A 1,153,433-nucleotide genomic window follows, 5' to 3' on the forward strand; every position below is an offset into this window, starting at 1 on the left:
ATCCAAATTCACAACAGAGCTCTGGGGATGTGGTAACTGGACTAACCGCAAACCTGATCCTAACCGCACACACTATAGGCAGCCGTGGAACGTTTCCTGAAATCCTAGACATCTCTTCACGGCCTGAGAAACTGACTACCCCTAAAGAGAAAGTAAAGACCTCACTTGCCTCAGAGAAATTCCCCAGAGATATAGATGCCCCCCACAAATAATAACGGTGAGTTAAGAGGAAAAGACAAACACAGAGATGAAACAGGTTAAGCAAATGAGGCCCGCTAACGCTAGATAGCAGAAAATAGCAAGGGATCTGTGCGGTCAGTAAAAAACCCTATGCAAAAATATCCACGCAGAGAATGCGAGAACCCCCACACCAACTAACGATGTGGGGGGAGCAACTCAGCACCCCAGAGCACCAGCAAGCAGGGAAATCATATATTAGCAAGCTGGACAAAAACTCATCATATACTAGGAAACATCTTGAACACAGATGAGCAAAAATAAGCAAACAGAACTTAGCTTCTCTTGGAGAGACTGACAACGGATGTAGACAGGAGCAATCAGAATAGCACCGAATACAACGGCAACAGGCAAGGAATGAAGGACCAGGTGGATTAAATAGGAAACCTAACTAGCAGATGACGAGACAGCTGATCCTGCCAGAAACCTGCAAAATAACAAAAAGAGCCACCATTAGGAGCCCAAAGAGAGAACTCACACAGTACCACTCATGACCACAGGAGGGAGCCCGGAAACAGAGTTCACAACAGACCGGGCCAATTTTTACATTTCTGACCACTGTCCCTTTATGAGGTTATAACTCTGGGATGCTTCAACGGATCCCGGTGATTCTGACGTTGTTTTATCGAGACATAATGTACTTCATGATAGTGGTAAAATTTCTTTGTTATTACATGCGTTTATTTGTGAAAAAACAGAAATTTGGCAAAAATTTTGCAATTTTCCAACTTTGAATTTTTCTGCCCTTAAATCACAGAGATATGTCACACAAAATACTTAATAAGTAACATTTTCCACATGTCTACTTTACATCAGCACAATTTTGGAAACAAAATTTTTTTTTTTAGGGAGTTATAAGGGTTAAAAGTTGACCAGCAATTTCTCATTTTTACAACACCATGTTTTTTAGGGACCACATCACATTCGAAGTCATTTTGAGGGGTCTATATGATAGAAAATAATCAAGTGTGACACCATTCTAAAAACTGCACCCCTCAAGGTGCTCAAAACCACATTCAAAAAGTTTATTAACCCTTCTGGTGCTTCACAGTAATTTTTGGAATGTTTAAAAGAAAAAATGAACATTTAATTTTTTTTTCACAAAAAATTTACTTCAGCTCCAATTTATTTTATTTTACCAAGGGTAACAGGAGAAAATGGACCCCAAAAGTTGTTGCACAATTTGTCCTGAGTACCCCGATACCACATATGTGGGGGTAAACCATTGTTTGGGCGCATGGCAGAGCTCGGAAGGGAAGGAGCGCCATTTGACTTTTCAATGCAAAATTGGCTGGAATTGAGATGGGACGCCATGTTGCTTTTGGAGAGCCACTAATGTGCATAAACATTGAAACCCCCCACAAGTGACACCATTTTGGAAAGTAGACCCGCTAAGGAACTTATCTAGATGTGTGGTGAGCACTTTGACCCAAAAAATGCTTCACAGAAGTTTATAATGTAGAGCCGTAAAAATAACAAATAATATTTTTTCACGAAAATGAACTTTTTACCCCCCACAAGTGACACCATTTTGGAAAGTAGACCCCCTAAGAATCTTATCTAGATGTGTTGTGAGAGCTTTGAACCCCCAAGTGTTTCACTACAGTTTATGAGGCAGAGCCGTGAAAATAAAAATTATTTTTATTTTCCACAAAAATTAATTTTTAGCCCCCAGTTTTGTATTTTCCCAAGGATAACAAGAGAAATTGGACCCCAAAAGTTGTTGTCCAATTTGTCCTGAGTACGCTGATACACCATATGTGGGGGGAACCACCGTTTAGGCGCATGGCAGAGCTCGGAAGGGAAGGAGCGCCATTTGGAATGCAGACTTAGATGGATTGGTCTGCAGGCGTCACGTTGCATTTGCAGAGCCCCTGATGTACCTAAACAGTAGAAACCCCCCACAAGTGACCCCATATTGGAACCTAGACCCCCCAAGGAACTTATCTAGATGTGTTATGAGAACTTTGAACCCCCAAGTATTTCACTACAGAGCCGTGAAAATAAAAAATCATTTTTTTCCTACAAAAATGGTTTTTAGCCCCCCCATTTTTTCCCCAAGGTTATCAAGAGAAATTGGACCCCAGAAGTTGTTGTCCAATTTGTCCTGAGTACGCTGATACCCCATATGTTGGGGTTAACCCCTGTTTGGGCACATCGGAGAGCTCGGAAGGGAAGGAGCACTGTTTTACTTTTTCAATGCAGAATTGGCTGGAATTGAGATCGGACGCCATGTCGCGTTTGAAGTGCCCTGATGTGTCTAAACAGTGGAAACCCCCAATTCTAACTGAAACCCTAACCCAAACACACCCCTAACCCTAATCCCAACCACACCCCAAACCCCAACTCCAACACACCCCTAACCCTAATCCTAGCCATAACCCTAACCACACCCCTAACCCTAATCCCAACCGTAAATGTAATCCAAACCCTAGCCCTAACCGTAGCCCTAACCATAACCCTAACCCTAGCCCTAACCCTAGCCCTAACCCTAACCCTAACCCTAACTCTAACTCTAGCCCTAACCCTAACCCTAGCCCTAACCCTAATGGGAAAATGAAAATAAATACATTTTTTTATTTTTTTTATTTCTCCCTAACTAAGGGGGTAATGAAGGGGGATTTGATTTAGTTTTATAGCGTGTTATTTAGCAGATTTTTTTGATTGGCAGCCGTCACACACTAAAAGACGCTTTTTATTGCAAAAAAATATTTTTTGGCGTTACCACATTTTGAGAGTTATAATTTTTCCATATTTTGGTCCACAGAATTAAGTGAGGTCTTGTTTTTTGCGGGACGAGTTGACGTTTTTATTGGTAACATTTTCGGGCGCATGACATTTTTTGATCGCTTTTTATTCCGATTTTTGTGAGGCAGTATGACCAAAAAACAGCTATTCATTAATTTCTTTTTTTTTGGGGGGGGGCGTTTATACCGTTTTGCGTTTGGTAAAATGGATAAAGGAGTTTTATTCTTCGGGTCAGTACGATTACAGTGATACCTCATTTATATAATTTTTTATGTTTTGGCGCTTTTATACGATAAAAACTATTCTATAGTAAAAACAATTATTTTTGCATCGCTTTATTCTGAGGACTATAACTTTCTTATTTTTTCGCTGATGATGCTGTATGGCAGCTCGTTTTTTGCGGGTCAAGATGACGTTTTCAGTGGTACTATGTTTATTTTTATCCGTCTTTTTGATTGCATGCTTTTCCACTTTTTGTTCGGCAGTATGATAATAAAGTGTTGTTTTTTGCCTCGGTTTTTTTTTATTTTTTTTACGGTGTTCACTGAAGGGGTAAACTAGTGGGACAGTTTTATAGGTTGGGTCGTTACAGATGCGGCGATACTAAATATGTGTACTTTTATTGTTTTTTTTTCATTTAGATAAAGGAATGTATTTATGGGGCAGCATGGTGGCGCAGTGGATAGCACAGCAGCCTTGCAGCGCTGGAGTCCTGGGTTCAAGCCCCACTAAGGACAACATCTGCAAAGAGTTTGTATGTTCTCTCCTAGTTTGCGTGGGTTTCCTCCAGGTACTCCCGTTTCCTCCCACATTCCAAAGACATACTGATAGGGAATTTAGATTGTGAGCCCCAACGGGGTCAGTGACAATAATGTGTGTGCAACCTGTAAAGCGCTGCAGAATATGTTAGCGCTATATAAAAATAAAGATTATTATTAGAACAATATTTATTTTTATTATTATTTATTTGTGATTTTTTTTTTTTTTACACATGTAAATATAGTTTTATTTACTTTTTTACTTTGCCCCACGGGGGACATCACAGTAAAGTGACAGATCACTGATCTGACACTTTGCTGTGCACTGTGTCAGATCAGCGAACTGACATGCACAGCAGGGAGGCTTCCCGGCACCCACTCTGAGCAGGCGCTGGTAAGCCACCTCCCTGCAGGACCCAGATGCAGCCCCATGGCCATTTTGGATCCGGGACCTGCAGGGAGCAGAAGGTAGGAGACCCTCGGAGCAACGCGATCACATCGCGTTGCTCCGAGGGTCTCAGGGAAGCCCGCAGGGAGCCCCCTCCCTGCGCGATGCTTCTCTATGCCGCCGGAACACTGCGATCATGTTTGATCGCAGTGTGCCGGGGGTTAATGTGCCGGGGGCAGTCCGTGACCGCTCTTGGCACATAGTGCCGGATGTCAGCTGCGATAGTCAGCTGACACCCGGCCGCGATCGTCCGCCCTCCCCCGTGAGTGCAGCTGATCGCACTGGACGTACTATCCCGTCACTGGGAATTAAGTCCCAGGTCACCTTGACGGGATAGTACGTCCAATGGGATTAAGGGGTTACGTAATGAGTCACTCATTACAACATCATACGGCAGAGAGTTCCATAGTCTCACTGCTCTTACAGTAAAGAATCCGCGTCTGTTATTATGCTTACCTTCTTTCCTACAGACGTAGAGGATGCCCCCTTGTCCCTGTCTCAGGTCTAAGGTTAAAAAGATCATCAGAAAGGTCTTTGTACTGTCCCCTCATATATTTATACATTAACATAAGATCACCGGTTAGCCTTCGTTTTTCCAAACTAAATAGTCCCAAGTGTAATAACCTGTCTCGGTATTGCAGACCCCCCAGTCCTCTAATAACCTTGGTCGCTCTTCTCTGCACCCGCTCTTGTTCAGCTATGTCTTTCTTATACACCGGAGACCAGAACTGTACACAGTATTCTAAGTGTGGTCGAACTAGTGACTTGTATAGAGGTAAAATTATGTTCTCCTCATGAGCATCTATGCCTCTTTTAATGCATCCCATTATTTTATTTGCCTTTGTAGCAGCTGCCTGACACTGGCCACTAAATGTGTCATCCACCCATACTCCCAGGTCTTTTTCATTGACGGTTTTGCCCAGAGTTTTAGAATTAAGCACATAGTTATACATCTTATTACTTCTACCCAAGTGCATGACCTTACATTTATCCCCATTAAAGCTCATTTGCCATTTATCAGCCCAAGCTTCTAGTTTACATAAATCATCCTGTAATATAAAATTGTCCTCCTCTGTATTGATTACCCTGCAGAGTTTAGTGTCATCTGCAAATATTGAAATTCCACTCTGTATGCCCCCTACAAGATCATTAATAAATATGTTAAAAAGAAGAGGGCCCAATACTGACCCCTGTGGTACCCCACTGCTAACCGCGACCTAGTCCGAGTGTGCTCCATTAATAACCACACTTTGTTTCCTATCCCTGAGCCAGCTCTTAATCCACTTACACATATTTTCCCCTATCCCCATTATTCTCATTTTATGTATCAACCTTTTGTGTGGCACCATATCAAAAGCTTTTGAAAAGTCTATATAAACTACGTCCACTGGGTTCCATTGGTCCAGTCCAGAACTTACCTCCTCATAGAAATTGATCAGATTAGTCTGACAGGAACGGTCCCTAGTAAACCCATGTTGATATTGGGTCATGAGGTTATTCCTCTTCAGATATTCCAGCATAGCATCCTTTAGAATGCCCTCCAGGATTTTACCCACAGTAGAGGAAACCTAATCTCTGAAGGACATAGCATGGTTAAATTCCTGCAAAGATCTGCCACGCTCCTCCCTAAGGCCAAATGGAAACAATATGCAGATGCAGCAGTGCTGAGGCATTGTGCAAGCAGCAAACTCAGATGACTTCACACGAGGAGAAGCCTACGACTACAGTAAGTAGGGTGACGCTGAGGAAGCATGCGAGTTACCACTATGACATTTAGTATACAAACGACACCAAAACAGTATCAACCTTGAATTATATCAACTGGTCTACTCTATTGCTTGTGAAGGTAAGGAAAAAATGTTGAAAGGGGAAGACGTCCTAATATTGGTAGAGCAACAGAAAGCCAGACCTCTTCTACTATTAGGTCTGGCATAAAGAGCTTCCAGCATAATTAGTGTCAGGAGGCAGGCATCTAACAGCAGGTCCCTTTTTTTGAGAAAAAAATATACCTGGCTGCAATCTTTGGTTCATGCTGTGCACTGTTTGGGCAGCATGGATCAGGTAACAGGTTCCCTTTAAATGCGTGAGCATACGTGGACTTATTGCCTAGTTTAGCAATAGTTAAGGTACCGTTACACTAAACGATTTACCAACGATCACGACCAGCGATACGACCTGGCCGTGATCGTTGGTAAGTCGTTGTGTGGTCGCTGGAGAGCTGTCACACAGACAGCTCTCCAGCGACCAACGATGCCGAAGTCCCCGGGTAACCAGGGTAAACATTGGATTAATAAGCGCAGGGCCGCGCTTATTAACCCGATGTTTACCCTGGTTACCATTGTAAATGTAAAAAAAAACAAAACACTACATACTTACATTCCGGTGTCTGTCACGTCCCTCGCCGTCAGCTTCCTGCCGTAAAGCACAGCACAGCGGTGACGTCACCGCTGTGCTCTGCTTTTACTTTACGGCCGGCGCTCACAGTCAGTGCGGGAAGCTGACGGCGAGGGACGTGACAGACACCGGAATGTAAGTATGTACTGTTTTTTTTTTTTACATTTACAATGGTAACCAGGGTATACATCGGGTTACTAAGCGTGGCCCTGCGCTTAGTAACCCGATATTTACCCTGGTTACAAGCGAACACATCACTGGATCGGTGTCACACACGCCGATCCAGCGATGACAGCGGGTGATCCAGCGACAAAATAAAGTTCTGGACTTCTAGCTCCGACCAGCGATGTCACAGCAGGATCCTGATCGCTGCTGCGTGTCAAACACAACGAGATCGCTATCCAGGACGCTGCAACGTCACGGATCGCTGTCGTTCTCGTTCAAAAGTTGCTCAGTGTGACGGTATCCTTATAAATATGGCCATGTTTGCAAGTACCCTTAACGTAGGAGTCCAGGAGTTCCCAATTTGCAAAAGCACTCTATATTAAAGATAAAGCTGCAATAAAGTAGAAATGGTCTCCACCCTATTAAAGTTCCTCATTCAGACCACAACTGACTTCATTTTTCCTTGAAATGCACTAACCTAAAAGGAAGGATGTGGTTTAAGGTTAGCACAAGTTGTCGGAATACATGTTTTAAACAAGGTACTGCTGTATTAAAAATGACTGCTGTGAGAAAAGTTATAACTACTATCCTACTTTACTTATTGACTTCTCAAGAAAAGGGTAAGTTCCATGGAAAAACAGCTTTATCGGGAATACAGTCTTAGGTTAAGGCTATAGTTCAGACTCTGTGCACTGATGTATAAGCTCCGGCTGGTGCTGTATCTATAAGGATATTCACCCCTAGAAACATTGCATTGTAATACCTCTGCATATACGCTATGTAATAGAACATGACATCCATTTTTTTCTTTTGTATTTGCATTAATTCTGTATAAAATTCCAGGCATTTGTAAGTACTGAAAAGGGCTTATGCACCTCTGTGATAACTTATATAAGGCCACGTGCACACGTTGAATATTTTGTGAGTTTTTTTACCTTGGTATTTGTAAGCCAAAACCAGGATTAGGTAAAAATGCAGAAGTGGTGCGTATGTTTCTATTGTACTTTCTTGGATCGTTGCACTCCTGGTTTTGACTTACAAATATGGAGGAAATGAAAAAAAATGTCCCTAAAGTGTCGGATATTATAAATAAAATTTCACTTCATAAAACTTCTTAATATTCCCATGCCTTAGCAAATAATACTCTTGAAAAATTTTTTTTTTTTTTTTTAAAAGGGAATTATAGGACAATTCCTATTCATAGTCTGATTCGTTATAATTATATTCTATATGAAATGGAACCATTAATATTAAGTTAAATAATCTTAGGAAAGTAAATAATTTCTGTTTGTTCTTATTGGTTATTTTTGCTATATACAGTATACATAAACCTGTGTTTGCTAATTAAAGTGTATTACGCATTTTATTGTAACATGTAAGGAAGAGCTACGCGTTTAAAGTCTCCCTTTGCTTCATTATCCGTTCCTTTGCTACTATCCCAATTACTCTCTATTAAAGAATTATTTAAATCTATCTTTTCTCCCTCTCTTTTTCCATTTCTATTATATTTCTGTTAATATTGAAAAATTTTATAAAAATTATTGAAACACAAATACCGAGGTATAAAACTTACCAATCACTCAATGTGTGCATTACGGTTCTGTGGAGAGTTCTAATAAGACTGTGAATGCTAAATTATCATGTTGATGTATGCACAGTTACATTATCTCCTATGGTATGTGGCTTTCTGAATTCTAAGATATGTTACTGTAAGCATATAGAAATATTGATCAGTTACTGAGACTTTGTCCACATTTGCCTATATGCCTCCATTAATGTTTAAGCTTCATGAGAGTGGGCTATAAGCTGTATTTTGTATTTTTGTGATTGACAACCCTAAAATATGTATCAAGTATTGACTTGTATAACAGTATTTTTGCTAGAAATATGAAGCTGTCTTATGAAGCTCCAAAAACGGAATCTTTCCAAAACTAAACTTTTTGGGTTTCCGCCCTCTACTAGACTACCTATAACTAACCTTGCAATTGCCTCAGGTGGTTCAACCATAACTCCCAAGCGGGTTATGGTTATTTGACACAGAACTTTCCTCTTTTCGCTGTATCCAGTCACTCACTATCTCATCTTAACTGAATCTTAACAACATCTACAGAATCCAACCTTTTCTCAAATTTCAAACTGCAAAAACAGTTACTGTCGCTCTTACTCATTTTCAACAATTTACTGATCTGTCTTCCTCTAACCAATCTCTCTCCTCTTCAGTCCGTCATGAATGAGACAGACAGGTTGTATTTCTGTCCAGCCGCTTGACCAATGCCTCCACCTTGTGCCAGTCATTGCACTGGATGCCCATTCACTGCAGAATACAATAAATGCAAACTTTTCTTTCTCACCCACAAAGCTCTCCACAGTTCTGCACCACCCTATATCCCATCCCTCATTTCTGTCCATCACCATCACCCTACCCTTTCCCACTGTTCTGCAAGTGATCTAAGACTAATATCCTTCATAATCCAAAGGGAAAATAAACTCCAAGCAAATGTGGCGCTAAGCACCTACGGATTTTTTGAATGCATCCACTTCCAGTGAAAAATGTTAATAAAAATTCATTTATTTTCTCAAAACAAAAAAAATAAAATATATTTTTTAAATATTTTTAAAATACAGTACAACGCGTTTCGGCTGCTATTTTTACAGTGCAGCCTTCATCAGGTAGCAAAAAAAAAACAACAAAAAAACAGACATGTTACAACCTCCAAGTTTTCTTATTTATGAAGGTTCCTAGAAGGGATTAGCATGGCGGGATCGGGGATCAGGTTCTCCTTTCCTAACGAATATCTACATGGTAGCGTCTAAAGAGACTCACTTTTCTTATATATATATAAAAGAGCAATTTAGTACTTCTATTCTATCCAAAATGAGCTTTTAAATACATGGTGTTACATTGTTACGAACAAACATAACATTATAAGTATAGGTATAGGTATACACATAATTATAAATATGATTCACTCTAAGGCCGGCGTCACACTAGGTGTATGAAAATACGGTCCGTTTTTTACGGCCGTAATACGCAGTAGTTGTCCCAAAACACTGTTCCATATTCAATGCGAGGATGCAATTTTTACTCACAAATTTATTCTTATGGCATCCGTATGTCTTCCGTACGGCGATTTTTTTCTCGCAGGCTTGCAAAATGGACATATCGTGGATCCATCGGCTCAAGTATTCTTAAAAACATATATACAGTATATATATATATATATATATATATATATATATATATATATATAAATATATATATGTCAGTGAGACACATATATATATTTATATTTAATTCAGCGCTAGATAGCAGAAAAGCCGGTAATTCAATTGCCGGCTTTTCCCATCTCCTTCACAAACCCAACAGGATATGAGACATGGTTTACATACAGTAAACCATCTCATATCCCTTCTTTTATTACATATTCCTCTTTACTAATGTAAGAAGTGTCTCTGTGTAAAATTTGGGGGCTCTAGCTTAAATTAAAGGGTTAAATCCCGGAAAAAATTGGCGTGGGCTCCCGCGCAATTTTCTCCGCCAGAGTGGGAAAGCCAGTGACTGAGGGCAGATATTAATAGCCTAGAGAGGGATCATGGTTATAGGACCCCCCCTGACTAAAAACATCTGCCCCCAGCCACCCCAGAAAAGGCACATCTGTATGATGCGCCTATTCTGGCACTTAGCCTCTCTCTTCCCACTCCCGTGTAGCTGTGGGATATGGGTTAATGAAGGGTTAATGTCACCTTGCTATTTACTGTATGTAAACCATGTCTCATATCCTGTCGGGTTTGTGAAGGAGATAGGAAAAGCCGGCAATTGAATTACCGGCTTTTCTGCTATCTAGCGCTGAATTAAATATAAATATATATATATACTAGATGGTGGCCCGATTCTAACGCATCGGGTATTCTAGAATATGCATGTCCACGTAGTATATTGCACAACCCACGTAGTATATTGCCCAGCCACGTAGTATATTGCCCAGCCACGTAGTATATTGCGCAGTTACATAGTATATTGTCCAGTGACGTAGTATATTGCACAGTGACGTGGTATATTGCCCAGCCACGTAGTATATTGCACAGCAACGTAGTATACAGCACAGAGCCACGTAGTATATTGCACAGCGACGTAGTATACAGCACAGAGCGACGTAGTATATTGCACAGCCCACGTAGTATATTGGCCAGCCACATAGTATATTGCCCAGTGACGTAGTATACAGCACAGAGCCATGTAGTATATTGCACAGCAACGTAGTATACAGCACAGAACCACGTAGTATATTGCACAGTGACGTAGTATACAGCACAGAGCCACGAAGTATATTGGCCAGTCATGTAGTATATTGCCCAGCTACGTAGTATATTGCCCAGCCACATATGTCACAGGTTAAAAAATAAAAAATAAACATATACTCACCTTCCGAAGGGCCCCTTGTAGTTCTGTCGCCTGTGTGCGGTGCAGGCAGCAGCTTCCGGTGCCAGGGCGCCAGGCACTGACTGCAGGGGAGTAGGGAGGGACTATTCGGACTGTGGCCGTCGCTGATTGGTCGCGGCAGCCATGACAGTCAGCTGGCGAGACCAATCAGCGACTTGGATTCCATGACAGACAGAGGCTGCGACCAATGAATATCCGTGACAGACAGACAGACAGAAGGACAGACGGAAGTGACCCTTAGACAATTATATATATAGATACATATATATGTGTCTCACTGATATATATATATATATATATATATATATATGACTGTATATATGTTTCTAAGAATATTTGAGCCGATGGATCCATGATATGTCCATTTTGCAAGCCTGCAAGAAAAAATCATACCATACCATACGGATGACACACATAAATTTGTGCGTAAAAATCGCATCCTTGCATAGAATACAGAACAGTGTTTTGGGACAATTACTGCGTATTACGGCCGTAAAAAACGGACCGTATTTACTTACGCCTAGTGTGACGCTGGCCTTAGATCTGGCTAATTGGATCCTAAATAAATCGGAGCATGCTCAGTTAAAAAAAAATGGAATCCGTAGCCGGATTCCATCATTTAACAGATCCAGCACCCATAGGCTTCCATTCAAGCAAACGACAGATCCGTCGATGTCTGATTTTGCAACGTGCACAAAAAACCTTACTTTGTCCATTGTCTTCGGCCGCCGGACAAACGATTTTCGACGGATCCAACGAACAACAGATGAACGTGAGGCCATCCGTCGCTAATACAAGTCTATGAGAAAAAAACGGATCCTGCGGCATCAGTCACCAGATTCGTTTTTTTTTCGAAATTCGACCAGTTGCGACTGATAGCAAAAAACTGAGATGTGAAGGGAACCTTAGGGGCACATATCAGCTGTTCAAAACAGCTGACATGCATTGGGAAAGATGTGGGCTCAGCGCTGGAGCCCACATCAAAGGGAGAGACAGGTATTGAGGAGGGAGACTCGCTCGAGTTTCTCTCATTGCAGTTGCAAGTAGGACACCGACCTTAAACCAATGTCTGCTAGACTATGATACTCCAGATTCATTAAGAGGTATTTGCTTCTTAATAAACTTAAAACATGTTTTGGCTACCAGTGTAGGAAAATCATGGACTATAAGACATTTCTGCTATAATTTACACCAAAATTATAGTAAAGCTATGAGGCTATGTTAGCTACCTCTCCCCACGCTTGGCACAGCTATGGCAAAAACTGTGTTGTGCTAAATTTTTCTGCTTTTTAATGATAGCAATTGTTATAAAAATGGATTAACGCTTGAATTGACCCATTAGTTCTGAAACTACAAATTAGTTCTGATAATTCCAAGCCATCTTTATCTTTTTTTTCTTCTTTTTTTTATATAGCGCTAACATATTCCACAGCGCTTTACAGTTTGTACACATTATCATTAGTGTTGAGCGATACCTTCCGATATCGGAAAGTATCGGTATCGGAAAGTATCGGCCGATACCGTCAAAGTATCGGATCTAATCCGATACCGATACCCGATCCCAATGCAAGTCAATGGGACGAAAATATCGGAATTAAAATAAACCCTTTCTTTCCTTGTAGGTTCATTCTACATGAAGGAAAACAACTAAGAATAATGTAGGATGTATTGGGGGAGGTGGCGGAGACATTAAAGGCACAGAGGTTTACCTCAAACAAATAGAATAGCAGGTTTTTTTGGGTTTTTTTTATGACGGTCGGCGTTAGAAAGATTTTGACTATTTTTTTTTTTTATTTTGTCAGATATTGATGTTTCACTACTTCCACGTCCTTCACCTTCTTTTTTACTTCTCCCACACTTTCTTCTTCATTATCCTCATCATCAGCTTCTTTGACATCAACTATCTTCACCTTATTCATCTTCTTCTACCTCTAATTTTTTTTTTTTTACATTGTTCATATTCTTTTTATTTAACTATTATCTTTTTCATATGCAACTTCTTCATCACATTCTTATTTGTGACAGGCATTCCCGTAGTTGTTATCTATAAAAGTTTGAAGATTACACCTTCCGTTCTGCCTGTCACAAAAGAGGTACATTTGTCCGCGTTCAGTTTGGCCTGCAGCATCAGGCTTTATCCAGGGGCACCACGAGGAGGAACGGACTCACCCCCATACACTGCTTAGTCTTCTTCTGCTTATAATTTAGATAATATCTTTTGCTCTGATATTTAGTCTTATGCTTAATGTTCTTCTGCTCTTTGTTCTGCAGCCTCTTGTTCTTCTGCTTCTCGGTCTCCCATGTCGTCGTCGTCTCCAGGGTCGTCGTCTCCGGGGTCGTCGTCATCGGGGTCGTCGTCATCGGGGTCGTCTTCAGGGTCATCGTCTCCAGGGTCGTCGTCATCTCGGTGGTTGTCGTCTCTGGTGTCATCATCATCTTAGGGGTGGTCTTCCGGGTCATCGTCTTTAGGGTCTTGAACTTGGAAATGTAGCAGAAGGTTCAAGAAGGCTGAGAAAATGCCGAGAAACAGCTGATGGAACTGGAACTCGGATGGCTACCCGAAGGTCCAAGAGCCAATGGAACTACCGTGGACCAGCTGACGTTACTGGAACCCGGTTACTAAGCAGGAGGTACCCGTGCCTGAAAGCACTACCAAGGACCACCTGACGTTGGTGGAACTCGGATACCCAGAGGGAGGCACCTAAGCCAAAGGCTCTGCCCGGAACCAGCTGACGGTACTGGAACCAGGATGGGGAGCAGAAGGTACAAGAGCAAAAGACACTGCCGAGAACCAGCTGACGGTACTGGAACCCGGATGGGTAGCCGAAGGTCCAAGAGCCAATGGAACTACCGAGGACCAGCTGACGTTACTGGAACTCAGTTACTAAGCAGGAGGTACCCGTGCCTGAAAGCACTACCAAGGACCACCTGACGTTGGTGGAACTCGGATACCCAGAGGGAGGCACCTAAGCCAAAGGCTCTGCCGGGAACCAGCTGACGGTACTGGAACCAGGATGGGGAGCAGAAGGTACAAGAGCAAAAGACACTGCCGAGAACCAGCTGAAGGTACTGGAACCCGGATGGGTAGCCGAAGGTCCAAGAGCCAATGGAACTACCAAGGACCAGCTGACGTTACTGGAACCCGGTTACTAAGCAGGAGGTACCCGTGCCTGAAAGCACTACCAAGGACCACCTGACGTTGGTGGAACTCGGATACCCAGAGGGAGGCACCTAAGCCAAAGGCTCTGCCCGGAACCAGCTGACGGTACTGGAACCAGGATGGGGACCTATTCAAGCTTGTCTTCCTAGAGCCCCAACTGGCAGTGTTAGAGCCCAGGGTCAGCAGAAGGAGGAGCAGGGGGAGGGGAGTGTAGGCCGAAGCCTGCACTGGTGGCAGCTTTGGGTCTGTTGTGCCTGCGTGGCGGTCGCAGGACACGTTGCCGGCTACACAGCAGGGGAACAGCTGGCGGTGCTGAACCCCACTGACACATTGGCGAGGTGTTTGGCTCTGTGCAGCCAGCTCTTCCGGACAGCAACTAGCGGTGTTGGAGCCCGGGCTCTGCAGGTGGAGCAGAGTGTAGGCCGAAGCCTAATTGAACCGATTTTAAAAGTAACCTTTAACCCCCCCTCAGGGGTTACAAACTAGAAGAGCCACAGCTTATGCAGCAGTAGTGCTACACAAGTCAAAGGTTGCTCTTTTCATTTTTCTCCTTGCACACGCTGAAAGGGACACGAATAAGATTTAGGCCCTTACACAGTCAAACTGTGTTGGAGGCGAGAGTTCCCTTCGTAATGAGACGCAGCACAGATGTGAAGAATCCCACCTTGGTGCTGGGCGCAGTCTCCTGAGCGTTGTTATTTGCTGTACAGGAGTCTGCGCTGTCGTGTTATCCCTTGGCCTTGCGCTGTTAGCGCTGCCCATCTTCTGACATCATTTCATGTCGGCTGTTGCGGTTTGCGATGACCATGAATCCGAGCCACGCAGTGTCTTTACATAGTTATTACACTGCGGGGCTGGGATTCATGGCCTGGCGCAGTACATATGTTCGCCTCTCGCTTGGGTTCTTACACCTGCTTCAGACTATGCGGCATCAGCTGATCCCTTATCGCATGCCACGGCCATGAAGCCGCACAGTCTGAAGAAGGCGGAAGGAGATGAGGGACAGGCGAACATAAGCACTGCTCATGCCCGTCAATCACACCCTCGCAGTCCAAATAAATAAGACACCGAGGGGCGTTGTGTGGGTCAGGGCGGCCGCAGAGGCGCAGGCAGCCATACAATGATGCCAGAAGACGGGCAGCGCTACCAAGGGGGTTGCAGCGTGTCATTACAAAGGAAAGTCACACCACCGGGACGGTTAAATGGTCACACAGAGGACACATTTTAGACGTGTTTTCAGTTCCACATGTGCGAGGAGAATACGTTTATGAGCCACCTTGCACACATGCAGCATTACCGCTGTACGAGGTGGCTGTAAAACGTACAAACGCCTGGGGGAGGGGGGACAGGTTCCCTTCAATTTCAGTTCTTGTGTCTGCGTGGCTGTCGCAGGACACGTTGCCGGCTACACAGCAGGGGAACAGCTGGTGGTGCTGGACCCCACTGACACATTGGCTGGTGTTTTTCTCTGTGCAGCTAGCACATCTGGGCCCCAACTGGCGGTGTTAGAGCCCAGGGTCAGCAGGAGGAGGAGGAGCAGGAGGAGGAGCAGGGGGAGGGGAGTGTAGGCCGAAGCCTGCACTGGCGGCAGCTTTGGGTCTGTTGTGTCTGCGTGGCGGTCGCAGGACACGTTGCCGGCTACACAGCAGGGGAACAGCTGGCGGTGCTGAACCCCACTGACACATTGGCGAGGTGTTTGGCTCTGTGCAGCCAGCTCTTCCGGACAGCAACTAGCGGTGTTGGAGCCCGGGCTCTGCCGGTGGAGCAGAGTGTAGGCCGAAGCCTAATTGAACCGATTTCAAAGGTAACCTTTAACCCCCCCTCAAGGGTTACAAACTACAAGAGCCACAGCTTATGCAGTAGTAGTGCCGCACAAGACAAAGGTTGCTCTTTTAATTTTTCTCCTTGCACATGCCGAATGAAACACGTATAATTTTAGCCCTTTATACAGTCAAACTGTGTTGGAGGCGCGAGTTCCCTTCGTAATGAAACGCAGCACAGATGTCAAGAATCCCACCTTGGTGCTGGGTGCAGCCTCCTGAGCGTTGTTATTTGCTGTACAGGAGTCTGCGATGTCGTGTTATCCCTTGGCCTAGCGCTGTTAGCGCTGCCCATCTTCTGACATCATTTCATGTCGGCCGGTGCGGTTCGCGATGACCATGAATCCCAGCCCCGCAGTGTCTTAACATTGTTAAAACACTGCGGGGCTGGGATCCATGGCCTGGCGCAGTACATATGTTCGCCTCTCGCACTCGGGTCCTTACACCCGCTTCAGACTGTGCGGCGTCAGCTGATCCCTTATCGCATGCCACGGCCATGAAGCCGCACAGTCCGAAGAAGGCGGAAGGAGATGAGTGACAACAGGCGAAGATATGCACTGCTCATGCCCATTAATCACACCCTCGCAGTCCAAATAAATAAGACACCGAGGGGCGTTGTGTGGGTCAGGGCGGCCGCAGAGGCGCAGGCAGCCAAACAATGATGCCAGAAGACGGGCAGCGCTACCAAGGGGGTTGCAGCGTGTCATTACAAAGGAAAGTCACACCACCGGGACGGTTAAATGGTCACACAGAGGACACATTTTAGACGTGTTTTCAGTTCCACATGTGCAAGGAGAATACGTTTATGAGCCACCTTGCACACATGCAGCATTACCGCTGTACGAGGTGGCTGTAAAACGTACAAACGCCTGGGGGAGGGGGGACAGGTTCCCTTCAATTTCAGTTCTTGTGTCTGCGTGGCTGTCGCAGGACACGTTGCCGGCTACACAGCAGGGGAACAGCTGGCGGTGCTGGACCCCACTGACACATTGGCTGGTGTTTTTCTCTGTGCAGCTAGCACATCTGGGCCCCAACTGGCGGTGTTAGAGCCCAGGGTCAGCAGGAGGAGGAGGAGCAGGGGGAGGGGAGTGTAGGCCGAAGCCTGCACTGGCGGCAGCTTTGGGTCTGTTGTGTCTGCGTGGCGGTCACAGGACACGTTGCCGGCTACACAGCAGGGGAACAGCTGGCGGTGCTGAACCCCACTGACACATTGGCGAGGTGTTTGGCTCTGTGCAGCCAGCTCTTCCGGACAGCAACTAGCGGTGTTGGAGCCCGGGCTCTGCCGGTGGAGCAGAGTGTAGGCCGAAGCCTAATTGAACCGATTTTAAAAGTAACCTTTAACCACCCCTCAGGGGTTACAAACTAGAAGAGCCACAGCTTATGCAGCAGTAGTGCTGCACAAGTCAAAGGTTGCTCTTTTCACTTTTCTCCTTGCACACGCTGAATGAAACACGTATAACATTTAGCCCTTTATACAGTCAAACTGTGTTGGAGGCGTGAGTTCCCTTCAAAATGAGATGCAGCACAGCTGACAAAAATGCCACCTTGGTGCTTTGCGCGTCCTCCTGAGCTTCGTTATTTGTTGCACAGGAGTCTGCGCTGTCGTGTTATCCCTTGGCCTTGCGCTGTTAGCGCTGCCCGTCCTCTGACAACATTTGATGTCGGCCAGTGCGGTTCGCGATGACCATGAATCCCAGCCCCGCAGTGTCTTAACATTGTTAAAACACTGCGGGGCTGGGATTCATGGCCTGGCGCAGTACATATGTTCGCCTCTCGCTTGGGTTCTTACACCTGCTTCAGACTATGCAGCGTCAGCTGATCCCTTATCGCATGCCACGGCCATGAAGCCGCACAGTCCGAAGAAGGTGGAAGGAGATGAGGGATAGGCGAAGAAATGCACCGTTCATGCCCGTCAATCACACCCTCGCAGTCCAAATAAATAAGACACCGAGGGGCGTTGTGTGGGGCAAGGCGGCGGCAGAGGCGCAGCCAGCAAAACAATGAGGCCAGAAGACGGGCAGCGCTACCAAGGAGCTTGTTGCGTGTCAATACAAAGGCAAATCACACCTGAGGGACGTTTTAATGGTCTCAGAGGACTCATTTTAGACGTGTTCAGTTCCCCATGGGCAAGGAGAATAAGTTTCCGAGCCACCTTGCACACATGCAGCATTACTGCTGTACAAGGTGGCTGTAAAACATAGAAACACCTGGGGGAGGGGGGACAGGTTCCCTTCAAATTCAGTTCTTGTGTCTGCGTGGCTGTCGCAGGACACGTTGCCGGCTACACAGCAGGGGAACAGCTGGCGGTGCTGGACCCCACTGACACATTGGCTGGTGTTTTTCTCTGTGCAGCTAGCACATCTGGGCCCCAACTGGCGGTGTTAGAGCCCAGGGTCAGCAGGAGGAGGAGGAGCAGGAGGAGGAGCAGGGGGAGGGGAGTGTAGGCCGAAGCCTGCACTGGCGGCAGCTTTGGGTCTGTTGTGTCTGCGTGGCGGTCGCAGGACACGTTGCCGGCTACACAGCAGGGGAACAGCTGGCGGTGCTGAACCCCACTGACACATTGGCTGGTGTTTGGCTCTGTGCAGCTAGCACATCTGGGCCCCAACTGGCGGTGTTAGAGACCAGGGTCAGCAGGAGGAGGAGAGGGAGCAGAGTGTAGGCCGAAGCCTGCACTGGAGCAAGTTGAAAGGGAAACTTTAACCCCCCCCCCCAGGCGTTTGTAGCTGAAAGAGCCATCGTGTACAGCTCTAATGCTGGAAAAGGTAAACTTAGCTCTTTTAATTATGGTCCTTGCACATGCTGAACCTAACACTTATGAAAAGTGTCCCGTCCTACCGTGATACCGTCCGGTAGGTGGAACTTTCCTTTGTGATGTGACGCAGCACAGCCGTCATTCTTACCCCCTTGGCGCCGTGCGCCGCCTCCTCAGCGTTGTTTGAATCAGTCCCGGAGCCTGCGCTGTTAGGTTAGCCCTTGGCCAGGCACACATTTTGCGCTGCCCGTCTTCTGACATCATTTGGTGTCAGGCTGGCTGCGCCTGTGCGGCCGCGCTGGCCGAGATCCCGCCTCGTACTGTCTTCTGATTTAATCCCACTGGGGGCCTGAGATCCGTGGCCATGCGCAGTGCATATTCTCGCCTCTCACTCCCCTCCCTACGGCTTCTTCAGACTGTGCGGTGTCACGGCCGTGGCATGCTATTAGGGACCAGCTGACACCGCACAGTTTGAAGAAGCCGTAGGGAGATGAGTGAGAGGTGGAGGTTCAGATATGCACTGCGCATGTCCATGGATCTCAGGCACCCAGTGGGATGAAATCAGAAGACACTATGAGGCGGGACCTCAGCCAGCGCGGCCGCACAGGCGCAGCCAGCCTGACACCAAATGATATCAGAAGACGGGCAGCGCAAAATGTGTGCCTGGCCAAGGGCTAACCTAACAGCGCTGGCTCCGGGACTGATTCAAACAACGCTGAGGAGGCGGCGCACGGCGCCAAGGGGGTAAGAATGACGGCTGTGCTGCGTCACATCACAAAGGAAAGTTCCACCAACCGGACGGTATCACGGTAGGAGGGGACACTTTTCATAAGTGTTAGGTTCAGCATGTGCAAGGAGCACCACGAAAAGAGGCACTTTTTCCCTTTGCATCATTACTGCTGCACAAGGTGGCTCCTTCAGTAACAAACGCCTGGGGGGGGGGACAGGTTCCCTTAAATTTAACTTGTTGTGCCTGCGTGGCGGTCGCAGTACACGTTGCCGTATACACAGCAGGGGAACAGCTGACGTTACTGAACCCCACTAACACATTGTCGAGGTGTTTGGCTCTGTGCGGACAGCACTTCTGGACGGCAACTAGCGGTGTTGGAGCCCAGGGACAGGTGGAGGAGGAGGAGGTGGAGGAGGTAGGAGGAGGTAGGAGGGATTGCCACACACACAGCAGGGGAACAGCTGACGTTACTGAACCCCAATAACAGAGGAGGGACTGTTGACTGTGCGTACAGCACTACCAGGCAACAACTAGCGGTGTTGGAGCCCAGGGACAGGAGGAGGAGGAGGTGTAGGAGATAGGAGGGATTGCCACACACACAGCAGGGGAACAGCTGACGTTACTGAACCCCAATAACAGAGGAGGGACTGTTGACTGTGCGTACAGCACTACCAGGCAACAACTAGCGGTGTTGGAGCCCAGGGACAGGAGGAGGAGGTGGAGGAGATAGGAGGGATTGCCACACACACAGCAGGGGAACAGCTGACGTTACTGAACCCCAATAACAGAGGAGGGACTGTCGGGACTGTGCGTACAGCACTACCAGGCAACAACTAGCGGTGTTGGAGCCCAGGGACAGGTGGAGGAGGAGGAGGTAGGAGGAGGTAGGAGGGATTGCCACACACACAGCAGGGGAACAACTGACGTTACTGAACCCCAATAACAGAGGAGGGACTGTTGACTGTGCGTACAGCACTACCAGGCAACAACTAGCGGTGTTGGAGCCCAGGGACAGGAGGAGGAGGAGGTGGAGGAGATAGGAGGGATTGCCACACACACAGCAGGGGAACAGCTGACGTTACTGAACCCCAATAACAGAGGAGGGACTGTCGGGACTGTGCGTACAGCACTACCAGGCAACAACTAGCGGTGTTGGAGCCCAGGGACAGGAGGAGGAGGAGGTGGAGGAGATAGGAGGGATTGCCACACACACAGCAGGGGAACAGCTGACGTTACTGAACCCCAATAACAGAGGAGGGACTGTCGGGACTGTGCGTACAGCACTACCAGGCAACAACTAGCGGTGTTGGAGCCCAGGGACAGGAGGAGGAGGAGGTGGAGGAGATAGGAGGGATTGCCACACACACAGCAGGGGAACAGCTGACGTTACTGAACCCCAATAACAGAGGAGGGACTGTTGACTGTGCGTACAGCACTACCAGGCAACAACTAGCGGTGTTGGAGCCCAGGGACAGGAGGAGAAGCAGAGGAACACAATGTAGGCCGAAGCCTGATTGGAGAAAGTAGAAAGGGAACCTTTAACCCCCCCCCAAGGTGTTTGTAGCTGAAAGAGCCAGCTTGTGCAGCAAAAAAGATGCAAAAGGAAAAGGTGGCTCTTTTCATGATGCTCCTTGCAAACACAGAACTTAACACTTATAAAATGTGTCCCCTGATACCGTGTGACCGTCCCGGAGGTGGGACTTTCCTTCGTAATATGACGCAGCACAGCCGTCATTCCTACCTCCTTGGCGCCGTTCCCCGGCTCCTCAGCGTTGTTTGATTCCGTCCCGGAGCCTGCGCTGTTATGTTATCCCTTGGCCAGGCACACTTAGCGCTGCCCATCTTCTGACATCATTTGGTGTCAGGCTGGCTGCGCCTGTGCGGCCGCGCTGGCCGAGAGCCCGCCTCGCAGTGTCGTCTAATGTAATCCCACCGCGGGCCTGGGATCCGTGGCCATGCGCAGTGCATATCCTCGCCTCTCACTCCCCTCCCTACGTCTTCTTAAGACTGTGCGGTGTGACGGCCGTGGCATGCTATTAGGGACCAGCTGACACCGCACAGTCAGAAGAAGCCGTAGGGAGATGAGTGAGAGGTGTAGGTTCAGATATGCACTGCGCATGTCCATGGATCTCAGGCCCCCAGTGGGATGAAATCAGAAGACACTGCGAGGCGGGCTCTCGGCCAGCGCGGCCGCACAGGCGCAGCCAGCCTGACACCAAATGATGTCAGAAGACGGGCAGCGCTAAGTGTGCCTGGCCAAGGGATAACATAACAGCGCAGGCTCCGGGACGGAATCAAACAACGCTGAGGAGCCGGGGCACGGCGCCAAGGGGGTAGGAATGACGGCTGTGCTGCGTCATATTACGAAGGAAAGTCCCACCTCCGGGACGGTCACACGGTATCAGGGGACACATTTTATAAGTGTTAAGTTCTGCGTGTGCAAGGAGCTAAACAAAAATAGCTACCTTTTCCTTGTGCAGCATTACTGCTGTACAAGGTGGCTCTTTCAGTAACAAACGCCTTGGGGGGGGGGGGGGGACAGGTTCCCTTACATTTCAGTTGTTGTGTCAGCGTGGCGGTCGCAGGACACATTGCCGGCTACACAGCTGGGGATCAGCTGACGTTACTGAAACCCAATAACACTGGGTCGTATGTTTTGACTGTGCAGACGGCACTTCTGAGCCTCAACTGGCGGTGTTGGAGCCCAGGAATTTAAGTTCAGGTGGTAGAAAGATGAACACAACAGGAGACCTGGATACTGTAGACAGTCACCTAATTATTTAATCAGGAAGAGGAGTGGCAAATTCCTGCGAGATCCAGGCCTTGTTCATTTTCAGGAAAGTAAGCGGTCAACGTTATCGGAGGATAGTCGCATGCGACGGTCAGTTAGTACACCACCTGCAGCACTAAAGACACGTTCCGATAATACACTGGCCGCAGGGCAAGACAGCACCTCCAATGCATACTGGCTTAGCTCTGGCCATGTATCCAGCTTTGAGACCCAAAACTTGAAAGGGGAAGAGCCGTCTGTGAGTACAGCAAGAGGGCAAGACATGTAGTCTGTCACCATCTGACGGAACCGTAGCCTCCTGCTGACTGGAGCCGTCTGTGATGGTGTAGACTTTTGTGGCGGGCACAGAAAACTGTGCCACAGTTGGGCCATACTGGTCTTGCCTTGGGCAGAGGCACTGCTTCTGCTCCCTCTTTGTGCAGAGCCTCCACCACTGCCTGGACGCACTGAGCTGCTTTGGAATGCACTAGCAGCACTTCTCTCACTTGGAATGGAGAAGATGATGGAATTCACCAGTGTGTCTTGGTACTCCCGCATTTTTCGCTCCCGGTTCAACGGTGTGATGACTGGCTTTCTACGTTGTCCCGGTAGCGAGGATCGAGGAGGGTGAACACCCAATATTCAGACATGTTGAGAATGTGGGCGATGCGGCGGTCGTTTCTCAGGCACTGCAGCATGTAATCCACCATGTGCTGCAGACTGCCAACTGCCCAAGAAACGCTGTCCCCTGCTGGAGGCGTGATCTCTGCCCGCTCGTCATCACCCCACCCTCGCTGTACACACTGACTACTGGACAATTGTGTAACTCCCTCCTCTGGACGGATGTCTTCCTCCTCCATTGACTCCTCCTCATCCTCCTCACAAACTGTCCCCTGCCTACGCGTTTGTGAGGAACCACGTGGCGCTGACTGTCCAGAAGATGATGGAAATGCTGAATCCTCATCCTCCACCTCTTCCACAACATCATCCCTTAGCGCTTGCAGTGATTTTTCAAGCAGGCAGATAAGGGGGACAGTCATGCTGACTAGTGCATCATCTGCACTCGCCATCCGCGTGGAATAATCGAAGGGACGCAAAACCTGGCAGACGTCATTCATAGTGGCCCACTCTGTGGTTGTGAAGTCTGTACGGCGCTGACTGCGACTTCTTTGCGCCTGAAGCAGCTGGTACTCCATTACAGCTTGCTGCTGCTCACACAACCGCTCCAAAATATGTAACGTGGAATTCCACCTGGTAGGTAGGTCACATATGATGCGATGTTCCGGCAGGCGGTGTCGGCGCTGCAGAGCCGCAATGCGCGCTTTTGCCATGCTGGAACGCCGCAAGTGAGCACACTCTAGGTGGACCTTGTGCAGCAGTGCATCAAGATCCGGATAGTCCCTCAGAAAACTCTGCACGACCAAATTGAGCACATGTGCCAGACATGGGATGTGAGTGAGGTTGCCGAGGCCCAGAGCTGCCACCAGATTTCGGCCATTATCACACACTACCATGCCTGGCTGGAGATTCGCTGGCACAAACCACACATCGCTCTCCTGCTTGATGGCATTCCAGAGCTCCTGCGCTGTGTGGCTTCGATTCCCCAAATAAATTAATTTCAAGACGGCCTGTTGACGTTTGGCCACGGCTGTGCTCATGTCAGTCGTAACAGGTACACGTTCATCACGGGTCCATGTGGAGGTGGACTGTGACGGCTCCTGCAGCGATGATTCTGAGGAACTGGTGTAGGAGGAGGAGTCAATGCGTACAGAATGGATTCCTGCAATCCTTGGAGTGGGCAGGACACGTCCTGCGCCACTCGCACGGTCTGTACCCGGCTCAACGACATTAACCCAATGGGCAGTGAGGGAAAGGTATCGCCCCTGTCCATGTTGACTGGTCCACGCATCGGTGGTGAGGTGGACCTTGCTACTGACGGCGTTCAGTAGCGCGTGTTTTATGTGTCCCTCCACATGCTTGTGCAGGGCAGGGACGGCTTGCCTGCTGAAGTAAAAGCGGCTGGGCACATTGTACTGTGGGACTGCCAATGACATCAAGTCACGGAAGCTGTCAGTCTCCACCAGCCTGAATGACAGCATTTCCAGTGACAGAAGTTTGGCAATGCCTGCAGTCAGAGCCTGTGCTCGTGGGTGGTTTGACGAGAAAGGCCGCCTTTTCTCCCATGCCTGTACTACCGATGGCTGTAGACTGGGCTGGGAGTGTGTGGATGACTGGGAAAGTGGTGCTGCGGGTGGAATTACAGCGGGTCTCTGGACAACAGGGCCAGAGGTTCTTCCACGGCGATCCTGGGAGGAAGCCGAACCAGCTGCGTGTGAGCTGGAGGAAGAGGCAACACGAGCTGAAGAGGTGGTAGCTGCCGCTGTTGGTTGGCCTAGCTCTTCAGTGTGTTTTTCTAACTCCGCCGGGTGCCTGGTGCGCACATGTTTCCACATGTTGGAGGTATTGAGGTTGCTGACATTTCGACCTCTTTTGACTTTGTGATGACACACCTTGCATTTGACATAGCAAATGTCAGCTGCAACTGTGTCAAAAAAGGACCAGGCACTGCAAGTCTTGGGAGCGCCCTTTTTGGCTTTTGGAAGAGACATGCTCCTAACGGCTGCCAAAGCGGAGGCTGCAGGATCCGCAGTCTTCCCCCTCCCTCTCCCCTTCGGGGAATCTCTTCCTCAGAGCTGCTCCCACCACCTTCCTGTCCCTCACGCCAAGATGGGTCAAGGACCTCATCATCTACACTACCCTCTGCCCCCAACTGCTCCTCCTGGGTAGTCTCAGCAGCAGAGCACGCACCAGTAAGTGGCACCTGAGTGTCATCATCAGCTGATGCGGCCTGCGATGTGGTGACCGGAGCCACTGGCCCACCCGCCTCTTCAGAGGAAGAGAGAAAAAGCTGTTGGGCATCACTGCACCCTGCCTCTTCTTCCATTTCTCCAATGCTGCTTGGCTGGCCCCCTGTTTCCAAGCCAAGAGATTCAGAGAACAGAAGTAGAGACGGCTCCTGTCCTGGGCTCTCTGTCTGCCTGGGCAATTTGGCAGGTGGTGAAGAGACAGATGGCTGCTCTCCAGTGCTCTGTGTCTGAGAGGATGTGGCACTAGTTGATGCATTAGCTGCCATTCATCCGACAATGGCTTCAATTTGTTCTTCACGCAGCAGCGGTGTACGGCGCTCTGCGACAAAGCTGCGCATGAATGACTGTTCCCTTGTGAAAGTGGGTGCTGATGAGTCACCGGTGCCCGCAGCGGGCACAGAATCCCCACGTCCCCTCCCTGCTCCGCGCCCACGCCCACGCCCACGTGCCTTACTCACTGCCTTCTTCATCTTGGGTGACTGATAAAGATAAGCAGAAAAGTACTAACGGCTTTGTGTGCTTATTCCTGAACAACTCCTCCTAACAGGTATAAGAAACACTAATTTTCTAAAGTGTGGACTAGACTTTAATATGAGCTAATGTGGCCTACAGAAATGTAAAGTGGTGTCACTGGTGTGTTTGGTGAACTTTATTATTTATTTATTTTTTGGGGGCTGAACTGACAACAGATAGAGCTGCAGTCACACGGAGACCGTGCAGACAGCCGTAAACGGCGCTGCAAGGCCCAAAAACCCTCCTCTACGATATCCTATGTAGTGTTTTTCCACAAATTAGCTGGAGACGGGTGGAAAGACACTAATAGGAATTTTTTGAAAAAATGTGCAGCAGCCTGCACTACTTAAAACAAAATGAAAATTGATTTGGCGGTATGACGCAGTGAACAACCCTGAGCTGGAGACAACCAGGCTACGGCTGCTCACAGACTACAGGGCGAGCTGCAGTCACACGGAGACCGTGCAGACAGCCGTAAACGGCGCTGCAAGGCCAAAAAACCCTCCTCTACGTTATCCTATGTAGTGTTTTTCCTCAAATTAGCTGGAGACAGGTGGAAAGACACTAATAGGATTTTTTGTTAAAAATTAGCAGCAGACTACACTACTTGGAAAAAAAAAAAAAAAAAAGAACAGTATGAGGCAATGAACCACCCTCCCTGAACTGAATACAACCAGCTATGGATGGCCTATGTGGCTGCACTCAGACTAGAGAGTGGGCTGCACTCACACACACACACACACACACAGACCTTGCAGATCGCTGTGAAAACAGCGCTACAAGGCAAAAGCAAGGTGAATAGTAGGTGAACACAGCGGTTGCTAAATTAGCCTTTGGAAAGCACAAAGAAGCAAATCGCTATCTCTAAACTGGCCCTCAGTCAGCAAACAGCGTCCTGTCACTAACTGAATTCACAGCAGAGTGATCGCAAAATGGCGCCAGCGACTTTTAAACTGCATCATGACATCATTTCAGCAGCCAATCACAGCCATGCCAGTAGTTTCATGCCCTCCATGCTGAACAGGATGTGCCCACACTTGAAATCATTCTCATTGGCTGAATTTGTGCATTTTGAATCTGGGAACTTCCGATACCGGTATCCGATACGCGGCAAGTATCGGAATCCCGGTATCGGAACTCCGATACCGCAAGTATCGGCCGATACCCGATACTTGCGGTATCGGAATGCTCAACACTAATTATCATTGCTGTCCCCGATGGGGCTCACAATCTAAACTCCCTATCAGTATGTCTTTGGAATGTGGGAGGAAACCGGAGTGCCCGGAGGAAACCCACGCAAACACGGAGAGAACATACAAACTCTTTGCAGATGTTGTCCAAGGTGGGATTAGAACCCAGGACTTTGCTAACCACTGCGCCACCGTGCTGCCATAACTAGTCAGATGAGTACTGGGTAACACAAATTCAACATTTGATAGCATTATATTGTCATCTCTGGTATTATTAGAAATTCAAGGAGTCACACATTTCAAAAAAAGTAAATCGAGAAATACCTGAGAATAATAGCTCTCATCTTTTAAGATGAAATTTAATCTTGTATATAAAGGTAAATATAATTGAGAGACAGTGGAAGAGTGAAATGAGCGGCACCTCCACAGGTGAGATAAAAGCACTATTTTATTTTCTTTAAACTGTAAAACTTGAAATACAAAGATAAATAACTGACGCATTTCTGGCATCCCAGACGCCCTAAGGCTATGTGTACACGATGCGTTTTTGATGCATTTTTGCATCGTTTTTTTCTAAGCGGAAATGGTCCAAAAACGCTATGGAATCCTTATGCAAGCTAATTCAATGACAATCCTGAAGTGTTGTACACATGATCAGTAAATTTCCTTGAGTATTTGCAGTGCGTTTTTTTCTGCAGCATGTCCATTCTTTTCGCATTTTTGCAGCGTTTCTGCACCCATTGATTTCAATTGAGTCAGTCAAATCTGAAGCAAAAATGCAAAAATATGTTTGCGAATTTGCTGAGTTTTTGCTTTGCGTTTTATTGGCTTCCTATGGTGTTTCTCACACTGTCATCTGTGTGACAACGTGGGAAACACCAACGCGGTAAGACCGTTGGTAAGAGCGCTTTGGGGTAACGCTGTCAACGTGACCCCGCAGCTGTTACTGTCACCCGCTGTAATGTTACCACTGGTACTGTCAGTCAGAGCGCTGCAGGGTCATGCAGTCAGATATCAGCGTGAGACCACAGCTGTGACCCGCAGGCGTGGGCTGATGAGACTACTGCTCCCATCAGACTATGTCTGCTGTCACTGATAACAGTGACAGCAGGTGCCCCTGATGAGAGAAGTAGTCTCATCTACTGGCACCTGTGCTCACAGTAAAAAAAAAAATAGTTACATACATATTCAAATAAAAATTAAAACCCATTATACTCACCTAACACCAAATCCCTGATGCCCTCGTCTCCTAGAAATAATGTAAAATAATAAACCACCATATGCTCACCTGCCCGCAGTAGTCCAGGTAATCCAGAGGGTCCTGTTGTGAACTGTATTTCTTGGCTCCCTCTTGTGATCACTAGCGGTATGACACTTGGATTGTCTTTCTCCAGGTTGGTACCCACCTGGTTCGTTAGGCCTTGGGTGTTCCTATTTAGACTTCCTGGAAACTCAGTCTAGTGCCTGGAATCGATGTAGTCAGTCTATGTCTGTTTGCTCCTGACTCCTGGTCTCCTGCTTTTTGCAAGATAAGCTAAGTCCTGCTTTCTTATTTTTGTTTATTCGCATTGCTGCTATTTTGTCCCAGCCTGTTACAATGTGATTCCCGATTTTTGCTGGAAGCTCTAGGGGGCTGATATTCTCCCCCCACACCGTTAGTCGGTGCGGGGGTTCTTGGATATTCAGCGTGGATATTTTTGTAGGGTTTTTGCTGACCGCATAAGTTCTCTTCCTATTTTCTGCTATTAATTAGTGGGCCTCTCTTTGCTAAATCTAGTTCATACTTACGTTTGTCTTTTCTTCTTACCTCACCGTTATTATTTGTGGGGGGCTTGTATCATAACTTTGGGGGTCTTTCTCTTGAGGCAAGCGAGGTCTTATTTTCTCTGAAAGGGTTAGTTAGTTCTCCGGCTGGTGCGAGACGTCTAGAATCAACGTAGGTACGTTCCCTGGCTACTTATAGTTGTTGCGCTAGGATCAGATATACGGTCAGCCAAGTTACCACCTCCCTATGAGCTGGTTTTTGTGTTTGTGGACTTAGCTGGAACTTCTGAGATCCTCTACCACTAGGATCATAACAGGGTCCCACAGCAATCTCACGTGTAGAACAGTCACATCGGGAGATGTGACCGCTCTATCAAGCCGCCGGCAATACACTGTGGGAGCGATTACCTCCTGTTAGTGTATCACTGAGCTGCCATGATAGAGTTCACCGGAGTTCATCAGCTCCGGTGCTATCACTTACGACGGCAACGCTGCATGAGAACTTGCTCACGGCAGCTCAGTGCTATACACTGCTTGAGCGATTACCTCCTGTCAGTGTATCGCTGGCTGTCTTTGAGAGCTGTCACATCAGTGACTGCTCTCAAAGTGATCAGGATCATCATGGGACATTATGGATTATCTTCTCAGTGGACAGGTGAGGAATATTGTGGTTTGAAAAACAAAACAAACTCACTGGCGCTCCTCCAATTGGGAGTGAAAAAGTGGTGAGAAGGGGGAAAAGAGGAGAGCTGCTGGTGATATGACAGGGTCTGTGTACCACCCTGTCCAAGAATATGGAAATAGATTGCATAAGAAGTTATCACCACGCTTAGAGAAATAAAGGGCTGGATATTTAGGCACTGTATTTGCTGTTATTGTGACTAGTCCAATGCATCAACATGACCATACAAGCATATAAGGTATATATATCCTTAAAACAGCTATGTCCAGCTATTGCCCAACATAAATGCTCCCATTCACTTCCAAACTCTTGGAGCAGCATGTCCACGCTGAACTTTCCTCCCACCTCTCATCTAACTTGCTCTTTGATAATCTACAATCTTGTTTCCACACCCTCACTCAACTGAGACTGCCCTGACCATAATCACTAACGACCTTCTTACAGCTAAAGCTAACGGACAATACTCTGTACTCCTCCTCCTAGACCTGTCCTCTGCTTTCGACACAGTTGACCACTGCCTCCTACTACAGATCCTCTCCTCCTTTGGCACCAAAGACCTCACCCTATCCTGGATCTCCTCATACCTTTCCAACCGCACATTCAGCGTCTCCCACTCCCACACTACCTCCTCATCCCACCCTCTCTCTGTTGGAGTCCCCCAAGGCTCTGTTCTAGGACCCCTACTCTTCTCAATCTATACAGTCAGCCTGGGACAACTCAAAGTCCCATGGATTCCAGTACCATCTTTATGCTGATGACACTCAGATCTACCTTTCTGGCCCAGACATCACCTCCCTGCTGTCCAGAATCCCGGAGTGTCTATCAGCCATATCCTCCTTCATCTCCTCTCGCTTCCTCAAACTCAATGTGGACAAATCTGAACTCATCATCTTTCCTCCATCTCATAGATCTTCCTTACCTGACCTATCACAGTAAAGGACATCACACTTTTCCCCATACCGGAAGTCCGCTGCCTCGGAGTAACCCTTGACTCTGCCCTGTCCTTCAAACCGCACATCCAAGCTCTTTCCACCTCCTGTTGCCTTCAGCTCAAAAATATCTCCAGAATCCGTCCTTTCCTCAACCGTCAATCTACTAAAATTCTTGTGCATGCCCTCATCATCTCCCGCCTTGACTACTGCAACATTCTTTTTTGTGGCCTCCCTGCTAACACCCTTGCACCTCTCCAGTCCATCCTTAATTCTGCTGCCTGACTAATTCATCTCTCTCCTCGCTACTCCTCCGCTTCCCCCTCTGCAAATCTCTTCACTGGCTCCCATTCCCTCAGCGTATCCAGTTCAAATTACTAATACTGACCTACAAAGCCATCCATAACCTGTCTCCTCCATATATCTCTGAACTAATCTCCCGATATCTTCCCTCACGTAATCTCCGGTCCTCCCAAGACCTCCTTCTCTCCTCCACACTAATTCTCTCCTCACCCAACTGCCTCCAAAACTTCTCCCAAATATCCCCATCCTCTGGAATTCTTTGCCCCAGCACGTCCAACTATCAACCACATTCAGATCCTTCAGACGGAACCTGAAAACCCACCTCTTCAGGAAAGCCTACAGCCTGCACTGACCCTGCTGCCTCCTCACCACTACCAAAGCTACTGCCTCATCAACACCGGAGCTCCTCCAACCCTCAACCTATTGTCTCCATCCCCACCATCCTGTAGAATGTAAGCCCGCAAGGGCAGGGTCCTCGCCCCTCTGTATCAGTCTGTAATTGTTAATTTGCTTACTGTAAGTGATATCTGTAATTTGTATGTAACCCCTTCTCATGTAGTGCACCATGGAATCAATGGTGCTTCATAAATAAATAATAATAATAATAGTGTACCACAACCTCAAAACCTGCAGCTGGGCAGGGGTTGTACTATAAGATCCTTAACTTCTTTGTAGATAGAGTGAAAGGGATAAAGCTATGACCACCAATCCATGACACGCCGCTTTTTCCCCTTACTTGTATAATGGGTTTCTACAGGATATTATAGATGGATACCCTCTTCTATTCTTTATCACAACTTCCCCTGATGAGTATTTAAAATGAAAGCTTTTGGAAGAAGAAATTTTGGGGTGACGGTATGGATCTTGACTGGTGACTCAGTTTGGGGTAATGTAAGGTTACAATAAGTGGTACATCCCGCATAATACAGTATATGACATCAGTTATAAGGATCTCCGTTTCTTTTATTGGAGGAACAAAAGAATATGAGGTGAGATCGTTCCTTTTACTCATAACATGGTGTGTTACTTTTTGTCCACAAGTGGTCGGTCAAGTGTTATTGCTTCTATACATTAGTATCGTTGGAAACATGTGCCTCTTTGATAACTATACTCTTGGCACTCTCTGTATCACATTTATTGTGGATTAATCTACTTAGTTGCATTACTACACAGGTTTTATGTAACTTCTGTAACAACATCGTAGATTTACCCTATTAGTAATGTTAGCATGTAGTTTAGTGTTTATTAGTGTTTTCAAATTTTGGTTTATCATTATCAGGTGTTTTTCAACACCATGTTTAAACATTATTATTAAAAGTTAAATTTTAACTATTGGTCCCACCCTACTTGTCATACATAGAGTGAAAGGGGAGGAAAGATGTCAATGTTAATAAACTTACTTGTCTAGTCAGTGGTGATATAGCGTATTGTAGTGGCAGAAGCAATGCCTGTCTCAAGAGGTGTCAGCACTGCTCAGGGCTGTAATGTGTAGCGGAACCTCCAGTACAGGATGATGCAGGATGCAGTTGGGGTCAGAAGGTGATGTAGGAGCGTCCTCCCCTCAAGATGATCCTCCTGGCTGGCCACAGAGAACCGCCAGCTTCTGGCATGCCCTGGCCGGAAGCAACGCCGAGGCTGTGGCAGGGTGCGAGAGGGGCGTGGCAAAAATCGTGACGTCACTGGGCTGATGGACAAGTGCGCGAGGGGGCGCCAAAACTGCCCAACGCATTTCGAAGAAGGAACGCATCCTTCCCCATCATTGTCCTTTCCATCGCCATCATCATTGTCTTCTCCCCCACCATCCCAATCATTAGCCATTCCATGACCTCCATCATTTCCTCCTCCCATGCCACCCCCATCATTGCCCTTTCCACCACCACCATCATTGACTTTTCCCCACCACCCCATCATTACCCATTCCACCACCTCCATCATTGCCTCCTCCCCACCATCCCATCATTGTCCTTTCCACTGCCATCATCATTGTCTTCTCCCCACCAACTCCATCATTACCCATTCCATGACCTCCATCATTTCCTCCTCCCCCACCAACCCCATCATTGTCCTTTCCACCACCACCATCATTGTCTTTCCCCACCACCCCATCATTGCCCATTCAACCGCCTTCATCATTTCCTCCTCCCAAACCACCCCATCATTGCTTTCTCCCCCACCACCCCTATCATTTTCCTCTCCATAAACCCAATCATTGCCTTCTGCCCCATCACCCCCATCATTGCCCTCTCCTCCACCTACACACCCACAGACACACACAGCACCATTCACCTCTCTGCATACACACACACATACACACACCACCTCTGCATATCCTGAAGTCGTACCATCACTGGCAGCGTCCTGTCTCGCACAGCCGCTGTGCTGAATGATGATGTCATTCAGCCGCTGCTGTGTAATACAGGAAGCGCGGGCAGGAAGCCGGATGGATCCATTCCATTCCCTGCCCGCCGCACATGAGGGCAATCTGGCCAGGGGCCCCCTGGAGCCTCCGGGCTGGATAAGCTGGCCAGATTGCCCTTATTATTAGCTACCCTGCAGGGGCCCCCCATTGCCTCCAGGCGGTATGTCCGCCCATGCACCTCGTCATTGGGACTGCTCCCCCCACCATATGCAGTGACTGCAGTTTGCTGCGCACCTATAAGACGACACCCATCATATAAGGCAACCCCCGACTTTTGAGAAGATTTTATATTTTAACTGGAAAAGTTGGGGGTCATCTTATACGTCGTCTTATATGTTGGAAAATATGGTATATATCTTGAAAACAAATCCCCTTCTGCAGGCAGGCGCCAGCAGTGGCGCCTGCTCTGAAGCATGATCGCATATATAATGTGTATGTAACTCATTTCTTTTATGTTATCCTTAAATTCCTAAAAAAAAAGGAAAAAATCTGTTTGAAAATGGCACCGGCCAAGCCTGCGCAGTAACAGCTTTCGGCGATCGCTGATAGATGCTACTGCGCAGGCGCTGGTGGCGCCATCTTGGAGGAGGAATTTTTTTTACTTTAGGAAGATGGCGCCGCCTGCACAGTAACAGCTATCAGTGATCACCAATAGCTTCTATTGCGCAGGCACTGGTGACTCTTATTAGAGAAAAAAATTCCTCCCCCAAGATGGTGCTGCCGGCGTCTGTGCATTATTCCTGAGGAAAACCAGCTGCCAATAATTCTGCGCACCTTGATAAAGGGCATTGACATCCTTAGTCCTCACCTCCATCATAACACAAATACACATCACCTGATCTGCTTTATCCAATAAGCATTCAAGTTTATATCTTGAAGGCCGGCGTCACACTGGCGTTTTAAATGGCCGAGTGCAATGCGATAAAAAATCGCATTGCACTCGGACCAATGTTCAGCTATGGGGCAGCTCCCACCAGCCGACTTTTAGTCGGCCGTTTTCCTCGGTCCGAGGAAAACTCTCGGCTCACTCGCACCCATATAAGCCTATGGGTGCGAGTGAGACAGCGCACATCACTTGGATATCATCCGAATGATGTGCGTTATAAGCGGACCCCAGCAATGGAGGAGATGGAGAAATTCATTTCTCCGCCTCCTCCGCATCTGTGCTCCGATCCTCCCTGTGCGAGAGAATCGGAGCACAGACGCATTACACTCGGCTCCTGCTCTGCTGCGAGCAGGAGCCGAGTGTCATTAGCATATCGCATGCGATGATCTCGCATCGGATGCAATACGCTAGTGTGATGCCGGCCGAAGTTGGAAAATCTGCATAAAAACTAACAGCCAGCTTTGTATATTTTGCAGCATATTCAGATGTTCTACTTAAAGAGAACAGTGGGGATCTCACCTGCAATGAGTCAGGAGAAGAAATGTACAAATATGATGGATATTTCTTTGAACCTACTCACAAAGGGTATGAGGTCACATCTGATGGTGGAATATTTACTTGTGACGAACATAAAACTAATCCTACAACGCCAGGAAATGTGAGTTGTAAATCCCACACAATATCAATTTTCCTGCCAATTTTAGGTAAGTGACATATTTTATATGAACATAGAAGATGATAAACATAAAAGGCATTCTTTATTTGTTATTTGTTAATTTTTAATTATTTTTTGTTCTTGCAGAAGTTGTAAAGCCGACAGTCATGAAAAGAAAGGTTGGGAAAAATGTCAGCTTCCCAAATCAGTTTACTGATACTGGATCATTCACTTTATTGTGGATATTTAAGAGTGAAAATCTCTCAAAGTGCATATTTTCAGCTGCGGTAATAAAAACAGTTGAGTACTTTGGCTCTGAAGTGAATAAACTGTGCTGTTCTACTGATGATGACATAAAAGACAACGAAAAAGTTTTGTTTCGAAATCAAACATCATTGAGTGAGTCCAATCAGAATTTTCATCTGGAACTTGTTAATCTTACAATCTTGGACAGTGGAGAATATACATGTATCAAGAATTTCCATGATAAAAATAAACAGAAATGGGAGATCCTAAATAAATATTCACTTGAAGTAACAGGAGATGAAGATCCATTAATTACACCAGGTATGTTCAGCTCCGCAGGGCTACTAGCCCATCCTTTAGCCATTGGTTTATTATAGCTTAGTGCAGTACTGTCTGTCACCATGTTATGATATTGATCTATGGTATCTTCTTCTCCATGAGATTATAATCGATATGTACAAATATGACATTTTAGCAGCTCTTTTCAATTTCCTGTCTTTTGAAGCTTGCACGTTTGCATTTTTTAAGGGGCATATTGGAAAATAATGTAATTGTACATACACATTCACCTATGACTAGGCATACACAGTCATTTTTTACCCCTATACTTGCAGCATACAATGCATTAATCTATACAGTATGCTTCATATGGTCTTAAAGAGCAAATGGATGCATTGGGGTTAGGAGCGTTGTTTTTGGCACAGGTCTTCCTTGTTTACTAAGCTTTACAATTTGGCTTAATTAAAATTATTCTGTGGCCTAAATGTACCCCACAGCAATGTAAAGATGATTCAGATAAGCAGATATGGCAAATACATTTCCCCTATTGTAATGCACTACAGTTCTCTGCATTAGAAGTGTGTAACAATGATTTAGTTCTTTAGTATGTTTCTTTATAAAGTAGTTCAGTAATTATTGTAGACGTAATGCCCCTCCATGCTGTGACATCGTTGTGGGACCCATCCATAGTTTCCCGCATAGTTTCTGACTTAAGGATTTTCCATGCACATTATCCAGCCCAATGAAAAATTACATTTTTTTGCTGCTGCTTTTCATATTCAGCAGCCACATTAATTGCCTTCAGATTGGTGGTTGTCCAGATACTGAGATCTCCACCAATCACTCAGTAGACCCCAAAGAGCATGTAGCTAAGCAGACAAGAGCACACCGCTCCACTCTGAACGCTCATACAGCGCTAAGAACCCTGTACTTTCTATTGAATCTGTACTCCACTCTGTGTGAGCTCAGACAAGAGCTGTGCCCATAGATCGAAGCAGCCATTTATACAGCTCTGGCAAAAATTTAAGAGACCACTGCAAAATTTTCATTTTGTCTTATTTTTCTTTTTATAGGTATATTTTTGAGTAAAATGTAAATTGTTCTTTTATTCTATAAACTACTGACAACAGGTCTCCGAAGTTCCAAGCAATACATTTTGTATTTATTTTCTGAAAACGAGAAATGGTCAAAATAACAAAAAAATGCATAGCTTGCAGACCTCAAAAAATGCAAATAAAAAAGTTAATAATCATTTAGAAACAATACTAATGGTTTAAACTCAGGAAGACTTCAGAAATCAATATTTTGTGGAATCACCATGATTTTTAGTCACAGCTTTCATGTGTCTTGGCATGCTTTCCCCCAGTCTTTCACACTGCTTTTGGGTGACCTTATGCCACTCCTGGTACAAAAATTTAAGCAGTTCTTCTTTCTTTGATGGCTTGTGACTATCCATCTTCCTTTTGATTACATTCCAGAGGTTTTCAATGGGGTTCAAGTCTGGAGATTGGGCTGGCCATGACAGGGATTTGATGTGGTGGTCCTTCATCCACACCTTGATTGACCTAGCTGTGTGGCATGGCACATTGTCCTGCTGGAAAAAACAGTCTTCAGAGTTGGGGAACATTGCCTGAGCAGAAGGAATCAACTGTTTTCCAGGATAACCTTATATGCGGCTTGATTCAAACGTCCTTCGCAAAGATTAACCTGCCCAATTCCAGCCTTGCTGTAGCATCCCCAGATCAACACCTGGTCGTCTTATGGTTAGACGGAGACCTGGAGAGGCGTAGAAGCCACAGTGTCTTGCATCCACTGTGAAATTTGGTGGAGTATCGGTGATAATCTGGGGAAGTTTTAGCAAGGCTGGAATTGGGCAGGTTAATCTTTGCGAAGGGCGTATGAATCAAGCCGCATACAAGGTTATACTGGAAAAACAGTTGATTCCTTCTGCTCAGGCAATGTTCCCCAACTCTGAGGACTGGCTTTTCCAGCAGGACAACGTGCCGTGCCACACAGCTAGGTCAATCCAGGTGTGGATGAAGGACCACCACATCAAATCCCTGTCATGGCCAGCCCAATCTCCAGACCTGAACCCCATTGAAAACCTCTGGAATGTAATCAAGAGGAAGATGGATAGTCACAAGCCATCAAAGAAAGAAGAACTGCTTACATTTTTGTACCAGGAGTGGCATAAGGTCACCCAAAAGCAGTATGAAAGACTGGTGGAAAGCATGCCAAGACACATCTAAGCCGTGGTTAAAAATCATGGTTATTCCACAGAATATTGATTTCTGAACTCATCCTGAGTTAAAACATAAGTATTGTTGCTTCTAAATGATTATTAACTTGTTTTTTTTTTTTGCATTATTTGAGGTCTGCAAGCAATGCATTTTTTTGTTATTTTGACCATTTCTCATTCTCAGAAAATAAATAGAAAATTTATTGCTTGGAACTTCAGAGACATGTTGTCAGTAGTTTACAGAATAAAACAACAATTTACATTTTACTCAAAAATATATCTATAAAGAGAAAAATCAGACAAACTGAAAATTTTGCAGTGGTCTCTAAATTTTTGGCAGAGCTGTTTATTAAGAAAAATGTGAATTTATCTGGAATAACACATCGAATCGCAGATATTAAAGGGTTTGTCCAGTTTTTTTATTACTTGCATGCAATTGTCGTTCACACCATGTTCACACGTTCAGTATGTGGTCGGAATTTTACTTCAGTGTCAGTAAGCCCAAACCAGGATTTTGTGTCACTTACTATTATGTAAATATGACAGGTTCTCTTCCTGACAAGATAGAGGATTTTGTGGATGTAGTCCGCTCTGCCGATCCTCTATCTTGTCAAATCTGATACGGTCTTTGGCGGACCTGTGAATCTGCTGCATCTGGAATCCTCATTGAGATCTATATGCTTTACCAATAGATCTATCATGTTAGTGCGATTTGATTCGAATAAAATTTGTGTCCATCGGATAAGATCCTATTGCGCTGATCTCTCCTACAGTTTATTCCAGGTTCCCTTCTTGCTCTTGTTAGTGCTGAATTCATCACACTCTGACCAGTTCTGCTGTTTCTTTTCTATTGGAGGAGCTGATGGACAGGTCTGGTCACATGTTTCTCCACCAGCGGCCATTGTATGGACAGGAGAGCTGTGCAGTCTGTGAGGATACTGCACTAACAAGAGCAGAAGGAGGCCCTGTCATATCTACATAATAGTAAGTGCCATAAAGTCATGTTCTCAACACATCTGGTGAAATAAAGATAATGTGGCCAACCCCGTTATCTCATTCTGTTGCCAGGAATATACAGTAATACAGAAGTTATAAAAGACAAACAGTGCAAATCTTATTATTGAAACCCAACTGCAAAAATGATTTTTAGCCTCAATTGCATGCATTTAAATAAGAAAGCAAATTGTCCTCTAAGGTGGACAATGCCTTTAAGGTATTAGTTTATTCAGCGCCCTATAACCTGCATGCCCATATACAATAGACTGCTTAGGAGGGCTTATCCTACAGACAGATTCCCTTTAACCCCCTTAGTGACCAAGACAATTTTTACCATTTTCACCACTGTCACTTTATAAGGTTATAGCTCTGGAACGCTTCAACGGATTCCAATGATTCCAAGATTGTTCTTTTTCATGAATTATTGTACTTCATGTTAGTGGTAAAATTTCATCGATTTGACTTGTGTTTATTTACAAAAAAAAGCAAAGTTTGGAAAAAATTTGGAAAATTTTGCAAGCAATTTTCAGTTTTAATTTTTGTGCCATTAAATCAGTGAGTTGTGTCACATAAAATAGTTAATAAACAACATTTCCCACATGTCAACTATATATTAGCGCAATTTTGGAAACATAATTTTTTTGTTAGGACGTTATAAGGGTTAAAAGTTGACCAGCGATTTCTAATTTTTCCAACAAAATTTACAAAATCATTTTTTTAGGGACCACATCACATTTGAAGTGAGTTTGAGGGGTTAATATGCCAGAAAATAGCCAAAAGTGACACCATTCTAAAAACTGCACCCCTCAAGGTGCGCAAAACCACATTCAAGAAGTTTATTAACCCTTCAGGTGCTTCACGAGAACTAAATCAATGTGGAAGGAAATAAAATAACATTTAACTTTTTCACAAAAAAATTACTTTAGACCTAAACTTTTTATTTTCAAAAGGGTATCAGGAGAAAATGGATCAAAAAATTTGTTGTGCTATTTCTCCTGAGTATACCGATACCCCGTATATGTGGGAAAGCCACTGTTTGGGCACATGGCAAAGCTCAGAAGGGAGGGAGCACCGTTTGATATGTCTGGAATCAATGGCTGGCACAATGTCGCGTTTAGAGAGCCCCTGATGTTCCTAAACAGTGGAAACTGTTGTGAATTTGGATTCTGGGCTCCCCCGGTGGCTACTGGTGGAATTGAACTTGTGACATCATCTTCCCTGTTCACCTGTTCTGATTAGATCTGGGTGTCGCTATATAACCTGGCTTCTCTGTTAGATGCTTGCCGGTCAACAATGTTATCAGAAGCCTCTCTGTGCTTGTTCCTGCTCCCAGACATCTACTAGATAAGTTGGACATTCGTCCATGTTTTGTTTTTGTATTTTGGTTCCAGTTCACAGCTGCAGTTTCGTTACTGTGTCTGGAAAGCTCTTGTTGATCAGGAATTGCCACTCTGGTATTATGAGTTAATGTCAGAGTCCTAAAGTAATTTCTGGATGTGTTTTGTTAGGGTTTTCTACTGACCATGAAAGTATGCTTTCTGTCTTCTGCTATCTAGCAAGTGGACCTCAAATTTGCTAAAACTATTTTCCTGCTGCGTTTGTTGTTTCATCTCATTTCACCGCCAATATATGTGGGGGGCTTCTGTCTCCTTTTGGGGCATCTCTCTAGAGGTGAGTCAGGTCTTATATTTCCCTCTGCTAGCATTATTTAGTTCTCCGGCCGGCGCTGGGCATATAGGGATAAAAAGTAGGACATGCTACCTGGCTACTTCTAGATGATGCGGTAGTTTTAGTTCATGGTCAGTACAGTTACATCTTCCAAGAGCTTGTTCCTATAAAGGCTTATGCTAGTTCTCTGGCCATGGAGATCATGACAGTTTGACCGGCCACCTAAAGGGTTAAAATCCTTGGCTGAGAAAGGAGAGAAATAAGAAGTCTGCTGAGAGTTTTTTTTTTTTTTTTTTTCTTCTCTGTGCTCTTAATTGGATCACTTGCCAGTCTGTCTATGCTGCAGTCTTTCTTTTTTTTCTCTCTCCTTATAATCTTTGAATGGCTTTGTGTTCACCTGTTAATAATGGATCTTCAGAGTGTAACTGCTGGTTTGAATAATCTCACCACGAAAGTACAAAATTTGCAAGATTTTATTATTCATGCTCCGGTATCTGAGCCGAGAATTCCTTTGCCGGAATTCTTCTCAGGGAATAGATCTAGCTTTCAGAATTTTAGAAATAATTGTAAGCTATTTTTGTCCCTGAAATCTCGTTCTGCTGGAGACCCTGCACAGCAGGTTGGGATTGTGATTTCCTTGCTCCGCGGCGACCCTCAAGACTGGGCTTTTGCATTGGCACCAGGGGATCCTGCGTTGCGCAATGTGGATGCGTTTTTTCTGGCCTTAGGCTTGCTTTATGAGGAACCTCATTTGGAACTTCAGGCAGAAAAAACTTTGATGTCCCTATCGCAGGGGCAAGATGAAGCTGAAATTTACTGCCAAAAATTCCGTAAATGGTCTGTGCTTACTCAGTGGAATGAGTGTGCCTTGGCGGCTACTTTCAGAGAGGGTCTTTCTGATGCCATTAAGGATGTTATGGTGGGGTTCCCTGTGCCTGCAGGTCTGAATGAGTCCATGACAATGGCCATTCAGATCGATAGGCGTCTGCGGGAGCGCAAACCAGTGCATCATCTGGCGGTGTCCACTGAGAAGACGCCAGAAAACATGCAGTGTGATAGAATTCTGTCCAGAAGCGAGCGGCAGAATTTTAGACGGAAAAATGGGTTGTGTTTCTATTGTGGGGATTCTACTCATGTTATATCAGCATGCTCTAAGCGTACTAAAAAGCTTGATAAATCCGTTTCCATTGGCACTTTACAGTCTAAATTTATTTTGTCTGTGACCCTGATTTGCTCTTTGTCATCTATTACTACGGACGCCTATATCGACTCTGGCGCCGCTTTGAGTCTTATGGATTGGTCCTTTGCCAATCGTTGTGGGTATGATTTAGAGCCTTTGGAGACTCTTATTCCTCTGAGGGGGATTGACTCCACCCCATTGGCTAATAATAAACCACAATACTGGACACAAGTAACTATGCGTATTAATCCGGATCACCAGGAGACTATTCGTTTTCTGGTGCTGTATAATCTACATGATGATTTGGTGCTGGGATTGCCATGGCTGCAGTCTCACAACCCAGTCCTTGACTGGAGAGCTATGTCTGTGTTGAGCTGGGGATGTAAGGGGACTCATGGGGACGTACCTTTGGTGTCCATTTCATCATCTATCCCCTCTGAAATCCCTGAGTTCCTGTCTGATTATCGTGACGTCTTTGAAGAACCCAAGCTGGGTTCACTACCTCCGCACCGTGAGTGCGATTGTGCTATAGATTTGGTTCCGGGTAGTAAATACCCAAAGGGTCGTTTATTTAATCTGTCTGTGCCTGAACATACTGCTATGCGAGAATATATAAAGGAGTCCTTGGAAAAGGGACATATTCGTCCATCGTCATCTCCCTTAGGAGCCGGTTTTTTCTTTGTGTCAAAAAAAGACGGCTCTTTGAGACCATGTATTGATTATCGGCTTTTGAATAAAATCACGGTTAAATATCAATACCCATTGCCGTTGCTGACTGATTTGTTTGCTCGCATAAAGGGGGCCAAGTGGTTCTCTAAGATTGATCTCCGTGGGGCGTATAATTTGGTGCGGATCAGGCAGGGGGATGAGTGGAAAACCGCATTTAATACGCCCGAGGGCCACTTTGAGTATTTGGTGATGCCTTTTGGTCTTTCTAATGCCCCTTCAGTCTTCCAGTCCTTTATGCATGATATTTTCCGCGATTTTTTGGATAAATTTATGATAGTGTATCTGGATGATATTCTGATTTTTTCGGATGATTGGGACTCTCATGTCCGGCAAGTTAAGAGGGTTTTTCAGGTTTTGCGGTCTAATTCTCTGTGTGTCAAGGGTTCTAAGTGCGTTTTTGGGGTTCAGAGAATTTCCTTTTTGGGATATATTTTTTCTCCCTCTTCCATTGAGATGGATCCTGTCAAGGTTCAAGCTATTTGTGATTGGACGCAGCCCTCTTCTCTTAAAAGTCTTCAGAAATTTTTGGGCTTTGCCAACTTTTACCGTCGATTTATTTCTGGTTTTTCGGATGTCGTTAAGCCATTGACCGATTTGACTAGACAGGGTGCTGATGTTGCTAATTGGTCCCCTGATGCTGTGGAGGCCTTTCAGGAGCTTAAGCGCCGTTTTTCTTCTGCCCCTGTGTTGCGTCAGCCTGATGTGACTCTTCCTTTTCAGGTTGAGGTCGACGCGTCTGAGATCGGGGCTGGGGCAGTGTTGTCGCAGAAAAGTTCTGACTGCGCCGTGATGAGGCCTTGTGCCTTCTTTTCCCGTAAATTTTCGCCCGCTGAGCGGAATTATGATGTTGGGAATCGGGAGCTTTTGGCCATGAAGTGGGCGTTTGAGGAGTGGCGCCATTGGCTCGAGGGGGCCAGACATCAGGTGGTGGTATTGACTGACCACAAAAATTTGATCTATCTTGAGACCGCCAGGCGCCTGAATCCTAGACAGGCGCGCTGGTCATTATTTTTCTCTCGGTTTAATTTTGTGGTATCGTACCTACCGGGTTCTAAGAATGTTAAGGCGGATGCCCTTTCTAGGAGTTTTGAGCCTGATTCACCCGGCAACTCTGACCCCACAGGTATTCTTAAGGAGGGAGTTATCTTGTCAGCCATTTCTCCAGACCTGCGGCGGGCCTTGCAGGAGTTTCAGGCGGATAGACCGGATCGTTGTCCGCCTGATAGGTTGTTTGTTCCTGATGATTGGACCAGTAGAGTCATCTCTGAGGTACATTCTTCTGCATTGGCAGGTCATCCTGGAATTTTTGGTACCAGGGATTTGGTGGCAAGATCCTTCTGGTGGCCTTCCCTGTCACGGGATGTGCGAGGCTTTGTGCAGTCTTGTGACGTTTGTGCTCGGGCCAAGCCTTGTTGTTCTCGGGCTAGTGGATTATTGTTGCCCTTGCCTATTCCTAAGAGGCCTTGGACACACATCTCGATGGATTTTATTTCGGATCTGCCTGTTTCTCAGAAGATGTCTGTCATCTGGGTGGTGTGTGACCGTTTTTCTAAGATGGTCCATTTGGTTCCCCTGCCCAAATTGCCTTCTTCTTCCGAGTTGGTGCCCCTGTTTTTTCAAAATGTTGTTCGTTTGCATGGTATTCCTGAGAATATCGTTTCTGACAGAGGAACCCAATTCGCGTCTAGATTTTGGCGGGCATTCTGTGCTAGGATGGGCATAGATTTGTCTTTTTCGTCTGCTTTTCACCCTCAGACTAATGGCCAGACCGAGCGGACTAATCAGACCCTGGAGTCATATCTGAGGTGTTTTGTGTCTGCTGACCAGGATGATTGGGTTGCTTTTTTGCCATTGGCGGAGTTCGCCCTCAATAATCGGGCCAGCTCTGCCACTTTGGTGTCCCCGTTTTTCTGTAATTCGGGGTTCCACCCTCGATTTTCCTCCGGTCAGATGGAATCCTCGGATTGTCCTGGAGTGGATGCGGTGGTGGAGAGATTGCATCATATCTGGGGGCAGGTGATGGACAATTTAAAGTTGTCCCAGGAGAAGACTCAGCTTTTTGCCAACCGTCACCGTCGTGTTGGTCCTCGGCTTTGTGTTGGAGATTTGGTGTGGTTGTCTTCTCGTTTTGTCCCTATGAAGGTCTCATCTCCTAAGTTTAAGCCTCGGTTCATCGGTCCGTATAAAATATTGGAGATTCTTAACCCTGTTTCCTTCCGTTTGGACCTCCCTGCATCCTTTTCTATTCATAACGTTTTTCATCGGTCGTTATTGCGCAGGTATGAGGCACCGGTTGTGCCTTCCGTTGAGCCTCCTGCTCCGGTGTTGGTTGAGGGTGAGTTGGAGTACGTTGTGGAAAAAATCCTAGACTCCCGTGTTTCCAGACGGAGACTCCAATATCTGGTCAAGTGGAAGGGATACGGCCAGGAGGATAATTCTTGGGTCACTGCATCTGATGTTCATGCCTCTGATCTGGTTCGTGCCTTTCATAGGGCCCATCCTGATCGCCCTGGTGGTTCTGGTGAGGGTTCGGTGCCCCCTCCTTGAGGGGGGGGTACTGTTGTGAATTTGGATTCTGGGCTCCCCCGGTGGCTACTGGTGGAATTGAACTTGTGACATCATCTTCCCTGTTCACCTGTTCTGATTAGATCTGGGTGTCGCTATATAACCTGGCTTCTCTGTTAGATGCTTGCCGGTCAACAATGTTATCAGAAGCCTCTCTGTGCTTGTTCCTGCTCCCAGACATCTACTAGATAAGTTGGACATTCGTCCATGTTTTGTTTTTGTATTTTGGTTCCAGTTCACAGCTGCAGTTTCGTTACTGTGTCTGGAAAGCTCTTGTTGATCAGGAATTGCCACTCTGGTATTATGAGTTAATGTCAGAGTCCTAAAGTAATTTCTGGATGTGTTTTGTTAGGGTTTTCTACTGACCATGAAAGTATGCTTTCTGTCTTCTGCTATCTAGCAAGTGGACCTCAAATTTGCTAAAACTATTTTCCTGCTGCGTTTGTTGTTTCATCTCATTTCACCGCCAATATATGTGGGGGGCTTCTGTCTCCTTTTGGGGCATCTCTCTAGAGGTGAGTCAGGTCTTATATTTCCCTCTGCTAGCATTATTTAGTTCTCCGGCCGGCGCTGGGCATATAGGGATAAAAAGTAGGACATGCTACCTGGCTACTTCTAGATGATGCGGTAGTTTTAGTTCATGGTCAGTACAGTTACATCTTCCAAGAGCTTGTTCCTATAAAGGCTTATGCTAGTTCTCTGGCCATGGAGATCATGACAGGAAACCCCTCAATTCTAAATCCAACTCTAACACAGCCCTAACCCCAACACACCCCTAACCCTAATCTCAACCCTAACCATAACCACAACCCTAACCCCAACACACTCCTAACCCTAATCTCAACCCTAACCATAACCACAACCCTAACCCCAACACCACCATAACCCCAACCCTAACCCTAACCCCAATCCTTACCTTAACCCAACCCCAAACCTAACCCTAACTCTAAACCTAGCCCCAAACCGAATCCTTACCCTAACTGCAAATAAAGGAAAAAAATCACAATCTTTTAATTTTATTATTTTTTATCTAACTAAGGGGGTGACAAAGGGGGCTTTGATTTACTATTTTTTTAATTTTGATCACTGTGATAGAGTTTATCACAGTGCTTAAATTGAACCAATAGGAAAAATCTCCTATTGTTGCCAGGTACCGCTCCGTCATTTTCTTCCGTGAAGATGATGCGGAGGGCCATGGGACAGAGCAGGAGGGCCCGGGGATGGATGAGGTACCGGGGTGGTTCGGGGGACCCTATTTCTCTCTCCTCTGATATGCTAGATCATATCAGAGGAGAGAGAAATGAATGGAAAAATCGGTGAATAACGGCGATCACGTGACTGGGGATGCTAAAAACCTACCCGAATCATATTCTCCTGGGTCTCAGCTACCCCCGGTAGCCGAGACCCTGGAAATTTTCCAACGCTGGGGGGGTGCTATACATTTATTTCTCAGTGCCATTAACCCCTTAAGCCCCAAGGGTGGTTTGCACGTTAATGACCGGGCCAATTTTTACAATTCTGACCACTGTCTCTTTATGAGGTTATAACTCTGGAATGCTTCAACGGATCTTGGCGATTCTGACGCTGTTTTCTCGTGACATATTGTACTTCATGATAGTCATAACATTTATTCGATATAACTTGCGTTTATTTGTGAAAAAAATGGAAATTTGGCGAAAATTTTTAAAATTTCGCAATTTTCCAACTCTGAATTTTTATGCCCTTAAATCACAGAAATATGTCACACAAAATACTTAATAAGTAACATTTCCCACATGTCTAATTTACATCAGCACAATTTTGGAACCAAAATTTTTTTTTGTTAGGGAGTTATAAGGGTTAAAAGTTGACCAGCAATTTCTCATTTTTACAACACCATTTTTTTTAGGGACCACATCTCATTTGAAGTCATTTTGAGGGGTCTATATGATAGAAAATACCAAAGTGTGACACCATTCTAAAAACTGCACCCCTCAAGGTGCTCAAAACCACATTCAAGAAGTTTATTAACCCTTCTGGTGTTTCACAGGAATTTTTGTAATGTTTAAATAAAAATGAACATTTAACTTTTTTTCACACAAAATTTATTTCAGATCCAATTTGTTTTATTTTACCAAGGGTAACAGGAGAAAATGGACCCCAAAAGTTGTTGTACAATTTGTTCTGAGTATGCTGATACCCCATATTTGGGGGTAAACCACTGTTTGGGCGCATGGCAGAGCTCGGAAGGAATGGAGCGCCATTTTACTTTTCAATGCAAAATTGACTGGAATTGAGATGGGACACCATGTCGCGTTTGGAGAGCCCCTGATGTGCCTAAACATTAAAACCCCCCACAAGTGACACCATTTTGGAAAGTAGACCCCCTAAGGAACTTATCTAGATGTGTTTTGAGAGCTTTGAACCCCCAAGTGTTTCACTACAGTTTATAATGCAGAGCCGTGAAAATAAAAATTCTTTTTTTTTCACAAAAATGATTAGCCCCCAGTTTTGTATTTTCCCAAGGGTAACAGGAGAAATTGGGCCCCAAAAGTTGTTGTCCAATTTGTCCTGAGTACGCTGATACCCCGTATGGTGGGGGGAACCACTGTTTGAGCGCATGGCAGAGCTCGGAAGGGAAGGAGTGCCATTTGGAATGCAGACTTAGATGGATTGGTCTGCAGGTGTCACGTTGCATTTGCAGAGCCCCTGATGTACCCAAACAGTAGAAACCCCCAAGAAGTGACCCCATATTGGAAACTAGACCTCCCAAGGAACTTATCTAGATGTGTTGTGAGAACTTTGAACCCCCAAGTGTTTCACTACAGTTTACAAAGCAGAGCCGTGAAAATAAAAAATCCTTTTTTTCCCACAAAAATGATTTTTAGCCCCCCAAATTTTTATTTTCCCAAGGATAACAAGAGAACTTGGACCGCAAAAGTTGTTGTCCAATTTGTCCCGAGTAGGCTGATTCCCCATATGTTGGGGAAAACCCCTGTTTGGGCACACAGGAGAGCTCGGAAGGGAAGGAGCACTGTTTTACTTTTTCAATGCAGAATTGGCTGGAATTGAGATCGGACGCCATGTCGCGTTTGGAGAGCCCCTGATGTGCCTGAACAGTGGAAACTCCCCAATTCTACCTGAAACCCTAATCCAAACACACCCCTAACCCTAATCCCAACGGTAACCCTAACCACACCCCTAACCCTGACACACCCCTAACCCTAATCACAACCGTAAATGTAATTCAAACCCTAACCCTAACTTTAGCCCCAACCCTAACCCTAACTTTAGCCCCAACCCTAACCCTAGCTTTATCTCCAACCCTAGCCCCAACCCTAACCCTAGCCCTAACCCTAGCCCTAACCCTAGCCCTAACCCTAGCCCTAGCCCTAACCCTAGCCCTAACCCTAACCCTAATCCTAATGGAAAAATGGAAATAAATACATTTTATTAATTTTATTATTTTTCCCTAACTAAGGGGGTGATGAAGCGGGGTTTGATTTACTTTTATAGTGTTTTTTTATATCAGATTTTTATGATTGGCAGCTGTCACACACTAAAAGACGCTTTTTATAGCAAAAAAGTTTTTGCGTCTCCACATTTTGAGACCTATAATTTTTCCATATTTTGGTCCACAGAGTCATGTGGGGTCTTGTTTTTTGCGGGACGAGTTGACATTTTTATTGGTAACATTTTCGGGCACTTGACATTTTTTGATCGCTTTTATTCCGATATTTGTGAGGCAGAATGACCAAAAACCAGTTATTCATGAATTTCTTTTGGGGGAGGCGTTTATACCGTTCCACGTTTGGTAAAATTGATAAAGCAGTTTTATTCGTCGGGTCAGTACGATTACAGTGATATCTCATTTATATCATTTTTTTATGTTTTGGTGCTTTTATACGATAAAAGCTATTTGATAGAAAAAAATAATTATTTTGGCATCGCTTTATTCTGAGAACTATAACTTTTTTATTTTTTGCTTATGATGCTGTATGGTGGCTTGGTTTTTGCGGGACAAGATGACGTTTTCAGAGGTACCCTGGTTATTTATTTCCACTTTTTGTTCAGCGGTATGATAATAAAGCTGTTTTTTGGCTCATTTTTTTTTTTACTTACTGTGTTCACTGAAGGGGTTAACTAGTGGGACAGTTTTATAGGTTGGGTCGTTACGGACGCGGCGATACTAAATATGTGTACTTTTATTGCTTTTTTTTAATTTAGATAAATGTATTTATGGGAATAATATTTTTTTTTCTTTATTTAGGATTTTTTTTTTTTTTTTTTTACACATGTGGAATTTTTTTTTTTAACTTTTTTACTTTGTCCCGGGGGGGGACATCACAGATCGCTGATCTGACAGTTTGCACAGCACTCTGTCAGATCAGCGATCAGACTTACGGCGCTGCAGGCTTACCAGCGCCTGCACTGGACCCGGAGGTAATCCCTGTAGGACCCGGATGCAGCCCCGTGGCCATTTTGGATCCGGGGCCTGCAGGGATAGGAGGTAAGAGACCCTCAGAGCAACGCGATCACATCGCGTTGCTCCGGGGGTCTCAGGGAAGCCCGCAGGGATCCCCCTCCCTGCGCGATGCTTCCCTATACCGCCGGAACACTGCGATCATGTTTGATCGCAGTGTGCCGGGGGTTAATGTGCCGGGGGCGGTCCGTGACCACTCCTGGCACATAGTGCCGGATGTCAGCTGCGATAGTCAGCTGACACCCGGCCGCGATTGGCCGCGCTCCCCCCGTGAGCGTGGCCGATCGCATATGACGTACTATCCCGTTGGTGGGAATTAAGGCCCACCCCACCTCGACGGGATAGTACGTCATATGGGATTAAGGGGTTAAAATGCGGTGCTGCGGAATAAAGTCTCGTAACTGCCGCCGTTAAAAGGCATATCGGCGGTCGCTAAGGTTGAAGTGAAATTAAAAACAAGTGCAAAGTTTAGTTACTGTATAAAAGGAATCCATGCTATGTTTGAGAAATCGAGAATTTTTTACCATTTGCCTCTGTTTAAAATGGCACATTTTCAAAGTTAATGAAATCATTTGTCTAAATATTATAATTTATACACATGGCAGCATTCATTCACAATGAAGCAACCACTAACCTTTGCTGTGACGTTCCAACCGAAAGAAATGACAAGGAAAAAAGGCAGACAGGTAACGGAGTGTGAATATCTGTGGCTTGTGAACTGTATGCTGGAGGAATGGTGAGGTTCTCTGATCCGCTCTGGTGCATAGGTGAAGCATGATGCAGTTTACAGTTGTGGATGTGATAATTAGGAGTTGTTGGTTATGGACCCTTACAAGGACAGGGAAGATAAAGAACGGATGAAATAAACAATTTTCTTTTGATACCGGAGATCATTTTAGCACTAAGGACCCCAGAAATGTTATAGTTTTTGCAAAGCTGCATTCAGAGAGCCCCACATTTTTGAAGTTATAGATTTCAGGTACAGATTCTGAGATAGACATAACTTATGGATTAACTTTTATTTAATTCTAATTCTGTTTTTCTTTTTTGAGGGAAGAGAGGGAAAAATAGACCCCCCAGCAAATTCATTGTATCATTATATATTTTTTTTCAGTTGTCAGTTTACGCCTTTCACTGTGATAAAATTAACAAGTCACCTTAGTTCTTTCTGTCATTATGAATATGGAGATGCAATATAGGTGTACTTTTTTCATGTATTACTTCTTTTGCACATTAATGGGAACCTGTCATGAGGATTTTTCACCTAGAACTAATAGCATATATGTACAAGTGCTTTGTTTCTAATTAAATCTATATCCTGACTGTAAAAAACAGTCTTGTATCTAATGAGAAATCCAATATTGAAATAATATGCAAATGAGCTGCATGTGCTTCCAGTTGAGACAATGAACATGCAACTTTCCTGCCATCTCTTCCTATCCCCATCCTGCCTTCTGTGTCTGATTGATAGGTTGGGGAAAGCAGGTAATTGAACCAGGAATGACCCGTTACCCAGACACAGGTAGGAGGCAGCAGGTGAGAAATAGAGAGTAATGGTAGGAGAGCTGCAAGTGCAATGTCCCATTCAGAGTCACTTGCCTCGTAATTTGCATATGATTTCGGTACTGAAATTCTCAGAAATTGCAAAACTGATTTCTAAAATCAAGGTATTGATTTAATCAGCATGAAAGTGCCTATACATACTGTACATGCTACAGCTTAAGATGTAAAATCCTTATGACAGGCTGTCTTTAAGCCATAGTTCAGATGACTGTATTTTTAGTTAGTGTGTTACCTATGTGCACAACATAACTCATGGAGCACACTGTCCAATAAAATTCTATGGACCCTATTCATTAAAATTAACATTTTGCATGTGTCACGATATTGTATGAAATAATATAAGTTAGTTTTCTTGCTAGCATGCTGTGGGCTAAAGCCCCCCTTCTTGGGGTGGTTCTGCAACAGCTTTTATGGCTTTTAGCTGCAAATTCCTGACTTTCAGCTCCCAAATCCCTCATGCCCCTTCCAAAATAATTTTTACGATCGCTTGGGTAAGCTCAAACTCTCCTCCAGCTAGAGCTGGATTAGAAGTCTCTAGAATCCATGAGGGTCTTTGTTCTAATATAATAAGATATTGGGCCCACGGTTTTTTCTAGGAAAATGATGGGTCCAGTTTGTGAAAGTCCATCGGCGCATCTATCCATCACTGTAAGCAGGAGCTTCTAACTCCATCAGGTAAAAAGTAGGGATTTCTCTGTAATTATGCATCACAAATAGGACATATTTGATCTCATTAGAATGCCAACGTTAATACGAGATGAATGCTGGGTTTGTTATGACTATGACATGTTCGGTAGCGGAGATACAGGCATTAGACAAACTTGTGCTAAATTTACTAAGACTGAAGAGATAGGAGGGACTGTGAAAGCCAGCCCTGCTGGTGAGGTCACAGGCTGCGGTTTATAAGTTTCTGCCACTGCCAGGCCCCCAGGAGAGTGAATTTTGACCTGAGAAGCCTGACTGCCATCCTAATACATTGGGACATATGGGAACTCCACCCACTAGCCTGGTTGCCTGAAATGAACTGAGAACATGTGAGTTTTACCTTTTCTCATTTAATCCCTTTATGTTATAATTACCTTGTACATATTTGCAATTGTCTCATTGTAACATCTTTATATATCTGTTTATAAACACTGCCTTAAACCTTTTATGGAGTATAATATTTAATACTAGTTCGTTCTTCCTGTTCTAAAACGTACCTTAAGCCTTCTGAAGGGAATTACGCTACTGTTTTGGGTTAGCTTCGGACCCGTTTAATCGAAGCTGGTGGCAGCAATACCGTGCACTGTGCCTTTGGAGTCGTTGTAGCGACGGCGACATTGATAATTATTGTTCCTGCCTGAGCGGGAGTAGTTAAATCGCCTCGCTGCAGCGTACCCAATAGCCAGTACATAGCAGGCAGCCTTTCTGGCGACTAATTATCCTAGGTGCAGTACCTAATCTGACCTGAGAGTAAAGGGGGCGCCAGAGAGCTGCAGGTTTCAAGTGGAACTGTAAGCGGGATATACATAAATCCCTGCAGTTCGTGGTATATTGAAGAGCAGTGGGATAACTAAAATAAGCCCCTGCTGTAAACTAAGAGGTCAATAGCCTTGTGTGTGTTTTTCCATCACATTGTAGCAGTGGAGGGATAACTAAGATAAGCCCCCCCTGCACATGTGATAGCCGTCTGTTGGCCTAAAGTCACCCCGATCCGTGATGTAGGGGTGACGGTCACAGTTTGAATCCGTGACATATTGGTGGCAGAGGTGCGGGTTCGTGACAGCATGCAAGTCTAAATAAAATTTGATGTGCCTAATTCATTAACAGAGATAAACAAACTTGTTCTTAAAACGTTCGCCAATCTCATATTCGGCACAAATGTAGCTCATCTGGATTCGTGTTCAGATTCCCAAGCATTTTTCCTCAAAGTCTGCAAAATTCAGGCACAGTTCAATAAATGATCACATTTCCACTAATGCTTTGTTAGGACTTTGGCTAGGATAGTGGTGCTGTATGATGAGCAGGGGGGCCTGTTTTATGAGGGGAGGGGCGGTGAATAAGTCAAAGGAGTGACAGACTGTATTTTAATTTTTTTTTAATTAACTTAATGCATGTACATTCTGGCAGCCAATCAGGGCACTGAAACCATTCACAATGTCAAGACACAAGAGCTTCTTGATCTTGACTGCAACATTTGCTAATCAAAATTGCTTGGTATAATATTGGGGTGCAGGCAGGAGGCCCCATTTCCTAATCAAAATTGTTAAGGCTAATATTGGTGTGCAGGCACCAGGCCCCATTTCCTAATCAAAATCGCTAGGGCCAATATTGGGGTGCAGGCAGGAGGCCCCATTTCTTAATAAAAATCATTAAGGCTAATTTTGGTGTTCGTTCAAATGTACTAAAATGCATATAAAAAACTATAGATAATTGGTATTTTCACATTTGCATAGACCCAACAAATATAATTGCTGCAAAAATTAGTATATTCATTGGTCTTTACAGAAGTGGCACATTTTCTGGGGATACCAGCAGCTGGGGGATTCCACAATTTATTCCCACTCACCCAGTGGGCACTAGTGGTGAGCGCCAGTGATATTTGTATATCTATTTTTATTAGATCTCTTAGACTTGACAATTCTGGTGTATTTACTTTGAAAATCCATGTCAGAATGGTTGTGTAATCTGGATATTAGGATGAGCATTTTATAAGTCCATCAATAGAATAAAATAATTCATGAGTCCCAAGAGATTTGTACCCACCCAGCTTGACTGACAGCTGCAACTTGTACTAAACAGTGTGAGATCACCGCAGCAAGAGGGAAACTGATGACCTGTCAATCAGGATAGGTGGGCAATAGATGTGTATTTGTCATCAGACAGGGTTTTGGGAAGGCTGTATTTTATGGTATGTGTTTTTTTAAGTTTTCTAAGTTTGCAGTTTTTTTATATTAGTGGTAGGACTCGCAAGTATGGGGACCCTTGACGTGGGTTGCAAGCTTATCTATTTTGGCCAAAATATTAACCAATACCACATTAATGTATTTATCATATGCATACATTTTTTGCACTTTTTATCATATCACTTTTTGCAGGATGTAGCTAGGCATTGTTTTGTTGGCTTGGTCTATTAGGGCGTCTGTCACTGTGTGTTGCATATTATAGTGCTGGGCAGCCCATCTGTTAATACAAGGGTGTAATTAATAGGCTGCAAGCCAGACACTTTGCATCACACTTACCTGTATGACTGGCGTCCTATGCAAGCTATATCAATGTGCATTTTTTTCTACTAGGCGGCCAATCACTTCATAATCTGATAGGTGTGGGGGTGGCTGTTTTTATCAGTAGTTTTCACCTGTGCTGCCCCTTGCCTTTATCAGTGGAGGCCTGCTGCATCCTGCTAGATGTGCTGCCTTATACTACAGGGTCTGCCTGTGGGGGTGCTGCCTTATACTACAGGGTCTGCCTGTGGGTTGGGAGGGGCTGCCCTATACTACAGGGTCTGCCTTTGGGGGGCTGCCTTATACTACAGAATCTGCCTGTGGAGAGGGTGCTGCCTTATACTACAGTGTCTACCTGTGGGGGTGGGTGCAGCCTTATACTGCAGTGTCTGCCTGTGGGGGGTGCTGCCTTATACTACAGGGTCTGCCTGTGGGGGGTGCTGCTTTATACTACAGAGTCTGCCTGTGGGGGGTGCTGCCTTCTACTACAGTGTCTGCCTGTGGGGGGGTGCTGCCTTATACTACAGAGTCCGCCTGTGGGGGTGCTGCCTTATACTAGAGTCTGCCTGTGGGGGGTGCTGCTTTATACTAGAGTCTGCCTGTGGGGGGTGCTGCCTTATACTACAGAGTCTGCCTGGGGGGTGCTGCCTTATACTGCAGAGTCTGCCTGTGGGGGGTGCTGCCTTATACTAGAGTCTGCCTGTGGGGGTGCTGCCTTATACTACAGAGTCTGCCTGTGGGGGGTGTTGCCTTATACTACAGAGTCTGCCTGTGGGGGGTGCTGCCTTATACTGCAGAGTCTGCCTGTGGGGGAGCTGCCTTATACTACAGGGTCTGCCTATGGGGTGTTGTCTTAGGGTAAGTTCACACAGGGCATTTTGTTCTGCAGCAAAACCTGATGTTCTTGGCAAGAAAGAAGCTGCGTCAAAAACACAGGTTTATGTGCATTTTGGGTGTGTTTTTTGTTGTGTATTTGGTGCGTTTTTTCTTTCTCTTTGTTCATGCTAATATCCTTGAATTTTCAGCAGCAACAAAGCAGCAAATAATGATACCTGTGTTTTTGCTGCATTTTTTTCAACACCCATTCAAGTTAATGAGTGAAAAATGCTGAAAGAACGCAGCAAAAACGCTGAAAGAAGTGACATGCGCTATGTCCAAAAAACGCAGCAAAGCACAAAATACTGATCACACAAAAAACCAATGTGTGTGCATGAGATTTCTGAAATCTCAGGCTTTGCAGGTACTGTAAAAAGCAGCTGAAAATTAGCATATAAAAATGCAGCAAAAATGCCCTGTGTGAACTTAACCTTTTATTACAGGGCCTGCCTATGGGGTGCTGTCTTATACTACAGGGTCTGCCTATGGGGTGCTGTCTTATACTACAGGGTCTGCCTATGGGGTGCTGCCTTATACTACAGGGTCTGCATATATAAAATACATCAGCTGAGCAATCCAGCCACTTTCTACTGAATATATATAGAAAAAACATCAGCGCCGCAAGCCAGTGACTTTTTACTGCACATGACAGACTGGGGGTGCAGGATGGGAGCAGCACATGACAGAATGGAGGCGCAGAATAGTTGCAGCATATGACAGAATGGGGCGCAGGATGGCAGCAGCACATTACAGAATGGGGCACAGGATGGGAGCAGCACATGGCAGAATGGGGGTGCAGGATGGGGGCAGCACGTGACAAGATGGGGGTGCAGGATGGGAGCAGCACTGTTGTGATTTCCGTTCTGGAGCTCCCTCCTGTGGTTGCTAATGGTATTTTTGTGAGTTCTGCCCTTGGGCTCCCTCTGGTGGTTTCGAGTGGAACTGCTGCTCTTTTAGGTAGCTGTAGCAGCTGCCATCACTGATCGCCTTGCCTGGGTTTGTTATTTAAACCTGCTCTGGGCTTTAGTTCATGCCAGCTGTCAATGTCTTAGGTTGGATTTGGTTCTCTCCTTGGATTTCTCATATGGCCTGTCCTTGTTAGCAAAAGATAAGTTTCTGCTAGTTCTTGTTTGTCCATTTGCTTTGGACTCTATTGCTTTGCAAATATTTATCTTTTTGTCCAGCTTGTCACTATGTCATATTCAGGCTAGCTGGAAGCTCTGGGAAGCAGATTTGCCCCTCCACACCGTGAGTCGGTGTGGAGTTCATTTTTGTAAACTCTGCGTGGATTTTTGTAGTTTTTAATACTGACCGCACAGTATCCTTTTCTCTCTGTCTATCAAGTTTAGTATTGGCCTCCTTTGCTGAAAACTGATTTCATTTCTGTGTATGTCATTTCCCTCTCCACTCACAGTCAATATTTGTGGGGGCTATCTTTCCTTTTGGGGTTTTTCTCTGAGGCAAGATAGCTTTCTATTTCCTTCTTTAGGGGTAGTTAATTCTTAGCCTGTGAAGAGGTGTCTAGGGAGAGTCAGGAACATCCCACGGCTATTACTAGTGTTGTTGTTAGGATTAGGGACTGCGGTCAGTAGAGATACCACCTCCTCAGAGCTCGTCCCATGTTGCGTTTTAGCCACCAGGTCATATCAGTGTGGCCTCTTAACCACCAGGTCATAACAGTACAGCTGGCCCACAATGTGTTAAATGCATCTCAAAAGAGGGAAAAGAAAGTTCTGAGTCATTTTTTTTTCCTTTGTAGCTTGTTTTGTCTTTTTTTCCCCTTAATCTCTGGGTGGTTCAGGATTTTGGTGCTGATATAGAGGTTCAGGGTCTGTCCTTGCGCGTGGATCAACTCGCTGCAAGGGTACAGAGTATCCAAGATTATGTTGTCCAGACTCCGGTATTAGAGCCTAGAATTCCTATTCCTGATTTATTTTCTGGGGATAGATCTAAATTTCTGAACTTTAAAAATAATTGCAGATTGTTTTTTGCTCTGAGACCCCGTTCCTCTGGTGACCCCATTCAGCAGGTGAAGATTGTTATTTCTTTGCTGCGTGGCGACCCGCAGGACTGGGCATTCTCCCTTGAGCCAGGAAATCCTGCATTGCTCAATATTGACGCATTTTTTCAAGCGCTCGGATTGCTGTATGACGAGCCTAATTCTGTGGATCAGGCAGAAAAAACTTTGCTGGCTCTGTGTCAGGGTCAGGAAGCAGCAGAAGTATACTGCCAGAAATTTAGAAAGTGGTCTGTGCTCACAAAATGGAATGAGTATGCCCTGGCAGCAATTTTCAGAAAGGGTCTTTCTGAAGCCCTTAAAGATGTTATGGTGGGGTTTCCCACGCCTGCTGGTCTGAATGAGTCAATGTCTTTGGCCATTCAGATTGATCGGCGCCTGCGCGAGCGCAAGGTTGTGCACTATATGGCAGTGTCCTCTGAGCAGAGTCCTGAGCCTATGCAATGTGATAGGATTTTGACTAGAGCAGAAAGGCAGAAATTCAGACGTCAGAATGGCCTGTGTTTTTACTGTGGTGATTTTGCTCATGCTATTTCTGATTTCCCTAAGCATACTGTTATGATCCTGGTGGTTAGAACACATGAACTGACCTGATAAGTAAACCCAAAAATAAGGACAAGCTCTGGGAATGTGGGAACTATACTGACCGCTATTCTGATCCTATCAAACCACACTATAGGCAGCCGTGGAGCGTTCCTAACTCGGCCTAGACGCCTCGTTCACAGCCTGAGAAACTAGCTACCCCTAGAGAGAAACAAAGCCTCACTTGCCTCAGAGAAATTTTCCCCAAAGTGTAAGCAGCCCCCCACAAATAATAACGGTGAGTTTAAGGGGAAAACACAAACATAGAAATGAAAATAGGTTTTAGCAAATGAGAACACAAACGAAAAACAAAAAGCCAGCTCACCAGACAGCCATTGGTAGGTGCACGGAACCTCCACGCCGATCCACGTGGTAACATATAATGGTAGACAAAAAGGTTGATTCCAGCTCCAAAAAGATGTCTTGAATAAAATTAAATCCTTTATTGGTGCATATTTAAAAAGACACAGGCTGTAATACTCTCCATAATAAAGACGGGAAACGAGCTACGCGTTTCGATCTATTACAGATCTTTGTAATAGATCGAAACGCGTAGCTCGTTTCCCGTCTTTATTATGGAGAGTATTACAGCCTGTGTCTTTTTAAATATGCACCAATAAAGGATTTAATTTTATTCAAGACATCTTTTTGGAGCTGGAATCAACCTTTTTGTCTACCTTTAGCAAATGAGGCCCGCTAATAACTAAATAGTCAGAAGATAGCAAGGAATCTGTGCGGTCAGTATAAAATACTACAAAAGTATCCACGCAGAGAATACAAAAAGACCCCCACACCGACTCACGATGTGAGGGGCGCAACTCCGCACCCCAGAGCTTCCAGCTAGCAATCAAATAGCATATAAGCAAGCTGGACTGAACTCATAACATACTGAGAAACATTTTCAAATAGAAATGAGCAAAAATGGACTAGCATGAACTTAGCTTCTCCACGAGGAGACAGGTCACAAGGGAAGTCCCAGAGAGATCTGAACCAGTACTGAATACAACGACAGCAGGCAACAAGTAAAGGTCCAGATGGAGTTAAATAGGCAGCAGGCCTAGCAGGAAACGAGGCAGCTGGAGTCCAGCTACAGACCAGCCGTAACACTAAAAGCCACCAGAGGGAGCCCATGAACGGAATTCACAACAGCGTACTAAGAGGGTCCCTAGGTCTGTTACCATTAGTACTGTACAGCCTAAATTTCTTTTGTCTGTTACCCTGATTTGCTCATTGTCGTCCTTTTCTGTTATGGCATTTGTGGATTCTGGCGCTGCCCTGAACTTAATGGACTTAGAATTTGCCAAGCGCTGTGGTTTTTCATTGGAGCCTTTGCGGAGCCCTATTCCCTTAGGGGGGATTGATGCTACGCAATTGGCCAAGAATAAACCCCAGTACTGGACACAGTTGACCATGTACATGGCTCCAGCACATCAGGAAAATATTCGCTTTTTGGTGTTGCATAATTTGCATGATGTTGTTGTGCTGGGTTTTCCATGGTTACAGGTACATAATCCAGTGCTGGATTGGAGATCTATGTCTGTAACTGGTTGGGGTTGTCAGGGGATACATAGTGATATTCCTTTGATGTCCATTTCCTCGTCCCCTTCTTCTGAAGTTCCTGAGTTTTTGTTGGATTTCAAGGATATATTTGATGAGCCCAAGTCCAGTTCCCTGCCTCCTCATAGGGACTGCGATTGTGCCATTAATTTGATTCCTGGCTGTAAGTTCCCTAAGGGCCGACTTTTCAATCTGTCTGTGCCAGAGCATGGCGCTATGCGGAGTTATGTAAAGGAGTCCTTGGAGAAGGGGCATATTCGCCCGTCTTCGTCACCGTTGGGAGCGGGATTTTTTTTTGTTGCCAAGAAGGATGGTTCCTTGAGACCCTGTATAGATTATCGCCTTCTCAATAAGATCACGGTCAAATTCCAGTACCCTTTACCTTTGCTTTCTGATTTGTTTGCTCGGATTTAGGGTGCCAGTTGGTTTACTAAAATCGACCTTCGAGGGGCGTATAATCTCGTGCGTATTAAACAAGGTGATGAATGGAAAACAGCATTTAATACGCCCGAAGGCCATTTTGAATATCTTGTGATGCCATTCGGGCTCTCTAATGCTCCATCGGTATTTCAGTCCTTTATGCATGATATCTTCCGGAATTATCTGGATAAATTCATGATTGTGTATTTGGATGATATTTTGTTTTTTTCCGATGATTGGGAGTCTCATGTGAAGCAGGTTAGGATGGTATTTCAGGTCCTTCGTGCTAATGCATTGTTTGTGAAAGGGTCTAAGTGCCTCTTTGGAGTTCAGAAAGTTTCTTTTTTGGGTTTCATTTTTTGTCCCTCGGCTATTGAAATGGACCCTGTTAAAGTCCAGGCCATTCATGATTGGACTCAACCCACATCTGTAAAGAGCCTTCAAAAATTTTTGGGCTTTGCTAATTTTATTGCCACGCCACTTTATTGCTAATTTTTCTAGTGTGGTGAAGCCTCTGACCGATTTGACGAAGAAAGGCGCTGATGTGATGAATTGGTCCTCTGCGGCTGTTGAGGCCTTTCAGGAGCTTAAACGTCGTTTTACTTCTGCCCCTGTGTTGCATCAGCCAGATGTTTCTCTCCCTTTTCAGGTTGAGGTTGATGCTTCTGAGATTGGGGCAGGGGCCATTTTGTCTCAGAGAAATTCTGATGGCTCTTTGATGAAACCATGTGCTTTCTTCTCCAGAAAGTTTTCGCCAAATGAGCGTAATTATGATGTCGGCAATCGGGAGTTGTTGGCTATGAAGTGGGCATTTGAGGAGTGGCGACATTGGCTTGAGGGAGCCAAGCATCGTGTGGTGGTCTTGAGTGATCATAAAAATTTGATTTACCTCGAGTCTGCTAAGCGGTTGAATCCTAGACAAGCTCGGTGGTCTCTGTTTTTCTCCCGTTTTGATTTTGTGGTCTCGTATATTCCGGGATCTAAGACTGTGAAGGCTGATGCCCTTTCTAGGAGTTTTTTGCCTGATTCTCCGGGAGTTCTTGAGCCGGCTGGGATTCTCAAGGAGGGGGTGATTCTTTCTGCCATCTCCCCTGATTTGCGGCGGGTACTTCAGGAGTTTCAGGCTGATAAACCTGACTGCTGTCCAGTGGGGAAACTGTTTGTTCCTGATAGATGGACTAGCAGGGTAATTTCTGAGGTTCATTGTTCGGTGTTGGCTGGTCACCCTGGGATTTTCGGTACCAGAGATTTGGTGGCTAGGTCCTTTTGGTGGCCTTCCTTGTCACGGGATGTGCGTTCGTTTGTGCAGTCCTGTGGGACCTGTGCTCGGGCTAAGCCTTGCTGTTCCCGTGCCAGTGGGTTGCTTTTGCCTTTGCCTATTCCTGAGAGGCCCTGGACGCATATTTCCATGGATTTTATTTCTGATCTTCCTGTTTCTCAGAAGATGTCTGTCATCTGGGTGGTTTGTGACCGGTTTTCTAAGATGGTCCATTTGGTACCGTTGCCTAAGTTGCCTTCCTCCTCTGATTTGGTTCCATTATTTTTTCAGCATGTGGTTCGTTTGCATGGTATTCCGGAGAATATTGTGTCTGACAGAGGTTCCCAGTTCGTTTCTAGGTTTTGGCGGTCCTTTTGTGCTAGAATGGGCATTGATTTGTCTTTTTCTTCAGCATTCCATCCTCAGACAAATGGCCAAACGGAGCGAACCAATCAGACCTTGGAAACCTATTTGAGATGCTTCGTGTCTGCTGATCAGGATGATTGGGTGACCTTTTTGCCGTTGGCCGAGTTTGCCCTTAATAATCGGGCTAGTTCTGCTACCTTGGTTTCGCCTTTCTTTTGTAACTTTGGTTTTCATCCTCGTTTTTCTTCAAGGCAGCTTGAGCCTTCTGACTGTCCTGGTGTGGATTCTGTGGTGGACAGGTTGCAGCAAATTTGGACTCATGTGGTGGACAATTTGACGTTGTCTCAGGAAAAGGCTCAACGTTTTGCTAACCGTCGTCGGTGTGTTGGTCCCCGGCTTCGTGTGGGGGATTTGGTCTGGTTGTCTTCTCGTCATGTTCCTATGAAGGTTTCTTCCCCTAAGTTCAAGCCTCGCTTTATTGGGCCTTATAAGATTTCTGAAATTATCAATCCGGTGTCTTTTCGTTTGGCCCTTCCAGGTTCTTTTTCCATTCATAATGTGTTCCATAGATCCTTGTTGCGGAGATATGTGGTACCTATGGTTCCCTCCGTTGATCCTCCTGCTCCGATGTTGGTTGAGGGGGAATTGGAATATGTGGTGGAAAAGATTTTGGATTCTCATTTTTCGAGACAGAAGCTTCAGTATCTGGTCAAGTGGAAGGGTTATGGCCAGGAGGATAATTCTTGGGTTGTTGCCTCCGATGTTCATGCTGCCGATTTGGTTTGTGCTTTCCATTTGGCTAGTCCTGATCGGCCTGGGAGCTCTGGTGAGGGTTCGGTGACCCCTCCTCAAGGGGGGGGGTACTGTTGTGAATTCCGTTCTGGAGCTCCCTCCTGTGGTTGCTAATGGTATTTTTGTGAGTTCTGCCCTTGGGCTCCCTCTGGTGGTTTCGAGTGGAACTGCTGCTCCTTTAGGTAGCTGTAGCAGCTGCCATCACTGATCGCCTTGCCTGGGTTTGTTATTTAAACCTGCTCTGGGCTTTAGTTCATGCCAGCTGTCAATGTCTTAGGTTGGATTTGGTTCTCTCTTTGGTTCTCTCCTTGGATTTCTCATATGGCCTGTCCTTGTCAGCAAAAGATAAGTTGTTGCTAGTTCTTGTTTGTCCATTTGCTTTGGACTCTATTGCTTTGCAAATATTTCTCTTTTTGTCCAGCTTGTCACTATGTCATATTCAGGCTAGCTGGAAGCTCTGGGAAGCAGATTTGCCCCTCCACACCGTGAGTCGGTGTGGAGTTAATTTTTGTAAACTCTGCGTGGATTTTTGTAGTTTTTATTACTGACCGCACAGTATCCTTTTCTCTCTGTCTATCAAGTTTAGTATTGGCCTCCTTTGCTGAAAACTGATTTCATTTCTGTGTATGTCATTTCCCTCTCCACTCACAGTCAATATTTGTGGGGGCTATCTTTCCTTTTGGGGTTTTTCTCTGAGGCAAGATAGCTTTCTATTTCCTTCTTTAGGGGTAGTTAATTCTTAGGCTGTGAAGAGGTGTCTAGGGAGAGTCAGGAACATCCCACGGCTATTACTAGTGTTGTTGTTAGGATTAGGGACTGCGGTCAGTAGAGATACCACCTCCTCAGAGCTCGTCCCATGTTGCGTTTTAGCCACCAGGTCATATCAGTGTGGCCTCTTAACCACCAGGTCATAACACAGCACATGACAGGATGTGAGCACCACATGACAGGATGGGGACGCAGGATGAGAACACCACATGGCAGGATGGGGAAGCAGGATGAGAGCACCACATGACAGCATGGGGGCGCAGGATGGGAGTAGCACATGACAGAATGGGAGTGCAGGATGGGAGCAGCACATGACAAGATGGGGATGCAGGATGAGAGCACCACATGACAGGATGGGGATGCAGGAAGAGAGCACCACATAACAGGATGGGGGCGCAGAATTGGAGTAGCACATACCAGGATGGGGGCAGCACATGCCAGAATGGGGGTGCAGGAGGGAAGCAGCACATGACAGCATGGGGTTGCAGGATGGGAGCACCACATGACAGGATTGGGTCACAGGATGGGATCACTTAACAGGATGAGAGCACAGGAAGAGAGTAATACATGACAAGATGGAGGCGTACAAAACAGGACGAGGGCACAGAATGGGGCTGCACATGACAGGAAGGGGGTGCAGGATAGGAGCAGCATATGAAAGGATGGGGCGCAAAATGGTAGCAGCACATGACAAGATTAGGGCGCAGGATGGAAGCAGCACATACCAGGATGGAGACCATATACCAATATAAATGCTCGCCACCCGGGAGTAGAACGGGTTCAATAGCTAGTACATATATATGAATATAGGGCTAGTGGTATGGAGACTAGAAAGACAAATGGAAGAAGAGGGTAGAAAAAAAAATGAGGAAGAAAGAAGTGGGTAGATCAGAGAAGGAGGATAGAGAGAGAGAAAAATGAGTACTGTACATTGTAAACTGCTCTAAGTACACCTGGCTAATGAGACGGGTAGTGTGATAGGAACTGTCTGTAAATAATGTAACCATAGAGAGCTTTCATAGCATAACGGTATGATCAGTTTAAGAGGAATGTCAGGTGTTCCATTAAAACCAGGTGGAATTGTTTTTATAATTTTCCTCTGAAGTCTGAATAACCAGGTCCCTTTTATATTGAATTTGGCAATCTCATTGGACCAGTTGTTCAAGGTTGGACAGTTTATGAACTTCCTGTGCCATTCATTTTGGAAGCTTGAAGCTTGAAGGAGATGTTATACTAAGGATACATTTTTGACCATGAAGAAAAGGACAGGTGAAGGATCTATAAGGAGTGAAACATCTGTCACTTTTAGGATACCTTGAAAAGCAGCATGCGCAAAGCTTCATACAGATGGAAAGCTCCACCAGATGTGACATTGTTTCACCCACTCCTCCACAACGCCAACAGTTATCCGAAACTGAAAGATACCACTTTTGTTAAAAAGTAGACATTCGGTGCCATCTTGTTTGGATTTTAGAACTGGTTTCCTGTGCTTTAGTGGCTTTAACCAGCCTATTGGATAGACAAACTCATTTAGACCACTGGTCTGATGTGAACCATTCATTCAGTTCAATTTCCTAAGCTCAACAGAAAGTAGGAAGTTGCTTCATGTGTGGAGAGAACAATAGTTTGTAAATAGCTGATATTGTATTTGTGAGGTTGAAGGATGTAGAGTAGTAGAAAAGTTGAAAGTTAGCGTATTCACATGTGGAGAATATATGTAAAGTTCCCCATACACATTAGATTACTGTCAGCTGAACAATGGTTTGGCCAATTGTTCATCAGGCAGCCATCTCAACCATCTCTCCCATATAAAGGGGCACTCCTGTGCCCTCTATGAGCAAGCCACTGCCAGACATGTTTGTCAGCAGCTTATCTCTGGGAAAACAGAAGGATCCACAGTATGAAATTCTACATGCCGGATCATTGACTCTCCAAATAATGAATTGATCAGGGACCCCAGACACATTAGACTGTCAGCTGAACCCATCGTTATCTGCAGGTTTGGCCAAGATTAATCAAATGTATATGGGGAGCTTAGGTCTTAGTTATACAAGGATATTGTAAAAACTATTGAATATGCAAAACAAAATGGCAGCTTGGGAGTGATATTTGACATTGAAGATGTCTAATTTCATGATCTACACTCACCGGCCACTTTATTAGGTACACCATGCTAGTAACGGGTTGGACCCCCTTTTGCCTTCAGAACTGCCTCAATTCTTCGTGGCATAGATTCAACAAGGTGCTGGAAGCATTCCTCAGAGATTTTGGTCCATATTGACATGATGGCATCACACAGTTGCCGCAGATTTGTCGGCTGCACATCCCAAAGATGCTCCATACAAGGCAGGATGGATCCATGCTTTCATGTTGTTTACGCCAAATTCTGACCCTACCATCCGAATGTCGCAGCAGAAATCGAGACTCATCAGACCAAGCAACGTTTTTCCAATCTTCTACTGTCCAATTTCGATGAGCTTGTACAAATTGTAGCCTCAGTTTCCTGTTCTTAGCTGAAAGGAGTGGTACCCGGTGTGGTCTTCTGCTGCTGTAGCCCATCTGCCTCAAAGTTCGACGCACTGTGCATTCAAAGATGCTCTTAGGCCTACCTTGGTTGTAACGGGTGGCGATTTGAGTCACTGTTGCCTTTCTATCAGCTCGAACCAGTCTGCCCATTCTCCTCTGACCTCTGGCATCAACAAGGCATTTCCGCCCACAGAACTGCCGCTCACTGGATTTTTTTTCTTTTTCGGACCATTCTCTGTAAACCCTAGAGATGGTTGTGCGTGAAAATCCCAGTAGATCAGCAGTTTCTGAAATACTCAGACCAGCCCTTCTGGCACCAACAACCATGCCACGTTCAAAGGCACTCAAATCACCTTTCTTCCCCATACTGATGCTCGGTTTGAACTGCAGGAGATTGTCTTGACCATGTCTACATGCCTAAGGCTGGGTTCACATTGCGTTAATGGGTGATCGCTAACGGACAGCGTTGCACGGCGAAAATGTCACAATTAACGCCGTGCAACGGGTCCGTTAGCGCACCCATTGACAGCAATGTTAATTTCGCCAGCAGCGCATCACTAGCGCGTGCCTTTTTCGGCTCGCGCTAGTGATGTGCCGTTCTTCTGTGACGCGCCTCGGACGCTGCTTGCAGCGTCCGCGGCGCGCCCGAGGTCCGTTCCCCGCTCTCGCAGATCGGGGATCTGCGAGAGCGGGGACGTTAACGCGACCCCCAAACGCGATCCATAAAAATACATTGCGTTAGCGCAATCCGCTAGCGCTAAACGGATTGCCCTAACGCAATGTGAACCTAGCCTTAATGCACTGAGTTGCCGCCATGTGATTGGCTGATTAGAAATTAAGTGTTAACAAGAAGTTGGACAGGTGTACCTAATAAAGTGGCCAGTGAGTGTAAATCAGGGGTTATTCATCAGTGGTTTACAAAATTATATATAAATGTTGCTTGAAGTCTCATGCAGATGGCTGTATTACGGTTCCCAATAATATGTGGTCTATGCATCTGGCTTTGCCATTTGTATACAGCCTCACAAAGTTTGTTTCTATGATAAAGCTAGTTTTATGATTTCCTCTATCATTTGTGAAAATTTTTATTTTGCTTATGTCATTTAATTGATGTCTAGTTCATATAAAAATGTAATGTACATTTGAAATCATCATCAAATGTTGATAATGTTTTGCAGACACTTCTTCCTATATTATTGCTGGATCTGTACGAGGATTTTTTGTAGTTCTTGCCATTTTCTTGCTTGCTATATTTTGCATCAAAAATAAAGGTAAGATTATAAATTAAAGGAGTTGTTCAGTCTTAGAAGCAAATTTTACAGTTACTTTATGTAACTGCAATCTGCCAGATCATGACACATTAGCATGAGTTGACAGTCAGAGTGACTAAGACATTGCTTTTCATGCCAGACAACTGCTTTAAGATGTTTGCTAGATATATACTGTAAGTACGTAGGCTGGATGATAGACTGAAAGAGAGATGGATGATTAATGAATGGATATACAGTATATTATGCCTTAGAAACAACACAAATATATAAAATGTCAAAATTTGTATGTATGTAGCCATACATTTTCATGAATTTTAATAAAGGAAGTCAGTCAGTAGAAAACGACTGTTCAAACCAACTACAGCAAATTGTCAGGAACATAACCATAATAAACAACATACCTTTAGTATCCAAATCTGTTGATGCATTTGTCAGAAGTTGTCATCTATTCAGATGTGCTACTGACATTCTTGGTGCAACCAGAACATGGCCGAGCAGTTCAATGCACTTTCCCAGCCACATGTTTTCCAGCATTACACAAGTACTATTTTTGTTAGGACTATGTTCATGATAAGTTGCGGTGCTTAGTTTGTACAGTCAAATAGTGTTGCCACTATATCATTAAGGACCCCATTTGTCAGTCATGAACTGCGCTGTTACTTACCTCTTTCCCGCTGACCTGATTGCAGGATTCCCTTTGATCCTGGTGGCCTGCACAAATCTACTAACTGTACTGCACTGTATATATGGCTCTATTGCTCTGCGTGCAATTTAGCCTCACCTTCTTCTGGAACACCTGAAGAGCCGTAGGTGTCAAACTGGTCACATTTAGCCCAGGTCTGCGATAGAACATCACAATATCAGATTTTTTGTTTTTTAAAAACTGGTCATATCACATCACTTATCTTGGGATATGTAGAGTTAAGAGTAAAGGTATGGAAGGACACCTCTCTAATAATGTACAGAAAGTATCAGTGAACACCATGGTTTTTTTGTCTGCAGATTTCCTCTCCGATACTATTCACTGACAAAGATTACATCAAAGGCTTAAAGGCTCTATGTGATTGGAGACTTGTGACTCATCCCAGTGCACGCACTGCTCGCTGAAAGGATTGTCGGGTGTCAGTGCCAGGAACGGTGTTCTCGTGCCCCAAGTATGCAATGTGCATGCTTCTGGCCAGAACCTGACTAGACAGTTATGGCCTCGATTAATACACTTGCATTGAGTGCGCTGGAAAAAGTATTTTTTGGTTCTGGCCGGGAGTATGTCTATTGCATACTTGCGGTCACTTGACTGCCATTCCTGGTGCTGACATGGGAGAAACCTCACAGATTCATAAGTCTGTAGCCACATAGAGTGACTGCAGAGTTGCCAGTTTAGACCAGACAACTCCTTTAACTTGCAACATTTGTTACGGACTCCTCACTTTCCGTGGGCCAACTGCTGCCTCTGCATCACTTATACCTATGACTCCTTTCACTTTGCGTTCTTGCCCACATTCGTTAGTCCAGTCAGGACTTGCATCCAGACCCCCAGGCAAAATGGGAGTCTACTATGTTTGAGTGTCCACCTCCTGTAGGCGTATACACCCAAAAATCATGCATGTCAGTGCACTGGTTGACTATGTCAGCATCATTACAGTCTATGGCCCCAACGGCGCATTCACCCAAATCCTGTCTTGCGGGGTTTCGGATGCAAGCCCAGATGGGACCAGTGATCATGGACAAGAACGCAGTGTGGAAAGAGCCTATGCCACTGTAGGTAATGCATAACATTCATTCTCACCTCTACCCCAAAAATGCACATTGACCTATATTCTTTTATCTTAAAATTCTAAAAATCCAGGTGACATATAACCTACTTATAGACAAATTGAAGAACTTGGGTTGCTAATAACTTCTACTTTTTATTGGTAGGCAAACAGGCAAAGATGAATAGAAGGTGATGTATTATTTCATTATATAACATCTAAACCAACACTAAGGACTAAGGTGCTAATTGTTTTTTAGGTTTCCTTCACATGCCAGTGACTCCGGTATGTGTGGTGACAGTTTTCACATGTCAGTGTGTTTCCATGGACTGCGTTTCCTTGGGCATAAAACGCTGACATGTCCGTTTTTGATCAGCAGCATAGGCTGCAAAATGTCCTGCACATGTGCACACTGATGACATACGGATGACATTTGTGTGTCATCAGTGTGACACGTACCGGCACCTGGGGAAAAAGCGGTACAGTTCGCATTGTTTCCAAGAGCAAGGTGCTGAAGACAGTTTGGATCAATGTCACCTGGTCTCCCTGAGCTCAGTGAGACCTGGCACCAATGATAGGCATTGTATTCAGCACCCCCTGTGTATATCGTGTGTAAAATAAATAAATTAAAAAAATGGTATGGGCTCCAGCATAATTTTTAAAACCAGCAGAAAGCTGGGCTGATGTTAATAATCTGCAAAAGGGATCAATATCCCCAAAAGTTCCCAGGCTGTTAATAACCACTCACAGCTGTTTGCTTAGCGTTTACAGGTCAGCTTACAGAGACCCCAGAAAAAAATGACAGAGAGTCCACCTATAAATTGTAACCAGAAAAATGCTAAACAGACAGCTATGGGCTGATATTAAAAACATGGGAAGGGGTGAAAAAGTCAGCTGTATAATGGGTACGAAAATTTTTCACTATTTTTTTCACTGCAGCCATTTGGTAAATTCAAAAAAGCTCATTTTTTTCACATGAATGTACACTCTGCACCTCATCCTGACAGAAAAAAAAAAACAGAAATGTTGAATTTTTTGCAAATTTAATAAAAAGAAAAACTAAAATATCACATGGTCTGTTGTGATCCTAATGGCAGAGGATCGCAGGGTCACAGCAAAGTCTGCAAACATAAAAACTAGCTCTTAGGGAGGTGGTAACTGAGCTGACCACATACCTGATCCTAGCCCACAAATAATAGCAGCCGGGGAACGTGCCTACGTTGGTTCTAGACGTCTCGCGCCAGCCGGAGATCTAACTAACCCTTTCAGAGAAAATACAGACCTCACTTGCCTCCAGAGAAAGATACCCCAAAGTAGATACAGGCCCCCAACAAATAATAACGGTGAGGTAAGAGGAAAGGACAAACGTAAGTATGAACTAGATTCAGCAAAGAGAGGCCCACTAAATAATAGCAGAAGTATAGAAAGCGGACTTATGTGGTCAGTGAAAAACCCTACCAAAATATCCACGCTGAGTATCCAAGAACCCCCGTACCGACTAACGGTATGGGGGGAGAATATCAGCGCCCTAAGAGCTTCCAGCAAAATCAGGAATCACATTATGAACAAGCTGGACAAAAACAGAATAATACAAATAAACAAAAAACAAGAAAGCAGGACTTAGCTTATGTTGCAAAAATCAGGACCAGTAGACAAGAGCAACCAGACAAGGACTGATTACATGGATGCCAGGCAATGGACTAAGACTCCAGGAAGTTTAAATAGAAACACCCAGAGTCTTAACGAAGCAGGTGATTACCAACCTGGGGAAAGAGATCCAAGAGCCATACCGCGAGTGACCACAAGAGGGAGCCCCAAAAGTATAGTTCATAACAGTACCCCCTCTTTAAGGAGGGGTCACCGAACCCTCACCACGACCACCAGGGCGATCAGGATGGGCAGCGTGAAAGGCACGAACCAAATCGGCCGCATGAACATCAGAGGCGACCACCCAGGAATTATCCTCCTGACCATAGCCCTTCCATTTGACCAGATACTGAAGCCTCCGTCTAGAGAGACGAGAATCTAAGATCTTCTCCACCACATACTCCAACTCGCCCTCAACCAAGACCGGAGCAGGAGGGTCAACAGCAGGAACCACAGGCACAATGTACCGCCGCAACAAAGACCTATGGAACACATTGTGAATGGCAAACGAGGCAGGAAGATCCAAACGAAAAGACACCGGATTAAGGACCTCCAAAATTCTATAAGGACCAATAAAGCGAGGCTTAAACTTAGGAGAGGAAACCTTCAGAGGGACAAACCGAGAAGATAACCAAACCAAATCCCCAACACGAAGTCGGGGACCCACACCGCGGCGGCGGTTGGCAAAACGCTGAGCCTTCTCCTGAGACAACTTCAAGTTGTCCACCACATGATTCCAAGTCCGCTGCAACCTATCAACCACAGAATCCACCCCAGGACAGTCAGAAGGCTCAACATGACCCGAGGAGAAACGAGGATGAAAACCAGAGTTGCAGAAAAATGGCGAAACCAAAGTAGCGGAACTAGCCCGATTATTGAGGGCAAACTCAGCCAATGGCAAGAAGGTCACCCAATCATCCTGATCCGCAGAAACAAAACATCTCAAATAAGCCTCCAGCGTCTGATTAGTTCGCTCCGTTTGGCCATTAGTCTGAGGATGAAAGGCAGACGAGAACGACAGATCAATGCCCATCTTAGCACAAAAAGATCGCCAGAATCTGGACACAAACTGGGATCCTCTGTCAGACACGATATTCTCAGGAATGCCGTGCAAACGAACCACATTCTGAAAAAACAAAGGAACCAGATCGGAAGAGGAAGGCAACTTAGGCAAGGGCACCAAATGGACCATCTTGGAAAAACGATCACACACCACCCAGATGACAGACATTCCCTGAGACACCGGAAGATCTGAAATGAAATCCATGGAAATGTGTGTCCAAGGCCTCTTCGGGACGGGCAAGGGCAAAAGCAACCCGCTGGCACGAGAACAGCAAGGCTTAGCCCGAGCACAAGTCCCACAGGACTGCACAAAAGCACGCACATCCCGTGACAAGGAAGGCCACCGAAAGGACCTAGCCACCAAATCTCTGGTACCAAAAATCCCAGGATGCCATGCCAACACTGAGGAATGAACCTCGGAAATAACTCTGCTGGTCCATTTATCAGGAACAAACAGTCTATCAGGTGGGCAAGAGTCAGGTCTACCAGCCTGAAATCTCTGCAACACACGTCGCAAATCAGGAGAAATGGCCGACAAAATCACTCCCTCTTTAAGAATACCAGCTGGCGCTGAGACTCCAGGAGAATCAGGCACAAAGCTCCTAGAGAGAGCATCAGCCTTCACATTTTTCGAACCAGGCAGGTATGAGACCACAAAGTCAAAACGGGAGAAAAACAATGACCAACGAGCCTGTCTAGGATTCAGGCGTTTAGCAGACTCGAGATACATCAGGTTCTTGTGATCAGTCAAGACCACCACACGATGCTTAGCTCCCTCGAGCCAATGATGCCACTCCTCAAATGCCCACTTCATGGCCAACAACTCCCGATTACCAACATCATAGTTCCGCTCAGCCGGCGAAAACTTCCTGGAAAAGAAAGCACATGGTTTCATCATAGAGGAACCAGAGCCTCTCTGCGACAAAACAGCTCCTGCACCAATCTCAGAAGCATCCACTTCAACCTGAAAGGGAAGTGAGACATCAGGCTGGCACAAAACAGGCGCCGAAGTAAACCGGCGCTTCAGCTCCCGGAAGGCCTCAATGGCCGCAGGAGCCCAATTAGCGACATCAGAACCTTTCTTGGTCATATCCGTCAGAGGTTTAACAACGCTAGAAAAGTTAGCAATAAAACGACGGTAGAAATTAGCAAAACCCAAAAACTTCTGAAGACTCTTAACAGACGTAGGTTGAGTCCAATCATGAATAGCTCGGACCTTGACTGGGTCCATCTCCACAGCAGAAGGGGAAAAGATAAAACCCAAAAAGGAAACCTTCTGCACTCCAAAGAGACACTTTGAGCCCTTCACAAACAAAGCATTATCACGCAAAACCTGAAACACCATCCTGACCTGCTTTACATGAGAATCCCAATCATCAGAAAAAACTAAAATGTCATCCAGATAAACAATCACAAATTTATCTAGATACTTCCGGAAGATGTCATGCATAAAGGATTGAAACACTGAAGGGGCATTAGAGAGCCCAAAAGGCATCACCAAGTACTCAAAATGACCTTCGGGCGTATTAAATGCAGTTTTCCATTCATCTCCCTGCCTAATGCGCACAAGGTTGTACGCACCACGAAGATCTATCTTGGTGAACCAACAGGCACCCTTAATCCGAGCAAACAAGTCCGACAATAGTGGCAGAGGGTACTGAAATTTAACCGTGATTTTATTCAGAAGCCGATAGTCTATACAAGGTCTCAAAGATCCGTCTTTCTTGGCCACAAAAAAGAATCCCGCACCAAGAGGGGAAGAGGATGGACGAATATGTCCTTTCTCCAAAGACTCCTTAATATAAGAACGCATCGCAGCATGATCAGGTACCGACAGATTAAATAATCGTCCCTTAGGAAACTTGCTACCAGGAATCAAATCTATAGCGCAGTCACAGTCCCTATGAGGAGGAAGAGCACTGGACCTGGACTCACTGAACACATCCTGATAGTCAAGCAAAAACTCAGGAACTTCTGAAGGAGTGGAGGAAGCAATAGACACCGACGGGGAATCGCAATGAATTCCCTGACAACCCCAACTTGACACAGACATAGCCCTCCAATCCAGAACAGGATTATGAGCCTGTAACCATGGCAGACCCAAAACGACCAAATCATGCATTTTATGCAGAACAAGAAAACGAATCACCTCCCGATGTTCAGGAGTCATGCACATGGTCACTTGTGTCCAATACTGCGGTTTATTCTCTGCCAATGGCGTAGCATCAATTCCTCTAAGAGGAATAGGATTTTCTAAAGGCTCCAGGACAAAACCACAGCGCCTGGCAAACAACAAGTCCATAAGACTCAGGGCAGCGCCTGAATCCACAAATGCCATAACAGGGTAGGAAGACAATGAGCAAATTAAAGTCACAGACAAAATAAATTTAGGCTGCAAGTTACCAACGGCGACAGGACTAACAAACTTTGTTAGGCGTTTAGAGCATGCTGATATAACATGTGTAGAATCACCACAGTAAAAACACAACCCATTCTGATGTCTATGATTTTGCCGTTCAGTTCTAGTCTGAATTCTATCACATTGCATTAAATCAGGCGTCTGTTCAGACAACACCGCCAAAGGTTTAGCGGATTTGCGCTCCCGCAAACGCCGATCAATCTGAATGGCCAGCGTCATAGAATCATTCAGACTTGTAGGAATGGGAAAGTCCACCATCACATTCTTAATGGTTTCAGAAAGGCCATTTCTGAAATTTGCGGCCTGAGCACACTCATTCCACTGAGTAAGCACGGACCATTTCCGAAATTTTTGGCAATACACTTCGGCTTCATCCTGGCCCTGAGAAATAGCCAGCAAAGCCTTCTCTGCCTGAATTTCAAGATTGGGCTCCTCATAAAGCAATCCGAGCGCCAGAAAAAACGCATAAATATTCGCCAATGCCGGATCTCCTGGCGCCAATGAGAAAGCCCAATCCTGAGGGTCGCCCCGCAAGAAGGAAATAACAATTTTAACTTGCTGAGCTGAGTCTCCAGACGAACGAGGTCTCAAAGATAGAAACAATTTACAATTATTCCTAAAATTCCTAAATTTAAATCGATCTCCAGAGAACAGCTCAGGAATAGGAATCTTAGGCTCTGACATAGGACTGCCAATTACAAAATCCTGAATGTCCTGCACACGAGCAGCAAGCTGATCCACACTAGTAATCAGAGTTTGCACATTCATGTCTGCAGCAGAGTTTCAAGCCATTCAGAGGTAAAGGGGAAGGAAGAAAAAAAAACAAAAACTCAGAACTTCTTTCTTTTCTTTTAATCCCACTTCTGCAATGCATTAACTATTCAGTGGCCTGGCATACTGTTGTGATCCTAATGGCAGAGGATCGCAGGGTCACAGCAAAGTCTGCAAACATAAAAACTAGCTCTTAGGGAGGTGGTAACTGAGCTGACCACATACCTGATCCTAGCCCACAAATAATAGCAGCCGGGGAACGTGCCTACGTTGGTTCTAGACGTCTCGCGCCAGCCGGAGATCTAACTAACCCTTTCAGAGAAAATACAGACCTCACTTGCCTCCAGAGAAAGATACCCCAAAGTAGATACAGGCCCCCAACAAATAATAACGGTGAGGTAAGAGGAAAGGACAAACGTAAGTATGAACTAGATTCAGCAAAGAGAGGCCCACTAAATAATAGCAGAAGTATAGAAAGTGGACTTATGTGGTCAGCGAAAAACCCTACCAAAATATCCACGCTGAATATCCAAGAACCCCCGTACCGACTAACGGTATGGGGGGAGAATATCAGCGCCCTAAGAGCTTCCAGCAAAATCAGGAATCACATTATGAACAAGCTGGACAAAAACAGAATAATACAAATAAACAAAAAACAAGAAAGCAGGACTTAGCTTATGTTGCAAAAATCAGGACCAGTAGACAAGAGCAACCAGACAAGGACTGATTACATGGATGCCAGGCAATGGACTAAGACTCCAGGAAGTTTAAATAGAAACACCCAGAGTCTTAACGAAGCAGGTGACTACCAACCTGGGGAAAGAGATCCAAGAGCCATACCGCGAGTGACCACAAGAGGGAGCCCCAAAAGTATAGTTCATAACAATGGTCATAATTATTCAGACCCTTTGCTCAGACACTCATATTTAAGTCACATGCTGTCCATTTCCTTGCGATCCTCCTTGAACTGGTTCTACTCCTTCAATGGAGTCAAGCTATGTTTAACCCCTTCATGACCCAGCCTATTTTGGCCTTAATGACCTTGCCGTTTTTTGCAATTCTGACCAGTGTCCCTTTTTGAGGTAATAACTCAGGAACGCTTCAACGGATCCTAGCGATTCTGAGATTGTTTTTTCGTGACATATTGGGCTTCATGTAAGTGGTAAATTTAGGTCGATAATTTCTGAATTTATTTGTGAAAAAAATGGAAATTTGGCGAAAATTTTGAAAATTTTGTAATTTTCACATTTTTAATTTTTATTCTGTTAAACCAGAGAGTTATGTGACACAAAATAGTTAATAAATAACATTTCCCACATGTCTACTTTACATCAGCACAATTTTGGAAACAATTTTTTTTTTGCTAGGAAGTTATAAGGGTTAAAATTTGACCAGTGATTTCTCATTTTTACAACAAAATTTACAAAACCATTTTTTTTAGGGACCACCTCACATTTGAAGTCAGTTTGAGGGTTCTATATGGCTGAAAATACCCAAAAGTGACACCATTCTAAAAACTGCACCCCTCAAGGTGCTCAAAACCACATTCAAGAAGTTTATTAACCCTTCAGGTGTTTCACAGCAGCAGAAGCAACATGGAAGTAAAAAATGAACATTTAACTTTTTAGTCACAAAAATGATCTTTTAGCAACAAATTTTTTATTTTCCCAATGGTAAAAGGAGAAACTGGACCATGATCTTTGTTGTCAAATTGGTCCTGAGTACGCTGATACCTCATATGTGGGGGTAAACCACTGTTTGGGCGCACGGCAGGGCTCGGAAGGGAAGGAGCGCCATTTGACTTTTTCAATGAAAAATTGGCTCCAATCTTTGGCGGACACCATGTCGCGTTTGGAGAGCCCCCGTGTGCTTAAACATTGGAGCTCCCCCACAAGTGACCCCATTTTGGAAACTAGACCCCCCAAGGAACTTATCTAGAAGCATAGTGAGCACTTTAAACCCCTAGGTGCTTCACAAATTGATCCGTAAATATGAAACAGCACTTTTTTTTCACAAAAAAATTATTTTAGCCTCAATTTTTTCATTTTTGCATGGGCAACAGGATAAAATGGATCCTAAAATTTGTTGGACAATTTCTCCTGAGTACACCGATACCTCACATGTGGGGGTAAACCACTGTTTGGGCACATGGTAAGGCTCGGAAGGGAAGGAACGCCATTTGACTTTTTGAATGAAAAATTATCTCCATCGCTAGCGGACACCATGTCACGTTTGGAGAGCCCCTGTGTGCCTAAACATTGGAGCTCCCCCACAAGTGACCCCATTTTGGAAACTAGACCCCCCAAGGAACTTATCTAGAAGCATAGTGAGCACTTTAAACCCTCAGGTGCTTCACAAATTGATCCGTAAAAATGAAAAAGTACTTTTTTTTCACACAAAATTTCTTTTAGCCTCAATTTTTTCATTTTCACATAGGCAACAGGATAAAATGGATCCTAAAATTTGTTGGGCAATTTCTCCTAAGTACGCCGATACCTCATATGTGGGGGTAAACCACTGTTTGGGTGCACGGCAAGGCTCGGAAGGGGAGGCGTGCCATTTGACTTTTTGAATGGAAAATTAGCTCCAATCGTTAGCGGACACCATGTCGCGTTTGGAGAGCCCCTGTGTGCCTAAACATTGGAGCTCCCCTACAAGTGACCCCATTTTGGAAACTAGACCCCCCAAGGAACTTATCTAGATGCATAGTGAGCACTTATAACCCACAGGTGCTTCACAGAAGTTTATAACGCAGAGCCGTGAAAATAAAAAATAATTTTTCTTTCCTCAAAAATGATTTTTAGCCCAGAATTTTTTATTTTCCCAAGGGTAATAGGAGAAATTGGACCCCAAATGTTGTTGTCCAGTTTGTCCTGAGTACGATGATACCCCACATGTGGGGGTAAACCACTGTTTGGGCGCACGGCAGGGCTCGGAAGGGAAGGCATGCCATTTGGCTTTTTGAATGGAAAATTAGCTCCAATCATTAGCGGACACCATGTCGCGTTTGGAGAGCCCCTGTGTGCCTAAACATTAGAGCTCCTGCACAAGTGACCCCATTTTGGAAACTAGACCTCCCAAGGAACTAATCTAGATGTGTGGTGAGCACTTTGAACTCCTAAGTGCTTCACAGAAGTTTATAACGCAGAGCCATGAAAATAAAAAAATAATTTTTCTTTTCTCAAAAATGATTTTTTAGCCCACAATTTTTTATTTTCCCAAGGGTAACAGGAGAAATTGGACCACAAAAGTTGTTTTCCAGTTTCTCCTGAGTACGCTGATACCCCATATGTGGGGGTAAACCACTGTTTTGGCACACGTCAGGGTTCGGAAGGGAAGTAGTGACGTTTTGAAATGCAGACTTTGATGGAATGCTCTGCGGGCGTCAGGTTGCGTTTGCAGAGCCCCTGATGTGGCTAAACAGTAGGAACTCTGTTATGAACTATACTTTTGGGGCTCCCTCTTGTGGTCACTCGCGGTATGGCTCTTGGATCTCTTTCCCCAGGTTGGTAGTCACCTGCTTCGTTAAGACTCTGGGTGTTTCTATTTAAACTTCCTGGAGTCTTAGTCCATTGCCTGGCACCCATGTAATCAGTCCTGGTCTGGTTGCTCTTGTCTACTGGTCCTGATTTTTGCAACATAAGCTAAGTCCTGCTTTCTTTTTTTTTTTGTTTATTTGTATTATTCTGTTTTTGTCCAGCTTGTTCATAATGTGATTCCTGATTTTGCTGGAAGCTCTTAGGGCGCTGATATTCTCCCCCCATACCGTTAGTCGGTACGGGGGTTCTTGGATATTCAGCATGGATATTTTGGTAGGGTTTTTCGCTGACCACATAAGTCCGCTTTCTATACTTCTGCTATTATTTAGTGGGCCTCTCTTTGCTGAATCTAGTTCATACTTACGTTTGTCCTTTCCTCTTACCTCACCGTTATTATTTGTTGGGGGCCTGTATCTACTTTGGGGTATCTTTCTCTGGAGGCAAGTGAGGTCTGTATTTTCTCTGAAAGGGTTAGTTAGATCTCCGGCTGGCGCGAGACGTCTAGAACCAACGTAGGCACGTTCCCCGGCTGCTATTATTTGTGGGCTAGGATCAGGTATGTGGTCAGCTCAGTTACCACCTCCCTAAGAGCTAGTTTTTATGTTTGCAGACTTTGCTGAAGACCCTGCGATCCTCTGCCATTAGGATCACAACAGTATGCCAGGCCACTGAATAGTTAATGCATTGCAGAAGTGGGATTAAAAGAAAAGAAAGAAGTTTTGAGTTTTTTTTTTTTTTTCTTCCTTCCCCTTTACCTCTGAATGGCTTGAAACTCTGCTGCAGACATGAATGTGCAAACTCTGATTACTAGTGTGGATCAGCTTGCTGCTCGTGTGCAGGACATTCAGGATTTTGTAATTGGCAGTCCTATGTCAGAGCCTAAGATTCCTATTCCTGAGCTGTTCTCTGGAGATCGATTTAAATTTAGGAATTTTAGGAATAATTGTAAATTGTTTCTATCTTTGAGACCTCGTTCGTCTGGAGATTCAGCTCAGCAAGTTAAAATTGTTATCTCCTTCTTGCGCGGCGACCCTCAGGATTGGACTTTCTCATTGGCGCCAGGAGATCCGGCATTGGCGAATATTGATGCGTTTTTTCTGGCGCTCGGATTGCTTTATGAGGAGCCCAATCTTGAAATTCAGGCAGAGAAGGCTTTGCTGGCTATTTCTCAGGGCCAGGATGAAGCCGAAGTGTATTGCCAAAAATTTCGGAAATGGTCCGTGCTTACTCAGTGGAATGAGTGTGCTCTGGCCGCAAATTTCAGAAATGGCCTTTCTGAAACCATTTAGAATGTGATGGTGGGCTTTCCCATTCCTACAAGTCTGAATGATTCTATGACGCTGGCCATTCAGATTGATCGGCGTTTGCGGGAGCGCAAATCCGCTAAATCTTTGGCGGTGTTGTCTGAACAGACGCCTGATTTAATGCAATGTGATAGAATTCAGACTAGAACTGAACGGCAAAATCATAGACGTCAGAATGGGTTGTGTTTTTACTGTGGTGATTCTACACATGTTATATCAGCATGCTCTAAACGCCTAACAAAGTTTGTTAGTCCTGTCGCCGTTGGTAACTTGCAGCCTAAATTTATTTTGTCTGTGACTTTAATTTACTCATTGTCTTCCTACCCTGTTATGGTGTTTGTGGATTCAGGCGCTGCCCTGAGTTTTTGCTTGACTATCAGGATGTGTTCAGTGAGTCCAGGTCCAGTGCTCTTCCTCCTCATAGGGACTGTGACTGCGCTATAGATTTGATTCCTGGTAGCAAGTTTCCTAAGGGACGATTATTTAATCTGTCGGTACCTGAGCATGCTGCGATGCACTCTTATATAAAGGAGTCTTTGGAGAAAGGACATATTCGTCCATCCTCTTCCCCTCTTGGTGCGGGATTCTTTTTTGTGGCCAAGAAAGACGGATCTTTGAGACCTTGTATAGACTATCGGCTTCTGAATAAAATCACGGTTAAATTTCAGTACCCTCTGCCACTATTGTCGGACTTGTTTGCTCGGATTAAGGGTGCCTGTTGGTTCACCAAGATAGATCTTCGTGGTGCGTACAACCTTGTGCGCATTAGGCAGGGAGATGAATGGAAAACTGCATTTAATACGCCCGAAGGTCATTTTGAGTACTTGGTGATGCCTTTTGGGCTCTCTAATGCCCCTTCAGTGTTTCAATCCTTTATGCATGACATCTTCCGGAAGTATCTAGATAAATTTGTGATTATTTATCTGGATGACATTTTAGTTTTTTCTGATGATAGGGATTCTCATGTAAAGCAGGTCAGGATGGTGTTTCAGGTTTTGCGTGATAATGCTTTGTTTGTGAAGGGCTCAAAGTGTCTCTTTGGAGTGCAGAAGGTTTCCTTTTTGGGTTTTATCTTTTCCCCTTCTGCTGTGGAGATGGACCCAGTCAAGGTCCGAGCTATTCATGATTGGACTCAACCCACGTCTGTTAAGAGTCTTCAGAAGTTTTTGGGTTTTGCTAATTTCTACCGTCGTTTTATTGCTAACTTTTCTAGCGTTGTTAAACCTCTGACGGATATGACCAAGAAAGGTTCTGATGTCGCTAATTGGGTTCCTGCGGCCATTGAGGCCTTCCGGGAGCTGAAGCGCCGGTTTACTTCGGCGCCTGTTTTGTGCCAGCCTGATGTCTCACTTCCCTTTCAGGTTGAAGTGGATGCTTCTGAGATTGGTGCAGGAGCTGTTTTGTCGCAGAGAGGCTCTGGTTCCTCTATGATGAAACCATGTGCTTTCTTTTCCAGGAAGTTTTCGCCGGCTGAGCGGAACTATGATGTTGGTAATCGGGAGTTGTTGGCCATGAAGTGGGCATTTGAGGAGTGGCGTCATTGGCTCGAGGGAGCTAAGCATCGTGTGGTGGTCTTGACTGATCACAAGAACCTGATGTATCTCGAGTCTGCTAAACGCCTGAATCCTAGACAGGCTCGTTGGTCATTGTTTTTCTCCCGTTTTGACTTTGTGGTCTCATACCTGCCTGGTTCGAAAAATGTGAAGGCTGATGCTCTCTCTAGGAGCTTTGTGCCTGATTCTCCTGGAGTCTCAGCGCCGGCTGGTATTCTTAAAGAGGGAGTGATTTTGTCGGCCATTTCTCCTGATTTGCGACGTGTGTTGCAGAGATTTCAGGCTGGTAGACCTGACTCTTGCCCACCTGATAGACTGTTTGTTCCTGATAAATGGACCAGCAGAGTTATTTCCGAGGTTCATTCCTCAGTGTTGGCAGGGCATCCTGGGATTTTTGGTACCAGAGATTTGGTGGCTAGGTCCTTTTGGTGGCCTTCCTTGTCACGGGATGTGCGTGCTTTTGTGCAGTCCTGTGGGACTTGTGCTCGGGCCAAGCCTTGCTGTTCTCATGCCAGCGGGTTGCTTTTGCCCTTGCCCGTCCCGAAGAGGCCTTGGACACACATTTCCATGGATTTCATTTCAGATCTTCCGGTGTCTCAGGGAATGTCTGTCATCTGGGTGGTGTGTGATCGTTTTTCCAAGATGGTCCATTTGGTGCCCTTGCCTAAGTTGCCTTCCTCTTCCGATCTGGTTCCTTTGTTTTTTCAGAATGTGGTTCGTTTGCACGGCATTCCTGAGAATATCGTGTCTGACAGAGGATCCCAGTTTGTGTCCAGATTCTGGCGATCTTTTTGTGCTAAGATGGGCATTGATCTGTCGTTCTCGTCTGCCTTTCATCCTCAGACTAATGGCCAAACGGAGCGAACTAATCAGACGCTGGAGGCTTATTTGAGATGTTTTGTTTCTGCGGATCAGGATGATTGGGTGACCTTCTTGCCATTGGCTGAGTTTGCCCTCAATAATCGGGCTAGTTCCGCTACTTTGGTTTCGCCATTTTTCTGCAACTCTGGTTTTCATCCTCGTTTCTCCTCGGGTCATGTTGAGCCTTCTGACTGTCCTGGGGTGGATTCTGTGGTTGATAGGTTGCAGCAGACTTGGAATCATGTGGTGGACAACTTGAAGTTGTCACAGGAGAAGGCTCAGCGTTTTGCCAACCGCCGCCGCGGTGTGGGTCCCCGACTTCGTGTTGGGGATTTGGTTTGGTTATCTTCTCGGTTTGTCCCTCTGAAGGTTTCCTCTCCTAAGTTTAAGCCTCGCTTTATTGGTCCTTATAGAATTTTGGAGGTCCTTAATCCGGTGTCTTTTCGTTTGGATCTTCCTGCGTCGTTTGCCATTCACAATGTGTTTCATAGGTCTTTGTTGCGGCGGTACATTGTGCCTGTGGTTCCTGCTGTGGACCCTCCTGCTCCGGTCTTGGTTGAGGGCGAGTTGGAGTATGTGGTGGAGAAGATCTTAGATTCTCGTCTTTCTAGACGGAGGCTTCAGTATCTGGTCAAATGGAAGGGCTATGGTCAGGAGGATAGTTCCTGGGTGGTCGCCTCTGATGTTCATGCGGCCGATTTGGTTCGTGCCTTTCACGCTGCCCATCCTGATCGCCCTGGTGGTCGTGGTGAGGGTTCGGTGACCCCTCCTTAAAGGGGGGGTACTGTTATGAACTATACTTTTGGGGCTCCCTCTTGTGGTCACTCGCGGTATGGCTCTTGGATCTCTTTCCCCAGGTTGGTAGTCACCTGCTTCGTTAAGACTCTGGGTGTTTCTATTTAAACTTCCTGGAGTCTTAGTCCATTGCCTGGCATCCATGTAATCAGTCCTTGTCTGGTTGCTCTTGTCTACTGGTCCTGATTTTTGCAACATAAGCTAAGTCCTGCTTTCTTGTTTTTTTTGTTTATTTGTATTATTCTGTTTTTGTCCAGCTTGTTCATAATGTGATTCCTGATTTTGCTGGAAGCTCTTAGGGCGCTGATATTCTCCCCCCATACCGTTAGTCGGTATGGGGGTTCTTGGATATTCAGCGTGGATATTTTGGTAGGGTTTTTCGCTGACCACATAAGTCCGCTTTCTATACTTCTGCTATTATTTAGTGGGCCTCTCTTTGCTGAATCTAGTTCATACTTACGTTTGTCCTTTCCTCTTACCTCACCGTTATTATTTGTTGGGGGCCTGTATCTACTTTGGGGTATCTTTCTCTGGAGGCAAGTGAGGTCTGTATTTTCTCTGAAAGGGTTAGTTAGATCTCTGGCTGGCGCGAGACGTCTAGAACCAACGTAGGCACGTTCCCCGGCTGCTATTATTTGTGGGCTAGGATCAGGTATGTGGTCAGCTCAGTTACCACCTCCCTAAGAGCTAGTTTTTATGTTTGCAGAGTTTGCTGAAGACCCTGCGATCCTCTGCCATTAGGATCACAACAGAACTCCCCACAAATGACTCCATTTTGGAATCTAGACCCCCAAGGGAACTTATCTAGATGTGTGGTGAGCACTTTGAACCCCCAAGTACTTCACAGAAGTTTATAACGCAGAGCCGTGAAAATAATAAATGTGTTTCCTTTCCTCAAAAATATTTTTTTAGCCCAGAATTTTTTATTTTTGCAAGGGTAACAGGAGAAATTTGACCCCAAAAGTTGTTGTCCAGTTTCTCCTGAGTACACTGATACCCCATATGTGGGGGTAAACCACTGTTTGGGCACATGCCGGGGCTCGGAAGGGAAGTAGTGACTTTTGGAATGCAGACTTTGATGGAATGGTCTGCGGGCATCATGTTACGTTTGCAGAGCCCCTGATATGCCTAAACAGTAGAAACCCACCACAAGTGACCCCATTTTGGAAACTAAACCCCCCCAAGGAACTTATCTAGATGTGTGATGAGCACGTTCAACCCCCAAGTGCTTCACAGAAGTTTACAACACAGAGCCGTGAAAATAAAAAATCATTTTTCTTTCCTCAAAAAAGATGTTTTAGCAAGCAATTTTTTATTTTCACAAGGGTAACAGGAGAAATTGGGCCCCAATATTTGTTGCCCAGTTTGTTGTGAGTATGCTGGTACCCCATATGTGGGTGTAAACCACTGTTTGGGCGCACGTCAGGGCTCGGAAGGGAATTAGTGACTTTTGGAATGCAGACTTTGATGGAATGGTCTGCGGGCATCACGTTGCATTTGCAGAGCCCCTGGTGTGCCTAAACAGTAGAAACCCCCCACAAGTAACCCCATTTTGGAAACTAGACCCCCCAAGAAACTTATCTAGATGTGTGGTGAGCACTTTCAACCCCCAAGTGCTTCACAGAAGTTTATAACGCAGAGCCGTGAAAATAAAAAATAATTGTTCTTTCCTCAAAAATTATGTTTTAGCAAGTAATTTTTTATTTTTGCAAGAGTAACAGGAGAAATTGGAACACAACAGTTGTTGCCCAGTTTGTGGGGGAGGGAGCACCATTTGACTTTTTGAACGCAAGATTGGCTGGAATCAATGGTGGCGCCATGTTGCGTTTGGAGACCCCTGATGTGCATAAACAATGGAAACCCCTCATTTCTAACTTCAACACTAACCCCAACACACCCCTAATCCTAATCCCAACTGTAGCCATAACCCTAATCACAACCCTAACCCCAACACACCCCTAACCACAACCCTAACCCCAACACACCCGTAACCCTAATTCCAACCCTAATCCTAACCCTAATCCCAACCCTAACCACAACTGTAACCCCAACACACCCCTAACCCTATCCGTAACCCTAACCACAAGTGGCCCTGCGCTTAGTAACCCGATGTTTACCCTGGTTACTGTTATGGTTACCCCAATGACCATGGGAAAAAAATACAAAACGGACTAGCTCTCGGGTGATGGAAACTAAGGTCGACCGTGACCTGAACCTGACCCAACACTTACAGTAGCCGGGGGATGTACCTACGATGCCCTAGACACCACGCGCCAGCCGGAGATCTAACTACCCCTATAAGAGGAATATACAGGCCTGCCTTACCACCAGTGAGGAACCCCAAAAGATGATAGTAGGCCCCCACAGATATTGACGGTGAGTTCAGAGGAAATGACATACGTAGGATGAACAGCAGATTTAGCACAGTGAGGTCCGCTTACTAGATAGCAGAAGGACAGGAAAGAGTTACTTCACGGTCGACCTAAAAATCACTATTCAAAAACACCATCCAGAAATTACTTTAAACTCCAGTGACAACTCATGCCACTGGAGTAGTAATTTTCTGTCCACAAGAGCTTCCAGCACTGAAGAGTCACATTGCAGATAGCTGGACAAAAATAGCAAAACAAGAAACAAAATTCAACTTAGCTGAACTGGAACTTGAGGCAGGTGAATGCAACAGAATGCTACTAGCACATTGGTGGCCGGCATATGACTAACAGCCAAGCAGCCTTAAATAGGAAACTCCCCAAGAGGGTGGCGACAGGTAATCAGAGATGGAGGAAGGCACATAAGAGACACTACCATAACAGACCACCGGGGGAGCCCACAAACCGAATTCACAACAGTACCCCCCCCTTAAGGAGGGGGCACCGAACCCTCACCAGAACCACCAGGGCGACCTGGATGAGCACTATGAAATGCACGAACCAAATCGGGAGCATGAACATCGGATGCTGTCACCCAAGAATTATCCTCCTGGCCATAACCTTTCCACTTAACCAGATACTGAAGTTTCCGTCTGGAAACACGGGAGTCCAAGATCTTTTCCACCACATACTCCAATTCACCCTCAACCAACACAGGAGCAGGTGGATCAGCAGAAGGAACAACCGGTACCTCATACCTCCGCAATAATGACCGATGGAAAACATTATGGATATTAAAAGATGCTGGGAGGTCCAAACGAAAGGACACAGGATTAAGAACCTCCAGAATCCTATAAGGGCCGATAAACCGAGGCTTAAACTTAGGAGACGAGACCTTCATAGGAACAAATCGAGAAGACAGCCACACCAGGTCCCCAACACAAAGACGAGGACCAATACGCCGATGACGATTAGTGAACTGTTGAGTCTTCTCCTGGGACAACTTCAGATTGTCCACAACCTGTCCCCAAATCTGATGCATCCTATCAACCACAGCATCCACTCCAGGACAATCCGAAGACTCCAATTGACCGGACGAAAACCGAGGGTGAAACCCTGAATTACAAAAAAATGGAGAAACCAAAGTGGCAGAACTAGCCCGATTGTTAAGGGCAAACTCTGCCAATGGCAAAAAGTCAAGCCAATCATCCTGATCAGCGGACACAAAACACCTCAAGTAAGTCTCCAAGGTCTGATTAGTACGCTCAGTCTGGCCATTAGTCTGAGGATGGAATGCAGACGAAAAAGACAAATCGATACCCATCCTGGCACAGAACGTCCGCCAAAATCTAGACACAAACTGAGTACCCCTGTCAGACACTATATTCTCAGGAATACCATGCAAACGCACCACATTCTGAAAAAATAGAGGAACCAACTCAGAGGAGGAGGGCAATTTGGGTAAAGGTACCAAATGAACCATCTTGGAAAAACGGTCACAAATCACCCAGATGACAGACATCCTACGAGAAACCGGAAGGTCAGAAATAAAGTCCATAGAGATGTGCGTCCAAGGCCTCTTAGGAATAGGCAAGGGCAACAACAACCCACTGGCCCTAGAACAGCAGGGCTTGGCCCGAGCACAAACATCACAAGACTGCACAAACATGCGCACATCTCGAGACAAAGAAGGCCACCAGAAGGACCTAGACACCAAATCCCTGGTGCCAAAAATTCCAGGATGACCTGTCAACGCGGAAGAATGAACCTCCGAGATAACTCTACTGGTCCAATCATCAGGGACAAACAGTCTACCAGGCGGACAGCGATCAGGCCTATCCACCTGAAACTCCTGCAAAGAACGCCGCAGGTCTGGGGAGACAGCTGACAATATCACCCCATCCTTCAGGATGCCGGTAGGTTCGGAATCACCAGGCGAGTCAGGCTCAAAACTCCTAGAGAGGGCATCCGCCTTCACATTCTTGGACCCAGGCAGATATGACACCACAAAGTTAAATCGGGAGAAAAACAACGACCAGCGCGCCTGTCTAGGATTCAGACGCCTGGCCGACTCAAGATAAATTAGATTCTTGTGGTCAGTGAGGACCACCACCTGGTGTCTAGCACCCTCAAGCCAATGACGCCACTCCTCAAACGCCCACTTCATGGCCAGAAGTTCCTGATTTCCCACATCATAATTTCGCTCAGCGGGCGAAAACTTTCGGGAGAAAAACGCACATGGTCTCATTACTGAGCAGTCAGGATCTTTCTGCGACAAAACTGCACCTGCTCCGATCTCCGAAGCATCCACCTCAACCTGGAACGGAAGTAACACATCAGGTTGGCGCAACACAGGAGCGGAAGAAAAGCGGCGCTTAAGCTCTTGAAAGGCCTCCACAGCCGCAGAGGACCAATTAGCAACATCAGCACCCTTTTTGGTCAAATCAGTCAAAGGTTTAGCAATGGCAGAAAAACCCGCTATAAATCGGCGATAGAAATTAGCAAAACCCAAGAACTTTTGCAGACTCTTCAAAGAAGTAGGTTGCATCCAATCACAAATAGCCTGGACCTTGACAGGGTCCATCTCCATAGATGAAGGGGAAAAAATATATCCCAAAAAGGAAATTCTCTGAACTCCAAAACTACACTTTGAGCCCTTTACAAAAAGAGAATTAGCTCGCAAAACCTGAAAAACTCTCCTGACCTGTTGAACGTGAGATTCCCAGTCCTCCGAAAAAACAAGAATATCATCCAAATACACAATCATAAACTTATCCAGATATTCACGGAAAATATCGTGCATAAAGGACTGAAAAACGGAAGGGGCATTTGCGAGACCGAAAGGCATTACCAAATACTCAAAATGGCCTTCAGGCGTATTAAATGCGGTCTTCCACTCATCCCCCTGCTTAATCCGCACCAAATTATACGCACCACGTAGATCGATCTTAGTGAACCACTTAGCCCCCTTTATACGAGCAAACAGATCAGTCAGTAAAGGTAACGGGTACTGGTATTTAACTGTAATCTTATTCAAAAGTCGATAGTCGATACAAGGTCTCAATGAACCATCCTTTTTACCTACAAAGAAAAATCCTGCCCCTAGTGGAGACAACGAGGGGCGAATATGACCCTTTTCCAAGGATTCTCTGATATACTCCCGCATAGCAGTATGTTCAGGTACAGACAAATTAAACAAGCGACCCTTAGGAAACTTACTACCGGGGATCAATTCAATAGCGCAGTCACACTCTCTGTGGGGAGGGAGAGAATCAACTTTAGGCTCTTGAAAGACATCATAAAAATCTGACAGAAATGCTGGGATCTCAGAGGGAGTAGATGAAGAAATAGGAACCAAAGGTGCATCCCCATGAATACCCCGACATCCCCAGCTCAACACAGACATAGATTTCCAGTCCAAGACGGGATTATGAATCTGTAACCATGGTAATCCAAGCACTAAGACATCATGTAGGTTATATAATACAAGGAAACGAATAATCTCCTGATGGTCTGGGGTGAGACGCATAGTCACTTGTGTCCAATATTGTGGTTTATTGCTAGCCAAAGGTGTAGAATCAATACCCTTCAGGGGAATAGAAACTTCCAACGGCTCCAAATCAAACCCACAACGCTTGGCAAAGGACCAATCCATGAGACTCAGAGCGGCGCCAGAATCCACATAAGCATTCACAGTCACAGATGATAAGGTACAAATCAATGTCACGGACAAAAGAAATTTTGACTGCAAGGTACCTGTAGAAAAAGATTTATCAACCTTTTTATCAACCTTATTTATACGTTTAGAGCATGCTGATATAACATGAGCTGGATCTCCACAGTAGAAGCACAATCCATTTTTGCGCCTGTAATTTTGACGTTCGCCTCTAGACAAAACACGATCGCATTGCATATGCTCCAATGCCTTTTCAGAGGTCACCGCCAAATGGTGCACAGGTCTTTGCTCAGAAGACACCGCCATATGGTGCACAGGTTTTTGCTCAGAAGATACCGCCATATGGTGCACAGATTCCTCCTCAGAAGACCCCGCCATATGGTGCACAGATTTGCGCTCCCGCAAACGCCGATCAATCTGGATAGCCAATTTCATGGCATCATTCAGACCTGTAGGCACAGGGAACCCCACCATGACATCCTTCACGGCATCAGAGAGACCTTCTCTGAAATTAGCTGCTAAAGCGCACTCATTCCATTTAGTAAGCACCGACCATTTACGGAATTTCTGGCAGTATATCTCAGCTTCATCTTGCCCTTGGGAAAGAGCTATCAAGGCTTTCTCAGCCAAAATCTCCAAATTAGGTTCTTCATAAAGCAACCCCAAAGCCTGAAAAAACGCATCTACATTTAACAACGCAGGATCCCCTGGCGATAATGCAAATGCCCAACTTTGTGGGTCGCCGCGCAGTAGAGAGATAACAATTTTAACTTGTTGAGTCTGATCACCAGCAGAGTGAGATCTCAGAGACAAAAACAATTTGCAATTTTCTCTGAAACTCAAAAACCGGGATCTGTCTCCGGTAAAGTATTCAGGCAGAGGAATCTTAGGTTCAGACATTGGAGCACGTATAACAAAATCTTGTAGGTTCTGTACTTTTGTCGCAAGGTTATTCAAACCCGCAACTAAACTCTGTGGATCCATGTTTCAAATGGGTGTAACCCAAGCATTCAGAGGTTAAGAGGAGAGGAGAAAAAAAAGGCTGAAGACTGCAGTTTAAGCAAGGAATACAAATGATCAAACTACGGTGCACTTTCAAACACAGAAAAAAAAAAAAAAACCTTTTCTTCTCCTTCCTACTTTAGTGCATATTTTAACACATAGATTTTTTATAGGCCGGCCAAACTGTTATGGTTACCCCAATGACCATGGGAAAAAAATACAAAACGGACTAGCTCTCGGGTGATGGAAACTAAGGTCGACCGTGACCTGAACCTGACCCAACACTTACAGTAGCCGGGGGATGTACCTACGATGCCCTAGACACCACGCGCCAGCCGGAGATCTAACTACCCCTATAAGAGGAATATACAGGCCTGCCTTACCTCCAGTGAGGAACCCCAAAAGATGATAGTAGGCCCCCACAGATATTGACGGTGAGTTCAGAGGAAATGACATACGTAGGATGAACAGCAGATTTAGCACAGTGAGGTCCGCTTACTAGATAGCAGAAGGACAGGAAAGAGTTACTTCACGGTCGACCTAAAAATCACTATTCAAAAACACCATCCAGAAATTACTTTAAACTCCAGTGACAACTCATGCCACTGGAGTAGTAATTTTCTGTCCACAAGAGCTTCCAGCACTGAAGAGTCACATTGCAGATAGCTGGACAAAAATAGCAAAACAAGAAACAAAATTCAACTTAGCTGAACTGGAACTTGAGGCAGGTGAATGCAACAGAATGCTACTAGCACATTGGTGGCCGGCATATGACTAACAGCCAAGCAGCCTTAAATAGGAAACTCCCCAAGAGGGTGGCGACAGGTAATCAGAGATGGAGGAAGGCACATAAGAGACACTACCATAACAGACCACCGGGGGAGCCCACAAACCGAATTCACAACAGGTTACCCGGGGACCTCGGCATCGTTGGTCGCTGGAGAGCTGTCTGTGTGACAGCTCTCCAGCGACCAAACAGCGACGCTGCAGCGATCGGGATTGTTGTCTGGATCGCTGCAGCGTCGCTAAATGTGACGGTACCTTTAAGGAAGGAAAAATTCCTAGTACATTGAAGTTGCAAATTAAGTGCAATTCTACAATTTTTTTTATTTTTTTTTCATTTACATTGTTTACTATACAGTAAAACTGACCTTGCAATATTATGCAGTTTTTGAGGTGTCTCTTATAGAATAGAACTTTACTCCTAACTGGGCCTCTATAAGGTATTTAAATATGCGCATATATTCAGATGTAAGATAGTACCGGTACGTCCTGGAACTGAAGTAGAAGGGTCCTTGCTGGGCTGAGCTTTTAGTAATTCGAAACACTATCTTGAAGCTCTTATGGAATACTGATCTCTCCAATCCAGGGATTTCCTAAGTCCTTAGATATGACACCTAACATGTATTTGGTTGTCCTCACCGAATTGACTCAAGTCGAGTCGAACAACGTGTTCCTGAGTCACCTACAACAGATCCAGAGTCGCACTGCCAAATCCAGACTTTCTCCAATGATCCGCAGCTTCACTTCCACCCATAATCCTTTGACTCCTCCTGACTGCCCACCAACTGCCAAAAACTACTTCGCTCCAACTCCAGACTCTTGCCATTGCCCTCTACTGGCCAGTTCATAGATTACATCACAAATTTCCAACAATGCAGTAAACTGTGATTAACTGTCACGATCCACGTTTGGATTCATGGCAGCTCTGGTTTCACTTTGTTTTAAATATAGCTTTTTCCTTTCAGGACAAGGGGGGGTTAATATCAGTTTTTCCCTGCTGGCATTGAGCTGTAACAGCAATGTGGCTAGGTCAGCTGATGTAGGTGGTAACCACTCCCACCATCCTTTAAAAGTTACCTGATGCATGAGCTGACTGTCGGTGATAGCGCAGTTTACAGTGACCAAGCCTGGAGGAAGGAGCTCGCTGGCTACTGTGGTGTATCGGCTGGTTTTGTGAGCTCGTGATCCTGGTGCCTTTATTCTGCTGGTGCGCTGCAGCAGAGGAAGTTGAAGATAAGTTTTGTTTATACCTTGTCCCCTCGTGTTTGTCACTGTCCCGTGTGGTATTATCTGCAGTAGCAAGGTTAGCGCCCCTTGCCGGCCAGTGCACTAGCCAGGGCAGTATTAGGTGACAGCAAGGGATGAGATTCCTGATGGCAGTGGGGGGAATGACCCACTTAAGGCATTAGAGGAGTGCAAGGACAGGCTCAGGTTTGAGCTCAGGTGATGACCATCCCCCATTTCTCTATGAGTAAGGCCTTCCTCTCCACATTTCTATCCCGTTGTTAGTGTGTTACGCCGTCTGCTGCCCTAACCCCCATTGGGTCATGTTACATCGTGACATTAACCCTTACCAACATCATTTTACATCTCTGCAAAAACAGCACCAACCAATATTTGGCCCTACTCAAACTTGTTTTGGAGGTAGCTTTGTGGAGGGATTCCCGCTGTTTGATTCTCTAACCTAATCGAGCAGGGTCCAATGACTCTAAAGGGCCTTCATCTTCTGTCTCCCTCTATATTTGCAGCTCTAGTTCGGGTTCCAAATCTGTCCCAAAGCTCGGCAAGACCAGTACAGTTCACCATTTGTAGTCACTGTTTTCTTCCACTAGAGGTCTGTTGTTCCTGCTGAACTCAGACCGAGGTTGTCTCAGGGGGGGTTGATGAAATGACATGGGCGAAGCATGTTCCAATGTAGTCACCTGACCAAATCCGTCTTCTCGCTTCACTTCGTATACTGGTCCATTCGGAATTACCTGCCTTAATATCTTGTAGGACTCCGATTCCCAGTCAATATCCAACTTTCATGTTCAGTTTGGACTGAACCACAGTCTTGGGGTAACTGTTTCTGTTGCTTGTCTTCTACCAACTGGTGAATATTTTTCAGTCTGACTCGATGCTCCTGCACCCATGAGTCTGGAGTGTGCTGTTTCTCTTCGGTTGGAGCACTCAAGTTAAGTTCAGACACTTCTCTTCCCGACTGTCCGAATAGTAACATGAAGGGAGTGTAACCATTAGTGCTTTGTACTCCGTTATTGTAGGCCCAGACTAGTTCAGGCAAATAAGCTGGCCACATCAATATCTTGTCTCCCTCCAAGGTTAGGAGCATCTGCAGCAGTATTTCATTAAAACGCTCACAGGTGCCATTTTCCTTTGGGTGATACAGTGTTGTTCAGGACCTATGAATTCCATTTCTCTCATAGAGCTTTTCCATGACTTTTCCTTGAAAACATGGTTTTTGGTCATAGTGAATCATCTTCGTGTATCTGAATGAAGTGACTACACACAACCCTAGCTGCTGTCTCTGCAGTTTGGTCTCAGGTCAGTACGGCCACCACAAACTTTGAAAAGGGATCCATCATAGCTAGACAGTACTGTAGCCCTCCTGCTTCAGGCCTGGCCAGTAGTTTATCAATCATCAAGATCTCCAGGGGTGCAGTTGACCGGGTGACTTGAGTCGGCGCCCTCTGCTCTGATATCTTCGCAAGCTCTGCATTGCTGGCAGACTTCTCTGATGATCTGCTCCAGATGGTGACAGTAAACTAATTGTTGAATTCATTTGTAAGTTTTCTCTTGACCAAAATGGGCAGTTTTCTCATGGCCCTCCTTAGCCACACTTTGAGCTAGGCTGCTAGTAATCACGACTTGACATTTCTTTGCTCTCTGTTATGGCAAATTCACTTTCAGTGCATTACACCATCTTTCCCACTAATGCAGAATCTTCCAGCCATCTGAGAATAATTTGCCAGAGTCATCACTCAAGGCCATTCCCCTTCTAGTAGCCAGCCCTTGACCATCTAGATTACAGGTTTGTCATCTTGGGTCTGTGCCCATTTTGCCGGTGTCCTGCTGTTAGGGCTAGTGGAACACACCAAATAATTAGAAGGATAGATGTTATGGACTGGTGATTTAGGAGCGACATGCGACTAGCTCTGAGCAGGTGGTAACTGTACAGACCGCAGTTCCTGATCTTAACACAACACTAGCAGTAGCCGTGGGATGTTCCTGTCACTCCCTGGACACCTCATCACAGCCGGAGAACTAGCTACCCCTAAAGGTAGAAACAGGAAAGCTATCTTGCCTCAGAGAAAATCCCCAAAGGATAGACAGCCCCCCACAAATAATGACTGTGAGAGGAGAAGGAAATGACATACGTAGAAAGAAACAAGATTTAGCAAAGGAGGCTACTTCTAGCTAGATAGATAGTACAGGATAGAACACTGTGCGGTCAGTAATAAAAACTAGAAAAAGTCCACCGCAGAGAAATGCAAAAATCTCCACACCTGACTAAAGGTGTGGAGGGCAAAATCTGCTGCCCAGAGCTTCCAGCTTAGCTGAATAGATCCATACTGATAAGCTGGACAAATGAGCAAAACATAGAATGTGCTGAACAATAAAGTCCACAACTAGTGGACTGCAAAAGGACAAGCAAGGACTTATCTTTGCTGAACTGGTCAGAGTGTCAGGGAAATCCAAAAGAGCCGTGACTCCAAGCAGGAACAATTGACAACTGGCACAGACTAAAATAGCCGAGCCAGAAAGACGATGAGTGGAAGCAGCTGCTGATGCTAAATCTGTCATGATCTCAATGGCAAGAGATCATAGCATAAGCATATATAGGAACTAGCTCTTGGAAGATGGGAACTGAGCTGACCATGAACTAAACCTAACACACAACTAGCAGTGGCCGGGTAGCATGCCTACGTTGATTCTAGATGCCCAGCACCAGCCGGAGGACTAAATAATGCTAGCAGAGGAAAATATTAGTCCTAGCTCACCTCTAGAGAAATACCCCAAAAGGAGACAGAGGCCCCCCACATGTATTGGCGGTGAATTAAGATGAAATAACAAACGTAGTATGAAAATAGGTTTAGCAAATTTGAGGTCCACTTACTACATAGCAGAAGACAGAAAGGACACTTTCATGGTCAGCTGAAAACCCTAATCAAAAACACCATCCAGAAATTACTTTAAAACTCTGGCATTAACTCATAACACCAGAGTGGCAATTCCTGTTCACAAGAGCTTTCCAGACACAGTAACAAAACTACAGCTGTGAACTGGAACCAAAATGCAAAAACAAACATGGACAAGAGTCCAACTTATCTAGTAGTTGTCTAGGAGCAGGAACAAGCACAGAGAGGCTTCTGATAACATTGTTGACCGGCAAGCAACTAACAGAGCAGCAAGGTTATATAGCGACTCCCACATCTTGATGGGAACAGGTGAACAGAGAAGATGAAGACACCAGTTCAATTCCACCAGTAGCCACCGGGGGAGCCCAGAATCCAAATTCACAACAGTACCCCCCCCTCAAGGAGGGGGCACCGAACCCTCACCAGAACCACCAGGGCGATCAGGATGGGCCCTATGAAAGGCATGAACCAGATCAGAGGCATGAACATCAGATGCATTCACCCAAGAATTATCCTCCTGGCCGTATCCCTTCCACTTGACCAGATACTGGAGTCTCCGTCTGGAAACACGAGAGTCTAAGATTTTCTCCACAACGTACTCCAACTCACCCTCAACCAACACCGGAGCAGGAGGCTCAACGGAAGGCACAACCGGTACCTCATACCTGCGCAATAATGACCGATGAAAAACGTTATGAATAGAAAAGGATGCAGGGAGGTCCAAACGGAAGGAAACAGGGTTAAGAATCTCCAATATCTTATACGGACCAATGAACCGAGGCTTAAACTTAGGAGAAGAGACCCTCATAGGGACAAAACGAGAAGACAACCACACCAAATCCCCAACACAAAGCCGAGGACCAACACGACGGTGGCGGTTGGCAAAAAGCTGAGTCTTCTCCTGGGACAACCTCAAATTGTCCACCACCTGCCCCCAGATCTGATGCAATCTCTCCACCACAGCATCCACTCCAGGACAATCCGAAGATTCCACCTGACCAGAGGAAAATCGAGGATGAAACCCCGAATTACAGAAAAACGGGGACACCAAAGTGGCAGAGCTGGCCCGATTATTGAGAGCGAACTCCGCCAATGGCAAAAAAGCAACCCAATCATCCTGGTCAGCAGACACAAAACACCTCAGATATGTCTCCAGGGTCTGATTAATCCGCTCGGTCTGGCCATTCGTCTGAGGATGGAAAGCGGACGAAAAAGATAAATCTATGCCCATCCTAGCACAGAATGCCCGCCAAAATCTAGACACGAATTGGGTCCCTCTGTCAGAAACGATATTCTCAGGAATACCATGCAAACGAACAACATTTTGAAAAAACAGAGGAACCAACTCGGAAGAAGAAGGCAACTTGGGCAGAGGAACCAAATGGACCATCTTAGAGAAACGGTCACACACCACCCAGATGACAGACATCTTCTGAGAAACAGGCAGATCTGAAATAAAATCCATCGAGATGTGCGTCCAAGGCCTCTTAGGAATAGGCAAGGGCAACAACAATCCACTAGCCCGAGAACAACAAGGCTTGGCCCGAGCACAAACGTCACAAGACTGCACAAAGCCTCGCACATCTCGTGACAGGGAAGGCCACCAGAAGGACCTTGCCACCAAATCCCTGGTACCAAAAATGCCAGGATGACCTGCCAACGCAGAAGAATGAACCTCAGAGATGACTCTACTGGTCCAATCATCAGGAACAAACAGTTTATCAGGTGGGCAACGATCAGGTCTATCCGCCTGAAACTCCTGCAAGGCCCGCCGCAGGTCTGGAGAAACGGCTGACAATACCACTCCATCCTTAAGGATACCTGTGGGCTCAGAGTTACCAGGTGAGTCAGGCTCAAAACTCCTAGAAAGGGCATCCGCCTTAACATTCTTAGAACCCGGTAGGTATGACACCACAAAATTAAACCGAGAGAAAAATAATGACCAGCGCGCCTGTCTAGGATTCAGGCGCCTGGCGGTCTCAAGATAAATCAAATTTTTGTGGTCAGTCAATACCACCACCTGATGTCTGGCCCCCTCAAGCCAATGGCGCCACTCCTCAAAAGCCCACTTCATGGCCAAAAGCTCCCGATTCCCAACATCATAATTCCGCTCAGCGGGCGAAAATTTACGGGAAAAGAAGGCACAAGGCCTCATAACGGAGCAGTCAGAACTTTTCTGCGACAACACTGCCCCAGCTCCGATCTCAGAAGCGTCGACCTCAACCTGAAAAGGTAGAGCAACATCAGGCTGACGCAACACAGGGGCAGAGGAAAAACGGCGCTTAAGCTCCCGAAAGGCCTCCACAGCATCAGGGGACCAATCAGCAACATCAGCACCCTTCTTAGTCAAATCGGTCAATGGCTTAGCAATATCCGAAAAACCAGCAATAAATCGACGATAAAAGTTAGCAAAGCCCAAAAATTTCTGAAGACTCTTAAGAGAAGAGGGCTGCGTCCAATCACAAATAGCTTGAACCTTGACAGGATCCATTTCAATGGAAGAGGGGGAAAAAATATATCCCAAAAAGGAAATCCTCTGTACCCCAAAAACACACTTAGAACCCTTCACACACAAAGAATTAGACCGCAAAACCTGAAAAACCCTCCTGACTTGTTGGACATGAGAGTCCCAGTCATCCGAAAAAATCAGAATATCATCCAGATACACAATCATAAATTTATCCAAATAATCGCGGAAAATGTCATGCATAAAGGACTGGAAGACTGAAGGGGCATTTGAAAGACCAAAAGGCATCACTAAATACTCAAAGTGGCCCTCGGGCGTATTAAATGCGGTTTTCCACTCATCCCCCTGCCTGATTCGCACCAAATTATACGCCCCACGAAGGTCAATCTTAGAGAACCACTTGGCCCCCTTTATGCGAGCAAACAAATCAGTCAGCAACGGCAATGGGTATTGATATTTAACAGTGATTTTATTCAAAAGCCGATAATCAATACATGGTCTCAAAGAGCCGTCTTTTTTTTACACAAAGAAAAAACCGGCTCCTAAGGGAGATGACGATGGACGAATATGTCCCTTTTCCAAGGACTCCTTTATATATTCTCGCATAGCAGCATGTTCAGGCACAGACAGATTAAATAAACGACCCTTTGGGTATTTACTACCCGGGATTAAATCTATGGCACAATCGCACTCTCGGTGCGGAGGTAACGAACCAAGCTTGGATTCTTCAAAGACGTCACGATAGTCAGACAGGAACTCAGGAATTTCAGAGGGAATAGATGATGAAATGGAAACCACAGGTACATCCCCATGAGCCCCCTTACATCCCCAGCTCAACACAGACATAGCTCTCCAGTCGAGGACTGGGTTGTGAGATTGCAGCCAAGGCAATCCTAGCACCAAATCATCATGTAGATTATACAGCACCAGAAAGCGAATAATCTCCTGGTGACCCGGATTAATACGCATAGTTACTTGTGTCCAGTATTGTGGTTTATTATTAGCCAATGGGGTGGAGTCAATCCCCTTCAGAGGAATAGGAGTCTCCAAAGGCTCTAAATCATACCCACAGCGTTTGGCAAAGGACCAATCCATAAGACTCAAAGCGGCGCCAGAGTCGACATAGGCGTCCGTGGTAATAGATGACAAAGAGCAAATCAGGGTCACAGATAGAATAAACTTAGACGGTAAGGTGCAAATGGAAACAGATTTACCAAGTTTTTTAGTGCGCTTAGAGCATGCTGATATAACATGAGTAGAATCACCACAATAGAAACACAACCCATTTTTCCGTCTAAAATTCTGCCGCTCGCTTCGGGACAGAATTCTATCACACTGCATACTCTCTGGCGATTTCTCAGTGGACACCGCCAGATGGTGCACTGGTTTGCGCTCCCGCAAACGCCTATCGATCTGAATAGCCATTGTCATGGACTCATTCAGACCCGCAGGCACAGGGAACCCCACCATAACATCCTTAATGGCATCAGAGAGACCCTCTCTGAAAGTCGCCGCCAGGGCGCACTCATTCCACTGAGTAAGCACAGACCATTTACGGAATCTTTGGCAGTAAATTTCCGCTTCATCTTGCCCCTGAGATAGGGACATCAAAGTTTTTTCTGCCTGAAGCTCCAAATGAGGTTCGTCATAAAGCAACCCCAAGGCCAGAAAAAACGCATCCACATTGAGCAACGCAGGATCCCCTGGTGTCAATGAAAAAGCCCAGTCTTGAGGGTCGCCCCGGAGCAAGGAAATCACAATCCTGACCTGCTGTGCAGGGTCTCCGGCAGAGCGAGATTTCAGGGACAAAAATAATTTGCAATTATTTCGAAAATTCTGAAACCCAGATCTATTCCCCGAGAAAAATTCCGGCAAAGGAATTCTCGGCTCAGATACAGGTGCATGACAAACAAAATCTTGCAAATTTTGTACCTTCGTGGCGAGATTATTCAAACCTGCAGTTACACTCTGAAGATCCATTACAAACAGGTGGACACAGAGCCATTCAAAGGAGAGAAAAAAAAAAATAAAAAAATTTCAGCAGACTACTATTTTCTCTCCTTTCTCAGCCAAGGATTTTAACCCTTTAGTGGGCCGGTCAAACTGTCATGATCTCAATGGCAAGAGATCATAGCATAAGCATATATAGGAACTAGCTCTTGGAAGATGGGAACTGAGCTGACCATGAACTAAACCTAACACACAACTAGCAGTGGCCGGGTAGCATGCCTACGTTGATTCTAGATGCCCAGCACCAGCCGGAGGACTAAATAATGCTAGCAGAGGAAAATATTAGTCCTAGCTGACCTCTAGAGAAATACCCCAAAAGGAGACAGAGGCCCCCCACATGTATTGGCGGTGAATTAAGATGAAATAACAAACGTAGTATGAAAATAGGTTTAGCAAATTTGAGGTCCACTTACTACATAGCAGAAGACAGAAAGGACACTTTCATGGTCAGCTGAAAACCCTAATCAAAAACACCATCCAGAAATTACTTTAAAACTCTGGCATTAACTCATAACACCAGAGTGGCAATTCCTGTTCACAAGAGCTTTCCAGACACAGTAACGAAACTACAGCTGTGAACTGGAACCAAAATGCAAAAACAAACATGGACAAGAGTCCAACTTATCTAGTAGTTGTCTAGGAGCAGGAACAAGCACAGAGAGGCTTCTGATAACATTGTTGACCGGCAAGCAACTAACAGAGCAGCAAGGTTATATAGCGACTCCCACATCTTGATGGGAACAGGTGAACAGAGAAGATGAAGACACCAGTTCAATTCCACCAGTAGCCACCGGGGGAGCCCAGAATCCAAATTCACAACATAAATCCAAGAAGCAGCCATACCACTCAAAACCACCGGAGGGAGCCCAAGAGCAGAACTCACAAAAGTGCTATTTACAACCACCGGTGGGAGCCCAAGAGCGGAATTCACAACAGTACCCCCCCTTGAGGAGAGGTCACCGAACCCTCACCAGAGCCCCCAGGCCGATCAGGACGAGCCAAGTGAAAAGCACGAACCAAATCGGCGGCATGGACATCGGAGGCAACCACCCAAGAATTATCCTCCTGGCCATAACCCTTCCACTTGACAAGATACTGAAGCCTCCGCCTCGAAAGACGAGAATCCAAAATTTTCTCAACCACATATTCCAACTCCCCCTCAACCAACACCGGGGCAGGAGGATCAACAGAGGGAACAATGGGTACCACATATCTCCGCAACAAAGATCTATGGAAAACATTGTGGATGGCAAAAGAGGCTGGAAGGGCCAAACGAAAAGACACTGGATTGATAATCTCAGAAATCTTATAAGGACCAATAAACCGAGGCTTGAACTTAGGGGAAGAAACCTTCATAGGAACATGACGAGAAGATAACCAGACTAAATCCCCCACCCGAAGCCGAGGACCAACACACCGACGGCGGTTAGCAAAACGCTGAGCCTTTTCCTGACACATCGTCAAATTGTCTACCACATGGGTCCAAATCTGCTGTAACCTGTCCATCACTGAGTCTACACCAGGACAATCAGAAGGCTCAACCTGCCCTGAAGAAAAACGGGGATGGAAACCAAAATTACAAAAAAAAGGCGAAAACAAAGTAGCCGAACTAGCCCGATTATTAAGGGCAAACTCGGCCAACGGCAAGAAAGCCACCCAATCATCCTGATCAGCAGACACAAAGCATCTCAAATAGGTTTCCAAGGTTTGATTAGTTCGCTCAGTTTGGCCATTTGTCTGAGGATGGAACACCGAAGAAAAAGACAAATTAATGCCCATCCTAGCACAAAAGGCCCGCCAAAACCTGGAAACAAACTGGGAACCTCTGTCAGACACAATATTATCCGGAATGCCATGCAAACGAACCACATGTTGAAAAAACAATGGAACCAAATCAGAGGAGGAAGGCAACTTAGGCAAAGGTACCAAATGGACCATTTGAGAGAACCGGTCACAAACCACCCAGATAACAGACATCCTCTGGGACACAGGAAGATCCGAAATAAAATCCATGGAAATATGCGTCCAGGGCCTCTCAGGGACAGGCAAAGGCAAAAGCAACCCACTGGCACGGGAACAGCAAGGCTTAGTCTGGGCATAAGTCCCACAGGACTGCACAAAAGAACGCACATCCCGCGACAAGGAAGGCCACCAAAAGGCCCTAGCAACCAAATCTCTGGTACCAAAAATCCCAGTATGACCGGCCAACACCGAACAATGGACCTCAGAAATGACCTTACTTGTCCATCTATCAGGAACAAACAGCTTCCCCATAGGACAGCGGTCAGGTTTATCAGCCTGAAATTCCTGAAGCACCCGCCGTAAATCAGGGGAGATGGCAGAAAGAATCCCTTCCCTAAGAATGCCAACCGGCTCAAGAACTCCAGGAGAATCAGGCAAAAAACTCCTAGAGAGGGCATCCGCTATAACATTCTTAGATCCCGGAAGATACGAGACCACAAAATCGAAACGGGAGAAAAACAGGGACCATCGAGCCTGTCTAGGGTTCAGTCGCTTGGCCGACTCGAGGTAAATCAGATTTTTATGATCGGTCAAGACCACAACGCGGTGCTTGGCTCCCTCAAGCCAATGTCGCCACTCCTCAAATGCCCACTTCATAGCCAACAACTCCCGATTGCCGACATCATAATTGCGTTCCGCAGGCGAAAACGTTCGGGAAAAGAAGGCACATGGTTTCATCAAGGAACCATCAGAATTCCTCTGTGACAAAACGGCCCCTGCCCCAATCTCAGAAGCGTCAACCTTAACCTGAAAAGGAAGAGAAACATCCGGCTGATGCAAGACTGGGGCAGAAGTAAATCGGCGTTTAAGCTCCTGAAAGGCCTCAACAGCCGCAGAGGACCAATTCGTCACATCAGCGCCTTTCTTCGTCAAATCGGTTAGGGGTTTAACCACACTGGAGAAGTTGGCAATGAAACGGCGATAAAAATTAGCAAAGCCCAAAAATTTCTGAAGGCTCTTCACAGATGTGGGTTGAATCCAGTCATGAATGGCTTGGACCTTAACAGGATCCATTTCTATAGACGAAGGAGAAAAAATAAACCCCAAAAAAGAGACCTTCTGAACTCCAAATAGGCACTTAGACCCCTTCACAAATAGGGCATTATCACGAAGGATCTGGAATACCATCCTGACCTGCTTCACATGAGACTCCCAATCATCGGAAAAAATCAAAATATCATCCAAATACACAATCAAGAATTTATCAAGATAATTGCGGAAAATATCATGCATGAAGGACTGAAATACAGAAGGAGCATTAGAAAGCCCGAAAGGAATCACAAGGTATTCAAAATGGCCTTTGGGCGTGTTAAATGCAGTTTTCCATTCGTCACCCTGTTTAATACGAACAAGATTATATGCCCCTCGAAGGTCAATCTTGGTAAACCAACTAGCCCCCTTAATCCGAGCAAACAAATCAGAAAGCAAAGGTAAAGGGTATTGGAATTTGACCGTGATCTTATTAAGAAGGCGATAATCAATACAGGGTCTCAAGGAGCGATCCTTCTTGGCAACAAAAAAGAATCCCGCTCCCAATGGTGACGAAGACGGCCGAATATGCCCCTTCTCCAATGACTCCTTAACATACCTCCGCATGGCGGCATGCTCTGGCACAGACAGATTGAAAAGTCGGCCCTTAGGGAACTTACAGCCAGGAATCAAGTCAATAGCACAATCACAGTCCCTATGTGGAGGAAGGGAACTGGACTTGGGCTCATCGAATACATCCTGGAAATCTGACAAAAATTCAGGAACATCAGAAGAGGGGGAAGAGGAAATTGACATCAAAGGAACGTCACTATGTACCCCTTGACAACCCCAACTAGTCACAGACATATATTTCCAATCCAGCACAGGATTGTGTACTTGTAACCATGGAAAACCCAGTGCAACAACATCATGTAAATTATGCAACACCAGAAAACGGCAATCTTCCTGATGTGCTGGAGCCATGCACATAGTCAGCTGAGTCCAATACTGAGGTTTATTCTTGGCCAACGGTGTGGCATCAATACCCCTCAAAGGAATAGGGCTATGCAAAGGTTGCAAAGAAAAACCACAGCGCCTGGCGAATTCTAAGTCCATTAAGTTCAGGGCAGCGCCTGAATCCACAAATGCCATGACAGAAAAGGATGACAATGAGCAATTCAGGGTCACAGACAGGAGAAATTTAGGCTGCACAGTACTGATGGTAACAGATCTAGCGACCCTCTTAATACGCTTAGGGCAATCAGAAATAGCATGAGCAGAATCACCACAGTAAAAACACAGCCCATTCTGACATCTGTATCCCCTCTGTTCTGCTCTAGTCAAAATCCTATCACATTGCATAGGCTCAGGACTCCGTTCAGAGGACGCTGCCATATGGTGCACCACTTTGCGCTCGCACAGGCGCCGATGAATCTGAATGGCTAGAGACATAGATTCGCTCAAACCAACAGGCGTGGGGAACCCCACCATAACATCTTTAAGGGCTTCAGAAAGACCCTTTCTGAAAATTGCTGCCAGAGCGTCCTCATTCCATTTAGTGAGCACAGACCATTTTCTAAATTTCTGGCAGTATAATTCTGCCGCTTCCTGACCCTGACACAGGGCCAACAAGGTTTTTTCCGCATGATCCACAGAGTTAGGTTCGTCATACAATAATCCGAGCGATTGAAAAAATGCATCTACATTAAGCAATGCCGGATCCCCTGACTCAAGGGAAAATGCCCAGTCCTGAGGGTCACCACGCAGCAGAGAAATAACTATTTTAACTTGCTGAATGGGATCACCAGAGGAACGGGGTTTCAGAGCAAAAAACAATTTGCAGTTATTCTTAAAGTTCAAAAACTTGGATCTATCCCCATAAAACAAATCTGGAGTAGGAATTCTAGGCTCTAAAGCCGGAGTCTGAACAAAATAATCTTGGATACTCTGTACTCTTGCAGCAAGCTGATCCACACGAGAAAACAAACCCTGAACATCCATGCCCGCGCCCAAATCCTGAACCACCCAGAGATTAAGAGGAAGGAAAAAGACAAAACAGACTAAAGAAAAAAAAAATGGCTCAGAACTCTTTTTCTTTTCCTTCTTCTGAGATGCATTCAACTCATTTTTGGCCAGTTGTACTGTTATGGACTGGTGATTTAGGAGCGACATGCGACTAGCTCTGAGCAGGTGGTAACTATACAGACCGCAGTTCCTGATCTTAACACAACACTAGCAGTAGCCGTGGGATGTTCCTGTCACTCCCTGGACACCTCGTCACAGCCAGAGAACTAGCTACCCCTAAAGGTAGAAACAGGAAAGCTATCTTGCCTCAGAGAAAATCCCCAAAGGATAGACAGCCCCCCACAAATAATGACTGTGAGAGGAGAAGGAAATGACATACGTACAAAGAAACAAGATTTAGCAAAGGAGGCCACTTCTAGCTAGCTAGATAGTACAGGATAGAACACTGTGCGGTCAGTAATAAAAACTAGAAAAAGTCCACCGCAGAGAAATGCAAAAATCTCCACACCTGACTAAAGGTGTGGAGGGCAAAATCTGCTGCCCAGAGCTTCCAGCTTAGCTGAATAGATCCATACTGATAAGCTGGACAAATGAGCAAAACATAGAATGTGCTGAACAATAAAGTCCACAACTAGTGGACTGCAAAAGGACAAGCAAGGACTTATCTTTGCTGAACTGGTCAGAGTGTCAGGCAAATCCAAAAGAGCCGTGACTCCGAGCAGGAACAATTGACAACTGGCATTGATTGAGGGATAAGGCCAGACTAAAATAGCCGAGCCAGAAAGACGATGAGTGGAAGCAGCTGCCGATGCTAAATCCAAGAAGCAGCCATACCACTCAAAACCACCGGAGGGAGCCCAAGAGCAGAACTCACAAAAGTGCTATTTACAACCACCGGAGGGAGCCCAAGAGCGGAATTCACAACAGATAGAGTAAGGTGCGTTCGCAGCCCGGGGTCCACCGTGCAGAGATGGTACCTGCTGCTAAGTAATGACGGACTATATGGCGGTACAATGTGGATACACACACGGGTTAACTTCACCCTGTGTGAAGGAAGCAAACCCTGTTGCGTCACAGGGCCACGGTACCGCACCAAGAATGCAAGCAAGGAGTCTCAGAACTCAATACCAAGACACAGGATTTGAGTTCAAATAGTCCTCTTGCGCTCGACACCGCAACTGGGGTGTCAGAGTGAAAGAAATAATATTAATACAGATGTATGAGAGTGCGTGCAGTGCCACACTGGTGGACACCACTAACCACCCAGGCTTGGGTCAGGAAAGCGCTGTGAAAGCGCACAGCGCCGCACTGGCGGTCACACCAATAGACGCTGTTTTATGTGTTACGTGCTGATGGCTAAGTCGGGCGCTAGATAGCAATCATCCACCTTACACGAGCAGTCATACAATAGGGATGGGATTTTTAAGGACGACTTGCACTCATCAACAAATACAAATGTACACTAGCGCATGGCCGTGCGGTCATGCGAACCTTTTATAGCTGCAGCATGTACAGGACCTTCCCAGAAGGACCAATGGGAGGCTGCCACAGAAGTTAAGCACCTTCAGGACCTTCCTGGAGGACCAATGGGATCTGCTGCAGTATCTGAGCATGTGACCCTCGATCTCCAATGGAAGATCTTGCCCTGGGCATGCTCAGAAGGGGAAAAGCAGGACTTAGTCCCAAAAGCGTCTGCTCGCTGCTGCCCAGCACTGGCTTCAATGGCAGAAGCTGGAAAAGCAGCAGTAACCCTATGCACAGAGTAAGACTGAGCAAGACGCTGGGACCAACGTCTCCGCTGAGCAGACTCCACTGCGGCTGGAGAAGAATGGGAGACCACAGCAGAGATGGTTCGAGATTCCCCCTGTGCAGAGGTGGGAACTCAACACCCAACACCTGCCGAGCAACACCATCTGGCCTGCTGTTACTTCATTAGTCTTGGTTACGGAGGCCACGGTTTTCACTCGACCTAAGTCTGGTATATTCTTCTTCTTCATCCACCTCTCTGGAAGAAACGGTAAGGGTGACTCCAGACAAAGCATTAGCATTCTCTTTGCCAGAACAGTACTTGAAAGAGTAATTAGACCCACCTCTGTTCCAAGCCCTCCAGCTTCACACTTTTGCAGATGAGTCAATGAATTATTGTCAATCTGGACCAAGAACTGTAGTCCATTGAGGTATTCGGCAAACATCTCGGTCATGGCCCCGATGAGCGCAAACAACTCCAGCTTAGGCTACTTTCACACTAGCGTTTTTGGCTGCACGTCGCAATGCGTCGTTTAGGAGAAAAAACGCATCCTGCAAAGTTGTCTGCAGGATGCGTTTTTTTCCCCATAGACTAACATTACCGATGCATTGCGACGTATTGCCACACGTCGCAATCATCGTGTGACAGTTGCGTCGTGTTTTTATGCGGACCGCCGCCACAAAAAAACATTCTTAATCACTTTATATAGCAGTTGCATTTACTCAAATGTGAGGAGTCAGGGAGAGGTGAAGTAATACATTTTTTATGAATGCATACAGAAGGACTCATTAGCATGTGCCCGGTGAATGATGCTCAGGGTTATCAAGCAAATTATAAATTTTAGGCTGTTTTGTCATAATAATTCTGTGAATATATTAAAAGTTGATCATCTCGGAGACCATCAGATTTCTCTTTTGAAATACCTCTACACTTTGTTCCTCATTTAAAAAAAGGAAAAAACATTTCTTGCATCATTAAAAAGGATACACTGACGGAACAGATGATCTATCGGTCTGCGTTTATATCAAAATACAAAATTTATTAATAAAATTACAACAAGAAAACAAAGGTAGTGAGGGATTGATCACAAGGGAATATAACACAAAATGGTGCAAAAAATAGGCCGCACAGGGACCAAGGCTGCAATTAACAAGATATAAATAGTTCACAAAGTATCAGCTATATTATACTCAAGGAATGCCCCAAATATTATATCCAAAGTATAAATATGGTTATAAAACCTATAAACATCAAATATGGGGTATAGCTGTAATATATAGCAACATCAATTTGCCCACACTGGCCACAGGATGACCTTTAATCACCTTCCAACAAAGGTGCCATAGACCTGTGCATAAGTAGCAACATACGGTACAGAGAGACAATATTACCGGTAATGGCAGGGCAAAACGAGTGCAGCCAGGTCCGTGCGCGTTCGCCCCAACGCACGTTTCGGACCTTCCTTCTTCGGGGGGCCTGCATACTACCAAAGTGTATTCCATTTTATACCATCCCGAAACCTACCGGCATTACCGCGTGACCGGAAGTGACGTTCTCAGCTGGCAATGACGCGCCCATCTCCAAGCCAACCACGACGCCAGGCGGCGTCGGCGTCACATGACCGCAGGTCCTGAGGACACTGCAAACCATGGTAAGACACCGAAAGCTGCCGGGGGCAGCAGGGGCACTGAAGGCTGGCGCGTACACACCGAGAAGGTACACATAGTGAATACCATACCACAGAACCATAATTTAACATAGATAATTAATGAATTATATTAGAAATACTAAATACAATTAACATGGGCGATCATTTAATAATGCAGCACACATCACATAATAGCAAAGACCATAATTTCAAAGTCAGCAAAGTAGTATGGTGGATTCACATGAAGTCGTCTTTCCAATTTGCCGCCTCAGTAATTTATGAAGGACTTGATCTGTCAGAAGAATCGTGTAGCATAAATCAATAGGATGTTGATAAACGAAGTCACGTGAGTGTAGGATGGCATAAATTCAAAGCACAATAAAGACAAATGCTGTTAATATAAAACAAATAAAAACAGTTACAACCAAGGCACACATAATGGCAACATTCCAATACATAGTGTCACGCCAGAAAAGGTTGGCATGAAAGCATAGAAATAGATCATAAGAATGGGGCAAAAGACAAGTTCTCATTCAATCCAGATGGATGGACTGTGTGAAGAGTCCAGATCCATCTGGATTCCATTTGGGCAAGTCTCTTTGAGATACTACCGCCACGAATACCAGCCTCTAATTTATCTTTATATTTATGTGGCTTGAAATTAGTATTTAGGCAAATAGCTTCTACGTATAATTAAGCGTGGGCAGAGCTGGTGTAGCTATACACGCAGCATCACGGACACGTAGGGGTATTCAATTCTACTAAGTACGCCCTCCTTGTTCTAAGGGGACGCATCGAGAAAAGTTTTCAGAAAAGTGCCCACGGTCGAGTTCATATGAATTCATCCAACAGAGGGCGCATCACCGTGACTTGAGGTAACTACAGTACATTCCCCTGCATTCCATTCATTCACCAAGTTTTACAGTCAGGAGCACAGCTACATTAGCAGAGCTCCTGGGTGTAAAATTATTTAACCCTTTCAGATGTATTTACAGCGTGGGACATGACTGATCGACGGAAGGTATGGAATATTGTTGTTCATTTTGTTTAACTTTATTTCAGATGACAAGGGTCTTCAGGTGGATTGAGAGTATAATAAAATATTAAAACACCCTGTGTCTTTATTTCATTAAAATACTTTTTAATAATGTGTGTGTGTGTTTTATTAACCATTTCATACTATTGGATTAATAATGAATAGGTGTCATAATTGATGCCTCTCTATTATTAACCTGGCTTAATGTCACCTTACAATAGCAAGGTGACATTAACCCTTCATTACCCCATATCCCACCGCTACACGGGAGTGGGAAGAGAGAGGATAAGTGCCAGAATAGGCGCATCTTACAGATGTGCCTTTTCTGGGGTGGCTGGGGGCAGATGTTTTTAGCCAGGGGGGTTCTATAACCATGGTACCTCCCTAGGCTATTAATATCTGCCCTCAGTCACTGGCTTTCCCACTCTGGCGGAGAAAATTGCGCGGGAGCCCACGCCATTTTTTTCCGGGATTTAACCCTTTAATTTAATAGCTAGAGCTTCAAAATTTTACACACAGACACTTGTTACATTAGTAAAGAGGAATATGTAATAAAAAAAGGGATATGAGATGGTTTACTGTATGTAAACCATGTCTCATATCCTGTCGGGTTTGTGAAGGAGAGAGCAAAAGCCGGCAATTGAATTACCGGCTTTTATGCTATCTTGCGCTGAATTAAATATAAATATATATATATATGTGTCTCACTGACATATATATATATATATATATATATATATATATATATATATATATATTAAACAAACAATTTTCAAGGTACGTGAACGGCACCAAGCTGTAATGTGCAATTTTTACTGGAAACACTGGATCCTATATGGGCTCATAGAGCAAGCATTTCTGCTACAATCAACGGTGGTGCTCAACATGGAAAAAATGAGCAATGTCCAAGAAAAATAAAAAGAAAATGTGGCACTCACCCAAGCAGAAAGTTCAATTAGTTTCCTTTATTCGTCATACGGTAAAAAAACACATACCGATTGGAGAGGCGGCTGGGAACGGGCAAAGGTGCGGGGGGTGAAGGAGAGGACGACGGCCGTCGTCCTCTCCTTCACCCCCCGCACCTTTGCCCGTTCCCAGCCGCCTCTCCAATCGGTATGTGTTTTTTTACCGTATGACGAATAAAGGAAACTAATTGAACTTTCTGCTTGGGTGAGTGCCACATTTTCTTTTTATTTTTCTCATATATATATATATATATATATATATATATATATATATATATATATATATATATATATATACCTATTCTATGTGTACACATTTATTCTACCTATTCTGTCAGTGTGATTTTACTGTACACCGCAAAGAATTACCGGCTTTTCTAGAGAACACCGCTGCGTATTTCTCGCAAGTCACATGCATGGTCTGTGAGTAATCCGTAATTTTCTCGCCCCCATAGACTTTCATTGGCGAATTTTTTGCGCAATACGCTGACAAACGCAGCATGCTGCGATTTTCTACGGCCGTACAAGATCGTATAATACGGATCAGTAAAATACGGCAGATAGGAGCTGGGCCATAGAGAATCATTGTACCGTATGCACTCCGTATTTTCTGCGCCTCTCATACGTCCGTAAAACATGCCAGTGTGACGTCGGCCTTAGACACATGCATATGTAATATAGCCAGCATCTACCACATATAGAAGAAGTTCTGCTCCTCAACCTCCTCCTTACTTACTGACCACTGCCCAGGACATTTATTCATGTCATAATGAAGGAAGTAGTTAAGATAGGTCATCAATATCAGATTAGGGGGTGTCTGACACCAGGTACCCCCACCGATCAGGTGGCAGCCAGATGTAAACACATTGAACAGAGCTGCGATGCGCATCTTCATTCATCATTAAGCTGTTCTGTAGTACCTGCCAACAGCCACTACACATTGTATGGGGTGCGCAGAGCACTACACAAATATAAAAAGTTTATTTCTATAATTTCATGCACTGGTCAGGCTCATGTGAATATTCATAACTTATCTGGCATCATAAAATCTAATATGTATTTTTCTTTTCTTTGCCAGTTCTTCTGTTGGTCCTTCAGATGAATATGAATGTAAGTAATATTATTTTAGAATTTATAAATATGAAGAATAAATCAATAAACAATTTAAAAAATTGTAGTAGGGCAATAATGAAGTCTATTGTTATGCCTAAAGGAGTTGTCGATAGAAAACAAATAAATTTAAGACATGAATGCGCTTAAAATATAAAAGAAGTCTTATGATCACCTTCTAGCACCTCAACCAAGGAAGCACAGGTTGATGGCCTGCTCTTCTAGTCACTTGACCTCTGCAGCCAAGAACAGACTGCAGTGGTGCTCTGATTTCTGAATGGAGCAGGCATTACTGCCGGAGCCACTGTAGACCTCCAGGGTGGCCCATGTTGGATTTATTGGAGCTCTATCCATCGGGGGTGTATCCATGGCCTATTATTTTTAGAACATCGGAAAATCCCTTTATTCCAATATTGGCTAGGCAAAATGTTTGATATTGGAAGGGGGTGACAAAACTTCCAAGAGACTGCTGAGAGGAGCTGCCAGGAATGAAGAGGTAAGCAGGGGCTTGTTGCTAATAGTATGAGTTAGGCCACGTTCACATCCAGCATAGCCTGCACTCGCTGTCATCAATTTAATACAACTATCAACACCTCCCTTGCTAGAGCTGATCGCAGCGCAAGCGGGAGAATGATGAGAGCTGTATCGCTGATTCCCAGGCACTAATACATGTCACACTGATGACACACAGATGCTATCCGTGTGTCATCGATGTAAATGTGTGTGTGATGCTTTGTGGCCTGTGCTGCTGTTAACAAATACACTGTAAACACACTGATATGTGCACATACCTATTCACTTGCATAGGTCTACTGTATGTGTGTAAGTGTCTCTGGTACGTGTGAAAACGGTCACCACACTTACCGGACACACCGACGTGTGAAAGAGGCCTAAAGCTGCGTATATGTGTTTGTTGTGTAGTATCAGTGCGATAAATTGAACCTGTCATGTTTAATAGTGCTATTAAGGTTAATCTGCAGGTTAATAGAGTTTCTGACACCATGCGTCTCCGGCACTGAGAGATTTTGGTGCACCAGCATTATTTATTCATTTATTTATTTATTTTTTTAGTGTAAGAACAAAGATACCTTAAAGCCTGAAACAAAATATACAGTCTACAGATGCAGGATTTTTGTTTGGGGTTTTTGTGGTTTACATTTAATAGATATGCAGTATGTTCTAGTATGTTCTAGTTATCGTTCTTTTCTCTATCGATTTCCCTATGTGACTTCAAAACCGACAGGGAAAGGTTCTTTATAAAATGCAACAAAATAAAAAATGGTACATAAAAACTACCATTCAAATAAACACAAATGGGCCCTGATTCATCATTGCCATTGCACCTTTTTGTCTAGTTTTGTGCCTTTTTTTGTTTGAACCAAATTCATTATTTTATTTGTGCCTTTTTAAAAGTCTATCTTATGTTTTATTTTTGTTTTTTGCTTTGCGGGTGGAGTCTAGCAATTCCAGATGTTTTTCCCTGATTCATCAATTTTTAAAAGTTGCAATTCAGCACTTTTTTGTCGTTAAAAGTTGCAAAAGTGGTTCAAGAAAAACGCTGACTTTTTTACTTAGCACCAAATCCATGAATTGCGTGCGTCATTTTGATGAATTTGGCTTTAAAACCAGAAACTAATACCACAAGACAAATAAGGAAAGTGACTTAAACCTCCCCCACAGATGATGAATTGGGGCTACCGTACATACTTGTGTATAAGCCAAGTTTTTCAACACATGTTTTTGGCTGAAAACACTCCTCTCGGCTCATACACGAGTCATTGTTGCAGAAAGACGGCGGAGAGGGGGAGTGTCAGAGCAGCGGGTCACAGAGGCAGGAGCCGGTGGCTGCGGCTGTAACTGCGCCCGCTGCTGAAGAGAAATGAATATTCACTGCGCTGGCAGTGAATATTCATTTCTCTTATAGCGCGTACAGTAGTTACATCCGCAACTGCCGGATTCCAGCACACATCCTACTAACCTTCCCTGCGTGCCCTCGCTGCATCTCCTGCTTGTGTCAGTCTTCTGGCCGAGCAATCACGTGTCCCCCTCTCATTAAGGTAATGAATATTCACCCCTCTCCACTCCCATAGGCATAAATATTCATTACTTTAATGAGTGGGGACACGTTATCGCTCAGCCAGAAGAGCTGCTGGCGCCGGAACGAGATGTAGCGTGGGCACGCAGGGAAAATAAGTAGGATGTGTTTTGTTTTTTTAGGAACCATGTGTAACGGAGGCCAGAGGGGTAGTCATGGCTGAGAATGGCAGTACACCCTGGTCCTCCATCACATAAACATATTGTCCCTTCTGTAGTGCCCTTGGTAAATCACTTACTCGCACATCAGAGTCCTTTCCGGTCTGCTAGGGCCTTCTTCCTTTAAATACCTCGCAATGACAGTCAGAGTCCATATCCAGTTCCAACAAAACAACTTTACTTGGTTCTTTACACAGCACGTCCAGTTTCGTCACAAACACAGCACAAGATTCTCCACAGAGTATAACTTTTCCTTTCCCTGTGCTGTCCCTCACTCCTCCAGGAATATCGCAGGGTCGGTACCACAGCGTTGTGACTGGCCAGACCAACCCGCTTCAGGAAACCCCTGTCCATTTTGCCCCAGACATTTGGGATTGTTCCCCCGTAGATAGCTGCTACCATCTTGATGTTGCCTGTATTTCGCAACTACAATGAGACAATCAGCCCATAGGCCCTGGATAGCTGGGCTCCTTGCTTAAATGTTACGGGACTCGACTGACTTGTCCAGGCTCCCAGCCCCAACTGACTAACTCAGGAAGCTCTCTCACTTACACTCAGTTGGCCCCTCCTAATAAGCTAAATCCTATTGGTTTATCCAATTCCTAACTTACTCTATTCTATTGTGCCCCCTCTTGTGGGCTAATCCAAATCCTACAGTCTCCCTACATTTATTCAATGCAAGCAATATATGTATATATTGGTAATACTTTACACAGAGTCATATTATAGTACACACAACATATACACAATTTAGCAGCATTATAGAACATATCAACAACACCAGTTTCTCAGAGACGTAAAGACACGGGTATATGGAAGTGGGGTGCAAACCAGTCCTTGTACACCCCTTACACATGTGTGGCACCCCAGGAGTTCGGGTACCACAGTGGTGCTGCCTTCCTCTCGGGGAGGGTAATGCCATGCCTGGAGACAGGGGGGATCCCTTTGGCAGGTAATCTTACATTCAACACATTCTGACTTCAGGCTAGAAGGAGGAGCTCAAAACACAATTTAAGGGGAGCTTCCCTGATATATACATCCTGGTCTGGAGAAAGAGTTAGACAGTTGATAGCAGACAGTGAAGGAGCACAGAGAAACTTAGGAGCTAGAGCAGGGCTGCGACTGGGCCCCTATAAGCAGAGCACAGAAACCGGGCACCGGGAGCCCGAGGTTGTGGGCTTTCCCCTTTTACTTGAGTGCCCAGGGCCACGGACGCTGCCACCGTGACCACCCTTTAATTGCGACCAGACCTGGTACCAAGTATCCCCACTGCTCTGGCGGGCGACTCACATGCATGCAAGGTAAGGGTATAAGGAGCCATGCATTCAAGGGCGGGGATAAGGAGCTATGCATACAGAGATGGGGAGCCATGCATACAAGGATGGGGACGGGGAGCCATGCATACAAGGACAGGGATGGGGAGCCATGCATACAAGGATTGGGATGGGGAGCCATGCATACGGGGACGGGGAGCCATGCATGCCAGGATGGGGATGGGGAGCCATGCATACGGGGACGGGGAGCCATGCATACCAGGATGGGGATGGGGAGCCATGCATACAAGGACAGGGATGGGGAGCCATGCATACCAGGATAGGGATGAGGGGACAATACATGGCCGGCTTATAGTCGAGTCAATAAGTTTTCCCAGTTTTTCATGGCAAAATGTGGTGCTTCAGCTTATACTTGGGTCGACTTATACTCGAGTATATACGGTATATTGTTTTCATTTTTTTGATCTTTAAAGGCAGATAAAAAATTGTAAGAAGCAAAATAAATTCAAATTCCCACCATTTTAGTGTTGATTTCCTTTACACAAATTATATACAAAGAATTATATAATTTCCTTTACATGCTTGTGTTAAATTGAACTGCATTTTATTACAGGTACGCCATACGCAGTTAGTGAAAGAAAGGAAGATATGCTCACCAATATTTACTCACTGGCAGAAGACCCAGGGACAACACAAGATTCTGAATATTCTCTAATTCAGCTCACAAATACGACTTCATCTGGGGATCATTGTTCTAAATCTGATGTAAAAGCAAATATTGCAGATGGAGAGTATGCTGAAGTCAAAACAGAAAAAAAATATAAGGACGAGGGAGATAATACATGCACTGCCTACTCTGTCGTGTGCATAAATACCATTTAACTAGGACTACAAGTAACTTTCTGTTTTTTCTTCTAAAATAGAGAACTTTCACAATTAGATTAGATTCTGATAAAAAAATATAATGTAACAATGTTGCAGCTATACCAAGACCACATATTACCACTATACATACATTTACATTGCTCAAAAAAATAAACGGAACACTAAAATACCACATCCTAGATATCACTGAATTAAATATTTCATTTTTTTCATTACATAGTGGAATGTGTTGAGAACAATAAAACATAAAAATGATCATTGTAAATCAAAATGAATATCCCATGGAGGTCTGGATTTGGAATGATACTCAAAATCAAAGTGGAAAATCAAATTACAGGCTGATCCAACTTCAGTGGAAATGCCTCAAGACAAGGAAATGATGTTCATGTTCAGTTGTGTGTGTGTTGCCTCCACGTGCCTGTATGACCTCCCTACACCTGGGCATGCTCCTGATGAGGCGGCGGATGGTCTCCTGGGGGTTCACCTCCCAGACCTGGACTGAATCATCCGCCAACTCCTGGAAAGTCTGTGGTGCAACGTGACGTTGGTGGATGGTGCGAGACATGATGTCCCAGATGTGTTCAATCGGATTCAGGTCTGGGGAATGGGCGGGCCAGTCCATAGCTTCAATGCCTTCATCTTGCAGGAACTGCTGACACACTCCAGCCACATGAGGTCTGGCATTGCCTTGCATTAGGAGGAACCCAGGGCCAACCACACCAGCATATGGTCTCACAAGGGGTCTGGGGATCTCATCTCGGTACCAAATGGCATTCAGGCTACCTCTGGCGAGTACATGGAGGGCTGTGCGGCCCTCCAAAGAAATGCCACCCCACACCATTACTGACCCACTGCCAGACTGGTCATGCTGAAGGATGTTGCATGCAGCAGATCGCTCTCCACGGTGTCTCCAGACTCTGTCACGTCTGTCACATGTGCTCAGTGTGAACCTGCTTTCATCTGTGAAGAGCACAGGGTGCCAGTGGCGAATTTGCCAATCGTGGTGTTCTGTGGCAAATGCCAATCGTCCTGCACGGTGTTGGGCTGTGAGCACAACCCCCATCTGTGGACGTCGGGCACTCAGACCATCCTCATGGAGTCGGTTTCTAACCGTTTGTGCAGATAAATGCACATTTGTGGCCTGCTGGAGGTCATTTTGCAGGGCTCTGGCAGTACTCCTCCTGTTCCTCCTTGCACAAAGGCTAAGGTAGTGGTCCTGCTGCTGGGTTGTTGCCCTCCTATGGCCCCCTCCATGTTTTCTGGTGCACTGGCCTGTCTCCTCATAGTGCCTCCAGCCTCTGGACACTACGCTGACAGACACAGCAAACCTTGCCACAGCTCGCATTCCTGTGCCATCCTGGATGAGCTGCACTACTTGAGCCACTTGTGTGGGTTGTAGAGTCCGTCTCATGCTACCACGAATGTGAAAGCACAACCAACATTCAAAAGTGACCAAAACATCAGCCAGAAAGCATTGGTACTGAGATGTGGTCTGTGGTCCCCACCTGCAGAACCACTCCTTTTTTGAGTGTGTCTTGATAATTGCCACAGGAAAGATGTATATCTTAGTAACGTGTTAGCCAGTAGATAGAAACATATTTAGAACTGAGAGTCCTCAGTGGTTGATACCTTTTAATGGCTAACTGAAAAGATGGTAACAAATTGCAAGCTTTCGAGACTACTCAGGTCTCTTCATCAGGCATAGACTAAAAATTTAGTCTAGCCTGATGAAGAGACCTGAGGACCTGAGGTATCAACCACTGAGGACTCTCAATTCTAAATATTTTTCATTGATAATTGCCAATAATTTCCATTTGTTGTCTATTCCATTTGCACAACAGCATGTGAAATTGATTGTCAAACAGTGTTTCTTCCTAAGTGAACAGTTTGATTTCACAGAGGGGTGGAGCCGCATATTCATCCCTGTAATGAGCGGCACCACGTGACCGCTCACACAGGACAAGCTGCCGGCGCTGAAAGGAAGCATCGCGGGAGCTGGGTGAGTATTTTAATGCAAGCGGGCGGGCGCATGGAGTGGGAGGTGGGAGGTGACCACAAACTTTATTTTAAACACAAAAACCCCCAAAAACCTTGATTTGTCATTCCTTCTCTCCAGCGAACGCTGCTGGGGAGAAGGAATGAATGCCGGCTTCAGCAGCACACGCAGGGGGATAGCACTTAACTCTAGCGCTGTCTCCTGCACGGTCCGTGTGGTCCTCAGTCAGCACACGGGCGGCACACGGACAGCATCCGTGTGCGGTACGTGTTGACACGGACCTATTGACTTTAATGGGTCCGTGTGATCCGTGTGCTTCCACGAACACTGACATGTCTCCGCGTTTTGCAAACGGACACACGGTCCGTGAAAACACGCTTACATGTGCAGAGACACATTTATTTTGATGTGTCTATGTGAGTCAGTGTCTCCGGTACGTGAGGAAACTGTCACCACACGTACCGGAGCCACTGACGTGTGAAACCGGCCTAACACATCCACTGCTACTGTCACCTTTTAATTTAGCACATTATTATGATACAAGTGTAAAACTTAATTAATTTCCAAAACTATGTTACCACACTAAGCCAACCTAGCAGTAAAATGAAATCAACTGCTTGCTATACAAGGTTCAATAATTTGAATAGTCACAAACACTTCATGTTGCACAAAAATGTTGTGACTTTTGTCATTTTTACACCACTTTGAAGCAGCTTCCCTAAAATGGTGGAACTGGGGAGGAGATGGGGTGGAATGTGGAGTCCTGCCTATCAAATTTAACAAAACTGATAATATTCCTAGTGTTTTTTTAGGACAGAAATGTTACTGCAGGGAAATGTTACTACAGTCCCTGCTTGGAGTAACATTTCTGGTGAGGTGAACAGAGGCACACACCATTGATAAGATGTGCCAAATTATTTAAATGCAGTGCGCCTCTTAATAAATTTGGCACATTTTTATTCCTGAACACCCCTCATACATGTAGGGTCGGTGTTTTTCATAGGCAGACCAGGCAGACGCCTGGGGCCCCCACCTACAAAGGGGGCCCCCTGCATCTGCAACCCTTGTATGAAGTGCCCAGAGGGTGTACAGCAGTGAAGCAGCAGTCCCAGAGCATCTCTCCCAAACCCCCCTTGAGACCCCCTCAGTGTAGTGATTTACTCATGTGGTCCTGGAGCTCTGTGCTGTTTGCTGTAGGATCAGGTTTCACAGTCACATACAGCAGGGATCAGCATGGGCTCTGACCACAGTCACTGCTTGTAATCTGACATGGCGACCTCCTGTCTCTACTGTCTGGATGACACAAGACAGGAATATAGTCTGCTGAATCAGGGCATTTATTATATAGAAATAAATGAATTCCCACATGAAACAATAAGGGTAAACTATACACATATAGTACACGTGTGCATAGGAATCGGCGTTTTTGGTGCATTTTTTGCAGCCAAAGCCTGTTCTCTTGGCAGTAAAAATACTGCTTTCAAAACACCCATTTTTTAGGGTATGTGCAGAGGATCCAGAAATGGCAGCCCTTTGGATGCAGGGGACATGTGCTGCATCCAAAGTGCTGTCATCTTTTGAACACAGGTGATTCCGCGTGTGTTCATTGATCTGTGTGGAATCCCTGCATCCTATACATTGCAGGGGTGAGATTTCTCTTCTGGAGACTCGCGTCTGCGCCATATAAATTGGCATGCTACAGCCTGGACAGACGTGCCCCATGTCCGTCTCTGCGGGTGAGGTGCAGGTGATAGTGCACGCATAGTAGAGATGGAATTTCTTGAAATCCCATCCAGTATACTGTAACATCTGGCCGCTGCGGGTTGGACGTTGCACAAGTACACAGCAGCCGACCCGCAGGAAGCTCATGTGCGGTACTTCCGGACTCCGTACAGGAGGCGGCGATCACGAAGCTGGACAGGAGCTTCCTGTCAAACACTGCCCCAATGAACGGCAGGATTCACCATATTTAAACCGGCTTACCCCCTGCCCTGACACGCCTCCAGAAGAAGCTAACGCGAAACGCGCGATGGGGTAGAGGGACGCCGAGGCACTCACACTAGGCTGGCAATAAGGTAATATGTTGCGTTGTTACACCATTCCATATGCACTTAGCATTGTGGGAGTCTTAGTTTATGGATACAGCATAGTTATATGCTTCTCTCATTAAGGGATATTGGCACTTACATTTGCCACATTATATGGTTTTCTGAGAGTGAAAATATCAACCATATTCATTACACTTTCATATATGCAGGCTTTTTCACTATGGTCTAGCTGCTCATGTGTCTACAAATGTCTAGCCATTTTTTTGTGTGTTTACATTTGGCAAAATAGTCCCTCTTTTGAGGATTTGCACCTTCTTAACATGTAGTAACTCATTTTTATATGTTTTTTATTATCATGTTTAATAAAATTGATAGTTTTACCACAGTACCATAGTGGAGATCTTATTACTTCTAGATCGCACTTATTGTGATGGATTTCAGAACTGTAGCGCTTTTTAAATCTGTAGTGTGTCACTTCTTTCAGTGCGTTTTCACTTTAGAAAGCAATGAAAGAATAAAAAAGCTGCAGGTATTGCAACGGCATTTTTCACTGCAATTTTTTAAGTGGTTTTGGTGAATTAAACTATTAGGTCTCGTTCACATGTTCAGTATTTCACATCAGTATTTGTAATGCAGAAACAGCAGTGGAACAATGAGGCTATGTGCACACGTTGCGGAAAATGCCACAGATTTTTCCACGCAGATTCCTAAAAATCTGCAGGTAAGACGCCCTGCGTTTTACCTGCAGATTTACGGCGGAATTACCGCGGTTTTTGTGCGGTTTTCAACAGTGTTTTTACACCTGCAGATTCCTATTATTGAGCCGTAAATCATGCAGCTGCGGCAAAGAAAACTAAATCTCCGAGCACTAACAAATACTCGGAGACCACCCGAGTGTGCTCAGGAAAACAAAGAGTATACTGGCTCATCACTAGTTATTACGGTTGTGTAATATCTATAGATTCTCATTTTGCAATGTTTATTCAATGATGACTTTTTTATATTTTTTTATTATTGGGAAAGGGAACTTTTTGATTTTTTTTTATTGAAAAACAGAGGTGTCAAACTGCATTCCTCGAGGGCCGCCAACAGGTCATGTTTTCAGAATATCCTTAGCATTCCACAAGGTGCTGGAATCATTCTGTGCAAGTGATTAAATTATCACCTGTGCAATACAAGGAAATCCTGAAAACATGACCTGTTGGCGGCCCTCGAGGAATGCAGTTTGACACCTCTGTTGAAAAACATCTGTGAGGCATATTATATTCTTTCTTAAAGGGACTGTCCACTACTAGGATTTCTTGATCTAAATGCTTGGCTCCGATAAAATAAAAAAGCTTATCCTCGCTTCCCTTGCCGGTGCCGTTCCAGAGGTGTCGGCACTTGCTCTCCCGAGAGTTCTCGTGCGGTTGTTATGACATGTCAGCCTGGCGCCCAATCAGCATGGCATCCCTGTCCTTGCCTGTGCACAAATTGAACATCTAGAGGAAATCAGAGATCAGCCGGTTGGATTGTCAGTAAAAAAATACTTTGCTTTAACAATTTGTCTTGTTTCCTCATCATGGGGATAAAGGGGTTTGGTGCTGCGCAAAGTGTGGCAGAGCTGTACCTGAAGGTGTCCACAGCAACATCATCACGCACACACACGCAGGGACCATATTTTACTCTAGCGTGCCGGGGTGTGCAAGATAAGTACCTTGCCCACGGCAACCGCCCTGTGCCACGTTAGACATTGCTGCAAACTCGGGATTCACACCGCCAGAAGACAGTGCATGGTCTTTAAGGAGTTCATTTTTTTCTCTCGTTCTAACTGCACTAAAAACTGCATTTACACTTTGGTTGGATTCATACAGAAATTTTTGCAACTGTAAGTCAGTTCCATGTATGCAGCAAGCACATGGATTTCTGAAAGTCCAATTCCAATAAATGGTGCAGTCACAGTTAATTTGCAAAAAAATGACTGCATGTGCTTACAACCCTCAGGGTACGGCCTGACAATGTGGTGAAGGTGTAGTAGCAGTGTGAGTGAAGCTTCACCCACCCTCGTCTGGCTGTACCTTGGTAAGTAAAATATCATGGCATGTTGTGGTTACGGTGTTATTTTTTACATGTTTTATTTTCAAACCACATTCATTACAAATATAACATAAACATTATTATTATTATTATCATTACAAATAAACACTGTGGTAAATTATTGCCTGTTCATAACAAAAGCCAGTGAGATGGGGAAGAGGGGGGTATGTGGTTTACTTGTACTACTCTTCCTTTCAGTCTTAAATCCATTTGCACTGAACTAATGTACATGCCTTCTAATAAATTTGATGCATTTTTGGCTGTCCGTAAGTCAGAAATGTAAACTACAAGTTGGAGCAATTGGTGGTTGAAAATCCCACCACCTAACCTCAGCTTTTCTTGTCACTTTTGAAAGTGTGAAAGCAAAGTAACAGGTGGTAGATTTTAGTGCAAATATGTTATTATAAGCAAAAATGTGAGAATCCAGAGATTGACCGCAGTGGTCACATTCTATTGTGGTGACACCATCACAGCGATGTGAAAAACTACCATGGGCAATATCAGAGAGGGAGCACAGGAGTGGCAGGATATAGCTAATGCTCATTTAATTATTATTTTTTTTAGAAGAGAAAGTCTATGGAAAAAAATGAGAGTTGAAAACCCATTTAATAAAACCATCCTATTGTGTTTTTGAACTTACCCTGGAAGCAGGCCCAAAAGGCAAGGGAGCCTGCTTCCAAATCCACAGCATGGACTGCAAAGGGCCCATATACTGTTCTTGAACAGGGGCCCTCTTCTGTCTGTGTGCGCCCCTGCTATATTTGGTTTTATTTGCCTTTAATATTATTTGTATTGGTTTCAAATGTTACATAATAAATGATTATCTATATATATAATTGTCTAAGGGTTTTTCCATCTGTCTGTCTGTCTGTCTGTCTGTCTTTCTGTCTGTCTTTCTGTCTGTCTGTCTGTCTGTCCTGGAAATCCCGCGTCTCTGATTGGTCGGGGCCGCCAGGCCTCGACCAATCAGCGACGGGCACAGCATGGCGACGATGATGTCATAATGGAAATCCCGCCTCTCTGATTGGTCGAGGCCTCCAGGCCTCGACCAATCAGCGACGGGCACAGTATCGATGTAGATGTCATAATGGTTGCCATGGCGACGATGATGTCATAAAGGTTGCCTCGACCAATCAGCGACGGGCACAGTCTGCTGCGAATTCTGGAATCATCATTGTCTATATACTACGGGGACATCCATATTACATACAGGGTATATTATATATATATATATATATACTAGATTATGCATATTCTAGAATACCCGATGCGTTAGAATCGGGCCACAATCTAGTATATCATATTTATGGTATTGTATATTGCAATAATACATACAAATTATGCACAAGACATGTCTATATACTGTAACTCTAGCAATCATAGACCTTTATTTTCTTACCACCTATTAAAGATGCAGCATTAAATTACATGCAAAATGTAAGTATTGCTTTTACTTTCAGATTAATCTCTCATCCTTTTTATACTATAAGTGAATGTGTATATAGCCATATGCAAAAAAATGTCTCTTGCATACATTGTCATTTTTTGGGTCAGAAAAAAAAGTTTAAGGTTATATGCAGTTTTGCAACCATTTATTGTTATTTCTGTAATGTATCTAAAAGATATTTTGCAAATAGAACATTTTTTATTATTAGCTCTGTGTAACTAAACTTTAAATGTTATTCTAAAGTTCCTTGGATGTACTGTAGTCATCTCAATGTCGGTTTTGTAATGCAGAATACATGTAATACATAGAAGTCAAATCCTATAGCCAAATACTCTGTTTGTCCTTCTATGAAGGAGAGAAGGGCACATATGACTTTTGAGCTTTTGGTCCCTATAATTGGCCTACAGAGAAGCGGCCTATCCACATTACAGGACTGCACTGCCCATAGGGTGGGACTCGGGAGGGGGTTTATCTGAACAGGGACCTTATTTACATTGCATCTGTAATAGGGCATTTATGGAAATTCATGAAACCATACATTTATTTCTCCAGAATCAAAAATGGGATATGTGAAAACAACAATCTGTCATGTGCCATTGAATGCAATGTTATTGAGGTATTCTCCAAATAGAAGCAGCATGATACCACATGGAGGCACTAGGCAACGACACATTGGCCTTGACTCATCATTGTCTTTGCACTTGTTTTTTGCCTAGTTTTTTGTGTTTTGTGCCCAATTCATTATTCTATTTGTGCCATTTCTGAAATGTATTTTATGTGCTTGTCTTTTTTCTGATTTGTGGACAGAGTCTAACAATTCCATATGTTGTTACCTGATTCATCAATTGCGATTCTTTAAAAAAATAAAAAATTTGGTGCAATTTCATTCCAGTTTCCCCCTGGTTTATTTTTGAGTATGTGAAGATTTTGGCTCAATTTTTGCGACTATTGACACCAACGTGCATCTTTTGGTGCCAAACATTTGAAAACCATTTCAAGACATGAAGAAAGCCATTTTAATGAATTTGAAGCCAAAAATGGCAACTAATACCACAAGACAAAGGAAGGTGACTTTAAAAAAACCTGCATAAAATCTGCTTCTGTGAAGGTCTGTACTTGTTTCACCTTGTCTTTTTACACTGCCAGTTCTCACAGATATTGATTAATTCAGTGCACTTTTTCTTTATACAGGGTGGGCCATTTATATGGATACACCTAAATAAAATGGGAATGGTTGGTGATATCAATTTCCTGTTTGTGGCACATTAGTATATGGGAGGAGGAAAACTTTTCAAGATGGGTGGCGATCATGGCGGACATTTTGAAGTCGGCCATTTTGGATCCAACTTTATTTTTTCCAATGGGAAAAGGGTCATGTGACACATCAAACTTTTTGAGAATTTCACAAGAAAACAATGGTGTGCTTGGTTTTCACATAATTTTATTCTTTCATGAGTTATTTACATGTTTATGACCACTTATAAAATGTGTTCAAAGTGCTGCCCATTGTGTTGGATTGTCAATGCATCCCTGTTCTCCCACTCTTGACACACTGATAGCAACACCGCAGAAGAAATGCTAGCACAGGCTTCCAGTATCCGTTATTTCAGATGCTGCACATCTCGTATCTTCACAGCATAGACAATTGCCTTCAGATGACCCCAAAGGTAAAAGTTCATACATGAACAGTTTCCTGGAAAGTGGATTAGTCATCGTGGGCCAGTTGAATGGCCACCAAGGTCTTCTGATCTGACCCCCTTAGACTTTTATCTTTGGGGTCATCTGAAGCCCTCGTCTCCTGTAATAAAACAAAAATAAAAAACATCCATATCCCTCACCTGTCTATTGTTTTGTCCCATGCTGTTATCCATGTCTGGGGATAAACAGTTTTCAACCTGTTTCAAGATGCAATGCGAGAGAAAACAATAGTTTGCATCTACTGTATAAAAATTCACTGATAAAACACTTATGAAAACTGGATCAAAAACACTGATGAAAATAGGTTTTTTTGCTCACCAAAAAGTACATTTTGTCACAGTGAAACCTAACATGAATTTACAAAGTAAGTAGACCAGGATTAAGTGATCTAATTAATAATGTATGATCTTAGTTTTGTGAAATCTGATGTCAGACACATTTAAAATGGAATCTATCACCAGTTTTTTTGCTAGCCCATTTCAGAATTGCATTATGTGGAGACAGTGAACTTCATTCTGTGCTGTATTATTTACTGGGCTTCTTGAGATCACTTTTTTTCTGCTAAAGATCTACCAGTTCTCAGTGTTGATTAATAATTTTTTGTATACACTATTTACAAGCAGAAAGCTTCCAATCGGTGGTGGGGGGCAGGATTATACAGAACTTGTGAATCTGGAGGACTAAATAGCAGCAGGTTTACTAGTCCTCTAGTGATAACCTCCTGCTGATAAAACAATGATGTTATCAAAACTACAGGAACTAGCCTACACACCACTGGAATCAGTGTCTCTGTCCCTACATTATGCTGCACTTGATGTAGCAAAAAACTTGGTGACAGATTACCTTTAAAGATGTTGTCTTATGAAGAACACCCCTTTTCTAAACATTTTGACACACAATTGGAACCTTTAATTCCTGATAATAGGCTTTTGTTGCCAGAGGACGCTGAGTATGTACACTGCAGGAAAACTGTAGCATTTCATGCCACTAATAGGACATATGAACAGGAGTTGTCTCTGTCTCGTTGAAACATTCATATCTAAGTAATCTTTTAGAGGTTAACCTGCTTACGTAATGTAATTTGTACAAAAAATTATTCCTTGAACAGTCACAGAATTTTTGATTTTACACAATTCGAAATTACATAGTTGAAAGATTTAACACTTGTCACAGGGGCGGACCTACCGCCGGTTCAACCGGTGCACCCGCACCGGGGCCCGGAGGTGGAGGGGGGCCCTTGCAGGCAGGGGCATACAGGGGCCCGGCTTTCTGCTGCTGCAGTAGATCGGTGCACGGGTGTACAAGTGCCGGCCGGCATCCCCCTATTGCAGACACAGCAGGAGCCTGTGTGTCTGCTGATCTGACGTCACCTGCGCGCCGGAGAGGAGAGATGAAGTTAGTAGAAAGCCATGGGGTCCCGGGCAGGAGGTATGTGACGGGCTTCATCTCACTCCTGCTTTCTTATCTGCTTTCTGTAGAGGATCTCTCTGTACTGTGAGATTTATTGCACCACCTTAAGTTTACATACAGATAAGGTCCCGGCTCCAGCGTCACCCGATCTGCATGTAAGCTGAAGCTGCAGCAATAAGTCACAGTGATCCTCACCCTGCACTGTGTGACCCTGAGCCCGGCTCCAGGACATCCCACATTATATATCAGATATATATTTGTACTATGTGCACATATATAGTGTTATATGCACTGAGCACTGACCAGGCTGCAGGAACTCACATTATAATATAGTATATTATAATGTGAGTTCCTGCAGCCTAGACAGTGCTCAGTGCACATAACACTATATATGTGCACATAGTACAGTGCACAGTATATACAGTATGGAGCATCATGTGCGGTCATTATACAGTATGGAGCATTATCTGCGGTCATTATACAGTATGGAGCCTCATGTGCGGTCATTATACAGTATGGAGCACTGTGTGGCCATTATACAGTATGGAGCATCATGTGCGGTCATTATACAGTATGGAGCATCATGTGCAGTCATTATACAGTATGGAGCATCATGTGCAGTCATTATACAGTATGGAGCATCATGTGTGGCCATTATACAGTATGGAGCATCATGTGCGGTCATTATACAGTATGGAGCATCATGTGTGGCCATTATACAGTATGGAGCATCATGTGCGGCCATTATACAGTATGGAGCATCATGTGCGGTCATTATACAGTATGGAGCATCATGTGCGGTCATTATACAGTATGGAGCATCATGTGCGGTCATTATACAGTATGGAGCGTCATGTGCGGTCATTATACAGTATGGAGCATTATATGCAGTCATTATACAGTATGGAGCATCATGTGCGGTCATTATACAGTATGGAGCATCATGTGTGGCCATTATACAGTATGGAGCATCATGTGCGGCCATTATACAGTATGGAGCATCATGTGCGGTCATTATACAGTATGGAGCATCATGTGCGGTCATTATACAGTATGGAGCATCATGTGCGGTCATTATACAGTATGGAGCATCATGTGCGGTCATTATACAGTATGGAGCATTATATGCAGTCATTATACAGTATGGAGCATTATCTGCGGTCATTATACAGTATGGAGCATCATGTGCGGTCATTATACAGTATGGAGCATTATATGCGGTCATTATACAGTATGGAGCATTATCTGCGGTCATTATACAGTATGGAGCATCATGTGTGGCCATTATACAGTATGGAGCATCATGTGCGGTCATTATACAGTATGGAGCGTCATGTGCGGTCATTATACAGTATGGAGCATTATATGCGGTCATTATACAGTATGGAGCATTATCTGCGGTCATTATACAGTATGGAGCATTATCTGCGGTCATTATACAGTATGGAGCATCATGTGCGGTCATTATACAGTATGGAGCATCATGTGCGGTCATTATACAGTATGGAGCATCATGTGCGGTCATTATACAGTATGGAGCATCATGAGGGGTCATTATACAGTATGGAGCATCATGTGCGGTCATTATACAGTATGGAGCATCATGTGCAGTCATTATACAGTATGGAGCATCATGTGCGGTCATTATACAGTATGGAGCATCATGTGCGGTCATTATAATAATAATAATAATAATTTTTATTTATATAGCGCCAACATATTCCGCAGCGCTTTACAACTTATAGAGGGGACTTGTACAGACAATAGACATTACAGCATAACAGAAATCACAGTTCGAAATAGATACCAGGAGGAATGAGGGCCCTGCTCGCAAGCTTACAAACTATGAGGAAAAGGGGAGACACGAGAGGTGGATGCTAACAATTGCTTTAGTTATTTGGACCAGCCATAGTGTAAGGCTCGGGTGTTCATGTAAAGCTGCATGAACCAGTTAACTGCCTAAGTATGTAGCAGTACAGACACAGAGTGCTATTTACTGCATAAAGTGTATGAGAACACGATGCAAGGAACCTGATTATGTGTTTTGTTTTTTTTCTATTTTTAATAGGCCACAAAGGGATAGTTAGGTTAATGCGTTGAGGCGGTAGGCCAGTCTGAACAAATGCGTTTTTAGGGCACGCTTAAAGCTGTGGGGATTGGGGATTAATCGTATTAACCTAGGTAGTGCATTCCAAAGAATCGGCGCAGCGCGTGTAAAGTCTTGGAGACGGGAGTGGGAGGTTCTGATTATTGAGGATGCTAACCTGAGGTCATTAGCGGAGCGGAGGGCACGGGTAGGGTGGTAGACTGAGACCAGAGAGGAGATGTAGGGTGGTGCTGAGCCATGGAGTGCTTTGTGGATGAGGGTAGTAGTTTTGTACTGGATTCTGGAGTGGATGGGTAGCCAGTGTAATGACTGGCAGAAGGTAGAGGCATCGGTGTAACGGTTGGTGAGGAATATGATCCTGGCAGCAGCATTCAGGACAGATTGGAGCGGGGAGAGTTTGGTAAGAGGGAGGCCGATTAGTAGAGAGTTACAATAGTCCAGACGGGAATGAATAAGAGAAACAGTAAGAGTTTTTGCAGAGTCGAAAGTAAGAAAAGGGCGAATTCTAGAAATGTTTTTGAGATGCAAATAAGAAGAGCGAGCCAGTGATCGGATGTGGGGGGTGAATGAAAGCTCGGAATCAAGGATAACCCCAAGGCAGCGGGCATGTTGCTTTGGAGTAATGGTGGAACCACACACGGAGATGGCAATGTCAGGCAAAGGTAGGTTAGTAGAGGGAGAGAACACGAGGAGTTCAGTTTTTGACAGGTTCAGTTTCAGATAGAGGGAGGACATGATGTTAGAGACAGCGGTAAGACAGTATGGAGCATCATATGCGGTCATTATACAGTATGGAGCATCATGTGCGGTCATTGTACAGTATGCAGCATCATGTGCGGTCATTATACAGTATGGAGCATCATGTGTGGCCATTATACAGTATGGAGCATCATGTGCGGTCATTATACAGTATGGAGCATCATGTGCGGTCATTATACAGTATGGAGCATCATGTGCGGTCATTATACAGTATGGAGCGTCATGTGCGGTCATTATACAGTATGGAGCATTATATGCAGTCATTATACAGTATGGAGCATTATCTGCGGTCATTATACAGTATGGAGCATCATGTGCGGTCATTATACAGTATGGAGCATTATATGCGGTCATTATACAGTATGGAGCATTATCTGCGGTCATTATACAGTATGGAGCATCATGTGTGGCCATTATACAGTATGGAGCATCATGTGCGGTCATTATACAGTATGGAGCGTCATGTGCGGTCATTATACAGTATGGAGCATTATATGCGGTCATTATACAGTATGGAGCATTATCTGCGGTCATTATACAGTATGGAGCATCATGTGCGGTCATTATACAGTATGGAGCATCATGTGCGGTCATTATACAGTATGGAGCATCATGTGCGGTCATTATACAGTATGGAGCATCATGAGGGGTCATTATACAGTATGGAGCATCATGTGCGGTCATTATACAGTATGGAGCATCATGTGCAGTCATTATACAGTATGGAGCATCATGTGCGGTCATTATACAGTATGGAGCATCATGTGCGGTCATTATAATAATAATAATAATAATTTTTATTTATATAGCGCCAACATATTCCGCAGCGCTTTACAACTTATAGAGGGGACTTGTACAGACAATAGACATTACAGCATAACAGAAATCACAGTTCGAAATAGATACCAGGAGGAATGAGGGCCCTGCTCGCAAGCTTACAAACTATGAGGAAAAGGGGAGACACGAGAGGTGGATGCTAACAATTGCTTTAGTTATTTGGACCAGCCATAGTGTAAGGCTCGGGTGTTCATGTAAAGCTGCATGAACCAGTTAACTGCCTAAGTATGTAGCAGTACAGACACAGAGTGCTATTTACTGCATAAAGTGTATGAGAACACGATGCAAGGAACCTGATTATGTGTTTTGTTTTTTTTCTATTTTTAATAGGCCACACAGGGATAGTTAGGTTAATGCGTTGAGGCGGTAGGCCAGTCTGAACAAATGCGTTTTTAGGGCACGCTTAAAGCTGTGGGGATTGGGGATTAATCGTATTAACCTAGGTAGTGCATTCCAAAGAATCGGCGCAGCGCGTGTAAAGTCTTGGAGACGGGAGTGGGAGGTTCTGATTATTGAGGATGCTAACCTGAGGTCATTAGCGGAGCGGAGGGCACGGGTAGGGTGGTAGACTGAGACCAGAGAGGAGATGTAGGGTGGTGCTGAGCCATGGAGTGCTTTGTGGATGAGGGTAGTAGTTTTGTACTGGATTCTGGAGTGGATGGGTAGCCAGTGTAATGACTGGCAGAAGGTAGAGGCATCGGTGTAACGGTTGGTGAGGAATATGATCCTGGCAGCAGCATTCAGGACAGATTGGAGCGGGGAGAGTTTGGTAAGAGGGAGGCCGATTAGTAGAGAGTTACAATAGTCCAGACGGGAATGAATAAGAGAAACAGTAAGAGTTTTTGCAGAGTCGAAAGTAAGAAAAGGGCGAATTCTAGAAATGTTTTTGAGATGCAAATAAGAAGAGCGAGCCAGTGATCGGATGTGGGGGGTGAATGAAAGCTCGGAATCAAGGATAACCCCAAGGCAGCGGGCATGTTGCTTTGGAGTAATGGTGGAACCACACACGGAGATGGCAATGTCAGGCAAAGGTAGGTTAGTAGAGGGAGAGAACACGAGGAGTTCAGTTTTTGACAGGTTCAGTTTCAGATAGAGGGAGGACATGATGTTAGAGACAGCGGTAAGACAGTATGGAGCATCATGTGCGGTCATTATACAGTATGGAGCATCATGTGCGGTCATTGTACAGTATGCAGCATCATGTGCGGTCATTATACAGTATGGAGCATCATGTGTGGCCATTATACAGTATGGAGCATCATGTGCGGTCATTATACAGTATGGAGCATCATGTGCGGTCATTATACAGTATGGAGCGTCATGTGCGGTCATTATACAGTATGGAGCGTTATGTGCGGTCATTATACAGTATGGAGCATCATGTGTGGTCATTATACAGTATGGAGCATCATGTGCGGTCATTATACAGTATGGAGCATCATGTGCGGTCATTATACAGTATGGAGCATCATGTGCGGTCATTATACAGTATGGAGCATCATGTGCGGTCATTATACAGTATGGAGCGTCATGTGCGGTCATTATACAGTATGGAGCATTATATGCGGTCATTATACAGTATGGAGCATTATCTGCGGTCATTATACAGTATGGAGCATCATGTGCGGTCATTATACAGTATGGAGCATCATGTGTGGTCATTATACAGTATGCAGCATCATGTGTGGTCATTATACAGTATGGAGCATCATGTGCGGTCATTATACAGTATGGAGCGTCATGTGCGGTCATTATACAGTATAGAGCATTATCTGCGGTCATTATACAGTATGGAGCATTATCTGCGGTCATTATACAGTATGGAGCATCATGTGCGGTCATTATACAGTATGGAGCATCATGTGCGGTCATTATACAATATGGAGCATCATGTGTGGCCATTATACAGTATGGAGCATCATGTGCGGTCATTATACAGTATGGAGCATCATGTGCGGTCATTATACAGTATGGAGCATCATGTGCGGTCATTATACAGTATGGAGCGTCATGTGCGGTCATTATACAGTATGGAGCATTATATGCGGTCATTATACAGTATGGAGCATTATCTGCGGTCATTATACAGTATGGAGCATCATGTGCGGTCATTATACAGTATGGAGCATCATGTGTGGTCATTATACAGTATGCAGCATCATGTGTGGTCATTATACAGTATGGAGCATCATGTGCGGTCATTATACAGTATGGAGCGTCATGTGCGGTCATTATACAGTATGGAGCATTATATGCGGTCATTATACAGTATGGAGCATTATCTGCGGTCATTATACAGTATGGAGCATCATGTGTGGTCATTATACAGTATGGAGCATCATGTGCAGTTATTATACAGTATGGAGCATCATGTGCGGTCATTATACAGTATGGAGCATCATGTGCGGTCATTATACAGTATGGAGCATCATGTGCGGTCATTATACAGTATGGAGCCTCATGTGCGGTCATTATACAGTATGGAGCACTGTGTGGCCATTATACAGTATGGAGCATCATGTGCGGTCATTATACAGTATGGAGCATCATGTGCGGTTATTATACAGTATGAAGCATCATGTGCGGTCATTATACAGTATGGAGCATCATGTGCGGTCATTATACAGTATGGAGCATCATGTGCGGTCATTATACAGTATGGAGCATCATGTGCAGTTATTATACAGTATGGAGCATCATGTGCGGTCATTATACAGTATGGAGCATCATGTGCGGTCATTATACAGTATAGAGCATCATGTGGGGTCATTATACAGTATGGAACATTATCTGCGGTCATTATACAGTATGGAGCATCATGTGTGGTCATTATACAGTATTGACCATCATATGGGGCCATTATACAGTATGGAGCACTGTGTGGCCATATTTTTTTGTTTATAATTATTCTTTATGAAAGTGTGATCAGCAGTGCTAAATGGGTGTGGTTGGGACGTGCATATGGGTGTGACTAGTTATGAATGGGTGTGGCCAGAGGCGTGGCCTAAAATTTGCCGTGCCGCGCGTTGCGCGACGCAAGCTTTACCCCTCTTTCCCATCTTCAAAATTTGGGAGGTATGATGCTGGGCAGGGAGGGGGGCAGAGACACATTTCTTGCACAGGGGCCCAAAGCTGTCAGTGTCCGCCACTGACTTGTCATTAGAGATTTCATAAATTTCACACATGTTCTTCCATGGCACTTAATCTTGATACTGTTAATCTATTTGATATAATAAGATTGATGGAGCATGATGCAGTGCACCTTTTATATTACTAGTAGAAATGTTTTCAGGGATAAAAGCAATGTAGATTTTCATTGTTAAAAAAGGTTGCTGGATTGTCTTTTTAGACCAGAGTAAGTTCACGATGCCAAAATGTAAGTTTAATTTACAGATCACTATGCAGCCGTTACAGTATATACACAGTGTCTTGTGAAAGTGTTCACCCCCTTGGTGTTTTGTCATTTTTTTGTTGAATTACCCAGAAGTTAAATCTGAGATGATGTAACGGACTGGGCAAATTATTAGACACTGTTACACTGAAATGGAAAACAAAATAAAATACATAAAAATAATTAAATAAGTATCTTGCTCTTGGTCAAAGCAATTAACTTCAGAAGTCACATAATTAGTTCAAAGGGTTCCCCTTGTGTGACTTGATCTGTCACATGATGTCACTATAAATATGTAACGTAGTGCGGGGCGGTAGCCATGGGCAAGATACTAGTTTGTTGCTCTGGTTCATTACATGAAGGTGGGAGTCCTGGCTAGGTGTGTGAACTTGTGCTGTTAGGGCGCTACACCCATGCAGGCCACATGTAACCAGTGACATTGATTTGGCAGGACCAGATGTTTCACCGTTCAATGAGGGAGACCACCAGTCTTTTTACTAAACATTAACTTGGGGAGGCTTATATACAGTAGATAGCGGGTACATATCTTCTCAAACGTTCCCTTGATAATAAATAACATTTTCCTCACACAAATTCAATGCTTTTCTCTTCTCTCGTTTTACTTTTCCTCTGTCTTCACTATTTCTCACTACTTCACCACAACCCAGCTTGACCCCACACTTCAGCTAGCAGGAAGGAGTCCTTTACTCAACCCACAGTTCCACGTCTTCTTTTCCCTCTAGGAAAGCTATGGTCCCAGTATGGTCAGTACTTATTTTCTCTTCTACTGATGCTCTGGAACTCCCATCTGGAGTACTTTTTTGACTCATGTACTCCATCTGGTCTAGGCCTGTTACCTTTAGCAGTTATATATGTTGGGACGTACTATTAGGCATCCTCTTCTAGGACCAATCTCTGATCGATCACTTTGTCTCTCAGTCACTTTTCCTCATTTCTGCTCCGGATCATGATGTCTCTTTCTCCCAGACACCTCTCACAACTAGGGACACTCAAGATTGCGGCACTGCTCAAAGTGGAATTTAGATCCTTTCTCTATGCACTCCAGACCATTTCTGATGTCTCAACAGGAGACTGTCTCTTTCCCTTCAGCTTAGAGCCTTCCACTCTAGTCAAGTGCCAAACATTAACTCCTGCTATCTGGCAATTCATAACACTAACATCACTAATGCACATCACAGTTTACATTACACAACATAACATAATACTCATTCTTCAAGGGGGAACGTGGACAACATATCCATCTCCTTACAGATACACAAGTTCTCACAAATTCTGAGTCTGCACCACTCAAAACCAAACAACATGGAGACCAAAGAGATCTCCAAACAGCTCAACGGAAAAGAACCTGACTCATCAAGACTGGTATTATTCACGCTGCTCTTGATGTGGAAGTTTGCTGGAGTCAGACCCTTCTGTTTTATTAAGAGACCTTTTAATGAATCTGGCACATTTGAAAAGAGGCGTGCACCTTCATGTGCACCTCACCACAACTTTTACTCCAATCAGAGACTGGAGTAAGATTTGTGCCATAAGGAATGCTGCCGCTCCTCTTGGGGGCTTCCCAAGCTCCCATCCCACGCCAGCTTCATCCACTTTTCAGGGCATGGTGAAAATGGCGCAAGAGAGTCAAAGGACACAAAGTTTTGTCACAGCTTTGAGTTTCACAAAAATGTTGCTATTTTTCAAAATGTTTTACTCTAAAATTCTGGCATAAAAGCTTTGATGAATCCGGGCCAAAGTTGTGGAGACATAAGGATCATGATTGGATTATTGAAAACCTCTAATTTTTGAGGACACGACAAAGCACCATTAAATTAATTGTAACAAAATGCAAAGAATATTGCACAACTACAAACCTGAGAATGTTGTTCATCATTGCTAGCAGGCAAGACACGGACGGCATTAATTTGAGCTTCAACAAAGGTAGAGTCGAATATTTTGTAAGTGGGGCCAGAAGATTTTTAACCGCCATTACCATTTTTGCATAGCACTGGTGATTGCCCTGGCAGATAACCTAAGGAACTCTGTCTCCAAAGCGAGCCTATCATACCATGCAGTACTTCACTGACTCTTCCCTGGGGTTCACACCAATGGAGCCATCCAGGAGTCATGACGCCTTATTAACTGTTTTAGGTATGCTATTTGGGTTGCCAGGAACAGGCTCATCTTGAGGAGGGAGAGCATGTCCATCCGGGACTGCATAGACTGATCTACAGCCTGCCCAGAGACTATTCCATCATGGAAGGTTCGGATGACGAGTACTAATCCCCTTTTACCCCCCCTGGTTGCTAGGGAATCCCCACATATACTTATGCTGGCTAACAGATGTAAATCATTCAGCTGCGGCAAGAAAAACTAAATCTCCGAGCACTAAAAAATACTCGGAGGACACCCGAGCGTGCTCGAGAAATCTCGAGTAACGAGTATATTCGCTCATCACTAATGTTAATCTAATTGAGAATCTGTGGCATGATTTGAAGATACAAAGGCAATCTATTGAACTTAAGTTGGAGCGATTTTGCTTAGAAGAAGGGTCATAAATTCTAGTGTCTAAATGTGCTTCAATAATGGAGACAAGCACCCACAAGATTTGGGTCTGTGATTGCAGAAAAATGTGGCTCTGCAAAGTATTGACTTTCAGGGAATGTAAAAACAATGGCAAAAATCCAATGCAAAGCATTTTATATATATAGAAGACAGAAGTTGTATCTAAATACCTACCTAACTGTATAGTCGGAATTTGTGTTTAGAAGACTAAACAGTTCCTTGTTTCCTCCCCACATGCTTCAATCACAACAACACTGACCCAGAAAGTTTTGTGCTGATTACTATTTTTCATTGTATAATTTCAGCATACACTATGCATATCATTAAGACCCTGGTCCCACTGCTTTTTGCAGTGTGTCCAGCGTTTTCTTCAAAATAGCAGAAAAAAGACATTAAAAAGGAACCTCCAAAAGAGCCATAAACTGCTGCAGTGGAGTTCAGTTGGACTTTGTTATTTTTCTGATGTTGTTTGACTTTTCTAATGTTGTCTAAAAAGACTGACACTGCCGCAAAAAAAAGTGTATGGTTCCATCAGAGGCTGCATTTGGGGGATGTAGATGGAAGCATTGTGCAAATGCAGTGTGAACAGGACCTAAAGCAGCAATTCAAGCAGTAGAGACGGGGGCAGGAGTAGGGCGCAGCTAGACGGAGGTCCCCCATGACTGCATTTGGCCGGGAGGTTTTTGAATAATGCCATGGGGTTGTGATAGGAGGATTGCAGCGGGGGAGGAGCTATAAGGAGGGGGGATTTGGGAGGAAAAGTGCGGGAAAACCGCCATTCCATCACATATTCCAGAGTGAAGCAGACGTACCTGATGGAGTCAGCGGAATCACTGATGTCACAGCTGCAGGAGGTCTTAACCAATTTAACATTAGCTAGTGCGGCTGGTTTTGGGGCCTATTGCAAGGGACGGTCGTGTGCGGGACGTTGACCGGACCATTGGAGGGAGTTGGGCCTTACGAGAAACCTGGCTTTGTTAGAATTGTTTCCTATTGTTGTGGCAGTTTCCATTTGGGGGGAATGTTTGCTAACAGGAGGGTTCGTTTTCATTGCGACAATATGAGCGTCGTGTCGGTGATTAACAGTTTATCGGCCTCGTCCCCCCCTGTGATTAAGTTGGTGAGGGAGCTGGGTTTCAGGTGCTTGGAGCTGAATGCTTGTATTTCGGCGGTTCATGTGCCAGGTGTCCAGAATTCAATTGCGGATGCGTTGTCTCGTTTTCAGTGGGAGCGAATTCTGGAATTGGCGCCGAACGCGGAGATCTCGGCAGAGGAATGCCCTTTGCATCTATGGAACGTGATTATGGACGAGCGGGACTGTTGATTCAGGAGTCTGTTACAAGCCAAACCTGGTCATCGTACGAAGCCTCGTGGCGGGTATGGCAAAGTTGGGTGTCTTGTTGGGGCAATTTGGTGTCCGAAGAAGATACGATGTTGGCGGTTTTATTTTTAATTGGCAAGGCGGCCGAGGTAGGTTGGTCGATTTCTAAATTGAATAAATTCGTTGCTGGACTGGCTTTTGCTTTTAAGTTGCAGGGGTTGGCGGACGCTACAAAACATTTTTTGGTTAGACAGGCACTAAGGGGTTTTAGGAGAGGTAATCAGACGCTTGATCGGCGCCGTCCCATTTCTTTCAGCCTTTTGGAACGGTTGGGCGGAGTTTTGGAGACTATTTGTTGTTCTAATTTTGAGTCGGCGTTGTGCCGACTTGCTTTTTCTTTAGCATTTTTTGGGGCAATGCGTGTTGGTGAGCTTGTGTCAAGCTCCAGGGACAGGGCAGGGGGTTTGTTGGCAGAGGATTTGGATTTTTGCACAGGGGGTATCGTTTTTTTGGATTCGGCGTTCAAAGACTGACCAGTTTGGGAGAGGACAACGCGTGGTGTTGGGGAGGGTTAACGGGTCATTGATGTGCCCTAGAGGATGTCTGGAAGCGTGTTGGCAATTGTGGTCAGGCACAGCAGGCCCTTTGTTGTGTCACGCGGAGGGGTCATTTCTGTCTCATTTTCAGTTTATTGCGGTATTGAAAAGGGGTTTGCAGGAGTTGGGCCTTTCCCCGGATTTGTTCGGGTTGCATTTGGGTGCACTTTACCAAGACTCCCCTTCTTGTGTACCTTCCCTGGCCATCTCTTTGCGCTGGCTTCACCCTCCTGCCCTGTGCCTCACACACATTGTCCCAAGCCAGCAGCCTCAGGTCCTGTTGGGCGATGTCCTTTTGGTCCCCTTGACCCTATGTGGCTGCCTTTTCAGCAAATATGTGTGGATGTGGCTGTGGCACTTAAAGATACCACAACCTCCGGTTTGCTAGCTGAGTCTTGCAGCTCTCCACTAGTCTGGGGGCCGGTCCCCCACTACGACCTGGTGCTTCCACCCAACTACGGTCGGCGTGGATTCGGGTGCCACAGGTGGATTCCTCACTTCCCTGGCCCCTAGGACCCCTTCTCTAAGGAGCTCCTTCCCTCACGTCTCCTCTCATCCACCCTTCCTCACCAAACTCCCTACTGACTGACTAACTCCTCTCTCTCGTTTCCATGACCACTCACAACTGTCACTCTCTCCACCTACACCCTCTACCTAGTTCCCCCTCCAGCCTGAGATGGGGCCCTCCCTCAATAGGGTCCACCCAGATCCCATGGCCTAGAGTGGAGTGGTGTTGGATGCTAGTGTGGGTCTCGTGTAGTGCCCCCTCCTTACCCGAGAGCGGAGTACCACACCTCTGGCTGAGGTGCAGTACCTCTGTGGCGACTGGACCCTCAGGGGCACCACACAATCACACACTGTAAAACCTTGCTTGTAAATTTGATGTATTACCATGCAGGATTCTGGAAGCATTTTTTGTGTATTTTGCATATTATAGGTATGTCTACTTGTGTCAGATTTGTTGAAAAAATGTAACTGTTCCATTTAACTGATTGGAATGTGCAAAAATGTATGCACATGATGCTTAAACAACCTTCTAGGCCAAATCCTGACCGATGGCAACCCATTTTTGCCGAATAAGAGTTTTTATTTACCTGCTGTTTGGGGAGTGACCACAGGTTCTCAGTGGGATTGGAGCATTCCAGTCATGGACATAAAAATTAAAATGTTTTGTTCAAGGAGCCATTTAGTTCTCAATTTTGCCTTGTGACATGGTGTGCCATCATTCTAAAAAGAGCATAGTCCATGACCATATTGCTCCTGAATCGTTAAGAGAAGTTACTCTTAGAGGATATTTACATTTCAATCCTTATTCATGGCAGTGTTCTTAGGCAAAATGGTGCCAGACTCAGGATGCCTTACTGTTGGCATGGCACAGGACTCATGTAAGAGCTCAAATTTTATTTTCTCTGGACACATACTCTGCCAGATATCACAGTCTGAAGGTTAGACTTCAGAGGACTAGGGTGAAGTTATTTTTTCTTACCTTTGACTATGACATCTGGAAGGATGACTGCCCCACAACCCCAAAAAAATGAGTCCTGTATCATGCCAACAGTAAAGTATCCTGAGACCGTTCATGTGTGGGGTTTCTTTTTAGCCAATGAAGTGTGCTCACCCGCAATTTTGAGAACACTGAACAATGCCATGGATATAGAATGGTATTTAAGCAACTTGGAGTATTTACACCACTAAAATGTGGGCAGGTAGTAAAATAAATACATAAAAAGCCATACAGCATATAGTTAATCACATAAACAAAGTTCCAGTGCAATATCACAAGAGCTGATTGTGTCAAAAAGGAAAATGTACATATTAATGTCACAAAGTATTCAAGACAGTGGGCTCGACTAACCATTTGCAATTTATTGAAGTCCCATTTATTTTTTTGTCTTGTGGTGTTCGCTGACGTTTTCCATACAAAGTCTTCCAAATTGTGCAAGAAGTTCATGAACTTGGTCTAAAATAAAAAATGCTCTTTTATGTCTTTAACCAGTGGTTTGCCAATTTTTAGAAGCCAAGTTTGCAAATCCTGGTGCAAATGGTGTAAAATGTATAGGGAATAAGACGCAAATGTTAAAGTCACTAAGAAAGGATCAAATTACTCCAGAAAACTGTAGAAACAACAATGATATATCAGGGCCAATAAGCAGTGTAAACCGGGTCAAAGACAACAAATATTCTTTCCTGGATGGCGCCATGAATTACATCCTTATGGAATATTTGGATAATGGGTATTAGAATCTTTATTATCCCTGTTTATTATTATTATTATTATTATTATTATTATTGTTTATTATTCCATATACTAACAAAACAGAATAGTAATATAAAGCTATGTGCGCACATTGAATATTTGCTTGCAGAAATTTCTACAAGGTTTCTGCGTCTCTTGGCAGGAAAAAAGCTGCGGAAAAATTGTGCATTTTTGGTGCATTTTTTGTGCATTTTTGCTGCGTTTTTGCACAGCAATTGTTGCTTTTTTGAGCTAAATAAAGATATTAAAAAAAAAGTTTTTTGATGTAATTTCTTGGTTCAATACCACCTTTTTCATGCTGATGCAGTAGTAGTGTCACGGGGGTACTGGGTAGACTACAGCTGATTACCCGTGCCCCTGCAATATCCCTCAGACTAGGGAAAACCCTGTCTGCTCCTCTCCCAGAATTTACACTGATGGTGTGCTTGTCTGGGCCGCCAGGCCTGACCCTGACTCCTGTTTCAGCCCTATGCTGAAACCTCCACCCGCCACCCAGTGATTAGACCACACACCAACCTCCACAGAAAGAACAGACAGGGAAAACTAAAAAGCGCACCACGCCGCAGACACACAGGAAAACACTATAATGTGCACAGGGCAAAACAAACACAAATATAGGAAGGAGAAATATGACAAAGGATAATACACCACCAGATACGATATTTCTTCTCCTAGACCACCACTCCAGACCGAGATCACCAGGCACAAGACACAAGCTATAATCGGCGACGCCCAAAGTCCAGAATGACTATTTAAAGGCCACGGGCGTGACCCAGCCTCCAACCAGATTACCAGCTAGATTAACCCCGGACAACCTGGATAAAATCTAGCCGGCGCCACTGAGCGTATAGTGGACGAATGTGGAATTACCGCTGTCTGTCGGACGCCCAAGTGTGAATAGCGTCCGACATGACAAGTAGGGCTTGATGTCAGCAGCTGTCATTGACACCTAGATCTAGGCTTAGTAATGAAAGGGTGTCAGCTCGACACCCTCATTACTAAGCCGATAAGTAAATGCAAAGACACAAACACAAACATACACATTGTCACCAGCCTATGGAGCGTTAACAGAATGAACTTACATAGGCTGTAACCAGACAGCAACTGTTAATTTAAAAAAAAAAACATAAAAAAAAAATTGTGTGGGTTCCCGCATTATTTTAATAACCAGCAGAGGTAAAGCCGATGGCTGAGGGCTGATGTTAATATTCTGGAAGGAGCCTATGGCCATAAAGGTTTCCAGGCTACTAATATCAGCTCACAGCTGTTTGCTTATACTTTACTGGCTAGTCTACAAGGGAACCCGATAAAAAATTGACATAGGGTCCCCCTATAAAATCTAACCAGCAAAGGCTAGGAAGACATCTGCAACCTGATATTAATAGCCTAGGAGGGGACATAAATATTAGCCCCTCCCAGACTAAAAACATCAGCTCTCAGCCGCCCCAGAAAAGGAGCATCTATAAGATGCACCAAATCTGCTGCTTAGCCTTGCTCTTCCCACTTGCCCTGTAGTGGTGGCAAGGGGGTTTCATATTTGTGGGGTTGATGTCACCTTTGTATTGTCAGGTGACATCAAGTTCACAGGTTAGTAATGGAGAGGCATCCATAAGACACCTATCCATTCCTAACCCCTTAGTGATAGTGTATAAAAACACACACATAGAATAAAGTCCTTTATTTGAAATGATGGCACATACTCCTTTAATAATCTTAATTAAACCATACTTACCAAACACCTAATCTACCTATGACAATGTCTTCTGCAACAAAACTAAAATAATAAAGCACAATATTCCACACCTGTCCGCAGAGAAGGTAATCCATAATGTCCCATGACGATCCTGATCACTTTAAGAGCAGTCACATCAGTGATGTGACTGCTCTCAAAGACAGCCAGCGAGACACTGACAGAAGGTAATCACTCCTGCAGTATATCACTGAGCTGCGGTGAGAGAGGTCACTGGAATTCATCAGCTGATCAGCTTCAGTGATCTCCCTTATGGCACCACTGCTGCGTGGGAAAGTTCTCACACACTGGTGCCATAAGTGAGAGCACTGGAGCTTATGAACTCTCACAGCAGCTTAGTGATATACTGTGGGAGCAATTACCTCATGTCAGTGTATCGCCAGTGGCCAGAACAGTCTGCGGTCATGGTTTCAACAAGTATATTATGCCACACACTAAACCAAGCAAAGCTTTAAGGGCAAATAACAAGGAAGAAACCATTGCTGAAGAAAAGACATAAAAAGGAATGATTCATCTTTGCCAAAGAGTATCTTGCCAAACCACAATCCTTCTGAGAAAATGTTCTGTGGACAGATGAAACGAAAATAGAGCTTTTTGGCAATACAAAGCAACAGTTTGTTTACAGATGGCACAATGAAGCTTATAAGGATTAGAAAACCATACCAACAGTTAAGCATGGAGGATCCATAATGCTGTGGGGTTGCTTTGCTGCACCTGGTACTGGATGGCTTGACTATATCACAGGTATCATGAAATCAGAGGACTATCAAGAGATTTTATAGCAAAATGTCCTACCCAGCCAGTGTAGGAAAACCTGGTTTGAGTTGAAGATCATGGGTCCTCCAGCAAGACAATGAACCAAAGCACACGTCCAAAAGTAAACAGGAATGGTTTAAAAAGAAAAATATTGACTGTTTTAAAATTGCCCTCAATGGGTCCTGACATCAATCTCATTGAAAATCTTTGGGGTGAGCTGAAATCTGCCATTGGGAAAATGAAGCATGAAAACATTTAAGAGCTTGACCAAACCGCAAAGGAAGTGTGGGAGAAAATACCAGCTGAGAAGTGCAAGAAGCTTATAGATGGCTACAAGAAATGTTTGGAGGCTGTCATCAATGCCAAAGGGTGTGCAACCATGTATTAATTAGGGGTACCTTTATTGCTGCACATGCTGTTCATTCTGTTTCTTCTTTGAAATTGCAACATGCAAGTTGAAAAGTAGATAAAGTAGAGTCATCTTGTAGCACAATCGAACTAAAAACAAGTTTGTTTGAATGACTTGCATGTCTTACCTGTCCCCTTGCCGAACTGTTATGTTTAACTGCCTGGCACTTTGAAAAAATATGGCACTTTTAAAAAAATTTGCACAGGTGCCCCCTGCATAAGTGCCTTCCCCTTGGCTTATTCTATATTTATAGGGCGATTTTGCTTAGAACTTGCGCCAATTTAGCCCATTTAACAATTAATCAACCATCTTAAGACAGGAAGAAGCAGTGAGATATAAATACAGACAAGCACGCAGGCCAATATTGGCCATAAAGCCTTTGAGGGAAGTGAGATGACCTTACAGCATTTGGTAACTAACTCCGCAAAATGAAATGAACATGAACCATAAATTAATACTTGCAAAGATGGAAGTGAAATCAGGTTTAAGTAAGGTTAACACAGCAGATGAAATGAACATGTACCTGTATAGAGAGAAGAGAGGTGAGTGTTAGATTCATGTCATGGCACTTTGAAGAATACAGCAGTCAGCAGATTTGCATTTTGAGTACAGTTATAGAGCAATCTATTACAGTAGACAATCAGAGTAGAAAAAAATAAAAATAAATATTTCATCATATCATCAATTTAATCCCATATGCTACACTTGTTAGAATTTGCTGTCAAATCTGGTTCTTTCTTTTAGCTGTTACCACATATGCCCAGAAATTCTTAACATGGGCACAAGATGTCAGTGTTTGGCTTCGCAAGCACCGCATCCATTCATAGATGGTAGAACAAAGCAGAAATTCACTTTTTTGCAAGAAAAAACATGTATCTGCGGCCTAATCTTAATATGATGATGAATAATTTTTCAAATATTGTACATTGTAGGTAAATAGAGAATCTGCATGCTTCAACTGGCATTTAATTATAGAAAGCAGTACTCTTACTAGAAAGTAATATTATTTTTTGATTAGTTTCTGCACTTTCTCAGCTCATTCCTGGAGGGAGATCAAGATGGCTGCTAAAAAGTGCAGGTGCCGCAGGTCAGCAGGAAGTGATACAGTCACACTGGTATTAATTTAAGTAACCGTCAATTTGTACACAGGGATAAAGCTGTAATTACTGGGAGAACAAAGTGGGAAAAGAACATATTTAATGAATTGCTCTGACTTACTGTCTGGAAAACTAATAAAAAAGAGAGAGTTTACAGTGGTTTTATTTCATGTACTCCATTTGGAAAATAATGATATACAGCTATGTGTGTTAAAAATTAAAGGGAAAGTGTCATGCTCTACATGCAGTGTGATCTGTGGACACCATGATACTGAAAAGGGGAAACTGAGCAGAATGATATGTGGGTTTGTAGGTAAATATTCAGTATGTTTTGTTTTATATTCATTGAAATCCCTGGCTTTTGTATACACAGGAGTCCAGTGGGAGGTCCTACGCAATGATTGACAGCTATCTCTGCATACACAGTGATACAGGAAAGATTTACAGTCACAGAGTAGGACCACCCACTTGACTCATACATATAAACACCAGGGATTTCAATGAATAAAATGCAAGATTTACTGAAACTTTCCCCCCCATAAAAATGTATATCAATCTGACCAGCTGCTCCTGCTCTATAACATCCTGCCTGCACATCAATTATTTTCAACTTGAAAGATTCCCTTTAATGTCTTACACAATTATCCTTTCAGACTCTACCAACAAAACTAAGCCATACGTCAAATGGGTTTTCTCATGATGTCCAACGGCATATATATTAGACATCTTAGAGTGGGATCATCTCTTCTGACGCCTTTCTATGAGCCAAAATGGGGATGCGTCCTAGAGTAGTGCCTACCATTCTGAAGGACTTGAAGGACTCACGTACATAGGGTACAGGGCTTCTTATTAAAATAGTCCGTATTTTATGAGATGACCACTGTAAGGGACAGGGGGGTTTGTTTGGAGCTCACCATGCTGTAGTGTAGAACTGTCAAGATAGGTGTTTCAATTATGGGTGCCGATTAGTGATGAGCGAGGGTGCTCGTTACTGGAGATTTCCGAGCATGCTTGGGTGGTCTCCGAGTATTTTGGGCTTGCTCGTAGATTATGTTTGAGTCCCCGCAGCTGCATGATTTGCTGCTGTTAGACAACTTGAATACATGCAGGAACTGTCTGTTTGTTAGGGAATTCCCACATGTGTTCAGGCTGTCTAGCAGCTGCAAATCATGCAGCTGCGGGGACACAAACATAATCTACGAGCACGCCCAAAATACTCGGAGAACACCCGAGCATGCTCGGAAATCTCCAGTAACGAGCACACTCGCTCATCACTAGTGCCGATCCTGCTGGTGAGTGCAGCTAAAGTAGAGAAAATAAGAATTTTTTTCAACACGACCATCGAGATAAAACAAAACATTTATTAAACAACCATTAAATAACATTAATAAATAGACACCCTTAATCATATCCTTATTTTTTCTACTTTCACTGTAAGGGACAATCATTGGAGAGTTCCCAAATTTCTCCCTTATTTAAGGGGCTGTTCTAACATAAGAATGGGGCTCAAAAATCCCCAGTCAGCATGCTGCACACTACTGCCTTCTTTTCTTTCCATAGGACTGCTGGACAGGGCCAGACTGGCCATCAGGCCCTTCTGGCAAATGCCAGAAGGGTCGGTGTCAGGAGTGGGCCGCTGCCGCTATCAGAGGCGCCAGGGCCGACTCCTCCCGCTGGTACAGTTGAATGCAATGATGGAGGAGAGAGCGTCACTCCCTCTCGCATCATTCCCCACTCTGCCTCACGCTGACACTGCGGGTGCGCGATGATGTCATAACATTGCGCACCTGCTGTGTAGCCGGGCAGACTGCAGCTGCTGAGACCGGAGCCGGGAGCAGCGTGGGGCACGAGGAGAGGTGTGGAGAGTGTTTTTTTAGTGTTTTTTTTTTTTTTATATATCAGTGTGTGGGGCAATTGGGGGGGGGCTGTATTACATTCTATGGGGGCTGTGCTGTATTACATTCTATGGGGCTGTGCTGTATTACATTCTATGGGTTGGGGCTTTATTACATTCTATTGGGGCTGGCTGCATTACATTCTATGGGGCTGGCTGCATTACATTCTATGGGGGCTGGCTGCATTACATTCTATGGGGTTGGCTGCATTACATTCTATTGGGGGGGGCGTTATTATATTCTATGGGGGCTGGCTGCATTACATTCTATGGGGGCTGGCTGCATTACATTCTATGGGGGGACTGTATTGCATTCTATGGGGGCTGTGCTGTATTACATTGTATGGGGAAGGGCTGTATTACATTCTATGGGGGGCTTTATTACATTAAATGGGGGCTGTGCTGTATTACATTCTGTGGGGGCTGTGCTGTATTACATTCTATGGGGGCTGTGCTGTATTATATTCAATGGGGGCTGGGCTGTATTACATTCTATGGGGGGCTGTATTACATTCTATGGGGGCTACATTATATTCCCATGGGGGGTTGTATTATATTCTGTGGGGAGGTGGGCTGTATTACATTCTATGGGGTGCTGTATTATATTCTATGGGGGGCTGTATTATAGTCTATGGGGGGCTGTATTACATTTTATGGGGGACTGTATTACATTCTCTTGGGGCTACATTATATTCTATGGGGGGCTGTATTATATTCTATGAGGGGTGATTGCGTCATACTCTATGAGGGGGCTACATTATATTCTATGGGGAGCTGCATTATACTATATGAGGAGGGCTACATTGTATTCTATGGAGGGGCAACATTATATTCTATGGGGGGCTGCATTATGCTCCATGAGGGGGCTACCATATATATGCAGGGGCTGCATTATACTATATGAGGGGGCTGCATTATATTCTCTGGGGGGGTTACATTATACTCAGGGGGCTACAATATATTCTGTAGGGTGGCTGCATTATACCCTGGAGTTGGCATGATTATACTATGTGTGGGCTGCATTATACTGTATCGAGGACTATGGGGAATACATTATACTATAAGAAGAACTATGGGGTGCATTATACTATGGGAAGTGAATTGTACTACATGGATGACAATGGTGGTGCATTATACTATAAGGAAGGAGGCATAAAGTTTGCGGCGCGCATAGTGCGCCGCGGCAAATTTTAGGCCACGCCTCTGACCACACCCATTTTACAACTAGTCACTCCCATATCCACGTCCCAACCACAGCCATTTAGCACTGCTGATCACACTGTTTTATATACAATAATTATAAACAAACAAAAATATGGCCACACAGTACTGTATAATGGCCACACATGATGCTCAATACTGTATAACGGCCACCACACATGATGCTCCATACTGTATAATGGCCACACACAGTTCTCCATACTGTATAATGGCCACACATGATGCTCAATACTGTATAATGGCCACACATAGTGCTCCATACTGTATAACGCCACACACAGTTCTCCATACTGTATAATGATCCCACATAATGCTCAATACTGTATAATGGCCACAAATGATGCTCCATACTGTATAATGGCCACACATGATGCTCCATACTGTATAATGTCCATTGGCCACACATGATGCTCAATACTGTATAATGGCCACACACAGTTCTCCATACTGTCTAATGATCCCACATGATGCTCAATACTGTGTAATGACCCCCCTCCTGTATGCATGGCTCATCTCCCTCCCAACCCATATGCATGGCTCATATCCCCCCCCTCCTGTATGCATGGCTCATATCCCCCCCCCTCCTGTATGCATGGCTCATATCCCCCCTGTATGCATGGCTCATATCCCTCCCCCTGTATGCATGGCTCATATTCCCCCCTCCTGTATGCATGGCTCATACCCCCTGTATGCATGGCTCATATTCCCCCTCCTGTATGCATGGCTCATATCCCCCCCTGTATGCATGTCTCATATTCCCCCTCCTGTATGCATGGCTCATATTCCCCCTCCTGTATGCATGGCTCATATTCCCCCTCCTGTATGCATGGCTCATGTTCCCCCCTGTATGCATGGCTCATATTCCCCCTCCTTTATGCATGGCTCATATTCCCCCTCCTGTATGCATGGCTCATATCCCCCCCCGTATGCATGGCTCATATTCCCCCCTGTATGCATGGCTCATATTCCCCCTCCTGTATGCATGGCTCATATTCCCCCCCTGTATGCATGGCTCATATTCCCCCCCCGTGTGTGCATGGCTCATATCCCCCCTCCTGCATGCATGGCTCATATTCCCCCTCCTGTATGCATGGCTCATATTTCCCCCTCTGTATGCATGGCTCATATCCCCCCTGTATGCATGGCTCATATCCCCCCCCTGCTGTATGCATGGCTCATATTTCCCTCTGTATGCATGGCTCATATCCCCCCGTATGCACGGCTTATCTCTCCACCCCCCCGCTCCCGCTCCCATCTTGCATGGCGCGCCGGCTGTCCTCCTTCATCCCCCCGTCCCTCATACTCACCTGTCCCACACTGCACGGCCGTGCCGACATCCCTCTGGCTCTGTCCCGACTCCCGGCGCAGCACCTTCTTCCTGCGTGAGCGGTTATGTGATACCGCTCATTAAGGTCATGAATATGCGCATATTCATGACCTTAATGAGCGGTACCACGTGACCGCTCAGTCAGGACGAGCTGCAGACGCCGAGACCATCGCTGGAGCAGGGTGAGTATCATCTTCAAGGAGGGTGGGTGGGAGGCAGGCGGGTGGCCGGGGGGGGGGCCCCTGGAGCAGTGGGGGCCCTAGGCAGCTGCTGGCCAGTAGGCCAGCAGGTGTCAGTGCCTGGGCCCACCGGAGAATCCTCCGGTTCTCCGGTGGGCCAGTCCGAGCCTGAGTGTATTATATTATATGGAGGACTGAGGAGTGTATTATACTATATGGAGAACTGAGGAGTGTATTATACTATATGGAGCACTGAGGAGTGTATTATACTATATGGAGGACTGAGGTGCACATTATAATATATGGAGGACTATGGGGTGTATTATACTAAACAAGCAAAATGCTGCCTATTCATCGAGTGATTGGATTGTTTATGTGGGAACAGAAATCTTTGTTCTCAGCAGCACATCACCGATGTAAACTGTAGTTGTGCTGCTGATAATATGATACTGTATGGGGACAGATTGATCTAATTGTGATTGTTCTGTTCCCTTCATTCTTTCTCAGTTGGTGTAAAGAGGCCAGGAAACGACTTCACTATTGTCGATCACACTCTTTTAGTGGCCTGAGATCAGCGCATGTAAATACAACAGAAATGCTTCGCAGGGAGACCAGGCAAGGATGATGACAGTTGTAGTTAGCACCCGGCGCCTGGGAATAGCGCTAACTCTACTGCTTTTCCCAGCCGCCAAAGCATTAAATTCTGGTATGTGTAATGATTTTTAGGGTTGATGTCAGCTGCGTAATGTCAGCTGCTATCAATCCCTGGTGTAAGTAATGGAGAGGTGTCTATCAGACACCCCCCACTACTAGCCCAGACCTGGCGAGACCCAGCGACTCTGAAGAGCGGTGACGGTAGTAACAATACCGCTGTTCACAGTCGCCGAGTTCAGCGCAAGACCCGGAATATCTGAAGAGCTGTGACATTACTGATGTCACCGCTCTTCAGAGTCACCGAATCTCGTGCTGCGCAGCGGAACCAAAAGTCGCTGTAGGCAAAGATTATGGAGCATCAGAATGAGGTTCCACAATCCCTTCATTATCTGCGAGATCCAATTATGTAGGTAAAGTAGCGGCTTTTCTTGGTACTGCAACTAAGAGCAATAAATAGGACTGAGCTGTAATGCTGGATACAGCTGTGATTATATGTTATATAGTCGTGTTACACTCCCCTCACTTCTTGTAACCTACAAGTGTACAAAGATATTATACAGTCACCATGTGACAAGTGGGCCTGTGTAACTTCAAATGCCAGGGCTGAATTTTAGTCCCAGTCCGGCCCTGCTGCTGGAGATAGTCGAGCTCTGTACTTGGCCAACTCTGGCAGTCCAATAGTTAATGAAATAGTGCTTACCTTCATATTTTCTTCTTAAATCTGGGATGAGATCCAAAATAATATTAAGAAACTACAATTTTAAGCCTTTGTTTCCATTTGGATACAAGGCAGCATCTGGCATTGGCTCTGTAAGAAGCTAGCTGAACATTGGTTTTCAGTCCACAGGCATTGGTACAATAAATGACCACCACATAGAAAGAAGTAAAAATATATTTCATATTTCCATTCAAGCAAGAGCAATCCAAAAGGCTTTAGTGGAGGGATTGCTGTATATATATATACCTAACTGACTGATCGGTCTTTTATGCTCCTTTATGCTCTATTGTCATCTAAACACAAAGAACAACATATTTCTCTGAATACATCTGATTCAAAAGGGCAATTGTATAAGTCTCACTAGGACAGAGGGAAAAATACAGTATGTATGGGGTTCAATGTGATGTGCTCGATTCATTAATATCAAATTTTCTTAACCTCTTCAAGGCTTTTGTTGACCCTTAAACACAAGACTAAAGGGGAGTTGTAATCCTATTTCACCAGGAATTGTGGTTTTGTTAAAGAAACAGATATTCTAGAGCATGTGGGCTACAAAGATACAGAGTAATTTTCCATGTATAAAGTATAAAAAATACAAAAAAGTCCAAAAATTATTATTTATTACGAACATTTTATAACACAATGTTAGCTCCCTTTACCGCATGGACAGTATCACGAAAAGGCTATAAAATTGGTGGGAAGCTAAGGAGAAAATATTTCTATAAGGTACAACATATTAGGTTAGAGAGAGGAGAAAGTTCAAGAGTAGGTCAGTAGATTTGGGTGCCATCTGCATACATGTGGATGAGGCCAAAGGAAGAGCATCATTTTCCACATCCAGTTGTGTAACGAGAGAAGGGAAGTGGCCAAGATCTAACACGTGGATACATCAGCACAAAGCAGAGTGAAGGGGAAAATGGTATAATTCTGAAAAGTAACAGAAAAATTAGAATTGTAGACAAAAGGTTCAAGAGAAAAATAAAGGTCAATGTGGTGAAGCAGGAAAAAGTAACCAGATTAAAGAAGACATAAAATCCTGGAGTAGATAGCGACTTACAGTTTAGCCAGATGTGGCCAAAGATGGAGCTGAGTTATCTGCAGAAGAAAGGTAAATGGAGGCTAAAGCAGAGGATGAAGCAGAAAAATGGTCAAAAGAAACTTCCAGAATTGCAGGTAAAAGAGTAGTAAAATTACCCTGAAGTCTGCAAAAAGTATTCAGACCAATACGGGAAAAGTTCAGATGCTGGATAAGGTAACTGTTATGGGGTTACCACAACAGAGAGGAGCCAGAAGATCGCAGCATCTGATTGGTCCTGCTGTTGTACTGAAAAGAAGCACTTTTCATTTTTTTTTAAATGGTGTTTATTTCTTTTGGCAGAACAGGGTTAATCAGCCATGTTGGGAGCTCTGGGAGTATGAGCAATCAGCCAAGCTCGGTTAGCCAATCCCATCTTCTTTATAATCTGGGTCCTGATTCACACCCATGTCAGAGCTAGCTTATGCTGCATGGCTTGGAGTCTGGAGGAGTTATCTGTGACTGTTGTGTGAGTTTACAAGTGTGGTAATTCCCTTCCCTCTTCATACTTCTTTTTTTTTTCTCCATCCCCTCCACTCCCCGGTGCATTCCTCTGTTATATGTGAGTGAATATTTGTATGCCTGGTATTTTCAGTTGCCCTTGTTCGTGTTGCCTTGCTCATCAAGTTGGTGTACTGTGGTGCACAGCAGCTCCCTTCTCCCTGGGTGGGGGAAGGGAACAGTTGGAGGGCGGATTCAGAAGATAAGGCAAGGGTGGCAGCCCAGCATTTTCACCTTCAGAAGTATCCCGGGAATAGGGCAAGCTAGGGCGCCACCTAGTGTTAGGGAGGGGAAAGGAGCCCCTGGTCCCAGGTCGCCCAACATCTGAACCACACAAGATATCACAGAAAAAAATCACTTCTACCCTGTGTGGAGATGGGCAAAAAAAATCATCAGGCCCCTTTCATTGATGACACTTTGCCACCTCACGCTATCCTTGGGGAGCAACATATATTGTGTGTCAAGATGGAATTGGGAAGTAGGGACAGGTAGGAGATCCAAGCTGCGTCCTAACAGGAGATTGGTGAGGGAGTTTAGTTTCTTTTATTTTTTGCAACTATTCTCAGTTCTTTTCCAAAATTATTACGTGCTGGAAAATCTCTTTAGCTTGCCAATTCTCTGGAAGATTTCTGCAAGACTGTTTCTTTCAGAAGTTTACAAAGAATCCTGCAGAATGGAACACAACATAAGTATATCTGCCGTTTGCTTTTAGCATTAATTTCAAGTGTTTCTTTAAGTGAATTTCTTTAATAATATATGTAATAGCTTACTAGGCCTTATATGGCAGTTAATAGTAACGTCCTTAGAATACCATTAATGATAGAACATGTATATCAGACGGGTTCGGTGTTTCTTCAGAATATTATTAGGTGAATAATGTGCTTTCCATTGATTAAATGTCCCAATTAGAATTATTTTGTTGAGTTCTTGGAACATAAAAACTGGATGGCAGGGAAGTTGCCAATTCCTGTTTCAATCTAGATTACAAATTCTAGAATGTAATTTGTGGCAGATTCATGACATGTGCACTGAAATCTATGCCAATAATATATAAAACATGCCGATGCCACCATTCTTTGAACCAGGTAATTGGAACTGGAATCTGAAGTTAATGCCACTGTCAGCAGATTTCTCTTCATTTACAAACCCATTCTATAATTTATTGTAGAAGCCCCCACCGGAGGAGTATACTAAGCACTGGTAAGGAAATTATAGCAAAAATAGAAATATGTCTCCTCCATTCCCATGTTACTATGCCCCGCCTACTGAAGAATGTGGTCTTGTTGCCTGTTGGCACAAGTGAGTGGCATTGAACTAAGTACATGCCTCTTTGGCTTTTTTCACTTCAGTGATCTCTGTATGTGAATTACACTTCCATATATTAAATAGTGCATACTCTTCTTACATCTTCTGTACGTTTCTCTTTACTACCGAGCTTATACTTTTTCTTAAATTTAAGTTTACACAATATATTTTATTACATGCAATTTGTTTTCATATAAAAATGCAAATACAATATGTGCCAAATGTTACTTAGAAACATATCATTTGAAATAATGATTCCAAAAGTGAATACCTTTTCTTAATGTCTAATTTGTATGGCTATAAAAACTACTTTGGTCATTTTTCTAAGCTCTTGAAAAGTTTCTCTCTAAAGGTATCACTGCATTTTGTCATGTGGTGACTCTATGTTAATCAGAGAAAGAAAAATCTTACTTAAAGGGAATCTGTCAGCAGACTTTTGCTAGATAATCTGAGGACAGCATGAGGTAGGGGTTGAGGCACTGATTTCAGGGATGTGCCACTTATTAGGCTGTGTGCTGTTCTTTCAGTACAATGAGCGTTTTAATCAGCAGGAGATTATCACCACCCAGACTACAGTTCTCCTGAGTCCTGGTCAAACTCCACCCCCAGCACTGATAAGCAGGTTACTGTTAGGCTATGTGCACACGTAGGAAGGGTCCTCTGCGGGTTCTCCCGCAGCCGATTTGATAAATCTGCAGGGCAAAACCGTTGCGGTTATCCCTGCAGATTTATCGCGGTTTCTCTTGCAGTTTCTGCTGCGGGTTTACTCCTGAACTTGTTTTACTATTGATGCTGCATATGCAGCATCAATAGTACTGTTAAAAATAATTAAAAAATGGCGTCCCGATCTCCTCGGCGCTGCACGTGGCGGTCCGATTCCAAAGATGCTATGCGAGCAGGACCTTCGTGACGTCATGGTCATGTGACCGCGACGTCACCGCAGGTCCTGCTCGCATAGCAACCCTGCGACCGGACGCCACGTGCAGCGCTGAGAGGTGAGTATATCATTATTTTTTATTTTAATTCTTTTTTTTACACAAATATGGTTCCCAGGGCCTGGAGGAGAGTCTCCTCTCCTCCACCCTGGGTACCATCCGCACATGATCCGCTTACTTCCCGCATGGTGGGCATAGCCCCATGCGTGAAGTAAGTGGATCAATGCATTCCTATGTGTGCAGAATCGCCGCGATTCCGCACAAAGAAGTGACATGCTGCGGATTGTAAACCGCTGCGTTCCCGCACATTTTTCCGCAGCATGTGCACAGCGGATTGTGGTTTCCCATAGGTTTACATTGAATTGTAAACTCATGGGAAACTGCTGCGGACCCGCAGCTGCAGAAACGCTGCGGATCCGCTAGCAAAATCCGCAACGTGTGCACATACCCTTAATATACAATGTACACAGAACGCTCTAGTGTGGGATTACTGTGTTCAGTAATCATCCATTAGAATGGAGCAATCAGTTATCTTAGGCTATGTTCATATGCTCAGCAATCATCTGTTCATACGGATTCAGCTGCAGTCTGTTGACAAAAACATTTGTGCAGTCACAACTTTTATGTCTGCATGATAAAATCCTTTTCACGTGGGAGAAAGACGGATGGCTATTTAACAAATCCATTTTCCATAGGCGTCAATGTTAAAAAAGACGGATTCAGTTGAAAGGCGGACAAAAAAGTTGTTTCTGCACAATTGTTTTGTTATCGGATTGCTGCTAGATCCGTTCTATTAATATTGTCATGGTACCTGACAAGAAAAATCTCTGCAGTCTATTAGATAGACATTTCATAGCGTAAACTGTAGCAAAAAGTACATCACCTTGGTAGTTAAAAGGGTAATGGAGACCAGATATAAAAGGGATTCAGTCACACTTCCCCGACTACTATGCCGTTTCGTATAACACTTCTTCTGGGGGTCTTTACTCTAGAAAATGTCTATATACTATGTAAAATACATGCCATTGTGTCCATTATAGAAGCATTGATTCACAGGCAGATTTACTATTTAGCATTTGCGCTGTTCTTTTTATACTGCTTGTGATCTACTGCTGTGTCATGCCAAGGCTTCATATGCTGTCCTGCAGAGATTTTTCTTGTCAGGTACCATGACAATATTATTTACTACAGCACTTAGCAATTTATACTAGGGCATTGGTATTTTTTGTGAGTTCATACACTATAAAATTGTGAATACTTTCTATGACGCATACAGGATTTATTCCTTTATCATATATGGAGTTGATATATACAGCTTATTTGCAGTTCCCCGTAGGAGTTTTATCTCACCCTATTAAATATATGGATTGATTTTATAGATTTACTTTAATAAAAATATTAAGCATTTTTATATTTGCTAGAAACCTTTCTTTTGCTGGGAGGATTTACTATTTATCTGCTATCAATTTGGTCAATTTGAAGTGTAGCTTGGTAGCAGAGCCTGAGTTTTCTGGGAAGACAGGAAATAGTTAATTGACAGTACTATCATAAATATTGTAATGCATATCATGTAAGGGCTTTAAAAAGAGGCAGTAGGACTGATTCATGACAAATTAAAAAGTTTGGGTGGAATGTGAAGTTGCGCTAAATTTTGGCGTCTTTTGGCGAACTCAAGTCATTTCACCCAGCTCCGACAAAGTGGGTGGAGCTTGGGCAGGGTGGGATGTGACAACCCCCTTTAATCAAATTCATGATGAGCAGTTTGATTCACTACTCCACAAATCTTACTCCAGTGCCTGACTAGAGTAAGATTTGTGGTGAGGTGTATGGAGGCACCCGCCACTTTTTAGATGCTGCTGATTTATTAGTGAATCAGGAGCATCTGACTCTAAGACCCCTTTCACACATCAGTTTTTTGCCGTCAGTCACAATCCGTTGGCTCGACGGATCCGTCACAGATTGTGAAAAATTGATGAGACGGATTCGTTTTATCGACGGATCCGACTAGCGGGTGTGGCTAATTGGATCCTAAATAAATTGGAGCATGCTCAGTTAAGAAAACAGAATCCTCTGCCAGATTCCGTCATTTGACGGATCCGGCGCTATAGGCTTCCATTCGAGCAAATGATGGATGGTGATGGATCCATCGCTGTCCGATTTTTCGACGTACACAAAAAACGTTACTTTGTCCGTCGTCTCCGGCCGCTGGAGAAACAATTTTCGATGGATCTGGTGAATGACGGATGACACGTGAGGCCATCCGTCGCAATCTGTCGCTAATACAAGTCTATGAGAAAAAACGGATCCGGCGGCATCAGTCGCCTGATCCATTTTTTTCAAAATACTACAAATTGCGACTGATAACAAAAAACTGATATGTGAAAGGGGCCTAACACACCCTCTCATGAAGTCTGGCGTTGAAACCAGTCTTGATGAATCGGGGCCATTGTTTGCGAGAGGGAACTTCATCATAAATGTAGCCTTTTTCATTGTAACTGCACTCACAAAACAGCTGGCAGCATCAAAGCAAAAAAAATAAATGACGTCCGAGCTATGGTGTCATCATATTGACACACATACTGTAGATAATTTTCTATATTTCCTTTGCAAGAAAAAATTCTTAAACATGAGAAAGAATCTCTGAATTAATGCATGGCATACTAATACAGTGGGAAATAACACTGGTGTCCTGGATTACATTAGGAAACTCGACCTTTTCACAGCTACTCAAACAGCATTTGATGTGCAATATGTATATAGAACATGATTTCAAAAGCAATTTACAAGAAAAGTATAGCCGTGCAATTCTGTAAGTAGTATAAAATTAATTATTATTACGTTTTGCCTCATTTCTTCATTAAAGAGTGCAATTAGTCTGACACCATGTAAATTACTGTAATTACTCAGACAGATTTGATTTCTGCTTTGTGCTTTGTATTTTTCTATATGTTCTCTATTGCTTTTTTTTTTTTCATTTATAGACATTTTATTTCTTTTTGCTTGCTGGATGTGCGAACACTGTTAGTCTTTTATCCATTCACGCTCGATGTGCTCTTTTCAACAATGCGGTCCGTGTGCTTTATGACTTTACTATTTTATTATTTCTGTTATCTTTTTGTGTTGTTCACAGTTCACCCCACGCTGATGATGAGTGGGGTCGACTGTGACCAGCACCAAAAGATAAATGTCCTGATACTTTTTAAAGGCTGTAATGAAATTGCTCGTATCTCACTCGTATAGGAAAATTACAAAGTGCTGCTGAGATCAAAGCCACTGAGCCTTCATTATTTTTAAGCAATTCCAAAGTAAAGAAATCATATTTGCTACCAGTTATAGCTTTATGCATACATGCACACATGTATTTATTAGACATATGAACTTGTAATATTCACACTTTTTTCTGTAGGCATGTAAGTTATTAGGTTAATTTGTTACATATATGCAACAAGATGTGTCCTGGCACCATCCACACCTACTCAATTTAATGCATGTGATAAGCAGGGAACCAGACATTGCAGGAACACGGATACATATAAAACAGCATTCACAACATAGCAAGGAAAAGCAGAGGAAAAAACACACTCACCCTCCTTTAAAACGTTTTTTTCTTTATTGGAAAATGAAAACAGGGTTTGCAGAGGTGAATAGAATACTTGCAGGACGACAGTCATTTCTCACCAACTGGTGCTTCATACAAGGACCTATCGAAGCACCAATTGATGAGAAATGGCTGTCGTCCCCTGCAAGCATTCCATTCATCCCTGCAATCCCTATGTTTTAATTTTACAATAAAGAAGAAATGTTTTAACCCCTTAACCCCCAAGGGTAGTTTGCACGTTAATGACTGGGCCAATATTTACAGTTCTGACCACTGTCCCTTTATGAGGTTATAACTCCGGAACGCTTCAATGGATCCTGATGATTCTGACACTGTTTTCTTGTGACATATTGTACTTCATGATAGTGGTAAAATTTCTTTGATATTACCTGAGCTTATTTGTCAAAAAATTGGAAATTGTGCAAAAATTTTGAAAATTTCGCAATTTTCCAACTTTTAATTTTTATGCCCTTAAATCACAGAGATATGTCACACAAAATACTTAATAAGTAACATTTTCCACATGTCTACTTTACATAAGCACAATATTGGAACCAAATTTTTTTTTGTTAGGGAGTTATAAGGGTTAAAAGTTGACCAGCAATTTCTCATTTTTACAACACCATTTTTTTTAGGGACCACATCACATTTGAAGTCACTTTGAGGGGTCTATATGATAGAAAATACCCAAGTGTGACACAATTCTAAAAGCTTCACATCTCAAGGTGCTCAAAACCACATTCAAGAAGTTTATTAACCCTTCAGGTGTTTCACAGGAATTTTTGGAATGTCTAAAAAAAATGAACATATAACTTTTTTTCACAAAAAAATTTGTTTTATTTTACCAAGGGTAAATTGGACCCTAAAATTTGTCCTGAGTACGCTGATACCCCATATGTGGGGATAAACCACTGTTTGGGCACATGGCAGAGCTCGGAAGGCAAGGAGCGCCATTTGACTTTTCAATGCAAAATTGACTGGAATTGAGATGGGACGCCATGTCGTGTTTGGAGAGCTCCGGATGTGCCTAAACATTGAAACCCCCCACAAGTGACACCATTTTGGAAAGTAGACTCCCTATGGAACTTATCTCGATGTGTGGTGCATTTTGACCCACCAAGTGCTTCACAGAAGTTTATAATGTAGAGCCGTAAAAATAAAAAATATTTTTTCACAAAAATGATCTTTTTGCCCCCAATTTTTTATTTTCCCAAGGGTAACAAAAGAAATTGGACCCCAAAAGATGTTGTAACATTTGTCCTGAGTACGCTGATACCCCTTATGTGGGGGTAAACCACTGTTTGTGCGCATGGCAGAGCTCGAAAGGGAAGGAGCGCCGTTTGACTTTTCAATGCAAAATTGACTGGAATTGAAATAGGACACCATGTCGCGTTTGGAGAGCCCCTGATGTGCCTAAACATTGAAACCCCCCACAAGTGACACCATTTTGGAAAGATGACCCCCTAAGGAACTTATCTAGATGTGTTGTGAGAACTTTGAACCTCCAAGTGCTTAACTACAGTTTATAACGCAGAGCCGTGGAAATAAAAATTCTTTTTTTTTCCACAAAAATTATTTTTTAGCCACCAGTTTTGTATTTTCCCAAGGGTCAAAGGAGAAGTTGGACCACAAAAGTTGTTGTCCAATTTGTCCTGAGTACGCTGATACCCCATATGTGGAACAGTTGGAACCACTGTTTGGGCACATGGCAGAGCTCGGAAGAAAAGGAACGCCGCTTGGAATGCAGACTTAGATGGATTGGTCTGCAGGCGTCATGTTGCATTTGCAGAGCCCCTGATGTACCTAAACAGTAGAAACCCCCCACAAGTGACCCCATATTGGAAACTAGACCCCCCTAAGGAACTTATCTAGATGTGTTGTGAGATCTTTGAACCCCCAAGTGTTTCACTACAGTTTATAACGCAGAGCCGTGAAAATAAAAAATCATCTTTTTTCCACAAAAATTATTTTTTAGCCCCCGGTTTTGTATTTTCCCAAGGGTAACAGGAGAAATTGGCCCCCAAAAGTTGCTGTCTAATTTGTCCTGAGTACGCTGATACCCCATATGTTGGGGTAAACCCCTCTTTGGGCACATGGGAGAGCTCGGAAGGGAAGGAACACTGTTTTACTTTTTCAGCGCATAATTGGCTGGAATTGAGATCGGACGCTATGTCGCATTTGGAGAGCCCCTGATATGCCTAAACAGTGGAAACTCCCAATTCTAACTGAAACCCTAACCCAAACACACCCTTAACCCTAATCCCAACCATAACCCTAACCACACCCCAACCCTAATCCCGACCCTAATCCCAACCGTAAATGTAATCCAAACCCTAACTTTAGCCCCAACCGTAACTTTAACCCCAACCCTAACCCAAACTTTATCCCCAACCCTAACCCTAACTTTAGCCCCAACCCTAACCCTAACTTTAGCCCCAACCCTAACCATAACTTTAGCCCCAACCATCACCCTAACTTTAGCCCCAACCCTAACCCTAACTTTAGCCCCAACCCTAACCCTAACTTTGGCCCCAACCATAACTTGAGCCCAAACCCTAACCCTAACCCCAACCCTAACTGTAGCCCTAACCCTAACTTTAGCCCCAACTCTAACCCTAACTTTAGCCCCAACCCTAACCCTAACTTTAGCCCCAACCCTAACCCTAATGGGAAAATGGAAATAAATACATTTTTTAAAATGTTATTATTTTTTCCTAACTAAGGGGGTGATGAAGGGGGGTTTGATTTACTTTTATAGTGGTTTTTTAGTGGATTTTTATGATTGGCAGCCGTCACACACTAAAAGACGCTTTTTATTGCAAAAAATAGTTTCCACATTTTGAGAGCTATAATTTTTCCATATTTTGGTCCACAGAGTCATGTGAGGTCTTGTTTTTTGCAGGACCAGTTGATATTTTTATTGGCACCATCTTTGGGCACGTGACATTTTTTGATCGCTTTTTATTCCGATTTTTGTGAGGTAGAATTACCAAAAACCAGCTATTCATGAATTTCTCTTGGGGGGGCGCTTATACCGTTCCACGTTTGATAATATTGGTAAAGCAGTTTTATTCTTCGGGTCAGTACGATTACAGCGATACCTCATTGATATCATTTTATTATGTTTTGGCGCTTTTATACGATAAAAACTATTTTATATAAAAAATATAATTATTTTTGCATCGCTTTATTCTGAGGATTATAACTTTTTTATTTTTTCGTTGATGACGCTGTATGGTGGCTCAATTTTTGCGGGACAAGATGATGTTTTCAGCGGTACCATGGTTATTTATATGCGTCTTTTTGATCGCATGTTATTCCACTTTTTGTTTGGTGGTGTGACAATAAAGCGTCATTTTTTGCCTCATTTTAACTAGTTAACTCAGGTTAACTAGTGGGACAGTTTTATGGGTGGGGTCGTTACGGACACGGCGATACTAAATATGTGTACTTTTATTGTTTTTTTTCAATTTAGATAAAGAAATGTATTTATTAGAACAATATATTTTTTTTTTTCTTACACATGTAAATATTTTTTTTTTAACTTTTTTATATTGCCCCAGGTTGGGACATGACTGTATATTATCAGATCGCTGATCTGACACTTTGCAATGCACAGCGTCTACTCTGAGAAGGCGCTTGAAAGCCACCTCCCTGCAGGACCCGGAAGGCCCCCCCGCGGCCATTTTGGATCCGGGCCTGCAGGAAGGAGGAGGTAGGAGACCCTCGGAGCAACGCGATTACATCGCACTGCTCCAAGGGTCTCAGGGAAGCATGCAGGAAGCCCCCTCCCTGCGCGATGCTTCCCTATGCTGCCGGAACCCTGCGATCATCTTTAATCGCAGTGTTCCGGGGGTTAATGTGCCAGGAGCATACTCATCTTACTAATTTTGGAAAAAATTGGCCATTCAGACAGGCATAAAATCTTCTTAGGCCAGTAATAAGCAGAGATGCTCATGGACCATACATTTGCAACACTTTTATTGTCACTTTTGAAACTTGATAAGTTGTATTTTATGATAAAAACAATAACTAAATAAAAGGAAAAAGTTATTTTAACATTTTGCCTTCCAGTTTTCAAACAAATTTCTCCTGCTAAGTACATTTCATTCTCTTTGCTATTACATTTTGACCTCTGTGACCTTGTATGTCCTTTTATCATAACTATATTTATAAAGCATACCAAAAATGCAAAGAAAAGTTAAAAGGAACAAGCAACAACTCATTTTAGCACATTCTCCCTGCTGCATATTTTTGATGATATATGACTCATTTTGTAACTAAAGATTTCAGGTATTAATCTAAATATGCTCCTCAAGGAGAGCAGACAATGCAGTTATTGCTCACAATGAAGAAGCCATTCGGAATTTTGAGTCTGGTTATCTCAAAGCCTGCTGATATGAATAAAGATTACCCACTAACAATATTGTATGGCTTCTTGAGTAGGTGTCCTTAGAAACTTTCTCCGCTGGGTTGTTGTCATCATAAGATAAGAATACATGCTCACAAAGCTGAAAAAATCTAATATTACATAGAAAGTTCTGTGCCTGATTTGTGGTACTAAGGGCAAAGGAGAAAAGCAGGAGAAAAAGGCACTTATGGGGTAAGTGCATAAGTATGTTTAGACAGTTCTTATAATAAAAAAGATAAAATTAGTGTGTTCATTTTTTTGGAGTTGTGTAACACTGGGCAAAACTATTATTAATAAATTTAACTGGATATAACTGCTGCCAACGTCCTTTTCTTTTTGCTAGCAGTTTTTACCCAAGAGAAGATATTTCCTTGGTTGACGAGGGCGCATCTGTACTCCCATATAATGATGAACATATAAAAAAACTGTTGCATACAATTGAAATCACTCACATGATTAGTGATGAACGAGTGTGCTCGTTACTCAAGTTTTCCGAGCATGCTTGGGTGTTCTCCGAGTATCTTGGGCGTGCTCGTATATTATGTTTGTGTCCCCGCAGCTGCATGATTTGCAGCTGTTAGACAACCTGAACACATGCAGGGGTTGCCTGTTTGTTAGGGAATCCCCACATGTATTCATGCTGTCTAGCATGCAGCTGCGGAGACAAAAAACTTGAGTAACTATCACACTCGCTCATCACTACATGGGATATTTAGCAAAGAACTGAATTTATTCAAAAATTCTCAGGGTGCAACACTTTTGCAAAATGGTCTCTGGCCCATTTCAAGCAAGCATTGCAAGCAATAAAGTATATTTGGACAGAATGGATGGTAAATGGTTATGTGGTTTGTGACACTGAAATAAAGATCCTTTAGAAAAAGATAAAGTAACAGTTTTTATTACACCAATAAATATGAATTTTAAGAGAACCTGCCATTAGGATCAGTCATTATAAACTAAATGTATAGGCATAAATGTGCTGTGCTAATGGTATAATAGGTACCTTCACTGTAGAAATCTGCAGCTTGGATGTTCTTTATCTTTAGAAGTTTGTGTACAATAAGCTGTTCGGGCATCGGAGTGGGACTGTAGGGTGGGACTGTGGGTAGGATCTTCATCTCTGCTCCTCAGCTGCCCCTGGTGTCTATATCTTGTTATTGCTTTAAATTTCGCGCCAATGCCACAGGAGTCACTTCTGCACATTGACCTCACAGTGGACTTTAGGAAAGTGATGCTGGTTTTGGCGCATGCCCAGTTTTGCTTAGGATTTAGCTATGGAAAAGATTCAACACCAATGTAGAGCTTGCTCAAAAATGAAAGCAGGCAGGAGTCAGTGCATCTATTCTGCATGAACAGTAAGGATAAGGCTTTTGGAGGTTGGCTTGGTTTCAGGAAAAGCAGCAAAGAAGCATTTTCTCTCCAAGGAGAACATCAAGGACAGATTGACATTTTGAAGAAAGTACAGGGATTGGACTGCACAGAGCTGGGGTAAAGTTATTTTCTCTAATGAAATCCCCTTCAAACTGTTTGGGACATTTGGAAGAATTTTTGTCTGGAGAAGAAAAGGTGAGGGCTATTATGAGTTCTGTGTCATGTCAAGAGTAAAGCATCCAGAGACCATTCATTTGTGGGGTTGCTATTCATCTAAGGGAGAGGGCTCACTCACAATTTTGCCACAGAACACCACCATCAATAAAGAATGGTATCCAAACATCCTCCAAGAGCAACTTCTCCCAATGACCAAGGTGAAATTTGATGATAAACAATGCTATCCCAGCAGGATGGAGCAACATGTCACAAAGCAAAAGTGATAACTAAATGGCTTGGTTTTATGGTCCATAGCCAGGAAACTCTCCAGCTCTCAATCTTATTGAGAACCTCTGATCAATCATGAAAAAGCAGGTCAACAAAAACCCCCACAGAAATTGTGATAAACTCCAAGAACTGATTAGGCAAGAATGGGTTGTGGTCAGTCGGGATATGGCACAGAAGCTGATATCCAACATGTCAGGGCAAATTGCAGAAATGTTTACCGTATATACTCGAGTATATATCACCCACCAGGTGGATGCGCTTCCACACAACTCCACCAGAGCTGCCCTATGGGAACTCGGCTCTTTCTCCTTTCCTCTACCTCTTCGGCATAAGTGAGGTTTTGATAAAGACCCGCTGGGGTCGAAACGTTACCCGAATTGAATAGTCCGCCACCCAGTTACCTCCTAAAAAAGCACCTGGTGATGTTTATTGTATACGTTATTAAAGAAACTACACAGTTTGCTGAACTTTCAACCATTTGAGTGCGGCTGATTCTTTCCTATACTTGGACTATTTTGTTCATGCCTGCACCAACCCAGTGACAGTGTGCACATCTTGTTCCTGGATATACTCGAGTATAAGCCGACCCGAGTATAAGCCGACCCCCCTAATTTTGCCACAAAAAACTGGGAAAACTTATTGACTCGAGTATAAGCCTAGGGTGGGAAATGCAGCAGGTACCGGTGAATTTCAAAATTAAAAATAGATACTCCATACCGTTCATTATGGCCCCATAGATGCTCCACATAAAGCTGTGCCACATATAATGCTCTGCACCGTTAATTATGGCCCCATAGATGCTCCACATAAAGCTGTGCCATATATACAATGCTCTGCACCGTTGCCCCATAGCTGTGCCATATATATAATGCTCTGCACCGTTGCCCCATAGCTGTGCCATATATATAATGCTCTGCACCGTTGCCCCATAGCTGTGCCATATAGTGCTTTGCACCGTTGCCCCATAGCTGTGCCATATATATAATGCTCTGCACCGTTGCCCCATAGCTGTGCCATATAGTGCTCTGCACCATTGCCCCATAGCTGTGCCATATAGTGCTCTGCACCATTGCCCCATAGCTGTGCCATATAGTGCTCTGCACCATTGCCCCATAGCTGTGCCATATAGTGCTCTGCACCGTTCATTATTGCCCCATAGCTTTGCCATATAGTGCTCTGCACCATTGCCCCATAGCTGTGCCATATAGTGCTCTGCACCATTGCCCCATAGCTGTGCCATATAGTGCTCTGCACCATTGCCCCATAGCTGCCATATAGTGCTCTGCACCATTGCCCCATAGCTGTGCCATATAGTGCTCTGCACCATTGCCCCATAGCTGTGCCATATAGTGCTCTGCACCATTGCCCCATAGCTGTGCCATATAGTGCTCTGCACCGTCCATTATTGCCCCATAGCTGTGCCATATAGTGCTCTGCACCATTGCCCCATAGCTGTGCCATATAGTGCTCTGCACCATTGCCCCATAGCTGTGCCATATAGTGCTCTGCACCGTTGCCCCATAGCTGTGCCATATAGTGCTCTGCACCGTCCATTATTGCCCCATAGCTGTTGCTGCTGCTGCAATAAAAAAAAAACAAACATACTCACCTGTCTTGCTTGCAGCTCCTCGGCGCCATCTTCCCGGCGTCTCTCCGCACTGACTGATCAGGCAGAGGGCGGCGCGCACACTATATGCGTCATCGCGCCCTCTGCCTGAACAGTCAGTGCGGAGAGACGCCGGGAAGATGGCGCGACGCCCGGCGTGTGGAACGAGGACAGGTGAATATGCGATACTTACCTGCTCCCGGCGTCCCGCTCCTTCCCCCGGACAGCTGGTCTTCGGTGCCGCAGCCTCTTTCTCTATCAGCGGTCACCGGCACCGCTTCATTAGAGAAATGAATAGGCGGCTCCGCCCCTATGGGAGGTGGAGCCGCCTATTCATTTCTCTAATGAGCGGTCCCACGTGACCGCTCAGGGGAAGAGGCTGCGGCACCGAAGACAGTGTGACAGGCAGGGAGAGCGCCAGGATCGCCGGGACTAGGTAAGTATATGACAGTGCTCACCCGCCGACCCCACCACCGATCATGACTCGAGTATAAGCCGAGAGGGGCACTTTCAGCCCCAAAATTTGGGCTCAAAATCTCGGCTTATACTCGAGTATATACGGTAAATATAATGGTCAACACTGTAAATTTCAAGTCTTTACATAAAGCTTGTATGTCAATAAAAGTTTAATAAGTTCTGAAAAAAAGGTATAAAATCCTTATAATTGTACTTCAGTAACCATATCAAAATCTGACTAAAAAAACTGAAGATGCAAACCAAAATAGGTGTCAGTCTCAAATCTTTTGGCCACAAATGTACAAGCAATCAAGTGATAGCAGATTCAAATCCTTTAATAGGATTTAACATACAGCACATAAAATAAGTATTTAGCTTGTCATTAATTTTCTAAGTAAATATATTTCGGTGCTATTGGCATGAGATTCTCACCAGGTGTCAGTAATAACAAATCCACACAGGCAAAAAATCAAACCATAGATGTCCATAAATTAAGTTATGTGTACTAATGAGAAATGACACAGGGAAAAAGTATTGAACACGCTTACTGAAATTTATTTAATACTTCATACAAAAGACTTTGTTGGTGATGACAACTTCAAGATGCTCCTTTATGGAGAAACTAGTCGAATGCATTGCTTAGATGTGAATTTGGCCATTTAGACAAGCTTGTGAAATACTGGGAGAATATAGTCTGGTCAGGTGAGACCAAAACCAAAGTCTTTGAATGTCATAATACATACCATGTTTGGAGGTTAAAAGGCACTCCATATCATGCCAAAAATACCATACCAACTGTGAAGTTGGAGGTGGGAACATCATGGTGTTAGGCTGTTTTTTAGCATACAGCATGTAATTGAAGGAATAATAAATGGACAAATGTATGGAGACATTCTTGATTACAATCTGCTGCCATCTACCAGGATGATGAAGATGAAGCAAAGATGGACATTCCAGCAAGATAATGATCTAAAACACACAGGCAAGGAAACTCTCCATTGGCTTCAGAGAAGGAAAGTAAAGCTGCTACAATGGCCCAGCCAAATTTATGGAAGGAGTAAAATCTCAGAACTCATAGAATGATTCCACAAAACAGTCAGTATTAGAAGTGTTTGTGTGGAAGAATGGGCCAAAATCACACCTGAGCAATGCATGCGACTATTTTCTCCATACAGGAGGCATATAGAAAAATAATCTATCATCCAAATGGAAAACGTAATATGATAGTATACTAATTTATCACGAGTCTGACTAATTGTCTGTAAGTAGTCAAAAAGGGGAATAACAGTGGATACTCCTTTTAGATATATTATCTGAATATAAACTGTATATATATATATATATATATATATATATATGTATACAGTTGGTACGGAAATTATACAGACCCCTTTAAATTTGTCACTCTTTGTTTCATTGCAGCTATTTCATTTGGTAAATTCAAACACGTTCATTTTTTTTTCTCACTAATGTATACTCTGAACCCCATTCTGACTGAAAAAATCCTGAAATGTAAAAATGTTTGCAAATGTATTAAAAAAGAAATACTGAAATATCACATGATCATAAGTATTCAGACCCTTTGCTCAGACACTCATATTTAGGTCACATGCTGTCCATTTCCTTGTGATCCTCCTTGAGCTGGTTCTACTCCTTCGTTGGAGTCTAGTTGTGTTTAATTAAACTGATAGAACTTGATTTGCAAAGGCACAAACCTGTCCCATATAAGACCTGACAGCTCACAGTGCATGTCAGACCAAATGAGAATCATGAGGTCAAAGGAACTGGCCAAGGAGCTCAAAGACTGAATTGTGGCAAGACACACATCTGGCCAAGGTTGCAAAAAAAATTCTGCAATACTCAAGGTTCCCAAGAGCACGGTGGCCTCCATAATCCTTAAATGGAAAAAGTTTGGGATCACCAGAAGTCTTCCTAGACCTGGCCGTCTAACCAAACTGAGTAATCGTGGGAGAAGAGACTTAGTGAGAAAGGTACAGAAGAACCCAAAGATCACTGTGGCTGAGTTCCAGAAATGCAGTAGGAAGTTCCACAAAGTCAACTATCACTGCAGCCCTCCACCAGTCGGGCCTTTATGGCAGAGTGGCCTAACGGAAGCCTCTTCTCAGTGCAAGACATATGAAAGCCTGCATAGAGTTTGCTAAAAAACACATGAAGGACTCCCAGACTATAAGAAATATGATTCTTTGGTTTGATGATATGAAGATAGAACTTTTTGGTGATAATTCTAAGCGGTATGTGTGGAGAAAACCAGGCATTATCATCACTTGCCCAATATAATCCCAACATGACACATGGTGGTGGCAGCATCATGCTATGGGGGTGTTTTTCACCTGCAGGGACAGGACAACTGATTATAATTGAAGGAAACATGAATGCGGCCAAGTACAGAGATATCCTGGATGAAAACCTCTTCCAAAGTGCTCTGGACCTCAGACTTGGCCGAATGTTCACCTTTCAACAAGACAATGACCCTAAGCACACAGCTAAAATAACAAAGGAGTGGCTTCATAACAACTATGTGACCATTATTGACTGGCCCAGCAAGAGACCTGACCTAAATCCAATTGAGCATCTCTGGAGAGACCTGAAAATGGCTGTCCACCAACGTTCACCATCCAACCTGATGGAACTGGAGAGGATTTGCAAGGAAGAAAGGCAGAGGATCCCCAAATCCAGGTGTGAAAAGTAGGGTTGAGCGACTTTTACTTTTTTGCGGTCGAGTCGGGTTTTGCGAAACCCGACTATCTCAAAAGTCGAGTCGAGTGCAATCGGCCGATTATCGCGAAAAGTCGGGGATCGACCGAAACACGAAACCCAATGCAAGTCAATGGGGAAGCATAGTCGGCAGTGAGTGGGGGCCAGGAAAACACCTACAGTGCCCATTTTAATGGCAAAAACATCCATTCTTGTTTCTGAAGCTTGTCAATCTTAATTAACTTAATAATAATAGTTGGGCATTGGAAATTGGGGGTCATTTGGCTAAAGTTGTGGGGGTAGGGCTGGTTCAAGTTTTTAGTGGGCCCAGGAAACGTGGACTACGTCACGGCGGTGGAGCAGTGAGAGGTAAGTATTTCAAGTTTGCAAGTGCTGTGATCCTGAGCAAGCAGGGGGCGCCCACTCGTTCGCATTGGCACTGGCACAGGGCCCCTCAAAGTACGGTGGTGTGTTTGCACGGCGGGGGCGCCTCCCATCGGCAGCGACACTTCTGCGTACTCTGATGGGCCCTGTGCCTGTGACGTTGCCAATGAGTATGCCCCCCACCTGATGAAGGAACCTGCACTTTCATCTGCACCTTCCTCTTTGTCCCTATGTAAGGTGGTATAGTATGCGGGAAGGGGAACCTGACTTTCAGCAGGGTCAGATTGTGGCTGTGTAGCGTGCAAGGGGAATGTAGTGGTCTGGGTCGAAGTACCACAAGACTCATCTAGCACTGGCTGGGCAATGGGCAGGATGAGGATGAAACACAGATATAGGCCCAAAGGATAAAGTGGGCTAAATGCAGTTCAAAATTGGTAACAGGACTAACCAGGTGGCATTGGTTCGTTCAGTGGAGTAGAAAACCCAGGAGCGGCAGACACCATTTTAAGGGCCCAACCACAGCAGTAGGCCCAATGCAGTTTAGTATTACAAATGAAGGCCGAAAGCCTGAAGATTGAAGCTCGGGAAAACAAAACAGGAGAAAATCCAGGAGCCGCAGACACTGTTTTAAGGGACCAACCACACTAGTAGGCCCAATGCAGTTTAATATTACAAATGTAGCCTGAAAGCCTGAAGATTGAAGCTCTGGAAAATAACACAGGACAACACCATGGTGCGGCAGACACCGTTACTAGGCCCAACCAAAATAGTAGGCCAACTGCCGTGTTATATAAACAACAACTTAATGAGAGCCTGGAGATTGAACCTCAGCTCTGTTCAGTGGAGAACAGAAAGCAGCGGCAGACACCGTTAGTAGGCCTCAACCACACTAGTGGGCCAACTGCAGTGTTATATTAACAACAACTACTTAATGAGAGCCTGAAGATTGAAGCTCAAGAAAACCAAACAGGAGAAAACCCAGGAGCGGCAGACACCGTTAATAGGCCCCAACCACACATATTAACAACAACTACTTAATGAGAGCCTGAAGATTGAAGCTCAGCTTTGTACAGTGGAGGACAACACCAGGAAGTGGCAAACACCGTTAGTAGGCCCCAACCACACATATTAACAACAACTACTTAATGAGAGCCTGAAGATTGAAGCTCAGGCAAGTAAACCTGGAGAACACCTTTGAGGGCCAGACACCGTTAGTAGGCCTCAACCACACTAGTAGGCCAACTGCAGTGTTATATTAACAACAACTACTTAATGAGAGCCTGAAGATTGAAGCTCAAGAAAACCAAACAGGAGAAAACCCAGGAGCGGCAGACACCGTTAATAGGCCCCAACCACACATATTAACAACAACTACTTAATGAGAGTCTGAAGATTGAAGCTCAGCTTTGTACAGTGGAGGACAACACCAGGGAGCAGCAGACACTGTTAGTAGGCCCCAACCACACATATTAACAACAACTACTTAAAGAGAGCCTGAAGATTGAAGCTCAGCTTTGTACAGTGGAGGACAACACCAGGGAGCGGCAGACACCGTTAGTAGGCCCCAACCACACAAATTAACAACAACTACTTAAAGAGAGCCTGAAGATTGAAGCTCAGCTTTGTACAGTGGAGGACAACACCAGGGAGCGGCAGACACCGTTAGTAGGCCCCAACCACACATATTAACAACAACTACTTAATGAGAGCCTGAAGATTGAAGCTCAGGCAAGTAAACCTGGAGAACACCTTGGAGGGCCAGACACCGTTAGTAGGCCCCAAACACACATATTAACAACAACTACTTAATGAGAGCCTGTAGATTGAAGCTCAGCTTTGTGCAGTGGAGGACAACTGTAATGGGAGACAGACACAATAAGTAGGCCTAAATAAGTAATTAGGCAAAATGCTGTTCAAAATTGGTAAGTGGAGTACAATGCAGCATCATAGCGTGGTTCAGCGGAGGAGGGCATGTGTAATTAGTGGCTCTGAAACACGAAGTAGGCCTAAAATAAAAATGAAGGCTATATTAAGTTCAAAATAGGTAAAAGGAGTACATATGTGGCATAGCTAGGTTCTGTGGTGTAGGACAACTGTTATGACAGGCTTACACAGTTACTAGGCACAAATAAGTAAGTAGGATAAATGCAGTTCACAATTGGTAACAGGAGTACACAGGCGGCATAGCTTTGTTCAGTGGAGGACAACAGCAAGGAGTGGACTGGCCGAGACAGACACATGTAGTAGGCCTACAACTGTTTGAGCTGGGGGGGACACTCTCTCGTGGCCGGCGGTACAGGCCCAGGGCCCCTCATGTTACAACGGTGTGTCTGACGTTGGGTGCGCGCCACCACCGCCAGAGACACTTCATTGTACTATGAGGGACCCATTGGCAGTGCCGTCGACCAAAAGTGGGCACACCCACCTCTTCAGACAAACGGCACTCTGACAGGTGCTTGCGCCAAGTGGCGAGACCACGGCCCCTTGGGGGGAGTTAGGCCATTTAAGGAGGTGTAAACATGTCGTATGCTGTACAAACAGCAGCTGCAAATTAAGAGATTGGAACAGTCAGTAACACCAGTCCCAAAGCAAGACCTTTTTTCAGGAAAGCTAGGTGTCAGCCGGGAAAGGTGGGGCAAAATAATTCGAAATCCATGAGTGGTTCATTTTAATGAAGGTTAGATCATCAACATTTTGGGTTTCCACACGAGTCCTTTGTTCAGTCAGCATTGAACCAGCAGCACTGAATACTCTTTCTGATAGCACACTAGCTGCTGGGCAAGCAAGCTCCTGCAATGCATATTCAGCCAATTCAGGCCAGGTGTCTATTTTGGATGCCCAGTAATCAAAGGGGAATGACGGTTGAGGGAGAACATCGATAACGGAGGAAAAATAGTTAGTAACCATACTGGACAAATGTTGTCTCCTGTCACTTTGAATTGATGCTGCAGTACCTGTCGTGTCTGCGGTCATTGCGAAATCACTCCACAACCTGGTCAGAAAACCCCTTTGTCCAACGCCACTTCTGATTTGTGCACCTCTAACACCTCTGCCCTGTTGCCCCCTGCAGCTCGTGTGAGAACCATCACCGGCGCTGTGTGCTGGGAATGCCTGAATCAAACGGTCTACAAGAGTAGCTTGTTTGGTTGCCAATATTTGTTCGAGGTTCTCATGTGGCATGATATTTTGCAATTTGCCTTTATAACGAGGATCAAGGAGGCAAGCCAACCAGTAATCGTCATCGGTCATCATTTTTATAATGCGTGGGTCCCTTTTGAGGATACGCAAGGCATAATCCGCCATGTGTGCCAATGTTCCAGTTGTCAAATCTGTGCATGTGCTGGGTTGAGGAGCCAATTCGGGCAAATCAACGTCACTTGTCTCCCTCAAAAAACCAGAACCCGGCCTTGCAACGCCAGCAGTTTCTGTTGCCCCCTGAGAAGCTTCCTCATCCAAAAAAAAACTCATCCCCATCATCCTCCTCATCCTCCTCCTCTTTGCCCGCCACCTCGTCCTGTAGACTTCCCTGAGCAGACAATGGCTGACTGTCATCTAGGCTTCCCTCGTGCTCAGCTGCAGACGCCTGCTCCTTTATGTGCGTCAAACTTTGCAACAGCAGACTCATTAGGGGAATGCTCATGCTTATTATGGCGTTGTCTGCACTAACCAGCCGTGTGCCCTCAAAACACTGAAGGACTTGACACAGGTCTTGTAGCTTCGACCACTGCACATGTAGCGCCCCCACTGCCGCAGGGCCGAGGAGTACCCGGTACCGGGCCTCTGAGTCTCTGCTCTGGGGTTGTCACGGTGGCTAGGCCCGGTCCGTGACCCTGCCGAGGGGCGTACAGTGATAGATATGACGGATGATGGCAGTGGTAGTGGGGCTGTATAATAATAATAATAATAATAATTTTATTTATATAGCGCCAACATATTCCGCTGTAGTGCGATGCAGTAAATAACGAGGACACCAGGTTGCAGTCTCTTTACCTCTTTACTGAAGATCTCTGGGTCCTCAGTCCGGAATCCGGATAACCAGGCTGCGCAAGTCCGGCCGGTCCAATGGCACCTCCAGAGTTCTCTTAGCAGGAGGAAATCTGTGCCTTCCTTCTAGCGCTATGTGTTGCGGTCCTTCCCTGCTGTGCTTACAGAAAGTCCCCACAACTGTTGTGTCTGTTTCTTAAGTTCCCTCACAACTCGATTAGATGATGTTCTGCTAATCCTCCGTCCCTCCCTGGTGTTCTGGTTGGGACGGCACCCGTATGATGGGTAGGCTCGGAGCTCTTCCGGGACCCTAGAGTCGCCCCTCTCCACAAGTTCCCCCCAAGACTGCATAGGTGATTTAAGTTAGACAGCCCGCCTTAGACTGACTGCCCTGCCGCTGTTTAGGGTATTGCTTGAAGCTGGATGTTGAGATACCCTCTCGGCGTTCCGGCCACCGGTAGTGCGCCTCAGTAGGGTGTTGCTTCGGTCTTACAGCACGACCCCTACTGGTATTCTCCTATTGCTTGATCTCGTTTCTCACTCAGCACAATCTATCTCGCTTCTGGTCCTTCCTTGGGCACCACCGCTATCCTGAGCAGGCACGGTCCCGTTACGTTCGTTCAAGTTGCCAAGCCTCTGTCAGGATCCCACCCCTGACAGAGACCCTACTGTATCTTCCCCACAACACCCTCTGCCACAAGGTGTTGCCTGGTTCCAACCCAGTCAGCTTTCTGATCTAACTTCCTGCCTGTCCCCCAGTTTACCCACTATGGTGGGGAGTGGCCTAGTGAATAGAACCCTTAGCTCCCCCCGGAGGCCCGACTGTGAAATGTCTTGGTGTCTGTGATACCTGATCAGATGAACTCCTTCAGTGCCATCAGACGCACCATAGCTCCCCTTAGTGGCGGAGCCACAGTACTGCAACGACCAGGACTTTGGGGCGCTGCACTCCCCCCTGGTTAAACACAGTACTCCGGGACTGAGAAGAAAACAACAATACAAGTTAGCAAAAAGACATACAGTTTTGTTGAGTGCAATAACAATAAGTATACTTGAACAGAGCTTCCCTTTATGGGAGGTGAGGACACTTGAACGTTACAAACATAGTTAAATGTCATAGCAACATGCTATAAATAACTTGCTTTTACCCAACCGGGTATTCTACTAAGTGCAAAATTGTTGAACAATAATTTAACATTGCCTTTAAGGACATACACTCTGAATCCACTAAAGACCTTCTTATAATCACATTATACGGCAATTTAACTTTTTCATTCTCCTACTTTAAATCTGCAGGACCGCCTGTCCTAACGGCACCAGACCTTCTGCCTCTCCTTTCTGTTACAGGACCGCCCCGTTCAACCCGGGCCTACTGCCTTTTTAACTACTAAACACAGTATAGAGCATAACATTACTTTCAGTTTAAGAGCACTGAGCCATTTCTATATGGCTCCTAGGAGGACTCAGGGTTCACCTTCTATCCTCATTGTCTATCAACATTATCAGCATTTCTTTACAATTAACTAGTTGGATACATATAACTTTCTCATGTAAACATTATCATCACTTTCTTTCATCAAACATTATTGCCACCTGTCTTAAAGCAATATCACCATTTAAGTGCAACAAATAAACATCCCCTTTAAGAGGGGACCAAGTCTCTATGAGGTAGCATATCTTCTCAAGCTACCAGTCCATACTCGGCAAAGGTTCCAGTGTGGTATCTTCACAAAGAGTCCTTTTTGAAGTAAAACCAGTAGGGAGCACCTTTAATAAGGTGCAAACTATTTACAAAAAGTTTGTATCATGCACTGTTCATGATTGCGGCAGTTCTGGAAACTTGTGCAAAACTTAGAAAAAACAAACAAAACAATAGGGATCCCGGGTCAACAAAAGGAATCCCTTTAAAAGTTAACCCTGGACGGGTTTTAGCAGCAAAATAATAGAACAGCAACTATTTACATATTCAGAATACGGAGACATTTACTCAAACCACCCAGGAGGCAGCACCGGCGGAGGTAACCCCTTTGGGTATTGCGAGCCGCCTGGTACTGCATAAGGGGGTCTGTCGTCCCATCTGGGGGTCTGTGTACCCACAGTCTTCAGCTCCGCAGCAGCACGGGCACCACCCTCCGAGAGAGGTGCCTCCTTGGCCACGAGGGTGGTGGAGGTGACAATGCTGCATGTCGTGGTCTTGACCATAGTGCACGTGGGGGTGTCTTCGGTGGTCCTGGCCACGACCACGGGCTGACCGCAGGGGGACACCTTTGCTACAGGGGTCACCTTTACTGGCACCCTAATCGGAGGCATCGCAGGGGTTGGTTCCTTGTGGACATTCAGGGCAAGCCACCCTTTTTCCCCAAAGTGCCTGGTGTATGAGACTTCATCCCCCGGATAGAGATCCCGGCCTGGGTGGCCCTCCCTGAGGTGCGACTCAACATCCCTCCGGTTCACAAACACCTCCGCATACAGACCCGGTTCTTTGATAAAGCCCCAGCCCCCATGGAGCTTGAAGGTGGTGATGATGCCCTGCCTGCGCAGGGCCTGGTGAGCAGTGGGGTCCTTGCGGGCCTGGTCCTTGACCGCCAAGTCTTTCCGATGGTAGGCCTCCAGCCCGGCCTGGTATTTTTGTTCTTTTTCCTTCCACTGCTGCTCTAGCTGAACCTGATATTCTCCCCAGCTTAGGGCCTGCACCATCTCTCCCTCCTGGGTCTCCACCCCGGGGAACCCCATAAGATTGGATCCGGGGTTCACCCAGCGGCACACTGTGCGCTCCGCGTGGACCTCACACAGCAGGGGAGTGGGGGCGATTGGGGCTCGCATACGGTGTTCCATGCCCGTGGCTTCCTCCCATGGTAGCAGGCGTTGGAGTCTATGGGCTCCCGGGAGAGGTGGTGCTGCTACGGGACCCACCAGCAAACCCTCGGCTAGCGGGACGGGGTCGGCGGACTCACCAGCCGATGCAGGTTCCTCCTCCGCGGCGGGTTCCTCCGACAGTGTCAGCGAGGATCTCAGCGGCTGCTCCAGTAACGGTGCAGGATCCGGCGCCTGAGGACCTTCTTCCGGCGCTGCCTGGTGCGGAGCCTGGGCCTTCATGTTCAGCTGACGGAGCTGGTCAAGCAAGCTCTCCATCTCGACTCGCAGGAGTTCGGTGCTGTCCACGGAGAACGGGCTGCTGTGCTCATCCGGGTAGTTGGGGGAAACTTCCACTTCAACCCCACTGTCGGGTTCGGAGCTGCTGGCCATGGCGTCCTCCACGTGGGTCACTTCCTGGTCTTTTTCCTGCTCTCTCCTTCGTGGGCGGTGTCGTTTTCTCGATCTCCGCCCCCCATTGAGGATCAGGTGGCGGATCTCCGCTGCTGACGGACACGTCCTCACAGTGCAGAAATATTTAGATTGGGCGGCCATTGTTGTTCGCGCTCTCCAGCTTGCCTACGCCCACTCCACGCCCCTCTTCTTCTCCTGCGCTCTCCTCAGCGCTATAATGGCGGCGGATTTTGGCGGTAAATGGCACAGCACAGTCTTTGCAATAAAGTACAGTCCAAGCACAATAAATCACAGTTCCAAGGCACACATGACCTGATTCTTCAGGCTTAAGTAGATCCTGTTCGTGACGCCAAGTTGTAGCGCCCCCACTGCCGCAGGGCCGAGGAGTACCCGGTACCGGGCCTCTGAGTCTCTGCTCTGGGGTTGTCACGGTGGCTAGGCCCGGTCCGTGACCCTGCCGAGGGGCGTACAGTGATAGATATGACGGATGATGGCAGTGGTAGTGGGGCTGTAGTGCGATGCAGTAAATAACGAGGACACCAGGTTGCAGTCTCTTTACCTCTTTACTGAAGATCTCTGGGTCCTCAGTCCGGAATCCGGATAACCAGGCTGCGCAAGTCCGGCCGGTCCAATGGCACCTCCAGAGTTCTCTTAGCAGGTGGAAATCTGTGCCTTCCTTCTAGCGCTATGTGTTGCGGTCCTTCCCTGCTGTGCTTACAGAAAGTCCCCACAACTGTTGTGTCTGTTTCTTAAGTTCCCTCACAACTCGATTAGATGATGTTCTGCTAATCCTCCGTCCCTCCCTGGTGTTCTGGTTGGGACGGCACCCGTATGACGGGTAGGCTCGGAGCTCTTCTGGGACCCTAGAGTCACCCCTCTCCACAAGTTGCCCCCCAAGACTGCATAGGTGATTTAAGTTAGACAGCCCGCCTTAGACTGACTGCCCTGCCGCTGCTTAGGGTATTGCTTGAAGCTGGATGTTGAGATACCCTCTCGGCGTTCCGGCCACCGGTAGTGCGCCTCAGTAGGGTGTTGCTTCGGTCTTACAGCACGACCCCTACTGGTATTCTCCTATTGCTTGATCTCGTTTCTCACTCAGCACAATCTATCTCGCTTCTGGTCCTTCCTTGGGCACCGCCGCTATCCTGAGCAGGCACGGTCCCGTTACGTTCGTTCAAGTTGCCAAGCCTCTGTCAGGATCCCACCCCTGACAGAGACCCTACTGTATCTTCCCCACAACACCCTCTGCCACAAGGTGTTGCCTGGTTCCAACCCAGTCAGCTTTCTGATCTAACTTCCTGCCTGACCCCCAGTTTACCCACTATGGTGGGGAGTGGCCTAGTGAATAGAACCCTTAGCTCCCCCCCGGAGTCCCGACTGTGAAATGTCTTGGTGTCTGTGATACCTGATCAGATGAACTCCTTCAGTGCCATCAGATGCACCATAGCTCCCCTTAGTGGCGGAGCCACAGTACTGCAACGACCAGGACTCTGGGGCGCTGCACACACCTGACAACTCCATGTCTGCGATCCAACTGCCTACCCGTGTATGTGTATCCTCCCACAAATACATAACAGCATGCCTCTGTTCGCACAGTCTCTGAAGCATGTGCAGTGTGGAGTTCCACCTTGTTGCAACGTCGATGATTAGGCGATGCTGGGGAAGTTTCAAAGACTGCTGATGGTTCTGCATTCGGCTGGAGTGTACGGGCGAACGGCGGATGTGCGAGCAAAGTCTGCGCACTTTCAGGAGCAGGTCGGGTAACCCCAGATAACTTTTCAGAAAGCACTGCACCACCAGGTTTAAGGTGTGAGCCAGGCAAGGAATGTGTTTCAGTTGTGAAAGGGCTATGGCAGCCATAAAGTTCCTTCCGTTATCACTCACTACCTTGCCTGCCTCAAGATGTACAGTGCCCAGCCATGACTGAGTTTCTTGCTGCAAGAACTCGGACAGAACTTCCGCGGTGTGTCTGTTGTCGCCCAAACACTTCATTGCCAATACAGCCTGCTGACGCTTGCCACTAGCTGTTCCATAATGGGACACCTCGTGTGCAACAGTGGCAGCTGCGGATGGAGTGGTCGTGTGACTGCAGTCTGTGGACGAGCTCTCGCTTCTGCTGGAGGACGAGGAGGAGGAGGGGGGACGAACGCCTACAGCCAACTGTTTCCTAGACCGTGGGCTAGGAAGAACTGTCCCAATATTGCTGTCCCCTGTGGACCCTGCATCCACCATATTAACCCAGTGTGCCGTGATGGAGACGTAATGCCCCTGGCCATGCCTACTGGTCCATGCATCTGTTGTCAGGTGCACCTTTCTACTCACAGATTGCCTGAGTGCATGGACAATGCGGTCTTTTACACGCTGGTGGAGGGCTGGGATGGCTTTTCTCGAAAAGAAGTGTCAACTGGGTTGCTCGTAGCATGGTACAGCGTAGTCCATCAGGGCTTTGAAAGCTTCGGTTTCAACTAACTGGTAGGGCATCATCTCTAACGAGATTAGTCTAGCAATGTAGGCGTTCAAACCCTGTGTACGCGGATGCGAGGATGAGTACTTCCTTTTCCTAACGAGAGTCTCATGTAGGGTGAGCTGGACTGGACAGCTGCATAGGGTGGAACTAGTGGGGGTGCCGGTGGACATGGGTGACTGAGAGAGTGTTGGTGATGGTATTCGTGCTGTTGCCCTACATACAGTGTTTCCTACCATGAACCTGGTGATTCCCTGACAGCTTTGGCCTTGCGACGAAACCGCCACATTTACTGCAGGTGGTGTGGTAAACGGTGGGCTTACAGTGAGGGAAGGGATGTAGCGTTGCTGACTAGCTTCATTGTGAGAGGGTACTACAACATTAAGGGACGTTTGGTAGTTTGTCCAGGCTTGCAAGTGCATGGTGGTTAAATGTCTACGCATGCAGCTTGTATTTAGATTTTTAACATTCTGACCTCTGCTGAAGGTCCTTGAGCATTTCTTATAGATGACTTTGCACTGATCATTTGGATCTTGGTTAAAAAAATACCAGACTGCACTCTTCCTACTATTGGATACCTTTTCAGGCATTGCACACTGAGCTACTTTAACCGGATGGCCACGCTGTCCTACAACTGGTTTTGGTTTTGCCACACGTTTTTGACCAGATACGGGCCTGCCAGATGGAACCTGTTGCGATGTTGATGCCTGCTGCGGCTCCTCCTCCTCCGCTTCAGAGCTACTACCGCCTGCACCCTGTTCCCCCAATGGCTGCCAATCGGGGTCAACAACTGTGTCATCTATGACCTCCTCTTCTATGTCCTGGGCACCTTCCTCTGGGTCACCGTGTAAGCCGGTGCTATAGCGTTCGTGACGGGGCTTAATAGTGTCATCAGGGTCAGATTCTGGATCAGTACACTGCGAGGGCAATGTTCTGATCTGAGTCAAAGTAACAGCATAATAATCTGGCTGTGGCTGTGCATCTGTGCACTCCATGTCCGATTCATCTTGTAATGGGCATGGCCTGTTAACAATTTCCCTTTCTAACCCAGGAACGGTATGTGTAAATAGCTCCATGGAGTAACCTGTTGTGTTGCCTGACGCATCCTTCTCTGTTGTTCTGGGTGAAGAACACAAGGAAGCGACTTGTCCCTGACCGGGAACATCCACTGACGACGCACTGCTCTTACATTTGGCACTTTCCGAGGAGGAGGCGAAAGAGCTAGAGGCAGAGTCAACAATGAAAGCCAAAACTTGCTCCTGCTGCTCCAGCTTTAAAAGCGGTTTTCCTGCACCCAGAAAAGGGAGCCTTCGAGGCCTTGTGTAGCCAGATGATGACGCTGGCTCAACAACTTGAGACTTAGGTGCTATTTTGCTTTTCCCACTACCACCAGATGCTCCACCACCACCACCATCATTACCAGCTGGCAATGACTGCCCACGACCACGATCTCTTCCACCAGACTTCCTCATTCTTGGAAAAATTAAACCAAACTAACAACCGTTATGTGGTCCTGTACAAGCAGGTAGAAGGTGTACGTAAACTTGTTGTGAATTAAAATCTCCCTTTTTTATGTGTGGGAGAATGCTGGAAAAAATGAGGCCCACTGTATTACACTACACAGTTTGATTGGCAGAAAGAGGCTGGCAGATATGCCACGAACAGGACTGACGCACGCAGATGCACACACTGGCAATAGAAATTTCCCTCTTTATGTGTGGGAGAATGCAGGATTTAATCAGGCCCACTATATCACAATATATTTTCTGTGGCAAAAAATGAATGACAGATACCACAGACAGCACTGGCACAGATGCACAGATTTGGCAAGATTATTCTCCCTTTATTCTAATTTTTTTTATATGGGAGACAAGTGATTTAATCAGGCCCACTATATCACAGTATATTTCCTGTGGCACAAAATGAATGACAGATACCACAGACAGCACTGGCACAGATGCACAGATTTGCCAAGATTATTCTCCCTTTATTTAATTTTTTTTTTTATATGGGAGACAAGTGAATAAATCAGGCCCACTATATCACAGTATATTTTCTGTGGCAAAAACTGAATAACAGATACCACAGACAGCACTGGTAAAGATGCACAGATTTGGCAAGAATATTCTCCCTTTATTTCAATTTTTTTTTTTGATATGGGAGACAAGTAAATAAATCAGGCCCACTATATCACAGTATATTTTCTGTGGCAAAAAATGAATGACAGATACCACAGACAGCACTGGCACAGATGCACAGATTTGGCAAGATTATTCTCCCTTTATTTTAATGTTTTTTTTATATGGGAGACAAGTGATTTAATCAGGCCCACTATATCACAGTATATTTTCTGTGGCAAAAAATGAATGACAGATACCACAGACAGCACTGGCACAGATGCACAGATTTGGCAAGATTATTCTCCCTTTATTTTAATTTTTTTTTATATGGGAGACAAGTGATTTAATCAGGCCTACTATATCACAGTATAATTATATTTTCTGTGGCAAAAAATGAATGACAGATACCACAGACAGCACTGGCACAGATGCACAGATTTGGCAAGATTATTCTCCCTTTATTTTAATTTTTTTTTTATATGGGAGACAAGTGATTTAATCAGGCCCACTATATCACAGTATATTATCTGTGGCAAAAAATGAATGACAGATACCACAGACAGCACTGGCACAGATGCACAGATTTGGCAAGATTATTCTCCCTTTATTTTAATTTTTTTTTATATGGGAGACAAGTGATTTAATCAGGCCCACTATATCACAGTATATTTTCTGTGGCAAAAAATGAATGACAGATACCACAGACAGCACTGGCACAGATGCACAGATTTGGCAAGATTATTCTCCCTTTATTTTATTTTTTTTTTATATGGGAGACAAGTGATTTAATCAGGCCTACTATATCACAGTATAATTATATTTTCTGTGGCAAAAAATGAATGACAGATACCACAGACAGCACTGGCACAGATGCACAGATTTGGCAAGATTATTCTCCCTTTATTTTATTTTATTTTTTTTTTATATGGGAGACAAGTGAATAAATCAGGCCCACTATATCACAGTATATTTTCTGTGGCAAAAAATGAATGACAGATACCACAGACAGCACTGGCACAGATTTGGCAATATTATTCTCCCTTTATTTAATTTTTTTTTTTGTGATATGGGAGACAAGTGATTTAATCAGGCCCACTATATCACAGTATAGTTTCTGTGGCACAAAATGAATGACAGATACCACAGACAGCACTGGCACAGATGCACTGATTGGCAATATAAATCTCCCTTCTTAGGTGTGGGACAGTGCAGAAAAATACAGGCCCACTGTTTTACACTACACAGTTTCAGGGGCTGGAAGATATTAAAAAAAAAAAAAAAAAAAGGGACTGTACTACAATTACTATCTCCCTACAATAATCTCTGAAAAGTATGGCAGGCAGCAATAAAAAGGACTGCTGTACACAAAAAATGAGGACAAAAAAACAAAATAGCTGTGCCGAAAGGAAGGAGCAACAGGATTTTTGCTTTTAAAAAAGCAGTTGGTTTGCACAGCGGCGTACACACAGCAATGCAGTGATCAGGGAGCCTTATAAGCTACAGAGCTGTTGCACAGAAATCTTGCCTCCACTGTCCCTGCAAAGAAAAGGTGGTGTTGGACAGTGGAAATCGCTACAGCACAAGCGGTTTGGGGGTTTATATACCCTGCCTAATGCTATCCCTGCTTCTGACGAAGCGGCAGCAATCTCTCCCTATGCTCAGATCAGCAGCAGTAACTTGGTGGTTTCACGGGGACGCCCCTTTATAGCCCGTGTGACGCCGCAGAAAGCAAGCCAATCACTGCCATGCCCTTCTCTAAGATGGGGGGGGACCAGGACCTATGTCATCACGCTGCCCACACTCTGCATGCACCTTCATTGGCTGAGAAATGGCGCTTTAAGCGTCATATGAAACGCAACTTTGGCGCGAAGATCGTGTACCACATGGCTGATCCCACAGTCGGCGACTTATGAAAATGACCGATCCGTTTCGCTCAACCCTAGTGAAAAGCTTGTTGCATTCCCAAGTAAACTCATGGCTGTACTAGCTCAAAAGGTGCTTCTACTCAATACTGAGCAAAGGGTCTGAATACTTATGACCATGTGATATTTCAGTTTTTCTTTTTTAATAAATTTGCAAAAATGTCTACATGTCTACAAGTCAAGATGGGGTGCAGAGTGTACATTAATGAAAAAAAAAAAAACTTTATATATAGATATATATGTTATATACAGTATATACATATATATTAAATAAAAAATATATTTGCTATGTCCACATGTGTGAATAATAGTAAAAACAACAAACATAAAAGATACGTGTGTAGCTTGAAGCAGCCATGTATGCCGTAGACTTTTTTCATGCATCAGTATTTTTGCTCAGTATTTGATCTGTATTTGTACATTAAAACCAGGATTGTCTACAAAATACAGAACAAGCGCCAATCTTTCAATTATATTTTTTCTCTATAAATTCCACTACTGGTTTTGGCATACAAATACTGAGGCAAAATCCGGACCAAATACTGATGTGTGAATAAGCTCTTACTCTGATTTGTTGCTGTGTTTCAGAGAAAACATACTTTGTGAAACCACCTGAGGACCATGCGTTCAGGAGACCAGTCTGAGGCTGGTAGTCAGCAGCTTTTTCCCACCTCGGTCACCGTATGTGTTTATGTGGAAAGAGAGACCTGTCAGTCTAGGAAAAAAAAGCGGAAAGAAGCTGCCAGGTACGTGCGTCCGACCAATCATCCAAGATGTATAGTCACTGGTCACAACGTGGTTTGGGCAGCATGAACAAGCTGATAGATTCTCTTTAAGGGGAACCTGTCAGCTCTTACGCTGCCCTTGCTACAGTTAGGAGTCAAAATATATACAGACATCCTGGAGGCTGGAGAAGCCTGAATATGATTATATCATTGCACTTCCTGACGTGTGTTGCACAATTAACATATACGATTTCCCCAAAATACTTCACATTAACCATGATTTGAATGAACACTGAAATCCAGTACTTTTACTACACCGAGGGACATGACAGATACCTTTTAAGAGCTGATAAATCTCAGATTATCTAATAATTCTGGATTATTTAATGTATGATTGTTATAATTTTATGTTTTTCTTGCCTTTTTGTATTGTAACCTGTTAATTAATTTAAGAGGCGACTTTTAATTATTTCAGACTCATGCAACTGGACCTTGTACAGGTGTTAATTTATTACTGGAATTTATTAGAGGCTTGGAGCCGTCATTACAAGAGACACTTAGCATAAAACAAATTCCCAGATCTGACTGGAGAAATGCTCCCAGTTTTGCTGAGTCAGATATGAGAGGAAGAGAGGCCAGAAAACAAATAGACGCAGGTAATGTGTTTGTTAATTAAGTCATCCTTGCTCTCTCTGCTGCCTCACTATGTAAATTGAATATCACAAATGACTGTGAGGGTAAATTTGAGCTGGATAATTAATTTTAAGAAATATTCCCACACTGGAGACATATCTATTACAATTTGTTTAATAAAATTACTTTATAGTGAAATATCATGTATGTTGCCTTTGGCAAGTTGTATAGCCGTCATATATATATATAAAGCTGGCCATTCAAAGGAGATTGTGTATCGACCGAAACCCTGTTCTGCAGACATCTATCTCTCCTGACTCACCATACCATGGCTCAGCTGAGCGTTCATATGTTTTACTTCTGACAGTGGCTTATCTTACCCATCATCAAAAGGATCAGATATTGAAATTCCAACTACTTGATCCTTCTCTGGGAGAAAGTTGGGAGGCTTCCATACACATTAGATGGTTGGACGTCTGTCCAACCATCATCATCGTCATATTTAGTTGACTTTTGTCTAATGAGTGTGAGGTCTTAAAGGGAATCTGTCATGAGGTTTTTGGTACTGCATCTGAGAGTGGCATAATGTAGGGACATACACTCTGATTCCACAGATGTATCACTTAGTTTACTGGGTGCTAGAGTTCTGACACAAAGTTTTAGCTGTAGCATAGCTCAACACGCTAACCAGCCCACACCTCAACTCTATGTACATTATCTATTGACATTGAGCTGCTTATCAAAGGAGGGGTTATGGTCAGACCAGTGTTCACACAAGCATCAGTCCAGGCAGTGATTATCTCCTGGTGTTAAGACCTTCATTTTATGGAAACAACAGCACACAGCCTAAAAAGTGACACATCCTTGAAATCTGGGCTGCTACTACATTGTGTCCTCAGATAAAGTAGCAAAAACCTGCTGACAGATTCCCTTTAAAGAGTTGTATTCTTTAAGTTAAAAGAGTTTTCCCACATACAAAGTAAATACTAATTAATAAATCTTTGAATAATAATATGTTGCACAATTGAATGTGTTTTAAAAAAATGTTCCTGTGCTGAGATGATCTTATAAATGGGTCCCTGCTGTGTTCTGTGTAATGGCTGTGACTTAAGGTACCGTCACACTAAACGATATCGCTAGCGATCCGTGACGTTGCAGCGTCCTCGCTAGCGATATCGTTTAGTTTGACACGCAGCAGCGATCAGGATCCTGCTGTGATGTCGCTGGTCGCTGAATAAAGTCCAGAACTTTATTTGGTCGTCCGATCGCCGTGTATCGTTGTGTTTGACACCAAAAGCAACGATACCAGCGATGTTTTACACTGGTAACCAGGGTAAACATCGGGTTACTAAGCGCAGGGCCGCGCTTAGTAACCCGATGTTTACCCTGGTTACCAGCGTAAAAGTAAAAAAAACAAACAGTACATACTCACCTGCGCGTCTCCCAGCGTCTGCTTCCTGCTCTGACTGAGATCCGGCCCTAAAGAGAAAGTGAAAGCACAGCGGTGACGTCACCGCTGTGCTGTTAGGGCCGGAGCTCAGTCAGTGTCAGGAAGTAGACGCTGGGAGACGCGCAGGTGAGTATGTACTGTTTGTTTTTTTTACTTTTAAGCTGGTAACCAGGGTAAACATCGGGTTACTAAGCGCGGCCCTGCGCTTAGCAACCCGATGTTTACCCTGGTTACCCGGGGACCTCGGCATCGTTGGTCGCTGGAGAGCGGTCTGTGTGACAGCTCTCCAGCGATCAAACAGCGACGCTGCAGCGATCGACATCGTTGTCGCTATCGCTGCAGCGTCGCTTAATGTGACGGTACCTTTACCGTACAGGAACATGGTCTGATCATACGAGAGGTCCTGGGCAGGGGAGGACACAAAATAGTATATGTAGGGGGTCACAGAGACTCCCTTGACCCCAAACACGTCCAGGTTAAGTGATTACTTTATTGATCTCTAAATATTGTCATGTATATCTTATTTGTCTGAATAAGTTCATTTTGCCCTGTTTGCTCCATTCCCTTTCCTCATGTTGATATTACCTTGTTCGTATAATTGTATATATAATTACATGATGCTGCTTTATATGTTGTATATATAGGAAGAGTGCAGTACCAAGTTAGCCCAAGAGCGGCACATTAGGATTAAATAGTAGAAGAACAGGAATAGAAGTTTAATAGTAAATAGTTAACGTAGGAGGGGCCAGCTGTGATTAAGACAGGAAGATTTCCTGATTTGAGTTCCGAAGGGCTATGGAGCCCGTGCAAGGCATCGGGACTTTGTAACGTTTAAGGAAAATAGCCCAGCCATCCAGGGGCCTGTAGTGGCCAGCAGCAGAGACAGCAGCAGTGACAGCAGATAGCAGCGGTGACAGCAGTGGTGAGAGCAGAGTCTACTGCTTGAGTCCCAGCATGATAGTAACGCAGGTCACTCCGAAAATGTGGCAGCTTACTTCTTGGGCAGATGCCCTCATGTCTGGTGTGAAGCAGACAAGGGATTCCTAAAGGTAGTCAAGCCGGACAGGGAGGATGCTGCGATACCTTGCGGGACGGAACGTCCTGAGAACACACTGCAGGGAAAAGCACAGGGAAAGTGAAGGATACATCCTGAGTGGAACCTAAGGTTGATGCTGTAACTGAAATGGACGTGCTGCATATGAAAACAAGTAAAGTTCTATGTTTAAAGTTGGAACCGGACTCTGTCTTTTTATGTACTAAATCAGACAAAGAAGTTTTCCTGCAACTCAGGGAGGACCCTGAGAACCAGGCAAGTGAGTCAGTGGGACTGTATATATGTGATGCGGATGGGCAGGGCGCGCTTAAGCAGACACCTGTGAGGGTCATGACTACGACCCTGGCTGACCCTCACACTTAGCGTAGTTGGCAGGATCTTGCAGTCTTGCAATGCGGGGATGCCATGAAGAAAGAAGATGCTGTTATTCCAGAAGTGACTAATGTATTGGATGTAACTGAAACTTTGTATGTGACCGACCCTGTGCTTGTGACTAAGATAGCGGCCTTAAAGATGGTAGATAATGGTGCCAAAGAGGAGAATGACCACTGTGATGTAAGCCTTCGTGGGCATGCTGAATCAGAGATGGCACAAAAATCAGTCAGGCGACATCCCCCGGGCTTCCCATGGTTGGCGCACCAGTGAAGGAAAAAGACCCACCCTTTACCACCTGATGCCGAGAAATATGTGGAGCGGCTGGAAGTGACCCCACCCTGGAATGGGTGGGACCCAGAAGAAAACCAGTTGCTCACATCATCACGTACCAGAGGATGAAAATTTTGGACAGACCGATTCTCTGTACTTGCCGCTGATAAGTGGATGCCATTTAAAAAATATTACTCCTTTGCAAAAGTTGTGTCTGTTGCACTAGATCAAAGAAAAAGAAAAAACTGGACTGTTCCGCATCCCTGTGGGCAAAGGAGCCCTGAAGCACTAAAGTCGGGTGCAGTGTATCCGGTACGGGCCATGGTTGTGCGTTGTTTTTTCCCCCCATTGAACTGTCTATTTCTCCTGCTGGATGGCAGGACTTTGCCTTTGCGGAGTAATGGGCCCTTGAACTGAGGGACAGACCACGTGCAGTTGTGGCAAAAGACTGCTTCAGTAACAGGCAGCGCACAAATGGTAGAAGGGTAGTGCTCTGCACAAAGGAAGGGGTGGGAAACCTCAAAAGACTGAGGACCTAACGGACAGGTCCAGTTAACACGCTATGGACTGCGTGGAAGTTAGTAATGGACAGCTTCTATGCTCAGGTCCTATGGACAGATGGGATTGGGGTCTAATGTACTGCAGGTGTTACCTGGGGGACTGTGAACTAGGCACCTGTTACCTATTTCAAGAGAAAGAACTCTTATGTGACATTGAAAGGACTGCTCACATTGAGCTAGTAAATCTGCCTCGTCCATATGTTTTTTTCTCCCTCCATGGAGTACTGTAATGTAAATATATTAATGTTTTGAAGTGTTTTATGGTCGGGGACGACCATCCTTTAAGGAAGGTGGAATGTAGGGGGTCACAGAGACTCCCTTGACCCCAAACATATCCCGGTTAAGTGATTACTTTATTGATCTGTAAATATTGTCCTGTATACCTGAAGTTAACATAGGAGAGGCCAGCTGTGGCTAAGATAGGAAGATTTCCTGATTTGAGTTCAAAATGGCCAGGGAGCCCGTGCAGGGTGGCTGGACTCTGTAACCTTTAAGGAAAATAGCCTAGCCATTCAGGGGCCTATAGTGGCCAGCAGCAGAGACAGAATCAATGACAACAGATAGCAGTGGTGACAGCAGTGGTGAGAGCAGAGGCTACTGCAGGAGTCTCAGCAGGACAGTAACGCAGGCTGCTCCAAAAATGTGGCAGCTTACTACTTGGGCAGATGCCCCCATGTCTGGTGCGAAACGGACAAGGGATTCCTAAAGGTATTCAAGCCGGACAGGGAGGATGCTGCGATACAGTGTGGGACAGAACGTCCTGGAAACACACCAAAGGATGCAGGGAAAAGCACAGGGAAAGTGAAGGATACATGCTGTATGGAACCAAAGGTTGATGCTGAAACTGAAATGGATGTGCTGCATGTGAAAACAAGTAAAGTTCTATGTTTAAAGTTGGAACCGGACTCTGTCTGATTCAGTACATAAAAAGCCAAAGAAGTTTTCTTGCAACTCAAAGAGGACCCTGAGAACCTGGCAAGTGAGTCAGTGGGATTGTATATATGTGATGCGGGTGGTCACGGCGCACATAAGCAGACACCTGTGCGGGCCATGACTACGGCCCTGGCTGAAACTCACATATAATCATTTTTCGGAGGCAAAACATTTCACTTCTTTTTTTTAAATCATGTTTTACCTCAAAGAAAAAATCAGCTGTGAACCCATGCGCTGCAATCGCTATACTCTCTTTTCCTTCCCCCTGCATAAGATATGCAGTATTATCAGAACATGTTTCTGTAGGGTCAGACACAGCCATTACACAGTACACAGCAGGGGCACATTTATAAGGTTATCTCAGCACAGGAACATTGCTTTAAAGCACACCCAATTGTGGAAATTATTATAATTCAAAGATCTATTGATTAAAATATTGATTAGGATTAACTTGTTTGTGGGAAAACCCCTTTCATGTTCATCTCTGTTGCTATAAGAAAAACAAACTGCACCATACTCACTTTCTTCTAGTCCACCGGCATGTCTCTGCCGCTGCTTCTGGGGACTGGCATTTGCTGCAGCACTGATGTCATGTCGATAGCATGCCAGCAAATCAGTAAGCTCAACGGCTATGCCAGTGTAGACAGATCGTGCCACTTATAGCCACTAGCAAATTATTTTTTAGATTAGTATGTTTTTATGTTGTGCTTGAGCTTTCTTTTATTTATTTATTTATTTTTACCATTTATGCCATGCTTTCCAAAATTCAACATACTGTGATGTTTTTTCTCCAACATTTTTTCTCCTCTATTGCACTTGAATATAGAAGGAAAATCACCTGGTTAAACAGTAACAAAATAAAAAAAATGGCAATAGAAATACTTGTACATATTTTTTGCAAGCATACAAAAATGTATAATGTATTTATACAGGAATACTTTAAAAATAAAAACCAAGATTCCAGAAAGAGTAAGGAGGGTGTATTCATGCTTTAATTCTGCATTGAATGTACCTATGTTCTAGGAACTCTGCTCCTGCTCCATAAACTACCAGATAGAAGAAATATAGTGTTAACCCCTATGATTATTGCAAAATGAAAAGGATTGTGATATTGTAGAGTGCGGGTAAGTACCTAAGGGAAATCTGCTCGTAAATAAAAAAAACTATAGCATTAGTCACTTACATGATAGATAATTGGGACTGACAGATTGATGGTTAGATCAGATATACTGGAGACAGTTCAGAACAAAGCAATGTAATGTACAGTATATGTGTAAGAAGTCCACAGACATTAGATATTTCATCATGATCTACTGAACACTATAATTTCTAAGGGACTTTTTGACCTTTTGAGAGAATGAAATGGAAATGTTGGTGCCTTTTCCTTAGAGTGTGTGTGGCAGCTGCTCTTCTCAGATAATTTCAGTATTCTAAAGATTTGCTTCAAGGTACGCTAATAAAATCTATATGTTATTTGATTCAGATCTTTCCTTCACTCCCCACATCCGATCACTCACCCGCTCATGTCACCAATACCTCAAAAAACACCTCTAGAATTAGACCTTTTCTTACCTTTGACTCGGCAAAAGCTCTTACTGTAGCTTTTATTCATTCTCATCTGGACTACTTCAATCCTTTACTAATTGTTCTTCCTCTTGCTAAATTATCCCCCTCTCCAGTCCATCCCGAATGCAGCAGCCAGGATCATATTCCTTGCCAACCACTACACCGATGCCTCTACCCTATGCAAGTCATTGTACTGGTTGCCCATCCAATACAGACTTCAGTATAAATGTGACAAGTAGAATCTGTATTGATCATTTAAAATAATCCAGCAACTAGAAGGGTTAAAGTGGTTACAGGAGTCAGGAAGTGGTTAGCACAGCCCCAGGTGATTCTTTTAAGGTTGTAGTGCCCAGGGATCTGTAGGAAGAAGCAATGTCAGAGAAAGTCTTCTGTTAGACTGATCTAAGATAAGCTGGGAAGACCAGTACTTTCAGGAAAGTATCTGCCAGGACAGCCAGGAGCCATTGTTCCGTCTAGATAAGAGTGTGAGAGAGGCAACACCAGACTCATCCCCCCTTCACCTCACTACATGGTGAAAGTACACTGCTACTCTGTGTAAAGACACTGTGAGTAAAGAGAAATTGTCTCTGAAGAGACTTTCATATATGTTTGCTGGAAGCATTGTACCAAGAGAAATGATATTGTGTGATGGAAAGAAGCATGATTAAAACCTTGTAACCAACCTCTGCCAGGAAGCTGTTACTTCACATGACTATGGAAGATTATTGTTCATGGAGTAAAATCTCTTCAAGATTCCAAAGAACTCATGATCCTTTGTCCTGCTTCCATATACTGAGTGGCGGACATACAACATAAACTTATCACTCTCCCACAAAGCGCTCCATGGTTCAGCACCTCCCTACATCTTCTCCATTGTCTCAGTCTACTACCCTATCCATGCCCTCCATTCTGCTAATGAGTTAAAATTAAAATCCTCAAATAATCTGAACCTCCCATTTCCATCTCCAAGACTTTTTGCGTGCTGCGCCAGTTCTTTGGAATGCACTACAGAGAACAATTCAATTAATTCTAATACCCATAGATGTAAGCGTGGCCTAAAAACACATATCGTTAGACTGGCCTATCGCCCCACCTTACTTATCTAACTATCCACATTGGGTCCATACAACATTTTTTTCAAAATGATGACCCCAGTAGCATCTGTTCACACCCTCTATGCACTCAATTGCACTCTGTGTCTGTACTGTACTCATACTGACTGGCGACTAGTTCATGCAGTGTTAAGTGTATACCCCATTTAGTATCTTACGGCTATTTCCTCATAGATTGTAAGCTTGCGAGCAGGACCCTCCCTCACTCCATTTAATATCTGAGTTATGCTTATTCTGTAATGTCTTTATTGTCTGTACAAGTCATGTCTAAAATTGTAAAGTGCTGCGGAATATTTTGGTGTGAAGTAATTATACCTCTCTACTCCCCCTTGGTCAGGCCTCATCCAGAATATTGTGCTCAGTTCTGGGCACCACATTTTAAATAAGATATTGAAAAACTGGAGCAAGTTCAGAGAAGAGCTACCAGGATGATGAGCGGACTGCAAAGTATGTCCTACGAGGAACGGTTAAAGGATCTGGGGATGTTTAGCTTGCAAAAAAGAAAGCTAAGAGGAGACTTAATAGCTGTCTACAAATATCTGAAGGGCTGTCACAGTGTAAAGGGATCATACTTATTCTCATTTGCACAAGGAAAGACTAGAAGCATTGGGATGAAACTGAAAGGGAGAAGATACAGATTAGATATTAGAAAAAAACTTTTTGACAGAGTGATCAATGAATGGAACAGGCTGCAGGAGAGGTGGTGAGTTTTCCATCCATGGAAGTCTTCAAAGGGAGGCTGGACAGACATCTGTCTGAGGTGGTTTAGTGAATCCTGCATTGAGCAGGGGGTTGGACATCATGACCGTGGAGGTCCCTTCCAACTCTAACATTCTGTGGTTCTATGTTGGTGCTATAAAAAATGAAAATTATTATTATATTATTATTAGTATTATATGATATGTCAACTAATGTCATATGGAGAGATCATTGGTCATCATAGCTAAACTCAGAACATTGTCAAAAATGACTATTGCTTTATTCACTTTAATGTACAGCAGTATTTCATAGTATATTCTTTATAAGGGTTGGATCTGTATGTTGCACACAATAGGGCTAAATCCTTTGCTTTCTTTCACACCGTCATAGAGAATAAATAAATTCTGTCTGCGTGGAGCTGGCACTAGGGGAGTTAACTGCGTATAGATTGATATCACTAGTATTGAACTCAGAGAAATCAGAGTTGTAATGCTGTTCTGCGCTTGGAGCCCCCTCACCATGGGACCAGTGTGGTCAGCTTCTGAAGAAGATAAACCACTTACCGTATGTATTTTCCTTGTCTGGTAATCCAAGTAGACACAAAAGGAGATTGATTGTGGAGGTAGCCTACAAAATACTGACAGATAATTATATGATATCTGTATTTACTTGCTTGTTAGTTTCCACTAAAACAGATAGCGAAAAGAAGAAAAGATTCGGTCCGCTATGCAAACTAAAAACTATGTATATGAGGTTCTTAGTTCACATTTTTATGTTGCTGCAGGTCGTTGCATTGCACTGGTAGCTGGCACTGTTTAGTCCTGCACCAAAGCTTAGTTTAGGGACTAGGTTGCTGTAAAGTAGCAAGAAAACTTCTACAGTTTCATCACAATGTATACTAAAAATCTTATCTTTATTTTTGAAACATGTAATATATAGTTTACTTAGTAGCAATAGACCTATTACTTCTCCTGGATCCAGAGTGCCAACAGAAAATTCAGGTAGTTGGCGTTTGTCACCACTCCAGCCAGTGACCACTTTGCTTATTTTGTGTCTTCTAGCACATTCAGCTCTGCAATGCTGCCACAGTGTACCTCCTGACATACACAACTATATTGCTGGACTTTGCTACATTGCTGGACTCTTCTTCAAAGCCATTGTGTCTTCTGACATACCCAGCTGTGCTACATCGGTAGACTATGCTTTATTGACAATGTGTGTCTCCTGACATATCCAGTTCTGCAACATTGCTGGGTTCAGCTATGTTGTTACAAAACTCTATACCTCCAGACTTACCCAGCTATGCCATATTGCCTTATTCTGCACCACAGCCTGTGAGTGTGTAAGGAGTTAAAAGCACAGGAAGAGTCTGGGGGCTGTTACCTTCTCGGCTCTGTGCCCGGAACCTTTGAGCTGTGCCGCAGGTTCCCTAGGGGAGAGACTTGTAGGCTGGGACAGGAGGGAAGCAGCCAGAGAGCGGGAAAGGGACGCATGCAGGAGAGAGAGCAGCTTGCAGAGCAGCGTGCAGAGCTGGGTGCAGCTGCGCTCCAGAAGAGAGAGAGAAAGACTGCATCTTGTAGAGACTGCCCAGAAAGACTGCACCTTGTAGAGACTGCCCAGAAAGACTGCATCCAGTGAGTACTTAAAGCGGACTCTGCTGTGACTTTAGGGGGGCGCTTTGAGACCCGTTGAGAGACTACTACACCCTGGCCCCTGACTCCTGGTACAGAGACTTAACAGTGCAGAGCCCCTGTTTTCCTGGTACAGAGACTTAACAGTGCAGAGCCCCTTGTTTTCCTGGTACAGAGACAACCGTGCGGAGCCCTGATTTTCTGGCTGTGCTATAAAAGTTAAAGACTCAGAGCCTGTGCATACCACATTAACTCCCGAACCCCCAGGCAGCAGGCTCTCAGAGACTACTCTGCTCACGGACCACAGAGGGACGACAAGTGCCGCTGATTCTCGGCACCTACGTTGGAGAAGACGACCCTCCAAGCAAGTCCTCATGAGACTGATAAGTGTTCTTTTCTCAAGAAATCCTGCTTAATTCTGTTTTATTGTTTAACTCCCGTATTTTTGCATTGTTTTATTGCTAGTTATTTTCCATTGCTTCCTCCCTGCGAGGAGAACTTAATTCCTGTTATTAAACCCCTCAACTGTTGGTCTGCCTGTTCCGTGGTGACATACTCAGTACCTGCACGTTATTACATTTGGCGTAGTCGGCAGGATGTCACACGGTAGTGCGGATAGGGCAGACCAAGCAGCTGGGGAAGTTCCCAGGTCTAGCATTTCCCTGGGAGCCATGTTGAATAATTTGCCAAGGTTCACTGGGAACAATGTAATGTTGTGGAGTTGGACAGAGCGTATCCGGGGAATGATGCGGATGCACCCCATGACACCAGCCCTGGAGGCAGAAATTGCATTGATGGCTCTGGAGGGGGAGGCGCGGGATTCTGTCATGCATAGGTCCCCCCGGGAGAGAGATACCCTGGACAAAGTGCTGCGCATACTTGAGGAAACGCATGGGGACCCCACTGACGTAGGGGAACTTCGCATGCGACTGTTTCACCGGGTACAACGGGAGGGGGAGACCGTGACCCAATTCATGAACGCCCTACAAGAGCTTCACACTGCTATCAGACGAAAGGACGGTGTAGGGGTAGGGTCAGTTGATGTGGTGCTCAGAGATCAGCTAGTGACAGGACTGCGTGACGCAATGATGAAACAGGCACTGCGAGAGCGCATGCGAGTAAAGCCAGACATGACTTTCTCTGAGGTTGGCAGTGAGGCGCGTGTGCGAGAACAAGAACAGGGAGTGACGGGGCTGGTAGGAAGGGTGCAGAGCGGGGAGGTAACCACAACCGCAGGCAATATTCCCCAGTGGGTGGAGGACCTGAGAATGGAGATTAGACAGGTCCGTGAAGAAATGGCGGCCTCCAGAAGAACTCTGGCAGAGGGGCCCGGCCCTCTGGTGCGAGACAGAGAAGCTGCCCCCCGAAGGGAGGGTGAAACTACCAGGAGGAGAAGCCCTCTTACATGCTACACTTGTGGACAGTCCGGCCACATTGCTCGATGGTGTCCCCGGCGGAGCCGACCATCCCCGCATCCTCCTTTAAACTAGGTGGCTCTGGGTTTGAGGGGCGCCGCTCAGAGCGTGAAGAACAGAGCAGGAGGAGTAAAAGTCCCCACAGCCTTGTTTCCACGTGCCCTCTGGTCTGGGCAGAAATCAATGGAAGAGCAGTGCGATGCTTGATAGACACCGGCTCACAAGTGACCACCATGCCTGAGAGATATTTTCGCCATCACTTCACAGAGGCGCTACGGCCCGAATGGGGTCCTGTGATCAAACTTATGGCGGCCAATCACTTGCCCATCCCGGTCGCAGGGGTGGTATGGATGAACATAGAGGTCTGCGGAAAAGACCTCGGGAGGAGAGGAGTGGTATTGGTGGATGGAGAGGTAGCTAAAGACCATACCGTGATCCTGGGCATGAATGTGTTAAAAGACCTCGGAAGCCTCGTTTTCAACAAGTCCCCGGAACAGTTCCTACAACAATGGAGCGACCAAACTCCCCAGAGAAGGGTCTTCCAACAACTGATACGGACCGCCCAGGTCCGGGAAGCATACAGCGACGGAAAGGAACTCGGCAAAGTCGTCGTCCCCGCCTCAGTCAATCGAGTGTTGCCCCCTGGGCAGACAGTGCTTCCCCTGCCTGTACGAGCTGGCATCCCGCTGGAGGGAGTCGAAGTCCAAATTGAGCCCAGCAGAGCCGACCAGCTGCCGTCAGGAATATTGGTCGCACGGTCCCTGGCTACCGTGCGGGATGGAACTGTCCTTGTGCGCTGCATCAATTTGGGGGAGACAGATATAACTTTACCCCCTAGAAGCAAAGTCGCTCAAGTCCTGGGCCTTCCAGACGAATTGGTCCCCACTGAGGCGGTACAGCTGACAGCAAGGCCAGAAGATCCGTGGCTGGTGACCGTCAAGGCGGAGGCAGCTCCGGACCCCAGGTTAATGCAAGAAGGGCGCCAGATACTGGAACGCATGAGGGCGGAGCTCTCGGAACTTACTCCGCAGCAGGTACCTCAGGTAGAAGCTGTATTGGGGAAATTTCAGGATGCGTTCGCCAAAGATGAAGATGACTTTGGACGTACCACGACCATTACCCACGAGATACCCACCGGGGATGCGGCGCCAATCTGGGAACGGTACCACCAAATACCTCCACAGATGTACCAGCAGGTGAAGGGAATGCTGTCACACATGCTGAAGAAGGGAGTTATACGTGAGAGTCAGAGCCCGTGGGCTGCCCCTATCGTCTTGGTGAGAAAGAAAGACGTGTCCCTGCGGTTCTGTGTGGACTATCGGCGGCTCAATGCTTGCACAGTGCGGGACTCGCACCCACTGCCCAGGATAGAGGAGTCCCTGATGGCACTAGGGAATGCCAGATATTTCTCCACGTTAGACTTGGCCAGCGGCTACTGGCAGGTGCCCATGTCTGAGCAAGACCGAGCCAAGACGGCCTTCATCCTTCCGATGGGACTGTATGAGTTTGACCGGATGCCCTTCGGCCTAGCAAACGCCCCAGGAACATTTCAGCGACTCATGGAGAGATGTCTGGGAGACCTGAACTTTGAAGCCACTTTGATCTACTTGGATGATATCATCGTCTTTGCCCCCACCTTTGAGGAGTATCTGCAGAGATTAGAGCAAGTTCTGAGTCGGCTACAGAAGTATGGCTTGAAAGTGAAACCCCAGAAATGTCACCTCTTCCGTACCGAGATTGAATACTGGGGACATGTTGTCTCCGCTGAAGGGGTGAGGCCTTCCCAGGAGAAGATCACTGCGGTACAAGAGTGGCCAACTCCAAAAACGGTGAAAGATGTGCGTGCATTCCTGGGACTCACGGGATACTTCAGACGCTTTGTAAAAGACTTTACCCGCCTTGCTAATCCACTCCAGGAGTTGTTGAGGGGAGTGCCCTCTTGCGCCAAAAACAGGAACATACAGTGGGGGAAGCATCAGGAGGAGGCATTCTTGGCTTTGAAGAAGGCATTGACGGAGGCCCCCGTGCTGGCCTACGCTGACTTCACACAACCGTTCATCTTGCACACTGACGGGAGCCTGCAGGGCCTCGGGGCTGTACTGTCGCAGATGCAGGACGGGAAAGAGCGCGTCATCGCATACGCCAGTCAGTCTCTGCATGACTCAGAAAGGAATCCAGAAAATTACAGTTCATTCAAGCTGGAGTTGTTGGCGCTGGTGTGGGCAATGACTGAGAAGTTCGCGGAATATCTGGCTGGCTCAGAAGTTCATGTACGCACCGATAACAATCCGTTGGCCCATCTCGAGAATGCCAAGTTAGGCGCCCTAGAACAACGTTGGGTAGCCCGAATGGCCAAGTTCCGATACAGAATTTCGTATAAAAGAGGAGCTGAGAATGTACATGCGGATGCCCTCTCTCGAGTAAACTATCACAAACCAGCACCCAACCAGGATGAAGAACTGGAAGATGTAGAGGTTCCAGGTTTTGGAAAGACTGCCAGGACGGTGGCAGCAGCGCGTGAAATTGAACAGGAAGAGGCCTGTGTGAATTTGCTGGAGCAGCCCCGCGATGAGTGGGTCCGAGTACAACAGGAGGTTCCGGAGCTAGCTCAGTTGAGAAGGTGGGTCGTGTCTGAACAAATGCCCAATCGATGTGAGAGGAGGTCCATGTCACCTGAAGTACTGAAGATGCTACGCCAGTGGGAGAGGCTCGAGTTGCGGGATGGTATCCTGTACTGGAAGGTATTCCTGCAAACAGAACTCAGTCTTGTATGGCAGACAGTGATTCCCTCGTCCATGATAGACCAGGTGGCTAAGGAAGCACATGAGAAAGGAGCACACTTTGGGCCAGAAAAGACTTTCCAGTGGTTACAGCGCCTATTTTATCACCCCCACTTAAGGAACACTGTGGATAAAGTATGTCGGCAATGCAGAAGTTGTGAGCTGGTCAAACCACCAGAACAAAGAGCTCCCACAGAGACGGTGAGGTCTTCTGGCCCCATGGACCTACTGGCAATAGATTACTTGACAATTGGACCAGCACATCAAGGTTATGAGCATTGTTTAGTGATGATAGACCACTTTACTAAATTTGCCGTAGTGACGCCCACGCGGGACCAAACTGCCGAGTCTGCGGCTCACGCAATCTGCAAACACTTCATTCAGGTGTACGGGTGTCCCAAGCGCATCCATTCTGATCAAGGGGCCTGCTTCCTCGGAAGAGTGATGGAGGAGCTGCACCAGCTGTACAAAATAGATAAGTCCCGGACCACCCCTTATCATCCACAGAGGAATGGGGCTTGTGAAAGATTTAACCGCACTCTGATTCAAATGCTGAGGACTCTGGAGGAGGACCAGAAGGCGAAGTGGACTGAGTCCGTCCCTGAATTGGTGTGGGCATATAACAATCGTAAACACAGCACTACCGGATTCTCCCCCTACTCTCTGTTCTTTGGCCGACCCGGGAAGGGACTGGCAGAGCTGGCGCTGGAACCCGAGGAGGACTACCCACGGACGGGGGTGTACTCCTGGGTTCAAGAACATCGTCGTCGGCTGCGGACAATTCAACGTCTACTGCAGGACCGGCTACAAGAATTGGAGCATCCCCAGGTAGCTCCTAAAAAGGGGACAGCCCTGTGGCCTGGAGACCGAGTCTTAGTGAGGGAAAAGCGCCCACACAACAAACTGGAGTACCGATGGGAGAAAAGGCCGTACCGAATGAAGCGGCGGCTCGGCAACGGGGGGTCCCGTTTATGAGGTCCACCCGCACGCTGCACAGGAATATGTTGCGTCCATGTTTGTCTCGAGATCCTGAATCAGTCCAATTGGCTCCAGCACCCCCACCGGCTGCGCCAGTGATCAATGTAGATGTGGAAGATGAGGAAGACTTCGAATCTCCTCCAGTGAACCCAGGAACAGGGCTGGTGCCAGATTCTACCAACGTATCGGAGGAAGCCTCGACTCCTCCCACAGCAGCTGACACCACCGCCCCTGCTGGTTTTAGACGCTCTGAACGTTCAACGGCTGGTGTACCCCCTGTTCGCTACAATCAGGATGAGTTCATCTGGCAGCAGATTGTGCAAGGACTAGAAGATTGCCAACAGGAGCTCCTGAAGATCTCGCCCGTGGAATGGCGAGCAGAAAGAGGGGGGGAATGTAAGGAGTTAAAAGCACAGGAAGAGTCTGGGGGCGGTTACCTTCTCGGCTCTGTGCCCGGAACCTTTGAGCTGTGCCGCAGGTTCCCTAGGGGAGAGACTTGTAGGCTGGGACAGGAGGGAAGCAGCCAGAGAGCGGGAAAGGGACGCATGCAGGAGAGAAAGCAGCTTGCAGAGCAGCGTGCAGAGCCGGGTGCAGCTGCGCTCCAGAAGAGAGAGAGAAAGAGACTGCCCAGAAAGACTGCATCTTGTAGAGACTGCCCAGAAAGACTGCATCTTGTAGAGACTGCCAAGAAAGACTGCATCCAGTGAGTACTTAAAGCGGACTCTGCTGTGACTTTAGGGGGGCGCTTTGAGACCCGTTGAGAGACTACTACACCCTGGCCCCTGACTCCTGGTACAGAGACTTAACAGTGCAGAGCCCCTGTTTTCCTGGTACAGAGACTTAACAGTGCAGAGCCCCTTGTTTTCCTGGTACAGAGACAACCGTGCGGAGCCCTGATTTTCTGGCTGTGCTATAAAAGTTAAAGACTCAGATCCTGGGCATACCACATTAACTCCCGAAACCCCAGGCAGCAGGCTCTCAGAGACTACTCTGCTCACGGACCACAGAGGGACGACAAGTGCCGCTGATTCTCGGCGCCTACGTTGGAGAAGATGACCCTCCAAGCAAGTCCTCATGAGACTGATAAGTGTTCTTTTCTCAAGAAATCCTGCTTAATTCTGTTTTATTGTTTAACTCCCGTATTTTTGCATTGTTTTATTGCTAGTTATTTTCCATTGCTTCCTCCCTGTGAGGAGAACCTAATTCCTGTTATTAAACCCCTCAACTGTTGGTCTGCCTGTTCCGTGGTGACATACTCAGTACCTGCACGTTATTACAAGTGCCTCATGACATGCCCAGCACTGCTACTTCAGAGGACACTGCTGTTTGCTACATTGTGACTGTGTGCCTCCTGTGTGCAGGGTCCTGCTACAGATCCACTGTTTGCTTCTTGACATTCTCAACTCTGCTACTTCACTGGACTCTGATTCATCACATTACAGAGTCTCCTGATCTCTTCAGTTCCATGATTGCTCTATTTCTCCAGTTGCCATCCAGTCTCTATAGCCTCTGTAACTCCACCCTGCTGCACCCACATCATCAGTCTGTGCTATATTCCAACTGCTCTTCTGGACAGATGGCTTTGAAGATCCACCAAACCAGGTGAGACATAACAAAATCCCTATAAAGTATTGTATGTATCAACCTGCAGAACTACAGCTCTCACTTAGATGTAAAATATTATGTAGACTAGACAAAAATGAGCCTTTGTGAGAACATGAAATTTGTATTAGTTGGCCAGACTTTTTTCTATCATTTAACACAAATGTTTCTGTGAAAAAAATCTTTACAAAACAAAGGAACCAGGTTTTGTTTTTTTCAGCCGGTTTTAAGAACTGTGGTTACCTTAGGCCACGTTCACAAGTTCAGTATTTGGTCAGTACCTTACCTCAGTACTTGGTCAGTATTTTACATTTGTATATGTAAGTCAAAACCAGGAGTGGATGATAAATACAGAAGTGGTGCATATGTTTCTATTGTACTCTTTCTCTGATTGTTCCACTCCTGAGTCTGGCTTACAAATACGGAGGTAAAATACTGACCAAATATAGAACTTGTGAATGTGCCCTAAGGCTAAGTTCCCACCATGAGTATTTTTTTGCATTTTTTCAATGTATATTTTCACTGCACAAAAAAATATATTACCGTTCCAGAAAGTGGACAGATTTTTTCTTGAAAACCTACTGTGCTTTTTATTAGCAATGTGTAAATTGACATACAATTAACCACTTCACCATACATGTGTAGGTTCTTTTTTTATTTAAGTGGTGGAAAAAAATCCAAAGTTTAAAAAAAGATAAAACAAATAAAACTGGTGCCATTTTACGAGACCCATAGCGTCTCCATTTTTCTTGATCTGGGGCAGGGTGAGGGCTCATTTTTTGCTTGCCGAGGTGATGTTTTCATTGATACCATTTTGGGGTAGATACAATGTTTTGATCGCCTGTTATTCCATTTTATTGCAATATTGCGTTGATTAAAAACCCTGTAATTCTGGAGTTTAGTTTTTTTTTCATTATGCCGTTTACCGATCGGATTAATTTAGTTTATGCAGCAATGCCAAACATATATTTTTATTTTTAGTGTTTTATTGTCAATAGGGCAAAAAGGGGTTGATTTGAACTTTTAAATTTGTCAAAATGTTTTAAATATTTTCAAAGCTTTTTTTATACTTTTTACTGGTTTCAATATTCTCCTTAGGAGCCTTGAAGCTGCGATCATCTGATCACTTGTGCTATATAAAGCAATGCTTCAGCCATGCTATGTGTAGCAGAAATTATCATCTCCTATGATCGCTGGCCATGGAGATCTGCAATGACAGGCAAAGAAGTCTTCTGTAGACCTCTAGCTGTCATGCCAACCTATCGGTGCACTGTAATCATGTGACAGAGGCACCGATGGATGGGGATTGTGACGCACTTCTGGTAAGTGTGAGTTAAATGCTGCTGTCAGAGAACTGACAGCGGCATTTAATGTGTTATAAGTGCGATACCACTGGCGACTATTAGGGGCACATGACAGCTGATCAAATCAGCTGTCATGTGCCTGAAGCCTGAAAAGATGTGGGCTCATATTTGTTTTATTTGTGTATTTTCTGCATAGACTTGAATGAGATGTGGAAATTCACAAAAAATAAACCCATATGCAGTTCTTCAGTGGAAACACACTAAAAACTCTTTTAATTCGCCCATGACTTTATCAATGAAGTTTCATCAAAGCCAATAAAGCAGTTTTATGTGCCACTTTTTACCAAAATAAAAAATAACACTGAAAAAATGCAATAACATGTAAAAAAATACATGCACTCAAAAACACAATGAGAAAATGAACTAAGCAAATTTCTCTAATACGGTTGTTAATTAATACGGTTATTAATACGGCAAAAATTATGGAATCACCGGCCTTGGAGGATGTTCATTCAGTTGTTTAATTTTGTAGCAAAAAAGCAGATCACAGACATGGCACAAAACTAAAGTCATTTCAAATGGCAACTTTCTGGCTTTAAGAAACACTAAAAGAAATCAAGAACAAAAAATGTGGTAGTGAGTAATGGTTACTTTTTTAACCAGGCATAGGGGAAAAATTATGGACTCACTCAATTATGAGGGAAAAAATTATGGAATCACCCTGTAAATTTTCATTCCCAAGACTAACACCTGCATCAAATTAGATCTGATCGTTAGTCTGCATCTAAAAAGGAGTGATCACACTCACTGGAGAGCTGTTGCACCAAGTGGACTGACATGAATCATGGCTCCAACACAAGAGATGTCAATTGAAACAAAGTAGAGGATTATCAAACTCTTAAAAGAGGGTAAATCATCACACAATGTTGCAAAAGATGTTGGTTATTCAGTCAGCTGTGTCTAAAATCTGGACCAAATACAAACAACATGGGAAAGTTGTTAAAGGCAAACATACCGGTAGACAAAGGAAGACATCAAAGTGTCAAGACCGTAAACTTCAAGCAATATGTCTACAAAACAGGAAATGCACAACAAAACAAATGAGGAACGAATGGTTGGAAACTGGAGTCAATGTCTCTGACCGAACTGTAAGAAACCGCCTAAAGGAAATGGGATTTACATACAGAAAAGCTAAACGAAAACCATCATTAACACCTAAACAGAAAAAAATAAGGTTACAATGGGCTAAGGAAAAGCAATCGTGGACTGTGGATGACTGGATGAGAGTCATACTCAGTGATGAATCGTGAATCTGCATTGGGCAAATTGATGATGCTGGAACTTTTTTTTGGTGCCATTCCAATGAGATTTATAAAGATGACTGCCTGAAGAAAACATGCGAATTTCCACAGTCATTGATGATATGGGGCTGCATGTCAGGTAAAGGCACTGGGGAGATGGCTGTCATTACATCTTCAATAAATGTACAAGTTTATGTTGATATTTTAGACACTTTTCTTATCCCATCAAATGAAAGTATGTTTGGGGATGATGAAATCATTTTTCAGGATGATAATGCATCCTGCCATAGAGCAAAAACTGTGAAAATATTCCTTGAAAAAGACACATAAGGTCAATGTCATGGCCTGCACATAGTCCTGATCTCAATCCAACTGAAAACCTTTGGTGGAAGTTGAAGAAAATGGTCCATGACAAGGCTCCAACCTGCAAAGCTAATCTGACAACAGCAATCAGAGAAAGTTGGAGCAGATTGATGAAGAGTGCTGTTTGACACTCATTAAGTCCATGCCTCAGAGACTGCAAACTGTTATAAAAGCCAGAGGTGGTGCAACAAAATACTAGTGATGTGTTGGAGTGTTTTTTTGTTTTTTGTTTTTCATGATTCCATCATTTTTTGCCTCATAATTGAGTGACTCGATAATTTTTCCCCTATGTTGGTTACAAAAAGTAACCAATACTGCCTACCACATTTTTTGTTCTTGATTTCTTTTCGTGTTTCTTAAAGCTAGAAAGTTGCCATTTGAAATGACTTGAATGAACATCCTCCAAGGCCGGTGATTACATCATTTTTGCCAGGGGTTGTGGTGCAGAAATGAGAAGGTCTGCAGCATCAAAAGTGCACCAAATATTCATTGTAGGAATTTAGTCTTTTGCGTATTTTTGCATGCACTTTTAATATCTGCATTTTCTTTACCAGTTGTTAATATAGATGTGTAACATGATGACCTTCCTCATTGCCTAGACAGGAAAGTGTTACGTCTATATATATTATCAGCTCAAATACTCTGCCTAAAGATACAAGTGTAAAACACATACTGATAATGATGTATTTATTTCCATCTAATAGAAAGATATTATTACTCTAGTGCACAATTACATTAGGAGAATGTACTTGATAATGACTCATGCATGGCTAATTCAATACATTTTAAAACGCAGTATGTAGAATCTAGGCCATTTCAACATTATTGTGACATGTCTTCAAATTAATAAGCCAGAAGTGCCAAATTCTCTTGGACTCGATTCCTTAAAACCTTTTTAGTAATAATCCAGCAGATCAGCCTAAGACATCCCCAGGAATTTTTAAAGGATAATTAGTCCAGTAACATAACAAGCACATGGCGGATAAGACTTATGTCTCTCAGAGCAGACATTGTGGTGAGCAGTATATGCCCAAGGATGGAGGGAAAAAAATCTGACCTTTTATCGTGACTTGACTGCAATAGATATCAACACTTCCAATGTACAAGTTACCTAGTATTTTTTGTTGAATGCTCAACTGGAAGGATTATTTTGGGATGATTTTTTTTTAATTCTAAAGTTCTTTACAGTTTGTGGAATGTGCATGAACCGGGAGGTTAAGTATGAACAGTGAATTATAGTGGCTTGTGAAAGTATTCTCCCCTTTGGCATTTTTCCTGTTTTGGTACCTCACAACCTGAAATTTCACAGTTTTTTTTTACGGTTTGCATCTCTTCCTGTAAAGAACATGCCTACAACTGTGAATATTTGGTTTTCTTTTGGTTTTTCTTTTTTTTTGTGAAGCAAACAACTAATAGGACAAAATAACTAAAAACTTCAGTGTGCATAATTGTTTGCGCCCCCTACAGATAGTACTCTGTAGAGCAGACCTGGGCAAGATGCGGCCCACGGGCCACATCCGGCCCGCCTGATGATTTTAAATGGCCCGCCAGCTAGCTGTTACTTCTGACGGCCGCCCCCGGCACCGCTCGGCCAGCCGCCAGACGCTTCTGAGGAGGACCACTGGCGGCTGGAGTGAAGGCCCCGAGCTCTGTACGTCACGTGCAATGTGAGCAGCAGAGCCGGGTTGATCACCGGTTTATCGGTGGCGGTGGCCATCTTCCTGAGGCCACGCGTACACAGATGGAGTGCTCTGCTTCACGGGGCTTCAGGAAAATGGCCACGCGTGCGCAGATGGAGATCGCGGAGGCCATTTTCCTGAAGCCGAGTTTGCAGATTTAGATCTCGGCTTCAGGAAAATGGCCACCGCGATCTCCATTTTCCTGAAGCCCCGTGAAGCAGAGCACTCCATCTGCGCACACGCGGTGTCGGGAAGATGGCCGCCGCCACCGATATTCAACCCGGCTCTGCTGCTCACATTGCATTCCGGGCCGCTGCGTCACCTCACCGGTGGAAGGGACCCTGCGCACGCCATACCGCACCTCTGCCGTCGCCACACCACTGCTGCAACCCCCCATGGACACCAGGCCGTGGCATCGCCCACCTAAGCAGGAAGGGACCCTGCTCAGGTGCACGCCACACCTCAACACCCCACCTCTGCCGACACCATGCCTCCTGTGACCCTGCTCTGCCACCGCCAGCCCTCAGGTAAGATACTGTAAATTCGGACAATAAGACGGACCCCCATCTTATAAAAAATCTTTTTTTCTGCAATTTTCACCCCAAATTTGGTGTGCGCCTTATGGTCCGGTGCATCTTATAGTCCGAAAAATACAGTAATTATATTAGCCCAGCCCTCTAAAACCATCCCAATTTCTCATGCGGCCCCATGGCAAAATTAATTGCCCACCCCTGCTGTGCCTCCTTTTGTGGCAATTACAGCTGCAAGTCACTTTGGATAAGCCTCTTTGAGCTTTCCACATATGTCCACTGGGATTTTTGCCCAGTCTTCAAGGCAAAACTTATCCAGCTTCTTCTAGTTGGTTTTCTCTGGTGAACAGCAATATTTCAGTCTGACCACAGACTCTCAATTGGATTAAGGTTTGGACTTTGACTAGCCCACTCTAAAACATTTACACTTTTTCTATTAAACCACTCGAATGTTGCTTTAGCAGTATTGTGTAGGTCATTGTCTTGTTGGAAGGTGAACCTCCAGCTCAGTCTCAAATCCCTGTATTTCGCACCATCCATCTTCCCCCCAACTTGAACCATTTTGTCTGTCACTGCTGCTGAAAAACATCCCTACAACATAAAGTGGCCACTACCATGTTTCACTGTGGGTATGTTGTTCTTGGGGTGAAGAGCTGTGTTGGTGCCAGACATAGCGTTTACTTTGGTGACTAAATAGTTAAATTTTTGTCTCATCTAATGATAGCACCTTCCTCCATACATTTGGGGAGTCTCCCACATGTCTTTTTGCAAATTCAAAATGAGCCTTACAATTTTTGTGTGTAAGTAAAGGTTTTTTTCTGCCCACTCTTCCATAAGGGCCAGCTCTATGGACACCTCTATGGAGCGTATGGCTTATTGTGGTCATATGGACAGATACTCCTGTCTCTGCTTGGGAACTGTGCATCTCCTTTGGGGTTACCTTTGGTCTCTGTGCTGACTCTCTGATTAATGCTGTCCTTGCCTGGGCTGAAAGTTTTGGTGGGCAGCGCTCTCTTGGCAGGTTTATTGTGGTACCATGTCCTTTCCAATTGATGATAATGGATTTTATGGTGCTTTAAGGAATCATAAGAGATTGGTATTTTTTTTATATCCCAACCCTGACTTGTACTTCTCAACAACTTTGTCCCTGACTTCTTTGGAGATCTCCTTGGTCTTCCTGGTGTTGTTTGGTTAGTGGTGCCTCTTGGTTAATGGTGTTGCAGCCTCTGTGGCCTATACTGTATATACTGACAGACATGCGACACTTAGATTGCACACAGATGGACTGTGGTGGCTTCATCACAAGAAGGGTGAATACATATGCACATGCCAATTTTCAGTTATTTGATCCCATAAATTTATTTTTGCCTATATTTTTCTCACTTCACTTCACCATCTTTGCCTCTTTAGTGCTGATGCATCACACACAAATCGGATTACAAACATATTTAAGCACAGGTTGTAATGTAACAATATAGGTAAAAAGCCATGGAGGGTGAATACTTTCACAAGCCACTGTAAGATTCTTACAAATTTTGCAGTACAGTGGGCTGAGAAAGGTTAGAAAAATAGTAAGAAGGTTGTTAATGAAGCTTGTTAATACAACTTGATTAGCCTCTTGGGGCTCAATTAAAAGTCAACATTCTTAACTACTGTAAGATGAGATCCTGGCCCATCGAGCACATTTCTGCTACAATAATTTCATACAGTCACTCCAAAGTTTTTCTATGGAACCTGACATGGGTCAGTAGCTTCTAGAGGTCATCATATATTCTAATACCCCGTTTTGGGCACATCAGTGTTCATTATATTTACTGATGGAAATTTACTCTGGCAAATAAATATCTAAACTGGCAGATATAATTACATATGTCTAGTTGATTATGTGAAATACATCAGACAACCATTAGAGGCATTTACATGATTGTGCCTTTTAATGAAAAGTAGCAGGGAGAGCGCTCCGAATTTTTAGGTTGCAAGGATGTTTACAGTACAACATGTCATTAATAAGGGAGTCTTTCATGATAGCGAAGCAGAGGGAGATCTTCATCGCTTCTAGTCTTCTCCAAAGACTTAATACTGTTCCTATTGACTTAAAGGGAATTTGTCACCAGGTTTTTGCTACCTCATCTGAGAACAGCATCATGTAGGAAAAGAGACCCTGATACCAGCACTGTATCATTTAGTTTTATGGGTGCAGCAGTTGTCACCCAATCAGAGTTCTTAAATGTAGCATGTAGCAGAGCTGAGAAAGCTAACAGAGCCCTCACCAGGCTCTCTATGTACATTGTCTATTGACAGTGAGCTGCTTATCACAGGAGGGGGCAGAGACGGATGCCTTGGCATGGGTGGCAGCTAGTCACAACAATGATAATGTCTTAGTGGTAAAACGTTAATTGTAAGTAAATAACAGCACACAGCTTGATAAGGACACATCATTCAATTCAGTGTTTAACCTCTACCTCAGTCTATCCTCAGATTACCTAGGAAAAACCTGCTGACAAATTCCACTTGTGGTAACCAGTTCTACTACTGCTGAATGAAACAGTTGTCGTGTGGCAGTAGATTTGTTCCAGTGTGTCAGAATCAGCTTGGGCCCTGTGAGTTAGGAGATGTAATACATTGCATTGTATACCAACGATTCATAAATGTGCTTTGCTGCCATCTACTGGCCAATGTGTGTATATAAAAGTTAAAGGGCCACTGTCACCCCCCTCCAGCCGTTATAAACTAAAAGAGACACCTTGTGCAGCAGTAATGCTGCATTCTAACAAGGTGGCTCTTTTAGTTTTTGGTTCAAGTATTCCCAAAATAAAGCGTTTTGAAAGTTAGCCAAAATACCTGTCATTAGCCAGGGAGGCGGGTCCTCACTCCCCAGCTTGAACCGCTACTCTGCCGTCACTCCAATCTTCAGGGACTTTCGGCGCCATCCCCAGTATTCAGCTGATCGTGCCTCCTCATACAGTATACAGTACAGTATACAGTACAATACAGTATACAGACGCTGTAAGGCGGGGTGTTGTGAATTTACCTTTTGGCTCCCTCTAGTGGCTACTAGTGATTTGACTCTGGGTATGTCATTCATCCCTGGTATGCTCACCTGGGTCGTTAGGTCAGGGGTGTTGCTATATAAGCTCCCTGGACCTTCAGTTCAATGCCTGGCAACGTTGATATCAGAGCTAATCTGTAGTGCTCTTGTCCACTGATCCTGGTTCCTGTTTGATTAAGTTAAGTCTGCTTCCTTGCTTTTTTTGCTATTTGTTTTGGTTTGCATTTTTGTCCAGCTTGTATATTATCTGTTTCCTGACCTTGCTGGAAGCTCTAGGGTGGCTGGTGTTCTCCCCCCGGGCCGTTAGACGGTTCGGGGGTTCTTGAATCTCCAGCGTGGATTTTGATAGGGTTTTTGTTGACCATATAAGTTATCTTACTACATTCTGCTATTAGTAAGTGGGCCTCTCTATGCTAAAACCTAGTTCATCTCTGTGTTTGTCATTTCCTCTTACCTCACCGTTATTATTTGTGGGGGGCTACTATCCTACTTTTGGGGTCTATTCTCTGGAGGCAAGAGAGGTCTTTGTTTTCCTCTTCTAGGGGTAGTTAGTCCTCCGGCTGGCGCGAGACATCTAGCGACCAACGTAGGCATGTTCCCCGGCTACTGCTAGTGTTGGCGTTAGGAGTAGATATATGGTCAACCCAGTTACCACTGCCCTATGAGCTGGATTTTTGTACTTTGCAGACTTGCTGATATCTCTGAGACCCTCGCCATTGGGGTCATAACAGTTTGCCAGGCCAGTATTAAATGTTAAATGCATTGCAGAAGCGGGATTATAAGAAAGAAAGTTCTGAGTTTTTTTTTCTCTCTCTCATTTTTTTTTCTTTTCCCCTTTACCTCTGAGTGGCTTGTGCTTGCTGCAGACATGAATGTCCAGACCTTGATTACAAGTGTGGACCAGCTTGCTGCTCGTGTGCAGGGCATACAAGATTATGTGATCAGAAGTCCTATGTCAGAACCTAAGATACCGATTCCTGAACCGTTTTCCGGAGACCGATTTAAATTTAGAAATTTCAGGAATAATTGTAAATTGTTTTTGTCCCTGAAACCCTGTTCATCTGGAGACTCCGCTCAGCAAGTAAAAATTGTTATTTCTTTTTTACGGGGCGACCCTCAGGATTGGGCCTTCTCGCTGGCGCCAGGAGATCCGGCATTGGCTGACATTGATGCGTTTTTTCTGGCGCTCGGTTTGCTTTATGAGGAACCCAATCTTGAGATTCAGGCAGAAAAGGCCTTGCTGGCTATGTCTCAGGGCCAGGACGAGGCTGAAGTGTATTGCCAAAAATTTCGGAAATGGTCCGTGCTGACCCAGTGGAACGAGTGTGCATTGGCTGCTAATTTTAGAAATGGCCTTTCTGAAGCCATTAAGAATGTGATGGTGGGTTTTCCCATTCCCACAGGTCTGAATGATTCTATGGCCCTGGCTATTCAAATCGACCGGCGGTTGCGGGAGCGCAAAACCGCTAATTCCCTCATGGTGTTGTCTGAACAGACACCTGATTTAATGCAATGTGATAGAATCCTGACTAGAAATGACCGGAAAATTCATAGACGCCAGAATGGCTTGTGTTACTACTGTGGTGATTCTACACATGTTATCTCAGCATGCTCTAAACGTCTTACTAAGGTTGTTAGTCCGGTCGCCATTGGTAATTTGCAACCTAAATTTATTCTATCTGTAACTTTGATTTGCTCACTGTCATCGTATCCTGTCATGGCGTTTGTGGACTCGGGTGCTGCCCTGAGCCTTATGGATCTGTCATTTGCCAAGCGCTGCGGATTTGTTCTTGAGCCATTGGAAAATCCTATCCCTCTTAGGGGTATTGATTCTACGCCATTGGCAAAAAATAAACCGCAATTTTGGACACAGGTTACCATGTGCATGACTCCCGAACATCGGGAGGTAATACGTTTTCTTGTTCTGCATAAAATGCATGATTTGGTTGTTTTGGGTTTGCCATGGTTACAGACCCATAATCCAGTCTTGGACTGGAAGGCTATGTCAGTGTCAAGTTGGGGCTGCCATGGAATTCATGGAGATTCCCTGCCCTTGTCTATTGCTTCTTCTACGCCTTCGGAAGTTCCGGCGTATTTGTCTGATTATCAGGATGTCTTCAGCGAGTCTAAGTCCAGTGCACTGCCTCCTCATAGGGAATGTGACTGTGCAATAGATTTGATTCCTGGCAGTAAGTTTCCTAAGGGGAGACTGTTTAATCTGTCGGTACCTGAACATACCGCGATGCGTTCATATATCAAGGAGTCTCTTGAGAAGGGGCATATCCGTCCTTCTTCTTCCCCTCTTGGTGCGGGATTCTTTTTTGTGGCCAAAAAGGACGGATCTTTGAGGCCTTGTATTGACTATCGGCTTTTAAATAAGATCACTGTCAAATTTCAGTATCCTTTGCCGCTGTTGTCAGATTTGTTTGCCCGGATTAAAGGTGCCAAGTGGTTCACCAAGATAGACCTTCGTGGTGCGTACAACCTTGTGCGCATTAGGCAGGGCGATGAATGGAAAACCACATTCAATACGCCCGAAGGTCATTTTGAGTACTTGGTGATGCCATTCGGTCTCTCTAATGCACCTTCAGTTTTTCAGTCCTTCATGCATGACATTTTCCGGAAGTATCTGGATAAATTTTTGATTGTTTATCTGGATGATATTCTGGTTTTTTCTGATGATTGGGACTCGCATGTGGAGCAGGTCAGGATGGTTTTTGAGATTCTGCGTGAAAATTCTTTGTTTGTAAAAGGCTCAAAGTGTCTCTTTGGTGTACAGAAGGTTCCCTTTTTGGGGTTCATTTTTTCCCCTTCTGCTGTGGAGATGGATCCAGTCAAGGTCCGAGCTATTCATGATTGGACTCAACCCTCGTCAGTTAAGAGTCTTCAGAAGTTCTTGGGTTTTGCTAACTTCTACCGTCGTTTTATCGCAAATTTCTCTAGCGTTGTTAAACCGCTGACGGATATGACCAAGAAAGGCTCTGATGTAGCTAACTGGGCTCCTGCGGCCGTGGAGGCTTTCCAGGAGTTAAAATGCCGGTTTACTTCGGCGCCTGTTTTGTGCCAGCCTGACATCTCACTTCCCTTTCAGGTTGAGGTGGATGCTTCGGAGATTGGGGCAGGGGCCGTTTTGTCGCAGAGAGGCCCTGGTTGCTCTACTATGAGACCTTGTGCCTTTTTCTCTAGGAAGTTTTCGCCGGCAGAGCGAAATTATGATGTGGGCAATCGGGAGTTGTTGGCCATGAAGTGGGCATTTGAGGAGTGGCGTCATTGGCTCGAGGGTGCTAAGCATCATGTGGTGGTCTTGACTGATCACAAAAATCTGATGTATCTCGAGTCTGCTAAACGCCTGAATCCTAGACAGGCCCGCTGGTCATTGTTTTTCTCCCGTTTTGACTTTGTGGTCTCGTATTTACCAGGTTCTAAGAATGTGAAGGCCGATGCTCTGTCTAGGAGCTTTGTGCCTGATGCTCCTGGAGTCGCTGAACCTGTGGGTATTCTTAAGGAAGGAGTTATCGTGTCTTCTATTTCTCCAGATCTGCGACGTGTGTTGCAGAGATTTCAGGCTGGTAGGCCTGACTCTTGTCCACCTGACAGATTGTTAGTGCCTGCTAGATGGACCAGCAGAGTCATTTCCGAGGTTCATTCCTCGGTGTTGGCAGGGCACCCGGGAATTTTTGGCACCAGAGATCTGGTGGCCAGGTCCTTTTGGTGGCCTTCCTTGTCAAGGGATGTGCGGTCATTTGTACAGTCCTGTGGTACTTGTGCTCGAGCTAAGCCTTGCTGCTCTCGTGCCAGCGGGTTGCTCTTGCCCTTGCCTGTCCCGAAGAGACCTTGGACACACATCTCTATGGATTTCATTTCTGATCTTCCGGTGTCTCAGGGCATGTCTGTCATCTGGGTGATATGTGATCGTTTCTCCAAGATGGTCCATTTGGTTCCTTTGCCTAAGCTGCCCTCCTCTTCTGATCTGGTTCCTGTGTTCTTCCAGAACGTGGTTCGTTTGCACGGCATTCCTGAGAATATTGTGTCGGACAGAGGATCCCAGTTTGTTTCCAGGTTCTGGCGATCCTTTTGTGGTAGGATGGGCATTGAGTTGTCGTTTTCATCCGCTTTCCATCCCCAGACTAACGGACAAACGGAGCGAACTAATCAGACTCTGGAGGCTTATTTGAGGTGTTTTGTCTCTTCTGATCAGGATGATTGGGTGACCTTCTTGCCGTTGGCTGAATTTGCCCTTAATAATCGGGCTAGTTCCGCCACCTTGGTTTCGCCATTTTTCTGCAACTCTGGTTTCCATCCTCGTTTTTCCTCGGGACATGTGGAGCCTTCTGACTGTCCTGGGGTGGATTCCGTGGTGGATAGGTTGCAGCGGATCTGGGGGCATGTGGTGGACAACTTGAAGTTGTCACAGGAGAAGGCTCAGCGTTTTGCCAACCGCCGCCGCGGTGTGGGTCCCCGACTTCGCGTTGGGGATTTGGTATGGCTGTCTTCTCGATTTGTTCCTATGAAGGTCTCCTCTCCCAAATTTAAGCCTCGCTTCATTGGTCCTTACAAGATATTGGAAATCATTAATCCTGTATCCTTTCGCCTGGATCTTCCGGTGTCGTTTGCCATCCACAACGTATTTCATAGGTCCTTGTTGCGGCGGTACGTTGTGCCTGTGGTTCCTTCTGCTGAGCCTCCTGCTCCGGTGTTGGTTGAGGGCGAGTTGGAGTACGTGGTGGAGAAGATCTTAGATTCTCGTCTCTCCAGGCGGAGGCTTCAGTACCTGGTCAAGTGGAAGGGCTATGGTCAGGAGGATAATTCCTGGGTGGTCGCCTCTGATGTGCATGCGGCCGATTTAGTTCGTGCCTTTCACGCCGCTCATCCTGATCGCCCTGGTGGTCTTGGTGAAGGTTCGGTGACCCCTCACTAAGGGGGGGGGGTACTGTTGTGAATTTACCTTTTGGCTCCCTCTAGTGGCTACTAGTGATTTGACTCTGGGTATGTCATTCATCCCTGGTATGCTCACCTGGGTCGTTAGGTCAGGGGTGTTGCTATATAAGCTCCCTGGACCTTCAGTTCAATGCCTGGCAACGTTGATATCAGAGCTAATCTGTAGTGCTCTTGTCCACTGATCCTGGTTCCTGTTTGATTAAGTTAAGTCTGCTTCCTTGCTTTTTTTGCTATTTGTTTTGGTTTGCATTTTTGTCCAGCTTGTATATTATCTGTTTCCTGACCTTGCTGGAAGCTCTAGGGTGGCTGGTGTTCTCCCCCCGGGCCGTTAGACGGTTCGGGGGTTCTTGAATCTCCAGCGTGGATTTTGATAGGGTTTTTGTTGACCATATAAGTTATCTTACTACATTCTGCTATTAGTAAGTGGGCCTCTCTATGCTAAAACCTAGTTCATCTCTGTGTTTGTCATTTCCTCTTACCTCACCGTTATTATTTGTGGGGGGCTACTATCCTACTTTTGGGGTCTATTCTCTGGAGGCAAGAGAGGTCTTTGTTTTCCTCTTCTAGGGGTAGTTAGTCCTCCGGCTGGCGCGAGACATCTAGCGACCAACGTAGGCATGTTCCCCGGCTACTGCTAGTGTTGGCGTTAGGAGTAGATATATGGTCAACCCAGTTACCACTGCCCTATGAGCTGGATTTTTGTACTTTGCAGACTTGCTGATATCTCTGAGACCCTCGCCATTGGGGTCATAACAGCGGGGGACCTGGGTGACAGGCTGACACACGCAGTGCGTATGCCCAGGAATCCTAGCCCCGCACTGTGCATAATGCATAACACACTGCGGGGCTGGGATTCCCAAGGTGGGTGGCCGCAATGCCCGCACAGGCGCAGTCTGCAAGCCTGGCTGGGACGTCACGCGGCCAGAGCTTACACACAACGCAGGCGTCGGTTTTGAAGAGAAAAAAGCGCGGAGGGGGTGGCGCCGAAAGTCCCTGAAGATTGGAGTGACGGCAGAGTAGCGGTTCAAGCTGGGGAGTGAGGACCCGCCTCCCTGGCTAGCGACAGGTATTTTGGCTAATTTTCAAAACGCTTTATTTTGGGAATACTTGAACCAAAAACTAAAAGAGCCACCTTGTTAGAATGCAGCATTACTGCTGCACAAGGTGGCTCTTTTAGTTTATAACGGCTGGAGGGGGGTGACAGTGGCCCTTTAAGTGATTATTCTCACAATAGTCTGCCACAGAAACGTCCGGGACAAGCCTCCCAGCTCAGGGCTCACACACATCCTGAACACTGGTACAACCCACTTGGGGGAAGTTCAAGCAGCCTGAGGGAGGCAGGGTGAAGCAGACACTACTGCTTCAAGGATTTTTTTGTTTTTCATGCCAGTCCACGTTGAGGGGACATCTTTCTTCATATAATCTCCTCCACAAAGGAGTGAAGCCTCATCCAGTCAGGAGAGATAATGCTACACATACATGTGCTCTCCTGCATGCTTGTTATCCTGTTTGCTTGTACCCAGGACAAGATCCATGTGGCTGCCATGGACCGACTTTGTTTAACCTACCCCCGTTAAAAGGAATGGTAGGCTAAAAACTGTGAGTACTTCCACACTCTAGTGTGTTTCCATGGAGAGTCAATCGGTGAGGGTCCCTCCATCAGTGCAATATCTCTTGGACTGCGCATAACACTTCCTCTAATAGCAAGTGAAGAGAACTCTGCTCCAGCCACCCTGAGAGGCCACAACCTCGCTTGTCTCATGAGGAGACAATCATTACTTTCATATGCACAATGTACTGTGAACTTTGCCTTTAAGAGAGACTGTATCCCTTTACCTCTTTCAGTAAAATTGCTATTTTTACAAGTTCACCTGCGTGTCTGGCTACTGGAGATTGCACAAACACCATGGCTGCTCCAAAACCTGCACCGAGACATTCACCGCTACAGGAGTGTCCCCATCCACAAGTGCAAATCCCTGGTTAGACCGCACACGGAGTACTGTGTACAGTTTGGGGCTCAGGTGCTCAGGAAGGATATAATGGAACAAGAGCGAGTACAATCGAGGGCAACAAAATTAATAAAGGGGTTGGAGGAACTACAATGCCCAGAAAGATTAGGATTATTTAGCCTAGAAAAAAGACGACTGAGGGGCGATCTAATACCTTTTTCTAAGTATATAAGGGGACAATACAAATATCTCTCCAAGGATCTGTTTATACCAAGGAAGGTGACGGTCACAAGGGGGCATTCTCTGTGTCTGGAGGAGAGAAGGTTTTTCCACCAACATAGAAGAGGATTCTTTACTGTTAGGGCAGTGAGAATCTGGAATTCCTTGCCTGAGGAGGTGGTGATGGCGAACTCAGTCGAGGGGTTCAAGAGAGGCCTGGATGTCTTCCTGGAGCGTAATAATATTGTATCTTACAGTTATTAGGTTCTTTAGAAGGACGTAGATCTGGGGATTTATTCTGAAAGAATATAGGCTGAACTGGATGGACAAATGTCTTTTTTCAGCCTTGCTAACTATATTACTATGTTACTATGCCACCTCCCGCTATTGACGTTATTGACAATTGTTGTGGACACGAGGGAAGCGTTGAGGGGTCCATCGACCCACTTCAGCTACCGTGACACCATAATCTGCTGCCAGTGGGACTACATGCCCCAGCTGGCCCTTCTGCAACATCTGCCACCTTCCCAGTGGCCCACCACACCCTTAATGGGAGCCATATACATTTGTATGCAGCCAGTGGTGGCTTCTGCTTGTCACAATTTCATAAATGAAGGATGACATTAAGATGGCACTTGCCTTTTTTCATTTTTTTTGAGGAACACTTTTCCTGAAGAAACTCTGCTAATGATTATGATTTTAGGGCCCTTTGCCCCCAATGTTTATATGTGAAACCCTGTAGACAGAATCATGTATTTGGTCGTATTCAGACGGCCATACTAAAACTCATGACTGGCTTTGCGTGCAGCTATGCGTGCTCATCCACATATCGGACTAGTATTAGAGCAGTTTGTTATCTACATGCATTACTGGCCCATAAGAAAGACAATAATCTGTTTGGAAAATCAGCCATGTACACTGGCACATTGGCTATAATGCATCTATGTGCTCGTCTCAACAAGTCAGGGTGGATAAAAAAATAGAAGAGGTAGCACTCCAACATATCAAACAAGAATGCGTTAGTTCACCCATTTTCACAGGACCGATGCTTCAAATACATATATATACACTCACCGGCCACTTTATTAAGTACACCATGCTAGTAACGGGTTGGACCCCCTTTTGCCTTCAGAACTGCCTCAATTCTTCGTGGCATAGATTCAACAAGGTGCTGGAAGCATTCCTCAGAGATTTTGGTCCATATTGACATGATGGCATCACACAGTTGCCGCAGATTTGTCGGCTGCACATCCCAAAGTTGCTCCATACAAGGCAGGATGGATCCATGCTTTCATGTTGTTTACGCCAAATTCTGACCCTACCATCCGAATGTCGCAGCAGAAATCGAGACTCATCAGACCAAGCAACGTTTTTCCAATCTTCTACTGTCCAATTTCGATGAGCTTGTACAAATTGTAGCCTCAGTTTCCTGTTCTTAGCTGAAAGGAGTGGTACCTGGTGTGGTCTTCTGCTGCTGTAGCCCATCTGCCTCAAAGTTCGACGCATTGTGCGTTCAGAGATGCTCTTAGGCCTACCTTGGTTGTAACGGGTGGCGATTTGAGTCACTGTTGCCTTTCTATCAGCTCGAACCAGTCTGCCCATTCTCCTCTGACCTCTGGCATCAACAAGGCATTTCCGCCCACAGAACTGCCGCTCACTGGATTTTTTTTCTTTTTCGGACCATTCTCTGTAAACCCTAGAGATGGTTGTGCGTGAAAATCCCAGTAGATCAGCAGTTTCTGAAATACTCAGACCAGCCCTTCTGGCACCAACAACCATGCCACGTTCAAAGGCACTCAAATCACCTTTCTTCCCCATACTGATGCTCGGTTTGAACTGCAGGAGATTGTCTTGACCATGTCTACATGCCTAAATGCACTGAGTTGCCGCCATGTGATTGGCTGATTAGAAATTAAGTGTTAACAAGAAGTTGGACAGGTGTACCTAATAAAGTGGCCGGTGAGTGTATATTGTGCAAGTTCTCCCACCTAAAAAGATGAGAGGCCTGTAATTTACATCATGGGTAGACCACAAATAAAAGAGTCAAAATAAGAAAGAAAATCCAGAAAATCACCTTGTCTGATTTGGCAAGATTTATTTTGCAAAATATGGTGGAAAATAAGTATTTGGTCACCTAAAAACATGCAAGATTTCAGGCTCTCACAGACCTGTAACTTCTTCTTTAATAGGCTCCTCTGCCCTCCAGAGAAGAGTATATCAATTACACCAGCGCCTTTAGTGACAGAAGTAACTTAAAAAAACCATTTTAATTGGAATATAGGATATACTGCTGCTGGCAAAACTCAGGATCCTGTGTGTCAAATCCTATACATAAAATAATAAATACAAATGGTTTGCCGCGCTAATCCTTATAATGGTCACCTGATTTTCCCCAAAAAACTAAATTAACACACAATCAATAAAATATCTAAAACAATGGAGCTGAATACAACAGGTAGATATCCAATGTAGTGTTATACTGTGCACAATGGCAAACTTGATTTTCAGGTTCGAACAACTATTAGCCATATTTTGTTAGTAACATACAATGTGCTGCAAGCTGCTCTTATAGTTATCCTTCGACAATAAACAGTATACTTCAAATTATAATTATAAGTGATGAGCATTCACCTAATAAGAGATCCACATTAGCAGTACAGACAGACTTATTTATTGCAATAGATCTCAAACCAAATGACTACATTGGATATCTACCTGTTGTATTCAGCACCATTGTTTTAGTTATTTTATTGATTAGGTGTTATTTAATTTATTTACTTTTTTGGAAAATCAGGTGACCATTATAAGGATTAGCGCGGAAAACTATTTGTATTTATTATCCTCTATCCACCAGTCATTACCTGTAGTAATGGCACCTGTTTGAACTTGTTATCAGCTTAAAAGACACCTGTCCACAACCTCAAACAGTCACACTCCAAACTCCACTATGGTGAAGACCAAAGAGCTGTCGAAGGACACGAGAAACAAAACTGTAGTTAAGCACAAGGCTTGGAAGACTGAATCTGTAATAGGCAAGCAGCTTGGTGTGATTAAATCAACTGTGGGAGCAATAATAAGAAAATGGAAGACATACAAGACCACTGATAATCTCCCTCGATCTGAGGCTCAACGCATGATCTCACCCGGTGGGGTCAAAATCATCACAAGAACGGTGAGCAAAAATCCCAGAACCACAAGGGGGGAATCAGATCCTGCAGTACCAGACGTGTCCCCCTGCTTAAGCCAGTACATGTCCGGGCCCATCTGAAGTTTGCTAGAGAGCATTTGGATTATGCAGAAGAGTATTGGGAGAATGTCATATGGTCTCATGAAACCAAAGTAGAACTGTTTGGTAGAAACAAAACTCTTCGTGCTTGGAGGAGACAGAATGCTGAGTTGCATCCAAAGAACTCCATACCTACTGTGAAACATGGGGGTAGCAACATCATGCTTTGGGGTTGTTTCTCTGCAAAGGGACCAGGACGACTAATCCGTGTACATGAAAGAATGAATGGGGCCATGTATCGTGAGATTTTGAGTGCAAACCTCCTTCCATCAGCAAGGGCATTGAAGATGAAACTTGGATGGATCTTTCAGCATGATGATGATCCCAAGCACACCACCAGGGCGGGCAACGAAGGAGTGGCTTTATAAGAAGCATATGAAGGTCCTTGAGTGGCCTAGCCAATCTCCAGATCTCAACCCCATAGAAAACCTTTGAAGGGAGTTGAAAGTCTGTGTTGCCCAGTGACAGGCCAAAAACATCACTGCTCTAGAGGAGATCTGCATGGAGAAATGGGCCAACATACCACCAACAGTGTGTGCCAACCTTGTCAAGACTTACAGAACACGTTTGGCCTCTGTCATTGCCAACAAAGAATATATATAACAAAATATTGAGATGAACTTTTGTTAATGACCAAATACTTATTTTCCACAATAATTTGCAAAATAAATCTTCTCAAATCAGACAAGGTGATTTTTTGGATTTGTTTTCTCATTTTGGCTCTCATAGTTGTGCTCTACCTATGATGTCAATTACAGGCCTCTCTCACCTTTTTAAGTGGGAGAACTTGCACGATTGGTGGCTGACTACATAATTTTTCCCCACTGTACCTGATGCAAAATATATAAATATAATTAAAACCTTTACAGATATTTCATTCTATATTTTAATGATAAGTGGACAGGCCATCATCTTATCAGTAATTTAATAAAATGAAAATCCATAGGTTTTAGCAAAACAAGTAGCATTTGCCGAATTTCCAAGAGCTACACTATTTTAACCCCTTACTGCCATCGGATGGAATAGTACATCCAATGGCAGTATCCCCTGCTTTGATGTGGGCTCCGGCTGTGAGCCCGCATCAAAGCCAGGACATGTCAGCTGTTTTGAACAGCTGACATGTGCCCGCAATAGGCGCAGGTGGAATCACGATCCACCCACACCTATTAACTAGTTAAATGCCGCTGTCAAGCTCTGACAGCGGCATTTAACAAGCGCTTCGGGCCATCCGGCCCGAAATGCGCTCATCGGTGCATCGGCATGACAAACAGAGGTCTCCATGAGACTTCTATGGTTGTTGATGCTGGATTACTGAGTGCCACTCTGTGGTCAGCGCTCATAGCAAGTCTGTAATTCTGCTACATAAAGGCGATCTGAGCATCGCCTCTATGTAGCAGAGGCGATCAAGCAGCAGCTTCTAGTCTTCCATGGAGGCTACTGAAGCATGCCAAAAGTAAAAGAAAAATGTTTTTTAAAAATATGAAAAAAATAAAAAAATATATAAAATATATAAAAGTTCAAATCACCCCCCTTTCACCCATTCAAAATAAAACACACAAAAAATCAAACCTACACATATTTGGTGTCGCCAGGTTCAGAATCGCCCAATCTATCAATAAAAAACAGGATTAAACTGATCGCTAAACAGCGTAGTGATAAAAAAAGTCAAAACGCCAGAATAGTTTTTTTTGGTCGCCGCAACATTGCATTAAAATGCAATAACGAGCGATCAAAAGAACGTATCTGCACTAAACTCATATTGTTAAAAACGTCAGCTTGGCATGCAAAAAATAAACCCTCCGCCAACCCCAAATCACAACAAATGGAGACGCTACGGGTATCGGAATATTGCGCAAGTTTTTTAAATCAAAGTTTGGAATTTTTGTTCACCATTTAGATAAAAAGAACCTAGACATGTTTGGTGTCTATCAACTCGTATTGACCTGAAGAATCATAATGGTAGTTTAGTTTTAGCATTTAGTGAACCTAGAAAAAAAATACAAACAAAAAAACAGTGTGGGATTGCACTTTTTTGCAATTTCACCGCACTTGGAATTTTTTTCCTGTTTTCTAGTACACAACATGGTAAAACCATTGGTGTTATTCAAAAGTACAACTCGTCCCACAAAAATAAGCCCTCACAAGGCCATATTGATGGAAAAATAAAAAAGTTCTGACTCTGGGAGGAGGGGAGTGAAAAATGAAAACGCAAAACCAAAAAAAGCTCCAGGGGTTAAGGGGTTGAACTCTACAACTTCAGGAAGTTTCAGATTTCCCAAACTTTCCGTTTGGGGGCTGTCAGTGGAATACATGCTGTTTGTGACAGACTGCGTATTGTTGCTGCAATGCTTATACAGGATGGTGCAGTGTAAAATCAGCATCACAGATCATGATGGCCTCTGTCAGGAGATATTGATTGAAAAGAAATGAGATGCTATAAACTGCACATGAGCTGCATTGTGTTGGGAAATTTCAAAAGAATTGTCGTTAGTTTTTGCATTTTTAAAGAACATGAAAATAATATTACTTTATTCATATATATTAATGATTGCATTCACATTAGAAGAATATTATTTAGCAGTATTAACATCTGTTAACAGAGGTGTGTGAATATTTTCACATTTTAGTTTGCTCTATTAGGCAAATTTATCAAAAAATTTGGTTCACAGCAAATCAATTTGCCATGAATTGCAAGTGCTGCAAGGCTTCCAATTGCCCTAAATGCATGTGTAATATTCTCAGGTTTCTTAGGACTGTACTGAACAACACTTTTCAAGCTCTTTAACTCATACACAACCTTAACCCCTTCCCGACCCATGACGCCACATAGGCGTCATGAAAACCCGTGCCAATCCGACCCATGACGCCTATGTGGCGTCATGGAATGATCGCGTCCCTGCAGATCGGGTGAAGGGGTTAACTCCTATTTTACCCGATCTGCAGGGAGAGGGGGAGTGGTGCTTCAGCCCAGGGGGGGGTGGCTTCACCCCCCCCGTGGCTACGATCGCTCTGATTGGCTGTTGAAAGTGAAACTGCCAATCAGAGCGATTTGTAATATTTCACCTAAAAAACAGGTGAAATATTACAATCCAGCCATGGCCGATGCTGCAATATCATCGGCCATGGCTGGAAAACCTGAAGTGACCACCCCCCACCCCACCGATCGCCCCCCCACCGCTCCGTTATGGGGTCCGGTCCCCTCCGTCCTGTGCTCCGCTGCCCCGTGCTCCTGCCCGCTCCCCCGTCCTGCTGTCCGCTCCCCCCGTCCTCCGATCACCCCCCCTGTGCTCAGATCCACCCCCCCACCACCCCTTCATACTTACCGATCCTCCCGGTGTCCGGCCGTCTCCTCGCTGGGCGCCGCCATCTTCCAAAATGGCGGGCGCATGCTCAGTACGCCCGCCGGCCGGCAGATTCCTTACAGGTACATTTTGATCGCTGTGGTAGGTTCTACCACAGCGATCAAAATAAAAAAAATAATAAATAAACCCCCCCCTTTATCACCCCCATAGATAGGGACAATAATAAAATAAAGAAAATATATTTTTTTTTTTTTCCCACTGTGGTTAGGGTTAGAACTAGGGTTAGGGTTAGAACTAGGGTTAGGGTTACGGGTAGGGTTAGGGTTATGGCATGTGCGGATTTGGCCGCGGATCCGCAGCGGATCGGCCGCGGATCCGCAGCGGATCGGCCGCGGATCCGCAGCGGATTGGCCGCTGCGAATTCGTAGCAGTTTTCCATCAGGTTTACAGTACCGTGTACACCTATGGAAAACCAAATCCGCTGTGCCCATGGTGCGGAAAATTCCGTGCAGAAACGCTGCGTTGTATTTTCCACAGCATGTCAATTCTTTGTGCGGATTCCGCAGCGTTTTACACCTGTTCCTCAATAGGAATCCGCAGGTGAAATCCGCACAAAAAAACACTGGAAATCTGCTGTAAATCCGCAGGTAAAACGCAGTGCCTTTTACTTGCAGATTTTTCAAAAGTCGTGCGGAAAAATCTCACACGAATCCGCTACGTGGGCACATACCCTTAGGGTTAGGGTTGGAATTAGGGCTAGGGTTGGAATTAGGGTTACGGGTGTGTTGGGGTTAGGGTTGTGGTTAGGGGTGTGTTGGGGTTAGGGTTGGGATTAGGGTTATGGCTACAGTTGGGATTAGGATTAGGGGTGTGTTGGGGTTAGTGTTGAAGTTAGAAATGAGGGGTTTCCACTGTTAGGGCACATCAGGGGTCTCCAAACGCAACATGGCGCCACCATTGATTCCAGCCAATCTTGCATTCAAAAAGTCAAATGGTGCTCCCTCCCTTCCAAGCCCCGACGTGTGCCCAAACAGTGGTTTACCCCCACATTTGGGGTACCAGCGTACTCAGGACAAACTGGGCAACAACTGTTGGGGTCCAATTTCTCCTGTTACCCTTGCAAAAATAAAAAATTACTTGCTAAGACATAATTTTTGAGGAAAGAAGAATTATTTTTTATTTTCACGGCTCTGCGTTGTAAACTTCTGTGAAGCACTTGGAGGTTGAACGTGCTCATCACACATCTAGATAAGTTCCTTGGGGGGTCTAGTTTCCAAAATGGGGTCACTTGTGGGGTGTTTCTACTGTTTAGGCACATCAGGGGCTCTGCAAATGCAACGTGACGCCCGCAGACCATTCCATCAAAGTCTGCATTTCAAATGTCACTACTTCCCTTCCGAGCCCTGACGTGCGCCCAAACAGTGGTTTACCCCCACATATGGGGTATCACTGTACTCACAACAAACTGGGCAACAAACATTGGGGCCCAATTTCTCCTGTTACCCTTGTGAAAATAAAAAATTGCTTGCTAAAACATCTTTTTTGAGGAAAGAAAAATTATTTTTTATTTTCACGGCTCTGCGTTGTAAACTTCTGTGAAGCACTTGGGGGTTGAATGTGCTCATCACACATCTAGATAAGTTCCTTGGGGGGTCTAGTTTCCAAAATGGGGTCACTTGTGGGGTGTTTCTACTGTTTAGGCACATCAGGGGCTCTGCAAATGCAACGTGACGCCCGCAGAGCATTCCATCAAAGTCTGCATTCCAAAACGTCACTACTTCCCTTCCGAGCCCCGGCATGTGCCCAAACAGTGGTTTACCCCCACATATGGGGTATCACCGTACTCAGGAGAAACTGGACAACAACTTTTGGGGTCCAATTTCTCCTGTTACCCTTGCAAAAATAAAAAATTCTGGGCTAAAAAAATATTTTTGAGGAAAGGAAACACATTTATTATTTTCACGGCTCTGCGTTATAAACTTCTGCGAAGCACTTGGGGGTTCAAAGTGCTCACCACACATCTAGATTAGTTCCTTGGGAGGTCTAGTTTCCAAAATGGGGTCACTTGTTAGGGAGCTCCAATGTTTAGGCACACAGGGGCTCTCCAAACGTGACATGGTGTCCGCTAATGATTGGAGCTAATTTTCCATTCAAAAAGCCAAATGACGTGCCTTCCCTTCCGAGCCCTGCCGTGTGCCCAAACAGTGGTTTACCCCCACATATGGGGTATCATCATACTCAGGACAAACTGGACAACAACATTTGGGGTCCAATTTCTCCCATTACCCTTGGAAAATTAAAAAATCCTGGGCTAAAACTCATTTTTGAGGAAAGAAAAATTATTTTTTTATTTTCACGGCTCTGCGTTATAAACTTCTGTGAAGCACCTGGGGGTTATAAGTGCTCACTATGCATCTAGATAAGTTCCTTGGGGGGTCTAGTTTCCAAAATGGGGTCACGTGTAGGGGAGCTCCAATGTTTAGGCACACAGGGGCTCTCCAAACGCGACATGGTGTTCGCTAACGATTGGAGCTAATTTTCCATTCAAAAAGTCAAATGGCACGCCTCCCCTTCCGAGCCTTGCCGTGCACCCAAACAGTGGTTTACCCCCACATATGAGGTATCAACATACTCAGCAGAAATTGCCCAACAAATTTTAGGATCCATTTTATCCTGTTGCCCATGTGAAAATGAAAAAATTGAGGCTAAAAGAAATTTTGTGTGAAAAAAAAGTACTTTTTAATTTTTACGGATCAATTTGTGAAGCACCTGAGAGTTTAAAGTGCTCACTATGCTTCTAGATAAGTTCCTTGGGGGGTCTGCTTTCCAAAATGGGGTCACTTGTGGGAGCGCTCCAATGTTTAGGCACACGGGGGCTCTCCAAACGTGACATGGTCTCTGCTAGCGATGGAGATCATTTTTCATTCAAAAAGTCAAATGGCGCTCCTTCCCTTCCGAGCCTTACCATGTGCCCAAACAGTGGTTTACCCCCACATGTGAGGTATCAGTGTACTCAGGAGAAATTGTCCAACAAATTTTAGGATCCATTTTATCCTGTTGCCCATGTGAAAATGAAAAAATTGAGGCTAAAATAATTTTTTTGTGAAAAAAAAGTACTGTTTAATTTTTACGGATCAATTTGTGAAGCACCTGGGGGTTTAAAGTGCTCACTATGCTTCTAGATAAGTTCCTTGGGGGGTCTAGTTTCCAAAATGGGGTCACTTGTGGGGGAGCTCCAATGTTTAGGCACACGGGGGCTCTCCAAACGCGACATGGTGTCCGCTAAAGATTGGAGCCAATTTTTCATTCAAAAAGTCAAATGGCGCTCCTTTCCTTCCAAGCCCTGCCGTATGCCCAAACAGTGGTTTACCCCCACATATGAGGTATCAGCGTACTCAGGACAAATTGGACAACATCGTTCGTGGTCCAGTTTTTCCTTTTACCCTTGGGAAAATAAAAAAATTGTTGCTAAAAGATCATTTTTGTGACTAAAAAGTTAAATGTTCATTTTTTCCTTCCATGTTGCTTCTGCTGCTGTGAAACACCTGAAGAGTTAATAAACTTCTTGAATGTGGTTTTGAGCACCTTGAGGGGTGCAGTTTTTAGAATGGTGTCACTTTGGGGTATTTTCAGCCATATAGAACCCTCAAACTGACTTCAAATGTGAGGTGGTCCCTAAAAAAAATGGTTTTGTAAATTTTGTTGTAAAAATGAGAAATCACTGGTCAAATTTTAACCCTTATAACTTCCTAGCAAAAAAAAAATTTGTTTCCAAAATTGTGCTGATGTAAAGTAGACATGTGGGAAATGTTATTTATTAACTATTTTGTGTCACATAACTCTCTGGTTTAACAGAATAAAAATTCAAAATGTGAAAATTGCGAAATTTTCAAAATTTTCGCCAAATTTCCGTTTTTTTCACAAATAAACTCAGAAATTATCGACCTAAATTTACCACTAACATGAAGCCCAATATGTCACGAAAAAACAGTCTCAGAATCGCTAGGATCCGTTGAAGCGTTCCTGAGTTATTACCTCATAAAGGGACACTGGTCAGAATTGCAAAAAACGGCCAGGTCATTAAGGCCAAAATAGGCTGGGTCATGAAGGGGTTAATATTGTCAGTGACCTTTAATATATGGCTAAGGGTAAATGAATTGTAGCTTTTTTCACTGCTGTCCTGTTTCACACATTATATGTTATGTTTATTTGGTATTTCTGTAGCTAAGCTGTAATGTCCTCTTATTATACAATATCAATACAAATTGGTTGCATTCCCTGCCCTCAGCTTTTATACAGGCTATGATAATCCCTCTTGATTACCATCACCTTATGATGTGATGTGACAGACTGAGGTACTGTGAGCTTTTTCTTGTCCATTAAATTTTCTGACTTGTTTAAAATGTCAGTGAGCAATTTTTTGGATACTTTGCGCAAATTGAATTGAAGGTTGGTTGAAATCACCAGGTAAAATTTCTGAAATTGAATATGGATGCGATTTGCATTGAATTGATTTGCTCATCTCTATTTCTTAGTAATTTTGTTCAGTTCTGCTCTGCAAACATTACTGCTGTAAGTGAACATCATGGTGGTGCTGACATTACATCCAGTGACCATTGGTATGTCTCCATATGGCAATGGTTCACATCAGGGGTGGACATGTCATTGGTGCAACCAGCGTAGCCGCACAGGGGACAAAGAGGTAAGGGGGCCAATTTGTACCTCTAAAGTTAATGGAATTGTGCATTTTGATGAACCATTGGACTAGAAAGGGTCCATATTGAGTTCTTGCACAGGGCCTCTTCAGTCTGTGTCCGCCAGTGGTTCATATGCTGTATGTATGCTAGCCATTAGACACATAGGCAGCAGACTCTAACGTGTGAGTTTCCAGCTGTTGTAACACTACATCTCCCAGCATGTGCTCCAGGTGCAAATCTCTGCCACAAAGACTAAGCCATGCAATGTCACTTTGGCCGCCACTTCATTGCAGCTGTATTGGTTACACATGGCTCTGGAGGTTGCAGGATGGAGGATGTGGCACAATTGCTAATAGAAGTACGATAAATAATATTTAGATATGTACTAATAAAATTTTATACACCAGAGTAAGTCTCTAAAGACTTCCGCAGTCTCCTGGTTTATTCATTGTAAAAGGAGTAATAAAATTACATGGAAATGACAATCATGCAATTCTTCATTATAATAATCACATTGGCTCTGTAACTTAAGGCTACGTTCCCACAATGCGCTTTTGGTGAGTTTTTGATGTTGCAGATTTTCTTTAGCATTTCTGCACCTATTAAGAAGTTACTTGTGTTTTTTTTTTTTTAAATAGTCATCATAAAAACTCACCAACGACTCATCTTGGGGCGCACATCTTAATTGTAGCAGAAAAGCTAATACATTTCTCCTGGCATCTCCTTAGTGTATGTATTCACTAGCATCCTACCCACTGCATTGACATTCTAGTTACCATGCAGTGATTATCAAATCTATTTCACTACTTATGACGCCGCACTAAAAATACCATAACGGAGGGTGCAGATGTTTATACTCAGGTATACGCTGCAACTGGATGTGCTTTAGTGGCATGCTTAGCAGTGGATGGGTTAATACTCACGCCAGATCTGGGCTGCTGCTCTGCCTCCTCCTCGCCAGCTATAAAATACAATGCAATGAACAGAGCTCAGACTGAGACAGGATCACAAGTCACAAGCTTCACGTGGAGCCCATCTGAATGGAGCCATTGCTTTTCTGACAAGTGACAGCACTGAGCTCAGAGGGAGTGATCAGAGACAGCTGGGAACTACTGGGATCCCCCCAATAACATAGACGCAATGCATGCCTAAATATGAAGACAATCCCTGGCTTCCCATCATCAGTGAAGTCTCATACACAGGGACTGTGATACTTTAGTAGTCACCACCTCCATTGCCTGAGCCTGGATGCAGCCAGAGAGCTGATCTTCTACGTTCACCAGCATCCAGGACTCCGCTTATTGTCATCAAACCATAAACTTTTCCCCCTCTGCTGGGAATCTGAAGACCTCCTCTACTTGATCTCATAAAATGGGAGCTGGGGAGATCCAATTGTGGATGATTCTATCAATCTGCTTGATCCATGGTAAATTGATTTCACTCTTTCTCTGCATTCCACCCTATCCTATAACTCCCCAGTCTACAATGTATATCCAAGGCCATGCACATGATGATCCGATCTCTGTACAAGCCTCCCCCTCTCACTTTCTCTCCTTCTGTCTCTCATCTCTCCCTCTCTCACTTTCTCTCTTTCTGTCTCATCTCTCCCTCTCACTTTCTCCCTATACTGTGTATGTCAGTAGAATGTGTTGCTGTGCTGTCCATGGTACTGTTCATGGTACTGTCCATGGTACTATACATTGCCTCTCTGGATGATCCCTGACCATGCTCTTCTCTTGGTTTGAAGTGTCCCTGCAAGGAGAATACCAGAGAAAGCTCTACAGGGAATTACTGAAGAATTATAATCCTCTAGAGAGGCCAGTGGCTAATGACTCCCATCCACTCACTGTCTACTTTGGGATGAGTCTGATGCAGATCATGGATGTGGTAAGTGTTCCAGAATATATTGTGCCTGTGTATTCTTCTTAATGTGCTGTGATCTGATGGATGCAATGCTCATGTCTGGGGTCGGATGAGGACAACATAGCTAATAATGTTAGTGATTACCTAATACAACTCTTCTATACCATAGAACAATATGAAGTTCATAGATGTGCTCATCACTTCTTCAGGGCTATACTTTCTACTAACTTTGCATGAATTAGTTAAGATCTCCTTGGACTTCTATGTGGAATATAATAATTTTTTAGGCGTGAATTATACAGAAGTCTCACCACCACTACTTGAGTTCCTCTACACTTTTCTAATACCAAGTAGATACCTAACCCTACACATAGTATATACAAGCATATAATATACAGTAGGTTTCTATGGCTAGAAAAGAATTGTGTTAAGCCTTATGCAATGTAAATCTATTTATTTTGTGCTTTATTTTCCACTGGTTTATCACAGAGATAGATTTATTTCCAAAATAGTATATATAGTTACCCTAATGACACCAAAGGAGTGGGCATGATCCAAGGGCCATATGTTACACTGTGTTGTCTCTTTAGTATAGCAGTTTTCCTCTTGATTGGCTGGAATGGATTATTTCACAAGACCATCGCTCTTTTACCAAAAAGAGTTTGTTGGAGCCAATCTGCAAAAATATATATTAGGGGCATGAGAACAAGTTTAGTATTTGCAACAGATTTTTCTGCTACAGAAACCAGGGTATTGGCAGGAAAAACAGTGCATAAAATACGCGCTTTTTTCCCATCACAATTTTGATAATGCTTTTTTATGCATTTTTACTTGTTTCTGGGTGAAAAACGCTGCAAGAATGCTTAAAAAATTGACATGCTGCAGATCTGAAAAATAAAAAAAAAGCTTTGAAGGTTCAATTCTGCAAGGAATAATATAAGCAGTGTGTGAGATTTCAGAAATGTCATTCACTTTGCTGATATTGTAAAACATAGTTTTTTTCCTCCTGGAAAAACATGCGGAGAAACGCGGGAGAAGTGCAATGTGTGAATAAGCACTTGGGATACTTTGTTCAAGCCATGCAACCCACCTTGGGTCCAATGTAACAAGCAGTGGTCGATTGCATTAAGCATCAGAATCTTTCTTTGCCTACATGGTCATTACACAACAATTTAAAGATTCTGGTTTTTACATTTTCTCTAAACACAGAGTAAAGACTAGGTAGAGAGGTTTTTTTTACAAAGTTTCTCAGGATACAAACCTCATTGTCATAGCAACTTGTATCTTTGGTACAGAACATCATTGAAGAACATTTTTCTTAAGTTTTTCACAGGAGCCTTCTAATGTTATAAAGGGATGGCATATTGGAGAGGGTCTAGCGTCTGACACCCACAGATCCAAGAATGGCTCCTCCACATTCTCTTTGTACACTTCGCTCCATCCATCTGCTGTGCATTGGGAGCTGTCACTTCCTTTTCAAGAATAGTTCCATATGCAAACAGCAAATTTGTAGAGCCACCATGCGGAAAAAAGCAGGAAAGGGGCAACAGCACAAAGTTAGGTCTCCAGAGGTCGTACCCCACCAGTTATAAAGGAATTGCATATCACTTTACCACTCACATGCACAACTTCTTCAGTGATACTTCTTGGTACTGTTCTCCAAATTAACAAATAACTTGGTAAATGTGAAAGGGAAAGAAATCGGAATGGGCTTGTTTTTGCAACTTGTGTATGGGTTTCGGCATACCCCATTCAGATGAAGGGGACAGCTACATAAATTTCTGCACCCAATCTTGAACATAGCTTTAGTCTCTCGTTTTGTGAAAAGATAATTGGTGGATATTATAGATACACAAGATTGTGACGTGTCACAAGTAATTGTGTTAAATTCATTCATAAGTAATATTATTAGTAATACTGTTATTTGTATTCACTTCTGCTGGTTTATCTCCTTTGCACTATTAGTATTTTCTGAAAAAAAATCCCCAGGTGGCATTACTATAAGTTATGTTTTTTGCCCGAACAGTGCAGCATCGTGTGTTCCCCATTGTTTTAACTTGTTGAGAACAGCAAATTAAATCTGAATAATTTGCCGTGCTCAGTTTGTTGCTATGCTATTTTTAATGACGTACATCAATATGTTGATACGCACTGGCTACTTTATTGCTGGTTGTTTGGAAGTCTGTATGACAAGTCCGGCTCATTATATGTGGCAAGTAACTAGAAGATGATGTATATATAGTAAGTATTAGTGATGAGCGAGTATACTCATTGCTCGGGTGGTCTAAGAGTATTTGTAAGTGCTCAGAGATTTAGTTTTCGTTGCCTCAGCTGCATGATTTACAGCTGATAGACAGCTTGAATACATGTGGGGATTCCCTAGCAACCAGGCAACCCCCACATGTACTCAGGCTGGCTAGCAGCTGTAAATCATGCAGCTGCATCAACAAAAACAAAATCTTCGAGCAGTTACAAATACTCGGAGACCACCCGAGCAACGAGTATACTCGCTCATCACTAGTAAGTATGTGACTACTGTGTTTTTCTTAAGAAAGAAAGAAAATTGTTAGCATTCAGGGCCAGTAGAACAATTTAATGATTACTAATACAGAGAGTCTCTTGTTTCCAACATACTGACGTTCATTATTTACTTTGGCTGCTAATTATCAGATTTCATATATTTTCTCCCTGTTCTGGTGTAAAATTCTACTGTGCAAATTACATATGTTTGATTTTTAGTCATGGAAATGGAAATACAAAATAAATGTATATATGAAATGTTGACTTCTAAGTTAAAGATCTACTATTCTGCTATATCAATGGTAGTAGTGGGAGACTGTTGTTTCAATATTATCTACAAGTCAAAGAGTGCAACAGCACACACTGTCTGCCAAGATGTATGCAAGCATTGAATACGTGAATGATAATTGCATTTTTGCCCTCCAGAATATACTTATAAAAAGAAGAGACTTGCATTGATTGGTCAAATTGTGTGTGCCAACCAGCCACTACAAGGTGCCCTTTCCCTGGAGGGACCCTAAACATTTCTAGCAGATATACCTCTCGCTGGCCAAAAGCCTACACATTTAAAGTGGTTGACTCATGAAAAAAGTACATTTTAATCAATAGATCTTGAAATAATAATAAGTTCCACAATTGGGTGTGTTAAAAAATAATGTTCCTGTGCTGAGATAATCTTATAAATGTGCCCCTGCTGTGTACAGTGTAATGTCTGTGTCTGACCGTGCAGGAACATGGTCTGATCATACCACAGTTCCTGGGCAGGGGAGGAAGCAAGAGAGTATACAGACATTACAGCTGGGGATCGCATATGATTCTTTCTATGATGTAAAACATTGTTTAAAAACAGGCAGGGAAATGTTTTAATTCACAAAAAGAATTAGCCGCAATCCTGCGCTATAATGTCTGTATACTCCTTGCTTCCCCACCCTGGAGCTGTGGTGTGTTCAGACCATGCTCCAGCATGGTCAGCTAAAGCAGTTACGTAGAAAATAGTAGGGGCACATTTACAAGATTGTCTCAGCACAGGAACACTTTTTTTTAACACTTCCAATTATGGAACATTATTATTCCAAGATCTATTGATTCAAATGAGCTTTGTTCATGGGGAAACCCCTTTAAAGGGTAGGTAGGATCCAATGCTAATTAAAAATATCATACTGTATACGCTAAAGTATGCTCATGTATTGATTATGTCAAATTTAAGCAGCATTAGTGCTACATAGAATATACTGATAAAATGAAGGTACTTGGTGCACAAATTGGCCAATTAGTGTGTGCCCATCAGCCATGACAAGTTGATCTTTCTTTGATGAGAGTCTAACCATTTCAATCAAATATGACTGATGGGCTCATACTATTTAGCCATTTTATGTGCTAATTAGTTTCATTTTCTAAGTGTGTTCTATAAAGCAGTGATGCAATTTAAATTTCACATATTAAATGTTTGCATATATCGTGATGCACACAATATGTTGCTGTATTCTTTGGTTTCTACATAATACAGTCACAGCAGCTTGCACCTGTTCAAACTTCTTCACAGTTTTGGTTCTTTGTGGTCTAAATATTAAGAATGCATAGCTGGTAACTGTGAATGGAAGTTGGAAGTATGATCTAATATTTGATATTCCCAGATAATAGGATACAATCAGTTTAACCACTTATTTGTCTTTGAAGCAAACCATGAGGTTTATATAGGAAAAAATGAAAAATCTAATGTAATGATAGCTTTGAGACAGATACATGAGTGCAGCATTTGGTTATCTCCGGCAGTCCCATGAGAGTGAATGGAGGGCGGTTGGGCATGTGTTCTGCCACGCCGTTCAGACAGCAGTTATTAGTCCCCTGTTTTGGTTATTACGGGAGGTATCAATTGTCGGACCAATATCAGTCTAGAAGTTATCACCTCATCTCTCCTCCAGATAATATTCCATTAAACAGCTGTGTTTCTTTGCTGCAAACTAATACTAAATGTAATCTTGAGTCTATCATGTAAAGGTTTATTCATAAGTGTCAATTGTGGTGCAGAACAAAAACTTCAACAATAAAAATGATAAATTTGGCATACTCTGCGTACATTGATTTTTAAATGGATATTTTCTTACATTTAAAGTGAATCTGTTATATAAAATAAGGCTATTAACCTGTAGGTATAGGATTAGTTTGGAGGTTAATAGCGCTCTGACACAGTGTGGTGCCGGCACTGAGAGCCCTGCTGCCAGGAGGAAATTAACTTTATTTCCCCCCCCAACCCCTCAGTAGCGTTCAGCTTCCAATCTTAGAGGTGGCGCTGGTCCAGTCACCGCTCTGTGCATAGAGAGTGACGGCTGTAACACTGCCGCCCTCACCGCCAGGACACAGCTTGTGTCGGCGCTTCCCACTGGACCACCAATGCGGACTCCTTGACGTCTGATTGCGCTTCACACTGCGCCACCAATTGATATCCTAATAGGCATATCCACCCTACTCTGGTGGACTAACACGGCGTGGAATTCCCTGCCTCCACTACCAAGTTCTCCCCCGGTTTTTTCCAGTTCCCACAGGACTTTATGATGCAAGAAATTATTGAAGCCAGTCTAACATAGGACAGATGTCTTAAATCCATATATATATTGTCCCGGACAAATTGCAATTGAGAATTAAGGCCCTGCATCTACAGTTTGGGAGGAAAACGGGGCTTCTTCTATTCTTTGGATGTAATAATATACCCTAATAACACATGACGCTATACGAATAACCACTAAGGCACCATTTTGTGATCAAGGCCACCGTGTGGCCGAAACGTTAAAATTGTTGCCTTATTGTTTCGTCTTCATCTCCGCATCTTCAATAAAAATATTCACTTCAACAAAATTGACTTTAATTGGATGAGTGCAGTGATTTGATTTTTCTTCACGCTGCCCGACACTGACTGACTGCAGCTCAGCATTAGTTAATTTCCCGACAGTGGGGCTCTCAGCGGCGGTAGGTGTCAGAAAGATGTCTGATTAACCCCATATCTGCAGTTTATTAGCATTATTTTACATGACAGGTTCCCTTTAACAAGTGCTCTAACACTAAATCAGTTGAATCTACCGCGTGATGTAAGTGTAGATTATTTCCCCCTGTATTCTGATAGATATAACATTTCGGCTGTTCTATTGATGACAAGAAATCTGTGAGACTCTTCCAAATGTGTTGAGGCCTAGAATTACATTGTTCAACAATGTCTAGTAGATCTTAGGGAAAGGCTGCATCATGTAATTTGTACTTAGTTTTGATTATTCTAAAGGTATGTACACAAGGCTTTTTTATATCAGATTCCACATGAAACCCACAGAAGAAAAGTGTGAGAAAAGTTTAAAAGAATGAATACGTGAACAGCAATGTAAAAACGAGTTGTGCACATGTTTCCTCTTTTGTCACTTCCTTTAACTGCTTCAGGCTTCAAAAGCTGAGAAGCAACTAAAAGAAGTGATCAATGCGTTGTTCTGGTAGCGTCACTTCAGGGAGGGAGCATAGGCTGCGACAGTGACCGCAGCCTCTGTCCCACTGATGATGCTTCTTTTTAATATCCCAGCATGCACTAGGATAATCAAACGAATCATCATCAAACAGGAAGTAATGAAAAAAAATTACACTTTGTTTCTGGGAAGGGTCAGGGACTGTGACAGTGACCACGGCTTCTTCCCACTGCTCTGATGATGCTTCGTTTTAGTATCCGAGCATTCACTGGGACTCTCAAACGAATCATCATCACTCAGGAAGTAGAGAAAAAATACAATAGTGATAAGATAGTGTAGTGAGGGAATGGTAGGGAATTTTTGAAGCAGGTATACAAGAAAATAGCTTAGATCAGAGCGTCAAATAGATAGGGATTTAGGAGCAAAATGACTTTGCCTTCGGAGCACCCCTTTAAAAAACTACCATTGTAATTTTTCATTTTTTTTCACCTTTGCTTTGCTTTCTATGTGTGACAAAATGCTGCAAAAACTACGAAAGAATTGACATGCTGCAGAACATTGCAGTTCTCAAATGAATTCGGAAAAAACCGAGTGTGTATAAGATTTCTGAAATCTCATAGATTTTGCTGATCCTGTATAAAACAGCTTTTAATTTGTTAGCCAATATCAGGAGTCGACCAATCAGAGGAAAAGTATTATAGAAACACGTCACCACTCTGGCGGTTTTCACCCACTCCTGGTTTTGGCTTACAGATATTGAGGTAAATTACTGACCAAATACTGAATGTGAATGTGGCCTTACAGTGTTTTTCCGTGAGTCATTTTTAGCAGCAGCAAGAACTGTATGTTGAGGATAAAATTAGTTTTTTGCTGTGCTCTTCTCACAGGGAGTCACACATTTAACTTACATGTTTCACTTTCAGATACAATGAAAAATTGTTCCGCTAACAACAGAGGTTTGTAATAACAGTACATAAGGTTTTTGTCCTTTTTTCTCATTGCTGAAGAAGAGGACAAAATTGATTCATGTAAATGCACCGTTAGTTCTCATGCATTCTTTATTTTTTGGATGATTTCACAAATAATCTCTTAGTGAGGGATGTTGAGGCGCTCTTCTTCTATTTAGATGGCGTTTGAGTCCACAGACTAAAACCTTATCAACCATAAATTAGGAATATAGTGGTTTTTTTTGTTGGACTTTATAGGATCCAAATCAGAGCTGATTTTTGGGTCTCTATATTCCAACTTTTAAAAGTTTACCAGTTAGAAAGCAATAAAACTAAGATCTAATAAGGAAGTCAAAGCTTTGGAGTTGTCCTACCAAACTTTGTACAGTGCTGGTTAATATGTACCGTACATGAAGTCTAGTCTGCTGAAATCACAGCAGGCACAGTCTGTCATAAAACTGCCCATGTATACTAGGAGTGCAGTAATGGATGATTTAAACCAGTGATTCCCAAACTCCAGTCCTCAATGCCCCCCAACAGAACGCGTTTTCAGGATTCTTTTAAGATTCACAATTCCTGGTACCTTGATAGTAATTCTGTCACCTGTGAAATACGGGGAAATATTGAAAACACGATCTGTTGGTGGACGATGAGTGGAGATGAGCAGATCTTTAGGAATTCAAATTTGTCAACTTCACCAATTTGTCTCTCACATCAATACCAGGCACTGCTGCCGGCACTCGGCACCGAAGCGTTCACCTGCATAGAAATACATGCAGCCGCACACTCCAGGTATTCCCTGTGCCACTTTCTGCAACACAAACCCAAAGCATGATTGATTGATTCACCCCCCTGAATGGTGGGCAAGATGTTCTTTACCTGAAATTATTTGTCCTTTTTTTCTCCACACATACCTGATACGTGATCATTGTGTCCAAAGAGTTTTATTTTACCCTCATCGGTCCACAGGACTTGCTTCCAAAATATATCAGGCTTGTTTCATGAACGCTATATTTGTAATGGTGTCTCTGAACAGTAGAACACTGTACTACAACTCCTGTGTCTGCTAAATCTTTCTGAAGGTCTATTGCAGTCAAGTGGGGGTTCTGATTTCCCTCGCTAGCAATGCTATGAGCAGCTCTCACTAAAATTTTGCTTGATCTTCCAGACCTTATATTGACATCCACTTTTCCTGTTAACTGACATTTCTAATTTACATTTCGAACTGAGGAAAGGGCAACTTGAAAACGCTTTGCTATCTTCTCATAGCCTTCTCCTGCTTTTTGGGTCTCCAGCATTTTCAGAGTGCTAGGTAGCTTCTTAGATGAACCCATGGCTGCCATTCTTTTGTCACAAGGTTACATGAGGCTGAGCTTTTATAAAGCTGTGAAATTTGCATCCTCTGGCATTTGATAGTGAAGAAGCCATAATCCTAACAGGCTAATTAAGGTCTGAAACCATGGTAAAGGTTATCTAAGCACACAAATCTCCAAGGGTGCCCAAACATTTGCATTGGACCCTTTTCTAATTTTTAAAATGTAAACAATGATAAAATAGATACACTACGGTTCCAAAGTTTAGGGTCACCCAGACAATTTTGTGTTTTCCATGAAAACTCATACTTTTATTAATCAAATGAGTTGCCAAATGAATTTAAAATCTAGTCCAGACATTGACAAGGTTCGAAAAAAAGATTTTTATTTGAAATACGAATGCTCCCTTTGCAGCAATTACAGCATTGCAGACCTTTGGCATTCTAGCAGTTAATTTGCTGAGGTTATCTGGAGAAATTTCACCCCATGCTTCCAGAAGCCCCTCCCACAAGTTGGTTTGGCTTGATGGACACTTTTTGCGTAGCATACCGTCAAGCTGTTCCCGCAGCAGCTCAATGGGGTTGAGATCTGGTGACTGCACTGGCCACTACATTACAGATAGAATACCAGCTGCCTGCTTCTTCCCTATATATAGTTCTTGCATAATTTGGAGGTGTGCTTTGGGTCCTTGTCCTGTTGTAGGATGATATTGGTTCCAATCAAGCGCTGTCCACAGGGTATGGCATGGCATTGCAAAACGGAGTGATAGCCTTCCTTATTCAAAATCCCCTTTACCTTGTACAAATCTCCCACTTTACCAGCACCAAAGCAACCCCAGACTATCATAGTACCTCCACCATGCTTGACAGATGGCATCAGGCACTCTTCCAGCATCTTTTTCAGTTGTTCTGCATCTCACAAATGTTCTGTGTGATGCAAACACCACTTGGATTCGTCTGTCCATAACACATTTTTATAATCTTCCTCTGTACAATGTCTGTGTTCTTTTGCCCATATTAATCTTTTCCTTTTATTAGCCAGTCTCAGATATGGCTTTTTCCAGCATCCCGGGGTCGCCTCTTCACTGTAGACGTTGACACTGGCATTTTGCGTGTACTATTTAATGAAGCTGCCAGCTGAGGACCTGTGAGGCGTTGATTTCTCAAACTACAGACTCTAATGTACTTGTCTTGTTGCTCAGTTGTGCAGCGAGGCCTCCCACTTCTCTTTCTACTCTGGTTAGAGCCTGTTTGTGCTCTCCTCTTAAGGGAGTAGTACACACCGTTGTAGGAAATCTTCAGTTTCTTGGCAATTTCTCGCATGGAAAAGCCTTCATTTCTAAGAACAAGAATAGACTGTCAGGTTTCGCATGAAAGTTCTTTTTTTCTGGCCATATTGAGAGTTTAATGGAACCAACAAATGTAATGCTCCAGATTCTAGCTCAAAGGAAGGTCAGGTTAATAGGTTCTCTAATCAGCCAAACTGTTTTCAGCTGTGCTAACATACTTGCACAAGGGTTTTCAAGGGTATTCTAACCAATAGGCTTCTTGCACAGTTAGCAAACACAAAGTACAATAAGAACACTGGAGTGATAGTTGTTGGAAATGGGCCTCTATACACCTATGAAGATATTGCATTACAAACCAGATGTTTGCAGCTAGAATAGTCATTTACCACATTAACAATGTATAGAGTGTATTTCTGAATCATTTAATGTTAGCTTCATTGGAAAAAAACTGTGCTTTTCTTTAAAAAATAAGGAAGATTCTAAGTGACCCTAAACTTTGGAATAGTAGTGTATATATTTTCCTAAAATACAAAGGAAATGTGTCAGCTTTAACTTTAGCCGTTTTAGACATCATTTCAGTAATTTTGACCAGGGGTGCCCAAACTTTTACATGCCACTGTAATATGACAGCAGCAAGATAAAGGGGCAAATAACTTAATTCCGGTGATGTGTCACTTAGGCACTGAGTGCAGCAGTTGTAATAGAATCAGTTTTTACTGCTGCAGATCTAGCAGAGCTCAGAATGGGGAGCTGTGTACAACCCCACCCACATCATTGATTGACAGCTTTCTGTGTACATTGTATGTTGACGGAATGCTGGTAATCAGTGGGGCATGGCTGGATCAGGAGGCACAAAACCACAAAACACAGCTGAGTAAGTGACATTGCTGTATGGGACGCACATCCATATTTACCAAGGAACCCATTTGAAGTGTAGACAGCGTCCAATCCAGGGAGTTGAATATAAAAAGTTGAAGTTTATTTTGCCATAAAAAGCACAACGTTTCAACCCATAATGAAAAAGACCCATTATGGGTCGAAACATTGTGGCTTTTATGGCGAAATAAACTTAATCTTTATAAATTGAACCCTTGGATTGAAGGGTGTCTATACTTCTTTGGTTACCACTGGCATCAGGCTCTTTGCCTCATCATTATAGTGTTCTCAGATTACATAGCAAAAACCTGCTGACATTCTCTTTAACCCCTTTCCAACATCGGGCTTTTTTGTACGCCGATGTTAGATTCCTCCTGTTTGGTCCAGGCTTCGGCGCTGATCCACACTTTTCCGAACAATTGTCAGCTGATCTATACAGCTGACATGTGCCTGCAACAGCCGCGGGTGGAATCGCGATCCACCTGCGGCTGTTAACTAGTTAAATGCCGCTGTCAATCTGTGACATCGGCATTTAACTCGCGCTTTCTGGGAGAACATCACTAATCCCGCAATTTGGTGGCCTCTTCACATGATCGCGGGTCAGCGATGGGGCAGCATGACAACCAGAGGTCTCCAGCAGACCTCTATGGCTGTCATAGCAAGTGAGCTTTTCTGTGACACACATCTGATCATTGCCTGTGTGTAGCAGAGCAGAGCAGACAACTGCAGCTTCTAATCTCCCATGAAGACTATTGAAACATGCAAAAAGTAAAAAAAATAGTTTTTTAAAAATATTTAAAATTTTTTAAAAAATAAAAGTTCAAATCACCCCCCTTTCGCCACATTCAATATAAAACAAACAAAAACCCACCACATATTTGATGCCGCCGCTTTCATAATTGCCCGATCTATCAATATAAAAATAACTTATGGTAATCCGATCGCTAAGCGGCATAACAAGAAAAAAATTCAAAGCATCAGAATTATGGTTTTTGTTGCCCACTACATTGCCCACTAAATTGCAATAATGGGCGATCAAAAGATTGTATCTACACCAAAATAGAATCAATCAGAACATCAGCTTAGCATGCAAAAATTAAGCCCTCGCCCAGTTCAGGATCATGAAAAATGGAGAAGCTACGGGTCTCGGAAAATGGCGTTTTTTTTGTGTTTTTTTTACCAAACTTTGGATTTTTTTTCACCACTTTGATAAAAATGAACCTAGACATGTTTGTTGTCTTTAAACTCATAATGACCTGGAGAATCATAATGGCAGGTCAGTTTCAGCAGTTAGTGAAGATGGTCAAAGAAATTAAAACAACTGTGGAATTGCACTTTTTATTGCAATTTCACCGCACTTGGAAATTTTTTCATTTTCCAGTACATGATATGTTAAAACCAATGGTGCTGTTCAAAAAATAAGCCCTAACATGGTCATATTGACCAAAAAATAAAAAAGTTATGGCTCTGGGAAAAAGGGGAGCGAATACCGAAAACGCAAAAACGAAAATACCTTTGGTCATGAAGGGGTTAAGAACTGCATAAAAAATCTCAATTGGATACTGACATTGCAGCTTGATGTTTCAAAATTCTAAAAGTATTTGTTACGTCCAACGGTGGCACACTTGGATTTGTGGACCCACTCTGCCACAGGACTGGGCCTTCCTAGGAATGAGCATAGCTAAAGGGCTACCAAATGTTTACTGGAGCTCCTGATGATGGAGACAAACTGGGCTGCAAGAATCCACTAGGTACCACTCCTAGTCAGATCCAGGTACTGAATCTGCTGACCCCAAGGGCAAGGTTCACTGACACGGAATAGGGCTATGATCAGACACACCGGTCTAGGAAACTAGATGAGGAACTTGCCGCACACGGACCGGGGGGACAATGTGCAGGTAATGGCCGCACTGGGACCAGGGAACTTGTGGAATCCCTTGAGAAAGCAATCACATCGGAGGGCAAAACGCGCGTCGGGGTTTTTTGCTGTGGATCCTACCCAGTGTTCTCTGTCCTGGTGCCCTATTCTAGTAAGTGCTGCTACTTATAACTGCTAATTTTGTGTAGTGGGGTATTTCTCACTCACCTGTTGACTTGGTATACTGATTATTGGCAGCACTTTCACTTTGCAACTTTCATGTTGGCCGCATGGTCAGCTTACACCGGGATATACCCACTTGCTCTTATTCATCCTTATGCACTTTATTGGTGTTTGTACTGTATGCACTTTAAGCTTGTCAAAGATAATTTAATAAAATACTATTTTTTATGACCTATATCCTCCGCTTGTACTCCTTCTCAAAACTTGTGGAACAGGACTGGTGCACCGAGACCAAGGGACTTCGGATTCAGGACTCGCTGCACTGGGACCAGGGGACAATGTTCAGGCCCTGGCTGCAATGGGACTAGGGATTCAGGTTCAGGACATTGGCCACATCGGGACAAGGGATTCAGGTTCAGGACCCTGTCCTCATAGGGAACAGGTATTCGGGTTCAGGAGACTGGGTAGGAGCATGCTGGGGAATCACGCTGTGGCCGGTGCAGTGAGTATGCCGGTTTCCCTGCATGGGAGGAGTTAATCTACTTGATTACCTGACTTTTAACCATTATTTATTGACTGTAATTCAATATAACATGTGAGTTAAGATACATTCAATATATTTTGATTGCAATTTAGGCATTGATTATATTACAGTATAATGGACTTCATGCTGATTTATACAAATGTGTTTTTTTCTTTCTTAAGATAATTTTTATTGATATTGGCTGTATGTTTAGGGTCATTTTTCTTCTCCAGAATAAATTTGTTTCCGATCACAGGCTTCTCTAATGGTGCTGCATGATGGATAAGTATTTCTCAGCGAGAGAGACAATAAGAAATTTGCAATTTAACCACCCTTGGATTTTTTCTATCAATTTTTCAGTACTTTATATGGTGAAAAAAAACAAGCCCTCACATGGCCTTATTGACTAAAAAAATGTAAAAAAATTTTGGGCTCTGGGAAAAAGGGGAGCAAAAAACGAAAATGTCAAAACGGAAAATCACAAGGTTGTGACATAGTTAGTATTATTGTTATGGCAGGGTATTATAGCAAATAGACTTTCCAGAGCTGTTTCACCATCAGTTTTTATTATTTACTATACTGTACCTATTTAAGGAACTTATAAAATGTCTATTAAGATTCATTTTGTATATTAGTGTTATTGTTTTTTTGATTGTTCGTGCTATACCCAAACATCTAGACATAACAGGTTTTCCGAGAGTAGAAAGTTTCTTGGCTGAGCGTATGATCTAATTTTGCTCAGACAGGGAGTAGCGACTTCACTATGATCAAATTAATCTTTGCCCCCAGATTTTCCACAATGATCTCTGAGTGTAATTGATTCACTTGTGATAGTTTATATAATAGATAGAAGTCTCATTTTAAATCCTCTATTATATAGAAATCGTTGGTGACAGATTTATTTTTCAGAAGTTATTGCAGAAGTTATTGTAAAGCCAAATCCTTGGCTGTGCTGTTAGGATTTAACACTAAGATTGTTTCACCGACTAATACCACAAACCTACAGGTCATGTCCAATTTTGGATTGTGGTTCTGATTGTTTCATTATTCTCGTCTTTATACCCATTAGCCCTACCATAAATGCTTTATGCCAACTATGTTTGATGTCCAGACTTTAGTATGAGTAATATATAAGTAATTGTCTTCTATATGCCTCAGCTTTGTTTTTACTGTCTAAAGGGGAAACCACAGAAATATGTGAGAAGATCACATTGGAGAAATCTATGTTCTTGAGTCATCTCTATTTTCCAAGACTGTTAAAGCCCATTTGACAATCCTCATTGATTTCAGTTAGAAATTTGGCACGAACTGACAACTATAACAGTGTGCTTAAAATGCGTCACATTTTCAATAGCTGAAAACTCTGATCAGTGTCATAATGTATGACATATACAATATAAGTAAATAAGTACCTGAAGCCAGTAATATTTAGTTGACCAAAATACATGTTCTTCGTGTCATCTGGGATATAAAAAGGCTGTGTGTTGAATTATGTTTTAGTCTGTATTGTCTTAATTTTTTTGTACATGTCCCCTCAGAAAAGTAAAGTGTTGTGTAACATGATGGCGTTATAGAAATACAATTATTTATTATTAAAGAGCAAAAGTATTAAAATAACAACTACTTTTCTGTTCAGTAGCCTTCTGATCCACTATGGGTATGCCAGAAGTCTTGATTGTCCTTCCACAATGATGTCATGTACATCACTCACGTGACTTTTACAGCCGGTTAGTCGTAGAGGTGACACGTGCTATATTCAAACATCACTTCTGACACCAGAGACTGGCTGCAGTGGTCATTTAACGATGGATTTGACCTCATCAGTTTGGAGACTACCAAAGTGGAGTGACTGGTGTGGCTGTAAATTTTATGGGTAAGTGACTGTTATTTTATTATTTTAAGATAACACTCACTTAGCTTTTCTTTTAAATCATGTCCATGATTCCCATTCTCCATGTTTTGGAGTGTGGGGAAAAAAAACTAAAGAACCCACAGAAGAAGCCATGGGGAAAACCTAATTATTGCACAAACTGGCCTTGGTCAGATTTGAACTCAGGACCTCAGTGCATGGTTCATCTAAGCTCCACCAAATAATAATAATAATAATCTTTATTTATATAGCACCAACATATTCCGCAGCACTTTACAATTAAGCGGGGACATATACAGACAGATTCAATACAAGTTAAGACAATTTAAACAGTGACATTAGGAGTGAGGTCCCTGCTCGCAAGCTTACAATCTACAAGGAAATGGGGGGACACAATAGGTGAAAAGTGCTTGTTATTTCAGGTCTGGCAATTATAATAAATAGGGATTTTCATACAAAGCTGCATGATCCGGTCATCAGCCCATGTGTTTAAATACAATAGTCAAGTATCACGTGCAGTTAATCATGTGCATGGAGTGTGTGGAGACAGATGAATAGTAGGGTGCAGATTCCGAATAATATTTGGAAGGAGGGAACAGGGCAAAGTTAGTTTACTGAGTAGTTGATGTGGTAGGCTTGTTTGAAGAGATGGGTTTTTAGAGCGCGCTTGATTAGGTCGGGGCTAGGTATCAGTCTGATCGTCTGGGGAAGTGCATTCCAGAGAGCTGGCGCCGCACGAGAGAAGTCTTGGAGACGGAGGTGTGGAAGATATGTCCACATTTCCTTTGCATTTTAGGCAAATATATATATATATATATATATATATATATATATATATATATATATATATATATAGCAGTGCTTGAAAGATAAAGTGTAGGGACTCGAGATTAGGCCGTGTGAAACATTAGCCGTATAACAGGACTGAGTGATGAGGTCCCACTAGGGTAACTCCAGCAATTATGTGAAGTAGCACTAACACAAGTTCTGAGTATAAATACAGAATATGAAGTTGAGAGGGCCATAGTCTGGGTCCGCCCAGAAATAATGGAAAATAGAGAGACCCAGATCTTTAATTGTTAAATATCTCAATTATGCTAAAAATGTACCCCTTCAGGCATTTAATAAATCGAGAAGACCTGTCTATTACAAGGCTGCAAAGTGTTGCACTTTGGCGACTTCTCAGCAGAAGTGGCAAAGAAGGGAAGATCCTGCTCAGCAATATGTTCCATATTAGTCACGAAACAAATATATTTCTCCCTACAGTTCCCAGATATACTGAGAGTATATAAAAGTCATAGCACAAAGGAGACACTGGCATAACCAGAACAGGTGGAAAAGTACCTGACAGCACAGCAAAGAAGCTTACAAAGTAGTTCACCTCAAAGAGACAGTCAGGGACTTCAGATCTCCCAGCTATAAGCTAAGAGTATTAACTATGTGGTCTGGACATAATAAAACGTGCATCAGAATATGAAGAAAAGTAAGGGGTTATAGATGAACTAAAAGATGAAAGAGAAGTATTAACATTGCTACTTTGCCAGAAGCTATGGAGACTTCACTATAATATGTGAAAAAAAAGAAGTGAGTAAGATAAATTTCCTAAATTATAGTTATTCTTGAATATTTTACCTGTATATTTTCTATAGTTGAAAAGAAAGGTTTTTATGGGGGAGTGAAATTGTGAATTTCATTTTACTCCCCAAACAAATTATTGGCTGCCAGAGAGACTCACTTGCTATGCCTATAGTGCAATTGTACCTGAGAAATGTAGCTTATTTCTTGGAATATTTTTTTTTCAAGATAATCTGTGCTGTATTGTAATATACAACACTCGTATACATTTAGTTTTTTATTTTTACCTTTAGTTCCACCTGAATTTCACTTCACTTCCTGCACCCAGTTTTCTACATGCTGCTCCTGCAGACCAGGCAGCTTTCTAGGCTTTTTTTTCTAAGCTTACAGCCAGAGGTAGCCCCACTCCTGGCTTGAGTGTCCTGCCCTGCCCTCTGCCGCCCACTGCACTAAATGGCTGTTAGTATCTGCTCCAGCAGTAACCTCTGTCATTCATCCCAGCATTGGAAGTGTTAGAGGAGCGATCATGTGTCCTCATCTGTAGTGCAATAATCTGCCTCACATCACATCCTCAGTGGTGACAGAGCCATCACATATACCCTACATTAGCCCTGACATAGGAATATTGTGAAAAGTCTATAGTCATGTGTGTGCAAGAGTAAAATGTGTGTGTGTATTTATCTACTGTAAGATGGTGCCAGTCAGGTCCTTGAGGGGAGATATGTATCATCGAGGTTGGTAGCTTCGGTGATATTAGCCCGGGAAAGCAGGCTCCAGCACATATAGTGCTGAGTGAGTTATTAGGGCTTATCAAGGTCGGGTTTATGAGTAGTCAAAGAGATGGGTGGGACTGGCTGATCACATATCCCCACTCCGGGGGTGTGGTATGGCAAATAAAATAGAGACCAGTTGACTCATTCAGTGTCTGTGACTGTAGGTGTGTAGATCTCCAGTGTGTTGCTAATGACTCAAGAACTCCAGAACTGGACACTAATCCAAGCAGGCGAACGCGCAATACTGTTTAGTTTGTATTTTCACTTTGTAGTTGAAAAGGCTTTCTTTTGTTTAGTTTCCTGAGTGGTTTATTGATTCTTAATTAATCAGCCTGGACATTTTACTGAAACTGCTTTCTGTGCCAACCTTAAACGCAACCAAGTGAAATTGCCTCTGGAGCAGTGAGCAGAGGTCCTGATGACATATCTAACAGGGGAACCGCAGAAGGTCTACTATGACCTGGCCTTGCAGTATGCAAAGGAATATGCCAAGTTGAAGACTGAGATCTTGGCATGCTCAGGAGTGACTTTGACTGTCAGAGCACAATGGGTGTACCACTGGGCCTAATGCGGTTGCAAACCTCCCCAGTACGACCTCCTACACCAGATTCAAAAGTGATTGCAACCTGAATCTTCCTCCCCAGATGGTGGAGAGGGTCGTCATGGATGTTTTCATACATTCCCTTCAGAGGTCGGTGCAATCCGGGGTAGTCCAGGGAGATCCCCAGAATGCTGATGACCTGGTGGGTAGTGTTGAGCGATACCGTCCGATACTTGAAAGTATCGGTATCGGAAAGTATCGGCCGATACCGGCAAAATATCGGATCCAATCCGATACCGATACCCGATACCAATACAAGTCAATGGGACTCATGTATCGGACGGTATTCCTGATGGTTCCCAGGGTCTGAAGGAGAGGAAACTCTCCTTCAGGCCCTGGGAACCATATAAATGTGTAAAAGAAAGAATTAAAATAAAAAATATCGCTATACTCACCCTCCGACGCAGCCGGGACTTCAGCGAGGGAACCGGCAGCGTTGTTTGTTTAAAATTCGCGCTATTACTTGGTTACGTGAATTCCCGGCTTGTGATTGGTCAGGTCGGCAATGTTGCCGGGACGCGGACCAATCACAGCAAGCCGTGACGAAATTACGTCACGGCTTGCTGTGATTGGTCCGCGTCCCGGCAATATGGCCGCCCTGACCAATCACAAGCCGTGACGTCACGGGAGGCTGGACACGCGCTCATTTTAAAATGGGCGCGTGTCCAGCCTCCCGTGACGTCACGGCTTGTGATTGGTTGCGCCGCGGTCAACCAATCACAAGCCGGGAGGCTGGACGCGCTCATTTTAAAATGGGCGCGTGTCCAGCCTCCCGTGACGTCACGGCTTGTGATTGGTTGCGCCGCGGTCAACCAATCACAAGCCGGGAGGCTGGACGCGCTCATTTTAAAATGGGCTCGTGTCCAGCCTCCCGTGACGTCACGGCTTGTGATTGGTTGCGCCGCGGTCAACCAATCACAAGCCGGGAGGCTGGACGCGCTCATTTTAAAATGGGCGCGTGTCCAGCCTCCCGTGACGTCACGGCTTGTGATTGGTTGCGCCGCGGTCAACCAATCACAAGCCGGGAGGCTGGACGCGCTCATTTTAAAATGGGCGCGTGTCCAGCCTCCCGTGACGTCACGGCTTGTGATTGGTTGCGCCGCGGTCAACCAATCACAAGCCGGGAGGCTGGACGCGCTCATTTTAAAATGGGCGCGTGTCCAGCCTCCCGTGACGTCACGGCTTGTGATTGGTCAGGGCGGCCATATTGCCGGGACGCGGACCAATCACAGCAAGCCGTGACGTAATTTCGTCACGGCTTGCTGTGATTGGTCCGCGTCCCGGCAACGTGGCCGACCTGACCAATCACAAGCCGGGAATTCACGTAACCAAGTAATAGCGCGAATTTTAAACAAACAACGCTGCCGGTTCCCTCGCTGAAGTCCCGGCTGCGTCGGAGAGGTGAGTATAGCGATATTTTTTATTTTAATTCTCTCTTTTACACATTTTAACATTAATGTTGTTGCGATACCCGATACCCGATACCACAAGAGTATCGGAATCCCGGTATCGGAATTCCGATACAGCAAGTATCGGCCGATACCCGATACTTGCAGCATCGGAATGCTCAACACTACTGGTGGGTCTTTAGGAAAGGTACCAGGAGGCCAGGAATTCCTTAGGGAAGCAAGGAGTCTTAGCATCTCCGACTGGGGTACCCAAAGGGGGTTTGTTTTGTTTCCTGAGTGCTTTATAGAGTCTACATAAAACAGCCAGGACACTGAACTGAAACCGCTTCCTGGATCTACCTCAAATGCAACGAGTTGAAACCCTACACTAAATATATACCTCATATTACCTCACAATACAGACCTCAACTACTGCTGAACATCATAAATCACAACTCAGCTGCTGCAGAACATCATAATACACCTCAGCTGCTGCAGAACATCATAATATACATTTCAACTGCTGCAGAACAGCACAATACACACCTCAGCTGCCGTAGAACATCATAGTACTCATATCAGCTGCTGCAGAAGAGCATAATACACACCTCAGCTCCCGTAGAACCTCATAGTACTCATATCCAGGCTTGGACTGGCCCATAGGGGAGCAGGGGAATCCCTCGGTGGGCCCCTGTGCAGATCTGGTCCCCCAACCCCATTGTATGGACAGTACTTGGCATAATTCACTTGATTTACTTTGTACAGAAAAAAGAAGCATCTTAGCACTCATTAACAAAACTACCCAGTTTATTATCCTATAGAAATATCGGTAAATTTGGAATTGAGAGTAGTGTAATATTTGTTTGCATGTGAAAAGTGGGCCCCCACAAAGTTCAAGTAACTGGTGGGCTCTTGGCACCCCAGTCCAACACTGCTCATATCAGCTGCTGCAGAAGAGCATAATACATACCTCAGCTGCCATAGAACCTCATAGTACTCAAATCATCTGCTGCAAAAGAGCATAATAATCATCTCAGCTGCTGCAGAAGAGCATAATAGACACCTCAGCTGCTGCAGAACTTCAAAATATACACCTCAGATGCTACAGAACCTCACTACAGACATGACAGCTAATAGTCATCTCAGCTGCTCTAGAATTTTAGAATTCGCATGTGGGGTCTTGCACGTGTCTGCCTGCAGCAAAAGTATCACTGCAGTAAAAGTATCATGAAGCTGCAGTTATTTCAACGGCCGGGAATTAACATCCATCTCCTCTCTTCATACCAGTGCAATCTCTGCTTGCTGTCATCTGCTGCTTATCATCCTGCAACATTTCCTTTAATGGTACAATCTCTGCTTGCTGTCATCTGCTGCTTATAATGCTGCAACATTTCCTTTAACCTTTTTCTCTCTCGCAAGCTTGCCTTCCTCGGCCTCACAAAAACATGGCTAACACCCTTTGACACCACCTCCCCTGCTGCGCTGTGTTACGGCGGCCTCCATTTCACCCATACCCCTCGACCCGGCAACAGACATGGTGGAGGAGTGGGTCGTCTCCTTTCTTCTAACTGCACCTTTAACCCAATCCCACCTCTACCCTCCCTTATCCTCCCCTCTTTTGAAGTCCACTCTGTCCGCATCTACTCTCTCTCCAACCTACAAGTGGCCGTCATATACCGACCCCTGGGCTCGGCCACTGCCTTTATTGACCAATTCGCTACCTGGCTTCTTCACTTTCTTTCCATTGACATTCCCACCATCATCATGGGTGATTTAAACATCCCCACTGATAGCCTTCAGTCAATTGCCTCCAAACTCCTGTCCCTTACTTCATCTTTTGGACTTGCTCAGTGGTCCTCTTGAGCCACCCACACAGACAGACATACATTAAACCTGGTCTTCACCCGTCTCTGCTCTCTATCTAACTTCACCACTTCCCCTCTCCCTCTATCTGACCACCATCTACTCACTTTCTCATCCCTGTCCTTCTCACCTATAACCCATGTCCAGCAACATGCGCACCCCTGCAGAAACCTTGGACACCTAGACACCCACACGCTCTCTGACTCTATTCTACCACTGGCATCCATATCCTCACTCCATGACACAGACAGTGCTACTGCTCTCTACAATGCCACTCTCGCATCAGCTATTTACACGGTCGCCCCTCTCGTTCATGGCAGAGTGCGATGTATCAACAGACAACCCTGGCACAATAACACCACTGAAAAGCTCCGGCAAGTGTCCAGGGTTGCAGGGCGGTATTGGAAGAAAACAAATTCGCAAGACGACTTCACTGCATTCAAACAGGCAACACTCGCTTTCAACTCTGCCCTGACCTCTGCTAAACAGGCTTACTTCACAACCCTCATATCTTTCCTATCCTACAACTCCAAACAGTTATTCAAAACTTTTAACTCCTTCCTTCACCCACCACTGTCCCCTCCAACCTCCCTCATCTCTGCTGAGGACTTTGCCACACACTTTAAAAATAAGATCGACTAAACAAGGCAAGTCTTCATTGTTCAACCACCACAACCCCTTTGTATACCAGACCAATGCCCAAACCCCATAACCTCCCTATCCAACATCACTGAAGGGGAGCTTAATTGTCTCCTCTCCAAATCACACCTAACCACCTGTGCGCTCAACCCCATCCCATCCCATCTCCTCCCCATCCTCACCGCCACTCTTATTTGATCCCTAACCCATCCATTCAACCTATCACTAACTTCTGGTACCTTCCCTTCTGCTTTCAAACATGCCACAATCATGCCTATCCTTAAAAAGCCAACCCTCGATCCAACTGGTATGTCCAGCTATTGCCTAAACTCCTGGAGCAGCACGTCCATGCTGAACTTTCCTCCCACCTCTCATCTAACTTGCTCTTTGACAATCTACAATCTGGTTTCCGCCCCCATCAGTCAACTGGGACAGCCCTGGCCAAAATTACTGACAACCTACTTACAGCCAAATCTAACGGACAATACTCTATACTCCTAGACCTGTCCTCTGCTTTCGAGACAGTTGACCACTGCCTCCTACTACGGCTCCTCTCTTCCTCTGGCATCCAAGACCTCACCCTATCCTGGATCTCCCCATACCTTTCCAACTGCACATTCAGCATCTCCCACTCCCACACTACCTCCTCATCCCACCCTCTCTCTGTTGGAGTCCCCCAAGGCTCTGTTCTAGGACCCTTACTCTTCTCAATCTATACACTTGTCCTGGGGCAACTCATAAAGTCCCATAGATTCCAGTACCACCTTTATGCTGATGACACTCAGATCTACCTCTTTGGCCCAGACGTCACCTCTCTGCTGCCGAGAATCCCTGAGTGTCTATCAGCCATATCCTCCTTCTTCTCCTCTCGTTTCCTCAAACTCAATGTGGACAAATCAGAACTCATCATCTTTCCTCCATCTCATAGATCTTCCTTACCTGACCTATCTATCGCAATTAACGACATCACGCTTTCCCCCAGTACCAGAAGTCCGCTGCCTCGGAGTAACCCTTGACCCTGCCCTGTCCTTCAAACCGCACATCCAAGCTCTTTCCATCTCCTGTCACCTCCAGCTCAAAAATATCTCCAGAATACGTCCTTTCCTCAACCCTCAATCTCCTAAAATGCTTGTGCATGCCCTCATCATCTCCCGCTTCAACTACTGCAGCATCCTTTTCTGTGGCCTCCCTGCTAACACCCTTGCACCTCTCCAGTCCATCCTTAACTCTGCTGCCCGACTAATTCATCTCTCTCCTCGCTACTTCGCTTCTCCCCTCTGCAAATCTCTTCACTGGCTCCCATTCCCTCAGTGTATCCAGTTCAGATTACTAATACTGACCTACAAGGCCATCTATAACCTGTCTCCTCCATATGTCTCTGAACTAATCTCTCGGTATCTTCCCTCACATAATCTCCTGTCATCCCAAGACCTCCTTTTCTCCTCCACACTTATTTGCTCCTCACCCAACCGCCTCCAAGACTTATCCCGAATATTCCCCATCCTCTGGAATTCTTTGCCTCAACACGTCTGACTATCAGCCACATTCGGATCCTTCAGACGGAACCTGAAAACCCACCTCTTCAGGAAAGCTTACAGCCTGCACTAACCCCGCTGCCTCCTCACCACTACCGGATCTACTGCCTTACCAACACCGGAGCTGCTGCAACCCCCCAACCTACTATCTCCTTAGAATCAATGGTGCTATATAAATAAATAATAATAATTTTATAATACACGCCTCAGCTGCTGCAAAACTTCAGAATGCACATATCAACTGTTGCAGAGCCTCACAATTTACACCTCATGTGCTGCAGAACTTTATAATACACAGCTCAGTTGGTGCAGCACCTCATGCTATACTTATCTAAGGTTGCAGAACCTCACAATGCACACCTCAGTTGCTGCAGATCCTCATAATACATCATATCTGATATCAGTAAATTAAATTGATAGAAGGTTTTAGATAGCAGTATGTAAAGTATGACGCTGAGGCTTCCAGTGTTATTTTGCCACATAATAAGGAAACTGAGAGTTTATTCGTACTGCACAGCCCCAGGCAGCAGGAATCAGACATTGGAACAATTATTGCGGTCGTGTATCTTTTACACTGAAATCTGCCGCATTTCAGATAAAACATACATTTAATATCCATCCGGCAACTATGATGACTAGCTCAAGAGTCAGATCCCCTGTGGCTTCTTCCTGCTTTTCTCCCCTAAATTGACAGGTGTCCCCTGAGTTTGTAATGCTGCAAGTTGACACTGACATGCTGAGCCCTAAAGGTTGAAAATTAGAGCAAAAAGAGAAGCAGGAGAAGACGTCAGTCGTCACATGACCATGAGTCTAAAAGGCTGAGAATGCACTTATTATTCTCATTCACAAAATGCCTAGTAAAGGAATAGAAAAGGCAACCATCACTGTTCCTGGTGCAATCCTTTATTTAGTAGTGTGCATACATGGTGGTGGGAGACCGGTGAGTGGACAAATGCGGACTACAACCGTTTCGTGCTGCATGCACTTCTACAGGTTCAAAGGTGAGTTTGCGCACTTTTGGACCCGCAGAAATGCACACAGTGAGTGATGCCTTTTCTATTTGATGGACATTGCTGTTACTTCTTTTATTCTCAGCAAGAACCCGTGTATCCTTCTTTCCCCAGATTCAAATAACGCTGTTGTATCGGGCATTCACATACCAGCACTCTGGTTCTAGTGCCTGGACTCACCTCTTCTTGTTGCCTTGATATCTATTTTTGTCATACAGTTTGATGAAGAAACTAAAAGAAATTAAAATTGAAACCATGGTCATTTCTGGTCACTCACCAGTCATGAGGCAGCTCCTTCAGTATCAACGGTAGCTAGCGTACACTCAAAATAATAAAGAACACATACTCAGCCCATTGCTTTTTTGGGATGCTGGCAAAGCTGTTAGGTGAAAAATCGTAGCCTATGTAATGTAAAAAAAAATAAAAATTAAATCTAAACATTTACAGGCCTCTAGAGAAGAACAGCAGCGGTACACTGCCTTCGTCGCTGATCCCAACAAAACGAAAAAATTGGATACAGTCTAAAAGAACAGTGTAAGAGAATATAATTGTTCCATGGGGATCAGATATCTGCAACTTTTGTTTAGGCATGTTAACAAAGCAGGGACCCGCCTGGCTAATTTTACAAAGGGTAGATGACCTCAATAACAATTCCAGGGACTGTTAGGTGCAATAGGGACTTTACAAAAGCGCACAAAGAAAGTAAAAGAGGTATGAAAAGAATAATTTCACCAATTATATAAAAGGGATTCAGTGGATGTCAAGAAGGGTAAGGAAGTTTTAAAGGAAATTACATTGCCACAAATGGAAGAGGAAGTAGAAGAAAGCCAGACCACAATTAAATTATTTCATACAAAGCCTCAGGTCCCAATGGACTTTCAGCAAAGTTCTACAAAAGATTGGAAACTGAGATACCATTGATTCTGGTGACAGCTTTTAACCATATTCTTAAAGTAAATCAAATTCTCCCACTGAGTAACTCTGCTTTCATCAAGGTCTTGTATAATGCATGGAAGGACCTGCTGTATCTCGATTCTTATAGTCCAATCTCCCTGATAAAATCAAGATATAAGACTGCTCTTTGATTTACTAGTGGACAAGCTTGAAAATATTATGACAAAATTAATTTATACACATCAAGTAGGATTTATCAAGGATGTGGGCAGCTATTGCAGCCCATGACATGACTCCAGGACCAATCCCATTTTTACTTGTGTTAGATACAAAAAAGACCTTCAATGATGGTAACTGGGATTGGCTGGCCCTAATTTTGGATAAATTAGAAATAAGCAGGGAAAATAAAAGCTACATTAAGCTATTTACACTAAACTACAGTTTTCGCACTGAGATTCCTGTCCTCTATCTTTGTTATAGAACAAGGGGCACAACAGGAATGCTCCCTCCTTCTTGACTTAGCACTGGAGCCCCTCACTAGACACTTATGCCCAAATTCATGAAGGTGTTTACACCAATTTTCTGATGTAAAACACCTTCAAATGATGCCAAATTTTTGTACAACTCAGAAGGTGTGAAAAAGTTTGCGACTTTTTACTTTTTTCACTAGTCGCTGCCAGCTACTCTAATGCGGGCGGAGCTTGCGGGCGGAGCTTGCGTGGCACAGGGCATGGTTAAACTCACTTGTTAAATTCATGAAAAGTTTTGCAGCTTTAGTGTTGTAAATTATGCCAGAAACATACTCAAATCCCTGACTGGAGTACATCTCTGCTCGAGGTGCATGACATGTGTCTAATTCATTAAGTGATGTGCGCCTCTTAAAGAAATAGGCGCATCTTACACAAGTGGTTCCTTTCATTAAAACTGGCATGTACAACTCTGGTCTTAATGAATCGGGGCCTTATTGTCTTCTGATATCTACAAGGGAATAAATATTGGCATAAAAGAAGTTAACCCCATCCCTTTCGTGGATGAGATACTATTATTTTTAAATTTTCCATGACATTACCCGGCCACAACTCTAAATACTGTGACACAATATGGGTCTTTTTCAGGTTACAAAATAAATGTCTTTAAAGGGGTTATCCAGGACTATATTTTTTTTACTTTTTTGCTTAAGAACTAACAGGCAGATAGTTACTAACTCCCTGCATGTTGTGTCTAGCTCCAATCTCTGCCAGATGTATAGCTTGGATACCTGCTTGGTACTTGCAGGTTCTACTCCTCAGGGTAATTATTCTATACTGTACATAGCATGGAGGATCTCTTTAAAGTATAACTTTTAGTAATAGTAATAAAATCACATAAACCCAATCACACATGAATAGTCAAACATTAAGACCCATAGTGCGGTCCACTGAGTCTTTGATATGCAAAGTAAGAGATATCATATATAAAAGTGTCATTGTGCATAGAAGATAGAGAACAACATGTAGATCTCTTCCATTTGAGTTGCAGGAATGTCAAACTGCAAGGGGTTCCATCAGCAGGAGAGGAGTTGATCCAGTTTCTCTACCCTGTCGTGCCTCTTGGTTTGCTCCAGCCCAAAAAATGAATGAAGATCCCACAGTGGTGGGTATTCCTGCTAGAGGTGCAGAGTGCTGCCCCTCCCTGCACCTCCAGTAGGAATAACCACTGTCAGATCTTCATTCATTTATTGTTTATTATTCCTGGTATTTCCTTTTGGTCACTAGGCACTTTATGAACACTGAGAATCTTTTTGCTGTATGTTTGTTTGGAGCAATCTGGGCCTCATTTTGTTTATACCTTTCTCCGTTGACAAGTACTCTCCCTTGATGACTTCTTCTGCAAAGACATTACCCCCTTTTGGAAACCAGTGTTTGACTTTATTACAGAATTATCGGGGATGGAAATCCCTTTCATGGCAGCAGATTTAATTTTTCATTACATCCATAGAAAAGTATTAGAACCAGTAGAGGGTAAGTTGGCCACTAAGGGGATTCATTTATCTCTAAGTTTGAAAAGCATTTTGAGGCATTAACTAGAAAAGCAAACCCTGAGTCGTGGGGAAGTAATTGAAACTTTCAAAACTTTGGAATAAAATATTTGTATATGAATTAAATAACCTGCTTGATGGACCCCATTCAAGGACATGGTGCAGGGAGACCTTAACAAGATCTGAAGATTAGAATCAAAAGGGCATAAAATTGTATGGACTCGATTATAAAAGTTAGGTATGAGCAGTCACGTGGAAGGAAAAGGAATGGGGAGGTTATGATGTTACTAGTTAAATGGACAATGTGAGATTTTATTTGTGAAACAGATAATATTAATTTTAATAATAACAGATAGTTGTCCAATGTGATTAAACAAGAGGAACCAGAACCATGTTTTAGGAGAAGGCCACAACTACCGTATATTCCTCCTGTATAAAACAACCTTCTTTTTCTAGTGTAAGTCTACGTTCACATTAGCGTTCGGCGCTGCAGCGTCGGGCGCCGCAGCGTCGCCGCATGCGTCATGCGCCCCTATATTTAACATGGGGGCGCATGGACATGCGTTGTGCTGCGTTTTGCGACGCATGCGTTTTTTTGGCCGCAAGCGTTGGGCGCAGAGAACGCAACAAGTTGCATTTTTTTTGCGTCCAACTTTCGGCAAAAAAGGACGCATGCGTAGCAAAATGCAGCGTTTTAGCGTGCGTTTTGTTGCGTTTTTGTTTGCGTTGTGCGTTGCGTCGCCGACGCTGCGGCGCACAACGCAAATGTGAACATAGCCTAACACATGTAGCACAATAAAAACATGTTCATAATCCGTGTATCTTGTTATAAAAACAAAAATAAGAATGTTATGGAGAAAAATTAAAAATTACAAATACATGAAGAAAAGAAAATTCCTTTTGATTCCAAGAGAAAATTATTGAATTGTGAATGATATATTAATGGCCAATACAAATAAGAAGGTTACTACAGTTATTATTATTTATTAATAATAAGCTTAATTTAGACTTGTTAATTATTGTAAGAGAAATATCCAATAAATGTACTCAGGTTAAATATTATGATATTTGTAAATGCACCAGTGAAGAATTTGCTTCGTTGTGTCTCGGTTTACACTGTTTTATTATTTTAATAGAGTTTTGAATTGTAACCTTTGAATAAAAACTATAAAACTGTTGTGCCGTATTTCTGCTCAAACTTTACAGCTAAATTGCTGCATGCAATATTCACCGGTGCTTGAAATCCATCTTCAATTGACAGATTACCGTGAGAGTAGATGTATGTATGTCTTGCATCAGCAAATAAAAAAGTAAAACCATTAAAAGGTCACGCACAAAATTTATGCTACTTTGGGTGTATGCACATTTTTAAAGGCTTTGTCTTAAGTAACTTTTCCAGTTCCATTGACATGATATTTTATACTGATTGCAATGCCCTGTTCACATGTAAAAAAAAGTAGTTCTGCCCAGCTGGGGGGACCAACTGAGCTGCTGAATAATTCATGTCAAGCCCATTGGTATTTGTGCTTAATGTGATACTGATGTCATGGGCAAAGCTGCAGATGTGAGGGCCATACTTGACACAGGAGAACCTGAAATATGTAGAAGAAAATCTTGCAATAAATTTACAAAAATTGTGGGAATGGGCTACATTATTATATATTTTTTTGGTCTGCATGGTCATTGTGTGATGTCTGCTTATATGTGCATATTGTCACGTGTCACAGGACGCCATATGGCAGTGACCACTAGGTGGCACAGCAGCGCCTATCAGAGGAGTCAACGCAGCGAGGACCTGGCAGAGAGCAGGGTCGATGCTGCAGACCTGCAGGGTGACCCGGCTGGTGAGGAGAGCGCTGATGTCCAAGGCATGAACCCAACCGGTGAGGAGAGTGCAGATGCCTGAGGCGCGAACCCAGAACCAAGTCGCCTGACACCTGGGGAGGTGTGCGACTGCTGAGAGGAAGAGACAGAAGAGAGGTAAGTAACTAGCCAGAGGTCGGGAACCAGCCGGGAGCAGAGATGCAAGAGGATGAGGTGGAAAGCAACATCAGGAACGAGCAGAGGGTCAGAAGATAGAGAAGACAGTGAGGTACAAAATCAGAAGACGAGAGGACAAGTCAAAATACCGTGCCGGGTCATGCACGTGGAAGTCAAATATAAACAGAGACATAGTACAGGGGCACAGGGAAAGTGGGGCAGACAGCAAACAGAGAACAAAGGGGACAGGAGAATCACACGGATAAACCTAGGTCAGCTGCTCAAGCCAAGGGACAAGAACTATAACCGACACTGGACCCAGGCAGAAACAGCACTAAATAGCCACCCCAGAATCAAAGAGAGGCAGATAAAATTAACCTAGACCTGACCAGGACGGGAAGGAAGCAAAACCCTGTCCTTGATCATGACACATATTAGGTTATCAATTTTATGCAGTTTGGATTAGAGCGTTTTCAGCTTTTATTTAGTATGTATTTATCTTCTGCTATATGTTTTTTCTTTATTAAAACAAATTAAAATTTAATTAAACATATCTCTCTGTGTACCATGAAACTCTTAATAATGCTTCCTAGCATTATGATCATGTGAAATTTGCCGATACCAACTACTTGTTCCCTTCTTCAGAAATATGTTTTCCCTCATGCCCTCAAACCCAGCAGAATTCACCTATGTATGAGCAAATTGAGAGAAAGCAAGGTATAAAAAAAGCATTTATATTGTCTCCGTTTACTTTGCTAATGAGGGCTTTGACTAGTCGATGGGGCATTAGTTGCCCCACACTAGTCAGCCCTCTTTCCATGTTATCATGCCCTTGTGGGCATGATAAAATAATTAGCACAAACGACTTAATCACTGCTCATACAAATCTTGCTCATGCGCGCCGCTCATTCCAAAAGAATGCAGAATCTACAGTATCTTCTAAACTATTGGACATGTACACTGTGTGCCTCTGAAGCCGGAAAGTGTACACCTGTACACCTGTCTTCAGAGATGCAGTGACACTGCCAGAATGATGCTACCATACTAGTGATGACTTTGATCGTGCAAATTATGTTATCACGCCCACAAGGATGTGATAACATGGAAAGAGGGCTGACTAGTCTGGGGCAACTTAAACCCCATCGACAACTCAAAGTCCTCATTAACAAAGAAACCGGAGACATTATTTAAAGGGAATCTGTCCCCCTGGGACAAATATGGGCATACAGGTAATAGAAATCTTAAACTATTCCTACCTGTATGCCTCATATTAATGGTCTTGTTGCTGAGAAATGTTATATTCTGTCTTTATGCTAATGATTTCTTCCAGGCTTCGAGGCGTGCGGTGTCATGTTCTCAATGGCAAGAGAACATAGCATCAGCATATATAGGAACTAGCTCTTGGAAGATGGGAACTGAGCTGACCATGAACTAAACCTAACGCACAACTAGCAGTGGCCGGGTAGCATGCCTACGTTGATTCTAGATGCCCAGCACCAGCCGGAGGACTAAATAATGCTAGCAGAGGAAAATATTAGTCCTAGCTCACCTCTAGAGAAATACCCCGAAAGGAGACAGAGGCCCCCCACATGTATTGGCGGTGAATTAAGATGAAATAACAAACGTAGTATGAAAATAGGTTTAGCAAATTTGAGGTCCACTTACTACATAGCAGAAGACAGAAAGGACACTTTCATGGTCAGCTGAAAACCCTATCAAAACACCATCCAGAAATTACTTTAAAACTCTGGCATTAACTCATAACACCAGAGTGGCAATTCCTGTTCACAAGAGCTTTCCAGACACAGTAACGAAACTACAGCTGTGAACTGGAACAAAAATGCAAAAACAAACATGGACAAGAGTCCAACTTATCTAGTAGTTGTCTAGGAGCAGGAACAAGCACAGAGAGGCTTCTGATAACATTGTTGACCGGCAAGCAACTAACAGAGCAGCAAGGTTATATAGCGACTCCCACATCTTGATGGGAACAGGTGAACAGAGAAGATGAAAACACCAGTTCAATTCCACCAGTAGCCACCGGGGGAGCCCAGAATCCAAATTCACAACAGTGCGGTGCCTGGAAGAAATCCCTGCCTCCTCTCCTCATTACAACACTACCCCCCTCCCATGTACGTTAGTTCTGGGACTGGAATCCAGCACCTGCGCCCTGCATTCCCTCAGAAAAACATACCTCATCCTCCCTTCTATGGGTGCTGCATTCATCAATCATCTGTGTCAGCAACCTCCGCTCCAGTGACCTCCGGTGTGCACACCGTTAAAGTGCTCTCCCCACTTCCTCCCTGCATAGTCATCGCTATGTACACATGGTTCCTAGCGATGACTGTGCAAGGAGGAAGTTGGGAGATCACCTTATCTGTGTGCATGGCGGAGGTCACAGCAATTCCCTGGCACCTGCGCAGAAGATCCCTGAATGCAGTGCCCATAGAAGGGAGGTTGAGGAATGTATTTCTGAAGGAGTGTAGGGTGCAGGCACAGTATTCTGGGGCCGCAACTGACATTGATGGGAGTGGGTAAGTATTGTAATGAGGAGAGGAGGCAGGGATTTCTTCCAGGCACCGCACACCCCAGAACCTGGCAGAAATCATTAACATAAAGAAAGAATATTACATTTCTCAGTAACAGGACCATTAATATGAGGCATACAGGTAGGACTAGTGTAACATTTCTATTATCTGTATACCCATAATAATAGGTCATATACGCCCCGGGGGTGACAGATTCCCTTTAAAGGCTATTTTTTACACCTTGTCTTCACTCAATAACTCAGCTCCTGATATAACACTTTCCCTGTCCCAGTGGCGGACATTTAATTGGTGCAACATATGCAGCTGCACAGGGTCCCAACAGGTAAGGAGGTCCATTTCCACTTCCAAAACAGGTGGAATTTTGCATTATGATGAGTTATTGGGCTGCTAAGTCCCCCTGGTCTCCACATTCTGGTCCTGTCTTGACAAGCCAGAAATGGAAAGAAATGTCAGCTCAGCCAATCTCTGACTGAGGTGGTTCACTGTAGTGTGTCAAAATGGCACCAGAAAGTAGAGACAAGGTAAGCGTAGGAACCGGAACAGCGGGTAAGTATTACGTTCGTTTACTTTTTTAACCAGTCTAACCTCTTTTAAAAATTGTATTTATAACGTGGAACACTCCTTTAAAGATCACTGGGCTTGCATATTCAGTATGTACGACTCATTTCATATTACTAAACAAACCCCATAGTCAGTGTATTCTGCATTTGTGCAGTAACAAGTGAAAGAAATGCTTCTTCTGGCCTATTGATTCTGCAAAATATAATGCATTTGCACTTTTCGTGACTTTGAACATCCTCAAAGATCTTCCTGCAGAAAAGTTAAAAGAAAAAGCTTAGTCTGTAGGATCTTAATGCGGACTAATACAATTCTGCTTTTAGCAATATATTTGTCTTTGTAACCTCGCTGCTTTAATTATCTGCAATACATTATAATGTCCTTTAAAAAGTGCTTATTTAATCCTGTTCACCGACGTAATTTATTTATTGTGGATTATAAATACGTGGAAAAATGCTATTAATTGATTAACAAGACAGTTTATGCCTTTTTAAATTACACTTTAGCTTTCTGCCTGGGAATTGTCCTAGAGTACATTTGTAATTCTAATTAAAATGTTTTGTGAAGAGCTTTTCACAATATTCTGCCTACAACATATTGAAATAGAAGAAACTCAAGGCAGAAATGTGTTTTTCAAATGAATGGCTCTTAAATCCTGCTTACGTGAAGTCTGTATTATTCCAATCCAAACAGATGTAAGTGTTCATAATAATAGTTGGCAATAAAAATGTTTTCATCAATGATGTATTTGATTGTTCATGCAAAAAAATAAAAATATTTTCCATGTATTAATGGAGGTTAATGGTGCTACACTCATGATGTGTACACAAATGTCTTTATGAATGGATAATTATAGAAATCATTTTTGCATAGTAGATTTTATCCAATACATTGTGATAATGAGAAATATCCAATACATCTTAGCACTTGCTTTAGTAATAGGGAACCTGACAGCTGATTCTAGCTAATAGAACCAGAATTAGACATTTGCTGCATCATTGAAGCTATGTAAGTTTCATAGAAATGTCACAAGGGGATTATAGCCCCGATTCATCAACGTTTTTAGTCCAAAAAAGTGGCGGAAAATCATTGAAATGTAGCAAAACTTTGGTGCAACTTGAAGTTTTGTCAAAATCCCTCTCCTTTTAGCATTTTCACACCAGGTTCTCCCAGTTGTGCAGAAATGGGTGGAGCTGGAGAGGAAACGGGGCACAGTGAGGGCAAGAATTAAAAGGGCTGTGGTGTTCGGAACACCAGAAATCTCACTCCAGTCCCTGATGACCACTCGTGTCTTGAATGACTAGTCCAAGAGACTGGTCCTCAGAGGCTTCTCCCCACTCTTCCCCCCATGACTGACAGGTATCACCCCTATTCACACACATAAGGAGAGACCTGTCATTCTTGGGGAGACGCCAGCAGTAACCTGTCTCTTGGATTAGTAATCCTAGTCGCATTGTCCCCAGATGGCTCTGAAAAGTATATTGTCTCTGAACTGCCCCAACCAATAGCATAGCTACCAGGGGGCAGAGGGGGCAGTCACCCAGGGCCCCGTGCTCTTAGGGGGCCCACCCGGAGCTACGCTACTGTAACTGTATCGGCGTGCACATCGCGCCAATACAGTTACATTCTGTGGCAGAGCAAGGAGAATTGATCTCCCTGCTCTGCTGCCCGGCTGCTATTGGGCCCCTGAGCAGGCTAGGGGGCCCTGTGACAGCAGTGGGCCCCCCCGCCCATCATCGCAGGGTCAGCTGTATCGGCTGGATGCCGATACGGCTGACCGCATTGATGAGAGAAGGTGCTTTACGCTCCCTCTTCCATCATCCCCCTGTCAGAATCTCACATCACCGATGCCGACACTGACAGCGGGTGTGATGATGTCAGTACTTGGCGCCTGCAGTCGGAGATGAGTGGAAGCAGGGAGCAGCGCAGGAACCAGGAGGAAGAGAGGTGAGTGTTTAGTTTATGGGGCTGCATTACACTACAGAGGGTGGCTGGGGTGTGCATTACACTACAGAGGGTGGCTATGGGGATGCATTATACTACAGAGGGTGGCTATGGGGTGCATTATACTACAGAGGGTGGCTATGGGGGTGCATTACACTACATAGGGTGGCTATGGGGGTGCATTATACTACAGAGGGTGGCTATGGGGGTGCATTATACTACAGAGGGTGGCTATGGGGGTGCATTATACTACAGAGGGTGGCTATGGGGCTGCATTACACTACGGAGGCTGCCTATGGGGGTGCATTACATTATAGAGGATGCCTATGGGGTGCATTACACTACAGAGGCTACCTATGGGGGTGTATTACAGTAAATTATAGAAGCTGCCTATGGGGGGAGCATGTCTATAGGGGTGCATTACACCAAAGAGACTGTCAATAGACTGTCAATAGGGGTACAATACGCTATAGAGTCTGCCTATGGGGAGTTCAGTATACTATAGACTGCCTATTGGGAGTGCATTATACAGTATACAGTCTGCCTATGTGGAGTGCATTATACTATATGGAGACCTATGGGGGGTACATTATACTATATGGAGCCCTATGGGGCCTGTGTTATACTTTATATAGAGTCTGCCTATGTGTCAGGACCCTGAACATTTTGATTACCTTTTGTGCATTGCTGCCCTTTTCCAAGATGGCGTCTTTGGTCTCATGTGCACTGTGTCTTCCTGCTATATAACTCCACCCCAGCCTTTAGTCTGTGCTAGAGTATTCTGCCTTGCATCCAGCTCCTGACGACTCAATGGCTTTGCACCTGCACCTGCTCCTGTGAACTTGTGTGGAGATCCTGCTACTCAGCTCTGAGTTTCTGCTGCATACATCGGTTTCCAGTAATCCTCCATCTGGCTGCTTGTGTTTGTTTCCATCTGCATTTGCTGGACATGTAAGCTGTTGCTGCTCTGCTTAAACCTGAGACTTTTACCCAGGCCTCCCTGGTTGTAGTAAGATATAATTTGAACTGCCTTATAAGTATATCTATCTGTGTTTGCGCTACCAAGGACTTATTCGTGTCAAGTATCCTCAAGAATAATTGTGCTTCATTGACTTTCTGCGTGATTGCATTTTCCTCTGAAGTTCCCTATAGACTGCTAAGCTGCATTTAATATTTATACCAAGTGCTGTGGACTTGAGTTTCTCTCTGCACCTGTTTGAATCACCGTGTGATAATATAGACTTTACCACTTATAAAACTGTGTCCTGTAGTTGTCTTGTTCCATGCAAAGAGTCTCCTGAGTTATCCCTTATAATCTTTACACTATGGGGAGTGATTTATACATATTAGTCCAAAAAATTAAATCTCCATGGAACACATTCAACACAATAGTTCACAAAAGGACCCTCAATGTTATTAACCAGGCCACAGAATGTTCAGTTCAAACATATAAATTTATTAATAACAAAAAAAGAAGAATACATCCTTCAACATATACAATTTCCCAATAAACAGAATGCCTCCAATCCAGTAACTGGTTTGATGTAACAGTACAGATATCTAATTAAAAGCTTAATAAACTACAAAAGTGATTTGTTCATTCATTGTACTTGGGCCAATTTGTGGGTAATATGTCTAATGAATTGCCTGGGAGGAAAGTCCCCAATGTTAAAGTGCCAATGTGCATAAATAAATACCTACCTATCCAAGTTGCCGATGGGCTTTCACATTAACATATATTTAATTTAATTCAAACCACTATTTCTTACAAGGCACCTAATCATAAGACCATATTTACCTCTGCACGTGTACTCAAAACCAGTGGAAACCCCTACGCGCGTTTCGATAAGTTCTTCTTCCGGGGGCGTATGGAAGAACAGTGTCTGTTATGGTGGTATCCATCTTTTTAGGCATTCACAGAACTGTGGTCTTTCACACTTGTGCGCAAAAAAGATGCCTAAAATGATGGGACACGAGATGGAGTTCAAAGTGTCTCCATGTGTCTCATGGATGTGTGGTTCCTTCAAGGGTTTTGTCTGATTTGCAGTTTTGGGGATTTATACAGAAACCCCAAAGTAAGTGCTTAGCTGAGACCACAGGATAAATAGGACCTGAGCCATATGTCCATGTTTGGGAGGCAGAATAAACAAATAGACAGCAGTACAAGAGTATTCCTTTTTTTATTTTTGTGCTGTGCACCGTGCAGTATAAGTGATAAGACTACTATATTCTTCAGTTCGGTGTGATTACAGCAGTACCAGATTTATATAGGCTTTTAATGTTTTGCTAATATTGCGCAGTAAAAATGCTTTTTCATGAAAAATAATTTTTTCCATCGCCTTCTTCTGAGAGCTGTATAATGGCTTGCTTTTTGTGCGGCGACCTGGAGATTTTATTTGTACCATTTGGGGTACATAAAGTTTTTTGATGGCTTTTTTCAGATTTTTCAGATATAGAATGAACGAAAAACAGCAATTCAGTAGTTGTTTTTATTTTTGTTTTTTACTTTGCAACGTTCACACTGTGGTTAAATTAGTAAAACTGATTTGGTCATCAGGTCAGCATGATTAAAGCAATACAAGATTTATGTCTTTCTTTCATGCTTTGCTGCTTTTACAGACTAAAAAACTTTATTTTCTTTGCCGTCTGAGCCATATTAGGGCTTATTTTTTTTGCGGGATGATTTTGCAATTTTATTTGTACCAATTATTTTACCTACGGTATGTTTTTTTGATTGCTTTTATCTAATTTTTTGTCTGTCAGTATGATGAAAAAGCATTAGTTTTGGCATTTTTTTAAATTTGTTTTTACTGTGTTCACCATACAGAATAAATAACATGACGATACCAATTGTGTGTACTTTTTTATCTGTGTTTTGTTACAAAGGCTGCGTTTTTAATGGCGAAACAGCTTTTCATGGTTTTTGTGTTCTTTTTTGTGTTCTTTTCTACTTTATTGCAAGTTTTATTTTACTTTCTTCACTTTTTTACTAAGTACCACTGTGGGACATGTATAATTTTTTACTCAGATAGTTGGTCTCATGCATTGCAGTACTTGTGTACTGTAGTGCCTTAAGTTTGTCAGTGTCTCACTGAAAGTGACTGTGAGACCCAGCTAATAGCTAAATCTCACAGGCCACCATGCGATGGGATTATCAGATGAGATCAGGGTACCATCATGACAATGATTGCCAGCCCCAATTATGATCAGAGCAGGGGGGGATTTGATCCTGCCCTAGGGGGTCTTATTACCCCTTTTAACTGCTTAGAAACTGCTGGGTATTTAAGGGGTTGGTCTGCTCCGATCAGCTTCAAAATTAACCTGGGCCAATACCGCAGAGTGTCAGCTGTCATGTACAGCTGTCACCTGTGGGAATTTTGGCCATGAGGTTGCGCTATACACTCATTCCCAATTGTGAGGGAATAAGGCTCCTTTACCCCTTTACCCCAAAGGGTGGTTTGCACGTTAATGACCAGTCCAATTTTTACAATTCTGACCACTGTCCCTTTATGAGGTTATAACTCTGGAACGCTTCAACGGATCCCGGTGATTCTGACACTGTTTTTTCATGACATAATGTATTTCATGATAGTGGTAAAATTTCTTTGCTATTACCTGCATTTATTTGTGAAAAAAAACAAATTTGGCGAAAATTTTGAAAATTTCGCAATTTTTTAACTTTGAATTTTTATGCAATTAAATCTGATATGTCACACAAAATACTTAATAAGCAACATTTCCCACATGTCTACTTTACATCAGCACAATTTTGGAACCAAAATTTTGTTTTTGTTAGGGAGTTATAAGGGTTAAAAGTTGACCAGCAATTTCTCATTTTTACAACACCATATTTTTTAGGGACCACATCTCATTTGAAGTAATTTTGAGGGGTCTATATAATAGAAAAAAACCAAGTGTGACACCATTCTAAAAACTGCACCCCTCAAGGTGCTCAAAACCACATTCAAGAAGTTTATTAACCCTTCAGGTGTTTCACAGGAATTTTTGGAATGTTTAAATAAAAATGAACATTTAACTTTTTTTCACAAAAAATTTACTTCAGCTCAAATTTGTTTCTTTTTACCAAAGGTAACAGGAGAAATGGACCCCAAAAGTTGTTGTACAATTTGTCTTGAGTACTCCGATACCCCATATGTGGGGGTAAACCACTGTTTGGGGGCATGGCAGAGCTCGGAAGTGACGGAGCGCCATTTGACTTTTCAAGGCAAAATTGACTGGAATTGAGATGGGACGCCATGTTGCGTTTGGAGAGCCCCTGATGTGCCTAAACATTGAAATCCCCAACAAGTGACAACATTTTGGAATTTAGACCCCTAAGGAACTTATCTAGATGTGTGGTTTGCACTTTGACCCATTAAGTGATTCACACAAGTTTATAATGCAGAGCCGTAAAAATAAAAAATCATATTTTTTCACAAAAATGATCTTTTCGCCCCCAATTTTTTATTTTCCCAAGGGTAAGAGAAGAAATTGGACCCCAAAAGTTGTACAATTTGTCCTGAGTATGCTGATACCCCACATGGGGGGAACCACTGTTTGGGCGCATGGGAGAGCTCGGAAGGGATGGAGCGCCGTTTTTATCTTTTCAATGCAAAATTGACAGGAATTGAGATGGGACGCCATGTTGCGTTTGGAAACCCCTGATGTGCCTAAACAGTAGAAACTCCCCATAGTTGGCACCATTTTGCAAAGTAGACCCCCTAAGGAACTTACCTAGATGTGTCTTGAGCACTTTGACCCACCAAGTGCTTCACAGAAGTTTATAATGCAGAGCCCTGAAAATAAAAATTCTTTTTTTTCCCATAGAAATTATTTTTTAGCCCCCAGTTTTGTATTTTCCCAAGGATAACAGGAGAAATTGGACACAAAAGTTGTTGTCCAATTTGTCCTGAGTACGCTGATACCCCACATGTGGGGGGAACCACCGTTTGGGCGCATGGGAGAGCTCGGAAGGGAAGGAGCGCCATTTGGAATGCAGACTTAGATAAAATGGTCTGCAGGCGTCACATTGCGTTTGCAGAGCCCCTAATGTACATAAACAGTAGAAACCCCCCACAAGTGACCCCATATTGGAAAGTAGACCCCCCAAGGAACTTATCTAGATGTGTTGTGAGAACTTTTAACCCCCAAGTGTTTCACTACAGTTTATAACGCAGAGCCGTGAAAATAAAAAATATATTTTTTCCACAAAAATTATTTTTTAGCCCCCGGTTTTGTATTTTCCCAAGAGTAACAGGAGAAATTGGACCCCAAAAGTTGTTGTCCAATGTGTCCTGAGTACGCTGATACCTCATATGTTGGGGTAAACCCCTGTTTGGGCGCACGGGAGAGCTCGGAATGGAAGGACCACTGTTTTACTTTTTCAACGCAGAATTGGCTGGAATTGAGATCGGACGCCATGTCGCGTTTGGAGAGCCCCTGATATGCCTAAACAGTGGAAACCCCCCAATTATAACTGAAACCCTAATCCAAACACACCCCTAACCCTAATCCCAATGGTAACCCTAACCACACCCCTGACCCTGACACACCCCTAACCCTAATCCCAACCCTATTCCCAACCGTAAATGTAATCCAAACCCTAACCCTAACTTTAGCCCCAACCCTAACTGTAGCCTTAAACCTAGCCCCAACCCTAACCCTAGCCCTAGCTCTAACCCTAGCCTTAACCCTAGCCCTAACCCTAGCCCTAGCCCTAACCCTAACCCTAACCCAAGCCCTAACCTTAACCCTAGCCCTAACCCTAACCCTAGCCCTAACCCTAACCCTAGCCCTAACACTAACCCTAACCCTAACCTTAGCCTTAACCCTAATGGGAAAATGGAAATAAATAAATTTTTTAAATTCTTTAACTTTTCCCTAACTAAGGGGGTGATGAAGGGGGGTTTGATTTTCTTTTCTAGCGGGTTTTTTAGCGGATTTTTATGATTGGCAGTCGTCAAACACTAAAAGACGCTTTTTATTGCAAAAAATATTTTTTGCGTTACCACATTTTGAGAGCTATAATTTTTCCATGTTTTGGTCCACAGAGTCATGTGAGGCCTTGTTTTTTGCAGGACGAGTTGACATTTTTATTGGTAACATTTTTGGGCATGTGACATTTTTTGATTGCTTTTTATTCCAATTTTTGTGAGGCAGAATGACCAAAAACCAGTTATTCTTTTAGTTATTTCTTTTAGGGGTGCGTTTATACCGTTCCGCGTTTGGTAAAATGGATAAAGAAGTTTTATTCTTCGGGTCAGTATGATTACAGCGATACCTCATTTATATCTTTTTTTACGCTTTGGTGCTTTTATAAGATAAAAACTATTTTATTGAAAAAATAATTATTTTTGCATCGCTTTATTCTGAGGACTATAACTTTTTTATTTTTTCGCTGATGATGCTGAATAGTGGCTCGTTTTTTGCGGGACAAGATGACGTCTTCAGCAGTACCATGGTTATTTATATATGTCTTTTTGATCGCGTGTTATTCCACTTTTTGTTTGGCGGTATGATAATAAAGCGTTGTTTTTTGCCTCGTTTTTTTATGGTGTTCACTGAAGGGGTTTACTAGTGGGACAGTTTTATAGGTCGGGTCGTTATGGACGCTAAATATGTGTACTTTTATTGTTTTTTTATTTAGATAAAGAAATGTATTTATGGGAACAATATATATATATATTTAAAATTTTTCTTACACATCTAAATATTTTTTTTTCACTATAACATTGCCTCGGGGGGGCATCATATTATAGTGTAAGATCGCTGATCTGACACTTTGCTGTGCACTGTGTCAGATCAGTGATCTGACGTGCACTTCTGCAGGCTTACCAGCGCTTGCTCTGAGCAGGCGCTGGTAAGCCACCTCCCTGCAGGACCCGGATGCAGCCCCATGGCCATTTTGGATCCAGGGCCTGCAGGAAGGAGGAGGTAAGAGACCCTTGGAGGAACGCGATCACATCGCATTGCTCCGGGGGTCTCAGGGAAGAATGCAGGGAGCCCCCTCCTGCGCAATGCTTCCCTATTCCGCCGGAACACTGCGATCATGTTTGATCGCAGTGTGCCGGGGGTTAATGTGCCGGGGGCGGTCCGTGACTGCTCCTGGCACATAGTGCCGGATGTCAGCTGTGATAGTCAGCTTACACCCGGCCGCTATCAGCCACGCTCCCCCCTGAGCGCGGCCGATCGCTATGACGTACTATCCCATCGGTGGGCAAACGGGCCCACCCCACCTCGATGGGATAGTACGTCTAATGTCAGAAAGGGGTTAACGGATGCCTTTTTAATGCGTATCAGTGGTCGTTAAGGGGTTAAGAACGGGACCTTGTGACTTGTTTATTTCAGTGGAGAGGTGTTCAGAATTCCCCTACAAAATAGTAGGCATTGCAACCAGAACTCCACTGACAGCAGGTGCATCAGGAAATCTGTAACCACATTTGACCTATTTACACTATTAATATGGGCATACAGGTTATAGACTGCTGAATAAAGTCCTACCTGTGTGTCTCATATCAGATGCCTTGTTGAGAAATCATCTTTTATCACTTTATGTAAATTACCACTTTTAGGCTATGGGGATGAAGTTGCCTGGAAGATTACTTTGTCCCCAGAATTTATTTTACATGAAGGGGGAGTTACCAGTGTGAGACAAGTAACTAACACAGAATAGAAGAAATTAAATTTGTCTTCTGGCAAACACATTATTTTTCTTCTCTCTGAGCTCTGCTGCATTGAACAATATTGCAACCCTGTCTGTCTGTGAGATGGAAGCTGAAAGGAACCTGCAGAAATGTCAGTTATAATCACACACAGCTCTGCAGTGAGATCAGGAGAGCAGAGAGCTGCCATTACACATCACACTGGTAACTCCCCTTTCATGTAAAATAAGCTCTGGAAGCAGAGTTATCTTCCAAGCAACATCCTCCCCATAGCCTGGAAGAAGTCATTTACATAAAGTGATAAAAGAGGATTTATCCACAACAATGCATCTGATATGAGGCATACAGGACTTATTTCAGCAGTTTATAACCTGTATGCCCATAATTATAGTTTAGATAAGTCAAATGTGGTGACAGATTCCCTTTAACACTTCTTTTTTTGAATATATTGTTACTTTGCAGTATTTTTTCACACCTGTTTAAAACTTCTGTTCTGTACAATATATATGGCCATATGGGTGTTCTCGCATCCTGCATTTGCTGGTATATCATACATGGCAAACGGTTTAGACAGGCATAGAAAAGTTGAATACCAATTAGACAAACAATACACAGGGTTAATAGTTCCAAACCCTTGTGCCCATGCAGAAATAAATATAAATCGTCCCATGCAAACAATATATAAGCCTATAAATCACTTTTGCACAACAGAACTAGAATAATAAAAAATGTGAGTAGGGGCCGTGGCACCATCAGACCAGAGGTAATTATTATTATATTATATGTACCACTACTATGCCATCTCTTCATTAACCTGTGTGTGGCTTTCCTAAGGTTATTATGTCCTCTTATGGCATCAGGTATTAATTAGTCACAGGGTATATTTATACTTTGGTGGTATGGGTTACAATTTTTTATATAACTTTCCTCTGGTCTGTTTCATTTGGTACCATTCACCATCTGTTAATACTGTTTATGATTTTAATTGTTATTATTGATAACGTTTATACTTTTTTATTATTCTAGTTCTGTTGTGCAAAAGTTATTTATAGGCTTATATAGGTATAAAAAAGTTGTTGCAAAGTAAAAAATACTCTAGGTATAGTAATGTTAATATTTTATTTTTATCAATCAATAAAATGCAAAATTAATGATCAAAAGTTAAATACAAATCAAACCAATATTTGGTGTGACCACCCTTTGTTTTCAAAACTTCATCCTTTATTCAAGGTACTCTTGTACAATTACAGTTTTTGAATTAACTCATCAGGGAGGCTGTTCCAAAGATCTTGGAGAACTAGCTGGAAATCTTCTGTGGATGTATGCTTGTGCAAAATCCTTTTTTCTCTTTATGTAATTCCAGATAGACCAGATAATTTTGAGATCAGTGGGCGGGGGTGAGGGGGGTATATGATCAATTCTGGAACTTCTTGTTCTGCTTTACACTGAAGATAGTTCCTAATGATATTAGCTGTATGAGGTCGTCCTGCTGGAGAATATATTTTGGAGCTAATCAGATGCCTCCCTGAAAGTATTGAACAATGAATATGTATATGCCTGTATTTATTTTTCAGCATTAATAACACCATTAATTCTGACTAAATCTCAACTCCATTTGTTGAAATACAGCTCCAAACTTGCACTGAACTTCCACCATGCTTGACTGTTGCCTGCTCACACTTATTTTTGCATGGCTCTCCAGCCCTCCGGCAAACAAACTTCTGTTACAAACAAATATATAAAATTTGACTGGCAGGTTCCATTTTAAATCTCTGGTGGGTTTATGGCCTATATTATTTATTATTGCATTTTTTAGATTTTGCAATTTAACAAAAAGTATGATGGTTTGATAATATTCATATTCATGAAAATGATTTGAGCTGCACATTTAGCTCAGTACAAAGTCTGTTCCCCAAAAGCCTTAAATATCAGCAAAATTTGGGGAAACCCCCTTTAATTTTCAAATGTTTCATTTTCTTGAGTACAGAAAAATAAAACCTTTAATCTTAGAAGCTTTCTATAATATCTAAGAGCTTCTATACTTGTTGTCTGCTGTCACTGCACAGTTCAGAGATTGTTATGGTCCATTTTAATGGACTTCAAAAATCAAAGGAAATATTAAGGCATGGATATTTGCAGTCCTGACAACATACACAGGGTTAGAAAAATGGGTTTTTTTTTCATTTCAAGCTTCATTTATTCTGTATCATTGGCTGTATCCCTACAAAACTCAATTAGGTTTTTTTTTTTAAAATTCTTAAACAAAACAGCAAAAATCAACCACATAAATATTTTTTAAATATTCATTTAATTTTGTTTATATATATTGTAACAAAATGTACTCATTACATGTGGTATCTATTATTATTAAATGAGAAAGCCCTTATATGATTCATTATTTCAAGATAATGAATCTGGACTAAAATGGTGCAACATTAAATTTGAAATCATTCCTATTACATCTTCTCACTTAACCCCTGGCAGTTCTGAAAAAGCCATTAATAAAGCTCCTATTATTAGAGATTTCTGTTTTTTAGTTGCCTTAACTCTTTTCCAGCAATAGACAGAGAGAAAATATCTGCACGTATAAAGTCTGTTTGAAGTCTACATTAAAATTACAGTTCTTGAACATATATGCATTGATCCATTCCTCTATTTTCCATCTGTAATTCTATGAATAATTTGTGCAACTGCAACATGAACTTACTATTTATCCTGTTTAATAAACTTACCTGGTAGGTTCCTTCACTGGTTTTCTCTGTTGTCTAAGGTCTCTCACACACACACACACAACTGTAAAAATTGGACAAGTGCTATTCGTCATTGTGATGGAGAATACTTGTCCCAATGTTATTCTATGGGGCTGTGCACATGTCTGATTTTTTGTTACTCAAACTGACTTGAATGCTCAACTGCCTGCAACTGATTCTTGCATTGTCTGAGTACACTCTCTGCCTTCCTGAATTTGAACCTGGCTATTCCTTCACTAAGCATTTGTATTACATATTGGCACGGTGATTTTCTCTATGGCTCTGACTTGGTTTAAACCAGCAGCTACTCTGCACTTCACCCAGGGGCCCCTGCAGTGAGGGCCATATCCAGGGGTAGAAGGATAAATACCAGAGAGCTCCTGGTACCTGCTTGCACACAGTCTATCCATGGATACTTATTTTGAGCTGATGGATATCTTGAAGCCTTGCCAATATGATGTGTCCTTATACATTCTGATACTGTCAGTACACACATCCTGCTGACAAGGAGAGATGTAATATCTGGTTGTCAATTTATTCATACATTTCCTGTACAAAAATATGTTCCAGAATTGTTATTTTATGTAGAACTAACAGGTTCTATAAATCTTACATTGGATGAGATTATAAATACTACATGTCTGAGTACTGTACAGGTCCTGATATGTTTTGCTCAGCAAGTGTGTGATTGTAAATAAATGTCACAAAATTGTGTTAATCACATCCCTCTATTTCGTAAAAGCTAACCAAAATAATTGTCATCAGGAGCTAAAATAATTGTGTGTTAAGATTATAAGTACATACTGTATGTTGTGCTATTTTGTCTGCTATCCACGAGAGATATACAGTATATAAAAGTGTGAACGCAGTATTATTGCTTCTAGCAAATGTCATTGTGGAATAAATCCTATTGTGGTTGGTTATAATAGCTAGATTCAGTATTTAGTCCAGTGTTTTTTTATACACTGTATAGCTTAAATGTAATGACCGCTTAAATCAATATTGTTTCCTCTTAGTAAACAAGGAAGAATAGTAGAATAAGTATGAAAATGGAAAGATGAAAAGCTTCACGCAAGCTCACTTTAGCATGTTTATACAGCTCTGGAAGGCACTGTGATTTTGTAAAAAAATAATACTGTGGTTTTGTGGTTAGGGATGGGCAGTTCTGTGGATGTTCGGGTCAGTCAGATTCAGCTGAACTTCATAAAAAAGTTTGATTCAGCTACCAGAACAGTACCCGAACTTTACCCTGAACCCTAACTCCATTCAAGTGAATTGGGGCCAGAACATCCTGTGGTTTTCACGCTCTGCTCTCCATAACAGCGTGTGAAACACTGGCACCGACCGGCGGTAACCTTACTGAAGTGACCGCTGGTCACAATCACTGGGTATTGTGGACCGCTTCAGGTTCCCACGCTATCACACAGGGGACAGCATTTGAGCCAGTGGCTGTGAAAAGGTTACCGCCGGTCAGGTGTCGGCTAATGATAACTACTATTACATACCATTGGCATTTCTATTCATTTATTTCACTATCAATATTTCTGTGAACCATTTAGTATTGTTATCAGCGTTGCCTGTTCTCGCTGATATACAACACTCCCATTACTAAACCCGTAGTAAAAAAGCAATAAACACACACATAAAGAAAAGTCTTTTAAATGTAAAAAGCGCTCCCCAACTCCCTTTTACCCATTTATTACCTTTTAAAAAGAAAATAATCTAGAGGGGTCTGCCTTAAATCCTTCCCATGACGATCCCCGACTCTGTTAGGCTGGGTTCACATTGCGTCCTGGCAGTCCGTCTAACGGACTACGTTACACCGCGGCATAAACACGGTGTAACGTAGTCCATTACGGCTGCCATTGACTGCAATGTCGGACGCATCGCTAGCGCACGCCCACAATGGGCGTGCGCTAGGGATATGCCATCATTGAGTGACGGACCCTGAGATGCGGGCTGCAGCGTTTCTGGGTCCATCACTGCTAGCGCAGATAGAGCTAGCAGATGCTCTATTTGCGCTAGCGGGATGTAAACGTCGGCACTTGCATTACAGCAGCCCGTTAGCGTATGTGCTGAACGCACTGCTGCTAACGCAGTGTGAACTTAGCCTTACATTCGAATGCAGTACTGAGCAGTGACATCAGTTATGTGACCACTCAGCACATTCGCTGGAACAAGCTGACAGTAGTGTGTGAATCCAGCTGCAGTGACAAGCGCTGATGTTAGTAACGTTATCGCAGTTCAAAGACAATGAACTGCAGTAACCTTAATGATGTCATGGCTTGTAGCTTGAGAAATTTCTGACACTGCGAGCAGTGACGTCAGTAAGTTTGCCACAGCTCATCGGCTATGAATTTTGATAAGCTTAACGTCAGGGCTTATCGCAGCATCTAAAGGATGCGCCTTTTCTGGGGTGGCAGTGGGTTGCTATTTTTAGGCTGGAGAGGGCCAAATATCTATGGATCTTCCCAGCCTGAGAAAACCAGTCCCTGTCTCTCTGCTTTACCTTGTCTGGTTATCAAAAATAGAGGGGTCCCTGTTGTGAATTTGGATTCTGGGCTCCCCCGGTGGCTACTGGTGGAATTGAACTGGTGTTTTCATCTTCTCTGTTCACCTGTTCCCATCAAGATGTGGGAGTCGCTATATAACCTTGCTGCTCTGTTAGTTGCTTGCCGGTCAACAATGTTATCAGAAGCCTCTCTGTGCTTGTTCCTGCTCCTAGACAACTACTAGATAAGTTGGACTCTTGTCCATGTTTGTTTTTGCATTTTTGTTCCAGTTCACAGCTGTAGTTTCGTTACTGTGTCTGGAAAGCTCTTGTGAACAGGAATTGCCACTCTGGTGTTATGAGTTAATGCCAGAGTTTTAAAGTAATTTCTGGATGGTGTTTTGATAGGGTTTTCAGCTGACCATGAAAGTGTCCTTTCTGTCTTCTGCTATGTAGTAAGTGGACCTCAAATTTGCTAAACCTATTTTCATACTACGTTTGTTATTTCATCTTAATTCACCGCCAATACATGTGGGGGGCCTCTGTCTCCTTTCGGGGTATTTCTCTAGAGGTGAGCTAGGACTAATATTTTCCTCTGCTAGCATTATTTAGTCCTCCGGCTGGTGCTGGGCATCTAGAATCAACGTAGGCATGCTACCCGGCCACTGCTAGTTGTGCGTTAGGTTTAGTTCATGGTCAGCTCAGTTCCCATCTTCCAAGAGCTAGTTCCTATATATGCTGATGCTATGTTCTCTTGCCATTGAGATCATGACAGTTTGACCGGCCCACTAAAGGGTTAAAATCCTTGGCTGAGAAAGGAGAGAAATAAGAAGTCTGCTGAGAATTTTTTTTTTTTTTTTTCTCCTTCTAATCTTTGAATGGCTCTGTGTCCACCTGTTTGTAATGGATCTTCAGAGTGTAACTGCAGGTTTGAATAATCTCGCCACGAAGGTACAAAATTTGCAAGACTTTGTTTGTCATGCACCTGTATCTGAGCCGAGAATTCCTTTGCCGGAATTTTTCTCGGGGAATAGATCTGGGTTTCAGAATTTTCGAAATAATTGCAAATTATTTTTGTCCCTGAAATTTCGCTCTGCCGGAGACCCTGCACAGCAGGTCAGGATTGTGATTTCCTTGCTCCGGGGCGACCCTCAAGACTGGGCTTTTTCATTGACACCAGGGGATCCTGCGTTGCTCAATGTGGATGCGTTTTTTCTGGCCTTGGGGTTGCTTTATGACGAACCTCATTTGGAGCTTCAGGCAGAAAAAACTTTGATGTCCCTATCTCAGGGGCAAGATGAAGCGGAAATTTACTGTCAAAGATTCCGTAAATGGTCTGTGCTTACTCAGTGGAATGAGTGCGCCCTGGCGGCGACTTTCAGAGAGGGTCTCTCTGATGCCATTAAGGATGTTATGGTGGGGTTCCCTGTGCCTGCGGGTCTGAATGAGTCCATGACAATGGCTATTCAGATCGATAGGCGTTTGCGGGAGCGCAAACCAGTGCACCATCTGGCGGTGTCCACTGAGAAGTCGCCAGAGAGTATGCAGTGTGATAGAATTCTGTCCCGAAGCGAGCGGCAGAATTTTAGATGGAAAAATGGGTTGTGTTTCTATTGTGGTGATTCTACTCATGTTATATCAGCATGCTCTAAGCGCACTAAAAAGCTTGATAAATCTGTTTCCATTTGCACCTTACCGTCTAAGTTTATTCTATCTGTGACCCTGATTTGCTCTTTGTCATCTATTACCACGGACGCCTATGTCGACTCTGGCGCCGCTTTGAGTCTTATGGATTGGTCCTTTGCCAAACGCTGTGGGTATGATTTAGAGCCTTTGGAGACTCTTATTCCTCTGAAGGGGATTGACTCCACCCCATTGGCTAATAATAAACCACAATACTGGACACAAGTAACTATGCGTATTAATCCGGATCACCAGGAGATTATTCGCTTTCTGGTGCTGTATAATCTACATGATGATTTGGTGCTAGGATTGCCTTGGCTGCAATCTCACAACCCAGTCCTCGACTGGAGAGCTATGTCTGTGTTGAGCTGGGGATGTAAGGGGGCTCATGGGGATGTACCTGTGGTTTCCATTTCATCATCTATTCCCTCTGAAATTCCTGAGTTCCTGTCTGACTATCGTGACGTCTTTGAAGAATCCAAGCTTGGTTCATTACCTCCGCACCGAGAGTGCGATTGTGCCATAGATTTAATCCCGGGTAGTAAATACCCAAAGGGTCGTTTATTTAATCTGTCTGTGCCTGAACATGCTGCTATGCGAGAATATATAAAGGAGTCCTTGGAAAAGGGACATATTCGTCCATCGTCATCTCCCTTAGGAGCCGGTTTTTTCTTTGTGTCAAAAAAAGACGGCTCTTTGAGACCATGTATCGATTATCGGCTTTTGAATAAAATCACTGTAAAATATCAATACCCATTGCCGTTGCTGACTGATTTGTTTGCTCGCATAAAGGGGGCCAAGTGGTTCTCTAAGATTGACCTTCGTGGGGCGTATAATTTGGTGCGAATCAGGCAGGGGGATGAGTGGAAAACCGCATTTAATACGCCCGAGGGCCACTTTGAGTATTTAGTGATGCCTTTTGGTCTTTCAAATGCTCCGTCAGTTTTCCAGTCCTTTATGCATGATATTTTTCGCGATTATTTGGATAAATTTATGATTGTGTATCTGGATGATATTCTGATTTTTTCGGATGACTGGGACTCTCATGTCCAGCAAGTCAGGAGGGTTTTCCAGGTTTTGCGGTCTAATTCTTTGTGTGTGAAGGGTTCTAAGTGTGTTTTTGGGGTACAGAGGATTTCCTTTTTGGGATATATTTTTTCTCCCTCTTCCATTGAAATGGATCCTGTCAAGGTTCAAGCTATTTGTGATTGGACGCAGCCCTCTTCTCTTAAGAGTCTTCAGAAATTTTTGGGCTTTGCTAACTTTTATCGTCGATTTATTGCTGGTTTTTCGGATATTGCTAAGCCATTGACCGATTTGACTAAGAAGGGTGCTGATGTTGCTGATTGGTCCCCTGACGCTGTGGAGGCCTTTCGGGAGCTTAAGCGCCGTTTTTCCTCTGCCCCTGTGTTGCGTCAGCCTGATGTTGCTCTACCTTTTCAGGTTGAGGTCGACGCTTCTGAGATCGGAGCTGGGGCAGTGTTGTCGCAGAAAAGTTCTGACTGCTCCGTGATGAGGCCTTGTGCCTTCTTTTCCCGTAAATTTTCGCCCGCTGAGCGGAATTATGATGTTGGGAATCGGGAGCTTTTGGCCATGAAGTGGGCTTTTGAGGAGTGGCGCCATTGGCTTGAGGGGGCCAGACATCAGGTGGTGGTATTGACTGACCACAAAAACTTGATTTATCTTGAGACCGCCAGGCGCCTGAATCCTAGACAGGCGCGCTGGTCATTATTTTTCTCTCGGTTTAATTTTGTGGTGTCATACCTACCGGGTTCTAAGAATGTTAAGGCGGATGCCCTTTCTAGGAGTTTTGAGCCTGACTCGCCTGGTAACTCTGAGCCCACAGGTATCCTTAAGGATGGAGTGGTATTGTCAGCCGTTTCTCCAGACCTGCGGCGGGCCTTGCAGGAGTTTCAGGCGGATAGACCGGATCGTTGCCCACCTGATAAACTGTTTGTTCCTGATGATTGGACCAGTAGAGTCATCTCTGAGGTTCATTCTTCTGCGTTGGCAGGTCATCCTGGCATTTTTGGTACCAGGGATTTGGTGGCAAGGTCCTTCTGGTGGCCTTCCCTGTCACGAGATGTGCGAGGCTTTGTGCAGTCTTGTGACGTTTGTGCTCGGGCCAAGCCTTGTTGCTCTCGGGCTAGTGGATTATTGTTGCCCTTGCCTATTCCTAAGAGGCCTTGGATGCACATCTCGATGGATTTTATTTCAGATCTGCCTGTTTCTCAGAAGATGTCTGTCATCTGGGTGGTGTGTGACCGTTTCTCTAAGATGGTCCATTTGGTTCCTCTGCCCAAGTTGCCTTCTTCTTCCGAGTTGGTTCCTCTGTTTTTTCAAAATGTTGTTCGTTTGCATGGTATTCCTGAGAATATCATTTCTGACAGAGGGACCCAATTCGTGTCTAGATTTTGGCGGGCATTCTGTGCTAGGATGGGCATAGATTTATCTTTTTCGTCCGCTTTCCATCCTCAGACGAATGGCCAGACCGAGCGGACTAATCAGACCCTGGAGACATATCTGAGGTGTTTTGTGTCTGCTGACCAGGATGATTGGGTTGTTTTTTTGCCATTGGCAGAGTTCGCTCTCAATAATCGGGCCAGCTCTGCCACTTTGGTGTCCCCGTTTTTCTGTAATTCGGGGTTTCATCCTCGATTTTCCTCTGGTCAGGTGGAATCTTCGGATTGTCCTGGAGTGGATGCTGTGGTGGAGAGATTGCATCAGATCTGGGGGCAGGTGGTGGACAATTTGAGGTTGTCCCAGGAGAAGACTCAGCTTTTTGCCAACCGCCACCGTCGTGTTGGTCCTCGGCTTTGTGTTGGGGATTTGGTGTGGTTGTCTTCTCGTTTTGTCCCTATGAGGGTCTCTTCTCCTAAGTTTAAGCCTCGGTTCATCGGCCCGTATAAGATATTGGAGATTCTTAACCCTGTTTCCTTCCGTTTGGACCTCCCTGCATCCTTTTCTATTCATAACGTTTTTCATCGGTCATTATTGCGCAGGTATGAGGTACCGGTTGTGCCTTCCGTTGAGCCTCCTGCTCCGGTGTTGGTTGAGGGTGAGTTGGAGTACGTTGTGGAGAAAATCTTAGACTCTCGTGTTTCCAGACGGAGACTCCAGTATCTGGTCAAGTGGAAGGGATACGGCCAGGAGGATAATTCTTGGGTGAATGCATCTGATGTTCATGCCTCTGATCTGGTTCGTGCCTTTCATAGGGCCCATCCTGATCGCCCTGGTGGTTCTGGTGAGGGTTCGGTGCCCCCTCCTTGAGGGGGGGGTACTGTTGTGAATTTGGATTCTGGGCTCCCCCGGTGGCTACTGGTGGAATTGAACTGGTGTTTTCATCTTCTCTGTTCACCTGTTCCCATCAAGATGTGGGAGTCGCTATATAACCTTGCTGCTCTGTTAGTTGCTTGCCGGTCAACAATGTTATCAGAAGCCTCTCTGTGCTTGTTCCTGCTCCTAGACAACTACTAGATAAGTTGGACTCTTGTCCATGTTTGTTTTTGCATTTTTGTTCCAGTTCACAGCTGTAGTTTCGTTACTGTGTCTGGAAAGCTCTTGTGAACAGGAATTGCCACTCTGGTGTTATGAGTTAATGCCAGAGTTTTAAAGTAATTTCTGGATGGTGTTTTGATAGGGTTTTCAGCTGACCATGAAAGTGTCCTTTCTGTCTTCTGCTATGTAGTAAGTGGACCTCAAATTTGCTAAACCTATTTTCATACTACGTTTGTTATTTCATCTTAATTCACCGCCAATACATGTGGGGGGCCTCTGTCTCCTTTCGGGGTATTTCTCTAGAGGTGAGCTAGGACTAATATTTTCCTCTGCTAGCATTATTTAGTCCTCCGGCTGGTGCTGGGCATCTAGAATCAACGTAGGCATGCTACCCGGCCACTGCTAGTTGTGCGTTAGGTTTAGTTCATGGTCAGCTCAGTTCCCATCTTCCAAGAGCTAGTTCCTATATATGCTGATGCTATGTTCTCTTGCCATTGAGATCATGACAGGTCCCCATGCCATTTTTTAATTACTTAAATAATTAAAACAGCATGGGGCCCCCTCCATTTTTGCTAATCAACCAAGATAAAGGAGACAGCTGAAGGCTGCAGCCCACAGCTGTCTGCTTACCTGCGCTTGTTATCAAAAATAGAGGGGACCGATGTCTTTTTTTAATATGTATCTATTTTTTTAACATACGGCACCGACCAATCACAGGCATGCCAATGCTTGGCATGCCTGTGATGTTCTAGAAGTCCTCACACCGGAAAAGCTTGTTGATTCACTGCTGCCTTTCAGCACTCTAAATTTGGGCTGCCATACCCAAACATGGAACATGGACATCGGGGAGAAGTCCTTGCTCAAGGTCTGTGTACAGACTCTAGGTATTCGGTACTGACTCTGAACTTTATTGTTCGGGTTCGCCAATCACTAATTGTGGTATAACGTAAAAATCTCTTTCTCCTCGTGGATTGATCTTTCACTCTCACAATTCTTAATTCTTGGGTAAAATCAGTCTGCAGTGAATACAGATCTTCTCATCTACTATCTATCTATATAATTGTCTAAGGGTTTAATTGTCTGTCCTGGAAATCCCGCGTCTCTGATTGGTCGAGGCCACCAGGCCTTGACCAATCAGCGACGGGCACAGTCTCTGATTGGTCGAGGCCAGCTGGCCTCGACCAATCAGCGACGGTCATTGTCCTTCACTGCTGTCAAGTGCTGCCATTGTGTTGTCTAAGGGTCTAATTGTCTGTCTGTCTCGGAAATCCTGCCTTGCTGATTGGTCGAGGCCAGCCGGCCTCGACCAATCAGTGACGGGCACAGTCTGCCGCGAATTCTGGAATCATCATTGTCCTCCACTGCTGTCAAGTGCCGCCATTGTGTAGGGTGTGTGCCTGCGTCTCCCTGTATGGGCGGCATCTCCCTGTGTTTCTATCTTAGAATGGGTCGTAAACAAAAATACGCTAATGAGGATGACAGAAAAGCAGCAGCAGCAGCAGCAGCAAGAAAACAACAACATCGGGAACAGGAGACACCACAACAAACTGCCGCCAGACAAGCCCAGGATGTTGAATCTCACAGACAACGTCGCCAACAGGAGACACCACAACAAACTGCTGCTAGACAAGCCCAGGATGCGGAATCTCACAGACACCGTCGCCAACCGGAGACACCACAACAAACTGTTGTACAACAGGAACAATATGATCGCCAAATTCATAAAAAACGAATGCTCTACCAACTAAGGCATGACCAGGACAATATTCAACAACGTGCACATTATGTAACAGACAATGAAAGTACAATTCATGAACACTACTGTGGGAATATGAATGCAGTTTGCTCTAAATGCGACTCTCTGAATTTCATTGATGAAAAACCATCTGACAATCAGTTTACTCAATGCTGCCAAAAAGGAAAAGTTATGCTGCCAAGACCTCACTACTCAGATCTGTTTGAGCAGTTAATGGAAGGAATGCATCAACACAGTAGAAATTTCATGGAAAATATCAGAAGCATCAACAGTTCTCATGCGTTTGCTTCATTCGGTGCCAAGATTGCACCGCCCCCTGGATTCGGACCGTATTGTTTTAAAATTCACGGACAGATCTACCACCGCACTGGAACACTTCACCCAGAAATAGGACAACCACCAAAATTTGCACAATTATACATCATTGATACAAATGAGGCTACAGAACAAAGGATGAACCTAAAAGAAAGTGAAAAGTGTGATGCTGAACTGATGACCGTGGGCTGCACAATGTACTGCGTGGGCTGTGCAATGTACTACATGGGCTGTGCTGTAAACTGCGTGGGCTGCGCAATGTACTGCGTGGCTGCGCAATGTACTACGTGGGCTCTGCAATGTACTGCGTGGCTGTGCAATATACTGCGTGGGCTGTGCAATATACAAATATAAAGCCCAGGATGCGGAATCTTACAGACACCGTCACCAACCGGAGACACCACAACAAACTGTTGTACGACAGGAACAACATGATCGCCAAATTCATAAAAAACGAATGCTCTACCAACTAAGGCACGACCAGGACAATATTCAACAATTTGCACATTACGTAACAGACAATGAAAGTACAATTCATGAACACTGCTGTGGGAATATGAATGCAGTTTGCTCTAAATGCGACTCTCTGAATTTCATTGATGAAAAACCATCTGACAATCAGTTTACTCAATGCTGCCAAAAAGGAAAAGTTATGCTACTGAGACCTCACTACTCACATCTGTTTGAGCAGTTAATGAAAGGAATGCGTCATCACAAGTCCTGCGCGCCTGCGCGGAAAGGACCTGCCGTGACGTCACGGTCATGTGACCGCAACACGGTCATGTGACCGCGACGTCATCACAGGTCCTGCGCGACAAGGACCTGCCATGACGTCACGGACATGTGACCGTGACGTCACGTGACCGCGACGTCATCACACCCTGGGACCGGAAGCTGCCGCCTGCACGCCACACAGGCGACAGAGCTACAACGCGCCTGCGGAAGGTGAGTATATGTTTATTTTTAATTTTTTTAACCTGTGTCATACATGGCTGGGCAATATACTACGTAGCTGGGCAATATACTACGTGGCTCTGTGCTGTATACTACATCACTGGGCAATATACTACGTCACTGGGCAATATACTATGTAACTGGCCAATATACTACGTCACTGGGCAATATACTACGTGGCTGGGCAACATGCTACGTGGGCTGTGCAATATACTATGTGGCTCTGTGCTGTATACTACGTCACTGGGCAATATACTACGTCACTGGGCAATATACTATGTAACTGGCCAATATACTATGTAACTGGGCAATATACTATGTGGCTCTGTGCTGTATACTACGTCACTGGGCAATATACTACGTGGCTGGGCAATATACTACGTGGACATACATATTCTAGAATACCCGATGCGTTAGAATCGGGCCACCATACATATTTTCAGATCAAAACACATTCATCAACTTTCAGGGTGCACATGAATGATGGTGTGCTTACCTACTGGTGCCTGAAAGTACTAATAATAATAAAAGTAGTAGTAAAGGTTATTTAATTCTTCAATTATTTGTTTAACTTAAAAAATGAAAGTCATCTTATCTACTATATAATTGTCTAAGGGTCACTTCCGTCTTTCTGTCTGTCTGTCTTTCTGTCTGTCTGTCTGTCTTTCTGTCTGTCACGGAAATCCCAAGTCGCTGATTGGTCGCGGCAAAACGGACATGACCAATCAGCGATGGGCACAGTCCGGCAGCAAAATGGCCGCTCCTTACTCCCCGCAGTCAGTGCTCACAAAGGGTAAATGGCACCATTAACGGACCGCGTTATGCCGCGGTTTAACGCACTCCGTTAACTTTGCTATTAACCCTGTGTGACCAACTTTCTACCATTAATGCTGCCTATGCAGCATCAATAGTAAAAAGATCTAATGTTAAAAATAATAATAAAAAAAAAATCATTATATACTTACCCTCTGTTGGCCCCCCGCATCCAGCCGAGGCCTTTCCCGCTCCTTGTGACGCTCCAGTGACCTGTCCATGCATTGCGGTCTCGCGAGATGATGACGTAGCAGTCTCGCGAGACCGTTATATCATCTCGCGAGACCGCAATGCACTCTTGGGACCAGAGCGTTGTGAGGAGCATCGGTAAACGTCTCGGCTGGATCCGGGGGGTCGACGGAAGGTGAGTATATAACTATTTTTTATTTTAATTGTTTTTTTAACAGGGATATGGTGCCCACATTGCTATATACTACGTGGGCTGTGTTAGATATTGCATGGGATGTAGTATATACTACATCTCTGTGCTATATACTATGTGGGCTGTGCTATATACTACGTGGCTGTGGTATATTACGTGGCTGGGCAATATACTACATTGCTGTGCTCTATACTACATGGCCTGGGTTATATACTGCATGGGCAGTGTTATATACTACATCTCTGTGCTATATACTATGTGGCTGTGCTATATACTACGTGGCTGTGCAATATGCTACGTGGCTGTGCAATATATTACATGGCTCGGCAATATACTATGGTATACCTGGGTTATATGCTGCATGGGCAGTGTTATATACTACATCTCTGTGCTATATACTACGTGTCCGTGCTATATACTACATTGCTGTGCTATATGCTACGTGGCCTGTGTTATATACTGCATGGGCTGTGTTATATACTACGTTTCTGCTATATACTACGTGGCTGTGCTATATACTACGTGGCTGTGCAATATATTACATCGCTGTGCTATATACTACGTGACTGTGGTATATATTACATGGCTGGGCAGTATACTACATCGCTGTGCTATATACTATGTGGCCTGTGTTATATACTGCATGGGCAGTGTTATATACTACGTCTCTGTGCTATATACTATGTGGCTGTGCTATATACTACGTGGCTGTGCAATATATTACGTGGCTGTGCAATATATTATGTGGCTGGGCAATATACTACATGTCTGTGCTATATACTACGTGTCTGTGCTATGTACTATGTGGATGGGCAATATACTACATGGCTGGGCAATATACTACGTGGCAATTTGAACCACGCTTTGCTAATTAGTCGCAGCCGGCCGAATCCTGTGTGTAAATTGCATTATTCTGAAAACTTCATAAATAAACTACATACAGAATCTAGAATACCCGATGCGCTAGAATCGGGCCACCATCTAGTATAATTGTATAAGGGTCACTTCCGTTTGTCTGTCTGTCCGTCTTTCTGTCTGTCTGTCTGTCACGGAAATCCCAAGTCACTGATTGGTCGTGGCAAAACAGCCACGACCAATCAGCGACGGGCACAGTCCGGCAGCAAAATGGCAGCTCCTTCCTCCCCGCAGTCAGTGCCCGCTCCATAATCCTCCAGTCAGCGTTTACACAGGGTTAATGGCAGCGCTAACGGACCGCATTATGCTGCGGTGTAATGCACTCTGCTATTAACCCTGTGTGACCAACTTTTTACTATTGATGCTGCCTATGCAGCATCAATAGTAAAAAGATCTAATGTTAAAAATAAAAAAAAAATAAAAAATAGTTATATACTCACCGTCCGTCGGCCCCTCGGATCCAGAACAGGCCTTCCCCGCTCCTCGCGACGCTCAGGTGACCGCTCCATGCATTGCGATCTCGCGAGATGATGGCGTAGCGGTCTCGCAAGACCGCTACATCATCATCTCGCGAGACCGCAATGCACTCTTGAGACCAGAGCGTGCGAGGAGCACCGGTAACCTCTTCATCTGGATCCGGGAGCCAACGGAAGGTGAGTATATAACAATTTTTTATTTTAATTATTTTTTTAACAGGGATATGATGCCCACATTGCTATATACTACGTGGCTGGGCAATATACTACGTGGGCTGTGCAATATACTATGTGGGCTGTGCAATATACTACATGGGCTGTGCAACATACTACATGGGCTGTGCAATATACTGCGTGGGCTGTGCTATATACTGCATGGGCTGTGCGATATACTGCATGGGCTGTGCAATATACTGCGTGGGCTGTGCTATATACTGCGTGGGCTGTGCAATATACTGCGTGGGCTGCGCAATATACTGCATGGGCTGTGCTATATACTGTGTGGGCTGTGCAATATACTATGTGGGCTGTGCTATATACTACGTGGGCTGTGCAATATACTACGTGGGCTGTGCAATATACTACGTGAGCTGTGCAATATACTACGTGGGCTGTGCAATGTACTACGTGGGCTGTGCAATGTACTACGTGGGCTGTGCAATGTACTGCGTGGGCTGTGCAATATACTGTGTGGGCTGTGCAATATACTACGTGGGCTGTGCAATATACTGCGTGGGCTGTGCAATATACTACATGGCTGTGCTATATACTATGTGGGCTGTGTTATACACTACGTGGGCTGTGTTATACACTACGTGGGCTGTGTTATATACTATGTGGCCTGTGTTATACACTACGTGGCCTTTGTTATACACTGCATGCATGGGCTGTTATATACTACGTGGCTGTGTTATATGCTATGTGGGCTGTTATACACTCCATGGGCTGTGCTATATACTATGTGGCTGTGCTATATACTCCGTGAGCTGTGTTATATACTGTGTGGCTGTGCTATATACTCCATGGGCTGTGCTATATACTCCGTGGGCTGTGCTATATACTACGTGGCTGTGCTATATACTACGTGGCTGTGCAATATACTACGTGGCTGTGCTATTTTCTACGTGGGCTGTTATATACTACGTGGATGTGCTATATACTACGTGGCCGGCTGCGAACAATCAGCGACAGGTGCAGTCCGGCCGCGAATTGGCACGGGATTTGAACCACACTTCGCTAATTGGTCGCAGCCGGCCGAATCCTGTGTATTCAATGTATTATTCTAAAATCTTCATAATGCGTGGGTTTCCTCCAGGTACTCCGGTTTCCTCCCACATTCCAAAGACATACTGATAGGGAATTTAGATTGTGAGCCCCATTGGGGACAGCAATGATAATGTGTACAAACTGTAAAGCGCTGCGTAATATGTTAGCGCTATATAAAAATAAAGATTATTATTATTATTATAAATAAACTACATACATATTCTAGAATACCCGATGCATTAGAATCGGGCTACCATCTAGTTACTGATAAAGGAGATGGCGGTTGGTGTTCATAAAGGGGCTATTGAAAATTGTAGCTGTGATTTCATAAGAACTTGCAGCAGAATATCTGCCTGCCTCTAGCTCCTCCCTCCTCCATAGAAATTTAAAAGTACCAAATGTCATCTCCTATCTCACTAATGGGAAAATCTGTCTTAATTGAAAAAAAGATTTTAGCTATGAATTGAGATAGAAAACTCAATCCAGGATAAGAAAGAAGTAGATTTCTCTGATAAGAATTTTGTATATTTTTAAAGTGTACTATTGATTTATGAAATCAAAATTACAATGGCAGCTACTATTGAAGGAAGAAACATCCTGCAGATTTTGTAATTGAAAGTTCTGCAACTGTCCCCTTCATTTATAATAACCCTATTCAGATGAAGGGAATTGATTTTCAGTGGCAGGAATTTCTGCAACAAAATCTGCAATGTGGAAACGTATTCAACTAAACAAAAAAATAAGATAGCAAACATAAGCTGACCATCACAATGATTACATTAGAATGGTCTCTTTAATTTAATCATGCTGCATATCACAGTAGGTAGTTAGTGCTCAGCGCCTCTTGCTGTTTCCTTTCCATTGTGATATTTTTTCTGCATACTTTATATGTATTTCTCAGGAATAATTGATTTGTTTTCCCCCACACTTTTTTTTAATGTAAATGTATTTACGGTAAGCCTGGGTCTCCTTTTTACTTCCATTTATTGGAAGAGACAGACAGTTATGGCTGGATTGGGGAACTTCTTTTGAAAAGCCCTCATTAAAACTCTGAGTCTTGTATCAAGCACAAAAATAAAATCTTGTAGGAGAGATCGAAATGTGAAGACGGTGCATTTTTCAGAATTGTCTGGAGAAATTTTAGATCTAAACATGATTAACCTTTAAAACTGTGCAGCTGGTTCACCCATAACTGTCATAAGTAAATGTATGGAGTTATTTTCATGATGAGTTTGTATAGGTGAGGCTCTTCACTGTATATGACGGCAAATGTAGTTGTTAGGCTTAGGCTTTATTATATTTCAATGGGTAGTATTTGCACATAGACACATCCTACTTAACGTAGTTAGTATGATGAAATGCAATTTTGTAAAATGCAGTACAGAATTTGTAGGCGGGTGGATGTAAAAGTATGCAATATAGTATGTGTTCCACTTGACAAAATGGCCATAACTACCAAGGTAACAAGCTTAGCTGTTCTCTCTTACTGTTCCTATATTAGTGACAGTATTATACACCACAGGTGCAAACACAATTTCCCTGGCTAAAGATCTGAGCAGCTTATTCATCGTTCCTCAATAATATGAACATGCTGAGTATGTAGATTTGTGGTGGAGTTGGAAGACATGACTCTTGGAAGAGCACTATCTCATGGATGTGTCCGGCTGTGCTCCCACTGTGTGATCGGAGCTCATTTAATCAGAATGTGTCTGTAAATAAGCGTAATGACGTTTTCCATAAAACCCTGCAGACTTTGACTAAATATTACTTGTGTGCACTTGCCCTACATTATAATAAATTGAATACCATAGAACATAAAAGCTAGTGACCCGTTGTGGTGTTTTCTTGCATTGGATGATTTTGCATTGGAGTCCACGGCTGCATACTGGGCTTTCACAATGAGAAGGTTGAGCACTACTTAAAGGGAACCTGTTACCATGAAAATGCAGTCCAATCTGAAGGCATCTTGTTATGGAGCAGGGGGTGCGGAGCAGACTGATATATCATTTTATGAGAATAAATTCAGTACACTGTGTGTTTTAATCATTTAAACCTCTGCCCTTATTTAACCCTCTGCTCTTTCTGGGATTTTCAGTCCAGTGGGCGGTCTTATCAGTGATTGAAAGCTTTCTTACTATAAGTGTGCATACAGAGATGACTGATAAGACCGCCCACTGGGCTGAAAATGGAAGAAGGTAGAAGATTAAATGGTGAAAACACAGGGCATACTTAATCTTTTCTTACAAAACTATATATCAATCTGCTCAGATCCTCCTACTCTATAACATGATTCCTGCAGATGGGACTGCAATTTGATGGTGACAAGTACATTTTAATCCCTTGGTCGTCCCCACTGACAAATGGAAGAATATATAATAATAATAATAATAATTATAATAATAATTTTATTTATATAGCGCCAACATATTCCGCAGCGCTTTACAACTTATAGAGGGGACTTTGTTGTGAGGTTGGATTCTGGGCTCCCCCGGTGGCCACTTGTGGAATTGTACTTGTGTGCATCATCCCCTCTGTTCACCTGCTCCTATCAGGATGTGGGAGTCGCTATATAACCTTGCTCCTCTGTCAGTTTCATGCCGGTCAACAATGTAATCAGAAGCCTTTCTGTGCATGTTCCTGCTACTAGACTACTCCCAGCTAAGTTGGACTTTTGTCCTTGTGTGTTTTTGCATTTTGTTCCTGTTCACAGCTGCTGTTTCGTTACTGTGTCTGGAAAGCTCTTGTGAGCGGAAATTGCCACTCTGGTGTTATGAGTTAATGCTAGAGTCTTAAAGTAATTTCTGGATGGTGTTTTGATAGAGTTTTCTGCTGACCATGAAAGTGCCCTTTCTGTCTTCTTGCTATCTAGTAAGCGGACCTCGATTTTTGCTAAACCTATTTTCATACTACGTTTGTCATTTCATCTAAAATCACCGCCAATATATGTGGGGGCCTCTTTCTGCCTTTTGGGAAAATTTCTCTAGAGGTGAGCCAGGACTGTCTTTTCCTCTGCTAGGATTAGGTAGTTCTCCGGCTGGCGCTGGGCATCTAGGGATAAAAAAACGTAGGCATGCTACCCGGCCACTTCTAGTTGTGCGGCAGGTTTAGTTCATGGTCAGTATAGTTTCCATCTTCCAAGAGCTAGTTCTCATATATGCTGGGCTATGTTCTCTCGCCATTGAGAATCATGACAGTTTGACCGGCCCAAAAAAAAGGGTTAAATTACTGGCTGAGAAAGGAGAGAAAAAAGAAGTCTGCTACAATTTTTTTTTTTTTTTTCCTCTAGTTCTGAGTGTGCTCTTAATTGAATCACTTGCTAGTCTGCCTATACTGCAGCCTTCCTCTCTTTCTCTCCTTCTAATCCTTGAATGGCTCTGTGTTCACCTGTTTCAAATGGATCTTCAGAGTGTAGCTACAGGTTTGAATAATCTCGCCACAAAGGTACAAAATTTGCAAGATTTTGTTGTTCATGCACCTATGTCTGAGCCTAGAATTCCTTTGCCTGAATTCTTCTCGGGGAATAGATCTCACTTTCAAAATTTTAAAAATAATTGCAAATTGTTTTTGTCCCTGAAGTCTCGCTCTGCCGGAGACCCTGCACAGCAGGTCAGGATTGTAATTTCCTTGCTCCGGGGTGACCCTCAAGACTGGGCTTTTGCATTGGCGCCAGGGGATCCTGCGTTGCTCAATGTGGATGCGTTTTTTCTGGCCTTGGGGTTGCTTTATGAGGAACCTCATTTAGAGCTTCAGGCGGAAAAGGCCTTGATGTCCTTGTCTCAGGGGCAAGATGAAGCTGAAATATACTGCCAAAAATTCCGCAAATGGTCTGTGCTTACTCAGTGGAATGAGTGCGCCCTGGCGGCGATTTTCAGAGAAGGTCTCTCTGATGCCATTAAGGATGTTATGGTGGGGTTCCCTGTGCCTGCGAGTCTGAATGAGTCCATGACGATGGCTATTCAGATCGATAGGCGTCTGCGGGAGCGCAAACCTGTGCACCATTTGGCGGTGTCTACTGAGAAAACGCCAGAAAATATGCAATGTGATAGAATTCTGTCCAGAAGCGAGCGGCAGAATTTTAGACGAAAAAATGGGTTGTGCTTCTATTGTGGTGATTCAACTCATGTTATATCAGCATGCTTTAAGCGTACTAAGAAGCCTGACAAGTCTGTTTCAATTAGCACTTTACAGTCTAAGTTTATTCTATCTGTGACCCTGATTTGTTCTTTGTCATCTATTACCGCGGACGCCTATGTCGACTCTGGCGCTGCTTTGAGTCTTATGGATTGGTCCTTTGCCAAACGCTGTGGGTATGATTTGGAGCCATTGGAGGCTCCGATACCTCTGAAAGGGATTGACTCCACCCCATTGGCTAGTAATAAACCACAATACTGGACACAAGTGACTATGCGTGTTAATCCGGATCACCAGGAGGTTATTCGCTTTCTGGTGCTGTATAATCTACATGATGTTTTGGTGCTGGGATTGCCATGGCTGCAATCTCATAACCCAGTCCTCGACTGGAGAGCTATGTCTGTGTTAAGCTGGGGATGTAAAGGAACTCATGGGGACGTACCTTTGGTTTCCATTTCATCATCTATTCCCTCTGAGATTCCTGAATTCTTGTCTGACTTTCGTGACGTTTTTGAAGAACCCAAGGTTGGTTCACTACCTCCGCACCGGGAGTGCGATTGTGCCATAGACTTGATCCCGGGTAGTAAATACCCTAAGGGTCGTTTATTTAATCTGTCTGTGCCTGAACACGCTGCTATGCGAGAATATATAAAGGAGTCCTTGGAAAAGGGACATATTCGTCCTTCGTCATCTCCCTTAGGAGCCGGTTTTTTCTTTGTGTCTAAGAAAGACGGCTCTTTGAGGCCGTGTATTGATTATCGACTTTTGAATAAAATCACGGTTAAATATCAATATCCGTTACCACTGCTTACTGATTTGTTTGCTCGTATAAAGGGGGCCAAGTGGTTCTCTAAGATTGATCTCCGTGGGGCGTATAATTTGGTGCGAATCAAGCAGGGGGATGAGTGGAAAACCGCATTTAATACGCCCGAGGGCCATTTTGAGTATTTGGTGATGCCTTTTGGTCTTTCAAATGCCCCTTCAGTCTTCCAGTCCTTTATGCATGACATTTTCCGCGATTATTTGGATAAATTTATGATTGTGTATCTGGATGATATTCTGATTTTTTCGGATGACTGGGACTCTCATGTCCAGCAGGTCAGGAGGGTTTTTCAGGTTTTGCGGTCTAATTCCTTGTGTGTGAAGGGTTCTAAGTGTGTTTTTGGGGTTCAAAAGATTTCCTTCTTGGGATACATTTTTTCCCCCTCTTCCATCGAGATGGATCCTGTCAAGGTTCAGGCTATTGGTGATTGGACGCAACCCTCTTCTCTTAAGAGTCTTCAGAAATTTTTGGGCTTTGCTAACTTTTATCGTCGATTTATTGCTGGTTTTTCTGATGTTGTAAAACCATTGACTGATTTGACTAAGAAGGGTGCTGATGTTGCTGATTGGTCCCCTGATGCTGTGGAGGCCTTTCGGGAGCTCAAGCGCCGCTTTTCTTCCGCCCCAGTGTTGCGTCAGCCTGATGTTGCTCTTCCTTTTCAGGTTGAGGTCGACGCTTCTGAAATCGGAGCTGGGGCGGTGTTGTCGCAGAGAAGTTCCGACTGCTCCATGATGAGACCTTGTGCTTTTTTTTCCCGTAAATTTTCGCCCGCCGAGCGGAATTATGATATTGGGAATCGGGAGCTTTTGGCCATGAAGTGGGCTTTTGAGGAGTGGCGTCACTGGCTTGAGGGGGCCAGACATCAGGTGGTGGTATTGACTGACCACAAAAATTTAATTTACCTTGAGTCTGCCAGGCGCCTGAATCCTAGACAGGCGCGCTGGTCGTTGTTTTTCTCTCGGTTTAATTTTGTGGTGTCTTACCTACCGGGTTCTAAGAATGTTAAGGCGGATGCCCTTTCTAGGAGTTTTGAGCCTGACTCCCCTGGTAATTCTGAGCCCACAGGTATCCTTAAAGATGGAGTGATATTGTCTGCCGTTTCTCCAGACCTGCGGCGGGCCTTGCAGGAGTTTCAGGCGGATAGACCTGATCGTTGCCCACCTGGTAGACTGTTTGTTCCTGATGATTGGACCAGTAGAGTCATCTCTGAGGTTCATTCTTCTGCGTTGGCAGGTCATCCTGGAATCTTTGGTACCAGGGATTTGGTGGCAAGGTCCTTCTGGTGGCCTTCCCTGTCACGAGATGTGCGAGGCTTTGTGCAGTCTTGTGACGTTTGTGCTCGGGCCAAGCCTTGTTGTTCTCGGGCTAGTGGATTGTTGTTACCCTTGCCTATCCCGAAGAGGCCTTGGACGCACATCTCGATGGATTTTATTTCGGATCTGCCTGTTTCTCATAAGATGTCTGTCATCTGGGTGGTGTGTGACCGTTTCTCTAAGATGGTCCATCTGGTTCCCTTGCCTAAGTTGCCTTCTTCTTCCGAGTTGGTTCCTCTGTTTTTTCAAAATGTTGTTCGTTTGCATGGTATTCCGGAGAATATCGTTTCTGACAGAGGGACCCAATTCGTGTCTAGATTTTGGTGGGCATTCTGTGCTAGGATGGGCATAGATTTGTCTTTTTCGTCTGCTTTCCATCCTCAGACTAATGGCCAGACCGAGCGGACTAATCAGACCTTGGAGACATATTTGAGGTGTTTTGTGTCTGCGGATCAGGATGATTGGGTTGCTTTTTTGCCTTTGGCGGAGTTCGCCCTCAATAATCGGGCCAGCTCTGCCACCTTGGTGTCCCCGTTTTTCTGTAATTCGGGGTTTCATCCTCGATTTTCCTCCGGTCAAGTGGAATCTTCGGATTGTCCTGGAGTGGATGCTGTGGTGGAGAGGTTGCATCAGATTTGGGGGCAGGTGGTGGACAATTTGAAGTTGTCCCAGGAGAAGACTCAGCTTTTTGCCAACCGCCGTCGTCGTGTTGGTCCTCGGCTTTGTGTTGGGGACTTGGTGTGGTTGTCTTCTCGTTTTGTCCCTATGAGGGTTTCTTCTCCTAAGTTTAAGCCTCGGTTCATCGGCCCGTACAAGATATTGGAGATTCTTAACCCTGTGTCCTTCCGTTTGGACCTCCCTGCATCCTTTTCGATTCATAATGTTTTTCATCGGTCATTGTTGCGCAGGTATGAGGTACCGGCTGTGCCTTCCGTTGAGCCTCCTGCTCCGGTGTTGGTTGAGGGTGAGTTGGAGTACGTTGTGGAAAAGATCTTGGACTCTCGTGTTTCCAGACGGAAACTCCAGTATCTGGTCAAATGGAAGGGATACGGTCAGGAGGATAATTCTTGGGTCACTGCCTCTGATGTTCATGCCTCCGATCTTGTCCGTGCCTTTCATAGGGCTCATCCTGATCGCCCTGGTGGTTCTGGTGAGGGTTCGGTGCCCCCTCCTTGAGGGGGGGGTACTGTTGTGAGGTTGGATTCTGGGCTCCCCCGGTGGCCACTTGTGGAATTGTACTTGTGTGCATCATCCCCTCTGTTCACCTGCTCCTATCAGGATGTGGGAGTCGCTATATAACCTTGCTCCTCTGTCAGTTTCATGCCGGTCAACAATGTAATCAGAAGCCTTTCTGTGCATGTTCCTGCTACTAGACTACTCCCAGCTAAGTTGGACTTTTGTCCTTGTGTGTTTTTGCATTTTGTTCCTGTTCACAGCTGCTGTTTCGTTACTGTGTCTGGAAAGCTCTTGTGAGCGGAAATTGCCACTCTGGTGTTATGAGTTAATGCTAGAGTCTTAAAGTAATTTCTGGATGGTGTTTTGATAGAGTTTTCTGCTGACCATGAAAGTGCCCTTTCTGTCTTCTTGCTATCTAGTAAGCGGACCTCGATTTTTGCTAAACCTATTTTCATACTACGTTTGTCATTTCATCTAAAATCACCGCCAATATATGTGGGGGCCTCTGTCTGCCTTTTGGGAAAATTTCTCTAGAGGTGAGCCAGGACTGTCTTTTCCTCTGCTAGGATTAGGTAGTTCTCCGGCTGGCGCTGGGCATCTAGGGATAAAAAAACGTAGGCATGCTACCCGGCCACTTCTAGTTGTGCGGCAGGTTTAGTTCATGGTCAGTATAGTTTCCATCTTCCAAGAGCTAGTTCTCATATATGCTGGGCTATGTTCTCTCGCCATTGAGAATCATGACAGGACTTGTACAGACAATAGACATTACAGCATAACAGAAATCACAGTTCAAAATAGATACCAGGAGGAATGAGGGCCCTGCTCGCAAGCTTACAAACTATGAGGAAAAGGGGAGACACGAGAGGTGGATGGTAACAATTGCTTTAGGTATTTGGACCAGCCATAGTGTAAGGCTCGGGTGTTCATGTAAAGCTGCATGAACCAGTTGACAGCCTAAGTATGTAGCAGTACAGACACAGAGGCTATTAACTGCATAAAGTGTATGAGAACATGATACGAGGAACCTGATTATGTTTTTTTTTTTATTTTATTTATTTATTTTTTTTATTAGGCCACACAGGGATAGTTAGGTTAATGCGTTGAGGCGGTAGGCCAGTCTGAACAAATGCGTTTTTAGGGCACGCTTAAAACTGTGGGGATTGGGGATTAATCGTATTAACCTAGGTAGTGCATATAGACCTTTTTTTAATTATTTCTATTTATCCCATGTTCTATTAGTAAGAGATAGAATCAGAACCAGGATTGTAATTAAAAGCATGGCCAAAAAAAAATAGCTGGTATGATATAAAATGTCAAAACCAGCGTACAGAAGCACTATCTAGACAGCGTGACATTGTGCTAATAAAGTAGGATCACATAAATTCCCTCTGGTACGACATCAGGCAGAAGTTGGTCATAATAAAAAACCTTTATGTGAGAATTTATTTATTTGGTGCAAATTGTTACATAGGATTACGAATGCCATGTGATACGTAATAAACATGCTTGACAATTTTTCTCCAACTCATATTTATTGGGCATTAAATCCTAGTGCATGGCGATGATTAATTCAGAGCATTTGTAGACTCTCCAAACCCATGCTTTTCCTTCTAGACAGTTGGAAAAGTGAGGCTATGTGATGTCTATTCTTTCTGGTGCAAAGCAATAATAAATTTGTTTAAATTACTTTACGATTATTAAAAAGTAGAAAATTATATCAGATTTATAGAGCAACCACAGTAATGAATGTGGGACATTGTGTCATTTTTGTGGTACATTTTATTTGATAAATGTGCATAACAGAGTTAAAGATATTTTGCTTATCCATTTTACCCATACAGACCCATTACCAATGACCACCATAATAAAGAAATATTGTTTTAATGGTAATTAAAAATAATTGCATTTATCAGACTGGCTGCATTAGGCATTTCATTTTTCACTCTTCTCATTTTTTTTTCTAGAAGTCACATTGTTTCTCAGCCTTTTTAAGTATAATTTTTGATAATTTATGGTTTTCTCATTGCCAGGTCTACTTTTTCCATTTTGGACCCACGCTATTATTAAATTAGTATGTAAGATGAAGGTGAAGGCAGATAATAAATGTTTCACCACAGACAACTATGAATCACTTTGTGTCTGTATCTGATTACATCCAGCCCCATCAGCTCAGTAATCTAATTCTTTTTCCCTCGTCTGTTTTTTACAGTAAACCCTATTGTATTAAATAGATATATAAATATATATAGATATATAAATAGATATATTAATAATATATCTAAATATAAGTATATTAAATATGCGTATCCAGTTTAAACTACTAACATTGACCTATAAAGCCATCCATAACCTTTCTCCTCATATTTCCGAACGAATCTCCCAATATCTTCCCTCACATAATCTCTGGTCCTCCCAAGATCTCCTTCTCTCCTCCACACCTATTCGCTCCTCACCCAATCGCCTTCAAGACATCCCCACAATATCCCTCAACCTCTGGAATTCTGTGCCCGAACACGTCCGATTATCTACCACATTTGGATCCTTCATACAGAACCTAAAAATCCATCTCTTCAAAAAAGCTTACAACCTGCAATGACCACACTGCCACATCAACACCATCTGAGCTACTGCATCCCCCGACCTACTGTCATGTCGGACGCTGTTCACACTAGGGCGTCCGACAGACAGCGGTAATTCCTCATTCGTCCACTATATGCTCAGTGGCGCCGGCTAGATTGATCCAGATTGTCCGGGGTTAATCTGGCTGGTACTCGGGTTGGAGGCTTAGTCACGCCCATTGCCTTTAAATAGTTTTGCTGGGATTTGGGCGTCGCTTATTATAGCTTGTGTCTTGTGCCTGGTGATCTCGGTCTGGAGTGGTGGTCTAAGAGAGGAAATATCGTATCTGGTGGTGTATTATCCTTCGTTATATTTCTCCTTCCTATATTTGTATTGTTTTGCTCTGTGCACATTATAATGTTTTCCTGTGTGTCTGTGGCGTGGTGCGTTTTTTAGTTTTCCCTGTCTGTGCTTTCTGTAGGGGTTGGTGAGAGGTCTTATCACTGGGTGGCGGGTGGAGGTTTCAGCTTAGTACTGAAACAGGACTCAGGGTCAGGCCTGGCGGCCCAGACATGCACACCTTCAGTGTAAACTCTGGGAGAGGGACAGACAGGGTTTCCCTAGTTTGAGGGATATTGCAGGGGCCCGGGTAATCAGCTGTAGTCTACCCAGTACCCCCGTGACATTCTCATCTATTCATGTGACCGTGATACTCATTTAGAGCATGTTAGGCAGGTGTTACAGCTACTCAGAGAGAATAAGCTCTATGCTAAATTGGAGAAATGTGTATTTTCGGTTCAGGAGTTGCCTTTCTTGGGTTATATTGTGTCCGCTTCTGGGTTTAAAATGGACGCTGCTAAGGTGCAAGCGGTGCTGCGTTGGGAATGGCCTGATAACCTAAAAGCGCTCCAGCGGTTCCTTGGGTTTTCTAACTATTATAGAAAGTTTATCAAAAACTTTTCTACCATTGCTAAACTGCTCACTGACATGACAAAAAAAGGTACCGATTTCTCCGCCTGGTCTGAGCCTGCTGTGCGCGCATTCGAGTTTCTGAAGAACCATTTACCGTGGAAGTCGATGCGTCTGAGGTTGGAGTGGGGGCGGTGCTGTCTCAAGGCTCATCCTTGAGCGAGTTGCATCCAAGAAACTGTCGCCCGCCGAACGTAACTACGATATCGGCAACAGGGAGTTGTTAGCTATCAAGTTGGCTTTTGAGGAATGGCGACGCTTTTTGGAGGGGTCGGTTCACCAGATTACTGTTATTACCGACCATAAGAATTTGCTTTATTTGGAGTCAGCCAAGCGTCTGTCCCCCAGGCAGGCTCGCTGGGCATTGTTTTTCACGCGGTTCAACTTTTTTGTTACTTACCGACCTGGGTCTAAGAACACTAAGGCGGATGCTTTGTCCAGGTGTTTTCCGGGGGGAGAACCTTGGGAAGAACCGGTACCCATCCTCCAAAAAGGTGTAGTGGTCTCGGCTCTCACGACAGAGGTTGAGGCTGAGATTGCCGAGGCTCAGGAGGAAGTACCACCAGAACTTCCCATTAACAAATCGTTTGTACCGCTCCATCTTCGCCTAAAGATATTGACAGAGCATCATGATGCTGTCCTGGCTGGTCACCCAGGGCTTAGGGGTACTTTGGAGTTGGTGTCGCGTCGGTTTTGGTGGCCCAAAACCCGACAGGACATGGTGTCATACGTGTCAGCATGCACCACGTGCACTAGGGCTAAGACGCCCTGCTCCCGTCCTGCTGGCACACTACTTCCTCTTGAGGTACCCAGTATGCCATGGACAGAGATCTCCATGGATTTTATTCATGGACTTGCCCTCCTCAGCTGGGAACACGGTCATCTTGGTGATTGTTGATCAGTTCTCAAAAATGTTGCACTTTGTGTCTTTGCCTTCATTGCCTAACGCTAAGACTCTGGCTCAGGTATTTGTGCAGGAGGTGGTCAGACTTCACGGGGTCCCATCTGACATCATGTCTGATAGGGGTACTCAGTTTGTGGCAAAATTTTGGAAAGCATTTTGCTCACGGCTGGGGATCAAGTTGTCGCATTCTTCGGCATTTCATCCTCAGTCAAATGGTCAGACCGAGCGTATGAACCAAAATTTGGAGCAGTACTTACGCTGTTTTATTTCTGACAACCAGGAGGAGTTGTCGACGTTCTTTCCTTTGGCTGAGTTTGCCATAAATAATCACCGCCAGGAATCTTCTGGTGAGTCTCCGTTCTTTTGTGTTTACGGGCACCATCCTCAATTTTGTACTTTGAGTCAGGGGGGCTCTTCCGGCGTCCCGAAGGAGGACCTGTTAGGAGCACAACTGTCTTCCGTCTGGAGGAAAGTGAAAGAGCGCCTGTTGAGCGTGGGTGCAAGGTACAAACGTGTGGCTGACAGTAGACGTGTGCCAGGTCCGGACCTGAGTGTGGGTGACTGGGTGTGGTTGTCCACAAAAAACATAAGACTCAAAATACCATCCCTTAAATTGGGTCCTAGGTTTATTGGTCTGTTTAGGGTCGCCGCCATCATTAACCTAGTCGCCAACCGATTGGAGCTCCCTACGGTATATAAGATTCACAACGTGTTCCACAGATCGTTATTAAAAAAGGTGGTGGGTTCTATGGACGCTGCGCCGATGCCTCCTCCAGTCTTGGTGGATGGAAGTTTAGAGTTTGAAGTCTCCAAGGTGGTTGACTCTCGAGTGGTGCGCCGCACGTTACAGTACCTGGTACACTGGCGTGGTTATGGGCCGGAGGAGAGGTCTTGGGTACCAGCCTCGGATATACATGCGGACCGGCTGGTCAGTATGTTTCACCGCCACCATCTGGACAAGCCGGGTCCTATAAGTCGTGAGGGCCCTGGGGTCCCTCGTAGAAGGCGGGGTACTGTCATATCAGACGCTGTTCACACTAGGGCATCCGACAGACAGCGGTAATTCCTCATTCGTCCACTATATGCTCAGTGGCGCCGGCTAGATTGATCCAGATTGTCCGGGGTTAATCTGGCTGGTACTCGGGTTAGATGCTTAGTCACGCCCATTGCCTTTAAATAGTTTTGCTGGGCTTTGGGCGTCGCCGATTATAGCTTGTGTCTTGTGCCTGGTGATCTCGGTCTGGAGTGGTGGTCTAGGAGAGGAAATATCGTATCTGGTGGTGTATTATCCTTCGTTATATTTCTCCTTCCTATATTTGTATTGTTTTGCCCTGTGCACATTATAGTGTTTTCCTGTGTGTCTGTGGCGTGGTGCGTTTTTTAGTTTTCCCTGTCTGTGCTTTCTGTAGGGGTTGGTGAGAGGTCTTATCACTGGGTGGCGGGTTGAGATTTCAGCTTAGTACTGAAACAGGACTCAGGGTCAGGCCTGGCGGCCCAGACATGCACACCTTCAGTGTAAACTCTGGGAGAGGGACAGACAGGGTTTCCCTAGTTTGAGGGATATTTCAGGGGCCCGGGTAATCAGCTGTAGTCTACCCAGTACCCCCGTGACACCTACTGTCTCCTTCCCCATAATCCTGTAGAATATAAACCCGCAAGGGCAGGATCCTCTCTGTACCAGTCTATCATTGTTAGTTTGTTTACTGCAAGTGATTTTTGTATTTTGCTGTAACCCTTTCTCATCTACAGCACTATGGAATCAATTGTGCTATATAAATAAATAATAATAATATATTAATGCATAAATATTCCAAAAACATTGAACAGAACAAACTACAAACTCCATCATTGCTGTCCTGACTGTCAGTTAACTATCACTGCTCGAAAAATACTACAGTGGTGTAAACAAGGCCAAAATAACTAATAGGTTAAATAATAATAAATAAATAATAGGATATAAACTTAGTGACATTAGCTCCTAAAATTATGTTAAATTATGTTTAAAGTGAACCTGTCATTTCTCCAAAGCCTCTCAAAATGACACTAATAAGCTTTATAGCCCTATTTCTAATTTTATTTCCTTAAAGGGAACCTGCCAGGTCCCACATGCCCTCCAACCCAGCAGCATTCACCCATGTATGATTAACCACCCTGTCTAACCAGCCCTGTATAAGGTAATTCAGCTAAATAAATGCTTTGAAAAAGTATTTATACTGTCTCCTTCTCCTATGCTAATGAGGGCTTTGACTAGTCGATGGGGCATTAGTTATCCCAGACTATTCAGCCCTCTTTCCATGTTATGATGCTCCTGTGGGCGTGATAACGTAATTTGCACAAGCTGGCCTCATCGCCTACTAATGCAAATCTAGTACATGCGCGCTGTTCAATTCAACAGTGTCATTGTGTCTCTGAAGCTAGGTGTATGTTTCCCGGCTTCAGAGATGCACTGCGCATGACTGAAATTTCAGCAGATAGCTTAACGGTTATGTGCAGCGCGCTTCTGAAGCCAGGAAGCGTATACCTGGTGTCAGAGATGCATTGACGCTGCTGAAATGAGTGACGTGCATGCACTAAATTTACATAAGCTGGCTGTCACGGTTCCACCTCTCAGTGTGTCTGGGATGCAGATATAGACAGCTCAATAGTCCAATATGGTACAGGGGCATCCTGAAGCTATCAGTAATTTGACAGCTCAGTGGTCCAGTCTGGTGCAAGGGCGTGCTGAGCTATCAGTGTGTTGATTGACAGATCGGCTGTCCAATCTGAGACTGGGAAGCGCTGGCTGTCTCCAGGTGTTTATTATCCCAGGTGATTGCCAAGCTACTTAATCGGGCTGTTCCTCCCAGGCTACTTAACTGGGCTTTTACTACCAGACCACTGCTGGACATACATTCATGTTTTGAATTCCGTTCTCGAACTCCCTCCTGTGGTCATGAATGGTACTTCGGTGAGTTCTGTCCTTGGACTCCCTCTGGTGGCTGTGAGGGGAGCTGCTGGTTCTGAGATTCCTTCCCCAGCTGCCCTCGTTTAGGGCTAGGCTAGGATTCTCTATTTAACTCCACTCAGATCGTTACTCCATGCCAGCTTTCAATGTTCTAGTACTGGTTCAGATCTCTCCTGGATCTTTCTGAGGACCTGTCTACTCCAGCAAAAGCTAAGGTAAGTTCCAGCTTGTTCATTTGTTACTTATGGTTTTTCTTGCTAAGTTCTAGTCCAGCTTGCTATCATGAAACTGCCTGGCTAGCTGGAAGCTCTGGGGGTGCAGAGTGGCACCACCGCACCGTGAGTCGGTGCGGGGGTATTTTTTGCACACTCTGCGTGGTTTTTGTAGTTTGTTGTGTTGACCGCAAAGATCCCTTTTCTATCCTCAATCTGTTTAGTTAGACTGGCCTCTCTTTGCTAAAGCCTATTTCATCCTGTGTTTGTGATTTCCTCTTAACTCACAGTCAATACTCGTGGGGGGGCTGCTTTTACCTTTGGGGAAATTTCTCTGAGATAAGTGAGGCTTTGTTTCCTTTCTTTAGGGGTAGTTAGCTCTTAGGCTGTGAAGAGGCGTCTAGGCAGAGTCAGGCACGCTCCATGGCTATTTCTAGTTGTGTTGATAGGAGTAGGGTTTGCGGTCAGCAGAGTTCCCATTTCCCCAGAGCTCGTCCCGATTCCGTGTTTAACTATCAGGTCATTCCTGGTGCACCTAACCACCAGGTCCATAACACATTCAGTTGCTGTGTGGTTTGTCTCTCTGTGACTTGCATTCTGTTGGTAGGTCTTTCATTGCCTGATCTTGGCACGTGTTCTGACTATCCGTCTGTTTAACACCCTCTGCTCTCACCCCCTATCCTCCATCTTCTTGGTATTCTGACCTCGGAACATTAACTGACTATGCCTTTGCCTCATCCTTCTATTTATGATGTACAGTACAGTCCAAAAGTTTGGACACACCTTCTCATTTGAAGATTTAGAAGCACATTAAAGGGAACCTGTCACCCCCCCAGGCGTTTTTAACTAAAAGAGCCAACTTGTGCAGCAGTAATGCTGCATTCTGACAAGGTGGCTCTTTTAGTTGTGGGTGCTGTAACTGCCGAAATAATCAGTTTTGTAATTTGTCCTAAATACCTTTTCTTCAGTCAAGGAGGCAGGCCTTTCCCCCCTGCTGCAGACACCACACAGCCGTCACTCAAATCTACTTGGCGCCGGGCGCCGCCTCCTCACCGCTGTTTTGAAATGATCCGGTGTACGTCATACAGGGATGGCTAGGCAGGAAGTTTAATCATACGTAGGTGAATGCTGATGGGTTGGAGGCCTGAGCGACCTGACAGGTTCCCTTTAATGTCCCAGGCCATTAACTTATTGTTACAACAGTAACTTGCTGTTAGGAGTTGAGTTCCCACCGCTGCACAGGGGGAATCTCGAACCATGTCTGCTGCGGTCTCCCATTCTACATCAGCCGCAGTGGAGCCTGCTCAGCGGAGATGTCGCTCCCGGCGTCTCACTCACTCTGATACTGTGCAAAGGGTTACTGCTGCCTTTCCAGGCTCTGCTGTTGTAGCCTGCGCTGGTAAGCGGCAAGCAGGCTTTTCTGGGACTAAGTCCTGCTTTGCACACACTGAGCATACCCACGGGAGGACCTCTCATTGGAGGTCGGGGGTCACACGTTCAGGGCCTGTAGCAGCTCCCATTGGACCACTAGGAAGGTCCTTGTCTGCTGCAGCTATAAAAAGTTCGCAGGGCCGCACGGCCATGCGCTAGTATCAACCTGTGTTATGAGCTTTGCTACTTGGTGGTTATGTCTGCATGTGGTTAGGGTTGGCTGAAATAAGCCCCTAGAATACCGGCACCTCCGGTGAGGAGTCTTGTATGCTTGGATTTAGGGCCCGGCTGAAATAAGCTGCTAGAATACCGGCACCTCCGGTGAGGAGTTGTTTCTGTGCTGACTGCATGACCACTCTTTACTTTGCTCAGTTAGGTAGCTGTGATCCTCTGTGAGGTTAACAGGGTACAGCATTTTCATATCTTGGCGATTCTGTGAAGTTAACAGAGTTCGCTTATACCGCCGTATAGTGCCTCCAATTACTTTGCAGCAGATATCTCTGCACGGTGGACCCCGGGCTGCAAACGCACCTTGTTTCCTTTCTATACTCGGTGCGTTCCGCTAGCCCTAACACTTGCAGGCTTTCCCAGCACTACTCTGCTCACCATGTGGTTTTTCCTCATGTTTGGCTGTCCCACTGAGGCTGCTTCATGCAACACTGCTATACCAGCATATGGCTTCCATCTAGCCTTAGGGGGAAGTGGACAGTCTCTGCAGGAATTTAACCCTGCTGTGTCCTGCAGAGATTAGCTTCCCTGACTCATCCCGTGCTAGCAGAGTTTAAATTAGGCAGCTCCACATACTTTCCACTCCCTACCCAAATGTTGGTTCCTAGTTAGTTCATCTGCTAGTGTCCTGCTTGTGCGTTTGCTTGTTTTGCTTATTGACCCAGCTAGCCTACCCATCCTGTCTGACCTCTCCAATCCTGACCCAGGCTATTCCTACTGATCCTGTTCTATCTGCCCTGACCTCGGACCATCTGACTTCACTTAGTTTTTGACCACCTGTACCGAGCTTCTCACCCTTTGGTCAGCTGCTGCAGATCTGAGGACTGCCCTGGAGAGGTACGTGTCAACTACCTGTGGCCAATCCTACCCCCACCATCAGAAGCACTAGTAAACACCAGATTGTCGCTAAGTCATGCCCCTCCAGGGTAAGCCCAGCCCATGGCGCAGTGGGTACACATCCACCAGCATAAAATTTGCCCACCACCATAACACTAATATAGTGCATTTGCAAATTAGATCTAGTCCAGTTAAGCACCGCTTCACCCAGATGCTGTTATCATGCTGCCTGAACATCCTATCTATTGGCCACATCATCTTTGTAATTGGGTCACTATTAGTGTTGAGCGATACCGTCCGATACTTGAAAGTATCGGTATCGGAAAGTATCGGCCGATACCGGCAAAGTATCGGATCCAATCCGATACCGATACCCGATACCAATACAAGTCAATGGGACTCAAGTATCGGACGGTATCCCTGATGGTTCCCAGGGTCTGAAGGAGAGGAAACTCTCCTTCAGGCCCTGGGATCCATATTAATGTGTAAAAGAAAGAATTAAAATAAAAAATATTGCTATACTCACCTCACCGAGGGAACCGGCAGCGTTCTTTGCTTAAAATTCGCGCGTTTACTTCCTTCCGTGAAGTCCCGGCTTGTGATTGGTCGCGTGCCGCCCATGTGGCCGCGACGCGACCAATCACAGCAAGCCGTGACGTAATTTCAGGTCCTTCATGATTTTAAAATTACGTTCTGGCCTGTGATTGGTCGCGTCGCGGCCACATGGGCGACGCGACCAATCACAAGCCGTGACGTCATGGGAGGCAGGACACGCGCGCATTTTAAAATGCATTTTAAGCAAAGAACGCTGCCGGTTCCCTCCGTGAGGTCCAGGCTGCGTCGGAGAGGTGAGTATAGCAATATTTTTTATTTTAATTCTTTCTTTTACACATTATTACATTAATGTTGTTTTGATACCGATACCCGATACCACAAAAGTATCGGATCTCGGTATCGGAATTCCGATACCCGCAAGTATCGGCCGATACCCGATACTTGCGGTATCGGAATGCTCAACACTAGTCACTATGCTTTCCTTGGTGCACAGTGCACCAATGAAGTTGGGAAGAGTTCACCTGGCTTCGTTGTGCAAGCTCAGGAAGGCATAATGATACTATTCCTAAGATGGCTTGGCCTTTTGGAAGGGCTTGATCATTCCTGGAGGAAGAAGGGGTCTGAATTCAACATGTGAAGTAAGACAAGTTGACAAGACACTGAAGATGCATAAAATTTTTTCTACCATAAAGGACATTATTTGAAAGCAAGAATAGGACTCTAAAACTTAGTGGTGGTGGTGGACTGGGAGGTTTGCTGACTGGTTTCACTTTATGACCAACAATGTGAATACTCTCTTAGACTGATGTCTACATTTATATAGGAAGACAGGATCCTGCTGTAATTAAAAACACCTGAGGCTGAGAGTGAAGTGCTCAGTTAGAGAGCGAATGTATACAAATATCAAAAGCCTGATCATCACTTCCAAAGAGAAATCAGGTGTGAACAGGTGCTTACTTAAAGAAGCCATCTCCATATATAACCAACAAATAAAGCAGCACACTGCAGCGCTATAGCATGCAAACATGGAATATAAAATTTGTAAGCATTACTGCACTAGAAAATATGAAAAGTTGAGACTACTTAGCTCATAAATTGGTCAATTCATGTCTACCCAACAGCCACGATAAGGCGATTCTCATTGCTGGGAACCTATCTAATGTGAATCCTCTCTTAGACTGAAGACTACATTTATATGGGAAGGTAGGATCCTGCTGTAATTAAAAATGCCTGAGGCTGAGGGGTGGAGTTCTCAGTCAGAAAGCCAGTGTATACAAATATCAAAAGACTTACTGTCACTTCCAAACAGAAATCAGGTGTGAACAAGTGCATACTAAGAGTAGTCATCTCTACATATATCTAACAAATAAAGCAGCTCTCTGTAGTGCTATAGCATGCAAACATGAAATATAAAATTTTAACCCCTTCCCGACATTTGACGTACTATCCCGTCGAGGTGGGGTGGGCCCCTATGACCGCCGACGGGATAGTACGTCATCACCGATCAGCGGCGCTCACGGGGGGAGCACGGCCGATCGCGGCCGGGTGTCAGCTGCATATCGCAGCTGACATCCGGCACTATGTGCCAGGAGCGGTCACGGACCGCCCCCGGCACATTAACCCCCGGCACACCGCGATCAAACATGATCGCGGTGTACCGGCGGTATAGGGAAGCATCGCGCAGGGAGGGGGCTCCCTGCGGGCTTCCCTGAGACCCCCGGAGCAACGCGATGTGATCGCGTTGCTCTGAGGGTCTCCTACCTCCCTCCTCGCCGCAGGTCCCGGATCCAAGATGGCCGCGGCATCCGGGTCCTGCAGGGAGGGAGGTGGCTTACCGAGTGTCTGCTCAGAGCAGACACTTGGTAAGCCTGCAGCCCTGCACAGCAGATCGCAGATCTGGCAGAGTGCTGTGCACACTGCCAGATCAATGATCTGTGATGTCCCCCCCTGGGACAAAGTAAAAAAGTAAAAAAAAATTCCCCACATGTGTGTAAAAAAAAAAAAAAAAAATATCCTAAATAAAGAAAAAAAAATAAAATAATATTCCCATAAATACATTTCTTTAGCTAAATAAAATAAAAAAACAATAAAAGTACACATATTTAGTATCGCCGCGTCCGTAACGACCCAACCTATAAAACTGCCCCACTAGTTAACCCCTTCAGTAAACATCGTAAGAAAAAAAAAAAAAAACGAGGCAAAAAACAACGCTTTATTATCATACCGCCAAACAAAAAGTAGAATAACACGCGATCAAAAAGACTGATATAAATAACCATGGTACCGCTGAAAACGTCATCTTGTCCCGCAAAAAACGAGCTGCCATACGGCATCATCAGCAAAAAAATAAAAAAGTTATAGTCCTGAGAATAAAGCAATACCAAAATAATTATTTTTTCTATAAAATAGTTTTTATCGTATAAAAGCGCCAAAACATAAAAAAATGATATAAATGAGATATCGCTGTAATCGTACTGACCCGACGAATAAAACTGCTTTATCAATTTTACCAAACGCGGAACGGTATAAACGCCTCCCCCAAAAGAAATTCATGAATAGCTGGTTTTTGATCACTCTGCCTCACAAAAATCGGAATAAAAAGCGATCAAAAAATGTCACGTGTCCGAAAATGTTACCAGTAAAAACGTCAACTCGTCCCGCAAAAAACAAGATCTCACATGACTCTGTGGACTCAAATATGGAAAAATTACAGCTCTCAAAATGTGGTAACGCAAAAAATATTTTTTGCAATGAAAAGCGTCTTTCAGTGTGTGACAGCTGCCAATCATAAAAATCCACTAAATAACCCGCTATAAAAGTAAATCAAACCCCCCTTCATCACCCCCTTAGTTAGGGAAAAATAAAAAAATTAAAAAATGTATTTATTTCCATTTTCCCATTAGGGTTAGGGTTAGGGCTAGAGTTAGGACTAGAGTTAGGGCTAGGGTTAGGGTTAGGGCTAGGGTTGGGGCTACAGTTAGGGTTGGGGCTAAAGATAGGGTTAGGGTTTGGATTACATTTACGGTTGGGAATAGGGTTGGGTGTGTCTGGGTTAGAGGAGTGGTTAGGGTTACTGTTGGGATTAGGGTAATGGGTGTGTTTGGATTAGGGTTTCAGTTATAATTGGGGGGTTTCCACTGTTTAGGCACATCAGGGGCTCTCCAAACGGGACATGGCATCCGATCTGAATTCCAGCCAATTCTGCGTTGAAAAAGGAAAACAGTGCTCCTTCCCTTCAGAGCTCTCCCGTGTGCCCAAACAGGGGTTTACCCCAACATATGGGGTATCAGCGTACTCAGGACAAATTGGACATCATCTTTTGGGGTCCAATTTATCCTGCTACCCTTGGGAAAATACAAAACTGGGGGCCAAAAAATAAGTTTTGTGGGAAAAAAAAGGATTTTTTATTTTCACGGCTCTGCGTTGTAAACTGTAGTGAAACACTTGGGGGTTCAAAGTTCTCACAACACATCTAGATAAGTTCCTTGGGGGGTCTAGTTTCCAATATGGGGTCACTTGTGGGGGGTTTGTACTGTTTGGGTACATCAGGGGCTCTGCAAATGCAACGTGACGCCTGCAGACCAATCCATTTAAGTCTGCATTCCAAATGGCGCTCCTTCCCTTCCGAGCTCTGTCATGCACCCAAACAGTGATTCCCCCCCACATATGGGGTATCAGCGTACTCAGGACAAATTGAGCAACAATGTTTGGGGTCCAATTTATCCTGATACCCTTGTGAAAATACAAAACTGTGGGCTAAAAAATCATTTTTGTGAAGAAAAAAAAAAGAATTTTTATTTTCACGGCTCTGCGTTATAAACTGTAGTGAAACACTTGGGGGTTCAAAGTTCTCACAACACATCTAGATAAGTTCCTTGGGGGGTCTAGTTTCCAATATGGGGTCACTTGTGGGGGGTTTGTACTGTTTGGGTACATCAGGGGCTCTGCAAATGCAACGTGACGCCTGCAGACCAATCCATTTAAGTCTGCATTCCAAATGGCGCTCCTTCCCTTCCGAGCTCTGTCATGCGCCCAAACAGTGATTCCTCCCCACATATGGGGTATCAGCGTACTCAGGACAAATTGGACATCATCTTTTGGGGTCCAATTTATCCTGCTACCCTTGGGAAAATACAAAACTGGGGGCCAAAAAATAAGTTTTGTGGGAAAAAAAAGATTTTTTATTTTCACGGCTCTGCGTTGTAAACTGTAGTGAAACACTTGGGGGTTCAAAGTTCTCACAACACATCTAGATAAGTTCCTTGGGGGGTCTAGTTTCCAATATGGGGTCACTTGTGGGGGGTTTGTACTGTTTGGGTACATCAGGGGCTCTGCAAATGCAACGTGACGCCTGCAGACCAATCCATTTAAGTCTGCATTCCAAATGGCGCTCCTTCCCTTCCGAGCTCTGTCATGCGCCCAAACAGTGATTCCTCCCCACATATGGGGTATCAGCGTACTCAGGACAAATTGGACATCATCTTTTGGGGTCCAATTTATCCTGCTACCCTTGGGAAAATACAAAACTGGGGGCCAAAAAATAAGTTTTGTGGGAAAAAAAAGATTTTTTATTTTCACGGCTCTGCGTTGTAAACTGTAGTGAAACACTTGGGGGTTCAAAGTTCTCACAACACATCTAGATAAGTTCCTTGGGGGGTCTAGTTTCCAATATGGGGTCACTTGTGGGGGGTTTGTACTGTTTGGGTACATCAGGGGCTCTGCAAATGCAACGTGACGCCTGCAGACCAATCCATTTAAGTCTGCATTCCAAATGGCGCTCCTTCCCTTCCGAGCTCTGTCATGCGCCCAAACAGTGATTCCTCCCCACATATGGGGTATCAGCGTACTCAGGACAAATTGGACATCATCTTTTGGGGTCCAATTTATCCTGCTACCCTTGGGAAAATACAAAACTGGGGGCCAAAAAATAAGTTTTGTGGGAAAAAAAAGATTTTTTATTTTCACGGCTCTGCGTTGTAAACTGTAGTGAAACACTTGGGGGTTCAAAGTTCTCACAACACATCTAGATAAGTTCCTTGGGGGGTCTAGTTTCCAATATGGGGTCACTTGTGGGGGGTTTGTACTGTTTGGGTACATCAGGGGCTCTGCAAATGCAACGTGACACCTGCAGACCAATCCATTTAAGTCTGCATTCCAAATGGCGCTCCTTCCCTTCCGAGCTCTGTCATGCGCCCAAACAGTGGTTCCCCCCCACATATGGGGTATCAGCGTACTCAGGACAAATTGGACAACAATGTTTGGGGTCCAATTTATCCTGATACCCTTGTGAAAATACAAAACTGGGGGCTAAAAATCATTTTTGTGAAAAAAAAAAAGAATTTTTATTTTCACGGCTCTGCGTTATAAACTGTAGTGAAACACTTGGGGGTTCAAAGCTATCAAAACACATCTAGATAAGTTCCTTAGGGGGTCTACTTTCCAAAATGGTGTCACTTGTGGGGGGTTTTAATGTTTAGGCACATCAGGGGCTCTCCAAACGCAACATGGCATCCCATCTTAATTCCAGTCAATTTTGCATTGAAAAGTAAAATAGCGCTCCTTCCCTTCCGAGCTCTGCTATGCACCCAAACAGTGGTTTACCCCCACATATGGGGTATCGTCGTACTCAGGACAAATTGCACAACAACTTTTTTGGTCTAATTTCTTCTCTTACCCTTGGGGAAATAAAAAAATGGGGGCGAAAAGATCATTTTTGTGAAAAAATATGATTTTTTATTTTTATGGCTCTGCATTATAAACTTCTGTGAAGCACTTGTTGGGTCAAAGTGCTCAACACACATCTAGATAAGTTCCTTAAGGGGTCTACTTTCCAAAATGGTGTCACTTGTGGGGGGTTTCAATGTTTAGGCACATCAGGGGCTCTCCAAACGCAACATGGCGTCCCATCTCAATTCCAGTCAATTTTGCATTGAAAAGTCAAATGGCGCTCCTTCCCTTTCGAGCTCTGCCCTGCGCCCAAACAATGGTTTACACCCACATATGGGGTATCAGCGTACTCAGGACAAATTGCACAACAATTTTTGTGGTCCAATTTCTTCTCTTACCCTTGGGAAAATAAAAAATTGGGGGCGAAAAGATCATTTTTGTGAAAAAATATGATTTTTTATTTTTACGGCTCTGCATTATAAACTTCTGTGAAGCACTTGTTGGGTCAAAGTGCTCACCACCCATCTAGATAAGATCCTTAGGGGGTCTACTTTCCAAAATGGTGTCACTTGTGGGGGGTTTCAATGTTTAGGCACATCAGGGGCTCTCCAAATGCAACATGGCGTCCCATCTCAATTCCAGTCAATTTTGCATTGAAAAGTCAAATGGCGCTCCTTTCCTTCCGAGCTCTGCCATGCGCCCAAACAGTGGTTTACCCCCACATTTGGGGTATCAGCGTACTCAGGACAAATTGTACAACAAATTTTGGGGTCTATTTTCTCCTGTTACCCTTGGTAAAATAAAACAAATTGGAGCTGAAATAAATTTTGTGTGAAAAAAAGTTAAATGTTTATTTTTATTTAAACATTCCAAAAATTCCTGTGAAACACCTGAAGGGTTAATAAACTTCTTGAAAGTGGTTTTGAGTACCTTGAGGGGTGCAGTTTTTAGAATGGTGTCACACTTGGGTATTTTCTATCATATAGACCCCTCAAAATGACTTCAAATGAGATGTGGTCCCTAAAAAAAAATGGTGTTGTAGAAATGAGAAATTGCTGGTCAACTTTTAACCCTTATAACTCCGTCACAAAAAAAAATGTTGGTTCCAAAATTGTGCTGATGTAAAGTAGACATGTGGGAAATGTTACTTATTAAGTATTTTGTGTGACATATGTCTGTGATTTAAGGGCATAAAAATTCAAAGTTGGAAAATTGTGAAATTTTCAAAATTTTCGCCAAATATTCGTTTTTTTCACAAATAAATGCAAGTTATATCGAAGAAATTTACCACTATCATGAAGTACAATATGTCTCGAGAAAACATTGTCAGAATCGCCAAGATCCGTTGAAGCGTTCCAGAGTTATAACCTCATAAAGGGACAGTGGTCAGAATTGTAAAAATTGGCCCGGTCATTAACGTGCAAACCACCCTTGGGGGTGAAGGGGTTATTTGTATTACTGCATTAGAAAATATAAAGAATTGAGAATGCTTAGTGCATAAATTGGCCAAATCATGTGTACCTTGCAGCCATGATAAAACACTTCTCATTGCTGGGGACCTATCTAATGTGTATCCTCTCTTAGACTAAAGTGCATATATATATTTGAAGGTAGGATGCTGCTGTTATTAAAAAGGCTCGAGGCTGAGGGTGGAGTGCTCAGTCAGAGAGCCAGTGTATGCAAATATTAAAAGACTGACTGTCACTTCCAAACAGAAATCAGGTGTGTACAGGTGCATACTAAGAGTAGCCATATTCCTATATAACCAACAAGTAAAGCAGCACTCTGTAGTGCTATAGCATGCAAACATGAAATATGGGTTTCATTTTATGAATATCATTGTATATGAAAGTTATATAGAAATCAAAGTGCTCCCTGCTCCACTCCAATTGACTGATAGGTCTTTCCCTTTGTTTACACATAGGGAGACACCTGTCAGTCGAAAGGACTGGGGTGAGAGGAAGCCCTCTGAGGACCACATTTGTCTAGACAGCCATGACATATAGAATCCTGACAAAGTATATTTACTCTGAAACACAACAGGATTTCAGAGTAAGACATACCTTGTTGCCATTAATGCTATTTGTGTTTTGGGCAGTATCAATCTGATGATAGATTCCCTTAAAGGCATTTCTCACAATAGACTTATGACTTATCAACTAGAAGCAACATAACAGTATGATTGTGTAGGAGAGACTGTTGGGACAACAACTCTTTAAATTGTGGTCATAATGGCCACTTCATCAAATTGTTCGGAGATAATATGTAATGAATTTCCATTCTGTCTGTTCTGTCTAGTGAAAAACCTTTATGCAATATATAAAAGGATTTGATGGGCTATTTCTCAATGCTTCCCTACAGTGCGACCCTTAAATCAACATTGGTTACTTCTTATCATTAAATGTTTATATTGCATTTTACCATATACATTCTCTCTCTATAATCCTAGTTACTGCAACATGGCTTCTAATTTTCTAGTTCTGACTGGTAAGAAGTGTAGAACTGTTTATATATGGAATGGTAGAATTGTAGTACAGATAGTACCGACAAAAAATAAGCATACCGACAGGAACTCTGGATTAAAATGATGATTTATATGTCATTCATGTAATACAGAAGGAGGGGTCACAACCTCTGAAGCTTATATAAAAGAAGCCAGTAGGTTGTGACCTATGTAGATAGATTGCACATAAAAGCAGATTGCTACATTTAGTACAAGAGTTACATTTATTGCTACATTTTATACTGGAGGGTAACCTATGCCCTTCTCTAAGGTAAAGCATGAATAAGGTCACATTCTGAGCACATCTGTCTTAGGGTCACTCACATGAGCATACGAAGTGGCTGAGTGCTAGCTGATGTTTTGTTGGATAGGACCGGATAGCACCTGGACCAATGTAATGCTATGAGGCAGTGCAGATCTGTGATTTTTTTTCTACAGACAAAATTGGTGTGTGTAAAAAATTGCAGCATTTTGCCGGAATTCAAACATTGCAAACCCGTTCAAGTCTACGGGCGCGTATCATCCGAGTGCAGTCCAACATCCGCGGACTCAGACAATGGAGAAGATTTAGAAATTCAGTTCTCTTTTCTCCACACCTGTGATACGATTCTCACATGTGAGCGAATCGGATCACACTAAAATGACACTTGGCTCAAACTCTGATCAGAGTGTTATTTGCATAATTGGTCAGATTTTCTCGGAAGAGAGAGTCATCGCTTGTTTGGCCCCGGCAGGTAAAAGAGGTACCACCATTGACAAGACGTGATGGCAACAGCGTTTCTTCTCTCTGCCCATTGACCTATGCCCAGATCCCAGTGCATGCACAGTACACCAAACTCCCCTTAAGAGTAATTTCCAGACACCAGTTTCTTATAACCTGTGTGGCCACACATGCGCAGTGCTTCCAGCTCTTTTGTATTGAATTTGTAAGGAAAACTTTGAAGCTGACAGACATTGCAGGAGTGCACTGTTAGCGCATAATCACATCCAGCTTCAGTGCTATGCTTATGATTGAGACACCAGCTGTGGTCTGTTTCCTGGGCAATGAGCTGTAAACAAAAGAAAAGAGTGGACATCTCAAGAACGGCTGCAAAGTAATTAAAAACCCACAGTGAACTGCAAAAGTGAAAAATTCTATGAAGGTGGGAATAGCTTATTAAAGAGAACTTGTCAGCAGGATTGCAAATTGAGATACTGATTTGGCTTTTATCCTAAGTCATATTGCACTACTCGTTAAAGGGTTGATTGTGACTTGTAGGATCGCTACTTCCAACAGGTGGCACTATAGAGTTTAAGTCCTATTTTTCTCTGAAGAGGCAATTTGCACAGCAAGATTTAGCAATTTAAAGTAAAGACATGGCCATAATGGTGCTGGCATACTGATTATATTTATTCTTTTGGGAATCAATCTGCTGTGTGGTTCTTGTTTAATCATGATTTGAAGTTTTTGTATAATGATATTTCAGTGCACAGGGATGGGACTGAGAGTAGGGTCTTTTTCTCTGGTCCCACTGCCTGCCTATTGTGTTTTTTATGACAGGTAAATCATTCTCTAGATACCTGCCTCCTTTTTTAAATCTTGCCGCCGTCGTCACTGACATGGATGGACCATACCCTGTCTGATTGCACAACTTGTCTTTTGGCATTTTGATTGAGATCATGACTCAATGGTGTCTTCATTAAGCTGAGATCTCGATCTGCGCATTTGCCGACTTTGGTGATATTTTGTTGAAGACAAGAAGGCAGGCCGTAGAATCAAGCACTGCCAACACCAATGTCACCAGCAGCGCAACATTTCAAATAGGAGGCAGGCAACTGAGGAATCAGTGACCTGACATAGAAACACAGGAAGCAGTAAGAGAGGGGTCAGAGCAGAAGAAGAAGACCCTGCCCACAATCCCTCCCCTGTGCACTGAAATATCATTAGATGAAAACTTCAGATCCTAATTTTATAAGAATCACAGATCATATTGATTCACCAAAGGTTTCTCTTTCATCAGAATAACAGAACCATTATGGCTATGCCTTTACTTTATATTGCTAAATCCTGTTGACAGGTTCTCTTTAAGAACCCAAACTTCAGACTCCAGAAGAAATGAGTCCCAAAATAGCGTTACTACTTGTGTAGATTGCTAAGCCAGCATAAGGACTTATGGGCTATGCAATTTGGCATATTAAATATGAAAATATCCTCTTCAGAGAGAAAAGGGAATACAACTTTAGTGCTACCTATTGGTGGTATGTCTCCTAAAATGTAATGTTAACGCTTTAACAAGACTAACCACATAACTTAGGATAAATACATTTTCTAAGGTCTATAAAAACTGTATATTATTATTACAACACCGACTTCATCGAAATGCCGTCATGTGAAATAATAGCAGGGGTCATGCAAAGTTAATTTATTTATTTGCACACTGTGATGCCCATGCAGCAATAAACCATTCTAATGTGTATTAGAATCACACAGTCAGAATGTTAAATCAATGCAAGAGAATATTAAATAGAGAAAATGGATGAGTGATAAACAGACCTAACCCTTATTGAGCTATACTGATCTATGAAGCATGAATCTTACATAAAGATTGATTTTTTTTACTGTATATCTCAACTATGCCACTCAATGTATATAAAAACTATGAGATAACCTTGATCTACTGTAGTTTAATACTGGTGATAGACAGTGGATTGTTACAATGTGTGTATTTTTAGTGGTTGCACATTTAAACAGATTGCTAAGGCCCTGATTCATTAATTTGTCACTGGGATACTGCGACAGAGAGCAGACAGAAGTTTGCGGTGTCTTGTTTCACGAACTGCTGCACTGATGACTACTGCTTCACCATCTTATTAAATAGTGCAGGGTTTTTCCTTGACAGTACCCCCCTCCTAAGAGAGACCTCTGGAAAATCAGAACCAGGTTTATCTGGATGTGAAGCGTGATAATACCGAACCAACCTGATCGCATGTACAACCGACGCTAGTATCCACATTCTCTGCTCAGGAACATAACCCTTCCAATCTACCAAATATGGAAGGGTTATGTTCCTGAGCAGAGAATATGGAAGAGACCAGTGTACAAAACGAGAATCGATAATCTTTGCTATCTGGAATTTCAGATTCCCATCAACAATGACTGGGGAACGTGGTGGTGATGATGGTTCAAAGTAAGCAATATACTTCTTAAGCAGTGATCTGTGAAATACTTTATTAATCTTGAAAGTAAGTGGTTAACGACAGCAACTATGTTATAGGGGCCGATGAACCTGGGCCTAGTTTCCAGGAAAGAACCTTCAACTTAATGTTCTTCGAAGACAGCCACACAAAATCACCAACACTCAGGTCTGGATCCACCAAGAGTTTCCCATCAGCCATACTCTTATATTTGGATCCCATCCTCCTTAAATTATAAAGAACACCTTGCCACACTGATAATAATAATAATAATAATAATAATAATAATAATAATCAAAGAAAACCGTTCCTCCTCAGGTACTCCTGAAGAACGATTCCTACTAAAGAAGCATAATTAAGGATAAAAACCGTATACCCCAAAGAACGGGAACTTGCTAGTAAATTCATGAAAATGGTTATTCATGGCGAATTCAGCAAGAGGTAAAAATAAACCCAATCTTCCTGATTTTTGGACACAAAGCTCCTAAGATATTATTATTATTATTATTTATTATAGCATCATTTATTCCATGGCGCTGTACATGTGAGGAGGGGTATACATAATAAAAACAAGTACAATAATCTTAAACAATACAAGTCATGACTGGTAGAGGAGGAGAGAGGACCCTGCCCGTGAGGGCTCACCATCTACAAGGGATGGGTGAGGATGCAGTAGGTGACGGTAGAACTGGTCATGCAGCGGTTTGGTCGATCGGTGGTTTAGCCACATTGGGTTTTTACTATTTCTTGTCCTTTTATTCCCACAAGGTATAAACTGCTTACGGTGCCTATTTAGGATGTTCTTAAACATTTCCCATTTATTATCTGTATTCTTATTTCTGAGGACATTGTCCCAGTCAACCAGATTAAGGGCATCTCTAAGCTGGTCAAACTTTGCCTTCCTAAAGTTCAGTGTTTGTGACTCCCTGACAAGTCCCCCTAGAGAAAGACAAGTGAAACTGTGCAATATTGTGGTCGCTATTTCCTAGATGCCCGACAACCTGCAGATTTGTTATTCTTATTTGTTATTATTGTTATACGTACATGGACGCTACTTACATGGGGATGAGCCCTGCAACAATACAGCCGCAACCAGCACCTCTGATGTGTCTCTACAATGAAGAGTTGTGTGACATCAAGCTGTATAAGAATCACCACAGAAGCAAAGCATCTTTTTAAAGAACCCCACTATTTTCTGAGTCAGCCAAGGTAGTCCTAGAACCACTGGAGAGAGAAAGCCCTCTAACGCATAACATTTGACGGATTCAGTATGCATGGTCCCTACCTGAAGAAGTGTATCCCAACTGACCTGAATGAATTGCCTCTCAAAGTGTTTCTTAATTGTAATGAAGGTCATCAATTAGCAAAAACATAAAGAACCTTTAAAACTGTCAGTTTTATTAGATATATTTAAAAGCGAAAATCACTTAAAAGGTTCTTTATGTTTTTGTCAATTGCCCCTAACTCAAGGGTGCAGAATCTATTGTGGATATTGTAATGGGTCTTGATAACTCATGAGGAATAAGGAAAAACACAAAAATTGAGCATGGTTTAAGTTGGTATACATGCAGCACATAAACGCATGTTCACTTTGGCCATAAAGCATAAAAAACCTACAAGAAGCAAAATAAGCATAAACCTAGTTGTAACTAAATAAGTAAATAGCAAAAGTGCATCTAAATAACACAGGGTTCTTAGGTTATTTGATCAAAAATAGCATACAAGGCATCCCACCATCGGCAAGGTGACCCTGATCAGGATGGTCCTACGCTGTCTAATATTAAAAACCTTACCATGTGTCAGAGTTGAGTTGTGTGAATAAGGGCAGACAAAAGGACCGAGTGCCAACTGGTGGACACCAGTTTATCGAAGCTCTTAAATGTAGTTTCCAGCTCAAGGGAGGGAGGCCACACCCCGGCTTGCACAGAATGCAAAAAAAAAAAATACAAGGCTTGCACAGAATGCAAAAATACAAAGAAATAACATGAGGAATAAGACCCTCGATCTGGATATACTGAGCGTTAATCAGATTAAACCCATCTCACTGTCCACAAAAGCAGAAATAGATACCCTTTTCCCACCCACAATGATTTCAGCAGGAAGAAAGAATTGCAACCTACCAACAGAATAAATATGTAAACCTAGTTTGCTAACCTCCATGCATTCTGGGCTTCTTAGTTTATTGGTTGCCGTCTGTGGTAACGTATGATGGGCAGGTACCAACAAAATAATCCATCGTCTCACAAAAAACCACACACTCTCATTTTATGTCGAGCTGCTGGAGGACTGATGTAGGAGTTTCCTTCCCAACTGCATGGATTCCTCAGTGGATTCAAGCCTAGACACACGACTCCCTGAAAATTGAGGTATCACCTTTCTGAGTCGGCGGTCTACAGCAATTGCTAAAGACATGGCAACCTCCAGGGAAACCGGGTCTCATACAAGACAAAGGCATCTATTACGTTTTCAGACAGCCCCTGACAAACCTAACATCAGAGCGCAAAGTCTCTCCACCTTATGACCGTGGACCACTTACGGAATTCAGAGGAAAACTCCTCCACTGGCTGATCTACCTGCTGAATCAGACATAATTTAGACTCAAAGTCAAAAAGGCTTGATCAGGATCATCAAAGATATGACCTGGAGCCTCAACTGTGTGAAGTGATTCGGAATCAGATGGGAGAGAACATGCTCAGGCTTGAGGGTCACCCTGGAGCAGTGAGATTACAATCCCCGCTCATTGCTCTATGGATCCCAAGAAGTGAGGACATAACGTAAAATAAAGTTTTCAGGTCTCACTGCAAACCACAAACTTGTCCTGACCCCCCTGGCTGAGCAATCTTGGGCTCTGAGTTGCCTGGAGGTCTCAGGCCCAAAGCCTGGAGTCAATTGGTGCTGCAAAGCCGCAGAGTGTATGTCTGCTACCTCCATGCTGTGTTGTTGTAGCTGCTCTGCCAAAGCAGCCACATGATCCATCATGTCAATAGTGACTAGGGACTGTGGATGCTTATCCAATCCCTCAAACTAAGAGCACCCTTGTCTATTCCTATCCCCTGGATTACTCCTGAAGGTGGAGACACAGGGACTACCTTTTTGGAGATGCCGGGTCACATGCCTTGCTATGCTCCTTTAGTAACCCTTATCTGTTCACTCCCACCACCCAGGGAGATGTGAAGCCAAAGTGTATAGGCTAACACTAACCAGACAAACAAGGGAAGATGGACAGGGATAAATGAAAACTACAATAATAAAAAAATGCACCCCTGAAACAACAGAGTGGAACACAACACAAGTGCGGTATAGGAATGTGAAACCAAATAGGCAAGGATGAGGATGTACACACAAACTCTACCCAACAATCTTCTGAATAGCTCTCCAAATGTCCACTACAAACACGAACTTCACCTCCAACTCCTAAACAGGCAGTTAAAATTGTCACTGGCAACCTCCTGGAGCTTTCCAACCTGGATTGTCTCATCTGTTCAGTGTTGCTCGCTCCCCTCTGCTATATTTGCTCACCACCGGAGCTTGGGAATTGCCAGTGATAGTTCTTACTGCCTGGTTAGCAGTTGGAGGTGAAGTTCGTGTTTGGAGTAGGCATTTGGAGAGTTGTTAAGTGGGGATTGTTTATGTGTACCTCCTCATCCTCTCCTATTTGGTTTCACCTTCCTATACCTCCCCTGTGTAGTGTGTATTTTGTAACATTGTAGTTTTCATTTATCTCTGTTCATCTTCCCTTTTTTATCTTGTTAGTGTTATCCTATGCACTGTGCATCCTCACACCTTGCTGGGTGGGGGAGGGAACAGATAAGGGTTAATATGGGAACATAGCAAGGCATGTGACCCTGGCATCTCCACATTCAGGAATTATTCTGGGGATAGGGATAGACTAGGCTGCCCCTAGTACAAGGGACTGAGTAGGCACCCATTGTCCCTTGTACTGACGTGACAGCCAGAACACTGGTGTAAATAGCTTTGAAAGGGCACACAATTTTTGTACAACAATGAGTTTTTCAAGTCAGAGTTTTGTGACTTTTGTTATTACACACCAGTTTCTTAAATAGGATGGAGGAATCTGAAATCACAGCTTGTCTAATTCATAACGACTTGTCGCGAGTAAGATGTGTGGCATGGCTGATGGATTTGCACGCCACTAGTAAGACTCTCTCAATTCATTAAAGAGCAACTATCGTTTTCAATAGCACACATGAAAATAAGCAACTTTGCAATACATCTCATCAGAGAAATCTGCGTCTTTCTCTTTTCAGGGAAGTTTGCTTCTTTCTCTACCAGAATTGATCATCAATCATTTTCAAAATTCTAAATTTTGAGGTAAAATCTGTATTCAGTGAAGACAGGCTTTCCGATTACTGAGATAGGAGATGGCGTTTACTACGGATACTATTCTATGTAGACAGGAAGAGGAAGGAGCTAGAGGCGGAGCTCCTCCCTCCTCCTATCTATGTAGAATCTTAGCAGCAGCAGCTGCCATCTCCCCTCTCAGTAATGGGAAAGTCTGTCTTCACTGAATACAGATTTTACCTTAGGCTGCAATCACACTAGCAGTATTTGGTCAGTATTTTACATCAGTATTTGTAAGCCAAAACCAGGAGTGGAACAAATAGAGGAAAAGTATAATAGAAACATATGCACCACTTCTGCATTTATCACCCACTCCTGCTTTTGGCTTACAAATACTGATGTAAAATACTGACCAAATACTGCTAGTGTGACGGCAGCCTAATAGAGTTGAAAATTTTGATAATGATTGACCAGTTCTGGCAGAGTAAGAAGAACATTTCTCTGATAATGAAGAGAAGTAGATTTCTTTGATAAGATATATTACAAAGTTGCTTATTTTCATGTGTACTGTTGCTTTATGAAATTACAATTAAAGTAATGGCAATGCTTTAAGAGGTATGCACATCTTAATGAATCAGAAGCGTCTGACTCCAACACGCCTCCTCATCAAGACTGCATGAAGATCACCAGAATTGGAGAATCAAGCTTTAAATGCAAGATCTTAAATTAATTTATTCTTTATATATGCTCTGTCAGGTACAGTTATCATTTGTACCTAGTTTTCTTCTTGAGAATCACATACACAAAAGCAACATAGCCATCAACGTAGCTCAAAGTTCGAGAAATCTCTGAGCTGTTAACATAAGGTGCCTAGTCAAAGCCATAACTAGAATTTATTGGGTCTCTTAGCCTACCTCATTATATTTTGCCAATGTGCTACATGAATTACCTTACATGTTATTACATAGGCATTCAGAACTTTCAGCCGCATTCACACACCTGAGTTTCAAGTCTGTTTTGTGTGTGAGTAAAAAGCATACCCATTCTAGCCTATGAGCGTTTCTACATGTTCAATTGTTCTCAAAAAAAGTTAAACATTTATTTCTGGCTTTGATCTGATTTGTCTTTAAACCTCACCCATTAATATTGATATCTGATCTGTAGTACCCAGGATCAGACACTAATCAGTCTAACAAAGTAGTGGTATTCTGCTCTATACAGTGTTTACATCTGATTGCTGCTGAAGCTAATAACAAATCTGCACAATCTTAACTTGATGACCTATCCAAAAGATAGTTCATCTGTATTCTAGTAATGGAAAACCCCTTTAATAACAGCACACAATTTCATGAAACTGCATTTAGGGCCAATAGGATGCTGTCATGTATGTGGCCGCTGGACAATAGAGAGAGTGCAGCTCCTCTTTTGATTAGGTTACATCACATGTGCAATACTTCAGAATGAAAGTCAATGAGAAAAAATGCTCTGCAAACATCAACCTCACCCTCCTATTTCAGCTAAATAACCATATGTATTTAAAGCGTTTATCCACTACTAGAAAGCCTGTTATCAATCTGAATGTTTGCCTCCATTAAAATTAACCACTTTCCGACATTGGGCGTAATAGTACGCTCAGGTCGGAATCCTTCTCTTTGATGTGGGCTCCGGCACTGAGCCCACATCTTTCTCGGCACATGTCAGCTATTTTAAACAGCTGACGTGTGCCTCTCACAGCCACCAGTGGAACCCGCAGCTGTTAACCTGTTAAATGCCACTGTGAATCTCTGACAGCGGCATTAACTTGGGCTTTCAGGAAGCGCTCCGGAGATCCCACCCATCGTGACCCCATCACGTGATCGCGGGTCAACGATGGGTTGGCATGACAACCAGAGGACTCCAGCAGACATCTATGGTTGTCATAGCCGGATTGTTATGAGTGCCGCCTAGTGGTCGGTGCTCATAGCAAGTGAGCATTTCTGCTACACATACGCGATCTGATCATCGCCTGTGTGTAGCAGAGCCGATCAAAGTAGTGCAGATTCTAGCCTCATATAGAGACTATTGAAGCACGTAAAAAGTAAAAAAGTTTTTAAAAATATTAAAAAAATAAAAAAAATGCAAAAAGTTCAAACCACTCCCCTCTCACCCCATTCAGAATAAAACAATAAAAAAATCAAATATATACATATTTGGTATCGCCGCGATCAGAATCACCCGATCTATCAATATAAAAAAAAGTTAACCCGATTGCTAAATGGAGTAACTATAAAAAAATTTAAAAAGTCAGAATTACGTTTTTTTGGCCGCCGCTACATTGCAATAAAATGCAATATCGAGTGATCAAAAGATCATATCTACACCAAAGTGGTATAAATAAAAATATCAGCTCAGAGCGCAAAAAAGAAGCCCTCACCTAGCTCAAGATCATGAAACAGGTGCTTTTATTTTAAAGGGGGAAAATATTCAGATTGAAAAGGGGTTGTCATAGTAGTGGACAACCCCTATAAAGTTATTTTCTCCTCAAAAATAACTTGAGTCTGAGAATTAGAGCAAATTAGTTGTAAATCTAATTTTCATAGCTGCTTTTCTTTTTCATGGATACTCATCTCTCAATATTAAAATGTGGGTCCATTTCCTGTTTGATTAACTTGTACTTCTTATCTTTTCACACCCTTTTAAGGACCAGGTAATTTTTAGGTTTTGTGTATTTTTTCTCCCCTTCTGCCGAGGACCATAACTTTTTATTTTTAGGTTTGTCAAAATAGCCATACGAAGACTTTTTGTTGGACTAGTTGTAGAATTAATCCTGATTAGACACTAAATTGCTCCACCGATGACCTCGGCCAGTAAAGAGAAACATTCAAGGGTGATCTCGTGAGGATGAGCGAACACCTGTGAAATATAAATAAGAAATTCACTGGCCATTCACTATCTAATCAATATTTAAGTCACCATGGAGGTTCAATAAAAGGTACTATCATTACAGGCCTCAAAATAGTGAAAAAAGCTGGAGAAAGAGCAATTACATCCAACAAATGTCCCTTGAAGAAACTAGATTTGTGAACCCCTTTTCAATCTTTGAATTGGACACTCTGATACCCAAGGGCCTCAATAGTAAGATTGAATTGTTTGCTTTTAATACATGAAAGGTTGCCACATGATTACCAGAAACTATAAAAGATACTCAGAACCACGGCTGGACCATCCCTGAGGAAGGAATCCTTGAATTCTGAAACTCGTAGGATTATTGGTCCAACTTGCACTCTGTAGCCAGTCACGTGATTTATCACGTGACCATGACATCACGAATGGTCCTGGTACTCCAGTGTACCTAATCGGCTCATACAGCGGTACTCAGCTCCCGTTACACATGGGCTCTGGACACCAAGGAACGCCTGTCACCGGCCTGGACAGCGCCCCAGAACAATCGATCTCTTCACCGGAAACACTGTGAAAGGATTGGACTTCATGTGGACACCATAGATATCGGTCTCCAAGACGTATCTGCCGTGTACAAAGTAACATTGTCTAGAGCTTGTGTGGCTCTATTTATCAATTCATCTAAGCCTTGACTCACTGCCTGAAGCTATATTCACTTATTTTCAGCCAGGAGTGAATTATATGGATCCACGGTGACACGCTATCCTAAGATGCAGCAGCATGGCTCTATGGGAACCCACACTATTTATGAGATAACCCTTGAACTTTTCTCTTTACTGACTGAGGTCATTGGTGGAGCAATTTAGTTTCTGTCAGGATTAAGACTGTTTAGTTAGGGTACATTCCACAGCAAATAAAAGACCCTTTGCTTTAAATTGTATTTTGTTGGGACATAAGTGTGGTTTTGTCCTATTCTTTGCAGCGAGTGCCTTACTCACGCTAGCGCCATTTATTTTCTGTAATTTTTATAGTTGTAGAATTGAATAACACCATTTATTTTAAGATTTAATGTACTGGAAAATGGGAAAAAAAATTGAAATGCTGTGAAATTTGTAAAAAAAAATGGAATTCTGCTATGGTTTTCAGGGTTTTATTTTTACGTTTTCATTGTGCGGTAAAAATGACTCTCAAACATGATTCCCCAGGTCGGTATGGTTATGGTAACACCAATTTTGCTTTTAATTAAAAGTTGAAAAGAAATCCAGCAGTTTGTAAAAAAAAATCCATATTTTCCTCTAACATTTTTATGTTTCCATTCCTTGAGTTGTATAAGGGCTTGTTTTTTTGCTTTAAAGAAGAGTGGTAACCAAAAAAGCCACAATTCTGCAGTTTTTATTTTTTTTCTCATTACAGCTTTTACTGTATTGATTAATACATTTTACAATTTGTTAGACCAGACTTTTATGAATGCGGCAATGCAAAATATGATGTTTTTCAGTCTTTTTATTTTTAAAATGTAATAGTTTTGAACTATTCAGTCCCCTTAAAAGACTAGAACCTGTGATCTTCTGATCACATGGCATTGTAGTATAAACAATCATGTAAACGTTTGGGCACCCCTGTACAAGATTACTAAAAAGGCCTAAAGTTAAAGATAACACATTTCTTTTGTATTTTAGACAAACAAAAATATATATTTTTATATTTTACATTTTAAAAATTACATAAAGGAAAATAGGCCAATGCCAATGCAAAAGCTTTGGAACCCTGCATGGTCAGTGCATAGTAGCACCCCTTTTAAAAGTATGACAGTTTGTAAATCCTTTTTGTAGCTAGACAATCTTTCAATCTTTCAATTCTTGATTATGGGATTTTCATCCATTCTTCCTTGGAAAATGTTTACAGTTCTGTGAGATTTCTGGGTCGTCTTGCATGCACTGTTATTTTGAGGTCTAGCCACAGATTGTCAATGATGTTCAGATGAAGGGACTGTGAGGGCCATTGTAAAACCTTCAGCCTGCAACTTTTAAGGTAGTCTATTGTGTATTTTTACATGTATTTAGGATCATGATCCATTTGTAGAAGCCATCCTCTTTTCAACATCATCTTTTTTACAGATGGTGTTATGTTCAGATAGTACGTCCAGCGCGATCGGCGCCGCTCACGGGGGGAGCGCGGCCGATCGCGGCCGGGTGTCAGCTGCATATCGCAGCTGACATCCGGCACTATGTGCCAGGAGCGGTCACGGACCGCCCCCGGCACATTAACCCCCGGCACACCGCGATCAAACATGATCGCAATGTGCCGGCGGTGCAGGGAAGCATCGCGCAGGGAGGGGGATCCCTGCGGGCTTCCCTGAGCCCCCCGCAGCAACGCGATGTGATCGCGTTGCTGCGAGGGTCTTACCTCCCTCCCTGCCTGCTCCAGACCCGGATCCAAGATGGCCGCGGATCCGGGTCCTGCAGGGAGGGAGGTGGCTTCACAGAAGCCTGCTCAGAGCAGGCACTGTGAAGCAGCCTGCACTTCTCGCAGATCGGTGATCTGTCAGAGTGCTATGCAAACTGACAGATCACCGATCTGTATTGTCCCCCCCTGGGGCAAAGTAAAAAAGTTAAAAAAAAAATTTCCAAATGTGTAAAAAAAAAAAAAAAAATTCCAAAATAATGAAAAAAAAAAAATATTATTCCCATAAATACATTTCTTTATCTAAATAAAATAAAAAAAACCAAAAAAAAATACACATATTTAGTATCGCCGCGTCCGTAACGACCCGACCTATAAAACTGGCCCACTAGTTAACCCCTTCAGTAAACACCGTAAGAAGAAAAAAAAAAAAACGAGGCAAAAAACAACGCTTTATTATCATACCGCCGAACAAAAAGTGGAATAACACGCGACCAAAAAGACTGATATAAATAACCATGGTACCACTGAAAACGTCATCTTGTCCCGCAAAAAATGAGCCGCCATACAGCATCATCAGCAAAAAAATAAAAAAGTTATAGTCCTGAGAATAAAGCAATACCAAAATAATTATTTTTTCTATAAAATAGTTTTTATCGTATAAAAGCGCCAAAACATAAAAAAAATGATATAAATGAGATATCGCTGTAATCGTACTGACCCGACGAATAAAACTGCTTTATCAATTTTACCAAACGCGGAACGGTATAAACGCCTCCCCAAAAAGAAATTCATGAATAGCTGGTTTTTGATCACTCTGCCTCACAAAAATCGGAATAAAAAGCGATCAAAAAATGTCACTTGTCCGAAAATGTTACCAATAAAAACGTCAACGCATCCCGCAAAAAACAAGATCTCACATGACTCTGTGGACTCAAATATGGAAAAATTACAGCTCTCAAAATGTGGTAACGCAAAAAATATTTTTTGCAATGAAAAGCGTCTTTCAGTGTGTGACGGCTGCCAATCATAAAAATCCGCTAAAAAACCCGCTATAAAAGTAAATCAAACCCCCCTTCATCACCCCCTTAGTTAGGGAAAAATAAAAAAATAAAAAAATGTATTTATTTCCATTTTCCCATTAGGGTTAGGGTTAGGGCTAGAGTTAGGACTTGAGTTAGGGCTAGGGTTATTGCTAGGGTTAGGGCTAGGGTTGGGGCTAGGGTTGGGGCTACAGTTAGGGTTGGGGCTAAAGATAGGGTTAGGGTTTGGATTACATTTACGGTTGGGAATAGGGTTGGGTGTGTCTGGGTTAGAGGAGTGGTTAGGGTTACTGTTGGGATTAGGGTAAGGGGTGTGTTTGGATTAGGGTTTCAGTTATAATTGGGGGGTTTCCACTGTTCGGGCACATCAGGGGCTTTCCAAACGGGATATGGCATCCGATCTGAATTCCAGCCAATTCTGCGTTGAAAAAGGAAAACAGTGCTCCTTCCCTTCCGAGCTCTCCCGTGTGCCCAAACAGGGGTTTACCCCAACATATGGGGTATCAGCGTACTCAGGACAAATTGGACATCATCTTTTGGGGTCCAATTTCTCCTGCTACCCTTGTGAAAATACAAAACTGGGGGCCAAAAAATAAGTTTTGTGGGAAAAAAAAGATTTTTTATTTTCACGGCTCTGCGTTGTAAACTGTAGTGAAACACTTGGGGGTTCAAAGTTCTCACAACACATCTAGATAAGTTCCTTTGGGGGTCTAGTTTCCGATATGGGGTCACTTGTGGGGGGTTTGTACTGTTTGCGTACATCAGGGGCTCTGCAAATGCAACGTGACGCCTGCAGACCAATCCATTTAAGTCTGCATTCCAAATGGCGCTCCTTCCCTTCCGAGCTCTGTCATGCGCCCAAACAGTGGTTCCCCCCCACATATGGGGTATCAGCATACTCAGGACAAATTGGACAACAACTTTTTGGGTCCAATTTATCCTGATACCCTTGTGAAAATACAAAACTGGGGGCTAAAAAAATCATTTTTGTGAAAAAAAAGAATTTTTATTTTCACGGCTCTGCGTTATAAACTGTAGTGAAACACTTGGGGGTTCAAAGTTCTCACAACACATCTAGATAAGTTCCTTGGGGGGTCTAGTTTCCAACATGGGGTCACTTGTGGGGGGTTTGTACTGTTTGGGTACATCAGGGGCTCTGCAAATGCAACATGACGCCTGCAGACCAATCCATTTAAGTCTGCATTCCAAATGGCGCTCCTTCCCTTCCGAGCTCGCTCATGCGCCCAAACAGTGGTTCCCCCCCACATATCGGGTATCAGCATACTCAGGACAAATTGGACAACAAATTTTGGGGTCCAATTTATCCTGTTACCCTTGTGAAAATACAAAACTGGGGGCTAAAAAATCATTTTTGTGAAAAAAAAAAAGAATTTATTTTCACGGCTCTGCGTTATAAACTGTAGTGAAACACTTGGGGATTCAAAGTTCTCACAACACATCTAGATAAGTTCCTTGGGGGGTCTAGTTTCCAATATGGGGTCACTTGTGGGGGGTTTGTACTGTTTGGGTACATCAGGGGCTCTGCAAATGCAACGTGACGCCTGCAGACCAATCCATTTAAGTCTGCATTCCAAATGGCGCTCCTTCCCTTCCGAGCTCTGTCATGCGCCCAAACAGTGGTTCCCCCCCACATATGGGGTATCAGCATACTCAGGACAAATTGGACAACAACTTTTGAGGTCCAATTTATCCTGATACCCTTGTGAAAATACAAAACTGGGGGCTAAAAAATCATTTTTGTGAAAAAAAAAAGAATTTTTATTTTTACGGCTCTGCGTTATAAACTGTAGTGAAACACTTGGGGGTTCAAAGCTTTCAAAACACATCTAGATAAGTTCCTTAGGGGGTCTACTTTCCAAAATGGTGTCACTTGTGGGGGTTTTTAATGTTTAGGCACATCAGGGGCTCTGCAAACGCAACATGGCATCCCATCTTAATTCCAGTCAATTTTGCATTGAAAAGTAAAATAGCGCTCCTTCCCTTCCGAGCTCTGCTATGCGCCCAAACAGTGGTTTACCCCCACATATGGGGTATCGTCGTACTTAGGACAAATTGCACAACAACTTTTGTGCTCTAATTTCTTCTCTTACCCTTGGGGAAATAAAAAAATGGGGGCAAAAAGATCATTTTTGTGAAAAAATATGATTTTTTATTTTTACGGCTCTGCATTATAAACTTCTGTGAAGCACTTGTTGGGTCAAAGTGCTCACCACACATCTAGATAAGTTCCTTAGGGGGTCTACTTTCCAAAATGGTGTCACTTGTGGGGGGTTTCAATGTTTAGGCACATCAGGAGCTCTCCAAACGCAACATGACGTCCCATCTCAATTCCAGTCAATTTTGCATTGAAAAGTCAAATGGCGCTCCTTCCCTTCCGAGCTCTGCCCTGCGCCCAAACAATGGTTTACACCCACATATGGGGTATCAGCGTACTCAGGACAAATTGCACAACAATTTTTGTGGTCCAATTTCTTCTCTTACCCTTGGGAAAATAAAAAATTGGGGGCGAAAAGATCATTTTTGTGAAAAAATATGATTTTTTATTTTTACGGCTCTGCATTATAAACTTCTGTGAAGCACTTGTTGGGTCAAAGTGCTCACCACACATCTAGATAAGTTCCTTAGGGGGTCTACTTTCCAAAATGGTGTCACTTGTGGGGGGTTTCAATGTTTAGGCACATCAGGGGCTCTCCAAATGCAACATGGCGTCCCATCTCAATTCCAGTCAATTTTGCATTGAAAAGTCAAATGGCGCTCCTTCCCTTCCGAGCTCTGCCCTGCGCCCAAACAATGGTTTACACCCACATATGGGGTATCAGCGTACTCAGGACAAATTGCACAACAATTTTTGGGGTCCAATTTCTTCTCTTACCCTTGGGAAAATAAAAAATTGGGGGCGAAAAGATCATTTTTGTGAAAAAATATGATTTTTTATTTTTACCGCTCTGCATTATAAACTTCTGTGAAGCACTTGTTGGGTCAAAGTGCTCACCACACATCTAGATAAGTTCCTTAGGGGGTCTACTTTCCAAAATGGTGTCACTTGTGGGGGGTTTCAATGTTTAGGCACATCAGGGGCTCTCCAATTGCAACATGGCGTCCCATCTCAATTCCAGTCAATTTTGCATTGAAAAGTCAAATGGCGCTCCTTTCCTTCCGAGCTCTGCCATGCGCCCAAACAGTGGATTACCCCCACATATGGGGTATCAGCGTACTCAGGACAAATTGTACAACAAATTTTGGGGTCTATTTTCTCCTGTTACCCTTGGTAAAATAAAACAAATTGGATCTGAAATAAATTTTGTGTGAAAAAAAGTTAAATGTTCATTTTTATTTAAACATTCCAAAAATTCCTGTGAAACACCTGAAGGGTTAATAAACTTCTTGAAAGTGGTTTTGAGTACCTTGAGGGGTGCAGTTTTTAGAATGGTGTCACACTTGGGTATTTTCTATCATATAGACCCCTCAAAATGACTTCAAATGAGATGTGGTCCCTAAAAAAAAATGGTGTTGTAAAAATGAGAAATTGCTGGTCGACTTTTAACCCTTATAACTCCGTCACAAAAAAAAATTTTGGTTCCAAAATTGTGCTGATGTAAAGTAGACATGTGGGAAATGTTACTTATTAAGTATTTTGCGTGACATATGTCTGTGATTTAAGGGCATAAAAATTAAAAGTTGGAAAATTGCGAAATTTTCAAAATTTTCGCCAAATATTCGTTTTTTTCACAAATAAACGCAACTTATATCAAAGAAATTTTACCACTATCATGAAGTACAATATGTCATGAGAAAACAATGTCAGAATCATCAGGATCCGTTGAAGCGTTCCAGAGTTATAACCTCATAAAGGGACAGTGGTCAGAATTGTAAAAATTGGCCCGGTCATTAACGTGCAAACCACCCTTGGGGGTGAAGGGGTTAAGTATTCACAATAGCAGTAATTTTGACCACTGGTTCCAAAACTTTTATATGCCTTTGTAGTGAAGACGTTAGTATCCTATGAAGTTCAGCATGTGATTTGCAGTACCAAGATGACAGCAACTGGAGCCTCCAGCAGGCCACTAACTCCCATGGAAACCAATCGGTTCCAAGCAATTGCGATACAGAGGGTAGATAGGAACTAACACACAAATAATGTTTGCTCCATTTAAGAGCTGATGTCAGAGATTCATAGCAGCATTTGCATGGTTAACAGCAGCAGTAGGAGCTTAGCTATGTCACATAGCCAGCATCAGAAGTGAGTGGGAAGAGCTCAGCTGCATAACTCATCATAACTGCATTTGCATATATTTTTGTGATTTTGCGTTAATTGGCTAAATGGAGCAAATGGTTGGCCAGTATTTAAGCAATCTATATAATATTTGCCTTCATCAGATCATAAAACTGCTTGTTATTGCACAAGAAGATTTGTTGGCATATTCGAAAAATCTCATGGTGATTGTTTAAGCCATATTTTTCACTTAGGTTTGGGGGATTTATGTGCTGTCAGTGATGCCCAGCAAAAAGAGCTGTGTTGGTGGTATCTCACAGATACAATATATACAGTGAGGTGAGGAAAATAAGTATTTGATACACTGCTAATTTTGCAAGTTTTCCCACCTGCAAAGAATGGAGACTCAACTGTGAGAGACAGAATCTAAAAATGAAAACCAGAAAATCACATTGTATGATTTTCAAATAATTAAATTGCATTTTATTGCATGAAATAAGTAATTGATCACCTACCAACCAGCAAGAATTCTGGCTCTTATAGACCTGTTAGCTTTTCTTAAAGAAGCCCTCCTACTCTGCACTCATTATTATTAATTGCAACTGTTTGAACTTGTTACCTGTATAAAAGACACCTGTCTACACACTCAATCAATCAGACTCCAACCTTTCCACCATGGCCAAGACTAAAGAGCTGTCTAAGGACACCAGGGAGAAAATTGCAGACTTGCACAAGGCTGAGATGGCCTACAGGACAATAAGAAAACAACTTGGTGAGAAAGCAACAACTACACAATTATTTGAAAATGGAAGAAACACAAGTTGACTAAGAAATTTCCTCCATCTGGGGCTCCGTGCAAGATCTCGCCTTGTGGGATAAGGATGGGTGTGTGGACAGGTGTCTTTTCTACAGGTAATAAGTACAGAGTAGGAGGACTTCTTCAAGAAAAACTAACAGGTCTGTGAGAGCCAGAATGCTTGCTCGTTGGTAGGTGATCAAATAATTATTTCATGCAATGAAATGCAAGTTAATTATGTAAAAATCATACGATGTGATTTTCTGGATTTTTTTTAAGATTCTGTCTGTCACAGTTGACGTTTACAAAATCGGCAGTGTATCAAATACTTATTTTCCTCACTGTATATAGTGACTCCTTTATTATAAAGCTGCACATCATCTTCAGAGACTGGTCCCAGGTCTTCTATGTAACATCAAGTAGATAAAGCTGCTGCACAAGACTTGATTAATGTATTCATTCACATTCAGCATGGTGGATCAGTGGTTAGCACTGCAGCCTTGCAGCTGCTGGAGTCCTGGGTTCAAATCTCACTAAGGACAACATCTGCAAGGAGTTTGTACACTCTCCCTGTGTTTGCGTGGGTTTCCTCCAGGTACTCCGGTTTCCTCCCACATTCCAAAGACATACTGATAGGGAATCTAGATTGTGAGCCCCAACGGGGACAGCTATGATAATGTGTATAAAGCGCTGCGAAATATGTTAGCACTATATAAGAAATAAAGATTATTAATCTATTCTGTCAAATATTTGTTCTATTATCCTCATATTTGCTAGTTGCAGTCTTGACATTCTTTATAGGTTTATTGTTATAGCTTACTCATTTGACCGTAGACCATACTGGTTGGCGGAGATGTCTCATTGTGTATAATAGCCATCTTAAGAACTGATGAGCTAGGAAATTTTCCCTTATACTGCAATTCTGTGCATAATTTTGATTTACACTAAGCAGATAAGTTTTTTTCAAATCTTTTGCAAGTTCTCAGAAAACTACTCTTTGTAGTCTTTGTGTAAAGCAACTTTTGTCTTTGTTTCATAATTTATCTAGACATTTCTGTGACACAAACTATGTTAATAAAAATCACTTGTTCACTCATAATTTACAATATTTTAAGCCTGAGAAATTACAATACTGTCAAAATGATGGCCTGGTAATGCCATAGTCTCAGGTGTTCTTAAAGATCTACTTATGCAGCAGTGTTAATAATATTTCAGAACTTTTTAATAGTCAGTTCCAGAGAAGAAAAAAGAGCATGTTAAATAAATTCTGATTATGCCAGGTATGCTGGGATATAATAAGCCCTCAAGCTCTCCATTTAGATAGGGGGCCAGCATCTTCACCCACTGCGGCAGCTTTTCTCACTCTATCAGACTATCACCCTTTCAAAGACAGTCAAAAAAGCTTCTACATCATCACCCCAGGCATTTTTTGCCTTCTGGACATATGTGTCGTCACCTTGACTTGGGGAAGGGGTTACCGGTCTCCCACAAAGCGCTTCTCTCTGAAAGCAACTCAATCTGCTGCTGCTGTTGTAGGTAATAATAAGTCTTTTGTTATATATATATATATATATATATATATATATATATATATATATATATATATATATATATGTATAATATTGTGACAAAGTCATTGGCAAAGTGCTGGAGGGGAGATACGTTTCACTGAGGCTAATAGCTTCAGTGATTTGAAACCCTGAAGTTTTCACCAGCACACTGTGTGTTGATGTCATGATTCTGGATGGGCTAATTCTGTCTCCGTCTTGGTCAGGTCTGTGTTAAATTAGTCCGTCTCTCTTTGGTTCTGGGGCGGCTATTTAGTGTTGGTGGTTCTTGGGTTGTGAGTTGGTTATACTTCCATCTACTCAGTTTGAGATAGCTGACCCCAAGTTATTCGTCTGTAATCGTTGTGCCTCTGTGTGTGTGTGGCTTGCTGTGTATGACCCGGTGTGTTCCCTGACTACTGCCCCTGTTTTCTGCTTGGTACTTCTCTGTCTGTCCTGGCTTTCTGACCCCTTGGCTTGTCTCTGACTAATCTGCTGTTTTACCCCTTGGTACCTCACACCCCTCTGGCTCCCAACCCTCGGATTGTCCTTTGACTACGTCTCTGTCTTTGTACTGTGTGTCTTGCGTCTTTTGCAGACCCTCCATTCTTGCGTGGTATCTCCGCCCCCATCATCCCTGTAGTGATCACGTGACCAGCCTAGTTCAGGTCCTGTGTGCACTGCGTGCCTCATTCCTCCCTCTCCCTGCCGAGTGGTACTGTTCCGAGTATAGGCGGTGGGCACCAGAAGTGTCTTGGAATGACTCGGCGCTCAGAGGGCTACTCCGAAGGGGACTGTCCGAGCATTTAAAGGATGCGCTAGCTCTGCATCCACCACCTGATTCTCTGGAAGAAGCTATGACACAGGCCGTCCTTATGGACCGTAGGCGGTGAGAGCGGGGAGTGGTGCATCGTGAGGCTCCGTTGTTACCTATTAAACCTGAACCCCTATCATCATTTGAGCCCATGGAGGTGGGGTCTGTCTCCATGAATGAAAGGGAAAGGAGACGCCGAAGGGATAAAAATCTCTGTTTTTATTGTGGAGCGCCAGGTCATTGGAGAAGAGACTGCCCCTCCTGTATGCTGGTTTCCAAGGTCTCGTGAAATGCCTACATCTGGGTAGCTGCCGAGGAGGCTGCCCAGACTCCCAGGTACTGTCTTCCTCAATCTTCAAATTATTATTGAAAGTGGCACTTTGTGTGAACAATTGTTTTTACCCCTCTTCTGCTTTTGTGGATTGCGGGTCTACTGTAAATCTGATTGACTAAGGTGGTGGCCCATTATGAGATATGGACAGTCAGGTTGGGGAAACCCATGAAAGTTGTGGCTATTGACTCTACACCTTTCACTAAGGACGGGATCCTCTCCGTTACTAAGGAGTTCGTCCTTTAGGTGGGCCCTGTTCATATGGAGCATATAGCCTGTTTTGTTCTGGACAACCTCCCTGCCGGGTTGGTCTTGGGTTTCCCCTGGTTGCAATGTCATAATCCGGTCATTGACTGGGAGGCCTGGGAGATTGTTAAATGGGGGCCTAAATGTAAAAAACACTGTTTAATTTCTGTATCTGTGTCGTCCGTCAGTCAGGAGGGTATTCCGGAGTACTTGAAGGACTTCAAGGATGTGTTCTCTGAAAGTCAGGCTGAGGGGTTGCGACTGCAACACCCTTTTGATTGTGCCATCGATCTTATTCCTGGGGCTAAATTTCCTAAGGCCCGGTTGTTCAACTCTTCTGGTCCTGAGCAGTCCGCCATGAAGGAGTACATATCTGAAAGTCTCCGCAAGGGACATATCTGCCCTTCTGTGTCTCCTGTGGCCGCAGGATTCGTTTTTGTAAAAATAAAGACAGTGGCCTCCACCCATGCCTTGACTTTTGGGAACTTAATAAGATTACTGTGAGAAACACGAATCCCCTTCCACTCATTCCTGATTTGTGTAATCAATTGTCTGGGACTAGTGTTGAGCATTCCGATACTGCAAGTATCGGGTATCGGCCGATACTTGCTGTATCGGAATTCCGATACCGAGATCCGATACTTTTGTGGTATCGGGTATCGGGTATCGAAACAACATTAATGTAATAATGTGTAAAAGAGAGAATTAAAATAAAAAATATTGCTATACTCACCTCTCCGACGCAGCCCGGACCTCAGCGAGGGAACCGGCAGCGTTGTTTGTTTAAAATTCGCGCGTTTACTTGGTTACGTGAAGTCCCGGCTTGTGATTGGTCGCGGCGGCCATGTTGCCGGGACGCAGACCAATCACAGCAAGCCGTGACGTAATTTCAGGTCCTTGCAGGATTTTAAAATTACGTTCCGGCGTTGTGATTGGGCGCGTCGTGGTCACATGGGCGACGTAACCAATCACATGCCGGGACATCACGGGAGGCTGGACACGCGCACATTTTAAAATGCGCGCGTGTCCAGCCTCCCGTGACGTCCCGGCTTGTGATTGGTCACGGCGGCCATGTTGCCGGGACGCGGACCAATCACAACGCCGGAACGTAATTTTAAAATCCTGCAGGACCTGAAATTACGTCACGGCTTGCTGTGATTGGTCCGCGTCCCGGCAACATGGCCGCCGCGACCAATCACAAGCCGTGACGTCACGGGAGGCTGGACACGCACACATTTTAAAATGCGCGCGTCCAGCCTCCCGGCTTGTGATTGGTTGACCGCGATGCAACCAATCACAAGCCGGGACGTCACGGGAGGCTGGACAAGCGCGCATTTTAAAATGCGCGCGTCCAACCTCCCGGCTTGTGATTGGTTGACCGCGATGCAACCAATCACAAGCCGGGACGTCACGGGAGGCTGGACAAGCGCGCATTTTAAAATGCGCGCGTCCAGCCTCCCGGCTTGTGATTGGTTGACCGCGATGCAACCAATCACAAGCCGGGACGTCACGAGAGGCTGGACAAGCGCGCATTTTAAAATGCGCGCGTCCAGCCTCCCGGCTTGTGATTGGTTGACCGCGATGCAACCAATCACAAGCCGTGACGTCACGGGAGGCTGGACAAGCGCGCATTTTAAAATACGCGCGTGTCCAGCCTCCCGTGACGTAACGGCTTGTGATTGGTTGCATCGCCCATGTGACTGCAGCGCAACCAATCACAACGCCGGGACGTAATTTTAAAATCCTGCAGGACCTGAAATTACGTCACGGCTTGCTGTGATTGGTCCGCGTCCCGGCAACATGGCCGCCGCGACCAATCACAAGCCGGGACTTCACGTAACCAAGTAAACGCGCGAATTTTAAACAAAGAACGCTGCCGCTTCCCTCGGTAAGGTGCAGGCTGCGTCGGAGAGGTGAGTATAGCAATATTTTTTATTTTAATTCTTTCTTTTACACATTAATATGGTTCCCAGGGCCTGAAGGAGAGTTTCCTCTCCTTCAGACCCTGGGAACCATCAGGAATACCGTCCGATACTTGAGTCCCATTGACTTGTATTGGTATCGGGTATCGGTATCGGATTGGATCCGATACTTTGCCGGTATCGGCCGATACTTTCCGATACCGATACTTTCAAGTATCGGACGGTATCGCTCAACACTATCTGGGACCAAATGGTTTTCTAAGCTGGGTTTGTGGGGGGCATATAATCTGATTTGAGTATGGGAGGGGGATGAGTGGAAGACTTTCTGACTTCTGAAGGTTTATCAGAAAGTTTAGTTATGCCGTTTGGTTTGACCAATGCTCCTGCGGTCTCTTATTGGGCGGTTTGTGGTTATCTACTTAGATGACATTCTGGTTTATTCATCCGATAAGCAGGCCCATGTTGGTCATCTTTGAGAAGTTCTCCTGAGACTCAGGGAGAACCTGCTTTAAGTTGGAAAAATGTTAATTTTTTTTCCAGGAACTGTCTTTCTTGGGCTTAATTGTCTCCGGGGAGGTGTTTCACATGGATCCCAAGAAGGTTCAGGCCATTGTAGATTGGGTTCAGCCTCGTGACCTGAAAAAGGTCTGAAACGCTTCTTAGGATTCACCAATTACTACCAGAGGTTTATTAAGAGGTTCTCATAGGTAGTCAACCCCCTCACTGATTTGACACAGAAGGGGACTGAAATTAAGAACTGGCCTGCCTCAGCGGTAGCAGTTTTCATTGTTAAACAAATGTTTCATGACTGCCCCTTTTTTGGTACAGCCAGATCCATCTGAGCCCTTCATAGTAGAGGTTGATGCCACAGAGGTGGGGGTGGGGGCAGTGTTGTCCCAGAGGCCCATCACATTGACCAAACTGAGACCATGCACCTTCTTCTCCAAGAAGTTCTCCCCAGCAGAGGGAAATTATGACGTGGGCAATCTGGAACTTCTTGCGGTCAAGGTGGCTTTTGAGGAATGGGGGCATTTTTTGGAGGGGGCGGCTCATCCAATTACGGTGGTTACTGATCCCAAAAACCTGGCGTACATTTAATTGGCTAAGAGGTTGACCCCTAGGCAGGCTAGGTGGTCTCCGTTTTTCTCCCGGTTCCAGGTTTAGATTAGTTTTCATCCTGGATCCAAAAATGTGAGGGCTGATGCCTTGTCTCAGATCCTGGATCTGGTTTCCCCTCCCGAACCTCCATCCTCCATTCTTCAACCTGGGGTGGTGGTGGCTGATGTGTCATCTGGATTGGAAAGGGAGGCCCAATCTCATGCCCCTCCATCCAAATTGGTTGATAAGCTGTTTGTCCCAATTCAATTTTGTCTCAGGGTTCTTCAGGAGCTTCATGACTCGGTATTGGGTGGACAACCTGGGATCTCAGCTACTCATGGGGCCATCATGAGGGTGTTCTGGTGGTCCTCGCTTACGTCTGATATGAAGAAGTTTGTGTCTGCATATGAAGTTTGTGCCCGCGCTAAGAGCTCTCATAATCAGCCAGCTGGGTAATTGGTGCCTTTGCCAGTTCCTGATAGACCATGGACACACTTGTCCATGGATTTTATCACCAATCTTCCCTCTTCTAAAGGTAATACTGTCATATAGGTAGTGTTGGACAGGTTTTCTAAACAAGCACACTTTATACCTTTGGTGGCGTTACCTTCTGCAGAAACCCTATGTAGGTTGTTTATACAACATGTGGTTCGTTTGCATGGTGTGCCCTTGAGTGTAGTGTCTGATCGTGGAGTGCAGTTTCTGTCCAGGGTTTGGAGGGCAAAAAATTGGGTATTGTGTTGTCTTTTTTGTCTGCATACCATCTGGAGTCCAACAGTCAGATGGAACAGACCAATCAGCTGTTGGAACAAATTTTGCGCTGCCTTTCCACTTCCAGACAGTAGAATTGATGTGATGCCTTGCCGTTGGCAGAGTTCGCTTTTAATAACCATGTGAATCACTCCACAGGCATCTCCCCTTTCTTCTGCAATTACAGGTTCAATCCACACTTCGGGGAGTTCTCTCATTTGAACTCCGGGTGCCCTGGGGCTGATGTTGCTGTACAGCGGTTGAGGGATCTATGGTGGGAGGTCCACAGGAACAATAAGGAGGCTTAGAGTAAGTTTAAGGTTTTTGCAGACAGGAGATGGGCTGCGGGACCTTCTCTCCAGGTTGGGGATAAAGTGTGGTTGTCCACGAGGAACATTAGGCTTATGGTTCCTTTGGCGAAATTGGGATCTAAGTTTATTGGCCCGTATGAAATCATGGAAGTGGTCAACCCTGTGGCATTTCGTTTGCGCCTCCCACCGTCCTTTAAGATCTCCAATGTGTTCCATAGGTCCCTTCCTGCAAGGCTGGAATTGGGCAGGTTAATCTTTGTGAATGATATATGAATCAAGCCTAACCACACCCCTAACCCCAACACACCCCTAACCTCAACACACCCCTAACCCTAATCTCAACCCTAACCATAACCCTAACCACACCCCTGACCCTGACACACCCCTAACCCTAATCCCAACCCTAATCCCAACCGTAAACGTAATCCAAACCCTAACCACATCTCTAGCCCAAACCCTAACCCTAACTTAGCCCCAACCCTAACCCTACCTTTATCCCCAACCCTTAGCCTAACATTAGCCCCAACCCTAAACCTAACTTTAGCACCAACCCTAACCCTAACCCTAATGGGAAAATGGAAATAAATACATTTTTTATTTTATTATTTTTCCCTAACTAAGGGGGTGATAAAGGGGGAGTTGATTTACTATTCATAGTAGGTCTTTATTGTGGGCTTTTGTTTGGCAGCTGTCACACACTAAAAGATGCTTTTTATTGCAAAACATAGTTTTTGCATCACCACCTTTTGAGAGCTATCATTTTTCCATATTTTGACCCAGAGTCATATGAGGTCTTGTTTTTTGCGGGACGAGTTGCCATTTTTATTGGTACCATTTTCGGGCACATGACATTTTTTCATCGCTTTTTATTACGATTTTTGGGAGGCAGAATGAACAAAAAATAGCAATTTGTGAATTTTTTTTGGGTGGGGCCTTTATGCTCTTCCGCTTGTGGTAAAATTGATAAAGTAGTTATATTCTTCGAGTTAGGCCGGCTTCACACTCAGCGTATGAAAATACAGTCCGTTTTTTATGGCCGTAATACGCAGAAATGTTCCCAAAATAGTGATCTATATGTCATCCATAGGCAGGGTATGGCAGCGTATTTTGCGCATGGCATCCTCCGTATGTAATCCGTATGGCATCCGTACTGCGATATTTTCTCGCAGGCTTGCAAAACCAACATCTAATGGATTTATGTGCTCAAATGTTCGTTAAAACATATATACAGTCTATATATATATATATATATATATATATATATATATATATATATGTCAGTGAGACACATATATATATATATTTATATATATTTATATTTAATTCGGCGCTAGATAGCATAAAAGCTGGTAATTCAATTGCCGGCTTTTGCTATCTCCTTCCCAAACCAGACATGATATGAGACATGGTTTACATACAGTAAATCATCTCATATCCTTTTTTTTGCATATTCCACACTACTAATGTTAGTAGTGTGTATGTGCAAAATTTGGTCTCTCTAGCTATTAAATTAAAGGGTTAAATCGCGGAAAAAATTGGCTTGGGCTCCAGCGCAATTTTCTCCAACAGAGTGGTAAAGCCAGTGACTGAGAGCAGATATTAATAGCCTAGAGAGGGACCATGATTATAGGACCCCCCTGGCTAAAAACATCTGCCCCCAGCCACCCCAGAAAAGGCACATCTGGAAGATGCGCCTAACCTGGCAGTTGGCCAATCTCTTCCCACTCCCGTGTAGCAGTGGCATATATGGGGTAATGAAGGGTGAATGTCACCTTGCTATTGTAAGGTGACATTAAGCCAGATTAATAATGGAGAGGCATCAATTATGACACCTATCCATTATTAATAGAATAGTATGAAATGGTTAATAAAACACACACACATTATTACAAAGTACTTTAATTAAATAAAGACACAGGGTGTTTCAACATTTTATTAGACTCTTAATCCACCTGAAGACCCTCGTTCTGTAAAAAAGGAAAAATAAAAAAACAACAATATCCCATACCTTCCGTCGTTCAGGTCACGTCCCACGATGTAAATCCATCTGAAGGGGTTAAATCATTTTACACCCAGGAGCTCTGCTAATGCAGTGCTCGTGGCTGTAAAACCCCGGGGAATGATTGGAAAGCAGGGGAATGTCCTGTAGTTACCTTGAGTCGCGGTGATGCGCCCTCTGCTGGATGAACTCATATAAACTCGACCCTGGGAAAAATTCCCACGCTCGAGTTCATATGAGTGACATTTCCTGGCTGGATCCTACCCGGTGCACACTGTCCTCCGATAGTCCATTGGTAAGCGCCGCTTTTGATTATTATCTGAGGTTGTGGGTTACTCTTTACCCACGGACTGTTTTCTATTGTGTACTTATGGCTGTTTTACCGTTCTTATATAAAGCATGAGATATTGATATATGGCAGTTTGCACCGGAGGATACTCACTTTCTGTTTAACCATCCTTTTGTACTATGTACCTATTTATTATGCACTTTAAGCTTGTTAAATTAATAAAATATTAAGTCTTACACTACTTTTATGCTCCGTTGGTACTCCTTCTTTTCTAATATACTACTAACATTAGTAGTGTGGAATATGGAAAAAAAAAAGGGATATGAGATGGTTTACTGTATGTAAACCATGTCTCATATCATGTCGGGTTTGGGAAGGAGATAGCAAAAGCCGGCAATTGAATTACCGGCTTTTTTAATATCTAGCGCTGTATGAAATATAAAAATATATATGTATATATATATATGTGTCTCACTGACATATATATATATATATATATATATATATATATATATATATATATATATATATATATATATATCTATTCTATGTGTAGACATTTATTCTACCTATTCCATTCTATTCTGTCAGTGTGATTTTACTGTACATCGCACTGAATTACCGGCTTTTCTCTATAACACCGGTGCGTATTTCTCGCAAGTCACACGCATGGTCCGTGTGTAATCCGTATTTTCTCGCCCCCATAGACTTTCATTGGCGATTTTTTTGCACAATACGGTGACAAACGCAGCATGCTGCCATTTTCTACAGCCATACAAGACCGTATAATACGGATCAGTAAAATACGGCAGATAGGAGCAGGGCCATAGAGAATCATTGTACCATATGCAATCCATATTTTCTGCACCTCTCATACGTCCGTAAAACTCGCTAGTGTGACGCCGGCCTTAGAGCGATTACAGCGATGCCTCATCTATATCTTTTTTTATGTTTTGGCACTTTTATACAATAAAAACTTTTATATAAAAAATAATTATTTTTCTATCGCTTTATTCTGAGGGCTATAACTTTTTTATTTTTTTGCTGATGATGGTGTATTGTGGCTCGTTTTTTGTGGGACAAGATGATGTTTTTAGCAGTACCATGTTTAGTTATATCCGCCTTTTTGATCGCGTGTTATTCCACTTTTTGTTCAGCAGTATGATGATAAGGCATTGTTTTTTGCCTCGTTTTTAATTTTTTTTACGGTGTTCACTGAAGGGGTTAAGTAATGGGACAGATTTATAGGTCGGGTCATTATGGATGCGGCGATACTAAATATGTGTACTTTTATTTTTTTTATTTACATAAAGAAATGTGTTTATTGGAACAATATTTTATTTTCTTCATTTAGGAATTTTTAAAAACATTTTTTACACATGTTAGTTTTTTTTTACATTGTCCCATCACTGTATAAAGTCAGATCGCTGATCTGACCCTTTGCAGAGCACTGTGTCAGATCAGCAATCTGACAGGCAGTATAGGAGGCTTCTCAGCACCTGCTCTCAGCAGGCACTGACAAGCCACCACCCTGCAGGACCCTGCAGGACCCCATGGCCATCTTGGATCCTGGGCCTGCAGGGAGGAGACCCTCGGAACAACGCAATTACATCATGTTGTTCTGAGGGTCTCAGGGAAGCACGTAGGGAAGCACGTGACTGCTCATGGCACATAGTGCCGGGTGTCAGCTGTGATAATCAGCTGACATGCGGCCGCGATCGGCTGCGTTCCCCCCCTTGAGCGCGGCTAATCGCGTATGACGTACTATCACGTCGATGGTCAGACAGGCCCAGGTCACCTCATCAGGATGGTACGTCGGATGTCAGAAAGGTGTTAAATGCCTTTTTCCAAGTACTCGAAAAGGCAAGCAAAAAGGTTAAAGACTGATCACAATGAATAACGTTAAGAAAATAAAAATATTTTAATAATTCCCTGCACCTATAATTTTGGTCAAAATATGAAAATATGTGCACCTCTATATTAGTTTATTTTTTTCAGTATACAGCAGTGTAAAATATTTGAAAGTCCTGACAATAAAATATAATCTAATATTGTAATGTTTAATCTATTTAAAAGTCCACACATTGGTTATAACTAGTGATGAGTGAATACATTTGGCACTATTCGTTACTCGTGGAGTAACCTCGCCTCGGTATATTCGAATGGCCCACCCAGCATGTTTGATGCTTTATTTGCAGCCAGTGAACATTCTGGGCTTGCTTGTCAATCACAATAACGCCGGTGCCATCTTTGGTATGGCATTTCTGTGATTGGCTGGCCTTACAGCATAATAGGGGATATTTAATCCCTGCCAGCGCCATCTTGTGCACATTACAGCTGGAAACAAAGTAGTGTGAGCATAGGGAGATTGAAAGCAGCATACAGGAAGTGTTTTTGATGAAAAACTCTTTTACGAGCTACTGAAAGTAGTACTGGACTAATGTTCACTGTTAGGTGGAGATAGCGTAGGAAGAAATTTAATCAGAGGGAAAGGCAGGCATCAGGGTGTTATCATTGCAAGTAGATACTGCAGATCTCTGCTAATGTGCATCATGTTGCATAGTGTAGGAACAGACTGTCGGATTAGGGAGAGATAGGCAGGGTTTCATCCACTAACATAATATACAAAACAGCTCTTTTTAGAGTCAAATAATATTACTTAGTACCAGCATATACGAAACAATTTTTTTGGAGCTACATAATATTGCTGATACCAGCATATAAAAAAACTTTTTTTTACAGCTAAATAATATTCCTCAGAGCCAGCATATAGTAAAGATCTTTTTTTAAAGCTAATTGCTAAATAATATTCCTTGCCTTTTGCTGAAATTGCTAATATTTATCTAGCAGTTGCAAAAGTCACTATTTACCAGTAATTTCCCCCGAGTCTGCTGTTGGCATGTGTCATAAAGGTGATATAGAAAAACAAAAAAAATTATATTAGTTTAATAAACAGCGTATCTTTACCTAGCAGTTGTGCGACTGGCGCAAAGCCCACAGAGAAATGTAAACGTCACTATTTACCAGTGCCAATAAATTTCCTTACTCTGCTGTTGGCATCTGTCAGAAAGCAAATAAAAAAAATACTAATTTTCTATTGGTTAAATAAATAGGGTATCTTTAGCTAGCAGTTGTGCGACTGGTGCAAAGCCAGCTGAGATATGCAAACGTGACTATTTACCTGTAATTTTCATGAGTGTACTGTTGCTGCATGTAATAAAGGTGATATCTGAAAAAAATACCCACACATTTCTAGATACAGGGAATTTGTACATAACACCTCTGTGAGGGTACCTGTGAAAAATAAAGCAAGAATTTTTTTTTTTATAACACATTCAATATGGAAAAGGGTGATGTTAAGGAATGTGGACATGGACGTGGATGTGGTGGTGCCCTCCAAGGCCATGTGACAGATCAGAAGGTGACTGTATCTCCTTCTAGCTTCCGGTCAAAATTTAGTCAGTGCGCTACACCACTGTCGAACCCAGACAAGTGCAAGGATGTTGTGCATTGGATGGCATACAAAGACTTCCATGTGATGACAAGCTGCACCACAAAGTCTTCCGCATGGTCCAGTCTTAGTAGCCAATAGGCTAGGCCTCACAATCCTCAACCTGTTCCTTCTTCATCCCCCCATCAAGAGTCCCAAGGCACATATGACCCCAACACTGGCCATTTCGGGGAACTGTTTACATTCCCTTGTAATTATTCTGGTCTTGTTAGATGGCAGCATTTCGGGGGTCTGTAACTGCTCCTGGCACTTAGTGCCGGGTGTCAGCTGTCAGAATCAGCTGACACCTGGTGCCGGTCACCCACACAAAACCTGTGTGTGTAGGCGATAGCGCAGATGTAATAATCTGTCCCTGGTCATATCAGGCCCAGGGCATATGGATGGATTATTAAGTCTAATGACAGAAAGAGGTTAAAGCCCAGTTTGGCTCATCATGAATTATAACCCAAACTTTAGAAACTAATATCTCCACAATGGTAAAATGAAATAAAATAAAATACATTTTACTCTTGCTAGGCGGAACGCACCGAGTTAATTGAGAGATGTTATTTGGTGCGTTCGCAGCCCGGGGTCCACCGTGCAGGAGAGGACCTGCTGCTGGCAAATGGCGAACTCTGTTACCTCACAGAGACACTGTGCCAGGTCTCACTCTGACCCTCGGTGGCTTTTGAGCCCGCACCTGAGGACGCCCCGAGTCGGCAGCTGAGACTTTGGCAAATAAGAAACGCGGAACCCTGTTGACTTCACAGGAATATCCAGCAACTGCCGAGCTGATGGCAGTGTGTGGAAACACAAACATGCAATCTCCTCACCGGAGGAGCCGGTATTCTAGGGGCTTATTTCAGCCGGATCCCTAAATCCACGCACCCAATCTCCTTGCCGGAGGTGCCGGCATTCTAGGGGCTTATTTCAGCCGAGTCCCTGAACACACATAAATGTGACCACACTGGCGCATGCACATAACTGATTCAATACTAGCGCATGGCCATGCGGTCATGAGAGCCTTAAATAGCTGCAGCAAGTACAGGACCTTCCTAGAAGGACCAATGAGAGGCTGCCACAGAGCCCGAGCACCTTTAGGACCTTCAAAAAAGAAGCCCTCATCCAGCCCCAGGTCCCAAAAAATGGAGAGGCTACAAGTCTCGGAATATGACGCAATTTATTATTTTTTTTAAACAAACTTTGGATTTTTTTAACCACTTATACATGTTTGGTATCTGTAATAACCTGGAGAATCATAATGGCAGGTCAGTAAAAAAAATCCACAAAACAGTTGTGGAATTGAACTTTTTTGCAATTTCACCACAAATGGAATTTTTTTACCGTTTTTGAGTACACGACATGGTAAAACCAATGGTGTTGTTCAAAACTACAATTCGTCCCACATAAAACAAGCCCTCACATGGCCATATTGATGAAAAAAAAAGTTATGGCTCAGGGAAGAAGGGTAGCAAAAAACAGGAGCGCAAATATGATAAAGGGCTTCTGTGTGGAGGGGTTACATTTCAATGCCTAAACGACTGGCGATACGCCTTTTAACGGCTGCAGTTAAGGGTACTTATGCCTCAGTGGCGCTTTTTAATGGCGCTGACAAATAAGTGTATAGCGCCCCTCAGAGTTGGAATTTCTCCCGGGTCTCGGCTACCGGGGGTAGCTGAGACCCCAGAGAACATGATTTGGGTCAGTTTTTACAGACCCCAGTATTGTGATCCCCGTTATTAATGGAATAATGGCGACTGCAAAAGAAAAGAAAAAGAACGATTTCTCATTTAATTTCTCTCTCCTCTGATGTGATCTCACATCAGAGGAGAGAGAAATGGGATACCCCAATCCCCCCTGGTACCTCCGGTGTCCCTTCATCCCTCTGTGAAGTCCCTCAGCTGGTGGCGTCTTCTTCCAGGAAGTTCAAGGGAATGGAGCACACTCAGCAAATTAGGTGATACAGGCTGTGCTTGGGAAAAACCCAAAAAGTCCAATAAGCGAGAAAACAGCCGCACTCTCTCAGGGTATAACTTGCAAAAATGGTGTATTTATTTACATGTGTTTGACATTTAAGTATATATACACACACAGCAGGATAAGGGATAGAGTAACATTTTGACCCTATTCCGGGTCTTTCTCAAACTGAGTTACTGGTACTGAGTGAAAATTAGAAATTTTTGGTCCCAAAGAGGGCTCCTCGTGGCGTGGCGCTGGGGTATCCTGCTTCCTGAGAGTGTGTGTCACATCAGAGGAGAGAGAAATGGGATACCCCGATCCCCCCGGTACCTCCGGTGTCCCTTCATCCCTCCGTGAAGTCCCTCAGCTGGTGGCGTCTTCTTCCAGGAAGAAAATGGTAGACACATGCGCAGTGCGCCCGCCAAAATCTATCGGCCGGCACCCAGCAACAGTATAAATTTTTTCCTATTGGTTCATTTTGATCACTGTGATAGACCCTAATACAGTGATCAAAATAAAAAAACTAAATCAAACCCCTCTTTATCACCCATTTAGTTAGGTAAAAATAATAAAATAATTTTTTATTTATTTCCATTTTTCCATTAGGGTTACAGTTGGGCTAAAGTTAGGGCTGGGCTAGGGTTAGGGTTAGGCTAGGTTTAGGGTTGGGCTAGGGTTAGGGTTTGGTCTATGGTTAGGGTTGGGCTAAAGTTAGGTTTGAGCTGAAGTTAGGGTTGGGCTAGAGTTAGTGTTGGGTTAAAATTAGGGTTGGGCTAAAGTTAGGGTTGGACTAGGGTTAGGGTTGTGGTTATGGTTGGGATTATGGTTAGGATTGGGATTAGGGTTAGGGGTGTGTTGGGGTTAGGGTTGTGGTTAGGGTTATGGTTAGGGTTGGGAATAGGGTTAGAGATATGTTGGGATTAGGGTTGGAGATAGAATTGGGGGGTTCCACTGTTTAGGTACATTAGGGGGTCTCCAAATGCGACATGGAGCCACCATTGATTTCAGCCAATTTTGTGTTCAAAAAGTCAAACTTGCTTCCTCCCTTCTGAGCCCTGCCATTTCCACAAACAGTGGCTTTCCCCCACATACAGGGTATTGGCAGGAGAAATTGCACCACAAATTTTGTGGTCCATTTTCTCCTGATACCCTTGTGAAAATAAAAAAATTTGGTTCCAAAGTAAATTTTTTGTGAAAAAAAAGTAAATTGTTCATTTTTTCCTTCCACATTGCTTTAGTTCTCGAGAAGCACATAAAGGGTTAATAAGCTTCTTGGATGTGGTTTTGCGCACATTGAGGGGTGCGGTTTTTAGAATGGTATCACTTTGGGGCATTTTCTGTTATATTGACCCCCCAAACTCACTTCAAATGTCAGGTGGTTCCTAAAAAAAATGGTTTTGTAAATTTTGTTGGAAAAATGAGAAATCGCTGGTCAACTTTTAACCCTTATAAGGTCCTAACAAAAAAAAATTATGCTTCCAAAATTGTGGTGATGTAAAGTTGACATGTGGGAAATGTTATTTATTAACTATTTTGTATGACACCACTCTCTTATTTAAGGGTACAAAAATTAGGAGTCTGAAAATAGCAACGTTTTCTAAATTTTTTACAAATTTCCATTTTTTCATAAGTAAACACAAATTATATCGAAGAAATTTTACCACTAGCAAGAAGGACAATATGTCACAAACAAACAGTCTCAGAATCCGTGGGATACATTGAAGCGTTTTAGAGCTATAACCTCATAAAGTGACACTGGTCAGAATTGTAAAAATTGGCTTGGTCATTAAGTACCAAATTGGAACAAAAACATTTAAAAATGGCAACAAAACGGCAATAAATAAAGTTTGTGAATACAGCATTTTTTGCTTCTTGCGCTAGAAAGAGAAATAACTTGAGTAGTTTCTAATTTTACCTGTCATAATACATGCTGCTCTGCTATCTATAAAGTTTGGCAGCAGAAAGTCAAATTAATAATGGAGCTAACCATGAAAGAATCAATGTACATGACTTCTGCGTTACGCTCTTCTTTTAAAATGATTAAACGTGTTCAGCATCAATTATGCAATAGCCACTTACTTGCAGAAAGTTATTTCTTCTGAAGCCATCCAAAAGACTTAACGTTTCTGCTGTTTCACCGGGATGTGCTGTCACCGCTTAAATCTGACAGAGCTGTTAAAATACAGGAGTTCAGATGCAGAATCACACTCATGTCCTTTAGTGCCCCGAGGTGCTTATTTTGATTATCCGAGGAATAGTACAAAACTTTCCATCAATGCAAGACTCACAAATGTCACAAACATCAACAAAACTAGGGCGGAGTAAATCCATCACCCTGAGTTAGAAAATAAACAACCTTATAAAAACCTGCAGATATAAACATGAAGCTGACATATGTCGTACTGGCAGTGCTGAATGCAGGTCTTCAACACAATTTCTGAAAACTGTTTTAGGCTTGTTCTTTTAAAAAAATGTTTTGCATGTTATATTGTTTTTTATGTAGATACCCATATTATGTATTTCAATATTATTATTATTTATTATTATAGCGCCATTTATTCCATGGCGCTTTACATGTGAAAAGGGGTATACATAATACCAATATGTATCAATATGTATTTATATACTAATTTGTATTTGAATGCTGGTTATATTTGTATATGTATGGTATAAAATATATAAACTTTTAAAAAACTAAGGTAACACATAAAGGGATTGCATCGTCAGAGAATGACCTATTCTTTAAATCAGGGTTTTCTGCTACACACGTGGTCAAAATTGTTGGTAACCCTTGTTTAATGACAGAAAAACCCACAATGGTCACAGAAATTACTTGAATCTGTCTGCAGGTACACAGCAATCATCAAGAACGAGTGTAATCCTGTACCTCAGTTTCCTGCTGTTTGTAAATAATATCTTGCCCCATTACCTTCAGTAAAAAGACTTCTGTTTTAAATTTTTATGGCTACTTCATGACTGGGGCTCAAATGCACCAACTACTACCACCATCATCATCTTCTGCCTAGAGGCAGTTACTGTGCAAACATTGTATTGTGGAGTTTCCTGCATGTGTGTGTGTGTAATTTCCAAAGGAAAGACTCGTCTCCTGACATGAAGCTTGACCACAGGAAGATACATCATACTCTGTCAGGGGTACAACCCTCAGCCATACACCACATGAGAATGCCACATGTGTATCACACTCAACATGGACCAGTTTTCATAAATCTCAATTATGTCCAAATGGAAAATCAGTTGGAATGGCAATGAATCTCCCCAAAATGACTGTAACAATCCATCAATTAATCATTATGAAATTCACAAAATAACCTATACCAGGAAGTATCGCTCATATCAAGTTAATTCTGCATTCTCAATTCTCCCATTACAAAACTGCTGAGCACACATGGTATTCATAGCTACTTGGCAAAAAACACTTTGGAAAATGTTTTTAGGACTGATAAATTGGCTGTGGCGTTATGTCCGAGGGTTTTTCATTGGATCCCGGGCCGACTACTAAAGATGGGCGAATTTATTTGAGTGGAATTGAATTGTGCTTCAATTTTACAAAAATCTGAATTTTTGAGAATACAGTTTTTTGTAATTCGCTTAGCACTAATTCCGCAAAATGGCAGACAGCTGACATATTGAAGAAAAGTAAAGGGTTGGCAAAAGCTTAAAATGAAAAACACTCCTCCCTTCTCACTTTTCCATTGCCCCCTACTGCTCCCTCCCCCACTGTCTGCACCTCTATTGCACCACTTCTCCAACCTGATCTTCTCTCCAGGCCAGGAATATCAGCAGTGAGTAGGCCCCAGAGTTAACTGTGCATCCATATTTAAAGGTGTATTCCGATCTCCAAGATCCTATCCCAATATGTAGAAGTTGACATAATAATATTATTAGCAAATACCTCCGATTAGAAATGCAGTATAGTTTTTACAATTCGCTATGTCTCTTTTTTCATGTGCAGGCATTGCAGGATCTTAAGTATCCATGGTTATGGCCACTATAATGAGAGTTAGTTAGCTAGATGCTAGTGGTCATAACCATGGATACCTATGGTCCTGCAATGCCTGCACATGAGGAAAGAAAGATAGCGAATTAGAAAAACTATGCTACATTTCTGAAAGGAGGTATTTGCTAATAATATTATTATTGCACCTACTAAATATTGGGTAATTTGTAATTTGTATATTTTATGATATGTAACTTTGATGTCAGTAACTTTGTGCAAGTTCACTCCCTCTATAAAGGAAGTGACCTAGTTTTATCTCACATGGACCCGTGGAAGTGCTGATTGCGCGAAACGGCCGTCGTCCAGTTCACCCTCCTCGCACCCTCACAGCTTACAGCTTGCTGTTGTGTTTTATGGAATGCCTGTAATTGGATTCAAGACACATTAAAGGGCCACTGTCACCCCCTCCAGCCGTTCTAAACTAAAAGAGCCACCTTGTGCAGCAGTAATGCTGCAGTCTAACAAGGTGGCTCTTTTAGTTTTTGATTCAGTTATTACCTCAATAAAGCGTTTTAAAAATTGGCCACAAATACCAGATTTTGTACCTGGAGGCGGTCCGAATCGTCCTCTATGAATCTCCCAACTGCCATCACTCTTCTCTTCAGGGACGATGGTCGCCGCCCCCTGAGCGCTGTTTCTTCTTAAATCCGGCGCCTTCGCTGTGCGTGCCTGCCTGGGGCCTGCGCAGTCTTCATTGTCCGTCATAGCTCAGATGCAGGGTGCCTGACTGCGCCTGTGCGGGCAGTGCGGCCACCCTGTTGCTGAATCCCCACCCCGCACTGTGTTATTTATTATGCACAGTGCGGGGCTGGGGTTCCTGGGCATGCGCACTGCGCTGTTTAGACGCTCCCCAGCTCAGACGCTCCCCAGCTCAGACGCTCCCCAGCTCAGACGCTCCCCCAGCTCAGACGCTCCCCCAGCTCAGATGCTCCCCAGCTCAGACGCTCCCCCAGCTCCCCCGCCTTCCCAGGAACCCCAGCCCCGCACTGTGCATAATGAATAACACAGTGCGGGGCGGGGATTCAGCAACAGGGTGGCCGCACTGCCCGCACAGGCGTAGTCAGGCACCCGGCATCTGAGCTGTGACTGACAATGAACACTGCGCAGGCCCCAGGCAGGCACGCACAGCGCAGGCGCCGGATTTAAGAAGAAACAGCGCTCAGGGGGCGGCGACCATCGCCCCTGAAGAGAAGAGTGACGGCAGTTGGGAGATTCATAGAGGACGATTCGGACCGCCTCAAGGTACAAAATCTGGTATTTGTGGCCAATTTTTAAAACGCTTTATTGAGGTAATAACTGAATCAAAAACTAAAAGAGCCACCTTGTTAGACTGCAGCATTACTGCTGCACAAGGTGGCTCTTTTAGTTTAGAACGACTGGAGGGGGTGACAGTGGTCCTTTAAAAGAAATTCACTGCATCAACTTGGTGAGTGCCGCTTCATTCTGATACATTTTTTCAAATGACTGTTGTGCCTTTATGGTTTTTTGAGGCAGCGCACCACGTTGCAGTTTTGTATGATAACCGCATGCTGTGGGTCTAAAAGGGGCTTGATTCACCTAAATGCTCCATTATTGCATTTAGCATCCTGGTGCCATTCATTTCTAAAGTTTGTGAAGATTTAATGACTGCGGACGTTCAGGAATAGAGCACAGGAACACAAAGCTGGGAGCAGCAGTGTGACCACTGCTATGGATACAAATAGTGAAGATATCACTGACCTCGACCTTAATGCAGCTGTGGAGCCTGGTCTAATGGCAGGAAGAGAGGGTGCGGTGGAGTCTTTCGCCAACTACAACATAAGAGATGAATTGGAATTAATAAGCACTAAGACATTAGAAACAAAAATCGTCTTTTTGGCAGAAAAGAAAATCAGGCTCTTTGGACATTAAAATCCTTAAAGTCTTATGTGGACTGCAACCGTGTGCCCAGGGGACTGCGTGTGTATAAAGAGATCTCACAGTTTTAAGACGACCCTAAATTTCAACAAGCCTGGGAGCAAATTCATTTGCAATGTTCGCAGGGTCTCCTGCAGCTTGTCATTTCCCAAAATGAAAAGGAATACACCAATTTGTGTGATCAGCTGGAAAAATAAAAAAAGAGCTTTCTACAAGAACTACAGACCTCCAATTTAAAACCTTTATAAAAAAAAGTTGGAAAAGAAATTGATTGTGATTCAGATGGAAACAAAAGAAAAAGATAAAATTCCTGAGAGACAAGAATGACTTTGAAACAGGACAAATATTCACTTGGAATAAAAATAAGCAGAGACAATCGCATAAAAAACGCAACTTTAAGTATGGAAACAAAAAGAAGTTCTCTAAAGATGGATGGATTATGGATTCAGACTCCAGTGGGATGGAAGAATTCAATAAGGAAAACGCAATAGCCACCACATCAATGCAGCCAGTGGCCCCTTTAGGAATAAGACTCGACGTTGTGGGCGGAAGCGCAAAGAAAAAACGAAAACAAGTGTCCTGGAGGAAATAGCAACATCGGACAATTCTCTCCAGATCATAAATTTGCCGAAAAAAGAGATAACTACTGATCAAAAGAAAGTTCTAATACGTGGCCTTAATTTTTGCATACCAGAAGAGTTCAATTTAACAGAATTCAAAATAGACTTCTTCAAATGTGTAAGAAAATTACATCTAAAAAATTTTTTGGGTCATGTTGATAATAAAAGCATAAAAAGTTCTGCAGTAACAACAGACAGTCCTGCATCAATTGGTAATTTGGGGTTCATGGCGTATGCCCCTGCTGATATAAATGACATTGAAGATACGTTATTACTATTGAGTCTCAATGAAAATTTAGAAAGGGGTATTTATGATGACACTATCGTTATGGAATGTGAACCATTTAAAGGGGGGGTCCAATCAAATTTTATGCCGCCTACATCTTCGGGGAACGTCATCGACGCTTTCCATAATGCGGTGATAAAAGATATAGAAGCGTTAATATACCCCAAGTTTGATAATAATTTATCGGCAGGTGAGCAAAGGGCATTACGACAAATGCAGTCATGGGACGATGTTATAGTAATAAAAGCCAACAAAGGAGGGAATTTAGTTATTCTGGATAGAGGGTATTATATCAGTGAGGCTTTGTCACAATTGAACAATCAGGAAACTTATTTACCCCTTGAATCTAATCCAACAGGGAAATATAAGGAAAAACTTTAATTTAGTTTTTGTAATTTGTATATTTTATGATATGTAACTTTGATGTCAGTAACTTTGTGCAAGTTCACTCCCTCTATAAAGGAAGTGACTTAGTTTTATCTCACATGGACCCGTGGAAGCGCTGATTGCGCGAAACGGTCGTCGTCCAGTTCACCCTCCCCGCACCCTCACAGCTTACAGCTCGCTGTCGTGTTTTATGGAATGCCTGTAATTGGATTCAAGACACATTAAAAGAAATTCACTGCATCAACTTGGTGAGTGCCGCTTCATTCTGATACATTTTTTCAAATATTGGGATAGGATCTTGGAGATGGAAATGCCCCAGCCCAGAGTGAACCCTGGGCTTGAGATATGAGGTGATGGAGGCACAGATGACAGTACAGCAAGCAGGTGAGTATAAATACGTATTTCCTTTTTACATGTTATGTTTATTATGCTTTGGGTCTGGGGAAGCCCCCAAGCATAATAAGGGACATTGAATTCTCGGAGAACAACTTCTCTACAACATTAATTTCCTTGTAAAATCTGCACAAACAGGCAAATTTGAATTCTGTTAGATCCGCTCATCTCTGTTGACTACTTATACACTGCTCAAAAAAAAAAAGGGAACTCTAAAATAGTCCAGTTGTAGATCTTTATTTATTGCATAGTGGAGTGGGTTGAGAACAATAAAACCTAAAAATTATCAATGTAAATCACAACTAATATCCCACGGAGGTCTGAAGTTGGAATGATGCTCAAAATCAAAGTGGAAAGTGAAGTTACAGGCTGATCCAACTTCACTGGAAATGCCTCAAGACAAGGAAATGATGCTCAGTAGTGTTTGTGGCCTCCACGTGTGTGTATGATCTCCCTACAATGCCTTGGCATGCTCTTGATAAGGCGGCGGATGGTTTCCAAAGGTACTTCCTCCCAGACCTGGACAAAAGCATCTGCCAACTCCTGGACAGTCTGTGGTGCAGTGTGACATTGGTGGATGGTGTGAGACATGATGTCCCAGATGTGTTCAATTGGATTCAGGTCCGTGGAATGGGCAGGCCAGTTCATAGCTTCAATGCCTTCATCTTGCAGGAACTGCTGACACACTCCAGCCACATGAGGTCTGGCATTGTCCTGCATTGGGAGGAACCCAGGGCCAACCACACCAGCATATGGTCTCACAAGGGGTCTGAGAATATCATCTTGGTACCTAATGGCAGTCAGGCTACCTCTGGCAAGCACATGGAGGGCTGTGCGGCCCTTCAAAGAAATGCCACCCCACACCATTACTAACCCACTGCCAAACTGGTCATGCTGAAGGATGTTGTAGGCAGCAGATCACTCTCCATGGCGTCTCCAGACTCTGTCACATCTGTCACATGTGCTCAGTGTGAACCTGCTTTCATCTGTGATCAGCACAGGATGCCAGTGGCAAAGTTGGCAATCCTGATGTTCTGTGGCAAATGCCAAGCATCCTGCACAGGCTGTGAACACAACCCCCATCTGTTTACTTCGGGCACTCAGACCATCCTCATGGAGTCGGTTTGTGCAGGCACATGCACATTTGTGGCCTGCTGGAGGTTATTTTGTAGGGATCTTGCAGTGCTCCTCCTGTTCCTCCTTGCACAAAGGCAGAGGTAGCAGTCCTGCTGCTTGGTTGTTGCCATCCTATGGCCCCCTCCACATCTCCTGGTGTACTGGTCTGTCTCCTGGTAGTGCCTCCAGCCTCTGGACACTACGCTGACAGATACAGCAAACCTTCTTGCCACAGCTCGCATTGATGTGCCATCCTGGATCAGCTGCACTACCTGAGCCACTTGTGTGGGTTGTAGAGTCTGTCTCATGCTACCATGAGTGTGAAAGCACAACCAACATTCAAAAGTGACCAAAACATCAGCCAGAAAGCATTGGTACTGAGATGTGGTCTGTGGTCCCCACCTGCAGAACCACTCCTTTATTGAGTGTGTCTTGATAATTGCCAATAATTTCCATCTGTTGTCTATCCCATTTGCACAACAGCATGTGAAATCGATTATCAAATAGTGTTGCTTCCTAAGTGGACAGTTTGATTTTACAGAAGTTTGATTTACTTGGAGTTATATTCTGTTGTTTAAGTGTTCCCTTTATTGTTTTGAGCAGTGTATATGGCATGTGTACAGGTATCTGTGAGTTGATCCCCAGTTTGATTTCCTTTTTCACTTAGAAATCTGCTTTGAACACAGCATACAAGGTGTTAAACAATGGAGATGTGAGGTTTCACTTATATCTGTTGTTAGAGTTGGACTGCTGGTGTGTGTTACAGCCATGGTCCTGCTTGTTATCATGCAGGTACAGTGACAGTGCCTACGTGACCAGAGTGCCATTATAGCTCAGCACAGGTCCTTCGAGGACGCCTGCTCTCAATGAACTATTATGCTGCTGGACCTCAAGGGGTTGATCTATCACTTTTTGAATGTTGTTGGCTTTTTGGCTTAAAATATTTATATATTACATATCCCCTAGTCTAAGTATTGTAATCTTTGGCAATTCCTTTTGTATATGTGCAAACCGGATTTAAGAAATATAGTAAATGTTTTTGTAAAAGACAGATGAAATGTGGAAACAGAAAGTGCAGTTTTCTAGAGTAAACATTATCTGCTGTGGATTTTGTTTTAATGCTGATTGTGCTTGCTGATCTGTTAATACGCTTTTCTCCTGTTCTCCAAACTGTATTTATCTTCAGTTCATTCTGGGGAAGGCGATGATGAGTGTGGGCAGCGCACTTCTAACCTTTCTCCCCACGTTATGAAACGAGCTGTTTTTTCTCTAAGAGGAGGAATGATATTATTTACTCAGCATCCATTACACTGAAGAAGGTTTTTAAAGTCAAACTTCAAAATTTATTAAGGATGAAAATATCACTGATGCATTTCTGCCCTTTTTATGTTTAGAACATTTATCTTTTTAATGCAGGCCCATTAGGTGATAATGATAAGCACAAACATTGCCTGTTACATTGTGTGCGACCATTCACCGGCTTCCTATCTGTCGTTATCCATTTTACGTTCCTTTGTTAATGTTCGTTTGAAAGAATTTCTGTCTGGATCTTGTGAAGACCTTGATAACTTTGCCGTCCTTGGAGCTGTGAGGTATAACATGCATACAATATATACGTTCAAACCATCATCTTTTATTGAAGTATTTCAAAGGCCACTGATGAAAAAAGTAATAAGAATTCAAAGCAATAGTTGAGACAAGGAATGCTGCAGGGGGCACTTAACATTAACGAAGGTTGGACCATTGGGGCTGAAATTGATTAGGAGCTTACCTTGTCAGAATACCTATAAATTTTCTTGCATTACTGCTTTCCTTTTCATCCGTCTCGTTTTTCCAAGCCTTTTATATATATTTTTTAAGTAACATACTTATTCTAAAGGCAAAGGGATGGCATTGGTAACTGGGTCAATTAATTTCACATTATGGCATACAAGCAAATAAAAATCGATTTTGGATGCACCCCTAAATATTTTCTTAGCAATATGCAACTATTAATTGTACCAATTCAATTTTCTTTTTTTTCTGAGCCCTCCTCAACAGAATTCAGAAATGTGTCCCACCACATGGAGGACTGTAGCAGTCTATGCACCACTGAGCGCATCTGCAAAAAAACCAAAGCAGGGATATAGTAATATGATTGGATAGGACTTATAGAAGTATACCATCACGTTATAGAAACTCTATCAGCACTATCATCCAGATCAGCCAGGTGAAGAATATAATGGAGGAGAACTTGGCACTCTTCAAGTTGCAATTCAAGAAAATGTATTCATAAATGCAGTCCACGTTGATATCATGACTTTTCGGTCCATTCATAGACCTTCTTCAGATGCACTGTACATAGAATCAGACAGAGAACATAAAAGATAATATCTAAATATAGTGTAAACAGAATTTAAAGGAAGCAAAACAGATATATAACCGAAGTATAATGTGGATCATCATTGTGTAAAAACAATATATGAGCACATTCCTGAAACTAGAGACATTGAGCTAAGGAAAATGTCAAATAAGATCAGCTATGGAGGATAACCATTGTTAAAACGTAACTTTTAATCCTAGATGTAACTAAAATCATTGAAACCCAACAACAAACACATACAAAAAAACAAGACGTGCTCAAATACCCAGTGCTCAAAAAAATAAAAAATTGGAAAGATCTCACCAATAAGGACAGACGTATGGATATAATAGTTGTTTTCAGCCTAATAGGCTTTGGAGAGTCATGGTCCAGGGGAATTGGGATGGGATGGGGTATGTAAATGCTGTCTACCCTGTAATCCCTCTGTAGCTCCTGTCCTGACAAGGACAGGCTCCAAGTGGACCCTGCTATGGACAACCACCAAATCAATGAGTGTAGGTAACCAAAGTTCCTCTTCTCCCTACGCATTTCATCACCAGTGCAGGAGACTCATCAGGGGAGTTCAAATAAATATATGTACCAATAGGCACAGAAAGTCCAAGCAACAAAAGTCCGTATCTATATGCGGGTCCCACAGTGGCTGAGTACCCATGAAGTGGAGTGACTGTCTGTGTTTGCAGTCTAAAGTGAATCCTCACCCATATCACAAAGGTGTAGCCTTATATACCGGATATGGGTTACCTCCCCCTCAATAAACGTTATGGCGCTGGGTATACTGCTATTCCAATATATCATTGCCCCATGCGGCATGTGTACTTACCCCATGTGTACTTACAGTTCAATCCCAGCGTGTCGCACCATGTGTGCAGCGCACATACTGGAAGGACGGCCGCCATGTTATGTACGTCATATCCGCATATGCGCAGGGTGAGTGCGCTCCAAACAGTGGAGTGCACACAACCCCGAAATAGTGGCGCCATATTGTAGGCGTCACCCATCGTGCATCATAACGATTCCATGGTAACTGGACGTGGATCGTCATGACATGATTATCTGCCCATGTTCCGAACTCGTGATGCGCCCCAAGTACCAGAGTGCTTAAGATATAGTGTACAAGCACTCCAGGTTCAATGTGGAGAAGGGAACATGTCATAACTAAGCATGGTACTATATTATGAACATTACTTCCTATCCATATTCAAGGAGGGCACCATACTAACCACAAACCAAGTGATCGAGTACCAAACCTAGAAGTGTGTTCAGTGGAGAGGAAGGTGCAAAAAAAAAAAAGATCCTTTACGTTAGTGGTAATCATATACTCCACAACTGGGGCTAAGGGGAAGGGGGAGAGTATGCCCTCCTGATACTAAGACAGGCATAATAAATATATGATGAGACAGCGTAGATTTAGATAAAAATTAGATTCCAAAAATGGTGATGTTAAACCCCTATTCATGGTGCTGTAGCTTCCACATGGGAGACACAACACTACATGATCAGGTAAGGAGTGTCACCAAAGCGGGGAGAGAGCAGTGGCCAAATCCCTATAAGTCACTGTGGACATATTAACAATTCTGTTTTCTTTGACAGCTTCAATCACTAGAGCCCAGACATGGACTACATGAAGGTCTATATATAAAACTTGCTGCATCAGCCACGATCAGTGTTGGCACCATCCATATCTGTTTAACCACTTAGATGCTGCTGTCAATAGTGACTGTATCATATAAATTGGTAACAGGGTGTGAGGGCTTCCTCTTTATCCCCAGTGTCACCCTGAGATCACGAGCGTGTGATCCTGATGATTGCAATGGCAATTCACGATCAATTAGCGACCTTAGAGTCTGCTGGCCATAGCGGCCTGTTCAGAAGTTAATGACATTTAGGTGGTAAAATTACTTTTTCATTCCAGTCATGTCACTTTGCATTAATTCCTGAAAATCACCTGATGGGTTAATAAACTACCTAACAATATGTTGAGGGGTGCTGTTTTTAAAATGGTATAACTTTTGGGGATTTCCAATATATAGGACCCCCAAAATCACTTCAAACCTGGAAAGGTCCTTAAAAAATAATTTTGTAAATTTCCATGGAAAAAAGAAAAATGACTGCTACATTTTTAAACATCCTAAAATGTTAACAAAACAAAATAACATTTTACAAATGGTGCTGATTTAAAACAGACATGAGGGAAATGTTTTTTATTAATGTTTTACTGGTAAGACTATCTGCATTAAAGAGACAATCATTCAAAGTTTGAAAATTGCATCTTTGTTTTCATTTTTGTCAAATTTCTGATATTTTTTATAAATAAGCACAAAACATAGCGACCTAAATTTATCATTATCATACAGTACAATGTGTTATGGAAAACAAAATATCCAAATCAATGGGATATGTTGAAGAGTTCCAGAGTTATTACCCCATAAAATAACACTGGTCAGATTAAAAAAATTGGGCCATCACTAAGGGGTTATGATTGGACCAAAATGTTACGATTTAACTGTGGATTGCATTTATTAATTACATTTTACTGAATTGCAACTTGAAGAGCGTCAAGTTTTCCACCATTTTATTGCTACCAGTTGGTCTCCTACTTGTGCACCTCTACGCAGGAGTGCCGTGTCCTACTATTACATGTTAGGCGAAGAATATAGATCAGTACTGTATATACAAAGGCGTATTCTCTACTGTAGGATTTATACAAGCAGAGATGTAGGCGAAGGAAAGCATGAGAAGCATATTATTAATAGCTTCTGGAAAATAAGGTTACAAGGACTTATAGGGGCGAAAATGGCTGCCATTATTGGTTATCTTTATGAAATTCTGCAAGGTCTTGTACTAGTTTGGAAAATGAAATTTGATTTGAGCCCCTAAAATGTCTAAAAGCATACCTTTTTAAACTGTATGAAACGTACTGCCTTGACTACTGCTGTGAGATGAATCCTGTGACTTTGTAGATGAAATAGTGTACAAAACCCTGTTTACATAAATTCCAAATGTCTCTCGCTATTGCCATCTGAAATGGTACATACTTTGTAGTTGTGCGGCTCTAAAATGATTGCTAGGCATTGCTGCCAAGTATTTGCTTACAGCATAGACAGCCAGAAGCAGTGCTTTTCACACGTCAAACAAAAGTCATCAAAGGACACAACCATGTAATATTCACTTAGGAACTGAAACTACTGTGAAAAAGTAAGAAAAAAAGTATTGGAAAAGTTTTCTACTTTTTTAAGATATACAAAAGATACAGGATAGAAGGCCTCATATGATTAAAGGTTGGAAAAGTTGGGCTTGTTTAGCTTATAAAAAAGACGCCTCAGACGAGATCTCATTTACATGTATAAATATATATATGGTCAGTACGACGGACTTGCAGATGACTTATTCCTTCCAAAAACCTTACTTAGGACAAGGGAGCACTCATTATGGGTGGAGGAAAGGCAATTCTGACAGATAATAGGAAAGAGTTCTTTACAGTTAGAGCAGTCAGACTGTGGAATGCCCGACCAGAAAAGGTAGTCATGGCAGACACTCCAACAGCTTTTAAAAAACATTTGGAAGATTTCCTTAATACACATAACAATGCAGGGTATAGTTAATTTAGTGGCAAAATGTACAATTGGTGTAGAAAGGTTGAATTTGATGGACCTTTTATCAGCCTATATAACTATAGTATTTTATCAGTGTAGTAAAGTAAGGCAGTCAGTAAGTCTAGTCTGTTAAAAATGAAGATGAATAATTAATCTAGTGTGAATAATTTTTGGAAATACGTGCAGTGTGCAGACTATAAATGAATTTCTATGTGTTTACATAAATATTAAAAAGAGTTTGAAGTCCCAGCTGAAAACCCTGAAAAAGAGTGTTATACTGTGATGTAAGTAAAGTTGAAAATAGTTCAGTAGTTTAGTACTCTATGCCACTAATACTTTGGCTGTGGAAGGGATGAGGTATTTGTTTATTATGGTTATTTGTACAGTTTTATGTCACATCTGGTGAGGTGGATCTTTGCCCTTAGTTCATAAGAGCTGTTCTTCAGCAGAACGGTCAGGAGGCGCTGATGCAACTGGGCGATCAATTTTAGACAAAGATAATAGGAGTGGCAGTACTGGAACTAAGGTAGCATAATTTTTTGAGCAGGAGCAATTGCAACAGATATTGCAGAGTTGGAATCACGGCAACTAAGAGTAGCACAAATTGAATCCTCTAAAAAGCTGGCACAACTTTGTAATATACAGTCATGGCCGAAAGTTTTGACACCCTCGAAATTGTTCCAGAAAATGAAGTATTTCTCCCAAAAAATTATTGCAATTACACGTTTTGTTATGCACATACTTATTTCCTTTGTGTATTTTGGAAAAAAACATAAAAACATGGAACAAAAAGCAAATTGGACATAAAAACCTTAAAAATGGGCAAGACAATATTTTTGGCACCCTCAACTTAATATTTGGTTGCACAGCCTTTGGGATAAATAACTGCAATCAATCACTTCTCATAACCATCAACAAGTCTCTAATATTTATAGCGTACCTTCTCCCAACAGCAATTTTAAAATCTCTCCACAGGTGGTCAAGGATTTAGATCTGGACTCTTTGCTGGCCACTTTCGAACTCTGAAGAGCTTTGTTTCCTTCCATTTTTGGGTGCTTCTTGAAGTTTGGGGGGTATGTTTAGGGTCACTGTCCTACTGGAAGACCCATGACCTAAGATGCAAACACAGCTTTCTGACACTCGGCACTACATTGCAACCCAAAATCCAGATTTCATGATGCCTTGTACACAGTGAATACACCCAGTGCCAGAGGCAGCAAAACAAACTCAAAATATCTTTGAACCTTCACCATATTTGACTGTAGGTAACATAGTAACATAGTCATTAAGGTTGAAGGAAGACTTTAAGTCTATCTAGTTCAACCCATAGCCTAACCTAACATGCCCTAACATGTTGATCCAGAGGAAGGCAAAAAAAAACATGTGGCAAAGAGTAAGCTCCACACTGGGGAAAAAAATTCCTTCCAGACTCCAATATGGCAATCAGACTAGTTCTCTGGATCAACAACCTAACAAGGAATCTAGTATAAATACCCTGTAACATTATACTTTTCAAGAAAGGCATACAGTCCCCTCTTAAATTTAAGTAATGAATCACTCATTACAACATCATACGTGTTGTGAATTCCGTTCTCGGGCTCCCTCCTGTGGTCATGAGTGGTACTTTGTGAGTTCTGTTCATGGCTCCCTCTGGTGGCTTTGAGTGTTACGGCTGGTCTGTAGCTGGACCCCAGCTGCCTCGTTTCCTGCTAGGCTTGCTGCCTATTTAACTCCATCTGGACCTTTTCTTGTTGCCTGCTGTCGTTGTATTCAGTACTGGTTCAGATCTCTCTGGGACTTCCTTTTTGACCTGTCGCCTCGTGGAGAAGCTAAGTTCATGCTAGTCCATTTTTGCTCATTGCTTTCTGAAAATGTTTCTCAGTATATGATGAGTTCAGTCCAGCTTGCTTATATGCTATTTGATTGCTAGCTGGAAGCTCTGGGGTGCGGAGTTGCGCCCCTCACATCGTGAGTCGGTGTGGGGGTCTTTTTGTATTCTCTGCGTGGATAATTTTGGTAGTATTTTATACTGACCGCACAGATTCCTTGCTATCCTCTGACTATTTAGTTATTAGCGGGCCTCATTTGCTAAAACCTGTTTTCATTTCTATGTTTGTGTTTTCCCCTTATCTCACCGTTATTATTTGTGGGGGGCTGCTCTCACTTTGGGGAAAATTTCTCTGAGGCAAGTGAGGCTTTGTTTCTTTCTAGGGGTAGCTAGTTTCTCAGGCTGTGAAGAGGCATCTAGGCCGAGTTAGGTACGCTCCACGGCTGCCTATAGTGTGTGTTGATAGGATTAGGATTGCGGTCAGTAAAGTTCCCACATTCCCAGAGCTTGTCCTTATTTTTGGTTTACTTATTTGGTCAGTTCATGTGTTCCTAACCACCAGAACCATAACAGTACAGCAGGCCCATAAAGTGTTAATGCATCGCAAAAGAGGGATAAGAGAAGCTCTGAGGTTTTTTTTTTTCCTCTGCAGTGTGTTTAGCCTCTCTCCTCCCCTTAATCTCTGGGTGGTTCAGAACTCAGCTGCAGATATGGACATTCAAGGTCTGTCTTCTTGTGTGGATCAGCTTGCTACAAGGATACAAAGCATTCAGGATTATGTAGTTCACAGTCCTATGTCTGAACCTAAAATACCAATTCCTGAGCTGTTCTCTGGAGATAGATCTAGGTTTTTGAATTTCAAAAATAATTGCAAATTGTTTCTTTCTCTGAGACCTCGTTCCTCTGGTGACCCTGCTCAGCAAGTTAAAATTATTATTTCTTTGTTACGTGGTGACCCTCAAGATTGGGCATTCTCCCTGGCGCCAGGAGATCCTGCATTGCTAAATGTGGATGCGTTTTTTCTGGCTCTTGGATTGCTTTATGAGTAACCTAATCTAGTAGACCAGGCAGAAAAGATTTTGCTGGCTCTCTCTCAGGGTCAGGATGAAGCAGAGGTTTACTGTCAGAAGTTTAGGAAGTGGTCTGTGCTCACTCAATGGAATGAGTGTGCCCTGGCAGCGATTTTCAGAAAGGGTCTTTCTGAAGCCCTTAAGGATGTTATGGTGGGGTTCCCCACGCCTGCGGGTCTGAATGAGTCAATGTCTTTGGCCATTCAGATTGATCGGCGTTTGCGGGAGCACAAACCTGTGCACCATCTGGCGGTGTTTTCTGAACAGAAGCCTGAGTCTATGCAATGTGACAGGATTCTGACCAGAATTGAACGGCAAAATCACAGACGTCAGAATGGGTTGTGCTTTTACTGTGGTGACTCCACTCATGTTATCTCTGATTGTTCTAAGCGCACAAAGAGGTTCGCTAAGTCTGTCACCATTGGTACTGTACAGTCTAAATTCATTTTGTCTGTTACTTTGATTTGCTCTCTGTCATCCTACTCTGTTATGGCTTTTGTGGATTCAGGCGCTGCCCTGAATTTGATGGATTTGTCATTTGCCAGGCGCTGTGGTTTTATCTTGGAGCCATTGCAATTCCCTATTCCACTAAAGGGAATTGATGCTACGCCATTGGCCAAGAATAAGCCTCAGTACTGGACTCAAGTGACTATGTGCATGACTCCTGCACATCAGGAGGTTATTCGCTTTCTGGTGTTACATAATTTGCATGATGTTGTCGTGTTGGGTCTGCCATGGCTGCAGGTTCATAATCCAGTCCTGGATTGGAAAGCAATGTCTGTGTCAAGTTGGGGTTGTCAAGGGGTACATGGCGATGTTCCTTTGGTGTCAATTGCTTCTTCTACTCCTTCTGAAGTCCCTGAATTTTTGTCGGATTACCAGGATGTATTTGATGAGCCCATATCCAGTGTCCTACCTCCTCATAGGGATTGTGATTGTGCTATAAATTTGATTCCTGGTAGTAAGTTCCCTAAGGGTCGACTTTTTAATTTGTCTGTACCAGAACATACCGCTATGCGGACTTATATAAAGGAGTCTTTGGAGAAAGGGCATATTCGTCCGTCCTCGTCACCTTTGGGTGCAGGGTTCTTTTTTGTGGCCAAGAAGGATGGTTCTCTGAGACCCTGTATAGATTATCGCCTTCTAAATAAAATCACGGTCAAATTTCAGTACCCTTTGCCTCTGCTGTCCGATCTGTTTGCTCGGATTAGGGGGGCTAGTTGGTTCACCAAGATAGATCTTCGAGGAGCTTATAATCTTGTGCGTATAAAGCAGGGCGATGAATGGAAAACAGCATTTAATACGCCCGAAGGTCATTTTGAGTACTTGGTGATGCCTTTTGGGCTTTCTAATGCCCCTTCCGTGTTTCAGTCCTTCATGCACGACATCTTCCGAGAGTATCTGGATAGATTTATGATTGTGTACCTGGATGATATTTTGGTCTTTTCTGATGATTGGGATTCTCATGTGAAGCAGATCAGGATGGTGTTTCAGGTCCTACGTGCCAATGCCTTGTTTGTGAAGGGCTCTAAATGTCTCTTTGGAGTCCAGAAGGTTTCCTTTTTGGGCTTTATTTTTTCCCCTTCTACTATCGAGATGGATCCAGTTAAAGTCCAGGCCATTTATGACTGGACTCAACCTACATCGGTAAAGAGTCTTCAAAAGTTCTTGGGCTTTGCTAATTTTTACCGTCGCTTCATCACTAATTTTTCTAGTGTGGTTAAGCCTTTGACGGATTTGACTAGAAAGGGTGCTGATGTGACGAATTGGTCTTCTGCGGCCGTTGAGGCCTTTTAGGAGCTGAAACGTCGGTTTTCTTCGGCTCCTGTCTTGCGTCAGCCTGATGTCTCTCTTCCCTTTCAGGTCGAGGTTGATGCTTCTGAGATTGGAGCAGGGGCTGTCTTGTCTCAGAGAAGCTCTGATGGCTCGGTGATGAGACCATGTGCTTTCTTTTCTAGAAAGTTTTTGCCTGCCGAGCGGAATTATAATGTTGGTAATCGGGAGTTGTTGGCAATGAAGTGGGCATTCGAGGAGTGGCGACATTGGCTTGAGGGAGCCAAGCATCGCGTGGTGGTCTTGACAGATCACAAGAATTTGATTTATCTCGAGTCTGCCAAGCGGTAAATCCTAGACAAGCTCGATGGTCGCTGTTTTTCTCCCGTTTTGATTTCGTGGTTTCGTACCTTCCGGGCTCAAAGAATGTGAAGGCTGATGCCCTTTCTAGGAGTTTTGTGACTGACTCTCTGGGAGTTTCTGAACCGGCTGGTATCCTCAGAGAGGGGGTGATCTTGTCTGCCATCTCCCCTGATTTGCGGTGGGTGCTGCAGGAATTTCAGGCCGATAAACCTGACCGTTGTCCACCGGAGAGACTGTTTGTCCCGAATAGATGGACCAGTAGAGTTATTTCCGAGGTTCATTCTTCGTTGTTAGCGGGTCATCCTGGGATTTTTGGTACCAGGGATTTGGTGGCTAGGTCCTTTTGGTGGCCTTCTTTGTCGCGGGATGTGCGTTCCTTTGTGCAGTCCTGTGGGATTTGTGCTCGGGCCAAGCCTTGCTGTTCTCGTGCCAGTGGTCTGCTTTTGCCTTTGCCTGTCCCGAAGAGGCCTTGGACGCATATTTCCATGGATTTTATTTCGGATCTTCCAGTCTCTCAGAGGATGTCTGTCATCTGGGTGGTGATCGTTTTTCTAAAATGGTCCATTTGGTGCCCTTGCCGAAGTTACCTTCCTCCTCTGATTTGGTTCCGCTGTTTGTTCAGAATGTGGTTCGTTTACATGGTATTCCGGAGAACATTGTGTCTGACAGAGGGTCCCAGTTTGTGTCCAGATTTTGGCAGTCCTTTTGTGCTAAGATGGGCATTGATTTGTCTTTTTCTTCGGCCTTCCATCCTCAGACGAATGGCCAAACTGAACGAACTAATCAGACCTTGGAAACTTATCTGAGATGTTTTGTTTCTGCTGATCAGGATGATTGGGTGACTTTTTTGCCATTGGCTGAGTTCGCCCTCAATAATCGGGCTAGTTCTGCTACTTTGGTTTCACCTTTTTTTTTGTAATTCTGGTTTTCATCCTCGTTTTTCCTCAGGTCAGGTTGAGCCTTCTGACTGTCCTGGGGTGGATTCTGTGGTGGATAGGTTGTAGCAGATTTGGAACCACGTAGTGGACAATTTGACATTGTCACAGGAGAGGGCTCAGCGCTTTGCTAATCGCCGTCGCTGTGTGGGTCACCGACTTCGTGTGGGGGATTTGGTATGGTTGTCATCTCGTTATGTTCCTATGAAGGTTTCCTCTCCTAAGTTCAAACCTCGTTTCATCGGTCCTTATAAGATTTCAGAAATCCTCAATCCGGTATCATTTCGTTGGGACCTCCCAGCATCTTTTACCATTCATAATGTGTTCCATAGGTCATTGTTGCGGAGGTATGTGGTGCCTGTGGTTCCTTCTGTTGATCCTCCTGCTCCGGTGCTGGTCGAGGGAGAATTGGAGCATGTGGTGGAGAAGATCTTGGATTCTCGTATTTCGAGACGGAAGCTTCAGTACTTGGTTAAATGGAAGGGCTATGGTCAGGAGGATAATTCCTGGGTTGTTGCCTCTGATGTCCATGCTGCCGATTTGGTTCATGCCTTTCATTTGGCTTGTCCTGATCGGCCTGGGGGCTCTGGTGAGGGTTCGGTGACCCCTCCTCAAGGGGGGGTACTGTTGTGAATTCCGTTCTCGGGCTCCCTCCTGTGGTCATGAGTGGTACTTTGTGAGTTCGGTTCATGGCTCCCTCTGGTGGCTTTGAGTGTTACGGCTGGTCTGTAGCTGGACCCCAGCTGCCTCGTTTCCTGCTAGGCTTGCTGCCTATTTAACTCCATCTGGACCTTTATTTGTTGCCTGCTGTCGTTGTATTCAGTACTGGTTCAGATCTCTCTGGGACTTCCCTTTTGACCTGTCTCCTCGTGGAGAAGCTAAGTTCATGCTAGTCCATTTTTGCTCATTGCTTTCTGAAAATGTTTCTCAGTATATGATGAGTTCAGTCCAGCTTGCTTATATGCTATTTGATTGCTAGCTGGAAGCTCTGGGGTGCGGAGTTGCGCCCCTCACATCGTGAGTCGGTGTGAGGGTCTTTTTGTATTCTCTGCGTGGATAATTTTGGTAGTATTTTATGCTGACCGCACAGATTCCTTGCTATCCTCTGACTATTTAGTTATTAGCGGGCCTCATTTGCTAAATGTTTGTTCATTTCTATGTTTGTGTTTTCCCCTTATCTCACCGTTATTATTTGTGGGGGGCTGCTCTCACTTTGGGGAAAATTTCTCTGAGGCAAGTGAGGCTTTGTTTCTTTCTAGGGGTAGCTAGTTTCTCAGGCTGTGAAGAGGCGTCTAGGCCGAGTTAGGTTTGCTCCACGGCTGCCTATAGTGTGTGTTGATAGGATTAGGATTGCGGTCAGTAAAGTTCCCACATTCCCAGAGCTTGTCCTTATTTTTGGTTTACTTATTTGGTCAGTTCATGTAACCACCAGAACCATAACACATACGGCAGAGAGTTCCATAGCCTCACTGCTCTTACAGTAAATAATCTGCGTCTGTTATTATGCTTAAACCTTCTTTCCTCCAGACGTAGAGGATGCCCCCTTGTCGCTGTCTCAGGTCTATGATTAAAAAGATCATCAGAAAGGTCTTTGTACTGTCCCCTCATATATTTATATATTAACATAAGATCACTCCTTAGCCTTCGTTTTTCCAAACTAAATAGCCCCAAGTGTAATAACCTATCTTGGTATTGCAGACCCCCCAGTCCTCTAGTAACCTTGGTCGCTCTTCTTTGCACCCGCTCCAGTTCAGCTATGTCTTTCTTATACACCGGAGACCAGAACTGTACACAGTATTCTAAGTGTGGTTGAACTAGTGACTTATATAGAGGTAAAATGATGTTCTCCTCATGAGCATCTATGCCTCTTTTAATGCATCCCATTATTTTATTTGCCTTTGTAGCAGCTGCCTGACCCTGGCCACTAAATGTGAGTTTGTCATCCACCCATACTCCCAGGTCTTTTTCATTGATGGTTTTGCCCAGAGTTTTAGAATTAAGCACATAGTTATACATCTTATTACTTCTACCCAAGTGCATGACTGTTATGATCCCAGTGGTAGAGGATCTCTGATATTCTGGCAAGATAACCAAAAAACATAAATACTGCTCTAGGGAGGTGGAAACTGGGCTAACCGCGTACCTGATCCTAACACACAACTAGAAGCAGCCGGTGAACGTGCCTACGTTGGTTCTAGACGTCTCGAGCCAGCTGGAGAACTGACTACCCCTAGAGGGAAAATAAGACCTCACTTGCCTCCAGAGAAATTGAACCCCAAAGATATAGAAAGCCCCCAACAAATAATAACGGTGAGGCAAGAGGAAAACACAAACGTAGAGATGAACTAGATTCAGCAAAGTGAGGCCCACTAGTCTAGATAGGCAGAAAATAGATAGTGAACTTATGCGGTCAGCAGAAAACCCTGCAAAAACATCCACGCTGAATATTCAAGAACCCCCACACCGACTGACGGTGCGGAGGGAGAATATCAGCCCCCTAGAGCTTCCAGCGAGCCAGAAAATCACATATTAAGCAAGCTGGACAAAAACACTGAAAAATGCAAATGACCAAAGTACTCAAAACGGACTTAGCTTCTCTTGCATGAGACAGACTGAAAGGAATCCGGAGGAGACCATATAGGACTGGATACAACGATGCCAGGCAAGAGACTGAGTCCAGAGGAGACCTAAATAGGGAACACCCGCTGCTTAATGACACAGCTGGAGCTCAGGCCTGCAACAAGACATGCCTAAAACAATACCGTTAGTGACCACCAGAGGGAGCCCAGAAACACAGTTCACAACAGTACCCCCCCTTGAGGAGGGGTCACCGAACCCTCACCAAGACCCCCAGGGCGATCAGGATGAGCAGCGTGAAAGGCATGAACCAAATCAGCCGCATGAACATCAGAGGCAACAACCCAGGAATTATCCTCCTGACCATAGCCTTTCCACTTAACTAAATACTGAAGTCTCCGTCTAGAGATACGAAAATCCAAAATCTTCTTCACCACGTACTCCAACTCGCCCTCAACCAAAACCGGGGCAGGAGGCTCAACAGCAGGAACCATAGGCACCACGTACCGCCGCAACAAGGACCTATGGAACACATTATGAATAGCAAATGACGCTGGAAGGTCCAAGCGAAAAGACACCGGGTTAAGGATTTCCAAAATCTTATAAGGACCGATAAAGCGAGGCTTGAACTTAGGAGAGGAGACCTTCAAAGGAACATGCCGAGAAGACAACCAAACCAAATCCCCAACACGAAGTCGGGGACCTGTTGTGAATTAGACTTTTTGGCTCCCTCTTGTGGTTACTAGTGATATGACTCTGGGATTTTCTTCCCTCAGTTTGCACCCAGCTGGGTCGTTAGTTCAGGGGTGTTGCTATATAAACCTCCTGGAACCTTAGTCCAGTGCCTGGCATCGTTGTAATCAGACACATTCTGTTTGCTCCTATCTGCTGGTCCTGGTTCGTGCAAAATTAAGCTAAGTCCTGCTTCTTTGTTTTTTGGGTTATTTGCTTGCTCTCATTTTTGTCCAGCTTGTACTAAATGTGATTCCTGACCTTGCTGGAAGCTCTAGGGGGCTGGTGTTTTCCCCCCGGGCCGTTAGACGGTTCGGGGGTTCTTGAATTTCCAGTGTGGATATTTTTGATAGGGTTTTTTGCTGACCATATAAGTTATCTTTCTATATTCTGCTATTAGCTAGTGGGCCTCTCTTTGCTAAATACCTAGCTCATTCTTATGTTTGTCTTTTCCTCTTACCTCACCGTTATTATTTGTTGGGGGCTTCTATCCAACTTTTGGGGTATTTTCTCTGGAGGCAAGAAAGGTCTTTCTTTTCCCTTCTAGGGTTAGTTAGTTCTCCGGCTGGCGCGAGACATCTAGGATCAACGTAGGAACGTTCCCCGGCTGCTGGTATTTGTGTTGCTAGGATTAGATATATGGTCAGCCCAGTTACCACTGCCCTATGAGCTGGTTTTCTGTGTTTGCAGACTTAGCAATTATTCCTGAGACCCTCTGCCATTGGGGTCATAACAGTATGCCAGGCCAACATTGAATGTTTAATGCATTGCAGAAGTGGGATAATAAGAAAGGAAATTCTGAGTTTTTTTTTTTTTTCTTTCCTCTCTTCCTCCCCTTTACCTTTGAGTGGCTTGTGCTTGCTGCAGACATGAATGTCCAGACCTTGATTACAAGTGTAGACCAGCTGGCAGCTCGTGTGCAGGGCATACAAGATTTTGTTACCAGTAGTCCTATGTCTGAACCTAAAATACCTATTCCGGAATTGTTTTCTGGAGACCGATTTAGGTTTAGGAATTTCAAGAATAATTGTAAATTGTTTCTTTCTCTGAGACCCCGTTCATCTGGAGATTCAGCTCAGCAAGTTAAAATTGTTATTTCTTTTTTGCGGGGCGACCCTCAGGATTGGGCTTTCTCGCTAGCGCCAGGAGATCCGGCATTGGCAAATATTGATGCGTTTTTTCTGGCGCTCGGATTGCTTTACGAGGAACCCAATCTTGAAATTCAGGCAGAAAAAGCCTTGCTGGCTATTTCTCAGGGTCAGGATGAAGCTGAAGTGTATTGCCAAAAATTTCGGAAATGGTCCGTGCTTACTCAGTGGAATGAGTGTGCTCTGGCCGCAAATTTCAGAAATGGCCTTTCTGAAGCCATTAAGAATGTGATGGTGGGTTTCCCCATTCCTACAAGTCTGAATGATTCTATGGCGCATGCTATACAAATTGACCGGCATTTGCGGGAGCGCAAAACCGCTAATCCTCTGGTGGTGTTGTCTGAACAAACACCTGATTTAATGCAATGTGATAGAATTCAGACTAGAAATGAACGGAAAAATCATAGACGTCAGAATGGGTTGTGTTTTTACTGTGGTGATTCTACACATGTTATATCAGCATGCTCTAAACGCCTTACAAGGGTTGTTAGTCCTGTCGCCATTGGTAATTTGCAACCTAAATTTATTTTGTCTGTGACTTTGATTTGCTCTTTGTCTTCTTACCCTGTTATGGCGTTTGTGGATTCAGGTGCTGCCCTGAGTCTTATGGATCTGTCATTTGCCAAGCGCTGTGGTTTTGTTCTTGAACCGTTAGTAAATCCTATTCCTCTTAGAGGTATTGATGCTACGCCATTGGCGGAAAATAAACCGCAGTTTTGGACGCAGGTGACCATGTGCATGACTCCTGAACATCGGGAGGTGATTCGTTTTCTTGTTCTGCATAAAATGCATGATTTGGTCGTTTTGGGTCTGCCATGGTTACAGACCCACAATCCAGTCTTGGATTGGAAGGCAATGTCTGTGTCAAGTTGGGGCTGTCAGGGAATTCATGCTGATTCCCCGCCGGTGTCTATTGCTTCCTCTACTCCTTCGGAAGTTCCTGAGTATTTGTCTGATTATCAGGATGTATTCAGCGAGTCCAGATCCAGTGCTCTGCCTCCTCATAGGGACTGTGACTGCGCCATAGATTTGATCCCAGGTAGTAAATTTCCTAAGGGAAGATTATTTAATCTGTCTGTACCTGAGCATGCCGCAATGCGTTCGTATATCAAGGAGTCTCTGGAGAAGGGGCATATCCGTCCATCCTCTTCCCCTCTTGGTGCGGGATTCTTTTTTGTGGCCAAGAAGGACGGATCTTTGAGACCTTGTATTGACTATCGGCTTCTGAATAAAATCACTGTAAAATTTCAGTATCCTTTGCCTCTGTTGTCGGACTTGTTTGCCCGGATTAAAGGTGCCAAGTGGTTCACCAAGATAGATCTTCGTGGTGCGTACAACCTTGTGCGCATTAAGCAAGGTGATGAATGGAAGACTGCATTTAATACGTCCGAAGGTCATTTTGAGTACTTGGTGATGCCTTTTGGGCTCTCTAATGCTCCCTCAGTGTTTCAGTCCTTTATGCATGATATTTTCCGGAAGTATCTGGATAAATTTATGATTGTTTATCTGGATGATATTCTGGTTTTCTCTGAAGATTGGGACTCACATGTGGAGCAGGTCAGGATGGTGTTTCAGGTTTTGCGTGAGAATGCCTTGTTTGTTAAAGGCTCAAAGTGTCTCTTTGGAGTACAGAAGGTTCCCTTTTTGGGGTTTATTTTTTCCCCTTCTGCTGTGGAGATGGACCCAGTCAAGGTCCGAGCTATTCATGAGTGGACTCAACCCACGTCAGTTAAGAGTCTTCAGAAGTTCTTGGGTTTTGCTAACTTCTACCGTCGTTTTATCGCTAATTTTTCTAGCGTTGTTAAACCTTTGACGGATATGACCAAGAAAGGTTCTGATGTTGCTAACTGGGCTCCTGCAGCCGTGGAGGCGTTCCAGGAGTTGAAGCGCCGGTTTACTTCAGCGCCTGTTTTGTGCCAGCCTGATGTCTCACTTCCCTTTCAGGTCGAGGTGGATGCTTCTGAGATTGGGGCAGGGGCTGTTTTGTCACAGAGAGGCCCTGGTTGCTCGGTAATGAGACCATGTGCTTTCTTCTCTAGGAAGTTTTCGCCTGCTGAGCGGAATTATGATGTTGGCAATCGGGAGTTACTGGCCATGAAGTGGGCATTTGAGGAGTGGCGTCATTGGCTCGAGGGTGCTAAGCATCGTGTGGTGGTCTTGACTGATCACAAAAATTTGATGTATCTCGAGTCTGCTAAACGCCTGAATCCTAGACAGGCCCGCTGGTCATTGTTTTTCTCCCGTTTTGACTTTGTGGTCTCGTATTTACCAGGTTCAAAGAATGTGAAAGCTGATGCTCTTTCAAGGAGCTTTGTGCCTGACTCTCCTGGAGTCACAGAACCTGTTGGTATTCTTAAAGAGGGAGTTATCTTGTCAGCCATTTCTCCTGATTTGCGACGTGTGTTGCAGAGATTTCAGGCTGGTAGACCTGACTCTTGTCCACCTGACAGACTGTTTGTTCCTGATAAGTGGACCAGCAGAGTCATTTCCGAGGTTCATTCCTCGGTGTTGGCAGGTCATCTGGGAATTTTTGGCACCAGAGATCTGGTGGCTAGGTCATTTTGGTGGCCTTCCTTGTCACGGGATGTACGGTCATTTGTGCAGTCCTGTGGGACTTGTGCTCGAGCTAAGCCTTGCTGTTCTCGTGCCAGCGGGTTGCTCTTGCCCTTGCCTGTCCCGAAGAGGCCTTGGACACACATTTCCATGGATTTCATTTCTGATCTCCCGGTGTCTCAGGGTATGTCTGTCATCTGGGTGGTATGTGATCGCTTTTCAAAAATGGTCCATTTGGTGCCCTTGCCTAAGCTGCCTTCCTCTTCCGATCTGGTTCCTGTGTTCCTTCAGAATGTGGTTCGTTTACACGGCATTCCTGAGAGTATTGTGTCTGACAGAGGATCCCAGTTTGTTTCCAGGTTCTGGCGATCCTTTTGTGCTAGGATGGGCATTGATTTGTCGTTCTCGTCTGCCTTTCATCCTCAGACTAATGGACAAACTGAGCGAACTAATCAGACTCTGGAGGCTTACTTGAGGTGTTTTGTTTCGGCAGATCAGGATGATTGGGTGACCTTCTTGCCGTTGGCTGAGTTTGCCCTTAATAATCGGGCTAGTTCCGCTACTTTGGTTTCGCCATTTTTCTGCAACTCTGGTTTCCATCCTCGTTTTTCCTCGGGACATGTGGAGCCTTCTGACTGCCCTGGGGTGGATTCTGTGGTGGATAGGTTGCAGCTGATCTGGAATCATGTGGTGGACAACTTAAAATTGTCACAGGAGAAGGCTCAGCGTTTTGCCAACCGCCGCCGCGGTGTGGGTCCCTGACTTCGTGTTGGGGATTTGGTGTGGCTGTCTTCTCGATTTGTTCCTATGAAGGTCTCCTCTCCTAAATTTAAGCCTCGCTTCATCGGTCCTTACAAGATATTGGAAATCCTTAATCCAGTGTCCTTTCGCTTGGATCTTCCGGTTTCGTTTGCCATTCACAATGTGTTCCATAGGTTTTTGTGCCTGTGGTTCCTTCTGCTGAGCCTCCTGCTCCGGTGTTGGTTGAGGGCGAGTTGGAGTACGTAGTGGAGAAGATCTTGGATTCTCGTCTCTCCAGACAGAGGCTTCAGTATTTGGTCAAGTGGAAGGGCTATGGTCAGGAGGATAATTCCTGGGTGGTTGCCTCTGATGTGCATGTGGCCGATTTAGTTCGTGCCTTTCACGCTGCTCATCCTGATCGCCCTGGTGGTCTTGGTGAGGGTTCGGTGACCCCTCCTTAAGGGGGGGGGTACTGTTGTGAATTAGACTTTTTGGCTCCCTCTTGTGGTTACTAGTGATATGACTCTGGGATTTTCTTCCCTCAGTTTGCACCCAGCTGGGTCGTTAGTTCAGGGGTGTTGCTATATAAACCTCCTGGAACCTTAGTCCAGTGCCTGGCATCATTGTAATCAGACACATTCTGTTTGCTCCTATCTGCTGGTCCTGGTTCGTGCAAAATTAAGCTAAGTCCTGCTTCTTTGTTTTTTGGGTTATTTGCTTGCTCTCATTTTTGTCCAGCTTGTACTAAATGTGATTCCTGACCTTGCTGGAAGCTCTAGGGGGCTGGTGTTCTCCCCCCGGGCCGTTAGACGGTTCGGGGGTTCTTGAATTTCCAGTGTGGATATTTTTGATAGGGTTTTTTGCTGACCATATAAGTTATCTTTCTATATTCTGCTATTAGCTAGTGGGCCTCTCTTTGCTAAATACCTAGCTCATTCTTATGTTTGTCTTTTCCTCTTACCTCACCGTTATTATTTGTTGGGGGCTTCTATCCAACTTTTGGGGTATTTTCTCTGGATGCAAGAAAGGTCTTTCTTTTCCCTTCTAGGGTTAGTTAGTTCTCCGGCTGGCGCGAGACGTCTAGGATCAACGTAGGAACGTTCCCCGGCTGCTGGTATTTGTGTTGCTAGGATTAGATATATGGTCAGCCCAGTTACCACTGCCCTATGAGCTGGTTTTCTGTGTTTGCAGACTTAGCAATTATTCCTGAGACCCTCTGCCATTGGGGTCATAACAGGGACCCACACCGCGGCGGCGGTTGGCAAAACGCTGGGCCTTCTCTTGTGACAATTTCAAATTGTCCACAACATGGTTCCAAATCCGCTGCAACCTATCCACCACAGAATCAACCCCAGGACAGTCAGAAGGTTCAACCTGACCCGAGGAGAAACGAGGATGAAAACCAGAGTTGCAGAAAAAGGGTGAAACCAAAGTGGCAGAAATAGCCCGATTATTAAGGGCAAACTCGGCCAGTGGCAAAAAGGTAACCCAGTCTGTCATGATTCTCAATGGCGAGAGAACATAGCCCAGCATATATGAGAACTAGCTCTTGGAAGATGGAAACTATACTGACCATGAACTAAACCTGCCGCACAACTAGAAGTGGCCGGGTAGCATGCCTACGTTTTTTTATCCCTAGATGCCCAGCGCCAGCCGGAGAACTACCTAATCCTAGCAGAGGAAAAGACAGTCCTGGCTCACCTCTAGAGAAATTTTCCCAAAAGGCAGACAGAGGCCCCCACATATATTGGCGGTGATTTAAGATGAAATGACAAACGTAGTATGAAAATAGGTTTAGCAAAATCGAGGTCCGCTTACTAGATAGCATGAAGACAGAAAGGGCACTTTCATGGTCAGCAGAAAACCCTATCAAAACACCATCCAGAAATTACTTTAAGACTCTAGCATTAACTCATAACACCAGAGTGGCAATTTCCGCTCACAAGAGCTTTCCAGACACAGTAACGAAACAGCAGCTGTGAACAGGAACAAAATGCAAAAACACACAAGGACAAAAGTCCAACTTAGCTGGGAGTTGTCTAGTAGCAGGAACATGCACAGAAAGGCTACTGATTACATTGTTGACCGGCATGAAACTGACAGAGGAGCAAGGTTATATAGCGACTCCCACATCCTGATAGGAGCAGGTGAACAGAGGGGATGATGCACACAAGTTAAATTCCACAAGTGGCCACCGGGGGAGCCCAGAATCCAATTTCACAACAGTACCCCCCCTCAAGGAGGGGGCACTGAACCCTCACCAGAACCACCAGGGCGATCAGGATGAGCCCTATGAAAGGCACGGACAAGATCGGAGGCATGAACATCAGAGGCAGTGACCCAAGAATTATCCTCCTGACCGTATCCCTTCCATTTGACCAGATACTGGAGTTTCCGTCTGGAAACACGAGAGTCCAAGATCTTTTCCACAACGTACTCCAACTCACCCTCAACCAACACCGGAGCAGGAGGCTCAACGGAAGGCACAGCTGGTACCTCATACCTGCGCAACAATGACCGATGAAAAACATTATGAATCGAAAAGGATGCAGGGAGGTCCAAACGGAAGGACACAGGGTTAAGAATCTCCAATATCTTGTACGGGCCGATGAACCGAGGCTTAAACTTAGGAGAAGAAACCCTCATAGGGACAAAACGAGAAGACAACCACACCAAGTCCCCAACACAAAGCCGAGGACCAACACGACGACGGCGGTTGGCAAAAAGCTGAGTCTTCTCATGGGACAACTTCAAATTGTCCACCACCTGCCCCCAAATCTGATGCAACCTCTCCACCACAGCATCCACTCCAGGACAATCCGAAGATTCCACTTGACCGGAGGAAAATCGAGGATGAAACCCCGAATTACAGAAAAACGGGGACACCAAGGTGGCAGAGCTGGCCCGATTATTGAGGGCGAACTCCGCCAAAGGCAAAAAAGCAACCCAATCATCCTGATCCGCAGACACAAAACACCTCAAATATGTCTCCAAGGTCTGATTAGTCCGCTCGGTCTGGCCATTAGTCTGAGGATGGAAAGCAGACGAAAAAGACAAATCTATGCCCATCCTAGCACAGAATGCCCGCCAAAATCTAGACACGAATTGGGTCCCTCTGTCAGAAACGATATTCTCCGGAATACCATGCAAACGAACAACATTTTGAAAAAACAGAGGAACCAACTCGGAAGAAGAAGGCAACTTAGGCAAGGGAACCAGATGGACCATCTTAGAGAAACGGTCACACACCACCCAGATGACAGACATCTTCTGAGAAACAGGCAGATCCGAAATAAAATCCATCGAAATGTGCGTCCAAGGCCTCTTCGGGATAGGCAAGGGTAACAACAATCCACTAGCCCGAGAACAACAAGGCTTGGCCCGAGCACAAACGTCACAAGACTGCACAAAGCCTCGCACATCTCGTGACAGGGAAGGCCACCAGAAGGACCTTGCCACCAAATCCCTGGTACCAAAGATTCCAGGATGACCTGCCAACGCAGAAGAATGAACCTCAGAGATGACTCTACTGGTCCAATCATCAGGAACAAACAGTCTACCAGGTGGGCAACGATCAGGTCTATCCGCCTGAAACTCCTGCAAGGCCCGCCGCAGGTCTGGAGAAACGGCAGACAATATCACTCCATCTTTAAGGATACCTGTGGGCTCAGAATTACCAGGGGAGTCAGGCTCAAAACTCCTAGAAAGGGCATCCGCCTTAACATTCTTAGAACCCGGTAGGTAAGACACCACAAAATTAAACCGAGAGAAAAACAACGACCAGCGCGCTTGTCTAGGATTCAGGCGCCTGGCAGACTCAAGGTAAATTAAATTTTTGTGGTCAGTCAATACCACCACCTGATGTCTGGCCCCCTCAAGCCAGTGACGCCACTCCTCAAAAGCCCACTTCATGGCCAAAAGCTCCCGATTCCCAATATCATAATTCCGCTCGGCGGGCGAAAATTTACGGGAAAAAAAAGCACAAGGTCTCATCACGGAGCAGTCGGAACTTCTCTGCGACAACACCGCCCCAGCTCCGATTTCAGAAGCGTCGACCTCAACCTGAAAAGGAAGAGCAACATCAGGCTGACGCAACACTGGGGCGGAAGAAAAGCGGCGCTTGAGCTCCCGAAAGGCCTCCACAGCATCAGGGGACCAATCAGCAACATCAGCACCCTTCTTAGTCAAATCAGTCAATGGTTTTACAACATCAGAAAAACCAGCAATAAAACGACGATAAAAGTTAGCAAAGCCCAAAAATTTCTGAAGACTCTTAAGAGAAGAGGGTTGCGTCCAATCACCAATAGCCTGAACCTTGACAGGATCCATCTCGATGGAAGAGGGGGAAAAAATGTATCCCAAGAAGGAAATCTTCTGAACCCCAAAAACACACTTAGAACCCTTCACACACAAGGAATTAGACCGCAAAACCTGAAAAACCCTCCTGACCTGCTGGACATGAGAGTCCCAGTCATCCGAAAAAATCAGAATATCATCCAGATACACAATCATAAATTTATCCAAATAATCGCGGAAAATGTCATGCATAAAGGACTGGAAGACTGAAGGGGCATTTGAAAGACCAAAAGGCATCACCAAATACTCAAAATGGCCCTCGGGCGTATTAAATGCGGTTTTCCACTCATCCCCCTGCTTGATTCGCACCAAATTATACGCCCCACGGAGATCAATCTTAGAGAACCACTTGGCCCCCTTTATACGAGCAAACAAATCAGTAAGCAGTGGTAACGGATATTGATATTTAACCGTGATTTTATTCAAAAGTCGATAATCAATACACGGCCTCAAAGAGCCGTCTTTCTTAGACACAAAGAAAAAACCGGCTCCTAAGGGAGATGACGAAGGACGAATATGTCCCTTTTCCAAGGACTCCTTTATATATTCTCGCATAGCAGCGTGTTCAGGCACAGACAGATTAAATAAACGACCCTTAGGGTATTTACTACCCGGGATCAAGTCTATGGCACAATCGCACTCCCGGTGCGGAGGTAGTGAACCAACCTTGGGTTCTTCAAAAACGTCACGAAAGTCAGACAAGAATTCAGGAATCTCAGAGGGAATAGATGATGAAATGGAAACCAAAGGTACGTCCCCATGAGTACCTTTACATCCCCAGCTTAACACAGACATAGCTCTCCAGTCGAGGACTGGGTTATGAGATTGCAGCCATGGCAATCCCAGCACCAAAACATCATGTAGATTATACAGCACCAGAAAGCGAATAACCTCCTGGTGATCCGGATTAACACGCATAGTCACTTGTGTCCAGTATTGTGGTTTATTACTAGCCAATGGGGTGGAGTCAATCCCTTTCAGAGGTATTGGAGCCTCCAATGGCTCCAAATCATACCCACAGCGTTTGGCAAAGGACCAATCCATAAGACTCAAAGCAGCGCCAGAGTCGACATAGGCGTCCGCGGTAATAGATGACAAAGAACAAATCAGGGTCACAGATAGAATAAACTTAGACTGTAAAGTGCTAATTGAAACAGACTTGTCAGGCTTCTTAGTACGCTTAAAGCATGCTGATATAACATGAGTTGAATCACCACAATAGAAGCACAACCCATTTTTTCGTCTAAAATTCTGCCGCTCGCTTCTGGACAGAATTCTATCACATTGCATATTTTCTGGCGTTTTCTCAGTAGACACCGCCAAATGGTGCACAGGTTTGCGCTCCCGCAGACGCCTATCGATCTGAATAGCCATCGTCATGGACTCATTCAGACTCGCAGGCACAGGGAACCCCACCATAACATCCTTAATGGCATCAGAGAGACCCTCTCTGAAAATCGCCGCCAGGGCGCACTCATTCCACTGAGTAAGCACAGACCATTTACGGAATTTTTGGCAGTATATTTCAGCTTCATCTTGCCCCTGAGACAAGGACATCAAGGCCTTTTCCGCCTGAAGCTCTAAATGAGGTTCCTCATAAAGCAACCCCAAGGCCAGAAAAAACGCATCCACATTGAGCAACGCAGGATCCCCTGGTGCCAATGCAAAAGCCCAGTCTTGAGGGTCGCCCCGGAGCAAGGAAATTACAATCCTGACCTGCTGTGCAGGGTCTCCGGCAGAGCGAGACTTCAGGGACAAAAACAATTTGCAATTATTTTTAAAATTTTGAAAGTGAGATCTATTCCCCGAGAAGAATTCAGGCAAAGGAATTCTAGGCTCAGACATAGGTGCATGAACAACAAAATCTTGCAAATTTTGTACCTTTGTGGCGAGATTATTCAAACCTGTAGCTACACTCCGAAGATTCATTTGAAACAGGTGAACACAGAGCCATTCAAAGATTAGAAGGAGAGGAAGAGAGGAAGGCTGCAGTATAGGCAGACTAGCAAGTGATTCAATTAAGAGCACACTAAGAACTAGAGGGAAAAAAAAAAAAAAAAAAAAAAATTGTAGCAGACTTCTTTTTTCTCTCCTTTCTCAGCCAGTAATTTAACCCTTTTTTGGGCCGGTCAAACTGTCATGATTCTCAATGGCGAGAGAACATAGCCCAGCATATATGAGAACTAGCTCTTGGAAGATGGAAACTATACTGACCATGAACTAAACCTGCCGCACAACTAGAAGTGGCCGGGTAGCATGCCTACGTTTTTTTATCCCTAGATGCCCAGCGCCAGCCGGAGAACTACCTAATCCTAGCAGAGGAAAAGACAGTCCTGGCTCACCTCTAGAGAAATTTTCCCAAAAGGCAGACAGAGGCCCCCACATATATTGGCGGTGATTTAAGATGAAATGACAAACGTAGTATGAAAATAGGTTTAGCAAAATCGAGGTCCGCTTACTAGATAGCATGAAGACAGAAAGGGCACTTTCATGGTCAGCAGAAAACCCTATCAAAACACCATCCAGAAATTACTTTAAGACTCTAGCATTAACTCATAACACCAGAGTGGCAATTTCCGCTCACAAGAGCTTTCCAGACACAGTAACGAAACAGCAGCTGTGAACAGGAACAAAATGCAAAAACACACAAGGACAAAAGTCCAACTTAGCTGGGAGTTGTCTAGTAGCAGGAACATGCACAGAAAGGCTACTGATTACATTGTTGACCGGCATGAAACTGACAGAGGAGCAAGGTTATATAGCGACTCCCACATCCTGATAGGAGCAGGTGAACAGAGGGGATGATGCACACAAGTTAAATTCCACAAGTGGCCACCGGGGGAGCCCAGAATCCAATTTCACAACACCAGTCGTCCTGATCAGCAGAAACAAAACATCTTAAATAAGTTTCCAACGTCTGATTAGTTCGCTCGGTCTGGCCATTAGTCTGAGGATGAAAAGCCGACGAAAAAGACAAATCAATACCCATCTTAGCACAAAAGGATCGCCAGAATCTGGACACAAACTGGGATCCTCTGTCAGACACAATATTCTCAGGGATGCCGTGCAAACGAACCACATTCTGAAAGAACAAAGGAACTAAATCAGAGGAGGAAGGCAACTTAGGCAAGGGCACCAAATGGACCATTTTAGAAAAACGATCGCACACCACCCAGATGACAGACATCTTCCGAGATACCGGAAGATCCGAAATGAAATCCATGGAAATGTGCGTCCAAGGCCTCTTCGGGATAGGCAAGGGCAAAAGCAACCCGCTGGCACGAGAACAGCAAGGCTTAGCCCGAGCACAAATCCCACAGGACTGCACAAAAGAACGCACATCCCGCGACAAGGAAGGCCACCAAAAGGACCTAGCCACCAAATCTCTGGTACCGAAAATCCCAGGATGCCCCGCCAACACCGAAGAATGAACCTCAGAAATAACTCTGCTGGTCCATCTGTCAGGGACAAACAGTCTCTCTGGTGGGCAACGATCAGGCCTATCAGCCTGAAATTTCTGCAGCACTCGTTGCAAATCTGGGGAAATGGCAGACAAAATCACTCCCTCTCTGAGAATACCAGCCGGCTCCGAGGCTCCCGGAGAGTCAGGCACAAAACTCCTAGAAAGTGCATCAGCCTTCACGTTCTTCGAACCAGGCAGGTACGAGACCACAAAGTCAAAACGGGAGAAAAACAATGACCAACGAGCCTGTCTAGGATTCAGGCGCTTGGCAGACTCGAGATAAATCAGATTTTTATGATCAGTCAAGACCACCACACGATGTCTAGCTCCCTCAAGCCAATGTCGCCACTCCTCAAATGCCCACTTCATAGCCAATAACTCCTGATTACCAACATCATAGTTCTGCTCAGCAGGCAAAAATTTTCTTGAGAAGAAGGCGCATGGCTTCATCACGGAGCCATCAGAACTTTTTTGCGACAAAACGGCCCCTGCACCAATCTCAGAAGCATCAACTTCAACCTGGAAGGGAAGAGAGACATCCGGCTGGCACAAGACTGGCGCTGAAGTAAACCGGCGCTTCAGCTCCCGAAAGGCCTCCACGGCCGCAGGAGACCAATTAGCAACATCAGAACCCTTCTTGGTCATATCCGTCAAAGGTTTAACCACGCTAGAAAAATTAGCGATAAAACGACGGTAAAAATTAGCAAAGCCCAAGAACTTCTGCAGGCTCTTAACAGACGTGGGCTGAGTCCAGTCATGAATGGCACGGATCTTGACTGGGTCCATCTCCACAGTAGAAGGGGAAAAAATAAAACCCAAAAAAGAAACCTTCTGTACCCCAAAGATACATTTTGAGCCCTTCACAAATAGAGCATTCTCACGCAGAACCTGAAACACCATCCTGACCTGGTTCACATGGGACTCCCAATCATCAGAAAAAACCAAAATATCATCCAGATAAATAATCATAAATTTATCCAGATATTTCCGGAAGATGTCATGCATGAAGGACTGAAACACAGAAGGAGCATTAGAGAGTCCAAAAGGCATCACCAGGTACTCAAAATGACCCTCGGGCATATTAAATGCTGTTTTCCATTCATCTCCCTGCTTTATGCGCACAAGGTTATACGCACCACGAAGATCTATCTTGGTGAACCAACTGGCACCCTTAATCCGAGCAAACAAATCAGACAACAATGGCAAAGGATACTGAAATTTAACCGTGATCTTATTCAGAAGACGATAATCTATACAAGGTCTCAAAGACCCGTCTTTCTTGCCCACAAAAAAGAATCCTGCACCAAGAGGAGAAGAGGATGGGCGAATATGTCCCTTCTCCAAAGACTCCTTTATATAACTCCGCATCGCGGCATGCTCTGGCACAGATAAATTAAAGAGTCGTCCCCTAGGAAATTTACTACCAGGAATCAAATCTATAGCACAATCACAGTCCCTATGAGGAGGAAGGGCACTGGACCTGGGCTCATTAACTACATCCTGAAAGTCTGACAAAAACTCAGGGATCCCAGAAGGAGTAGAAGAAGCAATAGACACCAATGGAGAATCGCCATGAATCCCCTGACACCCCCAACTAGACACAGTCATAGCTTTCCAATCTAAAACTGGATTATGGGCCTGTAACCATGGCAGACCCAAAACGACAACATCATGCATTTTATGCAGTACCAGAAAACGAATCACCTCCTGATGTACAGGAGTCATGCACATGGTCACTTGCATCCAATACTGAGGTTTATTCTCTGCTAATGGCGTAGCATCAATTCCTCTAAGAGGAATAGGAATTTCCAAAGGCTCCAGGACAAAACCACAGCGCTTGGCAAACGACAAATCCATCAGACTTAAAGCAGCACCAGAATCCACAAAAGCCATAACTGAGTAAGAAGATAATGAACAAATTAAAGTCACAGACAAAATAAACTTAGGCTGAAAAGTACCAATGGCGACAGGATTAACAATTTTTTTTAAGCGTTTAGAGCATGCTGAGATAACATGTTGAATCACCACAGTAGAAACACAACCCATTTTGACGTCTATGATTTTGTCGCTCGGCTCTGGTCAGAATTCTGTCACATTGCATAGAATCAGGTGACCGTTCAGACAGCACCGCCAAAGGATTAACAGATTTGCGCTCCCGCAAACGTCGATCAATTTGAATGGCCAGAGCCATTTAATCATTCAGACCTGTAGGGATAGGAAACCCCACCATCACATCTTTAATGGCTTCAGAAAGACCATTTCTGAAATTTGCGGCCAGTGCACACTCATTCCATTGAGTAAGCACGGACCATTTCCGAAATTTTTGACAATACACCTCAGCTTCGTCCTGACCCTGAGAGATAGCCAGCAACATCTTTTCAGCCTGAGTTTCAAGATTAGGCTCCTCATAAAGCAAACCAAGTGCCAGAAGAAACGCATCAACATTCACCAATGCAGGATCTCCTGGCGCCAGAGAGAAGGCCCAATCTTGAGGGTCGCCGCGCAAGAAGGAAATAACAATCTTAACTTGCTGAGCGGAATCACCAGAGGAACGAGGTTTCAGAGACAGAAACAATTTGCAATTATTCCTAAAATTCAGGAACTTAGATCTATCTCCAAAAAACGGCTCAGGAATAGGTATTTTTGGTTTAGACATAGGGCTATGGATAACAAAATCCTGAATGCTTTGTACCCAAGCAGCAAGCTGATCCACACTAGAAGTCAGAGTCTGGACATTCATATCTGCAGCAGAGCTCCAGCCACTCAGAGTAAAAGGGGATGGAAGAAGCTAGGCAAACTGCAGCAACACAAAAAAAAACCAAAAAAAAACTCAGAACTTCTTTTTAATCCCACTTCTGCGATGCAATAAACATTTTCTTTTGGCCTGGCATACTGTTATGATCCCAGTGGTAGAGGATCTCTGATATTCCGGCAAGATAACCAAAAAACATAAATACTGCTCTAGGGAGGTGGAAACTGGGCTAACCGCATACCTGATCCTAACACACAACTAGAAGCAGCCGGTGAACGTGCCTACGTTGGTTCTAGACGTCTCGAGCCAGCCGGAGAACTGACTACCCCTAGAGGGAAAATAAGACCTCACTTGCCTCCAGAGAAATTGAACCCCAAAGATATAGAAAGCCCCCAACAAATAATAACGGTGAGGCAAGAGGAAAACACAAATGTAGAGATGAACTAGATTCAGCAAAGTGAGGCCCACTAGTCTAGATAGGCAGAAAATAGATAGTGAACTTATGCGGTCAGCAGAAAACCCTGCAAAAACATCCACGCTGAATATTCAAGAACCCCCACACCGACTGACGGTGCGGAGGGAGAATATCAGCCCCCTAGAGCTTCCAGCGAGCCAGAAAATCACATATTAAGCAAGCTGGACAAAAACACTGAAAAATGCAAATGATCCAAAGTACTCAAAACGGACTTAGCTTTTCTTGCATGAGACAGACTGAAAGGAATCCGGGGGAGACCATATAGGACTGGATACAACGATGCCAGGCAAGAGACTGAGTCCAGAGGAGACCTAAATAGGGAACACCCGCTGCTTAATGACACAGCTGGAGCTCAGGCCTGCAACAAGACATGCCTAACACAATACCGTTAGTGACCACCAGAGGGAGCCCAGAAACACAGTTCACAACACATGGCCTTACATTTATCCCCATTAAAGCTCATTTGCCTTTTATCAGCCCAAGCTTCTAGTTTACATAAATCATCCTGTAATATAAAATTGTTCTCCTCTGTATTGATTACCCTGCAGAGTTTAGTGTCATCTGCAAATATTGAAATTTCACTCTGTATGCCCCCTACAAGATCATTAATAAATATGTTAAAAAGAAGAGGGCCCAATACTGACCCCTGTGGTACCCCACTGCTAACATAGACCCAGTCCGAGTGTGCTCTATTAATAACCACCCTTTGTTTCCTATCCCTGGGCCAGCTCTTAATCCACTTACACATATTTTCTCCTATCCCCATTATTCTCATTTTATGTATCAACCTTTTGTGTGGCACCATATCAAAAGCTTTTGAAAAGTCCATATACACTATTTCCACTGGTTCCCTTAGTCCAGTCCAGAACATACCTCTTCATAGAAGCTGATCAAATTAGTCTGACATGAATGGTCCCTAGTAAACCCGTGCTGACACTGGGTCATGAGGTTATTCCTCTTCAGATACTCCAGTATAGCATCCCTTAGAATGCCCTCCAGGATTTTACCCACAGTAGAGGTTAAGCTTACTGGCCTATAAATTCCGAGTTCAGTTTTTGTTCCCTTTTTGAATATTGGCACCACATTTGCTATACGCCAGTCCTGTGGTACAGACCCTGTTATTATGGAGTCTTTAAAGATTAAAAATAATGGTCTATCAATGACTTTACTTAATTCCTGCAGTACTCGGGGGTGTATCCCATCTGGGCCCGGAGATTTGTCAATTTTAGTGATTTTTAGACGCCGACGTACTTCCTGCTGGGTTAAGCAGGTGACTCTTAATGGTGAATTTTTGTTATCACTGATCATATTGTCTGCCATGGAATTTTCTTGTGTAAATACTGATGAAAAAAAGTCATTTAGCATATTGGCTTTTTCCTCATCCTCATCCACCATTTCACCCAGACTATTTTTAAGGGGGCCAACACTATCATTTTTTAGTTTCTTACTATTTACGTAGCTAAAGAATATTTTGGGATTATTTTCACTCTCTCTGGCAATGAGTCTCTCTGTCTCAGTCTTAGCAGCCTTGATTTGCTTTTTAAAGAATTTATTTAATTTTCTGTATATATTTAACGCCTCATCACTACCTACTTCCTTTAATTCTCTAAATGCTTTCTTTTTGTCATTTATTGCGCCCCTTACAGCTCTATATAGCCATATTGGTTTCCTCCTATTTCTAGTATGTTTATTCCCATACGGTATATATTGTGCACAGGTCCTATCCAGGATGCTAATAAACGTCTCCCATTTTCTTTGTGTATTTTTATGCCTCAGGATATCGTCCCAGTTGATTGCACTAAGATCATCTCTCATCCGTTGGAAATTTGCCCTCCTGAAGTTTAGTGTTCTTGTCACCCCTCTACTACACATCTTATTAAAGGATACATGAAAACTTATTATTTTGTGATCACTATTCCGCAAGTGACCCACAACCCTTATTTTTGATATGCGGTCTGGCCTGTTGGTTAATATTAGGTCTAGCAGTGCCCCCCTTCTTGTTGGGTCCTGAACCAATGTGAAAGGTATTTGTCTCTCATAGTTGTCAAAAAACGATTACCTTTGCTGGAACTGCAGATTTCCATTCTCCAATCTATTTCAGGGTAGTTGAAGTCCCCCATAATAATGACTTCTCCTTGAGTCGCAGCTTCATCTATTTGCTTAATGAGGATATTCTCCATTGCTTCCATTATTTTTGGAGACTTATAACAAATCCCTATCAGTAATTTATTATTTTTTCCCCCTCCCCTTATCTCCACCCACAGGGACTCTACATTTTCATTTGATACACCTATATTATCACGCAGGATGGGTTTTAAGGATGACTTTACATATAGACACACCCTTCCCCCTTGCTTATCCTTTCGGTCATTTCTGAACAGACTATAACCCTGCAAGTTAACAGCCCAGTCATGGCTCTCATCCAGCCACATCTCAGATGTCCGCACCATGTCATAATTATGCTCCAACAACATTAATTCGAATTCGTCCATTTTGTTGGCGAGGCTTCTGGCATTAGTATACACAGGCAGGTACGGTGTTCTTTTTTTGTAGGCCTCATTGTGTTTTTGGTAAACAGTAGAATGATGTCCTTTGGCAAAAAGCTCTATCTTTATCTCATCTGTCCACAAGAGGATTTCCCACAAGGATTTTGGCTTACGGACATTTTGGCAAATTACAGTCTAGCTTTTTATGTCTCCTACCAAAGTGTTTTATTTCATTCAAATGTCAATGGATAGTTTGCACTGACATTGATGCACCCTGAGCCTGCAGGACTGCCTACATTTCTTTAGAACTTGATTGATGCTGCTTATCCAACATCCGAACTATCCTGCATTCCAACCTTTCATCAATTTTTCTCTGCCATCCACCTCCAGGGAGATTAGCTACAGTGCCATGGGTTGTAAACTTCTTGATTCTGTTGCGCGCTATGGACAAAAGAACATCAAGATTCCTGGAGATGGACGAGTAACATTGAGATTGTTGATATTTCTCAACAATTTTGATTCTCAACTTACTCCGACAGCTCTCTTCTCCTCTTTGTGTTCTCCATGCTTAGTGTGGCACACATGGACACATGTTGTGAACTCTGTTTCCGGGCTCCCTCCTGTGGTCATGAGTGGTACTGTGTGAGTTCTCTCTTTGGGCTCCTCCTGGTGGCTCTTTTTGTTATTTTGCAGGTTTCTGGCAGGATCAGCTGTCTCGTCATCTGCTAGTTAGGTTTCCTATTTAATCCACCTGGTCCTTCATTCCTTGCCTGTTGCCGTTGTATTCAGTGCTATTCTGATTGCTCCTGTCTACATCCGTTATCAGTCTCTCCAAGAGAAGCTAAGTTATGTTTGCTTATTTTTGCTCATCTGTGTTCAAGATGTTTCATAGTATATGATGAGTTTTTGTCCAGCTTGCTAATATATGATTTCCCTGCTTGCTGGTGCTCTGGGGTGCTGAGTTGCTCCCCCCACATCGTTAGTTGGTGTGGGGGTTCTCGCAATCTCTGCGTGGATATTTTTGCATAGGGTTTTTTACTGACCGCACAGATTCCTTGCTATTTTCTGCTATCTAGCGTTAGCGGGCCTCATTTGCTTAACCTGTTTCATCTCTGCGTTTGTCTTTTCCTCTTAACTCACCGTTATTATTTGTGGGAGGCTTCTACATCTCTGGGGGATTTCTCTGAGGCAAGTGAGGTCTTTACTTTCTCTTTAGGGGTAGTCAGTTTCTCAGGCCGTGAAGAGACGTCTAGGATTTCAGGAAACGTTCCACGGCTGCCTATAGTGTGTGCGGTTAGGATCAGGTTTGCGGTTAGTCCAGTTACCACATCCCCAGAGCTCGTCCTATTATTTTCTACTTAGCTGGTTAGATTTGTGATCCTAAGCCACTAGGATCATAACAGTGCAACAGGCCAAAAGTGTTAAATGCATCGCAAAAGTGGGATAAGAGAAATCCTGAGTTCAATTTTTTTTTCTGCTCTGCAGTCTGTCCTGCTTCTCTCCTCCCCTTAATCTCTGGGTGGCTTTGAGTTCTGCTGCAGACATGGATATTCAGAGTCTGACTTCTAGTGTGGATCATCTTGCTGCAAGGGTACAAAGCATTCAGGATTTTGTTGTTCACAGTCCTATGTCTGAGCCAAAAGTACCTATTCCTGAGTTTTTTTCTGGAGATAGATCTAGGTTTCTGAATTTTAAGAATAATTGTAAATTATTTCTTTCTTTGAGACCTCGTTCCTCTGGTGATTCCGCTCAGCAAGTTAGAATTGTTATCTCTCTGTTACGCGGCGACCCTCAAGATTGGGCCTTCTCCCTGGCGCCAGGAGATCCTGCATTGCTGAATGTGGATGCGTTTTTTCTGGCGCTTGGATTGCTTTATGAGGAACCTAATCTGGAGAACCAGGCAGAAAAGGCCTTGCTGGCTCTCTCTCAGGGTCAGGATGAAGCTGAGGTGTATTGTCAAAAATTTCAGAAATGGTCGGTGCTTACTCAATGGAATGAGTGTGCCCTGGCTGCAAATTTCAGAGAAGGTCTTTCTGAAGCCATTAAGAATGTTATGGTGGGGTTCCCCACGCCTGCGAGTCTGAATGAGTCAATGGCTTTGGCCATTCAGATTGATCGGCGTTTGCGGGAGCGCAAACCTGCGCACCATCTGGCGGTGTTTTCTGAACAGAAACCTGAGTCTATGCAATGTGATAGCATTCTGACCAGAATGGAACGGCAAAATCATAGATGTCAGAATGGGTTGTGCTTTTACTGTGGTGATTCAGCTCATGTTATCTCAGCATGCTCTAAGCGCACAAAAAACTTTGCTAGATCTGTCACCATTGGTACTGTACAGCCTAAATTCATTTTGTCTGTTACTTTGATTTGCTCTCTGTCATCCTACTCAGTTATGGCTTTTGTAGATTCAGGTGCCGCCCTGAATCTGATGGATTTGTCATTTGCCAAGCGCTGTGGTTTTATCCTTGAGCCATTACAGTTCCCTATTCCATTGAAGGGAATTGATGCTACACCATTGGCCAAGAATAAACCTCAATACTGGACTCAAGTGACCATGTGTATGACTGCTGCACATCAGGAGGTGATTCGCTTTCTTGTGTTATATAATTTGCATGACGTTGTCGTGTTGGGTCTGCCATGGTTGCAAGCTCATAATCCAGTCCTGGATTGGAAAGCTATGTCTGTGTTGAGTTGGGGTTGCCAGGGAATTCATGGCGATGCTCCCTTGGTATCAATTGCTTCCTCTACTCCTTCTGAAGTCCCTGAGTTTTTGTCGGACTACCAGGATGTGTTTGATGAGCCCAAATCCAGTGCCCTACCTCCTCATAGGGATTGTGATTGTGCTATAAATTTGATTCCTGGTAGTAAGTTCCCTAAGGGACGACTGTTTAATTTGTCTGTACCAGAGCATGCCGCTATGCGGAGCTATGTAAAGGAGTCTTTGGAGAAGGGACATATTCGCCCCTCCTCGTCCCCTCTTGGTGCGGGATTCTTTTTTGTGGCCAAGAAGGATGGTTCTTTGAGACCCTGTATAGATTATCGCCTTCTAAATAAAATCACGGTCAAATTCCAGTATCCCTTGCCATTGTTGTCTGATCTGTTTGCTCGGATTAGGGGGTCTAGTTGGTTCACCAAGATAGATCTTCGCGGTGCGTATAATCTTGTGCGTATAAAACAGGGCGATGAATGGAAAACAGCATTTAATACGCCCGAAGGCCATTTTGAGTACTTGGTGATGCCTTTTGGACTTTCTAATGCCCCTTCTGTGTTTCAGTCCTTCATGCACGATATCTTCCGAGAATATCTGGATAAATTTATGATTGTGTATCTGGATGATATTTTGGTCTTTTCAGATGATTGGGAATCCCATGTGAAGCAGGTCAGGATGGTATTTCAGGTCCTGCGTGCCAATGCCTTGTTTGTGAAGGGTTCCAAATGTCTCTTCAGAGTCCAGAAAGTTTCCTTTTTGGGCTTTATTTTTTCTCCTTCTTCTATTGAGATGGACCCAGTCAAGGTCCAGGCTATTCATGATTGGACTCAACCTACATCGGTTAAGAGTCTTCAGAAGTTCTTGGGTTTTGCTAATTTTTACCGTCGCTTCATTGCTAATTTTTCTGGTGTGGTTAAACCTTTGACGGATTTGACCAAGAAGGGTTCTGATGTGACTAACTGGTCTCCTGCGGCCGTTGAGGCCTTTCAGGAGCTGAAGCACCGGTTTTCTTCGGCTCCAGTTTTATGTCAGCCAGATGTCTCTCTTCCCTTCCAGGTCGAGGTTGATGCTTCTGAAATTGGAGCAGGGGCTGTTTTGTCACAGAGAAGCTCTGATTGCTCTGTGATGAAGCCATGTGCCTTCTTTTCAAGAAAATTTTCGCCGGCTGAACGAAATTATGATGTTGGTAATCGGGAGTTGTTGGCAATGAAGTGGGCATTTGAGGAGTGGCGACACTGGCTAGAGGGAGCTAAGCATCGTGTGGTGGTCTTGACTGATCATAAAAATTTGATTTATCTTGAGTCGGCCAAGCGGTTGAATCCTAGACAGGCTCGTTGGTCGTTGTTTTTCTCACGTTTCGATTTCGTGGTCTCGTACCTTCCTGGTTCGAAGAACATGAAGGCTGATGCTCTTTCTAGGAGTTTTGTGCCTGACTCCCCTGGAGTTTCTGAGCCGGTTGGTATCCTCAAAGAGGGGGTAATTTTGTCTGCCATTTCCCCAGATTTGCGACGGGTGTTACAGGAATTTCAGGCGGATAGACCTGACCGTTGTCTATCAGAGAGACTGTTTGTCCCAGATAGATGGACCAGCAGAGTTATTTCCGAGGTCCATTCTTCAGTGTTGGCGGGTCATCCTGGGATTTTTGGTACCAGAGATTTGGTGGCTAGATCCTTCTGGTGGCCTTCCTTGTTGCGGGATGTGCGTTCCTTTGTGCAGTCCTGTGGGATTTGTGCTCGGGCTAAGCCTTGCTGTTCTCGTGGCAGTGGTTTGCTTTTGCCTTTGCCGGTTCCTAAGAGGCCTTGGACGCATATTTCCATGGATTTTATTTTGGATCTTCCGGTCTCTCAGAGAATGTCTGTCATCTGGGTGGTTTGTGATCGTTTTTCTAAAATGGTCCATTTGGTGCCCTTGCCTAAGTTGCCTTCTTCCTCCGATTTGGTTCCGTTATTTTTTCAGAATGTGGTTCGTCTGCACGGCATCCCTGAAAACATTGTGTGCAGATTTGGAACCATGTGGTGGACAATTTGATGTTGTCACAAGAGAAGGCTCAGCGCTTTGCTAACCGTCGTCGCTGTGTGGGTCCCCGACTTCGCGTGGGGGATTTGGTGTGGTTGTCTTCTCGTTATGTTCCTATGAAGGTTTCTTCTCCTAAGTTTAAACCTCGTTTTATCTGTCCTTATAAAATTTTGGAAATCCTCAACCCTGTGTCATTTCGCTTGGACCTCCCGGCATCGTTTACCATCCATAATGTGTTCCATAGGTCTTTGTTGCGGAGGTATGTGGTGCCTGTGGTTCCTTCTGTTGAGCCTCCTGCTCCGGTGCTGGTTGAGGGAGAATTGGAGAAGATCTTGGATTCTCGTATTTCAAGACGGAGGCTTCAGTATTTGGTTAAGTGGAAGGGCTATGGTCAGGAGGATAATTCCTGGGTTGTCGCCTCTGATGTTCATGCGGCCGATTTGGTTCGTGCCTTCCATGTGGCTCACCCTGATCGCCCTGGGGGTTCTGGTGAGGGTTCGGTGACCCCTCCTCAAGGGGGGGGTACTGTTGTGAACTCTGTTTCCGGGCTCCCTCCTGTGGTCATGAGTGGTACTGTGTGAGTTCTCTCTTTGGGCTCCTCCTGGTGGCTCTTTTTGTTATTTTGCAGGTTTCTGGCAGGATCAGCTGTCTCGTCATCTGCTAGTTAGGTTTCCTATTTAATCCACCTGGTCCTTCATTCCTTGCCTGTTGCCGTTGTATTCAGTGCTATTCTGATTGCTCCTGTCTACATCCGTTATCAGTCTCTCCAAGAGAAGCTAAGTTATGTTTGCTTATTTTTGCTCATCTGTGTTCAAGATGTTTCATAGTATATGATGAGTTTTTGTCCAGCTTGCTAATATATGATTTCCCTGCTTGCTGGTGCTCTGGGGTGCTGAGTTGCTCCCCCCACATCGTTAGTTGGTGTGGGGGTTCTCGCAATCTCTGCGTGGATATTTTTGCATAGGGTTTTTTACTGACCGCACAGATTCCTTGCTATTTTCTGCTATCTAGCGTTAGCGGGCCTCATTTGCTTAACCTGTTTCATCTCTGCGTTTGTCTTTTCCTCTTAACTCGCCGTTATTATTTGTGGGGGGCTTCTATATCTCTGGGGGATTTCTCTGAGGCAAGTGAGGTCTTTACTTTCTCTTTAGGGGTAGTCAGTTTCTCAGGCCGTGAAGAGACGTCTAGGATTTCAGGAAACGTTCCACGGCTGCCTATAGTGTGTGCAGTTAGGATCAGGTTTGCGGTTAGTCCAGTTACCACATCCCCAGAGCTCGTCCTATTATTTTCTACTTAGCTGGTTAGATTTGTGATCCTAAGCCACTAGGATCATAACAGACACATAAGGCAAAGATTGAGTCAAATTCTTCCCTTTTTATCTGGTTTCAGATACGATTTTCCTATTGCCCACACCTGTTACTACCCACAGATAAGTTTGAAGAAGCATCACATGTTTGAAACAAATTTGTTTAACCACAATTTTACAAAGATGCCAACAATTTTGTCCCACCCATGTTGGGGGTTTTGTGGGAAATTATGTCCAATTTGCCTTTTTTTCTCACTTTTTTTGTGTTTTTCCAATACACACAAATGAAATAAACATGTATATAACAACATGTGTAATTTAAATAATTTTTGGGAGAAATACTTTTCTGTAACAATTTCAAGGAAGCTAACACTTTCGGGTATGACTGTATTAGACATAGCAGACCTGAGTTTGCAATGGTGCCGCAGGGTAGCAAAACTGGCACAACAATGCAGCACAGAGTTAACACAGTGATTTGGTACTAATGCAGGAGAGCTGAGTTTTTAATGGTGACACAGTATAGCAGAGCTGTCATAGCTAGTTGAGGTTTCATTGGAGGCTTAATCTAGCCTGATAGCTAGAGCATTCTGGAGCCAGTATAGTAGAGCAGAATTTGTAACAGAGTGCTAACTAGTAGCAGAATACTGAGCTCTTGGATAATTGCAATAATTATAATATAATAATTATATGATTATAGTCAGAGAGCATTCCACTGCCTAAACTGGGCTAAATGGGCCTGGAGTGTGACATTAAACTAACACATTGGCCCATCAGCAGGAAATGGAGGACGCAGTGCTTAGCACTGGGTAACAGGTAGCTTTATGACAGAATGTATACATAGAACTATCCCACATCCACAGCCACAGGAAATAATAGGAACCATTGAAAAATGAAAATTTGCAAAATTAGCAAAAAAGATTCAGTTTATATTGAACTAATAGGTAGCTGTGAGCTTGGCCTAATAATTGTCGGTATTCAGAATTGTATTGTTTTGCTCAAGAATTATGTATAACAAATAACAGGAACAGTTTATTTTATGACCACATAGCAGTAGAGCGTGTTACTTCATTGGTAGGTACGGCTCTGAGAGACACCCATACAGAATGTAAATGCACAAATAATTTTAACTTACATGTAGCTAAGGTCTTTGAGATCATAAACTGAACTATGGCAAGACTGAAACTCAGAAATTTAGAGCATGTTTGCTGCTTTGTAGTTTGAACTCCGTGTGTGAATTTACCTTTACAGCAGTTGAAAAAGTCACCAAATTTTGATGTTTTTTTTGGTGCTTTTTTGTACACTGAAACAGACCTGTCCTTTTAAAGCTGTTTAAAACTTCCATCCTAAGTCTGCTAACATTACTTGTTAAAAACATCCACAGTGAGGCCTGTCCCACACATCCAGATAATTCCGGTACCGGAAAAATCGGTACCGGAGTTATCCGTGTCCGTGTGTCCGTGAGCTCACGTGGCACATCAGTGTGGCACACGTGCGGCAGCCGTGTGCTGCCCGTGTGCCGACTGGGTACCACACAGACCGTGCAGGAGACAGCGCTACAGTAAGCGCTGTCCCCTGCTTTGGGTGCTGAAGCCGCCATTCATTTCTTCTCTCCAGCAGCGTTCGCTGGAGAGAAGAAATGAAAAATCATTGTATTTTGTTTTTTTTGTAGTAGAAATAAAGATCTTTGTTTCCCCCCCTCCCACCCACGTGGTGCCGCCCATTACAGTCATGAATATGCGGCCCCACCTCCGATAGGTGACCGCTCATACAGGAGAAGCTGCGGCGCGGAGAGGACGCTTCGAGGGAGCCGGGTGAGTATTTTCTTTCCAGCGGGGGGGGGGCGCACAGGGGGTGGGAGGGGAGGGGGAAACAAAGATCCTTATTTCTACCGCAAAAAAAACAAAATACAATGATTTTTCATTTCTTCTCTCCAGCGAACGCTGCTGGAGAGAAGAAATGAATGGGGGCTTCAGCACCACGCTGGGGGGACAGCGCTTACTATAGCGCTGTCTCCTGCATGGCACACGGACTGCACACGGACAGCATCCGTGTGCGGTACATGTTTTACACAGACCCATTGACTTTAATGGGTCCGTGTGATCCGTGCACTCCCACGAACACTGACATGTCTCCGTGTTTTGCACGCGGACACACGGTCCGCGAAAACACGCTGTCATGTGCAGAGACACATTGATTATAATGTGTCTACGTGTGTCAGTGTCTCCGGTACATGAGAAAACTGACACCTCACGTACCGGAATCACTGACGTGTGAAACCGGCCTGAGGAAAACTTTTTGTAAGTAGCAAAAACACAGCTCATTAATTCTTGTATGGTAAACTCGGAGGCATATACAACCTTGAAAACAGCAGTGACACATGAAAGGAGCATTACAGTATAATACATTGTAGAAGAAGATAATTTTAAGCTACATAAGGATTGTTTTAGATCTTGAAAATGTTACAGCAGGCAAATCAAATCCACTATGTAAAATCTGCAGAATTTGTATTGTTATTTTAAGAGGTATATTTTGTAACACACTATTTCTGGCATTTCTTCAAGTCTTCTAAAGAAGTATAGGAGAAACAATACCAGAAAAAAACACAATACTCAGAGCTTGCTGTGTTTTGAAAAGAAAAAAAAAAGCAAAACAAAACACTAAGATGCTAAAACACGGAAAAGAAATGTACATTAAACGCTTTGATACCCAAAGTAAAAGAGGAACAAATAAGTCTCTGATATTAATGTCAAACTCAGCTCATATATTATTGATATTATTGGCAAATTCAGCTAATGGCAGGTGTTCTAACCAGGAAGACTGGTGATCGAAGGCATAACACCGAAAATCTTGTTTGAGTGTTTGGTGGGCACATTCAGTCTGACCATTTATCTCTGGGTGATAAGCTTGATGAAAAGGACAATTCAGTATTAATCTTACTAAAGAATGCCTTTCAGAATCTGTAAACAAATTGAGTCATCTATGGGAAACAATATTTTATGGGCATCCCATGTAGACACATGTGTTTAAAGGGAATCTGTCACCCCCAAAATCGAAGGTGAGCTAAGCCCACTGGCATCAGGGGCTAATCTACAGCATTCTGTAATGCTGTAGATAAGCCCCCGATGTATCCTGAAAGATGAGAAAAATAGGTTAGATTATATTCACCCAGGGGCGGTCCCGCTGCGGTTCTGGTCCCATGGGCGTCGCAGTCCGGTCCTGGGCCTCCCATCTTCTTACAATGACGTCCTCTTCTTGTCTTCATGCTGCGGCTCCGGTGCAGGCGTACTTTGCCTGCCCTGTTGAGGGCAGAGCAAAGTACTGCAGTACGCAGGTGCCGGGAAAGGTCAGAGAGGCCCGGCGCCTGCGCACTTAAAGACAAGTAGAGGACGTCATCGTAAGAAGATGGGAGGCCCAGGAGCGGACCGCGACGCCCATCGGACCAGAACCGCAGTGGGACCGCCCCTGGGTGAGTATAATCTAACCTTTTTTCCTCATCTTTCAGGATACATCGGGGGCTTATCTACAGCATTACAGAATGCTGTAGATAAGCCCCTGATGCTGGTGGGCTTAGCTCACCTTTGATTTTGGGGGTGACAGGTTTCCTTTAATAAATAACATACTTCAGGAGAGTTAAGCAAGCCAGTCAAAGCAACAAAATGACTCTGTTTTCTAAATCTATGAGGGTGGGAGATCAGTAATGAAATCCACATACAGTGGTGGGTCCATGAATTTAAGATTGGGCGAGGACTGAAAGGGTCCACAGGATGTGTAGTAGATATTTTTGCTCAGGTGCAACATAGCCTCTACAATATTGAACAATGGTTGGCCACTAATATTCTGGGTTCTTAGTTGAATAGTATCACTAATCCCACGGTGACCACAAGGACAGAATCAAGAGACTCTTGGAGTAGTCATAGGTGAAAGTGGGGAGAAACAAATCATTGTTGGGAAGGAGTATTGTCATTGGGATAACTCTTGAGATTTGTGCATCTCCTCCACAAGATCTAGGAAAAGAGAAGACACAACCATACCCTCAACTAATATGGGAACCTATTCTGAATTCTTAGTTTAAGATTGGCAGAAACTTCAGCTTTCATGTTTATAGTACCAATGACAATAGAATTGTTTGCATTTGATTAACGTTTAGGACCTACTTGGGTTTAATGCGTTTGTTATGTTTTCATACATGTGATTTTACTAATGGAGGACTAGCGTTTTCAACTGGGACTGCCTCAATAAGAGTGAGGGAATACTACAAGCTCTATCCAGAGAGACAGAGTGGAAAGTTGCTACTGGCCAGAGCACTTTCCACTGAGTATCCTAGATGATATTAGATATTAATGATAGCCCTAAGTAAACAAGGGCTACCAACATCAGAACTTTTACAATCAGGTCGATGTAGTACTGAGATCTGGATGGTCTATATATATCATGTCAATTTCTATGCTTGTTATGTAGTTGATCACTATGTGGGGATATAATTGGAAATATATTTAGTTTTAAAATCCCCGATGGATTGGCATTAGGGTTGAGCGACTTTCATTTTTTTAAGATCGAGTAGGGTTTTGGGAAACCCGATTTTGTCCAGAGTCGAGTCGAGTGCAGTCGGCCGATTATCGCTAAAAGTCGGGGATCGACCGAAACACGAAACCCAATGCAAGTCAATGGGGAAGCATAGTCGGCAGTGAGTGGAGGCCAGGAAAACACCTACAGTGCCCATTTTAATGCCAAAAACATCCATTCTTGTTTCTGAAGCTTGCCAATCTTAATTAACTGTATAATAATAGTTGGGCATAGGGAATTGGGGGAAAGTTGTGGGGGGAGTAGGGCTGGCTCAAGTTTTTCGTGGGCCCAGGAAATGCGGACTACGTCACGGCGGTGTTGCAGGGAAAGGTAAGTATTTAAACGTTGCAAGTGCTGTGATCCTGAGCAAGCAGGGGGGGCCCACTCGTTCGCATTGCCACTGGCACAGGGCCCCTCAAAGTACGGCGGTGTGTTTGCATGGCGGGGGCGCCTCCCACCAGCAGCGACACTTTTGCGTACTCTGAGGGGCCCTGTGCCAGTGACGTCGCCAACGAGTATGCCCCCCCACCTGATGAAGGAACCTGCACTTTCATCTGCACCTTCCTCTTTGTCCCTGTGTAAGGTGGTATAACATGCGGGAAGGGGAACCTTACTTTCAGCAGGGTCAGATTCTGGCTGTGTAGAGTACAAGGGGAATGTAGTGGTCTAGGTCAATGTACCAGCAGACTCATTTAGCAGTGGCTGGGCAATGGGCAGGATGAGGAGGAAACAGATATAGGGCCAAAGAATAAAGTAGGCTACATGCAGTTCAAAATTGGTAACAGGACTAAACAGGCGGCATTGCTTTGTTCAGTGGAGTAGCAAACCCAAGAGCAGCAGACACTGTTTCAAGGGCCTAACCACACTAGTAGGCCAAATGCAGTTTAATATCTGATAGTATAGGGCGAAAGCCAGAATGTGGAAGCTCAGCTTTGTTCAGTTGAGGACAACACCAGGGAGGGGCAGACACCTTTAGTAGGCCGGAAAAGCCTATTGCATTTTTTAAAATGGTAATTTGGAGCAGAAGGTTGAAGCTCAGCTTTATTTAGTTGAGGACAACACCAGGCAGGGGCACACAGACAGACACCTTTAGTAGGCCGGAAAAGCCTATTGCATTTTTTAAAATGGTAATTTGGAGCAGAAGGTTGAAGCTCAGCTTTATTTAGTTGAGGACAACACCAGGGAGGGGCAGAAGCCGTTAGTAGGCCCTAACCACCATTTTTTTTTTTTAAAACCACTTAATGAGAGCCGGAAGGTTGAAGCTCAGCTTTATTTAGTTGAGGACAACACCAGGCAGGGGCACACAGACAGACACCTTTAGTAGGCCGGAAAAGCCTATTGCATTTTTTAAAATGGTAATTTGGAGCAGAAGGTTGAAGCTCAGCTTTATTTAGTTGAGGGCAACACCAGGGAGGGGCAGAAGCCGTTAGTAGGCCCTAACCACCATTTTTTTTTTTTAAAAACCACTTAATGAGAGCCGGAAGGTTGAAGCTCAGCTTTATTTAGTTGAGGACAACACCAGGCAGGGGCACACAGACAGACACCTTTAGTAGGCCGGAAAAGCCTATTGCATTTTTTAAAATGGTAATTTGGAGCAGAAGGTTGAAGCTCAGCTTTATTTAGTTGAGGACAACACCAGGGAGGGGCAGAAGCCGTTAGTAGGCCCTAACCACCATTTTTTTTTTTTAAAACCACTTAATGAGAGCCGGAAGGTTGAAGCTCAGCTTTATTTAGTTGAGGACAACACCAGGCAGGGGCACACAGACAGACACCTTTAGTAGGCCGGAAAAGCCTATTGCATTTTTTAAAATGGTAATTTGGAGCAGAAGGTTGAAGCTCAGCTTTATTTAGTTGAGGGCAACACCAGGGAGGGGCAGAAGCCGTTAGTAGGCCCTAACCACCATTTTTTTTTTTTAAAAACCACTTAATGAGAGCCGGAAGGTTGAAGCTCAGCTTTATTTAGTTGAGGACAACACCAGGCAGGGGCACACAGACAGACACCTTTAGTAGGCCGGAAAAGCCTATTGCATTTTTTAAAATGGTAATTTGGAGCAGAAGGTTGAAGCTCAGCTTTATTTAGTTGAGGACAACACCAGGCAGGGGCACACAGACAGACACCTTTAGTAGGCCGGAAAAGCCTATTGCATTTTTTAAAATGGTAATTTGGAGCAGAAGGTTGAAGCTCAGCTTTATTTAGTTGAGGACAACACCAGGGAGGGGCAGAAGCCGTTAGTAGGCCCTAACCACCATTTTTTTTTTTTAAAACCACTTAATGAGAGCCGGAAGGTTGAAGCTCAGCTTTATTTAGTTGAGGACAACACCAGGGAGGGGCAGAAGCCGTTAGTAGGCCCTAACCACCATTTTTTTTTTTTAAAACCACTTAATGAGAGCCGGAAGGTTGAAGCTCAGCTTTATTTAGTTGAGGACAACACCAGGCAGGGGCACACAGACAGACACCTTTAGTAGGCCGGAAAAGCCTATTGCATTTTTTAAAATGGTAATTTGGAGCAGAAGGTTGAAGCTCAGCTTTATTTAGTTGAGGACAACACCAGGCAGGGGCACACAGACAGACACCTTTAGTAGGCCGGAAAAGCCTATTGCATTTTTTAAAATGGTAATTTGGAGCAGAAGGTTGAAGCTCAGCTTTATTTAGTTGAGGACAACACCAGGGAGGGGCAGAAGCCGTTAGTAGGCCCTAACCACCATTTTTTTTTTTTAAAACCACTTAATGAGAGCCGGAAGGTTGAAGCTCAGCTTTATTTAGTTAAGGACAACACCAGGGAGGGGCAGAAGCCGTTAGTAGGCCCTAACCACCATTTTTTTTTTTTAAAACCACTTAATGAGAGCCGGAAGGTTGAAGCTCAGCTTTATTTAGTTGAGGACAACACCAGGCAGGGGCACACAGACAGACACCTTTAGTAGGCCGGAAAAGCCTATTGCATTTTTTAAAATGGTAATTTGGAGCAGAAGGTTGAAGCTCAGCTTTATTTAGTTGAGGACAACACCAGGGAGGGGCAGAAGCCGTTAGTAGGCCCTAACCACCATTTTTTTTTTTAAAACCACTTAATGAGAGCCGGAAGGTTGAAGCTCAGCTTTATTTAGTTGAGGACAACACCAGGGAGGGGCAGAAGCCGTTAGTAGGCCCTAACCACCATTTTTTTTTTAAAAAACCACTTAATGAGAGCCGGAAGGTTGAAGCTCAGCTTTATTTAGTTGAGGACAACACCAGGCAGGGGCACACAGACAGACACCTTTAGTAGGCCGGAAAAGCCTATTGCATTTTTTAAAATGGTAATTTGGAGCAGAAGGTTGAAGCTCAGCTTTATTTAGTTGAGGACAACACCAGGGAGGGGCAGAAGCCGTTAGTAGGCCCTAACCACCATTTTTTTTTTTTAAAACCACTTAATGAGAGCCGGAAGGTTGAAGCTCAGCTTTATTTAGTTGAGGACAACACCAGGCAGGGGCACACAGACAGACACCTTTAGTAGGCCGGAAAAGCCTATTGCATTTTTTAAAATGGTAATTTGGAGCAGAAGGTTGAAGCTCAGCTTTATTTAGTTGAGGACAACACCAGGGAGGGGCAGAAGCCGTTAGTAGGCCCTAACCAAAGTTCAAGGCCAAATGCAGTTTAATTTCTGATACTATAGGCCGAAAGCCAGAAGGTGGAAGCTCCGATTTAGACAGTGGAGGACAATTTGAATTAGGGACTGCAGACAGACTTAGTAGGCTGTCCCCTGTGGACCATGCATCCACCACATTAACCCATTGCGCCGTAATGGACACGTAATCTTCCGTGGCCATGCCTACAGGTCCATGCGTCTGTTGTCAGGTGCACCTTTGTACTCACAGATTGCCAGAGTGCATGGACAATGCGGTCTTCTACATGCTGGTGGAGGGTTGGGATGGCTTTTCTCGCAAAAGAAGTGTCGACTGGTTAGCTTGTAGCGTGGTACAGCGTAGTCCATCATGGCCTTATTAATAGTAAATAAAATATATAACTAGGCTCTATGAACTTTTAAATAGGTTCCAGGGGTACACGGGCAGCATTGGTGTGGTCAGTGGAGGAGTATTGCAAGTAGGGGCTGCAGACAGGCTATCAATGGCCTAAAATAACAAACAGTAGGCAGTCATGGCAGTTTTACATCGGTTACGTGGATACACAGGCAGGCACTCCAGGCAGCATTGTGGTCAGTGGAGGAGTATTGCAAGTAGGGGCCGCAGACAGGCTATCAAAGGCCTAAAATAACAAACAATAGGCTCATTGCAGTTTTACAGCGATTACATGGATAGACGGGCAGGCAGCTTGGTGGTGAGTGGAGGAGTATTTAAAGTAGGGACCGCAGACAGGCTATCAAAGGCCTAACATAACAAACAATAGGCTCATGGCAGTTTTACAGCGGTTACATGGATACACGGGCAGGCAGCTTGGTGGTCAGTGGAGGAGTATTTAAAGTAGGGACCGCAGACAGGCTTCAAAGGCCTAACATAAGAAAATGGGCTGGCTGTAGGCACTTTATAATTGGTTCCAGGGGTACACGGGCAGCAGTGGTCTGGCCAGTGGAGGACTAGTGGAAGGAGGGACCGCAGACAGGCTTCAAAGGCCTAACATAAAAAAATGGGCTGGCTGTAGGCACTTTATAATTGGTTCCAGGGGTACACGGGCAGCAGTGGTCTGGCCAGTGGAGGACTAGTGGAAGGAGGGACCGCAGACAGGCTTCAAAGGCCTAACATAAAAAAATGGGCTGGCTGTAGGCACTTTATAATTGGTTCCAGGGGTACACGGGCAGCAGTGGTCTGGCCAGTGGAGGACTAGTGGAAGGAGGGACCGCAGACAGGCTTCAAAGGCCTAACATAAAAAAATGGGCTGGCTGTAGGCACTTTATAATTGGTTCCAGGGGTACACGGGCAGCAGTGGTCTGGCCAGTGGAGGACTAGTGGAAGGAGGGACCGCAGACAGGCTTCAAAGGCCTAACATAAAAAAATGGGCTGGCTGTAGGCACTTTATAATTGGTTCCAGGGGTACACGGGCAGCAGTGGTCTGGCCAGTGGAGGACTAGTGGAAGGAGGGACCGCAGACAGGCTTCAAAGGCCTAACATAAAAAAATGGGCTGGCTGTAGGCACTTTATAATTGGTTCCAGGGGTACACGGGCAGCAGTGGTCTGGCCAGTGGAGGACTAGTGGAAGGAGGGACCGCAGACAGGCTTCAAAGGCCTAACATAAAAAAATGGGCTGGCTGTAGGCACTTTATAATTGGTTCCAGGGGTACACGGGCAGCAGTGGTCTGGCCAGTGGAGGACTAGTGGAAGGAGGGACCGCAGACAGGCTTCAAAGGCCTAACATAAAAAAATGGGCTGGCTGTAGGCACTTTATAATTGGTTCCAGGGGTACACGGGCAGCAGTGGTCTGGCCAGTGGAGGACTAGTGGAAGGAGGGACCGCAGACAGGCTTCAAAGGCCTAACATAAAAAATGGGCTGGCTGTAGGCACTTTATAATTGGTTCCAGGGGTACACGGGCAGCAGTGGTCTGGTCAGTGGAGGACTAGTGGAAGGAGGGACCGCAGACAGGCTTCAAAGGCCTAACATAAAAAAATGGGCTGGCTGTAGGCACTTTATAATTGGTTCCAGGGGTACATGGGCAGCAGTGGTCTGGTCAGTGGAGGACTAGTGGAAGGAGGGACCGCAGACAGGCTTCAAAGGCCTAACATAAAAAAATGGGCTGGCTGTAGGCACTTTATAATTGGTTCCAGGGGTACACGGGCAGCAGTGGTCTGGTCAGTGGAGGACTAGTGGAAGGAGGGACCGCAGACAGGCTTCAAAGGCCTAAAATAACAAACAATAGGCTCATGGCAGTTTTACAGCGGTTACATGGATACACGGGCAGCTTGGTGGTGAGTGGAGGAGTAGTGCAAGGAGTGTCTGTCCCAGTACTCCCAAAATATAAATAGATGTTAATGTCTCGCAAAACAACCAAAACAAAAAAAAAGGTGGCATACTTAGGTACAGGGGTGGGCTCATCTGCTGAGTTTCTGACATAGTAATTTGGCAGTAACTATTTAATGGTGCCAATATAGGACACAGACACAGACTACTTTAAGTTGCATCATAGATGTCTACAAATTTGTATTGTCAGTGCCAGACATTGAATGATGTCAGCGAATAGACTAAAGATTGGTGGAGCTGTGCGACATAATTTTGCATGTGGTAGAGCACATTTTGAGCTGGGGTACGGGGGGAACTCTCTAGAGGCCGGCGGGACCGCCCCAGGGCCCCTCATGTTACAACGGTGTGTCTGACGTTGGGTGCGCACCACCACCGCCAGAGACACTACATTGTACTATGAGGGACCCAGTATCAATGCCGTCAACCAAAAGCGAGCACACCCACCTCTTCAGACAAACAGCAGTCTCACGGGTGCTTGCGCCAAGTCGCGATACCACGGCCCCGTGTGGGGAGTTTGGCCATTTAGGGAGGTGTAAACATGTCGTATGCTGTACAATCAGCTGCAGCAAATTAGACATTAGAAAAGTAATTCACAGGCAAGAGCCTTTCATAGGAAAGCTAGGTGTCGGCCGGGCAAGGTGGGGCAAAAGATTTCGAAATCCAGTTGTGGTTCATTTTAATGAATGTTAGATCGTCAACATTTTGGGTAGCCAGACGAGTCCTTTTTTCGGTTAATATTGAACCTGCAGCACTGAATACTCTTTCTGATAGGACACTTGCTGCCGGGCAAGCAAGCTCCTGCAATGCATATTCTGCCAATTCTGGCCAGGTGTCTAATTTGGAGGCCCAGTAATCAAATGGGAATGACGGTTGAGGGAGAACATCGATAAGGGATGAAAAATAGTTAGTAACCATACTGGACAAATGTTGTCTCCTGTCACTTTCAATTGATGCAGCAGTACCTGTCCTGTCTGCGGTCATAGCAAAATCACTCCACAACCTGGTCAGAAAACCCCTCTGTCCAACGCCACTTCTGATGTGTGCACCCCTAACACTCCTAGTCTGCTGCCCCCTGGAGCTCGTGTGAGAACGATCACGTGCGCTGTGTGCTGGGAATGCCTGAAGCAAACGGTCAACAAGAGTTGATTGTTTGGTTGCTAATATTAGTTCCAAGTTCTCATGTGGCATAATATTTTGCAATTTGCCTTTATAGCGTGGATCAAGGAGGCAGGCCAACCAGTAATCGTCATCGTTCATCATTTTCGTAATGCGTGTGTCCCTTTTTAGGATACGTAAGGCATAATCCGCCATGTGGGCCAAAGTTCCAGTTGTCAAATCTCCGGTTGTGATTGGTTGAGGGGCAGTTGCAGGCAAATCTACGTCACTTGTGTCCCTCAAAAAACCAGAACCCGGCCGTGACACGCAACCAATTTCCTGTGCCCCCGGGAAAGGTTCGGCATTAAAAATATACTCATCCCCATCATCCTCCTCGTCCTCCACCTCCTCTTCGCCCGCTACCTCGTCCTGTACACTGCCCTGACCAGACAATGGCTGACTGTCATCAAGGCTTTCCTCTTCCTCTGGTGCAGACGCCTGCTCCTTTATGTGCGTCAAACTTTGCATCAGCAGACGCATTAGGGGGATGCTCATGCTTATTACGGCGTTGTCTGCACTAACCAGCCGTGTGCATTCCTCAAAACACTGAAGGACTTGACACATGTCTTGTATCTTAGACCACTGCACACCTGACAACTCCATGTCTGCCATCCTACTGCCTGCCCGTGTATCCTCCCACAAATAAATAACAGCACGCCTCTGTTCGCACAGTCTCTGAAGCATGTGCAGTGTTGAGTTCCACCTTGTTGCAACGTCTATGATTAGGCGATGCTGGGGAAGGTTCAAAGACCGCTGATAGGTCTGCATACGGCTGGCGTGTACAGGCGAACGTCGGATATGTGAGCAAAGTGCACGCACTTTGAGGAGCAGGTCGGAGAACCCAGGATAAGTTTTCAATAAGCACTGCACCACCAGGTTTAAGGTGTGAGCCAGGCAAGGAATGTGTTTCAGTTGGGAAAGGGAGATGGCAGCCATGAAATTCCTTCCGTTATCACTCACTACCTTGCCTGCCTCAAGATCTACTGTGCCCAGCCACGACTGCGTTTCTTGTTGCAAGAACTCGGACAGAACTTCCGCGGTGTGTCTGTTGTCGCCCAAGCACTTCATAGCCAATACAGCCTGCTGACGCTTGGCAGTAGCTGGCCCATAATGGGACAACTGGTGTGCAACAGTGTCATCTGCCGATGGAGTGGTTGGCAGACTGCGTTCTGTGGAAGAGCTGTAGCTTCTGCAGGAGGACGAGGAGGAGGAGGAGGAGGGGGTGCGAACGCCTACAGCCAACTGTTTCCTAGACCGTGGGCTAGGCACAACTGTCCCTAAATTGATGTCGCCTGTGGACCCTGCATCCACCACATTCACCCAGTGTGCCGTGATGGACACATAACGTCCCTGGCCATGCCTACTGGTCCATGCATCTGTAGTCAGGTGCACCTTTGTACTCACAGATTGCCTGAGTGCATGGACGATGCGCTGTTTAACATGCTGGTGCAGGGCTGGGATGGCTTTTCTGGAAAAAAAGTGTCGACTGGGTAGCTCGTATCGTGGTTCAGCGTACTCCATCAGGGCTTTGAAAGCTTCGCTTTCAACTAACCGGTAGGGCATCATCTCTAACGAGATTAGTCTAGCTATGTGGGCGTTAAAACACTGTGTACGCGGATGCGAGGATAAGTACTTCTTTTTTCTAACCAGAGTCTCATGTAGGGTGAGCTGGACTGGAGAGCTGGAGATCGTGGAACTTTCGGGTGTGCCGGTGTACATGGCAGACTGAGAGACGGTTGGAGACGGTATTGTTTCCGCCGGTGCCCTAGATGCAATATTTCCTCCTACAAAACTGGTGATTCCCTGACCCTGACTGCTTTTGGCTGGCAAAGAAACCTGCACAGATACTGCCGGTGGTGCGGAAAATGGTGGCCTTACAGTGACGGAAGGGATGTTGCGTTGCTGACTAGCTTCATTGGCCGAGGGTGCTACAAACTTGAGGGACGTTTGGTAGTTAGTCCAGGCTTGAAAATGCATGGTGGTTAAGTGTCTATGCATGCAACTAGTATTTAGACTTTTCAGATTCTGACCTCTGCTTAAGCTAGTTGAACATTTTTGACAGATGACTTTGCGCTGATCAGTTGGATGTTGTTTAAAAAAATGCCAGACTGCACTCTTCCTAGACTCGGATCCCTTTTCAGGGATTGCAGACTGAGCTTTAACCGGATGGCAACGCTGTGCTCCAACAGGTTTTGGCTTTGACACGCGTTTTGGGCCAGATACGGGCCCGGCAGATGGAACCTGTTGCGATGTTGATGCCTGCTGCGGCCCCTCCTCCACCTCCGCTTCTGAACTACTGCCGCCTGCACCCTGTTCCCCCAATGGCTGCCAATCGGGGTCAATAACTGGGTCATCTATTACCTCCTCTTCGAGCTCGTGTGCAACTTCGTCTGTGTCACTGTGTCGGTCGGTGGTATAGCGTTCGTGGCGGGGCAACATAGTCTCATCAGGGTCTGATTGTGGATCTGTACCCTGAGAGGGCAATGTGGTGGTCTGAGTCAAAGGAGCAGCATAGTACTCTGGCTGTGGCTGTGCATCAGTGCACTCCATGTCAGAATATACTTGTAATGGGCATGGCCTGTTAAATGTTTCACTTTCTAAGCCAGGGACGGTATGTGTAAAGAGCTCCATGGAGTGACCCGTTGTGTCGCCTGCTGCATCCTTCTCTCTTGTTGTAGTTTTTGCTGAGGAGGACAAGGAAGCGACTTGTCCCTGACCGTGAACATCCACAAGCGACGCGCTGCTTTTACATTTACCAGTTTCGGAAGAGGAGGCAAAAGAGCTAGAGGCTGAGTCTGCAATGTAAGCCAAAACTTGCTGTTGCTGCTCCGCCTTTAAAAGCGGTTTTCCTACTCCCAGAAAAGAGAGCGTTCGAGGCCTTGTGTAGCCTGACGACGAAACTGGCTCCACAGCTCCAGACTTAGGTGGAATATTTTTATCCCCACGACCACCTGATGCTCCACTACCACTACCATCATTACCAGCTGACAATGAACGCCCACGACGACCTCTTGCACCAGACTTCCTCATTGTTTTAAAATCTTAACCAAAGTAACTTTATTTGTTGCTGTCAAACAACTTACACGGTGAGCTATAACTTCAGTATGATTTCAATATCCCTTAACAGGTTGGTGAGACCACAAGGAAAATCAGGCACAATGTTACACACTCTGTTTTCTGTGGCACAAAATCACAGAGATGACACACACGCAGGACTGTCACTCAAGCACTAATGTCAATATTAATCTCCCACCTAATTTATTTATTTTTTTCTCAGGGAGACTTTAGAAACCAAATAATATTAAAAAAAAAAAAAAAAAAAGGCTTTCTATGGCCCACAATTAGAGAGAGAGAGGTGGCACACCCAGGAGTCAAGACTGGCGCACAAGCTGAAAGGGCAATATTACTCTCCCACTGTTTTTTTATGTATTTTTTGTTTTTTAAGGGAGACTTTAGAAACCCAATAATATTTAAAAAAAAAAAAAAATAGGCTTTCTATGGCCCACTGAATGAGAGGGAGAGAGGTGGCACACCCAGGAGTCAAGCCTGGCACACAAGCTGAAAGGGCAATATTACTCTCCCACTGTTTTTTTATGTATTTTTTGTTTTTTAAGGGAGACTTTAGAAACCCAATAATATTTAAAAAAAAAAATAAATAGGCTTTCTATGGCCCACTGAATGAGAGGGAGAGAGGTGGCACACCCAGGAGTCAAGACTGGCACACAAGCTGAAAGGGCAATATTACTCTCCCACTGTTTTTTTATGTTTTTTTTTTTTTTTCAGGGAGACTTTAGAAACCAAATAATATTAAAAAAAACCAAAAAAAAAATAGCCTTTCTATGGCCCACTGAATGAGAGAGAGAGGTGGCACACCCAGGAGTCAAGACTGGCACACAAGCTGAAAGGGCAATATTACTCTCCCACTGTTTTTTTATGTATTTTTTGTTTTTTAAGGGAGACTTTAGAAACCCAATAATATTTAAAAAAAAAAAAAAATAGGCTTTCTATGGCCCACTGAATGAGAGGGAGAGAGGTGGCACACCCAGGAGTCAAGCCTGGCACACAAGCTGAAAGGGCAATATTACTCTCCCACTGTTTTTTTATGTATTTTTTGTTTTTTAAGGGAGACTTTAGAAACCCAATAATATTTAAAAAAAAAAATAAATAGGCTTTCTATGGCCCACTGAATGAGAGGGAGAGAGGTGGCACACCCAGGAGTCAAGACTGGCACACAAGCTGAAAGGGCAATATTACTCTCCCACTGTTTTTTTATGGTTTTTTTTTTTTTTCAGGGAGACTTTAGAAACCAAATAATATTAAAAATCAAAAAAAAAAAATAGCCTTTCTATGGCCCACTGAATGAGAGAGAGAGGTGGCACACCCAGGAGTCAAGACTGGCACACAAGCTGAAAGGGCAATATTACTCTCCCACTGTTTTTTTATGTATTTTTTGTTTTTTAAGGGAGACTTTAGAAACCCAATAATATTTAAAAAAAAAAAAAATAGGCTTTCTATGGCCCACTGAATGAGAGGGAGAGAGGTGGCACACCCAGGAGTCAAGACTGGCACACAAGCTGAAAGGGCAATATTACTCTCCCACTGTTTTTTTTATGTATTTTTTGTTTTTTAAGGGAGACTTTAGAAACCCAATAATATTTAAAAAAAAAAAATAAATAGGCTTTCTATGGCCCACTGAATGAGAGGGAGAGAGGTGGCACACCCAGGAGTCAAGCCTGGCACACAAGCTGAAAGGGCAATATTACTCTCCCACTGTTTTTTTATGTATTTTTTGTTTTTTAAGGGAGACTTTAGAAACCCAATAATATTTAAAAAAAAAAATAAATAGGCTTTCTATGGCCCACTGAATGAGAGGGAGAGAGGTGGCACACCCAGGAGTCAAGCCTGGCACACAAGCTGAAAGGGCAATATTACTCTCCCACTGTTTTTTTATGTATTTTTTGTTTTTTAAGGGAGACTTTAGAAACCCAATAATATTTAAAAAAAAAATAAATAGGCTTTCTATGGCCCACTGAATGAGAGGGAGAGAGGTGGCACACCCAGGAGTCAAGACTGGCACACAAGCTGAAAGGGCAATATTACTCTCCCACTGTTTTTTTAGGTTTTTTTTTTTTTCAGGGAGACTTTAGAAACCAAATAATATTAAAAAAACCACAAAAAAAAATAGCCTTTCTATGGCCCACTGAATGAGAGAGAGAGGTGGCACACCCAGGAGTCAAGCCTGGCACACAAGCTGAAAGGGCAATATTACTCTCCCACTGTTTTTTTATGTATTTTTTGTTTTTTAAGGGAGACTTTAGAAACCCAATAATATTTAAAAAAAAAAATAAATAGGCTTTCTATGGCCCACTGAATGAGAGGGAGAGAGGTGGCACACCCAGGAGTCAAGACTGGCACACAAGCTGAAAGGGCAATATTACTCTCCCACTGTTTTTTTAGGTTTTTTTTTTTTTTTCAGGGAGACTTTAGAAACCAAATAATATTAAAAAAAAAAAAAAAAAAATAGGCTTTCTATAGCCCACTGAATGAGAGATAGCACACACAGCAGTGGCACACAAGCCCTGACTGAGGCCAATATTTTTCTCCCACTGATTGATGTAGTGTTTTTGTGTTGAGGTAGAATTTAGAACACAAATCACGGAAAAAATAAATAGGCTTTCTATGGCCCACTCAGTGAGAGATGGCACACACAGGGATGGCACTGTAGCAGAAATGCAAATCTTAATCTCCCACAAAAAAAAAAAAAAAAAAAACAGGGACTGTCCTACAATTACTATCTCCCTGCAGTAATCTAAGCCAGGTATGGCAGGCAGCAATAGGAGTGGACTGATGCACAAATTAAATAAAAAGTGTGGACAAACAAAAAAGATAGCTGTGCAGAAAGGAAGGAACAAGAGGATATGTGCTTTGAAAAAAGCAGTTGGTTTCCACAGTGGCGTACACACAGCAATACAGCTATCACGGAGCCTTCTAGGGCAGCCCAATGAGCTACAGCGCTGAGGGGAAAAAAAAAAAAAAATAGCTTCCACAGTCCCTGCACACCGAAGGTGGTGTTGGACAGTGGAAATCGCTGCAGCACAAGCGGTTTGGTGGTTAGTGGACCCTGCCTAACGCTCTCCCTGCTTCTGACGAAGCGGCAGCAACCTGTCCCTAAGCTCAGATCAGCAGCAGTAAGATGGCGGTCGGCGGGAACGCCCCTTTGTAGCCCCTGTGACGCCGCAGACAGCAAGCCAATCACTGCAATGCCCTTCTCTAAGATGGTGGGGACCAGGATCTATGTCATCACGCTGCCCACACTCTGCGTTCACCTTCATTGGCTGAGAAATGGCGCTTTTCGCGTCATTGAAACGCGACTTTGGCGCGAAAGTCGCGTACCGCATGGCCGACAAGCACAGGGGTCGGATCGGGTTTCATGAGACGCCGACTTAGCCAAAAGTCGGCGACTTTTGAAAATGATCGACCCGTTTCGCTCAACCCTAATTGGCATTACTTATCTGCTACAGGTTGACTATTAATTATGTTATTGATAGTAGTGCCAATTGTGGAAATATATTAATAGTATTCAAAGTGTGGCCTGCTTAGTAAATTGTGTAGAGGCCAAACCATGTTCTTATTATGAGCATCTATTCCTCTTTTAATGCATCCCATTATGTTATTTGTCTTGGTGGTAGCTGTCTGGCACTGGTCACTAAAGTTGCGTTTTTTATATTACCACTAGATGGTGGCCCGATTCTAATGCATCGGGTATTCTAGAATATGTATGTAGTTTATTTATGAAGTTTTCAGAATAATGCAATTTATAGAAGGGATTTGGCTGGCCGGGCGCTACCAATTAGCAAAGCGTGGTTCAACTTCCATGCCAATTCTCGGCCGGACTGTGCCTGTCGCTGATTGGTCACAGCCGGCCGGGTGTGACCAATCAGTGAAGCCAGGGCCGGCTCCAGGTTTTTGAGGGCCTCGGGCAAAAGAGTCTCAGTGGGCCCCCCTCTTTAACACATACCACGATTCATGATGCACAGATACAGCAGAGAAATATACCACAGCCAAGTAGCATATAACACAGTCCACGTAGCATATAACACAGCCCACGTAGCATATAGCACAGCCATGTAGCATATAGCACAGGCCACATAGTCTATAGCACAGGCCATGTAGTATATAACACAGCCCACGTAGCATATAATAGCACAACCCACGTAGCATATAGCACAGCACATAGCATATAACACAGCCACGTAGCATATAGCACAACCAAACATAGTATATAGCACAGCCCATGTAGTATATAGCACAGCCCATGCAGTATATACCACAGCCCACGCAGTGTATAACACAGCCCACGAGGTATATAGCACAGCCCAAGCAGTGTATAACACAGCCCATGTAGTTTATAGCACAGCCCACATAGTATATAACACAACCCATGCAGTGTATAACAGCCGACATAGTATATAGCACAGCCCACACAGTGTATAACACAGCCCATGCAGTATATAGCACAGCCCATGTAGTATATAACACAGCCCATGTAGTACATAACACAGGCCATGTAGTATATAACACAGCCCACGTAGTATATAACACAGGCCACGTAGTATATAGCACAGCCACGTAGTATATTGCCCAGCCATGTATATTGCACAGCAATGTAGTATATAGCACAGCTCATGCAGTTTATAACACAGCCACGTAGTATATTGCCCAGCCACATAATATATTGCACAGCTACGTAGTATATAGCTCAGCTCACGTAGTATATAGCACAGCTCATGTAGTATATAGCACAGCTCACGCAGTATATAACACAGCCACGTAGTATATTGCCCAGCCACGTAATATATTGCACAGCCCACGAAGTATATAGCACAGAGACGCAGTATATAACACAGCTCACGCAGTATATAACAGCCCACATAGTATATAGCACAGCGATGTAGTATATAGCACAGCCCATGTAGTATATAGCACAGAGATGTAGTATATAACACAGCCCATGCAGTATATAACACAGCCCTCATAGTATATAACACAGCCCACGTAGTATATAGCAATGTGGGCACCATATCCCTGTTAAAAAAAAAGAATTAAAATAAAAAATAGTTATATACTCACCTTCCGGCGGCCCCCGGATCCAGGCGAGGCGTTTAGCGATGCTCCTCGTGACACTCCTGTCCCAAGAATGCTTGCGGTCTCACGAGATGATGACGTAGTGGTCCCATGAGACCGCTACATCATCATCTCACGAGACCGCAATCCATGGCCCGGAGCGTCGCGAGGAGCGGGAAAGGCGCCAAAAGGTGAGAATATAATGATTTTTTATTTTTTTTATTATTTTTAATATTAGATCTTTTTACTATTGATGCTGCTTAGGCAGCATCAATAGTAAAAAGTTGGTCACACATGGTTAATAGCAGCGTTAATGGGCTGCATTACACCGCGGCATAACGCCGTGTAACGCAGCCATTAACACTGTGTGAGCACCGACTGGAGGGGAGTATGGAGGGGGCACTGACAGAGAAGTAGGAAGTAGGAAGGGGCAAATTCGTGGCCGGACTGTGCCCGTCGCTGATTGTTCGCTGCCGCAACCAATCAGCGACGTGGGATTTCAGTGACAGACAGACAAACAGACAGACAAACAGACGGAAGTGCCCCTTAGACGATTAAATATATAGATACACCCAAGTCTTTTTCAGTGACAGTTTTATCAAGTGTTCTATCATTTATTACATATTTGTACATTTTATTTCCGTGGCCCAAGTGCATGACCTTATATTGATCTAGACTAAACTTTATTGCCATTTCTCAGCCCAAGCCTCCAGTTTACATACATCCCTTTGTAATATTAAGTTATCATCTTCTGTTTTGATAACCTTACAGAGCTTAGTATCAACTGGAAATATTGAAATTTTGTACTATATGCCCTGTGCAAGGTCATTAATAAATATGTTTGGAAGAAGAGGGCCGAATACTGACCCAACTGTTAACTGTAAACCAGTCAGAGCATGTTCCATTTAAAGCCACCCTTTGTTTCTTATCACTTAGCCAATTGATAAGTCAATTTACACATATTTAACCATAGTCCCATTGCTTTCATTTAATGTACCAATCTATTATTACATGCTGTATCAAACAACTTTGAAGAGCACAGATGGACATGATCGATGGTGTTACCCTGGTTCAGTCTGGAACTTAACTTCTCATAGAAGAATATCAGATTAATCTAACTGGACCAATTACTCATAAACACATGTTGGTGCTGGGTTATGAGGTCATTCTTATTGAACTATTCCAGGATAGCATTTCTTAGAAAACCCTCCAAGATTTTGCCCACAGTACAGGTTAAATTTACATGTCTATAGTTTCTGGGCTTAGTTTTTGTCTCCTTTATGAATATAGGTTACACATTTTCTATGTACCTGTCCTGCGGTACAGACCCTGTTTGGAATAGTTGAATGTTAGAAATAGTTGTCTGTCATATGGTACTTAATTCCTGCAGTACTCGGGGGTGTATACCATCCCGGCTTTGTGATTTGTCTACTCTAGTGTTTTTTGAATTGGCGCTATACACTGTGGCCACTGGGTCCTAAACAGCAAATCCCGATAATCTATCATAATCGCAAAATGTGGAAAGCGTATTATTAAATATTTAGAAATGTATTATTTGTGACGGCATTACTGACGTAACACTAGAAAGATGTGATATATTATTGAATATTTCACTCTCCTTGTGCCTATGAGCCATCAGTGTCAGATGCAATGATATTTTCCCCTTCATATGCTTGTCTGATTATTTTTAGATGACTATGCAGCCGCTTGATTTAAACTGTTTTGGAGGTTAAGAAAAAAGTTTATAAATCACAGTGTGCAGATGAAGGTGCTGGGGCATCATTTCCAGCATGGCTGAACGCACAATATATTGCTAAATTTATCATGTTCACTGCACTTCATATTGATGCCATTCATTCAGACTGTATACATTTACAAGTGATTATATTTAACTCTTACAGCACTGATAACTGAAGTGGCTGCAAACGTGCATACAAATAACATATTTACCTGTTTTATTAATGGGTAAAGGCACAAACCTTTTTTTAAAAAAAGCCACTAGAATAGCACAGTTTTATATTTGACATAAAGCATTAAGAATAAGATAGAAATTCTATGAAGCTGGCTGCGTTTTGCTGACAATTTAATGTGTGTGGTCGAGGTGACTGTCCGCTGACATTTGGCATCAGCAGAAAACATGTATTGAGCCTATTAAATTTCAACACTGCAGTTATTTTATTCCACTGGGAAAGAATAACCATCAATAAGCAAGCATTCAGCTAACAGCTATTTTATGTGTATGGCCAACCTTACATGTATAAGTATTTAGCACTGTTCTACTATATTCTGGAGCTAACAAAAGTCATTGCTTTAACTTCTGAATTGCCTGTTTTTTTCAAAATTGGAGCATCCTTATTTGCTTGCAGTGCCAACAAAAGGTAGCATTCAATGTTCTATAGCTAAAAAAAATTGAGTGTTTCTGGATCGCCCCCACAGTAAGGGCAATGGGGTACTCGGCACCGGGTCCTTCAGTGTTCTGCGGGGATGTCATGGTGGCCTGACCCGGTACCGTGGCCCTTAGAGGGGCGTCCAATGAAAGGGAGAGTTTGCATAAAATTCGTGATGCCACCTGTGGTATTCGGTCAGGATAACCGACGCTGCTTAGGGGTCCGCTGGGGATGATGTGATGGCAGCTAGATGGTATAACTTCCCACAGGTGAAGTGTATCCCCAGGGCTTCCCAGAAGTGTAGATGGTGATGGTGGACGATGTAAGGCGCCGGGAATAGCGAGGACACAAGGTTGCAGTGTCTTTACCTTTTACTGAAGACTTCAGCATCCACAGTCCAGGGTACAGACCACAGGGTAGGCAGAGTCCGGCCGGTCCGAAGGCAAATCCAGAGTCCCCTTATCCAGGTGGAAATCAGTAGCCTTCCTACTAGCGCCTGTGTGTTGTAGTCCCTCACTGCTGAGCAACTCAGTAAGGTCCTCACAACTCTTGCAGATGTCTAGATGTTATTTCTTCCTCTCTGTCCCCCAGATGGTATGGATAGGACAAACCCATATGACTGATGGCCTGAGGCTTGTTTATAGGGACCCTAGAGACGCCCCGACCCCCACAAGTTGCCACTGTGTCTTCTTAGATATTAAGGTCGGGCAGCCAACTTGAAATTGACTGTCCTGCCGGTCTCTGAAGTAAAGCGTAGAGTCAATTACTCCCTCAGTGTTCCAGCCACTGGCTACGCGCCTCAGAAGGAGGCAGCCTATTTCAGGGCAGAACTCCTCCCGGTGTTTTCTCCTTGTGCTGTGAATTCGTTTCTCACTCTCTACAATACAATTCTCTTCATGTCCTTTCTTAGGATGCTGCCGCACATGGGGCAGGCGCAGCTCCGTAGCTTTCTGTCTCGCTAGGCCTCTGTCAGGATCCCACCCCTGACAGGGACCCTCTGTCTGCAGCCCAGATGTTCCTCCTTTCCCCCTGTCTGCCTGAAAGGTCTTGCCTGGGCAAAGCCCAGCCAGCGTCTCTCTAACTTTCTATCCAGCCCACCAGTTTTACCCTTCTCTGAGGAGTGCCCTAGTAGATAGGAGCAAGGCTCCCCCTGGTGGTCTGGAGTGTGAAGTGTAGTGTATGGTTTGTGATACCTGGTAGGAAGATCTCCTTTATTGCCATCAGATGTAATATCACTCCCCCTAGTGGAAGAATGACATTACTGCAACGACCAGGACTCTGGGGCGCTGCACTCCCCCCCGTTAAATCCAGTACTCCCGGACTGGGAAAAGAAAACAGTTACAGGTTAACAAAAGACATGCAAAATTTTTGGAATGCTATGAAACAAATTAATATAACAATGCTTCCCTTTATGGGAGGTGAGAACACTTGAACGTTGCAAAACAAGAACATATTTACATTGCCAGCTTACTTCTGTAGATTGACTAACTAACTATGAAATAATATTACCCATACAGGTATACTATCTATTAACTACTAAGTGCAAAACAATAAATTAACATTTCTTTTATTCAAGCATAAAACAGTAATTTTTTAAATTTTTTAGTGCAAAGTCTTTTAACTAACTTCCTGAGGCTCACTAGAGGACTCACTAACCCCTACGGGTTCACTTTATTGAAATGCAGAACAGGTTTCACTCCCCCTATGGGTTCACTGTATCTTTCTTCCAATTTCTTTGTCCTCAATTTTATTTAAAGTACATCATCTAACATTTCCTATTCTTAACTACATACTATTAGCTACGTATAACAATACTATCTAACTATCTAAGACAACATTATCACTTTTTGGCTAAGTGCAGCAAACTAACATTCCCTTTAAGAGGAACCCAAGTCTTTTCAGAGGTAGTGCAAAATAATCACATCATTAGTATTCAAGTACTTAAAGGCAACATGACGTGATAAGAAATGAGGGACCCGTTACGAACCCCGGAACATTGGTCTTGGGTCGGCTACAAGACGTGTAATGCTGACCCAGAATTCTGCCACACCAACGGGTTTTTCTTCAGGTCTGTAAGGCAAAGCAGTAATTTTTACAGCATAATTTAACAGCAGTTTCTGTTAAGAGGCAGTCTCTGTAAAAGCCTCCTATGTAAAACCAGTAGAGAGCACCTTTAAGAAGGTGCAAACTATTTACAAGCAGTTTGTGAACCATTCACCGTCCATGATTCGAATGTCCTTTGGTAAAAGTGGAAAACTTGTGCAAAAACATAGGATCCCTTTAAACAGGGGAACCCTTTAAAAGTTAACCCTAGACGGGTTCAAGCAGCAAAGGAGAACAAACAGTTTAACTATTTACATGCCGTGGTCTTGAGGTTTATTGGAATAACTCTGGAGGTAGTACCGGCGGGGGTAGTCCTCTTGGATACTGACGACTACCTGGTACTACATAGAGTGCGTCCGCACTCCTGATGGGAGTCTGTGAAGCTTGAGTATGGGCATTTGCTGCAGCAAAGGTAGCGGCTGCTGCCAGATCAGTCACTGGAATGGAGTCAGTAGCGGTGGCACTAGCAGTCGCTGGAGTAGTGTTGGTCATCAGGGCAGGGTCATTCTTCATACCTGCTTCAGATGCGGTCCCTCTGGTGCCGGTCTGCTCCGTCTCTGCTGGGGTCTTTAGCACTGGTTGCAGGGCCTTGCGCTGCGGCGTTGTCATCTCTGTTTGCAGCACCTCGCTTTCCGGCAGAGCTGTTGTGAATTCCATTCTCGGACTCCCTCCTGTGGTCATGAATGGTACTTTGGTTAGTTCTGCTCTTGGACTCCCTCTGGTGGCTTTGAGCGGAACTGCTGGTCACTGAGGTTGGCTTTATCAGCTGCTCTCGTTTATTGCTGTGCTGGCTTCCCTATTTAACTCCACTCAGATTGTTACTTCATGCCTGCTGTCAATGTTTCAGTATTGGTTCAGATCTCTCTTGGACTTCTCTGAGGACCTGTCTACTCCAGCAGAAGCTAAGTCTTTGCTAGTTCATTTGTTGTTACTGCTTCCTGAATATATTTCTTAGTACTGCTAATTTCTTGTCCAGCTTGCTATCATGATATTCCTTTGCTAGCTGGAAGCTCTGGGGGTGCAGAGTGGCACCTCCACACCGTGAGTCGGTGTGGGGAGTCTTTTTGCTTACTCTGCGTGGTTTTTTGTAGTCTTTTGTGCTGACCGCATAAGTTCCCTTTTCTATCCTCTGACTATTTAGTGAAATCTGGCCTCTTTTGCTAAAACCTGTTTCATTCCTGTGTTTGTGACTTTCCTCTTAACTCACAGTCAATATATGTGGGGGTCTGCCTTTACCTTTGGGGAATTTCTCTGAGGCAAGGTAAGGCTTCTATTTCTATCTTTAGGTGTAGTTAGCTCTTAGGCTGTGAAGAGGCGTCTAGGGAGAGTTAGGTACGCTCCACGGCTATTTCTAGTGTGTGTGATAGGAGTAGGGTTTGCGGTCAGCAGAGTTCCCACTTCCCCAGAGCTAGTCCCGATTTTGAGTTTACTCATCAGGTCATTCCGGGTGCTCCTAACCACCAGGTCCATAACACAGAGCCTTGCTTACTGGTTTGGAGCGCTGGAACTTCTTTCTTGCTCCGGACCAGACGAGGCTGCCGACAGATGTCTGGTGAGGCTCCCGATGAAGGCCTTCTTCCACCCGGCCTCAGTGCTCAGCTGCGTCCACAGGAGTTGGTCGCTGAGCTCTTCCATGCCGACCTGCAGGAAGTCAGGGCCAACGGGTGATGCCTGGCCGCGGTGTCTCTCCAGGTGGCTGGGGGAGTCCTCTGCTCCGACCCAACGCTCTGGTCCCGGGCGGCTGGCCATGGCGTCCTCCACGTGGCTGGCTTCTTCCTGGTCCTGTTCCTCCTTTCCCCCTGTCTGCCTGAAAGGTCTTGCCTGGGCAAAGCCCAGCCAGCGTCTCTCTAACTTTCTATCCAGCCCACCAGTTTTACCCTTCTCTGAGGAGTGCCCTAGTAGATAGGAGCAAGGCTCCCCCTGGTGGTCTGGAGTGTGAAGTGTAGTGTATGGTTTGTGATACCTGGTAGGAAGATCTCCTTTATTGCCATCAGATGTAATATCACTCCCCCTGGTGGAAGAATGACATTACTGCAACGACCAGGACTCTTAGGCACTGCATTTCTCTATAAAATAAAGTATATTTTGCATTACTATTAAAAAAGCACTGTCACTAACATTTTTATGCAGTAAATGTGTGAGAACATGCATGTCATGTAGTACGAGTGTAATAATATACTCGACTACTGCCACTTTCTCCGGTGTCCAGTCCCATTCTTCTAGGCTTCTCTGTTACATCACTGCAATTCTGAGCAGCGCTATGCATGAGCTGGACGTCTACTTTACAATGAAAGCTTATGGAGCCATGTTCTAACACTCCATAGGCTTTCATTGCTAAACATAATTCTGGGTTACCCAGAGGCTGACCTGGCCAGTCTGCAGAGCTATGATGTCACAGAGAAGCAGAGAAGAACGTCTCTGAACACTGGAGAGAACAGGCACAGGTGAGCATATTAATATACTCACACTGCATTGCATGCATGTACATACACATTTACTGCATAAAAAAGTTAGTGGGAGTTCTCCTTTAATGTTTATGACCACAAATAATATAATGCTCACACCTTATTTGGACTGTAATAGAAATTATATTAGTACAGTCAATTCATCTGCAAAAAAATCCTCTTTGTACTATTGGCTCATAGTCCTTTCTCAAGACTTGAGAAAAGCTCCATTAGGTAGAGCTGAAGGTGCGCCAGAGTAGAACTGCTATTCACCCCTGGTATTTTGAAAGCACACAGGCCAATGCTGCCAACGTCTCCCCCCCGCCCACATCAACCTGCCACACCCTGGAGGGGAGGTCTCTATTACTTATATTACCCTGCTTGGAGGAAATGAAGATTTATTACAAGACTAATATTGCTAATGATTCTAGCGTACAAAATTAAATAATACCACTATGCTATGACTATATAATATTACCACATACTGGGGAAATAGTGTCATTGTTGAAAAGAGCACTGGCAGGTGCAGCGGCTCTGGCAGACGTTGAGAAGGGCACTGGCAGGTGCAACAGGACCGGCAGACATTGTGATGAGCACTGGCAGGTGCAACAGGAGCGGCAGACATTGAGATGGCCACTGGCAGGTATTAAAGGACTGGGTGACGTTGAGATGAGCAATGTCAGGTACAACGTCAATCTGCACCACCCTGGATGGTGGTCTATTACCCTGCTTGGAGGAAATCAAGATTTATTACAAGACTAATGTTACTAATAATTCTAGTATACAAAATTAAATAATACCACTGTGCCATGACTATATAATAATATCACATACTGATGAAATAGTGCCATTGTTGAGATGAGCACTGGCAGGTGCAGCAGGACCGGCAGACATTGCGATGAGCACTGGCTGGTGCAATGGGACTGGCCGACATTGAGATGGGCACTGGTAGGTGCAACTACCAGTTGATGTTGAGATGAAATGCAGAAAAACTAATAACTATCCATTCTTTAATTCTTAAAATAAATGAATAATTTGACAATTATAAGAATATAAATATATTGTAATTCAATAAAATAATCTCACCTGATTCAGTGTTGCATGTTGGTCTTGAACCATTTATAGTAGCTGAAAATTCATTTCTGATTGAAGTGTTATCATTGCTTTGTTACAGTAATGTGCCTCTAATGTTAATCACAAGTAAAGCTGCTCAGTTTGATCCACTAATCATTTTGGACTCACACAATTCTTTTATTTTCGTCTTTCTACTTCATAAGAGTGAGTGGCATTATTAATTTAATCACATCACTTGACATTATGTAGGCTGTAAAGAAATCGTTATACCTTTTCTTTGTAAACATTTTCACAAACAAATAAATCTATTCATTAAAGTCTAAAAGTGTATGTTATGTTAAGAAATATTTTTTTTCCACTAAGAATGACCAACCCTCAATAAGAAACAATTGCTCAGGTCGCAAAGCACACAGCACAGTCCAGTATAAAATAGAAGCTATAATCAGAAAACAATGTATTGGAGGTTTTATTTAATTTATTTATGTAAAATATCAAACAAACTATTGTTTTATCTCACATTTGGTATGAATATGTGTGATATATAGTGTTGAGCGATACCTTCCGATACTTGAAAGTATCGGTATCGGATAGTATCGGCCGATACCCGAAAAATATCGGATATCGCCGATACCGATACCCGATACCAATACAAGTCAATGGGACTCAAGTATCGGAAGGTATCCTGGATGGTTCCCAGGGTCTGAAGGAGAGGAAACTCTCCTTCAGGCCCTGGGATCCATATTCATGTAAAAAATAAAGAATTAAAATAAAAAATATGGATATACTCACCCGTCCGGTGGCCCCTGGACCTTACCGATTGTAACCGGCAGCCTCCGTTCCTAAGAATGAGCAGTTTAGGACCTTCGATGACGTCGCGGCTTGTGATTGGTCGCGTGCCGCTCATGTGACCGCTCACGCGACCAATCACAGGCTGCGACATCATCGCAGGCCCTAAACTCCTCAATGAGGAACCATTCACTGGGAACTTCCGATTCCGATTTCCGATACCACAAAAGTATCGGAACTCGGTATCGGAATTCCGATACCGCAAGTATCGGCCGATACCCGATACTTGCGGTATCGGAATGCTCAACACTAGTGATATACATTTTCTATATACCTAAAATTTTTTAGTTTTATATTGCCCACAGAACCTCACCATTTTCTATCACTATTATCGACATCACTGTTAAGCTTCAACTGTGTACACAAGGTAAAAAACTGAGCATTAAAGGGAGTCTCAAGTTTGCAAGTTATCTGCTATTTATAGGATAGAGGATACTTTCAAGATTGCTGGAGGTTCAACCACTAGGATCCACACCAATCCAGAGAACTGAGATTTTGATTAATCCTGTGTGAATGGTGCCTTGGTCCATAACATGCACTAAAGCTCAATTCTTACTGGGACAGGCGGAGATAGCCAAACATTGCTCTCAACTGGTCTTCAGCACTCTCATAAGAATGAACGGAGCAGTGGTGCTTTGGTCAAACTTCACTCCTTTTACATAAAGCGTCTTCAGAGACCGAGTTCTATGGATCAGTAAGGTTTGCAAGATGCCTAAAAATCAGGAAGTTGTTTCCTGTCCCTTTGATGTGGGATAATTTTCAAGCTTGAGAGCACCCCTTTAATCTCATTGCCATCAGAGGGCAGGATTAAAATGGAACCGCATAACATATCTGTTACCTGTAGGTGGATAATACAGGATCACTTATTCGATGATATTAAGCAAATTATGAAAACAGTTTAGCTTCAACCATCTGTGCATAATGACCTCTGCACAAGTTACAGAGCATGCCCACATCATTCTTCCACAAATGTCAATTTTTTACCAAAATTTCCTATGTACACATACTGTAAATCAAATTTTTCAAACTGCTTTTCCTAGAATAATTTAGTTTTGAACAAAGCAGCAGCTGTGTAACGAAAATAATGATATATAGTATATACAAGTATATATCGAAAATAATTGAAGCTAAAAAATAGTATTTCATTCTAAATAGTTATTGTTCAACAAGAAAACTTAAGACATGGATTCTCTTTAAAGGGATTCTGTTATGAGATTCTGAATGTACTGTGGAGTTTCAGAGAAAACATAGTTTGTAAAGCCGACAGGAGACTAAAGGCCCCGTCACACATAGCGAGATCGCTAGCGAGATCGCTGCTGAGTCACAAGTTTTGTGACGCAACAGCGACCTCAGTAGCGATCTCGCTATGTGTGACACGTACCAGCGATCAGGCCCCTGCTGCGAGATCGCTGGTCGTGTCGGAATGGCCTGGACCGTTTTTTGGTCGTTGAGGTCCCGCTGACATCGCTGAATCGGTGTGTGTGACACCGATCCAGCGATGTCTTCACTGGTAACCAGGGTAAACATCGGGTTACTAAGCGCAGGGCCGCGCTTAGTAACCCGATGTTTACCCTGGTTACCAGCGTAAATGTAAAAAAAAAAAACAGTACATACTCACCATCTGATGTCCGTCAGGTCCCTCGCCGTCCGCTTCCTGCTCTGACTGAGATCCGGCCGTACAGTGAGAGCACAGCAGTGACGTCACCGCTGCGCTCTGCTCTCACTGTACGGCGGCTCAGTCAGAGCAGGAAGCAGACGGCAAGGGACCTGACGGACACCAGATGGTGAGTATGTACTGTTTGTTTTTTTTGGTAACCAGGGTAAACATCGAGTTACTAAGCGCGGCCCTGCGCTTAGTAACCCGATGTTTACCCTGGTTACCCGGGTGCTGCAGGGGGACTTCGGCATCGTTGAAGACAGTTTCAACGATGCCGAAGTCGTTCCCCTGATCGTTGGTCGCTGGAGAGAGCTGTCTGTGTGACAGCTCCCCAGCGACCACACAGCGACAAAACAGCGACGCTGCAGCGATCAGCATCGTTGTCTGTATCGCTGCAGCGTCGCTGTGTGTGACGGGGCCTTAAGTGCTCACACAGACTGATCGATCTCTCCCTATGTGTGTGTATAGGAAGAGACATGTCAGCTTAAGGGAGTGTGGTAGATATAAGCAGGCGTGAACCTGCCTTGGGCTAGTCATCCAAGATGTACTGTCCTCACCAGGACTTTTAAGTATGGTTTCTCTGAAACACTTCACCGTTTTATAGTAAAACACACACAGCTGCAATAATGCAGCCATTGCCTGATTCATGCTGTTCATGGTTTCTGGCTGCATGAATCTCATGAGAGGTTGTATTTAAAGGGAAAGAATATCCTAATGCAGCAACCTGGTGTGAGGCAGGGAGGGGGTGTCTATGTTCCTGGCAGTGTATAATCTGTGTCATGGTCTTAGACTTTCTCTCACGATCAACCTCTTTCCTCTCTCCAGTCACACATACACAAAGTGCCACAATAAAAATATATAAAAAGGTAACACTGGGAAAGAGTTTGCTGTGACACCAGGGGCGTATCGGACAGAGATAGGCCTCTGATGTGCGCAGATTTGTTATCAGCTCTGTGCTCAGAGAGGGTAATGTGACAAATGATGATTTACACAATAGTTGCCTCTTTAAAGGGTTTTTCCCATGAGCAAAGCTAATTTTAATCAACATTTGAATTAATAGATCTTTGAATAATAATAATTTCCACAATTGGATTTGTGTTAAATAAATGTCCCTGTGCTGAGATAATCTTATTAATGTGCCCCTGCTGTGTACTGTGTAATGGCCGTGTCTGACCGTTCAGGAACATGGTCTGGTCATACCACAGCTGCTGGGCAGGGGAGGAATCAAAAGAGAGTATTCAGACAGGACAGCAGGGGGGTCGTGTCTGATTCTTTCTATGAGGTAAAAAATTGCTTAAAAACAAGCAGGGAATGTTTTACCTCACAAAAAGAATAAGCTATGATCCCCTGGTGCCCTGTCTGTATGCTCTGTTGTCCCTCCCCCCCTGCCTAGGAGCTGTGGTATGATCAGACCATGTTCCTGTGTGGTCAGACACAGCCATTACACAGAACACATCAGGGGCACATTTATAAGATTATCTCAGCACAGGAACATTTTTATTTAACTCATCCAATTATGGAACTTATTTTTTTCCAAGATCTATTACTTAATATGTACTTTGTTAGTGGGAAAATCCCATTAAGTAGACAATGATGGTGATAGTGGTTGTTTGTGCAGCTAATCCCTAATCACAAAGAAGCAGTATTAACTTGGAAAGAACAGTGTCTTTGCTAACGACATTGTGGTGAATAACTAAATAACTATATACAAATAGTAGGCAATTGGTGGTCACATTTACACTCACAGTTGAAGGTTGACCCATACATATGGACAGGCAGATCTCTGTGCTATACTTGTCTTATCAATTCAATTCACTTGTTCTCAGTATGTCCCATCTGGTAATGCCCTCTCAATATTCTTTACTTAGGACTGAGCTGTGCTTCTCCTGTGCTACATTTTTTTCCTCTTGCAGGTGCAATATGGATTCTTCCAATCTAAAGGCTGACAGATCCCCTCCTTTTTCATCTGCCCCTTTCAGACCCAGCAGTCAGGGGGAAATCAACATCTCATTGCAGTCTGCCTTCCTCTACTGACTTCTCTCACGATTGGCTAACTATCAGGGACTCTTGCTCCAGCTATTTCCAGAAACATCTACATAACAAGCAGAGTTAAATCATGTAAACAAGCCCTTGAGAGGGATGATTAACCCTTTGATAGCTGCCTGTCAGCAAGTCTCACAGTATGTTACAGCATTCAGTTAACACAGATATCACAGTATGTGCATGAAACACACTATACATCTGGAGATGGCCACTTTGTGGGATCGCTCACTAACTTTTCTTGTCTTCTTTTCCACTCATAGGGAAAGACTCATACTATTTACCATTTACAAACAGCTTTGTCCTCTAGCTAATTAACCCTTTACAAGCACCTATGTCCTCCTCTGGTTAATGAACCCTTCGGTAGCTGTTCTGTCCTCTTGCGTTATATAGGCTGTATAATACACAGTGAGATACTATTACATGACTAATAAATAAAGGTATTCTATAGTGAATTACAGGATTCTGGCTTGAGGTGGCAAATTGTTCTACTCATATTTGCATTTTGCTAATTTGTTGCTTATTGGGATACATTAATAATTTCATCATGGTTGTACTTTGCCTTTGGTAATTTTTTGATAACAATAGATAAACGAGTCTTCCATTAACGTCTATTTACTAGTGACTCTAGTCCACCATAAAAACCTGCGAGATATGAGCACAAAACTCTGTCTAGCAATCAGATACTGTGTACAATCAGCTTTCTCTGGAGAGTTGGTACCTGCTAGACAGGAGAATTTCACTAGATTTTGCAGTTTGGTAAAATAAAAGTGCTCCCTGTAACACTGATAGAAATCATGTGATGTAGAGTTTGTTCAGATGAATCTATTTTCAGTCCATGTGCTATATTAGCTTAAATGCTAGAACACATGGTTTATTTTTCTAAATGGAACTCAGGTCTGTTTGAAAAAAACCACAGCATTCTTTATTTTGAACTGGGCAAATGAGGTGATTGCAATTTAATTAGTTGCTTGTTCTATATATTGCAATACTAGATTATTGCAGTATATATGAAAATTTCTGATTTCTTATGAAGCCAAGAGCTGAGGAGCACCAACATGGCAGCCATGAGAATTTTCAGCCATCCCCTGGCTACTAGAGCCACTCATCACCTCTTTGCAATCTTGTCAGTTGGGAGAGAGCAATGGGTGGCAGAATGATTGTGCCATAGAATGTAAGTCCCCAAGGACAGGGTTCTCTCCCCTCTGTACCCCTCTGTACCAGTCTGTCTGCCTCCTGGCTACCGCTGATGTCGAGTCTTTATATACTAATATTCGACACAGTGACGGACTACGTGCCGTCAAGTTCTTTTTGGACACATCCGACTACTCCCCCAACTTCAGGGCTTTAATTTTGGAGATATTAGAATTTACCCTTACTCATAATTTTTTTACTTTTAAGGGGTCCCTCTACCTTCAGCCCCAGGGCACTGCTATGGGGGCGGCCTTTGCCCCCTCGTATGCAAATCTGTTCCTGGGGCTGTGGGAGAGGGACCTCTTCCTGTCAGATGGTCGGTCGTCGTCGATGGACTGCGTCCTTCTTTGGGCGCAGTACATTGACGACGTCTTCCTTATCTGGCAGGGTACACCTTCAGCTTTGGATTGTTTCTTCAAGGCTATTAATGAGAATGACCAAAACATACGTCTTACGGTTAAACATCATCCGGACGAGGTCGAATTTCTGGATGTGACTCTCCGTAAGGATTTTGGTGGAAATATCACCACCACCATATTTCGAAAACCTACATCAATGAACATGCTACTACATGCCTCCTCCTCACACCCGAACCACATGATTAGTGCTGTTCCCGTGGGACAATTCTTGCGGCTTCGGCGCATCTGCTCCACTCAAGCACTTTTTGAGGTTGAGGCAGAAAAATTGAAACAACGGTTTATTGAGAGAGGATATAGCCATAGGGCCATTAAGTGGGCCTACCACAGAGCTAAATGGTCTGATAGGAATGTATTACTCTATCGGACCGGTAGTAGGACAAATGACCCTAGAATGACTAGGTTTGTCACCAATTTCAGTACTCAATCTGAATCAATACGTGCTGCCTTGACAAGAGCTTGGCCTATATTGATGACTGACACCACTATTGCTAAGATCCTCCCCACTAAACCTGCTATTACTTTTCGTCGTGCCAAGAACCTACGTGATCGTTTGATACGAAGTCATTATACCGGTGTCCCCTCCAGAACATTTCTTAATGATTTCCCTGTTAGGAGGGGTTGTAGGCCTTGTGGTCGCTGCATCGCCTGTATAAACATCGATTGTAGTGACTCATTTGTTGACTCATCTGGGCATAAGACCTTTAAAATCAATGGGTCAATTACCTGTGTCTCTAGTAACGTTATCTACTATGCCACGTGTCCGTGCTCCCTGATCTATGTTGGACTTACCACACGCCAACTTAAGGTGCGGGTCAGGGAGCACGTGCGTGGCATTCAGGCGGCCAGTGGCCAGGAGGATGCAGCCCTTCTTAAAACTATACCTAGGCACTTTAAGCTATACCATATGTGCAATAGCAAAGAGTTGCGTGTTTAGGGTATAGACATTATAGATCCGGGGATCCGTGGGGGTAACATTTCCCAACATTTGGCCCAGTTAGAGTCTCGTTGGATATGGACCCTAGACACAGTTCATCCACGGGGTCTCAACGAGACGCTTAACTTCTCATCCTTCTTGTGATCACCGCCCTCTGTTTACATCCTTGCGGTGCACCACTGCGGTTCTATCTACCTATTTTTTATTATGTTTTTAATTTTGTTTTTATCTGTGTTACTAATAGTTTATTTTTTGGGTTTCAGGCTAAGTCGTGTTGTTATTGCTTTTGGTGTCTCTTTCAAGTTCTATGGACAGTGATGTGGGTGCAAATTATTATTCCGTCGGCTGACTGCTTCTATTGGGGAGTTGGATGAGGCATTAATTCCTTCAACTATTGAAATCGGTGATATATCCTGGTGACGTCCGTGTGACTTTTTTGGAGACTGACGTATATCGGTGAATACTGGAAACTGACTATTAGGCTCCTTCTTATTACGCCTCATTCATGATCCAGCCATGGAATAATACGCAAATGGACATGTATTGGAAATTTTTATCTCTATGAACAATAAAATATTCCGTTGGCTGATAGCTTCCCTTTGGGAGCTGGATGAGGCATCAAGTCCATCAACCACTGTTAGTGGTAATACATCTTGGTGACGTCTGTTGGAACCTGATCCACATCGATTAATAGTGATGGTTAATCTTTATGCTCCTCCCCATTTCGTCTTACGTACGATCCAGCCATGGAACAATGTACAAATGGACATTGATATATATTTATATTTTTGTGTATAATATTATATCCATTGGCACCCATCTGTCCTAGTAGTATCGCTTTTCTGTATAGTTTTGCTGTATGTCTTTGGAGTGACACTTACCATGGTTTGGGCACTTTTTTTTTTTCCCCCCCCTTGTATAATGGCGGTTGTGGTTTTGTGGATGTTCTGCGCATGCGCAGCTTTACTTTTTACTCTTTGTTCCGGTTTGGGCTGGCACCGTTTGTGTATCCGCCGCTGGACTTCACAGGGCCCTGTGATTGTCTGGCGGTCGGCGCTCCGCGGTGTGTGCCCGATATCGTTACATCACCACTATACGATCTCCTTTTTCGCCATTTGGGGGAAGCGCAGAGTGGTCGCTATGGTTACCGCTAGTCACTTCCGGGTCCGTCCCGGTCACTTCCGGTTATATTAATATATAACATCGCACTTAGTCCTCTCTATCATGCCCAATGAGGAAGGTGTAAAAACCGAAATGTGCATCGGGGAGGGCGCACGGATCCTATGTGCATCCCTCCCAGCTTCTTACTAAAAGGTAAAAAAACGCTATATTTTTCCATTTCTGTGCCCGGAACAGGTACTTGAGACTGGATGTTTCTTTGACACTGTTGGTTGTACTTTGTGTGAGGTTCCATTATGGGTACTTACCTATTTATACGTAACATACATCCTTTTTTTCATGGTTGGCACATGCATTAACCTATATGGGTGAGTTTGTCCTTGGTTCCATGCGCCCTTAACATGTTTTTAAACATATGTGGTGCCTAGGCACTTTGCAGCACTACACCTCACTTGTTCTTTGTATTTATAGTATACATTGATGTATCATGTTACTTATGATGTAATAAAGGTTTGTACTTTTAATATATGACTTGGACTTATTGGTCGTTTTCTTCTGTGGGTCCCCGGTGACCCATATCCTCCCAGTCTGTCACTGTAAATGTGTTTACTGTAAACTATATCTGTAACTCTGTATGTAACCCCTTTCTCATGTACAGCACCATGGAATTAATGGTGCTATATAAATAAATAATAATAATAATATAATAAGAAGTAAGGAGTCCTTTTAATTAACTCTGGTTACTGCTGTTACAAATAGATGCCAGCTGCTTAACAAAACCTGCACTTACTGGGTATGGAGTGGGCTCATCTCCGAACAAGAACTTGACATACTACATACTCAGTAAGTCTTATGTTGTAAACAGGTTAAAGGATATAATGTGCCTTAGCACGAACAGGCAGGTAGTTGCGATCTACCTTCCTGTTGTGCCCAACAATGTTCTCCAAGGCACAAAGCAGTCACAAACCACTGCTGCCAGCGATTCAGCTGCTCTTTCTCAACAGAGCAGCACTTTGTCTTCTCGGCTGCTCTGTTGACAGGATGGGACTGCTGGCGTCATTCTGGCTTCCCCAGTTAGGCAGCGGGGCTCTGGATGTCAATCAGAATGACATCGACAGTTCTGTCCTCAGAGCAGAGCGGAAAAGAAACCGCTGCTCTGTCGACATGATCTTAGCAGAAGTCGCTGAATTGCTGGCAGGAGCGGTCAGTGACAACGGAGAGCAGTGATGAGCACAACAGGCAGATAGCTTTCAACTTAGGCACATTTTTTTGGGGTCAAAGTCCCAGATATCCCCTTTGAGTGTAATTTTGGCCTTTTCTGGAAACAGCCTTTAAGAGTAGTCAAACTCTGAAACACCATATTTTAAAAGTTAGTAATGGCAGCTATACTGACAGATATTGAAAGGTGCCATATACTTATGTAAGCATAAATAGCATTGAGAGTTATTATATTTCACTTTACAATTCCTAGGGGGCATGTACAGAGAAAATCAGACATTACAAAGTCATACATAATTCAACAATTTATGCAAGAGGAGTGAGGGTCCTGCTTACAAGCTTACAATATACAGTATGAAGAAATAGGGGAGGCACAAGATAAAAAAGTGCTTCTACTGTATGGAACAGCTATTTTTTACGAATAAATTATGGTTTACATGTGAAGCTGCATGAACCAGCCACCAGTCTGTGTACAGAATATGAAGTGCTTTTGAGTGGAAAGAGTGTGGGAAAATGCCTGAAAGAAGCTTTTTCCACACTCAATGGAAAGGAAGAAAGAGAGAAACTGAGAGAAGTTAGATCCGTGATGTAAAATTATGGGCATGAATAAAAATATGAGGTTCTAGGGCACTCTTAAAACTGTGGACAGTTAATAGGCCATACTTTCTATTGACTCCAGTTCTTGTGTGCTGTCAGGCAGAAGCTGTCTACTGCAGTCACCTGAGCTACGCACGTTTTTGTGCTTTTTTCCCTTTTTTTTGGACTAATTATGTGACCATGCACCACGGAGGGACCATGCACTCTCTGAGGACATTCTTTCCAGATGTATAAGAAGCTTATCGGCCCCATTGCAAAATTTCTAACAGGGCCCTCAACTATCACATGGCCTTTAATAGTAATAGTCTTTTCATATGGGGAAAAAAGGACCTTTTGGGAACCCCAAATCTCCGGAGGCTGTTGCAACTCTTCCACCTATTAAAGCTATGCCTCAAGTTCTTTTTTATTAGTAAGATGAGTCTGAGACTAAATAATTGGGTGAGGTTTTCTGCAATTATTTCCCTTTCCTTTTACCCATAAAGCTCCTTTATTTTGATGTCAAGACTATTGATGTGATTCAAATAGCCTCAGTAATAAAACTATTACAAATATTCAAGAGGCAATAATGGTCATGATAGAATTCAGTCAATAAAGCAGAAAAAAACTCTGGTCTCTAGCACAAATTTGGCCTTTACTAAAAGTGTTTGTAGCTGGCAGAGCAATAATTTAGTCTTTGACATCTTATTACTGATGTGTGCAGAAGAAATCGTGCATACAATTAAACTAACATGGTAATTTCGGTTTAAAAAAATGGATGTAACCTTTCCTACGTTCTAACTGCCTGGGAGACTTTGGCATTTATATGCAAGTCTTATAGAACATGAATTTCACTTATGAAAAGGGAAATAATGGCATGTTTAGTCTTAAAGATGCCTCATTTACACATCATTGCCGAAGATTTTTCACAGTTTAGGTTCTCTCTAGATTGTGGGAGTAATTGATTCACAAAACCGGTAGTTTGTTTTATTTGATATTTTTCTGGAAAAATGAGTCAGTTGATATTCATTAAAATGCCATTACATGGTACATAATATGCTCTAAATACGTGGTAGACACTAAGGACTTGAATTGAGAAGTATGTTTTTGATCACAATACTGTACATGTTTGTACCTGAGGCAGTTTGAAGTCTGTTGATTACAGTGTTTACTACGAGTATGCACAAAGATATAAATAGTAGAGTATTAACTGTATATGAAATAGTTCATTTAATTTTCACTATATTTATAGAAAAAAAGCAAAAAAATGTCTTTTGTATGTTATTAAAGGTAAGTTAGGGCAAAATCTGTCAAAGCTTCCATTCAAATATATCTATTTTAGAGATTACTTAATCCCAATTTTTTGTCATTAGTCTGAAAAATAGCAGTTGCCCAGAGGGCTGGGAAAGTAGTTTACAAAACTGATACTCCACGAAGCTCTTGTCCAGACCCTGTTATCCTTTGTAGGATGATATCCTCTTCAGGCATTTTCACTCTGTGCTGCGGCTTCCAGCCCTGAGTAGGCCTCTGAGACATGTGTTGACTTGACAACATCATAACATGCATCACCTAAAGCTACTGTAAGTCAGCACCTCAGGCAACTCATTTTGTAATAGCATGATATGAATCATGATGGCAGAGGTCTGCTCAGTGAAGGAAGCCTCAATAGAGAGTGAAAATGTCTGAAGTGGACTTTGCACATGTAAGGAATTGAAAAGGCCAAAAAAGAATTTTGAAGTGGACCAGAGAGAGGCCAAACCGAGTTTTGAGGTGGACCAGATGGGGGAAGTGCCACAGGTGAGTATTAATTTTTTTTTCTACAACTAACATTTATTATGCTCCGAAAGAATCCAGAATCATGGAGATTTGATATGCATCAAATAACTTCAAGGTAAACTGAAGTTCTGGACAAATTTGAATAAAATTCCAAATTTGAATTTTGTCAGATTAATTCTTCACTAGTCTATAAACTTTTGATCAGCAGTGCCAAACTGATTTTCATTGAAGCCACACCAGCATTATGGTAATATTTAAATAGCCATTTGTAATTATAAGATTGCATAAATGTAACCACTCCATAACATATTGTGAAATAACCTGAGACACCACATCACATACAATCATGAAAGTAAAAACTAAGACAAATTATGCAAGCACATCCATTCAAATATATTCAAATATATTGTTAAAATATTCAAGTATATTTCGTGGTTGAAATCCATTTTACTATATTTTTAATTCAGGTTTTTAAAAATGCTCACCTATTTTGTTATCTGGACAGATTTATGACACTGTTTTCCTAGCACAGTCTTGTGCTGTATGAATCCATAAAATAGTGTGGCTTGTTATTGGTGATGTGTGATCTGTGCTTAGTCTTGTTTAGATTCAATATTGATAACATCTGTCAGAGCTGTGTCTGGATAGGGCTCTCAGAGTTGTGCTTGAATAGGCCTCTCAGAGCTGTTCCCTTTGTAGGACTCTCAGAGCTGTGCTTGATTAGGGCTCTTAAAGCTGTGCTTGAATAGGGCTTTCAGAGCTGTGCAGTGGATAGGGCTCTTAGAACTGTGTTTGAATAGATCTCTCATAGCTGTGCTGTGGGTCTGGCTTTCAGAGATGTGGCGCTAAAATAGGCATGTTCCACTGACTTTCATCTAATCACTATGAGCACCTTGGAGAGTACCTGTCAGCAGGTCAGAAGTGGACAGTTTATGCCATTGTTTTATTCCCACTGATCCACTGAGTAATTTGTATGTTTTTTTTTTCTTTTAAATGTACCATACAGTTTCAAGGATATGGGTCTTTTTTAAAAGATAGTTTTTATGGTCTGTACCAAGAGGATGTGGTTCACAGAAGTATCTAGGTGGCACTATTACCCTCTGAGCAATACCCACTTGCTAAGGTCATACAAATTTGCACTTAATAAAAAGGTTCATAAGTTTGGAACCATATGGTGTATTTACGTAGAAAATGGAAGACTTGAGGAGGGGGTTAATGAAACAAAATAAGAGCAAAAACTGGCCACTTTTGATCTGGTGACAGGTTCTCTTTAAGCTCAATACTAATGATCTTGAAAGTGGTTTGTACAAGAATCTCATTGGAGTGTAGATGTGAGCAATAATGACGTAATTTGAACATATTTTTATCGTCTGCATTTCAAAATAGGCACCGACAACTGCTATGGGATTTCATGAGGACCATTCTCTATTATTGTAAAATAAGGAAATCATAACTTAACCTATACACTATGTCCACAATTATTAGGCAGCTTGTTTTTTTTTGATGATTAATTTAATTACTGGGGCAGCATGGTGGCTCAGTGGTTAGCACTGCAGCCTTGCAGAGCTAGAGTCCTGGGTTCTAATCCCACTTTGGACAACATCTGCAAGGAGTTTGTATGTTCTCCCCGTGTTGGCGTAGGTTTCCTCCAGTTTCCTCCCACATTCCAAAGACATACTGATAGGGAATTTAGATTGTGAGCCCCATCGGGGATAGTGATGATCATGTGTGCAAAATTATAAAGCGCTGCGGAATATGTTGGTGCTATATAAATAAGGAGATTATTATTTATTAATATTACTGATTATCTACTATCTACAGTAATGTCAGTTAAGCCAAAAAGCTCATAAACCTGAAACCTGAATATTTAAGAAAGTAAAAGTCAGGTTTTGTTTTCTTAGGAGAATATATGTGTGTACAGACTTGTTGGACAACTATAAGTGAGCAAATTATTATGCAACTAAAGGAAAAATGTAAATTTTCCAATCTCTTTGTTTATTTTCATCTTTTAAAGTGAGAATTATAAATAAACAACTTAAAATGCACAAAAATACATTTTTGACATTTAAAAAAAAAAAATATCAGTGACCAATATGGCCACCCTTCTTTTCAATAACAGTCATAAGTCTTCCATCCGTGGGGCTGCCAGTTTCTTAATCTGTTGACAACCAGCTTTTTGGGCAGCACCAACCACAGCCACTCAGCCACTGTTCAGAGAGGGTTACTGTATTCCTTCACCATAAATCTCCCATTTGAGAAAGGCCCACAAGTTCTCAATAGGGTTTAGGTCATGTGAGGAAGAGAGCCATGTTATTATTCTTTCATCTTAAAGGCCTTTACTGGCTAGCTAAGCGGTGGAGTATTTTGATGCATGCAATGGAGCATTGACCTGCATAAAAATTGATTTCTTGAAAGATGCAGACTTTTTCCTGTACTACTGCTTCAAGACAGTGTCTTCTAAAAACTAGCAATAGGTTTAGGAGTTGAACTTTCCTCTCTAAAAGGTCCACTTAGCTCATCTTTAATAGTACCAGCCCATAGAAGTACTCCATCTCCAACTTGCTGGCATTTGAGTCGAAGTGGAGGTCTGCTCTTGTTACCAATCCAGCCACAGGCCTATCCATCTGGTCTGAGTCACTCGTATCTAATGAGTTCATATAAACTTTGAAGAAGAATCTGTCTTCAGATATTTTTTTAATCTAGTCTTCACGCTTCAACTTCTGTGTCTTTTTCAGTGGAGGTCGTGTCCAGCATTCATTAACTTGGCCATGTCTCTGAGCACTGAACACTTTATACTTCTGGGTTCTCCAGAGAGGTTGCAGTTCTGGAGTATGACAGCAGTGGAGGATAACACGAGGTTCCTGGTCACTTCAAGTTTGATTCTTCTCAAATCTTTGGCACTGAGTCTGTTGACTATTTGCAACCAAACTTTTGCTAGTTCTGTGATGAATCTCCAAATATCTTAGCAATTCCAAGAGTGCTACATCCCTCTGTAAGACTTCTAACTAATTTTTTACTTTTTCAGAGTCAGTTATTTATTTTAACCCATTTTTTGCCTGAGGAATGCAAGCTGCATAATAATTCTGAACATCTTGATTAAGAATGTTGTATCATTAGGCCACATTCTCCCTCATTACAAAAATACACATAATTTGATCTGTTTTATCCAATAAGCATTTAATTATGTATGACTTTGAGTTAGAAAATCTGCATAAAAATGATGATATAGTTACATAGTTACATAGTTATTAAAGTTGAAGGAAGACTTTAAGTCCATCTAGTTCAACCCATAGCCTAACCTAACATGCCCTAACATGTTGATCCAGGGGAAGGCAAAAAAACCCCATGTGGTAAGAGTAAGCTCCACCATGGGGAAAAAAATTCCTTCCCGACCCCATATACGGCAATCAGACTAGTTCCCTGGATCAATGCCTTATCAAGGAATCTAATATATATACCCTGTAACATTATTCTTTTCCAGAAAGGTATCCAGTCCCCTCTTAAATTTAAGCAACGAATCACTCATTACAACATCATACGGCAGAGAGTTCCATAGTCTCACTGCTCTTACAGTAAAGAATCCGCATCTGTTATTATGCTTAAACCTTTTTTCCTCCAGACGTAGAGGATGCCCCCTTGTCCCTGTCCCTGGTCTATGATTAAAAAGATCATCAGAAAGGTCTTTGTACTGTCCCCTCATATATTTATACATTAACATAAGATCACCCCTTAGCCTTCGTTTTTCCAAACTAAATAGCCCCAAGTGTAATAACCTATCTTGGTATTGCAGACCCCTCAGTCCTCTAATAACCTTGGTCGCTCTTCTCTGCACCCGCTCCAGTTCATCTATGTCTTTCTTATACACCGGAGACCAGAACTGTGCACAGTATTCTAAGTGTGGTCGCACTAGTGACTTGTATAGAGCAGTGATTTTCAACCTTTTTTGAGCCGTGGCACGTTTTTTATACTTAAAAAATCCCGAGGCACACCACCAACCAAAATGGCACAAAATGGTGCGTCCAGGTTTGAGATGAAAGTCTGCAGTCATTCTATGTGACTGCAGGCTTTTGAATTCTCACAGCGCAAGCACTGCACACTTTCAGGATTCTCCCTTGCCGGTGGCCAGAGTGGACGGTCATGACAGCACAAGTATGTGATTTGGATACTTCTGGTCACATTCTAACTAGACGTGTCCGGCCTCAGTCAATTCATTTTCATTGAATGAGGCCACACATGTCTAGTCAGCACGTGACCGCATGTATGTAAATCACCAACATCAGAGAATTATGATAGCAGTGTGCACTGTGAGAATTCAGAAGTCTGCAGTCACATAGTATGACTGCAGACTCATCACAACCTTGGACATCCCCTTTAATGTTCCTAACAAATAAAAATGAGAATTAGTATCACAAAAAAAACACATTTACATCCAGGTACCTGATAGATGACGTTGTTTGTGGAGTCGCCTCTTTCTTTTCATCTTCACCTTGTCCAGATGCCATGATGACTCTTCTCATCCACCGGCAGAGCTCGTTTCTGCAGAATTCCATCTTCTCCTGTCTTCTGCAGCACATCCCGACACAACACCCTTAAAGATAGCAGTGTTATTATAATGCTCCGGAATAACAATATCTGCCCTAGGCTGAGCCTCTGAGTAAATAATTGCCCCTCACTTTATTCCCAGCACATAATATGACCCTCACTGTCCCTCTTATGGTACATGCCATCCACACTACCCTCTCTCTCTTTTCCATACTTCACACTGCCTTCTCATACGGTGTCCCTCATAGAGAGCCCAGTCTCTCTACTGTGCCCCTTCATTACACTCCTCCTACTTGGCATACTGTCTCCTCCTGGCTGTTACCCTCACACTACTCAGTATCTATTATGTGTCCACTCACACTTTCATCCCCCCATACTGTCTGCACACATTTCTAATAGCCTCCTCCTGTACATCCCCCCCCTGCTAACATACCCCTTTGCTCTCTCCATATTTCCTCCTCACATATTCCCCCCTCACACATTCCCCCGACTCCCCATACTGTCCTCACACATCCCATCACCGTTGCTCCCAGTACTGTCAGCACACATTTTTCCCCTCGCTACTGTGTCCACCCCCATCTCCCCACTCACCCCCACAGAATATATCCACTGCCCTTCCGATAGAATAAATCCATCCCCTTCCACAGAATAAATGCACCCTGCCCCACACATGCTAAATAAATTCCAGCCCCCCCCCACGTACACACTGAATAAATCCCCCACACACACTGAATAAATCCCCCCACACACTGAATAAATCCCCCCACACACTGAATAAATCCCCCACACACTGAATAAATCCCCCCACACACTTAATAAATCCCCCACATACTCCCCATAAACCCACCCCACGCTGAATCTTCGGTGTCTTCAGCTCCACAGCACAGGAGCACTTACCACCAAGTCTCTTCTTTCTCCTGCGCGCCGGATAGTGACGTCAGCAGCGTGATCACATGACTTGATCACGCTGCTGGCGTCGCTCTGACCCGGCAGTCAGAGCCTCAATTGTACTCGCAGCTGGTAGATGTCTGCGAGTACAATTGATCTCCGGGAGCCGGCGCGCTGCAGCTTCTCTGTGCCGGCTGTCAGCTTGACAGTCGGCACAGAGAACAGCTGACTCCCGTTCCCCGTGGCACACCCGACCATGTGTCGCGGCACACTAGTGTGCCGCGGCACACTGGTTGAAAAACACTGGTATAGAGGTAAAATTATGTTCTCCTCATGAGCATCTATGCCTCTTTTAATGCATCCCATTATTTTATTTGCCTTTGTAGCAGCTGCCTGACACTGGCCACTGAATATGAGTTTGTCATCCACCCATACACCCAAGTCTTTTTCATTGACGGTTTTGCCCAGAGTTTTAGAATTAAGCACATAGTTATACATCTTATTACTTCTACCCAAGTGCATGACCTTACATTTATCCCCATTAAAGCTCATTTGCCATTTATCAGCCCAAGCTTCTAGTTTACATAAATCATCCTGTAATATAAAATTGTCCTCCCCTGTATTGATCACCCTGCAGAGTTTAGTGTCATCTGCAAATATTGAAATTCTACTCTGAATGCCCCCTACAAGGTCATTAATAAATATGTTAAAAAGAAGAGGGCCCAATACTGACCCCTGTGGTACCCCACTGCTAACTGCGACCCAGTCCGAGTGTGCTCCATTAATAACCACCCTTTGTTTCCTATCCCTGAGCCAGCTCTCAACCCACTTGCACATATTTTCCCCTATCCCCATTATTCTCATTTTATGTATCAACCTTTTGTGTGGCACCGTATCAAAAGCTTTTGAAAAGTCCATATACACTACGTCCACTGCATTCCCTTGGTCCAGTCCGGAACTTACCTCTTCATAGAAGCTGATCAAATTAGTCTGACATGAACAGTCTCTAGTAAACCCGTGCTGATACTGGGTCATGAGGTTATTCCTCTTCAGATACTCCAGTATAGCATCTCCTAGAATACCCTCCAGGATTTTACCCACAGTAGAGGTTAAGCTTACTGGCCTATAATTTCCGAGTTCAGTTTTTGTCCCCTTTTTGAATATTGGCACCACATTTGCTATACGCCAGTCCTGTGGTACAGACCCTGTTATTATGGACTCTTTAAAGATTAAAAATAATGGTCTATCAATGACTGTACTTAGTTCCTGCAGTACTCGGGGGTGTATCCCATCCGGGCCCGGAGATTTGTCAATTTTAGTGATTTTTAGACGCCGCCATACTTCCTGCTGGGTTAAGCAGGTAACATTTAATTGGGAATTTTCATCACTAGTCATATTGTCTGCCATGGGATTTTCTTTTGTAAATACTGATGAAAAAAAGTCATTTAGCATATTGGCTTTTTCCTCATCCTCATCCGCCATTTCACCCAAACTATTTTTAAGGGGGCCAACACTATCATTTTTTAGCTTCTTACTATTTATGTAGTTAAAGAATATTTTGGGATTATTTTTACTCTCTCTGGCAATGAGTCTCTCTGTCTCAATCTTTGCTGCCTTGATTTGCTTTTTACAGAATGTATTTAATTTTCTGTATTTATTTAATGCCTCATCACTACCTACTTCCTTTAATTCTCTAAATGCTTTCTTTTTGTCACTTATTGCGCCCCTTACAGCTCTATTTAGCCATATTGGTTTCCTCCTATTTCTAGTATGTTTATTCCCATACGGTATATAGACAAAATACTCATAGTGCGCATATTGTAGACATTGCAGCATAGTCATAATTGTCACATGCTACACAAATAAATGTTGTATATTAGGCTTTGATGAGTAAGTATCAGACAGGGAAGTTATCCTGGTTTACATTCTAAAAAGATTTTCCATCTTTAATTTTTTGAACCTTATCAGCTTGTAGTTAAAGTAATCAGCAGAGCTCACCTTCTCCTTCTCCTGTCTGCCGCAGCTCCAGATAACTGTGTAAAAGCTACAGCAGTGCCTTAACAACTACAGGGCACGTGACTAGTTTCAGAGGCTCGTGCCATCAAAATTAGCATCACCATTGAGCCCAATGATTGGGTTCAACAGTCACGAACATTGTATTTATGCAACATGTAATCATGTAGTCACTGCAGCATGTAAGGATCCATTGCAAATAATCACTGAAAGCAGCGACATAGAGCCACTGCTGGAGAAGGGGAAGGTGGGTACGGCTGATTTGCTGAGTTTATTATTTTTAATTGCAGCCAATGGGATTAAACAAATTGCCGTATAAATGAAAAACCCCTTCAAGACCAATTGTCTTTGACATTGTACTATGCTCTTACATCAGCAGTTATATATAGGAATATCATGCTGGTTAAGTGCATATTGCTGCATCTGATTCCCTGTGATGTCAATATTCATTTCTGCAAGTTTTAGTCTTTAGGTATCTCAAACTTATGTTCTTTCGGCATCAAATACATAGAAATGTAAATTGCTAATATAAAAATAAAAGTATACACTACATTTTTATATAAAGTGGTGGCATAATGCAAAATAATTGCCATGATTATGCATTGCCTCAGTAATGCACAGAGCGGACAAGGAATTTCAGCACCATAAACACCAACGTAACCCCCAATGGAGATGGGTTAGGTAGGGTTTATATAAACAGGACCTTATCACTGAAGAAGACAAAGGACATATATATTGTGAAGAGTTGGGCATACGGGAACTCTCAACCAGTTCGCTAACTTCCTTGTACCTGACTCTTTACAATACAGATGTATTTGAAAAAGGCCATTTGTTGGTCAAAATGTTGAATGGTATCTGTTCTTCCTTTTCTGCTGGATCCAAATAAATATATTTGCAGCAAGAAATACTGCCATTGTCTTCTTTGGTTCTGAGGTCCTCTTCATATTGTTATAGGACTGTAATCCTTTCCTCAAGCATAACTACCTTTGGAGCAGTGTTGCCAGATTTCCTCCAATTTTGCATAGTGTTCAGCGATGACAGCAATGTGTAATTGCCTGGTTTGGAATTACACACGGGACACTTACAGAAAAATTTACATAGAGTAATAAAACTAATTTATAAATAAAACGATCATAAATATGAAGCTGTATTAAGCATCAAGCACAAATTACGGCACATCATTATCACATATGAGATAAAAGACAAGATGTTTGAGAGATTAAATAGAAGAGTGTAGGTCATTAAAACAGATGGAAGCTTAGAATCTTAAAACGGGGTCTACAATTTGTTTCTCTATGTCAACATGTAATTGACAAGGTATTCCCTTTAGGGTTTTTAAAAGTTTCCCCTCTGTTAGTGTGGAAGGTATAGTCAGTTGTTTTGTCCATTAAATGACATAGAACTTCATAATTCCTACAAAATGCACGTCTTTTTCTTCACTCTATCTCTAGATTCTTCAAATTTATCAAGCAATTAATCAATTGCATTTGGTTTGTTGCTATCTGCAAACTAGGCATGGAGGACTGCAGCCATTACTGTAAAAGTCAGCTTTTTTAGATATGGAGTGAAATATTCTAGCTTTACCCCCTCCTGCTTAGCTTCCACCGTTCAGCTGCTATTCTAACATAATGAACGGCCAACAATGGTATATTGTTCTTGCAGTTGTTTAGACAGAAAACTTTGACTCCCTTTGAGAGGGCATGTTAGCCTTCTTGACATCTTTTTCAGTTAAAGCTTGAACAGTATTTCCAATGAAACATCAAGTTTGGAGCATATTTTATTGAAAGTTTCCATTGTGCTATTATTTTGCTATTCCTCTTGGAAGTATTAGAATAAATTGTCAGCAAAGCTGAAATTACATGAAAATTTTAAACTATAGTTTATTCTGTGGCTCCCAAATGGGAAACCTATGAACCACCTCTGCCGTGCTGTTATTCCTAGCTGATCTTTTGATTTGCTAACCTGGTGCAATGTTTATTATTATTATTTATTATTATAGCGCCATTTATTCAATGGCGCTTTACATGTGAGGAGGGGTATACATAATAAAAACAGGTACAATAATCTTGACCAATACAAGTCACAACTGGTCATTCTATACTGATGACATTGCACCGGGCTGTGTTCACCATGCGTTGGAATTGGAGGTATAAACTGATGAGCAAAAGGGTAACAATGTTTTGAACTTTTGACTTTCAGGCTGTGTATCTCACCATCCACTACTGCTTAGAAAGTAAGACTACCATCATTTTATAGAAGATCATCTCTTCTTTGTCATACAAAAATGTGACTTGCAACTACTTACCTTATGATTAGTTATGCAGATTCTTGTCATGTCACTGCATTGTTACTATTTTGCTCTTTGTGGAAAAATCTTTTTCTTCCTGTATACTACAAGTTACAACTAGTTCTTCTATTTCTTAATAGATCAGTGTCTTAACAGGTTGATTCCTAAGCAAAAGGTCACTGGTTCAAATGGTAGAGCAGAAAAGAGAAACGGCATAATCCAGCGGTCTCTCAGCCAGGAAAATTGCCAAACTGCATCATGTGAGTATTATGACAGTTGAAGTCCAACCATCCATTCAATAGCCAAGAAGTGTACATCCAAACAAAATATTGGAGTCAACATTTTGTCTCTTCACAAGGTCTACCAGTTCTGGTGCAACAAACAAGGTACAGGAGGTGGCCTATATGCTTCATAATAATGAGATCATAGTCGCCCATGCAAGCCCCATGAGATGCATGTTACACAACTCTGGAATGGTAGCCCGAAAAAAGATGAAGAGTCCTCAACTTCAATGTTATCATAAGAAGTGTTGTCTCAAGTTTGCAAAAAAGTATGAGAAATGGACAGTAGAAGATTACAAATTGATGATTTGGAGCGATGAGATGAATGTCAATAGACTAGGCTCTGATGGGTGCAAATGGGTCTGGAGAAACAAAGGAAAAAGGAGCTAACAGATTGAAAAATGTAAGAAACTTTTAAGTTCAGTGGAGGAAACCTGATGATATGGGGTTGTTTCACAGCCAAAGGCATTGGATACTTGACCAGGATCAATGGTCGTCTCATTGCTGAGCTATATGTGAGTATCTTACAAGATGAGTTACTTCATACAATTGATACAGGAAAGATATATATCTTTGTACCATGTTAGCCAGTAGACAGAAAAATATTTAGAATTCAACCACTGAGGACTTTCAATTCTAAATATTTTTTGAACAATTGAGTACTATAGGTACAGTTATATGAAAAAGTTTGGGCACCCCTATTAATCTTAAGCTCAATGTTTTATAAAAAATTTTGTTTTTGCAACAGCTATTTCAGTTTCATATATCTAATAACTGTTGGACACAGTAATGTTTCTGCCTTGAAATGAGGTTTATTGTACTAACAGAAAATGTGCAATCTGCATTCAAACAAAATTTGACAGGTGCATAAGTATGGGCACCCTTATCATTTTCTTGTTTTAAATACTCCTACCTACTTTTTACTGACTTACTAAAGCACTTTTTCTGGTTTTGTAACCTCATTGAGCTTTGAACTTCATAGCCAGGTGTATGCAATCATGAGAAAAGCTACTTAAAGTGGCCACTTGCAAGTTGTTCTCCTGTTTGAATCTACTCTGAAGAGTGGCATCATGGGCTCCTCAAAACAACTGTCAACTGATCTGAAAACAAAGATTATTCAACATAGTTGTTCAGGGGAAGGATACAAAAAGCTGTCTCAGAGATTTAACCTGTCAATTTCCACTGTGAGGAACATAGTAAGGAAATGGAAGAACACAGGTACAGTTTTTGTTAAGGCCAGAAGTGGCAGGCCAAGAAAAACATCAGAAAGGCAGAGAAGAAGAATGGTGAGATCAGTCAAGGACAATCCTCAGACCACCTCCAGAGAGCTGCAGCAACAACTTGCTGCAGATGGTGTCACTGTGCATCGGTCAACTATACAACGCACTTTGCACAAGGAGAAGCTGTATGGGAGAGTGATGCGAAAGAAGCCGTTTCTGCAAGCATGCCACAAACAGAGTCGGCTGAGGTATGCAAAAGCACATTTGGAGAAGCCAATTTCTTTTTGGAAGAAGGTCCTGTGGACTCATGAAACCAAGATTGAGTTGTTTGGTCATACAAAAAGGCGTTATGCATGGCGGCAAAAAAACACAGCATTCCAAGAAAAACACTTGCTACCCACAGTAAAATTTGGTGGAGGTTCCATCATGCTTTGGGGCTGTGTGGCCAATGCCGGCACCGGGATTCTTGTTAAAGTTGAGGGATGCATGGATTTCTCTCAGTATCAGCAGATTCTTGACAATAATGTTCATGATTCAGTGACAAAATTGTTACGCAAAAGTTACGCAGGGGATGGATCTTTCAGCAAGACAATGATCCAAAACACCGCTCCAAATCTACTCAGGCATTCATGCAGAGGAACAATTACACTGTTCTGGAATGGCCATCCCAGTCCCCAGACCTGAATATCATTGAACATCTGTGGGATCATTTGAAAGGGCTGTCCATGCTCGGCGACCATCAAACTTAACTGAACTGGAATTGTTTTGTAAAGAGGAATGGTCAAAAATACCTTCATCCAGGATCCAGGAACTCATTAAAAGCTACAGGAAGTGACTAGAGGCTGTTATTTTTGCAAAAGGAGGATCTACTAAATATTAATGTCACTTTTCTGGTGAGGTGCCCATACTTATGCACCTGTCAAATTTTGTTTGAATGCAGATTGCACATTTTCTGTTAGTACAATAAACCTCATTTCAAGGCAGAAACATTACTGTGTCCAACAGTTATTAGATATATGAAACTGAAATAGCTGTTGCAAAAAAAACAATTTTTATAAAACATTAAGCTTAAGATTAATAGGGGTGCCCAAACTTTTTCACTTACCTGTATTAAAATGACAACATAGTGTTCCAGCAGGATAACAACCTGAAACGTATGTTGAGATTAGCAAATAAATGGTTTAATGACAATGAAGTAGAGTTGCTGGATTAGCCCTTACAGTCCCCAGACCTTAACCCTATCGAACACTGGTGGATAGAATTGAAGAATAAACTGTATACATACTCAAGTGAGTCGACCAGTATGCATCAACTTTGTGAACGTGTAGAAGAGAACTGGGATCAGATTTTGGTCGATACATGCTTGAATCTGATCTAGAGCATGGCCAGAAGGATTCAGTCAATGTGAAAAGCCAAAGGTGGATTTACAAAATACTAACAAAAAAATAAAAATGTTAATTTAGAATTTTAGGAGCAGAACAGCAACAATGCAGTAAAATGTAGAATCTGGAAGTGTATAAAGTTGAAGTTTTATTGATATCAATCATTTGTTGACCTTCTCTTTGGTTTCTAAACATTTCTGGTTTTCATTATTACGACTTGCAGTTGAATGTGGACTATATAAGAAGCTAGGCTATGTGCACACGTTGCGGATTCTCTGCGGATCCGCAGCGTTTTTTGGGGTGCAGAAATGCTGCAGATCCGCAAGTACAATGTAAATCAAAGAGAAAAAAAAAGCTGTGCACACGTTGCTGAAAATCCGCTGCGGAAACGCTGTGGTTTAAAAGAAGTAGCATGTCACTTCTTTTTTGAGAATCTGCAGTGTTTTTGTACCCATTCCATTATGGAAATCCGCAGGGGTAAAAAACGCAGCAAATCCACAAAAAAAGCCGCAAAAACACACAAAAAACACTGCGAATCCACACAAAAAATGCAACAAATCCGCAGCTGCGTTTTCTGCCAGGAGAGGCAGAATCCGCACCAGAAATTCCTAAGGCTAATCTGCAACGTGTGCATATAGCCTAAATATCATGAGCTGATTTGTAAGAACAGTGACATCCTTTTATAGGACCACATCAGTGAGCCCATTCTTTTACAAGGGTTAGTAAAAGCAGAGCACATGGCTGGGGGCTGGATTTAAAATACTTACAGTATTTCAATGGGACTGAATGAAAAAAATACATTTCCATAAAGTGTTTGTTTTTTCTCATTTGATTCCAAAACATTTTACACTTATTGTCTCATCAAAAATAAAATTAAGAAAAAAATCTTCATTTTTGTCACTTTCCACGTTATGGAGCTACTTAACCCTGCGTCACGTGCAATAGGCCTGATAGGCACAGCTCACACATTTTTGTGTCCCCCTCTTCGCCAAATTGGCAAGGCATTCTGCCTCTTCCACTACCTTCCTATCTTTAGGCGCTGTTTGAAACCCCCCAACTCAGTTTTACCGCCGTCCTTGCAGAGAGCAAGTGTGACCTCCGTGGCCTATCAGGCTCATTCCACCTAAAGCTTCTTACTTTCTGTTTTTTATCATCACAATTGTTTATTTTGCTTGTTTTAGGAATGAATAATGCAAAACATATGGATATTTCTTAGAATTGAGTAGGATTTTCTTACAAATAAGATGCTTTTCTTAGAAATGTCCTCTCCGGCACATTTCGCCCGAAAACCTAATAATTAATTGATAATATGATCTGCCAACCTTGCTTTTCTCTCTGCCATTGTGTTTGTTCTGCTGAACTTTTATCATCTGAATCTGAATGAATATGACTCCAGTAGCATTTAAGTGCCTTACAATTAAGTTTGTTTCCTATTTTTAATGCTTAGATATATATTGATATACGGCACTGCTAAAAGTTGTGTAGTGGTTCCCAAGAAAGGTTACAACCCATAACATTTGAAAAATAATGCTTGACACTCAAGAGGTTTGCAGTGAACAAAAGGGTTTGTTTTTTCGGTAATCTTTATAATTGACGTTTCGGTCACTTGGACCTTCATCAGAACTGTACAAGACATATAGAAATAAAAATATTTAGAATGAAAATAACAAATTTTTGACATACATATAGTGCATCAACAATGTCAGAGGAACGGCTGTTACAAGGATGCCAGACGTGGCGGAATGTCTCATCTGGTCAGAAATTGTAAACATAGAAAACATCATTGTTATGGAGTGATTGACATAACACAATATGGAACAGAATTGAAGCAAAGAACAATGGGTTAATCATGTATACATCAAAGCATTAGGTAAATGTTATACCAGAAGGATACAGAAAGGTCTAAATTCTGATTTATGCCGAGTCTCCAGTTTTTGCCACTATATGGTGATCTGTCCCGTGAAATAGATAGTAGTGCAGAATTATGGAGGGGGCTCTTAATCGAGACTGTGAGTATAGTATGACACTATCCACATTTTGTATATGGGTTGGGTATGAGTCAAAATAAGGCTGCTGAGAAAAGTTAAGATATTGGTGAAAGAGGGATAATTCTCAGTAGGAAAAAAAATGCAGTTAAAAAAGGTTAAGAACATGTTACAGAGGTAATTTTTGTAAGAACACATGCGCTGGTTATATGTGTAATTGGAGTGTTACCTGATTACGACCAGAGATGTGAGGACACTGCTGCTGTAGCGATGCTGTGTGCAATGCACGTCGCTAGGAAATAGTGCCCTGTCTGTGCGTCCTCTCACTACCTCAACAAGCTGTGTGTGGCCGGAAGTGTAGTCCCACGTGCAGCAGCAGGGCCTGATGACATCAGTATGGAGGCGTGTCTAGGGGATAGTTACTCTGGCAGGGCCTGATGATATCAGCATGGAGGTGTGTCTAAGGGATAGTTACTCTAGCAGGGCCTGATGACATCAGTATGGAGGCATGTCTAGGGGATAGTTACTCTAGCAGGGCCTTACAACATCAGCATGGAGGCGGGTCTAAGGGATAGTTACTCTATCAGGGCCTTATGACATCAGCATGGAGGTGTGTCTAAGGGATAGCTATTCTGGCAGGGAATTATGATGTTAGCATGGAGGCGTGTCTAAGGGATAGTTACTCTGGCGGGGCCTCAAGACGTCAGCATGGGGCGTGTTATGGAGGCGTGTCTAAGGGATAATCACTCAGGCGGGGTCTCATGACATCGGCAGGGGGCGTGTTATGGAGGCATGTCTAAGGGATAGTCATTCTGGCTGGGCCATATGACATCAGCAAGGGGTGTGTTATGGAGGGGTAATTGTGTTTTATTGCATCTTATATAGGACTTGTGTTGCAATATTCTACTGGTTGTGTAGTCTCACCTATATATAGGAGACCACATGGGCACTTGATGGCATATTCCACATAGGAGGACTCAGGTAAAAAAACATTTATAGGAATGCCCTCTCGTTCTTGTGTGAGGGTGAAATATAAGTTGACCTTTTTGTACATTGTTGCACTGAATACAATTCAAACAAGGGAATGTTCCTTGTTTCTATGTCCAGAGAAAAGTTTGAGTGGCCAATAAGGAATTGGACCGTATATCTTCCCTCACCACTTTATCCTTTTAAGTTAGGTGGGCGTCTGTAGCAAGTAAGGAATAGTTCCTGAAATTCCTCAATGTTCGAGTAGCTGTTGTGTAATAAGGACCAGTGTTTACTGATGGTTTTATGGATAAGGTATGAGTAGGGATGATACGTATGTACAAATTCGATTCTTTTGGTTTTTGGATTGCGTGGGGTGGATTGTTTATATCTTGTTTCTGTTAAGATTCTATTAGGGTAACCTCTAGCCAATTTATTTTCCATTCTGCCTAGTCTGGTTTTTCTAGTTTGATCCTGAGATCTCTTTTACTATCTATCTATCTATCTATCTATCTATCTATCTATCTATCTATCTATCTATCTATCTATCTATCTCCAACATCAAAGAAAGAAGAGGCAGCACTCACCGATCTTCCGAGACAGGTTCGTTTATTATCTTACAATAAAATCTTCACGGCCGGGAGTGCTGATGTACAGAGTGCGGCAAGCCTGACGACGGCCGTTTCGCGCCTGACCGGCACTTCTACGGGTCACTAACCCGTCCCTGAAGATTTTATTGTAAGATAATTGATGTTGGATATACCGGCATGTGTCTTCGGCTATAGCACCAGTGATCCGGCCGCCATACTCCCAACGCAGGTGGACAGGCTCAGCTGTCATTATAAGCGGTGGTGCGGTCAGCTTTACTTCTTTTAGATTAACGTCTATCTATCTATCTATTTATCTATCTATTGAATCATTTATCTTTCTGCTATAATCATCTGTCTATGCTTTATTTAATTCAACAAGACTCAGTACAGAAATGATGTCATTTATATGAGAGCTTCATGTTTTAGTTGAGGAGATGAGGGAATTTTATTAGGCACAAATGATATGTTTTCATTTATTTAGATTACACATAGCATTAAACACACTAAAATTTAGTGGATTTTACTGCAAAAAAGTGATATATTAAGTTTCATATGCTGCTTAACTTTCCATGCAATTTGTTATCTTCCATGCATATATTAGATTCCCTACTCAGTCAACATAGGAAGGCAAAATATTCTTATAAAATAATACCTTTTCATTTAGAGGTTTCCTCATGATTAAACAATAATTTGCTCAATTAGATAAAATATAAAAATGTCCTAATTGAAAAGCAACCTAATGAATCTAATGCTAGTAGACTCACATGCTCACAGGCTCAGTAGCTCAGTCCCACTGCCCCATTTTTATACAACCCATGTACAACTTTGTGCAACATGAAGCTTCAGGAACAAACTCCACCTACTTCCATGCCTTAAAATCATGGTTTTCAGTGAATGTAGAGTAACTGAGCAATTAGTGACCAAGACATTTTCTTTAGAAATTATATATATTTCAATGTTTATTCCCTTTGTGTTATGGGCTCAACTGGTGAGGTGGATTCCCTAAGCTGTAAGTCAGGTGAGCATCACAGACTGGAGGCATTGATGCAGCACTGGGCTAGCTGGATAGCACATGGAACAGCAAGAACAAGTAGGACTAGATACGCAGGACGGTCAATTAGCTAGTTGGTCTGAGGATTAATGGGGTAGACTGGAGTTTATTAGCAGCATTGTGTAGAAGTTAAGAAAAGCAGGCAGGTAGGTACTGTAAGGGATAAGCTCTCTGGTAGACACTGGTGCACACACAAGGATCCAGTTTGTTGGTTCAAAACAAATGTGCAACTTAGTAAATGTCCATAAACTGTCCAGCTTCACAAAATAAAACAGCCTTTTCTGGATACAAAAGGTATAACAAACCCAAAATGGAAAATAAACAGTCGACATATAGCACGGGCTCACCCATCTAAATGTCCAACTTTCTCTCAGCCTCTAGCAGAGACTGAGCCAAAAAAGCAAGTCCTTTTCACCTTGCACACACTGTGTCCTAATGATACAGATTGACTGCCTTATATCTGCCTAACCACGTGCTGGGGTGGGGATATGTGAGCAGCCAGTCCCACCCATCTCTCTGACTGCTTGTAAACCCAGCCCTTGACCAACCCTATTAACTCTCTCAGCACCCTACGATCTTTAGCATGTTTTTCATGTCTTGCATCACTGAGTCTACCATCCTCAATGATACACATGACTGCAATGTGCACTTGCTACCTGAATACAACTAAAAGCACGTCGCCTAAGCTGTCCTGGGATGATGACATGAGAGGTTCACACTTCTGACTCAACAATAGAACAGAGAAAGCCAGCTGCCAAGGAAGGAGAAGGCAAAGCCTGGCATTGGAGCTGTGACATGTGAATAACACTTTACTTTTGATTTAAAGAGGACAACTAAGTAATCAATGCACTTTCAATGAACTAGGAATCTGAAAATTCTATGGAAAAAGGTTTACAATGTGGTTAATCAAGCACCATCATTTTAAATTGGTAAAAACAATTCAGTGTGCATGTCCCTTTAGTTAAACCTTGCTCATTATCATTCTTTGCATGTTAATTATACATTATGGCAATATAATAAGTTTAATGAAGAGAAATGGACTTTATGCAGAAGATACAGTATCTAATTAAGCATACAAGCAATCCTTAGTAGCGTAAAAGGAACATGCAAGATTTATTTTATATGATAAAAGGGATGCATAGATTTAATTCTTGGACTGTAATAATGATTCCATTATATAAATTGAATTCAGTCCTTAATTCAGAATAATGAAATGCTTTGATCATGAATAAATATTGGAATAAATTGGACTCATTATCAGTAATTTTTAAACGCAGCTAACTTATAAGCGATTGGAATATAACAAGTTTAACTCAAAATCTGATTTTAAAAATAAGGGTTTTTTTTGTCCCAATTTCATATTTCTTTTTTTAAAGACTCACATATTTACAAGTAATATGCATGTTATATTGGGATATATATACACTTATAGGTGCTGCTTAAAAAAGTAATAAAATAATGTATAATTACTAGTGATTAGTGTTGAGCATTCCGATACCGCAAGTATCGGGTATCGGCCGATACTTGCGGGTATCAGAATTCCGATACCGAGATCCGATACTTTTGTGGTATCGGGTATCGGTATCGAAACAACATTAATGTGTAAAATAAAGAATTAAAATAAAAAATATTGCTATACTCACCTCTCCGACGCAGCCTGGACCTCACCTAGGGAACCGGCAGCGTTCTTTGCTTAAAATGCGCGCTTTTACTTCCTTCCGTGACGTCACGGCTTGTGATTGGTCGCATGCCGCCCATGTGGCCGCGACGCGACCAATCACAGCAAGCCGTGACGTAATTTTCAGGTCCTCAATGCCTAATTCTAGGCATTCAGGAATTTAAAATTACGTTCCGGCTTGTGATTGGTCGCGTCGCGGTCACACGCGACCAATCACAAGCCGTGACGTCTCGGGAGGCAGGAGACGCGCGCATTTTTAAAATTACGTCACGGCTTGTGATTGGTTGCGTGCCGCCCATGTGACCGCGACGCGACCAATCACAGCAAGCCGTGACGTAATTTCAGGTCCTCAATGCAGAAATAGGCATCAGGACCTGAAATTACGTCACGGCTTGCTGTGATTGGTCGCGTCGCGGTCACATGGGCGGCACGCAACCAATCACAAGCCGTGACGTAATTTAAAAAATGTGCGTGTCTCCTGCCTCCCGTGACGTCACGGCTTGTGATTGGTCGCGTCGCCCATGTGACCGCGACGCGACCAATCACAAGCCGGAACGTAATTTTAAAATCCTGAATGCCTAGAATTAGGCATTGAGGACCTGAAAATTACGTCATGGCTTGCTGTGATTGGTCGCGTCGCGGCCACATGGGCGGCATGCGACCAATCACAAGCCGTGACGTCACGGAAGGAAGGAAACGCGCGCATTTTAAGCAAAGAACGCTGCCGGTTCCCTCGGTGAGGTCCAGGCTGCGTCGGAGAGGTGAGTATAGCAATATTTTTTATTTTAATTCTTTATTTTACACATTAATATGGATCCCAGGGCCTGAAGGAGAGTTTCCTCTCCTTCAGACCCTGGGAACCATCAGGGATACCTTCCAATACTTGAGTCCCATTGACTTGTATTGGTATCGGGTATCGGTATCGGATTAGATCCGATATTTTGCCGGTATCGGCCGATACTTTCCGATACCGATACTTTCAAGTATCGGACGGTATCGCTCAACACTACTAGTGATGAGTGAATGTGCTCGTTGATACTCGGATATCACTCATTTATTTGGGTGCTCAGATGTGCTCGGCACTTGTCGAGCATTGGCTAGTGCTCGGATTGAATGCTCAAATCCCTGCCCGGTACTTTTGGCACCTGATACACAGTCAATAAACATGCAGGAATTGCCTGCCAGTCACTGTAATGCCGTAGCCATCTTGGTATTGGCATTAATGTGATTGACTGGCCGCATTACCTCACTAGAGGTTGTAAAAGGACAGGCACCGCCATTCTCGGCACACTGACACCATTGCACAGCTCAAAGACAGTTTTTATTGGAGGGAGAAAGTAGTTCTCCAGGCCTGTGTGCACACATTTAGGAACCAGGGTCCTCTCAGTGGTGATACTTTGCTGAACCATCATAGTAAAAGTCCGACTCCTTAATAATATTGTGCTTTGCTGTTTCTATGAGATACATTCTGCATTTAGCCTAGGAACAGATGTTGGAGCAGGGAGAGTGCCTGAATACAGCCTCTAGGCAGGGCTTAGTGTTTTGCAGTCTGTTGCTAAATACAGTACAGACCAAAAGTTTTGACACAATTTCTCATTTAAAGATTTTTCTGTATTTTCATGACTATGAAAATTGTACATTCACACTGAAGACATCAAAACTATGAATTAACACATGTGGAATTATATACTTTACAAAAAAGTGTGAAACAACTGAAATTATGTCTTATATTCTAGGTTCTTCAAAGTAGCCACCTTTTGCTTTGATGACTGCTTTGCACACTTTTGGCATTCTCTTGATGAGCTTCAAGAGGTAGTCACCAGGAATGGTCTTCTAACAATGTTGAAGGAGTTCCCAGAGATGCTTAGCACTTGTTGGCCCTTTTGCCTTCACTCTGTGGTCCAACTCACCCCAAACCATCTCGATTGGGTTCAGGTCTGGTGACTGGAATGCAGGTCATCTAGCGTAGCACTCTCCTTCTTTGTCAAAAAGCCCTTACACAGCCTGGAGGTGTGTTTGGGGTCATTGTCCTGTAGAAAAATAAGTGATGGTCCAACTAAACGCAAACCAGATGGAATAGCATGCTGGTTCAGTATGCCTTCAATTTTGAATACATCCCCAACAGTGTCACCAGCAAAGCACCCGCACACCATCACACCTCCTCCTCCATGCTTCACGGTGGGAACCAGGCATGTAGAGTCCATTCGTTCACCTTTTCTGCGTCACACAAAGACACAGTGGTTGGAACCAAAGATCTCAAATTTGGACTCATCAGACCAAAGCACAGATTTACACTGGTCTAATGTCCATTCCTTGTGTTCTTTAGCCCAAACAAGTCTCTTCTGCTTGTTGCCTGTCCTTAGCAGTGGTTTCCTAGCAGCTATTTTACCATGAAGGCCTGCTGCACAAAGTCTCCTCTTAACAGTTGTTGTAGAGATGTGTCTGCTGCTAGAACTCTGTGTGGCATTGACCTGGTCTCTAATCTGATCTGCTGTTAACCTGCAATTTCTGAGGCTGGTGACTCGGATAAACTTATCCTCAGAAGCAGAGGTGACTCTTGGTCTTCTTTTCCTGGGGCGGTCCTCATGTGAGCCAGTTTCTTTGTAGCGCTTAATGGTTTTTGCCACTGCACTTGGGGACACTTTTAAAGTTTTCCCAATTTTTTGGACTGACTGGCCTTCTTTTCTTAAAGTAATGATGTCCACTCATTTTTCTTTACTTAGCTGCTTTTTTCTTGCTATAGTACAAATTCTAACAGTCTATTCAGTAGGACTATCAGCTGTGTATCAACCAGACTTCTGCACAACACAACTCATGGTCCCAACACCATTTACTGTATAAGGCAAGAAATCCCACTTATTAAACCTGACAGGGCACACCTGTGAAGTAAAAACCATTCCCAGTGACTACCTCTTGAAGCTCATCAAGAGAATGCCAAGAGTGTGCAAAGCAGTCATCAAAGCAAAAAGCACTTTGAAGAACCTAGAATATAAGACATAATTTCAGTTGTTTCACACTTTTTTGTTAAGTTTATAATTCCACATGTATTAATTCATAGTTTTGATGCCCTCAGTGTGAATGTACAATTTTCATTGTCATGAAAATACAGAAAAATCTTTAAATGAGAAGAACCTTTGGTCTGTACTGTATATAGCTGCTGCAAGGTGCCACATTTTTTTTGAGGGGTGAAAAAAAATGACTGTGTTGTAATTCATACAATTTAACATCCTCTGTGTGAAATTATGGTGGTTTAAAATTTTTAGAATCCGCTTGGCTTGCTACGGTTCACAAAATGATTTTGTTCCAAAAATGTACTATTGTCATTCATACAGTTTAATGTGCTTTGTGTAAAATTACACTGGTTTAAAATTTTTAAAAAACGCTTGACCTTCTTCAGTTCACAATATTTTTTTGTTCTAAAAATGACTATTGTCATCTATACATTTTAACATGCTTTGTGTAAAATTAAGGTGGTTTAAAATATTTAAAAAAAGCTTGGCCTGCTTGTCAGGTTTGACTGTGCCTTTTGCTGGAGTACAAGAAACATGCCTGTCCATGTCACATAGTTTCCTGTCCCACTTTGAAGGGAGGCACAGTACTCCACTTCTGAAGCCACACCAGTGTGAATAGGTTGGATAGCAGATAATTCTTCCAGGATGCTTGCCAATACCAACAAGCCTTACATATGGTCTCATCACCCAAGATCCTGAATCACTTAATCCTCACCCTGATTCTCCTTCCTTCCACCATGTCGAGTCCCAGGAGACCAGTGATCCTACTCTAAGACACTTTGAGCAGCTCTTTACAAGTTAATTTCTTGATTGTAGCCTCTCACTCTGCATGCTCCAAGAGGGACAGAAGGACATGCTGTTTAGTGACACACAAAAACTTAGAGCAGCTTTTAGGTTTGTAAACAAAAAGGATTTTCACCGACTCATGGCGGCAGCCGTCACTTATACAAGGTACCCAGTCACCACTATTTCTCCTGGTGTGGGGTCCCTGCCTTGTAACAGCATGTGTCCAGGAACATCCCCCATGCCCTTACCAATGCACTTACCCTGACGGCACATTGGGTACGCATTGTGGAGGCCAGGGCTGAGTTCCACCCTGGCACGGAGCATGTGCTTCCGACGCCGAGGATTTGTTGGCCCTATTTCTATCAGATTTTCATACAACTCTGACACTAGTTCCTACACCCCCTCCTGCTCCTCCTCCTCTGTCTCCAATGTGTAATCTCAGACCACGACATCCACATAAGCCGGTAGCTGAAAGCTCTGCAGAAATGCATCAGCAGGCTCTGCTGAAGCTAATTTACATTGGACACAAACCACACAGCACGGCAGAGTTATTGAAAGGAATAACAGACCAGACAGATCTGTGACTCCTCCTGCTTAACCTATAACCAGGCATGGTCATGTGTGAACTATAACCTGATGGCGGCTGTAAAGCTTGGCAAACTCACTCATGTACCATGCTTGACCCATGTCCTCAACTTGGTAGTTCTGAAAACCTACTCAGATTTGCCAGAGCTTCTGGTCAAGGTACGTAGTTCTGCAAGTCAGCTACATCTGCATCTGCTCTGGCAGTGCTGCACCAGTGCATGCAAACCAGCTCACAGACTGGTGTGTGATGTGACCATGCTCTGCAATTCCACACTGCATATGCTGGCAAGGTTTTGTGAGCAGCAGAGACCAGTTGTGGAATTCCATTTCCAACATGTCAATCGTTATTCTGGTAAGCCTCTGCACATAACAACTGAACAATGGGCATCGATGTCTGAAATTTGTGCAGTTTTCGAAGACTTTGAGGACTCCACAAAGATGGTACGTGGTGATAATGCCATAATCAGCACAACGATCGCGCTTCTGTGTCTACTAAACAGCTGTTGCGACAATTAAGCATGAAGCTTTGCATGCAGACCAGGTGGAGATGGAGGAAGACATGAGACAGAGAGGTACTACCCAGCCCAGCCTCATCTGATATGTTCAGCACAGATTGGGTAACAATGAGTAGGTAGAGGCTAAAGAGGAGGAGGAGGAATAGTAGCTGGTTGCTAGTGCAATAGAGGCTAGTACCCACACAAGCTTCATCCCATCTCTCCTACTTGGATGAGCTGAGGAGGGGAATGAGGAGGAAGAGAGGGAGGAGGATAAGGAGGAGATGGAGAGTCACCATTATGGTGGAGACAGGGAAGTGCTGGCTGTAGGAACATTGCCACATATGATCGATTTTATGTACTGCTGCCTTTCCCGTGACCCTCATGTTATATTCATCTTGGTCAAAAAAGAGTACTAGCTATTCACCCTGCTAGACCCACGCTACAAGGAGAATCTTGCATATCTCCTTGTAAGGTAGAGAGGTCTCTTAAAATGGTACTATACCAGAAGGCCATTGTGGGAAATATGTTGAAAAAATTCCCATCAGAAAATGCTAGGAGCAGGAGGCAAGCTGCCTTGCCCAACCAATGAGGACCGGCGAGGGAAACACATACCAGGTGCAGCAGAGGCAGAGATACGCTGTCAAAGTCCTGGGCCAATTTTATGACACGCTCCCAGCATCCAGGCCCTGATGACCGGGTATTTTTGATAAGGAAGAAAAAGTTTTTAAAGATGGCCAAGCAATACCTATATGCAGCGCCCCAGAGAACTGGTCGTTGCAGTAACATCGCTCCACCGCTAAGGGGAGTGATGGTACGTCTGATGGCACTGAAGGAGTTCACCTGACCAGGTATCACAGACACCAATACACTTCATAGTCTGGCCTCCAGGGGGAGCTAAGGGTGCTATGTATTAGGCCACTCCTCACAATCTGGTAAAACTGGGGGTTAGATAGGAAGTTAGAGAGAAAGCTGACTGGGTTGGAACCAGGCAACATCCTGTGGCAGAGGGTGTTGTAGGGGAAGATTCAGGGGGGGTCTCTGTCAGGGGTGGGATCCTGACAGAGGCCTAGCGAACAGAAAGAACGTTACCGGACCGCGCCTGCACTTCATCGCGGCGGTACCCCAAGAAAGGACAAGAAGCGAGGTTTATTGTGAAGCGTGAGAAATGAGATCAACGCAACAAGGAGAAAACACCAGTAGGAGTCGTGCTGTAAGATCGAGGCAACATCCTACTGAGGCGTGTAGCCGGTGGCGGGAAACGCCAAGGAAGTTCTGGCTCCAAGCCTTACTTCAAACCAATGGCAGGACAGTCAGTTATAGGCAGGCTGTCTCACCTAAATCACCTAAGCAGACATAGGGGGCAACAGTGGGAGAGGGGCGACTCTAGGGTCCCAGAAGAACTCCAGGCCTACCCGTCATACGGGTGCGTCCTATCCATATCATCTGGGGGACGGAGAAGAACATCAGAATCAGTTGTGAGGGAACATCAGAAACAGACACAACAGTTGTGAGGACTATCCCGTGGTGCTCAGCAGGGAAGGACTACAACACACAAGCGCTAGAAGGAAGGCACAGATTTCCACCTGCAAAGGGAACTCTGGAGGTGCCATCGGTCTGGCCGGTCTCAGACAGCCCTGTTAACCATACTCCGGATTGAGGATCCTGAAGCCTTCAGTAAAGAGGTAAAGAGACTGCAACCCTGTGTCCTCGTTATTCATCGCACCCTGCACCACACATCATCATTCTCAACTTTTACTGGACGCCCCTTAGCAGGGTCAAGGACCAGGTCTAGCCACCGTGACAATCCCAGAACCGAGACAGAGAGGCCCGGTACCGGGTACCCCTCTACCCTGCGACTGTGGGGGAGCTCCATATACCTGGCAGACAATACCAGCGTACTCTCTAATTTCTCTGAGACCTTCAACTATTAGGTCCCAAAGTTGGACACCTGGAATGAGCTGTCCCTTGATGGCTTTGTGGTGTGGTGCTGCCCTGCTAGCGTCTTGTCTGAGCAGGTTTTTAATGTTGCTGGGGGGGTCATACTACACATGTGCTTTCACTTATGAACAAAAAATACTGACAGGATCTCTCTGATAAAAATGAACAAAGCCTATATTACCCCCAACTTTTCCACACCACCAGATGAAAGCACCACATAAAGTGTTTTTAATTTTCAACATTTGAATATGGACTTCCAGCTGTTGCTTTCACAAATGAACCTCCTTGGATTTTTTTTATTGCTTTTCACTGTGTGCAGAGCTTTTATGAATGTAGAAGTACCACAACTACACTTTTGTGATATTTGAATAAGGCACCTCAGTTGGTGCCTTCAAGAGTGTATGGCTGACCATGCTTGTGATTTTTGGCAGGCTTTGCACTTAGCGCATAGCATTTATTAGTCTACCACTACCACTACATGACAACTTGAACAGAATATGTATGAGGCCCTCCTTTATGTCTAATAGAGGGTGTATCTAAGTCCCTCTTCAATCAAATTTTGGGATTTTTTTGCATTCTCCATAAATTACACTGAAGTTTCCAATTTTTTCATGAAAAAAATCAATTTTGGTTTACTTAAATTATTATTTTTTTTTAATCCTTTTTAAAGTGTGCCTTATTTTAGTCATTATGCAGGAAAGAATGTTTCTTAACATTTTTTTTACTTGTAAACTCCAATTTCTGTTTGATTCAGAATATTTAATTGACAGTCATTAAAGTGGAGTAAAAGTATAACACCATTGTTCTCAGCAGCGATCTTAGAGTCAGAGATGGTTATATGTGTCTTCCCCATGCTGTTCTCCTTCCATTTAGCACTTTTTCTATCCATGACAACATTTTTACTACTCCCCTAGACCTTTTTGTAGGGTCTGGCAGAAAAATGCTCAGATTTCCCATTGACTCCCATTATACTCATTACTCAAAACGAGCAACCAAGCATTAGGAATTGCTCGGTTCAAGTAACGAGCATCCTAGCATTTTAGTGCTCACTCATCCCTAATACTTACCCACTCCATTGCTGGCCACTCTTGTTGTCTATGGGGCAGGACTGGAATGGGAAGTCAATGGTTGTCATATTGAAGTCATCAGACTGCTACAGCCCTGCATAGATGCATTACAATCTTCAATTGTAAGAATAAAAAGATAATTATCTATATTTCTGGGCTGATTTTTAATAAAATATATTGTGATATCTAAATCACTACAATTTATCTTAACCAATGGCACACACACAGTTGTATGGTTCATGCTGCGGTAAAGTAGCACAATTCACAGTTGGGAGGACTTTTGTGTTTGTGTGCACCATATTTTTCTTCCAAAAGTTCCACGTTTATTTAATCTGTCCAAAGAAAATGTTCTCAGAAGCATTGTGGTGCTTCCAGGTGGGATGAGATGGGTTTTTATTAGACAGTAATGACTTTCCTTGTGATTTCCTTCCATTGACAAGATTCTTCTTGAGTATTTTACTAACAGTAGACACAAGAACAGAAGTTTCATCTGTAGACAATTTGTCTAATTATTGGTTGTACACTCAGGCAATGTGTTATTAGCTCTTTTACCAGGGACAAAGCACCTGTGGAACTCTCAATTCCAATCCCAGCATCATATTAGAGAGCAATATTTCCCAACCAGTGGTTTGTAAATGGCATATACTGCTGTGCATTGTGTAACTTTGACACCAGGGATATTGTTCACTATATCACCTTAATTTAGTATCACAAACAGAATTATATTTTGTTGCTAGCTTTTGTCATTGTTAGGCCATATTCACACATTCAGTATTTGTCATCAGTACTTGTAGGCAGAAACTAGGAGTATGTGAAAAATGCAGAAGTGGTGATGTGTTTCTATTACACTTTTTTTCTGAATGTTCCATTACTAATTTTGGCTTACAGATACTGATGTTAAATACTGACCAAATACAGAATGTGTGACCGTGGCCTTAGATTTATGATCAGGATCATTTAACTCGGATTCTGACATTGTCAAACTGAACTTTGCACCAACAACATGTGCACTTTGAAGGGCATTTGTCAGGAGGATCTACCTTCTTATACAGTCTATATGAACACATAAGTCATAGAAAATTGAATAAAATGATATCTTTATGTGCACGAATTGATATTTTATTCCAGAGAATGCCACGTGTTTCTTAATTTGTAAATGAGCAGTTAAGATCTATGAGCCGGACACAGATCTCCCTGAGACTTTATCTCCAGAGTTTATTTTAAATTAAAAGGAGAAGTACCGGTGTGAGACATGTAGATCAGTAGAGCAGACTGACAGTCATTACATGTCTCACACTGGTAACGCCCATTTTCCTTTAAAATAATCTTTGGAGGCAGATTCACAGGGAGATTCTTTGCCCCTCTGCTCCTTTCTGGCACGCATCCGCATCTTTAGATCCCCTGCCGATCGCGTTGGAATTATTGGTTCTCTATAACAGTTACATACTTTTGGGTATCATGGCAGCCGGGAGGGTTCTGCACATGTGCATGGAAGGTCATGGCCCACATCGTCACATCATGAGGCAATTGACCTCTTGCGTGCCTACACAGAACACTCCTGAGCACAATGACACCTGGAAGTATGAGAGGACCAAAGATTCCAATGCGAGTGGTAGTGATTAGTGGAAGGGCCATAGAAGTGAGCGGAGGGTGAGTATAATGATTTTTTTTTAAAGAAGGAACACAGAACATAATAAGGAAAATTAAATTAATGGAGAATAACTTCTATGCAAATTGAATTTCCTGGTAAAAACTGCGCAAACAGGTTAATTTGAATTTTGCCTGATCTGCTGTTATCTAATTGGCATTAAATAAAAATACCAATATCTTTGGAAGCATATGGTAGATTTTAAAAAATATAAAAAATAGAATACTCAAGAGAGAATAAAATAAAAACAAAATCTGGCCACTTTTGACCTGGTGATGGGTCCTTTTTAAACTCATTTGTATTTGGCTTGCAAATAGAAGTCTAGAAAAACATTTTGAAGTTTATTTTGTTTGTGTGCTTGATAAATCTAGTCTTACACATTGATTTTATTGATTTTTTTCTTCTGTGTGTTTTACTTTTGGCACAAAGAGAGCCTTCCATTAATATACTTTACTTGATTAATGTTCCTTCTTACTATGTCTAACCTACTGTGTAATAGTTTTAAGGGTAGAAACCTGCGTACCTTGGCCATAGTCATATATCAGTAGACAATTTGAAAAATGTTGGTGAATCTTTACAGCTAGGTTAATCTTCAGTGCAGATTTGTTATATTATAACTTACTGTAGATTTTTTTTTTAAGGAAAATTGAGAAACTATTTTAAGAAAAATGTAAGATTAGTCTAAAGTTAGATATTGGAAGGGGGGAGGGGAGGCAAAACTATCCAGGAAAATAAACATTTTGTATACTTTACTTATCGGTGTATGATTACTAACAAGTAGTGTTGAGCGATACCGTCCGATACTTGAAAGTATCGGTATCGGAAAGTATCGGCCGATACCGGCAAAGTATCGGATCCAATCCGATACCGATACCCGATACCAATACAAGTCAATGGGACTCAAGTATCGGACGGTATCCCTGATGGTTCCCAGGGTCTGAAGGAGAGGAAACTCTCCTTCAGGCCATGGGATCCATATTAATGTGTAAAAGAAAGAATTAAAATAAAAAATATTGCTATACTCACCTCTCCGACGCAGCCTGGACCTCACCGAGGGAACCGGCAGCGTTCTTTGCTTAAAATTCGCGCATTTACTTCCTTACGTGAAGTCCCGGCTTGTGATTGGTCGCGTGCCGCCCATGTGGCCACGACGCGACCAATCACAGCAAGCCGTGACGTAATTTCAGGTCCTTCAGGATTTTAAAATTACGTTCTGGCTTGTGATTGGTTGCGTCGCGGTCACATGGGCGACGCGACCAATCACAAGCCGTGACGTCACGGGAGGCTGGACACGCGCGCATTTTAAAATGCGCGCGTGTCCTGCCTCCCGTGACGTCCCGGCTTGTGATTGGTCGCGTCGCCCATGTGGCCGCGACGCGACCAATCACAGCAAGCCGTGACGTAATTTCAGGTCCTTCAGGATTTTAAAATTACGTTCTGGCTTGTGATTGGTCGCGTCGCGGTCACATGGGCGACGCGACCAATCACAAGCCGTGACGTCACGGGAGGCTGGACATGCGCGCATTTTAAAATGCGCGCGTTTCCTGCCTCCCGTGACGTCCCGGCTTGTGATTGGTCGCGTCGCCCATGTGACCGCGACGCGACCAATCACAAGCCAGAACGTAATTTTAAAATCCTGAAGGACCTGAAATTACGTCACGGCTTGCTGTGATTGGTCGCGTTGCGGCCACATGGGCGGCACGCGACCAATCACAAGCCGGAACTTCACGTAAGGAAGTAAACGCGCGAATTTTAAGCAAAGAACGCTGCCGGTTCCCTCGGTGAGGTCCAGGCTGCGTCGGAGAGGTGAGTATAGCAATATTTTTTATTTTAATTCTCTCTTTTACACATTATTACATTAATGTTGTTTCGATACCGATACCCGATACCACAAAAGTATCGGATCTCGGTATCGGAATTCCGATACCCGCAAGTATCGGCCGATACCCGATACTTGCGGTATCGGAATGCTCAACACTACTAACAAGTTAAGTATATGTAACAAGATTTTAAAGTAAACAAGTACCTAAGAATAGATTATCAAGCACAATAATGTGCACTCTACACATACTGCTGTGGAAGCTCTCAGCTCAAGCAATATGTTCAATGGACTAGTGCTGCAAATTACAGAAGTGTTAAAATATAAAACATTACATTTTTATTTATTTCCATACATCATAACTGGTACTGAGTATGGTTGAGCGAAACGGATCGGTCATTTTCATAAGTCGCCGACTTTTGGAAAAGTCGGGTTTCATGAAACCCGACCTGATTCCTTTCTGCACAGCTATCTTGTTTGTTTGTCCTCATTTTTTGTGTGCAGCAGTCCTTTTTATTGCTGCCTGCCATACTTTTCAGAGATTATTGTAGGGAGATAGTAATTGTAGTACAGTCCCTATTTTTTTTTAATATCTTCCAGCCACTTTCAGCCCCTGAAACTGTGTAGTGTAAAACAGTGGGCCTGTATTTTTCTGCACTGTCCCACACCTAAGAAGGGAGATTTATATTGCCAATCAGTGCATCTGTGCCAGTGCTGTCTGTGGTATCTGTCAGTCATTTTGTGCCACAGAAACTATACTGTGATATAGTGGGCCTGATTTATTCACTTGTCTCCCATATAAAAAAAAAAATAAAAATAAAGGGAGAATAATCTTGACAAATCTTCATCTGTGCCAGTGCTTTCTGTGGTATCTGTCATTAATTTTGTGCCACAGAAACTATACTGTGATATAGTGGGCCTGATTAAATCACTTGTCTCCCATATAAAAAAAAATTAAAATAAAGGGAGAATAATCTTGCCAAATCTGGGCATCTGTGCCAGTGCTGTCTGTGGTATCTGTCATTCATTTTGTGCCACAGAAACTATACTGTGATATAGTGGGCCTGATTAAATCACTTGTTTCCTATATCAAAAATAAAAATTAAAATGAAGGGAGAATAATCTTGCCAAATCTGTGCATCTGTGCCATTGCTGTCTGTGGTATCTGTCATTCATTTTGTGCCACAGAAACTATACTGTGATATAGTGGGCCTGATAAAATCACTTGTCTCCCATATAAAAAAAAAAAATAAAATAAAGGGAGAATAATCTTGCCAAATCTGGGCATCTGTGCCAGTGCTGTCTGTGGTATCTGTCATTCATTTTGTGCCACAGAAACTATACTGTGATATAGTGGGCCTGATTAAATCACTTGTTTCCTATATAAAAAATAAAAATTAAAATGAAGGGAGAATAATCTTGCCAAATCTGTGCATCTGTGCCATTGCTGTCTGTGGTATCTGTCATTCATTTTGTGCCACAGAAACTATACTGTGATATAGTGGGCCTGATAAAATCACTTGTCTCCCATATAAAAAAAAAAATTAAAATAAAGGGAGAATAATCTTGCCAAATCTGGGCATCTGTGCCAGTGCTGTCTGTGGTATCTGTCATTCATTTTGTGCCACAGAAACTATACTGTGATATAGTGGGCCTGATTAAATCACTTGTTTCCTACATCAAAAATAAAAATTAAAATGAAGGGAGAATAATCTTGCCAAATCTGTGCATCTGTGCCATTGCTGTCTGTGGTATCTGTCATTCATTTTGTGCCACAGAAACTATACTGTGATATAGTGGGCCTGATAAAATCACTTGTCTCCCATATAAAAAAAAAAAATTAAAATAAAGGGAGAATAATCTTGCCAAATCTGGGCATCTGTGCCAGTGCTGTCTGTGGTATCTGTCATTCATTTTGTGCCACAGAAACTATACTGTGATATAGTGGGCCTGATTAAATCACTTGTTTCCTATATCAAAAATAAAAATTAAAATGAAGGGAGAATAATCTTGCCAAATCTGTGCATCTGTGCCATTGCTGTCTGTGGTATCTGTCATTCATTTTGTGCCACAGAAACTATACTGTGATATAGTGGGCCTGATTAAATCACTTGTTTCCTATATCAAAAATAAAAATTAAAATGAAGGGAGAATAATCTTGCCAAATCTGTGCATCTGTGCCATTGCTGTCTGTGGTATCTGTCATTCATTTTGTGCCACAGAAACTATACTGTGATATAGTGGGCCTGATAAAATCACTTGTCTCCCATATAAAAAAAAAAAAAATTAAAATAAAGGGAGAATAATCTTGCCAAATCTGGGCATCTGTGCCAGTGCTGTCTGTGGTATCTGTCATTCATTTTGTGCCACAGAAACTATACTGTGATATAGTGGGCCTGATTAAATCACTTGTTTCCTATATCAAAAATAAAAATTAAAATGAAGGGAGAATAATCTTGCCAAATCTGTGCATCTGTGCCATTGCTGTCTGTGGTATCTGTCATTCATTTTGTGGTACAGAAACTATACTGTGATATAGTGGGCCTGATAAAATAAATCACTTGTCTCCCATATAAAAAAAAATAAATAAAATAAAGGGAGAATAATCTTGCCAAATCTCTGCATCTGTGCCAGTGCTGTCTGTGGTATCTGTCATTCATTTTGTGCCACAGAAACTATACTGTGATATAGTGGGCCTGATAAAATCACTTGTCTCCCATATAAAAAAATAAAAATAAAATAAAGGGATAATAATCTTGCCAAATCTGTGCATCTGTGCCAGTGCTGTCTGTGGTATCTGTCATTCATTTTGTGCCACAGAAACTATACTGTGATATAGTGGGCCTGATTAAATCACTTGTCTCCCATATAAAAAAAAAATTAAAATAAAGGGAGAATAATCTTGCCAAATCTGTGCATCTGTGCCAGTGCTGTCTGTGGTATCTGTCATTCATTTTGTGCCACAGAAACTATACTGTGATATAGTGGGCCTGATTAAATCACTTGTCTCCCATATAAAAAAAAATTAAAATAAAGGGAGAATAATCTTGCCAAATCTGGGCATCTGTGCCAGTGCTGTCTGTGGTATCTGTCATTCATTTTGTGCCACAGAAACTATACTGTGATATAGTGGGCCTGATTAAATCACTTGTTTCCTATATCAAAAATAAAAATTAAAATGAAGGGAGAATAATCTTGCCAAATCTGTGCATCTGTGCCATTGCTGTCTGTGGTATCTGTCATTCATTTTGTGCCACAGAAACTATACTGTGATATAGTGGGCCTGATAAAATCACTTGTCTCCCATATAAAAAAAAAATTAAAATAAAGGGAGAATAATCTTGCCAAATCTGGGCATCTGTGCCAGTGCTGTCTGTGGTATCTGTCATTCATTTTGTGCCACAGAAACTATACTGTGATATAGTGGGCCTGATTAAATCACTTGTTTCCTATATCAAAAATAAAAATTAAAATGAAGGGAGAATAATCTTGCCAAATCTGTGCATCTGTGCCATTGCTGTCTGTGGTATCTGTCATTCATTTTGTGCCACAGAAACTATACTGTGATATAGTGGGCCTGATAAAATCACTTGTCTCCCATATAAAAAAAAAAAAAATTAAAATAAAGGGAGAATAATCTTGCCAAATCTGGGCATCTGTGCCAGTGCTGTCTGTGGTATCTGTCATTCATTTTGTGCCACAGAAACTATACTGTGATATAGTGGGCCTGATTAAATCACTTGTTTCCTATATCAAAAATAAAAATTAAAATGAAGGGAGAATAATCTTGCCAAATCTGTGCATCTGTGCCATTGCTGTCTGTGGTATCTGTCATTCATTTTGTGCCACAGAAACTATACTGTGATATAGTGGGCCTGATAAAATCACTTGTCTCCCATATAAAAAAAAAAAATAAAATAAAGGGAGAATAATCTTGCCAAATCTCTGCATCTGTGCCAGTGCTGTCTGTGGTATCTGTCATTCATTTTGTGCCACAGAAACTATACTGTGATATAGTGGGCCTGATAAAATCACTTGTCTCCCATATAAAAAAATAAAAATAAAATAAAGGGAGAATAATCTTGCCAAATCTCTGCATCTGTGCCAGTGCTGTCTGTGGTATCTGTCATTCATTTTGTGCCACAGAAACTATACTGTGATATAGTGGGCCTGATTAAATCACTTGTCTCCCATATAAAAAAAAAATAAAATAAAGGGAGAATAATCTTGCCAAATCAGTGCATCTGTGCCAGTGCTGTCTGTGGTATCTGTCATTCATTTTGTGCCACAGAAACTATACTGTGATATAGTGGGCCTGATTAAATCACTTGTCTCCCATATAAAAAAAAATTAAAATAAAGGGAGAATAATCTTGCCAAATCTGTGCATCTGTGCCAGTGCTGTCTGTGGTATCTGTCATTCATTTTGTGCCACAGAAACTATACTGTGATATAGTGGGCCTGATTAAATCACTTGTCTCCCATATAAAAAAAAATTAAAATAAAGGGAGAATAATCTTGCCAAATCTGGGCATCTGTGCCAGTGCTGTCTGTGGTATCTGTCATTCATTTTGTGCCACAGAAACTATACTGTGATATAGTGGGCCTGATTAAATCACTTGTTTCCTATATCAAAAATAAAAATTAAAATGAAGGGAGAATAATCTTGCCAAATCTGTGCATCTGTGCCATTGCTGTCTGTGGTATCTGTCATTAATTTTGTGCCACAGAAACTATACTGTGATATAGTGGGCCTGATAAAATCACTTGTCTCCCATATAAAAAAAAAAAATTAAAATAAAGGGAGAATAATCTTGCCAAATCTGGGCATCTGTGCCAGTGCTGTCTGTGGTATCTGTCATTCATTTTGTGCCACAGAAACTATACTGTGATATAGTGGGCCTGATTAAATCACTTGTTTCCTATATCAAAAATAAAAATTAAAATGAAGGGAGAATAATCTTGCCAAATCTGTGCATCTGTGCCATTGCTGTCTGTGGTATCTGTCATTCATTTTGTGCCACAGAAACTATACTGTGATATAGTGGGCCTGATAAAATCACTTGTCTCCCATATAAAAAAAAAATTAAAATAAAGGGAGAATAATCTTGCCAAATCTGGGCATCTGTGCCAGTGCTGTCTGTGGTATCTGTCATTCATTTTGTGCCACAGAAACTATACTGTGATATAGTGGGCCTGATTAAATCACTTGTTTCCTATATCAAAAATAAAAATTAAAATGAAGGGAGAATAATCTTGCCAAATCTGTGCATCTGTGCCATTGCTGTCTGTGGTATCTGTCATTCATTTTGTGCCACAGAAACTATACTGTGATATAGTGGGCCTGATAAAATCACTTGTCTCCCATATAAAAAAAAAAAATTAAAATAAAGGGAGAATAATCTTGCCAAATCTGGGCATCTGTGCCAGTGCTGTCTGTGGTATCTGTCATTCATTTTGTGCCACAGAAACTATACTGTGATATAGTGGGCCTGATTAAATCACTTGTTTCCTATATCAAAAATAAAAATTTAAATGAAGGGAGAATAATCTTGCCAAATCTGTGCATCTGTGCCATTGCTGTCTGTGGTATCTGTCATTCATTTTGTGCCACAGAAACTATACTGTGATATAGTGGGCCTGATAAAATCACTTGTCTCCCATATAAAAAAAAAATTAAAATAAAGGGAGAATAATCTTGCCAAATCTGGGCATCTGTGCCAGTGCTGTCTGTGGTATCTGTCATTCATTTTGTGCCACAGAAACTATACTGTGATATAGTGGGCCTGATTAAATCACTTGTTTCCTATATCAAAAATAAAAATTAAAATGAAGGGAGAATAATCTTGCCAAATCTGTGCATCTGTGCCATTGCTGTCTGTGGTATCTGTCATTCATTTTGTGCCACAGAAACTATACTGTGATATAGTGGGCCTGATAAAATCACTTGTCTCCCATATAAAAAAAAAAAATTAAAATAAAGGGAGAATAATCTTGCCAAATCTGGGCATCTGTGCCAGTGCTGTCTGTGGTATCTGTCATTCATTTTGTGCCACAGAAACTATACTGTGATATAGTAGGCCTGATTAAATCACTTGTTTCCTATATCAAAAATAAAAATTTAAATGAAGGGAGAATAATCTTGCCAAATCTGTGCATCTGTGCCATTGCTGTCTGTGGTATCTGTCATTCATTTTGTGCCACAGAAACTATACTGTGATATAGTGGGCCTGATAAAATCACTTGTCTCCCATATAAAAAAAATAAAATAAAATAAAGGGAGAATAATCTTGCCAAATCTCTGCATCTGTGCCAGTGCTGTCTGTGGTATCTGTCATTCATTTTGTGCCACAGAAACTATACTGTGATATAGTGGGCCTGATAAAATCACTTGTCTCCCATATAAAAAAATAAAAATAAAATAAAGGGAGAATAATCTTGCCAAATCTCTGCATCTGTGCCAGTGCTGTCTGTGGTATCTGTCATTCATTTTGTGCCACAGAAACTATACTGTGATATAGTGGGCCTGATTAAATCACTTGTCTCCCATATAAAAAAAAAATTAAAATAAAGGGAGAATAATCTTGCCAAATCAGTGCATCTGTGCCAGTGCTGTCTGTTGTATCTGTCATTCATTTTGTGCCACAGAAACTATACTGTAATATAGTGGGCCTGATTAAATCACTTGTCTCCCATATAAAAAAAAAATAAAAAAAAATAAAATAAAAATAAAATAAAATAAAGGGAGAATAATCTTGCCAAATCTGTGCATCTGTGCCAGTGCTGTCTGTGGTATCTGTCATTCATTTTGTGCCACAGAAACTATACTGTGATATAGTGGGCCTGATAAAATCACTTGTCTCCCATATAAAAAAAAAAAAATTAAAATAAAGGGAGAATAATCTTGCCAAATCTGTGCATCTGTGCCAGTGCTGTCTGTGGTATCTGTCATTCATTTTGTGCCACAGAAACTATACTGTGATATAGTGGGCCTGATTAAATCACTTGTCTCCCATATAAAAAAAAAATTAAAATAAAGGGAGAATAATCTTGCCAAATCTGTGCATCTGTCCTAGTGCTGTCTGTGGTATCTGTCATTCATTTTGTGCCACAGAAACTATACTGTGATATTGTGGGCCTGATTAAATCACTTGTCTTCCATATATATAAAAAAATTAAAATAAAGGGAGAATAATCTTGCCAAATCTGTGCATCTGTGCCAGTGCTGTATGTGGTATCTGTCATTCATTTTGTGCCACAGAAACTATACTGTGATATAGTGGGCCTGATTAAATCACATGTCTCCATATCAAAAAAGAGGGAGATTTCTATTGCCAGTGTGTGCATCTGCATGTATCAGTCCTGTTAGTGGCATATCTGCCAGCCTCTTTCTGCCAATCAAACTGTGTAGTGTAATACAGTGGGCTTGATTTTTCCCTGCATTCTCCCACACATAAAGAGGGAGATTTAGATTGCCAGTGTGTACATCTGCGTGCGTCAGTCCTGTTAGTGGAATATCTGCCAGCCTCTTTCTGCTAATCAAACTGTGTAGTGTAATACAGTGGGCCTGATTTTTCCCTGCATTCTCCCACACCTAAAGAGGGAGATTTCTATTGCCAGTGTGTGCATCTGCGTCACTCCTGTTAGTGGCATATCTGCCAGCCTCTTTCTGCCAATCAAACTGTTTAGTGTAATACAGTGGGCCTGATTTTTCCCTGCATTCTCCCACACCTAAAGAGGGAGGTTTCTTTTGCCAATGTGTGCATCTGCGTCACTCCTGTTAGTGGCATATCTGTATCTGCCAGCCTCTTTCTGCCAATCAAACTGTGTAGTGTAATACAGTGGGCCTGATTTTTCCCTGCATTCTCCCACACCTAAAGAGGGAGATTTCTATTGCCAGTGTGTGCATCTGCGTCACTCCTGTTAGTGGCATATCTGCCAGCCTCTTTCTGCCAATCAAACTGTGTAGTGTAATACAGTGGGCCTGATTTTTCCCTGCATTCTCCCACACCTAAAGAGGGAGATTTCTATTGCCAGTGTGTGCATCTGCGTCACTCCTGTTAGTGGCATATCTGCCAGCCTCTTTCTGCCAATCAAACTGTGTAGTGTAATACAGTGGGCCTGATTTTTCCCTGCATTCTCCCACACCTAAAGAGGGAGATTTCTATTGCCAGTGTGTGCATCTGTGTCACTCCTGTTAGTGGCATATCTGCCAGCCTCTTTCTGCCAATCAAACTGTGTAGTGTAATACAGTGGGCCTGATTTTTCCCTGCATTCTCCCACACCTAAAGAGGGAGATTTCTATTGCCAGTGTGTGCATCTGCGTCACTCCTGTTAGTGGCATATCTGCCAGCCTCTTTCTGCCAATCAAACTGTTTAGTGTAATACAGTGGGCCTGATTTTTCCCTGCATTCTCCCACACCTAAAGAGGGAGGTTTCTATTGCCAATGTGTGCATCAGCGTCACTTCTGTTAGTGGCATATCTGTATCTGCCAGCCTCTTTCTGCCAATCAAACTGTGTAGTGTAATACAGTGGGCCTGATTTTTCACTGCATTCTCCCACACCTAAAGAGGGAGATTTCTATTGCCAGTGTGTGCATCTGCGTCACTCCTGTTAGTGGCATATCTGCCAGCCTCTTTCTGCCAATCAAACTGTGTAGTGTAATACAGTGGGCCTGATTTTTCCCTGCATTCTCCCACACCTAAAGAGGGAGATTTCTATTGCCAGTGTGTGCATCTGCGTCACTCCTGTTAGTGGCATATCTGCCAGCCTCTTTCTGCCAATCAAACTGTGTAGTGTAATACAGTGGGCCTGATTTTTCCCTGCATTCTCCCACACCTAAAGAGGGATATTTCTATTGCCAGTGTGTGCATCTGTGTCACTCCTGTTAGTGGCATATCTGCCAGCCTCTTTCTGCCAATCAAACTGTGTAGTGTAATACAGTGGGCCTGATTTTTCCCTGCATTCTCCCACACCTAAAGAGGGAGATTTCTATTGCCAGTGTATGCATCTGCGTCACTCCTGTTAGTAGCATATCTGCCAGCCTCTTTCTGCCAATCAAACTGTGTAGTGTAATACAGTGGGCCACATTTTTCCCTGCATTCTCCCACACATAAAAAAGGAGATTTAAATTCACAACAAGTTTACGTACACATTCTACCTGGTTTTACAGGACCACATAACGGTTGTTAGTTTGGTTACATTTTTCCAAGAATGAGGAAGTCTGGTGGAAGAGGTCGTGGCCGGTCATTGCCAGCTGGTAATGATGGTAGTGGTGGTGGTCGTGGTCTTTGCCAGCTGGTAATGATGGTAGTGGTGGTGGTCGTGGAGCATCAGGTGGTCATGGGAAAAGCAATATAGACCCTAAGTCTCGAGTTGTTGAGCCAGTGTCATCGTCTGGCTACACAAGGCCTCGAACACTCCCTTTTCTGGGAGTAGGAAAACCGCTTTTAAAGCCAGAGCAGCAGGAACAAGTTTTGGCTTTCCTTGCTGACTCTGCCTCTAGCTCTTTCGCCTCCTCCTCGGAAAGTGCAAAATGTAAAAGCAGCGCGTCGTCAGTGGATGTTCCTGGTCAGGGACAAGTCGCTTCCTTGTGTTCTTCACCCAGAACAACAGAGAAGGATGCTGTCAGGCGACACAACAGGTTACGCCATGGAGCTCTTTACACATACCGTTCCTGGGTTAGAAAGGGAAATTGTTAACAGGCCATGCCCATTACAAGATGAATCGGACATGGAGTGCACAGATACACAGCCACAGCCAGATGATTAAGCTGTTCCTTTGACTCAGATCAGAACATTGCCCTCGCAGTGTACTGATCCAGAATCTCAGCCTGATGAGACTATTAAGCCCCGTCACGAACGCTATAGCACCGGCTTACACGGTGACCCAGAGGAAGGTGCGCAGAACATAGAAGAGGAGGTCATAGATGACACAGTTGTTGACCCCGATTGGCAGCCATTGGGGGAACAGGGTGCAGGTGGCAGTAGCTCTGAAGCGGAGGAGGAGGAGCCGCAGCAGGCATCAACATCGCAACAGCTTCCATCTGGCAGGCCCGTATCTGGTCAAAAATGTGTGGCAAAACCAAAACCAGTTGTAGGTCAGCGTGGCCATGCGGTTAAAGTAGCTCAGTGTGCAATGCCTGAAAAGGTATCTGATAGTAGGAAGAGTGCAGTCTGGCATTTTTTTAACCAAGATCCAAATGATCAGTGCAAAGTCATCTGTAAGAAATGCTCAAGGACCTTCAGCAGAGGTCAGAATGTTAAAAATCTAAATACAAGTTGCATGCGTAGACATTTAACCACCATGCACTTGCAAGCCTGGACAAACTACCAAACGTCCCTTAACGTTGTAGCACCCTCTCACAATGAAGCTAGTCAGCAACGCTACATCCCTTCCCTCACTGTAAGCCCACCGTTTACCACACCACCTGCAGTAAATGTGGCGGTTTCGTCGCAAGGCCAAAGCAGTCAGGGAATCACCAGGTTCGTGGTAGGAAACACTGTATGTAGGGCAACAGCAAGAATACCATCACCAACCCTCTCTCAGTCTGCCATGTCCACCGGCACCCCCGCTAGTTCCACCCTATGCAGCTCTCCAGTCCAGCTCACCCTACATGAGACTCTCATTAGGAAAAGGAAGTACTCATCCTCGCATCCGCGTACACAGGGATTGAGCGCCCACATTGCTAGACTAATCTCGTTAGAGATGATGCCCTACCGGTTAGTTGAAACCGAAGCTTTCAAAGCCCTGATGGACTACGCTGTACCATGCTACGAGCTACCCAGTCGACACTTCTTTTCAAGAAAAGTCATCCGAGCTCTCCACCAGCATGTAAAAGACCGCATTGTCCATGCACTCAGGCAATCTGTGAGTAGAAAGGTGCACCTGACAACAGATGCATGGACAAGTAGGCATGGCCAGGGGCGTTACGTCTCCATCACGGCACACTGGGTTAATGTGGTGGATGCAGGGTCCACAGGGGACAGCAATATTGGGACAGTTCTTCCTAGCCCACGGTCTAGAAAACAGTTGGCTGTAGGCATTCGTCCCCCCTCCTCCTCCTCGTCCTCCAGCAGAAGCGAGAGCTCGTGCACAGACCGCAGTCGCACGACCACTCCATCCACAGCTGCCACTGTTGCACACAAGGTGTCCCATTATGGAACAGCTAGTGGCAAGCGTCAGCAGGCTGTATTGGCAATGAAGTGTTTGGGCGACAACAGACACACCACGGAAGTTCTGTCCGAGTTCTTGCAGCAAGAAATTCAGTCATGGCTGGGCACTGTACATCTTGAGGCAGGCAAGGTAGTGAGTGATAACGGAAGGAATTTTATGGCTGCCATAGCCCTTTCACAACTGAAACACATTCCTTGCCTGGCTCACACCTTAAACCTGGTGGTGCAGTGCTTTCTGAAAAGTTATCCGGGGTTACCCAACCTGCTCCTGAAAGTGCGCAGACTTTGCTCGCACATCCGCAGTTCGCCCGTACACTTCAGCCATATGCAGAACCATCAGCGGTCTTTGAAACTTCCCCAGCATCGCCTAATCATCGACGTTGCAACAAGGTGGAACTCCACACTGCACATGCTTCAGAGACTGTGCGAACAGAGGCGTGCTGTTATGTATTTGTGGGAGGATAAACATACACGGGTAGGCAGTTGGATGGCGGACATGGAGTTGCCAGGTGTGCAGTGGTCGAAGCTAGATGACCTGTGTCAAGTCCTTCAGTGTTTTGAGGAATGCACACGGCTGGTTAGTGCAGACAACACCATAATAAGCATGAGCATCCCCCTAATGCGTCTGCTGATGCAAAGTTTGACGCACATAAAGGAGCAGGCGTCTGCAGCCGAGGACGAGGGAAGCCTAGATGACAGTCAGCCATTGTCTGCTCAGGATAGTCTACAGGACGAGGTGGCGGTCGAAGAGGAGGAGGATGAGGAGGATGATGGGGATGAGTATTTTTTGGATGAGGAAGCTTCTCAGGGGGCAATAGAAACTGCTGGCGTTTCAAGGCCGGGTTCAGGTTTTTTGAGGGAGACAAGTGACGTTGATTTGCCCGAAAGTGCTCCTCAACCCAGCACATGCACTGATTTGACAATTGGAACATTGGCCCACATGGCAGATTATGCCTTGCGTATCCTAAAAAGGGACCCACGCGTTATCAAAATGATGACTGACCGATGACGATTACTGGTTGGCCTGCCTCCTTGATCCGCGCTATAAAGGCAAATTGCAAAATATCATGCCACATGAGAACCTCGAACAAATATTGGCAACCAAACAAGCTACTCTTGTAGACCGTTTGATTCAGGCATTCCCAGCACACAGCGCCAGTGATGGTTCTCACACGAGCTGCAGTGGGCAACAGGGCTGAGGTGTTAGAGGTGCACAAATCAGAAGTGGCGTTGGACAGAGGGGTTTTCTGACCAGGTTGTGGAGTGATTTCGCAATGACCGCAGACACGACAGGTACTGCAGCATCAATTCAAAGTGACAGGAGACAACATTTGTCCAGTATGGTTACTAACTATTTTTCCTCCATTATCGATGTTCTCCCTCAACCGTCATTCCCCTTTGATTACTGGGCATCCAAAATAGACACCTGGCCTGAATTGGCCGAATATGCATTGCAGGAGCTTGCTTGCCCAGCAGCTAGTGTGCTATCAGAAAGAGTATTCAGTGCTGCTGGTTCAATACTGACCGAAAAAAGGACTCGTCTGGCGACCCAAAATGTTGATGATCTAACCTTCATTAAAATGAACCACTCATGGATTTCTAATTATTTTGCCCCACCTTTCCCGGCTGACACATAGCTTTCCTGAAAAAAGGTCTTGCTTTGGGACTGGTGTTACTGACTGTTCCAATCTCTTAATTTGCAGCTGCTGTTTGTACAGCATATGACATGCTTACACCTCCCCAAATGGCCTAACTCCCCCCACGGGGCCGTGGTCTCGCCACTTGGCGCAAGCACCCGTCAGAGTGCCGTTTGTCTGAAGAGGTGGGTGTGCCCACTTTTGGTCGATGGCACTGGCACTGGGTCCCTCATAGTACAATGAAGTGTCTCTGGCTGTGGTGGCGCGCACCCAACGTCAGACACACCGTTGTAACATGAGGGGCCCTGGGCCTGTACCGCCGGCCAAGAGAGAGTGTCCCCCCCAGCTCAAACAGTGCTCTACCACTTGCAAAATTATCTCTCGCTGCTCCACCACTGTTTAGTCTATGCGCTGAAATCCTTCAATGCCTGGCACTGACAATAACAATTTGTATGACATGTTTGATGCTATTTAAAATAGCCAGGGGCCCTGTCCTACATTTACACCAGTAAATACTTTGCGCCAAATTACAATGTCTGAAAGTCAGCATAGGAGCACACCCCTGTACCTAAGTATGGCACCCTTTTTTTTTTTGCGAGACATTAACATCTATTTAGTTTTTTAGAGTACTTACTGTCTGCGGTCCCTCCTTCCAATTGTCCTCCGCCGAGCACACCAATGCTGCCTGTGTACCCCTGCCACATAATGGAAGCTGCATAGAGCCTATTTTGTTATTTTAGGCCTACTAAGTCTGTCTGCGGTCCCTCCGTCCTTATTGTCCTCCACCGAGCACACCAATGCTGCCTGTGTACCCTGCCACATAATGGAAGCTGCATAGAGCCTATTTTGTTATTTTAGGTCTACTAAGTCTGTCTGTGGTCCCTCCATCCAATTGTCCTCCGCTGACCACACCAATGCTGCCTGTGTACCCCTGCCACATAATGGAAGCTGCATAGAGTCTATTTTGTTATTTTAGGCCTACTAAGTCTGTCTGCGGTCCCTCCGTCCAATTGTCCTCCGCTGACCACACCAATGCTGCCTGTGTACCCCTGCCACATAATGGAAGCTGCATAGAGCCTATTTTGTTATTTTAGGCCTAGGAAGTCTGTCTGTGGTCCCTCCTTGAAATCGTCCTCCGCTGACCACACCAATGCTGCCTGTGTACCCCTGCCACATAATGGAAGCTGCATAGAGCCTATTTTGTTATTTTAGGCCTACTAAGTCTGTCTGTGGTCCCTCCGTCCAAATGTCCTCCACTGAGCACACCAATGCTGCCTGTGTACCCCTGCCACATAATGGAAGCTGCATAGAGCCTATTTTGTTATTTTAGGCCTACTAAGTCTGTCTGCGGTTCCTCCGTCCAATTGTCCTCCGCCGAGCACACCAATGCTGCCTGTGTACCCCTGTAGCCTACTTTAAACTGCATAGAGCCTACTTTCTATTGTAGGCCTACTACCTGTGTCTGTCTCGGCCAGTCCACTCCTTGCAGTAGTCCTCCACTGAACAAAGCTATGCCACCTGTGTACTCCTGTTACCAATTGTGAACTGCATTTATCCTACTTACTTATTTGTGCCTAGTAACTGTGTAAGCCTGTCATAACAGTTGTCCTCCACCACAGAACCCAGCTATGCCACTTGTGTACTCCTTTTACCAATTTTGAACTTAATATAGCCTTCATTTTTATTTTAGGCCTACTTCCTGTGTCAGAGCCACTAATTACAAATGCCCTCCTCCGCTGAACCACGCTATGCTGCAAGTGTACTGCACTTACCAATTTTGAACTGCATTTTGCCTAATTACTTATTTAGGCCTACTTATTGTGTCTGTCTCCCATTACAGTTGTCCTCCACTGCACAAAGCTGAGCTTCAATCTTCAGGCTCTAATTAAGTAGTTGTTGTTAAGATAACAGTGCAGTTGGCCTACTATTTTGGTTGGGGCCTACTAACGGTGTCTGCCGCTCCCTTGTGTTGTCCTTCACTGTACAAAGCTGAGCTTCAGTCTTCATGCTTTCGGCCTATAGTATCAGATATTAAACTGCATTTGGCCTACGAGTTGGTTGGGGCCTACTAACGGTGTCTGCCGCTCCCTGGTATTGTCCTCCACTGTACAAAGCTGAGCTTCAATCTTCAGGCTCTCATTAAGTAGTTGTTGTTAAGATAACAGTGCAGTTGGCCTACTATTTCGGTTGGGGCCTACTAACGGTGTCTGCCTCTCCCTGGTGTTGTCCTCCACTGTACAAAGCTGAGCTTCAATCTTCAGACTCTCATTAAGTAGTTGTTGTTAATATGTGTGGTTGGGGCCTACTAACGGTGTCTGCCGCTCCCTTGTGTTGTCCTTCACTGTACAAAGCTGAGCTTCAGTCTTCAGGCTTTCGGCCTATAGTATCAGATATTTAACTGCATTTGGCCTACTTGTCTGGTTGGGCCCTACTAACGGTGTCTGCCGCTCCTGGGTTTTCTCCTGTTTGGTTTTCTTGAGCTTCAATCTTCAGGCTCTCATTAAGTACTTGTTGTTAATATAACACTGCAGTTGGCCTACTAGTGTGGTTGGGGCCTACTAATGGTGTCTGCCGCTGCTTTCTGTTCTCCACTGAACAGAGCTGAGGTTTAATCTTCAGGCTCTCATTAAGTAGTTGTTGTTAATATAACACTGCAGTTGGCCTACTAGTGTGGTTGGGGCCTACTAACGGTGTCTGCCGCTGCTTTCTGTTCTCCACTGAACAGAGCTGAGGTTCAATCTTCAGGCTCTCATTAAGTAGTTGTTGTTAATATAACACTGCAGTTGGCCTACTAGTGTGGTTAGGGCCTACTAACGGTGTCTGCCGCTGCTTTCTGTTCTCCACTGAGCAGAGCTGAGATTCAGGCCATGTGCACACGTTCAGTATTTTTCACGTTTTTTTCGTGTTTTTTCGCTATAAAAACGTGATAAAAACGCGAAAAAACGCGAAAAAAGCTAACATATGCCTCCCATTATTTTCAGTGTATTCCGCATTTTTTGTGCAAATGTAGCCTTTTTTTCCGCGAAAAAATCGCATCGCGGAAAAAAAAGCAACATGTTCATTAAAATGCAGAATTGCAGGGGATTCCGCACACCTAGGAGTCCATTGATCTGCTTACTTCCCGCACGGGGCTGTGCACACCATGCGGGAAGTAAGCAGATTATGTGCGGTTGGTACCCAGGGTGGAGGAGAGGAGACTCTCCTCCACGGACTGGGCACCATATAAGTGGTCAAAAAATAAGAATTAAAATAAAAAATAGTCCTATACTCACCTTCGATGTCTTCCCGCCTCTCAGCTGCATGCTGCCGCTTCGGTTCCTGTAGCTGGTGTGCGGTGAAGGACCTGTGATGACGTCACTGTCTTGTGATTGGTCGTGAGCGGTCAGTGACCGCTCACGTGACCGCGACGTCATGGAAGGTCCTGCGCGCACACACCATCTATACGGAACGGACGCCGATGAGGAGATCAGCTGTCTGCGGGTGAGTATAAGCATTTTTTTTAATTTTTTTTATTATTTTTAAACATTCTATCTTTTACTATAGATGCTGCAAAAGCAGCATCTATAGTAAAAAGTTGGTCACACTTGTCAAACAGTATGTTTGGCAAGTGTGACCAACCTGTCAGTCAGTTTTCCAAGCGATGCTACAGATCGCTTGGAAAACTTTAGCATTCTGCAAGCTAATTACGCTTGCAGAATGCTAAAAAAACGCGAAAAAAAAATGCGGATTTCTTGCAGAAAATTTCCGGTTTTCTTCAGGAAATTTCTGCAAGAAATCCGGACGTGTGCACATACCCTCAATCTTCAGGCTCTCATTAAGTAGTTGTTGTTAAGATAACAGTGCAGTTGGCCTACTATTTCGGTTGGGGCCTACTAACGGTGTCTGCCGCTCCCTGGTGTTGTCCTCCACTGCACAAAGCTGAGCTTCAATCTTCAGGCTCTCATTAAGTAGTTGTTGTTAATATGTGTGGTTGGGGCCTACTAACGGTGTCTGCCACTCCCTTGTGTTGTCCTTCACTGTACAAAGCTGAGCTTCAGTCTTCAGGCTTTCGGCCTATAGTATCAGATATTTAACTGCATTTGGCCTACTGTCTGGTTGGGCCCTACTAACGGTGTCTGCTGCTCCTGGGTTTTCTCCTGTTTGGTTTTTTTGAGCTTCAATCTTCAGGCTCTCATTAAGTAGTTGTTGTTAATATAACACTGCAGTTGGCCTACTAGTGTGGTTGGGGCCTACTAATGGTTTCTGCCGCTGCTTTCTGTTCTCCACTGAACAGAGCTGAGGTTCAATCTTCAGGCTCTCATTAAGTTGTTGTTTATATAACACTGCAGTTGGCCTACTATTTTGGTTGGGCCTAGTAATGGTGTCTGCCGCACCTTGGTGTTGTCTTGTGTTATTTTCCAGAGCTTCAATCTTCAGGCTTTCGGGCTAGATTTGTAATATTAAACTGCATTGGGCCTACTAGTGTGGTTGGGCCCTTAAAATGGTGTCTGCCGCTCCTGGGTTTTCTACTCCACTGAACAAACCAATGCCGCCTGGTTAGTCCTGTTACCAATTTTGAACTGCATTTAGCCCACTTTATAATTTGGGCCTATATCTGTGTTTCCTCCTCATCCTGCCCATTGCCCAGCCAGTGCTAGATGAGTCTTGTGGTACATTGACCCAGACCACTACATTCCCCTTGCACGCTACACAGCCACAATCTGACCCTGCTGAAAGTCAGGTTCCCCTTCCCGCATACTATACCACCTTACACAGGGACAAAGAGGAAGGTGCAGATGAAAGTGCAGGTTCCTTCATCAGGTGGGGGGACATACTCGTTGGCGATGTCACAGGCACAGGGCCCCTCAGAGTACGCAGAAGTGTCGCTGCCGGTGGGAGGCGTCCCCGCCGTGCAAACACACCGCTGTACTTTGAGGGGCCCTGTGCCAGTGCCAATGCAAACGAGTGGCCCCCCCTGCTTGCTCAGGATCACAGCACTTGCAAACGTGAAATACTTACCTCTCACTGCTCCACCGCCATGACGTAGTCCACGTTTCCTGGGCCCACTAAAAACTTGAACCAGCCCTACCACCCACAACTTTAGCCAAATGACCCCCAATTTCCAATGCCTAACTATTATTATAAAGTTAATTAAGATTGACAAGCTTCAGAAACAAGAATGGATGTTTTTGCCATTAAAATGGGCACTGTAGGTATTTTCCTGGCCCCCACTCACTGCCGACTATGCTTCCCCATTGACTTGCATTGGGTTTCGTGTTTCGGTCGATCCCCGACTTTTCGCGATAATCGGCCGATTGCACTCGACTCGACTTTTGAGATAGTCGGGTTTCGCAAAACCCGACTCGACCCCAAAAAAGTAAAAGTCACTCAACCCTAGTACTGAGCACTTTTTTAAATTTATTTTTCTCAAATCATGGTATTCCTTGCAGAATAGGAAGCATATGCAGTACTGTTCAAAAATTTAAGACAGATGTGGAAACAATGCTGCAAAGTTCCAAAGCAAGACTATTTAAAAAATGTATTTTAAACTTTTATTTTCAATTTACAAAATGCAAAATAAATGAAAAATAGTTAAAATCCCCCATAATATGGACCCTATTATTATTTGCTGCCTTTTTAATTTGTTGCTCGAGCTTGTTGCAAACTCCAGTTATTAGCTTTATATTTTTGCCTTCTCCATGTACAGTGCGGAAAAGAAGTATTTAGTCAGCCACCAATTGTGCAAGTTCTCCCACTTAAAAAGGTGAGAGAGGCCTGTAATTGACATCATAGGTAGACCACAACTATGAGAGTCAAAATTGAGAAAACAAATCCAGAAAATCTCCTTGTCTGATTAGGCAAGATTTATTTTTCAAATTATGGTGGAAAATAAGCATTTGGTCATTAATAAAAGTTAATCTCAATATTTTGTTATATATCCTTTTTTGGCAATGACAGAGGTCAAACGTTTTCTGTAAGTCTTCACAAGGTTGGCACACACTGTTGGTCATATGTTGGCTCATTCCTCTGTGCAGATCTCCTCTAGAGCAGTGAGGTTTTGAGCCTGTCGATGGGCAACATGGACTTTCAACTCCCTCTCAAGGTTTTCTATGGGGTTGAGATCTGGGGACTGGCTAGGCCACTCCAGGACCTTCATATGCTTCTTATGAAGCCACTCCTTCGTTGCCCTGGCGGTGTGTTTGTGATCATTATCATGCTGAAAGACTCTGTTAAGGCCCCGTCTCACTAAGCGATTTACCAACGATCACGACCAGCGATATGACCTGGCCGTGATCGTTGGTAAGTCGCTGTGTGGTCGCTGGGGAGCTGTCACACAGACCGCTCTCCCCAGCGACCAACGATCAGGGGAACGACTTCGGCATCGTTGAAACTGTCTTCAACGATGCCGAAGTCCCCCTGCAGCACCCGGGTAACCAGGGTAAACATCGGGTTACTAAGCGCAGGGCCGCGCTTAGTAACCCGATGTTTACCCTGGTTACCAAAAAAAAACAAACACTACATACTCGCCTTTCGGTGTCCAGGTCCCTTGCCGTCTGCTTCCTGCTCTGACTGAGCCGCCGTACAGTGAGAGCAGAGCGCAGCGGTGACGTCACTGCTGTGCTCTCACTTCTCACTGTACGGCCGGGAGTCAGTGAGAGCAGGAAGCAGACGGCAAGGGACACCGAAAGGCGAGTATGTACTGTTTGTTTTTTTTGGTAACCAGGGTAAACATCGGGTTACTAAGCGCGGCCCTGCGCTTAGTAACCCGATGTTTACCCTGGTTACCAGTGAAGACATCGCTGGATCGGTGTCACACACACCGATTCAGCGATGTCAGCGGGGCCTCAACGACCAAAAAAAGGTCCAGGCCATTCTGACACGACCAGCGATCTCGCAGCAGGGGCCTGATTGCTGGTACGTGTCACACATAGCGAGATCGCTATGGAGGTCGCTGTTGCGTCACAAAACTTGTGACTCAGCAGCGATCTCGCTAGCGATCTCGCTATGTGAGACGGGGCCTTTAGGGCTAGCGGAATGCACCAAGTAATGAGAGATAGATATCAGGTATGTTCACAGCCCGGGGTCCACTGTGCAGAGATACCTGCTGCTAAGTAATGGCAGATGGACACTGAGCTCACATGTGGGTTAACCTCACTCCATGTGAAATGTAAGCAACCTCTGTTTCTTCACAGAGACGTGTTGTACACAGAAAACTATTACCCTAACTAGGGTTGTGCTTGCTCTGGAACTCTTCTGTGCTAACCACACACATGAAGGAACAAGATGCTAAGCCAAGGCTAATTGTCCTCACTGATGCTAGCTGCCTGCCTGAGGGTACAGCCCCAGAGCTAAACAGACTCTCCACAAATGACTGAGTGGCAACAGCCAAACACAATTGATACTAGCGCATGGCCGTGCGGCCATGCAAACCTTTAATAGTTGTAGCTTCTTCAGGACCTTCCTAGTGGACCAATAGGAGCTGCAACAAGACCTGAGCATGTGACCCCCGACATCCAATGAGAGGTCGTCTTCCCTTGGGCATGCTCAGAAGGAGAAAAGCAGGACTTAGTCCCAGAAGCATTGGCTCGACGCTAGTCAGTACTGTCTACAATGGCTGAGCCTGGAAGGGCAGCAGTAACCAAGTGCACAGTATCTGCCTGAGCCAGACACTGGGACCGACGTCTCCGCTGAGCAGGTTCCACTGCGGCTGGAGAAGAATGGGAGACCACAGCGGAGGTGGCTCGAGGTTCCCCCTGTGCAGCGGCGGGAACTCGAGACCTAACATTACCCCCCTCCTAGGGCCCTTTTCCTTGGACCTCGCTACGCTCGAAGGCAGTAATGAGCTGCGGAGCTTGAATGTGCTCAGCAGGCTCCTAGGACCTGTCCTCTGGGCCAAAACCCTTCCAATCCACCAAATAAATTCTTTTGCCACGTACCAACTTATACCCCAAGATAGAATGCAAAGCAAACACCAAAAATTAGTCACAAATGCAATAATGAATTGAGTTCAATATGTTACAAACTAAAAGTGCTAAATAAATAACATATTGTCATGATTCAGGCCGGGGTGTGTTTCATGTTATTCTCTCCCTGGTCTGGTAATGCTGGGGTTAACCTTCTCTGCCTCGTTTTGGCTTTGGTGTGGCTATTTCAGTCTGCTGTGCCTGCAGACCTGTGTCAGTGATAGTTCATGATTCCAGGCTAGAGCAGCTAACCCCTTGATACCGTGTTTGTCCCCTGCCCCTGTACTCTGTTCCTGTGACTTCCCTTTCCTTCCTTCATGCTTTGATTTAGTGTTCGCTCCCCGCTCTTGGAACCCTTGGTATGTGAACCGATTTGGCTTCTGACCTGTTTTACTATCTCTCGTCTCGGTTATATCTGCTCCCATCTGGCTCTGCCTTCTTGCTTATATTTGACCACGTGTATTGCTGTGACCTCTGGTACTTCTTGTCTTGACGGTTTCTGACTCGGCTCCTCTGACCACTCTTTCACAACTTGGTGGCGCTTGTGCTGATGCTCAGTGGTGTTACGCTCTGTGTGCAGCCTCTCTTCCCTCACTAGCATCTCCTGGTGTAGGTTGAGCTATACTGCACTGCAGCAGCATTACACATATGTTGAAATCATCTATGTAATAGCTATATGTAAGTGTTATTTTTTTTACAAAGGTATTAGTTGTTACAAATTGTCTTTTAATTACTTCTCCAAGATCCATGTCATTGTTATCTATCTCCTACCTAAATCATTCTGAAAAAGTCACTTAGATTGCATTATCCTGTATAAAGAGCCAAAGCTTCGCCAACACAATGACGTGAAAACTCCTCTGTGTAGCCTCAGCCTTATGGCTATGTATTTGCTTTGTTCGTGAAATAGAGAGTTGCTCCAGCAATATAATCAGTTATTTTCTAACCGTTACACACGCTCAGTGGATGTCTTAGGCACAATTTCTATTTAGAGTGATCACAGTAAATGTCGTGGAATACGCAAAGACAATTAGTGAGTGGCAAACAACAATGACAGAGGACAGCACAGCACCACACATACATTCTGCCTGCCAACTCTGTGCTAATTATGAATTAAAATGTCTCTCTCTCTCTAGTCTCATTAAAAATCAACCCCACAGGAGACAGGCATTTAACTTTAATTAGGTAGAATCAAGTAGGCAAAAAATTTACAATAGGATTTGCTGAAAACAGAAGATGATTTTGCTGCATCTATCTCTCCTACGAAGCCACACATGGTAACTACAAGAGCTTGATAACTTTTACATCTTCCTGAAATAACATACATTTTTCATTCAATGTCTTCAGTTTCCATAAGAGGAACATTATATAACAATTTCTCCTATGATATAAATTGTTTGCCATCAGTGACCAGAGTAAGGCATTAAAGGGAAACTGTCACTTCCCCAGGGCCTATTAAAGTAAAAGAGCCACCTTCAGGAGCCCTAAGGCTGCATTCTGTGAAGGTGGCTCTTATGTTTATTATCCATAGGAACACTGAAATAATGACTTTCATAAATTTCCCGCCATACCTCTGTTGAGTCAGGGAGGTATGTTTTCTCCCCCTGACTCTGACAAACTGGTGCCTGTGCAGTGGAGCAGGTCACCGTCCACTATTGAAGATGCTGCCAAAGTCTCGCGAGACTTCAGGAATAAGAGGGGGTTAAAATGGTTGATAACTTATTCAGGAGATAAGGCAAGGGTGGCTGCCTCGGCATCTTCACCTTCAGAAATGTCCCTGGGAATAGGACAAGCTATGTGTTAGCGCCAGAGAAGTTGTGACAGTAAGCTTTCCTAAAGAGATAAGGTTTCAGTTTGTCTGAAGGTTTCAATCATATGATACAACTAGATGTGCTTAGGTGGTGAGTTCCAAAGGATAAATAAAATAAAAGATCAAGCATACAGAACTCAAGGCTCCGGAGCAAAAACCTCAGAAGCTAAATGTACGTCTGGCAGAGGTCTGGGAAAAACAGCTCAGTTAAGTAGCATGGCAATCACCTGGAATAATGAATACTTGGAGACACCCGATGCCTCCCAGTCTCAGATTGTTTAGTCAAGCTGTCAATCAGCATACTGACAGCTCAGCATGCTTCTGTACCAGATTGGATGGCCAAGCTGTCAATCAAAGTACTGACAGCTTTAACACACCCCAATACCAGATTGGTCGGCCGGCCGTGCTGTCAGTAACTGCATCTCAGACACACTGAGGGGTAGAACCGTGACACTGATCATAGGAAGATTATAGATCTTGTGAAGACCTTTCTCTTAGCTAAATAAAGCAAACATAACCAGCAAGATTTAGCAATTTAATAAGATAGAACAATTGAAGAACATTTATTGGCTGATGATTTTATAAAGAAATGTTCATTAAGTGGAAGTTTAAAATGGTGTACATATGGGTGTTTTGGATGGTTGTGTTATTGATGTCCTTCAGAAAAATTATGTTTTCTACATCCTTTGCACACAGGAAATCAGATATAATATATTGCTCTTCAGTGTCCATGGTGTTAGCAGAACATCAACATTTTATCTGCAGTTACAAAAGCTCCATTCATCCATTTGAAATCCACTTTATTTGTGAATGGCCAAGGTAAAGGACTATTTTTTTTATTCTGAAATAAGAGTCATTTTATGCTCAGAATTGATGTTATTGATGTCCCTTCTTCCCACACTGGTTAGGAAATAGAATACACAATCTGTAATGCTTTCAGCCATAAGTAGCTCTTCAATGTTCACAGAGAGGAGATACAAAGGTGGATCAACAAATTTAATAGTAGGCAATCTTTTATTTTCTTACTTCACTTTCATTTCTAGATAAAAAAGAGAAGTAGTGAATAGAAAAAATATAAATGAAAATACCGTAGAAAGTAAAATTTCGTCATAAGTTTGTGAATGACGCCTGCTTTAATGTTTATGCAGCATCTGGTATAGTCTCTTATCCCAAAATGATCCGCTGAACAGATCATTAGTTCAAGAAACCATTATAAAAGCTGTAAGGGCAAAATATAAAAGAGCTTTTATACAATATCTTATTGTTGAATGAATCCATCAATTAGGCATGTTTTATTTCAACATGCTGATTCTTTGTTTTCATGACAGATACTGTATGCTACTGTGAAAGGTGTCTTGTCTTCAGTTTTTCTTTTTTATTAAATTTACAAAAATTTCTACATTTGTTTTTTTTTAAGTCAAGATGGGATGTAGAGTGTACATTAATGCGAAAAGATGAACTTTTTTGAATGTATCAAATGGCTGCAATGAAACAAAGAGTGAAACATTTAAAGGGGTCTGAATACTTTTCGTACCCACTGTATATATATATATATATATATATATATATATATGTTAGGGCTAGCGGAACGCACGTAATGAATGTATATATTTTATTAGGATAGATACAGTCGCAGCCCGGGGTCCACCGTGCAGGAGAACCTGCTGCTAGCAAATAGCGGAACTAAATGGCGGTGTTACTTCACAGAGCAGCCGTGAACTCGAAGCACTGCGCCCTGTTAGACTCCACAGAGGCACAGGCTAACTGTCTAAACAAGAACAGTCAGTGGTCTTGCATGCACACGAAAACTCCTCGCCGGAGGTGCCAGCATTCTAGGGACTTATTTCGGCCAGGTCCCTGAACACACAAGCATACAAACTCCTCACTGGAGGTGCCAGCATTCTAGGGGCTTATTTCAGCCAGGTCCCTGAACACACTCATACAAGACCACACTGGCGCAAAGTACATAAATAAAAGCAATACTAGCGCATGGCCATGCAAGCTTTAAATAGTTGCAGACGTACAGGACCTTCCAAGAAGGACCAATGAGAGGCTGCCACAGAGAGTGAGCACCTACAGGACCTTAGCTGCAGTGTCTGATCATGTGACCCTCGATCTCCACTGAGAGATCTTACTCCGGGCATGCTCAGAACGAGAAAAGCAGGACTTAGTCCCAGAAGCGTCTGCTCGCTGCTGCCCAGCACTGACTCCAATGGCAGAAGCAGGAAAAGCAGCAACAACTCTCTGTACAGAGTCAGACTGAGCGAGACTCTGGGACTGACATCTCCGCTGAGCAGACTCCACTGCGGCAGGAGAAGAATAGGAGACCGCAGTGGAGATGGCCCGAGATTCCCCCTGTGCAGAGATGGGAACTTGACCCCTAACATATATATATATATATATATATATGTGCCTAAAATACAAAGGAAATGAGTCATCTTTGCCTTTTAAAGATCATTTTATCTTCAATTTGATGAACTGTTCACAATAATAGTAGCTTTGACCAGGGGTGCCCGAACTTTTACATGCCACTGTATTTCCCTGCTGAATCCAGTGCTACTCCACTGCCATCTCTACATTGGTAGTCTCCAGCTTATATTTACAGGGTTGCAGCAGAGTTTTAGCTACAACATGCGACTGCTGCAAGTGGTCACTGGCACTAATGCCAAGACAGCATGAGAAAGCTGATGCCATTGATTGCCTGCAGTAGTCGTGTATTATAGGTGGGACATCCCCGTTGTAGCCTTGTAAACACAGACATTACCATGTATAAAACTTTAGAGGACTTTGTTTAAAGATCTTTAGAAAATTAGGTCTGTAACCACCACAAGAATGCATTCTCTATATCTACAGTAAAAAAGGTTTAATTATCATCACCGATGAAGATTCTTTACTATAAGAGCAGATAAACTATGGAAGTCTACCCTACCATTTATTGGTGGTTGATTTAATAAACTAGTTCACAAGATGCCTACATTTTTAAAAGAGAAAATATCATATATTGTAAATACTAAATACCTGAAACTGGAACGTGGATCTATGGACTTATTCTCAGTTATATTTGGAACTAAGAATTTCCCCTGAAATGTGGAAATTGGCAATTTTTGCCTAAGGCTCTGTTCACATGCCCTGGTGATTCCTGCACTGCACAACCAGTACTGGTAAGATCCGTGGTCCGTAGATATTGGTGTGTATATATGTGACATCCGTGTGACATCCATGTGTCCGTGTGCTGTCTGTGCCTGTGTGCTGTCAGTTTCCTGTCAGTGTGACACATATGTAATGAAAATGCAGTATAGAAATTAAAGTGTTTAATGCATTAAATATGTTCAAAGATAGAGATGGATAGTGATGAGGAACATGATGGACGATAGATATATAGATAGAAATATGTCAGTGTGATTTCAAACCCATGCTTTGAGTGTTTATTTTTCTGTACTTGTATTTATAGTTTAAATAATAAAAAAATGCAATGGTTCCCCCTTAAGTTTGATAATCAGCTGAGGGAAAACCGACAGCTTGGGGCTAATGTTAATATTCTGGGAGGAGGCCAATAGCCATAAAGGTTCCCAGGCTATTAATATCAGCTGACAGCTGTTTGCTTAGCCTTTACTGGTTATTATAGGGGGACCCACAAAAAATGATGTGGGGTCCGCTTTTATTTACTAACCAGCAAATGCTAAACAAACAGCTACGGGCTGATATTAATAGCATAGTAAGGGGCCATGGATATTGCCCCTCCTCCCAGACTAAGACCATCAGCCCTCAGCTACCCCCAGAAATGGTGCATCCATTGGCTGATAAACACCTCTTCATTACTAACCCCTGTGCTTGATGTCAGCAAACATAAAACAGCTGACATCAACCCCATAACTATTGCCTCACTTGCCACAGCACCAGGGAAGGTGAGAAGAGCAGAGGCTAAGTGCCAGATTTGATGCATTTAATGGATGTGCCATTTCTGGGGCTGCTGAGGGCTTATATTTTTAGTCTTCAAGGGGGGCCAATATCCATGGCCCCTTCCCAGGTACGGACTGGGACTAAAATTCGGCCCTAGCATTTTAAAGCACACAGGCCAATACTGTTCCCATCCCTGAGCCTCAGATGGGGATAACTATTACTAATATTACCCTGCCAGTAGGAAATAATGATATACAATAATTCTAGTAATACCGCTATATAACATTGAATAATAATAACAGACAAATACGAACAAACCATAACAAAATATCACCAGCATATGCAATAGTGGTAATACAACCATACTGATTGTTAAAAGGGTTCTCCAGTCTTGGGGTTAAATTCTACATGACTTCAAACTTGTGACTCCTCACAGCGCACACTGTCAGGATTCTCTGATGCTGTCGTTGGGAGCAGATGTCATATAACCACAAGTATGTGATTTACATACCTCCTGCCACATTCCTACTAAATGTACTCTGCTTTGCTAAATTCATGGGTATTGAGTGAGGCCATGCAAGTCTAGCCAGCACGTGACTGCTTGAATTCAAATCGCATACCTGTGGTCACATGAACGGTGGCTCCCGGCACCGAAGAATCCTCACAGACAATTGTTAATAGCAGGTAATGCAGCCCATGGCTGGACAGGCCCATTTGGCATTTGCCATAACTGCTAGATAGCCAGTCTAGCCCTGCCCCTTCTTAGGCTATTAATATCGGCCCGTAGCTGTCTGTTTTGTCTTTGCTGGTTAGTAAATATAGGGGGTGACCCAATGTATTTTTTTTTGGGGGGGGGGTGATGTAAAGCCTGGGCAAACATCTATGAGCTGACATTATTAGACTGGGAACCCCTTGACTTTTTTGTTTTTAAGTATTTATTTAATACATGCTACACGGCAGGTGCTGACTACAAGTCTCATCAGCGTCACCTGGTCTCGATGATCGCTGGGAGACCAGGCAACAATGATGAATTTAATTCAGCTCCTGTGTTTGGAAACAGCGATAACTGTACTGTTTTTTTTCCAGGCACCGGAGCATTCAGCCAGAGCTTTTCATTCCGGTAAGTGTCACACTGATGACACGTACCATCCATGTGTCATCAGTGTACACATTTCGTCTGTGGTCCGTGAGAAAAAGTACATGTCTGTGGGTTTTTGACATGGACAAATGGCCTATGTGAAAAACCAGATATGTGCACATCATTAAATTCAATGTGTGTGCGTGTGTCCTTAAACAGACCGCATACAAACATAAAAAAGGGACGTGTGAAGAAGGCCTTACTCTGGGTCACTGTGAGATTAATGGTTGAACAAATTTTTTTTTCAAATTATCCTCTACTCGCTACAGAATGAAACTATGTAAGAGTCCTCGGGAAGGGATAAAGAACAACCACCTCAAAGACACCAGTGCCATGGGATATGCATATAGAGCCTTATCTTTTTATAAAGTGTGTATTATTACACATGCATTTATTTACTAAACTTAGACATCTAGCATATTGTGCATATATCACCAAAAACATTGATTTCTTGCTTTCATGGGCACCTTCACAAAATTTGCAACAAGATGTAATATTTAGTAAAAACTGCAAAAATTATCATTCTGAGACTTCAAATAATTCCTGAATTACTATGAGGCTTCCCACTGACCTCTATTGGGTGGACAGCAACACCTGGATTTACTTTCTGCAAGTACAGGAAATGTGTTCTTTAGGTCAGAGTCACACCAGTGTATGGCATCCGATGCTAGAGCATTGGATGCGATATGCTAATGACCCTTGGCTCCTGCTCTGCTGTGAACGGGATCCGAGTGTCATGATACTGTGCTCCGATCCTCTCGCACGGCAGGATCGGTGCACAGCTTCGAATGAGACAGAGAAAGTAATGTTTCCATCTCTTCTGTCAGTGTCGGCATATATTGCACTACACTAGGGACTTGTATGGGTGCGAGTATATTGCACTACACTTGTGTGAGTGCGAGTGAGCCGAGTCTCGCTGCCAATCGATTGTTCTCTCATGCCGAATAGGCATGAGAAAATAATCACAGATGTGATCTGCCCCATAGTATAACACTGGGCAGAGTGCTATGCGATATTTATCGCATAGCACTCGGCTGTGTTATATGGTAGTGTGACTCTGGCCTTACACAACTCATCAAGGTGAAGGGGCTACCTTAGAAATTTACATGCCCATGTAGATGAACTAGGAGGGTTTCTTCTATTGATAGATTTTCTTTAACAATGGTAAGGAGATACTGGGAGTTCTTGTTAACAGTCATCGTCAGACTGCATCAGGTTCGTGTACAGTTGAAGCTTTGACTTCTGGTAGTGTGAGGGGAGAGTATAGAGGAAAAAAGTATGAAGGGACTGAATGGGGGAATGTGAGGGGACAGTCTGGGAGAAAAAACTGTGAGGGAACACTATGAGGTGGAGTGTGGAGGGATAGTATGGGGGGGAAAAATGTGACATCTTTAGGTGACATCTTATTTGATTGGAGTAGCTCTCTTTTCTTCTCCATCTTCTCCAGATGCCATGATGAAATTTCAAGTCCTCCATAGCTCGTCTCTACAGACTTACATGTTTTCTATTTCTCTACTCTGCACCACATGGTGGCCTTAAAAATAACATTGTCATTATAATGCACCTGAATAAAAATATCTTCACTAAGCTGTGCCCCTAAATAATTAATTACGGTACACCTCACTAAACTGTCTGTACAAAATATAACTGCCACACTGCCCTCTTATGGTACATGATCTCCACACTGTCCTCTGTTATAAAATATTGCCTCTTCACTGTCTGCCTTTTTAAACTGTAACCAAAATGGTCTGCCTTTATAAGCTATAATTACCACACTGTTAACATTTTTTTAGCTATAATGGCTGCACTGTCAGCCATGATTAGTCAAAACTGTCACACTGTCTGCCTTGAACAGCTGTAACTGCCACATTGTCCCTATCTTAACGTTACCCCACCATGCTGCTACCATTTTATATTGGGTCTCCTGTTCATACTGTCCCCTCACACTGTATCCTCCTATAATGGCCAGTCTCTTTATTGTGCTTTCTTCTCACACTCCATACTGTCCTCGCTTGCTGTGTCCTCATACTGTCCTCCCACACTGTCTCCCACACATCCATGTCTTTATACTGTGCCCCTTCACACTTTTTCACAATACTGTACCCTCACACTTTCCCTCCAATAATGTCCCCAGCCCTAACATTTCCTCTCATACTGTTACATCAAACTTTCCCCCTATAGTGTGTACTACATTACCGCCAATATTCCATGTTGTCTCCACAGTTTTCTACCTATACTCTTCCCTCACACTTTGGTCCCATACTGTCCCCTCACATGCTCCCCCATATACTGTCTCCTCACACTTTCTCCCCCTTACACTTCTGTCCCCATACTGTTCCCTCATACTTTACTATACTGTCCACTCAAACTTTTCTCCCTCTACTGTTCCCTTATACTTTCCCTCCATTCTGTCCCCTCACATTCACTCTGCCATACTGTCCCCTCATAGTGTTCTCCATCCATATTGTCCCTTTACATTTTGGTCCCATACCAACCCTTCACATTCCACCCCATACTGTTCCCTCACACTTTTATCACTCAAACTGTCCCATCATACTCCTCCCCATACATTTTCCTCACATTTTTCTCCTCTATACTGTTCCTTCATCCTCCTGGAAGTGCCAGCAGTTGAACTTTCAATAGTACACCTGTCTCATAGATGCAAGTTCAACTGAATGCAGAGAGCTTGCCTTTGTAAGTAATGAATTGACCAAATTTAACTTCTCAGTCTTCTACACCTAGATAATGAATGAAGTGATGCAGTTGCTCCCAAATACTACCATAGACATCAGTAAGGAAAAAAGATGGCAAAAACATCAAAGGACTAATCAATACTGTATTTCCTTTATCCAATGAAGAAATGTTTAATCTTTACAAATTCAGTATAGTAGGAAGATTAAACAATCATATTTATAATCATGAATGTAGCCTCCAGACTACGAGAAAAACTCCGGTGTAAAAAGTCCAAGTGTTCGCTGACACTGAGGGAATGAAGACAAAGAGGCAGAAACGCAGTCAGACAATACGGATATCTGCACGTGCCGAATTTGTAAAGATGAAATCTTTCTTCATTGGATAAAGGAAATATTGATTAGTCCTTTGATGTTTTTTGGCATCTTTTTTAGAGCTTGCCTTTTACATGTTTTCTGAGACAGCTGTAACTTTTAAACCTGGCTCAAAGAACAGAAAAATCTTACTCCCAGGAGGTGAAAAATTGTAGGCTCATGGGAGACACCTCAGACTACTACAATAGGCTGTGCTTGGAGCAACTGCAGTGCCTGACTCCCAGTTACAAGCTGGCCGGGTAGTGTGGCATGCACTCTTTCCTTGCGAGTTCCGAGGTGCTGGTGAAGTGGGATGGCAATCTCCCATCATAGAGTAATGTTCAATCACTGCACACTCTTGATAGATGCTTGTGAGAATTTTATTGTACAGATACAGATGCAGCAATAACACAATTCAGGTGCAGGGATAGAGAAAATGGTGAAGTGACAAGTACATAACGTTTCGACCCTCACAGGGTCTTATTCATATAGTTGCTGTTGGCAAGCTTCACTGAACGGTATAAAGGATATTTTGTTTGCAAATGACACCTGGATCCAGGGGAAGTCCGGCGCACCTGCAGCCTATAATCCAAGGTTCTTGTCACCTCACCATTTTCTCTATCCTTGCACCTGAATTGTGTTATTGCTGCATCTGTATCTGTACAATAAAATTCTCACAAGCATCTATCAAGAGTGTGAGGTGATTGAACATTACTCCCAGTTACAACCTGGCATTATCATATTGAAAAATGGATTGTGGGACACTTTGGAGATATGACCCTAACACTGGTACCATGACCAAATCAATATAAAGCTAAGCAGTTATTCTACCTGGAATGTAGACTAGAGTAGTCTGGCTGCAGTACATTATTCCATACTACACCATACTCCTGGGATCGAGACCATTGTGACGTTACTTCGTGAAGACATTCCATTCTTTGTAGATGGAACACTTGCAAAATACTTATTTTCCCTACTGGATATGGTCTGCAGAGCACTGATTTAGGACTAATATTACCATTATGGTTACTCTATTGTGGTAATATCAGTCTTAGTACAGATGTTTTAGTTATAGCAACACTCTTAGCTATATATATATTAAATATGTGTATGGCGTATAGTGTTACTGTATTAAAATACTTGTCTATCACCACTTTCCCTGGGATTCAACACCGTTCTGCTCAGTGACGTTACCGCAATTTTGACTAGCCAGCTAATTCTACATGTTACCTGGAATTGACTTTTACAATGGAAGCCAATGGAGACTCGTTCTGACGCTCCTTAGACTTACATTGTAAAAGACACTTTTGGTTCGCGCACAGACTTCCCCGGCTAGTTGCAATTGTGGAAGGGTCATTGAGAAGCGGAGCAGACTGGTGCTGGATCCAGAGTCGGGGGTGGTAGGCGCGTACCGTGTTTTATGGACTATAAGTTGCACCCCAAATTTTGAGGAGGAAAATAGGAAAAGAAAATTAATAAAATGGTGGTGCGCGTTATAGTTCGATTCTACTGTGGCTTACTGGAGGGTGGGCGGTGGCATTGGACCGAGGTCACAGGAGGCAGAGTCACAGTTGCAGGAAGCCAGTGGTGACAGGAGTGGGGCGAGCCTGCAGGCTCTGTGCTGGGAAGATGGAGTATCCCGGCGGTCTGATGCTGTGGGCACTGGGAATTCACAAAATGTCGGCGGTGAGCGGTTTAGCTTTCCCATTGATTACCACGCGGTGGGCTTCGTGACAATGGCCACCAGAGGTGGCGCATGTGTAGATTGAGATCTCAGGAGTGGACATCTCGTCTAACAACATTTTATTGCCCCACTCCAGTCATCGCCCGCTTACTGCAGCAGTGACCCGGCATCCTGTCTCCCTGCTCCACTGCACTCGGTAAGCTACATTCGGATTATAAGACCCACCCCCATTTTCCTTCTAAATTTTGGGGAAAAAAGTGTGTCTTATAATCCAAAAAATATGGTATATTAAGACACTCCCACTACGCTACATGCATATGAAGCACCCGCTAGGACCGTGGGGTACTCGGGATGGGTCTGACAGTTCTTAAGGGAGTGGTCATGGCAGCAGTGACCCGGTCCGTGGCCCTGGGTGTCCAGTAAAATTAATGAAAGGGGAATAAAGTTTATAGGGGATTTATTTGTGACGCCACCCATGGTGCTCAGCAATAGGGAAATGGCCGACGCTGCGGTTCAGGCTCACTTGGGCAGATGGTGACGCAGCAGAGATGTTTCAGCTCTCCACAGGTAGAGCTAGGCCCCAGGGTAGTTAAAGAGTTAAAGTTAATGTTGGAGAATGTTGTGATGCTGGGCAGGTGACACAGTAATAATTCAGGGGACACAGCAGGGTGCAGTTTCAACACTTTACTCACAGTTCTTATATGCAGTCTCCAGCCGAGTGCTGTGTCCTCCGGGTCTGTGGTCCAGCCAGCTCTCAGGTAATTTGGGGTCCACTTTGCCAGAACCCCCTTCTTATGTTTCTTCCCTGGCCGTCTCACTGTGCTGGCTTCCACCTCTTCTGCCCAGCGCCTTCACACACAGTGTCCCAAGCCAGCAGCCTCCGATCTTGTTGGGCGATGTCCCTTGGGTCCCCTTGATCTTATATGGCCACTACTATTCAAAAGTTTAGGGTCACTTAGAAATTTCCTTATTTTTGAAAGAAAAGCACAGTTTTTCCCCAATGAAGCTAACATTAAATGATTCAGAAATACACTCTATACATTGTTAATGTAGTAAATGACTATTCTAGCTGCAAAGTCTGGTTTGTAATGCAATATCTTCATAGGTGTAGGTGTATAAAGGCCCATTTCCAAAAACCATCACTCCAGTGTTCTTATGGTACTTTGTGTTTGCTAACTGTGTAAGAGGGCTAATGGATGGTTAGAAAACCCTTGAAAACTCTTGTGCAATTATGTTAGCACAGCTGAAAACAGTTTGGCTGATTAGAGAAGCTATAAACCTGACGTTCCTTTGAGCTAGTTGAGAATCTGGAGCATTATATTTGTTGGCTCCATTAAAGTCTCAAAATGGCCAGAAAAAAAGAACTTTCATGTGAAACTCAACAGTCTATTCTTGTTCTTATAAACGAAGGCTATTCCATGCGAGAAATTGCCAAGAAAGTGAAGATTTCCTACAAAGCTGTGTACTACTCCCTTTAGAGGAGAGCACAAAAAGGCTCTAACAAAGTAGAAAGAGAAGTGGGAGGCCCTGCTGCACAACTGAGCAACAAGACAATAATAAATAATAATAATCTTTATATAGCGCTAACATATTCCGCAGTGCTTTACAGTTTGCAGACATTATCATCGCTGTCCCCAATGGGGCTCACAACACAATCTAAATTCCCTATCAGTATGTCTTTAGAATGTGGGAGGAAACCGGAGTGCCCGGAGGAAACCCACGCAAACACAGAGAGATCATACAAACTCTTTGCAGATGTTGTCCTTGGTGGGGCTTGAGCCCAGGACTCCAGCGCTGCAAGGCTGCAGTGCTATCCACCGTGCTGCCAGTACATTAGAGTCTGTAGTTTGAAAAATCGACACCTCACAGGTCCTCAACTGGCAGCTTCATTGGATAGTACATGCAAAACGCCAGTGTCAACGTCTACAGTGAAGTGGCGACTCCGGGATGCTGGCCTTCAGGGCAGAGTAGCAAAGAAAAAGCCATATCTGAGACTGGCTAATAAAAGGAAAAGATTAATATAGGCAAAAGAACACAGACATTGGACAGAGGAAGATTGGAAAAGAGTGTTATGGACAGTCCAATCCAAGTTGGAGGTGTTTGGATCACACAGAAGAACATTTGTGAGATGCAGAACAATTGAAAAGATGCTGGAAGATGGTGGAGGTAATGTGCTGGCCTGGGGTTGCTTTGGTGGTGGTAAAGTGGGAGATTTGAACAAGGTAAAAGGGATTTTGAATAAGGAAGGCTATCACTCCATTTTGCAATGTCATGCCATACTCTGTGGACAGCGCTTGATTGGGGCCAATTTCATCCTACAACAGGACAATGACCCAAAGCACACATCAAAATTATGCAAAATCTATTTAGGGAAGAAGCAGGCTGCTGGTATTCTATCTGTAATGGAGTGGCCAGTGCAGTCACCAAATCTCAATGCCACTGAGCTGTTGTGGGAGCAGCTTGACCTTATGGTACGCAAAAAGTGCCCATCAAGCCAAACCAACTTATGGGCGGTGCTTCTGGAAGCATGGGGTCATATTTCTCCAGATTACCTCAGCAAATTAGCTGCTAGAATGCCAAAGGTCTGCAATGCTGTAATTGCTGCAAAGGGAGCATTCTATGACGGAAGCAAAGATTGAAGGAGAAAATTATTATTTCAAATAAAAATCTTTTTTTTTAACCTTGTCAATGTCTGGACTAGATTTTTAATTCATTTGGCTACTCATTTGATTAATAAAAGTGTCAGATATCATGGAAAACACAAAATTGTCTGGGTGACTCTAAACTTTTGAACGGTAGTGTATGTGTGGTTGTGGCTGTGGCACATACAATTACCACAGCCTCCAGTTTGCTAGCTGAGCCTTGTAGTTCTCCACTAGACTGGGACCGATCCCCTACTGCGACCTTGTCCCTCCACCCAACTATGGTCGGCGTGAATACGGGCACCAAGGATGGATTCCTCACTACCCGTGCCCCTAGGACCCCTTCTCTCTCTTCTTTCTGTCAGGAGCTTCTCTCTATCTTCCTTGTTCTCTCTCTCTGTCCTCTGGTGCTGGGACGAGCTCCTCACTGCTCAAGTCCCCTGCTGCAATTCCCTCTGCCTCTCACTGTTCACTGATTGACTAACTCCTCCCTCTAGTTTCCATGACAACTCCTCACAACTTCCACTCTCTCAACTCACACCCTCTAACTAGTTCCCTCCAGGCCTATAGAGGTCTAGTGTTGGATGCTAGTGTGTGGGTCCTGGGTAGTGTCCCCTCCTTACCCGAGAGCGGAGTACCACACCTCTGGCTGAGGTGCAGTAGCTCTGTGGCGACTGGACCCTCAGGGGCCAGGGGTGTCACATATATATGCACACATTGAATAGGGTAATTCAAGTAATAGCAACCTCAATCTGAGGAAGGCGATGGAGGCAGAATGGGCCTGTGTGCTTTTAAATGCCAAGGTTGAATTTTAGTCACAGTCCGTCCCTGTATCTAGCTGTATATAAAGTACTGACTTGTGAAGGGATTAGAATACAGAGCTCAAAATTTTCTTAGCTGGAACTGTTAGAAAGATGAAGGAATCCTATCTTGGGAGCAATATATAACTTCACAAGTATAGAACATTAATTGAATATAACAGTAGGATGTTACTCTCTAAACACATTTTCATTTTCATTTTAGGATGAAAAAAATCAAGTTTTAACAACGAATATATGGCTACAAATGGTAAGATATTATGTTTCTTCCAATATTCCAATATTTAATATAAAGATGTGAGGTCTTTCTGGATCTTATAAGCTGAATGTGCAATGACTCTATATTAAAATGAAGTTTGGCTCAATAGTTAGAGTAAATACTTCATGACAGGAAAAAAAATGACAAATGCTTATTGAATTTATTATATCCTCAATGGTATCCAGTGACTGGTGTTTGTAAGGAAAATTGTGTTTTATCAGTAGTACTTTAAAATATATGCATGTGTATATAGCTTTATTAATAAAAACTCACACATACTATTATTACAAACCTATCCCTGTAACATTTCTAATAATAAGAATTCTACAAGCATTGCAGCCGTTTTTTGCAATTCAATTTATATGGAGATGAGAAAAATGTTTGCTAAAATGCATTCCAGTTTTCAGAATATTTAGCAAACCGTAAGACAGTAACCTTTTCTGTAATAACATGTTGGTACATACAGTGGCATAGGTCAATATCATTGTTGGCTATCTACCATCAGAATCTTTTCTGGACCTTGGCACTGGTGTTCTTGGCATCAGCCATTGCACAATTAATGCTGGTGTAAATAAGTATTGCTATGTTATGATGATTGTTTTCTCCTCTTGGAGTTTACATATAAGACCTACTTGCTTATACCATACATAATGTGTCAAAAGGGTCATACTTGTCCATCAAAGAACCAAAGTGAAATCTGGCAAATACAGAGTCTGACAAAATAATGGTATCAATATCCAGCAGAAGACGATCCCATCTGAAGGTGACTTGGAAACTAATCATTTGCCAATGGGGTTTCCATCTTTTGAGTTGATTCACAAATTATAACCTATTAGCACACATAATTTTTATGTCTTGTGTGTGGAACTATAATAAACTTTTCAATGCAATTAAAAGTGAATGTGTGCATGTTCTGTATTGAATAATTTTCTTTGTTGAGGCAAAGGAGCCGTAGCTGGTTTCATGTTAAGTGTCAGCAGAACCTCTGCATAGTCATAGACATCATACATGAATTTGAAGTTACACAATACATATATACAGTACATGTAAAAGTTTTAGGCCAGTGTAGGGCTCCCACCAGGATTTTCAGGACCCCATACTGAAACATTTTTTTGGCCCCCTTGAGACTCTACTCAAGCTTTACTCCAACTCCGCTTACAACCCTCTGTCCTTCCACAGACCCACTGTCTGCTCATGGAAAAAGTCTTCTACACCACGTCCTCACCAATAACACATAATTTCCTATCTAACACCAGATCATATACATAGCCATCAGCTTTTGTTTTGGCCAATAGATTTTTTTAAGCTGCCAACATGACAAGGTAGACTCTTTTGGCCAGGCCCTACTCTACTCTAACCTATTAAACATTTGCTAAAATATCCTGTACTTTTTTAGGTATATTTTTATTTATATTTCTTTAAGGGAATGTCTCGCATTCATTTTTTAAAATTAACAATAATACCACATACATGGGACAAATACTATGACACCATGACCAGACCACATATTACCACCACATAGTGACTGAATAATACCACATACAAGGGACAAATACTGTGACACTGTGACTGGACCACATATTACCATCACATAGTGACTGAATAAAACCACATAACAAGGCACAAACTGTCACACCATGACCACACCACATATAACCACCATATAGTGACAGAATAATACAATAAAAAAGGGGCAAATACTGACACACCATGACCAGACCACATATTACCACCACATAGCTACCGAATAATACCACATACAAGGTACAAATATCGCCACACCATGACCAGATCACATATCACCACCACATAGTGATGGAATAATACTACATACAAGGGACAAAGACCGCCACACAATGACCAGACCACATATCACAACCTCATAGCGACCGAGTACTACAATACTGATCATTAATAAAAAAACACAATTCTAATATTACCATAAGTGCCAATATACACAAGAGCTCTGTACATAGAATACAGTGTATAGTGTCAGTCTACAGGTAATACAATGATCATCTGTGACATTATACATAGGAGCTTTGTACATAGTACACAGTGTATAGTGTCAGGAGTGTCAGTGTACAGGTAATATAGGGATCACCAGTGACTTTCTGTACAGGAGCTCTGTATATAGTGTCAGTATAAAAGTAATACAGGGATCATTGGTGATATTATACACAGCAGTTCTGTATATAATATACAATGTATACTGTCAGTGTACAAGTAACAAAGTGACTCACAGGTAAGGTCTCTAGTTGAAGTCCTTCATCTTCATCCAGCACATACCACCATCACTTTTTCCAGCTGGGACTCGTCTTTGCAGAAAATAACACAGTTATCTAGAGCACATTCCCCACCCTCTACTGAAAACAGTATCCTCAAAAATAAGATATCACAGCAGTAATAATATCCCATAATTAGCACCTACAGTAATAAGGTCCTACATCCTGCTCCCATATGTACCCCATTCTGGCCCCAACATGTCTCATTCCTGGTCCAATGTCTCTCCATCCTGGCCCTATGTCTCTCCATCATGTCCCCTATGTCTCTCTATCCTGGCCCCCATGTCCCTTGAACCTGGCCCCTATTTCTCTCCCTTCTGGCCTCCATGTCTCCTCATTCTGCACCCATGTTTCTCCATTCTGCCCCATCTCTCTCCATTCTGCCCCATCTCTCTCCATTCTTCCCCATGTATCTCCATCCTGCCCCATGTCTCTCCATACTGCCCATATGTCTCTCCATACTGCCCACATGTCTCTCCATACTGCCCACATCTCTCCACAGTATCCCCATGTCTCTCCACAGTGTCCCCTTGTCTCTCCACTGTGTCCCCATATCTCTCCACAGTGCCCTCATGTCTCTATATACTGCCCCATGTCTTTCCACACTGCCCTCATGTCTCTGCACAATGCCCCATGTCTCTCCACACTACCCCCATGTCACTCCACACTGTCGCCATGTCTCTCCACACTACCCCCATGTCACTCCACACTGCCTCCATGTCTTCCCATCCTTCCTCCATGTCTCTCCACAGCGTCCCCATGTCCTTCTACTGTGTCCCCTTGTCTCTCCACTGTGTCCCCATATCGCTCCACAGTGCCCCAATGTCTCTCCACACTGCCCTCATGTCTCTCCACACTGCACTCATGTCTCTCCACACTGCCCCTATGTCTCCCCAAACTACCCCCATGTCTCTCCATACTGTTATGATCTGGTGGCCTAGGAGCAGCATGGACGAGCTCTGGAGTAGGTGGCCTCTATACTGACCGCAGACCCTGAACTTAACACCGCAACTATAAGTAGCCGTGGGATGTTCCTGTCACTCCCTCGACACCTCGTCACAGCCGGAGGACTAATTACCCCTAAAGAAAGAAACAGGAAAACTATCTTGCCTCAGAGAAAATCCCCAAAGGAAAGACAGCCCCCCACAAATATTGACTGTGAGAGGAGAGGGAAATTACAAACGCAGACTGAAAACAGAATTTAGCAAAGGAGGCCACGCTACCTAGAAAGAAAAGACAGGACAGAGTACTGTGCGGTCAGTATTAAAATACCACAAAAATCCACCACAGAGAATACAAAAATCTCTACACCTAACTAAAGGCATGGAGGGTAACTCTGCGACTCCAGAGCTTCCAGCTTGGCTGAATAAATCTTTACACAGACAAAGCTGGACAAGAAAAAACATAGCAATTCACTGAACTATAAAGTCCACCGCATGTGGACTGCAAAAACAAAGCCAGGACTTATCTTTGATGATTTGGACAATCCAGCAGGAGAAACCAAGCAGAGATGTGAATCCTCCAGAAAAACAATGGACAACTGGCACTCACTAAAGGGTGAAGCCAGACTAAATAGCCCCGTCCAAAGTGGAAGCACCTGATGACTGCTGTGAAGGACAAACAGCAGCACTACCACTTATAACCACCGGAGGGAGCCCAAGAGCAGAACCCACAACAGAATTCACAACAGTACCCCCCCCTTGAGGAGGGGTCACCGAACCCTCACCAGAGCCCCCAGGCCGATCCAGACGAGCCAAATGGAAGGCACGAACCAAATCGTCAGCATGAACATCGGAGGCAACAACCCAAGAATTATCCTCCTGGCCATAACCCTTCCACTTGACAAGATACTGAAGCCTCCGTCTTGAAAAACGAGAATCCAAGATCTTCTCCACAACATACTCCAACTCCCCATCAATCAACACTGGGGCAGGAGGATCAACAGAGGGAACCACGGGCACCACATATTTCCGCAACAAAGATCTATGAAAAACATTATGGATGGAAAAAGAGGCTGGAAGGGCCAAACAAAAAGACACTGGATTGATAATCTCAGAAATCCTATAAGGACCAATAAACCGAGGCTTGAACTTCGGGGAAGAAACCTTCATAGGAACATGACGAGAAGACAACCAGACCAAATCCCCAACCCGAAGCCGGGAACCCACACGCCGATGATGGTTGGCAAAACACTGAGCCTCCTCCTGAGACAACACCAAATTGTCCACAACATGAGCCCAAATCTGCTGCAACCTGTCAACCACAGAGTCCACCCCAGGACAATCAGAAGACTCAACCTGCCCCGAAGAAAAACGAGGATGAAACCCAGAATTACAAAAGAATGGTGAAACCAAGGTAGCCGAACTAGCCCGATTATTAAGGGCAAACTCGGCCAATGGCAAGAAAGCCACCCAATCATCCTGATCGGCAGACACAAAGCATCTCAAATAAGTTTCCAAAGTCTGGTTAGTTCGCTCGGTTTGGCCGTTTGTCTGAGGATGAAATGCGGAAGAAAAAGACAAATCAATGCCCAGCTTAGCACAAAAGGACCGCCAAAACCTAGAAACAAACTGGGAACCTCTATCGGACACAATATTCTCCGGAATGCCATGCAAACGAACCACATGCTGAAAAAACAACGGAACCAACTCAGAAGAGGAAGGCAATTTAGGCAAAGGTACCAAATGAACCATCTTAGAAAACCGGTCGCAGACCACCAAGATAACAGACATCCTCTGGGAAACAGGAAGATCCGAAATAAAATCCATAGAAATATGCGTCCAAGGCCTCTCAGGGACCGGCAAAGGCAAAAGCAACCCACTAGCGCGGGAACAGCAAGGCTTGGCCCGCGCACAAGTCCCACAGGACTGCACAAAAGAACGCACATCCCGTGACAAAGAAGGCCACCAAAAGGACCTACTAACCAAATCTCTGGTACCAAAAATCCCAGGATGGCCAGCCAACACAGAACAGTGAACCTCAGAAATCACTTTACTAGTCCATCTGTCAGGAACAAACAGTTTCCCCGCTGGACAGCGATCAGGTTTATCAGCCTGAAACTCCTGAAGAACCCGTCGCAAATCAGGGGAGATGGCAGAAAGAATCACCCCCTCCTTCAGAATACCAACCGGCTCAAGAATCCCAGGGGAATCAGGCAAAAAACTCCTAGAGAGGGCATCAGCCTTAACATTCTTAGAACCCGGAAGATACGAGACAACAAAATCAAAACGGGAGAAAAACAGGGACCATCGGGCCTGTCTAGGATTCAGCTGTTTGGCAGACTCGAGGTAAATCAGATTCTTATGATCGGTCAAGACCACAATACGGTGCTTGGCCCCCTCAAGCCAATGTCGCCACTCCTCAAATGCCCACTTCATAGCCAACAACTCACGAATGCTGACATCATAATTGCGTTCCGCAGGCGAAAACTTTTGAGAAAAGAAGGCACACGGTTTCATCAAGGAACCATCAGAATTCCTCTGAGACAAAACGGCCCCTGCCCCAATCTCAGAAGCGTCAACCTCAACCTGAAAAGGAAGAGAAACATCCGGCTGACGCAACACAGGGGCAGAAGTAAATCGGCGCTTAAGCTCCTGAAAGGCAGAAACAGCCTCAGAGGACCAATTAGCTACATCAGCGCCTTTCCTTGTCAAATCGGTCAGGGGTTTAAACCACACTGGAGAAGTTGGCAATGAAACGGCGATAAAAATTAGCAAAGCCCAAAAATTTCTGAAGGCTCTTCATGGATGTGGGCTGGATCCAATCATGAATGGCCTGAACCTTAACCGGATCCATTTCTATAGATGATGGAGAAAAAATGAAGCCCAAAAAAGAAACCTTCTGTACTCCAAAGAGGCACTTAGACCCCTTCACAAACAAGGCATTATCACGAAGGACCTGAAATACCATCCTGACATGTTTCACATGAGACTCCCAATCATCTGAAAAAATCAAAATATCATCCAAATATACAATCATGAATTTATCAAGATAATTCCAAAAAATATCATGCATGAAGGACTGAAACACAGATGGGGCATTAGAGAGTCCGAATGGCATCACAAGATATTCAAAATGGCCCTCGGGCGTATTAAACGCAGTTTTCCATTCGTCACCCTGCTTAATACGAACAAGATTATATGCCCCTCGAAGGTCAATCTTAGTAAACCAACTAGCCCCCTTAATCCTGGCAAACAAATCAGAAAGCAAAGGCAAAGGGTATTGGAATTTGACCGTGATCTTATTCAAGAGGCGATAATCAATACAGGGTCTCAAGGAGCCATCCTTCTTGGCAACAAAAAAAAAACCTGCTCCCAATGGAGAAGAAGATGGCCGAATATGCCCCTTCTCCAAAGACTCCTTTACATAGCTCCGCATGGCGGCATGTTCAGGCACAGACAGGTTGAAAAGTCGGCCCTTAGGAAACTTAGAGCCTGGAATCAAGTCAATAGCACAATCACAGTCCCTATGCGGTGGAAGGGAACTGGATTTGGGCTCATCGAAAACATCCTGGAAATCTGACAGAAACTCAGGAATTTCAGAAGAGGGGGAGGAGGAAATTGACATAAGAGAAACGTCATCATGAACCCCCTGACAACCCCAACTAGTCACAGACATAGATTTCCAATCCAACACCGGATTATGTACCTGTAACCATGGAAACCCCAGCACAATAGCATCATGCAAATTATGCAACACCAGGAAACGACAATCCTCCTGATGGGCTGGCGCCATGCACATGGTTGACTGTGTCCAAAACTGAGGTTTATTTTTAGCCAATGGTGTAGCATCAATGCCCCTCAAAGTGATAGGACTCCGCAAAGGCTGCAAGGGAAAACCACAACGTCTGGCAAATTCTAAGTCCATCAAATTTAAAGCGGCGCCTGAATCCACAAATGCCATGACAGAGAATGACGATAATGAGCAGATCAGGGTCACAGATAACAGAAATTTAGGTTGTACAGTACTGATGGTAACGGAATTAGCGATTCTCTTGGCACGCTTAGGGCAATCAGAGATAATATGAGCAGAATCGCCGTAGTAAAAGCACAACCTATTCTGACGTCTGAATCCTTGGCGTTCAGCTCTAGACACAATCCTATCACACTGCATTGGCTCAGGACTCCGCTCGGAAGACAATGCCATAGTGTGCACAACTCTGCGCTCACGCAAGCGCCGATCAATTTGAATGGCCAGAGACATAGAATCACTCAGACCTGCAGGCGTGGGGAAGCCCACCATAACATCTTTAACAGATTCAGAAAGACCCTTTCTGAAAATTGCCGCCAAAGCATCCTCATTCCACTTAGTAAGCACAGACCATTTTCTAAATTTCTGGCAATATGATTCTGCCGCTTCTTGACCCTGACACAGGGCCAACAAGGTTTTCTCAGCATGATCCACAGAATTAGGTTCATCATACAATAACCCAAGCGTCTGAAAAAAGGTGTCTACATTAAGCAAGGCCGGATTCCCAGGTTCCAGGGCAAATGCCCAATCCTGAGGGTCGCCACGCAACAGAGATATGACAATTTTTACCTGCTGGATGGGATCACCAGAGGAACGGGGCTACAGAGCAAAAAACAGTTTACAGTTATTTTTAAAGCTCAAAAATTTGGACCTGTCCCCAAAGAACAGATCGGGGGTAGGAATTCTAGGCTCTAAAACAGGAGTCTGCACGATATAATCAGAAATACCCTGTACTCTAGCAGCAAGTTGATCCACCCGAGAAGCCAATCCCTGAACATCCATGTCAGCGCCTAACTCTTGAGCCACCCAGGGGTGAAGAGGGAAAAAAAACCACAACAGAGTACAGAAAAAAAAATGGCTCAGCACTTTCTTTCCCTTCTTTTGAGATGCGGTTAACTCATTGTAGGCCAGTTGTACTGTTATGATCTGGTGGCCTATGAGCAGCATGGACGAGCTCTGGAGTAGGTGGCCTCTATACTGACCGCAGACCCTGAACTTAACACCGCAACTATAAGTAGCCGTGGGATGTTCCTGTCACTCCCTCGACACCTCATCACAGCCGGAGGACTAATTACCCCTAAAGAAAGAAACAGGAAAACTATCTTGCCTCAGAGAAAATCCCCAAAGGAAAGACAGCCCCCCACAAATATTGACTGTGAGAGGAGAGGGAAATTACAAACGCAGACTGAAAACAGAATTTAGCAAAGGAGGCCACGCTACCTAGAAAGAAAAGACAGGACAGAGTACTGTGCGGTCAGTATTAAAATACTACAAAAATCCACCACAGAGAATACAAAAATCTCCACACCTAACTAAAGGCATGGAGGGTAACTCTGCGACTCCAGAGCTTCCAGTTTGGCTGAATAAATCTTTACACAGACAAAGCTGGACAAGAAAAAACATAGCAATTCACTGAACTATAAAGTCCACCGCATGTGGACTGCAAAAACAAAGCCAGGACTTATCTTTGATGATTTGGACAATTCAGCAGGAGAAACCAAGCAGAGATGTGAATCCTCCAGAAAAACAATGGACAACTGGCACTCACTAAAGGGTGAAGCCAGACTAAATAGCCCCGTTCAAAGTGGAAGCACCTGATGACTGCTGTGAAGGACAAACAGCAGCACTACCACTTATAACCACCAATCACAACGCCGGAACGTAATTTTAAAATCCTGAAGGACCTGAAATTACGTCACGGCTTGCTGTGATTGGTTGCGTCCCGGCCACATGGGCGGCGCGCGACCAATCACAAGCCGGGACTTCGCGTAAGGAAGTTAAAGCGCGAATTTTAAGCAAAGAAGGCTGCCGGTTCCCTCGGTAAGGTGCAGGCTGCGTCGGAGAGGTGAGTATAGCAATATTTTTTATTTTAATTCTTTATTTTACACATTAATATGGTTCCCAGGGCCTGAAGGAGAGTTTCCTCTCCTTCAGACCCTGGGAACCATCAGGAATACCGTCCGATACATGAGTCCCATTGACTTGTATTGGTATCGGGTATCGGTATCGGATTAGATCCGATACTTTGCCGGTATCGGCCGATACTTTCCGATACCGATACTTTCAAGTATCGGACGGTATCGCTCAACACTAGTCATTAGCTAAAACAGGAACAGCCAAATACGGTTACAAAGGTGATGTTAAGAAAGTCACCTAACATGACAAAACTGAGAACAGCAACCAGGTATAAGGGAGTTATACTGCATCAGAGTGGTCTCTCCGAGGCAAAGATTTCAAAGCAGACGGGGGTTTCAAGATACGCTGTTCAAGCTCTTTTGATGAAGAGGACTATAACTGCAGCATTGAGGACTGTAAATGCAGTAGTCTGTCTAGTAAACTTAATGCAGAAAATGAAAGACATATCGTATTTTCTGCCCTTCTACATCGCAAGATATCTAGCAGCTCAGAAGTAGCAAAAACCAGAAAGACTTAGCTATACCCACCTACTTTTGGAAGAATTCTGGCAAAACGTTTTCCTCATGTGGAAATTGCAGCCTAAAAGCCATACATTACATGGAAACACAGCCAGGCCACTCAATTGCACAAAAAATGTAAAAATAGGGGTAGAGAAAATTGCCAGCAGGTGCTCTGGACTAATTAGTCACATTTTTAAATATTTGTCTGGAAAAAAAAAAAAAGGCGGTTTCTTTATCGGAGGGTTGGAGAGTGATACAATAATAAATGTCTGCAGTCATCAGTTAAAGTATGGTTGAGATTAATTGCAAATTTGGGGCTTGATATCAGCAAATTGATTTGTTCAAGGTTAATGGTGACATCAATGCTGAGAAAAGACATCAGGTTAGCTGCAAACGTATTTTGCAGTGAGACACTGACCCCAAACATTCAGTCAATGTCTTTAAAGAGGTTGTCCAGTCCAAATCAATAAGTCTGAGTGTGCGCTGTAGGGATTCGCCGGTTTCAGACCCAGGACCCAGTGTGTATGAGTTATACATACTCCCAGCCAGTAGGAGTGGCCTTGCTCCATACACTTGCATTGAATGAGTCAGCGCCCCATCTAGTGATGCGTTCGGCCAGTGGGCATGATCGACTAAAGTGCACGGTCTTGCTCCATACAAGTGTATGGAAAGCGAGGCTGCCCCCTCTGGTTCCAGATCTTAAACTGGCAAATCCCTGCAGCACATAGTGCGAATGCTGGGGGATTCATAAGTTGCAGTCCTACAAAGTGAATGCAGACTTGTCGGTTTGTACTGGGCAACTCCTTTAAGAACTATCATCAGCGTAAAACAGCAAGGAGTCCAGAAAGTGATTATATTAACCCCATATAGCGCAGATTTAAACATCACTGAATATGGGATTATATTAGGAGATAAAAGGATGTCTGTTGAGTTCCTTCAAAAACAAGTGTGCAAGTGCACTTAGAAGAATTGATACTGTGTTGATGGTAAAAAGATGGTCAGATCTAATACTGATTTCATTAATATATATTGTCATGAAAAAAACTAACTACACCTCTTTGAATTCTATGGTTTTTCGTATCAGGACATCATAAAAGAACACCTGGTCTTTAGAATGTCTCAAATTAGGTGAATTCAACCTTGAATGAACGACAAAACAAGATAAATGCCTAATTTTTTACAAATTCTTTTGCATTTTGTACTTGTTGTTACTAAATAAATAATGGCATGAAGTAATTCCATAGGAATTACGGTAAGAGCTTTAGTGTTAAAGTGTTAAATGTAATGCCACCTATCCAAAAACAAATACTTGGTAAAAACTATGTCATGCAACCAGGACAATGATCCCAAACACACCAAAAAATCTACATCAGTCAAAGACTAGACCTCGGCCCATTTGAATTGTGGAAGGACTTTAGAGCTGAGCTTAAATGAATATGCCCAAACCTCAATGAACCCCTTCACCACCTTGGGTTTTTGAGGTTCCATTTTTTGCTCCCCTTCTTCCCAGAGCCATAATTGACAGCTGCACTTAACATGTTAACAGCCTTGAGTGGATTGTGATTCCACGCACGGCTGCTAGGAGCACATGTCAGCTTGATGCAGCAAGCAAGGGGAGGCCACCATAGACTATACGTCTAAGGTGGTAAAGGGTTTAAAGGGGACTACATTGATAACTGTATTTAGCGTGGCCGCGCCCAATAGTCAGGTTCTGGCTGGGAGTATGCATAACACATACGTACCCGCAGGTCCCAGCTCAAAAACCAGTGAATCCTTGCATTGCACAGTTCATGTGCTGGTGAGATTCATAGGCCTATAATCACACAGAGTGACTGCAGATGTGTCACTCTAACTGGATAAACCCTTTAAGCAATGTTGTAAAGGAGAGTGGTTCAAAGAATCCTCTAGTATGATGTTTGAGACTGATAAAGTCACACAGAAACTGATCACTTCACGTTGTTGGTTCTACAAGCTATTGATTAAACTCTTCACAACATTTGCAGTATATATATGGAGCGCCCCCACTGCCGCAGGGCCGAGGGTTACCCGGTACCGGGCCTCTCTGTCTCAGTTCTGGGGTTGTCACGGTGGCTAGACCCGGCCCGTGACCCTGCTGAGGGGCGTCCAATGAAGGTGGAGAGTGATGCTGTTGTGGTGTGATGCCGGTCGCAGTAAATAACAAGGACACCAGGTTGCAGTCTCTTTACCTTTTTACTGAAGGTTTGGAGGTACCCAATCCAGAGCACTGTTAACAGGGCTGGCTGAGACCGGCCGGTCCAACGGCACATCTGGAGTTCCCTTTGCAGGTGGGAATCAGTGTCTACCTTCTAGCGCCTGTGTGTTGTAGTCCTTCCCTGCTGAGCACCCCAGGATAGTCCTCACAACTGATTCTGTCTGTCTCTGATGTTCGTTCTCTCCGTCCCCCAGATGATATGGTTAGGACGCACCCGTATGACGGGGTAGGCCTGGAGTTCCTCCGGGACCCTAGAGTCGCCCCTCTCCCACAGCTGCCTCCGTTGTCTGCTTAGGTGTTTTAGTGAGACAGCCAACCTATTATTGGCTGTCCTGCCGTGGTTTGAAGTAATGCTTAAAGTCTCTTACTTTCTCGGCGTTCCGGCCACCGACTGTTTGCGCCTCAAAAGGATGTTGCCTCGATCTTACAGCACGACTCCTTCTGGTCCTATCGCCTCTTTGCTGTATTCCCGTTTTCTCACTTTTTGTCCTTTCTTAGGAATCTGTCAGGATCCCATCCCTGACAGGTCCTCTCTCTAGCTCTTCCCAGTTAATTCTCCCTGTTTTCCTGTCCAACCCCCAGTTTTACCAGAGTGTGAGGAGTGGCCTACTAGATAGAACCACTCCCCCTGGTGGCCGGAGTGTGAAGTGTAGTGTGAATGTTACCTGGTCAGGTGAACTCCTTTGCAATCAGACGTAACATCACTCCCCTTAGTACCAGAGCGACATTACTGCAACGACCAGGACTCTGGGGCGCTGCGCTCCCCCCCGGTTAAATCCAGTACTCCCGGACTGGGAAAACAAGAACAACAATACATGTTAACAGAAAACACACAAAATTTTGAAATATCATAAACAATTAAACATAACAGTGCTTCCCTTTATGGGAGGTGAGGACTCTTGAACGTTGCGAAAGTTAGGTCATGCACAGTTTATGACTCTCAGTTCAGTGGTTGAAACAGCGGGGACCCCGGGTAAACAAAGGGGTCCCCTTCTAGAAGTTTTTGGAGCAATCACTGTCCATTACTCCGTTGTCCATTTTAAAACCTGTAACAAAAGATATGCACACAAACATTTTCAACTAAATAGCAGCCCTCATTAATACCTCCAAGTTTTGTAGCGGAGGGGAGTTTGATTCTGAGTGCTGCATGTGGACCTTCGCAGCGCAGGGGTTGCTATTGGCCTAACAGGGCCCTCTATGCTTGCTACCGCTGGTGTAGTGCACTGTCTTCTAGCTACGCTTCTAGTGAGTCTGGGTAGCACTGGCAGGCTGGAGCTCTCAGAGCTGCTGTTACCAACAGTGGGTACGGCAGGTTCGCCAATAGCAGAGGGAGGACTTGCCGGTTCAACTATTGGCATGGCTTCCTCGGGCGGGATCTGCTGAGGTTGCGGGTCCGGACGATCTGGCACCACTGTTAGTTCTAGTGGATCCGGTTGATGGAACGTTAGGACAGGTACCACGATGGCCTGATTTATCTGAGTCCAGGGCTGGGGAAAATCGCAAAGAACAGTGTGTATCATCTTCTCTTCTACAGGTGGGGAGGTTCTTGGATCTGTTTCCCTCTCTCTCAAATTATCAGGGCATACTTTAAGGTGGTCTCTGGATATGACCGTTGAGGTTTCTCCCCCATCTTTGCTGATGAGACAGACCTTAGTATTGTCGAAATCAGACGGCAGGATGGTATACGGTTCCGCTTCCCATTGGTCGTCAAGCTTGTGTAGCCTCCTCTTCCGCTTGAGTACTTGCTCACCAGGTGGCAAGGGAATCGCAGGAGCATGCTGGTTGTAGTCCCTTTCCTGTTTTTGCCTGGCCTGAGCGAGGCTTCTTTCCACGCACTCCTGTACCTTGCGGTACCTTTGCTGCCTCTCTGTATCCCAATCGGCATCCGGCGAGGTATCTTTGGGCGTTAGGACCCCCATGTCCAGATTAACGGGTAACTTGCTAGACCTTCCTCGCATCAGGTACGCTGGAGTGCAGTTGGTGGAATTTACTGGGATGTGATTGTATATGTCCACCAAGTCAGGCAACTTTGTTGGCCACAGGTTCCGTTCCTCTACGGGCAAGGTCTTTAGTAAGTCGATCACCACTTGGTTCATCTTTTCGCACATCCCATTGGTTTGAGGATGGTACGGTGTGGTTCTGATCTTCTTACACCCGTACAGTTGGCAGAACTCTTGGAACACTTCTGCTTCGAATGCTGGTCCCTGATCGGTCAGTACCTTCTCCGGGTAGCCATGGGGCCTACAGAAGTACTGCTAGAAGGCCTTGGCGGCCGTCCTGGCCGTTAGATCCTTGACAGGTACAACCACCAAAAATCTGGAGTAGTGATCTACGATGGTAAGAGCGTAGACATAGCCTGACCGGCTAGGTGTCAGCTTCACATGATCCAGTGCGACCGTTGGTTGCCACGGTCCTTCCTGCGTAGGCTACATGGACCGCACTCCCAACACCACTTCTCAATGGATCTCTTCATGCCAATCCAATAGAACCTCCCTCGGAGTAGCCTCTCTAGCTTCCTCCATCCGAAGTGTCCGGCTCCATCGTGGTAGGCTCCCAGGCTCCTATCTGCCATACCAATTTGTGAGTACGTGGGTCGATGCTCCTCCGGCACAGCTTGCCATCATGGATAAACAGTTTGCTTCTCCCCTTCCACAGCTGTCATGTCTCCTGCGGGTCATCGGAGCCGGGATGCAACCCTGCCTGCATCAGGAGCTCTTTCACCCGACGGACCGCGGGGTCACCATCCTGGGTCTCCGCCCATCCGTGATGGGGCAGGGGATTCAGCGTGGCATCCTGTTGGTTCTTGTGCCTATTCTTCACATGATGGGAGTACTGAGCGGCTTTGGGGCGATGGAATGCAGGCAGCTCTACTTCTTCAAGTGCCTCCGGGTCCTCCCCCGTTTCTGGCAAATTGGGCATTCGAGACAAGGCATCGGCATTCGCATTCTTGCGTCCTGCCCGGTACTTGATGGTGAAGTCGTAATTGGACAGCCGGGCCATCCACCGCTGTTCCAAGGCCCCGAGTTTGGCGGTATCCAAGTGAGTCAGCGGATTGTTATCCGTGAAGACGGTGAATTTCGCCGAGGCCAGGTCGTGTTTGAACCTCTCTGTCACTGCCCAGACGATGGCAAGGAATTCCAGCTTAAAGCAACTGTAGTTGTCAGGGTTCCTTTCCGTGGGACGAAGCCTCCTGCTGGCATAAGCGATTACCCTCTCCTTGCCTTTCTGGACCTGGGACAGCACGGCTCCCAATCCTACATTGCTGGCATCCGTATATAGCACAAACGGTTGGTCGTATTCAGGGTAGGCCAGTACCTCTTCTCCCATCAGTGCCGACTTCAAGCAAGTGAAGGATCCTTCCAGCCCCTCGTTCCAATCAAATGGGGTGTTCTTCCCCTTGGTCTTCTTTGATTGGCCCACCAACAGGTCTTGCAAGGGCGCGGCCTTCTTGGTGAAGTCCTTAATGAACCTCTGGTAATAGCCTACCAGCCCGAGGAACTGCCGGACTTCGTGGAGGTTGCTGGGCTTCGGCCAGTCCTGGATCACCGTGACCTTGTCGGGGTCTGGGGCCACTCCTTCAGCACTCACCACATGGCCCAGGTACTGCACTTTGGGTTTCAGCAGATGACATTTGGACGGTTTCACCTTTAAGCCAAAGTTGGACAGGGCTTCAAACACCTCAGCCAGGTGTTTCAGATGGTCTTCGTAGGTCTTAGAGAAGACAATGACATCATCCAAATACAACAGTACGGTTTCAAAGTTCTTGTGCCCCAGACAGCACTCCATCATCCTCTGGAACGTCCCCGGGGCATTGCACAATCCGAAGGGCATGTAGTTGAATTCGCAGAGACCCATCGGTGTCGTGAAGGCCGTCTTCTCTTTGTCTGCCTCTGCCACGGGAACCTGCCAGTACCCACTGGTGAGATCTAAGGTAGAGAAGTAGTTAGCAGATTTTAAGGCAGCCAGAGACTCCTCTATCCTGGGCAGTGGGTATGCATCCTTATGTGTAATATGATTCAACTGCCTGTAATCAACGCACATCCTCATTGTGCCATCTTTCTTTTTAACAAGGACTAATGGAGCTGCCCAGGGGCTACAACTGTCTCTCACCACCCCAGCCTCCTTCATTTCTCGCAACATGTCCTTGGCACACTGGTAATGAGCTGGGGGTACAGGGCGGTATCTCTCTTTTATGGGCGGGTGATCTCCCGTGGGGATATGATGTTGGATCCCTTTCACCTGTCCAAAATCTAAGGGGTGTTTGCTAAATACCCGCTCGTACTCGTGAACCACCCTGTAGGCCCCCTGTTTCTGATGGGATGGGGTGGAGTCAGTACCCACATGCAATTCCCGACACCAATCTTTCGAGTGCCCCGCAGAACCGTTGTCCTCCGCCAGGTTAGACGGGGCCAAGGTTCCAGGTGTCTGTATCACACTATTATTGACAGCGAACAGTTTGGCAAGCGTGGCATACTTGGTGAGGTGGACCTCTTCCTCCCCACAATTAAGGACACGTACGGGCACCCTCCCCTGGCGGACGTCGACCACCCCCTAGCTGTCAGGAGAGTAGGCCTATTGATTGAATACACGGGTTCTACCAGGGCCTGGTAGTCCTTTCCCCGGAGGCCTATGGCTGCCCGACACCATATTAACATCTCACTCCTGGGGGGTATCGCAATAGGGTTTGAATCACTCACAGTGACACGACCAATTTCACCACCAGTCAGCTCTACCTGCTGTCTCTGCATCAGAGCTCTGATTTCTTTTTGCAGGGCGCGTTGTTCACTGTAGCCAACGGTTTCTGCTACCTGTTGTAACAAGACAATAACTTTTGCAAGACAATTTTCTATAACATTGGTACCGATGGTCATCATGGGATTACATTCACGGTGGTCAATATCAACAATTACAATCCCTTGGGCCTTCAAATCCACCCGCCCCACCTTGATGGTGACCTCTTTATATCCCACTTGTGGCAACGGCTGACCATTACTGGCTATGATGGTGAAATCGTCATCGGGGCCATGAGTAATATCAGTGTCCTCCCAATACCGTTTATAAAGCACGTAAGGCATAGTCGTCACCTGAGAACCGGTGTCCAGCAGAGCGTTCATGGGGATACCGTTGATCACAACAGGAAGAACTGGTCGCCCTCCAACGTATTTGGCTCTCCAATGCTGCGGGCCTGATCGTTCTACTCCTGGGGGTTGGCCCTTTGCCCCAGGGGTTGCTCGTTTAAAGGACAGTACCTTGCAAGTTGGCCTACCTGGTGACAGCAGGTTCTGCGGCAACCGGTGGAGGTATTAGGGCCACAGCTACATCCGCTGCGGGGACCGGAGCTGCCCCTGCGTCCATGGCTGCGACCGCCGCCTCTGCTCCTCCTGACTCGGACATGGCTGTCCCTTCCTCCCACTAACCTGCTGGAGGTTGGCACTTTACCGCGCTTTCTTGTCCCACGCTTCTTTTGACCGATTCCACCCACGAAGCTAAGGCTCCTCCCTCCAAGCGCGGCAATGGCGAATTGTGGCGGGAGCTCTTGGCGGCAATCAGCAATTCACAGTTTTGCAATAAGTCACAGTCCAAGCACAATAAATCACAGTTCCAAGGCACACATGACCTGATCCTTCAGGCTTAAGTAGATCCTGTTCATGACGCCAAGTTGGAGCGCCCCCACTGCCGCAGGGCCGAGGGGTACCCAGTACCGGGCCTCTCTGTCTCAGTTCTGGGGTTGTCACGGTGGCTAGACCCGGCCTGTGACCCTGCTGAGGGGCGTCCAATGAAGGTGGAGAGTGATGCTGTTGTGGTGTGGTGCCAGTCGCAGTAAATAACAAGGACACCAGGTTGCAGTCTCTTTACCTTTTTACTGAAGGTTTGGAGGTACCCAATCCAGAGCACTGTTAACAGGGCTGGCTGAGAACGGCCGGTCCAACGGCACATCCGGAGTTCCCTTTGCAGGTGGGAATCAGTGTCTACCTTCTAGCGCCTGTGTGTTGTAGTCCTTCCCTGCTGAGCACCCCAGGATAGTCCTCACAACTGATTCTGTCTGTCTCTGATGTTCGTTCTCTCCGTCCCCCAGATGATATGGTTAGGACACACCCGTATGACGGGGTAGGCCTGGAGTTCTTTCGGGACCCTAGAGTCGCCCCTCTCCCACAGCTGCCTCCGTTGTCTGCTTAGGTGTTTTAGTGAGACAGCCAACCTATTATTGGCTGTCCTGCCGTGGTTTGAAGTAATGCTTAAAGTCTCTTACTTTCTCGGCGTTCCGGCCACCGACTGTTTGCGCCTCAAAAGGATGTTGCCTCGATCTTACAGCACGACTCCTTCTGGTCCTATCGCCTCTTTGCTGTATTCCCGTTTTCTCACTTTTTGTCCTTTCTTAGGAATCTGTCAGGATCCCATCCCTGACAGGTCCTCTCTCTAGCTCTTCCCAGTTAATTCTCCCTGTCTTCCTGTCCAACCCCCAGTTTTACCAGAGTGTGAGGAGTGGCCTACTAGATAGAACCACTACCCCTGGTGGCCGGAATGTGAAGTGTAGTGTGAGTGTTACCTGGTCAGGTGAACTCCTTTAGTGCAATCAGACGTAACATCACTCCCCTTAGTGGCAGAGTGACATTACTGCAACGACCAGGACTCTGGGGCGCTGCATATACGCCATGGCGATCGCTCGTGCACAGGAGGCTGTACACGTGCGATCGCCACTGGGTCTCACCTAATTCTGACAGCTGACTCCCGGTTCTCACTGCCAGGAGCAGTTTCTGCACCTCTCCTGGCAGTTTAGCCACCAAAATGCTGTGATTGGTGCCCCTAGAGCCCCCTCTGCCCTCTGATTGGCACCCCTGCGACATTATTGTGGGGGCCCGATCGTTGCCATGGTTACCCAATGTAGTCATGAGGACATCCGGGTCACCAAGCTCTAGTAAAGTAAGTTCGTGTGAGAGCAGACTGTCAGTCCTAATGCATTGCAATGCATTTTAACTGCGATCAGACTGCAGAAACTGAAAGTCCCACAGAGGAACTAAGTAAAAAAAAATTAAAAAAGTAAAAAAAAAAAAATTGGAAAAATATATTTTTTTAAAAGTCACAAAATAATAATATATATAAAATAATACACACAGTGGGGGAAATAAGTATTTGATACACTGACGATTCTCACCTACAAAGAATGGTCTGTAATTTTTTTTATCGTAGGTACTTTTCAACTGTGAGACACAGAATCTAAAACTAAAAATCAAAAAATCATATTGTATGATTTTTTAAAAATTTTTATTGTATTTTATTTCATGAAAAAAGTATTTGATCACCTACCAACCAGCAAGAATTCTGGCTCTCATATACCTGTTAGTTTTTCTTTAAGAAACCCTCCTACCTGTATTAATTGCACCTGTTTGAACTTGTTACCTGTATAAAAAACACCTGTCCACACACTCAATCACCCTCCAACCTCTCCAGCATAGCCAAGGCCAAAGAGCCACTAAGACACTAGGGACAAAACTGTAGACATGCACAAGGCTGGGATGGACAACAGGACTATAGGCCAGAAGCTTGGTGAGAAGGCAACAACTGTTGACACAATTATTAGAAAAGGAATGAAACACAAGATGACTGTCAATCTTTCTTGGTCTGGGGCTCCATGCAAGATCTTGTCTCTTGGGGTAAGGCTGTTTCTGAGAAAGGTCAGCAATCAGCCCAGAACTACATGGGAGGACCTGGTCAATGACCCGAAGAGAGCTGGGACCAGAGTCTCAAACATTACCATTAGTAACACACTACGCCGTCAAGGATTAAAATCCTACAAGGCACGCAGGGTTCCACTGCTCACACCAGCACATATCAAGGCCCGTTTGAAGTTTGGGAATGACCATCTGGGTGGTCCAGAGATATAGAGAAGGCATAGGAGAAGGTCATGTGGTCAGACCAAAATAGAACTGCACTCGCCATAATGGGAGAAAAAAAAATGATGAGTACAACCACTAGAACACCGTCTCATCTGTGAAGCATGGGGGGACATCATACTTTGGGGGTGCTTTTTGCAACGGGGCAATATGACTGCGCCATATTGAAGGGAGGATGGATGGGGTCATGAATCGTGAGATTTTGGCCATCAACCTTCTTCCTTCAGTAAGAGCTTTGAAGATGGGTCATGGCTGGGTATTCTAGCATGACTGACTTGAAACACACAGCCAGTGCAACTAAGGAGTGGCTCTGTAAGAAGAATTTCAAAGTCCTGGAGTGGCCTAGCCAGTCTCCAGTCCTGAACCCAAAATCTTTGGAGGGAGCTGAAACTTAATGTTGCCCAGCAACAGTTTTGAAACCTGACAGATCTGGAGAAGATCTGTAGAGAGGAGTGGGTGAAATCAATGCTGCAGTGTGTGCAAACTTGGTCAAGAACTACAGGAAACATCTGATTTCTGTAATTGCAAACAAAGGTTTCTGTACTAAATGTTAAGTTCTGTTTTTCTATTGTATCAAATACTTATTTCATGAAATAAAATGCAAATTAATTATGTAAAAATCAAATAAAGTGATTTTCTGGATTTTTTTTAAGATTCAGTCTCTCACAGCTGAGGTGCGCCTATGATTAAAAATAACAGAGCTCTCATTCTTTGTTTGTGGCAAAATCGTCAGAGTTTCAAATATCTATTTTCCCCCACTGTATATTGTACCCAGAAATAAATATTTTTATGGAAAAAAAAGTACTCATTTTTAGTATTGCCTAGTCCAAAACGAACCGACCTATAAAACTGTCCCACCAGTTAACCCCTTCAACTAATGCCGTAAAAAAAACCTTGGCAAAAAATTGTGTTTTTTCATCATATTGCCAAACAAAAAGTGAAATAAAATGAGAGAAAAAAACCCAAATGTAAATAACAATGGTATTGCTGAATACATAGCTCTATCAGCGAAAAAATTAAAAAAGTTGTAGCTCTCAGAATAAAGCAATGTAAAAATATGTTTTTCTATAAAATAGTTTTTATTGTGTAAAAGCACCAAAACACACAAAAAACAATATAAATGTGGTATTACTGTAGTTGTACTGACCTGAAGAAAAAAGCTGCTTTGTCAATTTTACTGCACGCAGAACGGCATTAAAAAAAACAGAAATCGTAACAGAAAATGATAAAAACAGTGGTGCGCCGGAAAATGATACCAATAAAAACGTCAACTTGTCTCGCAAAAAACAAGCCCTCAAATGGCTCTGTCAGCAGAAATATGAAAAAATTATAGTTCTCAAAATATGGCGATGCTGTAATCGCACTGACCCAAAGAATAAAGTAATCTAATCACTTATACTGCAAGAGGAATGGCGTAAAAAATACTTAAAACAAATTTTTCACCTGTTTGTTGATTTGTTCATTCTGTCTCCTAAAGATCGCAGTAAGGCTCGGCTCACATTTATCCTGCACTCTACTCCGGGGTTTCTGTGCCAATCTCTGAAATATGTGATTCAGATGGAACCCCTGGTGGAAGATTCCCTATAATGAGGCAGATGGAGACACTGTGGATAACTTCTCGCCTATAATCTGGTGATGTCCAAAAAAGTGCGGTCCGCCACAGTTTTGTGCACTTTTGAAAAGAAGGACACAGCTGAACAGAGGCCAGAGGGAGTACAGAGTAAATGTGCTGCCTCATTATAGTGAATGGGCTCCTTCAGGATTTGAATCTGAATTGCGTCAATTGGTGATTTAGATGGAAACCCCGATGTAAGCGCTCAGCGTAGAGCATTAGATAAATGTGATCCCAAACATTGCGTAAAATGTTCTTAATAAAAGCTTCAAATCAATCCGCAAAAAAGCAAGTCCACATTCAGGTCACTCATCTTTCATTGGAAATAAAATGGGCTTCCACATCACTGGTGGTACAAAGGCTCTGAAAAAGCAAAATGGCTCCTCATCCCTCAAAAGAAATCCAGCAAATTCTGTGCTCCCAATCCCTTCTAAGCCCCAGTGTGCCTAAACCTCATTTAGCGGCCACATATTTGGCATTTCTGTAGCTTTGAGAGCCCACCTAATTTATGAGTGCGTTTCTCCAGTAGCATGAGCTGGGCATATTGTACTGGTCACTACAATGTACTGGTCACCACAACGGCAGTTTGCAATTTTCACTTGGCAACATCCACTGTGGCTTGTTTCTGGAAAACAGCCATGGAGTCAAAATCACGTAGATAAATTCCCAAAGGGGTATTGTTTCCGAAATGGGGTCACTTGAAGGGGAATTTTGCTCTACTAGCATTTAGAGGCTCTGCATATGGAGTACCGAAACTACTCTAGGAAAATCTGCTCTCCAGGAGGCAAATAGTGCTCCGTCCCTCTTGAGTCTAACCGTGTAGCTAACGAGCACTGAACACCCACATATAGGCTATTTCTATATTCAACAGAATTTGTGGGACATATTTTGGTACTATTTTTACCCATTTCCCAGTGTGAAAATGTAAAATCTGGGGATAAAACAAAATTTTTATGGTAAAAATAGATATATTTTTTTCTTCACAGCCCAATGGTATAAAATTCTGTGACCCACCTGTGGTGTAAATATAATCACTTCACCCCTAGATGAGTTCATTGAGAGATGTAATTTTTAAAATGGGTCACTTATGGGGGGTTTCTGCTGTTCTGGCACCCCAGGGGCTTTGCCAATGTGACATGACACCATCAAACCAGTCCAACAAAATCTGAATTCCAATATGGTGCTTCTTCCCTTCTGAGCTTTGAACTGTGCCTCAAAAGTAGTTTTTAACCAAATATTGGGTATCTGCGTACTCAGGAGAAATGGCACAACAAATTTTGAGGTCCATTTTCTCCTGATATACCTGTGAAAATTAAAAAAATTGAGGCAAAAGTAACATTTTTTTTCATTTTTAAAGATCAGAGTTGCAAAATTCTGTGAAGCATCTGGGGATAAATTCCTTGAATGGTGTAGTTTCAAAAATGGGTCACTTGTGGTGGATTTTCACTGGTTAAGCACATCAGGGGCTCTCCAAATGCAACATGGCGTCCGCTAATTATTTCAGCAAATTCTGCATTCAAGAAGTCAAATGTTGTTCCTTCCCTTCCAAGCCCTGCTGTGCGAATAAATAGTAGTTTTCCACCACATATTGGTTATCTACATACCCAAGAGAAATTACAGAACAAATTTTACAGTGCAATTTCTGTTACCTATAAGAAAATGCAAAACTTGGGGCATTTTTTTGAGATAAATGATTTTCTTATTTTCAATGGGGATTCAAGGTACTCACCACACATCTAGATAAATCACATGAGAGGGTATAGTTTCAAAATGATGTCACTTGTGGGGGTTTCCACTGTTTAGGCACAGCAGGGGCTCTCCAAATGTAACATAGTCACATAATTGTTCCAGCAAGTTTTGCATTTAAAATTTCAAATGTTGCTCCTTCCATTCTGAGCCCTGCTGTGCACACAAACAGTAGTTTTCCCCCACATATGGGGTATAGGCGTACTCAGGAGAAGTTGCGCTATATATTGTGTGGTAAAATTTATTATGTTAGTGCAGCGCCCCAGAGTCCTGGTCGTTGCAGTAATGTTGCTCTGCCACTAAGGGGAGTGATGTTACGTCTGATTGCATTAAAGGAGTTCACCTGACAAGGTATCACAGTCACACACTATACTTCACACTCCGGCCACCAGGGGGAGCGGTTCTATCTATTAGGCCACTCCTCACACTCTGGTAAAACTGGGGGGTTGGATAGGAAGTGAGTCAGAAAGCAGCCTGGGAGAGTTCCAGGAAGGACCTGTCAGGTGTGGGATCCTGACAGTGGTCTAGCAAGAGACAGATCATTACGGAGCTGCGCCTGCACTGCATAGCGGCAGTCTCCTAAGAAAGGACAAGAAGCAAAGTATATTGTGGAGAAGTGAGAAACGAGATCACAGCACTAGGAGATAACACCAGGAGGAGTCGTGCCCTAAGATCGTGGCAACATCCTTCTGAGGCGCGTAGCCGGTGGCCGGAACACCGAGGGAGTACTGACTACACGCATTGCTCCAAATCACGGCAGGGGCAGCTAATTCCAGGTTGGCTGTCCACCCTTTACACCTACGAAGACAAAGGAGGCAAGTTGTGGGAGAGGGGCGTCTCTAGGGTCCCTATAAAATAGCTCCAGGCCTACCCTGTCATACGGGTGCATCCTGTCCATATCATCTGGGGGACGGAGAGAGAACATCAGAAACAGATACAAGAGTTGTGAGGACTATCCCATGGTGCTCAGCAGGGAGGTACTACAACACACAGGCGCTGGTAGGAAGGCTACTGATTTCCACCTGAGAAGGGAACTCTGGATGTGCCTTTAGACCGGCCGGTCTCAGCCAGCCCTGTTAGCAGTGCTCTGGATTGTGGATGCCGAAGTCTACAGTAAAAGGTAAAGAGACTGCAACCCTGTGTCCTCATTATTTACTGCGATCTACACCTTTAATTGGACACCCCTTAGCAGGGCCACAGACCGGGTCGGGCTACTGTGACATCCCCAGGACCGAGACAGAGACCCGGTACCGATAACCCCGCGGCCCTGCGTCTGGGGGCGCTCCATTACCTATTGAGTTCCCGCCTCTGCACAGGGGGAATCTCAAACCATCTCCGCTGCAGTCTCCCATTCTTTTCCAGCCGCAGTGGAGTCTGCTCAGCGGAGACATCGGTTCCAGCATCTAGCTCAGGCTGATACTTGATGATTGGTTACTACTGCTCTTCCAGGCTCTGTCCTTGTAGCCAGCGATGTTCAGCAACAAGCAGGTCTTTCTGGGACTAAGTCCTGCTTTTCCCAAACTGAGCATGCCCACAGGTCGACCTCCCATTGGAGGTCGGGGGTCACATGCTCAGGTCCTGTTGCGGCTCCTATTGGTCCATCTGGAAGGTCTTGTACCACTTCCGCTATAAAGGGTTTGCATGACCGCTCGGCCATGCGCTAGTGTACATTTGAAAACGTGTGTGTGTGTTGATGAGTGCAAATCGTTCTTTAATCATCCCTTCCCTTGTGTATGACTGGTCGCGTAAGGTGGATGTCTGCTATCTAGCGCCCGGCTGAGCTATCAGCAATAAACACATGAAACAGCGTCGAATTGCTGTGACCGCCAGTGCAGCGCCGTGCGCTATTAGAGCGCATTCCTAACCAAAGTCTGGGTGGTTAGTGGCGTCCGCCAGAGCGGCACAGCACGCACTATTGTGCATTTAAGTTATATTTTCAGTTACTCTGACACCTCAGTTGCGGTGTCGAGCGCAAGTGGTCTGAACGTACTCTAATCCTGTGTCCTGGGATAGAGTCCTGAGACTCCTTGCTTGCGCTGTTGGTGCGGTACCGCGGCCCTGTGACGCAACAGGGTTTGCTTACTTCACACTGGGTGAAGTTAACCCATGTGTGTATCCACATTGTACCGCCATATAGTCCATAATTACTCAGCAGCAGGTTCCATCTCTGCACGGTGGCCCCGGGCTGCGAACGCAGCTATATCATCTCTCTTATAATTTGGTGCGTTCCACTAGCCCTAACATTACCTTCGCAAAGAAGCAAACATTTTTGTGGGAAAAATTAGATTTTTTAATTCTCACGGCTTAACGTTAGTTCCCTGAGGGGGCCTAGTTTCTAAAATTATGTCACTTGTGGGCTGTTTCCAGTGTTTAGGTATATCAGAGTCTCTCCAAACATGACATAGCATTCGCTAATTTTTCCGGCAAATACTCTTCTTCCCTTCCGAGCTCTGCCGTGTGCCCAAACAGTGGTTTTCCTCTACATGTGGGGTATCGTAATGCTCAGTAGAAATTTCACAATCTTTGGAATGTGTGTCTGCGTGTGCCACACTAAGCATGGAGAACAGAAATAGGAGAAGAGAACTGGTTGATGACTTGAGAATCAAAACTGTTGAGCATTATCAACAATCTCAAGGTTACAAGTCCATCTCAAGAGATCTTGATTAGGGATTGGTGAATCCGTGGATGTTCGGGTCTGTCAGGTTTGGCCAGCCTTTATAAAAAAAAAAGTGAATGGGTGGTTCCTGTGCCGTCATACCTGTGGCAGCAGGGAAACACTGTCTCTGACTGGCGGTAATGTTACTGAAGTCACCGCAGGTCACAGCTGCTGGATATCACGGACTGCTGTAGATTCCTATGCTGTCACACAGATGACAGCGACTGAGCCAGCAGCTGAGACTGGCAGTGATAAAGATGGTCAGGCGCCAGCTGATGACTACTACTGTCATCAGCATCTCCTGCTCTCTAAGAGCAGTAAGAGTAAACAACCCTGGATTTTAGCCCTTTCCCAGCCTAATAAGACCAGCCCTCAGGCACCCCACAAATGGCACAACAATTAGGTGCACCAATTCTGTTGCTTAGCCTTATCTCTTCCTGATTGACCTAATGTGGTGACAATCAAGGTAATGATTTATGGGGTTGATGTCAGTTGTGTAATATCCGCTGGCATTAAGCCCATGGGTTAGTAAAGGAGAGGTGTCTATCATTCACACAATACTAACCCAGTAAGTAAAAAGAGAAAAATAATCACAGAGAAAAAAAATGTATTTGAAAAAAAATCCCCAACAATTTCCCTTTTTCACCCATTTTATAAAAAAACAAACAAACCCACATCAGTCTGACGTAGTCCAAATGGAGGTACCATGCAGGTCCATCGTTGTCCACATGGGGGTCCCACAGCTATCCCTTTCTCCATCTTCCAGTGTATGGAATGAGGCTGCATAAGTCACGCCTAGTCATGTCACTGAAGCGATGGCCGGGGGACCACCACGGTGCAGGAAGACTACTGTACACAAGATGAGGTGCAAACAACAAAGGGTAGATTTATTGGGAGGCAAGGAATGAAGTGGGTGAGGAAGATGCAAACAGGGGTATGCAATGGCAAGAGACACTTTACAAGACACTTTATCTTGTCCGTAAAATAGCATGGTGCTCCAACTGTTACAGACTCAGAATATGTCTCACAAGCAACTTTAAACAATACACAAATAACGATGCTACTCTACATATAACCTCCCTGGCCCTTACTAAGCAGGCCACACAGCTCCTGTGTACTGACTACTGAAGCCTACACTAGGCCCTAACAGGTGCACCAAACAGGAACAGACTCACGGTGATGTTGGGGACTCAGGTCCAGTCCCAGGGGCCCCCCAGAAGTCTAATATGGTGGTGCACACGGCTTTCTGTCAGCTCTGTGAAGCATTGTCTTCTCCTTGCTTCTGGATGCTAGGGATGCTCCTGGAAACTGTAAGTCCCTTTCTCAGTATCTTCGTGGCTTCACGAGCTAGCACAGAACAGCCACCTTTGCTGTAACCGGAAAAGTCTTGCAAATTTCACACGTACACTCCGTCCCAGGCTGTGGGACCTTCCTTGTAGCAAACAGCACAACGTTCTCTCTAGCAGCTTCAGCTCACACACAGTTCAGGCTCAACTCCTCCCCTAATTCTAGGGCAGTTCATCTTCACAGCCTATAGCAGGGGGAAGCAGGACATTCCATCACACCAGACAAGGGGGTGCTGTCTCTTAAAGTGGCAGTGTGTTACTGTCCATAACAGCACCACCCTCTTACATCATCACTCTCATCTTTAAGGCTTTGACATTCTACTCCACTAGACCTGTCAGACTACAGCGTTTTTACTTGGCAGTTTCTGCTGCTCTAATCTTTGAAGCCGTGTTCTCTGGACTATAAGACAGAGACTGGGATTGTTGTGGGACCTCCATTTGGACAACGGCAGACTGGTATTTTTTTAATAAAGGTATTAAAGAGGGAAATTGTTGGGGAGTTTTTTCAAATAAAGATTTCTCTGTGTATGTTTATTTCTTTTGATTACTCAGTAATAGGGGCATCTGACAGGTACCTCTCCATTACTAACCTGTGGGCTTGTGCCATCTGCTGACATCAACCCCACAATTTCATTATCCAGATTACCACCGCACCAGGGCAATAAGGAAGAGCCGAAGCTAAGCACCAGAATTGATCTATTCTAATGCATGTTCCGTTTCTGGAGTGGTTTAGGGCTTGCCTTAATTGGGCTGGGAAGAGGCCAATATCCATGGCACCTCCCAGCCTAATAATATCAGCCCCCCTGCTGTCTGCTTTGCCTTATTTGGTTATTAAAAATAGGAAAGACTCCCACCTCATTTTTTGTGGAGTCCCCTTATTTTTCCTATTTTTAATAACCAGTAAAGGCAACGCCGACAGCTGGGGGCTAATATTAATAGGCTGGGAAGATCCATCGATATTGACCCCTTCCAAACATAAGAAAAGCAGCTTACAGCTGTCTGCTGTCCCTTGGCTAGTTATTAGAAATAGGGGGAACCCACTTTGTTCTTTTTTTATTTATTTATTTTACACTGTCCCTCACTCGAGCAGCATTGCCACCCTTGATACAGGCCAATACTTACACAGCCAATACCTGCCATGGCTGTAATGACTCCAGGAGTGCCCACAATTAAAAGCTTGTTGATTGGCTGCCATTCAACCAGCTTCAATAAACATCTCAACTCTGAACAGCAACACCGACTTCTGGAAGAAATATGTGTTTGGAGTTCAGCACCGGACACCTAGGTACAAACCTTACAGTTTGGGCTCACTCACCCCTACTGTCTATATGATTGTCAGCCTTCTCTGTCAATATCTGTAATGATTAGTGTTGAGCGATACCTTCCGATATCGGAAAGTATCGGTATCGGAAAGTATCAGCCGATACCGTCAAAGTATCGGATCTAATCCGATACCGATACCCGATCCCAATGCAAGTCAATGGGACGAAAATATCGGAATTAAAATAAACCCTTTATAAACTTGTAGGTTCATTCTACATGAAGGAAAACAACTAAGAATAATGTAGGATGTATTGGGGGAGGTGGCGGAGACATTAAAGGCACAGAGGTTTAGCCCAATCAAATAGAATAGCAGGATTTTTATTTTTTTTTATGACGTTCGGCGTTAGAAAGATTTTGACTGTTATTTTTTTTTATTTTATTTTGTCAGATATTGATGTTTCACTACTTCCACGCCCTTCACCTTCTTTTTTACTTCTCCCACACTTTCTTCTTCATTATCCTCATCATCAGCTTATTTGACATCAACTTCTTCACCTTATTCATCTTCTTCTTCATCTTCTACCTATTATTTTTTTGTTACATTGTTCATATTCTTTTTATTTTACTATTATCTTCTTCATATTCTACTTCTTCATCATATTCTTATTTGTGACAGGCATTCCCGTAGTTGTTATCTATAAAAGTTTGAAGATTACACCTTCCGTTCTGCCTGTCACAAAACAGTTACATTTGTCCGCGTTCAGTTTGGCCTGCAGCATCAGGCTTTATCCAGGGGCACCACGAGGAGGAACGGACTCACCCCCATACACTGCTTAGTCTTCTTCTGCTTATAATTTAGATAATATATTTTGCTCTGATATTTAGTCTTATGCTAATGTTCTTCTGCTCTTTGTTCTGCAGCCTCTTGTTCTTCTGCTTCTCGGTCTTCCAGGTCGTCGTCGTCTCCAGGGTCGTCGTCTCCAGGGTCGTCGTCTCCGGGGTCGTCGTCATCGGGGTGGTCTTCAGGGTCATCGTCTCCAGGGTCGTCGTCATCACGGTGGTTGTCGTCTCCGGGGTCGTCGTCATCGGGGTGGTCTTCAGGGTCATCGTCTCCAGGGTCGTCGTCATCACGGTGGTTGTCGTCTCTGGTGTCGTCGTCATCTTAGGGGTTGTCTTCCGGGTCATCGTGTTTAGTCTCTTGAACTTGGAAATGTAGCAGAAGGTACAAGAAGGCTGAGAAAATGCCGAGAAACAGCTGATGGAACTGGAACTCGGATGGCTACCCGAAGGTCCAAGAGCCAATGGAACTACCGAGGACCAGCTGACGTTACTGGAACCCGGTTACTAAGCAGGAGGTACCCGTGCCTGAAAGCACTACCAAGGACCACCTGACGTTGGTGGAACTCGGATACCCAGAGGGAGGCACCTAAGCCAAAGGCTCTGCCCGGAACCAGCTGACGGTACTGGAACCAGGATGGGGAGCAGAAGGTACAAGAGCAAAAGACACTGCCGAGAACCAGCTGACGGTGCTGGAACCCGGATGGGTAGCCGAAGGTCCAAGAGCCAATGGAACTACCGAGGACCAGCTGACGTTACTGGAACCCGGTTACTAAGCAGGAGGTACCCGTGCCTGAAAGCACTACCAAGGACCACCTGACGTTGGTGGAACTCGGATACCCAGAGGGAGGCACCTAAGCCAAAGGCTCTGCCCGGAACCAGCTGACGGTGCTGGAACCAGGATGGGGACCTATTCAAGCTTGTCTTCCTAGAGTCCCAACTGGCGGTGTTAGAGCCCAGGGTCAGCAGGAGGAGGAGATGGAGCAGAGTGTAGGCCGAAGCCTGCACTGGCGGCAGCTTTGGTTCTGTTGTGCCTGCGTGGCTGTTGCAGGACACGTTGCCGGCTGCACAGCAGGGGAACAGCTGGCGGTGCTGAACCCCACTGACACATTGGCTGGTGTTTTTCTCTGTGCAGCTAGCAGTACCGGGCCCCAACTGGCGGTGTTGGAGCCCGGGCTCTGCAGGGGGAGCAGAGTGTAGGCCGAAGCCTAATTGAACCAATTTCAAAGGTAACCTTTAACCCCCCCCTCAGGTGTTACAAAGTAGAAGAGCCACAGCTTATGCAGCAGTAGTGCTGCACAAGTCAAAGGTTGCTCTTTTAATTTTTCTCCTTGCACACGCTGAATGAAACACGTATAACATTTAGCCCTTTATACAGTCAAACTGTGTTGGAGGCGCGAGTTCCCTTCGTAATGAGACGCAGCACAGATGTCAAGAATCCCACCTTGGTGCTGGGTGCAGCCTCCTGAGCGTTGTTATTTGCTGTACAGGAGTCTGCGCTGTCGTGTTATCCCCTGGCCTAGCGCTGTTAGCGCTGCCCATCTTCTGACATCATTTAATGTCGGCCGGTGCGGATCGCGATGACCATGAATCCCAGCCCCGCAGTGTCTTAACATTGTTAAAACACTGTGGGTCTGGGATTCATGGCCTGGCGCAGCACATATGTTCGCCTCTCACACTCGGGTCCTTACACCCGCTTCAGACTGTGCGGCGTCAGCTGATCCCTTATTGCATGCCACGGCCATGAAGCCGCACAGTCTGAAGAAGGCGGAAGGAGATGAGGGACAGGCGAACTGATGCACTGCTCATGCCCATCAATCACACCCTCGCAGTACCAATAAATAAGACACCGAGGGGCGTTGTGTGGGTCAGGGCGGCCGCAGAGGCGCAGGCAGCCAAACAATGATGCCAGAAGACGGGCAGCGCTACCAAGGGGGTTGCAGCGTGTCATTACAAAGGAAAGTCACACCACCGGGACGGTTAAATGGTCACACAGAGGACACATTTTAGACGTGTTTTCAGTTCCACATGTGCGAGGAGAATACGTTTATGAGCCACCTTGCACACATGCAGCATTACCGCTGTACAAGGTGGCTGTAAAACGTACAAACGCCTGGGGGAGGGGGGACAGGTTCCCTTCAATTTCAGTTCTTGTGTCTGCGTGGCTTTTGCAGGACACGATGCCGGCTACACAGCAGGGGAACAGCTGGCGGTGCTGAACCCCACTGACACATTGGCTGGTGTTTTTCTCTGTGCAGCTAGCAGTACCGGGCCCCAACTGGCGGTGTTAGAGCCCAGGGTCAGCAGGAGGAGGAGATGGAGCAGAGTGTAGGCCGAAGCCTGCACTGGCGGCAGCTTTGGGTCTGTTGTGCCTGCGTGGCTGTTGCAGGACACGTTGCCGGCTGCACAGCAGGGGAACAGCTGGCGGTGCTGAACCCCACTGACACATTGGCTGGTGTTTTTCTCTGTGCAGCTAGCAGTACCGGGCCCCAACTGGCGGTGTTGGAGCCCGGGCTCTGCAGGGGGAGCAGAGTGTAGGCCGAAGCCTAATTGAACCAATTTCAAAGGTAACCTTTAACCCCCCCTCAGGTGTTACAAAGTAGAAGAGCCACAGCTTATGCAGCAGTAGTGCTGCACAAGTCAAAGGTTGCTCTTTTAATTTTTCTCCTTGCACACGCTGAATGAAACACGTATAACATTTAGCCCTTTATACAGTCAAACTGTGTTGGAGGCGCGAGTTCCCTTCGTAATGAGACGCAGCACAGATGTCAAGAATCCCACCTTGGTGCTGGGTGCAGCCTCCTGAGCGTTGTTATTTGCTGTACAGGAGTCTGCGCTGTCGTGTTATCCCCTGGCCTAGCGCTGTTAGCGCTGCCCATCTTCTGACATCATTTAATGTCGGCCGGTGCGGTTTGCGATGACCATGAATCCCAGCCCCGCAGTGTCTTAACATTGTTAAAACACTGCGGGTCTGGGATTCATGGCCTGGCGCAGCACATATGTTCGCCTCTCACACTCGGGTCCTTACACCCGCTTCAGACTGTGCGGCGTCAGCTGATCCCTTATCGCATGCCACGGCCATGAAGCCGCACAGTCTGAAGAAGGCGGAAGGAGATGAGGGACAGGCGAACTGATGCACTGCTCATGCCCATCAATCACACCCTCGCAGTCCCAATAAATAAGACACCGAGGGGCGTTGTGTGGGTCAGGGCGGCCGCAGAGGCGCAGGCAGCCAAACAATGATGCCAGAAGACGGGCAGCGCTACCAAGGGGGTTGCAGCGTGTCATTACAAAGGAAAGTCACACCACCGGGACGGTTAAATGGTCACACAGAGGACACATTTTAGACGTGTTTTCAGTTCCACATGTGCGAGGAGAATACGTTTATGAGCCACCTTGCACACATGCAGCATTACCGCTGTACAAGGTGGCTGTAAAACGTACAAACGCCGGGGGGAGGGGGGACAGGTTCCCTTCAATTTCAGTTCTTGTGTCTGTGTGGCTTTTGCAGGACACGATGCCGGCTACACAGCAGGGGAACAGCTGGCGGTGCTGAACCCCACTGACACATTGGCTGGTGTTTTTCTCTGTGCAGCTAGCAGTACCGGGCCCCAACTGGCGGTGTTAGAGCCCAGGGTCAGCAGGAGGAGGAGATGGAGCAGAGTGTAGGCCGAAGCCTGCACTGGCGGCAGCTTTGGGTCTGTTGTGCCTGCGTGGCTGTTGCAGGACATGTTGCCGGCTGCACAGCAGGGGAACAGCTGGCGGTGCTGAACCCCACTGACACATTGGCTGGTGTTTTTCTCTGTGCAGCTAGCAGTACCGGGCCCCAACTGGCGGTGTTGGAGCCCGGGCTCTGCAGGGGGAGCAGAGTGTAGGCCGAACCCTAATTGAACCAATTTCAAAGGTAACCTTTAACCCCCCTCAGGTGTTACAAAGTAGAAGAGCCACAGCTTATGCAGCAGTAGTGCTGCACAAGTCAAAGGTTGCTCTTTTAATTTTTCTCCTTGCACACGCTGAATGAAACACGTATAACATTTAGCCCTTTATACAGTCAAACTGTGTTGGAGGCGCGAGTTCCCTTCGTAATGAGACGCAGCACAGATGTCAAGAATCCCACCTTGGTGCTGGGTGCAGCCTCCTGAGCGTTGTTATTTGCTGTACAGGAGTCTGCGCTGTCGTGTTATCCCCTGGCCTAGCGCTGTTAGCGCTGCCCATCTTCTGACATCATTTAATGTTGGCCGGTGCGGTTTGCGATGACCATGAATCCCAGCCCCGCAGTGTCGTTACATTGTTAAAACACTGCGGGGCTGGGATTCATGGCCTGGCGCAGCACATATGTTCACCTCTCACACTCGGGTCCTTACACCCGCTTCAGACTGTGCGGCGTCAGCTGATCCCTTATCGCATGCCACGGCCATGAAGCCGCACAGTCTGAAGAAGGCGGAAGGAGATGAGGGACAGGCGAACTGATGCACTGCTCATGCCCATCAATCACACCCTCGCAGTCCCAATAAATAAGACACCGAGGGGCGTTGTGTGGGTCAGGGCGGCCGCAGAGGCGCAGGCAGCCAAACAATGATGCCAGAAGACGGGCAGTGCTACCAAGGGGGTTGCAGCGTGTCATTACAAAGGAAAGTCACACCACCGGGACGGTTAAATGGTCACACAGAGGACACATTTTAGACGTGTTTTCAGTTCCACATGTGCGAGGAGAATACGTTTATGAGCCACCTTGCACACATGCAGCATTACCGCTGTACAAGGTGGCTGTAAAACGTACAAACGCCTGGGGGAGGGGGGACAGGTTCCCTTCAATTTCAGTTCTTGTGTCTGCGTGGCTTTTGCAGGACACGATGCCGGCTACACAGCAGGGGAACAGCTGGCGGTGCTGAACCCCACTGACACATTGGCTGGTGTTTTTCTCTGTGCAGCTAGCAGTACCGGGCCCCAACTGGCGGTGTTAGAGCCCAGGGTCAGCAGGAGGGGGAGATGGAGCAGAGTGTAGGCCGAAGCCTGCACTGGCGGCAGCTTTGGGTCTGTTGTGCCTGCGTGACTGTTGCAGGACACGTTGCCGGCTGCACAGCAGGGGAACAGCTGGCGGTGCTGAACCCCACTGACACATTGGCTGGTGTTTTTCTCTGTGCAGCTAGCAGTACCGGGCCCCAACTGGCGGTGTTGGAGCCCGGGCTCTGCAGGGGGAGCAGAGTGTAGGCCGAAGCCTAATTGAACCAATTTCAAAGGTAACCTTTAACCCCCCTCAGGTGTTACAAAGTAGAAGAGCCACAGCTTATGCAGCAGTAGTGCTGCACAAGTCAAAGGTTGCTCTTTTAATTTTTCTCCTTGCACACGCTGAATGAAACACGTATAACATTTAGCCCTTTATACAGTCAAACTGTGTTGGAGGCGCGAGTTCCCTTCGTAATGAGACGCAGCACAGATGTCAAGAATCCCACCTTGGTGCTGGGTGCAGCCTCCTGAGCGTTGTTATTTGCTGTACAGGAGTCTGCGCTGTCGTGTTATCCCCTGGCCTAGCGCTGTTAGCGCTGCCCATCTTCTGACATCATTTAATGTCGGCCGGTGCGGTTCGCGATGACCATGAATCCCAGCCCCGCAGTGTCTTAACATTGTTAAAACACTGCGGGTCTGGGATTCATGGCCTGGCGCAGCACATATGTTCGCCTCTCACACTCGGGTCCTTACACCCGCTTCAGACTGTGCGGCGTCAGCTGATCCCTTATCGCATGCCACGGCCATAAAGCCGCACAGTCTGAAGAAGGCGGAAGGAGATGAGGGACAGGCGAACTGATGCACTGCTCATGCCCATCAATAACACCCTCGCAGTCCCAATAAATAAGACACCGAGGGGCGTTGTGTGGGTCAGGGCGGCCGCAGAGGCGCAGGCAGCCAAACAATGATGCCAGAAGATGGGCAGCGCTACCAAAGGGGTTGCAGCGTGTCATTACAAAGGAAAGTCACACCACCGGGACGGTTAAATGGTCACACAGAGGACACATTTTAGACGTGTTTTCAGTTCCACATGTGCGAGGAGAATACGTTTATGAGCCACCTTGCACACATGCAGCATTACCGCTGTACAAGGTGGCTGTAAAACGTACAAACGCCTGGGGGAGGGGGGACAGGTTCCCTTCAATTTCAGTTCTTGTGTCTGCGTGGCTTTTGCAGGACACGATGCCGGCTACACAGCAGGGGAACAGCTGGCGGTGCTGAACCCCACTGACACATTGGCTGGTGTTTTTCTCTGTGCAGCTAGCAGTACCGGGCCCCAACTGGCGGTGTTAGAGCCCAGGGTCAGCAGGAGGAGGAGATGGAGCAGAGTGTAGGCCGAAGCCTGCACTGGCGGCAGCTTTGGGTCTGTTGTGCCTGCGTGGCTGTTGCAGGACACGTTGCCGGCTGCACAGCAGGGGAACAGCTGGCGGTGCTGAACCCCACTGACACATTGGCTGGTGTTTTTCTCTGTGCAGCTAGCAGTACCGGGCCCCAACTGGCGGTGTTGGAGCCCGGGCTCTGCAGGGGGAGCAGAGTGTAGGCCGAAGCCTAATTGAACCAATTTCAAAGGTAACCTTTAACCCCCCCTCAGGGGTTACAAAGTAGAAGAGCCACAGCTTATGCAGCAGTAATGCTGCACAAGTCAAAGGTTGCTCTTTTAATTTTTCTCCTTGCACACGCTGAATGAAACACGTATAACATTTAGCCCTTTATACAGTCAAACTGTGTTGGAGGCGCGAGTTCCCTTCGTAATGAGACGCAGCACAGATGTCAAGAATCCCACCTTGGTGCTGGGTGCAGCCTCCTGAGCGTTGTTATTTGCTGTACAGGAGTCTGCGCTGTCGTGTTATCCCCTGGCCTAGCGCTGTTAGCGCTGCCCATCTTCTGACATCATTTAATGTCGGCCGTTGCGGTTTGCGATGACCATGAATCCCAGCCCCCCAGTGTCTTAACATTGTTAAAACACTGCGGGGCTGGGATTCATGGCCTGGCGCAGTACATATGTTCGCCTCTCGCTTGGGTTCTTACACCCGCTTCAGACTATGCGGCGTCAGCTGATCCCTTATTGCATGCCACGGCCATGAAGACGCACAGTCCGAAGAAGGCGGAAGGAGATGAGGGACAGGCGAAGAAATGCACCGTTCATGCCCATCAATCACACCCTCGCAGTCCCAATGAATAAGACACTGAGGGGCGTTGTGTGGGGCAAGGCGGCCGCAGAGGCGCAGGCAGCCAAACAATGATGCCAGAAGACGGGCAGCGCTACCAAGGAGCTTGTTGCGTGTCAATACAAAGGAAAATCACACCTGAGGGACGTTTTAATGGTCGCAGAGGACTCATTTTTAGACGTGTTCACTTCAACATGGGCAAGGAGAATAAGTTTCTGAGCCACCTTGCACACATGCAGCATTCCTGTCGTACAAGGTGGCTGTAAAACGTAAAAAACGCCTGGGGGAGGGGGGACAGGTTTCCTTCAATTTCAGTTCTTGTGTCTGCGTGGCTGTTGCAGGACACGTTGCCGGCTACACAGCAGGGGAACAGCTGGCGGTGCTGAACCCCACTGACACATTGGCTGGTGTTTGGCTCTGTGCAGCTAGCACATCTGGGCCCCAACTGGCGGTGTTAGAGCCCAGGGTCAGCAGGAGGAGGAGAGGGAGCAGAGTGTAGGCCGAAGCCTGCACTGGAGCAAGTTGAAAGGGAAACTTTAACCCCCCCCCAGGCGTTTGTAGCTGAAAGAGCCATCGTGTACAGCACTAATGCTGGAAAAGGTAAACTTAGCTCTTTTAATTATGGTCCTTGCACATGCTGAACCTAACACTTATGAAAAGTGTCCCCTCCTACCGTGATACCGTCCGGTTGGTGGAACTTTCCTTTGTGATGTGACGCAGCACAGCCGTCATTCTTACCCCCTTGGCGCCATGCGCCGCCTCCTCAGCGTTGTTTGAATCAGTCCCGGAGCCTGCGCTGTTAGGTTAGCCCTTGGCCATGCACACATTTTGCGCTGCCCGTCTTCTGACATCATTTGGTGTCAGGCTGGCTGTGCCTGTGCGGCCGCGCTGGCCGAGATCCCGCCTCGTACTGTCTTCTGATGTAATCCCACTGGGGGCCTGAGATCCGTGGCCATCCGTGAGGTAGGAGGGATTGCCACACACACAGCAGGGGAACAGCTGACGTTACTGAACCCCAATAACAGAGGAGGGACTGTTGACTGTGCGTACAGCACTACCAGGCAACAACTAGCGGTGTTGGAGCCCAGGGACAGGAGGAGAAGCAGAGGAACACAATGTAGGCCGAAGCCTGATTGGAGAAAGTCGAAAGGGAACCTTTAACCCCCCCCCCAAGGCATTTGTAGCTGAAAGAGCCAGCTTGTGCAGCAAAAAAGATGCAAAAGGAAAAGGTGGCTCTTTTCATGATGCTCCTTGCAAACACAGAACTAAACACTTATAAAATGTGTCCCCTGATACCGTGAGACCGTCCCGGAGGTGGGACTTTCCTTCGTAATATGACGCAGCACAGCCGTCATTCCTACCTCCTTGGCGCCGTTCCCCGGCTCCTCAGCGTTGTTTGATTCCGTCCCGGAGCCTGCGCTGTTATGTTATCCCTTGGCCAGGCACACTTAGCGCTGCCCATCTTCTGACATCATTTGGTGTCATCAATTCCTAATCACCAGGAAAATAACTGGTGAAATACCGAGGCTAAGACAAGAATAAATAAAATAGATATCTTTATTGACACAAAAAACATAAAATTTCATATAAAACAAGACAAGGAAATTTCCAAAAGGTATGAAATAACTGATGGTCACATATTTACAAAATTCCAATAGTCATGGAAGTAAATAGGTTCAAAATGGGATATACAGGTAAATCATCTCCTGCCCATTTAAATACAATACATCTCAAAAATAAATTATTATCGTTTCACATGGGACAAAAACAAACCACCTTTCCTAGCTATAACAAGGTTCACCTATATAGACATGTTAAATTTATATATATATACAAAAATATGAAGTGCATAATCCTGTGCAAATATGCTCTTTACTGTAAAAAATATTCAATCTATATCAATATATAGGCATACTCAATATATCCTAGCCCAGTGTAAAGTGCAAGGTTCTGTGCAAAAATGCTTCAATAATTATATCCTATAGCAACAATACTAACCGGCACTATATAAAAGTGCTCTGTGCTGTGCAAAGGAATGCATAATCTGAACAGACCAGCATGGCAAGAGGGAAATAGAATATAAAGTGCAATGCAGCTAAGAAAAGACCTGTACCCCAGCCTGTAGATCTTTGTTACTTACATATGACAGACCATCAGAGACCCCGACAGCGCCGTTTCGCCATATTGGCTTCCTCAAATGGGGTCTTTTCTTAGCTGCATTGCACTTTATATTCTATTTCCCTCTTGCCATGCTGGTCTGTTCAGATTATGCATTCCTTTGCACAGCACAGAGCACTTTTATATAGTGCCGGTTAGTATTGTTGCTATAGGATATAATTATTGAAGCATTTTTGCACAGAACCTTGCACTTTACACTGGGCTAGGATATATTGAGTATGCCTATATATTGATATAGATTGAATATTTTTTACAGTAAAGAGCATATTTGCACAGGATTATGCACTTCATATTTTTGTATATATATATAAATTTAACATGTCTATATAGGTGAACCTTGTTATAGCTAGGAAAGGTGGTTTGTTTTTGTCCCATGTGAAACGATAATAATTTATTTTTGAGATGTATTGTATTTAAATGGGCAGGAGATGATTTACCTGTATATCCCATTTTGAACCTATTTACTTCCATGACTATTGGAATTTTGTAAATATGTGACCATCAGTTATTTCATACCTTTTCGAAATTTCCTTGTCTTGTTTTATATGAAATTTTATGTTTTTTGTGTCAATAAAGATATCTATTTTATTTATTCTTGTCTTAGCCTCGGTATTTCACCAGTTATTTTCCTGGTGATTAGGAATTGATTATATTGATTGGAGGTGGCTGTTTTACTACTGGAAACCCCCCCCCCCCCCCTTTTGGTAATGTATATCATTTGGTGTCAGGCTGGCTGCGCCTGTGCGGCCGCGCTGGCTGAGAGCCCGCCTCGCAGTGTCGTCTAATGTAATCCCACCGCGGGCCTGGGATCCGTGGCCATGCGCAGTGCATATCCTCGCCTCTCACTCCCCTCCCTACGGCTTCTTAAGACTGTGCGGTGTCACGGCCGTGGCATGCTATTAGGGACCAGCTGACACCGCACAGTCTGAAGAAGCCGTAGGGAGATGAGTGAGAGGTGGAGGTTCAGATATGCACTGCGCATGTCCATGGATCTCAGGCCCCCAGTGGGATTAAATCAGAAGACACTGCGAGGCGGGCTCTCGGCCAGCGCGGCTGCACAGGCGCAGCCATCCTGACACCAAATGATGTCAGAAGATGGGCAGCGCTAAGTGTGCCTGGCCAAGGGATAACATAACAGCGCAGGCTCCGGGACGGAATCAAACAACGCTGAGGAGCCGGGGCACGGCGCCAAGGGGGTAGGAATGACGGCTGTGCTGCGTCATATTACGAAGGAAAGTCCCACCTCCGGGACGGTTTTACGGTATCAGTGGACACATTTTATAAGTGTTAAGTTCTGCGTGTGCAAGGAGCTAAACAAAAATAGCTACCTTTTCTTTGTGCAGCATTACTGCTGTACAAGGTGGCTCTTTCAGTAACAAACGCCTTGGGGGGGGGGGACAGGTTCCCTTACATTTCAGTTGTTGTGTCAGCGTGGCGGTCGCAGGACACATTGCCGGCTACACAGCTGGGGATCAGCTGACGTTACTGACACCCAATAACACTGGGTCGTATGTTTTGACTGTGCAGACGGCACTTCTGAGCCTCAACTGGCGGTGTTGGAGCCCAGGAATTTAAGTTCAGGTGGTAGAAAGATGAACACAACAGGAGACCTGGATACTGTAGACAGTCACCTAATTATTTAATCAGGAAGAGGAGTGGCAAATTCCTGCGAGATCCAGGCCTTGTTCATTTTCAGGAAAGTAAGCCGGTCAACGTTATCGGAGGATAGTCGCATGCGACGGTCAGTTAGTACACCACCTGCAGCACTAAAGACACGTTCCGATAATACACTGGCCGCAGGGCAAGACAGCACCTCCAATGCATACTGGCTTAGCTCTGGCCATGTATCCAGCTTTGAGACCCAAAACTTGAAAGGGGAAGAGCCGTCTGGGAGTACAGCAAGAGGGCAAGACATGTAGTCTGTCACCATCTGACGGAACCGTTGCCTCCTGCTGACTGGAGCCGTCTGTGATGGTGTAGACTTTTGTGGCGGGCACAGAAAACTGTGCCACAGTTGGGCCATACTGGTCTTGCCTTGGGCAGAGGCACTGCTTCTGCTCCCTCTTTGTGCAGAGCCTCCACCACTGCCTGGACGCACTGAGCTGCTTTGGAATGCACTAGCAGCACTTCTCTCAGTTGGAATGGAGAAGATGATGGAATTCACCAGTGTGTCTTGGTACTCCCGCATTTTTCGCTCCCGGTTCAACGGTGTGATGAGGCTTTCTACATTGTCCCGGTAGCGAGGATCGAGGAGGGTGAACACCCAATAATCAGACATGTTGAGAATGTGGGCGATGCGGCGGTCGTTTCTCAGGCACTGCAGCATGTAATCCACCATGTGCTGCAGACTGCCAACTGCCCAAGAAACGCTGTCCCCTGCTGGAGGCGTGATCTCTGCCCGCTCGTCATCACCCCACCCTCGCTGTACACACTGAGTACTGGACAATTGTGTAACTCCCTCCTCTGGACAGATGTCTTCCTCCTCCATTGACTCCTCCTCATCCTCCTCACAAACTGTCCCCTGCCTACGCGTTTGTGAGGAACCACGTGGCGCTGACTGTCCAGAAGATGATGGAAATGCTGAATCCTCATCCTCCACCTCTTCCACAACATCATCCCTTAGCGCTTGCAGTGATTTTTCAAGCAGGCAGATAAGGGGGACAGTCATGCTGACTAGTGCATCATCTGCACTCGCCATCCGCGTGGAATAATCAAAGGGACGCAAAACCTGGCAGACGTCATTCATAGTGGCCCACTCTGTGGTTGTGAAGTCTGTACGGCGCTGATTGCGACTTCTTTGCGCCTGAAGCAGCTGGTACTCCATTACAGCTTGCTGCTGCTCACACAACCGCTCCAACATATGTAACGTGGAATTCCACCTGGTAGGTAGGTCACATATGATGCGATGTTCCGGCAGGCGGTGTCGGCGCTGCAGAGCCGCAATGCGCGCTTTTGCCGTGCTGGAACGCCGCAAGTGAGCACACTCTAGGCGGACCTTGTGCAGCAGTGCATCAAGATCCGGATAGTCCCTCAGAAAACTCTGCACGACCAAATTGAGCACATGTGCCAGACATGGGATGTGAGTGAGGTTGCCGAGGCCCAGAGCTGCCACCAGATTTCGGCCATTATCACACACTACCATGCCTGGCTGGAGATTCGCTGGCACAAACCACACATCGCTCTCCTGCTTGATGGCATTCCAGAGCTCCTGCGCTGTGTGGCTTCGATTCCCCAAATAAATTAATTTCAAGACGGCCTGTTGACGTTTGGCCATGGCTGTGCTCATGTCGGTCGTAACAGGTACACGTTCATCACGGGTCCATGTGGAGGTGGACTGTGACGGCTCCTGCAGCGATGATTCTGAGGAACTGGTGTAGGAGGAGGAGTCAATGCATACAGAATGGATTCCTGCAATCCTTGGCGTGGGCAGGACACGTCCTGCGCCACTCGCACGGTCTGTACCCGGCTCAACGACATTAACCCAATGGGCAGTGAGGGAAAGGTATCGCCCCTGTCCATGTTGACTGGTCCATGCATCGGTGGTGAGGTGGACCTTGCTACTGACGGCGTTCAGTAGCGCGTGTTTTATGTGTCCCTCCACATGCTTGTGCAGGGCAGGGACGGCTTGCCTGCTGAAGTAAAAGCGGCTGGGCACATTGTACTGTGGGACTGCCAATGACATCAAGTCACGGAAGCTGTCAGTCTCCACCAGCCTGAATGACAGCATTTCCAGTGACAGAAGTTTGGCAATGCCTGCAGTCAGAGCCTGTGCTCGTGGGTGGTTTGACGAGAAAGGCCGCCTTTTCTCCCATGCCTGTACTACCGATGGCTGTAGACTGGGCTGGGAGTGTGTGGATGACTGGGAAAGTGGTGCTGCGGGTGGAATTACAGCGGGTCTCTGGACAACAGGGCCAGAGGTTCTTCCACGGCGATCCTGGGAGGAAGCCGAACCAGCTGCGTGTGAGCTGGAGGAAGAGGCAGCACGAGCTGAAGAGGTGGTAGCTGCCGCTGTTGGTTGGCCTAGCTCTTCAGTGTGTTTTTCTAACTCCGCCGGGTGCCTGGTGCGCACATGTTTCCACATGTTGGAGGTATTGAGGTTGCTGACATTTTTCCCTCTTTTTACTTTGTGATGACACACCTTGCATTTGACATAGCAAATGTCATCTGCAACTGTGTCAAAAAAGGACCAGGCACTGCAAGTCTTGGGAGCGCCCTTTTTGGCTTTTGGAAGAGACATGCTCCTAACGGGTGCCAAAGCAGAGGCTGCAGGATCCGCAGTCTTCCCCCTCCCTCTCCCTCTTTGGGCCGTACGGGGAATCTCTTCCTCAGAGCTGCTCCCACCACCTTCCTGTCCCTCACGCCAAGATGGGTCAAGGACCTCATCATCTACACTACCCTCTGCCCCCAACTGCTCCTCCTGGGTAGTCTCAGCAGCAGAGCACGCACCAGTAAGTGGCACTTGAGTGTCATCATCAGCTGATGCGGCCTGCGATGTGGTGAACGGAGCCACTGGCCCACCCGCCTCTTCAGAGGAAGAGAGAAAAAGCTGTTGGGCATCACTGCACCCTGCCTCTTCTTCCATTTCTCCAATGCTGCTTGGCTGGCCCCCTGTTTCCAAGCCAAGAGATTCAGAGAACAGAAGTAGAGACGGCTCCTGTCCTGGGCTCTCTGTCTGCCTGGGCAATTTGGCAGGTGGTGAAGAGACAGATGGCTGCTCTCCAGTGCTCTGTGTCTGAGAGGATGTGGCACTAATTGAAGTTGATGCATTAGCTGCCATCCATCCGACAACGGCTTCAATTTGTTCTTCACGCAGCAGCGGTGTACGGCGCTCTGTGACAAAGCTGCGCATGAATGACTGTTCCCTTGTGAAAGTGGGTGCTGATGAGTCACCGGTGCCCGCAGCAGGCACAGAATCCCCACGTCCCCTCCCTGCTCCGCGCCCACGCCCACGCCCACGTGCCTTACTCACTGCCTTCTTCATTTGGTTGACTGATAAAGATAAGCAGAAAAGTACTAACGGCTTTGTGTGCTTATTCCTGAACAACTCCTCCTAACAGGTATAAGAAACACTAATTTTCTAAAGTGTGGACTAGACTTTAATATGAGCTAATGTGGCCTACACAAATGTAAAGTGGTGTCACTGGTGTGTTTGGTGAACTCTATTATTTATTTATTTTTTGGGGGCTGAACTGACAACAGATAGAGCTGCAGTCACACGGAGACCGTGCAGACAGACGTAAACAGCGCTGCAAGGCCCAATAACCCTCCTCTACGTTATCCTATGTAGTGTTTTTCCACAAGTTAGCTGGAGACGGGTGGAAAGACACTAATAGGAATTTTTTGAAAAAATGTGCAGCAGCCTGCACTACTTAAAACAAAATGAAAATTGATTTGGCGGTATGACGCAGTGAAGAACCCTGAGCTGGAGACAACCAGGCTATGGCTGCTCACAGACTACAGGGCGAGCTGCAGTCACACGAGACCGTGCAGACAGCCGTAAACGGCGCTGCAAGGCCCAAAAACCCTCCTCTACGTTATCCTATGTAGTGTTTTTCCACAAATTAGCTGGAGACGGGTGGAAAGACACTAATAGGAATTTTTTGAAAAAATGTGCAGCAGCCTGCACTACTTAAAACAAAATGAAAATTGATTTGGCGGTATGACGCAGTGAAGAACCCTGAGCTGGAGACAACCAGGCTATGGCTGCTCACAGAAACAGGGCAAGCTGCAGTCACACGGAGACCGTGCAGACAGCCGTAAACGGCGCTGCAAGGCCCAAAAACCCTCCTCTACGTTATCCTATGTAGTGTTTTTCCACAAATTAGCTGGAGACGGGTGGAAAGACACTAATAGAATTTTTTGGAAAAAATTAGCAGCAGACTACACTACTTGGAAAAAAAAAAAAAAAAGAACAGTATGAGGCAATGAACCACCCTCCCTGAACTGAATACAACCAGCTATGGATGGCCTATGTGGCTGCACTCAGACTAGAGAGTGGGCTGCACTCACACACACACACACACAGACCTTGCAGATCGCTGTGAAAACAGCGCTACAAGGCAAAAGCAAGGTGAATAGTAGGTGAACACAGCGGTTGCTAAATTAGCCTTTGGAAAGCACAAAGAAGCAAATCGCTATCTCTAAACTGGCCCTCAGTCAGCAAACAGCGTCCTGTCACTAACTGAATTCACAGCAGAGTGATCGCAAAATGGCGCCAGCGACTTTTAAACTGCATCATGACATCATTTCAGCAGCCAATCACAGCCATGCCAGTAGTTTCATGCCCTCCATGCTGAACAGGATGTGCCCACACTTGGAATCATTCTCATTGGCTGAATTTGTGCATTTTGAATCTGGGAACTTCCGATTCCGGTATCCGATACGCGGCAAGTATCGGAATACCGGTATCGGAATTCCGATACCGCAAGTATCGGCCGATACCCGATACTTGCGGTATCGGAATGCTCAACACTAGTAATGATCTTTGCCACATCTAAGTATTACTTATAGGTTACTATTATACATCATGTTATTTATTCACTAAGAAAAAAATATAATGTATTTTCAGCAGCATGCCTACACTTACTTTACAATAGTGTGACTCTGATCCTGCAAGGCATTGATGGGTAGTCATGGTCATATCTATAAGGTGCACCTGCCTTGCATACCACGGTTTTTCAAACAGTTCGAACACGGAAGCATGTATGCTATTAAAGTGCAATACAGACAGACTCTTGCCAAATTGTGGATGACTGCATTGTAATGCTTGCTCTACTTTAAATCATACAGTATACGTAATAATCATTAGCTAAATTTTCACTGAACCATGAACATTAATTTGACACATTGATCATTTGTATGCCAATTGCGTCTGCTCTAAAAATCAAATGATCGGCTATGGTATACAAACTGTGCAAGTGAAAAGTGATAATGATGTAGTGCACCACTCGGGTATGCTTCACAAATGCTACTTCTGTACCACTAAACTGTTTCAGAGAAGCATACTGCAGTCAGCAGGGTTAATAATGTAATTTTAAATAGCTATCAGCTACTCTATTGCAATAGGACAACAGATTCCTTACTGATTGAAAGAATGGCAGAATTAAAAAACCTATCTTCAGCAATCTTGTGCAGATCTTGTAATATATTTAAGATTCAAGAACGGCGATCAATTCCTTTACAGGAAGAATACTGCGACACATGGACTGCATAAGCATCTGGAATATGGATCTTTAGGGACTCCGTGTGTATGATACCCTAAATTATACATTCTCGTGATGCGATTGTAAAACTGAATTCTATTGGTTATCCCACAAAATACTGTAGCTTCTCCTACTAACCTCCAAAATGCCTTCATGTATCATTTGCCTGTTGGCAAATAACTGCCCTTGAATCCTCTTTTGTCTTTTTATGCTTTTGAATTAAAAGTCCTTAGTAAGCGTCTTTATACATACAGGTTTACAGAAATAAAGACAGCAATCAGAGAAATTGTTCTTTTTAAGATGGCAAATTTATTGGAATAGAGAAAAGGAAATGCTCAAATGACATGAATTATGTGAATTGCCTTAAATGCCGACCGTTTCCCGCATAATTTCTTGTCTCTTTTAAGCTTATAATGTATTTCAGAACTGTAAGTTACTTTCATTGTATTTCAGCTTGTGTGAATATCATGGAATTCTTTTTCTTTGTATTGAAAATTAATTCTGTCAGATTATTAAATGTATGTTTCAAAATGATATCAATCATTTTGAATATTCTTACCCCTTTTTTAAATTTGAGTAACATATAATGGTGAAAAGTAATTGTGTCTTTGATGCTACAAATTTGGCTAGTTTCACATTTGTGTTTAAAAACGCAGCGTTTAAAACGCAAACGCAGGTGGTGAAAAAAACGCATGTAAATGCGTGCAAACGCTGCGTTTTTTAGACGCATGCGTTTTTGCATGCGGTAAAAAAATGCGCCATTTTGCCACGTTTACATGCGTTTTTTCCTGCGTTTGCATTTTTGAAACGCATGCTGAGAAGTGTGTGACAGCTGCCAATCATCAAAATCAACAAGAAAACACACTATAAATAGAAATAGCTAGGGTTGGGGTTAGGGTTAGGGTTAGGGGTAGGGTTAGGGGTAGGGTTAGGATCCCTAGGGTTAGGGGTAGGGTTAGGGGTAGGGTTAGGGGTAGGGTTAGGATCCCTAGGGTTAGGGGTAGGGTTAGGGTTAGTATCCCTAGGGTTAGGGGTAGGGTTAGGGGTAGGGTTAGGGGTAGGGTTAGTATCCCTAGGGTTAGGGTTAGGGGTAGGGTTAGGGGTAGGGTTAGTATCCCTAGGGTTAGGGGTAGGGTTAGGGTTAGGGTTAGGAGTAGGGTTAGGGGTAGGGATAGGGTTAGGGTTTGGATCCCTTTATCACCTTGATGGTGGGGGGTGGCTTATCAGTGTGTATTCTTGTTTTTTTTCTATGAAAACGCATGCGTTTAAAACGCAACCAAACGCATGTGCTTAAAAACGCATGCGTTTACATAGACAGCAATACTTTTTTTGCCGCAAAAAAACGCCTCTAGAAATTACTACATGTTGCATTTCTGCAACAAAACGCAAGCATAGAAACGACGCATGCATCGTCAAACGCGGCAAAACGCATACAAAAAAATGCATGCGTTTTTAATGTTAAATATACGAAAAAAACGCATGCGTTTTTTTGCGCTAAAACGCAGCGGCAAAAAATGCAAATGTGAAACCAGCCTTAGGGTACGTTCACACAGGACTTTTTTGCTGCTTTTTTTTGCTGCTTTTTTTTATGCTAATTTAGGTGCGTTTTTTTGGTGCGTTTTTGGTGCGTTTTTTGGGTACGTTCACACAGGACTTTTTTGCTGCAGATTTTTGCTGCAGATTTTTGCTGCTTTTTTTATGCCAATTTTCAGCTGCTAGGACACCTGGCAATGGCTCTTCATACCTTACTACCAGGAACTCCCTCACAATAGATCACAATCAGGACACCTCACAATGGCTCTTCACACCTCACAATGGCTCACAATGGCTCTTCACACCTCACTTACAGGAACTCCCTCACAATAGATCACAATCAGGACACCTCACAATGGCTCACAATGGCTCTTCACACCTCACTACCAGGAACTCCCTCACAATAGATCACAAACAGGACACCTCACAATGGCTCTTCACACCTCACAATGGCTCACAATGGCTCTTCACACCTCACTAACCACACCCCTAAGCTCTTGGCTGTGAGATCCCTTCCTGCTGGCCATGATTTTCTGCACAAAAAACGCAGCAAATAATGCTACATGCTTTTTTTCAGTGTTTTTGCAGCGTTTTTTTCATCACCCATTCAAGTCAATGGGTGAAAAAACGCTGCAAAAACGCTGCAAAAACGCTGAAAGAAGTGACATGCCCTATGTCCAAAAAAAGCAGCAAAGCAGAAAAAACTGATCAAACAAAAAACCAACGTGTGTGCATGAGATTTCTGAAATCTCATAGGTTTTACTGGTACTGTAAAAAGCAGCTGAAAATTAGCATAAAAAAAAGCAGCAAAAAAAAGCAGCAAAAAAGTCCTGTGTGAACGTACCCTTAGACATTTATATCTTCTCTCGGCGGTATGTTGCTGTTCTATGGATGATGCAGATTACTTGACCTTGTCATTGTTAAGAAATGCATGCAGATGTCTTTAATCCATGTATATAAAGCCAGCACAACCTGATATAAGCTACTGGGTATTCTGCTTGTCTTGTTCTTTGTGGTTTTTACAAGGTGATGTGGCATTACCGACATCGGTGGCAAAACATACCTTGCCCAATATCAAAAACGTAAACATGGCATTGTTACAGTAACTAAGAAAAATCTTTATTCTTGTATCCAGTTTTTCATGAACTAAACTAACTCATGACTGCATTGGATATCTACTCCTCTAAACTTTCTTGCACCCCAGAAAAATAGTGGCATACTCTTTTGAATGCTGTACTAGGCCGCATTTACATGTTCAGTATTTGGTCAGTACTTTACATCAGTATTTGTAATCCAAAACCAGGAGTGGGTGATAAATACAGAACTAATGATGTGTTTCTATTATACTTTTCCTCTGATTGTTCCACTCCTGGTTTTTCTTACAAATACTGATGTAAAATACTCACCAAATACTGAATGCGTACACGTGGCCTCAGATTAACTGTAGAGTAAAAAAAATTATGATGCACTTTGTCTAAAGTATGTTCACACAGAGTTTGTAGATTTTGGAGTCTAAGGGGTAACGTTTCTCCTTATGGAGAGTGACATACCAGCTGGCTTGTCAAGGTAAGGAGGCTTATTCGCCGTACAATGCTCCTCTGGGAATTTAAATATGCAAATTGCCTCTTCTGAGAAAAAGAGGACTTAACTCTATAGCCTGTTGGAAGTAGCGTGTGACTTGTAGGATTGCTACTTCCAACAGGTGGCGCTATAGAGTTAAGTCCTCTTTTTCTCAGAAGAGGCAATTTGCATATTTAGATTTTGGAGTGGATTCAAATTTTATTTTAATAAGCTTTCTATTGATTTTAATAGGAAAATATGGTCATAGTGCACATGGTGCATTTTTCCTTCCATGTGTTTTTTTTCATATAGAAAAAGAAGCAACATATCAATTCTTGGAACATTTCTGCTAAAGAAAACGATGCAAATTTGTCAACTGAATCATCTGAAAACACACAAACTGCATTAAAAACACATCAACATTATTATTTTAAACATTTTTCAGCCAGATAAATCTGCATGAAAAAACTCTGCTGAAATATGCACTATATCATTTTTTAATATTTAAAACGCATGGAGTACCTATTTTGAATAAAGAATATTTCATGACAAGAAGAATATATCTTTTTTAGCTTCTGCCTACTTAGTCAGCTAGAAGCATGAGAAAACTTCATAAGACATTATGCACACTCAGCCCGAAACATACAAGTTAATGTTTTCATCTTTCTTTTTTTTAGCCTGTAAAGTGCGAACATACTTCACAGAGCTGTACAAGGATTAACACTCAAATTAACTCACAGAGTAATTTACTTTTCCTAAGGTCACACACACACACCAATGGCAATTAACCTAATACTCTGATGTTGTCATGTGGAAGAAAACCCAGAAGAAACTCACCCAAATTCACATTGGGGAAGTGGCATGTAGGAAAAAGAATAATACTATGTTAGATTAAAAAGAATAATGATTCGGGGAGACATTGCATAAAAACAGAAATAGGCTTTAAACGTATACTACATCAATCAAGGACATTGTTAATTCCTGTGGGAACAGTACCGCTGGTAGTCTAGGCAGCCGGTAGGACTCATGGGAAGACAGTTGAATAGCGCTGCTCTGAGTGCTACATTAAAACATATAGAAAGGTTAATGTTATCCTAGAATTTAGCCTAAAAGCTTTCACTGCAGTTTTCATGCCATTTATTTCTCTAAATCCATTTTTCTACCAAGAGTTCACCCAGTACAATACATATATGTTTTGCTCCAAAGTAACAAATCATGATTTTCATAGTCTAAAATAGGCAGGAGAACATTTCAAGTTTCTAGTTGACCGCAAAGAAACATTTTGCAACAAAGGAGCCCATTCCACTCTGCTTCTTGAAAAGAAATGCAATCAGAGTTATTGTACGTTTTCTGCTAAACAATCAGCTGCTTGACAATTGTCTGCTCTGTGCAGTATGTAATCGTACATGTGGACATACTCGAGTTCTGTCCATTTGTAAGCTTTCTCCTGCTGGTAGATCATGGCCCCTGACTTGTATGGCTCGCTTTCTAATGGTGTTTTAAAGTTAGCTAAGCCCTCTTCTTTCAATCATTTTATTCCTTGGGAGTTAAGTGATACCCTTATGAGTGACAGCTGAACATTTCACTGGGCGTTATATAAATCCCTAGCAAGAAGTAACAGTTAAATGCTTCTAATTTATTTTTTTTGTGTATCCTTCTAGTATTGGACAGATTACTATTTACAGTGGAATGTGTCTGAATATCCTGGAGTGAAAAATGTTCGCTTTCCAGATGGACAAATTTGGAAGCCGGATATCCTTCTGTATAACAGGTATGTGTTTGCCTTGCACAAAAAGCTTTTTTCTCTAATTAACAACCAGAGATTACAATACATAATGGTGTAGTAACAGAATGAGCCGTCGTGACTGCTTCAGTATCACAATCGAGAAATAGCATATTATACAACAAATGAGATAATGCTTTCTCAGATAAATGTCTATGTAACATTGCTTAGGTACAATTAAAGTGTGTATTAGGGCAACCCATATGTATGGTGGTCATCACATTATTCTCAGGACCTTGGTAAAACATGAGGAGCTGGGGCAATGTTGTATGGAAACTAGTACAAAGATAACTGAAGTGTTTCCAATAGCAAGAAGCCCGATCCATTTTCTAGACTTTAGTTTCAATCTGACAGCTACCATCTCATCCCTTGCCAAAGGCAACAAGGTTGATATCATTTTTTATGCATGACCCTCAGTGACTTCCATTCATCTAGTTAGGGCTTTTGGAAGCCTTTGTCTCATGTACTTTACCATTATGACTCAGAGCCAGTACAAAATATACACTAGTCAAAAAAATAAAGGGAACACTAAAATCCCACATCCTAGATATCACTGAATGAAATATTCCAGTTGTAAATGTTTATTCACTACATAGTGAAATGTGTTGAGAACAATAAAACCTAAAAATTATCAACGTAAGTCACAACTAATATCCCACAGAGGTCTGGAGTTGGAATGATGCTCAAAATCAAAGTGGGAAATGAAGTTACAGGCTGATCCAACTTCAGTGGAAATGCCTCAAGACAAGGAAATGATGCTCAGTAGTGTGTGTGTGGCCTCCATGTGCCTGTATGACCTCCCTACAATACCTGAGCATGCTCCTGATGAGGCGGCGGATGGTCTCCTGAGGGATCTCCTCCAAGACCTGGACTAAAGCATCTGCCAACTCCTGGACAGTCTGTGGTGCAATGTGACATTAATGGATGGTGTGAGACATGATGTCCCAGATGTGTTCAATCGGATTCAGGTCTGGGGAACGGGCGGGCCAGTCCATAACTTCAATGCCTTCATCTTGCATGAATTGCTGACACACTCCAGCTACATGATGTCTGGCATTGTCCTGCATTAGGAGGAACCCAGGGCCAACCACACCAGCATATCGTCTCACAAGGGGTCTGAGGATCTCATCTCGGTACCTAATAGCAGTCAGGCTATCTCTAGCGAGCACATGGAGGGCTGTGCTGCCCTCCAAAGAAATGCCACCCCACACCATTACTGACCCACTGCCAAACCGGTCATGCTGAAGGATGTTGCAGGCAGCAGATCTCTCTCCACTGCTTCTCCAGGCTCTTTCACGTCTGTCACATGTGCTCAGTGTGAACCTGCTTTCATCTGTGAAGAGCACAGGGCGCCAGTGGCGAATTTTTGCAAATTTGCCAATTCTGTTGTTCTGTGGCAAATGCCAAGTGTCCTGCATGGTGTTGGGCTGTGAGCACAACCTCCATCTGTGGATGTCGGGCACTCAGACCATCCTCATGGAGTCAGTTTCTAACGTTTGTGCAGACACATGCACATTTGTGGCCTGCTGGAGGTAATTTTGCAGGGCTCTGACAGTGCTCCTCCTGTTCCTCCTTGCACAAAGGCTGAAGTAGCGTCCTCTTGCTGGGTTGTTGCTGTCCTATGGCCCCCTCCATGTCTCCTGATGTACTGGCCTGTCTCCTGGTAGCACCTCCCACCTCTGGACACTATGCTGACAGACACAGCAAACCTTCTTGCCACAGCTCGCATTGATGTGCCATCCTGCATGAGCTGCACTACCTGAGCCACTTGTGTGGGTTGTAGAGTCTCATGCTACCACAAGTGTGAAAGAACAACCAGCATTCAAAAGTGACCAAAACATCAGCCAGAAAGCATTGGTACTGAGATGTGGTCTGTGGTCCCCACCTGCAGAACCACTCCTTGATTGAGTGTGTCTTGATAATTGCCAATAATTTCCATCTGTTGTCTATTCCATTTGCACAACAGCATGTGAAATTGATTGTCAAACTGTGTTGCTTCCTAAGTGGACAGTTTGATTTCACAGAAGTTTGATTTACTTGGAGTTATATTCTGTTGTTTAAGTGTTCCCTTTATTTTTTTGAACAGTGTATATGAAATACAGCCTCGCACTCATCTGCATTTAAAACATCGCTCCAATGTTGATCTAGAAAAGTAGGACTAGTGTCATGCGAGTACAATGAGATCTTTCTCATATACCGTAGCATGCGCAGGACATCAGTATGATATGCGTATGCAATGTGTTTTTTTTCTCTGTACCTATTAATCTACAATTATTTACAGGACCATTTACAGTTTTATATGCTGCAGAATGGTGATATATCTGTAAAAATCTTACAGCATCTGTTGTTTTTCTCTCACCCATTTGCTTTCACTGGTGAGTCTCATCCGATATACTCGGCCACTCGCAGCATGCTGTGATCTTTTTCTCATCCAGATCCTAGCTGAGAAAAAAACGCAGATGAGCACTAAATCGATGAATGACATTTTTTATCAGATTGCACTTGTCTAATTTATACACAGATGAGTATGAGCCCTTAAAGCAGGGGTGGGGAACCTTTTTCCAGCCGGGGCCATTTGGAAATTTCTACCATCATCCAGGGGCCACATAAAAATGATCACCTTCAAAATTACCTCGGTATATTTAGTCAAACAATTAATTTTGGTAACTCACGCTTAATGTGACAGCTGGAGCTGCTTCTCTTTGGTGCAGCTGTGATGTTAGGTGATGCTGATTATGTTGCTTCTCACAGCTGCTTTTCCAGGGGTGGCATGAAGATCAGAGGGGGCACAAAGATCAAAGGAGGGCACATAGCTGGAGGGGACAGAGATTACAAGGGGCACAGATCACATGGGAGCCCAAATATCACAGGGGGTACATAGCAGGGGGCACAGGGATCACAGGGGGAACATAGATCACCGTGGAGCACATAGATCACAGGGGGGCACAAAGCTGGGAGCAACAGAGATCACAGGGATCCACATAGCTGTTGGCACAGAGATCACAGGGGGCATATAGATGGAGGTCACAGAAATTACAGGGGGCATATAGCTGGAGAGCACAAAAATAACAGGGGGGCTCAAAGATCAAAGGAGGGCACATACCTGGGGGGGGCACAGAAATCATGGAGGGGCACAGAGATCACAGAGGGCATATAGCTGGAGGGTCAGAGAGATCACAGGGGGAACAGAGATCACAGGGGGACACATAGCTGGGGGGCACAGAGATCACTGGTGGCATATAGCTGGAGGGCACAGAAATCACAGGGGGCATATAGCTGTGGGGAGCAGAGAGATCACAGGGGAAACAGAGATCACTGGGGGCACAGAAATCACAGGGGTCACATAGCTGGGGGCACAGGGATCACAGGAGGGGCACAGATGACATGGGGGCACATAGCTGGGAGGCACAGAGATCAAAGGGGCTTATAGTTGGGGAGCAAAGAGATCATATTGGGGCACATAGCGGGAGACAGAGAGACCACAGGGGGCACATAGCTGGGGGCACAGGTATCACAGGGGGGCACAGAGATGACATGGGGGCACATAGCTGGGAGGCACAGAGATCTCAGGAGAATTATAGTTGGGGAAGCATAGAAATCATATTGGGGCACATAGTGGGGGGCACAGAAATCACAGGGGGCACATAGCTGAGGGGCACAGGGATCAAAGAAGGGGCACAGAGATGACATTGGGGCACATAGCTGGGAGGCACAGAGATCACAGAGGTCTTATAGTTGGAGGAGCAAAGAGATCATATTGGGGCACATAGCAGGGGGCACAGAGATCACAGTGGGCACATAGCTGAGGGACACAGATCACCTGCAGACACAGAGCTGCCAGCACAGAGATCGCTCTGGACTCTCTGGCAGCAGCCCCTCTTCCGGACCAGGACAGGAGAGCATTTGGCGCTAACCCCGCCCATCCCATCACTAACTCTGCCTACCCCAATAACATCATTTATGTGCAGGGCAGGCAGCGTTCTGTGATGAACGCTGCTTGCCGTGCACTTGGAGTTAAAGGGCTGGCAGGATGCGGCTGCCGCCCGGACATTGCGGACTTCAGGGACCTTCCCACGGGCCGCATGAAAACCCACCGTGGGCCACGGGCCAGAGGTTTCCCACCCCTGCCTTAAAGGGAATCTGTCATCAGGCATTTGCTATCCATTTTAAGAGCAGCAAGATGTATGATCAGATACCCTTATTTCAACAATGGCTAAGTAAGTAAGTAAGCATGGCTTACTTCGCTGTGTGTTGTATTTTTCATAAATCACTGGTTTATCTGCTGTAGAGCTCTCTGAATGCTGAGCTCTGTATAATCCCGTCCACACCACTGATTGGCAGCTTTCTGTGCATTTTATGAATAGGCAGAAAGCTGTCATTCAGTTGTGAGGGCCAAGTTATGTAGAGCTCATGACTCTGGGGGACTACCTGTCAACAAGTTTCCTAGTCCACTAGTGATAATCTTCTGCTGATAGAACAGTGATTTTATCAAAACTGCAGCAAACATCCTAGTGAAACATCACAGTATCAAATTGTCTGTCTCTACAATATGATGCTCTCAGACTAGGTGACAAGCAAAATCCTGGTAATATATTCCCTTTAACCCCTTCCCGACATGTGACGTAATAGTACGTCACATGTCGGGACCCCCGCTTTGATGTGCGCTCCGGCGGTGAGCGCACATCAAAGTCGCGACATGTCAGCTGTTTTTTACAGCTGACATGTGCGCGCAATAGCGGCGGGTGAAATCGCGATCACCCGCCGCTATTAACTAGTTAAATGCCGCTGTCAAACTCAGACAGCGGCATTTAACTACCGCATCCGGCCGTGCGGCCGGATATGAGCGCATCGCCGACCCCTGTCACATGATCGGGGGTCGGCGATGCTCCTCCATTGTAACCATAGAGGTCCTGGAGACCTCTATGGTTACTGATCGCCGGTGGCTGTGAGCGCCCCCCTGTGGTCGGCGCTCACAGCACACCTGCATTTTAGCTACATAACAGCGATCTGATGATCGCTGTTATGTAGCAGAGCCGATCGGGCTGTGCCTGCTTCTAGCCTCCCATGGAGGCTATAGAAGCATGGTAAAAGTAAAAAAAAAAAGTAAAAAAAAATGTGAAAAAAATAAAAAAAATATAAAAGTTTAAATCACCCCCCTTTCGCCCCAATCAAAATAAATCAATAAAAAAAAAGCCCAACCTACACATATTTGGTATCGCCGTGTTCAGAATCGCCCGATCTATCAATAAAAAAAAAGCATTAACCTGATCGCTAAACGGCGTAATGAAAAAAAAAATCGAAACGCCAGATTTAAGTTTTTTTGGTCGCCACGACATTGCATTAAAATGCAATAACGGGCGATCAAAAGAACGTATCTGCACCGAAATGCTATCATTAAAAATGCCAGCTCGGCACGCAAAAAATAAGCCCTCACCCGACCCCAGATCACGAAAAATGGAGACGCTACGGGTATCGGAAAATGGCGCAATTTTATTTATTTATTTTTTTGCAAAGTTTGGAATTTTTTTTCACCACTTAGGTAAAAAAGAACCTAGTCATGTTAGGTGTCTATGAACTCGTACTGACCTGGAGAATCATAATGGCAGGTCAGTTTTAGCATTTAGTGAACCTAGCAAAATAGGCAAGCAAAAAACAAGTGTGGGATTGCACTTTTTTTGCAATTTCACTGCACTTGGAATTTTTTTCCCGTTTTCTAGTACACGACATGGTAAAACCAATGATGTCGTTCAAAAGTACAACTCGTCCCGCAAAAAATAAGCCCTCACATGGCCAAATTGACAGAAAAATAAAAAAGTTATGGCTCTGGGAAGGAGGGGAGCGAAAAACGAAAACGGAAAAACGGAAAAAGCTCCCACACCAGCGTGTTTTTTTTGAACTGCTTGTGTGGTGCTTTAAATGTAATTCCCCTTCCCCCTGTCTCATACTTACGTATCCTTTTCCAACATCGCTGGCATCGGTCACTGGTGAAAAGTGACCTGCCGATTGCTCCAGTGTTTCATAGAGCGCATTAAAGGTCACTTTTCAATGCATCTTTATGAAAGCATTGCTATGGCTCTTTTAGAGTTGCATTGATCCCTTCTGTCCATAAAATGGCTGCTGATAGTGGAGAATGTGACTAGAACAATCCGTCAGTCTCCTCTAATAGAAAAGCAACTTTTCCACAGTACACCAGTTTAACCACAGTATTGCAATAAATATTTGAGAGATAAGCAAAACCCACTATGGGTTCAAGAATCCAATCAACCTAAGTAGGGGGAAGTAGGATCAGATATAAATAAAATAAAGCTTTTAATATTCAAGATTAAAATATGGGTAGCCAATACCTCAAAAGAAAATATACATACATTAAAGTGATAAAGTGAACCAGTGTGCAATTAAAAAAATAATTGGATCTTACCATTAGAAGTTTTCGATTGGCAAAAACATCACACAGGAGGGAGAAAATTGAAATAAAGTCAGACAGGTAAAACTACATTCCCTGTCATGCCCAATACAATATCTCCCATTCTTGGACCAAGTGTGACCTACCTCTCTAAAAATGTCCTTGTACAAACCCTCCCAGAGACATATTTAAAGGGATAGGTCACTGTCTTATAGCGGCCTCTCCATTACTAACCTCTGGACTTGATGTCACCTGGCAATACAAAGGTGACATGAACCCCTAACTATCACCCCACTTGCCACCGCACCAAGGCAAGTGGGAAGAGAGTGGCTAAATGCCAGAATTGGAGCATCTTATGGAAGCGCCTTTTCTGGGGCGACTGAAAGCTGATTTTTTTAGTCTGGGAGGGACCAATATCCATGGCCTCTTCCAAGGCTATTAATATCAGCCCACAACTGTCTGCCTAGTCTTTGCTGGTTATTAAATATTAAATAATATTATTAATAATATAACATATTCTTAAATATAGGGGGATTCCACGTCATGTTTTTTTTGGGGGGCCTACATTTTAATAACCAGGAAAGGCTAAGTATACAGCTGTGAACTGATGTTAATAGCCTGGGAAGCACCATGGGTATTACCCCCTTCCCAGGCTATAAACATCTGCCCCCAGCTGTCTTCTTTCCCTCGGCTGGTTATTAAAATTTTTTAGAAAATAATTTAGTAAGTAATTAAATACATGTACAGTAAGCTGCACAAGCACTGTACTATTTATATCTGTCACTGACATCTTTATATCTATCTATTCTATGTGTATATAACTATTCTAATCTGTTGGGTCACACTGTGATTTTACTGTATGCAGCAGATTAATTATCGGCTTTTCAAATGACATGGGTGTGTAAACATCGGACGGTGTTGTGAATTCGGTTTGTGGGCTCCCCCGGTGGTCTGTTATGGTAGTGTCTCTTATGTGCCTTCCTCCATCTCTGATTACCTGTCGCCACCCTCTTGGGGAGTTTCCTATTTAAGGCTGCTTGGCTGTTAGTCACATGCCGGCCAGCAATGTGCTAGTAGCATTCTGTTGCATTCACCTGCCTCAAGTTCCAGTTCAGCTAAGTTGAATTTTGTTTCTTGTTTTGCTATTTTTGTCCAGCTATCTGCAATGTGACTCTTCAGTGCTGGAAGCTCTTGTGGACAGAAAATTACTACTCCAGTGGCATGAGTTGTCACTGGAGTTTAAAGTAATTTCTGGATGGTGTTTTTGAATAGTGATTTTTAGGTCGACCGTGAAGTAACTCTTTCCTGTCCTTCTGCTATCTAGTAAGCGGACCTCACTGTGCTAAATCTGCTGTTCATCCTACGTATGTCATTTCCTCTGAACTCACCGTCAATATCTGTGGGGGCCTACTATCATCTTTTGGGGTTCCTCACTGGAGGTAAGGCAGGCCTGTATATTCCTCTTATAGGGGTAGTTAGATCTCCGGCTGGCGCGTGGTGTCTAGGGCATCGTAGGTACATCCCCCGGCTACTGTAAGTGTTGGGTCAGGTTCAGGTCACGGTCGACCTTAGTTTCCATCACCCGAGAGCTAGTCCGTTTTGTATTTTTTTCCCATGGTCATTGGGGTAACCATAACAGGACGGCACTTGCATGGTTCAAGTGCCGTGCAATTTTTTTTAATCACATCCATTGACTTGGATTGGCGAGTCTCGTCCGATATAGGAGGACAATTATAGCCTGCTGTGATTTTTTTTCTCATCCCGATCTGAGCTGAGAAGAAAAATCACAGATGAGCAGGAACTCCTAGAATAACATTGGTCACAGTGCAATTCAATTTTTTATTGGTATTCACTCGTCCGTATTTCTCACATATAAGTATAAGTTCTAATAGCTGCGGAAGGAGCTGAGCTCCACCCCTAGCTGGTAACCTGTTAAATATCGGTGTCAATCTCTTTCAACAGCATTTAATTTGCATGTAATTCCTCATACTCATCGGCGTGCCCATGAAATGATCGTGGAGTGCTGGTGGGTTGCCATGACAGCAGGGGGTCTGCTGAAGGCATCTGTACTTGTGATGACTATTCTCCTGTGAAAGACTGCATTTGGCTGACATTTATAAGAGACCATGATGTTCACTATACAGGGCAGTGTTGATGCACTGCTATGTATAGTTCAAATGAACAGATGGTCGCAGGTTCAAGTCCCTTTAGGAGAATATTAAATACTGTAAAAAGTGAAAAAAAGTTTATAAAAATTGAAATCACTCCCCTTTTGCTCCAGTAAAAATAAGCAATTAAAAAAAAACACATATTTGCTATCGCTGCGTTCATAAAAATCTGGTCTATCAAAATATAAAACAAATTAATATGATCGGTAAACAACATAATGAGAAACAAAAATCAAAACACTAGAATTGGTATAAAAATCAAAATTCCAAAATGAGATTGGTAAAAATGTCAGCTTAGTGTGCAAAAAAACAAGCCTTTATAGAGCCCCATATGTTAAAAATGGAAAACATTACCAATCTCGGAAAATAATGACACAAGCAATTTTTTTTTTACAAGTTTCCCAAGGTTTTTTTTTCCATCACTGAAATAAAAGAAAAAAGTCTACTATGTGCGCAATCATACTGACCTTGAAAGTCATATTACCAGGTCAGTTTTGCCGCAAAGTGAACATGGTAAACTGCTTTCCAGTGCATGAAATGAATGGTGTCATTCAAAAGAACAATTCATCCTGCAATATACAAGCTATGTGGATGGAGAAATAAAAAAGTTATGGCAGTTGGAAGAAGGGGAGGAAAAAATGGAAAGAAAAAGGCGGAAATTGATCGAGTTGTGAAGGCGTTAACCAACAGAGCCTAGATTGCTACTAAACAGAGATCTGCTTCCTGTATAACATCTTGACAGCAAGCAGCTGCTTTAGTGGATAATGCCATTTATATATTTAATAGATTTTTAGGATAAAGCCAATGGATATTAAATAGTGATGAGCGAATATACTCGTTACTCGAGATTTCCCGAGCACGCTCGGGTGTCCTCCGAGTATTTTTTAGTGTTCAGAGATTTAGTTTTCGTCACCTCAGCTGAATGATTTACAGCTATTAGCCAGGCTAAGTACATGTGGGGGTTGCTTGGTTGATAGGGAATCCCCACATGTAATCAGCCTGGCTAATAGCTGTAAATTATTCAGCTGCGGCGAAGACAACTAAAATTCCGAGCACTAAAAAATACTCGGAGGACCCCCGAGCGTGCTCGGGAAATCTCGAGTAACTACATAGTTACATAGTTATTAAGGTTGAAGGAAGACTTTAAGTCCATCTAGTTCAACCCATAGCCTAACCTAACATGCCCTAACATGTTGATCCAGAGGAAGGCAAAAAAAAACCCATGTGGCAAAGAGTAAGCTCCACCTTGGGGAAAAAAATTCCTTCCCGACTCCACATACGGCAGTCAGACTAGTTCCCTGGATCAACGCCCTATCAAGGAATCTAGTGTATATACCCTGTAACATTATACTTTTCAAGAAAGTTATCCAGTCCCCTCTTAAATTTAAGTAATGAATCACTCATTACAACATCATACGGCAGAGAGTTCCATAGTCTCACTGCTCTTACAGTAAAGAATCTGCGTCTGTTATTATGCTTAAACCTTTTTTCCTCCAGACGTAGAGGATGCCCCCTTGTCCCTGTCTCAGGTCTACGATTAAAAAGATCATCAGAAAGGTCTTTGTACTGTCCCCTCATATATTTATACATTAAAATAAGATCACCCCTTAGTCTTCGTTTTTTCAAACTAAATAGCCCCAAGTGTAATAACCTATCTTGGTATTGCAGACCCCCCCAGTCCTCTAATAACCTTGGTCGCTCTTCTCTGCACCCGCTCCAGTTCAGCTATGTCTTTCTTATACACCGGAGACCAGAACTGTGCACAGTATTCTAAGTGTGGTCGCACTAGTGACTTGTATAGAGGTAAAACTAGTATATTCGCTCATCACTAAGATTGAACTTAGGGTCTTCTAGATACTGTCTATGGCCATAAATGTACAGCAGTACCATAAACAAATGGTCAGATTTCCATACAAAGGTAAACTATAGAGGAAACAGGATCCAATACGTGCCTCAAAAGCTTTTTTGACAAACAAACTTGTTCCAGTAGATCAAGTGGAATTATTTTATCCAAAACGACAACAAATTTGTACGCCATTCTGGCATATAGAGGATGACCACAGTATGGTATTGGCACTGCTATGTGTTTACCGGGTATTATATGTAGCATTGTATTTTCAGGTCTTGGTAAGCCACTTTCATTACTGCAAGTTTCCATGCTGCAGCAGAACAGTAGTTTTCACTTAGATGCTAACACGATAAGGGAGAATGATGATGAAAATATACAGTCTATCAGTCAGAAGGTAAATGCCCATCTTCATAATAGTCTTTGTGAATAGTCACATTCACTGAGTCCTGATATCATGCTCGGGGAGTTCTCTATGTTTAGTAATAGGTTTGTGATTGAACCTTTAAATGGCTGGCTTCTCGAGCAGCAAACTGGTTATTTCTCTTCCGATCGGCTCAGCGATATGGATGGATCTATTTTATGCACAAGTAGTTCCTTTCCAATCTTTGAAATTTAATCCAGGTTTCTTGGAGCCAAACGACCAACTCTTGCTCTAAATTGAAAACTTTCAGAAGTGCATGATACATAGAGGAGCAAATAGACCTGGTAAATATTTGCTTCTTACAAAACCTGCCGAGCCCAGTACTTTAGTTGCAGATTCCCGTAGCTCGCTGCAGGAGAACACAACGTAGAGAATATTTGCTTCTGGATTGCTTCCTCTATCTCTACCAAGCTCACAGTAATTGCTTTCCCCACGTGCAGGGTATGAAAGAGACTAGAATGTATTGCATCGTTTTAATATGCCAAGGATATTTAACATATAAATTACAGCGCCCAAGAATAGTCTTGGACGTCAGAAAGTGTCATCATATTTTTATTCAAAATTAATACATTGAATATATACTTCGGTGGTAAATATGTTTCCTCATAAATTCCTATTTTAGTAACTGGCAGGAACTATCTGCTGTAATATCATAACAGCAATGTTGGTTACAGCTGAATATTATGTGCTTATTCTTCGTAAATAGATTTGAAAGGAAACACTTCAATGATAAAAATATCACCAGCATTATTAGCATTACGTCATATTATTGTCACCTCCTTTTTGTGCTCTAGTTATTGGGTAGAAAGCACATGAAAAACATTACCAAATCTACATTTTAATTTTATTTTTTTTTCACTTTTGTTTTCTATCCCCGCCCTCCACAAGCCATAACTTTTTTATTTTTCCATTTACGCATAAAGGCTTAAAGGGGTTTTAAAGTACTTTAGGGTTTTTTTTTGCTAAGGGACTATGAACTTATTGGCAAGTAGTTGCTAACTAAGTGCCTGCAACAATGTGTTCCAGCTGAAGTGATGATTCTCTTGCTTCCGATGACATCACATCAAGACAGCAGCTTTTTCACTTCCAGTCTGCTGTGTCAACTGGGCATCAACGGTCGAAGTCATTCTGATTGACAGTCTGCTCCCCGCAGTAAGGCTGCGGGGAGCTGACTAGCCGACTGTCAATTATCATGATATTGGCAGCAAAGCCTTATTGACAGAGCAGAACATAAGAGAAGGACCTGCACTGTTGACATGATGTCACTGGAAGCAGGAGAATCACTGACAAGAGTGGTTCGTGACTGCACTGAGCTGGAAGAGTTCGGGGCAGAGCAGAACAGTCTGGCCTTATAACCAAAAAATCCCAACATCACGGATAACCCCTTAAATGACAACAAATAAGTGAACAATGTAACCTCATTTAAGGAAATAATTTCATTTTTAGGTTTTTATTGTGCAGTAATAATTACATGTCAACATTTCTCTGTAGGTTTGTCTGATTAAGGTAATATCAAATTTATAGTTTTTATGTTTACTAGATTTAAAAAAAGGTTGCATTCACTGAGTCATAGTCTCCTGGAGTGGAGGAAAAATAGAAAAGAGCCCCAGTGCTAGAACAGTATATGGGCCTTGTGCAGCGCAATCACTAATCACACTGCACAATACCACCTCTTTTGGCAGTAGAAGTGGCCCCTTACTTCTTGAGGCACTGCACAGGTTGCATCAATGGTTTGTCTGCCTCTGATATCATATATATCGATAGTTATCTATCTATATTTTTTAAAATAAAAATCTGTCTTGTGCTACAACATTTTTAACCCCATAAAGTTTTATTTGTCCATGGATGGAGCTATTTGAGGTATTTTGTGAGATGAGCTGTAGTTTTTATTGGTACTATTCTAGGTACATATACTGTAGCTTCTGATTTGCTTCCTTACATTTCTCTTAATTTTATAGTGACAGAAAGAGATGAGAATGTGTTTGGCAAATCACATACTTATGGTCACGTGAGAACTACTTGAACTGCCTGGTAAACCCAAACCCGATTATTACACTCAAGCTGCACTGCTGGCTAAAAATGTGCACTGGGTGGAAAATCCCTTTAGGGCTCACTCACACTGGCGTAATACATGGCTGAGTGGTATCCAAGTGGTATCCAATTTATCAGATAGCACTCGGAACAATGTTACACTATGGGGCAGTGCAGATCTGTTTTTTTCTAAAGACCAAATTGGTCTATGGAAAAAAAATCTTAGCATGCTGCGAGTGGCTCCGCAATTCAGATCACGCTCAACCATACGAGTCTATGGGTGCGTGCAAAAGATTGGACTGCACTCGGATGTCATTCGAGTCCATTCTGATTTACACAGACATAAGCAATGCAGAAAATTAGTTCTCCATCTTCTCCGCATCTGTGATACGATTCTCTCATGCCAGAGAATCAAATAACAGAAAACACACTCTGCTCAGACTCAGATCAGAGTTTCAAAAGAGTGTTATTAGCATAGTCAATCCCATTCTCTGATGAGGGAGCACTTAATGGTATAACCACATAAAGAAAAATTTAAAGGAATTGTCCAGTCAGGAGATACTAATGACCATTCCATTAATCAATGTGAGATAAGTGGGTGTGCGGCACTCAACACCCCACCAATTACCTGTTACTTTTTAGGGCAGCTGACTGAGGTAACCACGCTGAATGTAGTGACTTAGCGCTATAGAAAGGCTTCTAATACAGCACTGAGCAGCAACCAAAATAAATCAGCGAGTTTACCTCCTGCACGTGCCATAACCAAAAACATCTGATCACTGGGAGTGCTGAGCATCGGCCTACATGAATCTCATATTGATGACTTTTTCTGTGGAGCAGTCATCAATATTTGGGGACAACCCATTTAACTTGAGTTCTGTTTACATGTACTGTCAGACATGTGGCCATCAACTGGTAGTCCTTTAGTGATTGGTGGCTTTTTATTAGCCTGTGTACACTGGCTGACTATGGTAACTGATGCATACAGAGCAATCTGTTATAAATGCAATCTGAGGATTCTTTGGTGCCAGCGGCTAGACCAAGCTGCCATAAGACCACAATTATGTGATATGTATACTCCTGGACACATTCTGAGTAGACACGTACAATCTTGCTCAATGCAAGTGAACTTGGAGAGGCCGAATGCTTCTAGTCGGAATGTGGTTGAAAGTATGTATACTTGTGTTCACGTAAGTGCTTGGTCTCGCCTCCTGCACTGGAGAATCCTCAAAGTGCACACTGTACGCGATATAAGGATTCACAAGTCTGCAGTCACATAGAGTAACTGCAGACTGTTAAAAATTAACCTGAACTTCCCCTTTAAGAACACTTGTTCATGATTAGTGATTTTATTTAATTTCCCATGCAACTTTATTCCCTTACTGCCCCCACCCCTGTCACATACAGATGCTGACTACAGCATCAACAAAATTTTGGGGCCTAAAATGATCTTTGTAGGGCTGATATAACTTCTTTGAGGGTTGGGCAATGAGTCCCTATAGAAATCAAATATTCTTGGCCAAATAAGCTCCTGGTGCAAAACTGGTTGGAGAATTGGCTATATATAATTATTGTCAGCCCCAAAAGTGAGCCACCAGCCAGTTCTGGACCAGAGGAGGGAAATACAAATATTTTAAAGGGTTATGCTACTTTAACATTGATGACCTATCCTTAGGATATACTTAGTATAGCTCATTAAAGTATGATTAGTGTTTGGGCGACACCTGGCACCCCGGCGATCAGCTATTTTCGGTGTCGGTGGGAACTGTTCAGTTATGGAACTGCCCAGCACAGCTCCACCTACTGTATAATGGCCGCAACCAGGTACTGTACATCCGCCCTCATTAATTTGAATAGGTGGTGAATGTGCAGTACCCAGCGATGGTCACTATACAGTAAACTGAGCTGTGCTGTGCAGTTCTGGCCTCAGTTGACATTGAGAACAGTTAATTAGCTGGGATGCCAAGTGTCACATCCCCACTGATCAGACTTTGATGACCTATCCTACAGAAAGGTCATCAATCTTAAAGTAGTGGACAAACTCTTTAAATATACTCAATTTGTCTCTGGGCTGGGATAGAACACTAACTTACCAAGTGATCCACATCGCAGCATATCATCGCACGAACGACAACACACGGTGTCTGACTGCTGGTCTGGAGCTAATTATGCGTCCGCCAGGGGCGTACATAGAAATCGTTGGGGCCCCATAGCAAAAGTCCTAATAGCCCTGCACATAGTATGATGGTCCCACAAATAATCCTGCACATAATATGATGGCTAGTGAACAGCAAAGAGTGAAATATTCGTATTTGGAAACACAGGCACAAATACATTCCAATATCCGTGTATTTGTACTGAATAACAGATCCAATGCAAGTCAATGGGAAAGCCAAATATTTTTCTGCTGGACCCAACATACGGATCTGGGGGCATGAGAAAAAAGCTGAAATGTATGGGATAGATAGATAAACAGTTCTGGCATAGATAAACAGCTCTAGCAAAAAAAAATGAAGAGACAACTGCAAAATTTTCAGTCTGTCTGATTTTTCTCTTTATAGGTACAGTATATTTTTGAGTAAAATGTAAATTGCTCTTTCTCTACTATATAATTGTCTAAGGCTCACTTCCGTCTGTCTGTCCTTCTGTCTGTCACGGATATTCATTGGTCGCGGCCTCTGTCTGTCATGGAATCCAAGTCGCTGATTGATGGTGGCAAAATGCCCACGACCATTGCCACAACCAATCAGCGACGGCCGCAGTCTGGCGGCAATGTGGTGGCTCTTTCCTCCCCGCAGTCAGTGCCCGCTCCATACTCCCCTCCAGTCATCCAGTCAGCCCTCACACAGGGTTAATGCCAGCGTTACCAGAGCGCGGTGTAACGCACTCCGGTTACGCAGCTATTAACCCTGTGTGACCAAGTTTTTACTATTGATGCTGTGTATGCTGCATCAATAGTAAAACGATCTAATGTTACAAATAATAATTTAAAAAAAAGTTATTCTCACCCTCCGACGTCGCGTCCTGTCCGCCGGCAGGTTCCGGTGCTATGGGAGAAGGACCTGCCATGATGTCACGGTCATGTGACCGCGACGTCATCACAGGGCATGCGTGCCTGCATGAGAAGGACCTGCCATTACGTCAGGGTCATGTGACCACGATGTCATCACAGGTCCTGCGCGCCTGCGCGAGAAGGACCTGCCATGATGTCATGGTCATGTGACCGTGACTTCATCACATGTCCTGCGCGCCTGCGCGAGAAGGACCTGCCATGACATCATGGTCATGTGACCGCGACATCATCACAGGTACTGCGCTGATAGTCACACCAACCCTGGGACCGGAAGCTGCCGCGTGCACCGTACACAGGAGCCAGGACTAAGGTGAGTATATGTTTATTTTTTATTTTATGTCACTGGGCAATATACTACATTACTGGGCAATATACTACGTGGCTGACCAATATACTACATACTACGTGGCTGTGCAATATACTACTTGGCTGGCCAATATACTACGTTGCTGGGCAATATACTACGTGGCTATGCAATAAACTAGGTAGCTGGGCAATATACTACGTGACTGGCCAATATACTACGTCGCTGGGCAATATACTACGTTACTGGGCAATATACTACGTGGCTGGGCAATATACTATGTGACTGTGCTATATACATGGCTGTGCTATATACTACGTGGGCTGTGTTATATGCTCTGTGGCCTGTTATATACTACTGGCTGTGCTATATACTTCATGGCTGTACTATATACTACGTGGCTGGGCAATATACTATGTGGCTGGGCAATATACTACATTACTGGGCAATATACTACGTGGCTGACCAATATACTACATACTACGTGGCTGTGCAATATACTACGTGGCTGGGCAATATACTACGTTGCTGGGCAATATACTACGTGGCTGGGCAATATACTACGTGGCTGGGCAATAAACTACGTAGCTGGGCAATATACTACGTGGCTGGGCAATAAACTACGTAGCTGGGCAATATACTACGTGACTGGCCAATATACTACGTTACTGGGCAATATACTACGTGGCTGGGCAATATACTACGTGACTGGGCAATATACTATGTGGCTGGGCAATATACTACGTGGCTGGGCAATATACTACGTGGTTGGGCAATATACTACGTTACTGGGCAATATACTACGTGGCTGGGCAATATACTACGTGACTGGGCAATATATTACGTGACTGGGCAATATACTACGTTACTGGGCAATATACTACGTCGATGGGCAATATACTACGTCACTGGGCAATATACTACATGGCTGGGCAATATACTACGTCACTGGGCAATATACTACGTCACTGGGCAATATACTACATGGCTGGGCAATATACTACATGAACATGCATATTCTAGAATACCCGATGCGTTAGAATCGGGCCACCATCTAGTATTATATAAACTTCAGACAACATGTCTCCAAATTTCCAAGCAATACATTTTGTATATTTTTTCTGAAACGGAGAAATGGTCGAAATGAAAAAAACAAAACAAAACAGTGCTTTCAGACCTCAAATAATGCAAAGAAAACAAGTGTATAATCATTTAGAAATAAGAATACTAATGTTTTAAATCAGGAAGAGTTCAGAAATCAATATTTTGTGGAATAACTATGATTTTTAATCTAAGCTTTCATGCCTCTTGGCATGCTTTCCATCAGTCTTTCACACTGCTTCTAGCACAAAAATTTAAGCAGTTCTTCTTTGTTTGATGGCTTGTGACTATCCATCATCTTCTTGATTACATTCCAGAGATTTTCAATGGGGTTCAGGTGTCTGGAGATTGGACTGCTCAGGACAGGGTTTTGATGTGGTGGGTTCTTAATTTTTTCCAAAGCTGGAGATGAAAAGCCAGCAATTCATCTGTGGCATACAGTTAAATGACAGGTTAGAATAGAATAGATAGAACAAATATATGCATATAGAATAGATAGATATATACAGATGTCAGTGACACATATATATATATATATATATATATATATATACACATATATATATATATATATATATATATATACATACATATACACAGTATATGCATATATATTACATAGATAAATAGAATAGACGTTGGCAATTCAGCAATTCTGGTACTTAGCCTCTCTCTTCCTACTTGTCCTGTAGCGGTGGCAAGAGGGGTGATAGTTTAGGGGGTTGATGTCACCTTTGTATTGTCAAGTCACATCAAGCCCAGAGGTTAGTATTGGAGGTAACCAGCCATAGGTAACCTCGATGACGTCATCGCTGGTCACTGACGCTGCGCTCGCTGAAGCTCATTCACAGTGGTTCTCAGCCTGGGCGGTCACATCTTGGCACCGTCCAGGTTAAAAACTGTTTATCCCCCAGACATAGATTACAGCTTGGGACGGATAGGTGAGGGATATTGTTGTTTTTTATTTTTGTTTTCTTACAGGAGAAGAGGGATTCAGTGGAATTAGGCATTAGGTAAGTATTACTGTGTTTGTTATTTTTAAATAAAAATGGAAAACTGTGCTTTGTTTTATTTCTAATAAAATACTTTGTTCTGGCTGTGTTTTTGTTTACCATACATCTATAGGATTAGTAATGGATAGGTGTCTTATAGACGCCTCTCCATTACTAAGCCATAGGCTTGATGTCACTTGACAATACAAAGGTGACATGAACCCCACAAATATGAACCCCACTTGCCACCGCTACAGGGCAAGTGGAAATAGCTGGGCAAAGTGCCAGAATTGGTGCATCTAATAGATGTGCCTTTTGATGTTGCTATTTTAAGGTTGGGGGGCAATATCCTTAGCCCCTTACCAGCCTGAGAATAGCAGCCGCCATCTGTCTGCTATAACAAGGCTGGTTGTAAAAAATGGGGGGGACCTCACCCTGCTTTTTAAAATCATTTATGTAATAAAAAATACAGCGTGGGGACCCCTCTATTCTTGATAGTCAGCCTTGTTAACACTGATAGCTGAGGGTTTCAGCCCCCAGCTGTGAGTTTTGCTTGGCTGGTTATCAAAAATTCAGGGTAACCCATGCTGTTTTAAAAAAAAAATTATTTATTTACAGCGCAGGAGCTGGCTGATGACTACTCCAATCGGCTGCTTATGCTCACACTGTTTTTAGCCGCAGCAGGCGTCGGCTGATGGGAGCTGTAGACCCATCAACTGACACCAGTGACCAGAGGTGAACTTTATACCTCTGATCACAGCTGTATGCTCACTCTGTCTTCTGACAGCGTGGGAACTGCGTCTCTCTCTCACTGACCGATGGTGATAATTTCACCGCCGATCAGAAGCGGTGTTTGCAGAGCTGTCATGCACATGACAGCGTGACAAACACCCGGTGTTCAGGCAGCCAATCAAAGTAATGCCACACCAAAGATGCTGCTGGCATTATTGTGATTGGCAAGCAAATAAAATGCCAAATATGCTGAGCGGGTCACTCAAATATACCGAGGCGAATAGCAAATTACTCACTGAGTAACAAATAGCCCGAATACAGTACTATTCGTGCGAGTAATGAATAGTGCCAAATAAATCCACTCATCACTAATGATGGCCTCACAAGTAGTCCTGCACATAATATGATGACCCCAGATATAGTTCTGCATATAGTATGTTGGCCCCAGATATAGTCCTGCATATATCATTTCACAAAACCATAAAAAAATATCTATGGCACCAGGAATGTAACATATACCAATTTTATTGACAACAAAATATATACATATATCAATTATAACACCTAGGTACCTCAAAAACAAACTAGAGGCCACCAGGAGTTGGACACAGTAAACATTAAATGCTACACCGCACACATAATGGCTAGGGTTAATGCAGAGTAATCAATGGTCTATGTGAACCTCAAATACAATATCAAACAAAGCCACTGACATTACAGCCTTAATGGCAAGAGAACTGAAAGGAACACTAATCCTAACTATACGCAGAAACCTAAGCCATGCTGGAGCCGTGGTTATGCATGCATGTGTAAATATATTACCTGTGGCGTGCCCAAGTCCTAGTGATCGTCCCACCCCAACGCGCGTTTCGCCAGTTCTTCTTCCGGAGGCGTGTATCACTAGGGAGGTAGGTGGTCTTTTAAATGCCCGAGAGCCAATCAGAGTTCAGCATCATTGACAACACTAAATATATGCCCGTAGCGTAAAGCATGTAAACAGGGTATGACGGCGCATCCGGCACCGGGTCTTACTCCAAACAGGACCACCCACCTCCGGTCAATGGAATGCCCGCGTTCCACTCAGCTGATCGCCAAGTCAGACACTACCGTATAAGACCAGAGTAGTGAAGTCCGGAGCGATCCAGGCAGCGCATGCGCACAACCCAGAAATACTAAACATTGCCGAATAGTCACGTAAACAAATGCTACAAGGTGCAAACGTGCCTATAATAGTGCCTAAAATGACAATATAAAGTGCTAACGTGCCTAACAAGCTTACCAATATAATATAAAGTGCTATAGTGTAGAGCTGTACAAAGTCACAGAAACGTAACTATTCATATTAAGCCTAATGAGCAAAACAATAATCATAGTCTGCCCAGTAATCTAATCACAAAATTCACATAAATTCGATACATATAAAGGTGCAAGAAAAAGTGCTAATAACAATACAATATGCTCAATATAACCTTGACAAAATATAATTATATAAATAAATATATACTATCAATACAAAATTAAATGCAAAGCTAATCAAAATAACCTAACAAATATCATATATATATATATATATATATATATATATATATATATATATATATATATATATATACACTCACCGGCCACTTTATTAGGTACACCATGCTAGTAACGGGTTGGACCCCTTTTGCCTTCAGAACTGCCTCAATTCTTCGTGGCATAGATTCAACAAGGTGCTGGAAGCATTCCTCAGAGATTTTGGTCCATATTGACATGATGGCATCACACAGTTGCCGCAGATTTGTCGGCTGCACATCCCAAAGATGCTCCATACAAGGCAGGATGGATCCATGCTTTCATGTTGTTTACGCCAAATTCTGACCCTACCATCCGAATGTCGCAGCAGAAATCGAGACTCATCAGACCAAGCAACGTTTTTCCAATCTTCTACTGTCCAATTTCGATGAGCTTGTACAAATTGTAGCCTCAGTTTCCTGTTCTTAGCTGAAAGGAGTGGTACCCGGTGTGGTCTTCTGCTGCTGTAGCCCATCTGCCTCAAAGTTCGACGCACTGTGCATTCAGAGATGCTCTTAGGCCTACCTTGGTTGTAACGGGTGGCGATTTGAGTCACTGTTGCCTTTCTATCAGCTCGAACCAGTCTGCCCATTCTCCTCTGACCTCTGGCATCAACAAGGCATTTCCGCCCACAGAACTGCCGCTCACTGGATTTTTTTTCTTTTTCGGACCATTCTCTGTAAACCCTAGAGATGGTTGTGCGTGAAAATCCCAGTAGATCAGCAGTTTCTGAAATACTCAGACCAGCCCTTCTGGCACCAATAACCATGCCACGTTCAAAGGCACTCAAATCACCTTTCTTCCCCATACTGATGCTCGGTTTGAACTGCAGGAGATTGTCTTGACCATCTCTACATGCCTAAATGCACTGAGTTGCCGCCATGTGATTGGCTGATTAGAAATTAAGTGTTAACAAGAAGTTGGACAGGTGTACCTAATAAAGTGGCCGGTGAGTGTATAGACACATAAACGCCACAGGCCAATAAAATGGAATACAACATCCCCAGCAGAGAGCATACAAGGATTATATATATATATATATATATATATATATATATATATATATATACATATATATATAACCAGAAACACATGGGCCACTTGCAAATTGAACAAGTCTGTAGGAACCTGTTCACACCACCAGAGTACTTGAAGACACAAAAGAGCACAGTGAGGTCAAAAATACTCTGTTGTAAAAAGAAAAAAAAAAAAAAATCACAGTAATCAGCAAGTGCTAGTCAAAAGATGTCAAGAAAACAGGGTATTTAGTTGATACGTTTTTTTGCAAAAAAATGTATACTAAGCTGCTCCACCAAATCGTCAAGGTATACCCTTATAGAGCAGTCCTAACTAATGTATAGAATCCCTATCTGATGTATTTAAAACCTGATCATCTGTATAATACCTGTATAAGCAGGGTTCAGAGAAGGACTATCCATGTGGACATGCAGGATGGAGCAGTTAAATGCAAATGACCCACGGAGGAGTGGTGGACTCCCCAGTCTTGTAGAAACAAGAGAACAATTATAGAACCAGAAACACATGGGCCACTTGCAAATTGAACAAGTCTGTAGGAACCTGTTCACACCACCAGAATACTTGAAGACACAAAAGAGCACAGTGAGGTCAAAAATACTCTGTTGTAAAAAAAAAAATCACAGTAATCAGCAAGTGCTAGTCAAAAGATGTAAAGAAAACAGGGTATTTAGTTGATACGTTTTTTTGCAAAAAAATGTATACTAAGCTGCTCCACCAAATCGTCAAGGTATACCCTTATAGAGCAGTCCTAACTAATGTATAGAATCCCTATCTGATGTATTTAAAACCTGATCATCTGTATAATACCTGTATAAGCAGGGTTCAGAGAAGGACTATCCATGTGGACATGCAGGATGGAGCAGTTAAATGCAAATGACCCACAGAGGAGTGGTGGACTCCCCAGTCTTGTAGAAACAAGAGAACAATTATAGAACCAGAAACACATGGGCCACTTGCAAATTGAACAAGTCTGTAGGAACCTGTTCACACCACCAGAATACTTGAAGACACAAAAGAGCACAGTGAGGTCAAAAATACTCTGTTGTAAAAAAAAAAAAAAAAAATCACAGTAATCAGCAAGTGCTAGTCAAAAGATGTAAAGAAAACAGGGTATTTAGTTGATACTTTTTTTGCAAAAAAATGTATACTAAGCTGCTCCACCAAATCGTCAAGGTATACCCTTATAGAGCAGTCCTAACTAATGTATAGAATCCCTATCTGATGTATTTAAAACCTGATCATCTGTATAATACCTGTATAAGCAGGGTTCAGAGAAGGACTATCCATGTGGACATGCAGGATGGAGCAGTTAAATGCAAATGACCCACAGAGGAGTGGTGGACTCCCCAGTCTTGTAGAAACAAGAGAACAATTATAGAACCAGAAACACATGGGCCACTTGCAAATTGAACAAGTCTGTAGGAACCTGTTCACACCACCAGAATACTTGAAGACACAAAAGAGCACAGTGAGGTCAAAAATACTCTGTTGTTAAAAAAAAAAAAAAATCACAGTAATCAGCAAGTGCTAGTCAAAAGATGTAAAGAAAACAGGGTATTTAGTTGATACGTTTTTTTGCAAAAAAATGTATACTAAGCTGCTCCACCAAATCGTCAAGGTATACACTTATAGAGCAGTCCTAACTAATGTATAGAATCCCTATCTGATGTATTTAAAACCTGATCATCTGTATAATACCTGTATAAGCAGGGTTCAGAGAAGGACTATCCATGTGGACATGCAGGATGGAGCAGTTAAATGCAAATGACCCACAGAGGAGTGGTGGACTCCCCAGTCTTGTAGAAACAAGAGAACAATTATAGAACCAGAAACACATGGGCCACTTGCAAATTGGACAAGTCTGTAGGAACCTGTTCACACCACCAGAATACTTGAAGACACAAAAGAGCACAGTGAGGTCAAAAATACTCTGTTGTAAAAAAAAAAAAAAAAAATCACAGTAATCAGCAAGTGCTAGTCAAAAGATGTAAAGAAAACAGGGTATTTAGTTGATACGTTTTTTTGCAAAAAAATGTATACTAAGCTGCTCCACCAAATCGTCAAGGTATACCCATATAGAGCAGTCCTAACTAATGTATAGAATCCCTATCTGATGTATTTAAAACCTGATCATCTGTATAATACCTGTATAAGCAGGGTTCAGAGAAGGACTATCCATGTGGACATGCAGGATGGAGCAGTTAAATGCAAATGACCCACAGAGGAGTGGTGGACTCCCCAGTCTTGTAGAAACAAGAGAACAATTATAGAACCAGAAACACATGGGCCACTTGCAAATTGAACAAGTCTGTAGGAACCTGTTCACACCACCAGAATACTTGAAGACACAAAAGAGCACAGTGAGGTCAAAAATACTCTGTTGTAAAAAAAAAAAAAATCACAGTAATCAGCAAGTGCTAGTCAAAAGATGTAAAGAAAACAGGGTATTTAGTTGATTTAGTAGTTTCAAGTCTGTAGGACTTATATATATAAACATCCCGCCAATTCCCAAAAATACGTATAGCGTTCAATAGATCTTTATATTTCATATAAAATTATTATAAATCTTCTTCTTTAATGAACACACTCCTCCGCAATGATCATCAGGGATACTTCTGAATGAACATGATGACAACAAAGGGCAAATAGGACCACATGTAGATTATAATTCTAAAAAAATAAAAAGAACAATCAATACACAGATAAAATGAAAGACCCACGCATAAACACTTCATATATGAAGGAGACTACATATCAATCTTTATAAGAATGCCCCCAAACCAAAGCTCTCGTTGAGACCTTGTGGTGCAATCGTACCCAGCCGATAGATCCACCGACTCTCAATTTGTGCAAGTAGCTTACCCATATTGCCCCCTCTGACTCCCATTGATATTAAATCTATGCCCTTTACCTTCAGGCCATGAGGATTACACTGATGATGATATTGTTTAAAATGCCTCGGTAAAGTTTTTAGGGTTGATTCTTCCTGAACTGTTTTGGCATTAGTTATATCCCTGCAATGTTCACGCGTCCGGATCTTTAGTTCGCGTGTAGTGAGCCCAATGTAGACCTTGTTGCAAGGGCAAGTGGCATGATAAATTATGCCACGAGAGGCACATGTAATACGTTTCCTGATAGTAAATGTTTTGGTATTATCAAAATTGGAGAAGGTCTTGGCTTTGGTATGGTTAAGGCACACTTTGCATAAACCACAAGGATAGAAGCCCGAGTTGGTGGAACTATTGGAAGACACACCTCCCCCTGGATTCTACAAACTGTGCACCAAGATGTCACGTAGGTTTTTTGTTCTTTTAGCCACTATCATAGGTTTCTCTGGTAAAATTTTCTTCAAAACAGGATCTGTATGTAATACTTTCCAATGTTTGTGAAGGATCTCCTGCATATAGTATGATGGCCCCACATATAGTCATGTACATAATATGATGGCCCCCCATATAGCATGCACATACTATGATAGACCCCCATATAGTATGATGGCTTACAAAGTACTGATTGATTTAAAAAAAATGAATACTCACCTCTCCCCTCCGACCGGGCTGCAGCTGCAGGGTTTCTAGGGTGGGAAAGCAGAGTGTGCGCTCCCTGCTCACAAAGAATGCTCTGAGGTATGACAGCGTCAGCACATTCCCGGCTCCAGCCACATTTGCATCGCAGCGTTCAGTTGATGAATGCTTCATATGCGCACCCCATTCTCCCAAGTGATGCTGCACCACCAGGCACCCGAAAAATTAAAGTGGCTGGCAACTGTAAAAACAGGCTAGTGGCACCCCAAGCAATGCCACACCACGACCCACCAGGTAAATGCCCAAAAGAATAACAGTCCGGGCCTGGTGGAATCCCCATGATTGTAAAGAGACAGCATATTTTAGCGATTTCTCTTACGATGGGAAAACACCTTTAAAGAACTTTTTAAGTAAATGGTCGCTTCTTTCTCTTTTATCTTTCCTATGAATAATATTAAAACGATGTAAATAACAGTTTCAAGCTGAACAGATCTAATTTGCATAACAAAACATCGCTGATCAGTCAACCTGTTACATTATTAAAACCAATGGTGTCAAAAAACATAAAATAGTAATGACATTCACATGCTCTGCAATATTCCGTGATGGCTGTAACGGTAGCAACAGTCTAATTTTAAAACCATTTATTCATTTGTTCTTTACTTTATAGGCCAATTTGTATACTTGTGACAAAAGGGACTACTTCAGCTTTTTTTCTTTTGTACATTTTATTATACCTTATAAAGTAAGCATGCCTGTTTTTATAGCAGTGAAAAGTTAAATATTAATCAGTTAGCTCAAGAGAGCTGACAAGGTGCAAAATCACTGGTATACAGTTTTGAGTAGACTTTAACGCCTGTTATTAGCCCCAATTCTTTTTGATACTGCTGTATGTTAATAAGGCTACTTAAGATTTATTTATGGTTTCTTAAAAGTAAAAAAAAACGGGTGCAGCATGTACGTGCAACCAGGGTCAGCGTCAGCACCCGGCACACCTAGGCAAGTGCTGGAACCCTGAGCAGTTGGGGGGAGGAGGTCACTCGCCGTTGCACGCTATGCTATGGTTGCCTGGTGTCTCTGCCTGTGCCGGTGCCCGTGAATGAATTGTGGTATGTGTTAAAGGGGCCCACTCAGACTCTTTCGCCTGGGGCCCACGAAAATCTGCAGCCGGCCCTGTGTGTAACTCAGATGTTTGAATAAGGTCTAAAAGAGACTTCTGACTCAGGCATAGAGCATAGAAGGAGCTGGATAGTATGAAGAGTAGTGACATCACTGAGAAGAAAAGCAGAACGGCGCTGGATCCTGGAGAAGACATCTGTAGGTGTTAATACACTCACACTACATTATATGGACATATACAAACAGAGAAAAAAAGTTAATTCGAGGGCTTCTTTAAGCATAAATAAATAATAAATAATCTTTATTTTTATATAGCGCTAACATATTCCGCAGCGCTTTACAGTTTGCACACATTCCCTAACAGTATGTTTTCATAAACCTTGGCTTATTAAGTGCCAATCTTATTAAATTGTGTTGATGTATTTTAGGGTACTGTCTCACTGTGGCACTTTGGTCGCTACGACGGCACGATCCGTGACGTTCCAGCGATATACTTACGATCTCGCTGTGTCTGACATGCTACTGCGATCAGGGACCCTGCTGAGAATCGTACATCGTAGCAGATCGTTTGAAACTTTCTTTCGTCGCTGGATCACCCGCTGTCATCGCTGGATCGGCGTGTGTGATGCCGATCCAGCGATGTATTCGCTTGTAACCAGGGTAAACATCGGGTTACTAAGCGCAGGGCCGCGCTTAGTAACCCGATGTTTACCCTGGTTACCATTGTAAATGTAAAAAAAAAAACACTACATACTCACATTCCGGTGTCTGTCACGTCCCTCGCCGTCAGCTTCCCGCACTGACTGTGAACGCCGGCCGTAAAGTAAAAGCAGAGCACAGTGGTGACGTCACCGCTGTGCAGTGCTTTACGGCCGGCACTGACACGGCCGCTGAAAACATCATCTTGTCCTGCAAAAAACGAGCCACCATACAGCATCATCAAAGAAAAAATTAAAAAGTTATAGTCCTCAGAATAAAGCGATGCCAACATAATTATTTATTTTGTAAAATAGTTTTTATCGTATAAAAGCGCCAAAGCATAAAAAAATGATATAAATGAGGTATCGCTGTAATTGTACTGACCCAAAGAATAAAACTGCTTTATCAATTTTACCAAACGTGGAACGGTATAAACGCCTCCCCCTAAAGAAATTCATGAATAGCTGTTTCTTTGTCATTCTGCCTCACAAAAATCGGAATAAAACGCGATCAAAAACTGTCACGTGTCCGAAAATGTTACCAATAAAAACATCAACTCGTCCTGCAAAAAATAAGACCTCACATGACTCTGTGGACCAAAATATGGAAAAATTATAGGTCTCAAAATGTGGAGACACAAAAACTTTTTTGCTCTAAAAAGCGTCTTTTAGTGTGTGACGGCTGCCAATCATAAAAATCCGCTATAAAAAATGCTATAAAAGTAAATCAAACCCCCTTCATCACCCCCTTAGTCAGGGAAAAATAATAAAATAAAAAAAATGTATTTATTTCCATTTTCCCATTAGGGTTAGGGTTAGGGCTAGGTTAGGGCTAGGGTTAGGGCTAGGGTTAGGGTTAGAGCTAGGGTTAGGGCTAGGGTTAGCGCTAGGGTTAGGGTTAGGGTTAGAGCTAGGGTTAGGGGTAGGGTTAGGGTTAGGGCTAGGGTTAGGGCTAGGGTTAGGGTTGGGGCTAGGGTTGGAGCTAAAGTTAGGGTTAGGGTTGGGGCTAAAGTTAGGGTTAGGGTTTGGATTACATTTATGGTTGGGATTAGGTTTGGGATTAGAGTTTGGGGTGTGTCAGGGTTAGGGGTGTGATTAGGGTTACCGTTGGGATTAGGGTTAGGGGTGTGTTTGGATTAGGGTTTCAGTTAGAATTGGGGAGTTTCTACTGTTTAGGCACATCAGGGGCTCTCCAAACGCTACATGGCGTCCGATCTCAATTCCAGCCAATTTTGCATTGAAAAAGTAAAACAGTGCTCCTTCCCTTCCGAGCTTTCCCGTGCGCCCAAACAGGGGTTTACCCCAACATATGGGGCATCAGCATACTCGGGAAAAATTGGACAACAACTTTTGGGGTCCAAGTTCTCTTGTTACCCTTGGGAAAATATAAATTTGGGGGGCTAAAAATCATTTTTGTGGGAAAAAAAAGGATTTTTTATTTTCACGGCTCTGCGTTGTAAACTGTAGTGAAACACTTGGGGGTTCAAAGTTCTCACAACACATCTAGATAAGTTCCGTGGGAGGTCTAGTTTCCAATATGGCATCACTTGTGGGGGGTTTCTACTGTTTGGGTACATCAGGGCCTCTGCAAATGCAACGTGATGCCTGCAGACCAATCCATCTAAGTCTGCATTTCAAATGGACCTCCTTCCCTCCCGAGCTCTGCCATGCGCCCAAACAGTGGTTCCCCCCACATATGGGGTATCAGCGTACTCAGAACAAATTGGACAACAACTTTTGGGGTCCAATTTGTCCTGTTACCCTTGTGAAAATACAAAACTGGGGGCTAAAAAATCATTTTTGTGAAAAAAAAAGGAATTTTTATTTTCACGGCTCTGCGTTATAAACTGTAGTGAAACACTTGGGGGCTCAAAGCTCTCAAGTCACATCTAGATAAGTTCCTTAGGGGGTCTACTTTCCAAAATGATGTCACTTGTGGGGGGTTTCAATGTTTAGGCACATCAGGGGCTCTCCAAACGCGACATGGCGTCCCATCTTAATTCCAGTCAATTTTGCATTGAAAAGTCAAATGGCGCTCCTTCCCTTCCGAGCTCTGCTATGCGCCCAAACAGTTGTTTACCCCCACATATGGGGTATCGGCGTACTCAGGACAAATTGGACAACAATGTTTGGGGTCCAATTTATCCTGATACCCTTGTGAAAATACAAAACTGGGGGCTAAAAATCATTTTTGTGAAAAAAAAAAAGAATTTTTATTTTCACGGCTCTGCGTTATAAACTGTAGTGAAACACTTGGGGGTTCAAAGCTATCAAAACACATCTAGATAAGTTCCTTAGGGGGTCTACTTTCCAAAATGGTGTCACTTGTGGGGGGTTTTAATGTTTAGGCACATCAGGGGCTCTCCAAACGCAACATGGCATCCCATCTTAATTCCAGTCAATTTTGCATTGAAAAGTAAAATAGCGCTCCTTCCCTTCCGAGCTCTGCTATGCACCCAAACAGTGGTTTACCCCCACATATGGGGTATCGTCGTACTCAGGACAAATTGCACAACAACTTTTTTGGTCTAATTTCTTCTCTTACCCTTGGGGAAATAAAAGATTGGGGGCGAAAAGATATTTTTTGTGAAAAAATATGATTTTTTATTTTTACGGCTCTGCATTATAAACTTCTGTGAAGCACTTGATGGGTCAAAGTGCTCACCACACATCTAGATAATTTCCTTAGAGGGTCTACTTTCCAAAATGGTGTCACTTGTGGGGGGGTTTCCATTTTCTCCTGTTACCCTTGGTAAAATAAAACAAATTGGAGCTGAAATAAATTTTGTGTAAAAAGATTTAAATGTTAATTTTTATTTAAACATTCCAAAAATTCCTGTGAAACACCTGAAGGGTTAATACATTTCTTGAATGTGGTTTTGAGCACCTTGAGGGGTGCAGTTTTTAGAATGGTGTCACACTTGGGTATTTTCTATCATATAGACCTCTCAAAATTATTTCAAATGAGATGTGGTCCCTAAAAAAAAATGGTGTTGTAAAAATGAGAAATTGCTAGTCAACTTTTAACCCTTATAACTCCCTAAAAAAAAAATGTTGGTTCCTAAATTGTGCTGATGTAAAGTAGACATGTGGGAAGTGTTACCTATTAAGTACTTTGTGTGACATATCTCTGTGATTTAAGGGCATAAAAATTCAAAGTTGGAAAATTGCGAAATTTTCAAAATTTTCGCCACATTTCCATTTTTTCACAAATAAACGCAAGATATATCGATGAAATTTTACCACTATCATGAAGTACATTATGTCCAGAGAAAACAGTGTCCGAATTGCCAAGATCCGTTGAAGCGTTTTAGAGTTATAACCTCATAAATGGACAGTGGTCAGAATTGTAAAAATTGGCCCGGTCATTAACGTGCAAACCACCCTTGGGGGTAAAGGGGTTAAATAATTGTATGACCAGTAGGGTAGTAATCCTTCACAAAAGAAAACAAAACATTTTCTTGTAACAAGGAACTTTAGACATCATCGACAGAACCATATTCTTGCTGCTAAATGTTGCTTTTGCTGTTGTGACATTTCATGGTATGCCATAGCTCCCAACCGTCCCTCATACTGCAGGACTGTCCCGATTTTGAGGCCGTGCCCCACAATCCCGCACAGCCAGCAGGAGAATCAGCTGACACGCCCCTTTGTATTAGGCCACGCCCCCTTCATATCTTCTTCCTTTGGGGAGGTGGTTCAGAGAGGGAGAGAGGACATTCTGAGGTACGTGTGTGCTGCACACATACATGCAGCTGGCTCTGCTTTGCTGTGCTTACAGTACAAGGCATTATAGCCAGGAGTAGTGGCAGCTGTTGCAGCAATCTAGTGCAGCCTGTTAGTCATAGGCACAGTATATATATATGTATTTTTTATATACTACAGCAGTTATGGAGTGGAGCCAGTAGATAGGGGTGTTGTCTGAGTGCATGCAGTGTTTGCAGAGCTGGGCCTCATTGCAATGTGCAGGATCTGTGAGGCAGCAGTGTGGACAGTGACAGGTGGTGAAATCTTAACCTTCATTGTAAGCAGAGCTGATGGGACACATTTACTTACACGACTGTACACTGGCATTGTCATGTGTGGTCATTATACAGCATTGAGCATCATGTGGGGCCATTGTACAGTATGGAGCATCATGTGTGGCCATTATACAGTATGGAGTACTGTGTGGCCATTATGCAGTATGGAGCACTGTGTGGCCATTATACAGAATTGAACATCATGTGTGGCCATTATACAGTATGGAGCACTCTGTGGCCATTATAGAGTATTGAGCATCATGTGGGGCCATTATACAATATGGAGCACTGTGTGACCATTATAGAGTATGGAGCATCACGTGTGGCCATTATACAGTATGGAGCACTGTGTGGCCTGTCATGGTTCCCAATGGCAAGGGAACGTAAGAAACATATAAATAACGAACGAGCTCTCGGGTGATGGAAACTCGAGTTGACCGTGAGCTAAATCTACCACACAACTAATAGTAGCCAGGGAGCATACCTACGGCTTCCTAAATGCCACGCGCCAGCCGGAGGACTAACTACACCTGGTAGAGGAAGAAACAGACCTGGCTTACCTCTAGGGAAATACCCCGAAAGATGATAGCAGCCCCCCACATGTAATAACGGTGAATTAAGAGGAAAAGACATACACAGTATGAAAGTAGAATTAGCAAAGAGAGGTCCACTTACTAGATAGCAGAAGGATACAAAAGAGGACTTCACGGTCAACTGAAAACCCTTTCAAAAAACCATCCTGAAATTACTTTAAGACTCCTGTGTCAACTCATGACACAGGAGTGGCAATTTCAGCCCGCAAGAGCTTCCAGCTACAGAGAATTACAAAAACTGCAAACTGGACAAAAGATACAAAACAAAAGGACAAAGTCCACTTAGCTGATCAGCAGACTAGTAGCAGGAACATGCAACCGAAGGCTCTGGTTACAATGATGACCGGCAAGGAAATGACTGGAGAGCAAGGCTAAATAGGAAACTCCCAAACGCTGATGGAAGCAGGTGAACAGAAGCAGCAAAGTGCAAACAAGTCACCAATACCACCAGCTACCACCAGGGGAGCCCAAAAAGCGGATACACAACAGTACCCTCCCCTTAAGGAGGGGGCACCGAACCCTCACAAGAACCGCCAGGGCGATCTGGATGAGCCCTATGAAAGGCACAAACCAAATCCGAGGCATGAACATCAGAGGCAGTTACCCAAGAATTATCTTCCTGACCATAGCCCTTCCATTTAACCAGATATTGAAGTCTCCGTCTGGAAATACGGGAGTCCAAGATCTTTTCTACCACGTATTCCAATTCACCCTCCACCAGCACAGGAGCAGGAGGTTCAGTAGAAGGAACCACCGGCACCTCATATCTCCGCAACAGCGACCGATGGAACACATTATGGATAGCGAAAGATGCCGGGAGGTCCAAACGAAAGGAGACAGGGTTAAGAATCTCCAAAATCCTATAAGGACCGATAAACCGAGGCTTAAATTTAGGAGAAGAAACCCTCATAGGGACAAAACGGGAAGACAACCACACCAAGTCCCCAACACGAAGGTGGGGGCCAACACGACGACGGCGGTTAGCAAACTGCTGAGTCCTCTCCTGGGACAATTCCAAATTATCCACCACTTGTCCCCAAATCTGATGCAACCGATCCACTACCGCATCCACTCCAGGACAATCCGAAGATTCAACCTGACCAGATGAAAAACGCGGATGAAACCCTGAATTGCAAAAGAAAGGAGAAACCAAAGTGGCAGAACTAGCCCGATTATTAAGAGCAAACTCCGCCAACGGCAGAAAGGCAACCCAATCATCCTGATCCGCAGACACAAAACACCTCAAATAAGTCTCCAAAGTTTGATTAGTTCGTTCCGTCTGGCCATTGGTCTGAGGATGGAATGCAGACGAAAAAGACAAATCAATGCCCAACCTGGCACAGACTGCCCGCCAAAATCTAGACACGAACTGGGTACCCCTGTCAGAAACGATGTTTTCCGGAATACCATGCAAGCGAACCACATTTTGAAAAAACAGAGGGACCAACTCAGATGAGGAAGGCAACTTAGGCAATGGCACCAAATGAACCATTTTAGAAAAACGGTCACACACCACCCAGATGACAGACATCTTCTGAGAAACAGGGAGGTCCGAGATAAAGTCCATAGAGATGTGCGTCCAAGGCCTCTTCGGAATAGGCAAGGGCAACAACAACCCACTAGCCCTAGAACAACAAGGCTTGGCCCGAGCACACACATCACAAGACTGCACAAAAACACGCACATCTCGAGACAGGGAAGGCCACCAGAAGGATCTAGCCACCAAATCTCTGGTGCCAAAAATTCCCGGATGACCTGCCAGAGTAGAAGAATGAACTTCCGAGATGACTCTAGTGGTCCACTCGTCAGGAACAAACAGTCTACCAGACGGACAACGATAAGGTCTATCCGCCTGAAATTCTTGCAAAGCACGTCGCAAATCTGGAGAGACAGCAGACAAAACCACTCCATCCTTAAGGACACCAGCAGGTTCAGAATTCCCAGGAGAGTCAGGCTCAAAACTCCTAGAAAGAGCATCTGCCTTCACATTCCTAGAACCCGGTAAGTACGAGACCACAAAATTAAACCGGGAAAAGAACAACGACCAACGTGCCTGTCTAGGATTCAGGCGCCTGGCAGACTCCAAATAAATTAAATTCTTGTGATCAGTCAAAACTACCACCTGATGTTTGGCACCCTCAAGCCAATGACGCCACTCCTCAAATGCCCACTTCATGGCCAAAAGCTCCCGATTACCAATATCATAGTTTCGCTCGGCGGCCGAAAATTTTCGCGAAAAGAACGCACAAGGTCTCATCACTGAGCAGTCGGAACTTTTCTGCGACAAAACCGCCCCCGCTCCGATCTCGGAAGCATCGACCTCAACCTGAAAGGGAAGAGAAACATCAGGCTGGCGCAACACAGGGGCAGACAAAAAGCGGCGCTTAAGCTCCCGAAAGGCCTCCACAGCAGCAGGGGACCAATTGGCAACATCAGCACCCTTTTTAGTCAAATCCGTCAGAGGTTTAGCAACGCCAGAAAAACCAGCTATAAATCGACGATAAAAATTAGCAAAGCCCAAGAATTTCTGGAGACTCTTCAGAGAAGTAGGCTGCGTCCAGTCGTAAATAGCCCGAACCTTGACAGGGTCCATCTCAATAGAAGAAGGGGAAAAAATGTACCCCTAAAAGGAAATTTTTTGAACCCCAAAAACACACTTAGAACCCTTTACACACAAAGAATTCTCCCGCAAAACCTGAAAAACCCTCCTGACCTGCTGAACATGAGACTCCCAGTCATCAGAAAAAATCTAAATATCATCCAAGTACACTATCATAAATTTATCCAAATATTCACGGAAAATATCATGCATTAAGGACTGAAAGACAGAAGGTGCATTAGAAAGGCCGAAAGGCATTACCAAATACTCAAAATGGCCCTCAGGCGTATTAAATGCGGTTTTCCACTCATCCCCCTGCTTAATTCGCACCAAATTATACGCCCCACGAAGATCAATCTTAGAGAACCACTTAGCCCCCCTTATGCGAGCAAACAAATCAGTCAGCAAATGCAACGGATACTGATATTTGACTGTAATTTTATTCAGGAGTCGATAATCAATACAAGGCCTCAGAGAGCCATCCTTTTTAGAGACAAAGAAAAAACCGGCTCCTAAAGGTGATGAAGAAGGACGAATATGTCCCTTTTCCAGGGACTCCTAATATACTCGCGCATAGCAGCATGTTCAGGTACAGATAGGTTAAACAAATGACCCTTTGGAAATTTACTGCCAGGAATCAGATCTATGGCGCAATCACAATCCCTGTGAGGAGGGAGTAAACCAATTTTAGGCTCTTCAAAAATATCACGATAATCAGACAAAAATGCCGGAATCTCAGATGGAATAGATGACGAAATGGACACCAAAGGAGTGTCCGCATGAGCCCCCCGACATCCCCAGCTTAACACAGACATAGCTTTCCAGTCAAGGACTGGGTTATGAGACTGTAACCATGGTAATCCAAGCACCAAAACATCATGTAAATTGTACAACACAAGGAAGCGAATCACCTCCTGATGGTCTGGAGTCATACGCATAGTCACTTGCGTCCAGAACTGTGGTTTATTACAAGCCAAAGGTGTAGAATCAATAGCCTTCAGAGGTATAGGGACTTCCAGAGGCTCTAAATCAAACCCACAGCTCCTGGCAAAGGACCAGTCCATAAGACTCAGAGCGGCGCCAGAATCCACATAGGCATCCACGGTAATAACTGATAATGAACAAATCAAGGTTACAGACAAAATAAATTTGGACTGTAAAGTGCCAATTAAAATAGACTTGTCAACCTTCCTAGTACGTTTAGAGCATGCCGACATAACATGAGCAGAATCACCACAATAGAAGCATAACCCATTTTTACGCCTATAATTCTGCCGCTCGCTTCTGGACATAATTCTGTCACATTGCATTTTCTCTGGCGTCTCTTCAGAAGATACCGCCAAATGGTGCACGGGTTTGCGCTCCCGCAAACGCCGATCAATCTGAATTGCCATTGTCATGGACTCATTCAGACCTGTAGGCGCAGGGAACCCGACCATAACATCTTTAACGGCATCAGAAAGGCCCTCTCTGAATTTTGCCGCTAAGGCGCACTCATTCCACTGAGTAAGCACAGACCATTTACGAAATTTTTGGCAGTATATCTCAGCTTCATCTTGCCCTTGAGATAGGGCTATCAAAGCTTTTTCAGCTTGAATCTCCAAATTAGGTTCCTCATAAAGCAACCCTAAAGCCAGGAAAAACGCATCCACATTGAGCAACGCAGGATCCCCTGGTGCCAATGAAAATGCGCAATTTTGAGGGTCACCTCGCAGCAAAGAAATTACAATCTTAACCTGCTGGACAGGATCTCCTGAGGAGTGAGGTCTGAGAGAAAGGAACAATTTACAATTATATTTGAAATTCAGAAACCGAGATCTATCTCCGGAAAACACCTCTGGTGTAGGGATTTTAGGTTCAGAAATAGGAGTATGCATAACAAAATCTTGTAAATTTTGAACCTTCGTAGCAAGATTATTTAAACCTGCAGCCAAACTCTGAGGATCCATCATTAAACAGGTGAGCTCAGAGCCATTCAAGGATTATAAGGAGAGAAAGGCAAAGGCAGTAATTAGAGCTGAAATACAACTGATCCAACTATGGAGCAAGCATAGGGAAAAAGAAAAAAAAAAATTTACAGTCTTCGTTTTTCTCTCCTTTCTTCTGCCAATAAGTTTAACACTGGCCGGTCATACTGTCATGGTTCCCAATGGCAAGGGAACGTAAGAAACATATAAATAACGAACGAGCTCTCGGGTGATGGAAACTCGAGTTGACCGTGAGCTAAATCTACCACACAACTAACAGTAGCCAGGGAGCATACCTACGGCTTCCTAAATGCCACGCGCCAGCCGGAGGACTAACTACGCCTGGTAGAGGAAGAAACAGACCTGGCTTACCTCTAGGGAAATACCCCAAAAGATGATAGCAGTCCCCCACATGTAATAACGGTGAATTAAGAGGAAAAGACATACACAGTATGAAAGTAGAATTAGCAAAGAGAGGTCCACTTACTAGATAGCAGAAGGATACAAAAGAGGACTTCACGTTCAACTGAAAACCCTTTCAAAAAACCATCCTGAAATTACTTTAAGACTCCTGTGTCAACTCATGACACAGGAGTGGCAATTTCAGCCCGCAAGAGCTTCCAGCTACAGAGAATTACAAAAACTGCAAACTGGACAAAAGATACAAAACAAAAGGACAAAGTCCACTTAGCTGATCAGCAGACTAGTAGCAGGAACATGCAACCGAAGGCTCTGGTTACAATGATGACCGGCAAGGAAATGACTGGAGAGCAAGGCTAAATAGGAAACTCCCAAACGCTGATGGAAGCAGGTGAACAGAAGCAGCAAAGTGCAAACAAGTCACCAATACCACCAGCAACCACCAGGGGAGCCCAAAAAGCGGATACACAACAGTGGCCATTATACAGTATTGAGCATTATGTGTGGCCATTATACAGTATGGAGCACTGTGTGGCCATTATACAGTATGAAGCATCAGGTGGGACCATTATACAGTATGGAGCACTGTGTGGCCATTATGCAGTATTGAGCATCATGTGTGGCCATTATACAGTATGGAGCACTGTGTGGCCATTATGCAGTATTGAGCATCATGTGTGGCCATTATACAGCATTGAGCATCATGTGTGGCCATTTTACCGTATGGTGCACTGTGTGGCAATTATACAGTCTGGAGCATCAGGTGGGGCCATTTTACAGTGTGGATCACTGTGTGGCAATATTTTATTCTGTTTATAATTATTGTTTATTAAACAGTGTGATCAGCAAAGCCAAATGGATGTGATTGGGTCGTGGATATGGGTGTGACTAGTTCTGAAATGGGTGTGGTCAGGGGCCTCGCCTAAAATGTGCCACGGCACGCTGCACATGCCGCTTCCTTTATCCCTCTTTGCCTTCTTCAAAAGTTGGGAGGTATGGGTATGATACCAGACACAAAAACCTGCACCTTTTAATCGAATAAAAGAAGCGTGAACTGGAGCAAGCTGCATTGATTGCATAATATGCAAACAGCAGCACTCTGTAAGTGCTAAGATGTAAATTTTAAAAATCTTAATTTTATAAATATATTCTATGTTGTAGAAATATAGTCTAAATTTTATATATTTAATGTTTTTATATATTTTAGCATATACAGAGTACTGATGTACTCTTTCATTTGTATTTTGCAGCATGTGTCAATGAATAAAATATGTATAAACGTTCCCTCTTTCTAGGAGAGAAGATCTATGTACGTAAAAGTTGCAGCAGCAACACAGACTGTGGGGCTCAGTACGAGAGTCACACATAATGCAAAACTTTGTGGATTTGCTAAGTTACCTCTTTGGGCCATTTCGCAAAAAAAAAAATGAGTGAAAATTTTGACATTTTTACAAATCCAACCCTGTCAACTGTTTGCAACAATAGTTGGAGTAATATTGATGGAGGGGGAGAATCCTTGTTCTGTGAGAGTTCTCCATTCATAATATTTATATACACACATGGACAAAATTGTTGATACTCTTCTGTTAAAGTGAGAGAAATTCACAATGATCACTGAAATAACTTGAAACTGACAAAAATAATTTGCAACCAATTGATGCACCTTTTCTGGGGTGGCTGCAGGATGCTATTTTAAAGCTGAGAAGAGTCAAACTGCATGGCCCCTTCCCAGTATGAGAGTACCAGCCCCCAGCTGTCCACTTTAGCTTGGCTGGTTATCAAAAATAGGGAGGACCCCACACCATTTTTTAAAGTTTGTAATTTAAATAATTAAACAAACGCGTGGAAAACCCTCTATTTTTGATAACCAGCCAAGATAAAGCTGACAGTTGGGGGCTGCAGTTTTGCCTGCGCTGGTTATCAAAAATAAATGAGAGCCATGCAAGCCAAGTTCACACCGTTATCGCTTACCGTCTTCCCTGGCTCCAGGTTCAGTGGCGACATCCATTGGTTAAACTTGTCCTGGATAGCTGTCCACAACTCTTGAGCTGTGTGACTGCGATCTCCAGGGCATACTATTTAAACACTGCCTGATTGCGGTGAGCTATAGCAGTGCAATTCAGAGGTGCAGGGATTCTCTCTGCACTGTTGGAAAGCCTGTCTCATTAAGGGAGGGGTTAGAACAAAGGTGAAGGCCCTAAAGGAGCTGAAAGAGGCAGAAGCATTGGAAGAAGTGTTAGATGCAGAGGTTTGTCTTGCAAGCCTTGGGAATTCTAACACTTGTGGAGCAGCCTCTTGCCTGCCTGCTCCACAGCCACCAGAATCACCCAGTGCCCAGTCAGAGAGAAGCAACACCCCTGGCCATTTTTCTTGTCCAAGTGTCAGTGGTGAAATGCACCCTGGCAGACATATATTTTTTGAAAAAAGGGATGATGTTGTCTGTGACATGCTGGTGTAGGGTGGCCACAGATTTCTTAGAGAAAATATGTGGACTGGGGTCTGGCCCACACTATTAGCACAAATTATTTAGATTCTGAAATGTGGCTTGGTGTCTGGTCCCAGGGGTGAACCTAGCCACACTGCTGCCTGAGGTGAACTTCAAAACGGTGACCCTCCAAAAACATATAAAGTACAGCCCACCTATAGGGCTCCCATCTTATATACAGTCCCCCCATACATGAGTGATAACTATTGTACATTCTACAATAGGTCATAAATCAGACAGTATAGTCCTCCATACAGTATTCTGGGTACCACATAGTCCTCCATACAGAATAATAAGCCCCATATATTGCTCCATACAGAATAATGAGCCTCAGGTATTGCTTCGTATGGAATAATGAGCCCCATATATTGCTCCAAACAGTATAATGAGCCCCATATATTGCTCCATACAATATTATGGGCACCATATAGTCCTCCATACAGAATTGTGGGCACCGCACAGTGCTCCATACAGAATAACATGCCCCATATATTGCTCCATACAGTATAATGAGCCCCATAAATTGCTCCATAAAGTATTATGGGCACCACATAGTCCTCCATACAGTATTGTGGGCACCACATAGCGCTCCATACAGAATAACCTGCCCCATATATTGCTCCATACAGTATAATGAGCCCCACATATTGCTCCATACAGTATTATGGGCACCACATAGTCCTCTATACAGTATTGTGGCACCGCACAGTGCTCCATACAGAATTACATGCCCCATATATTGCTCCACACAATATTTAGGGTACTATATAGTGCTCCATACAGTATAATGAGCCCCATAAATTACTCCACACAGAATAATGAGCCCCATATATTGCTCCATACAGAATAATAAGCCACATATATTGCTCCATACAGTATTATGGGCACCACATAGTGCTCTAGACAGAATAACATGCCCCATATATTGATCCATACAGAATAATGATTCCCATGTATTGCTCCATGAAGTATAATGTGCCCCATATAATACTCCATACAGTATAATGAGCCCTATACCTGTATATACATCATCACCAGCCCCAACACACTGAACCCAGCACCACCTGTATATATCATCCCCAGCCCCAGCCCACTGAGCCTAGCACCACCTGCATATATCATCACCAGCCCCAGCTCACTGAGCCTAGCACCACCTGTATATACATCAGCCCAGCCACAGCCAGCCCCCAGCCCCTGTATATACATCAGCACAAGCCCCCAGCACCTGTATATACATCAGACCAGCCAGCCCCTGTATATACATCAGCCCAGCCACAGCCAGCCCCTATATATACATCAGCCCAGCCAGTCCCCAGCCCCTGTATATACATACATCAGCCCAGCCACAGCCAGCCCCCAGCACGTGACCTGTATATACATCAGCCAAGCCAGCCCCCAACCCCGGTATATATATCAGCCCAGCCACAGCCAGCTCCCAGCCCCTGTATACACATCAGCCCAGCCCCAGGCCCCAGCTCAGCATCTGTAGCGATTGCCTCAGGAGCACGTGGGTACTATGAGCTCCTCGGGATGCCTGAGACCTGATCCTGATACGTTCAGTGGCGTGCTTCAGCCAGGGGCTGGAGACCGGGAGAGCAGAGCACTCGCTCTCTCTGCCCATAAAGAACGTCCTGATGTTCAACATGAGGTGTTCTTAACCCCTCTGTGCAGGGCACCCGGGCCACTGACTCACTGATGTGTGCACCTGTAAAGCCGCCTTGCCCGAAGATTTAAAGGGCAGGAAAAACAGGTGGCCATGCCTCATCATGATAGGTGTGCGGTGCGCCCCTGCTTCTAGGGGGGCAGCTTCCCCCCCTCGCCCCACCCTGGCCATTTTCCAAGCAGCTTTAGATGTGAATGGAGGAGAAAACCTCCTGAAATGCCCACATGCTGCATACACAACACAACCCAGGTTAAAAATAATAATAAAAAAAAAAAATCGCAATATTCTCACCTTCTGGCGTCCCACGCAGCCTTCCCGATGCTCCCGATGCTGCTGGCAGCTTCCATTCCCAGTAATGCCTTGCTGCAATAACCCAGATGACCTAGCCGGAAGGTGAGAATATTGCGATTTTTTTTTTCTTTTAACATTACATCTTGTTACTATTGACGCTGCCTATGCAGCATCAATAGTAAAAAGAGAGAGAGAGCGAGCGAGAGAGAACTTCCCAGTGAACTAGCAGTGGATACTGCGTCCATCACTCCCACCACCTTGTGCCGGACACGGCTTAATCAGATATTGACTCCTTATTACAAGTGGGGTTTAACCCTATGTGACCCACAAAACCTATAGACTCTTAAGTGAGGTACATTGATGAAGGTCTAATTTGACCGAAATGTGTACTGTATGTACTCTACTTTATTAAAGTTTCACTGCATCTCACGACGTGTGTGCCAAGTTTATCCTTAATATTGGAAGTGTGAAAGAGGCCTACCTCAGCGCTGAGTTGTGCATGGTGTATATGTCATGTATCTCAGCGCTGCATTGTGTACGGTGTATACATCGTGTATCTCAGCACAGCACTGTGTACAGTGTATACATCGTGTATCTCAGCTCTGCACTGTATCCTTCGTGTAACTCAGCGCTGCGCTGTGTACGGTGTATACATCGTGTATCTCAGCGCTGTGATGTGTACGGTGTATACGTCGTGTATCTCCGCTCTGTACTGTATAGTCCTGTATCTCAGCTGTGCTCTGTATCCATCGTGTATCTCAGCGCAGTGCTGTGTACACTATATACAGTACATCGTGTATCTAAGCTCTGTGGTGGGACCTGCAGGGTCTGTATCTCCATGGAAGGACTGCAGAGTAATGAGAAGAAAATCACCTAAGACGAGTCCATGAGAGAGGCAGTTTGGTGGAGTGGGGGTGGGGAGGGAGGGAAGTGGCCATATAGTGCTTAGATAACAGGACTTCAAAGGCAGACTCTGCAGACACACAACACAGCCCTGCAGACTCCCGGTGAGTGACAGAGCCGTGCAGCAGCCGTGCAGCAGGAAGTGCATGCGGGAGGGAGATTATGTTTAATTACTCTTCTGCTCTGTGAGTGTCGGCCAGCACCGTTACCTTCACCTTCCAGTCCGGACAAACTCTGTTCAGGGATGACATTACCTAGGTTGTTGTCACGGGGAGACTAGGTGAGCGAGAGCTAATAACCCGGGCCCCTGCAATTTCCCTCAGACTAGGTAAATCCTGACTGACCCTCTACCTGGAGTTTACACTGATGGTGTGCATGTCCAGGCCTCGAACCTCACCCTGTCTCCTGTTTCAACCCTAGGCTGAAACCTCCGCCCACCACCCAGTGAAGAGGTAATACACCAATACTCACAGTTAGCACAGACAAGGATAAAGGAAAATATACACCACACCGTAGTCACACAGGATTATACTGTAAATGTGCAGGGCAAAATAAATACAAATATAGGAAGGAGTAAATAAGACTAAGGAAAATACACCACCAGCAACGAATCTCCAACAACCAGCTCGCCACTCCAGACCGATATAACAACGCACAAGCTATAATTGGTGACGCCCAATGATCAGGGGAACTATTTAAAGGCAATGGGTATGGCCCAGCTTCCAATCCGAGGATCAGGTAATTTAACCCCGGAACAGCTAGATAAAATCTAGCCGACGCCAATGAGCAAATAGTGGTCAAAAGTGGAATTACCGTTGTCTGTCGAACGACCTGGTCTGAACAGCGTCCGACATGACAGTTGTGGGTTGTGAGCAGGGGCGCGCGCACCGCACTAGTGACACTCAGGGATGTCAGGGATTATGGAGAGTCGGCACCACGTGTTCTGACTGCCGCTCTGCCGCCCCCTGGCCTTCAGTGATGCCGCCTGAAGCAAAGGGCTCAACTTGCCTCATGATAGCGGCACCCCTGTCTGGTCCACTCTATTAGCAGAAAGGATTTAGATTCTGAAATGTGGCCAGGTCGCACTCTGTGGCTCACACTATTAACACAAACAATTAAGATTCTGAAATGTGGCCTGGTCTCTGGCCCACACTATTAGCACAAATGATTTAGATACTGGAAGGTCAATTTCACAAAAGATTCTATCCATATGAACTATGTGACTGAAGCAGCAAAGGAGTAGCCTCTCTATGCTGTTACAAATTGTCCGGTTTTTGATATGTCTGGACGTTGTGGATGGTTTATGCTTCCTGATTGACTGCCAGAATCTCCACACCTTAAGTTAATTTAAAAAAAATAATAATACAGTCCACTGCTACTCTGACCTCTCCCCAGTCCCCACCCCCTCCCATCATCAAACACGTCCCCCATGCTCATCATACAGTACCGCTAACCACTATCCTAGCCAAGGTCCTAATAAAAGCATTAGTGGACTGAGCTTTGGACGAATTTTGCTGATTTTAAGAAAAAATGCTCTGGAATCCGAACACAAAACTGAATGTAAAATGTTCATGCAGAATTTGAGATTGGCGAATATTTGCCTAACATGTTCGCTCATCTCTACTGCTAACCTGTTAAATCTCACTTTCAATCTCTGACAGTAGCATTTAGCACACATCGGCAGGAGGGCGCATCACTCCACGCTCCCATCGGCAAGCCTGTGCCTGTCATTACGATCCTGCATTCAAAGCTAGACCGGGCTGGCATTCATAAAAGATTGTGATTTTAGCTGTACATAGCACAAGAGATCAGATGATCTTAGTTTCATTCCCCTAAATGAACTATGAAATACAGTAAAAAAAGTTTTAAAAATATGAAAAAAATAAGAAAGCATAAAAGTTTAAATCACCCACAGTCTGCATTATTAAAAATAACACAATTAAAAAAAAATTAAAAATACACATATTTGGTATTGCTGCATTCGTAAAAGTCTGATTTCTCAAAATATCAATCAAATGAATCCAATCGGTAAATGACGTAATGAGAAAAAAAAATCAAAACACAAAAATAAGTTTTGTTGACCATCACTACAGTGCAATAAAATGCAGTAAGAGATGATCAAAACATTGCAACTAACCCAAAATGGTATCAGAAAAAAACGTTAGCTAAAGGTGCAAAACATAAGCCTTCACCCAGCCCCATATCCCAAAAAATGCAAACATTACGGGTCTCAGAAAATGGCAAAAAAACCCATTTTTTTTTTACAAATTTCCACATTTTTTCACCACTTTAATTTTGAAAAAGAAACCTATACATGTTTAGTATCTGCATACTTGAACTGAAATGGAGAATCATATTGCCAGGTCAGTTTTACCGTATCGTGAACATGGTAAATAAAACCCCAAAAAAACAATTGTGAAATTTCACTTTTTATGCAAATTTAATTTTTTTACCCCCATTTTTCAGTACACTATGTGGTAAAATGTCATTCTAAACTTCAACTCATCCTGCAAAAAACAAGCCCTCATACGGCTATACTGACGGAAAGATAAAAAAGTTTTGGCTAGGGGAATAAAACACCAAAGAAAAAATTGGAAAATGGCCATACCATGAAAAGGATAAAGTTAATGCTGCCCAATCCACAGGTAGCATATATTAGATACTGACTGCATGATCTCAGCCAGGTATGTGTAACTCTAAAATCCTGTGGTCGCTGCTGCTTTGGAGTGTCAGTTTTCTCCCTATACACGCATGCAAGGAGAGACCTGTCACACAAAGGTGGGGAGAAGCTGCTAGGGACTAATCTGTTCAAATAGTCTCCAGCACGGCTTGATTTCTGATGGCTGTATGTTTTTCTCTGAAATGCTGCAGCGTTTCAGAGTCAAACATATCTGTCAGATCATAGAGCCAATTTCTGGTAAATGCTGCCCGTGGATCGGGCTGCATGTATCAGCTGCCAGGCTGTCTTTAAGTGGAGCTTTTTGTCAAGTTACATCAAGTTTATGTTCACAGATGCAAAAGCATAAGGCATACAAAGAAAAGAACGTTGTACCTACTGTGAGACATGGAGGAGGCTTGATTGTGCTTTGGGGCTGCTTCCCTACATTGAGCATATCATACCTTTTAATGTATACAGGGCACAAGGAAATCTCAAGACTATCAAGGCATACTGCAGCAAAATGTGAAAGCATGGCCTGAGTCACGGGATGTGGGTACTCCAACGTAAAAATGACCCAAGAAGCATCCAAAAATAGCTAAGAGCAAAGCATTGGACACTTCAGAAGTGGCCTTCTATGAGCTCTGATCTAATTCCTATTGAACATCTTTGGAAGGAGCTGAAATATGCACTTGAAGTGACCGAGGGCAAGTTCGCCCATGTATATCCATGATCTGGCTCAGCAAAACTTCCACACCCAGATTCCATTTTATCAAACATATCTTTACTGTTAAACATTTTCTTAACACAGCGGAACACAATTGTAGACAATACAAAAAATGCCTATTCATAGAATTAACGTGTAATAACGAACTATCCCTCACTGTCCCTATCCACACGTTACCAGTCTCTTTACTCCAGGAGGTTATCTTCCCACGTCGCAGGCCTGTCTGTCACTGCAGGGATTAAACAAAGCTCCGTCTCTCAGGTCCAGACTGTAGTCCTTGGGGTACGGCAGGTAGGGGTGGAATATTCGGCCTCTCAACAGAGGACCCGCTTACAGTTCGTGGGTTCAGGATCTGTGGAGATGTCACCGCTGAGTGAATATTCGGCCTCTCAACAGAGGACCCATTTACAGTTCGTGGGTTCAGGATCTGGAAGTCAGCTTTCAAGGGAGAGGGATCATCCAGACAATCTGTTATATCGCATTCACAGGAGGGCACCAGCATATACAGACTTCTCTCTGCACAGACTGATTTCCCGGGCTCTTCTTCCTCTCTCCCTCCTTCCTGGTCACATGACATAACAGGGGGGAGCTTAGCCAATACAGTTTGTTTCTCTGTAATCACATTCGGCGTAGGTATAACTTCTGGCCACACGGGGGCAGTGTCTGTCACAGATTCTTCTATGTCAATGATAACAGAACAGTCAGAGCCGGCCAGCTTATTACACGCCCCCCCACTTGAAGGTTGGCAGTCCCTGTCAACGACTGTCTCCAGGGCGGCGATGGCTGTGGAGGTTGTAGGACCCGGCTGTGAAGAGGGCCACACATATTGGTCTCTGTAGGACTGTTCCGGGGGCACTCCTGCGTTGGTCCTAGCTGTCCGCCTAACGGGTGCTAGTCTCTGTCCCCGATCAGTCACTCCACTCTCCGCCCCAGTCGGTAAGTCAGTCGAGGAGGTAAGGGTATCAGACGTGTCAGTCAGGCGAGCAGGGGTAGGTATGTCTTCTACCTCTACATCCCCGGTGTCGGTGTCTCCCACAGTATTAGTGATATCCATCTCTCTAGGTATCACAGGAGAGGAGTCAGGCTGAGAACGGCAGGGGCGCAACATGTTGCGGTGCTGTCTTGTCCTAGGTGGAACTCTTCTCTTCCAGCCGTACCATTCCCTCCAGGGGCGTCGTTCCTTCCAGTTAGCAGGACCCTCAGAGGGGTGAGCGGATCTCTGCCACCGCTCTTCTCGGGTAGGGCAATTTCTGGACATGTGTCCCATCTTTCTGCACGTCCAGCACTCACGTCTGCGTCTGTCTGGAGGGCGCTTCAGCCTGTATCGTCGACCTCGGTAGGGGACATCTGTCATCTGCGGTTGTTCTTCACCCCAGGATACGGAGTTACACTCTGGGGCCACCACCGAAACCGCCTTCATGCTGCGTACCTCTCCTTTAACTCTTTCTGGCGGCTTCCGCATGTTATCTTGGGATAGGCCGCTGGTCCCCAGAACGGCAGTAAGGGCTTTCCCCAGACTCTCAATCTCCTCCCAGATTCTTCTTATCAGCCGCTGGTTCTGTTTTTCTACACCCCGTTCTCTGTCCCCCCCTGCTGCTCGAACCTCAGCTGCAGGGGTGTCTAGTTTAACGGCGGCCATTGTGGTGAGACCTGGCGTGGTGGCTCTGCTCGTGGGTGTAGCTGATATTCGGTTCGTCGTGGTAATTGATGGTTTGTTCGTTGAGGACAACGATTCGCCCTATGACGGGGGTCACCACATGACCAACACGGTCCCGCGGGACGGCTAGGTCGTATCCGCTGGTCTCTCTGTCGTTCTAGTATTAACTGTGACACCTGTTGCTGTAAATCTGCTACCATCTGTTTCAGCTCTTCGGTGTCACTGTTGGGCTGTTTACTGTTTAATATGGATCTGCACGCAGCGCTCTGAGTCCCCACATCCATGACGGGTCCCCTAGAACGTTCTATGGCTTCCTGCTGGACTTCAGCGAAGGTGAGAGTCGGCGTCATCCGAATCAAGTCCTGTAGCGTACGGTTAAGATACTGGTCTCTCAGCCCTATAACGAATTGGTCTCTCAGTACCAGGTCACGAGGAGCTATAGTAGCCAGTTGTTCCCCTTTTGCACAGACTTGTTCAAGGAGTACCTGAAGGGCATTTGCATATTGGGGAATGTCTTCCCATTCAAGCTGTGTCCGTCTGAAGAATAGGTACCGCAGTGTTCCCTGGTACATAGTAGGTCCATAGGTCTTTTCCAGCACCCGCACCAAATCCTCCAACACACGCTGCCCCCTGACCGTCTCCAGTCTGACTGTCGTCCATGCCTCCCCCTCTAGTGTCAGTACCGCCATTTCTGCCAAGGTCTTAGGGTCAATATTATACATTTCTCCCAGTATCCGCACTTGTTCCGCCCACTCTGGTACGGGGTAGTTTCGCCCGCCAAATTTCCTGACCTGGTTTACAATGGACACCGGCGGCGGTTTTTGACTGTATACTGGACATGGGTGGGAATCCTGCTGGGCACAGATCCTGCCGACTACGCCAGATGAAGTGACCGAGGGCAAGTTCGCCCATGTATATCCATGATCTGGCTCAGCAAAACTTCCACACCCAGATTCCATTTTATCAAACATATCTTTACTGTTAAACATTTTCTTAACACAGCGGAACACAATTGTAGACAATACAAAAAATGCCTATTCATAGAATTAACGTGTAATAACGAACTATCCCTCACTGTCCCTATCCACACGTTACCAGTCTCTTTACTCCAGGAGGTTATCTTCCCACGTCGCAGGCCTGTCTGTCACTGCAGGGATTAAACAAAGCTCCGTCTCTCAGGTCCAGACTGTAGTCCTTGGGGTACGGCAGGTAGGGGTGGAATATTCGGCCTCTCAACAGAGGACCCGCTTACAGTTCGTGGGTTCAGGATCTGTGGAGATGTCACCGCTGAGTGAATATTCGGCCTCTCAACAGAGGACCCGTTTACAGTTCGTGGGTTCAGGATCTGGAAGTCAGCTTTCAAGGGAGAGGGATCATCCAGACAATCTGTTATATCGCATTCACAGGAGGGCACCAGCATATACAGACTTCTCTCTGCACAGACTGATTTCCCGGGCTCTTCTTCCTCTCTCCCTCCTTCCTGGTCACATGACATAACAGGGGGGAGCTTAGCCAATACAGTTTGTTTCTCTGTAATCACATTCGGCGTAGGTATAACTTCTGGCCACACGGGGGCAGTGTCTGTCACAGATTCTTCTATGTCAATGATAACAGAACAGTCAGAGCCGGCCAGCTTATTACACACTTTGTAGAAGGAACCTTCACAACTGAGACAGAGCAGTTTGCTCACGACGGGAGTGGGCCCAACTATCTGCTGACAGGTGCAGAAGTCGCATTCAGAGTTACAGAAATCTTTTGTTTGCAGTGATTGATTCAAAAGGTTGCATAACAAAATATTAAGCTAAGGCTACCATTGTTTTATATATGTTATATTTTATTTATTTTATTTTATCTGTTTAGCCAAAATTTAAAAGCAATGTCTGATTTTCATTAGTTGATAATCAGTACAGTACATTTAAATTGAAAAATAAACTTATATCAGTTTCTAGTTATTGTGCTGTTTACTTACTTCAACAGAAAGGTACCAACACTTCTGTCCATGTGTGTATTTCTAAATTGTTGTAACCTTATATTAACTTTGATTGCCCTTATTGCTATACTCAGCTTTGTACATTAGTGGGGAATGAGCAAATATTGGACAGTGGGGAGCATAACTGCACAATGTCCAATTGCTACCTAGCATATTCACAAACCATACCCAGGGCAGCATCAACACAGCAAGCAATATGCATTAGACTTGCTTGTGCTGCTTTAATGAAAACCATGACACAGGAAATCAATTATAGAATGCTTAATTAATATGTAATGCACTCAACAGAAAATTACTAGGATATTTATGCGGCTTGACACTGATAAAAACATGCTGTTAAAATATTATGCACTCATTATGTACAATTAATTTAAAGGAAAAGATGCTCTTTTAACATTCATGAAAAAGAACATTGAGATCATTCCAATTTCAGCAAGCAGTGTCAAATTCCATGTGAGCTTGAACGTACCGCCTTGGGTTCACCTTTTACTACTACCCAGCAATTGCTTTACATAATGGTCTTTAAGGGGAATCTGTCAGCATGTTTTTCTCACCTAATCTGAAAAAGAGAGCAGCATACTGTAGAGTCAGAGACCCTGATTCCAGCGATGTATTGCTTACTGGGATGCTTGGTGTAGTTTTGAAAAAAATGTTTTATCAGAAGGAGAATATCCCTAGAAGATTAATAAACCTGCTGACATGTAGTCCTCAATTATTCATGAACTCTGTAGAATGTCTCCCAATCCACTGATTGGCAGCTTTCTTTCTATGCATGGTATACACACAAAGATGTCGATCAGGGGTGTGGGTGGGGTTATGCAGAGATCGCCATTCAAAGAAACTGGTGATTCCGCAGCAGATAAGACAGGAATGTTATCAAAACTGCAGAAAACAGCCCAGTAAGTACCACATCACTGGTATCAGGGTCTCTGCCCCTACATTATGCTACTCTCAGATGATGTATAAAAACATGATGACAGATTACCTTTAAATATTATATTCCTTTTATTCGCCAATGTAAAATAAAAAACAACAACATATACTTACCTCCCATACCGGAGCCATTCCAGTGATGTCAATGTTGTGTCTCCCGAGACCCATGTGACACACAGTCCTGTGTCTCGCTCAGCAGTTCTTCCTTTTTAATATTTCCTTTTTCTACTTTGTAAGACTTTCTTTTTCTGTGCCCTGACAACTGGAATACAAAGAATACACTAAACAAAGAAATTGTAAGGAAAATATTATTCTGATTTGTTTTTGCTGGTATGACCCTTGTCTCAGTAATATCAATTATTTCCAGATCAAAACATTTTTTATAATTAGTCCCTGAGCTGAGGTACAATCCGTTACACAATATAAAATGTGTCACTGTTTAAAATGTGTGGAAGGCATCAATATTATTATTTTTTATTTATAATCTGAAACTCCTATTCTTTTCTTCAAAACTTCACCAGTTCTCCGAAATGCATTATCCTAGACAATCGGAACGATTCCCTAAATCAACAGTTTTAAGCTTACAATAAAATCATATCATTTTAAGCAGAGCTGTCACATTCACTAAGCTGACTTTTGACAGTTTACCCTCGCATCCTTTCTACATTTCCCTAGAAATGTTATTTTTTATACTTGTCTGAATTTTATAGACCACAGTAATGTCATTGGAACCTAATAACGTTTTACATATCGCAGTCTTTATAAGTTGTTACTTGGTAGTCGTAGGAGCAGAACTTTGTTGTGAACGTCGGATGTTTAATACTGTATTTAGTAAGAGTTAAGAATGAGCAGATTTGAAGTTTAAAGACTTATATCTCAAAAAAAATGTAATTTTCATAGGATAATTAGAAGAGCTCAATACCCTGCTTATTCTGCAATATTCTCTAAGTAGAATATTTTGTTCTAATTATTCTCTGGCAGAGACATCTGGAAATAAGTACGAAAAATAGAGCAGACACTGTGATGAAAGATTTATCTAGGTCTTCTAAAAAAAAAATCCTTGCACTATATATTTTATTAGGACTTGATGTGCAGAATTTTATGAACAGTTTACAGGTGGTTTCGGATTTTTGGAGTGGTATCTCGTGGATTAACTCACCAAAACGTCTAGAAGCTCATTGTGTTTTTAACGATGTTTTCCCAACAGCCATACCATATTGCTTTGGGTATTTTGCTCTTCTTGATTAGTATGTGGCATTTCTCTACTCAACTTTCCACATTTTAAACATTTTATTTAATATATATAGTTTATTTGTTGTGGTTTAACCCCTTCATGACCCTTCCCTTTTTCGTTTTACCTTTCTGTTTTTTGCTCCCCTTCTTCCAAGAGCCACATCTTTTTTAATTTTCCATCAATATGGCCATGCAAGGGCTTGTTTTTTGTGGGATGAGTTGTACTTTTGAACTACACCATTGTTTTACCATGTCTTGTACCCGAAAATGGGAAAAAAAATTCCAAGTGCATTAAAATTGCAAAAAAAGTGCAATTCCACAACTGTTTTGGATTTTTTTTTACCACGTTCACCAAATGCTAAAACTGACCTGTCATTATGATTCTCCAGGTCATTTCGAGTTCGTAGACACCAAATATGTCTAGGTTGCTTTTCATTTAAATGGTGAAAAAAAATCCAAAGTTTTTTTTAAAAAATACGTCATTTTCCGAGACCCATAGCATCTCCATTTTCTGTGATTAGGTGCTTATTTTTTTCCTGCCAAGCTGATATTCTTAGTGATACTATTTTGGTGTGGATACAATCTTTTGATCACCCGTTATTACATTTTAATACAGTGTTACGTTGACAAAAAAAAGTCATTCTGACTTTTTTTTTAATATGTTGTTTACCAATCGGATTAGTTCTTTTTATAGCTTAATAGATTGGGCGATTCTGAATGTGGCAATACCAAATATGTGCATTTTTTTTTTTAATTGTTTTATTTTGAATGGGGGGTGATTTTAACTTTTTATATTTTTTTACTTTTTAATATTTTTTAAAACTTTTTTTTATTTTTTGCATGCCTCAATAGTCTCCATGGGAGACTAGAAGCTGCAGTTGTCTGACCACTTCTACTACACACATGCGCCTGTGTGTAGCAGAAATGTTCATTTGTTATGAGCACCGACCGCTGGGCAGCGCTCATAGCAATCTGGCAATGACAACCACGGGGGTCTCCTACAGTCCTCGGGCTGTCATGCCAACCCATTGGCGACCTGTTGTGAACTCCGTTTTCAGGCTCCCTCTTGTGGTCACAGATGGTATTGTGTGACTTTGGTTTTTTGGCTCCCCCTGGTGGTTTGGTTTATTATCCTGCGGGTCTGCTGGATCAGCTGCCTCGTTATTCACCAGGGAGGCTCCTATTTAGCTCTGCTTCACTTCCACTTGTTGCCGGCTGTCAATGTATTCAGTGCTATTCTGATTACTCCTGATTATCTCATTTTCTGCCTCTTCAGGATAAGCTAAGTTCTGTTTGAATATTTTTTGCTCATCTGCCTGCAATATGATTTCTGTGTATGATGAGTCTAGTCCAGCTTGCTAATATGTGATTTCTTTTTGCTGGTAAGCTCTGGGGTACGGAGTTGCTTCCCCCGCACCGTTAGTTGGTGCGGGGGCTCGAGCAATCTCTGCGTGGATATTTTGAATAGGGTTTTTTATTGACCGCACAGTTTCCTTCCTATTTTCTGCTATCTAGTATTAGCGGGCCTCATTTGCTAAATCTGATTTCATCTCTGCGTTTGTGCTTTCCCCTTAACTCACCGTTAATATTTGTGGGGGCCTATTCTATATCTTTGGGGTCATTCCACTGAGGCAAGTGAGGACTTACTTTCCCTCCAGGAATAGTCAGTTTCTCAGGCCGTGACGAGACGTCTAGGATTTTTAGGTAACGTTCCACGGCTGCCTATAGTTGTTTGCGGATAGGATCAGGTTGCGGTCAATCTAGTTACCACTTCCCCAGAGCTAGTAGCCTGTTCAGTTACTTAGCTAGTCCGACCTGCGATCCTTGCCACTAGGATCATAACAGTACAGCCGGCCCATAAAGTGTTAATTGCATGGCAGAAGCAGGAGAAAAGAAGCTTGGAGATTTTTTTTTTTTTTTTTTTTTTGCTGCCGTGTGTCTAGCTGCTGTGTGTCTGGCTTCTCTCCTCCTCTTAATCTTGGTGTGGCTCCGAGTTCAGCTGCTGATATGGATATCCAGAGTTTAGCCTCCAGTGTGGATCATCTTGCTGCAAGGGTACAAAGTATTCAGGATTTTGTTGTGCACAGTCCTATGTCAGAGCCTAGAATACCTATTCCGGAGTTGTTTTCTGGAGATAGATCTAGGTTCCTGAATTTTAAGAACAATTGCAAGTTGTTTCTTTCTTTGAAACCTCGTTCCTCTGGGGATTCTGTTCAGCAAGTTAAGATTATTATTTCTTTCTTGCGTGGCGATCCTCAAGATTGGGCTTTCGCATTGGCTCCAGGGGATCCTGCATTGCTCAGTGTGGATGCGTTTTTTCTGGCCCTTGGATTGCTCTATGAGGAACCTAATCTTGAGAACCAGGCTGAAAAAACATTGTTGGCCCTCTCTCAGGGGCAAGATGATGCAGAGGTGTACTGCCAGAAATTTCGGAAATGGTCGGTGCTTACTCAATGGAATGAGTGTGCCCTGGCTGCAAATTTCAGAAAAGGTCTTTCTGAAGCCATTAAGAATGTCATGGTGGGGTTCCCTACGCCTGCAGGTCTGAATGAGTCAATGACTCTGGCCATTCAGCTTGATCGGCGTTTGCGGGAGTGCAAACCTGTGCACCATTTGGCGGTGTCTTCTGAACAGACACCTGAGTCTATGCAATGTGATAGAATTCTGACCAGAAGTGAACGGCAAAATTATAGACGGCAAAATGGGTTGTGCTTTTACTGTGGTGACTCAGCTCATGTTATCTCAGCATGCTCTAAGCGCACAAAAAAGATTGATAAATCTGTCACCATCGGTACTTTACAGCCTAAGTTTATTTTGTCTGTTACCCTGATTTGTTCCCTGTCACCTTTCCCGGTTATGGATTTTGTGGATTCAGGTGCTGCCCTGAGTCTGATGGATTTGTCATTTGCCAGGCGCTGTGGTTTTGTTTTGGAGCCTTTAAAATTCCCTATTCCACTAAGGGGAATTGATGCTACACCATTGGCTACGAATAGACCTCAGTACTGGACACAAGTGACCATGTGCATGACTCCTGTTCATCAGGAGGTGATTCGCTTTCTTGTATTGCATAATTTGCATGATGTTGTCGTGTTGGGCCTGCCATGGTTGCAGACTCATAATCCAGTCCTGGATTGGAAAGCAATGTCTGTGTCAAGTTGGGGTTGTCAGGGAATTCATGGCGACGCTCCTGTGGTGTCAATTGCTTCATCCACTCCTTCTGAGGTCCCTGCATTTTTGTCAGATTACCAGGTTGTATTTGATGAGCCCAAACTCAGTTCACTACCTCCTCATAGGGATTGTGATTGTGCTATAAATTTGATTCCTGGTAGTAAGTTTCCTAAGGGACGACTTTTCAATTTGTCAGTGCCGGAGCATGCTGCTATGCAGTGTTATATAAAGGAGTCTTTGGAGAAAGGACTTATTCACCCCTCCTCCTCCCCTCTTGGTGCGGGGTTCTTTTTTGTGGCTAAGAAGGATGGTTTCTTGAGACCTTGTATTGATTATCGCCTTCTAAACAAAATCACGGTCAAATTTCAGTATCCTTTGCCATTGTTATCTGATCTGTTTGCTCGCATTAGGGGGTCTAGTTGGTTCACCAAGATAGATCTTCGTGGTGCGTATAACCTTGTGCGTATTAAGCAGGGTGATGAATGGAAAACTGCATTTAATACGCCCGAAGGCCATTTTGAGTACTTGGTGATGCCTTTTGGACTTTCTAATGCTCCTTCTGTCTTTCAGTCCTTTATGCACGACATCTTCCGCGAATATCTGGATAAATTTATGATTGTGTATCTGGATGATATTCTGTTTTTTTCGGATGATTGGGAGTCCCATGTTAAGCAGGTCAGGATGGTGTTTCAGGTCCTGCGTGCCAATGCTTTATTTGTGAAGGGCTCAAAATGTCTTTTTGGAGTCCAGAAGGTCTCTTTTTTGGGTTTCATTTTTTCTCCTTCTGCTATTGAGATGGACCCAGTCAAGGTTCAGGCTATTCATGATTGGACTCAGCCTACATCTGTTAAGAGTCTTCAGAAGTTCTTGGGTTTTGCTAATTTTTACCGTCGCTTCATCGCTAATTTTTCTGGTGTTGTTAAGCCATTGACGGATTTGACCAAGAAGGGTTCTGATGTTACTAATTGGTCTCCTGCGGCTGTGGAGGCCTTTCGGGAGCTGAAACGCTGGTTTTCTTCGGCTCCGGTCTTATGTCAGCCAGACGTCTCCCTTCCTTTCCAGGTCGAGGTTGATGCTTCTGAGATTGGAGCGGGGGCTGTTTTGTCGCAGAGAATCTCTGATGGCTCTGTGATGAAGCCATGTGCTTTCTTTTCAAGAAAGTTTTCGCCTGCCGAGCGGAATTATGATGTTGGTAATCGGGAGTTGTTGGCTATGAAGTGGGCATTTGAGGAGTGGCACTGGCGACATTGGCTCGAGGGAGCTAAGCATCGTGTGGTGGTCTTGACTGATCACAAGAATTTGATTTATCTCGAGTCGGCCAAGCGGCTGAATCCTAGAGAGGCTCGTTGGTCGTTGTTTTTCTCTCGTTTTGATTTCGTGGTCTCATACCTGCCTGGTTCGAAGAATGTGAAGGCTGATGCTCTTTCTAGGAGTTTTGTGCCTGACTCTCCTGGTGATTCAGAGCCAGCTGGTATCCTCAGAGAAGGGGTGATTTTGTCTGCCATCTCCCCAGATTTGCGACGAGTGCTGCAGGAGTTTCAGGTGGATAGACCTTACCGTTGTCCACCGGAGAGACTGTTTGTCCCGGATAGATGGACCAGCAGAGTTATTTCCGAGGTTCATTCTTCAGTGTTGGCAGGCCATCCTGGGATTTTTGGTACCAGGGATTTGGTGGCTAGGTCCTTCTGGTGGCCTTCCTTGTCACGGGATGTGCGTTCCTTTGTGCAGTCTTGTGGAATTTGTGCTCGGGCTAAGCCTTGCTGTTCTCGTGCCAGCGGCTTGTTGTTGCCTTTGCCTGTCCCGAAGAGGCCTTGGATGCACATTTCCATGGATTTTATTTCAGATCTCCCTGTCTCTCAGAGAATGTCGGTCATTTGGGTGGTGTGTGATTGTTTTTCTAAAATGGTCCATTTGGTGCCCTTGCCTAAGTTGCCTTCCTCCTCCGAGTTGGTTCCTCTGTTTTTTCAAAATGTGGTTCGTTTGCACGGGATCCCTGAAAATATTGTTTCTGACAGAGGATCCCAGTTTGTGTCTAGATTTTGGCGGACCTTTTGTGCTAAGATGGGCATTAATTTGTCTTTCTCGTCGGCCTTCCATCCTCAGACGAATGGCCAAACCGAGCGCACTAATCAGACTTTGGAAACCTATTTAAGATGTTTTGTTTCTGCTGATCAGGACGACTGGGTGACTTTTTTGCCATTGGCCGAGTTTGCCCTTAATAATCGGGCTAGTTCTGCTACTTTGGTTTCGCCTTTTTTTTGTAATTCAGGGTTTCATCCTCCTTTCCTCGGGTCAGGTGGAGTCTTCTGACTGTCCTGGAGTGGATGTTGTGGTGGATAGGTTGCATCAGATTTGGAATCATGTGGTGGACAATTTGAAGCTGTCACAAGAGAAGGCTCAGCGCTTTGCCAACCGCCGTCGCTGTGTGGGTCCCCGACTTCGCGTTGGGGATTTGGTGTGGTTGTCTTCTCGCTTTGTTCCTATGAAGGTCTCCTCTCCTAAGTTTAAGCCTCGGTTTATCGGTCCTTATAAGATTTTGGAAGTCCTTAACCCAGTGTCATTTCGTTTGGACCTCCCGGCATCGTTTGCTATTCATAATGTGTTCCATCGGTTGTTGTTGCGGAGGTATGTGGTGCCTGTGGTTCCTTCGGTTGAGCCTCCTGCCCCTGTGCTGGTTGAGGGAGAATTGGAATACGTGGTGGAGAAGATCTTGGATTCTCGTATTTCTAGACGGAGGCTTCAGTATTTGGTTAAGTGGAAAGGCTATGGTCAGGAGGATAATTCCTGGGTTGTCGCCTCTGATGTTTATGCGGCCGATTTGGTTCGTGCCTTCCATGTGGCTCACCCTGATCGCCCTGGGGGTTTTGATGAGGGTTCGGTGACCCCTCCTCAAGGTTTGGGTACTGTTGTGGACTCCGTTTTCAGGCTCCCTCTTGTGGTCACAGATGGTATTGTGTGACTTTGGTTTTTTGGCTCCCCCTGGTGGTTTGGTTTATTATCCTGCGGGTCTGCTGGATCAGCTGCCTCGTTATTCACCAGGGAGGCTCCTATTTAGCTCTGCTTCACTTCCACTTGTTGCCGGCTGTCAATGTATTCAGTGCTATTCTGATTACTCCTGATTATCTCGTTTTCTGCCTCTTCAGGATAAGCTAAGTTCTGTTTGAATATTTTTTGCTCATCTGCCTGCAATATGATTTCTGTGTATGATGAGTCTAGTCCAGCTTGCTAACATGTGATTTCTTTTTGCTGGTAAGCTCTGGGGTACGGAGTTGCTTCCCCCGCACCGTTAGTTGGTGCGGGGGCTCGAGCAATCTCTGCCTGGATATTTTGAATAGGGTTTTTTATTGACTGCACAGTTTCCTTCCTATTTTCTGCTATCTAGTATTAGCGGGCCTCATTTGCTAAATCTGATTTCATCTCTGCGTTTGTGCTTTCCCCTTAACTCACCGTTAATATTTGTGGGGGGCTATTCTATATCTTTGGGGTCATTCCAATGAGGCAAGTGAGGACTTACTTTCCCTCCAGGAATAGTCAGTTTCTCAGGCCGTGACGAGACGTCTAGGATTTTTAGGTAACGTTCCACAGCTGCCTATAGTTGTTTGCGGATAGGATCAGGTTGCGGTCAATCTAGTTACCACTTCCCCAGAGCTAGTAGTCTGTTCAGTTACTTAGCTAGTCCGACCTGCGATCCTTGCCACTAGGATCATAACAGCGACCCACAGTCATATGACACGGGTGCTGATGGGAGTGATTAGTGACCCGCTTCTGGTGCGATCACATTAAATGCTGCTGTCAGAGATTGACAGCTGCATTTAACAGGTTAACAGCCCCGGGTGGATAGGGATTCCACCCGCGGCTTTTAGGGGCACATGTCAGCTGTTCAAAACAGCTGACATGTGCCAGTAAAGATGCAGACTTAGCACCAGAGCCCACATCAAAGGGAGGTACCCAACATGCGCAGTACATCTATGACGCATGTAGTGAATGGGTTAATTTCACGAATGTACAGTTTCCTGTATATTATGTGGCAAGTATGAGCAGACAGTTTGAGTTGCCTGCTGTTGATGTCTTACGATTCCTCTCAAAGAGGATCCAATAGGCCAGCAGTTGAACCCCCATAAATCAGAAATTTATAGGTAATTAAATTCATATTCTAAATGTTCTTATGAGAGAACACCTTTAGAATAGCAGAGATGGCTAATTTCCTCTTTCTCTAGGCCACACACAAGAAGTCATGAACAGATTGCGGCCCAAGAGATGGAAAAAATGTTGCATTGTTGGTCTCTCAACATATATAACAATATAAGGTGGCACTAGTGTTGAACAAATAAATTCCAGGAGCTGGTCCAGCAGTCACGTTGTCAGTCTGTCTTTTCCTTCTTGCTGGCATCCCAGAGCCTCTTCTGATTGACAGACCTGACAGGGCATCATGAGTGTAACACCGTAACAATAACACTGGGCCTACTAATCACAGGAGCCACCAGGGATCTCACATGCAAGAGAAGTTTTGCAAGGTTCTGGTCTTGTGTGGCCCGCTGTACCAAGGTCATGTGAATGATTTTACTCAACTCTACATGGCACAGACTCAAATGAATATATTTGAGCCAAGTTCTAAAATGCAGAAGCTACTTTTCTATTGTTGGCATCTGCCCTGGCTAAAAAAAAATGGGTCCCTATCACTCTATTAAATCCAAATGCTTTAATTATTTTTTCCATGATTACAAATATGGATAATCTATCTTATATTAGTAGGGTCTAAAACTGCCCGCTGACTAAAGAAGCTACTGTGCTCTACTAGGTACAAATCCAGACATTTTGTTGTGACTGTTCTCTGTATTACAAACTGTCGTACCAGACACAGACACTACAAAATGCCCAGCGCTGTGTGTGCCCGTTAAACAATGAAGGGATGTGCCTTTAATAAACCGATTGGCCGGTACCAAAAGTCAGCTACGGGTACAGGTGGCCTATCCAAAGGCCATGAATATTAACCCCTTCATGACCGCCAATGCATCTTTTTACTGACCTGACATATAAGAGAATAGCATCCCCATACAGGTGACAATCCAGCAGCTGTCTGCTGTACACTATAGCTGATAACTTACTGCATTAGCCACAATCAGTGTTGTCACCATCCATATCTGTTTAACCCCTTAGATGCTGCTGTCAATATTGACTCCAGCATATAAATGGTTAAAAGATTGTGGGCCTTCCTCTTTATCCCCATCGGCACGCTGAGATCATGATTGTGTGGTCCTGATGTTTGCCATGGCAATTCAAGAGCAAATAGTGGCATTAGAGTCTGCCAGCTATAGCGACCTGTTCAGAATTTAAGTGGTAAAAATACACGTTTTCATTCCTATCATGTCACTTTGCATTAATTCCTGAAAATCACCTGACGGGTTAATAAACTACCTGACAGCAGTTTTCAATATATCGAGGGGGGCTGCTTTTAAAATGGTATCAGTTTTGGAGATTTCCCTGTATATAGGACCCCTAAAGTCACTTTAAACATTGATTAGTCCCTAAAAAACTAAACTTTGTAAATTTCCTTGAAAAAATGAAAAATTACTGTTACATTTTTAAACCTTCTGAAATGATGACAAATTAAAATAAAATATCATTTTATGTAAAGCAGACATGAGGGAAATGTTACTTATTAATGTTTTGCTATGGTATGGCTATCTGGATTAACCCCTTCCTGACATCCGACGTACTATCCCGTCGAGGTGGGGTGGGCCCGTATGACCGCCGACGGGATAGTACGTCATAGCCGATCGGCCGCGCTCACGGGGGGAGCGCGGCCGATCGCGGCCGGGTGTCGGCTGCATATCGCAGCTGACATCCGGCACTATGTGCCAGGAGCGGTCACGGACCGCCCCCGGCACATTAACCCCCGGCACACCGCGATCAAACATGATCGCGATGTGCCGGCGATGCAGGGAAGCATCGCGCAGGGAGAGGGCTCCCTGCGGGCTTCCCTGAGCCCCCCGCAGCAACGCGATGTGATCGCGTTGCTGCGAGGGTCTTACCTCCCTCCCTGCCTGCTCCAGACCCGGATCCAAGATGGCCGCGGATCCGGGTCCTGCAGGGAGGGAGGTGGCTTCACAGACGCCTGCTCAGAGCAGGCACTGTGAAGCAGCCTGCACTTCTCGCAGATCGGTGATCTGTCAGAGTGCTATGCAAACTGACAGATCACCGATCTGTATTGTCCCCCACTGGGGCAAAGTAAAAAAGTAAAAAAAAAATTTCCAAATGTGTAAAAAAAAATAAAAAAAAAATATTCCAAAATAATGAAAAAAAAAATATATATATTATTCCCATAAATACATTTCTTTATCTAAATTTAAAAAAAAAAACAATAAAAGTACACATATTTAGTATCGCCACGTCCGTAACGACCCAACCTATAAAACTGCCACACTAGTTAACCCCTTCAGTAAACACCGTAAGAAAAAAAAAAAAAAAACGAGGCAAAAAACAACGCTTTATTACCATACCGCCGAACAAAAAGTGGAATAGCACGCGATCAAAAAGACTGATATAAATATCCATGGTACCGCTGAAAACGTCATCTTGTCCCGCAAAAAACAAGCCGCCATACAGCATCATCAGCAAAAAAATAAAAAAGTTATAGTCCTGAGAATAAAGCGATACCAAAATAATTATTTTTTCTATAAAATAGTTTTTATCGTATAAAAGCGCCAAAACATAAAAAAAATGATATAAATGAGATATCGCTGTAATCGTACTGACCCGACGAATAAAACTGCTTTATCAATTTTACCAAACCCGGAACGGTATAAACGCCTCTCCCAAAAGAAATTCATGAATAGCAGGTTTTTGGTCATTCTGCCTCACAAAAATTGGAATAAAAAGCGATCAAAAACGGTCACGTGTCCAAAAATGTTACCAATAAAAACGTCAACTCGTCCCGCAAAAAACAAGACCTCACATGACTCTGTGGAGCAAATGTGGAAAAATTATAGGTCTCAAAATGTGGAGACGCAAAAACTTTTTTGCTATAAAAAGCGTCGCTGGTTTCACACTTCCGTTTTTGTCTGCAGCGTTTTTTGCACAAAAAAAGCATGCGTTTTTTCCCTATATTTAACATTGAAAACGCATGCGTTTTTTTGTACGCGTTTGGTCGCGTTTTCAAACGCATGCGGTTTTTTTCTGCATGCGTTCATTTTCAGAAATACAACCTGCAGTATTTTCTTGCGTTTTTAAGCACATGCGTTTGCGTTAAAAACGCATGCATTTTTATCGAAAAAAAACAGAAAACACACTGAAAAGCCACCCACCACCATCAAGGTGATAAAGGGATCCAAACCCTAACCCTAACTCTACCCCTAACCTCACCCCTAACCGTTTAATGAACATTTTCTGACAGTCATAGTGCCACGTATTTCAGTGCCACGTATTTCAGTGCCACGTATTTCAGTGCCATGTATCACGTATTTCAGTGCCACGTGTTTCAGTGCCACGTATTTCAGTGCCACCTATCACGTATTTCAGTGCCACATATTTTAGTACCACGTATTTCAGTTGCACGTATTTCAGTGCCACGTATTTCAGTGCCACGTATCACGTATTTCAGTGCCACGTGTTTCAGTGCCACGTATTTAAGTGCCACGTATCACATATTTCAGTGCCACGTATTTAAGTGCCACGTATTTAAGTGCCACATATCACATATTTCAGTGCCACTTATTTAAGTGCCACGTATTTCAGTGCCACGTATTTCAGTGCCACGTATTTCAGTGCCACGTATTTCAGTGCCACGTGTTTCAGTGCCACGTATTTAAGTGCCACGTATCACGTATTTCAGTGCCACGTATTTCAGTGCCACGTATTTCAGTGCCACATATTTCAGTGCCACGTATTTCAGTGCCACGTATTTCAGTCACGTTTAGGGTTAGGGTTAGGGTTAGGGTTAGGGCTAGGGTTGGAGGTAAAGTTAGGGTTGGGGCTAAAGTTAGGGTTGGGGCTAAAGTTAGGGTTAGGGTTTGGATTACATTTACGTTTGGATTAGGGTTGGGATTAGAATTATGGGTGTGTCAGGGCTAGGGGTGTGGTTAGGGTTACCGTTGGGATTAGGGTTAGGGGTGTGTTTGGGTTAGGGTTTCAGGTAGAATTGGGGGGTTTCCACTGTCCAGGCACATCAGGGGCTCTCCAAGCGCGACATGGCGTCCAATCTCAATTCCAGCCAATTCTGCGTTGAAAAAGTAAAACAGTGCTCCTTCCCTTCCGAGCTCTCCCGTGCGCCCAAAAAGGGGTTTACCCCAACATATGTGTTATCAGCGTACTCGGGACAAATTGAACAACAACTTCTGGGGTCCAAGTTCTCTTGTTATCCTTACGAAAATAAAAATTTGGGGGGCTAAAAATCATTTTTGTGGGAAAAAAAAGATGTTTTATTTTCACGGCTCTGCATTATAAACTGTAGTGAAACACTTGGGGGTTCAAAGTTCTCACAACACATCTAGATAAGTTCCTTGGGAGGTCTAGTTTCCAATATGGGGTCACTTGTGGGGGGTTTGTACTGTTTGGGTACATCAGGGGCTCTGCAAATGCAACGTGACGCCTGCAGACCAATCCATTTAAGGCTGCATTCCAAATGGCGCTCCTTCCCTTCCGAGCTCTGTCATGCGCCCAAACAGTGGTTCCCCCCGACATATGGGGTATCAGCGTACTCAGGACAAATTGGACAACAACTTTTGGGGTCTAATTTATCCTGTTACCCTTGTGAAAATACAAAACTGGGGGCTAAAAAATCATTTTTGTGAAAAAAAAAAAGAATTTTTATTTTCACGGCTTTGCGCTATAAACTTTAGTGAAACACTTGGGGGTTCAAAGTTCTCAAAACACATCTAGATAAGTTCCTTGGGAGGTCTAGTTTCCAATATGGGGTCACTTGTGGGGGGTTTGTACTGTTTGGGTACATCAGGGGCTCTGCAAATGCAACGTGACGGCTGCTGACCAATCCATTTAAGTCTGCATTCCAAATGGCGCTCCTTCCCTTCCGAGCTCTGTCATGCGCCCAAACAGTGGTTCCCCCCCACATATGGGGTATCAGCGTACTCAGGACAAATTGGACAACAACTTTTGGGGTCTAATTTATCCTGTTACCCTTGTGAAAATACAAAACTGGGGGCTAAAAAATCATTTTTGTGAAAAAAAAAAAAAAGAATTTTTATTTTCACGGCTTTGCGCTATAAACTTTAGTGAAACACTTGGGGGTTCAAAGTTCTCAAAACACATCTAGATAAGTTCCTTGGGAGGTCTAGTTTCCAATATGGGGTCACTTGTGGGGGGTTTGTACTGTTTGGGTACATCAGGGGCTCTGCAAATGCAACGTGACGGCTGCTGACCAATCCATTTAAGTCTGCATTCCAAATGGCGCTCCTTCCCTTCCGAGCTCTGTCATGCGCCCAAACAGTGGTTCCCCCCCACATATGGGGTATCAGCGTACTCAGGACAAATTGGAAAACAAATTTTGGGGTCCAATTTATTCTGTTACCCTTGTAAAAATACAAAGCTGGGGGCTAAAAAATCATTTTTGAGAAAAAAAAAATAAATTATTTTCACGGCTCTGCGTTATAATCTGTAGTGAAACACTTGGGGGTTCAAAGCTCTCAAAACACATCTAGATAAGTTCCTTAGGGGGTCTACTTTCCAAAATGGTGTCACTTGTAGGGAGTTTCAATGTTTAGGCACATCAGGGGCTCTCCAAACGCAACATGGCGTCCCATCTCAATTCCAGTCAATTTTGCATTGAAAAGTCAAATGGCGCTCCTTCCCTTCCAAGCTCTGCCATGCGCCCAAACAATGGTTTACACCCACATATGGGGTATCAGCGTACTCAGGACAAATTGCACAACATTTTTTGGGGTCCAATTTCTTCTCTTACCCTTGGGAAAATAAAAAATTGGGGGCAAAAAGATAATTTTTGTGAAAAAATATGATTTTTTATTTTTACAGCTCTGCATTATAAACTTCTGTGAAGCACTTGGTGGGTCAAAGTGCTCACCACACATCTAGATAAGTTCCTTAGGGGGTCTACTTTCCAAAATGGTGTCACTTGTAGGGAGTTTCAATGTTTAGGCACATCAGGGGCTGTCCAAACGCAACATGGCGTCCCATCTCAATTCCAGTCAATTTTGCATTGAAAAGTCAAATGGCGCTCCTTCCCTTCCAAGCTCTGCCATGCGCCCAAACAATGGTTTACACCCACATATGGGGTATCAGCGTACTCAGGACAAATTGCACAACATTTTTTGGGGTCAAATTTCTTCTCTTACCCTTGGGAAAATAAAAAATTGGGGGCGAAAAGATCATTTTTGTGAAAAAATATGATTTTTTATTTTTACGGCTCTGCATTATAAACTTCTGTGAAGCACTTGGTGGGTCAAAGTGCTCACCACACATCTAGATAAGTTCCTTAGGGGGTCTACTTTCCAAAATGGTGTCACTTGTAGGGAGTTTCAATGTTTAGGCACATCAGGGGCTCTCCAAACGCAACATGGCGTCCCATCTCAATTCCAGTCAATTTTGCATTGAAAAGTCAAATGGCGCTCCTTCCCTTCCAAGCTCTGCCATGCGCCTAAACAATGGTTTACACCCACATATGGGGTATCATCGTACTCAGGACAAATTGTACAACAACTTTGGGGGTCCATTTTCTCCTGTTACCCTTGGTAAAATAAAACAAATTGGAGCTGAAATAAATTTTGTGTGAAAAAAAGTTAAATGTTCATTTTTATTTAAACATTCCAAAAATTCCTGTGAAACACCTGAAGGGTTAATAAACTTCTTGAATGTGGTTTTGAGCACCTTGAGGGGTGCAGTTTTTAGAATGGTGTCACACTTGAGTATTTTCTATCATATAGACCCCTCAAAATGACTTCAAATGAGATGTGGTCCCTAAAAAAAAATGGTGTTGTAAAAATGAGAAATTGCTGGTCAACTTTTAACCCTTATAACTCCGTCACAAAAAAAAATTTTGGTTCCAAAATTGTACTGATGTAAAGTAGACATGTGGGAAATGTTACTTATTAAGTATTTTGCGTGACATATGTCTGTGATTTAAGGGCACAAAAATTCAAAGTTGGAAAATTGCAAAATTTTCAAAATTTTCGCCAAATTTCCATTTTTTTCACAAATAAACGCAAGTTATATCGAATAAATTTTACCTTTAACATGAAGTACAATATGTCACGAGAAAACAATGTCAGAATCGCCAAGATCCGTCAAAGCGTTCCAGAGTTATAGCCTCATAAAGGGACAGTGGTCAGAATTGTAAAAATTGGCCCGGTCATTAACGTGCAAACCACCCTTGGGGGTGAAGGGGTTAAAGAGACAATCATTCAAAGTTTGAAAATTGCCTTTTTTTTTACATTTCTGACAAATTTCTGATATTTTTTATAAATAAACATAAAATATATTGACCTAAATTTACCATTATTGTAAATTATAATGTGCCATAAAAAAACAGTCTCAAAATCACTGGGATTTGTTGAAGCATTCCAGAGTTATTATCACATAAAGTGACAATGACACAGGATCCATATGAAGTGTCAGTGGACGCAGTGCTGATGAATATATTCAGATAGTTGCTGATATATAAAGCCTTATTGGACAGGTTTCAGGTCAACGTGTTTCGAAGTCATACACAGGACCTCTTCATCAGGACAAAACCTAAAGTCAGGGTTGATTTACTTATATGTGGTCTCTTTTTTTTCCCTTTCCTTACACTCCTTAAAAAAAAAAACGGCCAAACAGGGCACATGATCATGTCAAAGTTTACCACAAAACAACATTTAAACAACATGAAAAAAAGGTTAAAAACCAGGGTTCTTTGTGATCAAAGACTTGCCTATGCCCCTGAAGCCTGAAAAACTATTAAAATGAATATTAAAAATGATCTTGAAACTTAAAAAAATATAAAAACAAGGCATATTGGTTATACATCTAAAACATATATATTTAGAATATATAGAATACGATCCTGCAATGATTTGATCCCTAGGGAGACCCAAACTGGACATTTATGGTCACGCGCCGCTCGGGAGTTATTCAGGACTGATGGCCGTATAAAGAGTCATAAAAGATTAATTGATGAGGATCAATTGTAGCAAATAATATTCGATCCTGTGAAGGCTTGGATTCATGGAAACCAAACCAAAAAACAACAGTGAACTGTGGCCGTGAGCCACTGGGAAAAATTGTTAAGTTCCATTGTTTTTAAAAAACGTTTATCATCAAGTAAAAGGAACTGCTATGGGTTCCAAGTTTGCACCATCCCATGCAAACCTTTATATGAGGGTCTTTGAGGAACTTTTTATCACTAGAGATCCCCACAAGAACAGCATTCCCTATACAAAAGGTATATTGATGACCTGTTCATCATTTGTGATAATTCTCTGACTAAATTACTTGATGACCCTGGTTTCTAACCTTTTTTCATGTTGGTTAAATTTTGTTGTGTGATGAACTTTGACATGATCATGTGCCCTATTTGGCCTTTTTTTTTCAAAGGAGGAAGGAAGTGAAAAAAAAGACTGCATATAAGTAAATCAACCCTGACATTTGCCATAGGTTTTGTCTTGATGAAGAGGTCCTGTGTATGACTTTGAAACGTGTTGACCTGAAATCTATCCAATAAAACATCGACTATCTGAATATATTCATTAGCAGCACATCGACTGACATTTCACCCGGATCCTGTGCCACTCTTTTCGCTTGGACCTGTGTCTTGCAGCGGCTGATATGTGATAAACATTTTGCTTAGGTGCAACTTCATCAGATGAGCAGATTCCTTTTTTCTCTGTACCTTATTGTGTTATCAGTTAAGACCTTATTGGGCTCGTTTTTTCCAGTTTCCCATATCTTCTTCATAAAGTGACAATGGTCAGATTTAAAAAATTTGGCCCGGTCACTAAGAGGTTAACCACTTTACCAGGGCATATAAACAGAGTTTATCTTTTTATTTTTAAATGCAGTTGAAAAAATATCGACAGTGTCCTTTATTCCATATTAGTTATATGACAGCTCCTAATGCAGCAAATATTCATTTTTTTATGACTGCAGTCTGGCAATGCATCTTTCCTCTTAGCACACAGTAAAATGTGCCATATGTTTTACTGCCCATTATGTGAAAATAAACCTGCCTGATAAATTGACTATATTTTTCCTTTAATTCTCCCCTTAGTAACATATCTAGATTACAGATCTATAAGTAATTTGAAAATCTAATAAGAAGCCTGATGCTCAGATGTACTCTTTGATGGAACACTGCAGTATCTCCTACAGATTAGGACCACATCCAGACTAACAAATAATTAGTAAGAGCACATCACAGATATCTTCAGTCCAGGCCAATTTTCAAACTTTTATTTAATTTTCCCCTTCCCACACGTAATGGACTCATTCTAAATCAAGGTAATTACTTTATTCAATTAGCCTTCCAAGACTTGTAGCATTATCGGCATAGAGATAATGCCCTTCAGGGGTGGTGTAGCCCTGACCTTTTCATTTGAAAGTTTCCAGATAATGTTCTAACTAGTATATGTCATATTTCCTTGATAACATCTGCCCAGTTCTCTCTTGCGTGACTTCTTTGTGAAACATAATTTAATTGTGACACTATCTGTAACTGTATCTTGCTATAAAGGTTTTTGCTATTGTGATATTGTGGCAATTTTAAATATACAATTTTTTTTGTATTCATTGTATCATTAGTCATAAAATAATTAAAATATGTAGTTATTTGATGGAGTGATAATTCACCGTGCATATTATAATCACTCACATCCGTCCTTTTTCCATTGTGCTTACAATCCATTTTCTCAGATGCATCTTCAGTTTGTATGTGGTACCCAGAAATGTGAATGGGAGTCTACTAAACCCTCTACATGATTAAGATAAATTGGAGATTTTTCTGTGGCATTCACCATGAATTCAATAGAAATATATTGCGTCTTGCTCCATTGGATGTCGTATTTTTGAATTTACGGGCCTAGTTTATCAAAGCTTTTACGCCATGTAATAGTTCAACTCATATGGCGGTACACGGAGGTAGAAGACAGGAATGCTTCAAATCTTAGGTTGGTTTATTATATGGCAGCATAAACCAACAAGAAGGGGAAAGTAAACCCAGCCCTTCAGGGAAAAACAAGAAAACAGCAAAGAAAACAAAACGCTGTAATACCGTTGATATGTATGTGGGTAGCAGCCAGCTCTGGAGCAATACAGGTTCAGTCTTTCCTCCACAAGACACAAAACCACTAGAGATTATTTCCCCAGCCTTGCTGAATAAACACTCCCTCTGGAGCCCACCTATTTAAGCCCCAGAACACACCCTGGGGTGGAGATAAGGTGGACATCCTCCCACCCGCTCTATGGATGTCCACATGAAAGCCAGCCCATTATGAAAATTAACTTAACCCTTCATGGCACTTGGTGTGCTGGAGGAAAAAACTCTAGGATTCACATCACTGAAGCCCTTAAAAGTAGTGATATATAACTCCCCTCCAGTACTTTACCATTGAATTTGTCACAGCCAGTATTCTGGCTTGAAAAGTTTTGAATAGTTGCCTACTTTTCGGGAACTCAAGGCTGCTTTAATTTTGTGACTTTTGTCTTTTTCGCACCATGTTCGCCCAGCTCCGACAAAGTGGGCAGCGCTGGGGCAATATAGGGACATGTTTGCCACTCATCAAATTCATAATGAGTGGTCACATTCGCTATGCCACAAATCATATTCTAGGAGGGAGTGGAGTATGATTTGTGGTGAATTGCACACAAAGGTGTACGCTACTCAGCCGATTCTCTTAACTCATGAAGAATCGTATGCCAGGAGCATCTGACTCCAGCACATCTCCTCATCAAGACTATAGGATCATCTGACTTCAGCACATCTCCTCATCAAGACTATAGGAACATCTGACTTCAGCACATCTCCTCATCAAGACTATAGGAGCATCTGACTTCAGCACATCTCCTCATCAAGACTATAGGAGCATCTGACTTCAGCACTTCTCCTCATCATGGCATCAAGAGTGTGGTAGTTCTTTTTCTGACCCAAAGTCAGATTGCCGGATCACCAGAAAGGCCAAATTAAGAGATTAGGCCCTTCAAAATAACAAGCACTTGGATGAAAGAATGCACACTTGTGAGCAAAACAATTCTGTTTATTCTTCAGTGAATACTTCTTCTTATACCATTTACAAACAAACAATTCATGTAGCCCCCCCATTATCCAGGTCAAGATGACTTTATTTACCATGTACCATAATAGCTTTTGCACAACCTGAACACATTGCATATGAGATACTTAGTAAATAAAGTATGAAATCCTTGACTATAAGTCTTTAAGACTAGTTAATACTAAAAAAAAATTAAAACAGAGAGGAAAAACATTTACCCCTGCTATGTAAGGAGCATCTAACTCCAACACATCTCCTCATCAAGGCATCAGGAGCGTCTGACTCCAGCACATCTCCTCATCAAGGCCGGTATCAACAACGCTGGTCTTGATGATTTGGGCTGAATATCTTTTCCCCAGATGCACTGGGTAGCATCTACAGCTTTATAGTATAAAGGCAAAATAATATTTAGAATCGAGAGTCCTCAGTGGTTGATACATTTTAATGGCTAATTGAAAAGATGGTAAATTGCAAGCTTTCGAGACTACTCAGGCCTCTTCATCAGGCATAGACTAATGCAACATCTGAAGAATTACATATTTATACACAACACAGCACAGAACTGTCATTTCATTATGGGAGAGTGATAAACAGTTGTGTCCATAAATATTGGAACAGTTGTATTGGTCTATGCCTGATGAAGAGACCTGAGTAGTCTCGAAGCTTGCAATTTGTTACCATCTTTTCAGTTAGCCATTAAAAGGTATCAACCAAAGAGGATTCTCAATTCTAAATATTATTCTATCTACTGGCTAACACGGTACCAAGATATATATCTTTCCTGTAGATTAAAGGCAGACACTAATTGTGCCTTTTTCTGAGCTCGCATGCAGTATCGTTGCACGTATTTTCCTCAGGGTCGTAAAGCAACCATACCCCCTATAACCTTATAACACGAAAGCAGCCACAACACTTTTATTTAATGCACCTTGTTTTATTATAAATGTCCTTTTTATTTTGTGCCGTCGGAAGTCTGAAACAGATCAATTATATTCTCGCTAAATAAACACTTTGTGCCACTGTACATGACAAATACGTTAATCCGACAAAACTGTATTTCTCAGCAATACCCATCATTGAAAATGACAAGAGACAGGAAATCTGTAGGTAATACCCAGCAAATGACATGTGATTATAGGTAAAGAATGATGCTATTCAATCACACGTTTAACAAGTCTTAGATGTGAAGAGACAGCTATGATTGTAATATATTGATTTATAATCACTGGCTGCCACTTTCTTACTCTTTATGTTATATTTTGTAGCGCAGATGAAAGATTTGATGCTTCATTTCATACTAATGTTCTAGTGAACTCATCTGGACACTGTGAGTATTTACCACCAGGTAAGATGACCATTTTTGTATTTTGCCTTGATTATACCATTTTTATTTCCTGATCTTCTTGTTATCTGTTTGGGATTGCATTTTAGTATTTTTTCACGTCATTGGATATTCCTTGTCTTAACCTCCATTTAAGAGATAAAATCTGCAGGTGTTTTTCAATCCCAAAGATTTTTCAAAACTTATCTTTAGGGTATGTAGTTACTTTTATGTCTTATCATGTCTGTGCTAACATACTGTTTGAAAATGATTGAAATATTTACAGTAATATATGTTATGAATTGGTTTTGGATTGGATTTTGAAGGAAATTCTGCATCAACAAAGTACCAATTTTTTAAATGAGGTTTTGTACTCAAAGAGTGGTCTGAAGTCAAGGTAAATTTCATCATAAATCCTTTTCTACTTTTTCTTCCTACTTCATTTTGTTTCAAAATCCAAGTGCATGGTGGGATGCTCAAATACAGAGTCCTTGGCAGAGGCTGTGGTCACAGCCACCTCCCCTACCCTCTAACTGAAATGAAGCCCCTGCAGGTGACATCACTGGTCTCTGCATGCTGGGTATTCTGACACCGCTCTGTTACCGGCTCATTACTGTCCATCTGATGCAGCAATATAGCGCACTCTGTGATTGTGCACAGTGCTCAGGGACAAGGCATGAAAAAATCTCACCCCTGAAACAAGGGTCACTGATGATGCTTTGTTTCAGGGAAGGGGCTGCAGCAGTGACCACAACCTCTGCCCCCTGATGATGCTTCATTTGAGAATCCCAGCATTCCTAGCAGGGAATAAAATAGAAAATCTGTTTGTGTAATTAGAGAACAGTAGGGCTGTTCTTCGGAACACCCTTCGGAACACCCATTTACACTACCGTTCAAAAGTTTAGGGTCACCCAGACAATTTTGTGTTTTCCATGAAAACTTATAGTTATATTAATCAAATGAGTTGTCAAATGAATTAAATCTAGTCCAGACATTGACAAGGTTCGAAAAAAAGATTTTTATTTGAAATAATATTTTTCTCCTTCAAACTTTGCTGTCATCAAAGAATGCTCCCTTTGCAGCAATTACAGCATTGCAGACCTTTGGCATTCTAGCAGTTAATTTGCTGAGGTAATCTGGAGAAATGTCACCCCATGCATCTTGAAGCCCCTCTCACAAGTTGGATTGGCTTGATGGGCACTTTTTGCATACCATACGGTCAAGCTGCTCCCACAACAGCTCAATGGGGTTGAGATTTGGTGACTGCGCTGGCCACTCCATTACAGATAGAATACCAGCTGCCTGCTTCTTCCCTAAATAGCTCTTGCATAATTTGGAGGTGTGCTTTGGGTCATTGTCCTGTTGAAGGATGACTGCGGAGACCCATGTGTCATAGACAATGCCTTCCCCCCCTCCCGCGAGTCCCATAAAGACAACGCAAACAGGCCTAGATGGGTTGAACAGGTCCTGTAGTAGGATGAAATTGGCTCCAATCAAGCGCTGTCTACAGGGTTTGGCATTGCATTGCAAAATGGAGTGATAGCCTTCCTTATTCAAAATCCCTTTTACCTTGTACAAATCTCCCCCTTTACTAGCACCAAAGCAACCCCAGACTATCACATTACCTCCTCCTTGCTTGACAGATGGCATCAGGCACTATCACAAAGGTTCTTCTGTGTGATCCAAACACCTCAAACTTGGATTTGTCTGTCCATAACACTTTTTTCCAATCTTCCTCTGTCCAATGTCTGTGTTCTTTTGCCCATATTAATCTTTTCCTTTTATTAGTCGGTCTCAGATATGGCTTTTTCTTTAACACTTTGCCGTGAAGGCTAGCATTCCGGAGTCGCCTCTTCACTGTAGACGTTGACACTGGCATTTTGCGTGTACTATTTAATGAAGCTGCCAGTTGAGGACCTGTGAGGCATTGATATCTCAAACTATAGACTCTAATGTATTTGTCTTGTTGATCAGTTGTGCAGCGGGGCCTCCCACTTCTCTTTCTACTCTGGTTAGAGCCTGTTTGTGCTCTCCTCTGCAGGGAGTAGTACACACCGTTGTAGGAGATCTTCAGTGTCTTGGCAATTTCTCGCATGGAATAGCCTTCATTTCGAAGAACCAGAATAGACTGTCGAGTTTCACATGAAAGTTCTTTTTTTCAGGCAATTTTGAGAGTCTAATGGAACCAACAAATGTAATGCTGCAGATTCTCAACTAGCTCAAAGGAAGGTCAGGTTTATAGCTTCTCTAATCAGCCAAACTGTTTTCAGCTGTGCTAACATACTTGCACAAGGGTTTTCAAGGGTATTCTAACAATTCATTAGCTTTCTTACACAGTTAGCAAACACAAAGTACCATAAGAACACTGTGATGGTTGTTGGAAATGGGCTTCAATACACCTATGAAGATATTGCATTTCAAACAAGATGTTTGCAGCTAAAATAGTCATTTACCACATTAACAATGTATAGAGTGTATTTCTGAATCATTTAATGTTAGCTTCATTGGAAAAAACTGATTTTCTTTCAAAAATAAGGAAATTTCTAAGTGACCCTAAACTTTTGAACTGTAGTGTATATGTATTGTTTTTTCATATCACAATCTGCATTAAAAAAGTTAAAAAGCTAACAATTTCCACACTGGCTTCTAGATTCACACTTCTGACTTCTCATTTTTTTTTACTTTTCAGCAGCCTCATTACGTTCATAGGCTTGATTACAATGACAGGAAACACCTCTATACTTAGTTCATACCCCTGGGTCCACCTTTGACATTAGATGATTTCACAGTTGACCCTGCTCCTTCTCCCTTCACACGGAACCTATGCGGTCACTCCTTTGATGCTTCAATACAAAAAATCAGGTCTAAGCCAGTCTTAATTTTACTGCTAATTTACTCTTGGATTTCCTGAAACAGGAAGCATAAGTCTAGAATAGCCTCAATGGCCAGTGTGAAAATTTCATGATATTTAAAACAAAAAAATATTCTGATATGAAAAATAAATAAAGCATTACCAAAAATGAACAAAAACTAATTTAATATAAAAACCTGGTTTGAACTGTAGAACATTTTATGATGACACATTTCCTTTTCAATAGAATTTGTTTCTGTTAGTGGTTTCTTAGTTGTGAAAGAAAGGGAAGTAGAGATATCCTTTATACCTGGGGTTCCTAATGTTCTTGTATCCTATCCAACAACAGTAGGCGGTATATGAAATATATTATGAAGTACTGGTAAAATTGCCTTAAAATTTACACTGTAGCAATGACAATGTACATTCTAATAGCAAAACAAAATCCCCCCAAAATGTGGCAAAATCTAAATCTGCGATTATTTGTTCAATTAAGAGTTCTACACTAGTTGTTTTAATATCAAGTACATGTAAAAGACCAAGTCTAGTGCCTCTGATATTGCTTTGACCCTGGCATCTAGTTCTTGATTGTGTCTCTGGATTCAATATAAACTTATCACAGTTTGGGAATTGCAAATTCCAGAACCATTAGATGGAGAGGACTTCTCAATATAACCCTCTAAAAAACACTTTCGATTTGCTTTAATGAACAAAGAATGATGTTTCTGAAATTCTATGAAATTGCATTGTATTCGATTTAAAGGTACTTGTTTAACTAACAGGAAAGCATGGAAGAAATAGATGTCTGTGTGAGACAACATGTGAGCAACAATAAAAAATTGATTTCTATTATGTTTTTTTTTCTTCTGATATACTACTGTTATCCGAAAACAGAAAGAATATATTCTCCTACATAAATTCACCATGAAGCTGATTTTTTTATGACTAGTACAATGCCATGACTGTACTGGTCTTTTGATTACTTCTCCAACAAATTCACTTTGATTGGTCTGTATTTTCAGTCAGTGTAATTTCCAGTGTAAGGAAATTGTAAGAACTTTTTAGTTAAGAAAGTTGCATTGTGAAGAGAACAAATTCAGTACCCTATTAGCGTATAAGAACATCATCATGGTGGACCTGAGTTATTAGCCAGAGAAGATACCCAATAACAAAATGCGGCTCATGTTTTGGTGGAACCGAGCTTCATATGTATTACATGGTCTTTTTTCAATTGGGTTCTGGTCGTGAGGTTTATGGCACGTATTATAATTTCTACATGTGATTGATGAGTTAACTTCTCATTAAAAATAAGCTTTCATTTTCATCATGAGATATGAATAATATTATCATTCTCATTGATCCATCAACATTATACATGAAATCATCTGCGTGGTGGTGCCATCTCTATTTTAATGTGGACATATGATGACTTATACAATCACTCCACCATTAGGTACCATCCAAGTACTTAATTTGCATCACTTTCTATTTATCTTCACAGTAATTATAAATCAGTTCTTTAAAAAATACCAAATCAACTTGTTTTTTTCGAAAGACTTAAAAGATCAATGGAAATGTGTATAAAAAAAAAGCAACGGAAAAAAAAAAATTCTCAAAACGTTTTCATTCTTCCAATGTAGAAAAATACAAATGAAAGATAAAAATGAACTTAAAGTAAAAAATCTAATGAAACATTTAAATGTAATAGCAACCAATATTTGATAAAATCTAGAATTAGCAGAAGCCACATCACCTAGTTTCTAGTAACATAGGTTATGGGTGGAGTAGGGCATCTCTATAAACTGGTGTAGATCATGTGAACATACTGTATACTACTACACAGAGAAGAGTTCAGGACACTGTAACATTCACCTTTATTCCATCTCTACCATAAACTTAGTACATAATACTGAGGTTTGTTTGCAATATGACAGCACTATAATCCTAATCTAATATTCCAGTCCTAAAAGCCTAATATACCCATCCATACTTCTAATGTTCCATTATTTAATTATTGTTTTACGTTAGCTTGTAGAATTCTGCATTGTAAAATGCATTTGCATTCAAAAAGTATTTCACAACACTCTCCAGACTTTAGAATTCTGAAGATTACATCTTTTTACATACCGTATTTTCCGGCGTACAAGACGACTTTTTAACCCCTGAAAATCTTCTTAAAAGTCGGGGGTCGTCTTGTACGCCGGGAATCGCCTTGTACGCCGGGTGTATATGGTGGGTGGGGGGGGGGGGAGTGATCCTGATGACGACGAGGGGGCGTCTCACAGAAAAGTGAGTATCCCCCATTACCTTATCATAGCGCTGCAGCGTGGGGTCTCTGTGCTGGGAGCGGCGGCGGCTGCTGTGCTGTGCTGTGGTGGCTCCTCTTCTGCAGTGTGGGGCCTCTGGTGCTGTGGGGCGGTGGCGGCGGCGGCGTATCTTCATGCAGTCGGGGCTCCTCCGGCATCTCAGCCTGGAAGCCCCGCCGGCAACTCCATCGGTACAATGCGCTGGCCTCCGGGAAAATGGCCGCTGCTTAGATTCAGATCTCGTTGAGATCTGAATCTGAGCATGCGCAGCCCCCAGCGGCCGGGCCACCGCATCGCACCTATTGAGCTGCCTCCGGGAAAATGGCCACTGCTCAGATTCAGATCTCGTCTCCCGAGATCTCGGGACGAGATCTGAATCTGAGCAGCGGCCATTTTCCCGGAGGCCACCTGACCGCATTGTACCCATGGAGTTGCCGGCGGGGCTTCCAGTCTTTGAGATGCTGGAGGAGCCCCGACTGTATGAAGATACGACGCCGCCACCGCCCCACAGCACCAGAGGCCCCACACTGCAGAAGAGGAGCCGCCACAGCACAGCACAGCACAGCACAGCAGCCGCCGCTCCCAGCACAGAGACCCCACGCTGCAGCGCTATGATAAGGTAATGGGGGATACTCACTTTCCTGTGAGACGCCCCCTCGTCCTCATCAGGATCACTCCCCCCCCCCCCAAAAGGCACATATTCACCGGCCCTATAAGACGACATAGGGTGTATAAGAAGACCCCCGACTTTTAAGAAGATTTTATTTTTTAACTGGTAAAGTTGGGGGGTCGTCTTATACGCCCAGTCGTCTTATACGCCGGAAAATACGGTAGATAGAAAAGTCACCCTCTGTCACCATAAATATTTGCTAGTTTTGTTGTTTTTGTTTCTGCACTTAAACAGTTGTATGAATAAGTCATATATTTCATAAAAAAAATATTTTTAATGATTTTTTTTTATTTTGTATTTGATATGTGAGCCAGTCTAATTCTTGAGGAGTACCCTCAGTTATGTAGCAAAATACATATAGTTGTGTATACAATAACCAGTTCTCTATTCCTGTGGTCCCCCGGATTTTGGCCGTTGCAGTAGAAAGGAGGACATCAGAAAACTGCATGAATTTTGGCACGATCCTCATCACTTTGACATCATATAAACATTAACAACATGAAAGAGGCCCCTAGACATTGGTGAGGTGCATTGCTACATGATCACAGACTTATTAGTGGAAAAGCCAAACTTTACCTGCCAAAAATGCAAGCTTGGGTCCCTGTTGGAGAAAAGTTGCAATGTCTAGAAAAGAGAACAGCTACATTAAAAATAATTAAGAAAGGTTATACAGGAAAATCTATACAGTATGTCCTTGTGCTGGGTGATGAATTCTTAGACAGAGCAGAAGTATCTCTTCAGAATACAGAAAGAGAAGACATTTTAGAGTGTACCTGAAGAAACAGAGGAATGGAAGCATGTGACCCAGAGAAGTAGGAGGATTGGGAAAAAGGTAATTTTCAGAATTAGTATGTAACAGTGCATTATAACATTTTATTTTTTTGCTTTGTCCCAATTAATTTGCACAGCACTGTAGGGAGAGAAATGGGAGGCGCAGACTTCTGAGTGTAGTAGTTAGTTTCCAAAGGTGTGTACTCAGTGTGAATCGACTCACCTTTTTGGAGTCTTGATATACTGCGTATAGATCCAATCCATGGATCACTCCATCCTTCTTTTCATTCAGTTTGCTGCAGGGATCTTGGAACTGATGAGCGCACTGAACAGTCCTTTCATAGGCGATAACACTTTGTAAATATTTCTCCCAGCAATATGCGCTCCTGAAGGATGATGATGGAACTCGATATTCTGATTCAAGGATGATTTTTATTTCAAACTAAAATACAACCGGTTTTGACTTCTTAGTGTCTTCCTCAGGTATAATGTCATGCATATAAACAGATCTATCTGACAGATAGATACACCACCATTATTGTTGCAAAAGTGCTGAAAATACTTTTGTGGCAACGCAAATATTTTCCTGCACTTTTTACTGAATGTTACTGATTTTTCCAGATTTTATAAAATTTTGCTTGTGTTTCCGATCACAAATCTGAATTTGCCATATTTGTGCCAAATTTATCGATTTTGACCATCATTTTCCAAAGAAATTCGCTCATCACTACTTGTAAGCACAAGTCCTCTTGGATGGAAAAAGAAAAATGTTGTGAAGGAGAAACAGAGAGTGGTGGTCACAGAGGCCACTATCTGCAGACCAGATATAACCTCAAAGGAAGTGTGCTTTCGTCCAGGTGCAAAAATCAAAGATGTGTCTGACAGGATATCATAACTCTTCAAACGTACAGATGACTACCCATTCCTGCTAGTACATGTGGTGACAAATGACACTGCAATAAAGGGACCTGGAAACTATCTGCTGTGACTTTGAAGATTTAGGCAAGAAAGTGAAAGAACTGGCAGCGCAGTTAATCTAGTCATCCATCCTCCCAGTGGATGACCATGCAACAAGGAGGTGGAAGAAGATTCTACAGGTAAACAACTGCCTACATCGATGGTTTCATAAGCAAGGAATTGGATTTCTGTATGAGAGTGAATTACCTATACGATAGACTACTTGCTAGAGATGGGGTGCACCTTACCAAAACAAGAGCAGCTACTAACACAGGAAAAGCAATATATCATTGGCATCACTGAAGCTTGGTGGGATGATGCTCATGACTGGAATACAAGGCTAGAAGAATGCAACTTATTTGCAAGAAACAAACTTAATAAACGGGGGTTAGGTGTATGTTAGAGAAACGTATATCTCCACAGAGATTGGAGCTTCTGAAACTGGGAGTTCTGTGGAAACTGTTTGGGTAAGAATACAAAGAGAGAACAATGGAACGGACACCATTGTAGGTGTTTACTACAGGCCACCTGGGCAAGCTGAAGATATGGATGAACTCTTTATGCATCAGATGGCCAAGTTCTTAAAAAAATCATGGGCAATTTCAACTATCCTGACATTTGTTGGGAAGCTCTCTCAGGCAAAAGTGACAGGTCCAGCAAATTCTTATCCTCTCTTGTAACTTAATCTTCCAAAAGGTAGAAGAGAAAACAAGGGGATCTGCTACCTTTCAATATAATCCTTATAAACAGGGAGGAAATGGTTGAGTAAGTAAGGGTGGCTGGGACCCTAGGAGGCAACGATCATGCTATCACATAATTTTGCATAACTAGAGATGGAAGACTCAAGGCCCCGTCTCACTTAGCGATTTACCAACGATCACGACCAGCGATATGACCTGGCCGTGATCGTTGGTAAGTCGCTGTGTGGTCGCTGGGGAGCTGTCACACAGACAGCTCTCTCCAGCGACCAACGATCAGGGGAACGAGTTCGGCATCGTTGAAACTGTCTTCAACGATGCCGAAGTCCCCCTGCAGCACCCGGGTAACCAGGGTAAACATCGGGTTACTAAGCGCAGGGCCGCGCTTAGTAACCCGATGTTTACCCTGGTTACCAAAAAAAACAAACAGTACATACTCGCCTTTCGGTGTCCAGGTCCCTTGCCGTCTGCTTCCTGCTCTGACTGACTGAGCCGCCGTACACTGAGAGCAGAGCGCAGCGGTGACGTCACTGCTGTGCTCTCACTTCTCACTGTACGGCCGGCAGTCAGCTCAGTGAGAGCAGGAAGCAGACGGCAAGGGACCTGACGGACATCAGAAGGCGAGTATGTACTGTTTGTTTTTTTTTACATTTACGCTGGTAACCAGGGTAAACATCGGGTTACTAAGCGCGGCCCTGCGCTTAGTAACCCGATGTTTACCCTGGTTACCAGTGAAGACATCGCTGGATCGGTGTCACACACACCGATTCAGCAATGTCAGCGGGGCCTCAACGACCAAAAAAAGGTCCAGGCCATTCCGACACGACCAGCGATCTCGCAGCAGGGGCCTGATCGCTGGTACGTGTCACACATAGCGAGATCGCTATGGAGGTCGCTGTTGCGTCACAAAACTTGTGACTCAGCAGCGATCTCGCTAGCGATCTCGCTATGTGAGACGGGGCCTTTAGACTTCAAGGTTGGATTTCAGTAACACAGATTTTACAGATTTTAAGGGACTCAGAAAGAGGATAGCAGGGATCCAATGACTGGATGTCTGTCATGCTGCAGCAGTGCAGGTAAATGCAAACTCCACTAGATGGCAGCAGAGTGGAGAGAGGTCTGAAATCCTACTCAGTGCAAACCAGCAGATCTGCAGCGAGGCTAAAACCAGGTGGCAGCAGATTAGTCAGACAAGCCAGGTCGATATGCCCTGACCCCTGACATGACCAGACCGGGAAAGGAGAGACAAGACCCAAATCCCAGTCTGAATCATGACAATGTACTTAAGGTCAAATATGTCCAGCAAGGTTGGGAAATTTAGAAAAATTATATTCTCAACGCACAGTAGTAAACAATCTCTGAAAGAGGGAAGAATAGAAAGCATTTAAGGAAACCAGGATGGATGAATACATAACTTAAACACATACAAAAAAGGAAGAAAGAAATGATTATCAAATGGAAAAAAGGGAGGCATATCTAAAGCAGAATACAATGCTGTCTGTAGAACTTGCTGACATGCATCAGATTAACTAAAGCTGATAATGAATTAAAGCTTACAATAGACATCAAAAGCAATAAAAAGGGATTTTGGGGGGATATCAAAAGTAAAGGAAAAGTCAAATATACTATAGGATTTTTACAGGATGAAAATGGTGAAGTGGTAAAAAATGATGTTGAGAAAACTTTTAAATTCCTATTTTGCATCTGTTTTCTCTCAAAAAATAAATGTAACATCAAATGATCTTTACTGTACTATAGAAGAAATAGAAGAATTCACACTGTCTATAAACAGAAATATAATGAGGGAATACTTAGCTAACAAATAAATTCAAGTCTCCAGGTCCAGATGAATTACATCCTAGGGTACCGAAGTCGATAGCAGAGGAAATTATGAAACCACTCTCCATAATCTTTGAAAATTCTTGGAAAACAGGAGAAGTACCAGAAGACTGGAGAAGAGCAAACGTTTTCCTTATCTTCAAGAAGTGAAAGAAGGTGGACCCAGGGAACTATAGGACTGTGAGCTTGAATTTTATACAAGTAAAGATCTTTGAAAAAAATATTAAACATGTATGAAAAGTAGAAGGATGATAATGAAGTGATTAATCAAAGCCAGCATGCATTTGTAACTACCAAGTCATATCAGACTAACGTAATTTCCTTATATGACAGAATCATTGACTAGGTGGATCAGGGAAATTCAATAGATATAGAATATCTTGACTTCAGCAAAGCATTTGACAAAGTATCTCATATCATCCTTATTGAAAAAAATGACCAAGCATGGAACGGACAAGGCAACTGTTAGGTGGATTCATAACTGGGTTAGTGATCAGACCCAAAGAAGGTAATAAATGGCTGCACATCCAGATGGAAGAATGTCTCAAATGGGGTAACCCAGGGCTTTGTCCAGGGCTCTGTGTTGCTGAACATATTTATCAGAGATGTAAGTGAAGGAATTTAGGGTAAACTGATTAAATTTCCTGATGACACAAAGCTAGTAGGGATAGCTAATATTAGAGACGAGAGAGAGAGAGGGAATTCAAAAAGATCTAAACAAACTGGAACTTTGGACAACAACTAAAATAATTTTTTTTTAACAGAGAGAAATGCAAAGTCCTTCATCTGGGCAAGAAAAATGAAAAATGGAATACACAATGGGAGGAATAGGGCTAAGCAACAGCACATGTGCCACACAAAAGGTTGATACATAAAATGTGCCACACAAAAGGTTGATACATAAAATGAGAATAATGGGGATAGGGGAAAATATGTGTAAGTGGGTTGAGAGCTGGCTCAGGGATAGGAAAAAAAGGGTGGTTATTAATGGAGCACACTCGGACTGGGTCGCGGTTAGCAGTGGGGTACCACAGGGGTCAGTATTGGGCCCTCTTCTTTTTAACATATTTATTAATGACCTTGTAGGGGGCATTCAGAGTAGAATTTCAATATTTGCAGATGACACTAAACTCTGCAGGGTAATCAATACAGGGGAGGACAATTTTATATTACAGGATGATTTATGTAAACTAGAAGCTTGGGCTGATAAATGGCAAATGAGCTTTAATGGGGATAAATGTAAGGTCATGCACTTGGGTAGAAGTAATAAGATGTATAACTATGTGCTTAATTCTAAAACTCTGGGCAAAACCATCAATGAAAAATACCTGGGTGTATGGGTGGATGACAAACTCATATTCAGAGGCCAGTGTCAGGCAGCTGCTACAAAGGCAAATAAAATAATGGGATGTATTAAAAGAGGCATAGATGCTCATGAGGAGAACATAATTTTACCTCTATACAAAGCACTAGTTCAACCACACTTAGAATACTGTGCACAGTTCTGGTCTCCGGTGTATAAGAAAGACATAGCTGAACTAGAGCGGGTGCAGAGAAGAGCAACCAAGGTTATTAGAGGACTGGGGGGTCTGCAATACCAAGATAGGTTATTACACTTGGGGCTGTTTAGTTTGGAAAAACAAAGACTAAGGGGTGATCTTATTTTGATGTATAAATATATATATGAGGGGACAGTACAAAGACCTTTCTGATGATCTTTTTTATCATAGACCTGAGACAGGGACAAGTGGGCATCCTCTGCGTCTGGAGGAAAGAAGGTTTACGCATAATAACAGACATGGATTCTTTACTGTAAGAGCAGTGAGACTATGGAACTCTCTGCCGTATGATGTTGTAATGAGTGATTCATTACTTAAATTTAAGAGGGGACTGGATGCCTTTCTTGAAAAGTATAATGTTGCAGGGTATATTGTTATGATCTGGTAACCTTGGAGCCGCATGAGAGACTTTCTCAGGAGAGGTGGTACCTGTACTGACCGCAAACCCTAAACTAACACCGCAACTAGAAGTAGCCGTGGGATGTACCTAACACGTCCTAGACATCTCGACACAGCCGGAGGACTAAATACCCCTATAGATGGAATTGGGAATTCTATCTTGCCTCAGAGCAGAACCCCAAAGGATAGGCAGCCCCCCACAAATATTGACTGTGAGTATAAGAGGAAAGACACACGCAGGCAGAAAAACAGGATTTAGCAAAAGAGGCACTTCTAACTAAATAGAAAAGGATAGGACTGAATTCTAAGCGGTCAGTATTAAAATCCTAAAAATATCCACAGCAGATAATACAAATATTCCACATCTAATCATCATTAAAGACATAGAAAGTATATCTACATCTCCTGAGAATCCAGCATGACTGAAAAATCCAAACAAGGTCTAAGCTGGACAAAAACGCAATAAATTGCACTGAATTGCAAAGCACACTGCATGTGTGCACAGAGACAAAAAACCAGAAACTTATCTTAGCTGAATTTGGCAGCAAGGCATGAGGAGCCAGAGAGAGATGCAATCCCTCCAAGTACAATGGACAACTGGCACAGACTCATGGATCCTGCACACCTAAATACCTAATAGAGCTGCAATCAGCAGAAACACCTGCCCGGATTACAACCCCAAGACAACTGCACTACCACCAACAACCACCGGAGGGAGCCCAAGAGCAGAATTCACAATAGTACCCCCCCCTTGAAGAGGGGTCACCGAACCCTCACCAGAGCCCCCAGGCCGATCAGGACGAGCCAGATGAAAGGCACGGACCAAATCAGCAGCATGGACATCAGAGGCAAAAACCCAAGAATTATCCTCCTGGCCATAACCCTTCCATTTGACAAGATACTGACGCTTCCGCCTCGAAAAGCGAGAATCCAAAATCTTCTCAACCACATACTCCAACTCCCCATCAACCAACACAGGAGCAGGATGATCAACAGAAGGAACAATGGGCACCACATATTTCCACAATAAAGATCTATGGAAAACATTATGGATGGCAAAAGAGGCCGGAAGGGCCAAACAAAAAGACACCGGATTGATAATCTCAGAAATCCTATAAGGACCAATAAACCGAGGCTTAAACGGGAAGACAACCAGACCAAATCCCCAACCCGAAGCCGGGCGGGAACCAACACACCGATGACGGTTAGCAAAACGCTGAGCCTCCTCCTGAGACAACACCAAATTGTCCACCACATGAGCCCAAATCTGCTGCAACCTGTCAACCACAGAATCCACACCAGGACAATCAGAAGGTTCAACTTGCCCCAAAGAAAAACGAGGATGAAAACCAAAATTACAAAAGAAGGGCGAAACCAAGGTAACCGAACTAGCCCGATTATTAAGGGCAAACTCGGCCAATGGCAAGAAAGCCACCCAATCATCCTGATCAGCAGACACAAAGCATCTCAAATAAGTCTCCAAAGTCTGATTAGTTTGCTCAGTCTGGCCATTTGTCTGAGGATGAAATGCGGAAGAAAAAGACAAATCAATGCCCAGCCTAGCACAAAAGGCCCGCCAAAACCTAGAAACAAACTGGGAACCTCTGTCAGACACAATATTCTCCGGAATACCATGCTAACGAACCACATGCTGAAAAAACAACGGAACCAAATCAGAAGAGGAAGGCAATTTAGGCATAGGCACCAAATGAACCATCTTAGAAAACCGGTCACAAACCATCCAGATAACTGACATCCTCTGGGAAACTGGAAGATCTGAAATAAAATCCATAGAAATATGCATCCAGGGCCTCTCAGGGACCGGCAAAGGCAAAAGCAACCCACTAGCACGGGAACAACAAGGCTTGGCCCGCGCACAAGTCCCACAGGACTGCACAAAAGAACGCACATCACGCGACAATGAAGGCCACCAAAAGGACCTACCTAACAAATTCTCTGGTACCAAAAATACCAGGATGGCCAGCCAACACAGAACAATGAACCTCAGAAATCACTCTACTAGTCCATCTATCAGGAACAAAGAGTTTCCCCACTGGACAGCGGTCAGGTTTGTCAGCCTGAAATTCCTGCAGAACCTGTCGCAAATCAGGGGAAATGGCAGAAAGGACCACCCCTTCCTTCAGAATGCCGACCGGCTCAAGTACCTCAGGAGAATCAGGCAAAAAACTCCTAGAGAGGGCATCAGCCTTAATATTCTTAGAACCTGGAAGATACAAAACCATGAAATCAAAACGGGAGAAAAACAGGGACCATCGAGCCTGTCTAGGATTCAGCCGTTTGGCAGATTCGAGGTAAATCAGATTTTTATGATCAGTCAAGACCACAATACGGTGCTTGGCTCCCTCAAGCCAATGTCGCCATTCCTCAAACGCCCACTTCATAGCCAACAACTCCCGATTGCCGACATCATAATTGCGTTCAGCAGGCGAAAACTTACGGGAAAAGAAAGCACACGGTTTCATCAAGGAACCATCAGAATTCCTCTGAGACAAAACGGCCCCTGCCCCAATCTCAGAAGCGTCAACCTCAACCTGAAACGGAAGAGAAACATCTGGCTGACGCAACACCGGGGCAGAAGTAAATCGGCGTTTAAGCTCCTGAAAGGCAGAGACAGCCACAGAGGACCAATTCGTTATATCAGCGCCTTTCTTCGTCAAATCGGTCAGGGGTTTAACCACACTGGAGAAGTTAGCAATGAAACGGCGATAAAAATTAGCAAAGCCCAAAAATTTCTGAAGGCTCTTCACGGATGTGGGCTGAATCCAATCATGAATGGCCTGAACCTTAACCGGATCCATCTCTATAGATGAAGGAGAAAAAATGAAGCCCAAAAAAGAAACCTTCTGCACTCCAAAGAGACACTTAGACCCCTTGACAAACAAAGCATTATCACGAAGGATCTCAAATACCATCCTGACCTGTTTCACATGAGACCTCCCAATCATCGGAAAAAATTAAGATGTCATCCAAATATACAATCATGAATTTATCAAGATAATTAGATAATTCCGGAAGATATCATGCATGAAGGACTGAAAAACAGATGGAACATTAGAGAGCCCGAATGGCATCACAAGGTATTCAAAATGGCCTTCGGGCGTATTAAACGCAGTTTTCCATTTGTCACCCTGCTTAACACAAACAAGATTATATGCCCCCCGAAGGTCAATTTTAGTAAACCAACTAGCCCCCTTAATCCTGGCAAACAAATCAGAAAGCAAAGGTAAAGGGTATTGAAACTTGACCGTGATCTTATTCAAGAGGCGATAATCAATATAGGGTCTCAAGGAGCCATCCTTCTTAGCAACGAAAAAAAATCCCGCTCCCAACGGTGAAGAAGATGGCCGAATATGCCCTTTCTCCAAAGACTCCTCAACATAACTCCGCATGGCGGTATGTTCCGGCACAGACAGGTTGAAAAGTCGGCCCTTAGGAAACTTACAGCCTGGAATCAAGTCAATAGCACAATCACAGTCCCTATGCGATGGAAGGGAACTGGACTTGGGATCATCGAATACATCCTGAAAATCAGACAAAAACTCAGGAAATTCAGAAGAGGAGGAAGAGGAGATTGACATCACAGGAACGTCATTATGAACCCCCTGACAACCCCAACTAGTCACAGACATCGACTTCCAATCCAGCACAGGATTATGTATCTGCAACCATGGAAAACCCAGCACAATAGCATCATGCAAATTATGCAACACCAGAAAACGACAATCTTCCTGATGGGCTGGCGCCATGCACATGGTCACCTGTGTCCAAAACTGGGGTTTATTTTTAGCCAAAGGTGTAGCATCAATGCCCCTTAAAGGAATAGGGTTCTGCAAAGACTGCAAGGGGAAAACACAACGCCTGGCAAATTCAAAGTCCATTAAGTTCAAAGCGGCGCCTGAATCCACAAACGCCATGACAGAAAATGATGACAATGAGCAGATCAAGGTCACAGATAACAGAAATTTAGGTTGTACAGTTCCGATGGTAACCGAACTAGCGATTCTCTTTGTATGCTTTGGGCAGACTGAAATGACATGAGAAGCATCGCCACAATAAAAACACAACCTATTCTGACGTCTGAATCCTTGTTGTTCCGTTCTAGACAGAATCCTATCACACTGCATAGGCTCAGGCATCTGCTCTGAGGACAACGCCACAGCGCGCACAGTTCTGCGCTTTCTCAAGCGCCGATCGATCTGAATGGCCAGAGACATAGAATCACTCAGACCAACAGGCGTGGGAAACCCCACCATAACATCTTTAACAGATTCAGAAAGACCCTTTCTGAGAATTGCCGCCAAAGCATCCTCATTCCATTTAGTCAGCACAGACCATTTTCTAAATTTCTGACAATACAATTCTGCCGCTTCTTGACTCTGAGACAGGGCCAACAAGGTCTTCTCCGCTTGATCCACAGAATTTGGTTCATCATATAATAATCCTAGAGCCTGAAAAAATGCATCTACATTAAGCAAGGCCGGATTCCCAGATTCCAGGGAAAATGCCAAATCCTGAGGGTCGCCACGCAGCAGGGAGATGACAATTTTAATCTGCTGAATGGGATCACCAGAGGAACGAGGCTTCAGAGCAAAAAACAATTTACAGTTTTTTTAAAACTCAAAAATTTGGACCTGTCCCCAAAAAACAAATCAGGAGTAGGAATCCTAGGCTCTAAAAGCGGAGTCTGAGCAATATAATCAGAAATACCTTGTACCCTAGCAGCAAGCTGGTCTACACAAGAAACTAATCCCTGAACATCCATGCTAGCACAAGACTCCTCAGTCACCCAGAGGAAAAGAGGGAAGAAAAGACAGAGCAGGCTACAGAAAAAAAAATGGCTCTTTCTTCCCTTCTTCTGAGATGCATTTAACTCATTGTTGGCCAGTTGTACTGTTATGATCTGGTAACCTTGGAGCCGCATGAGAGACTTTCTCAGGAGAGGTGGTACCTGTACTGACCGCAAACCCTAAACTAACACCGCAACTAGAAGTAGCCGTGGGATGTACCTAACACGTCCTAGACATCTCGACACAGCTGGAGGACTAAATACCCCTATAGATGGAATTGGGAATTCTATCTTGCCTCAGAGCAGAACCCCAAAGGATAGGCAGCCCCCCACAAATATTGACTGTGAGTATAAGAGGAAAGACACACGCAGGCAGAAAAACAGGATTTAGCAAAAGAGGCACTTCTAGCTAAATAGAAAAGGATAGGACAGAATTCTAAGCGGTCAGTATTAAAATCCTAAAAATATCCACAGCAGATAATACAAATATTCCACATCTAATTAAAGACATAGAAAGTATATCTGCATCTCCTGAGAATTAAGCATGACTGAAAAATCCAAACAAAGTCTAAGCTGGACAAAAATGCAATAAATTGCACTGAATTGCAAAGCACACTGCATGTGTGCACAGAGACAAAAAACCAGAAACTTATCTTAGCTGAATTTGGCAGCAAGGCATGAGGAGCCAGAGAGAGATGCAATCCCTCCAAGTACAATGGACAACTAGCACAGACTCATGGATCCTGCACACCTAAATACCTAATAGAGCTGCAATTAGCAGAAACACCTGCCCGGATTACAACCCCAAGACAACTGCACTACCACCAACAACCACCGGAGGGAGCCCAAGAGCAGAATTCACAACAGTATATACACTAGATTCCTTGATAGGGCGTTGATCCAGGGAACTAGTCTGACTGCCGTATGTGGAGTCGGGAAGGAATTTTTTTCCCCAATGTGGAGCTTACTCTTTGCCACATGGGTTTTTTTTGCCTACCTCTGGATCAACATGTTAGGGCATGTTAGGTTAGGCTATGGGTTGAATTAGATGGACTTAAAGTCTTCCTTCAACCTTAATAACTATGTAACTATGTAACTATGTGAAACAGATTTGGGAATACTAATAAATCACAGACTGAACATGAGTCAAAAGTGTGATGCAGCAGCCAAAAATTCTGAGTTGCATTAACAGAAGCATACAATCTAGATCACGTGAAGTAATTATTACGAGATGAGTGAAACTTTCAAAGTTTGGTTCGGTTTTCTGAACATCTCAATGTTCGCTAAATGTTTTGACGAACTTACCTGAACCTCATTAGATTCAAAAGGAGGCCAAATCAAACATATAGGCAACGCCTTTAGGGTAGCGTCCAATCCGCAGCGGCCAGAAGTTACAGCATAGTGGATGGGATTTTATGAAATCCCATCTCCACTCTGCGTGCAGGGATGCCTCCAGCTTCCCTGCGTATACGCACATGCGGCACGTCTTTCTAGATCACAGCATGTCAATTTATCTTGCGGAGACGCTCTGTTTGCACAAGATGAATATCACAGTCCAATGTATAGGATGTGGTGATTCCGCATGGTTCAATGAACACATACGGAATCACTGCGCATACAAAAGCCGGCAGCGCTTTGGAAGGAGTGGATATGTGCTGCATCCAAAGCGCTGCCGTATCCTGACCGTGGAAACATACCCTAAGGGGTGACAAAAAGATTCCAAGCAGATAAAATTAGTGGCAGACACCATGAAAAGTGGCACCAATTGATCCCCAGTAGAAACTTGCTAAAGGCACAGCAGCAGTCAGCCAATGGCCATGCATGAGGTATCGGGGTCTGGGCCAGCATTTATACAGCTTTGAACTAAGGTTTCAATGAAGACCTTGTGATTAAGGGAGATGTGTAAGCCTTCTTTGCTGGGAACCCTGATACCTGATGCAACAGCTTGTTATTCTTTTTTTTCCCAGCCACACTCAGATGGCACAAACATAAGTTTCATACAGAACTATTGGTAGAAAAATGTAAGGATAGTAACACAGGTAGTAGTTGAGTTAAAGTAAATTCAGGCCTGCATGTCTGGGAGCCCTACTTCTATAAGCAACAAACATGAAGGAGACCCAACTTGGATGCTCCACATTTCAAAAAATTATTGTCACACACCACTAAGGTTGCATCAATTTCCACAGAGTAGGAACAGTATAATAGGACTCTGGTATATCTTCCACTACAGACAACCAACCAGATGGAGACCCAACTTGGAGTCTCCACATTTCAAAAAAATTGTCACACACCACTAATGTGGCATCAATTTCCACTTGAATGGAAACAGCATAATGGGCCTCTGACACATCTTCCACTACAGGCAACTGGGTTGAGGACGTGAGCCATGCAAGGCACGTGTGTGAGGTTGCCCCGCAATAGGGCCGCAACCAGGTTTGCACCGTTATTGCGCACAATCTTCCCTAACTCCAGGTTGAGTGGAGACAGCCATTGCTCTAACTTGACTTGGATACTTGTCCACAATTCTTGAGATGTGTGACTGCTATCTCCAAGCCATATTGATTTAAACACTGCCTGATTGCGGTAAGCCATGGCTGTACAGTACAGAGGTGGGGGAGATTATATCTCATGGCTGAACCGCTATATAAGGCCCGGTTCACTTGCGTTAACAGCAGCCTGTTCAACACATGCGTTAATGGGCTGCTGTTAACGCAAGTGCCGACTTGTCATATCGCTAGCGCAGATAGAGCCAGCAGATGCTCTATCTGCGCTAGCAGTGATGGACCCGGAAATGCTGCAGCACGCGTCCCAGGGTCCATGACTCAATGACGGCACATCGCTAGCGCACGCCCATTGTGGGCATGCGCTAGCGATGCGTCCCACATAGGACTTAATGGCAGCGTTAATGGACTGTGTTACACTGCGTTATGCCATGGTGTAATGTAGTCCATCTAACGGACGCCTCTAACGCAGTGTGAACCCACCCTTAGTCCTAACAATTTTTAAGAGGAAATGTGGTATTCTGTAACACAGTTTTATTTCACATGACTTGGCCTAGCAAATAACACCTCCTGCTGAACCCCTATATTTGGCCTAGAGATTGTTAGGAAGAAATGGGGCTTCTGATTCCTCAGTGCAACACAGTTTTTTCCCAAATTATTTGGATTAGCAAATAGGGCCTCCTGGCTGAACCCCTATGTTGTGAAATATGTATAGGTATATACTGTATGTATGTAGTAAAATATGCATAGGTTTATATGTGTGACAGGCAGTAGTTTAACATCTGCCCTGAAACTGCAGGTCTCACAAAGGTCACAACATATGGTATCCTGAGCAAGCAGTCTACTGTCTCCAATCTCGACAGGGTGTCTGCTGGGAACCAGGAAGAAGGGGAAACATTTCACACCTTCTAGCTCTTTTGAAGAGAGATGTCAATTGTAGCCTGACACTATCTGTGAGAAACTTACACAGAGAATTTAAGAGGAAAATAATTTATTCATTGGGGGAGCGGCCATGGTTCAATCAAAAACAAGCAATGATAATATTAACATGAGAGGCTGGTCTAGAAATTTGACCTCCAGAGTAACTCTATAAATTAGGCTTGTATACATAGAATCGTGCTCACAGATTGAGGGGCAGCCTAGCTGATGTGTTCCAGTCCATATTCACCCCACCTCAGAGAGCAGAAAGCAGACTACAAAGTTAGCTATTTCTGTAAGCTTTCTAATGTTTATTTTATAACTGTTTTGCATATTTGTATGTTTTTTTATTACCATATTTTTATACCTTTTTCTTTATTGTAAGCACTGTACCTCTTTATATTAAAGCATAAAACTTTAACAAGTTGAACCTTGTATGTTCTAAAGAATCAATAGCCTTAAAGTGTTTGATCCTTATGATTGGCAGACAGTAGTAGTAATATTTCTGGGACTCATCGCCTGTGTGTTCGGTAAGTGGTGGCAGTGTGTATGAGTGGGTGTGTGGCCTTGGTCGGTGTGTGATATATGCTCCCATTACAGCATAGGACAGAGGTTGAATGCTGGACTGAGAGAGGGAAGATAGATTAACCCTTGCAGGCGCAACCCCAAGTCGCGTGCTGAGAAGTGGGTATGTGACAATTAGTGGCAGCGATGGGATAGAATATTTCTATTAGAGCATTAGTGCATGGTTTAAGCAATTATTCCCAGTACTAAAGAATTGGTATCCTTGCGAGGAGTGCACCAGTTCTGCAAGGTTCAACTCAGTGCTTACTTAGACATACTTGCAAACAGCTTCCTTTCCCCGTTTTTCTTTTATATCTTTTATTTGGCAAAGGCTATTCATCGATTTGGCAGCCCAGTACAAGAAGCAGAGCAAAGAGGCTCTGAGCGACCTCTGTGAGCAGAGAGGAATAGAGAATTCTGAAAGATCCAAGGAACTGCTGATACGCACCTTGGTCGAGCAGGACATAGAGCAAAGTGCTGAAGCATCTGGCCAAGGAGAGAGTCCACCTCAGAGAGACACAGCGATGCCAGCTCTTGCATCGGAGAAACCTGATGGAGGTGCCAGCAATGCCAGTGCTGAGGAGCCTATGGACTTTACTTTACAAATGGTCTTACAAGAGCTGGGAACAAGTGATCCCAATCTACGCCTGCAGCTTATTCTACAGTACCGAGAGGTTGCTGCAGAATGCTGGGAGGAGAGAGCTTTCCAGCTTCAGATGGCTCAAATAGAGAGGGGTATCAGTTCTCAGCTAACCCCCTTCCAGGACAAAAATCCAAGGAGGCCCATCTGGAAAACTTCCCTGTGATGGAGAAGGATACGGACTTGGATACTTTCCTTCGGGGGTTTGAAAAAACCTGCAGGCAATACCATCTACCCTGTGAGCAGTGGGCGCAGTATCTAACCCCAGGGTTGAGAGGCAAAGCCCTGGAAGTTTTTGCTGGCCTCCCACCAGAGCTACATGGGAACTATGAGGCCATAAAAGAGGCCCTAATCAGGAAATACAACCTAACACCAGAAGTGTATCGGAGAAAGCTCCGGAACCTCCAATGTGGATCAACTGACAGCTATGCGGATGTTGTGAGCACCTTGAGGACCACGTTCCACCAATGGATCAGGGGAAATTCTGCTAACAGTTTTGAGGACTTAACAGATCTTATGGTCAAGGATCAATTTCTTCACATGTGCCCCATGGATGTACGACAATTTGTGTGTGATTGGAGCCACAAACTGCAGATCAGGCTGCAAAGATTGCAGACTGTTATGTGGCTAACAGAATGCCTGAGGTACGGAAGCCATCGGGATTCGCCTGGAAGGGAGGTAAGCCAAACGGGGAACCTTCTCCTTCTGCCAGCCAATCACCAATGCTGCCCAAGCCCACTTCCTATGGGGTCCTGGGGAATAGACATGCACGCTGATGCTTATCCTGCAGCAAAGTGGGACATGTTAGCGCTGTCTGCCCTGATAGGGAGAATGGCCCAACTACAACCACAAAGCTGTCTTTGTCCCCACTGTCTGTTCTCTTTGTGGCCGGCTCTAATGCGAGGGCTAATGAGAACTGTCAACCTGTCACTGTTGGCAATAAAGTCACCATTGGTCTCAGAGACACTGTTTCAGATGCGTCCATCAATGGTAACCTCTGCCTATATCATACCAGGAAAGACTATGTCTATAACCGGGATTGGAGGGGTCAGCCCTGCCGTGCCCATGGCCCGTGTGTACCTGGACTGGGGAGCAGGGAAAGGACTGAGAGAAGTGGGAGTATCAGAGGCTATTCCCACCAATGTGTTGCTAGGCATGGACCTGGGGAGGATGGTGTCCCATTATATTTCTCCCCTGCAAGTAAATGCTACAGAGAAGGTGGAAGCAAGTGACCCACCTGAGATCCCGTGCGAGGAGGGAGTATGTTCCACTGCACAGGACTGTATGTATTTGGCAGCTGTGACCTGGCATTTTAGCATTTTAACGGAACATTAAAACAAGTGCTGAAAATGCTGGTGGAGACTGAAGGGAGAGACTGGGAGCGGTACCTCCCCCACCTGTTGTTTGCATACAGAGAGGTACCCCAGGCGTCTACAGGATTCTCCCCCTTTGAGCTGGTTTATGGAAGGAGTGTCAGGGGACCACTTGATTTGATTAAGGACTGTTGGGAGGACGTCCCCAAAACTATGGGAGTCTCAGTGGTTGAATATGTACTGCGGCTCAGAGAAAGAATGCAAAAACTGAGCAACCTGGCCCATGAGAACATGACCTTTTTGTATTAAAGCATAAAACTTTAACAAGTTGAACCTTGTATGTTCTAAAGAATCCATAGCCTTAAAGTGTTTGATCCTTATGATTGGCAGACAGTAGTAGTAATATTTCCGGGATTCATCGCCCGTGTGTTCGGTGAGTGGTGGCAGCGTGTATAAGAGGGTGTGTGGCCTGGGTCGGTGTGTGATTTATGCTCCCATTACAGCATAGGACAGACATGGAATGCTGAAATGAGAGAGGGGAGATAAATTAACCCTTGCAGGCGCAACCCCAAGACGCGTGCTGAGAAGTGGGTACATGACACCCTATATTAGGCCAAATGATTTTTAAGAGGAAATGTGGCCTTCTGATTCCTCACTACAACACAGTTTTATCCCAAATGATTTGGATTAGCAAATAGGGCCTCCTGGCTGAACCCCTATATTAGACCTAATAATTTTAAGAGGAAATCTGGCCTTTTGTTTCCTCACTGCAACTCAGTTTTTGCCCAATCGATTTTGATTAGCAAATGGGACCTCCTGAGACTGCAACACAGTTTTAGGACAATGTAAAAACGGTCAAAGGAGCGCAAAGAACACAAGGACAAGGTAGTAATTTCTTAAGCCCACAACGCGTTTCAAAGGTAAACCGTCTTCATCAGGTGGCAATTTTCTTTAAGAAATTGCTACCTTGTCCTTGTGTTCTTTGCGCTCCTTTGACAGTCTTATACGTTGCCCCAGATACTATCCTCCATTGGCTGGAGCTGCATTGGACCGCTTATTAATTCAATTTACCTCATTCACCCCTTTCCTGGCGCTCCCCAGTGACTGCTACTTTCACTGATTTTTGCAACAGAGTTTTAGCACAGTCTAGTTAGATGGTGGAAGATCGATTTCAGACAGGACAGGATCCTAGCTGGGTAACTGACAAGATCACTTTCAGCAGCAGCTCTAGCAGGAGCGGCGTCTCTGCACTGTGTCACTGAGAAAATGGCATCAGCAAAGCAAGATGTCTGCTATTTATATGGACAGGGACATATGACTTTGGCAGCCAATTAGAAGCCCTTGCGTCATGATGTTGTGGATTGTGCACTCTGCTGTCAGAATACACATTAAGTTTAAGAAAAAATGAAAAAAAAAATTACACTCCGCAGCTCCTCTGACCTAGACACATCCCCTCCCCTCATAAAACATGTCCCGCTGGTCATCATACAGCAATGCTATCCTAGTGAAAACAAAAGCATTAGTGGAAATGTGATCATTTACCGAACTGTGACCGAATTTTGCTGATCTTGAGGAAAAATACTCGGGAAGCCGAACATGAATCCAAATGTTCTATGTGCGTGCCGAATTTGAAATTTGTGAATGTTTTCCGATCGTTCGCTCATCTCTAGATCTAAGGGGTAAGGTTTCTCCTTGTGGAGAGTGACATACCAGCTCTAGCTTGTCAAGGTAAGGAGGATTATTTCACCGTGTAATGCTCCTCTGGGAAATTTAATGTGCAAATTGCCTCTTCAGAGAAAAAGAGGACTTGAACTCTATAGCGCCACCTATTGGAAGCAGCGATCCTATAAGTCACAATTAACCCTTTAATGAGTCTTGCAACATAACTTAGGATAAGGGCCAAATCAGTATCTCAATTCGCAGACACGGTGTTTCGGGCTGTTGGCCCTCATCAGTGCAAAGCATGAGAACTGATTTGGCTAGGTGAGAAGCTCTGGACTGAGGTCTAAGGGGTAAGGTTTCTCCTTGTGGAGAGTGACATACCAGCTCTGGCTTGTCAAGGTAAGAAGGCTTATTTTGCCGTGCAATGCTCCTCTGGGAAATTGAACATGCAAATTGCCTCTTCAAAGAAAAAGAGGACTTGAACTCTATAGCGCCACCTATTGGAAGTAGCTATTGTGACTTGTAAGATCGCTACTTCCAATTGGTGGCGCTATAGAGTTCAAGTCCTCTTTTTCTCTGAAGAGGTCATTTGCATACGCTCATCTCTAGTAGATATCTTCCTCCACTTCTGCTTGGTCAGACCTCATCTGGAATACTGTGTCCAGTTCTGGACACCACATCTTAAAAAAGACATGAACAAACTGGAGAAGAGTGACCAGAATTGTGACAAGTCTGCAAGCAATGTCCTATGAGGAACATTTAGAGGATTTGGGAATGTTTAACTTGCTAAAGAGAAGACTGAAAGGATACTTAACCTCTTAACGACCACTGATACGCCTTTTAACGGTGGCAGTTAAGGGTACTTATTCCTCAGCGCCGCTTTTTAACGGCACTGAGAAATAAGGTTATAGTGCCCCCCAGCATCAGAAATTCTCCAGAGTCTCGTCTACCGGGGGTAGCTGAGACCCCGGTGAACATGATTCAGGTTAGTTTTTTACCAACCCCAGTGTTGTGATCATTGTTATTCACGGAATAATGGCAACCGCAAAAAAAATAAAAAGTCCAATTTCCCATTTAATTTCTCTCTCCTCTGATATGGTCCAGCATATCAGAGGAGAGAGAAATGGGGTCCTCTGAGCCCCCTGGTACTTTCAGTGTCCCTGAACCCTCCTGCATCCCTTGGTCCTGTCTCCCAGTCGTCGGCTTCTTCTTCAGGGAAGAAAATGGTGAGTGCATGTGCCTCCGAGACCTGCCAGCCGGCACCCGGCAACAATAGGAAATTTTTCCAATTGGTTCATTTTGATCACTGTGATAGACACTACCACAGTGATCAAAAGAAAAAGAAAAATAGAAAATCAAACCCCCTTTATCATCCCCTTAGTTAGGTAAAAATAATAAAATAAAAAAAGTATTTATATAAATTTTTCCATTAGGGTTAGGGTTGGGGCTCATGTTAAAATTGGGGTTAGAGCTAGTGCTAGGTTTGAGACTAGAGCTAGGGTTAGGGTTGGGCTAGGGTTAGGGTTGGGGCTAGGGTTAGGGTTGGGGTTGGGGCTAGGGTTGAGGTAAGGGTTGTGTTGGGGTTAGAGTTGTGGTTTTGGGTTTAGGGTGGTGTTTGGGGTTAGGGTGGTGTTGGGGTTAGAGTTGTGGTTAGGGTTATGGTTTTGGTTGGGATTACATTTAGGGTTAGGATTAGGGTTAGGCTTGTGTTAGAGTTAAGGTTGTGGTGAGGGTTATGGTTAGGGTTGGGATTAGGGTCAGGGGTGTGTTGGGGTTAGGGTTGTGGCTAGGGTTAGGGTTGGGATTAGGTTTCGGGGTTTGTTGGAGATAGGGTTGGAGTTAGAATTGAGGGGGTTCCATGATTTAATTACATCATTGGGTCTCCAAACTCAACATGGCGCCCACCATTGACTCCAGCCAATTTTGCGTTCAAAAAGTCAAATGGTACGCCCTCCTTTCTGAGCCCTGCCATGTGCCCAAAACAGTGGCTTTCCTCCACATATGGGATATTGGCATACTCAGGAGAAATTGCACAACAAATTTTGTGGTCCATTTTCTCTTGATGCCCTTGTGAAAATGAAAAAATTTGGTTCCAAAGTAAATTTTTTGTGAAAAAAGTAAAATATAATTTTTTTCTTCCACATTGATTTAGTTCTCATAAAGCACCTAAAAGGTTAATAAACTTCTTGAATGTGGTTATGTGCACCTTGAGGGGTGCAGTTTTTAGAATGGTGTCACTTTTGCATATTTTCATTTACATTGACCCCCAAAGTCACTTCAAATGTGAGGTGGTCCCTCAAAAAAAAAATTTTGTTGGAAAAATGAGAAGTCGCTGGTCAAATTTTAACCCTTAAAACTTCCTAACAAAAAAATGTATGTTTCCAAAATTGTGCCGATGTAAAGTTGACATGTGGGAAATGTTATTTATTAGCTATTTTGTGTGACACCACTTTCTGATTTGAAAATTGCTAAATTTTTCAAAATTTTTGCCAAATTTCTGTTTTTGTCATAAATAAACGCAAGATAAATCGAATAAATTTTACCACTGTCATGAAGTGCAATATGTTTAGAAAGAACACTCTCAGAATCAGTAGGATATGTTGAAGTGTTCCAGAGCTATAACTTCATAAAGTGACAGTGGTCAGAATTATAAAAATTTGTTTGGTCATTAAGTACCAAATTGGCTCTGTACCTAAGGGGTTAATAGCTGTCTACAAATACAAAACTGTCTTTAAGGGCTGTCACACTTAAGAGAGATCAGCTCAATTCTCTTTTGCACAAGGAAGGATTATAAGTAGTGTTGAGCATTCCGATACTGCAAATATCGGTATCGGCCGATATTTGCTGTATCGGAATTCCGATACCGAGTTCCGATATTTTTGTGATATCAGAAATCGGAATCGGAAGTTCCTATATAAGTTCCCAGGTGTGTGCGGTGCGTATGGTTCCCAGGGTCTGGAGGAGAGGAGACTCTCCTTCAGGCCCTGGGATCCATATTCATGTAAAAAATAAAGAATAAAAAAAAAAAATATGGATATACTCACCTCTCCGACGGACCCTGGCTCTCACCGGTGCAAGCGTTTGCCTCCGTTCCTAAGAATGCAGTGAGTGTAGGACCTGCGATGACGTCGCGGTCTTGTGATTGGTCGCGTGACCGGCGCGTGACCGCGACGCCATCGAAGGTCCTTCACTCACTGCATTCTTAGGAATGGAGGCTGCCGGTTGCACCGCTGAGAGCCAGGGTCCGTCGGACGGGTGAGTATATCCATAATTTTTATTTTTATTCTTTATTTTTTACATGAATATGGATCCCAGGGCCTGAAGGAGAGTTTCCTCTCCTTCAGACCCTGGAAACCATCCAGGATAGCTTCCGATATTTGTGTTCTATTGACTTGTATTGGTATCGGGTATCAGTATCGGCGATATCCGATATTTTTTGGATATCGGCCGATCCAATCCGATACCGATACTTTTGAATATCGGAAGGTATCGCTCAACACTAATTATAAGCAATGGGATGATCAACAAATGGAACAGGCTGCCATGAGAGATCGTCAGCTCTCCTTCAATGGAAGCCTAAAAACAGAGGTTGGATTGACATTTGTCTGGGAAGCTTTAGAGAATCCTATACTGATTGGAGGGTTAGACCAGATGACCCAGGAGGTCCCTTCCAACTCTACCATTCTATGATTCTTTATATTAGCACCTACACAAGCACACCATTTCTAAATCAGATGTTTTTTTTACAATTTTTGTTCCATATGGATTTATGAAATTTGTGTTTCTTCATTTTTTGTTGCTAATACAGTTTAATTTTTTAATCCAGATTTATTATATTTTGTATTTGTTTAATCCGCTTGCATTTTCCTGGGGATACTCCACCTTGTACCATGCTACCTATGTTTAATCCCATAAAAAAAAGACTGCGTATTCTTGATAATTTTTATAGGTTTATACATAATGCGTGCCTCTTGAGTATCAGATATTTTTCATTGCTATGAGGTTATATTGGTTGAATATCATGTTACCTAGGACTAGTTTTGTTTGGTACTTAGGGTTAATGGAATTTTTTTATACATTAATAGGATTGTCAGGGACCTTTTATTGATGGCCTATCCTTAGAATAGGTTAACAATATCTTATCTGTGAAGTTGTGACACTCATCAGTTGTAGAGCTGCACAGCTATGTAAAAAATATAATGGCTGCAGCCGAGTACAGCACATACGCCCTCTATTGATTCAAATGTCGGATGTATGTGCAGTATCCGGCTGTGGCCACTATATCTTTAACAATGTTGTGCTGTGCAGCTCTACAACTGAGCACTTCGGCTACCAATGGCACTGGGAACATATGATTGGTACAGTATAATTGGTCTAGCACACTCACTGATCAGATGTTAATGACCTATCCTAAGTATAGATTCACTGTTTATGTCCCGGACAGCCCCATTAAACTCAGACAAAAAATACAGTATTGCACTTGTAACGTGTTGTTCTTTTCTTCCTGTTTTCTTGAGTGAAAGCTTTTTTTAATAACTAAACAAAATTGGACAATTTTTATTTAAGAATTTTACATATTTACATTTTTAGACTCACTAAATCCACCTTTTCAGACTCTATTCAACAGTGTGGTGCACATGTCCCTTCTTTTTGGAGATGATCAATAATACATTTGTGCATTAGCAATATTAAATGTGCCTGTTTTAGGTTTAGGCAGCATGAATCAGAGACGTTCTGTGTTATTGCATCTGTGTAGGTCTTACTCCGAAACCCTTTTTCAATTAAAAAAATATATAATTTTAAAAGCCATCCAGGTACCATGTGCTCTCGGATGACTCATCCAAGAGGCAGGTTCCTGGTGGCTTCTCTGCAACCCACTCCTATAGACTCAGACAAAGGGGCGAACATATCAGTAGTGCAACCAAGAGGTAAGGGAGCCTATTTTTACCTCCAATTCAGGTGCAATCTTGCTTTTTTAGGAGCTCTTGAGCAGCAAAGAGCATATATTGTTCTTGCACGGGGCCCTTTTCTGTCTGTGTATACCAGTGCTCAGATGTGTTTACCTAAGTGCGTGTGTAAAGACCGAAAGCTGGGAGATCTCGGAGAAACCACTTGGGAAAGCCTCAGCCTAGTCAGCCAAGGGGCATGGTTCCTGACTAGCTTTCAAAAGTAGGTTTTATTTCTATCAATGCAGCTTTTCAGAAAAAAAAAGTTACAGCTGCAGTAACTAAGCCAGTCTCATGCTGTCCGAGGTTTAGGCAGCATTAATCTGTATCTAAGTGCATTACTTTATTATGGAATGATTTCATTGGCCTATACAGTATGATTAAAAGTCAGATATGTAATAGTTTGTTTATGTAGGTTTTGACGTAAAACCCAATTATATTTGTGTTTTATCCATCAGGAATTTTCAAGAGCTCTTGCTATATAGATGTTCGTTGGTTTCCTTTTGATATTCAGAAATGTAAACTAAAGTTTGGATCTTGGACTTACGCTGGTTGGTCCCTGGACCTACAGATGAAAGAAGCAGACATTTCTGAGTATATCTCTAATGGAGAGTGGGATCTTGTTGGTATGTGTTGAATTATGAATATCACTATATTGACTTTCTGTCTGAATTTATCTCAGGTTAGGTTTGCCTAACTCCCTTATAGATCACATTATTTGCTTCTGCCATTTACTCCTAGCTGACTCTTGACTCTCAAACCCCTTCGCGACATTTGCCATACATGCACAGTGCAAGTTGCAAGCCACCCTATAATATACAGGTAATGGCTGTGTTTTAGAGTTATGACCTGCCTCTAACAATTGCATGTGGAGTGGAGCTCTACTCACTATTGTTAACCTGTTAAATGCCTTTGTCAAACTCTGACAGCAGCATTTAACATGCACTGACATAGAGGCAAGTCATTCTTTGTGCACATCGGCGCCCGTGACCTGATTGCAGGTCGCCAATGGGTTTCTATGACAGCAAGGGGTCTGTTGAAGATCTCTGTGCTTGTCATTATGAAACTGGTTAGCACTGCAGCCTTGAGCACTGGAGTCCCCGTGTTTGCGTGGGTTTCCTCCGGGTACTCCAGTTTCCTCCCACATTCCAAAGACAATACTGATAATGAATTTAGATTGTGAGCCCCATCGGGGACAAGCGATGATAATGTGTGCAAAACTGTAAAGCGCTGCAGATTATGTTGGCCCTATATAAATAGAAGATTATTATTATTATTATTATTATTATTATTAATATTATTATTATTATTATTATTAAACTCATTTGAAACCATTAAAGGGGTCAGGCTTCAAAGGAGACCATGATGCTATGGCATTGCTGTATATAGCACAAGCAATCAGATGATCTCAGCTTCGAGTCCCCTAAGAGGATTATTAAAAACAGTGAAAAGTAAAAAAAATATGAAAAAAAAATGCATAAACGTCCAAATCACTTTATTTTCCAACAGTAAAAATAATGATAAAAAAAACTGAAAAAAATTCACATATGTGCTATGGCTGTATTCAGAAAGGTCTGTTCTATAAAAATATTAAAATAAATAACCTGATTAAACAAAAGTTACACTAGCCTATTATGGCTCTGAATTAACTCATTGACTTACCTTTCTGCATTGGAGCAGCATGCTAGTGTCGGATGCTAGGGTGGGAGACCCCAGAAACTATATATTTTCTGTTAGGGTATTTAGACACAGGGCAATGAAGTGACCCTTTTCCATGGGCAAGGAAAACCTAGTTACCGTATTTTTCGGACTATAAGACGCACTGTTGTTCCTCGTAATTTTGGGGTAAAGTGGGGGGTGCGTCTTATATTCCGAATCTGTGTGCTGTGCTGTAGAGGAGGGGGGCAGCTCTGGAGTGGTGTCAGGGGGCTGGGGTGGGTTGCCTGCAGGCTGCTATGACAGCAGGAGGTCCTGTGGTCCTGCTCATTAGCCTCATGTAATATTCACTGCACCTGCTGTCCATCACCTCGGTGCTGAACCTGTGCCGAGTTGATTCACAGGGGAGCAGCGAATATTACATGTGCCTGCATCTCCCCCCACTCCCATCATGGATATGGCCCCTGGTCACTCTTATATGCCCCCCTGTGCTGCTGGCAGGCACATGCTTCCCCCTCCCTGTGCTGCTGGCAGGCACATGCTCCCCCCCTGTGCTGCTGGCAGGCACATGATAAAATAACAAACACTTAACTCACCTTCCCCTGATGGCTCCGTGCTCACAGCTCCTCCATTGCTTCCTGTGTCTGTGCTGACATCCGATCATGTGATCGGCACAGCACAGTGATGACATCACTGTGTGCCCAGGTCACATGATCCGATGCCTGGGAAACAGGAAGCGCAACCGAGGAGCTGTGAGCACGGAGCCATCAGGGAAAGGTGAGTTAAGTGTTTATTTTATCATGTGCCTGCCAGCAGCATGGGGGGAGCATGTGCCTGCCAGCAGCACAGGGAGGGGCATGTGCCTGCCAGCAGCACAGGGGGGCATGTGTCTGCCAGCAGCACAAGGGGGGCATGTGTCTGCCAGCAGCACAGGGGGGCATGTGTCTTCCAGAAGCACAGGGGGGCATGTGTCTGCCAGCAGCACAGGGAGGCATGTGTCTGCCAGCAGCACAGGGAGGGCATGTGTCTGCCAGCAGCACGAGGGGCATATGTCTGCCAGCAGCACGGGGGGCATGTGTCTGCCAGCAGCACAGGGGGGCATGTGTCTGCCAGCAGCACAGGGGGCATATAGTGACCGGGGGGCCTGTACCTGCCAGCAGCACTGGGGGGCATATAGTGACCAGGGGGCTGTACCTGTCAGGAGCACAGGGGGGCATATTGTGACTGGGGGGCATGTGCCTGCCAGCAGCACAGGGGGCATGTACCTGCCAGCACAGAGGGGCATATTGTGACCTGGGGGCATGTGCCTGCCAGCACAGGGGGCATATAGTGACCCAGGGGGGGCATGTGCCTGCCAGCAGCAAAGGGGGGCATATAGTGACCATGGGGGGGCATGTGTCTGCCAGCAGTACAGGGGGGCATATAGTGACCAGGGGGGCATGTGCCTGACCTGACAGCAGCACAGAGGGGCATGCGCCAGCACAAGAATGGGGGTTATATAGATACCAGGATGAGGGACATATGATTTGTAAGACGGACACTGGCATTATAAGACAGACCCCCATTTAACATAAAAAATTATTTTTTTCTTATTTTCTTCACCAAATTTGGGGTTGCGTCTTATAATCAGGTGCGTCTTATAATCAGGTGCGTCTTATAGTCTGAAAAATACGGTAACTATTTGTAATTCTTTCTAATAAATTGCTTACATTTTCAAGTACAGTTCTATATTAATGTGCTGATTAATATTTCATGGAATTACAGAAAAAGTGACAAAGAAATGTATTTTCTCTTTAGGAGTACCAGGAAAACGGAGTGAGAGTTTTTATGGATGCTGTAAAGAGCCATATCCAGATGTGACATTTACCATTACAATGAGACGAAGGACATTATATTATGGACTGAACCTTCTTATTCCCTGTGTTCTGATTTCTGCACTTGCCTTGCTCGTATTCCTTCTTCCGGCAGACTCAGGAGAGAAGATCTCACTTGGTAAACATGCAGTTACTAGAAAAAACAGCTTTGACTTTCATAGGATCTGCAAACTTTAGACTTTTCAAATTTAAATTTGAGAAAAGACTTAGGTAATTATACTGAAAGCAGAGCTATTATGCAGACAGAGGCAGCAGTCACATGCATTATTATTCAGGAAGCTTCATTGCAAGGCATCCTTTAGATGCGAGAGTTGAATAGTTTTTTTAAACCAACAGTCATTTTTGTACATACATCAGTAAGGATGCCAGCAGTTTGTATGGCATATAGGGATATATTTTATACTAGAAAGCATTTTAAAAATGTTTTATGTGCTCTGCTGTGCAGCCAGGCTTTTACCATCAAAATCTTGGGTTGGGACTAGTAGTACAAAATTACTAGGATTTGAAGCAGAAACATTCAGAAGTAGACATTTTTACTCTTCTAGAATGATATGTCTCCCCTAGAAGCCAATATTAGAAGTACTGTGCACATTAAGCAAATTGCTCTTAGTCAGAGTGCAATGATTGCTAAAAGTTTGTAATGTATTCACTTCACTGATTGGGTCTCTAAACTGAGAACTCAGTTTACACAAGCATTTTTTACAGTGGATCTATGGGTATATGCAATACATACAAAGACCAGGACATGCCATATTAAAATATATATCATATTTTCGGATTATAAGACACACTTTTTTCCTCCAAATTTGCATGGCAAAGGGAGAATAGTCTTATAATCCGATATGAGCTTACTGGAAACTGGGGGGGTTAACAGGAGGCACTGTAGTTGTTTCAGGAGGTCGACGGTGGCAGGAACATTGCATTGTTGCAGTGCCTGGGATCTCAGAAGGTGTTGGCGCTGGTGAGCAGAGTCCATTTTCCCTATGTTCAATCATATGTTCAAATGATTGAAGGGGTGCACCGCACTTGCCCAGCAAAATGGGACTCCAACAAAGATGTCAACAGGTGCCCAAGGCAAGTCATAACAAAAAACCTAGATTTTAATTACAAAAGTGACATAATACAGGCCTACCAGTGACTTAAACAATCCCTGGTGATTAAAGAACACTAACACTCCTTTTTGACTTCTCTACTGAAGTGACCAGGCAACGCAGATCTTTTAAGACCATGTGCTCAACATTGCACTGGAGAAATATCCATTTTCAACTGTGATATCCAGCAACCTTGCATATACACCACCAATATGGGACCTTTCGCTCTTTCACAAATCACAAAGCTCAGCGCTACACTGACCATCTTACCAGCCCGCACAGGCCAGAAGAATCCCCTACACAGGATTTCAAATCCAACGGATGCTTTGCTCATCCATTGAAGACACCAGAAAAGCACCTAAAACCACACTGAGAGACCAGAGGCAAAGCTGGAGGCTGAAAAATCCCTGAAAACGGACATCATTAGCTTACATATTCTTCTATTCTGGGATAAGAGGTACTAACACGAAGAACAATTTTAAGATGGGACACTCTTATGCTAACACTAAAAAGAAAGTTTATATCAAATGATGCTTATAAGGAAGTTAAGGGAAATTAGGGGTATATTGTAGAGGGAAGTGTTTTTTTTTTCTTTTTCCCTTGCTCTCCTGTTAATTTACATCAAGAGTTAACTACCATTCCTATATGTGATCACCAGTGATCACTCTCTGCACTTCAATATAGGGGATTGGATTCTGGAGACATGATCAGGAAGAAGGAAAGTATATGTTTTTGAAAATACTTTTTTCATGGTTTTGGTGGCTTCTCTTAGAGAAGCTATCAATTGTTATTTAATGTTATGTGTTATTTTACATATTTATAAGAGAATGATTGTAATATATTCCATGGATAGCATTTCCCATGATAACATGTCTATACCAGATGTATATATGGCCTCGAGTTACTGTGATATACACTTCCTTTAGAAACAACCATACTTGTTATTACTTGGAATATAAAATGGTTGCGCTCACCGCAAAAGCGCTTGTGCAGTGGACAAATCAGGACAGTATTCCTACTCCAGCCTAACTATTTGTTATTGGAGGCCCTTGGGATGGTGGCTTCCTGCGTCAACCATGACTCAGCCCATAGGGGTATGTTTTACAAACCCTATGCACATTATGCAGTGAACACATTTTTGAATGTAGAGTGGCCCTACCAAACTAATATTTGTCATTGGAGGCTCTTGTGACAGGTTGTCCCACATTGTGACTGAGATAGGGGATGCATATTCAATAGAAATGTACACTAACTGTTGATGACCGAGTGATGGCCCTCTGAAAACTTGAATTGAGGCCCACAACTACTACAGTAGTCCAGTGTAGATAATGTTTGTCAAGGGAAGCCCTTGTCATGGTATCTTCCTGCATCTATGACACAGCCCCCAGGAATAATTTTTTTAAATACGATGCACATTCTGCACTCAGCCAAGTTGTTCGGTATCAAGAAGTCTTCCCTTCCGATATAATCTGGGAAATATTGTCAATACTCCAACCCATCCTGGAGGGGGCACCATATATCCTTTGTCCATTGAATTGCCCAAGAGATATAATTGAGCTTAAAGAATAAACAATTCACAGCACCTCATAGCAAATAAAAGGTTAACTATTACCCACAAGAGAGGCGCACGTCAATTCCAGAGAGTCCTTCCCTGAAAACATCCAAACATTCAAATAGAGAATGAAGACAGCACCTCATACGTTGGTGAAAAATCACAGTTCCTTTATTCTGCCCTCTGTGGTGACCTTTCGATCTACATGATCTTTTTCAAGCATTAAAAAGATCATGGAGATCGAAACATCACCACAGAGGGCAAAATAAAGGAACTGCGATTTTTCACCAACGTATGAGGCGCTGTCTTCATTCTCTATTTGAATATAATTGAGCTCATCATCCAGTTGACTAGTGCAGATTTATTTTTCTGGTTCACAGAGTGCACTCAAATCTGAGGATCACAGGCCGCACTCACTGCTACCTTCTAATACTCCATGTCTCTTGCCCTTTTTCCATGTAGGCTCTGCCCTTTAATGAGTTAAATAATAGAATGAGGGACCTACAATATGAATAAGTGAGAGCACTCTCAAATGTACACAAAAGGGCCCTCCAAAATTTCTAGAGGGCACTTCCAAACGTATGTTACAGGGCCACATGAGGGCTTTCACTAAACTCAGGTTTTCTGCCTACTGCAGGCCCTCTGAACATTTAAATTTAGGACCGCAGAATCACATGGAGGAGGAGCACTGGCGGGAGGAGGAGGGTGAAGCCCAATGCTACAATGTTCACATTGTAAACTGCTATGGAATATGTGTTCCACTATCTGAGTGTCAATGAGGGAAGGACCGCCCAAATGTCTAAGTAAGGTCAAAGATCAACATACCTACTGGTACGTTGTAGCTGGCCTTGTAAAGTGCTGAGGAATAGCTAACTAAAAATGATGTATGACAGAGGGACCTACAAAATGAGAGCTCTCCCTATTGTAAAAGGCAAAAAAACCCGTGATTATGCAGGAAAAGCTGTTTCTTAACCTTTTTGGTGTGTTAAAGGGAACCTGTCACCTGAATTTGGTGGGACCTGTTTTGGGTCATATGGGTGGGGTTTTTGGGTGTTTGATTCACTCTTTCCTTTCCCGCTGGCTGCATGCTGGCCGCAATATTGGAATGAAGTTCATTCTCTATCCTCCGGAGTACACGCCAGCGCAAGGCACCACCATGTTTCACTGTTGGGATTGTAGTGGGCAGGTGAGGAGCAGTGACTGTTTTCTCAACACATACTGCTTAGAATTATCACTAGTGATGAGCGAGTGTACCCTCCTGGGTCTTACTCATGGGGTTGCTTGGTTCCTGATTAAATGTAGATAGGTGGCAGAAGTAAGGCAGGAGGATAATCCCCTTAATGCATAGTTTGTCACTTGACAAGGAGCGAGGAGGTGGCATAGAAATCCTCGGTAAGTGATGAATATTCAATGGGGTGGCCGTCACATCTGTGGTGGGCCTGTGATGTCACGAGTTTCCTGCATAAGCGGTGCTCCCGCGCCTTGCTCTCTTATATGACTCCAAGTATTTATGACTGCTCAGAGATTTAGTTTTCATTGCGGCAGCTGAATAATTTGAGGCTACTAGACAGCTTGATTACATGTGGGGATTTTCTAGCAACCAGGCAATCCCCACATGTACTCAGCCTGGCTAGTAGCTGTAAATCATTCAGCTGCCGTGATGAAAACTAAATCTCTAAGCAGTCATAAATACTCGGAGGTCACCCGAGCATGCTTGGGAAAACCCGAGCAATGAGTACACTCGCTCATCACTAATTATCACTAAAAAAGAACCTGTTTTTCTTACCTTTCAGGTTACATCAGGGGCTTATCTACAGCATCACAGAATGCTGTAGATAAGCCATTGATGCCGGTGGCCTTAGCTCATATACGATTTTTGGGATGACAGATTCCCTTTAATAAATTTGCAAAAATTTCTACATTTCAGTTTTTTTCAGTCCAGATGGGGTGCAGAGTGTACATTAATGTGAAAAAATGAACTTTTTTGAATTTACCAAATGGCTGCAATGAAACAAAGAGTGGACAATTTAAGGGGGTCTGAATACTTTCCGTACCCACTGTATTCGTAAAGGGCTGCCCAAGCCCTATTTCAGGATACTATTAGCAGAGGTGTCAAACTGCATTGCTCGAGGGCCGCCAACAGGTCATGTTTTCAGGATTTCCTTGTATTGCACAGGTGATAATTTAATCACCTGCACAGAATGATTCCAGCACCTTGTGGAATGCTAAGGAAATCCTGAAAATATGACCTGTTGGCGGCCCTCGAGGAATGCAGTTTGACACCTCTGCTATTAGTATTCTATGAAAAATCACCTTGCAAATTGTCCTTAAAGAGGTTCAGCAGTTTTAAAAAAATGTTTTCAGAATGAGAAAAACCCAATTTTCTCATCTTTTACATCCAAACTGTCCCAGTGCCAATGCTTTTTTTTACATTGATGTAGTGTTGATTTTACCAACAATAGTGACAATAGTGATGATTTGAGGGTTAAATGCTCCTGAATGCTGGCTAATGCCTTCTGCAAGTAAAAAATAACATTTAGACAAGTATAAACTGTTTTTACTTGAATCAGTGTCTTCTAATTGTGTGCAGTCATTCCATCAAAGATAAAACTGACAGGTGATCTGTCTCCAACAGACAAAATGTAGTAAAGCAGCTGTCTCAGACACCACTCATCACATCTTATGTGAGGGTGGCTCTGTGGTAAATTTCTGTCCTCTCAGTCGCCTATAAGAAAGTATTAGTAGTTGTTGTATTATTTATTCATTTTGATTTACACAGTATTTTTATGCAATTTTATGCTGATCCTCTTATTTTATTTCGGTTTCTAAATGTAAAGTACCACTTGGGTGTCATTTAGAGATGTCACTACATAAACCTGAGGCAAATACTGAAAATAGTGTCACAAATTTGATTTTATTACTGTAGTCAGGAAGCAGGGATATACCACTGTGAGGACGTGGTGCACAGCGGTATATCCCTGCTTCCTGACTACAGCACTGCCAGCATGTGAATTCAGCCCAACATACAGATAATAACCTTGACAAAGGCCATAAGGTTGAAACGTTGGTTCTGTATGATTGGTCTATTAATAAAATCAAATTGTTGACACTATTTTCAGTATTTGCTTCAGGTTTATCTAGTGACTATATACCATTTTCCTGAAGGCCCTACTACTTTTGACGGCTATCCCCTTGATCTATTATATCATTTATAGATGAGCAGATCAGACAAAATTCTAATTTGCTGGTTTGCCCAAATTTTAATAGGAATTTCGATTCACCAATAAGTTTTCTCTGCAAATTGGATGTTCCTTAACCGTAAGAAGTAAAACAAAAAAAATACTTATATTCACCTCAGCTCCTCATCGTTATATGTCCGATACTCGTCACATCTTCTTATCACTTTCACAAGTGTAAATGCTTCCGCTCCTCTTTATGCTAGGCCGGGATTTCCGGCTCTTACATGGCCTGGGACAGCTTTGTGCAAGTGTATGTAAGGTCACAACGTCATGATGTCATGACATCCGATCCGCCTTAACTTTGCGTGTGCATGCAATGAAATGTCCCAGGCCCGAAAATTTAGTGATCGCGGTGATGAGAAGAAATTACAAGGATCGGTCAAATGGTATGAGGACTGGAGAGGTGAGCGGTAAGGTGAGAATAAGTATTTTTGTTAACCTTTTTATGGGTTTTCGTGGTTCAGAAAAATGTCAGCCATTGTCCCTCGTTCGCTGCATCTGAACGCAAGTGAATTATAAACAATACACATTTTGATGAAAGCAGCTTTTTTAATAAAGGCAAGTTCACAGAACGTGTTTTTTCAGCCTTTTTTCTGCAGTAAAAACTGATCTCTTGGCAGGAAGGAAGCTGCAAAAAGAAAGCAGGTTTTGCTTGTTTTTTCTTGAGTTTTTTGCTGCATTTTTGTGCGTTTTCGCATGCTAGATTTGTCTCTTCCACATGCAGATAAAGTTTAGTGCAAGAATAAAAAGTCCTGTTCTACAGAATCAGGTTTTGCCACAAAAAACGCAGCAAAACCTGATACCTGTGTTTTTGCTGCAGAATTTCAGTGTTTCTTCATCACCCATTCATGTCAGGGTGAAAAACGCTGAAAAAAAATGAAAGAAGTGTCAAAAAACATGCAAAGCACAAAATACTGATGACAAAATAAAAACAAGGTGTGTGCATGAGATTTCTAAAATCTCATTGACATAGCTGGTGCTGTAAAACCCAGCTGAAAATTTGCATAAAAAATAGTATTAAAAAAGCTGAAAAAAGGCCTAGTGTGAACTTACCCTAATAGAGTAAAATGAAATTCCACTCAAATACATTAGTTCATCTCTAGTATAATTCCTTCTGGATTCTGTCTGTTATTGTGTCATTCTGATTGTTCTTTTTTGTTTGCTTGTCTTTTAGGTATAACTGTGCTTTTATCTCTTACTGTATTCATGCTGCTGGTGGCGGAGATAATGCCAGCCACATCCGATTCGGTTCCGTTAATAGGTAATATTATTTATCTATGTACAAAAATGACAGATACATGATAATTAGAGATGTGGATTGGAAAGGAAACCAATTTAGAGCTTTTAATGAATCTTTGAGCGATAATTTTGCTCAAATTAGTTGATAATTAAATGATATGATTTATCATTTAATTATCAACTAATTTGAGCAAAATGATTGTGTTTCTGCATTAAGCAAAGTACAGACATAAAGTAATGTCCTACTTATGGTTTATCTAGGGGAAATAGAACAACTCAGTAATAATGTGATGTATTGCATATTGAGATATGCTATAAGTGCAGCAGTGTAACATTGGATTGAGGCTAGGTTCACATTAGCGTTTGAGTCCTCAGCGTGGTGCTGCGGACTTCTTTCCTTAAGCTCTGCCTACTTCTGCATGCGTCCTGCGTACCTGTCTTTAACATTGGGTATGCAAGGACATGCGTTGTATGCGGATATGTCCGCGTGCGTCGTTTTGACGTGCCTGCCGAACGCAAGAAAATGCAACATGTTGCGTTCGGAAGGCACGCGGACACATCCGCATATAACGCATGTCCTTGCATACCCAATGTTAAAGATAGACAGGACACATGTGGAAGTAGGCGGAGCTAAGCTAAGAAGTCTGCAGCACCACGCTGCGGACTCAAACGATAATGTGAACCTGGCCTAACACAGTATTTCATTGCACTTTGCTACTACGGTATTTTCAGTACTAGGTTAGTGATTGGAAACTGAAGACAGCTTTAATGCAAACTAATTTTTTCCAGCAATATTACGAGTGACATACTCGAAAACCCTAAATTCAAGTTTTGCAGTGAAAGTATAGATGTAAATATCTGGCCACAGTTGTTCTCAAAAGTTTACATACCCTAGCAGAATTTTTGCTTTCTTGGCCTTTTTTCAGAGATTATGAATGATAACACCAAAACTTTTCCTCCACTCATGGTTAGTGGTTGGGTGAAGCCATTTATTGTCAAACTGCTATGTTTTCTCTTTTTAACCCCTTAACAACCAACGATGTGCCTTTTCATGGTGGCAATTAAGGGTACTTAAACCACAGTGCCCCCCAGAGTCAGATTTTCTCTGGGGTCTAGGCTGCTGGGGGTAGCCGAGACCCCAGAGAACATGATTTGAGTTGTTTTTTACCGACCTTGGTTTTGCGATCGGCGCTATTAACTGTATAGCGGCGACCGCAAAAAAAAAGTCTGATGTGCCATTTAAAGTCTCCTGCGATCACATCAGAGGAGAGAGAATGAATTATGAATGATAACACCAAAACTTTTCCTCCACTCATGGTTAGTGGTTGGGTGAAGCCATTTATTGTCAAACTGCTATGTTTTCTCTTTTTAACCCCTTAACAACCAACGATGTGCCTTTTCATGGTGGCAATTAAGGGTACTTAAACCACAGTGCCCCCCAGAGTCAGATTTTCTCTGGGGTCTAGGCTGCTGGGGGTAGCCGAGACCCCAGAGAACATGATTTGAGTTGTTTTTTACCGACCTTGGTTTTGCGATCGGCGCTATTAACTGTATAGCGGCGACCGCAAAAAAAAAGTCTGATGTGCCATTTAAAGTCTCCTGCGATCACATCAGAGGAGAGAGAAACAGGATCCCCGATCCCCCCCATACTTACCAGTGTCTCCCGGTGCTCCTTGGCCCTCTTGCTTCCCCCCATGGGCGCAGTCATCTATTTTCAGGAAGAAAATGGCAGGCGCATTCGCAGTGCGCATGCCGAGATCTGCTGGCAGGCACCCTGCAACAATAGGAAGAATTTTCCTATTGGTTCATTTTGGTCTCTGTGATAGACCCTATCACAGTGATCAAAATTAAAAAAATAGTAAATAAACCTCCTCTTTATCACCCCCTTAGGGAAAAAAATAAAATAAAGAAAATGTATTTATTTCCATTTTCCAATTCGGGCTACAGTTGGGCAAACGTGAGTTGGGCTAAAGTTAGGATAAGGGTTGGGGCTAAAGTTAGGGTTAGAGTTAGGATTAGGGTTAGGGTTGGGATTAGGGTTAAGGTTGGGATTAGGGTTTGGATTAGGGTAAGGGTTGGGATTAGGGTTAGGGTTAGGGTTGGGATTAGGGTTAGGGGTGTGTTGGGGTTGGGGTTGTGATTAGGGTTATGGTCATGGTTGGGATTAGGTTTAAGGGTGTGTTGAGGTTAGAGTTGTGTTGGGGTTAGGGTTGTGATTAGGGTTATGGTTAGGGTTGGGATTGGGGTTAGAGGTGTGTTGGGGTTAGGGTTGTGATTAGGATTATGGTTAGGGTTGGGATTAGGGTTAGGGGTGTGTTGGGGTTAGGGTTGGAGTTAGAATTGGGGGGTTTCCACTGTTTAGGTACATCAGGGCGTCTCCAAACGCGACATGGCTCCACTATTGATTCCAGCCAATTTTGCATTCAAAAGTCAAATGGTGCTCCCTCCTTTCTGAGCTCTGCTGTGCACCCAAACAGTGGTTTATCCCCACATATGGGGCATCAGCGTACTCAGCACAAATTGGACAACAACTTTTGGGGTCCAGTTTCTCCTGTTACCCTTGGGAAAATAAAAAAATTGGGGGCTAAAAAATCATTTTTGTGGAAAAAAGGATTTTTTTATTTTCACGGCTCTGCGTTATAAACTTCTATGAAGCCCTTGGGTGATCAAAGTGTTCACCACACATCTAGATAAGCTCCTTTGGGGGGATCTAGTTTCCAAAATAGGGTCATTTGTGGGGGGTTTCTAATGTTTAGGCACATCAAGGGCTCTGCAAACGCAACATGATGCCCACAGACCATTCCATCAAAGTCTGCATTTCAAAACATCATTACTTCCCATCCAAACCCCGACGTGTGCCCAAACAGTAGCTTTCTCCCACAAGTGGGGTATCAGCGTACTCATTACAAATTGGACAACAACTTTTGGGGTCCAATTTCTCCTGTTACCCTTGTGAAAATAAAAAATTGTGGGCTAAAATATAATTTTTGAGGAAAAAATAAGATTTTTTATTTTCACAGCTCTGTGCTACAAACTTCTGTGAAGCACTTAGGGCTGCAAAGTGCTCACCACAAATCCAGATAAGTTCCTTAAGGGGTCTAGTTTACAAAATGGTTTCCACTGTTTAGGCACATCAGGGGCTCTCTAAACACAACATGGCGTCCGATCTCAATTCCAGCCAATTCTGCATTGAAAAAGGTCAAGCTGTGCTCCTTCCCTTCCGAGCTCTGCCTTGTACCCAAACAGTGGTTTACCCTCACATATGGGATACTCAGGACAAATTGCACAACAACCTTCATGGTCCAATTTCTCCTGTTACCCTTGTGAAAATAAAAATTTGGGGGTGAAATGATGATTTTTGTGGAAAAAATACATTTTTTTTTATTTCACAGCGCTACGTTATAAACTTCTGTGAAGCAATTGGGGATTCAAAATGCTCACCACAGATCTAGATAAGTTCCTTAAAGGGTCTAGTTTCTAAAATGGTGTCACTTGTGGGTGGTTTCCACTGTTTAGGCACATCAGGGGCTCTCCAAACACGACATGGCGTCTCATCTCAATTCCAGCCAATTCTGCATTGAAAAAGTCAAACGGCTCTCCTTCCCTTCCGAGCTCGGCCGTGCGCCCAAACAGTGGTTTACCCCAACATATGGGATATCAGCGTATTCAGGAGAAATTGCACAATAAATATTGTGGTTCATTTTCTCTTTTTACACTTGTGGAAAAAAAAATGGTTCTGAAGTAAAATGTTTGTTAAAAAAAATTAAATGTTAATTTTTTCCTTCCACATTGCTTCAGTTCCTGTGAGGCACGTAAAGGGTTAAAAACTTCTTGAATGTGGTTTTGAACATCTTGAGGGGTGTAGTTTTTAGAATGGTGTCACTTTTGGGTATTTTATGTCATGTACACCCCTCAAAGTGACTTTAAATGTGAGATGGTCCCTAAAATATGGTTTTGCAAATTTTGTAGTAAAAATGAGCAATCGCTGGTCAACTTTTAACCCTTATAACGTCCTAACAAAAAAAATTTGTTTCCAAAATTGTGTCATGGAAAAACATTCTCAGAATCAACGGGATCCGTTAAAGTGTTTCAGAGTTATAACCTCAAAAAATGACAGTGGTCAGAATTGTAAATATTGGCCTGGTCATTAAGCTGCAAATTGGCTCCGTCACTAAGGGGTTAAATCATAATGACAACCCAAAACATCCAAATGACCCTGATCAAAAGTTCACATACTCCATTTCTTAATACCGTGTATTGCCCCCTCTAACATCAATGACAGCTTGAAGTCTTTTGTGGTAATCGTGGGTGAGGTTCTTTATTTTCTCAGATGGCAAAACTGTCCACTCTTCTTGGTAAAAAGCCTCCAGTTCCTGTAAGTTCCTGGTCTGTCTAGCATGAACTGCATGCATGAGATCTCCCCAGAGTGGTTCAATGAGGTCAGGAACCTGAGATGGCCACTCCAGAACCTTCACTTTGTTCTGCTGTAGCCAATGACAGGTCGACTTGGCTATGTGTTTTGGATCGTTGTCATGTTGGAACATTCAAGTACATCCCATGCACAGCTTCTGGGCTGATGAGTGCAAGTTTTCCTCCAGTATTTGCTGATAACGTGCTGCATTCATCTTTCCATCAAATTTGACCAACTTTCCTGTGCCTTTGTAGCTCACACATCCCAAAACATCAGCGATCCACCTCCGTGCTTGACAGTAGGAATGGTGTTCCTTTCATCATAAGCCTTGTTGACCTCTCTTCAAATGTAACGTTTATGGTTGTGGCCAAAAAGTTCTGTTTTGGTCTCGTTCACTCCAAATTACCTTGTTCCAGATGTTTTGAGGCTTGTCTCTGTGCTGTTTTGCGTATTGTAGGCGAGATACTTTGTGGCATTTCCACAGTGATGGCTTTCTTCTGGCGACTCGACCATGCAGCCCATTTTTCTTTAAGTGCCTCCTTATTGTGCATCTTGAAACAGCCACACCACTAGTTTTCAATGTATTTCAGCTGATGTTATTTGTGGGTTTTTCTTTGCATCCCAAACAATTTTCCTGGCAGTTGTGGATGACATTTTTGTTGGTCTACCTGACCTGACCGTGGTTTTGCTTTTACAGAGCCCCTAATTTTCCATTTGTCAATCACAGTTTGAACACTGCCGACTGGCATTATCAATTCCTTCGATATCTATTTGTATCCCTTTCCTGTTTTATACAGTTCAACTACCTTTTCCCGTAGATCCGTTGACAATTATGTTTCTTTCCCCATGACTCACAATCCAGAAATGTCAGTGGCTGGATTAAAGATGCAAGAGTCTGTCTGGATCCCAGAAACTCACTCAGCTTTTATGCACACACACACTGATTACAAGCAAACAGGTCACAGGTGAGGATGGTACCTTTATTAGCCATTCAAACCCATTTGTTTCAACTTCTGTGCATGTTATCAGGCCAAAAATAACCAGGGCATGTGAACTTTTGTCAGGGTTATTTGGATGTCTTGGGCTGTCATTTTGATTTAAAAAGAGAAAACAAAGTAGTTTGACAATAAATGGCTTCACCCATCCACCAACCATGAGTGGAGAAAAAGTTTTGGTGTTATCATTCATATTCCCTGAAAAAAGTCCAAGAAAGCAAAAATTCTGCCCAGGTATGTAAACTTTAGAGCACAACTGTACAGTACAGGTTGTGGTAGTATAGGATAAACATAAGTGTAATAGGCTTAGCGCATAGAGATATTTTACATTGTTAGTATGAAGCTGTAGTCTGCCCAGCGACAGGTAGCTGACAAAGACAGGGAAAGTTATGATGCAGTTAATGTTTGGGACGGCCCACAGTGGGAGGGCTAGTGCCACGGAAGGCAGATTGCTCCCTGAATAGAGGGAGTGAGAATTTTGAGAGCAACGAGTGTATCAGTGCTTCCAAAGGGTGATCCACAGCTAAATAGAGACAGGAACTTACAGAATAGACAGAGTGGCCTTCCACCTTAAAGGGGTCCTTGGATAGGATGAGGTTTCAAGAGAAACCCTGAGCTTGATAAATGCCGAAGGTATGAACCTAAAGAGGACTGAGTCTGCGGGACTAGTGAGGGTCCCAAGCGGTGGATCCAGTTCGTCAATAGTGATGGGACGTGGCAGGGCTGGGGAAAAGTATTTTTGTGCCCTAGGCAGATAAAACCAATTGTGCCCCCCCACCCCAAGGCAAAGGAATGGCTCAGAGACTAAGGTAACAGGACCCCTAATGCACATCCACTCTTCAACGCCTATGAGTTAGGTAGCAAACTCTGATGACTACTTCCACTAGAATTGTTACCTTTTTCACAAAAACATGTTACCAAAAGTAAAAAAAGTGGCGTACTTTAGTGATGTGATTTAACAGGGAGTGCAATTTCAAACTTATATACAGAACAATCATTTTTTGCTGACCATTTACATAATACAGCGTAAAAAATAACAATATTCATCCCTGACGTCCTATATTTTAAATGTAGAATCCAAGGATTGTTATGGAAACTAATAAAGTGTAACCATAATCTGGACCATTTGGTTTCAGTTAAGGTGTCCAGCATTTGGCAAATACCCTAATGGAAAATAAACATACCTCCCATTGTAAATACAGGTATACATCTTATGGTTTTAGTGTCCGTCATGCGTCAAATACAACTTGCACAAAACTGATGGTGTTTCTGGTGATGTATTCTGGTTCTGGGGACATATTGATGTAGCGGTGATTGTTCTAGTGATGTATTCTTGTTATGATGATGATTCTGGTGATATATTGATCACCAAAACCATCATCAGTACATGAAAATAAAAACCAAAATCATCATCAGTACATAATTAGAGAATGAAAGCCATCAATTGTACATGAATACACGGTACTTACAGACAGGTCCGTGTGGGTGTCCTGAGCTGGGGTGAAAGTATACCGGGCATGCAATCAGGGAGCTGAGGTAAAGAGAAGTATTTCAGATGAACCGGACCTTAGACATGTGATTGCCAGGGGAGTGTTGCAGAAAAAGGGGATGTGCCTGTAGACTGGTTAATGCGGTTGCTAAATGCAAACTCGGCTAAAGGTGACGCAGTACACCAATCATCCTGTTGGGTTGAGGACAGGCACAGTCAGTAATGTTAGATTTGAAGAAGAAAAAAAAAAAGCTCATACTCACATAATCCGGGCTCCCATTCACTGTCTCCTCTTCTGTGAAGTGCAGCAGTAGATGTTGGAGGGCACAATGGTGTCACTGCACCGTGCCTTCCAACATCCCCTGTGTGTGCCTTCTCGAACAAGGTGCAGGCTGGAAGTGGCCTGCATCTTTCTGGAGATCCCGAAGGAGTAGGTGAGATGACAGCTCATCTGCTCCTGTGATGGCAACAAGGCAGACAACAATCGTATTTGCATCCAATAGCGATGGCAGGTGCATAGGATATAGAGAAGGTGAGCGGCGTTAGTGACTGATAGGCAGGAGTTGGCAACCTAGACAGGTGCCTACCATGCCCACCCCTCTTCCCATCCCTGGGACGTGGAGCAGCCTGAGCAGGTGTAGAGAAACTTGCTGAACTGTTCTGTGACGACAAGCTAATCTGTGACAAAGTAGGGTGAAACAGTGCAGTGGAGCAGACTACAGTGGAAGGTAACGAATCGATGTATGTGAAAAAATGCTGTGAATGAAACATACTTAACCCTGGGTCAGGCGCATCTCTGGCACTCCCGAGTTTAGGCGCCTGACAGATTCAGGTTAGAAAACCACCTATAATATCTAATTATCTCATTTTCTGGTCTATCAAAGTAATCAGTGACCTTCATAGAGATGAATTAAAAGAAAGTACCCAAAATCATATGCAAAAAAAAACATTTAATAACCATAAACGTAATACAACAAAAAGTACCCAAATGTAACAACTACTGCCAAAGCCCTCTTATTTGTAAGAAAACACTAGTTATTTCTACAAAATATCCACAAACTTTGTATTATTCATTCATAAAATGAGCAAAATAAACAATTGTGATGACAAAACCCCAGAAAATATGAACCTTCAAAAGTGAGAACCTTCAGGCGTAAGGAGACTGAGAGGCCATGGTGGTCACACCTGCGCTCCACAAGGACAGCTGTAAAACTGAGTGGGGAAGTTTCGATCTGCACCTAAAGATAGGAAGGTACTGGGAGGGGCGGGATCCCCTGCCACCTTGGAGATGAGAGGGAAATAAAAATGTGAGCTGTGCTTGTCAAGCCTTTTGTGCCTGACGCAGGGTTAAGACTGTGTGCTCACTATTCCGTGTACATAACACTTATTAAGTTCAGTAAAGTTCCAATGTTTGCAAGGAAGCATTCTTCATTGATTTGAGTAAGTCATAATCCTGTCCAGCCAATACCATCCGCTAAAGGTGACCTACACGGGACAAGGCCCACACAACACCAACATCAACACCCAGCCAGGACCTACACAATTTTCCTGTAACGTGCTAAAGCATGATGGGTCAACAGCTCAGTCATGACTAGCGCTCTTGGACACTTCACATAATACTGATTATTCAGTGCATATCTGACGCATGTTGTAAACAGTCTATTAAATGAGTGCTGAAAATAATACCTGGGCGAAGTCAAACTACTGTACAATACGGCCAAGTACTATGCGACAAAAACATCGCTCAGTATTACTCTATAGGCCAACTCACATCTGCGATTATTTTCTCATGACGAATCGGTATGCAAGAACAATAGCAGCATGCTGCGATTGGCACCAAGTCTCGGCTCACTCACTCACACCCCTATAAGTCTATGGATGCAAGTGACACAAAACACATAACTCTGATATTATTCGAGTGTGGTGCGATATACACTGACGCCAGCAACAGAGGAGATGGAGAAATTAATTTCTCTGCCTTCTCCGCTGCTGTGCTCCTATAGCACAGAAGCATGACAATCGGCTCCCGCTCACAGAAGAGCAGGAGCCGAGGGTCTTAGGATATTTCTCGCATCGGATGCCATATGCTAGGGTGACTCCAGCCTAAGTCTGCACATTGCACAGCGTACCATTGGCAGAACAAGCTTAGATCTGTATTTGGGAGGGAGTTGGAGGTTAAGAGAAAAGAATGTCCTGATGACATTGATTGAGGCGCCTTAGACTCAAAATCACTTAGCATTTTTAGATCTATTACTAGGTGAGAAAATATATAATTAATAATATATAATATTATATAATAATATAATTTAATACAATGATTAAAATAGCTGTTTTGACTGTTTAAGTTTTTAGTCAATCAATACAGACTTAGACCTTATTCAGATGCTTGCTTTTCATATTTCATTTTACATGTTTTTCATAAATCGCACAAAACCACATTATAGTCTGTTAGGTTCCTGCTGCTGCACAGGGGGAATCATGAACCATGTCCTCTGCGGTCTCTCATTCTCCCCCAGCCGCAGAGCAGTCTGCTCAGCAGAGACATCGGTCCCAGCGTCTTGCTCAAGCTGCTGCTGTGCATCTGGTTACTGCTGTTGTCCCAGGTTCAGCTATTGTAACCAGCATTAATCAGCGGCATGCAGATGCTCCAGGGGCTAAGTCCTGCTTTTTGTCTACTGAGCATGCCCGTGGGATGACCTCTCATAGGAGGTCAGAGGTCACACGCTCAGGCCCTGAAGCGGCTCTGATTGGACCACTGGGAAGGTCCCGGAAGGCTGCAACTCTAAAAGGTTTGCATGGCCACTCAGTCATATGCTAGTATAAACCAAAATCGTGTATGTGTGAATGTGTGTTAGATATCTGGTGAAAGCTCCTAAATCGTCCCGCTCCCTAGCATTGTTGCATGTGGTTGAGTGCTTGAGCTGACTAGCGCCAGATTGTGCCATCCAGCACAAGGCACGAGCATACAGAGTCAAATAAGCAGCATCCGCCAGTGTGGCACCTTGCATAATTAGTGCGCTTTCCAAGCCCTAGTTAGGGTGGTTAGTGGCGTCTGCCAGAGCGGCACTGCACGCACTTAGTGCACTAAATCTATTAGCGTAGTTTCTCCCTGGTACCGCAGTTGCGGTGCTGAGCGCTGGTGGGTCTAGAGGGACTCTAAACTGCGTGTTTGTGGCAGAGTCCTGTGACCTAACACTAGTGTTCACTCAGTCGTATTGCGGCCCTGTGACGCAACAGGGTTCGCCTCCTTACATACCAGGTGAAGTTAACCCATGTGTGTTTTCATTATACTGCCATATACTGTCCGCCATTACCGAGCAGCAGGTGTCATCTCTGCATGGAGGACCCCGGAAAGCGAACGCACCTTATATCTTCCTTTACAGTATATCAATGTTTCCCAAACTCCTGTCCTCACGGACCCCACAGGTCATGTTTTCAGGATGTCCTTAGTATTGCTCAAGTAGTAGAAGTATCATCAAGGCATCAGGAATTGTCTCACCTGTGCAACACTATGGAAATCCTGAAAACATGACCCGTGGGGTCCTTGAGGACTGGAGTTTGGGAAACACTGCTGTATATCATTTGGTGCATTACACCAGCCCTAACAGTCTATTTAGCTATTCACATGTCAGTTTTCTTTTGCAGATTGTGTGGTTCACAAAAAACAAAATAGAGACATGTCCATTTTTAATGAGTCACAGATTATCAGGCCAATGTACCGTATATACTCGAGTATAAGCCAACCCAAGTATAAGCCAAGGCACCAAATTTTGCCATGGAAAACTGGGTAAGCTTATTGACTCGAGTATGCATTGTCCCCTCATCCCTGTCCTGGTATGCATGGCTCCCCTGTCCTGTCATGGTATGCATGGCTCCCCCATCACTGTCCTGGTATGTGTGGCTCCCCCTGTCACTGACCTGGTGTGTGTGACTCCCCCCCCCGTAGCTGTCCTGGTATGCATGGCTCCCCCTGTCCTGTCCTGGTATGCATGGCTCCCCCATCACTGTCCTGGTATGCATGGCTCCCCCTGTCCTGTCCTGGTATGTGTGACTCCCCCCGTCACTGTCCTGGTATGCGTGTGGCACCCTAGGAGTTCGGGTACCACAGTAGTGCTGCATTCCTCTTGGGGAGGGTAGTGCTATGCCTGGAAACAAGAGGGATCTCTTTGGCAGGTAAATCACACACACAACACCTTCTGAATCCTGGCCAGGAGGGTGAGCTCAAAAGCCTGTTTTAGGGCAGCTTCCCTGGATAAAGATCCTGGTTTGGAGGAGGAGTCAGACAGTCTGAGAGAGACAGTGGACAGAGACAGTCGGTCCAGAGAGACCAGAGAGAGCCGACGTCCAGTAGAGACAGGAAAGGAACAGAGGAGAGATTTTAGGGCTCAAGGAGGCTGCAAGTGGGCTTCCAAGGAGCCAAAGCACAGAAACCGGGTACCGGGAGCCCGAGTGGAACTGTAGGACACCTAGCAGAATTGGAGGGCACAGAACTACACGTATACTGCCCAAATTAAGCCTGTGGTACAGCAGCACCCAGGAGCTTGGAGTCACCATGCAGAGACCCCAGAAGGAGCGGCTCAAGCTGCCAACCATACAGGTACCTGTCCCAGAACAGAAAAAAGAACCAGGACCTTGTTAGGACATTACAGACAGCAAGGGACTATAGCAAGCGCGCAGTGGAAGGCTCCCAACCAGACTTGCCAAGGGGATTCCACTTGTTTCCGGGCTGCCTGGACCCCTAATGTACCTGTTGCCGGTACCCTGGACTGTGGCCTGCCAACTACAGTAAACCAGGTAAAGACTTTACAACCTGTGTCCTGTACTCATTGACAGGCAAACACCATCATCACCATACACTCTAGGACCCCTGGGGACCCCGCTTCACCTGTGGGAAGCATCACCATCATTGCTGCAACAACATCCCCCAGAAGACCCCTTTAAAGCAGCGTCGGTCCCCCCTATTGACCGAACTCCAGGTGGCGTCACAACAGACTTTATCACAATTCCCTTTAAAGACTGTTCCCCTTTTACAGTGAGTCCTAGGGCCACGGACTGGGTCACAGTCACCATGGCATCCCCTTTAATAGCCGACCGTACCCGGTACCGAGTACCCTGCCCTGGTGGGCGACTCATGCGTGGCTCCCACCGTCCTGTCCTGGTATGCATGGCTCCCCCTATAACTGTCCTGATATGCGTGGCTCCCCCCCGTAGCTGTCCTGGTATGCGTGGCTCCCCCCGTAGCTGTCCTGGTATGCATGGCTCCCCCCTCCCGTCATTGTATGCATGCTTCCTATTACAAAAAAAACCCATTATCGTCTATATGGCTATTCACATGTCAGTTTTTTTGCAGGTTGTGTAATTCACAAAAAAACAAAACAGAGACATGTCTATTTTTAATGAGTCACAGATTAATATGGACAATGTACCATATATACTCAAGCATAAGCCAACCCGAGTATAAGCCAAGGTACCTAATTTTGCCACGGAAAACTGGGTAAGCTTATTGACTCGAGTATAAGCCGGGTATGCATTGTCCCCTCATCCCTGTCCTGGTATGCACGGCTCCCCCGTCCTGTTCTGGTATGCATGTGAGTCACCCACCAGGGCAATGGGGATACTCGGTACCGGGAAAGGTTGCTCTTAAAGGAAATGTCACGGTGGCTGCGACCCGGTCCGTGGCCCTGGGCGCTCACTTAAAAGGGGAAGGTCTTTAAAGGAAATTTGGTAATAAAGTCTATTCGTGATGTCACCTGTGGTTCTCGGTCAGTGGGACCGATGCTGCTTAAAGGGGTCCTCTGGGGTGATGTTGCTGCAGCAAGATGGTGACGCTTCACACAGGTGAAGCGGGGTCCCTAGGGCTCCCAAGGCATATGGCAAGGGTGATGTATGCCAGTAAATAAGTGGAGGGCACAGAGTTGTTAAGTTTTTACCTGGTTTACTGGTAGGAGCAGTCTACAGTCCAGGATACCAGGCACAGGTGGTGGTGTGGCCCGGTCAGCTTGGAGGCAAAGGTGATGCCTCTCCCAGGTGAGGTCTGTAAGCCTTTCCTACTTGTGCTGATGTGCGAGGTCTCTGCTGATGCTCACTGCATTCAAACCCTTGGGTTATCTTCTGTCCTGGAGCTGCAGGTCACACTTCTGCTGCACGGCCCACTGTCTGTTCTCACTGCTTTTCTTCCACTTTCTGCCATTAGCTGCAGACTCCCACATCTGCTCAACTGCACCTCTCTCTTACCAGCTATGCCTAGCTGAGGTTCCTTGACCAGCTGCTCTCTGGCAAACTCTCTTTCCAGAGGCTGCAGCTCAGCCTCTCTGTCTGTTCCAGACATCCTTTTCCTATCTCTCCCTCCTGGAGACTAACTAGCTCCTCCTTCAGACCAGCATATATAAAGCTTAGGTAAGCTCCCCTGAATCCGGGTCCTGAGCTCCCCCTCCTGGCCTGGATTAAGATTGTGCTGTGTGCAGGTGCTTACCTGGTAAAGAAAATCCTCCTTGCCTCCAAGCATGATATTGCCCTCCCCGAAAGGAAGGCAACATCACTGTAACAACCGGTTACCTGGAGTGTTACACATGGCTCCCCATGACTGTCCTGGTATGCCTGGCTCCCCCTGTCCTGGTATGCATGGATCCTCCTGTAGCTATCCTGGTATGCATGGCTCCCCCTGTAGCTGTCCTGGTATGAGTGGCTCCCCCAGCAGCTGTCCTGGTATGCATGGCTCCCCCCGTAGCTTTCCTGGTATGTGTGGCTCCCCACCTCCCATCTTTGTATGTGTGCTTCCTATTACAAAAAAACCCCACCTACTCACCCTCCAGCGTGCCCTTGCAACACCTCATTCTGGTGCCAGCAGCTCTTCCTGCCGAGCGATCACGTGGCACCGCTCATTAAGGTAATTAATATTCCCTCCACGGCTATGGGAGTGGAGACGCGTGCATATTCATTACCTTAATGAGTGGTGCCATGGGATCGCTCAGCACAGGAAGAGCTGCAAGAAGCCGGAACCAAGGAGATACTGCGAGGGCACTGGGACCAACAAGATGCTGTGAGGGTACACTGAAGCGTGAGTAGGATGTCTACTGGAAGCCAGCGGCTGTAGGTGTCACTGTGCACGCTATAAGAGAAATTAATATTAATTTCTCTTTAGCAGCGCACAGGTGTTAGTCACAGCCGCCGGCTCCTGCCTCTGTGACCGGATGCTCCACTGCTCCCCCTCTCCCACCAGCCTTCTGGGACAATTGACTCTTGTATATGCCGAGGGGGGCGTTTTCACAAAAAATGTGCTGAAAAACTCAGCATATACACGTGTATATATGATAAGTTTATTGGTTCATGAAAATCATGGACAGTACACAGTTGCAATAGATAGGAGAATCTTTGCAACTTATGTAATTTTTCCATATCAAAAAATCACAGATGAAAGTGTTGGTAAAAACTGAAACATTGATTAAACACTGATGAAAATCGGAACCAGCACACTGATGAATTTGGTACTGTTTTTTTTTTTGCATACAAGGTGTCATGTCCCACGACTTGAGAAATCATTTAATGTTTGCATTGTTTGTGTTCCATCCTTTCTTTCTAGGCAGAAGTTTGCCTTTCCCTTTATTTTGTCCCAACTCTCTCACTGTAGTCCTGTGATGTATGTTTGTTCACGCCCTTATTCTCCATTTTGTCATCATCCCCATATCTGTATGCATCCTATTACATGTCCTCTGTTGAATATTCCTTTTTACCTGCTGCTTTCATCATAATACAAGAATTTCGGTTAAAGCAATCCTCTTTTCCTGGAGTCTTCTTACATGAGAACGTGGCTGAGTTAAGCTATCTGATAAATCGGTATGAACGTGAGTACAGGTCAATACGGAAGCGCCCAAAAGAATTGGCCTATCCAGGCACCACTGCGTTCTACATACCCATGAGTCAGAATAGTAAAAAGGAATAGCCTGCCTTCAGAGACAGTAACTCAAGGTCTGTGCTGAACCTCAGTGGAAAAGGACATTTCCCAGATACACAGTAACCCAGTTCCCAGCCAGACCCCAGTGTGCATAGAAGCACACACTGCAGATAAACAGTGAGAAGTATAACCCTCATGATCCACTCTTCCTGCCTGCAAGCAAATCATGTCTGAAGCAAGGAATACAATGTCCCTACCAGACTTACAAACACAGGACAGAGACCCAGATCCCCATCCACCAGCTAGTGAAAGAGGAAAACGTACAGTTAAACCTACATGGAAAGTCATGGAGAATTTAGAGACTGAAAAATGTGTTGTATATAGTGATGTGTCTTCACTGTGGGAGAAAGTGCTGAGTCACATAGACACTGTATCAAGGCCTGCTTCTCATGAGTTACCACTTGAGGGAGCCCTAGAACAATTATGCACAGCATACCAAAGGTATATGGAGAAGACTGATCAATACATTATTCTCCTGAAGAAACTGAATTTGCCAGAGACTTTAAAAGAATTGCAAAGTTTCCAGCAGCTTAATTCTGAAAGGGACTGCACCGTACGCGACATTAAGACAAAGATAGAGGCTAAAATTGCACGGACACCAGATGCATCATCTCGCTCATCCAAATCGTCTAAGCACTCAAAACGCTCATCTAGGTCAAGTTCATCAAAATATTCCACTCTCAGCCAGCAGCTTATAAGGGCACGTGCTAAGGCAGAAACGTCTAAGATACAAGCAGCCTTTGCGCAAAGGAGAGCAGATATGGATGCAGCCACAGCACAAAAGAGAGCAGAAATGGATGCGGATGCAGCACGCAAGGAAGCTCTGGAGAAGGAATGTGAGCACGCAACAGCCATGGCGGAGTTAAGGATCCTGGAGCGAGCTATCAGTGGGAGTCAAAGAGACAGCATCAGTTTGTGTGAAGTGGAGGCGGAGGACCCTATTGAACGCACAAGAGACTACGTGCTAAGCCAAAATGGCGAACCGCAGATCATCACTAACACTTCTGATGGCGTTCATGCTTCTCCAGGACACCAGGATGCCGATCAACTTACAGAACCCTACACTCAAGGTCAGCACAATGCTCCCAAACTTGAACTTCCTTCGTATTCCAGTATGCGCCAAGACCCTGCATCTCATCAAACTCCACAGGCTATTATCTACACGCAACCAAATATACCGGCAGGTCATTATACTCTCGACAACCGCACAGTGCCAGCTCCGCATGTAGCAGAGACTATACCCACCAAACCGGTTGCTGGACTAAATGCATATGCCACTCCATACTTACCCACGTTTCAAGTCCAAGACGTCTCCACTCCTATGTACAACACCACTCAGCCCACATTCGTGCATCCTAAGTCAGAAAGAACAGACATGTCCGACTTCGCAAGGTACATGATTCGCCGCGAACTTACTAAAACCGGTCTCACAAGGTTTGACGACCAACCTGAAAATTACAGAGGTTGGAAAAATGCCTTTAGAACCGTAACTAGTGACCTCGGCATCACTGCTGCCGAAGAGCTGGACCTGCTAATCAGATGGCTAGGACCACAATCCACAGAGCGTGTCAAGAGACTCAGGTCTGTACATATCAGTAATCCAATGGCTGGTCTCATGGCTGCATGGGAAAGACTAGAGAAAAACTTTGGCAGTCCAGAAGCCATAGAGGATGCACTGTTCAAGCGTCTACAGAGTTTTCCAAAGATATCAAGCAAGGACAGTTCAAAGTTCCTAGAGCTCAGTGACTTGCTGTTAGAGCTCCAGCTGGCCAAGGCAGACACCCACCTACCTGGCCTCAGCTACCTGGACACTGCTCGTGGAGTAAATCCCATTATCTCCAAGCTACCGTACAACGTGCAAGAAAGGTGGACTACACTAGGGTCAAAATACAAGAAAGACCATCAAGTGTCATTTCCTCCATTCTCCTACTTCTGTGAGTTTATAAAAGACGTGGCAGAGCGCAAGAACGACCCAAGCTTTTCCTATGAAGAATACAGTGGCCCAGCTTCACCTCCTTCTAAATACGTGAGCGCACGCTCGAATGATAGAAACCGCAGGGGTCCAGTGTCAGTGAAGAAGACGGATATTCTTCCCTTACCAACATCACCTCCAGACAAGAGTAACAAAGGTGAAAAGATAGAGAACCCAAATCGTGAGTGTCCCATCCACAAGAAGCCACATCCCTTAAAAAAGTGCATCGGCTTCAGGAAGAAACCGCTCCTAGAACGCAAGGAGCTTCTAAAGAAGTTCGGGGTATGCTACAGATGTTGTGCTTCTACCGAACACCTTGCTAAAGACTGTAAAACTACAATTAAGTGCATGGAGTGTGACAGTGAGGACCACGTACAAGCACTCCACCCATTCCGTCCTGACTCTACACTTACTCCTTCCCCCACCACGAGCCATGGCGGGGAGGACGCAGCTCAAACTGCAAGCCATACCACAATATCTTCTTCATGCACAGAAGTCTGCGGAGAAGACCTCTGGGACAAGTCCTGTGCGAAGATTTGCCTGGTGAACGTATATCCCAACGGTCACCCAGAGAAAGCCGTGAAGGTGTACGTCCTTCTGGATGATCAGAGCAACCGATCACTTGCAAGGTCAGAACTCTTTGATATGTTTAACTTAAAGGGAAATGCCTACCCTTACACCTTAGGTACCTGCAGTGGTGTTACAGAGGTTTATGGGAGAAGGGCCAGTGGTCTTACAGCGACATCTCTTGAGAACACCGTCGAGATACCGTTACCTACACTGGTCGAGTGCAACCAGATTCCATCCAATCGAGAAGAGATCCCAACGCCAGAGGCTGCTCTTCATCACCAACATCTCAAGGGGATAGCAAACAAGATACCAGCCCTCAACAACAGTGCAGATATCCTGATTCTGCTAGGCAGAGACATCCTCCGGCTGCACAAGGTGCGTCAGCAAATTAATGGACCACACGATGCACCATTTGCCCAACGCTTAGATCTAGGCTGGGTAATCATAGGCAATGTTTGCATACACAAGATGAAGAGACCTAACAACATCTCCTCTTACAAGACACACATTTTGTCAAATGGTCGCAGCACCCATTTCCAACCATGCCCACATCACTACTGGGTGAAAGAGAAAGTGAGCAACACCAAGTGGCAACAGGAATCCTTCAACAACATGAACACACTCCAGTCCTGGGAAGAAAACCTCGGGTCATCAGTGTTCGATTCCACAAGTAATGACAACAAGTTGGCACCCACAAGGGAAGATAAAGAATTTATAAAGGTTATGGATAAAGAATTTGTTCAAGACGACTCCAACAGTTGGGTAGCTCCTTTACCCTTTCGTTTCCCAAGAGTGAGGTTGCCGAACAACCTGCAGCAAGCAACTGCAAGGTTCTCATCCTTAAAGCGTACCCTAAAGAGGAAACCAGAGATGGAGAAGCATTTCATTGACTTTATGCAGAACATCTTTGACAGAAATCATGCTGAACCTGCGCCACCACTGAGGGAGGGAGAAGAATGTTGGTATCTTCCATCCTTTGGTGTCTATCACCCTCGCAAGCCTAATCAGATCAGAGTGGTGTTTGACTCCAGTGCTCAGTTTGAAGGCCTCTCTCTCAATAACCTGCTCCTAACTGGGCCCAACCTGAACAACAGCCTCCTTGGAGTATTGATCCGCTTCAGACAAGAACCTGTTGCCATAATGGCCGACATTCAGCAGATGTTTCATTGCTTCATTGTGAAAGAAGACAACAGAAACTATCTTAGGTTCCTATGGCACAAGGACAACAACGTCAACAATCAGGTCATAGACTACCGGATGAAGGTCCATGTCTTCGGCAACAGTCCCTCACCTGCTGTGGCGATCTATGGACTGAGACGGACAGCCCAGGAAGGTGAGAGAGAGTACGGTTCCGATGCTCGGCAATTTGTAGAGAAGAACTTCTACGTGGACGATGGGCTCAAGTCCTTGCCCACAAGCGAAGATGCAATTGACCTACTCTCCAGAACACAGGAAATGCTATCCACATCAAACCTCAGACTCCACAAGATTATCTCTAACAGTCAAGAGGTAATGAACGTGTTTCCATCTGAGGACCATGCCACAAACCTAAAGGACCTCAACTTGGGTTCCGATGTTCCTCCAACACAGCGCAGCCTTGGTCTACTGTGGGATATCAAACGGGACACCTTCACTTTCCAAGTGTCACCCTATGACAAACCCTTTACCAAACGAGGAGTCCTATCTGTCATAAATAGCATCTATGATCCTCTCGGGTTTGTAGCACCCATCACTATTCAAGGCAAGATACTGTTAAGACAGCTTACGGCCGAGAACACGGATTGGGACACCCCGCTCCCAACTCAGAAACAGCAAAGGTGGGAGGCGTGGAAGAAGTCTCTGAAGTTCTTAGAGCAACTCCAAGTCCCACGTTGTTATTCTCCAAGATCACCTTCGACTGCAATCAGAAGAGAAGTCCATATTTTCTCTGACGCATCTACAGAAGCCATAGCCACAGTAGCTTATCTGATGACCTTAGGAGCTAACAAGGTACACTGTGGTTTCATCCTGGGTAAAGCCAAATTAACTCCAAAGCCTGCACACTCTGTACCCAGACTCGAGCTTTGTGCTGCGGTATTGGCAGTAGAAATTGCTGAAGTTGTACAAGACGAAATGGACATTACAATTGATTCCTTTACTTTCTACACTGACAGCAGGGTGGTACTCGGGTACATTCACAACCAAACAAAGCAGTTCTATACATATGTGAGCAACAGAGTTGAGCGCATCAGAAGTTTTTCTACCCCTGAGCAGTGGCATCACATCTCCACCGATTTAAACCCAGCCGACCGAGGTACAAGACTCGCAGCGGCTTCTAAGCTTGGTGACAACATGTGGTTGACGCCTCCCAGTCTCCTGTACGAAGATTTCTGTGCGAACAACACCAAAAATGCTTATGAGCTGGTGGAACCAGAATCTGACAAGGAGATAAGACAAACTATCTCTGCTCACTATACTTCAATGACATCTAGGCAAGGTTTGAAGTCTCATCGTTTTGAACGCTTTTCAAGCTGGTCCTCCGTTGTACGAACTGTAGCTCGTCTCATTCACATTGCTCGCTGTTTTACAAAGGACAAGCCCTCAGGGTGCCATGGTTGGCACGTGTGTAAGAGTCGTCTTACTGCCGACGACATAGACCATGCTGAACAAGTTATCATCAGGTGTGTGCAACAAGAAGAATATTCACATGAGATTGGCAGTATTACCAAGGGAGTCAGCGTGTCCAAAAACAGCACTCTACTCGACTTGAATCCAGTAGTCGATCATCTCAAGTTTCTAAGAGTGGGAGGACGTTTAAGTAAATCAGACCTATACGATAAGGAGCAGAACCCTATCATCATTCCAGGTCGACATCACGTCACTACTCTGTTGATTCGGCACTATCACGAACGAGTACAGCACCAAGGCAGACATCTTACTGAAGGTGCCATCAGGTCTGCTGGCTTGTGGATCATGGGAATGAAGAGGTGCGTCTCTTCAGTTCTCCATAGATGTGTCAAGTGTCGAAGGTTACGAGGAAAACACCAACAACAACAAATGGCGAACCTCCCAGCAGATCGACTGAGCATGGACCAACCGTTTTCATATGTTGGTGTAGACGTCTTCGGGCCATGGTCGGTTGTTACCAGGAAAACCCGTGGAGGAGCCGCGAACAGTAAGCGATGGGCTGTCCTATTCACCTGTCTCAGTATCCGTGCAGTTCACATCGAGGTTATTGAATCCATGGATACCTCCAGCTTCATCAATGCCCTAAGAAGATTCTTTTCCATCCGGGGACCTGCCAAACAACTCCGGTCCGACTGCGGCACAAACTTTGTAGGAGCCTGCAAGGAACTGCAGTTTGACAACTTCTTGTCCGACAATGGATGCACTTGGGTATTCAACCCTCCACACTCTTCACACATGGGTGGATCTTGGGAACGCATGATTGGTGTTGCACGAAGGATCCTCGACTCCATGTTGCTGGACCATAAACTTCCCCTTACTCATGAAGTTCTGGTCACCTTCCTCGCAGAAGTGTCAGCCATAATAAATGCTAGACCTTTGGTTCCAGTATCATCCGACCCCGATGCTCCAACGATACTTACTCCAGCTACACTCCTTACACAGAAGATTGGAGCCGCTACAGTCCCACCTGGGAATTTCGATAACAAGGACATTTACAAACGTCAGTGGAGACAAGTTCAACACCTGGCTAATGTGTTTTGGCATCGCTGGAAGACCGAATATTTACACTTGCTTCAAAACCGTCACAAATGGCAGACGCCCAGTCCCAATCTCCAAGAAGGAGACCTTGTTCTCTTAAAGGATACAGAGGCTCATCGTAATGACTGGCCAATGGGACTTATCACCAAGGTCCTACCCAGTGAGGACGGAAAGACTCGTAAGGTAGAAGTTAAGGTGACAAAAGGGGGCTCTACCCGAACCTTCTTCCGCCCGGTCACTGAACTCGTGTTGCTTCTACGAAAGGAGGACATCACATGAACTGAACATGCTCCTGGACGTTGTTCACGGCGGGGAGCATTCCTCCTCATTCCCCAGTTTATTGAATGTTGACATTTTCCATTGGATTGAACCCTTAACATTCCCATTGGATTCTGGGTTGGTGGAAGAGTTTGCATGTTTGCGGCTTCCCCAATCTGAAGATGGGTTTTATATACTTGAACTTATCTTTCGGTGTGATCTACGGGTCAACAACAACGAGTTGGACTTAAAAATCTTTTATGTTTATTATTGCATGCATGTTTTCTTCCTCTTGTTTTTTCAGGTTCGAACGACTTCGAAAAATTACGGACATCGTGAAATCCAAGGATTTCAGACGGGGAGTGTCATGTCCCACGACTTGAGAAATCATTTAATGTTTGCATTGTTTGTGTTCCATCCTTTCTTTCTAGGCAGAAGTTTGCCTTTCCCTTTATTTTGTCCCAACTCTCTCACTGTAGTCCTGTGATGTATGTTTGTTCACGCCCTTATTCTCCATTTTGTCATCATCCCCATATCTGTATGCATCCTATTACATGTCCTCTGTTGAATATTCCTTTTTACCTGCTGCTTTCATCATAATACAAGAATTTCGGTTAAAGCAATCCTCTTTTCCTGGAGTCTTCTTACATGAGAACGTGGCTGAGTTAAGCTATCTGATAAATCGGTATGAACGTGAGTACAGGTCAATACGGAAGCGCCCAAAAGAATTGGCCTATCCAGGCACCACTGCGTTCTACATACCCATGAGTCAGAATACAAGGATAGTAGCTGATGTATAAATGAAGTTCAAGTAATTCAGAAACAACTTTATATATAATATTATGGAGTTATTGTGACCATACTGGTTCTCATTACAGGCATTGATCCATGTTAAAAAGTATACAAAACTGTGTCTATATTATCACCTATTGAAGGTAGCTACAGCTACCATATGGGTCATTGCCCAACCCAGTAATGAGAAATGCAACATGGCCAAGGATATTAGCCTAACTAGAAATTGATACAGAGAGTTTCGGAGAAGTTAAGTTATCCTTCCACTGTACAAAGTATGTAAAATAAAATTAATTTAATCTTTAAGCCTATTTCTTCATTCTGGTTTTCCTTTATTATGTTTTGCAGCTCAGTACTTTGCCAGTACAATGATAATTGTGGGTCTCTCTGTGGTTGTAACAGTTATTGTCCTTCAATATCATCATCATGACCCACATGGAGGAAAAATGCCAAAATGGGTATGTTCATCAATTGTCTAATTTTTAAACATGAGTGATATTTCTGCTCCTTTACTTTGTGGGCCAGTCATGTCGATAAATTGTAGACATGATTGGTCTTTGTGCAGCTCCATGGGTTCATCTGCGTAGTCAAAGAGTTTAGGAGTTACCTCCTGATTACATGCATTAGGTTAGTCCATAATTTGAGACAAAATTGCAAAAGCTGCAATTTTTTCAATGCAGACCTGAGGTTTGTGTGTTAAACAACCCTTGTCTCTAGCACATAGACTAAAACTGGTCTATGTTATGTCTGTGTGTGTCTGGATATAGCCCATCAAAACATCCTATCAATATGTTCGAAAAAATGCTCTGGGGATTACCGTTGACTGAAGGGAAATTGTAACCCTGCTAGAATGTATCTTGATATATTAATAAGAAAATGACTTTGTCTCTCGAAATGCAGCATATTTGTAAATCAATTGGAAATATTTTTCCTCCCGATGTGTCTTCAAATTGCTCCTTGCGTAGTGATTGTAAGATGCAGCATGGGGTTACAGTATTTTTAAAGCTCATGTGGCTGCAAGTGCAATTAAAAATGACTTGCTTACAAACAGGAAGGAAAATCAGCATGTGCAGAATAATTTTAACTAGTACAGTATAATTTAATGTATCCTGCATTCTGTTCATGTATGAAAACATTTACATTCATATTTGTAAGCTTTGCAACCAAATATATTACAAACACGAGAACTCTGAACAGACGTTTCTGTTTCGCAGTATAGAGATGAGTAATGTGTATTTGGATTCTTTATGCTGATAATTACTAAGATTTAGCAGGAAAAAGGATGAAATATTCTGTGTTCATTTACACATATTGGATCAATTTAATTACAGACCTAAAGCTGATATCTGCAAAACCTAAGTTAAAAAGATTGCTTTTAATTCGGAAAAAAAAGTTTTTCCCCGTGAAACAGTATACCTGTATGTAATAGGAAGAGTACATGCATTTATAACATTGTCCACCAATGTTTGACCACTAAAATATGCAATATATAAATATTCCAAAAATATGATCAATGCCCTTCAGTATAATATTAAAAATGTCAGGAATGTCAGGAAAAAGCAAATTAAAGGGACTCTGTTGCCCTCTGGGATGTAGAGGTGCTTCTCACAAAATTAGAATATCATCAAAAAGTTAATTTGCTCAGTGGTCCATAGGGAATCTATGGGGTATTCTCAAGAGGAAGTTGAGAGACACCAGACCTAACAATGCAGACAAGTTGAAGGCTGGTATCAAAGCAACCTGGGCTTCCATAACACCTCAGCAGTGCCACAGGCTGATCACCTCCATGCCATGCGGCATTGATGCAGTAATTGATGCAAAAGGAGCCCAGACAAAGTATTGAGTGCATTTACTGAACATACATTTCAGTAGGCCAACATTTTGGATTTTAAAAACATTTTTCAAGCTGGTGTTGTAAAGTGTTAGGTGTCGAGTTCCCGCCGCTGCACAGGAGGAATCTCAAACCATGTCTACTGCGGTCTCCCATTCTCCTCCAACCACAGTGGAACCTGCTCAGCGGAGACGTCGGTCCCAGCATCTGGCTCAGCCTGATACTGTGGGAATGGTTATTGTTGCCTTTCTGTACTCTGCCCTTGTAGCCAGCACTGGTCAGCGGCGAGCAGGCTTTTCTGGGACTAAGTCCTGCTTTTCATGCACTGAGCATGCCCACGGGAAGACCTCTCATTGGGGGTCGGGGTCACATGCTCAGGCCCTGTTGCAGCTCCTATTGGTCCACCAGGAAGGTCCTGTAGAGCTGCAACTATAAAAGGTTTGCATGGCCGTGCGGTCATGCGCTAGTATCAAATGTGTTTGGCTTATGCCAGTGGATACTATACCACTCTATATATATGTGGTGTGAGGCTGTAGCTTTGGGACTGTACACTCAGGCAGGCAGCTAGCATCAGTGGGGGCAATTAGCCTTGGCTTATCATCTGGTTCCTTCATGTGTGCAGTTAGCACAGAAGAGTTCCAGAGCAAGCACAACCCTTAGGGTAATAGTTCTGTGTACAGAGCGACTCTGTGAGTCAACAGAGATCGCTCCCAGTTCACACGGGGTGAAGCTTAACCCACGTGTGAGCTCAGAGGTTATCTGCCGTTACTTTGCAGCAGATATCTCTGCACGGTGGACCCCGGGCTGCGAACGCACCTTGTAGCTAACTATCTATACTCGGTGCGTTCCGCTAGCCCTAACAGTAAAGTATTCTAATTTACTGAGATAATGACTTTTGGGTTTTCATAGGCTGTAAACCATAATCATCAACATTAACAGAAATAAACATTTGAAATAGATCACTCTGTTTGTAATAACTCAAAATAATTAATTGCAGAGTCAAAAACAGCAATCCAAAACACCACGGCAGAGGAGAACCAAGGTCTCGCTCCCGAAATAAACGCATTAATGCAGAGTACATGTGAACAGATGGAATACTCCCATGAGATGAGAAACACCAGAAAAATTGGAGTACATAGACTGCCACAAAATAGATAAAATCTAAGAAATTTATTGAATCAATACAAACAGTAAGAACCATACATATTGGCAACAAGGAGTATAGGTGTAGAGACAAACTGGTACAGCAAATGAGATAGGCAAGGACTCAAAAGTAACCAGGGGTATAACAAGATAAAACTTGTAGAAAATCCATATGATCAGCAAAATCAATAGGTGGATTACCCACACCATATACGTATAGTTAATCAGTTAGTCCAGCTCACCCATAATCGCTGGCACAGTCTTGTGTCTCCTTGCTGACCCCCTGACACGCATTTCACGTAGATGCTTTAGTGAAACTGCATTCAGTGATCTTGTGGGCAGGTGTTGGTGAGTCACTGTGACCTCCGATGTGCACGCCGATGAGATGCTCTCCTCACTTCCTGCCTGCATAGTCATCTCTAGGAGCCTTGTGTATATAGTGATGACTATGCAGGGAGGAAGTGGGGAGAGCATCTTATCGGAGTGCCCACCGGAGGTCACTGGAGCACTGGAGCTGATCTCGTTGGTGCCTGCACAGATCCCTGTATGCAGAGCCCATAGAAGGGAGGATGAGGTATGTATTTCTGATTGAGAGCAGGGTGCAGGCGCAGGATTCCGGGGCTGTAACTGATGCTGACGAGGGGGGGAGGCAGGGATTTCTTCTAGGCACGACACGCCCCAGAGCCTGGAAGAGATCCTTAGCATAAGGAATGAATATAACATTTCTCCACAACAAGAACATTAATATGAGCCATACAGTTAGGACTAGTGTAACATTTCTATTACCTGTATGCCCATATTAATAGGTCATATGCATCTCGGGGGGGGGGTCACAGTTTCGTTATAATGCATAACAATATCCTTTCATGTATTGGTGGTGTAGTGCAGCGGGGAGGTGCAGTGTGACAGACAGGCAGTCACCACAGGCAAGTTCAAAACAAACGTCTTTAATGTTCAAAGAAACTTACAACTGGAACTCACAGATATCCTCCAGATCGCAGCCAGGAAAACAAGATTGTGTGTAAGCGGGGCCGGTTGCCATGGGCGACTGCACCGCCATGCACGCTGGGGTGTACCAGACTTGTTGGCTCCGCTATGTGTTGCTTCATGCAAGTTGGCTCTGCAGAGACTTCAGCTCTGCACACTTGCAAGACCAAAACTGGCACCCCCATCCCTTTGCTGCAGGGGATTTTACAAGGAACCTGTGGCCATAAGCCTCACGGAAAACATGGCAGGGAAGGAAATGGACCACCCCACTACCATCCTGTAGTCCATTTAGCCCATGGCAGGTTTTCCTAAATCTGCTTTGGACAAATAGCTTGCCCAAGACTAACACTTACTGTTATTTTGCATTGCAATCACAGCTATAATGGTGACTGCAATGCACTCCCGTGGCCTCAATGTGCTTCTTTGCACAATCTCGGGGACACATAGCGACCAGCCACTGCCTTACAGTGGGTATGATAATATAAAATAAACTTGGAGTATGGAAAAATGCATAATTTTGAACATGGAGTCAAAGTCAATTGGGTAGTAGTGGTACTATGCAGTATATACTGTATGTCTATATGTTATACAAATCCTCTAGTTACAAAAAGGACCATATTTGGCAGAATTCTTCTGTGGGCATTGAGTAGAGAAGCTCCAGAAAGCTGGTCAGGAAATAAAATGAGTAAAAGTAAAGTGCTTTTAAACATTCCACCACTTCTATTCCTCTCAGGACTATGTCAGCCAGGATCATGTTAAAAACTTCAGACTACTGCCACTGTCTATGACTTTGACTCTGGTTTCAAATGTCTTCATTTTTTTTGTTTGATTTGAAGTATACAGCTCAAAGTAATTATTTATACTTTTAAAATTTTTATTGATAATACTTCACTGAGTATATTTTGCAATTTTTGCTCTCCAATACATTATCTTATCACTACATTCATTAATTTGTCTTTTCCAATATTACTGTTCTGGGTGCTGAATGTGATTATTTTGCTGTTCCCTTATCAAGCATAAATTTATTGAATGAATGTTACTAATCTACTAAGTAATGAACTTATTAACTGAACTATTTAATTGTAATACACTGAAGATAACGTTTACCAGTGCTTTAAAAATAAAAAAGTAAATATTTTTTTTCTAAAAGAAGTTTTGAGGATGTTAACCCAAAATAATAGAAAATATTGACATATTGCAGTATGGCAATTTACTTTAGACTATGGTATTAAGTTGTGGAATCAGCATAGATTTAAAATATTTTCTAGTTTCCCAGAGGCTATTATATGGTATTGGATATAAGCAGATCATTTGAAATTTTAATTCACTTGAAAAATTTAAATTGTGATTGCAATGCTGAAAAGTCTCTAATTGGCCAGAAAGTACATATATAACAATCTGAGGTCTCCTAGGTGTGGTCACGTTGCTCCGAGGGTCTCCTACCTCCTCCTCCCTGCAGGCCCAGATCCAAAATGGCCATGGGGGCCTTCCGGGTCCTGCATGGAGGTGTCTTGCAAGTGCCTGCTCACAGCAGGCGCCAGCAAGCCTCTTTCAGTGCCTGTGTGATCTCTAATCTGACACAGTGCACTGCAAAGTGTCAGATCAGCGATCTGTCACTATAATGTGATGTCCCCCCTGGGGCAATGTAAAAAAAGTTAAAAAAAAAATATTTACATGTCTAATAAAAAAATAAATTCCTAAATAAAGAAAAAAAATATTGTTCCAATAAATACATTTCTTTATCTAAATAAAAAAAACAATAAAAGTACACATATTTAGTATTTCCGCGTCCGTAATGACTCGACCTATAAAACTGTCCACTAGTTAACCCCTTTCCGTTAACACCATAAAAAAGCGAGGCAAAAAAACTATGCTTTATTATCATACCGCCAAACAAAAAGTGAACAACACGCGTTCAAAAAGCCAGATATAAACCATGGTACCGCTGAAAACGTCATCTTTTCCTGCAAAACAAGCCACCATACAGCGTCATCAATGAAAAAATAAAAAAGTTATAGTCCTCAGAATAAAGCGATGCAAAAAAAATTATTTTTTATGTCGAATAGTTTTTATCGTATAAAAGCACCTAAACATAAAAAAGATATAAATGAGGTATCGCTGCAATCAATCTGACCCGAAAAATAAAACTGCTTTATCAATTTTACCATTCGTGGAATGGTATAAACGCCCCCCCCAAAAGAAATTCATGAATAGCTGCTTTTTGTTCATTCTACCTCACAAAAATCGGAATAAAAAGCGATCAAAAAATGTCATGTGCCCGAAACTTGTACCAATAAAAACGTCAACTCGTCCCGCAAAAAACAAGACCTCACATGACTCTGTGGACCAAAATATGGAAAAATTATAGCTCTCAAAATGTATTTAAAACTATTTTTTGCAATAAAAAGCGTCTTTTAGTGTGTGACGGCTGCCAATCATAAAAATACGCTAAAAAACCCACTATGAAAGTAAATCAAACCCCCCTTCATCACCCCCTTAGTTAGGGAAAAATAATACAATTTAAAAAAATCTTTTTATTTAGGGTTCGGGTTAAAGTTAGGGTTAGGGATGGGGCTAAAGTTAGGGTTAGGGTTGGGGCTAAAGTTAGGGTTAGGGTTGGGGCTAAAGTTAGGGTTAGGGTTGGGGCTAAAGTTAGGGTTGGGGTTAGGGATGAGGCTAAAGTTAGGGTTAGGGTTGGGGCTAAAGTTAAGGTTAGGGTTGGGGCTAAAGTTAAGGTTAGGGTTGGGGCTAAAGTTAGGGTTAGGGTTGGGGCTAAAGTTAGGGTTGGGGTTAGGGTTGGGTTAGGGTTGGGGATAGGGTTAGAGTTAGGGATGGGGCTAAAGTTGGGGTTGGGGTTAGGGTTGGCTTAGGGTTGGGGTTAGGGTTAGAGTTAGGGTTGGGGCTAAAGTTAGGGTTGGGGCTAAAGTTAGGGTTTTGATTACATTTACAGTTGGGATTAGGGTTGGGATTAGAGTTAGGGGTGTGGTTAGGGTTATGGTTGGGATTATGATTAGGGGTGTGTTTGGGTTAGGGTTTCAGTTAGAATTGGGGGTTTGCACATCATGGGCTCTCCAAACTTGACATGGCATCCGATCTCAATTCCAGCCAATTCAGAGTTGAAAAAGTAAAACAGTGCTCCTTCCCTTCCAAGCTCTTCCGTGCGCCCAAACATGGGTTTACCCCAACATATGGGGTATCAGCGTACTCAGGACAAATTGGACAACAACTTTTGGGGTCCAATTTCTCCTGTTACCCTTGGGAAAATAAAAAACCGGGGGCTAGAAAGAAAATTTTTGTGGAAAAAAAGATTTTTTATTTTCACAGCTATGTGTTATAAACTGTAGTGAAACTCTTGGGGGTTCAAAGTTCTCACAACACATCTAGATAAGTTCCTTGGGGGGTCTAGTTTCCAATATGGGGTCACTTGTGGGGGTTTCCACTGTTTAGGTACATCAGGGGCTCTGCAAATGCAATGCAATGCCTGCAGACCAATCCATTTAAGTCTGCATTCCAAACGGCGCTCCTTCCATTCCGAGCTCTGCCATGCACCCAAAGGGTGGTTCCCCCCACATATGGGGTATCAGCGTATTCAGGACAAATTGTACAACAACTTTTGGGGTCAAATTTCTTGTTACCCTTTGGAAAAAAAATTGGGGGTGAAAAGATAATTTTTGTGAAATATATGATTTTTTATTTTTACGGCTCTACATTATATACTTCTGTGAAGCACTTGGTGGGTCAAAGTGCTAACCACACATCTAGATAAGTTCCTTAGGGGGTCTACTTTCCAAAATGGTGTCACATGTGGGGGGTTTCAATGTTTAGGCATTTCAGGGGCTCTCTAAATACTATATGGCGTCCCATCTCAATTCCAGTCAATTTTGCATTGAAAAGTCAAATGGCGACCCTTCCCTTCCGAGCTCTGCCATGCACCCAAACAGTGGTTTACCCCCACATACAGGGTATCAGCATACTCAGAACAAATTGCTCAACTTTTGGTGTCCAGTTTCTTCTGTTACCCTTGGGAAAATAAAAAATTGGGGACGAAAATATCATTTTTGTGAAAAAATATGATTTTTTATTTTTATGACTCTACATTATAAACTTCTCTGAAGCACTTGGTGGGTCAAAGTGCTCACCAGACATCTAGATGAATTCCTTAGGGGGTCTACTTTCCAAAATGATGTCACTTGTGGGGGGTTTCAATGTTTAGGCACATCAGGGGCTCTCCAAACGCGACATGGCTTCCCATCTCAATTCCAGTCAATTTTGCATTGAAAAGTCAAATGGTGCTCCTTCCCTTCCGAGCTCTGCCATGCGCCCAAACAGTGGTTTACTCCCACATATGGGGTATCAGCATACTCAGGAAAAATTGTACAATGACTTTTGGGGTCCAATTTCTCCTGTTACCCTTGGTAAATTAAAACAAATTGGAGGTGAAGTAAATTTTTTGTGAAAAAAAGTTAAATGTTCATTTTTTTTTAAAAACATTCCAAAAATTCCTGTGAAACACCTGAAGGGTTAATAAACTTCTTGAATGTGGTTTTGAGTACCTTAAGATGTGCAGTTTTTAGAGTGGTGTCATACTTGGGTATTTTCTATCATATAGACCCCTCAAAGTGACTTCAAATGTGATCTGGTCCCTAAAAAAATGGTGTTGTAAAAATGAGAAATTGCTGGTCAACTTTTAACCCTTATAACTCCCTAACAAAAAAAATTTTGGTACCAAAATTGTGCTGATGTAAAGCACACATGTGGGAAATGTTACTTATTAGGTATTTTATGTGACATATGTCTGTGATTTAAGGGCATAAAAATTCAAAGTTGGAAAAATGCAAAATTTTCAACATTTTCGCCAAATTTCCATTTTTTTCACAAATAAACACAGGTACTATCAAAGAAATTTTACTACTATCATGAAGTACAATATGTCCCGAGAAAACATTGTCAGAATCATCAGGATCCGTTGAAGCGTTCCAGAGTTATAACCTCATAAAGGGACAGTGGTCAGAATTGTAAAAATTGGCCCGGTCATTAACGTGCAAACCACCCTTGGGGGTAAAGGGGTTAAGAGATTTGTTCTTTGCTAAATATAGAAGTGATACTTTTTACAAGCTGTCTAAAAATGATCCCTTTATTTAGGGATACCAAAAAGGTGTACTGTTTTGAATGTGATGAAGTAATGGCTTCTCAATTAAGAGTGAAAAATATATCTATTTTTGAGATCCACAACAGGTCTGCTATTCACAAACAGATGAAGCAATAGAAAAAGTTTTAATCAAGTTGCCCAAAAAATCTCTCTTTTTTTTAGACAGCAAGAACAGGTTACTGGTTTCAAAGTGAAGAATCAATGGATTGGTAGTAGAAGAGTGTGTGTTTTCCATCACCAGTACAGTCTAGCACTAAAAAGAACAGTGGACAGCCAGGACATGTGAGGCTGGCATGGCTCTTAAGTGAGAGAAGCCGAATGGTAGAGAATTAAGAAGGGTAGGCAAGGAGATGTCTGGCAGTATAGGATATGCAAAGGCAATTCTGCTAGCAGCAAGACTGTCTATCCTTATAAAACACTGTGCAATGAAAGATAAAATATGTGGTTTATCATGTTAAATATCCTGCTCAGCCCTTATTCACATTTACGCCATTAAATATGCTAGAGGTTAGGACAGGCCCAAATAGGGTCAACTTGACATGGTAGGAAGGCTTTACACTGATGGGCAAAAGAGTCACAATATTTTAAAAGTTTGACTTTCAGGCTCCATATCTTTTAATGCGCTACTGCTTTGAATATGAGACTACCATCATTTTATAGACAATCATTTTGGCTTTCTCATACATAAATTTGACTTGCAACTATTTAGCATATGATTAGTGATGCAGATTCTCGTCATGTTACTGCAGAGTTATTGTTTTGCTCCTAAAGATCTAAATTTAAATTTTAAATATTTTGTTAGTATTTTGTAAATCCACCTTTTTGGCTTTCAACACTGCCTGAATCCTCCTTGGATCAGGTTTAAATATGTCTTAAATGAAATCTGATTCCAGGTCTCTTCTACATGTTCCCAAAGTTGATACATACTGGTTTTCTCACTTGGGAATGTACAGTTTTTTCTTAAACTCTACCCACAAGTGTTTAATTGGGTTGAGGTCTGGAGACTGTAGGAGCCAATCCAGCACCTCTACATCATTCTCATTGAACCATTTCTTCACCAATCTCAACGTATTCTTCAAGTCGTTGTCCTGCTGGAACACTATGTCATCCTTTACATACCCATAGTACTTCAGTTTATGAAGTAACTCATCTTGTAGGATACTCACATATAGCTCAGAATTGATACCTCCATCAATCCTAGTAACGTATATTATGCCTTTGGCTGTGAAAAAATACAATATTATCATGCTCACTTTACCAAACTTGACAGTTCCTTCAATTTCTCGATTTCTTAGCCCCTTTTCCCTTGCTTGTTCCAGACCCAGTTGCAGCCATCAGAGTCTAGTCTGTTGACTTTCATCTCATCACTCCTAATCCCATTTTCAATTTTCTACTGTTCACCTTTTGCATTTTTTTTTAAAACTTGATCCGACGCTTCTCATGACCATATTGGAGTTGAGGCGTCTTAACCTTTTCCCATGCCACCAATCTAGACTTGTGTAATGTGTGTTGGACACTTCTTGCATGGACGTGTGTCATGTCACAATTATGACTCATATGAGCCACCTCCACTGCTGTGTTTGTCACGCTAGCACTGAAAGACCTTGGTATGAGCTGACTTATTGACTCCAATATTTTGCCTGGATGTTCACCTCCTAGCTTTTGAATGGACATTAGCAATGAGAGAATACATTCGGCACTATTATTACTCACATGAATAGTACGGTATCCGGGCTATTCGTTACTCGGCGAGTAATTCGGTATTCGCCTTGTTATATTCCAGTGACCCACCCAGCATGTTTGGCTTTTTATTTGCAGCCAATGAACATGCTGGGCTGGCTGTTATGATCCGGTGACCTTGGAGCCGCATGAGAGACTTTCTCAGGAGTAGGTGGTCCCTGTACTGACCGCAAACCCTAAACTAACACCGCAACTGGAAGTAGCCGTGGGATGTACCTAACACGTCCTAGACACCTCGACACAGCCGGAGGACTAAATACCCCTATAGATGGAAATGGGAATTCTATCTTGCCTCAGAGCAGAACCCCAAAGGATAGGCAGCCCCCCACAAATATTGACTGTGAGTATAAGAGGAAAAACACACGCAGGCAGAAAAACAGGATTTAGCAAAAGAGGCACTTCTAGCTAAATAGAAAAGGATAGGACAGAATTCTAAGCGGTCAGTATTAAAATCCTAAAAATATCCACAGCAGATAATACAAATATTCTACATCTAACTAAAGACATAGAAAGTATATCTGCATCTCCTGAGAATCCAGCATGACTGAAAAATCCAAACAAAGTCTAAGCTGGACAAAAACACAATGAATTGCACTGAATTGCAAAGCACCCTGCATGTGTGCACAAAGACAAAAAACCAGACACTTATCTTAGCTGAATTGGCAGCAGGGCATGAGGAGCCAGAGAGAGATGCAATCCCTCCAAGTACAATGGACAACTGGCATGGACTCATGGATCCTGCACACCTAAATACCTAATAGAGCTGCAATCAGCAGAAACCCCTGCCCGGATTACAACCCCAAGACAACTGCACTACCACCAACAACCACCGGAGGAAGCCCAAGAGCAGAATTCACAACAGTACCCCCCCTTGAAGAGGGGTCACCGAACCATCACCAGAGCCCCCAGGCCGATCAGGACGAGCCAGATGAAAGGCACGGACCAAATCAGCAGCCTGAAGCCTGAAGCCTCCGCCTCGAAATGCGAGAATCCAAAATCTTCTCAAACACATACTCCAACTCCCCATCAACCAACACAGGAGCCGGAGGATCAACCGAGGGAACAACGGGCACCACATATTTCCGCAATAAAGATCTATGGAAAACATTATGGATGGCAAAAGAGGCCGGAAGAGCCAAACGAAAAGACACCGGATTGATAATCTCAGAAATCCTATAAGGACCAATAAACCGAGGCTTAAACTTAGGGGAAGAAACCTTCATAGGAACATGACGGGAAGACAACCAGACCAAATCCCCAACCCAAAGCCTGGAACCAACACACCGACGACGGTTAGCAAAACGCTGAGCCTCTTCCTGAGACAACACCAAATTGTCCACCACATGAGCCCAAATCTGCTGCAACCTGTCAAACACAGAATCCACACCAGGACAATCAGAAGGTTCAACTTGCCCCAAAGAAAAACGAGGATGAAAACCAAAATTACAAAAGAAGGGCAAAACGAAGGTAGCCGAACTAGCCCAATTATTAAGGGCAAACTCGGCCAATGGCAAGAAAGCCACCCAATCATCCTGATCAGCAGACACAAAGCAACTCAAATAAGTTTCCAAAGTCTGATTAGTTCGCTCGGTCTGGCCATTTGTCTGAGGATGAAATGCGGAAGAAAAAGACAAATCAATGCCCAGCCTAGCACAAAAGGCCCGCCAAAACCTAGAAACAAACTGGGAACCTCTGTCGGACACAATATTCTCCGGAATACCATGCAAACGAACCACATGCTGAAAAAACAACGGAACCAAATCAGAAGAGGAAGGCAATTTAGGCAAAGGCACCAAATGAACCATCTTAGAAAACCGGTCACAAACCACCCAGATAACCGACATCCTCTGGGAAACCGGAAGATCTGAAATAAAATCCATAGAAATATGTGTCCAGGGCCTCTCAGGGACTGGCAAAGGCAAAAGCAACCCACTAGCATGGGAACAACAAGGCTTGGCCCGCGCACAAGTCCCACAGGACTGCACAAAAGAACGCACATCACGCGACAAAGAAGGCCACCAAAAGGACCTACCAACCAAATCTCTGGTACCAAAAATACCAGGATGACCAGCCAACACAGAACAGTGAACCTCAGAAATCACTCTACTAGTCCATCTATCAGGAACAAACAGTTTCCCCACAGGACAGCGGTCAGGTTTGTCAGCCTGAAATTCCTGCAGAACCCGTCGCAAATCAGGGGAAATGGCAGAAAGGACCACCCCTTCCTTCAGAATGCCGACCGGCTCAAATACCTCAGGAGAATCAGGCAAAAAACTCCTAGAGAGGGCATTAGCCTTAACATTCTTAGAACCCGGAAGATACGAGACCACGAAATCAAAACGGGAGAAAAACAGGGACCATCGAGCCTGTCTAGGATTCAGCCGCTTGGCAGATTCGAGGTAAATCAGATTTTTATGATCGGTCAAGACCACAATACGGTGCTTGGCTCCCTCAAGCCAATGTCGCCATTCCTCAAACGCCCACTTCATAGCCAACAACTCCCGATTGCCGACATCATAATTGCGTTCAGCAGGCGAAAACATACGGGAAAAGAAGGCACACGGTTTCATCAAGGAACCATCGGAATTCCTCTGAGACAAAACGGCCCCTGCCCCAATCTCAGAAGCGTCAACCTCAACCTGAAACGGAAGAGAAACATCTGGCTGACGCAACACCGGGGCAGAAGTAAATCGGCGTTTAAGCTCCTGAAAGGCAGAGACAGCCACAGGGGACCAATTCGTTACATCAGTGCCTTTCTTCGTCAAATCGGTCAGGGGTTTAACCACACTGGAGAAGTTAGCAATGAAACGGCGATAAAAATTAGCAAAGCCCAAAAATTTCTGAAGGCTCTTCACAGATGTGGGTTGAATCCAATCATGAATGGCCTGAACCTTAACCGGATCCATCTCTATAGATGAGGGAGAAAAAATAAAGCCCAAAAAAGAAACCTTCTGAACTCCAAATAGGCACTTAGACCCCTTCACAAATAGAGCATTATCACGAAGGATCTGGAATACCATCCTGACCTGCTTCACATGAGACTCCCAATCATTGGAAAAAATCAAAATATCATCCAAATACACAATCAAGAATTTGTCAAGATAATTGCGGAAAATATCATGCATAAAGGACTGAAATACAGAAGGAGCATTAGAAAGCCCGAAAGGCATCACCAGGTATTCAAAATGGCCTTCGGGCGTATTAAACGCAGTTTTTCATTCGTCACCCTGCTTAATACGAACAAGATTATATGCCCCCGATGGTCAATTTTAGTAAACCAACTAGCCCCCTTAATCCTGGCAAACAAATCGGAAAGCAAAGGTAAAGGGTATTGAAACTTGACCGTGATCTTATTCAAGAGGCGATAATCAATACAGGGTCTCAAGGAGCCATCCTTCTTAGCAACAAAAAAAAATCCCGCTCCCAACGGTGAAGAAGATGGCCGAATATGCCCTTTCTCCAAAGACTCCTTAACATAACTCCGCATGGCGGTATGTTCCGGCACAGACAGGTTGAAAAGTCGGCCCTTAGGAAACTTACAGCCTGGAATCAAGTCAATAGCACAATCACAGTCCCTATGCGGTGGAAGGGAACTGGACTTGGGCTCATCGAATACATCCTGAAAATCAGACAAAAACTCTGGAACTTCAGAAGAGGAGGAAGAGGAGATTGACATCACAGGAACGTCATTATGAACCCCCTGACAACCCCAACTAGTCACAGACATAGACTTCCAATCCAACACAGGATTATGTATCTGCAACCATGGAAAACCCAGCACAATAGCATCATGCAAATTATGCAACACCAGAAAACGACAATCTTCCTGATGGGCTGGCACCATGCACATGGTCACCTGTGTCCAAAACTGGGGTTTATTTTTAGCCAAAGGTGTAGCATCAATGCCCCTTAAAGGAATAGGTTTCTGCAAAGACTGCAAGGGGAAACCACAACGCCTGGCAAATTCAAAGTCCATTAAGTTCAAAGCGGTGCCTGAATCCACAAACGCCATGACAGAAAATGACGATAATGAGCAGATCAAGGTCACAGATAACAGAAATTTAGGTTGTACAGTTCCGATGGTAACTGAACTAGCGATTCTCTTTGTAAGCTTTGGGAAGACTGAAATGACATGAGAAGCATCGCCACAATAAAAACACAACCTATTCTGACATCTGAATCCTTGCTGTTCCGTTCTAGACAGAATCCTATCACACTGCATAGGCTCAGGCATCTGTTCTGAGGACAACGCCACAGCGCGCACAGTTCTGCGCTCCCGCAAGCGCCGATCAATCTGAATGGCCAGAGACATAGAATCACTCAGACCAACAGGCATGGGAAACCCCACCATAACATCTTTAACAGATTCAGAAAGACCCTTTCTGAAAATTGCCGCCAAAGCATCCTCATTCCATTTAGTCAGCACAGATCATTTTCTAAATTTCTGACAATACAATTCTGCCGCTTCTTGACCCTGAGACAGGGCCAACAAGGTCTTCTCCGCTTGATCCACAGAATTTGGTTCATCATATAATAATCCTAGAGCCTTAAAAAAGGCATCTACATTAAGCAAGGCCGGATTCCCAGATTCCAGGGAAAATGCCCAATCCTGAGGGTCGCCACGCAGCAGGGAGATGACAATTTTAACCTGCTGAATGGGATCACCAGAGGAACGAGGCTTCAGAGCAAAAAACAGTTTGCAATTGTTTTTCAAACTCAAAAATTGGGACCTGTCCCCAAAAAACAAATCAGGAGTAGGAATCCTAGGTTCTAAAAGCGGAGTCTGAACAATATAATCAGAAATACCCTGTACCTTAGCAGCAAGCTGGTCTATACGAGAAACTAATCCTTGAACATCCATGCTAGCACAAGACTCCTCAGTCACCCAGAGGAAAAGAGGGAAGAAAAGACAAAGCAGGCTACAGGAAAAAAAAGTCTCTTTCTTCCCTTCTTCTGAGATGCATTTAACTCATTGTTGGCCAGTTGTACTGTTATGATCCGGTGACCTTGGAGCCGCATGAGAGACTTTCTCAGGAGTAGGTGGTCCCTGTACTGACCGCAAACCCTAAACTAACACCGCAACTAGAAGTAGCCGTGGGATGTACCTAACACGTCCTAGACACCTCAACACAGCCGGAGGACTAAATACCCCTATAGATGGAAATGGGAATTCTATCTTGCCTCAGAGCAGAACCCCAAAGGATAGGCAGCCCCCCACAAATATTGACTGTGAGTATAAGAGGAAAAACACACGCAGGCAGAAAAACAGGATTTAGCAAAAGAGGCACTTCTAGCTAAATAGAAAAGGATAGGACAGAATTCTAAGCGGTCAGTATTAAAATCCTAAAAATATCCACAGCAGATAATACAAATATTCTACATCTAACTAAAGACATAGAAAGTATATCTGCATCTCCTGAGAATCCAGCATGACTGAAAAATCCAAACAAAGTCTAAGCTGGACAAAAACACAATGAATTGCACTGAATTGCAAAGCACCCTGCATGTGTGCACAAAGACAAAAAACCAGACACTTATCTTAGCTGAATTGGCAGCAGGGCATGAGGAGCCAGAGAGAGATGCAATCCCTCCAAGTACAATGGACAACTGGCATGGACTCATGGATCCTGCACACCTAAATACCTAATAGAGCTGCAATCAGCAGAAACCCCTGCCCGGATTACAACCCCAAGACAACTGCACTACCACCAACAACCACCGGAGGAAGCCCAAGAGCAGAATTCACAACAGTACCCCCCCTTGAAGAGGGGTCACCGAACCATCACCAGAGCCCCCAGGCCGATCAGGACGAGCCAGATGAAAGGCACGGACCAAATCAGCAGCCTGAAGCCTGAAGCCTCCGCCTCGAAATGCGAGAATCCAAAATCTTCTCAAACACATACTCCAACTCCCCATCAACCAACACAGGAGCCGGAGGATCAACCGAGGGAACAACGGGCACCACATATTTCCGCAATAAAGATCTATGGAAAACATTATGGATGGCAAAAGAGGCCGGAAGAGCCAAACGAAAAGACACCGGATTGATAATCTCAGAAATCCTATAAGGACCAATAAACCGAGGCTTAAACTTAGGGGAAGAAACCTTCATAGGAACATGACGGGAAGACAACCAGACCAAATCCCCAACCCAAAGCCTGGAACCAACACACCGACGACGGTTAGCAAAACGCTGAGCCTCTTCCTGAGACAACACCAAATTGTCCACCACATGAGCCCAAATCTGCTGCAACCTGTCAAACACAGAATCCACACCAGGACAATCAGAAGGTTCAACTTGCCCCAAAGAAAAACGAGGATGAAAACCAAAATTACAAAAGAAGGGCAAAACGAAGGTAGCCGAACTAGCCCAATTATTAAGGGCAAACTCGGCCAATGGCAAGAAAGCCACCCAATCATCCTGATCAGCAGACACAAAGCAACTCAAATAAGTTTCCAAAGTCTGATTAGTTCGCTCGGTCTGGCCATTTGTCTGAGGATGAAATGCGGAAGAAAAAGACAAATCAATGCCCAGCCTAGCACAAAAGGCCCGCCAAAACCTAGAAACAAACTGGGAACCTCTGTCGGACACAATATTCTCCGGAATACCATGCAAACGAACCACATGCTGAAAAAACAACGGAACCAAATCAGAAGAGGAAGGCAATTTAGGCAAAGGCACCAAATGAACCATCTTAGAAAACCGGTCACAAACCACCCAGATAACCGACATCCTCTGGGAAACCGGAAGATCTGAAATAAAATCCATAGAAATATGTGTCCAGGGCCTCTCAGGGACTGGCAAAGGCAAAAGCAACCCACTAGCATGGGAACAACAAGGCTTGGCCCGCGCACAAGTCCCACAGGACTGCACAAAAGAACGCACATCACGCGACAAAGAAGGCCACCAAAAGGACCTACCAACCAAATCTCTGGTACCAAAAATACCAGGATGACCAGCCAACACAGAACAGTGAACCTCAGAAATCACTCTACTAGTCCATCTATCAGGAACAAACAGTTTCCCCACAGGACAGCGGTCAGGTTTGTCAGCCTGAAATTCCTGCAGAACCCGTCGCAAATCAGGGGAAATGGCAGAAAGGACCACCCCTTCCTTCAGAATGCCGACCGGCTCAAATACCTCAGGAGAATCGGAATTACGTCACGGCTTGCTGTGATTGGTCCGCGTCCCGGCAACATAGCCGCCATTAACCAATCACAAGCCGTGACGTCACGGGAGGCTGGACATGCGCGTATTTTGAAAAGCGCGCGTGTCCAGCCTCCAGTGACGTCCCGGCAACATGGCCGCCATTAACCAATCACAAGCCGGGACGTCACGGGAGGCTGGACATGCGCATATTTTGAAAAGCGCGCGTGTCCAGCCTCCAGTGACGTCCCGGCAACATGGCCGCCATTAACCAATCACAAGCCGGGACGTCACGGGAGGCTGGACATGCGCGTATTTTGAAAAGCGCGCGTGTCCAGCCTCCAGTGACGTCCCGGCAACATGGCCGCCATTAACCAATCACAAGCCGGGACGTCACGGGAGGCTGGACATGCGCGTATTTTGAAAAGCGCGCGTGTCCAGCCTCCCGTGACGTCACGGCTTGTGATTGGTTAATGGCGGCCATGTTGCCGGGACGCGGACCAATCACAGCAAGCCGTGACGTAATTTCATCACGGCTTGCTGTGATTGGTCCGCGTCCCGGCAACATGGCGCCGTGACCAATCATAAGCCGGGACGTCACTGGAGGCTGGACACGCGCGCTTTTCAAAATACGCGCATGTCCAGCCTCCCGTGACGTCACGGCTTGTGATTGGTTAATGGCGGCCATGTTGCCGGGACTCGGACCAATCACAGCAAGCCGTGACGTAATTTCGTCACGGCTTGCTGTGATTGGTCCGCGTCCCGGCAACATGGCCGCCCTGACCAATCACAAGCCGGGACCTCACGTAACCAAGTAAAAGCGCGAATTTTAAACAAACAACGCTGCCGGTTCCCTCGCTGAGGTCCCGGCTGCGTCGGACAGGTGAGTATAGCAATATTTTTTATTTTAATTCTTTCTTTTACACATTAATATGGTTCCCAGGGCCTGAAGGAGAGTTTCCTCTCCTTCAGACCCTGGGAACCATCAGGGATACCGTCCGATACCTGAGTCCCATTGACTTGTATTGGTATCGGGTATCGGTATCGGATTGGATCCGATACTTTGCCGGTATCGGCCGATACTTTCCGATACCGATACTTTCAAGTATCGGACGGTATCGCTCAACACTAGTCATCACGCTGGAATTCAATCTTCCTTGTGGATCACTGACCTATGAGAGGTTCCTCAAAAGCTTGAGTACTGCACCAAGATGGTGAGCACTGATGATGCTATTATGAGCATAACCATCCCACTGCTCTGTCTATTAAAATGTTCGCTGCAGAACCTGAAAGAGGGAGCTTTGAATGCCAAGCAGGTGGCTATGGAGCAAGATTGTACAGTGGTTGATAACACACAGCCCAGCCTCACACAAGATTTTCAGGCCACATTGGATGATGACGAGGAACAGGAGGTGGAACAGGAGTTTTTGCTCTGTGCTACAGAGGGGACTCCCAATTCCAGCTTCATGCCTGTACAGCATGGATGGCCTGAAGAGGAGGAGGAGAAGGAGGAGGTAGCTATGCATCTTGAGGAGGAGAGGATGGTTACTGTTCTTCCTGGTGAGGAAACTGAACGTTTGACTCTTTGTAATCAGCCACACATGGTAGAGTTCATGTCCAGATGCCTGCATGGCAGAGCATGTATAGAAGAGGGCTGTAGAGAAAGACTTGCTCAAAAGATTACCCTCAGACAACTCAGGTGGAAGAGTTATCAGCTCTTTTTGACCACGAGGATTATAGGGGAGGGCCAAAAACACCAGGTGCAACTCAGGGGGGAAATATCCACCAACTGGGCCATTTTCATGAGACCGTCCCATCAGCAAGGGTTATCTGTGGGTGTATCTATCATGAGGATGGAGAAGTTGAGCAAGATGGTGAAGGACTACTTAAGTGACCTTACCAGTGTCCTTCCTGATTCTTCAGTGCCCTTTAACTATTGGTTGCCCAAGTTGAATACTTTGCCTGACCTCTTCTTGTACGCCTTGGAGGTGCTGCCATGCCCTGCTGTGAGTGTGTTGTCTGAGCGGGTTTTTAGTTTGGAAGGTGACATCATAATGGATAGGCGCAAACGCCTGTCAATGGAAAATACAGACAGGCTGACTCTTATAAAATTGAACAAGGGCTTGGATTTCCTCCAACTTTGTAAGCCCTACGGATGACAGCAACTTTAAGTAAATGCAGGTCAAATGGGGTTTTTTCTGGACGTTATCTTAATGTCCATCCCTTACCATTCAAAACCATTTTATTCAGAAGATCAACTCCTCCTCCTCTTCCTCCTACTGCTTCTGCAACAAGTAATTAGTGTTCATCTATGTATATCCCGCTTGGGTATTGTTTTGTACTTTTTGAAACCTTTGCAAATTGTGCAATGGTGAAACTTGTACTCTCTATCTCTTTCCTCTTGTAATAACTGCAAAGTGTATTGCGATGTCCCCATGATGGCATCTTTCTGAGTGTATGTTATAGATCCCTTGGATTATGTTTAGAAAACTTTGCACATTGTGCAATGGTGAAACTTGTACTCTCTACCTCTTGCAATAACTGCTAAGTGTACTGTGGTGTCCCCATGACGGTGTCTTTCAGCTGCTCTGAGAGAGACCCCTTGGCTAATTTTTGGAAACTTTTGCACATTGTGCAATGGTGAGACTTGCACTCTCTATCTCTACCTCTTGTAATAACTGCAAAGTTTATTGTGATCTCCCCATGACGGCGTCTTTCAGCATGTATGATATAGAACCCTTGGGTAATTTTTGGAAATCTTTGTACATTGTGCAATGGTCAAATTTTTACTCTCTATCTTTATAGTCTATTACTATAATTTTTTTATTGCATTGCCCTTCTCACAGTCTCTTTAAGTGTCTATCTGGTAGCCTCATGTTGTTTTTGGGGTCAGCGCTTGGACATTTTGGAACATAAATACATTAATATGCTCCACACAATTCTTCATGTTTCAGCCTTACACAGAATAATAATATGAGTAATGAAACATGCTCTATATATATGCTGCTAGTTCAAAAATCTTACCCACACATCCCTTTTTAAAGGGAAATTCGACATAATACCTCTGTTAGTATAAGCCATATCCTGCTCATATACGCAGCACCCCAATAGGTGGGCCAAAGGCCTGGGTAAAAAATCTGTGTCTGATGGTGAAACCACTGGCCCCTCCCCAGTGTTACATCATTTCCACTCTGCTGTCCATGAAGGATGCGCTGAAGCCTCCAGTCCATAGTCTGCAGTTGCACAGACAACAGTCAGCAACCACATCCAGTTTGTTGTCCCAGCGCAGCGTTCAATTGTATCTTGTCAACATATATGTCTGCTCACAAATTTTTTGTTAGATAGGGCATACATATTTGTTAGCAATTTACATTGTCTGATGCTGGACAAAGACCATTGCTGACTTTTTCAGTTTCCTAAATGATACTTTTGTTTCTTTATTAAACTGTCGCTTCCCTTACATTTTCTAAATTTTTCTCGTTCAAATTTAATTGCTTCTTATATGCATGTGGTTGATCCCTGACTAAAATGGTTTCTGTGGTGCCCGCTATTCTCTTTGTACATTTTCTAAATTTGGGTCATTACAAAAAAATGGTGGTGGGGTATTGGCCAGTTTCTGTACATTTTATACATGTTTAAGAGACTGGGTTTATACCCTCCATAGAACTATTCAAGTTGCAGCCTTACACATATTGGAACATGGTCATTGCCACGCTAAGACATTTACCTGAGCTCTGTAGCACTGCCTGTCACCTGAGTAATTTCCCTTGAGGAGGCTGCTTCCAAGTAAAATGAGGCTTGTACATGTTTCTGACATGGGTTTCAGGCCTGACAAAATGACCACAATACAGACACTCTATTCCGAATTTAATTGTAATGATTTTGATGTCTGGTATAATCCAATTTACTGATATTGATCATACAGCTCACCCAACTCACCACCCATGGTGGCACTCTGCTAATTGTCAGCGAGAGCCGCATAATGAAATGGCGGTGGACATGGTGGTGGAGGGCAAAGCTCAAAATTCAAATGGGCATGTTTGAAATGACATTGTAAAGGGATGGGGAATATGTATTTCACAATCTTGCTAACTATTTGGCATGAGGGAGAGAGCTTCCAAATGTAGGAGTGAGAGCCCTCACAAATGTTAAAGGAAAAACTAAAGCTAAAATGCTCCATGTGAATATATGCTAAAGGGGAGGTATAATTTTTTATTTATTTTTATGTTGCATTATATACATGTCATTATGAAGGAAATAATGTTTCTTAGGCCTCTTTCACACTTCCGTCTTTTCAGATCCGTTGCAATGCGTCGTTTTGGGAAAAAAACAGATCCTGCTAATGTGCCCGCATAATCCCATAGACTTGTATTAGCGACGGATCGCAATGGATGGCCACATACCGCATCCGTTGTGCGACGGATCCGTCGTGTTTTGGCGGACCGTCGTCTGGAAAAAACGTTCAATGTAATGTTTTTTTGTGTGCGTCAGGAAAACGTGTCGCGACGGATCCTGTGGCATACGTTGTTGACTAGAATGGAAGCCTATGGACGCAGGATCCGTCGTGACACATCGTATGACGGAATCCAGCGCTGGAATCCATTTTTTTAACACTGAGCATGCTCAGAATCAGGAATTTGTAGCCAATTGGCCAGACAGGCCCCAAATCTACATAAACCTGGCCTCTGTCTTGCTGCTGCCTCCTTCTCCCGAACTATTGGTCTCAAAAATAACATCAGTAACTATGTTCAAATCTTCACAAGCACTCCTTCCATCTCTGCCACTTTCTCTAAACCCTGTCAAAGATGGGGTGTAAAAACAGTAAATATATAGGTTTCCCTATTTACCGGGAGCCAATTAAATTTGGGAGACTCCCATTTTTAGGCATGGAAAATGGATCCGCCAAAAAAGCGGATGAAACGGATGGTAAAAATGGACCAAACGGATGCAACTGATCCAGTTTTTCGACGGAACCGTCTAGCGGATCCGTCAAAATACTGGATGCGTTGCATCCGGTTTTCACTATTTTTGGCGCATCCGTCGATACGTCGCGATAAACTCAAAAAGACGGAAGTGTGAAAGAGGCCTGAGCATGCAGTGAATTGAGAAGAATCTGCAAAAATAATCGTATGCTAAATAGTTGTAAGTCAAATTTATGTGAGATAGCCAAGATGATTGTCTATAAATTGATGGTAGTCTCAAGTTCAAAGCAGTAGTGGATGGTGAGATATGGAGCCTGAAAATCAAAAGGTCAAAACATTGTTACCCTTTTGCGCTTCATTGTATGTTAACTAAGTATTCTAATTAATTTTCATGCACTATTGCTGTTTATTTACTGCAGGGTATTTGCTCATTTTGGTTTTCTCTTAGGTTTTGTATGTTAAATGTACTGCAACAGTTTCTGATGCTGCCATTGCTGTTGCCTTTGGGTTTACTGGTCAGTTATAGGGGTAGCAGGTGTCCACTTATTGAAAGCTTCATAGAACAGTTAATAGCACTTATCCTGGTAATATGCCAATTTGGACTATCTTTCAGAACCAGGAAAGAGTTCCCCCATTCTGCTTTTATTGCAAGGGTCTAAAACTGCGGCTATTTAATAGTCATCCATTTGCTTGATATTAACAGTATGCCTTTCATTCCACAAGGATTCTAGCATAAAGGCCCTGGTAGTTTATTGTCATCAGTCCACTGAGACAGTTGTCATGGCAATCGTCATTGTCATCATTATTTCCACTTTAACTGTCAGCCTTGAACCATTCCTGTGTCAAGTCTATGTTCCCCTTCTCCCCTCCATATCCACTGGTTGCTTCTCCTCCTTCTTCAGATCCTGCAGATTGCAACATGGACCTTGAGGGTCCCCAACAGACAATGGACGACGTTGAACAAATGCAATTTTCTGTGCTTCCTCCATCCCTCTTGCATACTGGAGATGTTTTTTTCAGGATAAATATGAGGGGGATAATATCATTGATTCCATATGGGTCCCTATTGACACATTTTGTCACCTGTTTGAAGGGCTTCAGCAGGCAAAGAATAGAAGCAATATGCATAGAAGGAATTTCATACAACTTTTCTCCCTCAGGCTTTTAAGCTGTAAAATATCTTGGCAATGCTTTACTATGCATGAGCAAAAAGAATGAGGGTAATGTGTTGAATCAATGATGTGCCCTGTACATGTTGGGGATGAGGTCATATCAGTAGAGCAGGATCCAGAGAAAGAATAGAAGGAGACAGATAACCACTTCCTGGTGGTATAAACAGACATCATTTACAGTCATGAAGGCCTCACCACCTGCTCCATTTTTGCTAAAAACATTCACCTAGTGAGTAGAGAAACTCATGTATTATCCATGCCCATAGCTTTTTGAAAGGCAGAAGACTTCACACCGTGGTGCAGCAGCGACAGCACCACCAGCAAATTGACTAGGTGAGAGTTTAGTTGGCAAACCTCGGATTATATGCTAGTTTTCTCTACAAACATTCAGGGATGGATATTGGTCTTGCGACAGAGAATTAGGAGGATGTGTCATTTTAGCATGACAAACAGTACAGTAGTGGTGGATGAGAATGATGATGCTGGTGATGATGAAACTGACCAGGTTCTTCCTGAACGTGCAGTCTGGCTGACAGAAGGACAAGAGCATTGAGAAGGTGGAAGAGGACAACTTGAAGTTTACTCTGATTTTCTGACCAGCTGGACTTTACCAAATATAGGTGATGTCGCTTCATGCACTGACAGAATGCCTTAGTTCCTAATCTCTGTAAGTTGAGACAGGACATCCATGGCATATTTTCATCTTGCAGGGCATGCAGACTTCAAAAGAATCATCAAATGGCAACATGCAAAAGAACTCCCACACAGGAGTTGCCTACACATACCATTTACAACCACTGCAACCAGACCTATTGGGCGCTATTGATCTTTCTTGACCAATAGCACATGTTGCATCACTTGCTCAAGAGCTGATTGCAGGAAAAGCTGATTTTGCCCCAGAGGATCTTTTAGACATATGTTTCCTGTGTATTGTATATGTGAGGCCAACATCCTGCTCCTCTAATGACCTGCCCTGGTACCCATGTTTGGTTCCCAGATCTTGTCCACCACAGAATCATCATCATCATTGTCATTCCTGATTCTACTCACAGTCTCCTCTTTGTCGAAATTGACTTTTGATCCTCGCCCCATCTCAAAATTTGTCCTGGCTCAAAATGCTTCTACCGTTGTCAGTACTCCTACCACCACAGCTCGCAGAGCCAGCAACATACCTTAGAGTTAAAATCATGTTCTCCTCTGACCCCATGTCATCTGAGAACAAAGGCTGCCTGGTCATCTCTTCAAATAAATCAACTTGAAGTTGTTATGGTGTTTTATCATCCTTAGCCCCTGGGGTGCTGTGGGTTAGCAGACTAAAGTGCAGAACCGAGACAAGTGAGTTGATAGAATAAAAATTCCGCTCTGCACAACATAAACTGTTATGGCAGCAGAGGATGTGAACTGAGCAAAACATTGACTCCAGCACATTGTGTTGCTGTCAGTGTAACAACTCTGCTGGCATCACGGCATGGCCTCGCATCTCTCACACTATCTTACCCACTGCTCCAGGTCATGATGTGCTTTCTGTTTCATGCCAGCTCCATGTTCTGTGTCTCTGCTCTCTGCATGCTTCATGGCTGTGTGTATAGCGGGGCGGCGCCTGAACTCTCTGGTTCTTATAGGAATCAGGTGCATCTGTCTAATCTGTTCCTGACCAATTGCCAGGAGGCCTCCAGTATTTAGTGCAGCTCCACCCAGTGGTCTGGGCCTGTGCAATGTGTTAGTTCAGTTTGTGTTTAGCTGCTGAGTTTGCCAGGCCTTGCTCTGAGTTACTCCCTCTCTGGAGGCTTTTCTCTGTGCTATTGCCTTGGTCTTGTTGTCCGCCCTCCAGGAGGCGAATATCCTTGTCCCTGTGTCTTTGTCCTTGTTTCTTGTCTTGTTCCATTTCCTTGTCTGAACTTAGTCTCATCTCAGTCTCCTTGTCTGTGGCCTCCTTCCCTGTTGTGTCCTTCCTTGTGTTCTCAGTCTGCTTATGCTCTGCACTCTTGCGGCTCTGCCTGCTCTGTACCTTTGTGGCTTTACCTCTGCTCCGCACTCCTGTGGTTCTGCTCCTTTCTACTCTGCTTATTTTCTGCTGCTGCAGTTATCCCTTGCTGCAGCTCCTCTCCACCTTCCTTGTGGCTCCGCTCTGCTTTGCTGCAGAAACCTCTCGCTGCAGCTCCTCTCCGTATTCCTTGTGGTTCTGCTCTGCTTAGCTTTTGTTGCTACACTATCTCTTGCTGCTCTACCATTCCTATCCGCAGCCTTGCGGTTCTCTTCCTGTGTGAACAGGTCCCAACCTGTTCCTACATTCTCCTTTCCTTCTGGCTTGTTTCCGTACCTACATCTCCTGTGTGAACAGGTCCCAACCTGTTCCTTCATACCTCATTCCTTTCTGCTTGTTTCCTTTCCTGCACCTCCTGTGTGAACAGGTCCCTACCTGTTCCTTCATATTTCATATCCGTTCCCGCACCTCCTGTGTGAACAGGTCCCTACCTGTTCCTCCACACTACATATCCATACCTGCACCTCCAGTGTGAACAGGTCCCTACCTGTTCCTTCATAAACCACATCAACCAGTCCTGTGTTCTCTGCCGTGCCTTCCAATCCAGTGTTCCTGCTGTTCCTGCCATGCCTTCCAGTCCTGTGTTCCTGCCGTCCTAGCCAGTCATGTGATTCCTGCCGTCCCTGCCAGTCCTGTGTTCCTGCCAGCCCTGTGTTCTCTGCCGTGTCTCTGCCAGCCCTGTGTTCTCTGTCGTGTCTCTGCCAGCCCTGTGTCTCAGCCGTGCCAGCCTACTCGTCTGAGTTTCAGCCGTGCTCTTCTGCCAGTCCTGCCTGATGCCCGCACCTAGCAATCCTGGTGTTCCTGTCTCCCAAGTGGGATCAGCAGCCACAGCCAGAAACCACCCAGGAGTAGCACCTGGCTGCTGCCTGCTGCACAAGCCTGACCTCACCATCAGGGGCTCCAGTGAAAACCCAGTCAGCTGTCATAGTCACGCCCCTTCCAGGGTAGTCTGGTTTGTGGCACAGTGGGGCCACAAACCCCTGGAGCTCACGCCCACCAGTCAGGGCGTGAGCGTGACAGTCAGAAGATTCATCATCTTGCTGTGATAGGTATTAATGGTGTGACAGATATTAAATTATACCCTTTACTTCCACCCAACTAATATGCATGCAAGATGCAAAGAAGGACAAGTGTAACCTGCATTTGATGCTACTACTGCCGGTAAGGTTGCTGCCAGCAGTAATATAAACCAGCTCACCCGTGATGCAAGAACCAAACCTCGGGAGCATGGACCCGCTGTGTCCAGGTGTATAAAGTCCAAAAAAGAAAAGAATATCCAGCTTCACCGAGTCCGTAAAAAAGAGTTTTCTTTATTCACAAACTTTAAACATGGAGGATACAGACTTCAGCACAACCATATGGGTAAGAATCTCAACGCGTTTCTGGAGACTAAGCTCCCTTAATCATGATATAGTCATAGACATAGACATGTCATTTTTTCCCCAAATATAATCTTTTATTAATAAAATACATGTACAGTAATTTGCACACACACTGTACTAATTGTATTTGTCACAGACATCTATATATCTACCTATTCTATTTGTATTTACTGTATGTAGTCCATCTCTTCTATCCTATCGGCTCCTGCAGTGATTTTACAGAACACTTGCAGATGATTTACCGGCTTTTCTTTGATCTACACTACCGTTCCAAATTTGGGGGTAAATTTTGTGTTTTCCATGAAAACTCATACTTTTATTAATCAAATGAGTTGCCAAATGAATTTAAATCTAGTCCAGACATTGACAAGGTTCGAAAAAAAGATTTTTATTTGAAATAATAATTTTCTTCAAACTTTGCTTTCGTCACAGAATGCTCGCCTTTGCAGCAATTACAGCATTGCAGACCTTTGGCATTCTAGCAGTTAAGTTGTTGAGGTAATCTGGCGAAATTTCACCCATGCTTCCAGAAGCCCCTCCCACAAGTTGGTTTGGCTTGATGGGCACTTTTTGCGTAACATACAGTCAAGCTGCTTCCACAACAGCTCAATGGGGTTGAGATCTGGTGACTGCGATGGCCACTCCATTACAGATAGAATACCAGCTGCCTGATCTTTCCTAAATAGTTCTTATCCACATACACAAAAAAAGATACCAGGTCAATAGTATACAAGAAATATAACAAATTTTATTAATAATCCTACAAACACAGGTGCAAGGGAATAAATATACAGAACATCACTGCCACATGTGTGATGTGCAAGCGCGCAGCTCCATGGTTATTAGCAGTAATGTTGGAATTGATTATACCACGCCATCCCCCTTATATGCATAATCAAAACACAATAATTGTATAACATATCAGAGTAAAATGGCAAGAGGAGATGGCCAAATACTAGAGCCTAACCCACAATCACTACAACTCCATAATATATGCACAACCTCATACAATTATATTCGAGGAAATTCCATCAGAGGGGAAAGAATTACAAGCATAGTCCTTACTGAGAGCAGGGTGTAGGCTAGGTAACCAGGAGGTGCGTGCTAGCCCCATCGTGATTTGACACGCACGTAGAATACGCCTGAAAAAAAAATGGTGATGTGAGCTGCCCCATAGATTAACACTGGTCCGAGTGCTATGTGATGTTTTCTTGCATAGCACTCATCTGTATTCTACGATAGTGTTACCCCGACCTAAATCTGAGAATGTTTTTCGTGACATATTGTACTTCATGTTAGTGGTAACATTTCTTCGATATGACTTGCGTTTATTTGTGCAAAAAAGGAAATTTGGTGAAAATTTTAATTTTTATGCTCATAAATCAGAAAGACATGACAGACAAATACTTCATAAATAACATTACCAATGTCTACATTACATCAGCACAATTTTTGAAACTATTTTTTTTGTTAGGAAGTTATAAGTCTTTAAAGTTGACCAGCAATTTCTCATTTTTACAACAATATTTCCAAAACCATTTTTTTAGGGAACACCTCACATTTGAAGTCACTTTGGGGGGTCTATATGATAGAAAATACCCCAAAAATCACACCATTATAAAAACTGCACTCCTCATGCTGATCAAAACCACATTCAAGAAGTTTATTAACCCTTCAGGGGCTTCATAGAAATTAATGGAATGTGAAAGGAACAAAATGAACATTTAAGTTTTTTCACAAAAATTTTACTTTAGACTCAATTTTTTTCACAAGGGTAAAAGGAAAAAATAAACAACAAAATTTGTACCACAATTTCTCCTAAAAATGCCGATACCTCTATATGGGGAAAAACATTGTTTAGGTACACAGCAGAGCTCGGAAGAGAAGGATCGCCATTTGACTTATTTCAATGCAAAATTGGCTGGAATTGAGATTGGATGCCATGTCGCATTTGGATAGCCCCTAAACAGTGGAAACCCCCCACAAGTGACCACATTTTGGAAGTTGGAGCCCCCAAGGGACTGATCTAAATGTGTGGTGAGCACTTTGAACCCCCAAGTGCTTCAGAGAAGTTTATAATGTTGAGCTGTGAAAATTAAAAAATCATATTTTTTGCACAAAAACAATATTTTAGACCCCAATTTTTTATTTTCCAAAGGTAACTGGAGAAATTGGACCACAAAAGTTGTTGTCAAATTTGTCTTGAGTACACTTATACCCCATATCTGGATGGCCTCCAAACGTGTCTGGACCATGACCATTCGGAATACTGGAGTGTTGTATAAAACATGAACACTCCAATATTGCAGTGTTGGCTCCTTCGGGATCTCCATGTGAAGGACTAGGCCCCAGAACGTCATCATTTCAACTGCGTTTATAGGAGTCCAGATAGAAAATGATAAATTGTCGTTTTGTGCCAAAAATTGATGAGAATACCAATTAGTTTGTCCCACCATGAGGTTAGCAAAATCCTCAGAGAAAAAGACTTTGAAATAATCTATTTCTGTGAGGCCAGTGGCATCAAATTTGATTCCTGATTGCGCCACAAAACCCGGAATCAGTGGCTCATAATTTTTTTGGGGTGAGGTCCATATGGGGACAGTAATGCGGGGGCAATGGTTCACCTTCTGTAATGGGGGCGCTGATTCACCTTCTGTCCTGGGACATCTTCGTGGCGGTTTAGCAGCACCTGAGGAGGAAGAGGAGGAGGAATATAAGGTCGAGTCTGAAAATTAAAGAAAGGTGGGATCCTCTTCCTCACTGTTAGTGTCGGAGGCAAGGAACGTGTATGTCTCCTCCGCTGAATAGCATTTTTGGGACAAGCGGACAACTTTTTTTTGTTTATGTGGTGTTTGTGTCAGTACTTTATTCAGTTGTGTGTAAGTGAGTGCTTGGTGTAAACGTTTAAAAAAAAAAAAAAAGAAAGAAAAAGATAAAAGAAAAAAAGCAGCAACCAGGGAGAAAAAAAGGTCAGTGAAAAAGAAAGTGTAAAACAGCGAGCATGAGTGCTGATGAGTGAACTGCGTCACTAATCAACACTCGGCGGCTGCTAGATGTGTGCAAAAAGGTGACGCAAAGGGGATTAAAAAGAAAAGTGGAAAACAGTGGGCACGAGTGCTGATGAGTGAACTGCATCACTAATCTCACACAAAACTTGTTGTCCACTAGGTCAGCGTAGGGTAAATAACATTAATTACAAATTGCCTGGGCAAAAAAAGCCCCTCCCTAAAGACCATAAAATATAACCTTTATTTTGCTAGATTAAGAAATAATTGTTTCAAATCCTAACAAAGGTATATGTGCACAAGGAGTAGATCTGAAAAATAAATTCCTTACTGACTGTAGTCCTAATGCTTATCTCCTTATACTTAGGCTTTGCCCTGTATTGTGGTTTATGGGAATTTCATGGTGCGCTACCTATTTTCCTTTAGAGTATCCACGCACATATAACTGATGTAAATTAAAAACCTAAAGCCTCCCCGATATGTTTCACCAGAAACCTGGCATCATCAGGGGAAAGAGGCTAAATGAATGGAGCACATGTAAAACACAAGCTTTTGAAACCTCTGATTGTGATGTCATCATGTTGCAGCCAATCATAATGGACAACATGCATAGCCAATCAATAACAGTCAATGGATCATCCCATCAGACAATCCCTTTTTCTGTTAGATTTACTTTTCAACTCAAAAGGCATCCCTAATATAAATAGACCTATTACACTATGCCTCCCGTAACAGCGGCCTATGGGGAGAGTCAGTCCCAAAAGTAACGCCTCACAGGAAGCATCGTCATATCCTGATTTCCATGGCTTCATGTCTTCCCCCTCCAATACGGGCCAGATCTCCGCTAACGGAAGCAGAATACTCTATTGTTTCCGAGATTGCGCGGTATCTTTATCACGCATGCGTACTATTAACTGATCTCCCTGGAAACTGAAGAGAAAGCACAAAAAACAGGGATTTTGCACATGCTCAGATGAAAACCTTCACCACAGTCTAACATTGACTATGTAAAGATAAATTACTACGCATGTCCAAAATTCCTTATTACTGATTTATCATAAACATAATTTATAAGGTTTTCTCCATACAGGAAATGCCAGAGATAGAAGTATAAGCAGCAATTAAGCTCCCAACAAATATTTCCATAATATCACTGCCCCTGTAGTCATCCATTTATTTCTAGCATTATAGCATATCCGGCATATTTCCACAATATCGCTCCAATAATTACCAAGGGGTTTGAACACATCCCCCATACTGGCTCATTTAAATTATTCCTTCATGTTAGCTTGCGAATAGTGTTGAGCGATACCTTCCAATATTTGAAAGTATCGGTATCGGATTGTATCAGCCGATATCCGAAAAATATCGGATATCGCCGATACCGATACCCGATACCAATACAAGTCAATGGGACACAAATATCGGAAGTGATCCTGGATGGTTCCCAGGGTCTGAAGGAGAGGAAACTCTCCTTCAGGCCCTGGGATCCATATTCATGTCTAAAATAAAGAATAAAAATAAAAAATAGGGATATACTCACACTCGGACGTGCCCTGGTTGTAACCGCTGCAACCGGCAGCCTCCGTTCCTAAGAATGAGCGAGTGAAGGACCTTCGATGACGTCGCGGTCACGTGGGCGGTCACGTGAGCGGTTACGCGACCAATCACAAGACCGCGACGTCATCGCAGGTCCTTCACTCGCTCATTCTTAGGAACAGAGGCTGCCGGTTGCAGCGGTTACAACCAGGGCGCGTCCGAGGGTGAGTATATCCCTATTTTTTATTTTTATTCTTTATTTTACACATGAATATGCATCCCGATCCCGATTCCCGATATCGCAAAAATATCGGAACTCGGTATCGGAATTCCGATACCGCAAATATCGGTCGATACCCGATACTTGCGGTATCAGAATGCTCAACACTACTTGCGAATAATGGCAGTTATCCATTTATTAACAGTACATAAATCTATTAGGCATAGACTATGCTTAAATATGGAAAAATAGATAAACTAAATCAGAAGGCCCAACAGGACCACTAATCCATCAAAAAGGCAGAAAAAGAAAAACCACTCAACCCATTGGGGCTACGAGACTATTATTATTATTATTTATTTATATAGCACCATTGATTCCATGGTGCTGTACATGAGAAGGGGTTACATACAAGTTACAGATATCGCTTACAGTAAACAAACTAACAATGACAGACTGATACAGAGGGGCGAGGACCCTGTCCTTGCGGGCTTACATTCTAGACTGCAACCTATAAATCCACCTACACTCCTCCTTAAGTAACATCATATCAAGATTCCCTTTTCTCAGTCCCAAAGTCAGATGTCTTAACCCCAATTATTTGATATCAAGAGGGTCATCCCCATGAAAGCTCCTCATATGGACCGATAAAGGTGTATCAACCTCTGTACTTATGGAACTCATGTTTAGATATTCTCCTCCTAAGTTCCTGTATAGTTTTGCCGACATATAATTTCGGACACAGGCATATTATTACATATATTACTCATCGAGTTTTATAATTAATACTGTCCATGATATAAATATATCTTTTATCCACTGGATTAATGAATTCTTTCAAATCAGGGAGAAATTTACAAAAGGAACATGATCCGCAGGGGTGAGACCCCTCCTTCTCTTTCCTTCCCAGTATTCCCATATGTGATACTTTCCCCTGTGGGATAAAATGAGTGTGTATTAAATAACCACAAAGATTTTGTCCCCTATGATATGTGATAGAGGGCCGCGCTTAGTAACCCGATGTTTACCCTGGTTACCAGTGTAAATGTAAAAAAAGCCAAACACTACATACTTACATTCCGGTGTCTGTCGCGTCCCCCGGCATCCGCTTCCCTGCACTGTGTAAGCGCCGGCCCTAAAGCAGAGCGGTGACGTCACCGCTGTGCTCTGCTTTACGGCCGGCCGGCGCTGACACAGTGCAGGGAAGCGGACACCGGGGGACACGACAGACACCGGAATGTAAGTATGTAGTGTTTGGGGGTTTTTACATTTACAATGGTAACCAGGGTAAATATCGGGTTACTAAGCATGGCCCTGCGCTTAGTAACCCGATGTTTACCCTGGTTACCAGTGAAGACATCGCTGAATCCGCGTCACACACACCGATTCAGCGATGTCAGCGGGTGATCCAGCGCCGAAATAAGGTGCTGGCCTTCTAGCTCCGACCAACGATGTCACAGCAGGATCCTGATCGCTGCTGCGTGTCAAACACAATGATATCGCTATCCAGGACGCTGCAAAGTCACGGATCGCTATCGTTATCGTTGTTAAGTTGTTCAGTGTGAAGGTTTAGGCCATGTGCACATGTTCAGGATTTTTCGCGTTTTTTTCGCGTTTTTTCGCTATAAAAACGTGATAAAACGCGAAAAAAACGCTTACATATGCCTCCTATTATTTACAGTGTATTCTGCATTTTTTGTGCAAATGTTGCATTTTTTTCCGCGAAAAAATCGCATCGCGGAAAAAAAAGCAACATGTTCATTAAAAATGCGGAATTGCGGGGATTCCGCACACCTAGGAGTGCATTGATCTGCTTACTTTCCGCATGGGGCTGTGCCCACCATGCGGGAAGTAAGCAGATCATGTGCGGTTGGTACCCAGGGTGGAGGAGAGTAGACTCTCCTCCACGGACTGGGCACCATATAATTGGTAAAAAAAAAAAGAATTAAAATAAAAAATAGTGATATACTCACCCTCTGATGGCCCCCGAAGTGTTCCCGCCTTTCCGGTGCATGCTCTCTCTTCAATTCCTATATATGGTGTGGTTCAGGACCTGTGATGACGTCGCTGTCTTGTGATTGGTCGCGTGACCGCTCATGTGACTCACGCGACCAATCACAAGCCGCGACGTCATCGAAGGTCCTGAACCACACCGGCATCTATAGGAACGGACGCCACTGAGGAGATTGGCTGTCTGCAGAGGGTGAGTATAACCATTTTTTTATTTTTTTTATTATTTTTAAACATTCTATCTTTTACTATAGATGCTGCATAAGCAGCGTCTATAGTAAAAAGTTGGTCACACTTGTCAAACAGTATGTTTGACAAGTGTGACCAACTTGTCAGTCAGTTTTCCAAGCGATGCTACAGATCGCTTGGAAAACTTTAGCATTCTGCAAGCTAATTACGCTTGCAGAATGCTAAAAAAACCGCAAAAAAAACGGGAAAAAACTGCAAAAAAAAATGCGGATTTCTTGCAGAAAATTTCCGGTTTTCTTCAGGAAATTTCTGCAAGAAATCCGGACGTGTGCACATACCCTTAGTGGAAAGAAAATGTGAAACCGCCTTAATCCCTAATTACAAGAGCAAGATTTGAATAAGGAGGATACATTAGCTCTTAAGGAGTTAGAAGACAATAAGGATATCATGATAAAGCCCTCCGATAAGGGGGTCAATATTGTTTTGATGGATGTGGGTGATTAACCCAAATAGTGATGAGGTTACTTGATTATAGAAAAACGTATACTGCTTTGAGATCTGTCCCCACTGAAGACTTCCTAAAAGAATTATCTATTCTTCTTAGAGGAGATCATGAAAGAAACCTTTTGTCTTAGGATGAGTTCAAAAGTATAGTCAATAGGTATCCTACTTTACCGACATTTTACGCCTTGCCTAAGGTGCACAAAATTAGTCCAATACCTGGAAGACCAATTGTATCTGGGAATAATTCCCTCACGGAGGGTGCCAGCAAGTACCTTGATGAATTATTAGCCCCATTTGTACAAACTTTAACCATCCTTTATCCAAGATACCAAAGATATCATGCTGAAACTTAAGGATCTTAATGTCTCAGAGACTACTATTCTTACTAGTTTAGATATCAAGGCACTTTATACAAATATTGATCATGAATTAGGGATTAAGGCGGTTTCACATTTTCTTTCCACTAAGAGTAGGCAATTCAAGGCACACAATGATTTTCTTTGTACACTTTTGCGTTTTTTACTTACACATAATCATTTTACCTTTAGTGGTGCCTTCTTTCATCAGATAAGGGGCACCGCTATGGGTAGTTCCTGTGCACCTACTTTTGCAATTTTATTTTAGGGTGGTGGGAACATAAGTATGTTTTCAATGAGGATCTTTGTTTTTATACAAGTCACATTTATTTTTGGGGTAAATATATCAACGATGTGTTGATATTATGTGATGCACAATTATTTTCAGATTTTGTGCTTAACAACAATGATATTGGTATGCATTTCACTAAAGAATTTGGACACAAAAGTATTAATTTTTTGGACTTGACTATTTCAATTGATTTACAGGGATATATCCACACTAATATTTATAGGTAACCCACTTCCACAAATAATTTTCTTTATTGGGAAAGCTGACACCCTTCATCTTTAAAAGCAGGATTACCAGTAGGACATTACCTGAGAGCAAGGCGTAATTGGTCCAATGAAACTTTTTTTTGGAGCAGAAAGTCAGAACCTTTTTCAAAGATTTTCAGCAAAGAGTTATCCTAGAAAGGTCCTGCATAGGGCTTTTAATAGGGCGAGAAAGACAAGATGGATTCTTTGTTGGCTAACAATTGCAGTGAGGAGAATAATAATATTGTAAGGTTAATTGGAACCTATGATAAACGAGCTTCTAACATGTTTAATATCTTGAAAAAATTCTGGTGGATACTGAGGGCTGATCCTGATTTGAGAGAAGCTATTGGAGTTAATCCCTCTATCACATATCGTAGGGGACAAAATCTTAGTGGTTATTTAACAAACAGTCATTTTATCCGATAGGGGAAAGTATCACATATGTTAAATACTGGGTAGGAAAGAGAAGGAGGGGTCTCACCCCGGCGGATCATGTTCCTTTTGTAAATTTCTCCCTGATTTGAAAGAATTCATTAACCCAGTGGATAAAAGACTTATTTATATAATGGACAGTATTAATTGTAAAACCTGAGGAGTAATATATGTAATAATATGCCCATGTCCGAAATTATATGTTGGCAAAAATATACAGGAACTTAGGAGGAGAATATCTAAACATGTGTGTTCCATAAATACAGAGGTTGATACACCTTTATCAGTCCATATGAGGAGCTTTCATGGGGATGACCCTCTTGATATTAAAGTATTGGGCTTAAGACATCTGACTTTGGGACCGAGAAAAGGGAATCTTGATAGGATGTTACTTAAGGAGGAGTGTAGGTGGATTTATAGGTTGCAGTCTCAGAGCTCTAATGGGTTGAATGAAGGTTTTCTTTTTCTGCTTTTTTAATGGAAAAGTGGTCCTGTTAGGACTTCTGTATTTATTTTATCTATTTTTTCATATTTAAGCATAATTTATGCCTAATATTTTTTTGTACTGTTAATAAATGGATAACTGCCATTATTCATAAGCTAACACGAAGGAATAATTTAAATGAGACATTATGAGGGATGTGTTCAAACCCCTTTGTAATTATTGAAGCGATATTGTGGAAATATGCCGGATATGCTATAATGCTAGAAATAAATGGATGACTACTGGGGCAGTGATATTACGGAAATATTTGTTGGAACCTTAATTGCTGATTATACTTCTGTCTCTGGCATTTCCTGTATGGAGAAAACCTTATTTTTTATGTTTATGATGAATCAGTAATAAGGCATTACGGACATGGTTAGTAATTTATCTTTACATAGTCAATGTTAGACTGCAGTGAAGGTTTTCATCTGAGCATGCGCAAACATCCCTGCTTTTGGTGCGTTCTCTTCTGTTTTTAGGGAGACCAGTTAATAGTACGCATGCACAATGAAGATACCACGCGATCTCGGAAGCAATAGAGTATTCTGCTTCCATTAGTGGAGATCCGGCCCATATTGGAGGAGGAAGAAATGAAGCCATGGACATCTGGATATGACAATGCTTCCTGTGAGGAGGTACTTTTGCGACTGCCTCTCCCCATAGGCTGCTGTTACAGGAGGCATATTGTGATAGGTCTATTTGTATTAGGGATGCCTTTTGAGTTTAAAAGTAAATCTAACAGAAAAAGGGATTGGTCTGATGGGATGATCCATTAACTGTTATTGATTGGCTATGCATGTTGTCCATTATGATTGGCTGCAACATGATGACATCACAATCAGAGGTTTCAAAAGCTCGTGTTTTACATGTGCTCTATTCATTCAGCCTCTCTCCCCTGATGGTGCCAGGTTTCTGGTGAAACATGCCGGGTAGGCTTTAGGTTTTTAATTTACATCGGTTACATGTGCGTGGATAGTCTAAAAGGAAATAGGTAGCGGCTGCACCATGAAATTCCCATAAACCACAATACAGAGCAAAGCCTAAATATAAGGAGATAAGCATTAGGACTAGAGTCGGCAAGGAATTTATTTTTCTGATCTACTCCTTGTGCACATATACTTTTGTTAGGATTTTAAACGATTATTTCTTAATCTAGCAAAATAAAGGTTATATTTTATGGTCTATAGGGAGGGTTTTTTGTAATCTGTGTCACTAATCAACGCTCGGTGGCTTCTGGATGTGCTCACTGAGGTGGCGCAAATGGGGGTGAAAAAGAAAAGTGGAAAAGAGTGGACACGAGTGCTGATGAGTGAACTATGTCCTTAATAAATGCTCAGCAGCTGCTGGATGTGCGAACGGAGGTTGCGCAAAAGGGTGTGAAAAAGAAAAGTGGAAAACAGAGGGCAAAAGTGCTGATGAGTGAACTGCGTCATTAATCAAAGTTTGGTGGCTGCTGGATATGCACCCTGAGATGGTGCAAAGGGGGGTGAAAAATAAAAGTGGAAAAACAACGAGCATGAGTGCTGATCGTTGAACTGTGTCACCAATCAACGCTTGGCAGCTGCAGATTGTGGTCACGGAGGTGGTGTGAAGGGGTATGGAGGGTCTTAAAAAGAGGGAGGAAGGGGTAGATGAGGATTGGGATGAATGAGGAGAGGAGAGGGATCAGGGATCAAACAACTTACAGTTGTAGTATCTCTTCTTCCTTCTCTCATTCTTCTTCTGGGAGGTGAGTTGAGGAAGGGGGATTAGTCAGGGATGTTCTTACAGATGTCTTGTCTTCTCTCTTCTTTGTTCTCTGCTCTTTCTTCTTAGTAGCTGTGAGCAATTGTGGTGTCACAAGCTTCTGTGGCACCACAAAGCCCAGCACAACACAGATTCTATAGTGTGACCGCCCTGTACAAATCCTCAGCTACTGTGAGGACGTGCAGAGCGGGGACACTGCTTCTGTGCCCTGCGATTGGTGCGATCAACGATGACATCGATCACACCAATTGAAGCTGGCCCTGGTGATGCTAGGATCTTAGGCAGGTCACAGCCAGAACACAGCCAGGTCACAGCATGATTACACAGTGGCTGTGCCCTTTGATTGATGCGATCAATGTAATTGTCAATCGCACCAATGAGAGAGGGGACCACTCAGTCTGAGGAAAAAATTGAACATATAAGTTACCCTATAGATTGTAATAGGTACGAGTGCAAAACCCACATAGAATCCATAAGAGAAAAACTGATGTCTTGATGAGCCCCAAGTGATATACTAGGTTATCATTAGCATTTAAAGCCCTTAGTAATTTTTTTGCTATATTGTTTGTCTTAGCAACAGACATCAAATTGCGTGACGTCCAAACGCAGTTTATTTATTGTAATTAAATATTTGAAACTGTTCATCAAATTGATTGAAACAATAGATTCTCAAATTAAAGCAACCCACTGCCATTTTATTGTGAATTGCTGTCACTTTGATTAATAGAATGATCAATTATAATTTTAATGTTAAAACAAGGAATTTAATCTTATAATTTGGATTATTCTAATCACTGTCACAGCATGACTATTACTCTTTGGTCTTTTTGGTTGCACAATAAATCCTAAGTAGCAAAATAGAACTACGGAAACACTCTTTATTTTTTATTAACTACCGTAATTAGAAGTGATGATTGATATTGGGGAGTTTCCCAAAGACAGAAAAATTGAGAGTCCAAATGAAAAATAATAGAGGTATGTTCCAAACCTCGGTGTACTTCATAGTTCATGCTTGTAATATCTTTACTTATGTGACCTTTTGTATTTGAAGGTAAAGGAAGGTATTGAAATACTATTATTTGCTATTTATGGGTCTGTAAACTGAGTAGTAGGTGACATTTTATGAAATTAGTCAAATTGCCATTATTACTTCAGAAGCTCCATTATTCTGATGAAATTTATCACTGTGTTACATAGCAAGTTGAAAATCTTTTCACATCCATAAAGGTTTTCTCTTAAACCAAAGTGAAATATTATGAGATATTGCTTTTCAGGAAACCTTGAAAACAGAGCAGTGAAATGAGTTTTTCCACCATAAACATTGAAATAATCAACTTCAGATGTTTCTAATGCACCCATAAATTTATATAGAGAAAGTCACACTCATGCAAGGCCACTCTTCTGCTCAATCTATGGCTTTTGACTAAGTTAGGTCTGGTTATTTTGATTTATAAGTTGGATATTCACTTATCAGGTGTACATTTCTTTAACCCAATGACCTATCCTTAGAAGAGGTCATCTATATCAGATCACTGGAGATCTGATCAACCAAACAACCCACTGACCTATAACCTGAATGAATGAATTCACTCCCTAAGTGCCACAACTCTGTACATTGCAGTGTTACTGAGAATGATACTGCAAGCTCTCTCTTAAGGTTAGGTCATCAATAAAAAAGTACCTTTTAACTCTAAGGTCCCAATTCTAAAGGTACCTTCACATTAAGCGACGCTGCAGCGATAGCGACAATGATGCCGATCGCTGCAGCGTCGCTGTTTGATCGCTGGAGAGCTGTCACACAGACCGCTCTCCAGCGACCAATGATGCCGAGGTCCCTGGGTAACCAGGGTAAACATCGGGTTACTAAGCGCAGGGCCGCGCTTAGTAACCCGATGTTTACCCTGGTTACCAGCGTAAAATGTAAAAAAAACAAACAGTACATACTTACATTCGCGTCCCCCGGCGTCCGCTTCCTGCACTGACTGAGCGCCGGCCCTAACAGCAGAGCGGTGACGTCACCGCTGTGCTGTACTTTCACTTTCACTTTACGGCGCTCAGTCAGTGTGGGAAGCGGACGCCGGGGGACGCGAAGGTGAGTATGTAGTGTTTGTTTTTTTTACATTTTACGCTGGTAACCAGGGTAAACATCGGGTTACTAAGCGCGGCCCTGCGCTTAGTAACCCGATGTTTACCCTGGTTACCAGTGTAAAACATCGCTGGTATCATTGCTTTTGGTGTCAAACACGACGATACACGGCGATCGGACGACCAAATAAAGTTCTGAACTTTGTTCAATGACCAGCGATATCACAGCAGGATCCTGATCGCTGCTGCGTGTCAAAATAAATGATATCGCTATCCAGGACGCTGCAACGTCACGGATCGCTAGCGATATCATTTAGTGTGAAGGTACCTTAAGGCCTCCAGTCTTGTATTGTGGTAACATTTTTAGCAAGACATACAGAGGTGCATGCCACAGATAACATGCACCAAAATCATTAAATGGCTTGCACCTCTTAATGAATTCTTGAAAGGAAAATGTCCTTCAGCAACAATCAGGTGAGTATATATAAAACTTCACTTTTATTTCATAAACGTTAAAACACTAAATAGTGGAGACAAAAGGAACAGCAAAACCAGAGACCTGATGGACCTAGCGTTTTGATGTGTATCCTTAGTCACTCTACCAATCCTTAATCATAGCTGTGAATAAGGTTTGATATCCAGAAACACGTAAGCTTATGAATTCTTAATCTTTTTTAATTTTTTTCATTTTCTCAAAATGTTTTTATTTGCACAGTAAAAGTTATGTTTTAACATTTTCAATTGGCGCTGGAGCCCAGTCCTCATGGACCCATCTTCCATTACTTGTTCGTGTGTCTGTAGTATATTTTCTATGAACTAAACACAGTGTGATCATTCTGTGACCCTTTAGTCAAGCTTTAACTTTACTTTGAAGGAACTATAAAGTTTCAAATATACTCTAAAAATCTCAAGTATATTTGTGCATCGGCTTTTAAAATGATGCAAAAGCATTATCCTGGTATAGACACAAAACTTTAACTGGGACCAAACTGAAAAGAGCAATTTGTACTGAAAAGCTACTGCAGGTTCTAAATTATGGCTGTTCTGTAAGAAGAACATTGCTCCCTTTTTCCAATGTGTCACTATGTTTAACAATCAGATTCTATTCAGTGAGACGGAAGTGCTATTATTCACACATCTATAATTGACAAATGCTTTTGCATATGGCTGTAACAGAGCATTCAGATTATTATTTTGATGGAACATCTGTACTTTTTAAAATTATTGTCTGAGTAGCCCTTGTAATTGTAAAGCGGTTTTCTGCTTTTAATGGAGCACAATACTGGAGACTGATTATGTCCTTGTTTCATATATGTGTTGGATCGCTCATTAGGAGGCTCCTTGGTAGTTTTAGAAGGTTTGTCTGGCATTTCCTGTATAGTATCCATCATGTCGGTATCATCCGTCGGATTCACCACTGGCTTGAATTTTCTAATTGTATTCCTAACACAAACCAGAAAAATGTAAGTCTAAATACTGATGTGCAATCTGCAATAGATGAATTAGTCTTCATTTTGTCTTCTCGTACCTGGGGTTACCTTTAAAACATTGGTATGAATTGCAGACTGCATGATTACATACAAAGGCATCTAGTAAGAAGATGCATTTTTTGGAAGGAAAATAGAAAAAAAATTATTTTTCAAAAGAAATTATAGTGCGTACAAAAGAAAAATGTACATGTCAACATGACCCAGTCGACGAGTTTCGACTGCACTAGGTAGTCATGAGTAAGACTGCCCAGTGCAGTCGAGATGCGTCGACTGGGTCATGTTGACCATGTACATTTTTCTTTTGTATGCACTATAATTACTTTTGAAAAAGAAAAAGAAAAGGAAAATCCAGTCCTGTTGAACCGGACTCCAATTTTTCCTATTTTCCTTGATGTGAGGCCAGAGCGAGGCCTGTGTCTGAGCCCCAGGTGGATGAGCATAGAGCAATTGGGCGAGCTGGAATCAAGTTTCTATAATTTTTTGGAAGCATGGGAGCTTGTGGTAGAGGTTGATGCTATATGGTATCTGCCATCATATATGGCAGAAGCTTTTTAGAACAAGGTCAAGGAATGCATAATAGCCTATAGATGATGGATGCTGATATTTCCATTGGGAAATCCTCCCTAATGTAACTTTGGATGCACACTGCAGACAGCAATCACTGTATACTATCTTACCAGTGTAACATTAACCAGTTAACAATTCTTTATGCGCAAAATTCGACTATACAGTTAAATTAAAAGTCTTTGTGCATCAGCAGAATGTAAATAATTTAAAGGACGAATAACAATCATGAACAGGTAGGCTAAAATATCCAGTTCTGTGTGCTATCAAGGCATCAAAGTGATGATTATGCTTGATGTCTGAACTACGTGGTACAGTGATGTCCTCATTTATATTGCTTCCATGAAATCAACATTCTAAGTTATTGAATAAAATAAAGGTTAAAAAATGAAAAATTATTTGGATGGCTATAGTTAAAAATTAAAACATCATACAACTGGAACTGTCAATATTGCATAAAATTATATACATCACCTCAAATATTAGGAGTTTCACTTACCAACCTCTACCATTGATCCATCCCAGGCAGCGGCAAAGCATGCAGTTGTTGTCTACTACTTTTTCCACATGCCGAATTCCAGTTTGTGTATTGAAAGCTGCACATATTTTCATGCTTTGCCTTTGCTAAAATGTTAATATTTTCTGCAAGAAGCATCTTAGCCTGTGAGTTAAGAAATAAAGAAATGTGAGAGCTGAATAATAAGATGTTCTATCTTAGCAATGGTATGAGTAATGTGGTTATGGATGAAGATTTCTGACTGCAGTCCATGACTTTGTTAGGCTACGTTCACATTTGCGGTCAGCGCCGCAGCGTCGGGCGCCGCAGCGGCGCCGCATGCGTCATGCGCCCCTATACTTAACATGGGGGCGCATGGACATGCGTTGTGCTGCGTTTTGCGCCGCATGGCCGCAAGCGTTGGACGCAAGAAACGCTTCAAGTTGCATTTTTTTTGCGTCCAACTTGCGGGCAAAAACGACGCATGCGGCGCAAAACGCAGCGTTTTAGCGTGCGTTTTGCCGCGTTTTTGTTTGCGTTGTGCGCTGCGGCGCCGACGCTGCGGCGCACAACGCAAATGTGAACGTAGCCTTAAAAATGTGTCTACAGTCTCAGTTACTCAATAGTAAGTTTATTCTCTAGCTTGCTTGCTTAGGGGTTAGTAATTGAAGTCCTATCTCAGGGATAGGTCATCATCAGTATGAAATCAGTGGAGGTCTCACACACCTGCTAACCCCACTGGACAGCTGAAATCCACTGTTGCAGTGGTCATAATTAAGCATTGCATGGGGTTAAGCACAGCAACCTCATACTTTGCCTAGTTGCACCAATGCTGAAACCTGCTGTTTATCACCTTTTTCCAGTGAGTAGAAAATTAAGTGCAGTACTCATCAGCAGTCACTTAGCTATGTACAATGAGGCTTTGTTTTGCCTGATATATTGCTTATATTTAGCTGCTGCAAGAGTGGAATTCAGCTAATAATCATATCATAAATTATCTAAACTTTAAAAGCTAAAATCTTGGCAATGGAAGATGAGAAATGAAAAAATAAAAGCTACATGTTGTTCAAGTCTTCAGCCACTATTCCTCCATGTGGCCTGTAGAGATGAATGGATCACTTTATGCAACCATGGTCCATGATACAGGTCAGTAGTCTCCTGCCGTGGACAGTGTAACAGTGTGTTACACCTAGAGAAAAAGACACGGCACTGTCAATGGTTGGTGGTGCTCAAGTAGGGTATCCAGCCCATAGTATCAATCATAGAAAAACTTGGCACTCAAAGAGAAATGTGGCAAAACAAAAGATCAATTTATTATGGATCCAATGTGCTCCCTGGATTCAAAGTAAAGGACATGAGATTCATAGCGAGACATAGTATCCTACTACCTGCTTTGCCACATCAGTTCTGATGAAGGTCCGGATGTGGACCGAAAACATAAAAAAAAAATTAACACTGGATGCATAATAAATGGAACTTTTGTTTTGCCACATTTCTCTTTGAGTGCCAAGTTTTTTCTATGAGTGTGTCACACCTAGTCTGTCTTCATGGGCCACAACGCAATCAGACTCTCCATTAGCATAACGTGGTGGGGTATCAGTGCCATCATTTTACTCTGCACAGGAGTTCCTGATACATAATGCTGCAGAATAAGGACTTCATTGACCATCCTTTACACTTTGAATTAAATGTACCATAACTAATGTTTATGGTGGCTGGCCGTGAGCACCTCTGTCAAATCAAGGAGCTGATCCCAAGAGAGAGGTAGATAGGAAAATACTAATTTTGGATTCTGGTTGCTGTTGGTGTGTCTTGGAAGGGCTAGGATCTGATGCTGAGGCCAGATCTTGGTGTAATTAATTCAACTTTTAGAGACTAGGGATCATCTGCCATGTAGTGTTGGCTTTTCTTGCTTACCCTGCTGGTTTGGGAAGCTAATCTAGGCCCAATGTTTTATCTTTTTCAGCGCCGGAATATCAGTTTGTTCCTTATGTTATGAATGATTGCATACTCTAAGGAATTAGGTCCATGTTAGTTGGAATATTTTCCAAGTGACACAGTCAAGTTTATTTGAATTCTCACCGGTCTGCTGTCCCTGCACAGTCTATCACACAATAGGAACAGTGCAAATGTTTTTACCCTTTAGGCTCCCATGCTTGGCTTATCATTAGCTGGGCTGGCCAGATGTTCTGTGGTGTGCACTCCGTACCGATGACATCATACCAGACGGGGACTCAGAAAATAAGGAGATTTGTGCAGCTCCTGTCCACAGCCAGAGAACACTGACCTGAATTGTGGACTAGGATTGCATGAAGCAATCCGTTTATCTCAAGTGGCCATTCCAACATATTCAAACTGGCGAAAGGTTTTCTTCATGCCCACCTAGACAAGAAAACTAATTATGAAGGTTCAACCTTTACTTTAGAAAATTGTTTTGTTTTTTCAAGACATAGGATCTTCTCCTAAAAAATAACATTGGATTTTGAAGGTACAATATTGTCAAGTTTTCAATAAGAGTTATACTAACTTTACCAATTAATGTATTTCCTTGCCTTGGTCTGACTGTTGTCTCTGCAGTCATTCCAGCTATGGATATATGACTTCTGCTGCTACTTAGGCCAGTCTCACATGTCCAGATAATTCCGGTACCGGGAAAATCGGTACTGGAGTTATCCGTGTCCGTGTGTCCATGTGCTCACGTGGCACATCAGTGTGGCAACCGTGTGGCCGCCGTGTGCCGCCTGTGTGCCGACTGAGTACCACGCGGACCGTGCAGGAGACAGCGCTACAGTAAGCGCTGTCCCCTGCTTTGGGTGCAGAAGCCGGAATTCATTCCTTCTTCCCAGCAGTGTTCCCTGGAGAGAAGGAATGAAAAATCATTGTTTTTTTTTTGTGGTTAAAATAAAGATCCTTGGCACCTGCCGCCTCCCACCTCCTGTGCGCCCGCCCGCTGGAAATAAAATACTCACCCAGCTCCCTCAATGCTTCCTCTCAGCGTCGCAGCTTGTCCTGTATGAGCGGTCACGTGGTGCCGCTCATTACAGTGATGAATATGCGGCTCCACCCCTATGGGAGGTGGAGCCGCATATTCACTGTAATGAGTGGCACCACGTGACCGCTCATACAGGACAAGCTGCGATGCTGAGAGGAAGCATCGAGGGACCTGGGTGAGTATTTTATTTCCAGCGGGCGGGCGCACAGGAGGTGGGAGACGGCAGGTGACAAGAATCTTTATTTTAAACACAAAAATAATTAAAAAAAACATTGATTTTTCATTCTTTCTCTCCAGCAAACGCTGCTGGGGAGAAGAAATGAATGGCGGCTTCAGCACCATACTGTAGCGCTGTCTCTTGCATGGCACACAGACGGCACACGGACAGCATCCGTGTGCGGTACGTGTTTACAAGGACCCATTGACTTTAATGGGTCCGTGTGATCCGTGCACTCCCACAAACACCGACATGTCTCCGTGTTTTTCAAACGGACACACGGTCCGTGAAAACACGCTGACATGTGCAGAGACACATTGATTTTAATGTGTCTACGTGAGTCAGTGTCTCCGGTACGTGAGAAAACTGTCACCACACGTACCGGAGCCACTGATGTGTGAAACATGCCTTAGCGAGTTAATACAGATACAGCCAGTGATCAGGTACACCAACCACAGAGTCAGGATGGTATTGCAGCTGGAGCAGAAAGTACAAAGACTAGTTCTGGATCGGGAACATCAAAACAGGAATGGGGAATCGATAAGAACGGCTTATTTCTTAAACTTATGTCATTCAAGGCTGTTTTCAGAAACATCTTCCTTAGCTGGTCAGTCTTTTAAAGGTGTAAACATAAGGTTATTTATCATGTTGTTCTTCAAATTTTAAAATGTAATCAATTCTTGCTGTCATCCAATTGCATGGATAGAGTTGTATTTCAACACTGTTGTTTAGTGATCTAACATAAATCTCTTGTAACACTATAGCGGTTCCAGGTTATGAGACCTGAAGTAATTTTTAACATGTTACAATAAAATGACTGACCTTTTATATTGTTTTGTTTCTGTTTCTCAGACAAGAATCATTTTATTAAATTGGTGTGCATGGTTCCTCAGAATGAAGCGACCTGGGGAAGATAAGGTCAGACCTGTTTGCCAGCATAATAATAAGCAACGGCGTTGCAGCATGGGAAGTGTGGAAGTTAATACTGTAAGTGGTCAGCAGTCAAGTAATGGGAACATGCTCTATATTGGCTTTCGTGGTTTAGAAGGCATCCATTGTACTCCTACAACTGATTCTGGAGTAATATGTGGAAGAATGGCATGTTCCCCAACACATGATGATAATCTGCTCCATCACCCACGCCACACAGAAGGGGAACATGACTTAAGCAAGATTTTGGAAGAGCTGCGATATATTGCTAATCGATTCAGAGACCAAGATGAAGATGAATCTATATGTAATGAGTGGAAGTTTGTTGCATCTGTCGTAGACCGGTTGTGTCTTATGGCTTTTTCTATCTTTACCATCATTTGTACTATTGGAATTTTAATGTCTGCTCCAAATTTTGTGGAAGCCGTGTCAAAAGATTTTGCTTAACTTCAATTTGTATTTTTTTGAACCTTTTTGTATACAATCAGTGCTCAAAAGGAAATACTATGCTCTCATTGGGGGCATGCATGACTGTGCATTAGTGCCAACTGACATTAACTTCAAAATGTTTAATTTTTTATTTATTTTATTTTTTTAAATTAATTGAATATTATTTTATTACCTATACAGGGTTTGTGACTTTCCATTTCATCACTAGTATACATAGACCACTACATAGTAAGCATTGAAAACATGATTATTATATACAGTGTATACTCTTATTAACATAACAGATATAAGAGTTGCAGTATTCTTTTCCCTACTACCCAAGCACAGTGTGATATATACAGTTATTTAACCATCACCATATATTGTTACAAAGTACAGCTGATTTGGCCAAGAATAAAGATTATGATTTTATTTTTGTATGAATTTGTAATAAATACAGAAAGAGGTTTAGAAAGAAGTCATTTACAAGAGGAAAGCCTATATTTTTGGTGAAAAGAAGTGTATTTTTGGGTATGTATAGTACACATTTACCTTTAGCCTGTACAGTATAAATGTTCAACGAGATTATGTATGTGTTAACACTCCACAAGGTAAAGTCACATGTGAATGATTTGCTGAAGACATTTCTTTAACTTTTCAATATATCTGAAAGTGGTTTAAAAGGAATATGTCACTAGACAGCACGGTGGCTCAGTGGTTAGCAGTGCAGCCTTGCAGCGCTGGGGTCCTGGGTTCAAACACCACCAACGACAACATCTACAAGGAAATTGTATGTTCTCCCAGTGTTTGCGTGGGTTTCCTCCCACATTCCAAAGACATACTGATAGGGAATTTAGATTGTGAGCCCCATTGGGGACAGCGATGATAATGTGTGCAAAACTGTAAAGCGCTGAGGAATATGTCAGCGCTATATAAAAATAAAGATTATTATTATTATAGGTTTTTGACACCTAATCTGATAGCAGCATAATATAGAGACAGAGATCCTGATTCCAATGTAGGCTGCTTATTGTAGTTTTGATAAAATAAGTTTTATCAGAAAGAGATTATCACAAGCCGATTAGTAAACTTTCTGCCATATAGTACTCCATATTCATGAGCTCTGTATAATCCTGCCCTCACCACTGATTGGCAGCTTTCTGTCTCTGCACAGTGTACACAGAAAGTGGCCAATCAGTGGTGTGGGCGGGATTACTCAGAGCTCAGCAATAGAGAACTGTTAGATCTGCTGCAGATAAAACTGATTTTATCAAAATGACAGCAAGCAGCCTAATAAGTGATACATCACTGAAAATAGGATATTTGTCCTTCCATTATGCTGGTCTCAGATGGAATAGCAAAATCTTTGCAATCCCTATTCACATGTATAGAAATGATTTTTCAGTTGATAAAATCTGTGTAACTAATCAGCCACCTGAAAAAGCGCCCTTTATAAATGATCACTTCTATATAGAAGATGAAGATTTTGGAACATCATGGGGAAGTAATATTATTTACTGGCCATTTTATAAATGAATATGCATTGGAACACATCTAAGAAAGTGCTTTAACGAAGGGTTTTCAGCATTCTTATAATTGAATTTGGCAGTAATGAAATAGAAAATGAATTCACTTTGTTATAAAACTTATATCTGTTTTTTTAATTAGATGAAGATATGCAATGTTTTAATTCTGGTTGCTATAGTTACTGTTCGTCCACTGAAATCTAGGGATACCTTTAGAATTTTTGTCTGCTATATTTACATTCTTTTATGGAAAAAAAACATTTGCATACCTGTTAAACCTCACACTTGTCATACAGTAGAACTGTATATAAAATATACAAAGTTTTTATATTCTTAATATATTGCAGTCATCATATTATATAGCATTGTGTACTTACAATTGCTCATTTTTCCTTTCTACTCAGCTAATTCCTCTCTTTCCCATTAGGTTTGTGACATCAAGTGATTAAAAACACACTAACTGAATATTTCTAATCTCTCTGTAGAAAGAGGAGGTCTATTTTCCCTGTATAAGTCGTGAGTCACTGCAAAAGTCCCTGGCAAGAAGGAGGAGCAGAGCAGCTGGGTCAAGAGTTGAAGCCCCTCTTCCTATTTCTACATAGAGTTTAGAAGGATTCAGCTAGTCTATTTTTTGTCATATTATGTCACAGATCTAATGGAATAGAGAAGAATTAAATAGGTTGTCCACTACCTTTTCATTGCTGACTATAGATGGGCGAACCTGAACCATAAAGTTTGGGGTCTGTACCGAACACTTACTTCACCTGGTTACTGTTCGAGTTCAGTACCCCAAACACTGGTTGTTTCTTGTGCATGACAGCGCAGCTAACACTGCCTCTGATCGGCGGTAAAATCATTACCGCTGGTCAGACAGCATGAGCCCACAGCTGTGATCAGAGGTACAAAGTTTATCTCCGATCACTGGTGTCGGGTGATGGGACTACTACCCATTTTTGACAATCAGCCAACCTAAAGCAGACGCTGGGGTCTGGTTTTCTCAGGCTAGTAAGAGGCCATGGATATTGCAGGCTCTTCCATTAGCCCTGTGGTGGCAGTAAGTGGGGTTTATATTTGTGGGGTTGAGGTCACCTTTGTATTGTCTGAAGCATCTATAAGTCGCCTATCGATTACTAATCCTACAGTTACATAGTAAATATACACACAGCCAGAATAAAGTCCTTTATTTGAAATAAAAAAAACAGACTATTACTTTTTTATTTAAAAATAACAAACACAGTTGTACTCACTGAACACCCATTCCACTGAAGCCATGATGTCCTGTAAAAAAAAGATAAAATAAAAAACAACCATATCCCTCACCTGTCCATTATTTTTCCCCAAGCAGTAATCATTATCTGGGGATAAACAGTTTTCAACCTGGACGGTGTCAAGAGTCGACCGTCCAGGCTGAGAATCACTGAGGAATGAGCTTCTGCAAGCTCAGCCTCAGTGACATCATTGAAGGTACCGTGAGTCACTGAGGTTACGTTTCTGGGCCCCTTGAACTGCGGTAAGCTCGGTGAGATCAGCGCTGCAACATAAGAAAAAGTCCCACGGTGCCGCGGTCAGTTCATCGCAGTTCATTGGGAGATATTTTTAATTTTTCCTGGTGAACTCTCTGAGCTCAGCACTGCACTGTGAGACTTTTTCTTAGTTCTGGAAACACAGAATCAGTGACCGGCAGTGACATCGTCAAGGTTACCACAGGTTACTGGTTCTGCATTTCCGGGCCCCTGAACTGTGGTAAGCTTGGGGAGATCAGAACTGCACCATGAAAAAAAGTCTCACAATGTAGGTGAACTCTCTGAGCTCAGCACTGCACCGTGGGACTTTTTCTCACTGTGATAGCAGTAATCTCACCAAAGTAACCATAGTTCGGGGGCATGGCTGGGAACGCAGCCTCAGTGACTGGTGGTAACTTTGATTACATCACCGCTAGTCACTGAGGCTAAACTCGCAGCAGCTCATTCATCAGTGGCTCTCAGCCTGGACAGTCGCATCTTGGCACTGTCCAGATTGAAAACTGTTCATCCTCAGACATGGATTAGGGCATGGGACAGAACGATGGACAGGTGAGTATTTTTGTTTTTTATTATTTTATGTTTTTACAAGAGACAAGGGCTTCAGTGTTATGGGCATTAGGTGAGGATAACTCTGTTTGCTATTTTTAAATAAAAAAGTAAAGGTGTGTTTTTTTTATTTCAAATAAAGGATGTTATTCTGGCTGTGTTTATTTACAATATAACTATAGGATTGGTAATGGATAGGCATCTTATAGAGGCTTCTACATTACGACGCCCTGGGCTTGATGTCACCAGATAATACAAAGGTGACCTCAACCCCACAAATATGAACCCACTTGCCACCGCCACAGGGAAATTGGAAAGAGCTGGGCAAAGCGCCAGAATTTCCGCATTTAATAGATGCGCCTTTTCTGGGCAGCTGCGGGCTGCTATTTTTAGGTGGGGTAGGGGTCAATATCCATGGCCCCTTACCAGACTGAAAATACCAGCCCCTAGCTGTCTCCCTTAGCTTGGATGGTTGTCAAAAATGGGGGGGCACCAAGTCATTTTTTTTAAATTATTTATTAAAATAATTAAAAAATACCACTTGATTCTTGATAATCAATGTTGCTAAAGCTGACAGCTGAGGGTTGCAGTCCACAGCTGTCAGATTTGCCTGGCTGGTTATCAAAAATACAGTGAACCCACATAGTTTCTTTTTTAAATTATTTATTTAGAGTGCAGGCTTTGGCTGATGAATACTCCCATCAGCTGCTGCCTACTCTCGCTGTTACTAGCGACAGCTAATATCAGCCGACGCCAGTGACCGGGGTAAACTTTCACCTCTGATAACAGCGGCGGGCTTAAGCTGTCATTAGACAACATGGAAATTGCGTATGTCTGACTGGCGGTAATGATTTTTCCACCGATGAGAGGCAGTGTTTGCTGCGCTGTCATACCAGGCTGGGTCTGGGTACTGTTCTGGTACCTAAGCCAAAACTTTTTTAACTGTTCGGTAGAACCTGCTGGACCCGAACATCCAGGGGTCATGGTCTGCCCATTTTCTTTAGGATAAGTCATCAGTGGTTGCGCAGTCAGGGCCTGATACCCTGCAACCCACCGATCAGCAGTGCTCATTGTCAGCGGCGGCCACCAGCTAGAACTTCTTGATTGTGGAGCAGCTTTTTCTTCTGATAGTGGCCGCTGCAGGGTACTACTACACATCCACCTCCTAATCAAATCAATAGGATGCGAATGTGTAGTAGTGGCAACCTCTTTAGCTGGGTAGAGGGGTAAAATGAGCAATTGTAAGTACACAGTACTATATTATATGATGATTGCAATATATTAAGAAAATAAAAAAATTGATTGGATGGCTCTTTAACTTATCTAGCACAGAACAGAGTAAAATGTGTATTTCTGAACATGCATTCATGTTCCTGGACATGCTCCTTACTATGGAAGCAAAAACAACAGTAATCATTGGAAAAAACTGGAAGCAAAAGTCGAAGTATAGTGAAACACCCGCGCTACCTCACAGACGACAAAAAAGCTCCCTAAGCAGCAGGAAACAGGACAGGTAGGTGCCCCCACTGTCAAAATAAAAGCCAATAAATGTAGATATAACTGATTCTGCGCTAGAGGGATGCAAATTAAGGAAAGATGAGAAATGGACTATTGTGCTAGTGCAGGCACAATCCCCATCGGGCCCCTAGATGGACACTATAGTGGAAAATGTGGTGAGGCTGTACAGATGGTGTGCGTATTGGGTTGCCCTGCAGGACACAAGTTATAATGTGCCCCATATGATCAGGGAAGTAAAGGTGAGCACAAAACTGAAACAGCAAATATTGCCCCCAAAAAGTGAACTATTGTGCTATTGCAGGCATAGTCCCCATCAAGCTTCTGTGCAGGCACTACAATCAGGGAATATGGTGGGGCTGTAAAATATGAAATCATGTGCATAGTGGGCTGCCCTGCAGGACACAAATTGTACTGTGCCCCGATTGATCAGGGAAGTGCTGGCGAGCATGAGATGGCTCTTTAACTTGTCTAGCACAGAACAGAGTAAAATGTGTATTTCTGAACATGCATTCATGTTCCTGGACATGTTCCTTACTATGGAAGCAAAAACAACAGTAAATAAACAAATATCACTGGCGCTCACCACTTATGTCCGCCGAACAAATCGAAATGGACCAAGAAAACTCCCAGCTGCTGGTATCCACAGAAATGGCGCCCCTTCTGTAAGATAACTAATACATATAACAACTGATACCGCGCTTGGGAACAGATCAGGAGGGAAGGGGGGGGGGAAAAAAAAGGAAAGCTACCCCTAAAAGTGAAAATGTAGCCAGACTAAGAAAATGTACAACAAAGAACAAAACTATCCACTGTACTTAATCACAAGTCGAATAGATAACTACTCATACTGTCAAGCTGCTTGCTTACTCACAAACAATGCATGTGCACCGGTAAGTATATACACTCCCGCAGGAGTAACCAAAAATGTCCGTATACTAATAGAATAATGACATATGTGTGCTACAATGACTACAAGAGATAATGGTTCTTACCATATGGGGGTGTAGTTGTGGGATGATGGCTGTATTAACAGGCTTTCACCTCGCTGTTCGTAGTGGATACCGGAAATGGTGTGCGGCGCCTCACCGCTGCACGCGGTAGGTGTATAGGTAGGATAACCTGTGAGTGGCACCTTGAGAGTAGGTGCACGGCTGTTCGTGCCGCCTGGATAGATGCCAGGTGTAATTTGTTCAGTGCAGAGCCAGGGAACGTCCCGGCCGAAGACGTCCCTGGTTGTACTGAAAGAAAAAAATGGCCGCCGCTGACAAGCAGCGTGTGACGTCACTGACCAACGGAGCCTCACTAGGACCAAAAAAGCTGACCGACGCGTTTCGAAGGGAAAGCGCCCTTCTTCATCAGGGTTACAGCCCTATCCAGGAGCTCCGCTTATTTATATACGTGCCTCCACTGCGCCTGCCCCCTACATCTTTCAATCCCACCCCAAAGAAACTCGATCTATAATGCACCAGGGTGCCTGCCTATTGTCACACCATTTAATACGGTAACCTATCATCACCAGATTGCCAAACTAATATCGAGCTGTACAATACCCTGCACACTAGTACTACGTGCGGGTTATAATAAGAAATGTATGTGCACCCCAAGAATCTTAATATTTTTATATTTTTAATGAACCAATATCCCTATTACACCCACTATGCATAAAGGCATATATGAACAGATAAAAAGATAGAAAAACACATATATAAGACACTTTTATTAATAAAAACTCAAAAATACTTAAAAATACTTAAAAAATTTATATATACGAACCCCATGGAGATGTCCACGGAATATAATACTTAAAATAGGTAGTGTACTAAAAACCTACCACTAAAAATATATTCTTAAAAAGGTTATGTTAAAAACAACTGGTCACAATTATTCATTAGCACTAGTCATCTGGGTCCAAAGCGGGTCAAAAAGATATCACTATGAATGTAAAACACGGATCCCCACATATATTAATTAGAAGGCATATAATTCAAATTCGTGGTTGAGGCCTTTTGGGGTGAGGCAATCTAACCTAAATATCCATTCGGACTCAATTTTTGACATCTGTTTCAAAAAATCACCTCCCCTTGGATTTTGTCGGACCTTCTGTATCCCGCAAAACTGTATATCCTTGATACTCCTATTGTGTTTTTCTTTGAAGTGGCGGGAAAGGGGATGGCCCAAAAACCCTTTTTGGATATTTCTCAAGTGCTCCTTTATTCGCACTGCTAGTTTCCTTTTAGTCCTACCCACATACAGTTTTTTACATGGGCATTGGATTAAGTAGATTATCCAAGTCGAGAAGCATGTAATCCTATCCTGAATCCTAAATACCTCAGTGCCATCTGAACTACTGAATGAGCTTTGACACATTTTTATTTTTTTTTTTAAACTTGTATGGATACAGCAAAAACACCCCCCACATGGTATGAAACCCCCGTTAGAATTGGGTTGATGGCTACGTCCTACATTCTGGTGACCACAGGCCAGTTTTGTCGTGGGGGCTAGAAGATTATTCAACGTTTGGGCTCTCCTGTAGACAAACCTGGGAAATGATGGTAGATGCTCCCCTACGATCCTATCCCTCTGGAGGATTGCCCAATGTTTCCGAATGATCCTCTGGAATTGCTTATATCCTGCGTGAAACTGTGTTATTATTGGCAGTTGTTTAATCTGTTCTGGGATAGTCTCTGTTTGCTGGATATCGGATCTAGGTTTGTGTACTAGAACATCTCTGGATATGGTTCTTGCATCATTTGCTGCCTGTTGGACTAGTGGCAGAGTATAGCCCTTCTCCAAGAACTGTTGTGTAAGGTGTTCCGATTCCTGATCAAAGTCACTAATGTTAGTACAATTTCGCCGAATTCTAGTAAATTGTCCCTTGGGGATATTCGTGAGCCATACGGGCAGGTGGCAGCTGGTAGTGTGAATATAACTGTTTGAATCCACTTCCTTGTGGTAACATTTTGTGTGCAGGTGACCCCCTTTTGTGAATATATTTAGGTCCAAAAAATTAATGGAACTATCACTTACAGTGGGTGTAAACTCAAGGCCGAAAATGTTGGTGTTAAGGCCACAAATAAAAGAGTCTAAATCATCAGAACAGATTAAACAACTGCCAATAATAACACAGTTTCACGCAGGATATAAGCAATTCCAGAGGATCATTCGGAAACATTGGGCAATCCTCCAGAGGGATAGGATTGTAGGGGAGCATCTACCATCATTTCCCAGGTTTGTCTACAGGAGAGCCCAAACGTTGAATAATCTTCTAGCCCCCACGACAAAACTGGCCTGTGGTCACCAGAATGTAGGACGTAGCCATCAACCCAATTCTAACGGGGGTTTCATACCATGTGGGGGGTGTTTTTGCTGTATCCATACAAGTTTTAAAAAAATGTGTCAAAGCTCATTCAGTAGTTCAGATGGCACTGAGGTATTTAGGATTCAGGATAGGATTACATGCTTCTCGACTGGGATAATCTACTTAATCCAATGCCCATGTAAAAAACTGTATGTGGGTAGGACTAAAAGGAAACTAGCAGTGCGAATAAAGGAGCACTTGAGAAATATCCAAAAAGGGTTTTTGGGCCATCCCCTTTCCCGCCACTTCAAAGAAAAACACAATAGGAGTATCAAGGATATACAGTTTTGCGGGATACAGAAGGTCCGACAAAATCCAAGGGGAGGTGATTTTTTGAAACAGATGTCAAAAATTGAGTCCGAATGGATATTTAGGTTAGATTGCCTCACCCCAAAAGGCCTCAACCACGAATTTGAATTATATGCCTTCTAATTAGTGTTGAGCATTCCGATGCTGCAAGTATCGGGTATCGGCCGATACTTGCTGTATCGGAATTCCGATACCGGGATTCCGATACTCTTGTGGTATCGGGTATCGGGTATCGCAACAACATTAATGTTAAAATGTGTAAAAGAGAGAATTAAAATAAAAAATATCGCTATACTCACCTGTCCGACGCAGCCGGGACTTCAGCGAGGGAACCGGCAGCGTTGTTTGTTTAAAATTCGCGCTATTACTTGGTTACGTGAATTCCCGGCTTGTGATTGGTCAGGTCGGCCATGTTGCCGGGACGCGGACCAATCACAGCAAGCCGTGACGAAATTACGTCACGGCTTGCTGTGATTGGTCCGCGTCCCGGCAATATGGCCGCCCTGACCAATCACAAGCCATGACGTCACGGGAGGCTGGACACGCGCTCATTTTAAAATGGGCGCGTGTCCAGCCTCCCGTGACGTCACGGCTTGTGATTGGTTGCGCCGCGGTCAACCAATCACAAGCCGGGAGGCTGGACGCGCTCATTTTAAAATGGGCGCGTGTCCAGCCTCCCGTGACGTCACGGCTTGTGATTGGTCAGGGCGGCCATATTGCCGGGACGCGGACCAATCACAAGCCGTGACGTCACGGGAGGCTGGACACGCGCCCATTTTAAAATGAGCGCGTCCAGCCTCCCGGCTTGTGATTGGTTGACCGCGGCGCAACCAATCACAAGCCGTGACGTCACGGGAGGCTGGACACGCGCCCATTTTAAAATGAGCGCGTGTCCAGCCTCCCGTGACGTCACGGCTTGTGATTGGTCAGGGCGGCCATATTGCCGGGACGCGGACCAATCACAGCAAGCCGTGACGTAATTTCGTCACGGCTTGCTGTGATTGGTCCGCGTCCCGGCAACATGGCCGACCTGACCAATCACAAGCCGGGAATTCACGTAACCAAGTAATAGCGCGAATTTTAAACAAACAACGCTGCCGGTTCCCTCGCTGAAGTCCCGGCTGCGTCGGACAGGTGAGTATAGCGATATTTTTTATTTTAATTCTTTCTTTTACACATTTATATGGTTCCCAGGGCCTGAAGGAGAGTTTCCTCTCCTTCAGACCCTGGGAACCATCAGGAATACCGTCCGATACTTGAGTCCCATTGACTTGTATTGGTATCGGGTATCGGTATCGGATTGGATCCGATACTTTGCCGGTATCGGCCGATACTTTCCGATACCGATACTTTCAAGTATCGGACGGTATCGCTCAACACTACTTCTAATTAATATATGTGGGGATCCGTGTTTTACATTCATAGTGATATCTTTTTGACCCGCTTTGGACCCAGATGACTAGTGCTAATGAATAATTGTGACCAGTTGTTTTTAACATAACCTTTTTAAGAATATATTTTTAGTGGTAGGTTTTTAGTACACTACCTATTTTAAGTATTATATTCCGTGGACATCTCCATGGGGTTCGTATATATAAATTTTTTAAGTATTTTTAAGTATTTTTGAGTTTTTATTAATAAAAGTGTCTTATATATGTGTTTTTCTATCTTTTTATCTGTTCATATATGCCTTTATGCATAGTGGGTGTAATAGGGATATTGGTTCATTAAAAATATAAAAATATTAAGATTCTTGGGGTGCACATACATTTCTTATTATAACCCGCACGTAGTACTAGTGTGCAGGGTATTGTACAGCTCGATATTAGTTTGGCAATCTGGTGATGATAGGTTACCGTATTAAATGGTGTGACAATAGGCAGGCACCCTGGTGCATTATAGATCGAGTTTCTTTGGGGTGGGATTGAAAGATGTAGGGGGCAGGCGCAGTGGAGGCACGTATATAAATAAGCGGAGCTCCTGGATAGGGCTGTAACCCTGATGAAGAAGGGCGCTTTCCCTTCGAAACGCGTCGGTCAGCTTTTTTGGTCCTAGTGAGGCTCCGTTGGTCAGTGACGTCACACACTGCTTGTCAGCGGCGGCCATTTTTTTCTTTCAGTTCAACCAGGGACGTCTTCGGCCGGGACGTTCCCTGGCTCTGCACTGAACAAATTACACCTGGCATCTATCCAGGCGGCACAAACAGCCGTGCACCTACTCTCAAGGTGCCACTCACAGGTTATCCTACCTATACACCTACCGCGTGCAGCGGTGAAGCGCCGCACACCATTTCCGGTATCCACTACGAACAGCGAGGTGAAAGCCTGTTAATACAGCCATCATCCCACAACTACACCCCCATATGGTAAGAACCATTATCTCTTGTAGTCATTGTAGCACACATATGTCATTATTCTATTAGTATACGGACATTTTTGGTTACTCCTGCGGGAGTGTATATACTTACCGGTGCACATGCATTGTTTGTGAGTAAGCAAGCAGCTTGACAGTATGAGTAGTTATCTATTCGACTTGTGATTAAGTACAGTGGATAGTTTTGTTCTTTGTTGTACATTTTCTTAGTCTGGCTACATTTTCACTTTTAGGGGTAGCTTTCCTTTTTTTTCCAAGCCCCTTCCCTCCTGATCTGTTCCCAAGCGCGGTATCAGTTGTTATATGTAAAAACAACAGTAATCGTTGGAAAAAAATGGAAGCAAGAGTCGCAATTCATCAACATCAGTGTATTTCATGCAGGTGGGGTGGAGTGTGAGGTGCGTGATTCATTAAGGGGCACACACCTCTTAATGAACCAGCCGAGGTGTGAAATGAACTGCGCCTCACCACAAATATTTCTCTAGTTAGAGACTGGAGTAAGAATTTTGATGTAAGGAATGCCAACGCTCATGATTTTGATGAGTGGGGGGTTCACCACTCCTCATCACACACCCAACCCACTTCAGCTCCACCCATGTGAAAATGCCAAAAGCCACAAAATTTTCCAGCAGTCCAATGTTCTATGAGATTTTGTGAATTGTCAAAGCTTTTAAGCCATAACATGAAAACTTTCATGAATTGGGGTGAAGACTTAGAATCATAGAATTAAAGAATGGTAGAGTTGGAAGGGACCTCCTGGGTCATCTGGTCCAACCCCCTGTTCAAAGCAGGATTCACTAAATCATCCCAGACCGATGTCTGTCCAGCCTCTGTTTGAAGACTTCCATTGAAGGAGAACTCACCACCCCTTATGGCAGCCTGTTCCACTCATTGATCACCCTGTCAAAAAGTTTTTTTCTAATATCTAATCTGTCTCCTCCCATTCAGCTTCATCCCATTGCTTCTAGTCTTTCATTGTGCAAGTGAGAATAAAGATGATCCTTCTACACTGTGACAGCCCTAGAGATATTTATAGACAGCTATTAAGTCTCCTCTCAGTCTTTTTTTTTGCAGGCTAAACATTCCCAAATCCTGTAAATGTTCCTCAGATGATATGGACTTGTCAGTTGTTCCTGATTCATTAAGAGACCTGCATGCCTTCATAAATCAGTACCATCTGACTCCATAACATAACGCCCCATCATCAAGACCGGCGTGATTGGGGTAAAAAAAATGGCGTATTTTTCTTATAGGGACTAATGTCTATAAAAGGCTATGTGCTTAGTTTATAATCTCAGTATGGGCTGACAAATTTCTTTTAATAATTACCTACACTATGATACCGTAAATTTTCTTTTTTATATTAAATTCCTTGCTGCAGATCCTGAGAGCCGCACCAATTGCTCGTAGGTGCAATTGAAGAGGCAGAAAAACACCGCTATTACCTGAACAGTCTCACATAGGGAACATGGATTGAACAGAAAGTCTGAGCATGCTCATACAGTGATATAACAATTTAATAGTTAATCTAAGAGCACAGAGCAGTGTTTGGAATTAATACAAAGGCTGGAACTGTACAACCTAAACCCAAACTGATTTGCAGAGAATTTAGGGGAATAAAATCATGAAAAATTACTAAAGTTTAGCTACTCAGACTCTTCAAAATGGATGGTCAGTTACATGTTTAACATATTGATTTTTTTTTTTTTTACTTATCAGCCATCCTGTAATTTTGACACTACAGTTTCAATGTTCGTAAAGCAATATATGGGGAAATCTAATCATAACTCAGAAATTTAATCTATATATTTGTCTAATGCCTTTATTGGGATTCACAGATTCCTGCATCATAAAAGTGAATAGCAGAGCCGTAAACAAGTGAAATGTAATATTCACTATACAGAAATAAGCATTTTGATTGGTGTTTTTTTGGGTCAGTAGCATCATTTTTAAGATTTTAAAAATGCTGCGTGAGTGTGTATGAAGGTGGTTTTATATGGCATTTCAGTATCAGGTTTGACAATGTATAGTGCCATTGACAGTTTGGTAATGATGGACTCAAATATAATCTTAAAGGGAACCTGACAGCTGTTGCATGCTGCCTGATCTATGAGTAGTGAATGTCAGCCACTGTGTGTATGATTCCAGCCAGGTACAGTACAGACCAAAAGTTTGGACACACCTTCTCATTTAAAGATTTTTCTGTATTTTCATGACTATGAAAATTTTACATTCACACTGAAGGCATCAAAACTATGAATTAACACATGTGGAATTATATACTAAACAAAAAAGTGTGAAACAACTGAAATTATGTCTTATATTCTAGGTTCTTCAAAGTAGCCACCTTTTGCTTTGATGACTGCTTTGCACACTCTTGGTATTCTCTTGATGAGCTTCAAGAGGTAGTCACCGGGAATGGTTTTCAATTCACAGGTGTGCCCTGTCAGGTTTAATAAGTGGGATTTCTTGCCTTATAAATGGGGTTGGGACCATCAGTTGTGTTGTGCAGAAGTCTGGTAGTCTGATAGTCCTACTGAATAGACTGTTAGAATTTGTATTATGGCAAGAAAAAAGCAGTTAAGTAAAGAAAAACAAGTGGCCATCATTACTTTAAGAAAAAAAGGTCAGTCCGAAAAATTGGGAAAACTTTGAAAGTGTCCTCAAGTGCAGTGGCAAAAATTATCAAGCGCTACAAAGAAACTGGCCCACATGAGGACCGCCCCAGGAAAGGATGACCAAGAGTCACCTCTGCTTCTGAGGAGAAGTTTATCTGAGTCACCAGCCTCAGAAATCGCAGGTTAACAGCAGCTCAGAATAGAGACCAGGTCAATGCCACACAGAGATCTAGCAGCAGACACATCTCTACAACAACTGTTAAGAGGAGACTTTGTGCAGCAGGCCTTCATGGTAAAACAGCTGCTAGGAAACCACTGCTAAGAACAGGCAACAAGCAGAAAAGACTTGTTTGGGCTAAAGAACACAAGGAATGGACATTAGACCAGTGGAAATCTGTGCTTTGGTCTGATGAGTCCAAATTTGAGATCTTTGGTTCCAACCACCGTGTCTTTGTGCGATGCAGAAAAGGTGAACGGATGGACTCTACATGCCTGATTCCCACCGTGAAGCATGGAGGAGGAGGTGTGACATGTGGGGGTGCTTTGCTGGTGACACTGTTGGGGATTTATTCAAAATTGAATGCATACTGAACCAGCATGGCTACCACAGCATCTTGCAGCGGCATGCTATTCCATCCGGTTTGCGTTTAGTTGGACCATCATTTATTTTTCAACAGGACAATGACCCCAAACACACTTCCAGGCTGTGTAAGGGCTATTTGACCAAGTACGAGAGTGATGGGGTGCTACGCCAGATGACCTGGCCTCCACAGTCACCAGACCTGAACCCAATCGAGATGGTTTGGATTGAGCTGGACCGCAGAGTGAAGGCAAAAAGGCCAACAAATGCTAAGCATCTCTGGGAACTCCTTCAAGATTATTAGAAGACCATTCCCGGTTACTACCTCTTGAAGCTCATCAAGAGAATGTCAAGAGTGTGCAAAGCAGTCATCAAAGCAAAAGGTGGCTACTTTGAAGAACCTAGAATATAAGACATAATTTCAGTTGTTTCACACTTTTTTTGATAAGTATATAATTCCACATGTGTTAATTCATAGTTTTGATGCCTTCAGTGTGAATGTACAATTTTCATAGTCATGAAAATACAGAAAAATCTTTAAATGAGAAGGTGTGTCCAAACTTTTGGTCTGTACTGTATGTTTGACTGTAAAAAGTTGCGGTGTTTCAGAGAAAAACATACTTTAAAGGCAGGCTAGGGATCAAGCTTGATAGGAGACTAGTCGGACTGGAGGAATGATGACTGCTTTCCCCTAAAGTGATAGGTCTCGGCCTGTAAAGTAAAAGATGTGTCAGTCACCGGCTGCAGGCAAGCAGAAGCCACTGGTGACTTACCTGTCTGACTAGTCACCCATGCGGCTTGGTCCCCAGTGACTTTTAAAGTATGTCAAACATACATGACTGAATTTATATAGTTAGCGCCTCATACATGCTCGCGGTGGATTGAGCAGCATGAATAAGCTGTCAGCTTCCCACTAAAGTAGTTGCCAACTAGTTAGATACTGATGGACTCTCCTTAGGGTATTGTAGGTCATTCATATCAGAGTGGAGATTGGTCAAACAGATCCCCTACCAATCAGTCGATTGAAGTGCCCTCATCGTCTCAATGTAAACAGGTCTGGAGCCAAAACAGCAGAGCTTCCTGCACTATTCAGATCAGGACAAATGCAATATTGGGTTGCAGAATGATATTGTACATAACTTAACTGTCTGTCTCCCATTGTAAGTGACCTTCCAAGTATTGTTAGACTGTACTGCCAAAAATCGCTTAAGCCATAGCTTCGAATAAAATAAAATGTTATTTTTAAAGATTTTTTTAAATAACAAAACAGTAATTCTTGAATCATTTTCCATGAATATTTAGTGTTGTCCATTGTACACTGTGGCTGTGACCTGTTATCAACACAATTGTTTCACACACTTTCCCTTCAGACAAAACAACTCTGGCCTATTTTGAACAAACTTTGTTTATAAGTGTTCACATCGCATATTTGTTACTTTATGTAAATCTTATTACCGCATATGTAACTTTCAATGCAAATAAAATTACAGAAACATCTATACAAATTGCTGATATAATACTTTATTGTAGGATAAGCACAGTGTAAACATCTAAATACTGTTTGTTTTTTACTTTAAAATATTATTAGAAATCGTGTTTAACCTCATTACAGAGATAAAAAATTAAGGTGCAGAGGTAGCCCATAATGACACAATTTTTCTAAATGACACATGATTAGTTGGTATGTGGATCTTAAAGGGAACCTGTCAGCAGAATTGTGCTCAGTAACCTACACAGAGTTGTCAGGTCGGCCCAGTTGTACTGATTAAAATGATACCTGGGTTGATGAAATCTGTCTTGTGGTTGTTGTTTAATCTTTATTTCCAGTTTATAGTTAATGAGATTCTCATGCCATAAGGTGGGGCTAGTATAGAAAAGTAGGAGACAAAAAAAGCGCAAATAGGGTCTTATCCTCAGGATTGCTTCTAATCAATTATGAGAGAACTGCTCACCTGGTGGTACACAGTAAAGGCGTGTAGTTTGTCAGCTGCTGCAGATCCACAGGTCGGCGCTGCGACCTCTTAGAGACGTTATAATAGATGAATGTGGATAAAATCCGCGCTGCTGCGACAAATAATGGATCCAGATATAGTTATAAGGTGTTCGGGTGGTGTATTCAACGCGTTTCGAAGCTCATGGCTTCTTCTTCAGGAAGTTTCCACACAGAGATATCTCTGTGTGGAAACTTCCTGAAGAAGAAGCCATGAGCTTCGAAACGCGTTGAATAAACCACCCGAACACCTTATAACTATATCTGGATCCATTATTTGTCGCAGCAGCGCGGATTTTATCCACATTCATCTATTATAAGGTGGGGCTGGTATATGTAGTGCTCTGATTAGATATTCATAATGCAGACTGCTAACACATCACTGATCCCTCACTGACCTGCCCCCTAGTTTGCATAATGAATACCTAACATATTGAAGAAAGAGACAGAAAACGCTTCAGCAGGCAGTTGCAGGCCATGGCACCTGCTCTGCAGCATAATCACATGTTTAGTGTGCCAATAGTGCATTTTCTTGATGTTATTCAGCTAGGGAAAAAAAACAACAACTTGAAAATGGCACCACCGGCGCCTGCGCAGTAGTAGATATCAGTGTATAGCTGTGATCCGATAGCTGCTACTGTGAATGTGCTGGTGACTCCATCTTACTGGAGAAGAAAAAAAATCTCCTCCTCCAAGATGGTGCCGCCGGCGCATGTGCAATAGCACCTATCAGATTGCAGCTAGATATTGATAGCTGCTACTGCGCAGGTGCCATTTTCAATTTTTTTTCCCTAGCTGGATAGCTAACTAAAATGTATTATTAGCAGACTAAATATGCGATTATGCTGCAGAGCAGGTGCCACGGCTGGCACCTGCTTCCAGAAGTGTTTTCTGCCTCTTTCTTCACTATGATAGGTATTCATTATGTAAACTAGGGGGCAGGTCACTGAGGGATCAGCAGTCTGCATTATGAATATATATTCAGAGCACCACATACACCAGCCCCGTCTTAGGGCACGGGAATCTCACAACACAAAACTGAAAATAAAGATTAAACAACAACCACAAGATGGATTTCATCAACCAAGTTATTATTTTAATCAGTATAATGGCGCCGAACTGACACTGTGTGTAGGTTACTGAGCACAATCCTGCTGACAGGTTCCCTTTAAAGAGATTTTCCGCTTTATCATTATTTTAGCCTATTAGTTACCAAGCCATATTTTTCAATTCTGACCAGTGTCACTAATGTAATAATAACACTGGAATGTTTCAACATATTCCCATGATTCCGAGATTACATATTGTTCTTTATGTTAATGGTAAATTTAGGTCAATATATTTTGCGTTTGTTTATGAAAATATCGGAAATGTTTTAAAAATGAAAAAACATATGCAATTTTCAAATCTTGATTGCTCATATCCTTAAACCAGATAATTATATTACACAAAAAAACATTTTCCATATGTCTACTTTACATCAGCATAAATTTTAACCACATAACGCCAAATTATGGGTGTACTAAGCCATGAGCAAGTGTCAGTTCCCTCATTATGATCTATATCAGTGATGTATATTAACTGTGTGTAAACACACAATGGCAGCTATTTGGTGACAGCGGGCGCGGACAGCTGACTGGCACAGGTAGAAATACAGCAACTTACTTCAGCTGTCTCTGCTCTTTGATTGCTGTCAACCTGACTGACCAATCACAGCTTGTGATTGATGGGAAGTACTGAAAGATCGGCACTTCCCCAAACGATCATCACCGGGAGCTTGGTTCAGATGACAGCCAAGCTCCTGCGGTAACAGTTGGGGCCGGTACTCTTACTGCCCTTGGCTGACTAACCGTCCAGATGCTGTGGTTGCTAGCGATTGTGGCATCTAGAAGGTTGTGAGAGAGAGGGGGCTCCTTCTCTCACATCCTTTAACACCCACAGGACAAAATCACCAGGAGCTGAAGGTTGCCATGCACCTGAAGCTCAAACAATGACCTCCTTGTGTGCCAGGTACTGTGGAATACTAAACTCAACCATAGGGGTCTAACAGAGGATTTACCTGTGAAATCTGGATCTCATGCATTGCAGTACATCTGTATTGCAATGCATGAGACCAGTGATCCGGGTAATAAAGTTAAAGTCTCACAGAAGGACTAAGTAAAGAAGTTTGAAAAAAACCCAAGAAAGAAAATAAAGAACAAAAACATGACACCAATAAATACACATATTTATGTAAAAACAAAAATGAACAAGAAAAGTACAATTTTTGGTATCAGCGCATTCTGAACAACCTGATCTACCAGTATAAAACTGTAACACTAGTTAACCCCTACAGTGAACACTGTAAAAAACAAATAAAACACCTGGTAAAAAAACTACGCTTTTTCATTATACTGTTGTAAAAATACTCACCTGGGCGGCGGTCCGATCTGATGGGCGTCGCAGTCTGGTCCAAGGCCTCCCATCTTCATAGGATGATGTCCTCTTTCTGTCTTCACGCTGCGGCTCCGGCTCCAGCGTGCTTTGTCTACCCTGTTGAGGACAGAGCAAAGTACTGCAGTGCGCAGGCGCCGGGCCTCTCTGACCTTTTCCGGAGCCTGCGCACTGCAGTACTTTGCTCTGCCCTCAACAAGGCAGACAAAGTACACCTGTGCCAGAGCCGCAGCGTGAAGACAAGAAGAGGACGTCATCGTAAGAAGATGGGAGGCGCTGGACTGGACCGCGACACCCATCGGACCAGAATGCAGTGGGAACGCCCCTGGGTGAGTATAATCTAACCTCTTTTTCTTATCTTTCAGGATACATGTAGGTAAGCCCCTGATGCCAGTGGGCTTAGCTCACCTTCGATTTTGGGGGTGACAGGTTCCTTTTAATAGGTGTAGGTTGTAAAATGGGGTCACTTATAGGGGTTTCTGTTGTCCTGGCAGCTCAGAGGCTCTGCCAAAGTCACATGGCACCCACAAACTATTCCTGGCAAATCTGCATTCCGATAGGGCGCTCCTTCACTTTTGAACTTTGTACGATTCCTAAAAAGTTAGTTTTGACCACATATGGGGTATTGATGTACTCAGAAATAATTGGATAGTACATTTTGTATATGATTTTCTTCTATTAGCCCTTTTGAAAATTAAAAACTTTGGGCTAAAACAACATTCTAGTTGAAAAAAATTAACTTTACATGATCACAGTCCAATATTATAGAATTCTGTAAGTTTAAAATACTCACTACACCTCTAGAGCAATTCTTCAATAAGTATAGTTTCCAAAATGGGGTCACTGGTAGAGTTTCTGCTGTTTTGGAACCTCGGTGGCTCTCCAAATGTGACATGGCATCTGCTATCTATTCCAGTCAATTTTGAACTCCAAAAGTCAAATGGTGCTGGCTGACCCTGAGGACATTAGTTGGCCTCAGATTGTCATGGCAACCATGAGGACCACACAATCTCAATTTTGTGGCACCAATTAGTTTAAAGAGGGAACGCACTACCTTTATCAAGATGTTTGGTTTGCTTTTGACAGTAACCAGTTGATGCAGCAGTGTGTGAGCAATAGTGTACATCTGACCCCCTGTGCATTTTAACCTATCTGGGGATGCTATTCTCTTCTTCTTCAAGTCAGTAAAAAAAGGCTTACTAGCTGCCATTAAGGGGTTAACAAATGTGTGTGGGGATGATATATAAGTATTCTATGTTCTCCTCCTTTATGAAGCTAGGCTTGTTAGTACAGCCTTCCTCACAAACTGCTATAAGCAGGAAACACATGACCCGTCAATCAACCACCTCCAATTGAATAACAGCTTACCAATTTGCTGAGCTTTTCAGTTGGAGGAAGCTGATGAATTGGTATGGTAAAATGCTTATACATTAGCCGTTATTATTAAGCCATGTGCGTTTGTCAATATGTGAGGAAAGCTGCACTAACAGGGGCAGAAGGAAAATCTGCAACAGTTATGTATTAAAAAGGTTCGTAAAATATCCCTAACATATGTTGAGATAAACATAAATTGAACAAGTCCTTTTACCTTCCTGTAACAGACCTGTATGATTTTCACTTTTTGATGATCAATTACATGTTCATGTAACATTGTTCAGAAAGTGAACATTTGTTTTTAACCTTTTCTAACATGATTAAACACACATTCTCAAAAAGCATTTTGTAACAGAAAAAACATAAATTAGGTGATTAGGTATTTTTCCTATCACATCTGGTACTTGTCGCTTTTTAAAGGAAGATGTAATTGGTTAAATGAACCATTTATGTTTCTTCATCTGTTCTGCCATAAATGTCTCACTTGGCATATGTTCAGATGTACTTTGAGATTTCAGTGTGCTATATTTGTATAGATTCCAGTTTAAATTTACGGAGGGGATTTCTGTAATCTCTTGCACCTGCCCTGAAATCCCACAAAGCCGTCAACTTTGGTTCTGCGGCTTTCTGCTGGAACGTAGCACATGCTGCTTACATGTAGTGAACGAAAAAATAGATGCTAATCATGAATTAATTTTGTATTCTGTCATTCAGTTTATTAATCGGAAAGTTTTTTTTGTTGACGTGGTACATGATTATGACCATTCATCCTATGTGGGCAAATTACAATTACATTCTGTAGTGAGCATTCTATCCTTATAGACATGGCCATTAGGGTTGAGCGACTTTTATTTTTATAGGATCGGGTCGGGTTTCACGAAACCCGACTTTCTCAAAAGTCGGGTCGAGTGAAATCGGCTGATCCTATAAAAAAGTCGGGGTCGGCCGAAACACGAAACCCAATGCAGTGCAATGGGATACTATGGTTCACAGGGTCTGAAGGAGAGGAAACTCTCCTTCAGGCCCTGGGATCCATATTTAAGTGTAAAATAAAGAATAAAAATAAAAAATATTGATATACTCACCTCTCCGACGCAGCCCGATGTAACCGGCAGCTTCGGTACCTCAGAATGAGCGCTTGAAACACCTTAGATGACGTCGCGGCTTGTGATTGTGATCACAGGCCGCGACGTCATGTAAGGTCTTTCAAGCACTCATTCTGAAATAACGAAGCTGCCGGTTACATCGGGCTCCGTCGGAGAGGTGAGTATATCAATATTTTTTATTTTTATTCTTTATTTTACACTTAAATATGGATTCCGATACCGATTCCCGATATCGCAAACATATCGGAACTCGGTATCGGAATTCCGATACCAGATTCAGAAGATCGCCGACCTCATGGTCGACCCCACACAGGGGTCGGTGTTATGGTCCTGGTGGTTAGGACCACATGAACTGACCTGATAAGTAAACCAAAAGTAAGGACAAGCTCTGGGAATGTGGGAACTTTACTGACCGCAATCCTGATCCTATCAACACACACTATAGGCAGCCGTGGAGCGTTCCTGACTCGGCCTAGACGCCTCTTCACAGCCTGAGAAACTAGCTACCCCTAGAGAGAAACAAAGCCTCACTTGCCTCAGAGAAATTTCCCCCAAAGTGTAGACAGCCCCCACAAATTATAACGGTGAGTTAAGGGGAAAACACAAACATAGAAATGAAAACAGGTTTTAGCAAATGAGGCCCGCTAATAACTAAATAGTCAGAAGATAGCAAGGAATCTGTGCGGTCAGTATAAAATACTACAAAATTATCCACGCAGAGAATACAAAAAGACCCCCACACCGACTCACGATGTGAGGAGCGCAACTCTGCACCCCAGAGCTTTACAGCTAGCAATAAAATAGCATATAAGCAAGCTGGACTGAACTCATCATATACTGAGAAACATTTTCAAAAAACAATGAGCAAAAATGGACTAGCATGAATTTAGCTTCTCCACGAGGAGACAGGTCACAAGGGAAGTCCCAGAGAGATCTGAACCAGTACTGAATACAACGACAGCAGGCCACAAGTAAAGGTCCAGATGGAGTTAAATAGGCTGCAAGCCTAGCAGGAAACGAGGCAGCTGGAGTCCAGCTACAGACCAGCAGTAACACTCAAAGCCACCAGAGGGAGCCCATGAACAGAACTCACAAAGTACCACTCATGACCACAGGAGGGAGCCCGAGAATGGAATTCACAACAGTACCCCCCCCCTTGAGGAGGGGTCACCGAACCCTCACCAGAGCCCCCAGGCCGATCAGGATGAGCCAAATGAAAGGCACAAACCAAATCGGCAGCATGGACATCAGAGGCAACAACCCAGGAATTATCCTCCTGACCATAGCCCTTCCATTTAACCAAGTACTGAAGCTTCCGTCTCGAAACATGAGAATCCAAGATCTTCTCCACCACATACCCCAATTCTCCCTCGACCAACACCGGAGCAGGAGGATCAACAGAAGGAACCACAGGCACCACATACCTCCGCAACAATGACCTATGGAACACATTATGAATGGTAAAAGATGCTGGGAGGTCCAAACGAAATGGCACAGGATTGAGGATTTCTGAAATCTTATGAGGACAGATGAAACGAAGTTTGAACTTAGGAGAGGAAACCTTCATAGGAACATAACGAGATGACAACCATACCAAATCCCCCACACGAAGTCGGGGACCCACACAGCGACGGCGATTAGCAAAGCGCTGAGCCTTCTCCTGTGACAACGTCAAATTGTCCACTACGTGGTTTCAAATCTGCTGCAACCTATCCACCACAGAATCCACCCCAGGACAGTCAGAAGGTTCAACCTGACCTGAGGGAAAACGAGGATGAAAACCAGAATTACAAAAAAAAGGCGAAACCAAAGTAGCAGAACTAGCCCGATTATTGAGGGCGAACTCAGCCAATGGCAAAAAAGTCACCCAATCATCCTGATCAGCAGAAACAAAACATCTCAGATAAGTCTCCAAGGTCTGATTAGTTTGTTCGGTTTGGCCATTCGTCTGAGGATGGAAGGCCGAAGAAAAAGACAAATCAATGCCCATCTTAGCACAAAAGGACCGCCAAAATCTGGACACAAACTGGGACCCTCTGTCAGACACAATGCTCTCCGGAATACCATGCAAACGAACCACATTCTGAAAAAACAGCGGAACCAAATCAGAGGAGGAGGGTAACTTAGGCAAGGGCACCAAATGGACCATTTTAGAAAAACGATCACAAACCACCCAGATGACAGACATCCTCTGAGAGACAGAAAGATCCGAAAAAAAATCCATGGAAATATGCGTCCAAGGCCTCTTCGGGACAGGCAAAGGCAAAAGCAATCCACTGGCACGAGAACAGCAGGGCTTGGCCCGAGCACAAATCCCACAGGACTGCACAAAGGAACGCACATCCCGTGACAAAGAAGGCCACCAAAAGGATCTAGCCACCAAATCCCTGGTACCAAAAATCCCAGGATGACCCGCTAACACCGAAGAATGAACCTCTGAAATAACTCTACTGGTCCATCTATCCGGGACAAACAGTCTCTCCGGTGGACAATGGTCAGGTCTATCGGCCTGAAATTCCTGCAACACCTGCCGCAAATCAGGGGAGATGGCAGACAAGATCACCCCCTCTCTGAGGATACCAGCCGGTTCAGAAACTCCTGGAGAGTCAGGCACAAAACTCCTAGAAAGGGCATCAGCCTTCACATTCTTTGAGCCCGGAAGGTACGAAACCACGAAATCAAAGCGGGAGAAAAACAGCGACCATCGAGCCCAAGAACTTCTGAAGACTCTTCACCGATGTAGGTTGAGTCCAGTCGTAGATGGCCTGGACTTTAACTGGATCCATCTCGATAGTAGAAGGGGAAAAAATAAAGCCCAAAAAGGAAACCTTCTGGACTCCAAAGAGACATTTAGAGCCCTTCACAAACAAGGCATTGGCACGCAGGACCTGAAACACCATCCTGACCTGCTTCACATGAGACTCCCAATCATCAGAAAAGACCAAAATATCATCCAGGTACACAATCATAAATCTATCCAGATACTCTTGGAAGATGTCGTGCATGAAGGACTGAAACACGGAAGGGGCATTAGAAAGCCCAAAAGGCATCACCAAGTACTCAAAATGACCTTCGGGCGTATTAAATGCTGTTTTCCATTCATCGCCCTGCTTTATACGCACAAGATTATAAGCTCCTCGAAGATCTATCTTGGTGAATCAACTAGCCCCCCTAATCCGAGCAAACAGATCGGACAGCAGAGGCAAAGGGTACTGAAAATTGACCGTGATTTTATTTAGAAGGCGATAATCTATACAGGGTCTCAGAGAACCATCCTTCTTGGCCACAAAAAAGAACCCTGCACCCAAAGGTGACGAGGACGGACGAATATGCCCTTTCTCCAAAGACTCCTTTATATAGCTCCGCATAGCAGCATGTTCTGGTACAGATAAATTAAAAAGTCGACCCTTAGGGAACTTACTACCAGGAATCAAATTTATAGCACAATCACAATCCCTATGAGGAGGTAGGGCACTGGATTTGGGCTCATCAAATACATCCTGGTAATCTGACAAAAATTCAGGGACTTCAGAAGGAGTAGAGGAAGCAATTGACACCAAAGGAACATCACCATGTACCCCTTGACAACCCCAACTTGACACAGACATTGCTTTCCAGTCCAGGACTGGATTATGAACCTGCAGCCATGGCAGACCCAACACGACAAAATCATGCAAATTATGTAACACCAGAAAGTGAATAACCTCCTGATGTGCAGGAGTCATGCACATAGTCACTTGAGTCCAGTACTGAGGCTTATTCTTGGCCAATGGCGTAGCATCAATTCCCTTTAGTGGAATAGGGAATTGCAATGGCTCCAAGATAAAACCACAGTGCCTGGCAAATGACAAATCCATCAAATTCAGGGCAGCGCCTGAATCCACAAAAGCCATAACAGAGTAGGATGACAGAGAGCAAATCAAAGTAACAGACAAAATGAATTTAGGCTGTACAGTACCAATGGTGACAGACTTAGCGAACCTTTTTGTGCGCTTAGAACAATCAGAGATTACATGAGTGGAGTCACCACAGTAAAAGCACAACCCATTCTGACGTCTGTGATTTTGCCGTTCAATTCTGGTCAGAATCCAGTCACATTGCATAGACTCAGGCTTCTGTTCAGAAAACACTGCCAGATGGTGCACAGGTTTGCATTCCCGCAAACGCCGATCAATCTGAATGGCCAAAGACATTGACTCATTCAGACCTGCAGGCGTGGGGAACCCCACCATAACATCCTTAAGGGCTTCAGAAAGACCCTTTCTGAAAATCGCTGCCAGGGCACACTCATTCCATTGAGTGAGCACAGACCACTTCCTGAACTTCTGACAGTAAACCTCTGCTTCATCCTGACCCTGAGAGAGAGCCAGCAAAATCTTTTCTGCCTGGTCTGGTCTACTAGATTAGGTTCCTCATAAAGCAATCCAAGCGCCAGAAAAAACGCATCCACATTTAGCAATGCAGGATCTCCTGGCGCCAGGGAGAATGCCCAATCTTGAGGGTCACCACGTAACAAAGAAATAATGATTTTAACTTGCTGAGCAGGGTCACCAGAGGAACGAGGTCTCAGAGAAAGAAACAATTTGCAATTATTTTTGAAATTCAAAAACCTAGATCTATCTCCAGAGAACAGCTCAGGAATTGGTATTTTAGGTTCTGACATAGGACTGTGAACTACATAATCCTGAATGCTTTGTATCCTTGTAGCGAGCTGATCCACACAAGAAGAAAGACCTTGAATGTCCATATCTGCAGCTGAGTCCTGAACCACCCAGAGATTAAGGGGAGAAGAGAGGCTAAACACACTGCAGAGAAAAAAAAAACCTCAGAGCTTCTCTTATCCCTCTTTTGCGATGCATTAACACTTTCTTGGCCTGCTGTACTGTTATGGTCCTGGTGGTTAGGACCACATGAACTGACCTGATAAGTAAACCAAAAGTAAGGACAAGCTCTGGGAATGTGGGAACTTTACTGACCGCAATCCTGATCCTATCAACACACACTATAGGCAGCCGTGGAGTGTTCCTGACTCGGCCTAGACGCCTCTTCACAGCCTGAGAAACTAGCTACCCCTAGAGAGAAACAAAGCCTCACTTGCCTCAGAGAAATTTCCCCCAAAGTGTAGACAGCCCCCACAAATAATAACGGTGAGTTAAGGGGAAAACACAAACATAGAAATGAAAACAGGTTTTAGCAAATGAGGCCCGCTAATAACTAAATAGTCAGAAGATAGCAAGGAATCTGTGCGGTCAGTATAAAATACTACAAAATTATCCACGCAGAGAATACAAAAAGACCCCCACACCGACTCACGATGTGAGGGGCGCAACTCTGCACCCCAGAGCTTTCCAGCTAGCAATAAAATAGCATATAAGCAAGCTGGACTGAACTCAGCATATACTGAGAAACATTTTCAAAAAACAATGAGCAAAAATGGACTAGCATGAACTTAGCTTCTCCACGAGGAGACAGGTCACAAGGGAAGTCCCAGAGAGATCTGAACCAGTACTGAATACAACGACAGCAGGCCACAAGTAAAGGTCCAGATGGAGTTAAATAGGCTGCAAGCCTAGCAGGAAACGAGGCAGCTGGAGTCCAGCTACAGACCAGCAGTAACACTCAAAGCCACCAGAGGGAGCCCATGAACAGAACTCACAAAGTACCACTCATGACCACAGGAGGGAGCCCGAGAACAGAATTCACAACAGGTCGGGTCGGGTTTCATGAAACCCGACTTTGCCAAAAGTCGGCGACTTCTGAAAATGGCCGACCCGTTTTGCTCAACCCTAATGGCCATATTACTGCTCCATACAAGTTTTTGGTTGTATGGATTTGTTATACAAGCCTGTAGTCCAATTTTGTATACTGCTCCTCTATTTCCAGACAAAATACAATTGTATAGAAGTTGAAGTAATTAATTTATTCAACTCCTATTCCAAATAAGTTGGGACCCTGTGTTTGATGAACATTTGACCATCTTTGCTTCTCAGACACTCTGCCTTTCTAATATGATTTTTATATACACGATCATGCCGCTTAGTTGAAAATTGATCCTGCCACTGTTTTTCATTAGCACCAATATTCCAGACTTTTGTTAACCCCGACCCAACTTTTATTTAGATTTGTTGTTGCCATCAATTTCTAAATATTTAAAAAATGAAAAAAAAGGAAAAATGTCTAACTTTTAACTTTTGATATGTGTTCTAGGTCTGGTGTCTAGGGCAGCGGGCTGAGGTGGGGTGACGTCAAGAGTAGTGATGAGCGAATGTACTTGTTACTCGAGATTTCTTGAGCATGCTCGGGGGTCCTCCGAGTATTTTTTAGTGCTCGGAGATTTAGTTTTTCTTGCCACAGCTGAATGATTAACATCTGCTAGCCAGCATAAGTACATGTGGGGGTTGCCTGGTTGCTAGGGAATCCCCACATGTACTTATGCTGACTAACAGATGTAAATCATTCAGCTGCGGCAAGAAAAACAAAATCTCCGAGCACTAAAAAATACTCAGAGGACCCCCAAACATGCTCGAGAAATCTCAAGTAACGAGTATATTCAGTCATCACTAGTGAAGAGTAGTGATGAGCGAATATACTCGTTACTTGAGATTTCTCGAACATGCTCGGGGGTCCTCCAAGTATTTTTTAGTGCTCGGAGATCTAGTTTTTCTTGCCGCAGCTGAATGATTTACATCTGTTAGCCAGCATAAGTAGATGTGGGGGTTGCCTGGTTGCTAGGCAATCCCCACATGTACTTATGCTGGCAAACAGATGGAAATCATTCAGCTGCAGTAAGAAAAACTAAATCTCCGAGCATTAAAAAATACTCGGAGGACCCCCGAGCATGCTCGAGAAATCTCGAGTAACGAGTATATTCGCATATCAATAGTCAAGAGGAAGGACAAAAAAAATTGTTATTTTATCCCCTGTATCAGATTGCATGATAAAAAGGTTGTCTTTGCATATGAGGGAGAGGCATAGCTTCATAGGACTCAAAAATGAACCACCACAAAAAGAAGCTAATTGGACTTTCAAGGTCAGAAGAGTGCCAATCACCTCACTGCATCAATGTCCAATGGCGTTCTAATGCTGCTGATGTAGGTGCAGCATGATGAGATCATCTCAACATGCTGCAAATGTCACAGAAGAGTGCCACAGAGGAGAAGGCATATCTGATCCAAGAGCAGGTAAGCACTCGTAAAGCCAAAGATTCAGAGGTGCTATTACTTGTGATACACAAACCCGTGTATGTTCGGGTTCGTACGGACTTTTTAAAAAGTGTGGTTTGGGACCTGAACTTGACTCAATCTTGACTAGAGATGAGAGAATATTTCAATGTTCCTCTTGGATTGCGATTGCCAAATTTGCAATCTTCGCCGTTTTATTAGTTGAATATTCACCCAACATAGGTGAACGCCATTCAAGTCAATGGGAGGCAAAAACAAACGCATGCACAACACCTTCAAATGGCCCCAAAAACTGCCAAAACACATCAAATTAGAGAAAGACACCAGGAAAGCATCCTCAATTCACCCACAGTACAAATTGTAGCATGGCACAGCAGTAATCAGCCATGCATGAGGTATTGGGGACTGGGCAAGCATTTACAGCTTTCAATTGAATGTCAAAGTAAGACAAGGTGGGTGAAGGATCAGTGTAGGCCTACTGTGCTGGGAGCCCTGATACCACATGCAACAGCTCAACCTGCTTTCATGCTCAGCCACACTCAGGTGGCACAAATATCAGTTTCATAGACTACTATTGTCAGAAAACTCTAAGGATAGTAACTAATTGACTAATTGACTAAAAGGAAGTGGAGGCCTGACAGTCTCAGAGGTCTACTGCTACAGGCAACACATATGAAGAATACCCAACCAGGAGTCTACACATTTACACAAATTAGAAACAGACACCAGCAAAGTGGCATCAATTGCAATAGAGTAGGACTAGTATCGTGGGGACCGACTCCTCTTCCACTACAGCCATCCCAGCAGATGTAGACTAACAGGCAAGGTGGTGGAACCATTGTGTCGTATCCCTCTGAAAGCTTGGAGGGGCATAACTAGGTGGCCTACCTACTTGAATAAGTGGCAACAGGTGAAAACTGTAACCCAAGGAGGCACAGGTAGGTGGCACCAGGTGCTACGCCAGGGCTGACCTACAGAGAGTGGCAGCTGACACCTAGAGTGGGTAGGCTGCTACGGCCCGAAGGATGAAGAATGAAGGCACTGTAGGGACACTGGAACCATGGGTGCAGATGGGACCTGCTGAGGAACAGAAAAGCACTGGCAGATGTGGGTTGGATCGGGTGTTAGACAGGTGGACACTGACAGGTGCGTTCTGCACCGGCTGATGGACAGAAGAGTACAGACAGGTACGAGCAGATGGGCATAGACCGGTATAGAGAGGTATAGTTGGGCATAGACAGATACAAGCAGAAGGGTACAGGGTAGACAAGCAGATGGGCAGACCTGGGGAACCTGACAACTAGCAAGCATGCAAGGCAAACTAATAAAGTAGCTCAGGCATCTCCAAATTGAAGGAGAAGCCTTAAATAGAAGGTGTCACCCAGCTATAGGCTGGTAGTACCTTAGGTTGACCCAGGCGGTCCCTTTAAGAGGGAGGGAGAGCGCACGCCCTAAGCATAGTGCCTGGGCATACAACTGAACCTTGGGGACACCGACACATAGGGGGCAAGATGAGGAGGTGGTGTGTGAGTGGGAGACCCTGAATGTCCTGTCGGTCAGGTATGAGGAGATGCAACAAAGAGCCAAGTCTGTAATGGCAACAGATCAGTAAGAGGGAATGGTCCATGGTGTCAAAGGCAGATGCTAGGTCCAGGAGAAGGAGGAAGACAAACTTGCATCACTTTCATTTGGCAGTTAGTAGGTTGTTAGTGACTTTAGTCAGGGCAGTTTCAATAGAATGGTGTGGGCTGAAGTCAGATTGCAAGTGGTCAAAGAGGGAGCAGGAGAAAAAGTGGGAGGACAGTTCAAAATGGACGTGTTGTTCCAGTAGTTTGAAGGCATAGGGGAGCAATGAGATGGGGCGATAGCTAAACATAGAGGTTGGGTCAAGGATGGGCTTTTTGAAGATGGGTGTGATCAAGGTATGTTTCAATCAGGAGGGAAGACATCAGTTGTTAGTTACAAGTAGAAGAGGTGGGTTAGGCTTGATTTAGACTGTGGTAAGATTTGGAATGACATAGGACATTATTGTGTCAAGTTCACAGGTGGTGAGGCAAACTCTTCAGCTGAGATGTGAGAAGAGGGAGGTGGAGCTGGTGGACAGAGGAGAGAATTGAAAGTACTGAATAGTTGTTTAGGGTTTTGAGACAGGCATGATATGAGGGATGAGAAGTTGGTTTATTTTGCTACAGTGTGCAATTGCGCATCAGTTTTACACCTTCTGTTACTGCAGAGACTACTGCATTCCCTTTCTTTGGCAGCCACACAGTGATACGCTTTGTAGATGAGGGCCAGAAAGAACATGTGCTTCAGTAGATGGAAAGTGCTGCATCAAGTGTCCTCTGCTCCTCTTCCTCCACCTTAACATCACACACAGTACAGTCCTCGGTGGCATCCCAATTAGCCTTGTTTTCCCCTATATCACAACTCTCCAACCATCCAACTGACTGTTGGGAAACACAGATGGCTCAGTCTGCATATCTGTTCACACATTATATGCTATGGGCATCGGAAGTGTGCTCCAAAGATTCACAGAGTCAAGAGGAGGAATTTGCACCGATAGCCACATTTTTTCTCAGTTTCATCCAGAGCTGGATGAAGTTGGGTCTGAGCAGAATTCAAACCCTCATTAACAGAGGTCAACCCCATTGGATGAAGGTGATCCATTTGTGACAAGACTCAGATACTTGAGGCGCCCACAGACTGTACTGTGCTGTCAGGGCACGAAGAGGGGGAGGCTGAGTCTCAGAGTGAGGAGTGGGAGAACAGAGAGGATGGTGATGAGGTAGTAGATCACACTTGATGTCAACCTAGAGGCATGCAGCTGAGTAGCTTGGCAGAGGAGGAGGAAGATGAGGAGGTTACGTAAGCACAGAACTATGCAGCCATGACAACCAATGCATCCTGAGCCCCAACTCTGGCAGTGAACAGCAGCGTTCATGGTTCTCCAGTTGCCTAGCTTGGATCTTTTTTTCAGACCAGTAAAAATCTAAAAAATCATGTTACCTTTCAACTTTTTAAAAAATGACATAGTAGAGTTAAAAGAAATTTATATAATTTGAGTGCTACATGAATGAACTGGCACATGCGCGATCAACATGTGTTAATATGGGAATGTCACTATGCTAAAATGCAGACTAGTTGTCCTTGCCACCATCCACCCCATCAACCGCATCTTTTGATTTTTCCTCCTCCTTCACCGTGGCAAGTGCTGTCACACAGGTCTCCGGCTGTAGAACCTCCACTTGTTTACCCTCTACAGTTGGGGTGACTGAGAACCAGTCAACTGATACGGAAGTGACATGCCTACTGTTTTTGACTGATCTTAGATACCAAGCAAACCTCATCTTTCTCAATCCACCATAACATCTCCGTCTGCACCTCTCTCACTGTCCAGCAGGTTGTCGTGTTCACCCTACTCCACCCCGTGTCAGCACAGCAGCAAGCTCTCATTTGTGCAGTTGTGCTCACATAAAAGATTCATTCCTCCTACACATGGCAAAGCTAACAGCTTGATCTTCACCATCTTCAATCTACAAACTAGAGTTGATCGAATAGCTTCGGATAAATGCTTATCCGAATAGCTATAGCGCTTACCGAATAGCTGCATCGGTAACCTGGATAACCCAACAAACCGGCTGTCCATGCATGTGCTGTGACTGTCACACAGTCACGACACATGTAGCTGTGGAGCCGAACAGCTGATTATCAGAAGCGCTCAAGGTATCCAGGTTACCGATGCAGCTATTTGGTAAATGATATAGCTATTCGGATAACCATCTATCCGAAGCTATTCAATTAACCCTAACAATAACCTTTATTTATATATCGCAAACATATTTTGCATAGCTTTACAAGGCAGCAGTTCATATTAAAGTCAAAATTTACAAATTTTAAGATAATCAAACAGTTAAAGCAAAAATAATGACGACACTGGTATTCAAAGCATAGAATCTACAATGAGGTGGGGGTGACACAAAGTACAGGTGGAAATGGGGGGTAGATAAAGGCTGTAGGAGGCTTTGGGTATGGTTAAGTTTCATGGCTAATTATGTTCAGAAAAGTAGTGAATAGGCTGTATATATTAAAAGGACTTTAATTAACCCCTTCCCGACATCGGACGTAGTATACCGTCCGATGTCGGGTCCCCTGCTTTGATGTGCGCTCCGGCGGTGAGCGCACATCAAAGTCGCGACATGTCAGCTGTTTTTTACAGCTGACATGTGCGCGCAATAGCGGCGGGTGAAATCGCGATCACCCGCCGCTATTAACTAGTTAAATGCCGCTGTCAAACGCAGACAGCGGCATTTAACTACCGCATGCGGCCGGAAATGAGCGCATCGCCGACCCGCGTCACATGATCGGGGGTCGGCGATGAGTCAGGAAGGTAACCATAGAGGTCCTTGAGACCTCTATGGTTACTGATCGCCGGTGGCTGTGAGCGCCCCCCTGTGGTCGGCGCTCACAGCACACCTGCATTTTAGCTACATAACAGCGATCTGATGATCGCTGTTATGTAGCAGAGCCGATCGGGCTGTGGCTGCTTCTAGCCTCCCATGGTTAAAAAGTTAAAAAAATAAAAAAAATATAAAAGTTTAAATCACCCCCCTTTCGCCCCAATCAAAATAAATCAATAAAAAAATATCAAATCTACACATATTTGGTATCGCCGCGTTCAGAATCGCCCGATCTATCAATAAAAAAAAGCATTAACCTGATCGCAAAACGGCGTAACGAGAAAAAAAATCAAAACGCCAGAATTACGTTTTTTTGGTCGCCGCGACATTGCATTAAAATGCAATAACGGGCGATCAAAAGAACGTATCTGCACCAAAATGCTATTATTAAAAACGCCAGCTCGGCACGCAAAAAATAAGCCCTCACCCGACCCCAGATCACGAAAAATGGAGACGCTACGGGTATCGGAAAATGACGCAATTTTATTTATTTATTTTTTTGCAAAGTTTGGAATTTTTTTTCACCACTTAGGTAAAACATAACCTAGACATGTGAGGTGTCTATGAACTCGTACTGACCTGTAGAATCATAATGGCAGGTCAGTTTTATCATTTAGTGAACCTAGCAAAAAAAACAAACAAAAAACAAGTGTGGGATTGCACTTTTTTTGCAATTTCATCGCACTTGGAATTTTTTTCCCGTTTTCTAGTACACGCCATGGTAAAACCAATGGTGTCCTTCAAAAGTACAACTCGTCCCGCAAAAAAAAAAGCCCTCCCATGGCCAAATTGACGGAAAAATAAAAAAGTTATGGCTCTGGGAAGGAGGGGAGTGAAAAACGAAAATGGAAAAACGAAAAATCCCACGGTCATGAAGGGGTTAAGGAACGTGATAGGTCACCGTTAGTGTTGAGCGATACTTTCCGATATCGGAAAGTATCGGTATCGGAAAGTATCGGCCGATACCGTCAAAATATCGGATCCAATCCGATACCGATACCCGATCCCAATGCAAGTCAATGGGACGAAAATATCGGAATTAAAATAAACCCTTTATAAACTTGTAGGTTCATTCTACATGAAGGAAAACAACTAAGAATAATGTAGGATGTATTGGGGGACGTGGCGGAGACATTAAAGGCACAGAGGTTTAGCCCAATGTAATAGAATAGCAGGATTTTGGGGGTTTTTTATGACGTTCGGCGGTAGAAAGATTTTGACTATGTTAATTTTTTTTTTTATTTTGTCAGATATTGATGTTTCACTACTTCCACGCCCTTCACCTTCTTTTTTACTTCTCCCACACTTTCTTCTTCATTATCCTCATCATCAGCTTCTTTGACATCAACTTCTTCACCTTATTCATCTTCTTCTTCATCTTCTACCTATTATTTTTTTGGTTACATTGTTCATATTCTTTTTATTTTACTATTATCTTCATCATATTCTACTTCTTCATCATATTCTTATTTGTGACAGGCATTCCCGTAGTTGTTATCTATAAAACTTTGAAGATTACACCTTCCGTTCTGCCTGTCACAAAAGAGTTACATTTGTCCGCGTTCAGTTTGGCCTGCAGCATCAGGCTTTATCCAGGGGCACCACGAGGAGGAACGGACTCACCCCCATACACTGCTTAGTCTTCTTCTGCTTATAATTTAGATAATATTTTTTGCTCTGATATTTAGTGTTATGCTTAATGTTCTTCTGCTCTTTGTTCTGCAGCCTCTTGTTCTTCTGCTTCTCGGTCTTCCAGGTCGTCGTCGTCTCCAGGGTCGTCGTCTCCGGGGTCGTCGTCATCGGGGTGGTCTTCAGGGTCGTCGTCTCCAGGGTCGTCGTCATCGGGGTGGTCTTCGGGGTCATCGTCTCCAGGGTCGTCGTCATCACGGTGGTTGTCGTCTCTGGTGTCGTCGTCATCTTAGGGGTGGTCTTCCGGGTCATCGTGTTTAGTCTCTTGAACTTGGAAATGTAGCAGAAGGTACAAGAAGGCTGAGAAAATGCCGAGAACCAGCTGATGGAACTGGAACTCGGATGGCTACCCGAAGGTCCAAGAGCCAATGGAACTACCGAGGACCAGCTGACGTTACTGGAACCCAGTTACTAAGCAGGAGGTACCCGTGCCTGAAAGCACTACCAAGGACCACCTGACGTTGGTGGAACTCGGATACCCAGAGGGAGGCACCTAAGCCAAAGGCTCTGCCCGGAACCAGCTGACGGTACTGGAACCAGGATGGGGAGCAGAAGGTACAAGAGCAAAAGACACTGCCGAGAACCAGCTGACGGTGCTGGAACCCGGATGGGTAGCCGAAGGTCCAAGAGCCAATGGAACTACCGAGGACCAGCTGACGTTACTGGAACCCGGTTACTAAGCAGGAGGTACCCGTGCCTGAAAGCACTACCAAGGACCACCTGACGTTGGTGGAACTCGGATACCCAGAGGGAGGCACCTAAGCCAAAGGCTCTGCCCGGAACCAGCTGACGGTACTGGAACCAGGATGGGGAGCAGAAGGTACAAGAGCAAGTGTCTGCGTGGCTTTTGCAGGACACGATGCCGTCTGCACAGCAGGGGAACAGCTGGCGGTGCTGAACCCCACTGACACATTGGCTGGTGTTTTTCTCTGTGCAGCTAGCAGTACCGGGCCCCAACTGGCGGTGTTGGAGCCCAGGGTCAGCAGGAGGAGGAGATGGAGCAGAGTGTAGGCCGAAGCCTGCACTGGCGGCAGCTTTGGGTCTGTTGTGCCTGCGTGGCTGTTGCAGGACACGTTGCCGGCTGCACAGCAGGGGAACAGCTGGCGGTGCTGAACCCCACTGACACATTGGCTGGTGTTTTTCTCTGTGCAGCTAGCAGTACCGGGCCCCAACTGGCGGTGTTGGAGCCCAGGGCTCTGCAGGTGGAGCAGAGTGTAGGCCGAAGCCTAATCGAACCAATTTCAAAGGTAACCTTTAACCCCCCCTCAGGGGTTACAAAGTAGAAGAGCCACAGCTTATGCAGCAGTAGTGGTGCACAAGTCAAAGGTTGCTCTTTTAATTTGGCTCCTTGCACACGCTGAATGGAACACGTATAACATTTAGCCCTTTATACAGTCAAACTGTGTTGGAGGCGCGAGTTCCCTTTGTAATGAGACGCAGCACAGATGTCAAGAATCCCACCTTGGTGCTGGGTGCAGCCTCCTGAGCGTTGTTATTTGCTGTACAGGAGTCTGCGCTGTCGTGTTATCCCCTGGCCTAGCGCTGTTAGCGCTGCCCATCTTCTGACCTCATTTAATGTTGGCTGGTGCGGTTCGCGATGCCCATGAATCACAGCCCCGCAGTGTATTGACATAGTTAAAACACTGCGGGGCTGGGATTCATGGCCTGGCGCAGTACATATGTTCGCCTCTCGCTTGGGTTCTTACACCTGCTTCAGACTATGTGGCGTCAGCTGATCCCTTATCGCATGCCACGGCCATGAAGCCGCACAGTCTGAAGAAGGCGGAAGGAGATGAGGGACAGGCGAACTGATGCACTGCTCATGCCCATCAAACACACCCTCGCAGTCCCAAGAAATAAGACACCGAGGGGCGTTGTGTGGGTCAGGGCGGCCGCAGAGGCGCAGGCAGCCAAACAATGATGCCAGAAGACGGGCAGCGCTACCAAGGGGGTTGCAGCGTGTCATTACAAAGGAAAGTCACACCACCGGGACGGTTAAATGGTCACACAGAGGACACATTTTAGACGTGTTTTCCGTTCCACATGTGCGAGGAGAATACGTTTATGAGCCACCTTGCACACATGCAGCATTACCGCTGAACAAGGTGGCCTTAAAAACGTACAAACGCCTGGGGGAGGGGGGACAGGTTCCCTTCAATTTCAGTTCTTGTGTCTGCGTGGCTTTTGCAGGACACGATGCCGGCTGCACAGCAGGGGAACAGCTGGCGGTGCTGAACCCCACTGACACATTGGCTGGTGTTTTTCTCTGTGCAGCTAGCAGTACCGGGCCCCAACTGGCGGTGTTGGAGCCCGGGGTCAGCAGGAGGAGGAGATGGAGCAGAGTGTAGGCCGAAGCCTGCACTGGCGGCAGCTTTGGGTCTGTTGTGCCTGCGTGGCTGTTGCAGGACACGTTGCCGGCTGCACAGCAGGGGAACAGCTGGCGGTGCTGAACCCCACTGACACATTGGCTGGTGTTTTTCTCTGTGCAGCTAGCAGTACCGGGCCCCAACTGGCGGTGTTGGAGCCCAGGGCTCTGCAGGGGGAGCAGAGTGTAGGCCGAAGCCTAATCGAACCAATTTCAAAGGTAACCTTTAACCCCCCCTCAGGGGTTACAAAGTAGAAGAGCCACAGCTTATGCAGCAGTAGTGGTGCACAAGTCAAAGGTTGCTCTTTTAATTTGGCTCCTTGCACACGCTGAATGGAACACGTATAACATTTAGCCCTTTATACAGTCAAACTGTGTTGGAGGCGCGAGTTCCCTTTGTAATGAGACGCAGCACAGATGTCAAGAATCCCACCTTGGTGCTGGGTGCAGCCTCCTGAGCGTTGTTATTTGCTGTACAGGAGTCTGCGCTGTCGTGTTATCCCCTGGCCTAGCGCTGTTAGCGCTGCCCATCTTCTGACCTCATTTAATGTTGGCTGGTGCGGTTCGCGATGCCCATGAATCACAGCCCCGCAGTGTATTGACATAGTTAAAACACTGCGGGGCTGGGATTCATGGCCTGGCGCAGTACATATGTTCGCCTCTCGCTTGGGTTCTTACACCTGCTTCAGACTATGTGGCGTCAGCTGATCCCTTATCGCATGCCACGGCCATGAAGCCGCACAGTCTGAAGAAGGCGGAAGGAGATGAGGGACAGGCGAACTGATGCACTGCTCATGCCCATCAAACACACCCTCGCAGTCCCAAGAAATAAGACACCGAGGGGCGTTGTGTGGGTCAGGGCGGCCGCAGAGGCGCAGGCAGCCAAACAATGATGCCAGAAGACGGGCAGTGCTACCAAGGGGGTTGCAGCGTGTCATTACAAAGGAAAGTCACACCACCGGGACGGTTAAATGGTCACACAGAGGACACATTTTAGACGTGTTTTCCGTTCCACATGTGCGAGGAGAATACGTTTATGAGCCACCTTGCACACATGCAGCATTACCGCTGAACAAGGTGGCCTTAAAAACGTACAAACGCCTGGGGGAGGGGGGACAGGTTCCCTTCAATTTCAGTTCTTGTGTCTGCGTGGCTTTTGCAGGACACGATGCCGGCTGCACAGCAGGGGAACAGCTGGCGGTGCTGAACCCCACTGACACATTGGCTGGTGTTTTTCTCTGTGCAGCTAGCAGTACCAGGCCCCAACTGGCGGTGTTGGAGCCCGGGGTCAGCAGGAGGAGGAGATGGAGCAGAGTGTAGGCCGAAGCCTGCACTGGCGGCAGCTTTGGGTCTGTTGTGCCTGCGTGGCTGTTGCAGGACACGTTGCCGGCTGCACAGCAGGGGAACAGCTGGCGGTGCTGAACCCCACTGACACATTGGCTGGTGTTTTTCTCTGTGCAGCTAGCAGTACCGGGCCCCAACTGGCGGTGTTGGAGCCCAGGGCTCTGCAGGGGGAGCAGAGTGTAGGCCGAAGCCTAATCGAACCAATTTCAAAGGTAACCTTTAACCCCCCCTCAGGGGTTACAAAGTAGAAGAGCCACAGCTTATGCAGCAGTAGTGGTGCACAAGTCAAAGGTTGCTCTTTTAATTTGGCTCCTTGCACACGCTGAATGGAACACGTATAACATTTAGCCCTTTATACAGTCAAACTGTGTTGGAGGCGCGAGTTCCCTTTGTAATGAGACGCAGCACAGATGTCAAGAATCCCACCTTGATGCTGGGTGCAGCCTCCTGAGCGTTGTTATTTGCTGTACAGGAGTCTGCGCTGTCGTGTTATCCCCTGGCCTAGCGCTGTTAGCGCTGCCCATCTTCTGACCTCATTTAATGTTGGCTGGTGCGGTTCGCGATGCCCATGAATCACAGCCCCGCAGTGTATTGACATAGTTAAAACACTGCGGGGCTGGGATTCATGGCCTGGCGCAGTACATATGTTCGCCTCTCGCTTGGGTTCTTACACCTGCTTCAGACTATGTGGCGTCAGCTGATCCCTTATCGCATGCCACGGCCATGAAGCCGCACAGTCTGAAGAAGGCGGAAGGAGATGAGGGACAGGCGAACTGATGCACTGCTCATGCCCATCAAACACACCCTCGCAGTCCCAAGAAATAAGACACCGAGGGGCGTTGTGTGGGTCAGGGCGGCCGCAGAGGCGCAGGCAGCCAAACAATGATGCCAGAAGACGGGCAGCGCTACCAAGGGGGTTGCAGCGTGTCATTACAAAGGAAAGTCACACCACCGGGACGGTTAAATGGTCACACAGAGGACACATTTTAGACGTGTTTTCCGTTCCACATGTGCGAGGAGAATACGTTTATGAGCCACCTTGCACACATGCAGCATTACCGCTGAACAAGGTGGCCTTAAAAACGTACAAACGCCTGGGGGAGGGGGGACAGGTTCCCTTCAATTTCAGTTCTTGTGTCTGCGTGGCTTTTGCAGGACACGATGCCGGCTGCACAGCAGGGGAACAGCTGGCGGTGCTGAACCCCACTGACACATTGGCTGGTGTTTTTCTCTGTGCAGCTAGCAGTACCGGGCCCCAACTGGCGGTGTTGGAGCCCGGGGTCAGCAGGAGGAGGAGATGGAGCAGAGTGTAGGCCGAAGCCTGCACTGGCGGCAGCTTTGGGTCTGTTGTGCCTGCGTGGCTGTTGCAGGACACGTTGCCGGCTGCACAGCAGGGGTACAGCTGGCGGTGCTGAACCCCACTGACACATTGGCTGGTGTTTTTCTCTGTGCAGCTAGCAGTACCGGGCCCCAACTGGCGGTGTTGGAGCCCAGGGCTCTGCAGGGGGAGCAGAGTGTAGGCCGAAGCCTAATCGAACCAATTTCAAAGGTAACCTTTAACCCCCCCTCAGGGGTTACAAAGTAGAAGAGCCACAGCTTATGCAGCAGTAGTGGTGCACAAGTCAAAGGTTGCTCTTTTAATTTGGCTCCTTGCACACGCTGAATGGAACACGTATAACATTTAGCCCTTTATACAGTCAAACTGTGTTGGAGGCGCGAGTTCCCTTTGTAATGAGACGCAGCACAGATGTCAAGAATCCCACCTTGGTGCTGGGTGCAGCCTCCTGAGCGTTGTTATTTGCTGTACAGGAGTCTGCGCTGTCGTGTTATCCCCTGGCCTAGCGCTGTTAGCGCTGCCCATCTTCTGACCTCATTTAATGTTGGCTGGTGCGGTTCGCGATGCCCATGAATCACAGCCCCGCAGTGTATTGACATAGTTAAAACACTGCGGGGCTGGGATTCATGGCCTGGCGCAGTACATATGTTCGCCTCTCGCTTGGGTTCTTACACCTGCTTCAGACTATGTGGCGTCAGCTGATCCCTTATCGCATGCCACGGCCATGAAGCCGCACAGTCTGAAGAAGGCGGAAGGAGATGAGGGACAGGCGAACTGATGCACTGCTCATGCCCATCAAACACACCCTCGCAGTCCCAAGAAATAAGACACCGAGGGGCGTTGTGTGGGTCAGGGCGGCCGCAGAGGCGCAGGCAGCCAAACAATGATGCCAGAAGACGGGCAGTGCTACCAAGGGGGTTGCAGCGTGTCATTACAAAGGAAAGTCACACCACCGGGACGGTTAAATGGTCACACAGAGGACACATTTTAGATGTGTTTTCCGTTCCACATGTGCGAGGAGAATACGTTTATGAGCCACCTTGCACACATGCAGCATTACCGCTGAACAAGGTGGCCTTAAAAACGTACAAACGCCTGGGGGAGGGGGGACAGGTTCCCTTCAATTTCAGTTCTTGTGTCTGCGTGGCTTTTGCAGGACACGATGCCGGCTGCACAGCAGGGGAACAGCTGGCGGTGCTGAACCCCACTGACACATTGGCTGGTGTTTTTCTCTGTGCAGCTAGCAGTACCGGGCCCCAACTGGCGGTGTTGAGCCCGGGGTCAGCAGGAGGAGGAGATGGAGCAGAGTGTAGGCCGAAGCCTGCACTGGCGGCAGCTTTGGGTCTGTTGTGCCTGCGTGGCTGTTGCAGGACACGTTGCCGGCTGCACAGCAGGGGAACAGCTGGCGGTGCTGAACCCCACTGACACATTGGCTGGTGTTTTTCTCTGTGCAGCTAGCAGTACCGGGCCCCAACTGGCGGTGTTGGAGCCCAGGGCTCTGCAGGGGGAGCAGAGTGTAGGCCGAAGCCTAATCGAACCAATTTCAAAGGTAACCTTTAACCCCCCCTCAGGGGTTACAAAGTAGAAGAGCCACAGCTTATGCAGCAGTAGTGGTGCACAAGTCAAAGGTTGCTCTTTTAATTTGGCTCCTTGCACACGCTGAATGGAACACGTATAACATTTAGCCCTTTATACAGTCAAACTGTGTTGGAGGCGCGAGTTCCCTTTGTAATGAGACGCAGCACAGATGTCAAGAATCCCACCTTGGTGCTGGGTGCAGCCTCCTGAGCGTTGTTATTTGCTGTACAGGAGTCTGCGCTGTCGTGTTATCCCCTGGCCTAGCGCTGTTAGCGCTGCCCATCTTCTGACCTCATTTAATGTTGGCTGGTGCGGTTCGCGATGCCCATGAATCACAGCCCCGCAGTGTATTGACATAGTTAAAACACTGCGGGGCTGGGATTCATGGCCTGGCGCAGTACATATGTTCGCCTCTCGCTTGGGTTCTTACACCTGCTTCAGACTATGTGGCGTCAGCTGATCCCTTATCGCATGCCACGGCCATGAAGCCGCACAGTCTGAAGAAGGCGGAAGGAGATGAGGGACAGGCGAACTGATGCACTGCTCATGCCCATCAAACACACCCTCGCAGTCCCAAGAAATAAGACACCGAGGGGCGTTGTGTGGGTCAGGGCGGCCGCAGAGGCGCAGGCAGCCAAACAATGATGCCAGAAGACGGGCAGCGCTACCAAGGGGGTTGCAGCGTGTCATTACAAAGGAAAGTCACACCACCGGGACGGTTAAATGGTCACACAGAGGACACATTTTAGACGTGTTTTCCGTTCCACATGTGCGAGGAGAATACGTTTATGAGCCACCTTGCACACATGCAGCATTACCGCTGAACAAGGTGGCCTTAAAAACGTACAAACGCCTGGGGGAGGGGGGACAGGTTCCCTTCAATTTCAGTTCTTGTGTCTGCGTGGCTTTTGCAGGACACGATGCCGGCTGCACAGCAGGGGAACAGCTGGCGGTGCTGAACCCCACTGACACATTGGCTGGTGTTTTTCTCTGTGCAGCTAGCAGTACCGGGCCCCAACTGGCGGTGTTGGAGCCCGGGGTCAGCAGGAGGAGGAGATGGAGCAGAGTGTAGGCCGAAGCCTGCACTGGCGGCAGCTTTGGGTCTGTTGTGCCTGCGTGGCTGTTGCAGGACACGTTGCCGGCTGCACAGCAGGGGAACAGCTGGCGGTGCTGAACCCCACTGACACATTGGCTGGTGTTTTTCTCTGTGCAGCTAGCAGTACCGGGCCCCAACTGGCGGTGTTGGAGCCCAGGGCTCTGCAGGGGGAGCAGAGTGTAGGCCGAAGCCTAATCGAACCAATTTCAAAGGTAACCTTTAACCCCCCCTCAGGGGTTACAAAGTAGAAGAGCCACAGCTTATGCAGCAGTAGTGGTGCACAAGTCAAAGGTTGCTCTTTTAATTTGGCTCCTTGCACACGCTGAATGGAACATGTATAACATTTAGCCCTTTATACAGTCAAACTGTGTTGGAGGCGCGAGTTCCCTTTGTAATGAGACGCAGCACAGATGTCAAGAATCCCACCTTGGTGCTGGGTGCAGCCTCCTGAGCGTTGTTATTTGCTGTACAGGAGTCTGCGCTGTCGTGTTATCCCCTGGCCTAGCGCTGTTAGCGCTGCCCATCTTCTGACCTCATTTAATGTTGGCTGGTGCGGTTCGCGATGCCCATGAATCACAGCCCCGCAGTGTATTGACATAGTTAAAACACTGCGGGGCTGGGATTCATGGCCTGGCGCAGTACATATGTTCGCCTCTCGCTTGGGTTCTTACACCTGCTTCAGACTATGTGGCGTCAGCTGATCCCTTATCGCATGCCACGGCCATGAAGCCGCACAGTCTGAAGAAGGCGGAAGGAGATGAGGGACAGGCGAACTGATGCACTGCTCATGCCCATCAAACACACCCTCGCAGTCCCAAGAAATAAGACACCGAGGGGCGTTGTGTGGGTCAGGGCGGCCGCAGAGGCGCAGGCAGCCAAACAATGATGCCAGAAGACGGGCAGCGCTACCAAGGGGGTTGCAGCGTGTCATTACAAAGGAAAGTCACACCACCGGGACGGTTAAATGGTCACACAGAGGACACATTTTAGACGTGTTTTCCGTTCCACATGTGCGAGGAGAATACGTTTATGAGCCACCTTGCACACATGCAGCATTACCGCTGAACAAGGTGGCCTTAAAAACGTACAAACGCCTGGGGGAGGGGGGACAGGTTCCCTTCAATTTCAGTTCTTGTGTCTGCGTGGCTTTTGCAGGACACGATGCCGGCTGCACAGCAGGGGAACAGCTGGCGGTGCTGAACCCCACTGACACATTGGCTGGTGTTTTTCTCTGTGCAGCTAGCAGTACCGGGCCCCAACTGGCGGTGTTGGAGCCCGGGGTCAGCAGGAGGAGATGGAGCAGAGTGTAGGCCGAAGCCTGCACTGGCGGCAGCTTTGGGTCTGTTGTGCCTGCGTGGCTGTTGCAGGACACGTTGCCGGCTGCACAGCAGGGGAACAGCTGGCAGTGCTGAACCCCACTGACACATTGGCTGGTGTTTTTCTCTGTGCAGCTAGCAGTACCGGGCCCCAACTGGCGGTGTTGGAGCCCGGGCTCTGCAGGGGGAGCAGAGTGTAGGCCGAAGCCTGCACTGGAGCAAGTTGAAAGGAAACCTTTAACCCCCCCCCCAGGCGTTTGTAGCTGGAAGAGCCATCGTGTACAGCACTAATGCTGGAAAAGGTAAACTTAGCTCTTTTAATTATGGTCCTTGCAGATGCTGAACCTAACACTTATGAAATGTGTCCCCTCACAGCGTTCAACCGTCCGGTAGGTGGAACTTTCCTTTGTCATGTGACGCAGCACAGCCGTCATTTTTACCCCCTTGTCGCCGTGCGCCGCCTCCTCAGCGTTGTTTGAATCTGTCCCGGAGCCTGCGCTGTTAGGTTACCCCTTGGCCATGCACACATTTTGCGCTGCCCGTCTTCTGACATCATTTGCTGTCAGGCTGGCTGCGCCTGTGCGGGTGCGCTGTCCGAGATTCAGCGTCGCGGTGTCGTCTAATGTAATCCCACCGCGGGCCTGGGATCCGTGTCCATGCGCAGTGCATATCCTCGCCTCTCACACCCCTCCCAACGGCTTCTTAAGACTGTGCGGTGTCACGGCCGTGGCATGCTATTAGGGATCAGCTGACACCGAACAGTCTGAAGAAGCCGTAGGGAGGGGAGTGAGAGGCGAGGATATGCACTGCGCATGGACACGGATCCCAGGCCCGCGGTGGGATTACATTAGACGACACCGCGAGGCTGAATCTCGGACAGCGCACCCGCACAGGCGCAGCCAGCCTGACAGCAAATGATGTCAGAAGACGGGCAGCGCAAAATGTGTGCATGGCCAAGGGGTAACCTAACAGCGCAGGCTCCGGGACAGATTCAAACAACGCTGAGGAGGCGGCGCACGGCGACAAGGGGGTAAAAATGACGGCTGTGCTGCGTCACATGACAAAGGAAAGTTCCACCTACCGGACGGTTGAACGCTGTGAGGGGACACATTTCATAAGTGTTAGGTTCAGCATCTGCAAGGAGCACCACGAAAAGAGGCACTTTTTCCCTTTGCATCATTACTGCTGCACAAGGTGGCTCCTTCAGTAACAAACGCCTGGGGGGGGGGGGGACAGGTTCCCTTAAATTTAACTTGTTGTGCCTGCGTGGCGGTCGCAGTACACGTTGCCGTATACACAGCAGGGGAACAGCTGGCGGTGCTGAACCCCACTAACACATTGGCGAGGTTTTTGGCTCTGTGCGTACAGCACTTCTGGACGGCAACTGGCGGTGTTGGCGCTCAGGGACAGGTGGAGGAGGAGGAGGTTGGAGGAGGTTGGAGGAGGGATTGCCACACACACAGCAGGGGAACAGCTGACGTTACTGAACCCCAATAACAGAGGAGGGACTGTTGACTGTGCGTACAGCACTTCTGGATGGCAACTGGCGGTGTTGGAGCCCAGGGACAGGTGGAGGAGGAGGAGGTTGGAGGAGGTTGGAGGAGGTAGGAGGGATTGCCACACACACAGCAGGGGAACAGCTGACGTTACTGAACCCCAATAACAGAGGAGGGACTGTTGACTGTGCGTACAGCACTTCTGGACGGCAACTGGCGGTGTTGGAGCCCAGGGACAGGTGGAGGAGGAGGAGGTTGGAGGAGGTAGGAGGGATTGCCACACACACAGCAGGGGAACAGCTGACATTACTGAACCCCAATAACAGAGGAGGGACTGTTGACTGTGCGTACAGCACTTCTGGACGGCAACTGGCGGTGTTGGAGCCCAGGGACAGGTGGAGGAGGAGGTAGGAGGAGGTAGGAGGGATTGCCACACACACAGCAGGGGAACAGCTGACGTTACTGAACCCCAATAACAGAGGAGGGACTGTTGACTGTGCGTACAGCACTTCTGGACGGCAACTGGCTGTGTTGGAGCCCAGGGACAGGTGGAGGAGGAGGAGGTTGGAGGAGGTTGGAGGAGGGATTGCCACACACACAGCAGGGGAACAGCTGACGTTACTGAACCCCAATAACAGAGGAGGGACTGTTGACTGTGCGTACAGCACTTCTGGACGGCAACTGGCGGTGTTGGAGCCCAGGGACAGGTGGAGGAGGAGGAGGTTGGAGGAGGTAGGAGGGATTGCCACACACACAGCAGGGGAACAGCTGACGTTACTGAACCCCAATAACAGAGGAGGGACTGTTGACTGTGCGTACAGCACTTCTGGACGGCAACTGGCGGTGTTGGAGCCCAGGGACAGGTGGAGGAGGAGGTAGGAGGAGGTAGGAGGGATTGCCACACACACAGCTGGGGAACAGCTGACGTTACTGAACCCCAATAACAGAGGAGGGACTGTTGACTGTGCGTACAGCACTTCTGGACGGCAACTGGCGGTGTTGGAGCCCAAGGACAGGTGGAGGAGGAGGAGGTTGGAGGAGGTTGGAGGAGGGATTGCCACACACACAGCAGGGGAACAGCTGACGTTACTGAACCCCAATAACAGAGGAGGGACTGTTGACTGTGCGTACAGCACTTCTGGACGGCAACTGGCGGTGTTGGAGCCCAGGGACAGGTGGAAAAGCAGAGGAACACAATGTAGGCCGAAGCCTGAGAAAGTCGAAAGGGAACCTTTAACCCCCCCCCAAGGCGTTTGTAGCTGAAAGAGCCAGCTTGTGCAGCACAAAAGATGCAAAAGGAAAAGGTGGCTCTTTTCATCATGCTCCTTGCAAACACAGAACTAAACACTTATAAAATGTGTCCCCTGCAACCGTAAAACCGTCCCGGAGGTGGGACTTTCCTTCGTAATGTGACGCAGCACAGCCGTCATTCCTACCCCCCCGGCGCCGCGCACCGGCTCCTCAGCGTTGGTTTATTCCGTCCCGGAGCCTGCGCTGTTATGTTATCCCGTGGCCAGGCACACTTAGCGCTGCCCGTCTTCTGGCATCATTTGGTGTCAGGATGGCTGCGCCTGTGCGGCCGCGCTGGCAGAGAGCCCGCCTCGCAGTGTCTTCTGATTTAATCCCACTGGGGGCCTGGGATCCATGGACATGCGCAGTGCATATCCTCGCCTCTCACTCCCCTCCCTACGGCTTCTTAAGACTGTGCGGTGTCACGGCCGTGGCATGCTATTAGGGACCAGCTGACACCGAACAGTCTGAAGAAGCCATAGGGAAATGAGTGAGAGGTGGAGGTTCAGATATGCACTGCACATGTCCATGGATCCCAGGCCCCCAGTGGGATTAAATCAGAAGACACTGCGAGGCGGGCTCTCTGCCAGCGCGGCCGCACAGGCGCAGCCATCCTGACACCAAATGATGCCAGAAGACGGGCAGCACTAAGTGTGCCTGGCCACGGGATAACATAACAGCGCAGGCTCCGGGACGGAATAAAACAACGCTGAGGAGCTGGTGCGCGGCGCCGTGGGGGTAGGAATGACGGCTGTGCTGCGTCACATTACGAAGGAAAGTCCCACCTCCGGGACGGTTTTACGGTATCAGTGGACACATTTTATAAGTGTTAAGTTCTGCGTGTGCAAGGAGCTAAACAAAAATAGCTACCTTTTCCTTGTGCAGCATTACTGCTGCACAAGGTGGCTCTTTCAGTAACAAACGCCTTGGGGGGGGGGGGACAGATTCCCTTACATTTCAGTTGTTGTGTCAGCGTGGCGGTCGCATGACACATTGCCGGCTACACAGCTGGGGATCAGCTGACGTTACTGAAACCCAATAACACTGGGTCGTATGTTTTGACTGTGCAGACGGCACTTCTGAGCCTCAACTGGCGGTGTTGGAGCACAGGAATTTAAGTTCAGGTGGTAGAAAGATGAACACAACAGGAGACCTGGATAACGTATACAGTGACCTAATTATTTAATCAGGAGGAGGAGTGGCAAATTCCTGCGAGATCCAGGCCTTGTTCATTTTCAGGAAAGTAAGCCGGTCAACGTTATCGGAGGATAGTCGCATGCGACGGTCAGTTAGTACACCACCTGCAGCACTAAAGACACGTTCCGATAATACACTGGCCGCAGGGCAAGACAGCACCTCCAATGCATACTGGCTTAGCTCTGGCCATGTATCCAGCTTTGAGACCCAAAACTTGAAAGGGGAAGAGCCGTCTGGGAGTACAGCAAGAGGGCAAGACATGTAGTCTGTCACCATCTGACGGAACCGTTGCCTCCTGCTGACTGGAGCCGTCTGTGATGGTGTAGACTTTTGTGGGGGGCACAGAAAACTGTGCCACAGTTGGGCCATACTGGTCTTGCCTTGGGCAGAGGCACTGCTTCTGCTCCCTCTTTGTGCAGAGCCTCCTCCACTGCCTGGACGCACTGAGCTGCTTTGTAATGCACTAGCAGCACTTCTCTCAGTTGGAATGGAGAAGATGATGGAATTGACCAGTGTGTCTTGGTACTCCCGCATTTTTCGCTCCCGGTTCAACGGTGTGATGAGGCTTTCTACGTTGTCCCGGTAGCGAGGATCGAGGAGGGTGAACACCCAATAATCAGACATGTTGAGAATGTGGGCGATGCGGCGGTCGTTTCTCAGGCACTGCAGCATGTAATCCACCATGTGCTGCAGACTGCCAACTGCCCAAGAAACGCTGTCCCCTGCTGGAGGCGTGATCTCTGCCTGCTCGTCATCACCCCACCCTCGCTGTACACACTGAGTACTGGACAATTCGGTAACTCCCTCCTCTGGACGGACGTCTTCCTCCTCCATTGACTCCTCCTCATCCTCCTCACAAACTGTCCCCTGCCTACGCGTTTGTGAGGAACCACGTGGCGCTGACTGTCCAGAAGATGATGGAAATGGTGAATCCTCATCCTCCACCTCTTCCACAACATCATCCCTTAGCGCTTGCAGTGATTTTTCAAGCAGGCAGATAAGGGGGACAGTCATGCTGACTAGTGCATCATCTGCACTCGCCATCCGCGTGGAATAATCAAAGGGACGCAAAACCTGGCAGACGTCATTCATAGTGGCCCACTCTGTGGTTGTGAAGTCTGTACGGCGCTGACTGCGACTTTTTTGCGCCTGAAGCAGCTGGTACTCCATTACAGCTTGCTGCTGCTCACACAACCGCTCCAACATATGTAACGTGGAATTCCACCTGGTAGGTAGGTCACATATGATGCGATGTTCCGGCAGGCGGTGTCGGCGCTGCAGAGCCGCAATGCGCGCTTTTGCCGTGCTGGAACGCCGCAAGTGAGCACACTCTAGGCGGACCTTGTGCAGCAGTGCATCAAGATCCGGATAGTCCCTCAAAAAGCTCTGCACGACCAAATTGAGCACATGTGCCAGACATGGGATGTGAGTGAGGTTGCCGAGGCCCAGAGCTGCCACCAGATTTCGGCCATTATCACACACTACCATGCCTGGCTGGAGATTCGCTGGCACAAACCACACATCGCTCTCCTGCTTGATGGCATTCCAGAGCTCCTGCGCTGTGTGGCTACGATTCCCCAAAAAAATTAATTTCAACACGGCCTGTTGACGTTTGGCCACGGCTGTGCTCATGTCGGTCGTAACAGGTACACGTTCATCACGGGTCCATGTGGAGGTGGACTGTGACGGCTCCTGCAGCGATGATTCTGAGGAACTGGTGTAAGAGGAGGAGTCAATGCGTACAGAATGGATTCCTGCAATCCTTGGAGTGGGCAGGACACGTCCTGCGCCACTCGCACGGTCTGTACCTGGCTCAACGACATTAACCCAATGGGCAGTGAGGGAAAGGTATCGCCCCTGTCCATGTTGACTGGTCCACGCATCGGTGGTGAGGTGGACCTTGCTACTGACGGCGTTCAGAAGCGCGTGTTTTATGTGTCCCTCCACATGCTTGTGCAGGGCAGGGTCGGCTTGCCTGCTGAAGTAAAAGCGGCTGGGCACATTGTACTGTGGGACTGCCAATGACATCAAGTCACGGAAGCTGTCAGTCTCCACCAGCCTGAATGACAGCATTTCCAGTGACAGAAGTTTGGCAATGCCTGCAGTCAGAGCCTGTGCTCGTGGGTGGTTTGACGAGAAAGGCCGCCTTTTCTCCCATGCCTGTACTACCGATGGCTGTAGACTGGGCTGGGAGTGTGTGGATGACTGGGAAAGTGGTGCTGCGGGTGGAATTACAGCGGGTCTCTGGACAACAGGGCCAGAGGTTCTTCCACGGCGATCCTGAGAGGAAGCCGAACCAGCTGCGTGTGAGCTAGAGGAAGAGGCAACACGAGCTGAAGAGGTGGTAGCTGCCGCTGTTGGTTGGCCTACCTCTTCAGTGTGTTTTTCTAACTCCGCCGGGTGCCTGTTGCGCACATGTTTCCACATGTTGGAGGTATTGAGGTTGCTGACATTTCGACCTCTTTTGACTTTTTGATGACACACGTTGCATCTGACATAGCAAATGTCATCTGCAACTGTGTCAAAAAAGGACCAGGCACTGCAAGTCTTGGGAGCGCCCTTTTTGGCCTTTGGAAGAGACATGCTCCTAACGGGTGCCAAAGCGGAGGCTGCAGGATCCGCGGTCTTCCCCCTCCCTCTCCCTCTTTGGGCCGTACGGGGAATCTCTTCCTCAGAGCTGCTCCCACCACCTTCCTGTCCCTCACGCCAAGATGGGTCGAGGACCTCATCATCTACACTACCCTCTGCCCCCAACTGCTCCTCCTGGGTAGTCTCAGCAGCAGAGCACGCACCAGTAAGTGGCACCTGAGTGTCATCATCAGCTGATGCGGCCTGCGATGTGGTGACCGGAGCCACTGGCCCACCCGCCTCTTCAGAGGAAGACAGAAAAAGCTGTTGGGCATCACTGCACCCTGCCTCTTCTTCCATTTCTCCAATGCTGCTTGGCTGGCCCCCTGTTTCCAAGCCAAGAGATTCAGAGAACAGAAGTAGAGACGGCTCCTGTCCTGGGCTCTCTGTCTGCCTGGGCAATTTGGCAGGTGGTGAAGAGACAGATGGCTGCTCTCCAGTGCTCTGTGTCTGAGAGGATGTGGCACTAATGGAAGTTGATGCATTAGCTGCCATCCATCCGACAACAGCTTCAATTTGGTCTTGACGCAGCAGCGGTGTACGACGCTCTGACACAAAGCTGCGCATGAACGACTGTTGCCTGGTGAAAGTGGGTGCTGATGAGTCACCGGTGCCCGCAGCAGGCACAGAATCCCCACGTCCCCTCCCTGCTCCGCGCCCACGCCCACGCCCACGTGCCTTACTCACTGCCTTCTTCATCTTGGTTGACTGATAAAGATAAGCAGAAAAGTACTAACGGATTTGTGTGCTTATTCCTGAGCAACTCCTCCTAACAGGTATAAGAAACACTAATTTTCTAAAGTGTGGACTAGACTTTAATATGAGCTAATGTGGCCTACAGAAATGTAAAGTGGTGTCACTGGTGTGTTTGGTGAACTTTATTATTTATTTCTTTTTTGGGGGCTGAACTGACAACAGATAGAGCTGCAGTCACACAGAGACCGTGCAGACAGCCGTAAACGGCGCTGCAAGGCCCAAAAACCCTCCTCTACTTTATCCTATGTAGTGTTTTTCCACAAATTAGCTGGAGACGGGTGGAAAGACACTAATAGGATTTTTTTAAATTAATTAGCAGCAGACTACACTACTTGAAAAAAAATTAAAATTGATTTGGCGGTATGACGCAGTGAACAACCCTGAGCTGGAGACAACCAGGCTACGGCTGCTCACAGACTACAGGGCGAGCTGCAGTCACACGGAGACCGTGCAGACAGCCGTAAACGGCGCTGCAAGGCCCAAAAACCCTCCTCTACTTTATCCTATGTAGTGTTTTTCCACAAATTAGCTGGAGACGGGTGGAAAGACACTAATAGGATTTTTTTGAATAAATTAGCAGCAGACTACACTACTTGAAAAAAAAAAAAAAAAAAGAACAGTATGAGGCAATGAACCACCCTCCCTGAACTGAATACAACCAGCTATGGATGGCCTATGTGGCTGCACTCAGACTAGAGAGTGGGCTGCACTCACACACACACACACACACAGACCTTGCAGATCGCTGTGAAAACAGCGCTACAAGGCAAAAGCAAGGTGAATAGTAGGTGAACACAGCGGTTGCTAAATTAGCCTTTGGAAAGCACAAAGAAGCAAATCGCTATCTCTAAACTGTCCCTCAGTCAGCAAACAGCGTCCTGTCACTAACTGAATTCACAGCAGAGTGATCGGAAAATGGCGCCAGCGACTTTTAAACTGCATCATGACATCATTTCAGCAGCCAATCACAGCCTTGCCAGTAGTTTCATGCCCTCCATGCTAAACAGGATGTGCCCACACTTGGAATCATTCTCATTGGCTGAATTTCGGAATTTTGAATCTGGGAACTTCCGATTCCGGTATCCGATACGCGGCAAGTATCGGAATCCCGGTATCGGAATTCCGATACCGCAAGTATCGGCCGATACCCGATACTTGCGGTATCGGAATGCTCAACACTAGTCACCGTAAATAGATGTGTTTTAGGGAGCGCCTAAAAATGTCTAAGTTGTGGTTATACTCCTAATTTTATGGGGGGAAAAGAGTAAGAGATGAGTTATCTAGGTAGGAGATTGAACTGAGCTGGACAAAGACCAGATCAGGGGTGTTACCGTCTTTGTCTGTCTCAGAAGTTGAAAGTTGTGAGAGGCCACAAGAAGTGGCAAGAGATAGAAGGTGGGATGCAGTTGGGGAGGTGGGGTCATCATAAGGATGGGCAATTCTGAAGACATGAAGTCTGGCAGCAATGCTTAAAATATGACTTCTAATCTGAGTGAGAGAGGATGGAAGACCCTGATGGTGTGAACATCAAAAGAAGAATGGCGTCCAATCGGCCTGTATTTATTTATTTGGTTAAAAACAGGATTGTTGCTGGCAGCGAGGAGTGTAGGTGTAATCGTGGAGTTAGCAGTGATCGTACGGTGGGATATACAAACATTCCATGTATTCTAATCTGGACCTGGAAAAGCCGTATGCTCACTATTACTTTTCAGAGAACTAATTATTGTGAACAGCCTGCAGCCTCCTCGGATGATTATCGCCCAATGTAATTGTCTGGACGATAGGGGCCAGCTAAGTACTATTCACTACAAAGCTCACAGCACTTTTTCTCTGCATCACTCATGGCCTGTGATCTTTGTGATTATTGCATGGCCATTCCAATCTGTTGGTCATGGAAATGCAGCCTTTCCGCCTCTTAGATACAGAAGGATTCTGAAAGCTGATGGCCGTCGCAGTCCTGCAGTACCAGTTGCCCAGTCACCATTACTTCTCTAAGAAAAATGTGCCTGCGCTACAGCAGCAAGACACAGTTGCAGACAATATTACCCATTCCCTGAAAAATTCTTTGACAGCGTGCGTTTCAGCACTGACACCTGGACGAGCAAGCATAGACAGTAGAGTTACATCTCGATGACAGGGCTCTGGATGACTATGGTGGCTGTGGGGGCAGATGGGGAAGGGGCTCCTACACAAGTCTTGCAAACCCCAGAGGATGAAGAAAAAAACACTACGCACCATAAGACGGATAACTAAACTACTGTACAACAGGAGTTGGAGAGCTAAACTACTAAAGAGCTAGGGTTGTAGAACTAAATCACTACACACCAGTGCATGGAGAACTAAACTAATAAACAACAGGGATTGGAAAAATAAACTACTAAACAGCTATGATTGCAGAATGAAACAAATACACACCAAAACATTGAGTACTAAAATAATAGACAACAGGGGTTGGAGAACTTAACTACTAAACAGCTTGGGTTGCGCCCTCAAACCCTGCCTTAATGAAACACATGTTCAAGCACTGCAGAGAGAATTCCCCCCACCTCTGTACTGTGCAGCCAGGGCTCACCACAATAAGGCAGTGTCTAAATTTATATGCCTTGGAGATCTCAGCCATACAGATCAACAGTTGTGGACAGCTATCCATGCCAAGTTTGCGCAATGGCTGTCTACACTCAACCTTGAGCCAAGGAAGGCGTGTGCAATTACGGTGCAAAATTGGTGGTGGCCCTACGCTGGGGCAAGCTCATACACGTGCCTTGCATAGCTCGCATCCTCAACCTGATGTTACAGCAAGATCTGGTGCAGTTTGACCTTACGCATAGCCTAGCACAATTCAGTACAGACGTGATGCAATTGACACTTCCGGAGTGGACACAGATGAAGGACCTATGCATCCTTCTACATGTTTTCTTAATGGCTACTAAAATTGTTACCGGTGACAATGTTGTCATCAGCATCACTATCACTGTCATCTACATCCTGGAGTACACTTTAAATAGTCTAGGTGAGGAGGTGATGGTGGTGGTCCCAGGGAAAGAGGAGGAAATAGAGGAGGATGCCTTTAGGCTTAACAGGATCTATAAGTTCAGGTCTGTCATCTCACAGGCGGTTGCCATGGGAGGAACAAAAGGACAAGGACCATGAAAAGTATGAGAAGGAAGAGGTGATGGATGCGCAACAGTTAGGAGATGAAGACGATAACGATTCCCTCTCTGTTGTCCATGGTTGTCAGGAGGGGATGGAAGAAGAAAGCTTGAGTGTTATCCCACCACCAACACACTGTGGAGATGGAACTCCACAGAAAGAGACTGACCCATGAACACCTTCTCGCAGCACTATCTGCAACATGGTTGTTATCCTTATAGTTAGGATTCTAAATAGTGCTGACTACTGGGTTACCAGTGTGTTCTATCCACAATACAAAAGTAAATATTGCCAGTTGCTTCCCCCTCTGGAAAGGGATGCACCCATGCTACAGTATCAAAACATGTTGGAAGACAATCTTGAAAGTGGTTTTCCCCAAGATAGCAGGGAGGCACACAGTTTGCGTCACAGTGATAGGCTTCCAACCACAGAAATGTTGAGTCGTCAACACAAAAACATTAGCAGCCTTGCAGCGCTGGAGTCCTGTGTTACAACCTCACCAAGGACAGCATCTGCATAGAGTTTGTATATTCTTCCCGTGTTTGAGTGGGTTCAGTTCCAGTAATTTTTTTTCTACCCACACTACAAAGACTTACAGGCAGAAAATTTAGATTGTGAGTCCCAAAGCTGACAGTGCCAGTAAAGTCTGTAAATATCTGTAAAACAAATGTTGAACTATATAAGTGATAAAAAAAATGAAATTGATGCTCAGCCACACTTAGGTGACACAGATATAACTTTCATACATTACTATTGTCAGAAAAATGTAAGGATAGTAACATGGGTAGTTGACTCAAAGTGTGGAGGACTGACGGTATCGGAGGGCTACTGCTACAGGCAACACACATGAAAAAGACCTAACCAGGGGTATACACATTTACAATCATCTATTGGCAGAGAGCAAAGTAAAATCAATTTTACCACAGTAGAAATAGTATAATAGGGACTGACAGGTCTTCCACTATACCCACCCCACCATATGTACAGTTGGACACCCAATCAGAAGTGTTCACATTTCCAAAAAATAGTGGCAGACACCAACAAAATGGCATACATTTTACCACAGTAGAAATAGTATAATAGGGACTGACAGGTCTTCTACTATACCCAACCCAGCAGATAGATAGTTGGACACCCAACCAGGAGTGTGCACATTTCCAAAAATAAGTGGCAGACATCAAAAAAGTTGCATCAATTTTAACATGGTAAAAGATTCCCATGAGAAATTGGTTGCTAAAGATGCACATAATCTAGAAGATAGGCTCAAAACAGTTTCAAACTCATATATATATATATATATATATATATATATATATATATATATATATACACTCACTGGCCACTTTATTAGGTACACCTGTCCAACTTCTTGTTAACACTTAATTTCTAATCAGCCAATCACATGGCGGCAACTCAGTGCATTTAGGCATGTAGACATGGTCAAGACAATCTCCTGCAGTTCAAACCGAGCATCAGTATGGGGAAGAAAGGTGATTTGAGTGCCTTTGAATGTGGCATGGTTGTTGGTGCCAGAAGGGCTGGTCTGAGTATTTCAGAAACTGCTGATCTACTGGGATTTTCACGCACAACCATCTCTAGGGTTTACAGAGAATGGTCCGAAAAAGAAAAAAAATCCAGTGAGCGGCAGTTCTGTGGGCGGAAATGCCTTGTTGATGCCAGAGGTCAGAGGAGAATGGGCAGACTGGTTCGAGCTGATAGAAAGGCAACAGTGACTCAAATCGCCACCCGTTACAACCAAGGTAGGCCTAAGAGCATCTCTGAACGCACAGTGCATCGAACTTTGAGGCAGATGGGCTACAGCAGCAGAAGACCACACCGGGTACCACTCCTTTCAGCTAAGAACAGGAAACTGAGGCTACAATTTGTACAAGCTCATCGAAATTGGACAGTAGAAGATTGGAAAAACGTTGCTTGGTCTGATGAGTCTCGATTTCTGCTGCGACATTCGGATGGTAGGGTCAGAATTTGGCATAAACAACATGAAAGCATGGATCCATCCTGCCTTGTATGGAGCATCTTTGGGATGTGCAGCCGACAAATCTGCGGCAACTGTGTGATGCCATCATGTCAATATGGACCAAAATCTCTGAGGAATGCTTCCAGCACCTTGTTGAATCTATGCCACGAAGAATTGAGGCAGTTCTGAAGGCAAAAGGGGGTCCAACCCGTTACTAGCATGGTGTACCTAATAAAGTGGCCGGTGAGTGTATATATATATATATATATCAATGTGCAACAGCTCTGCACACAGAGCAATTTCAACTTCATTAAAGGACAAGGTTGGATATAGTGGGCTGTATGATGTTTAGGAACAGAAAGAAAAAATATTTCAATTTGATTGAGGTCTGCAGACAGCTTCATATCACCCCCACAAAATGACAAAGTTGGTTTCTGGCGGGCTGTATCACGTTTTGCAACAGAAAAAATTATAATTTTTCTTTTTTAATGTGCGTTAGGTCTGCAGACAGCTTCATATCACTGCCATAAAATGACAACGTGGGATATGTTGATACAGCGGGCTGCATCTTGTTTTGCAATAGAAAAAATTATATACCTTTTTTAATGTGAACTAGGTCTGCAGACAGCTTCATATCACTGCAACAAAATGACAACATTGGATAAGTGGGCTGTATCACGTTTTGCAACAGAAAAAAAAAATTATTTTGTTTTTTTTTAATGTGCAGTAGGTCTGCAGACAGCTTCATACCACCGCCACAAAATGACAACGTGCGATGCAGCGGACTGTATCACATTTTGCAACAGAAAAAAATATAATTTTTGTTTTTTAATGTGCGTTAGGTCTGCAGACAGCTTTATATCACTGCTATAAAATGACAAAATGGGATACAGCAGGCTGCATCATGTTTCGCAACAGAAAAAATTATGATTTTTAAAAAATGTGGACTAGGTCTGCAGACAACTCATATCACCGCCACAAAATGACAGCATGGAATATGGCAGGCTATATCACATTTAGAAACGGAAAAAAATTATTATTTTTTTTTTATGTGCATGAGCTTTAAACACTGTGGAGGTGTGCAAGGTGAGATATGGCATGGTGATTCACGTTAGCAACTATCCTCAAAAAATATTTCTTCTGCACAACAGCTCAAATCACGGAACAATGTCACCACACCACTAAGTGACAAGGTGGGATATGGCATGCTTGTTCACATTTAGCTAGTGAAAAAATAAGATTTAGAATGCTATATTTGTGCATGAAGTACAATAGAAGCAGTGCACAACGCACTTGTATGACATGTGCCCTGCTGTCTTTGTCTGTGGAACTTAATAATGGCAAAAAAATAGCTGGAAGGTCGATTTCACAGCCACACAATACACTACCTAGCTAAACTATCTGAGTAAGAAACAACTGCCTAGCTAACTAGCTAAAATTTTGCTGCTAACAGTACCAGCATCAGGAGCAGCCTCTCTGTGCTGTTACAGTGACAAAATACTGCTAAAACAAGATGTCCACTCTTTATATGAAGAGGAACATGTGATTTCAGCAGCCAATGACAAAAGAAATTGTGTCAGGACATTGTGGATGCTTCTTGCGCCCTGATTGGCTAGCCACAATGTACAGACATAAAGTTAGGACATTTTTTTTTACCATTTACAAGCATGCCATGCTTCTGATGTCAGTAAATCCCCTCCCCTCATGATACACCACCATTATTGTTGCAAAAGTTCTGAAAATACTTATGTGGCAATGCAAATATTTTCCCGCACTTTTTACAAAATGTTACCGATTTTTCCCGATTTTATAAATTTTGCTTGTGTTTACGATCATGAATCCGAATGTGCCATATTCATGATGAATTTACTTTTGGCGATCGTTTTTCGAACAAATTTGCTCACCACTAATCTTGACCCCAGACAGCAAACCCTAAATAGGTCAATGGGGACCCAACCTTCAGTGCTGTAAGGCCAGTTTCACACATCCATATAATTCCGGTACCGGAGAAATTGGTACCGGAGTTATCCGTGTTCGTGTGTCCATGTGCTGACGTGGCACATCAGTGTGGCACACGTGCGGCAGCCGTGTGCCGCCCGTGTGCCCCCTGAGGACCACACGGATCGTGCAGGAGAGACAGCGCTACAGTAAGCGCTGTCCCCCCTACGTGTGGTGCTGAAGGTGGCATTCATCGCTTCTCCCCTGCAGGAGAGAAGAGATGAAAGATCAAGTTTTTGTTCTTTTTTGTTAAAAATAAAGTTTGCAGGTGACCTCCCGCCTCCCATCCCCAGTGCGCCGCCCGGCCCTTTGCAGTGGTGAATATGCGCATATTCACCACTGTAATGAGCGGTCCCATGTGACCGCTCACACAGGACAGGCTGCCAGTGCTGAGAGGAGAGTGGAGACATCGCGGGAGCTGGGTGAGTATTTCTCTGCAAGCGGCCTGGCGGCGCACTGGGGTTGGTAGGCGGGAGGTCACCTGCAAACTTTATTTTTAACAAAAAAGAACAAAAACTTGATCTTTCATCTCTTCTCTCCTGCAGGGGAGAAGAGATGAATGCCGCCTTCAGCACCACACGCGGGGGGGGACAGCACTTACTGTAATGCTGTCTCTCCTGCGGGCGGTACATGCACACGGAAGAGAGTACACACTGTTCTCAGTGTGCACGTGTGCAGGACGTATTGCTGTACATGCTGCCGGAGAAAAACGGACATTTCTCTGTGTTTTCAACACGGACACACGGTCCGTGAAAACACGGAGACATGTGCATAGACCCATTCATTTGAATGGGTCTACGTGTGTCAGTGTCTCCGGTATGTGAGAAAACTGTCACTACATGTACCAGAGACACTGACGTGTGAAAGAGGCCTAAAACAGCTTGAAAATGGTCAGAGTAAGGGCTAGGGGGCTGCAAATGGAAGAAAAATGGGAGTAAGAGCAGGTCACTTTTTCAATAAAGAGTGTTTTTTCATTGATAATAATGATTTTTTTTTTTTACTTATGTTAGCTTGTTTCTGTTCTTTTTAGCATATAAAAAAATAATCTATTATTTGGAAACTGTAAACAGGTGCCTATGGTTTTACTATGAATCACAGAGTTCATGTCAAGAACAGAGTTCTGCCTGTTTCCAAATCACTAGTCAGACAATATGTCTAATATTACGTACAGTTTGTGGCATTAGTGTAGAAAAAAGAAAAGTAGAGCTTGAATGGATATAAAGATGGTCAACCAAAATAGTAATGAAGTGAATGGACTGTAGAGATGAGCAAACCTGACAAAATTCGAATTTAGAAGATTAACATTAAATCGTTTGGGAAACTCAGTCTGCATTAAATTTATCAAAATGAAAAAAAAATTAAGAAATATTTTACTTAGCTTATTTTTCATCTGTGCAGCATTTTTTTCCAGAGGAAGGCAAAATTTCCGTGAGGCAGAAGCAAATTGTTGTATTTTATGGGAAAAATTAATTCCTGGCTAAATTCCAGAATAAATCCCTGAATTAACATCCCATGACAGATTCTAATACCCATAACCTGTAATATTTTATTTTTCAAGAAAGGCATCCAGACCTCCTTGAACTTACTCAATATATAGACCATCAGAATATATTGTGAGATTTCCATTGCTTCTCTGCTCATATGGTAAAGAATTACAATTTATGATAAAATTAATGATGAAACATTTTTGACTCTTTGCGTAGTGGTGTATCAGTGATGCAGGCTTATGGATAGCTACGACTGTAACAACAACTGCATCAGTTACTGGGAATAGAAAATGGTAAAATTCACCTTTTTCTTAATTTTGGATCATCATTAGACGCTATTGAATTAGACAATCGATCTAGATAACAAGAAGCCAGCATTCTGCTACGAAAGTGGTCGTGCTTGAGGAAAGGATATGAATCCCATGACAAAAATATAGTGAACCTCAGCACTGACACAAATGAGATTTTTCTTGTTTGCAAAAAATCAGATGTATTATTAGATCTGGCATCAAGGATAAGGAACAGATAGTGGAGCGCCCCCATGCCAAGGGCAATGGGGTACTCGGTACCGGGTCCTTTCTCAGTTCAGAGGAATGTCATGGTGGCCCGACCCGGTCCGTGGCCCTGTTGAGGGGCATCCAATTAAAGGGTGTAGTTTATATGGTGTTCGTGACGCCACCTGTGGTATTCGGCCAGGGTGACTGACGCCGCTAGGGGTCCGCTGGGGTGATGGAATGGCAGCTAGATGGTATACCTTCCCACAGGTGAAGTGTATCCCCAGGGCTTCCCTGATGTGTAGGTGTTGATGGTGGACGATGTAAGATGCAATGAATAATGAGGACACAAGGTTGCAGTCTATTTAACTTTTACTGAAGACTTCAGCGTCCACAGTCCAGAGCACAGATCACAGGGCAGGCTGAGTCCGGCCGGTCCGAAGGCACATCCAGAGTCCCCTTGTCCAGGTGGAAATCAGTAGCCTTCCTACTAGCGCCTGTGTGTTGTAGTACCTCCCTGCTGAGCACCACGGGATAGTCCTCACAACTTTTGTGGATGTTTCTGATGTTCTCTCACTCTCTGTCCCCTAGATGGTATGGATAGGACAACCTGTATGACGGGGTAGGCCCCTCTCCCACAATTTGCCTCCGTGTCTTCTTAGGTATTAAGGTCGGGCAACCAACTTGGAATTGACTGTCCTGCCGGTCTCTGAAGTAATGCGTAGAGCCTATTTCTCCCTCGTGTTCCGGCCACCGGCTACGCGCCTCAGAAGGAGGCTGCCGATCTTGGGGCAGAACTCCTCCCGGTATTATCTCCTTGTGCTGTGATCTCGCCTCTCACTCTCCACAATACAATTCCCTTCTAGTCCTTTCTTAGGATGCTGCTGCAATGGGTGCAGGCGCAGCTCCGTAACATTCTATCTCGTGCTGCACCTCTGTCAGGATCCCACCCCTGACAGGTCCTCTCTGGGTCGAACCCAGGCAGCTTCTGACTAACTTCCTATCCAACCCACCAGTTTTACCCGTGTGTGAGGAGTGCCCTAATAGATAGAAGCAAGGCTCCCCTGGTGGACTGGAGTCTGAAGTGTAGTGTGTGACTTGTGATACCTGGCAAGGTGAACTCCTTTAGTACCATCAGACGTAATATCACTCCCCCTGGTGGGAGAGCGACATTACTGCAATGACCAGGACTCTGGGGCGCTGCAATAGCATTCAACATTTCGACCTATGTGAGGTCTTTATCAAGGAAATTAACAAGTTGACGTATCATATATACAGTGTCTAAAACATATACAGGATGAAAAGGACGGAGTTGATACCACACAGAAAATTAAGTAGAAAAATATATCATGGTAAGTAGAAAAAATATACGAAGGAAACAATTTACAGAGGAACAAAAAATACACAGAGGAAATAATGTTTTTACAAAGCAATAAATACTGTATATACAGAGGAAAAATTATTTTTAAAAAAGAAACAATAATGAAACTTCCAAAGAAAAAAAAATGTTCCAACAAATTAGGATGATACAAAGCTAATTAGGGTGCTGATGGAAGGGGGGAGATAGAGGGAGAGGAGAAGGTACAGATCTGTTAAGAGTAAAGGAAATAAGATGATGTGGTAAAAAATGGGCAATGGATCACTATTATAAGATAACTAGATGGTGGCCCGATTCTAGCGCATCGGGGATTCTAGCGCATCGGGTATTCTAGATTCTGTATGTAGCTTATTTATGAAGTTTTCAGAATAATGCAATTTACACACAAGATTCGGCCGGCCGGCCGTGACTAATTAGTGAAGCGTGGTTCAAATTGCCACGTAGTATATTGCCCAGCCACATAGTATATTGCCCAGCCACATAGTATATAGCACAGACACGTAGTATATAGCACAGACATGTAGTATATTGCCCAGCCACATGATATATTGTAAACATAAGGGTGAATGACCTCGGGGAGATCAAACATCCAACACCGCGGAGACATAATCACGTGTTTCTCAACGCAGTGATCCAGAACACTGCCCCATCCCTAATGGGAAATATGCAAATGCATGTAGAAAAGCCACGGAGACACCATCACGTGTTTCTCAACGCAAGCAATGAATAGCCAGGACTTTCACCAGGAAGGAACAACCATGGGAAGGGCAGTGTCTCCGCGGTATTGGATGTTTTGATCTCCCCGAGGTAATTTACCCTTATGTTTATAATCTTTTCACCAGGCACTGCTCCTAAGAGCCAGTTTCCTACTCCACACTGATGAGGGGAAAATACCCCGAAACAGCTGTCTGTGGATGGATACCATGTTTTGGCATATGTGGTTTTCCTTTATTGGATGCTGCCCTTCCCGTGGTTGTTCCTTCCCGGTGAAAGACCTGGCTATTCATTGCTTGCATTGAGAAACACGTGATGGTGTCTCCGCGGCTTTTCTACATAATATATTGCACAGCCACGTAGTATATAACACTGCCCATGAGGTATCTAACACAGCCCACGTAGTATATAGCAATGTGGGCACCATATCCCTGTTAAAAAAATAATTAAAATAAAAAATAGTTATATACTCACCTTCCGTCGACCTCCCGGATCCAGCCGAGACGTTTACCGATGCTCCTCGTGACGCTCTGGTCCCAAGAGTGCATTGCGGTCTCGCGAGATGATGACGTAGCGGTCTCGCGAGACCGCTACGTCATCATCTCGCAAGACTGCAATGCATGGAGCGGTCACCGGAGCGTCGCAAGGAGCGGGAAAGGCCTCGGCTGGATGCAGGGGGCCAACGGAGGGTGAGTATTTAATGATTTTTATTTTTTAATTATTTTTAACATTAGATCTTTTTACTATTGATGCTGCATAGGCAGCATCAATGGTAAAAAGTTGGTCACACAGGGTTAATAGCAGCATTAACGGAGTGCGTTACACCGCGGCATAACGCGGTCCATTAATGGTGCCATTACCCCTTTGTGAGCACTGACTGCGGGGAGTAAGGAGCGGCCATTTTGCCGCCAGACTGTGCCCATCGCAGCGACTTGGGATTTCTGTGACAGACAGAAAGACAGACAGAAAGACGGAAGTGACCCTTAGACAATTATATAGTAGACTAGATGGTGGCCCGATTCTAACGCATTGGGTATTCTAGAATATGCATGTCCATGTAGTATATTGCCCAGTCATGTAGTATTTTGCCCAGTCACGTAGTATAATGCTCCATGCAGTTATGGCCCCATAGATGCCCCATATAATGCTCCATGCACAGCCCACGCAGTATATAGCAGCCACGCAGTATATAACACAGGCCACGCAGTATATAACACAGGGCACGTAGCATATAGCACAGCCCACGCAGTATATAACACTGCCCATGTAGTATATAGCACAGCACCCACAGTATATCACACAGCACACGTAGTATATAACACTGCCCATGTAGTATATAGCACAGCCCTGCAGTATATCACACACCTAACGTAGTATATAACACTGCCCATGTAGTATATAGCACAGCCCCCGCAGTATATCACACAGCCCACGTAGTATATAACACTGCCCATGTAGTATATAACACAGCCCCCGCAGTATATCACACAGCCCACGTAGTATATAACACTGCCCATGTAGTATATAGCACAGCCCCCGCAGTATGTCACACAGCCCACTAAGTATATAACACTGGCCACGTAGTATATAGCAGCCCCTGCAGTATATCACACAGCCCATGCAGTATTTAGCAGTGTGGGCACCATATCCCTGTCGCCTGTCGCTGATTGTTCGCGGCCGGCCACTTAGTATATAGCATAGTATTCTAGAATATGTATGTAGTTTATTTATGAAGATTGAAGAATAATGCAATAATGGGTAAAATATATTTATTATCATTAAATATTATTGGTCATAGAACTTAATACAATTGAATGAAATTATGAAACAGATCATCAAAATATATAAACCACATTACATGAACTTTAACTATATTTAAATAAATCATCGGACAAAAGAAGGACATTGACACTATAATATATTATTAACAATATCAAGCCAAAATATTTTTGTACACCACATTTCTTGTGAATACCTTTTGACTACCTATAAGCAACTTTCCTTTTAACCCCTTTCTGCCATTGGACGTACTATTCCGTCCATGTGGAGTGGGCCCTAATTCCCAAGGACGGAATAGTACTTCCAGCATGATCGGCCGCGCTCACGGGGGGAGCGAGGCCGATCGCGGCCGGGTGTCAGCTGACATCCGGCACTATGTGCCAGGAGCGGTCACGGACCGCCCCCGGCACATTAACCCCCGGCACACCGCGATCAAACATGATCGCGGTGTGCCGGCGGTACAGGGAAGCATCGCACAGGGAGGGGGCTCCCTGCGTGCTTCCCTGAGACCCCCGGAGCAATGCGATGTGATCGCGTTGCTGCGAGGGTCTCCTACCTCCTATCCCTGCAGGCCCCGGATCCAAAATGGCCGCGGGGCTGCATCCGGGTCCTGCAGGGATTACTTCCGGGTGCCGTGCAGGCACTGGTAAGCCTGCACGGCTGTAAGTGAGATCGGTGATCTGACAGAGTGCTGTGCACACTGTCAGATCAACGATCTGTAATGTCCCCCCCTGGGACAAAGTAAAAAAGTTTTTAAAAAAATTCCCACATGTGTAAAAAAAAAAATAAAAAAAAAAATCCTAAATAAAGAAAAAAAAAAAATATTATTCCCATAAATACATTCCTTTATCTAAATAAAAAAAACAAACAATAAAAGTACACATATTTAGTATCGCCGCGTCCGCAACGACCCCACCTATAAAACTATATCACTAGTTAACCCCTTCGGTGAACACCGTAAAAAAAAAAAAAAACGAGGCAAAAAACAACGCTTTATTCTCATACCGCCAAACAAAAAGTAGAATAACACGTGATCAAAAAAACGGATATAAATAACCATGGAACCGCTGCAAACGTCATCTTGTCCCGCAAAAAACTAGCTGCCATACAGCATCATCAGCGAAAAAATAAAAAAGTTATAGTCCTCAGAATAAAGCGATGCCAAAATAATTATTTTTTCTATAAAATAGTTTTTATCGTATAAAAGCGCCAAAACATAAAAAAAATGATAGAAATGAGGTATCGCTGTAACCGTACTGACTAGTGTTGAGCGATACCGTCCGATACTTGAAAGTATCGGTATCGGAAAGTATCGGCCGATACCGGCAAAGTATCGGATCCAATCCGATACCGATACCCGATACCAATACAAGTCAATGGGACTCAGGTATCGGACGGTATTCCTGATGGTTCCCAGGGTCTGAAGGAGAGGAAACTCTCCTTCAGGCCCTGGGAACCATATTAATGTGTAAAAGAAAGAATTAAAATAAAAAATATTGCTATACTCACCTGTCCGACGCAGCCGGGACCTCAGCGAGGGAACCGGCAGCGTTGTTTGTTTAAAATTTGCGCTTTTACTTGGTTACGTGAGGTCCCGGCTTGTGATTGGTCAGGGCGGCCATGTTGCCGGGACGCGGACCAATCACAGCAAGCCGTGACGAAATTACGTCACGGCTTGCTGTGATTGGTCCGCGTCCCGGCAACATGGCCGCCATTAACCAATCACAAGCCGTGACGTCACGGGAGGCTGGACATGCGCGTATTTTGAAAAGCGCGCGTGTCCAGCCTCCAGTGACGTCCCGGCTTATGATTGGTCACGGCGCCATGTTGCTGGGACGCGGACCAATCACAGCAAGCCGTGACGAAATTACGTCACGGCTTGCTGTGATTGGTCCGCGTCCCGGCAACATGGCCGCCATTAACCAATCACAAGCCGTGACGTCACGGGAGGCTGGACACGCGCGCTTTTCAAAATACGCGCATGTCCAGCCTCCCGTGACGTCCCGGCTTGTGATTGGTTAATGGCGGCCATGTTGCCGGGACGTCACTGGAGGCTGGACACGCGCGCTTTTCAAAATACGCGCATGTCCAGCCTCCCGTGACGTCCCGGCTTGTGATTGGTTAATGGCGGCCATGTTGCCGGGACGTCACTGGAGGCTGGACACGCGCGCTTTTCAAAATACGCGCATGTCCAGCCTCCCGTGACGTCCCGGCTTGTGATTGGTTAATGGCGGCCATGTTGCCGGGACGTCACTGGAGGCTGGACACGCGCGCTTTTCAAAATACGCGCATGTCCAGCCTCCCGTGACGTCACGGCTTGTGATTGGTTAATGGCGGCCATGTTGCCGGGACGCGGACCAATCACAGCAAGCCGTGACGTAATTTCGTCACGGCTTGCTGTGATTGGTCCGCGTCCCGGCAACATGGCCGCCCTGACCAATCACAAGCCGGGACTTCACGTAACCAAGTAAAAGCGCAAAATTTAAACAAACAACGCTGCCGGTTCCCTCGCTGAGGTCCCGGCTGCGTCGGACAGGTGAGTATAGCGATATTTTTTATTTTAATTCTCTTTTTTACACATTATTACATTAATGTTGTTGCGATACCCGATACCCGATATCACAAAAATATCGGATCTCGGTATCGGAAATTCCGATACAGCAAGTATCGGCCGATACCCGATACTTGCAGTATCGGAATGCTCAACACTAGTACTGACCCAAAGAATAAAACTGCTTTATCAATTTTACCAAATGTGGAACGGTATAAACGCCTCCCCCAAAAGAAATTCATGAATAGCTGGTTTTTGGTCATTCTGCCTCACAAAAATCGGAATAAAAAGCGATCAAAAAATCTCCCATGCCCAAGCATGTTACCAATAAAAACGTCAACTCGTTCCGCAAAAAACAAGACCTTACATGACTCTGTGGACTCAAATATGGAAAAATTATAGCTCTCAAAATGTGGTAACGCAAAAAATATTTTTTGCAATAAAAAGCTTCTTTCAGTGTGTGACGGCTGCCAATCATAAAAATCAGCTAAAAAACCCGCTATGAAAGTAAATCAAACCCCCCTGTTGTGAATTTGGATTCTGGGCTCCCCCGGTGGCCGCTTGTGGAATTGGACTTGTCATCCTCTTTCCTGTTTCACCTGGTTCCATCAGTAGTGGGTGTCGCTATTTAAGCTCATTTCTCTGGTGGTTTCTTGCCGGTCAACAATGTTATCTGATGCCTCTCAGTGCTTGTTCCTGCTTCTAGACAACTACTAGATAAGTTGGACTTTTGTCCATGTTTTGTTTTGCCTATTTGTTCCAGTTCACAGCTGAAGTTTTGTTACTGTGTCTGGAAAGCTCTCGTTGATCAGGGATTGCTACTCTGGCGTTATGAGTTAATGCCAGAGTTTAAGGTAATCTCTGGATGGTGTTTTGTTAGTGTTTTTCTGCTGACCATGAAAGTATACTATCTGTCTTCTGCTATCTAGTAAGCGGACCTCAAATTTGCTAAGACTATTTTCCTGCTGCGTTTGTTGTTTCATCTGAACTCACCGTCATTATATGTGGGGGGCTACTGTCTTCTTTGGAATATTTCTCTAGAGGTGAGCCAGGTCTTATATTTCCCTCTGCTAGCTATTTAGGTCTTAGGCCAGAGCTGGGCATCTAGCGATAAATAGGAAATGCTACCTGGCTATTTCTAGTTGCGCGGCAGGCTTAGTTCATGGTCAGTATAGTTCCATCTTCCGAGAGCTTGTCCCTCTATAGGCTTGCTATGATCTCTGCCTGCAGAGATCATGACAGTTTGACCGGCCAATAAAGTGTTAAAGACCCAGGTTGAGAAAGGAGAGTTATAAGAAGTCTGCTGGAATTTTTTTTTTTTTTTTTTTCTTTTCCTCCAGTCTGCCTTGCTGCAGTCTTTTTTCTCTCTCTCCTCCTAATCTCTGTATGCTCCGGTATCTGAACCGAGAATTCCTTTGCCGGAGTTCTTCACAGGGAATAGAGCTAGCTTCCAGAATTTCCGAAATAATTGTAAGCTTTATTTGTCCCTGAAGTCTCGTTCAGCTGGAGACCTTGCTCAGCAGGTTAGGATTGTGATTTCCTTGCTCAGGGGTGACCCTCAAGATTGGGCCTTCTCATTGCCAGCAGGGGATCCTGCGTTACGCGATGTGGATGCGTTTTTTCTGGCCTTGGGCTTGCTTTATGAGGAACCTCATTTGGAACTTCAGGCAGAAAAAACTTTGATGGCACTATCTCAGGGGCAAGACGAAGCTGAAGTTTTCTGCCAAAAATTCCGTAAATGGTCTGTGCTTACTCAGTGGAATGAGTGCGCCTTGGCGGCAACTTTCAGAGAAGGTCTCTCTGATGCCGTTAAGGATGTTATGGTGGGGTTCCCTTTGCCTGCAGGTCTGAATGAGTCCATGACAATGGCTATTCAGATTGATAGGCGTCTGCGGGAGCGCAAACCGGTGCACCATCTGGCGGTGTCTATGGAAAAGACGCCAGAAAGTATGCAGTGTGATAGAATTCTGTCCAGGAGCGAGCGACAGAATTTTAGACGGAAGAATGGATTGTGTTTCTATTGTGGGGATTCTACTCATGTTATATCAGCATGCTCTAGGCGTACAAAGAAGCTTGATAAGTCTGTTTCCATTGGCACCATTCAGTCTAAGTTTATTTTGTCTGTAACCCTGATTTGCTCTTTGTCATCCATTGCCACGGACGCCTATGTTGACTCTGGCGCCGCTCTGAGTCTTATGGATTGGTCCTTTGCCAATCGTTGTGGTTTTGATTTAGAGCCTTTGGAGACTCTTATTCCTCTGAAGGGGATTGACTCCACCCCATTGGCTAATAATAAACCACAATACTGGACACAAGTAACCATGCGTATCAGTCCGGATCACCAGGAGATTATTCGTTTCCTGGTGCTGTATAATTTACATGACGATTTGGTACTGGGATTGCCATGGTTGCAGTCTCACAACCCAGTCTTGGACTGGAGAGCAATGTCTGTGTTGAGCTGGGGATGTAAGGGTATTCATGGGGACGTACCTTTGGTTTCTATTTCGTCGTCCATTCCCTCTGAAGTCCCTGAGTTCCTCTCTGATTATCAAGACGTCTTTGACGAACCCAAGCTTGGGTCCTTACCTCCGCACCGTGAGTGCGATTGTGCCATAGATTTGATACCGGGTTGTAAATATCCAAAGGGTCGTTTGTTTAATTTGTCTGTGCCGGAACATGCTGCTATGCGGGAATATATAAAGGAGTCTTTGGAAAAGGGACATATTCGTCCATCTTCTTCTCCCTTGGGAGCTGGGTTTTTCTTTGTCTCAAAAAAAGACGGCTCTTTGAGACCATGTATTGATTATCGGCTTCTGAATAAGATCACTGTTAAGTATCAATACCCATTGCCATTGCTTACTGATTTGTTTGCTCGTATAGAGGGTGCTAAGTGGTTCTCTAAAATTGATCTTCGTGGGGCGTATAATTTGGTGCGGATCAGGCAGGGGGATGAGTGGAAGACCGCATTTAATACGCCCGAGGGCCACTTTGAGTATTTGGTCATGCCTTTTGGTCTTTCTAATGCCCCTTCAGTTTTCCAGTCTTTTATGCATGATATTTTCCGCGATTTTCTGGATAAATTTATGATAATATATCTGGATGATATTCTGATTTTTTCTGATGACTGGGACTCTCATGTCCAGCAGGTCAGGAGAGTTTTTCAGGTTCTGCGGTCTAATTCTTTATGTGTGAAGGGGTCTAAGTGCGTTTTTGGGGTCCAGAAGATTTCCTTTTTGGGGTATATTTTTTCTCCCTCTTCCATTGAGATGGATCCCGTCAAGGTGCAAGCTATTTGTGACTGGACTCAGCCCTCCTCTCTTAAGGGTCTTCAGAGATTTTTGGGCTTTGCCAACTTTTACCGCCGATTTATTGCTGGCTTTTCGGATGTCGTTAAACCACTGACTGATTTGACCAGACAAGGCGCTGATGTTGCTAATTGGTCCCCTCATGCTGTAGAGGCCTTTCAGGAGCTTAAGCGCCGTTTTGCCTCTGCCCCTGTGTTGCATCAGCCTGATGTGAATCTGCCTTTTCAGGTTGAGGTTGACGCTTCGGAGATCGGAGCTGGGGCAGTGTTGTCGCAGAAAGGTTCCGACTGCTCCGTCATTAGGCCTTGTGCCTTCTTTTCTCGCAAATTTTCGCCCGCAGAGCGGAATTATGATGTTGGGAATCGGGAGCTTTTGGCCATGAAGTGGGCGTTTGAGGAGTGGCGCCATTGGCTCGAGGGGGCTAGGCATCAGGTGGTGGTATTGACTGACCACAAAAATTTGATTTATCTTGAGACTGCCAGACGCCTGAATCCTAGACAGGCGCGCTGGTCTTTATTTTTTTCTCGCTTTAATTTTGTGGTGTCATACCTACCGGGTTCTAAGAATGTTAAGGCAGATGCCCTTTCTAGGAGTTTTGACCCGGACTCTCCTGGTAATTCTGAACCCACAGGTATCCTTAGGGAGGGAGTAATTTTGTCGGCCGTTTCTCCTGATCTGCGGCGGTCCTTGCAAGAGTTTCAGGCGGATAGACCGGATCGTTGTCCGCCTGATAGACTGTTTGTTCCGGATGATTGGACCAGCAGAGTCATCTCTGAGGTACATTCTTCTGCATTGGCAGGTCATCCCGGAATTTTTGGTACCAGGGATTTGGTGGCAAGATCCTTCTGGTGGCCTTCCCTGTCACGAGATGTGCGAGTCTTTGTGCAGTCATGTGACGTTTGTGCTCGGGCCAAGTCTTGTAGTTCTCGGGCTAGTGGACTGCTGTTGCCCTTGCCTATTCCTAAGAGGCCTTGGACACACATCTCGATGGATTTTATTTCAGATCTGCCTGTTTCCCAGAAGATGTCTGTCATCTGGGTGGTCTGTGACCGTTTCTCTAAAATGGTCCATTTGGTTCCTCTGCCCAAGTTGCCCTCTTCTTCTGAGTTGGTTCCTCTGTTTTTTCAGAATGTTGTCCGATTGCACGGTATTCCTGAGAATATTGTTTCTGACAGAGGTACCCAATTTGTGTCTAGATTTTGGCGGGCATTCTGTGCTAGGATGGGCATAGATTTGTCTTTTTCATCTGCTTTTCACCCTCAGACTAATGGCCAGACCGAGCGGACTAATCAGACCCTTGAGACATATCTGAGGTGTTTTGTCTCTGCTGACCAGGATGATTGGGTTGCTTTTTTGCCATTGGCAGAGTTCGCCCTCAATAATCGGGCCAGTTCTTCCACCTTGGTGTCCCCGTTTTTTTGTAATTCGGGGTTTCACCCTCGATTTTCCTCCGGTCAGGTGGAATCCTCGGATTGTCCTGGAGTGGATGCGGTGGTGGAGAGATTGCATCACATCTGGGGGCAGGTTATGGACAATTTGAAGTTGTCCCAGGAGAAGACTCAGCGTTTTGCCAACCGTCATCGTCGTGTTGGTTCTCGGCTTTGTGTTGGAGATTTAGTGTGGTTGTCTTCTCGTTTTGTCCCTATGAGGGTCTCTTCTCCTAAGTTTAAACCTCGGTTCATCGGCCCTTATAGAATATTGGAGATTCTTAATCCTGTTTCTTTCCGTTTGGACCTCCCTGCGTCCTTTTCCATTCATAACGTTTTTCATCGGTCGTTATTGCGCAGGTATGAGGTACCTGTTGTACCTTCAGTTGAGCCTCCTGCTCCGGTGTTGGTTGAGGGTGAGTTGGAGTACGTTGTGGAGAAAATTTTGGACTCTCGTGTTTCCAGACGGAAACTCCAGTATCTGGTCAACTGGAAGGGTTACGGCCAGGAGGATAATTCTTGGGTCAATGCATCTGATGTTCATGCTTCTGATCTTGTTCGTGCCTTCCATAGGGCTCATCCTGGTCGCCCTGGTGGATCTGGTGAGGGTTCGGTGCCCCCTCCTTGAGGGGGGGGTACTGTTGTGAATTTGGATTCTGGGCTCCCCCGGTGGCCGCTTGTGGAATTGGACTTGTCATCCTCTTTCCTGTTTCACCTGGTTCCATCAGTAGTGGGTGTCGCTATTTAAGCTCATTTCTCTGGTGGTTTCTTGCCGGTCAACAATGTTATCTGATGCCTCTCAGTGCTTGTTCCTGCTTCTAGACAACTACTAGATAAGTTGGACTTTTGTCCATGTTTTGTTTTGCCTATTTGTTCCAGTTCACAGCTGAAGTTTTGTTACTGTGTCTGGAAAGCTCTCGTTGATCAGGGATTGCTACTCTGGCGTTATGAGTTAATGCCAGAGTTTAAGGTAATCTCTGGATGGTGTTTTGTTAGTGTTTTTCTGCTGACCATGAAAGTATACTATCTGTCTTCTGCTATCTAGTAAGCGGACCTCAAATTTGCTAAGACTATTTTCCTGCTGCGTTTGTTGTTTCATCTGAACTCACCGTCATTATATGTGGGGGGCTACTGTCTTCTTTGGAATATTTCTCTAGAGGTGAGCCAGGTCTTATATTTCCCTCTGCTAGCTATTTAGGTCTTAGGCCAGAGCTGGGCATCTAGCGATAAATAGGAAATGCTACCTGGCTATTTCTAGTTGCGCGGCAGGCTTAGTTCATGGTCAGTATAGTTCCATCTTCCGAGAGCTTGTCCCTCTATAGGCTTGCTATGATCTCTGCCTGCAGAGATCATGACACCCCCCTTCATCACCCGCTTAGTTAGGGAAAAATTAAAAAATTTTAAAAAATGTATTTATTTCCATTTTACCATTAGGGTTAGGGCTAGGGTTAGGGCTAGGGTTAGGGCTAGGGCTAGGGTTAGGGTTAGGGCTAGGGTTAGGGTTGGGGCTAGGGTTAGGGCTAGGGTTAGGGTTGGGGCTAGGGTTAGGGCTAGGGTTAGGGCTAGGGTTGGGGCTAGGGTTAGGGTTGGGGCTAGGGTTGGGGCTAGGGTTAGGGTTGGGGCTAGGGTTAGGGTTGGGGCTAGGGTTAGGGCTAGGGTTATGGTTAAGGCTACAGTTAGGGTTGGGGCTAAAGTTAGGGTTAGGGTTGGGGCTAAAGTTAGGGTTAGGGTTTGGATTACATCTACGGTTGGGAATAGGGTTGGGATTAGGGTTAGGGGTGTGTCTGGGTTAGAGGTGTGGTTAGGGTTACTGTTGGGATTAGGGTTAGGGGTGTGTTTGGATTAGGGTTTCAGTTATAATTGGGGGGTTTCCACTGTTTAGGCACATCAGGGGCTCTCCAAATGCGACATGGCGTCCGATCTCAATTTCAGCCAATTCTGCGTTGAAAAAGTAAAACAGTGCTCCTTCTCTTCCGAGCTCACCCGTGCACCCAAACAGGGGTTTACCCCAACATATGGGGTATCAGCGTACTCGGAACACATTGGAGAACAACTTTTGGGGTCCAATTTCTCCTGTTACCCTTGGGAAAATACAAAACTGGGGGCTAAAAAATAATTTTGGGGGGAAATTTTTTTTTTTATTTTCACGGCTATGCGTTATAAACTGTAGTGAAACACTTGAGGGTTCAAAACTCTCACAACACATCTAGATGAGTTGCTTAGGGGGTCTACTTTCCAAAATGGTGTCACTTGTGTTTTTTTTTTACTGTTTAGGTACATTAGGGCTCTGCAAACGCAATGTGAGGCCTGCAGACCATTCCATCTAAGTCTGCATTCAAAATGGTGCTCCATCCCTTCCGAGCCCTCCCATGCGCCCAAACAGTGGTTCCCCCCACATATTGGGTATCAACGTACTCAGGACAAATTGGACAACAACTTTTGGGGTCCAATTTCTCCTTTTACCCTCGGGAAAATACAAAACTGGGGGCTAAAAAATAATTTTTGTGGAAAAAAATATTTTTTATTTGCATGGCTCTGCGTTATAAACTGTAGTGAAACAATTGGGGGTTCAAAGCTCTCACAACACATCTAGATGAGTTCCTTAGGGGGTCTACTTTCCAAAATGGTGGGGGGTTTCTACTGTTTAGGTACATTAGGGCCTCTGCAAACGCAATGTGACGCCTGCAGACCATTCTATTGTGAACTGTGTTTCTGGGCTCCCTCTGGTGGTCACTAACGGTATTGTGTTAGGCATGTCTTGTTGCAGGCCTGAGCTCCAGCTGTGTCGTTAAGCAGCGGGTGTTCCCTATTTAAGTCTCCTCCGGACTCAGTCTCTTGCCTGGCATCATTGTATCCAGACCTATATGGTCTCCTCCGGATTCCTTTCAGTCTGTCTCATGCAAGAAAAGCTAAGTCCGTTTTGTATAATTTGGATCGTTTGCATTTTTCAGTGTCTTTGTCCAGCTTGCTTAATATTTGATTTTCTGGCTCGCTGGAAGCTCTAGGGGGCTGATATTCTCCCTCCGCACCGTCAGTCGGTGTGGGGGTTCTTGAATGTTCAGCGTGGATGTTTTTGTAGGGTTTTCTGCTGACCGCATAGTCCACTATCTATTTTCTGTCTATCTAGACTAGTGGGCCTCACTTTGCTGAATCTAGTTCATCTCTACGTTTGTGTTTTCCTCTTGCCTCACCGTTATTATTTGTTGGGGGCTTTCTATATCTTTGGGGTTCAATTTCTCTGGAGGCAAGTGAGGTCTTATTTTCCCTCTAGGGGTAGTCAGTTCTCCGGCTGGCTCGAGACGTCTAGAACCAACTTAGGCACGTTCACCGGCTGCTTCTAGTTGTGTGTGTTAGGATCAGGTATGCGGTTAGCCCAGTTTCCACCTCCCTAGAGCAGTATTTATGTTTTTGCTATCTTGCCGGAATATCAGAGGTCCTCTACCACTGGGATCATAACAGTATGCCTGGCCGAAAGAAAATGTTTATTGCATCGCAGAAGCGGGATTAAAAAGAAGTTCTGAGTTTTGTTTTTTTTTGTTGCTGCAGTTTGCCTAGCTTCTTCCATCCCCTTTTTCTCTGAGTGGCTGGAACTCTGCTGCAGATATGAATGTCCAGACTCTGACTTCTAGTGTGGATCAGCTTGCTGCTAGGGTGCAAAGCATTCAGGATTTTGTTATCCATAGCCCTATGTCTGAACCAAAAATACCTATTCCTGAGCCGTTTTTTGGAGATAGATCTAAGTTCCTGAATTTTAGGAATAATTGCAAATTGTTTCTGTCTCTGAAACCTCGTTCCTCTGGTGATTCCGCTCAGCAAGTTAAGATTGTTATTTCCTTCTTGCGCGGCGACCCTCAAGATTGGGCCTTCTCTCTGGCGCCAGGAGATCCTGCATTGGTGAATGTTGATGCGTTTTTCCTGGCACTTGGTTTGCTTTATGAGGAGCCTAAATTTGAAAATCAGGCTGAAAAGATGTTGCTGGCTATCTCTCAGGGTCAGGACGAAGCTGAGGTATATTGTCAAAAATTACGGAAATGGTCCGTGCTTACTCAATGGAATGAGTGTGCACTAGCCGCAAATTTCAGAAATGGTCTTTCTGAAGCCATTAAAGATGTGATGGTGGGGTTTCCTATCCCTACAGGTCTGAATGATTCAATGGCTCTGGCCATTCAAATTGATCGATGTTTGCGGGAGCGCAAATCTGTTAATCCTTTGGCGGTGCTGTCTTAACGGTCACCTGATTCTATGCAATGTGACAGAATTTTGACCAGAGCCGAGCGACAAAATCATAGACGTCAAAATGGGTTGTGTTTCTACTGTGGTGATTCAACACATGTTATCTCAGCATGCTCTAAACGCTTAAAAAAAATTGTTAATCCTGTCGCCATTGGTACTTTTCAGCCTAAGTTTATTTTGTCTGTGACTTTAATTTGTTCATTATCTTCTTACTCAGTTATGGCTTTTGTGGATTCTGGTGTTGCTTTAAGTCTGATGGATTTGTCGTTTGCCAAGCGCTGCGGTTTTGTCCTGGAGCCTTTGGAAAATCCTATTCCTCTTAGAGGAATTGATTCTACGCCATTGGCAGAGAATAAACCTCAGTATTGGACGCAAGTGACCATGTGCATGACTCCTGTACATCAGGAGGTGATTCGTTTTCTGGTACTGCATAAAATGAATGATGTTGTCGTTTTGGGTCTGCCATGGTTACAGGCCCATAATCCAGTTTTAGATTGGAAAGCTATGACTGTGTCTAGTTGGGGGTGTCAGGGGATTCATAGCGATTCTCCATTGGTGTCTATTGCTTCTTCTACTCCTTCTGAGATCCCTGAGTTTTTGTCAGACTTTCAGGATGTATTTAATGAGGCCAGGTCCAGTGCCCTTCCTCCTCATAGGGACTGTGATTGTGCTATAGATTTGATTCCTGGTAGTAAGTTTCCTAAGGGACGACTCTTTAATTTATCTGTGCCAGAGCATGCCGCGATGCGGAGTTATATAAAGGAGTCTTTGGAGAAGGGACATATTTGCCCATCCTCTTCTCCTCTTGGTGCAGGATTCTTTTTTGTGGGCAAGAAAGACGGGTCTTTGAGACCTTGTATAGATTATCGTCTTCTGAATAAGATCACGGTTAAATTTCAGTATCCTTTGCCATTGTTGTCTGATTTGTTTGCTCGGATTAAGGGATCCAGTTGGTTCACCAAGATAGATCTTCGTGGTGCGTATAACCTTGTGCGCATAAAGCAGGGAGATGAATGGAAAACGGCATTTAATACGCCCGAGGGTCATTTTGAGTACCTGGTGATGCCTTTTGGATTATCGAATGCCCCTTCTGTGTTCCAGTCCTTCATGCATGACATCTTCCGGAAATATCTGGATAAATTTATGATTATTTATCTGGATGATATTTTGGTTTTTTCTGATGATTGGGAGTCCCATGTGAACCAGGTCAGGATGGTGTTTCAGGTTCTGCGGGAGAATGCTCTATTTGTGAAGGGCTCAAAATGTATCTTTGGGGTACAGAAGGTTTCTTTTTTGGGTTTTATTTTTTCCCCTTCTACTGTGGAGATGGACCCAGTCAAGGTTCGTGCCATTCATGACTGGACTCAGCCCACGTCTGTTAAGAGCCTGCAGAAGTTCTTGGGCTTTGCTAATTTTTACCGTCGTTTTATCGCTAATTTTTCCAGCGTGGTTAAACCTTTGACGGATATGACCAAGAAGGGTTCTGATGTTGCTAATTGGTCTCCTGCGGCCGTGGAGGCCTTTCGGGAGCTGAAGCGTCGGTTTACTTCAGCGCCAGTCTTGTGCCAGCCGGATGTCTCTCTTCCCTTCCAGGTTGAAGTTGATGCTTCTGAGATTGGTGCAGGAGCTGTTTTGTCGCAAAAAAGTTCTGATGGCTCCGTGATGAAGCCATGCGCCTTCTTTTCAAGAAAATTTTTGCCTGCTGAGCGGAACTATGATGTTGGTAATCAGGAGTTGTTGGCTATGAAGTGGGCATTTGAGGAGTGGCGACATTGGCTCGAGGGAGCTAGACATCATGTGGTGGTCTTGACTGATCATAAAAATCTGATTTACCTCGAGTCTGCCAAGCGCCTGAATCCTAGACAGGCTCGTTGGTCGTTGTTTTTCTCCCGTTTTGACTTTGTGGTCTCGTACCTGCCTGGTTCGAAGAACGTGAAGGCTGATGCACTTTCTAAGAGTTTTGTGCCTGACTCTCCGGGAGTCTCGTAGCCGGCTGGTATTCTCAGAGAGGGAGTGATTTTGTCTGCCATTTCCCCAGATTTGCGACGAGTGCTGCAGAAATTTCAGGCTGATAGGCCTGATCGTTGCCCACCAGAGAGACTGTTTGTCCCTGACAGATGGACCAGCAGAGTTATTTCTGAGGTTCATTCTTCAGTGTTGGCGGGACATCCTGGGATTTTCGGTACCAGAGATTTAGTGGCTAGGTCCTTTTGGTGGCCTTCCTTGTCACGGGATGTGCGTTCTTTTGTGCAGTCCTGTGGGATTTGTGCTCGGGCTCAGCCTTGCTGTTCTCGTGCCAGCGGGTTGCTTTTGCCCTTGCCTATCCCGAAGAGGCCTTGGACGCACATTTCCATGGATTTCATTTCGGATCTTCCGGTATCTCGGAAGATGTCTGTCATCTGGGTGGTGTGCGATCGTTTTTCTAAAATGGTCCATTCGGTGCCCTTGCCTAAGTTGCCTTCCTCCTCTGATTTGGTTCCTTTGTTCTTTCAGAATGTGGTTCGTTTGCATGGCATCCCTGAGAATATTGTGTCTGACAGAGGATCCCAGTTTGTGTCCAGATTCTGGCGATCCTTTTGTGCTAAGATGGGTATTGATTTGTCTTTTTCGTCGGCTTTTCATCCTCAGACTAATGGCCAGACCAAGCAAACTAATCAGACGTTGGAGACTTATTTGAGATGTTTTGTTTCTGCTGATCAGGACGACTGGGTTACCTTTTTGCCACTGGCCGAGTTTGCCCTTAATAATCGGGCTAGTTCTGCCACTTTGGTTTCACCCTTTTTCTGCAACTCTGGTTTTCATCCTCGTTTCTCCTCGGGCCAGGTTGAACCTTCTGACTGTCCTGGGGTTGATTCTGTGGTGGATAGGTTGCAGCGGATTTGGAACCATGTGGTGGACAATTTGAAATTGTCACAAGACAAGGCCCAGCGTTTTGCCAACCGCCGCCGCGGTGTGGGTCCCCGACTTCGTGTTGGGGATTTGGTTTGGTTGTCTTCTCGGCATGTTCCTTTGAAAGTCTCCTCTCCTAAGTTCAAGCCTCGCTTTATCGGTCCTTATAAGATATTGGAAATCCTTAACCCGGTGTCTTTTCGCTTGGACCTTCCAGCGTCATTTGCTATTCATAATGTGTTCCATAGGTCCTTGTTGCGGCGGTACGTGGTGCCTATGTTTCCTGCTGTTGAGCCTCCTGCCCCGGTTTTGGTTGAGGGCGAGTTGGAGTACGTGGTGGAGAAGATTCTGGATTCTCGTATCTCTAGACGGAAACTCCAGTATTTAGTTAAGTGGAAAGGCTATGGTCAGGAGGATAATTCCTGGGTTGTCGCCTCTGATGTTCATGCGGCTGATTTGGTTCATGCCTTTCATGCTGCTCATCCTGATCGCCCTGGGGGTCTTGGTGAGGGTTCGGTGACCCCTCCTCAAGGGGGGGTACTGTTGTGAACTGTGTTTCTGGGCTCCCTCTGGTGGTCACTAACGGTATTGTGTTAGGCATGTCTTGTTGCAGGCCTGAGCTCCAGCTGTGTCGTTAAGCAGCGGGTGTTCCCTATTTAAGTCTCCTCCGGACTCAGTCTCTTGCCTGGCATCGTTGTATCCAGACCTATATGGTCTCCTCCGGATTCCTTTCAGTCTGTCTCATGCAAGAAAAGCTAAGTCCGTTTTGTATAATTTGGATCGTTTGCATTTTTCAGTGTCTTTGTCCAGCTTGCTTAATATTTGATTTTCTGGCTCGCTGGAAGCTCTAGGGGGCTGATATTCTCCCTCCGCACCGTCAGTCGGTGTGGGGGTTCTTGAATGTTCAGCGTGGATGTTTTTGTAGGGTTTTCTGCTGACCGCATAGTCCACTATCTATTTTCTGTCTATCTAGACTAGTGGGCCTCACTTTGCTGAATCTAGTTCATCTCTACGTTTGTGTTTTCCTCTTGCCTCACCATTATTATTTGTTGGGGGCTTTCTATATCTTTGGGGTTCAATTTCTCTGGAGGCAAGTGAGGTCTTATTTTCCCTCTAGGGGTAGTCAGTTCTCCGGCTGGCTCGAGACGTCTAGAATCAACGTAGGCACGTTCACCGGCTGCTTCTAGTTGTGTGTGTTAGGATCAGGTATGTGGTTAGCCCAGTTTCCACCTCCCTAGAGCAGTATTTATGTTTTTGCTATCTTGCCGGAATATCAGAGGTCCTCTACCACTGGGATCATAACACCATTCCATCTAAGTCTGCATTCCAAATGGTGCTCCTTCCCTTTCGAGCCCTCCCATGCTCCCAAACGGGGGTTCCCCCCCACATATGGGGTATCAGAATACTCAAGACAAATTGGACAACAACTTTTGTGGTCCAATTTCTCCTGTTACCCTTGGGAAAATACAAAACTGGGGGCTAAAAAATAATTTTGGGGGGAAATTTTTTTTTTTTTTTATTTTCACGGCTATGCGATATAAACTGTAGTGAAACACTTGAGGGTTCAAAACTCTCACAACACATCTAGATGAGTTGCTTAGGGGGTCTACTTTCCAAAATGGTGTCACTTGTGTTTTTTTTTTACTGTTTAGGTACATTAGGGCTCTGCAACCGCAATGTGACGCCTGCAGACCATTCCATCTAAGTCTGCATTCAAAATGGCGCTCCATCCCTTCCGAGCCCTCCTATGCGCCCAAACAGTGGTTCCCCCCCACATATGGGGTATCAGCGTACTCAGGACAAATTGGACAAGAACCTTTGGGGTCCATTTTCTCCTGTTACCCTCGGGAAAATACAAAACTGGGGGCTAAAATATAATTTTTGTGGGAAAAAAATGTTTGTTTTATTTTTACGGCTCTGCATTATAAACTTCTGTGAAGCAGTTAGTGGGTCAAAGTGCTCACTACACCTCTAGATAAGCTCCTTAGGGGGTCTACTTTCCAAAATGGTGTCACTTGTGGGGGGTTTCAATGTTTAGGCACATCAGTGGCTCTCCAAACGCAACATGGCGTCCCATCTCAATTCCTGTCAATTTTGCAGTGAAAAGTCAAACGGCGCTCCTTCCCTTCCGAGCTCTCCCATGCACCCAAACAGTGGTTTACCCCCACATATGGGGTATCAGCGTACTCAGGACAAATTGTACAACAACTTTTGGGGTCCAATTTCTTCTCTTACACTTGGGAAAATAAAAAATTGGGGGTGAAAAGATGATTTTTGTGAAAAAATATGATTTTTTATTTTTACGGTTCTGCATTATAAACTTCTGTGAAGCACTTGGTGGGTCAAAGTGCTCACCACACCTCTAGATAAGTTCCTTAGGGGGTCTACTTTCCAAAATGGTGTCACTTGTGGGGGGTTTCAATGTTTAGGCACATTAGTGGCTCTCCAAACGCAACATGGCGTCCCACCTCAATTCCTGTCAATTTTGCATTGAAAAGTCAAACGGCGCTCCTTCCCTTCCGAGCTCTCCTATGCGCCCAAACAGTGCTTTACCCCCACATATGGGGTATCAGCGTACTCAGGACAAATTGTACAACATCTTTTGGGGTCCATTTTCTCCTGTTTCCCTTGGTAAAATAAAACAAATTGGAGCTGAAGTAAATTTTGTGTGAAAAAAAAGTTAAATGCTCATTTTTATTTAAACATTCCAAAAATTCCTGTGAAACACCTAAAGGGTTAATAAACTTCTTGAATGTGGTTTTGAGCACCTTGAGGGGTGCAGTTTTTAGAATGGTGTCACACTTGGGTATTTTCTATCATATAGACCCCTCAAAATGACTTCAAATGAGATGTGGTCCCTAAAAAAAAAAAATGGTGTTGTGAAAATGAGAAATTGCTGGTCAAATTTTAACCCTTATAACTCCCTAACAAAAAAAAAATTGGGTTCCAAAATTGTGCTGATGTAAAGTAGACATGTGGGAAATGTTACTTATTAAGTATTTTGTGTGACATATCACTGTGATTTAATTGCATAAAAATTCAAAGTTGGAAAATTGCAAAATTTTCAAAATTTTCGCCAAATTTCCCTTTTTTCACAAGTAAACACAGGTAATATCAAATAAATTTTACCACTATCATGAAGTAAAACATGTCATGAGAAAACCGTGTCAGAATCACCGGGATCCGTTGAAGCGTTCCAGAGTTATAACCTCATAAATGGACAGTGGTCAGAATTGTAAAAATTGGCCCGGTCCATAACGTGCAAACCACCCTTGGGGGTGAAGGGGTTAAAGGGGTAGGAAGAACTTGCACCTTGACGTTGGATCTCATTTTAACTCTTGAAAATGCAATGTAGAGTTGTCCATGACCAAAAACGGGCTGCGGTAGATATATGCCAACACGGTGTAGAGTTTGACCTTGTGACTTGTTTATTGTCATGGCAAAAGCTGGTTTTATTGGAAACTGTCGACGCCAAAGCCTAAATGGAAGACCCGTGTCTGAAGGACATAAATCAATGCTTGGAATGAACACTTCATCTCCTTTTGGTGATCCAGTGATCACTCTTGCTTGAATGACGTGAGAATGGAGTCCAGTAACAATAAGGCGAGTTCCATTACATAGACCAGTTTTCGTATTTAGATTCCGCAGCAGCATTATGATTGTTCCAACTTTCAGTTGAAGTCTGTGGGATGGCATTCCTGATGGCGTAAGACTATTTAAAAATTCAACTGGATAATGCTCTCGTTCATCTTCATTGTCTACATCCACTGAATCATCACTTTTATACATCTTATACTCACCAGGCATTCTATCCATCACCTGGGAATTTAGCAGAGCCACATCATCATTCTTGGGACAGAGAATTGCATGAGGAGAGGCCCTCTCAACACTGCTTTGGTCGTTCACATCAATTTCAATGCATTGCCCAAAAACATCAGTTACGATGCAGTCAGTGCACAACATGTCTTCTGGTATTTCAATAATATCTTCTCCAAGGTTGTATTCATTGCTAAGTTCACCGTTGCCAAGTTTAAGAAGCCAGTTGCTATACTCTGGGTCCGAACATTGCATATTGTTAATTAGTTGGAGTTTATTGAACAGTTTCCATAGGGCAGCCATTTTTAAGCTGGACTCGATAACATCTGTTCTTGTTCCATTTGGTATAACTGGAAGGCATTGCCTAAAATCTCCGCCAATGACAAAAACTTTACCTTCAAACGGAATTTTATTTTTTTTAGCAACATTTGTAGTCATTACTTCACGCAGAAGTCTGTGAATTAAGCTCAAAGCATATTTGGGTGCCATGGTGCACTCGTCAAGTATGAAAACATGTGCATTTTTTAACAGTCTTCCTGCAAATGTGTCTTGTTTTATTCTGGAAATAGAGATTTCATTGACTGGAACTGGTATCCCAAAGAGTGAATGGATAGTGCGACCTCCTCGTAAAAGGTTTGCTGCAATCCCTGTTGTAGCTGACGGCAATACGACTTTTCCCAACCCTCTAACGTGATGCATTATAACTAGTGTTGAGCATTCCGATACCGCAAGTATCGGGTATCGGCCGATATTTGCTGTATCGGAATTCCGATACCGAGATCCGATACTTTTGTGGTATCGGGTATCGGTATCGAAACAACATTAATGTGTAAAATAAAGAATTAAAATAAAAAATATTGCTATACTCACCTCTCCGACGCAGCCTGCACCTTACCGAGGGAACCGGCAGCGTTGTTTGCTTAAAATTCGCGCTTTAACTTCCTTACTTGAAGTCCCGGCTTGTGATTGGTCGCGCGCCGCCCATGTGACCGCGACGCGACCAATCACAGCAAGCCGTGACGTAATTTTAGGTCCTTCAGGATTTTAAAATTACGTTCCGGCGTTGTGATTGGTTGCGTCGCGGTCACATGGGCGACGCGACCAATCACAAGCCGTGACGTCACAGGAGGCAGGACACGCGCGCATTTTAAAATGCGCGCGTCTCCTGCCTCCCGTGACGTCACGGCTTGTGACCGCGACGCAACCAATCACAATGCCGGAACGTAATTTTAAAATCCTGAAGGACCTAAAATTACGTCACGGCTTGCTGTGATTGGTCGCGTCGCGGTCACATGGGCGGCGCGCGACCAATCACAAGCTGGGACTTCAAGTAAGGAAGTTAAAGCGCGAATTTTAAGCAAACAACGCTGCCGGTTCCCTCGGTAAGGTGCAGGCTGCGTCGGAGAGGTGAGTATAGCAATATTTTTTATTTTAATTCTTTATTTTACACATTAATATGGTTCCCAGGGCCTGAAGGAGAGTTTCCTCTCCTTCAGACCCTGGGAACCATCAGGAATACCGTCTGATACATGAGTCCCATTGACTTGTATTGGTATCGGGTATCGGTATCGGATTAGATCCGATACTTTGCCGGTATCGGCCGATACTTTCCGATACCGATACTTTCAAGTATCGGACGGTATCGCTCAACACTAATTATAACTTCATAGAGGTATATTTTACCGCTCCCTCCTGGACCATCAATAAAGAAACATTTTGGCCTTGCATCTGCTTGGTTTTCTATAGCGTTCACAATAGTGTCATATGCAATCCGTTGTTGTTCATTTAAGGAGTTTGTCTTCTCTGTTGCCAACAATAATTCGTAAGCTTCATCATACTCTGGAACTTGTGGAACTTGAATGGCAGGCTGGGGCAAATTAAAGTCCGAAAACATTTTTCCATGTAGTAGTAAGATATTTTGGACATCTTGCATGGCATAAGATTCGCAATTTTGACAACTTCCACTTCTGTTGTGAAGACGTAAGCAGTAGTCCTCGATTAGATGTTCTTTAAAATTTGTCCAAAGTTGAGCTGGATTTGTAGGCAGTCCAAATACACAGATGTAGACAAACAATTCACGAAGTTGCTTAGGCATATGTAGGGTAACTGCGTCTTCTAAAGTAAGTTTCCACACAGTATCATCCAATAGAAGTCCTAAAGCCAAAGCTGCAGCTTTATATGTATCGTGCAATACTCCGTTAACTGTTTTCAAATCATTATAAGTTTTAGCTCCTTTGATATGTAGTAGTAACAGCCGAAGGCAATATCTTTCTTGATCCTTGACACTAACAGTATACATGGGTCCAATTATTCTGCTAAATCCTCGTTGTCTTGGATTCCAAGTTTTATTCCAAATGTAATGCTCTGGAATCTCTCGGTACAAATAGTGCCTTGCATTTTCGTCACGTTGGTTCAGCAAAAACCATTCCATTAATGTTGATGTCGTGCTTAAAGCTTTTGAGACATCTTTGACTTCAACATCTTCAAAGAAATAAAGCTGCTGTTGATTTGGTAAATGAATAGCTAAACGTATAATGGCATGGGACTGTGAATGCATTGGAAACGCAAATATCCTCCAAGCAGCTTCTGGAGCACTGACATATCTTGAGTCAACAAAAGTTGATGATTCATCATGGTTGACTGTTTTCTGTTGTATTTCGATGTTAGCTTTGTCATGCCCCTTGTGGATGTACTTCAAGAGATATTTTACACTTTTTATTGAAGCACAGATTTCTACATTGATGTGACAGTTGTAGCATTTTGATAAGTACGGGTTGTATGGGACTATCCATGATATGAGTTATTTATAATTTTTTTGTTGCAAGCAATGTTATCAATGTGTTGTCGCCGGTAGGATGGGTAGCCATCCAAGTCTTTAACAGTGTGCTGTTTCAACTCCTTTGGAAACCCCTTTGTACACTTTCCATTTTCCATGCATGGACTTTTTGGATTTGCTACACCGCATGGGCCATGAACCATATGAGAGACTACAATATTATATGGGCCATGAACCATATGAGAGACTACAATATTATACAGTTCAGGATACTTTTCTTGGTTAGGAATTTCAGCCCACACTATATTGTCGATTTCTTCCTCCGTACGAATCTTGGAATCCGTGTCTAAGATAATTAGTATATGCGCATGTGGGAGACCTCGTTTCTGAAACTCTATGACGTGTACCATTGCTACGACTGTTCCAAAAAGCCCATTTTTGATGTCTTTCAAAAGGCTGATGAGTTTCAGTCGAAATACGCGTGCGACTAAGTCCGGCCTGTGTTCAACTTTTTGCCAGGGTTCTAGATTTTCGGTAATTTCCGGCCATTTAGGATTACAGCTCATTGTCACAAAAATGTCAGGTCTTCCAAACTTTGTTACTATTGCCATTGCATCTTGATAACGCTGTTGCATGTTGCGGGGGCTACCTTCAAACGACGACGGGAGGATTACTGTTTTTCCAATTGGAATTCCCTTTTCAATTGATTGTTTTTGCAAATGTTCTTGAAGAACGCAGTAGTCTTCAACTTTAAGTTGTTTTTGGTTCATTCTTATGAAATTTAGATGATTAGCTTCAATTTTAACATATGCGTCAACTAAGTACTGTTGTGTCAGTTTCCCACCGTTTAAAATAGGATTGAAGTAATTTCGGACAGACAGACGAAAACTGTAGTATTGCAGCTGTGTAATTCTTCTTGAAGTTCCTTGTTGGTTTAGGTTTTCATGCCACCCTTGTTCATCTCTTGGAAAGAATAGCGGATGCAGAAGAGCATCAAGGTTGCTGTGCAAAATGCTAATTCGTTGTGTCTTAGGAATAGTGTTGAGCGATACCTTCCGATATGCAAAGGTATCGGTATCGGATTGGATCAGCCGATATCCAAAAAATATCGGATATCGCCGATACCGATACCCGATACCACTGCATATCAATGGGACACAAAATATTGGAATGGTTCCCAGGGTCTGAAGGAGAGGAAACTCTCCTTCAGGCCCTGGGATCCATATTCATGTATAAAATAAAGAATAAAAATAAAAATATTGATATACTCACCCCTCTGACGGCCCCGGCTCTCACCGGTCCAAGCGTCTGCCTCCGTTCCTAAGGATGCAGAGTGAAGGACCTTCGATGACGTCGCGGCTTGTGATTGGTCACGTGACCGCTCATGTGACCGCTCACGCGACCAATCACAAGCCGCGACGTCATCGAAGGTCATTCACTCCCTGCATTCTTAGGAACGGAGGCACCGCTAAGAGCCAGGGTCCGCCGGAGGGGTGAGTATATCAATATTTTTTATTTTTATTATTTATTTTTTACATGAATATGGATCCCAGGGCCTGAAGGAGAGTCTCCTCTCCTCCAGACCCTGGGAACCATACGCACCACACACTTCCGATTCCGATTTCCGATATCGCAAAAATATCGGAACTCGGTATCGGAATTCCGATACAGCAAATATCGGCCGATACCTGATATTTGCAGTTTCGGAATGCTCAACACTACTTAGGAACCAAAGGGTTGTTTTGGCCTGGCTTAAGATGGACTAATATATCCCTTTGAAAAGTAGGTTCTCCATCATCGTTTTGAAAAACAACTGTGACCTCACTTACATGTGGTTTGTTGTAAAGTCGAGGATTCTGTTTACGTTCTTGTTTAATGGCCATGACAATAGAAGGCATTTCAGTACCATTTTGTATAGCCCTCTGTTCCTCCTCAGCTTGAACGTCTTTTAGCATGCGATATGCGGCAGCAAATTGACTTATTTTTTGTAAATGTACAGCAATTTGGTTCATCAGTTCAGCATCACACTTTTCGTTTTCTTTTAGGTTCATCCCTTGTTCTGTAGCCTCATTTGTATCAATTATGTATAATTGTGCAAATTTTGGTGGTTGTCCTATTTCTGGGTGAAGTGTTCCAGTGCGGTGGTAGATCTGGCTGAATTTTAAAACAATATGGTCCGAATCCAGGGGGCGGTGCAATGTTGGCACCGAATGAAGCAAACGCATGAGAACTGTTGATGCTTCTGATATTTTCCATGAAATTTCTACTTTGTTAATGCATTCCTTTCATTAACTGCTCAAACACATCTGAGTAGTGAGGTCTCGGTAGCATAACTTTTCCTTTTTGGCAGCATTGAGTAAACTGATTGTCAGATGGTTTTTCATCAATGAAATTCAGAGAGTCGCATTTAGAGCAAACTGCATTCATATTCCCACAGTAGTGTTCATGAATTGTACTTTCATTGTCTGTTACATAATGTGCAAGTTGTTGCATATTGTCCTGGTCGTGCCTTAGTTAGTAGAGCATTCATTTTTTATGAATTTGGCGATCATGTTGTTCCTGTCGTACAACAGTTTGTTGTGGTGTCTCCGGTTGGCGACAGTGTCTGTGAGATTCCGCATCCTGGGCTTGTCTAGCAGCAGTTTGTTGTGGTGTCTCCTGTTGGCGACGTTGTCTGTGAGATTCCACATCCTAAGCTTGTCTGGCGGCAGTTTGTTGTGGTGTCTCCTGTTCCCGATGTTGTCGTTTTCTTGCTGCTGCTGCTTTTCTGTCATCCTCATTGGCGTATTTTCGTTTATGACCCATTCTAAGATAGAAACACAGGGAGATGCCGCACATACAGGGAGACGCAGGCACACACCCTACACACCCTTGGCATTGCCCCTGAGGAAGCCAGTATCACTGGCGATACGCGTTGGGCACTTGTGCCCGGTGCCACCTCTCTTTATTTCCACCTCTCATGCTATACAGGGACTTCATCTTGGAAACCTCATTAACAGTGTCAGGTTGTATGGGGTGCTACATTGCTTGATATATGAGCTTTAGGGGGATCTTTATATGGGTAATCATTATCCCTTTAACCCTTTAACCCCTATTCTTTGGTCCCTCCATATTTAGTTCTGCTGTGTTAGAGCATTTTGTTATCTGTGTGGCATTTAGAGTCAACTATGGATGAATAACAATATATGTTTGATTTGTGTATATTGAGGGTGGCACCGTGGTATGACCTTATTACAGGTCTTGGTTTCTATTCTTTGCGGTGTTTCGCAATTTTAAATGGTTTTAAATGTCTTTTTGTAGTGTTTAAATGTGTTGAAATAAACCTTTATTATTGATAATCCTTGTGGTGATCCCTTTAATATGCATGCTACCTCTTTTTTCTTTCATTTTGTATACACACACCCTACACAATGGCGGCACTTGACAGCAATGGAGGACAATGATGATTCCAGAATTCACGGCAGACTGTGCCCGTCGCTGATTGGTCGAGGCCGGCTGGCCTCGACCAATCAGCAAGGTGGGATTTCCGAGACAGACAGACAATTAGACCCTTAGACAACACAATGGCGGCACTTGACAGCAGTGGAGGACAATGCCCGTCGCTGATTGGTCGAGGCCGGCTGGCCTCGACCAATCAGAGACTGTGCCCGTCACTGATTAGACAATTATATATGTAGATAAGATGACTTTCATTTTTTAGGTTAAACAAATAATTGAAGAAACAAATAACCTTTACTACTACTTTTATTATTATTAGTACTTTTAGGCACCAGTAGGTAAGCACACCATCATTCATGTGCACTGCGAAAGTTGATGAATGTGTTTTGATCTGAAAATATGTATGGATCACAGAGCATGACAGCATAAGCAGAAAAACACGTGTTTCTATTGTTGTAAAATAAGCAGATGACTAAGCTAAGCAAAGTTATATTGTTTTGCTTTTTCATAAAATGCAACAAAGAAAAATAAGTATATCAACCATTTCTTGATGTTTAGGAGCACTGAGTTGAATTAAAAACAACAGGAGATATAGCAATTTTGTGGAACAAAATATTAAGATGTTTACCACAAAAAAGATCAATCATTCTAAACAAAGTACTCAAAATTTAACAAGCAGAAAGATAGTTATTTTTTAAAGGTCAAGTGCCATGTGGTATCAGTCATAGGAAAAACAACTTATTGGACATAATTGCTCTGCTGCCCAGTCAGTTGAGTCATTAAGGATGACATTAATCTGATTTTATTTAAAGCAGAGTTCTTTGTTTATTTAAAACATAAATTGATCAGCCATAACATTAAAACTTTGCAAGATGACTGAGATTTAAATTGATTATCTTGTGACAGTTACACTTGTTAAGTGGGAGAGTATATGGGCAGCAATAGCTTAACCCCTTCCTAACATTGGGCGTATCCATACCTCATGGTACTTACGACCTATGAAGAATGGATAGGTCATGATGATTTTGCATACAGAGGCTGGGCGCGTGAGATCACCGCTGGATGTCGGCTGATTCTGACAGTTGATACCCGGCACTCGGTGCAGGAGTGGTGCCTGCACTGCTCCTGGCACTTTAACCCTCTAAATACTGCAATTGATATTGAGCAGGCAAAGAGAGGGAGAAGCTTCCTCTGCTCCTCTGATCGGTGCCCCCATGACATCATCGTAAGGGGACGATCTATGCCATGGTGACCATATGACCCCATGCCAACATCCGGGTCACCAGAGCTAGCATACTTGCTATATCATACTCAGAGCATGATATAGCAAGATTGTCTGTCAGTGCAGCGCGGACAGTTTCTAAAGCATAACAAAGCTCCTTTATTGATGCCCCCTGATAAAGCCAACTTGAAACGCGCATTTGCGCTATTGATGCAGTGTGTCTCCATTGGTGTCAGGACTCTGAACATTTTTTACTACCTTTTTGTGCATTACTGCCCCTTTCCAAGATGGCCTCTTTGGTCTCAAGTGCACTGTGTCTTCCTGCTATAAAACTCCACCCCAGTCTTCAGTCTGTGCTAGAGTATTCTGCCTTGCATCCAGCTCCTGACCTCTGGTGACTCCCTGGCTATATACCTGCTCCTGTGAACCTGTGGGGTTATCCTTCTACTCTGCTCTGAGTTCCTCCTGCATACACCAGTTCCAGTAATCCTCCTTCATCTGCTGCTCGTGTTTACTTCCATCTGCATTTGCTGGACATGTAAGCTGTTGCTGCTCTGCAAGAACCTGAGACTATTACCCAGACCTCCCTGGTTGAGCTAAGATATTATTTGAACTGCCTTATAAGCATATCTATCTGTGTTTTGGACTAAGCAAGGACTTATTTGTGTCAAGTATCCTCAAGAATAATTGTGCTTCATAGACTTTCTGCATGATTGCATTTTCCTCTGAAGTTTCCTATAGACTGCTGAGCTGCATTTGATATTTGCACCAAGTCTTGTGGACTTGAGTTTCTCTCTGCACCTGTTTGAATCACCGTGTGATAATATACACTTTACCACTTATAAAACTGTGTCCTGTAGTTGTCTTGTTCCACGCAAAGAGTCTCCTGAGTTATCCCCTATAATTATTACAGGATACTCTATCCTAAAAAAAAAAAGGAGACTGCTGGAACAATAACTGCAGAAAGCAGACTAGAGCAGGTGTTTTCCATAATTAGATCCCTGCAGAAAGATGTGGAAGGTCTGCAAAAGAAGTTTGGAAGCTTTGAACACAATCAACAAGTGTTTGGACAGACTTTGCAGGACTTTAGCACCCGCATGGCAGCCCAGGAAAACAAACTTGCTGGCATAGGGTCCCAGTATGGATGGGCTTTTCAGGACATAAGCATGCAAATAGCTGCACAAGCGACTTTTCCCTCTGGGCAACCGCCACCAGCTAGCCCACCTAAGTTGCCCACATTCAGATTTAATGGTGATCGCGACAAATTTCATGGCTTTGTGAATCAATGTATGCTATATTTTGTTGTGCATGCTGACCATTTTCCTAATGATAGATCCAAAGTATTGTGTGTAATAATGCTGCTGACCGCACGAGCGCTCGTCTGGGCGAATCCGATGATTGAGTCTCGTGACCCACGGTTAAATAACTTGGACGATTTATTGGCCACTATGGCATTAATGTTTGATGATCCTAATCGCCATGCAACCGCTGAATCTGCTTCATTGTTTTTACGCCAGGCAAAACGTTCTGTTATTGAGTATGCTACTGAATTCAGGAGATTAGCGGTAGATACCAATTGGGACAGTTATGCACAATTGCCTATTTTTAAAAGTGGTCTGTCTAGTATTGTAAAAGATGAACTAGCTCGTTCTGAGTCACCACAAGAGCTAGAGACATTTATACAGCATTGTGTGCGCATTGACATTCGCCTTACTGAGCGTAGGCAGGAGAAGTTTGCTGGATATAACCGTATTTCTAACTTTTCCCTTCCTTCCAAAGAGCCTGCAGGTAAAACATCTCGGGATGTGGAGGAGGTGCCCATGCAAATTGATTCCGTTCAGAGGCGTGAGATCAATGAGCGCCGGGAGCATCGCCTTCGTGAAAGTCTATGTTTCTACTGCGGCCAGTCTGACCACTTCTTGATCAATTTTCCTAAGTTTCCTAGATGGCCTAACAAGGTGCTAGCAGCAGTAGGGGAGTATGACAACTGTGATGATGAATCTGACATCTCTGAATGTAGCCTGCCTTTAAACGCTGTGTTCCATTCACTTTCTATGACTTCACCCCCCAAGGAGCTTAAGGAAAAGAACTCTCACTGTTCTCTTCCTATTAAGATCCTGTGTTCAGGACAGTGGATTTCCAGTGCAGCTATGATTGACTCTGGTGCAGGTCGCAATTTCATGGATATCGCATTTGCCAAGGAACATGGTATTGAAATTCAGCAAAGAGCCTCTCCAATTACCATGGAAACAGTGGATGGGTCACCTTTAATCTCTGGGCCTGTGTATCAGGAGACCGTACCCCTTGAAATTTTGTTGGAGCCTAATCACCAGGAGCAACTTTCTTTCTTGCTAATTTCTTCTCCTCATTTTCCTGTGATTTTAGGCATTCCTTGGTTGCGTTCTCAGAACCCAATTATCAACTGGGAGACCAAGGAGATTATCTTTCCAACAAGGAGCAACTCAGCGTTAACAGAAGCTGTCCCTGAGTCCACGGCTATGGAACCACATGTACAGGTATTTTCTTTACCTCCAGCATATAAAGAGTTCTCTGACATCTGTGACAAGAAGAATGCAGATCAGCTTCCTCCACACAGGCATTATGACTGTCCCATTGAGTTGCTTCCTGGGGCAGCTATTCCTTTTGGTAACGTATACCCTTTGGCGGCACCTGAGCTTCAAGCCTTAAAGCAGTATATTGATGAAAATCTGGCCAAAGGCTTCATACATCCTTCTTCCTCACCAGCAGGGGCACCTATCTTTTTTGTAAAGAAGAAGGATGGGACCCTGAGACCCTGTGTTGACTATCGGGAACTCAATAAGGTAACCGTACAAAACCGTTACCCTTTGCCTCTGATTCCCGATTACTGGAAAGAGTCCGCCATGCTAAGGTGTTCTCTAAACTGGATCTTCGTGGGGCTTATAATTTGGTGGGTATTCGTCCAGGGGATGAGTGGAAGACAGCATTCAGATTCCGGTATGGACACTTTGAATCTCTTGTGAAGCCCTTCGGGCTTTGTAACGCCCCTGCAATGTTTCAACACCTTGCTAATGACATTTTCAGAGATTTGTTGGACCAGTTTGTAGTGATCTATTTGGACGATATACTAATCTTTTCTGACTCTCTACAGGAACATGAAGAACATGTCAAAACTGTTTTAAGACGTCTGAAACAGAACCATCTGTATATTAAGCCAGAGAAATGCGAGTTCCATCGTTCTGAGATACAGTTCTTAGGTTATATCATCTCTCCCCAGGGGCTGAATATGGAATCTGGTAAGATTCAGGTTATCTTTGACTGGCCAGTACCCAAGAACGTTAAGGAGGTCCAACGTTTTATTGGTTTTGCAAATTTCTACAGACGCTTCATTCGAAATTTTTGTGATATTACTTCCTTGACAATGAAGGAAAAGCCCTTTAAGTGGACATCACAGGCTCAAGAAGCTTTTGATCGGCTTAAGATCTGTTTCACATCAGCACCGCTGTTGATACACCCAGATCCAACACTTTATTTCATTGTGGAGGTGGACGCTTCTGATAATGCTTTGGGGGCTATTCTCTCCCAAAGAACTGGAGAGAAGGGTCTGCTACATCCTTGTGCTTTCTTTTCCCATAGACTAACCTCAGCAGAGAAGAATTACGATGTGGGAGACAAGGAATTGCTGGCTATTATTGCGGCTTTCAAAGAATGGAGGCATCATCTGCAAGGAGCTGCACAACAGATCATAGTGCTAACTGACCATCGCAATTTAGAGTTCCTTAGATCCACTAGATGTCTTTCTCCTCGTCAGGCTCATTGGAACTTATTTTTAAATTAATTTAACTTTGTTATCTCGTACCGTCCAGGTTCTCATAATGGGAAGGGTGATGCTTTATCCCGAATCTATGCTGCGGATTCCGTACCTGGAGCCCCGTCCAAGACCATTCTATCTGATGCCAATTTCATCGGAGTTATCCACGATCAGGACTTGTGGAAGGAGTGCAGGGAGACCTATGATGGTGATGTATTTCTGGCCAACCCACCTGTGGATATTAATCTTGTCTTTAAGGGTGGCATGTGGTTCAGAGATCGACGTATCTATGTCCCTGAGGTCGTCCGTCTGCAGATCCTCAAGTTAGTACAGGACTCCAAGTTGGCTGGTCACAGGGGGGTACAGAAGACACAAGAGTTCCTGAGCCGATTCTTCTGGTGGCCAACTTGCTTGAAGGATACCAAGGACTATGTTCTCTCTTGCGAGGTATGTGTTCGTTACAAGACTCCTCATGTGGCACCTACGGGTCTTCTATAACCATTACCTGTTCCATCCCACCCTTGGGGGTCTATATCAATGGACTTTATTGTGGAGCTGCCTACATTGGGGGCATGAATACAATCATGGTGGTAGTTGATCGCCTGACTAAAGCTGCTCATTTTGTTCCATGCACCGGCCTCCCCTCAGCTAAATATACAGTAAACTTGGTTATACAGAATGTCTTTCGGTTGCATGGGGTTCCGGATGAGATCATCTCTGACCGTGGAGTGCAGTTCACTTCAAGATTCTGGAAGGGGTTTTGCTCTGCACTCAATATTAATGTCTGTCTTTCTTCCGCTTACCATCCCCAGACAAATGGTCAGACTGAGCATACCAACCAGACGCTGGAACAATATCTAAGATGCTATGTCAGCCATCTCCAGGATGATTGGTTGGAGTTGCTGCCGTTAGCCAAATTTTCATATAACAATTCTCAGAGCGCCTCCACTAAATTTACACCTTTCTTTGCCAATCTGGGTTATCATCCGTGTATCTTACCTAGGTCTCCAATTAATTCTCCGGTTCCGGCAGTGGAGGAAAGGCTGACTGCGATGAGGCAAAATCTGGAGGTTCTGAAGGAATCCCTGACCCCAGCTCAAGAACGTTATAAGAGATCGGCTGATAGATTCCGTAAACCTGCACCCATGTTCAAGGTATGAGATTCCGTGTGGTTAGCAACTAAGAATCTGAAGTTAAACGTTCCTTCACAAAAACTTGGACAGAAATTAATTGGCCCTTTCAAGATCAACGGTATTGTGAGCTCTGTGGCCTGCCGGCTGAAGCTGCCTAGGACTATGAAGGTACACCCAGTTTTTCATGTGTCTTTACTAAAGCCTGTATCTCCTAATACCTTCCAGGGACATGTTGTGCCACCTCTGCAGCCTGTGGTGATTGATGGGCAAGAACAATTTGTGGTGGAGGAAATTGTTGATTCCAGGATTCGCAGGAATCGGCTCCAATATCTGATAAGATGGCAGGGATATCCCCCTGAGGAAAACTCTTGGGAACCTGTGGAAAACAATGCCCAACAGAAGATTTCTAATTTTCATCAGAGATTCCCTGAGAAACCAGGTCCAGGATCATCCTGAGGCCGCTTCTAAGGAGGGAGTAATGTCAGGACTCTGAACATTTTTTATTACCTTCTTGTGCATTACTGCCCTTTTCCAAGATGGCGTCTTTGGTCTCATGTGCACTGTGTCTTCCTGCTATAAAACTCCACCCCAGCCTTCAGTCTGTGCTAGAGTATTCTGCCTTGCATCCAGCTCCTGACCTCTGGTGACTCCCTGGCTATATACCTGCTCCTGTGAACCTGTGGGGTTATCCTTCTACTCTGCTTTGAGTTCCTGCTGCATACACCAGTTCCAGTAATCCTCCTTCATCTGCTGCTCGTGTTTACTTCCATCTGCATTTGCTGGACATGTAAGCTGTTGCTGCTCTGCAAGAACCTGAGACTATTACCCAGACCTCTCTAGTTGAGCTAAGATATTATTTGAACTGCTTTATAACCATATCTATCTGTGTTTTGGACTAAGCAAGGACTTATTTGTGTCAAGTATCCTCAAGAATAATTGTGCTTCATAGACTTTCTGCGTGATTGCATTTTCCTCTGAAGTTTCCTATAGACTGCTGAGCTGCATTTGATATTTGCACCAAGTGTTGTGGACTTGAGTTTCTCTCTGCACCTGTTTGAATCACCGTGTGATAATATAGACTTTACCACTTATAAAACTGTGTCCTGTAGTTGTCTTGTTCCACTCAAAAAATCTCCTGAGTTATCCCCTATAATTATTACACACAGCCACAAAGTACATAGCACAGCCACGTAGCATATAACACAACCACATTGCATATAGCACAGCCACGTAGCATATAACAGCCCACGTAGTATATAGCGCAGCCACGTAATATATAACACAACCACATAGTATATAGCACAGCCACGTAGCATATAGCACTGCCATGTAGTATATAACACAGCCACAAAGCATATAACAGCCCACGTTGCATATAGCACAGCCACATAGCATATAGCACAGCCACATAGCATGTAGCACAGCCACAAAGCATATAACAGCCCACATAGTATATAGCACAGCCACGTAGCATATAACACAGCCCACATAGCATATAGCACAGCCACATAGCATAATAGCACAGCCATGTAGTATCTAACACAGCCCACATAGCACATAACACAGCCCACATAGTATATAGTACAGTCCACGTAGTATATAGCACAATCCACGTAGTATATAGTACAGGCCATGTAGTATATAGTACAGTCCAAATAGTATATAACACAGCCACGTAGTATATAGCACAGTCCACGTAGTATATAACACAGCCCACTTAGTATATGGTACAGTCCATATAGTATATAACACAGCCCACGTAGTATATAGCAAAGTGCACATAATATATAGCACAATCCACGTAGTATATAGCACAGCCAAGTAGTATATTGCACAGTCCACGTAGTATATAACACAGCCCACTTAGTATATAGTACAGTCCACACAGTATATAACACAGCCCACGTAGTATATAGCACAGTGCACATAATATATAGCAGAATCCACATAGTATATAGCACAGCCACGTAGCATATAGCACATGCACACCCCACATAGTTTATAGCACAGCCACGTAGTATATAGTAGCCACATAGTATATAACACAGCCCACGTAGTATATAGCACAGTCCACGTAGTATATAGCACAGTCCAAATAGTATATAGCACAATCCACATAGTATATAGTACATTCCATGTAGTATATAACACAGCCCATGCAGCATATAGCATGGTCCACGTAGTATAAAGCACAATCCATGCAGTATATAGCACAGTCCACATAGTATATAGCACAGCCAAATAGTATATAGCACAGCCATGTAGTATATAGCACAGGCACAGCCCACGTGGTCTATAGCACAGCTACATAGTATATAGCAGCCACGTAGTATATAGCACAGCCATGGAGTATATAACACAGCCCATGTAGTATATAGCACAGCCCACATCGTATATAGCAGTGTAAGCACCATATCCCTGTTAAAAATATAATTAAAATAAAAAATAGTTATATACTCACCTTCCAGCGGCCCCCAGATCCAGCCCAGGAGTTAGCGATGCTCTCACCAGGTCCGTTCCCAGTGATGCTTTGCGGCAATAACCCGTGATGATGTAGCAGTCTCGCATGACCCTACGTCATCTGGGGTCATTTCACAAAGCATTACTGGGAACGGAGCTGCCGAGAGCATCACGAGGATGGGGAAGACTTCGGGGGCCACTGGAAGGTGAGAATAGCACGATTTTTTTTAAAAAATTATTTTTAACATTAAAAATTGGTCGCGGCCGGCCGGGCGCAGCCAATCAGTGATGCGGGATTTCCGTTACAGTCTGTTTGTTTGTTTGTCTGTAATGAAAATCCCGCATCGCTGATTGGTCACGCCAGCCGGCCGCAACCAATCAGCGATATTGGCGCGGGATTTAAACACCGCTTTGCTGATTGGTTGCGGGCAGCTGGCGCGACCAATCAGCGATGCAGGATTTCCGTTACAGACAAACAGACGGAAATGGACCTTAGACGATTATATATAGATAGGAGTGTACTTTTGATACAATGTAGGGTCTTGTAAAGAAAGACAAAGAACCTTAATATGTTGTTTATCTCTAACATGTTTCTGTTTTGATGATATCATGTCATATTATAAACTTCTGTGATGCATGTGGGGGTTCAAGGTGCTTAGACCATACCATTAAAATCTGGGTTCCAAAATGTCACTTCTTTCTTTCTGAACTCTGCCGTGCACCCAAACAACATTTTTTCAACACATATGGAATATCTGCGTACTCCGGAGAAATTGAAAATAAACAAATTGGGAGTAATATAACATTTTTGTCTGAAGAATGATCCAGGACGGGATTTTTGTTCCTATTCCATCCTGGTCAAGTTGGGGTTAATTCTCTCTGCCTCTCTCTGAGGCAGGGGCAGCTATTTAGTTCTGATACCATCTGGGACCGGTGTCAGCGATAGTTCTGGTCCCTCGGCTAGAGCAGCTGACCTAGGTTACTCAGTTAGTAATTTTTTCTCCGTGTGCTTGATCTCTGTTGTGTATGACCCGGCCTGCCTCTGACCTGCATTTCCATCCTCCGTTTCTGTACTGTTACGTCCTCTCTGGTTTTTCTGACCTCTCGGCTTGTTACTGACTACTAGTGATGATTAAGCACTAAAATGCTGAGGTGCTCGTTACTCGGGTCAAGCAAATTGGAATACTCAGGTACTCGACCCGAGCACCGAGCCCAATGTAAGTCTATGGGAAACCCAAGCATTTTAACAGCGATTCCCCCGGGGGTGCTTTTAAGGTCTAAAAATGTTAGAAAATGATGGATACACTGCTCAAAAGACAAGGGAACATCATGGGGATCGCCCCTGGAAGCATTTTTGTCTCCTAGATCACAGCTGTAAACAATGTTGTCAAGAGTTTCACGCCATTTTTACAGATGCACCAAAAAACATACAAAAACAAAACCAAAATGGATTTTGCTGGGAAATATGTTAAGGTACATCCTTTCCAGGGTAATGACTTGTATATAATACAAAATAATTAACCCCAGACCAAAAAGTTCCTCCACCACTTGGGCTATGATCACACGCAGTGGTTTTTATGTGTTTTTCAACATTAACATTGCTTTCAACCAATACAAATGCATTCACTGGGAAATGTCATTGTAACATTTAACAACCCTAGCTGGCCATGTGGTGTGTGACACATAAGGAGACACATCTTGTTTCATTTATGAAGGAGGGACTCTTAAAGTCACAAAGCCTATTTTTAGAGGGGCATCAGGTGGCATTAATATTCTCAAAGGGCCATTATTAAACATTGGGTCTCTTATGCTGTTATTGCCTATGCAGTGAGTGGCTGGGCTGCCAAGAATTATGACGCACCCCAATACCCCTTTCACGAGAGATACAGGAGGGCTTGCCCTGCTATCAAGTCATATGCACCCCAAGAATCCTTTGAACCCAGTTACTGGATGGCCACAGAAAAATCCACTTCACATTATTCATTTTGTACTCCCTTACTGTTTTCTTATGTATTGACTGCAAGGCCTGCCCTGCTACCAAGTCATATGCACCCCAATAAGCCTTTGAACTTAGGTACTGGATGGCAACAGGAAAACCCACTTCACATTATTCATTTTGTACTCCCTTACTGCTTTCTTATTCATTGACTGCAAGGCCTGCCCTGCTACCAAGTCATATGCACCCCAATAAGCCTTTGAACCCAGGTACTGGATGGCAACAGGAAAACCCACTTCACATTATTCATTTTGTACTCCCATACTGTTTTCCTATGCATTGACTGCAAGACCTGCCCTGCTACCAAGTCATATGAAACCAAAGAAACCTTTGGGCCCAGGTACTGGATGGCCACAGGAAAAACCACTTCACATTCTTCAGTTCGTCCTGCCATACTGATTTCTTATGCATCGAAATCAAGGGCTACCTTGACCCAAATTTGGAGGAGGAGAGCCTCATAAAAATAAACTGTCCCATTACAAAGGAGCAGGTCTCCTAGACTCGTAATGCCCATACACTAAGTTTATGGGCTGACAAACATTTCCCCATGGGGGGGGACATTTTTTAAATTTTTTTTATGGGGATCATAGACACCCTTGCCAAAAAATTGACTGGCTGTAGCAGCATAGAACACGTTCACCCTGGTGTTCTAGTAGCGGTGGATGATGAGACGTGGGGGAAGGCCTCATTAAAAAAATAGGCCCAATTTAAAGAAATGAGTCTCCTAGACTTGAAATGTCCATACTGTTAGGGCTGGCGGAAAGCACCGAGTAAATATAGAGATGTTATTTGGTGCGTTCGCAACCCGGGGTCCACCGTGCAGGAAAATAACCTGCTGCTGGCAAACGGCGGCACTATATGGCGGTAGAAGCGATCTCTGTTGCTTCACAGAGTCGCTATAAAGAAAGGACCGTGTCCTGTTAAACTCCACAGGAATACACAGTAACTGCTGAGCAGATAGCAGCTTGTGGTCACGCAGTCAAGGAGGCAAACATACAATCTCCTCACCGGAGGAGCCGGTATTCTAGGTGGCTTACTTCAGCCAGGGCCCTGAAACCATACACACAATCTCCTCACCGAAGGTGCTGGTATTCTAAGTGGCTTATTTCAGCCGAGTCCCTGAATCCATACAAGCGTGACCACTAGGGTTGAGCGACCTTAGCTTTTTTAGGATCGAGGTGGGTTTTGTGAAACCCGACCTTCTCGGATGTCGGATCGTATGGAATCGGCCGATTCTACTGTAAAGTCGGGTTCCGGACCCGGAACACGAAACCCAATGTATGTCAATGAAATTATTTTTTTTATTCTCTCTCTCTCTCTCTCTCTCTCTCTCTCTCTCTCTCTCTCTCTCTCTCTCTCTCCTCCGTGCAAGGCATATGTTATTTTTTGACTCCGGAAATTACTACGTCCGAAAACGTAACATAGCACTATGATGCCGCAGGAGCCGGAACCTATGTCATCACGCTGCCCACAATTAATTGGCTCAAAAAAATGGCGGGGAAGGCGTCATTCGAAACGCGACTTTGGCGCCAAGTTCGCGTTCCACGTGGCCGACCCACACTGGGATCGGATCGGGTTTCATGAGACGCCGACTTTGCCAAAAGTCGGCGACTTATGAAAATGAACGACCCGTTTCGCTCAACCCTAGTGACCACATTGGCACAAAACTCATAACATGCATTGATAATAGCGCATGGCCGTGCGGCCATGCAAACCTTATATAGCTGCAGCAAGTTCAAGACCTTCCTAGAAGGACCAATGAGAGGCTGCCACAGGGCCTGAGCACCTTCAGGACCTTCCTGGAGAATCAATGGGCTTTGCTGCAGTATCCAAGCATGTGACCCTCGATCTCCGGTGAGAGATCTTACCCTGGGCATGCTCAGAAGGAGAAAAGCAGGACTTAGTCCCAAAAGCGTCTGCTCGCCGCTGCCCAGCACTGGCTTCAATGGCAGAAGCTGGAAAAGCAGCAGTAACCCTTTGCACAGAGTCAGACTGAGCGAGATGCTGGGACCGACGTCTCCGCTGAGCAGGCTCCACTGCGGCAGGAGAAGAATGGGAGACCGCAGCAGAGATGGCCCGAGATTCCCCCTGTTTAGAGGCGAGAACTCAACCCCTAAGGCTGGGGTCACACTTGGCGTAAGACAATACGCCACGTATTATACGTCCGTACTACGGCCGTAATACGGAGAAATGTTCCCAAAATAGTGATCCGTAGTCAGGGTGTGTCAGCGTATTTTGCGCATGGCATCCTCCGTATGTAATCCGTATGGCATCCGTACTGCGAGATTTTTGCGCAGGCTTGCAAAACCGACATCTAATGGATTTATGTGCTCATTAAAACATATATACAGTATATATATATATATATGTCATTGAGACACATATATATATATATTCTGTATTTAGATTTCATTCAGCGCGATATCTGTGAACAGCCGGTAATTCAATTGCCGGCTTTGCATTTCTCCTTCACAAACCCGACAGGATATGAGACATGGTTTACATACAGTAAACCATCTCATATCCCCTTTTTTTTTGCATATTCCACACTACTAATGTTAGTAGTGTGTATGTGCAAAATTTCAGCGCTGTAGCTGCTGAAATAAAGGGTTAAATGGCGGAAAAAATTGGCGTGGGCTCCCGCGCAATTTTCTCCGCCAGAGTGGTAAAGCCAGTGACTGAGGGCAGATATTAATAGCCAGGAGAGGGTCCATGGTTCTTGGCCCCCCCGTGGCTACAAACATCTGCCCCCAGCCACCCCAGAAAAGGCACATCTGGAAGATGCGCCTATTCTGGCACTTGGCCACTCTCTTCCCACTCCCTGTAGCGGTGGGATATGGGGTAATGAAGGGTTAATGCCACCTTGCTATTGTAAGGTGACATTAAGCCAGATTAATAATGGAGAGGCGTCAATTATGACACCTATCCATTATTAATCCAATTGTAGGAAAGGGTTAAAAAACACACACACACATGATTAAAAAGGATTTTAATGAAATAAACACAGCGGTTGTTGTAATAATTTATTGTTCTCGCAATCCATTTGCAAACCCTCGCTTGGAAAAATAATAAACGCACAAGATACATACCTTCTGATGTCAGATCATGTCCCACGAAGTAATCCATATGAAGGGGTTAACTAATATTACAGGCAGAGCTGCGATAAACCACTCGCTCGTGCCTGTAATCCCCCGGGTGCTGAAAGGAAAGCAGTGATCTATACTTACATTCAGTCGCGGTGAGGCGCCCTCTGGTGGATGTTCTCATGAACTGCAGCCTGGGAACTTTTTCCCACGCTCCAGGTCATATGAGGACATCCACCAGGGGGCGCATCACCGCGACTGAAGGAAATGTAGGTCAATGACCTACATTTCATTCATTCGCTGGGGATTACAAGCACGGAGCACAGCTGCATTTAGCAGGGCTCCTGCCTGTAATATTAGTTAACCCCTTCAGATGGATTACATCGTTGGACGTGATCTGACATCAGAAGGTATGTATCTTGTGCGTTTATTATTTTTCCAAGCGAGGGTTTGCAAATGGATTGCGAGAACAATAAATTATTACAACAACCGCTGTGTTTATTTCATTAAAATCCTTTTTAATCATGTGTGTGTGTGTTTTTTAACCCTTTCCTACAATTGGATTAATAATGGATAGGTGTCATAATTGACGCCTCTCCATTATTAATCTTGCTTAATGTCAACTTACAATAGCAAGGTGGCATTAACCCTTCATTACCCCATATCCCACCGCTACACGGGAGTGGGAAGAGAGTGGCCAAGTGCCAGAATAGGCGCATCTTCCAGATGTGCCTTTTCTGGGGTGGCTGGGGGCAGATGTTTTTAGCCACGGGGGGGCCAATAACCATGGACCCTCTCTAGGCTATTAATATCTGCCCTCAGTCACTGGCTTTACCATTCTGGCGGAGAAAATTGCGCGGGAGCCCACGCCAATTTTTTCCGCCATTTAACCCTTTATTTTAGCAGCTACAGCGCTGAAATTTTGCACATACACACTACTAACATTAGTAGTGTGGAATATGCAAAAAAAAGGGGGATATGAGATGGTTTACTGTATGTAAACCATGTCTCATATCCTGTCGGGTTTGTGCAGGAGAAGGAAAAAGCCGGCAATTGAATTTCCGACTTTTCACTAACAGCGCTGCATATTTCTCACAAGTCACACTGCTGGTCCGTGTGGAATCCGTATTTTTCTCGCCACCATAGACTTTCATTGGCGTATTATTTGCGCAGTACGCTGACAAACGCAGCATGCTGCGATTTTGTACGGCCGTAGAAAGCCGTATAATACTGAACCGTAATATACGGCTAATAGGAGCAGCCCCATTGAGAAGCATTGTGCCGTATGTAATGCGAGTTTTACGGACGTAGTTTCTGCGCTCTTACGTGCGTAAAACACGCATGTGTGACCCCAGCCTAACACATACACTAAGTTTATGCGCTTACAAACATTTCCCCAAACAAACATGGGGGGTCAATTTGAAAAAAAAAGTTTTTACTAGCATCATAAACACCCTTGCAAAAAACTAGAGTGGCTGTAGCAGCATGGAACACGTTAAGCCTGGTGATCTATTGGTAGTGGATGATGAGACGTGGAGGATGGCCTCATTAAAAAATAGGCCCAATTTAAAGAAGCGGGTCTCCTAGACTTGAAATACCCATACACTAAGTGTATGCGCTGACAAACATTTCCCCATAGGGGGTCAATTTAAAATAAAAAAATGTTTAAGGCATCATAAACACCTTGCAAGACTGTAATGTGGTTTCCTACACAGTTGCTGCTGGGAAGGTGCAGGTTTTAAGTAAAAATATGGCCGACGAATCGTTGGATGAGGTGATCAGTAGAAGGGGCATGGTGATGACAGGAATGGGAACGTATATGATTAATAACAGCGGTGGCTATTAGAGGTATGAGATCCAGGATACAGACTACAATGATTAGTCGTTTATCCACCTCCAATTACCAGAATGTGTTTCTTGCCCATCTGAAGATCGGTGTAACAGATGCGCGTGTGAGACTCGACCTAAAAAATGCCTGTCAAAATTATGGTGCCAAAGATGCACGTGTCTGTCTAAAGGGCAAAGTGCAACATGTTCGTGAGATGCTGAATTAGAGAAAGTAGATCAGTGTTGGAGGAAAACCAAACAAACTGATGGATGCTTGTGAAAAACTGAAAGAGTAGTGCACCGTCTGTAACTATAAACACACCCGTGGCACAAGCTTCTTCATCTTCACCCATACATATTACCAATAATATCTAAATCTCACAGTTGAAAATTATTTGTTCTAGTGTAACAAACACTGTTAAAGGCATGCCACTAAATGTAGATAACCACGATCCTGGGAAACAACAGATTTCCTCTTTACAAGATATGGGCAATGCTGGTATTGATGTCGACTTTGAAATTTACCACATCCACACCAAGAAGATGAAGATCACAGCTGCAAAAAAAAAATGTGCAAAAAAGGCCGTGAATGCCTGGAAAATCATTTTCGCTTGGGAAAACTTTCTCTCTTACTAAAGTGGTACCGAATGATGCATACACAGCTCTCATGTCTATTTAGCATGAGATGGTTGAAAGATGATGTATTCTGTTTTGTCCATGTCCATTTTTTGAAAGCGAGCAGAAAAGAAGGATGAAATAGTGGGAAGACATGTGATTTTGGTCAGTAAGGAGGTGATGTCAAGTACAGATAGGTAGATCAGCGTGTCATCGGCGTACTGATGATATTGCAAACCATGCCATTACATCAGCTGTCCCAGGCTGAAGGTGTAGATGGATAAGAGTAGGGGTCCTAGAACTGAGCCTTGGGGAACACCGAAAGACAGGGATCGAGGTGAGGAGGTGGTGTGAGAGAGGGAGACACTGAATGTCCCCGTAACAGCCTGGTTGTTTTTTAAAGACTGTGCCGATAACCCCAAAAAGGCCATTTGCACCACCAGCCATGCCCGCATTAGCAGGGGTAGAAAAACTAACCACCACCAGCATGATCAGGCACATGGCAGCAAAGCACCCGACTTTGTTCGTTTAATGCAAGGCTCGATGAACAGTGTCTGCGGGTGATACCACTGCTTCTTCCGATGTTGTGCATGCAAGCCAATCCCCTGTCTATGGTGTATGCAAAGATGTCTTAAGCCCTGCTTCTGTAGTTGCACACAAACTCAACTAGCACCATAAACAAGCACGTCCACGTCCTTGTCCCAGCACAGCATTCAGTTATCCATACCCCGTCCTTGAAACGCAAGCGGAAATACGCAGCCAATGCCACATTACTAAAATCATACATTTCTACTCTGCTTACGCTCAAATTGTTGCATTTTAGGCTCATGGGAGATGGAAGCTTTCCCCAACCTGATGGCAGTGACCGTCACAAGGTACTTGTTCCCCAGCCAACACAATATCTCCTGGTCTGCCATCACAACATTACACAAGCAAGCACATGTTCCACAACATTACCCCGGCCCTCAACAATGCTGTTACAGGGAAAGTGCACCTAACCACGGACACGTGGACAAGTGCTTGTGGGCAGGGACTTTACATCTTGCTGACAGCATGCTGGGTTAGAATAGAGGAAGCCATGACCCAGTCGGAAACTGGGAGACCATGTCACAGATGTATGGAAACAGGTTGTGGAAGGCTTTGTATGTCATAGTTAGGGTTTTAAACTGTAGCCTCTGGGCAATAGTAAGGTCCTGGCAGAGAGGAGAAGCTGGGGAATAACGGAGGGACAGTTGGATTACTCGGGCAGCAGACTTTATGATAGATTAGAGTGGTGCAAGGGTGCTGGTGGGGGGACCAGAGAGTACAAGGTTGCAATTTAGTTTTTAATTTTTTTTACCCCAAAATACTGTATAGACCAAGGGTAGCCGACAGACAAAAAAGTGGAATGTATGCCTGAAAAGCAAGCATTTGTAGACCACAGATAGATCAGGCATTGGATGGAAACAACAGACTGTTTCAATATGTGGCCTGGAGTTTTTAAAATTATTTTTTACCCCAAAACACTATATAGACCTAGCATAGCAGACAGACAAAAAAGTGGAATGTATGTCTGAAAAGCAAGTATTTGTAGACCACAGATAGACCGGGCGTCTGACTGAGATAACAGACTGTTATAATGTGTGGCCTGCATTTTTTTTTTTATTTAACCCCAAAATACTGTATAGACATAGCATAGCAGACAGACCAAAAAGTGGAATGAATGCCTGAAAAGCATTTGTAGACCACAGATAGATTGGGCGCCTGGCTGAGATAACAGACTGTTTCAATATGTTACCTGGAGTTTTTTAAAAATTTACCCCACAATACTGTATAGGCCAATGGTAACAGAGAGACAAAAAAGTAGAATGTATGCCTGAAAAGCAAGTATTTGTAGAACACAGATAGACTGGGTGTCTGACTGAGATAACAGATTTTTTCAATATGTGGCCTGGAGTTTTTAAATTTTTTTTCCCCAAAACACTGTATAGACCAGGGGAAGCAGACAGACCAAAAAGTGGAATGTATGCTTGAAAAGCAAGTATTTTTAGAGCACAGATAGACCAGGCGTTGGATGGAGACAACAGACTGTTTCAATATGTGATATTAACAGGAGAACCATGAGTCAAAAAGGTTGCCAAAAAGTAGTTTACATCAAACAGTACAAACTTTATTAAAGGTACAATCAATATCAAGATAAAATATTACCAGTTACACTAAAGTGACATAGTGACTACATCCGTGGATACAATAGTGAGCTAAGAACACCAGTACGAGACATAAGAATCCTAAGGTATATAGATATAAAATACGTATATTATCACAGTAGTGTGGACTGAAGACTAACAGCCAGAAACCGGCAGCCCAGCTAAGAAATATAATGATAGCATAAAGTGCAAACGTGCTACAAAATTAGCCGGGAGCTACAGCGCACACAAAATGAATAAAGACAGTTAATTACCCATGTGGGATGATGTAGAGGTCTCGTCCAGCGCCCAGTCACATACCCCAACGCGCGTTTCGCGTTTGAACGTTGCCGCTTCCTCAGGGGGCCCCCTGAGGAAGCGGCAACGTTCAAACACGAAACGCGCGTTTCTGGCTGTTAGTCTTCAGTCCACACTACTGTGATAATATACGTATTTTATATCTATATACCTTAGGATTCTTATGTCTCGTACTGGTGTTCTTAGCTCACTATTGTATCCACGGATGTAGTCACTATGTCACTTTAGTGTAACTGGTAATATTTTATCTTGATATTGATTGTACCTTTAATAAAGTTTGTACTGTTTGATGTAAACTACTTTTTGGCAACCTGTTTGACTCATGGTTCTCCTGTTAATATTATATTTATGGTCGAGTCGACATTTTTTGGTAATACAATACACGGCTGATGTCCCTTTATGTGTGTGTTTCAATATGTGGTTTGGAGTTTTTCAAATGTCTCTAACCTCAAAATACTGTATAGACAAAGGGTAGCATACAGACAAAAAAGTGGAACGTATGCCTGAAAAACAAGTATTTGTAGAGTTCAGATAGACCAGGCATTGGATGGAGATAACAGACTGTTTCAATATGTGGCCTTGATTTTTTGAGGCCCACCAAAATTGTGCCAATAAGTAGGATATGACTAGTGTTGAGCATTCCGATACCGCAAGTATCGGGTATCGGAATTCCGATACCGAGATCCGATACTTACCGCATATCGGATACCGGAATCGGAAGTTCCCATAATTCAAACAGCACAAATTCAGCCAAAGAGGAATGATTCTAAGTGTGGGCACATCCTGTTCAGCATGGTGGGCATGTAACTACTGGCAAGGCTGTGATTGGCTGCTGAAATGATGTCATGATGCACTATAAAAAACGCTGCCGCCCTTTCTGGCTCACTCTGCTGTGAATTCAGTTCGGCATAGGACGCTGTGTTCTGACTGAGGGCCAGTTGAGATAGCGATTTGCTTCTTTGTGCTTTTCCCAGGCTAATTTAGCAACCGCTGTGTGTTCACCTTGCTTTTGCCTTGCAGTGCTGTTTTCACAGCGATCTGCAAGGTCTCTCTGTGTGTGTGTGTGAGTGCAGCCCACTCTCTAGTCTGTGTGCAGCCATAGCTGGTTGTATTCAGGTCAGGGTGGTTCACTGTCTCATACTGTTCTATCCATTTCATTGTCCTTTTTTGCAAATAGTGCAGCCCGCTGCACATTTTTTCAAATAGTTCCTATTAGTGGCTTTCCACCCATATCCAGCTAAATTGTGGAAAAACACTACATAGGATAACGTAGAGGAGGTTTTTTGGGCCTTGCAGCGCCGTTTACGGCTGTCTGCACGGTCTGTGTGTGAGTGCAGCTCGCCCTGTAGTCTGTGTGCAGCCACAGCCGGTTGTATCCAGCTCAGGGTGCGTCACTGCCTCATAGCGTAAAATACATTGTCCTTTTTTGCAAATAGTGCAGCCCGCTGCACATTTTTTCAAATAGTTCCTATTAGTGGCTTTCCACCCGTATCCAGCTAAATTGTGGAAAAACACTACATAAGATAATGTAGAGGAGGTTTTTTGGGCCTTGCAGCGCCGTTTACGGCTGTCTGCACGGTCTGTGTGTGAGTGCAGCTCGCCCTGTAGTCTGTGTGCAGCCAAAGCCGGTTGTATCCAGCTCAGGGTGCGTCACTGCCTCATAGCGTAAAATACATTGTCCTTTTTTGCAAATAGTGCAGCCCTCTGCACATTTTTTCACATAATTCCTATTAGTGGCTTTCCACCCGTATCCAGCTAAATTGTGGAAAAACGCTACATAGGATGAAGTAGATGAGGTTTTTTGGGCCTTGCAGCGCCGTTTACAGCTGTCTGCACGGTCTCCGTGTGAGTGCAGCTCGCACTGTAGTCAGTTCAGCCCCCAAAAAATAAATAACTAGTAAAGTTCACCAAACACCACTTTACAGTTGTGTAGGCCACATTGGCTCATATTAAAGTCTAGTCCACACTTTAGAAAATTAGTGTTTCTTATACCTGTTAGGAGCTGTTCAGGAATAAGCACACTAAGCCGTTAGTACTTTTCTGCTTATCTTTATCAGTCAACCAAGATGAAGAAGGCAGGGAGTAAGGCACATGGGCGTGGGCGCGGAGCAGGGAGAGGACATGGGGATTCTGTGCCTGCTGCGGGCACCGGTGACTCATCATCACCCAGTTTCAGCAGGGAACAGTCCTTCATGCGCAGCTTTGTCGGAGAGTGCCGTACACCGCTGCTGCGTGAAGACCAAATTGAAGCCGTTGTCAGATGGATGGCAGCTAACGCATCGACTTCAATTTGTGCCACATCCTCTCAGGCACGGAGCACTGGAGAGCAACCATATGTCTCTTCACCACCTGCCAAATTGCCCAGGCAGTCAGAGAGCCCAGGACAGGAGCCGTCTCTACTTCTGTTCTCTGAATCTCTTGGCTTGGAAACAGGGGGCCAGCCAAGCAGCATTGGAGAAATGGAAGAAGAGGCAGTGTGCAGTGATGACCAACAGCTTTTTCTCTCTGAGTCTGAAGAGGCGGGTGGGCCAGTGCCTCCAGTCACCACACCGCAGTACGCATCCGCTGATGATGACACTCAGGTGCCACTTTCTGGTGCGTGCTGTGCTGCTGAGACTACCCAGGAGGAGCAGTTGGTGGCAGAGGGTAGTGTAGATGATGAGGTCCTAGACCCATCTTGGCGTGAGGGACAGGAAGGTGGTGGGAGCAGCTCTGAGGAAGAGATTCCCCGAACGGGCCAAAGAGGGAGAGGGAGGGGGAAGACTGCGGAGCCTGTAGCCTCCACTTCGGCACCCGTTCGGAGCATGCCTCTTCCAACAGCCAAAAAGGGCACTCCCAAGACTTGCAGAGCCTGGTCCTTTTTTGACACAGTTGCAGATGACATTTGCTTTGTCAAATGCAAGGTGTGTCATCAGAAAATCAAAAGAGGGAGAAATGTCAGCAGCCTCAATACCTCAAATATGTGGAAACATGTGCGGACCAGGCACGCGGCGGAGTTACAAAACACACTAAAGAGCTAGGCCAACCAACAGCGGCAGCTACCACCTCTTCAGCTCGTGTTGCCTCTTCCTCCAGCTCACACACAGCTGGTTCGGCTTCCTCCCAGGATCGCCATGGAAGAACCTCTGGCACTGTTGTCCAGAGACCCACTGTAATTCCACCTGCAGCACCACATTCCCAGTCATCCTCACACTCCCAGGCCAGTCTACAGCCATCGGTAGTACAGGCATGGGAGAAAAGGCGGCCATTCTCGTCAAACCACCCATAAGCACAGGCTCTGAATGCAGGCATTGCCAAACTTCTGTCACTGGAAATGCTGTCATTCAGGCTGGTGGAGACTGACAGCTTCCGTGACTTGATGGCATTGGCAGTCCCACAGTACAATGTGCCCAGCCGCTTTTATTTCAGCAGGCAAGCCATCCCTGCCCTGCACAAGCATGTGGAGGGACACATAAAACACGCGTTACTGAATGCCGTCAGTAGCAAGGTCCACCTCACCACAGATGCGTGGACCAGTCACCATGCACAGGGGCGATACCTTTCCCTCACTGCCCATTGGGTTAACATTGTTGAGCCGGGTACAGATCGTGCGAGTGGCGCAGGATGTGTCCTGCCCACTCCAAGGATTGCAGGAATCCAGTCTATACGCATTGACTCCTCCTCATACACAAGTTCCTCAGAAACATCGCTGCTGGAGCCGTCACAGTCCACCTCCACATGGACCCGTGAACGTTTACCTGTTACGACCTACATGAGCACAGCCATGGCCAAACGTCAACAGGCCGTCTTGAAATTAATTTCTTTGGGGAATCGAAGCCACACAGCGCAGGAGCTCTGGAATGCCATCAAGCAGGAGAGCGATGTGTGGTTTGTGCCAGCGAATCTCCAGCCAGGCATGGTAGTGTGTGACAATGGCCGAAATCTGGTGGCAGCTCTGGGCCTCGGCAACCTCACTCACATCCCATGTCTGGCACATGTGCTCAACTTGGTCATGCAGAGTTTTTTGAGGGACTATCTGGATCTTGATGCACTGTTGCACAAGGTCCGCCTAGAGTGTGCTCACTTGCGGCGTTCCAGCACGGCAAGATCGCGCATTGCAGCTCTGCAGCGCCGATTCCGCCTTCCAGAACATCGCATCATATGTGACCTACCAGGTGGAATTCCACGTTACATATGTTGGAGCGGTTGTGTGAGCAGCAGCAAACAGTAATGGAGTACCAGCTGCATCAGGCGCAAAGAAGTCGCACTCCGCGCCATTCAGACTTCACAACCACAGAGTGGGCCACTATGAAGGATGTCTGCCAGGTTTTGCGTCCCTTCGATTATTTCATTCGGATGGCGAGTGCAGATGATGCACTAGTCAGCATGACTGTCCCCCTTATCAGCTTGCTTCAACAAACACTGCAAGCGCTAAGGGATGATGTTGTGGAAGAGGTGGAGGATGAGGACTCACCATTTCCATCAGCTTCTGGACAGTCAGCACCACGTGGTTCCTCACAAACGCGTAGGCAGGGGACACTTTGTGAGGAGGATGAGGAGGAGTCAATGGAGGAGGAAGACATCCATCCAGAGGAGGGAGTTACACAATTGTCCAGTAGTCAGTGTGTACAGCGAGGGTGGGGTGATGAAGAGCGAGCAAAGCTCACGCCTCAAGCAGGGGACAGCGTTTCTTGGCCAGTTGGCAGTCTGCAGCACATGGTTGATTACATGCTGCAGTGCCTGAGAAACAACCGGCGCATTGCCCACATTCTCAACATGGCTGATTATTGGGTGTACACCCTCCTCGATCCTCGCTACCGGGACAACGTACAAAGCCTCATCACACCATTGAACCGGGATCGTAAAATGCGGGAGTACCAAGACACACTGGTGAATTCCATCATCTTCTCCAGTCCAACTGAGAGAAGTGCTGCTAGTGCTTTAAAAAGCAGCTCAGTGCGTCCTGGCAGTGGAGGAGGCTCTGCACAAAGAGGGAGCAGAAGCAGTGCCTCTGCCCAAGGCAAGACCAGTATGGCACAACTGTGGCACAGTTTTGTGTGCCCGCCACAAATGTCTACACCATCACAGGCGGCTCCAGTCAGCAGGAGGCAACGGTTCCGTCAGATGGTGACAGACTACATGTCTTGCCCTCTTACTGTACTCCCAGACGGCTCTTCCCCTTTCAAGTTTTGGGTCTCTAAGCTGGATACATGGCCAGAGCTAAGCCAGTATGCATTGGAGGTGCTGGCTTGCCCTGCGGCTAGTGTATTATCGGAACGCGTCTTTAGTGCTACAGGTGGTGTACTAACAGACCGTCGCATGCGACTATCCTCCGATAACGTTGACCGGCTTACTTTCCTGAAAATGAACCAGGCCTGGATCTCGCAGGAATTTGCCACTCCTCTTCCTGATTAAATAATTGGGTGACTGTCTACAGAATCCATGTCTCCTGTTGTGTTCATCTTTCTACCACCTGAACTGTAATTCCTGGGCTCCAACACCGCCAGTTGAGGCTCAGAAGTGCCGTCTGCACAGTTAAAACATACGACCCAGTGTTATTGGATGTCAGTAACGTCAGCTGATCCCCAGCTGTGTAGTCGGCAATGTGTCCTGCAACCGCCACGCTGACACAACAACTGAAATTTAAGGGAACCTGTCTCCCCCCCCCAGGCGTTTGTTACTGAAAGAGCCACCTTGTGCAGCAGTAATGCAAGGAAAAGGTAGCTATTTTTGTTTAGCTCCCTGCACACACAGAACTTAACACATAAAATGTGTCCACTGATACCGTAAAACCGTCCCGGAGGTGGGACTTTCCTTCGTAATGTGACGCAGCACAGCCGTCATTCCTACCCCCTTGGTGCCGTGCGCCGCCTCCTCAGCGTTGTTTGATTCTGTCCCGGAGCCTGCGCTGTTATGTTATTCCTTGGCCAGGCACACTTAGCGCTGACCATCTTCTGACATCATTTGGTGTCAGGCTGACTGCGCCTGTGCGGCCGCGCTGGCCAAGATCCCGCCTCGCAGTGTCTTCTGATTTAATCACACTGCGGGCCTGGGATCCATGGGCATGTGCAGTGCATATCTTCACCTCCGCCTCTCACTCATCTCCCTCCGCCTTCTTCAGACTGTGCGCCGTCAGCTGATCCCTAATAGCATGCCACGGCCGTGACGCCGCACAGTCTGAAGAAGCCGGAGGGAGGGGAGTGAGAGGCGAGGATATGCACTGCACATGCCCATGGATCCCAGGCCCGCAGTGGGATTACATTAGACGACACTGCGAGGCGGGATCTCGGGCAGCGCTGCCGCACTGGCACATCCAGCCTGACACCAAATGATGTCAAAAGACAGGCAGCGCTAAGTGCGCCTGGCCAAGGGATAACATAACAGCGCAGGCTCTGGGACAGAATCAAACAATGCTGAGGAGGCGCCAAGGTGGTAGGAATGACGGCTGTGCTGCGTCACATTACGAAGGAAAGTCCCACCTCCGGGATGGTCTCACGGTATCAGGGGACACATTTTATAAGTGTTTAGTTCTGTGTTTGCAAGGAGCATAATGAAAAGAGCCACCTTTTCCTTTTGCATCCTTTGTGCTGCACAAGCTGGCTCTTTCAGCTACAAACACCTTGGGGGGGGTTAAAGGTTCCCTTTCGACTTGCTCCATTCAGGCTTCGGCCTACACTGTGTTACTCTGCTCCTCCTGCTGTCCCTGGGCTCTAACACCGCTAGTTGGTGCCTGGAAGTGCTGTCCGCACAGTCAACAGTCGCTCCTCTGTTATTGGGGTTCAGTAACGTCAGCTGCTCCCCAGCTGTGTGTGCGGCAATACCTCCAATATGCTCCTCCTGCTGTCCCTGGGCTCTAACACCGCCAGTTGGTGCCTGGAAGTGCTGGCTGCACAGTTAACACTTGCTGCCGTGTTATTGGGGTTCAGTAACCTCAGCTGATTCCCAGCTGTGTATCTGGCAAAACAAATCTGCTCCTCCTGCTGTCCCTGGGCTCTAACACCGCTAGTTGGTGCCTGGAAGTGCTGGCTGCTCAGAGAAAAACACCCGCCAATGTGTCAGTGGGGTTCAGCAACGCCAGCTGTTCCCCCGCTGTGTAGCTGGCAACGTGTCCTGCAAACGCCACACAGACACAAAGCTGCCGCCAGTGCAGGCTTCGGCCTACACTCTGCTCCCTCTGCTCCTCCTGCTGACCCTGGGATCTAACACCGCCAGTTGGCGCCCGGAAGTGCTGGCTGCACAGAGAAAAACACCCGCCAATGTGTCAGTGGGGTTCAGCAATGCCAGCTGTTCCCCTGCTGTGTAGCCGGCAACGTGTCCTGCAAACGCCACGCAGACTGTTGTGAACTCCGTTTTCAGGCTCCCTCTTGTGGTCACAGATGGTATTGTGTGACTTTGTTTTTTTGGCTCCCCCTGGTGGTTTGGTTTGTTATCCTGCGGGTCTGGCTGGATCAGCTGCCTCGTTATTCACCAGGGAGGTTCCTATTTAGCTCTGCTTCACTTCCACTTGTTGCCGGCTGTCAATGTATTCAGTGCTATTTTGATTACTCCTGATTATCTCGTTTTCTGCCTCTTCAGGATAAGCTAATTTCTGTTTGAATATTTTTTGCTCATCTGCCTGCAATATGATTTCTGTGTAAGATTAGTCTAGTCCAGCTTGCTAATATGTGATTTCTTGTTGCTGGTAAGCTCTGGGGTACAGAGTTGCTTCCCCCGCACCGTTAGTTGGTGCGGGGGCTCGAGCAATCTCTGCATGGATATTTTGAATAGGGTTTTTTATTGACCGCACAGTTTCCTTCCTATTTTCTGCTATCTAGTATTAGCGGGCCTCATTTGCTAATTCTGATTTCATCTCTGTGTTTGTGCTTTCCCCTTAACTCACCGTTAATATTTGTGGGGGGCCATTCTATATCTTTGGGGTCATTCCACTGAGGCAAGAGAGGACTTTCTTTCCCTCCAGGAATAGTCAGTTTCTCAGGCCGTGAAGAGACGTCTAGGATTTTCAGGTAACGTTCCACGGCTACTTATAGTTGCTTGCAGATAGGATCAGGTTGCGGTCAATCTAGTTACCACCTCCCCAGAGCTAGTCGTCTGTTCAGTTACTTAGCTAGTTCGTCCTGCGATCCTTGCCACTAGAATCATAACAGCAGACACAACAACTGAAATTGAAGGGAACCTGTCCCCCCCAGGCGTTTGTATGTATAACAGCCACCTTGTACAGCAGTAATGCTGCATTTGTACAAGGTGGCTCATTCAGTTTGTTCTCCTTGCACATGTCGAACTCAACACGTCTAAAATGTGTCCCCTGAGACCATTAAACCGTCCCTGAGGTGTGACTTTCCTTTGTAATGACACGCTGCAACCCCCTTGGTAGCGCTGCCCGTCTTCTGACATCATTGGTTGGCTGGCTGCGCCTCTGCGGCCGCCCTGCCTGACACAATGCCCCTCAGTGTCTTATTTATTTTGACTTCGAGGGTGTGATTGCTGGGCATGAGCAGTGCATATGTTCGCCTGTCACTCATCTCCTTCCGCCTTCTTCAGACTGTGCGGCTTCATGGCCATGGCATGAGATAAGGGATCAGCTGACGCCACACAGTCTGAAGCAGGTGTAAGGACATGAGTGAGAGGCGAACATATTTACTGCGCAAGGCCATGAATCCCAGCCCCGCAGTGTGAATTAATGAAAAGACACTGCGGGGCTGGGATTCATGGGCATCGCGAACCGCTCTGGCCGACATGAAATGATGTCAGAAGACGGGCAGCGCTAACAGCGCATGGCCAAGGGATAACACAACAGCGCAGACTCCTGTACAGCAAATAACGACGCTCAGGAGGCTGCGCCCAGCACCAAGTTGGGATTTTTGACAGCTGTGCTGCGTCTCATTAAGAAGGAAAGTCACGCCTCCAAGACAGTTTGACTATATAAGGGGCTAAATTTTATACGTGTTTCATTCAGCGTGTGCAAGGAATAAAATTTAAAGAGCAACCTTTGACTTGTGCAGCACTACTGCTGCCCAAGGTGTGGCTCTTCTAGTTTGTAACACCTGAGGGGGGTTAAAGGTTACCTTTAAAATTGGTTCAATTAGGCTTTGGCCTACACTCTGCTCCTCCTGCAGCCGGCATCGTGTCCTGCAAATGCCAAAAAGACACAACAGACCTAAAACTGCCGCCAGTGCTGGCTTCGGCCTACACTCTGCTCCCTCTGCTCCTCCTGCTGACCCTGGGCTCTAACACCGCCAGTTGGTGCCCGGAAGTGCTGGCTGCACAGAGAAAAACACCCGCCAATGTGTCAGTGGGGTTCAGCAACGCCAGCTGTTCCCCTGCTGTGTAGCCGGCATCGTGTCCTGCAAACGCCACGCAGACACAACAGACCTCCAAATGCCTCCAGTGCAGGCTTCGGCCTACCCTCTGCTCCCCCTGCTGACCCTTTGCTCCAACACCACTAGTTGGGGCTCTAGGAAGACAAGCTTGCATAGGTCCCCATACTGGTTCCAGTACCGTCAGCTGGTTCCGGGCAGAGCCTTTGGCTTAGGTGCCTCCTTCTGGGTATCCGAGTTCCACCAACATCAGGTGGTCCTTGGTAGTGCTTTCAGGCACGGGTATCTCCTGCTTAGTAACCGGGTTCCAGTAACGTCAGCTGGTCCTCGGTAGTTCCATTGGCTCTTGGACCTTCGGCTACCCATCTGGGTTCCAGTACCGTCAGCTGGTTCTCGGCAGTGTATTTTGCTCTAGTACCTTCTGCTCCCCATCCTGGTTCCAGTACCGTCAGCTGGTTCCGGGCAGAGCCTTTGGCTTAGGTGCCTCCTTCTGGGTATCCGAGTTCCACCAACGTCAGGTGGTCCTTGGTAGTGCTTTCAGGCACGGGTACCTCCTGCTTAGTAACCGTGTTCCAGTAACGTCAGCTGGTCCTCGGTAGTTCCATTGGCTCTTGGACCTTCGGGTAGCCATCCGAGTTCCAGTTCCATCAGCTGTTTCTCGGCATTTTCTCAGCCTTCTTGTACCTTCTGCTACATTTCCAAGTTCAAGACCCTAAAGACGACGACCCAGAAGACCACCCCTAAGATGACGATGACACCAGAGATGACAACCACTGGGATGACGACGACCCTGGAGACGATGACCCTGAAGACCACCCCGATGACAACGACCCCGGAGACGACGACCCTGGAGACGACGACGACATGGGAGACCGAGAAGCAGAAGAACAAGAGGCTGCAGAACAAAGAGCAGAAGAACATTAAGCATAACACTAAATATCAGAGCAAAAGATATTATCTAAATTATAAGCAGAAGAAGACAAAGCAGTGTATGGGGGTGAGTCCGTTCCTCCTTGTGGTGCCCCTGGATAAAGCCTGATGCTGCAGGCCAAACTGAACGCGGACAAATGTAACTCTTTTGTGACAAGCAGAACGGAAGGTGTAATCTTCAAACTTTTAGAGATAACAACTACGGGAATGCCTGTCACAAATAAGAATATGACGAAGAAGTTGAATATGAAGAAGAATAATAGTTAAATATAAAGAATATGAACAATGTAACAAAAAAAATAATAGGTAGAAGATGAAGAAGATGAATAAGGTGAAGAAGAAGTTGATGACAAAGATGCTGATGATGATGAAGAAGAAAGTGTGGGAGAAGTAAAAAAGAGGGTGAAGGGCGTGGAAGTAGTGAAACATCAATATCTGACAAAATAAAAAAAAACTTAACATAGTCAATATCTTTGTAACTCCGAACGTATTAAAAAAAAATTAAAATTCCTGCTATTCTATGTGATTGGGCTAAACCTCTATGCCTTTAATATCTCTGCCACCTCCCCCAATACATCCTACATTATTCTTAGCTGTTTTCCTTCATGTAGAATGAACCTACAAGGAAAGAAAGGGTTTATTTTAATTCCGATATTTTCGTCCCATTGACTTGCATTGGTATCGGGTATCGGTATCGGCGAGATCCGATATTTTGCCGGTATCGGCCGATACTTTCCAATACCGATACTTTCCGATATCGGAAAGTATCGCTCAACACTAGATACGACACAAAAAAAAAATTGGAGTACTAAAATTGTAAAATATTTTGTGCAATGATATGCGATGCGTGTGGCGTGCAAATCACAGTGATAAATATAAGAACTCTAGCTAAATATTTTTGAACCAGCTAAAGATTTTTGGTCAGCAAAATGGTGTCCAAAAATGTTGTAAGACACTCCAAAAAATACTATAGTACTAAAGAATAAAGGCCAGAATTCTCTGTGCACTCGCGTCTGATGCCAGGGTAAAAAAAATGTTTTAAATTGTTAGATTTTCACGCTCTTGTATTAAAATGCCTGGCTGTAGTCTGCAGTGTGACCAAGCAAATAAAATTAGCAGGGGTAAGGTGCAAAAAAAAATCCTAGCCATGGATACCTGCATCTAGGTAAATATAAAATACGCAGCAGCAGACAGTAATGGAGCCTTTTGATGTATTGAGTGATATCTATATACTCACATACAGTGCCGGCATGCCTTGCACTGATGTGGATATGGGCACATAGACTCCCCTGCCTACCTAGCACTGCAATCTATATACTCCCCCAAATTAGCCCTAAAAAGGACTGTTGGTTTATCAGGATTTGTGGCTTGAACAATGGTAGACCCACACTAACTAATAAAAGAACAAATCTGACCCTATCTCAGCAGCAGATCTCCCTACACTGATTACGGAGCTGAATGCGCCGAGCAGGGCGGCGCCAGGTCTCTTATGGACCTCATGATGCGGTGCGGCCAGCCAATCACTGTAATACCGCAACAAAGATGACTGCGGCATTACAGTGCATGGCAGACAATACCTGCATGTTGATTGGTGCTTTAAAAAGTGCCAAAATTTAAAGGCGGAGACCCGAGCTCCCGCCGAATAATCCCGGAATGCAGTGATACTCGGGCGACTACCGAGTAGTGGCGAGCACGTTCGCTCATCATTACTGACTACGATTTTGTTATTTCCCCTGGACACCGCACTCCCGTCTGGCATCTGAACCTCTTCTGTCCCTGACTACGTTTTTGCATTACCCTCCATTACAGCATTCTGTCAGCTCCCTGACTCCCTGGTTTTGTGCTGACGCTGCTCCCCAGTCTGTTCAAACGCTCGTACGTTACTTTGCAACACCTGCACTGCTTTCTGGCAGGTCTCCACTCTCAGGGCGCTGCTGCCCCCAGCATTGCAGTGCTCCATGAGGAATACCTCCTATGCCGCTATCAGCCACAACATTATAAAATGTGTTTTTTTTATTTTCACAGCTCTACGTTATAAACTTCTGTGAAGCCCTCTGGGGATTTAAGGTGCTCAACACACATCTAGATTAGTTCTCTGAGGGGTCTAGTTTTCAAAATGGTGTCACTGTTGGCGGGGTTTCCACTGCTTAGGTACATCAGGAGCTCTCCTAACACGACATGGCGTCCACTAATTATTCCAGCAAATTTTGTCTTAAAAATGTCAAATGACGCTCTTTCTCTTCCAAACCCTGCTGTGCATCCAAACAGTAATTTCCCCCTACATATAGGGTATCGGCATACTCAAGAGAAATTGCAAAACAAATTTTGTGGTGCAATTTCTCCTGATATCCTTGTGAAAATGCAAAATTTGGGGCTAAAAACATTTTTTGAAGGGAAAATGTGATTTTTTAATTTTCACAGCTCAAAGTTTTAAACTTTTGTGAAGCAACTGGGGGGTTCAAGATGCTCACCACACATCTAGATAATTTCCTTGAGGGACCTAGTTTCCAAAATGGTGTCACTTTTGGTGGAGTTTCCACTGTTTAGGCACATCAGGAGTTCTCCAAATGTGACATGGTGCCTGCTAATTATTCCAGCAAATTTTGCATTCAAAAAGTCAAATGGCGCTCCTTCCTTTCCAAGCTCTGCTGTATGCCCATACAGTAGTTTTCCACCACATATGAGGTATAGGCATACTCATTAGACATATGAGACATTGCACACAAATTATATGTTGCAATTTTGTCTTTTACTCTTGTGAAAATGCAAAATTTGGGCTAAAAAACATTTTGTAGGAAAAATTTGATTTTTTTATTTTCAGTGGTGCTCACCACACATCTAGATAAGTTCCCTGAAGGGACTTGTGAGGATCGGAGATTATGTGCTGGGAGGTATCATGAGAATAATTTGCAGATGTATGAAGAACAGATTATGGATGTCTTTTAGGTCATTCTTAAGGTACCTTCATAATAAGCGACGCTGCAGCGATACAGACAACGATGCCGATCGCTGCAGCATCGCAGTTTAGTCGTTGTATGGTCGCTGGAGAGCTGTCACACAGACAGCTCTCCAGCGACCAACGATGCCGAAGTCCCCTGGTAACCAGGGTAAACATCAGGTTACTAAGCGCAGGGCCGCGCTTAGTAACCCGATGTTTACCCTGGTTACCATTGTAAAAGTAAAAAAAAAACACACACTCACATTCCGGTGCCCGGCGTCCGCTTCCCTGCACTCCTCCTGCATCCTGTGTCAGCGCCGAACATCTCCGGCATCTCCCACAGAGCAGAGCGGTGACGTCACCGCTCTGCTTTATGGCCGGCACTTACACAGGATGCAGGAGGAGTGCAGGGAAGCGGACGCCGGGCACCAGAATGTGAGTATGTGTTTTTTTTTTTACTTTTACAATGGTAACCAGGGTAAACATCGGGTTACTAAGCGCGGCCCTACGCTTAGTAACCCGATGTTTACCCTGGTTACCAGTGAAGACATCGCTGGATCGGTGTCACACACACCGATTCAGCGATGTCAGCGGGAGATCCAGTGACAAAATAAAGTTCTGGACTTTCAGCAACGACCAGCGATCTCACAGCGGGATCCAGATCGCTGCTGCGTATCAATCACAATGATATCGCTATCCAGGATGACGCAACGTCACGGATCGCTATCGTTATCATTGTAAAGTCGCTTAGTGTGAAGGTACCTTTAGTAATTGAATCTGGATTTGCTGGAGAACAGGAAGTAAGAGAAGTAGTGATGGGAGAGGTAGATTATTCAGTCAGCAGATTAAGTATATATTGCAGAGGTGTAAGAGTGTTAGTTGGGAGGACACAGAAAAGGCCATTGCAATATTCAAGGTGGGAGATGATGGGGCATACATTAGCATTTTTTTGATTAGGGATTGCGAAAAATATGAATTCTGGAAATATTTTTGAGTTGGAGGCAACAGGGTGGCAGAATGAAGGGTTACATCCAGGCAGCAAAATTGTGATACAGGGAAAAGCGTGATATAATTTATTGTGATAGATTTGATAGGGGGTTAAAATGAGACAGTGGAAAGATTATTAGTTTGGTTTAGGTTACATTGAGTTTATGGAAGTGTGGTGAGAAGAAAACAGATCTGACTGATGTACACTCAGCATATGTGTGTTCGTGGAAGCCATGGGACCATATTAGTTGTCAGAAGCCAAAGATTTAAATGGAGAAAAGGATGGGACCCAGAACAGAGCCTTAAGGAGCACAAGCAGAGAGGGTGGGATGAAGTAGCATGGAAATGAGAAATGCTAAATGTGAGACTAGAATATCCAGGAGAGGACAAGATCTGTGATACCAATTGAAGAAAAGACCTGTTGTAGGAGGAAGTGGTCAACTGTGCATAAGGCAGAGGGCAGGTCAATAAACAGGAGTATAAAGTATTTCTTGTTGGTTTTAGTGGTTAGTACCGTAAGTCAATTGTAATTTTTTCAGTTTTAGGGGAGTGATAGGGACAGAAACTGAGCTAAAGGTTGTCAAAGAGTGTGTTGGATGATAGGTGTGAATAATGTATAAAGGCGACCTATCATCAGAAAAAAAAATATTAACCTGCCAATATGGGGTTAATATGCAGGTTAATAGCATTTTTAACCTGCGTGTCGCCTGCACTTACAGTGACATATCAAAGTTTTGGCACCCCTGGTCCAAATTTTGGCTATTGTGAACAATTAATCAAGTTGAAGATTAAATGATATCTAAAAGGGCTAAAGTTAAAGATGACACAATTCCTTTGTATTTTATGCAAAAAAAATTGTCCTATTTTACATTTTAAAAACTGCAAAAAGGGAAAGTGCACTGATGCAAAAGTTTAGGCCCTTCTTGGAGATTTGTGCCAAGGTTTCCGACCTTAATTAGCCTGTTAGCATTATGGCTTGTTCACTATTATCATTAGGAAAGGTCAGTTAATGCAAATTTTTCAGCCTTATATAAACCCAGCCTCCTTTAACCTTGTGTCAAAAAACAGCAGCCATGGATTCTTCTAAGCAGCTGTCTAGCACTCTGAAAATGAAAATGGTGGAGGCCCACAAACCAGGAGAATGCCATAAGAAGATAGCTACAGTGCCTTGCGAAAGTATTCGGCTCCCTGGAACTTTTCAACCTTTTCCCACATATCATGCTACAAACATAAAGATACCAAATGTCAATTTTTGTTTAAGAATCAACCAGTGGAACACAATTGTGAAGTTGAACGAAATTTATTGGTTATTTTAATTTTTTTCGGAAATTCAAAAACTGAAAAGTGGGGCGTGCAATACTATTCGGCCCCTTTACTTTCAGTGCGGCAAACTCACTCCAGAAGTTCATTGTGGATCTCTGAATGATCCAATGTTGTCCTAAATGCCCAATTATGATAAATATAATCCACCTGTATGTAATCAAGTTTCCGTATAAATGCACCTGATCTGTGATAGTTTCAGGGTTCTGTTTGAGGCATTGCTGGTGTCTTTACTTTGGACGGACATTTAAGACATTTATTATGTATACCCCTCCTCACATGTAAAGCGCCATGGAATAAATGGTGCTATAATAATAAATAATAATAAAAAAAAATAAAAAGACCTTATATATTTTTTGACCTATTGTCTATTTTGAACTCCCCTGATGAATCCCGATTATTGGGGAAGAAAAGCGCAGGGAGATATATGATCCTACTTTTGAGGTGGGGGATGCCCATAGCAGGGCCTACTTGGGGCCTGTCCTTGATAGGACAGAAGTTTTGCAGGGGCATGGCAGGGGTCTAGGGTAAGAACCCCGTATCTCCTACCCTACCCTGCTACCTGGACCCCCGCTATTCCTGCCTTACAGGTTGTAAGGAATCCGGTTTGTGGCTATCCGTCTGCATATAATGGTGAGACCAAACCAATTTTTAAATTTGAGCACTGGTTGGCACGAGCACTTTATTTATGTGGTTTTTGTGTGTTTTGTATGTCCATTTTAGAACTGTTTCATTAAAGGTTATGTTTTATTATATTTGAATACTCTCCCTGCTACATTTCTGATATCCTGAGAGTGGTATAACAGTGTTGATAATTGCACACTGTAGCTTATTCTTCTGTTTGAAGCAGAGAGAGCATCATGAAGACCAAGGAACACTGTTACTGATACTGTTGTGGAGAAGCTTAAAGCCGGATTTGGATACAAAATGATTTCCAAAACTTAAACCATCCCAAGGAGCACTGTGCAAGCGATCATAATGAAATGGAATGAGTATCATACCACTGCAAATCTACCAAGACCCAGCCGTCCCTCTCAACTTTCATCTCAAACAAGGAGAAGACTGATCAGAGATGCAGCCAAGAGGCCCATGTGTCATGGTTCCCAATGGCAAGGGAACGTAAAAAACAAATAAGTAACGAACGAGCTCTCGGGTGATGGAAACTCGGGTTGACCGTGAGCTAAATCTACCACACAACTAACAGTAGCCAGGGAGCATACCTACGGCTTCCTATATGCCACGCGCCAGCCGGAGGACTAACTACGCCTGGTAGAGGAAGAAACAGACCTGGCTTACCTCTAGGGAAATACCCAAAAGATGATAGCAGCCCCCCACATGTAATAACGGTGAATTAAGAGGAAAAGACATACACAGTATGAAAGTAGATTTAGCAAAGAGAGGTCCACTTACTAGATAGCAGAAGGATACAAAAGAGGACTTCACGGTCAACTGAAAACCCTTTCAAAAACCATCCTGAAATTACTTTAAGACTCCTGTGTCAACTCATGACACAGGAGTGGCAATTTCAGCCCGCAAGAGCTTCCAGCTACAGAGAATTACAAAAACTGCAAACTGGACAAAAGGTACAAAACAAAAGGACAAAGTCCACTTAGCTGATCAGCAGACTAGTAGCAGGAACATGCAACCGAAGGCTCTGGTTACAATGATGACCGGCAAGGAAATGACTGGAGAGCAAGGCTAAATAGGAAACTCCCAAACACTGATGGAAGCAGGTGAACAGAAGAAGCAAAGTGCAAACAAGTCACCAGTACCACCAGCAACCACCAGGGGAGCCCAAAAAGTGGATACACAACAGTACCCTCCCCTTAAGGAGGGGGCACCGAACCCTCACAAGAACCGCCAGGGCGATCTGGATGAGCCCTATGAAAGGCACGAACCAAATCCGAGGCATGAACATCAGAGGCAGTTACCCAAGAATTATCTTCCTGACCATAGCCTTTCCATTTAACCAGATATTGAAGTCTCCGTCTGGAAATACGGGAGTCCAAGATCTTCTCCACGACGTACTCCAATTCACCCTCCACCAGCACAGGAGCAGGAGGTTCAGTAGAAGGAACCACCGGTACCTCATATCTCCGCAACAACGACCGATGGAACACATTATGGATCGCGAAAGATGCCGGGAGGTCCAAACGAAAGGAAACAGGGTTAAGAATCTCCAAAATCCTATAAGGACCGATAAACCGAGGCTTAAATTTGGGAGAAGAAACCCTCATAGGGACAAAACGGGAAGACAACCACACCAAGTCCCCAACGCGAAGGTGGGGACCAACACGACGACGACGGTTAGCAAACTGCTGAGTCCTCTCCTGGGACAATTCCAAATTATCCACCACTTGTCCCCAAATCCGATGCAACCGATCCACCACCGCATCCACTCCAGGACAATCCGAAGACTCAACCTGACCAGATGAAAAACGCGGATGAAACCCTGAATTGCAAAAGAAAGGAGAAACCAAAGTGGCAGAACTAGCCCGATTATTAAGAGCAAACTCCGCCAACGGCAGAAAGGCAACCCGATCATCCTGATCCGCAGACACAAAACACCTCAAATAAGTCTCCAAAGTTTGATTAGTTCGCTCCGTCTGGCCATTGGTCTGAGGATGGAATGCAGACGAAAAGGACAAATCAATGCCCAACCTGGCACAGACTGCCCGCCAAAATCTAGACACGAACTGGGTACCCCTGTCAGAAACGATGTTTTCCGGAATACCATGCAAGCGAACCACATTTTGAAAAAACAGAGGGACCAACTCAGATGAGGAAGGCAACTTAGGCAATGGCACCAAATGAACCATTTTAGAAAAACGGTCACACATCACCCAGATGACAGACATCTTCTGAGAAACAGGGAGATCCGAGATAAAGTCCATAGAGATGTGCGTCCAAGGCCTCTTCGGAATAGGCAAGGGCAACAACAACCCACTAGCCCTAGAACAACAAGGCTTGGCCCGAGCACACACATCGCAAGACTGCACAAAAACACGCACATCTCGAGACAGGGAAGGCCACCAGAAGGATCTAGCCACCAAATCTCTGGTGCCAAAAATTCCCGGATGACCTGCCAGAGTAGAAGAATGAACTTCCGAGATGACTCTAGTGGTCCACTCATCAGGAACAAACAGTCTACCAGACGGACAACGATCAGGTCTATCCGCCTGAAATTCTTGCAAAGCACGTCGCAAATCTGGAGAGACAGCAGACAAAACCACTCCATCCTTAAGGACACCAGCAGGTTCAGAATTCCCAGGAGAGTCAGGCTCAAAACTCCTAGAAAGAGCATCTGCTTTCACATTCCTAGAACCCGGTAAGTACGAGACCACAAAATTAAACCGGGAAAAGAACAACGACCAACGTGCCTGTCTAGGATTCAGGCGCCTGGCAGACTCCAAATAAATTAAATTCTTGTGATCAGTCAAAACTACCACCTGATGTCTGGCACCCTCAAGCCAATGACGCCACTCCTCAAATGCCCACTTCATGGCCAAAAGCTCCCGATTACCAACATCATAGTTTCGCTCGGCGGCCGAAAATTTTCGCGAAAAGAACGCACAAGGTCTCATCACTGAGCAGTCGGAACTTTTCTGCGACAAAACCGCCCCCGCTCCGATCTCGGAAGCATCGACCTCAACCTGAAAGGGAAGAGAAACATCAGGCTGGTGCAACACAGGGGCAGACAAAAAGCGGCGCTTAAGCTCCCGAAAGGCCTCCACGGCAGCAGGGGACCAATTGGCAACATCAGCACCCTTTTTAGTCAAATCCGTCAGAGGTTTAGCAACGCCAGAAAAACCAGCTATAAATCGACGATAAAAATTAGCAAAGCCCAAGAATTTCTGGAGACTCTTCAGAGAAGTAGGCTGCGTCCAGTCGTAAATAGCCCGAACCTTGACAGGGTCCATCCCAATAGAAGAAGGGGAAAAAATATACCCCAAAAATGAAATTTTTTGAACCCCAAAAACACACTTTGAACCCTTTACACACAAAGAATTCTCCCGCAAAACCTGAAAAACCCTCCTGACCTGCTGAACATGAGACTCCCAGTCATCAGAAAAAATCAAAATATCATCCAAGTACACAATCATAAATTTATCCAAACATTCCCGGAAAATATCATGCATCAAGGACTGAAAGACAGAAGGTGCATTAGAAAGGCCGAAAGGCATTACCAAATACTCAAAATGGCCCTCAGGCGTATTAAATGCGGTCTTCCACTCATCCCCCTGCTTAATTCGCACCAAATTATACGCCCCACGAAGATCAATCTTAGAGAACCACTTAGCCCCCCTTATGCGAGCAAACAAATCAGTCATCAAAGGCAACGGATACTGATATTTGACTGTAATTTTATTCAGGAGACGATAATCAATACAAGGCCTCAGAGAGCCATCCTTTTTAGAGACAAAGAAAAAACCGGCTCCTAAAGGTGATGAAGAAGGACGAATATGTCCCTTTTCCAGGGACTCCTTAATATACTCGCGCATAGCAGCATGTTCAGGTACAGATAGGTTAAACAAACGACCCTTTGGAAATTTACTGCCAGGAATCAGATCTATGGCGCAATCACAATCCCTGTGAGGAGGGAGTGAACCAATCTTAGGCTCTTCAAAAATATCACGATAATCAGACAAAAATGCCGGAATCTCAGATGGAGTAGATGACGAAATGGACACCATAGGAGTGTCCCCATGAGCCCCCCGACATCCCCAGCTTAACACAGACATAGCCTTCCAGTCAAGGACTGGGTTATGAGACTGTAACCATGGTAATCCAAGCACCAAAACATCATGTAAATTGTACAACACAAGGAAGCGAATCACCTCCTGATGGTCTGGAGTCATACGCATAGTCACTTGCGTCCAGAACTGTGGTTTATTACAAGCCAAAGGTGTAGAATCAATACCCTTCAGAGGTATAGGGACTTCCAGAGGCTCTAAATCAAACCCACAGCGCCTGGCAAAGGACCAGTCCATAAGACTCAGAGCGGCGCCCGAGTCCACATAGGCATCCACGGTAATAACTGATAATGAACAAATCAAGGTTACAGACAAAATAAATTTGGACTGTAAAGTGCCAATTGAAATGGACTTGTCAACCTTCCTAGTACGCTTAGAGCATGCCGATATAACATGAGCAGAATCACCACAATAGAAGCATAAGCCATTTCTACGCCTATAATTCTGCCGCTCGCTTCTGGACATAACTCTGTCACATTGCATTTTCTCTGGCGTCTCTTCAGAAGATACCGCCAAATGGTGCACGGGTTTGCGCTCCCGCAAACGCCGATCAATCTGAATTGCCATTGTCATGGACTCATTCAGACCTGTAGGCGCAGGGAACCCGACCATAACATCTTTAACGGCATCAGAAAGGCCCTCTCTGAAATTTGCTGCTAAGGCGCACTCATTCCACTGAGTAAGCACAGACCACCTACGAAATTTTTGGCAGTATATCTCCGCTTCATCTTGCCCTTGAGATAGGGCTATCAAAGCTTTTTCAGCTTGAATCTCCAAATTAGGTTCCTCATAAAGCAACCCTAAAGCCAGGAAAAACGCATCCACATTGAGCAACGCAGGATCCCCTGGTGCCAATGAAAATGCCCAATTTTGAGGGTCACCTCGCAGCAAAGAGATTACAATCTTAACCTGCTGGACAGGATCTCCTGAGGAGTGAGGTCTGAGAGAAAGGAATAATTTACAATTATATTTGAAATTCAAAAACCGAGATCTATCTCCGGAAAACACCTCTGGTGTAGGGATTTTAGGTTCAGAAATAGGAGCATGTATAACAAAATCTTGTAAATTTTGAACCTTCGTAGCAAGATTATTTAAACCTGCAGCCAAACTCTGGACATCCATGTTAAACAGCTAAGGTCAGAGCCATTCAAGGGTTAAGAGGAGGTAAGAAGCAGCTAGACAGCAATTAAGGGCTAGGCAGCAAAACTCTGAGGAAAAGGAAAGAAAAAAAAAAAAATTCCCTTCAACACTTCTTTTTCTCCTGCTTCAGCCCAAACAATTAACACTTTGTAGGCCGGTCATACTGTCATGGTTCCCAATGGCAAGGGAACGTAAAAAACAAATAAGTAACGAACGAGCTCTCGGGTGATGGAAACTCGGGTTGACCGTGAGCTAAATCTACCACACAACTAACAGTAGCCAGGGAGCATACCTACGGCTTCCTATATGCCACGCGCCAGCCGGAGGATTAACTACGCCTGGTAGAGGAAGAAACAGACCTGGCTTACCTCTAGGGAAATACCCAAAAGATGATAGCAGCCCCCCACATGTAATAACGGTGAATTAAGAGGAAAAGACATACACAGTATGAAAGTAGATTTAGCAAAGAGAGGTCCACTTACTAGATAGCAGAAGGATACAAAAGAGGACTTCACGGTCAACTGAAAACCCTTTCAAAAACCATCCTGAAATTACTTTAAGACTCCTGTGTCAACTCATGACACAGGAGTGGCAATTTCAGCCCGCAAGAGCTTCCAGCTACAGAGAATTACAAAAACTGCAAACTGGACAAAAGGTACAAAACAAAAGGACAAAGTCCACTTAGCTGATCAGCAGACTAGTAGCAGGAACATGCAACCGAAGGCTCTGGGTACAATGATGACCGGCAAGGAAATGACTGGAGAGCAAAGCTAAATAGGAAACTCCCAAACACTGATGGAAGCAGGTGAACAGAAGAAGCAAAGTGCAAACAAGTCACCAGTACCACCAGCAACCACCAGGGGAGCCCATAAAAGCGGATACACAACACCCATGATCACTCTGGATGAACTGCAGAGATCTACAGCTGAGGTGGGACAGTCTGTCCATAGGACAACAATCTGTCGTACACTGCACAAATCTGGCCTTTATGGAAGAGTGGCAAGAAGAAAGCCATTTCTCAAAGATATCCATAAAAAGTGTAGTTTGCAACAAGCCACCTGGGAGAAACATGTGGAAGAAGGTGTTAGGGTTTGCGGAACGCACCGAATATATTTATTGATGTGATTGGTGCGTTCGCAACCCGGGATCCACCGTGTAGGAAATATCCTGCCGCTAAGTAAATGGCGGCACAATATGGCGGTATTAACCAGCTCTGTTAGCTTCACAGAGCGGCCGAGAAAGCAAAGCTCTGTGTCCTGTTAACTCTCACAGAGACACAGGCTAACTACCCAGAAGAGAGCAGTCAGTGATCATGCATGCACACTACACTCCTCGCCGGAGGTGCCAGCATTCTAGGGGCTTATTTCAGCCGGGTCCCTGAATACTCTCATACACAATCTCTTCGCCAGAGGTGCCAGCATTCTAGGGGCTTATTTCAGCCGGGTCCCTGAACACATTCACGCATATGACCACAGTGGCGCAAAGCATGTAACTTTAGAAGATACTAGCGCATGGCCGTGCGGCCATGTGAGCCTTAAATAGCTGCAGCACGTGCAGGACCTTAAAAAAGAGGACCAATGAGAGACTGCTACTGAATCTGCGTACCTACAGGACCTTCCTAGAAAGACCAATAGACTTGGCTGCAGTACCTGAACATGTGACCCTTGATCTCCACTGAGAGATCTTACCCTGGGCATGCTCAGTGTGTGCAAAGCAGGACTTAGTCCCAGAAAAGAACCAAAAAACATGAAGTAATATAACTCATAGAAATATAAAAATATATATGTTTATTAATAAATATAGAACAAAACAATGGATATAATTACAATCCAGAGAAATAGACAATAATTAACACAGAGTCATATGAATATTGAGAACTGGGTGCACCAGAACCAGTGTTGTACCATGGACAAAGAGGGAAAACTACAATTTAAAGTGCAAATGCTTGATATACCGCAATAATAGGTATAATAACAGAGGTAGGAAGGGATATACCCTATGGTCAAGTGACCGTCATCCTAACAATATAAGAGAGCTAGTCTCATGCTGTCCTCTTACCCTTTTCTTTGTCCATGTGTAACAACACGCGCCCCTACGCGCGTTTCGCCCACAGCTTCATCGGGGGGCTCGCATAGCATTCATGTCTCCCAATCCAGTTTTATAATGCATGGCGGCGCCATTATGCGGCGCATGTCTATGACGAGTACGGGCGCCGCAAGCCGCATCATCACTGGCGCCAATATGGCGGTGCGGGTCACTGGGAATTACCGGTGACGTCACTGACCCGCACACGTCAGAGGAGAGCGCCAGAGACGATGCCGCAGCCCTTGCCCGCGTCAGAGACATGCGCACTAGCGCCGCAATGATCACAGAGAAAAAACCAAGGTAACGTATTAAAATACAGACAGAAGACGGTCCACAGATATAATGTGCAATACTTATTTCATCAAATTTGCCCAATATATGGGCCCTGGAAAACTGCTGCATACATCAAATTAGTGAAAAGAGATACTTATAAAGAAATATAAACAAAGTGCAATAACAATTAATATCACCACGATAAAATTCATGGCAACGTGACAAATACAGTAACATTTATAATGAAGTGACAAAATATATAGCTAAAATAAAATATAATATACTACATCAATAATAAAATAACTAAAAATTCATATAATATTAAAGTAACATAGTATTAAAGTGAAGATGTGCATAAATAAAATCAGCAATATCCTGGATACGACGATCACATTGCACGGGATGAAATTTTGAAGATCTGTATCCAAACCGACTTTATTCAAGAAAATGCATCATGGGAAAGATCCTTATTGTAATTATGACACTAAATATATAAAAAAACAAGAGACAAAAATTTAAAAGCAAGAATAAAAAACAGTGATCCTTAGTCTAGAGATGACGTGATTTATAGAAATGATGTAAAATTCAGTTGCTCATTAAGTCCATGAGGGGTCATCGTATCAAGATTCACTATCCAACGGCATTCTTTTTGCTTTAGAATCCGTACAGCATCACCACCTCTTATTCCCAAATGGACACAGTCAATTCCCCAGACTTTCAACTCTTTAGAGTTACATTTGTGTTTGAGTTTGAAATGTCTGGGGATTGTTTTTAAAGACTCCCCGTCCTCCACATCATGAGCGGCCTCAATATCCCGTATATGTTCACGGGTTCTGACTCGTAACTCACGTGACGTGAGTCCGATATATATCAAGTTACAACTACACACGGCATAATATATGACGTGCGTAGTTGTGCATGTGATATTTTCTCTAATCTCATATGACCTGAGGCCACTCGATGATACAAAGGACGTGGATCTGGTGTGGTTCTTACACGCCAAACACTTACCACATGGAAAGAAGCCCCTCCTCTTGCTCCCACCACCAAAAAGGGAAGTAGGTTTTGAGATATAGTGACTTGACACAAGAGTGTCTCTAAAATTTCTCCCTCTTCGTGCCGTCATCAGGGGTGTTGGAGACAGTTTTGTTTTGAGAACAGGGTCAGTCAACAAGACTGACCAATGTTTTTTGAGAATAGTTCTCATGAGGTCCCATTGCTGGTTATACGTTGAGATAAACCGTACTTCTATCTCCTTACCATTTTTCCTACCAGAATTGCCACCCTGTGAGCCCAGGAGATCACTTCTCCTGGTATTTTTAGCTCTGACATAGCCTTTCTTAATACACCTGTTGCTATACCCACGATCTCTAAATCTCTGCCCAAGGTCTTTGGCCTGTCCCTCGAATAGTGCATCCGAGGCACAGATTCTGCGAGCCCGCAAAAACTGACCAGTTGGAATGGCAGCAATCGTTGAGTATTGGTGTGCAGAGGATGCGTGTAGTAATGAATTAACGGACGTTTTCTTACGATACATGTTCGTATATATCAATCCATCCCCTTGCACCCTTATTTCAACATCAAGAAAGGACACCACCCTCTGATCATAAGTGTAGGTAAGCCTGATGTTGGAGTCGTTGCGGTTCAGACCCACCATAAATGTTTCCAAATCACTGGCAGAGCCCTGCCATATAAACAAAATATCGTCGATAAAACGAAACCATCCAAGGACTTGGTGGGCAGCCTGTGCACCGTCCAACAGCAGACCCCTCTCCCAGTATCCGAGAAAGAGGTTTGCGTAGGAGGGCGCACAAGCCGCCCCCATCGCGGTACCGCGTTGCTGTAAAAAGAATCGGTCCTTGAATGTAAAAAAGTTATGGGTGAGAATGAACCGCAGCAAGTCCAACACCAGTTCCCTCATATCGGCATCAAGATTGCTAGATTCCAAAAAGAATTGCGATGCTCGTAGTCCGTCCTCATGTTTAATACTAGTGTATAGGGATTCAACATCCACTACTACAAGGAATGCATCAGTATCGAGGGACAGGCCGTCAAGACGCCTCAGGACGTCCGTTGTGTCCCTGACATAGGAGGGCAGCGTCTCCACCTGTGGATGCAGATAATGTTCAATAAATTTACAAACAGGGTCGCATAGCCCTCCAATGCCAGAGACAATCGGACGCCCTGGGGGATTAACCGGGTCCTTGTGGACCTTGGGCAGAAGATAGAACGTGGGCACAACAGGATGCTTGACCAACAGGCTATCAAGGACTTTTTTAGAGATAATGCCCCTCTCATGTGCTATCTCAAGGATATAAGTAAGTTCCATCTGAAAGGGAACCAATGGGCTATGTGTTAATTGGGCATATGTCTGTTTGTCCCTCAATTGTCTAAAGGCCTCTTTCTCGTACCTCTCCACTGGCCATATGACCACATTCCCCCCCTTATCAGCTGGTTTGATGACTACATCATCCAATAATTTAAGATCTTCCAATGACTTACGTTGTAGAGGGGTTAAATTATCCCTACTCTTACTATTATGGATCAATTTAAATTCTTCTGTTACCAACTTAGTAAATATGTCAACCTGTGGACATAGAGAAAAGGAGGGGAATGTGGTGGATCTAGAAAATATAGGTGGTGGAGAGGTACCTGAAATCTCTGGATTGGATTCTCGTTCCAACTCCTCCAACGCCTCAATTGCTTCTTGTTCAGTTACATAAGCATCACTCTGGTCAGCAGTTGGTTTGGAATGTAATTTTCGCAGTACTAGCTTCCGAGAAAACAAGTGGAGGTCCTTTAGTGCTAAAAAGAAATTAAAATTATTAGTCGGGGCAAACGACAGGCCCAAGCCCAAAAGATCCTTCTGGGTCTGAGACAGCACATGAGAGGACAAATTAATCACCTCCAATGTGTTTTTTGTCCTTTTCTCCACAGGGGGTGAGATGGGTATTTTACGTTTCTGATTTTTCTTTCCTCCCCATCTAGAACGGTTTTCTCTAAGAAAATCTCTCCTCTCCCATGTTGTTTTAGGGTTTTCAGAACCCTGGGCTCTATCTTCAGCCGAGGACATGGATGATATGGAGGTAGATCGTGCCCTTGATGATGATCGCTGACCAATTCCCTTTCTCCTCCATTTATAGACTTGATCATTCTGAAAATCTAGTTGGTCACGTTGGTATTTCTTCGTTTTACCTTCCACAATTTCCTTTTCCCATTTCAGCTGTTCTACATCAATTTCCCCTTTAAGCTTCATGACTTTATCGGGGGTTAAATGCTCATTAATACTATCTTGTATCTTTTTCAATTCGTCATCAATCTCTATCAAAGATGATTCATTAGATTTAATCAGAAGTTCTAAAAATATTTTGGAGCAATTAGAGGCAGCCACTTCCCATGCTGTGATAAAATCTTCATTAGTTATAGGGAAGGAAGGGAACACTTGGATCCTGAGACCCCTTGGAATAAGGCCACATCCAATATATTTTTCTAAAAACGCCTTATTCCACCATAGGCGGGTGCGTTTTTTGAGCAACTCTTTATATTTCTTAATAAGTTCACTGTCATCTCTAGACTTTGGATCACAGGGGGCACCCAGACCCTCATCAAATACTCTGTTGAGTTGTGTCCGCCACGTCTTTTCACGTTCGCGGAAATCCATCTGTTCTGAGATGGACACTGTGAGAACACAGACAATAATTAGAAACAAGACCTCAGATACAGAAACCATAACTACCTAGAAAATAGTCCTGTCTGGATCATCCAGGACTTATCGGGATAATACCCTGAGATACTTCAAATACAATCAGAACCAAAAAACATGAAGTAATATAACTCATAGAAATATAAAAATATATATGTTTATTAATAAATATAGAACAAAACAAAAGATATAATTACAATCCAGAGAAATAGACAATAATTAACACAGAGTCATATGAATATTGAGAACTGGGTGCACCAGAACCAGTGTTGTACCATGGACAAAGAGGGAAAACTACAATTTAAAGTGCAAATGCTTGATATACCGCAATAATAGGTATAATAACAGAGGTAGGAAGGGATATACCCTATGGTCAAGTGACCGTCATCCTAACAATATAAGAGAGCTAGTCTCATGCTGTCCTCTTACCCTTTTCTTTGTCCATGTGTAACAACACGCGCCCCTACGCGCGTTTCGCCCACAGCTTCATCGGGGGGCTCGCATAGCATTCATGTCTCCCAATCCAGTTTTATAATGCATGGCGGCGCCATTATGCGGCGCATGTCTATGACGAGTAGACTTAGTCCCAGAAAAGCCTGTTCACCGTAGATCAGTGCAGGGTACAATAGCAGAGCATGGAGAGGCAGCAAAAACCCTTTGCACTGAATCAGACTCAGTGAGACGCTGGGACTGACGTCTCCGCTGAGCAGGCTCCACTGCGGCCGATGGAGAATGGGAGACTGCAGCAGAGACAGATCGAGATTCCCCCTGTGCAGCAGAGGAAACTCGACTCCTAACAGAAGGTGCTCTGGTCAGAAGAAACCAAAATCGAACTTTTTGGCAACAATGCCAAACGATATGATTGGCGCAAAGGCAACACAGCTCATCACCCTGAACACAGCATCCCCACAGTCAAACATGGTGGTGGCAGCATCATGGTTTGGGCCTGATATTCTTCAGCAGGGACAGGGAAGATGGTTAAAATTGATGGGAAGATGGATGGAGCCAAATACAGGACCATTCTTGAAGAAAAACTGTTTGAGTCTGCAAAAGACCTTAGACTGGGATGGAGATTTGTCTTCCAACAAAACAAAGATCCCAAACATAAAGCAAAATCTACAATGGAATGGTTCACAAATAAACGTATCCAAGTGTTAGAATGGCCAAGTCAAAGTCCAGACCTCAATCCAATCGAGAATCTGTGGAAAGAGCTGAAAACTGCTGTTCACAAACGATCTCCATCAAACCTCACTGAGCTCGAGCTGTTTGCCAAGGAAGAATGGGCAAGAATTTCAGTCTCTCGATGTACAAAACTGATAGAGACATACCCCAAGTGACTTGCAGCTGTAAAAGGTGGCGCAACAAAGTATTAAGTTAAAGGGGCCGAATAATATTGCAAGCCCCACTTTTCCGTTTTGGAATTTCCACAAAAATTTAAAATAACCAATAAATTTAATTCAACTTCACAATTGTGTTCCACTTGTTGTTGATTCTTCACCAAAAATTTACATTTGGTATCTTTATGTTTGAAGCATGATATGTGGGAAAAGGTTGAAAAGTTCCAGGAAGCCGAATACTTACGCAAGTTACTGTAAGTGTTTTCAAGTTGCCAGTCCTCAGCCGAAATGTAATTAAGAAATGGCAGTTAACAGGAACCGCGGACAATCATCAATATAATGTCTGGAAGACCAGTCAAAATTTCAGTGAGAGCTGCTTGCAAGATTGCTAGAGAGGCAAATGAAAATCCCAGCTTGAATGCAAAAGACATTTAGAAAGATTTAGCGGACTCTGGAGTTATGGTACATTATTCTACTGTTCAGAGACACCTGCACAAACATGGCCTTTATGGATGAATTATCAGAAAAAAACCTCCAGTGTCCTAACCATAAAATTCAGATTCAGACGTGTGAAAAAAGAACATCCAAGCAAGCCTGATGCATTTTGGAAAACAAGTCCTGTGGAGCGTAATTCGGCCAAAAACTAGAGGGGGGGACCTAGATAAGATCGTACAGAGACGGGAGACTGAATGGCTCTTTCGTATGCAATCATTGTCCCCAAGGGGCCTCAATGAGAACCTTTCCTATATGTGTTTCCTATAGCTATTCGTTAGTACATGAAAAATACTGTGCCTATATTCGTGATATTTTGTAGAGGTTTGCACCTGGAATGTCCGATTAGCCTATTTACTGTATGTAGAATTTTAAAGGGAATCTGCCGTCTAAACTCCATATCCATACATGTTTGAACATGTTCCTTATTTGAGGGCGTTTATTCAATATCGTATACACTTTGTGTATTTATTTATTTGGAGGTGTATTCTATCCCTAAGATAATTCCCCTTTCCCCTATTTTTTGGTTACACTATAATAATATAGAAAATATATGCATTGGCTTACCATTCCCTTGTATATAACTGGGCCTATGTTATTGAGGATCCCCTGTATTTTGTTTAAGTAACTTATTTATGAGAATAATCAGACTTTTGAATAGTATATTGAGTATATCGTTATAGTCAATTTATCCGAACCTAGGGTATCATCGGATACTTCTGTCTGAACATTTATGTTACAGGGTCCCAATAAAACAATAGTATGCACATTTTCTGTGATACATAGATTCCTAACATGATATAGGTACCTTTCATCTAGTTTGGGGATTTCAGACATGCGCAGAAGCGATGTACAATAAGACAAGGATCATAGAAGTCCGGGTCTGCGCACTGGTTAAGGAACGCCCTGTGAGCGAGTGCGCGTGCTCCCTGTGACACGCATATCCTCAATAAGATGGAGGTGCGTTGCATCTGGCCCGGGGTTTTGGACATGCGCAGAGCGGTAAGGAACGCTCAGTTATCAAGAGCGCGTGCTCCCCGGGACACGCATGTCCTCAAAAAGATGGAGATGCTTTTCATCCGGTCTGGGGGATGAGGACATGCGCAGAGGTGATTCTCAAAAAAAAGCAGCCGATATTAACCGGGACTCCGGTGAGGTATTTATTAGTGTCTAGACAGAATATGGGGTTTGTAGTTCCATCTGGATAAGATCTTAATAGTGGGGAATTGTTATTATTATTGTTTGGGTATGAAACACCCTTTTGACCCGATTGGGATTCCGTTGGACTATTGAGGGGGCGTGGCCTATTCAGGCGCACACATTTTGATGTGGGCTATTTAAGCTCACACATGGTCACCGCCGCCTATGCCCTACATCTATGGAGCATCCGGCATCATTTCCCTCCTGATGAACCGTGAAAACGGGGAAACGCGTCGGGGAGATACCGACACACGCTAAGTGACCCTAATTATCTGTTCAGAGAATTTCTGTCTGACATGTATTTGGCAGTTTGCCTATTGATCCAATATATCGCTATTTGATTTTTGGACTATTACGGTCATTATCTCAGATTGTTGTTTATTTAATATAGGGGATCACAGTGTATCTAGTGCGGTGTGTTTGGGTATGTTATTATATCATGTAGAGGTACCTATATAGGTCCAATATATCACACATCTGGTCATTTACTGTTTTCTTCACCACTGCTCTTTATTACATTGTTTTCCCACCTGTAGGGTGAGGGATACCACAGGGGAGAGAGGGCTAGCCGACGTGGAGTGGGGGCGCCAAAAAATCGTATCTTAGGGTGCCAACCCCCACAGCAAGGCAGGCGTGAGCAGTAGGTGTATATAGGACCAGAATAGGTACATATGATAGTGACCTATTATTCATACCTGTGATATCTAAATTAGTTTTTTATGGGTCAAGGTTTTATATTTATTGGAAATAAAATTTTGTTTTAAGGGATTATATGTACGCATATTTGATTTTGATTCCTGGATAGATTGTGTGTTTTTGAGTATTGATCACCTATCAACCAGCAAGAATTCTGGCTCTCACAGTCCTGTTAGAAGCCTTCTACTCTGCACTCATTAGCTGTATTAATTGCACCCACGACTTGCACCAGGGACAAAATTATAGACCTGCACAAGGTGTGGATGGGCTACAGAACAATAGGCAAGCAGTTTGGTGAGAAGGCAGCAGCTACTGTATTGGCACAATTATTAGAAAATGGAAGATACATATTGTGACTGTCAATCTTCCTCAGTCTGGGGCTCCTAGCAAGATCTCGTCACATGGGGTATGGATGTTTCTGAGAAAGGTCAGGAATCAGCCCAGAACTACATTGGAGGACCTAGTCAATAACCTGAAGAGAAATTGGATCACAGTCTCAAACATTATCGTTAGTAACACACTACGCCGTCATGTATGAAAGTCCTGAAGGGCACGCTTGTTCCCATTGATAACACAAGCACATGTCCAGGCCCATTTGAAGTTTGCCAATATCCATCTGGATGATCCAGAATAGGCATGGAAGAAGGTCATGTAATCAGATGAGACCAAAATAGAACATTTTGGTGTCTACTCCACTCTCCATGTTTGGAGTAATAAGAAGGATGAGTACAACCCCAATAAAGACATCCATACTGTGATGCATGGTGGGAGAAATATCATACTTTAGTTGTGCTTTTCTTCAAAGGGAACAGGGTGGCTGCACCATATTGAAGGGAGGATTAATGTCATGTATCACAAGATTTTGGCCAACAACCTTCTTCCCTCAGTAAGAGCATTGAAGATGGGTCGGTGCTGGGTCTTCCAGCATGACAATGACCCAAAACACACAGCCAGGGCAACTAAGGAGGGTTGTGTAGGGAGGATTTCAAGGTCATGGAGTGACCTAGTCAGTTTCCAGATCTGAACCCAATAGAAAATCTTTGGAGGGAGCTGAAACTCAGTGATGCTTAGTGACAACCCCAAAAAGATCTGGAGAAGATCTGTATGGAGGAGTGGGCCAAAATCCCTGCTGCATTATGTGCAAAGTTGGTCAAGAATTACAGGAAATGACTGACCGCTGTAATTGCAAATAAAGGTTTCTGTATCAAATATTAAGTTCTGTTTTTCTATTGTATCAAATATTTATTTTACGCAATAAAATTCTAATTAATTAGGTAAAAATCATGCAATGTGAATTTCTGGATTATTTTTAAGATTCTATTTCTCACAGTTGAAGTGTACCTACGATAAAAATTGCAGACCTCTCCATTCTTTGCAGGTGGGAAATCTTGCACAATTGGCAGTATATCAAATACTTATTTTCCCCACTGTATATGTGGAGAAAAAATGGCAAAGAATTTCAGGAAATTAACATTTTGCTAACCATTGAGCATGCTTTGGGGTTGTGTTGCAGCCAATGGCATGAGGAACAATTCACAGGTACAGCGAAGAATGCATTCAATGAAATTTCATCAAAGTCTTGATGCAAGCATAACACCATCTATAAAAAGCTGAAGCTGAAAAGGGGATTGGCTTCTACAAAATGGATAATGATTCGAAGGAGACATCAAAATCTGAAGGTTTTACAATGGGCTTCAGAGTCCCCTGGTCTGAACGTTATTGAAAATCTTTGGCTAGACCTCAAAATAGCAGTGCAAGCGTGATGACTTGGTATTTCTTAGAACTGGAAGAATTTTCCAAGGAAAAATGGATGAAAATCAATCAAACAATAATTTAAAGGCTCTTGGCTGGCTACAAAACATGCTTCCAAGCTGTGATATTTACAAAAGGGGATGTTACTAGGTACTAACCATGCAGGGTGCCCAAACTTTTGCATCAGCCAATTTTCCTTTATGTAATTTTTTAAAATATAAAAGGTGAAAAATTATATATATATATATATATATATATATATATATATATATATATATATATATATATATATATATATATATATATATGTATATATATATATATATATATATATATAAATTGTTTTTTTGGCCTAAAGTAATAATAATTGTAGGCCTATTAGAGATAATTTCATGTTCAAGTTCCTTAGCGGTTCACAATAAGTAATTTTGACCTAGGATGCTCATAATTTTACATGCCACTGTAGATAAACACCACTGGGAGAAAATGGACTTGAGTTACCCTGGCAGCGTTCGGCGTTCAGTCATTGGGTCTGCACCGGCGCTGGTAGAGTCACCACTCTGGGTATAGAGAGCGGTGGATATAACCATGTCCACGGCACTGACGGTTACCCAGCCCCAATACAAAGACAGTGTCACTGGGGGTACGGATACAGCCACAGCTCTGTACATTCAGAGCGGTGACTGAACTCTGGCAGGCACCACCCCCATGACTTAAATCTGAATGCTGCGGGGAGGAATAAAGTTAATTTTCTTCTGGCAGCTTTCAGCTAAGTGCAGGTGACAGGCAGGATAATAGAGCTATTAACCTGCAGAATAACCCCATAACTGCAGGTTAGAAAAAAATCTGGTGATAGCTTGCCTTTAAGGTGGATGTGCTGTTCAATGAGTTTGGAGGAGAAAGTGAGTTGTGACATGCGGAGATAATTGTATGTAGATTTTGGATCAAGGAGTGATTTCTTCAGGATACATGTGGTTGTTGCATGATTAAAAGAGGATAGAGAAGACTTTTGAGTTTAATGATAAGTTGAGGAGATGCTGAAGTAAGCATGGTGGTAAGGTTGGGGAGGAAGTTGCATGTGACAGGGTCAAGTGCAAAAGTGATGAGGTGGTACAGAAAATGTGTAAAATTTTCTTCAGTGATAGCGTGAAAGGAGGTTATGCCTTGTCAAAACCAAGTTAGCTTCCTTATTCTGCTTTTGTGAAAAACATATCTCTTCTTTTATTGTGTGGATTGTCTTGTCTCTCTGCAAAAATCAAAGCCCATAAAAGAACAGTAGTGGCCCATAACAGCTTTCTACACTATAAATCCATCTTCAGCCATGTGCAGCTCTTGAAACCAATTTGTACTGATAGGTATGCATGAAATGGCCAAATTATGTGCTAAGTGTATCCATTTTTTTTTTTTTATATAGAGCTGTAATGCTATTCATATTTCATATATTACACATTTATATGCTATAGCACTACAGAGTGCAAGTTTATTTGCTACATGGATGGTCCTTGTGGCATTTGATTTTTTCTTACACCCATAAACTTGCATTGGTGAGTCTCGCATTATATATAGTAGCAGAAAGCTGCGATTTTGCGCACACGCCGAATATACCAGAGAAAAATAAAGGTGATCTGTACGGCCTCATTGAAGAACATAGGTCAGAGAGAAATGTGGTTAATATGCTCATGTGACTCCGGCCTTAGGAAGACTATAAGTAAAAGTGGGTTTCAAGCAATGCACAACTCTGTCATGGCCCACTACTGTACTTTTATGAGCTTTTGATTTCTCCGCCCTCCAGCCTGTGGTGGTTTTAATTCCAGCAGGATCTTACCTACCCGTAAATTCAAGCTTTTGCCTAAGAGAGGAGTTCACACTAGATAGGTTCCCAGCATCTGGAGATCGCCTTGTTGTTGGCTGCTGGGCACGCATGAATTGGCCAAATTATGTGCTAAGTGTCTCCATTTTTTCTTATTATCTTGAGCAGTAATGCTATTCATATTTCATATATTACATATTTACACAATTTAGCACTACAGAGTGCAACTTTATTTGTTTGTTGTATATGGCGGTGGCTACTATAATCTGTATACCACCGCCTTTTTTTTTCTTCCCAAATTTAATATTTAAAAGATGTACTGAGGTTTATAGGTTTTACACCATTGAGGCAGATGATTTAATAGGACTGAAAATTGGAAAAAGATGTGTGAAATTTCATTCCATAAGGATGACATATGGATGTCATACAGATACATAGGAGAGAAAATAGTGCATCATCGCACTACACTTGTATTACACACATGATAACTGTATGGACAGCACTCGTGTGACTCTTGGCTTGGCAAATCCATACAAACATGGACTGTAATGTAAGTCACCCAAACGGGGTCATGGGGTACTCGGTACCGGGTCCGGTCTTAAAGTGGATGTCACGGTGGCTGTGACCCAGTCCGTGGTCCTGGGCGCCCAATTGAAGGAAAAGTCTTTTAGGGGTTTTATGAATAAAGTTTGTGACGCCACCTGTGGTATTCAGTCAGTAGGGACCGATGCTGCTTAAAGGGGTCAGGGGTTAAACAGGTGAAGTAGGCCCCCAAGACTCCCAGTGTATGGTGAAGATGGTGGGTGGTGCTATGAAGAACGAGGACACAGGTTTGCAATGTCTTTACCTGGTTTACTGTAGGCTTCAGGCAACCGCAATCCAGAGCACCGGACAACAGGTACAGGCAGGGTCTGGCCGGCTTGGAGGCGACTCAAGAGTCCTCTCACCAGATGAAGATCAAAGCGTTCCTAAAAGTGCAGTGGTGATGTGGTTCCTTACTGCCTAAGGCTTCAAATAAGGTCCTCACAGTTCCTCTCTGTCCCCCATAAAGGTTAGGACACAACCCTTATTACAGGTGAACTGGGCCATTTTACAGGGTCTCTATCATGACCCTGGTCCTTTAGACATCACTGTGTCTCCTGAGTATCAATGCGGACAGGTGATCTACAATCCAGCTGTCCTGCCGGTTTCTGCTATGCCACTATATAGTTCAGTATGGCCACGGTCTTCCGGCTACCGGAATCTGCACTAGCCAAGGAGGTACCACTTCTCAGCTCTGTTCCACTGGCGCTATTCTCCTGCGCTTCTCCCTCCTGCAATCTCTTACACAATCTGTTTGTCTTTCTTAATCCTTCCAAAGCTTGAGCTGCAGCACCTCCGGCTGCACGACTCCAAACACGTTCCTAGCCCCAGACTGCTCCAGTCTGCTGTCAGGCGCTTTCTCTACTCCCTTGGTCTCCCAAGACCAACTGCTCTCTAACTTCCCCTCCAGCCAGAATATATAACAGCAGCTCCTCTTAATCCGGGTTCAGACCTCCCCATTCTGGCCTGGAGTGTGAATGTGTTGTATGTGAGATTTACCTGGTGAAAGTTATCCTTCATCGCTTCCAAGCGTGACATCACTCTCTCCGTGGGGAAAACAATGCCACTGTGATGGCCAGGACCCAGGGGCATCACACATTCACACATGCATGGACTGTCTGTGGCTCTCCTGCCCCGGGCATCACAGCCCTTTAGATATATATGAAGCATTCTCACTTTTGTCAGGAGACCTGTACCCAGACCAGCCAGTCCATGTGCATACTGCATGTGTCACAAGGGTGTGTGTTGGACATGTTTTTCCTAACTTAATCTAGGCTCTTGTTACACAATACGCCTAGGCACATGAATAGATGAACTAGATATAAATGTTCTATTTCTTTTTAAAGATTTATCAAGAACTATAGTTAAAACTTTTATGGATCTTCGCTATAAATTAGTATGCACTTTAATTAAAAGCAATCACCTCAATCAGGCACAATTTAATAATGAAAATCAATTGACCATAATTATAATAATAATAATTAAAGAAGACATAGCTGTGTGAAAAATGATTTTTGCCTAGAGTAATAGTAAGATAAGATCAAGTAAAAAGTGAATTGCAATTTGAAACAGAAGCTTCTTTATTCTTAAAACAGAAAAATAAAACCTATGCTTTGGAAATACTCTCCTCTAAGTAATTTATCATCACTTTTTCTTAATCCTTCTATTGCCCTGGTGTTAGCTTTTATGTATAGTGCTTATACAATAGTATGTAGTGCAATACTTAAAATGAAAATTGGCTATCTCACTATCGTACAGCAACAATTATACCGTAGGTAATTTTTCAGTGCTAGAGTTCAGTTATAATGTAAAAATGTCCATAATCAAATCTTAAAGGGAATGTGTCACCCCAAAAATCGTATATGAGCTAAGGCCAACGGCATCAGGGGCTTATCTACAGCATTACGTAATGCTGTAGATAAGCCCCTGATGCCAGTGGCCTTAGCTAGGAAGACAAGAAGATGACATCATCCTATGAAGATGGGAGGTGCCAGACCCGGACCGCGACGCCCATCGGACCCGAAACAAACCGGGACCGCCCCTGGGTGAGTATAATATAACCTGTTTTTCTTACCTTTCAGGTTACATCGGGGGGCTTATCTACAGCATTACAGAATGCTGTAGATAAGCCCCTGATGCCGGTGGCCTTAGCTCATATACGATTTTTGGGGTGACAGATTCCCTTTAAGATAAATAGAAACTGTAAACATATATCAGATTGTCACACACTTTAATCTATATGAAGCCTTAATTTCTGTATACACTGTATGCAAAGCTTTCTCTGAGCTATAAATTTTGTTAACCAAATACATCCAGGCTCATATCTTTTTTGCTTAGTGGGTTGAATAGCTGCTTTTATTTTATTTTATTTTTGACATTTTTCTAAAATTTGAATCAAATCGGGTAATAAATAATTATCATAGAATCTCAAAACAAAACCTAGACAGATCACTTCACTATTTAATAACCTATAGGGATGAGCAAATCCGAACTGGAAAGTTCGAGGTCTGTACTGGACACCTAGTATCAGTTACCAAACTCCAAATCATGGACTTTTTACTGTACATCTAATTTTATTTTTGGGTTTGCCAGTCTAATATAGCTTCTTGAAAGGCTGCAGTGCAGCCAGTTAACATGCTTTTAGACTGTGGGTACTACCGGAGCAATCACAGTCAAAACAAGTATTGGCATGGTTGGAGCAGCATATGACACGAGTGCTGCTGCAAATATACCCTCATTAGTCGAGGGATAGGATGCAGCTGCAGTGAAGGGCAGATTCTGACTGGTTACTTTGCAAAAAAAATGCTGTGCATACTCTGCAACCCTTATCTGTGCTACTACTGTGATAAAAGCCACTGTGTGTACTCTGCAACCCGTCTGTGAAAGTACTGTGCTAAAATCTGCTGTGTGTACTCTGTACCGCCGCCTGTGGGATTACTGTCCTTTACACCGCTGTGTATACTCTGCATCCCCCACCTGTGGGAATACCATTGTGTAAGCAGGACAGCTCCACATGCTGCGGCCCACCATAAGCAGGATCCCTCTATTTATGCCACAGGAGCATTCACTGGACCCATTATAAGCTCATATTATCTGCAGGATATTTTTATATGCTGCGGCTCACCCTAAACAGGACCCCTCTACCTATACCACAGGAGCGATTATTGGACTTACTATAAGGTTATGCCTTAAAAGGACCATTGTCTTGCCTTCTATCACTGCCACTCCTATATCTGTGTATCAGAAGAGTTAAGTAACCCCATGAATAAGACCCGGGAGGGTCAAAACGTCGGGTTTCTATCTACGAATTTTCACAGTGGCAATTGTTGACTTGTTTTCTTGAATAAATCTGGCATATACCTTTTTGCATCATATCAGTTTCGAGTGTGCGGTATTTTTTCTTCTACTATTGACTTGACCACATGGTGTGATTTACCAGCACCTCCGTGTCCTTGACCAGAGTGCACACCATTATCCTTGCTCACCTCCTAAACCCTGGCTAGTGCACTGTCTGGCAAGGATGCTAGCCTCATCACTGCAGATGGTACAAACAAAGGGAATAATGACAAGCATGAAACAGACAAGGTAAATAAACATGCAATTTAGCTCCAGGCTCCGCTGCAAAGCTCCACACCACAGAGGATACAGAAACAGGACCCCAAACTCCACGGAAGTAGCAGACTCAGCGATAACACCAGAAAACTGCAACTGCAAGGCTGGTGTACATAGAAAACTCTATTACCAGCAGTCAGCTGATGCATCATGTGGCTATTTAAAGGATGGTGAGAGTGGTCACCACCTACATCAGCTGAACAGCAACACAGCAGCTGCCAGCAAGCTGCCAGCATGGAAACTGACATTAACATTTGCTGGCACGATAGCAAAAATACAATGTTTGAATTAAAGCAGAGCCAGAGGTGTCACGAATCCAAAAATGAATCATGACACATACTTTATTGTATAACTCTTATGATCTCATTTCTTGCTGTTTGTTTGTTTAGGCACTCCTTGTTAGTTGTGCCACCACTTCATCATGTATCCACAATAAAGGTGTTTTAATGCACAACTTCTTGCTTCACTTATCCTTTATTTGTATATTTATTTGTATATAATTCTTCCTTTGAACTTTTTCAGTAGTTTATGTATTGGGTTAACTTTAATCTGAATGGTATGTGATTCCTCCATGAGCACATATATCACTATTTACAGTCCCACACTAATATAAGTTGGTTGATGTATATGTATTGCATTGGTTCAGTATTTTGTTCTACATCTATCAGCACAGCAGTCAGCCCTCATTTGTGCAGTTGTGCTCACATAAAAGATTCTTTCCTCCTACACATGGAAAAGTTAAGAGCTTGAATTTCACCATCTTCAATCTACTAATAAAAATAACCTTTATTTATGTAGCGCTAACACATATTTTGAGGACATGAAGTGTGTCAGCAAGGCAGAAAATTTGTCAAGGAAGTGGGTCCTCTGTAGTGGAAGAGATGTCGCTCCCCATTATACTATTTCTACTCAGGTGAAACTGATGCCACTTTGGTGCTGTCTGCCTCTAATTAATTTACATTTGAAAACTCCTGATTGGGCAATTTATGGACCAAACAAATATGTAGTAGCTTTTATTGTGCTGCATTGTCTCACGTAACTGCAGTCTGTGATATCTTTAGTAGGGCTTCTGTGCCTGCTGTTGCTGATGGAGATGTTAACACTAATTTGTGGAAATGTGAATGTCAGTCAGATTCATTGACAGATCGCAACGCCCTGAGTGTGGGGACCTATGACATGGGTCCCTGCTCCTCTTCCCATGTACACAGTGACAGTTTAAAATCATGATGTACATAGCATGTCATGATGTAGGAACTGACACCAGCTCATGACTTGCTATAGCCATCATTCGTTGTTAAGGGGATAAATAAACAAAACTCTCCATGTGACGTGTCCAGCACATTTCCCTACACATGTATATTTTCTATCCAGCTTTGTTTCTGATTGTGATCACATGAGAAAACATCTGTATTTGACATTTGAAAATCTGAAGGCAATAATTTAAACAATACTTTTGCCTACAGAGATCAGAAACCACTAAAAATTAAAGTTGTGTTTGATGAATTCCTAATAAAGTGATAACTACAATGCCTTCACCTAACTAAAATATACAAGTCCATCATTTTTTTGCTGTTTAATAAAATACAAAAGCACAAGAGACAGGGCTGGACTGGCTATCTGGCAATTCTGACAAATGCCAGAAGGGCCTCTCTGGTTGTAGGCTGCCTTGTCTGCTATGTTGTTAGCAGAATCAGTGTTCTCAAGATACCCATATTGTTAAGAGTTGTGAAGGAGCACAAAGTTGCTGACTCCGTCACATACACTAGCAGGCTACAGGTATCATTAGAAATATTGGTTTTGTAGTAAATCTTGCTTTCTTCCATCCAGTGTAATGTTAGTAATATATCCTCATCTGGTGCTCGGGGGCGGTGACACCATGGGCCTGTGTGATTTCAAATGCCAGGGCTGAATTTCAGCCCCAGTCCGTACCTGATGAGAGATAACATTTTTACTGCACTGGGATTTACAAAACTCATAGAATCCAGTAAAGTGGCAAAGAGCATCCTAACCTAACATAAAGTTTTACATCAGAAGAATGTTAATTAGGTATAGGATAGGTAGCGGATAAATTATACATTTCCATAGTAGGAGGTAACTGCATTACTAGCTCATAAGCAAAGCAGAAATACTAAACTAAATACAATCAGCTTTACCATTCTTCTCTTTAAACCTGCTTTAAAAAAACTGCTAAAAGTTCCTACAATCTGAATTTAAATACTATGAACTAGTACAGAATGATGTTTGGCTTCACCTCTGTGTATAAAAGAAAGCAAAACGATAAATTATAACATAATTTTACCCACTTATCATGCCTTCCTTCTTTACTGACGTATTACATGGGAATATAGAACTCTTACATACTCACAGAATACACCACAAAACTAGATATACACCATGTAATGAAGGACCTCTTTATAACTCTTTATAAGAAATGTATAATCATTTGCAAAACCACAAGTTTCAAAAAAATCAATGTGTCTGCAAATATGATATGAAAAATAAGATTAAAGAGGATCAAAACAGCTAAGGAATGAATAGCTTAGAGTAAACACAGTTTTTTTTCAAAATGACTTCAATATATTGAATATAAATGAAGAAATTTGGATGAAGAAAATGAATAGGCCATCTTCAACAATTCTCTAATGAAGCTCCCTTCAGACTACTTCAAATATCTGGCAGAATTATTGTCCGGAGAATAAACTGATCACTACCATGAGTCCTGTGTCATGCCAAACGTAAAATATCCTATGACCATTCATGTTGGTCGTTGCTTTTCCACCACGGGAGTGAGCTCACTGACAGTTTTGCCTAAGAACACTGCCATGAATACAAAATGGTAATTAAACATTCTCCAAGAACCACTTCTCCCAATGATCCAGGAGCAATTTGTTGATGAACAATGCTTTTTATCAGGACAATGGAGAACCATGTCACAAGGCAAAAGTGAAAACTGTGTGGCATGATGAGAAAAACATTGAAATTTTGGATTCATGTCCAGGAGACTCCCCAGGTCTTAAACACATTGAGAATCTGTGGTCAGTTCTCACAAAGTGGGTGGACGAACTAAAGGACAGAAATAGTGGTAAAGTGCAAGCACTGATTAGGGAAAAATGGGTTGGCATCAGTCAGCATTTGGTCCAAAAGTTGATATCCAGCAAGCTAGGAAAAAACCACAGGGGAGAGAGGGCTAGCCGACGTGGAGTGGGGGCGCCAAAAAATCGTATCTTAGGGTGCCAACCCCCACAGCAAGGCAGGCGTGAGCAGTAGGTGTATATAGGACCAGAATAGGTACATATGATAGTGACCTATTATTCATACCTGTGATATCTAAATTAGTTTTTTATGGGTCAGGGTTTTATATTTATTGGAAATAAAATTTTGTTTTAAGGGATTATATGTACGCATATTTGATTTTGATTCCTGGATAGATTGTGTGTTTTTGAGTATTGATCACCTATCAACCAGCAAGAATTCTGGCTCTCACAGTCCTGTTAGAAGCCTTCTACTCTGCACTCATTAGCTGTATTAATTGCACCCACGACTTGCACCAGGGACAAAATTATAGACCTGCACAAGGTGTGGATGGGCTACAGAACAATAGGCAAGCAGTTTGGTGAGAAGGCAGCAGCTACTGTATTGGCACAATTATTAGAAAATGGAAGATACATATTGTGACTGTCAATCTTCCTCAGTCTGGGGCTCCTAGCAAGATCTCGTCACATGGGGTATGGATGTTTCTGAGAAAGGTCAGGAATCAGCCCAGAACTACATTGGAGGACCTAGTCAATAACCTGAAGAGAAATTGGATCACAGTCTCAAACATTATCGTTAGTAACACACTACGCCGTCATGTATGAAAGTCCTGAAGGGCACGCTTGTTCCCATTGATAACACAAGCACATGTCCAGGCCCATTTGAAGTTTGCCAATATCCATCTGGATGATCCAGAATAGGCATGGAAGAAGGTCATGTAATCAGATGAGACCAAAATAGAACATTTTGGTGTCTACTCCACTCTCCATGTTTGGAGTAATAAGAAGGATGAGTACAACCCCAATAAAGACATCCATACTGTGATGCATGGTGGGAGAAATATCATACTTTAGTTGTGCTTTTCTTCAAAGGGAACAGGGTGGCTGCACCATATTGAAGGGAGGATTAATGTCATGTATCACAAGATTTTGGCCAACAACCTTCTTCCCTCAGTAAGAGCATTGAAGATGGGTCGGTGCTGGGTCTTCCAGCATGACAATGACCCAAAACACACAGCCAGGGCAACTAAGGAGGGTTGTGTAGGGAGGATTTCAAGGTCATGGAGTGACCTAGTCAGTTTCCAGATCTGAACCCAATAGAAAATCTTTGGAGGGAGCTGAAACTCAGTGATGCTTAGTGACAACCCCAAAAAGATCTGGAGAAGATCTGTATGGAGGAGTGGGCCAAAATCCCTGCTGCATTATGTGCAAAGTTGGTCAAGAATTACAGGAAATGACTGACCGCTGTAATTGCAAATAAAGGTTTCTGTATCAAATATTAAGTTCTGTTTTTCTATTGTATCAAATATTTATTTTACGCAATAAAATTCTAATTAATTAGGTAAAAATCATGCAATGTGAATTTCTGGATTATTTTTAAGATTCTATTTCTCACAGTTGAAGTGTACCTACGATAAAAATTGCAGACCTCTCCATTCTTTGCAGGTGGGAAATCTTGCACAATTGGCAGTATATCAAATACTTATTTTCCCCACTGTATATGTGGAGAAAAAATGGCAAAGAATTTCAGGAAATTAACATTTTGCTAACCATTGAGCATGCTTTGGGGTTGTGTTGCAGCCAATGGCATGAGGAACAATTCACAGGTACAGCGAAGAATGCATTCAATGAAATTTCATCAAAGTCTTGATGCAAGCATAACACCATCTATAAAAAGCTGAAGCTGAAAAGGGGATTGGCTTCTACAAAATGGATAATGATTCGAAGGAGACATCAAAATCTGAAGGTTTTACAATGGGCTTCAGAGTCCCCTGGTCTGAACGTTATTGAAAATCTTTGGCTAGACCTCAAAATAGCAGTGCAAGCGTGATGACTTGGTATTTCTTAGAACTGGAAGAATTTTCCAAGGAAAAATGGATGAAAATCAATCAAACAATAATTTAAAGGCTCTTGGCTGGCTACAAAACATGCTTCCAAGCTGTGATATTTACAAAAGGGGATGTTACTAGGTACTAACCATGCAGGGTGCCCAAACTTTTGCATCAGCCAATTTTCCTTTATGTAATTTTTTAAAATATAAAAGGTGAAAAATTATATATATATATATATATATATATATATATATATATATATATATATATATATATATATATATATATATATATGTATATATATATATATATATATATATAAATTGTTTTTTTGGCCTAAAGTAATAATAATTGTAGGCCTATTAGAGATAATTTCATGTTCAAGTTCCTTAGCGGTTCACAATAAGTAATTTTGACCTAGGATGCTCATAATTTTACATGCCACTGTAGATAAACACCACTGGGAGAAAATGGACTTGAGTTACCCTGGCAGCGTTCGGCGTTCAGTCATTGGGTCTGCACCGGCGCTGGTAGAGTCACCACTCTGGGTATAGAGAGCGGTGGATATAACCATGTCCACGGCACTGACGGTTACCCAGCCCCAATACAAAGACAGTGTCACTGGGGGTACGGATACAGCCACAGCTCTGTACATTCAGAGCGGTGACTGAACTCTGGCAGGCACCACCCCCATGACTTAAATCTGAATGCTGCGGGGAGGAATAAAGTTAATTTTCTTCTGGCAGCTTTCAGCTAAGTGCAGGTGACAGGCAGGATAATAGAGCTATTAACCTGCAGAATAACCCCATAACTGCAGGTTAGAAAAAAATCTGGTGATAGCTTGCCTTTAAGGTGGATGTGCTGTTCAATGAGTTTGGAGGAGAAAGTGAGTTGTGACATGCGGAGATAATTGTATGTAGATTTTGGATCAAGGAGTGATTTCTTCAGGATACATGTGGTTGTTGCATGATTAAAAGAGGATAGAGAAGACTTTTGAGTTTAATGATAAGTTGAGGAGATGCTGAAGTAAGCATGGTGGTAAGGTTGGGGAGGAAGTTGCATGTGACAGGGTCAAGTGCAAAAGTGATGAGGTGGTACAGAAAATGTGTAAAATTTTCTTCAGTGATAGCGTGAAAGGAGGTTATGCCTTGTCAAAACCAAGTTAGCTTCCTTATTCTGCTTTTGTGAAAAACATATCTCTTCTTTTATTGTGTGGATTGTCTTGTCTCTCTGCAAAAATCAAAGCCCATAAAAGAACAGTAGTGGCCCATAACAGCTTTCTACACTATAAATCCATCTTCAGCCATGTGCAGCTCTTGAAACCAATTTGTACTGATAGGTATGCATGAAATGGCCAAATTATGTGCTAAGTGTATCCATTTTTTTTTTTTTATATAGAGCTGTAATGCTATTCATATTTCATATATTACACATTTATATGCTATAGCACTACAGAGTGCAAGTTTATTTGCTACATGGATGGTCCTTGTGGCATTTGATTTTTTCTTACACCCATAAACTTGCATTGGTGAGTCTCGCATTATATATAGTAGCAGAAAGCTGCGATTTTGCGCACACGCCGAATATACCAGAGAAAAATAAAGGTGATCTGTACGGCCTCATTGAAGAACATAGGTCAGAGAGAAATGTGGTTAATATGCTCATGTGACTCCGGCCTTAGGAAGACTATAAGTAAAAGTGGGTTTCAAGCAATGCACAACTCTGTCATGGCCCACTACTGTACTTTTATGAGCTTTTGATTTCTCCGCCCTCCAGCCTGTGGTGGTTTTAATTCCAGCAGGATCTTACCTACCCGTAAATTCAAGCTTTTGCCTAAGAGAGGAGTTCACACTAGATAGGTTCCCAGCATCTGGAGATCGCCTTGTTGTTGGCTGCTGGGCACGCATGAATTGGCCAAATTATGTGCTAAGTGTCTCCATTTTTTCTTATTATCTTGAGCAGTAATGCTATTCATATTTCATATATTACATATTTACACAATTTAGCACTACAGAGTGCAACTTTATTTGTTTGTTGTATATGGCGGTGGCTACTATAATCTGTATACCACCGCCTTTTTTTTTCTTCCCAAATTTAATATTTAAAAGATGTACTGAGGTTTATAGGTTTTACACCATTGAGGCAGATGATTTAATAGGACTGAAAATTGGAAAAAGATGTGTGAAATTTCATTCCATAAGGATGACATATGGATGTCATACAGATACATAGGAGAGAAAATAGTGCATCATCGCACTACACTTGTATTACACACATGATAACTGTATGGACAGCACTCGTGTGACTCTTGGCTTGGCAAATCCATACAAACATGGACTGTAATGTAAGTCACCCAAACGGGGTCATGGGGTACTCGGTACCGGGTCCGGTCTTAAAGTGGATGTCACGGTGGCTGTGACCCAGTCCGTGGTCCTGGGCGCCCAATTGAAGGAAAAGTCTTTTAGGGGTTTTATGAATAAAGTTTGTGACGCCACCTGTGGTATTCAGTCAGTAGGGACCGATGCTGCTTAAAGGGGTCAGGGGTTAAACAGGTGAAGTAGGCCCCCAAGACTCCCAGTGTATGGTGAAGATGGTGGGTGGTGCTATGAAGAACGAGGACACAGGTTTGCAATGTCTTTACCTGGTTTACTGTAGGCTTCAGGCAACCGCAATCCAGAGCACCGGACAACAGGTACAGGCAGGGTCTGGCCGGCTTGGAGGCGACTCAAGAGTCCTCTCACCAGATGAAGATCAAAGCGTTCCTAAAAGTGCAGTGGTGATGTGGTTCCTTACTGCCTAAGGCTTCAAATAAGGTCCTCACAGTTCCTCTCTGTCCCCCATAAAGGTTAGGACACAACCCTTATTACAGGTGAACTGGGCCATTTTACAGGGTCTCTATCATGACCCTGGTCCTTTAGACATCACTGTGTCTCCTGAGTATCAATGCGGACAGGTGATCTACAATCCAGCTGTCCTGCCGGTTTCTGCTATGCCACTATATAGTTCAGTATGGCCACGGTCTTCCGGCTACCGGAATCTGCACTAGCCAAGGAGGTACCACTTCTCAGCTCTGTTCCACTGGCGCTATTCTCCTGCGCTTCTCCCTCCTGCAATCTCTTACACAATCTGTTTGTCTTTCTTAATCCTTCCAAAGCTTGAGCTGCAGCACCTCCGGCTGCACGACTCCAAACACGTTCCTAGCCCCAGACTGCTCCAGTCTGCTGTCAGGCGCTTTCTCTACTCCCTTGGTCTCCCAAGACCAACTGCTCTCTAACTTCCCCTCCAGCCAGAATATATAACAGCAGCTCCTCTTAATCCGGGTTCAGACCTCCCCATTCTGGCCTGGAGTGTGAATGTGTTGTATGTGAGATTTACCTGGTGAAAGTTATCCTTCATCGCTTCCAAGCGTGACATCACTCTCTCCGTGGGGAAAACAATGCCACTGTGATGGCCAGGACCCAGGGGCATCACACATTCACACATGCATGGACTGTCTGTGGCTCTCCTGCCCCGGGCATCACAGCCCTTTAGATATATATGAAGCATTCTCACTTTTGTCAGGAGACCTGTACCCAGACCAGCCAGTCCATGTGCATACTGCATGTGTCACAAGGGTGTGTGTTGGACATGTTTTTCCTAACTTAATCTAGGCTCTTGTTACACAATACGCCTAGGCACATGAATAGATGAACTAGATATAAATGTTCTATTTCTTTTTAAAGATTTATCAAGAACTATAGTTAAAACTTTTATGGATCTTCGCTATAAATTAGTATGCACTTTAATTAAAAGCAATCACCTCAATCAGGCACAATTTAATAATGAAAATCAATTGACCATAATTATAATAATAATAATTAAAGAAGACATAGCTGTGTGAAAAATGATTTTTGCCTAGAGTAATAGTAAGATAAGATCAAGTAAAAAGTGAATTGCAATTTGAAACAGAAGCTTCTTTATTCTTAAAACAGAAAAATAAAACCTATGCTTTGGAAATACTCTCCTCTAAGTAATTTATCATCACTTTTTCTTAATCCTTCTATTGCCCTGGTGTTAGCTTTTATGTATAGTGCTTATACAATAGTATGTAGTGCAATACTTAAAATGAAAATTGGCTATCTCACTATCGTACAGCAACAATTATACCGTAGGTAATTTTTCAGTGCTAGAGTTCAGTTATAATGTAAAAATGTCCATAATCAAATCTTAAAGGGAATGTGTCACCCCAAAAATCGTATATGAGCTAAGGCCAACGGCATCAGGGGCTTATCTACAGCATTACGTAATGCTGTAGATAAGCCCCTGATGCCAGTGGCCTTAGCTAGGAAGACAAGAAGATGACATCATCCTATGAAGATGGGAGGTGCCAGACCCGGACCGCGACGCCCATCGGACCCGAAACAAACCGGGACCGCCCCTGGGTGAGTATAATATAACCTGTTTTTCTTACCTTTCAGGTTACATCGGGGGGCTTATCTACAGCATTACAGAATGCTGTAGATAAGCCCCTGATGCCGGTGGCCTTAGCTCATATACGATTTTTGGGGTGACAGATTCCCTTTAAGATAAATAGAAACTGTAAACATATATCAGATTGTCACACACTTTAATCTATATGAAGCCTTAATTTCTGTATACACTGTATGCAAAGCTTTCTCTGAGCTATAAATTTTGTTAACCAAATACATCCAGGCTCATATCTTTTTTGCTTAGTGGGTTGAATAGCTGCTTTTATTTTATTTTATTTTTGACATTTTTCTAAAATTTGAATCAAATCGGGTAATAAATAATTATCATAGAATCTCAAAACAAAACCTAGACAGATCACTTCACTATTTAATAACCTATAGGGATGAGCAAATCCGAACTGGAAAGTTCGAGGTCTGTACTGGACACCTAGTATCAGTTACCAAACTCCAAATCATGGACTTTTTACTGTACATCTAATTTTATTTTTGGGTTTGCCAGTCTAATATAGCTTCTTGAAAGGCTGCAGTGCAGCCAGTTAACATGCTTTTAGACTGTGGGTACTACCGGAGCAATCACAGTCAAAACAAGTATTGGCATGGTTGGAGCAGCATATGACACGAGTGCTGCTGCAAATATACCCTCATTAGTCGAGGGATAGGATGCAGCTGCAGTGAAGGGCAGATTCTGACTGGTTACTTTGCAAAAAAAATGCTGTGCATACTCTGCAACCCTTATCTGTGCTACTACTGTGATAAAAGCCACTGTGTGTACTCTGCAACCCGTCTGTGAAAGTACTGTGCTAAAATCTGCTGTGTGTACTCTGTACCGCCGCCTGTGGGATTACTGTCCTTTACACCGCTGTGTATACTCTGCATCCCCCACCTGTGGGAATACCATTGTGTAAGCAGGACAGCTCCACATGCTGCGGCCCACCATAAGCAGGATCCCTCTATTTATGCCACAGGAGCATTCACTGGACCCATTATAAGCTCATATTATCTGCAGGATATTTTTATATGCTGCGGCTCACCCTAAACAGGACCCCTCTACCTATACCACAGGAGCGATTATTGGACTTACTATAAGGTTATGCCTTAAAAGGACCATTGTCTTGCCTTCTATCACTGCCACTCCTATATCTGTGTATCAGAAGAGTTAAGTAACCCCATGAATAAGACCCGGGAGGGTCAAAACGTCGGGTTTCTATCTACGAATTTTCACAGTGGCAATTGTTGACTTGTTTTCTTGAATAAATCTGGCATATACCTTTTTGCATCATATCAGTTTCGAGTGTGCGGTATTTTTTCTTCTACTATTGACTTGACCACATGGTGTGATTTACCAGCACCTCCGTGTCCTTGACCAGAGTGCACACCATTATCCTTGCTCACCTCCTAAACCCTGGCTAGTGCACTGTCTGGCAAGGATGCTAGCCTCATCACTGCAGATGGTACAAACAAAGGGAATAATGACAAGCATGAAACAGACAAGGTAAATAAACATGCAATTTAGCTCCAGGCTCCGCTGCAAAGCTCCACACCACAGAGGATACAGAAACAGGACCCCAAACTCCACAGAAGTAGCAGACTCAGCGATAACACCAGAAAACTGCAACTGCAAGGCTGGTGTACATAGAAAACTCTATTACCAGCAGTCAGCTGATGCATCATGTGGCTATTTAAAGGATGGTGAGAGTGGTCACCACCTACATCAGCTGAACAGCAACACAGCAGCTGCCAGCAAGCTGCCAGCATGGAAACTGACATTAACATTTGCTGGCACGATAGCAAAAATACAATGTTTGAATTAAAGCAGAGCCAGAGGTGTCACGAATCCAAAAATGAATCATGACACATACTTTATTGTATAACTCTTATGATCTCATTTCTTGCTGTTTGTTTGTTTAGGCACTCCTTGTTAGTTGTGCCACCACTTCATCATGTATCCACAATAAAGGTGTTTTAATGCACAACTTCTTGCTTCACTTATCCTTTATTTGTATATTTATTTGTATATAATTCTTCCTTTGAACTTTTTCAGTAGTTTATGTATTGGGTTAACTTTAATCTGAATGGTATGTGATTCCTCCATGAGCACATATATCACTATTTACAGTCCCACACTAATATAAGTTGGTTGATGTATATGTATTGCATTGGTTCAGTATTTTGTTCTACATCTATCAGCACAGCAGTCAGCCCTCATTTGTGCAGTTGTGCTCACATAAAAGATTCTTTCCTCCTACACATGGAAAAGTTAAGAGCTTGAATTTCACCATCTTCAATCTACTAATAAAAATAACCTTTATTTATGTAGCGCTAACACATATTTTGAGGACATGAAGTGTGTCAGCAAGGCAGAAAATTTGTCAAGGAAGTGGGTCCTCTGTAGTGGAAGAGATGTCGCTCCCCATTATACTATTTCTACTCAGGTGAAACTGATGCCACTTTGGTGCTGTCTGCCTCTAATTAATTTACATTTGAAAACTCCTGATTGGGCAATTTATGGACCAAACAAATATGTAGTAGCTTTTATTGTGCTGCATTGTCTCACGTAACTGCAGTCTGTGATATCTTTAGTAGGGCTTCTGTGCCTGCTGTTGCTGATGGAGATGTTAACACTAATTTGTGGAAATGTGAATGTCAGTCAGATTCATTGACAGATCGCAACGCCCTGAGTGTGGGGACCTATGACATGGGTCCCTGCTCCTCTTCCCATGTACACAGTGACAGTTTAAAATCATGATGTACATAGCATGTCATGATGTAGGAACTGACACCAGCTCATGACTTGCTATAGCCATCATTCGTTGTTAAGGGGATAAATAAACAAAACTCTCCATGTGACGTGTCCAGCACATTTCCCTACACATGTATATTTTCTATCCAGCTTTGTTTCTGATTGTGATCACATGAGAAAACATCTGTATTTGACATTTGAAAATCTGAAGGCAATAATTTAAACAATACTTTTGCCTACAGAGATCAGAAACCACTAAAAATTAAAGTTGTGTTTGATGAATTCCTAATAAAGTGATAACTACAATGCCTTCACCTAACTAAAATATACAAGTCCATCATTTTTTTGCTGTTTAATAAAATACAAAAGCACAAGAGACAGGGCTGGACTGGCTATCTGGCAATTCTGACAAATGCCAGAAGGGCCTCTCTGGTTGTAGGCTGCCTTGTCTGCTATGTTGTTAGCAGAATCAGTGTTCTCAAGATACCCATATTGTTAAGAGTTGTGAAGGAGCACAAAGTTGCTGACTCCGTCACATACACTAGCAGGCTACAGGTATCATTAGAAATATTGGTTTTGTAGTAAATCTTGCTTTCTTCCATCCAGTGTAATGTTAGTAATATATCCTCATCTGGTGCTCGGGGGCGGTGACACCATGGGCCTGTGTGATTTCAAATGCCAGGGCTGAATTTCAGCCCCAGTCCGTACCTGATGAGAGATAACATTTTTACTGCACTGGGATTTACAAAACTCATAGAATCCAGTAAAGTGGCAAAGAGCATCCTAACCTAACATAAAGTTTTACATCAGAAGAATGTTAATTAGGTATAGGATAGGTAGCGGATAAATTATACATTTCCATAGTAGGAGGTAACTGCATTACTAGCTCATAAGCAAAGCAGAAATACTAAACTAAATACAATCAGCTTTACCATTCTTCTCTTTAAACCTGCTTTAAAAAAACTGCTAAAAGTTCCTACAATCTGAATTTAAATACTATGAACTAGTACAGAATGATGTTTGGCTTCACCTCTGTGTATAAAAGAAAGCAAAACGATAAATTATAACATAATTTTACCCACTTATCATGCCTTCCTTCTTTACTGACGTATTACATGGGAATATAGAACTCTTACATACTCACAGAATACACCACAAAACTAGATATACACCATGTAATGAAGGACCTCTTTATAACTCTTTATAAGAAATGTATAATCATTTGCAAAACCACAAGTTTCAAAAAAATCAATGTGTCTGCAAATATGATATGAAAAATAAGATTAAAGAGGATCAAAACAGCTAAGGAATGAATAGCTTAGAGTAAACACAGTTTTTTTTCAAAATGACTTCAATATATTGAATATAAATGAAGAAATTTGGATGAAGAAAATGAATAGGCCATCTTCAACAATTCTCTAATGAAGCTCCCTTCAGACTACTTCAAATATCTGGCAGAATTATTGTCCGGAGAATAAACTGATCACTACCATGAGTCCTGTGTCATGCCAAACGTAAAATATCCTATGACCATTCATGTTGGTCGTTGCTTTTCCACCACGGGAGTGAGCTCACTGACAGTTTTGCCTAAGAACACTGCCATGAATACAAAATGGTAATTAAACATTCTCCAAGAACCACTTCTCCCAATGATCCAGGAGCAATTTGTTGATGAACAATGCTTTTTATCAGGACAATGGAGAACCATGTCACAAGGCAAAAGTGAAAACTGTGTGGCATGATGAGAAAAACATTGAAATTTTGGATTCATGTCCAGGAGACTCCCCAGGTCTTAAACACATTGAGAATCTGTGGTCAGTTCTCACAAAGTGGGTGGACGAACTAAAGGACAGAAATAGTGGTAAAGTGCAAGCACTGATTAGGGAAAAATGGGTTGGCATCAGTCAGCATTTGGTCCAAAAGTTGATATCCAGCAAGCTAGGAAAAAATGCAGCAGTCTTGAAAAATATGGGTCAACACTGTAAATATTGATTCTTTGAATAAACCTGATGAACTTGACAAGAAGTTATGAAATGCTTAAAATGTTTACTTCAGTATACCATAAGAACATCCGAATAAAAGATTGGACACTGAAGCTTCATATTTTGTGAAAACCAAAATGTGTGTCACTCTTAAGACTTTGGGCCATGACTATATAGCTGTTGTATGATTCCAAAATAATACAACATAATATTGATCGCCCTCAATAGTAATGTAAGTATACACTTGGTCCAGCTACTCTGACAGACATGGCAAGGAAGCTTCCTATTAAAAAAAAAAAAGATTCCTTTTTAGCATTGCTTTGCAGGAGGGTTTAGAGAAGAGATAATTAAGATCTTTAATTAAATCAAAATTAATCGAATTTTAATCAGAATTAAAACTGTGCCGCTAATTATAGACATGTCTCTAATCTTCCCTTCATCTCTAAACTCCTCGAACGCCTGGTCCACTCCCGTCTTACCCGCTATCTCTCAGATAACTCTTCTCGACCCACTTCAATCTGGTTTCCGTTCTTTACACTCTACTAAAACTGCCCTCACTAAAGTCTCTAATCACCTACTAACAGCTAAATCTAATGGTCACTACTCCGTGCTAATTCTCTTGGATCTCTCCGCAGCATTCAACACTGTGGATCATTAGCTCCTCCTCACTATGCTCCACTCCATCGGCTTCAAGGACACCGTTCTCTCCTTGTTCTCCTCCTATCTCTCTGACCGCTCTTTCACTGTATCTTTTGCTGGTTCCTCCTCCTCTCACCTTCCCCTTACTGTTGGGGTTCCTCAAGGATCAGTCCTAGGCCCCCTCCTCTTCTCTTTGTATACTGCCCCTATTGGACAAACAATCAGTAGATTTGGTTTCCAGTACCATCTCTATGCTGACGACAACCAATTATACACTTCTTCCTCTGTTATCACGCCGACCTTTTTAGAAAACACCAGTGATTGTCTTACTGCTGTCTCTAACATCATGTCCTCCCTCTATCTGAAACTGAACCTGTCAAAAACTGAACTCCTCGTGTTTTCTCCCTCTATTAACCTACCTTTGCCTGACATTGCCATCTCTGTGTGCGGTTCCACCATTACTCCAAAGCAACATGCCCGCTGCCTTGGGGTCATACTTGATTCCGAGCTTTCATTCACCCCACACATCCGATCACTGGCTCGCTCTTCTTATCTGCATCTCAAAAACATTTCTAGAATTCGCCCTTTTCTTACTTTTCACTCTGCAAAAACTCTTACTGTTTCACTTATTCATTCTTGTCTGGACTATTGTAACTCTCTGCTAATCGGCCTCCCTCTTACCAAACTCTCCCCGCTCCAATCTGTCCTGAATGCTGCAGCCAGGATCATATTACTCAGCAACCGTTACACCGATGCCTCTACCTTGTGCCAGTCATTACACTGGCTACCCATCCATTCCATAATCCAGTACAAAACTACTACCCTCATCCACAAAGCACTCCATGGCTCAGCACCACCCTACATCTCCTCTTTGGTCTCAGTCTACCACCCTACCTGTGCCCTCCACTCCGCTAATGACCTGAGGTTAGCATCCTCAATAATCAGAACCTCCCACTCCCGTCTCCAAGACATTACACATGCTGCGCCGATTCTTTGGAATGCACTACCCAGGTTAATACGATTAATCCCCAATCCCCACAGTTTTAAGCGTGCCCTAAAAACTCATTTGTTCAGACTGGCCTACCGCCTCAACGCATTAACCTAACTATCCCTGTGTGGCCCATTCAAAAAAACAAAAAACAAAACATAATCGGGTTCCTCACATCATGTTCTCATACACTTTATGCAGTTAATAGCCCTTTGTGTCTGTACTGTTACATACTTAGGCAGTTAACTGGTTCATGCAGCTTTACATGAACACCTGAGCCTTACACTATGGCTGGTCCGAATAACTAAAGCAATTGTTACCATCCACCTCTCGTGTCTCCCCTTTTCCTCATAGTTTGTAAGCTTGCGAGCAGGGCCCTCATTCCTCTTGGTATCTATTTTGAACTGTGATTTCTGTTATGCTGTAATGTCTGTCTGTACAAGTCCCCTCTATAATTTGTAAAGAGCTGCGGAATATGTTGGCCCTATATAACTTTAAATTATTATTATTATTAGATCTGGTATGCAATGGAGATCAGCTTCTTGGTTGAGGCAGCTTGCTTGCAAAGCTCTTTCAAAGGGGTGAAGATCTATTCACCCTGATAGTTTTGTGATCTATTGTATATAAGAGAAAACCAACAAGACTCAATGAATGGATTTATATATAGAACAAATGATATATATAAATAAATATATCAGACTAGATGTATGCCTTTATTTAATAATGTTGGCAAACAGTAATACTACAAAAGAGACATGTGCACATGTCTGAACAAATACTCCAATAAAAAATAAAAATAATAAAATATATATATATATATATATATATATATATATATATATATACATATAAAAAAAAGCAAATCATGAAATAAAGAAATTAAAAATACATATAAAACCAGACCCAAGGATTTATATAGTTGTATAAATAATGCCCCTAATCATATAAAAAGTCCCATAGGGAAAAAAAAGGGGAAATATATGGTAAATTTATGTGGAAACATAAAAATGTATATATAATTGTGAATTGGTGAATAAAAAATAAATAAATAAATAATCAATTATGAATAAACTAAAATTAAAAAAAAAATTAAGGGAGTGCGACAAAAACTTATTAACTGGACACTTTATAAGAGGCAAAAATATATATAATAAAATAACGCCATTACTCTAGATCCATAATAGATCGTGAAAGTGCTGTAGTGCAAATAAGAAAAGACCCCACAATTATATATGGACAATTTAAGGAGCAATATGCCTTGAAGGTTCGGGCTGGGGGAGACACATACACGCATGTGGTATTATTTGGCTATGTGATGGTAATATGTGATATGGTCATGGTATGGAGGTATTTGTTCGTTGTATGTGGTATTTTTTGGTCACTATGTAATGGTAATATATGGTCTGGTTATGGTGTGACGGTTTTTGTCCCTTGTATGTGGTATTGATGGTCATTCTAAAAAAAATATATGTGACTCATTCCCTTAAAGAAAAATAAAGAAAAATAAAACTAAAAAAGAGTAAGTAAATACAAAGTTGCTTCCAGCTCCTGGGATAAAATTCAAAACTTCTTTATTTGAAAAATATTAAAATTCCATAAGAAATTCTGGGACATAGAATAACGGACAGGTGAAAGAGCGACGCGTTTCGATCAACAAAGTGATCTTTATCAAAGCTCAGAGCTAATAGACAACAAGCCTTCCATCTAACTTCCATTTAATCTGTGCACACTGGAAGGAAACCATGTTCTAACAAGGGCAAAGACCCCAATAGCCACTCAGCCATGCATGACATTATACCTGAGGAAGACTCCAAGAAGTCGAAACCGGTTGTATTTTAGTTTGAAATAAAAATCATCCTTGAATCAGAATATCGAGTTCCATCATCATCCTTCAGGAGCGCATATTGCTGGGAAAAACATTCACAAAGAGTTATCGCCTATGAAAGCACTGTTCAGTGCGCTCATCAGTTCCCAGATCTTTGCAGCAAACTGAGTGGAAAGAGGAATGGAGTGATCCATGGATTGGATCTATACACAGTATATCAAGACACCAAAAAGGTGAGTGGATTCACACTGAGTACACATCTTTGGAAACTAACTACTACACTCAGAAGTCTGCGCTTCCCATTTCTCTCCCTATAATCCCCTCTTGTTTTACATAACTGCACAATTTAGAATTTTTAACTCCATCATTCCCTATAGCTTAGAACAAACTGTTGAGAAGATAAATGATGTTAAATGAAAATGACAAGCACAGTGTTTTAATATGCCATTTTATAAAAGAGAATGAGATCAGAAATCAGATGTGTCTTTGTTCATTCCTATCAAAGAGTTTAATGCATTAGAGCAAGTCACTGTTTTTCAATGTTAGTCTACCTATAGTACATTTTCTAAATTTGCAAGCTATTAGTATGTATGGACATCAAGAACAGCTGTCTTGCATTGTCAACACCTTGATAACCAGATCACTTTCAATGTTTGGTGGCACTTCGACATCCAGCCTTCTAGATTTTTTAAAGAAATTGAAAATATAATCACTTTTTTCCTCAGAGACCTGGAAGCATTAGGAAAAAATGCAAACACACATCTATGTATAGTGTTACTATTCTGACAAATCTAATCATGCAGCTGTATACTGTAATACAGATGTTCTGAAAAAAAACTGTTCTTTCACCAAACTTTACATAAATCAATAGTATAGGCGATTATATGAAAATTTGCAATGTATTTAATCAGCTTCCTTCCTCACTAATCAGACACTTCTTTCCTTCCCCTCTAACTCCTGAACATGTCATATACTGTGAAAATGCAGCTCTAGTTATCTTACTCAGAGAAGATAGACTGCAGGTATCACATGACTCAGCCCATTATCCTCTATGGAGAGCAGAGGTGAAAAGAGGAGTGAGGAGCAGGGAAGGGAACAGACAGAGACAGACAAGAAAACATTGTGCACAGCTTTTTAACAAGTGTTTTACCTCATGTCAGAGCTTGAATCAAATCAAGACAGCTCAGCTCTGCTGTATAATGTCCTCCAATTAATGCCTATAGATTACCAAAAAAAATTTATAGTGCGCACTTACAAAATATGTAACCACCAAAAAAATAGGAATCACAAATAGAAGAACAAAATACAAAAAAAAAATATTATTTAATACTTAAAAGATATTATAAAATGTGGAAAACATGTACATAGATTGAAGCCCTGGCCGAAAAACACTCTAATATAAACAAATATGAAGGGTGTGATGTAGTGACCCCTGTTACAGGTAGGGGGCGCTGCATGGTCTCCTCAAAATACGCACGGAGGCATATTGAGGCCATGGGAATGCATGGCAGTAGCAGGCATATCTATGATGGTAAAACAATGTCTGGCATGATTGTAAATGGCCGGTATGTGTCGCAGAGGGAGTCTGATCTGTAAGCCTAAAGTAATGTTGTTCTGGGACCTGTAGTCCCACAAGCATTTGTGTAGCTTTAAAGGCAGGCTTACAGGGTTAGTTGGAGAGCTGGGCGGGTCTGACTAACCACACACACCTCCCACCTATGGGAGTGGTTACAAATATATAATGCGACCATGGTGTTGTCACATGGCCGTGTTTGCAGAGTCAGTGATGGCACTGCATTTCGAGGAGCTATCGCCTGTCTGAGGATCTGGACTGTCGGGAGTGCACTGGTCACAGGGACGGTGATCCCAGTTTGGCAGCTTTCCCAGGACAGAGGACTGACACTAGGTCTGCATGTAAAGCAGGAGCTCCAGGAAGGTAACCCGGAGTTAGGGGACTGTGTGTACTGACAAGGGTCAGTTCATGGACTGTGTGGTCACCCATGGTACCTGGACGTAGTGAGGTCCAGCAAATATAGTGACCGCAACTTAACTTCATGTTCAGATACATTGTGCAATGAACTGTTCATGGTACGGTTTAAGACTGTATAATAAACCGCTGTAGCATTTCACCCGCTACGGGTCTAGGGGACACTCGCTTAGGTGCGGCGGATGACACTGAGGAGACATGTTTCCTTAAAAGTTCACAGGGTTTATTGCTCCATAAACCATATTGCAACAGGAACAACAGGTAAATAGTCTTACGTCAGACAGGTGTGATTCCCCAATGTCCATAGTAGAGCTCTGCTCTCTCACGTCTGTGGGCTCACAGACTGTGCTATGTCCAGCACGTAGGCTCTCCAGCCTAAAGATGGTCTCTGTGTGTTGTTCAGGACGTCTGTCCCCACGTGGAACCGTCCAACACACTGGCCACTCTGCAGTGTCCAGCCAGGACACCTAGAAGTGTGTCCACCCTGACACACACCCACACACTCCCACCATGTGCTACACACACTTCCTTTACATAGGTGTAACCACACCCAGGTACCTGTCACATGTCCAGTCAGGTGAGCATGACATCACCACAGGTCCTTTCACACAAAACCATCTTATGTGTTCAGACACGCCTCTTTGGGTGGGTTTGTAGGTGACTGAACCCACCCATCTCTCCAATCACCTGGAAGCCTCCCAACATAAACAAATCCCTCAGCCATAGATCTGCTTGAGCAAAACATACCCAGGCTTCCATCACAGGGCCCCCCATCTCTGCGATACATACCGTCCATTAATCGCACGACCAGTCGCTATGCCACATATTCCCCCCTCTGCCTAAAGCCTTGGGGCTTGGCACTTTCTATTACCCGACCAGAGATCCTTCTCTGTCGTCCCTGACAGTCAAAGCGTCTGTCAAAGTCAGGGCCTGTTACTGAACCCTTTTGTCGGCATTCGTCAACCATTTCCGTCACACCCTTTGATAAAGACGACCCCTTGTCATCTCGTGTCAGTCGGATTTGGGCAACATGGTCAATCTGGCATCGCAATCCCCTTGCACCCATACAACCTGTCTGGACTGACTCTTTGTCAACACGTCCGCTACCGGGTCTCCGACGCAAGTCACTCAGGATAGGTACCCTCTTAGCTGTGACATCAGTTGTGGACAGCATCACTAACTGATTAGTTTCTGGGGACCAATTCACCTCACATGCCCCCACAGCTTTCCTGAACTCTTCATGCATAGACTCCCTGGCACAGGCCTCTCTCAGGTCCTCAGGTACGTCTATCATACATCTGAACAAGGAACTCTTCTTCTCTTCAGCTGTCACCAGACACCCATTTTGTTCAGCTTTCAGAGCCAACTTCCTCTGACCATCACCAGCTTCCAGACGTATCCACCATCTCTTGCATGGCATGACCATTTCTTCCAATGACTTTCTTCTATTAGGCTCTCACATGGCACTCAGCAGCCTATCTCCAAAGCTCCTCTTGCTTTAACCGGGTTTCTATTTCAGGCCCCACTCCATTGGTGGCCTCTTCTTTACTGTACTCCCTTTTCCTTAGAGTCACAGTCACCCGCATAATCTGTGTCACCTCATAGAATGGCGAACCCCAAAGTCACACTCTTTCTGGGAGTCAGCTCCACACATTCTATCCATCACACCACTAACAGTCATATTGTGGCACACATCAGGAGATGTCATGTCCGTAAGTTGGGACTGTCCACCATCTTCCTTGGTCACGCCTAACTTAGGACTGTCAACTATAGGGGGTGCATTCTCTGCATTAACTTTCACACACAATAATTCATTTGCCCGGGACAACAGTCTGACTGAATCACGCTTTTGGGATGCTCCGCCCCCTTTTGGGAAACCACCATCCCGCGGGACTCCACCCCCTTTTTGGGCAACTACTACCTTTTGGGTTACCGCCCCCCTTTTTGGGACTCCGCCCCTTTTTGGAAACCATCATTCGGTGGAACTCCACCCCTTTTTGGGCAACTACTACCTTTTGGGTTACCGCCCCCTTTTTTGGGGGGGAAACCACCATTCGGCAGAACTCCACCCCTTTTTAGGCAACTACTACCTTTTGGGTTACCGCCCCCCTTTTTTTTGGGGAAAACACCATTCGGCGGAACTCCACCCCTTTTTAGGCAACTACTACCCTTTTGGGTTACCACCCCATTTTTTTGGGTCTCCGGCCCTTTTGGCAACCATCCCTGTTTAGGTTTTCCACCCCATTTTTTTTTTTTTTATGAATGCTACCCTTTAGGGACACCACCCTTTCCCTGGGGTACACCCAACAATACTATCAGACCCCAGTTCGCAACGTGCACCAGAATGTCTTTGGGCTTGCACTGGCCCTTTAAGAGTCTGCACAACCTGGAGCACAAATAATGTTTTTTTTGTTTTTTTTCAAAACTTCACCAGCTCCTGCCGGCATTGCCACAACTCTTGCTGCAGACACAAATCTCCGGCATCTCCGGGTGCCGATCACAAGCTGCTGCCACCGCCACTGCAGCTCCTGCCACTGCGGAACCCCTCGCTGCAACCGCGCTGCACGGCTCAACCGCAGACATCGTGGACCCGCCGATCCACAGCAATCCGCTTGTCACCTTCGTGGACCCGCCGATCCACAGCAAACTTCGTAACCCCGCCGAGTTACCACCAGACGCCTTCAGTCTTCGTGGCCCTGCCGAGCCACAGCAAGGTGATCAAAGAAGAAAAAAAAAGAAATACATGGACTCGCCAGTCCACAGCAAGCACCTACACATGTGTTTTATAGAAAAACAGTTTCTCACTGACTCCGGTCAGTATAATACACGGTTTTCAGACCGTTACACACCTGGCTTTACAGCCCAAACACAATTTCTCACTGATCCCGACCAGCATAATACACGGTTTTCAGACCATTACACACCCGGCTTTACAGGCCAAACACAATTTCTCACTGATCCCGACCAGCATAATACACGGTTTTCAGACCGTTACCCATTGGCAACTTTTACGGGTTCCTGGACACCCCTCGGCCTCAGAGGTGCCCAGACGCAATGTCTCTCTTTTCCTTCCAATCTGACCCCGGTCAGTACACCATGGATCTCCATCCGTCACCTGTCATTGCCACACAGGTTCCCAGATCCCTCTTCTCCTCAGAGGTATCCCATAAACAGCAGTTCTCACTGACCCCGGCCAGTATTTACTCACGGTTGTCAAGACCGTCCACTCTTCTGGCTCAGACCAGCCAGCACTGCAACCTGTGTTCCTTGGATCATTGCCCGCATTCAAAATACCAATTGTAGCATTTCACCCGCTACGGGTCTAGGGGACACTCGCTTAGGTGCGGCGGATGACACTCAGGAGACACGTTTCCTTAAAAGTTCACAGGGTTTATTGCTCCATAAACCATATTGCAACAGGAACAACAGGTAAACAGTCTTACGTCAGACAGGTGATTCCCCAATGTCCATAGTAGAGCTCCGCTCTCTCACGTCTGTGGGCTCACAGACTGTGCTATGTCCAGCACGTAGGCTCTCCAGCCTAAAGATGGTCTCTGTGTGTTGTTCAGGACATCTGTCCCCACGTGGAACTGTCCAACACACAGGCCACTCTGCAGTGTCCAGCCAGGACACCTGGAAGTGTGTCCACCCTGACACACACCAACACACACCCACCATGTGCTACACACACCTCCTTTACATAGGTGTAACCACACCCAGGTACCTGTCACATGGCCAGTCATGTGAGCGTGACATCACCACAGGTCCTTTCACACAAAACCATCTTACGTGTTCAGACACGCCTCTTTGGGTGGGTTTGTAGGTGACTGAACCCACCCATCTCTCCAATCACCTGGAAGCCTCCCAACATAAACAAATCCCTCAGCCGTAGATCTGCTTGAGCAAAACATACCCAGGCTTCCATCACAGGGCCCCCCACCTCTGCGATACATACCATCCATTAATCACACGACCAGTCGCTATGCCACACCTCATAGACTGTTTAAAGTGGAAAGTGTTCCTGTGTGCCTTAAATCTTGCTGCCAAGTGAGTATTTCCCAACCCGTTAGTGATTGCGGCATTACATGTGGTGCTAGACTGCGGGCAATGGTCCAAGAAGCACGTGTGGACCTGACTGCTGTAACTCAGCGGGGTTGCGAAGAGTTGCTGTGAATCAAAGGGTCCAAAAGTCTGAGGTACAGAGCCATGCAGAGCCTTGTGGAGAGTAGCTGCAGGTGAAGCAAGAGGTTCTGCAGCAGCAGGAGCTCCAGTTGCAGCAAGAGCGGCTTGTGATCAACACCTGAAGGTGCCTGCGGTTTGTGACTACAGCAGGAGCTGTGGTAGCACCAGCAGGAGCTGGTGAGTTGTCATAAGGACATTGGTGGTCCAGATCATGCAGACTCTTAAAGGGCCAGTGCCGGCCCAAAAAGATTTTCTGTGTACTGTGCGAACGGGGGCATGAGAGTAGGGGAGTCCATGGGGTGTACCCCAGTAAGGGAGTGGTATCCCTAAAAGGGGTGGTGTCCCTAAAAGTGGGTGGTGATCCAAACAGGGATGGTTGCCCAAAACGGGGTGGAGTCACAGAAGGGGGAAGTGACCCAAACAGGGATGGTTGCCCAAAAAGGGGTGGAGTCCCAAAAGAGGTGGAGCATCTCAAATGGGTCCGCAGACAATCTATTGCCAGCGGCAAGTGCACTATGTGTGTCCAGTGTGCTATAGGAACTACCCACCCAGCAAGAGGCTACGTGGGTGTGCCTTGCTGATGAATGCAGAAGAGATATTTGGACTGGTCGATTCTGGGAGATCGGTGACTCTGGTGAGGGTTGTGCCCAAGGATTGGGCAGCCTCATCTTTTGGACACACTCTCCACTTTCATGCTATCATGAATCTCTCCTGATGAACCCGTCTGTGGGGGAAGAGCGTCGAGAGTCTGCTTTCTTTATCTGAAGAGCCATATCATCATGGGCTCCAGTCACCTATATGCAGCGCCACACTCCAGTAGATAAGTACAGTGTTATCATTGAAACTTTGCCTTGAGTCTTTACTGTTTATCTGACATTTTGGAGTGTATTTGGTGCTCTGATGTTTAATTATATATGTTAAGATATATGTTCATGTATTATTGTGAGAGTTTGTATGTTTATATTGGCACCATATTATCCCTGTGTATTATGATGGTTTGGGGATGCTAATACGGTTATGCATATGGTGCTACAATAGCACCTGAATACCAATTTTTGTGACCTTGTATCAGTTATCATTGTATGTATTGGTTATGAGTGGTTAAGTATGCCTGACTGTCCCTTTTTTCTCCATATCTACATATTTTGATCTTGGCTGGTTGAATTTTTCATAGCAGTGCATACATTATCTTAGCTATTTTTATTATATAGCCAAAACAGGCCATCTGCCCCTCTGTTTCTGACTGGAGTCTTATAGGGTGTAGTAGGAGAATGGGACAGCCATCGTACAAGTGGGGGCGCCATTCTCGTTTTCTTAGGGTGCCAACCTCCGCGCCTAGGAAGGCATCCAGGTAGATTGGTATGTAGGGGCAGATCACTTATTTCTGCACATGGGCTGAGTGAGACTGTTGCTATATATAAGCACAATTGTATCATCTTTTTTAAGGGTAGCTGTTTTTGGTGCTATTTTCCTTGTGAAGTAAAAAAAATGGGCTCACCTTTGCATCTACTCCATTTTTTGAGTGGAGGTGGGTATTAGTTTGACTGGCATTGTGCTAGCTAGATCAAATAGACTAGAGCTATTCTAGCAGTCTGTAGCCCATTTTTGAGGCATTTTCTGTATTTGGGGATATCCAGATGTTGTATTTCATTTTTTTAATATATGCATTAAAGTTTACATTTTAAATAGGGTTTTTTCTAGCAAGGGATGGGTAGTGCCAAATGGGAAGATCGAGGTCATCTGCATCCATGGGGGCACTAAGAATTATCCAGTGGCCAGGGTGATCATCGAGACGGTCAGGGACATTGCATTCCATGAAGTCGCTATAGTCCCAAACTTAACCTGTCTGGTGCTAATAAGCCAGGACTCTAGATTATTCTCAGACTTGTGGGAGAAGGGAGCTCCTCTGCAGCAGGAGGATGGAGGGCTCTCGGCTGATGGGGATGCATACCTTTAGGTGGTAATACCTCCCAAAATTAACGGGTCAGACGTAAGGGTGACCAGTGGGAAGGGTGCGTCTGCTCAACTTAATGACCTGACGTCACCTCAAGGGTACCACAATGTGAATGATAATGATGTGGTAGTAAAAAGGAACAGAGCTTACATCCAGATAGAGAGGAACTTGAGGGTGAACCAGATTGTGGGGTGTGACACAGACTCCAGGGGTGACTGTGAATTGTCATTGCTGATAGCAACCGCTAGGGCTGAGTACAATGGTGTGCTGACAGAAGCACTTACATAGTGGAATGACAGTGCTCCACAAGGTGAAGTCAGGGTGGCAGTGGCAGCCATACCAGAAAATATGATCGGGTTAAGTGGGGACTGCTGGTTCCAAGATGACCAGTTGGGTGGTGGTGACTCCCATTCAAACGGTGACGAAAGCGGAAAAGAGTGCAGTAAGGCTGACTCGGGTACAAGTGGCAGGTCTTCCTCCCGTCGCCGGAGACGTAAAAGAGGCAAAGTGTTTGAACAAATTGCACCCTCTGAGAAGATTGATAAAGAGGAGACAGGGACAGGTGCCAACAAGGTTGATGTCCTTGATAAAGACATAACTTTAAAACTGACCCAGAATCGCAGTTGAAGAACCACTCCAAAACATAATAGAGAGCCTGCAGGAGAATTCGACCGCTGTCACTCGACAACTAGAGGAGGTCTGTCAACAGCTGGCGAATGAGAGGGAGAAGGTGTCGAGTATGGAAGCTGCCAACTCCGCACAGTTGGATCAGGTGTGTCACCTGGATTCTGAGCTCTCTGTAGTCAAGGCTCAGCTCAGAGAGAAGGAAGCGCAGGAGGTCCAGGATCTCGCCAAAGAGTTGTCTCATGAGAGGCAAAAGGTGGCAGATTTACAGGCCAAGTTAAGGCATCTGAGAGACCTGAAATCTGAGGAAAACATGGCTTTGGAGTCTAGGAACAAGAACAGTGAATCTGTAAAGATGCTTAAAGGGGCTATAAGAGAGCATGTCGAACAAGAAAAGAAAGAAGAAATGGGTGTTCCAGCTCCTTAAAAATTCCAGTTATTATTTATCCATAATTAAAATAAGTATGATAGGCACAAAAAATCCTCAGATTAAATGGACGCACACATAAGGGGAAAGAGTCTAGAGACACATTTCGATCTTAAAATAGATCTTTGTTACAGCTAAACTACGTTCAATAGCATCACGGCTACATAGCGCACATGGAAAAATCCAATAAACCTCTAGTATCAGATGACTTAATTTGAAGGTCCTGAATAATCCATGTGCTCATTTAATTCCACAATACAAGATGATACATTGTACCGATATGCTGTGAACATAAACCTGTAAGAAAAACATATAATTAAAACAATAAAGATACAATTAGTAATAAAAACAATTCACCATCACTAATGAAACATGATTTAGTCTATTTAAGCCATTAGGAAATCTCGTTTCTAGGTTGTAAATGCAAAGAACCATCTTTTCATATCTATTCTGCCTGCTCAATGCCCCTGACTCTTAGAGAAGATGTATTACTGGCATGATAAGATATAAAATCTTTAGCTGCCATAGAGATATTTCTGTTGCCGATGTTATTATTCGCTATATCTCTAAAATGTTCTGATATACGAGTTTTCAACTTTCTCATAGTGCAACCTATAAATAGCAAATGGCACTCTATTTTATAAATAACATTAGTTATATTGCAATTAATAAACTGATTGATATTATATGTTTGTGAATTAATATAATTATTGAACGTTTTACTAATTTGGGCATGTTTGCATTTACTGCTCTTCAGTGTACCACATTTATAAAAACCCTTGCATTCCAGCCAAGTTTTCAAAGGGGTTTAGATCGAAATAATCCTGGGGAGATAGCATGTCCAATAGTTGGAACTCTCCTGGCTACCACATTAAATCCTTCATTCAAAATTTTAGCAAGAGTCGAGTCTTCAAATAATAAAGGTAGACATTTATTAATGATATTTTTAATGTTATTGAATTGTGGGCTATAGCGCAAACAAACATAAGGTTTATGTGCTTCTTCTTTGTCTTTTATTCTTTTTTGTCATTTCTAATTTAGGCTCAATTAGATCATCCTTCTTTTTGTTAATAATTATATTTTGAGCCCTTTTTAAAATCCACTCTGGATAATTTAGTTTTTTGAAACTCTCATGTAAACCACAAAACTTCAAATCCAAATCTGCTTCATTAATGCAGTTTCTTTTAAGTCTAGTATACTCTCCAACTAAAATGGATTTTATTGTATGCTTTGGGTAGCATGTAGGACAGCATTCTCACTTAAGGGTTTACAATGTGTTTTGCTTGAAATAGGTTGACCTACTTCTCCCCAGAGATCCAAATCTAAAAATGATATATGATGAATATCTTGTCTATGTGTAAACTGAATGTTATAATTATTGGAGTTGATGTAATCCACAAAATCGGGTATGGCAGATACACCGTCCCTCCAAATTATGAGGATGTCATCGATGTATCTGCCATACCAAACCAAGTCCTGAGAGAAGGGATTGTTCAAAGAGTAAATGTATTCCAGTTCCCAATATGCCATTGTGATATTAGCCAATGATGGGAAGTATTTAGCTCCCATGGGAACACCAGCCTTCTGTAAATAAATATTGTCATCAACTGAAAACAAATTATGCGCTATGAAGAAAAAAATAACCTGTAACAAAAAAATTAATTCTCTGAATATTGACTGAAATTTTTTAAATGGAAATGAAGAGCTCACATAGCTAGTTTATGAGGAATACAAGTATACAACAAAATCACATCACAGCAAAGCCATGAAAATTTTTTCGACCATATTTTTTAGAAAAAAACCTTAAAACATCTCTAGAGTCTTTTATATATCCAGGTAGTTTCTGCACTAGAGGTTGTAAAAAAGAATCAGCCCATTCACAGAGATGCTCGTTTATTGATCAAATTCCCAATACAATGGGTCTAATTGGAGGGATTCCAGTACTTTTATGCACTTTTAGTAAACCATATATTATCGGAAGAACAGTATTCTGTACAATTAGAAAATCAGCCTGCTTTTTATTTAGCACACCTAAACGTAACCCCTCAAGGACAATTTCACTGATTTCTTCATTAAATCTCATTGTGAGATTATTTTTAAGTTTCTTATAGCCTCTCACCTAGCCAAATCAGTTCTCATGCTTCACACTGACGAGGGTCACCAGCCCGAAACACCATTTCTGCGAGTTGAGATACTGATTTGGCTTTTATCCTAAGTCATATTGCATGACTCATTAAAGGTTTGATTGTGACTTGTAGGATCGCTACTTCCAACAGGTGGCGCTATAGAGTTAAGTCCTCTTTTTCTCAGAAGAGGCAATTTGCATATTTAATTTCCCAGAGAAGCATTGCATGGCGAACAAGCCTCCTTACCTTGACAAGCCAGCTGGTATGTCACTCTCCATAAGGAGAAACGTTACCCCTTAGACCCCAGTCCAGAGCCTCTCACCTAGCCAAATCAGTTCTCATGCTTCGCACTGACGAGGGCCAACAGCCCAAAACACCGTGTCTGCGAATTGAGATACTGATTTGGCTTTTATCCTAAGTCATATTGCACGACTCGTTAAAGGGTTGATTGTGCCTTGTAGGATCGCTACTTCCAACAGGTGGCGCTATAGAGTTAAGTCCTCTTTTTCTCAGAAAAGGCAATTTGCATATCATAATAATTCCATCACTTTGTTCTTATAATCCTCAGAATTGAGAACCACAATTAAACCACCTTTGCCACTTCGTTTGATGAAAATATTTGACATATTTTTCAATTCAGATAATGCTGCTTTTTGTTGCTTGTTGAAAGATTTCCCTTTCTTTTATTCAGATTCCAATTTTCTTTTTCATTATTTTTAAGATTTTTCAGTTTTCTTTCTATCATCTCCTGGAATTTATCTATGCACTCCACTCTTGTCTGGATAGGGCAGAAGAAAGGATTTTTCACTTTAAGGTTATATGACTGATTAATTGTTTCATTGTCTTCATCTCTATCAGATGACAAACTTTGTAGATTGAGTAGTGCCATTTGCTCTCTATAATCTAAATCCTGGAATTCATTCAGATGGAAGTCATCAGATTTTTGTTGTTTGTGATCATCATCACTCAAAAAATGTTTTTTAACAGTTAAATTACGAACAAATTTATTTATGTCCAAAATTGTAGAAAAAAGGTCAAAGTCTAAGTCCGGTACAAAATTTAGTCCCAAGGATAAGACACTAAGTTGGTCCTCTGTAAGTTGTTGCGATGACAAATTAATCACATTGCATGTACTTATTTCCTCATTTTTTTCTTGTATCTGGTTGTGACACCTGAATTGCTTTCTGTGCTTTCTGCCACCCTGCCTTTTACGTTTTTTGAAAGTCTATAATATTTCTTTTTATTATCAGCAGCAATGTCCAGCGACGTGTGCGTGTTGCACTAAAATTAGTGTTAGAAGAATCTGGGTCAGAAGATGTGAACACTACATGTGGTCTGTTTGTTGGGTTGGCATGAGTCTGCCTGTGCTTTAAAATGGACCTATGGGTTTTAGGTGTTCTTTTCCATTGGCCTCACTCATAGACTTTACCGGCAGAGTAATCATTCAGATCACGTGTACATTTTCTGTTCTTTCTCTTTATAATATCCTGTTCCAAGCTAGCTACATTTTCTTTCATTTTAGATATAGAGGAATCATATTGTGATACAGCTTTAAACTCATTGAATGATCTATTTAAATCTTCCATATTTGTTTGTATATCTTTGAGTTTCATCTCCTTATATTTCATGATTAATTTCATTAGGTTTATAGAACAATTACTTAAAATCTGGTTCCACTGCTCCTTGAATTCAGCTGTATGCATAGTGGTAGGCACTTTCTTTATCCGTAATCCTCTCTGAATCATTTCCTTAGCCACATAGTTCTGGAGTGTGGTATAATCCCACCATATTTTAGTCTCTCGCAATGTTAGTTTTTCTAGCTGTGCCACGTTTGCCAGGAAAGTCTAAAAAATCAGCAGTTTTATCTGGTTCACCACCAAACATCTGTGCAGCTTTTTTTGGATCTATCTTCAGAAAGAAATGTAGCCATAATTCTGGTGAATTGAACCTTTATACCCCCTCAGGGTGCATCCAAAGCAATTATAATCATACAATATGCTATATATATATGAGGATAAATGTCAGGAGATCTCAGTAAAGTCAAAGAATAGCAAAATATATAAACAAATAGGCTAGGAGCCACAGCCAGCTCACCAACAGCCACAGGTGCACGAAACTTCATCTTGACTGGACGTGGAATAACCAAGAAAGAAGAAAAGGGCATTCCAGCTCCTTAAAAATTCCAGTTTTTATTTATCCATAATAAAAATCAGCATGAAAGGCACAAAAAATTCTCGAATCAAATGGACACACACATAAGGGGAAAGAGTCTAGCGATACGTTTCAATCTTAAAATAGATCTTTGTCTTCCTATTTAACCCCATCGCAACCTGAGATCGTGTGGTCCTGATGTTTGTGATGACAATTTATGGCCAAATAATGGCCTTACAGTATGCCGGCTATAACGGCCTGTTCAGAAGTTATCAGCACTTAGATGGTACAAATACATTTCTTCATTCCTGTTATGCATTTTTGCATTAATTCCTGAAAAGCACCTGAAGGTTAATAAACTACTTGGTAGCAATTTTTAATACATTGAAGTGCGCTGTTTTTAAAATGGTATCACTTTTGTGGGTTTCCAATAAATACGACCGTCAAAGTCACTTAAAAACTGAATAGATTCCTAAAAAAATAAGTTTTGTACATTTCCTTGAAAGAATGAAAACTTACTGTTGCATTGCAAAACCTTCTAAAATGTTAACAAAATAAAGCAACATTTTACAAATGGTTCTGGTGTAAAGTAGACATGAGGGAAATGTTATTTATTAATGTTTTTGTGTGGTATGACTATCTGGATTAAAGGAATAATCATTACAAGTTTGAAAATTGCTAATTTTCTGACATTTGTTCAAAATTTCGGATTTTTTTTTATATATAAACGCAAAACATATCAACCAAAGTTTACCATTATCATAAAGTATAATGTGTCATGAAATTTTTTTTTCCAAATCAATGAGATATGTTGAAGCTATCCAGAGTTATTACAACAGAAAGTGACAAAAGGTCAGATTTAAAAAAAATTGTCTCGATCACTAAGAGGTTATATTAATTATCTTTTAAGTATTAATTCATATTTTTTTTTATATTTCATTCTACTATTTGGGCTTCCCATTTGTTCTTTTTTGCTGGTTGTATAATCTCCTCAAAGTTGCTGCATCTTGTCTTTATGAGCATGAATGAAGAGCAGGCATTCCACTCTCTGTGTTGTGCTGTCTATGGGAGAAATCACAGCAGCTAGTCAACTCCCCAGTACTCAGTGGATTGTAAATAAAAGTATGCAAGGGAAAACTGGTGAGAAATCAGGATACATGTTATATATTGGCCAGAAATAGTGTTATTCCTCATGTACACATATAGGACACTATTTTCAAAAGATACTTGAAAACAGTTACCCTTTAATCCCTTTCTGTCATTGGACATACTATTCCGTCCATGTTGGGTGGGCCCTAATTCCCAAGGACGGAATAGTTCATCCAGCGCGATCAGCCGCTGTCACGGGGGGAGCAGCCGAGTGTCAGCTGACTATCGCAGCTGACATCCGGCACTATGTGCCAAGAGCGGTCACGGATCGCCCCCGGCACATTAACCCCCGGCACACTGCGACCAAACATGATCGCAGTGTACCGGCGGTACAGGGAAGCATCGCGCAGGGAGGGGGCTCCCTGCGGGCTTCCCTGAGACGATCGGTACAAGGCGATGTGCTCATCTTGTACCGAGCATCTCCTCCCTGCAGTCCCCAGATCCAAAATGGCCTTGGGGCTGCATCCGGGTCCTGCAGGGAGGTGACGTCACAGCGCCTGCTCAGAGCAGGCGCCGTGAAGCCTCCCTGCTGTGCACGTCAGATCGCCGATCTGACACAGTGCATAGCAAAGTGTCAGATCGGCGATCTGTCACTTTACTGCGATGCCCCCCCCCCCCGGGGCAAAGTAAAAATGTAAAAAAAAAAATCACATGTGTAAAAGAAAAAAAAAATTCCTAAATAAAAATTAATAAAAAAAAATTATTGTTCCAATAAATACATTCCTTTAGCTAAATAATAAAAAAAACAATAGAAGTACACATATTTAGTATTGCCACGTCCATAACAACCCAACCTATAAAACTGTCCCACTAGTTAACCCCTTCAGTGAACACCGGAAAAAAAAAAACGAGGCAAAAAACAACGCTTTATTATCATACCGCCGAACAAAAAGTGGAATAACATGCGATCAAAAAGACAGAAATAAATAACCATGGTACCGCTGAAAACGTCATCTTGTCCCGCAAAAAATGAGCAACAAAACAGCATCATCAGCAAAAAAATAAAAAAGTTATAGTCCTCAGAATAAAGCGATGCAAAAATAATTATTTTTTCTATAAAATAGATTTTATCGTATAAAAGCGCCAAAACATAAAAAAATGATATAAATGAGGTATCACTGTAATCGTACTAAACCAAAAAATAAAACTGCTTTATCCATTTTACCAAACGCGGAACGGTAAAAACGCCCCCCCCCAAAAAGAAATTCACGAATAGCAGGTTTTTGGTCATTCTGCCTCACAAAAATCGGAATAAAAAGCGATCAAAAAAGTCACATGCCCGAAAATGTTACCAATAAAAACGTCAACTCATCCTGCAAAAAACAAGACCTCACATGACTCTGTTGACCAAAATATGGAAAAATTATACCTCTCAAAATGTGGTAACGCAAAAAACATTTTTTGCAATAAAAAGCGTCTTTTAGTGTGTGACGGCTGCTAATCAAAAATCCGCTAGAAAACGCGCTATAAATAGTAAATCAAACCCCCCTTCATCACTCCCTTAGTTACGAAAAATTAAAAAAATTAAAAAAATGTATTTATTTCCATTTTCCCATTAGGGTTAGGGTTAGGGCTAGGGTTAGGGTTACGGTTAGGGTTAGGGCTAGGGCTAGGGTTAGGGTTAGGGCTAGGGTTAGAACTAGGGTTAGGGCTAGGGTTAGGGTTTGGGCTAGGGTTAGGGCTACAGTTAGGGTTAGGGTTGGGGCTAAAATTAGGGTTGGGGCTAAAGTTAGGGTTGGGGCTAAAGTTAGGGTTAGGGTTTGGATTACATTTACGGTTGGGAATAGGGTTGGGATTAGGGTTAGGGGTGTGTCAGGGTTAGGGGTGTGGGTAGGGTTACAGTTGAGATTAGGGTTAGAGGTGTGTTTGGATTAGGGTTTCAGTTAGAATTGGGGGTTTTCACTGTTTAGGCACATCAGGGGCTCTCCAAATGCGACATTGTGTCCGATCTCAATTCCAGCCAATTCTGTGTTGAAAAAGTAAAACAGAGTTCCTTAACTTCCGAGCTCTGCCGTGCGCACAAACAGGGGTTTACCCCAACATATGGGGTATCAGCGTACTCAGGACACATTGGACAACAAGTTTTGGGGTCCAATTTCTCCTGTTACCCTTGGGAAAATGCAAAACTGGGGGTTAAAAAATAATTTTTGTGGGAAAAAAAATAATTTTTATTTTCACAGCTCTGCGTTATAAACTGTAGTGAAACAGTTGGGGGTTCAAAGTTCTCACAACACATCTAGATGAGTTCCTTAGGGGGTCTACTTTCCAAAATGGTGTCACTTGTGGGAGGTTTCAATGTTTAGGCACATCGGTGGCTCTCCAAACGCAACATGGCGTCCCATCTCAATTCCAGTCAATTTTGCGTTGAAAAGGCAAATGGCGCTCCTTCCATTCCGAGCTCTGACATGCGCCCAAACAGTGGTTTACCCCCACATATAAGGTATCAGCGTACTCAGGACAAATTGGACAACAACTTTTGGGGTCCAATTTATTCTCTTACCCTTGGGAAAATAAAAAATCTGGGGCGAAAATATCATTTTTGTGAAAAAATATGATTTTTTATTTTTACGGCTCTGCATTGTAAACTTCTGTGAATCACTTAATGGGTCAAAGTTCTCACCACACATCTAGATAAGTTCCTTAAGGGGTCCACTTTCCAAAATGGTGTCACTTGTGGGGAGTTTCAATGTTTAGGCACATCAGGGGCTCTCCAAACGCAACATGGCATCCCATCTCAATTCCAGTCAATTTTGCATTGAAAAGTCAAACGGCGCTCCTTCCCTTCCGAGCTCTCCCTTGCACCCAAACAGTGGTTTACCCCCACATATGGGGTATTGGCGTACTCAGTACAAATTGTACAACAACTTTTGGGGTCCATTTTCTCCTGTTACCCTTTGTAAAATAAAACAAATTGGAGCTGAAGTTAATTTTTTGTGTAAAAAAGTTAAATGTTCATTTTTATTTAAACATTCCAAAAATTCCTGTGAAACACCTGAAGGGTTAATAAACTTCTTGAATGTGGTTTTGAGCACGTTGAGGGGTGCAGTTTTTAGAATGGTGTCACACTTGGGTATTTTCCATCATATAGACCCTTCAAAATGACTTCAAATGAGATGTGGTCCCTAAAAAAAAATGGTGTTGTAAAAATGAGAAATTGCTGGTCAACTTTTAACCCTTATAACTCCCTAACAAAAAAAAAAATTTGGTTCCAAAATTGTGCTGATGTAAAGTAGACATGTGGGAAATGTTACTTATTAAGTATTTTGTGTGACATACAGTGGGGCAAAAAAGTATTTAGTCAGTCAGCAATAGTGCAAGTTCCACCACTTAAAAAGATGAGAGGCGTCTATAATTTATATCATAGGTAGACCTCAACTATGGGAGACAAACTGAGAAAAAAAAATCCAGAAAATCACATTGTCTGTTTTTTTATCATTTTATTTGCATATTATGGTGGAAAATAAGTATTTGGTCAGAAACAAAATTTCATCTCAATACTATGTAATATATCCTTTGTTGGCAATGACAGAGGTCAAACGTTTTCTGTAAGTCTTCACAAGGTTGCCACACACTGTTGTTGGTATGTTGGCCCATTCCTCCATGCAGATCTCCTCTAGAGCAGTGATGTTTTTGGCTTTTCGCTTGGCAACACGGACTTTCAACTCCCTCCAAAGGTTTTCTATAGGGTTGAGATCTGGAGACTGGCTAGGCCACTCCAGGACCTTGAAATGCTTCTTACGAAGCCACTCCTTCATTGCCCTGGCGGTGTGCTTTGGATCATTGTCATGTTGAAAGACCCAGCCACGTTTCATCTTCAATGCCCTTGCTGATGGAAGGAGGTTTGCACTCAAAATCTCACGATACATGGCCCCATTCATTCTTTCATGTACCCGGATCAGTCGTCCTGGCCCCTTTGCAGAGAAACAGCCCCAAAGCATGATGTTTCCACCACCATGCTTTACAGTAGGTATGGTATTTGATGGATGCAACTCAGTATTCTTTTTCCTCTAAACACGACAAGTTGTGTTTCTACCAAACAGTTCCAGTTTGGTTTCATCAGACCATAGGACGTTCTCCCAAAACTCCTCTGGATCATCCAAATGCTCTCTAGCAAACTTCAGATGGGCCCGGACATGTACTGGCTTAAGCAGTGGGACACGTCTGGCACTGCAGGATCTGAGTCCATGGTGGCGTAGTGTGTTACTTATGGTAGGCCTTGTTACATTGGTCCCAGCTCTCTGCAGTTCATTCACTAGGTCCCCCCGCGTGGTTCTGGGATTTTTGCTCACCGTTCTTGTGATCATTCTGACCCCACGGGGTGGGATTTTGCGTGGAGCCCCAGATCGAGGGAGATTATCAGTGGTCTTGAATGTCTTCCATTTTCTAATTATTGCTCCCACTGTTGATTTCTTCACTCCAAGCTGGTTGGCTATTGCAGATTCAGTCTTCCCAGCCTGGTGCAGGGCTACAATTTTGTTTCTGGTGTCCTTTGACAGCTCTTTGGTCTTCACCATAGTGGAGTTTGGAGTCAGACTGTTTGAGGGTGTGCACAGGTGTCTTTTTATACTGATAACAAGTTTAAACAGGTGCCATTACTACAGGTAATGAGTGGAGGAAAGAGGAGACTCTTAAAGAAGAAGTTACAGGTCTGTGAGAGCCAGAAATCTTGATTGTTTGTTTCTGACCAAATACTTATTTTCCACCATAATATGCAAATAAAATTATAAAAAAACAGACAATGTGATTTTCTGGATTTTTTTTTCTCAGTTTGTCTCCCATAGTTGAGGTCTACCTATGATGTAAATTACAGACGCCTCTCATCTTTTTAAGTGGTGGAACTTGCACTATTGCTGACTGGCTAAATACTTTTTTGCCCCACTGTATCTCTGTGATTTAATTGTATAAAAATTCAAAGTTGGAAAATTGCAAAATTTTCCAAATTTTCGCCAAACTTCCATTTTTTTTCACAAATAAACGCAGGTAATATCAAATACATTTTACCACTATCATGAAGTACAATATGTCACGAGAAAATAGAGTCAGAATCATCAGGATTCGTTGAAGCATTACGGAGTTATAACCTCATAAAGGGACAGTGGTCAGAATTGTAAAAATTGGCCCGGTCATTAACGTGCAAACCACCCTTGGGGGTAAAGGGGTTAAAACACCAGCACCCTGCTTACCATCTTGCCAGTCTACACAGCAAAATTGATAAGTTGCAGAAAAGCAGAAAAAAAGAGGAGTGTTTCCTCGTTCACTAACATCTGCGCATGTACACTATGATAAAACTCAGAGTACTAACCTAAAATGGTTGTGCAGTAATAGGCCAACAGTAAAGAAAAATGTGGCTGGGAAAATAGCACCTCCCAGCACTAACAGACTGCTGCTCCACTTGACTATAAATTTCCCTCATTTGCTGCTGCAGAATCCGCTGGAATCTTGTGAATAATGGAAGCTGAGAGTAATTGATCAAAGGTCAGATGCTATGAAGAAAAACTTGTATAATATCTTCTTGAGAAAAAAACTTTTATTAATGTACAATAAGATTAATTCGGGGCAGGTTCTGCATCTTCTTCAGGGTCACTTATTCTTCATGAAGATATTCTTATGAAGATATTACACAAGTTTCCCTTGGCAGCCTTCGACCTTTGGCTTGTAAATACTCTCGACTTCTATTATTCCCAACAGGAAATGTCAACATTGTGTGCTTAACTGGCTAGTGTGAAAACTGAAATATTATAAAGATTTTTTTTTTCATTTAGGTGGCTTCATGAAAAATAAAGAATAAGTAATGACAAAAATAAAACAAAATATTTATGATATAAAACTAATTTAAACTACATATTAAATTTTCTGATGATACAATAATGATGATGGCTAATAAAAATATAGATAAAGCGATGCCAAAAATGTAAAACAAAATATATGTGATAAGAAATTGTTTAAATGATATTTCATTTTCTAATTATACAATACCACAGAGGAGTGGATCAATCTGCGGGGGATTGCGTTGAATTGAATTTCTTGAAATTTGAGATTTGATTTGAGATTCAATTTGCAGTTTGCCAAACAAAAAACTTGCTGTGCACCATTTCACACATTACTGAAGCATCAGAGTGCAGGGTAATGTCTTTTTGTATGGCCGAGCTTCACAATAAATCACCTCAGCTTTGATAATTAGTGGAGTAAGAAAAAGTGTAAGGTAGTGGTTAGTTTCTGGGTCATCACAGAGGAGCAGTTCCCTGTGAAGTACAATTTAACAGCAGAGTTGTTTTCCATCTTCAGGATCATTGGTAAGTATCTCTCTTCTGTAGAGTATAAGCTCTTATATTCAGCAGAATCCTCTCTCTTTGTCTTCCGTAGAGTGATATTAGCGCAGCATGCGCACCAGCATCTGTGTCAGTCGGCTGCACTTATATGCTCTTACATTACTCTACAGACTAAGTGTCTCTTTGAAAAAGACTGGTCGAAACGTCACGCTACGTAGTCTGTCACATACATCCCTATACCCATTATTAGTTTTATATGATGTTTAGTGTACCACTCCATGTATTGCACTTTGCAGTTTTATCTAATATTATAATTTAATCAGGGTTCCCTATTTTTGAACCTTGACAATTATGTACTGTTTGATATACAGTATATGGACATATTTTTTTCAGATATTTGTTATATATGCCTTTGCTATTCATCTAATTCTTTAATGGATATTGTTAGTCTATGCAATCCTTCCCCTGTCTTTGTTTATCCCTGTTTCTGTTTTGTATGTTCCAATCCACTTTTTAAGGGCTCATGCATTTCCCTTCATGATTACTTCTATGTGCCATCTCGGGTGCTGGTGTGCATGTTGGTCAGTGTCCTGCTGCCTAGCAACGCCAACTGCTTCTATCCATGGCGCCATGATTATTGCCCCACTCACGGGACTCATGTGAGTGGCGCCATACATCACTGAGGGCAATCCTTCTTCAATGACGCCCTCGGTGATGATGGCAGTTGTGATGTCAGCGCTCTATGCGCCAATCAGCATCCTTTTAAATCACATGATATTTACTATTTGTTATGTATTTGGTAAATGGACTCATTTAAATATTTAAGGAGCATAGGGTTGCCATGATGCTACCTCCCCAGAAGAAGGCACACCCACCAACATGCGCATAGGGGAAGTGGTACAATCACTTGGTTCAGGTACAGTGTCTGGGTCTATTTACAATTGTCTTGATAAAGGCTGAACCATGTTTCTTTTGGGTGCTTATACTTTGGTTCTAATATATTTGCTCTTGCACATAGCCCTTTAGCATACTAGTATGATTAAAACTAGCTTCCAATAGACATTTTACCATGGTTCAATGCCTAAAAATTAAACAGGATCTAGTTATACTTCTATAATTGTCTGTACCTAGCCAATCTACCTCTCTGGCCCAGATGTCACCTCTCTGCTGTCCAGAATCCCGGAGTGTCTAGCAGCCATATCATCCTTCTTCAACTCTCGCTTCCTAAAACTCAATGTAGACAAAACCGAACTCATCATCTTTCCCCATTTCGTTTATCCCCCCTACCTGGTCTATCTATTATGGTGAACGGCATCACGCTCTCTCCAGCACCTGAAATCCGCTGCCTCAGGGCAACTTTCGACTCTGCCCTGTCCTTCAAACCGCACGTCCAAACTCTTGCTACCTCCTGTCACCTCCAACTCAAAAATATTGCCAGAATCTGTCCCTTCCTCACCCCACAATCTACTAAAACTCTTGAGCATGCCCTCATCATCTCCCGCCTCGATTACTGCTACACCCCTGTCTCTGGCCTCCCCGCTATCTCTCTTCCACCACTCCAGTCTGTCCTCAACTCTGCTGCCTGGCTAATCCACCTCTCTCCTCGTTACTCCCCTGCTTCTCCCCTCTGCAAATCCCTCCACTGGCTCCCAATTCCCCAACGAATCCAGTTCAAACTACTAACACTGATCTACAAAGCCACCCACAACCTGTCCCCTCCTTATATCTCTGAACTAATCTCCCACTATCTTCCCTCACATAATCTTCCATCCTCCCAATACCTCCTACTCTTCTCCACACTTATTCATTCCTCACACAACCGCCTCCAAGATTTCTTCCGAATATCCCCCATCCTCTGGAATTCCACGCCTCAACACATCCGATTATCCACCACCCTAGGATCCTTCAGACGGAACCTGAAAACCCATCTCTTCAGGAAAGCCTACAGCCTGCAATAACCATTTTGCCGCATCACCAACCACCCGAGCTGCCACCTCACCAACCACCTGGGCTGCCGCCTCCCCAACCACCAGATCTGCTGCCTCACCACCACCAGAGCTGCAGCCTCACCACCACCAGAGCTGCCACATCCCCGATCTTCTGTCTCTTCCCCAGTATCCCGTAGAATGTAAGTTTGCAAGGACAGGGTCCTCTCCCCTCTGTACCAGTCAGTCATCATAAATTTGTGTACTGTAAATGATATCTATAACCTTGTATGTAACCCCCTTTCTCATGTACAGCACCAAGGAATTAATGGTGCTATATATATAAATAAATAATAATAATAATAATAATAATAATCTGTGGTGCCCCCTATTATTGGCATCCAGCCACTACTGACCTACCCTACCTTTTAATTCTCTATTCCAGGTATGCTATAAAGATTTTTTTGTTTCTGTATTCAGTTTTGTGTGTGCATCTCCTATATATGCTCTTACCAACACTACTGCGTTGTTATGTTACGCTAATAAAACTTCAGCAGCAAAAATATTATAAGCTTAAATGAGGTTGATTTTTTACGATTGCTATTTGAGTTGCGCACTCAGTTTAATTTGAACTTCCTAACCACGCTGACTGCACTACAAATCTCTCTAAACTCTTATGGTCAGCGGGGTTCTCTTTCTCTTCTCTCCCCCGTGTGAATTCTCTGAGCAATTACAAGCTTTTCCAGTATTGAAATTTACATATTGTTTTTAGGCAAATTTAATTTTCGGTGAAGATTTGGTTAAGGAGGCGAAGTCGAATTTCAAAAAATCTAATTTTTATCCAACCTTTATCAGAAAGCACACGTTAGCATTTATACATATGGAAAAAATGTTCTGTAGTAATAGGTAAATACAAAAATGAGATTCATAGAAGGATAAAAGCTTTATATTCATATTTTTACATAAATAATATTTCTGGTATACAATATACACATCATTGTATACTTAATTTAAATATATTACAGCAATTCTTTCTAGGAAAAGAAAAATAATCCAGGTTAAATACTTAGCATCCAGCTAAATTAGAAAACCTGCAGTGCAGTTTGGACTAGAGCCAGCTGTTATATAATAAGGAATAAAGTGAATTAAGGATTCAGGAAAGCCAATAATTTACTGAAGCGTGGAATGATACTGTCAAAATATCATCATTAAAATTCACGGTAGTGCATCAAGGAAGACTATAAACAGCCAATTCATTAAATGCATGTGTTGCATTAGCTTTGGTTTTACAGATACCAAAATAACTGTTGACATGGTGCTAATATTGAATGTATTTGAGCATATTTACATAAATAGTTTTCCATCCTTTGTTTTGCTATGTTTTTACAAAAATTAAAATTGCTACAATAAAGCCACAAAATAATCACGTGTGTACAACCTAAAAGAAACTCTATATTACATCTTAGCAGAGAAATATGCTTCTTCCTTCTCTTATCCAAGTTTCTTCACCCTGTCTCTCAAATTTATCATTCACTGTTAAAAACTGCTAAAATCCCTTTTGCTCAAAGTAACATAGACATAGCTCATTTGTTCATGACTTTTTCTGGAAAGTAACTTGAAATTACAAGATGCACTATAAAGGATGTTATAAAGGAGAAAGTAAGCATGCATCCTGAGTCTGCATAGGAGTCTCAGGAAGGTGCTTAGTTGGTGGAGTGGGCTGGCACAGAGGTTGGGAGTATGTGGGACATATACAGCGCTATCTCTTGGAAAACATAGTCTAGATGCATAAAGAAATTAACTGGAATTCAGGATGTAAAATAACAAACCATAATGATGGCTCTAAAGTGCTTAAAGAGAGCTAAACACCAAAATTAAAGCTAAAAAGGAAGTTTATGATTTAAACGATTAAGGATATACTGTATATATATTTTTGTGCCCATTAAATCATTTTAACTTCATCCTTGTTGAGAGCAGTAGCCAAACTAAGTACATATCTTATCCGAAAATCCAACTGCAAGCTGTATATGTGTCTGCTAGCTAATAAAGTGCATCGCAGAGATTCAAGGAGGCATTCTCTAACAAGGCTCGTTAAAGGGTCAACATTGACTGTTAGGATTGCTACTTACAATAGGTGGCACTAGAGTTCTAGTCCTCTTCCTCTCTGAAGAGACAATTTGCATATTTCCCAGAGGAGCATTGCGACTTTAAGTCTCCTCACCTCGACATGCTTAACATGTCACTCTCCACAAGGAGGCTAGTGCTTTAACCCTTCACGACATGCGCCGCACATGTAAGGTGCTTGTCGGATCTCCGCCTTTGATGTGGGCTCCAGTGCTGAGCCCACATCTTTTCTGGAACATGTCAGATGATTTCATTAGCTGACACGTGCCGCTAACAGATGCCGGATGTTAACATGTTAAATGCCGCTGTCAATCCCTGACAGCGGCATTTAACATGGTTGTGCTTGAAGCGCTTCACTAATCCTGCCCATTGGTGCCCATCTCACATGACTATGGTTGTCATAGCCTGATATCTATGAGCGCCGCACAGTGGTCAGCGCACATAGCAAATGAGCATTTCTGTTATGCAGAGCAGGGCTGAAGCAGCTTTTAGTGTCCCTTGGAGACTATTAATGCTAGTAATAAGTAAAAAAAAAGTTTTTAGAATTATTAAAAAAAAATATGAAAGTTTAAATCATCCCACATTCGCCCCATTCAAACAATTAACAAAAGAAAATAAATACACGTTTGGTTTTGCTGCATTCAGAATCACCTGATCTATCAATATTTAAAAATAATTATTTCTATTGGTAAATGGCGTAACGAGAAAAAAAAATCAAAACTTCAGAAGTACGCTTTTTTTGTTGCCGCAACAATACATTAAAATGTAATAACGGGTGATCAAAACATTATACCTACACTAGCATGGTATCAATAAAAACATCAGCTCGGCGCACAAACAATAAGCCCTCCCCCAGCCAAAGATCACGAAAAATGGAGACGCAAAGGTCTCAGAAAATGAGAAAATGATACGATTTTTTTTTTTACAAACTTGTTTTTCACCACTTAAATAGAAAAAACATATTTTGTATCTACAAGCTCATAATGACCTGGAGAATCATAATTACTGGTCCGTTTTAGCACTCAGAGAACATGGTAAAAAAAATAATAATAGTAATTGCACTTTTTTTGCAATTTCACTGCACTTGGAATTTTTTTCCCATTTACCAGTATATTATATGGCAAACTCAATGGTGTCGTTTAAAAGTACAACTCGTCCCACAAAAAACAAGGTCTCACATGGCCATTTTGATAGAAAAAAAAAATATGGCTCTGGGAAGTAAGCGAGCAAAAAACAGAAACCAAAAACGGAAAATTTCCGGGGGGTGAAGGGGAATAAACAAAGTTGCAAGGCAGTGGTTTAATTGCTGTGTAACTCCAGAGCACTTAAAAATCTATTTGCATATTCATGAGTATGCTAATTATTACTTTTGGGACTGCAGAAGCAGGTAGAAAGATGCAAAACGAAGAAGACAAGGAGTACAAAAAAAATGGTAGAAATATTTTATTACAATAACATCATATCATAATGATCAATAAAGGTTACAAAAAATATGGTCAAAAGGATTTAAACAGTGAAGCACTCGAACAATGGTAAGTCAGAGGTAAACACAGATTGTGTACGGACCAGGAAGTCACATTCCTAAAGAAGTTGTATCCCAAGAGCTCATGTTATAGCAATCCCTAATAAACATATATGTGGCAGCATATAAGATTGTTTATAGAGGCAAAAGTGCCATTAATGGTTGGTAGGGGATCAAATACTTATTTCTCACTGCAAAATGCAAATAAATTTCTATAATTTATACAATGTGATTTTCTGGATTTTATTTTTGAAATTCTATCTCTCAATGTTAAAATTAACCTACCCTTAAAATTATAGACTGTTCATGTCTTTGTCAGAGGGCAAACTTACAAAATCACCAAGGGATCAAATACTTATTTCCCCCACTGTATATATTTTGTCAGTTGAGCTCTCAGTAGCTCTTTGTTATAGTCATGAACCTCATAGGTTTTCCTTGTGTCTCCCAATCTAGCACATAAACTGTTAAAAGATTAATCTAATTTAAATTAAAAAAAATGTCCAGATAGTTAAACATCTGTCTGTCTCCAGCAAAGAAGCCAGCTGGGAAATTTGCATCAACTCTCTCATTTTATTGCAATGACAGGTGTGATAAGTAAGTTTTTGCACAGTTACCAGATTGCTCCAGGTTACTGGTGCTTTTTAATAAGTACATAATGTGCTTATGACTCTCAGGTTGAGAAACATGCCTGCATGATACTTCACACAAATGGGGATAAAGTAGATGTAAAACTCTGTATTGGCAATAAATTTTGACCAGAATGTTCTAGAATCACAAAAAAGAGGATAAAGTTTTAGTCATAGAAAGGAAATATATGAATTGTAATTAACAGCTCCAGCTAAACATAAGTGAAACCATAACTCATACGCTGCCTGCTTCCTCATTACAGAAGAAGTGACATCACTGATTTACTCGCATGAGTGCCTCCCAGTGTCGGGAACATTACATGTCATGTAATGGGAGAGCAGAGGTGGGTTATTTATGGCTTTCAATTATGGTGCAGGAGGATATCTAACAATGGTTCAGTGAACTTCACTTTAAGCTGCTCAGTATAATAACTCAACGACTATTCACTGTTATATAGAGTCAGACAAGATATATTATAAATGGGTCTTTGTAAAGGGGAGGGATGGATGTATAGATTGCCAGGTAACTTTCTTTTATTTAGGGTTTATACATTAAAACATTTACTATGCAGTTTGGCACAGATTTTAGATGTGACAATTAAGGAAATTAACATGAAAGAGCAAGTGCTTTTTTGTAACCATGCCAGGTCCTTCAATGTGTGAAAATAGATTCAACGTGACAAAGCACAATCTGTATATCAACATGTGTATATTGTTTTTAAAGACAATGTAACAAGATTGTATACCTTTACATTATTCTTATGTTAGTTGATTATAACTATCGTAGTTGAAACATGAAGCATAATGAAATAATTGAGAACAAATTGTTTTATAGTGATCACCCAGCATGAAGTTTCTTCAGATATAATGGACTGTATTGTAAGGCCAGAACAGCAGTTAGTGGCCCATATTTAGGGTACTGTTCCATTTGTGCCCAAAGCAACAGTTCTGCATGTAGATAATTGCTAATCGCCAGGTTCCTACTGTTTCTGCAAACAACATCCACAAGTAAGGTATATTCCAGCCATTTGCTATAAATCTGGGTCTGGCACATGTGTCTTGGCTGCAAATAAGTAAAAGTACGTCAACTAAGACTGTTTTTTTTTTGTAACGTTACAGGAGGTAGTTTGGGTTATTTGCAGTAATTATATTATTGGAGCATGAGTCATAATAAACTTGGCATATTATTATCTGTCTGACTAAGGAAAGTAAATCAAGGCCTGTACAGAGCAGAAGAATTGTGGGAAAATTTGTGTCATTTCCCAATACTTTACATATTGAATTTAAGCTTAACTGCTTCTCTTTTTGCAAGTTGGCAAACATAAGAAAATATCAAAAGTCTGGTCATTTGGTTTTTTTTGGCTTCACTTTGCCCCATCTTCATTGCCAGAGACTCTTAAAAAAAATAGCTACTAATTAGAGAAGAGCTGACGGCTTCTCCGACCCCGGTCTATTCTTCAGGTCAGTACTCTCTGGCCATGGACAGGAGCTGCGCAAATTTTCAAACTTCTTTGTTTCCCAGTGTGGCATTTGATTTCCATCTGGGTAGTGCACAAATAACATCTCACCAGCCCATGTAATAAGCCGAGTTAGGAATCCCAGAAGGTAAGGAAATTCGCACAGCTACTGTGCACTACCAAAGAACACTGACCTGGAGCATGGACCGGGGTTGTGTGAAGCAATACACTCATGTGTAATACCAATGATGCTAAAAACTTATTAGGGTATCATTGTTCCCTGATTGTTACCTCCTTTTCTGTCTTTTTTCTTTTCCTTATAGTGGTTTTCTTGTCCTCTGTTATTAGATTTTGTGCTTACAGAGAGTACTTAAATGTGATCAATGCATATGTCATGCACATTTTGTTAAAAGTGTTAATAGTTTATGATGTGTGTTCAAATTCTATAAAAATAATGTCCTAAAATAAGATAAAATTAAATCTGTCCAAAGAAGCAACTAAAATGAGAAATCTAGGGAAACTGGAAATTAAAAGATCAATAGATCATTGATTTTCTATTATTTATCTTCAGTATAGATGCATATATGTATTTGAAAAAAAAAAACACTGTCATAAATTCAGGACATTATTTTTTTCTATCTCAGTTTTGTAAATGGTGTATTTACTTTGGAAGGAATATAGTAGGGCAAATTGCAGTCATTCGGCTTTCATAAATGTAATTACATGTAGTTTAAAGAATCTAATTACTTAATGCACTGAGAATGAATATTTAAAGAAAGTTTATATTTATTTAAATCGGTAAGAATGTTAATGGAGAGGTCTAAAAAAATAAACGTAATCTAAGCTTGAAATGTTATTAGCCTTTTGTATGGGTCTAGTCTTTGTAATTTGGCTTAATAGCATGAGATCATTGTACTCTATCTAAATGTGCAAATGACTCATTTCATAAAACAAGGATGTTATCAGGAGATTCTGTTTTAAGTTCCACAATGCTTTGATGTCCAATTTGTTGTCTGCAGTGGTTGAGTATTGTGCACTGTTAGCTATCCATAGAGATGTCATACCTTTTTACAATTTACCTGACTAGGTTGCAGACGCAAAGTTTCAAAACTGTTAGGTCTGTTTCCTACCTATTCCTTGTATCTCAGAATCTTGCATCTTTGAGAAAGATATCATAGAACTAACATTCCCAACTAAATTCTGCCATGATACAAGCACATAAATATTGGAATAAGGGGGCGACACTAGGGATGAGCGAATGTGCTCGGTGATACTCGGTTATTACTCGAATGTCACGGTGCTCAGATGTGCTTGTTACTCGCCAAGCAATGGGCTGTGGTTGAGATAAAACTCAAATCCCCACCCCACATCTTTAGCGCCTGTAACACAGCAAATAAGAATGCGGAGATTGCCTGTGAATCATGGTAATGCCGCAGCCATCTTGATTGTGGAATTACTGTGATTGGCTGACCGTCTGACATCATCAGGGATTATAAAAGGACAAGCAATGCCCAGCTTTGCACACTGACACCACTGTACAGCTCTGTGACACTTCACATTAGAGGGAGAGAGTGCTTGTCTAGGCCTGTGTGCACAGTATAACAAATTAGGTGCCTGTAATGTTGATATTGGTGCTGAAGCTGAGCCATTATACTAATAACCCTTATAAGGGCTAATTGTTTGCTTTGCTGTTTGTTTGTATCATGTTCAATTTGAATTTAGCCTTACGAGGGAGAGAGAGTCACATGAGCAAGAAGACAACTCGCTCCCAGGTAAGACACCAAACCTGGTGATTGAACACCTCCGGGTACAGCTCTCCCCTGCTGAATTGGCTCTGCTACAAAAAAGATTATCATTCTGTCCTATTCCCAACTGGGATGCTTTCCTGTTGGAGAGGGACCTCCAGCGCTTTTACCGCGCAGTGAGACTAAAGACTCACTTTGGGACTCTTTCGGAGACCTCCAAGAGCAGAGTGTCTCCCAGTGGGGACGTGTCTGTTGCAGAGATCTCCCTCGCCTCTCTGGGACTATGTAACCCCAGCACCTATAGTCCACCTCAGACCTTCCATGCCACTGAAATGTTTATTTCTTTTATTGATCATGAAGTGAAAGAATTATCGCACCAACAACATCTGGGTTTCTTTCCTACTCACACTAACCTCACACAGCCTGAAAAACAGGCACTTACATCCCTTCAGAATAATAAAACCATTATTATAAAACCAGCTGACAAGGGCAGTGCCATTATAATCATGGATCGCACCATGTATTCTAATGAAATACAGCGCCAACTCTCTGATCCCAGCACTTATAGGGTTATTCAGAGAGCCCACCTTTGATATTGGCAAAAAAATTCTAAGTCTAATTAGGACCTATCTGGACAACCATACTATTGATCAAAAAACAGCAAAATTTCTCACTAATCCAAACCCCATAACTCCTGTTTTCTATATCCTCTCGAAAAGCTAAACAGTAATTAAAAACATTTAAAAACATGTGTACATGACCAACAAACCAACACCCCTCCAAACTAATATATCAGGAGATGGAACAATAATGGACTAACTGTAAGTACAAGCATATATAAACATTGAGTAATGTAACAAATAAGTACCCTTATCTCGAGAAGAGAAGTGTTAGTTATAACCCATATTGCATCCAGAGTGTAATAAAATCACATATTAATACACAAAATAAATTCACAATGCAATAGTAGCTTACAATAATGTGCTAATTAGGGTTATAAGTCAGTATACAAAGCATACCATAATATACACCCAATGTTGAGTCCTAACACTAACCTATATTTCCCCTTGGGCTATAAGAAGGAGCACGGACTATAGTGGGATCCCATGCAACCAAAAAGCCATCAAACCCTTAATAAGAGCATGACAGAATGATAGTTGTGTATAAACTGGGGAAAAATAATATATATATTGTGACATATAGTTGCTGTGCGTGATGTTAATTCCCTTGTTGTAACAGGAACAAATACCCCAAAATGTAGGAGCCCATGTGGACAAAAATAGCCACAAAAGTACACAAGGGGGAGGCTAAGATGATGATTGCATAACAAACCTGGGAAATAAGGGCCCAAACATGCAACCTGCCATATAATCACTTGGCATAGTGCAGCAAAGGAAAGGGCTAAAGAGGCTAAAATAGCCTATGTAGCAACAATGCTTACAATCTTAATGCCAGTGCTTAGTAGAAAATAATCACTGGAGCCCGATGGGCCTGAAGTCCAAGAATGGAGGAGGCGTGAGGTGCAGGCCCCACGTGTATCGCTGCCGCCGCAGCTTTGTCAGGGGAAGTGACGATAGAGCAGGCACGCGAGGTTTAAATAAAGGCATTAATTAATGAAGAAACTGTACCAGTGTGGAAACATGTGTAGGGATAGTAGAGTATCAGATGAACTCACCAGGCCCGACGAAGCATGTATGATGCGCCTGGCCAGGGGCTGAAGTGTGGATGACGCGCCCAGTCAGAAGCAAAAGTATCTCCGTTACCATGGCGCTTCATGCGCATGAGCAATGATAAACCTCAGAGAACATCGCAAGCACTGGTACCAGTGGGAACAAATAGTAAAGGTTTAACCAAGAAGTGACATAAAATTGTCGCCGCAAGGACAGAATGATGGTTGTGAAAGGAAAAAAGGGGGAAATGGGGACCCTACATCAAAGTGGAGGGCCGGGGAAAAGCATGATAGTACACTGAATAGGTGTATAAATACATGTATCATGAAGCCAAATAAATACTGTATATGGAATACAATTGTTTTACTGTTATTTATTGGAGTTTTGGTTGGGGTCAAATATAATGGCATGCAACAATCAAAGCCCCATATAACCCACCGAATATAGGTCGTAACTATAAAGAGAACAGATGATTATAAACACATCAAAAGCAACTACATATGTATCAAAATATATGAGGGACCTCAGTAATATAGAAACAAAAAATGGTCCCATCAATTAAATCTAGTGTGTTGGACCTCAATACAAGAAGATGGATCAAACCAACTCAGAGAATAGATAAGATGCCCAATGGTATATGAGTGAGAGTAATCTGTTTCCCTGATGGCTAAAGCATATGAAAATCTACCAGACAAATTCAATCTATTACAATTCACACCAAGGATTTGAACATTGACATAGGACCAATTCAATAAATAGATGATATAATCAAATACTATGAAGCAATATGTTAGTTAATCAGATGGAGTCCAGAAAGTCCCCAAGTTTCCAAACCGGTATCCGTTGGATTCCTCAGTTTAAGTCTATATTGGCATCAAAGTCAGGATGTCCTATTGCAACAGCTTCTTTTTTAGGGGGAAAAAACAAGTTTTGAAAGATGATGCAGCAGGGAATACTTGGACGTCGAGGCTGCTTATTCTTGTTCTGTAGGTCCATTTACTTTTCTTGTCCACAACCGCATATTCCTCTCCAGTAAATCCGAATACATGCCCGATGGTGGCAAGTTGGATCCAGATCCATAACCTCGGGATGGAACCCTAATAGAATCTTGTCTCGTGCCACCTATTTTCCAAAAAAGAAGGGGGAACTTAGATAAAGTCATATGGGTAAATGTGGTCACAACCTAGAAACCCAGTAAAAAGGAGCTCCTCATTTAATCCAAATGATGCTACTGAACGCAGTTCAAAGATCCACCTAGATTCAATCTGTAATAGTCGTTTCTGTGTGCAACCTCCCCTACCCCCATAAGCGACCTTCTGTAGTCCAATAATCTTGGTGTTAAGAGTAGAGCCTCCTTGTACCACTAAGAAATGGGCAGCTATCGGAGTAAGGGTTTTGACCTTCCTCTGGTCCGCAGCTGCCAAATGAATCGTCGATATATGTTTCTGAGCCCTTTTCCTTAATTCTTGAGACGTCTGCCCCACATATAACTTATTACATGGGCAGATTATAATGTCTCTAGATTTGCAGTTAATGTAGGCTTTGAGTGGATGACTGGTGAGATCAGCTGGATTAATAAAAAAAAGTCACGTGTAGGTACCATAAAGGGGCAGATGTGACAGTCCCAGCAGGGAAATGACCCCTTGAGGGCAATACCCCTATTTAATCTGACAGTAGGTCTGGAAAACTTACTCCTTGTTAGAAGGTCCCGTAAGTTTGGGGCTCTTCTTGCCGTGAGGAGTGGCATTTCAACCGTAACTTCAACAATCTGGGCATCAGCTCTGTGAATTGTCCCGTGCCTAGATATAATGCCCCTCACCTGGTGCCAGCTGTTATTGTAGTCAGTAATAAATCTAGTATGTTGCTCCGAGCTCCATGGTCTTGAAGAAAGGAGTGAAGCCTGATTCTGCTGTCGTGCCCATTGAAATGCTGTAGCTATCACCCGTTTAGGGTATCCCCTCTGTTTAAAGCAGTCCGTGAGTCCGCGGGCCTGTGACAAGAAATCCACATCATGAGTGCAGTTACGTCTTACACGTAAAAATTGGCTAATCGGCACACCCACCTTTGTGTGTGCCGGGTGAAAACTGGTACCGGGTCCTGTGGTATTTAAAGGGGTGGTCACAGTTGGGTTGACCTGGTCTGTGGTCCTGGGCATCCAGTTAAAGGGGAAGAAGATGAAAGTGGAAATAAAGTCTTTAACAGATGATTCGTGATGCCACCTGTGGTGTTGGGCCGGGATGGCCGATACTGCTTAAAGGGACCACTGGTGCTGATGTTAAGGCAGCTTGGATGGTTTGGCTCTCCACAGGTAGAGCAGGACCCCAGGGCTACCTGGTATAGTTGGTAAGGGATGGTAAACGAGGGGGTGTAGGACTGAGGGTGCAGGTAATGATTGAGTTACACAAGTGTAGCAGTTTTCTTTATCTTTTACTGATGGAATACAAGTGCAGTCCAGGATACAGGTATCAGGTGGTGTTGGGGTCCGGGCAGCCTTGAAACAGCTTGGGCCAGGTGGGTTTAGAGGCCTTCCTTCTGTGCTTTGTACTCTGACCCTTGCTGACTGAAGGTCTGCATAAGTCCTCTCAGTGTCTGTACTCCCAACCCGTATGGCTGATAGCCTGAGCCTGTCATGGGGACTGCCTTCTCACTGGCAGCCCCAGGCTCCTTACCTGCTGTGTTGGCTCTGGGTGTCAGTTGGGGTCAGGAGACTTGGAATCTCCTGCCCTCCGGATTCGGTGGCTGGGTATGTAATCCTCTCACCACCATGGACTCCGGTGTCCAGTCTCTTTGCGCTTTATCTTGGGGTGGGCCCAATCGCAGCTCCAGACCCCAGTCTCTCTCGTCATGTCCTTCCTTTCCCTTCAGTGTCTCACACTCAACTCACTAACCCTTCCTCCAGACCAGTACTTATGGGGAAGCTACCCTGAAACCGGGTTTAGAGCTTCCCCTTCTGATCTGGAGTTAGGAAGGTGTTGTATGTTTGTATTACCTGCCAAGTGGATCCCTTCTTACCTCCAGGCATGACATCATCCCCCCATGAGGAGGGCAATGCGATTGTGGCAACCGGACTCCTGGGGTGGCACACTCCAGCAGGTAAATGACTGGAATAGTGATGCTGATGACTGCATTGTCAGTGCTAACTATCTTAGTAGCCATTTTGAAATTGTGCAGAAGAGTGCAGAGGTCCTTCATCAGTGCCCACTCCACAAATGTGATTTGTACCACATCCATGCTGCATTTGCCCAGGCTATGCAACAGGACATACTGCAACAGGGCTCGTTGCTGCTTCCACAGTCGCTGCAACATGTCCAGAGTGGAATTCCACCATGTTGGCACATCTCAAAGCAAATGGTTAACCAGTAAGCCGAACTGCCAGGTTGAAGATGTGATCCATGCATGGCACGTATGTGAGGTTGCTCCGACATAGGGACACCCCCAGGTTAGCACCATTATCACACACAGCCTTCACTGGCTCCAATTTCAGTGGAGACAGCCATTGCTTAAACTCAGCATGCACAGTTGTCCACAACTCTTGACCTGAGTGACTGCTCAAGGCATATTAAATTAAACATTGCCTGATTGTGGTGAACCCTGGCTACGCAGTATGTAGGTGAGGGAGATTCCATCTACCTTGTTGGAATGTGTGTCTCATTAAGGCAGAGGTTGAGGGTGCAGGTGGAGGCCCTAGAGGAGGTCGAGGAACCAGAAGCAGTGGATGAAGTGGTAGATACAGAGGTTTGTCCCACTAACCTTGTGGATTCAAAGACTTGTGGAGCAGTCCCTTTAACACCTGCCCCCACATCCACTAGAGTCATCTAGTGAGCAGCCAGCGAGATGTAATGGCTCTGTTCATGTTTGGTCTTCCAGGTGTCAGTGGTGAAGTGCACCCTGAGAGACATTGATTTTTTCAGGGAATGGGTGATGCTGTCTGCAACAGTCTGGTGCAGCGCAGGCACAGCTTTCTTAGGGAACTAATGGTGACTGGGCAACTGTTACTGGTGATCATCAGCTGTTGGAAACTGTCTGTATCCACCAAGCAGAAAGACAGCATCTATGTGGCCTACAGATTGTAGATAATTGAGTTCAATCTCTTTACTTTAGCAGGACAAGTTGCTTAGCACAGCCAGTGGAGTAGATGCCTACAGTAGGTTCCCAAACCTTGAATTATACTGTCTATATACTTGGCACACTCAAGTGGATGTGATACTGCGTCTATGATCACATTTTTGCTTCAGACTAATTGATACGCCAATATCTGGCTCCTGATTATCAGCTCATCTTGCACACTGGATATTTGATTATCATCTTTACTAGTGGGCTAAAAGTTCCATACCCATTCACTACTTCTAATAGTACACTGATGAAGGTCTTCAAAGACTGAAATGTTTGTTGTGACTACTGTATGTATCTCACAATACATTAAATTCCCTTTCATCACATCCACTTGAGTGCCAAGTATATATACAGTACAATCTCTTTACTTTGGCATGTGTAGGAGGAAACATTCTTTTACAAGACTACAACTGCAGAATCGAGAGCTGGCTGCTGTGCTGAGAGATAGTGGAGTAGGGTGAACAGTACTAACTGCTGGACATTGAGTGAGGTGCAGGTAGAGATGCTATGGTGGATTGAGAAAGATGTGATATGCTTTGTGAAACAAAAACAGCAGGCATCCCCACTTCCTTAACAGCTGATAAGCTGTCACTCACCCAGACTGTAGGGGGTGAACAAGTGCAGGTTCTGCAGCTGGAGACCTGTGTGAGAACACTTGCCATGGTGACAGCGGTGGAAGAAGCAGCAGATGTAGTTGATGGGATGGCCAGTGGATGGTGAGGCCCACTAGTCCGCCTTTTAGCACAGTGAGATTCTCACACTAAGGCATGTTGATCTTGCATGGGAATCGAATACTGTGGGGCTGCCACCGCCAAGAGGTCGCCAAAAGATTCAGTTCCCACAAGTCGAAACAGCAACATTTCCAGGGCTACCAATCTGGCAATGTGGGTGTTTAGCATTTGGGCCTGTGGGTGGGTGGATAGTTCTGCTTTCTGTTAAATGTCTGGGGCAGGGACAACTGTATGCTGCGCTGGGACAACAAAGTGGATGTGGTTGCCGACTGTTGTGTCTGTGCAACTGCAGGTTGTGGGCAGGAGGCATCAGTGCCTGCTTCATGGACAGCAGATTGGGAGGGCCATAACACAGGGGAAGGGGAAGTGGTTACACCTTCAGACACAGATTTTGTACCCAGGCGTTCCACCCACCTACTGGGGTGCTTGGCTGCCATGTGCTTTTGCATGCTGGTGGTGCTCAGGTTGGCAGTGTTCTTGCCTCTTCTTTGCCTGATATGACAGATGATGCAAATTATAGTTGTTTTGTATAAAAGAATTTCAGAAAAAAATGCCATACTAGGGAACAACGCACCCTTGGACTTTTATCTAGCCGAGTGGGGGGCTCTATGGAACAGTAGACTGAATTCTCCCTCAGTCCACTACCTCTTCTTGCCTGTTTTCATGCTATGGATCAATCCCTCTCTGCACTGCTGGGCCCACTAGGTATGGCACCATGCCATGTTGGATCAGCGGCCTCAACATTGACCACATCATCTTCCAATTCATCAATCTGATCCTCCTTCTGAGCTGTGATTTTAGAATGACCTGATGGCAACTGTGTGTCATGGTTATTCTCCACCTTTTCAGACATGACTTGACCTTCCCCAATGTGGTTTTCTCCTGGCCATGGGTGCGCAAACTATTGGGCATCACTGCACTCCACCTCCTCATGACTAGTGTTGAGCGATACCGTCCGATACTTGAAAGTATCGGTATCGGAAAGTATCGGCCGAAACCGGCAAAGTATCGGATCTAATCCGATACCGATACCCGATACCAATACAAGTCAATGGGACTCAAGTATCGGACGGTATTTCTGATGGTTCCCAGGGTCTGAAGGAGAGGAAACTCTGTCATGATTCTCAATGGCGAGAGAACATAGCCCAGCATATATGAGAACTAGCTCTTGGAAGATGGAAACTATACTGACCATGAACTAAACCTGCCGCACAACTAGAAGTGGCCGGGTAGCATGCCTACGTTTTTTATCCCTAGATGCCCAGCGCCAGCCGGAGAACTACCTAATCCTAGCAGAGGAAAAGACAGTCCTGGCTCACCTCTAGAGAAATTTCCCCAAAAGGCAGACAGAGGCCCCCACATATATTGGCGGTGATTTTAGATGAAATGACAAACGTAGTATGAAAATAGGTTTAGCAAAATCGAGGTCCGCTTACTAGATAGCAGGAAGACAGAAAGGGCACTTTCATGGTCAGCAGAAAACCCTATCAAAACACCATCCAGAAATTACTTTAAGACTCTAGCATTAACTCATAACACCAGAGTGGCAATTTCCGATCACAAGAGCTTTCCAGACACAGTAACGAAACAGCAGCTGTGAACAGGAACAAAATGCAAAAACACACAAGGACAAAAGTCCAACTTAGCTGGGAGTTGTCTGGTAGCAGGAACATGCACAGAAAGGCTTCTGATTACATTGTTGACCGGCATGAAACTGACAGAGGAGCAAGGTTATATAGCGACTCCCACATCCTGATAGGAGCAGGTGAACAGAGGGGATGATGCACACAAGTTAATTCCACAAGTGGCCACCGGGGGAGCCCAGAATCCAATTTCACAACAGTACCCCCCCCTCAAGGAGGGGGCACCGAACCCTCACCAGAACCACCAGGGCGATCAGGATGAGCCCTATGAAAGGCACGGACAAGATCGGAGGCATGAACATCAGAGGCAGTGACCCAAGAATTATCCTCCTGACCGTATCCCTTCCATTTGACCAGATACTGGAGTTTCCGTCTGGAAACACGAGAGTCTAAGATCTTTTCCACAACGTACTCCAACTCACCCTCAACCAACACCGGAGCAGGAGGCTCAACGGAAGGCACAACCGGTACCTCATACCTGCGCAACAATGACCGATGAAAAACATTATGAATCGAAAAGGATGCAGGGAGGTCCAAACGGAAGGACACAGGGTTAAGAATCTCCAATATCTTGTACGGGCCGATGAACCGAGGCTTAAACTTAGGAGAAGAAACCCTCATAGGGACAAAACGAGAAGACAACCACACCAAGTCCCCAACACAAAGCCGAGGACCAACACGACGACGGCGGTTGGCAAAAAGCTGAGTGTTCTCCTGGGACAACTTCAAATTGTCCACCACCTGCCCCCAAATCTGATGCAACCTCTCCACCACAGCATCCACTCCAGGACAATCCGAAGATTCCACTTGACCGGAGGAAAATCGAGGATGAAACCCCGAATTACAGAAAAACGGGGACACCAAGGTGGCAGAGCTGGCCCGATTATTGAGGGCGAACTCCGCCAAAGGCAAAAAAGCAACCCAATCATCCTGATCCGCAGACACAAAACACCTCAAATATGTCTCCAAGGTCTGATTAGTCCGCTCGGTCTGGCCATTAGTCTGAGGATGGAAAGCAGACGAAAAAGACAAATCTATGCCCATCCTAGCACAGAATGCCCGCCAAAATCTAGACACGAATTGGGTCCCTCTGTCAGAAACGATATTCTCCGGAATACCATGCAAACGAACAACATTTTGAAAAAACAGAGGAAACAACTCGGAAGAAGAAGGCAACTTAGGCAAGGGAACCAGATGGACCATCTTAGAGAAACGATCACACACCACCCAGATGACAGACATCTTCTGAGAAACAGGCAGATCCGAAATAAAATCCATCGAGATGTGCGTCCAAGGCCTCTTCGGGATAGGCAAGGGTAACAACAATCCACTAGCCCGAGAACAACAAGGCTTGGCCCGAGCACAAACGTCACAAGACTGCACAAAGCCTCGCACATCTCGTGACAGGGAAGGCCACCAGAAGGACCTTGCCACCAAATCCCTGGTACCAAAGATTCCAGGATGACCTGCCAACGCAGAAGAATGAACCTCAGAGATGACTCTACTGGTCCAATCATCAGGAACAAACAGTCTACCAGGTGGGCAACGATCAGGTCTATCCGCCTGAAACTCCTGCAAGGCCCGCCGCAGGTCTGGAGAAACGGCAGACAATATCACTCCATCTTTAAGGATACCTGTGGGCTCAGAATTACCAGGGGAGTCAGGCTCAAAACTCCTAGAAAGGGCATCCGCCTTAACATTCTTAGAACCCGGTAGGTACGACACCACAAAATTAAACCGAGAGAAAAACAACGACCAGCGCGCCTGTCTAGGATTCAGGTGCCTGGCAGACTCAAGGTAAATTAAATTTTTGTGGTCAGTCAATACCACCACCTGATGTCTGGCCCCCTCAAGCCAGTGACGCCACTCCTCAAAAGCCCACTTCATGGCCAAAAGCTCCCGATTCCCAATATCATAATTCCGCTCGGCGGGCGAAAATTTACGGGAAAAAAAAAGCACAAGGTCTCATCACGGAGCAGTCGGAACTTCTCTGCGACAACACCGCCCCAGCTCCGATTTCAGAAGCGTCGACCTCAACCTGAAAAGGAAGAGCAACATCAGGCTGACGCAACACTGGGGCGGAAGAAAAGCGGCGCTTGAGCTCCCGAAAGGCCTCCACAGCATCAGGGGACCAATCAGCAACATCAGCACCCTTCTTAGTCAAATCAGTCAATGGTTTTACAACATCAGAAAAACCAGCAATAAATCGACGATAAAAGTTAGCAAAGCCCAAAAATTTCTGAAGACTCTTAAGAGAAGAGGGTTGCGTCCAATCACCAATAGCCTGAACCTTGACAGGATCCATCTCGATGGAAGAGGGGGAAAAAATGTATCCCAAGAAGGAAATCTTTTGAACCCCAAAAACACACTTAGAACCCTTCACACACAAGGAATTAGACCGCAAAACCTGAAAAACCCTCCTGACCTGCTGGACATGAGAGTCCCAGTCATCCGAAAAAATCAGAATATCATCCAGATACACAATCATAAATTTATCCAAATAATCGCGGAAAATGTCATGCATAAAGGACTGGAAGACTGAAGGGGCATTTGAAAGACCAAAAGGCATCACCAAATACTCAAAATGGCCCTCGGGCATATTAAATGCGGTTTTCCACTCATCCCCCTGCTTGATTCGCACCAAATTATACGCCCCACGGAGATCAATCTTAGAGAACCACTTGGCCCCCTTTATACGAGCAAACAAATCAGTAAGCAGTGGTAACGGATATTGATATTTAACCGTGATTTTATTCAAAAGTCGATAATCAATACACGGCCTCAAAGAGCCGTCTTTCTTAGACACAAAGAAAAAACCGGCTCCTAAGGGAGATGACGAAGGACGAATATGTCCCTTTTCCAAGGACTCCTTTATATATTCTCGCATAGCAGCGTGTTCAGGCACAGACAGATTAAATAAACGACCCTTAGGGTATTTACTACCCGGGATCAAGTCTATGGCACAATCGCACTCCCGGTGCGGAGGTAGTGAACCAACCTTGGGTTCTTCAAAAACGTCACGAAAGTCAGACAAGAATTCAGGAATCTCAGAGGGAATAGATGATGAAATGGAAACCAAAGGTACGTCCCCATGAGTTCCTTTACATCCCCAGCTTAACACAGACATAGCTTTCCAGTCGAGGACTGGGTTATGAGATTGCAGCCATGGCAATCCCAGCACCAAAACATCATGCAGATTATACAGCACCAGAAAGCGAATAACCTCCTGGTGATCCGGATTAACATGCATAGTCACTTGTGTCCAGTATTGTGGTTTATTACTAGCCAATGGGGTGGAGTCAATCCCTTTCAGAGGTATCGGAGCCTCCAATGGCTCCAAATCATACCCACAGCGTTTGGCAAAGGACCAATCCATAAGACTCAAAGCAGCGCCAGAGTCGACATAGGCGTCCGCGGTAATAGATGACAAAGAACAAGTCAGGGTCACAGATAGAATAAACTTAGACTGTAAAGTGCTAATGGAAACAGACTTGTCAGGCTTCTTAGTACGCTTAAAGCATGCTGATATAACATGAGTAGAATCACCACAATAGAAGCACAACCCATTTTTACGTCTAAAATTCTGCCGCTCGCTTCTGGACAGAATTCTATCACATTGCATATTTTCTGGCGTTTTCTCAGTAGACACCGCCAAATGGTGCACAGGTTTGCGCTCCCGCAGACGCCTATCGATCTGAATAGCCATCGTCATGGACTCATTCAGACCCGCAGGCACAGGGAACCCCACCATAACATCCTTAATGGCATCAGAGAGACCTTCTCTGAAAATCGCCGCCAGGGCGCACTCATTCCACTGAGTAAGCACAGACCATTTGCGGAATTTTTGGCAGTATATTTCAGCTTCATCTTGCCCCTGAGACAAGGACATCAAGGCCTTTTCCGCCTGAAGCTCTAAATGAGGTTCCTCATAAAGCAACCCCAAGGCCAGAAAAAACGCATCCACATTGAGCAACGCAGGATCCCCTGGTGCCAATGCAAAAGCCCAGTCTTGAGGGTCGCCCCGGAGCAAGGAAATTACAATCCTGACCTGCTGTGCAGGGTCTCCGGCAGAGCGAGACTTCAGGGACAAAAACAATTTGCAATTATTTTTAAAATTTTGAAAGTGAGATCTATTCCCCGAGAAGAATTCAGGCAAAGGAATTCTAGGCTCAGACATAGGTGCATGAACAACAAAATCTTGCAAATTTTGTACCTTTGTGGCGAGATTATTCAAACCTGTAGCTACACTCTGAAGATCCATTTGAAACAGGTGAACACAGAGCCATTCAAGGATTAGAAGGAGAAAAATGGAGGAAGGCTGCAGTATAGGCAGACTAGCAAGTGATTCAATTAAGAGCACACTCAGAACTAGAGGGAAAAAAAAAAAAAAAAAAAAAAAAATTGTAGCAGACTTCTTTTTTCTCTCCTTTCTCAGCCAGTAATTTAACCCTTTTTTGGGCCGGTCAAACTGTCATGATTCTCAATGGCGAGAGAACATAGCCCAGCATATATGAGAACTAGCTCTTGGAAGATGGAAACTATGCTGACCATGAACTAAACCTGCCGCACAACTAGAAGTGGCCGGGTAGCATGCCTACGTTTTTTATCCCTAGATGCCCAGCGCCAGCCGGAGAACTACCTAATCCTAGCAGAGGAAAAGACAGTCCTGGCTCACCTCTAGAGAAATTTCCCCAAAAGGCAGACAGAGGCCCCCACATATATTGGCGGTGATTTTAGATGAAATGACAAACGTAGTATGAAAATAGGTTTAGCAAAATCGAGGTCCGCTTACTAGATAGCAGGAAGACAGAAAGGGCACTTTCATGGTCAGCAGAAAACCCTATCAAAACACCATCCAGAAATTACTTTAAGACTCTAGCATTAACTCATAACACCAGAGTGGCAATTTCCGATCACAAGAGCTTTCCAGACACAGTAACGAAACAGCAGCTGTGAACAGGAACAAAATGCAAAAACACACAAGGACAAAAGTCCAACTTAGCTGGGAGTTGTCTGGTAGCAGGAACATGCACAGAAAGGCTTCTGATTACATTGTTGACCGGCATGAAACTGACAGAGGAGCAAGGTTATATAGCGACTCCCACATCCTGATAGGAGCAGGTGAACAGAGGGGATGATGCACACAAGTTAATTCCACAAGTGGCCACCGGGGGAGCCCAGAATCCAATTTCACAACAAAACTCTCCTTCAGGCCCTGGGAACCATATTAATGTGTAAAATAAAGAATTAAAATAAAAAATATTGCTATACTCACCTCTCCGACGCAGCCTGGACCTCACCGAGGGAACCGGCAGCGTTCTTTGCTTAAAATGCGCGCTTTTCCTTCCTTCCGTGACGTCACGGCTTGTGATTGGTTGCGTGCCGCCCATGTGGCCGCGACGCGACCAATCACAGCAAGCCGTGACGTAATTTTCAGGTCCTTCTAGGCATTCAGTATTTTAAAATTACGTTCCGGCTTTGTGATTGGTCGCGTCGCGGTCACATGGGCGACGTGACCAATCACAAGCCGTGACGTCACGGGAGGCAGGAAACGCGCGCATTTTTAAAATTACGTCACGGCTTGTGATTGGTTGCGTGCCGCCCATGTGACCGCGACGCGACCAATCACAGCAAGCCGTGACGTAATTTCAGGTCCTGAATGCCTATTTCTGCATTCAGGACCTGAAATTACGTCACGGCTTGCTGTGATTGGTCGCGTCGCGGTCACATGGGCGGCACGCAACCTATCACAAGCCGTGACGTAATTTTAAAAATGCGCGCGTTTCCTGCCTCCCGTGACGTCACGGCTTGTGATTGGTCGTGTCGCCCATGTGACCGCGACACGACCAATCACAAAGCCGGAACGTAATTTTAAAATACTGAATGCCTAGAAGGACCTGAAAATTACATCACGGCTTGCTGTGATTGGTCGCGTCGCGGCCACATGGGCGGCACACGACCAATCAGAAGCCGTGACGTCACGGAAGGAAGGAAAAGCGCGCATTTTAAGCAAAGAACGCTGCCGGTTCCCTCGGTGAGGTCCAGGCTGCGTCGGAGAGGTGAGTATATCCCTATTTTTTATTTTAATTCTTTCTTTTACACATTGATATTAATCCCGATACCGATTCCCGATACCACAAAAGTATCGGATCTCGGTATCGGAATTCCGATACCCGCAAGTATCGGCCGATACCCGATACTTGCGGTATCGGAATGCTCAACACTACTCATGACCCTCTTTAATGGTGCACGTTCAGAGGCCTTACAAATTACAAGGGAATGTAACCAGTTCCTTAGAGCGGCCAGTGTTGGGGTCATATGTTTCATGGAACTCTTGATGATTGGAGGAAGGAGAACCAGTTTGAGGATTCAGAGGCCCAGCCTCTTGGCTACTAAGACTGGACCATGTGGAAGATTTCATGGTGCTTCTTGTCAACACACTGGAGCCTTTGTCTGCCATCAACCCACAACATCCTGTAAATTGCCTGGGCTCATCAGTCGTATACTGTGAATTGAATGTGTTATGCTTATGAAAAAAAAAATTCTGGCTTTATTTTTCACAAGCATCCTCACAGAGGAGTTAGCTACAAAATCCCTGTATCTAGCAATGTGTGGATGTTTTTTCAGATATCAGCTTTATTACACACAGCAACAGAAGACTCACAAAAATTTGATGTAAATAGCCATGTTTGTGTATCTCAGCAGGCTTTGTGTCAGTCGCACAACTATTAGATAAGGATACACTATTTATTAAACCAATATAAAATTAGTATTTTTTAATATTGCCTTGATGACACACTGCAAAAACGGACTAAAGAAAATTATTGCCACTGGTAAATTGTGACATTTAATTATTTCTGCCCGAATTGCACCAGTCGCACAACTGTTAGATATAGATACACTATTTATTAATCCAATCGAAAATTTGGATTTTTATATATCGCCTTGATGACACACTGCAGCAATGGACTAATGAAAATTATTGCCACTGGTAAATTGTGACATTTGATTATTTCTGCCCGGATTGCATCAGTTGCCCAACTGCTAGATAAAAAATACGCTATTTATTTAACCCCTTTACTCCCGAGAGTGGTTTGCATGTTAATGACCAGGCCAATTTTTGCAATTCTAACCACTGTCACTTTATGAGGTTATAACTCTGGAACGCTTCAACATTTGAAGTCAGCTTGAGGGGTCTATATGAAAGAAGATACCCAATATTGACACCATTCTAAAAACTGTACTCCTTTAGCTGTTCAAAACCACAATCAAGAAGTTTATTAATCCTTCACAGGAATTCTTTGAAAAAAAAAAAAATAACATTTAACTTTTTTTTTCACAAAAAAAAATAACTTCAGTTCCATTTTTTATTTTGACAAGGGTAACAAGAAAAAATGGACCCCAAAATTTGTTGTGTAATTTCTCCTGAGCATGCTGATACCCCATATGAGGGAGAAAACCACTGTTTGGGCACGTGGCAGAGTTCAGAAGGGAAGGAGCACCATTTGACTTTTTGAATGCAGTATTTGGCGGATGCCATGTCACGTTTGGAGAGCCTCTGATGTGCCTAAACAGTAAAACTCCCTCACAAGTGACACCATTTTGGAAACTAGACCACTCATTGAACTACTCTAGGTATGTGGTGAGCACATTGAACCCTCAGGTGCTTCACAGAAGTTTATAGCATTGTGCCATAAAAAAACAAAAAAAAAAAAAACAATTTTCCACTCAAATATGTTTTCAGAACAAAATATTGCATTTTCATAAGGGTAACATACAATTTGTTGTGCAATTTCTCCTGAGTATGTCAATACTCAATATGAGGGAGATAACTTCTGTTTGGGCGCATGGCAGGGCTCAGAAGAGAAAGAGTGTCATTTGACTTTTTGAATGTAAAATTTCCTGGAATCATTGGCGGACTTCATGTCCCATTTGTAAAGCCCTTTATGTGCCTAAACAGTGGAAACCCTCACACAAGTGACCACATTTTAGAAGCTAGACCCCTCAAGGAATGTATTTAGATGAATGGGGAACTCCTTGAAGCCCCAAGTGCTTCACAGAAGTTTGTAACTTTGAGCCATGAAAATAATAAAGCCATGTTTTCCTCACAAAAATGTTGTTTTAGCTTCAAGTTTTTAATTTTTCTAAGGGCAAATAGGACATTTTTTACAACAAACTGAGGTCCATTTTTTTGAGGTTATAACTCTGGAACGCTTCAACATTTGAAGTCAGCTTAAGGGGTATTTATGAAAGAAGATACCCAAAAATGACACCATTCTAAAAACTATACTCCTTTAGCTGCTCAAAACCACATTCAAGAAGTTTATTAATCCTTCACAGGAATTCTTTGAAAAAATAAAAATTAACATTTAACTTTTTTTTCACAAAAAATTAACTTTAGTTCCATTTTTTTTTATTTTGACAAGGGTAACAAGAAAAAATGGACCCCAAAATTTGTTGTGTAATTTTTCCTGAGCATGCTGATACCCCATATGAGGGAGAAAACCTCTGTTTGGGCGCGCGGCAGAGTACAGAAGGGAAGGAGCACCATTTGACTTTTTGAATGCAAAATTTGGCAGATGCCATGTCACGTTTGGAGAGCTGTCATGAATCCCCAATGGCTAGGGATAGCACAGGATAAGCAAAGTATAATAAATATCGGACGAGCTCTAGGGTGATGGAACCTGGGCTGACCGCTGCCCTACGCCTGACAAACGCAACTAGAGATAGCCAGGGAGCGTGCCTACGTTGGTTCTAGACGCCACGCACCAGCCTAAGAGCTAACTAGTACTGCAGAGAAAACAAAGACCTCACTTGCCTCCAGAGGAATTAACCCCAAAGATATAGTTGCCCCCCACATGTATTGACGGTGAAATGAGAGGAAGGCACATACATAGAGATGATGTATATAGCTTTAGCAAATAGAGGCCCGCTGAAAACTAGAAAGCAGAATGACACAAAAGGGGACTGAGCGGTCAGCAAAAAACCCTAATCAAAAAAACCATCCTGAGATTACAAGAACCCATGTGCCAACTCATGGCACATGGGGAGAACCTCAGTCCACTAGAGCAACCAGCTAACAAAGAGACATTCTAAGCAAGCTGGACAAAAAACCAAACAACTGAAAATCAGCACTTAGCTTATCCTGAAAGATCTGGGAGCAGGTAGGCAGGAACCAAACAGAGCACATCTGAACACATTGATAGCCGGCAAGGACAATGACAGAGAGGCCAGGTAAAATAGGAAACACCCAGCCTCTGATGGACAGATGGAAACCAAAGGCCGCAACCCACCAAAGTCACCCAGTACCAGCAGTAACCACCAGAGGGAGCCCGCAAACAGAATCCACAACAGTACCCCCCCCTTGAGGAGGGGTCACCGAACCCTCACGAGAACCCCCTGTTGTGAATTTGCTTTTTGCTCCCTCTAGTGGTTACTAGTTTTTTGACTCTGGTTTTTCTGTCATTCCTTTTATCCGCACCTGGGTCGTTAGTTAGGGGTGTTGCTATATAAGCTCCCTGGACCTTCAGTTCAATGCCTGGCAACGTAGTTATCAGAGCTAGTCTGCTGTGCTCTTGTCTACTGATCCTGTTTCCAGTTATATCAGCTAAGTCTGCCTTTTGCTTTTTGCTATTTGTTTTGGTTTTGTATTTTTGTCCAGCTTGTTCCAAATCTATATCCTGACCTTTGCTGGAAGCTTTAGGGGGGCTGGTGTTCTCCCCCCGGACCGTTAGACGGTTCGGGGGTTCTTGAATTTCCAGTGTGGATTTTGATAGGGTTTTTGTTGACCATATAAGTTACCTTTCTTTATTCTGCTATCAGTAAGCGGGCCTCTCTGTGCTAAACCTGGTTCATTTCTGTGTTTGTCATTTCCTCTTACCTCACCGTCATTATTTGTGGGGGGCTTCTATCCAGCTTTGGGGTCCCCTTCTCTGGAGGCAAGAAAGGTCTTTGTTTTCCTCTACTAGGGGTAGCTAGATTCTCCGGCTGGCGCGTGTCATCTAGAATCAACGTAGGAATGATCCCCGGCTACTTCTAGTGTTGGCGTTAGGAGTAGATATATGGTCAACCCAGTTACCACTGCCCTATGAGCTGGATTTTTGTATTCTGCAGACTTCCACGTTCCTCTGAGACCCTCGCCATTGGGGTCATAACAGTTTGCCAGGCCCGTATTAAATGTTTAATGCATTGCAGAAGAGGGATTATAAGAAAGAAGATTCTGAGTTTTTTTTTTTTTTCTTCTTCCCCTTTACCTCAGAGTGGCTATGCTTGCTGCAGACATGAATGTCCAGACCTTGATTACAAGTGTGGACCAGCTGGCTACTCGTGTGCAGGGCATACAAGACTATGTTATTAGAAATCCTAGGTCAGAACCTAAAATACCGATTCCTGAACTGTTTTCCGGAGACAGGTTTAAGTTTAGGAATTTCGTGAATAATTGTAAATTGTTTTTGTCCCTGAGACCCTGTTCATCTGGAGATTCTGCTCAGCAAGTAAAAATTGTTATTTCGTTCTTACGGGGCGACCCTCAGGATTGGGCTTTTTCGCTGGCGCCAGGAGATCCGGCATTGGCTGATCTTGATGCGTTTTTTCTGGCGCTCGGTTTACTTTATGAGGAACCCAATCTTGAGATTCAGGCAGAAAAGGCCTTGCTGGCTATGTCTCAGGGGCAAGACGAGGCTGAAGTGTATTGCCAAAAATTTCGGAAATGGTCCGTGCTGACACATTGGAACGAGTGTGCACTGGCCGCTAATTTTAGAAATGGCCTTTCTGAAGCCATTAAGAATGTTATGGTGGGTTTTCCCATTCCCACAGGTCTGAATGATACTATGGCACTGGCTATTCAAATTGACCGGCGGTTGCGGGAGCGCAAAACCGCAAATTCCCTCATGGTGTTGTCTGAACAGACACCTAATTCGGTGCAATGTGATAGAAAAACCGCAAATTCCCTCATGGTGTTGTCTGAACAGACACCTGATTTAATGCAATGTGATAGAATCCTGACTAGAAATGAGCGGAAAATTCATAGACGCCGGAATGGCTTGTGCTACTACTGTGGTGATTCTACACATGTTATCTCAGCATGCTCTAAACGTATAGCTAAGGTTGTTAGTCCTGTCACCGTTGGTAATTTGCAACCTAAATTTATTCTGTCTGTAACTTTGATTTGCTCACTGTCATCTTATCCTGTCATGGCGTTTGTAGATTCAGGTGCTGCCCTGAGTCTCATGGATCTCTCATTTGCTAAGCGCTGTGGTTTTACTCTTGAACCATTAGAAAATCCTATTCCTCTTAGGGGTATTGATGCTACACCATTGGCAGCAAATAAACCGCAGTATTGGACACAGGTTACCATGTGCATGACTCCTGATTACCGCGAGGTGATACGTTTCCTGGTTTTACATAAAATGCATGATTTGGTTGTTTTAGGGCTGCCATGGTTACAGACCCATAATCCAGTCCTGGACTGGAAGGCTATGTCAGTCTCAAGTTGGGGCTGTCGTGGTATTCATGGGGATTCCCTGCCTGTGTCTATTGCTTCTTCTACGCCTTCGGAAGTTCCGGAGTATTTGTCTGATTATCAGGATGTCTTCAGTGAGTCTGAGTCCAGTGCACTGCCTCCTCATAGGGACTGTGACTGTGCTATAGATTTGATCCCAGGCAGTAAATTTCCTAAGGGAAGACTGTTTAATCTGTCGGTACCTGAACATACCGCTATGCGTTCATATATCAAGGAGTCTTTGGAGAAAGGACATATTCGTCCGTCTTCTTCCCCTCTTGGTGCGGGATTCTTTTTTGTGGCAAAAAAGGACGGATCTTTGAGACCTTGTATTGATTATCGGCTTTTAACTAAGATCACTGTCAAATTTCAGTATCCTTTACCGCTGTTGTCTGACTTGTTTGCCCGGATTAAGGGTGCCAAGTGGTTCACCAAGATAGACCTTCGTGGTGCGTACAACCTTGTGCGCATTAAGCAAGGTGATGAATGGAAAACCGCATTCAATACGCCCGAAGGTCATTTTGAGTACTTGGTGATGCCTTTTGGGCTCTCCAATGCGCCTTCAGTTTTTCAGTCCTTTATGCATGACATTTTCCGGAAGTATCTGGATAAATTTTTGATTGTTTATCTGGATGATATTTTGGTTTTTTCTGATAATTGGGATTCGCATGTGGAGCAGGTCAGGTTGGTCTTTAAAATTTTGCGTGAAAATTCTTTGTTTGTCAAGGGCTCAAAGTGTCTCTTTGGTGTACAGAAGGTTCCCTTTTTGGGGTTCATTTTTTCCCCTTCTGCTGTGGAGATGGACCCAGTCAAGGTCCGAGCTATTCTTGATTGGACTCAGCCCTCGTCAGTTAAGAGTCTTCAGAAGTTCTTGGGCTTCGCTAACTTCTACCGTCGTTTTATCGCTAATTTTTCTAGCATTGTGAAACCTTTGACGGATATGACCAAGAAGGGCTCCGATGTAGCTAACTGGGCTCCTGCTGCCGTGGAGGCTTTCCAGGAGTTGAAACGCCGGTTTACTTCGGCGCCTGTTTTGTGCCAGCCTGACGTCTCACTTCCCTTTCAGGTTGAGGTGGATGCTTCGGAGATTGGGGCCGGGGCCGTTTTGTCGCAGAGAGGCCCTGGTTGCTCTGTTATGAAACCTTGTGCCTTTTTCTCTAGGAAGTTTTCGCCTGCCGAGCGAAATTATGATGTGGGCAATCGGGAGTTGTTGGCCATGAAATGGGCATTTGAGGAGTGGCGTCATTGGCTCGAGGGTGCTAAGCATCGTGTGGTGGTCTTGACTGATCACAAAAATCTGATGTATCTCGAGTCTGCTAAACGCCTTAATCCTAGACAGGCCCGCTGGTCATTGTTTTTCTCCCGCTTTGATTTTGTTGTCTCGTATTTACCAGGTTCAAAGAATGTGAAGGCCGATGCTCTTTCTAGGAGCTTTGTGCCTGATGCTCCTGGAGTCGCTGATCCTGTTGGTATTCTTAAAGATGGAGTTATCTTGTCAGCTATTTCTCCGGATCTGCGACGTGTGTTGCAGAGATTTCAGGCTGATAGGCCTGAGTCTTGTCCACCTGACAGACTGTTTGTCCCGGATAAGTGGACCAGCAGAGTCATTTCCGAGGTTCATTCCTCGGTGTTGGCAGGTCACCCGGGAATTTTTGGCACCAGAGATCTGGTGGCCAGGTCCTTTTGGTGGCCTTCCTTGTCAAGGGATGTGCGGTCATTTGTGCAGTCCTGTGGGACTTGTGCTCGAGCTAAGCCTTGCTGTTCTCGTGCCAGCGGTTTGCTCTTGCCCTTGCCTGTCCCGAAGAGACCTTGGACACATATCTCCATGGATTTCATTTCTGATCTTCCGCTATCTCAGGGCATGTCCGTTATCTGGGTGATATGTGATCGCTTCTCCAAGATGGTCCATTTGGTTCCTTTGCCTAAGCTGCCTTCCTCTTCCGATCTGGTTCCTGTGTTTTTCCAGAACGTGGTTCGTTTGCACGGCATCCCTGAGAATATTGTGTCAGACAGAGGATCCCAGTTCGTTTCCAGGTTCTGGCGATCCTTTTGTAGTAGGATGGGCATTGATTTGTCGTTTTCGTCTGCTTTCCATCCTCAGACTAATGGACAGACGGAGCGAACCAATCAGACTTTGGAGGCTTATTTGAGGTGTTTTGTCTCTGCTGATCAGGACGATTGGGTTACATTCTTGCCGTTGGCTGAGTTTGCCCTTAATAATCGGGCTAGTTCCGCCACCTTGGTTTCGCCTTTTTTCTGCAACTCTGGTTTCCATCCTCGCTTTTCTTCGGGTCATGTGGAGCCTTCTGACTGTCCTGGGGTGGATTCTGTGGTGGATAGGTTGCAGCAGATCTGGAATCATGTGGTGGACAACTTGAAGTTGTCACAGGAGAAGGCTCAGCGCTTTGCCAACCGCCGCCGCGGTGTGGGTCCCCGACTACGTGTTGGGGATTTGGTATGGTATGGATTCTCGCCTCTCCAGGCGGAGGCTTCAGTACCTGGTCAAGTGGAAGGGCTATGGTCAGGAGGATAATTCCTGGGTGGTCGCCTCTGATGTTCATGCGGCCGATTTAGTTCGTGCCTTTCATGCCGTTCATCCTGATCGCCCTGGTGGTCGTGGTGAGGGTTCGGTGACCCCTCACTAAGGGGGGGGTACTGTTGTGAATTTGCTTTTTGCTCCCTCTAGTGGTTACTAGTTTTTTGACTCTGGTTTTTCTGTCATTCCTTTTATCCGCACCTGGGTCGTTAGTTAGGGGTGTTGCTATATAAGCTCCCTGGACCTTCAGTTCAATGCCTGGCAACGTAGTTATCAGAGCTAGTCTGCTGTGCTCTTGTCTACTGATCCTGTTTCCAGTTATATCAGCTAAGTCTGCCTTTTGCTTTTTGCTATTTGTTTTGGTTTTGTATTTTTGTCCAGCTTGTTCCAAATCTATATCCTGACCTTTGCTGGAAGCTTTAGGGGGGCTGGTGTTCTCCCCCCGGACCGTTAGATGGTTCGGGGGTTCTTGAATTTCCAGTGTGGATTTTGATAGGGTTTTTGTTGACCATATAAGTTACCTTTCTTTATTCTGCTATCAGTAAGCGGGCCTCTCTGTGCTAAACCTGGTTCATTTCTGTGTTTGTCATTTCCTCTTACCTCACCGTCATTATTTGTGGGGGGCTTCTATCCAGCTTTGGGGTCCCCTTCTCTGGAGGCAAGAAAGGTCTTTGTTTTCCTCTACTAGGGGTAGCTAGATTCTCCGGCTGGCGCGTGTCATCTAGAATCAACGTAGGAATGATCCCCGGCTACTTCTAGTGTTGGCGTTAGGAGTAGATATATGGTCAACCCAGTTACCACTGCCCTATGAGCTGGATTTTTGTATTCTGCAGACTTCCACGTTCCTCTGAGACCCTCGCCATTGGGGTCATAACACCCCCAGGGCGATCAGGGTGAGCTCTATGGAAGGCGCGGACCAAATCAGTCGCATGAACATCGGAGGCGACCACCCAGGAATTGTCCTCCTGACCATAACCCTTCCACTTAACCAAATACTGGAGTTTGCGTCTGGAAACACGAGAATCCAAGATCTTTTCAACAACATACTCCAATTCTCCCTCCACCAGCACCGGAGCAGGAGGCTCGACCGAAGGAACAACAGGCACCTCATACCTCCGCAACAACGACCGATGGAACACATTATGAATAGCGAACGATGCTGGGAGATCCAAACGGAAAGATACAGGGTTAAGAATCTCCGAGATCCTATAAGGACCGATAAACCGAGGCTTGAACTTAGGAGAAGAGACCTTCATAGGGACAAAACGAGAAGACAACCACACCATGTCCCCAACAAGAAGTCGGGGACCCACGCGGCGACGGCGATTAGCAAACTGCTGAGTCTTCTCCTGAGATAACTTCAAATTGTCCACCACCTGATTCCAAATGTGATGTAACCTGTCCACCACCACGTCCACTCCAGGACAATCCGAAGACTCCACGTGACCAGAGGAAAAACGAGGATGAAACCCCGAATTACAAAAAAAAGGAGAGACCAACGTGGCCGAACTAGCCCGATTATTAAGAGCAAATTCGGCCAGTGGCAAAAAAGCAACCCAGTCATCCTGATCAGCAGAAACAAAACACCTCAAATAAGTTTCCAAGGTCTGATTAGTTCGCTCCGTCTGGCCATTCGTCTGAGGATGGAATGCAGACGAGAAAGACAAATCAATGCCCATCTTGGCACAAAACGTCCGCCAAAATCTAGACACAAACTGGGATCCCCTGTCAGAAACGATATTCTCCGGAATCCCATGCAAACGAACCACGTTCTGAAAAAACAAAGGAACCAACTCAGAGGAGGAGGGCAACTTAGGCAAGGGCACCAAATGAACCATCTTAGAAAAGCGGTCACACACAACCCAGATAACGGACATTTTCTGTGAAACCGGGAGATCAGAAATAAAATCCATGGAAATGTGCGTCCAAGGCCTCTTCGGGATGGGCAAGGATAACAACAACCCACTAGCCCGTGAACAGCAAGGCTTAGCTCGAGCACACACTTCACAAGACTGCACAAAGGTACGCACATCCCTAGACAAGGAAGGCCACCAAAAAGACCTGGCCACCAAGTCTCTTGTACCAAATATTCCAGGATGACCAGCCAACACAGAAGAATGGACCTCGGAGATGACTCTACTGGTCCAATCATCCGGAACAAACAGTCTTTCTGGTGGACATCGATCCGGTTTATCCACCTGAAACTCCTGCAATGCGCGTCGCAAGTCTGGGGATACGGCGGACAATATTACCCCATCCCTAAGGATACCAGCAGGCCCAGTATCTCCAGGAGAGTCAGGCACAAAGCTCCTGGAAAGAGCATCTGCCTTCACATTCTTTGAACCTGGCAGGTATGAAACCACGAAATTGAAACGAGAAAAAAATAACGACCAACGAGCCTGTCTAGGATTCAAACGCCTGGCAGACTCAAGGTAAATGAGATTCTTGTGATCAGTCAAGACCACCACGCGATGTTTAGCACCCTCAAGCCAATGACGCCACTCCTCAAATGCCCACTTCATGGCCAAAAGCTCCCGATTACCCACATCATAATTGCGCTCGGCGGGCGAGAATTTTCTAGAGAAGAAAGCACATGGCTTCATCACCGAGCCATTAGAACTTCTCTGTGACAAAGCCGCCCCCGCTCCAATCTCGGAAGCATCAACCTCCACCTGGAAAGGAAGTGAAACATCTGGTTGACACAACACAGGAGCAGAAGAAAACCGGCGCTTAAGTTCCCGAAAGGCCTCCACGGCCGCAGGAGACCAATCAGCAACATCAGCACCCTTTTTAGTCAAATCAGTCAAAGGTTTAACAATACTGGAAAAATTAGCAATGAACCGACGATAAAAATTAGCAAACCCCAAGAACTTCTGAAGGCTCTTAACAGATGTAGGTTGTGTCCAGTCACAAATAGCCTGAACCTTAACGGGATCCATCTCAATAGTAGAAGGAGAAAAAATGTACCCCAAAAAAGAAATCTTCTGGACTCCGAAGAGACACTTTGAGCCCTTCACAAACAGAGAATTGGCCCTCAAAACCTGAAACACCTTCCTGACTTGTAGAACATGAGACTCCCAGTCATCAGAAAACACCAAAATATCATCCAAATACACAATCATAAACTTATCCAGATATTCACGGAAAATATTGTGCATAAAGGACTGAAAGACTGACGGAGCATTGGAGAGTCCAAAAGGCATTACCAAATACTCAAAATGGCCCTCAGGCGTATTAAATGCGGTTTTCCACTCATCACCCTGTTTTATCCGCACCAGGTTATACGCACCACGAAGATCTATTTTAGTGAACCACCTAGCCCCCTTAATGCGAGCAAACAAATCAGTAAATAATGGCAATGGATACTGGTATTTGACTGTAATCTTATTCAGAAGGCGATAATCTATACAAGGCCTCAGGGAACCATCTTTTTTTGCCACGAAAAAAAAACCTGCTCCCAGAGGGGACGAAGATGGACGAATATGTCCCTTTTCCAAGGACTCCTTAATATAATTCCGCATAGCAGTATGCTCTGGCAGTGACAGATTAAATAAACGACCCTTAGGGAACTTACTGCCAGGAATCAATTCTATAGCACAGTCACACTCTCTATGGGGAGGGAGCGAATTGAGCTTAGGCTCCTCAAAAACATCCCTATAATCCTACAAAAACGCAGGGATCTCCGAAGGAGTAGATGAAGCGATAGAAATCGGAGGTGCATCATCATGAACCCCCTGACATCCCCAGCTTAGCACAGACATTGTTTTCCAGTCCAGGACAGGATTATGAGTTTGTAACCATGGCAGACCAAGCACTAGAACATCATGTAAATTATACAGTACAAGGAAGCGAATCACCTCCTGATGAACAGGAGTCATGCGCATGGTCACTTGTGTCCAATACTGCGGTTTATTCATAGCCAATGGTGTAGAATCAATTCCTTTCAGAGGAATAGGAACTTCCAGAGGCTCTAGACTAAAACCGCAGCGTTTAGCAAATGACCAATCCATAAGACTCAGAGCAGCGCCTGAATCCACATAGGCATCGACGGAAATGGAAGACAGTGAAAAAATCAGAGTCACAGACAAAATGAACTTAGACTGCAGAGTATCAATGGCAAAAGATTTATCAACCCTTTTTGTGCGTTTAGAGCATGCTGATATAACATGAGCTGAATCACCACAATAAAAACACAAACCATTTTTCCGCCTATAATTTTGCCGTTCACTTCTGGACTGAATTCTATCACATTGCATAGTCTCAGGTGCCTGTTCAGAAGACACCGCCAACTGGTGCACGGGTTTGCGCTCCCGTAAACGCCGATCAATCTGAATGGCCATAGCCATAGACTCATTCAGACCTGTAGGCGCAGGGAACCCCACCATAATATCCTTAATGGCCTCAGAAAGACCATTTCTGAAGTTTGCAGCCAGGGCGCACTCATTCCACTGAGTAAGCACCGACCATTTCCGAAATTTCTGACAATATATTTCCGCTTCATCATGCCCCTGAGAGAGGGCTAATAAAGCCTTTTCAGCCTGAATCTCTAGGTTAGGTTCCTCATAGAGCAATCCCAATGCCAGAAAAAACGCATCCACACTGAGCAATGCAGGATCCCCTGGTGCCAATGCAAATGCCCAATTCTGAGGGTCGCCCCGTAGGAACGATATAACAATCTTAACCTGTTGAGCAGGGTCTCCAGAGGAGCGAGATTTCAAAGAGAGAAACAATTTACAATTGTTCCTGAAATTCAGGAAGGTAGATCTATCTCCAGAAAAAAACTCTGGAATAGGAATTCTAGGTTCAGACATGGGAGTGTGAACAACGAAATCCTGTATATTTTGAACCTTTGCCGCGAGATTACTCAGGCTGGAAGCCAAACTCTGGACATCCATGATAAACAGCTAAGATCAGAGCCATTCAAGGGTTAAGAGGAGGTAAGAAGCAGCTAGACAGCAATTAAGGGCTAGGCAGCAAAACTCTGAAGGAAAAAAAAAAAAATTTCCCTTGAACACTTCTTTTTCTCCTGCTTCAGCCCAAACAATTAACACTTTGTGGGCCGGCTATACTGTCATGAATCCCCAATGGCTAGGGATAGCACAGGATAAGCAAAGTATAATAAATATCGGACGAGCTCTAGGGTGATGGAACCTGGGCTGACCGCTGCCCTACGCCTGACAAACGCAACTAGAGATAGCCAGGGAGCGTGCCTACGTTGGTTCTAGACGCCACGCACCAGCCTAAGAGCTAACTAGTACTGCAGAGAAAACAAAGACCTCACTTGCCTCCAGAGGAATTAACCCCAAAGATATAGTTGCCCCCCACATGTATTGACGGTGAAATGAGAGGAAGGCACACACATAGAGATGATGTATATAGCTTAGCAAATAGAGGCCCGCTGAAAACTAGAAAGCAGAATGACACAAAAGGGGACTGAGCGGTCAGCAAAAAACCCTAATCAAAAAAACCATCCTGAGATTACAAGAACCCATGTGCCAACTCATGGCACATGGGGAGAACCTCAGTCCACTAGAGCAACCAGCTAACAAAGAGACATTCTAAGCAAGCTGGACAAAAAAACCAAACAACTGAAAATCAGCACTTAGCTTATCCTGAAAGATCTGGGAGCAGGTAGGCAGGAACCAAACAGAGCACATCTGAACACATTGATAGCCGGCAAGGGAAATGACAGAAAGGCCAGGTAAAATAGGAAACACCCAGCCTCTGATGGACAGATGGAAACCAAAGGCCGCAACCCACCAAAGTTACCCAGTACCAGCAGTAACCACCAGAGGGAGCCCGCAAACAGAATCCACAACAACTGGGTTAATGTGGTGGATGCAGGGTCCACAGGGGACAGCCATATTGGGACAGTTCTGCCTAGCCCACGGTCTAGGAAACAGTTGGCTGTAGGCGTTTGCTACCCCTCCTCCTCCAGCAGAAGCGAGAGCTCGTCCACAGACCGCAGTCGCATGACCACTCCATCCGCAGCTGCCAGTGTTGCACACGAGGTATCCCATTATGGAACAGCTAGTGGTAAGCGTCAGCAGGCTGTGTTGGAAATGAAGTGTTTGGGCGACAACAGACACACCGCGGAAGTTCTGGACGAGTTCTTGCAGCAAAAAAACTCAGTCATGGCTGGGCAGTGTACATCTTGAGGCAGGCAATGTAGTCAGTGATAACGGAAGGAATTTTATGGCTGCCAAAGCCCTTTCACAACTGAAACACATTCCTTGCCTGGCTCACACCTTGAATCTGGTGGTGCAGTGCTTCCTGAAAAGTTATCCGGGGTTACCCGCCCTGCTGACACCTAGCTTTCCTGTCAAAAGGTCTTGCTTTTGGACTCGTCTTACTGACTGCTCCAATTTCTCAATTTGCAGCATATGTCCACCATAGGCCATTTTTACACCTCCTTAAATGGGCTGACTCCCTTCACGGGGCCATGGTCACCACTTGGCGCACGCACTTGTGCAAGTGCCGTTTGGCTTAACAGGGGGGTGTGCCCACTTTTGGGCAACGGCACAGGGTCTCTCATAGTACAATGAAGTGTCTCTGGCAGTGGTGGTGCACACCCAACGTCAGACACACCGTCGTAACATGAGGGGCCCTGGGCCTGTACCGCCGCCCACGAGAGAGTGTTCCCCCCCAGCTCAAATGGTGCTCTACCACTTGCAAAATTACCTCTCACTGCTCCACCACTGTTTAGTCTGTGCTGTTAAATCTATCAATGGCACTGCCAATACCAATTTGTTGACATGATTGATGCTAGTAAAAATATTCAGGGGCCCTGTCCTACATTTACACCAGTTAATACTTTGCGCCAACTACCACTGTCTGAAAGTCAGCAGAGGAGCCCACCCTGTACCTAGGTATGCCACCTGTTTATTTGTGAAAAAAATTTTTTGCCAGACATTAACCTCACTTTATTATTTTGGCCTACTAACTGTGTCAGACACTCCTTACAGTTGTCCTCCACTGAACAAAGCTAGGCCGCCTGCGTACTCCTGTAACCTATTTTTAACAGCATTTTGCCTATTACTTTTTTGGCCCTACTAACTGTCTGTCCCTCGGTGCAATCGTCCTCCGCTGACCACACCAATGCTGACTGTGTACCCCTGTAACCTATTTAAACCTGCATAGAGCCTACTTTTTTTATTTTAGGCCTAGTAAGTCTGCGCCACTCCTTCCAATTGTCCTCCGCTGACCACACCAATGCTGCCTGTGTACCCCTGTAACCTATTTAAACCTGCAAGAGCCTATTTTTTATTTATTTTAGGCCTAGTAAGTCTGAGCCACTCCTTCCAATTGTCCTCCGCTGACCACACCAATGCTGCCTGTGTACCCCTGTAACCTATTTAAACCTGCATAGAGCCTACTTTTTTATTTTAGGCCTAGTAAGTCTGTCTGCGGTCCCTCCTTGCAATCGTCCTCCGCTGACCACACCAATGCTCCCTGTATACCCCTGTAACCTATTTAAACCTGCATAGAGCCAACTTTTTTATTTTAGGCCTAGTAAGTCTGTCTGCGGTCCCTCCTTGCAATCGTCCTCCGCTGACCACACCAATGCTGCCTGTTTACCCCTGTAACCTATTTGAACCTGCATAGAGCCAACTTTTTTATTTTAGGCCTAGTAAGTCTGTCTGTGGTCCCTCCTTGCAATTGTCCTCCGCTGACCACACCAATTCTGCCTGTTTACCCCTGTAACCTATTTAAACCTGCATAGAGCCTATTTTTTTTTATTTTTGGCCTAGTAAGTCTGCGCCACTCCTTCCAATTGTCCTCCGCTGACCACACCAATTCTGCCTGTTTACCCCTGTAACCTATTTAAACCTGCATAGAGCCTACTTTTTTATTTTAGGCCTAGTAAGTCTGTCTGCGGTCCCTCCTTGCAATCGTCCTCCGCTAACCACACCAATGCTGCCTGTGTACCCCTGTAACCTATTTAAACCTGCATAGTGCCTATTTTTTTTATTTTTGGCCTAGTAAGTCTGCGCCACTCCTTCCAATTTTCTTCCGCTGACCACACCAATGCTGCCTGTGTACCCCTGTAACCTATTTAAACCTGCATAGAGCCAACGTTTTTATTTTAGGCCTAGTAAGTCTGTCTGCGGTCCCTCCTTGCAATCATCCTCCTCTGACACCAATGCTGCCTGTGTACCCCAGTAACCTATTTAAACCTGCATTGAGCCAACTTTTTTGTTTAAGGCCTACTACCTGTGTCTGTCTGCGCCACTCAATACAGCTGTCCTCCTCTGAAAAAAGCTGAGCTTCAATTGTCAGGTTTTCAGCCTATAGGAATTTGAAAACTGCATTGGGGTACTAGTTTGGTTGGGCCTACTAACGGTGTCTGCCGCTCCTTGGTGTTCTCCTGTTTTTTTTTCCTGAGCTTCAATCTTCAGGCTTTCAGCCTGTATATAGAATATGAAACTGCATTAGGCCTACTAGTTTGGCTGGTGTCTGCCTCTCCTTGCTTTTCTCCTCCACTGAACAAAGCTGAGCTTCAATCTTCAGGCTTTTGGCCTATATCAGATATTAAACTGCACTTGGCCTACTAGTTTGGTTGGGCCTACTAACGGTGCCTGCCGCTCCTTGGTGTTCTCCTCCACTGAACAAAGCTGAGCTTCAATCTTCAGGCTTTCGGCCTATATTTACAAATTTTAAACTGCATTTGGCCTACTAGTTTGGTTGGGACCTACTAACGGTGTCTGCCGCTCCTTGGTGTTCTCCTGTTTTTTTTAATATGAAACTGCATTTGGGATACTAGTTTGGTTGGGGCCTACTAACGGTGTCTGCTGCTCCTTGGTGTTCTCCTCCACTGAACAAAGCTGAGCTTCCATCTTCAGGCTTTCGGCCTATATCAGATATTTAACTACATTGGTGCTACTAGTTTGGTTGGGGCCTACTAACAGTGTCTGCCGCTCCTTGGTGTTCTCCTCCACTGAACAAAGCTGAGCTTCAATCTTCAGGCTTTCGGCCTATATCAGATATTTAACTGCATTGGGGCTACTAGTTTGGTTGGGGCCTACTAACGGTGTCTGCCGCTCCTTGGTGTTCTCCTGTTTTTTTTTCCTGAGCTTCAATCTTCTGGCTTTCGGCCTATATTTTTAATATTAAACTGCATTTGGGATATTAGTTTAGGTGGGGCCTACTAACGGTGTCTGAAGCTCCTTGGTGTTCTTCTCCACTGAACAAAGCTGAGCTTCAATCTTCAGGCTTTCGGCCTATATCAGATATTTAACTGCATTGGGGCTACTAGTTTGGTTGGGGCATACTAACGGTGAATGACGCTCTTGGGTGTTCTCCTCTACTGAACAAAGCAGTGCCGCCTGTTTACTCCTGTTACCAATTTTGCACTTTATTTTGCCCACTTTATTATTTGGGCCTACTAACTGTGTCTGCCTCTCATTACAGTTGTCCTCCACTGAACAAAGCAATGCCGCCTGGTTAGTCCTGTTACTAATTTTGAACTGCATTTAGCCCACTTTATTATTTGGGCCTATATCTGTGTTTCCTCCTCATCCTGCCCATTGCCCAGCCAGTGCTACATGAGTCTGCTGATACATTGACCCAGACCACTTCATTCCCCTTGCACTCTACACAGCCAGAATCTGACCCTGCTGAAATACAGGTTCCCCTTCCCGCATACTATATCACCTTACACGGGGACAAAGAGGAAGGTGCAGATGAAAGTGCGGGTTCCTTCATCAGGTGGGGAGGGCATAATCATTGGCGACGTCACTGTCACAGGGCCCCTCATAGTACGCAAAAGTGTCTCTGCTGGTGGGAGGCAACCCCGCCGTCAAACACAACGCCATACTTTGAGGGGCCCTGTGACAGTGCCAATGCGAACGAGTGGGCCCCCCCTGCTTGCTCAGGATCACAGCACTTGCAAAGTTAAAATACTGACCTCTCACTGCTCCACCGCCGTGACGTAGTCCGCGTTTCCTGGGCCCACGAAAAACTTGAGCCAGCCCTACCCCCCACACAACTTTAGCCAAATGACCCCCAATTTTCAATGCCTAACAATTATTATAAGGTAAATTAAGATTCACAAGCTTAAGTGACACGACTTGATGTTTTTGACATTAAAATGGGCACTGTAGGTGTTTTCCTGTCCTCCACTCACTGCCGACTTTTCTCTCCCATTGACTTACATTGGGTTTCGTGTTTCGGTCGATCCCCGACTTTGCGCGATAATCGGACGATTTCACTCAACTCGACTTTTGACAAAGTCGGGTTTCGCGAAACCCGACTCGATCCTAAAAAAGTAAAAGTCGCTCAACCCTAGTGGTGAGCACTTTGACCCATTAAGTGATTCACAGAAGTTTATAATGCAGAGCCGTAAAAATAAAAAATCATATTTTTTCACAAAAATGATCTTTTCGCCCCCAATTTTTTATTTTCCCAAGGGTAAGAGAATAAATTGGACCCCAAAAGTTGTTGTACAATTTGTCCTGAGTACACTGATACCCCATATGTGGGGGTAAACCACTGTTTGGGCGCATGGGAGAGCCGTTTGACGTTTCAATGCAAAATTGACAAGAATTGAGATGGGACGCCATGTTGCGTTTGGAGAGCCCCTGATGTGCCTAAACATTGAAACCCCCCACAAGTGACACCATTTTGGAAAGTAGACCCCATAAGGAACTTATCTAGATGTGTTGTGAGAGCTTTCAACCCCCAAGTGTTTCACTACAGTTCATAACGCAGAGCCGTGAAAATAATTAAAAAAAATTTTCCACAAAAATTATTTTTTAGCCTCCAGTTTTGTATTTTTCCAAGGGTAACCGTTGAAATTAGACCCCAAAAGTTGTTGTCCAATTTGTCCTGAGTACACTGATACCCCATATGTGGGGGGGGAACCACCGTTTGAGCGCATAGCAGAGCTCGGAAGGGAATGAGCATCATTTGGAATGTAGACTTAGATGGATTGGTCTGCAGGCGTCACATTGCGTTTGCAGAGCCCCTAATGTACCTAAACAGTAGAAACCCCCCACAAGTGACCCCATATTGGAAACTAGACCCCCCCAAGGAACTTATCTAGATGTGTTGTGAGAACTTTGAACCCCCAAGTATTTCACTACAGTTTATAACGCAGAGCCGTGAAAATAAAAAATCATTTTTTTCGACAAAAATTATATTTTAGCCCCCAGTTTTGTAATTTTCCAAGGGTAACAGTTGATATTAGACCACAAAAGTTGTTGTCCAATTTGTCCTGAGTATGCAGATACCCCATATGTGGGGGGGAAACACCGTTTGAGCGCATGGCAGAGCTTGGAAGGGAAGGAGCGTCATTTGGAATGCAGACTTAGATGGATTGATCTGCAGGCGTCACATTGCGTTTGCAGAGCCCCTAATGTACCTAAACAATAGAAACCCCCCACAAGTGACCCCATATTGGAAACTAGACCCCACAAGGAACTTATCTAGATGTGTTGTGAGAACTTTTAACCCCCAAGTGTTTCACTACAGTTTATAACGCAGAGCCGTGAAAATAAAAAATCTTTTTTTTTCCACAAAAATTATTTTTTAGCCCCCAGTTTTGTATTTTCCCAATGGCAACAGGAGAAATTGGACTCAAAAAGTTGTTGTCCAATGTGTCCTGAGTACGCTGATACCCCATATGTTGGGGTAAACCCCTGTTTGGGCGCATGGGAGAGCTCGGAAGGGAAGGAGCACTGTTTTACTTTTTCAACGCAGAATTGGCTGGAATTGAGATCGGACGCTATGTCGCGTTTGGAGAGCCCCTGATGTGCCTAAACAGTGAAAACCCCCAATTATAACTGAAACCCTAATCCAAACACATCCCTAACCCTAATCCCAAAGGTAACCCTAACCACACCCCTAACTGTTATGGATCTGGTGGTTAGGAACACTTGGAATGACCTGATAGGTAAACCAGAAATATAGGACAAGCTCTGGGGATGTGGGAACTTTACTGACCGCAACCCTGATCCTATCGCACACACTATAGGCAGCCGTGGAGCGTACCTAACTCTCCCTAGTCGCCTCTTCACAGCCTGAGAGCTAGCTACCCCTAGAGAGAAACAAAGCCTCACTTGCCTCAGAGAAATTTCCCCAAAGTAATAGCAGCCCCCCACAAATAATGACGGTGAGTTAAGAGGAAAATACAAACATAGGAATGAAAACAGGTTTTAGCAAAAGAGGCCCACTAATACTAAATAGGAAGAAGATAGCAAGGTAACTCTGCGGTCAGTATAAAATGCTACAAAAATATCCACGCAGAGAATACAAAAGACCCTCACATCGACTCACGATGTGAGGGAGTAACTCTGCACCCCAGAACTTCCAGCTAGCAAGAAAATAGCATATAAGCAAGCTGGACTGAATTAATCATATACTGAGAAACATTTTCCAAAAGCATTGAGCAAAATGAACTAGCATGAACTTAGCTTCTCCATGAGGAGACAGGTCACAAGGGAAGGCCCAGAGAGATCTGAACCAATACTGAATACAACGACAGCTGGCAACAAGTAAAGATCTAGGTGGAGTTCAATAGGCAGCCAGCATAGCAGAAAACGAGGCAGCTGGAGCCCAGCTAAAGACCAGCAGTATCACTCAAAGCCACCAGAGGGAGCCCACGAACAGAACTCAACAAAGTACCATTCACGACCACAGGAGGGAGCCCGAGAACGGAATTCACAACAACTAACTCTGACACACCCCTAACCCTAATCCCAACCCTATTCCCAACCGTAAATGTAATCCAAACTCTAACCCTAACTTTAGCCCCAACCCTAACCCTAGCCCCAACCCTAACCCTAGCCCTAACCCTAGCCCTAACCCTAACCCTAGCCCTAACCATAGCCCTAACCCAAGCCCTAATGGGAAAATGGAAATAAATAAATCTTTTTAATTTTTCACTAACTAAGGGGGTGATGAGGGGGGGTTTGATTTACTTTTATGGCCGTTTTTTTAGTGGATTTTTATGATTGGCAGCCGTCACACACTGAAAGATGCTTTTTATTGCAAAAAATATTTTTTGCGTTACCACATTTTGAGAGCTATAATTTTTCCATATTTTGGTCCACAGAGTCATGTGAGGTCTTGTTTTTTGCGGGACAAGTTGACGTTTATATTTGTATCATTTTTGGGCACATGACTTTTTTTATCGCTTTTTATTCCGATTTTTCTGAGGCAGAATGACCAAAAACCAGCTATTCATGAATTTTTTTTGGGGGAGGCGTTTATACCGTTCCACGTTTGGTAAAATGGATAAAGAAGTTTTATTCTTCGGGTCAGTACGAATACAGCGATACCTCATTTATATCATTTTTTTATGTTTTGGTGCTTTTATATGATAAAAACTATTTTATAGAAAAAATAATTATTTTTGCATCGCTTTATTCTGAGGAATATAACTTTTTTAATTTTTCTTTGATGATGCTGTATGGTGGCTCATTTTTTGCGGGACAAGATGATGTTTTCAGTGGTACCATGGTTATTTATATCTGTCTTTTTGATCGCGTGTTATTCCATTTTTTATTTGGCTGTATGATAATAAAGCGTTTTTTGCCTCGTTTTTTTTTTTTTTACGGTGCTCACTGAAGGGGTTAACTAGTGGGACAGTTTTATAGGTCGGGTCGCTACGGACGCGGCGATACTACATATGTGTACTTTTATTGTTTTGTTTTTATATTTAGATAAAGAAATGTATTTATAGGAACAATACATATTTTTTGGGGCTTTTTTTTTTTTTTTTTTACACATGTGAAAATTTTTTGCCCCAGGGGGGCATGATGTTATAGTGTAAGATCGCCGATCTGACACTTTGCTGTGCACTGTATCAGATCGGCGATCTGACGTGCCCAGCTCCTGGAGGCTTCCCGGCGCCTGCTCTGAGCACCTGAAGCACCTGGCTCTGAAGCCACCTCCCTGCAGGACCTGGATGCCGCGGCCATCTTGGATCCGGGCCTGCTGCAGGGAGGAAGAGGTAAGAGACCCTCGGAGCAACGCGATTACATCGCGTTGCTCCGGGGGTCTCAGGGAAGCCCACAGGGAGCCCCCTCCCTGCGCGATGCTTCCCTATACCACCGGAACACTGCGATCATGTTTGATCGCAGTGTGCCGGGGGTTAATGTGCCGGGGGCGGTCCGTGACCGCTCCTGGCACATAGTGCCGGATGTCAGCTGCGATAGTCAGCTGACACCCGGCTCCCCCCGTGAACGCGGCCGATTGCGCTGGACGTACTATCCCATTGGTGGTCATACGGGCCCACCCCACCTCGAAGGGATAGTACGTCCAATGTCAGAAAGGGGTTAAAGGGATAATTTTGGAAATAGCATTTCATTTTTGATTTGCTTAAAGTAACTGCCTAAAGTAAAGTAAGATTCAAGAAAAGTAAACCTCCACTTTCATATAATATTTTGCTGGATCTTGCATTATCTTTTTATTTTTACTTTAGACATCCATTCCTCATATCTCTTTATTGCATTATGAATAGGCTGTAAAATTACATTTCTTTCGACACCTTACTGTCAACATAAATGACATTGACTTTATAAATGGAAAACTGACAAAGTGATGGAATGATAAATATCCATATGGTAATACATAGCAATCACTGTGTCGAGAAGAAAGCCTAATAAATGCAATTTAATATAATTTGCATATTTTGCTGATAATATTTATGTCCCTGATGTGTCAGAGCAAGTACTTTCTTTACATCTTCTTTAGAAAATGACAGCACAGTTATTGTTAAGAAGAAAGAGTAGAAAAGTTTTGTTACTTAAGCTGTGCAAAATTTTGCATCATGGAGACCTTAAACCACATTTATATTGTATCTGTTGAGTATGTCTAAAGCACATAGTTTATATGATAGCATAAAAAAATCAAGCAAATATGAACTGTAATGTATACTGTAATTTACCTATAGATTGCTACCCTGTTTCCCCGAAAATAGGGCGCCCCCCCAAAAAAAAATAGGGCATGCTAGGGGGAGCACTGTGCCTGCTAATATAAGGCACCCCCCCCCCCCGAAAATTAGGCATACCTTGTTCTGTGCATGGGGCATGCAGTTGTGTCTCGCTCCCGTTGTCCAGTGCCCTCCGGGGCCCGCCACTGAAGCCACGCTGTTGGCAGGAGTTACTCACAGCCTCGGATCTGTGTGCCGATCTCTGCCCATGAGCCCTGCACCAATCACAGTGCAGGAACCATGGGCCAGCTGACATCATCCATAGCCTCTGATTGTTCCTGGTCTGTGATTGGCCCAGGGCTCCTGCGATCTGATTGGCCCAGGGCTCCTGCACCACCAAAGCACTGAAAGCAGCACCAAGGAGGAAACCAGTAAGAAAGTGAAAGTGTGTGTCTGTGTAAGGGTGTGTGTGTGTGTGTGTGTGTGTGTGTGTATGGTACACACATGGGAGGCTGAAGTGGGATACTGTGATAATGGGAGGCTGCAGTGGGATGATGTGGGATGATGGGAGGCTGCAATACTGTACTGTAGAATGATGGGGCTGTAATGGAATGATGGGGGTGCTGTATTGGGGACTGTAAAGGAATGATGAGGGCTGCAATGGGATGATGGGAATATTTGGGTCTGCAAAATGATGATGGGGCTGCTACGGTAAAGGAACTGCTGTGGGTGATTGTTACGGTAGCGGTACAGTATCCAGAAAGTGTGTGGGAGCCATTTTAGAGCTCTTATGTTTTGTGGCCCTGTGTGGGAGTCAGGCAATTACAGTACCGTACCATAGTGTTTTACTTTGATTTGTTGCCTGCTTTTCTGCTGAACGGTCTACCGTAAAGTACCGTACTGTAAAAGAAATACAGTAAACAATGGTGATACAGTATATTTTTACCCCTAGACATGAGTTCTAAAAGAAAGAGCTATTCTGTCGAGTACAAAAAAGGAATCATGGAAGAATCTTGGGGCAAAAATCTTACTGAATTCTGCAAAGAGAAAATGTTGAGTGTCCAATTGGTCCAAAACTGCAGTGGCGAGCAGATTATGGTAACCCCAGTCAACAAGTGGACAGCGGAAATGCTAAAAAGGGCAAGGTTGGATCTGGTCGGCAACCATTATATTCCGAGCTGGAAGACCTGATCTGTGAGTGGGTTACCGACAGGAGAGCAAAGACATTGGTTGTGACTAGGGCTCAGATTCAAGAATTTGCCCTTGCAATGGCACCACAGTTTGAAATTGCCCCTGAAGAATTCAAGGCATCACAACAGTGGCTGGATAACTTCAGTTCAAGTGAACTGTCTTTGAGAAGATCCACAACACTCTTTAGGCTGGAAGATGCTGAAATTATTAAACGCTCATTTGCATTCAAGACCTTTGTTGATGACGCTGACTTCTCTAAATACAATCTTTCCAACATGATTGCCATGGATGAAACTGCAGTATTTATGGGCCAAGCATCTCAAACAACAATTGAAAAATGAGGTGCCTCCTCAGTGTACGTTCCCTCCACTGCTTATGAAAGTGCACGCATTACCTGTATTTTGGCTATGCGTCTGGATGGCACTAAAGTCCCACCTTTACTCATTTCAAAGGGCAAGAAAGACAAGATTGAACGTGTTTCAGGCAGTTATATTCTTGAAACTGAAAAAGCCTGGGCCACACAAGCAGTTATCAGGAAGTGGGTTGATTTAATGCTGCCGCTTGTTATGCGAGGGAGCCAAAGAGGGATGCAGCCAGCACACACCGCGCCAAAGACATTAAGAACTTCCTTCATGAGAGAAAAATAGATCAAATAATGATTTCTGCAGGAATGACGGCTTATCTCGTCTCTTGATATCACCATTAACAAGCCATTCAAGGACAACTTGCGTGTGGAAATAAATGACTACACTGAAAATAGAATGGAGAGAAATCAACGTGGAAACTTTGTGAAACCTAAACTGCCAGAGATTGTGACTTGGGTGAAGAATTCATGGGAGAAAATCACTGACACTTGCATTGCAAATGCAGTACCTTGACAAGAAGTGCTCATTTAAGGACAGTGCTATTGCTAGACATGAGAGATATGGGCCAATGATTCTGAAAGAAATAAGGTCACAAGAAATTCCACAGGAACTTCAGAGTTTGGATTGTTATGATGATGTTCCAGAAGATGATGACATGGTTGTCATTGAATAAATCTTGTTTTGTGTTATTAAATATTGAGATCAGTAAATGAACCATTGTTCGTTGTTGTACATGGAAATACCGTAATTATAACAAGTAACGGTAGTAACAAGAAATTCTTGATACGATTCACAGTTTATTTGATTCTACTGTTATGTGATGACTACTGTTCAGCATACGCTGGTATGTTAATAAATGTTAATTTTTTGTTCAAAAAAAATTTGTCAATTGTTCTTCTTGAGAAAATAAGACACCCCCCCGAAAATAAGACATGGTGCAACTTTCGGAGCAAAAATTAAAATAAGACGGTGTCTTATTTTCGGGGAAACAGGGTATGTACCAAACGTACAAAAACGTCTTTTGAATATACATTTGGCACTTGAAGTAAAAGGGATGTCTTTAGTTTTTCATTCCCGCTTAACAGGTCCCCAAAGACTTTAATGGTCAAGTCTGATATGCAAAGTCGATTAGAATAGGAAATGCCCATGGACTGGACACACTTTTCTGTTTTTAAAATGGATGTGTGTATGGATCAATGCAACTCTATGGTTCAGTATACTATCTGTTTAAAAATAGTGCAATGGAGTGAGTCTTGATAGATGACACGTGGATCAGCGATGACCAAGACAGCAGGGTATATAGGATGGCAAACAAACAAGCACAAAAAGGTAGCACATGTAAAGCAGAGGCAGATGTGTGGGTGCAGTCTGGTATCTTCCAGTAGGGCAATGGCTAACAGCAGTGTTGTAATGTAAAAGATAATGCAGTATGGTATCTTCCAGCAGAGCATTAGCTAATAGCAGCACTGTAACAGAGAAACAAACGCAATGAGGTACAGTCACCTTTGGGATTCACTTTGAAAGAAGAGTTACCCAAATTGCAAAGACAAGGTGTGAACAGGACTGAGTACATTTGCAAGGAGTTGGAAATATGCATGCTGAGACTTTGACGTGTACAGGAACTGTTTGATTGTACTTGGAAATAATGGTGGATGCAGCAGGAAGTCAGGAGTAGAAGTGGATGGTTAACCCCTTTCTGATGTAAGCCGACGTCAGAAGCCCCGCTTTGAGGTGGGCTCCGGCACAGTAAAATGCTGCTGTCAAACTCTGATAGCGGCATTTAACGGTCGCTTCTGGCCATCGGGCCAAAAATACGCACAATGCTGACCCCCGTCATGTTATCGGAGGTCAGCATGACAACCAGAGGTCTCATTGAGACCTCTAAGGTTGTTGATGCCGGATTAATATGAGTGCCACAATGTGATCGGCGCTCACAGCAATGCATTAATTCTGCTCCATAGGGGCGGTCTGAGCATCGCCTCTATGTAGCAGAGCCGATCAAGTTGTGGCAGCTTCTAGTCTCCCATGGAGGCTATTGAAGCATGCCAAAAGTAAAAAAAAAGATGTAATTAAAAATATGAATAAATTTAAAAAATATAAACCCCATTCAAGATAAAACAATAAAAATAAAATCAAAAATAGACATATTTGGTATCACCACGTTCAGAATCGCCCGATCTATCAATAAAAAAAGGATTAACCTGATCGCTAAATGGCGTACCGAGAGAAAAAAATTAAAACCTCAGAGTTGTATTTGTTGGTTGCTGTGACATTGCATTAAAATGCAATAACAGGCGATCAAAAGATCGTATCTGCACAAATATGGTATAATTAAAAACGTCAGCTTCCACTCAAAAAATAAGCCCTCACCCTACCCGAGATCACGAAAAATGGGGACGCTACAGGTAACGGGAAATGGCACAATTTTTATTTTTTAGCAAAGTTTGGAATTTTTTTTCACCACTTAGATAAAAAAGAACCTAGACATGTTTGGTGTCTAACTCGTAAAGACCTGGAGAATCATAATGGCAGGTCTGTTTTAGCATTTAGTGAACCTTGCAAAAAGCCAAACAAAAAAGAAGTGTGGGATTGCACTTTTTTTTGCAATTTCACCGCACTTTGATTTTTTCCTGTTTTCGAGTACATGACATGCTAAAACCAATGGTGTCGTTCAAAAGTACAACTTGTCCCTCAAAAAATAAGCCCTAACATGGTTATATTGATGGAAAAATAAAAAAAGTTATGACTCTGGGAAGTAGGGGAGTGAAAAATGAAAATGCAAAAGCGAAAAAAGATCCAGTCATGAAGGGTTTAAACACCTTTCTCAGAAAAGTAGAGTATATGAAATCTTCTGACAAACTTAACTCAATTTTGATTGATGCTAGTTAATGCACAAACACCTGAGCTCTGCCAAAGCCGGCTGTAAATGGCCTAGGGTGATGATTTCAAAGTAGTTGGTTGGATAGCCATTTTCAGGTTTCTCCAGAGATGATCAATTGGGTTTAGGTCAGGGCTCTGGCTGGGCCAGTCAAGAATGGTCACGGAGCTGTTCTGAAGCTATTCCTTTGTTATTTTAGCTGTGTGCTGAGGGTCATTGTCTTGTTGGAAGGTGAACCTTCGACCAAGTCTGAGGTCTAGAGGACTCTGGAAGAGGTTTTCATCCAGGATATCTCTGTACTTGGCCGCATTCATGTTTCCTTCAATGACAACCAGTCATTCTGTCCCTGCAGCTGAAAAAGACCCCCATAGCATGATGCTGCCAACACCATGTTTCAGGCTGCCGTCACACTAGCAGTATTTGGTCAGTATTTTACATCAGTATTTGTAAGCCAAAACCAGGAGTGGGTGATAAATGCAGAAGTGTTGCATATGTTTCTATTTTACGATTCCTCTAATTGTTCCACTCCTGGTTTTGGCTTACAAATACTGATGTAAAATACTGACCAAATGCTGCTAGTGTGACGGCAGCCTCACTGTTGGGATTGTATTGGGCGGGTGATGAGCAGTGCCTGGTTTTCTCCACACTGCTTAGAATTATCACCAAAAAGTTCTATCTTTGTCTCATCAGACCAGAGAATCATATTTCTTATAGTCTGGAAGTCCTTCATGTGTTTTTTTAGCAAACTCTATGTGGGCTTTCATATGTCTTGCAGTGCGGAGAAGCTTCCGACGGGCCACTCTGCCATAAAGGCCCTACTGGTGGAGGGCTGCAGTGATAGTTGACTTTGTGGAACTTTCTCCCATCTCCATACTGCATCTCTGGAGCTCAACCACAGTGATCTTGGGGTTCTTCTGAACCTCTAACACCAAGGATTTTCTCCCATGATTGCTCAGTTTGGCTGGACAGCCATATCTAGGAACACTTCTGGTGGTCCCAAAATTCTTCCATTTAATGATTATGGAGGCCACTGTGCTCTTGTAAACCTTGAGTACTGCAGAAATTCTTTTGTACCCTTGGCCAGATGTGTGCCTTGCCACAATTCTGTCTCTGAGCTCCTTGGCCAGTTCCTTTGACCTCATGATTTTCTTTTGGTCTGACATGCGCTGTGAGATGTGAGGTCTTATAGACAGGTATGTGCCTTTCCAAATCAAGTCCAATCAGTTTAATTAAAAACAGCTGGACTCCAATGAAGGAGTAGAACCATCTCAAGGAAGATCACAAGGAAATGGATATCATGTGACTTAAATATGAGTGTCTGAGCAAAGAGTCTGAATACTTATGACATGTGATATTTCAGTTTTTCTTTTTTTAATAAATTTACAAAAATGTCTACATTTGTTTTTTTCAGTCATGTTGGGGTGCAGAGTGTACATTAATGAGAAAAAAATGAATTTTTTTTAATTTACAAAATGACTGCAATGATACGAAGAGTGAAAAATTTAAAGGGGTCTGAATACTTTCCGTACCAATTGTATTTGCAATACTCTGAGCCCCTTAACCCCTTCATGACCGTGGGATTTTCCATTTTTCCATGTTCGTTTTTCACTCCCCTCCTTCCCAGAGCCATAACTTTTTTATTTTTCCATCAATATGGCCATGTGAGGATTTATTTTTTGCGGGACGAGTTGTACTTTTGAACGACATCATTTATTTTAGCATGTCCTGCCATTATGATTCTCCAGGTCATTATGAGTTCATAGACACCTAACATGACTAGGTTATTTTTTATCTAAGTGGTGAAAAAAAATTCCAAACTTTGCTAAAAAAAAAAAAAAAAAAAAAAAATTGTGCCATTTTCTGATACCCGTAGCGTCTCCATTTTTCATGATCTGGGGTCGGTTGAGGGCTTATTTTTTGCGTGCCGAGCTGGTGTTTTTTAATGATACCATTTTGGTGCACATACGTTCTTTTGATCGCCCGTTATTGCATTTTAATGCAATGTCGCGGCGACCAAAAAAACATAATTCTGGCATTTCAAATTTTTTTCTCGCTATGTCGTTTAGTGATCAGGTTAATGCTTTTTTTTTGTTGATAGATCGGGCGATTCTGAACGCGGCGATACCAAATATGTGTAGTTTTGATTTTTTTTAATTGATTTATTTTGATTGGGGTGAAAGGGGGGTGATTTAAACTTTTATATTTTTTTTAATTTTTTTCACATTTTTTTACTTTTTTATTTTACTTTTGCCATGCTTCAATAGCCTCCATGGGAGGCTAGAAGCAGGCACAGCACGATCGGCTCTGCTACATAGCAGCGATCTGATGTTCGCTGCTATGTAGCAGAATTGCAGGTGTGCTTTGAGCACCGACCACAGGGTGGCGCTCACAGCTGCCGGGGATCAGTAACCATAGAGGTCTCAAGGACCTCTATGGTTAATATTCTGAAGCATTGCCGACCTCTGATCATGTAACGGGGGGTCGGCGATGCAATCATTTCCGGCCGCCCGGCCGGAAGCAGTAGTTTAATGCCACTGTCTGCGTTTGACAGCGGCATTTAACTAGATAATAGGCGCGGGCAGATCGCGATTCTGCCCGCGCCTATTAAGGGCACATGTCAGCTGTTCAAAACAGCTGACTTGTCCCGGCTTCGATGCAGGCTCACCTGTTATGGTTCTCAATGGCAAGAGAACATAGCCCAGCAAACATAAGAACTAGCTCTTGGAAGGATGGAAACTAAACTGACCATGAACTAAACCTGCCGCACAACTAACAGTAGCCGAGTAGCGTAGCCTGCGTTTTATCCCTAGACGCCCAGCGCCGGCCGGAGGACTAACTAATCCTGGCAGAGGAAAATATAGTCCTGGCTCACCTCTAGAGAAATTTCCCCGAAAGGCAGACAGAGGCCCCCACAAATATTGGCGGTGATTTTAGATGAAATGACAAACGTAGTATGAAAATAAGTTTAGCAAAATTGAGGTCCGCTTACTAGATAGCAGGAAGACAGAAAGGACACTTTCATGGTCAGCTGAAAACCCTATCAAAACACCATCCTGAAATTACTTTAAGACTCTAGTATTAACTCATAACATCAGAGTGGCAATTTCAGATCACAAGAGCTTTCCAGACACAGAAACGAAACTACAGCTGTGAACTGGAACAAAATGCAAAAACAAACAAGGACTAAAGTCCAACTTAGCTGGGAGTTGTCTAGCAGCAGGAACATGCACAGAAAGGCTTCTGATTACAATGTTGACCGGCATGGAAGTGACAGAGGAGCAAGGTTAAATAGCGACTCCCACATCCTGATGGAAACAGGTGAACAGAGAGGATGATGAACACCAGTTCAATTCCACCAGTGGCCACCGGGGGAGCCCAAAATCCAATTTCACAACAGTACCCCCCCCCTCAAGGAGGGGGCACCGAACCCTCACCAGAACCACCAGGGCGATCAGGATGAGCCCTATGAAAGGCACGGACCAAATCGGAGGCATGAACATCAGAGGCAGTCACCCAAGAATTATCCTCCTGACCGTATCCCTTCCATTTGACCAGATACTGGAGTTTCCGTCTGGAAACACGGGAGTCCAAGATTTTTTCCACAACGTACTCCAACTCGCCCTCAACCAACACCGGAGCAGGAGGCTCAACGGAAGGCACAACCGGTACCTCATACCTGCGCAATAATGACCGATGAAAAACATTATGAATAGAAAAAGATGCAGGGAGGTCCAAACGGAAGGACACAGGGTTAAGAATCTCCAATATCTTGTACGGGCCGATGAACCAAGGCTTAAACTTGGGAGAAGAAACCCTCATAGGGACAAAACGAGAAGACAACCACACCAAGTCCCCAACACAAAGCCGAGGACCAACCCGACGCCGGCGGTTGGCAAAAAGCTGAGTCTTCTCCTGGGACAACTTCAAATTGTCCACTACCTGCCCCCAAATCTGATGCAACCTCTCCACCACAGCATCCACTCCAGGACAATCCGAAGATTCCACCTGACCAGAAGAAAATCGAGGATGAAACCCCGAATTACAGAAAAAGGGAGACACCAAGGTGGCAGAGCTGGCCCGATTATTGAGGGCAAACTCTGCTAAAGGCAAAAAAGCAACCCAATCATCCTGATCTGCAGACACAAAACACCTCAAATATGTCTCCAAGGTCTGATTCGTCCGCTCAGTCTGGCCATTAGTCTGAGGATGGAAAGCAGACGAGAAAGACAAATCTATGCCCATCCTAGCACAGAATGCTCGCCAAAATCTAGACACGAATTGGGTACCTCTGTCAGAAACGATATTCTCCGGAATACCATGCAAACGGACCACATTTTGAAAAAACAGAGGAACCAACTCGGAAGAAGAAGGCAACTTAGGCAGGGGAACCAAATGGACCATCTTATAGAAACGATCACACACCACCCAGATGACAGACATCTTCTGAGAAACAGGAAGATCCGAAATAAAATCCATCGAGATGTGCGTCCAGGGCCTCTTCGGGATAGGCAAGGGCAACAACAATCCACTAGCCCGAGAACAACAAGGCTTGGCCCGAGCACAAACGTCACAAGACTGCACGAAGCCTCGCACATCTCGAGACAGGGAAGGCCACCAGAAGGACCTTGCCACCAAATCCCTGGTACCAAAGATTCCAGGATGACCTGCCAACGCAGAAGAATGAACCTCAGAAATGACTTTACTGGTCCAATCATCAGGAACAAACAGTCTACCAGGTGGGCAACGATCAGGTCTATCCGCCTGAAACTCCTGCAAGGCCCGCCGCAGGTCTGGAGAAACGGCAGACAATATCACTCCATCCTTAAGGATACCTGTAGGTTCAGAATTACCAGGGGAGTCAGGCTCAAAACTCCTAGAAAGGGCATCCGCCTTAACATTCTTAGAACCCGGCAGGTAGGACACCACAAAATTAAACCGAGAGAAAAACAACGACCAGCGCGCCTGTCTAGGATTCAGGCGTCTGGCGGACTCAAGATAAATTAGATTTTTGTGGTCAGTCAATACCACCACCTGATGTCTAGCCCCCTCAAGCCAATGACGCCACTCCTCAAAAGCCCACTTCATGGCCAAAAGCTCCCGATTCCCAACATCATAATTCCGCTCGGCGGGCGAAAATTTACGCGAGAAAAAAGCACAAGGTCTCATCACGGAGCAATCGGAACTTCTCTGCGACAAAACCGCCCCAGCTCCGATTTCAGAAGCGTCGACCTCAACCTGAAAAGGAAGAGCAACATCAGGCTGACGCAACACAGGGGCGGAAGAAAAGCGGCGCTTAAGCTCCCGAAAGGCCTCCACAGCAGCAGGGGACCAATCAGCAACATCAGCACCCTTCTTAGTCAAATCAGTCAATGGTTTAACAACATCAGAAAAACCAGCAATAAATCGACGATAAAAGTTAGCAAAGCCCAAAAATTTCTGAAGACTCTTAAGAGAAGAGGGTTGCGTCCAATCACAAATAGCCTGAACCTTGACAGGATCCATCTCGATGGAAGAGGGGGAAAAAATATATCCCAAAAAGGAAATCTTTTGAACCCCAAAAACGCACTTAGAACCCTTCACACACAAGGAATTAGACCGCAAAACCTGAAAAACCCTCCTGACCTGCTGGACATGAGAGTCCCAGTCATCCGAAAAAATCAAAATATCATCCAGATACACAATCATAAATTTATCCAAATAATCACGGAAAATGTCATGCATAAAGGACTGAAAGACTGAAGGGGCATTTGAAAGACCAAAAGGCATCACCAAATACTCAAAGTGGCCCTCGGGCGTATTAAATGCGGTTTTCCACTCATCCCCCTGCTTAATTCGCACCAAATTATACGCCCCACGGAGATCTATCTTAGAGAACCACTTGGCCCCCTTTATGCGAGCAAACAAATCAGTCAGCAGTGGCAACGGATATTGATATTTAACCGTGATTTTATTCAAAAGCCGATAATCAATGCACGGCCTCAAAGAGCCATCTTTCTTAGCCACAAAGAAAAAACCGGCTCCTAAGGGAGATGACGAAGGACGAATATGTCCCTTTTCCAAGGACTCCTTTATATATTCTCGCATAGCCGCATGTTCAGGCACAGACAGATTAAATAAACGACCCTTAGGGTATTTACTACCCGGAATCAAATCTATGGCACAATCACACTCCCGGTGCGGAGGTAATGAACCAAGCTTAGGTTCTTCAAAAACGTCACGATATTCAGTCAAGAATTCAGGAATCTCAGAGGGAATAGATGATGAAATGGAAACCACAGGTACGTCCCCATGCGTCCCCTTACATCCCCAGCTTAACACAGACATAGCTTTCCAGTCAAGGACTGGGTTATGAGATTGCAGCCATGGCAATCCAAGCACCAACACATCATGTAGGTTATACAGCACAAGAAAGCGAATAATCTCCTGGTGATCCGGATTAATCCGCATAGTTACTTGTGTCCAGTATTGTGGTTTATTGCTAGCCAATGGGGTGGACTAAATCCCCTTCAGGGGTATAGGAGTTTCAAGAGGCTCCAAATCATACCCACAGCGTTTGGCAAAGGACCAATCCATAAGACTCAAAGCGGCGCCAGAGTCGACATAGGCATCCGCGGTAATAGATGATAAAGAACAAATCAGGGTCACAGATAGAATAAACTTAGACTGTAAAGTGCCAATTGAAACAGACTTATCAAGCTTCTTAGTACGCTTAGAGCATGCTGATATAACATGAGTTGAATCACCGCAATAAAAGCACAACCCATTTTTTCGTCTAAAATTCTGCCGTTCACTTCTGGACAGAATTCTATCACATTGCATATTCTCTGGCGTCTTCTCAGTAGACACCGCCAAATGGTGCACAGGTTTGCGCTCCCGCAGACGCCTATCGATCTGGATAGCCATTGTCATGGACTCATTCAGACCCGCAGGCACAGGGAACCCCACCATAACATCCTTAATGGCATCAGAGAGACCCTCTCTGAAATTCGCCGCCAGGGCGCACTCATTCCACTGAGTAAGCACAGCCCATTTACGGAATTTCTGGCAGTATACTTCAGCTTCGTCTTGCCCCTGAGATAGGGACATCAAGACCTTTTCTGCCTGAAGTTCTAACTGAGGTTCCTCATAAAGCAACCCCAAGGCCAGAAAAAACGCATCCACATTGAGCAACGCAGGATCCCCTGGAGCCAATGCAAAAGCCCAATCCTGAGGGTCGCCCCGGAGCAAGGAAATCACAATCCTGACCTGCTGAGCAGGATCTCCAGCAGAGCGAGATTTCAGGGACAAAAACAACTTGCAATTATTTTTGAAATTTTGAAAGCAAGATCTATTCCCCGAGAAAAATTCAGGCAAAGGAATTCTAGGTTCAGATATAGGAACATGAACAACAAAATCTTGTAAATTTTGAACTTTCGTGGTGAGATTATTCAAACCTGCAGCTAAACTCTGAATATCCATTTTAAACAGGTGAACACAGAGCCATTCCAGGATTAGAAGGAGAGAGAGAGAGAAAGGCTGCAATATAGGCAGACTTGCAAGAGATTCAATTACAAGCACACTCAGAACTGAAGGAAAAAAAAAAAAAAAAAAACTTCAGCAGACTTCTCTTTTCTCTCCTTTCTCTGTAAATTAATTTAACCCTTTGTGGCCGGTCAAACTGTTATGGTTCTCAATGGCAAGAGAACATAGCCCAGCAAACATAAGAACTAGCTCTTGGAAGGATGGAAACTAAACTGACCATGAACTAAACCTGCCGCACAACTAACAGTAGCCGGGTAGCGTAGCCTGCGTTTTATCCCTAGACGCCCAGCGCCGGCCGGAGGACTAACTAATCCTGGCAGAGGAAAATATAGTCCTGGCTCACCTCTAGAGAAATTTCCCCGAAAGGCAGACAGAGGCCCCCACAAATATTGGCGGTGATTTTAGATGAAATGACAAACGTAGTATGAAAATAGGTTTAGCAAAATTGAGGTCCGCTTACTAGATAGCAGGAAGACAGAAAGGACACTTTCATGGTCAGCTGAAAACCCTATCAAAACACCATCCTGAAATTACTTTAAGACTCTAGTATTAACTCATAACATCAGAGTGGCAATTTCAGATCACAAGAGCTTTCCAGACACAGAAACGAAACTACAGCTGTGAACTGGAACAAAATGCAAAAACAAACAAGGACTAAAGTCCAACTTAGCTGGGAGTTGTCTAGCAGCAGGAACATGCACAGAAAGGCTTCTGATTACAATGTTGACCGGCATGGAAGTGACAGAGGAGCAAGGCTAAATAGCGACTCCCACATCCTGATGGAAACAGGTGAACAGAGAGGATGATGAACACCAGTTCAATTCCACCAGTGGCCACCGGGGGAGCCCAAAATCCAATTTCACAACACTCACCGCCGGAGCCCGCATCAAAGAGGGGCTTCTGACCTCGGACATACTATCCCGTCCGAGGTCAGAAAGGGGTTAATAATTGTCCCCAACTGTGCTGATTGCTCAAAATGTGACCCACATACTGTCCCTTTTATTGTATGTGGCACACTCCTTTCCATATTAAGCCCTCTCTTCACAGTCCTCTCACACTGTGTCTACCCTATGCTTCTCAGTCTCTATACTGTCTATTTTGCGGTTTTTTTATCACACCCCCCTCCTTAGCATACCTTCCACTCCTTGCTGTGCCCTTACACTGTCTCCCATGCTGCACCTTCTCTATTCTGACCCTCATTCTACTTAGTCTTTATACTCTGCTCCCTCATACTTTCATCATCCCATACTGCCACTCACACTATTCACATTAATACTGTCCTCTCACACTTTTCTCCCACCATACATTTCACTTCCTTATTGTCTTCTCACACATTTCCCTCTCCCTCACCACACATTCTCTTCACACATTTTCCCACTGACCAAATGGTCTCCTCACCCATTTTTGATTCCCATGCTGTCTCTCCCTCTCAGTATACTGTCTCCTTACACATTTCCCTCATACATTGTCACAGCTTGCAGCCTGCTCAGAAGATGGGCAAATCTCACTCTGGAGGAAGGGAGCAAAATAAAGCTACCAGAGAGACACCTAATTTTGCCCCCTTTCTTTTGCCACAGCAGGGGCAAATGCCTGGCCTGCTCCATCTAAATATGCCCTTGTCTTTTGTTGCTCTCTTGCTGTTTTTTTTTTTTTTTTTTTTTATAAAAAACTAGATAGCAATAGGATGGGATGTAAAATAACAGTGCACAGTATTTCTTATTTTTTTTTGCAAGAAAAAATATATTTGTGACAAGCAGTCCATCACTGTCAACACAACTGCATATTCAGCACTTCTTTTCACTTTTAGCTAACCTATTTTTCTAAAAATAATTGATTTACCGTTATTAAGAATAATTCAATAATTTTTGGGAAAATGGCCATTCTTATATATATTAACCCCTTAGTGACAGCCAATTTGCCTACATAATAACCAAGCCAATTTTTACAATTCTGACCACTGTCACTTTATGTGGTTATAAATCTGGAATGCTTCAACAGATCCCACAGATTCTGAGACTGTTTTTTGTGACATATTGTACTTTATGATAGTAAAATTTCTTCAATATGACTTGCGATTACTTATAAAAAATATGGAAATATGTTGAACATTCTGAAAATTTAGCAGTTTTCAAACTTTGAATTTTTATGCCATTAAATCAGAGATATGTCACACAAAATACTTAATAAATAACATTTGCCACATGTCTACTTTGCATCAGCACAATTTTGGAAATACATTTTTTTTTGGTAGGAAGTTATAAGAGTTAAAAGATAACCAGCGATATCTAATTTTTTACAACAAGATTTACAAAACCTTTTTTTAGGGACCACATCACATTTGAAGTCACTTTGAGGGGTGTACATGACCGAAAATACCCAAAAGTGACACATTCAAGAAGTTTATTAATGTGGAAGGAAAAAGTTAACATTTAACTTTTTTCACGAACATTTTTACTTCAGAAGTCTTGCACTTGCAGTGGCAAACATGTGAGGGGCGAGATGAATATATTATATTATTGCTATTTCTTTATTTTGAGCATCTGTCTGGCTCTTAAAAGGCTAGCCACCATTCTGCTAGATTTGAGAGAATCTAATGGCAAGCAAATGTCCAGAATTGACATTGTTAAATTCATAGCAAATTATGTTTCTTCAAATCAATTGGCTCATCTCTTGATAAATGTGTAAACATTTGGCATAAAATGTTGTCTAGAGTGTTGCAAATATAATTTTTTATGTACTGCATGGTGGTTCTGATTTGTAGAATTAATTCTAGCCCATTGCTATCTAAAAGTGTTTTCTAAAACTTAGATATTGATGTTATATTCCTAAAATATATTACCAATGAGTAATTCATGTGTAAATGAGTAAAGTGCTGCGGAATATGTTGGCGCTATATAAATAAAATTATTATATTGATACAGAGGCGTAGCTAGGGTTTTGGTTCAGGAGGGGCGAAGTTTCTGAGTGGGCCCCTAACCAGGTAGCCTTGATTACAATTCGGTGACGCGCCCTAATAGTGGAGGAGAACCTCAGCAGATGACCGCGCTGTTACTGAAGATAATCTCTATATAAAGACCAATAATGATATTACCACCATATGGTCAGTGGTAAATACAGTCCTACAGAACATATAACAGATCACTGCACATTTACAGATAATGTCTTACCGCTGACGTCCTTTCTGATGGAATTGTTCACTTTTCCCATCTTTTCCATCTGGCCCAGACCAACATCAAAACTTCTTCCAGCCAGGACTCGTCTGCAGAGAATACAACAAAGACACGTTTCACTTCTCAAATTCCGGACCCATCATCATCTATTCCCAACCTGCACAAACTCCTCATCCTGCTGATACCCCAATACTGAGCCACTGCTGCTGTATGTGTCCCTATTACTGCACCTGATACCCCAATACCGAGCCGCTGCTGCCGGATGTGTCCCTATTACTGCACCTGATACCCCAATACTGAGCCGCTGCTGCCGTATGTGTCCCTATTACTGCACCTGATACCCCAATACTGAGCCGCTGCTGCCGTATGTGTCCCTATTACTGCCCCTGATACCCCAATACTGAGCCGCTGCTGCTGTATGTGTAAGATCCTGTAGTGTATTAGGCAACAGCCCCACCATAGTCAGATCCTGTAATGTATTAGGCAGCAGCCCCCCATAGTCAGATCCTGTAGTGTATTAGGCAGCAGCCCCCATAGTCAGATCCTGTAGTGTATTAGGCAGCAGCCCCCCCCATAGGCAGATCCTGTAGTGTATTAGACAGCCCCCATAAAAAAAAAAAAAACACAATCCTCACCTCTCTTAATCCTTGTCCCAGCGGTGCTCCCTGCTTCCGCTCTTGTCCTGACAGCGGGCACAGGGTGGGGACGTCACCGCGCCCACTGTCAGTTATCTGCGTCTACGAGTGATGTCAGACGCTGACAGGGGGATGATGGGGAAAGGAGCGCAGCGCTCCTTCCCTCATCAATGCGGTGAACTGTATCGGCTAGTTGCCGATACAGCTCACCATGCGATTATGGCAGGTGGCCCACTGCTGGCACCGGGCCCTTCCGCCTGCTCAGGGGCCCCATAGCGTCAGAACAGGGAGATCGATTCTCCCTGCTCTGCTGCAGAATTTAACTGTATCTTCGAGTGCAGTTACAGTAGCGTAGCTCCGGATGGGCCCCCTCAGAGCACCGGGCCCCGGGCGCACGCACCCTCTGCCCCCCAGTAGCTACACTACTGTATTGATAGGAATCTTGGCAAATTTCAGAAGTTCATCACTAGGTACAAGTAATCAGGTGTAGTGATGATCAAATAGTGAAATATTCGGATTCAGGAAAATCAGCACAAATAATTTCTAATATCCGTGTATTCATACCGAATAACAAATCGAATGCAAGTTAATGGTAAAGTGGAATATTTTTCTGCAGGACCCAACAAACAGGTCTGGGGACATGAGAAAAAACTGAAATGGGTGGGAAAGAGCTAAAACTAAATGGGAACAGCATGGAGAAGATGCCTGCATGCCTTTCTGACTCACATATGGTATCTCGGAATAATGTTTTACGAATTTTTAAAAAGACTTACCAAACCAAACCATTGATACCTTTTAATGGCTAACTGAAAAGATGGTAACAAATTGCAAGCTTTCGAGACTACAGAGGTCTCTTCATCAGGCATAGACTAATACAAATTCTGAAGAATCACCTATTTATGCACAACATAGCACAGAAAAAAAAAACAACATTGATAAGACAGGTGGCATGAAGCAGAATTACCATGAGTGATAAACAGTTATGTCCATAAATGTTGGGCCAGTTCTTAGATAAGGAATGTTTTATTGTCCTCTGATTGGACGGTACCAAGATATATATCTTTCCCAACCCAAACCGAAAATTGTTTTAAAAGGAAAAATGCTAAGAAATTACATGTATGTAATTACATGTATATAACACAAAATAAAAGAAAAAAATATGTACTGTATATACTTGAGTATAAGCCGAGCCCCCTAATTTTGCCACAAAAAAACTGGGAAAAATGAATGACTCGAGTATAAGCCTAGGGTGGGAAATGCAGCAGCTACCGGTAAATGTCAAAAATAAAAATAGATACCAATAAAAGTAAAATTAATTGAGACATCAGTAGGTTAAGTGTTTTTGAATATCCATATTGAATCAGGAGCCCCATATAATGCTCCATAAAGTTTATGATGGCCCCATAATATGCTCCATATTAAAATATGCCCCATATAATCCTGCATAAAGGTTAATAATGGCCCCATAAGATGCTCCATAGACACATTTGCCCAATATAATGCTGCACAAATGTTGATTATGGCCTCATAAGATGCTCCTCCATAAAGATATTTGCCCCATACAGTGCTGTACAAGCCTTGATTATGGCCCCCTAAGATGCTCCATACAGACACTTGCCCCATATAATGCTCCACAAACGTTAATTATGGCCCCATAAGATGCTCCATAAAGATATTTGTCCCATATAGTGCTGCACAAACATTGCTTATGGCCCCATAAGATGCTCCATACAGACACTTGCCCCATATAGTGCTGCACAAACGTTGATTATGGCCCCATACAGACACCTGCCCCATATAGTGCTGCACCAAAGTTGATTATGGCCCCAGACAGACACTTGCCCCATATAGTGCTGCACAAACATTGATTATGGCCCCATACAGACACTTGCCCCATATAGTGCTGCACAAACGTTATGGCCCCATAAGATGCTCCATACAGAAACGTGCCCCATATGCTGTTGCTGCGATAAAAAAAATCACATACTCACCTCTCCGTCACTCAGGCCCTTGGCACTTTCAATATTCACCTGACTTCGTTCCGGACTCCTCTCCATCTTCAGCGTCTTCTGCACTGACGTTCAGGTAGAGGGCACGCACTAACCACGTCACCGCGCCCTCTGACCTGAGCGTCACTGCAGAAGACGCTGAAGACAGAGCGGTGCCCGGAATGAGGAGCAGGTGAATATCGTGCTGCGCTACCCTCCCCGTTATACTCACCTGCTCCTGGCGCGGTCCCTACAGGTCCCTGGCTACCTGGCGCCGTAGCTTCTTCCTGTACTGAGCAGTCACCGTTAATGCTCATTACAGTAATGAATATGCGGCTCCACCCCTATGGGAGGTGGAGGCGCATATTCATTACTGTAATGAGTGTTACCATGTGACCGCTCAGTACAGGAAGAAGCTGGGGCGCCGGGAAGCCAGGGACCTGCAGGGACCGCGCCAGGAGCAGGTGAGTATAATTAGACAGCCCCTGCTCCCCTCCCCTGCCGACCCCTGGGTATGACTTGAGTATAAGCCGAGAGGGGGACTTTCAGCCCCCCAAAATGAGCTGAAAATCTCGGCTTATACTCGAGTATGTATGGTATTTCCCCTTTAGCGTATTTTCACACTGAACATTTTGGCTTTATTTTTTTACTTTAAAATTTGTGAGAGCTCTCATTCCTACATTTGGGAGGACCCTCCGTCATGCCAAATAGTTAGCCAGATAGTGGAATACATATTCCCCATCCCTACACAATGCCATTTCAAACATGCACATTTGAATTTTGGGCATCTTCCACCACCACCACATCCATCGCCATGTCATTATGTGGCCCTTGCTGACAATTAGCAGAGTGCAAGAAGGTGCCATGAAACCTGAGTTTGGTAATGACCCTCAGGTGGCCCTGTATCATACATTTGGGAGAGCTCTCACTCCTACTTTCGGAAGGTCCCTCCCTCATTCCAATTAGTTAGCCAGATAGTGGAATACCTATTCCCCATTACTTTACAATACCATTTCAAACATGCCCATTTGAATTTTGGGCTTTGTCCACCACAACCACCATGTGATTATTCGGGCCTCGCTGATAATTATCAGAGGCCCAGCAGGTGCTGTGAAACCTGCGTTTTGTAAGCTCCACAGTTCATTTTTGCCACTGGATCCCAATGGAACAACTGTCATAGCAGGTCAAACCGCTGTAAGGTGAACATAATAGAGGAGTTGGGGGAGCTGTATGATCAGTGTCAGTATATTGGATTCTACCAGACACCAAAAGCATTAGAATTAAATTCTGAATATAGTGTATGGAAGCGAGGGCCTGTATTGTGGTCAGTCTGTCAGGTCTGAAACCCATGTCAGTAACATGAACAAGACTCATTTCACTTGGAAGCACCCTCCCCAAAGGAAAGAGAAAGGAGTGCCAATTACCAATCTGCACAAACCGATGCATTTTCTATTGCTTTACAGGGCCACTGTCACCCCCCCCCCCAGCCGTTATAAACTAAAAGAGCCACCTTGTGCAGCAGTAATGCTGCAGTCTAACAAGGTGGCTCTTTTAGTTTTTGATTAAGTTATTACCTGAATAAAGCATTTTAAAAATTAGCCACAAAGACCAGATATTGTACCGGGAGGCGGTCCGAAGCGTCCTGTATGAAGCTCCCAACTGCCGTCACTCTTCTCTTCAGGGGCGATGGTCGCCGCCCCCTGAGCGCTGTTGTTTCTTAAATCCGGCGCCTGCGCTGTGCGTGCCTGCCTGGGGCCTGCGCAGTCTTCATTGTCAGTCACCTCTCAGATGCCGGGTGCCTGACTGCGCCTGTGCGGGCAGTGCGGCCACCCTGTTACTGAATCCCCGCCCCGCACTGTGTTATTCATTATGCACAGTGCGGGGCTGGCATTCCTGGGCATGCGCACTGCGCTGTTCAGGCGCTCCCCCATCTCGGACGCTCTCCCATCTCTGACGCTCCCCCGCCTTCCCAGGAACCCCAGCCCCGCACTGTGCATAATGAATAACACAGTGCGGGGCGGGGATTCAGTAACAGGGCGGCCGCACTGCCCGCACAGGCTCAGTCAGGCACCCGGCATCTGAGAGGTGACTGACAAAGAACACTGCGCAGGCCCCAGGCAGGCACGCACAGCGCAGGCGCCGGATTTAAGAAGAAACAGCGCTCAGGGAGTGGCAACCATCGCCCCTGAAGAGAAGAGTGATGGCAGTTGGGAGCTTCATACAGGACGCTTCGGACTGCCTCCCGGTACAATATCTGGTCTTTGTGGCCAATGTTTAAAACGCTTTATTCAGGTAATAACTTAATCAAAAACTAAAAGAGCCACCTTGTTAGACTGCAGCATTACTGCTGCACAAGGTGGCTCTTTTAGTTTATAACGGCGGGGGGGGGGGTGACAGTGGCCCTTTAATAAAAAGAGTATCTTTATATAGCAGTTTGTCCACCACAACCACCATGTGATTATTCGGCCCTCGCTTGACAATTAGCAGAGTGCAAGAAGGTGACATGAAACCTGAGAACAAGATACAAGCATCCTGGTTATGAAGAAAATTTTGAATGGGATAGTTAGATAAATGTGTTCAGGAGGTAGGCAGTTCATATGTTGGCAAGGCTTAGTGAGCAGAAGAAAGCAGTGTCTGAATTCCAGCTTCTCCATGCCCGTCAGAGTAACACTCAGCCCTCACACATAACAACTTCCGAGTGGGTGTGGATCGATGACATTTCTGAGGTTCTTCAAAACTTTGAGTACTGCACCAGGCTAAAAGGTTGGAGGAGTGTTTAAACTAGGGAATGGGGGGGAGGGTATTCAATTTATAGGAGGGGAAGATAGTGCAAATAGAGACCTGGGCACAAATAAGGAAGTTGGGGGTGCCTGTGGCATGGGGGGTGGGATTAGATCAATTAATAATTTAAGAAAGAATAGAGGTGGAGAGAGATACATAAAATGTATGTATACTAATGCCAGAAGCCTCGCCAACAAAATGGATGAATTCGAATTAATGGTGTTGGAGCATAATTATGGCATGGTGGGGATATCTGAGACGTGGCTGGATGAGAGCCATGACTGGGCTGTTAACTTGCAGGGTTATAGTCTGTTCAGAAATGACCGATAACAGATAAGCGAGGAGGAGGTGTGTCTTTATATGTAAAATTATCCTTAACCCCTTAATCCCATTGGATGTACTATCCCGCCAAGATGACCTGGGACTTAATTCCCAGTGACGGGATAGTACGTCCAGTGCGATCGGCAGCGCTCACGGGGGGAGCGCGGCCGATCGCGGCCTGGGTGTCAGCTGACATCCGGCACTATGTGCCAGGAGCGGTCACGGACCGCCCCCGGCATATTAACCCCCCGGCACACTGCGATCAAATATGATCGCAGTGTTCCGGCGGTATAGGGAAGCATCGCGCAGGGAGGGGGCTCCCTGCGTGCTTCCCTGAGACCCCTGAGGGTCTCTTACCTCCTATCCCTGCAGGCCCTGGATCCAAAATGGGCGCGAGGCTGCATCCGGGTCCTGCAGGGATAACTTCCGGGTCCGGAGCAGGCGCTGGTAAGCCTGCAGCGACGAAAGTAAGATCGCCGATCTGACAGAGTGCTGTGCAAACTGTCAGATCTGTGATGTCCCCCCTGGGACAAAGTAAAAAAGTAAAAAAAAAAAAATTCCACATGTGTAAAAAAAAATAAAAAAAATTCCTAAATAAAGAAAAAAAATATATATATATTATTCCCATAAATACATTTCTTTATATATATAAAAAAAACAATAAAAGTACACATATTTAGTATCGTCGCGTCTGTAACGACCCAACCTAACGCCGTAAAAAAAAAAACAAAAAAAACAAGGCAAAAAACAACGCTTTATTATCATACCGCCGAACAAAAAGTGGAATAACACGCGATCAAAAAGACGGATATAAATAACCATGGTACCGCTAAAAACATAATCTTGTCCCGCCAAAAAACAGCTGCCACACAGCATCATCAGCAAAAAAATAAAAAAGTTATAGTCCTCAGAATAAAGCGATGCCAAAATAATTATTTTTTCTATAAAATAGCTTTTATCGTATAAAAGCGCCAAAACATAAAAAAAGATATAAATGAGATATCGCTGTAATCATGCTGACCCGAAGAATAAAACTGCTTTATCAATTTTACCAAACATGTAACGGTATAAACGCCTCCCCCAAACGAAATTCATGAATAACTGGTTTTTGGTCATTCTGCCTCACAAAAATCGGAATAAAAAGTGATCAAAAATGGTCACGTGTCAGAAAATGTTACCAATATAAACGTCAACTCGTCCCGCAAAAAACAAGACCTCACATGACTCTGTGGACTAAAACATGGAAAAATTATAGGTCTCAAAATGTGGAGACGCAAACACTTTTTTGCTCTAAAAAAGCGTCTTTTAGTGTGTGACAGCTGCCAATCATAAAAATCCGATATAAAAAACGCTATAAAAGTAAATGAAACCCCCCTTCATCACCCCCTTAGTTAGGGAAAAATAATAAAATTAAAAAAATGTACTTATTTCCATTTTCCCATTAGGATTAGGGTTAGGGTTAGGGCTAGGGTTAGGGCTAGAGTTAGGGCTAGGGTTAGGGTTAAGGTTAGGGCTAGGGTTAGGGCTAGGGTTAGGGTTAGGGCTCGGCTTAGGGTTAAGGCTAGGGTTAGGGCTAGGGTTAGGGTTAGGGTTGGGGCTAGGGTTGGAGCTAAAGTTAGGGTTAGGGTTGGGGCTAAAGTTAGGGTTAGTGTTATGGACCTGGTGGTTAGGAGCACCCGGAATGACCTGATGGTTAAACTATTAGACAGGACAAGCTCTGGGAAGTGGGAGCTCTGCTGACCGCAAACCCTAATCCTATCACACACACTAGAAATAGCCGTGGAGCATACCTAACTCTCCCTAGACGCCTCTTCACAGCCAACTACCCCTGAAGATAGGAAATAAAGCCTTACCTTGCCTCAGAGAAATTCCCCAAAGGAAAAGGCAGCCCCCCACAAATATTGACTGTGAGTTAAGAGGAAAGTCACAAACACAGGAATGAAACAGGTTTCAGCAAAGGAGGCCAGTCTTCACTAAATAGTCAGAAGATAGAAAAGGGATCTTTGTGGTCAGCACAAAAAACTACAAAAAACCACGCAGAGTGTGCAAAAAGACCCCCGCACCGACTCACGGTGCGGAGGTGCCACTCTGCACCCCAGAGCTTCCAGCTAGCAAGGCAATATCATGATAGCAAGCTGGACTAGAACTTAGCAAGTACTAAGAAATATATTCAGTACACTATGAACAACAAATGAACTAGCAGGGACTTAGCTTCTGCTGGAGTAGACAGGTCATCAGAAAGATCCAAGAGAGATCTGAACCAGTACTGAGACATTGACAGCTGGCATCAAGTAATGATCTGAGTGGAGTTAAATAGAGAAGCCAGCCTAGCCCTAAAGGAGGGCAGCTGAGGAAATAACTTCAAGAACCAGCAGCTCCACTTACAGCCACCAGAGGGAGTCCACGGACAGAACTCACAGAAGTACCATTCATGACCACAGGAGGGAGTTCGAGAACAGAATTCACAACAGGTTAGGGTATGGATTACATTTACGGTTGGGATTAGGGTTGGGATTAGAGTTAGGGGTGTGTCAGGGTTAAGGGTGTGGCTAGGGTTACCCTTGGGATTAGGGTTAGGGGTGTGTTTGGATTAGGGTTTCAGGTAGAATTGGGGAGTTTCCACTGTTCAGGCACATCAGGGGCAATCCAAACTGACATGGCGTCCGATCTCAATTCCAGATAATTCTGCGTTGAAAAAGTAAAACAGTGCTCCTTCCCTTCCGAGCTTTCCCATGCACCCAAACAGGTGTTCACTTGTGCAGGGTTTCTACTGTTTGGGTACATCAGGGGCTCTACAAATGCAACGTGATGCCTGCAGACCAATCCATCTAAGTCTGCATTCCAAATGGCGCTTCTTCCCTTCCGAGCTCTGTCATGCGCCCAAACAGTGGTTCACCCCTAAATATGGGGTATCAGCGTACTCAGGACAAATTGCACAACAACTTTTGGGGTCCAATTTCTCCTGTTACCCTTGGGAAAATACAAAACTGGGGGCTAAAATATCATTTTTGTGAAAAAAAAAGAATTTTTATTTTCACGGCTCTGCGTTATAAAGTGTAGTGAAACACTTGATTGTTCAAAGCTCTCAAAACACATCTAGATAAGTTCCTTAGGAGGTCTACTTTCCAAATTGGTGTCACTTGTGGGGGGTTTCAATGTTTAGGCACATCAGGGGCGCTACAAACGCGACATGGTGTCCCATCTCAATTCCAGTCAATTTTGCATTGAAAAGTCAAATGGTGCTCCTTCCCTTCCGAGCTTTGCCATGCGCCCAAACAATGGTTTACACCCACATGTGAGGTATCAGCGTAATCAGGACAAATTGCACAACAATTTTTGGGGTCCAATTTCTTCTCTTACCCTTGGGAAAATAAAAAATTGGGGGCGAAAAGATAATTTTTGTGAAAAAATATGATTTTTTATTTTTACGGCTCTGCATTATAAACTTCTGTGAAGCACTTGTTGGGTCAAAGTGCTCACCATACATCTAGATAAGTTCCTTAGGGGGCTACTTTCCAAAATGGTGTCACTTGTTGGGGGTTTCAATGTTTAGGCATATCAGGGGCTCTCCAATCGCAACATGGCGTCCCATCTCAATTCCAGTCAATTTTGCATTGAAAAGTAAAATGGCGCTCCTTTCCTTCCGAGCTCTGCCATGCGCCCAAACAGTGGTTTACCCCCACATATGGGGTATCAGAATACTCAGGACAAACTGTGCAACAACTTTGGGGGTCCACTTTCTCCTGTTACCCTTGGTAAAATAAAACAAATTGGAGCTGAAATAAATTTTGCGTGAAAAAAAGTTAAATGTTCATTTTTATTTAAACATTCCAAAAAATCCTGTGAAACACCTGAAGGGTTAATAAACTTCTTGAATATGGTTTTGAGCACCTTGAGGGGTGCAGTTTTTAGAATGTTGTCACACTTGGGTATTTTCTATCATATAGACCCCTCAAAATGACTTCAAATGAGATGTGGTCCCTAAAAAAAAAATGGTGTTGTGAAAATGAGAAATTGCTGGTTAATTTTTAACCCTTATAACTCCCTAACAAAAAAAAAATTTGGTTCCAAAATTGTGCTGATGTAAAGTAGACATGTGGGAAATGTTACTTATTAAGTATTTTGCGACATATCTGTGATTTAAGGTCATACAAATTCAAAGTTGGAAAATTGCGAAATTTTCAAAATTGTCGCCAAATTTCCATTTTTTTCACAAATAAATGCAAGTTATATCGAATAAATTTTACAACTGTCATGAAGTACAATATGTCACGAGAAAACATTGTCAGAATCGCCAAGATCCATTGAAGCATTCCAGAGTTATAACCTCATAAAGGGACAGTGGTCAGAATTGTAAAAATTGGCCCGGTCATTAACGTGCAAACCACCTTTGGGGCTTAAGGGGTTAAAACCCATCCTGCGTGATAATATAGGTGAATCTAATGAAAATGTAGAGTCCCTGTGGGTGGAGATAAGGGGAGGGGGAAAAATAATAAAATACTGATAGGGGTTTGTTATAAGTCTCCAAAAATAATGGAAGCAACGGAGAATATCCTCATAAAGCAAATAGATGAAGCTGCGACTCAAGGAGAAGTCATTATTATGGGGGACTTCGACTACCCTGAAATAGATTGGGAAGTGGAAATCTGCTGTTCCCGCAAATGTAATTGGTTTTTGACAACTATGAGAGACAATTACCTTTCACAATTGGTTCAGGACCCAACAAGAAGGGGGCACTGCTAGACCTAATATTAACCAACAGGCCAGACCGCATATCAAATATAAGGGTTGGGGGTCACTTGGGGAATAGTGATCACAAAATAATAAGTTTTCATGTATCCTTTAATAAGATGTGTATTAGAGGGGTTACAAGGACACTAAACTTCAGGAGGGCAAATTTGAGAGAGGATCTTTGTGTATCTTTATGTCTCAGAATATCGTCCCAGCTAATTGCACCAAGAAAATGGTAGACGTTTATTAGCATCCTGGATAGGACATGTGCACAATATATACCGTATGGGAATAAACATACTAGAAATAGGAGGAGACCAATATTGCTAAACAGAGCTGTAAGGGGCGCAATAAGGGACAAAAAGAAAACATTTAGAGAATTAAAGGAAGTAGGTAGTGATGAGGCATTAAATAAATACAGACAGTTAAATAAATTCTGTAAAAAGCAAATCAAGGCAGCTAAGATTGAGACAGAGAGACTCATTGCCAGAGAGAGTAAAAATAATCCAAAAATATTCTTTAACCACGTAAATAGTAAGAAACTAAAAAATGATAGTTTTTGACCCCCTTAAAAATAGTCTGGGTGAAATGGTGGATGAGGATGAGGAAAAAGCCAATATCCTAATTGACTTTTTTTCATCAGTATTTACACAAGAAAATTCCATGGCAGACAATATGATCAGTGATAACAAAAATTCCCAATTAAGTGTCACCTGCTTAACCCAGCAGGAAGTACGGCATCGTCTAAAAATCACTAAAATTGACAAATCTCCGGGCCCGGATGGGATACACCCCTGAGTATTTTAGGAATTAAGTACAGTCATTGATAGACCATTATTTTTAATCTTTAAAGAGTCCTTAACAACAGGGTCTGTACCACAGGACTGGCGTATAGCAAATGTGGTGCCAATATTCAAAAAGGGGACAAAAACTGAACTCGCAAATTATAGGCCAGTAAGCTTTACCTCTACTGTGGGTAAAATCCTGGAGGGCATTCTAAGGGATGCTATACTGGAGTATTGGAAGAGGAATAACCTCATGACCCAATACCAACATGGGTTTACTAGGGACCGTTCCTGTCAGACTATTCTCATCAATTTCTATGAGGAGGTAAGTTCCGGACTGGACCAAGGGAACCCAGTGGACGTAGTGTATATGGACTTTTCAAAAGCTTTTGATATAGTGCCACACAAAAGGTTGATACATAAAATGAGAATAATGGGGATAGGGGAAAATATGTGTAAGTGGGTTAAGAGCTGGCTCAGGGATAGGAAACAAAGTGTGGCTATTAATGGAGCACACTCGGAGTGGGTCGCGGTTAGCAGTGGGGTACCACAGGGGTCAGTATTGGGCCCTCTTCTTTTTAACATATTTATTAATGATCTTGTAGTGGGCATACAGAGTGGAATTTCAATATTTGCAGATGACACTAAACTCTGCAGGGTAATCAATACAGAGGAGGACAATTTTATATTACAGGATTATTTATGTAAGCTAGAAGCTTGGGCTGATAAATGGCAAATGAGCTTTAGGCCATGTGCACACGTTCAGTATTTTTTACGTTTTTTTCGCGTTTTTCGCTATAAAAACGTGATAAAAACGTGATAAAATGCGAAAAAAACGCTAACATATGCCTCCCATTATTTTCAGTGTATTCCTCATTTTTTGTGCAAATGTAGCCTTTTTTTCCGCGAAAAAATCGCATCGCGGAAAAAAAAGCAACATGTTCATTAAAATGCGGAATTGCAGGGGATTCTGCACACCTAGGAGTGCATTGATCTGCTTACTTCCCGCACGGGGCTGTGCACACCATGCGGGAAGTAAGCAGATTATGTGCGGTTGGTACCCAGGGTGGAGGAGAGGAGACTCTCCTCCACGGACTGGGCACCATATAATTGGTCAAAAAAAAAGAATTAAAATAAAAAATAGTCCTATACTCACCTTCGATGTCTTCCCACCTCTCCGCTGCATGCTGCCGCTTCGGTTTCTATAGCTGGTGTGCGGTGAAGGACCTGCGATGACGTCACGGTCTTGTGATTGGTCGAGACCGGTCATGTGACCGCTCACGCGACCGCGACGTCATGGAAGGTCCTGAACCACACCGGCATCTATAGGAACGGATGCCTGCAGGTGAGTATAACCATTTTTTTTTATTTTTTTTATTATTTTTAAACATTCTATCTTTTACTATAGATGCGGCATAGGCTGCATCTATAGTAAAAAGATGGTCACACTTGTCAAACGCTATGTTTGACAAGTGTGACCAACCTGTCAGTCAGTTTTCCAAGTGATGCTACAGATCGCTTGGAAAACTTTAGCATTCTGCAAGCTAATTACGCTTGCAGAATGCTAAAAAAAACCGCGAAAAAAAACGAAAAAAAAACGCCAAAAAAAAATGCGGATTTCTTGCAGAAAATTTCCGGTTTTCTTCAGGAAATTTCTGCAAGAAATCCGGACGTGTGCACATACCCTCAATGGGGATAAATGTAAGGTCATGCACTTGGGTAGAAGTAATAAGATGAATAACTATGTGCTTAATTCTAAAACTCTGGGTAAAACCGTCCATGAAAAAGACCTGGGAGTATGGGTGGAAGACAAACTCACATTTAGTGGCCACTGTCAGGCAGTTGCTACAAAGGCAAATAAAATAATGGGATGCATTAAAAGAGGCATAGATGCTCATGAGGAGAACATAATTTTACCTCTACACAAGTCACTAGTTCGACCACACTTAGAATATTGTGTACAGTTCTGGTCTCCGGTGTATAAAAAAGACATAGCCGAACTGGAGCAGGTGCAGAGAAGAGCGACCAAGGTTATTAGAGGACTGGGGGGTCTTCAATACCAAGTTAGGTTATTACACTTGGGGCAATTTAGTTTGGAAAACTGAAGGCTAAGGGGTGATCTTATGTTAATGTATAAATATATGAGGGGACAGTACAAAGACCTTTCTGATGATCTTTTTAATTATAGACCTGAGGCAGGGACAAGGGGGCATCCTCTACGTCTGGAGGAAAGAAGGTTGAATGATGTTGTAATGAGTGATTCATTACTTAAATTTATGAGGGGACTGGATGCCTTTCTTGAAAATTATAATGTTAGAGGGTATATATACTAGATTCCTTGTTAGGGTGTTGATCCAGGAAACTAGTCTGATTGCCGTATGTGGAGTTGGGAAGGAATTTTTTTCCCCGAGTGTGGAGCTTACTCTTTGCCACATGTTTTTTTTTTGCCTTCCTCTGGATCAACATGTTAGGGCATGTAGGTTAAGCTATGGGTTGAACTAGATGGACTTAAAGTCTTCCTTCAACCTTAATAACTATGTTACTATGTTACTATGTTACCAAGATGGTGAGCGCTAGGGTTGAGCGACTTTCACTTTTTTAGGATCGAGTCGGGTTTCGCGAAACCCGACTTTGTCAAAAGTCGAGTCCAGTGAAATCGTCCGATTATCGCCAAAAGTCGGGGATCGACCGAAACACGAAACCCAATGCAAGTCAATGGGGAAGCATAGTCAGCAGTGAGTGGAGGCCAGGAAAACACCTACAGTGCCCATTTTAATGGCAAAAACATCCATTCTTGTTACTGAAGCTTGTCAATCTTAATTTACTTTATAATAATAGTTAGGCATTGGAAATTGGGGGTCATTTGGCTAAAGTTGTGGGGGGTAGGGCTGGTTGAAGTTTTTAGTGGGCCCAGGAAACGTGGACTACGTCACAGCGGTGGAGGAGTGAGAGGTAAGTATTTCCACTTTGCAAGTGCTGTGATCCTGAGCAAGCGGGGGGGCCCACTCGTTCGCATTGGCACTGGCACAGGGCCCCTCAAAGTACGACGGTGTCTTTGCACGGCAGGGGCGCCTCCCACCGGCAGCGACACTTTTGCGTACTATGAGGGGCCCTGTGCCAGTGACGTTGCCAACAAGTATGCCCCCCTGTTGTGAATTAACTTTTTGGCTCCCTCTTGTGGTCACTAGTGGTATGACTCTGGGATTGTCTTTCTTCAGTTTGGAACTCACCTGGGTCATTAGTCCAGGGGTGTCGCTATATTAACTTCCTGGATCCTTAGTCCAGTGCGTGGCATCGTTGTAATCAGATCCTTCTGTTGCTCCTGTCTGCTGGTCCTGGCTCTTGCAATATTAAGCTAAGTCTTGCTTCTTTGTTTTTTGAGTTATTTGCTTTGCTCCTATTTTTGTCCAGCTTGTACTAAATGTGATTTCTGACCTTGCTGGAAGCTCTAGGGGGCTGGTGTTCTCCCCCCGGCCGTTAGTCGGTTCGGGGGATCTTGAATATCCAGCGTGGATATTTTAATAGGGTTTTTGCTGACCATATAAGTCATCTTACTATATTCTGCTATTAGCTAGTGGGCCTCTCTTTGCTAAATACCTAGCTCATGCTTATGTTTGTCTTTTCCTCTTACCTCACCGTTATTATTTGTTGGGGACTTGTATCCAACTTTTGGGGTCTTTTCTCTGGAGGCAAGAAAGGTCTTTCTTTTCCCTTCTAGGGTTAGTTAGTTCTCCGGCTGGCGCGAGACGTCTAGAACCAACGTAGGCACGTTCCCCGGCTGCTTCTATTTGTGGTGCTAGGATTAGATATATGGTCAGCCCAGTTACCACTGCCCTATGAGCTGTTTTTTTGTGTTTGCAGACTTGGTATTATTTCCTGAGACCCTCTGCCATTGGGGTCATAACACCCCCCCCACCTGATGAAGGAACCTGCACTTTTATCTGCACCTTCCTCTTTGTCCCTGTGTAAGGTGGTATAGTATGTGGGAAAGGGAACCTGAGTTTCAGCAGGGTCAGATTGTGGCTGTGTAGCATGCAAGGGGAATGTAGTGGTCTGGGTCAATGTACCACAAGAGTCATCTAGCACTGGCTGGGCAATGGGCAGGATGAGGAGGAAACACAGATATAGGCCCAAATAATAAAGTGGGCTAAATGCAGTTCAAAATTGGTAACAGGACTAACCAGGTGGCATTGCTTAATTCAGTGGAGGACAACTGTAATGAGAGGCAGACACAGTTAGTAGGCCCAAATAATAAAGTGGGCAAAATAAAGTTCAAAATTGGTAACATGAGTAAACAGGCGGCACTGCTTTGTTCAGTGGAGGACAACACCTTTCAGCAGCAGACACCTTTAGTAGGCCCCAACCAAACTTGTAGGCCAACTGCAGTGTTATATTAACAACAGGCAAGTAAACCTGGAAAACACCGTTAGTAGGCTCCAATCAAACTATAAGGCCAACTGCAGTGTTATATTAACAACAACTTGCTACCCACTGCTCCAGTTTATTTATATCTTTTTGAATCCTCTCTTTCTCTTCTTTAGTATTAGCTATCCCTCCTAGCTTTGTGTCATCAGCAAATTTAATCAGTGTACCCTCAACTCTTTCATCTAAATCATTGATAAAGATGTTGAACATTACAGGGCCCAGGACAGAACCCTGTGGTACCCCACTTGAGACATTCTTCCAACTGGATATGCTGCCATTTACAACCACTCTTTGGCTCCGATCACTAAGCCAGTTATGAATCCACCTAACAGTTGCCGTGTCTATTCCATACTTAGTCATTTTTTCAGTAAGGATGGTGTGAGAAACTTTGTCAAATGCTGCGCTGCAGTCAAGATACACTATAACTACAGCATTTCCCCAATCCACCCAGTCAGTGATTCTGTCATAGAAGGAAATTAAGTTAGTTTGACATGACTTATTAGTTACAAACCCTTGCTGACTCTGGTTAAAAACTTCATTCTTATCCAGGTACTTACATACATATTGTTTAATAATTTGTTCAAAGATCTTTCCTGGTATAGAAGTCAAACTCACCGGCCTATAGGTCCCTGGGTTCACCTTCTTCCCCTTTTTAAAGTTAGGAACAACATTTGCTCTTCTCCAGTCTTCTGGGACTTCTACTGTTCTCCAAGAATTTTCAAAGATTATGGAGAGTGGTTCAAAAATTTCTTCTTCTATCTCCTTCAGTACTTTGGGGTGTAATTCGTCTGGACATGGAGACTTGAATTCATATATTTTAGCTAAGTGTTTTCTCACTATCTTTCTGTTTATACTGTAGATATCCTGGATTCTTCTATTCCTTTAATAGGACAGTGAAGATTAGTTGATGTTACATTACCTTTCTGAAATAAAACAGATGCAAAATAGGAATTTAAAAGTTTTGCCTTCTCAACATCCTTTCTTACCATTTTCATCCTGTAAAAATCCTATAGCATCTTTGACTTTTCTTTTACTTTTGACATATCCACAAAATCCTTTTTTATTGCTTTTGACATCTCTTGCAAGCCTTAATTCATTGTCAGTTTTAGATAATCTGATTCGTGCCCTGCAGGTTCTGCAGACAGCATTATATTCTTCTTTAGATATGCTTCTCTCTTTCCATTTGATAAACATTTCTTTCTTCCTGTTCAGCATTTGTTTAAGTTCTGTGTTCATCCATCCTGGTTTCCTTAAATGCTTCGTATTCTTCCCTCTTTTCAGAATTGTTAATGATTGTGCTTTGAGAATCTCATTTTTCAAGATTTCCCATCCTTCCTGTACATTTTTGTCCTTAAGGATATCCAGCCATTGGATACCTCCGATTCTCTTTCCGAGTCCCTTAAAATGTGCCTTTCTGAAATCTAACCTTGAAGTCTGAGTCTTGACAGGTCTTCCTCCTCTAGTAATCAAAAATTCTAAAATAGCGTGGTTGCTACCTCCTAGGGTCCCAGCCACTATTACCTCCTCAACCATTTCCTCTCTGTTATAAGGATTACATCCAAGGTAGCAGATCCCCTTGTTTTCTTTCCTACCTTTTGGAAGATAAAGTTGCCAGCAAGAGAGGATAAGAATTTGCTTGACCTGTTAATTTTGCCTGAGATAGATTCCCAACAAATTCCTGGATAGTTAAAATCTCCCATGACCACGATGTCATATTTTTTAGAGAACTTGGCCATTTGATGCATAAAGAGTTCATCCAATGGTGTCCTTTCCGTTGTTCTCTCCTTGTATTCTTACCCAAAGAGTTTCCACAGAACTCCCAGTCTCTGAAGCTTAAATCTAGGTGCATATATACACTTTTCTAACATACAATGCGACATCTCCTCCTCATTCATCAAGTCTGTTTCTTGCAAATTAGTTGTATCCTTCTAGCCTTGTATTCCAATCATGTGTATTGTCCCACCAAGTTTCAGTGATTCCAATGGCGTCATATTTCTTCTCCTGTGTTAGTAATTTTTTTGTCTTTGTTCTTCCTTTCCACTTCTAATAGCAGAGTTCTCAGTAGTATTTGTCAGGTGTATGGCTTTATCTGGCCTTTTGCTTCCCTTCCCATATTTTTCTAGTTTACAGCTCTCCTGATGAGTGCAGCAAGGTGACTTCCAAATAAATGTTTTCCAGTGTTCGTAAGGTGCATCCAATCACTAGCAAGTGGTCCATCATATAGGTAATTCACTCCATGATCCAAAAATCCAAATCCTTGCTGATGGCACCATCAATGTAGCCAGTTGTTCACCTGCAGAATCTTATTCCACCTCCTTGTTCCATGGCAATCCACTTGGAGGATGGAAGAGAAGACCACCTGCGCTCGCAGTTCTTTCACTTTCTCACCTAAGCTTTCAAAGTCACTGCAGATAGTTTCCAGGTCCTTTCTTGCAGTGTCATTTGTCCCTACATGTATTAGCAGGAATGGGTGGTCATCTGTAGGTCTGAAGAGTCTTGATATCCTATCAGACACATCTTTAGTTTGTGCACTTGGAAGACAGCACATTTCTCTTGAGGTTATATCCTGTCTACAGATAGCGGCCTCTGTTATTCTCAACAGGGAATATCCCATGACCACAACTCTCCGTTTCTTCTTCACAACATTTTTCTTTCTCCATGCAGGAGGACTCTGAGTGCTTACACGGTTCTTCTTTGTGGGTAAAGTCTTATCTTGATATATTTCTTCATCGTTCTCCTGCATGAGAGCCTGGTACTGGTTCCTGAGCAGTATGGGTGCTGACTGCCTCCCAATCCTCCTGCTTCTCTGTGTCACTTGCTTCCATTTCTCTGCTTCTTCAGGTGAACTTCGCATTTCTTTTCTTTCTGTAGCATGAAGAGATAATTCTGCTCTGTCTATGAACTCTTCACCTTCCTTAATGATTTTCAATGTAGCTAACCTGTCATCTAGATTTTGCAACTTTTCCTCCAACAGGGACACAAGCTTGCATTTCTGGCATGTGAAGTTTGGCTTTTCCGCTGGTAAGTCTATGAACATGTAGCAAGAAATGCAGCTCACCAAATGGCTCCTGGCCTCTTCCATGTTCTTTGTTGTGAATTCTGCTTTTGGGCTCCCTCCGGTGGTTGTAGGTGGTAATGCAGTTGCCCCTGAGTTGCAGTCCTGGTCAGGTGTATCTGCTGATTGCACATCTGACTGGGGTATTTAGGCATGCAGGATTCATTAGTCCTTGCCAGTTGTCAATTGTTGTTGGGAGGTGTAGGACCTCTGCCTGGTTCCTACTGCCTTTCTGCCAAATCAGCAAAGATAAGTGTCTAGATCTTTTTCCCTGTGGCACACATGTTGTGTGCTTCACAATTCAGTGCTATTCTTTGTGTTTTCTTGTCCAGCTTAGATTGTGTCAGTATTTTCTCAGTCTTGCTGGATTCTCTGGAGTGGCAGATATACATTCCATGTCTTTAGTTAGATTGTGGAACCTTTTGTATTATCTGCTGTGGATATGTTTGGAAGGGTTTTAATACTGACCGCCTAGTTATCTGTCCTATCCTTTCCTATTTAGCTAGAGTGGCCTCTTTTGCTAAATCCTGTTTTCTACCTGCGTGTGTCTATTCTTCTCCTACTCACAGTCATTATTTGTGGGGGGCTGCCTATCCTTTGGGGGTCTGCTCTGAGGCAAGATAGCATTCCCATTTCCATCTATAGGGGTATTTAGTCCTCCGGCTGTGTCGAGGTGTCTAGGGAGTGTTAGGCACACCCCCCGGCTACTTCTAGTTGCGGTGTTAGTTCAGCATTGCGGTCAGTACAGGTTCCACCGACTCCAGAGAAAGTTTCATGCGGCTCCAAGGTCACCAGATCATAACAGTACAACTGGCCCGTAATGAGTTAAATGCATCTAAGAAGAAGGGAAGAAAGGTGTTGAGCCATTTTTTTTTCTGCAGTCTGTTTTGTCTTTTTTTCCCTCTTTATTTATGGGTGGCTGAGGAGTCTTGTGCCAGCATGGATGTTCAGGAATTAGCTTCTCGTGTAGACCAGCTTGCTGCTAGGGTACAGGGTATTTCTGATTATATTGTTCAGACTCCAGCTTTAGAACCGAAGATTCCTACTCCTGATTTGTTTTTTGGTGATAGGTCCAAATTTGGGGGGTTTAAAAATAATTGTAAATTGTTTTTTGCTCATAGACCGCGATCCTCCGGTGATTCCATTCAGCAGGTTAAAATTGTCATATCCCTGCTGCGTGGTGATCCACAGGATTGGGCATTTTCCCTGGAATCTGGGAATCCGGCCTTGCTTAATGTAGATTCCTTTTTTCAGGCTTTAGGTTTATTATATGATGAACCTAATTCTGTGGATCAAGCGGAGAAAACCTTGTTGGCCCTGTCTCAGGGTCAAGAGGTGGCAGAATTGTTTTGTCAGAAATTTAGAAAATGGTCTGTGTTGACTAAATGGAATGATGATGCTTTGGCTGCTATTTTCAGAAAGGGTCTTTCTGAATCCGTTAAAGATGTTATGGTGGTGTTTCCCACGCCTTCCGGTCTGAGTGATTCTATGTCTCTGGCCATTCAGATTGATCGGCGTGTTGTGAAATTGGATTCTGGGCTCCCCCGGTGGCCACTTGTGGAATTGAACTTGTGCGCATCATCCCCTCTGTTCACCTGCTCCTATCAGGATGTGGGAGTCGCTATATAACCTTGCTCCTCTGTCAGTTTCTTGCCGGTCAACAATGTAATCAGAAGCCTTCTGTGCTTGTTCCTGCTACTAGACAACTCCCAGCTAAGTTGGACTTTTGTCCTTGTGTGTTTTTGCATTTTGTTCCTGTTCACAGCTGCTGTTTCGTTACTGTGTCTGGAAAGCTCTTGTGATCGGAAATTGCCACTCTGGTGTTATGAGTTAATGCTAGAGTCTTAAAGGAATTTCTGGATGGTGTTTTGATAGGGTTTTCTGCTGACCATGAAAGTGTCCTTTCTGTCTTCCTGCTATCTAGAAAGCGGACCTCGATTTTGCTAAACCTATTTTCATACTACGTTTGTCATTTCATCTAAAATCACCGCCAATATATGTGGGGGCCTCTGTCTGCCTTTTGGGAAAATTTCTCTAGAGGTGAGCCAGGACTGTCTTTTCCTCTGCTAGGATTAGGTAGTTCTCCGGCTGGCGCTGGGCATCTAGGGTTTAAAAACGTAGGCATGCTACCCGGCCACTTCTAGTTGTGCGGCAGGTTTAGTTCATGGTCAGTATAGTTTCCATCTTCCAAGAGCTAGTTCTCATATATGCTGGGCTATGTTCTCTCGCCATTGAGAATCATGACAGTTTGACCGGCCTAAAAAAAGGGTTAAATTACTGGCTGAGAAAGGAGAGAAAAAAGAAGTCTGCTACAATTTTTTTTTTTTTCCTCTAGTTCTGAGTGTGCTCTTAATTGAATCACTTGCTAGTCTGCCTATACTGCAGCCTTCCTCTCTTTCTCTCCTTCTAATCCTTGAATGGCTCTGTGTTCACCTGTTTCAAATGGATCTTCAGAGTGTAGCTACAGGTTTGAATAATCTCGCCACAAAGGTACAAAATTTGCAAGATTTTGTTGTTCATGCACCTATGTCTGAGCCTAGAATTCCTTTGCCTGAATTCTTCTCGGGGAATAGATCTCACTTTCAAAATTTTAAAAATAATTGCAAATTGTTTTTGTCCCTGAAGTCTCGCTCTGCCGGAGACCCTGCACAGCAGGTCAGGATTGTAATTTCCTTGCTCCGGGGCGACCCTCAAGACTGGGCTTTTGCATTGGCACCAGGGGATCCTGCGTTGCTCAATGTGGATGCGTTTTTTCTGGCCTTGGGGTTACTTTATGAGGAACCTCATTTAGAGCTTCAGGCGGAAAAGGCCTTGATGTCCTTGTCTCAGGGGCAAGATGAAGCTGAAATATACTGCCAAAAATTCCGCAAATGGTCTGTGCTTACTCAGTGGAATGAGTGCGCCCTGGCGGCGATTTTCAGAGAAGGTCTCTCTGATGCCATTAAGGATGTTATGGTGGGGTTCCCTGTGCCTGCGAGTCTGAATGAGTCCATGACGATGGCTATTCAGATCGATAGGCGTCTGCGGGAGCGCAAACCTGTGCACCATTTGGCGGTGTCTACTGAGAAAACGCCAGAAAATATGCAATGTGATAGAATTCTGTCCAGAAGCGAGCGGCAGAATTTTAGACGAAAAAATGGGTTGTGCTTCTATTGTGGTGATTCAACTCATGTTATATCAGCATGCTTTAAGCGTACTAAGAAGCCTGACAAGTCTGTTTCAATTAGCACTTTACAGTCTAAGTTTATTCTATCTGTGACCCTGATTTGTTCTTTGTCATCTATTACCGCGGACGCCTATGTCGACTCTGGCGCTGCTTTGAGTCTTATGGATTGGTCCTTTGCCAAACGCTGTGGGTATGATTTGGAGCCACTGGAGGCTCCGATACCTCTGAAAGGGATTGACTCCACCCCATTGGCTAGTAATAAACCACAATACTGGACACAAGTGACTATGCGTGTTAATCCGGATCACCAGGAGGTTATTCGCTTTCTGGTGCTGTATAATCTACATGATGTTTTGGTGCTGGGATTGCCATGGCTGCAATCTCATAACCCAGTCCTCGACTGGAGAGCTATGTCTGTGTTAAGCTGGGGATGTAAAGGAACTCATGGGGACGTACCTTTGGTTTCCATTTCATCATCTATTCCCTCTGAGATTCCTGAATTCTTGTCTGACTTTCGTGACGTTTTTGAAGAACCCAAGGTTGGTTCACTACCTCCGCACCGGGAGTGCGATTGTGCCATAGACTTGATTCCGGGTAGTAAATACCCTAAGGGTCGTTTATTTAATCTGTCTGTGCCTGAACACGCTGCTATGCGAGAATATATAAAGGAGTCCTTGGAAAAGGGACATATTCGTCCTTCGTCATCTCCCTTAGGAGCCGTTTTTTTCTTTGTGTCTAAGAAAGACGGCTCTTTGAGGCCGTGTATTGATTATCGACTTTTGAATAAAATCACGGTTAAATATCAATATCCGTTACCACTGCTTACTGATTTGTTTGCTCGTATAAAGGGGGCCAAGTGGTTCTCTAAGATTGATCTCCGTGGGGCGTATAATTTGGTGCGAATCAAGCAGGGGGATGAGTGGAAAACCGCATTTAATACGCCCGAGGGCCATTTTGAGTATTTGGTGATGCCTTTTGGTCTTTCAAATGCCCCTTCAGTCTTCCAGTCCTTTATGCATGACATTTTCCGCGATTATTTGGATAAATTTATGATTGTTTATCTGGATGATATTCTGATTTTTTCGGATGACTGGGACTCTCATGTCCAGCAGGTCAGGAGGGTTTTTCAGGTTTTGCGGTCTAATTCCTTGTGTGTGAAGGGTTCTAAGTGTGTTTTTGGGGTTCAAAAGATTTCTTTCTTGGGATACATTTTTTCCCCCTCTTCCATCGAGATGGATCCTGTCAAGGTTCAGGCTATTGGTGATTGGACGCAACCCTCTTCTCTTAAGAGTCTTCAGAAATTTTTGGGCTTTGCTAACTTTTATCGTCGATTTATTGCTGGTTTTTCTGATGTTGTAAAACCATTGACTGATTTGACTAAGAAGGGTGCTGATGTTGCTGATTGGTCCCCTGATGCTGTGGAGGCCTTTCGGGAGCTCAAGCGCCGCTTTTCTTCCGCCCCAGTGTTGCGTCAGCCTGATGTTGCTCTTCCTTTTCAGGTTGAGGTCGACGCTTCTGAAATCGGAGCTGGGGCGGTGTTGTCGCAGAGAAGTTCCGACTGCTCCGTGATGAGACCTTGTGCTTTTTTTTCCCGTAAATTTTCGCCCGCCGAGCGGAATTATGATATTGGGAATCGGGAGCTTTTGGCCATGAAGTGGGCTTTTGAGGAGTGGCGTCACTGGCTTGAGGGGGCCAGACATCAGGTGGTGGTATTGACTGACCACAAAAATTTAATTTACCTTGAGTCTGCCAGGCGCCTGAATCCTAGACAGGCGCGCTGGTCGTTGTTTTTCTCTCGGTTTAATTTTGTGGTGTCGTACCTACCGGGTTCTAAGAATGTTAAGGCGGATGCCCTTTCTAGGAGTTTTGAGCCTGACTCCCCTGGTAATTCTGAGCCCACAGGTATCCTTAAAGATGGAGTGATATTGTCTGCCGTTTCTCCAGACCTGCGGCGGGCCTTGCAGGAGTTTCAGGCGGATAGACCTGATCGTTGCCCACCTGGTAGACTGTTTGTTCCTGATGATTGGACCAGTAGAGTCATCTCTGAGGTTCATTCTTCTGCGTTGGCAGGTCATCCTGGAATCTTTGGTACCAGGGATTTGGTGGCAAGGTCCTTCTGGTGGCCTTCCCTGTCACGAGATGTGCAAGGCTTTGTGCAGTCTTGTGACGTTTGTGCTCGGGCCAAGCCTTGTTGTTCTCGGGCTAGTGGATTGTTGTTGCCCTTGCCTATCCCGAAGAGGCCTTGGACGCACATCTCGATGGATTTTATTTCGGATCTGCCTGTTTCTCAGAAGATGTCTGTCATCTGGGTGGTGTGTGACCGTTTCTCTAAGATGGTCCATCTGGTTCCCTTGCCTAAGTTGCCTTCTTCTTCCGAGTTGGTTCCTCTGTTTTTTCAAAATGTTGTTCGTTTGCATGGTATTCCTGAGAATATCGTTTCTGACAGAGGGACCCAATTCGTGTCTAGATTTTGGCGGGCATTCTGTGCTAGGATGGGCATAGATTTGTCTTTTTCGTCTGCTTTCCATCCTCAGACTAATGGCCAGACCGAGCGGACTAATCAGACCTTGGAGACATATTTGAGGTGTTTTGTGTCTGCGGATCAGGATGATTGGGTTGCTTTTTTGCCTTTGGCGGAGTTCGCCCTCAATAATCGGGCCAGCTCTGCCACCTTGGTGTCCCCGTTTTTCTGTAATTTGGGGTTTCATCCTCGATTTTCCTCCGGTCAAGTGGAATCTTCGGATTGTCCTGGAGTGGATGCTGTGGTGGAGAGGTTGCATCAGATTTGGGGGCAGGTGGTGGACAATTTGAAGTTGTCCCAGGAGAAGACTCAGCTTTTTGCCAACCGCCGTCGTCGTGTTGGTCCTCGGCTTTGTGTTGGGGACTTGGTGTGGTTGTCTTCTCGTTTTGTCCCTATGAGGGTTTCTTCTCCTAAGTTTAAGCCTCGGTTCATCGGCCCGTACAAGATATTGGAGATTCTTAACCCTGTGTCCTTCCGTTTGGACCTCCCTGCATCCTTTTCGATTCATAATGTTTTTCATCGGTCATTGTTGCGCAGGTATGAGGTACCGGTTGTGCCTTCCGTTGAGCCTCCTGCTCCGGTGTTGGTTGAGGGTGAGTTGGAGTACGTTGTGGAAAAGATCTTAGACTCTCGTGTTTCCAGACGGAGACTCCAGTATCTGGTCAAATGGAAGGGATACGGTCAGGAGGATAATTCTTGGGTCACTACCTCTGATGTTCATGCCTCCGATCTTGTCCGTGCCTTTCATAGGGCTCATCCTGATCGCCCTGGTGGTTCTGGTGAGGGTTCGGTGCCCCCTCCTTGGGGGGGGGTACTGTTGTGAAATTGGATTCTGGGCTCCCCCGGTGGCCACTTGTGGAATTGAACTTGTGTGCATCATCCCCTCTGTTCACCTGCTCCTATCAGGATGTGGGAGTCGCTATATAACCTTGCTCCTCTGTCAGTTTCTTGCCGGTCAACAATGTAATCAGAAGCCTTCTGTGCTTGTTCCTGCTACTAGACAACTCCCAGCTAAGTTGGACTTTTGTCCTTGTGTGTTTTTGCATTTTGTTCCTGTTCACAGCTGCTGTTTCGTTACTGTGTCTGGAAAGCTCTTGTGATCGGAAATTGCCACTCTGGTGTTATGAGTTAATGCTAGAGTCTTAAAGGAATTTCTGGATGGTGTTTTGATAGGGTTTTCTGCTGACCATGAAAGTGTCCTTTCTGTCTTCCTGCTATCTAGAAAGCGGACCTCGATTTTGCTAAACCTATTTTCATACTACGTTTGTCATTTCATCTAAAATCACCGCCAATATATGTGGGGGCCTCTGTCTGCCTTTTGGGAAAATTTCTCTAGAGGTGAGCCAGGACTGTCTTTTCCTCTGCTAGGATTAGGTAGTTCTCCGGCTGGCGCTGGGCATCTAGGGTTTAAAAACATAGGCATGCTACCCGGCCACTTCTAGTTGTGCGGCAGGTTTAGTTCATGGTCAGTATAGTTTCCATCTTCCAAGAGCTAGTTCTCATATATGCTGGGCTATGTTCTCTCGCCATTGAGAATCATGACATCGGCGCTTGCGGGAGCGTAGAACTGTGCGCGCTGTGGCGTCGTCCTCAGAGCCAATTCCTGAGCCAATGCAGTGTGATAGGATTTTGTCTAGAACGGAACGTCAAGGATTCAGACGTCAGAATGGGTTGTGTTATTATTGTGGCGACGCTTCTCATGTCATTTCAGTCTGCCCTAAGCGGACAAAGAGGATCGCTACCATCAGTACTGTACAACCTAAATTTCTGTTATCGGTATCCTTGATTTCCTCATTGTCATCGTTCTCTGTCATGGCGTTTGTGGATTCAGGCGCCGCCTTGAACTTAATGGATTTTGAGTTTGCCAGGCGTTGTGGTTTTCCCTTGCAGCCTTTGCAGAACCCTATTCCTTTAAGGGGGATTGATGCTACACCTTTGGCTAAAAATAAGCCTCAGTTTTGGACACAGGTGACCATGCACATGGCCCCAGCCCATCAGGAAGATTGTCGATTTCTGGTGTTGCATAATTTGCATGATGTTATCGTGCTGGGTTTCCCGTGGTTGCAGGTACATAATCCTGTATTGGATTGGAAATCTATGTCTGTGACTAGTTGGGGTTGTCAGGGGGTTCATAATGATGTTCCTTTGATGTCAATCTCCTCTTCTTCCTCTTCTGAAATTCCAGAGTTTTTGTCTGATTTTCAGGATGTATTCGATGAGCCCAGGTCCAGTTCCCTTCCACCGCACAGGGACTGTGATTGTGCTATTGACTTGATTCCAGGCAGTAAGTTTCCTAAAGGTCGACTTTTCAACCTGTCTGTGCCTGAACATACCGCCATGCGGAGTTATGTTAAGGAGTCTTTGGAGAAAGGGCATATTCGGCCATCTTCTTCACCGTTGGGAGAAGGTTTTTTTTTTGTTGCTAAGAAGGATGGCTCCTTGAGACCTTGTATTGATTATCGCCTCTTGAATAAGATCACGGTCAAGTTTCAATACCCTTTACCTTTGCTTTCCGATTTGTTTGCTAGGATTAAGGGGGCTAGTTGGTTTACTAAGATTGACCTTCGGGGGGCATATAATCTTGTTCGTATTAAACAGGGTGATGAATGGAAAACTGCGTTTAATACGCCCGAAGGCCATTTTGAATACCTTGTGATGCCATTTGGGCTCACTAACGCCCCATCTGTTTTTCAATCCTTCATGCATGATATCTTCCGGACTTATATTGATAAATTCTTGATTGTATATTTGGACGATATTTTGATTTTTTCCGATGATTGGAAGTCTCATGTGGAACAGGTCAGGATGGTATTTCACATCCTTTGTGACAATGCTTTGTTTTTGAAAGGGTCTAAGTGTCTCTTTGGGGTGCAGAAGGTTTCTTTTTTGGGCTTTATTTTTTCTCCCTCATCTATGGAGATGGATCCGGTTAAGGTTCAGGCCATTCATGATTGGATTCAACCCAAATCCGTGAAGAGCCTTCAGAAATGTTTGCGTTTTGCAAATTTTTATCGCCGTTTCATTGCTAACTTCTCCAGCGTGGTTAAACCCTTGACTGATTTGACAAAAAAAGGCGCTGATGTGGCGAATTGGTCCTCTGCGGCTGTCTCTGCCTTTCAGGAGCTTAAATGCCGATTTACTTCTGCTCCGGTGTTGCGCCAACCAGATGTTTCTCTTCCGTTTCAGGTTGAGATTGATGCTTCTGAGATTGGGGCAGAGGCCGTTTTGTCTCAGAGGGATTCTGTTGGTTTCTTGATGAAACCGTGTGCCTTCTTCTCCCACACATTTTCGCCTGCTGAACACAATTATGATGTCGGCAATCGGGAGTTGTTGGCTATGAAGTGGGCGTTTGAGGAGTGGCGACATTGGCTTGAGGGAGCTAAGCACCGTATTGTGGTCCTGACTAGGGTTGAGCGACTTTCATTTTTTTAAGATCGAGTAGGGTTTTGGGAAACCCGATTTTGTCCAGAGTCGAGTCGAGTGCAGTCGGCCGATTATCGCTAAAAGTCGGGGATCGACCGAAACACGAAACCCAATGCAAGTCAATGGGGAAGCATAGTCGGCAGTGAGTGGAGGCCAGGAAAACACCTACAGTGCCCATTTTAATGCCAAAAACATCCATTCTTGTTTCTGAAGCTTGCCAATCTTAATTAACTGTATAATAATAGTTGGGCATAGGGAATTGGGGGAAAGTTGTGGGGGGAGTAGGGCTGGCTCAAGTTTTTCGTGGGCCCAGGAAATGCGGACTACGTCACGGCGGTGTTGCAGGGAAAGGTAAGTATTTAAAAGTTGCAAGTGCTGTGATCCTGAGCAAGCAGGGGGGGGGCCCACTCGTTCGCATTGCCACTGGCACAGGGCCCCTCAAAGTACGGCGGTGTGTTTGCATGGCGGGGGCGCCTCCCACCAGCAGCGACACTTTTGCGTACTCTGAGGGGCCCTGTGCCAGTGACGTCGCCAACGAGTATGCCCCCCCACCTGATGAAGGAACCTGCACTTTCATCTGCACCTTCCTCTTTGTCCCTGTGTAAGGTGGTATAACATGCGGGAAGGGGAACCTTACTTTCAGCAGGGACAGATTCTGGCTGTGTAGAGTACAAGGGGAATGTAGTGGTCTAGGTCAATGTACCAGCAGACTCATTTAGCAGTGGCTGGGCAATGGGCAGGATGAGGAGGAAACAGATATAGGGCCAAAGAATAAAGTAGGCTACATGCAGTTCAAAATTGGTAACAGGACTAAACAGGCGGCATTGCTTTGTTCAGTGGAGTAGCAAACCCAAGAGCAGCAGACACTGTTTCAAGGGCCTAACCACACTAGTAGGCCAAATGCAGTTTAATATCTGATAGTATAGGGCGAAAGCCAGAATGTGGAAGCTCAGCTTTGTTCAGTTGAGGACAACACCAGGGAGGGGCAGACACCTTTAGTAGGCCGGAAAAGCCTATTGCATTTTTTAAAATGGTAATTTGGAGCAGAAGGTTGAAGCTCAGCTTTATTTAGTTGAGGGCAACACCAGGCAGGGGCACACAGACAGACACCTTTAGTAGGCCGGAAAAGCCTATTGCATTTTTCAAAATGGTAATTTGGAGCAGAAGGTTGAAGCTCAGCTTTATTTAGTTGAGGGCAACACCAGGGAGGGGCAGAAGCCGTTAGTAGGCCCTAACCACCATTTTTTTTTTAAAACCACTTAATGAGAGCCGGAAGGTTGAAGCTCAGCTTTATTTAGTTGAGGACAACACCAGGGAGGGGCAGAAGCCGTTAGTAGGCCCTAACCACCATTTTTTTTTTTTTAAAACCACTTAATGAGAGCCGGAAGGTTGAAGCTCAGCTTTATTTAGTTGAGGACAACACCAGGGAGGGGCAGAAGCCGTTAGTAGGCCCTAACCACCATTTTTTTTTTTAAAACCACATAATGAGAGCCGGAAGGTTGAAGCTCAGCTTTATTTAGTTGAGGACAACACCAGGGAGGGGCAGAAGCCGTTAGTAGGCCCTAACCACCATTTTTTTTTTTAAAACCACATAATGAGAGCCGGAAGGTTGAAGCTCAGCTTTATTTAGTTGAGGACAACACCAGGGAGGGGCACACAGACAGACACCTTTTGTAGGCCTGAAAAGCCTATTGCATTTTTCAAAATGGTAATTTGGAGCAGAAGGTTGAAGCTCAGCTTTATTTAGTTGAGGGCAACACCAGGGAGGGGCAGAAGCCGTTAGTAGGCCCTAACCACCATTTTTTTTTTTAAAACCACATAATGAGAGCCGGAAGGTTGAAGCTCAGCTTTATTTAGTTGAGGACAACACCAGGGAGGGGCAGAAGCCGTTAGTAGGCCCTAACCACCATTTTTTTTTTTAAAACCACATAATGAGAGCCGGAAGGTTGAAGCTCAGCTTTATTTAGTTGAGGACAACACCAGGGAGGGGCAGAAGCCGTTAGTAGGCCCTAACCACCATTTTTTTTTTTAAAACCACATAATGAGAGCCGGAAGGTTGAAGCTCAGCTTTATTTAGTTGAGGACAACACCAGGGAGGGGCACACAGACAGACACCTTTTGTAGGCCTGAAAAGCCTATTGCATTTTTCAAAATGGTAATTTGGAGCAGAAGGTTGAAGCTCAGCTTTATTTAGTTGAGGGCAACACCAGGGAGGGGCAGAAGCCGTTAGTAGGCCCTAACCACCATTTTTTTTTTTAAAACCACATAATGAGAGCCGGAAGGTTGAAGCTCAGCTTTATTTAGTTGAGGACAACACCAGGGAGGGGCAGAAGCCGTTAGTAGGCCCTAACCACCATTTTTTTTTTTAAAACCACATAATGAGAGCCGGAAGGTTGAAGCTCAGCTTTATTTAGTTGAGGACAACACCAGGGAGGGGCAGAAGCCGTTAGTAGGCCCTAACCACCATTTTTTTTTTTAAAACCACATAATGAGAGCCGGAAGGTTGAAGCTCAGCTTTATTTAGTTGAGGACAACACCAGGGAGGGGCACACAGACAGACACCTTTAGTAGGCCTGAAAAGCCTATTGCATTTTTCAAAATGGTAATTTGGAGCAGAAGGTTGAAGCTCAGCTTTATTTAGTTGAGGGCAACACCAGGGAGGGGCAGAAGCCGTTAGTAGGCCCTAACCACCATTTTTTTTTTTAAAACCACATAATGAGAGCCGGAAGGTTGAAGCTCAGCTTTATTTAGTTGAGGACAACACCAGGGAGGGGCAGAAGCCGTTAGTAGGCCCTAACCACCATTTTTTTTTTAAAACCACATAATGAGAGCCGGAAGGTTGAAGCTCAGCTTTATTTAGTTGAGGACAACACCAGGGAGGGGCAGAAGCCGTTAGTAGGCCCTAACCACCATTTTTTTTTTAAAAACCACATAATGAGAGCCGGAAGGTTGAAGCTCAGCTTTATTTAGTTGAGGACAACACCAGGGAGGGGCACACAGACAGACACCTTTAGTAGGCCGGAAAAGCCTATTGCATTTTTCAAAATGGTAATTTGGAGCAGAAGGTTGAAGCTCAGCTTTATTTAGTTGAGGGCAACACCAGGGAGGGGCAGAAGCCGTTAGTAGGCCCTAACCACCATTTTTTTTTTTAAAACCACATAATGAGAGCCGGAAGGTTGAAGCTCAGCTTTATTTAGTTGAGGACAACACCAGGCAGGGGCACACAGACAGACACCTTTAGTAGGCCTGAAAAGCCTATTGCATTTTTCAAAATGGTAATTTGGAGCAGAAGGTTGAAGCTCAGCTTTATTTAGTTGAGGGCAACACCAGGGAGGGGCAGAAGCCGTTAGTAGGCCCTAACCAAAGTTGAAGGCCAAATGCAGTTTAATTTCTGATACTATAGGCCGAAAGCCAGAAGGTGGAAGTTCCGATTTAGACAGTGGAGGACAATTTGAATTAGGGACTGCAGACAGACTTAGTAGGCTGTCCCCTGTGGACCATGCATCCACCACATTAACCCATTGCGCCGTAATGGACACGTAATCTTCCGTGGCCATGCCTACAGGTCCATGCGTCTGTTGTCAGGTGCACCTTTGTACTCACAGATTGCCAGAGTGCATGGACAATGCGGTCTTCTACATGCTGGTGGAGGGTTGGGATGGCTTTTCTCGCAAAAGAAGTGTCGACTGGTTAGCTTGTAGCGTGGTACAGCGTAGTCCATCATGGCCTTATTAATAGTAAATAAAATATATAACTAGGCTCTATGAACTTTTAAATAGGTTCCAGGGGTACACGGGCAGCATTGGTGTGGTCAGTGGAGGAGTATTGCAAGTAGGGGCTGCAGACAGGCTATCAAAGGCCTAAAATAACAAACAGTAGGCAGTCATGGCAGTTTTACATCGGTTACATGGATACACAGGCAGGCACTCCAGGCAGCATTGTGGTCAGTGGAGGAGTATTGCAAGTAGGGGCCGCAGACAGGCTATCAAAGGCCTAAAATAACAAACAATAGGCTCATGGCAGTTTTACAGCGGTTACATGGATACACGGGCAGGCAGCTTGGTGGTCAGTGGAGGAGTATTTAAAGTAGGGACCGCAGACAGGCTATCAAAGGCCTAAAATAACAAACAATAGGCTCATGGCAGTTTCACAGCGGTTACATGGATACACGGGCAGGCAGCTTGGTGGTGGTGAGTGGAGGAGTATTTAAAGTAGGGACCGCAGACAGGCTTCAAAGGCCTAACATAAGAAAATGGGCTGGCTGTAGGCACTTTATAATTGGTTCCAGGGGTACACGGGCAGCAGTGGTCTGGTCAGTGGAGGAGTATTTAAAGTAGGGACCGCAGACAGGCTATCAAAGGCCTAACATAACAAACAATAGGCTCATGGCAGTTTCACAGCGGTTACATGGATACACGGGCAGGCAGCTTGGTGGTGGTGAGTGGAGGAGTATTTAAAGTAGGGACCGCAGACAGGCTTCAAAGGCCTAACATAAGAAAATGGGCTGGCTGTAGGCACTTTATAATTGGTTCCAGGGGTACACGGGCAGCAGTGGTCTGGTCAGTGGAGGAGTATTTAAAGTAGGGACCGCAGACAGGCTTCAAAGGCCTAACATAAGAAAATGGGCTGGCTGTAGGCACTTTATAATTGGTTCCAGGGGTACACGGGCAGCAGTGGTCTGGTCAGTGGAGGAGTATTTAAAGTAGGGACCGCAGACAGGCTATCAAAGGCCTAACATAACAAACAATAGGCTCATGGCAGTTTCACAGCGGTTACATGGATACACGGGCAGGCAGCTTGGTGGTGGTGAGTGGAGGAGTATTTAAAGTAGGGACCGCAGACAGGCTTCAAAGGCCTAACATAAGAAAATGGGCTGGCTGTAGGCACTTTATAATTGGTTCCAGGGGTACACGGGCAGCAGTGGTCTGGTCAGTGGAGGAGTATTTAAAGTAGGGACCGCAGACAGGCTATCAAAGGCCTAACATAACAAACAATAGGCTCATGGCAGTTTCACAGCGGTTACATGGATACACGGGCAGGCAGCTTGGTGGTGGTGAGTGGAGGAGTATTTAAAGTAGGGACCGCAGACAGGCTTCAAAGGCCTAACATAAGAAAATGGGCTGGCTGTAGGCACTTTATAATTGGTTCCAGGGGTACACGGGCAGCAGTGGTCTGGTCAGTGGAGGAGTATTTAAAGTAGGGACCGCAGACAGGCTATCAAAGGCCTAACATAACAAACAATAGGCTCATGGCAGTTTCACAGCGGTTACATGGATACACGGGCAGGCAGCTTGGTGGTGGTGAGTGGAGGAGTATTTAAAGTAGGGACCGCAGACAGGCTTCAAAGGCCTAACATAAGAAAATGGGCTGGCTGTAGGCACTTTATAATTGGTTCCAGGGGTACACGGGCAGCAGTGGTCTGGTCAGTGGAGGAGTATTTAAAGTAGGGACCGCAGACAGGCTTCAAAGGCCTAACATAAGAAAATGGGCTGGCTGTAGGCACTTTATAATTGGTTCCAGGGGTACACGGGCAGCAGTGGTCTGGTCAGTGGAGGAGTATTTAAAGTAGGGACCGCAGACAGGCTATCAAAGGCCTAACATAACAAACAATAGGCTCATGGCAGTTTCACAGCGGTTACATGGATACACGGGCAGGCAGCTTGGTGGTGGTGAGTGGAGGAGTATTTAAAGTAGGGACCGCAGACAGGCTTCAAAGGCCTAACATAAGAAAATGGGCTGGCTGTAGGCACTTTATAATTGGTTCCAGGGGTACACGGGCAGCAGTGGTCTGGTCAGTGGAGGAGTATTTAAAGTAGGGACCGCAGACAGGCTATCAAAGGCCTAACATAACAAACAATAGGCTCATGGCAGTTTCACAGCGGTTACATGGATACACGGGCAGGCAGCTTGGTGGTGGTGAGTGGAGGAGTATTTAAAGTAGGGACCGCAGACAGGCTTCAAAGGCCTAACATAAGAAAATGGGCTGGCTGTAGGCACTTTATAATTGGTTCCAGGGGTACACGGGCAGCAGTGGTCTGGTCAGTGGAGGAGTATTTAAAGTAGGGACCGCAGACAGGCTATCAAAGGCCTAACATAACAAACAATAGGCTCATGGCAGTTTCACAGCGGTTACATGGATACACGGGCAGGCAGCTTGGTGGTGGTGAGTGGAGGAGTATTTAAAGTAGGGACCGCAGACAGGCTTCAAAGGCCTAACATAAGAAAATGGGCTGGCTGTAGGCACTTTATAATTGGTTCCAGGGGTACACGGGCAGCAGTGGTCTGGTCAGTGGAGGAGTATTTAAAGTAGGGACCGCAGACAGGCTATCAAAGGCCTAACATAACAAACAATAGGCTCATGGCAGTTTCACAGCGGTTACATGGATACACGGGCAGGCAGCTTGGTGGTCAGTGGAGGAGTATTTAAAGTAGGGACCGCAGACAGGCTATCAAAGGCCTAAAATAACAAACAATAGGCTCATGGCAGTTTTACAGCGGTTACATGGATACACGGGCAGGCAGCTTGGTGGTCAGTGGAGGAGTATTGCAAGTAGGGGCCGCAGACAGGCTATCAAAGGCCTAAAATAACAAACAATAGGCTCATGGCAGTTTTACAGCGGTTACATGGATACACAGGCAGCTTGGTGGTGAGTGGAGGAGTAGTGCAAGGAGTGTCTGTCCCAGTACTCCCAAAATATAAATAGATGTTAATGTCTCGCAAAACAACCAAAACAAAAAAAAAAGGTGGCATACTTAGGTACAGGGGTGGGCTCATCTACTGAGTTTCTGACATAGTAATTTGGCAGTAACTATTTAATGGTGCCAATATAGGACACAGACACAGACTACTTTAAGTTGCATCATAGATGTCTACAAATTTGTATTGTCAGTGCCAGACATTGAATGATGTCAGCGAATAGACTAAAGATTGGTGGAGCTGTGCGACATAATTTTGCACGTGGTAGAGCACATTTTGAGCTGGGGTAGGGGGGAACTCTCTTGAGGCCGGCGGGACCGCCCCAGGGCCCCTCATGTTACAACGGTGTGTCTGACGTTGGGTGCGCACCACCACCGCCAGAGACACTACATTGTACTATGAGGGACCCAGTAGCAATGCCGTCAACCAAAAGCGAGCACACCCACCTCTTCAGACAAACAGCAGTCTCACGGGTGCTTGCGCCAAGTCGCGATACCACGGCCCCGTGTGGGGAGTTTTGCCATTTAGGGAGGTGTAAACATGTCGTATGCTGTACAATCAGCTGCAGCAAATTAGACATTAGAAAAGTAATTCACAGGCAAGAGCTTTTCATAGGAAAGCTAGGTGTCGGCCGGGCAAGGTGGGGCAAAAGATTTCGAAATCCAGTTGTGGTTCATTTTAATGAATGTTAGATCGTCAACATTTTGGGTAGCCAGACGAGTCCTTTTTTCGGTTAATATTGAACCTGCAGCACTGAATACTCTTTCTGATAGGACACTTGCTGCCGGGCAAGCAAGCTCCTGCAATGCATATTCTGCCAATTCTGGCCAGGTGTCTAATTTGGAGGCCCAGTAATCAAATGGGAATGACGGTTGAGGGAGAACATCGATAAGGGATGAAAAATAGTTAGTAACCATACTGGACAAATGTTGTCTCCTGTCACTTTCAATTGATGCAGCAGTACCTGTCCTGTCTGCGGTCATAGCAAAATCACTCCACAACCTGGTCAGAAAACCCCTCTGTCCAACGCCACTTCTGATGTGTGCACCCCTAACACTCCTAGTCTGCTGCCCCCTGGAGCTCGTGTGAGAACGATCACGTGCGCTGTGTGCTGGGAATGCCTGAAGCAAACGGTCAACAAGAGTTGATTGTTTGGTTGCTAATATTAGTTCCAAGTTCTCATGTGGCATAATATTTTGCAATTTGCCTTTATAGCGTGGATCAAGGAGGCAGGCCAACCAGTAATCGTCATCGTTCATCATTTTCGTAATGCGTGTGTCCCTTTTTAGGATACGTAAGGCATAATCCGCCATGTGGGCCAAAGTTCCAGTTGTCAAATCTCCGGTTGTGATTGGTTGAGGGGCAGTTGCAGGCAAATCTACGTCACTTGTGTCCCTCAAAAAACCAGAACCCGGCCGTGACACGCAACCAAATTCCTGTGCCCCCGGGAAAGGTTCGGCATTAAAAATATACTCATCCCCATCATCCTCCTCGTCCTCCACCTCCTCTTCACCCGCTACCTCGTCCTGTACACTGCCCTGACCAGACAATGGCTGACTGTCATCAAGGCTTTCCTCTTCCTCTGGTGCAGACGCCTGCTCCTTTATGTGCGTCAAACTTTGCATCAGCAGACGCATTAGGGGGATGCTCATGCTTATTACGGCGTTGTCTGCACTAACCAGCCGTGTGCATTCCTCAAAGCACTGAAGGACTTGACACATGTCTTGTATCTTAGACCACTGCACACCTGACAACTCCATGTCTGCCATCCTACTGCCTGCCCGTGTATCCTCCCACAAATAAATAACAGCACGCCTCTGTTCGCACAGTCTCTGAAGCATGTGCAGTGTTGAGTTCCACCTTGTTGCAACGTCTATGATTAGGCGATGCTGGGGAAGGTTCAAAGACCGCTGATAGGTCTGCATACGGCTGGCGTGTACAGGCGAACGTCGGATATGTGAGCAAAGTGCACGCACTTTGAGGAGCAGGTCGGAGAACCCAGGATAAGTTTTCAATAAGCACTGCACCACCAGGTTTAAGGTGTGAGCCAGGCAAGGAATGTGTTTCAGTTGGGAAAGGGAGATGGCAGCCATGAAATTCCTTCCGTTATCACTCACTACCTTGCCTGCCTCAAGATCTACTGTGCCCAGCCACGACTGCGTTTCTTGTTGCAAGAACTCGGACAGAACTTCCGCGGTGTGTCTATTGTCGCCCAAGCACTTCATAGCCAATACAGCCTGCTGACGCTTGGCAGTAGCTGGCCCATAATGGGACAACTGGTGTGCAACAGTGTCATCTGCCGATGGAGTGGTTGGCAGACTGCGTTCTGTGGAAGAGCTGTAGCTTCTGCAGGAGGACGAGGAGGAGGAGGAGGAGGGGGTGCGAACGCCTACAGCCAACTGTTTCCTAGACCGTGGGCTAGGCACAACTGTCCCTAAATTGATGTCGCCTGTGGACCCTGCATCCACCACATTCACCCAGTGTGCCGTGATGGACACATAACATCCCTGGCCATGCCTACTGGTCCATGCATCTGTAGTCAGGTGCACCTTTGTACTCACAGATTGCCTGAGTGCATGGACGATGCGCTGTTTAACATGCTGGTGCAGGGCTGGGATGGCTTTTCTGGAAAAAAAGTGTCGACTGGGTAGCTCGTATCGTGGTTCAGCGTACTCCATCAGGGCTTTGAAAGCTTCGCTTTCAACTAACCGGTAGGGCATCATCTCTAACGAGATTAGTCTAGCTATGTGGGCGTTAAAACCCTGTGTACGCGGATGCGAGGATAAGTACTTCCTTTTTCTAACCAGAGTCTCATGTAGGGTGAGCTGGACTGGAGAGCTGGAGATCGTGGAACTTTCGGGTGTGCCGGTGTACATGGCAGACTGAGAGACGGTTGGAGACGGTATTGTTTCCGCCGGTGCCCTAGATGCAATATTTCCTCCTACAAAACTGGTGATTCCCTGACCCTGACTGCTTTTGGCTGGCAAAGAAACCTGCACAGATACTGCCGGTGGTGCGGAAAATGGTGGCCTTACAGTGACGGAAGGGATGTTGCGTTGCTGACTAGCTTCATTGGCCGAGGGTGCTACAACCTTGAGGGACGTTTGGTAGTTAGTCCAGGCTTGAAAATGCATGGTGGTTAAGTGTCTATGCATGCAACTAGTATTTAGACTTTTCAGATTCTGACCTCTGCTTAAGCTAGTTGAACATTTTTGACAGATGACTTTGCGCTGATCAGTTGGATGTTGTTTAAAAAAATGCCAGACTGCACTCTTCCTAGACTCGGATCCCTTTTCAGGGATTGCAGACTGAGCTTTAACCGGATGGCAACGCTGTGCTCCAACAGGTTTTGGCTTTGACACGCGTTTTGGTCCAGATACGGGCCCGGCAGATGGAACCTGTTGCGATGTTGATGCCTGCTGCGGCCCCTCCTCCACCTCCGCTTCTGAACTACTGCCGCCTGCACCCTGTTCCCCCAATGGCTGCCAATCGGGGTCAATAACTGGGTCATCTATTACCTCCTCTTCGAGCTCGTGTGCAACTTCGTCTGTGTCACTGTGTCGGTCGGTGGTATAGCGTTCGTGGCGGGGCAACATAGTCTCATCAGGGTCTGATTGTGGATCTGTACCCTGAGAGGGCAATGTGGTGGTCTGAGTCAAAGGAGCAGCATAGTACTCTGGCTGTGGCTGTGCATCAGTGCACTCCATGTCAGAATATACTTGTAATGGGCATGGCCTGTTAAATGTTTCACTTTCTAAGCCAGGGACGGTATGTGTAAAGAGCTCCATGGAGTGACCCGTTGTGTCGCCTGCTGCATCCTTCTCTCTTGTTGTAGTTTTTGCTGAGGAGGACAAGGAAGCGACTTGTCCCTGACCGTGAACATCCACAAGCGACGCGCTGCTTTTACATTTACCAGTTTCGGAAGAGGAGGCAAAAGAGCTAGAGGCTGAGTCTGCAATGTAAGCCAAAACTTGCTGTTGCTGCTCCGCCTTTAAAAGCGGTTTTCCTACTCCCAGAAAAGAGAGCGTTCGAGGCCTTGTGTAGCCTGACGACGAAACTGGCTCCACAGCTCCAGACTTAGGTGGAATATTTTTATCCCCACGACCACCTGATGCTCCACTACCACTACCATCATTACCAGCTGACAATGAACGCCCACGACGACCTCTTGCACCAGACTTCCTCATTGTTTTAAAATCTTAACCAAAGTAACTTTATTTGTTGCTGTCAAACAACTTACACGGTGAGCTATAACTTCAGTATGATTTCAATATCCCTTAACAGGTTGGTGAGACCACAAGGAAAATCAGGCACAATGTTACACACTCTGTTTTCTGTGGCACAAAATCACAGAGATGACACACACGCAGGACTGTCACTCAAGCACTAATGTCAATATTAATCTCCCACCTAATTTATTTATTTTTTTTTCTCAGGGAGACTTTAGAAACCAAATAATATTAAAAAAAAAAAAAAAAAAAGGCTTTCTATGGCCCACAATTAGAGAGAGAGAGGTGGCACAACCAGGAGTCAAGACTGGCGCACAAGCTGAAAGGGCAATATTACTCTCCCACTGTTTTTTATGTTTTTTTTGTTTTTTTCAGGGAGACTTTAGAAACCAAATAATATTAAAAAAACCAAAAAAAAAAAAAGGCTTTCTATGGCCCACTGAATGAGAGGGAGAGAGGTGGCACACCCAGGAGTCAAGACTGGCACACAAGCTGAAAGGGCAATATTACTCTCCCACTGTTTTTTTAGGTTTTTTTTTTTTTTTCAGGGAGACTTTAGAAACCAAATAATATTTAAAAAAAAAAAAAAATAAAAAATAGGCTTGCTATAGCCCACTGAATGAGAGATAGCACACACAGCAGTGGCACACAAGCCCTGACTGAGGCCAATATTTTTCTCCCACTGATTGATGTAGTGTTTTTGTGTTGAGGTAGAATTTAGAACACAAATCACGGAAAAAATAAATAGGCTTTCTATGGCCCACTGAATGAAAGGGAGAGAGGTGGCACACCCAGGAGTCAAGACTGGCACACAAGCTGAAAGGGCAATATTACTCTCCCACTGTTTTTTTATGTATTTTTTGTTTTTTCAGGGAGACTTTAGAAACCCAATAATATTTTAAAAAAAAAATAAATAGGCTTTCTATGGCCCACTGAATGAGAGGGAGAGAGGTGGCACACCCAGGAGTCAAGACTGGCACACAAGCTGAAAGGGCAATATTATTCTCCCACTGTTTTTTTAGGTTTTTTTTTTTTTTTTCAGGGAGAATTAGAAACCAAATAATATTAAAAAAAATAAATAAATAGGCTTTCTATGGCCCACTGAATGAGAGGGAGAGAGGTGGCACACCCAGGAGTCAAGACTGGCACACAAGCTGAAAGGGCAATATTACTCTCCCACTGTTTTTTTAGGTTTTTTTTTTTTTTTCAGGGAGACTTTAGAAACCAAATAATATTAAAAAAAAAAAAAAAAAAAATAGGCTTGCTATAGCCCACTGAATGAGAGATAGCACACACAGCAGTGGCACACAAGCCCTGACTGAGGCCAATATTTTTCTCCCACTGATTGATGTAGTGTTTTTGTGTTGAGGTAGAATTTAGAACACAAATCACGGAAAAAATAAATAGGCTTTCTATGGCCCACTGAATGAAAGGGAGAGAGGTGGCACACCCAGGAGTCAAGACTGGCACACAAGCTGAAAGGGCAATATTACTCTCCCACTGTTTTTTTATGTATTTTTTGTTTTTTCAGGGAGACTTTAGAAACCCAATAATATTTAAAAAAAAAAATAAATAGGCTTTCTATGGCCCACTGAATGAGAGGGAGAGAGGTGGCACACCCAGGAGTCAAGACTGGCACACAAGCTGAAAGGGCAATATTATTCTCCCACTGTTTTTTTAGGTTTTTTTTTTTTTTTTCAGGGAGAATTAGAAACCAAATAATATTAAAAAAAAATAAATAAATAGGCTTTCTATGGCCCACTGAATGAGAGGGAGAGAGGTGGCACACCCAGGAGTCAAGACTGGCACACAAGCTGAAAGGGCAATATTACTATCCCACTGTTTTTTTAGGTTTTTTTTTTTTTTCAGGGAGACTTTAGAAACCAAATAATATTAAAAAAAAAAAAAAAAAAAAAAAAATAGGCTTGCTATAGCCCACTGAATGAGAGATAGCACACACAGCAGTGGCACACAAGCCCTGACTGAGGCCAATATTTTTCTCCCACTGATTGATGTAGTGTTTTTGTGTTGAGGTAGAATTTAGAACACAAATCACGGAAAAAATAAATAGGCTTTCTATGGCCCACTGAATGAAAGGGAGAGAGGTGGCACACCCAGGAGTCAAGACTGGCACACAAGCTGAAAGGGCAATATTACTCTCCCACTGTTTTTTTATGTATTTTTTTTTTTTCAGGGAGACTTTAGAAACCAAATAATATTAAAAAAAAAAAAAAAAAAAAATAGGCTTGCTATAGCCCACTGAATGAGAGATAGCACACACAGCAGTGGCACACAAGCCCTGACTGAGGCCAATATTTTTCTCCCACTGATTGATGTAGTGTTTTTGTGTTGAGGTAGATTTTAGAACACAAATCACGGAAAAAATAAATAGGCTTTCTATGGCCCACTCAGTGAGAGATGGCACACACAGGGATGGCACTGTAGCAGAAATGCCAATCTTAATCTCCCACAAAAAAAAAACAAAAAAAAAAAAAAAACTGTCCTACAATTACTATCTCCCTGCAGTAATGTAAGCCAGGTATGGCAGGCAGCAATAGGAGTGGACTGATGCACAAATTAAATAAAAAGTGTGGACAAACAAAAAAGATAGCTGTGCAGAAAGGAAGGAACAAGAGGATATGTGCTTTGAAAAAAGCAGTTGGTTTCCACAGTGGCGTACACACAGCAATACAGCTATCACGGAGCCTTCTAGGGCAGCCCAATGAGCTACAGCGCTGAGGGGAAAAAAAAAAAAAATAGCTTCCACAGTCCCTGCACACCGAAGGTGGTGTTGGACAGTGGAAATCGCTGCAGCACAAGCGGTTTGGTGGTTAGTGGACCCTGCCTAACGCTCTCCCTGCTTCTGACGAAGCGGCAGCAACCTGTCCCTAAGCTCAGATCAGCAGCAGTAAGATGGCGGTCGGCGGGAACGCCCCTTTATAGCCCCTGTGACGCCGCAGACAGCAAGCCAATCACTGCAATGCCCTTCTCTAAGATGGTGGGGACCAGGATCTATGTCATCACGCTGCCCACACTCTGCGTTCACCTTCATTGGCTGAGAAATGGCGCTTTTCGCGTCATTGAAACGCGACTTTGGCGCGAAAGTCGCGTACCGCATGGCCGACAAGCACAGGGGTCGGATCGGGTTTCATGAGACGCCGACTTAGCCAAAAGTCGGCGACTTTTGAAAATGATCGACCCGTTTCGCTCAACCCTAGTCAGGACTAGGGTTGAGCGAAACGGGTCGATCATTTTCAAAAGTCGCCGACTTTTGGCTAAGTCGGCGTCTCATGAAACCCGATCCGACCCCTGTGCTTGTCGGCCATGCGGTACGCGACTTTCGCGCCAAAGTCGCGTTTCAATGACGCGAAAAGCGCCATTTCTCAGCCAATGAAGGTGAACGCAGAGTGTGGGCAGCGTGATGACATAGATCCTGGTCCCCACCATCTTAGAGAAGGGCATTGCAGTGATTGGCTTGCTGTCTGCGGCGTCACAGGGGCTATAAAGGGGCGTTCCCGCCGACCGCCATCTTACTGCTGCTGATCTGAGCTTAGGGACAGGTTGCTGCCGCTTCGTCAGAAGCAGGGAGAGCGTTAGGCAGGGTCCACTAACCACCAAACCGCTTGTGCTGCAGCGATTTCCACTGTCCAACACCACCTTCGGTGTGCAGGGACTGTGGAAGCTATTTTTTTTTTTTTTTCCCCTCAGCGCTGTAGCTCATTGGGCTGCCCTAGAAGGCTCCGTGATAGCTGTATTGCTGTGTGTACGCCACTGTGGAAACCAACTGCTTTTTTCAAAGCACATATCCTCTTGTTCCTTCCTTTCTGCACAGCTATCTTTTTTGTTTGTCCACACTTTTTATTTAATTTGTGCATCAGTCCACTCCTATTGCTGCCTGCCATACCTGGCTTACATTACTGCAGGGAGATAGTAATTGTAGGACAGTTTTTTTTTTTTTTTGTTTTTTTTTTGTGGGAGATTAAGATTGGCATTTCTGCTACAGTGCCATCCCTGTGTGTGCCATCTCTCACTGAGTGGGCCATAGAAAGCCTATTTATTTTTTCCGTGATTTGTGTTCTAAAATCTACCTCAACACAAAAACACTACATCAATCAGTGGGAGAAAAATATTGGCCTCAGTCAGGGCTTGTGTGCCACTGCTGTGTGTGCTATCTCTCATTCAGTGGGCTATAGCAAGCCTATTTTTTTTTTTTTTTTTTTTTAATATTATTTGGTTTCTAAAGTCTCCCTGAAAAAAAAAAAAAACCTAAAAAAACAGTGGGAGAGTAATATTGCCCTTTCAGCTTGTGTGCCAGTCTTGACTCCTGGGTGTGCCACCTCTCTCCCTCTCATTCAGTGGGCCATAGAAAGCCTATTTATTTTTTTTTTTAAATATTATTGGGTTTCTAAAGTCTCCCTGAAAAAACAAAAAATACATAAAAAAACAGTGGGAGAGTAATATTGCCCTTTCAGCTTGTGTGCCAGTCTTGACTCCTGGGTGTGCCACCTCTCTCCCTTTCATTCAGTGGGCCATAGAAAGCCTATTTATTTTTTCCGTGATTTGTGTTCTAAATTCTACCTCAACACAAAAACACTACATCAATCAGTGGGAGAAAAATATTGGCCTCAGTCAGGGCTTGTGTGCCACTGCTGTGTGTGCTATCTCTCATTCAGTGGGCTATAGCAAGCCTATTTTTTTTTTTTTTTTTTTTTTTTTTTTAATATTATTTGGTTTCTAAAGTCTCCCTGAAAAAAAAAAAAAAACCTAAAAAAACAGTGGGAGAGTAATATTGCCCTTTCAGCTTGTGTGCCAGTCTTGACTCCTGGGTGTGCCACCTCTCTCCCTCTCATTCAGTGGGCCATAGAAAGCCTATTTATTTTTTTTTTTTAATATTATTTGGTTTCTAAAGTCTCCCTGAAAAAAACAAAAAAAACATAAAAAACAGTGGGAGAGTAATATTGCCCTTTCAGCTTGTGCGCCAGTCTTGACTCCTGGTTGTGCCACCTCTCTCTCTCTAATTGTGGGCCATAGAAAGCCTTTTTTTTTTTTTTTTTTTAATATTATTTGGTTTCTAAAGTCTCCCTGAGAAAAAAAAATAAATAAATTAGGTGGGAGATTAATATTGACATTAGTGCTTGAGTGACAGTCCTGCGTGTGTGTCATCTCTGTGATTTTGTGCCACAGAAAACAGAGTGTGTAACATTGTGCCTGATTTTCCTTGTGGTCTCACCAACCTGTTAAGGGATATTGAAATCATACTGAAGTTATAGCTCACCGTGTAAGTTGTTTGACAGCAACAAATAAAGTTACTTTGGTTAAGATTTTAAAACAATGAGGAAGTCTGGTGCAAGAGGTCGTCGTGGGCGTTCATTGTCAGCTGGTAATGATGGTAGTGGTAGTGGAGCATCAGGTGGTCGTGGGGATAAAAATATTCCACCTAAGTCTGGAGCTGTGGAGCCAGTTTCGTCGTCAGGCTACACAAGGCCTCGAACGCTCTCTTTTCTGGGAGTAGGAAAACCGCTTTTAAAGGCGGAGCAGCAACAGCAAGTTTTGGCTTACATTGCAGACTCAGCCTCTAGCTCTTTTGCCTCCTCTTCCGAAACTGGTAAATGTAAAAGCAGCGCGTCGCTTGTGGATGTTCACGGTCAGGGACAAGTCGCTTCCTTGTCCTCCTCAGCAAAAACTACAACAAGAGAGAAGGATGCAGCAGGCGACACAACGGGTCACTCCATGGAGCTCTTTACACATACCGTCCCTGGCTTAGAAAGTGAAACATTTAACAGGCCATGCCCATTACAAGTATATTCTGACATGGAGTGCACTGATGCACAGCCACAGCCAGAGTACTATGCTGCTCCTTTGACTCAGACCACCACATTGCCCTCTCAGGGTACAGATCCACAATCAGACCCTGATGAGACTATGTTGCCCCGCCACGAACGCTATACCACCGACCGACACAGTGACACAGACGAAGTTGCACACGAGCTCGAAGAGGAGGTAATAGATGACCCAGTTATTGACCCCGATTGGCAGCCATTGGGGGAACAGGGTGCAGGCGGCAGTAGTTCAGAAGCGGAGGTGGAGGAGGGGCCGCAGCAGGCATCAACATCGCAACAGGTTCCATCTGCCGGGCCCGTATCTGGACCAAAACGCGTGTCAAAGCCAAAACCTGTTGGAGCACAGCGTTGCCATCCGGTTAAAGCTCAGTCTGCAATCCCTGAAAAGGGATCCGAGTCTAGGAAGAGTGCAGTCTGGCATTTTTTTAAACAACATCCAACTGATCAGCGCAAAGTCATCTGTCAAAAATGTTCAACTAGCTTAAGCAGAGGTCAGAATCTGAAAAGTCTAAATACTAGTTGCATGCATAGACACTTAACCACCATGCATTTTCAAGCCTGGACTAACTACCAAACGTCCCTCAAGGTTGTAGCACCCTCGGCCAATGAAGCTAGTCAGCAACGCAACATCCCTTCCGTCACTGTAAGGCCACCATTTTCCGCACCACCGGCAGTATCTGTGCAGGTTTCTTTGCCAGCCAAAAGCAGTCAGGGTCAGGGAATCACCAGTTTTGTAGGAGGAAATATTGCATCTAGGGCACCGGCGGAAACAATACCGTCTCCAACCGTCTCTCAGTCTGCCATGTACACCGGCACACCCGAAAGTTCCACGATCTCCAGCTCTCCAGTCCAGCTCACCCTACATGAGACTCTGGTTAGAAAAAGGAAGTACTTATCCTCGCATCCGCGTACACAGGGTTTTAACGCCCACATAGCTAGACTAATCTCGTTAGAGATGATGCCCTACCGGTTAGTTGAAAGCGAAGCTTTCAAAGCCCTGATGGAGTACGCTGAACCACGATACGAGCTACCCAGTCGACACTTTTTTTCCAGAAAAGCCATCCCAGCCCTGCACCAGCATGTTAAACAGCGCATCGTCCATGCACTCAGGCAATCTGTGAGTACAAAGGTGCACCTGACTACAGATGCATGGACCAGTAGGCATGGCCAGGGATGTTATGTGTCCATCACGGCACACTGGGTGAATGTGGTGGATGCAGGGTCCACAGGCGACATCAATTTAGGGACAGTTGTGCCTAGCCCACGGTCTAGGAAACAGTTGGCTGTAGGCGTTCGCACCCCCTCCTCCTCCTCCTCCTCGTCCTCCTGCAGAAGCTACAGCTCTTCCACAGAACGCAGTCTGCCAACCACTCCATCGGCAGATGACACTGTTGCACACCAGTTGTCCCATTATGGGCCAGCTACTGCCAAGCGTCAGCAGGCTGTATTGGCTATGAAGTGCTTGGGCGACAATAGACACACCGCGGAAGTTCTGTCCGAGTTCTTGCAACAAGAAACGCAGTCGTGGCTGGGCACAGTAGATCTTGAGGCAGGCAAGGTAGTGAGTGATAACGGAAGGAATTTCATGGCTGCCATCTCCCTTTCCCAACTGAAACACATTCCTTGCCTGGCTCACACCTTAAACCTGGTGGTGCAGTGCTTATTGAAAACTTATCCTGGGTTCTCCGACCTGCTCCTCAAAGTGCGTGCACTTTGCTCACATATCCGACGTTCGCCTGTACACGCCAGCCGTATGCAGACCTATCAGCGGTCTTTGAACCTTCCCCAGCATCGCCTAATCATAGACGTTGCAACAAGGTGGAACTCAACACTGCACATGCTTCAGAGACTGTGCGAACAGAGGCGTGCTGTTATTTATTTGTGGGAGGATACACGGGCAGGCAGTAGGATGGCAGACATGGAGTTGTCAGGTGTGCAGTGGTCTAAGATACAAGACATGTGTCAAGTCCTTCAGTGCTTTGAGGAATGCACACGGCTGGTTAGTGCAGACAACGCCGTAATAAGCATGAGCATCCCCCTAATGCGTCTGCTGATGCAAAGTTTGACGCACATAAAGGAGCAGGCGTCTGCACCAGAGGAAGAGGAAAGCCTTGATGACAGTCAGCCATTGTCTGGTCAGGGCAGTGTACAGGACGAGGTAGCGGGTGAAGAGGAGGTGGAGGACGAGGAGGATGATGGGGATGAGTATATTTTTAATGCCGAACCTTTCCCGGGGGCACAGGAATTTGGTTGCGTGTCACGGCCGGGTTCTGGTTTTTTGAGGGACACAAGTGACGTAGATTTGCCTGCAACTGCCCCTCAACCAATCACAACCGGAGATTTGACAACTGGAACTTTGGCCCACATGGCGGATTATGCCTTACGTATCCTAAAAAGGGACACACGCATTACGAAAATGATGAACGATGACGATTACTGGTTGGCCTGCCTCCTTGATCCACGCTATAAAGGCAAATTGCAAAATATTATGCCACATGAGAACTTGGAACTAATATTAGCAACCAAACAATCAACTCTTGTTGACCGTTTGCTTCAGGCATTCCCAGCACACAGCGCACGTGATCGTTCTCACACGAGCTCCAGGGGGCAGCAGACTAGGAGTGTTAGGGGTGCACACATCAGAAGTGGCGTTGGACAGAGGGGTTTTCTGACCAGGTTGTGGAGTGATTTTGCTATGACCGCAGACAGGACAGGTACTGCTGCATCAATTGAAAGTGACAGGAGACAACATTTGTCCAGTATGGTTACTAACTATTTTTCATCCCTTATCGATGTTCTCCCTCAACCGTCATTCCCATTTGATTACTGGGCCTCCAAATTAGACACCTGGCCAGAATTGGCAGAATATGCATTGCAGGAGCTTGCTTGCCCGGCAGCAAGTGTCCTATCAGAAAGAGTATTCAGTGCTGCAGGTTCAATATTAACCGAAAAAAGGACTCGTCTGGCTACCCAAAATGTTGACGATCTAACATTCATTAAAATGAACCACAACTGGATTTCGAAATCTTTTGCCCCACCTTGCCCGGCCGACACCTAGCTTTCCTATGAAAAGCTCTTGCCTGTGAATTACTTTTCTAATGTCTAATTTGCTGCAGCTGATTGTACAGCATACGACATGTTTACACCTCCCTAAATGGCAAAACTCCCCACACGGGGCCGTGGTATCGCGACTTGGCGCAAGCACCCGTGAGACTGCTGTTTGTCTGAAGAGGTGGGTGTGCTCGCTTTTGGTTGACGGCATTGCTACTGGGTCCCTCATAGTACAATGTAGTGTCTCTGGCGGTGGTGGTGCGCACCCAACGTCAGACACACCGTTGTAACATGAGGGGCCCTGGGGCGGTCCCGCCGGCCTCAAGAGAGTTCCCCCCTACCCCAGCTCAAAATGTGCTCTACCACGTGCAAAATTATGTCGCACAGCTCCACCAATCTTTAGTCTATTCGCTGACATCATTCAATGTCTGGCACTGACAATACAAATTTGTAGACATCTATGATGCAACTTAAAGTAGTCTGTGTCTGTGTCCTATATTGGCACCATTAAATAGTTACTGCCAAATTACTATGTCAGAAACTCAGTAGATGAGCCCACCCCTGTACCTAAGTATGCCACCTTTTTTTTTTGTTTTGGTTGTTTTGCGAGACATTAACATCTATTTATATTTTGGGAGTACTGGGACAGACACTCCTTGCACTACTCCTCCACTCACCACCAAGCTGCCTGTGTATCCATGTAACCGCTGTAAAACTGCCATGAGCCTATTGTTTGTTATTTTAGGCCTTTGATAGCCTGTCTGCGGCCCCTACTTGCAATACTCCTCCACTGACCACCAAGCTGCCTGCCCGTGTATCCATGTAACCGCTGTAAAACTGCCATGAGCCTATTGTTTGTTATTTTAGGCCTTTGATAGCCTGTCTGCGGTCCCTACTTTAAATACTCCTCCACTGACCACCAAGCTGCCTGCCCGTGTATCCATGTAACCGCTGTGAAACTGCCATGAGCCTATTGTTTGTTATGTTAGGCCTTTGATAGCCTGTCTGCGGTCCCTACTTTAAATACTCCTCCACTGACCAGACCACTGCTGCCCGTGTACCCCTGGAACCAATTATAAAGTGCCTACAGCCAGCCCATTTTCTTATGTTAGGCCTTTGAAGCCTGTCTGCGGTCCCTACTTTAAATACTCCTCCACTCACCACCACCAAGCTGCCTGCCCGTGTATCCATGTAACCGCTGTGAAACTGCCATGAGCCTATTGTTTGTTATGTTAGGCCTTTGATAGCCTGTCTGCGGTCCCTACTTTAAATACTCCTCCACTGACCAGACCACTGCTGCCCGTGTACCCCTGGAACCAATTATAAAGTGCCTACAGCCAGCCCATTTTCTTATGTTAGGCCTTTGAAGCCTGTCTGCGGTCCCTACTTTAAATACTCCTCCACTCACCACCACCAAGCTGCCTGCCCGTGTATCCATGTAACCGCTGTGAAACTGCCATGAGCCTATTGTTTGTTATGTTAGGCCTTTGATAGCCTGTCTGCGGTCCCTACTTTAAATACTCCTCCACTGACCAGACCACTGCTGCCCGTGTACCCCTGGAACCAATTATAAAGTGCCTACAGCCAGCCCATTTTCTTATGTTAGGCCTTTGAAGCCTGTCTGCGGTCCCTACTTTAAATACTCCTCCACTCACCACCACCAAGCTGCCTGCCCGTGTATCCATGTAACCGCTGTGAAACTGCCATGAGCCTATTGTTTGTTATGTTAGGCCTTTGATAGCCTGTCTGCGGTCCCTACTTTAAATACTCCTCCACTGACCAGACCACTGCTGCCCGTGTACCCCTGGAACCAATTATAAAGTGCCTACAGCCAGCCCATTTTCTTATGTTAGGCCTTTGAAGCCTGTCTGCGGTCCCTACTTTAAATACTCCTCCACTGACCAGACCACTGCTGCCCGTGTACCCCTGGAACCAATTATAAAGTGCCTACAGCCAGCCCATTTTCTTATGTTAGGCCTTTGAAGCCTGTCTGCGGTCCCTACTTTAAATACTCCTCCACTCACCACCACCAAGCTGCCTGCCCGTGTATCCATGTAACCGCTGTGAAACTGCCATGAGCCTATTGTTTGTTATGTTAGGCCTTTGATAGCCTGTCTGCGGTCCCTACTTTAAATACTCCTCCACTGACCAGACCACTGCTGCCCGTGTACCCCTGGAACCAATTATAAAGTGCCTACAGCCAGCCCATTTTCTTATGTTAGGCCTTTGAAGCCTGTCTGCGGTCCCTACTTTAAATACTCCTCCACTCACCACCACCAAGCTGCCTGCCCGTGTATCCATGTAACCGCTGTGAAACTGCCATGAGCCTATTGTTTGTTATGTTAGGCCTTTGATAGCCTGTCTGCGGTCCCTACTTTAAATACTCCTCCACTGACCAGACCACTGCTGCCCGTGTACCCCTGGAACCAATTATAAAGTGCCTACAGCCAGCCCATTTTCTTATGTTAGGCCTTTGAAGCCTGTCTGCGGTCCCTACTTTAAATACTCCTCCACTCACCACCACCAAGCTGCCTGCCCGTGTATCCATGTAACCGCTGTGAAACTGCCATGAGCCTATTGTTTGTTATGTTAGGCCTTTGATAGCCTGTCTGCGGTCCCTACTTTAAATACTCCTCCACTGACCAGACCACTGCTGCCCGTGTACCCCTGGAACCAATTATAAAGTGCCTACAGCCAGCCCATTTTCTTATGTTAGGCCTTTGAAGCCTGTCTGCGGTCCCTACTTTAAATACTCCTCCACTGACCAGACCACTGCTGCCCGTGTACCCCTGGAACCAATTATAAAGTGCCTACAGCCAGCCCATTTTCTTATGTTAGGCCTTTGAAGCCTGTCTGCGGTCCCTACTTTAAATACTCCTCCACTCACCACCACCAAGCTGCCTGCCCGTGTATCCATGTAACCGCTGTGAAACTGCCATGAGCCTATTGTTTGTTATGTTAGGCCTTTGATAGCCTGTCTGCGGTCCCTACTTTAAATACTCCTCCACTGACCAGACCACTGCTGCCCGTGTACCCCTGGAACCAATTATAAAGTGCCTACAGCCAGCCCATTTTCTTATGTTAGGCCTTTGAAGCCTGTCTGCGGTCCCTACTTTAAATACTCCTCCACTCACCACCACCAAGCTGCCTGCCCGTGTATCCATGTAACCGCTGTGAAACTGCCATGAGCCTATTGTTTGTTATTTTAGGCCTTTGATAGCCTGTCTGCGGTCCCTACTTTAAATACTCCTCCACTGACCACCAAGCTGCCTGCCCGTGTATCCATGTAACCGCTGTAAAACTGCCATGAGCCTATTGTTTGTTATTTTAGGCCTTTGATAGCCTGTCTGCGGCCCCTACTTGCAATACTCCTCCACTGACCACAATGCTGCCTGGAGTGCCTGCCTGTGTATCCATGTAACCGATGTAAAACTGCCATGACTGCCTACTGTTTGTTATTTTAGGCCTTTGATAGCCTGTCTGCAGCCCCTACTTGCAATACTCCTCCACTGACCACACCAATGCTGCCCGTGTACCCCTGGAACCTATTTAAAAGTTCATAGAGCCTAGTTATATATTTTATTTACTATTAATAAGGCCATGATGGACTACGCTGTACCACGCTACAAGCTAACCAGTCGACACTTCTTTTGCGAGAAAAGCCATCCCAACCCTCCACCAGCATGTAGAAGACCGCATTGTCCATGCACTCTGGCAATCTGTGAGTACAAAGGTGCACCTGACAACAGACGCATGGACCTGTAGGCATGGCCACGGAAGATTACGTGTCCATTACGGCGCAATGGGTTAATGTGGTGGATGCATGGTCCACAGGGGACAGCCTACTAAGTCTGTCTGCAGTCCCTAATTCAAATTGTCCTCCACTGTCTAAATCGGAACTTCCACCTTCTGGCTTTCGGCCTATAGTATCAGAAATTAAACTGCATTTGGCCTTCAACTTTGGTTAGGGCCTACTAACGGCTTCTGCCCCTCCCTGGTGTTGCCCTCAACTAAATAAAGCTGAGCTTCAACCTTCTGCTCCAAATTACCATTTTGAAAAATGCAATAGGCTTTTCAGGCCTACTAAAGGTGTCTGTCTGTGTGCCCCTGCCTGGTGTTGTCCTCAACTAAATAAAGCTGAGCTTCAACCTTCCGGCTCTCATTATGTGGTTTTAAAAAAAAAAATGGTGGTTAGGGCCTACTAACGGCTTCTGCCCCTCCCTGGTGTTGCCCTCAACTAAATAAAGCTGAGCTTCAACCTTCTGCTCCAAATTACCATTTTGAAAAATGCAATAGGCTTTTCCGGCCTACTAAAGGTGTCTGTCTGTGTGCCCCTCCCTGGTGTTGTCCTCAACTAAATAAAGCTGAGCTTCAACCTTCCGGCTCTCATTATGTGGTTTTTAAAAAAAAAATGGTGGTTAGGGCCTACTAACGGCTTCTGCCCCTCCCTGGTGTTGTCCTCAACTAAATAAAGCTGAGCTTCAACCTTCCGGCTCTCATTATGTGGTTTTAAAAAAAAAATGGTGGTTAGGGCCTACTAACGGCTTCTGCCCCTCCCTGGTGTTGTCCTCAACTAAATAAAGCTGAGCTTCAACCTTCCGGCTCTCATTATGTGGTTTTAAAAAAAAAAATGGTGGTTAGGGCCTACTAACGGCTTCTGCCCCTCCCTGGTGTTGCCCTCAACTAAATAAAGCTGAGCTTCAACCTTCTGCTCCAAATTACCATTTTGAAAAATGCAATAGGCTTTTCAGGCCTACTAAAGGTGTCTGTCTGTGTGCCCCTCCCTGGTGTTGTCCTCAACTAAATAAAGCTGAGCTTCAACCTTCCGGCTCTCATTATGTGGTTTTAAAAAAAAAAATGGTGGTTAGGGCCTACTAACGGCTTCTGCCCCTCCCTGGTGTTGTCCTCAACTAAATAAAGCTGAGCTTCAACCTTCCGGCTCTCATTATGTGGTTTTAAAAAAAAAAATGGTGGTTAGGGCCTACTAACGGCTTCTGCCCCTCCCTGGTGTTGTCCTCAACTAAATAAAGCTGAGCTTCAACCTTCCGGCTCTCATTATGTGGTTTTAAAAAAAAAAATGGTGGTTAGGGCCTACTAACGGCTTCTGCCCCTCCCTGGTGTTGCCCTCAACTAAATAAAGCTGAGCTTCAACCTTCTGCTCCAAATTACCATTTTGAAAAATGCAATAGGCTTTTCAGGCCTACAAAAGGTGTCTGTCTGTGTGCCCCTCCCTGGTGTTGTCCTCAACTAAATAAAGCTGAGCTTCAACCTTCCGGCTCTCATTATGTGGTTTTAAAAAAAAAAATGGTGGTTAGGGCCTACTAACGGCTTCTGCCCCTCCCTGGTGTTGTCCTCAACTAAATAAAGCTGAGCTTCAACCTTCCGGCTCTCATTATGTGGTTTTAAAAAAAAAAATGGTGGTTAGGGCCTACTAACGGCTTCTGCCCCTCCCTGGTGTTGTCCTCAACTAAATAAAGCTGAGCTTCAACCTTCCGGCTCTCATTATGTGGTTTTAAAAAAAAAAATGGTGGTTAGGGCCTACTAACGGCTTCTGCCCCTCCCTGGTGTTGCCCTCAACTAAATAAAGCTGAGCTTCAACCTTCTGCTCCAAATTACCATTTTGAAAAATGCAATAGGCTTTTCAGGCCTACAAAAGGTGTCTGTCTGTGTGCCCCTCCCTGGTGTTGTCCTCAACTAAATAAAGCTGAGCTTCAACCTTCCGGCTCTCATTATGTGGTTTTAAAAAAAAAAATGGTGGTTAGGGCCTACTAACGGCTTCTGCCCCTCCCTGGTGTTGTCCTCAACTAAATAAAGCTGAGCTTCAACCTTCCGGCTCTCATTATGTGGTTTTAAAAAAAAAAATGGTGGTTAGGGCCTACTAACGGCTTCTGCCCCTCCCTGGTGTTGTCCTCAACTAAATAAAGCTGAGCTTCAACCTTCCGGCTCTCATTAAGTGGTTTTAAAAAAAAAAAAATGGTGGTTAGGGCCTACTAACGGCTTCTGCCCCTCCCTGGTGTTGTCCTCAACTAAATAAAGCTGAGCTTCAACCTTCCGGCTCTCATTAAGTGGTTTTAAAAAAAAAATGGTGGTTAGGGCCTACTAACGGCTTCTGCCCCTCCCTGGTGTTGCCCTCAACTAAATAAAGCTGAGCTTCAACCTTCTGCTCCAAATTACCATTTTGAAAAATGCAATAGGCTTTTCCGGCCTACTAAAGGTGTCTGTCTGTGTGCCCCTGCCTGGTGTTGCCCTCAACTAAATAAAGCTGAGCTTCAACCTTCTGCTCCAAATTACCATTTTAAAAAATGCAATAGGCTTTTCCGGCCTACTAAAGGTGTCTGCCCCTCCCTGGTGTTGTCCTCAACTGAACAAAGCTGAGCTTCCACATTCTGGCTTTCGCCCTATACTATCAGATATTAAACTGCATTTGGCCTACTAGTGTGGTTAGGCCCTTGAAACAGTGTCTGCTGCTCTTGGGTTTGCTACTCCACTGAACAAAGCAATGCCGCCTGTTTAGTCCTGTTACCAATTTTGAACTGCATGTAGCCTACTTTATTCTTTGGCCCTATATCTGTTTCCTCCTCATCCTGCCCATTGCCCAGCCACTGCTAAATGAGTCTGCTGGTACATTGACCTAGACCACTACATTCCCCTTGTACTCTACACAGCCAGAATCTGTCCCTGCTGAAAGTAAGGTTCCCCTTCCCGCATGTTATACCACCTTACACAGGGACAAAGAGGAAGGTGCAGATGAAAGTGCAGGTTCCTTCATCAGGTGGGGGGGCATACTCGTTGGCGACGTCACTGGCACAGGGCCCCTCAGAGTACGCAAAAGTGTCGCTGCTGGTGGGAGGCGCCCCCGCCATGCAAACACACCGCCGTACTTTGAGGGGCCCTGTGCCAGTGGCAATGCGAACGAGTGGGCCCCCCCCCTGCTTGCTCAGGATCACAGCACTTGCAACTTTTAAATACTTACCTTTCCCTGCAACACCGCCGTGACGTAGTCCGCATTTCCTGGGCCCACGAAAAACTTGAGCCAGCCCTACTCCCCCCACAACTTTCCCCCAATTCCCTATGCCCAACTATTATTATACAGTTAATTAAGATTGGCAAGCTTCAGAAACAAGAATGGATGTTTTTGGCATTAAAATGGGCACTGTAGGTGTTTTCCTGGCCTCCACTCACTGCCGACTATGCTTCCCCATTGACTTGCATTGGGTTTCGTGTTTCGGTCGATCCCCGACTTTTAGCGATAATCGGCCGACTGCACTCGACTCGACTCTGGACAAAATCGGGTTTCCCAAAACCCTACTCGATCTTAAAAAAATGAAAGTCGCTCAACCCTAGTCCTGACCGATCATAAGAATTTGATTTACCTCGAGTCTGCCAAACGGCTGAGTCCTAGACAGGCTCGCTGGTCCTTGTTTTTTTCCCGTTTTGATTTTGTGGTTTCGTATCTTCCGGGTTCTAAGAATTTTAAGGCTGATGCCCTTTCTAGGAGTTTTTTGCCTGATTCTCCTGAGGCCCTTGAACCGGTCGGCATTCTGAAAGAAGGGGTGGTCCTTTCTGCCATTTCCCCTGATTTACGGCGGGTTCTTCAGGAATTTCAGGCTGATAGACCTGACCGCTGTCCTGTGGGATAATTGTTTGTTCCTGACAGATGGACTAGTAGAGTGATTTCTGAGGTTCACTGTTCTGTGTTGGCTGGTCATCCTGGTATTTTTGGTACCAGAGATTTGGTTGGTATTTCCTTTTGGTGGCCTTCGTTGTCACGTGATGTGCATTCTTTTGTGCAGTCCTGTGGGACTTGTGCGCGGGCCAAGCCTTGTTGTTCCCGTGCTAGTGGGTTACTTTTGCCATTACCGGTCCCTGAGAGGCCCTGGACGCATATTTCTATGGATTTTATTTCTGATCTTCCGGTTTCCCAGAGGATGTCGGTTATCTGGGTTGTTTGTGACCGGTTTTCTAAGATGGTTCATTTGGTGCCTTTGCCTAAATTGCCTTCCTCTTCAGAGTTTGTTCCGTTGTTTTTTCAGCATGTGGTTCGTTTGCATGGTATTCCGGAGAATATTGTGTCCGACAGAGGTTCCCAGTTTGTTTCTAGGTTTTGGCGGGCCTTTTGTGCTAGGCTGGGCATTGATTTGTCTTTTTCTTCTGCATTCCATCCTCAGACAAATGGCCAGACCGAGCGAACTAATCAGACTTTGGAGACTTATTTGAGATGCTTTGTGTCTGCCAATCAGGATGATTGGGTGGCCTTTTTGCCATTGGCCGAGTTTGCCCTTAATAATCGGGCTAGTTCGGCTACTTTGGTTTCGCTTTTTTTTGTAATTTTGGTTTTCATCCTCGTTTTTCTTCTGGGCAGGTTGAGCCTTCTGACTGTCCTGGTGTGGATTCTTTGGTTGGCAGGTTGCAGCAGATTTGGGCTCATGTGGTGGACAATTTGGTGTTGTCTCAGGAGGAGGCTCAACGTTTTGCTAACCGTCATCGGTGTGTTGGTTCCCGGCTTCGGGTTGGGGATTTGGTTTGGTTGTCTTCCCGTCATGTTCCTATGAAGGTCTCTTCCCCTAAGTTTAAGCCTCGGTTTATTGGTCCTTATAGGATTTCTGAGATTATTAATCCGGTGTCTTTTCGATTGGCGCTTCCGGCCTCTTTTGCTATCCATAATGTCTTCCATAGATCTTTATTGCGGAAATATGTGGTGCCCGTTGTTCCCTCTGTTGATCCTCCGGCCCCTGTGTTGGTTGATGGGGAGTTGGAGTATGTGGTTGAGAAGATTTTGCATTCTCGTTTTTCGAGGCGGAGGCTTCAGTACCTTGTCAAATGGAAGGGTTATTGCCAGGAGGATAATTCTTGGGTTTTTGCTTCTGATGTCCATGCTGCTGATTTGGTTCATGCTTTTCATCTGGCTCGTCCTGATCGGCCTGGGGGCTCTGGTGACCCCTCCTCAAGGGGGGGTACTTTTGTGAATTCTGCTTTTGGGCTCCCTCTGGTGGTTGTAGGTGGTAATGCAGTTGCCCCTGAGTTGCAGTCCTGGTCAGGTGTATCTGCTGATTGCAGATCCGACTGGGGTATTTAGGCGTGCAGGATTCATTAGTCCTTGCCAGTTGTCAATTGTTGTTGGGAGGTGTAGGACCTCTGCCTGGTTCCTACTGCCTTTCTGCGAAATCAGAAAAGATAAGTGTCTGGTTCTTTTTCCCTGTGGCACATATGTTGTGTGCTTCACAATTCAGTGCTATTCTTTGTGTTTTCTTGTCCAGCTTAGATTGTGTCAGTATTTTCTCAGTCTTGCTGGATTCTCTGGAGTGGCAGATATACATTCCATGTCTTTAGTTAGATTGTGGAACCTTTTGTATTATCTGCTGTGGATATTTTTGGAAGGGTTTTAATACTGACCGCCTAGTTATCTGTCCTATCCTTTCTTATTTAGCTGGAGTGGCCTCTTTTGCTAAATCCTGTTTTCTACCTGCGTGTGTCTATTCTTCTCCTACTCACAGTCATTATTCGTGGGGGGGCTGCCTAATCTTTGGGGGTCTGCTCTGAGGCAAGATAGCATTCCCATTTCCATCTATAGGGGTATTTAGTCCTCCGGCTGTGTCGAGGTGTCTAGGGAGTGTTAGGCACACCCCACGGCTACTTCTAGTTGCGGTGTTAGTTCAGGATTGCGGTCAGTACAGGTTCCACCGACTCCAGAGAAAGTTTCATGCGGCTCCAAGGTCACCAGATCATAACAGTTCTTACTGTTAAATAGATATCAAAGTGGTGAAAAATGTGCCAAAATTTACCGATGGCCTCCTTTCAGCTGCAACTGCCAAAAACCAGTGTTCTTTGAGCTGGCGGAGAATCTTCGCTTATCCCAGAATGCCCTGGGAATATGCAAATTCTCTCCTCAGGACTCCTCCCCTGGTTTACCAATGTCCTCCTTTCAGCTGCAGCTGCCAAAATCCAGTGCTAGGCAGGCAGGCAGTGTATGTGGGTATATCAGTGCTAGGCACGCAGGCAGTGTATGTGGTAGACTTCATTGCATATAGCAAGAGGTCCATTCCAGTTCTGTCTGCTGCTGCTGCCAATTACAGATATTTATATACATAGTCCCAGATATCAGGGGCCAGGAATAATTTAAATAAATTTTAATAAACACGGATCACATTTCAGTGCATTGATATTTCTGCCATTTGTGGCCTACTGAAAATTTTGTTGTAGTGTCTTAGGCAAGTTATCGACACCAGTTTGCTGAAAAAAATAATAGTTACCTACAGGCCAGATATTTTACACTGGGGCTTTCTCTCACACGGATCACATAAAAGTTTGCTCCAAATTCAGTGATTTGTAGTGAATGTTGAAAATATTGTACTCTATTTAAAATGGACAAGGCGCGTGGCAAGAGTTGGGGAAGTGAGCGTGATGGTGATGATGCATGCAGAGGCTGAGGCCGTGAGCAAGCTGAAATTGTGCCACAACAAGCACCCACATCTTGCCCAACCTTCCTGTCACAATTACTAGGGGACCACAGCAGCACACTACTATTGAACCCAGAGCAGTGCCAAAAGTTTGTTGGTTGGCTAGTGCTTCCAGTCACTTTGCTGCCGATACCACCACCACCCTGTCTTCCACACAGTTAAGTATGAGTTGCTGTGAGTCTGGACCGCATATTCTTCACCCTGATCCTCCTTCCTCCCACCATGCTCAGTGCCTGGAGACAACTGATCCCACACTTGGACACTCTGATGTGCTGTTCACTTTTCCATTCATAGGTTCGGGCCTCTAGCCCTGTCCACTTGAAGCAGGGCAAGAGGAGATCACATGTTGTGATGCCCAAATATTTGAGCAGCCACGGTCACATGAAGGTGACGGTGGGAAAGTGTTACAAGAGGTGGACAATGATGAGACACAATTGCCAGAATGTCAGGAGGAGGACCAGGGTGCGGAAGTGGAAGACGAGGTGGTGTATGATATAGTAACTGACCCAAGCTGCCAGGAGGACATGCAGAGCAAGGACAGCAGCACACAGGTTGAGGGAGGCCTAGCAACCCAACAGGCAGGAAGAAGCAGTGTAGTGGCCACAGACAGAATGGGGGCAACCTTTCCTCGTAACACCAACAGTACGGAAGTTGCCAGTCCAACTGTTAGGTCTTCCCAAGTCTGGTTGTTTTTTAAAGACTCTGCTTGTAACCCCCAAAAGGCCATGGGAAAGGTTTATTCTGAGTTCTTGTCAGATATTAAGAAAAACATGCATATGTGTCTTTTTACATAGTGTATGTAAACTTCTAGTTTCAACTGTATCTATCTATTCATTAAACTATACTATATACATAAAATTATTTTTCTAGTTTGCTTCCTACATTTTCCCATTAAGAAATATTCTAGGAAAACCTCGACTTTAAATGAATTGTTTCTCCAGTTTATTAGCATGCAAAATGTATTCATGATCACATTCCCTATGGACAGATTGTCGTAGTTAGAAGAAATAATTTACCGCCAGATAAATCTGACACCAACTCACAAAATTTATGACAGATTGTTCCAGTGAAGGTATGGAGAAAGTTGCTAATAAAGCATGGCAGAAACCTCAAAATCTAGAAAACTTTAAAGGATAAATAAAAATAGGTTAATGAATAATTTATTTTGCTTCAATATTTCTATGTTGAAGAGCTAATTAAAACAATCTACTTATTGAAACTAATAGATGCTGACCTCCGGGCTTTGTACATTTCCCCCTCCATTACTGATTGTTAAAAGTGAAATTCAATAAAGAAAAAAAGCCGCAGGATATTTTTCTTAAAGATAAATTAACTAACCACATTGTTCCATTGGAATTTTCACTGTTAAGATAACTTCTCAAGTGTTAATAATGTTGCAGTCAAAATCTGGGCTCTGTATAAAACACGGCAGAAACTATGTAGAACTACCGTTATTGGCTGCCAATCTTCAGATTTCTCTTGCTCAACCGTGATCATCAAGATGCAGGTAGCTCTTGTAAATATTTGCTGTTGTTCCTTAAACCATACTACATTATTGAAATTAGCCAAATTATTTGCGTATCTTATACACAAAATATATGCCACTTAAAAAATATGTAAAATGGATACATATTTTACTGTATGAAGTGTGAACTTTTAAAACGGGAAAGATATATATCTTTGCACCATGTTAACTAGTAGATAGAAAAATATTTAGATTAAAGAGTCCACAGTGGTTGTTACCTTTTAATGGCTAACTGAAAAGATGGTAACAAATTGCAAGCTTTTAAGACTACTCAGGTCCCTTCATCAGGCATAGAATAACACAAAATTTGAAGAGTCACGTATTTATACACAAGAGAACACAGAATGATGCAATAGATAAGACAAGTGACATGAAGTAGAACTATCATTATGGGACAGGGATAAAAAGTTATGGCCATAAATATTGGAACACTTCATAGATAAGGAGTATGAAAATTTTATTGTCCTGTGATTATGGTTTGGTCTGAGGTAGTGATGCCCCCACAAGGTCTGAGAAGCACATTACTTAGTTATATAGAAATACATAATTCCATGAAACACATTAATTTCTGCTGAGTGTGTCAAAGGATGTCATAACTTTGTATTCCTAGACTCTTCTGTCACTCTTAAATGTAAAGTTACCTTTAATATAAGTAATTTCATGTCCATGGTGCTGTGATCAGGGATACAAAAATATTTGGCCACAAGTAAATCAATTCTCTTGTTTTTTATTGTGTGGCGATAAGTATTCATTCTGGTTCTTGTTCTGTTTTTGCCCTTTCTCCCCTACATACAGACCCCCAGTTGGACATCTGGTACATATAATTAAGTACAACACATTAGATGTGATGCAGCTGAAAGAACCTGGGATCATGTAGTCTTGATGCGAGTTGTGTTTTTTATCTTGTCCGTGGTCATTATAAATGGACAGTTTTTACATTTTTTCCGGTTGCAGGGAAAGGTTCCTATAGCGTTTGGAAAAGAAAGCTTCTGACAATGATGCTTTTTAGAATTGGGGCTGCCTAAAACACAGAAGCGGGGGGTCTGGAAATAAGGATTGCAATCGGGTATCTTTTTGTAGTAAAGGTTGTCATTTCCATGCAGCTCCCCTTAGCACCTCCAGATTTGGATTTTAGGTAACAACTAAAGGCACCCGGTTGCTTTTATCTTTAGTTTTGTAATGTAGGAGATATTTTCTTGATATTCTGGTGGCTCTTGTGGCCTAGAAAAGTGCTCAGTGTCAGAAAGCTGGGTTTGCGTCCTAGGTCTTGGGTCTTTCAGAAGGATAATCATCCCAAATATACTCCAAGAAGCCTTGATAAATAGATGGAAACAAAATGATGGAAAGTTTTGTAGTGGCCAGCAATGAGTATGGATCTAAATCCCATTGTGATCCTTCAATTGCTGTTAGGAGAAGGCTCCCTTTAAATATGAGAGACCTGGAGCAGTTCGCAAAAGAAGAGTGGTCCAAAATTCCAGATGAGATAAGTAAGAAGCTTGTTGATGGTTATAGGAAGCACTTGATTGCTGTTATTTATTCCAAAGGGTGTGCAACTAAACATTAATTTGAGGATGCCAAGAGTTTGGTCTGGCCGATTTTGGGGGTTTTGTGCGAAATTATGCCCAATTTGCCTTTTTTCTCTGTCTTTTTTTGTGTTATTCCAATACACACACAGGAAATAAACATGTATAATAAAACATGTGCAGTTGCATTAATTTTGTGGGAGAAATACTTCATTTCTGGAACAATTTCAAGTGTGCCAACACTTTCAGCCATGTCTGAAAATTGCATCATGTCTACAGTCAGAGCACCAAAGGTCTTTATGCTTACTGTTTTATCCTGATATTGCAGGTAATTGCTGGCGCTAAGTGCTCTGATTAAATTGAACAAGTGCTATCCGTGGTTATTTTATTGGACTGTGCACATGTCCAATTTTTTTCCTCAGTATGAGTGCTCTGAGCAAAAATTGGTAACATATTCTATTTTGATCAGCGTGTCAGATCAAAATCGGCTATAGGTCAGTGGAAATTCGAGGTCATTCGATTTTCACAGTCTGACATAGTAAAGAAGGCGTAGAAACTTTTGACTTTCCACATCCAAGATAAGCTAATTCCACTCTGATCCAACTCTAAAAACATTCTGATCAGAAGCTGGAGGAAGGTGGAAGGAGGCTGAGAGATGATGTTTATGTTTAATGTTTATTATGCTAAATACATCAACTGCCTTACTGTGCTCAATACACAGTAAAGTAGACTAGGTACAGTACGTCCTGGGAGGGCTCTTGCTTTTACAATATCCAGCTGAAATAGGCAAACAATAGTTGCTGGAGCAGTTGACGGAAAGAAAATAGAAGCACTGTCCAGAAAGAATGAGACTGGCCACTGGAGCAGCATTTCTCAAATGAAAAGAACGTTTAGTACTTTGCTGTGTCATCTACATCCCCAGCAGGGGTGTAACAATCATGGTCGCAGAGGGTACAGCCTGGCACATGAGGCAGGGAGGCCCACCAATGCCAGCACCTAACTCATCTGAATGTGCATCCAAGGACACACACTTAGCTGAACTGTATTACAGTGCAAAGACCCTCTGTCTCCTTGCCCTGCAATACATTCACCAACCAATCAGAGTCAAGTAGCTGATGTCAGTGTGTCAGTCACAGGCCGTGTATAGCAGTGATGTCATACATCATCTATAGCAGGCACACACAAGTCAGCTGCTGACTTCTGCTGTGGCTATAGAAGACGACACTGCACATTGTGGGAGAGGAGTAAAGTGAGAAGAATCATTATTTTTTCTTTTCTAAAATGTGCTAGAGAACAACGGCAAAACGGGGCATTATGCCAGCAAGAAGCCCAGGATGAGGGACATATATTACTGGAAAGGGCAAAAGTTGGGTGACACATTTTACTGGAAGGCTTCGGCCAGTGAATGAATGTTACATCTGTATTTTAAAATATTCGGTGAGCAATTTTGGCTGAGCAGCTCCCTTAATTTGATGCATAAATGCTTAAATTAAGTATAATTGCTTATGAAGTTAGATTGAAAACTGAGACACCTGAATGGTAATACATTTGTTTGCACGGTTTTTAAAAATGTGGTAATTGTGTGCTTAATTTTTTTCTTAATTATACTGATTTATTACTAATTAAAGTGTAATATACTCGATTGGAACAGGTGATGCTGTCACTGCTGAATCACAATCACTTTTATTATTAACTTGGCAAAACTCTAAGTTTCAAGGGAAGAGAACAATGATTTAGGAGTTTGCCTTAAATATGTTAATTTTATCCATTCCTATTAAGTATATTTCCTATCACAAGACACCACACAGTGTCGACTTACATTACTGCTTCTCATCTAAGGGTACCGTCACACTCTGCAACTTTCCAACGATCACGACCAGCGATACGACCTGGCCGTGATCGTTGGAAAGTCGTTGTGTGGTCGCTGGAGAGCTGTCACACAGACAGCTCTCCAGCGACCAACGATGCCGAGGTCCCCGGGTAACCAGGGTAAACATCGGGTTACTAAGCGCAGGGCCGCGCTTAGTAACCCGATGTTTACCCTGGTTACCATTGTAAATATTAAAAAAAAAAACACATACTCACATTCTGGTGCCTGTCACGTCCCCGGCGTCCGCTTCCCTGCACTCCTCCTGCATCCTGTGTAAGCGCGGCCGTAAAGCAGAGCGGTGACGTCACCGCTGTGCTCTGGTGTACGGCCGGCCGGCGCTGACACAGGATGCACGAGGAGTGCAGGGAAGCGGACGCCCGGGGACGCGACAGGCACCGGAATGTAAGTATGTAGTGGTTTTTTTTTTACATTTACAATGGTAACCAGGGTAAACATCGGGTTACTAAGCGCGGCCCTGCGCTTAGTAACCGGATATTTACCCTGGTAACCAGTGAAGACATCGCTGCATCGGCGTCACACACGCCGATGCAGCGATGTCAGCAGGTGATCCAGCGACGAAATAAAGTTTCAATCGATCTGCTACAACGTACGATTCTCAGCGGGGTCCCTGATCGCAGTAGCATGTCAGACACAGCGAGATCGTAACTATATCGCTGGAACGTCACGGATCGTGCCTTCGTAGCGACCAAAGTGCCACTGTGAGACGGTACCCTAACTCTTTTTGCTTTTGTTTTTTTGTTTTTGCATTTAACTTAAACATGTTCTTTTGTTCTCTCCTAAAAAGAGTAAAAGTTTGATCAATGCATTTTCAGTGACAAACAAAAATCTTTCTGCGCTTTTTGTTTTAGTTCATGCATAACATTAATATGGTGATTGATGTCAGTTGATAAATAATGACTGTAAATGCAAGCTCAGTTAACTGCCATAATGTATTAATTTTCAAAATATTCAGTAGAACTAAAGCTAAATATTCTAATTCAAAGTTCATATTATGTACATATACTAGAGAAACCTGCTTTTACATGAAAATAATTAGCTACATTGAAACACATAACTAATTAAAAACAGTTAAAACATGTCATTGCTCAATAAGTGTGTTTAACGCTGGTTTCACATTTGCGTTTTTTGCCACTGCGTTTTAGCGCAAAAAAACACATGCTTTTTTTTCCTATATTTAACATTAAAAACGCATGCGTTTTTTTTGTATGCGTTTTGCCACGTTTGACGACGCATGCGTCGTTTCTATGCTTGCGTTTTGTTGCAGAAATGCAACATGTAGTAATTTCTAGAGGCGTTTTTTTGCCGCAAAAAAGCGCATGCTTTTTTTGCGGCAAAAAAACATATTGCTGTCTATGTAAACGCATGCGTTTTTAAGCACATGCGATTGGTTGCGTTTTAATAGAAAAAAACAAGAATACACACTGATAAGCCACCCCCCACCATCAATGTGATAAAGGGATCCAAACCCTAACCCTAACCCTAACCCTAGGGATCCTAACCCTACCCCTAACCCTAACCCTAGGGATCCTAACCATAACCCTAACCCTAACCCCAACCCTAGCTATTTCTATTTATAGTGGGTTTTCTAAATGATTTTGATGATTGGCAGCTGTCACACACTTCTCAGCATGCCTTTCAAAAACGCAAACGCATGAAAAAACGCATGTAAATGTGTCAAAATGCCGCGTTTTTTTACTGCATGAGAAAACGCATGCGTCTAAAAAACGCAGCGTTTGCACGCGTTTACATGCGTTTTTTTCACCACCTGCGTTTGCGTTTTTAAACGCAAATGTGAAACTAGCCTTAGTCTAGTGTTAAATCTTTTTTAATACATTTAAATATACAGATATATCTGCATACTTGAAAAAGGGAATTAAGCCTAGAAACACGTTGTATTTTGAGAATGGATATATTATATTCATTTAGTATAGAAGATCACTCATTTTCCTGGATTCTCTCCTCCTTCTATGATCCATTTTTGCTTCTATTTGAAGTCCATTTTCCGTGGACCTCATTGCAGTATATATTTCTAATATCTTTCCTTTTGTCTCAGTGTGGCAACTAGGAGTGCAATGACCTGGATATTGGCTTCAATTGCCAAAGCCAATGCATTCTAATAATGTTTTGCCTAGATTAGGACAACATACTAAGTTGAAACTTCAATTCCACCGCACTTCCTTTTCACTGTTTTTGTAATGTATTAACACCATGAGTGTCTGGTATCTTTTATCCCCTTATTAATCTAGCCAATTTTGACCTTAATGATCAAGGCAATTTTTCCAATTCTGACCACTGTCACTTTATGAGGTTATTGCTCTGGAATGCTTCAAATAATTCCACTGATTCTGAGACTGTTTTTTGTGACATATTGTACTTCATGTTAGTGAAATATTTTCTATATGGCTTGTGGTTATTTATGAAAAAAAGTGAAAATTGGGCAAAAATGTTGAACATTTTGAAATTTTCAAACTTTTAATTTTTGTGCCCTTAAATCAGAGACTCATGTCACACAAAATAGTTAATGTGTAACACTTCCCACATGTCAACATCAGCACAATTTTGGAAACATAATTTTTTTTTGTTAGCATGTTATAAGGATTAAAATTTGACCAGTAATTTCTCATTTTTCCAACAACATTGACAACCAATTTTTAGGGACCACCTCACATTTGAAGTGGCTTTGGGGGTCAATATGACAGAAAATACTCTAAACTGACACCATTCAAAAAATTGCACCCCTCAAGGTGCGCAAAAGCACATTCAAGAAGTTTATTAATCCTTAAGGTGCTTCATGAGAAATAAAGCAATATAGAAGGAAAAAATTAACATTTAACTTTTTCATAAAAAAATTATTTTAAACCCAAACTTTTCACAAGAGTATCAGGATAAAATTGATCGCAAAATTTGTTGTACAATTTCTCCTGACTATGCTGATTCCCCATATGTGGGGGAAAGCCACTGTTTGGGTTCATGGCAGAGCTCAGAAAGGAGGGAGCACCTTTTGACTTTTTGAACACAAAATTGTCTCGAATCGATGGCTGGCACCATGTCGCATTTGGAGACCCCCTAATGTGCCTAAACAGTGGAAACCCCCAATTCTAACTCCAACTCTAACACAGCCCTAACCCAAACTCTAACCCCAACACAACCCTATCCATAACCCTAACCCCAACCCTAACCCCAATGCAACCCTAACCCCAACACCACAGCCATAACCTCAACTCATCCATAACCCCAACCCTAACCCTCACACAACCCTAAGCCTAATATAACCCAAACCCCAAACACAACCCTAACCCCAACACAACCCGCACCCTAGCCCCAACCCTAACCCTAGCCCCAATGCTAATTCTTTCCCCCAACCCTAACCCTAACTGCAACGAATGGAAAAAAAATACAATTCTCTTTATTCTATTATTTTTATCTTACTAGGGGGGTGACAAATGGGGGTTTGATTTACTATTTTTTTAATTTATTTTTATTGTTTCCGGGTACCAGCTAGCAGATCTCAGCAGGCATACTGTGAATACACCCACCATTTTCTTCCAGGAATATGACAGGGAGGGCCAGTGTTTCGGGGGCCACCATTTCTCTCCCCTCTGATATGCTAAATCATATCAGAGGAGAGAGAAATTAATGGAAAGCAGGACTTTTTTTTATCACCGTTATATACCGTGGCAGTATATTGATATTTCACTCTATGGCCACATATACTTATTTGACACAGATCATATGGTCACCAGTGAATTAAGATGACAGTACATGCACATGCACTATATCATTGTTTACCAATTCTTATACTATCTCTCCTACCACATATTATACCTGTTTTTCATGTGGGGCCAATTGTTACATATATCATCGATCTTTTAATTCACTAGCAGTACTGTATTTATTTTTATTTAATTTTTACATACTCCTTATATTACAATTATTCCGTACGTTGCTGCTATCATTATCAATATATTTTAGTCATAATTTTTACCTGTTCCCAGTGTTTTGCGCCCCTTTTTGTCCCTTGAGTAGTGTTGAGCATTCCGATACCGCAAGTATCGGGTATCGGCCGATACTTGCGGGTATCGGAATTCCGATACCGGGATCCGATACTTTTGTGGTATCGGGTATCGGTATCGAAACAACATTAATGTGTAAAATAAAGAATTAAAATAAAAAATATTGCTATACTCACCCCTCCGACGCAGCCTGGACCTCACTGAGGGAACCGGCAGCGTTCTTTGCTTAAAATGCGCGCGTTTACTTCCTTCCGTGACGTCACGGCTTGTGATTGGTCGCGTGCCGCCCATGTGGCCGCGACGCGACCAATCACAGCAAGCTGTGACATAATTTTCAGGTCCTGAATGCAGAATTGGGCATACAGGACCTGAAATTACGTCACGGCTTGCTGTGATTGGTCGCGTCGCGGCCACATGGGCGGCACGCAACCAATCACAAGCCATGACGTCATTTTAAAATGCGCGCGTTTCCTGCCTCCCGTGACGTCACGGCTTGTGATTGGTCGCGTCGCCCATGTGACTGCGACGCGACCAATCACAAGCCGGAACGTAATTTTAAAATCCTGAATGCCTAGAATTAGGCATTGAGGACCTGAAAATTACGTCACGGCTTGCTGTGATTGGTCGCGTCGCGGCCAATCACAAGCCGTGACGTCACGGAAGGAAGTAAACGCGCGCATCTTAAGCAAAGAACGCTGCCGGTTCCCTCGGTGAGGTCCAGGCTGCGTCGGAGAGGTGAGTATAGCAATATTTTTTATTTTAATTCTTTATTTTACACATTAATATGGATCCCAGGGCCTGAAGGAGAGTTTCCTCTCCTTCAGACCCTGGGAACCATCAGGGATACCGTCCGATACTTGAGTCCCATTGACTTGTATTGGTATCGGGTATCGGTATCGGATTAGATCCGATACTTTGCCGGTATCGGCCGATACTTTCCGATACTGATACTTTCAAGTATCGGATGGTATCGCTCAACACTACCCTTGAGTATTTGGTTCCACCTCCATTTAATTTTATGGTATTAAACAAATAGAATATATTCTTTTCTCACCTATTTGGGTGTGAAACTCAGTTTTTACTTTATTTATGATAGTAGAGGCTAATAAAGTATAATACTGTATTGGTGACAGATAAAATAAAAAAAAAAATGCAAGCCCGACCTATTTTCTAACTTTTTTTTAACCGTATCTGAAAAGCAGCCAATATAGATTTGATTTTAAGCCAAAAATGGCAGGGAATCATTTTGACCAGAAAAATCTGACCAGTGGTCATTCAAGCAATTGTCATATACAGCAATGGGAAGTAGAACAAAATAAAGGTTCACCTTAACAATTGACTAATGAGGTAATTATGTATATTGAGATATGTTTTAGTGAGAATAACTCCTTAAAACAAAGTGTAATAGATATTCATTAAAAAGGACCTAAACAAATGGTCCCATGAAAAAGACAAAATGAGTGAAGAACAATAAAATACTGTATAGGAAAATTGGGGATTATTTATAAGGAGGTTAAAAGCAATGAGGTTTAAAAATGAAAGGGAAAAAGTCCAATATTGACACAATAGGTTTAACCCTTCTTTTGTAAACTTAATTGTTTTTCCACTACTTATAATCACTATCAATTTATTTTAATGATGGCTGGACCATACATATGAGCACTTTTTACCTATTGAATCCCCCCCTATTTCCTTATAGATTGTAAGCTTGTGAGAAGAGCACTCACTCATCCTGTAACTGTTGAACTATGTGTTACTTTGTGTTGTCTTTATTATCTATACATGTTCCTGCTTAATTGTAAAGTGCTACAAAATATGTTGGTGCTGTATGAAATAAAATTATTATTGTATTATTGTTATTACTGCTACTACTTCCATTACCACAAAGATTGGTTGTCGATAGAAAATAAAATTGTGAGCTGTTTGGAGGTAAAGAAAATTTTAAAAACTAGACAGACACAATCCTCAAGTGTCATTAAGCACTATTGATGTGCCTAGAAGCTGTAAAAAACATAAAGTTGGTCTTTGGCTTGCTTCCGACTACGTTTTCAGAACGAGAATCCCTGAAAAGCTCAAATTAGTCACATGAAGTATGAAGTATAAAACATGCAAATTTGTACCATTTGAACTCTATTTTCTATTTTTGTGTTTAACTTTCAGTTCAGAAACAAAGGAGCTGTATGAGGTTAGTAAAAAAAAGTTTTTCCTAAAGAAACGGCACCATTTTGTTCATTGGCTCAGTATGATATTACAGGTTGATCCAGTTCCTTGAATTAAATTTCAGAGTATTGAGCTTTTCTCTCAGTAAAGTATTTTACCAATTACAAAATGAGTACTTTGACAAAAATATTTTTAAATACAAGCATTTATCAGTAATGCAAACACATACATATTTAGCTTTATTTGGAGGGGGGGTGTTGACAATTTTAAGCTGATTAGTTTGATAGTAACTAGAAATACATTTTCTACATAACACTGATATTCTTTTTATTAGCTTAATAAAGATCATTAAATAAAAGATTAATGGTTTTGATTTGCAGATTCTAATTGTGTGTGACACAAGAAAGGTTAGACTTGATGTGTTATGCCATTACTTCAAGATATTTATTTCTAATGGTTTGTCAATTCAATCAACTAAATCAAAAATATAATGACATGCAACTAAATAATTTTAGATGATAGGACATGCTGATATATGTAAGAAATTAGAAATACTAATATTGTTTCAGTGACCTCTATTGAGGTTTTAAATTTATTGCACAGAAATAAGAACATATAATAATAAAAAGGAATGTTAATAATTGCCATAGGGAAGCCCAAAGACAACTTCATAATCAATTAGGTTTATTCATTGTCATAGTTTATCCTGTTATATTAGTGCACAATGTTGCACATGCAGCACTAGAGATAAGTGAACCTTTTAAGGTTCAATTGGGTTTGATTTCCTGAACGTTTAATTTGCAGAACATGTTTGCCGAACGTGCACGAAACTCATTAGATTCAATGGGAGGCCAAACCAAATGTTAAACAGTGAAAAAATATTCCCAAACAGCTAAAATCTGGGACAGACACCATGAAAAGTGGCATCAATTGACCCACCGTTGAAATTTGCAAATGTCACAGCAACAGTTAGTCATGGGCCATGAATGAGGCATCAGGGTCTGGCCCAGCATTTATAGCTTGGAATTGAAGTATCAATGAGGACCAGGTGGTGAAGGTATCAGTGTAAGCTTGGTAGAAAAATGTAAGGAAAGTAACACAGGTTGTTTACTGATCAGTTGACCCACAGTAGAACCTTTTGTAATGGCAATAAAGTGCAATCGCAACCCGGGGTCCACCATGCAGAGAAGAACTCTGCTGTTAGGTTGAAAAATGATGGAACACAACAGCAAGCGTTACCTTGAACACACTCTGCTAACACCACTCAGTGTGAAGGAAGCACTGAGTACCAAGCTAAGTTACTGCACAGAGAGGTACGGCATGAGTATGCGAAGTGCTAGACCTTGTAATGTCACTGGGATAATAGCACATGGATTGAGCTAGCTCTGTAACTAAACGGTGCTAACCTCACACACGAATGAAGCAGATGCTGAGCCAAGAGAGAGAGCTCTCTGATGCTAGATACAATAACCTGTCGCTTTCACCGAAAAGTATAGCATAAAGATTGAGCTTGCTCTGTAACTGAACTGTCATAATCACGCACATGTATGAAACAGATGCTAAGCCAAGTGGCTAGTTACCCCACTAATATTATCCTGACACTACTGAACCTGTGCCTAACCAACACCCCAAGCATGTAGCAGACTAGAGACTCAGGCATAGAGCCAAGGGTACGAAACCACAAAAGAGTGCAACCTACCTGCTAATGTGTACAGTCTCTGGGCAAAGACACACACACATGCAGACAGAGTGGTAGAGTAGCCAGCCACACACACCAAACATAAATGACACAAGCATGCCAGTGTGCACTGCCGAGAGCCATTTATACGATAAGCTTCACCCCAAACACTCATGCCCAGTCAGCCGAGACATCGCCCGCTGGCCAGTCCGGGGCTGCCACATCATCAGAGCAGCTAACATCCAATCACCAATGAGAAGCCACCATATCAGGGACATGCTAAATAAGGTGATCTCTTAGCAATTTATTGGTTAGAAAAGTTGCAGTTTTCTTGTCAATTGTATTCATTGTCAAGTATCTATTGAGCACCTCCTCTATTTTGGCTATGATTCCTGGAGTGGAGTCAAGGGGAATTTTTTTGTAGGTCTGTGTGTCAAAAATTAAAATCAAGGAAAGGGGAAAGGAGGATTATTGCTCACCAGAATATGCCGGAGACCGACCGTGCCTGGAATTCAGTGGCTGAATACCACATATAAGCGCATGTAGAAATAAGAGATTTTTCCGGCACACGGGTCCTTTTCTTTAAAAGATATTTTTCTTTATTCAGACATCTTCATCAATAAAAACAGTACATGAGGAGGGAACCCCCTTCGCTTGATGCATTTCGGACCCGTTAAAAACGGTCCTTCGTCAAAGGCATATAAACATAAAATGTGCAATTCCTTTTGTGTTCTTATCTACTGCAACAGCATATGCGATTAATTAGAAAGACCACCTCCTATTAACTATTTAACAACCATTATAATGTTCATGGATTATGGTCCCAAAAAAACGCATAATGATATTCCAATACCACATTTAGTGTGTGTTTGCGTACCAATCTCGTGTGCATGTTGGATAAAGAAATCTCTATAAATGTATCAATATAAACTGACAGCTGAAAAAAACAGAAAAAAACAACCCCACCACAGTAATGACTTATACAAAAAACAAATTAAAAAAAAAGGAATTTTTTAACATAATACATAAAAAATCCAAAATCAACATAGACAATTTTTATCATAATGTTCTTAGAGTAACTAAAGTCTAATAAAAGTACAAAAGGTCATTTTTGTAGTTAATACCCTCTGGGAAGAGTGTATTCATAGCCAATATCCAAAAGGCTTCTCGACAACAAAGCGCACCTCTCCTGGTTGGCTTATTCATCCTTTCAATTCCTTTAACCTTTAGACTCTGTAGATCTCCACTGTTGTGATCCGCTTTTTGGGCTCCCCTAGTGGTGGCTGGTGGTACTGGAGACTTGTATGTTCTTTTCTGCCTCAGCTCACCTGCTTCCATCAGTTTTGGGAGTTCCCTATTTAGCCTTGCTCTCCAGTCACTTCCTTGCCGGTCATCATTGTAACCTGAGTCTTTCAGTTGCATGTTCCTGCTACCAGTCTGCTGATCAGCTAAGTGGACTCTTGTCCTTTTTGTTTTGTATTTTTTGTCCAGTTTACAGTTTGTCATTTCCTGTTACTGGAAGCTCTTGTGGACTGAAATTGCCACTCTTGTGTCATGAGTTGACACAGGAGTCTTAAAGTAATTTCAGGATGGGTTTTTGAAAGGGTTTTTCAGCTGACCGTGAAGTCCTCTTTTGTATCCTTCCTCTATCTAGTAAGTGGACCTCGCTTTGCTAAATCTACCTTCATACTGTGTATGTCTTTTCCTCTGAACTCACTGTTAATATATGTGGGGGCTACGTTCATCTTTGGGGAATTTCACTAGAGGTAAGCCAGGTCTGTTCCTTCCTCTTCCAGGCGTAGTTAGTTCTCCGGCTGGCGCATGGCATCTAGGCAGCCGTAGGAATGCTTCCTGGCTACTGTTAGTTGTGTGGTAGATTTAGGTCACGGTCAGCTTGAGTTTCCATCACCCGAGGGCTAGTCTGTTATTTTGTGTTTCTGATGTTCCCATGCCATTTGGGAATCATGACAGTATGACCGGCCACTGTTAAAGTAATTGGCAGAAGAAAGGAGAGTAAAAGAAGTCTGTAGATTTTTTTTTTTTTCCTCACATGTTTGCTACTTAGTTGGCTCAGTTGTATTTCTGCTCTATTTACAGCCTTGCCTTTCTCTCCTTCTAATCCTTGAATGGCTCTGATCTCTCCGGTTTAAGGATGGACTCTCAGAGTTTGGCTGCAGGTTTAAATAATCTTGCTACGAAGGTTCAGAATTTACAAGATTATGTTATACATACTCCTATTTCTGAACCTAAGATTCCTACACCAGAGGTATTTTCCGGAGATAGATCTCGGTTTCTGAATTTCAAATGTAATTGTAAATTATTCCTTTCTCTCAGACCTCACTCCTCTGGAGATCCTGTTCAGCAGGTTAAGATTGTGATTTCTTTGTTGCGAAGTGACCCTCAAAATTGGGCATTTTCATTGACACCAGGGGATCCTGCGTTGCTCAATGTGGATGCGTTTTTTCTGGCTTTGGGGTTGCTGTATGAGGAACCTAATTTGGAGATTCAAGCTGAAAAAGCTTTAATAGCCCTGTCTCAAGGGCAAGATGAAGCTGAGATATACTGCCAAAAATTTCGTAAATGGTCTGTGCTTACTCAGTGGAATGAGTGTGCCCTAGCGGCAATTTTCAGAGAAGGCCTTTCTGATGCCGTTAAGGATGTCATGGTGGGGTTTCCTACGCCCACAGGTCTGAATGAGTCCATCACAATGGCGATTCAGATTGATCGGCGTTTGTGGGAGCGCAAACCCGTGCACCATTTGGCGGTATCTTCTGAAGGGACGCCAGAGAAAATGCAATGTGACAGAATTCTGTCAAGAAGCGAGCGGCAGAATTATAGGCGCACAAATGGCTTGTGCTTCTACTGTGGTGATTCCGCGCATGTTATATCAGCATGCTCTAAACGTACTAGGAAGGTTGACAAGTCTGTTTCTATTGGCACTTTACAGTCTAAATTTCTTCTGTCTGTAACTCTGATTTGTTCATTATCAGTTATTACCGTGGATGCCTATGTGGACTCTGGCGCCGCTCTGAGTCTCATGGATTGGTCCTTCGCCAGGCGCTGCGGGTTTGATTTGGAGCCTCTGGAAGTTCCTATACCTCTGAAGGGTATTGATTCTACACCTCTGGCTTGTAATAGACCACAGTTCTGGACGCAAGTGACTATGCGTATGACTCCAGACCATCAGGAGATGATTCGCTTCCTCGTGTTGCATAATTTACATGATGTGTTAGTGCTTGGATTACCATGGTTGCAATCTCATAACCCAGTACTGGACTGGAAAACTATGTCTGTGTTAAGCTGGGGATGTCGGGGGGCTCATGGGGACATACCTTTGGTTTCTATCTCGTCATCTATTCCCTCTGAGGTTCCGGCATTTTTTTCGGATTTTGGGGATATTTTTGAAGAGCCTAAAATTGGTTCTCTCCCTCCCCACAGAGAGTGTGATTGCGCCATAGATCTGATTCCAGGCAGTAAATTTCCAAAGGGTCATTTGTTTAACCTATCTGTACCTGAGCATGCTGCCATGCGAGAGTATGTTAAGGAGTCCCTGGAAAAGGGACATATTCGTCCTTCTTCATCACCTTTAGGAGCTGGGTTTTTCTTTGTCTCTAAAAAGGATGGCTCGCTGAGGCCTTGGATTGATTATCGACTCCTGAATAAAATTACTGTCAAATATCAGTATCCGTTGCCGCTGCTTACTGATTTGTTTGCTCGCATAAGGGGGGCTAAGTGGTTCTCCAAGATTGATCTCCGTGGGGCGTATAATTTGGTGCGAATTAAGCAAGGGGATGAGTGGAAAACCGCCATTTAATACGCCTGAGGGCCACTTTGAGTATTTAGTAATGCCTTTCGGCCTTTCTAATGCACCTTCAGTTTTTCAGTCCTTTATGCATGATATTTTCCGTGAATATCTGGATAAATTTATGATTGTGTATTTGGACGATATTTTGATTTTTTCTGAGGACTGGGAGTCTCATGTTCAGCAGGTCAGGAGGGTTTTTCAGGTCTTGCGGGAGAATTCTCTGTGTGTAAAGGGTTCTAAGTGTGTTTTTGGGGTTCAAAAGATTTCCTTTTTGGGGTACATTTTTTCCCCTTCTTCTGTTGAGATGGACCCTGTCAAGGTTCGGGCTATTTGTGACTGGACGCAGCCTACTTCTCTAAAGGGTCTTCAGAAGTTCTTGGGCTTTGCTAATTTTTATCGTCGATTTATAACTGGTTTTTCTGGTGTTGCTAAGCCTCTTACGGATTTGACTAAGAAGGGTGCTGATGTTGCCAATTGGTCCTCTGCTGCTGTGGAGGCCTTTCGGGAACTTAAGTGCCGCTTTTCGTCTGCCCCTGTGTTGCGCCAGCCTGATGTCTCTCTCCCCTTTCAGGTTGAGGTCGATGCTTCCGAGATCGGAGCAGGGGCGGTTTTGTCGCAGAAAAGTTCCGATTGCTCAGTGATGAGACCTTGTGCGTTCTTTTCTCGAAAATTTTCTGCCGCCGAAAGAAATTATGATGTCGGTAATCGGGAGCTTTTGGCCATGAAGTGGGCATTTGAGGAGTGGCGTCATTGGCTTGAGGGTGCTAGACATCAGGTGGTGGTTTTGACTGATCACAAGAATCTGATTTATCTTGAGTCTGCCAGGCGCCTGAATCCTAGACAGGCGCGCTGGTCGTTGTTTTTCTCTCGGTTTAATTTTGTGGTCTCATATCTACCAGGTTCTAAGAATGTGAAGGCAGATGCCCTTTCTAGGAGTTTTGAGCCTGATTCCCCTGGTGATTCGGAACCTACAGGTATCCTTAAGGATGGGGTGATATTATCCGCTATTTCCCCAGATCTGCGACGTGCTTTGCAAGAGTTTCAGGCGGATAGACCTGATCGCTGTCCACCTGGTAGACTGTTTGTTCCTGATGATTGGACCAGTAGAGTCATCTCGGAGGTTCATTCTTCTACACTGGCGGGTCATCCTGGAATTTTTGGTACCAGGGATTTGGTGGCTAGATCCTTCTGGTGGCCATCTCTGTCTCGAGATGTGCGTGTTTTTGTGCAGTCTTGTGATGTGTGTGCTCAGGCCAAGCCTTGTTGTTCTAGGGCTAGCGGGTTGTTGTTGCCCTTGCCTATTCCGAAGAGGCCTTGGACGCACATCTCGATGGACTTTATTTCTGATCTTCCTGTCTCTCAGAGGATGTCTGTTATCTGGGTGGTGTGTGACCATTTTTCTAAGATGGTTCATTTGGTGCCATTGCCGAAGTTGCCTTCCTCGTCTGAGTTGGTTCCTTTGTTTTTTCAAAATGTGGTTCGCTTGCATGGTATTCCTGAAAATATCGTTTCTGATAGGGGTACCCAGTTCGTTTCTAGATTTTGGCAGGCATTCTGTGCCAGGTTGGGCATTGATTTGTCTTTTTCGTCTGCCTTCCATCCTCAGACTAATGGCCAGACGGAGCGAACTAATCAGACTTTGGAGACGTATTTGAGGTGTTTTGTGTCTGCGGATCAGGATGATTGGGTTGCCTTTTTGCCGTTGGCGGAGTTTGCTCTTAATAATCGGGCTAGTTCGGCCACTTTGGTTTCCCCTTTCTTTTGCAATTCGGGGTTTCATCCCCGTTTTTCTTCTGGTCAGGCGGAGTCTTCGGATTGTCCTGGAGTAGATGCTGTGGTGGATCGGTTGTATCGGATTTGGGAACAAGTGGTGGACAATTTGAATTTGTCCCAGGAGAGGACTCAGCGGTTTGCTAACCGCCAGCGTCGGGTTGGTCCTCGCCTTCGTGTTGGGGACTTGGTGTGGTTGTCTTCCCGTTTTGTCCCAATGAGGGTTTCTTCTCCTAAATTTAAGCCTCGGTTCATCGGTCCCTATAGGATTTTGGAGATTATTAACCCTGTTTCCTTTCGTTTGGACCTCCCGGCATCTTTCGCTATCCATAATGTGTTCCATCGGTCGTTGTTGCAGAGATACGAGGTGCCGGTGGTTCCTTCTGCTGAGCCTCCTGCTCCTGTGCTGGTTGAGGGTGAATTGGAGTACGTTATAGAGAAGATCTTGGACTCCCGTATTTCCAGGCGGAGACTCCAGTATCTGGTTAAATGGAAGGGCTATGGTCAGGAAGATAATTCTTGGGTAACTGCCTCTGATGTTCATGCCTCGGATTTGGTTCGTGCCTTTCATAGGGCTCATCCAGGTCGCCCTGGCGGTTCTTGTGAGGGTTCGGTGCCCCCTCCTTAAGGGGGGGGTACTGTTGTGATCCACTTTTTGGGCTCCCCTAGTGGTGGCTGGTGGTACTGGAGACTTGTGTGTTCTTTTCTGCCTCAGCTCACCTGCTTCCATCAGTTTTGGGAGTTCCCTATTAAGCCTTGCTCTCCAGTCACTTCCTTGCCGGTCATCATTGTAACCTGAGTCTTTCAGTTGCATGTTCCTGCTACCAGTCTGCTGATCAGCTAAGTGGACTCTTGCCCTTTTTGTTTTGTATTTTTTGTCCAGTTTACAGTTTGTCATTTCCTGTTACTGGAAGCTCTTGTGGACTGAAATTGCCACTCCTGTGTCATGAGTTGACACAGGAGTCTTAAAGTAATTTCAGGATGGGTTTTTGAAAGGGTTTTTCAGCTGACCGTGAAGTCCTCTTTTGTATCCTTCCTCTATCTAGTAAGTGGACCTCGCTTTGCTTAATCTACCTTCATACTGTGTATGTCTTTTCCTCTGAACTCACCGTTAATATATGTGGGGGCTACGTTCATCTTTGGGGAATTTCACTAGAGGTAAGCCAGGTCTGTTCCTTCCTCTTCCAGGCGTAGTTAGTTCTCCGGCTGGCGCATGGCATCTAGGCAGCCGTAGGAATGCTTCCTGGCTACTGTTAGTTGTGTGGTAGATTTAGGTCACGGTCAGCTTGAGTTTCCATCACCCGAGGGCTAGTCTGTTATTTTGTGTTTCTGATGTTCCCATGCCATTTGGGAATCATGACACTCCACCATGTATGTCCAAGGAATGATTAGATAGATAATCCCGAAACATTCTTACGACTCGCAGCAGACCCTGGATTTGTGGTAGTAATATGCTCACTTAACCTTTTCTTTAATCTCCTAGTAGTACAACCTATATAATATTTGTCATATACCACACACGTCGCCATATAGACGATGTGTGTGGTATTGCAATTGACATAAGTTTTTATCTTATATTCTTTGTGAGTAATATTGTTGACATTTATTAGTGATGAGTGAACGTGCTCGCCACTACTCAGTACTCGCCTGTGTGTCAGTGTGCTCGATGTACTCGGCGAGCACCGAGTATTTCCGGGATTATTCGGCGGGAGGTCGGGTCTCCGCCCTGCAATTCTGGCGCTCTATAGAGCACCAATGACAGTGTAGGGATTCTCAGCCATGCACTGTAATGCCGCAGCCATCTTTGTTGTGGTATTACAGCGATTGAGTGGCCACACAGTGTCATCAGGTCTATAAGAGACCTGGCGCCGCCCTGCTCACCGCATTCTGCTCCGGACTTAGTGAGAGTAGGGAGAGATGCTGCTGACATAGGGTCAGAATTGTGCTTTTAAGAGTTAGTGCAGGTCTGCAACTGTTGAGTCCACAACTACTGAGAAACCAGCAGTCCTTTTTAGGGCTAATTCTGGGGTTCTGAGATTGCAGCACCAGGTAGCAGGGGAGTCTATGTGCGCATATCCACATCAGTGCAAGGCCTGCAGGCACTGTATGTGTGTACATAGCTCTCACTGCATACCTCCAAAAGCTCCATTACTGTCTGCTGCTGCTTATTTAAAATATATCTAGCTGCAGTTTTCTGTGGCCTTTTTTCTTTCTTCACCAGATACCTGCTCCTTTTATTCTAAAGCAATCCATAGCCCCCTTATTTTAACATTTATTTGCTTGTTCACACTGCCTACTACAGCCAGGTTATTGAAATCTAAGAAAGTGCAAATCTACCATTTTTTTGTCCCAGACACTAGATGTGAGTGCGCCAAAAAATCTTTTTTTTTCTGTCATAGCCAACTTGTTGACACAATTTACTTGTGCCCCAAAAAGTCAAGACCACATTTAGATCAGTCTGTTATCTGAGGCTGACGGCTGGTGTATCGGTGGTGGAAAAATCACAGTTTTGCAGGCATACATATCATAGTTCTGTGTGCTGGCCTTGTTCTCATTTTTTTTTTTTTCAAAAATTCACCCCCCAAAAATATATATTTTATACAGTCTGTTATGTCAGGCTGAGGCCTTTTGTATCTGTGTTTGAAAAATCGTAGCTTCGCAGGCATAAGTTTCATAGTTCTGTCTGCTAGCCTTGTTCCACTCCTTTTTTTTATTTTAAAAATTCTCCAAACCCCCTGTTAGGGCTGGCGGAATGCACCGAATAAATATAAAGATAGTAATAAGGTGCGTTCGCAGCCCGGGGTCCAACGTGCAGAGATGGAACCTGCTGCTAGGTAATGGCGGCACTTTATGGCGGTACTACGCCCTAATAAACATGGGTTCCATCACCCGGTATGAACTGATACGAACTCTGCTGCTTCACAGAGTCGCAGGGAAACAAAGGGAATGCTGTGCTAGTGGGATCCCTGGAATTCACCCCCACTATGCTGGTGATTGATCTTGCTCTGACCCTCGGTGGCTTTTGAGCCCGCGCCTGAAAATGCCCTGAGTCAGATGCTGAGATCAAGCGGAAGTTCCCACCCTACACTGACCAGTTGTCAGGACTAATTAAAGATTTACCGCACAGAGTGCGTACAGCGCCGCTCTGGCGGACGCCACTGACCACCCTAACTAGGGCTAGAAAAGCGCACTGGCGGTGGCTGCTAATTGACGCAGTAATTTGTGTCTAGTGCTGGATGGCACAATCTGGCGCTAGGTAGCTCAATCACTCAAGTCCTTTCAACAACACTAGGGATGGAAATGATTAAGGAGCTTTCACCAGTTTCAGTCATACATCCATACTTACACAATTTCAGATTTAAACTAGCGTATGGCCGAACGGTAAAAATACTTCTGTTTCAAGTTGTTATGGCGGCTTCAAGACTGTCTTAAATGCTCCAACTACTACTACCACCATCATCATCTTCTGCCTAGAGGCAGTCACTGTGCACATAGAAAATCTGAGGAGCAGAGTGTGAGTGCTTGGGTGATGTTGTACTCTGTCTCTGGATTACGAAGGCAAAATCTTCTAGATTAAATCATGACTGGAAGAGACAGAGCAATAGCATGTGGAACAGCACGTGGCCAGGACTCGCAACTATTGAAGCCTGCTGTTCTTGGTCCATATTCTGACAATCCATCACCTACTTATAGTGAACTAGTTGGATAAGGACATCAAAAAGAAGCCCCTGTATTTTCTATAACAGAAGCTAGATATTTTGACATTTCAGCTGTATTTCAAGAGCTGTCAATTGGTGGTTATAGATGTGACTTCTACACCACCACCGGAGCTGCCACACCCCCGACCTTCTGTCTCTTCCCCATTATCCAATAGAATGTAAGTCCACAAGGATAGGGTCCTCTCCTCTATGTACCAATCTGTCATTGTAATTTTTTTTTACTGTAAACGATATCCATTACTTTGTATGTAACTCCTCATGTACAGCACCACGGAATAAATGGCGCTATATAAATAAATCATAATAATAATACTAGACAATCCATCCAACATGTTATTGAATCAAAATCTTGTTTTTCTGACAACTCTAATCAGCTGTGCACAAACTATGTCAAATTGGTAGCTAGACCCCCAGTGGGTCTTGTCACAGTGTCATGTTGACTACAAACCACAGATGTTATCTAGATCCCTAATCTCACCTCTACTTTACCATCATGATGAATTAATAGTAAAAGCCCGTGGTAGTGATGGAGCTGTTATTTTCTTGCCAAAGAAACTCAATAAGATCAATGAGGTGGTTAGCTGCACTCGGAATGGAGAAATAGTAAAGATGACAATTACTTTCACATTTGTGTTAACACACTTCACCAACTTGTTTTCACTTTTAAAACATTATATTCCGAAGCCTTGAAGAAAAAGATGAATATAATGTGAAGCAAATAGGTATGAATACTTATCACCCAAATGAGGTAGCATAAGTCAGAACATACACAACCTATCTGTGGGGAAATGATTTACCACCAAAATTTTAAAGTATGAGACTAGTGTCATCTTGTGGATTGATATGAGCCACATAGTCCTTCAAAGTGAAACTGTTCTGGATGTAATTTACAATTTTATCTTGAAAATTAGAAGAACATGCCTTCTATGATGCTTGCGTTAAAGAACTGATTGGTCAGATATGTACTGACTCAGGATGACCGGGCTGCGGGCACCTTTGATGCGTCGGGTCCGGGACTGTCAAGGCTGTGTCCCCTGTTTCCCAGGGGAAGAAATAGTGGAATGGACAGGCGCCATTACCCAGGAAGAGGGGGCGTGTTTAGATGGGGAACCTGGCCATAAGCTGAGGGAAAAAATGCAAAGCAGGAGTGAGTCCCCAGCTGTCAGCAGCAAGGGGGGCAGTGGGCTATGCACCTGAAGCGTCGGTGCTGCAAACAATTACAACTGACAGACCCAGTGACCTAGAGGCAGGGGGACCAGCTTAAGAGAAATCGGGCACAACAGCAGAGATTTTTGGTGTGAACAAGCAGCGCATGGGAGGCTGAGCAGTGTGCTCTGTCCTTTAGAGCACTGGCGCCGCAAAGGACTGTTCTCGTTTGCTCCCACCAATAAAAGCGGTACTGCCAGAAATCGAGGAGCCATGTGCCCAGTGACCGCCAGAGAGCGAGGCACCATGCGCTCCATGACTGTGAGTACAGCGGAAGTGCGCAGTAGAAAGAGCCAGTTCATGCTCCGTGTTCAGTTTGCTAAACAATAATTAAAGAGCACAGAGGAATGACAGAGGAGTTGGTAAGGTCAGGAAGGTACTCCCTCAGCATTTTCCCAAACTTTGCACTCCTTGTGAGAGTCCCTTCATGCCTCAGGGCCAGGGCGATGGGAGGGTCTGAGAAAACTCTCCCCAAACTTTGCCAGTTTTCAACTGCCTCTGCTGGATTGGAGTTGTGTCTCTCTCACCTGTACTTCTTGCTTGGCCAACGAACTGTGACCTCTTCTGCCAGCGTTTTCAGATGGGAATTTTTTAATAATTCAGCAAGAATGGCCCTATGGTCCTCCAACATTGTAGTACAACTGTCTGCTTCTGGAATAAGAGATATAAAGTTCTCCTTGTAGAGTGGGTCTAGAAGTGTCACCAATCAGTTTTGCCTGTCATCCAAAATTTTGAGAATGCAAGGGTGACGGGAGAGGCAGCGTAAAATAAACTCAGCCATGCGTGCAAGACTGCTAACAGTCGATACTTCCGTGTCCTCACCAAGAGGACAACTGAACATGCTCTCCTCCTCCTCCTTGTCCTCAGGCCTCCACTACTTTCTACAAACCTCAGAAATGTCATTGTAAATACATCATTGTAAATACATTCCCCTGTAGTTTTTATCTCCCCCACCTCATTGCAGATTGTAAGTTGTCACGAGCAGGATCATTTTGGGGGGGTTTAATTATTGTTATTGTTGTTACTTAGTATAGATTGTAAGCTGTCATGAGCAGGGTAGTTTTATTTCTGTTTAATTAATGTATTATTGCTATCATTGTAACTTAGGACTGTTGTGTTTGAGACTGTAAATATGTTGACGCTATATAAATAACTATAAATATTAATGTTAGAACACAGAGAAGCAGGATGGAGATGTTAATTATGGCATCATTGCTGCTCACATCTTGGTGAATTCCTCAAAGTTTTGGAGGATGGTACATATGTCTGACATCCATGTCCACTCCTGAGATCTTATGTGTGAAGTCAGAACTGAATACCTACGGCCTTGTTGATGCTGGTAGTCAACAACTGCCCTCTTCTGCTCACAAATCCTTTTCAAAATATGCAGTGTAGAGTTCCAATGCATGGTGAGGACATCACACACCAGTCAGTGAGCAAGAAGCTGCAAGTGCTGCAGAAGCAAGGCAAGGGTGGATGAAGCTCTAGCTGACTTTCTAAAATGGGTATGCAGAGCCTCGTACTTTTCCTAGCAGATCTGGCACCTCCGTGTTGCTTTTCAAAAATTGTTGAACAATGTGGTTAGCACATGGACCAGGCATGGCATGTGTGTGAGCTCACCTCAACACAGAGCAGCCACCAGGTTCCTGCCATTGTCACACACAACCATGCATGACTTTAGTTCAGCGGTGACAGCCACAGATCTGCCTGTTCTTTCAGAGCTGTCCACAACTCTCCATCATTGTGCGGTTTGTCACCTAAGCATATTATCTTCAGCACAGCCTGTTGCCGCTTGGCTGAGGCAGTGCTGCAGTGCTTCCAGCTTGTGACTAATGTGCTACTTTCAGAGATGGAGGCTGAAGAGGATGTGAAAGATTGACGTAGGGCCCTCAATACTCGGGGTTGGGAGGACATGCACCATCCCAAGTTCGGACTGGGTCCCGACTTCCACTATGTTAACCCAATGTGCCATTAGTGAGATGTACCATCCCTGACCACAAGCACTTGTCCACGTGTCTGTGGTTATGTGGACTTTCTGAAAAACAGCATTGTGGAGGGCACGGGTAATGTTGTGGGACACGTGCCTGTGTAATGCCAGAACGGCACACCGGTACAAATAGCCCCTCATGTTCGGGGCCTCGGGTTGATCCTCGACTCTTCCCTCTCTTTCAAGATACATATCCAAGCCCTTGCCTCCTCCTGCCCACTACAACTCAAGAACATTTCCAGGATCCGTACTTTTCAAGAAACTGCAAAAATGTTTGTGCACGCCCTCATGATCTCCTGCCTTCACTATTGCAACCTTCTAATCTCTGATGTCCCCTCTAGCACTCTTGCACCACTCCAATCTATCCTGATGCCCGAGTAATCCAACTGTCCCTCTGTTATTCCCCAGCCTCTCCTCTCTGCCAGGCCTTTCACTGCCTTCCAATTGCCCAGAGGCTATAGTTCAAAACCCTAATTATGAAATTCAAAGCCTTTCACAACCTGTCTCCATACATCTGTAACATGTAACATCTGTAACATGGTCTCCCAATGTCCAACTGGGTCATGGCTTCTATGCTAACTCAACGTGCTGTCAGCGAGATGTACCGTCCCTGCCCACAAGCACTTGTCCACGTGTCCGTGGTTAGGTGCACTTTCCCTGTAACAGCATTGCTGAGGGCCTGGGTAATGTTGTGGGACACGTGCTTGCTTGTGTAATGTCGTGACGGCAGACCAGGAAAAATTGTAGTGGCTGGGTAACGAGTACCTTGTGATGGTCACCGCCATCAGGTTGCAGAAAGCTTACATCTCCCATGGGCCTAAAATGCAACATTTTGAGCGCAAGCCGATGAGAAATATGTGAATATAGTACTGTGGCGTTGGCTGAGTATTTCCGCTTGCATTCCAAGGACTGGGGTGTGGACAACTGAACGCTGCGCTAGGACAAGGATATGGGCATGCTTTTTGATGGTGCTAGTTGAGTTTGTGTGCAACTGCAGATGCTGGGCATGAGGCATCTTTGCATGCACCATGGACAGGGGATGGGCTTGCATGCACAACATCGGAAGAAACCGTGGTATCACCTGCAGACACTGTTCATGGAGCCTTGTGTTCAACCAACAAAGTCAGGTGCTTTGCTGCCATGTGCCTAATCATGCTTGTGGTGGTTAGGATGAGAGTTTTGCTACCCCTGCTGATGCGGGCATGGCCAGTGGTACAAATGGCCTTTTTGGGGTTATCGGCACAGTCTTTAAGAAACAACCAGGCTGTTACGGGGACATTCAGTGTCTCCCTCTCCCACACCACCTCCTCACCTCGACCCCAGTTTTTCGGTGTTCCCCAAGGCTCAGTTCTAGGATCCCTACTCTTCTCCATCTACACCTTCAGCCTGGGACAGCTGATGTAATGGCACAGTTTGCAATATCAGTACGCCGATGACACGCAGATCTACCTATCTGTACCTGACATCACCTCCTTACTGTCCAATATCAGACATCTTCCCGCTATTTCATCCTTCTATTATGCTCACTTTCAAAAAGTGGAAATGGACAAAACAGAATACATCATTAGTGTTGAGCATTCCGATACCGCAAGTATCGGGTATCGGCCGATATTTGCGGTATCGGAATTCCGATACCGAGTTCCGATATTTTTGTGATATCGGAAATCGGAATCGGAAGTTCCCAGTGTATGGTTCCCAGGGTCTGGAGGAGAGGAGACTCTCCTTCAGGCCCTGGGATCCATATTCATGTAAAAAATAAAGAATAAAAATAAAAAATATGGATATACTCACCCCTCCGGCGGAGCCTGGACCTTAGCGATGTAACCGGCAGCCTCCGTTCCTAAGAATGCAGTGAGTTTAGGACCTGCGATGATGTCGCGGCTTGTGATTGGTCGCGTGAGCAGTCACATGAGCGGTTATGCGACCAATCACAAGCCGCGACATCATCGAAGGTCCTTTACTCAGCATTCTTAGGAACGGAGGCAGACGCTTGGACCGGTGAGAGCCAGGGGCCATTTGAGGGGTGAGTATATCAATATTTTTTATTTTAATTCTTTATTTTATACATGAATATGGATCCCAGGGCCCGAAGGAGAGTTTCCTCTCCTTCAGACCCTGGGAACCATTCCGATATTTTGTGTCCCATTGATATGCATTGGTATCGGGTATCGGTATCGGAGATATCCGATACTTTTTGGGTATCGGCCGATCCAATCCGATACCGATACCTTCGCATATCGGAAGGTATCGCTCAACACTATACATCATCCTTCAACCATCTCACACTAAATAGACTTGAGAGCTGTGTATGCATCATTCGGTACCACTTTAGTAAGAGGGAAAGTTTGCCCAAGAGAAAATGATTTTCCAGACATTGCAGATTTTTTGCAGCTGTGATCTTCATCTTCTTGGTGTGGATGTGGTGAATTTCAAAGTCGTCATCAATACCATCATCGTCCATATCTTGTAAAGAGGAAATCTGGTGTTTCCCAGGGTCGTGGTTATCTACGTTTAATGACATTCCTTTATCAGTGTTCGTTACACTAGAACAAATAATTTTCGACTGTGACATTTAGATATTATTGGTAATATGTATGGGTGAAGATGAAGAAGCTTGTGCCACGGGTGTGTTTATAGTTATGGACGGTGCACTCCTCTTTAAACTTAGCTTTTCCCAACATCCATCAGTTTGTTTGGTTTTCCTCCAACACTATTCTGCTTTCTCTAATTCAGCATCTCACGAATATGTTGCACTTTGCCCTTTAGACAGACACATGCGTCTTTGGCAACATATTTTTGACAGGCATTTTTTAGGCCTAGTCTAACACATGCATTTGTTACACCGATCTTCTGACGGGCATGAAACACATTCTGGTAATTGGTGGTGGCTAAACGACTAATCATTGTAGGCTGTATCCTGGATCTCATACCTCCCATAGCCACTCTGTTTTCGATCATGTACGTTCCCATTCCTGTCATCACCATACCAGTTTTCCTGATCACTTCATCCAATGATTCGTACGCCATATTTTTACTAAAAACTTGCACCTTCCCAGCAGCAACTGTGTAGGAAACCACTTTACAGTTTTGCAAGGTGTTTATGGTGCCCGTAAACAATAAAAAAAAAATAAAATAACCACCCCATAGGAAAATGTTTGTCAGCCCATGCACTTAGTGTATGGGCATTACAAGTCTGGGAGGCCTGCTCCTTTACATTGGGCCTACTTTTTAATGAGGCATTCATCAATGTCTCATCATTCTCCACCAGTAGATCACCAGGGTTAACGTGTTCCGTGCTGTTACAGCCAGTCCAATTTTTTACAAGGGTGTCTACGATGCCCATAAAATATTTTTTTTAAATGTAGCCCCCATGGGGAAATGTTTGTCAGCTCATGCACTTAGTGTATGGGCATTACAAGTCTAGGAGACATGCTCCTTAACATTGGGCCTAGTTTTTAATAATGCCTTCCTCCACACATCATCATTCTCTGCCACTAGAACACCAAGGTGAACGTGTTCTATGCTGCTACAGCCATTCAATTTTTGGCCAAGGGCATCTATGATACCCATAAATAATTTTTTTTAAATGTAACCCCCATGGGGAAATGTTTGACAGCCCATACACTTAGTGTATGGGCATTACAAGTTTAGGAGACCCACTCCTTTAAATTGGGCCTAGTTTTTGATGAGGCCTTCCTCCACCTCTCATCATTTTCCACTACTAGATCACCAGGGTTCACGTGTTCTGTGCTGCTACAGATAGTCAATTTTTTGGCAAGGGTGTCTCTGATCCCCATTAAATATTTTTTAAAAATTTACCCCCATGGGGAAATGTTTGTCAGCTCATACATTTAGTGTATGGGCATTACGAGTCTAGGAGACCTGCTCCTTTGTAATGGGACAGTTTTTTTATGAGGCCCTCCTCCATGTTTCTTCCAAGGGTGATTGGGGTGCGTGCAAATTTGGGTCAAGGCGGAACTTGCATTCAATTTATAAGGAAACAGTATGGCAGGACCAACTGAAGAATGTAAAGTGGGTTTTCCTGTGGCTATCCAGTACCTGGGTTCAAAGGCTTATTGGGGTGCAAATGACTTGATAGGGCAGACCTTGCAGGTAATACATAAGAAAACAGTATGGCAGGACCGAATGAAGAATGTGAAGTGGCTTTTCCTGTGGCCATCCAGTACCTGGGTTCAAAGGCTTATTGGGGTTCATAAGACTTGATAGCAGGGCAGGCCTTGGATTCAGTGCAACATTTTTTCAGGAAGCCCTCCTGTACCTCTCTTGAAAGGGGTATTGGGGTGCGTTGTAATTGTTAGCAGCCCAGCCACTCAGTTCATAGGCAATAACAGCATAGGAGACCCACTGTTTAACCACTTAATCCAATATGAAGTACTATCCCGTCAAGGTGACCTGGGACTTAATTCCCAGTGACGGCATAGTACGTCATATGCGATCGGCCGCGCTCACGGGGGGAGCGCGGCCGATCGCGGCCGGGTGTCAGCTGACTATCGCAGCTGACATCCGGCACTATGTGCCAGGAGTGGTCACGGACTGCTCCCGGCACATTAACCCCGGCACACTGCGATCAAACATGATCATAGTGTTCCGGCGGTACAGGGAAGCATCGTGCAGGGAGGGGGCTCCCTGCGTGCTTCCCTGAGACGGTCGGTACAAGGCGATGTGCTCACCTTGTAATGAGCGTCTCCTCCCTGCAGGCCCCGGATCCAAAATGACCGCGGGGCTACTTCCGGGTCCTGCAGGGAGGTAGCTTACCAAGTGCCTGCTCAGAGCAGGCGCTGGTAAACCAGGAGCAGGGCACGCCAGATCGCTGATCTGACACAGTGCTCTGCAAAGTGTCAGATCAGCGATCTGTCACTATACAGTGATGTCCCCACTGGGACAAAGTAAAAAAGTTAAAAAAAAATTTTTTAAATGTGTAAAAAAAAAAAAAAATTCCTAAACATAGAGAAAAAAAAAATATTGTTCCCATAAATACATTTCTTTATCTAAATAAAAAAAACAATAAAAGTACACATATTTAGTATCGCGGCATCCATAACGACCCGACCTATAAAACTCGCCCACTAGTTAACCCCTTCAGTGAACACCATAAAAAAATGAGGCAAAAAACAACGCTTTATTATCATACCGCCGAACAAAAAAGTGGAATAACACGCAATCAAAAAGACGGATAAAAATAACCATGGTACTGCTGAAAATGTCATCTTATCCCGCAAAAAACGAGCCACCAAACAGCATCATCAGCAAAAAATAAAAAAAGTTATAGTCCTCAGAATAAAGGGATGCAAAAATAATTATTTTTTCTATAAAATAGTTTTTATCGTATAAAAGCGCCAAAACATAAAAAAATTATGTAAATGAGGTATCGCTGTAATCGTACTGACCCGAAGAATAAAACTGCTTTATCCATTTTACCAAACGTGGAACGGTATAACCCCCCCCCAAAAGAAATTCATGAATAGCTGGTTTTTGGTCATTCTGCCTCACAAAAGGCGGAATAAAAAGCGATCAAAAAGTGTCACATGCCCAAAAATGGTACCAAAAAAAACGTCAACTCGTCCCGCAAAAAACAAGACCTCACATGACTCTGTGGAATAAAATATGGAAAAATTATAGGTCTCAAAATGTGGTAACGCAAAAAATATTTTTTGCAATAAAAAGCGTCTTTTAGTGTGTGACAGCTGACAATCATAAAAATCCCCTAAAAAACCCGCTATAAAAGTAAATCAAACCCCCTTCATCACCCCCTTAGTTAGGGAAACATACAAAAATAAAAAAAATGTATTTATTTCCATTTTCCCATTAGGGCTAGGGTTAGGGTTAGGGCTAGGGTTAGGGTTAGGGCTAGGGCTAGGGTTAGGGCTAGGATTAGGGTTGGGGCTAGGGTTAGGGCTAGGGTTAGGGTTAGGGCTACAGTTAGGGTTGGGGCTAAAGTTAGGGTTAGATCTGGGGCTAAAGTTAGGGTTGGGGCTAAAGTTAAGGTTAGGGCTACAGTTAGGGTTGGGGCTAAAGTTAGGGTTAGGGTTCAGGCTAAAGTTAGAGTTAGGGTTGGGGTTAAAGTTAGGGTCAGGGTTGGGGCTAAAGTTAGGGTTGGGGCTAAAGTTAGAGTTAGAGTTTGGATTACATTTACGGTTGGGATTAGGGTTAGGGGTGTGTCAGGGTTCGGGGTGTGGTTAGGGTTATGGTTGGGAATAGGGATAGGGGTCTGTTTGGGATAGGGTTTCAGTTAGAATTGGGGGTTTCCACCTTTTAGGCACATCAGGGCTCTCCAAACGCCACATGGCGTCCGATCTCAATTCCAGCCAATTCTGTGTTGAAAAAGTAAAACAGTGCTCCTTCCCTTCCGAGCTCTCCCGTGCGCCCAAACAGGGGTTTACCCCAACATATGGGGTATCAGCATACTCAGGATAAATTGTAAAACAATGTTAGGGGTCCAATTTTCTTGTTACCCTTGGGAAAATAAAAATTTGGGGGGCTAAAAAATCATTTTTGTGGGAAAAAAAATATTTTTTATTTTCACGACTCTGCATTATAAACTGTAGTGAAATACTTGGGGGTTCAAAGTTCTCACAACACATCTAGATAAGTTCCTTGGGGGGTCTAATTTCCAATATGGGGTCACTTGTGGGGGATTTCTACTGTTTAGGTGCATCAGGGGCTCTGCCAATGCAACGTGATGCCTGCAGACCAATCCATCTAAGTCTGCATTCCAAATGGCGCTCCTTCCCTTCCGAGCTCTGCCATGCGCCCAAACAGTGGTTCCCCCACATATGGGGTATCAGCGTACTCAGGACAAATTGGACAACAACTTTTGGGGTCCCATTTCTCCTGTTATTCTTGGAAAAAATACAAAACAGGGGGCTAAAAAATAATTTTTGTGGAAAAAAAATGATTTTTTATTTTCACGGCTCTGCGTTATAAACTGTAGTGAAACACTTGGGGGTCAAAGTTCTCACAACACATCTACATAAGTTGCTTGGGGGGTCTAGTTTCCAATATGGGGTCATTTGTGGGGGATTTCTACTATGTAGGTGCATCAGGGGCTCTGCAAATGCAACGTGACGCCTGCAGACCAATCCATCTAAGTCTGCATTCCAAATGGCGCTCCTTTCCTTCCGAGCTCTGCCATGTGCCCAAACAGTGGTCCCCCCCCACATATGGGGTATCAGGGTACTCAGGACAAATTGGATAACAACTTTTGGGGTTGAATTTCTCCTGTTACCCTTGGGTAATATACAAAACTGGGGGCTAAATATAATTTTTGTGAGAAAAAAAAGAATTTTTATTTTCACGGCTCTGCGTTATAAACTGTAGTGAAACACTTGGGGGTTCAAAGCTGTCAAATCACATCTAGATAAGTTCCTTAGGGGGTCTACTTTCCAAAATGGTGTCACTTTTGGGGGATTTCAATGTTTAGGCACATCAGAGGCTCTCCAAGCGCAACATGGCGTCCCATTTCAATTCCAGTCAATTTTGCATTGAAAAGTCAAACAGCGCTCCTTCCCTTCCGAGCTCTGCCATGTGCCCAAACAGTGGTTTACCCCCACATATGGGGTATCAGCGAACTCAGAACAAATGGCTCAACAACTTTTGTGGTCCAATTTCTTCACTTACCCTTGGGAAAATAAAAAATTGGAGGCGAAAAGATCATATTTGTGAAAAAATATGATTTTTTATTTTTACGGCTCTGCATTATAAACTTCTGTGAAGCACTTGGTGGGTTAAAGTGCTTACCACACATCTAGATAAGTTCCTTAGGGGGTCTACTTTCCAAAATGGTGTCACTTGTGGGGGTTTCAATGTTTAGGCACATCAGGGGCCCTCCAAACGCAACATGGTGTCCCATCTCAATTCCAGTCAATTTTGCATTGAAAAGTCAAACGGCTCTCCTTCCCTTCCGAGCTCTGCCATGCATCCAAACAGTGGTTTACCCCCACATATAGGGTATCAGAGTACACAAAACAAATTGTACAACAATTTTTGGGGTCCATTTTCTTCTGTTACCCTTGGTAAAATAAAACAAATTGGAGCTGAAGTAAATTTTTTTGTGAAAAAAAGTTAAATGTTCATTTTTTTTAAAACATTCCAAAAATTCCTGTAAAACACCTGAAGGGTTAATAAAACTTCTTGAATGTGGTTTTGAGCACCTTGATGGGTGCAGTTTTTAGAATGGTGACACACTTGGTTATTTGCTATCATATAGACCCCTCAAAATGACTTCAAATGTGATGTGGTCCCTAAAAAATTTTGGTGTTGTAAAAATGAGAAATTGCTGGTCAACTTTTAACCCTTATAACTCCCTAACAAAAAAACCTTGGGTTCCAAAATTGTGCTGATGTAAAGTAGACATGTGGGAAATGTCACTTATTAATTATTTTGTGCGACATATCTCTGTGATTTAAGGGCATAAAAATTCAAAGTTGAAAAATTGCAACATTTTCACCAAATTTCCATTTTTTTCACAAATAAGCGCACATTATATCGAAGAAATTTTACCACTGTCATGATGTACAATATTTCATGAGAAAACAGTGTCAGAATCGCCAAGATCCATTGAAGCATTCCAGAGTTATAACCTCATAAAGGGACAGTGGTCAGAATTGTAAAAATTGGCCCGGTCATTGACGTGCAAACCACCCTTGGGGCTTAAGGGGTTAATAAAGGCCCTTTAAGAATATTAATGCCGCCTGATGCCCCTCTAAAAATAGGCTTTGAGACTTTAAGACTGAGTCCCTCTTTCATAAATGAAACAAGATGTGTCTCCTTATGTGTCACACACCACATGGCCAGCTAGGGTTGTTAAATGTTACAATGACATTTCCCAGTGGATGCATTTGAATTGGTTGAAAGCAATGTAAAAGTTGAAAAATGAATCAAAAACGCTGCGTGTGAACATAGCCCAAGTGGTAGAGGAACATTTTGGTCTGGGGTTAATCATTTTGCCTTATATACAAGTCATTACCCTGGAAAGGATGTACCTTAACACATTTCCCAGCAAAATTCATTTTGGTTTCGTTTTTGTATGTTTTTTTAGTGCACCTGTAAAAATGGCGTGAAACTCTGACAACATTGCTTACAGCTGTGACCTTAGAGTCAGAAATGCTTCCAGGGGCGATCCCCATTATGTTCCCAAGTCATTTGAGCAGTTTTTCCATCATTTTATGGCGTTTTTAGACCTTAAAAGGACCCCCGGGGGGATCGCGGTAAAAATACTCAGGTTTCCCATAGACTTACATTGGGTTCGTTGCTGTGGTCGAGTACCCGAGTCTTCCAATTTGCTCGACCCGAGCAATGAGCACCCGAGCATTTTAGTGCTCGCTCATCACTAATATTTATCCAATCTATCTATATATTGACACAATCGACAGGTTCTTTCCCCGCATTTGTAACATCCAGTATATGTTAACCACGTAGGTTTTTGGAAGTTGTAAACATATAAGGATGGGGATAAAAAATTTCCTAGATTCTTGGCTCTTTTTGGAACACATCTATATCCTGCTGATAAAATTTCAGATAAAATGGGATCCTGATGTAAGATTGGCAAATGTCAATGTAACAGTTTGACAATACTCTTATAATTTGAACTACACATAGTTGAAAAAGTGGGAATATTACTCCCACTTTTACTGTTATGATTATCACCACGATTAGTCTCAACAAACTGTTCCTAGATCTTGTATCCACTCGATTAACTGCCCTATCCAACATCCATTTTTTGTATCCTCTCCCAGAAAGTCTGTCCCTGATTCTTTTACTTTCCCGACCATAAAAAGTAGCATTGGAGCATGTCCTCTTAGCACGTATAAATTCCCCTAATGGGAGATTACGTATTACATGTGGCGGATGGCAACTTTCAGCATGCAGAATCGCATTACCACTTCTTTCCTGTACAAGGATGTATGGATAGCTCCTGAGGAGTCATCACCCATAAGTGCTACATCCAAATAGGTAGCAACAGTACCATGCACCTGATGTGTAAATTTAATATTTAGTGTTTTATTGTTGACATATTCAATAAAGTCAGGAAAAGAAGTTGGGGAAGACACATCAACAGAGCCACACCAAGTAAGAATGACATCGTCGATGTACCATATTTTTTGGACTACAAGATGCACTTTTTTCCCCCAAAAAAAGGGGGGAAAATGGGGGGTGCGTCTAATATTCGCAATGCAGGCTTACCGTGGCGGCAGAGGTGCGGTGGCAGAGGTGCGGCGGCAGAGGTGCGGCGGCAGAGGTGTGGTGGCAGAGGTGTGGTGGCAGAGGTGCAGGGATGAGGAGGCGCAGTGAGCGGGGTCCCTTTCACCGGTGAGGTGATGCAGCAGCCCGGTAAGCCGTAGAGCCGGGTGAATCCTGTTGTTATCGGTGGTGGCGGCCATCTTCCTGAGGCCACACGTGTGCAGATGGAGCGCTCTGCTTCCCGGGGCTTCAGAAAAATGGCCGTGGGAGGCCGCGCATGCGCAAATGGAGATCGCAGTGGCCATTTTCCTGAAGCCGAGTTCGCAGATTTAGATCTTGGCTTCAGGAAAATGGCCGCTGTGATCTCCATCTGCGCACGCGCGGCCTCCCGCAACCATTTTCCTGAAGCCCCGGGAAGCAGAGCGCTTCATCTGTGCACGCGCGGCCTCAGGAAGATGGCTGCCACCACCGATAACAACAGGATTCACCCGGCTCTGCTGCTTACCGGGCTGCTGCATCACCCCACCGGGGAAAGGGACCCCTCTCACGCCATACCTCTCACTGCGCCTCCTCATCCCAGCACCTCTGCCGGTAACCACTGCTGCAACCCTCCCATGGACACCAGGCCATGGCGTCGCCCACCTAAGCAGGAAGGGACCCTGCTCAGGTGCACGCCTTACCGCATCACCCCACCTCTGCCAACACCATGCCTCCTGTGACCCTGCTCTGCCACCGCCAGCCCTCAGGTAAGATACTGTAAATTCGGATAATAAGACGGACCCCCATCTTATAAAAAATCATTTTTTCTGCAATTTTCACCTCAAATTTGGGGTGCGCCTTATGGTCCGGTGCGTCTTATAGTCCGAAAAATACGGTATCTCCCCCCACAGAACCCTATCCAAAAAGGGATTATTCCTTGTATAAATATATATACTCTCCCAAAAAGACATATATAGTTTTGCCAATGAGGGCGAAAATTTTGCCCCCATTGGACAACACTGTATCTGCAGATAATATTGCATGTCAAATCTGAAAAAATTGGTAACCAAAAGATGTTCCAATGCCATAATAATGAAATTTTTAATATCACCATTATACATTCCAGTTTCCGTCAAAATGTTAGAAATGGCTGCAAGTGCCAAATTGTATGGTATGCACGAATATAGTGAGACTACATTGCATGTTACCCACGTATAATCCATTTTCCAAGACATCATTAAGCGTGTGTAACAATTGTTTAGTATCTCTAATGTATCCTACTGTTTGCACAACTAACGGCTGCAATTTTCTATCAATCCATTCAGAAAGCCTTTCATTTACTCCTCCAATTCCGGCCACAATTGGCCTGAATGGGGGAGGGAATGTATTCTTATGAGTTTTAGGTAAAGCATGGAACAACAGACAAACCGGTGTTTCCACATATAGAAACGCTACCATTCATTTGTCAAAAAACTCAAGAGCCAAAATCTCTTTTAAAATCCTAGCGAGATCTCTCTGAACACGACTAGTGGGATCAGTACTTAAAGGACGGTAAGTGGAGTTATCTGACAACATACTGTAAGAAAGACTTCTCTGTGATATAACATAGTATCAAGTACCAACACTGAACTGCCCTTATCAGAGTGGTGGATTACTATATGTGAATTCTTACGTAGTGAATTCAGAGCCTGCATTTCCATACCAGACAAATTTCCAGAGGATTTTGGATCCGAGTCAAGTAAATTCTTGATCTCTCTTTCCATAACTCTCTGAAAGGTGAACATAATTGGCACCCGCGACACCAGAGGATAAAAAACGGATTTGAAACCATATTATTATCATTTTAAACAATTTACATATCGTGAATACAGCCACCAGTATCCTCCAAACTATGCAATATCTTCAATACAGTTTGATCTTTAACCGTGGCCAACAATGGAATTGAAGCTTCATTATTAACCGTAGTCAATTGTGCTCTGGTAGAATTATCCTCCATTACGTCTGGCTGTGAAAAAAATGTTTTTTGACAGTTAATAGTCTCACTAACTTGAGACATCACATAATGTTTGAAATAAGTCCCCCTTGTAAGTAGGAACAAACGAAAGTCCATTCCCCAGAATATTCAATTGGGCTATATCTAAAACAGCAGCAGAAATATTTATTACAGTAAATTCATCCTGTTGACCATTAGTATTCTCATTATCTACTTTTTCTTGGTCACATTCTTGAGCCCATATTGATGGTCCCCTCTTGCGTCGGCGTCCACCCCTCCTTTTTTTTGTGCATTTTTGCATTAGACTTTGGGGGCATGGTGTGACCAGAGTCCAAAGAAACCTCCCATGTGGCAGAAGAATTAAAAGAGTAATCAGCACTACCAGGTGAAAATAGTAGTTACTCACCGATAACGGTGTTTCTCTGAGCCCATGACGGCACCACGGAGAGAGGGGATCCACCCATCAAGGACAGGAAACCTACAGATAAAAAGGCGGTACCTCTCTCCCGCATCAGTTTGTTAACAGAGCATAAAGGGAACATCAGGTTAATGATTACAAATGTTTCAACATTACTAAACCTTAATAAAGATACCGCGTGTTTAATGATTATATACATAACCAACATTGTAAGAATGTGCACACCCACACGTGAGGGAGGGAATGTACGGGTGCCGTCATGGGCTCAGAGAAACACCAATATCGGTGAGTAACTACTATTTTCTCTGTCCCCCATGACGGCACCACGGAGAGAATTGCAGAGACTGTACATTAGGGAGGGACTACCGCTTCCAGAACCCTTCTACCAAAAGTAAGGTCTGAAGAAGAAGTTAAGTCCAACCGATAGTGCTTAAAGAAAGTCGAAGGTGAAGACCAAGTAGCAGCTCTACATATCTGGTCTATTGTTGCTCCGGCTCTCTCTGCCCAGGAGGCCGCCATCGCCCTAGTTGAATGAGCTTTAACTTCCCCTGGAGCTGGCATCCCGCTTGAGGTATACGCGAGGTTGATGGCATCCCTGATCCATCTTGCCAATGTACCCTTGGAGGCCTTTTTGCCTTTCCGAGGGCCCTAAAAACACACAAAGAGAGATCCTTCCTCTCTACACTCCCTAGTAGCCTCCAGGTAATGGATGAGACACCTTCTAACATCCAATGCGTGTAGTGATTTTTCCCCCTCGTTTTTAGGGTTAGGACAAAAGGAGGGAAGAGAGATCTCTTGGGACCTATGGAACCGGGAGGCCACTTTTGGTAAGTATGCCGGATCAGTTTTTAATACCACCCTGTCCTCCAATATTAGTGTGCAGGGTGGCCCGGCTGACAAGGCTTGTATGTCGCTAATTCTTCGGGCTGAAGTGAGGGCTACCAAAAGGGAGGTTTTAAAGGATAGAATCTTTAAGGGAAGTTCTTTTAAGGGCTCAAAGGGGGCTTTGGTAAGGGCTGTGAGAACTAGATTTAAATCCCACTGTGGGGCTGTACGTGAGGGTAGAGGCCTAGATCTTTCTGCCGCCTTAACGAATCTGGAAACCCATCGATTCTTTGCTAGATTGTAATTAAACAGTGCCCCAAGTGCGGCAATATGAACCTTCAGTGTATTAGTGGCTAGGCCTTTTTCCAGCCCATTTTGCAGAAATTCTAACACCGATTTGAGAGGGATTCCTTCGGAGACTTTAGCCCCTGAGGAAGAGAGGAATTTTTTCAAGATTTTACCATACTGCTTAGTAGTTGTTAATTTTCTACTTTTTAAGAGGGTTGACACTAGACCTTGAGAAAAGCCTTTCTCTATCAGTAACCCCCTCTCAAATTCCAAGCAGTCATGTGTAACCTCGCTACCTGCGGGTGTGATACTGGACCCTGGAATAGGAGATTGGGCAGGTCTGGGAGTATCCAAGGGTCTGTTATGGACATCCTTCTGGCCCAGGAAAACCAAGTTCTCTTCGGCCAGAAAGGGGCAATCAATATCACCCGGGCGCTGTCCTCCCTTATTTTCCTCAGAACCGCTGGTATCAGTGTGATAGGGGAAAAAGCATAAGCCAGTTTGTGCTTCCAAGGAATCATGAAAGCATCCAGCGCCACCGGGTTCCCTGCTGGGTTTATGGAACAAAAGGTGGTCACCTTCCGATTTAGGTTGTTTGCGAAGAGATCTATTGTCGGAGATCCCCACATGTCCATTATCTGATTGAATATGGACTGGTTCAGTTCCCATTCCCCCTGTTTTAGGCAGACCCAACTCAGGTAGTCTGCCTTGAAATTGTCCACCCCTTTTATGTGAAGTGCCGTCAAGGATGCTAAATTTTTCTCGGCCATCTGTAAGATTGAATGTGTCACTTCCATCAGTGGTTGAGAGTGTGTTCCCCCCTGATGGTTTATGTAGACCACTACCACTCTGTTGTCTGAAAACAATCTTACATGATGTGAGTGAAGGGGTTTTTGGAATTCTGTAAGAGCGAATTTTACTGCCAGTAATTCCCTCATGTTGGAGAATACTTCTTTTACGTCGTCTGACCATGTCCCCTGAACCACTAGATCGTGTAGGTGAGCCCCCCAGCTGATGGGACTTGCGTCTGTGGTTACCACCTTTGACACTGGGATTACCCATGGTAGACCGCGGCCCAAATTGCTGTCTTTTGTCCACCAATCTAGAGAGAGAATTGTATTTAACGAGAAGGTGAACTGACTTTCTAAATTTCCCTTCAGGGAAATTTCTTCTGCTAATATCTGCCATTGCAGTTCCCTTGTATGTGACTGGGCCCATTGGACGGCAGAAATGCAGGCTGTTATGGACCCAAGGAGAGACATTGCTTCTCGAAGCGATATAGAGGGGAGATCTCTTGCCCTGGACACTAACCCCACCATCTTTTGGATCTTTTCTTGGGGTAGGCGACATTCCTGGGAGATGGAATCCAGCGTGGTTCCCAGGTACTCCTGAATCTGATTCGGTATTAGTCTGGACTTCTTCAGATTCAGGAGCCACCCCAAGCTTTCCAAAGAGTCCATAACTAACTCTAGTTGGTTTTTGCAATGTTGGGGAGAGTTGCCTATTATCAGTTAATCGTCCAGATAAGGGACGATTAGGGTGTTTTGTTTCCTCAGGTCTACCATGACTTCTGCTATCAATTTGGTAAATACCCTTGGGGCTATTGCGAGACCGAATGGTAGGGCCGTAAACTGATAATGCTTTACCATCCCTCCTATTTCGATTGCCACCCTGAGGAATTTTTGGAAGTCTTTGTGAATGGGGACATGGTAGTATGCGTCCTTTAAGTCGAGTACTACCATGAAACAATGCGGAAACAACATTTTGACTGCTGTCTTTATTGTTTCCATTTTGAAAGGTTCCACAATCAGGTGTTTGTTTACGTTTTTTAAATTGATAATTGTCCTGAAAGACCCGTCTGGCTTTTTCCTGAGAAAAATCGGAGAGTAGAACCCTCTCCCTTTTTCCTGGAGGGGGACCTCCCGAAGAACCCCTTTGTTCAATAATGTTGTGACTTCCTGTTCCAGAGCTATCCGCTCCTGTGGAGAAGCTCTCTGAGATGTCACCAGGAAGGACGGCTGAGGGAACGTAAGAAATTTTAATTTCAGTCCCGATTGTACCAAGTCCAGAATCCAGGCACTGCTGGTTATCTTTTCCCAGGCTGAGAGGAAGAGGGCCAATCTTCCTCCCACCTGGGGCAAAAGTTCATTGTGGGTGTTTTTTGGTATCGGTGGGGCTTTTGTTGAAAATAAACCCTTTATTTTTATTCTTTTTGTCTTCCCATCTGTCCTGTGTCCTAGGGGGCTTCCTACGGAATAATTTTTTACTCCGAAAAGGGCGTTTGTAAGATGGGTATTGCAGGACGGGAAAGGACTTCTTTTTGTCCCCTGCCTTTTCCAAAATATCATCCAGAGTAGAGCCGAAAAGAAATTCTCCCTCACAAGGAATATTACAAAGTTTTGTCTTTGTTTGGAGGTCTCCGGGCCAACATTTGAGCCAGAGGGCTCTTCTGGCTGCATTGGAGAATACCGCTGATCTGGCCGAAAGCCTGATGGAGTCTGCTGACGCATCGGCCAGAAAAGCGGCTGCCCCTTTCATTACTGGTAGAGTATTTAGTATACTGTCTCTGGATGCTTTATCCTTGAGCTGGGATTCCAGCTGGTCAAGCCACACCATAAGGGAGCGGGAAGTGCAAGCTGCGGCCACAGCTGGTTTTAGGCCCCCTCCTGCTGCTTCCCAGGAGCTTTTTAAGAAAGCATCCGCTTTTTTATCCATGGGATCCTTCAAGATCCCCATGTCTTCAAAAGGTAGGGCAAACTTTTTTGACGCTTTAGCGATTGCTACGTCTAATTTGGGTGCTTTTTCCCAAAAGGAGCATTTAGGGTCTTCAAAAGGGTATTTCCTTTTGGGTGTAAGCAGGGCCTTTCTTAAAGGTTTTTTCCTCTCTTTGTTTATTAAGGCTTGTATTTTATCATTAAGGGGAAACACCTTTCTTTTTTTCTGCTCCAGTCCACCGAACATGATATCTTGGACTGATTTTTTAGTGTGGGATTCAGCAAGACCCATGGTACTTCTGACCGCTTTAATTAGGGAGTCCGTTTCTTCTAATGGGAAGCAACTACGACCTCCCTGAGAAGAGGATGATGAAGAGGATGATGAAGAATCGGAGGAATTTGAACTAATCTCCCCGCTATCCGAGTCACTAGAATCAGATATAGGGGTTTTTTTTTAATTTTTTTACGTTTTTTACCCTCCTGGAGAGACTTAAAGGTATCTTCCACCTGAGTTTTAATTAGTGTTTTGAGTTCTGTAGCGAACCCCGGAAGCCCTTCACAGAGAGTCTCCTCCATACAGGATTTACATAATCTTTTTTCCCATGAGGCCGGTAAATCTTCTTTACAAAGTGCGCAGATCCTGTGTTTGGACTTCCCTGCGCTCTTCCTTCCCTAAAACAAGCAAGAGAAAGGTAGGCTCTATTAGCCGGAGCATTCACGGAGATCACTCACCACCTGGTGTGCCCTCAGTACCGGCTGTGGATGGTCCGTATCAACTGTCTGGTGCTCCTTTGATCCGGATGCCGCACTAGAATTTTTGCTGTGCTGAGATCCAGACCGTGCTCCAGCTCCACGCCGCTGGACATGAGAGGTCCCTTGCCCCTGCTGTCGGCGTTTCTGCTGCTGCTGCTGCGGTGCCTGCATTTGCTGCGCTGGTGAGCCCTGCAATTCGGGGTCACTCATAGCTGCTGGGGAATGCTGGCTGTACTCCATTAGAGCAACTAGCCAGGGAGTCAGGCTTCATTTAAATATTCTACGCGCCGATTTCCGCGCGCTCCCCGACGCTTAGCAGTGCGCATGCGCGAATCCCAGCATGCCCCGCGTTGTCCCAGCAAGCCCTGTGCCGCCCAGAATGCCCTGTACCGACCAGAAGGCATTGCGGCACCCGCGCGTGCGCATTACCAACCAGGAAGTCCGGCAACACGCCGCTGGTGTCTCCTGATGCGCCGTTCGAGCGCGCATTGCCGCGCCGTGCTCCACCCATGGAGGGACCCCTCACAGTGGAATTTGCGCGGGTGTGCCATGTGGAATCCCCATGAAGTGAGGATTCCTCTAGGAGCCGCAGCGCTGCTGCTGCGGTCCCCCACTCACCCTAGAGACCTACTGATCCCAGCGGTGGCGCTTCGGGTGGCCCAGCCTAGCCGAGGCAGGGAACCCCGCTGCCTGAACCGGTCTGACTGGCCCCAGAATCCAACGACGATCTGAGGTAAGATCTGCTGCAGGTCCCGTCAAGGACAGGAAACCAAACTGATGCGGGAGAGAGGTACCGCCTTTTTATCTGTAGGTTTCCTGTCCTTGATGGGCGGATCCCCTCTCTCCGTGGTGCCGTCATGGGGGACAGAGAAAAAAAGCTCACATTACTGATGCGATGAGAGACCTCTTTCTTTAGAATGGACTTCATTTTTTTTAGGATTAAATTGCTTCCCGGCATATACTGATTTGGACTCCTAATCTATTCAGTCCCGCAAAAAAAATTTTTTCTTTAATTTTGTAATATTAGACTCCAGACTGTTGATTTTAAGATGTAACTGGTCATACATTTTATTAAATTTGGCATGTCCTGAAAATTTACTCAATGACTTCTCCATGTCTTTTATAGATGTCTCCATAGCTTGTCATTTTTCAGTTTCCTCCTCGGTAATTAAAGACATTAATTTTAAAGAACAGTCGCTTAGTGTGTCATTTCATTTTTGTAAAAACTCATCACTGTAAATTAGGGTCGGCAATTTCCGTAGCCTGAGATCCCGTGGGGTCATACTGTGACTCACACATTTCTCCAACAGAGTCCCACCAGGTGTCAGAAAGTTGGCTCAAAATTTCTTTATTGTAGTCAGTCTGGTTCTGGATGATAATAGCCCCACCTTTATCTGCCAGTTTTATGACTATATGTTTATTGTTCTTGAGGTATTCAATAGAATGCGTTCTACTGGTGTGATGTTGTTGTACATGAGAAGGGACCCCTTTTGGTGTTGATTGAGAATTTGGTGTATATCCCTATGCACAAAGTCAATGTAGGCCTCAGTTGCATAAGCGCTTTATGGTGGGTTAAAACTGCTAGTGTTACGTAAACCAAATGAAGAAATCAACAGTTTAGACAGAGGCGTCCCCGTTGCAGAAACTCTGTTCCTGGTTAAGTCTTGTTGGAGTCCAAAGTGAGTCTTAAGACATATATTGCGATAAAAGCATTGAAGATCCTGTGCCAGTTTGAATTTGTCCCAAGGTGGAGTGACTGCAGCGGAGGACTGTTAGTTCTGGGGGACTGAGGGTGTACGAAGATATGTTGATGACCGAGTTGGATGCCTTAGCTGAGACCTTGTTGTCATGTAGTCAGCAGTGTTTGCGGGTGGCCCTCCGTATCAGTTTCAATGTCATGGCTCCTGGGTATTAATGCTGCAGGGAGAGCTGTACACAGCAGCAAAGGAGCTGAGCTAAACGCCGGGTTACTAACCTGGTAACCAACAGGACCTCAAACATGTGACATAGTGGGAGGAGGTCAGGGGGTGGAGCCAGATGCCGGGGTACAGGGAAGGGATAAACACTGGAGAGTTATCAAACAAGCAAATATCGGAGCCAGGAGATCACGAGGTACCAAAGGGGAGAGACAGGGGACAGTCAGAAGTGAAGCCAGAGTTCAGTAATCCAGAAGAACAAACAGAGTAATGCACGGAGAGCAAGAGAAACACAATGCAAACCGAGCACACACTCCAGGGGTCAAGCACACAGACTAAAGCAGAACATATAGCTGACAGAGAAACCCAGTAAGGAGTGAGTATAAATACTCCTCCCATCTTGAAAGAGAGGCCAACAACATTAACCCTGAGAGAACAGGACATTAACCATGTCCTAACCATGACACTCCACCTGTAGTTTGGGTGTTGTTCCTCATTGGTTATTGTCTGGATAAAAAACGCCCTTGGGATTGGCCACTTGTTGAAACATCGCTGTCCGTGCTCAAGGAACCTTGACGTCTTGTGCCGTAGTTCCTTCGCCAAGGTCCCATATTGATATAATCATTCCATCTGTATACTGTGTAGTCCTCAGAGTTTCTCTGCAACTTGGCTGTTTTCTTTTCCTATAGGGCTTTGCGGTGTTCTTCAATTACTTTATCTGTTCTCGTCTTCAAGTTTTGCCACTCTGCTGTGAACAAGGTGGATGTGAGTTGTTCCTCAATGGAGATGATCTTCTGCTCGGTCTCTGCAATAGCGGTTTGGAAAGAGTCAATAGTAGTAGAATAATTTCTTATGAGCACTTATTTAGGATCTCTTTGAACCTTTCGTAAGACTCCGGTCCATCAGAAAACAGTGTAGGTCGTAGATGACATCTTAAACCCCATGGAATCCTGTTGATTCTGTAGTACTGAGCCAGAATAAATGAGTGGAGGTCATATGATGTTAATTTCCTCCACTATCTTTTGTAGTCCCGTGTTTGACTCTCATGGGCTGGAACTTTTAGAAAATCACTGGGATTAGTAACCTTTGAAAGGATCTTGGATGCTGCTGATCCGTCAAAGGCAAAAGTCTGGGATGACATTAGGGTGCAGGTGCAGATATCAACTTTTAAGTAGCTAGAGGATAAATAATGCACACTCTGCTGTAATGGAGGTGCATGCTGAATGTGGACAAGGTCCAACAAAGTGGTCAGGAGAGGAAACAGCCACACTTAATGAATATTGCAAAGTTGCAAAAAAAAAAGTAATTGTGTTTATTTCATGTACAGGAAATGATCACCACAGAAAAAGATAATAAGTGACAACAAGGTAACGTTTCGACCCTGACCGGGTCTTTGTCAAGCCTCACTGCAAAACAACATATATAATCATTGGTTCTCTGTTCCATGTGCAAAAAAACCATAAATGTAATGCATTATAACAGCAAGTAGACCTTTCAGAGATTACTTCAGCCATGTATGAGTTAACAAGAAAATAAAGTGATGTGGCTGAATAGGGAATAGGGATAGGTGATGCACAGTATCTGCATGAGCCGGTGACTGGTGTGAACATGCTGAGGGATGTAAGGTAGGGTAGGTTGAAGTTAATGACCTTAAGAGTAAAGGAATTTTACATAAGGTTGGTCCAAATAAAAAGAAAGACAGAAGTACCCACTGGGGCTGTGGACAAAAATATGCAAAAATAATATAAGTATACATTGGGTACGGAAAGTATTCAGACCCCTTTAAATTTTTCACTCTTTGTTTTATTGCAGCCATTTGGTAAATTCAAAAAAGTTTACTTTTTCTCAATAATGTACACTCTCCATCCCATCTTGACTGAAAAAAACAGAAATGTAGTAATTTTTGCAAATTTATTAAAAAAGAAAAACTGAAATATCACAGGGTCATAAGTATTTAGACGCTTAGCTCCGTATTGAGTAGAAGCACCCATTTGAGCTAGTACAGCCATGAGTCTTATTGGGAATGAAGTTTTTAACACCTGGATTTAGGGATCCTCTGCCATTCTTCCTTGCAGATCCTCTCCAGTCCCTTCAGGTTGGATGGTGAATGTTGGTGGACAGCCATTTTCAGGTCTCTCCAGAGATGCTCAATTGGGTTTAGGTCAGGGCTCTGGCTGGCCCAGTCAAGAATAGTCACAGAGTTGTTCTGAAGCCACTCCTTTGTTATTTTAGCTGTGTGCTTAGGGTAATTGTTTTGTTGGAAGGTGAACCTTTGGCCAAGTCTGAGGTCCAGAGCACTCTGGAAGAGTTTTTCATCCAGGATATCTCTGTACTTGGCCGCATTCATGTTCCTTCAATGACAACCAGTCATTCTGTCCCTGAAACTGAAAAAGACCCCCATAGCATGAAGCTGCCACCACCATGTTTCACTGTTGGTATTGTGTTGGGCAGGTGATGAGCATTGCCTGGTTTTCTCCACACATACCACTTAGAATTATCACCAAAAAGGTCTTTCTTCATCTCATCAGACCAGAGAATCTTATTTCTCATAGTCTGGGAGTCCTTCATGTATTTTTTTTAGCAAACTCTATGCGGGCTTTCATATGTCTTGCACTGAGGAGAGGCTTCATTTGGGCCACTCTGCCAGAATTGCCCGACTGGTGGAGGGCTGCAGTGATAGCTGACTTTGTATAGCTTTCTCCCATCTCCCTACAGCATTTCTGGAGCTCAGCCACAGTGATCTTGGGGTTCTTCTTTACCTCTCTCACCAAGGCTCTTCTCTCACAATTGCTCAGTTTGGCTGGGCGGCCAGGTCTAGAAAGACATCTGGTGGCCCCAAACTACTTTGAGTTAAGGATTATGGAGGCCATTGTGCTCTTAGGAACCTTGAGTACTGCAGAAATTCTGTTGTAACCTTGTCCAGATCTGTGCCTTGCCACAATTCTGTCTCTGAGCTTCTTGGCCAGTTCCTTTGACCTCATGATTCTCATTTGGTTTGACATGCACTGTGAGTTTTGAGGTCTTATATAGACAGGTGTGTGCTTTTCAAGTCCTATCAGTTTAATTAAACACAGCTGGACTCCAATAAAGGAGTAGAACCATGTCAAGGAGGATCACGAGGAGATGGACATCATGTGACTTAAATATGAGTGTCTGAGCAAAGGGTCTGAATACTTATGACCATATGATATTTCAGTTTTTCTTTTTTATTAAATTTGCAATAATTTCTACATTTCTGTTTTTTCAGTCAAAATGGGGTACAGAGTGTACATTAATGTGAAAAAATGAACTTTTTTGAATTTACCAAATGGCTGCAATGAAACAAAGAGTGAAAAATTGAAAGGGATCTGAATACTTTCCATTCCCACTGTAATTACATCAGTGATTGACAGCAGCATTTATGTAGCTAAACTTCACTGATTACTGATTAGAGCAAGCTACAGTAACAGACACATGCCAGATATAGTGCAGGTTCATCTTCTGAGCCTGCACCACACATAGAGACCAGATGTAATATATTTTTTTATGTTCTATGTCAGAAAAGGGTTAAGACTGTCTAATCTTTGTTTTCTCTGCATAGGAATCAGACAGTATTGATAAATATGCACAATTAAAATATATTGAGATGTGTATGATAGAGGAATGACTGCAGATAATATTAATGCAGGTTGGGCCATGTATATGGATACACCTAAATAAAATGGGAATGGTTGGTGATATCAACTTCCTGTTTGTGGCACATTAGTATATGGGAGGGGAAAACTTTTCAAGATGGATGGTGACCATGGTGGCCATTTTGAAGTTGGCCATTTTGGATCCAACTTTATTTTTTCCTATGGGAAGAGGGTCATGTGACACAGAAAATTATTGAGAATTCCAGAAGAAAGACAATGGTGTGCTTGGTTTTAACGTAACTTTATTCTTTCGTGAGTTGTTTACAAGTTTTTCTTTGTTTACAGCTATTGACATGTCGCAGAGGTTAACATGTGAGGAGCGGATAGAAGTTGTATTGATGTCTGGTGAACTCAGTTCTTGGGTCATTGCAGCAGATTTCAATGCAAGACACCCTACGCAAGAAAACTGTCACCTTTCTCATGTTATTTAGGTGTATCCATATAAATGGGCCACCCAAAAAAGTTTGCCTCATCACTGAATATAATGTTCTGTTTAAACTGAGGGTCCTGTTCCAGTCTTTGTTTTGCTCATTCTGCAAATTCAGAGTGCCAATCTGGGTCATCCTCATCAAGATGCTGCAACAGCTGGATTTTGTAAGGGTGCCATTTGTGAGTAGCTAATATCCGCCGAAGGGATGTTTGATTGACCGCCATGGTCACCACCCATATTGAAAAGTTTTCCCCCTCCCATATACTAATGTGCCACAAACAGGAAGTTGATATCACCAACCATTCCCATTTTATTTAGGTGTATCCATATACATGGCCCACCCTGTAAATATGTCCCATTATCTTATGCTTAGTCATGAAAACTGATACTAGACAGTCTTAAATGTATCATTATTCCCATAGTCCAATTTAGCAGTGGCTAGATCACTTCAATAGTATATCAAAAACATATTCTAATATGGTATGGTGCCATAAAAGAAAAGAAGTGAATAAAAGTACGATTCTGATTTATTCACACTGCCGGGCGGGATCTCGGGCCGCGCGTACACGCAAACGCGAGAATGAAGACATCAAGTGATGTCAGTGGAAGGGCAGTGCTAAGTGCGCATGCCCGAGAAAAAAAATTACAGCGCAGGCAGCGGGGACATAACTGAATGCTGAGGAGGCAGCGCCCAGGGGAAAGGAGGAAATTACTGATGGCTGGGAGGCGTTTGTTTCCTGGGAGGAAAGCCATGCCCCCCTGAAAAACTACAGGTATGGAGGGCAAATTATAAAAATGATTCTTTCAGCGGTGGAAGGGGCCCCAAATAAAAGAGCCACCTTGACAGAATGCAGCATTAGTGCTGCACAAGGTGGCTCTTTTAGTTACAAACGCCTGGGGGGGTGACAGGTTCCCTTTAAGGGGGAGAGGGAGGGGGAGGAGGAAGACAAATTTGTCCACATTTCCTGATACGGTGTAAAGTGCACTAAGTGTGCAATGTAAAGTGCACTAGAAACACAATATATACACATAATGGAATAAAAAAATAAAAAGTGAGCACATAATAAGAGGGCTAAGAAAAGAAAACATGCAGAAAAACACTTATTCACACAAAATCTTAAAGGAAAAGATAATAGATTCCATGCAATATGATTTTGCATAAGATAATTCTTCTCCATCTCTTTCAAATCACTCTTCCATAGAAATCAGGCTGATCTTATTAACTGAACAGTCATCAAGGGAACATCATCAGGGGGCGTCATCAGGGGAACATCAAGAAAACTGAGGGTAGCACCAAAGTGTATGCAAACCTAAGGTAGAAAAGATGGTAATAAATATGAATGTATATATATATATATATATATATATATATATATATATATATATATATATATATATATCTTTAAGGAGGCTACAAAAAGGTGATAAGGGAGAGGGTTAATAAAAAGCTCGCAAAGCTAATACAAGATAATAAATTAAATTAAAAACACCTTAAAAACCTGGTTCAAAAGTGAAAAGGTGCAGTTACAGAAAGGAATTGAAACCGAAGCTTTTATTGAGGTAACGCGGGGTGATTGTATCAAGGCAATATATCCACTTGCTTTCAAGTTGTGCTAGGGATTTAGCCAAGTCTCCTCCACGTATGCCTAAGTCGATTTGATCAATCGCTTTAAAAACAAGGCCTTTGGGATCGCAATTATGTTGGATTTTAAAATGGTGTGGTATGGTTTTTAAAAGTGAGAGGTCATTAATTGTTTTGGCTTTTTCAATATCACGAATATGTTCGCATACTCGGATTTTAACTTCCCGGGTGGTTAGTCCAATGTATATTAAATTACAGGGACATGTGGTGTGATATATAACCCCCTGTGAGGAGCAGGTGAGGTGTTTACGAATATCAAAGGTCCAGGATCCATCTGAGTTGATGAAAGAGTATATTTTTGTCATATTTAAGCATGCTTTGCAAATCCCACAGGGGAAAAAAACATATTGTAGAGGTTAAATCTAGATTTTGGGGTTGGATCATAGTGGCTATGTACCAGTAAGTCTCATAAACTTCGACTTCTTCTTACTATCATGGATGGGAAAGGAGGGAGGATTTTCTGTTATGTGGGATCAGTCATGAGGATATTCCAATGTTTTTTGAAGATGAGTTTTATATCGTTCCAATGGTTATTGTAGGTGGAAATATACCTCACCTGGTCATTGTTTTCTTTGGATTTTTTGGAAGCTGAGTACAGAAAATGCTCTCTAGGAATATTTTTGGCCCTCCTGTAGCCATTTCTAATGCTCCGTTTGCTGTACCCATGGTTAAGGAATCTTTTTGTGAGGTCAGCTGACTGGTTTTCAAAATCTAGATTATCAGAACAAATTCGCTTAGCTCTTAGGAATTCGCCCATTGGTATGCCTTTAAAAGTGGCTGGGGGATGAGAGGAGGTGGTATGTAAAAAGGAGTTGGTGGCTGTAGGTTTTCTGTATAAATTGGTACTGATTACGCCATTAGTGGAGACATTGATTTTGAGATCCAAGAACTCAAGTCCTCTTCCAAATTTGTACGTTAGAAAAATGTTAAGATTATTATTGTTTAGTTTTGTCATCAATGTGTGAAGTATGAATATATTATTTTAATCACTTACAAATAAATATACAATTTTTTAATTGTTCTTTTATTCACTTCTTTTCTTTTATGGCACCATACCATATTAGAATATGTTTTGGGGTTAAATTTATCACTGCTGTTTGGTAAATCTGGATAATCTTTAGAGTGACAAATCTAAGTCTAAAACCACCTACAGTATTGGTTTGGCTTACTTTTTGCCATGAACTAATGTCAATTTTTTTTATACGCACAATGTCAAGATGAGAATAGCTCAGCTACACCTCCAGTTAATGTCTGCCAGCAGTGCTAGAGGTTAGAGACAGGTCACTTGCTATGGAAAAGACTTGACAATCACCTGCAGTGGTGCTGAGAACAGCTGGGCTATGGTCACCAGTCAGGTGTATAAAGTATATGTCACTCTATGACGGTATTAGGTAAGGGAGGGGGGCCTCAAACTGTTCCTGGAACTGGGACCCTAACTATCACTGCACTGGGATACTTTTAAAGGTAGATCTTACTATGCTCCTGTTATCTGTCCTCTTCTCCTCCCCAGGAGGCCTGGGACAGATATGTTAGTGTAAACACCCTTAGGCTACTTTCACACTAGCGTCGTGCACTACACGTCTCTATGCGTCGTTTTGGAGAAAAAACGCATCCTGCAAAAGTGCTTGCAGGATGCGTTTTTTCTCCATTGACTTGCATTAGCGACGCAGTGCGACGCATTGCCACACGTCGCAACCGTCGTGTGTCAGACCGTCGCCACCAAAAAACGTTGCTTGAAGCGTTTTTTTGGTGCGTCGTGCCTGTCTTTTCCAACCGTGCATGTGTGACCGGAACTCCGCCCCCGTCTCCCTGCACCTCACAATGGGGCAGCGGATGCGTTGAAAAACAGCATCCGCTGCCCCCGTTGTGCGGCGCTTGCACCGTATGCGTCGGTGCGCTGCAACGTCGCATTGCGACGTGCAGTGCACGACGCTAATGTGAAAGTAGCCTTAACAAACAGGGATAGCAAAAAGCTACTTGCACACATAAACACTCACCAAGGGTAGAAAGGAATAAAGGGAAGAATAGAAAGTTACAAACCAATGAGAATAGAATAAAGGAGAACGCATACACACAAAAACAGCAGAAAACAATCTCCAGCAGCAACTACGAACTCCAACTTCAGCACATCAACTCCAGCAAGCCAGAAAGCAAAACTTTCACAGGCATGAGAAGGTCTGTCCAGATTTTATAGAGAGAAAACAGAGGAGCAGCTGAGAGATGGAGCTGCATGTCTCTAACCAGCATACAAAGAGTCGCTAACCTCTTCAGCACCAAAGGAAACGAAGTCCATTTAATATAAGGAACAAAGCACACAAGCTAAATGGAAGACCTGCGATTCACAGTACGTAAAGATCGCCTAATCCCAGATCTCCAAGGAGGACATGATACACTTGTGACAGTATACTTCCTTTTAAGTGTCAGAACATTTCAGAGAATAATATATCTGTCTGCAATCTAGCTCTGATTCATGCTGTCCATGGTTTGGGCCTCATGAGTCAGGTGACAGTTTCCTTTTAAGACATTACAGTTATGGACCATGTCTAATTCTTATGAAACGGAAGTCAAGAACCAAGGAGATTATGGTAAACTTTTAGTTTGTAGATTATTGGCTTTTAAATGCTAGATTTCCACAGAGAGCATTTGCAGTATTAACACCATGTTATCACTGTCATTACTTGACGGTTGAATAAATCAATAATTGGTTATGGGATCATTTAGCATGATTAACATGCTTTGCATTTTCTTTAGATGAGTCACATTCAAAGAGAATACTTCATCTGCACCACAGATTCATAATTCCTTTTATGCATACTATCCTTCGACTATAACTGCTTTCAATGACATCTTTTCATTTTTCTTTCAAAGGCTTATGTCATTTTTCATCTACTTTATTGAAATATTATGTACTTATTATAATGGCTCTTAATATCAGTTTCCTCAATGTTTTCAGTCTGTTTCAATAAAAGGTATCAACTTTAATACTACTATTTTAACAGCTGCAGTGGGAAACTTGTCAAATTTTGAGAAGTTTAGATTTTTATAATTGGTTTTGATGCTTCACAAAAAACTATGATGTGTGAACATTTATACGCTGATTCATCAAACATTTTTGACCAAAGTTCTGTCATAAAACAGAGAGAAATGTTGCAAATGTGCAAAAAAATGTGTCTTTTATGTGAGTCCCATCCAGGTCTTGCAACTTCTTCAAATTTTAATATGAAAGCAGTATGGCAGGGCACAGCAGTCAAATTCATCATAATTTAAACCATATGTTTGGTGTAAATTATGCAAAGAATTGTACTATTCTTATGATTCTTATGGTGGAGCTCTGCAGCTAGAAGATGTGCCAAATTCATTAAGATATGAACATCTTACTCCAATCGACCTTTCATTAAGACTAGCATACAAAAGCCCAGAGTTGATAACATGATAAATGGGGGTTATAATATGCTCAAGTTGATATGATAAAGAACTATTAGACACAAACAATTACCCTGTTAGGGCTAGGGGAACGCACCGAGTATAGGTAGGAAGCAACAAGGTGCGTTCGCAGCCCAGGGTCCACCGTGCAGAGATATCTCCTGCAAAATAATGGCGGATAAACTCTGAGCTCACACGTGGATTAAGCTTTACCCCGTGTGAACTGAAAGCGATCTCTGTTGCCACACAGAGTCGCACTGTACACAAAAATTATAGCCCTAACTAGGGTTGTGTATGCTAACTCTGCCTGAGTGTACAGTCCCAGCGCTACAGTCTCACACCACATGAATAAAGAGTGGAATAGTATCCACTGGCCTAAGCCATACACATTTGATACTAGCGCATGGCCGTGCGGCCAGGCGAACGTTTTATAGTTGCAGCTCTTCAGGACTTTCCTGGAGAACCAATAGGAGCTGCTGCAGGGCCTGAGCGTGTGACCCCCGACCTCCAATGAGAGGTCCTCCCGTGGGTATGCTCAGTGTGTGCAAAGCAGGACTTAGTCCCAGAAAAGCCTGATCGCCGCTGACCAGTGCTGACTACAAAAGCAGAGCCTGGAAAGGCAGCAGTAACCCTTTGCACAGTATCAGGCTGAGCGAGACGCTGGGACCGACATCTCCTCTGAGCAGGCTCTACTGCGGCTGATGTAGAATGGGAGACTGCAGCAAACATGGTTTGAGATTCCCCCTGTGCAGTGGCAGGAAATCGACACCTAACAAACCCCAGTACATTATATACGTAGATTATGCCACAATGTGTAGTCCAAAAATTATACAAAAAGAGGTAACATCACTCCAAAGATGCATAATGAAACAGGATAAAAAATTGGAGTTAAAAAAGTGTATTTTATTTGTACAAAACTGGTAATAAATAGAGATGGGCAAACCCGAACACCTACTTTACCAGTAAGTTCATGTTACTGTTTGGGTTTGGCCTCCCAAACAATGGGTGATTACCGCGCTGTCATGTGCATAACAGGGCGGCAAACAGTGCTTCTGATAGGCAGTAAAATCATTACTGCCAGTCAGACACCCGCAGTTCCCACAATGTGAAATGACAGCGTTAGCCCGCAGTTGTGATCAGAGGTAAAAAGTTTACCTCCGGTCACAGGAGTCGGCTGATAGGACTATTTATCCCATCAGCCTACGCCTGCTGCCACTAATAATAGAGAGAGCAGGCAGTGGCTGATGGGAGTATGAGTTCCCCTGTATTTTTGATAACCAGCCAGGCAAAACTGATAGCTGGGGCTGAAGCCATCAACTGTCAGCTTTAGCAAGGCTGGTTATCAAGAAAACAGGGGTCTTCATGCTGTTTTTTTAATTATTTATATCAATAAATATAAAAAATTGGCATGGGGTCCTCTCATTTTTGACAAACAGCCAAGCTAAAGCAGACAGATTGGAGCTAGTATTATCAGGCTGGTGACGGGCTATGGATATTGGCCCCCAGCCTAAAAATAGCAGCCTGCATCCACACAGAAAAGGTGCATCTATTAGATGTGCCAATTTTGGTGCTTTGCTCAGCTCTTCCCACTTGCCCTGTGGGAGTGGCAAGTGGAGTTCATATTTGTGGGGTTGTTGTCACCTTTGTGTTTTCCGGTGACATCAAGTACAAGAGACCTGTTAGTATATATCCCTTTTTCCTCTCCACCTGCATATGATCGGAAAGCAAAGAACACAAGCCTTGAGGTAATTAACCTGTCTCCCCATCCCTTTTCTGAGATGCAATCTGGGCTTCTTAAGTTAGTTTAAATTTTTTTCCCCTTCAATGGTTTTAATTTCTTTACAGTCCTGAAGGATATACATATCTTTTGCCGTAAATTGATCCTAAAGAAACTGCATAATCAAGCAGATTCACATCTGGATGTGTCAAGAAATACAGAGTAACAAGCATTAGCAACATCGGAGGACCTGTTAAGGGAAATGCAACCTGACAATGTAGGTAATCTTTCAAGTTCGATTGTGCCCAGATCGCTTACATTCCCTCCCTTGTCAGTGTACTCTCAGGTCAATATCTTCTGTAAATGGTGATTGAAGATCTAAAGAAGATACCAAAAAATTTACGTAACAATAGTATTGTGGGTGCACAGAGGAAGGCTTTGAGGGAATTATGGTCTCTGGATACTGTGGTTATAAAACCATCAGACATGGGGGGGGGGATGTAGTGATCCGGCCAATCGAAAAATCTGAAAACGAGGCATTTTGTCAGTTGAGGGATAAAGACTAGTGATGAGCGAACACTAAAATGCTCAGGTGCTCGTTGCTTTGGTCAAATTGAAATACTCGGGTACTCGACCCGAGCAACGAGCTCAATGTAAGTCTGGGAAACCCGAGTATTTTTACCGCAATCCCCCCAAGGTTCCTTTTAAGGTCTAAAAATGTCAGAAAATGATGGAAACTCTGCTCAAATGACACAGGAACATCATGGGGGTCGCCCCTGGAAGCATTTCTGACTGCTAGGTCACAGCTGTAAGCAACGTTGTCAGAGTTTCATGCCATTTTTACAGGTGCACCAAAAAACATACAAAAACGTAACCAAAATGGATTTTGCTAGGAAATGCGTTAAGGTACAGCCTTTCCAGGGTAATGACTTGTATATAAGGCAAAATAATTAACCCCAGACCAAAATGTTCCTCCACCACTTGGGCTATGTTCACACGCAGTGTTTTTGGTGTGTTTTTCAACTTTAACATTGCTTTCAACCAATATAAATGCATTCACTGGGAAATATCATTGTAACATTTAACAACCCTAGCTGGCCATGTGGTGTGTGACACATAAGGAGACACATATTGTTTCATTTATGAAGGAGGGACTCTTAAAGTCACAAAGCCTATTTTTAGAGGGGCATCAGGCAGCATTAATATTCTTAAAGGGCCATTATTAAACAGTGGGTCTCCTATGCTGTTATTGCCTATGCAGTGAATGGCTGGGCTGCCAAGAATTACAACGGACCCCAATACCCCTTTTACGAGAGGTACAGGAGGGCTTACTGAAAAAATGTTACATTGAATGCAAGACCTGCCCTGCTATCATAGGTTGAAGTGAAGGACCGCATCCAATCCAGGTGAAAACAATTTTTCTTTATTGTGTCATAAATGCGACGTTTCAACCTCAAGGGTCTTTTTCAAGCATACAGAACATTCAAAGTGACGGCCTTAAATAGGAAGTGGATAGTCACCCACCAATTAGAACCATCCATACAATTTACATAAACAGTGTCTGGTGATCACATTAACAATTCAAAATTTACATTCAGTGAAATATACATAATTGAAAACTTATCACAATGTCACAAATATCCCACATTATAAATAATTCAACCCGTAGCTATAGCGATTAGCACATGTAGGGAATCGAAATGTAAATAAATAACGCTACCTGTCATCTCAGGACCAATCATAAGGTTCATAGAGGCCATCATGTGCACAATCCGCCAATAGCTGGGCCTGTATCTCACACTTCACCACCAGCCAATGAGTAACTGTGCCCTGGGCCCAATCTAGAGTACCGACATGTGTCTAACCCAGTATACCAGAACCAATCCAGGTTCACCTCATCAAAACACATCAACACGCCTACAAGCGTCATCACATGACCGGACTTTAGCCCATTACATCTCAAAAGGCTCACCCATCTCACCGCATAAGGAGAGTCCCTGATCACAGTGCGCATGTCCATCAGTTCCACAACAACGCGTCACATGATTAAACATGCAACGCCGTCATGGTTACCGAAAAGACACTCCCACTGGTCACATGGCACTATCACGTATCCAGGGAGGGCAGCACCCGTGAGTTACAACCCAGTCAGCACGGCTCAGCACGCATAGTGCGCTTGTCAGCAGCCTCTAAAACTACAGAGCGGCATATACAGCTCCAACCCACCTACTGCGCATGTCAAAGGCCTCCATAGACAGCACCATAACTAGCACTGCCCTAGGGACCAAAAAAGGGGGACACGCTCACGATCCATGTTATGAGGGGACAACACCAAACGGACAAGTATACGTGTCACAGTATACAAATGACAAAGGAAAAGGTGTACAACTATAGAGCATTAACATATATAATGCTTATTCCATGGCTATTTAATGTCCTATAGCCAATCATTTATCCATAAGTGTAAGTACCCCATATTTTGTAATTAAGAGAACCAAACCGGTCAACCTTTCAAACCTGAAGAGGGAAGGAAAGGGGGCATGTCTCAAAAGCCAGAGCAAATTATACCTAGGTTTATATTATTTATAAGAATCCTCATAAACAACAAAGTGAAAAGTAAAACCCAAACACCCTATAAAAACAAGCCCACATGAATAGCTCCTACCCGAATCATTAAAGGATCGTTCAAGATACACATAACTGTAGGTTATAGTCAACATTTCAATGTAGCGCCACCAGGCCCGGACAGTGGGTGACTATCCTCTTCCTATTTAAGGCCGTCACTTTGAATGTTATGTATGCTTGAAAAAGACCCTTGAGGTTGAAACGTCGCATTTATGGCACAATAAAGAAAAATTGTTTTCACCTGGATTGGATGCTGTCCTTCACTTCAACCAATGGTATGTACTCTTCCACTTGGGTCCAGTGGAAATAGGACGGGCAACCACTTTAGTCAGTAGTGCTGTCAGCCGCCATTTTTCTGTTTTGGACTGCCCTGCTATCAAGTCATATAAACCCCAATAAGCCTTTGAACCCAGGTACTGAATGGCCACAGGAAAACCAACTTCACAGTTTTCAGTTGGTCCTGCGATACTGTTTCCTTATGCATTGAATGCAAGGGCCGCCTTGACCCAAATTTGCACGCATCCCAATCCCCCTTGGAAGAAACATGGAGGGGGCATCATAAAAAAAAATGTCCCATTACAAAGGAGCGGGTCTCCTAGGCTCACAATGCCCATACACTAATTGTATGGGATGACAAACATTTCCTCATAGGGGGTACATTTTGAAATTTTTTTAATGGGGATCATAGACACCCTTGCCAAAAAATTGACTGGCTGTAGGAACATAGAACACGTTCACCCTGGTGTTCAAGTGGTGGTTGATGATGAGACATGGAGGAAGGCCTCATTAAAAAAAAGTCACAATTTAAAAGAGCGGGTCTCCTAGACTTGAAATGCCCATACTCTAAGTGCATGGGCTGACAAACATTTCCCCATGGGGGGTACATTTAAAAAAAAATTCAGCCCAAAATAATGTTTACTGTTTAGAGCTAGGGTAACACACAGCAAAAAAGGTGAATGTAAGCCTGAAAAGCACACTATGTAGACCAAAGATATATGAGGCGTGTCACGGAGATACCACTGTAAAATATGTGGCCTGTGTTTTTATTTTGACCACAAAAATATGTGTGTATATGTGTATAGAAATCAGGTCAAAAACAGCAAATAAAGTGGAATGTAGCCCTGAAATGCCACAATTTGTAGGCCACAGTTACATCTGGCGTTTGAGATACCAGACTCTTCAAAATGTGGCCTGTATATTTATTTTTCACTGCTAAATAGTGTTTAGAGCTAGGGTAACACACTGCAAAAAATGGAGAAAGGAAGCCTCAAAAGCACACTTTAGCTCACAGATAGATGAGGCGTGTCACAGAACTACCACACTGTAATATATGTTTTGTTTTTTTACCAAAATAGTGTATAGACCTAGGGTATTAGACCAACCAAAAATTGGAATGTATGCAAGAAAACCAACTATTTTTAATGGGAGTCTTAAGGAGATAACAGACTGCTTCAATATGTGGCCTGTATTTTGTAAAAATTTTTGAACCATAAAATACTGTATACACCAAGGGTAGCAGACCAAAAACTGGACTGTATGCCTGAAAAGCTGAGCTTTAGAGACCACAGATAAACCAGGGTTCTGACTGAGATACCAGACTTTCAATATGTGGCCTGTATATTCTAAAATTTTAAAAACAACAAAATACTGTATGCCCCATGGGTAGCAGACCAAACACTGGAATGTATGCCTGAAAATCCAAGATTTGCAGACCACAGATAGACCAGACTTGAGGCTGAGATAACAGACTGTTTCAATATGTGTAAAACCTATATAGAAAAGAAATCCCAATATAATAAGAAATTAAATACTATGAATACTAAAAATGACAATATTACCCAACAAAAGTATCCAAAAGACTAAGTAAAAAAATGTTAATAAATTTTTATTTCATCAATAATCAGATCATGATTACACACAACAATAACAGTAAATATAATAAACAGATGACAATGCAAAAATATTTTATTAAAAATATAATTAAAATCACAATATGTCCTATTGAAAAAAAAAATCCAATATGTAGACAGATATAATAATCATAAGAAAATATATATGTAAAAATATATGAGAATAGATGTGTCCAGCAGGGGACAGGGAGCAACAAATCGAGTGGCAATGGGCATAGAATTGTACTGACTGTTATCACAATACCACCAGCATAAAAAATAAATAAATAAAATAAATGATGGCAAACAAAATAAGGGTGGAGTTTTGTAGGATGGTACATATGTCTGACATCCATGTCCACTCCTGAGGTCTTATGTGTGGAGTCTGAACTGAATAACAACGGCATTGTTGATGCTGGTACTCAACAACTGCCCTCTTCTGCTCACAAATCCTATCCAACATATGCAGTGCAGAGTTCCAACATGTGGGGACATCACACATCAGTCGGTGAGCTGGAAACTGCAAACACTGCTGAAGCACGGCAAGGGCAGATGAAGCTGTAGCTGACCTTCTAAAATGGGCAGATAGGTGGTGTACTTTCACTAGCAGATCCGGCAGCTCTGGGTAGCTTTTGAGTAAACATTGAACGACAAGGTTAAGCATATGGGCCAGGCAAGGTACATGTGTGAGCTCACCTTGCCTCAGAGCCTCCACCAGGTTCCGGCCAATGTCACACTCAACCATGCCTGGCTGTAGGTTCAGCGGTGTCAGGCAAAAATCTGACTGCTCTTTCAGCGCTGTCCACAACTCTTAAGCATTGTGCGGTTTGTCACCTAAGCAGATTAGCTTCAGCACAGCCTGTTGACGCTTGGCTGAGGCAGTGCTGCAGTGCTTCCAGCTTCTGACTGATGTGCTCATTTCAGAGGTGGAGGCTGAAGAGGAGGAGGAGAAGAAAGAGGAGGTGTAGGAGCTGTAGACTGTGGGGCAACCCTGATTGATGTAGGGCCCGCAACCTTGGCATCGGGAGGATGTGTTTCATCCCAAGGTGTTATGGTTCTCAATGGCAAGAGAACATAGCCCAGCATACATAGGAACTAGCTCTTGGAAGGATGGAAACTTAAACTGACCATGAACTAAACCTGCCGCACAACTAACAGTAGCCGGGTAGCGTAGCCTGCGTTTTATCCCTAGACGCCCAGCGCCGGCCGGAGGACTAACTAATCCTGGCAGAGGAAAATATAGTCCTGGCTCACCTCTAGAGAAATTTCCCCGAAAGGCAGACAGAGGCCCCCACATATATTGGCGGTGATTTAAGATGAAAATGACAAACGTAGTATGAAAATAGGTTTAGCAAAATCGAGGTCCGCTTACTAGATAGCAGGAAGACAGAAAGGGTACTTTCATGGTCAGCTGAAAACCCTATCAATACACCATCCTGAAATTACTTTAAGACTCTAGTATTAACTCATAACATCAGAGTGGCAATTTCAGATCACAAGAGCTTTCCAGACACAGAAACGAAACTGCAGCTGTGAACTGGAACAAAATGCAAAAAACAAACAAGGACAAAAGTCCGACTTAGCTGGAAGTTGTCTGGTAGCAGGAACATGCACAGAAAGGCTTCTGATTACAATGTTGACCGGCATGGAAGTGACAGAGGAGCAAGGTTAAATAGCGACTCCCACATCCTGATGGGAACAGGTGAACAGAGGGGATAATGCACACAAGTTCAATTCCACCAGTGGCCACCGGGGGAGCCCAAAATCCAATTTCACAACAGTACCCCCCCCTCAAGGAGGGGGCACCGAACCCTCACCAGAACCACCAGGGCGATCAGGATGAGCCCTATGAAAGGCACGGACCAGATCGGAGGCATGAACATCAGAGGCAGTCACCCAAGAATTATCCTCCTGACCGTATCCCTTCCATTTGACCAGATACTGGAGTTTCCGTCTGGAAACACGGGAGTCCAAGATTTTTTCCACAACGTACTCCAACTCGCCCTCAACCAACACCGGAGCAGGAGGCTCAACGGAAGGCACAACCGGTACCTCATACCTGCGCAACAATGACCGATGAAAAACATTATGAATAGAAAAAGATGCAGGGAGGTCCAAACGGAAGGACACAGGGTTAAGAATCTCCAATATCTTGTACGGGCCGATGAACCGAGGCCTAAACTTAGGAGAAGAAACCCTCATAGGGACAAAACGAGAAGACAACCACACCAAGTCCCCGACACAAAGCCGAGGACCAACCCGACGCCGGCGGTTGGCAAAAAGCTGAGTCTTCTCCTGGGACAACTTCAAATTGTCCACCACCTGCCCCCAAATCTGATGCAACCTCTCCACCACAGCATCCACTCCAGGACAATCTGAAGATTCCACCTGACCGGAGGAAAATCGAGGATGAAACCCCGAATTACAGAAAAAAGGAGACACCAAGGTGGCAGAGCTGGCCCGATTATTGAGGGCAAACTCCGCTAAAGGCAAAAAAGCAACCCAATCATCCTGATCTGCAGACACAAAACACCTCAAATATGTCTCCAAAGTCTGATTCGTCCGCTCGGTCTGGCCATTAGTCTGAGGATGGAAAGCAGACGAGAAAGACAAATCTATGCCCATCCTAGCACAGAATGCCCGCCAAAATCTAGACACGAATTGGGTTCCTCTGTCAGAAACGATATTCTCCGGAATACCATGCAAACGAACCACATTTTGAAAAAACAGAGGAACCAACTCGGAAGAAGAAGGCAACTTAGGCAGGGGAACCAAATGGACCATCTTAGAGAAACGGTCACACACCACCCAGATGACAGACATCTTCTGAGAAACAGGAAGATCCGAAATAAAATCCATCGAGATGTGCGTCCAAGGCCTCTTCGGGATAGGCAAGGGCAACAACAATTCACTAGCCCGAGAACAACAAGGCTTGGCCCGAGCACAAACGTCACAAGACTGCACAAAGCCTCGTACATCTCGTGACAGGGAAGGCCACCAGAAGGACCTTGCCACCAAATCCCTGGTACCAAAGATTCCAGGATGACCTGCCAACGCAGAAGAATGAACCTCAGAAATGACTTTACTGGTCCAATCATCAGGAACAAACAGTCTACCAGGTGGGCAACGATCAGGTCTATCCGCCTGAAAATCCTGCAAGGCCCGCCGCAGGTCTGGAGAAACGGCAGACAATATCACTCCATCCTTAAGGATACCTGTAGGTTCAGAATTACCAGGGGAGTCAGGCTCAAAACTCCTAGAAAGGGCATCCGCCTTAACATTCTTAGAACCCGGTAGGTATGACACCACAAAATTAAACCGAGAGAAAAACAACGACCAGCGCGCCTGTCTAGGATTCAGGCGTCTGGCGGACTCAAGATAAATTAAATTTTTGTGGTCGGTCAATACCACCACCTGATGTCTAGCCCCCTCAAGCCAATGACGCCACTCCTCAAAAGCCCACTTCATGGCCAAAAGCTCCCGATTCCCAATATCATAATTCCGCTCGGCGGGCAAAATTTACGAGAAAAAAAAGCACAAGGTTTCATCACGGAGCAGTCGGAACTTCTTTGCGACAAAACCGCCCCAGCTCCGATTTCAGAAGCGTCGACCTCAACCTGAAAAGGAAGAGCAACATCAGGCTGACGCAACACAGGGGCGGAAGAAAAGCGGCGCTTAAGCTCCCGAAAGGCCTCCACAGCAGCAGGGGACCAATCAGCAACATCAGCACCCTTCTTAGTCAAATCAGTCAATGGTTTAACAACATCAGAAAAACCAGCAATAAATCGACGATAAAAGTTAGCAAAGCCCAAAAATTTCTGAAGACTCTTAAGAGAAGAGGGTTGCGTCCAATCACAAATAGCCCGAACCTTGACAGGATCCATCTCGATGGAAGAGGGGGAAAAAATGTATCCCAAGAAGGAAATCTTTTGAACCCCAAAAACGCACTTAGAACCCTTCACACACAAGGAATTAGACCGCAAAACCTGAAAAACCCTCCTGACCTGCTGGACATGAGAGTCCCAGTCATCCGAAAAAATCAGAATATCATCCAGATACACGATCATAAATTTATCCAAATAATCACGGAAAATGTCATGCATAAAGGACTGAAAGACTGAAGGGGCATTTGAAAGGCCAAAAGGCATCACCAAATACTCAAAGTGGCCCTCGGGCGTATTAAATGCGGTTTTCCACTCATCCCCCTGCTTAATTCGCACCAAATTATACGCCCCACGGAGATCTATCTTAGAGAACCACTTGGCCCCCTTTATGCGAGCAAACAAATCAGTCAGCAGTGGCAACGGATATTGATATTTAACCGTGATTTTATTCAAAAGCCGATAATCAATACACGGCCTCAAAGAGCCATCTTTCTTAGACACAAAGAAAAAACCGGCTCCTAAGGGAGATGACGAAGGACGAATATGTCCCTTTTCCAAGGACTCCTTTATATATTCTCGCATAGCAGCATGTTCAGGCACAGACAGATTAAATAAACGACCCTTAGGGTATTTACTACCCGGAATCAAATCTATGGCACAATCGCACTCCCGGTGCGGAGGTAATGAACCAAGCTTAGGTTCTTCAAAAACGTCACGATAGTCAGACAAGAATTCAGGAATCTCAGAGGGAATAGATGACGAAATGGAAACCAAAGGTACGTCCCCATGCATCCCCTTACATCCCCAGCTTAACACAGACATAGCGTTCCAGTCGAGGACTGGGTTATGAGATTGCAGCCATGGCAATCCAAGCACCAACACATCATGTAGATTATACAGCACAAGAAAGCGAATAATCTCCTGATGATCCGGATTAATTCGCATAGTTACTTGTGTCCAGTATTGTGGTTTATTACTAGCCAATGGGGTGGAGTCAATCCCCTTCAGAGGTATAGGAGTTTCAAGAGGCTCTAAATCATACCCACAGCGTTTGGCAAAGGACCAATCCATAAGACTCAAAGCGGCGCCAGAGTCGACATAGGCATCCGCGGTAATAGATGATAAAGAACAAATCAGGGTCACAGATAGAATAAACTTAGACTGAAAAGTGCCAATTGAAACTGACTTATCAAGCTTCTTAGTACGCTTAGAGCATGCTGATATAACATGAGTTGAATCACCACAGTAAAAGCACAACCCATTTTTTCGTCTAAAATTCTGCCGTTCGCTTCTGGACAGAATTCTATCACATTGCATATTCTCTGGCGTCTTCTCAGTAGACACCGCCAAATGGTGCACAGGTTTGCGCTCCCGCAGACGTCTATCGATCTGGATAGCCATTGTCATGGACTCATTCAGACCCGCAGGCACAGGGAACCCCACCATAACATCCTTAACGGCATCAGAGAGACCCTCTCTGAAATTCGCCGCCAGGGCGCACTCATTCCACTGAGTAAGCACAGACCATTTACGGAATTTTTGGCAGTATATTTCAACTTCATCTTGCCCCTGAGATAGGGACATCAAGGCTTTTTCCGCCTGAAGCTCTAAATGAGGTTCCTCATAAAGCAACCCCAAGGCCAGAAAAAACGCATCCACATTGAGCAACGCAGGATCCCCTGGAGCCAATGCAAAAGCCCAATCTTGAGGGTCGCCCCGGAGCAAGGAAATCACAATCCTGACCTGCTGAGCAGGATCTCCAGCAGAGCGAGATTTCAGGGACAAAAACAACTTGCAATTATTTTTGAAATTTTGAAAGCAAGATCTATTCCCCGAGAAAAATTCAGGCAAAGGAATTCTAGGTTCAGATATAGGAACATGAACAACAAAATCTTGTAAATTTTGAACTTTCGTGGTGAGATTATTCAAACCTGCAGCTAAACTCTGAATATCCATTTTAAACAGGTGAACCCAGAGCCATTCCAGGATTAGAAGGAGAGAGAGAGAGGAAGGCTGCAATATAGGCAGACTTGCAAGTGATTCAATTGAAAGCACACTCAGAACTGAAGGAAAAAAAAAAAAAAAAAAAATTTTCAGCAGACTTCTTTTTTCTCTCCTTTCTCTGCCAATTAATTTAACCCTTTGTGGGCCGGTCAAACTGTTATGGTTCTCAATGGCAAGAGAACATAGCCCAGCATACATAGGAACTAGCTCTTGGAAGGATGGAAACTTAAACTGACCATGAACTAAACCTGCCGCACAACTAACAGTAGCCGGGTAGCGTAGCCTGCGTTTTATCCCTAGACGCCCAGCGCCGGCCGGAGGACTAACTAATCCTGGCAGAGGAAAATATAGTCCTGGCTCACCTCTAGAGAAATTTCCCCGAAAGGCAGACAGAGGCCCCCACATATATTGGCGGTGATTTAAGATGAAAATGACAAACGTAGTATGAAAATAGGTTTAGCAAAATCGAGGTCCGCTTACTAGATAGCAGGAAGACAGAAAGGGTACTTTCATGGTCAGCTGAAAACCCTATCAATACACCATCCTGAAATTACTTTAAGACTCTAGTATTAACTCATAACATCAGAGTGGCAATTTCAGATCACAAGAGCTTTCCAGACACAGAAACGAAACTGCAGCTGTGAACTGGAACAAAATGCAAAAAACAAACAAGGACAAAAGTCCGACTTAGCTGGAAGTTGTCTGGTAGCAGGAACATGCACAGAAAGGCTTCTGATTACAATGTTGACCGGCATGGAAGTGACAGAGGAGCAAGGTTAAATAGCGACTCCCACATCCTGATGGGAACAGGTGAACAGAGGGGATAATGCACACAAGTTCAATTCCACCAGTGGCCACCGGGGGAGCCCAAAATCCAATTTCACAACACCAAGGTCTGACTGGGTCCCGGCTTCCACTATGTTAACCCAGTGTGCCGTCAGTGAGATGTACCCTGCCCACAAGCGCTTGCCACGTGTCCGTGGTTAGGTGGACTTTCCCCAGTAACAGCATTGTTGAGGGCACGAGTAATGTTGTGGGATATGTGCTGTTGTAATGCTGGTATGGCACACTGGGAAAAATAGTGGCGACTGGGGACCGAGTACCTTGGGAAGGCTGCCGCCATCAGGTTGCGGAAAGCTTCATCTCAAAGAGCCTAAAAGGCAACATTTCGACCTCAAGCAGACTAGAAATGTGAGAATTTATTACTGTGGCCTCTGGGGCGTTGGCTGCATATTTCCACTTGCGTTCCAATGACTGGTGTATGGACAACTGATGGCTGCACTGGGACAAGGACATGGATGGGCTTGATGATGGTGCTAATTGACTGTGTGCAGCAACAGGTGCAGGGCACGAGGCATCTTCGCATGCACCGTGGACTGAGGATTGGCTTGTACGCAAAACAGTGCAAGAAGCAGTGGTGTCACCTGCAGACTGTTTTCCTGGAGCCTGGGGTTTGGCCCACAAAATTAGGTGCTTTGCTGCCATGTGCCTGATCATGCTGGTGATGTTCAGGCTGGTAGTTTTGCTACCCCTGCTGATGCGGGCATGGCAGGTGCTGCAAATGGCCTGTTTGGGGTTATCGGCAGAGTCTTTAAAAAATAACCAGACTCGGGAAGATCTAACAGTTGGTATAGCAACTTCCCTCATCTTGGTGTTACGGCAAACAGATGCATGCCTTCTGTCTGCAGCCACCACACTGCTTCTTCCTGCCTGTTGGGGTGCTAGGCCTCCTTCCCCATGTGTGCTGCTGTCCTCACTCCACATGTCCTCCTGCCAGGTTGAGTCAGTTACTGTGTCATCCACCACATCGTCTTCCACATCTGCACCTTGCTCCTCCTCCTGACTTTCTGGCAATTGTGTCTCATCATCATCCACATCTTGTGACACTTTCCCACCATCGCCTTCATGTGACCGCTGCTGATAAAATCTTTAGGCATCACTACATGTGATCTCATCTTGCCCCATTTCATGTTGACCAGCCAATAGTCTGAAATCTTTAAAGGGAAAAGTGAACAGCTCTTCAGAGTGTCCAAGTGTGGGATCAGTTGTCTCAGGGCACTTATCATGGTGGGAGGAAGGAGGATCAGGGTGAGTAATATGTGGTCCAGACTCACGGCTACTCAGACTTGACCATGTAGAAGACGTGGTGGTGGTGGCAAGGTGACTGGAAGCATTATACAATATCCAACGAACAACCATTTCATACTGCTCGGGCTTCAATATTGGTGTGCTTCGGTCCCCTAGAAACTGGGACAGGGAGGTCAAGCGCGAATGTGTGGGTCTTTGTTGTGGCCCACTTTCAGCTTGGCCAAGGCCTCGTCCTCTGCATGCACATCAGCATCAAGTCCACTTCCCCATCCCTTGCCTTGCCCATTTTAAACGGACTACTGAAATATTTTAAAATTCAACACAAATATATAAATTTTGAGAAAACTTTCATGTGATCAGTGTGCCGAAAAATCACACTTTTAATTCAATGGAATTTTAATAACTTTTTTATTTTGTTTTTAACAAATTTTATTAATAACTAGGGTAAGACACAACAAAACCAGTTCAAAGGAGCTCTCAAATGTAATGATTTTTAACCCACAGAAAGACGAGGCGTCTGACAGAAAAACCACAATGTTCAATATGTGGCCTGGAGTTTTCTAATTTTTTTTTTCCCCAAAATACTTTATACAGTTGACCTAGGGTAGCAGACAGACAAAAAAGTGGAATGTATACCTGAAAAGCAAGTATTTGTACAGCCCACATAGACCAGGCATCGGGCGGAGATAACAAACTGTTGTAGTATGTGGCCTGGAGTTTTTAAATTTTTTTTTACCCCAAAATAATGTATAGACCTGGGGTAGCAGACAGACAAAAAACTGGAATGTATACCTGAAAGGCATGTTTTTGGAGACCACAGATAGATCGGGCGTCTAACTGAGATAACAGACTGTTTCAATATGTGGCCTGGAGTTTTTTAACATTTTTTTACCCCAAAATACTGTATAGACCTTGGGACAGACAAAAAAAGTGGAATGTATGCCTTAAAAGCAAGTATTTGTACAGCACAGTGACCAGGTTTCGAACGGAGATAACAGACTGTTGTAATATGTGGCAATATGTGGCATGGAGTTTTTTAATTTTTTTTACCCCAAAATACTGTATAGACCAAAGGTAGCAGACAGACAAAAAAGTGGAATGTATGCCTGAAAAGCAAGTATTTGTTCAGCACAGATATAAGACTAAGTGATGTCCACCATTCAGTTAGCTATCTTATACCCTAAATGCAGGCTCTCCACATCCTCCCCTTATATTGGTTAGCAGTCACCCAGCGCGCTGTTCACAGCGCTCGGACACTCCCACCATTGGGCAGGTCTCTGCCCACACTGGTATGCAGCGCCGACCGCGCATGCGCGGCTCACACCGTGCCACTTCCGGTCCAGGAGTATACACTTCCGGTGCGGCGGTACTTCAGGGCGGCATTCCAGCTCACCCCTACCTCACAACCAGGACAACTCCTACAGCAGGGCGCGGGAGCGTCGCTGACAACATAGCAGGACACGAGTCATCACAGGTACAGGTGCCTCTCGCAGCCGCCCCCCCCCCCCCCGTATTTGCCAGTCACCCTGCATTTTTTTATTTATCTATGCATACCCATCTAACTGACGGGCCATTCCAAAATGTGACGGCCCTTTCAATCAGGCTCCATCTACCTAGGACACAGAGACGGTATCTGGCCCTGCAACAAGGTATTCAATGGAGTCTCTTTATTGTTATATACTTCACCATATCTTCTATCTACACTATCATTGACACACTTCATGGGACCGGTACCAGATTAATGGTTTCTGTTTTTTTTTATTGTACAGAGGGTGTGTCGAAAGTGAGCACGGTAGTAGATGAGGGTTTCTCACAGTTATGTGGGGATATTACTCGCCTACATAAGTCTTTAACCAAGGCCTGGTGGAATGAGAAAAGTTTGGAGGAATATAGAAAACTGAAACTTATACCGCGTGGTCTGCGGGTGCAGATTTTCCCGGCGTGGGAGGTGGATGCAGCTCTCCGAAGTACTTGGGAGACGGGATTGTTTAATTGTTCCTCCATTTTAATTGAGATGTTGCTGGAGCATGATCAGGCTCTAATTGCCCAATTGAAGGTGGAAATCAAGCTCAAGGAGCAAAAGTTGGATACTTTTGATAAACAGGGACAGGTTGTCCCCTTTAAAGAGCGTTTAAAAACTACTATTGATTTGTTTGAGAAGGAGGTGATTAAAGCGAAGAAGCGTAAATTTCAACGTGACAAATCCGATTTTGACAACCAGAAGGTGTACAAGTGGACACATCATGGTAACGCTAGGAGGATGCCTGCATCCACATTGGGGGTACCGGCACGATTTGAACATGTGGACCCTGATTCAAGTGATGTTTTTTTATCATCCAACACGAGCGACCAGGAAGGCGCCGTAGGAGGGGCAGGCGCAAGCCACGTAAAAGGAAGGTCCAAGACACAGAGCCATCAGGACTGGTCTCCAAATCACAGGAGATACCCCAAGAGGAGCAACCGGAGATTCTAGAGCCTGAGACGGAGCATAATGGGGATGCAGAATCGGGTAGGTTGCAGATTGTTAATTTGTACTCCTATTCCCTGTCACCTGGGGAGGTGTCTGTACTCTCTAAGGGGCTTTCCTTCTCACCCACTAATCCCTTGAATAAGTTCGAACTTACTAAAGACCTATATCTTTTTTGTAGGCAGTTGACTTTTAAACTTCTTTATCACAAGCCATCAGTAATTGACACACTGCCGGATGAAGATAGGCAGATGTTCCGTGATCTTTTGGAGCTTCTGGAGGAGAACGAGAGGGGACCTGGTGAGTGTAAAAGATTCACAAGGTGCCTTCCCTCACAAGCCACGCCGTCTTTCTCTCTTTTCCCAGTGGTTCAGATATTTTTTGACACTGTTAGTAAAGATATACGAAATCTTAGACTTGGCAGTAGGAGTTCGGATAACCTCTCTAGGGTAGAAAGGGGTTGCCTCCAACATCTGAGGAAGCAAGACTCCTTTGTCATTACAGAGGCTGACAAAGGGGGGAGAGTGATGATTTGGCCAAAAGAACTTTATGTACAGGAAGCTATGCGCCAACTTTCTAACCATTCTCATTAACAGGTCCTCCCATCGGATCCAAAAGATGTGTTCAAGGAACAACTGGATCGTTTAATCCGGACAGCATTCAATATGGGGATTATTAACAAGAAGGAGAAGGGATTTTTGACAACTGATACACCAAGAGTGCCAACTTTTTACATGCTCCCGAAGGTGCATAAGCGCCTCGACAACCCCCCAGGTAGGCCAATTATTTCGGGGATAGGAGGACTCTTTGAAAGACCTTGCACCTACCTTGACTTTTTTCTGCAACCTATCGTTTACTCTCTAGGCTCCTACATCAGGGATTCCATGCATCTCATCGAGCAAATAAGTAACCTCGTTATACCGGCTAACACCCTTATCGTTACACTAGATGTCGAATCTCTCTATACCAGCATTGAGCATCATCTGGGGATTGGAGCAGTTGCGTTTTTTTTGGACCGTGAGACCAGTAGAGATAGGGAACATGACTCCTTCCTCCTGGACCTCTTGAAACTGGTGCTTGAGAAAAACTACTTTGTCTTTGACCGCGCCTATTATAGTCAAGCGGCAGGTACCGCGATGGGCGTGAAATGTGCGCCCACGTATGCAAATTTGTTTATGGGGTGGTGGGAGGAGGAACATGTCTACCAGCTTCAGCCCTTTCAGGAATTTATACCTAAATGGTATAGATTCATAGAAGATGTCTTGTTTTTGTGGACCGGTACCCTCAATAACTGTAATCTCTTCATTACCCAGCTCAATGACAATCCTTGGGGGATTAAATTGACCTCGAACATCTCTACTACAATGGTGGATTTCTTAGATCTGAAAATCCTAATTAGAGGGAATGGCTTGGTCACAAGTTTAAATCGCAAGAAAACAGCTACAAATAGTTTGCTCCATTACACAAGTGCACATCCAGCTCACGTACGTAATAGCATACCGAAGGGCCAATTCCTTAGAGTGAGGAGGAATTGCACCACCTTGCCAGACTTCCAGGAGGAATCACGGAAATTGACAGAGAGATTTCGGGCCAGGGGATATCCTCGTAAGGTTATATCCCAGGCATTTCAGCATTCCCAGCAGGTCACACAAGAAGCGACTTTAAAGCCTAGAAATAGGCCGCAGGCACGTACTCTCAATTTTGTCACCACATACCATAACCAGTGGAATGAGGCTTACACGATTTTAAGAAAGAACTGGAATATCTTGTTAACAGAGCCCAAGCTCTCACCGTGGCTTTCCAATATCCCTAGAATGGTGGCCAGGAGGTCCCGTAATTTAAGGGACGAACTTGTGTCAAGTCATTTTAGACGTGCTACCACCAAGACAGGGACAGGTAGTAACATCTATGGATCTTATCCCTGTGGCAGGTGTAATGTCTGCAGCTATTTGATTGCTGATAGTGGAATATTTTTTCCATGTAGCCCAGAGAGGATCCAGGTGCCTGGTTACTTTAATTGTCACACGAGGAACCTTGTTTATGCTTTAATTTGCAGTTGCCCGAAGATTTATATCGGATATACTACGCAGGAGCTTAGAGGCCGGACGCAACAGCATCTCTCAAACATCATTACTGCCCAGAAGGACTCTGGAAAGGGTAAGAAGTTGTCCTCAGTGGCTGCACACTTCTTACACCATCATGGGGGTTCACCAAGGGGCTAAGGGTTATGGGCCTGGAGGGGGTTAAAATGGATATTAGAGGTGGGAGTATAGTGCCCGAACTCCTAAGGAAGGAGTCCAAGTGGATATATAATCTCAATAGCTTGGCTCCGGTGGGCATGAATGAGGAACACGGGTTTTTACAAACAAATATGAGGCAATTTCTGCCCCTCTGCCCGATTGTTTCTTTTCCTTATTTGTACTAACTTTTATATGTTTGTATCCCCCTCTTTTAGATTCTTGTTGGACTTTCTGTTTTTCCTGTTTGACCCTCCTAGGTGGCACATGAAGAGGCTTTTTGCATCCCCATAACTGCTGGTTTCCTGGTCATTGGATCATCGGCCTTGTCTGTCTTTCTGGGCATTTACTCTGCTTTTTTTTATCTGTGTCTGCTGCCAGCTATGCCATATGTTGGGCACTTTTAGTACCCCTTATCTCTTTTTTCCACAGGTTCTTTATTATTCATATTTATATTGGGTAAATTAATAAATAAATGTATGTCGTTACCTGTTTGGCTTGGCGTCGAGTAGGACCCATTTTTTATTTCGATTTAATGTTGGGGAGTGTGCACGCGCCCTCTGCGAAACTCAGATAATGGATTGTCATTGATCTTAAGTATGATGTCAGCACTCTGTAGGCATTCTGCCTCGGGTCTCTGGGCGGATGAGGGCCTCTGGTGTATGCGGGTGACTATACTTATGGTAACCCTCAAAATTGTTCTGCGTCTCGTATTTATTTAGCAATGGGTGCCTGCCTATGATATGTGCATCTCTGCACGGAATTACATTCGGATTTGTGCGCCACATTTACCGTACTACGCAGGCGCATGTTGTTCTGATCACTTTTTGATCTTAGGAAGCCTGTCTATTCAGGCACGTTTCCTGATCACTCTAACTTTACTGGCAAATCCTCAATTCGAGACTGTGCTTGCTGCAGCCTTACAGTACAGCAACAGCTTCATTCTGCGCAAGTGCATGACTTTTGTGACCATGCTCGTGTGGACATATATTTTTCTATCATATTTATGTCACTGCCTCTATGGAAGCTTCTTTGGTTGAGACTGCAGTTATTCTAATGTTTATGTGTTTACTTTACCATACTGCGCAAACGTATACTTCCCTAACTTCTTGATCTTCGGCAGTAAGTCCGTATCATATCAACATTACTGTGCCCATGATATTTCTTAAGCCGAGGCTGCACTTGTTACAGTCTCGGGAGTTTAGCAGTAACAGTATGTTATGTAAGCGTCTGGCCACTAGGGGCATGCCCATGTAGGCGTGCCATGTGTGATGCTCCCATGGCAACCCTGCAGTCGAGATTATGCTCACTACAGCCTTGGGAGTACTACGGTGACACACTGCGCAAGCGCGGAAGCGTCACATTTACCGACCCGGAAGTATATGCTGGCCTGCACACGTTGCCAGGGAACCACACGCCGATGTTCCCTCACAGGTGATCCGTATTATATTATATTATTTGGCTATATAAAAGTGAGTATTGACTTTCTACTTCACATTACCCCTGATGAAGACGCTCTTGTAGCGTCGATACACGTGGGGCTCGGGTCCCCCCCAGCACAAGCACCTTCTATTGCACTACTGCTGCCGCATTTTGCACCTTGTGCAGCTTTTTTGGAGCTGGTTGTTTGCCTTATTCCCAGTGCCGTGGGTGATATATTGCCTGGTGATTTATATATGGTTGTCCCGTTCCCAGTCTTTTATTGAACTGTGATATCTTGTTCCATATAGCGTATATAGGTCTGGGAGGTGGAATTTACTATGTATTTTATGTACTTCATGCCTATAGGGTATAGCTGGCAGCAGAAGGATATATATTAGTGCTTATGTCTGCATGTGTGTACATGCATTACTTGGCTATTTAATGCTTTTTGAATTACTAGGTGCTTGACGTACTTGTTTTCATCTGTCTGGGGGGGTGCATGTGGCTTATTCGCCATATGCTGTTTTTCTGTGGTTTTTAATTGTTTTTAAATGTTTGTCATGCTCTGTTGTGCCTTTTTTGTATGAATCAAGCTGAAAAAAAAATTTTGATGGTTGATCCCAGTGTTATGCATATCTTTTCTTTTCTAATTGTTCGATTGCCTTTCTATATGCATATGGTTGATCCCTGATTTACTTGTATCTGTGGTGCCCGCTATTCTCTCTTGTGTATCAGATTAATGGACACCTTACTGCCACACATACCAAGACTCTTTTCTTATTTCCTCCGTCTAGGGCTACCAGTAAACAAAACCACTTAGGACACACCTTATGGGACCTTTCCTGTATGTCCTAACACATCACTAACCTGATCATCTATATGGGGACTCCAATACCATACCTATTACATAATACATCCTCCATAGCTACACGCACCTAGGACCACTAGGGGTCCCTTCCCTTATCCTGCTATACTAACAAAACTTCTGCATATGAACTGTCCATCTATACAGTATAATAAAATCGACATCTTATCATAATGACAGGTTATGCCTGGAAGGGATCGTTTGCATACCCTCTATCACTGCCACTGTTATACAGGTCCTTCTCAAAAAATTAGCATATAGTGTTAAATTTCATTATTTACCATAATGTAATGATTACAATTAAACTTTCATATATTATAGATTCATTATCCACCAACTGAAATTTGTCAGGTCTTTTATTGTTTTAATACTGATGATTTTGGCATACAACTCCTGATAACCCAAAAAACCTGTCTCAATAAATTAGCATATTTCACCCGTCCAATCAAATAAAAGTGTTTTTTAATAACAAACAAAAAAACCATCAAATAATAATGTTCAGTTATGCACTCAATACTTGGTCGGGAATCCTTTGGCAGAAATGACTGCTTCAATGCGGCGTGGCATGGAGGCAATCAGCCTGTGACACTGCTGAGATGTTATGGAGGCCCAGGATGCTTCAATAGCGGCCTTAAGCTCATCCAGAGTGTTGGGTCTTGCGTCTCTCAACTTTCTCTTCACAATATCCCACAGATTCTCTATGGGGTTCAGGTCAGGAGAGTTGGCAGGCCAATTGAGCACAGTAATACCATGGTCAGTAAACCATTTACCAGTGGTTTTGGCACTGTGAGCAGGTGCCAGGTCGTGCTGAAAAATGAAATCTTCATCTCCATAAAGCATTTCAGCCGATGGAAGCATGAAGTGCTCCAAAATCTCCTGATAGCTAGCTGCATTGACCCTGCCCTTGATGAAACACAGTGGACCAACACCAGCAGCTGACATGGCACCCCACACCATCACTGACTGTGGGTACTTGACACTGGACTTCAGGCATTTTGGCATTTCCTTCTCCCCAGTCTTCCTCCAGACTCTGGCACCTTGATTTCTGAATGACATGCAAAATTTGCTTTCATCAGAAAAAAGTACTTGGGACCACTTAGCAACAGTCCAGTGCTGCTTCTCTGTAGCCCAGGTCAGGCGCTTCTGCCGCTGTTTATGGTTCAAAAGTGGCTTTACCTGGGGAATGCGGCACCTGTAGCCCATTTCCTGCACACGCCTGTGCACGGTGGCTCTGGATGTTTCCACACCAGACTCAGTCCACTGCTTCCTCAGGTTCCCCAAGGTCTGGAATCGGTCCTTCTCCACAATCTTCCTCAGGGTCCGGTCACCTCTTCTCGTTGTACAGCGTTTTCTGCCACATTTTTGCCTTCCAACAGACTTACCATTGAGGTGCCTTGATACAGCACTCTGGGAACAGCCTATTTGTTGAGAAATTTCTTTCTGGGTCTTACCCTCTTGCTTGAGGGTGTCAATGATAGCCTTCTTGACATCTGTCAGGTCGCTAGTCTTACCCATGATGGGGGTTTTGAGTAATGAACCAGGCAGGGAGTTTTTAAAAGCCTCAGGTATCTTTTGCATGTGTTTAGAGTTAATTAGTTGATTCAGAAGATTAGGGTAATAGGTCGTTTAGAGAACCTTTTCTTGATATGCTAATTTATTGAGACAGGTTTTTTGGGTTATCAGGAGTTGTATGCCAAAATCATCAGTATTAAAACAATAAAAGACCTGACAAATTTCAGTTGGTGGATAATGAATCTATAATATATGAAAGTTTAATTGTAATCATTACATTATGGTAAATAATGAAATTTAACACTATATGCTAATTTTTTGAGAAGGACCTGTATATATGTACCAAGGATCAGAGGTAATTAAAACGCACTTTACCTGTTATTACTTACCTGACCTAACATATTGCCAGATGTTGATTTTCGTTGCTCCTTATTGCTAGACCTTCACCACTTCTGGCTGCCTGTTTTTAATTTTATCTCTAAATTTTGGTGTTATATTGTTGTTTTATCTTATGTTATTTTGTTACAAATGTCTAGAACGTTGTTATATGACAAACAGCTATTTATACTGTTGTTTTTGCTTTCCTAGTAACCCCATGAATAAGATCTGGGAGGGTCGAAACGTTGGGTTCTCTCTACGAATATCAGTGTGGCAACCTTTTGTATATTGTTTTTGAATAAATTTGGCATAAACCCTTTTTTTGCATCATACCAAAATCGAGTGTGCGGTAAATTTCTATACATGATTGACTAGACCACACGGTCTGTTTTACCAGCACCTCCGTGTCCCTGACTTGAGTGCACACCATTATTCTTACATACATGAAGGAGATAACAGACTGATCAAAATGTGGCCTTGATTTTTTGGGGACCACTAAAATTGTGTCAATAAGTAGGCTATGACACTATAAAAAAAAATTGGAGTACTAAAATTATAAAATATTTAGCACAATGATATGCGATGCCTGTGTACAAATCACAGTAATAAATATAAGAACTCTAGCTAAAAACTTTTCAGTCAGCGAAAGATTTTTTTTGTCAGCAAAATGGTGTCTAAAAACGTAAGACACTCCAAAAAATACCATAGTACCAAAAAAAAAGGCCAGAAGTTTCTCCACACTCACATCTGATGCCTGTAACAAAAAAATGTTTTAAATTGTTAGATTTTCATGCTCTTCTATTAAAATAACCTTGCTGTAGTCTGTAGTGTGACCAAGCAAATAAATATAGAACAAAGGGGGCTATGGATTGTAACAAAATTAGCAGGTATAAGGTGCAAAAAAAAAATCCTAGCCACAGATACCTGCAGCTAGGTATATAAAATATGCAGCAGCAGACAGTAATGGAGCCTTTTGATGTATGCAGCGAGATCTATATACTCACATACAGTGCCTGCATGCCTTGCACTGATGTGGATATGGGCACATAGACTCCCCTGCCTACCTAGCACTGCAATCTATATACCCCCAAATTAGCCCTAAAAAGGACTGTTGGTTTATGAGGATTTGTGGATTGAACAGTAGTAGACCCACACTAACTAATATAAGAACGAATCTGACCCTATCTCCGCAGCAGCACTCCCTACACTAGCTGAGTCTCGAGCAGAATGCGCCGAGCAGGGCGGCGTCATGTCTCTTATAGACCTGATGACGCTGTGTGGCCAGCCAATCACTGTAATACCACAACAAAGATGGCTGCGGTATTATAGTGCATGGCAGACAATCCCTGCATGTTCATTGGCGCTCTAAAAAGTGGCAAAATTTAAAGACGGAGACCCGAGCTCCCGCCGATTAGTTCCAGAAATGCTTGGTGCTCGCCGAGTACACCAGAGTACTGTGATACTCGGATGAGTACTGAGTAGTGGCAAGCCTGCTCGCTCATCACTAATATTGACAAGTTCATAAGACTGTATAATGTGTATATGAGTTCCTGCCTGATGATTGTCAAGAGAGATAAGGATCAGGCATGATTTTTGACTGCTGATCCTTTTCTCAAATAAATAAGCCACCAACATAGATATCTGGCAGCAACTCTCCCTGCTGTTCCTCCTTTTGACATGTTGTCACAATAAAGACTAAAAAATAGCAGATGGTGAGTGCCTGCTCTCTTTCTACAAACCTCGTCATATTGGTTGGATTTGCTTCCAGTGTGAGCTCCCGATATCTGCAATTGGCATATACGCTATACAGAGAGACATTCGATTGTGTGCAGGTGCATTTACCAGCTGATGGTGCGGCAATTTGTTTTTTCTTCTGATTTTTCTCATAGAGAACACAGGTGCTCTCGGCCCAATGACTTCCCCTATATACAAGTGCTTCTCACATAATTAGAATATCATCAAAAAGTTCATTTATTTCAGTTCTTCAATACAAAAAGTGAAACTCATATATTACACTGGTCTACAAAAAAAAAAAATAATAATTCTGGCATGGACTTTAAGAACAGTTTTAGACTAATTTGAGGGTGCTGAATTCAAATCTGATCTTATAATTTCTTTATCACATCACGTTTTTGCACTACAGGTATATAGCCCATTTTCAAGAATTCCATGATAAATATAAGTAGTGTATGAAAAGTGCCGGTTTATACAGTTCACTAAGGTAAATTTAGTTTTCATTTAGTCTCTCAAAAAATGTGAGAATATCTTTGTTTTCTTTGAACATGCATAATTCCCATTTGTTATGATAACACCCTTGTTTTCTGTGCTACTGGGACAGTAGAGCTACAGCAGAGCATTGGGTGAAAACTGAATGGCCTCAGCGACAGAGTTTGGCATCTGGCAATAAGAATGTCATCCTGTCACGTCGGACGCTGTTCAGACCAGGTCGTTCGACAGACAGCGGTAATTCCGCTTTTGACCACTATGTGCTCATTGGCGTCGGCTAGATTTTATCTAGCTGGTCCGGGGTTAATTTACCTGATGCTCGGATTGGAAGCTGGGCCATGCCCATTGCCTTTAAATAGTTCTCCTGAACATTGGGCATCGCCGATTATAGCTTCTGTCTTGTGCGTTGTTATCTCGGTCTGGAGTGGTGAGCTAGTAGTTGCTAGTGGTGTATTTCCCTCTGTCTTATTTACTCCTTCCTATATTTGTATTTATTTTGCCCTGCGCATTTATAGTGTATTCCTGAGTGACTGCGGCGTGGTGTATATTTTCCGTTATCCTTGTCTGTGCTAACTGTGGGTATTGGTGTATTATCTCTTCACTGGGTGGTGGGTTGTTGGTTTCAGCCTAGGGTTGAAACAGGAGACAGGGCGAGGGTCGAGGCCTAGACATGCACACCATCAGTGTAAACTCTAGGTAGAGGGTCAGTCAGGATTTCCCTAGTCTGAGGGAAATTGCAGGGGACCGGGTTATTAGCTCTTGCCCACCTAGTCTCCCTGTGACATTATAATCGGCCTAAAAAAAAAAAAAAGGGGTTTCCTTTTTTTTGGTTTTGTCATGGATCCCATGACTTCCATAACCCGCCAGTTGGAGGCGCTGTCCCTACAGGTCACTGAGTTGAGGGGGGCAGTGCAGCAACAGGGACTAGCAGTATCTAATGTGCAAGCTGGAGCGACAGGTAGAGTTGCTGAGTCTAAGTTTCCTTTGCCTGAAAAATTTGCTGGGGAACGCAGTAAATTTGTTGCTTTTCGTGAAGCTTGCAAACTATATTTCCGTATGCGCCCGATCTCCTCAGGTAATGAGGCTCAGCGTGTGGGCCTGGTGTTGTCATTGTTAAGCGGGGATCCCCAAGCATGGGCGTTTTCTTTGCCATCTGATTCTGCTGCATTTGACTCTGTGGAGAGTTTTTTTTCCTTTCTTGGAAACATTTACGATGAGCCAGACAAAATGGCTCTAGCAGAATCTAAGATACGCACTATTCGCCAGGGGGAGCGAGTTGCAGAGGATTACTGTTCTGAATTTCGTCGCTGGGCGATCGATACACAGTGGAATGATCCAGCGCTGCGGAGTCAGTTTATTCATGGGGTTTCTGGAAGGGTTAAAAAAGCCCTTCTGATGTACGAGACTCCTACTTCTCTAGATTCCGCTATGAGTCTGGTTGTCCGCATTGATCGCCGTTTGCATCAGGGGGAGCATGAGACATCGCCTATGGGAGAGGGTTTAGGTTCACATGTGGTTGCTGCAGGTGAGCCCATGGAGCTTATGCAAATCGCAGGGGTGTCACATGTGAAGCGTCGAGCCCCTGAGCTCAGGAAGCAGGGATCCTGTTTTTACTGTGGTAAAACTGGTCATTTTATTAACATCTGTCCTCTGCTGTCTAAGAAAAATGCAACGGCGGAAAACTTCTAAGCTCTGAGGGTGTGGAGGAGACCAATCTGAGCTTATGTATATCCTCCATGGTGGTTTCTCAATGCATGCTCCCTGCTAAGGTTATAATCGCTGGCAGTGAGCTGCCAATTACTGTTTTTGTGGATAGTGGTTCAGCCACAAATCTCATTGATGAGGAGTTTGCACTCACAGCAGGTTTTAGGATTGAAAAACTGTCTCATCTATCCGCGTGGTCACCATCAATGCTGCTCCTCTCTCACAGGGGGAGATTACTGAATTTGTGGCTGAGGTGAAACTCCACATTGGGGTTCTACATTCCAAGCAGGTTACATGTAAGGTGCTCAGGAATCTTCCTGCTCAGGTGGTTTTGGGTTTTCCATGGTTGTCTATGCACAATCCGGTAATTGACTGGAAAACTCAGGACATAATTCAGTGGAGCGAATTCTGCCAGAAGAATTGCCTGGCCACATGTGTTTCTGCTGTGACTTTAAGCGTTCCGGAGTAACTTCTGGATTTTGTGGATGTGTTCTCTGAGAAGGGTTGTTCAGTGTTGCCGCCACATCGCCCCTATGACTGTACTATCAGGTTTAAACCAGGGGCCAAATTGCCTAAAGCAAGGATGTTTAACATCTCCGGTCCGGAGAGACAAGCATTAAAGGATTACATTGCTGAAAGTTTGAGCAAAGGGCACATGAGGCCTTCATCCTCGCCGGTGGCAGCAGGGTTCTTCTTCGTGAAGAAGAAAGATGGTGGATTACGCCCGTGTTTGGATTTCAGGGAATTGAACCAGATTACGGTTCTTGATCCATACCCTATGCCACTAATACCAGATTTGTTCAACCAGGTGGCAGGTGCTAAGTGGTTTACTAAGCTTGACCTCAGGGGGGTGTACAACCTCATAAGAGTCCGTCAAGGTGATGAGTGGAAGACGGCTTTTAATACCCCTGAGGGTCATTTTGAAAATTTGGTGATGCCATTTGGGTTGACTAACGCACCTGCAGTGTTCCAACATTTCATTAAATAAGCTGTATGCTAAAATTGAGAAATGTGTATTTTCTGTTCAAGAGTTGCCTTTCTTGGGTTATATTTTGTCTGCTTCTGGTTTTAAAATGGACGCCGCTAAGGTGCAAGCGGTGCTGCATTGGGAATGGCCTGATAACCTGAAAGCACTTCAGCGGTTCCTTGGGTTTTCTATCTACTATAGGAAATTTATCAAGGATTTTTCCATCATTGCTAAACCGCTAACTGACATGACTAAAAAGGGTACCAATTTCTCTGTTTGGCCTGAGGCTGCTGTGCGTGCATTTGAATTTCTTAAGAACAGTTTTGTTTCAGCCCCCATTCTTGTGCAGCCAGACGTATCAAAACCTTTTGTTGTGGAAGTCGATGCGTCTGAGGTTGGTGTGGGGGCGGTACTATCACAAGGCTCATCTTTGAGTGATTTGCGTCCATGCGCCTATTTCTCCAAGAAACTGTCATCCGCCAAACGTAACTACGATATCGGCAACAGGGAGTTGTTGGCAATCAAGTTGGCCTTTGAGGAATGGCGACACTTCTTGGAGGGGTCGGTTCATCAGGTTACTGTTATTACCGATCATAAGAATCTGCTGTATTTAGAGTCAGCCAAGCGTCTGTCCCCCAGGCAGGCTCGCTGGGCATTGTTTTTCATGCGGTTCAATTTTGTTGTCACTTACAGACCGGGGTCTAAAAACACTAAGGTGGATGCTCTGTCCAGGTGTTTTCCGGGGGGAGAACCTCGGGAGGATCTAGTACCCATCCTCCAAAAGGGTGTTGTGGTTTCGGCTCTCACTACCGAGGTTGAGGCTGAGATTGCCGAGGCTCAGGAAGAGGTACCATCTGAGCTTCCCATCAACAAATCTTTTGTACAGCTTCATCTCCGCTTAAAGGTTTTGGTGGAGCATCATGATGCTGTCCTGGCTGGCCACCCAGGGGTTAGAGGTACCTTGGAGTTGGTGTCACATCGGTTTTGGTGGCCCAAAATCCGACAGGACGTGGTCTCATACGTGTCAGCTTGTACCACATGCGCTAGGGCTAAGACGCCCCGCTCCCGTCCTGTTGGCACACTACTTCCTCTTGAGGTACCTAGTAAGCCATGGACGGAAATCTCCATGGATTTCATCACTGATTTGCCCTCCTCAGCTGGGAACATGGTCATCTTGGTGATTGTTGATCGGTTTTCAAAAATGTGTGAATGTGTCTTTGCCTTCGTTGCCTAATGCTAAGACTCTGGCTCAGGTATTTGTGCAGGAGGTGGTCAGACTTCATGGGGTTCCATCTGACATCGTGTCTGATAGGGGTACTCAGTTTGTGGCAAAATTTTGGAAAGCATTTTGCTCACGGCTGGGAATCAAGTTGTCTCATTCTTCGGCGTTTCATCCTCAGTCAAATGGTCAGACTGAGCGTATGAACCAAAATTTGGAACAGTACTTACGCTGTTTTGTCTCTGATAACCAGGAGGAGTGGTCTACCTTCCTTCCTTTGGCTGAGTTTGCCATCAATAATCACCGCCAGGAGTCATCTGGGGAGTCTCCGTTTTTTTGTGTTTACGGGCTACATCCTCAATTTTGTACTTTGAGTCAGAGGGGCTCTTCCGGCGTTACCCCCTGACGAAGGAACAGTGCTTCTGAAACATGCGTCGGGGTGCCCTGGATAGCACTGGTGGTCCATATTTACCTATTTGTAAATACAATTGAAGTAAGTGTCCCTCTATATTTGCCCACTAGCATTGTTGCACCATTTTTTTATTAAGTCAATGCACTAGTATTGCACTACGCATTATTTGCACTACATATCATTGCACCACGCATTATTATTGCACCATCACTTTAAGCTTGATTTTCCATCTTTATTACACATTGTGGCCACTCCTTTTATATAAACCATGCACACGTTTTTGCTTCTTAAGCGGGCAGTTTCTAATGACTTTATGGATATTTGAACTATTTATTATGGCAGCCAGATAGCTACAGGCATCTTGTATACTATATACATATATATTTTATTACTCTTATTTTAATTTTGTAATGTATTTTTTAAATTAATGGTACCTAATAAATTGATATTTATGTGATTACATTCCCTGTCGTGATTACTCTCTATGACCTTGCTATGTGGTGAGCACGATACTTCTAGTTAATTGTAGTGTCACACTACATCATTAACACACATGGTGTTCTCTGGGTGTCCTTATCTAATAAATATTATATAGCACAATTTTTTTATATTTTTTAATAGTATTTATATATTGATACCCTGCTAACATTAGTGTGTTTTATTAATTAGGGAATAAGAAAGCAGACAACTATGAAGAGATTGTGGAAGAGCTACTAATGAGTCTGCGAAATCTTGGATGGAGAATGAGTATCAAGATTCACTATTTACACAGCCATTTGGACTTTTTTCCAGAGAACCTTGGGGATGTGAGCGAGGAAAAAGGGGAGTGTTTTCATCAGGACATTAAAACAATGGAAGAACGGTATCAAGGCCGGTGGGACTCACATATGATGGCTGACTATTGCTGGAGCTTGATGACAGACAACCCAGAAGCTGTACATCACAGATCAGCCAAGAAAAGGAAGTTCAAATAACTGCCATTTGTCATTCATCTGTGTGCCATATATATGTGTTTTTATATTTTGTAGTTTAATTCTGTAAGTATATTTGATTTGCTCTACATAGACTTTGTAATCTTTGTTATTCCTTGATTAAAAATATACCATGTGGTATCGAAAATCGTGTGTTTTTAACATAAAACATTAGATAGGAGTAATTTTCATCAAAAATTGAAAATATATCGAAATCCTGATGTGATAGCCAAAAACGGAGTTTATATTCGTAATCAGCAGCCAAAATTGACTTAAAATATGTTTTAAAACCTTTTGCCAGAAAAATTGCGTTGACCAGTGTTATATGACCAGAGTCACTACAAACAGAGCGATCTATTTCAAGTGTTTTTTTTTCTGTTAATATTGATGATTATGGATTACAAACAGCCAATGAAAACCTAAACGTCTCAGTAAATTAGAATACTTTATAACAACATATTGAAAAGTGATTTTAAAACCTGAAATGTTGGCCTACTGAAATGTATGTTCAATAAATGCACTCAATACGTGGTCGGGGCTACTTTGGCATCAATTACTGCATCAATGCAACATGGCATGGAGGTGATCAGTCTGTGGCACTGCTGAGGTGTTATGGAAGTCCAGGTTGCATGGAGTGCGCAAAAATTTCCTGGTAGACAGCTGCTCTTGACAAAGACCGTGCTGTGAGGTCGAAACGTTGCACCACTTAGTGCTGGATGAAAGCCCAAAATTTTTCCTTGAACTCGAGTGTTGCCTGATTTTTTTCCATTTTTTTCCATATATATAGATATATCTATATCTATATATATACACACACACACATGTATATCAAGAGGAGGCCCAGGATAAGAGGCATACAGTATGCCAGGATGGGGGATATTATAAAATAATTGAAAACCTCTGGAATGTAATCAAGAGGATGATGGATAGTCACAAGCCATCAAACAAAAGAGGAACTGCTTACATTTTTGCGCCAGAAGCCGTGTGAAAGACTGGCGGAAAGCATGCCAAGATGCATGAAAGCTGTGATTAAAAATCATGGTTATTCCACAAAATATTGATTTCTGAACTCTTCCTGAGATAAAACATTAGTGTTGTTGTTTCTAAATGATTATGCAATTGTTTTCTTTGCATTATTTGAGGTCTGAAAGCACTTTTTTTTCATTTTGACCATTTCTCCTTTTCAGAAAAAAATTACAAAATATATTGCTTGGAAATTTGGAGACGTTGTCAGAAATTTATAGACTAAGTGAACAATTTATATCTTACTCAAAAATAAACCTATAAAGAGAAAATTCAGACAAACTGAACATTTTGCAGTGGTCTCTTATTTTTTGCCAGAGATGTATATATATATATATATATATATATATATATATATATATATATATATATATATATGGCATCGTGATTATTCGCTAATCTCGCCCCCTGTAGCTCCGCCACCACACATAATCCCGCCCCCCACCCCATTACCACACACAATCCCGCCCCACCACATTACTACACACAATCCGCACCACATCACCACACGCAATCCCGCCCCCCACCACATCACCACACATAATCCCGCCCCCCACCACATCACCACACATAATCCCGCCCCCCACCACATCACCACACACAATCCCGCCCCCCCACCACATTACCACACACAATCCACACCACATCACCACACACAATCCCGCCCCCCCACCACATCACCACACATAATCCAGCCCGCCTACCACATCACCACACATAATCCCGCCGCCCACCACATCACCACACATAATCCTGCCCCCAACACATCACCACACATAATCCCACCCCCCCACCACATCACCACACATAATCCCGCACTCCCAACACATCATCACACATAATCCCGCCCCAACACATCACCACACATAATCCCACCCCCCAACCCATCACCACACATAATCCCGCCCCCACCACATCAGCACACACAATCCCGCCCCCCCACCACATCACCACACATAATCCAGCCCGCCTACCACATCACCACACATAATCCCGCCGCCCACCACATCACCACACATAATCCTGCCCCCAACACATCACCACACATAATCCCACCCCCCCACCACATCACCACACATAATTCAGCCCCCCACCCTATTACCACACACAATCCCGCCCCCCCATTACCCCACACAATCCCGCCCCCACCACATTACCACACATAATCCCGCCCCCCCCACATTACCACACATAATTCCGCCCCCAACACATTACCACACATAATCCCGCCCCCCACCACATTACCACACATAATTCCACCCCCCACCACATCACCACACATAATCCCACCCCCAACACATCACCACACATAATCCCGCCCCCAACACATCACCACACATAATCCCGCCCCCCACCAAATTACCACACACATTCCCGCCCCCCACATTACCCCACACAATCCCACCCCCACCACATTGCCACACATAATCACGCCCCCCACCACATTACTACACATAATCCTGCCCCCAACACATTACCACACATAATCCTTCCCCCACCACATTACCACACATAATTCCGCCCCCACCACATCACACAATCCCACCCCCCACATTACCACAGATAATCCCACCCCCACAACATTACCACACATAATCCCACCCCCCACCACATCACCACAAACAATCTGCACCACATCACCACACACAATCCCACCCCCACCACATTGCCACACATAATCCCGCCTCCACACCACATCACCACACATAATCCCGCCCCAACACATCACCACACATAATCCCGCCCCCAACACATCACCACACATAATCCCGCCCCCAACACATCACCACAAATAATCCCGCCCCCCACATTACCACACATAATCCCGCCCCCCCCACATTACCACACATAATTCCGCCCCCAACACATTACCACACATACTCCCGCCCCCCACCACATTACCACACATAATTCCACCCCCCACCACATCACCACACATAATCCCGCCCCAACACATCACCACACATACTCCCGCCCCCCAACACATCACCACACATAATCCCACCCCCACCACATTACCACACATAATCCCGCCCCCACCACATCACCACACATAATCCCGCCCCCAACACATCACCACACATAATCCCGCCCCCCACCAAATTACCACACACAATCCCACCCTCCCACCACATCACCACACATAATCCCACCCCCCACCACATCAGCACACACAATCCCGCCCCCCACCACATTACCACACACAATCCGCACCACATCACCACACACAATCCTGCCCCCCACCCTATCACCACACACAATCCCACCCGCCTACCACATCACCACGCATAATCCCACCCCCCACCAAATCACCACACATAATCCCGCCCTCCCAACACATCACCACGCATAATCCCACCCCGAACACATCACCACACATAATCCCGCCCCCCAACTTATCACCACACATAATCCCGCCCCCCACCACATCATCACACACAATCCCGCCCCCACCACATTACCACACACAATCCGCACCACATCACCACACACAATCCCGCCCCCCACCACATCACCACACACAATCCCACCCGCCTACCACATCACCACACATAATCCCACCCCCCACCACATCACCACACATAATCCTGCCCCCCAACACATTACCACACATAATCCTTCCCCAACACATCACAACACATAATCCCGCCCCCCACCACACATAATCCCTCACCCCCACCACATCACACTCGCTAATCCCGCCCCCTGCACAGTAGCTCTGCCCCCCACATCACCACACACAATCCCGCCCCCCACATTACCCCACACAATCCCACCCCCACCACATTGCCACACATAATCACGCCCCCCACCACATTACCACACATAATCCCGCCCCCAACACATTACCACACATAATCCTTCCCCCACCACATTACCACACATAATTCCGCCCCCCACCACATCACACAATCCCACCCCCCACATTACCACAGATAATCCCACCCCCACAACATTACCACACATAATCCCACCCCCCACCACATCACCACAAACAATCTGCACCACATCACCACACACAATCCCACCCCCACCACATTGCCACACATAATCCCGCCTCCACACCACATCACCACACATAATCCCGCCCCAACACATCACCACACATAATCCTGCCCCCAACACATCACCACACATAATCCCACCCCAACACATCACCACAAATAATCCCGCCCCCCACATTACCACACATAATCCCACGCCCCACCACATCACACTTGCTAATCCCGCCCCCTGCACAGTAGCTCCGACCCATCACATCACCACACACAATCCCGCCCCCACCACATTACGACACTTTATCCCATCCCCCACCACATTACCACAGATAATCTCACCCCCCACCACATTACCACACAAATTCCTACCCCACCACATTACCACAGATGATCCTGCCCCCACATCACCACACATAATCCTGCCCCCCACCACATCACCACACATAATCCTGCCCCCCACCACATTATTACACTTAATCCCGCCCCCCACCACATCACCACACATAATCCCACCCCCCACCACATCACCACACACAATCCCTCCCTCCACCACATCACCACACATAATCCCGCCCCCCACCACATCACCACACACAACCCCACCCTCCACATCACAACACATAATCCCGCCCCCCACCACATCACCACACATAATCCTGCCCCCCACATCACCACACATAATCCCGCCCCCCACCACATTACCACACATAATCCCGCCCCCCACATTACCACACATAATCCCGCCCCCACCACATTACCACAGATAATCCTGCTCCCCACCACATTACCACACATATTCCCACCCCCCACCACATTTCCACACATAATCCCACCCCCCCACATTACCACATGAGGCTCCGTCCTCACACATTACCACACGAGGCTCTGTCCCCACACATTACCATACGAGGCTCTATCTTCACACATTACCACACAAGGCTCCGTCCCCACACATTACCACACGAGGCTCTGTCCCCACACATTACCCTACGAGGCTCGGTCCTCATACATTATCACACGAGGTTCCGTCCCTCCACATTACCACACGAGGCTTTGACCCGACACATTACCACACAAGGCTCCGTCCCCACACATTACCACATGAGGCTCAGTCCCCACACATTACCACACGAGGCTCCATTCCCCCACATTACCACATGAGGCTCCGTCCCCCCACATTACCACATGAGGCTCTGTCCCCTCACATTACCACCATTAGACACTGTTCTGACAGGTATACTGTTTTCCCTTCCTGTAGATCTCACATTTTATGAGTGACCACAGGTTCTCTATGGGGTTCAGATCAGGTGAACAAGGGGGCCATGTCATTATTTTTAATGGCCACCCACGCTGTGAGGTAGTTGGAGGCATGTGATGGAGCATTGTCCTGCATGAAAATCATGTTTTTCTTGAACGATACTGACTTCTTCCTGTACCACTGCGAATAAGTTGTCTTCCAGAAACTGGCAGTAGGTCTTGGAGTTGAGCTTCACTCCATCCTTAACCCGAAAAGGTCCCACAAGTTCATCTTTGATGATAATAGCCCATACCAGTACCCCACCTCCACCTTGCTGGCGTCTGAGTCAGAGTGGAGCTCTAAGCCCTTTACTGATCCAGCCTCTGGCCCATGCATCTGGCCCATCAAGAGTCACTCTCATTTCATCAGTCCATAAAACCTTTGAAAAGTCAGTCTTAAGATATTTCTTGGCCCAGTCTTGACGTTTTATCTTATGTGTAACAACCCTGCCGGCATCACTGCATGGCCTTCCATTCCCCACCTGCCTGTTACATCAACTCACTCACCCAGTGTTATGCTGTGAGATCTGTCTGCTGCCGGCTCCATGCCATGTGCTCCATGGCCGCTTACTCTGTGTACACTTCCTGGCTCCAGATTCTTATTGAGACTGTGTGCACCTCCCTAAGGTGTCCCTGGCCAATAGCCTAAAGGCCTCTGATACTTAAGTCATCCTCACCCATTGGAGGATGCCTGAGCAAACTATTTCCCTCAGTTAGCACTTGCTACTGAGCTTCCAGGTTGTGTCTGCTTCCTGTCTCAGAGGCCTGCATCTGTGTTCTGTTTGTGTATCCGTGTCCTTTACTGTCTGAACTCTGGTCTACGTCTGTTCCTGTCTGAACTCTGGTCTGAACTATGTCCATTCCTGTTCCTTCTTTGTCATTTGTCATTTCCCTCTCTGCTGTGTATACCTCCGCCTTATCTTTCTGCTCTGTTTGTCACTGTCTGTGGTTCTGCTTCTCTCTGCTCTGTTCGCCACTGTGTGTGGCTCTGCTTCTCTCTGTTCTGTTCGCCACTGTCTGTGGTTCTGCTTCTCTCTGCTCAGTTCTGCCACAACCTGTTGTTCTGTGCCTCTCAGCTTTGCTCACCACAACCTGTGGCTCTGCATTCTCTGGCTCTTGGTTTTGCCTCCTACGGTTCTGGCTCTTGGCGTTGTCTCCTTCGGTTCGCTCTTTGCTCCGCATCCAGCGTCTCCGCTCTTGGCTTTGTCTCCATCGTCTCCGTTCTTGGCTCTGCTCCCAGTGGCTCCTTTCTTGGCTCTGCCCCCAGTGGCTCCGTTCTTGGCTCTGCCCCCAGCAGCTCCGTCCTTGGCTCCACCTCTGCCTTCTCCTTCTCTGCTCTTAGCTCCCCCTTCTCCTTCTCTGCTCTTAGCTCCACCTTCTCCTTCCCTGCTCTTAGCTCCGCCTTCTCCTTCTCTGCTCTTAGCTCCACCTTCTCCTCTGCTCTTGCTCTGCCTCCTGTGGTTCTGCTTTGCATCCACTCTTGCTCTACCTCTATTCAGCAACTTGCCATACAGGTCTCTACCTGTTTGTTTATATTCTCCAGTCTGAACAGGTTCTTACCTGTTTCCATACACCCACCTGTATACCAGTTCCTACCAGAGTATCAGCCCTGTCTGCCTGTCTGCCAGAGTGCCAGCTGTGCCCATCTGCCTGCCTGTATCTCCGTCAAGCCAGTCTGCCCATCAGGGCCTCTGCTGTACCCATCCATCAGCCAGTGTCACAGCCGTGCCTGCCTGCCTGTGTCTTGTCCCCGGTGGGATCAGCATCCACAGTCCGACTTCACCCTGGAGTGGTACCAGGTAGCTTCCTATTGCACAAGTCTGACCTCACCATCAGAGGCTCCAGCGAACTCCTAGGAAGCTACTTAGTTACACCCCTTCCAGGGAAGTTTGGTCTGTGGTCCAGTGGGGCCACACCCCCAGACGACCACATCAACCAGTCTCGGCACGAGCGTTGCATTATGTTTCTTGTTCAAAAGTGGTCGTTTTTCAGCCTTCCTTACCTTGGCCATGTCCCTGAGTATCGCACACCTTGTGCTTTTTGTTACTCCAGTAACGTTGCAGCTCTGAAATATGGCAAAACTGGTGGCAAATGGCATCTTGGCAGCTTCACGCTTGATTTTCCTCAATTCATGGGCAGTTATTTTGTGCCTTTTTTGCCCAACATGCTTCTTGCGACCCTGTTGGCTATTTGCCATGAAATGCTTAATTGTTCGGTGATCATGCTTCAAAAGTTTGGCAATTTCAAGACTGCTGCATCCCTCTGCAAGACATCTCACAATTTTGGACTATTCAGAGCCCGTCAAATCTCTCTACTGACCCATTTTGCCAAAGGAAAGGAAGTTGCCTAATAATTTAAGCACACCTTATATAGGGTTTTGATGTCATTAGACAACAACCCTCCTCATTACAGAGATGCACATCACCTGATTTACTTAACTGGTAGTTGGCTCTCAAGCCTGAACAGCTTGGAGTAGGACAACATGTATAAAAAGTATCATGTGATCAAAATACAACTTGCTTAATAATTCTGCACACAGTGTATATATACAGGTGCATCTCACAAAATTAGAATATCATCAAAAAGTTAATTTATTTCAGTTCTTCAATACAAAAGGTGAAACTCATATATTAGACAGTCATTACAGAGTGATGTATTTCAAGTCTTTTTTTCTGTTAATGTTGATGATTATGGCTTACAGCCAATAAAAACCCCAAAGTCATTATCTCAGTAAATTAGAATACTTTACAACACCAGCTTGAAAAAAAATGATTTTAACATCTGAAATGTTCGCCTACTGAAATGTACGTTCAGAAAATGCACTCAATACTTGGTCGGGGCTCCTTTTGCATCAATTACCGTATAAATTTGGTGTGGCATGGAGGCGATCAGTCTGTGGCACTGCTGAGGTGTTATGGAAGCCCAAGTTGCTTTGATAGCAGCCTTCAGCTCATCTGCATTGTTGAGTCTGGTGTCTCTCATCTTCCTCTTGACAATACCTCATAGATTCTTTATGGGATTAAGGTCAGACTAGTTTGCTGGCCAATCAAGCACAATGATACTGTTGTTTTTAAACCAGGTATTGGTACTTTTGGCAGTGTGGACAGGTGCCAAGTCCTGCTGGAGAATGAAATTTCCATCTCCAAAAAGGTTGCTGGCAGATGGAATCATGAAGTGCTCTAAAATTTCCTGGTAGATGGCTGCGCTGACTTTGGTCTTGATAAAACACAGTGGACCTACACCAGCAGATGACATGGCTCCTGTAACCATCATTGATTGTGGATACTTCACACTAGACCTTAGAAATCAAGCTCCCAGAGTCAGGAGGAAGAGTGGAGAGACAGACAGTCCAAGCTGCTTGAGGTCTAGTGTGAAGTTTCAACAATCAGTGATGGTTGAGGGAGTTATGTCATATGCTGGTATAGGTACACTGTGTTTTTATCACTTGTATATAGGAGAGGTCATTTGGCCGAGAGCACCTGTGTTCTCTATGAGAGAATTGCTGCCAGATATCTATGTTGGTGGCTTATTTATTTGAGAACAAAAGGATCAGCAGGTGAGATGCACCTGTATATATATATATATAGACCCATGGTGTCTATTAACAGCATATTTTTCTCTGAAACGCTGCAACAAGGATATATGGCTGCGATCAAACAGCTAGTCTCCCTTTTTCCTATAGATTGTAAGCTTGCGAGCAGGGCCCTCACTCCTCTTGGTATCTATTTTGAACTGTGTTTATGTTACGCTGTAATGTCTATTGTCTGTACAAATCCCCTCTATAATTTGTAAAGTGCTGCAGAATATGTTGGCACTATATAAATAAAATTATTATTATTATTATTATTATTATTTAGTGGTTGATACATGCTGCCATGATTTGGGCAGCATGTATCTGCTAACAGGTTCCCTTTAAAAAGAAACTCTTGTTCTTGACATTATGTCATAAGAGAGCTGTAGCCAATCAGTGGCAAGTGGGGTGGGTATGGATGGACACGGGACTTGAATATACACATGTGACCTAGGAAAAGACTCACTATTAGGGCTCATACTTACCTGTGAGAAACTCGGATGAGTCTCGCACGTTAATAGCTGGCACTGCACCCGGCACTCAGGAGCGGAGAGTGAGGCTGCATGTATTGCTATGCGGCCCCACGCTCCGATCTGAGTGCCAGGTGCAGTGCCAGGCATTGACGTGCGAGACTCATCCGAGTTTCTCGCAGGTGAGTATGAGCCCTTAGATAGTACTATTGTGCCCATTAGGAAATTTATTTTGACTTATACATTCTTGAACCTACACTAATATTATTTCATCTGATCCATGATGATTATTTTATATGGTTGCTATTACTTCACTGGGATTATAACGTTGCAGCCTAGTTCACACATGTATTATGTACAAATCCATTTTATGTGTCCCTCAAGCTGTGACGCATCTTTGTTCTTGACCTGTGTATATTATTTTTTGTTTATTTTTAATTAATAATATATGTTGTTGTTTTTTCAAATGACTTGGAATATTTACTTTGCTTGCCTTGCCATATAGAATTTTTGGTCTGGACATTTAGGTGTTTTCATATGTTTCACAGTGAAATCAGATATGGCAGCTGACACTTTACATGGATATGTTATATTGATTTAATTCCTTTTAAAACAGTCTATTAAATATGCTTTATAACTGTTTTAAGACTTTGGTTCTATTATCATACAGACTTGCTTGAGCTGTAATATCATGTGTGAAATCACCAATGTTAAAAAGCACTAAAGATTAGCTCTTCCGATGTCTGATTAAGTAATGCCCCATAACGTAACAGTTCTATAATATCTTTTCATGGAATTCTGCATTGTATGGTTAAATTGACAAATGGATGTTCCATTCCTCCAATCAATAGGCTACATATATAGAGACTCTTGCATATTGTGAAACTGCGGGAAACACACCCTCTTGGCAAAAGGCAACAGTGAAGACAAGGTACTGATAAATTTCCAGGAGAAATAACTCAGACAATGTAGAGCATGCATGGAGAGTTTTCTTAAACAGAAATGTCTTGGAATCTGACAGACTCTCCTTAAACATTTCCAATATCTACTAAGTAATGAGTTTGTTTCTTGTATGAATGTTTTATCTTCACCATGACTTAATGCACTGCTACAGTGAACAGTCTGACAAGAGAGAACTGCTTCCCAATCACAGAAAGGTGGAAAGTTTAATTATGACACAGCTAATGGTTTGTTTCCCACTGAGTCACATCTGATGTTAGGCAAATAAAGATTAATTACATAAAAGATCTTCTGAAGATTGGAAAATACTGCTGGGCACATGATGATTTTTAAGAATGTAATGAAAAATGTAATTACCAAATAATAAATTTAATTAATTTTGTTCTGCTGGTTATAATAAGCAGAAGTCTTTAAATGTTAAATAATAACTTTAGTTATATATAATAGTGATAAATGGCTATGGTGTATAAAATAGAAACTCATAAAATACACAATGCATGGACAAAGCATGGGGAGTCGGGGACACATGACCATCATATCTTTTATATACTTTCTGTACATGCATTTCCAAAATCACTTATGAAGTCAGACCCAATTTTGTGGGTACAATCGCTTTTTTATCTTCTAGGAAGACTTTCTGCAAGATTTTGTAGCATGATGGTGAGAATTTGTGCCAACTGAGCCAAAGAAGCAATTGTGAGGCTAGACACTATTACGGGACTCTGGATTTGGCTTGCTGTCGGTTTTCCATTTCATTCCAAGGGTGTTTAATGAGGTTAAGGTCGGGCTTTATGCAGTCCACTCAAGTTACTCCTAAGCAAAGTTGTAAAATGTTGTGCTTATGAACCTTTTCTTGTGCAAAGAGGCAATCATGCTGAAAGGGGAAAGTACCTGCCCAAAATGTATCTACAAAGTTGGAAGTAAACGGACGATGAACTACAGTACTTGAGAGCAGCCTATAGGACCTGCTAGAAGTGTTTCCAGGTGGGTTGTAGACTTGCAATAATGCCATGAATTTATGGATAGTCCACAAAAAAACAGGTGATTTTCTGCCATCCATAGTGTGTTTATTACTTTGGTTTACATTATATATGTCCCAAAGATTAGCATTTCCTGTTGCTTTGCAGTGCTGAGATTCTATGTTCAAATCCCAACACCTGCAAGGAGTTTGTATGTTCCCTCCATGTTTGCATGGGTTTCCTCTGGGTGCTCTGCTTTCCTTCAATGCTCATACAGTACAAAGACATACTAATTTTAGATTCTGAGCCCCAATGGAGACAGTGATGATGTCTGTAGAGCTTTGTGGAAATTATTGAGCTATGTGAGTACAATAAATACATAAATTGTCATGTGCCACTCTGTACAAACAAGCTCTGATGAATTGAGACAGCTTTCCTTGCCTCCTCCATCCCAGAATGAACATCCTTATGCTTATTGATTAAGAATCCACCCAGAAAGCAGGGTCATTGTGATAAGTATAACTGACCTAGGAGGAACAGCACACTGCCAATAACTCAACAACAAACCCCTGTTAAAACTTATTTTACAACTGTTCACAGCTCCTCTGCCTTTAGGATCCTCTCCATTCCTAGCATTGCATTACCTTCAGAAGATCAAGTCTGTATTTGTCTTTTTAAAACACAATTACTCCCCCCTTCACAAAAAGCATTGCTCAAAAAATGCTAAAACTCAGTATAGTCGCATGTGACAGGCAACGCACCATGTCTGCAAAACACTAACTTGGGTTTTTTTTTCTGTAAAAAAAATTCTAATGGGTTGCTGCTTTCTATTGTATTAATAATAAGAAAATAATGTATGATTGCAATTTAAATGCATCAAGGTAACAGCCTGTAACGTAATGATCGCGGTTGCAGAAATTACCACCGTGACCGGATCTTTGCGAGTGAGGGTCTGTGAGAGTGAGCGGTTCTCCGACGCCAGTAAAAAACTTCAATTGGTTGTGTGTTTTTGGAAGCACATACAGTTGAAATGTATTAAGGTGCACAGCCCTATCGGGTTCATGCGTGGCAATACATGCTGCTGGCCAATCAGAGGCCAGCAGCTGATGTCAGTGTGTAATGGTGGCAGTAACGTCATGTACTCTCGTCACTTGCACGCTGGAGTCAGCTGCCGGCTTCAGAAGAGCACGTAGCGCGGTGAAGGAGTGGAGGGAAGGTGAGTATAATTGTTTCTTTTTTTTCTATGTATTAAAGAACAGCGGCAGAACTGGGGACATATATACCAGGATGGGGAACATACATACCAGGATGGGGCCCAGGACAAAGTACATATATTGCAGGACAAGAGACACATTATCAGGATGAGACCCAGGATAAAGGACATATATACCAGGATAAGGGACTTATTACCAGGATGAAGCCTAGGATAAGAGACATATAGAAGGATAAGGAACATGTTACCAGGATATGAGATATGTATACACCAGGATGAGGCCCAGGATAAGGGACATATATACCAGGATGTCATAGTTGCATGGGTGCCTAATCGTACAGGTGAATCTTCGATGGTTTGTCTCTGCCTGCTGACAGTGACTGACAAGCCTCTGCCTGCGTGCACGTATAGACAGAGACTTGTCAGTTACTGTCAGAAGATGGGGAATAGCCCCTGGTGAACCATCTGTAACAATAGTACGGCTCGGTCCATGACAGCTATTAAAAGTGTGTTGCGCCATTTCAAAGACTGGCATACATGACTAATAACGCAGCCAGTGGCTGATACATGTTGCCCACAGTTTGGACAGCATGTGTCAGCTGAAAGTTTCCATTTAAGTCCTTCAGAACATATGACATATAAATATATAAATGCGTCATATGTCGTGTCTCCCACTTTTATGCGGGCTCTTGGGCTGGGCTCTTATCTTTACCAGCATATGACAGCTGATTTGATCAGATATCATATGTCGCTAACAGCCGCGGGTGGAATCGCGATCCACACATGCCTGTTAACATGTTAAATGCTGCTGTCAATTTCTGACAGTGGCATTTAACATGATTGTTTCAGAAGTACATCTGTAACTCCATCGATTGACGCCCCTGTCACATGATCACGGGGCGACAATGGGTTAGCTATGTGTAGCACAAGCCATCAGAAGATCAGAGCTTCAAGTCTCCTAAGGAGACTATTGAAGCAAGAAAAAAGTGTAAAGAAAGTTTTTAGAAATATAAAAAAATAAAAAAACGACAAAATTTCCCCCCTTTTGCCCCATTCAAAATAAAATAAAAAATATCAAAAATACACATATTTGGTATTTCCGTTTTCATAAACACCCAATTTATCAAAATATAAAAATAATTAATCTGATTGGCAAACGGCGTAACGAGAAAAAAAAATCAAAACTCCATAATTACCTTTTTTTGGTTGCCACAACATTGCAATAAAATGCAGTAATAGGCAATAAAAACATTGTATCTACCCCAAAATAGAATAAATAAAAGCATCAGCTCGGCAAACAAAAAATAAGCCCTCACCCAGCCCCAAATCCCTAAATATGAAGATGGTACAGATCTTGGAAAATAGCACTTTTTTTTAAAACAAACTTTGGATCTTTTTTTCACTATTTAAATAAAAAAGAACCTAGGCATATTTGGTATCTGGAAACTTGTAAGGACCTGGAGAATCATAAAGGCATGTGAGTTTAGTGAACATGGTAATAAAAAACCCTAAAAATAAAAAATGGTAGAATTGTACTTTTATTGCAATTTGACTGCGCTTGGATTTTTTTTTCCATTTTCCTGTATATGATTTGGTAAAATCAATGATTTTTTACAAAGTACAACTCATCCCACAAAAAACAAGCCCTCACATGGCCATATTGACAGAAAAATATAAAAGTTAAGGCTCTGGGAAGAAAGGGAGACAAAAAACAAAACAAAAAAATGGAAAATGACCTGGGGCTGAAGAAGTTAATCTTTAGTTCTTGTCATTATGTCTTGAGTGCTGCAGCCGATCAGTGGCCATTGCCCAGCTGCAGCCTACTTACTATCTCATTAGAGCAATAGATTCACTCTGACAGAAAATTGATGGGCCGCAGACAATTAGTGATTGCTGATTGGCTGTAGTGCTTACATGACGTAATAAGTCACTTGAGTGTTGGGAGTCCTGGTCCTGACATTGATGGAACGGTAATGATGCAGTGGGTAAGTATAAGCTATTCTTATTTTACTCAGGGGACTCGTATTTAAAAATGATTTGTCAATGTAGTGGACAATCCCTATAAAAGACATTTACCGTATATACTCGAGTATAAGCCGAGATTTTCAGCCCAAATTTTTGGGATGAAAGTGCCCCTCTCGGCTTATACTCGAGTCACGGTCGGCGGCACGGTCGGCGGGTGAGGGGGAGAGGGCGCTGAGGCATACTTACCAGCTTCCGGGGCTCCTGGCGCTCCCCCTGCCCGTCCCACGGTCTCCGGGTGCCGCAGCTCTTCCCCTGTTCAGCGGTCACGTGGGACCGCTCATTAGAGAAATGAATAGGCGGCTCCACCTCCCATAGGGGCGGAGCCGCCTATTCATTTCTCTAATCAGCGGTGCCGGTGACCGCTGACAGAGGAAGAGGCTGCGGCACCGAAGACCAGCTGTCCGGGGGAAGGAGCGGGACGCCGGGAGCAGGTAAGTATTACATATTCACCTGTCCACGTTCCACACGCCGGGCGCCGCTCTGTCTTCCCGGCGTCTCTCTCTCCGCACTGACTGTGCAGGTCAGAGGGCGTGATGACGCATATAGTGTGCGCGCCGCCCTCTGCCTGATCAGTCAGTGCGGACAGACGCCAGGACGGGACGCTGAGGAGCTGCAAGCAAGAGAGGTGAGTATGTGTTTTATTATTTTTATTGCAGCAGCAGCAGCAATGGCACAGCTTTCTATGGTACATCTATGGGGCAATAATGAACGGTGCAGAGCACTATATGGTACAGCTATCGGGCAATTCTGAACGGTGCAGAGCACTATATGGCACAGCTATGGGGCAATAATGAACGGTGCAGAGCACTATATGGCACAGCTATGGGGCAATAATGAACGGTGCAGAGCACTATATGGCACAGCTATGGGGCAATTCTGAACAGTGCAGAGCACTATATGGCACAGCTATGGGGCAATAATGAACGGTGCAGAGCACTATATGGCACAGCTATGGGGCAATAAGGAATGGTGCAGAGCACTATATGGCACAGCTATGGGGCAGTAATGAACGGTGCAGAGCACTATATGGCACAGCTATGGGGCAATAATGAACGGTGCAGAGCACTATATGACACAGCTATGGGGCAATAATGAACGGTGCAGAGCACTATATGGCACAGCTATGGGGCAATAATGAACGGTGCAGAGCACTATATGGCACAGCTATGGGGCAATTATGAACGGTGCAGAGCGCTATGGGGCAATTATGAACGGTGCACAGCTTTCTATGGCACAGCTTTCTATGGCACAGCTTTCTATGGCACATCTATGGGGCAATAATGAACGGTGCAGAGCACTATATGGCACAGCTATGGGGCAATAAGGAACGGTGCAGAGCACTATATGGCACAGCTATGGGGCAATTATGAACGGTGCAGAGCACTATATGGCACAGCTATGGGGCAATTATGAACGGTGCAGAGCACTATGGGGCAATTATAAACGGTGCACAGCTTTCTATGGCACAGCTTTCTATGGCACATCTATGGGGCAATTATGAACGGTGCAGAGCACTATATGGCACAGCTATGGGGCAATAATGAACGGTGCAGAGCACTATATGGCACAGCTTTCTATGGTACAGCTATGGGGCAATAATGAATGGTGCAGAGCACTATATGGCACAGCTATGGGGCCATAATGAACGGTATGGAGCATCTATTTTTATTTTTGAAATTCATCGGTAGCTGCTGCATTTTCCACCCTAGGCTTATACTCGAGTCAATAAGTTTTCCCAGTTTTTTGTGGCAAAATTAGGGGGGTCGGCTTATACTCGGGTCGGCTTATACTCGAGTATATACGGTATGTTGTGTTGAATGTGTTATATATAGTGTTGAGCATTCCGATACCGCAAGTATCGGGTATCGGCCGATACTTGCGGGTATCGGAATTCCGATACCGAGATCCGATACTTTTGTGGTATCGGGTATCGGTATCGAAACAACATTAATGTGTAAAATTAAGAATTAAAATAAAAAATATTGCTATACTCACCTCTCCGACGCAGCCTGGACCTCCGCGAGGGAACCGGCAGCGTTGTTTGCTTAAAATTCGCGCGTTTACTTCCTTACTTGAAGTCCCGGCTTGTGATTGGTCGCGTCGCGGTCACATGGGCGACGCGACCAATCATAAGCCGTGACGTCACGGGAGGCTGGACACGCGCGCATTTTAAAATGCGCGCTTGTCCTGCCTCCCGTGACGTCCCGGCTTGTGATTGGTCGCGTCGCCCATGTGGCCGCGACGCGACCAATCACAGCAAGCCGTGACGTAATTTTAGGTCCTTCAGGATTTTAAAATTACGTTCTGGCTTGTGATTGGTCGCGACGCGATGTGACCAATCACAAGCCGTGACGTCACGGGAGGCAGGACAAGCGCGCATTTTAACCCCTTCCCAACCTGTGACACAGCGTATGCGTCATGAAAGTCGGTGCCTTCCCGACCTGTGACGCATATGCTGTGTCACAGAATGATCGCGTCCCTGCAGATCGGGTGAAGGGGTTAACTCCGATTTCACCCGATCTGCAGAGACAGGGGGAGTGGTGCTTCAGCCCAGGGGGGGTGGCTTCACCCCCCCGTGGCTACGATCGCTCTGATTGGCTGTTGAAAGTGAAACTGCCAATCAGAGCGATTTGTAATATTTCACCCAAAAAAACGGTGAAATATTACAATCCAGCCATGGCCGATGCTGCAATATCATCGGCCATGGCTGGAAAACCTAATCTGCCCCCACCCCACCCCACCGATCGCCCCCCCAGTGCTCCGGTGCGCGGTCCGCCCCCCTAATAAGTTCTGTCCGCTCCTCCGTCTTCCTGTACGCTCCCCCCGTGCTCCGGTGCCCCCTCCCTGTGCTCCGGTCCCCCCCCCTGTGCTCCGGTCCCCCCCCGTGATCCGATCACCCCCCCTTCATACTTACCGGGCCTCCCGATGTCCGTCCGGCTTCTCCATGGGCGCCGCCATCTTCCAATATGGCGGGCGCCTGCGCACTGCGCCCGCAGAGTCTGCCGGCTGGCAGATTCATTTCAGAAGTATTTTGATCACTGCGATATAGCCTATCGCAGTGATCAAAATGAAAAAAAAGTAAATGACCCCCCTTTATCACCCCCATAGGGACAATAATAAAAATAAATAAAATATATATTTTTTTTTTCTGCTAGGGTTAGGGTTAGAACTAGGGTTAGAATTAGGGTTAGAATTAGGGTTAGAATTAGGGGTAGGGTTAGGGTTAGGGGTAGGGTTAGGGCATGTGCACACAGTGCGGATTTGGCTGCGAATCCGCAGCGGATTGGCCGCGGATCCGCAGCGGATTGGCCGCTGAGAATTCGTAGCAGTTTTCCATCAGGTTTACAGTACCATGTACACCTATGGAAAACCAAATCTGCTGTGCCCATGGTGCGGAAAATACCGTGCGGAAACGCTGTGTATTTTCCGCAGCATGTCAATTTTGTGTGGATTCCGCAGCGTTTTACACCTGTTCCTCAATAGGAATCCGCAGGTGAAATCCGCACAAAAAAACACTGGAAATCCGCTGTAAATCCGTAGGTAAAACGCAGTGCCTTTTACCTGCGGATTTTTCAAAAATGGTGCGGAAAAATCTCACATGAATCCGCAAAGTGGGCACATAGCCTTAGGGTTAGGGTTGGAATTAGAGTTAGGGTACCGTCTCACAGTGGCACTTTGATCGCTACGACGGTACGATCTGTGACGTTCCAGGGATATCCATACGATATCGCTGTGTCTGACACGCAGCAGCGATCAGGGACCCTGCTGAGAATCGTACGTCGTAGCAGATCGTTTGGAACTTTCTTTCGTCGCTGGATCTCCCGCTGTCATCGCTGGATCGTTGTGTGTGACAGCTATCCAGCGATGCGTTCACTTGTAACCAGGGTAAACATCGGGTTACTAAGCGCAGGGCCGCGCTTAGTAACTCGATGTTTACCGTGGTTACCAGCGTAAAAGTAAAAAAAAACAAAAAACGTACATACTCACATTTCGGTGTCCTTCAGGTCCCTTGCCGTCTGCTTCCCGCTCTGACTGTCTGCCGGCCGGAAAGTGAGAGCACAGCACAGCAGTGACGTCACCGCTGCGCTCTGCTCTCACTGTACGGCGGCACTCAGTCAGAGTGGGAAGCAGACGGCAAGGGACCTGAAGGACACCAAAATGTGAGTATGTACGTTTTTTTTTTTACTTTTACGCTGGTAACCACGGTAAACATCGGGTTACTAAGCGCGGCCCTGCGCTTAGTAACCCGATGTTTACCCTGGTTACCCGGGACCTTGGCATCGTTGGTCGCTGGAGAGCGGTCTGTGTGACAGCTCCCCAGCGACCACACAATGACTTTCCAACGATCACGGCCAGGTCGTATCGCTGGTCGTGATCGTTGGTAAATCGTTATGTGAGACGGTACCCTTAGGGTTGGAATTAGGGCTAGGGTTGGAAATAGGGTTAAGATTAGGCTTGTGGTTAGGGTTAAGGATAGGGTTAGGGTTGTGTTGGGGTTACAGTTGTGGGTAGGGTTGGGATTAGGGTTAGGATTAGGGTTGGATTTAGGGTTACGGGTGTGTTGGGGTTAGGGTTGTGGTTAGGGGTGTGTTGGGGTTAGGGTTGTGATTAGGGTTATGGCTACAGTTGGGATTAGGGTTAGGGGTGTGTTGGGGTTAGTGTTGAAGTTAGAATTGAGGGGTTTCCACTGTTTAGGCACATCAGGGGTCTCCAAACGCAACATGGCGCCACCAATGATTCCAGCCAATCTTGCGTTCAAAAAGTCAAATGGTGCGCCCTCCCTTCCAAGCCCCGACGTGCGCCCAAACAGTGGTTTACCCCCACATATGGGATACCAGCGTACTCAGGACAAACTGGGCAACAACTATTGGGGCCCAATTTCTCCTGTTACCCTTGCAAAAATAAAAAAATACTTGCTAAACATAATTTTGAGGAAAGAACAATTATTTTTTATTTTCACGGCTCTACGTTATAAACTTATGTGAAACACTTGGGGGTTGAAAGTGCTCACCACACATCTAGATAAGATCCTTTTGGGGTCTAGTTTCCAAAATGGGGTCACTTGTGGGGTGTTTCTACTGTTTAGGCACATCAGGGGCTCTGCAAATGCAACGTGACGCCCGCAGACCATTCCATCAAAGTCTGCATTTCAAATGTCACTACTTCCCTTCCGAGCCCTGACGTGCGCCCAAACAGTGGTTTACCCCCACATATGGGGTACCAGCGTACTCACAACAAACTGGGCAACAAATATTGGGGTCCAATTTCTCCTGTTACCCTTGTGAAAATTAACAATTGCTTGCTAAAACATCTTTTATGAGGAAAGAAAAATGATTTTTTATTTTCACGGCTCTGCGTTGTAAACTTCTGTGAAGCACTCGGGGGTTGAACGTGCTCACCACACATCTAGATAAGTTCCTTGGGGGGTCTAGTTTCCAAAATGGGGTCACTTGTGGGGGGTTTCTACTGTTTAGGCACATCAGGGGCTCTGCAAACATAACATGATTCCCGCAGACCATTCCATCAAAGTCTGCATTCCAAACCGTCACTACTTCCCTTCCGAGCCCCGCCATGTGCCCAAACAGTGGTTTACCCCCACATATGGGGTATCAGCGTACTCAGGAGAAACTGGACAACAACTTTTGGGGTCAAATTTTTCCTGTTACCCTTGGGAAAATTAAAAAATTCTGGGCTAAAAAAATATTTTTGAGGAAAGAAAACACATTTTTTATTTTCACGTCTCTGCGTTATAAACTTCTGTGAAGCACTTGGGGGTTCAAAGTGCTCACCACACATCTAGATAAGTTCCCTTGGGGGTCTAGTTTCCAAAGTGGGGTCAATTGTGGGGAGTTCCTACTGTTTAGGCACATCAGGGGCTCTGCAAACGCAACGTGACGCCCGCAGAGCATTCCATTAAAGTCTGCATTTCAAAACGTCACTACTTCCCTTCCGCTCCCCGATGTGTGCCAAAACAGTGGTTTACCCCCACATATGGGGTATCAGCGTACTCAGGAGAAACTGCACAACAACTTTTGGGGTCCAATTTCTCCTGTTACCCTTGGGAAAATAAAAAATTGTGGGTTAAAAAATCACTTTTGAGGAAAGAAAAATAATTTTATATTTTCATGGCTCTGCGTTATAAACTTCTGTGAAGCACCTGGGGGTTTTAAGTGCTCACTATACATCTAGATTAGTTCCTTGGGGGGTCTAGTTTCCAAAATGGGGTCACTTGTAGGGGAGCTCTAATGTTTAGGCACACAGGGGCTCTCCGAACGCAACATGGTGTCCACTAACGATTGGAGCTAATTTTCCATTGAAAAAGTCAAATGGCGCGCCTTCCCTTCCAAGCCTTGCCGTGCACCCAAACAGTGGTTTACCCCCACATATGAGGTATCGGCGTACTCAAGAGAAATTGCCCAACAAATTTTAGGATCCATTTTATCCTGTTGCCCATGTGAAAATGAAAAAATTGAGGCTAAAAAAATTTTTTTGTGAAAAAAAAGTACTTTTTCATTTTTTACGGATCAATTTGTGAAGCACCTGAGAGTTTAAAGTGCTCACTATGCATCTAGATAAGTTCCTTGGGGGGTCTAGTTTCCTAAAATGTGGTCACATGTGGGGGAGCTTCAATGTTTAGGCACACAGGGTCTCTCCAAACGCGACATGGTGTCCGCTAACGATGGAGATAATTTTTCATTCAAAAAGTCAAATGGCGCGCCTTCCCTTCCGAGCCTTGCCGTGCACCCAAACAGTGGTTTACCCCCACATGTGAGGTATCAGTGTACTCAGGGGAAATTGCCCAATACATTTTAGGATCCATTTTATCCTGTTGCCCATGTGAAAATGAAAAAATTGAGGCTAAAAAAATTTTTTTGTGAAAAAAAAGTACTTTTTCATTTTTTACGGATCAATTTGTGAAGCACCTGAGAGTTTAAAGTGCTCACTATGCATCTAGATAAGTTCCTTGGGGGGTCTAGTTTCCTAAAATGTGGTCACATGTGGGGGAGCTTCAATGTTTAGGCACACAGGGTCTCTCCAAACGCGACATGGTGTCCGCTAACGATGGAGATAATTTTTCATTCAAAAAGTCAAATGGCGCGCCTTCCCTTCCGAGCCTTGCCGTGCACCCAAACAGTGGTTTACCCCCACATGTGAGGTATCAGTGTACTCAGGGGAAATTGCCCAATACATTTTAGGATCCATTTTATCCTGCTGCCCATGTGGAAATGAACAAATTGAGGCTAAAAGAATTTTTTTGTGAAAAAAAAAGTACTTTTTCATTTTTACGGATCAATTTGTGAAGCACCTGGGGGATTAAAGTGCTCACTATGCATCTAGATAAGTTCCTTGGGGCGTCTAGTTTCCAAAATGGGGTCACTTGTGGGGGAGCTCCAATGTTTAGGCACACGGGGGCTCTCCAAACGCGACATGGTGTCCGCTAAAGATTGGAGCCAATTTTTCATTGAAAAAGTCAAATGGCGCTCCTTCGCTTCCGAGCCCTGCCGTGCCCACAAACAGTGGTTTACCCCCACATATGAGGTATCAACGTACTCAGGACAAATTGGACAACAACTTTTGTGGTCCAGTTTCTCCTTTTACCCTTGGGAAAATAAAAAAATTGTTGCTAAAAATCATTTTTGTGACTAAAAAGTTAAATGTTCACTTTTTCCTTCCATGTTGCTTCTGCTGTTGTGAACCACCTGAAGGGTTAATAAACTTCTTGAATGTGGTTTTGAGCACCTTGAGGGGTGCAGTTTTTAGAATGGTGTCACTTTTGGGTATTTTCAGCCATATAGAACCCTCAAACTGACTTCAAATGTGAGGTGGTCCCTAAAAAAAATGGTTTTGTAAATTTTGTTGTAAAAATGAGAAATCACTGGTCAAATTTTAACCCTTATAACTTCCTAGCAAAAAAAAAATTTCTTTCCAAAATTGTGCTGATGTAAAGTAGACATGTGGGAAATGTTATTTATTAACTATTTTGTGTCACATAACTCTCTGGTTTAACAGAATAAAAATTCAAAATGTGAAAATTGCGAAATTTTCAAAATTTTTGCCAAATTTCCGTTTTTTTCACAAATAAACTCAGAAATTATCGACCTAAATTTACCACTAACATGAAGCCCAATATGTCATGAAAAAACAATCTCAGAACCGCAAGGATCCGTTGAAGCGTTCCTGAGTTATTACCTCATAAAGGGACACTGGTCAGAATTGCAAAAAATGGCAAGGTCATTAAGGCCAAAATAGGCTGGGTCATGAAGGGGTTAAAATGCGCGCGTGTCCAGCCTCCCGTGACGTCACGGCTTGTGATTGGTCGCGTCGCCCATGTGACCACGACGCGACCAATCACAAGCCAGAACGTAATTTTAAAATCCTGAAGGACCTAAAATTACGTCACAGCTTGCTGTGATTGGTCGCGTCGCGGCCACATGGGCGGCACGCGACCAATCACAAGCCGGGACTTCAAGTAAGGAAGTAAACGCGCAAATTTTAAGCAAACAACGTTGCCGGTTCCCTCGCGGACGTCCAGGCTGCGTCGGAGAGGTGAGTATAGCAATATTTTTTATTTTAATTCTTTATTTTACACATTAATATGGTTCCCAGGGCCTGAAGGAGACTTTCCTCTCCTTCAGACCCTGGGAACCATCAGGAATACCGTCCGATACATGAGTCCCATTGACTTGTATTGGTATCGGGTATCGGTATCGGATTAGATCTGATACTTTGCCGGTATCGGCCGATACTTTCCGATACCGATACTTTCAAGTATCGGACGGTATCGCTCAACACTAGTTATATATTATAAAAATTTTATTTTTCTTATCGTCACTGTCCGCTTTTAAGATTTTACAGCTGTAACTTAAAATTGCTCCAAGTAAAATGTTTACTAAGGGATCATTTTATTTTATACAAAATAATTGTATGGTTTCTAAAATGATTTCCTCACCTGTGAAATGTGATCTCTGAATAGATGTACTTAAGGTAATCACATCCATAGTGTGTTTTGCTCTGTGTATTGGTTTAAAGCTTTTCTGTCATTAAATACCAGTTCTAGGAAACATAAAAGCTGTGCTGTTAGACTTACTGTATGAATCACCACAAAGTAAACTGACCTTAGATCACATAAAGTATGTAACACTCCACAAACAAGGCTGTGTCCTCAAACAAAATCTCCAAGTGAAAGGAGAGGGAAAATCATCAGTTCATGCACTGATGATATCCTCATGTTATGAACTCACCATTGAACAAAACACGTCAAATATGAAATACATGAAATATGAATAGCAAAATGGCTTTTTGACCATTAGGATAAAAATGTTTGAGACTAGGGTTGAGCGAAACGGGTCAGCAATTTTCAGAAGTCGCCGACTTTTGGCAAAGTCGGGTTTCATGAAACCCGACCCGACCCCTGTGTGGGGTCGGCCATGAAGTCGGCGATCTTCTGAATCTGGAATCGGAATTCCGATACCGATTCCCGATATGTTTAAGATATCGGGAATTGGTATCGGAATTCAGATTTAAGTGTAAAATAAAGAATTAAAATAAAAAATATCGCTATACTTACCCTCTGATGCGCCCTGGTACTAAGCGGGAACCTTCCTTCCTTAGAATCAGCCTTCCAGGACCTTGCGGTGACGTCGTGGTGACGTCGCAGCTTGTGATTGGTCGCGCGGCCGCCCATGTGACCGCTCGCGCGACCAATCACAAGCCGCGACGTTACCGTGACGTCACCGAAGGTCCTGGAAGGGCTGATTCTTACGAAGGAAGGCTGCCGGAAAGAAGCAGGGCGCGTCCGAGGGTGAGTATATACCTAATAGGAATATACTCACCCTCGGCTTCTTTCCGGCAGCCATCCTTCCTAAGAATCAGCCCTTCCAGGACCTTCGGTGACGTCACGGTGACGTTGCGGCTTGTGATTGGTCGCGCGAGCGGTCACATGGGCGGCCGCGCGACCAATCACAAGCCGCGACTTCACCGCAAGGTCCTGGAAGGCTGATTCTAAGGAAGGAAGGTTCCCGCTTAGTACCAGGGCGCATCAGAGGGTAAGTATGGCGATATTTTTTATTTTAATTCTTTATTTTACACTTAAATATGGATCCCAGGGCCTGAAGGAGAGTTTCCGCTCCTTCAGACCCTGGGAACCATTGGAAACCCAATGCACTGCATTGGGTTTCGAGTTTCGGCCGACCCCGACCCCGACTTTTTTATAGGATCGGCCGATTTCACTCGACCCGACTTTTGAAAAAGTCGCGTTTCGTGAAACCCGACCCGATCCTATAAATGTAAAGGTCGCTCAACCCTATTTGAGATGCTTAGCACAGAATTTGGCCAAATAGTGTGAGCCCATCAACCATCGTCAAGGTGGTCTCATTAAACTGATGGGTACCTGACCTCCCTGTCCAAATGTGAACACTTACCGAAGGCTAATGTCTGTATGCTTGGGCGAATATGGACACCTCTCTCAGCAAAGCCTACATATGGGTTGGCCGGAACCAAGTGTGATTAGATGTAATTAAAAAACAGATGGTGAAGGGAGGAGTGCTCAGTCAGTAAGCTAACATAGAAATGACAGAAAAACGACTGGCACATCCAAACTAGTGTGAATAGGTGCATACCAGGAGCAGCTACCGCCATATATAATATACAAAAAAATGTTGCACTCTATCGAGCCAAAACACGTCAAATATGAAATACATGAAATATGAATAGCAAAATGGCTTTTTGAACATTAGGAAAACATTTTTTGAGACGCTTAGCACAGAATTTGGCCAAATAGTGTAAGCTATATCAATGTTCGGTTCGGATTACGATTCCCGAATTTGCAATATTCGCCAATTAATTTGTCAAATATTCGCCAAACATAACCGAACGCCATTCATTTCAATGGGAGGCAAAAACAAATGCATGCCCACACCAAATGCTACCAAAACACATCGAATGAGGGACAGAACCAAGAAAGTGGCCTCAATTCACCCACAATACAAATTTTAGCATGGTCTGGGACAGCATTTACAGCTTTCAATTGAATGTGTAAGACGAGGTGGGTGAGGGATCGATGTAGTCCTTCTGTGCTGGGAGCCCTGATACCGCCTTCAACAGCTCAACCTGTTTTCATACTCAGCCACAATCAGGTGGCACAAATATCATATAAATTTCATAGACTACTATTGTTAGAAAAATCTAAGCGTAATAACAAAGTGGAGCACCCCCAAGGGTTGCGGGGATCCTCGGTACCGGGTTGGTTCTTAAAGGGGATGTGTTACGGCAGCAGTGACCTGCCGGTCCATAACCCTGGGCGTCCAATAAAAGTCAATTGAAGGGGAATAAAGTTTATGTGGAATTGTTTGTGACGCCACCTGTGGTACTAGGCAAATAAAAGATGTTAGCCTATGCTGCTGGAAGAATTCACTGGGGCTGATGGTGATGCAGCAGAGTTGGTACAGCTCTCCAAAGGTAGAGCTTTAGTCCCAGGGCACTTAGGTTGTAAATGATGGTGGATGTAATGCAGGGTGGATGGTGCAGTAAATAAATGTGAGGACATAGTGTGGTGCAGTTTCCAATGCTATACTCACAGCTCTCAGTTGCCCCAGCCGGGGTGCTGTGTCCTCCGAGTAGGTGGTCAAGCCAGCTTTCAAGCAATTTGGGTGCATTTTCCAGAACCCTCTTTCTATGTTCCTTTCTCTGGCCGTCTCTCTGTGCTGGCTTTGTCTCTCCTGCCCTGTGCCTGCCACACAGTGTCCCAAGCCAGCAGCCTCAGATCTTGTTGGTCGGCGAGCTCTAAGTCCCCCTGGATCCTATATGGCTGCCTTTTCAGCGAATGTGTGCAGATGTGACTGTGCTTCTTGCAAAAGCCATAGTCTCTGGTTATTTAGCTGAGTCCTTAGTTTCTCCACTATAATGGGGCCAGTCCCCTTGCCTGCGACCTGGTTCTTCACCTGACTCTGGTCAGCGTGAATATGAGCCCCAAGGGTGGTATTCTCACTACCCGTGCCTCTAGGACCCCTTTTGTCCTTCTGGGAGCTTCCTTCAATCTCTCTCTTACTTCTCTCTTCAAGCTGTCAAGAGCTGCAGACCCTCACGTCTGCTCAGCTCCACTTCTCTCACAATCTCTCTCTAGCAGCCTCTGACAGGGAGCTCCTTCTAAGCACACCTTACTGCTTCTCCATCCTCTCACAATCTGACTAACTTTCCCTCCTAATTAGCTCCTCCCCTACTTTACCTACTCCACCCACTCCTCCAACACCCTTTCCTATCCAGCCTGGAATGAGGCCATTGTAACAGAGAGTACGCCCAGGTGCCCTGACTGAAGTGTCTAGTGTTGGATGCAGGTGTAGGGTTCTGTGCCATGCCCCCTCCTCACCTGAGAGCGGAATACCACACGTCTGGGTGAGGTGCAGTATTCTGTGGCAACTGGATCCTCACGCAAGGAAGTGGAGGCCTGATGGACTTAGAGGCCTACTGCTACAGGAAACATGCAAGACCCAACCAGGAGTGTTCACTAGAGTTGAGCGACTTTTACTTTTTTCGGATCGAGTCGGGTTTCGCGAAACCAGACTTTGTCAAAAGTCGGGTCAGGTGAAATCGGCCGATTATTGCGAAAAGTCGGGGACCGACTGAAACACGAAACCCAATGCAAGTCAATGGGGAATCAAAGTCGGCAGTGAGTGGAGGACAGGAAAACACCTACAGTGCCCATTTTAATGCCAAAAACATCAATTCTTATTACTTAAGGTTGTCAATCTTAATTTACTCTATAATAATAGTTAGGCATTGAAAACTGGGGGTCATTTGGCTAAAGTTGTGGTGGGGTAGGGCTGGCTCAAGATTTTCGTGGGCCCAGGAAATGTGAAATACGTCACGCCGGTGGAGCAGGGAGAGGTAAGTATTTCAACTTTGCAAGTGCTGAGATCCTGAGCAAGCAGGGGGGCCCACTCGTTGGCACTGGCACAGGGCCCCTCATAGTACGGTGGTGTGTTTGACGGCGGGTGGCGCCTCCCACTGGCAGAGACACTTTTGCATACTATGAGGGGCCCTGTGCCAGTGACGTCGCCAATGAGTATGCCCCCCACCTGATGAAGGAACCTGCACTTTCATCTGCACCTTCCTCTTTGCCCCCGTGTAAGGTGGTATAGTATGCGGGAAGGGGAACCTGACTTTCAGCAGGGTCAGATTCTGGCTGTGTAGAGTGCAAGGGGAATGTAGAGGTCTGGGTCAATGTACCAGCAGACTCATCTAGCAGTGGCTGGGCAATGGGCAGGATGAGGAGGAAACACAGATATAGGCCCAAAGAATAAAGTAGGCTAAATGCAGTTCAAAATTGGTAACAGGACTAAACAGGCGGCATTGCTTTGCTCAGTGGAGGAAAACTGTAATGAGTGGCAGACACAGTTAGTGGGCCCAAATAATAAAGTAGGCTAAATGCAGTTCAAATGTGGTAACAGGAATAAACAGGCGGCATTGCTTTGTTCAGTGGAGGAAAACTGTAATGAGTGGCAAACACAGTTAGTAGGCCCAAATAATAAAGTGGGCTAAATGTCTGCCAAAAAATTGTTCATAAATAAACAGGTGGCACAGGGGTGGGCTCCTCTGCTGAGTAGCAGACAGTGGTAGTAGGCGCAAAGTATTAACTGGTCTAAATGGAGGCCAGGGCCCCTGTATATTTTAACTATCATCTATCATTTCAACAAATTTGTATTGGCAGTGCCATTGAAGGATTTAACAGCACAGACTACACAGTGGTGGAGCACGGAGAGGTAAGTATTGCAAGTGGTAGAGCACTGTTCGAGCTGGGGGGAACACTCTCTCGTGGGCGGCGGTGCTGGCACAGGGCCCCTCATATTACGACGGTGTGTCTGACGTTGGTTGTGCACCACCACTGTCAGAGACACTTCATTGTACTATGAGGGACCCTGTGCCAGTGCCATCGCCCAAGAGTGGGCCCACCCACCTGTCCAGGCAAACGGCACTCGCACGGGTGCTTGCGCCAGGTGGTGACCACGGCCCTGTGGGGAGTCAGCCCATTTAAGGAGGTATAAAAATGGCCTATGGTGGACATTCAGCAGCTGCAAATGGAGGAATTGGAGCAGTCAGTAAGAGGAGGCCAAAAGCAAGACATTTTTCAGGCAAGCTATGTGTCAGCAGGGGAAGGTGGGGCAAAATAATTTGAAATCCATGATTAGTTCATTTTAATGAAGGTTAGATCATCAACATTTTGGGTAGCCAGACGTGTCCTTTTTCGGTCAGTAATGAACCAGTAGCACTGAAGACTCTTTCTGATATCACACTAGCAGCAGGGCAAGCGAGCTCCTGTAATGCATATTCTGCCAATTCAGGCCAGGTGTCTATTTTAGATGCCCAGTAATCAAAGGGGAATGACCTGTGAGGGAGAACTTCGATAAGGGAGGAAAAGTAGTTCGTAACCATACTGGACAAATGCTGTCTCCTGTCACTTTGAATCGATGCAGCAGTACCTGTCATGTCAGCGGTCATTGCGAAATCACACCACAACCTGGTCATAAAACCCCTCTGTCCAACGCCACTTTGGATTTGTGCACTTCTAGCACCTCTGCCATGTTGCCCACTACGGCTCGTGTGAGAACCATCACCGCCGCTGTGTGCTGGAAATGCCTGAACCAAACGGTCTACAGGAGTTGCTTGTTTGGTAGCCAATATTTGCTCAAGGTTCTCATGTGGCATGATATTTTGTAATTTTCCTTTATATCGTGGATCCAGGAGGCAAGCCAACCAGTAATCGTCATCGGTCATCATTTTGATAATGCGGGGGTCCCTTTTTAGGATACGCAAGGCATACTCAGCCATGTGGGCCAATGTTCCAGGTGCCAATTCACTGCTTGTGCTGGGTTGAGAAGCACTTTCTTGCAAATCAACATCCCTTGTGTCCCGCAAAAACCCTGTACCTGAACTTGCAACGCCACCAGTTTCTATTGCCCCCTGAGAAGCATCCTCCTCCCATAAATATTCATCCCCATCATCCTCCTCCTCCTCTTCGTTCTCCACCTCATCCAGGAGAGTTCCCTGAGCAGACAATGGCTGACTGTCATCAAGGCTTCCCTCCTCCTCGGCTGCAGACACCTGCTCCTTAATGTGCGTCAAACTTTGCATCAGTAGATGCATTAGTGGGATGCTCATGCTTATGATGGCTTCGTCTGCACTTACCAGCCATGTGCATTCCTCAAAACACTGAAGGACTTGACAGAGGTCTTGTAGCTTCAACCACTGAACACCAGACAACTCCATGTCTGCCATCCAAGTGCCTGCCTGTGTATGTGTATCCTCCCACAAATTAATTACAGCAAGCCTCTGTTCGCACAGTCTCTGAACCATGTGCAGTGTGGAGTTCCACCTTGTTGCAACGTTGAATATTAGTCGGAGCTGGGGAAGATTCAGCGATCGCTGATGGTTCAGCATACGGCTGGAGTGTACGGGCGACCGGCGGATGTGCGAGCAAAGTCTTAGCACCTTCAGGAGCAGGGCTGGTAACTCCGGATAATTTTTGAGGAAGCACTGCACCACCAGGTTCAAGGTGTGAGCCAGGCAAGGTATGTGTTTCAGTTCTGAAAGGGCTATGGCAGCCATAAAATTCCTTCTGTTATCACTGACTACCTTGCCTGCCTCAAGATGTACACTGCCCAGCCATGACTGAGTTTGTTGCTGCAAGTACTCGGCCAGTACTTCTGCGGTGTGCAACACAGCCAGCTGACGCTTACCACTAGCTGTTCGATAATGGGACACCTCGTGTGCAACACTGGCAGCTGGGGATGGAGTGGTCGTGCGACTGCGCTCTGTGGATGAGCTTTCAATTCTGGAGAAGGAGGAGGGGTGGCGAACGCCTACAGCCAACTGTTTCCAACTGTTTCCTAGACCGTGGGCTAGGCAGAACGGTCCCACTATGGCTGTCCCCTGTGGACCCTGCATCCACCACATTAACCCAGTGCGCCGTGATGGACACGTAACGTCCCTGGCCATGCCTACTGGTCCATGCATCTGTTGTGAGGTGCACCTTTCCACTGACTGATTGCCTCAGTGCATGGACAATGCGGTCTTTGACATGCTGGTGGAGGGCTGGGATGGCTTTTCTCGCAAAGAAGTGCAGACTGGGTAGGTCATAGCATGGTACTGCGTATGCCATCAGGTCTTTGAAAGCTTCGCTTTCAACCAACCGGTAGGGCATCATCTCTAATGAGATTAGTATAGCAATGTGTGCTGTGTATGCGGATGAGAGGATGAGTACTTTCTTTTCCTAACGAGAGTCTCTTGTAGGGTGAGCTGGACTGGAGAGCTGCATATGGCGGAACTAGCGATGGTGGTGGTCGACATGGCGGATTGAGAGAGGGTTGGTGATGGTATTCTTGATGTTGGCCTACATACAGTGTTTCCTACCAATAACCTTGTGATTCCCTGACTGCTTTGGCCTTGCGACGATACCTCCACATTTTCTGCTGGTGGTGTCCTAACCGGTGGGCTTACAGTGAGGGAAGCAATGTAGCGTTGCTGACTACCTTCATTCTGAGCAGGTGCACCAACGGTACATGACGTTTGGTAGTTAGTCCAGGCTTGCAAGTGCATGCTGGTTAAATGTCTAAGCATGCACGTTGTATTTAAATTTTGAAGATTCTTCCCTTTGCTAAAGGTCTTTGAGCATTTCTTACAGATAACTTTTGACTGATCATTCGGATCTCGGTTAAAAAATTGCCACACTACACTCTTCCTACTATGGAATACCTTTTCAGGCATTCCACGCTGTGCTACTTTCACCGGATGACCACGCTGTCCTAAAACTGTTTTTGTTTTTGACAAACGTTTTTGGCCTGATACGGGCCTGCCAGATGACAGCTGTTGCGATGTAGATGGCTGCTGCGGATCATCCTCCGCTTCTATGCTACTGGCAGCAGCACCCTCTTCCCCCAATGGCTGCCAATCTGGGTCAACAACTGGGTCATCTATCACCTCCTCTTCAATGTCATGTGCACCTTCCTCTGTCCCACCGTGTAAGGTGCTATAGCGTTCGGGACGGGGCACCATAGTCTCATCAGGGTCAGATTCTGGCTCAGTACACTGCGAGGGCAATGTAGTTATCTGAGTCAATGGAACAGCATAATAATCTAGCTGTGGCTGTGCATCAGTGCACTCCATGTTTGATTCATCTTGTAATGGGCAGTTAACAATTTCCCTTTCTAACCCAGGCATGGTATGTGTAAAGAGCTCCATGGAGTAACCTATAGTGTCGCCTGACGCATCCTTCACCTTTGGTTTGGGTTAAGGACACAAGGAAACGTCTTGTTCCTGACTGGGAGCATCAACTGACGACTCGTTGCCTTTATATTTGGAACTTTCTGAAGAGGAGGCGAAAGAGCTAGAGGCTGAGTCAGCAAGGAAAGCCAAAACTTTTTCCTGCTGTTTTAAAAGCTGTTTTCCTACTCCCAGATAAGGGAGCCTTCAAGGCAGAGGTGTATCTAGCCTTTCCTGCACCCGGGGCAAAGGATCAGTTTGGCGCCTTCCCCACCAGAACCTCCCCCATTTGAACCTCAACTCTATTGAAACTATGACCAAGCCAAGGTACATTCCTGAATCTCCATAATGTTAAAATGGATACCAATAAAAGTAAAATTAATTGAGACATCAGTAGGTTAAGTGTTAATAATGGCCCCATAAGATGCTCCGTAGACACATTTGCCCAATATAGTGCTGCAGAAATGTTGATTATGGCCCCATAAGATGCTCTATAGAGACATTTGCCCCATATAGTGCTGCACAAACGTTATGGCCCCATGCAGACACTTGCCCCGTTATAGTGCTGCACAAACGTTATGGCCCCATAAGATGCTCCATACAGACACTTGCCCCATATAGTGCTGCACAAACATTATGGCCCCATAAGATGCTCTATACAGATACTTGCCCCATATAATGCTGCACAAATGTTATGGCCCCATAGATGCTCCATACAGACACTTGCCCCGTTATAGTGCTGCACAAAGGTTATGGCCCCCACATAGTGCTGCACAAACGTTATGGCCCCATATAGTGCTGCACAAACGTTATGGCCCCATATAGTGGTGCACAAACGTTATGGCCCCCATATAGTGCTGCACAAATGTTATGGCCCCCATATAGTGCTGCACAAACGTTATGGCCCCCATATAGTGCTGCACAAACGATATGGCCCCATATAGTGCTGCACAAATGTTATGGCCCCATAAGATGCCCCATACAGATATTTGCCCCATTTGCTGTTGCTGCGATAAAAAAAAATAAAAAATCACATACTCACCTCTCCGTCGCTCAGGCCTCCGGCACTTTCAATATTCACCTGCTCCTCATTCCAGCTGCTGCTCCATCTTCCGCCTCCTCTGCACTGATGTTCAGGCAGAGGGTGCACACTAACCACATCATCGCGCCCTCTGACCTCAGCGTCACTGCAGAAGAGGGAGCGGTGGCTGGAACGAGGAGCAGGTGAATATCGCGCAGCGCTCCCCTCCCCTTTATACTCACCTACTCCAGGCACAGTCCCTGCAGGTCCCTGCTTCACCGGCGCTGCTGCTTTTTCCTGTACTGAGCAGTCACTGTTACCGCTCATTACAGTAATGAATATGCGGCTCCACCCCTATGGGAGGTGGAGCCACATATTCATTACTGTAATGAGCGGTACCATGTGACCGCTCAGTACAGGAAGAAGCCGGGGTGCCGGGCAGCCAGGGACCAGCAGGGACCGCACCAGGAGTAGGTGAGTATAATTAG

At 43.9% G+C, this 1,153,433-nt stretch overlaps 2 protein-coding genes across 2 annotated transcripts; both read left to right on the forward strand.

Annotated features, from left to right (window-relative positions):
- Positions 1-7,234: 7,234 nt before the first annotated feature.
- On the forward strand, positions 7,235-116,259 carry LOC143775573 (uncharacterized). Its single transcript, XM_077263865.1, has 7 exons — positions 7,235-7,370; positions 34,453-34,680; positions 34,779-35,198; positions 66,105-66,197; positions 68,115-68,139; positions 109,833-109,864; positions 114,005-116,259. Exons 1-7 carry the CDS (start codon positions 7,241-7,243, stop codon positions 114,271-114,273), a joined length of 1,197 nt encoding a protein of 398 aa, XP_077119980.1. The 5' UTR covers positions 7,235-7,240; the 3' UTR covers positions 114,274-116,259.
- Positions 116,260-226,604: 110,345 nt separating this feature from the next.
- CHRNA7 (cholinergic receptor nicotinic alpha 7 subunit) lies at positions 226,605-737,500 on the forward strand. The gene is made up of 10 exons (XM_077263866.1): positions 226,605-227,176; positions 227,498-227,637; positions 500,309-500,353; positions 550,927-551,036; positions 621,837-621,916; positions 651,752-651,919; positions 654,747-654,941; positions 661,880-661,966; positions 684,436-684,545; positions 731,329-737,500. Exons 1-10 carry the CDS (start codon positions 227,122-227,124, stop codon positions 731,851-731,853), a joined length of 1,515 nt encoding a protein of 504 aa, XP_077119981.1. The 5' UTR covers positions 226,605-227,121; the 3' UTR covers positions 731,854-737,500.
- The last annotated feature ends 415,933 nt before the right edge of the window (positions 737,501-1,153,433 follow it).

The sequence above is a fragment of the Ranitomeya variabilis genome, chromosome 5, assembly GCF_051348905.1.
Source record: "Ranitomeya variabilis isolate aRanVar5 chromosome 5, aRanVar5.hap1, whole genome shotgun sequence".
Taxonomy (NCBI): Eukaryota; Metazoa; Chordata; class Amphibia; order Anura; family Dendrobatidae; genus Ranitomeya; species Ranitomeya variabilis.

Coding starts and splice junctions, on each gene's coding strand:
- LOC143775573 (XM_077263865.1), top strand. CDS start 7,241: ATGTGGTTTAAGGTTAGCACAAGTTGTCGGAATACATGTTTTAAACAA. Junction 35,199..66,104: donor AGATCCATTAATTACACCAG/GTATGTTCAGCT, acceptor AATGTTTTGCAG/ACACTTCTTCCTATATTATT. Junction 68,140..109,832: donor CAGGCAAAGATGAATAGAAG/GTGATGTATTAT, acceptor TTTCTTTGCCAG/TTCTTCTGTTGGTCCTTCAG.
- CHRNA7 (XM_077263866.1), top strand. CDS start 227,122: ATGGGAGCTGGGGAGATCCAATTGTGGATGATTCTATCAATCTGCTTG. Junction 654,942..661,879: donor AGGAGAGAAGATCTCACTTG/GTAAACATGCAG, acceptor CTTGTCTTTTAG/GTATAACTGTGCTTTTATCT. Junction 684,546..731,328: donor GAGGAAAAATGCCAAAATGG/GTATGTTCATCA, acceptor TCTGTTTCTCAG/ACAAGAATCATTTTATTAAA.